The sequence below is a fragment of the Triturus cristatus genome, chromosome 9, assembly GCF_964204655.1.
Source record: "Triturus cristatus chromosome 9, aTriCri1.1, whole genome shotgun sequence".
NCBI classification, from domain to species: Eukaryota; Metazoa; Chordata; class Amphibia; order Caudata; family Salamandridae; genus Triturus; species Triturus cristatus.
Genome location: NC_140592.1, coordinates 383,740,361 through 384,893,793, shown reverse-complemented (window position 1 = coordinate 384,893,793; position 1,153,433 = coordinate 383,740,361). Strand labels below are relative to the sequence as shown.

Sequence of the window (1,153,433 nt, the reverse complement as noted above, 5' to 3'; positions counted from 1 at the left end):
CATTTTGAATCAATTTTTCTAAAGTCCAAAAAATCAATTTTCTGATGAAAAACGATGACCCGTGACCTGTCGAAATTTCTCTAGATGGTCAGAAATGGGAATTTTTTAATGTTTAATTTTTTGACTGCAAATGACTATTCCATGTAAATTATCACTTTTGGAACAAAAATACGTGTGTTTAGAGTCACTTTAATGCCTGAAATTGGTCGAAATAGAAGCTTCTGAATATGGGAAAAAGGCTGCAATAATGGCAATTTTGGTCACATTGACGCTTTAAAATGTAGTTATTCAACATGAGGCACATTCCAAATGACATTTTGAATCAATTTTTCTACAGTCCAAAAAATCAATTTTCTGATGAAAAACGATGACCCGTGACCTGTCAAAATTTCTCCAGATGGTCAGAAATGGAAATTTTTTAATGTTTAATTTTTTGACTGTAAATGACTATTGCATGTGAATTATCACTCTTGCAACAAAAATAAGTGTGCTTAGAGTCACTTTAATGCCTGAAATTGGTCGAAATAGAAGCTTCTGAATATGAGAAAAAGTCTGTAATAATGGCAATTTTGGTCACATTGAGGCTTTTTAAAGTAGTTATTCAACATGAGGCATATTCCAAATGACATTTTGAATCAATTTTCCTACAGTCCAAAAAATCGATTTTCTGATGAAAAACGATGACCCGTGACCTGTCGAAATTTCTCCAGATGGTCAGAAATGGAAATTTTTTCATGTTTAATTTTTTGACTGCAAATGACTATTCCATGTAAATTATCACTCTTGGAACGGAAATAAGTGTGCTTAGAGTCACTTTAATGCCTGAAATTGGTCGAAATGGAAGCTTCTGAATAGGAGAAAAAGTCTGTAATAATGGCAATTTTGGTCACATTGGGGCTTTAAAAAGTAGTTATTCAACATAAGGCACATTACAATTGACATTTTGAATCAATTTTTGTACAGTCCAAAAAATCAATTTTCTGATGAAAAACGATGACCCGTGACCTGCCGAAATTTCTCCAGATGGTCAGAAATGGAAATTTTTTAATGTTAAATTGTTTGACTGCAAATGACTATTCCATGTAAATTATCACTCTTGGATCAAAAATAAGTGTGCTTAGAGTCACTTTAATGCCTGAAATTGGTCGAAATAGAAGCTTCTGAATAGGAGAAAATGTCTATAAAAATGGCAATTTTGGTCACATCGAGGCTTTAAAAAGCAGTTATTCAACATGAGGCATATTCCAAATGACATTTTGAATCAATTTTCCTACAGTCCAAAAAATCGATTTTCTGATGAAAAACGATGACCCGTGACCTGTCGAAATTTCTCCAGATGGTCAGAAATGGAAATTTTTTCATGTTTAATTTTTTGACTGCAAATGACTATTCCATGTAAATGATCACTCTTGGAACAAAAATAAGTGTGCTTAGAGTCACTTTAATGCCTGAAATTGGTTGAAATAGAAGCTTCTGAACAGGAGAAAAAGTCTGTAATAATGGCAATTTTGGTCACATTGGGGCTTTAAAAAGTAGTTATTCAACATGAGGCACATTACAAATGACATTTTGAATCAATTTTTCTACAGTCCAAAAAATCAATTTTCTGATGAAAAACGATGACCCGTGACCTGACGAAATTTCACCAGATGGTCAGAAACGGAAATTTTTTAATGTTTAATTTTTTGACTGCAAATGACTATTCCATGTAAATTATCACTCTTGGAACAAAAATAAGTGTGCTTAGAGTCACTTTAATGCCTGAAATTGGTCGAAATAGAAGCTTCTGAATAGGAGAAAAAGTCTGTAATAGTGGCAATTTTAGTCACATTGAGGCTTTAAAAAGTAGTTATTCAACATGAGGCACATTCCAAATGACATTTTGAATCAATTTTTCTACAGTCCAAAAAATCAATTTTCTGATGAAAAACGATGATCCGTGACCTGTCGAAATGTATCCAGATGGTCAGAATTGGAATTTTTTTAATGTTTAACTTTTTTGACTGCAAATGACTATTCCATGTAAATTATCACTTTTGGAACAAAAATAAATGTGTTTAGAGTCACTTTAATGCCTGAAATTGGTCGAAAAAGAAGCTTCTGAGTAGGAGAAAATGTCTATAAAAATGGCAATTTTGGTCACATCGAGGCTTTAAAAAGTAGTTATTCAACATGAGGCATATTCTAAATGACATTTTGAATCAATTTTTCTAAAGTCCAAAAAATCAATTTTCTGATGAAAAACGATGACCCGTGACCTGTCGAAATTTCTCTAGATGGTCAGAAATGGGAATTTTTTAATGTTTAATTTTTTGACTGCAAATGACTATTCCATGTAAATTATCACTTTTGGAACAAAAATACGTGTGTTTAGAGTCACTTTAATGCCTGAAATTGGTCGAAATAGAAGCTTCTGAATATGGGAAAAAGGCTGCAATAATGGCAATTTTGGTCACATTGACGCTTTAAAATGTAGTTATTCAACATGAGGCACATTCCAAATGACATTTTGAATCAATTTTTCTACAGTCCAAAAAATCAATTTTCTGATGAAAAACGATGACCCGTGACCTGTCAAAATTTCTCCAGATGGTCAGAAATGGAAATTTTTTAATGTTTAATTTTTTGACTGTAAATGACTATTGCATGTGAATTATCACTCTTGCAACAAAAATAAGTGTGCTTAGAGTCACTTTAATGCCTGAAATTGGTCGAAATAGAAGCTTCTGAATATGAGAAAAAGTCTGTAATAATGGCAATTTTGGTCACATTGAGGCTTTTTAAAGTAGTTATTCAACATGAGGCACATTCCAAATGACATTTTGAATCAATTTTTCTACAGTCCAAAAAATCAATTTTCTGATGAAAAACGATGACCCGTGACCTGCCGAAATTTCTCCAGATGGTCAGAAATGGAAATTTTTTAATGTTAAATTGTTTGACTGCAAATGACTATTCCATGTAAATTATCACTCTTGGAACAGAAATAGGTGTGCTTAGAGTCACTTTAATGCCTGAAATTGGTAGAAATGGAAGCTTTTGAATAGGAGAAAAAGTCTGTAATAATGGCAATTTTGGTCACATTGGGGCTTTAAAAAGTAGTTATTCAACATAAGGCACATTACAATTGACATTTTGAATCAATTTTTGTACAGTCCAAAAAATCAATTTTCTGATGAAAAACGATGACCCGTGACCTGCCGAAATTTCTCCAGATGGTCAGAAATGGAAATTTTTTAATGTTAAATTGTTTGACTGCAAATGACTATTCCATGTAAATTATCACTCTTGGATCAAAAATAAGTGTGCTTAGAGTCACTTTAATGCCTGAAATTGGTCGAAATAGAAGCTTCTGAATAGGAGAAAATGTCTATAAAAATGACAATTTTGGTCACATCGAGGCTTTAAAAAGTAGTTATTCAACATGAGGCACATTCCAAATGACTTTTTGAATCAATTTTTCTACAGTCCAAAAATCAATTTTCTGATGAAAAACGATGACCCGTGACCTGTCAAAATTTCTCCAGATGGTCAGAAATGGAAATTTTTTCATGTTTAACTTTTTTGACTGCAAATGACAATACCATGTAAATCATCACTCTTGGAACAGAAATAAGTGTGCCTAGAGTCACTTTAATGCCTGAAATTGGTCGAAAAAGAAACTTCTGAGTAGGAGGAATGTCTATAAAAATGGCAATTTTGGTCACATCGAGGCTTTAAAAAGTAGTTATTCAACATGAGGCATATTCCAAATGACTTTTTGAATCAATTTTTCTACAGTCCAAAAAATTAATTTTCTGATGAAAAACGATGACCCGTGACCTGTCGAAATTTCTCTAGATGGTCAGAAATGGGAATTTTTTAATGTTTAATTTCTTGACTGCAAATGACTATTCCATGTAAATTATCACTTTTGGAACAAAAATACGTGTGTTTAGAGTCACTTTAATGCCTGAAATTGGTCGAAATAGAAGCTTCTGCATATGGGAAAAAGGCTGTAATAATGGCAATTTTGGTCACATTGAGGCTTTAAAATGTAGTTATTCAACATGAGGCACATTCCAAATGACATTTTGAATCAATTTTTCTACAGTCCAAAAAATCAATTTTCTGATGAAAAACGATGACCCGTGACCTGTCAAAATTTCTCCAGATGGTCAGAAATGGAAATCTTTTCATGTTTAAGTTTTTTGACTGCAAATGACTATTCCATGTTAATTAACACTCTTGGAACAGAAATAAGTGTGCTTAGAGTCACTTTAATGCCTGAAATTGGTCGAAATGGAAGCTTCTGAATAGGAGAAAAAGTCTGTAATAATGGCAATTTTGGTCACATTGGGGCTTTAAAATGTAGTTATTCAACATGAGGCACATTCCAAATGACATTTTGAATCAATTTTTCTACAGTCCAAAAAATCAATTTTCTGATGAAAAACGATGACCCGTGACCTGTCAAAATTTCTCCAGATGGTCAGAAATGGAAATTTTTTAATGTTTGATTTTTTGACTGTAAATGACTATTGCATGTGAATTATCACTCTTGCAACAAAAATAAGTGTGCTTAGAGTCACTTTAATGCCTGAAATTGGTCGAAATAGAAGCTTCTGAATATGAGAAAAAGTCTGTAATAATGGCAATTTTGGTCACATTGAGGCTTTTTAAAGTAGTTATTCAACATGAGGCACATTCCAAATGACATTTTGAATCAATTTTTCTACAGTCCAAAAAATCAATTTTCTGATGTTAAACGATGACCCGTGACCTGCCGAAATTTCTCCAGATGATCAGAAATGGAAATTTTTTAATGTTTAAGTTTTTTGACTGCAAATGACTATTCCATGTAAATGGTCACTCTTGGAACAGAAATAAGTGTGCTTAGAGTCACTTTAATGCCTGAAATTGGTTGAAATGGAAGCTTCTGAATAGGAGAAAAAGTCTGTAATAATGGCAATTTTGGTCACATTGGGGCTTTAAAAAGTAGTTATTCAACATGAGGCACATTACAAATGACATTTTGAATCAATTTTCCTACAGTCCAAAAAATCGATTTTCTGATGAAAAACGATGACCCGTGACCTGTCGAAATTTCTCCAGATGGTCAGAAATGGAAATTTTTTCATGTTTAATTTTTTGACTGCAAATGACTATTCCATGTAAATTATCACTTTTGGAACAAAAATAAATGTGTTAGAGTCACTTTAATGCCTGAAATTGGTCGAAAAAGAAGCTTCTGAGTAGGAGAAAATGTCTATAAAAATGCCAATGTTGGTCACATCGAGGCTTTAAAAAGTAGTTATTCAACATGAGGCATATTCCAAATGACATTTTGAATCAATTTTTCTACAGTCCAAAAAATCAATTTTCTGATGAAAAACGATGACCCGTGACCTGTCGAAATTTCTCTAGATGGTCAGAAATGGGAATTTTTTAATGTTTAATTTTTTGACTGCAAATGACTATTCCATGTAAATTATCACTTTTGGAACAAAAATATGTGTGTTTAGAGTCACTTTAATGCCTGAAATTGGTCGAAATAGAAGCTTCTGAATATGAGAAAAAGTCTGTAATAATGGCAATTTTGGTCACAGTGAGGCTTTAAAAAGTAGTTATTCAACATGAGGCACATTACAATTGACATTTTGAATCAATTTTTCTACAGTCCAAAAAATCAATTTTCTGATGAAAAACGATGACCCGTGACCTGCCGAAATTTCTCCAGATGGTCAGAAATGGAAATTTTTTAATGTTAAATTGTTTGACTGCAAATGACTATTCCATGTAAATGATCACACTTGGAACAGAAATAAGTGTGCTTAGAGTCACTTTAATGCCTGAAATTGGTCGAAATAGAAGCTTCTGAATAGGAGAAAAAGTCTGTAATAATGGCAATTTTGGTCACATAGGGTCTTTAAAAAGTAGTTATTCAACATGAGGCACATTCCAAATGACATTTTGAAACAATTTTCCTACAGTCCAAAAAATCAATTTTCTGATGAAAAACGATGACCCGTGACCTGTCGAAATTTCTCCAGATGGTCAGAAATGGAAAATTTTTCATGTTTAATTTCTTGACTGCAAATGACTATTCCATGTAAATTATCACTCTTGGAACAGAAATAAGTGTGCTTAGAGTCACTTTAATGCCTGAAATTGGTAGAAATGGAAGCTTCTGAATAGGAGAAAAAGTCTGTAATAATGGCAATTTTGGCCACATTGGGGCTTTAAAAAGTAGTTATTCAACATAAGGCACATTACAATTGACATTTTGAATCAATTTTTGTACAGTCCAAAAAATCAATTTTCTGATGAAAAACGATGACCCGTGACCTGCCGAAATTTCTCCAGATGGTCAGAAATGGAAATTTTTTAATGTTAAATTGTTTGACTGCAAATGACTATTCCATGTAAATTATCACTCTTGGATCAAAAATAAGTGTGCTTAGAGTCACTTTAATGCCTGAAATTGGTCGAAATAGAAGCTTCTGAAAAGGAGAAAATGTCTATAAAAATGGCAATTTTGGTCACATCGAGGCTTTAAAAAGCAGTTATTCAACATGAGGCATATTCCAAATGACATTTTGAATCAATTTTCCTACAGTCCAAAAAATCGATTTTCTGATGAAAAACGATGACCCGTGACCTGTCGAAATTTCTCCAGATGGTCAGAAATGGAAATTTTTTCATGTTTAATTTTTTGACTGCAAATGACTATTCCATGTAAATGATCACTCTTGGAACAAAAATAAGTGTGCTTAGAGTCACTTTAATGCCTGAAATTGGTTGAAATAGAAGCTTCTGAACAGGAGAAAAAGTCTGTAATAATGGCAATTTTGGTCACATTGGGGCTTTAAAAAGTAGTTATTCAACATGAGGCACATTACAAATGACATTTTGAATCAATTTTTCTACAGTCCAAAAAATCAATTTTCTGATGAAAAACGATGACCCGTGACCTGACGAAATTTCACCAGATGGTCAGAAACGGAAATTTTTTAATGTTTAATTTTTTGACTGCAAATGACTATTCCATGTAAATTATCACTCTTGGAACAAAAATAAGTGTGCTTAGAGTCACTTTAATGCCTGAAATTGGTCGAAATAGAAGCTTCTGAATAGGAGAAAAAGTCTGTAATAGTGGCAATTTTAGTCACATTGAGGCTTTAAAAAGTAGTTATTCAACATGAGGCACATTCCAAATGACATTTTGAATCAATTTTTCTACAGTCCAAAAAATCAATTTTCTGATGAAAAACGATGATCCGTGACCTGTCGAAATGTATCCAGATGGTCAGAATTGGAATTTTTTTAATGTTTAACTTTTTTGACTGCAAATGACTATTCCATGTAAATGATCACTTTTGGAACAAAAATAAATGTGTTTAGAGTCACTTTAATGCCTGAAATTGGTCGAAAAAGAAGCTTCTGAGTAGGAGAAAATGTCTATAAAAATGGCAATTTTGGTCACATCGAGGCTTTAAAAAGTAGTTATTCAACATGAGGCATATTCTAAATGACATTTTGAATCAATTTTTCTAAAGTCCAAAAAATCAATTTTCTGATGAAAAACGATGACCCGTGACCTGTCGAAATTTCTCTAGATGGTCAGAAATGGGAATTTTTTAATGTTTAATTTTTTGACTGCAAATGACTATTCCATGTAAATTATCACTTTTGGAACAAAAATACGTGTGTTTAGAGTCACTTTAATGCCTGAAATTGGTCAAAATAGAAGCTTCTGAATATGGGAAAAAGGCTGCAATAATGGCAATTTTGGTCACATTGACGCTTTAAAATGTAGTTATTCAACATGAGGCACATTTCAAATGACATTTTGAATCAATTTTTCTACAGTCCAAAAAATCAATTTTCTGATGAAAAACGATGACCCGTGACCTGTCAAAATTTCTCCAGATGGTCAGAAATGGAAATTTTTTAATGTTTAATTTTTTGACTGTAAATGACTATTGCATGTGAATTATCACTCTTGCAACAAAAATAAGTGTGCTTAGAGTCACTTTAATGCCTGAAATTGGTCGAAATAGAAGCTTCTGAATATGAGAAAAAGTCTGTAATAATGGCAATTTTGGTCACATTGAGGCTTTTTAAAGTAGTTATTCAACATGAGGCACATTCCAAATGACATTTTGAATCAATTTTTCTACAGTCCAAAAAATCAATTTTCTGATGTTAAACGATGACCCGTGACCTGTCAAAATTTCTCCAGATGGTCAGAAATGGAAATTTTTTCATGTTTAAGTTTTTTGACTGCAAATGACTATTCCATGTAAATGGTCACTCTTGGAACAGAAATAAGTGTGCTTAGAGTCACTTTAATGCCTGAAATTGGTTGAAATGGAAGCTTCTGAATAGGAGAAAAAGTCTGTAATAATGGCAATTTTGGTCACATTGGGGCTTTAAAAAGTAGTTATTCAACATGAGGCACATTACAAATGACATTTTGAATCAATTTTCCTACAGTCCAAAAAATCGATTTTCTGATGAAAAACGATGACCCGTGACCTGTCGAAATTTCTCCAGATGGTCAGAAATGGAAATTTTTTCATGTTTAATTTTTTGACTGCAAATGACTATTCCATGTAAATTATCACTTTTGGAACAAAAATAAATGTGTTAGAGTCACTTTAATGCCTGAAATTGGTCGAAAAAGAAGCTTCTGAGTAGGAGAAAATGTCTATAAAAATGCCAATGTTGGTCACATCGAGGCTTTAAAAAGTAGTTATTCAACATGAGGCATATTCCAAATGACATTTTGAATCAATTTTTCTACAGTCCAAAAAATCAATTTTCTGATGAAAAACGATGACCCGTGACCTGTCGAAATTTCTCTAGATGGTCAGAAATGGGAATTTTTTAATGTTTAATTTTTTGACTGCAAATGACTATTCCATGTAAATTATCACTTTTGGAACAAAAATATGTGTGTTTAGAGTCACTTTAATGCCTGAAATTGGTCGAAATAGAAGCTTCTGAATATGAGAAAAAGTCTGTAATAATGGCAATTTTGGTCACAGTGAGGCTTTAAAAAGTAGTTATTCAACATGAGGCACATTACAATTGACATTTTGAATCAATTTTTCTACAGTCCAAAAAATCAATTTTCTGATGAAAAACGATGACCCGTGACCTGCCGAAATTTCTCCAGATGGTCAGAAATGGAAATTTTTTAATGTTAAATTGTTTGACTGCAAATGACTATTCCATGTAAATTATCACACTTGGAACAGAAATAAGTGTGCTTAGAGTCACTTTAATGCCTGAAATTGGTCGAAATAGAAGCTTCTGAATAGGAGAAAAAGTCTGTAATAATGGCAATTTTGGTCACATAGGGTCTTTAAAAAGTAGTTATTCAACATGAGGCACATTCCAAATGACATTTTGAAACAATTTTCCTACAGTCCAAAAAATCAATTTTCTGATGAAAAACGATGACCCGTGACCTGTCGAAATTTCTCCAGATGGTCAGAAATGGAAATTTTTTCATGTTTAATTTCTTGACTGCAAATGACTATTCCATGTAAATTATCACTCTTGGAACAGAAATAAGTGTGCTTAGAGTCACTTTAATGCCTGAAATTGGTAGAAATGGAAGCTTCTGAATAGGAGAAAAAGTCTGTAATAATGGCAATTTTGGTCACATTGGGGCTTTAAAAAGTAGTTATTCAACATAAGGCACATTACAATTGACATTTTGAATCAATTTTTGTACAGTCCAAAAAATCAATTTTCTGATGAAAAACGATGACCCGTGACCTGCCGAAATTTCTCCAGATGGTCAGAAATGGAAATTTTTTAATGTTAAATTGTTTGACTGCAAATGACTATTCCATGTAAATTATCACTCTTGGATCAAAGATAAGTGTGCTTAGAGTCACTTTAATGCCTGAAATTGGTCGAAAAAGAAACTTCTGAGTAGGAGGAATGTCTATAAAAATGGCAATTTTGGTCACATCGAGGCTTTAAAAAGTAGTTATTCAACATGAGGCATATTCCAAATGACTTTTTGAATCAATTTTTCTACAGTCCAAAAAATCAATTTTCTGATGAAAAACGATGACCCGTGACCTGTCGAAATTTCTCTAGATGGTCAGAAATGGGAATTTTTTAATGTTTAATTTTTTGACTGCACATGACTATTCCATGTAAATTATCACTTTTGGAACAAAAATATGTGTGTTTAGAGTCACTTTAATGCCTGAAATTGGTCGAAATAGAAGCTTCTGAATATGAGAAAAAGTCTGTAATAATGGCAATTTTGGTCACAGTGAGGCTTTAAAAAGTAGTTATTCAACATGAGGCACATTACAATTGACATTTTGAATCAATTTTTCTACAGTCCAAAAAATCAATTTTCTGATGAAAAACGATGACCCGTGACCTGCCGAAATTTCTCCAGATGGTCAGAAATGGAAATTTTTTAATGTTAAATTGTTTGACTGCAAATGACTATTCCATGTAAATTATCACACTTGGAACAGAAATAAGTGTGCTTAGAGTCACTTTAATGCCTGAAATTGGTCGAAATAGAAGCTTCTGAATAGGAGAAAAAGTCTGTAATAATGGCAATTTTGGTCACATAGGGTCTTTAAAAAGTAGTTATTCAACATGAGGCACATTCCAAATGACATTTTGAAACAATTTTCCTACAGTCCAAAAAATCAATTTTCTGATGAAAAACGATGACCCGTGACCTGTCGAAATTTCTCCAGATGGTCAGAAATGGAAATTTTTTCATGTTTAATTTCTTGACTGCAAATGACTATTCCATGTAAATTATCACTCTTGGAACAGAAATAAGTGTGCTTAGAGTCACTTTAATGCCTGAAATTGGTAGAAATGGAAGCTTCTGAATAGGAGAAAAAGTCTGTAATAATGGCAATTTTGGTCACATTGGGGCTTTAAAAAGTAGTTATTCAACATAAGGCACATTACAATTGACATTTTGAATCAATTTTTGTACAGTCCAAAAAATCAATTTTCTGATGAAAAACGATGACCCGTGACCTGCCGAAATTTCTCCAGATGGTCAGAAATGGAAATTTTTTAATGTTAAATTGTTTGACTGCAAATGACTATTCCATGTAAATTATCACTCTTGGATCAAAGATAAGTGTGCTTAGAGTCACTTTAATGCCTGAAATTGGTCGAAAAAGAAACTTCTGAGTAGGAGGAATGTCTATAAAAATGGCAATTTTGGTCACATCGAGGCTTTAAAAAGTAGTTATTCAACATGAGGCATATTCCAAATGACTTTTTGAATCAATTTTTCTACAGTCCAAAAAATTAATTTTCTGATGAAAAACGATGACCCGTGACCTGTCGAAATTTCTCTAGATGGTCAGAAATGGGAATTTTTTAATGTTTAATTTCTTGACTGCAAATGACTATTCCATGTAAATTATCACTTTTGGAACAAAAATACGTGTGTTTAGAGTCACTTTAATGCCTGAAATTGGTCGAAATAGAAGCTTCTGAATATGGGAAAAAGGCTGTAATAATGGCAATTTTGGTCACGTCGAGGCTTTAAAAAGTAGTTATTCAACATGAGGCATATTCCAAATGACATTTTGAATCAATTTTCCTACAGTCCAAAAAATCGATTTTCTGATGAAAAACGATGACCCGTGACCTGTCGAAATTTCTCCAGATGGTCAGAAATGGAAATTTTTTCATGTTTAATTTTTTGACTGCAAATGACTATTCCATGTAAATTATCACTCTTGGAACGGAAATACGTGTGCTTAGAGTCACTTTAATGCCTGAAATTGGTCGAAATGGAAGCTTCTGAATAGGAGAAAAAGTCTGTAATAATGGCAATTTTGGTCACATTGGGGCTTTAAAAAGTAGTTATTCAACATGAGGCACATTACAATTGACATTTTGAATCAATTTTTGTACAGTCCAAAAAATCAATTTTCTGATGAAAAACGATGACCCGTGACCTGCCGAAATTTCTCCAGATGGTCAGAAATGGAAATTTTTTAATGTTAAATTGTTTGACTGCAAATGACTATTCCATGTAAATTATCACTCTTGGATCAAAAATAAGTGTGCTTAGAGTCACTTTAATGCCTGAAATTGGTCGAAATAGAAGCTTCTGAATAGGAGAAAATGTCTATAAAAATGGCAATTTTGGTCACATCGAGGCTTTAAAAAGCAGTTATTCAACATGAGGCATATTCCAAATGACATTTTGAATCAATTTTCCTACAGTCCAAAAAATCGATTTTCTGATGAAAAACGATGACCCGTGACCTGTCGAAATTTCTCCAGATGGTCAGAAATGGAAATTTTTTCATGTTTAATTTTTTGACTGCAAATGACTATTCCATGTAAATTATCACTCTTGGAACAAAAATAAGTGTGCTTAGAGTCACTTTAATGCCTGAAATTGGTCGAAATAGAAGCTTCTGAATAGGAGAAAAAGTCTGTAATAGTGGCAATTTTAGTCACATTGAGGCTTTAAAAAGTAGTTATTCAACATGAGGCACATTCCAAATGACATTTTGAATCAATTTTTCTACAGTCCAAAAAATCAATTTTCTGATGAAAAACGATGATCCGTGACCTGTCGAAATGTATCCAGATGGTCAGAATTGGGAATTTTTTAATGTTTAATTTTTTGACTGCAAATGACTATTCCATGTAAATTATCACTTTTGGAACAAAAATACGTGTGTTTAGAGTCACTTTCATGCCTGAAATTGGTCGAAATAGAAGCTTCTGTATATGGGAAAAAGGCTGCAATAATGGCAATTTTGGTCACATTGACGCTTTAAAATGTAGTTATTCAACATGAGGCACATTCCAAATGACATTTTGAATCAATTTTTCTACAGTCCAAAAAATCAATTTTCTGATGAAAAACGATGACCCGTGACCTGTCAAAATTTCTCCAGATGGTCAGAAATGGAAATTTTTTAATGTTTAATTTTTTGACTGTAAATGACTATTGCATGTGAATTATCACTCTTGCAACAAAAATAAGTGTGCTTAGAGTCACTTTAATGCCTGAAATTGGTCGAAATAGAAGCTTCTGAATATGAGAAAAAGTCTGTAATAATGGCAATTTTGGTCACATTGAGGCTTTTTAAAGTAGTTATTCAACATGAGGCACATTCCAAATGACATTTTGAATCAATTTTTCTACAGTCCAAAAAATCAATTTTCTGATGTTAAACGATGACCCGTGACCTGTCAAAATTTCTCCAGATGGTCAGAAATGGAAATTTTTTCATGTTTAAGTTTTTTGACTGCAAATGACTATTCCATGTAAATGGTCACTCTTGGAACAGAAATAAGTGTGCTTAGAGTCACTTTAATGCCTGAAATTGGTTGAAATGGAAGCTTCTGAATAGGAGAAAAAGTCTGTAATAATGGCAATTTTGGTCACATTGGGGCTTTAAAAAGTAGTTATTCAACATGAGGCACATTACAAATGACATTTTGAATCAATTTTCCTACAGTCCAAAAAATCGATTTTCTGATGAAAAACGATGACCCGTTTCCTGTCGAAATTTCTCCAGATGGTCAGAAATGGAAATTTTTTCATGTTTAATTTTTTGACTGCAAATGACTATTCCATGTAAATTATCACTTTTGGAACAAAAATAAATGTGTTAGAGTCACTTTAATGCCTGAAATTGGTCGAAAAAGAAGCTTCTGAGTAGGAGAAAATGTCTATAAAAATGCCAATGTTGGTCACATCGAGGCTTTAAAAAGTAGTTATTCAACATGAGGCATATTCCAAATGACATTTTGAATCAATTTTTCTACAGTCCAAAAAATCAATTTTCTGATGAAAAACGATGACCCGTGACCTGTCGAAATTTCTCTAGATGGTCAGAAATGGGAATTTCTTAATGTTTAATTTTTTGACTGCAAATGACTATTCCATGTAAATTATCACTTTTGGAACAAAAATATGTGTGTTTAGAGTCACTTTAATGCCTGAAATTGGTCGAAATAGAAGCTTCTGAATATGAGAAAAAGTCTGTAATAATGGCAATTTTGGTCACAGTGAGGCTTTAAAAAGTAGTTATTCAACATGAGGCACATTACAATTGACATTTTGAATCAATTTTTCTACAGTCCAAAAAATCAATTTTCTGATGAAAAACGATGACCCGTGACCTGCCGAAATTTCTCCAGATGGTCAGAAATGGAAATTTTTTAATGTTAAATTGTTTGACTGCAAATGACTATTCCATGTAAATTATCACACTTGGAACAGAAATAAGTGTGCTTAGAGTCACTTTAATGCCTGAAATTGGTCGAAATAGAAGCTTCTGAATAGGAGAAAAAGTCTGTAATAATGGCAATTTTGGTCACATAGGGTCTTTAAAAAGTAGTTATTCAACATGAGGCACATTCCAAATGACATTTTGAAACAATTTTCCTACAGTCCAAAAAATCAATTTTCTGATGAAAAACGATGACCCGTGACCTGTCGAAATTTCTCCAGATGGTCAGAAATGGAAATTTTTTCATGTTTAATTTCTTGACTGCAAATGACTATTCCATGTAAATTATCACTCTTGGAACAGAAATAAGTGTGCTTAGAGTCACTTTAATGCCTGAAATTGGTAGAAATGGAAGCTTCTGAATAGGAGAAAAAGTCTGTAATAATGGCAATTTTGGTCACATTGGGGCTTTAAAAAGTAGTTATTCAACATAAGGCACATTACAATTGACATTTTGAATCAATTTTTGTACAGTCCAAAAAATCAATTTTCTGATGAAAAACGATGACCCGTGACCTGCCGAAATTTCTCCAGATGGTCAGAAATGGAAATTTTTTAATGTTAAATTGTTTGACTGCAAATGACTATTCCATGTAAATTATCACTCTTGGATCAAAGATAAGTGTGCTTAGAGTCACTTTAATGCCTGAAATTGGTCGAAAAAGAAACTTCTGAGTAGGAGGAATGTCTATAAAAATGGCAATTTTGGTCACATCGAGGCTTTAAAAAGTAGTTATTCAACATGAGGCATATTCCAAATGACTTTTTGAATCAATTTTTCTACAGTCCAAAAAATTAATTTTCTGATGAAAAACGATGACCCGTGACCTGTCGAAATTTCTCTAGATGGTCAGAAATGGGAATTTTTTAATGTTTAATTTCTTGACTGCAAATGACTATTCCATGTAAATTATCACTTTTGGAACAAAAATACGTGTGTTTAGAGTCACTTTAATGCCTGAAATTGGTCGAAATAGAAGCTTCTGAATATGGGAAAAAGGCTGTAATAATGGCAATTTTGGTCACGTCGAGGCTTTAAAAAGTAGTTATTCAACATGAGGCATATTCCAAATGACATTTTGAATCAATTTTCCTACAGTCCAAAAAATCGATTTTCTGATGAAAAACGATGACCCGTGACCTGTCGAAATTTCTCCAGATGGTCAGAAATGGAAATTTTTTCATGTTTAATTTTTTGACTGCAAATGACTATTCCATGTAAATTATCACTCTTGGAACGGAAATAAGTGTGCTTAGAGTCACTTTAATGCCTGAAATTGGTCGAAATGGAAGCTTCTGAATAGGAGAAAAAGTCTGTAATAATGGCAATTTTGGTCACATTGGGGCTTTAAAAAGTAGTTATTCAACATGAGGCACATTACAATTGACATTTTGAATCAATTTTTGTACAGTCCAAAAAATCAATTTTCTGATGAAAAACGATGACCCGTGACCTGCCGAAATTTCTCCAGATGGTCAGAAATGGAAATTTTTTAATGTTAAATTGTTTGACTGCAAATGACTATTCCATGTAAATTATCACTCTTGGAACAAAAATAAGTGTGCTTAGAGTCACTTTAATGCCTGAAATTGGTCGAAATAGAAGCTTCTGAATAGGAGAAAAAGTCTGTAATAGTGGCAATTTTAGTCACATTGAGGCTTTAAAAAGTAGTTATTCAACATGAGGCACATTCCAAATGACATTTTGAATCAATTTTTCTACAGTCCAAAAAATCAATTTTCTGATGAAAAACGATGATCCGTGACCTGTCGAAATGTATCCAGATGGTCAGAATTGGGAATTTTTTAATGTTTAATTTTTTGACTGCAAATGACTATTCCATGTAAATTATCACTTTTGGAACAAAAATACGTGTGTTTAGAGTCACTTTCATGCCTGAAATTGGTCGAAATAGAAGCTTCTGTATATGGGAAAAAGGCTGCAATAATGGCAATTTTGGTCACATTGACGCTTTAAAATGTAGTTATTCAACATGAGGCACATTCCAAATGACATTTTGAATCAATTTTTCTACAGTCCAAAAAATCAATTTTCTGATGAAAAACGATGACCCGTGACCTGTCAAAATTTCTCCAGATGGTCAGAAATGGAAATTTTTTAATGTTTAATTTTTTGACTGTAAATGACTATTGCATGTGAATTATCACTCTTGCAACAAAAATAAGTGTGCTTAGAGTCACTTTAATGCCTGAAATTGGTCGAAATAGAAGCTTCTGAATATGAGAAAAAGTCTGTAATAATGGCAATTTTGGTCACATTGAGGCTTTTTAAAGTAGTTATTCAACATGAGGCACATTCCAAATGACATTTTGAATCAATTTTTCTACAGTCCAAAAAATCAATTTTCTGATGTTAAACGATGACCCGTGACCTGTCAAAATTTCTCCAGATGGTCAGAAATGGAAATTTTTTCATGTTTAAGTTTTTTGGCTGCAAATGACTATTCCATGTAAATGGTCACTCTTGGAACAGAAATAAGTGTGCTTAGAGTCACTTTAATGCCTGAAATTGGTTGAAATGGAAGCTTCTGAATAGGAGAAAAAGTCTGTAATAATGGCAATTTTGGTCACATTGGGGCTTTAAAAAGTAGTTATTCAACATGAGGCACATTACAAATGACATTTTGAATCAATTTTCCTACAGTCCAAAAAATCGATTTTCTGATGAAAAACGATGACCTGTTTCCTGTCGAAATTTCTCCAGATGGTCAGAAATGGAAATTTTTTCATGTTTAATTTTTTGACTGCAAATGACTATTCCATGTAAATTATCACTTTTGGAACAAAAATAAATGTGTTAGAGTCACTTTAATGCCTGAAATTGGTCGAAAAAGAAGCTTCTGAGTAGGAGAAAATGTCTATAAAAATGCCAATGTTGGTCACATCGAGGCTTTAAAAAGTAGTTATTCAACATGAGGCATATTCCAAATGACATTTTGAATCAATTTTTCTACAGTCCAAAAAATCAATTTTCTGATGAAAAACGATGACCCGTGACCTGTCGAAATTTCTCTAGATGGTCAGAAATGGGAATTTCTTAATGTTTAATTTTTTGACTGCAAATGACTATTCCATGTAAATTATCACTTTTGGAACAAAAATATGTGTGTTTAGAGTCACTTTAATGCCTGAAATTGGTCGAAATAGAAGCTTCTGAATATGAGAAAAAGTCTGTAATAATGGCAATTTTGGTCACAGTGAGGCTTTAAAAAGTAGTTATTCAACATGAGGCACATTACAATTGACATTTTGAATCAATTTTTCTACAGTCCAAAAAATCAATTTTCTGATGAAAAACGATGACCCGTGACCTGCCGAAATTTCTCCAGATGGTCAGAAATGGAAATTTTTTAATGTTAAATTGTTTGACTGCAAATGACTATTCCATGTAAATTATCACACTTGGAACAGAAATAAGTGTGCTTAGAGTCACTTTAATGCCTGAAATTGGTCGAAATAGAAGCTTCTGAATAGGAGAAAAAGTCTGTAATAATGGCAATTTTGGTCACATAGGGTCTTTAAAAAGTAGTTATTCAACATGAGGCACATTCCAAATGACATTTTGAAACAATTTTCCTACAGTCCAAAAAATCAATTTTCTGATGAAAAACGATGACCCGTGACCTGCCGAAATTTCTCCAGATGGTCAGAAATGGAAATTTTTTAATGTTAAATTGTTTGACTGCAAATGACTATTCCATGTAAATTATCACTCTTGGATCAAAAATAAGTGTGCTTAGAGTCACTTTAATGCCTGAAATTGGTCGAAATAGAAGCTTCTGAATAGGAGAAAATGTCTATAAAAATGACAATTTTGGTCACATCGAGGCTTTAAAAAGTAGTTATTCAACATGAGGCATATTCCAAATGACTTTTTGAATCAATTTTTCAACAGTCCAAAAAATCAATTTTCTGATGAAAAACGATGACCCGTGACCTGTTGAAATTTCTCTAGATGGTCAGAAATGGGAATTTTTTAATGTTTAATTTCTTGACTGCAAATGACTATTCCATGTAAATTATCACTTTTGGAACAAAAATACGTGTGTTTAGAGTCACTTTAATGCCTGAAATTGGTCGAAATAGAAGCTTCTGAATAGGAGAAAATGTCTATAAAAATGGCAATTTTGGTCACATCGAGGCTTTAAAATGTAGTTATTCAACATGAGGCACATTCCAAATGACATTTTGAATCAATTTTTCTACAGTCCAAAAATCAATTTTCTGATGAAAAACGATGACCCGTGACCTGTCAAAATTTCTCCAGATGGTCAGAAATGGAAATTTTTTCATGTTTAAGTTTTTTGACTGCAAATGACTATTCCATGTCAATTATCACTCTTGGAACAGAAATAAGTGTGCTTAGAGTCACTTTAATGCCTGAAATTGGTCGAAATGGAAGCTTCTGAATAGGAGAAAAAGTCTGTAATAATGGCAATTTTGGTCACATTGGGGCTTTAAAAAGTAGTTATTCAACATGAGGCACATTACAATTGACATTTTGAATCAATTTTTGTACAGTCCAAAAAATCAATTTTCTGATGAAAAACGATGACCCGTGACCTGCCGAAATTTCTACAGATGGTCAGAAATGGAAATTTTTTAACGTTTAACTTTTTTGACTGCAAATGACAATACCATGTAAATTATCACTCTTGGAACAGAAATAAGTGTGCCTAGAGTCACTTTAATGCCTGAAATTGGTCGAAAAAGAAACTTCTGAGTAGGAGGAATGTCTATAAAAATGGCAATTTTGGTCACATCGAGGCTTTAAAAAGTAGTTATTCAACATGAGGCATATTCCAAATGACTTTTTGAATCAATTTTTCTACAGTCCAAAAAATTAATTTTCTGATGAAAAACGATGACCCGTGACCTGTCGAAATTTCTCTAGATGGTCAGAAATGGGAATTTTTTAATGTTTAATTTCTTGACTGCAAATGACTATTCCATGTAAATTATCACTTTTGGAACAAAAATACGTGTGTTTAGAGTCACTTTAATGCCTGAAATTGGTCGAAATAGAAGCTTCTGAATATGGGAAAAAGGCTGTAATAATGGCAATTTTGGTCACATTGAGGCTTTAAAATGTAGTTATTCAACATGAGGCACATTCCAAATGACATTTTGAATCAATTTTTCTACAGTCCAAAAAATCAATTTTCTGATGAAAAACGATGACCCGTGACCTGTCAAAATTTCTCCAGATGGTCAGAAATGGAAATCTTTTCATGTTTAAGTTTTTTGACTGCAAATGACTATTCCATGTTAATTATCACTCTTGGAACAGAAATAAGTGTGCTTAGAGTCACTTTAATGCCTGAAATTGGTCGAAATGGAAGCTTCTGAATAGGAGAAAAAGTCTGTAATAATGGCAATTTTGGTCACATTGGGGCTTTAAAAAGTAGTTATTCAACATGAGGCACATTCCAAATGACATTTTGAATCAATTTTTCTACAGTCCAAAAAATCAATTTTCTGATGAAAAACGATGACCCGTGACCTGTCAAAATTTCTCCAGATGGTCAGAAATGGAAATCTTTTCATGTTTAAGTTTTTTGACTGCAAATGACTATTCCATGTTAATTATCACTCTTGGAACAGAAATAAGTGTGCTTAGAGTCACTTTAATGCCTGAAATTGGTCGAAATGGAAGCTTCTGAATAGGAGAAAAAGTCTGTAATAATGGCAATTTTGGTCACATTGGGGCTTTAAAAAGTTGTTATTCAACATGAGGCACATTACAATTGACATTTTGAATCAATTTTTGTACAGTCCAAAAAATCAATTTTCTGATGAAAAACGATGACCCGTGACCTGCCGAAATTTCTCCAGATGATCAGAAATGGAAATTTTTTAATGTTAAATTGTTTGACTGCAAATGACTATTCCATGTAAATTATCACTCTTGGATAAAAAATAAGTGTGCTTAGAGTCACTTTAATGCCTGAAATTGGTCGAAATAGAAGCTTCTGAATAGGAGAAAATGTCTATAAAAATGGCAATTTTGGTCACGTCGAGGCTTTAAAAAGTAGTTATTCAACATGAGGCATATTCCAAATGACATTTTGAATCAATTTTCCTACAGTCCAAAAAATCGATTTTCTGATGAAAAACGATGACCCGTGACCTGTCGAAATTTCTCCAGATGGTCAGAAATGGAAATTTTTTCATGTTTAATTTTTTGACTGCAAATGACTATTCCATGTAAATTATCACTCTTGGAACGGAAATAAGTGTGCTTAGAGTCACTTTAATGCCTGAAATTGGTCGAAATGGAAGCTTCTGAATAGGAGAAAAAGTCTGTAATAATGGCAATTTTGGTCACATTGGGGCTTTAAAAAGTAGTTATTCAACATGAGGCACATTACAATTGACATTTTGAATCAATTTTTCTACAGTCCAAAAAATCAATTTTCTGATGAAAAACGATGATCCGTGACCTGTCGAAATGTATCCAGATGGTCAGAATTGGAATTTTTTTAATGTTTAACTTTTTTGACTGCAAATGACTATTCCATGTAAATTATCACTTTTGGAACAAAAATAAATGTGCTTAGAGTCACTTTAATGCCTGAAATTGGTCGAAATGGAAGCTTCTGAATAGGAGAAAAAGTCTGTAATAATGGCAATTTTGGTCACATTGGGGCTTTAAAAAGTAGTTATTCAACATGAGGCACATTACAAATGACATTTTGAATCAATTTTTCTACAGTCCAAAAAATCAATTTTCTGATGAAAAACGATGACCCGTGACTTGACGAAATTTCACCAGATGGTCAGAAACGGAAATTTTTTAATGTTTAATTTTTTGACTGCAAATGACTATTCCATGTAAATTATCACTCTTGGAACAAAAATAAGTGTGCTTAGAGTCACTTTAATGCCTGAAATTGGTCGAAATAGAAGCTTCTGAATAGGAGAAAAAGTCTGTAATAGTGGCAATTTTAGTCACATTGAGGCTTTAAAAAGTAGTTATTCAACATGAGGCACATTCCAAATGACATTTTGAATCAATTTTTCTACAGTCCAAAAAATCAATTTTCTGATGAAAAACGATGATCCGTGACCTGTCGAAATGTATCCAGATGGTCAGAATTGGAATTTTTTTAATGTTTAACTTTTTTGACTGCAAATGACTATTCCATGTAAATTATCACTTTTGGAACAAAAATAAATGTGTTTAGAGTCACTTTAATGCCTGAAATTGGTCGAAAAAGAAGCTTCTGAGTAGGAGAAAATGTCTATAAAAATGGCAATTTTGGTCACATCGAGGCTTTAAAAAGTAGTTATTCAACATGAGGCATATTCTAAATGACATTTTGAATCAATTTTTCTAAAGTCCAAAAAATCAATTTTCTGATGAAAAACGATGACCCGTGACCTGTCGAAATTTCTCTAGATGGTCAGAAATGGGAATTTTTTAATGTTTAATTTTTTGACTGCAAATGACTATTCCATGTAAATGATCACTTTTGGAACAAAAATACGTGTGTTTAGAGTCACTTTAATGCCTGAAATTGGTCGAAATAGAAGCTTCTGAATATGGGAAAAAGGCTGCAATAATGGCAATTTTGGTCACATTGACGCTTTAAAATGTAGATATTCAACATGAGGCACATTCCAAATGACATTTTGAATCAATTTTTCTACAGTCCAAAAAATCAATTTTCTGATGAAAAACGATGACCCGTGACCTGTCAAAATTTCTCCAGATGGTCAGAAATGGAAATTTTTTAATGTTTAATTTTTTGACTGTAAATGACTATTGCATGTGAATTATCACTCTTGCAACAAAAATAAGTGTGCTTAGAGTCACTTTAATGCCTGAAATTGGTCGAAATAGAAGCTTCTGAATATGAGAAAAAGTCTGTAATAATGGCAATTTTGGTCACATTGAGGCTTTTTAAAGTAGTTATTCAACATGAGGCACATTCCAAATGACATTTTGAATCAATTTTTCTACAGTCCAAAAAATCAATTTTCTGATGAAAAACGATGAAAACTGCCGAAATTTCTCCAGATGGTCAGAAATGGAAATTTTTTAATGTTAAATTGTTTGACTGCAAATGACTATTCCATGTAAATTATCACTCTTGGAACAGAAATAAGTGTGCTTAGAGTCACTTTAATGCCTGAAATTGGTAGAAATGGAAGCTTCTGAATAGGAGAAAAAGTCTGTAATAATGGCAATTTTGGTCACATTGGGGCTTTAAAAAGTAGTTATTCAACATAAGGCACATTACAATTGACATTTTGAATCAATTTTTGTACAGTCCAAAAAATCAATTTTCTGATGAAAAACGATGACCCGGGACCTGCCGAAATTTCTCCAGATGGTCAGAAATGGAAATTTTTTAATGTTAAATTGTTTGACTGCAAATGACTATTCCATGTAAATTATCACTCTTGGATCAAAAATAAGTGTGCTTAGAGTCACTTTAATGCCTGAAATTGGTCGAAATAGAAGCTTCTGAATAGGAGAAAATGTCTATAAAAATGACAATTTTGGTCACATCGAGGCTTTAAAAAGTAGTTATTCAACATGAGGCATATTCCAAATGACTTTTTGAATCAATTTTTCAACAGTCCAAAAAATCAATTTTCTGATGAAAAACGATGACCTGTGACCTGTTGAAATTTCTCTAGATGGTCAGAAATGGGAATTTTTTAATGTTTAATTTCTTGACTGCAAATGACTATTCCATGTAAATTATCACTTTTGGAACAAAAATACGTGTGTTTAGAGTCACTTTAATGCCTGAAATTGGTCAAAATAGAAGCTTCTGAATAGGAGAAAATGTCTATAAAAATGGCAATTTTGGTCACATCGAGGCTTTAAAATGTAGTTATTCAACATGAGGCACATTCCAAATGACATTTTGAATCAATTTTTCTACAGTCCAAAAATCAATTTTCTGATGAAAAACGATGACCCGTGACCTGTCAAAATTTCTCCAGATGGTCAGAAATGGAAATTTTTTCATGTTTAAGTTTTTTGACTGCAAATGACTATTCCATGTCAATTATCACTCTTGGAACAGAAATAAGTGTGCTTAGAGTCACTTTAATGCCTGAAATTGGTCGAAATGGAAGCTTCTGAATAGGAGAAAAAGTCTGTAATAATGGCAATTTTGGTCACATTGGGGCTTTAAAAAGTAGTTATTCAACATGAGGCACATTACAATTGACATTTTGAATCAATTTTTGTACAGTCCAAAAAATCAATTTTCTGATGAAAAACGATGACCCGTGACCTGCCGAAATTTCTCCAGATGGTCAGAAATGGAAATTTTTTAACGTTTAACTTTTTTGACTGCAAATGACAATACCATGTAAATTATCACTCTTGGAACAGAAATAAGTGTGCCTAGAGTCACTTTAATGCCTGAAATTGGTCGAAAAAGAAACTTCTGAGTAGGAGGAATGTCTATAAAAATGGCAATTTTGGTCACATCGAGGCTTTAAAAAGTAGTTATTCAACATGAGGCATATTCCAAATGACTTTTTGAATCAATTTTTCTACAGTCCAAAAAATTAATTTTCTGATGAAAAACGATGACCCGTGACCTGTCGAAATTTCTCTAGATGGTCAGAAATGGGAATTTTTTAATGTTTAATTTCTTGACTGCAAATGACTATTCCATGTAAATTATCACTTTTGGAACAAAAATACGTGTGTTTAGAGTCACTTTAATGCCTGAAATTGGTCGAAATAGAAGCTTCTGAATATGGGAAAAAGGCTGTAATAATGGCAATTTTGGTCACATTGAGGCTTTAAAATGTAGTTATTCAACATGAGGCACATTCCAAATGACATTTTGAATCAATTTTTCTACAGTCCAAAAAATCAATTTTCTGATGAAAAACGATGACCCGTGACCTGTCAAAATTTCTCCAGATGGTCAGAAATGGAAATCTTTTCATGTTTAAGTTTTTTGACTGCAAATGACTATTCCATGTTAATTATCACTCTTGGAACAGAAATAAGTGTGCTTAGAGTCACTTTAATGCCTGAAATTGGTCGAAATGGAAGCTTCTGAATAGGAGAAAAAGTCTGTAATAATGGCAATTTTGGTCACATTGGGGCTTTAAAAAGTAGTTATTCAACATGAGGCACATTCCAAATGACATTTTGAATCAATTTTTGTACAGTCCAAAAAATCAATTTTCTGATGAAAAACGATGACCCGTGACCTGTCAAAATTTCTCCAGATGGTCAGAAATGGAAATCTTTTCATGTTTAAGTTTTTTGACTGCAAATGACTATTCCATGTTAATTATCACTCTTGGAACAGAAATAAGTGTGCTTAGAGTCACTTTAATGCCTGAAATTGGTCGAAATGGAAGCTTCTGAATAGGAGAAAAAGTCTGTAATAATGGCAATTTTGGTCACATTGGGGCTTTAAAAAGTTGTTATTCAACATGAGGCACATTACAATTGACATTTTGAATCAATTTTTGTACAGTCCAAAAAATCAATTTTCTGATGAAAAACGATGACCCGTGACCTGCCGAAATTTCTCCAGATGATCAGAAATGGAAATTTTTTAATGTTAAATTGTTTGACTGCAAATGACTATTCCATGTAAATTATCACTCTTGGATAAAAAATAAGTGTGCTTAGAGTCACTTTAATGCCTGAAATTGGTCGAAATAGAAGCTTCTGAATAGGAGAAAATGTCTATAAAAATGGCAATTTTGGTCACGTCGAGGCTTTAAAAAGTAGTTATTCAACATGAGGCATATTCCAAATGACATTTTGAATCAATTTTCCTACAGTCCAAAAAATCGATTTTCTGATGAAAAACGATGACCCGTGACCTGTCGAAATTTCTCCAGATGGTCAGAAATGGAAATTTTTTCATGTTTAATTTTTTGACTGCAAATGACTATTCCATGTAAATTATCACTCTTGGAACGGAAATAAGTGTGCTTAGAGTCACTTTAATGCCTGAAATTGGTCGAAATGGAAGCTTCTGAATAGGAGAAAAAGTCTGTAATAATGGCAATTTTGGTCACATTGGGGCTTTAAAAAGTAGTTATTCAACATGAGGCACATTACAATTGACATTTTGAATCAATTTTTCTACAGTCCAAAAAATCAATTTTCTGATGAAAAACGATGATCCGTGACCTGTCGAAATGTATCCAGATGGTCAGAATTGGAATTTTTTTAATGTTTAACTTTTTTGACTGCAAATGACTATTCCATGTAAATTATCACTTTTGGAACAAAAATAAATGTGCTTAGAGTCACTTTAATGCCTGAAATTGGTCGAAATGGAAGCTTCTGAATAGGAGAAAAAGTCTGTAATAATGGCAATTTTGGTAACATTGGGGCTTTAAAAAGTAGTTATTCAACATGAGGCACATTACAAATGACATTTTGAATCAATTTTTCTACAGTCCAAAAAATCAATTTTCTGATGAAAAACGATGACCCGTGACTTGACGAAATTTCACCAGATGGTCAGAAACGGAAATTTTTTAATGTTTAATTTTTTGACTGCAAATGACTATTCCATGTAAATTATCACTCTTGGAACAAAAATAAGTGTGCTTAGAGTCACTTTAATGCCTGAAATTGGTCGAAATAGAAGCTTCTGAATAGGAGAAAAAGTCTGTAATAGTGGCAATTTTAGTCACATTGAGGCTTTAAAAAGTAGTTATTCAACATGAGGCACATTCCAAATGACATTTTGAATCAATTTTTCTACAGTCCAAAAAATCAATTTTCTGATGAAAAACGATGATCCGTGACCTGTCGAAATGTATCCAGATGGTCAGAATTGGAATTTTTTTAATGTTTAACTTTTTTGACTGCAAATGACTATTCCATGTAAATTATCACTTTTGGAACAAAAATAAATGTGTTTAGAGTCACTTTAATGCCTGAAATAGGTCGAAAAAGAAGCTTCTGAGTAGGAGAAAATGTCTATAAAAATGGCAATTTTGGTCACATCGAGGCTTTAAAAAGTAGTTATTCAACATGAGGCATATTCTAAATGACATTTTGAATCAATTTTTCTAAAGTCCAAAAAATCAATTTTCTGATGAAAAACGATGACCCGTGACCTGTCGAAATTTCTCTAGATGGTCAGAAATGGGAATTTTTTAATGTTTAATTTTTTGACTGCAAATGACTATTCCATGTAAATTATCACTTTTGGAACAAAAATACGTGTGTTTAGAGTCACTTTAATGCCTGAAATTGGTCGAAATAAAAGCTTCTGAATATGGGAAAAAGGCTGCAATAATGGCAATTTTGGTCACATTGACGCTTTAAAATGTAGATATTCAACATGAGGCACATTCCAAATGACATTTTGAATCAATTTTTCTACAGTCCAAAAAATCAATTTTCTGATGAAAAACGATGACCCGTGACCTGTCAAAATTTCTCCAGATGGTCAGAAATGGAAATTTTTTAATGTTTAATTTTTTGACTGTAAATGACTATTGCATGTGAATTATCACTCTTGCAACAAAAATAAGTGTGCTTAGAGTCACTTTAATGCCTGAAATTGGTTGAAATAGAAGCTTCTGAATATGAGAAAAAGTCTGTAATAATGGCAATTTTGGTCACATTGAGGCTTTTTAAAGTAGTTATTCAACATGAGGCACATTCCAAATGACATTTTGAATCAATTTTTCTACAGTCCAAAAAATCAATTTTCTGATGAAAAACGATGAAAACTGCCGAAATTTCTCCAGATGGTCAGAAATGGAAATTTTTTAATGTTAAATTGTTTGACTGCAAATGACTATTCCATGTAAATTATCACTCTTGGAACAGAAATAAGTGTGCTTAGAGTCACTTTAATGCCTGAAATTGGTAGAAATGGAAGCTTCTGAATAGGAGAAAAAGTCTGTAATAATGGCAATTTTGGTCACATTGGGGCTTTAAAAAGTAGTTATTCAACATAAGGCACATTACAATTGACATTTTGAATCAATTTTTGTACAGTCCAAAAAATCAATTTTCTGATGAAAAACGATGACCCGGGACCTGCCGAAATTTCTCCAGATGGTCAGAAATGGAAATTTTTTAATGTTAAATTGTTTGACTGCAAATGACTATTCCATGTAAATTATCACTCTTGGATCAAAAATAAGTGTGCTTAGAGTCACTTTAATGCCTGAAATTGGTCGAAATAGAAGCTTCTGAATAGGAGAAAATGTCTATAAAAATGACAATTTTGGTCACATCGAGGCTTTAAAAAGTAGTTATTCAACATGAGGCATATTCCAAATGACTTTTTGAATCAATTTTTCAACAGTCCAAAAAATCAATTTTCTGATGAAAAACGATGACCTGTGACCTGTTGAAATTTCTCTAGATGGTCAGAAATGGGAATTTTTTAATGTTTAATTTCTTGACTGCAAATGACTATTCCATGTAAATTATCACTCTTGGATCAAAAATAAGTGTGCTTAGAGTCACTTTAATGCCTGAAATTGGTCGAAATAGAAGCTTCTGAATAGGAGAAAATGTCTATAAAAATGACAATTTTGGTCACATCGAGGCTTTAAAAAGTAGTTATTCAACATGAGGCATATTCCAAATGACTTTTTGAATCAATTTTTCAACAGTCCAAAAAATCAATTTTCTGATGAAAAACGATGACCCGTGACCTGTTGAAATTTCTCTAGATGGTCAGAAATGGGAATTTTTTAATGTTTAATTTCTTGACTGCAAATGACTATTCCATGTAAATTATCACTTTTGGAACAAAAATACGTGTGTTTAGAGTCACTTTAATGCCTGAAATTGGTCGAAATAGAAGCTTCTGAATATGGGAAAAAGGCTGTAATAATGGCAATTTTGGTCACATTGAGGCTTTAAAATGTAGTTATTCAACATGAGGCACATTCCAAATGACATTTTGAATCAATTTTTCTACAGTCCAAAAAATCAATTTTCTGATGAAAAACGATGACCCGTGACCTGTCAAAATTTCTCCAGATGGTCAGAAATGGAAATCTTTTCATGTTTAAGTTTTTTGACTGCAAATGACTATTCCATGTTAATTATCACTCTTGGAACAGAAATAAGTGTGCTTAGAGTCACTTTAATGCCTGAAATTGGTCGAAATGGAAGCTTCTGAATAGGAGAAAAAGTCTGTAATAATGGCAATTTTGGTCACATTGGGGCTTTAAAAAGTAGTTATTCAACATGAGGCACATTCCAAATGACATTTTGAATCAATTTTTCTACAGTCCAAAAAATCAATTTTCTGATGAAAAACGATGACCCGTGACCTGTCAAAATTTCTCCAGATGGTCAGAAATGGAAATCTTTTCATGTTTAAGTTTTTTGACTGCAAATGACTATTCCATGTTAATTATCACTCTTGGAACAGAAATAAGTGTGCTTAGAGTCACTTTAATGCCTGAAATTGGTCGAAATGGAAGCTTCTGAATAGGAGAAAAAGTCTGTAATAATGGCAATTTTGGTCACATTGGGGCTTTAAAAAGTTGTTATTCAACATGAGGCACATTACAATTGACATTTTGAATCAATTTTTGTACAGTCCAAAAAATCAATTTTCTGATGAAAAACGATGACCCGTGACCTGCCGAAATTTCTCCAGATGATCAGAAATGGAAATTTTTTAATGTTAAATTGTTTGACTGCAAATGACTATTCCATGTAAATTATCACTCTTGGATAAAAAATAAGTGTGCTTAGAGTCACTTTAATGCCTGAAATTGGTCGAAATAGAAGCTTCTGAATAGGAGAAAATGTCTATAAAAATGGCAATTTTGGTCACGTCGAGGCTTTAAAAAGTAGTTATTCAACATGAGGCATATTCAAAATGACATTTTGAATCAATTTTCCTACAGTCCAAAAAATCGATTTTCTGATGAAAAACGATGACCCGTGACCTGTCGAAATTTCTCCAGATGGTCAGAAATGGAAATTTTTTCATGTTTAATTTTTTGACTGCAAATGACTATTCCATGTAAATTATCACTCTTGGAACGGAAATAAGTGTGCTTAGAGTCACTTTAATGCCTGAAATTGGTCGAAATGGAAGCTTCTGAATAGGAGAAAAAGTCTGTAATAATGGCAATTTTGGTCACATTGGGGCTTTAAAAAGTAGTTATTCAACATGAGGCACATTACAATTGACATTTTGAATCAATTTTTCTACAGTCCAAAAAATCAATTTTCTGATGAAAAACGATGATCCGTGACCTGTCGAAATGTATCCAGATGGTCAGAATTGGAATTTTTTTAATGTTTAACTTTTTTGACTGCAAATGACTATTCCATGTAAATTATCACTTTTGGAACAAAAATAAATGTGCTTAGAGTCACTTTAATGCCTGAAATTGGTCGAAATGGAAGCTTCTGAATAGGAGAAAAAGTCTGTAATAATGGCAATTTTGGTCACATTGGGGCTTTAAAAAGTAGTTATTCAACATGAGGCACATTACAAATGACATTTTGAATCAATTTTTCTACAGTCCAAAAAATCAATTTTCTGATGAAAAACGATGACCCGTGACTTGACGAAATTTCACCAGATGGTCAGAAACGGAAATTTTTTAATGTTTAATTTTTTGACTGCAAATGACTATTCCATGTAAATTATCACTCTTGGAACAAAAATAAGTGTGCTTAGAGTCACTTTAATGCCTGAAATTGGTCGAAATAGAAGCTTCTGAATAGGAGAAAAAGTCTGTAATAGTGGCAATTTTAGTCACATTGAGGCTTTAAAAAGTAGTTATTCAACATGAGGCACATTCCAAATGACATTTTGAATCAATTTTTCTACAGTCCAAAAAATCAATTTTCTGATGAAAAACGATGATCCGTGACCTGTCGAAATGTATCCAGATGGTCAGAATTGGAATTTTTTTAATGTTTAACTTTTTTGACTGCAAATGACTATTCCATGTAAATTATCACTTTTGGAACAAAAATAAATGTGTTTAGAGTCACTTTAATGCCTGAAATTGGTCGAAAAAGAAGCTTCTGAGTAGGAGAAAATGTCTATAAAAATGGCAATTTTGGTCACATCGAGGCTTTAAAAAGTAGTTATTCAACATGAGGCATATTCTAAATGACATTTTGAATCAATTTTTCTAAAGTCCAAAAAATCAATTTTCTGATGAAAAACGATGACCCGTGACCTGTCGAAATTTCTCTAGATGGTCAGAAATGGGAATTTTTTAATGTTTAATTTTTTGACTGCAAATGACTATTCCATGTAAATTATCACTTTTGGAACAAAAATACGTGTGTTTAGAGTCACTTTAATGCCTGAAATTGGTCGAAATAGAAGCTTCTGAATATGGGAAAAAGGCTGCAATAATGGCAATTTTGGTCACATTGACGCTTTAAAATGTAGATATTCAACATGAGGCACATTCCAAATGACATTTTGAATCAATTTTTCTACAGTCCAAAAAATCAATTTTCTGATGAAAAACGATGACCCGTGACCTGTCAAAATTTCTCCAGATGGTCAGAAATGGAAATTTTTTAATGTTTAATTTTTTGACTGTAAATGACTATTGCATGTGAATTATCACTCTTGCAACAAAAATAAGTGTGCTTAGAGTCACTTTAATGCCTGAAATTGGTCGAAATAGAAGCTTCTGAATATGAGAAAAAGTCTGTAATAATGGCAATTTTGGTCACATTGAGGCTTTTTAAAGTAGTTATTCAACATGAGGCACATTCCAAATGACATTTTGAATCAATTTTTCTACAGTCCAAAAAATCAATTTTCTGATGAAAAACGATGAAAACTGCCGAAATTTCTCCAGATGGTCAGAAATGGAAATTTTTTAATGTTAAATTGTTTGACTGCAAATGACTATTCCATGTAAATTATCACTCTTGGAACAGAAATAAGTGTGCTTAGAGTCACTTTAATGCCTGAAATTGGTAGAAATGGAAGCTTCTGAATAGGAGAAAAAGTCTGTAATAATGGCAATTTTGGTCACATTGGGGCTTTAAAAAGTAGTTATTCAACATAAGGCACATTACAATTGACATTTTGAATCAATTTTTGTACAGTCCAAAAAATCAATTTTCTGATGAAAAACGATGACCCGGGACCTGCCGAAATTTCTCCAGATGGTCAGAAATGGAAATTTTTTAATGTTAAATTGTTTGACTGCAAATGACTATTCCATGTAAATTATCACTCTTGGATCAAAAATAAGTGTGCTTAGAGTCACTTTAATGCCTGAAATTGGTCGAAATAGAAGCTTCTGAATAGGAGAAAATGTCTATAAAAATGACAATTTTGGTCACATCGAGGCTTTAAAAAGTAGTTATTCAACATGAGGCATATTCCAAATGACTTTTTGAATCAATTTTTCAACAGTCCAAAAAATCAATTTTCTGATGAAAAACGATGACCTGTGACCTGTTGAAATTTCTCTAGATGGTCAGAAATGGGAATTTTTTAATGTTTAATTTCTTGACTGCAAATGACTATTCCATGTAAATTATCACTTTTGGAACAAAAATACGTGTGTTTAGAGTCACTTTAATGCCTGAAATTGGTCAAAATAGAAGCTTCTGAATAGGAGAAAATGTCTATAAAAATGGCAATTTTGGTCACATCGAGGCTTTAAAATGTAGTTATTCAACATGAGGCACATTCCAAATGACATTTTGAATCAATTTTTCTACAGTCCAAAAATCAATTTTCTGATGAAAAACGATGACCCGTGACCTGTCAAAATTTCTCCAGATGGTCAGAAATGGAAATTTTTTCATGTTTAAGTTTTTTGACTGCAAATGACTATTCCATGTCAATTATCACTCTTGGAACAGAAATAAGTGTGCTTAGAGTCACTTTAATGCCTGAAATTGGTCGAAATGGAAGCTTCTGAATAGGAGAAAAAGTCTGTAATAATGGCAATTTTGGTCACATTGGGGCTTTAAAAAGTAGTTATTCAACATGAGGCACATTACAATTGACATTTTGAATCAATTTTTGTACAGTCCAAAAAATCAATTTTCTGATGAAAAACGATGACCCGTGACCTGCCGAAATTTCTCCAGATGGTCAGAAATGGAAATTTTTTAACGTTTAACTTTTTTGACTGCAAATGACAATACCATGTAAATTATCACTCTTGGAACAGAAATAAGTGTGCCTAGAGTCACTTTAATGCCTGAAATTGGTCGAAAAAGAAACTTCTGAGTAGGAGGAATGTCTATAAAAATGGCAATTTTGGTCACATCGAGGCTTTAAAAAGTAGTTATTCAACATGAGGCATATTCCAAATGACTTTTTGAATCAATTTTTCTACAGTCCAAAAAATTAATTTTCTGATGAAAAACGATGACCCGTGACCTGTCGAAATTTCTCTAGATGGTCAGAAATGGGAATTTTTTAATGTTTAATTTCTTGACTGCAAATGACTATTCCATGTAAATTATCACTTTTGGAACAAAAATACGTGTGTTTAGAGTCACTTTAATGCCTGAAATTGGTCGAAATAGAAGCTTCTGAATATGGGAAAAAGGCTGTAATAATGGCAATTTTGGTCACATTGAGGCTTTAAAATGTAGTTATTCAACATGAGGCACATTCCAAATGACATTTTGAATCAATTTTTCTACAGTCCAAAAAATCAATTTTCTGATGAAAAACGATGACCCGTGACCTGTCAAAATTTCTCCAGATGGTCAGAAATGGAAATCTTTTCATGTTTAAGTTTTTTGACTGCAAATGACTATTCCATGTTAATTATCACTCTTGGAACAGAAATAAGTGTGCTTAGAGTCACTTTAATGCCTGAAATTGGTCGAAATGGAAGCTTCTGAATAGGAGAAAAAGTCTGTAATAATGGCAATTTTGGTCACATTGGGGCTTTAAAAAGTAGTTATTCAACATGAGGCACATTCCAAATGACATTTTGAATCAATTTTTGTACAGTCCAAAAAATCAATTTTCTGATGAAAAACGATGACCCGTGACCTGTCAAAATTTCTCCAGATGGTCAGAAATGGAAATCTTTTCATGTTTAAGTTTTTTGACTGCAAATGACTATTCCATGTTAATTATCACTCTTGGAACAGAAATAAGTGTGCTTAGAGTCACTTTAATGCCTGAAATTGGTCGAAATGGAAGCTTCTGAATAGGAGAAAAAGTCTGTAATAATGGCAATTTTGGTCACATTGGGGCTTTAAAAAGTTGTTATTCAACATGAGGCACATTACAATTGACATTTTGAATCAATTTTTGTACAGTCCAAAAAATCAATTTTCTGATGAAAAACGATGACCCGTGACCTGCCGAAATTTCTCCAGATGATCAGAAATGGAAATTTTTTAATGTTAAATTGTTTGACTGCAAATGACTATTCCATGTAAATTATCACTCTTGGATAAAAAATAAGTGTGCTTAGAGTCACTTTAATGCCTGAAATTGGTCGAAATAGAAGCTTCTGAATAGGAGAAAATGTCTATAAAAATGGCAATTTTGGTCACGTCGAGGCTTTAAAAAGTAGTTATTCAACATGAGGCATATTCCAAATGACATTTTGAATCAATTTTCCTACAGTCCAAAAAATCGATTTTCTGATGAAAAACGATGACCCGTGACCTGTCGAAATTTCTCCAGATGGTCAGAAATGGAAATTTTTTCATGTTTAATTTTTTGACTGCAAATGACTATTCCATGTAAATTATCACTCTTGGAACGGAAATAAGTGTGCTTAGAGTCACTTTAATGCCTGAAATTGGTCGAAATGGAAGCTTCTGAATAGGAGAAAAAGTCTGTAATAATGGCAATTTTGGTCACATTGGGGCTTTAAAAAGTAGTTATTCAACATGAGGCACATTACAATTGACATTTTGAATCAATTTTTCTACAGTCCAAAAAATCAATTTTCTGATGAAAAACGATGATCCGTGACCTGTCGAAATGTATCCAGATGGTCAGAATTGGAATTTTTTTAATGTTTAACTTTTTTGACTGCAAATGACTATTCCATGTAAATTATCACTTTTGGAACAAAAATAAATGTGCTTAGAGTCACTTTAATGCCTGAAATTGGTCGAAATGGAAGCTTCTGAATAGGAGAAAAAGTCTGTAATAATGGCAATTTTGGTAACATTGGGGCTTTAAAAAGTAGTTATTCAACATGAGGCACATTACAAATGACATTTTGAATCAATTTTTCTACAGTCCAAAAAATCAATTTTCTGATGAAAAACGATGACCCGTGACTTGACGAAATTTCACCAGATGGTCAGAAACGGAAATTTTTTAATGTTTAATTTTTTGACTGCAAATGACTATTCCATGTAAATTATCACTCTTGGAACAAAAATAAGTGTGCTTAGAGTCACTTTAATGCCTGAAATTGGTCGAAATAGAAGCTTCTGAATAGGAGAAAAAGTCTGTAATAGTGGCAATTTTAGTCACATTGAGGCTTTAAAAAGTAGTTATTCAACATGAGGCACATTCCAAATGACATTTTGAATCAATTTTTCTACAGTCCAAAAAATCAATTTTCTGATGAAAAACGATGATCCGTGACCTGTCGAAATGTATCCAGATGGTCAGAATTGGAATTTTTTTAATGTTTAACTTTTTTGACTGCAAATGACTATTCCATGTAAATTATCACTTTTGGAACAAAAATAAATGTGTTTAGAGTCACTTTAATGCCTGAAATAGGTCGAAAAAGAAGCTTCTGAGTAGGAGAAAATGTCTATAAAAATGGCAATTTTGGTCACATCGAGGCTTTAAAAAGTAGTTATTCAACATGAGGCATATTCTAAATGACATTTTGAATCAATTTTTCTAAAGTCCAAAAAATCAATTTTCTGATGAAAAACGATGACCCGTGACCTGTCGAAATTTCTCTAGATGGTCAGAAATGGGAATTTTTTAATGTTTAATTTTTTGACTGCAAATGACTATTCCATGTAAATTATCACTTTTGGAACAAAAATACGTGTGTTTAGAGTCACTTTAATGCCTGAAATTGGTCGAAATAGAAGCTTCTGAATATGGGAAAAAGGCTGCAATAATGGCAATTTTGGTCACATTGACGCTTTAAAATGTAGATATTCAACATGAGGCACATTCCAAATGACATTTTGAATCAATTTTTCTACAGTCCAAAAAATCAATTTTCTGATGAAAAACGATGACCCGTGACCTGTCAAAATTTCTCCAGATGGTCAGAAATGGAAATTTTTTAATGTTTAATTTTTTGACTGTAAATGACTATTGCATGTGAATTATCACTCTTGCAACAAAAATAAGTGTGCTTAGAGTCACTTTAATGCCTGAAATTGGTCGAAATAGAAGCTTCTGAATATGAGAAAAAGTCTGTAATAATGGCAATTTTGGTCACATTGAGGCTTTTTAAAGTAGTTATTCAACATGAGGCACATTCCAAATGACATTTTGAATCAATTTTTCTACAGTCCAAAAAATCAATTTTCTGATGAAAAACGATGAAAACTGCCGAAATTTCTCCAGATGGTCAGAAATGGAAATTTTTTAATGTTAAATTGTTTGACTGCAAATGACTATTCCATGTAAATTATCACTCTTGGAACAGAAATAAGTGTGCTTAGAGTCACTTTAATGCCTGAAATTGGTAGAAATGGAAGCTTCTGAATAGGAGAAAAAGTCTGTAATAATGGCAATTTTGGTCACATTGGGGCTTTAAAAAGTAGTTATTCAACATAAGGCACATTACAATTGACATTTTGAATCAATTTTTGTACAGTCCAAAAAATCAATTTTCTGATGAAAAACGATGACCCGGGACCCGCCGAAATTTCTCCAGATGGTCAGAAATGGAAATTTTTTAATGTTAAATTGTTTGACTGCAAATGACTATTCCATGTAAATTATCACTCTTGGATCAAAAATAAGTGTGCTTAGAGTCACTTTAATGCCTGAAATTGGTCGAAATAGAAGCTTCTGAATAGGAGAAAATGTCTATAAAAATGACAATTTTGGTCACATCGAGGCTTTAAAAAGTAGTTATTCAACATGAGGCATATTCCAAATGACTTTTTGAATCAATTTTTCAACAGTCCAAAAAATCAATTTTCTGATGAAAAACGATGACCTGTGACCTGTTGAAATTTCTCTAGATGGTCAGAAATGGGAATTTTTTAATGTTTAATTTCTTGACTGCAAATGACTATTCCATGTAAATTATCACTTTTGGAACAAAAATACGTGTGTTTAGAGTCACTTTAATGCCTGAAATTGGTCAAAATAGAAGCTTCTGAATAGGAGAAAATGTCTATAAAAATGGCAATTTTGGTCACATCGAGGCTTTAAAATGTAGTTATTCAACATGAGGCACATTCCAAATGACATTTTGAATCAATTTTTCTACAGTCCAAAAATCAATTTTCTGATGAAAAACGATGACCCGTGACCTGTCAAAATTTCTCCAGATGGTCAGAAATGGAAATTTGTTCATGTTTAAGTTTTTTGACTGCAAATGACTATTCCATGTCAATTATCACTCTTGGAACAGAAATAAGTGTGCTTAGAGTCACTTTAATGCCTGAAATTGGTTGAAATGGAAGCTTCTGAATAGGAGAAAAAGTCTGTAATAATGGCAATTTTGGTCACATTGGGGCTTTAAAAAGTAGTTATTCAACATGAGGCACATTACAATTGAACTTTTGAATCAATTTTTGTACAGTCCAAAAAATCAATTTTCTGATGAAAAACGATGACCCGTGACCTGCCGAAATTTCTCCAGATGGTCAGAAATGGAAATTTTTTAACGTTTAACTTTTTTGACTGCAAATGACAATACCATGTAAATTATCACTCTTGGAACAGAAATAAGTGTGCCTAGAGTCACTTTAATGCCTGAAATTGGTCGAAAAAGAAACTTCTGAGTAGGAGGAATGTCTATAAAAATGGCAATTTTGGTCACATCGAGGCTTTAAAAAGTAGTTATTCAACATGAGGCATATTCCAAATGACTTTTTGAATCAATTTTTCTACAGTCCAAAAAATTAATTTTCTGATGAAAAACGATGACCCGTGACCTGTCGAAATTTCTCTAGATGGTCAGAAATGGGAATTTTTTAATGTTTAATTTCTTGACTGCAAATGACTATTCCATGTAAATTATCACTTTTGGAACAAAAATACGTGTGTTTAGAGTCACTTTAATGCCTGAAATTGGTCGAAATAGAAGCTTCTGAATATGGGAAAAAGGCTGTAATAATGGCAATTTTGGTCACATTGAGGCTTTAAAATGTAGTTATTCAACATGAGGCACATTCCAAATGACATTTTGAATCAATTTTTCTACAGTCCAAAAAATCAATTTTCTGATGAAAAACGATGACCCGTGACCTGTCAAAATTTCTCCAGATGGTCAGAAATGGAAATTTTTTAATGTTTAATTTTTTGACTGTAAATGACTATTGCATGTGAATTATCACTCTTGGATCAAAAATAAGTGTGCTTAGAGTCACTTTAATGCCTGAAATTGGTCGAAATAGAAGCTTCTGAATAGGAGAAAATGTCTATAAAAATGGCAATTTTGGTCACATCGAGGCTTTAAAAAGCAGTTATTCAACATGAGGCATATTCCAAATGACATTTTGAATCAATTTTCCTACAGTCCAAAAAATCGATTTTCTGATGAAAAACGATGACCCGTGACCTGTCGAAATTTCTCCAGATGGTCAGAAATGGAAATTTTTTCATGTTTAATTTTTTGACTGCAAATGACTATTCCATGTAAATGATCACTCTTGGAACAAAAATAAGTGTGCTTAGAGTCACTTTAATGCCTGAAATTGGTTGAAATAGAAGCTTCTGAACAGGAGAAAAAGTCTGTAATAATGGCAATTTTGGTCACATTGGGGCTTTAAAAAGTAGTTATTCAACATGAGGCACATTACAAATGACATTTTGAATCAATTTTTCTACAGTCCAAAAAATCAATTTTCTGATGAAAAACTATGACCCGTGACCTGACGAAATTTCACCAGATGGTCAGAAACGGAAATTTTTTAATGTTTAATTTTTTGACTGCAAATGACTATTCCATGTAAATTATCACTCTTGGAACAAAAATAAGTGTGCTTAGAGTCACTTTAATGCCTGAAATTGGTCGAAATAGAAGCTTCTGAATAGGAGAAAAAGTCTGTAATAGTGGCAATTTTAGTCACATTGAGGCTTTAAAAAGTAGTTATTCAACATGAGGCACATTCCAAATGACATTTTGAATCAATTTTTCTACAGTCCAAAAAATCAATTTTCTGATGAAAAACGATGATCCGTGACCTGTCGAAATGTATCCAGATGGTCAGAATTGGAATTTTTTTAATGTTTAACTTTTTTGACTGCAAATGACTATTCCATGTAAATGATCACTCTTGGAACAAAAATAAGTGTGCTTAGAGTCACTTTAATGCCTGAAATTGGTTGAAATAGAAGCTTCTGAACAGGAGAAAAAGTCTGTAATAATGGCAATTTTGGTCACATTGGGGCTTTAAAAAGTAGTTATTCAACATGAGGCACATTACAAATGACATTTTGAATCAATTTTTCTACAGTCCAAAAAATCAATTTTCTGATGAAAAACTATGACCCGTGACCTGACGAAATTTCACCAGATGGTCAGAAACGGAAATTTTTTAATGTTTAATTTTTTGACTGCAAATGACTATTCCATGTAAATTATCACTCTTGGAACAAAAATAAGTGTGCTTAGAGTCACTTTAATGCCTGAAATTGGTCGAAATAGAAGCTTCTGAATAGGAGAAAAAGTCTGTAATAGTGGCAATTTTAGTCACATTGAGGCTTTAAAAAGTAGTTATTCAACATGAGGCACATTCCAAATGACATTTTGAATCAATTTTTCTACAGTCCAAAAAATCAATTTTCTGATGAAAAACGATGATCCGTGACCTGTCGAAATGTATCCAGATGGTCAGAATTGGAATTTTTTTAATGTTTAACTTTTTTGACTGCAAATGACTATTCCATGTAAATGATCACTTTTGGAACAAAAATAAATGTGTTTAGAGTCACTTTAATGCCTGAAATTGGTCGAAAAAGAAGCTTCTGAGTAGGAGAAAATGTCTATAAAAATGGCAATTTTGGTCACATCGAGGCTTTAAAAAGTAGTTATTCAACATGAGGCATATTCTAAATGACATTTTGAATCAATTTTTCTAAAGTCCAAAAAATCAATTTTCTGATGAAAAACGATGACCCGTGACCTGTCGAAATTTCTCTAGATGGTCAGAAATGGGAATTTTTTAATGTTTAATTTTTTGACTGCAAATGACTATTCCATGTAAATTATCACTTTTGGAACAAAAATACGTGTGTTTAGAGTCACTTTAATGCCTGAAATTGGTCAAAATAGAAGCTTCTGAATATGGGAAAAAGGCTGCAATAATGGCAATTTTGGTCACATTGACGCTTTAAAATGTAGTTATTCAACATGAGGCACATTCCAAATGACATTTTGAATCAATTTTTCTACAGTCCAAAAAATCAATTTTCTGATGAAAAACGATGACCCGTGACCTGTCAAAATTTCTCCAGATGGTCAGAAATGGAAATTTTTTAATGTTTAATTTTTTGATTGTAAATGACTATTGAATGTGAATTATCACTCTTGCAACAAAAATAAGTGTGCTTAGAGTCACTTTAATGCCTGAAATTGGTCGAAATAGAAGCTTCTGAATATGAGAAAAAGTCTGTAATAATGGCAATTTTGGTCACATTGAGGCTTTTTAAAGTAGTTATTCAACATGAGGCACATTCCAAATGACATTTTGAATCAATTTTTCTACAGTCCAAAAAATCGATTTTCTGATGAAAAACGATGACCCGTGACCTGTCGAAATTTCTCCAGATGGTCAGAAATGGAAATTTTTTCATGTTTAATTTTTTGACTGCAAATGACTATTCCATGTAAATTATCACTTTTGGAACAAAAATAAATGTGTTAGAGTCACTTTAATGCCTGAAATTGGTCGAAAAAGAAGCTTCTGAATAGGAGAAAATGTCTATAAAAATGGCAATGTTGGTCACATCGAGGCTTTAAAAAGTAGTTATTCAACATGAGGCATATTCCAAATGACTTTTTGAATCAATTTTTCAACAGTCCAAAAAATCAATTTTCTGATGAAAAACGATGACCCGTGACCTGTTGAAATTTCTCTAGATGGTCAGAAATGGGAATTTTTTAATGTTTAATTTCTTGACTGCAAATGACTATTCCATGTAAATTATCACTTTTGGAACAAAAATACGTGTGTTTAGAGTCACTTTAATGCCTGAAATTGGTCAAAATAGAAGCTTCTGAATAGGAGAAAATGTCTATAAAAATGGCAATTTTGGTCACATCGAGGCTTTAAAATGTAGTTATTCAACATGAGGCACATTCCAAATGACATTTTGAATCAATTTTTCTACAGTCCAAAAATCAATTTTCTGATGAAAAACGATGACCCGTGACCTGTCAAAATTTCTCCAGATGGTCAGAAATGGAAATTTTTTAACGTTTAACTTTTTTGACTGCAAATGACAATTCCATGTAAATTATCACTCTTGGAACAGAAATAAGTGTGCCTAGAGTCACTTTAATGCCTGAAATTGGTCGAAAAAGAAACTTCTGAGTAGGAGGAATGTCTATAAAAATGGCAATTTTGGTCACATCGAGGCTTTAAAAAGTAGTTATTCAACATGAGGCATATTCCAAATGACTTTTTGAATCAATTTTTCTACAGTCCAAAAAATTAATTTTCTGATGAAAAACGATGACCCGTGACCTGTCGAAATTTCTCTAGATGGTCAGAAATGGGAATTTTTTAATGTTTAATTTCTTGACTGCAAATGACTATTCCATGTAAATTATCACTTTTGGAACAAAAATAAGTGTGTTTAGAGTCACTTTAATGCCTGAAATTGGTCGAAATAGAAGCTTCTGAATATGGGAAAAAGGCTGTAATAATGGCAATTTTGGTCACATTGAGGCTTTAAAATGTAGTTATTCAACATGAGGCACATTCCAAATGACATTTTGAATCAATTTTTCTACAGTCCAAAAAATCAATTTTCTGATGAAAAACGATGACCCGTGACCTGTCAAAATTTCTCCAGATGGTCAGAAATGGAAATTTTTTAATGTTTAATTTTTTGACTGTAAATGACTATTGCATGTGAATTATCACTCTTGGATCAAAAATAAGTGTGCTTAGAGTCACTTTAATGCCTGAAATTGGTCGAAATAGAAGCTTCTGAATAGGAGAAAATGTCTATAAAAATGGCAATTTTGGTCACATCGAGGCTTTAAAAAGCAGTTATTCAACATGAGGCATATTCCAAATGACATTTTGAATCAATTTTCCTACAGTCCAAAAAATCGATTTTCTGATGAAAAACGATGACCCGTGACCTGTCGAAATTTCTCCAGATGGTCAGAAATGGAAATTTTTTCATGTTTAATTTTTTGACTGCAAATGACTATTCCATGTAAATGATCACTCTTGGAACAAAAATAAGTGTGCTTAGAGTCACTTTAATGCCTGAAATTGGTTGAAATAGAAGCTTCTGAACAGGAGAAAAAGTCTGTAATAATGGCAATTTTGGTCACATTGGGGCTTTAAAAAGTAGTTATTCAACATGAGGCACATTACAAATGACATTTTGAATCAATTTTTCTACAGTCCAAAAAAACAATTTTCTGATGAAAAACGATGACCCGTGACCTGACGAAATTTCACCAGATGGTCAGAAACGGAAATTTTTTAATGTTTAATTTTTTGACTGCAAATGACTATTCCATGTAAATTATCACTCATGGAACAAAAATAAGTGTGCTTAGAGTCACTTTAATGCCTGAAATTGGTCGAAATAGAAGCTTCTGAATAGGAGAAAAAGTCTGTAATAGTGGCAATTTTAGTCACATTGAGGCTTTAAAAAGTAGTTATTCAACATGAGGCACATTCCAAATGACATTTTGAATCAATTTTTCTACAGTCCAAAAAATCAATTTTCTGATGAAAAACGATGATCCGTGACCTGTCGAAATGTATCCAGATGGTCAGAATTGGAATTTTTTTAATGTTTAACTTTTTTGACTGCAAATGACTATTCCATGTAAATGATCACTTTTGGAACAAAAATAAATGTGTTTAGAGTCACTTTAATGCCTGAAATTGGTCGAAAAAGAAGCTTCTGAGTAGGAGAAAATGTCTATAAAAATGGCAATTTTGGTCACATCGAGGCTTTAAAAAGTAGTTATTCAACATGAGGCATATTCTAAATGACATTTTGAATCAATTTTTCTAAAGTCCAAAAAATCAATTTTCTGATGAAAAACGATGACCCGTGACCTGTCGAAATTTCTCTAGATGGTCAGAAATGGGAATTTTTTAATGTTTAATTTTTTGACTGCAAATGACTATTCCATGTAAATTATCACTTTTGGAACAAAAATACGTGTGTTTAGAGTCACTTTAATGCCTGAAATTGGTCAAACTAGAAGCTTCTGAATATGGGAAAAAGGCTGCAATAATGGCAATTTTGGTCACATTGACGCTTTAAAATGTAGTTATTCAACATGAGGCACATTCCAAATGACATTTTGAATCAATTTTTCTACAGTCCAAAAAATCAATTTTCTGATGAAAAACGATGACCCGTGACCTGTCAAAATTTCTCCAGATGGTCAGAAATGGAAATTTTTTAATGTTTAATTTTTTGACTGTAAATGACTATTGCATGTGAATTATCACTCTTGCAACAAAAATAAGTGTGCTTAGAGTCACTTTAATGCCTGAAATTGGTCGAAATAGAAGCTTCTGAATATGAGAAAAAGTCTGTAATAATGGCAATTTTGGTCACATTGAGGCTTTTTAAAGTAGTTATTCAACATGAGGCACATTCCAAATGACATTTTGAATCAATTTTTCTACAGTCCAAAAAATCAATTTTCTGATGTTAAACGATGACCCGTGACCTGTCAAAATTTCTCCAGATGGTCAGAAATGGAAATTTTTTCATGTTTAAGTTTTTTGACTGCAAATGACTATTCCTTGTAAATGGTCACTCTTGGAACAGAAATAAGTGTGCTTAGAGTCACTTTAATGCCTGAAATTGGTTGAAATGGAAGCTTCTGAATAGGAGAAAAAGTCTGTAATAATGGTAATTTTGGTCACATTGGGGCTTTAAAAAGTAGTTATTCAACATGAGGCACATTACAAATGACATTTTGAATCAATTTTCCTACAGTCCAAAAAATCGATTTTCTGATGAAAAACGATGACCCGTGACCTGTCGAAATTTCTCCAGATGGTCAGAAATGGAAATTTTTTCATGTTTAATTTTTTGACTGCAAATGACTATTCCATGTAAATTATCACTTTTGGAACAAAAATAAATGTGTTAGAGTCACTTTAATGCCTGAAATTGGTCGAAAAAGAAGCTTCTGAGTAGGAGAAAATGTCTATAAAAATGCCAATGTTGGTCACATCGAGGCTTTAAAAAGTAGTTATTCAACATGAGGCATATTCCAAATGTCATTTTGAATCAATTTTTCTACAGTCCAAAAAATCAATTTTCTGATGAAAAACGATGACCCGTGACCTGTCGAAATTTCTCTAGATGGTCAGAAATGGGAATTTTTTAATGTTTAATTTTTTGACTGCAAATGACTATTCCATGTAAATTATCACTTTTGGAACAAAAATATGTGTGTTTAGAGTCACTTTAATGCCTGAAATTGGTCGAAATAGAAGCTTCTGAATATGAGAAAAAGTCTGTAATAATGGCAATTTTGGTCACAGTGAGGCTTTAAAAAGTAGTTATTCAACATGAGGCACATTACAATTGACATTTTGAATCAATTTTTCTACAGTCCAAAAAATCAATTTTCTGATGAAAAACGATGACCCGTGACCTGCCGAAATTTCTCCAGATGGTCAGAAATGGAAATTTTTTAATGTTAAATTGTTTGACTGCAAATGACTATTCCATGTAAATTATCACACTTGGAACAGAAATAAGTGTGCTTAGAGTCACTTTAATGCCTGAAATTGGTCGAAATAGAAGCTTCTGAATAGGAGAAAAAGTCTGTAATAATGGCAATTTTGGTCACATAGGGTCTTTAAAAAGTAGTTATTCAACATGAGGCACATTCCAAATGACATTTTGAAACAATTTTCCTACAGTCCAAAAAATCAATTTTCTGATGAAAAACGATGACCCGTGACCTGCCGAAATTTCTCCAGATGGTCAGAAATGGAAATTTTTTAATGTTAAATTGTTTGACTGCAAATGACTATTCCATGTAAATTATCACTCTTGGATCAAAAATAAGTGTGCTTAGAGTCACTTTAATGCCTGAAATTGGTCGAAAAAGAAACTTCTGAGTAGGAGGAATGTCTATAAAAATGGCAATTTTGGTCACATCGAGGCTTTAAAAAGTAGTTATTCAACATGAGGCATATTCCAAATGACTTTTTGAATCAATTTTTCTACAGTCCAAAAAATTAATTTTCTGATGAAAAACGATGACCCGTGACCTGTCGAAATTTCTCTAGATGGTCAGAAATGGGAATTTTTTAATGTTTAATTTCTTGACTGCAAATGACTATTCCATGTAAATTATCACTTTTGGAACAAAAATACGTGTGTTTAGAGTCACTTTAATGCCTGAAATTGGTCGAAATAGAAGCTTCTGAATATGGGAAAAAGGCTGTAATAATGGCAATTTTGGTCACATTGAGGCTTTAAAATGTAGTTATTCAACATGAGGCACATTCCAAATGACATTTTGAATCAATTTTTCTACAGTCCAAAAAATCAATTTTCTGATGAAAAACGATGACCCGTGACCTGTCAAAATTTCTCCAGATGGTCAGAAATGGAAATCTTTTCATGTTTAAGTTTTTTGACTGCAAATGACTATTCCATGTTAATTATCACTCTTGGAACAGAAATAAGTGTGCTTAGAGTCACTTTAATGCCTGAAATTGGTCGAAATGGAAGCTTCTGAATAGGAGAAAAAGTCTGTAATAATGGCAATTTTGGTCACATTGGGGCTTTAAAAAGTAGTTATTCAACATGAGGCACATTCCAAATGACATTTTGAATCAATTTTTCTACAGTCCAAAAAATCAATTTTCTGATGAAAAACGATGACCCGTGACCTGTCAAAATTTCTCCAGATGGTCAGAAATGGAAATCTTTTCATGTTTAAGTTTTTTGACTGCAAATGACTATTCCATGTTAATTATCACTCTTGGAACAGAAATAAGTGTGCTTAGAGTCACTTTAATGCCTGAAATTGGTCGAAATGGAAGCTTCTGAATAGGAGAAAAAGTCTGTAATAATGGCAATTTTGGTCACATTGGGGCTTTAAAAAGTTGTTATTCAACATGAGGCACATTACAATTGACATTTTGAATCAATTTTTGTACAGTCCAAAAAATCAATTTTCTGATGAAAAACGATGACCCGTGACCTGCCGAAATTTCTCCAGATGATCAGAAATGGAAATTTTTTAATGTTAAATTGTTTGACTGCAAATGACTATTCCATGTAAATTATCACTCTTGGATAAAAAATAAGTGTGCTTAGAGTCACTTTAATGCCTGAAATTGGTCGAAATAGAAGCTTCTGAATAGGAGAAAATGTCTATAAAAATGGCAATTTTGGTCACGTCGAGGCTTTAAAAAGTAGTTATTCAACATGAGGCATATTCCAAATGACATTTTGAATCAATTTTCCTACAGTCCAAAAAATCGATTTTCTGATGAAAAACGATGACCTGTCGAAATTTCTCCAGATGGTCAGAAATGGAAATTTTTTCATGTTTAATTTTTTGACTGCAAATGACTATTCCATGTAAATTATCACTCTTGGAACGGAAATAAGTGTGCTTAGAGTCACTTTAATGCCTGAAATTGGTCGAAATGGAAGCTTCTGAATAGGAGAAAAAGTCTGTAATAATGGCAATTTTGGTCACATTGGGGCTTTAAAAAGTAGTTATTCAACACGAGGCACATTACAATTGACATTTTGAATCAATTTTTGTACAGTCCAAAAAATCAATTTTCTGATGAAAAACGATGACCCGTGACCTGCCGAAATTTCTCCAGATGGTCAGAAATGGAAATTTTTTAATGTTAAATTGTTTGACTGCAAATGACTATTCCATGTAAACTATCACTCTTGGATCAAAAATAAGTGTGCTTAGAGTCACTTTAATGCCTGAAATTGGTCGAAATAGAAGCTTCTGAATAGGAGAAAATGTCTATAAAAATGGCAATTTTGGTCACATCGAGGCTTTAAAAAGCAGTTATTCAACATGAGGCATATTCCAAATGACATTTTGAATCAATTTTCCTACAGTCCAAAAAATCGATTTTCTGATGAAAAACGATGACCCGTGACCTGTCGAAATTTCTCCAGATGGTCAGAAATGGAAATTTTTTCATGTTTAATTTTTTGACTGCAAATGACTATTCCATGTAAATGATCACTCTTGGAACAAAAATAAGTGTGCTTAGAGTCACTTTAATGCCTGAAATTGGTTGAAATAGAAGCTTCTGAACAGGAGAAAAAGTCTGTAATAATGGCAATTTTGGTCACATTGGGGCTTTAAAAAGTAGTTATTCAACATGAGGCACATTACAAATGACATTTTGAATCAATTTTTCTACAGTCCAAAAAATCAATTTTCTGATGAAAAACGATGACCCGTGACCTGACGAAATTTCACCAGATGGTCAGAAACGGAAATTTTTTAATGTTTAATTTTTTGACTGCAAATGACTATTCCATGTAAATTATCACTCTTGGAACAAAAATAAGTGTGCTTAGAGTCACTTTAATGCCTGAAATTGGTCGAAATAGAAGCTTCTGAATAGGAGAAAAAGTCTGTAATAGTGGCAATTTTAGTCACATTGAGGCTTTAAAAAGTAGTTATTCAACATGAGGCACATTCCAAATGACATTTTGAATCAATTTTTCTACAGTCCAAAAAATCAATTTTCTGATGAAAAACGATGATCCGTGACCTGTCGAAATGTATCCAGATGGTCAGAATTGGAATTTTTTTAATGTTTAACTTTTTTGACTGCAAATGACTATTCCATGTAAATTATCACTTTTGGAACAAAAATAAATGTGTTTAGAGTCACTTTAATGCCTGAAATTGGTCGAAAAAGAAGCTTCTGAGTAGGAGAAAATGTCTATAAAAATGGCAATTTTGGTCACATCGAGGCTTTAAAAAGTAGGTATTCAACATGAGGCATATTCTAAATGACATTTTGAATCAATTTTTCTAAAGTCCAAAAAATCAATTTTCTGATGAAAAACGATGACCCGTGACCTGTCGAAATTTCTCTAGATGGTCAGAAATGGGAATTTTTTAATGTTTAATTTTTTGACTGCAAATGACTATTCCATGTAAATTATCACTTTTGGAACAAAAATACGTGTGTTTAGAGTCACTTTAATGCCTGAAATTGGTCGAAATAGAAGCTTCTGTATATGGGAAAAAGGCTGCAATAATGGCAATTTTGGTCACATTGACGCTTTAAAATGTAGTTATTCAACATGAGGCACATTCCAAATGACATTTTGAATCAATTTTTCTACAGTCCAAAAAATCAATTTTCTGATGAAAAACGATGACCCGTGACCTGTCAAAATTTCTCCAGATGGTCAGAAATGGAAATTTTTTAATGTTTAATTTTTTGACTGTAAATGACTATTGCATGTGAATTATCACTCTTGCAACAAAAATAAGTGTGCTTAGAGTCACTTTAATGCCTGAAATTGGTCGAAATAGAAGCTTCTGAATATGAGAAAAAGTCTGTAATAATGGCAATTTTGGTCACATTGAGGCTTTTTAAAGTAGTTATTCAACATGAGGCACATTCCAAATGACATTTTGAATCAATTTTTCTACAGTCCAAAAAATCAATTTTCTGATGTTAAACGATGACCCGTGACCTGTCAAAATTTCTCCAGATGGTCAGAAATGGAAATTTTTTCATGTTTAAGTTTTTTGACTGCAAATGACTATTCCATGTAAATGGTCACTCTTGGAACAGAAATAGGTGTGCTTAGAGTCACTTTAATGCCTGAAATTGGTTGAAATGGAAGCTTCTGAATAGGAGAAAAAGTCTGTAATAATGGCAATTTTGGTCACATTGGGGCTTTAAAAAGTAGTTATTCAACATGAGGCACATTACAAATGACATTTTGAATCAATTTTCCTACAGTCCAAAAAATCGATTTTCTGATGAAAAACGATGACCCGTTTCCTGTCGAAATTTCTCCAGATGGTCAGAAATGGAAATTTTTTCATGTTTAATTTTTTGACTGCAAATGACTATTCCATGTAAATTATCACTTTTGGAACAAAAATAAATGTGTTAGAGTCACTTTAATGCCTGAAATTGGTCGAAAAAGAAGCTTCTGAGTAGGAGAAAATGTCTATAAAAATGCCAATGTTGGTCACATCGAGGCTTTAAAAAGTAGTTATTCAACATGAGGCATATTCCAAATGACATTTTGAATCAATTTTTCTACAGTCCAAAAAATCAATTTTCTGATGAAAAACGATGACCCGTGACCTGTCGAAATTTCTCTAGATGGTCAGAAATGGGAATTTCTTAATGTTTAATTTTTTGACTGCAAATGACTATTCCATGTAAATTATCACTTTTGGAACAAAAATATGTGTGTTTAGAGTCACTTTAATGCCTGAAATTGGTCGAAATAGAAGCTTCTGAATATGAGAAAAAGTCTGTAATAATGGCAATTTTGGTCACAGTGAGGCTTTAAAAAGTAGTTATTCAACATGAGGCACATTACAATTGACATTTTGAATCAAATTTTCTACAGTCCAAAAAATCAATTTTCTGATGAAAAACGATGACCCGTGACCTGCCGAAATTTCTCCAGATGGTCAGAAATGGAAATTTTTTAATGTTAAATTGTTTGACTGCAAATGACTATTCCATGTAAATTATCACACTTGGAACAGAAATAAGTGTGCTTAGAGTCACTTTAATGCCTGAAATTGGTCGAAATAGAAGCTTCTGAATAGGAGAAAAAGTCTGTAATAATGGCAATTTTGGTCACATAGGGTCTTTAAAAAGTAGTTATTCAACATGAGGCACATTCCAAATGACATTTTGAAACAATTTTCCTACAGTCCAAAAAATCAATTTTCTGATGAAAAACGATGACCCGTGACCTGTCGAAATTTCTCCAGATGGTCAGAAATGGAAATTTTTTCATATTTAATTTCTTGACTGCAAATGACTATTCCATGTAAATTATCACTCTTGGAACAGAAATAAGTGTGCTTAGAGTCACTTTAATGCCTGAAATTGGTAGAAATGGAAGCTTCTGAATAGGAGAAAAAGTCTGTAATAATGGCAATTTTGGTCACATTGGGGCTTTAAAAAGTAGTTATTCAACATAAGGCACATTACAATTGACATTTTGAATCAATTTTTGTACAGTCCAAAAAATCAATTTTCTGATGAAAAACGATGACCCGTGACCTGCCGAAATTTCTCCAGCTGGTCAGAAATGGAAATTTTTTAATGTTAAATTGTTTGACTGCAAATGACTATTCCATGTAAATTATCACTCTTGGATCAAAAATAAGTGTGCTTAGAGTCACTTTAATGCCTGAAATTGGTCGAAATAGAAGCTTCTGAATAGGAGAAAATGTCTATAAAAATGACAATTTTGGTCACATCGAGGCTTTAAAAAGTAGTTATTCAACATGAGGCATATTCCAAATGACTTTTTGAATCAATTTTTCAACAGTCCAAAAAATCAATTTTCTGATGAAAAACGATGACCCGTGACCTGTTGAAATTTCTCTAGATGGTCAGAAATGGGAATTTTTTAATGTTTAATTTCTTGACTGCAAATGACTATTCCATGTCAATTATCACTCTTGGAACAGAAATAAGTGTGCTTAGAGTCACTTTAATGCCTGAAATTGGTCGAAATGGAAGCTTCTGAATAGGAGAAAAAGTCTGTAATAATGGCAATTTTGGTCACATTGGGGCTTTAAAAAGTAGTTATTCAACATGAGGCACATTACAATTGACATTTTGAATCAATTTTTGTACAGTCCAAAAAATCAATTTTCTGATGAAAAACGATGACCCGTGACCTGCCGAAATTTCTCCAGATGGTCAGAAACGGAAATTTTTTAATGTTTAATTTTTTGACTGCAAATGACTATTCCATGTAAATTATCACTCTTGGAACAAAAATAAGTGTGCTTAGAGTCACTTTAATGCCTGAAATTGGTCGAAATAGAAGCTTCTGAATAGGAGAAAAAGTCTGTAATAGTGGCAATTTTAGTCACATTGAGGCTTTAAAAAGTAGTTATTCAACATGAGGCACATTCCAAATGACATTTTGAATCAATTTTTCTACAGTCCAAAAAATCAATTTTCTGATGAAAAACGATGATCCGTGACCTGTCGAAATGTATCCAGATGGTCAGAATTGGAATTTTTTTAATGTTTAACTTTTTTGACTGCAAATGACTATTCCATGTAAATTATCACTTTTGGAACAAAAATAAATGTGTTTAGAGTCACTTTAATGCCTGAAATTGGTCGAAAAAGAAGCTTCTGAGTAGGAGAAAATGTCTATAAAAATGGCAATTTTGGTCACATCGAGGCTTTAAAAAGTAGTTATTCAACATGAGGCATATTCTAAATGACATTTTGAATCAATTTTTCTAAAGTCCAAAAAATCAATTTTCTGATGAAAAACGATGACCCGTGACCTGTCGAAATTTCTCTAGATGGTCAGAAATGGGAATTTTTTAATGTTTAATTTTTTGACTGCAAATGACTATTCCATGTAAATTATCACTTTTGGAACAAAAATACGTGTGTTTAGAGTCACTTTAATGCCTGAAATTGGTCGAAATAGAAGCTTCTGTATATGGGAAAAAGGCTGCAATAATGGCAATTTTGGTCACATTGACGCTTTAAAATGTAGTTATTCAACATGAGGCACATTCCAAATGACATTTTGAATCAATTTTTCTACAGTCCAAAAAATCAATTTTCTGATGAAAAACGATGACCCGTGACCTGTCAAAATTTCTCCAGATGGTCAGAAATGGAAATTTTTTAATGTTTAATTTTTTGACTGTAAATGACTATTGCATGTGAATTATCACTCTTGCAACAAAAATAAGTGTGCTTAGAGTCACTTTAATGCCTGAAATTGGTCGAAATAGAAGCTTCTGAATATGAGAAAAAGTCTGTAATAATGGCAATTTTGGTCACATTGAGGCTTTTTAAAGTAGTTATTCAACATGAGGCACATTCCAAATGACATTTTGAATCAATTTTTCTACAGTCCAAAAAATCAATTTTCTGATGTTAAACGATGACCCGTGACCTGTCAAAATTTCTCCAGATGGTCAGAAATGGAAATTTTTTCATGTTTAAGTTTTTTGACTGCAAATGACTATTCCATGTAAATGGTCACTCTTGGAACAGAAATAAGTGTGCTTAGAGTCACTTTAATGCCTGAAATTGGTTGAAATGGAAGCTTCTGAATAGGAGAAAAAGTCTGTAATAATGGCAATTTTGGTCACATTGGGGCTTTAAAAAGTAGTTATTCAACATGAGGCACATTACAAATGACATTTTGAATCAATTTTCCTACAGTCCAAAAAATCGATTTTCTGATGAAAAACGATGACCCGTTTCCTGTCGAAATTTCTCCAGATGGTCAGAAATGGAAATTTTTTCATGTTTAATTTTTTGACTGCAAATGACTATTCCATGTAAATTATCACTTTTGGAACAAAAATAAATGTGTTAGAGTCACTTTAATGCCTGAAATTGGTCGAAAAAGAAGCTTCTGAGTAGGAGAAAATGTCTATAAAAATGCCAATGTTGGTCACATCGAGGCTTTAAAAAGTAGTTATTCAACATGAGGCATATTCCAAATGACATTTTGAATCAATTTTTCTACAGTCCAAAAAATCAATTTTCTGATGAAAAACGATGACCCGTGACCTGTCGAAATTTCTCTAGATGGTCAGAAATGGGAATTTCTTAATGTTTAATTTTTTGACTGCAAATGACTATTCCATGTAAATTATCACTTTTGGAACAAAAATATGTGTGTTTAGAGTCACTTTAATGCCTGAAATTGGTCGAAATAGAAGCTTCTGAATATGAGAAAAAGTCTGTAATAATGGCAATTTTGGTCACAGTGAGGCTTTAAAAAGTAGTTATTCAACATGAGGCACATTACAATTGACATTTTGAATCAATTTTTCTACAGTCCAAAAAATCAATTTTCTGATGAAAAACGATGACCCGTGACCTGCCGAAATTTCTCCAGATGGTCAGAAATGGAAATTTTTTAATGTTAAATTGTTTGACTGCAAATGACTATTCCATGTAAATTATCACACTTGGAACAGAAATAAGTGTGCTTAGAGTCACTTTAATGCCTGAAATTGGTCGAAATAGAAGCTTCTGAATAGGAGAAAAAGTCTGTAATAATGGCAATTTTGGTCACATAGGGTCTTTAAAAAGTAGTTATTCAACATGAGGCACATTCCAAATGACATTTTGAAACAATTTTCCTACAGTCCAAAAAATCAATTTTCTGATGAAAAACGATGACCCGTGACCTGTCGAAATTTCTCCAGATGGTCAGAAATGGAAATTTTTTCATATTTAATTTCTTGACTGCAAATGACTATTCCATGTAAATTATCACTCTTGGAACAGAAATAAGTGTGCTTAGAGTCACTTTAATGCCTGAAATTGGTAGAAATGGAAGCTTCTGAATAGGAGAAAAAGTCTGTAATAATGGCAATTTTGGTCACATTGGGGCTTTAAAAAGTAGTTATTCAACATAAGGCACATTACAATTGACATTTTGAATCAATTTTTGTACAGTCCAAAAAATCAATTTTCTGATGAAAAACGATGACCCGTGACCTGCCGAAATTTCTCCAGATGGTCAGAAATGGAAATTTTTTAATGTTAAATTGTTTGACTGCAAATGACTATTCCATGTAAATTATCACTCTTGGATCAAAAATAAGTGTGCTTAGAGTCACTTTAATGCCTGAAATTGGTCGAAATAGAAGCTTCTGAATAGGAGAAAATGTCTATAAAAATGACAATTTTGGTCACATCGAGGCTTTAAAAAGTAGTTATTCAACATGAGGCATATTCCAAATGACTTTTTGAATCAATTTTTCAACAGTCCACAAAAGCAATTTTCTGATGAAAAACGATGACCCGTGACCTGTTGAAATTTCTCTAGATGGTCAGAAATGGGAATTTTTTAATGTTTAATTTCTTGACTGCAAATGACTATTCCATGTCAATTATCACTCTTGGAACAGAAATAAGTGTGCTTAGAGTCACTTTAATGCCTGAAATTGGTCGAAATGGAAGCTTCTGAATAGGAGAAAAAGTCTGTAATAATGGCAATTTTGGTCACATTGGGGCTTTAAAAAGTAGTTATTCAACATGAGGCACATTACAATTGACATTTTGAATCAATTTTTGTACAGTCCAAAAAATCAATTTTCTGATGAAAAACGATGACCCGTGACCTGCCGAAATTTCTCCAGATGGTCAGAAATGGAAATTTTTTAATGTTTAACTTTTTTGACTGCAAATGACAATACCATGTAAATTATCACTCTTGGAACAGAAATAAGTGTGCCTAGAGTCACTTTAATGCCTGAAATTGGTCGAAAAAGAAACTTCTGAGTAGGAGGAATGTCTATAAAAATGGCAATTTTGGTCACATCGAGGCTTTAAAAAGTAGTTATTCAACATGAGGCATATTCCAAATGACTTTTTGAATCAATTTTTCTACAGTCCAAAAAATTAATTTTCTGATGAAAAACGATGACCCGTGACCTGTCGAAATTTCTCTAGATGGTCAGAAATGGGAATTTTTTAATGTTTAATTTCTTGACTGCAAATGACTATTCCATGTAAATTATCACTTTTGGAACAAAAATACGTGTGTTTAGAGTCACTTTAATGCCTGAAATTGGTCGAAATAGAAGCTTCTGAATATTGGAAAAAGGCTGTAATAATGGCAATTTTGGTCACATTGAGGCTTTAAAATGTAGTTATTCAACATGAGGCACAATCCAAATGACATTTTGAATCAATTTTTCTACAGTCCAAAAAATCAATTTTCTGATGAAAAACGATGACCCGTGACCTGTCAAAATTTCTCCAGATGGTCAGAAATGGAAATCTTTTCATGTTTAAGTTTTTTGACTGCAAATGACTATTCCATGTTAATTATCACTCTTGGAACAGAAATAAGTGTGCTTAGAGTCACTTTAATGCCTGAAATTGGTCGAAATGGAAGCTTCTGAATAGGAGAAAAAGTCTGTAATAATGGCAATTTTGGTCACATTGGGGCTTTTAAAAAGTAGTTATTCAACATGAGGCACATTCCAAATGACATTTTGAATCAATTTTTCTACAGTCCAAAAAATCAATTTTCTGATGAAAAACGATGACCCGTGACCTGTCAAAATTTCTCCAGATGGTCAGAAATGGAAATCTTTTCATGTTTAAGTTTTTTGACTGCAAATGACTATTCCATGTTAATTATCACTCTTGGAACAGAAATAAGTGTGCTTAGAGTCACTTTAATGCCTGAAATTGGTCGAAATAGAAGCTTCTGAATAGGAGAAAAAGTCTGTAATAGTGGCAATTTTAGTCACATTGAGGCTTTAAAAAGTAGTTATTCAACATGAGGCACATTCCAAATGACATTTTGAATCAATTTTTCTACAGTCCAAAAAATCAATTTTCTGATGAAAAACGATAATCCGTGACCTGTCGAAATGTATCCAGATGGTCAGAATTGGAATTTTTTTAATGTTTAACTTTTTTGACTGCAAATGACTATTCCATGTAAATTATCACTTTTGGAACAAAAATAAATGTGTTTAGAGTCACTTTAATGCCTGAAATTGGTCGAAAAAGAAGCTTCTGAGTAGGAGAAAATGTCTATAAAAATGGCAATTTTGGTCACATCGAGGCTTTAAAAAGTAGTTATTCAACATGAGGCATATTCTAAATGACATTTTGAATCAATTTTTCTAAAGTCCAAAAAATCAATTTTCTGATGAAAAACGATGACCCGTGACCTGTCGAAATTTCTCTAGATGGTCAGAAATGGGAATTTTTTAATGTTTAATTTTTTGACTGCAAATGACTATTCCATGTAAATTATCACTTTTGGAACAAAAATACGTGTGTTTAGAGTCACTTTAATGCCTGAAATTGGTCGAAATAGAAGCTTCTGTATATGGGAAAAAGGCTGCAATAATGGCAATTTTGGTCACATTGACGCTTTAAAATGTAGTTATTCAACATGAGGCACATTCCAAATGACATTTTGAATCAATTTTTCTACAGTCCAAAAAATCAATTTTCTGATGAAAAACGATGACCCGTGACCTGTCAAAATTTCTCCAGATGGTCAGAAATGGAAATTTTTTAATGTTTAATTTTTTGACTGTAAATGACTATTGCATGTGAATTATCACTCTTGCAACAAAAATAAGTGTGCTTAGAGTCACTTTAATGCCTGAAATTGGTCGAAATAGAAGCTTCTGAATATGAGAAAAAGTCTGTAATAATGGCAATTTTGGTCACATTGAGGCTTTTTAAAGTAGTTATTCAACATGAGGCACATTCCAAATGACATTTTGAATCAATTTTTCTACAGTCCAAAAAATCAATTTTCTGATGTTAAACGATGACCCGTGACCTGTCAAAATTTCTCCAGATGGTCAGAAATGGAAATTTTTTCATGTTTAAGTTTTTTGACTGCAAATGACTATTCCATGTAAATGGTCACTCTTGGAACAGAAATAAGTGTGCTTAGAGTCACTTTAATGCCTGAAATTGGTTGAAATGGAAGCTTCTGAATAGGAGAAAAAGTCTGTAATAATGGCAATTTTGGTCACATTGGGGCTTTAAAAAGTAGTTATTCAACATGAGGCACATTACAAATGACATTTTGAATCAATTTTCCTACAGTCCAAAAAATCGATTTTCTGATGAAAAACGATGACCCGTTTCCTGTCGAAATTTCTCCAGATGGTCAGAAATGGAAATTTTTTCATGTTTAATTTTTTGACTGCAAATGACTATTCCATGTAAATTATCACTTTTGGAACAAAAATAAATGTGTTAGAGTCACTTTAATGCCTGAAATTGGTCGAAAAAGAAGCTTCTGAGTAGGAGAAAATGTCTATAAAAATGCCAATGTTGGTCACATCGAGGCTTTAAAAAGTAGTTATTCAACATGAGGCATATTCCAAATGACATTTTGAATCAATTTTTCTACAGTCCAAAAAATCAATTTTCTGATGAAAAACGATGACCCGTGACCTGTCGAAATTTCTCTAGATGGTCAGAAATGGGAATTTCTTAATGTTTAATTTTTTGACTGCAAATGACTATTCCATGTAAATTATCACTTTTGGAACAAAAATATGTGTGTTTAGAGTCACTTTAATGCCTGAAATTGGTCGAAATAGAAGCTTCTGAATATGAGAAAAAGTCTGTAATAATGGCAATTTTGGTCACAGTGAGGCTTTAAAAAGTAGTTATTCAACATGAGGCACATTACAATTGACATTTTGAATCAATTTTTCTACAGTCCAAAAAATCAATTTTCTGATGAAAAACGATGACCCGTGACCTGCCGAAATTTCTCCAGATGGTCAGAAATGGAAATTTTTTAATGTTAAATTGTTTGACTGCAAATGACTATTCCATGTAAATTATCACACTTGGAACAGAAATAAGTGTGCTTAGAGTCACTTTAATGCCTGAAATTGGTCGAAATAGAAGCTTCTGAATAGGAGAAAAAGTCTGTAATAATGGCAATTTTGGTCACATAGGGTCTTTAAAAAGTAGTTATTCAACATGAGGCACATTCCAAATGACATTTTGAAACAATTTTCCTACAGTCCAAAAAATCAATTTTCTGATGAAAAACGATGACCCGTGACCTGTCGAAATTTCTCCAGATGGTCAGAAATGGAAATTTTTTCATATTTAATTTCTTGACTGCAAATGACTATTCCATGTAAATTATCACTCTTGGAACAGAAATAAGTGTGCTTAGAGTCACTTTAATGCCTGAAATTGGTAGAAATGGAAGCTTCTGAATAGGAGAAAAAGTCTGTAATAATGGCAATTTTGGTCACATTGGGGCTTTAAAAAGTAGTTATTCAACATAAGGCACATTACAATTGACATTTTGAATCAATTTTTGTACAGTCCAAAAAATCAATTTTCTGATGAAAAACGATGACCCGTGACCTGCCGAAATTTCTCCAGATGGTCAGAAATGGAAATTTTTTAATGTTAAATTGTTTGACTGCAAATGACTATTCCATGTAAATTATCACTCTTGGATCAAAAATAAGTGTGCTTAGAGTCACTTTAATGCCTGAAATTGGTCGAAATAGAAGCTTCTGAATAGGAGAAAATGTCTATAAAAATGACAATTTTGGTCACATCGAGGCTTTAAAAAGTAGTTATTCAACATGAGGCATATTCCAAATGACTTTTTGAATCAATTTTTCAACAGTCCAAAAAATCAATTTTCTGATGAAAAACGATGACCCGTGACCTGTTGAAATTTCTCTAGATGGTCAGAAATGGGAATTTTTTAATGTTTAATTTCTTGACTGCAAATGACTATTCCATGTCAATTATCACTCTTGGAACAGAAATAAGTGTGCTTAGAGTCACTTTAATGCCTGAAATTGGTCGAAATGGAAGCTTCTGAATAGGAGAAAAAGTCTGTAATAATGGCAATTTTGGTCACATTGGGGCTTTAAAAAGTAGTTATTCAACATGAGGCACATTACAATTGACATTTTGAATCAATTTTTGTACAGTCCAAAAAATCAATTTTCTGATGAAAAACGATGACCCGTGACCTGCCGAAATTTCTCCAGATGGTCAGAAACGGAAATTTTTTAATGTTTAATTTTTTGACTGCAAATGACTATTCCATGTAAATTATCACTCTTGGAACAAAAATAAGTGTGCTTAGAGTCACTTTAATGCCTGAAATTGGTCGAAATAGAAGCTTCTGAATAGGAGAAAAAGTCTGTAATAGTGGCAATTTTAGTCACATTGAGGCTTTAAAAAGTAGTTATTCAACATGAGGCACATTCCAAATGACATTTTGAATCAATTTTTCTACAGTCCAAAAAATCAATTTTCTGATGAAAAACGATGATCCGTGACCTGTCGAAATGTATCCAGATGGTCAGAATTGGAATTTTTTTAATGTTTAACTTTTTTGACTGCAAATGACTATTCCATGTAAATTATCACTTTTGGAACAAAAATAAATGTGTTTAGAGTCACTTTAATGCCTGAAATTGGTCGAAAAAGAAGCTTCTGAGTAGGAGAAAATGTCTATAAAAATGGCAATTTTGGTCACATCGAGGCTTTAAAAAGTAGTTATTCAACATGAGGCATATTCTAAATGACATTTTGAATCAATTTTTCTAAAGTCCAAAAAATCAATTTTCTGATGAAAAACGATGACCCGTGACCTGTCGAAATTTCTCTAGATGGTCAGAAATGGGAATTTTTTAATGTTTAATTTTTTGACTGCAAATGACTATTCCATGTAAATTATCACTTTTGGAACAAAAATACGTGTGTTTAGAGTCACTTTAATGCCTGAAATTGGTCGAAATAGAAGCTTCTGTATATGGGAAAAAGGCTGCAATAATGGCAATTTTGGTCACATTGACGCTTTAAAATGTAGTTATTCAACATGAGGCACATTCCAAATGACATTTTGAATCAATTTTTCTACAGTCCAAAAAATCAATTTTCTGATGAAAAACGATGACCCGTGACCTGTCAAAATTTCTCCAGATGGTCAGAAATGGAAATTTTTTAATGTTTAATTTTTTGACTGTAAATGACTATTGCATGTGAATTATCACTCTTGCAACAAAAATAAGTGTGCTTAGAGTCACTTTAATGCCTGAAATTGGTCGAAATAGAAGCTTCTGAATATGAGAAAAAGTCTGTAATAATGGCAATTTTGGTCACATTGAGGCTTTTTAAAGTAGTTATTCAACATGAGGCACATTCCAAATGACATTTTGAATCAATTTTTCTACAGTCCAAAAAATCAATTTTCTGATGTTAAACGATGACCCGTGACCTGTCAAAATTTCTCCAGATGGTCAGAAATGGAAATTTTTTCATGTTTAAGTTTTTTGACTGCAAATGACTATTCCATGTAAATGGTCACTCTTGGAACAGAAATAAGTGTGCTTAGAGTCACTTTAATGCCTGAAATTGGTTGAAATGGAAGCTTCTGAATAGGAGAAAAAGTCTGTAATAATGGCAATTTTGGTCACATTGGGGCTTTAAAAAGTAGTTATTCAACATGAGGCACATTACAAATGACATTTTGAATCAATTTTCCTACAGTCCAAAAAATCGATTTTCTGATGAAAAACGATGACCCGTTTCCTGTCGAAATTTCTCCAGATGGTCAGAAATGGAAATTTTTTCATGTTTAATTTTTTGACTGCAAATGACTATTCCATGTAAATTATCACTTTTGGAACAAAAATAAATGTGTTAGAGTCACTTTAATGCCTGAAATTGGTCGAAAAAGAAGCTTCTGAGTAGGAGAAAATGTCTATAAAAATGCCAATATTGGTCACATCGAGGCTTTAAAAAGTAGTTATTCAACATGAGGCATATTCCAAATGACATTTTGAATCAATTTTTCTACAGTCCAAAAAATCAATTTTCTGATGAAAAACGATGACCCGTGACCTGTCGAAATTTCTCTAGATGGTCAGAAATGGGAATTTCTTAATGTTTAATTTTTTGACTGCAAATGACTATTCCATGTAAATTATCACTTTTGGAACAAAAATATGTGTGTTTAGAGTCACTTTAATGCCTGAAATTGGTCGAAATAGAAGCTTCTGAATATGAGAAAAAGTCTGTAATAATGGCAATTTTGGTCACAGTGAGGCTTTAAAAAGTAGTTATTCAACATGAGGCACATTACAATTGACATTTTGAATCAATTTTTCTACAGTCCAAAAAATCAATTTTCTGATGAAAAACGATGACCCGTGACCTGCCGAAATTTCTCCAGATGGTCAGAAATGGAAATTTTTTAATGTTAAATTGTTTGACTGCAAATGACTATTCCATGTAAATTATCACACTTGGAACAGAAATAAGTGTGCTTAGAGTCACTTTAATGCCTGAAATTGGTCGAAATAGAAGCTTCTGAATAGGAGAAAAAGTCTGTAATAATGGCAATTTTGGTCACATAGGGTCTTTAAAAAGTAGTTATTCAACATGAGGCACATTCCAAATGACATTTTGAAACAATTTTCCTACAGTCCAAAAAATCAATTTTCTGATGAAAAACGATGACCCGTGACCTGTCGAAATTTCTCCAGATGGTCAGAAATGGAAATTTTTTCATATTTAATTTCTTGACTGCAAATGACTATTCCATGTAAATTATCACTCTTGGAACAGAAATAAGTGTGCTTAGAGTCACTTTAATGCCTGAAATTGGTAGAAATGGAAGCTTCTGAATAGGAGAAAAAGTCTGTAATAATGGCAATTTTGGTCACATTGGGGCTTTAAAAAGTAGTTATTCAACATAAGGCACATTACAATTGACATTTTGAATCAATTTTTGTACAGTCCAAAAAATCAATTTTCTGATGAAAAACGATGACCCGTGACCTGCCGAAATTTCTCCAGATGGTCAGAAATGGAAATTTTTTAATGTTAAATTGTTTGACTGCAAATGACTATTCCATGTAAATTATCACTCTTGGATCAAAAATAAGTGTGCTTAGAGTCACTTTAATGCCTGAAATTGGTCGAAATAGAAGCTTCTGAATAGGAGAAAATGTCTATAAAAATGACAATTTTGGTCACATCGAGGCTTTAAAAAGTAGTTATTCAACATGAGGCATATTCCAAATGACTTTTTGAATCAATTTTTCAACAGTCCAAAAAATCAATTTTCTGATGAAAAACGATGACCCGTGACCTGTTGAAATTTCTCTAGATGGTCAGAAATGGGAATTTTTTAATGTTTAATTTCTTGACTGCAAATGACTATTCCATGTCAATTATCACTCTTGGAACAGAAATAAGTGTGCTTAGAGTCACTTTAATGCCTGAAATTGGTCGAAATGGAAGCTTCTGAATAGGAGAAAAAGTCTGTAATAATGGCAATTTTGGTCACATTGGGGCTTTAAAAAGTAGTTATTCAACATGAGGCACATTACAATTGACATTTTGAATCAATTTTTGTACAGTCCAAAAAATCAATTTTCTGATGAAAAACGATGACCCGTGACCTGCCGAAATTTCTCCAGATGGTCAGAAACGGAAATTTTTTAATGTTTAATTTTTTGACTGCAAATGACTATTCCATGTAAATTATCACTCTTGGAACAAAAATAAGTGTGCTTAGAGTCACTTTAATGCCTGAAATTGGTCGAAATAGAAGCTTCTGAATAGGAGAAAAAGTCTGTAATAGTGGCAATTTTAGTCACATTGAGGCTTTAAAAAGTAGTTATTCAACATGAGGCACATTCCAAATGACATTTTGAATCAATTTTTCTACAGTCCAAAAAATCAATTTTCTGATGAAAAACGATGATCCGTGACCTGTCGAAATGTATCCAGATGGTCAGAATTGGAATTTTTTTAATGTTTAACTTTTTTGACTGCAAATGACTATTCCATGTAAATTATCACTTTTGGAACAAAAATAAATGTGTTTAGAGTCACTTTAATGCCTGAAATTGGTCGAAAAAGAAGCTTCTGAGTAGGAGAAAATGTCTATAAAAATGGCAATTTTGGTCACATCGAGGCTTTAAAAAGTAGTTATTCAACATGAGGCATATTCTAAATGACATTTTGAATCAATTTTTCTAAAGTCCAAAAAATCAATTTTCTGATGAAAAACGATGACCCGTGACCTGTCGAAATTTCTCTAGATGGTCAGAAATGGGAATTTTTTAATGTTTAATTTTTTGACTGCAAATGACTATTCCATGTAAATTATCACTTTTGGAACAAAAATACGTGTGTTTAGAGTCACTTTAATGCCTGAAATTGGTCGAAATAGAAGCTTCTGTATATGGGAAAAAGGCTGCAATAATGGCAATTTTGGTCACATTGACGCTTTAAAATGTAGTTATTCAACATGAGGCACATTCCAAATGACATTTTGAATCAATTTTTCTACAGTCCAAAAAATCAATTTTCTGATGAAAAACGATGACCCGTGACCTGTCAAAATTTCTCCAGATGGTCAGAAATGGAAATTTTTTAATGTTTAATTTTTTGACTGTAAATGACTATTGCATGTGAATTATCACTCTTGCAACAAAAATAAGTGTGCTTAGAGTCACTTTAATGCCTGAAATTGGTCGAAATAGAAGCTTCTGAATATGAGAAAAAGTCTGTAATAATGGCAATTTTGGTCACATTGAGGCTTTTTAAAGTAGTTATTCAACATGAGGCACATTCCAAATGACATTTTGAATCAATTTTTCTACAGTCCAAAAAATCAATTTTCTGATGTTAAACGATGACCCGTGACCTGTCAAAATTTCTCCAGATGGTCAGAAATGGAAATTTTTTCATGTTTAAGTTTTTTGACTGCAAATGACTATTCCATGTAAATGGTCACTCTTGGAACAGAAATAAGTGTGCTTAGAGTCACTTTAATGCCTGAAATTGGTTGAAATGGAAGCTTCTGAATAGGAGAAAAAGTCTGTAATAATGGCAATTTTGGTCACATTGGGGCTTTAAAAAGTAGTTATTCAACATGAGGCACATTACAAATGACATTTTGAATCAATTTTCCTACAGTCCAAAAAATCGATTTTCTGATGAAAAACGATGACCCGTTTCCTGTCGAAATTTCTCCAGATGGTCAGAAATGGAAATTTTTTCATGTTTAATTTTTTGACTGCAAATGACTATTCCATGTAAATTATCACTTTTGGAACAAAAATAAATGTGTTAGAGTCACTTTAATGCCTGAAATTGGTCGAAAAAGAAGCTTCTGAGTAGGAGAAAATGTCTATAAAAATGCCAATATTGGTCACATCGAGGCTTTAAAAAGTAGTTATTCAACATGAGGCATATTCCAAATGACATTTTGAATCAATTTTTCTACAGTCCAAAAAATCAATTTTCTGATGAAAAACGATGACCCGTGACCTGTCGAAATTTCTCTAGATGGTCAGAAATGGGAATTTCTTAATGTTTAATTTTTTGACTGCAAATGACTATTCCATGTAAATTATCACTTTTGGAACAAAAATATGTGTGTTTAGAGTCACTTTAATGCCTGAAATTGGTCGAAATAGAAGCTTCTGAATATGAGAAAAAGTCTGTAATAATGGCAATTTTGGTCACAGTGAGGCTTTAAAAAGTAGTTATTCAACATGAGGCACATTACAATTGACATTTTGAATCAATTTTTCTACAGTCCAAAAAATCAATTTTCTGATGAAAAACGATGACCCGTGACCTGCCGAAATTTCTCCAGATGGTCAGAAATGGAAATTTTTTAATGTTAAATTGTTTGACTGCAAATGACTATTCCATGTAAATTATCACACTTGGAACAGAAATAAGTGTGCTTAGAGTCACTTTAATGCCTGAAATTGGTCGAAATAGAAGCTTCTGAATAGGAGAAAAAGTCTGTAATAATGGCAATTTTGGTCACATAGGGTCTTTAAAAAGTAGTTATTCAACATGAGGCACATTCCAAATGACATTTTGAAACAATTTTCCTACAGTCCAAAAAATCAATTTTCTGATGAAAAACGATGACCCGTGACCTGTCGAAATTTCTCCAGATGGTCAGAAATGGAAATTTTTTCATATTTAATTTCTTGACTGCAAATGACTATTCCATGTAAATTATCACTCTTGGAACAGAAATAAGTGTGCTTAGAGTCACTTTAATGCCTGAAATTGGTAGAAATGGAAGCTTCTGAATAGGAGAAAAAGTCTGTAATAATGGCAATTTTGGTCACATTGGGGCTTTAAAAAGTAGTTATTCAACATAAGGCACATTACAATTGACATTTTGAATCAATTTTTGTACAGTCCAAAAAATCAATTTTCTGATGAAAAACGATGACCCGTGACCTGCCGAAATTTCTCCAGATGGTCAGAAATGGAAATTTTTTAATGTTAAATTGTTTGACTGCAAATGACTATTCCATGTAAATTATCACTCTTGGATCAAAAATAAGTGTGCTTAGAGTCACTTTAATGCCTGAAATTGGTCGAAATAGAAGCTTCTGAATAGGAGAAAATGTCTATAAAAATGACAATTTTGGTCACATCGAGGCTTTAAAAAGTAGTTATTCAACATGAGGCATATTCCAAATGACTTTTTGAATCAATTTTTCAACAGTCCACAAAAGCAATTTTCTGATGAAAAACGATGACCCGTGACCTGTTGAAATTTCTCTAGATGGTCAGAAATGGGAATTTTTTAATGTTTAATTTCTTGACTGCAAATGACTATTCCATGTCAATTATCACTCTTGGAACAGAAATAAGTGTGCTTAGAGTCACTTTAATGCCTGAAATTGGTCGAAATGGAAGCTTCTGAATAGGAGAAAAAGTCTGTAATAATGGCAATTTTGGTCACATTGGGGCTTTAAAAAGTAGTTATTCAACATGAGGCACATTACAATTGACATTTTGAATCAATTTTTGTACAGTCCAAAAAATCAATTTTCTGATGAAAAACGATGACCCGTGACCTGCCGAAATTTCTCCAGATGGTCAGAAATGGAAATTTTTTAATGTTTAACGTTTTTGACTGCAAATGACAATACCATGTAAATTATCACTCTTGGAACAGAAATAAGTGTGCCTAGAGTCACTTTAATGCCTGAAATTGGTCGAAAAAGAAACTTCTGAGTAGGAGGAATGTCTATAAAAATGGCAATTTTGGTCACATCGAGGCTTTAAAAAGTAGTTATTCAACATGAGGCATATTCCAAATGACTTTTTGAATCAATTTTTCTACAGTCCAAAAAATTAATTTTCTGATGAAAAACGATGACCCGTGACCTGTCGAAATTTCTCTAGATGGTCAGAAATGGGAATTTTTTAATGTTTAATTTCTTGACTGCAAATGACTATTCCATGTAAATTATCACTTTTGGAACAAAAATACGTGTGTTTAGAGTCACTTTAATGCCTGAAATTGGTCGAAATAGAAGCTTCTGAATATTGGAAAAAGGCTGTAATAATGGCAATTTTGGTCACATTGAGGCTTTAAAATGTAGTTATTCAACATGAGGCACAATCCAAATGACATTTTGAATCAATTTTTCTACAGTCCAAAAAATCAATTTTCTGATGAAAAACGATGACCCGTGACCTGTCAAAATTTCTCCAGATGGTCAGAAATGGAAATCTTTTCATGTTTAAGTTTTTTGACTGCAAATGACTATTCCATGTTAATTATCACTCTTGGAACAGAAATAAGTGTGCTTAGAGTCACTTTAATGCCTGAAATTGGTCGAAATGGAAGCTTCTGAATAGGAGAAAAAGTCTGTAATAATGGCAATTTTGGTCACATTGGGGCTTTTAAAAAGTAGTTATTCAACATGAGGCACATTCCAAATGACATTTTGAATCAATTTTTCTACAGTCCAAAAAATCAATTTTCTGATGAAAAACGATGACCCGTGACCTGTCAAAATTTCTCCAGATGGTCAGAAATGGAAATCTTTTCATGTTTAAGTTTTTTGACTGCAAATGACTATTCCATGTTAATTATCACTCTTGGAACAGAAATAAGTGTGCTTAGAGTCACTTTAATGCCTGAAATTGGTCGAAATGGAAGCTTCTGAATAGGAGAAAAAGTCTGTAATAATGGCAATTTTGGTCACATTGGGGCTTTAAAAAGTTGTTATTCAACATGAGGCACATTACAATTGACATTTTGAATCAATTTTTGTACAGTCCAAAAAATCAATTTTTTGATGAAAAACGATGACCCGTGACCTGCCGAAATTTCTCCAGATGATCAGAAATGGAAATTTTTTAATGTTAAATTGTTTGACTGCAAATGACTATTCCATGTAAATTATCACTCTTGGATAAAAAATAAGTGTGCTTAGAGTCACTTTAATGCCTGAAATTGGTCGAAATAGAAGCTTCTGAATAGGAGAAAATGTCTATAAAAATGGCAATTTTGGTCACGTCGAGGCTTTAAAAAGTAGTTATTCAACATGAGGCATATTCCAAATGACATTTTGAATCAATTTTCCTACAGTCCAAAAAATCGATTTTCTGATGAAAAACGATGACCCGTGACCTGTCGAAATTTCTCCAGATGGTCAGAAATGGAAATTTTTTCATGTTTAATTTTTTGACTGCAAATGACTATTCCATGTAAATTATCACTCTTGGAACGGAAATAAGTGTGCTTAGAGTCACTTTAATGCCTGAAATTGGTCGAAATGGAAGCTTCTGAATAGGAGAAAAAGTCTGTAATAATGGCAATTTTGGTCACATTGGGGCTTTAAAAAGTAGTTATTCAACATGAGGCACATTACAATTGACATTTTGAATCAATTTTTGTACAGTCCAAAAAATCAATTTTCTGATGAAAAACGATGACCCGTGACCTGCCGAAATTTCTCCAGATGGTCAGAAATGGAAATTTTTTAATGTTTAACTTTTTTGACTGCAAATGACAATACCATGTAAATTATCACTCTTGGAACAGAAATAAGTGTGCCTAGAGTCACTTTAATGCCTGAAATTGGTCGAAAAAGAAACTTCTGAGTAGGAGGAATGTCTATAAAAATGGCAATTTTGGTCACATCGAGGCTTTAAAAAGTAGTTATTCAACATGAGGCATATTCCAAATGACTTTTTGAATCAATTTTTCTACAGTCCAAAAAATTAATTTTCTGATGAAAAACGATGACCCGTGACCTGTCGAAATTTCTCTAGATGGTCAGAAATGGGAATTTTTTAATGTTTAATTTCTTGACTGCAAATGACTATTCCATGTAAATTATCACTTTTGGAACAAAAATACGTGTGTTTAGAGTCACTTTAATGCCTGAAATTGGTCGAAATAGAAGCTTCTGAATATGGGAAAAAGGCTGTAATAATGGCAATTTTGGTCACATTGAGGCTTTAAAATGTAGTTATTCAACATGAGGCACAATCCAAATGACATTTTGAATCAATTTTTCTACAGTCCAAAAAATCAATTTTCTGATGAAAAACGATGACCCGTGACCTGTCAAAATTTCTCCAGATGGTCAGAAATGGAAATCTTTTCATGTTTAAGTTTTTTGACTGCAAATGACTATTCCATGTTAATTATCACTCTTGGAACAGAAATAAGTGTGCTTAGAGTCACTTTAATGCCTGAAATTGGTCGAAATGGAAGCTTCTGAATAGGAGAAAAAGTCTGTAATAATGGCAATTTTGGTCACATTGGGGCTTTTAAAAAGTAGTTATTCAACATGAGGCACATTCCAAATGACATTTTGAATCAATTTTTCTACAGTCCAAAAAATCAATTTTCTGATGAAAAACGATGACCCGTGACCTGTCAAAATTTCTCCAGATGGTCAGAAATGGAAATCTTTTCATGTTTAAGTTTTTTGACTGCAAATGACTATTCCATGTTAATTATCACTCTTGGAACAGAAATAAGTGTGCTTAGAGTCACTTTAATGCCTGAAATTGGTCGAAATGGAAGCTTCTGAATAGGAGAAAAAGTCTGTAATAATGGCAATTTTGGTCACATTGGGGCTTTAAAAAGTTGTTATTCAACATGAGGCACATTACAATTGACATTTTGAATCAATTTTTGTACAGTCCAAAAAATCAATTTTTTGATGAAAAACGACCCGTGACCTGCCGAAATTTCTCCAGATGATCAGAAATGGAAATTTTTTAATGTTAAATTGTTTGACTGCAAATGACTATTCCATGTAAATTATCACTCTTGGATAAAAAATAAGTGTGCTTAGAGTCACTTTAATGCCTGAAATTGGTCGAAATAGAAGCTTCTGAATAGGAGAAAATGTCTATAAAAATGGCAATTTTGGTCACGTCGAGGCTTTAAAAAGTAGTTATTCAACATGAGGCATATTCCAAATGACATTTTGAATCAATTTTCCTAAAGTCCAAAAAATCGATTTTCTGATGAAAAACGATGACCCGTGACCTGTCGAAATTTCTCCAGATGGTCAGAAATGGAAATTTTTTCATGTTTAATTTTTTGACTGCAAATGACTATTCCATGTAAATTATCACTCTTGGAACGGAAATAAGTGTGCTTAGAGTCACTTTAATGCCTGAAATTGGTCGAAATGGAAGCTTCTGAATAGGAGAAAAAGTCTGTAATAATGGCAATTTTGGTCACATTGGGGCTTTAAAAAGTAGTTATTCAACATGAGGCACATTACAATTGACATTTTGAATCAATTTTTGTACAGTCCAAAAAATCAATTTTCTGATGAAAAACGATGACCCCTGCCGAAATTTCTCCAGATGGTCAGAAATGGAAATTTTTTAATGTTAAATTGTTTGACTGCAAATGACTATTCCATGTAAATTATCACTCTTGGATCAAAAATAAGTGTGCTTAGAGTCACTTTAATGCCTGAAATTGGTCGAAATAGAAGCTTCTGAATAGGAGAAAATGTCTATAAAAATGGCAATTTTGGTCACATCGAGGCTTTAAAAAGCAGTTATTCAACATGAGGCATATTCCAAATGACATTTTGAATCAATTTTCCTACAGTCCAAAAAATCGATTTTCTGATGAAAAACGATGACCCGTGACCTGTCGAAATTTCTCCAGATGGTCAGAAATGGAAATTTTTTCATGTTTAATTTTTTGACTGCAAATGACTATTCCATGTAAATGATCACTCTTGGAACAAAAATAAGTGTGCTTAGAGTCACTTTAATGCCTGAAATTGGTTGAAATAGAAGCTTCTGAACAGTAGAAAAAGTCTGTAATAATGGCAATTTTGGTCACATTGGGGCTTTAAAAAGTAGTTATTCAACATGAGGCACATTACAAATGACATTTTGAATCAATTTTTCTACAGTCCAAAAAATCAATTTTCTGATGAAAAACGATGACCCGTGACTTGACGAAATTTCACCAGATGGTCAGAAACGGAAATTTTTTAATGTTTAATTTTTTGACTGCAAATGACTATTCCATGTAAATTATCACTCTTGGAACAAAAATAAGTGTGCTTAGAGTCACTTTAATGCCTGAAATTGGTCGAAATAGAAGCTTCTGAATAGGAGAAAAAGTCTGTAATAGTGGCAATTTTAGTCACATTGAGGCTTTAAAAAGTAGTTATTCAACATGAGGCACATTCCAAATGACATTTTGAATCAATTTTTCTACAGTCCAAAAAATCAATTTTCTGATGAAAAACGATGATCCGTGACCTGTCGAAATGTATCCAGATGGTCAGAATTGGAATTTTTTTAATGTTTAACTTTTTTGACTGCAAATGACTATTCCATGTAAATTATCACTTTTGGAACAAAAATAAATGTGTTTAGAGTCACTTTAATGCCTGAAATTGGTCGAAAAAGAAGCTTCTGAGTAGGAGAAAATGTCTATAAAAATGGCAATTTTGGTCACATCGAGGCTTTAAAAAGTAGTTATTCAACATGAGGCATATTCTAAATGACATTTTGAATCAATTTTTCTAAAGTCCAAAAAATCAATTTTCTGATGAAAAACGATGACCCGTGACCTGTCGAAATTTCTCTAGATGGTCAGAAATGGGAATTTTTTAATGTTTAATTTTTTGACTGCAAATGACTATTCCATGTAAATTATCACTTTTGGAACAAAAATACGTGTGTTTAGAGTCACTTTAATGCCTGAAATTGGTCGAAATAGAAGCTTCTGAATATGGGAAAAAGGCTGCAATAATGGCAATTTTGGTCACATTGACGCTTTAAATGTAGTTATTCAACATGAGGCACATTCCAAATGACATTTTGAATCAATTTTTCTACAGTCCAAAAAATCAATTTTCTGATGAAAAACGATGACCCGTGACCTGTCAAAATTTCTCCAGATGGTCAGAAATGGAAATTTTTTAATGTTTAATTTTTTGACTGTAAATGACTATTGCATGTGAATTATCACTCTTGCAACAAAAATAAGTGTGCTTAGAGTCACTTTAATGCCTGAAATTGGTCGAAATAGAAGCTTCTGAATATGAGAAAAAGTCTGTAATAATGGCAATTTTGGTCACATTGAGGCTTTTTAAAGTAGTTATTCAACATGAGGCACATTCCAAATGACATTTTGAATCAATTTTTCTACAGTCCAAAAAATCAATTTTCTGATGAAAAACGATGAAAACTGCCGAAATTTCTCCAGATGGTCAGAAATGGAAAGTTTTTTAATGTTAAATTGTTTGACTGCAAATGACTATTCCATGTAAATTATCACTCTTGGAACAGAAAGAAGTGTGCTTAGAGTCACTTTAATGCCTGAAATTGGTAGAAATGGAAGCTTCTGAATAGGAGAAAAAGTCTGTAATAATGGCAATTTTGGTCACATTGGGGCTTTAAAAAGTAGTTATTCAACATAAGGCACATTACAATTGACATTTTGAATCAATTTTTGTACAGTCCAAAAAATCAATTTTCTGATGAAAAACGATGACCCGGGACCTGCCGAAATTTTTCCAGATGGTCAGAAATGGAAATTTTTTAATGTTAAATTGTTTGACTGCAAATGACTATTCCATGTAAATTATCACTCTTGGATCAAAAATAAGTGTGCTTAGAGTCACTTTAATGCCTGAAATTGGTCGAAATAGAAGCTTCTGAATAGGAGAAAATGTCTATAAAAATGACAATTTTGGTCACATCGAGGCTTTAAAAAGTAGTTATTCAACATGAGGCATATTCCAAATGACTTTTTGAATCAATTTTTCAACAGTCCAAAAAATCAATTTTCTGATGAAAAACGATGACCCGTGACCTGTTGAAATTTCTCTAGATGGTCAGAAATGGGAATTTTTTAATGTTTAATTTCTTGACTGCAAATGACTATTCCATGTAAATTATCACTTTTGGAACAAAAATACGTGTGTTTAGAGTCACTTTAATGCCTGAAATTGGTCAAAATAGAAGCTTCTGAATAGGAGAAAATGTCTATAAAAATGGCAATTTTGGTCACATCGAGGCTTTAAAATGTAGTTATTCAACATGAGGCACATTCCAAATGAAATTTTGAATCAATTTTTCTACAGTCCAAAAATCAATTTTCTGATGAAAAACGATGACCCGTGACCTGTCAAAATTTCTCCAGATGGTCAGAAATGGAAATTTTTTCATGTTTAAGTTTTTTGACTGCAAATGACTATTCCATGTCAATTATCACTCTTGGAACAGAAATAAGTGTGCTTAGAGTCACTTTAATGCCTGAAATTGGTCGAAATGGAAGCTTCTGAATAGGAGAAAAAGTCTGTAATAATGGCAATTTTGGTCACATTGGGGCTTTAAAAAGTAGTTATTCAACATGAGGCACATTACAATTGACATTTTGAATCAATTTTTGTACAGTCCAAAAAATCAATTTTCTGATGAAAAACGATGACCCGTGACCTGCCGAAATTTCTCCAGATGGTCAGAAATGGAAATTTTTTAACGTTTAACTTTTTTGACTGCAAATGACAATACCATGTAAATTATCACTCTTGGAACAGAAATAAGTGTGCCTAGAGTCACTTTAATGCCTGAAATTGGTCGAAAAAGAAACTTCTGAGTAGGAGGAATGTCTATAAAAATGGCAATTTTGGTCACATCGAGGCTTTAAAAAGTAGTTATTCAACATGAGGCATATTCCAAATGACTTTTTGAATCTATTTTTCTACAGTCCAAAAAATTAATTTTCTGATGAAAAACGATGACCCGTGACCTGTCGAAATTTCTCTAGATGGTCAGAAATGGGAATTTTTTAATGTTTAATTTCTTGACTGCAAATGACTATTCCATGTAAATTATCACTTTTGGAACAAAAATACGTGTGTTTAGAGTCACTTTAATGCCTGAAATTGGTCGAAATAGAAGCTTCTGAATATGGGAAAAAGGCTGTAATAATGGCAATTTTGGTCACATTGAGGCTTTAAAATGTAGTTATTCAACATGAAGCACATTCCAAATGACATTTTGAATCAATTTTTCTACAGTCCAAAAAATCAATTTTCTGATGAAAAACGATGACCCGTGACCTGTCAAAATTTCTCCAGATGGTCAGAAATGGAAATCTTTTCATGTTTAAGTTTTTTGACTGCAAATGACTATTCCATGTTAATTATCACTCTTGGAACAGAAATAAGTGTGCTTAGAGTCACTTTAATGCCTGAAATTGGTCGAAATGGAAGCTTCTGAATAGGAGAAAAAGTCTGTAATAATGGCAATTTTGGTCACATTGGGGCTTTAAAAAGTAGTTATTCAACATGAGGCACATTCCAAATGACATTTTGAATCAATTTTTCTACAGTCCAAAAAATAAATTTTCTGATGAAAAACGATGACCCGTGACCTGTCAAAATTTCTCCAGATGGTCAGAAATGGAAATCTTTTCATGTTTAAGTTTTTTGACTGCAAATGACTATTCCATGTTAATTATCACTCTTGGAACAGAAATAAGTGTGCTTAGAGTCACTTTAATGCCTGAAATTGGTCGAAATGGAAGCTTCTGAATAGGAGAAAAAGTCTGTAATAATAGCAATTTTGGTCACATTGGGGCTTTAAAAAGTTGTTATTCAACATGAGGCACATTACAATTGACATTTTGAATAAATTTTTGTACAGTCCAAAAAATCAATTTTCTGATGAAAAACGATGACCCGTGACCTGCCGAAATTTCTCCAGATGATCAGAAATGGAAATTTTTTAATGTTAAATTGTTTGACTGCAAATGACTATTCCATGTAAATTATCACTCTTGGATAAAAAATAAGTGTGCTTAGAGTCACTTTAATGCCTGAAATTGGTCGAAATAGAAGCTTCTGAATAGGAGAAAATGTCTATAAAAATGGCAATTTTGGTCACGTCGAGGCTTTAAAAAGTAGTTATTCAACATGAGGCATATTCCAAATGACATTTTGAATCAATTTTCCTACAGTCCAAAAAATCGATTTTCTGATGAAAAACGATGACCCGTGACCTGTCGAAATTTCTCCAGATGGTCAGAAATGGAAATTTTTTCATGTTTAATTTTTTGACTGCAAATGACTATTCCATGTAAATTATCACTCTTGGAACGGAAATAAGTGTGCTTAGAGTCACTTTAATGCCTGAAATTGGTCGAAATGGAAGCTTCTGAATAGGAGAAAAAGTCTGTAATAATGGCAATTTTGGTCACATTGGGGCTTTAAAAAGTAGTTATTCAACATGAGGCACATTACAATTGACATTTTGAATCAATTTTTCTACAGTCCAAAAAATCAATTTTCTGATGAAAAAACGATCCGTGACCTGTCGAAATGTATCCAGATGGTCAGAATTGGAATTTTTTTAATGTTTAACTTTTTTGACTGCAAATGACTATTCCATGTAAATTATCACTTTTGGAACAAAAATAAATGTGTTTAGAGTCACTTTAATGCCTGAAATTGGTCGAAAAAGAAGCTTCTGAGTAGGAGAAAATGTCTATAAAAATGGCAATTTTGGTCACATCGAGGCTTTAAAAAGTAGTTATTCAACATGAGGCATATTCTAAATGACATTTTGAATCAATTTTTCTAAAGTCCAAAAAATCAATTTTCTGATGAAAAACGATGACCCGTGACCTGTCGAAATTTCTCTAGATGGTCAGAAATGGGAATTTTTTAATGTTTAATTTTTTGACTGCAAATGACTATTCCATGTAAATTATCACTTTTGGAACAAAAATACGTGTGTTTAGAGTCACTTTAATGCCTGAAATTGGTCGAAATAGAAGCTTCTGAATATGGGAAAAAGGCTGCAATAATGGCAATTTTGGTCACATTGACGCTTTAAAATGTAGTTATTCAACATGAGGCACATTCCAAATGACATTTTGAATCAATTTTTCTACAGTCCAAAAAATCAATTTTCTGATGAAAAACGATGACCCGTGACCTGTCAAAATTTCTCCAGATGGTCAGAAATGGAAATTTTTTAATGTTTAATTTTTTGACTGTAAATGACTATTGCATGTGAATTATCACTCTTGCAACAAAAATAAGTGTGCTTAGAGTCACTTTAATGCCTGAAATTGGTCGAAATAGAAGCTTCTGAATATGAGAAAAAGTCTGTAATAATGGCAATTTTGGTCACATTGAGGCTTTTTAAAGTAGTTATTCAACATGAGGCACATTCCAAATGACATTTTGAATCAATTTTTCTACAGTCCAAAAAATCAATTTTCTGATGTTAAACGATGACCCGTGACCTGTCAAAATTTCTCCAGATGGTCAGAAATGGAAATTTTTTCATGTTTAAGTTTTTTGACTGCAAATGACTATTCCATGTAAATGGTCACTCTTGGAACAGAAATAAGTGTGCTTAGAGTCACTTTAATGCCTGAAATTGGTTGAAATGGAAGCTTCTGAATAGGAGAAAAAGTCTGTAATAATGGCAATTTTGGTCACATTGGGGCTTTAAAAAGTAGTTATTCAACATGAGGCACATTACAAATGACATTTTGAATCAATTTTCCTACAGTCCAAAAAATCGATTTTCTGATGAAAAACGATGACCCGTGACCTGTCGAAATTTCTCCAGATGGTCAGAAATGGAAATTTTTTCATGTTTAATTTTTTGACTGCAAATGACTATTCCATGTAAATTATCACTTTTGGAACAAAAATAAATGTGTTAGAGTCACTTTAATGCCTGAAATTGGTCGAAAAAGAAGCTTCTGAGTAGGAGAAAATGTCTATAAAAATGCCAATGTTGGTCACATCGAGGCTTTAAAAAGTAGTTATTCAACATGAGGCATATTCCAAATGACATTTTGAATCAATTTTTCTACAGTCCAAAAAATCAATTTTCTGATGAAAAACGATGACCCGTGACCTGTCGAAATTTCTCTAGATGGTCAGAAATGGGAATTTTTTAATGTTTAATTTTTTGACTGCAAATGACTATTCCATGTAAATTATCACTTTTGGAACAAAAATATGTGTGTTTAGAGTCACTTTAATGCCTGAAATTGGTCGAAATAGAAGCTTCTGAATATGAGAAAAAGTCTGTAATAATGGCAATTTTGGTCACAGTGAGGCTTTAAAAAGTAGTTATTCAACATGAGGCACATTACAATTGACATTTTGAATCAATTTTTCTACAGTCCAAAAAATCAATTTTCTGATGAAAAACGATGACCCGTGACCTGCCGAAATTTCTCCAGATGGTCAGAAATGGAAATTTTTTAATGTTAAATTGTTTGACTGCAAATGACTATTCCATGTAAATTATCACACTTGGAACAGAAATAAGTGTGCTTAGAGTCACTTTAATGCCTGAAATTGGTCGAAATAGAAGCTTCTGAATAGGAGAAAAAGTCTGTAATAATGGCAATTTTGGTCACATAGGGTCTTTAAAAAGTAGTTATTCAATATGAGGCTCATTCCAAATGACATTTTGAAACAATTTTCCTACAGTCCAAAAAATCAATTTTCTGATGAAAAACGATGACCCGTGACCTGTCGAAATTTCTCCAGATGGTCAGAAATGGAAATTTTTTCATGTTTAATTTCTTGACTGCAAATGACTATTCCATGTAAATTATCACTCTTGGAACAGAAATAAGTGTGCTTAGAGTCACTTTAATGCCTGAAATTGGTAGAAATGGAAGCTTCTGAATAGGAGAAAAAGTCTGTAATAATGGCAAGTTTGGCCACATTGGGGCTTTAAAAAGTAGTTATTCAACATAAGGCACATTACAATTGACATTTTGAATCAATTTTTGTACAGTCCAAAACATCAATTTTCTGATGAAAAATGATGACCCGTGACCTGCCGAAATTTCTCCAGATGGTCAGAAATGGAAATTTTTTAATGTTAAATTGTTTGACTGCAAATGACTATTCCATGTAAATTATCACTCTTGGATCAAAAATAAGTGTGCTTAGAGTCACTTTAATGCCTGAAATTGGTCGAAATAGAAGCTTCTGAATAGGAGAAAATGTCTATAAAAATGGCAATTTTGGTCACATCGAGGCTTTAAAAAGCAGTTATTCAACATGAGGCATATTCCAAATGACATTTTGAATCAATTTTCCTACAGTCCAAAAAATCGATTTTCTGATGAAAAACGATGACCCGTGACCTGTCGAAATTTCTCCAGATGGTCAGAAATGGAAATTTTTTCATGTTTAATTTTTTGACTGCAAATGACTATTCCATGTAAATGATCACTCTTGGAACAAAAATAAGTGTGCTTAGAGTCACTTTAATGCCTGAAATTGGTTGAAATAGAAGCTTCTGAACAGGAGAAAAAGTCTGTAATAATGGCAATTTTGGTCACATTGGGGCTTTAAAAAGTAGTTATTCAACATGAGGCACATTACAAATGACATTTTGAATCAATTTTTCTACAGTCCAAAAAATCAATTTTCTGATGAAAAACGATGACCCGTGACCTGACGAAATTTCACCAGATGGTCAGAAACGGAAATTTTTTAATGTTTAATTTTTTGACTGCAAATGACTATTCCATGTAAATTATCACTCTTGGAACAAAAATAAGTGTGCTTAGAGTCACTTTAATGCCTGAAATTGGTCGAAATAGAAGCTTCTGAATAGGAGAAAAAGTCTGTAATAGTGGCAATTTTAGTCACATTGAGGCTTTAAAAAGTAGTTATTCAACATGAGGCACATTCCAAATGACATTTTGAATCAATTTTTCTACAGTCCAAAAAATCAATTTTCTGATGAAAAACGATGATCCGTGACCTGTCGAAATGTATCCAGATGGTCAGAATTGGATTTTTTTTAATGTTTAACTTTTTTGACTGCAAATGACTATTCCATGTAAATTATCACTTTTGGAACAAAAATAAATGTGTTTAGAGTCACTTTAATGCCTGAAATTGGTCGAAAAAGAAGCTTCTGAGTAGGAGAAAATGTCTATAAAAATGGCAATTTTGGTCACATCGAGGCTTTAAAAAGTAGTTATTCAACATGAGGCATATTCTAAATGACATTTTGAATCAATTTTTCTAAAGTCCAAAAAATCAATTTTCTGATGAAAAACGATGACCCGTGACCTGTCGAAATTTCTCTAGATGGTCAGAAATGGGAATTTTTTAATGTTTAATTTTTTGACTGCAAATGACTATTCCATGTAAATTATCACTTTTGGAACAAAAATACGTGTGTTTAGAGTCACTTTAATGCCTGAAATTGGTCGAAATAGAAGCTTCTGAATATGGGAAAAAGGCTGCAATAATGGCAATTTTGGTCACATTGACGCTTTAAAATGTAGTTATTCAACATGAGGCACATTCCAAATGACATTTTGAATCAATTTTTCTACAGTCCAAAAAATCAATTTTCTGATGAAAAACGATGACCCGTGACCTGTCAAAATTTCTCCAGATGGTCAGAAATGGAAATTTTTTAATGTTTAATTTTTTGACTGTAAATGACTATTGCATGTGAATTATCACTCTTGCAACAAAAATAAGTGTGCTTAGAGTCACTTTAATGCCTGAAATTGGTCGAAATAGAAGCTTCTGAATATGAGAAAAAGTCTGTAATAATGGCAATTTTGGTCACATTGAGGCTTTTTAAAGTAGTTATTCAACATGAGGCACATTCCAAATGACATTTTGAATCAATTTTTCTACAGTCCAAAAAATCAATTTTCTGATGAAAAACGATGACCCGTGACCTGCCGAAATTTCTCCAGATGGTCAGAAATGGAAATTTTTTAATGTTAAATTGTTTGACTGCAAATGACTATTCCATGTAAATTATCACTCTTGGAACTGAAATAAGTGTGCTTAGAGTCACTTTAATGCCTGAAATTGGTAGAAATGGAAGCTTCTGAATAGGAGAAAAAGTCTGTAATAATGGCAATTTTGGTCACATTGGGGCTTTAAAAAGTAGTTATTCAACATAAGGCACATTACAATTGACATTTTGAATCAATTTTTGTACAGTCCAAAAAATCAATTTTCTGATGAAAAACGATGACCCGTGACCTGTCGAAATTTCTCCAGATGGTCAGAAATGGAAATTTTTTCATGTTTAATTTTTTGACTGCAAATGACTATTCCATGTAAATTATCACTTTTGGAACAAAAATAAATGTGTTAGAGTCACTTTAATGCCTGAAATTGGTCGAAAAAGAAGCTTCTGAGTAGGAGAAAATGTCTATAAAAATGCCAATGTTGGTCACATCGAGGCTTTAAAAAGTAGTTATTCAACATGAGGCATATTCCAAATGACATTTTGAATCAATTTTTCTACAGTCCAAAAAATCAATTTTCTGATGAAAAACGATGACCCGTGACCTGTCGAAATTTCTCTAGATGGTCAGAAATGGGAATTTTTTAATGTTTAATTTTTTGACTGCAAATGACTATTCCATGTAAATTATCACTTTTGGAACAAAAATATGTGTGTTTAGAGTCACTTTAATGCCTGAAATTGGTCGAAATAGAAGCTTCTGAATATGAGAAAAAGTCTGTAATAATGGCAATTTTGGTCACAGTGAGGCTTTAAAAAGTAGTTATTCAACATGAGGCACATTACAATTGACATTTTGAATCAATTTTTCTACAGTCCAAAAAATCAATTTTCTGATGAAAAACGATGACCCGTGACCTGCCGAAATTTCTCCAGATGGTCAGAAATGGAAATTTTTTAATGTTAAATTGTTTGACTGCAAATGACTATTCCATGTAAATTATCACACTTGGAACAGAAATAAGTGTGCTTAGAGTCACTTTAATGCCTGAAATTGGTTGAAATAGAAGCTTCTGAACAGGAGAAAAAGTCTGTAATAATGGCAATTTTGGTCACATTGGGGCTTTAAAAAGTAGTTATTCAACATGAGGCACATTACAAATGACATTTTGAATCAATTTTTCTACAGTCCAAAAAATCAATTTTCTGATGAAAAACGATGACCCGTGACCTGACGAAATTTCACCAGATGGTCAGAAACGGAAATTTTTTAATGTTTAATTTTTTGACTGCAAATGACTATTCCATGTAAATTATCACTCTTGGAACAAAAATAAGTGTGCTTAGAGTCACTTTAATGCCTGAAATTGGTCGAAATAGAAGCTTCTGAATAGGAGAAAAAGTCTGTAATAGTGGCAATTTTAGTCACATTGAGGCTTTAAAAAGTAGTTATTCAACATGAGGCACATTCCAAATGACATTTTGAATCAATTTTTCTACAGTCCAAAAAATCAATTTTCTGATGAAAAACGATGATCCGTGACCTGTCGAAATGTATCCAGATGGTCAGAATTGGAAATTTTTTAATGTTAAATTGTTTGACTGCAAATGACTATTCCATGTAAATTATCACTCTTGGAACAGAAATAAGTGTGCTTAGAGTCACTTTAATGCCTGAAATTGGTAGAAATGGAAGCTTCTGAATAGGAGAAAAAGTCTGTAATAATGGCAAGTTTGGCCACATTGGGGCTTTAAAAAGTAGTTATTCAACATAAGGCACATTACAATTGACATTTTGAATCAATTTTTGTACAGTCCAAAACATCAATTTTCTGATGAAAAATGATGACCCGTGACCTGCCGAAATTTCTCCAGATGGTCAGAAATGGAAATTTTTTAATGTTAAATTGTTTGACTGCAAATGACTATTCCATGTAAATTATCACTCTTGGATCAAAAATAAGTGTGCTTAGAGTCACTTTAATGCCTGAAATTGGTCGAAATAGAAGCTTCTGAATAGGAGAAAATGTCTATAAAAATGGCAATTTTGGTCACATCGAGGCTTTAAAAAGCAGTTATTCAACATGAGGCATATTCCAAATGACATTTTGAATCAATTTTCCTACAGTCCAAAAAATCGATTTTCTGATGAAAAACGATGACCCGTGACCTGTCGAAATTTCTCCAGATGGTCAGAAATGGAAATTTTTTCATGTTTAATTTTTTGACTGCAAATGACTATTCCATGTAAATGATCACTCTTGGAACAAAAATAAGTGTGCTTAGAGTCACTTTAATGCCTGAAATTGGTTGAAATAGAAGCTTCTGAACAGGAGAAAAAGTCTGTAATAATGGCAATTTTGGTCACATTGGGGCTTTAAAAAGTAGTTATTCAACATGAGGCACATTACAAATGACATTTTGAATCAATTTTTCTACAGTCCAAAAAATCAATTTTCTGATGAAAAACGATGACCCGTGACCTGACGAAATTTCACCAGATGGTCAGAAACGGAAATTTTTTAATGTTTAATTTTTTGACTGCAAATGACTATTCCATGTAAATTATCACTCTTGGAACAAAAATAAGTGTGCTTAGAGTCACTTTAATGCCTGAAATTGGTCGAAATAGAAGCTTCTGAATAGGAGAAAAAGTCTGTAATAGTGGCAATTTTAGTCACATTGAGGCTTTAAAAAGTAGTTATTCAACATGAGGCACATTCCAAATGACATTTTGAATCAATTTTTCTACAGTCCAAAAAATCAATTTTCTGATGAAAAACGATGATCCGTGACCTGTCGAAATGTATCCAGATGGTCAGAATTGGATTTTTTTTAATGTTTAACTTTTTTGACTGCAAATGACTATTCCATGTAAATTATCACTTTTGGAACAAAAATAAATGTGTTTAGAGTCACTTTAATGCCTGAAATTGGTCGAAAAAGAAGCTTCTGAGTAGGAGAAAATGTCTATAAAAATGGCAATTTTGGTCACATCGAGGCTTTAAAAAGTAGTTATTCAACATGAGGCATATTCTAAATGACATTTTGAATCAATTTTTCTAAAGTCCAAAAAATCAATTTTCTGATGAAAAACGATGACCCGTGACCTGTCGAAATTTCTCTAGATGGTCAGAAATGGGAATTTTTTAATGTTTAATTTTTTGACTGCAAATGACTATTCCATGTAAATTATCACTTTTGGAACAAAAATACGTGTGTTTAGAGTCACTTTAATGCCTGAAATTGGTCGAAATAGAAGCTTCTGAATATGGGAAAAAGGCTGCAATAATGGCAATTTTGGTCACATTGACGCTTTAAAATGTAGTTATTCAACATGAGGCACATTCCAAATGACATTTTGAATCAATTTTTCTACAGTCCAAAAAATCAATTTTCTGATGAAAAACGATGACCCGTGACCTGTCAAAATTTCTCCAGATGGTCAGAAATGGAAATTTTTTAATGTTTAATTTTTTGACTGTAAATGACTATTGCATGTGAATTATCACTCTTGCAACAAAAATAAGTGTGCTTAGAGTCACTTTAATGCCTGAAATTGGTCGAAATAGAAGCTTCTGAATATGAGAAAAAGTCTGTAATAATGGCAATTTTGGTCACATTGAGGCTTTTTAAAGTAGTTATTCAACATGAGGCACATTCCAAATGACATTTTGAATCAATTTTTCTACAGTCCAAAAAATCAATTTTCTGATGAAAAACGATGACCCGTGACCTGCCGAAATTTCTCCAGATGGTCAGAAATGGAAATTTTTTAATGTTAAATTGTTTGACTGCAAATGACTATTCCATGTAAATTATCACTCTTGGAACTGAAATAAGTGTGCTTAGAGTCACTTTAATGCCTGAAATTGGTAGAAATGGAAGCTTCTGAATAGGAGAAAAAGTCTGTAATAATGGCAATTTTGGTCACATTGGGGCTTTAAAAAGTAGTTATTCAACATAAGGCACATTACAATTGACATTTTGAATCAATTTTTGTACAGTCCAAAAAATCAATTTTCTGATGAAAAACGATGACCCGTGACCTGTCGAAATTTCTCCAGATGGTCAGAAATGGAAATTTTTTCATGTTTAATTTTTTGACTGCAAATGACTATTCCATGTAAATTATCACTTTTGGAACAAAAATAAATGTGTTAGAGTCACTTTAATGCCTGAAATTGGTCGAAAAAGAAGCTTCTGAGTAGGAGAAAATGTCTATAAAAATGCCAATGTTGGTCACATCGAGGCTTTAAAAAGTAGTTATTCAACATGAGGCATATTCCAAATGACATTTTGAATCAATTTTTCTACAGTCCAAAAAATCAATTTTCTGATGAAAAACGATGACCCGTGACCTGTCGAAATTTCTCTAGATGGTCAGAAATGGGAATTTTTTAATGTTTAATTTTTTGACTGCAAATGACTATTCCATGTAAATTATCACTTTTGGAACAAAAATATGTGTGTTTAGAGTCACTTTAATGCCTGAAATTGGTCGAAATAGAAGCTTCTGAATATGAGAAAAAGTCTGTAATAATGGCAATTTTGGTCACAGTGAGGCTTTAAAAAGTAGTTATTCAACATGAGGCACATTACAATTGACATTTTGAATCAATTTTTCTACAGTCCAAAAAATCAATTTTCTGATGAAAAACGATGACCCGTGACCTGCCGAAATTTCTCCAGATGGTCAGAAATGGAAATTTTTTAATGTTAAATTGTTTGACTGCAAATGACTATTCCATGTAAATTATCACACTTGGAACAGAAATAAGTGTGCTTAGAGTCACTTTAATGCCTGAAATTGGTTGAAATAGAAGCTTCTGAACAGGAGAAAAAGTCTGTAATAATGGCAATTTTGGTCACATTGGGGCTTTAAAAAGTAGTTATTCAACATGAGGCACATTACAAATGACATTTTGAATCAATTTTTCTACAGTCCAAAAAATCAATTTTCTGATGAAAAACGATGACCCGTGACCTGACGAAATTTCACCAGATGGTCAGAAACGGAAATTTTTTAATGTTTAATTTTTTGACTGCAAATGACTATTCCATGTAAATTATCACTCTTGGAACAAAAATAAGTGTGCTTAGAGTCACTTTAATGCCTGAAATTGGTCGAAATAGAAGCTTCTGAATAGGAGAAAAAGTCTGTAATAGTGGCAATTTTAGTCACATTGAGGCTTTAAAAAGTAGTTATTCAACATGAGGCACATTCCAAATGACATTTTGAATCAATTTTTCTACAGTCCAAAAAATCAATTTTCTGATGAAAAACGATGATCCGTGACCTGTCGAAATGTATCCAGATGGTCAGAATTGGATTTTTTTTAATGTTTAACTTTTTTGACTGCAAATGACTATTCCATGTAAATTATCACTTTTGGAACAAAAATAAATGTGTTTAGAGTCACTTTAATGCCTGAAATTGGTCGAAAAAGAAGCTTCTGAGTAGGAGAAAATGTCTATAAAAATGGCAATTTTGGTCACATCGAGGCTTTAAAAAGTAGTTATTCAACATGAGGCATATTCTAAATGACATTTTGAATCAATTTTTCTAAAGTCCAAAAAATCAATTTTCTGATGAAAAACGATGACCCGTGACCTGTCGAAATTTCTCTAGATGGTCAGAAATGGGAATTTTTTAATGTTTAATTTTTTGACTGCAAATGACTATTCCATGTAAATTATCACTTTTGGAACAAAAATACGTGTGTTTAGAGTCACTTTAATGCCTGAAATTGGTCGAAATAGAAGCTTCTGAATATGGGAAAAAGGCTGCAATAATGGCAATTTTGGTCACATTGACGCTTTAAAATGTAGTTATTCAACATGAGGCACATTCCAAATGACATTTTGAATCAATTTTTCTACAGTCCAAAAAATCAATTTTCTGATGAAAAACGATGACCCGTGACCTGTCAAAATTTCTCCAGATGGTCAGAAATGGAAATTTTTTAATGTTTAATTTTTTGACTGTAAATGACTATTGCATGTGAATTATCACTCTTGCAACAAAAATAAGTGTGCTTAGAGTCACTTTATGCCTGAAATTGGTCGAAATAGAAGCTTCTGAATATGAGAAAAAGTCTGTAATAATGGCAATTTTGGTCACATTGAGGCTTTTTAAAGTAGTTATTCAACATGAGGCACATTCCAAATGACATTTTGAATCAATTTTTCTACAGTCCAAAAAATCAATTTTCTGATGAAAAACGATGACCCGTGACCTGCCGAAATTTCTCCAGATGGTCAGAAATGGAAATTTTTTAATGTTAAATTGTTTGACTGCAAATGACTATTCCATGTAAATTATCACTCTTGGAACTGAAATAAGTGTGCTTAGAGTCACTTTAATGCCTGAAATTGGTAGAAATGGAAGCTTCTGAATAGGAGAAAAAGTCTGTAATAATGGCAATTTTGGTCACATTGGGGCTTTAAAAAGTAGTTATTCAACATAAGGCACATTACAATTGACATTTTGAATCAATTTTTGTACAGTCCAAAAAATCAATTTTCTGATGAAAAACGATGACCCGTGACCTGTCGAAATTTCTCCAGATGGTCAGAAATGGAAATTTTTTCATGTTTAATTTTTTGACTGCAAATGACTATTCCATGTAAATTATCACTTTTGGAACAAAAATAAATGTGTTAGAGTCACTTTAATGCCTGAAATTGGTCGAAAAAGAAGCTTCTGAGTAGGAGAAAATGTCTATAAAAATGCCAATGTTGGTCACATCGAGGCTTTAAAAAGTAGTTATTCAACATGAGGCATATTCCAAATGACATTTTGAATCAATTTTTCTACAGTCCAAAAAATCAATTTTCTGATGAAAAACGATGACCCGTGACCTGTCGAAATTTCTCTAGATGGTCAGAAATGGGAATTTTTTAATGTTTAATTTTTTGACTGCAAATGACTATTCCATGTAAATTATCACTTTTGGAACAAAAATATGTGTGTTTAGAGTCACTTTAATGCCTGAAATTGGTCGAAATAGAAGCTTCTGAATATGAGAAAAAGTCTGTAATAATGGCAATTTTGGTCACAGTGAGGCTTTAAAAAGTAGTTATTCAACATGAGGCACATTACAATTGACATTTTGAATCAATTTTTCTACAGTCCAAAAAATCAATTTTCTGATGAAAAACGATGACCCGTGACCTGCCGAAATTTCTCCAGATGGTCAGAAATGGAAATTTTTTAATGTTAAATTGTTTGACTGCAAATGACTATTCCATGTAAATTATCACACTTGGAACAGAAATAAGTGTGCTTAGAGTCACTTTAATGCCTGAAATTGGTTGAAATAGAAGCTTCTGAATAGGAGAAAAAGTCTGTAATAATGGCAATTTTGGTCACATAGGGTCTTTAAAAAGTAGTTATTCAACATGAGGCACATTCCAAATGACATTTTGAAACAATTTTCCTACAGTCCAAAAAATCAATTTTCTGATGAAAAACGATGACCCGTGACCTGTCGAAATTTCTCCAGATGGTCAGAAATGGAAATTTTTTCATGTTTAATTTCTTGACTGCAAATGACTATTCCATGTAAATTATCACTCTTGGAACAGAAATAAGTGTGCTTAGAGTCACTTTAATGCCTGAAATTGGTAGAAATGGAAGCTTCTGAATAGGAGAAAAAGTCTGTAATAATGGCAATTTTGGTCACATTGGGGCTTTAAAAAGTAGTTATTCAACATAAGGCACATTACAATTGACATTTTGAATCAATTTTTGTACAGTCCAAAAAATCAATTTTCTGATGAAAAACGATGACCCGTGACCTGCCGAAATTTCTCCAGATGGTCAGAAATGGAAATTTTTTAATGTTAAATTGTTTGACTGCAAATGACTATTCCATGTAAATTATCACTCTTGGATCAAAAATAAGTGTGCTTAGAGTCACTTTAATGCCTGAAATTGGTCGAAAAAGAAACTTCTGAGTAGGAGGAATGTCTATAAAAATGGCAATTTTGGTCACATCGAGGCTTTAAAAAGTAGTTATTCAACATGAGGCATATTCTAAATGACTTTTTGAATCAATTTTTCTACAGTCCAAAAAATTAATTTTCTGATGAAAAACGATGACCCGTGACCTGTCGAAATTTCTCTAGATGGTCAGAAATGGGAATTTTTTAATGTTTAATTTCTTGACTGCAAATGACTATTCCATGTAAATTATCACTTTTGGAACAAAAATACGTGTGTTTAGAGTCACTTTAATGCCTGAAATTGGTCGAAATAGAAGCTTCTGAATATGGGAAAAAGGCTGTAATAATGGCAATTTTGGTCACATTGAGGCTTTAAAATGTAGTTATTCAACATGAGGCACATTCCAAATGACATTTTGAATCAATTTTTCTACAGTCCAAAAAATCAATTTTCTGATGAAAAACGATGACCCGTGACCTGTCAAAATTTCTCCAGATGGTCAGAAATGGAAATCTTTTCATGTTTAAGTTTTTTGACTGCAAATGACTATTCCATGTTAATTATCACTCTTGGAACAGAAATAAGTGTGCTTAGAGTCACTTTAATGCCTGAAATTGGTCGAAATGGAAGTTTCTGAATAGGAGAAAAAGTCTGTAATAATGGCAATTTTGGTCACATTGGGGCTTTAAAAAGTAGTTATTCAACATGAGGCACATTCCAAATGACATTTTGAATCAATTTTTCTACAGTCCAAAAAATCAATTTTCTGATGAAAAACGATGACCCGTGACCTGTCAAAATTTCTCCAGATGGTCAGAAATGGAAATCTTTTCATGTTTAAGTTTTTTGACTGCAAATGACTATTCCATGTTAATTATCACTCTTGGAACAGAAATAAGTGTGCTTAGAGTCACTTTAATGCCTGAAATTGGTCGAAATGGAAGCTTCTGAATAGGAGAAAAAGTCTGTAATAATGGCAATTTTGGTCACATCGGGGCTTTAAAAAGTTGGTATTCAACATGAGGCACATTACAATTGACATTTTGAATCAATTTTTGTACAGTCCAAAAAATCAATTTTCTGATGAAAAACGATGACCCGTGACCTGCCGAAATTTCTCCAGATGATCAGAAATGGAAATTTTTTAATGTTAAATTGTTTGACTGCAAATGACTATTCCATGTAAATTATCACTCTTGGATAAAAAATAAGTGTGCTTAGAGTCACTTTAATGCCTGAAATTGGTCGAAATAGAAGCTTCTGAATAGGAGAAAATGTCTATAAAAATGGCAATTTTGGTCACGTCGAGGCTTTAAAAAGTAGTTATTCAACATGAGGCATATTCCAAATGACATTTTGAATCAATTTTCCTACAGTCCAAAAAATCGATTTTCTGATGAAAAACGATGACCCGTGACCTGTCGAAATTTCTCCAGATGGTCAGAAATGGAAATTTTTTCATGTTTAATTTTTTGACTGCAAATGACTATTCCATGTAAATGATCACTCTTGGAACAAAAATAAGTGTGCTTAGAGTCACTTTAATGCCTGAAATTGGTCGAAATGGAAGCTTCTGAATAGGAGAAAAAGTCTGTAATAATGGCAATTTTGGTCACATTGGGGCTTTAAAAAGTAGTTATTCAACATGAGGCACATTACAATTGACATTTTGAATCAATTTTTGTACAGTCCAAAAAATCAATTTTCTGATGAAAAACGATGACCCGTGACCTGCCGAAATTTCTCCAGATGGTCAGAAATGGAAATTTTTTAATGTTAAATTGTTTGACTGCAAATGACTATTCCATGTAAATTATCACTCTTGGATCAAAAATAAGTGTGCTTAGAGTCACTTTAATGCCTGAAATTGGTCGAAATAGAAGCTTCTGAATAGGAGAAAATGTCTATAAAAATGGCAATTTTGGTCACATCGAGGCTTTAAAAAGCAGTTATTCAACATGAGGCATATTCCAAATGACATTTTGAATCAATTTTCCTACAGTCCAAAAAATCGATTTTCTGATGAAAAACGATGACCCGTGACCTGTCGAAATTTCTCCAGATGGTCAGAAATGGAAATTTTTTCATGTTTAATTTTTTGACTGCAAATGACTATTCCATGTAAATGATCACTCTTGGAACAAAAATAAGTGTGCTTAGAGTCACTTTAATGCCTGAAATTGGTTGAAATAGAAGCTTCTGAACAGGAGAAAAAGTCTGTAATAATGGCAATTTTGGTCACATTGGGGCTTTAAAAAGTAGTTATTCAACATGAGGCACATTACAAATGACATTTTGAATCAATTTTTCTACAGTCCAAAAAATCAATTTTCTGATGAAAAACGATGACCCGTGACCTGACGAAATTTCACCAGATGGTCAGAAACGGAAATTTTTTAATGTTTAATTTTTTGACTGCAAATGACTATTCCATGTAAATTATCACTCTTGGAACAAAAATAAGTGTGCTTAGAGTCACTTTAATGCCTGAAATTGGTCGAAATAGAAGCTTCTGAATAGGAGAAAAAGTCTGTAATAGTGGCAATTTTAGTCACATTGAGGCTTTAAAAAGTAGTTATTCAACATGAGGCACATTCCAAATGACATTTTGAATCAATTTTTCTACAGTCCAAAAAATCAATTTTCTGATGAAAAACGATGATCCGTGACCTGTCGAAATGTATCCAGATGGTCAGAATTGGAATTTTTTTAATGTTTAACTTTTTTGACTGCAAATGACTATTCCATGTAAATTATCACTTTTGGAACAAAAATAAATGTGTTTAGAGTCACTTTAATGCCTGAAATTGGTCGAAAAAGAAGCTTCTGAGTAGGAGAAAATGTCTATAAAAATGGCAATTTTGGTCACATCGAGGCTTTAAAAAGTAGTTATTCAACATGAGGCATATTCTAAATGACATTTTGAATCAATTTTTCTAAAGTCCAAAAAATCAATTTTCTGATGAAAAACGATGACCCGTGACCTGTCGAAATTTCTCTAGATGGTCAGAAATGGGAATTTTTTAATGTTTAATTTTTTGACTGCAAATGACTATTCCATGTAAATTATCACTTTTGGAACAAAAATACGTGTGTTTAGAGTCACTTTAATGCCTGAAATTGGTCGAAATAGAAGCTTCTGAATATGGGAAAAAGGCTGCAATAATGGCAATTTTGGTCACATTGACGCTTTAAAATGTAGTTATTCAACATGAGGCACATTCCAAATGACATTTTGAATCAATTTTTCTACAGTCCAAAAAATCAATTTTCTGATGAAAAACGATGACCCGTGACCTGTCAAAATTTCTCCAGATGGTCAGAAATGGAAATTTTTTAATGTTTAATTTTTTGACTGTAAATGACTATTGCATGTGAATTATCACTCTTGCAACAAAAATAAGTGTGCTTAGAGTCACTTTAATGCCTGAAATTGGTCGAAATACAAGCTTCTGAATATGAGAAAAAGTCTGTAATAATGGCAATTTTGGTCACATTGAGGCTTTTTAAAGTAGTTATTCAACATGAGGCACATTCCAAATGACATTTTAAATCAATTTTTCTACAGTCCAAAAAATCAATTTTCTGATGTTAAACGATGACCCGTGACCTGTCAAAATTTCTCCAGATGGTCAGAAATGGAAATTTTTTCATGTTTAAGTTTTTTGACTGCAAATGACTATTCCATGTAAATGGTCACTCTTGGAACAGAAATAAGTGTGCTTAGAGTCACTTTAATGCCTGAAATTGGTTGAGATGGAAGCTTCTGAATAGGAGAAAAAGTCTGTAATAATGGCAATTTTGGTCACATTGGGGCTTTAAAAAGTAGTTATTCAACATGAGGCACATTACAAATGACATTTTGAATCAATTTTCCTACAGTCCAAAAAATCGATTTTCTGATGAAAAACGATGACCCGTGACCTGTCGAAATTTCTCCAGATGGTCAGAAATGGAAATTTTTTCATGTTTAATTTTTTGACTGCAAATGACTATTCCATGTAAATTATCACTTTTGGAACAAAAATAAATGTGTTAGAGTCACTTTAATGCCTGAAATTGGTCGAAAAAGAAGCTTCTGAGTAGGAGAAAATGTCTATAAAAATGCCAATGTTGGTCACATCGAGGCTTTAAAAAGTAGTTATTCAACATGAGGCATATTCCAAATGACATTTTGAATCAATTTTTCTACAGTCCAAAAAATCAATTTTCTGATGAAAAACGATGACCCGTGACCCGTCGAAATTTCTCTAGATGGTCAGAAATGGGAATTTTTTAATGTTTAATTTTTTGACTGCAAATGACTATTCCATGTAAATTATCACTTTTGGAACAAAAATATGTGTGTTTAGAGTCACTTTAATGCCTGAAATTGGTCGAAATAGAAGCTTCTGAATATGAGAAAAAGTCTGTAATAATGGCAATTTTGGTCACAGTGAGGCTTTAAAAAGTAGTTATTCAACATGAGGCACATTACAATTGACATTTTGAATCAATTTTTCTACAGTCCAAAAAATCAATTTTCTGATGAAAAACGATGACCCGTGACCTGCCGAAATTTCTCCAGATGGTCAGAAATGGAAATTTTTTAATGTTAAATTGTTTGACTGCAAATGACTATTCCATGTAAATTATCACACTTGGAACAGAAATAAGTGTGCTTAGAGTCACTTTAATGCCTGAAATTGGTCGAAATAGAAGCTTCTGAATAGGAGAAAAAGTCTGTAATAATGGCAATTTTGGTCACATAGGGTCTTTAAAAAGTAGTTATTCAACATGAGGCACATTCCAAATGACATTTTGAAACAATTTTCCTACAGTCCAAAAAATCAATTTTCTGATGAAAAACGATGACCCGTGACCTGTCGAAACTTCTCCAGATGGTCAGAAATGGAAATTTTTTCATGTTTAATTTCTTGACTGCAAATGACTATTCCATGTAAATTATCACTCTTGGAACAGAAATAAGTGTGCTTAGAGTCACTTTAATGCCTGAAATTGGTAGAAATGGAAGCTTCTGAATAGGAGAAAAAGTCTGTAATAATGGCAATTTTGGCCACATTGGGGCTTTAAAAAGTAGTTATTCAACATAAGGCACATTACAATTGACATTTTGAATCAATTTTTGTACAGTCCAAAAAATCAATTTTCTGATGAAAAATGATGACCCGTGACCTGCCAAAATTTCTCCAGATGGTCAGAAATGGAAATTTTTTAATGTTAAATTGTTTGACTGCAAATGACTATTCCATGTAAATTATCACTCTTGGATAAAAAATAAGTGTGCTTAGAGTCACTTTAATGCCTGAAATTGGTCGAAATAGAAGCTTCTGAATAGGAGAAAATGTCTATAAAAATGGCAATTTTGGTCACATCGAGGCTTTAAAAAGCAGTTATTCAACATGAGGCATATTCCAAATGACATTTTGAATCAATTTTCCTACAGTCCAAAAAATCGATTTTCTGATGAAAAACGATGACCCGTGACCTGTCGAAATTTCTCCAGATGGTCAGAAATGGAAATTTTTTCATGTTTAATTTTTTGACTGCAAATGACTATTCCATGTAAATGATCACTCTTGGAACAAAAATAAGTGTGCTTAGAGTCACTTTAATGCCTGAAATTGGTTGAAATAGAAGCTTCTGAACAGGAGAAAAAGTCTGTAATAATGGCAATTTTGGTCACATTGGGGCTTTAAAAAGTAGTTATTCAACATGAGGCACATTACAAATGACATTTTGAATCAATTTTTCTACAGTCCAAAAAATCAATTTTCTGATGAAAAACGATGACCCGTGACCTGACGAAATTTCACCAGATGGTCAGAAACGGAAATTTTTTAATGTTTAATTTTTTGACTGCAAATGACTATTCCATGTAAATTATCACTCTTGGAACAAAAATAAGTGTGCTTAGAGTCACTTTAATGCCTGAAATTGGTCGAAATAGAAGCTTCTGAATAGGAGAAAAAGTCTGTAATAGTGGCAATTTTAGTCACATTGAGGCTTTAAAAAGTAGTTATTCAACATGAGGCACATTCCAAATGACATTTTGAATCAATTTTTCTACAGTCCAAAAAATCAATTTTCTGATGAAAAACGATGATCCGTGACCTGTCGAAATGTATCCAGATGGTCAGAATTGGATTTTTTTTAATGTTTAACTTTTTTGACTGCAAATGACTATTCCATGTAAATTATCACTTTTGGAACAAAAATAAATGTGTTTAGAGTCACTTTAATGCCTGAAATTGGTCGAAAAAGAAGCTTCTGAGTAGGAGAAAATGTCTATAAAAATGGCAATTTTGGTCACATCGAGGCTTTAAAAAGTAGTTATTCAACATGAGGCATATTCTAAATGACATTTTGAATCAATTTTTCTAAAGTCCAAAAAATCAATTTTCTGATGAAAAACGATGACCCGTGACCTGTCGAAATTTCTCTAGATGGTCAGAAATGGGAATTTTTTAATGTTTAATTTTTTGACTGCAAATGACTATTCCATGTAAATTATCACTTTTGGAACAAAAATACGTGTGTTTAGAGTCACTTTAATGCCTGAAATTGGTCGAAATAGAAGCTTCTGAATATGGGAAAAAGGCTGCAATAATGGCAATTTTGGTCACATTGACGCTTTAAAATGTAGTTATTCAACATGAGGCACATTCCAAATGACATTTTGAATCAATTTTTCTACAGTCCAAAAAATCAATTTTCTGATGAAAAACGATGACCCGTGACCTGTCAAAATTTCTCCAGATGGTCAGAAATGGAAATTTTTTAATGTTTAATTTTTTGACTGTAAATGACTATTGCATGTGAATTATCACTCTTGCAACAAAAATAAGTGTGCTTAGAGTCACTTTAATGCCTGAAATTGGTCGAAATAGAAGCTTCTGAATATGAGAAAAAGTCTGTAATAATGGCAATTTTGGTCACATTGAGGCTTTTTAAAGTAGTTATTCAACATGAGGCACATTCCAAATGACATTTTGAATCAATTTTTCTACAGTCCAAAAAATCAATTTTCTGATGAAAAACGATGACCCGTGACCTGCCGAAATTTCTCCAGATGGTCAGAAATGGAAATTTTTTAATGTTAAATTGTTTGACTGCAAATGACTATTCCATGTAAATTATCACTCTTGGAACTGAAATAAGTGTGCTTAGAGTCACTTTAATGCCTGAAATTGGTAGAAATGGAAGCTTCTGAATAGGAGAAAAAGTCTGTAATAATGGCAATTTTGGTCACATTGGGGCTTTAAAAAGTAGTTATTCAACATAAGGCACATTACAATTGACATTTTGAATCAATTTTTGTACAGTCCAAAAAATCAATTTTCTGATGAAAAACGATGACCCGTGACCTGTCGAAATTTCTCCAGATGGTCAGAAATGGAAATTTTTTCATGTTTAATTTTTTGACTGCAAATGACTATTCCATGTAAATTATCACTTTTGGAACAAAAATAAATGTGTTAGAGTCACTTTAATGCCTGAAATTGGTCGAAAAAGAAGCTTCTGAGTAGGAGAAAATGTCTATAAAAATGCCAATGTTGGTCACATCGAGGCTTTAAAAAGTAGTTATTCAACATGAGGCATATTCCAAATGACATTTTGAATCAATTTTTCTACAGTCCAAAAAATCAATTTTCTGATGAAAAACGATGACCCGTGACCTGTCGAAATTTCTCTAGATGGTCAGAAATGGGAATTTTTTAATGTTTAATTTTTTGACTGCAAATGACTATTCCATGTAAATTATCACTTTTGGAACAAAAATATGTGTGTTTAGAGTCACTTTAATGCCTGAAATTGGTCGAAATAGAAGCTTCTGAATATGAGAAAAAGTCTGTAATAATGGCAATTTTGGTCACAGTGAGGCTTTAAAAAGTAGTTATTCAACATGAGGCACATTACAATTGACATTTTGAATCAATTTTTCTACAGTCCAAAAAATCAATTTTCTGATGAAAAACGATGACCCGTGACCTGCCGAAATTTCTCCAGATGGTCAGAAATGGAAATTTTTTAATGTTAAATTGTTTGACTGCAAATGACTATTCCATGTAAATTATCACACTTGGAACAGAAATAAGTGTGCTTAGAGTCACTTTAATGCCTGAAATTGGTTGAAATAGAAGCTTCTGAATAGGAGAAAAAGTCTGTAATAATGGCAATTTTGGTCACATAGGGTCTTTAAAAAGTAGTTATTCAACATGAGGCACATTCCAAATGACATTTTGAAACAATTTTCCTACAGTCCAAAAAATCAATTTTCTGATGAAAAACGATGACCCGTGACCTGTCGAAATTTCTCCAGATGGTCAGAAATGGAAATTTTTTCATGTTTAATTTCTTGACTGCAAATGACTATTCCATGTAAATTATCACTCTTGGAACAGAAATAAGTGTGCTTAGAGTCACTTTAATGCCTGAAATTGGTAGAAATGGAAGCTTCTGAATAGGAGAAAAAGTCTGTAATAATGGCAATTTTGGTCACATTGGGGCTTTAAAAAGTAGTTATTCAACATAAGGCACATTACAATTGACATTTTGAATCAATTTTTGTACAGTCCAAAAAATCAATTTTCTGATGAAAAACGATGACCCGTGACCTGCCGAAATTTCTCCAGATGGTCAGAAATGGAAATTTTTTAATGTTAAATTGTTTGACTGCAAATGACTATTCCATGTAAATTATCACTCTTGGATCAAAAATAAGTGTGCTTAGAGTCACTTTAATGCCTGAAATTGGTCGAAAAAGAAACTTCTGAGTAGGAGGAATGTCTATAAAAATGGCAATTTTGGTCACATCGAGGCTTTAAAAAGTAGTTATTCAACATGAGGCATATTCTAAATGACTTTTTGAATCAATTTTTCTACAGTCCAAAAAATTAATTTTCTGATGAAAAACGATGACCCGTGACCTGTCGAAATTTCTCTAGATGGTCAGAAATGGGAATTTTTTAATGTTTAATTTCTTGACTGCAAATGACTATTCCATGTAAATTATCACTTTTGGAACAAAAATACGTGTGTTTAGAGTCACTTTAATGCCTGAAATTGGTCGAAATAGAAGCTTCTGAATATGGGAAAAAGGCTGTAATAATGGCAATTTTGGTCACATTGAGGCTTTAAAATGTAGTTATTCAACATGAGGCACATTCCAAATGACATTTTGAATCAATTTTTCTACAGTCCAAAAAATCTATTTTCTGATGAAAAACGATGACCCGTGACCTGTCAAAATTTCTCCAGATGGTCAGAAATGGAAATCTTTTCATGTTTAAGTTTTTTGACTGCAAATGACTATTCCATGTTAATTATCACTCTTGGAACAGAAATAAGTGTGCTTAGAGTCACTTTAATGCCTGAAATTGGTCGAAATGGAAGCTTCTGAATAGGAGAAAAAGTCTGTAATAATGGCAATTTTGGTCACATTGGGGCTTTAAAAAGTAGTTATTCAACATGAGGCACATTCCAAATGACATTTTGAATCAATTTTTCTACAGTCCAAAAAATCAATTTTCTGATGAAAAACGATGACCCGTGACCTGTCAAAATTTCTCCAGATGGTCAGAAATGGAAATCTTTTCATGTTTAAGTTTTTTGACTGCAAATGACTATTCCATGTTAATTATCACTCTTGGAACAGAAATAAGTGTGCTTAGAGTCACTTTAATGCCTGAAATTGGTCGAAATGGAAGCTTCTGAATAGGAGAAAAAGTCTGTAATAATGGCAATTTTGGTCACATCGGGGCTTTAAAAAGTTGGTATTCAACATGAGGCACATTACAATTGACATTTTGAATCAATTTTTGTACAGTCCAAAAAATCAATTTTCTGATGAAAAACGATGACCCGTGACCTGCCGAAATTTCTCCAGATGATCAGAAATGGAAATTTTTTAATGTTAAATTGTTTGACTGCAAATGACTATTCCATGTAAATTATCACTCTTGGATAAAAAATAAGTGTGCTTAGAGTCACTTTAATGCCTGAAATTGGTCGAAATAGAAGCTTCTGAATAGGAGAAAATGTCTATAAAAATGGCAATTTTGGTCACGTCGAGGCTTTAAAAAGTAGTTATTCAACATGAGGCATATTCCAAATGACATTTTGAATCAATTTTCCTACAGTCCAAAAAATCGATTTTCTGATGAAAAACGATGACCCGTGACCTGTCGAAATTTCTCCAGATGGTCAGAAATGGAAATTTTTTCATGTTTAATTTTTTGACTGCAAATGACTATTCCATGTAAATGATCACTCTTGGAACAAAAATAAGTGTGCTTAGAGTCACTTTAATGCCTGAAATTGGTCGAAATGGAAGCTTCTGAATAGGAGAAAAAGTCTGTAATAATGGCAATTTTGGTCACATTGGGGCTTTAAAAAGTAGTTATTCAACATGAGGCACATTACAATTGACATTTTGAATCAATTTTTGTACAGTCCAAAAAATCAATTTTCTGATGAAAAACGATGACCCGTGACCTGCCGAAATTTCTCCAGATGGTCAGAAATGGAAATTTTTTAATGTTAAATTGTTTGACTGCAAATGACTATTCCATGTAAATTATCACTCTTGGATCAAAAATAAGTGTGCTTAGAGTCACTTTAATGCCTGAAATTGGTCGAAATAGAAGCTTCTGAATAGGAGAAAATGTCTATAAAAATGGCAATTTTGGTCACATCGAGGCTTTAAAAAGCAGTTATTCAACATGAGGCATATTCCAAATGACATTTTGAATCAATTTTCCTACAGTCCAAAAAATCGATTTTCTGATGAAAAACGATGACCCGTGACCTGTCGAAATTTCTCCAGATGGTCAGAAATGGAAATTTTTTCATGTTTAATTTTTTGACTGCAAATGACTATTCCATGTAAATGATCACTCTTGGAACAAAAATAAGTGTGCTTAGAGTCACTTTAATGCCTGAAATTGTTTGAAATAGAAGCTTCTGAACAGGAGAAAAAGTCTGTAATAATGGCAATTTTGGTCACATTGGGGCTTTAAAAAGTAGTTATTCAACATGAGGCACATTACAAATGACATTTTGAATCAATTTTTCTACAGTCCAAAAAATCAATTTTCTGATGAAAAACGATGACCCGTGACCTGACGAAATTTCACCAGATGGTCAGAAACGGAAATTTTTTAATGTTTAATTTTTTGACTGCAAATGACTATTCCATGTAAATTATCACTCTTGGAACAAAAATAAGTGTGCTTAGAGTCACTTTAATGCCTGAAATTGGTCGAAATAGAAGCTTCTGAATAGGAGAAAAAGTCTGTAATAGTGGCAATTTTAGTCACATTGAGGCTTTAAAAAGTAGTTATTCAACATGAGGCACATTCCAAATGACATTTTGAATCAATTTTTCTACAGTCCAAAAAATCAATTTTCTGATGAAAAACGATGATCCGTGACCTGTCGAAATGTATCCAGATGGTCAGAATTGGAATTTTTTTAATGTTTAACTTTTTTGACTGCAAATGACTATTCCATGTAAATTATCACTTTTGGAACAAAAATAAATGTGTTTAGAGTCACTTTAATGCCTGAAATTGGTCGAAAAAGAAGCTTCTGAGTAGGAGAAAATGTCTATAAAAATGGCAATTTTGGTCACATCGAGGCTTTAAAAAGTAGTTATTCAACATGAGGCATATTCTAAATGACATTTTGAATCAATTTTTCTAAAGTCCAAAAAATCAATTTTCTGATGAAAAACGATGACCCGTGACCTGTCGAAATTTCTCTAGATGGTCAGAAATGGGAATTTTTTAATGTTTAATTTTTTGACTGTAAATGACTATTGCATGTGAATTATCACTCTTGCAACAAAAATAAGTGTGCTTAGAGTCACTTTAATGCCTGAAATTGGTCGAAATAGAAGCTTCTGAATATGAGAAAAAGTCTGTAATAATGGCAATTTTGGTCACATTGAGGCTTTTTAAAGTAGTTATTCAACATGAGGCACATTCCAAATGACATTTTGAATCAATTTTTCTACAGTCCAAAAAATCAATTTTCTGATGAAAAACGATGACCCGTGACCTGCCGAAATTTCTCCAGATGGTCAGAAATGGAAATTTTTTAAGGTTAAATTGTTTGACTGCAAATGACTATTCCATGTAAATTATCACTCTTGGAACTGAAATAAGTGTGCTTAGAGTCACTTTAATGCCTGAAATTGGTAGAAATGGAAGCTTCTGAATAGGAGAAAAAGTCTGTAATAATGGCAATTTTGGTCACATTGGGGCTTTAAAAAGTAGTTATTCAACATAAGGCACATTACAATTGACATTTTGAATCAATTTTTGTACAGTCCAAAAAATCAATTTTCTGATGAAAAACGATGACCCGTGACCTGCCGAAATTTCTCCAGATGGTCAGAAATGGAAATTTTTTCATGTTTAATTTTTTGACTGCAAATGACTATTCCATGTAAATTATCACTTTTGGAACAAAAATAAATGTGTTAGAGTCACTTTAATGCCTGAAATTGGTCGAAAAAGAAGCTTCTGAGTAGGAGAAAATGTCTATAAAAATGCCAATGTTGGTCACATCGAGGCTTTAAAAAGTAGTTATTCAACATGAGGCATATTCCAAATGACATTTTGAATCAATTTTTCTACAGTCCAAAAAATCAATTTTCTGATGAAAAACGATGACCCGTGACCTGTCGAAATTTCTCTAGATGGTCAGAAATGGGAATTTTTTAATGTTTAATTTTTTGACTGCAAATGACTATTCCATGTAAATTATCACTTTTGGAACAAAAATATGTGTGTTTAGAGTCACTTTAATGCCTGAAATTGGTCGAAATAGAAGCTTCTGAATATGAGAAAAAGTCTGTAATAATGGCAATTTTGGTCACAGTGAGGCTTTAAAAAGTAGTTATTCAACATGAGGCACATTACAATTGACATTTTGAATCAATTTTTCTACAGTCCAAAAAATCAATTTTCTGATGAAAAACGATGACCCGTGACCTGCCGAAATTTCTCCAGATGGTCAGAAATGGAAATTTTTTAATGTTAAATTGTTTGACTGCAAATGACTATTCCATGTAAATTATCACACTTGGAACAGAAATAAGTGTGCTTAGAGTCACTTTAATGCCTGAAATTGGTTGAAATAGAAGCTTCTGAATAGGAGAAAAAGTCTGTAATAATGGCAATTTTGGTCACATAGGGTCTTTAAAAAGTAGTTATTCAACATGAGGCACATTCCAAATGACATTTTGAAACAATTTTCCTACAGTCCAAAAAATCAATTTTCTGATGAAAAACGATGACCCGTGACCTGTCGAAATTTCTCCAGATGGTCAGAAATGGAAATTTTTTCATGTTTAATTTCTTGACTGCAAATGACTATTCCATGTAAATTATCACTCTTGGAACAGAAATAAGTGTGCTTAGAGTCACTTTAATGCCTGAAATTGGTAGAAATGGAAGCTTCTGAATAGGAGAAAAAGTCTGTAATAATGGCAATTTTGGTCACATTGGGGCTTTAAAAAGTAGTTATTCAACATAAGGCACATTACAATTGACATTTTGAATCAATTTTTGTACAGTCCAAAAAATCAATTTTCTGATGAAAAACGATGACCCGTGACCTGCCGAAATTTCTCCAGATGGTCAGAAATGGAAATTTTTTAATGTTAAATTGTTTGACTGCAAATGACTATTCCATGTAAATTATCACTCTTGGATCAAAAATAAGTGTGCTTAGAGTCACTTTAATGCCTGAAATTGGTCGAAAAAGAAACTTCTGAGTAGGAGGAATGTCTATAAAAATGGCAATTTTGGTCACATCGAGGCTTTAAAAAGTAGTTATTCAACATGAGGCATATTCTAAATGACTTTTTGAATCAATTTTTCTACAGTCCAAAAAATTAATTTTCTGATGAAAAACGATGACCCGTGACCTGTCGAAATTTCTCTAGATGGTCGGAAATGGGAATTTTTTAATGTTTAATTTCTTGACTGCAAATGACTATTCCATGTAAATTATCACTTTTGGAACAAAAATACGTGTGTTTAGAGTCACTTTAATGCCTGAAATTGGTCGAAATAGAAGCTTCTGAATATGGGAAAAAGGCTGTAATAATGGCAATTTTGGTCACATTGAGGCTTTAAAATGTAGTTATTCAACATGAGGCACATTCCAAATGACATTTTGAATCAATTTTTCTACAGTCCAAAAAATCAATTTTCTGATGAAAAACGATGACCCGTGACCTGTCAAAATTTCTCCAGATGGTCAGAAATGGAAATCTTTTCATGTTTAAGTTTTTTGACTGCAAATGACTATTCCATGTTAATTATCACTCTTGGAACAGAAATAAGTGTGCTTAGAGTCACTTTAATGCCTGAAATTGGTCGAAATGGAAGCTTCTGAATAGGAGAAAAAGTCTGTAATAATGGCAATTTTGGTCACATTGGGGCTTTAAAAAGTAGTTATTCAACATGAGGCACATTCCAAATGACATTTTGAATCAATTTTTCTACAGTCCAAAAAATCAATTTTCTGATGAAAAACGATGACCCGTGACCTGTCAAAATTTCTCCAGATGGTCAGAAATGGAAATCTTTTCATGTTTAAGTTTTTTGACTGCAAATGACTATTCCATGTTAATTATCACTCTTGGAACAGAAATAAGTGTGCTTAGAGTCACTTTAATGCCTGAAATTGGTCGAAATGGAAGCTTCTGAATAGGAGAAAAAGTCTGTAATAATGGCAATTTTGGTCACATTGAGGCTTTAAAAAGTAGTTATTCAACATGAGGCACATTCCAAATGACATTTTGAATCAATTTTTCTACAGTCCAAAAAATCAATTTTCTGATGAAAAACGATGACCCGTGACCTGCCGAAATTTCTCCAGATGGTCAGAAATGGAAATTTTTTAATGTTAAATTGTTTGACTGCAAATGACTATTCCATGTAAATTATCACTCTTGGAACTGAAATAAGTGTGCTTAGAGTCACTTTAATGCCTGAAATTGGTAGAAATGGAAGCTTCTGAATAGGAGAAAAAGTCTGTAATAATGGCAATTTTGGTCACATTGGGGCTTTAAAAAGTAGTTATTCAACATAAGGCACATTACAATTGACATTTTGAATCAATTTTTGTACAGTCCAAAAAATCAATTTTCTGATGAAAAACGATGACCCGTGACCTGTCGAAATTTCTCCAGATGGTCAGAAATGGAAATTTTTTCATGTTTAATTTTTTGACTGCAAATGACTATTCCATGTAAATTATCACTTTTGGAACAAAAATAAATGTGTTAGAGTCACTTTAATGCCTGAAATTGGTCGAAAAAGAAGCTTCTGAGTAGGAGAAAATGTCTATAAAAATGCCAATGTTGGTCACATCGAGGCTTTAAAAAGTAGTTATTCAACATGAGGCATATTCCAAATGACATTTTGAATCAATTTTTCTACAGTCCAAAAAATCAATTTTCTGATGAAAAACGATGACCCGTGACCTGTCGAAATTTCTCTAGATGGTCAGAAATGGGAATTTTTTAATGTTTAATTTTTTGACTGCAAATGACTATTCCATGTAAATTATCACTTTTGGAACAAAAATATGTGTGTTTAGAGTCACTTTAATGCCTGAAATTGGTCGAAATAGAAGCTTCTGAATATGAGAAAAAGTCTGTAATAATGGCAATTTTGGTCACAGTGAGGCTTTAAAAAGTAGTTATTCAACATGAGGCACATTACAATTGACATTTTGAATCAATTTTTCTACAGTCCAAAAAATCAATTTTCTGATGAAAAACGATGACCCGTGACCTGCCGAAATTTCTCCAGATGGTCAGAAATGGAAATTTTTTAATGTTAAATTGTTTGACTGCAAATGACTATTCCATGTAAATTATCACACTTGGAACAGAAATAAGTGTGCTTAGAGTCACTTTAATGCCTGAAATTGGTTGAAATAGAAGCTTCTGAATAGGAGAAAAAGTCTGTAATAATGGCAATTTTGGTCACATAGGGTCTTTAAAAAGTAGTTATTCAACATGAGGCACATTCCAAATGACATTTTGAAACAATTTTCCTACAGTCCAAAAAATCAATTTTCTGATGAAAAACGATGACCCGTGACCTGTCGAAATTTCTCCAGATGGTCAGAAATGGAAATTTTTTCATGTTTAATTTCTTGACTGCAAATGACTATTCCATGTAAATTATCACTCTTGGAACAGAAATAAGTGTGCTTAGAGTCACTTTAATGCCTGAAATTGGTAGAAATGGAAGCTTCTGAATAGGAGAAAAAGTCTGTAATAATGGCAATTTTGGTCACATTGGGGCTTTAAAAAGTAGTTATTCAACATAAGGCACATTACAATTGACATTTTGAATCAATTTTTGTACAGTCCAAAAAATCAATTTTCTGATGAAAAACGATGACCCGTGACCTGCCGAAATTTCTCCAGATGGTCAGAAATGGAAATTTTTTAATGTTAAATTGTTTGACTGCAAATGACTATTCCATGTAAATTATCACTCTTGGATCAAAAATAAGTGTGCTTAGAGTCACTTTAATGCCTGAAATTGGTCGAAAAAGAAACTTCTGAGTAGGAGGAATGTCTATAAAAATGGCAATTTTGGTCACATCGAGGCTTTAAAAAGTAGTTATTCAACATGAGGCATATTCTAAATGACTTTTTGAATCAATTTTTCTACAGTCCAAAAAATTAATTTTCTGATGAAAAACGATGACCCGTGACCTGTCGAAATTTCTCTAGATGGTCAGAAATGGGAATTTTTTAATGTTTAATTTCTTGACTGCAAATGACTATTCCATGTAAATTATCACTTTTGGAACAAAAATACGTGTGTTTAGAGTCACTTTAATGCCTGAAATTGGTCGAAATAGAAGCTTCTGAATATGGGAAAAAGGCTGTAATAATGGCAATTTTGGTCACATTGAGGCTTTAAAATGTAGTTATTCAACATGAGGCACATTCCAAATGACATTTTGAATCAATTTTTCTACAGTCCAAAAAATCAATTTTCTGATGAAAAACGATGACCCGTGACCTGTCAAAATTTCTCCAGATGGTCAGAAATGGAAATCTTTTCATGTTTAAGTTTTTTGACTGCAAATGACTATTCCATGTTAATTATCACTCTTGGAACAGAAATAAGTGTGCTTAGAGTCACTTTAATGCCTGAAATTGGTCGAAATGGAAGCTTCTGAATAGGAGAAAAAGTCTGTAATAATGGCAATTTTGGTCACATTGGGGCTTTAAAAAGTAGTTATTCAACATGAGGCACATTCCAAATGACATTTTGAATCAATTTTTCTACAGTCCAAAAAATCAATTTTCTGATGAAAAACGATGACCCGTGACCTGTCAAAATTTCTCCAGATGGTCAGAAATGGAAATCTTTTCATGTTTAAGTTTTTTGACTGCAAATGACTATTCCATGTTAATTATCACTCTTGGAACAGAAATAAGTGTGCTTAGAGTCACTTTAATGCCTGAAATTGGTCGAAATGGAAGCTTCTGAATAGGAGAAAAAGTCTGTAATAATGGCAATTTTGGTCACATCGGGGCTTTAAAAAGTTGGTATTCAACATGAGGCACATTACAATTGACATTTTGAATCAATTTTTGTACAGTCCAAAAAATCAATTTTCTGATGAAAAACGATGACCCGTGACCTGCCGAAATTTCTCCAGATGATCAGAAATGGAAATTTTTTAATGTTAAATTGTTTGACTGCAAATGACTATTCCATGTAAATTATCACTCTTGGATAAAAAATAAGTGTGCTTAGAGTCACTTTAATGCCTGAAATTGGTCGAAATAGAAGCTTCTGAATAGGAGAAAAAGTCTGTAATAGTGGCAATTTTAGTCACATTGAGGCTTTAAAAAGTAGTTATTCAACATGAGGCACATTCCAAATGACATTTTGAATCAATTTTTCTACAGTCCAAAAAATCAATTTTCTGATGAAAAACGATGATCCGTGACCTGTCGAAATGTATCCAGATGGTCAGAATTGGATTTTTTTTAATGTTTAACTTTTTTGACTGCAAATGACTATTCCATGTAAATTATCACTTTTGGAACAAAAATAAATGTGTTTAGAGTCACTTTAATGCCTGAAATTGGTCGAAAAAGAAGCTTCTGAGTAGGAGAAAATGTCTATAAAAATGGCAATTTTGGTCACATCGAGGCTTTAAAAAGTAGTTATTCAACATGAGGCATATTCTAAATGACATTTTGAATCAATTTTTCTAAAGTCCAAAAAATCAATTTTCTGATGAAAAACGATGACCCGTGACCTGTCGAAATTTCTCTAGATGGTCAGAAATGGGAATTTTTTAATGTTTAATTTTTTGACTGCAAATGACTATTCCATGTAAATTATCACTTTTGGAACAAAAATACGTGTGTTTAGAGTCACTTTAATGCCTGAAATTGGTCGAAATAGAAGCTTCTGAATATGGGAAAAAGGCTGCAATAATGGCAATTTTGGTCACATTGACGCTTTAAAATGTAGTTATTCAACATGAGGCACATTCCAAATGACATTTTGAATCAATTTTTCTACAGTCCAAAAAATCAATTTTCTGATGAAAAACGATGACCCGTGACCTGTCAAAATTTCTCCAGATGGTCAGAAATGGAAATTTTTTAATGTTTAATTTTTTGACTGTAAATGACTATTGCATGTGAATTATCACTCTTGCAACAAAAATAAGTGTGCTTAGAGTCACTTTAATGCCTGAAATTGGTCGAAATAGAAGCTTCTGAATATGAGAAAAAGTCTGTAATAATGGCAATTTTGGTCACATTGAGGCTTTTTAAAGTAGTTATTCAACATGAGGCACATTCCAAATGACATTTTGAATCAATTTTTCTACAGTCCAAAAAATCAATTTTCTGATGAAAAACGATGACCCGTGACCTGCCGAAATTTCTCCAGATGGTCAGAAATGGAAATTTTTTAATGTTAAATTGTTTGACTGCAAATGACTATTCCATGTAAATTATCACTCTTGGAACTGAAATAAGTGTGCTTAGAGTCACTTTAATGCCTGAAATTGGTAGAAATGGAAGCTTCTGAATAGGAGAAAAAGTCTGTAATAATGGCAATTTTGGTCACATTGGGGCTTTAAAAAGTAGTTATTCAACATAAGGCACATTACAATTGACATTTTGAATCAATTTTTGTACAGTCCAAAAAATCAATTTTCTGATGAAAAACGATGACCCGTGACCTGTCGAAATTTCTCCAGATGGTCAGAAATGGAAATTTTTTCATGTTTAATTTTTTGACTGCAAATGACTATTCCATGTAAATTATCACTTTTGGAACAAAAATAAATGTGTTAGAGTCACTTTAATGCCTGAAATTGGTCGAAAAAGAAGCTTCTGAGTAGGAGAAAATGTCTATAAAAATGCCAATGTTGGTCACATCGAGGCTTTAAAAAGTAGTTATTCAACATGAGGCATATTCCAAATGACATTTTGAATCAATTTTTCTACAGTCCAAAAAATCAATTTTCTGATGAAAAACGATGACCCGTGACCTGTCGAAATTTCTCTAGATGGTCAGAAATGGGAATTTTTTAATGTTTAATTTTTTGACTGCAAATGACTATTCCATGTAAATTATCACTTTTGGAACAAAAATATGTGTGTTTAGAGTCACTTTAATGCCTGAAATTGGTCGAAATAGAAGCTTCTGAATATGAGAAAAAGTCTGTAATAATGGCAATTTTGGTCACAGTGAGGCTTTAAAAAGTAGTTATTCAACATGAGGCACATTACAATTGACATTTTGAATCAATTTTTCTACAGTCCAAAAAATCAATTTTCTGATGAAAAACGATGACCCGTGACCTGCCGAAATTTCTCCAGATGGTCAGAAATGGAAATTTTTTAATGTTAAATTGTTTGACTGCAAATGACTATTCCATGTAAATTATCACACTTGGAACAGAAATAAGTGTGCTTAGAGTCACTTTAATGCCTGAAATTGGTTGAAATAGAAGCTTCTGAATAGGAGAAAAAGTCTGTAATAATGGCAATTTTGGTCACATAGGGTCTTTAAAAAGTAGTTATTCAACATGAGGCACATTCCAAATGACATTTTGAAACAATTTTCCTACAGTCCAAAAAATCAATTTTCTGATGAAAAACGATGACCCGTGACCTGTCGAAATTTCTCCAGATGGTCAGAAATGGAAATTTTTTCATGTTTAATTTCTTGACTGCAAATGACTATTCCATGTAAATTATCACTCTTGGAACAGAAATAAGTGTGCTTAGAGTCACTTTAATGCCTGAAATTGGTAGAAATGGAAGCTTCTGAATAGGAGAAAAAGTCTGTAATAATGGCAATTTTGGTCACATTGGGGCTTTAAAAAGTAGTTATTCAACATAAGGCACATTACAATTGACATTTTGAATCAATTTTTGTACAGTCCAAAAAATCAATTTTCTGATGAAAAACGATGACCCGTGACCTGCCGAAATTTCTCCAGATGGTCAGAAATGGAAATTTTTTAATGTTAAATTGTTTGACTGCAAATGACTATTCCATGTAAATTATCACTCTTGGATCAAAAATAAGTGTGCTTAGAGTCACTTTAATGCCTGAAATTGGTCGAAAAAGAAACTTCTGAGTAGGAGGAATGTCTATAAAAATGGCAATTTTGGTCACATCGAGGCTTTAAAAAGTAGTTATTCAACATGAGGCATATTCTAAATGACTTTTTGAATCAATTTTTCTACAGTCCAAAAAATTAATTTTCTGATGAAAAACGATGACCCGTGACCTGTCGAAATTTCTCTAGATGGTCAGAAATGGGAATTTTTTAATGTTTAATTTCTTGACTGCAAATGACTATTCCATGTAAATTATCACTTTTGGAACAAAAATACGTGTGTTTAGAGTCACTTTAATGCCTGAAATTGGTCGAAATAGAAGCTTCTGAATATGGGAAAAAGGCTGTAATAATGGCAATTTTGGTCACATTGAGGCTTTAAAATGTAGTTATTCAACATGAGGCACATTCCAAATGACATTTTGAATCAATTTTTCTACAGTCCAAAAAATCAATTTTCTGATGAAAAACGATGACCCGTGACCTGTCAAAATTTCTCCAGATGGTCAGAAATGGAAATCTTTTCATGTTTAAGTTTTTTGACTGCAAATGACTATTCCATGTTAATTATCACTCTTGGAACAGAAATAAGTGTGCTTAGAGTCACTTTAATGCCTGAAATTGGTCGAAATGGAAGCTTCTGAATAGGAGAAAAAGTCTGTAATAATGGCAATTTTGGTCACATTGGGGCTTTAAAAAGTAGTTATTCAACATGAGGCACATTCCAAATGACATTTTGAATCAATTTTTCTACAGTCCAAAAAATCAATTTTCTGATGAAAAACGATGACCCGTGACCTGTCAAAATTTCTCCAGATGGTCAGAAATGGAAATCTTTTCATGTTTAAGTTTTTTGACTGCAAATGACTATTCCATGTTAATTATCACTCTTGGAACAGAAATAAGTGTGCTTAGAGTCACTTTAATGCCTGAAATTGGTCGAAATGGAAGCTTCTGAATAGGAGAAAAAGTCTGTAATAATGGCAATTTTGGTCACATCGGGGCTTTAAAAAGTTGGTATTCAACATGAGGCACATTACAATTGACATTTTGAATCAATTTTTGTACAGTCCAAAAAATCAATTTTCTGATGAAAAACGATGACCCGTGACCTGCCGAAATTTCTCCAGATGATCAGAAATGGAAATTTTTTAATGTTAAATTGTTTGACTGCAAATGACTATTCCATGTAAATTATCACTCTTGGATAAAAAATAAGTGTGCTTAGAGTCACTTTAATGCCTGAAATTGGTCGAAATAGAAGCTTCTGAATAGGAGAAAAAGTCTGTAATAGTGGCAATTTTAGTCACATTGAGGCTTTAAAAAGTAGTTATTCAACATGAGGCACATTCCAAATGACATTTTGAATCAATTTTTCTACAGTCCAAAAAATCAATTTTCTGATGAAAAACGATGATCCGTGACCTGTCGAAATGTATCCAGATGGTCAGAATTGGATTTTTTTTAATGTTTAACTTTTTTGACTGCAAATGACTATTCCATGTAAATTATCACTTTTGGAACAAAAATAAATGTGTTTAGAGTCACTTTAATGCCTGAAATTGGTCGAAAAAGAAGCTTCTGAGTAGGAGAAAATGTCTATAAAAATGGCAATTTTGGTCACATCGAGGCTTTAAAAAGTAGTTATTCAACATGAGGCATATTCTAAATGACATTTTGAATCAATTTTTCTAAAGTCCAAAAAATCAATTTTCTGATGAAAAACGATGACCCGTGACCTGTCGAAATTTCTCTAGATGGTCAGAAATGGGAATTTTTTAATGTTTAATTTTTTGACTGCAAATGACTATTCCATGTAAATTATCACTTTTGGAACAAAAATACGTGTGTTTAGAGTCACTTTAATGCCTGAAATTGGTCGAAATAGAAGCTTCTGAATATGGGAAAAAGGCTGCAATAATGGCAATTTTGGTCACATTGACGCTTTAAAATGTAGTTATTCAACATGAGGCACATTCCAAATGACATTTTGAATCAATTTTTCTACAGTCCAAAAAATCAATTTTCTGATGAAAAACGATGACCCGTGACCTGTCAAAATTTCTCCAGATGGTCAGAAATGGAAATTTTTTAATGTTTAATTTTTTGACTGTAAATGACTATTGCATGTGAATTATCACTCTTGCAACAAAAATAAGTGTGCTTAGAGTCACTTTAATGCCTGAAATTGGTCGAAATAGAAGCTTCTGAATATGAGAAAAAGTCTGTAATAATGGCAATTTTGGTCACATTGAGGCTTTTTAAAGTAGTTATTCAACATGAGGCACATTCCAAATGACATTTTGAATCAATTTTTCTACAGTCCAAAAAATCAATTTTCTGATGAAAAACGATGACCCGTGACCTGCCGAAATTTCTCCAGATGGTCAGAAATGGAAATTTTTTAATGTTAAATTGTTTGACTGCAAATGACTATTCCATGTAAATTATCACTCTTGGAACTGAAATAAGTGTGCTTAGAGTCACTTTAATGCCTGAAATTGGTAGAAATGGAAGCTTCTGAATAGGAGAAAAAGTCTGTAATAATGGCAATTTTGGTCACATTGGGGCTTTAAAAAGTAGTTATTCAACATAAGGCACATTACAATTGACATTTTGAATCAATTTTTGTACAGTCCAAAAAATCAATTTTCTGATGAAAAACGATGACCCGTGACCTGTCGAAATTTCTCCAGATGGTCAGAAATGGAAATTTTTTCATGTTTAATTTTTTGACTGCAAATGACTATTCCATGTAAATTATCACTTTTGGAACAAAAATAAATGTGTTAGAGTCACTTTAATGCCTGAAATTGGTCGAAAAAGAAGCTTCTGAGTAGGAGAAAATGTCTATAAAAATGCCAATGTTGGTCACATCGAGGCTTTAAAAAGTAGTTATTCAACATGAGGCATATTCCAAATGACATTTTGAATCAATTTTTCTACAGTCCAAAAAATCAATTTTCTGATGAAAAACGATGACCCGTGACCTGTCGAAATTTCTCTAGATGGTCAGAAATGGGAATTTTTTAATGTTTAATTTTTTGACTGCAAATGACTATTCCATGTAAATTATCACTTTTGGAACAAAAATATGTGTGTTTAGAGTCACTTTAATGCCTGAAATTGGTCGAAATAGAAGCTTCTGAATATGAGAAAAAGTCTGTAATAATGGCAATTTTGGTCACAGTGAGGCTTTAAAAAGTAGTTATTCAACATGAGGCACATTACAATTGACATTTTGAATCAATTTTTCTACAGTCCAAAAAATCAATTTTCTGATGAAAAACGATGACCCGTGACCTGCCGAAATTTCTCCAGATGGTCAGAAATGGAAATTTTTTAATGTTAAATTGTTTGACTGCAAATGACTATTCCATGTAAATTATCACACTTGGAACAGAAATAAGTGTGCTTAGAGTCACTTTAATGCCTGAAATTGGTTGAAATAGAAGCTTCTGAATAGGAGAAAAAGTCTGTAATAATGGCAATTTTGGTCACATAGGGTCTTTAAAAAGTAGTTATTCAACATGAGGCACATTCCAAATGACATTTTGAAACAATTTTCCTACAGTCCAAAAAATCAATTTTCTGATGAAAAACGATGACCCGTGACCTGTCGAAATTTCTCCAGATGGTCAGAAATGGAAATTTTTTCATGTTTAATTTCTTGACTGCAAATGACTATTCCATGTAAATTATCACTCTTGGAACAGAAATAAGTGTGCTTAGAGTCACTTTAATGCCTGAAATTGGTAGAAATGGAAGCTTCTGAATAGGAGAAAAAGTCTGTAATAATGGCAATTTTGGTCACATTGGGGCTTTAAAAAGTAGTTATTCAACATAAGGCACATTACAATTGACATTTTGAATCAATTTTTGTACAGTCCAAAAAATCAATTTTCTGATGAAAAACGATGACCCGTGACCTGCCGAAATTTCTCCAGATGGTCAGAAATGGAAATTTTTTAATGTTAAATTGTTTGACTGCAAATGACTATTCCATGTAAATTATCACTCTTGGATCAAAAATAAGTGTGCTTAGAGTCACTTTAATGCCTGAAATTGGTCGAAAAAGAAACTTCTGAGTAGGAGGAATGTCTATAAAAATGGCAATTTTGGTCACATCGAGGCTTTAAAAAGTAGTTATTCAACATGAGGCATATTCTAAATGACTTTTTGAATCAATTTTTCTACAGTCCAAAAAATTAATTTTCTGATGAAAAACGATGACCCGTGACCTGTCGAAATTTCTCTAGATGGTCAGAAATGGGAATTTTTTAATGTTTAATTTCTTGACTGCAAATGACTATTCCATGTAAATTATCACTTTTGGAACAAAAATACGTGTGTTTAGAGTCACTTTAATGCCTGAAATTGGTCGAAATAGAAGCTTCTGAATATGGGAAAAAGGCTGTAATAATGGCAATTTTGGTCACATTGAGGCTTTAAAATGTAGTTATTCAACATGAGGCACATTCCAAATGACATTTTGAATCAATTTTTCTACAGTCCAAAAAATCAATTTTCTGATGAAAAACGATGACCCGTGACCTGTCAAAATTTCTCCAGATGGTCAGAAATGGAAATCTTTTCATGTTTAAGTTTTTTGACTGCAAATGACTATTCCATGTTAATTATCACTCTTGGAACAGAAATAAGTGTGCTTAGAGTCACTTTAATGCCTGAAATTGGTCGAAATGGAAGCTTCTGAATAGGAGAAAAAGTCTGTAATAATGGCAATTTTGGTCACATTGGGGCTTTAAAAAGTAGTTATTCAACATGAGGCACATTCCAAATGACATTTTGAATCAATTTTTCTACAGTCCAAAAAATCAATTTTCTGATGAAAAACGATGACCCGTGACCTGTCAAAATTTCTCCAGATGGTCAGAAATGGAAATCTTTTCATGTTTAAGTTTTTTGACTGCAAATGACTATTCCATGTTAATTATCACTCTTGGAACAGAAATAAGTGTGCTTAGAGTCACTTTAATGCCTGAAATTGGTCGAAATGGAAGCTTCTGAATAGGAGAAAAAGTCTGTAATAATGGCAATTTTGGTCACATCGGGGCTTTAAAAAGTTGGTATTCAACATGAGGCACATTACAATTGACATTTTGAATCAATTTTTGTACAGTCCAAAAAATCAATTTTCTGATGAAAAACGATGACCCGTGACCTGCCGAAATTTCTCCAGATATCAGAAATGGAAATTTTTTAATGTTAAATTGTTTGACTGCAAATGACTATTCCATGTAAATTATCACTCTTGGATAAAAAATAAGTGTGCTTAGAGTCACTTTAATGCCTGAAATTGGTCGAAATAGAAGCTTCTGAATAGGAGAAAATGTCTATAAAAATGGCAATTTTGGTCACGTCGAGGCTTTAAAAAGTAGTTATTCAACATGAGGCATATTCCAAATGACATTTTGAATCAATTTTCCTACAGTCCAAAAAATCGATTTTCTGATGAAAAACGATGACCCGTGACCTGTCGAAATTTCTCCAGATGGTCAGAAATGGAAATTTTTTCATGTTTAATTTTTTGACTGCAAATGACTATTCCATGTAAATGATCACTCTTGGAACAAAAATAAGTGTGCTTAGAGTCACTTTAATGCCTGAAATTGGTCGAAATGGAAGCTTCTGAATAGGAGAAAAAGTCTGTAATAATGGCAATTTTGGTCACATTGGGGCTTTAAAAAGTAGTTATTCAACATGAGGCACATTACAATTGACATTTTGAATCAATTTTTGTACAGTCCAAAAAATCAATTTTCTGATGAAAAACGATGACCCGTGACCTGCCGAAATTTCTCCAGATGGTCAGAAATGGAAATTTTTTAATGTTAAATTGTTTGACTGCAAATGACTATTCCATGTAAATTATCACTCTTGGATCAAAAATAAGTGTGCTTAGAGTCACTTTAATGCCTGAAATTGGTCGAAATAGAAGCTTCTGAATAGGAGAAAATGTCTATAAAAATGGCAATTTTGGTCACATCGAGGCTTTAAAAAGCAGTTATTCAACATGAGGCATATTCCAAATGACATTTTGAATCAATTTTCCTACAGTCCAAAAAATCGATTTTCTGATGAAAAACGATGACCCGTGACCTGTCGAAATTTCTCCAGATGGTCAGAAATGGAAATTTTTTCATGTTTAATTTTTTGACTGCAAATGACTATTCCATGTAAATGATCACTCTTGGAACAAAAATAAGTGTGCTTAGAGTCACTTTAATGCCTGAAATTGGTTGAAATAGAAGCTTCTGAACAGGAGAAAAAGTCTGTAATAATGGCAATTTTGGTCACATTGGGGCTTTAAAAAGTAGTTATTCAACATGAGGCACATTACAAATGACATTTTGAATCAATTTTTCTACAGTCCAAAAAATCAATTTTCTGATGAAAAACGATGACCCGTGACCTGACGAAATTTCACCAGATGGTCAGAAACGGAAATTTTTTAATGTTTAATTTTTTGACTGCAAATGACTATTCCATGTAAATTATCACTCTTGGAACAAAAATAAGTGTGCTTAGAGTCACTTTAATGCCTGAAATTGGTCGAAATAGAAGCTTCTGAATAGGAGAAAAAGTCTGTAATAGTGGCAATTTTAGTCACATTGAGGCTTTAAAAAGTAGTTATTCAACATGAGGCACATTCCAAATGACATTTTGAATCAATTTTTCTACAGTCCAAAAAATCAATTTTCTGATGAAAAACGATGATCCGTGACCTGTCGAAATGTATCCAGATGGTCAGAATTGGAATTTTTTTAATGTTTAACTTTTTTGACTGCAAATGACTATTCCATGTAAATTATCACTTTTGGAACAAAAATAAATGTGTTTAGAGTCACTTTAATGCCTGAAATTGGTCGAAAAAGAAGCTTCTGAGTAGGAGAAAATGTCTATAAAAATGGCAATTTTGGTCACATCGAGGCTTTAAAAAGTAGTTATTCAACATGAGGCATATTCTAAATGACATTTTGAATCAATTTTTCTAAAGTCCAAAAAATCAATTTTCTGATGAAAAACGATGACCCGTGACCTGTCGAAATTTCTCTAGATGGTCAGAAATGGGAATTTTTTAATGTTTAATTTTTTGACTGCAAATGACTATTCCATGTAAATTATCACTTTTGGAACAAAAATATGTGTGTTTAGAGTCACTTTAATGCCTGAAATTGGTCGAAATAGAAGCTTCTGAATATGGGAAAAAGGCTGCAATAATGGCAATTTTGGTCACATTGACGCTTTAAAATGTAGTTATTCAACATGAGGCACATTCCAAATGACATTTTGAATCAATTTTTCTACAGTCCAAAAAATCAATTTTCTGATGAAAAACGATGACCCGTGACCTGTCAAAATTTCTCCAGATGGTCAGAAATGGAAATTTTTTAATGTTTAATTTTTTGACTGTAAATGACTATTGCATGTGAATTATCACTCTTGCAACAAAAATAAGTGTGCTTAGAGTCACTTTAATGCCTGAAATTGGTCGAAATAGAAGCTTCTGAATATGAGAAAAAGTCTGTAATAATGGCAATTTTGGTCACATTGAGGCTTTTTAAAGTAGTTATTCAACATGAGGCACATTCCAAATGACATTTTGAATCAATTTTTCTACAGTCCAAAAAATCAATTTTCTGATGAAAAACGATGACCCGTGACCTGCCGAAATTTCTCCAGATGGTCAGAAATGGAAATTTTTTAATGTTAAATTGTTTGACTGCAAATGACTATTCCATGTAAATTATCACTCTTGGAACTGAAATAAGTGTGCTTAGAGTCACTTTAATGCCTGAAATTGGTAGAAATGGAAGCTTCTGAATAGGAGAAAAAGTCTGTAATAATGGCAATTTTGGTCACATTGGGGCTTTAAAAAGTAGTTATTCAACATAAGGCACATTACAATTGACATTTTGAATCAATTTTTGTACAGTCCAAAAAATCAATTTTCTGATGAAAAACGATGACCCGTGACCTGTCGAAATTTCTCCAGATGGTCAGAAATGGAAATTTTTTCATGTTTAATTTTTTGACTGCAAATGACTATTCCATGTAAATTATCACTTTTGGAACAAAAATAAATGTGTTAGAGTCACTTTAATGCCTGAAATTGGTCGAAAAAGAAGCTTCTGAGTAGGAGAAAATGTCTATAAAAATGCCAATGTTGGTCACATCGAGGCTTTAAAAAGTAGTTATTCAACATGAGGCATATTCCAAATGACATTTTGAATCAATTTTTCTACAGTCCAAAAAATCAATTTTCTGATGAAAAACGATGACCCGTGACCTGTCGAAATTTCTCTAGATGGTCAGAAATGGGAATTTTTTAATGTTTAATTTTTTGACTGCAAATGACTATTCCATGTAAATTATCACTTTTGGAACAAAAATATGTGTGTTTAGAGTCACTTTAATGCCTGAAATTGGTCGAAATAGAAGCTTCTGAATATGAGAAAAAGTCTGTAATAATGGCAATTTTGGTCACAGTGAGGCTTCAAAAAGTAGTTATTCAACATGAGGCACATTACAATTGACATTTTGAATCAATTTTTCTACAGTCCAAAAAATCAATTTTCTGATGAAAAACGATGACCCGTGACCTGCCGAAATTTCTCCAGATGGTCAGAAATGGAAATTTTTTAATGTTAAATTGTTTGACTGCAAATGACTATTCCATGTAAATTATCACACTTGGAACAGAAATAAGTGTGCTTAGAGTCACTTTAATGCCTGAAATTGGTTGAAATAGAAGCTTCTGAATAGGAGAAAAAGTCTGTAATAATGGCAATTTTGGTCACATAGGGTCTTTAAAAAGTAGTTATTCAACATGAGGCACATTCCAAATGACATTTTGAAACAATTTTCCTACAGTCCAAAAAATCAATTTTCTGATGAAAAACGATGACCCGTGACCTGTCGAAATTTCTCCAGATGGTCAGAAATGGAAATTTTTTCATGTTTAATTTCTTGACTGCAAATGACTATTCCATGTAAATTATCACTCTTGGAACAGAAATAAGTGTGCTTAGAGTCACTTTAATGCCTGAAATTGGTAGAAATGGAAGCTTCTGAATAGGAGAAAAAGTCTGTAATAATGGCAATTTTGGTCACATTGGGGCTTTAAAAAGTAGTTATTCAACATAAGGCACATTACAATTGACATTTTGAATCAATTTTTGTACAGTCCAAAAAATCAATTTTCTGATGAAAAACGATGACCCGTGACCTGCCGAAATTTCTCCAGATGGTCAGAAATGGAAATTTTTTAATGTTAAATTGTTTGACTGCAAATGACTATTCCATGTAAATTATCACTCTTGGATCAAAAATAAGTGTGCTTAGAGTCACTTTAATGCCTGAAATTGGTCGAAAAAGAAACTTCTGAGTAGGAGGAATGTCTATAAAAATGGCAATTTTGGTCACATCGAGGCTTTAAAAAGTAGTTATTCAACATGAGGCATATTCTAAATGACTTTTTGAATCAATTTTTCTACAGTCCAAAAAATTAATTTTCTGATGAAAAACGATGACCCGTGACCTGTCGAAATTTCTCTAGATGGTCAGAAATGGGAATTTTTTAATGTTTAATTTCTTGACTGCAAATGACTATTCCATGTAAATTATCACTTTTGGAACAAAAATACGTGTGTTTAGAGTCACTTTAATGCCTGAAATTGGTCGAAATAGAAGCTTCTGAATATGGGAAAAAGGCTGTAATAATGGCAATTTTGGTCACATTGAGGCTTTAAAATGTAGTTATTCAACATGAGGCACATTCCAAATGACATTTTGAATCAATTTTTCTACAGTCCAAAAAATCAATTTTCTGATGAAAAACGATGACCCGTGACCTGTCAAAATTTCTCCAGATGGTCAGAAATGGAAATCTTTTCATGTTTAAGTTTTTTGACTGCAAATGACTATTCCATGTTAATTATCACTCTTGGAACAGAAATAAGTGTGCTTAGAGTCACTTTAATGCCTGAAATTGGTCGAAATGGAAGCTTCTGAATAGGAGAAAAAGTCTGTAATAATGGCAATTTTGGTCACATTGGGGCTTTAAAAAGTAGTTATTCAACATGAGGCACATTCCAAATGACATTTTGAATCAATTTTTCTACAGTCCAAAAAATCAATTTTCTGATGAAAAACGATGACCCGTGACCTGTCAAAATTTCTCCAGATGGTCAGAAATGGAAATCTTTTCATGTTTAAGTTTTTTGACTGCAAATGACTATTCCATGTTAATTATCACTCTTGGAACAGAAATAAGTGTGCTTAGAGTCACTTTAATGCCTGAAATTGGTCGAAATGGAAGCTTCTGAATAGGAGAAAAAGTCTGTAATAATGGCAATTTTGGTCACATTGAGGCTTTAAAAAGTAGTTATTCAACATGAGGCACATTCCAAATGACATTTTGAATCAATTTTTCTACAGTCCAAAAAATCAATTTTCTGATGAAAAACGATGACCCGTGACCTGCCGAAATTTCTCCAGATGGTCAGAAATGGAAATTTTTTAATGTTAAATTGTTTGACTGCAAATGACTATTCCATGTAAATTATCACTCTTGGAACTGAAATAAGTGTGCTTAGAGTCACTTTAATGCCTGAAATTGGTAGAAATGGAAGCTTCTGAATAGGAGAAAAAGTCTGTAATAATGGCAATTTTGGTCACATTGGGGCTTTAAAAAGTAGTTATTCAACATAAGGCACATTACAATTGACATTTTGAATCAATTTTTGTACAGTCCAAAAAATCAATTTTCTGATGAAAAACGATGACCCGTGACCTGTCGAAATTTCTCCAGATGGTCAGAAATGGAAATTTTTTCATGTTTAATTTTTTGACTGCAAATGACTATTCCATGTAAATTATCACTTTTGGAACAAAAATAAATGTGTTAGAGTCACTTTAATGCCTGAAATTGGTCGAAAAAGAAGCTTCTGAGTAGGAGAAAATGTCTATAAAAATGCCAATGTTGGTCACATCGAGGCTTTAAAAAGTAGTTATTCAACATGAGGCATATTCCAAATGACATTTTGAATCAATTTTTCTACAGTCCAAAAAATCAATTTTCTGATGAAAAACGATGACCCGTGACCTGTCGAAATTTCTCTAGATGGTCAGAAATGGGAATTTTTTAATGTTTAATTTTTTGACTGCAAATGACTATTCCATGTAAATTATCACTTTTGGAACAAAAATATGTGTGTTTAGAGTCACTTTAATGCCTGAAATTGGTCGAAATAGAAGCTTCTGAATATGAGAAAAAGTCTGTAATAATGGCAATTTTGGTCACAGTGAGGCTTTAAAAAGTAGTTATTCAACATGAGGCACATTACAATTGACATTTTGAATCAATTTTTCTACAGTCCAAAAAATCAATTTTCTGATGAAAAACGATGACCCGTGACCTGCCGAAATTTCTCCAGATGGTCAGAAATGGAAATTTTTTAATGTTAAATTGTTTGACTGCAAATGACTATTCCATGTAAATTATCACACTTGGAACAGAAATAAGTGTGCTTAGAGTCACTTTAATGCCTGAAATTGGTTGAAATAGAAGCTTCTGAATAGGAGAAAAAGTCTGTAATAATGGCAATTTTGGTCACATAGGGTCTTTAAAAAGTAGTTATTCAACATGAGGCACATTCCAAATGACATTTTGAAACAATTTTCCTACAGTCCAAAAAATCAATTTTTTGATGAAAAACGATGACCCGTGACCTGTCGAAATTTCTCCAGATGGTCAGAAATGGAAATTTTTTCATGTTTAATTTCTTGACTGCAAATGACTATTCCATGTAAATTATCACTCTTGGAACAGAAATAAGTGTGCTTAGAGTCACTTTAATGCCTGAAATTGGTAGAAATGGAAGCTTCTGAATAGGAGAAAAAGTCTGTAATAATGGCAATTTTGGTCACATTGGGGCTTTAAAAAGTAGTTATTCAACATAAGGCACATTACAATTGACATTTTGAATCAATTTTTGTACAGTCCAAAAAATCAATTTTCTGATGAAAAACGATGACCCGTGACCTGCCGAAATTTCTCCAGATGGTCAGAAATGGAAATTTTTTAATGTTAAATTGTTTGACTGCAAATGACTATTCCATGTAAATTATCACTCTTGGATCAAAAATAAGTGTGCTTAGAGTCACTTTAATGCCTGAAATTGGTCGAAAAAGAAACTTCTGAGTAGGAGGAATGTCTATAAAAATGGCAATTTTGGTCACATCGAGGCTTTAAAAAGTAGTTATTCAACATGAGGCATATTCTAAATGACTTTTTGAATCAATTTTTCTACAGTCCAAAAAATTAATTTTCTGATGAAAAACGATGACCCGTGACCTGTCGAAATTTCTCTAGATGGTCAGAAATGGGAATTTTTTAATGTTTAATTTCTTGACTGCAAATGACTATTCCATGTAAATTATCACTTTTGGAACAAAAATATGTGTGTTTAGAGTCACTTTAATGCCTGAAATTGGTCGAAATAGAAGCTTCTGAATATGAGAAAAAGTCTGTAATAATGGCAATTTTGGTCACAGTGAGGCTTTAAAAAGTAGTTATTCAACATGAGGCACATTACAATTGACATTTTGAATCAATTTTTCTACAGTCCAAAAAATCAATTTTCTGATGAAAAACGATGACCCGTGACCTGCCGAAATTTCTCCAGATGGTCAGAAATGGAAATTTTTTAATGTTAAATTGTTTGACTGCAAATGACTATTCCATGTAAATTATCACACTTGGAACAGAAATAAGTGTGCTTAGAGTCACTTTAATGCCTGAAATTGGTTGAAATAGAAGCTTCTGAATAGGAGAAAAAGTCTGTAATAATGGCAATTTTGGTCACATAGGGTCTTTAAAAAGTAGTTATTCAACATGAGGCACATTCCAAATGACATTTTGAAACAATTTTCCTACAGTCCAAAAAATCAATTTTCTGATGAAAAACGATGACCCGTGACCTGTCGAAATTTCTCCAGATGGTCAGAAATGGAAATTTTTTCATGTTTAATTTCTTGACTGCAAATGACTATTCCATGTAAATTATCACTCTTGGAACAGAAATAAGTGTGCTTAGAGTCACTTTAATGCCTGAAATTGGTAGAAATGGAAGCTTCTGAATAGGAGAAAAAGTCTGTAATAATGGCAATTTTGGTCACATTGGGGCTTTAAAAAGTAGTTATTCAACATAAGGCACATTACAATTGACATTTTGAATCAATTTTTGTACAGTCCAAAAAATCAATTTTCTGATGAAAAACGATGACCCGTGACCTGCCGAAATTTCTCCAGATGGTCAGAAATGGAAATTTTTTAATGTTAAATTGTTTGACTGCAAATGACTATTCCATGTAAATTATCACTCTTGGATCAAAAATAAGTGTGCTTAGAGTCACTTTAATGCCTGAAATTGGTCGAAAAAGAAACTTCTGAGTAGGAGGAATGTCTATAAAAATGGCAATTTTGGTCACATCGAGGCTTTAAAAAGTAGTTATTCAACATGAGGCATATTCTAAATGACTTTTTGAATCAATTTTTCTACAGTCCAAAAAATTAATTTTCTGATGAAAAACGATGACCCGTGACCTGTCGAAATTTCTCTAGATGGTCAGAAATGGGAATTTTTTAATGTTTAATTTCTTGACTGCAAATGACTATTCCATGTAAATTATCACTTTTGGAACAAAAATACGTGTGTTTAGAGTCACTTTAATGCCTGAAATTGGTCGAAATAGAAGCTTCTGAATATGGGAAAAAGGCTGTAATAATGGCAATTTTGGTCACATTGAGGCTTTAAAATGTAGTTATTCAACATGAGGCACATTCCAAATGACATTTTGAATCAATTTTTCTACAGTCCAAAAAATCAATTTTCTGATGAAAAACGATGACCCGTGACCTGTCAAAATTTCTCCAGATGGTCAGAAATGGAAATCTTTTCATGTTTAAGTTTTTTGACTGCAAATGACTATTCCATGTTAATTATCACTCTTGGAACAGAAATAAGTGTGCTTAGAGTCACTTTAATGCCTGAAATTGGTCGAAATGGAAGCTTCTGAATAGGAGAAAAAGTCTGTAATAATGGCAATTTTGGTCACATTGGGGCTTTAAAAAGTAGTTATTCAACATGAGGCACATTCCAAATGACATTTTGAATCAATTTTTCTACAGTCCAAAAAATCAATTTTCTGATGAAAAACGATGACCCGTGACCTGTCAAAATTTCTCCAGATGGTCAGAAATGGAAATCTTTTCATGTTTAAGTTTTTTGACTGCAAATGACTATTCCATGTTAATTATCACTCTTGGAACAGAAATAAGTGTGCTTAGAGTCACTTTAATGCCTGAAATTGGTCGAAATGGAAGCTTCTGAATAGGAGAAAAAGTCTGTAATAATGGCAATTTTGGTCACATCGGGGCTTTAAAAAGTTGTTATTCAACATGAGGCACATTACAATTGACATTTTGAATCAATTTTTGTACAGTCCAAAAAATCAATTTTCTGATGAAAAACGATGACCCGTGACCTGCCGAAATTTCTCCAGATGATCAGAAATGGAAATTTTTTAATGTTAAATTGTTTGACTGCAAATGACTATTCCATGTAAATTATCACTCTTGGATAAAAAATAAGTGTGCTTAGAGTCACTTTAATGCCTGAAATTGGTCGAAATAGAAGCTTCTGAATAGGAGAAAATGTCTATAAAAATGGCAATTTTGGTCACGTCGAGGCTTTAAAAAGTAGTTATTCAACATGAGGCATATTCCAAATGACATTTTGAATCAATTTTCCTACAGTCCAAAAAATCGATTTTCTGATGAAAAACGATGACCCGTGACCTGTCGAAATTTCTCCAGATGGTCAGAAATGGAAATTTTTTCATGTTTAATTTTTTGACTGCAAATGACTATTCCATGTAAATGATCACTCTTGGAACAAAAATAAGTGTGCTTAGAGTCACTTTAATGCCTGAAATTGGTCGAAATGGAAGCTTCTGAATAGGAGAAAAAGTCTGTAATAATGGCAATTTTGGTCACATTGGGGCTTTAAAAAGTAGTTATTCAACATGAGGCACATTACAATTGACATTTTGAATCAATTTTTGTACAGTCCAAAAAATCAATTTTCTGATGAAAAACGATGACCCGTGACCTGCCGAAATTTCTCCAGATGGTCAGAAATGGAAATTTTTTAATGTTAAATTGTTTGACTGCAAATGACTATTCCATGTAAATTATCACTCTTGGATCAAAAATAAGTGTGCTTAGAGTCACTTTAATGCCTGAAATTGGTCGAAATAGAAGCTTCTGAATAGGAGAAAATGTCTATAAAAATGGCAATTTTGGTCACATCGAGGCTTTAAAAAGCAGTTATTCAACATGAGGCATATTCCAAATGACATTTTGAATCAATTTTCCTACAGTCCAAAAAATCGATTTTCTGATGAAAAACGATGACCCGTGACCTGTCGAAATTTCTCCAGATGGTCAGAAATGGAAATTTTTTCATGTTTAATTTTTTGACTGCAAATGACTATTCCATGTAAATGATCACTCTTGGAACAAAAATAAGTGTGCTTAGAGTCACTTTAATGCCTGAAATTGGTTGAAATAGAAGCTTCTGAACAGGAGAAAAAGTCTGTAATAATGGCAATTTTGGTCACATTGGGGCTTTAAAAAGTAGTTATTCAACATGAGGCACATTACAAATGACATTTTGAATCAATTTTTCTACAGTCCAAAAAATCAATTTTCTGATGAAAAACGATGACCCGTGACCTGACGAAATTTCACCAGATGGTCAGAAACGGAAATTTTTTAATGTTTAATTTTTTGACTGCAAATGACTATTCCATGTAAATTATCACTCTTGGAACAAAAATAAGTGTGCTTAGAGTCACTTTAATGCCTGAAATTGGTCGAAATAGAAGCTTCTGAATAGGAGAAAAAGTCTGTAATAGTGGCAATTTTAGTCACATTGAGGCTTTAAAAAGTAGTTATTCAACATGAGGCACATTCCAAATGACATTTTGAATCAATTTTTCTACAGTCCAAAAAATCAATTTTCTGATGAAAAACGATGATCCGTGACCTGTCGAAATGTATCCAGATGGTCAGAATTGGAATTTTTTTAATGTTTAACTTTTTTGACTGCAAATGACTATTCCATGTAAATTATCACTTTTGGAACAAAAATAAATGTGTTTAGAGTCACTTTAATGCCTGAAATTGGTCGAAAAAGAAGCTTCTGAGTAGGAGAAAATGTCTATAAAAATGGCAATTTTGGTCACATCGAGGCTTTAAAAAGTAGTTATTCAACATGAGGCATATTCTAAATGACATTTTGAATCAATTTTTCTAAAGTCCAAAAAATCCATTTTCTGATGAAAAACGATGACCCGTGACCTGTCGAAATTTCTCTAGATGGTCAGAAATGGGAATTTTTTAATGTTTAATTTTTTGACTGCAAATGACTATTCCATGTAAATTATCACTTTTGGAACAAAAATACGTGTGTTTAGAGTCACTTTAATGCCTGAAATTGGTCGAAATAGAAGCTTCTGAATATGGGAAAAAGGCTGCAATAATGGCAATTTTGGTCACATTGACGCTTTAAAATGTAGTTATTCAACATGAGGCACATTCCAAATGACATTTTGAATCAATTTTTCTACAGTCCAAAAAATCAATTTTCTGATGAAAAACGATGACCCGTGACCTGTCAAAATTTCTCCAGATGGTCAGAAATGGAAATTTTTTAATGTTTAATTTTTTGACTGTAAATGACTATTGCATGTGAATTATCACTCTTGCAACAAAAATAAGTGTGCTTAGAGTCACTTTAATGCCTGAAATTGGTCGAAATAGAAGCTTCTGAATATGAGAAAAAGTCTGTAATAATGGCAATTTTGGTCACATTGAGGCTTTTTAAAGTAGTTATTCAACATGAGGCACATTCCAAATGACATTTTAAATCAATTTTTCTACAGTCCAAAAAATCAATTTTCTGATGTTAAACGATGACCCGTGACCTGTCAAAATTTCTCCAGATGGTCAGAAATGGAAATTTTTTCATGTTTAAGTTTTTTGACTGCAAATGACTATTCCATGTAAATTATCACTTTTGGAACAAAAATAAATGTGTTAGAGTCACTTTAATGCCTGAAATTGGTCGAAAAAGAAGCTTCTGAGTAGGAGAAAATGTCTATAAAAATGCCAATGTTGGTCACATCGAGGCTTTAAAAAGTAGTTATTCAACATGAGGCATATTCCAAATGACATTTTGAATCAATTTTTCTACAGTCCAAAAAATCAATTTTCTGATGAAAAACGATGACCCGTGACCCGTCGAAATTTCTCTAGATGGTCAGAAATGGGAATTTTTTAATGTTTAATTTTTTGACTGCAAATGACTATTCCATGTAAATTATCACTTTTGGAACAAAAATATGTGTGTTTAGAGTCACTTTAATGCCTGAAATTGGTCGAAATAGAAGCTTCTGAATATGAGAAAAAGTCTGTAATAATGGCAATTTTGGTCACAGTGAGGCTTTAAAAAGTAGTTATTCAACATGAGGCACATTACAATTGACATTTTGAATCAATTTTTCTACAGTCCAAAAAATCAATTTTCTGATGAAAAACGATGACCCGTGACCTGCCGAAATTTCTCCAGATGGTCAGAAATGGAAATTTTTTAATGTTAAATTGTTTGACTGCAAATGACTATTCCATGTAAATTATCACACTTGGAACAGAAATAAGTGTGCTTAGAGTCACTTTAATGCCTGAAATTGGTCGAAATAGAAGCTTCTGAATAGGAGAAAAAGTCTGTAATAATGGCAATTTTGGTCACATAGGGTCTTTAAAAAGTAGTTATTCAACATGAGGCACATTCCAAATGACATTTTGAAACAATTTTCCTACAGTCCAAAAAATCAATTTTCTGATGAAAAACGATGACCCGTGACCTGTCGAAATTTCTCCAGATGGTCAGAAATGGAAATTTTTTCATGTTTAATTTCTTGACTGCAAATGACTATTCCATGTAAATTATCACTCTTGGAACAGAAATAAGTGTGCTTAGAGTCACTTTAATGCCTGAAATTGGTAGAAATGGAAGCTTCTGAATAGGAGAAAAAGTCTGTAATAATGGCAATTTTGGCCACATTGGGGCTTTAAAAAGTAGTTATTCAACATAAGGCACATTACAATTGACATTTTGAATCAATTTTTGTACAGTCCAAAAAATCAATTTTCTGATGAAAAATGATGACCCGTGACCTGCCAAAATTTCTCCAGATGGTCAGAAATGGAAATTTTTTAATGTTAAATTGTTTGACTGCAAATGACTATTCCATGTAAATTATCACTCTTGGAACAAAAATAAGTGTGCTTAGAGTCACTTTAATGCCTGAAATTGGTTGAAATAGAAGCTTCTGAACAGGAGAAAAAGTCTGTAATAATGGCAATTTTGGTCACATTGGGGCTTTAAAAAGTAGTTATTCAACATGAGGCACATTACAAATGACATTTTGAATCAATTTTTCTACAGTCCAAAAAATCAATTTTCTGATGAAAAACGATGACCCGTGACCTGACGAAATTTCACCAGATGGTCAGAAACGGAAATTTTTTAATGTTTAATTTTTTGACTGCAAATGACTATTCCATGTAAATTATCACTCTTGGAACAAAAATAAGTGTGCTTAGAGTCACTTTAATGCCTGAAATTGGTCGAAATAGAAGCTTCTGAATAGGAGAAAAAGTCTGTAATAGTGGCAATTTTAGTCACATTGAGGCTTTAAAAAGTAGTTATTCAACATGAGGCACATTCCAAATGACATTTTGAATCAATTTTTCTACAGTCCAAAAAATCAATTTTCTGATGAAAAACGATGATCCGTGACCTGTCGAAATGTATCCAGATGGTCAGAATTGGAATTTTTTTAATGTTTAACTTTTTTGACTGCAAATGACTATTCCATGTAAATTATCACTTTTGGAACAAAAATAAATGTGTTTAGAGTCACTTTAATGCCTGAAATTGGTCGAAAAAGAAGCTTCTGAGTAGGAGAAAATGTCTATAAAAATGGCAATTTTGGTCACATCGAGGCTTTAAAAAGTAGTTATTCAACATGAGGCATATTCTAAATGACATTTTGAATCAATTTTTCTAAAGTCCAAAAAATCAATTTTCTGATGAAAAACGATGACCCGTGACCTGTCGAAATTTCTCTAGATGGTCAGAAATGGGAATTTTTTAATGTTTAATTTTTTGACTGCAAATGACTATTCCATGTAAATTATCACTTTTGGAACAAAAATACGTGTGTTTAGAGTCACTTTAATGCCTGAAATTGGTCGAAATAGAAGCTTCTGAATATGGGAAAAAGGCTGCAATAATGGCAATTTTGGTCACATTGACGCTTTAAAATGTAGTTATTCAACATGAGGCACATTCCAAATGACATTTTGAATCAATTTTTCTACAGTCCAAAAAATCAATTTTCTGATGAAAAACGATGACCCGTGACCTGTCAAAATTTCTCCAGATGGTCAGAAATGGAAATTTTTTAATGTTTAATTTTTTGACTGTAAATGACTATTGCATGTAAATTATCACTCTTGCAACAAAAATAAGTGTGCTTAGAGTCACTTTAATGCCTGAAATTGGTCGAAATAGAAGCTTCTGAATATGAGAAAAAGTCTGTAATAATGGCAATTTTGGTCACATTGAGGCTTTTTAAAGTAGTTATTCAACATGAGGCACATTCCAAATGACATTTTGAATCAATTTTTCTACAGTCCAAAAAATCAATTTTCTGATGAAAAACGATGACCCGTGACCTGCCGAAATTTCTCCAGATGGTCAGAAATGGAAATTTTTTAATGTTAAATTGTTTGACTGCAAATGACTATTCCATGTAAATTATCACTCTTGGAACAGAAATAAGTGTGCTTAGAGTCACTTTAATGCCTGAAATTGGTAGAAATGGAAGCTTCTGAATAGGAGAAAAAGTCTGTAATAATGGCAATTTTGGTCACATTGGGGCTTTAAAAAGTAGTTATTCAACATAAGGCACATTACAATTGACATTTTGAATCAATTTTTGTACAGTCCAAAAAATCAATTTTCTGATGAAAAACGATGACCCGTGACCTGTCGAAATTTCTCCAGATGGTCAGAAATGGAAATTTTTTCATGTTTAATTTTTTGACTGCAAATGACTATTCCATGTAAATTATCACTTTTGGAACAAAAATAAATGTGTTAGAGTCACTTTAATGCCTGAAATTGGTCGAAAAAGAAGCTTCTGAGTAGGAGAAAATGTCTATAAAAATGCCAATGTTGGTCACATCGAGGCTTTAAAATGTAGTTATTCAACATGAGGCATATTCCAAATGACATTTTGAATCAATTTTTCTACAGTCCAAAAAATCAATTTTCTGATGAAAAACGATGAACCGTGACCTGTCGAAATTTCTCTAGATGGTCAGAAATGGGAATTTTTTAATGTTTAATTTTTTGACTGCAAATGACTATTCCATGTAAATTATCACTTTTGGAACAAAAATATGTGTGTTTAGAGTCACTTTAATGCCTGAAATTGGTCGAAATAGAAGCTTCTGAATATGAGAAAAAGTCTGTAATAATGGCAATTTTGGTAACAGTGAGGCTTTAAAAAGTAGTTATTCAACATGAGGCACATTACAATTGACATTTTGAATCAATTTTTCTACAGTCCAAAAAATCAATTTTCTGATGAAAAACGATGACCCGTGACCTGCCGAAATTTCTCCAGATGGTCAGAAATGGAAATTTTTTAATGTTAAATTGTTTGACTGTAAATGACTATTCCATGTAAATTATCACACTTGGAACAGAAATAAGTGTGCTTAGAGTCACTTTAATGCCTGAAATTGGTCGAAATAGAAGCTTCTGAATAGGAGAAAAAGTCTGTAATAATGGCAATTTTGGTCACATAGGGTCTTTAAAAAGTAGTTATTCAACATGAGGCACATTCCAAATGACATTTTGAAACAATTTTCCTACAGTCCAAAAAATCAATTTTCTGATGAAAAACGATGACCCGTGACCTGTCGAAATTTCTCCAGATGGTCAGAAATGGAAATTTTTTAATGTTAAATTGTTTGACTGCAAATGACTATTCCATGTAAATTATCACTCTTGGATCAAAAATAAGTGTGCTTAGAGTCACTTTAATGCCTGAAATTGGTCGAAAAAGAAACTTCTGAGTAGGAGGAATGTCTATAAAAATGGCAATTTTGGTCACATCGAGGCTTTAAAAAGTAGTTATTCAACATGAGGCATATTCTAAATGACTTTTTGAATCAATTTTTCTACAGTCCAAAAAATTAATTTTCTGATGAAAAACGATGACCCGTGACCTGTCGAAATTTCTCTAGATGGTCAGAAATGGGAATTTTTTAATGTTTAATTTCTTGACTGCAAATGACTATTCCATGTAAATTATCACTTTTGGAACAAAAATACGTGTGTTTAGAGTCACTTTAATGCCTGAAATTGGTCGAAATAGAAGCTTCTGAATATGGGAAAAAGGCTGTAATAATGGCAATTTTGGTCACATTGAGGCTTTAAAATGTAGTTATTCAACATGAGGCACATTCCAAATGACATTTTGAATCAATTTTTCTACAGTCCAAAAAATCAATTTTCTGATGAAAAACGATGACCCGTGACCTGTCAAAATTTCTCCAGATGGTCAGAAATGGAAATCTTTTCATGTTTAAGTTTTTTGACTGCAAATGACTATTCCATGTTAATTATCACTCTTGGAACAGAAATAAGTGTGCTTAGAGTCACTTTAATGCCTGAAATTGGTCGAAATGGAAGCTTCTGAATAGGAGAAAAAGTCTGTAATAATGGCAATTTTGGTCACATTGGGGCTTTAAAAAGTAGTTATTCAACATGAGGCACATTCCAAATGACATTTTGAATCAATTTTTCTACAGTCCAAAAAATCAATTTTCTGATGAAAAACGATGACCCGTGACCTGTCAAAATTTCTCCAGATGGTCAGAAATGGAAATCTTTTCATGTTTAAGTTTTTTGACTGCAAATGACTATTCCATGTTAATTATCACTCTTGGAACAGAAATAAGTGTGCTTAGAGTCACTTTAATGCCTGAAATTGGTCGAAATGGAAGCTTCTGAATAGGAGAAAAAGTCTGTAATAATGGCAATTTTGGTCACATTGGGGCTTTAAAAAGTTGGTATTCAACATGAGGCACATTACAATTGACATTTTGAATCAATTTTTGTACAGTCCAAAAAATCAATTTTCTGATGAAAAACGATGACCCGTGACCTGCCGAAATTTCTCCAGATGATCAGAAATGGAAATTTTTTAATGTTAAATTGTTTGACTGCAAATGACTATTCCATGTAAATTATCACTCTTGGATAAAAAATAAGTGTGCTTAGAGTCACTTTAATGCCTGAAATTGGTCGAAATAGAAGCTTCTGAATAGGAGAAAATGTCTATAAAAATGGCAATTTTGGTCACGTCGAGGCTTTAAAAAGTAGTTATTCAACATGAGGCATATTCCAAATGACATTTTGAATCAATTTTCCTACAGTCCAAAAAATCGATTTTCTGATGAAAAACGATGACCCGTGACCTGTCGAAATTTCTCCAGATGGTCAGAAATGGAAATTTTTTCATGTTTAATTTTTTGACTGCAAATGACTATTCCATGTAAATTATCACTCTTGGAACGGAAATAAGTGTGCTTAGAGTCACTTTAATGCCTGAAATTGGTCGAAATGGAAGCTTCTGAATAGGAGAAAAAGTCTGTAATAATGGCAATTTTGGTCACATTGGGGCTTTAAAAAGTAGTTATTCAACATGAGGCACATTACAATTGACATTTTGAATCAATTTTTGTACAGTCCAAAAAATCAATTTTCTGATGAAAAACGATGACCCGTGACCTGCCGAAATTTCTCCAGATGGTCAGAAATTGAAATTTTTTAATGTTAAATTGTTTGACTGCAAATGACTATTCCATGTAAATTATCACTCTTGGATCAAAAATAAGTGTGCTTAGAGTCACTTTAATGCCTGAAATTGGTCGAAATAGAAGCTTCTGAATAGGAGAAAATGTCTATAAAAATGGCAATTTTGGTCACATCGAGGCTTTAAAAAGCAGTTATTCAACATGAGGCATATTCCAAATGACATTTTGAATCAATTTTCCTACAGTCCAAAAAATCGATTTTCTGATGAAAAACGATGACCCGTGACCTGTCGAAATTTCTCCAGATGGTCAGAAATGGAAATTTTTTCATGTTTAATTTTTTGACTGCAAATGACTATTCCATGTAAATGATCACTCTTGGAACAAAAATAAGTGTGCTTAGAGTCACTTTAATGCCTGAAATTGGTTGAAATAGAAGCTTCTGAACAGGAGAAAAAGTCTGTAATAATGGCAATTTTGGTCACATTGGGGCTTTAAAAAGTAGTTATTCAACATGAGGCACATTACAAATGACATTTTGAATCAATTTTTCTACAGTCCAAAAAATCAATTTTCTGATGAAAAACGATGACCCGTGACCTGACGAAATTTCACCAGATGGTCAGAAACGGAAATTTTTTAATGTTTAATTTTTTGACTGCAAATGACTATTCCATGTAAATTATCACTCTTGGAACAAAAATAAGTGTGCTTAGAGTCACTTTAATGCCTGAAATTGGTCGAAATAGAAGCTTCTGAATAGGAGAAAAAGTCTGTAATAGTGGCAATTTTAGTCACATTGAGGCTTTAAAAAGTAGTTATTCAACATGAGGCACATTCCAAATGACATTTTGAATCAATTTTTCTACAGTCCAAAAAATCAATTTTCTGATGAAAAACGATGATCCGTGACCTGTCGAAATGTATCCAGATGGTCAGAATTGGAATTTTTTTAATGTTTAACTTTTTTGACTGCAAATGACTATTCCATGTAAATTATCACTTTTGGAACAAAAATAAATGTGTTTAGAGTCACTTTAATGCCTGAAATTGGTCGAAAAAGAAGCTTCTGAGTAGGAGAAAATGTCTATAAAAATGGCAATTTTGGTCACATCGAGGCTTTAAAAAGTAGTTATTCAACATGAGGCATATTCTAAATGACATTTTGAATCAATTTTTCTAAAGTCCAAAAAATCCATTTTCTGATGAAAAACGATGACCCGTGACCTGTCGAAATTTCTCTAGATGGTCAGAAATGGGAATTTTTTAATGTTTAATTTTTTGACTGCAAATGACTATTCCATGTAAATTATCACTTTTGGAACAAAAATACGTGTGTTTAGAGTCACTTTAATGCCTGAAATTGGTCGAAATAGAAGCTTCCGAATATGGGAAAAAGGCTGCAATAATGGCAATTTTGGTCACATTGACGCTTTAAAATGTAGTTATTCAACATGAGGCACATTCCAAATGACATTTTGAATCAATTTTTCTACAGTCCAAAAAATCAATTTTCTGATGAAAAACGATGACCCGTGACCTGTCAAAATTTCTCCAGATGGTCAGAAATGGAAATTTTTTCATGTTTAAGTTTTTTGACTGCAAATGACTATTCCATGTAAATGGTCACTCTTGGAACAGAAATAAGTGTGCTTAGAGTCACTTTAATGCCTGAAATTGGTTGAGATGGAAGCTTCTGAATAGGAGAAAAAGTCTGTAATAATGGCAATTTTGGTCACATTGGGGCTTTAAAAAGTAGTTATTCAACATGAGGCACATTACAAATGACATTTTGAATCAATTTTCCTACAGTCCAAAAAATCGATTTTCTGATGAAAAACGATGACCCGTGACCTGTCGAAATTTCTCCAGATGGTCAGAAATGGAAATTTTTTCATGTTTAATTTTTTGACTGCAAATGACTATTCCATGTAAATTATCACTTTTGGAACAAAAATAAATGTGTTAGAGTCACTTTAATGCCTGAAATTGGTCGAAAAAGAAGCTTCTGAGTAGGAGAAAATGTCTATAAAAATGCCAATGTTGGTCACATCGAGGCTTTAAAAAGTAGTTATTCAACATGAGGCATATTCCAAATGACATTTTGAATCAATTTTTCTACAGTCCAAAAAATCAATTTTCTGATGAAAAACGATGACCCGTGACCCGTCGAAATTTCTCTAGATGGTCAGAAATGGGAATTTTTTAATGTTTAATTTTTTGACTGCAAATGACTATTCCATGTAAATTATCACTTTTGGAACAAAAATATGTGTGTTTAGAGTCACTTTAATGCCTGAAATTGGTCGAAATAGAAGCTTCTGAATATGAGAAAAAGTCTGTAATAATGGCAATTTTGGTCACAGTGAGGCTTTAAAAAGTAGTTATTCAACATGAGGCACATTACAATTGACATTTTGAATCAATTTTTCTACAGTCCAAAAAATCAATTTTCTGATGAAAAACGATGACCCGTGACCTGCCGAAATTTCTCCAGATGGTCAGAAATGGAAATTTTTTAATGTTAAATTGTTTGACTGCAAATGACTATTCCATGTAAATTATCACACTTGGAACAGAAATAAGTGTGCTTAGAGTCACTTTAATGCCTGAAATTGGTCGAAATAGAAGCTTCTGAATAGGAGAAAAAGTCTGTAATAATGGCAATTTTGGTCACATAGGGTCTTTAAAAAGTAGTTATTCAACATGAGGCACATTCCAAATGACATTTTGAAACAATTTTCCTACAGTCCAAAAAATCAATTTTCTGATGAAAAACGATGACCCGTGACCTGTCGAAATTTCTCCAGATGGTCAGAAATGGAAATTTTTTCATGTTTAATTTCTTGACTGCAAATGACTATTCCATGTAAATTATCACTCTTGGAACAGAAATAAGTGTGCTTAGAGTCACTTTAATGCCTGAAATTGGTAGAAATGGAAGCTTCTGAATAGGAGAAAAAGTCTGTAATAATGGCAATTTTGGCCACATTGGGGCTTTAAAAAGTAGTTATTCAACATAAGGCACATTACAATTGACATTTTGAATCAATTTTTGTACAGTCCAAAAAATCAATTTTCTGATGAAAAATGATGACCCGTGACCTGCCAAAATTTCTCCAGATGGTCAGAAATGGAAATTTTTTAATGTTAAATTGTTTGACTGCAAATGACTATTCCATGTAAATTATCACTCTTGGATAAAAAATAAGTGTGCTTAGAGTCACTTTAATGCCTGAAATTGGTCGAAATAGAAGCTTCTGAATAGGAGAAAATGTCTATAAAAATGGCAATTTTGGTCACATCGAGGCTTTAAAAAGCAGTTATTCAACATGAGGCATATTCCAAATGACATTTTGAATCAATTTTCCTACAGTCCAAAAAATCGATTTTCTGATGAAAAACGATGACCCGTGACCTGTCGAAATTTCTCCAGATGGTCAGAAATGGAAATTTTTTCATGTTTAATTTTTTGACTGCAAATGACTATTCCATGTAAATGATCACTCTTGGAACAAAAATAAGTGTGCTTAGAGTCACTTTAATGCCTGAAATTGGTTGAAATAGAAGCTTCTGAACAGGAGAAAAAGTCTGTAATAATGGCAATTTTGGTCACATTGGGGCTTTAAAAAGTAGTTATTCAACATGAGGCACATTACAAATGACATTTTGAATCAATTTTTCTACAGTCCAAAAAATCAATTTTCTGATGAAAAACGATGACCCGTGACCTGACGAAATTTCACCAGATGGTCAGAAACGGAAATTTTTTAATGTTTAATTTTTTGACTGCAAATGACTATTCCATGTAAATTATCACTCTTGGAACAAAAATAAGTGTGCTTAGAGTCACTTTAATGCCTGAAATTGGTCGAAATAGAAGCTTCTGAATAGGAGAAAAAGTCTGTAATAGTGGCAATTTTAGTCACATTGAGGCTTTAAAAAGTAGTTATTCAACATGAGGCACATTCCAAATGACATTTTGAATCAATTTTTCTACAGTCCAAAAAATCAATTTTCTGATGAAAAACGATGATCCGTGACCTGTCGAAATGTATCCAGATGGTCAGAATTGGAATTTTTTTAATGTTTAACTTTTTTGACTGCAAATGACTATTCCATGTAAATTATCACTTTTGGAACAAAAATAAATGTGTTTAGAGTCACTTTAATGCCTGAAATTGGTCGAAAAAGAAGCTTCTGAGTAGGAGAAAATGTCTATAAAAATGGCAATTTTGGTCACATCGAGGCTTTAAAAAGTAGTTATTCAACATGAGGCATATTCTAAATGACATTTTGAATCAATTTTTCTAAAGTCCAAAAAATCAATTTTCTGATGAAAAACGATGACCCGTGACCTGTCGAAATTTCTCTAGATGGTCAGAAATGGGAATTTTTTAATGTTTAATTTTTTGACTGCAAATGACTATTCCATGTAAATTATCACTTTTGGAACAAAAATACGTGTGTTTAGAGTCACTTTAATGCCTGAAATTGGTCGAAATAGAAGCTTCTGAATATGGGAAAAAGGCTGCAATAATGGCAATTTTGGTCACATTGACGCTTTAAAATGTAGTTATTCAACATGAGGCACATTCCAAATGACATTTTGAATCAATTTTTCTACAGTCCAAAAAATCAATTTTCTGATGAAAAACGATGACCCGTGACCTGTCAAAATTTCTCCAGATGGTCAGAAATGGAAATTTTTTAATGTTTAATTTTTTGACTGTAAATGACTATTGCATGTGAATTATCACTCTTGCAACAAAAATAAGTGTGCTTAGAGTCACTTTAATGCCTGAAATTGGTCGAAATAGAAGCTTCTGAATATGAGAAAAAGTCTGTAATAATGGCAATTTTGGTCACATTGAGGCTTTTTAAAGTAGTTATTCAACATGAGGCACATTCCAAATGACATTTTGAATCAATTTTTCTACAGTCCAAAAAATCAATTTTCTGATGAAAAACGATGACCCGTGACCTGCCGAAATTTCTCCAGATGGTCAGAAATGGAAATTTTTTAATGTTAAATTGTTTGACTGCAAATGACTATTCCATGTAAATTATCACTCTTGGAACAGAAATAAGTGTGCTTAGAGTCACTTTAATGCCTGAAATTGGTAGAAATGGAAGCTTCTGAATAGGAGAAAAAGTCTGTAATAATGGCAATTTTGGTCACATTGGGGCTTTAAAAAGTAGTTATTCAACATAAGGCACATTACAATTGACATTTTGAATCAATTTTTGTACAGTCCAAAAAATCAATTTTCTGATGAAAAACGATGACCCGTGACCTGTCGAAATTTCTCCAGATGGTCAGAAATGGAAATTTTTTCATGTTTAATTTTTTGACTGCAAATGACTATTCCATGTAAATTATCACTTTTGGAACAAAAATAAATGTGTTAGAGTCACTTTAATGCCTGAAATTGGTCGAAAAAGAAGCTTCTGAGTAGGAGAAAATGTCTATAAAAATGCCAATGTTGGTCACATCGAGGCTTTAAAAAGTAGTTATTCAACATGAGGCATATTCCAAATGACATTTTGAATCAATTTTTCTACAGTCCAAAAAATCAATTTTCTGATGAAAAACGATGACCCGTGACCTGTCGAAATTTCTCTAGATGGTCAGAAATGGGAATTTTTTAATGTTTAATTTTTTGACTGCAAATGACTATTCCATGTAAATTATCACTTTTGGAACAAAAATATGTGTGTTTAGAGTCACTTTAATGCCTGAAATTGGTCGAAATAGAAGCTTCTGAATATGAGAAAAAGTCTGTAATAATGGCAATTTTGGTAACAGTGAGGCTTTAAAAAGTAGTTATTCAACATGAGGCACATTACAATTGACATTTTGAATCAATTTTTCTACAGTCCAAAAAATCAATTTTCTGATGAAAAACGATGACCCGTGACCTGCCGAAATTTCTCCAGATGGTCAGAAATGGAAATTTTTTAATGTTAAATTGTTTGACTGTAAATGACTATTCCATGTAAATTATCACACTTGGAACAGAAATAAGTGTGCTTAGAGTCACTTTAATGCCTGAAATTGGTCGAAATAGAAGCTTCTGAATAGGAGAAAAAGTCTGTAATAATGGCAATTTTGGTCACATAGGGTCTTTAAAAAGTAGTTATTCAACATGAGGCACATTCCAAATGACATTTTGAAACAATTTTCCTACAGTCCAAAAAATCGATTTTCTGATGAAAAACGATGACCCGTGACCTGTCGAAATTTCTCCAGATGGTCAGAAATGGAAATTTTTTAATGTTAAATTGTTTGACTGCAAATGACTATTCCATGTAAATTATCACTCTTGGATCAAAAATAAGTGTGCTTAGAGTCACTTTAATGCCTGAAATTGGTCGAAAAAGAAACTTCTGAGTAGGAGGAATGTCTATAAAAATGGCAATTTTGGTCACATCGAGGCTTTAAAAAGTAGTTATTCAACATGAGGCATATTCTAAATGACTTTTTGAATCAATTTTTCTACAGTCCAAAAAATTAATTTTCTGATGAAAAACGATGACCCGTGACCTGTCGAAATTTCTCTAGATGGTCAGAAATGGGAATTTTTTAATGTTTAATTTCTTGACTGCAAATGACTATTCCATGTAAATTATCACTTTTGGAACAAAAATACGTGTGTTTAGAGTCACTTTAATGCCTGAAATTGGTCGAAATAGAAGCTTCTGAATATGGGAAAAAGGCTGTAATAATGGCAATTTTGGTCACATTGAGGCTTTAAAATGTAGTTATTCAACATGAGGCACATTCCAAATGACATTTTGAATCAATTTTTCTACAGTCCAAAAAATCAATTTTCTGATGAAAAACGATGACCCGTGACCTGTCAAAATTTCTCCAGATGGTCAGAAATGGAAATCTTTTCATGTTTAAGTTTTTTGACTGCAAATGACTATTCCATGTTAATTATCACTCTTGGAACAGAAATAAGTGTGCTTAGAGTCACTTTAATGCCTGAAATTGGTCGAAATGGAAGCTTCTGAATCGGAGAAAAAGTCTGTAATAATGGCAATTTTGGTCACATTGGGGCTTTAAAAAGTAGTTATTCAACATGAGGCACATTCCAAATGACATTTTGAATCAATTTTTCTACAGTCCAAAAAATCAATTTTCTGATGAAAAACGATGACCCGTGACCTGTCAAAATTTCTCCAGATGGTCAGAAATGGAAATCTTTTCATGTTTAAGTTTTTTGACTGCAAATGACTATTCCATGTTAATTATCACTCTTGGAACAGAAATAAGTGTGCTTAGAGTCACTTTAATGCCTGAAATTGGTCGAAATGGAAGCTTCTGAATAGGAGAAAAAGTCTGTAATAATGGCAATTTTGGTCACATTGGGGCTTTAAAAAGTTGGTATTCAACATGAGGCACATTACAATTGACATTTTGAATCAATTTTTGTACAGTCCAAAAAATCAATTTTCTGATGAAAAACGATGACCCGTGACCTGCCGAAATTTCTCCAGATGATCAGAAATGGAAATTTTTTAATGTTAAATTGTTTGACTGCAAATGACTATTCCATGTAAATTATCACTCTTGGATAAAAAATAAGTGTGCTTAGAGTCACTTTAATGCCTGAAATTGGTCGAAATAGAAGCTTCTGAATAGGAGAAAATGTCTATAAAAATGGCAATTTTGGTCACGTCGAGGCTTTAAAAAGTAGTTATTCAACATGAGGCATATTCCAAATGACATTTTGAATCAATTTTCCTACAGTCCAAAAAATCGATTTTCTGATGAAAAACGATGACCCGTGACCTGTCGAAATTTCTCCAGATGGTCAGAAATGGAAATTTTTTCATGTTTAATTTTTTGACTGCAAATGACTATTCCATGTAAATTATCACTCTTGGAACGGAAATAAGTGTGCTTAGAGTCACTTTAATGCCTGAAATTGGTCGAAATGGAAGCTTCTGAATAGGAGAAAAAGTCTGTAATAATGGCAATTTTGGTCACATTGGGGCTTTAAAAAGTAGTTATTCAACATGAGGCACATTACAATTGACATTTTGAATCAATTTTTGTACAGTCCAAAAAATCAATTTTCTGATGAAAAACGATGACCCGTGACCTGCCGAAATTTCTCCAGATGGTCAGAAATTGAAATTTTTTAATGTTAAATTGTTTGACTGCAAATGACTATTCCATGTAAATTATCACTCTTGGATCAAAAATAAGTGTGCTTAGAGTCACTTTAATGCCTGAAATTGGTCGAAATAGAAGCTTCTGAATAGGAGAAAATGTCTATAAAAATGGCAATTTTGGTCACATCGAGGCTTTAAAAAGCAGTTATTCAACATGAGGCATATTCCAAATGACATTTTGAATCAATTTTCCTACAGTCCAAAAAATCGATTTTCTGATGAAAAACGATGACCCGTGACCTGTCGAAATTTCTCCAGATGGTCAGAAATGGAAATTTTTTCATGTTTAATTTTTTGACTGCAAATGACTATTCCATGTAAATGATCACTCTTGGAACAAAAATAAGTGTGCTTAGAGTCACTTTAATGCCTGAAATTGGTTGAAATAGAAGCTTCTGAACAGGAGAAAAAGTCTGTAATAATGGCAATTTTGGTCACATTGGGGCTTTAAAAAGTAGTTATTCAACATGAGGCACATTACAAATGACATTTTGAATCAATTTTTCTACAGTCCAAAAAATCAATTTTCTGATGAAAAACGATGACCCGTGACCTGACGAAATTTCACCAGATGGTCAGAAACGGAAATTTTTTAATGTTTAATTTTTTGACTGCAAATGACTATTCCATGTAAATTATCACTCTTGGAACAAAAATAAGTGTGCTTAGAGTCACTTTAATGCCTGAAATTGGTCGAAATAGAAGCTTCTGAATAGGAGAAAAAGTCTGTAATAGTGGCAATTTTAGTCACATTGAGGCTTTAAAAAGTAGTTATTCAACATGAGGCACATTCCAAATGACATTTTGAATCAATTTTTCTACAGTCCAAAAAATCAATTTTCTGATGAAAAACGATGATCCGTGACCTGTCGAAATGTATCCAGATGGTCAGAATTGGAATTTTTTTAATGTTTAACTTTTTTGACTGCAAATGACTATTCCATGTAAATTATCACTTTTGGAACAAAAATAAATGTGTTTAGAGTCACTTTAATGCCTGAAATTGGTCGAAAAAGAAGCTTCTGAGTAGGAGAAAATGTCTATAAAAATGGCAATTTTGGTCACATCGAGGCTTTAAAAAGTAGTTATTCAACATGAGGCATATTCTAAATGACATTTTGAATCAATTTTTCTAAAGTCCAAAAAATCAATTTTCTGATGAAAAACGATGACCCGTGACCTGTCGAAATTTCTCTAGATGGTCAGAAATGGGAATTTTTTAATGTTTAATTTTTTGACTGCAAATGACTATTCCATGTAAATTATCACTTTTGGAACAAAAATACGTGTGTTTAGAGTCACTTTAATGCCTGAAATTGGTCGAAATAGAAGCTTCTGAATATGGGAAAAAGGCTGCAATAATGGCAATTTTGGTCACATTGACGCTTTAAAATGTAGTTATTCAACATGAGGCACATTCCAAATGACATTTTGAATCAATTTTTCTACAGTCCAAAAAATCAATTTTCTGATGAAAAACGATGACCCGTGACCTGTCAAAATTTCTCCAGATGGTCAGAAATGGAAATTTTTTAATGTTTAATTTTTTGACTGTAAATGACTATTGCATGTGAATTATCACTCTTGCAACAAAAATAAGTGTGCTTAGAGTCACTTTAATGCCTGAAATTGGTCGAAATAGAAGCTTCTGAATATGAGAAAAAGTCTGTAATAATGGCAATTTTGGTCACATTGAGGCTTTTTAAAGTAGTTATTCAACATGAGGCACATTCCAAATGACATTTTGAATCAATTTTTCTACAGTCCAAAAAATCAATTTTCTGATGTTAAACGATGACCCGTGACCTGTCAAAATTTCTCCAGATGGTCAGAAATGGAAATTTTTTCATGTTTAAGTTTTTTGACTGCAAATGACTATTCCATGTAAATGGTCACTCTTGGAACAGAAATAAGTGTGCTTAGAGTCACTTTAATGCCTGAAATTGGTTGAAATGGAAGCTTCTGAATAGGAGAAAAAGTCTGTAATAATGGCAATTTAGGTCACATTGGGGCTTTAAAAAGTAGTTATTCAACATGAGGCACATTACAAATGACATTTTGAATCAATTTTCCTACAGTCCAAAAAATCGATTTTCTGATGAAAAACGATGACCCGTGACCTGTCGAAATTTCTCCAGATGGTCAGAAATGGAAATTTTTTCATGTTTAATTTTTTGACTGCAAATGACTATTCCATGTAAATTATCACTTTTGGAACAAAAATAAATGTGTTAGAGTCACTTTAATGCCTGAAATTGGTCGAAAAAGAAGCTTCTGAGTAGGAGAAAATGTCTATAAAAATGCCAATGTTGGTCACATCGAGGCTTTAAAAAGTAGTTATTCAACATGAGGCATATTCCAAATGACATTTTGAATCAATTTTTCTACAGTCCAAAAAATCAATTTTCTGATGAAAAACGATGACCCGTGACCTGTCGAAATTTCTCTAGATGGTCAGAAATGGGAATTTTTTAATGTTTAATTTTTTGACTGCAAATGACTATTCCATGTAAATTATCACTTTTGGAACAAAAATATGTGTGTTTAGAGTCACTTTAATGCCTGAAATTGGTCGAAATAGAAGCTTCTGAATATGAGAAAAAGTCTGTAATATTGGCAATTTTGGTCACAGTGAGGCTTTAAAAAGTAGTTATTCAACATGAGGCACATTACAATTGACATTTTGAATCAATTTTTCTACAGTCCAAAAAATCAATTTTCTGATGAAAAACGATGACCCGTGACCTGCCGAAATTTCTCCAGATGGTCAGAAATGGAAATTTTTTAATGTTAAATTGTTTGACTGCAAATGACTATTCCATGTAAATTATCACACTTGGAACAGAAATAAGTGTGCTTAGAGTCACTTTAATGCCTGAAATTGGTCGAAATAGAAGCTTCTGAATAGGAGAAAAAGTCTGTAATAATGGCAATTTTGGTCACATAGGGTCTTTAAAAAGTAGTTATTCAACATGAGGCACATTCCAAATGACATTTTGAAACAATTTTCCTACAGTCCAAAAAATCAATTTTCTGATGAAAAACGATGACCCGTGACCTGTCGAAATTTCTCCAGATGGTCAGAAATAGAAATTTTTTCATGTTTAATTTCTTGACTGCAAATGACTATTCCATGTAAATTATCACTCTTGGAACAGAAATAAGTGTGCTTAGAGTCACTTTAATGCCTGAAATTGGTAGAAATGGAAGCTTCTGAATAGGAGAAAAAGTCTGTAATAATGGCAATTTTGGTCACATTGGGGCTTTAAAAAGTAGTTATTCAACATAAGGCACATTACAATTGACATTTTGAATCAATTTTTGTACAGTCCAAAAAATCAATTTTCTGATGAAAAACGATGACCCGTGACCTGCCGAAATTTCTCCAGATGGTCAGAAATGGAAATTTTTTAATGTTAAATTGTTTGACTGCAAATGACTATTCCATGTAAATTATCACTCTTGGATCAAAAATAGGTGTGCTTAGAGTCACTTTAATGCCTGAAATTGGTCGAAATAGAAGCTTCTGAATAGGAGAAAATGTCTATAAAAATGACAATTTTGGTCACATCGAGGCTTTAAAAAGTAGTTATTCAACATGAGGCATATTCCAAATGACTTTTTGAATCAATTTTTCAACAGTCCAAAAAATCAATTTTCTGATGAAAAACGATGACCCGTGACCTGTTGAAATTTCTCTAGATGGTCAGAAATGGGAATTTTTTAATGTTTAATTTCTTGACTGCAAATGACTATTCCATGTAAATTATCACTTTTGGAACAAAAATACGTGTGTTTAGAGTCACTTTAATGCCTGAAATTGGTCGAAATAGAAGCTTCTGAATAGGAGAAAATGTCTATAAAAATGGCAATTTTGGTCACATCGAGGCTTTAAAATGTAGTTATTCAACATGAGGCACATTCCAAATGACATTTTGAATCAATTTTTCTACAGTCCAAAAATCAATTTTCTGATGAAAAACGATGACCCGTGACCTGTCAAAATTTCTCCAGATGGTCAGAAATGGAAATTTTTTCATGTTTAAGTTTTTTGACTGCAAATGACTATTCCATGTCAATTATCACTCTTGGAACAGAAATAAGTGTGCTTAGAGTCACTTTAATGCCTGAAATTGGTCGAAATGGAAGCTTCTGAATAGGAGAAAAAGTCTGTAATAATGGCAATTTTGGTCACATTGGGGCTTTAAAAAGTAGTTATTCAACATGAGGCACATTACAATTGACATTTTGAATCAATTTTTGTACAGTCCAAAAAATCAATTTTCTGATCAAAAACGATGACCCGTGACCTGCCGAAATTTCTCCAGATGGTCAGAAATGGAAATTTTTTAATGTTTAACTTTTTTGACTGCAAATGACAATACCATGTAAATTATCACTCTTGGAACAGAAATAAGTGTGCCTAGAGTCACTTTAATGCCTGAAATTGGTCGAAAAAGAAACTTCTGAGTAGGAGGAATGTCTATAAAAATGGCAATTTTGGTCACATCGAGGCTTTAAAAAGTAGTTATTCAACATGAGGCATATTCCAAATGACTTTTTGAATCAATTTTTCTACAGTCCAAAAAATTAATTTTCTGATGAAAAACGATGACCCGTGACCTGTCGAAATTTCTCTAGATGGTCAGAAATGGGAATTTTTTAATGTTTAATTTCTTGACTGCAAATGACTATTCCATGTAAATTATCACTTTTGGAACAAAAATACGTGTGTTTAGAGTCACTTTAATGCCTGAAATTGGTCGAAATAGAAGCTTCTGAATATGGGAAAAAGGCTGTAATAATGGCAATTTTGGTCACATTGAGGCTTTAAAATGTAGTTATTCAACATGAGGCACATTCCAAATGACATTTTGAATCAATTTTTCTACAGTCCAAAAAATCAATTTTCTGATGAAAAACGATGACCCGTGACCTGTCAAAATTTCTCCAGATGGTCAGAAATGGAAATCTTTTCATGTTTAAGTTTTTTGACTGCAAATGACTATTCCATGTTAATTATCACTCTTGGAACAGAAATAAGTGTGCTTAGAGTCACTTTAATGCCTGAAATTGGTCGAAATGGAAGCTTCTGAATAGGAGAAAAAGTCTGTAATAATGGCAATTTTGGTCACATTGGGGCTTTAAAAAGTAGTTATTCAACATGAGGCACATTCCAAATGACATTTTGAATCAATTTTTCTACAGTCCAAAAAATCAATTTTCTGATGAAAAACGATGACCCGTGACCTGTCAAAATTTCTCCAGATGGTCAGAAATGGAAATCTTTTCATGTTTAAGTTTTTTGACTGCAAATGACTATTCCATGTTAATTATCACTCTTGGAACAGAAATAAGTGTGCTTAGAGTCACTTTAATGCCTGAAATTGGTCGAAATAGAAGCTTCTGAATATGAGAAAAAGTCTGTAATAATGGCAATTTTGGTCACAGTGAGGCTTTAAAAAGTAGTTATTCAACATCAGGCACATTACAATTGACATTTTGAATCAATTTTTCTACAGTCCAAAAAATCAATTTTCTGATGAAAAACGATGACCCGTGACCTGCCGAAATTTCTCCAGATGGTCAGAAATGGAAATTTTTTAATGTTAAATTGTTTGACTGCAAATGACTATTCCATGTAAATTATCACACTTGGAACAGAAATAAGTGTGCTTAGAGTCACTTTAATGCCTGAAATTGGTCGAAATAGAAGCTTCTGAATAGGAGAAAAAGTCTGTAATAATGGCAATTTTGGTCACATTGGGGCTTTAAAAAGTTGTTATTCAACATGAGGCACATTACAATTGACATTTTGAATCAATTTTTGTACAGTCCAAAAAATCAATTTTCTGATGAAAAACGATGACCCGTGACCTGCCGAAATTTCTCCAGATGATCAGAAATGGAAATTTTTTAATGTTTAATTTCTTGACTGCAAATGACTATTCCATGTAAATTATCACTCTTGGAACAGAAATAAGTGTGCTTAGAGTCACTTTAATGCCTGAAATTGGTAGAAATGGAAGCTTCTGAATAGGAGAAAAAGTCTGTAATAATGGCAATTTTGGTCACATTGGGGCTTTAAAAAGTAGTTATTCAACATAAGGCACATTACAATTGACATTTTGAATCAATTTTTGTACAGTCCAAAAAATCAATTTTCTGATGAAAAACGATGACCCGTGACCTGCCGAAATTTCTCCAGATGATCAGAAATGGAAATTTTTTAATGTTTAATTTCTTGACTACAAATGACTATTCCATGTAAATTATCACTCTTGGAACAGAAATAAGTGTGCTTAGAGTCACTTTAATGCCTGAAATTGGTAGAAATGGAAGCTTCTGAATAGGAGAAAAAGTCTGTAATAATGGCAATTTTGGTCACATTGGGGCTTTAAAAAGTAGTTATTCAACATAAGGCACATTACAATTGACATTTTGAATCAATTTTTGTACAGTCCAAAAAATCAATTTTCTGATGAAAAACGATGACCCGTGACCTGCCGAAATTTCTCCAGATGGTCAGAAATGGAAATTTTTTAATGTTAAATTGTTTGACTGCAAATGACTATTCCATGTAAATTATCACTCTTGGATCAAAAATAAGTGTGCTTAGAGTCACTTTAATGCCTGAAATTGGTCGAAATAGAAGCTTCTGAATAGGAGAAAATGTCTATAAAAATGACAATTTTGGTCACATCGAGGCTTTAAAAAGTAGTTATTCAACATGAGGCATATTCCAAATGACTTTTTGAATCAATTTTTCAACAGTCCAAAAAATCAATTTTCTGATGAAAAACGATGACCCGTGACCTGTTGAAATTTCTCTAGATGGTCAGAAATGGGAATTTTTTAATGTTTAATTTCTTGACTGCAAATGACTATTCCATGTAAATTATCACTTTTGGAACAAAAATACGTGTGTTTAGAGTCACTTTAATGCCTGAAATTGGTCGAAATAGAAGCTTCTGAATAGGAGAAAATGTCTATAAAAATGGAAATTTTGGTCACATTGGGGCTTTAAAAAGTAGTTTTCCAACATGAGGCACATTCCAAATGACATTTTGAATCAATTTTTCTACAGTCCAAAAAATCAATTTTCTGATGAAAAACGATGACCCGTGACCTGTCAAAATTTCTCCAGATGGTCAGAAATGGAAATTTTTTCATGTTTAAGTTTTTTGACTGCAAATGACTATTCCATGTCAATTATCACTCTTGGAACAGAAATAAGTGTGCTTAGAGTCACTTTAATGCCTGAAATTGGTCGAAATGGAAGCTTCTGAATAGGAGAAAAAGTCTGTAATAATGGCAATTTTGGTCACATTGGGGCTTTAAAAAGTAGTTATTCAACATGAGGCACATTACAATTGACATTTTGAATCAATTTTTGTACAGTCCAAAAAATCAATTTTCTGATGAAAAACGATGACCCGTGACCTGCCGAAATTTCTCCAGATGGTCAGAAATGGAAATTTTTTAATGTTTAACTTTTTTGACTGCAAATGACAATACCATGTAAATTATCACTCTTGGAACAGAAATAAGTGTGCCTAGAGTCACTTTAATGCCTGAAATTGGTCGAAAAAGAAACTTCTGAGTAGGAGGAATGTCTATAAAAATGGCAATTTTGGTCACATCGAGGCTTTAAAAAGTAGTTATTCAACATGAGGCATATTCCAAATGACTTTTTGAATCAATTTTTCTACAGTCCAAAAAATTAATTTTCTGATGAAAAACGATGACCCGTGACCTGTCGAAATTTCTCTAGATGGTCAGAAATGGGAATTTTTTAATGTTTAATTTCTTGACTGCAAATGACTATTCCATGTAAATTATCACTTTTGGAACAAAAATACGTGTGTTTAGAGTCACTTTAATGCCTGAAATTGGTCGAAATAGAAGCTTCTGAATATGGGAAAAAGGCTGTAATAATGGCAATTTTGGTCACATTGAGGCTTTAAAATGTAGTTATTCAACATGAGGCACATTCCAAATGACATTTTGAATCAATTTTTCTACAGTCCAAAAAATCAATTTTCTGATGAAAAACGATGACCCGTGACCTGTCAAAATTTCTCCAGATGGTCAGAAATGGAAATCTTTTCATGTTTAAGTTTTTTGACTGCAAATGACTATTCCATGTTAATTATCACTCTTGGAACAGAAATAAGTGTGCTTAGAGTCACTTTAATGCCTGAAATTGGTCGAAATGGAAGCTTCTGAATAGGAGAAAAAGTCTGTAATAATGGAAATTTTGGTCACATTGGGGCTTTAAAAAGTAGTTATTCAACATGAGGCACATTCCAAATGACATTTTGAATCAATTTTTCTACAGTCCAAAAAATCAATTTTCTGATGAAAAACGATGACCCGTGACCTGTCAAAATTTCTCCAGATGGTCAGAAATGGAAATCTTTTCATGTTTAAGTTTTTTGACTGCAAATGACTATTCCATGTTAATTATCACTCTTGGAACAGAAATAAGTGTGCTTAGAGTCACTTTAATGCCTGAAATTGGTCGAAATGGAAGCTTCTGAATAGGAGAAAAAGTCTGTAATAATGGCAATTTTGGTCACATTGGGGCTTTAAAAAGTTGTTATTCAACATGAGGCACATTACAATTGACATTTTGAATCAATTTTTGTACAGTCCAAAAAATCAATTTTCTGATGAAAAACGATGACCCGTGACCTGCCGAAATTTCTCCAGATGATCAGAAATGGAAATTTTTTAATGTTAAATTGTTTGACTGCAAATGACTATTCCATGTAAATTATCACTCTTGGATAAAAAATAAGTGTGCTTAGAGTCACTTTAATGCCTGAAATTGGTCGAAATAGAAGCTTCTGAATAGGAGAAAATGTCTATAAAAATGGCAATTTTGGTCACGTCGAGGCTTTAAAAAGTCGTTATTCAACATGAGGCATATTCCAAATGACATTTTGAATCAATTTTCCTACAGTCCAAAAAATCGATTTTCTGATGAAAAACGATGACCCGTGACCTGTCGAAATTTCTCCAGATGGTCAGAAATGGAAATTTTTTCATGTTTAATTTTTTGACTGCAAATGACTATTCCATGTAAATTATCACTCTTGGAACGGAAATAAGTGTGCTTAGAGTCACTTTAATGCCTGAAATTGGTCGAAATGGAAGCTTCTGAATAGGAGAAAAAGTCTGTAATAATGGCAATTTTGGTCACATTGGGGCTTTAAAAAGTAGTTATTCAACGTGAGGCACATTACAATTGACATTTTGAATCAATTTTTGTACAGTCCAAAAAATCAATTTTCTGATGAAAAACGATGACCCGTGACCTGCCGAAATTTCTCCAGATGATCAGAAATGGAAATTTTTTAATGTTAAATTGTTTGACTGCAAATGACTATTCCATGTAAATTATCACTCTTGGATAAAAAATAAGTGTGCTTAGAGTCACTTTAATGCCTGAAATTGGTCGAAATAGAAGCTTCTGAATAGGAGAAAATGTCTATAAAAATGGCAATTTTGGTCACGTCGAGGCTTTAAAAAGTAGTTATTCAACATGAGGCATATTCCAAATGACATTTTGAATCAATTTTCCTACAGTCCAAAAAATCGATTTTCTGATGAAAAACGATGACCCGTGACCTGTCGAAATTTCTCCAGATGGTCAGAAATGGACATTTTTTCATGTTTAAGTTTTTTGACTGCAAATGACTATTCCATGTAAATTATCACTCTTGGAACGGAAATAAGTGTGCTTAGAGTCACTTTAATGCCTGAAATTGGTCGAAATGGAAGCTTCTGAATAGGAGAAAAAGTCTGTAATAATGGCAATTTTGGTCACATTGGGGCTTTAAAAAGTAGTTATTCAACATGAGGCACATTACAATTGACATTTTGAATCAATTTTTGTACAGTCCAAAAAATCAATTTTCTGATGAAAAACGATGACCCGTGACCTGCCGAAATTTCTCCAGATGGTCAGAAATGGAAATTTTTTAATGTTAAATTGTTTGACTGCAAATGACTATTCCATGTAAAATTATCACTCTTGGATCAAAAATAAGTGTGCTTAGAGTCACTTTAATGCCTGAAATTGGTCGAAATAGAAGCTTCTGAATAGGAGAAAATGTCTATAAAAATGGCAATTTTGGTCACATCGAGGCTTTAAAAAGCAGTTATTCAACATGAGGCATATTCCAAATGACATTTTGAATCAATTTTCCTACAGTCCAAAAAATCGATTTTCTGATGAAAAACGATGACCCGTGACCTGTCGAAATTTCTCCAGATGGTCAGAAATGGAATTTTTTTCATGTTTAATTTTTTGACTGCAAATGACTATTCCATGTAAATGATCACTCTTGGAACAAAAATAAGTGTGCTTAGAGTCACTTTAATGCCTGAAATTGGTTGAAATAGAAGCTTCTGAACAGGAGAAAAAGTCTGTAATAATGGCAATTTTGGTCACATTGGGGCTTTAAAAAGTAGTTATTCAACATGAGGCACATTACAAATGACATTTTGAATCAATTTTTCTACAGTCCAAAAAATCAATTTTCTGATGAAAAACGATGACCCGTGACCTGACGAAATTTCACCAGATGGTCAGAAACGGAAATTTTTTAATGTTTAATTTTTTGACTGCAAATGACTATTCCATGTAAATTATCACTCTTGGAACAAAAATAAGTGTGCTTAGAGTCACTTTAATGCCTGAAATTGGTCGAAATAGAAGCTTCTGAATAGGAGAAAAAGTCTGTAATAGTGGCAATTTTAGTCACATTGAGGCTTTAAAAAGTAGTTATTCAACATGAGGCACATTCCAAATGACATTTTGAATCAATTTTTCTACAGTCCAAAAAATCAATTTTCTGATGAAAAACGATGATCCGTGACCTGTCGAAATGTATCCAGATGGTCAGAATTGGAATTTTTTTAATGTTTAACTTTTTTGACTGCAAATGACTATTCCATGTAAATTATCACTTTTGGAACAAAAATAAATGTGTTTAGAGTCACTTTAATGCCTGAAATTGGTCGAAAAAGAAGCTTCTGAGTAGGATAAAATGTCTATAAAAATGGCAATTTTGGTCACATCGAGGCTTTAAAAAGTAGTTATTCAACATGAGGCATATTCTAAATGACATTTTGAATCAATTTTTCTAAAGTCCAAAAAATCAATTTTCTGATGAAAAACGATGACCCGTGACCTGTCGAAATTTCTCTAGATGGTCAGAAATGGGAATTTTTTAATGTTTAATTTTTTGACTGCAAATGACTATTCCATGTAAATTATCACTTTTGGAACTAAAATACGTGTGTTTAGAGTCACTTTAATGCCTGAAATTGGTCGAAATAGAAGCTTCTGAATATGGGAAAAAGGCTGCAATAATGGCAATTTTGGTCACATTGACGCTTTAAAATGTAGTTATTCAACATGAGGCACATTCCAAATGACATTTTGAATCAATTTTTCTACAGTCCAAAAAATCAATTTTCTGATGAAAAACGATGACCCGTGACCTGTCAAAATTTCTCCAGATGGTCAGAAATGGAAATTTTTTAATGTTTAATTTTTTGACTGTAAATGACTATTGCATGTGAATTATCACTCTTGCAACAAAAATAAGTGTGCTTAGAGTCACTTTAATGCCTGAAATTGGTCGAAATAGAAGCTTCTGAATATGAGAAAAAGTCTGTAATAATGGCAATTTTGGTCACATTGAGGCTTTTTAAAGTAGTTATTCAACATGAGGCACATTCCAAATGACATTTTGAATCAATTTTTCTACAGTCCAAAAAATCAATTTTCTGATGTTAAACGATGACCCGTGACCTGTCAAAATTTCTCCAGATGGTCAGAAATGGAAATTTTTTCATGTTTAAGTTTTTTGACTGCAAATGACTATTCCATGTAAATGGTCACTCTTGGAACAGAAATAAGTGTGCTTAGAGTCACTTTAATGCCTGAAATTGGTTGAAATGGAAGCTTCTGAATAGGAGAAAAAGTCTGTAATAATGGCAATTTAGGTCACATTGGGGCTTTAAAAAGTAGTTATTCAACATGAGGCACATTACAAATGACATTTTGAATCAATTTTCCTACAGTCCAAAAAATCGATTTTCTGATGAAAAACGATGACCCGTGACCTGTCGAAATTTCTCCAGATGGTCAGAAATGGAAATTTTTTCATGTTTAATTTTTTGACTGCAAATGACTATTCCATGTAAATTATCACTTTTGGAACAAAAATAAATGTGTTAGAGTCACTTTAATGCCTGAAATGGTCGAAAAAGAAGCTTCTGAGTAGGAGAAAATGTCTATAAAAATGCCAATGTTGGTCACATCGAGGCTTTAAAAAGTAGTTATTCAACATGAGGCATATTCCAAATGACATTTTGAATCAATTTTTCTACAGTCCAAAAAATCAATTTTCTGATGAAAAACGATGACCCGTGACCTGTCGAAATTTCTCTAGATGGTCAGAAATGGGAATTTTTTAATGTTTAATTTTTTGACTGCAAATGACTATTCCATGTAAATTATCACTCTTGGAACGGAAATAAGTGTGCTTAGAGTCACTTTAATGCCTGAAATTGGTCGAAATAGAAGCTTCTGAATAGGAGAAAAAGTCTGTAATAATGGCAATTTTGGTCACATTGGGGCTTTAAAAAGTTGTTATTCAACATGAGGCACATTACAATTGACATTTTGAATCAATTTTTGTACAGTCCAAAAAATCAATTTTCTGATGAAAAACGATGACCCGTGACCTGCCGAAATTTCTCCAGATGATCAGAAATGGAAATTTTTTAATGTTTAATTTCTTGACTGCAAATGACTATTCCATGTAAATTATCACTCTTGGAACAGAAATAAGTGTGCTTAGAGTCACTTTAATGCCTGAAATTGGTAGAAATGGAAGCTTCTGAATAGGAGAAAAAGTCTGTAATAATGGCAATTTTGGTCACATTGGGGCTTTAAAAAGTAGTTATTCAACATAAGGCACATTACAATTGACATTTTGAATCAATTTTTGTACAGTCCAAAAAATCAATTTTCTGATGAAAAACGATGACCCGTGACCTGCCGAAATTTCTCCAGATGATCAGAAATGGAAATTTTTTAATGTTTAATTTCTTGACTGCAAATGACTATTCCATGTAAATTATCACTCTTGGAACAGAAATAAGTGTGCTTAGAGTCACTTTAATGCCTGAAATTGGTAGAAATGGAAGCTTCTGAATAGGAGAAAAAGTCTGTAATAATGGCAATTTTGGTCACATTGGGGCTTTAAAAAGTAGTTATTCAACATGAGGCATATTCCAAATGACATTTTGAATCAATTTTTCTACAGTCCAAAAAATCAATTTTCTGATGAAAAACGATGACCCGTGACCTGTCGAAATTTCTCTAGATGGTCAGAAATGGGAATTTTTTAATGTTTAATTTTTTGACTGCAAATGACTATTCCATGTAAATTATCACTCTTGGAACGGAAATAAGTGTGCTTAGAGTCACTTTAATGCCTGAAATTGGTCGAAATAGAAGCTTCTGAATAGGAGAAAAAGTCTGTAATAATGGCAATTTTGGTCACATTGGGGCTTTAAAAAGTTGTTATTCAACATGAGGCACATTACAATTGACATTTTGAATCAATTTTTGTACAGTCCAAAAAATCAATTTTCTGATGAAAAACGATGACCCGTGACCTGCCGAAATTTCTCCAGATGATCAGAAATGGAAATTTTTTAATGTTTAATTTCTTGACTGCAAATGACTATTCCATGTAAATTATCACTCTTGGAACAGAAATAAGTGTGCTTAGAGTCACTTTAATGCCTGAAATTGGTAGAAATGGAAGCTTCTGAATAGGAGAAAAAGTCTGTAATAATGGCAATTTTGGTCACATTGGGGCTTTAAAAAGTAGTTATTCAACATAAGGCACATTACAATTGACATTTTGAATCAATTTTTGTACAGTCCAAAAAATCAATTTTCTGATGAAAAACGATGACCCGTGACCTGCCGAAATTTCTCCAGATGATCAGAAATGGAAATTTTTTAATGTTTAATTTCTTGACTGCAAATGACTATTCCATGTAAATTATCACTCTTGGAACAGAAATAAGTGTGCTTAGAGTCACTTTAATGCCTGAAATTGGTAGAAATGGAAGCTTCTGAATAGGAGAAAAAGTCTGTAATAATGGCAATTTTGGTCACATTGGGGCTTTAAAAAGTAGTTATTCAACATAAGGCACATTACAATTGACATTTTGAATCAATTTTTGTACAGTCCAAAAAATCAATTTTCTGATGAAAAACGATGACCCGTGACCTGCCGAAATTTCTCCAGATGGTCAGAAATGGAAATTTTTTAATGTTAAATTGTTTGACTGCAAATGACTATTCCATGTAAATTATCACTCTTGGATCAAAAATAAGTGTGCTTAGAGTCACTTTAATGCCTGAAATTGGTCGAAATAGAAGCTTCTGAATAGGAGAAAATGTCTATAAAAATGACAATTTTGGTCACATCGAGGCTTTAAAAAGTAGTTATTCAACATGAGGCATATTCCAAATGACTTTTTGAATCAATTTTTCAACAGTCCAAAAAATCAATTTTCTGATGAAAAACGATGACCCGTGACCTGTTGAAATTTCTCTAGATGGTCAGAAATGGGAATTTTTTAATGTTTAATTTCTTGACTGCAAATGACTATTCCATGTAAATTATCACTTTTGGAACAAAAATACGTGTGTTTAGAGTCACTTTAATGCCTGAAATTGGTCGAAATAGAAGCTTCTGAATAGGAGAAAATGTCTATAAAAATGGCAATTTTGGTCACATCGAGGCTTTAAAATGTAGTTATTCAACATGAGGCACATTCCAAATGACATTTTGAATCAATTTTTCTACAGTCCAAAAATCAATTTTCTGATGAAAAACGATGACCCGTGACCTGTCAAAATTTCTCCAGATGGTCAGAAATGGAAATTTTTTCATGTTTAAGTTTTTTGACTGCAAATGACTATTCCATGTCAATTATCACTCTTGGAACAGAAATAAGTGTGCTTAGAGTCACTTTAATGCCTGAAATTGGTCGAAATGGAAGCTTCTGAATAGGAGAAAAAGTCTGTAATAATGGCAATTTTGGTCACATTGGGGCTTTAAAAAGTAGTTATTCAACATGAGGCACATTACAATTGACATTTTGAATCAATTTTTGTACAGTCCAAAAAATCAATTTTCTGATGAAAAACGATGACCCGTGACCTGCCGAAATTTCTCCAGATGGTCAGAAATGGAAATTTTTTAATGTTTAACTTTTTTGACTGCAAATGACAATACCATGTAAATTATCACTCTTGGAACAGAAATAAGTGTGCCTAGAGTCACTTTAATGCCTGAAATTGGTCGAAAAAGAAACTTCTGAGTAGGAGGAATGTCTATAAAAATGGCAATTTTGGTCACATCGAGGCTTTAAAAAGTAGTTATTCAACATGAGGCATATTCCAAATGACTTTTTGAATCAATTTTTCTACAGTCCAAAAAATTAATTTTCTGATGAAAAACGATGACCCGTGACCTGTCGAAATTTCTCTAGATGGTCAGAAATGGGAATTTTTTAATGTTTAATTTCTTGACTGCAAATGACTATTCCATGTAAATTATCACTTTTGGAACAAAAATACGTGTGTTTAGAGTCAGTTTAATGCCTGAAATTGGTCGAAATAGAAGCTTCTGAATATGGGAAAAAGGCTGTAATAATGGCAATTTTGGTCACATTGAGGCTTTAAAATGTAGTTATTCAACATGAGGCACATTCCAAATGACATTTTGAATCAATTTTTCTACAGTCCAAAAAATCAATTTTCTGATGAAAAACGATGACCCGTGACCTGTCAAAATTTCTCCAGATGGTCAGAAATGGAAATCTTTTCATGTTTAAGTTTTTTGACTGCAAATGACTATTCCATGTTAATTATCACTCTTGGAACAGAAATAAGTGTGCTTAGAGTCACTTTAATGCCTGAAATTGGTCGAAATGGAAGCTTCTGAATAGGAGAAAAAGTCTGTAATAATGGAAATTTTGGTCACATTGGGGCTTTAAAAAGTAGTTATTCAACATGAGGCACATTCCAAATGACATTTTGAATCAATTTTTCTACAGTCCAAAAAATCAATTTTCTGATGAAAAACGATGACCCGTGACCTGTCAAAATTTCTCCAGATGGTCAGAAATGGAAATCTTTTCATGTTTAAGTTTTTTGACTGCAAATGACTATTCCATGTTAATTATCACTCTTGGAACAGAAATAAGTGTGCTTAGAGTCACTTTAATGCCTGAAATTGGTCGAAATGGAAGCTTCTGAATAGGAGAAAAAGTCTGTAATAATGGCAATTTTGGTCACATTGGGGCTTTAAAAAGTAGTTATTCAACATGAGGCACATTACAATTGACATTTTGAATCAATTTTTGTACAGTCCAAAAAATCAATTTTCTGATGAAAAACGATGACCCGTGACCTGCCGAAATTTCTCCAGATGGTCAGAAATGGAAATTTTTTAATGTTAAATTGTTTGACTGCAAATGACTATTCCATGTAAATTATCACTCTTGGATCAAAAATAAGTGTGCTTAGAGTCACTTTAATGCCTGAAATTGGTCGAAATAGAAGCTTCTGAATAGGAGAAAATGTCTATAAAAATGGCAATTTTGGTCACATCGAGGCTTTAAAAAGCAGTTATTCAACATGAGGCATATTCCAAATGACATTTTGAATCAATTTTCCTACAGTCCAAAAAATCGATTTTCTGATGAAAAACGATGACCCGTGACCTGTCGAAATTTCTCCAGATGGTCAGAAATGGAAATTTTTTCATGTTTAATTTTTTGACTGCAAATGACTATTCCATGTAAATGATCACTCTTGGAACAAAAATAAGTGTGCTTAGAGTCACTTTAATGCCTGAAATTGGTTGAAATAGAAGCTTCTGAACAGGAGAAAAAGTCTGTAATAATGGCAATTTTGGTCACATTGGGGCTTTAAAAAGTAGTTATTCAACATGAGGCACATTACAAATGACATTTTGAATCAATTTTTCTACAGTCCAAAAAATCAATTTTCTGATGAAAAACGATGACCCGTGACCTGACGAAATTTCACCAGATGGTCAGAAACGGAAATTTTTTAATGTTTAATTTTTTGACTGCAAATGACTATTCCATGTAAATTATCACTCTTGGAACAAAAATAAGTGTGCTTAGAGTCACTTTAATGCCTGAAATTGGTCGAAATAGAAGCTTCTGAATAGGAGAAAAAGTCTGTAATAGTGGCAATTTTAGTCACATTGAGGCTTTAAAAAGTAGTTATTCAACATGAGGCACATTCCAAATGACATTTTGAATCAATTTTTCTACAGTCCAAAAAATCAATTTTCTGATGAAAAACGATGATCCGTGACCTGTCGAAATGTATCCAGATGGTCAGAATTGGAATTTTTTTAATGTTTAACTTTTTTGACTGCAAATGACTATTCCATGTAAATTATCACTTTTGGAACAAAAATAAATGTGTTTAGAGTCACTTTAATGCCTGAAATTGGTCGAAAAAGAAGCTTCTGAGTAGGAGAAAATGTCTATAAAAATGGCAATTTTGGTCACATCGAGGCTTTAAAAAGTAGTTATTCAACATGAGGCATATTCTAAATGACATTTTGAATCAATTTTTCTAAAGTCCAAAAAATCAATTTTCTGATGAAAAACGATGACTCTTGACCTGTCGAAATTTCTCTAGATGGTCAGAAATGGGAATTTTTTAATGTTTAATTTTTTGACTGCAAATGACTATTCCATGTAAATTATCACTTTTGGAACAAAAATACGTGTGTTTAGAGTCACTTTAATGCCTGAAATTGGTCGAAATAGAAGCTTCTGAATATGGGAAAAAGGCTGCAATAATGGCAATTTTGGTCACATTGACGCTTTAAAATGTAGTTATTCAACATGAGGCACATTCCAAATGACATTTTGAATCAATTTTTCTACAGTCCAAAAAATCAATTTTCTGATGAAAAACGATGACCCGTGACCTGTCAAAATTTCTCCAGATGGTCAGAAATGGAAATTTTTTAATGTTTAATTTTTTGACTGTAAATGACTATTGCATGTGAATTATCACTCTTGCAACAAAAATAAGTGTGCTTAGAGTCACTTTAATGCCTGAAATTGGTCGAAATAGAAGCTTCTGAATATGAGAAAAAGTCTGTAATAATGGCAATTTTGGTCACATTGAGGCTTTTTAAAGTAGTTATTCAACATGAGGCACATTCCAAATGACATTTTGAATCAATTTTTCTACAGTCCAAAAAATCAATTTTCTGATGTTAAACGATGACCCGTGACCTGTCAAAATTTCTCCAGATGGTCAGAAATGGAAATTTTTTCATGTTTAAGTTTTTTGACTGCAAATGACTATTCCATGTAAATGGTCACTCTTGGAACAGAAATAAGTGCGCTTAGAGTCACTTTAATGCCTGAAATTGGTTGAAATGGAAGCTTCTGAATAGGAGAAAAAGTCTGTAATAATGGCAATTTTGGTCACATTGGGCCTTTAAAAAGTAGTTATTCAACATGAGGCACATTACAAATGACATTTTGAATCAATTTTCCTACAGTCCAAAAAATCGATTTTCTGATGAAAAACGATGACCCGTGACCTGTCGAAATTTCTCCAGATGGTCAGAAATGGAAATTTTTTCATGTTTAATTTTTTGACTGCAAATGACTATTCCATGTAAATTATCACTTTTGGAACAAAAATAAATGTGTTAGAGTCACTTTAATGCCTGAAATTGGTCGAAAAAGAAGCTTCTGAGTAGGAGAAAATGTCTATAAAAATGGCAATTTTGGTCACATCGAGGCTTTAAAATGTAGTTATTCAACATGAGGCACATTCCAAATGACATTTTGAATCAATTTTTCTACAGTCCAAAAATCAATTTTCTGATGAAAAACGGTGACCCGTGACCTGTCAAAATTTCTCCAGATGGTCAGAAATGGAAATTTTTTCATGTTTAAGTTTTTTGACTGCAAATGACTATTCCATGTCAATTATCACTCTTGGAACAGAAATAAGTGTGCTTAGAGTCACTTTAATGCCTGAAATTGGTCGAAATGGAAGCTTCTGAATAGGAGAAAAAGTCTGTAATAATGGCAATTTTGGTCACATTGGGGCTTTAAAAAGTAGTTATTCAACATGAGGCACATTACAAATGACATTTTGAATCAATTTTCCTACAGTCCAAAAAATCGATTTTCTGATGAAAAACGATGACCCGTGACCTGTCGAAATTTCTCCAGATGGTCAGAAATGGAAATTTTTTCATGTTTAATTTTTTGACTGCAAATGACTATTCCATGTAAATTATCACTTTTGGAACAAAAATAAATGTGTTAGAGTCACTTTAATGCCTGAAATGGTCGAAAAAGAAGCTTCTGAGTAGGAGAAAATGTCTATAAAAATGCCAATGTTGGTCACATCGAGGCTTTAAAAAGTAGTTATTCAACATGAGGCATATTCCAAATGACATTTTGAATCAATTTTTCTACAGTCCAAAAAATCAATTTTCTGATGAAAAACGATGACCCGTGACCTGTCGAAATTTCTCTAGATGGTCAGAAATGGGAATTTTTTAATGTTTAATTTTTTGACTGCAAATGACTATTCCATGTAAATTATCACTCTTGGAACGGAAATAAGTGTGCTTAGAGTCACTTTAATGCCTGAAATTGGTCGAAATAGAAGCTTCTGAATAGGAGAAAAAGTCTGTAATAATGGCAATTTTGGTCACATTGGGGCTTTAAAAAGTTGTTATTCAACATGAGGCACATTACAATTGACATTTTGAATCAATTTTTGTACAGTCCAAAAAATCAATTTTCTGATGAAAAACGATGACCCGTGACCTGCCGAAATTTCTCCAGATGATCAGAAATGGAAATTTTTTAATGTTTAATTTCTTGACTGCAAATGACTATTCCATGTAAATTATCACTCTTGGAACAGAAATAAGTGCGCTTAGAGTCACTTTAATGCCTGAAATTGGTTGAAATGGAAGCTTCTGAATAGGAGAAAAAGTCTGTAATAATGGCAATTTTGGTCACATTGGGCCTTTAAAAAGTAGTTATTCAACATGAGGCACATTACAAATGACATTTTGAATCAATTTTTCTACAGTCCAAAAAATCAATTTTCTGATGAAAAACGATGACCCGTGACCTGTCAAAATTTCTCCAGATGGTCAGAAATGGAAATCTTTTCATGTTTAAGTTTTTTGACTGCAAATGACTATTCCATGTTAATTATCACTCTTGGAACAGAAATAAGTGTGCTTAGAGTCACTTTAATGCCTGAAATTGGTCGAAATGGAAGCTTCTGAATAGGAGAAAAAGTCTGTAATAATGGAAATTTTGGTCACATTGGGGCTTTAAAAAGTAGTTATTCAACATGAGGCACATTCCAAATGACATTTTGAATCAATTTTTCTACAGTCCAAAAAATCAATTTTCTGATGAAAAACGATGACCCGTGACCTGTCAAAATTTCTCCAGATGGTCAGAAATGGAAATCTTTTCATGTTTAAGTTTTTTGACTGCAAATGACTATTCCATGTTAATTATCACTCTTGGAACAGAAATAAGTGTGCTTAGAGTCACTTTAATGCCTGAAATTGGTCGAAATGGAAGCTTCTGAATAGGAGAAAAAGTCTGTAATAATGGAAATTTTGGTCACATTGGGGCTTTAAAAAGTAGTTATTCAACATGAGGCACATTCCAAATGACATTTTGAATCAATTTTTCTACAGTCCAAAAAATCAATTTTCTGATGAAAAACGATGACCCGTGACCTGTCAAAATTTCTCCAGATGGTCAGAAATGGAAATCTTTTCATGTTTAAGTTTTTTGACTGCAAATGACTATTCCATGTTAATTATCACTCTTGGAACAGAAATAAGTGTGCTTAGAGTCACTTTAATGCCTGAAATTGGTCGAAATGGAAGCTTCTGAATAGGAGAAAAAGTCTGTAATAATGGCAATTTTGGTCACATTGGGGCTTTAAAAAGTAGTTATTCAACATGAGGCACATTACAATTGACATTTTGAATCAATTTTTGTACAGTCCAAAAAATCAATTTTCTGATGAAAAACGATGACCCGTGACCTGCCGAAATTTCTCCAGATGGTCAGAAATGGAAATTTTTTAATGTTAAATTGTTTGACTGCAAATGACTATTCCATGTAAATTATCACTCTTGGATCAAAAATAAGTGTGCTTAGAGTCACTTTAATGCCTGAAATTGGTCGAAATAGAAGCTTCTGAATAGGAGAAAATGTCTATAAAAATGGCAATTTTGGTCACATCGAGGCTTTAAAAAGCAGTTATTCAACATGAGGCATATTCCAAATGACATTTTGAATCAATTTTCCTACAGTCCAAAAAATCGATTTTCTGATGAAAAACGATGACCCGTGACCTGTCGAAATTTCTCCAGATGGTCAGAAATGGAAATTTTTTCATGTTTAATTTTTTGACTGCAAATGACTATTCCATGTAAATGATCACTCTTGGAACAAAAATAAGTGTGCTTAGAGTCACTTTAATGCCTGAAATTGGTTGAAATAGAAGCTTCTGAACAGGAGAAAAAGTCTGTAATAATGGCAATTTTGGTCACATTGGGGCTTTAAAAAGTAGTTATTCAACATGAGGCACATTACAAATGACATTTTGAATCAATTTTTCTACAGTCCAAAAAATCAATTTTCTGATGAAAAACGATGACCCGTGACCTGACGAAATTTCACCAGATGGTCAGAAACGGAAATTTTTTAATGTTTAATTTTTTGACTGCAAATGACTATTCCATGTAAATTATCACTCTTGGAACAAAAATAAGTGTGCTTAGAGTCACTTTAATGCCTGAAATTGGTCGAAATAGAAGCTTCTGAATAGGAGAAAAAGTCTGTAATAGTGGCAATTTTAGTCACATTGAGGCTTTAAAAAGTAGTTATTCAACATGAGGCACATTCCAAATGACATTTTGAATCAATTTTTCTACAGTCCAAAAAATCAATTTTCTGATGAAAAACGATGATCCGTGACCTGTCGAAATGTATCCAGATGGTCAGAATTGGAATTTTTTTAATGTTTAACTTTTTTGACTGCAAATGACTATTCCATGTAAATTATCACTTTTGGAACAAAAATAAATGTGTTTAGAGTCACTTTAATGCCTGAAATTGGTCGAAAAAGAAGCTTCTGAGTAGGAGAAAATGTCTATAAAAATGGCAATTTTGGTCACATCGAGGCTTTAAAAAGTAGTTATTCAACATGAGGCATATTCTAAATGACATTTTGAATCAATTTTTCTAAAGTCCAAAAAATCAATTTTCTGATGAAAAACGATGACTCTTGACCTGTCGAAATTTCTCTAGATGGTCAGAAATGGGAATTTTTTAATGTTTAATTTTTTGACTGCAAATGACTATTCCATGTAAATTATCACTTTTGGAACAAAAATACGTGTGTTTAGAGTCACTTTAATGCCTGAAATTGGTCGAAATAGAAGCTTCTGAATATGGGAAAAAGGCTGCAATAATGGCAATTTTGGTCACATTGACGCTTTAAAATGTAGTTATTCAACATGAGGCACATTCCAAATGACATTTTGAATCAATTTTTCTACAGTCCAAAAAATCAATTTTCTGATGAAAAACGATGACCCGTGACCTGTCAAAATTTCTCCAGATGGTCAGAAATGGAAATTTTTTAATGTTTAATTTTTTGACTGTAAATGACTATTGCATGTGAATTATCACTCTTGCAACAAAAATAAGTGTGCTTAGAGTCACTTTAATGCCTGAAATTGGTCGAAATAGAAGCTTCTGAATATGAGAAAAAGTCTGTAATAATGGCAATTTTGGTCACATTGAGGCTTTTTAAAGTAGTTATTCAACATGAGGCACATTCCAAATGACATTTTGAATCAATTTTTCTACAGTCCAAAAAATCAATTTTCTGATGTTAAACGATGACCCGTGACCTGTCAAAATTTCTCCAGATGGTCAGAAATGGAAATTTTTTCATGTTTAAGTTTTTTGACTGCAAATGACTATTCCATGTAAATGGTCACTCTTGGAACAGAAATAAGTGCGCTTAGAGTCACTTTAATGCCTGAAATTGGTTGAAATGGAAGCTTCTGAATAGGAGAAAAAGTCTGTAATAATGGCAATTTTGGTCACATTGGGCCTTTAAAAAGTAGTTATTCAACATGAGGCACATTACAAATGACATTTTGAATCAATTTTCCTACAGTCCAAAAAATCGATTTTCTGATGAAAAACGATGACCCGTGACCTGTCGAAATTTCTCCAGATGGTCAGAAATGGAAATTTTTTCATGTTTAATTTTTTGACTGCAAATGACTATTCCATGTAAATTATCACTTTTGGAACAAAAATAAATGTGTTAGAGTCACTTTAATGCCTGAAATTGGTCGAAAAAGAAGCTTCTGAGTAGGAGAAAATGTCTATAAAAATGGCAATTTTGGTCACATCGAGGCTTTAAAATGTAGTTATTCAACATGAGGCACATTCCAAATGACATTTTGAATCAATTTTTCTACAGTCCAAAAATCAATTTTCTGATGAAAAACGGTGACCCGTGACCTGTCAAAATTTCTCCAGATGGTCAGAAATGGAAATTTTTTCATGTTTAAGTTTTTTGACTGCAAATGACTATTCCATGTCAATTATCACTCTTGGAACAGAAATAAGTGTGCTTAGAGTCACTTTAATGCCTGAAATTGGTCGAAATGGAAGCTTCTGAATAGGAGAAAAAGTCTGTAATAATGGCAATTTTGGTCACATTGGGGCTTTAAAAAGTAGTTATTCAACATGAGGCACATTACAAATGACATTTTGAATCAATTTTCCTACAGTCCAAAAAATCGATTTTCTGATGAAAAACGATGACCCGTGACCTGTCGAAATTTCTCCAGATGGTCAGAAATGGAAATTTTTTCATGTTTAATTTTTTGACTGCAAATGACTATTCCATGTAAATTATCACTTTTGGAACAAAAATAAATGTGTTAGAGTCACTTTAATGCCTGAAATGGTCGAAAAAGAAGCTTCTGAGTAGGAGAAAATGTCTATAAAAATGCCAATGTTGGTCACATCGAGGCTTTAAAAAGTAGTTATTCAACATGAGGCATATTCCAAATGACATTTTGAATCAATTTTTCTACAGTCCAAAAAATCAATTTTCTGATGAAAAACGATGACCCGTGACCTGTCGAAATTTCTCTAGATGGTCAGAAATGGGAATTTTTTAATGTTTAATTTTTTGACTGCAAATGACTATTCCATGTAAATTATCACTCTTGGAACGGAAATAAGTGTGCTTAGAGTCACTTTAATGCCTGAAATTGGTCGAAATAGAAGCTTCTGAATAGGAGAAAAAGTCTGTAATAATGGCAATTTTGGTCACATTGGGGCTTTAAAAAGTTGTTATTCAACATGAGGCACATTACAATTGACATTTTGAATCAATTTTTGTACAGTCCAAAAAATCAATTTTCTGATGAAAAACGATGACCCGTGACCTGCCGAAATTTCTCCAGATGATCAGAAATGGAAATTTTTTAATGTTTAATTTCTTGACTGCAAATGACTATTCCATGTAAATTATCACTCTTGGAACAGAAATAAGTGTGCTTAGAGTCACTTTAATGCCTGAAATTGGTAGAAATGGAAGCTTCTGAATAGGAGAAAAAGTCTGTAATAATGGCAATTTTGGTCACATTGGGGCTTTAAAAAGTAGTTATTCAACATAAGGCACATTACAATTGACATTTTGAATCAATTTTTGTACAGTCCAAAAAATCAATTTTCTGATGAAAAACGATGACCCGTGACCTGCCGAAATTTCTCCAGATGATCAGAAATGGAAATTTTTTAATGTTTAATTTCTTGACTGCAAATGACTATTCCATGTAAATTATCACTCTTGGAACAGAAATAAGTGTGCTTAGAGTCACTTTAATGCCTGAAATTGGTAGAAATGGAAGCTTCTGAATAGGAGAAAAAGTCTGTAATAATGGCAATTTTGGTCACATTGGGGCTTTAAAAAGTAGTTATTCAACATAAGGCACATTACAATTGACATTTTGAATCAATTTTTGTACAGTCCAAAAAATCAATTTTCTGATGAAAAACGATGACCCGTGACCTGCCGAAATTTCTCCAGATGGTCAGAAATGGAAATTTTTTAATGTTAAATTGTTTGACTGCAAATGACTATTCCATGTAAATTATCACTCTTGGATCAAAAATAAGTGTGCTTAGAGTCACTTTAATGCCTGAAATTGGTCGAAATAGAAGCTTCTGAATAGGAGAAAATGTCTATAAAAATGACAATTTTGGTCACATCGAGGCTTTAAAAAGTAGTTATTCAACATGAGGCATATTCCAAATGACTTTTTGAATCAATTTTTCAACAGTCCAAAAAATCAATTTTCTGATGAAAAACGATGACCCGTGACCTGTTGAAATTTCTCTAGATGGTCAGAAATGGGAATTTTTTAATGTTTAATTTCTTGACTGCAAATGACTATTCCATGTAAATTATCACTTTTGGAACAAAAATACGTGTGTTTAGAGTCACTTTAATGCCTGAAATTGGTCGAAATAGAAGCTTCTGAATAGGAGAAAATGTCTATAAAAATGGCAATTTTGGTCACATCGAGGCTTTAAAATGTAGTTATTCAACATGAGGCACATTCCAAATGACATTTTGAATCAATTTTTCTACAGTCCAAAAATCAATTTTCTGATGAAAAACGATGACCCGTGACCTGTCAAAATTTCTCCAGATGGTCAGAAATGGAAATTTTTTCATGTTTAAGTTTTTTGACTGCAAATGACTATTCCATGTCAATTATCACTCTTGGAACAGAAATAAGTGTGCTTAGAGTCACTTTAATGCCTGAAATTGGTCGAAATGGAAGCTTCTGAATAGGAGAAAAAGTCTGTAATAATGGCAATTTTGGTCACATTGGGGCTTTAAAAAGTAGTTATTCAACATGAGGCACATTACAATTGACATTTTGAATCAATTTTTGTACAGTCCAAAAAATCAATTTTCTGATGAAAAACGATGACCCGTGACCTGCCGAAATTTCTCCAGATGGTCAGAAATGGAAATTTTTTAATGTTTAACTTTTTTGACTGCAAATGACAATACCATGTAAATTATCACTCTTGGAACAGAAATAAGTGTGCCTAGAGTCACTTTAATGCCTGAAATTGGTCGAAATGGAAGCTTCTGAATAGGAGAAAAAGTCTGTAATAATGGAAATTTTGGTCACATTGGGGCTTTAAAAAGTAGTTATTCAACATGAGGCACATTCCAAATGACATTTTGAATCAATTTTTCTACAGTCCAAAAAATCAATTTTCTGATGAAAAACGATGACCCGTGACCTGTCAAAATTTCTCCAGATGGTCAGAAATGGAAATCTTTTCATGTTTAAGTTTTTTGACTGCAAATGACTATTCCATGTTAATTATCACTCTTGGAACAGAAATAAGTGTGCTTAGAGTCACTTTAATGCCTGAAATTGGTCGAAATGGAAGCTTCTGAATAGGAGAAAAAGTCTGTAATAATGGCAATTTTGGTCACATTGGGGCTTTAAAAAGTTGTTATTCAACATGAGGCACATTACAATTGACATTTTGAATCAATTTTTGTACAGTCCAAAAAATCAATTTTCTGATGAAAAACGATGACCCGTGACCTGCCGAAATTTCTCCAGATGATCAGAAATGAAAATTTTTTAATGTTAAATTGTTTGACTGCAAATGACTATTCCATGTAAATTATCACTCTTGGATAAAAAATAAGTGTGCTTAGAGTCACTTTAATGCCTGAAATTGGTCGAAATAGAAGCTTCTGAATAGGAGAAAATGTCTATAAAAATGGCAATTTTGGTCACGTCGAGGCTTTAAAAAGTAGTTATTCAACATGAGGCATATTCCAAATGACATTTTGAATCAATTTTCCTACAGTCCAAAAAATCGATTTTCTGATGAAAAACGATGACCCGTGACCTGTCGAAATTTCTCCAGATGGTCAGAAATGGAAATTTTTTCATGTTTAATTTTTTGACTGCAAATGACTATTCCATGTAAATTATCACTCTTGGAACGGAAATAAGTGTGCTTAGAGTCACTTTAATGCCTGAAATTGGTCGAAATGGAAGCTTCTGAATAGGAGAAAAAGTCTGTAATAATGGCAATTTTGGTCACATTGGGGCTTTAAAAAGTAGTTATTCAACATGAGGCACATTACAATTGACATTTTGAATCAATTTTTGTACAGTCCAAAAAATCAATTTTCTGATGAAAAACGATGACCCGTGACCTGCCGAAATTTCTCCAGATGGTCAGAAATGGAAATTTTTTAATGTTAAATTGTTTGACTGCAAATGACTATTCCATGTAAATTATCACTCTTGGATCAAAAATAAGTGTGCTTAGAGTCACTTTAATGCCTGAAATTGGTCGAAATAGAAGCTTCTGAATAGGAGAAAATGTCTATAAAAATGGCAATTTTGGTCACATCGAGGCTTTAAAAAGCAGTTATTCAACATGAGGCATATTCCAAATGACATTTTGAATCAATTTTCCTACAGTCCAAAAAATCGATTTTCTGATGAAAAACGATGACCCGTGACCTGTCGAAATTTCTCCAGATGGTCAGAAATGGAAATTTTTTCATGTTTAATTTTTTGACTGCAAATGACTATTCCATGTAAATGATCACTCTTGGAACAAAAATAAGTGTGCTTAGAGTCACTTTAATGCCTGAAATTGGTTGAAATAGAAGCTTCTGAACAGGAGAAAAAGTCTGTAATAATGGCAATTTTGGTCACATTGGGGCTTTAAAAAGTAGTTATTCAACATGAGGCACATTACAAATGACATTTTGAATCAATTTTTCTACAGTCCAAAAAATCAATTTTCTGATGAAAAACGATGACCCGTGACCTGACGAAATTTCACCAGATGGTCAGAAACGGAAATTTTTTAATGTTTAATTTTTTGACTGCAAATGACTATTCCATGTAAATTATCACTCTTGGAACAAAAATAAGTGTGCTTAGAGTCACTTTAATGCCTGAAATTGGTCGAAATAGAAGCTTCTGAATAGGAGAAAAAGTCTGTAATAGTGGCAATTTTAGTCACATTGAGGCTTTAAAAAGTAGTTATTCAACATGAGGCACATTCCAAATGACATTTTGAATCAATTTTTCTACAGTCCAAAAAATCAATTTTCTGATGAAAAACGATGATCCGTGACCTGTCGAAATGTATCCAGATGGTCAGAATTGGAATTTTTTTAATGTTTAACTTTTTTGACTGCAAATGACTATTCCATGTAAATTATCACTTTTGGAACAAAAATAAATGTGTTTAGAGTCACTTTAATGCCTGAAATTGGTCGAAAAAGAAGCTTCTGAGTAGGAGAAAATGTCTATAAAAATGGCAATTTTGGTCACATCGAGGCTTTAAAAAGTAGTTATTCAACATGAGGCATATTCTAAATGACATTTTGAATCAATTTTTCTAAAGTCCAAAAAATCAATTTTCTGATGAAAAACGATGACTCTTGACCTGTCGAAATTTCTCTAGATGGTCAGAAATGGGAATTTTTTAATGTTTAATTTTTTGACTGCAAATGACTATTCCATGTAAATTATCACTTTTGGAACAAAAATACGTGTGTTTAGAGTCACTTTAATGCCTGAAATTGGTCGAAATAGAAGCTTCTGAATATGGGAAAAAGGCTGCAATAATGGCAATTTTGGTCACATTGACGCTTTAAAATGTAGTTATTCAACATGAGGCACATTCCAAATGACATTTTGAATCAATTTTTCTACAGTCCAAAAAATCAATTTTCTGATGAAAAACGATGACCCGTGACCTGTCAAAATTTCTCCAGATGGTCAGAAATGGAAATTTTTTAATGTTTAATTTTTTGACTGTAAATGACTATTGCATGTGAATTATCACTCTTGCAACAAAAATAAGTGTGCTTAGAGTCACTTTAATGCCTGAAATTGGTCGAAATAGAAGCTTCTGAATATGAGAAAAAGTCTGTAATAATGGCAATTTTGGTCACATTGAGGCTTTTAAAGTAGTTATTCAACATGAGGCACATTCCAAATGACATTTTGAATCAATTTTTCTACAGTCCAAAAAATCAATTTTCTGATGTTAAACGATGACCCGTGACCTGTCAAAATTTCTCCAGATGGTCAGAAATGGAAATTTTTTCATGTTTAAGTTTTTTGACTGCAAATGACTATTCCATGTAAATGGTCACTCTTGGAACAGAAATAAGTGCGCTTAGAGTCACTTTAATGCCTGAAATTGGTTGAAATGGAAGCTTCTGAATAGGAGAAAAAGTCTGTAATAATGGCAATTTTGGTCACATTGGGCCTTTAAAAAGTAGTTATTCAACATGAGGCACATTACAAATGACATTTTGAATCAATTTTCCTACAGTCCAAAAAATCGATTTTCTGATGAAAAACGATGACCCGTGACCTGTCGAAATTTCTCCAGATGGTCAGAAATGGAAATTTTTTCATGTTTAATTTTTTGACTGCAAATGACTATTCCATGTAAATTATCACTTTTGGAACAAAAATAAATGTGTTAGAGTCACTTTAATGCCTGAAATTGGTCGAAAAAGAAGCTTCTGAGTAGGAGAAAATGTCTATAAAAATGGCAATTTTGGTCACATCGAGGCTTTAAAATGTAGTTATTCAACATGAGGCACATTCCAAATGACATTTTGAATCAATTTTTCTACAGTCCAAAAATCAATTTTCTGATGAAAAACGGTGACCCGTGACCTGTCAAAATTTCTCCAGATGGTCAGAAATGGAAATTTTTTCATGTTTAAGTTTTTTGACTGCAAATGACTATTCCATGTCAATTATCACTCTTGGAACAGAAATAAGTGTGCTTAGAGTCACTTTAATGCCTGAAATTGGTCGAAATGGAAGCTTCTGAATAGGAGAAAAAGTCTGTAATAATGGCAATTTTGGTCACATTGGGGCTTTAAAAAGTAGTTATTCAACATGAGGCACATTACAATTGACATTTTGAATCAATTTTTGTACAGTCCAAAAAATCAATTTTCTGATGAAAAACGATGACCCGTGACCTGCCGAAATTTCTCCAGATGGTCAGAAATGGAAATTTTTTAATGTTTAACTTTTTTAACTGCAAATGACAATACCATGTAAATTATCACTCTTGGAACAGAAATAAGTGTGCCTAGAGTCACTTTAATGCCTGAAATTGGTCGAAAAAGAAACTTCTGAGTAGGAGGAATGTCTATAAAAATGGCAATTTTGGTCACATCGAGGCTTTAAAAAGTAGTTATACAACATGAGGCATATTCCAAATTACTTTTTGAATCAATTTTTCTACAGTCCAAAAAATTAATTTTCTGATGAAAAACGATGACCCGTGACCTGTCGAAATTTCTCTAGATGGTCAGAAATGGGAATTTTTTAATGTTTAATTTCTTGACTGCAAATGACTATTCCATGTAAATTATCACTTTTGGAACAAAAATACGTGTGTTTAGAGTCACTTTAATGCCTGAAATTGGTCGAAATAGAAGCTTCTGAATATGGGAAAAAGGCTGTAATAATGGCAATTTTGGTCACATTGAGGCTTTAAAATGTAGTTATTCAACATGAGGCACATTCCAAATGACATTTTGAATCAATTTTTCTACAGTCCAAAAAATCAATTTTCTGATGAAAAACGATGACCCGTGACCTGTCAAAATTTCTCCAGATGGTCAGAAATGGAAATCTTTTCATGTTTAAGTTTTTTGACTGCAAATGACTATTCCATGTTAATTATCACTCTTGGAACAGAAATAAGTGTGCTTAGAGTCACTTTAATGCCTGAAATTGGTCGAAATGGAAGCTTCTGAATAGGAGAAAAAGTCTGTAATAATGGCAATTTTGGTCACATTGGGGCTTTAAAAAGTAGTTATTCAACATGAGGCACATTCCAAATGACATTTTGAATCAATTTTTCTACAGTCCAAAAAATCAATTTTCTGATGAAAAACGATGACCCGTGACCTGTCAAAATTTCTCCAGATGGTCAGAAATGGAAATCTTTTCATGTTTAAGTTTTTTGACTGCAAATGACTATTCCATGTTAATTATCACTCTTGGAACAGAAATAAGTGTGCTTAGAGTCACTTTAATGCCTGAAATTGGTCGAAATGGAAGCTTCTGAATAGGAGAAAAAGTCTGTAATAATGGCAATTTTGGTCACATTGGGGCTTTAAAAAGTTGTTATTCAACATGAGGCACATTACAATTGACATTTTGAATCAATTTTTGTACAGTCCAAAAAATCAATTTTCTGATGAAAAACGATGACCCGTGACCTGCCGAAATTTCTCCAGATGATCAGAAATGGAAATTTTTTAATGTTAAATTGTTTGACTGCAAATGACTATTCCATGGAAATTATCACTCTTGGATAAAAAATAAGTGTGCTTAGAGTCACTTTAATGCCTGAAATTGGTCGAAATAGAAGCTTCTGAATAGGAGAAAATGTCTATAAAAATGGCAATTTTGGTCACGTCGAGGCTTTAAAAAGTAGTTATTCAACATGAGGCATATTCCAAATGACATTTTGAATCAATTTTCCTACAGTCCAAAAAATCGATTTTCTGATGAAAAACGATGACCCGTGACCTGTCGAAATTTCTCCAGATGGTCAGAAATGGAAATTTTTTCATGTTTAATTTTTTGACTGCAAATGACTATTCCATGTAAATGATCACTCTTGGAACAAAAATAAGTGTGCTTAGAGTCACTTTAATGCCTGAAATTGGTTGAAATAGAAGCTTCTGAACAGGAGAAAAAGTCTGTAATAATGGCAATTTTGGTCACATTGGGGCTTTAAAAAGTAGTTATTCAACATGAGGCACATTACAAATGACATTTTGAATCAATTTTTCTACAGTCCAAAAAATCAATTTTCTGATGAAAAACTATGACCCGTGACCTGACGAAATTTCACCAGATGGTCAGAAACGGAAATTTTTTAATGTTTAATTTTTTGATTGCAAATGACTATTCCATGTAAATTATCACTCTTGGAACAAAAATAAGTGTGCTTAGAGTCACTTTAATGCCTGAAATTGGTCGAAATAGAAGCTTCTGAATAGGAGAAAAAGTCTGTAATAGTGGCAATTTTAGTCACATTGAGGCTTTAAAAAGTAGTTATTCAACATGAGGCACATTCCAAATGACATTTTGAATCAATTTTTCTACAGTCCAAAAAATCAATTTTCTGATGAAAAACGATGATCCGTGACCTGTCGAAATGTATCCAGATGGTCAGAATTGGAATTTTTTTAATGTTTAACTTTTTTGACTGCAAATGACTATTCCATGTAAATTATCACTTTTGGAACAAAAATAAATGTGTTTAGAGTCACTTTAATGCCTGAAATTGGTCGAAAAAGAAGCTTCTGAGTAGGAGAAAATGTCTATAAAAATGGCAATTTTGGTCACATCGAGGCTTTAAAAAGTAGTTATTCAACATGAGGCATATTCTAAATGACATTTTGAATCAATTTTTCTAAAGTCCAAAAAATCAATTTTCTGATGAAAAACGATGACCCGTGACCTGTCGAAATTTCTCTAGATGGTCAGAAATGGGAATTTTTTAATGTTTAATTTTTTGACTGCAAATGACTATTCCATGTAAATTATCACTTTTGGAACAAAAATACGTGTGTTTAGAGTCACTTTAATGCCTGAAATTGGTCGAAATAGAAGCTTCTGAATATGGGAAAAAGGCTGCAATAATGGCAATTTTGGTCACATTGACGCTTTAAAATGTAGTTATTCAACATGAGGCACATTCCAAATGACATTTTGAATCAATTTTTCTACAGTCCAAAAAATCAATTTTCTGATGAAAAACGATGACCCGTGACCTGTCAAAATTTCTCCAGATGGTCAGAAATGGAAATTTTTTAATGTTTAATTTTTTGACTGTAAATGACTATTGCATGTGAATTATCACTCTTGCAACAAAAATAAGTGTGCTTAGAGTCACTTTAATGCCTGAAATTGGTCGAAATAGAAGCTTCTGAATATGAGAAAAAGTCTGTAATAATGGCAATTTTGGTCACATTGAGGCTTTTTAAAGTAGTTATTCAACATGAGGCACATTCCAAATGACATTTTGAATCAATTTTTCTACAGTCCAAAAAATCAATTTTCTGATGTTAAACGATGACCCGTGACCTGACAAAATTTCTCCAGATGGTCAGAAATGGAAATTTTTTCATGTTTAAGTTTTTTGACTGCAAATGACTATTCCATGTAAATGGTCACTCTTGGAACAGAAATAAGTGTGCTTAGAGTCACTTTAATGCCTGAAATTGGTTGAAATGGAAGCTTCTGAATAGGAGAAAAAGTCTGTAATAATGGCAATTTTGGTCACATTGGGGCTTTAAAAAGTAGTTATTCAACATGAGGCACATTACAAATGACATTTTGAATCAATTTTCCTACAGTCCAAAAAATCGATTTTCTGATGAAAAACGATGACCCGTGACCTGTCGAAATTTCTCCAGATGGTCAGAAATGGAAATTTTTTCATGTTTAATTTTTTGACTGCAAATGACTATTCCATGTAAATTATCACTTTTTGAACAAAAATAAATGTGTTAGAGTCACTTTAATGCCTGAAATTGGTCGAAAAAGAAGCTTCTGAGTAGGAGAAAATGTCTATAAAAATGCCAATGTTGGTCACATCGAGGCTTTAAAAAGTAGTTATTCAACATGAGGCATATTCCAAATGACATTTTGAATCAATTTTTCTACAGTCCAAAAAATCAATTTTCTGATGAAAAACGATGACCCGTGACCTGTCGAAATTTCTCTAGATGGTCAGAAATGGCAATTTTTTAATGTTTAATTTTTTGACTGCAAATGACTATTCCATGTAAATTATCACTTTTGGAACAAAAATATGTGTGTTTAGAGTCACTTTAATGCCTGAAATTGGTCGAAATAGAAGCTTCTGAATATGAGAAAAAGTCTGTAATAATGGCAATTTTGGTCACAGTGAGGCTTTAAAAAGTAGTTATTCAACATGAGGCACATTACAATTGACATTTTGAATCAATTTTTCTACAGTCCAAAAAATCAATTTTCTGATGAAAAACGATGACCCGTGACCTGCCGAAATTTCTCCAGATGGTCAGAAATGGAAATTTTTTAATGTTAAATTGTTTGACTGCAAATGACTATTCCATGTAAATTATCACACTTGGAACAGAAATAAGTGTGCTTAGAGTCACTTTAATGCCTGAAATTGGTCGAAATAGAAGCTTCTGAATAGGAGAAAAAGTCTGTAATAATGGCAATTTTGGTCACATAGGGTCTTTAAAAAGTAGTTATTCAACATGAGGCACATTCCAAATGACATTTTGAAACAATTTTCCTACAGTCCAAAAAATCAATTTTCTGATGAAAAACGATGACCCGTGACCTGTCGAAATTTCTCCAGATGGTCAGAAATGGAAATTTTTTCATGTTTAATTTCTTGACTGCAAATGACTATTCCATGTAAATTATCACTCTTGGAACAGAAATAAGTGTGCTTAGAGTCACTTTAATGCCTGAAATTGGTAGAAATGGAAGCTTCTGAATAGGAGAAAAAGTCTGTAATAATGGCAATTTTGGTCACATTGGGGCTTTAAAAAGTAGTTATTCAACATAAGGCACATTACAATTGACATTTTGAATCAATTTTTGTACAGTCCAAAAAATCAATTTTCTGATGAAAAACGATGACCCGTGACCTGCCGAAATTTCTCCAGATGGTCAGAAATGGAAATTTTTTAATGTTAAATTGTTTGACTGCAAATGACTATTCCATGTAAATTATCACTCTTGGATCAAAAATAAGTGTGCTTAGAGTCACTTTAATGCCTGAAATTGGTCGAAATAGAAGCTTCTGAATAGGAGAAAATGTCTATAAAAATGGCAATTTTGGTCACATCGAGGCTTTAAAAAGTAGTTATTCAACATGAGGCATATTCCAAATGACTTTTTGAATCAATTTTTCAACAGTCCAAAAAATCAATTTTCTGATGAAAAACGATGACCCGTGACCTGTTGAAATTTCTCTAGATGGTCAGAAATGGGAATTTTTTAATGTTTAATTTCTTGACTGCAAATGACTATTCCATGTAAATTATCACTTTTGGAACAAAAATACGTGTGTTTAGAGTCACTTTAATGTCTGAAATTGGTCGAAATAGAAGCTTCTGAATAGGAGAAAATGTCTATAAAAATGGCAATTTTGGTCACATCGAGGCTTTAAAATGTAGTTATTCAACATGAGGCACATTCCAAATGACATTTTGAATCAATTTTTCTACAGTCCAAAAATCAACTTTCTGATGAAAAACGATGACCCGTGACCTGTCAAAATTTCTCCAGATGGTCAGAAATGGAAATTTTTTCATGTTTAAGTTTTTTGACTGCAAATGACTATTCCATGTCAATTATCACTCTTGGAACAGAAATAAGTGTGCTTAGAGTCACTTTAATGCCTGAAATTGGTCGAAATGGAAGCTTCTGAATAGGAGAAAAAGTCTGTAATAATGGCAATTTTGGTCACATTGGGGCTTTAAAAAGTAGTTATTCAACATGAGGCACATTACAATTGACATTTTGAATCAATTTTTGTACAGTCCAAAAAATCAATTTTCTGATGAAAAACGATGACCCGTGACCTGCCGAAATTTCTCCAGATGGTCAGAAATGGAAATTTTTTAATGTTTAACTTTTTTGACTGCAAATGACAATACCATGTAAATTATCACTCTAGGAACAGAAATAAGTGTGCCTAGAGTCACTTTAATGCCTGAAATTGGTCGAAAAAGAAACTTCTGAGTAGGAGGAATGTCTATAAAAATGGCAATTTTGGTCACATCGAGGCTTTAAAAAGTAGTTATTCAACATGAGGCATATTCCAAATGACTTTTTGAATTAATTTTTCTACAGTCCAAAAAATTAATTTTCTGATGAAAAACGATGACCCGTGACCTGTCGAAATTTCTCTAGATGGTCAGAAATGGGAATTTTTTAATGTTTAATTTCTTGACTGCAAATGACTATTCCATGTAAATTATCACTTTTGGAACAAAAATACGTGTGTTTAGAGTCACTTTAATGCCTGAAATTGGTCGAAATAGAAGCTTCTGAATATGGGAAAAAGGCTGTAATAATGGCAATTTTGGTCACATTGAGGTTTAAAATGTAGTTATTCAACATGAGGCACATTCCAAATGACATTTTGAATCAATTTTTCTACAGTCCAAAAAATCAATTTTCTGATGAAAAACGATGACCCGTGACCTGTCAAAATTTCTCCAGATGGTCAGAAATGGAAATCTTTTCATGTTTAAGTTTTTTGACTGCAAATGACTATTCCATGTTAATTATCACCCTTGGAACAGAAATAAGTGTGCTTGGAGTCACTTTAATGCCTGAAATTGGTCGAAATGGAAGCTTCTGAATAGGAGAAAAAGTCTGTAATAATGGCAATTTTGGTCACATTGGGGCTTTAAAAAGTAGTTATTCAACATGAGGCACATTACAATTGACATTTTGAATCAATTTTTGTACAGTCCAAAAAATCAATTTTCTGATGAAAAACGATGACCCGTGACCTGCCGAAATTTCTCCAGATGATCAGAAATGGAAATTTTTTAATGTTAAATTGTTTGACTGCAAATGACTATTCCATGTAAATTATCACTCTTGGATAAAAAATAAGTGTGCTTAGAGTCACTTTAATGCCTGAAATTGGTCGAAATAGAAGCTTCTGAATAGGAGAAAATGTCTATAAAAATGGCAATTTTGGTCACGTCGAGGCTTTAAAAAGTAGTTATTCAACATGAGGCATATTCCAAATGACATTTTGAATCAATTTTCCTACAGTCCAAAAAATCGATTTTCTGATGAAAAACGATGACCCGTGACCTGTCGAAATTTCTCCAGATGGTCAGAAATGGACATTTTTTCATGTTTAAGTTTTTTGACTGCAAATGACTATTCCATGTAAATTATCACTCTTGGAACGGAAATAAGTGTGCTTAGAGTCACTTTAATGCCTGAAATTGGTCGAAATGGAAGCTTCTGAATAGGAGAAAAAGTCTGTAATAATGGCAATTTTGGTCACATTGGGGCTTTAAAAAGTAGTTATTCAACATGAGGCACATTACAATTGACATTTTGAATCAATTTTTGTACAGTCCAAAAAATCAATTTTCTGATGAAAAACGATGACCGTGACCTGCCGAAATTTCTCCAGATGGTCAGAAATGGAAATTTTTTAATGTTAAATTGTTTGACTGCAAATGACTATTCCATGTAAATTATCACTCTTGGATCAAAAATAAGTGTGCTTAGAGTCACTTTAATGCCTGAAATTGGTCGAAATAGAAGCTTCTGAATAGGAGAAAATGTCTATAAAAATGGCAATTTTGGTCACATCGAGGCTTTAAAAAGCAGTTATTCAACATGAGGCATATTCCAAATGACATTTTGAATCAATTTTCATACAGTCCAAAAAATCGATTTTCTGATGAAAAACGATGACCCGTGACCTGTCGAAATTTCTCCAGATGGTCAGAAATGGAAATTTTTTCATGTTTAATTTTTTGACTGCAAATGACTATTCCATGTAAATGATCACTCTTGGAACAAAAATAAGTGTGCTTAGAGTCACTTTAATGCCTGAAATTGGTTGAAATAGAAGCTTCTGAACAGGAGAAAAAGTCTGTAATAATGGCAATTTTGGTCACATTGGGGCTTTAAAAAGTAGTTATTCAACATGAGGCACATTACAAATGACATTTTGAATCAATTTTTCTACAGTCCAAAAAATCAATTTTCTGATGAAAAACGATGACCCGTGACCTGACAAAATTTCACCAGATGGTCAGAAACGGAAATTTTTTAATGTTTAATTTTTTGACTGCAAATGACTATTCCATGTAAATTATCACTCTTGGAACAAAAATAAGTGTGCTTAGAGTCACTTTAATGCCTGAAATTGGTCGAAATAGAAGCTTCTGAATAGGAGAAAAAGTCTGTAATAGTGGCAATTTTAGTCACATTGAGGCTTTAAAAAGTAGTTATTCAACATGAGGCACATTCCAAATGACATTTTGAATCAATTTTTCTACAGTCCAAAAAATCAATTTTCTGATGAAAAACGATGATCCGTGACCTGTCGAAATGTATCCAGATGGTCAGAATTGGAATTTTTTTAATGTTTAACTTTTTTGACTGCAAATGACTATTCCATGTAAATTATCACTTTTGGAACAAAAATAAATGTGTTTAGAGTCACTTTAATGCCTGAAATTGGTCGAAAAAGAAGCTTCTGAGTAGGAGAAAATGTCTATAAAAATGGCAATTTTGGTCACATCGAGGCTTTAAAAAGTAGTTATTCAACATGAGGCATATTCTAAATGACATTTTGAATCAATTTTTCTAAAGTCCAAAAAATCAATTTTCTGATGAAAAACGATGACCCGTGACCTGTCGAAATTTCTCTAGATGGTCAGAAATGGGAATTTTTTAATGTTTAATTTTTTGACTGCAAATGACTATTCCATGTAAATTATCACTTTTGGAACAAAAATACGTGTGTTTAGAGTCACTTTAATGCCTGAAATTGGTCGAAATAGAAGCTTCTGAATATGGGAAAAAGGATGTAATAATGGCAATTTTGGTCACATTGACGCTTTAAAATGTAGTTATTCAACATGAGGCACATTCCAAATGACATTTTGAATCAATTTTTCTACAGTCCAAAAAATCAATTTTCTGATGAAAAACGATGACCCGTGACCTGTCAAAATTTCTCCAGATGGTCAGAAATGGAAATTTTTTAATGTTTAATTTTTTGACTGCAAATGACTATACCGTGTAAATTATCACTCTTGGAACAGAAATAAGTGTGCTTAGAGTTACTTTAATGCCTGAAATTGGTCGAAATAGAAGATTCTGAATAGGAGAAAAAGTCTGTAATAATGGCAATTTTGGTCACATTGGGTCTTTAAAAAGTAGTTATTCAACATGAGGCACATTCCAAATGACATTTTGAATCAATTTTTCTACAGTCCAAAAAATCAATTTTTTGATGAAAAACGATGACCCGTGACCTGTCGAAATTTCTCCAGATGGTCAGATATGGAAATTTTTTAATGTTGAATTTTTTGACTGTAAATGACTATTGCATGTGAATTATCACTCTTGCAACAAAAATAAGTGTGCTTAGAGTCACTTTAATGCCTGAAATTGGTCGAAATAGAAGCTTCTGAATATGAGAAAAAGTCTGTAATAATGGCAATTTTGGTCACATTGAGGCTTTTTAAAGTAGTTATTCAACATGAGGCACATTCCAAATCACATTTTGAATCAATTTTTCTACAGTCCAAAAAATCAATTTTCTGATGTTAAACGATGACCCGTGACCTGTCAAAATTTCTCCAGATGGTCAGAAATGGAAATTTTTTCATGTTTAAGTTTTTTGACTGCAAATGACTATTCCATGTAAATGGTCACTCTTGGAACAGAAATAAGTGTGCTTAGAGTCACTTTAATGCCTGAAATTGGTTGAAATGGAAGCTTCTGAATAGGAGAAAAAGTCTGTAATAATGGCAATTTTGGTCACATTGGGGCTTTAAAAAGTAGTTATTCAACATGAGGCACATTACAAATGACATTTTGAATCAATTTTTCTACAGTCCAAAAAATCAATTTTCTGATGAAAATTCTGTCGAAATTTCTCCAGATGGTCAGAAACTGACATTTTTTAATGTTTACGTTTTTTGACTGTAAATGACTATTCCATGTAAATTATCACTTTTGGAACAACAATAAGTGTGTTTAGAGTCACTTTAATGCCTGAAATTGATCAAAATAGAAGCTTCTGAATAGGAGAAAAAGTCTGTAACAATGGGAATTTTAGTCACATTGAGGCTTTAAAAAGTAGTTATTCAACATGAGGCACATTCCAAATGGCATTTTGAATCAATTTTTCTACAGTCCAAAAAATCAATTTTCTGATGAAAAACGATGATCCGTGACCTGTCGAAATTTCTCCAGATGGTCAGAAATGGAAATTTTTTAATGTTTAACTTTTTTGACTGCAAATGACTATTCCATGTAAATTATCACTTTTGGAACAAAAATGAATGTGTTTAGAGTCACTTTAATGCCTGAAATTGGTTGAAATAGAAGCTTCTGAGTAGGAGAAAATGTCTGTAATAATGGCAATTTTGGTCACTTTGAGGCTTTAAAATGTAGTTATTCAACATGAGGAACAATCCAAATGACATTTTGAATCACTTTTTCTACAGTCCAAAAAATCTATTTTCTGATGAAAAACGATGATCCGTGTCCTGTCGGAATTTCTACAGATGGTCAGAAATGGAAATTTTTTAATGTATAATTTTTTGACTGAAAATGACTATTCCATGTAAATTATCACTTTTGGAACAAAAATAAGTGTGTTTAGAGTCACTTTATTGCCTGAAATTGGTCGAAATAGAAGCTTCTGAATAGGAGAAAAAGTCTGTAATAATGGCAATGTTGGTCACATTGAGGCTTTAAAAAGTAGCTATTCAACATGAGGCACATTCCAAATGACATTTTGAATCAATTTTTCTACAGTCCAAAAAATCAATTTTCTGATGAACAACGATGACCCGTGACCTGTCGAAATTTCTCCAGATGGTCAGAAATAGAAGTGTTTTCATGCTTAATTTTTTGACTGCAAATGACTATTCCATGTAAATTATCACTCTTGGAACAAAAATAAGTGTGTTTAGAGTCACTTTATGCCTGAAATTGGTCGAAATATAAGTTTCTGAATAGGAGAAAAAGTCTGTAATAATGGCAATTTTGGTCACATTGAGGTTTTAAAAAGTAGTTATTCAACATGAGGCCCATTCCAAATGACATTTTCAATCAATTTTCTACAGTCCAAAAAAATCAATTTTCTGATGAAAAACGATGACCCGTGACCTGTCAATATTTCTCCAGATGGTCAGAAATGGAAATTTTTTCATGTTTAATTTTTTGACTGCAAATGACTATTCCATGTAAATTATCACTCTTGGAACAAAAATAAGTGTGTTTAGAGTCACTTTAATGCCTGAAATTGGTCGAAATAGAAGCTTCTGAATAGGAGAAAAAGTCTGTAATAATGGCAATTTTGGTCACATTGGGGCTTTAAAAAGTAGTTATTCAACATGAGGCACATTCCAAATGACATTTTGAATCAATTTTTCTACAGTCCAAAAAATAAATTTTCTGATGAAAAACGATGACCCGTGACCTGTCGAAATTTCTCCAGATGGTCAGAAATGGAAATTTTTTAATGTTACATTTTTTGACTGTAAATGACTATTGCATGTGAATTATCACTTTTGGAACTAAAATAAGTGTGTTTAGAGTCATTTTCCTGCCCGACATTGGTCAAAATGGAAGCCTCTGAGTAGGAGGAAAAGTCTGTAAAAATGGCAATTTTAGTCACTGTGGGGCTTTAAAAAGTGGTTATTTACCATGAGGCGCAATCCTAATGACATTTTGAATAATTTTTTGTACAGTCCAAAAAATCAATTTTCACATGAAAACGATGAACCCGGACCTCTCAAACTATCTCCAGATAGTCAGAAATTGTCATTTTTTTTAAGTTTAATCTTTTGACTGTAAATGACTACTGCATGTGAATTATCACCTTTGGAACTAAAATAAGTGTGTTTAGAGTCATTTTCCTGCCCGAAATTGGTCAAAATAAAAGCTTCTGAGTAGGAGGAAAAGTCTATAAAAAGGGCAATTTTGGTCACTGTGAAGCTTTAAAAAGTGGTTATTCAACATGAGGCACAATCCTAATGACATTTTGAATAATGTTTTGCACAGTCCAAAAAATCAATTCTCTGAAAAACGATTACCCTGGACCTGTCGAACTTTCTCCAGACTGTCATAAATGTTCATTTTTTAGTGTTCAATCTTCTGACTGCAAATGACTATTGCATGTGAATGTTCACTTTTGGAACTAAAATAAGTTTGTTTAGAGTCATTTTCCTGTCTGAAATTTGTCAAAATAGAAGCTTTTGAGTAGGAGGAAAAGTCTGTAAAATGGCAATTTTGGTCACTGTGTGGCTTTAAAAACTGATTATTATTCAGAGGACACACACCGGTCCTCTTTCAAGACCTGGCAGCGTCGACTCTAGCCAATCGGAGGGAATTCCACGTCATTACATCCCACCTTCGGGACAAGGGGATACCGTACTCCTGGGGCTACCCCTTTTGGATCATCTTCAAGTACCAAGGGAAGTTGAGCAAGATACACTCTCTCTCTGAAGCTATGGGCCTCCTAGGAATTGCTGCTGACACGAATCTGACGCCAAGGAACACTCCCTCAAAGCCTGTCAAGTAAACACTCCCCCGAACCAGGCCCGGAAGATATGGTGAACGAGCACGACGCAGTCCTCTCAACACTCTCGCAGTCCCAAGACCACCCACGCAAACCGTGAGTCACCCTCACTTATACCAAGGTAATGTGAGTGCTGTTGCAGAGCCGGAGGAGCCCTGGACTGGCCCTCCCTTTCAGACTCCCTGGACTCCCTCTTGCGGCTCGTCAGCTGCTTGATACCGAGTTCGGAGCTTTTCTATCAAGGCTCCATCCCCTCCGGAGATTTTCCACCAGACAAACTTTAGTCTCTTGTTTCTCCTCTTTGTCCCAAGCCTTAGTCACATGACGTTTGGTCTTCTTATAGGCCACCACACGATTACACTCTTCTGGGACTGTGCTCTCTTGGGCAGTAAAGTTGTGTACTGTTTATGTTGTTTTTTTTTCTTTTTTTCTCTCTCCTTTCTTGCTTTCTTGGTCTTTTATTTTGGGGACTTTCCGTATCATATGTAGCAACTGTTGCTCCTCTGCGCGTGCCCTCGCATACACCAGCCTGCTTCCTTTGCAACACTCCCGATATCCCCTCTGCTCAGCCATCATGTTCTTAGCCATTGCCTATGCCTAGAGCCCTAAAAATTGTTAGTCTCAATGTCCGAGGCCTAAATCACCCCGGAAGAGCACTGAGATTCTCTCACTCCTTGAGCAGTCCGAGTGCGACATGTTTATGCTCCAGGAGACCCATTTTCTTGCTAAAGACACTCCACGTATGTGTTACCGCCACTTCCCGCGCCAAATTTGGTCCTCTGGAGTGGTGAAAAAGAATGAGGTGGCCATTTTACTGGGAACCAAATTTGAGGGCAAAGTCTTATCTACCTTCTAAGAGTCCAAGGGGACGGTTTTAGCTCTTAGGATTCAGTGGGGCTCGACGGTCTTCACCCTACTCAACATATATGCTCCCAATTCACAGCAGGAGGCATTCCTTCGCAGACATTTGAAGGAAGGGTTGGCGTCACCGGACTCAGCGCTAGTGGTAGGTGGGGACTTCAATCTGGTGATGGATAATGACTGAGACAGGTCAGGGCAGAGCTACACACAGATAGGAGCCCTTTCTTCCAAGGGGAAACATTGGCTAGCGGAGAATGGCCTCCATGATGTCTGGTGCCTGCGACATGCCGACACCCACGACTACACACACTACTCGGTCAAGAGACATCAATAGCTGTACGCTCCCTTTCGGATCAGGCACATGTATGCCTCTCCATGCGTTCCGAAGGAGTTGGGCATGCACCTGCTCATTGGCGGCTCCGAGTGGGTCCCCTACACTCCCCCGAGGTGGTAGAGGAGGTGCGCTCCAAAATCAAGGAGTATTTATCTCTTAACGACAATGGTGAAACCTCCCTGGCCGTGGTATGGGGCACACTCAAAGCGGTTCTGCGCGGGACGTTCATGGCCATCTCCTCAGCTGAGACATGTAGACAGAAGGAGGTTCGGTTAGCTCTTGAGCAGGAAGTGATAGAACTAGAGGCAATACACAAACTCACCGGGGCATCTCGGGTATGTCAGGAGATGGAGAAGAAACAAACTCTCCTTAAATGCCTCGACTTAGACAGGGCCAAACATGCCCTAATTCGCCTACGGCACAAGTTCTACTTGGGAGGGGACAAATGCGGGAAGGTGCTAGCACAGAAGCTACGCACCAGGGCGGTTGCAGGGGCCATCCCATTCCTCAGAAGCTCTATAGGAGAGGAACTTCATTTGGATTCCCAGCTTGTCGAAGAATTTCGCTGTTTTTATAACACCATTTACAGCACCGATCTTCAGAATGTACCTGATGCCTGGGATTATCTCACCACGAGCCAATTCACCCGCCTTCCGCAGGCAGAAGCGGACCCTCTCGAGAACCCTATTCGACTAGAAGAGGTTATCTCCGACATTGCAAGATTGAAGTCAGACAAATCGCCTGACCCTGACGGGTACCTGGATCTTTTTTACAAAACATTCTGTCACGAACTGGCCCCCCTCCTCACTTGTCTATTCAATTCCTTTCAAGATAGTGGGGCGATGACAGACTCGATGGGAAAGGCAGCGATCTCTGTGCTCCTTACACCTAATAAAGACCAGAGCCAATGCAGCTCATACCGCCCGATTTCGCTGCTCAACATAGACGCGAAATTGTTTACTGGCATCATTGCTGCGCTGTTGAATCCCTTTATGGCTGGCCTTATCGACCCCGACCAAGCATTATTCATTCCCACTCGGCAAGGAGGCGATAACACCAAGTGCCTCCTGCACCTCATTGACAGTGTTCATAGCTCTCAGGTTAGCGCAGTGCTCTTCTCTGTCGACGCGGAGAAGGTGTTTGACAGAATGTGCTGGCCATTCCTGTTTGAAGTCCTCTGTAGTTTCGGGTTCAGTCCCCTTTTTATCACTTGGATACAGTGCATTTATCAGTCCCTTCGGGTGTTTGTTCGGGTTAATGGGGTCTCCTCAGCTCCTTTTAAAATTAGCTGGGGCACCAGGCAAGGGTGCCCTCTTTCGCCCCTTTTATTCGTCCTCTACATGGAAACCCTTGCACAGAAGATCCGAGACCATCCCAATATTCAAGGCCTCAAATTCAGGGGTGATTACCACAAGGTAAGCCTATATGCCGATGATATCATCCTCTCCCTTGCACAGCCACTTACCTCACTTCCTGCACTAATGGATGAACTCGAGGCCATTGGCCGAATTTCGGGCTTTAAAGTGAATCTCACCAAATCCCAGGTACTTGACCTGTCCCTACCACAGGCACAGTTGGAGGCACTCCAACGATCTCTCCCTTTGCACGGGTCACATGATCCTGTCCCATATCTGAGCATCCTCCTGACTCCCTCAATTCCACACACGCTGGAAGTGAACAATACGGCTCTAGTGGCACAGACACGAAAAGCCCTAGACGGATGGGCTAAAAACACACTATCGTGGTTCAGTCACATTGCAGCGGTCAAGATGACGCTATTGCCTCATATTTTGTATTTATTCCAGACCCTCCCATTAACTCCACTGCCTGGGACGGTGCGGACACTACAGCTGGTTTTAAATTATTTCATCTGGGGCAAGAAGAAGGTGCGCCTTTCCGTGGCGCAACTCTCGCGCTCCAGGGACGATGGAGTGGTACGGTTACCTCTCATTCATAGATATTTACAGGCTGCACTTCTGCGCTATGTGCTGGAATGGATTCGCCCACTGTCGGAGAAGCACTGGATCTTCATGGACCAAGCGGTAGCTGGTGCGAATGTCTGGCGAGAAATTTGACTTCCCCGTCACCTCCGCTCTTGGAGCCTTTACTCATCCCCGGTCACTGCGGCCACCATGAAAGTGTGGGATAAAGTAACAATTGCGAAAGGCCTCACAACATTTCCCTCCCCTATGATGCCCCTAGTAGATAACCCAGACCGCCCCCCCGGGTGTGAAATCCGCGGTTGCACAGAGGTGGAGAGAAGCAGGTTGTAAGAGACTGGGCCACCTTTTCGATCTTCAAGGCATCATTCCGTTTAGCCATGTGCACTCCGATCTTGACCTCCCCCGCTCCGACGAATACTATTATTTATAACTACCACACTGGGCTACCTCTAGGGCGTGCCTTTCACAGGCCTCATGCAAGCTTACTGCTTTCGAACAATGGGTAGCAAAGAAAGAAGATGATAAACACCTCATAACGGAACTTTATTTGCTCCTCACTCCAGGTCAGAAAGGGACTCGCACTCGCGGACAACTTAGGTGGGAGGCAGAATTGGGCAAGGCTCTTACAGACAAGGAATGGGATAACATACATTATAGAGCGCACCACACAGCATATAATACAGCTGGAACGGAATCGGCGTTTAAAGTCGCGACCTATTGGTGTCTCGCCCCTGCTAGGATTCACCAATGGAACAAAAATCACACTGAGGAATGCTGGCGTGGCTGTGGGATGTCGGGCTCACTAGCGCACCTCCTCTGGCACTGCCCGCGGCTAGAGCGATTCTGGGAAGTGGTTCTCAATGATATTGATGCGGTATTTGACACAGAGAAACATCGCTTATCAGCTTAAACCCTTTTAGGGCTCTCCAATCCCCTTACCTTTCCTCTGCGGTCGCTCCACAGCAGACAAATGGTATTGGCTCTCCTTGCGGCACGTCAGGCGATCCTACTACACTGGGGCACTACAACGGTGCCAGAACACTCGACATGGTTACATAGGCTGTGGATGACATTGGCAATGGAACGGCTCTCCCTACTCCAAACTCAGAAGGGCGAGAAATACACTAAACTCTGGGTACCATTCATAGCCGTGCTATCAAAGGATCTCCGTGAAGTCACCTGCCCCAAACTTCTGCAGGTTCTGCACTTGATACCTTCCCCATCAGCTGCACAGACCACTGCAATAGCGTAAAAGGGAGCGGGTAGGTTACTGGAGGGCGGGTCCTCTATAGCACCTGTCACTTGGATGCGGAGTCCCCCTTATTTTCCTTTTCTTTTGGCTTCTTGTTATGGGGGGGTGGGTAAGTGGGAGGGGGTTTCCTTTTCCTCTTTATTGTTGTTTCCACCTCTAGTTGACTCTTGTTTTGGGCCACACTGATTCTGAAGATACAGGCCACATAGTGGTCGTAGCCTTGATTCTATTTGACGTCTACCTCCGGGAGGTTCGCCCGACTACAGCGCCTCCAGTACGCCCTTGATAGCACTGTTGGTAGCAGCTGGCCAATGTGGTTGTAGGCAGAAGGCTGTGTATAACATATGAGTCACCTTTCAAATGTCTAAAAAACAGATTTGTTTCATAAAAACTGATTATGCAACATGAAGCACAATCCAATTGACATTTTGAATCATTTCTTTTACAGTCCAATAAATCAATTTTCTGATGAAAAAGATGACCCCGAACCTGTCGAACTTTCCCCAGATGGTCAGAAATGGTCATTTTTTAATGTTTAATCTTTTAACTGTAAATGACTATTGCATATGAATTATCACTTTTGGAACTAAAATAGGTGTGTTTAGAGTCATTGTCATGCCCGAAATTGGTCAAAATGGAAGCTTCTAAATAGGAGGAAAAGTCTGTAAAAACTCTGAGGCTTTAAAAACTGATTATTATTCAGAGGACACACACTGGTCCTCTTTCAAGACCTGGCAGCGTCGACTCTAGCTAAACTGTGGGAATTACGCGTCATTACGTCCCACCTTCGGGACAAGGAGATACCGTGCTCCTGGGGCCACAACTTTCGGATCATCTTCAAGTACCAAGGGAAGTTGAGGCAGATACACTCTCTCTCTGAAGCTAGGAATTGCTGCTGACACGAATCTGACGCCAAGGAACAGTCTCTCAAAGCCTGACAAGAAAACACTCCCGCGTTAGCAGACGGTTGGCAAAACTTCACCCTCCACCAAACCAGGCCCAGAAGAGATGGCGAACGAGCGCGACGCAGTCCTCTCAACACTCTCACAGTCCCAAGACCACCCACGTACACCGTGAGCCACCCTCCCTGATACCAAGGGAATGGGAGTACTGTTGTGGAGCCGGAGGAGCCCTGGAGTGGTCCACCCTTTCAGACTACCGAGTTTGGAGATTTTCTATCAAGGCTCCATCCCCTCCGGAGATTTTCCACCAGACAAACTTTAATGTCTTGTTTCTCCTCATTGTCCCAAGCCTTAATCACGTGACGTTTGGTCTTCTTATAGGCCACCACACAATTACACTCTTCTGGGACTGTGCTCTCTTGGGCCGTAAAGTTGTGTACTATTCATGTTGGGGTATTTCTTTTTTTCTCTCTCCTTTCTTGCTTTCTTCGTCTTTTATTTTGGGGACTTTCCGTATCATATGTAGCAACTGTTGCGCCTCCGCGCCTGCCCTCGCATACACCAGCCCGCTTCCTTTGCAGTGCTACCGATATCCCCTCTGCTCAGACATCACGTTCTTAGCAGTTGCCTCTGCCTAGAGCCCTGAAAATTATTAGCCTCAACGTCCGAGGCCTAAATCACCCCGCGAAGCGCACTGCGATTCTCTCACTCCTTGAGCAGTCCGAGTGCGATATTTGTATGCTCCAGGAGACCCATTTACTTGCTAAAGACACTCCACACATGCGTTCCTGACGCTTCCCGCGCCAATTTTGGTCATCTGGAGTGGCGAAAAAGAATGGGGTGGCCAATTTACTGGGAGCCAGATTTGAGGGCAAAGTCTTATCTACCTTCTATGAGTCCAAGGGGAGGGTTTTAGCTCTTAGGATTCAATGGGGCTCGACGGTCTTCACCCTACTCAACATATACGCTCCCAATTCACAGCAGGAGGCATTCCTTCACAGACATTTGACGGAAGGGTTGGCGTCGCTGGACTCAGCGATAGCGGTAGGTGGGGACTTCAATCTGGTGATGGATAACGACAGGGACAGGTCAGAGCAGCGGTACACACAGATAGGAGTCCTTTCTTCCGAGGGGAAACATTGGCTAGCGGAGAATGGCCTCCATGACGTCTGGCGCCTGCGACATGCCGACACCCGCGACTACACACACTACTCGGCAGCACACAAAACTTATGCGAGACTAGACATGCTACTGGTTTCTGATGCACTCCTCCCCAGGGTTCAAGAGACATCAATAGCTGTATGCTCCCTTTTGGATCATGCACATGTATCCCTCTCCCTGCGGTCCGAAAGATTTGGGTATGCGCCTACCCGTTGGCGGCTCCGAGTGGGTCTCCTACACTCCCCCGATTTGGTAGAGGAGGAGCGCTCCAAAATCTAGGAGTATTAATCTCTTAACGACAACGGCGAAACCTCCCTGGCCGTGGTATGGGACGCACTCAAAGTGGTTTTGCGCGGGACGTTCATGGCCATCTCTTTGGCTGAGACACGTAGACGGAAGTAGGTTCGCTTAGCTCTTGAGCAGGAAGTGACAGAACTAGAGGCAATAGACAAATGCACCGGGGCTCCTTGGGTGTGGCACGCGATGGAGAAGAAATGAACTCTCCTTAAACGCCTCGACTTAGTCAGGGACGAACATGCCCTAATTCGCCTATGGCACAAGTTCTACTTGGGAGGGGACAAATGCTGGAAGGTGCTAGCACAGAACCTACGCGCCAGGGCGATTGCAGGGGCCATTCCATTCCTCAGAAGCTCAAAGGAGAGGAACTTCATTTGGATTCCCAAATTGTCGAAGAATTTCGTTGTTTTTATCACACCCTTTACAGCCCCGATCAAAAGAATGTACCTGACACCCAGGATTATCTCACGGCGAGCCAATTCACCCACCTTCCGCAGGCAGAAGTGGACTCTCTCGAGAACCCTATTAGACTAGAAGAGGTTATCTCCGCCATTGCTAGATTGAAGTTAGACAAATCGCCTGGCCCTGATGGGTACCTGGCTCTTTTTTACAAAACGTTCTGTCACGATCTGGCCCCCTTCATCACTCGTCTATTCAATTCCTTTCAAGATAGTGGGGCGATGACGAACTCGATGGGAGAGATGGTGATCTCTGTGCTCCTTAAACCTAATAAAGAAACGAGCCAATGCGGCTCATACCGCCCGATTTCGCTGCTCAACATAGACGTGAAATTGTTTACTGGAATACTTGCTGTGCGGTTGAATCCCCTTATGGCTGGCCTTATCGACCCCGACCAAGCATGATTCATTCCCAGTCGGCAAGGAAGAGATAACACCAAGCCCCTCCTGCACCTCATTGATAGTGTTCAACGCTCTCCAGTTAGCGCAGTTCTCTTCTCGGTCACCGCGGAGAAGGTGTTTGACACAGTGTGCTGGCCATTCCTGTTTGACAACCTTCGTAGTTTCGGGTTCGGTCCCCGTTTTATCACTTGGATACAGTGCATTTATCAGTCCCCTCAGGCGTTTGTTCGGGTTACTGGGGTCTCCTCAGCTCCTTTTAAAATTGGCCGGGGCACCAGGTAAGGGTGCCCTCTTTCGCCCCTTTTTTGCACCCTCTACATGGAACCCCTTGCACAGAAGATCCGAGACCATCCCGATATACAAGGCCTCAAATTCGGGGGTGATTACCACAAGGTAAGCCTATATCCCGATGATATCATCCTCTCCCTCGTGCAGCCACATACCTCACTTCCTGCACTAATGGATGAACTTGAGGCCTTTGGCAAAATTTTGGGCTTTAAAGTGAATCTCACCAAATCCCAGGTACTTAACCTGTCCCAACCACAGGCACAGTTGGAAGCACACCTACGATCTCTCCCTTTGCACTGGTCACATGATCCTGTCCCATATCTGGCCATCCGCCTGACTCCCTCGATTCCACGCACGCTGGAAGCGAACTATACGACTCTAGTGGCACAGACGCGAAAAGCCCTAGACGGATGGGGGAAACATACACTATCGTGGTTCGGTCCCATTGCAGCGGTCAAGATGACGCTATTGCCTCGTATTTTGAATTTATTCCAGACCCTCCCATTAACTCCACCGCCTGGTACGGTGCGGACACTACTGCTGGCTTTAAATAATTTCATCTGGGGCAAAAGAAGGCGTGCCTTTCCGTGGCTCAACTCTCGCGCTCCAGGGACGATGGATGGGTACGGTTGCCTCTCATTCATAGATATTTACAGGCTGCACTTCTGCGCTATGTGCTAGAATGGAATCGACCACTGTTGGAGAAGCACTGGATCTTCATGGACCAAGCGGTAGCTGGCCCGAATGTCCGGCGAGAAATTTGGCTTCCCCATCGCCTCCGCATGTGGGGTCTTTACTCATCCCAGATTACTGCGGCCACCATGAAGGTGTGGGATAAAGTAGCAATTGCAAAAGGCCTCACAACATTTCCCACCCCTATGACGCCCCTAGTAGATAACCCAGACTTCCCTCCGGGTGTGAAATCCGCGGTTGCACAGAGGTGGAGAGAAGCAGGCTGTAAGAGATTGGGCCACCTTTCCGATCTTCAGGGCATCATTCCATTTAGCCATGTGCGCTCCAATCTTGACCTACCCCGCTCCGATGAATACTATTATTTACAACTATGACACTGGGCTACCTCTAGGGCGTGCCTTTCGCAGGCCTCGCGCAAGCTTACTCCTTTCGAACAATGGGTAGCAAATAAAGAAGATGATAAACACCTCATAACGGAACTTTATTTTCTCCTCACTCCAAGTCAAAAAGGGACTCGCAATCGCGGACAACTTAGTTGGGAGGCAGAATTGGGCAGGGCTCACACAGACAATGAATAGCATAACATACATTATAGAGCGCACCACACAGCATATAATACAGCTGGGACGGAATCGGCATATAAAGTCACGACCTATTGGTATCTCACCCCTGCTAGGATTCACCAATGGAACAAAAACCACACTGAAGAATGCTGGCGTGGCTGTGGGATGTCAGGCTCACTAGTGCACCTCCTCCAGCACTGCCCGCGGCTAGAGTGATTCTGGGAATTGGTTCTCAATTATATTGATGTGGCATTTGACTCAGAGATACGTCTCTTCTCAGCTTACACCCTTTTAGGGCTCTCCAATCCCCTCACCTTTCCTCTGCGGTCACTCCGCGGCAGACAAATGGCATTGGCTCGCCTTGCAGCGCGTCAGGCGATCCTACTACACTGGGGCACTACAACGGTGCCAGAACACTCGACATGGTTACATAGGCTGTGGATGACATTGGCAATGGAACGGCTCTCCCTACTCCAAATTCAGAAGGGCGAGAAATACACTGAACTCTGGGTGCCATTCATAACCTTGCTATTGAAGGATCTCCGTGAGGTCACCTGCCCCAAACTTCTGCAGGTTCTGCACTTGATACCTTCCCCATCAGCTGCACAGACCACTGGAATAGCGTAAAAGGGAGCGGATAGGTTACTAGAGCGCGGCTCCTCTATAGCACCTGTCACTTGGATGCGGAGTCCCCCTTATTTTCCTTTTCTTTTGGCTTCTTGTTATGGGGGGTAGGTAGATGGGAGGGGGTTTCCTTTTCCTCTTTATTGTTGTTTCCATCTCTAGTTGACTCTTGTTTTGTGCCACACTGATTCTGAAGATAGAGGCCGCATGGTGTCATAGCCTTGATTCTATTTGACGTCTACCTCCGGGAGGTTGGCCAGACTACAGAGCCTCCAGTACGCCCTTGATAGCACTGTTGGTAGCCGCTGACCCACGTGGTTGTAGGCAGAGGCTGTGTATAACATATGAGTCACCTTTCAATTGTCTAAAAAACAGATTTGTTCCCAAAAAACGTATTATTCAACATGACGTACAATCCAATTGACATTTTGAATCATTTCTTTTACAGTGCAAAAAATCAATTTTCTGATGAAAAACAATGACCCCGGACATGTCGAGTTTTCTCCAGTTGGTCAGAAATGGTCATTTTTTTTATGTTTAATCTTTTGACTGTAAATGACTATTACATGTGAATCATCTCTTTCATAACTAAAATAAGTGTGTTTAGAGTCATTTCCCTGCCCGAAATTGGTCAAAATAGAAGCTTCTGAGTAGAAGGAAAAGTCTGTAAAAATGGCAATTGTGGTCACTGTGGGGCTGTAAAAAGTGGTTATTCAACAAGACACTCAATGCAATTGACATTTTGAATAATTTTTTGTACAGTCCAAAAAATCAAGTTTTTTGATGGAAAACAATGACCCTAGATCTTTCTAACTTTCTCCAGATGGTCAGAAATGGTCAGTTTTTAATGTTTAATCTCTTGACTCTAAATGACTTTTGCATGTGAATTCCAAACCAGGAGTCGTGGTAGATGACAATGACTTATTGTGTAAAATAAAAAGCTGTGTTTTATTGTTTTCTTAAAAATTCATACCTCTGGAACCCTCCGGTGGATTTTTGTCATTGAGATGGTTATTTAATGATAAAAATATGACCTAGTTTCATAAGTTGGTGTTTGATGTTTATTGTGTTGTGTTTTCTTCTTAATCAACTGTTTTGGTACCCTTAAATGCTTTATATTTGTTCCTTTGATTAATCCTGACTGCCCTGAGCCACAGCTACCCAGGACTTCAATAAGAGCCAGAATTTCAAAAGAGTCATGGAACGCAGCATAGCAGCGAAAAATGCAGCACTGCGTTGCATGACAGGGAGGGAGCAGGAGAGCGCCATATCAACACAGATATGGCTCTCTCCTCCCCTCGCCCTAGCGCTGGCCCTGATTTCAGCTGCCATGCACCAGGCACACACCTTAGCGCCAAAGCGATAAGGTGTGTGCCTAAGTCTAGCATAGGTTTTGTACAGGAAGGATACCTTTCGTGTACAAAATACTATGCCTAGACAATTTCAAACACTTTTCCCACTCTGTATGTGTGCTGCATAGTGCAGCAAGCATGCAAAGTCAGGAAAAAAGGAGAAATTAAAATGGCTTTCCTCTTGATGCCTCCTTTCAGACGGTGTTAACTTTTGGCACTAAACCCTTTCTACAATTGTTTGTAGACAAAAACCCTGTCTACAATTGTTTTAAGATAGAGTTTTGAAACCAAAGGCATGGGTCGTTGCATGGGAACGACCATGTACCACCCATGTAATGCCCCCCTGACTCAAAGGAACACAAAGCAATGCTTCGCGCTGCTTTGCGTTACTTGTAGGATACTTTCCTTTTTAAAACATTTTTAAATATTTTTGTTACACATTTTCAATAAATACAAGGAGCATATACCCCTATTCTTCCCCCCGCCGCCCCAAGCTCCAAGGTGTCGGCAACTGGTCCACCAATTCTCAAGGAGCCCACAGTACTTTCCACATAAAATGGTTTGAATTATTCTATATACACAAAGTCATATTCTCAGTCTAATAGTTAACCAATTAAGACCTGTCTCATGTGATTTAAAGTGCATTGTGCTAGGGTAAATAATATACATAAGCCCCCTCCAGTATACCAAAAACCTAAACATATTACATCATCTAACCCATTTGGTTAAGGGACTCATGTGATTTAAAGTGCATCATGCTAGGGTAAACAATAAACATAAGCCAACTCCAAAATACAAAACACCTAGACATAATAGATCACCGGACCCATTTGGTTAAGGGTGCCCATATTTTAACTCATTTCATCCTTGCCTGGCTGCCTTTTCTAGCACACACCATTTTCTCCAGATTGTAGACTGATAATAGCCGAACCAGCCATTGTTAAAACAATGGGGGGTTCAGGTCCAGCCATGCAGAGGCAATTATTAATCTAAAAATGTCCATTGAGACACAGAGAAAATATTCTACATCCTGTGCCTCTTCTTCTTTTTGGACTTCTCAGTAGAATAAAACTTGGAGTCAAGGTAAATTTTATTTCTACTTTAAGATAAAGAAAACCTGTGATTTCATTCTTTAATGAGTTCAGGGTGCTACAAGTGGCAAACATGTGTACTATGTCTGCACAGGGCAAGGCACACCGGGGTATCTGGTTCCTTTGCCCAAACCCATTTCACTATCCTGGCAGGTGTATAATATAGCAGAAAGCAGGTCTTAAAAAACGGTATTTGCAAATTAGCTGACATAAACACAGTTTGGGATACAGTAAGAGCTTTATAAAAATCTGATTCTGTTATCATCAGTTTCTCTTGCCATTTTAAAGTAACCTAATTGAGATCATCTTTCATTTCGGAGTTCAAGATATGATATAATATCCTAATATCACTCTTGCTCTGAGTTATTAATTTCTCTACCAATTCATTTCTGCGAAAACCTGTGGGACAGACCCCCCTTACGCTGTAAACAGTCTCCTACTTGTAGATACTTAAAGAACTCCCCATGACTAACCCCAAACTCTTTCTTGAGATCATAAAATGTGACAATGCCGAAAGGAGAATAAAATACCCCTGATCTGTCTATACCTGCTTTCATCCCCCGTTTGAATGCATCGATCTCTAAATATTTCAGGCAGATTCGGGTTACTCTGTAGAGGAGTATAAAAATTCACCCTTCCTAGTCCCATCAGTCTACAAACCGAAGCCCATACCTTATAAGCTCCCAAAAGACACTTAAATCATACTTTTTTATAATAGCTACCACTGCACAATCCAGTCACCCGAGCAGAAGAGCGCCTCAATGAAGCCCATGGTAGGACCGAGCAGATAGTGGAGCAGACTTTTGGCCTCCTGAAGACAAGATTCCTCTGTCTGGACAAGAAGGGAGGAGCCCTCTAATATGCCCCAGGGAAGGTGTGCCAGATAATTGCGGCTTGCTGCATGCTACACAGTGTAGCAATACATGCCTCTGTTAGTGGATGAAGGAGATCAGTTGGTGCCACTGATGGAGGATCCAGGACTGAGCCATGATGACAGTGGTGATGATGATGATGGAGTTGATTTGAGAAAACAGCTTATCCACCACTTTTTCACATGACTGTAAGTATGCAATGAGAGGAGGAGGCTAACCACAATTGATTGTGGTTGCGTTGCTGGTGGACAAGGTGTATGTATGCTTGTGAGTGTATGATAAGTGTGCAGAGGTTTTTTCTAAGAATGGTCATTGAAATGGTCAGAATTACATGTACAGTGTTTCAGTGAAGGCTAGCTAGTGTTAACAATGACAGTGTTGTCCTTTAAATGACATACTCTGATTTGCAAACTCTGTTTGTTGTGTTTTTTTACCAGGGTACTTTGCCATGTTATCTACAGAGGCAGGTTGTGACCTCACCAGACACATGATGCTGTGACAGACACCGACATGGAAATTTTGCAGAACTCCCTGTCATGCACTTCCTTTTGACCTGATAGTCTGATGATTTTGTCTTTAGGTGTCTTTCTGTACTGTGTGATGTGATTTGATTTTGTGCTCAGGCACCAGGTTGTATCTGGAGAATGAACATGTATTCCACATTGAGGTGTGCATTGTCTGATATCACACACCCAAAAAGATTTCTAATCAAAGTTTGACCATGATGAACTGTTTTGCTAACAATGATTGTTGATTGGGATGGCAAATAGTGATAGTTGTGTAGACAGTTGACTTCCAGTGAATATGTACAATTTACTACGGTGTGTGTGATAACCTGATTATGTATATGTGTCATGCAGTTCCAAAGTTCATTTACTCATGGGTACTTAGTGTACTACTTACAAGTAACTGATTACCTATGTTGTTGATACTTTTGTCATTGTGATCAGAGTGTGTTTACAATATGTACATTTTGGATTCAATGTCACAACATGAGCACGTATTGTGTACAATGGTTTATTTTGGTACAGACAGTGATAAAATGGAGCCACACAATAGTGGTGTGCTCACAACAACAAAAAAGAACGTCCAGATTGGAGTTCTGTTTGTAGATGAAATTCACCAAAGACAAGCCACAGTTATTTGAGTCCAAAGTCCAACTTTGACCCTCCATCCGATGTGGACAGTTTATTATGACAGTCAACAAAGTGAACGCTTGGCACACACTGGATGATATCAAGGGCACATATTCACTTCCGGGGGGTGGGGAATTGCACTCTCATCGATGTCTCCTTAGATGCTCCTTCCCACGTTTGGGTGGGGGACTGTGAGAAAGTGGCTCTGTATATACTGTTCCCAAATAGGTACAGGGTGTACAGAGTCCACAGTCCCCAGAGGTTTGGCAGAGGCTAAAGTTAGATATAACCTTACTCTCTAAAGTGGTAGCTTGGTCGAGCAGTAAGGCAGTATCAGAGGACAGTGTAAAGCATTTGTTACACACACTCAGTCAGCAAATGGTCTCACACACTCAATAACTGAACTCTAGGCCAATGGTTTATATATAAAAAAGATATATGCTTGTTTTATTTTAGAACCAATAATAGGTATTAAAATATACTTTCTCAGAATGAGATGCTTTATATAAATACTTTTTCAATATGCAATTGGCTTTTGTAGAAAGTTACAAGTGGTTGCAATAGGCAACACAATTTTATACACAATAATGCATTGAGTTCAATGGAAGTTTCAAGTTATTTGCAATAGATTACTTTTAGGATTACTTTTGTGATTCCAGGACTGGATCCTAGATTCAGTCCTGGGACAGTACTTAGAAACAAGTGATAAAAGTCGACTTAGTTACTGTTATGATTTTTAGACAATATTATGCTATTTTAAAAGTTGACACTTAGAAAATATTTCATAGAAAACAGTCAATGATTCCCTATGGCAGAAAATTCAAGTTGCAGGTATAGTATGTTCTCGTTACTTTTGTAATCCAGTACTGGGTGCCTAGACTCAGTACTGGGGCCTTTATCCAAAACAAGTAAGTAATTATGTTTTCACAATTTATACGATTTTAAAAAATATTTAAAGTTAGCAGAAATCGACACAGAAGAAATTTCACAGAAAAACAGTCAATAGTTTCCTATGGAAGAAAATTGGGTTACTGGTAAGTACGCTTGTGAATAGTTTTCAGAGTCAGTGCTGGGTACCAAGATCCAGCAGTGGGAGCTCACCTAATAGCAGGTGAGTATTTTCGTTTTTGTTTTCGGCTGATTTTTGCTGAATATTTTAAGTTTTGAAAAGTCCACACTTAGAAGAAATTTCAGGAAAAACCAGTCAATGTTACCCTGTGGAGAAAATTGAGTTATCGGCTTTAAGGTAAGTACTCTACTGGCAGAGTTAAGGTTCTGGGCATAGACTCAGGGGTCTCCCAGGGTCAGGTAGGTACAGTTGGTACACCCTCATCGGCACAGGGGCAGCCGGGTGCAGAGAGAGTTAGGCCCAATGTTATCCTATGGGAGGCAGGGGGGCCTTGGTTGGTGGCTGCTGACTAGCGGCTGTGGGAGCTGGGCTCCTGGTCACTTGCTCAGGGCAAATGGGGAAGTAGATAGGTGTAGAGGTTGCACTGCCAGGGCCACTCGGGCGGCTGGGTGCAGGGTGCTTTTGAGCCTTCGGGCGCTCAATTGATTTCAATGGGAAAGCTCCGGTTTAGAAAAAGACTGCAAGCTCGGGGACGAAGATTCTTCAGGTGTCACCACCACTTCGAGAGGTAAGTTGGGTAGTTGGAGGATAGGTAGGTACCCCGGAGTTGGGCACAGGGGGCCGCGAGGCGCTGGGTGCAGGGGTGCCTTTTGGTGTCGGGAAATCTTACCCTCTGTTGATCGCGGTTGGGGGGGCACCTGATTCTGAGGCTGCAGGCGTCATCAGGAGCGTCGAGGGAAGTCCTTGGGTGCTGGACTCGGGGTCACAGTCGCCGTGGGGTCTTCCTCGTGGTCTTTGTTCACTCCGGCACAGGCCAGACTTGGCGGGTGCAGAGTGTGAAGGGTTCGCGGTTCCGGGCTGATGCCAGGGATTAGAAGCAGATTTTGAGTAGAGCCTCTACTCATGGGAGTCCCAGGGGCTTAGAGCCAAAAGGTAGCCAGGTCCTCCGGGGTTTGTGAGGTTGCTGGCCACAAGAGATGCCGGGTTGGAGCAGGAGCAGGTTCGAGGGTCGACAGGCCGGTAGGGCTGGGGCCAAAGCAGTTGGTGTCTTCCTCTTCTTAGCAGCTGCAGGGCAGGTCTTCTTTCTTCTTGCTCTTCTTTGTATTTCAGAATCTGGAATCTGGGGAAGGAAGGTTCAGGGTGCCCCTAAATACTAGATTTAGGGGTGTTACAGGTAGGTGAAGGGCAGGGACCAATGGGTCTCTGTCCAGGGGTGGGTACACCCCCTATTCTGCCTCTCTCCTGTGGGAGGGGGGCAGTAGCCTAGTCCTGATTGGGTAGGGCTCCCCATCTTCAAGATGGCGCGAGCCCGGAGATGTGCTTCACCTCACCTCCCCCACCTGAGGGGTGGGGTTAGCAGGCTGGCACATCCCCTGTCCTTATTTGGGGTGTCCGGCCAAGCTTCCCGCCAGAGTGGGGGGTTGCAGTGGCCTGGGGAAGCTCACAGAGGCGGCATGCCTTTGAAGCTTCCCCCTGCCCATCCTGGGGGAGGAGATCTAGCACCTCGTTCAGGATGTGCATTGTTGCAGGCCCAGGAGAGCAGGGGCTCTCCTACCCAGTGGTCCAGCAACATGTCTGCTGTGTGGCAGCCTAGGCAGCCTCTCAGACCAGACGTGGATTGTAGGTTAGGTTTCAGGGGGTATCTCTAAGATGCCCTCTGGGGTGCTTGGTACATTAAATCCCACACTGGCATCAGTGCGGGTCTTTTTTTTTTTTATTTCAAATGATCTTTATTGAATTTTATGGAAAAGAAGGCAAAAAAGAAGAAAGAAAATGAGAGGATCATAACAGGAGATGGTAACATGGCCAAGTATCACAGTGTACATAATATGGTACTTCAAATTATCATAAAGCAATTACAGGCAATACATGTACATCTTCACAATAAAATAACCTCTTAATCACCAGCACAAGAGAGGATGAAAAAATAGAATTAGGAAAGGAAAGAGGAAAAGAAAACCAGAAGGGGAAGAGAAAAGACAGAAGAGACTGTCCAGAGCCTCGAGGCCATCAGTGCGGGATTAATGTGCTGAGAAGTTTGATACTAAACTTCTCAGTCTTCAGTGTTGCCATTATGGTGCTGGGGAGTTCGTGTTTGACGAGCTCTCAGCACCATGTACTCTTAAATGGCAGTACTGCAATTACAGGGATGTGTGCCATGTCGACTCTTTGTTTTGTCCTGTACCCAGACACTCAGCCTGCAAGGGCAGTGTGTGTGTGTTAGGGTACTGTGCCTCTAAGGGTGGCACAATGAGTGCTGCAGCCCTTAGAGGCCTTCCCTGGTCACAAGGCCCTGGGTACCTAGGGCACCATTTACCAGGGGATGACATGTGGCCAGGGTTTGACAATTTGGGTTTTAGGTTTTTAGGGAAGGAACATAGGCCCTGGGCACCTGATTGGCAGGTGTCCAGGGCACACTCAGTCAAAGTACATTCAGCAATTCAGCAAAAAGTGGGGGCATACCATGCAAGAAAGATGGCACTTTCTCACAGGGACCCAGAGATGCAGGGTCCTGGGGTGCTGGTGAATCTCCACCAGAATCCACGTCCCTCCCTGTGGTTTGCACAAATGTTGAGGCAACAGATGGTGTGGGCACACAGGGAGGTGTGGTCAGGTGGCTGGCAATCTGGTGGAGGCTGGTACCAATATCCCGCAGCACCCCAGTCATGTCATCGATTTTGTTGTTAAATGTGTCCAGCTGTTGGTTTTGGACTGCCTGCAGCTTCTCACTGTTCCGGAGGATTCCTATTAACTGGCCCATTTCTCCCTGGTCACCCTCATAGGCATTGATCACCCAGGAGTGGTTTTGGTGATCATTATCGGCAGCACCAGCTGCTTGATGGCTTGGATGCACACAGCCCCTCCCACCCCCCTACCCACACAAGCATGCACAGTTGGTGGTGGCACAGTCAACGCTGAGCCTCCTTCCTCATTGACGGGGGGTTGTTGTCAGTAAACTCCAGAGTGCTCTGTGTTGCTGTTTCGTTGGCATTGTCCTGGGCTGCTGTGTCCGTCAGGGTAGGGGTCAGCTGGATGTTGTTAGCTGAGGCTCGAGCTGTTGCAGTGGATCCTGCTGAAGTTGCTGGTGCTGTGTGCTGACCAAAACCTTATCGGCCAGGTTGATCCTCCTCGTCTGAGAATGTGTGAGAGTCTTCCAGGCCGGAGAACTCCTGGTCGGCTGGAGTCTGGGACTGCTGTCATCATTTTGGCCCGCGGTGTTCCCAGCTCATCCTGTGGGTACAGGAATGACACAGTCATTAATGTGAATGTCCACTGCACCTTAAATGATACCCATTACGTAAATGACTGGACCGAAAAACAAGTTCATGAGGACAGATTGGCCACCTTTATTCATGGTCGCCTATGTTTTTGAAGAATAATGCAAATTTGAAAATATGTTGATTGGTGTTAATGTCCACTTATATGCATACATTGGCATGCTGTGTTTAGTTCTCATGGTACAGGAGACCATTGGTCCTAGACAATATGATTAAATAATACAGTCAATGATAATCATGTTTCTTATTCATAAATGTTTAAATCCTGAAATAAAGAAGGGAAAAAAACACGAGAAAGCAAGGCCAAATACATTCAAACTAAGACAGTACCCACTGGTGTAATTATGCCGAAGAAACAATTAATTTATTCATAGGCAATTCTCCATAGTTCAATTCAAAGCATACATTTTGCTTAAACCAAAAAGCAGGGGGGTTACTACCAGGACGTGTGAAGAAAAGTGAAGAGTTGGTGCTCGTGTGAAAGAAAACAGAGTGAGAGGAATAGAGAACACAACATTTTTACAATATACAATATCTGCTAAGGCAGAAGTCCTTAGGTTTATCAGGCCTGTCCCTTCTGTCATTCAAAACTTTAGACGTTCTAATTCATTTAGTCACATCACAGTGATGCTTCATCTGTGACCATGGTAGAGGGGTGGTGGTACATAGAGTACAGGCCAAATGGGGGGAGAATTCGTCGACGTTTCGACCCAGACGCAAAAAGGGGTAAGTGATCGCCTCAGCTACGGGTCTTCCTCAGGACAGGGATAAGGGAACCTGGGGAGTAACCATAGGATCAAAGTCTGTATCTAAGACCAATTCATATACTTCAACAAAAAATGACCATAAATCTCAGGGTACTGACCTAAGTTCAAGGATGGAGCGCCCCCAGCGATAGGGTGGGCAACCTATGAGGAAAGAATGTATAAGGCTATGAGTCCCCAGCAGTCAAGCTGATGGAGGTTTACACATAAATGAACCAGCAGGTAAAGCACTCACCTCTCAATGGTGTGCCATGACCCACAACATCAAAATAAATTTCAGACTTGTCGTAATGAAAACATCCAAGAAGAGGGATAAATCCCTTGACAGCTACAAAAAACAATGGAACTCAACATTAGATCACTGATCCAATCATGACAGACAAACAAAAATATATATATATGTCAACATAACAATTGCCAATGTCAACTCACCCGCTGAGATATTAGCGGCGAGAGACTCTCTTGAATGCAGATTAGTGCGAGGTTTCACCACTCATTTCTTAATATGCCTATGTGAGAAACCGTCAAAAAACGCAGTCAGACACTGAGTGTTAGCTGTGAGGCTATACGAAAATACTTCCCTAGTACGCAAAACCGCATCAACATACCTTCATTAGATCAAGATGCGACCTCCTCGGTAAACGCTCTGTCAGTAAATGCTCCTTTAAGCAACCAGTTGTCAGACGGGAAACCTCCGCTATAAGTAACCATGGAAAAACCGTGGCGCGACGTGCACGCAGCTCCCGGTCACGCGTTATGAAGCCTGACGCATCTTTCACCATCACAATAAGAAAACAGACTAAACTGACAGTCGATCAGCACAGCCTGATTCGTCAGTGCAAAAGTTTTGAGAAGACAGTGAATGATGAAAGAGAAAGTTCAGTGATGAAAGGAAGACGAGTTGAGTTAAAACAAATAGATGTATAATGCATAATTTGCAATTACAATTGAAACATGAGATCCACGATTTATAGATAAATAGACATGGAGTGTATGATACATATTACACAATGTAAATAAAGCGCGAATGTGTGGATTTGAATGCCTGACATAACTGGTAAACCAAACGAGTGAATAGTAATGGTAATACATGTTCGCATACTAAATCCCATATTTGACAATAAAATGCAAGCGCGAGGTTGTGAGTTAAAAATCATATGTAAGTTACATATAAATTATATGTACATAGTTTTGAAAATATACCAACACAGCATAATCAGGGTTGTATAGGTATATGGAGAAACCTAAAGCACATATTGTTGGAAACTACATAGCGTGCTAACCATTTTTCAATATGGACATTTGTCTGGTGATCTCCTCATACTCATTCAAGCCCCTATTCACAGTATCAAAAATAAGTGTCCATTTACATTCCCCGGTGTTGAGGATCATGCGAAATTGCCTCCCTGTAGGTTTATGGTCACTTTTTCAATTATCCACAACCTCAGGCTTTCCGCAGGGTGTCCAAATCTTTCAAAATGTTCCACAAGGGTTGCACCCTGAACTTTACATCGTATCCTACTGCAGTGCTGTAGGATTCAGGTTTTTATTTTTTGAATCGTTTGGCCCACGTACATAAAGCCACATGGGCACAAAATGGCATAAATGACGCCCATCGAATTACAGTTGGCATGTTGTTGCATAGTATGAGTGTGGTTATTGTATGTGCATTGTTTTAGTTCCAAGGTCATAGGGTAAGCCTTGCACAAGCCACATTTAAAATGGCCTAACACAGGCGGGAAATTCCAAAGTGTGGTCTGATTGTCCCTGGACATGCATGGTTCGTTCTGTAATGCCGATCTAATCAGCCACTAAATGCCAATGGCGGTTAATGATCTTTTTGACCTCATTGCTCTTGGTACAAAAGGTTGTAACACATGTCATTCTTTCCTTTTCATTAGGTTTATCACTTTTGGGTTCCAACAGAAACTCCCTATGGCAGAACCATGCTCTCTTGCGCGCTTTCTTTACGAGGCTCCTGGGGTACTCCCTATCAATGATGTGTTCCACCAGAACAGCAGATTCTTCAAAGAAATCCATCTTACGACTACAATTCCTCCGCAGTCTCAGGAACTGCCCATAAGGATGGTGGTCGAAGTCCTGTATTACTGAATGTGGGTTTATATGGGACTTTATTAAAGTATTGTTTAAGCCGAATCTTACGAAAAAACTGGTGTAACTCAACTTTTAAGTTGAATGTATTAGGTAAGTTAGTCGGCACAAATGACAGACCTTTTTCCAAAATTCCTACTTCCTCTGGTTTTAGGACATAAGTTGATAGATTGATCAATGGGCTGTCTTGTCTAATGTAATGTGGTTGATTCACCACAAAAGTGATTAAACCAGCCGACAAGGGTGGAGCGATTGTCATCCAGAGCAGGGAAGATTATAAATCAGAGATTATCTCGCAATTAGGGGTAGAAGACAATTACAAGAAATTACAGGCCGACCCTACAAAAGAGATAGCAGCTAGCATTAGGTCCATTACTGGTGATGCACTACATGAAGGCTATCTATCAAAACATGAATATGATTACCTGAATAACAGCCAACCCAGATTGCCCACAATTTACACGCTCCCCAATGTGCACAAACGTCTCAACAATCCTCCTGGGAGGTCCATCATTTCTGGATGCAGGTCAGTCCTAGAACCTCTATGTCAATATATTGACGTATTTACCAAACCCATTGCAGAAAGAACTACGGCCTATCTGAGGGACACTATGCAGACCATACAATTGGTAGATAAGCGCCCTTTCAGTCAGAGGGAAGACCTCTTGGTAACAATGGATATAACATCCTTGTATACCAACATCCCATAGGCAGCGGCCCTTGACACCATTATGAAGGTACTGGATAAACGACCGAGACCCTGTCAGGTCCCCAACAGCTTTATAATAGACCTCCTAGAGATCGCTATGAAGAAGAATTTTTTCTATTTCGAGAGGGATTTCTATGTACAGACTAAGGGTGTAGCCATGGAGGCAAGCTTTGCGCCGGATTTGGCCATAATCTTTATGGACGCTTATGAACATGAGATTGTTTTAAATCAGAACAATCCACAACTATCAACTTATGTCCTAAATCTAGAGGAAGTAGGAATTTTGGAAAAAGGTTTGTCATTTGTGCCCACTAACTTACCTAATACATTCAACTTAAAAGTTGAGTTACACCAGTTTTTTCGTAAGATTCGGCTTAAACAATACTTTAATAAAGTCCCATATAAACCCACATTCAGTAATACAGGACTTCGACCACCATCTACTTTTACTCCCCCACCACAAATGATGTCCTACAGGGTTTTAGCATATGAGCAGGTGGTCATGAGAGATGTGAATAAGTTATTATCAGAGAGACAATATGCTAAATACGTCTCCAGGAAGGAACGGCGGGATCTTGAATCACTGAACAACAACACCGAAATAGTGATTAAACCCGGCGACAAGGGTGGAGCGATTGTCATCCAGAGCAGGGAAGATTATAAATTAGAGATTATTTTACAACCATGGGGGCAAGCTTTGCGCCGGATTTGGTCATAATCTTTATGGACGCTTATGAACATGAGATTGTTTTAAATCAGAACAATCCACACAGAGATTGCATCACACTATGGTGTCGATACATCGACAATGTGTTGATGCTATGGAAGGGAGAAGAACAACAACTTTTAAATTTCCACACGTGGTTGAACACTAGATCAGAGGACATTAAATTCTCCCTTGACTTTAGTAACAACCAAATACATTTTCTTGACATTACCATAAGAGAAGAGGAAGGAAGACTACATACTACTCTCTACAGGAAGCCTAGCGAAAGGAACACTCTCTTGCGCTATTCCAGCCACCATCCTTGCAATCTCAGGGACAACCTTCCTTATGGGCAGTTCCTGAGACTGCGGAGGACTTGTAGTCGCAAGATGGATTTCTTTGAAGAATCTGCTGTTCTGGTGGAACGCATCTTGATAGGGAGTACCCCAGGAGTCTTGTAAAGAAAGCGCGTAAGAGAGCATGGTTCTGCCATAGGGAGTTTCTGTTGGAACCCAAAACTGACAAACCTAATGAAAAGGAAAGAATGACATGTGTTACAACCTTTTGTACCTAGAGCAATGAGGTCAAAAAGATCATTAACAGCCATTGGCATTTAGTGGCTGATGGGATCGGCATTGCAGAACCACCCATGCATGCCTCTAAAAAGGGTAGAAGCGTGAGGGATTATGTTGTACAGTCACTACGCCCGAAGAAGTCCAGGGACAATCAGACCACACTTTGGAATTTTCCGCCTGTGTTAGGCCATTTTAAATGTGGCTTGTGCAAGGCTTGGCCTATGACCTTGGAACTAAAACAATGCACATACAATAACCACACACATACTATGCAACAACATACCAACTGTAATTCAATGGGTGTCATTTACGCCATTGTGTGCCCATGTGGCTTTATGTACGTGGGTCAAACGATTCAAAAAATAAAAGCGCAAATCCTACAGCACTGCAGTAGGATACGATGTAAAGTTCAGGGTGCACCCATTGAGGAACATTGTGAAAGATTTGGACACCCTGCGGAAACCCGGAGATGGTGGGTAATTGAAAAAGTGACCATAAACCCACGGAGAGGCAATTTCGCTAGCATCCTCAACACCAGGGAATTTAAATGGATGCGTATTTTTGATACTGTGAATAGGGGCTTGAATGAGTATGAGGAGATCACCAGACAAATGGCCATATTGAATAATGGTTAGCACGCTATGTAGTTTCCAACAATATGTGCTGTAGGTGTCTCCATATACCTATACAACCCTGATTATGCTGTGTTGGTATATTTTCAAAACTATGTACATATAATTTATTAGTAACTTACATATGATTTTTAACTCACAACCTCGCGCTTGCATTTTATTGTCAAATATGGGATTTAGTATGCGAACATGTATTACCATTACTATTCACTGGTTTGGTTTACCAGTTATGTCAGGCATTCAAATCCACAGACTTGCGCTTTATTTACATTGTGTAATATGTATCATACACTCCATGTCTATTTATCTATAAATCGTGGACCTCATGTTTCAATTGTAATTGCAAATTATTCATTATACATCTATTTGTTTTAACTCAACTCGTCTTCCTTTCACCACTGAACTTTCTATTTCATCATTCACTGTCTTCTCGTTACTTTTGCACTGACAGATCAGGCTAGGCTGATCGCCTGTCAGTTTAGTCTGTTTTCTTATTGTGATGGTGAAAGACGCGTCAGGCTTCATTACACTTGACCGGGAGCGCCCCAGTTTTTTCATGGTTACTTATAGCGGGGGTTTCCCGCCTGACAGCTGGTTGCTTAAAGGAGCATTTACTGACAGAGCGTTTACCGAGGAGGACGCATCTTGATCTAATGAAGGTATGTTGACGCGGTTTTGCGTACTAGGGAAGTATTTCCATTTAGTTTCACAGCTAACACTCAGTGTCTGACTGCGTTTTTTGCCGTTTTCTCACATAGGCATATTAAGAAATAAGTGGTGAAACCTCACACTAATCTACATTCAAGAGAGTCTCTCGCCGCTAATTTCTCAGCGGGTGAGTTGACATTGGCAATTGTTATGTTGACATATATGTATTTTTGTTTGTCTGTCACGATTGGATCAGTGATCTAATGTCGAGTTCCATTGTTTTTTGTAGCTATCAAGGGATTTATCCCTCTTCTTGGAAGTTTTCATTACGACAAGTCTGAAATTAATTTTGATGTTGTGGGTCATGGCACACCATTGAGGGGTGAGTGCTTTACCAGCTGGTTCATTTATGTGTAAGCCTCCATCAGCTTGACTGCTGGGGACACATAGCCTTATACATTCTTTCCTCATAGGTTGCCCACCCTATCGCTGTGGGCGCTACATCCTTGAACTTAGGTCAGTACCCTGAGATTTATGGTTTTTATTTTGGTTGAAGTATATGAATTGGTCTTAGATACAGACTTTGATCCTATGGTTACTCCCCAGGTTCCCTTATTCCTGTCCTGAGGAAGATCCATAGCTGAGGAGATCACTTACCCCTTTTTGCGTCTGGGTCGAAACCTCGACAAATTTTCCCCCCATTTGGCCTGTACTCTATGTACCCGCACCCCTCTACCATGGTCACAGATGAAGCATCACTGTGATGTGACTAAATGAATAAGAACGTCTAAAGTTTTGAATGACAGAAGGGACAGGCCTGATAAACCTAAGGACTTCGGCCTTAGCAGATATTGTATATTGTAAAAATATTGTGTTCTCTATTACTCTGACTTTGTTTTCTTTCACATGAGCTCCAACTCTTCACTTTTCTTCACACGTCCTGGTAGTAACCCCCCTCCTTTTTGGTTTAAGTAAAATGTGTGCTTTGAATTGAACTATGGAGAATTGCCTATGAATAAATTAATTGTTTCTTTGGCATAATTATACCAGTGGGTACTGTCTTAGTTTGAATGTATTTGGCCTTGCTTTCTCATGTTTTATTCCCTTCTTTATTTCAAGATTTAAACATTTATGAATAAGAAACATGATTATCATTGACTGTATTATTTAATCATATTGTCTAGGACGAATTGTCTCCTGTACCAATTGATACCCAGGTCCTTTGACTTTATCTGGGTTACCCCATTTGTATTAATGTGTTTAGTTCTCATGACATGTCCAAAGACATTGACTGATACCTTAAACTCTGTAGATGACACTGGTGGCTTAGTGTGTTCCACAACTGTAGGATAGCAATAACATACGTACTCTTTAGATCCTAATGCTGGAGTTTGTCAGGCCTGTGTACTGGGCTTAGTTCATGTCTCAGCAGTCACACAGGTGTGGCTGCTTACACACCCAGAGTTTGTTGCTTTCCCTGGAATTTTGTGGTCACAGTGTGAGTGAGGTGCTTATTATTTTAATCTCATGGCACTCAAGTGAATGCCTGTAGGGACCCAAATGTGTGACTGCTTAGCTTTGTGCCTACAAAGATCATGTATTTTGTAAATTCACTCCATAGTTAGATGTGATCTCAAACTCTTCTTTTTGCTAATGTGTGGCTAACTAATTTCATGAGCTGGGGTTTTAGTGCTGAAGGCCTATTTGTGAAACTTAAACTCCTCCTCCCACCCGGCCCAAACATCTCATCTGGAACTATGCTTACCTGACAGTGAGTGTAAATGGACTAGCAAGATGGTTGTCACTGGTGCCTGGTCTTTAGAGCACATGGGCCAAGTTGGTAGTTGTGATAGGGTCAGTGTCCTAGTGTGGGTCCTAGTAGTGTTTCCTGACCGCGTCACATACACATAACTGAAGGCAAGGATAGACATTTCAACGTATTTATTTCTTTTTAAGGTGCAAAGGTAGGAGTAGAAGTTGGCTGTGTGACAGGAACCTAGCTGAACTCTCCAGTTCTCCAGGCTGTCCTCCCCCTCTTTTTCAGGCTGCAGCTCTACGTTGGAGATTCGGGACACAGAGGGATAATAAACAAATCTAGTTTCAGGCTACTGGCACTTTTTTTATACTGGAAAAGGGGTTGGGATTGTGCACACCTTCACCCGTATCTTAATCGTGTAGTGCCTAGGTGAGGAATTAAGTGTTTTAGCTTGGTGCGCCTCGTGCTACGTACCACAACCCTTTAAATTAAAATAAACGTTCAAGTGGTACTTGCCTGTATCCACAACCCTCCTGTGCAGTGGTGAAGGGAGAAACAGCCTCCTTGATTCCCTCGGGAGTCCCTGGCACAGTGCTCTGTGAGCGTAGGTCGTTGTTTCGGTGCTTTTCCTGACCCAAGGGCTCCTCCAGTGTTGTCTGTGCACTCATCTTCTTGTCCTCCTCATCTTCTTCGGTCTCCTCTGTCTCACTCCATGTGGTTAGTTTGCGCAGTTACTCTTCCTTCTCTCCGTGCTCTGAATACCAAATGCCCCCGATGTCTTCCGGTGGTTCTTTTCTATCCTCCTCCCTTGCGATGATGCCTCCGTTGTGCGTCTCATGGACTAGAGTGCCTCCCTTGCTGCCTGTGTGCGACTGCCGCCATGTTGGAATTCTCGTGGTGCCGATCAGCGAGCTCATCACATTGCCTTTCCCCTGAGAATGGACAGGTGGACCATTCAGACACAAGAAAATGAGACAGGTAGTCCACATTGGTCTGTACCTTACCTGGGACGTGTATTGTTTTGAATGAAAAAGGCTGTAAAGCAAGAATCCAGCGAAGCACTTTAGGATTAGAATCCTTGTGCAGGGACAGCCAGGTAGGAGGTGTATGGTCTGTAAGGAGGAGAAACTGTCCACCCAGAAGATAGTATTGAAGGGCTTCTACTGCCCATTTAATGGGCCGGCACTCATTTTCAACTGTAGCATATCTTGTTTCTCTCTGGAATAGTTTTCTGCCAAGATAGAGAATGGGTCTTAGATCCCTGAATTTGTGAAAGAATAGCCCCTAGCCCCCTTCTGAATGCATCGGTTTGCAGTACGAAAGTCTTCTGAAAATTGGGACATATGGGTACAGGAGCATTACACAGAAACTCTTTTAGAATATTAAAGCTCTGTTCCTGAAGTTCTGACCAATGAAGTGGTCTACCTATGTAGGTTTCTGTGAGAAGATCCGTGAGTGGACTAGCTATGGTGGAGAAGTTTGGGATGAATGTTCGATAATACCCCATTAAGCCTTAAAAGGAACTGACATCTTTTTGGGTCCCAGGACCTGTGATGTTTGAGATCGCTTCCAGTTTGTTTTCCCTGCCTGAATGTCGTATCCTAGGTATTTGATGTGGTCTGTACCTTAATGTGGTTTTCTTTGGGTTTATTGTGAGTCCTGCTTGTCGTAGGGTGTGTAGGACATTCTGTAAATGTAGCATGTGTGTTGCCCAGTCTATACTATGTATGACAATGTTGTCTAAATAGGCAACCACATATGACTGGTAGGAAGATAGAATAACGTTCATTGGTCTCTGAAATGTGGCCGGGGCGCAATGAAGAAGGGAAGTACTTTAAATTGGAACAATCCAAAGAGTGTAGAAAAAGCTTGTGCCTCAAGGGAAAGTGGAATCTGCCAATAGCCTTTTGTGAGGTCTATGGTGGTCATAGCCCTGGCATCTCCAAGGCGTTCAATAAGCTCGTCAACCCGGGGCATGGGACATGCTTCGAATTTTGAAATAGCATTCAGTTGGCGGAAGTCCATGCAAAATCTAATACTGCCATCGGGTTTGGGTACCAGGACTATTGGTGAGGACCATGCACTGTGTGATGGTTCTATGATGTCAGCTTCCAACATTGACTTGATCTCCTGTTCAACTGCTTACCTTCTAGCGGCGGGGATATGATTAGGCTTCAGCTTAACAGGTCAACAGGTCAGGAATGAGTGGGTTGTTTAATTAAACAACTACCTCTTAAATCAGGAGTGCCTAAACCATGAAGGCTAAACAACAAACAAATCCAAACCACTATGCTTTGAACCACGAGTCACTGAACCACAAAATAAATTCTATGTACATATAAACCGAATCTACTACTATGTTAAAAACAACGCTTCATTTAATCTTGTAAAAAAGTGTAATTAGCATGTTTATCAGATATATCGTTCTATCAATTCTTTAAATATCAAGTTCCAAACTAAATGTCAGAACAAAACAGTGAATCAAGTCTGGGCCTTGATTAGGGCTACATAGTAACACTATTAAAATGTGCTGGTTCAGCTGCGAGAGTGTTTTTTGTGCCACACTCATAATTTGCGGTTACGTGATACTATAATGAAGAAGGAGACAAAAAAAAAGCATTGGTGGAGGCACAATTATAAATGGTCTAATAAATAAGTCACGTTTCAATATCTCTTATATGACACTTGTAACCTAACAAGAATCCCCAAGAGCAGCATAAGGTGATGGGCGGAAGACACCATGGTCCCAGCGGTCGACTACACGCAGCAAAGTCTCTACAGCAGAGGGTGCATCAGCACCTCCCTCTGGGCCCCCACTGCATCCAGCAGGGGTCGCTGTGCTACACTGCCCCTCTCCATCTTTGTCCTCGCAGCAGGGTGCACTGCGCCTCACCCTCTCAAGATGTGCCGTTCCACACTAGGCCACAGCCTCCACGCCCCCAACCTAAGTGCACAAGTCAAAGTGTCCCAGGGCGGAGGAGGTGCCCTGTTGTCAGGAGGGAGCTGAAAAACAGATGAGCCTTATGGTGTGCCACAGTCCCCCACTGAAAAGCAAAATTTCACACAATGCAGGTCTGTGATCTCAAATCAGAGGTTACATCTACTTTAAAACAGTGAACACCCAGATCCTCGTGATAGTCTGAAAACCTTCGGCCTCCCCTCCCCATCTTCCTCCTTCCTCAATTAGCCTGGGTGGGAGGGGCTGACAGGATTGCGCAGTCTGTACTTCAGTGGAACGGGCTGATCACTGAACGTGCCAGCTTTTGTGTGTGCCTGGTTTGTGCTCGTAGGAACGAGCTACGGTGTCCAGAATGCAATTTCTGATGTACTAAAAAAAAACATGCGGGACTGCATCCAGCTGTGACCGGCAACGATGTACAGTGGACAGGGCAATATCAGCAGCATCTGTGCCCAGAGTCCCACAATCTTAGGTGACAGCAGAGTGTGAGGGTGGGGGCTAGAGAAGCCAGACAGCAGCAGCTCTGTGGCCTCCTCTACAGCACCCCACAATATTACGAGGCGCAGACACAGTCCGCTGGAAGAGCTCACACACAGGGTAATAAGGCACCCAAGGAATCCCAACCACTAGTGCTGGACGAGGCTGTAACACGGTCGTCTCTGAAGGTGCTAATTGTAATTTTGGGAAGCATCCTCATAGTACATCAAACTGTTGGCATCTAGAATACAGCTGATGTGACAGTCTGGCATACTTGCATTTGTTTAAGATTACGCCTCAGTTGTTTACATCTGCACCATAGCATCCTTGGGGTCTGAGTGGGTGCCTTTATCTCTACCATCTTTAAAACTGTGGTTTGCACCTGGTAAGGTCGATCTACCTGGGTCCCACATACACTGCACCAAAGATTTTGTACCTGGAATGGACAGTGAAATCCTTGTGCCCATTATCCGTGCCCGGGGTCCACCCGCCTGAAAACAATCCTACAGTGCCATCTATTGGCCAATTAAAACCAGGTAAATTAAAACTGATCATGATTATCATTACATGTTTATTAAAAATAGTTTACGTTTGAAGTGCACTTTTAATAATTATAATAATAATAAATAAATAAAAAATCGTGTTTAAAGGTTGGAGTCATTGTTAAGGCCACTCGTTGTTTAATGAGGTAGTTGTTAAGGAGGTCGTGGTTCTGTCCCAGGTCGTTGTATACGAGTCGTTGTTAAGGACACTCGTTGTTTAAAAATCGTTGTTCAGGCCTTTTCCCGAATGAGTGGTAGTGATATTATGGTCAACCAGGCTTGTTCTCCCGGGGTTCCCAGAGATTACATCGGAGAAGAAGACAATTAGGGTTTTTAGTTGTTGTTCCTGTTCCTCCATTATTTGTCTCCCTATTTGGAGGGGTGTTGGTACCACTGGGGTTTGTGGAGTAAGGGAAATTTCCAATGGTTTGTCAACAGCCACATGGTGTATCATTTTTGTTACACACAGTGATGCTGGTACAGGACCATTGCAGGCTTTTAGTAAATTGACATGGTATATCTGACCTGTCTTGTTTTTATGAGGTACCACTACCCGATACGTGACTGGGGTAACCTTCTCTAATACTTGATAGGGTCCCTGCCAAGTGGCCAAGAGCTTTTTCTCTGTGGTGGGTAGGAGTATTAGTACTTGGTCTCCCACCGTAAACTCTCTTAACTCACTGTTCCGGTCATACAACCATTTTTGTAGTCCTTGGCCTTCTCAATATTGGAATAGACTTCTTCCCATAGTGTCGACAACATCTCTCTCAGAGAGGCACTATATTGTAGCAGTGACTTCTCTTCGTCCTCTTCCTCTTCCTCTGTCCATTCTTCTATTGCCATATCTTGGAGTGTACAGGGGTTCCTCCCAAAAAATAGCTCAAAGGGAGAGAACCCTGTAGATTTTTGTTCATGTGTCCTAATAGCAAATCACACCAGAGGAAGTTGTCGATTTCAATCTCTTCCCGTTTTGTCTATGCTTTTCCTTAACATCGTTTTGATGGTTTTATTGTACCTCTCAACTAACCCGTCTGTTTGAGGGTGATATACTGATGTGCGAATCTTCTTTATCCCTAATAACCCACATACCTGCTTCATTAATTTAGACATGAATAGCGTACCCTGATCGGTGAGTATCTCATGGGGAAATCCCACATGAGAGAAGGAGGTGATCATTGCCTGGGCTATCGCTGTGGTGTTAGCAGTGGTTAAAGGGAAGGCTTCCGGATATCGTGTGGCATAGTCAACCAATACGAGGATGTATAGGTGACCTCTTGCTGAGGGAATCAGGGGTCCAACTAGATCCAGCCCTACTCTTTGCAAGGGAATATTTATGATTGGAAGAGGCTGTAGGGGAGCATGTGGAAGGACAGGTGTACTGATTAGCTGGCATCTAGGACAAGAGGCACAGTACCTAGCTTCTTCCTGATATACTCCAGGCCAATAAAACTGATCCAATAGATAACGCAGCGTGTGTTCCTTTCCATAATGTCCAACCTCTATTTGACTATAGGCCAGGCATAGGATCTGTTCTCAGAAGGCTTTGGGAATCAACAACTATTCTTTGACCCAATTGTTTTCTCGGGATATCCAATATAGAAGACCATTTCTTTTTCAAAGATAAGGGCCTACCTTCTCGAGATGGTACTCTTGGATCTTTTCCCAGGCAAGTTGTAACGTGGCGTCGTCTGTCTGGGCTGTGCGAAAACTCCTCATTGGCACTTGTGTCACATCTGAGGAGGCAAGGACATGAGAGGGTATAGTGTGGTGTGTTAGGCTATATAGTGCCTGCTTCTCCCATTTTTCCTTAGGTGTTTTCACCCTTTTGTGGCTGGGTTCCTCTAGTCTTTCCCTACAGAACGGCGCGCTTTCCAACCAACTTACTAAGGAGAGTGAGGGTTTAAGGGCCTGCAGGTAATCGTGAAACCTAGGGAGATTGGTCCCTAAGAGTACCGTTTCAGGGAGGGAGGATACTACTCTGACTTTTCTCAGTTGGGGTTCTCCATCAATTTCTATTAGAACCTCAGCTGGAGGATGCAACTTCTTTTCTCCGTGTACAGAGGTAACCTGTATATTTTACCCTTCAACTATCAGGGAATCGGATACTAGGTCCTTAGTGACAACAGTGTGGTGACAGCCCATGTCTAGGAATGCTATAACCTGTTTCCCATTGACATATATCTTTTTTCTATAACCTTCAGGGTTTCTCCTGACATCAACAACCACCCACGAGTATACCCGACTTCCTTATGTTCTGGTGGAGGGTTGCGGATATTGCAATGACGGGCTATTTGTCCCCACTCTGCACAGTGGAAACACTGTGGGGCTTGCATTCGAGCTGTAACAGAGCTAGGTTTGGGTAAGGGCTTTGGGAAAACCGTATTCTTGTTTTCTATCTGTGTAGGATTTAGCCTGTTTGGTGGTTTAGGAGGTCATGTTGGGGTTCGATGTGACTGTGTCTTGAACTCTGGGGACTAATGATAGGCACATGCCAAATCTACAGTCATTGTAATCGTTAGATTGGGATGTTGTTTTATCCATGATCTAGTATGAAAAGGGAGTGCTTTGAGATATTGTTCTAAGTATATATTTTCAGTTAGTTCATCAAGGGAAGATAAGGAAGGTTGTAACCAGCAGTTTCCGAGGTCCCTTATACTATAGTATAATGCTTGTGGGTTGTCACATATGGTCCATTTTTCTTTGCTGAAGCGATTTCGGTAGTATTCGTGATCACAGCCTAGACGTTCCAAAATGGCTTTCTTTATCTCCTGGTAACTAGTGACGCCTGTGGGATTGGCTGCCTGATAGGCGGCTTGTAGCTCACCTGACAACAGGGGAGCTATGTACTGTCCCCATCTTTCTGGGGGCCATGAGGCGGTAGAGGCTACTCGCTCAAAATGTACAAAAAAATAGTCTGGGTCGTCTCCATTCTAAAAATTTTGAAGTACAGACCCCGGTACGTTGGGGTGTACCTGTGCACTCGCAATGGCATCTGTTAAACGAAGTATAGCGGTGTCTTGCACCTGTTGGTTTGTGGTTATGAGGGAGGCTTGATGCTTTATGGCTGAGTGGAGGGCTTCTCGTTCTTTGTTTGCTTTCTTCGTCTGTTACTCTAGGACCAGTTGTAAATGCAGTTGGCCCTCCATGGTGACGGGTTGGGTCATTATGGCTAGACCAGTTATCCCACTTCTGACACCACTGTCCTAGAGTGGGCCCTAGTAGAGTTTCCTGACTGCGTCACATATACAGCTAACTGGAGGCAAGGATAGACATTTCAACTTATTTATTTCTTTTTAAGGTGCAAAGGTAGGGGTAGGAGTTGGCTGTGTGACAGGAACCTAGCTGAACTCTGCGGTTCTCCAGGCTGTCCTCCCCCTCTTCTTCCAGTTGCAGCTCTCCGTTGGAGATTCAGGACACCGAGGGATAAGAAGAACAAAAAACACATTTCAGGCTATGGGCACTTTTTATACTGGAAAAGGGGTATCTTAATTGTGGAGAGTCTAGGTGAGAGATTAAGTGTTTTTAGCTTGGTGCACCTCGTGCCCTGGGCCACCACCCTTTAAATGAAAATAAACGTGCAAGCGGTACTTGCCTGTATCCACGACCCTCCTGGGCTGTGGTGAAGGGAGAACCAGCCTCCTTGATTCCCTCGGGTGTACCGGTCTCTTGCACAGTGCTCTGTGAGCGTTGGTCATTGTCTCTGTGCTTTTCCTGACCCAAGGGCTCCTCCGGTGTTGTCGGTGCACTCGTCTTCTTCTCCTCCTTGTCTTCTCCGGTCATCACGGTCTCACTCCGTGGGGTTTGTTTGCGCAGCTTCTCTTACTTCTCTCTGTGCTCTGAACGCCAAATGCCCCCGATGTCCTGCTGTGGTTCTTTTCTATCCTCCTCTGTTGTGCATCTCATGGACTAGAGCGCCTCCCTCCCTGCCTGTGTGCGATAAGACTGCCGCCATGTTGGAATTCTCGCGTTTTGGATCGGCGAGCTCATCACAGTCAGACAGCAGTCACCAGTGTCAGCAATCTTGCTAGTATACCTCCACCCACTGTTAGGTAGCCATAGGCCCAGATGATCTTGTTGGGCTGTGTGGGAAGAAGAGTGTTTTCTATTACTCTAACTCCCATCAGGCTCTGTCTAACACACACTCTTCCCACCCAGCCCAAACAGCCAACCAGGAACTATGCTTACCTGACAGTGAGTGGGAATGTACTGCCTAGATGGCTGAGAATGGTGCCTGTTGTTTTGAGCACAAGGCCTGGATGGGAGTTGTGGTCAAGTCAGACACCAGGCACCAGTGACAGCCATCATGCCAGTACACTTCCCATCATTGTCTGGATACCACTCTTCCTGGTGGCCTGGTTGTGCTGGTTGGGAGGAGTGTTTGCAATGACTCCATCTCCCATCATGTCCTGTCCTACACACACCTTCACAATCAGCACCAAAAGCCTACCTTGAACTCTGCTTTCCTGACAGTGAGTGGGAATGTACTGCCAAGATGGCTGATGATGGTGCCTGTTGTCTGATTTGACCATCATGGCCTTTTGATCCAAACACCAGTCCCCAGTGTCATCCATCTTGCTAGTTCATTCCCACTCACTGTCAGCTAAGCATAGTTCCAGATGAGCTGTTTGGGTTGGGTGGGAGGAGGAGTGTTTTAACTGACTCTATCTCCCATCAGGCCCTGTACTACATACACCTTCCCACCCAGCCCAACCAGCCCACCTGTAACTATGCTTTCCTGACAGTGAGTAAAAATATACTAGCAAGATGGCTGACACTTGGCACTGGAGACAGGTGAAACACCAGTCACCATTTGAAGTGCACTTTTAATAATTATAATAATAATAAATAAATAAAAAATCGTGTTTAAAGGTTGGAGTCATTGTTAAGGCCACTCGTTGTTTAATGAGGTAGTTGTTAAGGAGGTCGTGGTTCTGTCCCAGGTCGTTGTATACGAGTCGTTGTTAAGGACACTCGTTGTTTAAAAATCGTTGTTCAGGCCTTTTCCCGAATGAGTGGTAGTGATATTATGGTCAACCAGGCTTGTTCTCCCGGGGTTCCCAGAGATTACATCGGAGAAGAAGACAATTAGGGTTTTTAGTTGTTGTTCCTGTTCCTCCATTATTTGTCTCCCTATTTGGAGGGGTGTTGGTACCACTGGGGTTTGTGGAGTAAGGGAAATTTCCAATGGTTTGTCAACAGCCACATGGTGTATCATTTTTGTTACACACAGTGATGCTGGTACAGGACCATTGCAGGCTTTTAGTAAATTGACATGGTATATCTGACCTGTCTTGTTTTTATGAGGTACCACTACCCGATACGTGACTGGGGTAACCTTCTCTAATACTTGATAGGGTCCCTGCCAAGTGGCCAAGAGCTTTTTCTCTGTGGTGGGTAGGAGTATTAGTACTTGGTCTCCCACCGTAAACTCTCTTAACTCACTGTTCCGGTCATACAACCATTTTTGTAGTCCTTGGCCTTCTCAATATTGGAATAGACTTCTTCCCATAGTGTCGACAACATCTCTCTCAGAGAGGCACTATATTGTAGCAGTGACTTCTCTTCGTCCTCTTCCTCTTCCTCTGTCCATTCTTCTATTGCCATATCTTGGAGTGTACAGGGGTTCCTCCCAAAAAATAGCTCAAAGGGAGAGAACCCTGTAGATTTTTGTTCATGTGTCCTAATAGCAAATCACACCAGAGGAAGTTGTCGATTTCAATCTCTTCCCGTTTTGTCTATGCTTTTCCTTAACATCGTTTTGATGGTTTTATTGTACCTCTCAACTAACCCGTCTGTTTGAGGGTGATATACTGATGTGCGAATCTTCTTTATCCCTAATAACCCACATACCTGCTTCATTAATTTAGACATGAATAGCGTACCCTGATCGGTGAGTATCTCATGGGGAAATCCCACATGAGAGAAGGAGGTGATCATTGCCTGGGCTATCGCTGTGGTGTTAGCAGTGGTTAAAGGGAAGGCTTCCGGATATCGTGTGGCATAGTCAACCAATACGAGGATGTATAGGTGACCTCTTGCTGAGGGAATCAGGGGTCCAACTAGATCCAGCCCTACTCTTTGCAAGGGAATATTTATGATTGGAAGAGGCTGTAGGGGAGCATGTGGAAGGACAGGTGTACTGATTAGCTGGCATCTAGGACAAGAGGCACAGTACCTAGCTTCTTCCTGATATACTCCAGGCCAATAAAACTGATCCAATAGATAACGCAGCGTGTGTTCCTTTCCATAATGTCCAACCTCTATTTGACTATAGGCCAGGCATAGGATCTGTTCTCAGAAGGCTTTGGGAATCAACAACTATTCTTTGACCCAATTGTTTTCTCGGGATATCCAATATAGAAGACCATTTCTTTTTCAAAGATAAGGGCCTACCTTCTCGAGATGGTCCTCTTGGATCTTTTCCCAGGCAAGTTGTAACGTGGCGTCGTCTGTCTGGGCTGTGCGAAAACTCCTCATTGGCACTTGTGTCACATCTGAGGAGGCAAGGACATGAGAGGGTATAGTGTGGTGTGTTAGGCTATATAGTGCCTGCTTCTCCCATTTTTCCTTAGGTGTTTTCACCCTTTTGTGGCTGGGTTCCTCTAGTCTTTCCCTACAGAACGGCGCGCTTTCCAACCAACTTACTAAGGAGAGTGAGGGTTTAAGGGCCTGCAGGTAATCGTGAAACCTAGGGAGATTGGTCCCTAAGAGTACCGTTTCAGGGAGGGAGGATACTACTCTGACTTTTCTCAGTTGGGGTTCTCCATCAATTTCTATTAGAACCTCAGCTGGAGGATGCAACTTCTTTTCTCCGTGTACAGAGGTAACCTGTATATTTTACCCTTCAACTATCAGGGAATCGGATACTAGGTCCTTAGTGACAACAGTGTGGTGACAGCCCATGTCTAGGAATGCTATAACCTGTTTCCCATTGACATATATCTTTTTTCTATAACCTTCAGGGTTTCTCCTGACATCAACAACCACCCACGAGTATACCCGACTTCCTTATGTTCTGGTGGAGGGTTGCGGATATTGCAATGACGGGCTATTTGTCCCCACTCTGCACAGTGGAAACACTGTGGGGCTTGCATTCGAGCTGTAACAGAGCTAGGTTTGGGTAAGGGCTTTGGGAAAACCGTATTCTTGTTTTCTATCTGTGTAGGATTTAGCCTGTTTGGTGGTTTAGGAGGTCATGTTGGGGTTCGATGTGACTGTGTCTTGAACTCTGGGGACTAATGATAGGCACATGCCAAATCTACAGTCATTGTAATCGTTAGATTGGGATGTTGTTTTATCCATGATCTAGTATGAAAAGGGAGTGCTTTGAGATATTGTTCTAAGTATATAGTTTCAGTTAGTTCATCAAGGGAAGATAAGGAAGGTTGTAACCAGCAGTTTCCGAGGTCCCTTATACTATAGTATAATGCTTGTGGGTTGTCACATATGGTCCATTTTTCTTTGCTGAAGCGATTTCGGTAGTATTCGTGATCACAGCCTAGACGTTCCAAAATGGCTTTCTTTATCTCCTGGTAACTAGTGACGCCTGTGGGATTGGCTGCCTGATAGGCGGCTTGTAGCTCACCTGACAACAGGGGAGCTATGTACTGTCCCCATCTTTCTGGGGGCCATGAGGCGGTAGAGGCTACTCGCTCAAAATGTACAAAAAAATAGTCTGGGTCGTCTCCATTCTAAAAATTTTGAAGTACAGACCCCGGTACGTTGGGGTGTACCTGTGCACTCGCAATGGCATCTGTTAAACGAAGTATAGCGGTGTCTTGCACCTGTTGGTTTGTGGTTATGAGGGAGGCTTGATGCTTTATGGCTGAGTGGAGGGCTTCTCGTTCTTTGTTTGCTTTCTTCGTCTGTTACTCTAGGACCAGTTGTAAATGCAGTTGGCCCTCCATGGTGACGGGTTGGGTCATTATGGCTAGACCAGTTATCCCACTTCTGACACCACTGTCCTAGAGTGGGCCCTAGTAGAGTTTCCTGACCGCGTCACATATACAGCTAACTGGAGGCAAGGATAGACATTTCAACTTATTTATTTCTTTTTAAGGTGCAAAGGTAGGGGTAGGAGTTGGCTGTGTGACAGGAACCTAGCTGAACTCTGCGGTTCTCCAGGCTGTCCTCCCCCTCTTCTTCCAGTTGCAGCTCTCCGTTGGAGATTCAGGACACCGAGGGATAAGAAGAACAAAAAACACATTTCAGGCTATGGGCACTTTTTATACTGGAAAAGGGGTATCTTAATTGTGGAGAGTCTAGGTGAGAGATTAAGTGTTTTTAGCTTGGTGCACCTCGTGCCCTGGGCCACCACCCTTTAAATGAAAATAAACGTGCAAGCGGTACTTGCCTGTATCCACGACCCTCCTGGGCTGTGGTGAAGGGAGAACCAGCCTCCTTGATTCCCTCGGGTGTACCGGTCTCTTGCACAGTGCTCTGTGAGCGTTGGTCATTGTCTCTGTGCTTTTCCTGACCCAAGGGCTCCTCCGGTGTTGTCGGTGCACTCGTCTTCTTCTCCTCCTTGTCTTCTCCGGTCATCACGGTCTCACTCCGTGGGGTTTGTTTGCGCAGCTTCTCTTACTTCTCTCTGTGCTCTGAACGCCAAATGCCCCCGATGTCCTGCTGTGGTTCTTTTCTATCCTCCTCTGTTGTGCATCTCATGGACTAGAGCGCCTCCCTCCCTGCCTGTGTGCGATAAGACTGCCGCCATGTTGGAATTCTCGCGTTTTGGATCGGCGAGCTCATCACAGTCAGACAGCAGTCACCAGTGTCAGCAATCTTGCTAGTATACCTCCACCCACTGTTAGGTAGCCATAGGCCCAGATGATCTTGTTGGGCTGTGTGGGAAGAAGAGTGTTTTCTATTACTCTAACTCCCATCAGGCTCTGTCTAACACACACTCTTCCCACCCAGCCCAAACAGCCAACCAGGAACTATGCTTACCTGACAGTGAGTGGGAATGTACTGCCAAGATGGCTGAGAATGGTGCCTGTTGTTTTGAGCACAAGGCCTGGATGGGAGTTGTGGTCAAGTCAGACACCAGGCACCAGTGACAGCCATCATGCCAGTACACTTCCCATCATTGTCTGGATACCACTCTTCCTGGTGGCCTGGTTGTGCTGGTTGGGAGGAGTGTTTGCAATGACTCCATCTCCCATCATGTCCTGTCCTACACACACCTTCACAATCAGCACCAAAAGCCTACCTTGAACTCTGCTTTCCTGACAGTGAGTGGGAATGTACTGCCAAGATGGCTGATGATGGTGCCTGTTGTCTGATTTGACCATCATGGCCTTTTGATCCAAACACCAGTCCCCAGTGTCATCCATCTTGCTAGTTCATTCCCACTCACTGTCAGCTAAGCATAGTTCCAGATGAGCTGTTTGGGTTGGGTGGGAGGAGGAGTGTTTTAACTGACTCTATCTCCCATCAGGCCCTGTACTACATACACCTTCCCACCCAGCCCAACCAGCCCACCTGTAACTATGCTTTCCTGACAGTGAGTAAAAATATACTAGCAAGATGGCTGACACTTGGCACTGGAGACAGGTGAAACACCAGTCACCATTGTCAGCCATCCTGCTAGTAGATTTCGAACCACTGTGAGGAAATCATGGTTCCTGATGGGCTGTTTGGGCTGGGTGGGAAGAGTGTGTGTAGGTCAGGGCCTGCTGAGAGTACTATACACGAAATAAGGGGGAGAAGGAAAACACCTTACTTCACCCTCCTCTAAGACGATATAAACACACAAAAGAAAGTAAGGTGAGAGTAGCCAAACCAAACACCAGTCCCTAGTGTCAGGCACCTTGCAGGTACATTTCCACTCACTGTCACTAAAGCATAGTTCTGGGCAGGCTTTTGATTCTGGGTGGGAGAAGAATATTTGCAATGGCCACATCTCCCATCAGGCCCTGTACTTCATACATTCTTCCCACCCTGCTCAACAAGGCCACTAGGGAGAACGGTTTCCTGAATATGATTTAAAATGTCCTGGCAAGTTGTCTGACACTGGTGCCTGTTGTCTGAGTTGACCACAACTCCCATCATGTCCTTGTGCTCCAAACACCAGCCCCCAGTGTCAGCCATTTAGCTAGTACATTCCCACTCACTGTCAGCTGTCAGGTAAGCAGAGTCCCAGGTAGGCTAGTTGAGCTGGGTGGCAAAGTGTGTGGCGGACAGGGCCTGATGGGAGATGTAGTCAGGGCAAACACTCCTCCTTCGAACCAGCCCAACAAGCCACCCAAGAAACTATCTTTCCTGACAGCGAGTGAAAATGAACTGGCAAGATGTCAGACACTGGGGCTGGTGTTTGGAGCATAAACCCTTGCTGTGAGTTTGGAAGAAGTGTGTACATGGCAACATTTTTAAGACTTTTCATTTTCATTGCGGATATGTGGTTTACCCATCACTTGCTCATTGACTATGGTATTTTATTTAGTTAACTGGGTCCATTGCAGTGATGTCTGCAGAGTTGTAATTGCTAACTTTAGTGGAATGTGGAGTACCTACTTTCCAGACTCCGTTCCTTCTGTAAGTTCATAGACACTCTCCCGCAGAAGGATGCCACTCACCTTCTCCTCCCAGGAAGTAAAGTAAACAGGTGATTCAGGAGAGCCACCACCAGTATGTTGTGCATTCGCATCTTTGGAGCACAGTTTTTTCACCCTCCTTCTCACTTCGTACCACTTTCTCTTGATATCATCCAGTGAGTGCAGGACAGGTGCTTCAGCGTTCACCTTGTTGACTACCCTGTCCCACATCCTATTTTTCTGGGTGATGGGGGTCTGTTGGACTAGGTTCCCAAATAAATGTGGCTCTATTTTAATTATTTCATCTACAAGCACTATCAACTCCTTATCTTTAAATCGTGGCTGCGTCCTCTGGGGCATGGTGAGGGTGAGAGTGGGTGTGAGGGTGAGTGTGAATGTGAAATAGAGGTGTGTTTGAAAAAAGGATTTTAAAAAGTGATATGTGCAATTAGTGGGGTGGATATAGTGCATAAGTGTGTGCAAGGCTGAGAGCAGGGAATGGACCAGGCCTCCTCTCTTGGGCTAGCAACAGTATTGTGTGATCAAAGGATCATGGTGATTTCTTTGGTCTTTATTTAGATGAATTGGTGGGCGTGCCTAATATTTAATTTAATTTTTTTTATTTGGCGCTGCCTATGCTTGTTGTTGTTGCTGATTTTTGTTTTTTACACTTGCCATATGGAACACAAGCCAACATGGTTCAGCGACCGCATCAGATGCATCGTAATCTGCTTGGCGACACAGCCTATGCTTGTTTTTTTAACTGGAATGCCTATGTGGCAGCCTTTCCGACGACTCCGTTGGTTCGGACATGTTTCCGACCAACGTGGTCGGATAGAATGGTTTCCAAACGATTTGGTCGGAGTTTTACCTGCTATGCATAATAACACGGCCTGCGGAGAGGTCGTGGTCGAGTCGGTTGGAGTGTTTCTGCAGACAAGTCGGTCGGACGGTCTTCCCGAGCGACACCATAATAAGGCACATTTTGCGGAACCCTTCCTGTTACTTGACAATCTAAAGAAAGAAAAATGAATCCTAAACCTTTCTACTGTAAACAACTTAATTAAACTTACCCAAGGTCAAACCTGGATGATGGACAGAACCTTTAAAATGTGTCCTAAACCATTCAATCAAATCTACACCCTACATGGTAAATATAAATATACCAACATCCCTTTCATATGTGCTTTACTCCCAAATAATCAAAGCAGTACCTATTTTGAACTCCTAACTTATATCAAACAGCAGACAAATAACTCCTACACCTAAAAAATAATCATAAACTTTGAACAAGTTGTGGTTCAAATAATTTTAAACAATATACGCCCATACACTCCTACAAGGGTATTACTACCACTTTAATCAGATCATATGGCAAGTATATATAGGTTTACAGTCCGACCTCCGTATTAGGATGACGGTGGTCAGAGGTTAACCTGCCGGGGGATTTCAACGTGCATTGGACAGACCGCATAATCCCTTAATGATTGTGGCTCTGCGGTCCAGATTATGATGTCGGTTTTCGATAGCCATTCTATGTTGGCCTTTCCGACATGGAAAGGCTGTCAGAAAGTGACATTGCAGGCCCCTAGCAGTGCCCCCTTTCCCCTGGCCCTCCGCAATTGGAGCTGGGGGTCACCTATGGCACCCCCCTAAACATCTCTTCACCATTTGGCAGGCACGATGAGTTGCCTTCCACAGATGCAGGGATGTTTGAAAACATTCATTTTTCAATGGCAGCTTGTGCTGTGGGCCTTTTCCACCTACTGCACAAGTTTCCATTGAAAAATTTGATGTTTCCAACCGCCCTATGGGCTGACATATCCTAATACTGCGGTCAGAACCGCCACCCTATGGTTGAGAGGTGCCCAAACCGCAATGGTGTCGTTCGGATGTGAGTCCGCCCGAAATTGTAATCAGGCCCTAAGTGTTTTAAAAACCAAGCACTCCAAGAAACCCCCCAAAACTGAAAATCTGAGTAAAAACAATTGATTTAAAAGTAAGACACAATTGATTTTGAATTTAAAACTTGTAAAAAAAACATTAGACACTCACCCGTACAATACATTGCGTTCCCAAATATACACATACATTTACACTTCATCATCAAAACATAAGTAACATTATATATTTTAATAACATAATACATTGTAAAAAAAATGGCAATATTGTGATAATTGTATCCACTAAAAAGGTGCAATTTTCTATTCCCACTCCAATCGAACCATATTGGGGAAGATGTTGGACAGTGAAGGGGTGACCGTTACTATTCCCACTCTCGCTTAACCATATTGGAGAAGTTGTTAGGCACTAAAGCAGAGACATTTAAGGCCTTATTACGATGACGGAAAGCCCGACATTGAAACCCTGTCGGAAACCGACATCGTAATCCCTATGGCGGAAACGCCATCTATAGGGATTACGGTCAGGTCTCCGAATGGCCAACTGGCTCCTTGAGCCCGTCGGATTCCAGCCAGAATGACCGTCCGGTTTCACTTTCGATTGCCTGCATCGTAATGCGACGGTCGAAAGTGAAACTCACTATGAGACTTGAAAAGTTTCCAAACTGCCATCGAAGGCTTTCCGAGTCTCATCGTAATGAGGCCCTTAGTATTCCCACTCAAATCTTAACCAACTTGGAGAATATGTTGAAACTAAAGGGGTAACAGTTACTACTCCTTCTCCAATCCAACTCAGCTTCAGAAAGGTGTTGGATACTAATGGGGTGATATTTACTATTCCCACTCTAATGTAAACCAACTCATAAAAGGGGCCGGACAATAAAGGGGTAGAATTTACTATTCCCACTCCAATCTAACCGTATTTAGGGAAGGTTTTGGACAGTAAAGGAGTGACATTTACTATTCCCACTCCAGCCTAACCAGAATGTGCTGGACACTAAAGGTGAAGACATTCACTATTACCACTCCAATCTTAACCAACTCATAGAAGGTGTTGGACACTAAAGAGGTGACATTTACTATTTCCTTCCAATTTAAACTAACTTGTGGAAGGTGTTGGACACTGAAGTGGTGATATTTACTATTCCCACTCCAATCTAACCATACTGGGGAAAATGTTGGACAGTAAAAGGGTGACATTTACTATTCCCACTTCAGCCTATCCATATTAGGGATGGTGTTGGACACTAAAGGGGTGAAATTTACTATTCCCACTGCAATCTAAGCCAAATCATAGAAGGTGTTGGCCATTATGGCCCTGAGTATTACTTTTTGGCGGAGCGGTGGTGTGGCAGTGCAAACCACCACTCCACCGCTCTGCTGAAGGTCTCCGCAGCCTGCCCGCCAGATTACAACTTTTTAGTAGTCTGGCAAGCGGGCCGCGTGGCAGTCCCATGGGGTGCCTCTTTTAAAGGCTGTGGTGCTTTTTGAAAAAGGCTCTGCAATGGGACCGCACTACAAGGTTACTGCACGGCATGGACTCGAAAGTCCATGCAGTGCAGGAGCCTATGTGCATGCACACAGAGGGGCACATGTTATGCCCTCTGTGGGTATCCAATATTGGTTGAGGCACAGGGGGGCCCTGTAGGGCCCCCTTTGTTTCCTCTCCGCCAAAGTTGACATTGCGGAGGAACCACCATGTAAACTTTGGAGGAGAAGAAACTTTGTAAGATACTTGGCGGGACCACGGCAGTCCTGCCAAGCATATTGCAGCCTATGACCATTGCTCCAATTGCAGGGAAAGGCAGTTCCTTGGTGGAGCCAGCATCCCCAGGGCTGTCCGACCGGCCAACTCCTAATGAGGCGATCAGACTGCTGGTGCGGCAGATGCTGGATCCGCCACCGCCACGCCACCACAAGTCAGGCAGTCCTCGGACCGCCAGACTTGCAATCAGGACCTAAAGGGGTGACATTTACTATTACTACTCCAATCTAAACCAACATGGGAAAGATATTATACACTAAAGGGGTGACATTTACTATTCCCACTCCAATCATAACCTACTCACAGAAGGTGTTGGACACTAAAAGGGTGACATTTACTATTCCCAATCCAATCTAAACCAATTTAAAAAAGCTATAGGAAACTAAGAACTTTGATTTTTTTATGCAATTATAAATACAATTTTCTACTTAGACTATTTTATTAAAAAAATGTACAATACACTAGTAATAGATACATTATCAAACTTTAGTAAATGTTTAATTTAAAAAACACAAATACAATTATTGCAAATTAGCACATTAACTAAATAAATTATATAAATGATGTTTTTACATCAAAGAATTTAAAAAAAAAAAAATTTTAAATCTAAATGCTTTATGAATTTTAAATAATGTATACAATTATAGGTATGCATTTACAAGTTAGCATATACTAAACTACTTAAATAAATCCAAATATAATACTTTATGGATATATTTTGTATTTTTTTTTAATTTGCAATGTTTTTATTTTATATATTAAACATTAAAATATATCTTCTTTGACATAAAATATAAATATAATTTAAACTATTAATGAAATACATTTTACCAAATAACTAATTTGCATATTAAAAGAATTATTAATTTAAGAATAATAATGCAAATATAAATTTTATTTTAATCTCCCCACCCTTAAATCCTAATAACCCAACATCCCGCTACTTAAAATATCTTTTTTATAATGAATAAAAATACAAAACAATTAAGCATAACAATTTCAAAAATATCAATGAATACAAAAAACTTCAAAAAACATTTTTTTAATTGCTGTGACAGGCAGCTTTCATGAGGAAAGAAGAAAGGGAGAAGTGCCCACTACAAAAGAAGCAGAACCCCAACATAAAACCTATAAGACACAGACCCTAAACCACATTTGGTGTCTGGAAAAGTAGAAGGGGGTTGAATCTCTAAACCTTTTTCATCTGCCAAGCAGTCAGACGAGCTATGTGAGAAGGGTACACTCTGTAAGACTACTGACTGTGACCAGGACTGGGGGCAAAGACCTGCTAGTCTCCCTGCTGGGTGAGGGGACATCATCCAGGGTAACCAAGACCACCTGCCCTAGAGCCTGGAGCACCAGCACCTACCTGCTTGCTAAGTCCTGTGTGCCCTACGAGGAAGAGGAGACTAATGGAGGGAGCAAGATCCAGTGAGGATCCCTATCATAAAGACTTCCTATGTGAGGTGGGAGGATTCGGCTGAGCACTGATTAGGCCATGGCCCATGTGCAGGACTGTTTTGGTGACCCCATATGGCAGGAGAGGACTGCTGTAGACTGAGCCCATTATTGAGGGCTGTGGCGAGGGTGCAGAGGCCACACAGCTTCATTACAGTAACCCCGTATGACGGAGGGGGCCACTGTTGAAGTAGTTGTGTGGCCATCTTGCTAGGGCTCATGAATGCCTGATCGGCGACCCTGTATGCCACAAGGAGTTGTCGCGGTTTGGGCTACATGGCATCCATAATGTACCGTGGCAATCCTTTGTGCCAGGAGGGGAAGGCAGGGCCAAATCACTAAAGACTTAGGGCCGTCACCTGGGACTGGAGTGAGGCTGAGATTAGCAGAGCTAGCCACACTGAGAGATCTGCGCTGACTGACCCTAGAGGACCAGGAGTATGATAGGAGGAAGATGAGCCCTTGCAGGACTCAAGTTGGGAGCTGAATGATTGAATCCACCCTGCTAGGAAGAACTTGACTTACTGCGTCTCTGTGAGCTGGTAGTTGCACAGATCACTGGGGAAAGCCAGCCATGCTTAATCTCGTGAGCGCCTGGGATCAGGGCACTCGCTGTAGCACTGAAAACGTCTGTACTGCAGGATCTGGTAAGACTTGAACTGGGCCTGTGGGCCCTGGGGGATTTGCTGCTGAAAGTGTTGCACATTATAGACACTTTTGACAAAAATACTAAAGAGTCAAAGGAAATTCTTGAGAATGGTGTAATGGTGTAATAATGTGCATTCCCTGGATGGGGTCACCGGTGAATAGGGAATAACCCTGAACATGTTACACTAAGGAGGCTAGGACAGGGATTTCCCAGACAACTGCTAGAGCCCCGGCCTCAAGGGGGATTGTGTTGTTTCATTTGAATGTCGCATTTCTTTTCACGTGTAGATTTAGAAATAAAATACTACTTGTAGAAAGCTATCGCTTTATATACTATACCAAAAAAAGGTGTAGTGTGCAAGAGTCCAGAGGATCCCCAGAGGCTTTACAGAGGCTAATGTAGATAATACTAATGCTATCTTTTGTAGTCATTTTGGTGAGCAGTTAGGTTTATCAGAGGGTAGTGCTCATCACTTGTTGTACTCACCGATGCAATAAATGAGAGACACACTCAATTAATAATTCCAAGTCCAATATATAAAAATAATTCTTGGTTATGTTTATTTTGTAGAGCCAAAGAACTTTGTTTCTCAATTAAAAAATAGACACTTAGGCCCTCATTTTGATGTTGAGTGGACCGCTAGTGACAGGCTGGCGGTGGTGGTCCGCCTGACATCCAGGCCCTAGGACCGACTGTCGTATTACAATACTGGAGGTCAAAGCAATGCTTTCGGGGGGAAAGACAGTCACCTCTGACAGGCTCAAGTAGCGGCGGTCGGACTCTAATTGTTACAATGGTGGCAGTGCCTGCGCAGGTGCCACCATAGGGATTAGGATGTCCCTTCCAGACTGCCTTTTCATAGCGGTCCCACCGCCATGAAAAGGCAGCCAAAAGGGGACTTTGGGCTGGAGGGCCCAAGCATCGAACCCTGTACCCCATGGCCCACTGCTAAGTGGGCAGGGGGGCACATGTCGTGACCCTCCAAACATCTATACCTCAAATGGATGCTTTTTAAAGTGCCCTTTTCTACTGTGGCGTGTGCTGCTGCCCTTTTCCAGGCCGCAGCAGAGCCACAGCATAAAAAGGCATTTTGCAACAGCCTGCAAAGCAGTCGTATCATGATAGTGCGGGCTGGACGACTGACACATTGCCAATGGTCACCTTCGTAATCAGGCCCTTAGTGCAATTCTTGAGCTCAGCAATGTTAACCTATGAGAGGAAGAAAACATTCATCATACCGGTTGGTAACTCTGACTTACAGATCCAGTCTTCGGGAGTTAAAGCAAGCACTGAGCAAGGTTCAAAACAGCACCAAGAGTGCAGCACCAGTGGCACTGTGAAGGTTGGGTGCAGGCTGTAAACACAGCATAGGGCACCCAATACAAATAAATTGAGAACGGTGAAATCAAACAGAGGCTGCTTACAGGTAAGTAACAGCAGCTTGGGAGACCTGTCTCTGGTGGTTGAGGCAAGCACTGGGCAGGTTCAAAGCAGCGCCAACAGTGCTTCACCAATGGCACAGGGGTGGCCAGGCGCTGGGTGCAAACACAGCATTGGGTGCTCAATACAAATCAATGGAGAATGCTTTAGCCGTTTCTGACATCAAAAGACACCCCTGCACCCTGCCTTAGGGTTGTATGGCCTGCTGTAGGGATGACTTACCTATACCTCATACAGTATCGTGTAGGCATGGCACAAAGGGATGTGTGCCATGTGACACTTCACTTTTCTCTGCACCAAGACATGCAAGCTGCATTGGCAGTGTGCATGTGCTTGGTGAGGAGTCCCTTAGGAGAATTGTGAAATTGGACAGAGGTTGCTCACAGGTAAGCAACAGGGGCTTGGGAGACCAGTCTCCAGCGGTTAAGGCAAGCACTGGGCAAGGTCAGTAATATCATCAACAGTGCACCACAGCGGCACAAGAGTGGCTGGGTGCAGGGTGAAAACACAGAGTTGGCCATCCACTACAAATCAATGGAGAAAGGTCAAATCAATAAAGGGGTGCAGGCTCAGGCCAGGAGGCTAGTCGGAGGAAACCAACAGCTGGAGAAGTAAGTTGTGATGCTCTGGCCTTAGAAACACCTTTGGCACACTTCAACAAGGTCCAGGGTTGACAGGTACAGGGGTGTCTTTTGATGTCAGAAATGGCTAAAGCACCCACGCCCAGAGCAGGCTTTGTTTCTGACCCATGGGAGCAAAAGGCTCTCATCTCAGGGGGTCAGATACATGTCTAAAGGTGTCAGGCTGGTGGAGACCAGTCAGGCACAATCTAGTGGGTTGGTAGGTTTTCAGGTGGCACCTCTGAGGTGCCCTCTGACTGCATGTCTTGATAAACCCCCCACTGGCATCAGTGTGGGTTTATGAAGATGATATGTTTGGTACCAAACATCTGTGGGTACAGGGACACCATAATGGAGCTAGGAAACTCATAATTACTAGTATCTAGCTCCTGTACTCGGTATGGCTTCTCTGGGCACTTGTAATATCTAAGAATGGACTTAGATATTACAGGGACATATCTGCTCATGCAGTCATGCCCTCACATGTGGTATAGTGCACCCTGCCTTAGGGTTGTATAGCCTGCTGTAGGGATTACCTACCTATACCTCATACAGTATCGTGTAGGCATGGCATAAAGGGATGTGTGCCACCATGTGACTCTTCATTTTTCTCTGCACCAAGACATGAAGGCTGCATTGGCAGTGTGCATGTGCTTGGTGAGGAGTCCCTTAGGGTGGTACAATTTGTGCTGCAGTCCATAGGGATGTTATTTAGTCACAAGGCTCTTGGTACCAGGGGTACCATTTACTAGAGATGTATTTTTGAGCTAAAGTGCTGCCTAGTGCAGAAGCAATGGCACAGTTTAGGGAAAGAACACTGGTGCTGGGGACCAGGTTAGCAGATCCCAGTGCACTTTCATTCAAGTTGCATCAGATATCAAGCAGAGATCTTGGGGTAACCATGTCAAAAGAGCACTTTCCTACACCACTTTTTCATATAAAAGCAAGCATTTGGCTGGACCTTGATTTATTGTTTGCACTGTTTGCACTTCGAGTTGAGTTGTGTTCACTGGCCTTACTGCTCGACCACAGCTACCACTAAGAGTTGAGCGCAGAAGGAGACCTTGGCCCTGTTGAGAGAGATCCATAGTAGGTCAGGCCCAGGACATCAGGTGTAAAAGGCCTCAACCACCATGACTGGGCCCTGTAACCCCTGCATGCCCTGTGGCCCTCTGAAATGGGTTCTAACAGTCGTCATACTGTTGAGCCATCTAAATGGCATTAGAATATGTCACTTCCAGGATGAACAGAGTTGACTGAGGCTGCACTGAACACTCTGTGATACCCTATCAGATTCTAACTTGGATGTTACATATTTCTCTGCAAGCTGTGTTCAATTTGCTCAGACACCATCATCCAACTCGTAAACACCGCCAGACAGGCCTCAAGTATGTATAATGGACCCTCTAGGCCAGTCCTGCGAGAACTCCAACTGATTCCAAGGAAACCCTTATCTGTCATTCAGGCACCCTCATTCTGACCTCGCACACCCTTGATTGGTTCACACAAAAGAGAAGCCAACCCTGGTGGGTGGGAAAACTAAAGAGTGGCTCCACTTCTGTTTTGGAGGATGCCTTGGAAAGCATGTACAGCCCGGAATGTGACACTGCTGTTGAGACTGGCAAGAAAGTAAGTTTACTTGGTTACAAGTAGGCCCACAAATGTCATTGGAAGCTAATAGCTGCTAACAGGTTACCAGACCCCGTTAGCTTCCTTTACTTATTTGTCTGCCCTCATGGATCAGTGAGAGAACACCCTAGAAGGTGACTAGAACGTGCATTTCATTGGGAATGTCACATGGCCGTTTTAGTGTTGCTACTTACTGTAAGATGTGAGTCCAGCCACTCACCTGAAATCCAGGTCCATCCGCAGGGGCGATGACTGTTCCTCAACCCCCTCTGAACACCTCTCAGCGCTGCTGAGAAACACAGGAGCCCTGGCAGGTGTCCAAAGAGGGAAGGGGATTTGGGATGAGAGACAAAGAAGAAAGAGAGACTGCTACGCTTCACCGCCTGGACCAGCCAGGATCCGGAATCCCGCACGGCAAAAGCAATCTTGACTATACCTAAAAATATATAAAGAGCATATTAATTATACAGACCCTAACTCCTATTCTAATACAAATATCTTGCACTACGATGTCCTAATTACCTTTCTTTATGTTGGGACACTTTCATTATTCATAAAAGATGTTCTCTCAATAAGCACAATGACGTTAAAACAAGATTCTATGAAATACAAAACATTTATATGTATTAGACCTTGTATTCTTTATCCTGATTTACACTTAGTATACTGTACATGCCGTATATCTCACCTGATTATGTGTTTGTAGTAATGCATAAACTAGGCGCCTGCATAAACTATGCACCTGGATATGTCCTCAGAAGATTCTGGTCAAATTACTATCAAAAGCCTGTCAGCTGCTTACAAATAGTCACTGAATATAAGGATCAATTGCGCTTTAAATGCAGCCAGAAAAGCATGAATCAAATGTCAAGCATAATGTGCAGAAAATGCAAAAGGTAAATTGTAGTCGCTTTTAAAATGCAGCCAGAAAACACTGATGCCAAAAGTCCAAAGTTATTGTCAACTAGTAAAGAGTTAACATTGCAGTAACACACACTGCTGATGTGAAATGTCAAGATTAAGCCTCAAAATGGAGGGTTAACACTCTAAATATTCCAAATGAAGGGTTAACACTCTAAATACACAAGCGCGCCCAAGCAGACTAAGTGATAACCAGTTTTTTGAACACTTAGCTCTTGCACATGATGTCCTTGGATCCTTGGAATGTCCTTGTTGTCTTGAGCCGGCTCGAAGACATGGAGGAAATCCTTGCAGAGAGCTCCAGTTACTGAAGAAGAGGATCTGGTGAGTTCCTTTCAGGCAGTGATGAGGAAAGGCTCTGGGGAATTCCCTCCTCGAGTCAGGAAGCAAAAAGCCAAGCAATGCTTAACAGATGGATGTGGCTATTTATAGCTAATTCCTGGGCGTGCCTGGGGTGTAACACAAGGTGTGCAATTATGACTCATTGCCACCTGTTTACACTGAGAAGCTGCAGTTGCCTAGAGACATAATTGCAATGTCAACAGGCTCAGTGCATTTAAATGCCGTGACTCACGTTTTCAGACCCCCGGTTCTCCATAAGCATTGGCAAAGTTCAAAGTTGTAAACAATGTAATAATAAACATTGGCACAAGCAATAAACAAGGCAATAAACAAGCATAGGCAAAAATCAATAAACAAGCATAGGCAAAATCATCACAAAATAAAACATAATAATATAAGATGCAGTTCTATAAACAAACAGCAATATGACTAATTCGACCACCATATGGGTGTTGACAGATAACACAGGGTGTACTGTTCCTTGTGAGATGGGGATTCCTGACACTTACCTGGTATGAATTTGTGAGAAGAGTACTGAGGATACTCATGGAGAAATCACTTCCAGCTCTTTGCAGGAACACATCTAATACAGCCAGCATGGGTCACAGAAGAGTTTATGAATGCTCATGAAATCCGGAGCCTGTGGGTCATCGCTTGATCACAAGAAAAGCTACTCTTCATTCTACCATTTCTCATCTCTTTCAAGGGGCTTACTCCTGCAGAATTGTGGCAAGTAGCGGTAAACAATTATGCAGGAATATGTTGATTAGTGGATACTTTGCTACAAACCTGCCATGAGGATCATCGCTCAGCCCCATGCTCTTCAACATCTACATGGCCCCCCTCACTGCCATTGTCAGACAGCACGGACTCAGCATAGTATCCTACGCCGACGACACCCAGCTCATCCACTCCCTCACCAAGGACCCAATCACCACCAGACTCAACTTCAAGGAAGGAATGAAGGACGTCACATCCTGGATGAGCAGAAACTGCCTGAAGCTCAACTCGGAGAAGACAGAAGTACTCGTCCTCAGACCCTCTCCCTTGGCATGGGACAACACCTGGTGGCCTACCACCTTTGGTGGCCCCCCCACACCCATGAACCATGCCCGAAACCTCATCATCATATTCGACTCCTCTCTCTCCATGACCTGACAGATCAACACGGTCACCTCCAGCTGCTTCAACACCCTCCAAATCCTCTGAAAGACCTTCAAGTGGATCCCCCATGAATCAAGGAAGGCTGTCACCCACGCGCTCATCACCAGCAGACTGGACTACGGAAACGCCCTCTACGCCAGGATCAACAAGTCTCTGATCCGCAAGCTACAGACCATACAGAACACCGCAGCCAGACTCATCCTCGACATTCCACGACACGCCACCCAACACCTATGGAACCTCCACTGACTCCCCGTAGAGAAGAGAGCCACTTTCAAGATATTTACCCACATCTACAATACATCCACAACACCGGAACCCAATACCTCAACGAGAGAATCTCTCTCCACATTCCCAAGAGAAACCTCCAATCCGCCGACCTCGCCAAAATCCAGCGCATCTGCAGAGCCAGAACCGATGGAAGAACCTTCTCCTACATCGCAGCTAAGACCTGGAACAAACATCAGACGTGACCCCTCCCTAAACATCTTCAGGAAGACGCTCAAGACCTGGCTCTTTGACTAAGCTGAGTTGCTTATCCCCCTTTGCCCATGCCCCCCTCCCACCCAGCACCTTGAGACCCTCACTGGTGAGTAGCGTGCTTACAATTCCCCTGATTGGTTGGTTGATTGATTTGTACTGTCAAACTTGATTTCTGAGTGCAAATGGCTTTGTGAATCAGGTCAACTTGATGGACAACTAGACATTAAAGTATGATAATCAGAGGTTGAGCTGTGGAACACAAACTCTCATAGCCAATCAGGTTGGCAGAAATATTTCACATCAATGTGTGATGACCAGCGATTGGCTAGAGGCCCATTTGTGAACTCGGGAAAGGGATTGGCTGGGGCAAATGCAGGACCTTCCCGAGGTAAAAAAAAAACACAAAACTGCCTTGTATAGGTAAACCCATCACATGGATGGGCTTAGGAGCTGTCAATAGGCCTCTGTTGTCAGCAAACCTCTGTATTTCCATAGAAGATGAGACACACTGGACATAAGCACTCAGCATAAGCTTCAACTCGGAGGTTTGTAGCTTCCAGAGTGTCCACTGCAGCCTTACACATCCCTCCCAGTCCTGAGTCACTGGTCCATTGGACTAGGAGGTCTGTGGAGCCTTAGTGCAGTGGCATGGTAGATTTGATTTCTTACTGGTGCTGCCGGGCTCTGACCTTTAAACCCCACTGAAGAAGAAGGATTAGCTAAATCAATAGATCTTGCCATTTGGCTTTGTAAGTAGAGACTGACTGGCTTTGCGAATGCTTGTTCAGCATGTACTTTACGCATTGAAGATGTGGCAGCCCTGCAAGAGATACACACACATACATGACCACGAATACACATGCATACGTCATGATGCGCATTCCATTTTTTTATTAATGTACCATTCCAAGATGAAAGCTACCCATTATGGAGAGGTGAATTAACAACACAAAATGTGTAATAAAGTGCATCTTCATAAAGGAGTGACCCAGTAGCAAATTGGTTAGCAGACCAATAGACAAGTGCGGGTAGGATGATACCAAATTAACACTGCAGAAAAGCAGCAGTGGGGGTGAGCATGGAGGAGCAGGAAGCTAGGGGGTGATGTTATTAAAAGCTGAGCAGGATGAGGAGTTTTTATGTAAGCAATAAATGAGCTACAAGGAGAGTGAGGGGACGGTGAGTGGAAGGGTAAGCAGCACACAGAGGAGCAGGGGAGGGAGTCAGTAAACACTCTCATGGAGTTCTAAATGGAGAAGAAAAAGTAGTTTCCTGAATGTTAGCAGAGGAACAATACAAGTCTTTCAATCAAAAGGAGGCAAATAAGCTATGTTACAAGGGTGGTAAAACTACAAGAAGAAGACGAAAACCACTTGAATAACTCACAAGCAAATAACTTTGACAAGAAAGCCAACCAAAGGTGTTTTGACCCAAATCCCATTATTAGCATTGGTGTTGGCCACAATATGTCTTTCGACAGTGAACAGCTAAAACATTTTGTAAGCACGAATTACATATACATGCAAAACTATTTCCTGAGAAGTGACAGAGTGAGCCTGGGATAGCATAATCTGTAAATGTACCTACTGCTGATATCTTTGTTTATGTATGCCCTACTGAAACTTAACTCACATTATGAAAGCAGCTAAATATTAAAGGGATTGAGGCAAAAACCTACTGCACCTACCATCAAAACTGGTGGAAGTAATTTGAATTCTTAGCGTGGTGGACAGAGATAGAAGTTCACCCCTTTCAACTTCTAGTGGACAAGGCTTCAAAATGTGAATAAATCTATAATGGTTCAGCTCCCTAGAAAACCATGTCACTTGTATTTTGTTGTATACAAATAAGGAGACTCTTCAAACAGGAAAGGTTTAATTTCGGCTTTACTGTAGTGCATAGCAGTCGTGACCACATCCCTAGCTGGCCAAAGCAACTGACAACATTAGAATCATAACACAATAGAAGGAACCTCTGAGCACGTGAGGTTCCACACATCATTTGCAATGTAAGAGAACACATACAACACTTTTTAACACATCCCCTTGCCTCCCACAAACTCCAAAGAATAGACAAAAGAGAATGATGAAGAAGAAAAGAGACAAAAGAAACTAGAACCAAGCATGTCAAAGAAAGAAAGAAAACTTAAAGAATAGACTGTACAGAATCCTTTAAAAAGATGAGTGGTTTAGGCACCCTGGTACTCCTCTTCCGAACCATGGACTCTTGAACATCCGAAAGACGATTGGGGAAATTCATTGTATTAGAAGAACCTTGAGTGTCAGGAAGTATAGGACTAGGAATGACACATTCACCATCACTCAATGACATAAAACCATTACTATTATCTCGCTCACCAATCCTACAGTCACCACCCTTCTGATACAATACCACTCTGCGCGCGATTTCACCTCTTACCGTTCTCAAGCAGCAAGTGAAAGTCATAGACTGATTTGACTTTATAAGGACCTCTAAATGTGCTTAATCCTCTCAAAACCAGCCCGTCCTGACCTTCACCCAATCGCCTGCCCTCAAATCATGATTGGCACCCTCAGTTCTGCACACACCACCTTCCTTCTCCAGTTTGCCGCGTCTGACTTACTCTTTTAGCCAAGCTAGAACCATCTTAGACCCTGGTAACCTACCCCTCATGACCTCAAAAGGGGATTTTGAGATGCCTTCTTGCACAGTGGTTCCATATTCCCAAACCATCTCTTGAACATGTGTCTTAACACACTCACCACTCTCTACAGCCATCTGGATAACGCCCTTCAAAATTCTATTGGCCCTTTCCACAATGCCATTTCCCTGAGGGTTATAAAAGGAGGTGTGGTGTTGTGAGCTCCCACAACCTCTCAAAAATGTTGACATCTCATCAGAGACAAGTTGTGTGCCATTGTCCATTATGATTACGGATAGAACCCCTTCCTCCATGAAATTGTTGTCCAAGCACCGGATAGTATTATTAGTGTTAATCTCCCTCATGAACTTCAGACAGATCCATTTGGACAAAGCATCAACCACAACCAACGCAAATCTCAATCCACTGAGTAGCTCATTCATTGGACCAATAAAGTCCACACATACAGTGTGCCACAGTAAATTGGGAACTTCAATTTGACCCACTCTGGATTGGACACCCACTCTCAATCTTTTTTCACCCTCTTTACATACTACACAGTTCACCACCTACTCTGACACCTGTGTGTCAAGCCCAGGCCACCAAAATTGGCTTTTACATCTTCTATGCGTCATGGTTTGTCCTAAATGCTCTTCATGAGCCATTTATATAAGTCTAGACCTCAACCCAAACGAAGGTATAAATCTCTCACCCCTCATAAATAGACTTTGCCCACAAACACTCAATTCATCAATAAGCTTGATGAAGCGATGAACAGACACTGATACGCAACTCTCTCCTTTTTTACTTTACTACACCCATCACCTCTTCTGATACATGATCCTTTTCCATTTCAATATCCCACTCTTCAGTAGAAAATACACCACTTCCTGACTCCACGACATCTGAAACCGACTAACTGCAACATCTTCCTGAGTCACATCTATCATTTCCTGAAGAGGTAATCCAGATAAACAGTCGCATGAGTATTTTTCCACCCAGGAATGTACTCAACATCATATTTATACTGTTGAATTTTTGCCGACAACCTGGCTAATCTTGCAGACCCTTTTCCCGCACCAACAGGAAGAAGTACTTTTATGAGTGGCTTGTGATCAGATCTCAGAGTAAACTCAGCATCCAATACATATGTACGGAAGTACTCAACTGCCCATGCTGCAGCCAAGGTCCCCCTTTCAATGATGTAATAATTCCTCTCCGACATTGAAAGAGTTCTAGAAGCAAAAACAACAGTTTTCTCTGTATTGCCATGTTTCTGGGACAACATTGCATCTAACCCCGTAGCACTAGCATCAACTCTCAATATGGTGCTAAGGGAGATGTTAAAAGGAGATAGGACTCCAGCTTCACATATATCTCTCTTGATCCTTTGAAAACTCTCCTCCCTGTGCATCCTCCCACTTAAAAACATGACCTTTCCTTAGGAGAACCTTTAAACTCTCCGTCTTGTCAGCATAATCTTCAATGAACTTTGAATAATATTCCACAAGACCCATTAAGGATTTCAGCTGATCTCTATTGCAAGGCACGGGGGCTGACTTCATCGCTTCCAACAAATTCGCCTTAGGTTTTGCTCCATCAGCTGTCATACTGTAGCCAAGATACTCTACTTCCTTTTTCAAAAAATCACACTTCTCTTTCCTGAGTGTCAAACCCATATCTGCTACCCTCCGGAGTGCTTGTCTTAAAACTAAATTGTGTTTTCCCATTGTATCACCAAAGATAAATATATCATCTTGAAAGAACAATATTTTACTTATCCCTTTGAACACGTCACTAACCATGTGTTGAAACACATTTGCAGCTGATGATAGCCCGAAAGGCATACAAGTGAATTGGAAGGTTCCTTCTGATGTTCTGAATGCAGTTAGGGGTGTGGAATCTTTGTGCAACCTAATCTGGTGGTAAGCACTTTTGAGGTCAAGTTTTGAAAAGTACTTACTACCTTTCAACATCAAGACTATTTCACTAATATTGGGCGGGAGGTAGGTGTCAGCTATTACATTTCGATTAAGAGACCTCAAGTCAACACAAACCCTGAGGCGTCCATCAGCCTTTTTTGTGATGACCACAGGCAAAATCCATCTAGACGCCTCCACTGGTTCTATGATACCCTGATCTAACTTCTCATGAGTGAGTTTTTTTACTTCATCACGTGCTACTACTGGGACCTTTCTCACTTTGTGTTGTACTGGAATGGCACCCTCTCTCAACTCAATTTTGTGCGCATTCCCCTTCAATTCTCTTAATGGTCTCTGAAAATATGCTCTGCACTACTCAATATATCCTCAACGGACTCATGATCCACAATCATGATCTGTGAAGAAGCCCTTGGGTTGATGATTATGTGATCATATTGGTGTACCCAACCCAGAATAGGTGGACCCCGATCTGCTACATACTCCTATCTTTGAATTTAATGTTTGCATCTACATAACCTAAAATATGAATAGATTTGCCTTGGAGATCCCTAGAGGAAAAGTCTTTAGGATGTAATTTCCTGCCATGCCACTCCTTATGGAACAAACTCCCAGGAATGATGGTGTACATCAACCCTGATTTTAATTCTCTTGTCATTACAATCATTTGTCTCTTCCACATATAAAATCCTATCACATTCGTGACCGCCTTCAGGAGTTTCTGGCAATACAGTACAAACTTTTCCTCGACCCATTGATCTACACATTTTGGCAAAATGTGCTATGCGTTCACATTTTCGACATTCTTTGTTATTAGCCCAACAATATTTTGCCTCACTAAAATGAGTTAAACTCCCACACTTGCAGCACACTATATTACTTTGCTTAGGTTGACTACTGCTTTGGGTATTGCTCTTCCAAAATGACCTTTGGTACCTAACAGCTGACACAGATGACTCATCAGAGATTACAGTGGCCCCTACAGCCGATGTTCCTTGATGTCCTAGATTGTTATTTTTCTTTTCCATTTCTTTCATGTAAAAAGTGGACTGTTCCAGCTCTTTAGCTATATCAATGGCATCCTTAAGGGATGGATTTTTTTGCTGCCCACAGCCTTTCTTGTACTTTTTTGCTAGAACATTGGACTATTAGTTGATCCCTTATCAACTCATCTGTCATGGTGCCAAACCTACACTCGGTTGATAGCTCTCTAAGTCTTGCTGCAAACTCGTCTATAGATTCTTCATTGGTTTGATTTTGGGTGTAAAATGTAAACCTGGTCATGACCAAGTTTTCTTCCTTTTCGAATCTGATTTAAAATCGCTGTTTTGCTTTTTCATATTCATTGCATAACAATTGGCCGTTGACCCCTAGAGCTTGCGGTAAGTACTTGAATATATGCTGCCCCACCTTCCCTAGAGTACCTAACAATAAAGTTTTTTGTGAGCTGCAGAGAAATCAAGACCATCAAGAGCTAATAAATAGTTCTCAGACATTGGCAACCAACCCTCCCAAGGAATAGGAGGCTCAACTTGCTGGACTAAGAAACACAGTGGTGTTATGACAGCTAACTGGGATGTTGCCATAATGGTACTGAAGTAAGATAGGTAACACTTATTGTTAAATTGTCATAAATCACCTAAACAATGGAACTCAGCAACATAAAAATAAATAGCATGCCCAGTTACAAGGGCGTGTGTACTAGTTTCATTTTTGTTGCAGTACACGGTTTAGAAGACAGGTGTGCATGTCACTGTGTGTGAGTGTCACTGTGAATTTGCACTTGTGCTGTCCTGTGGCTGAAGACTGTAACCACAAGGTGTGCATTTCACCGTAAGCGAACACGCAAATAAATGTACCTGTGTACCAATTTATAAACCTCACCGTACCATGCGATGCACGTTGTTCATTAAGTCCCAAATCTGTGTCAAAACGAGGTCAGTATCACCGTTACAAGAAGCGTTGGAGTAGCACAAATGCGAGAAAGATGGCCGCAGCTAAATGCGTCCTTGCATGATGTGCGTAGAACCACTAAAGCGGGTAAATAATCGGAAGATGTCCACTACGTTGTGTGTTCTTGCATGCGATGCGTTGGACAACTAAAGCGGGGAAATGCTCTTTGCACTCTTGCCTCCCTCGGAAAATTGACGCAATGAAATTGGCCGTCACATCACAGATGTGATGTCAGAAGAGGATGTACTTGCTTGAGCACAAGTTGCGATGGATAAAATATTATTAAAAGTACTTGCCAGCTACAACGTCGGAGTGATGAGCTGTCCAAGGACACCAATATGCTCACGTGCAACCTCTAGGACGAACTTCAAAGCTGGGTTAAAGTGCGATGTGGGTTCACTGTAGCCACAAGACTGCTCACTGCTCCTGTCACTCTCTCTACCACAGGAACTCACCAAAATTGTCATATACAAATAAGGAGACTCTTCAAACAGGTACGGTTTAACTTCGGCTTTACTGTAGCGCATAGAAGTCGTGACCACATCCCAAGCTGGCTAAAGCAACTGACAACATTAGAATCATAACACAATAGAAAGAACCTCAGAGCAAGTGAGGTTCCACACGTCGTATGCAATATAAGATCAGAGCACGTGAGGTTCCACACTTTGCATGCAATGTAAGAGAACACATACAAAATGTTATAACATATTTGTTTATGAGTTCAGGGAAAAAAAGGAGATTTTTTTTTCACAAGCGTTCAACACATACAGTCCATATTCTTTACTACACACAATATTCTTTAGGTGTTTTATGTTGAGAATTCTTTATTCATTTTCTTCCTTTAGTGAGTGATTTAAAACTGTAGCCAACACGTTTCATCCTCAGAGCTCTATTGAAAACCTTCCCAGTTTCCACATAGCGGCATTGGTTGTTCATCCGCAACTTATTTGTAAAACTGGAACGAAAGGTCCTCAAGAATCCTTGTATGGAGTCATGCTTTGTGAATATTCTTAATGATGTCCAAATATTCCGAATTGCATTAGTGCTATTGACGAAGTCCTACTGGTGAAGGACAGAGTTCACATATTCCCGGTGTAGATAGCGCCCCGCTGCGTGGGATGCAATCTACAACGGAAATATGTTAACTCACATCATGGTCGAAGTACCTGTCACATGCCCATCCTTTATCGTGGTCTCCTTATGCGTAAGGGACCTCCCTTGCAGTGCAACCAATTTTAACCAGCAGGGCACAATACCTACATAAACAGGGAAACTACACCCATGGGGCAGTGCAATAGCTTGGCGAGTTAGTGTACCTGCTGCGATCGTTGCCATAAGTACTTGGTAGGTGAAGAAAAGCATCAGACTGCCCTTTCCACTGGCAGAAATGACTTTCAGGACTGCTCAGTTTGTTAATAGGTCTGTGCACATCATGAAGATTGCATATTAAAGTGATGAATGTGCATTGGCTTGATTATTCGAAGGACAATGTACTTTCAAGACACTTTCTTTTCCTTGATCATGGACACAGAAGTCGTGCGCTGGTCGGCAGGCACGCAATGCCCATTGGACTCAAAGGGCTTCAGCCCCCCCCCCCCACACACACACACAGCTGCAACCGAGTACTTCACAGGTCTTTAAAAGACCATTTACCTGCTAACGAGGCTTTGTTGTGTTTTCCCCCCATCTTAGAGCCCCTGCATCTCCACTCTGCACAATGAAGGAAGAATAAGCTCCCCGCTCAAAATTTTTAGTAGCCCGAAATTTTGCTCTATTTGCGCCTTTGCTGGTGGCGAACGCTGTTTCAGCAGTACTCAGCAGAGAGCATGCTCTGCTTCCTACCAGTCTGCCAGCTTAGCCAGCACCAGGTAAGAATGCCCGTGTTAATGACTTACCCCTCACCCACTTCTGGGTTCTTGTGTGTACCTTACAAAAAGAAAGCTGCATACATGTGTATCTGTAGATCAGAAACGCAATGAAGGTTGGGGGCTTTTTTGGAGCATCTCTGTGCCTAAAATCATCAGGAGTTGACACTATGGGGCATATTCACAAGGAACTGTCGCACTTTATCGCAGCCAAAGTTGCGATAAATCTATCGCCCTATTCACAAGCTGGTGTTAACAGCCCACAGCACCAGTTTACCTGTGATAGCAGCCACAAAAAACATCGCCACAGAAGACCCCCGCAACTATTGCTAATGAGATGCAGAGTAGGCGTTCCCGTGCCAAAAGCCGCGACAACACCACTCCACAACATTCACAACAACCAGACAGAACTGCGATAAGAACACGAAACAGACGATAAGGCGTGTTAGCAGCAGGAAAATAACACCTGCTCTGACCTGGTACTAAGCCAGACCACAGCCTGCACCACAAAAGGGAGCACAGCTCACAGCCACACCTGAAGAACAACAGATGCACCAGGGCAACTGAACATGCAGCCCGGAGGGCCGAAAGGGAAACAACACCCGCAGCAACCACCCACAGGATCCCCCCTCCACGGCCCCCCCGAACAAAGACATGCCACATCAGCTACACCCAATCACGTACAAAATTATCCGCATGATGTTGCAGAATCACAACTGGTGACATGCATGTGTTGTCACAAAAATGAGCATCACACATTCATTTCCGAAGCAACAAATCAAACTTTATTAGACGAGACAAAATTTAATGATGAAAAGGTGTGTCCTGCACACATCAAAGGACAGAGAGAGAGCGAAGGAGAGAGAGAGGAAGAGAGGGAGAGAGAAGAAGAGAGTGACAGAGAGAGAGGAAGAGAGTGGGAGAGAGAGAGTGAGGAAGAGGGGAAGAGGGAGAGAGAGAGAGAAGTAGAAGAGAGGGGGAGAGAGAGAGAAGAAGAGAGAGTGGGAGAGAGAGAGAGAGGAAGAGAGTGGGCAAGAGAGAGAGAGGAAGAGGGGGAGAGAGGAGGTCGCACCACATGCCGCTGCAGGCCACAAGCACAAGCCCGGGGCACACGAACATGGCACACTCCACACCATGCCACCACCAGGTCTCACGTTTGGTGCTGGGTCTTGATTACTCCATGGCAGAGGACATACCAGAGCACCCGGCCTCATCGCAGGCTGCAGACCCACTCAGCCCAATAGGTGCCACCAACTCTGTGATACCGGAAGCGACACCACGTGGCGGTAGGCCGCGCTGCCCGCTGGCTCGGGCCTACACTGTGGTCCAGCAGGGCACACAAAACCTGAGCTATCCGGACTGCCAGGACGGGGAATCATCACAGGCTGCACACCCGCTCAGCAGCTTAAGGTGCCACTGACTCAGTGCACCTAAAGTCACAGTCCCGTGGCGAGGTGCCAGTGCCGGCCGCAATGCTCCAGGTGCCACTAACCCTGTGCAAGCCCAGTCAGCGCCACGTGGTGGCAGGCCCGTGACGGACGCAAGACCTCGGGTGCCACTAACCCTGTGCGCAACAACTCATGGGCCCTTTATGATTGAGAACCGTGGAGCGTCCGTCATCCAGTCACCACCGGCAGAGGGGAATGTGACGTCGTTGGCCCCTTATGTTTGCGGAGTCACATGGCCTGTGATGCCTGTGCCGGATGGGTGGGGTGTGTGTGCAAACCTGCCCTCAGGGAGTGGCTGTGATATGCGGACAACTAGACCAGTGACCTGACACCACCAGCGAGTACGCCTGCGATGGATAGCAATGAGGGCCCCCCCTCGGAGTGTAAGCGGAGTGGTCTGGCCTGCCGTACGCCGGACCAGCACAGGGCTTGCAACAATGACACGTGGGATCTGGGTGTGGTTATGTCCATGTCCGGACATGGAAGTGACTGATGCGTGTGTCCCTGTTGTAGTGTTCACGTGACCTGGTACCCAATATGCTCTGTAGCACTCTCTGAATGGCATCCCACAGGATGAGCATCATTGACGCAAGGGACATCACTGTCCCTACATTCACCCATACATTCATACATGGATGATGAACGACATAACACAGCAGTGCGTCACTGGATGTTTATTGCACATCCAGTGCAGTCCTGCAGCTGGAGCAGTACAGGGCAATGCAAAGCACACTACACAATATGGGCCCGTGGAGGGCCAGCCAGAGCCCATCCGGGGATGACAAGTCCTGCGGAAGAGGTCGGGTACAGTCCGCAGTGTGTTCGCCGTGTCATTGGTCATCAAACAGGATATCGCAGTCCATGTTGCTGTCCAAGGTAAGTGCATCGGAGTGTATCGGGGTCAGTGGTAGGTCATGGGGCCATGTGCGGCACCAAGCAGGAACAGACCAGGTGGCGAAATGAATGCTAGTGCCTCCTGATCACAAACCCATCCACGTCCTCATCCCAGGATGTGTGCTCTGCCCCACCTGTGTGTGTTGCAGTACCGGCTGGGGCACTGTGTGCCACTGACACATCAGGGACCGGAGGAGGGTTGTCGCCCACACTATGTGGCAGTGAAATATCAGGTGCCGGAGTGGATACGCCTGCCGCACTGCGGGGCACTGACACACCAGGGGGCGGAGATGTGGATGGTGTGGGGTCAGCAGCATTAATCAGCGCCACGCCTTGTGGCAGCAATGCTATGATGATGGTCTGCAGGGCATGGTAGATCCCAGCTAAATTTCGCTGATGTACAGCGTGGCTGCCGTCCTTTCCGCCTCCATCCGCACCATGTCCTCCATGAGCCTTCGCATGTGTGCCAGCTCACGGCTGCTATCGCTGGAGCCCCTCTCAGTGGACAGGTGTTCTTCTCTCCGTGTCAGGACTCCAGCGATGTCAGTCTGGGCTCGTTGGAGGCCATGGAGCCGGCCTAGACACCCATGGATGGCGTCCAGTTTGGTAGCCATGAGGTCGAACCCCACCCGCACCTGCTCAGCCGTCTCCCTCTGGGCCTCCAGCACACGGTGTTGAAAGGCCATGTGTTGTTCCTGGGGGTCTTGGGAGACTGGCGAGGCCGTGGGAGCCTCCTGCTGGGTGGTTTGTTTGGTGGGTGGGGTCTCCTTGATGCAGCTGGTCAGCCATGATCCTGGAGGTGAGTCGCGGATGATGTCAATGATGTCTAGGAGGACTTGGGTGTCGATGCTGGAGTTGTCCTCCTCGTCATCAGTGAAGAGTGGCTGGGACTGCTCTGCAGAGGGTGTTGACGGTGGCCCTGCAATGTGAAGGGGAGATGGTGTATTGCAATGTGTCCACATGTATGTAGCCGCATGGTACATGTTGACATCCAGACAGCATGGCATTGTACATTGTGGCAGTCTGTGTATCTGGGCTATGACCCAGAGTCATTGAGGGTGTGCATTGTGCTGTGCTTGATTGTGCATGTGTGCCATCGTGGCCATCTCCACCCATCTCCCCAGTACCTGGTGGTCACTCACCCTGTTGCGGTTGTGTTGTGTCCTGTCGAGCAGTGTCCGGTCCCCTGACTCCGGTCACAGTATCCACACTGATGACTGTTGACACCAGCTCCTCCATGTCATCCAGCTTGAGCTGTGGTGCTGGGCCCCCACCTCCAGTCTGCATTGCTGCCTTCTGGTTGGCTGCGAGTTTCTCCTTAGTCTTCCGCTTGATGTCATTCCATCGCCTCTTGACCTCGTCTATTGTCCTCTTGTGCTCTCCGACAGCATTCACCTTGTCCGCGATGTCCCGCCATATTCCAGTTTTGGTGCACAATTACACGTTGGAGGTGACGCACTGTTGTTGATGGTATTCCATCGCCTCCGTGACTATGATCCTGTTCACCTGCGGACTGAACTTCGTCTTCCTCTTCTTGTCCTTGCCCTTCCCTGTCCCCGAGGTCCCAGGCTGGTCGTCCGGAGTGGTTGTGGCATTGCGCTCATCCTCTGCGCCTGCTACGGCTGCCTCCATGGTGCTTGGGTGTTGTCAGTTTGTGTTTGTTTTTTTCTACTTTTAAAGGAGATTTTTCCTGCCGGCCAGGTGTGTGTTGCAGGCCTGGCGTTACTTATTGCTGATGTCCTCATAGCGCTTTGGCCCATTGCAGGTTTTTTGGTGTTGTGGTTTTCATTCTTATCTCCAACGAGGTGGTTGTGTCGCGGACATTGTCCGCGGTTTCGGCAGACCATCGCATGGTACCGCCTTGTTGGGAATTCCACGTTGACACAGGGTTATTTTCCTGCAATGGGCTGCGATGTTGAGAGTTGCGTTAAGCTACTCTTGCGGTAGTTATCACACGTTCTTGTGAATATAACCTTATATACATTGCTTCATGCACCCGTTAGTGGAGGTGTTTGCTTCATTCTGAGGAACAGCTTGTTTTGAAGGGACACACTGCACTAATCAACACACCATGCATGTTGGAAGTAAATGAAGGAATGAACATGGAAAATCTGGGTCATTATGTATTTGAAAACCAATCAAAACATCCCCCTCCCATCGCTCCAGTAGAGTGGAGAGGGAAGGGTGCACAAAATGCTGTCATCTCTGCACTTGCGCGTTGTTTTGTACTGGCGTCACTGAGGTAGGGGGCAATGTTAAGGCGGATGAGACTCTGGCCCTCTATTTTCACTCTCCTATACCGCTCTCGTTTTCGTCCTTTCATATATCGCTTTCCCCTTTCCATGAGAGCCTCCTGCTGTGCAGCTGCCATTGTTATAACCAGGACTGTCACGAGGAAGGAGTCTCCCAGGTCCTGCGCTTCCAGGGCCCTGCTCAGTGTATAGATTTGTTTATAGATCTGCATAATAAATATTGAGGCAGCTTATTTGGCAAACCACTAGATGGCGCCAGAGGCTGTTTGTTTTCTTTCCCTCGTCTAAATCAATTTTAATACTTAGAGACACGTGTGTTTTTTTTCCACATTGGATTAATGGAAGAACAGTCAAAAGGGCCCTGCATTACTTATTTTCCCATGCTTCGCGAAAACATCTGACAATGCTGTCTATATCTGTTCTAAAAGTGACGAGGTCCTCACTGCTGCTGCCATGCTACATTTGACCTGCGTACATGTCAGGTTTTGGAGCTGTTGCACGCGCTGCAGAGCTTCTGTTGTGAGTGAGACATGCTTGTACATCTGTTACTGTCCTGCACCTCTTCTTTAGGACAGATAAGGGAGCACTGTTGATGCGATTACTACACTTTTTCAGTGCAAGAGAGCACCTTAAACAACTGCTGCCTCAGCAGTACGTATTCTTTATGTGAGAGGCATGCATCGATGCCAAGTTGTGCACATCATAATGTGATGTCACTTTACTGAGACTGCAAACAAGTATCAGCCTTGATCCCTTAATAGTAAAGGTGTAATGCATGGACGTTTTGGAACTTTCCTATTAAAAGGCAGCAGCGCTCTTTGATAAATGATTTGACTGCCCCACTTAAGGTATAGCACCGCTGATAAAAAAGGCAGATATTGCTCTATTGAACTACAACTGCCCTGCCCTATTGTCCCAGCCGTCCTGTGAAAGTACAACAGCCTTTCAGAGAAGTGTAAGTACTGCCACCCAGGACATGCTTACCGGAGCGTCAAATGAGAATGTGAGTGTATGTGCAGTGTACATCGACACAGATGCACACCTGCGATGCATTAGGCCTGGGCTTGAAATTCCACTCTGCTCACTGAGTTTTTCCCACTCTGCGCTCCGCGTAGAGCACACAGTTCCGAAAAACTCCACATAGCAAAGTTTTTTACTCGCTCGCGCTCACCAACGGTAAGTTGGCGAGCGAGGAAAATCCTTCTCCAAACCACCTCTCTGCGAAATTTCTCAGTGCGGGCAGATGCGGATGGCCGCTACCGCTCACGTTGAGAAACCTTCTGTTCATGTTGAGGAAGCTGCTGCTTGAGTAGAACATCTACTCGAGCTGCAGAAAGAAGCAGCGCCCTCTTGGGCTGTGCATGCTGCTTTTCGTGCTGATTTTGCAGCGCAGGACAAACATCTGGTGCTTCAAAATCAGAGAAAATGGTGCAACGTAATACGCACGGAGTGGATGTCCGCCAACTCCGCCCAGGTCTACGATGCATGTAGCAACTACAACAGATCTGCTTTGATGCTTAGATGTAGTCAAGAGGAGAATGCGTGAGAGGGACATGTTGGTACTAGGCCTGGGTGGAATTTCAAGTATGTCGGAGTAATCAGAGTAATTTTATTTTTAGTTACTCTTTGATGTGGAATTACTGATAAAAATTGAATAATACCCACTTGCGTAATTGTGGGGGGAATAATCCTACAGCGTGAGCACATTTAGTGAGCATGAGTGGCTGCTTGCACTCACTATTTGTGATCTGTTGCATTTAACGCAACTTCTTAGTGAAAAATGCATCCTCACGTTCATTTGGGGCATTGGGTTATTTTGCACTAAGAAAATAACACTAAATGCCAGGAGTAAGTCGGGGAGAAATCCTACCATAAGTGCACATTTAGAGAGCACGAGTGGCTGCCTCCACTCCCTAGTCATGTTCTGTTGCATCTATTGCTACTTCTTAGTGCAAAATGCATCCATTTATGTGCAAAGAAACTAGCACTAAACGCAGAATTGCTATTCTCACTTAATTCTGTGTAATATTGCATAATTTTGGGTATTATGCGTGATTCCACTGCACAGAATTATGTGAGTTACGCCCACCTCTAGTTAGTACCCTGACAAAAAGAAGAGGGCCAACTACACTGGCTCGGTCAAGAACCTGCCAGGACTGGTACAATTACCGGTATCTCCACAGAGTCCTCCTCCCTCACCTGCTCACTAAACCACCTGCAGTGCAAGGCACGATTCTGGAGATATCTGCATTACAGCAGGAGTTGCTGGGGGTAGCTCACTCCAGGGAAAGTAGAAGAGTCAAGGAGAATGTGCCTGTGGAGGGTCAGGAAGAACAAGAGACCACAGAAGAAGGGCATGATTAGTACCGAGCAAGCCAGCCTGACATGACCTTCTGACTCCACTCAAAGGACACCTGCATTGCAGTCGTGGCTGCTGCCCATTCTATGTGGCGGGCCAGAGAAGAGGCAGCACGGAGAAAATAAATACAAAATAAATAAATATACACTTACCTTCTGCATCTGTGCTGCACCTCACTGCTCCTCTTCTCCCGGCACTGCAGTTGCCATGAGCACAGGCTCCCAGCTCACCATGCAATCCCAGTGCTTTTCTCATGCTATTACTCCCAGCATGCGAGAAGCACTGGGATTGGGCAGAGCGGGACGGCTTCATGCTACAGCAGGGACTGGGAGCCTGTGTTCCTTAGCCCTGCAGATATCTCCAAGGAATAGCCTGGGTATATCCAAGTGTGCATGTCGGTTTGGCCAGCGATGGATGGCCCGCCAAACCAACATGCACACTTTCAGTGCCCACTACTCCTCCTCCCCGGCTGGTGATGCTGCGACCTGGCCCTGTCCCGCCCCAGACTCGGCAGACCTAGCAAACTAGTCCAAGTCAATGAAAAATGAAATGATAAAAAAAATTGTTTTATTATCATTTTCTATCTTTAAGCAGTGGGTCGAAGCTCCTCCGCCCTGGTGGAGGAGCCGCCCTTGCTTCATTGGGAAACCTCAGAGACTTTGAGACGGATTTTCTAAAGCATTTATGAGTGCCACAGGAGTGGACTTTTATGTACTCTTATAAATCATTGGGATTCAGACCTGAAACGTTCAACTCTCTATTACTAAAAGTGCAAGGGGAGCACAGTCCTTCCTATTTGTACTAATTGTTGATTAATGTTTCATGACATTTCTGATTTTATTCCAATTTAAGTTGTTTTGATGCCAATTCATGAAGGCATATAGGAGAACGTAAATCAGTCCAACAGAAGTACTATTTGGCGTACTCTTGCATGCCTTTGTGAATCAGCCACATTGGCTCTTCTTAATACAGAACCTTAAAAGTGGCAGAAAGGGCGGAGCTGGTAATAGCATTGGCTCATATTTAAAAGGCAGTCTGGCATTTCGGAGAGAGGAAGCCATAAATGTCTGTTTGTTTTTGTAATGTGCACTGCTAACCATCATGACTAGCCAGGTCAAGGCGCTTGCAGTAAACACTTGTACACATTCAGCTTTTGTTTGTATATTGATCTGGAAAATTCATGTTTATTTTCTATTTATATATAATGCTCAAGAGAACAAAAACAGGTAATAAGATTCACCAGAGAATTTTATTTAGACCAAGGTTGGAAAGCATGTGTTAACAAGCATTGGCATAGCCAATAGGTCTCGCCTTTGGTACATTATCAGTGTTTGGCCATGCAACAGTTGCACAATTAAATACTTATAAGGTCCCTGTTGGAGGGAGGACCACCGGGGAGTCGGGGGGACTACTCCGGGGCACCTTCCTACCGCAAAGTTATAGCCGAGCGCCGCTGAGAAGCCTCCTAGGAGAGGTCCTTCTCCTATGATCGTACTAGGCCCAGCAACACCACCACACAGGACTCTGTATCAGTTGCTTATCTTGGTTCTTTATATAAAAAGGAGCACGTTCAATATTTACAGGGGGATCGAGTGATCCAATAAGAGTCTCAATGTCTTTGGAGGGATAGGGTAGCGGGACAGTCTCAGTACCAGCCAGGTACGGGAAGGCTCTGCGCCAGACCTTGGGTGCTGGTCTCAGAGCGGCTCGGACGTGGAGAGCCGCGACGGCGTCAGCAGGGCTCGGGTGGTAGTTCCGCTAGGGTCGAGCCGCGACACAGTCAGCAGGGTTCTGGTGGTAGGTCCGCTTCGGTCGAGCCGCGACGAGGTCAGCTGGGCTCTGATGGTACGTTTCAGCAAGGTCGGGCCGCGACAGCGTCAGCAGGGCCCCAAAGGTTCGTGAAGGTCTTGTAAGCACGATGGAGCCGCGACGTCGTCAGCAGGGCTCAGAGGGTAGTTTCAGGAAGAGTCTTTCTCCGTAGGGTCAGCCGCGATCCGATCAGCAGGGCTCTTGACTCCGGGATACAACTGTCGTCTTGTTGCCGGGTCGCCCCAGATATAGGTCTGGAGCCCTTTGATGTCCGGACCCTTGCGCCCGGAGGGCGGAGAGGCCGGGTAGGGCGCGGCCAGACGCCCAGCAGGAGAGGCGCCAGGCCCCAGAGAGCTGTGGGGCGATCGCACCTAGGTGTGGAAGGACGGTTGGGGGTCCCATCGATACTGCCCTCCGCTGGGAGTGGGAAGGGCTCACGTGGTATCCCCCGGGCCAGGGGTTGGCGCCTCGATGTCGGGCCTCGCTGGGACCGAGGCCGGGTAGAGCAGGGTCATGTAGGTGGTCACGTGGAGTGACGTATAATCCAAGATGGAGGAGCCCCGAGGTGCATGGGACCTCGTGCGGCTTAGCGAGGGGGAACAGGACCACGCCACGAGGCCGGCTCCAACAGTCCCAAAAGCGAGACCTATTGGCTATGCCTCGCGGCCGTGCGGCCGCGAAAGTGAAAGTAATCACGGTCAAGCGCGGCGCGCGTGCCCGCGCACATGCACTGTAGCTCTAGGCTGGCCTGGTAGCACTTTTTGGAGCCCTCTCAATAAGTCTCGCCAGACCAGCGCATGCGCTGGGTCAGGCGAGACATAAAAATCTCCGGTCAATTGGAGTGGTGTGAAGCAATGGCATGCACACACTTTTTAAAGTTACATGATAAATGATCAGGTAAAAGCAGTCAAATAAATAAGAAAGTATGCTGTTCCTAAAGAGAATTATTAGTGAAAAAAGAGATAGATGAGTCCCTGATGTCAGGAGGGAAATCCTCCTTTAGGAAAAAGACCCTCACACACCCGGCAGACTAGCTGTCATATGTCGTCAGCATGTGGCCCAGATGTAAAGTGTCATCATCGGGTCTGCTCCGAATCGGGGCGGCGCTGCAATCCCCGATCGGCGACCCCAAAGGCGCCTTTTAATGGAGATCTTCATTCCATAGTTGCCGGTGGGTGAATGCAAGTGAGGGCCTTAAAGTGAAAAGAGTGTGGTGAGTGGAGTGTATTTAAAAATAAGTAGTGGGGAGCCTGAATAGTGTTTATTAAATGACTGGGGTCCCACTCTTACAATAAAAGCAATACAGTGCGTAATGTTACAGTTAGATTGACTGTATTACGCTGTGGTCATAGATGGTCAACATGTTTCTTGCTTAAGTATAGTAACCGCAATTCTTCAGGACCAAGTGATTCACACACTCATTGGTAGTGGTAGTGGCTAATATGGCACTTACCACACATACAGCACCCTAATAAGTGGTGACTAGTGCAGGTTTAGGAAAAATGCCTGAAAAAGAAAAACAGGGACACAAATATACATGTAAAAAACAATCACATCGCGACAAGCATGATAGGTCTCATCTCTTAACAACTACGATCATCAGTTGTCATGCAAATTCACTACTACCAAGTGTCCAACTATGAGGTGGAACTAGTTGTGAACACCCTATAGAAGTGGGCTAAAAAACGGGAGAAATCAAAATGATTATTTTTGACCATTTCCCACTGTGACTGGTGCTGGGGCAGAAAATTGAGAACGCCGGATGCGTGAGGTGTCTGGTGGCATCGGGGCAGAGACAACAGTTAATTGGGTTCAACCACTCACCCTTAACTGCAGGGCTGAAAAATCCAACGAGCTGGCGCTGGAGGCAGACACCGGATAGTACAGTGTCCTAATGATACACAGAGCGGCGCCCAGCGGGTAGAAGGTACATCCGCAAGAAAAAGAAATAGAGAGCTGATCATTTAGTAGCATGATCACATAAAAAGGAAATCCGCATAGTATGAAGACCCAGGTACCACGAGGGGATACTTACAGAAGTCCGTAGTACAGGACGCCTATCCACCTACCCTTGATCCACGCCGACTCGGGGGACGAATCTCAGAACTCCCGAAGGGATTATCTAGCGTAGATCAGCCAATCCGGGCCGTGCACTAATTGATACGTCAGAAAGGTACTGGCGGAGAGACTAGCGCGCGAGGTCTACTTCCGGTAAAGGAAAGGGGAGGGATATGTGCGTATGGCAGGACGCGCCGCGTAAACCACAGAATGTGATGACGCGGGGTCACGTGTGACAACAGTGTTACGTGATGAGCCCTTATTGGTTGCTCTTGCTAGGGTTGTTATGGTAACCAAGTGAACTCGTATCAGTCCGAAATGTTTGGATTGGACTTAATTCCACGAATCGAGCCGCGAAAGAATCTTTATATATATGACAAATGCGTGTTGTTTGCACATGGAGTAGTGTCATCGTTGTATTGCCAGTTCGCATATTTTAAGTAGCCAGTTCGAATGTTAAGGAAATTGGCAAGCATATATCATAGGATCTCAATGGGTATCTAATGCAAAGAGATCATATTGTTGACAACTTGCATGTTAGGGAAACTGACATAAGTGTATCAGAGGATGCCTAAAGGTACAAGTCTTAATATGCTCTGGTGTCTAAGAGTCATATGCTTGAACGAGGGTGGATCCACAAAGGTATAAGACGTCTATTGGAGACAGCTAGTTCTGTCACGTCACATATTTGTGAGGCTGTTCCACGGGATGTCCTCGTTCAATCCATCGGTATTAGAGGACAGTCTCATCACCCACCTCTGCTCCAGGGTGAATAGTTTAGTTTTGGTGACATTCTTAGGGGACTGCAGAACTACCCACTTGAAAGAGTCAGGGGAGTGGTTATTTTCACAGAAGTGCTTGGTCATCCTAGTGTTCATTTTTTTGCATCGGAAATTACTCCGATGCTCAATGATTCTCGTCTTCACTGATCTGGTCGTCATCCCTATGTAGGGTAAATTACACGGGCAGGTTATTAGATAGACGCAGTAAGCAGTGTTACAGTTGGTGTGCGTTCTGCATTCCCACGTGGTCCCGTTAGGAAAGACGACGTCTTTGGTTATTTTAGTTTGAGGACATACCACACAATTACCACAAGGGTAATGACCCCTAACGGGAGGAAGGTTCCATAAGGTCGATTGAATGGTATTCACTGGTGGTTTGGGTTTAGGTCTGGTATGTATTAATCTCTCCTTCAAATTGGTGGTGCGTTTGAAGGCAAACCGGGGGTTAGGTATTGTAAGTTCCCCGGTGTGGAGGATACCCCAATGTTTCTTAATGATTTTCTTGAGTTGTGAAGAGTTTGGGGTGTAGGTGATCACACAGGTAAGGCAGTCGTCAGTTTTTTTCTCTCTTGGTTCAAGTAACCCTTCCCTGTTATTGTTACGGGCACGTTTGTAGGATCTCTGGATGTCCCGGTTCTGGTACCCCCTCTGGAGGAGATTGGTCATAAGGGTTATAGACTCCTTTTTGAAGTCAGTAACAGTGCTACAATTCCTCCTAATACGGAGGAATTGACCAAAGGGTAAATTTTGTTTGAGCGCCCCAGGGTGGTAGCTGTTAAAATGTAGCAGACTATTTCTATCAGTCGGTTTGCGATGTAGTGTGGTGCTCATTTGATGATCGTCTAATATGATCAGGAGGTCCAAAAAGGGAAGCTGGTGGTCAGAGATGGTACTCGTGAATTTTAAATATGGATTTAAAGTATTAATCCATTGGCAAAACTCAATGCAGTGTGCTTGATCACCCTTCCAAAGGATCAAAATATCATCAATGAACCTCTTCCATAACAGGATATTAGCTCTGTAGGGGTTCGATTCGTTATGGATGGCTCGTTCCTCAAATGCTGCCATGTAGAGGCAGGCCACACTAGGGGCAAAGGTACTCCCCATCGACGTGCCCTGTGTCTGATGGAATAATTGGCCTTCAAATTCAAAGAAGTTCTCTGTAAGAGCTAGAGTGGCACATTCAATAATGAAAGGGCGGGGGGTAGGTGATACCCATTCCAGATTACTCAGAGCATCCTCTATTACATCAAGGGTAGCCCTCTGGGGGATATTTGTATAGAGGGCCTCAACATCAAGGGTGATGAGGAAGTCAACCTCTCCCTGATGTTGGGTGTCCTCTAGAAGCCTGAGTACATCGGTGGTGTCTCTTAAGAATGAAGGGGTGCTTTGGACTAGAGGTTTGAGAAAGTAGTCTGCAAACTGGGAAAGGGGTTCCAAAAGGGGAACCAATCCCAGAAACAATAGGTCTCCCTGGGGTCGGATTTGTGCCCTTATGTATTTTGGGGAGACAATAGAAGTAAGGAGTTCTTGGTTCGCCAATGACTAGGAAGTTAGCCTCTTTTTTCGTGATCCATCCCTGAGTTTCGGCATGGAAGACCATGCTCGTGATCAGGGACTTGAGCCTGTTGGTGGGATCCTCCTGGATAGGAGTGTAGTATTTCCTGTCCCGTAACTGGCGTTCACACTCTGTGCGGTAATCACAGGTTGACATGATAACCGTTGCGCCACCCTTATCTGCTTGTTTTATGGTGATCAGGGGGTCGTCATTAAGTGAGCGTAGTGCTGCTTCTTCCTCGTTAGTGATATTGTGGAAGGTCGCAGTGGGTTTAGCTTGCTTCCAATCTTTAAGAACGGCCTGTTCATAAGTTAACACCTCGTTAGGGACCATCCCGCTGTGTGGTGTAAAGGTAGAGGGTTTATGGAGGCCAGAGTCTTCACATTGACCCTCTGGTCCATCCTGAAAGTAAGCTCTAAGACGTACTTTGCGAAAAAAGGCTTGAATTTCACACATTTCTTTAAAGTGATCGACCTTAGGTGTAGGTACGAAGCCCAGACCCTTCTCAAGCACCCGTCTTTCTGTGTCATCAAGAGTGCGGGAAGAGAGGTTAACAACTAGCGTCTCTTGTTCTGGGCTTGACTCCTGGTCTCCATGGATGTTGAGGGTTGTTCCTGCCAGTGCACTTTCTTGTCGTCTCCTCTTCTCCGCCCTCTTCCTCTGCCTCAGCCTCTGCCTAAAAAAGGGGGGCCTTGTTGGTAAAAGGGTGGGGGCGGAGGGGGACCCGGTTGGAAGTTGGGAAAGTGCCAGAAGGGTGGGGTTGGCTGATATTGTCCCTGGAACGGGATCATAGGATAGTGGGAGTAGTTCTGTTGTCTCTGTCTATTCCGATTGTTTGAAAAGCTGCCCCCACTGCAAAGCAGTGCAAGCAAAAACTAAGTTGGAGACTAAGAAGCATAGGCAGCCATGGAGAGATCAGCAGGCTAAATGGGCTGCATGGCTCTTCTGCCATCATTATGTGTGTGTCTAAGGGCCAGATGCACAACCCATTTTTTAGCAGTTACAAATGGAGAATCAGGCCATTTACGACTGCTAAAACAGCTTTTACAATGTACTAAACCTATTTTGCGAGTCGGTGTCCTATTACCGACTCGCAAAATAGGGTTTGTGATTCGCTATTTGGAAGGGGTGTTTCAAGGGTGTCCCTTCCTAATAGCGAGTCGCAGTGGTATGTATGAATGTTTTGCTACTGGAATGAGGTCACAAAACATTCATATTTTACCGACTCCCTGAAGGAGGTGGTGGCTCATTCGCAAATGGGAAGGGTTCTCCAATGGACCCCTTCCCCTTTGTGAATGTGAGCCCAACATTTTTTAAGAGCAGGCAGTTGTCCCACGGACCAGTGGCTACTCTTAAAAAAATTAAAAGGAAACTTTTCATTTTTCTTTTTTAAATACATTCCATTTTCATTTAAGGAAAACTGTCTGCATTTCAGAAACAAATATTGCTGTATTTATAACGCAATCACAAACATGGTGGTCTGCTGACCCCAGCAAGTCACCATCCCTGTGATTACATGCCATTCCCAATGGGTCGCAAATTGCGGCCTACCTCATGAATAATAATGAGGTAGGTCTTTTGCGACCCATTGGGAATTGCTAAATGTGTCTGAGGCACATTAGTTCATTTCATTTTGCGACTCACTAAATGCGAGTAAATAAAAATCGCAATCTGCGAGGTGCAAAATGAAAAGGTCATACATCTGGCCCCTAAAGCTTTTGCATGCCAGAATTCCACCTTTAAAAGCCAGTGGAGGTCATATTTCTTTAAAACGAGTTCAAAAGATCCCTCTCAATTTTTCCTAATGTGTACTGAGAGCCTAAATCAGCCTATATAAATTAGTGTTGCTCAGTATATGCCTAAGAAATGTGCATCTTGCTTTTTGACTGCATATTCAAACAACAACAAAATATTGAAGCTGCATTAAAAGCGCAGGTTCAAAACATGGTGTACTGAAGTGTCCTGTAGGGAGTAGGCAGGTGTGTGAACTATACATAGACCATTCTGAAATATGTTCAACAATACAGACACATTTTGTCAGTCCAGTTTTTTGTTTGGGTTCCTTCAAAGAAACAAGTTTAGATTAGAAGAAGAACTGTTGCACAGAAAAGGGAAAATTGAGAATGCGGAGGATTTGGGGCCTGGAACCAAACAAATGCATTAAGTCTTACTGCAGGCACCATGAGAGAGATGTCTGAGGAGGGAGGATCTCTTCCTTGAACAGGCCTTGTTCCTACTCTAGAAACAAGCATAGAAAGCATTATGCTGACAATGTAGTGTGTGTGTCTTGTTCATAGTTTTTGGAGTTAAGTCAGGATGCAATAGCAGGGAGATCTCTTTCACTGTGGTGTTATCTTAAGGTTTTAAAGACCATGCAGCTTCTCTCTAGTCCAGTCCTTCGATTGGGTACAGCTGCTGACTCTCTTTAAGCTTATCTGCATCTCTCTTGCTGCTGCCTGCATTCCTCTCTTCTTCTTCCCAGGTAGATAAAGATTATTCTGCCTACCTATTGGCCATGTCTGAGCCTTTTGCCCTATTCCTCCCATCTCTATGGTGAGCTCTCGCATTGCATCATTTTCATTTGAACTGGAAGTGGCATGTCGGTATAATGTGTCTAACCTAAGTAACTGATGTTTTCCAGAAGGAGATGATTTCCTGGGCTTTCCCATGTCTGCAGGGGTAGGTGACGGTGCATAGAACCAGTGATGGTAGTCAATAGGTAGAGGCCCATAGACTGTCTCCTGGCATACATGGCTTGTGATATTTAATCTAATCCAATAGAAGCTTAAGAATAACATTTACGGTGCTCTGCGTTTCCCTCCAAATATTGCACAATCCAAACTGCCTCATCATGGATTTAACATATGTGTGCATTCTAGGATTGAACTTTGATGGACTGCTATTAGATCTATCTAGGTAATAATTCATAACTACGTTAAAATCCCCAGACCAAATAATCAGGTATTGGAACTGGATCAGCTCTGAGGCCAAGGCTTGTAAGGGTTCTGTATCATCCATATTTGGGCCATTATATCCTACTAGGGAGTAATGTTTCTCACATATTCTCAAGATTGCGAAAACCCATCTACCCCTCTTATCCACTTTCCACTCCAAAATCGATACCTCTGTTCATTTTTTTGTTAATATAATAACTCCTTTAGTGTGACAATTTTGTTCAGAGCATACCATTTGCCAGACCCAATTCTGCTTTTTTTAAAAAGACTAGACATTCTGATTTAGGTAAGTGTGATTCCTGAAGTATTATTATTTGGGCAGGGGCATCCCTCAAATATTGGATAATTTTGTCTCTCCTTCTTCTAATCCCTAGCCCATTAACATTCCAGGGCAGGTTCTGGATACTCTTGTTACCTATTGCATTTTGTTGCTTGCCTCTTATAATGCTTCATATCCTTCGTATTTACTAAGGCAATGGAACTTTTTATTTTTCCCCCCTATGCCCCCCACCCCGTGCTCACTTCAGCCACCCTCCTCCCTGGAGAACCCTATCCCTATCTTCCTTGGCTAACCTAGAGAATTGACTCTATCAGGGAGGGAGGTTTATGTGCTAACACTAATAATGTAAGAAAGAGAAAAAAAAGGAAAAGGAAAGAAAAAGAAAGAGAGGTTTCATAGGATTGGAACTTAATTGGAAGACAGCAAATGTCCTGTGTACACCGATGAGCCCAGGGATATAATCTGAGAACCATAATCTGCCTCTTAACCATATGTCGGTGTGTCTTGATTCAGTTTAAGATTCTCCAGCAACACATCAGCCTCTTCTCGATCTCTCAGATTGTGCATTTTATTATTTATCAGCACTCGCAAGGCGGACGTAAATTTCAACTGGGCTGTTCCTCCCATCTTCCTAAAATCCTCCATTCTTTTTCCGAGCTCCCATTTCCTATTCAGAGTTACCTGAGAGATGTCTGATCTGATACTAAAGGATAAACTCTCACCGGTCAAAACCCCAGCTTTCAAAGCTTTATTTAAAATGTTGTCTTTAATAGAATATGTGAGGAAGCTACTAAAATTCTACTAGGTTTTGTTTTATTTGTGCCCTTCCTAAATGGGTCCCAGTGTATCCTTTGAATATCCTGCATCAAGGCTTCGGTCGATCCGTCCCAAACCCCACTAGATTTTAACAAGTTAACTTCAAATGCTTTTATGTCCTCCCTCTCACTTCCTTCAGGCACAGTTACATTTCTGATGTTATTGTGTCTTGCATTGTTTTCTAAAGATTTAATTTATCTTGATTCTCTTGATATTTGAGCTTTAGTTTGTTCAGCTCCTCCCTATCCCTTGTGGTGCTTTCTTGCAATTCCACCACTGAGGATTCTAATACCTGCGTTCTTTGAAATAAGGACTCAAGCTTCTCTGCTAATCCCTCACAAACACCCTGAATCTCTTTCTGGTTTGCTTGAGATGTAGAAAATCCGCTTTTGCCTTCCTTTGCGAGGGATTCCATTAACCGCTCCAAAGAATTAACCTGTGGGTCTGGCACAATGGGATGTTGGGGTGGCGTTAGCCCTAATTGAGCTTTTCCTTTCATTTGGGGCATAAGACTGAGTTTGGGTCCCACTCCGGCTGATTCCAATAATGAATCCTTAAACTTTTCCACTGTCAGGCTTGATTCCCTACCTCTGTCCTCATTGATACCATCATCAGCTAGGCATTAATATCTGTTTGGGCTGACCGGGATCCGAGACACCTCTCCTGCCCCCTCATTTTGATTTAACAAGGTTGTCACAACCCTGGTTTCCTTGCCCACTGCTCCATCCACTGTTGTTATCAGCATGGCTCTAGTGGGTTGTGGGAGGGTGCGATGGCGGTTACCGCCAATGGATGATTTGTCTCAGAGCCTATTTCCTGCAGCTTAAAATAAGTTCTGAGATAGAGGGTGGTTTTTAGGTCTCGGCTAGCGAAGGCTGCGCTCGCGCAGTCTCGCTCGCGAGATTTAATGACTTGGAGAAGAGGGGCTTGAACCCGCCCCTCTTCTCCCCTCTTCTCCATTGGCTGGCCTCTTGAATGCTGGCCAGCCATTGGAGAAGAGGTTTGTCTCTCCGAACAGGCCCCGTCCTTTTCGGATTCGGGGGCGTGTTTTTTGCTATTTTTCTCATTATCTCCTCCAGCCAATGGCAAGAGGAGAGAAAAGAAAAACACGCCCCCGAATCCGGAACCGCCGCTGCCTTTCTCCGAGGCATTTCTGCTTCGGCTCGGAGAAAGGCGGTGGTGTGCTTGGTTTGTTCTGAGAGCACTGTGCCTAGAAGTTTCTATATTTACTAACCAATTATTACACACAACATTTCCACAAATTTTAGCTATCTCTAATTAAATAAGCGTTAGCGGGGCCAATAGGTCTAGTTATTACTGAAAATTAAAGCCACGCCGTTTGGCTTTGCTTCCTCGTTCGTTTCTTCCCCTCGCTTTGATTTATATCGCTCGCTATTCTCACCACATTCTCACGGCTTTCTTGCAGCTTTCATTTTGTTACAATCTGTTGTTCGGCCGCACTTCCATTTCTACCAATCAAAAGTGTATTATTATATGCTGTGAGGCATGCACGTTACCCTAAATATAAACACTGGGGGGCCATAATCAAACTACTCAGCACATTAAAGAAGCCTCTTTGTTTTTCAAGCACGTAGAAGGTAATCGCGTTTGCGAGGTCTTCTAGTTAAAGTTTTTTTTTTTTAGCAGTAATCAATGGGAGCAGGCACACTTTCACTCTCAACCAATCACAGCCTTCGCTGCTATCAGGGCAGAAGTTCTGAGCTACAGGAAGCGACGCGTTCCTGACGCGTTATCAGGCCGGGTGGCTGTCTTCGCCGGAAGTCTAACCTGGACCTGTCACCTGTGGTCGGATGCTGAGAGTGGCAGAGAGGGGCCACAGTCAATACAGAAGCTGCGGTCCCCTTCACATGGGTAGACCACGGTGTTGTTTGAGCTGCCTCTGGTCTTGATGTCGTTGAGAGGAACAGACAGAAGGTGAACAACGCAGCAGGTATTACTGTTTTGGTTCCTTCTGTGTTTTGTGGGATTGTCTCATTTATTATGTCTGTCCCGGAGCAAGGCAGCGAAAGATGCTAAAGATCCTGCTTTCTGCTCATAGATGCGTGCTATTGAAAGGATTAATGAAATGCACCTCAGCGCGTCGAATTTGTCAGAACGTTGTGGTACGGGTGGGCTTGGGTGTCAGGAATTGTCCCGCAGAGCAGAACCCTCTTGCTCTGCTCTGGCACTGAGCACAAGATGTATACAGGAGGATTTGAGTGGCCAGCATGTATTTATGAAACCTCTGCATTCAGAAAATGTTCGGTACAAAGCTGCTTTACCTTTATAGATATTTAATTCACTGCTACTTTGATGGGGGCTTAAACCAACTTTTACGTTAGATAGATTTAGTTTATGGCTAGTCAGCCCCAGTAGATTTAAGCATAGTAATAACCTTCGTCTATATATGCTACAAAAATGAAAAATGCAACTAAATGACGTTAGAAACCTTAGTGAAGTTGGAACCAACCTTTGTAATCAATTTACAACACGCTGCATGTATTGGAAGTTAGATACTCCTGCATTTATTAATTGTCTTTGTAGTAAAACAGATAACACCGCACTTGAGACTAAATAGACTGTCATGTTTCATTAATCTAGGTTGGCTGGCATTACACTTTATCTGTTCCCCATTTAACCGTGTGAATTTGATGTAATCCTAACTGAGAAAGTGATTTGTTTTGCGTGGTCAAACCCATTTTTTAAGGACCGATAGATACAGCTGTTTTTTAGGTCTCGGCTAGTGAAGGCTGAGCTTGCGCGAGATTTAATGACTTGGAGAAGAGGGACTTGAACCCGCCCCTCTTCTCTCCTCTTGGAGAATAGGTTTGTCTCGCAAAACAAGCCCCGTCCTTTTCGGATTCGGGGGCGTGTTTTTTCCGAGGTTTTCTCTGGGCGTGTTTTTCTCTCCTCCAGCCAATGGCAAGAGGAGAGAAAAAGAAAAACACGCCCCCGAATCCGAAAACGCCACTGCGTTTCTCCGAGGCATTTCTGCTTCACCTCGGAGAAAGGGAGTGGTGTGCTTGTTTTTTAAAGCGGTAGCCAATCTCTAAAAACATGCTTTCACCCAATTCGAGACTGCGCTGTTCACCAGGGGCGGGTTAAAGAACAGCGGCGGTGCCTCTAAGCTCCGGTTGTGCTCGTGCTCAGTCGTCTGTCTCCCCGAGGTTCGCCGTGGACTTGGTGGGCAGCATTCTTGTGCAGGGCAGGACGCGAGAGTAGCGCTGTCATTCCCCTGGTGTGAGCTTCTAGCTGCTTGCGGTCAGTTTTCCCCCATCTTCTGCTACTATTGTCAGGCTGCCAGATAAGCAAAGCTGCGCTGGGATTTTCCTTCTGCCGTAGAGACCACGTGTTCCATTGCACACTGCTCTTTTGTTTTTCAGTTTTCGATAAGGCGTGTGAAACTAGAACATAGTAACAGTGGCATTTCTGTTCTTGGTTAGTCAGGCGACGAGCATTTGAAAAGATGGGGCTAATGGGGTGGTGGCGTTATGGTGAGCCAATAGATTTTTATTTTTTGCTTTATTTGAGAGTAGGTTTGCTGGTGAGGGTTGTTGAGCACGCATGTTGCAATATGTTAAACTATGTGGAGACTTCTTTAAGATTCCTAAATTTAAGATTGACTTTGCAGTACCACTAATTGGGAGTGCTTCTGAAGATGTAACATTCATTTTTTTTTGTTTGTTGTTGTAGTGTTTATATATCGCGAACTCGACTCGAAGGTATCAGAGAACTTTCCTGCTTATTGGTCCATCCCCCTTATCTGTGTGGATGTGCAGTTCATACCTTTTGGGGGTTGCTCTGAACATGCTTGCGAGTTGGGGTGTACTGGCGGCCTTCGCGGGGTAGGACATTCAACACGTGTTTTGTTGAAGGCGGGGCACATTTCGCAGAGATTTGAACCAGGTAAGATTGTGCTCTGCTCTCGAGAAAAGCGTGTGCAATATATATTCAGAATTCTTTCTCTTCAAGCGCACTCGGCATACTCCTGCAAATCACGGGATGTTTGGGAGATGCAGCTAGGGGTGCTATTTCGCGCTGCTACCCAAGTCCTAAGTATGCTTGAATCGGTTAATATTGTCACTGACTCGTTTCTGGACCCCCGCTTTATTCCCAAGATGGCTACCTTGTAGACCAACGAACAAAATCTTCAGCTTGTCGTCCGTTGTCTATTTCCACTCGATCTCCGCTCTCAAACCACTAGATCTCTATGCTCTTTTGTTTTCATTTCGTGTCACACGAGGCCAGACTAGAACGCTCCCGGGGGAAGGGGGGAGGGAGAGCGAGAGGGCAGTCTGGGAGGAGCGTCACCGCAACCTGTGCTGCTTTTGCCTTTAGTCTTTCACGTCTTTAGTCCCTGATTTCCCCAACAGCGACTCTAAGATCTGTGTGTGTGTGTGGTAGGCTCTGTGTGTGTGTGTGTGTGTGTGTGTGTGTGTGTGTGTGAGTGTGTGTGTGTGTGCTTGTGTGTGTATGTGTGTGCCTCTGTGTGGGTGGCTTTTTTTGTAGGTGGCTCTATGCGTGGGTGGCTCTGTCTGTGTGTGGGTAACTCTGTGTGTGTGTAGGTGGCTCTGTGTGGGTGGCTCTATTTGTGTGCAGGTGGCTCTATGTGAATAGCTCTGTGTAGGTGGCTCTGTGTGGGTGGCTCTGTGTGTGTGGGTGGCTTTGTGTGTGTGGCTCTGTGTGTGGGTGCAAATGCAATAGGTCTCGCATTTGAGAGCGATTAAGCTATTGACATTGTAAATAACAATGCCGTTTCTTTAAATGTTTTAAAAACAAAAACATAAACAAAAATAATGTCATGAGCAGTGCCAATAGCTCTAACTTTAACAATGCCGAGACCATTGCATTGTAAATGCTTGTTAAAGCCTTGGGCTTGGGACCGTCTTACTCACCCTTTGAGTGTGAGAGGACCCAGATGAACCTTGTACCTCTAACTCGAGAGCTCCCCTTACTTCTTCCTTGGGTGCCGTGGGGCTTCCCTTTACCCTTTTTTTGCTTTGATTCCTTAATTTTTGTTTTTATTGCCGAACCTTCCACCTTCTTCCCCGGAGGAGTTATCTCTTTCCCAAGGTTGAAGTCCCCACCTCCAAAGCCTTCCCACCCGCACTTCTTAATGTATACCTATTCGGATTCTGAGCCTTTTCACCCTTCCCCCTCATCAGCCAGAACCCGGCCGTATCCCTACCTGCAGGAAATTCCCCCTGGGGGTGTCCTTTTTTCCGTCGAATGCCTCACCATTACTCAGGCTCTCCCATCCTTGAGCTGCTCCTCACCTCCGCAGTATCTGCCTTTCATCCGTCCAGACAAACCCCCAGCATGCTCCGGGGCTTTCACCCCCACACCCCCCCCCCCTCCGGCGTTCTTGCCCCTCCTGGCATTGGTAGATGCTTTTATCAATGATGGGCCCACAAAAGCGAGCTTACCAGGTGTGCTGATTAATGCTCTCAGGACAGCACTGTCATTGTGAAAGTAGTTTTTCCAAAAGAAAGAAAGACAAAGTGAAGTGTTAAGCATCCATTTAACTTTCTTTATTGGTATTGAGAAGATAAGCATCCTGCAAATGAATTCAGCATTGTGAATTACAGGAAATAAATCACAGACCTCTTTCGTGTGAAATATGAGCTTTGAAACCACTGGAAAACATTCATTAATAAGTCATACACACAGATTCATTTCAAATTGGGCGATAAAAATTAGTTGCAAATAGTATTCTGCCTTCAACAATTACAGACCTGGATACTACAAAAAGGCCTTTGACGTGTGTGGCAAGACTTTCTGATGAAACATGCATGTTACATAAAATCAGGCATAATTGCACTTAGAACAAGAAGGGGCATATTACCAAGGAAGTGGCGGAGAAAGGCGTTAGCCTTCTTGGCTTAACGCTTCTCTCCGCCACTTCGGAAACGCCAGGCTGCACCATATAAACAAGGATATGGTGCAGCCTGGCGTTTCCCCCTGCGATGGTGCTAAGTTACACGATTTAGCGCCAGCGCAGGCACCCTTGCACTAGAGTGCAAGGGTGTCTGCGAGCAGGGAGGTTTGTTTATGTGTAGGAAGGAGTTCCTTCCTGCTCATAAACAAACCTAAAATGCCATTTTGTAACTTTCATTTGTGCAGCTTTGTGCAGCACACATTGAAGTTACAAAATGGCATTTTGAAAAACGGTTTGTTCATGTACTGGAAGGGACACCTTCCTGTACATGAACAAACCATGGCATTTTGCTTTTTCCACATGGAAAAAGCAACAAGCATTGGCATATAAGTATTTAGTTATGCAGCACAATATCCTTTGTGCAACAACATTAACTGTTACATGGCTAAACACTTATACGGTCCCAAAGGCGAGACCTATTGGCTATGCCAATGCTTGTTAAACTTGGTAACATTGTATGGGCATTGGTTCAACCTCATTAGTACCAGTTCAACACCCAGATATAGCAATAAGCAACAAAAAGGCGACCAGTCCAGCTTTGCAAAGGGTGTTCCAATGCACGGCAACACGTCACTGCATTTTTAGCAACTTTTTACCCATTTAAATTAGACACAAATGTTTTTTTTGTTAAAATATGGAGATTATGTGGTAGATTATCAATTGTGTGGCAAATGTGGCACATCTATAATTATGCGTAAATCGCCGTGGCTGTACAATCGCATAATTCCAGTGGCCCTGAATATAAGTTTACAAAGTTATTCTTTAGCAGTCAGAACAGTTTGTTTGTTTTCGTTGAGCGCTATTTTTCAAGACCTTCCACATTCCATGCATTCATAGCTTGGCTAGTCCAGGATTCTAGTTTAAATTCTTATGTTTGCTGTTCTAAATGAGTGATGGGATATCAGAATTATGCGTGCCAGAATGCAAAGAAACAAACACTGGCCAAGCTATTTTTCAATGGCTTTTTTGTGTGCAGTTGTGTCTTTCTCTGATCTTCGGTTTGCCCTACTCATGAATTTTTAAGAGTAAGACATCTTTACTCTTGGAAAACAGAGCTCTCGTGCATCCACCGTCCACGCTGAGGCGCTCATGCAGTCCCAGTTTCATCATTGGAACTCTCTGATCTGTAGTCCTGTATTTTTAAATTAGGACAACAATTCACATGATGCAAAGGGATTTGTAAAAAAAATAACACCATACTGGAAAAGCTACTTATGATTCCTCCTGAGAAACATTAGCGCTCTGGGAAACAAGCATTCCCTTGGCGAACCCAATGGATTGTGCCTATGAGAGCTATCGGCAATTACTTTTAGGCATGCGTAAAGGAGCGTACCTGCTGTGCAGTATGGCTAAAAATAATTATAAAAAAGGTCTATGATGTGGCCATTTATATGAAAAAAACTGTCACATGGGTAAGTGGGTGAGGGCACGAGGCAATGCAGAGGGAGGGAGGGAGAGAATGAGGCACATGGGAGCTGAGGGCACACGAGGGAAAATGTGGAAGCACACTAACAACAGAGGATAGGCAGGAGGGGCTGGGGAAGCATACAGACAGCGGAGGGTGACAGCAAGAGACTGGGGAGGAAAACACAATGGAAGGTGGCTGGGAGGGTCCGATGCCAGCAAGCTGACAACAGAGGGAAGGCAGGAAGGGATGGGGCAGCAAGCTGACAATGGAGGGTAAGCAGGAGGGGCTATAGCAGAAAACTGCCAACAGAGGACAGGAGGGGCTGGAGAGGCAATGTGTCAACGGAGGGCAGATGAGAGGGGATGAGGAAGCCGAAACAAGCTGACAAGGAAGGGAGGGTCGGAAGCCCTGGGGCAGCAAGCTGATAATAGAGGGCGGGTAGGAGGGGCTGGTGCAGCAAACTGACAAAGAAGGGTGGGCTGGATGGGCTTAGGAAAGCAAGTTGACAATGGAGGGTGGGCGGGAGTGGCTAGGGCAGCAGGCTGACAATGAAGTGTGGCCAGGAGAGCATGGGTAGGCAAGCTGACAACAGTGGGTGGGGAGGGATGGGGCCGCAAGCTGACAACACAGGGTGGCGGGAAGATTGGTGGAAGCACATGGCCAATCGAGAGCAGGTGGAGGTATGGGGAAACACACGGACAAAGGAGGGAGGTGGGAGGGGCTGGAGAAGCAAATGGACAATGGAGGGTTGAAGGGGTGTGGTTGGGAAAGAAACGGGCAAGAGGGCGATTGGGGAAACAAGAATAGCAAGAAACGCCAAACTTGATAATGGGTGGCAGCGTTGACTTCAATGGGTGTTGCAGTGGAACACCCACCGCAACACCCACTGCATGCCCCCTTTCACGCTAAGTTCAGCTTGAAAGGGGCCCTATTATCAAGGCAGCATTAAGCCACGTTAAGTGGCTTAACGCTGCCTTGACAATAGGGCGCTGACCCTATCGCCACCACAACGTCACAGAAAGTGACGTTGTGGTGGCGATAGGGGCTTGATAATATGCCCCGAAAAGTACTAACTCCTTAGAGTGTATATGTGCAAGGCTTACGGCCTAGAAAACACATCTTTTGAATGTGAATGCTAGGTAGTGTCAGTGGGCGAGATCGTCATATTATTTCAGCAGCAGGTTAACATTATTAGCACTAACATTCTGCAATCTGGATTGTCTCTAGTGATTAGGACTGCAAGGCCATGTGTCCTTGGATGAAACAAGTTTGGAATGAAGGAGGAAGGTAAACTGGTAACAGTTGCTATCCTTTTGAATGCTTCTTTGACAGAGGCATTGTCCGAGCTTCACAGTGCATCTAAAACAGGCTGCACAGCACGCCCCTGCTCTCCTCCCCATAGAAAATCATTGAGGAGGTGGATATAAAGGTGGCAGGGAATTTGGGAGGGGGGATACGAAGACTGATTGCTTGAAGGGGACATGCCTGAGTGACATTATCTGACCACAGTCATGACAGTTTTCTGTGGTATTTGGGGATAGTTACATGGCTTGTCATAAAATAGGTAGATTACGTTTTCTGCCCAAATAATAACAATGAAGATGCTGACATATGAATATTTGTTATTTAGGGACTGGACTACTTAATTACAGGCTGCAGGGATGTATGAGGTGAAACGTTAGGGCTTTTCTAATGTTCATTTTGTTTCATATAATGACTGCTGAAATTGCCATAAATACTATGATCATTCAGGTAGTGAAGGTTTATGTATTGATTGTACATAATATATAGCCTTTTATTGCAAAATACCAACAACTGGGTGTGTCTGCTGCTTGTGAGGGTTCACACATAAACTAATATTCTCTATCACCCTCTGAAAATGAAAGTTTCTTGGGGACCACAAACCCATTTATCTCTCTCGTGTGGCTTGGCAACCAAGTTCCATAACTTACAAGTCCTGTGAGATACAGAACTATCGTATGCCACCAAATGAACACTGCCACCTACACTGCACTTCTTCACTTACGCCGCATGAGTGCTACACTCCCTCTTCTCTTGGGGCCATATGTATGAAGGCAATTTTGCAATCGCAAATGCCGAAATTCGCAGAATTTCGGCGTTTGCGATTGCAAAACAGCATTGTCATATGTATGACACAAACCACCCCATGCAAAATAAGGAATCGCAAATTTTGCAATTCCCTATTTTGCGATTGCATTTAAGGAATCGCAAATTGCGATTCCTTAAATGCAATGTAAAAAGCACACAAAACGTGCAATTTGGACTTAAGGAATCGCAAATTACCACCAACTTCAAGTTGGTGGTAATTTGCGATTTCTTAGAAAAATGCACTTTTATGCATTTTTCAAAGTGCCATGTGACTCACATACATGCCCTCAGGGCATGTATGTGCACCACATCTGCACCCATGCTAATTTCAGGGGTGCAACTGGGTGTCCTTTTGACACCCTGGCACCCTTTAAATTGCATTCCCAATTTGCGATTCTCTAATTGGGAATCGCAAATTGAGAATGTCTTCCCATTCATCCCTATGGGCCTCTAGGCCCATAGGAATGAATGGGGAGGTATTCCTTAATTGCAAATCGCAATTTGCGATTCGCAATTAAGGAATATGTAGGATTCGCAAAATTTATTGCAAATTCTACATACATAGGGTTTTGCGATTCTCAAATAGCGATTCGCAAAAAATCTCTATTTAAGAATCGCAAATGGGCATTTTCATACATATGGCCCTTGGTCCCCTAATGAATTACATTTATTCTATCAGTAATCTTTGGCTTTGACTATTGCAAAGGCCTGTACACGTGTTTTTTTAAAAAGGACAATGCATGAATAAAATCTGCAACAGTATTTGTGGGGGAGATATTTCCCTACCTGAGCGTAAATTTATCGTTTTTCCATTCACAAACATTTGCAGAAGTATGCCTGGAAAGCTAAGTGAGGCACAGTTTTCCAGGTATACTTCTGGGAATGTCATGTGTCATATCACATGGAATCTCTTTTTCCCTGAGTGGAATTCTAAATAGCTTAGAATTCCACTCGAGGGGAATAGAGCCCCCCCCCCCCATGCAAATACACATTTTTTCTTTGTGTTTTTTCTCCACTGATGAATATTTTTTCCTATGGAGAAAGACCTTCACGTACACCCCCACCAAATCTGGGTGTGATCTGTTCAGATTCACACCTTATGATGAGAGTTACGCCAGCACCTTGGCTGGACTAACTTTATAACCACTTCCAGAGAATAAAAGTGTCGGAATGGACATGCCCATAAAAATACCTTTTGTAAACATTCCCAAAATTCTAAGGCAAACCACACATTGGAACTTCCCCTTCCAATCCATTGAGTGGGATTTGCTGCTGCACTATTCTCCATACTGGTGACGGAGAACTCCATAGTAGTAAATACATTTACGCCTGCCATGCATACTTTTGCAAATTCCTGCCAACATTACATGTTCCAAAAATGTCCATTGGTCACATACCTTGCCACCAGCGGCCTCAGGGGTGCCATGAGATGTCAGATCACTGTCCATTTCTCCCATTCTACGCTCCCATCTTTCCCTTTCTTGAGCGGCACTGTTCGTCATATCGAAGCCATACTGTGGCTCCAAAACAACTATTTTCCTGTCCAATGATATCCAACTACTCCAGTAGTGAAACAATATCCTCATGGTTCTTCTTGCACAGCATGGTGGCCAAAACAACAAACACTAAAGCCAAATTCGTAATTTCGGTTTGCTGTCTAACTGCCACATGCATCAACAGAAGGAATTGTGATTCCTAAATAGTGCTATTTAAGGAATAGCTATGTAGGAATCGCAATTCCTTATACATGTAGGAATCGCAAAATAAATTGCTATTCCTACACATTACCTAATAACGATTCGCAAACTGCGCATCGCTAATAGGTAATATCATTCCATTTAGTCCTATGACCCTTTAGGCCCATAGGAATGAATGGGAATACATTTGCAAATTTCGATTACCAAATTGGTAATCGCAAAATGCAAATGCAAATTGTAAGGATGCCAGGGGGCCTGATGCACCCTCCCAAAAGATAAGTGTGCACATGTGGCGCACACACGTCACTTTGAAAATGCACGTTGTATGGAGCACCTCTTGCACCTCCATGCACCAAGTGCCATCCACCACGTTAAGTCAGGTAGTAGAGATGAGGAATATACCCAGCCTCCTTTTCACAGAAGAGGTTCATGGCCATAGGTAGTGGACTGCTAGAGGTGGTGTCGGTAGTGTGGTGCACCAAACAAGGAGTCAGCATGCTCCGATGCAGGTAGGGGAGAGAGCATATATTGTCTACGGCGCCATCTAGGTAGTTAATGTGTCACGCCTCGATCGGCTCCAGTGAGTGGAAAAACAGACTGTAGTATGAAGGATGATGGATTCAAGGAAGAAAGAAGCTCTGAAAGACAGGCAACCACCATCCGTATGTCATCTCATGGCAGAGCTCTGACTCTAGGCAGCCATTCTCTCTGGGCTAAGGCCACACCCTCCCTACCCCCGGTATAAGCTATTGTTAACATCTGTCTGCAGCTCTGCCGATGAATGCTGCACTTCACTTTTGTTGATGTGAAGCCGTGTAATAGTTTTGGCTCTCCCAGATCTTTTGTTTTGCTCATAGATGTAGTAAAGTGAAATGCTCCTGCATTACAAAGAAGTTCTTTTTTGAATTGTGAAGTCTTTATGCTGTGTTACATGACAATTGTTGCACTATTTACATGCTAAATATTTTGATGACTAGGCTCTTTCTCAGAATTTTGGAGCAAACAAGGCCCTTGGCTCAGGTCTGGCTCAGCTCTTCCTATTAATTAATAACCGTAAGTTATTACGGGTGACATACTAGGTTAGGTAAAGTGAGTTAAGTATGGTGGGTTATTTATGGTAGGTAGGTGAGAAGATATGCTAGATAAATATGTATGAGGCATGAAGAGCATGATGGCTAAGTGGGAATGCTGGGTAGGTTTGGTAGTTATGGTAGGAAGGCATAAAAGGTTAAGTGTGTTAGGTTAAATATAACAGGCATAGTATGGTTGATAATTATGGTAGATGTGGAAGGTATAGAATGCTAGTTAAGGTAGATATAGTGTGTTAGAAAAAGTAGGCTATCATAGGCATGGTAGGTAGGTATTGTGGGTAATTTTTGTAGTTAGACAAGAAAAGTAAAATAACAAATCCACTTACCTTTTGCCGCCGCTGCCTTCACCTCTGCTTCGATAGCGGAAGGAAGCACACAGGCTCCCTCACTAAGCCAATCACAATGCTGGGGAAACAGCCATCACATCGCATGTGTTACAACGCATGCGATTACAACGCGGTTGTTACAACGACCGTGCTGTAACATCGTGGTACCATTACAAAGCAAGTTGTAACAATGACTTGCACTAGGGGGCGCTCTAAACTAAGGAATAGTATAATTTATTATTCCAACACCTTCCCTACTGTTGCACACACTGGAGTTGGAATAGTATATTATACTATTCCTAAGTCCAGCGTGCCCCCTAGAGCAAGTCGCTGAAACGACTTGCACTGTAATGGTACTGCGATGTAACAACGCGGTCGCTGTAATGACCGCATTGTAATCGTATGCGTTGTAAACGCATGCGATGTAAAGGGCTATATTCACAACGCTGCAATGCAGCGTTTTGATTGTTCTGAGCACCGAGGTTCGGCGCTCAGACGGGAAATGGGAGTATGGGCATGTTCCTCCCAAGGCGGTGCATTACAGCCTGGTGAGGAAGATGCAAAGTGCGCATGACTCTCTGGTCTGTAATCATAGACTTGGTACATATTCCATTAAGGTTTGGGGATAGTAAAAATGAACCACCCAATCAGCTGTGTGACTTGACAAATTACCTAGTTCCCTTTGACTAGTTTGATTTTCTCTTTCATGAAAGGAGGGATAGCCTGGTCCAGACAGTCATGTGTTTCCTGGGGAAGCTCAGTAAAAGGAAACATGCAACCACTGATTTCCTGTGTGCCTCCATGCATCAAGAAGATTCACTCCTTTCCTAGGTGCAGTTTATCATTTGGTACATTTGACTAGACCCTATTCCAGGCAAGCCTGCACTTTAAGATGTTCACTCATCATCACATAGAAGTTAAAATTGGAATTGTATCTTAGATTGTGCTTGTTGTGGGGGTGATTTCACCTAAAGGACAATAAAGTCCATTTGATCCTAATTACACCCTCCATGGGCCAACAATATCTCTTCTACAGATACTACAACTTCAGCGTTAGCATAAGGTACACAGAAGCACTGTACTCTCATATTAAGCCTGGCTACGGACAACGTCTGCTGTTTGCCACAACTTATGTAGTAAAAAATGAATTAAAAAGCAGTAAACAGAGCAGAGCTTTGTCTCCACACCTTATATTCGGGCTTTTTATTGCCCAGCAGTTGTGTGATGTCCAAGCAGCTCTCTCTTGTTGCTAGATGGTAGAAGGTAGCACCCTAAGTCTTATAAGCCTGTATGTGACACTGCAATGTAAAGGAACATCCGCAGGTGCATTGAATCTCCTGATAGTGACCAAAAGTGTGACCACCCGGTCACTGCACGCACACTCTGTTAGAGGGTCCTAAGATGACAGGATGTGTTGTGTAACACACGCCCCCCTAGTTTGGAGAATCAAGGTAACAAGGAGACTGTCTAGGGAAGAAGTGGCAGAAAACAGACGTGTTATCTGGCCGAAGAAGCAGTAGACCAACAAGCCCAAGCAGGCAGTTAGAGAAAAAGAGGCATAGCACGTTGGTGAGACCCCTTCAATGACCAAGGTGGCAGTTCAGGAATTAACCCTTCAGTGTGATGGAGATGACCAGTTCAAAGACTGAGGACAGTGACAATATCTTAGGTGTACCTCAGGGGCGTCGTGAACCCTCACTTTAGCAGCTACAGCTGGGGTTGGGTTCTTGATGGGCCTCTTCTGTCTGTAACTTGGCTCATAATTAACATGAAAGGTTGGGTGAGAATGTGAGTGAAAGGATGTACGTAAGGATGGATGTGTGAGTGTAAGGGTGGATGGATGAAGGAAATGGTGGTGGATAGATGGATAATTGATAGATGGATGGACGGATTCGTGGATGGACAAGTGAAAGGATGAACAGATGGATGTATGAGTAAGTGAAAAGATGGATGAGTGAAAGGATGGATTGCTAAGTGAAAGGATGGATGAATGAGTGAAAGGGAGGATGATGAATGAGTGAAAGAATAGATGAGTAAAAGGATGGATAATGATTGAAAAATTGAATGTAAGGATGGATGAGAGAAATAATGAATAGATGAATGAGAGTGAGTGAGGGTGGCTGGATGGTTGGATGAAAGGGTGGATGGTTGATGAGGGAAGGGTAAATGGATGGATGGCTGAATAAAAGGATGACTGGATGAGTGAAAGGATGGATGGGTGGGTGGAAGGGTGGATTGCTGAATGACATTATGGATAAATGAGTGAAAAGGAGGACATATGGAGAGAAATTTTGGATGGATGAAGTAAAAGGTGGATGGGTGGGAAAAAGAATCGAAGGATAAGTGATGGAGGTGGAGAGACGGATGGGTGAAAGGATGGATAGATGAATGGATGGGTTTAATAGATATGTTTGGAGATGATGAATAGCTTTGGTTATGGATGAACAGATGGATGGACAGAGGGACGGAATGGTGAAAAACTGAAATATGGATGCAAGAATGAGTGGATGACAGAAAGTAAATGTGAAATGGTGAATATCAGCGGGTCAATGGAAGGATGAAAGGATTAATGGATAAATGCTTGGATGGAAGATAAAAAAGAGGCAGCGATGACTTGCTTTGCTTGCTTGGGCGATAAGAGCTTTGTTTCAAAGTGGGGTGAATTTTAATTTTGAGGCTACTCCCTTGACGTACGGGTTAACATCCCGAAGGTCAGGGGTTTGTGTCCTTCAAAATGCTGTTCTGGGAAAAGACAGAGACTGATGAAAAGTTCCAGAATAGGCTTTCTATAGGAGCAGCAGTGTAGGAATTGAGACTGGAAGGCCCAAGACAGAGATCGTCCAGGGGTGCTCTGGATGTTGGGAGTACAGTGAGATGGTCAAGGTGTGGTGAGAGTGCAGCAAGGGATACCTTCCTGCACAAAAACATTCCCTTGAGGCATTTTTTGTCTTTCTATGTGTGCCGCAGAATGCAGCACACATAGAAAGAGGAAAAAAGAAGGCAATGTAAACACATTTCTCCTCGTTATACCTCACCTGGGAAGGCATAGCATTTCGATGTATTCCCAGGTCTACCAGTAATGGTATATCTGGAAATGCACCAAAATCCATGGGTGGGTGCATGGGAACACCCATGCTCTACCCAAGAAATGCCTCCCTTAGCCAGAGTAATGCAAAGCAGCAATTTTTGCTGCTTTGCGTTACTCCAGATTTCTCAAGGTGGCCTGGCTTGATAAATCTAACTTGAGAGTTGTGTTGCTCTTACGCCCCATTGCGTTACGCAAGGGTGATGAAACACTTTGATAAATATGCTCCTTCATTTCTTTCTGTGCCTTGTAGATGAAAAGTCTGTGCCTTTTGAAGAGCCATAGAGCTGTTTTCTCCAACTGAGAGTGGAAGAGGGAGTTGCTGGGGTTGTGAAACAAATGCTGCACTCCCTAAAACTGCCTTTCTTTCTCCAAGATGGGTAATATGAGAACATAGCATTTTCATATATCTGTAAGACTCAATGTGAGAAGCTGGCCTGGTAGATGATGTCCACCAATTAAAGTGGGCACCTTGCACCAGTCCAAACAACCCTTAGGGTCATTTAAGAGGTCAAAGATAACCTTAGAAAGCTATCCAAGTGGTAGCTGTGGAGAGCAGCCTTCAAGCTTAGTCTTGAAGGAATGTTAAGCAGCTTGTTTTACCAGAATGCAACCTTATTGTATTGATTAAATGAAAGGAGAACCACACAGTAGTTATAAGAATTTATATTTATTATCATAGCCCCTTAAATCCCTAACAGTATCTGCTACATGCAGATAAACACAAATCACACAATACTGTAACACAAAAACAGTCGTAAGTAGCACTAATACACAGTGGGCTCCCGGGGGAGACCAAACCATATAATAAAACAGTGGTTTCAGAACCACGACTCGAGTCAAGATAGTGTCTAGCGGATGTAGAATCACGGGGACCCCAAGGAACCACCCAAGGTGTGTAAGTAGGGACCCCAGGGAGGATGGGTGCAGTGTGAGAACACGACCATGTGCTACGTACAATTCAATGGGAGAGTCGTAGTTGCAATTTTAAAGTGTAAGGATCCTTCACAGTGGATTACGAGGAACATAGAAGGTTGGAGAGCCACCCAACCCGTGGATACCGAAGTACCAGACTTACCTATCCCTGGGAAGCCGGGTGCATAGGGCTGAAGTGGCGTCGGAAACCGCCGTCGTTCCCAACAGGAGTCTTCAAAGAAATGCCACTGCTGGAAAGAAGAAAAGTGTCTGGTGAAATCCGCAGGTGGATTCTTGATAGAAGGAACCTGAAAGCAGAGGGACATAGTGGAGAAGTGTGGCTCAATGGTTAGAGCGGCAGATCTCGATGCAGAGCACTGGTCCGGGACCAGGGTTCGATTCCCACCGCGGCAGGGTCTCGCGCTATAAATTCCTCAGACCGGATATTCTCACCTCAGTGCCTATTTTAATCATGGGTCCCACGCTGCAACTCTGGGCAATAGCTTGCTTAATCTCCACAACGGCCCCAACAGCGCTGGGATGCCTGGCTTCACCATGGGGGTGCCCAGGAGTGGACACTTCACACGGAAAGCCAGGAAGCGTTCCTTCAGCGGTATGAGTACAGCGCTGAGATAGCCCTAGGGGTGATTCGGCGCTATATAAGTACATACACATTTACATTTACACATTTACATTTACATAGTCTGGGTCACTCAGGAGTGACCAGGGGCTCGGTAGACGAATGCCCACCGATGTCGGGTGCCTCAGGTGTGAAGGAGGAGACCGTGACTCTGCAGCTGCAGGAACCAGGTTACGTGGAGGACAACCAGGAGCTGGATACAAGCTGTCCCACAAAGGATGTCGAGTGCGGAGGGGTCGGTGTATGGCGGGAGCACCAACAAGCCTTGGCAACGGAACACACGAAGAAGGTCAAAGAAGGTTACGGTCTGGCCCAGCAAAGACCAGAGGACTCACCACAGCAAGGGGAGTCAGGGTAGGCCTGGAGCAACCAGGGGAGCCAAGGAAATCAGGATTGTCCATCAGATGGTCCCACAGGCCGAAGACACAGGAGTCGCGAGGGGACCTCTAGTAGTTTCACAAAACAACAGCTTGCAGGGCACAGAGTGTGAGGAGGCCAAAGTCCTTTATATGAAATTTGCCCAGAGGTTGGGGCTATTGACAGCCCAATGCATAAAGTTAGGGAACACCAACAAACATATGCAATTGCAAAAGTATGGGGTGCACAGGGGTTCAGGTTATGCGGTCCCCAGGAGGGATACTGGCCTCAAACTTGGTGAGAGGGCAGCTCAACCTCAAGGAATAACGGAACCCCCCTCCTGTGTTACTGGAACCTTTGGAGTCTGCAGGAGCTCAGGATCAGCAGAAAAGTCAGTTGCGTTACGGTGTCTGTGAATGCAGGGGAGTTACTCCTTCACCCCAAGGGAGATACTTCAGTTGTCTTTGATGCTCCACAGGTCCTGTATGGTGCACAGGCACAGACAACGCTTTGGACATAGAGGGAGACGAAGTCGGGCCCAGTCAAAGTCCAGCGAAGTCCAGAGTGTCCAGACGGTCGTAGGTCAGTGGTTTCTTGTTCAGAATCTTGTCCACGTCGAATCTAGGGTCCTACAGCCAGGTATGCCCTTTTGTACCCATGGGAGAGGGTTGGACAAATTCAGGGGACCCTCCCAGGGGAGGGTCAGGACAGTGGGGAGGTTACTCCCATGTCCTTTGTCCAGTTTTGTGCCAGAACAGGAGCCAACGGCTCAAATAACTGGTTTGAGCTGGACTATGCACAGGGACACAAAATGTGCCCCCGTGCAGACTTTCAGGCACTTTGGAAGTGCATCCTCCCAGCTCCAATACGCTAAATCCTATCTGGGAGGTGGTCACAGGATGCCTATTGTGCTGCCTTCCCCTGCTCAAGCTTGGCTCAGCAGCAGGAGGGGCAGAAATGTGCTTCTGGTCGGCAGCAACCATTTTGTGCTGTCCGGATCAAGAAGGCTAGTACCGGGAAGACCAGGGACCCCACCAATTACCAGTGTGGAGGTATGATTCCAAGGTGTTTGATACCAAACACAACATGGTTTGTTGCAGCCGTTTTCAAGATAGCATTTTACGCTAGCATATAATGCACCTCTACCTATATGTCTGGCTGCATCACCGACAACCCAGGAGAATGGTCTCCGAAGGCTGAGGGGGTGCTCTGCTCATGCAGGGGCACCCTCTCACGTAAAACCCAGCACCCTGCCTTCAGGATTGTTAAGGCCTGCTATAGGGGTGACTTATAGGTTTTAAGTGTAGTGACCTATAGATATAGTAAACCTATATCTAAAGTAAGTGGAGCATGCACCATCTTACACAGGCTGCAATGGCAGACCTGTAGTTCCATTTTGCATGGCCTCTTATAGGTGGCATAATACATGCTTCAGCCCATTGGAGGCCTCTAGGGTACCTATGCCCAGGGTACATGTGCACCATATAGTAGGGACTTATAAGGGTACTCCAGTATCCAATCTGCAGTGTACCTAAGTACATGTTATTACTTTTTAGAGAGAAAGCAGATAGACTGGGGTCCTGATTAGCAGGATCACAGTCAGATTATTAAGTGTAACATCAAGCAAAAAGGTGGGGTAACCATAAGAAGCAGATCCTACTTTCCTACACTCAAGCTCTATGAAACGTCAGTCCCTGTACAAAGGAGGAGAAGGGCTGTGCCATGGAAATGTCTTTCTATCAGCCTAATTGCTGCATGAAGCTTTAGGGGCTTATTTACAAGCCCATTGCGCCGCCGGTGCATAATTTATTTTGACGCACAGGCGGCGCAATGGGCTTGCCCATATTTACAAAGCCACATAAAGTCACCCTGCGTGACTTTTCATGGCCTTGTAAATATAGGCCCCTTTCACGCATTACTCTGTGTGAAAGGGGAGTACCATGGGTGTTGCTGTGGGTGTTCCCACGCAACATCCATGGAACCTGACACATTCCCAGATTTACAAAGTGTCATATACTTGGGAATGCATCAGACTTCTACGCCTCCCCACGGGAGGCGTAAGCAAGGCGCAATGAGGAGAAACACCTTTATTTCTCCTTGTTTTTTCCCTTTCAATGCATATAAAAATATGAAAATGCCATTAATTATTGTTTTTGTACAGGAAGGTGTCCCTTCTTGCACAAAAACAATCATCACCGCAGCGCAGGAACCCGTTGCAAAATGACAATAGGGTGCCTGCACTGGTGCATGGCAGCTAATTGCGCACCAGGGCAGGGGGAAGCACAGGGATGTGTTGTATTGTTGTTAATACGAAGCATCCCTGTGATTTGAAAATGACGCAGCACGGCGCAGCTAACTGGCTTGCAGCGCCGTGCTGCATTAGTTTCTTGTAAATGAGGCCCTATGTTTTAAAGAGAAACATGATTTTTTTCCCACTCTGATGTAAGTGAAACTATGGTGAGTTTTTATCCAGCAGACAGCTGGATTCAGCGTTGGGGAGCTGAGTTTAAAGTGACCAGCAGAATTTTCCAGTGGGCACCTGGATAGAGCAGAGGGCATCACTATTCTTCCATAGCCTTCCATTGTCAACTGTGATCTGTAGTGGCCAACCTTGTTCTCCTGTTGGCAGGAGTTATCACCACTGGGCACCTGTGTTCCATAGTGGACACCTACATTGTGTTCTCCTGAAGGGCTCCGCAGCTCTCACTGGATGTCTTTGCTTGTCACTCTAAGGGGGCGCCTAGTCCTCAGGGCAGACTAGGGGAGGAGTGCGCAGTTAAGAGGATGGGCAGAGTGCAGAAGTCACAGCTCGGCTCGGCTCATTTTGGGTTTGAGGGTCCAGGGGAAAGTCGAGCTGAGCCTGAGCCAAGCATTGGTCTCAAGCTTGGCTCAACCCTTACGTTTCTCACCCATCTCTGCTACACTATCATTCCTTGCATGCGTATACCTACCTGCCAACCTCACCTAACCTATCAAACCTTAACTACCTACCATTTATACCTTCCTACAATCACCACCATGCCCAATTTACCATGCCTACCTACCATAACTACCATATCTATTACCCACCATGCCTAACTATCTACCATGCATAACATAACATGCATGCTAGTCCTACCTTACTTTACCAACCTCACCTATCTAGCTTACACACCATACTTAACCTACCTACCACCCCCAACCTGCCATCCATAACCTACCTACACCTTCACAGTGTGTTGATCTTACACCTGCCCTGAAGTGGCAGGTTTGTGAAAAAGAGGCATGTAATGCCTGTAGCATCTCTAGTAAAGATTCAATGTACTGAAGCCTGCTACAGAAAACACTTGTGCCTAATTTGAGGGCCCTCTCAAAACGGCCTCAGGTACTGCAGCTTGCATCAGGGAAGTGCCGATCGCGCCTTTCAAATGTAAAGAAACTGTGAATGACACAGCTTCTTCAAAAATAGAGAGACCTCTTGGTTTTACCAGTGCTTGTTTATCAGCTGCTCCACCTTCTCCTCAGCTCACGACAAATGGGAACACTGCTAGCTTCTCCATCATTATCAGGCAGTTCAGGCCGGGTGTTATAGTGAAAAAGGCCACAGTCTTGCCAGCCTTTCAGTGCCAGGGTTCTGCAAATTCTGGTACCACAACTGCTATGTGCATCTCTGAATTGGAGCCCTCTGTACCAGTGATTGATTGTGGGCAGATGCACCAGCTATAACACTCAGATCCACCATTTCTTTGCCTCCTTTCCTAGTGGTGGGTCACTATGTCAGTCCTGTGTAGCTGTACCCACGTGCTGACTTGCCACACTGGGCAGCACCCCAGGACAGGAGGGTGACGAGGTGCTGTTCCCCTTGGAAGAGGGCAGAAGATTGGTGAGATTAAAGGCAGCGTTGCTGCTTAGGTACCATCCTGTTGTCTTCCACATGTGGATGTCAGGGTGCAGGCCACTGTCACCCTGGAAGAGGTTGCAGCAGCTGTACATGAAGTGGGGCATACCACAGGAACTCTGGGCAGGAACGAGAACCCGGAGCTTGAAGCAGAACCAGCAGCAAACAGATAGTAACATGGGCCCCGCATGCACACTTAGAAACGGCCTTTCAAATACATTACACTCATACGTTGCCCCCATGAAGGTAACCACTAAATGTGGGATGAGTAGAGCCTGTATGCCACACAAAGAACATGTGCCAGCAGCAGTAAACATTATAACCCAATGACTATTGCTTTGGTTGCTTGGAGGTGTCCCGCTAACTTGAACTCCATCCCAGTTCATCTCAGTTACCCCCGATCATTGCCCCACCCCCCCATCATTGCCTCTGAAAAGCAGTGCATACACAAGTCATCAATCAATAGGCAAACCTCCCTTCAGCCACCTGTAATGGTCGAGATGTTGGGATTGAAACTCAATATCCTGTATTACGTATTGGTAACAATTATCACCGGAGATTTAATCTATTGTACTACATATGTTGTATTTGCTTGTTCAGCAATTGAAATGATGATAAATTCAATTAAAACAAATTAAAACAAAACTTTGAAGAGGGGCATACCAACACATGGTTGTACATCACATTGCATGCACATGCTGGCCCTTGAGTTTATTTTATTCATATGTTGCAGGTTGCTGAGACGGGTGGATGAGTCTGGGCTTTATGCTACAGTGGTCATGGCCCAATGCTGGTGGAGGCACGCACCTCACAAATGGCTGCACCCAAGAGCCATTAAAGAATACAATAGTTTAAGTTGTGGGCTGAGGTCTGCGCCTTCTTATTAGATGTCGTAAGTGTAATAATGTCCAAGACTCATTTTCTTGTGTTTGACACAGTGTGTCGTTTTTAATCACTTGTTCCAACTATGAAAATCACACAGGAAAAAACAGCCAACACGTGTTTCGCCCAATGGCAAATCAGCCGAGGGTTTTCTCAAGGCTGATTCAAGGTAAAGGCAACAAAGGATCGTAGGGTGATACAATCAGACAGACAGTGATTAAATACAATAGGAGTGTAAAGACTGATACCCAAAGATTGAGTGAATTGATAATAGAAAACAAATGTGCGGTTGAGGAAAAAGAGATTAGGTAGAAAGGCAAAGGGAAAATAAAATCGAACTGTCAAAATGTCATTCTTGTACAATTTTACACATCTTCAATTTTAGCAAAATTCATTATAGCCATTCATTGGTATCAATAGTACAGATAATAAGATAAATAATATGTAACAGAACACCCTCTCGATGTCACATGTAAGTGAATGATATTTGGACAGCCATGCGCAAGGACACCATGTACCGTGATTTAAAATGGTCCAGTATCAACAAAAACATAATCGAAATTCAAATTTTACCAGGTAACAATACTGAATACAATCTATGGAGTTCAATATAACAGTATGACAGATATTAGCGATGGCCGCAAATGCCAGTGTTATGGAGAAAACACCTCACAAACAATGTACATTTAGTCACTCGGCAATCCAAAAGGATAAGGGAATTCATTAATGTGAGTATAACTTAATGCTATGCTGCGAGGCATAGTGCTTATCAGAGTGTCAGGGCAGGTAATCCTTATTCCTGCAAGAAAAAACAGTGTGTATGCAAAATCGTGAGAGAGAGGAAAAAAAGGTTGACAGCAACGGCACATTCTAAAGTTGTAGTCAGATTTAGGGCTTGATATAGAACGGAGACGCGCATACTGCTAGTCATAACAATCAATTGGGTAGCTGTTAGAAATAGGTGGTCTCTAGTTGGCAAGGATTCGCACCTTTGTCCAAATAGGGATCCTTCTTCCTAGCCAGAGTAAGGGAGTTATACTCCTAAAATACCCCTGCTCACACCCTTGGTAGCTTGGCACAAGCAGTCAGGCTTATCTTAGAGGCAGTGTGTAAAGCATTTGCACATAACCAACAGTTATACAGTGTAAGCACTACAAACAGACACCACACCAGTTTAGAAAAATATCCAAAAATTTTATATACTTAAGACAAGACCAAAACTATAAAAATCCACAATACAGTACTTAAAAATCTTCAGTTATCAACATAACCATGTAAAACAGTTCCTTGATGTCGATAGCTCCATCCGGGGCTATCACGGCGTCGTGAGCAAACAAATCCGAACAGTTCTGGCTGACCGCGGCGTCGCAGGCCAGCTACGGCGTCGGGAAGACCCGCAAACAGTACCTTTTAGAAATGCAGGGCGTCGATGACCTCTCGTTGAGCTTCCGAACACACGGCATCGGTAGGCGTCGGTTCCGGAGGTCGGTGCAGGAGTCATCGGGGCCCTCGAAGTCACACACGTTGCAGATCGAACTCCTCTTTGTTGAAGTCAGGAGCGCTGGCCTTGGCCGTCATAGGGGGCTGCGGTGCGAAGTGCAGCAGTGCGGCGTGTGGTGCCCTCAGGTCACGGTGCGAGCAGCGGCTCGGTGGCAGCGTCAGATGGTGTTGTCAGTGAGACCAGGGTCACGGTGTGAGATGAAGGCGGTGCTTGTCACGGTGCTGGCTGGTCACGGTGCCGGCAGCGGCGGCGTCGGTGCTGAAGCGCTGTCGTCCGCTGACGAACTGGAGTCGATGGCACCGGCGTCAGTGGGCAAAGGCTGCGGTGCAGGATGAGGGCGATGCATCATGTAACTTTACGAGTGGTGCCCTCAAACCACGTGCAAGCAGCGGCGTCAATTACAGCGTGGAGCGGCATCGCCGGGGATACCAAGGTGTCGTCGTGAAGCGAGGTGGTGCAGAGTGCGATGCCCACAGGTCGCGGTGCGAGCAGCTGCTCGGTGGCGGCTTCAGCAGGCGGCAGCGGTAAGACCAGGGTCGTGGTGCGGCGTTGCGGCAGTGCCCTCTGCTGTGCCTTCAGGACACGGAGTCAGCAGCGGCATCGTAGATGGCGTCGAGCTTGAAGTCTTTGCTGTTCCTGAGACTTCTTGAACAGGGGGCAAGCTCTACCTCAAGCCTTTGGAGAAACTAACAAAAGTAGATTGCAGAAGGTTCAGTCCAGTCCTTTCACTGCCCAAGACAGAAGCGGCCACTGCAGGCCAACACAGCAAAGCACACAGCAAAGTGGTAGTACCTCCTCACAGCTTCTCCAGCTCTTCTTCTTGGCCGTCTTCTTGATCTAAAAGAGTTCTGAAATCTTGGGGTCTGGGCCCCAATATGTATACTAGCAAATCCTTTGTCCTCTGCAGGCAGAGGGTCCTGTACCTAGTCCAAACCAGTTCTGGGTGCATTCTGCCAGTGTGCACCTTCTTCCTTTGTCGTTGTGGGCCAGGGTACTCAGACGCACCACAGGAGGTGCAGCCAGCATTGTGGAAGGCAGGCACAGCCCTATTCAGACTCAGGTGCTACTCCTCCCACCCATCTATATGCAGATAGGTCTATTCAGCCCTGTGCTGACTCACCCTGTCTCCTGGAGTCTCCCCCAGCCCCTGTCACTCACAAACCAGACAGACAATACACAAGCTAGCAGAGGCAGGCTGGATGGTTAGGTAAGAAAATACCTACTTTCTGAAAGTGGTATTTTCAAACACAGAATGTTAAAACCATCTTCACTAAAATATGTATTTTATCATTCTGAGTTCAGGCATACTAAACTCGAATTTCTACCATGTTCCCTTGGTCAGTTAGGATTATAGGATGTTATAATCAAACTGCCCATTCTGGCCTATGGGGAACAGTTAGCCTTGCAATAGTGAAAAACAAAGTAGGCTGTAATTCACTATCAGGACATGTCACACACACCTGAGCATGTCTTACCTTTCACTTACAATGCACCCTGCCCACAGGGGTACCTTGGGCCTACCTTAGGGGTGACTAACATGTAGAAAAGGGAAGGTTTAGGGACTGGCAAGTGTGTGCACTTGCCAAGTCGACATGGCAGCCCCAGGCTGCACACAGGCTTTGCAATGGCAGGCCAGACTTACACTTTACGGGCTGTTTGCGTTGGTGGCACAATCCAATGCTGTAGACCACCAACAGCATTTGATTTATGGACCCTGGCACTTGCAGTGCACTTTACTGGGGACTGACACATAAATCAAATAGGCCAATCATGGAAACACCAATCCATAACACAATTTAACCACAGGAGCACTTGCACTTTACCACTGATCAGCAGTGAGAAAAGTGTGCAGAATCATTACACCAGCAAAAACAGAGTCAAAACCGGGAGGTCAGAAAGCAAAAACTCAGGGGAAACACGCCAAAAGATGCAAAGTCTAACAGTAGCGTTTCCAGTTTAGAAGAAATTATTGCTGCGCAACATGAAAAGAACCGTACTTATGCCCGATAGGAATGTCAGGAGCAATAAGCGGCAAGCGACAAAGGCGGGTGAAAACAATATGAGTGGCCAGGCGGGACGTATTGTAGTTGAGAAAAGCTAAGGTGGGGTATGGAGTCAGTCAAAACCACCCGAACAGACTGGTGATGGTCTTACCTTTAAAAATAGCGTGACGCGGTCTCTGCGATCCCAGGAACAGAAGACGTTCTGGGACAGGCCACGTTAGACTTAAAGACTCAGGGTCCGCCGTCAGAACCAGTCCGTGTCATCCGTGATGCAGACGTGCAGGGGCAATGTAAGAGTTATTTCCAAAGGACAGCGGCAAAATGAAATAAAAATAGAAGTGATAAAAGTGATTAAATGAAAGGGTTGAAAGTAGGCAGAAGGTTAAAGAGCACCATACTGTACTAAAGTAAAACAGGGCCAATAATATGGAAGGCTACAGGAATGATTAGAATGTTGGAAAATATTGGAAAAATTGTGAGCGGCGGCGCGTGTCATGTAATACCAGTTCTAGAGAGTTAAAGGTCAAAAGGAAAAGAGACGACAAGAATAGAGAGATCATGACCATTAGTACAGCAATAAGAACGTGCCGAGTAGAATAATGTTTACAGAAGTAAAAACATACTAAAGAAAGTCTCCTATCCTCATCTGGTGACACGTCATTCATAATGCTCCAGTTAGTAATACATACAAAGGCTTTCCCATGGTTTCTAAAGCAGAGGTAGAAGACAGGTATGAGTTCTTCATCTGGTGCTAAATTCATGCACAAGATCGAAGGTAAACTTACATACATTGACTAAGACAGAGATAGATTAAAGCATTGGCATCTGTTAGTACTCATCTGGTATGGGAGGGGTCCTTGGTACCCAGAAGGAGGCATACATAAAGGTGAACCTAGAGGAAAGTCACATTCATGGAAAAGGCGAGACTAAGCTCACCGAAAAGTTTTTTAAGAGGTGGGTGCAGTGATAGTATGCGGTCGTGTGGTGGTGCCTGGTTGTGAGATAAGTAAAGACATACATCAAGGTGATAGTACCATGAGTTCAAAAGCCACAGGCCCCTGAGAGCTGATAGGTGAATAACAGGAGAGCTAACATGCTCTAGTCAGAGTAGGATTGACAGTGCATGCTTTTAGAGGAAATACATAGAGGAAAATGATGATAATTTCAATATAGCCAATAGTGCATTTCTGCATCTTTGTTGAGTCCTTTTGTCACGGTGTTCATCTGCATAATGTATTCGCTCTCTTTCTGCCTCATTGGGAGATCGCGATTGCCCCTTCGGAAGGAGGATTTCACAAGTTCCAGTCCAAAAATTCGAAGGTCTTTTGGTGGGGGTGGTATTCCTGGTAATGTTCGGTTAGTGGGGGTCCCACATCATTTTTATTGAGGTTTCGATAATGTTCCAGATGGGGCATGTTTATTGATGTTTCGATAATGTTCCAGATGGGTCATACCAACACGTTTGTACATCACATTGCATGCACATGCAGGCCCTTGAGTTTATTATATTCCTATGTGCCTGAAAAATATCAGTTCATCCCCAGTGGCAGCCAGCGATGAACTCTTTCAGTTTTCATTTGGCACCAGCCTCAATCAGCTGCTATAACACTTCTGGAACTGAATGGTGCTTTTTGTGCCATTAACTTCAGGAGCTTTATTAAGATGTGCTTGCTGGCCCAACGCCAGATTTTATGCGCCTGTAGTGTGCAAAGTGAATTAATTAATTTAACACCATATGAGTCGGTGCTTGATTTTCAGACCATAGAGGAGCTGGTGAACAATGAGCTGGGTCTGCCACTTTCAGAGCTGTGCTTTTCAAAATAATTCAGTAACTTGGGGAAATATCTGGTTAAATTAATTCACTTTACATACTGGAGGCCAGTAAAATAAAAAGCGCTCGGTTCTCAGGTCAGCAGTCTACCAATATAGAAGGGGTATTAGACAGAGGTGGGCAAAGTCAAATAACCTAAAACGGTGGGTAGGAGTGCTTATCTCTTATGTTAGGGAAAATTTATAAAGCGCTCAGCTACTCAAAAAGAGTGTCCCGGCGCTAGGAGTAACCTGCCAAGAATCAAGGGAGCTCAAATGCGATTTCTTGCGATCTCACCAAGCGATGCGACTACAGTCTATAAGAGAAACAACCAGGTTTTAAGATGCTTTCTGAAGCTGTAGAGTTCAGAGGTACTTCTGAGGTCAAGAGGGAGGGTGTTCCATAATTTGCTAACCATCACCTGGAAGGAGCGACCACCCTTTCTGGTTAGAAGGAATTTCGGCACCTGAAGCAAATAGAGACCAGAAGATCTTAACGTCCTCACCGGACAATAAGGGATAATTTGCTTTTTAAGATTTAAGATAAGCAGCTCCTATATTATGAAGCGCCTTAAAAGCCAGGACCAAAGCCTTAAAATCAATTCTATTTTTTATTTTAAGCCAATGAAGTTCCCTGAAAAGGCTGGCCAAATGGGTCCTAGGGCCGACCCTCAGAACAGCCCTAGCTGCAGCATTCTGAACTAATTGCAAGCGATTCAGAAGAAATTTCGGAATACCCAAAAAAAGGACATTTGCATAGTCCAATCTGGAGATAATAAGAGCCTGCACTACAGTCTGTCTATGAGACCTAGACAGGAGAGAAAGAAAGTTCCTCAACATTTTGATGAGCCTGAACCCAGTGCCAATCACAGCTTTCACTTGCGACTTCATAGAGAAGGCGGAGTCCAGTAAGACTCCAAGGTTTTTCACAGTGGACACAGGGTTGGGTGGTGAAGGCTGGTCCAGAGGCCACCAATTTTTCCATTCATCTCCAGGCGAGTGGCCAAAAAAGATGATTTCCGTCTTAGCCGAATTACAGGCTAGCTGGTTCAGGCGAAACCATCCAAAGATATTAGACAGACATTCCCTGATTAAAACTTCGTTAAACGGTTCATCCTTCCCATAAGAGAATAGGATTTGGGAGTCGTCAGCGTATGTTATGATCTTAGCTCCACATTTTTCAGCCAGAGAAGCTAGAGGGGCCATATATATATTAAAAAGGGTCGGGCTCAACACTGAGCCCTGAGGTACTCCCACATTTAGTGGGGGAATGGCAGCCGAGAAAGGAGGGGACCAGACAGACTGCTGACGCTCATTGAGGAAAGAAGAGAACCAGTTAAGGACCGTGCCCCGTAGGCCGCACTCCCTCAGTCTCTGAAGGAGGCGGTCATGGGGCACGGTATCGAAAGCAGCAGAAAGATCAAGCAGTATAAGAACTGCTTTTCCACCCTTATCGAGAGTGCTCTTGACGCTTTTCGAGATTTCTAACAGAGCTGTCTCGGTACTGTAATTTGCTCTAAAGCCAGATTGGCTAGCATGAAGGGCGTTGGTGGTTTCTAGGTGCTTGGTAATTACTGCATTCACATATTTTTCTAAGGTCTTAGCAAAGAAGGGAAGCAGCGTAATAGGTCTATAGTTATTTGTGACTGCGGGGTCAGCCGAGGTTTTTTTTAAAAGAGGGAGTATCATGCCATGTTTCCAGCTCAACGGGACAGAGCCCGTACTTAGTGCCAAATTAAACACATGGTTGGCGGCCGGGTTTATAACTTCAGCAATTGATGCTAATATCTTGGCAGGGCACGAGTCAGAAGGCGCACCAGATTTTAGTGATCTCATGATGGCTAGAGAGACATCCAGGGATATTGGCGGAAATTCTTCCAAAATTACCATCTCGGAGCCAACAAATAGATCAGAGGCGCCCTCGGAAATTAACTGTGGGGATACAGCAAATGAGTCCTGAATGGACTTAATTTTGTTGTAGAAAAAAGTGGCAATATTAGCCGTCCATACAGCCGTAGGAGTGAAAGGATTCTGGGTAACACTAGGATCCTACTACTTTAAAAAGTGCCTTACTGCAATTTTTTGTAGACTCAATTTTATTACCTAAAAACTTTTTCTTCTCGTTGCGGATCTTCGAAAAGTGGACATTCAGGGCCTGTTTATAAATGAGCTTTTTCTGGGGGAGGTAGTCCTTCCTCCAAGAGCGCTCGAGGCATTTACAGGCTTTTTTACTCTGCTTGAGTTCCTCGGAAAACCAGGGAGCAGAGGGACTATTGCATGTGTCCTTATGTATTTTACGAGGTGCCAGGTGAAGTGTCCAAGTATGTAACCAATTATCGAGGGAAGATGCGGCATCCTCAAGATAACTGTCAGCTGAAATAGGGTGATCAATTAGAATATCCATTAAGGCTTTGGGGGTGATATTCTTAAAAGATCTAGTTTCCTTAGATTGAGTACCAGACGGTGCCCACAACTTGTGACATTCTACATGTAACCAGAAGGTAAGCAAGAAATGGTCTGACCAAGACAGAACTAAAGGACTGTCTAGTTCAATATTCTGGGATGAGAAAATTTGATCTAATGTATGGCCTCTGTCATGCGTTGGGGAAAAAACAGAGGGAGGCATGTCGAAAATTATAAAAGATTCGCATAGTTTTTTGGCCTCCATGTCCGAGTCTTGATCAAAATGTAAGTTAAAATCGCCAAGGACCATACAGTGTTTATATCTGGCAACTATGGGGGCCATAGCCATGGTGATAGAGTCTAGAAAAAGCCCCGCCGGTCCCGGTGGTCTATAAATAAGTATACCAGCAACAGATTGCTGCACTGAGATAGAGATAAAGAACCCTAGCCCTTCGGCTCCATCTAGGTCATTGACAGGTATCAAAGAGCACCGGAGGGGGGGTTTATAGATGATAGCTACTCCCCCACCGCGGCTCCCAATACGATCCTTCCTGATGATTTTATAATTAGGGGGTATAACGTTCGCGAGAGTGGGATTGGAGCCGTCTTAGCTATTCTATAGTACACGAAATCTCTGGGACTGCTCAGAGAAGGGGAGTACTGGCACCTCATGGAAGCTCTCCAGCCCCTGCCTCTGTTGATAGGCCAAACAGGATTGGCGCCGAGACAGTGCTCCGTCCAAACACACCTGGTACAGCATGGGCTTTGAAGACTCCAAACCCTCTCCGTCCAGCACTGCTGTGCCTTTGTTCTATCACATCCAATTTAATCGCAGGAAGTTGCGCACTGCAGATTCACCTTTGCATTTTGTGCTTCCGGGTATCCCTGGGTGGGACATCCGGGAGCAGGAAATGAAAAGGATTTCTTATTCATAGGAAAACTACATATTTTGGTTACTACCAAATTTGTACTATGTTAACCAGCTAAACATGTGGCAAACATACACAAACCCTTGCTAATATACGGGGATTTAGATAGCTGAAATCAAGTTTATCGCTCCATTATATTTACTGAACAACAGGGACATTTCTGAACAAAAGATGGTTAACGAAGATCCTGGTATCATAAGAAGTACAACTCATGGTAGGAGAGAACCGCCAAGGTGCTGGAGAGACATGGATGCAAAGCTGGGGAAGGACCCATGTATATAAACAGACTATTCAGAATCGGAGCATTTACACCGTGCGGCAAGGAGCATCTCCCTTTGGCCAATAAAGAATTCATTAATCCTTCACTGAGCAAGCAGTCAATACGCAATATAGGGCATACCACACTTTGTTTTTAGGTCTCGCCTGGCTATCGTGTAAGCGATCGCTCAGCGAGACTTTAGTAAGGGGCTCCCAAAAGTGCTCCCAAAAGTGGATTGCATGGCGAGCACGCGCACAATCACGTGCATCGTGCGCCATGCAATCCGTTTGGCATCGTACTTCAAAGGGTCCGCTCCCCCGCCTGGAATGCGCTCCCCCGCCCCCGCCAAGCGCGCGCGCCACGCTCTGCCGGGCTTGTCTTGTTTCTCCTTGCTCACAACAGGCAACTAAAAAAAGTATTCTTCCTTACTACCGTCTCTTGCTTCCTCACCATATTTTATGCCATCCACTCCCGCCTTCATGGCGCTCTTCTTCCCTCTGTCTGTCTCTCATCTCTCCCTCAAGCTCGTCCCCCTCTCATGCTGATCCTCCCTTTCCTCTAGTTTCCTATCTCTCCTTCTCCCCCACTCACCCACTTTCTTCATCTTCCCCTCTCTTGTTCCCTCCGCTCCTCTACCCACCCTCTCTTCCGGTGTCTCTTCTTGTCATTCTCTTCCCCTCCTCTCGAGCCGAACGTTCTTAAACAAGTGAAAGTCAATTTTTATTATCATCTATTTACAAATCCTAAAAGAATCGTTCCTCTCCTACGTTTCCCTGGCAGGCATTTTGCTTTTAGGTTGTTTTACGTGATTAGGTTTTATATTGCGTTACATTTTATTGCCGCTTTGATCCATCCTTACATTTTACCCCATCCTTATAACATCTGAAGCGCTTATATACGAACGCCTTGTAATACACAGAACTTTCAACAAGGGAAAAATACACAACATTTACATGTATGTTACTGGTTCGTTAGTTCATCTATTCAGCCCAAGGTCTTTCGTTCACTTCCCTCCCAGCAGTTCGGCCCATGACGCGCAGCTCCGCCACGGCCCTTGTCACATCCAGCGCCCGGCTGTCCCCCCTCAGCCCTCGTCACCTCATCCCGGGGCGAATATGAAACCAAGACCAGGCTGTAATTGCCTGCTAATAAAATGCGCAGCTCGCCCGTAAAAGCACTTTGCAATCCTCCCCGGGGAGCCCAGTGCCTCATAAATATGTAATCAGTATTCATTTTGGTGTTAGCAGGCGGCCCAGGAGCAGAGGGGATGTGGGGGTGCGGGTCTCGAGATCAGGTAAAGCGTGAAGGGGGAGGGGCATAGGAATTCCCGCCTTTTTCCATTCTGGAAGGTTCTGTCGCTGACACGGGACGGTCTTTCGGCCTTGAACGCCACACACTGCTGCACGCCACACACTGCTGCATGCCACACACTGCTGCACGCCACACACTGCTGCACGCCGCACACTGCTGCACGCCGCACACTACCGCACGCCACACACTGCTGCGCACACTGCTGCGCACACTGCCGCATTACACACTGCTGCACGCCACACACTGCTGCACGCCGCACACTGCTGCATGCCGCGCACTGCTGCACGCCGCGCACTGCTGCACGCCACACACTGCTGCACGCCACACACTGCTGCACGCCACACACTGCTGCACGCTACACACTGCTACACGAAACACTGCTGCACGCCACACACTGCTGCACGCCGCACACTGCTGCACGCCACACACTGCTGCATTACTCACTGCTGCATGCTGCACGACACTGCTGCATGCAGCACACTGCTGCACGCCGCACACTGCTGCATGCCGCTGCATGCCACACACTACTGCACACCACACACTACTGCGCACACTGCTGCGCACACTGCTGCATTACACACTGCTGCACGCCAAACCAGATTGGTCGCACACTGCTACACCTACCAGGCGTGTTCCCCCAATGAAAATGGTCCCTGAAGGTCAGCGTCGGCGGATACACCTATGCTCGAGTGTGAATGCAAGTATGCGTGGCGTGTGCCATCCCTGGACACGTGTTTCGAGGTAGTTGCCTCTCGTCAGCAGGGAGTAGGAAAATGTGTGGGGTTGCTGTGTAAGCTGCTAAAATCGTTATCAGGTCTAGTACCTCTCGTAGCGCGCAGGTGCGTAACCATGAGTCCGTCGACTCCACCGGCTCAAGGGAGCCTGAATATAAAGTTAAACCAGATTGGTCGCACACTGCTACACCTACCAGGCGTGTTCCCCCAATGAAAATGGTCCCTGAAGGTCAGCGTCGGCGGATACACCTATGCTCGAGTGTGAATGCAAGTATGCGTGGCGTGTGCCATCCCTGGACACGTGTTTCGAGGTAGTTGCCTCTCGTCAGCAGGGAGTAGGAAAATGTGTGGGGTTGCTCTGTAAGCTGCTAAAATCGTTATCAGGTCTAGTACCTCTCGTAGCGCGCAGGTGCGTAACCATGAGTCCGTCGACTCATGGTAGGGACTTAGTATTGTAGCTGTGGCTTGATATGACTAACTGATGGAGTGAATAGCTTACATTGAGACCACTATCTCTGTGCTTAATTTGTACACGTAGTTGCAGATGATGGACAAAGGCACTCATTTTTGGGGGACCGGAACATGATAGTGAAAGGCAAAAGAGGTAAAAGAAGGAGGAAGATAAAGACTGAAAAACAGTGACGAAGGGTCAAAGAAAGGAGGGTTGAAAAAGAACCTGAAAAAGTGAGATAAAGAGGGAGGTAGTGCAAGGTGCTGGATGAAAGAGGCATAACCTGGAGCCTGGACCACACTACCTTGGTATTCAGCCACCTCCAGGGCCGGCTCTAGGGCGGTGCGATCGGTGCCACCGCACCGGTTGCTGACTTGGAGTGGGGGCGCCATGTTTATTGTTTAAGAAGCACCAGATGTCACATTCCTTGCCCCAGCAATTTTGAAGCATCAATAAAAATGTCACGATGACTGCTGTGATTAATGTTTTTCCTGTAGACAGCCTGGAGCTTTGTCTGGTAGAGAATGTTTTGACTCATAGCGCAGAGGGTTAATATGCCTGCTGCACAGAACGTGTCCCATTCAGATCACAAACTACATACACTATAAATAGGTCAGTGGGTTATCGCTTTGTCAGAGAGATCCTTTTGTTACCTGCAGTTTAAAAGGTAAAATCTGATTATAAGAACAGTGAGCTATTAACTGTCCTCAAAGAGCTGCATGCAAACTGCAAGGAATATACTACAGCTACATGTTTTTGGGCCAGTCTTTCCTTATCCTAATATTGTGAAAAAGGTTCATTTGGATAGAAATCAATTCTTATTATTAAAGAAAACCCCTAACAATGGTGTAACACTTTAAATTCTGAATTTGTGCTTTTCCAGACCAAGCACTCTTAAACAATAGTGCCTACCAGAATTGATGATATGTGACTCCTACACCTTTAGGCCTCTGTCTTATGTAACATCTCCTATACACTGATTTACACAGTATGTCTCTGTGCAATGTATGTGTGATGTAAAGTGCTCTGACACCGTGCACTGGTCTGAGTGGTGCTATAAAACTAAATGAATTAAGAGACACTGGTTATGGAGACTTGAGGGGCATTGTCAAATGGTGGTAGTGAGGGAATCAATGGCAAGGTGGTCACGGGGGGGCCAACAAACATTGTCGCACAGGGCGCCACCAGTACTAAAGCCGGCCCTGGTCACCTCAACACTCCGCAGCAGTGGCTGTGGGCTTCTGAAAAAATCGTTAGGCTCTGTCACTTATTAATTTACAAGTTAAGCACTGCACTACCCTTAAGGGAGATCTTGGTGCTGGTGACGTAAAAAAAAAGTCCCCCATTCGCCTTAAGCAGGCATCGAATGGTAGAAAATTGGTTTTGCAATTTTACAGGGAGAAACAGACTAGAGTGATCGGTTTTATCTCCTGAGTGTTAAAAAGGAGGACAACAAACCACCTTTGAGGGCAAAAATCGAGGGCGATACCAAGATGGACGGGTGCCAACATTTGGCAAACTTAGCTTCTGGCAACATCGAGAACTTTCTTATCAAAACTTCACTAACTTGGGGAATTTCATAAAGTTGACAAAGTTATATGAAAGATGAGGGCGTAAAGTGATGCAAAAAGTAGGGTTTGAAAGAGAAACCCCAATTGAAACTACATTTTGCCAACAAATCCACCAACAAGGAAGTTATAGTGGGAAATTTCACCTGCTATTGAAATTGTGTGAGGTCCACAAGCTTCACAACTTTACAAAGCTGTGAAATTGTAAACATTGCACAACTCTGCTGTGAAATCGAAATGCTGCTTAGAATTCACCTAAACACCAGGTGGCTGACCAAGAAACAGATCCTGCCCTCACTGGATCAAAGGGAGAGATCCTTGCACATTCATTACATTGGTTCTTTTCCTCAGGCTGCATAACAGGTGACCAGATGTGTAATCTGCTAGCTAACAGTAAGCTATGTTTCCTGAAGCTGAGAAGGCCAAGATTGGAACAACACCCATAATTCTGGAAGAGATTGATAGACCAATGGTTACAGTGTTGTGTTTTAAGAAAAATAGCATTGACATTTTCTTTCGATTACATAGCTGAAACAAATCAACTACTATCTACTATACTGTCAACAAAATCTTCAAGACTCCTAAATGTTTGTGTAAAGGGTAGTTTCAGATTCAGAAGAGTGTGAAAATAAATAGATTACAAATGAAGAGAACCAATCATCCCAAAAAAATAGCGGCCATTTTGGAGACTCTTAGTTGTATGCAGTTCCCTCGAAACTAAGGCTTCACCTTCTTTGGCCACTGAGATTGATCATGGTTTTGGGTGGGGTCTGAAACTGTAATGTGATGTAGAGCTGTGCATCATCATCAGAGGATGATATGCAACAGAAAACCCTCTCTAGTGATGCTAAATTTGTGCTTTACGTAGACATTACATTAGATGGGGAGAGGAGAGATGCCCAGTGGTGGGCTGCAAGTGAGAAATGTTCTAAAAAGTAAATGAAACAAGCTTAATTGCTGTGTCATGCCCTCTACAAATTAGGTGAACCACTTCAATCCAACGGCTGCAACAGTCAATGCTCTAGACCCTAATTTAGTTCAGAGCGATTGGTCTACAGTGTGGAAACTGCTGACGAGCCCAGCTACACAGTGTGTCAATGACCTCAAATCTGAGGATGTCATTGTGTGTCTCGGCTCATTGCAGGCTTGAGTATGAGCTAATAGTTGCGAGGAGCAGAAAAGTGTGCTGAGCTCTTCCACAACCGCATTTTGCAGTAGATTTGCCACCACAGAACACTGTTCAGTCGGATTCCCATGTTCTCTATGAGAGCTTGTGTTACGGCTGTAAACCGGCCATAATACAGGATCCTATAGAGAAATGGAGGTGTGTGTAAAACACAGCACCCTGTAGCAGGCACCCCATGGTGCCTGCCACAGAGTGCAGGTTTTAAAGGGGGGTACCCTAGGTACAACCTCAACCACCAACTGTAAGCTGTGGAGGCAAGTTCGCCCTGCTAGAGGCCCCCAAAGTTGCTTCCCGACGGCCTTTCTGTGTCGAAGAGGCCGGCACAGAAAGGCTGTGAAAAACCGACATTGGTAATCCCGACGGCTGAGACGCTGTCCATAGGGGTTTGCGATGCAGTTCCGAATGACAGGAATACACTGAGAGCCGGTTGGAACTGAGTCGGAATGACCGGCTGGTTTACGTTCTGACCGCCGACATCGTAATTGGTCAGTCAGATCGCAAACCCACCGAGTTGGTTGGACAGACTCCGACGCGGTCTGAAAGCATCCGACTAGCAGTCGGAGGCTTTCCAAGCGACATATTCATTGGCCCCTTGATTCTCATGCTGCAGTGAGGCTGGTAGAAAGAAACTTCCACGGCACAGCCCATTCAGTAACTGAGGTTTCACAGATATATGGAAAATCTATGTTCTCAGATTACCCTTCCTAGAGAAAGAAAGGCACTTTTACAGAGTGCATAATTTGTTTCACAACCCCAGCAGCTCCTTCTTCCACTCTCAGTTGAAGAAGATAGCTATAAGGCTCTTCAGAAGGCACAGACTGGCTGCTACATGGAGGTGAAAGGTGGCAGAGAGGAGCACAGAAAGAAAATAAGAGGCATATTTATCAAAGAGTTGCGTCACTCTTGTATAACACAATGGGGCGCAAGAGCGACACAACTCTTACGTTAGATTTATCAAGCCATGCAAGGCCAGCTTGCGTGGCCCTGAGTGGCTTGATAAATCTGGTGTAATGCAGCGCAAATCACTACGTTGCATTACTCTGCCATAGGGAGGCATTCCATAGGTTGAGCATGGGTGTTATCACATATCCACCCGTGGATTTTGGTGCATTTCCAGATTTACCATTACTGGTAGACCTGGGAATGCAGCACAGCAAAGTGGCTTAATATGATGTGTGAATTTTTTTATAAATATGCTCCTTAATCTGCGGTCTATTGAGGGTCCAGCCAGCCTTATTAAGAGACTGTACGAATGAGACACAAGTCAATTCTGGTATGACTAGAGAGGTGTTGCCCATCGCTGTGCCGTCAAGGTCTTTATGCAGATGGGAAGATTGTGAAGAGCCCTGTAGTCCATCTGTATAAGCCCCCTTACCTGTGGTGTAATTCAAAATTCAAAAATCTACACTACAAGCTTTTATTTCGCAACAAAGTTTTTAATAATGTTTATGATTTTTGTTAAGTGCAGAATAAAAAGGACAAGAAGAAGCCTGGTGCATGCTCTGGTGCATATGCTGTGGGTATTGTACTGATGATATTGAATCACAGACCAATTAAAAAGCATGTAATATAATTAGGAGATAGTAGAAAATAGATAAAATAGCCAAGAAAAGAGGAATAGAGAGATATAAATGAGAGTATAGAAACAAGCAGGATTATAGCATACACTTATTAGCTGAATTACATAGAGGTGGAAGTAAGATCCTAAATGTTAATGGGGCCGATTCACAGAACTAACTTAAGACAAAATCCTAAACTTACTACTGTTGGTATTCAAAGAAGTTAGGATTTTGTCCTAAGTTTATCTTAAGAAAAACTTAAGACAGACTTAAGACAAACTTAAGACAGACTTAAGACAGACTTAAGACAAATTTAAGACAAACTTAAGACAGACTTAAGACAGACTTAAGTCAAACTTAAGACAAAATCCTAACTTAAGTCTGTCTTAAGTCTGTCTTAAGTCTGTCTTAAGTTTATCTTAAGTCTGTCGTAAGTTTGTCTTAAGACAAACTTAGGACAAAATCCTAACTTCTGTGAATACCAAAAGTAGTAAGATTAGTATTTTGTCTTAAGTTAGTTCTGTGAATCGGGCCCAATAAACTTTGGAGGAGGTCACGGGAGACTGATTTTTCTGAAGTAAAGGTTTATACTGTTCCACAGGGATCTGGAGGAAGAAACACTGAATTTTTCATTGTGTATTCTGGGTAGCCGGATCTGGTGACTTAGTGGACTATTGCATCCACTATATGGGGCCTGTGTTTGACCTCATAGTCACAGGTTCAAATCAGCCTTTCATCCTTCTGAGGTCGATAAAATGAGTACCATTTAGTTGAGTAACAATAAATATCTCTTATTCAGCACCAAGATACTCTTTGGGGTGAACATGCACGTTACAAATACATGTTATGTTTATGTAGCACTTTGTCCTCACTTCTAACAGAACAGACTCAAGCCCACCAAGCATGATGTGAAATATTGCTGTAGTTCTTCCATCCCATAGGGTTGGTCTTTACGCCAATTGTAAGCAGCAACTCCATCAAATGAAAATCAATCCCATTTGTTTAAGGGAAGAGATGGTGCAATTGTGGAGGGGCCCAGTGTGTTCGATGTGACATTACGATTTAAGGTAGAGTGAAATTTTGAATTAAAGGTATGGTCTATTTTAGCTCAAAAGGGACAATTGAACATACAATTCAAAATAAAGTGTTCAAAGTCTCCAACAGATTCATTACAATACCAGCAAAGATTTGAGTCCAGCAGACCTAATTTGTGTTGTCTTGTGGGGGTCTAATATGACCTGTATGTGGACCAAAATTATGCATTGAGATACTCAAAGAGAAAATGTATATATTGTGATATTATCCCAAATGTATTCCCACATTACCTGTGCCGGGGGAGTATGTCATTACATATGCATACTTCTGACCATCTAATTTGGATATGGCAGGAGTAGGGATGAACATGTTTCTCCAGAAGTTTGTACATTGCTGATTGAATGTGACCTTTGCCGGAAAGTAAGGAAAGGAATTTTGTGCAATTGGAGGTATATGCTTTGCCGCTCTTTTTGACCACTCCTTTAATTTTTAATAAGTTTTAGAATTCTGTTGTGGGAAGATTGTGTTTCACAGAGATCATAGAGAACGATAACGGTGAATCAGGGGGGGGTGGCTGGGTCTTTGCTGAGGAGGCTACCTGCTTTTGTCCATAATTCCCAGAAGTCAGGATCAGGAGTTAATTTGATATGAGGGTTGAACCAGATTGAGGACTATTCTGATTTCTAAACCTGTTTTGGAAGCACTTAACCAGAGTATTTATAGATAAAATTGTGTCATAATGTTCCAGATGGGTCATACCAACACATGGTTGTACATCACATTGCATGCACATGCAGGCCCTTGAGTTTATTATATTCCTATGTGCCTGAAAAATATCAGTTCATCCCCAGTGGCAGCCAGCGATGAACTCTTTCAGTTTTCATTTGGCACCAACCTCAATCAGCAGCTATAACACTTCTGGAACTGAATGGTGCTTTTTGTGCCATTAACTTCAGGAGCTTTATTAAGATGTGCTTGGTGGCCCAACGCCAGATTTTATGCGCCTGTAGTGTGCAAAGTGAATTAATTAATCTAACACCATATGTTTCTGAGTCGGTGCTTGATTTTCAGACCATAGAGCTGGGGAACAATGAGCTGGGTCTGCCACTTTCAGAGCTGTGCTTTTCAAAATAATTCAGTAACTTGGGGAAATATCTGGTTAAATTAATTCACTTTACATACTGGAGGCCCGTAAAATAAAAAGAGCTCGGGTCTCAGGTCAGCAGTCTACCAATATAGAAGGGGTATTAGACAGAGGTGGGCAAAGTCAAATAACCTAAAACTGTGGGTAGGAGTGCTTATCTCTTAGCTATTCTATAGTGCACAAAATCTCTGGGACCGCTCAGAGAAAGGGAGTACTGGCACCTCATGGAAGCTCTCCAGCCCCTGCCTCTGTTGATAGGTCAAACAGGATCGGCGCCCCGGAAGTGCTCCGTCCAAACACACCTGGTACAGCATGGGCTTTGAAGACTCCGAACCCTCTCCCTCCAGCACTGCTGTGCCTTTCCTCTATCACATCCAATGTAATCGCAGGAAGTTGCGCACTGCAGATTCACCTTTCCATTTTGTGCTTCCGGGTATCCCTGGGTGGAGCAGGAAATGAAAAGGATTTCTTATTCATAGGAAAACTACATATTTTGGTTACTACGAAATTTGTACTATGTTAACCAGCTAAACGTGGCAAACATAAAACAAACCCTTGCTAATATGCGGGGCTTTAGATAGCTGAAATCAAGTTTATCTCTCCATTATATTTACTGAACAACAGGGACATTTCTGTACAAAAGATGGTTAACAAAGATCCTGGTATCATAAGAAGTACAACTCATGGTAGGAGAGAACCGCCAAGGTGCTGGAGAGACATGGATGCAAAGCTGGGGAAGACAAGGGCCCATGTATATAAACAGACTATTCAGAATCAGAGCATTTACACCGTGCGGCAAGGAGCATCTCCCTTTGGCCAATAAAGAATTAATCAATCCTTCACTGAGCAAGCAGTCAATACGCAATATAGGGCAAACCACACAGCGTTTTTATATTAATGGGTTGGAAACAGATGTTTGCCTCAAAGTGCACATTTGTAAACGCTGTGCCGAAGGCTCACATTGGACATCGCACCTCTGTGACAACAATCACATGGCCAATAATACAAATAGGACGCATTGCGAAAAGGGCATTTGCAGTGTATGCATCAGATTATAGGATCAGCGTTTGCTCATCGTGCAGCCTATGTACATAGGGGCAGATTCACTAACTCTTTGTGCTTGGTATGCTTCACAAAAGTGATGCAAATTGACGCAGTGTTGATTTGGAATTTATTTTCCAGCACAAATCCTTATTTGAGCTGAAATGGAAAATTTAAGTAACACAAAGTAGCACTTTGTGCTACTTTGCACTAATGTGTGTAAAGGAGACGTGCCATGGGTGGTACGTAGGTGTTCCCAAGCAACAACCCATGAATTCTGATCTAATCTCCTAAGTACTAGAAACAGTAGACAGAACTTTGCATAAAAAATGAATGTCTTCTCAAGGCAGGCGTAAAGATTCAGCAAGTTTTCTTTTGTCAAATCTTTGCGTGTATACTGCACTATACAGCACACTACAAATTGTGAAAGTGTTAAACTATGTCTAAGCATAGCATTCTGTACTGGAAGGGTGGCCTTCCAATACAAAACGTTTGCTGGACATCACACAAGACCCAAAATGGCAATTGTGAAATGCCAAGTTCTTCTGAGAATTGCACAGTGGTACTTTACACTCGTGAAGTCAACTGCACTAATCTTGGAACTGCATAACACTTGTGTGAGTATGGCCCATGCAAAGCTTTGATAACAAAGCTCAGCTTGGAGCCAATCACTGGGCAGATTGAGTCACAGATTCAATTTTGAGACCTTCAATTCTACTCCTTCATGGCGCGTTTCCCCATCTTGGTTTCCAGACCATTGACATAGTTACCTGTCGGATACAAACAGCTTCCGTTGTCTGGTGAGAGCTATTCTCTCCACTACAAACACAGCATAACACAAAATATTCATACACATAATGAAAGGAGTTTTGGACAGCGACTGCAGTGTCATCTTAAAGATTTTTGAGGTCCTTGGCAAGATATGTTTCGAGCCCCTTGTTCTTAGCAACTTCAAATTTATTACCTATTATAGTTTACATTTTCACAAACAATCACTTACAATCAGCTGCAAGATCAAGCCAATGTAGAGCAACCCAGGTAGAATTAGAAGTTGGCGGGGAGGTAAGAAAAGGGATGAATAGTGAGGTAAATTGAGAGACAAGGCGTGAGAGGTAGCAAGAGGCAGAGAGAGATAGAGATGAGCTGTAAAAGAGAGATACGGTTGTAAGAGGTTAAAAATATAGAGGACAGTCTCAAAGAGGTGAGATGAAAACAGAGCAGCAAGGTGAGGGAGAGAGGTGAGAAAGGGAGAGGGGTAGAGAGATAGAGATTCAGAAGGATAGTGATAGAAAGAGCGTTATGGGAAAGAAATAGGAGTTGAGATAGTTGGCAAAGAGAGAAGGTTGGGTTTATAGAGTTGTAGTGATAGCTAGAACGAGAAGGAAAGGAGAGGTGAAGTAGAAAAGGGACGTTGAAGTAAGGTAAAGATATAAGAAAGAGATAGATTGTGGGCCAGGGAGGATAAGGTGATTGGAGAGAGAGAAAAAAAATGAGGTAGCGAGAAGAGTGGGGATTCAATGGCTGGTGATGTAGAGATAAATGGTGTACAGCAGAATAGAGAGGTAGAAAGTTAAGTCAAGTAGAGTAAATAGAGGGAGAGAGAGGCTAGGTAGGCAGAGGGAAGGGATGTTATGAGTAAGGCACAGGGATGTAGGCAGAGATGTAGAGAAATTGGCAAAGAGGAGTATGGTCAGGTAGGAAGAGAGGAATGACAGAGATAGGTGGGGAGAGAAATAGCTAGATAGAAGGGTAGGAAGGGTTGAAGGAGGGATAGGTAGAAAGGGACAGAGTCAGAGCAAGAGTTGGGCCGGGAGCGAAAGAGAAACTGAATGAAAAATAGACGGAGATGGCATAGAAAGAGAAATATCTTTTTAACAGGGGTCCATTAGAAGGTGGGGCCCTCGGCACTTGCTCACTGTGGTAATGCATTAAAGCGTCTCTGGGCTACTGTGGATCAACTGGTCTATCTGAAGAATTCAGATGGGGTCAGTCCCAAATGTTAAGTTGTCAGTTTAGTGAAGGCTGCTGTGGAACCAATGTCCTTAATGTGTCCGCCTTCACAGGAGACTGAGCTCTGCTGTTTCATTTTCAAACTAGTACTACTATGGTTTCAGTCATACTACTGTATTTTCTGATAATAGTAAACATAACTCGTGATTTTTCTGTTCTCTCCATTCTTAGTTGAAAATGAAATAGACACATTTTTGGTTGGAACATTGCAGGAGCAGAAAGGTTCAGCTCAGGATCAAAGCAGGAAGAAGAATGTTTCGTCTCGCACCAGATTTGCATGTCAGAGTTTTGGTTCACGCACCGCGGTGATGGAAAGTCCATCGCCTTGCATTCAGTCGCCAGCCCAGGCATGCAGGAAGTGCATTCCATGGGGCGTGATGTGAGACTCATCTAAGAGATAAACATCTCAGTGCCGCACGCAAAACAATGCCCCCCCCCCCCCATGAGATGCAGGGCCCGTAGTCTCACTTATCTCACAGATGTTCATTGGCCTTGGATTGAATGGGGGCCCCAAGAAGGGGCTGCAGGGCCCTTTGTTACTCCCCTGCACCTCCTTTCTTGTAGGGACTTAGTATTGTAGCTGTGGCTTGATATGACTAACTGATGGAGTGAATAGCTTACATTGAGACCACTATCTCTGTGCTTAATTTGTACACGTAGTTGCAGATGATGGACAAAGGCACTCATTTTTGGGGGACCGGAACATGATAGTGAAAGGCAAAAGAGGTAAAAGAAGGAGGAAGATAAAGACTGAAAAACAGTGACAAAGGGTCAAAGAAAGCAGGGTTGAAAAAGAACCTGAAAAAGTGAAATAAAGATGGAGGTAGTGCAAGGTGCTGGATGAAAGAGGCATAACCTGGAGCCTGGACCACACTACCTTGGTATTCAGCCACCTCCAGGGCCGGCTCTAGGGCGGTGCGATCGGTGCCACCGCACCGGTTGCTGACTTGGAGTGGGGGCGCCATGTTTATTGTTTAAGAAGCACCAGATGTCACATTCCTTGCCCCAGCAATTTTGAAGCATCAATAAAAATGTCACGATGACTGCTGTGATTAATGTTTTTCCTGTAGACAGCCTGGAGCTTTGTCTGGTAGAGAATGTTTTGACTCATAGCGCAGAGGGTTAATATGCCTGCTGCACAGAACGTGTCCCATTCAGATCACAAACTACATACACTATAAATAGGTCAGTGGGTTATCGCTTTGTCAGAGAGATCCTTTTGTTACCTGCAGTTTAAAAGGTAAAATCTGATTATAAGAACAGTGAGCTATTAACTGTCCTCAAAGAGCTGCATGCAAACTGCAAGGAATATACTACAGCTACATGTTTTTTGGGCCAGTCTTTCCTTATCCTAATATTGTGAAAAAGGTTCATTTGGATAGAAATCAATTCTTATTATTAAAGAAAACCCCTAACAATGGTGTAACACTTTAAATTCTGAATTTGGGCTTTTCCAGACCAAGCACTCTTAAACAATAGTGCCTACCAGAATGGATGATATGTGACTCCTACACCTTTAGGCCTCTGTCTTATGTAACATCTCCTATACACTGATTTACACAGTATGTCTCTGTGCAATGTATGTGTGATGTAAAGTGCTCTGACACCGTGCACTGGTCTGAGTGGTGCTATAAAACTAAATGAATTAAGAGACACTGGTTATGGAGACTTGAGGGGCATTGTCAAATGGTGGTAGTGAGGGAATCAATGGCAAGGTGGTCACGGGGGGGGGCCAACAAACATTGTCGCACAGGGCGCCACCAGTACTAAAGCCGGCCCTGGTCACCTCAACACTCCGCAGCAGTGGCTGTGGGCTTCTGAAAAAATCGTTAGGCTCTGTCACTTATTCATTTACAAGTTAAGCACTGCACTACCCTTAAGGGAGATCTTGGTGCTGGTGACGTAATGCCCCATTCGCCTTAAGCAGGCCTCGAATGGTTAGAAAATTGGTTTTGCAATTTTACAGGGAGAAACAGACTAGAGTGATCGGTTTTATCTCCTGAGTGTTAAAAAGGAGGACAACACACCACCTTTGAGGGCAAAAATCGAGGGCGATACCAAGATGGACGGGTGCCAACATTTGGCAAACTTAGCTTCTGGCAACATCGAGAACTTTCTTATCAAAACTTCATTAACTTGGGGAATTTCATAAAGTTGACAAAGTTATATGAAAGATGAGGGCGTAAAGTGATGCAAAAAGTAGGGTTTGAAAGAGAAACCCCAATTGAAACTACATTTTGCCAACAAATCCACCAACAAGGAAGTTATAGTGGGAAATTTCACCTGCTATTGAAATTGTGTGAGGTCCACAAGCTTCACAACTTTACAAAGCTGTGAAATTGTAAACATTGCACAACTCTGCTGTGAAATCGAAATGCTGCTTAGAATTCACCTAAAAACCAGGTGGCTGACCAAGAAACAGATCCTGCCCTCACTGGATCAAATGGAGAGATCCTTGCACATTCATTACATTGGTTCTTTTCCTCAGGCTGCATAACAGGTGACCAGATGTGTAATCTGCTAGCTAACAGTAAGCTATGTTTCCTGAAGCTGAGAAGGCCAAGATTGGAACAACACCCATAATTCTGGAAGAGATTGATAGACCAATGGTTACAGTGTTGTGTTTTAAGAAAAATAGCATTGACATTTTCTTTCGATTACATAGCTGAAACAAATCAACTACTATCTACTATACTGTCAACAAAATCTTCAAGACTCCTAAATGTTTGTGTAAAGGGTAGTTTCAGATTCAGAAGAGTGTGAAAATAAATAGATTACAAATGAAGAGAACCAATCATCCCAAAAAAATAGCGGCCATTTTGGAGACTCTTAGTTGTATGCAGTTCCCTCGAAACTAAGGCTTCACCTTCTTTGGCCACTGAGATTGATCATGGTTTTGGGTGGGGTCTGAAACTGTAATGTGATGTAGAGCTGTGCATCATCATCAGAGGATGATATGCAACAGAAAACTCTCTCTAGTGATGCTAAATTAGTGCTTTACGTAGACATTACATTAGATGGGGAGAGGAGAGATGCCCAGTGGTGGGCTGCAAGTGAGAAATGTTCTAAAAAGTAAATGAAACAAGCTTAATTGCTGTGTCATGCCCTCTACAAATTAGGTGAACCACTTCAATCCAACGGCTGCAACAGTCAATGCTCTAGACCCTAATTTAGTTCAGAGCGATTGGTCTACAGTGTGGAAACTGCTGACGAGCCCAGCTACACAGTGTGTCAATGACCTCAAATCTGAGGATGTCATTGTGTGTCTCGGCTCATTGCAGGCTTGAGTATGAGCTAATAGTTGCGAGGAGCAGAAAAGTGTGCTGAGCTCTTCCACAACCGCATTTTGCAGTAGATTTGCCACCACAGAACACTGTTCAGTCGGATTCCCATGTTCTCTATGAGAGCTTGTGTTACGGCTGTAAACCGGCCATAATACAGGATCCTATAGAGAAATGGAGGTGTGTGTAAAACACTGCACCCTGTAGCAGGCACCCCATGGTGCCTGCCACAGAGTGCAGGTTTTAAAGGGGGGTACCCTAGGTACAACCTCAACCACCAACTGTAAGCTGTGGAGGCAAGGTCGCCCTGCTAGAGGCCCCCAAAGTTGCTTCCCGACGGCCTTTCTGTGTCGAAGAGGCCGGCACAGAAAGGCTGTGAAAAACCGACATTGGTAATCCCGACGGCTGAGACGCTGTCCATAGGGGTTTGCGATGCAGTTCCGAATGACAGGAATACACTGAGAGCCGGTTGGAACTGAGTCAGAATGACCGGCTGGTTTACGTTCTGACCGCCGACATTGTAATTGGTCAGTCAGATCGCAAACCCACCGAGTTGGTTGGACAGACTCCGACGCGGTCTGAAAGCATCCGACTAGCAGTCGGAGGCTTTCCAAGCGACATGTTCATTGGCCCCTTGATTCTCATGCTGCAGTGAGGCTGGTAGAAAGAAACTTCCACGGCACAGCCCATTCAGTAACTGAGGTTTCACAGAGACATGGAAAATCTATGTTCTCAGATTACCCTTCCTAGAGAAAGAAAGGCACTTTTACAGAGTGCATAATTTGTTTCACAACCCCAGCAGCTCCTTCTTCCACTCTCAGTTGAAGAAGATAGCTATAAGGCTCTTCAGAAGGCACAGTCTGGCTGCTACATGGAGGTGAAAGGTGGCAGAGAGGAGCACAGAAAGAAAATAAGAGGCATATTTATCAAAGAGTTGCGTCACTCTTGTATAACACAATGGGGCGCAAGAGCGACACAACTCTTACGTTAGATTTATCAAGCCATGCAAGACCACCTTGCGTGGCCCTGAGTGGCTTGATAAATCTGGTGTAATGCAGCGCAAATCACTATGTTGCATTACTCTGCCATAGGGAGGCATTCCATAGGTTGAGCATGGGTGTTATCACATATCCACCCGTGGATTTTGGTGCATTTCCAGATTTACCATTACTGGTAGACCTGGGAATGCAGCACAGCAAAGTGGCTTAATATGATGTGTGATTTTTTTATAAATATGCTCCTTAATCTGCGGTCTATTGAGGGTCCAGCCAGCCTTATTAAGAGACTGTACGAATGAGACACAAGTCAATTCTGGTATGACTAGAGAGGTGTTGCCCATCGCTGTGCCGTCAAGGTCTTTATGCAGATGGGAAGATTGTGAAGAGCCCTGTAGTCCATCTGTATAAGCCCCCTTACCTGTGGTGTAATTCAAAATTCAAAAATCTACACTACAAGCTTTTATTTCGCAACAAAGTTTTTAATAATTTTTATGATTTTTGTTAAGTGCAGAATAAAAAGGACAAGAAGAAGCCTGGTGCATGCTCTGGTGCATATGCTGTGGGTATTGTACTGATGATATTGAATCACAGACCAATTAAAAAGCATGTAATATAATTAGGAGATAGTAGAAAATAGATAAAATAGCCAAGAAAAGAGGAATAGAGAGATTTAAATGAGAGTATAGAAACAAGCAGGATTATAGCATACACTTATTAGCTGAATTACATAGAGGTGGAAGTAAGATCCTAAATGTTAATGGGGCCGATTCACAGAACTAACTTAAGACAAAATCCTAAACTTACTACTGTTGGTATTCAAAGAAGTTAGGATTTTGTCCTAAGTTTATCTTAAGAAAAACTTAAGACAGACTTAAGACAAACTTAAGACAGACTTAAGACAGACTTAAGACAAATTTAAGACAAACTTAACACAGACTTAAGACAGACTTAAGTCAAACTTAAGACAAAATCCTAACTTAAGTCTGTCTTAAGTCTGTCTTAAGTCTGTCTTCAGTTTATCTTAAGTCTGTCGTAAGTTTGTCTTAAGTTTGTCTTAAGTCTGTCTTAAGTCTGTCTTAAGTTTGTCTTAAGACAAACTTAGGACAAAATTCTAACTTCTGTGAATACCAAAAGTAGTAAGATTAGTATTTTGTCTTAAGTTAGTTCTGTGAATCGGGCCCAATAAACTTTGGAGGAGGTCACGGGAGACTGATTTTTCTGAAGTAAAGGTTTATACTGTTCCACAGGGATCTGGAGGAAGAAACACTGAATTTTTCATTGTGTATTCTGGGTAGCCGGATCTGGTGACTTAGTGGACTATTGCATCCACTATATGGGGCCTGTGTTTGACCTCATAGTCACAGGTTCAAATCAGCCTTTCATCCTTCTGAGGTCGATAAAATGAGTACCATTTAGTTGAGTAACAATAAATATCTCTTATTCAGCACCAAGATACTCTTTGGGGTGAACATGCACGTTACAAATACATGTTATGTTTATGTAGCACTTTGTCCTCACTTCTAACAGAACAGACTCAAGCCCACCAAGCATGATGTGAAATATTGCTGTAGTTCTTCCATCCCATAGGGTTGGTCTTTACGCCAATTGTAAGCAGCAACTCCATCAAATGAAAATCAATCCCATTTGTTTAAGGGAAGAGATGGTGCAATTGTGGAGGGGCCCAGTGTGTTCGATGTGACATTACGATTTAAGGTAGAGTGAAATTTTGAATTAAAGGTATGGTCTATTTTAGCTCAAAAGGGACAATTGAACATACAATTCAAAATAAAGTGTTCAAAGTCTCCAACAGATTCATTACAATACCAGCAAAGATTTGAGTCCAGCAGACCTAATTTGTGTTGTCTTGTGGGGGTCTAATATGACCTGTATGTGGACCAAAATTATGCATTGAGATACTCAAAGAGAAAATGTATATATTGTGATATTATCCCAAATGTATTCCCACATTACCTGTGCCGGGGGAGTATGTCATTACATATGCATACTTCTGACCATCTAATTTGGATATGGCAGGAGTAGGGATGAACAAGTTTCTCCAGAAGTTTGTACATTGCTGATTGAATGTGACCTTTGCCGGAAAGTAAGGAAAGGAATTTTGTGCAATTGGAGGTATATGCTTTGCCGCTCTTTTTGACCACTCCTTTAATTTTTAATAAGTTTTAGAATTCTGTTGTGGGAAGATTGTGTTTCACAGAGATCATAGAGAACGATAACGGTGAATCAGGGGGGGGTGGCTGGGTCTTTGCTGAGGAGGCTATCTGCTTTTGTCCATAATTCCCAGAAGTCAGGATCAGGAGTTAATTTGATATGAGGGTTGAACCAGATTGAGGACTATTCTGATTTTTAAACCTGTTTTGGAAGCACTTAACCAGAGTATTTATAGATAAAATTGTGTCATAATGTTCCAGATGGGTCATACCAACACATGGTTGTACATCACATTGCATGCACATGCAGGCCCTTGAGTTTATTATATTCCTATGTGCCTGAAAAATATCAGTTCATCCCCAGTGGCAGCCAGCGATGAACTCTTTCAGTTTTCATTTGGCACCAACCTCAATCAGCAGCTATAACACTTCTGGAACTGAATGGTGCTTTTTGTGCCATTAACTTCAGGAGCTTTATTAAGATGTGCTTGGTGGCCCAACGCCAGATTTTATGCGCCTGTAGTGTGCAAAGTGAATTAATTCATTTAACACCATATGTTCCTGAGTCAGTGCTTGATTTTCAGACCATAGAGCTGGGGAACAATGAGCTGGGTCTGCCACTTTCAGAGCTGTGCTTTTCAAAATAATTCAGTAACTTGGGGAAACATCTGGTTAAATTAATTCACTTTACATACTGGAGGCCCGTAAAATAAAAAGCGCTCGGGTCTCAGGTCAGCAGTCTACCAATATAGAAGGGGTATTAGACAGAGGTGGGCAAAGTCAAATAACCTAAAACTGTGGGTAGGAGTGCTTATCTCTTAGCTATTCTATAGTACACGAAATCTCTGGGACCGCTCAGAGAAAGGGAGTACTGGCACCTCACGGAAGCTCTCCAGCCCCTGCCTCTGTTGATAGGCCAAACAGGATCGGCGCCCCGGAAGTGCTCCGTCCAAACACACCTGGTACAGCATGGGCTTTGAAGACTCCGAACCCTCTCCCTCCAGCACTGCTGTGCCTTTCCTCTATCACATCCAATTTAATCGCAGGAAGTTGCGCACTGCAGATTCACCTTTGCATTTTGTGCTTCCGGGTATCCCTGGGTGGGACATCCGGGAGCAGGAAATGAAAAGGATTTCTTATTCATAGGAAAACTACATATTTTGGTTACTACGAAATTTGTACTATGTTAACCAGCTAAACATGTGGCAAACATACACAAACCCTTGCTAATATACGGGGATTTAGATTGCTGAAATCAAGTTTATCGCTCCATTATATTTACTGAACAACAGGGACATTTCTGTACAAAAGATGGTTAACGAAGATCCTGGTATCATAAGAAGTGCAACTCATGGTAGGAGAGAACCGCCAAGGTGCTGGAGAGACATGGATGCAAAGCTGGGGAAGGGCCCATGTATATAAACAGACTATTCAGAATCCGAGCATTTACACCGTGCGGCAAGGAGCATCTCCCTTTGGCCAATAAAGAATTAATCAATCCTTCACTGAGCAAGCAGTCAATACGCAATATAGGGCAAACCACACAGCGTTTTTATATTAATGGGTTGGAAACAGATGTTTGCCTCAAAGTGCACATTTGTAAACGCTGTGCCGAAGGCTCACATTGGACATCGCACCTCTGTGACAACAATCACATGAACAATAATACAAATAGGACGCATTGCGAAAAGTGCATTTGCAGTGTATGCATCAGATTATAGGATCAGCGTTTGCTCATCGTGCAGCCTATGTACATAGGGGCAGATCCACTAACTCTTTGTGCTTGGTATGCTTCACAAAAGTGATGCAAATTGACGCAGTGTTGATTTGGAATTTATTTTCCAGCACAAATCCTTATTTGAGCTGAAAAGGAAAATTTAAGTAACACAAAGTAGCACTTTGTGCTACTTTGCACTAATTTGTGTAAAGGAGACGTGCCATGGGTGATACGTAGGTGTTCCCAAGCAACAACCCATGGATTCTGATCTAATCTCCTAAGTACTAGAAACAGTAGACAGAACTTTGCATAAAAAAGTAATGCCTTCTCAAGGCAGGCGTAAAGATTCAGCAAGTTTTCTTTTGTCAAAACTTTGCGTGTATACTGCACTATACAGCACACTACAAAGTGTGAAAGTGTTAAACTATGTCTAAGCATAGCATTCTGTACTGGAAGGGTGGCCTTCCAATACAAAACGTTTGCTGGACATCACACAAGACCCAAAATGGCAATTGTGAAATGCCAAGTTCTTCTGAGAATTGCACAGTGGTACTTTACACTCGTGAAGTCAACTGCACTAATCTTGGAACTGCATAACACTTGTGTGAGTATGGCCCATGCTAAGCTTTGATAACAAAGCTCAGCTTGGAGCCAATCACTAGTCAGATTGAGTCGCAGATTCAATTTTGAGACCTTCAATTCTATTCCTTCATGGCGCGTTTCCCCATCTTGGTTTCCAGGCCATTGACATAGTTACCTGTCGGATACAAACAGCTTCTGTTGTCTGGTGAGAGCTATTGTCTCCACTACAAACACAGCATAACACAAAATATTCATACACATTATGAAAGGAGTTTTTGGACAGTGATTGCAATGTCATCTTAAAGATTTTTGGGGTCCTTGGCAAGATATGCTTCGAGCCCCTTGTTCTTAGCAACTTCAAATTTATTACCTATTATAGTTTACATTTTCACAAACAATCACTTACAATCAGCTGCAAGATCAAGCCAATGTTGAGCAACCCAGGGAGAATTAGATGTTTGTGGGGAGGTAAGATAAGGGATGAATAGTGAGGTAAATTGAGAGACAAGGCGTGAGAGGTAGCAAGAGGCAGAGAGAGATAGAGATGAGCTGTAAAAGAGAGATACGGTTGTAAGAGGTTAAAAATATAGAGGACAGTCTCAAAGAGGTGAGATGAAAACAGAGCAGCAAGGTGAGGGAGAGAGGTGAGAAAGGGAGAGGGGTAGAGGGGTAGAGAGATAGAGATTCAGAAGGATAGTGATAGAAAGAGCTTTATTGGAAAGAAATAGGAGTTGAGATAGTTGGCAAAGAGAGAAGGTTGGGTTTATAGAGTTGTAGTGATAGCTAGAACGAGAAGGAAAGGAGAGGTGAAGTAGAAAAGGGACGTTGAAGTAAGGTGAAGATAGATTGTGGGCGAGGGAGGATAAGGTGATTGGAGAGAGAGAAAAAAAATGAGGTAGCGAGAAGAGTGGGGATTCAATGGCTGGTGATGTAGAGATAAATGGTGTACAGCAGAATAGAGAGGTAGAAAGTTAAGTCAAGTAGAGTAAATAGAGGGAGAGAGAGGCTAGGTAGGCAGAGGGAAGGGATGTTATGAGTAAGGCACAGGGATGTAGGCAGAGATGTAGCGAAATTGGCAAAGAGGAGTACGGTCAGGTAGGAAGAGAGGAATGACAGAGATAGGTGGGGAGAGAAATAGCTAGATAGAAAGGTAGGAAGGGTTGAAGGAAGGATAGGTAGAAAGGGACAGAGTCAGAGCAAGAGTTGGGCCGGGAGCGAAAGAGAAACTGAATGAAAAATAGACGGAGATGGCATAGAAAGAGAAATATCTTTTTAACAGGGGTCCATTAGAAGGTGGGGCCCTGGCACTTGCTCACTGTGGTAATGCATTAAAGCGTCTCTGGGCTACTGTGGATCAACCGGTCTATCTGAAGAATTCAGATGGGGTCAGTCCCAAGTGTTAAGTTGTCAGTTTAGTGAAGGCTGCTGTGGAACCAATGTCCTTAATGTGTCCGCCTTCACAGGAGACTGAGCTCTGCTGTTTCATTTTCAAACTAGTACTACTATGGTTTCAGTCATACTCCTGTATTTTCTGATAATATTAAACATAACTCGTGATTTTTCTGTTCTCTCCATTCTTGGTTGAAAATGAAATAGACACATTTTTGGTTGGAACATTGCAGGAGCAGAAAGGTACAGCTCAGGATCGAAGCAGGAAGAAGAATGTTTCGTCTCGCACCAGATTTGCATGTCAGAATTTTGGTTCACGCACCGCGGTGATGGAAAGTCACCAGAAGGCACGCAGGTCTTCCACGCTTCGCTTTCAGTCGCCAGCCCAGGCATGCAGGAAGTGCATTCCATGGCGCATGATGTGAGACTCATCTAAGAGATAAACATCTCAGTGCCGCACGCAAAACAATGCCGCCCCCCCCCCCCGAATGTGATGCAGGGCCCGTAGTCTCACTTATCTCTCAGATATTCATTGGCCTTGGATTGAATGGGGGCCCCAAGAAGGGGCTGCAGGGCCCTTTGTTACTCCCCTGCACCTCCTCTCTTGTAGGGACTTAGGGCCTCATGTAGATAAATAAATTTTACCGGTTCTTAAATACCGAGCCGTACCGAATCGGTAAATTAGAATCGGTAAGTTATATGTAGGTAAAAATTCGGTAAAAGTTACCGATTCGGTAACATTCGGTAATCACGAATCGGAATTCACCGAATCGGTAAATACCGAGGTGGTATTTACCGAATCGGAAAATACCGAGGTGGTATTTACCGAATCGGAAAATACCGAGGTGGTATTTACCGAATCGGAAAATACCGAATCGGTATGTACGGATTCGGTAAATAAAATCACATGACTTGACGAAACAGCTAATCCTGTGCAACGACAGCCCACCCAACCAGGAAGTGGCCACACCCAGGCAGGTGTACATAATTAGCCGACCCTGGAGAGGCTTTGAGTGCAGAGGAGAGGCAGGGAGCCGTTGCCTGTGCGAGCGGGAAAACAAACAGCATGTCCAGCCAGAGAACACAGAGAGACGGAGGGGAAAGGAGGAGGAAGCTGAAATTTAGCCCCAAGGAACTCCAGGTGCTGGTGGAGGAGGTGGTGAAGCAGCACCAGAAGCTGTTTGGAAGGCAATCCCTGCAAGTGCCTGAGGCTGAAAGGCGCAACATATGGCTGGCCATCCAGGCGCAGGTCAATGCTGTGGGAGTGACCCACAGGGACATTGAGGTCCTCAAAAAGCGCTGGTATGACCTGAGGATTGTAACCAAGAGGAAGATGGGCGACATCCAGAAGGAGGCCAGCCAGACCGGAGGTGGAACCAACAGGGCACCTGCCCTCACCGAACTGGAGGAGCTGGTGGCGGCCACAATCGAGCAAGAGAGCGTCGTGGGTCTTGGGGACGCCGACAGCTCTGCCAGAGCCGCAACACACCAAGGTAAGACGAAAGCACAGCAATGTAGCCCCCCCTACCCCTATCCCACATCCCCCATTGTGAAACGAGAATCACACTGCAGTCCACACGTGTCAGTGCAGACAGGCAATGCATTCCGGGAGATGTAGTCAGGGTAACACTAACCATGACGTAAATGTTACAGGGCAACAAGGCATGTCACGCACTCGAGGCACAAGGAGACAGAGGACATTTTGGAATGTGAAATGATTTATTGTGACGCTTGCAATGCAGCCCTTCGGGGACACTGAGCCAATGTTGTATTTCTGTCCACAGATGTGACATCATGCAGGACAGGGCATGCTGCAGGAGAGACGGCACACCGGCCACAAATATCACCTCTAGCCAGCACAAGTTCAGACCAGGGAGCAGGCCCACTGGCAGCCGCACCACCAACACAGCCAGCCTCGCCGCACCCAGAGCCAGCATCACCTCACCGAGAGCCAGCATCACCTCAACCAGAGCCAGCATCGCCACTCATGTTCGAATCACCGGCCACATCTCCGCTTGCAGGTGTGAGAATGAGGAGGCGTCCAGCAGCCAGGCTACGAGCCTTAGACACCTCGTCAGACGACAGCATGGGCCCAGAAGACCGCACCAGGCCCCAGGAAGGGAGCCATGCCACTGTGCCCCACACCTCACAGGCAGCACAGACGGGAGCAAGAGGGCGCCGCAGGTCGCGTGTCCAGAGTCCACCAGCACCCATTGACGGCCATGGTGTCTTCTTGGGTCTCGAGGGCCAAATGTTGAAACAACAGCGCCTGCAATCAAAGGCAGTCATGTCAGTCCAGAGGCACATGCGGGTGATGAAAACAACATTAGTCAACATGGACAATAACATTAGCGGCATGGCTGCGGGCATTCGGGACATGTCCCAGTCAATCCAGCAGTTGTGCAGCAAATTAGATGCTGACATCGAAGCACGGCGCCGGGAACGCCAGAGAAGGGACACTACCAGCAGGGCACTCAACCGTCTGGCAACTGCGACTTCTCTACTGTGCCGGCGCTCTGTGACGATGCAGGAGGGCCTAACACAGTGCTGCAGCGACCTGTCTCGGGGGATGGTGCAGGTGACAAGTGCACTAGGGGTGCTATTGACTAGTCAGGCGTCGACAACTGCTGCAGGGGATGCTGCGGAGAGCATCGACACCAGCAGCAGGAGCAGCATCACACCCCCCGTCCCAGAAGCACGCAGGAGCAGCAGGCGGCTTGGGGTTGGCTCTAATGAGGATGCACAGGCCGTGCAATCCACCACTGCAGCGCGTATGCGCAAACATTGATGTAGCCCTGCTTAGCCACTTCCCATTGGGTGACGTAACCCTGGACTTACTCCTTGTATAGATGGGATATTGCCAGATTGGCTTGTTCATGTGTTCATGGCGTGGTGCCACATTAAAACTACGTCATGACTTCTCACAACTCGCTGTGTCCCCTCACTTACTCAGAAATAGTTGCATGTGATCTCTGCCCGTCTCTCTCTCCCATCGATTGCAGTTGGCACTCTAGCTGCGTTGCCCTCTGGCTGGCCTGACTCATCCTCGTTGTCCTCAAAATATGTTAGTTCCACATCTGTACCTTTTTTCGTGGCAAGGTTGTGCAGCATTGCACAAGTGGCAATAATCTTGCAGCAGGTGATGGGTTTGTACTGGCGTGCGCCTCCGCTCTTGTGCAGGCAGCGGAACCTGCTCTTCAGTAGTCCAAACGTGCGCTCCACCACATTGCGTGTTGTTTTGTGTGCCACGTTGTATCGTCTCTCACTCTGGGTTGCTGGGTGTAGGTAGGGAGTGAGGATGAATGACCGGCATGCATATGCACTGTCGCCTAGATGAGTAAAAGGGAACCATCAGTAACATGCCTCTATACACTATGATTTGCAGGTTTCAAGGGGCGTCACTGTTACTTACCTAGCAGGTATCCCTCTCCGAATTCTCCGGCACTCAGTCGTGTGTAGATCCCACTATTCTGGAAGATGTAAGAGTCGTGGGTGCTCCCAGGAAACTTTGCAACAATATCTGTGATGATGTTCCCTGCATCACAGATCACCTGCACATTGATGGAGTGGGTGGACTTCCTGTTCCTGTAGATGTGCTCTGTGTCAGCTGGTGGACAGATTGGGATGTGTGTACCATCAATACAGCCGATGACATGGGGGAACTGTGCCATGTGATAAAAGTCTGTTTTTGTTTTCTGCAGTGCAGCCTGTGTGTTTGGGAAGCTTATGTAGTGGTGCATTCTCTGCATCATGGCATCCAGGAACTTCCTGAAGAAACGTGACAGGCAACTCTGGGTTACCCCACCCACCGCAGCTATCACCACCTGATAACTGCCGGATGCCAGCAGATGTAGGCTGCAGAGCACCTGCACATGTGGGGGTATGGCGTGCGTCCTTCTTATTGGCTGGTCCAGGAGTGGGTGAAGGTCCCTGATTAAGTCCATGATGGTTTCGGGGTGTAGCCTGTACCTCTCATGTATCTCTGCATCAGTCAGCTGGAATAGTGTGATGCGCTGTCTGTAGATGCGTTCCTCCCGTCGCCAAACCCTCAGTCCTGCTGCCTGTAGACGTAGGCGCCTTGCAATGACGTACATAGCGGCCATGTTGTCCACGCTGTTGCATTTTGGGATTGCTTATCTGCACTGTTGATGGTTACCACCTGCTTTCAATCCGTGTCAATTACCGACTCTTATTTACCGATTTTCTTGGATTTCTTAATTACCGAGTGCTCCTACATGTCATTTTAATTTTTACCACTTCATATTTACCACTTCATATTTACCGATTCGTTAATTATGTATTCGGTAAATCTGATTCGGTATTTTGGAATTCGGTAAATATGAATCGGTATTTACCGCCTCATATTTACCGAAAAGTGGTTTTTGGACTCCTACATCTCACTTGTCTGAATACCGGTCGGTAACGGAATATTTACCGAAAATCGGCCGTTACCGACCGGTATTTGGCTACCTACATGAGGCCCTTAGTATTGTAGCTGTGGCTTGATATGACTAACTGATGGAGTGAATAGCTTACATTGAGACCACTATCTCTGTGCTTAATTTGTACACGTAGTTGCAGATGATGGACAAAGGCACTCATTTTTGGGGGACCGGAACATGATAGTGAAAGGCAAAAGAGGTAAAAGAAGGAGGAAGAAAAAGACTGAAAAACAGTGACAAAGGGTCAAAGAAAGGAGGGTTGAAAATGAACCTGAAAAAGTGAGATAAAGAGGGAGGTAGTGCAAGGTGCTGGATGAAAGAGGCATAACGTGGAGCCTGGACCACACTACCTTGGTATTCAGCCATCTCCAGGGCCGGCTCTAGGTTGGTGCGATCGGTGCCACCGCACCGGGTGCTGACTTGGAGTGGGGGCGCCATGTTTATTGTTTAAGAAGCACCAGATGTCAAATTCCTTGCCCCAGCAATTTTGAAGCATCATTAAAAATGTCACGATAACTGCGGTGATTAATGTTTTTCCTGTAGATAGACCGGAGCTTTGTCTGGTAGAGCATGTTTTGACTCATAGCGCAGAGGGTTAATATGCCTGCTGCACAGAATGTGTCCCATTCAGATCACAAACTACATACACTATAAATAGGTCAGTGGGTTATCGCTCTGTCAGAGAGATCCTTTTGTTACCTGCAGTTTAAAAGGTAAAATCTGATTATAAGAACAGTGAGCTATTAACTGTCTTCAAAGAGCTGCATGCAAACTGCAAGGAATATACTACAGCTACATGTTTTTTTGCCCAGTCTTTCCTTATCCTAATATTGCGAAAAAAGGTTCATTTGGGTAGAAATCAATAAAAGAATACCCCTAACAATGGTGTTACACTTCAATATCTGAATTTGTGCTTTTCCAGACCAAGCACTCTTAAACAATACTGCCTACCAGAATGGATGATATGTGACTCCTACACCTTTAGGCCTCTGTCTTATGTAACATCTCCTATACACTGATTTACACAGTATGTCTCTGTGCAATGTATGTGTGATGTAAAGTGCTCTGACACCGTGCACTGGTCTGAGTGGTGCTATAAAGCTAAATGAATTAAGAGACACTGGTTATGGAGACTTGAGGGGCATTGTCAAATGGTGGTAGTGAGGGAATCAATGGCAAGGTGGTCACGGGGGGGCCAACAAACATTGTCGCACAGGGCCCCACCAGTACTAAAGCTGGCCCTGGCCACCTCAACACTCCGCAGCAGTGGCTGTGGGCTTCTGAAAAAATCGTTGGGCTCTGTAACTTATTCATTTACAAGTTAAGCACTGCACTACCCTTAAGGGAGATCTTGGTGCTGGTGACATAAAAAAAAAGTCCCCCATTCACCTTAAGCAGGCATCGAATGGTTAGAAAATTGGTTTTGCAATTTTACAGGGAGAAACAGACTAGAGTGATCGGTTTTATCTCCTGAGTGTTAAAAAGGAGGACAACAAACCCCCTTTGAGGGCAAAAACCGAGGGCGATACCAAGATGGACGGGTGCCAACATTTGGCAAACTTAGCTTCTGGCAACATCGAGAACTTTCTTATCTAAACTTCACTAACTTGGGGAATTTCATAAAGTTGACAAAGTTATATGAAAGATGAGGGTGTAAAGTGATGCAAAAAGTGGGGTTTGAAAGAGAAAACCCAAATGAAACTAAATTTTGCCAACAAATCCACCAACAAGGAAGTTATTGTGGTAAATTTCACCTGCTATTGAAATTGTGTGAGATCCACAAGCTTCACAACTTCACAAAGCTGTGAAATTGTAAACATTGCACAACTCTGCTGTGAAATCGAAATGCTGCATAGAATTCACCTAAACACCAGGCGGCTGACCAAGAAACAGATCCTGCCCTCACTGGATCAAATGGAGAGATCCTTGCACATTCATTACATTGGTTCTTTTCCTCAGGCTACATAACAGGTGACCAGATGTGTAATCTGCTTGCGAACAGTAAGCTATGTTTCCTGAAGCTGAGAAGGCCAAGATTGGAACAACACCCATAATTCTGGAAGAGATTGATAGACCAATGGTTACAGTGTTGTGTTTTAAGAAACATAGCATTGACATTTTCTTTCGATTACATAGCTGCAACAAATCAACTACTATCTACTATACTGTCAACAAAATCTTCAAGACTCCTAAATGTTTGTGTAAAGGGTAGTTTCAGATTCAGAAGAGTGTGAAAAGAAATAGATTACAAATGAAGAGAACCAATCATCCCAAAAAGATAGCGGCCATTTTGGAGACTCTTAGTTGTATGCAGTTCCCTCGAAACTAAGGCTTCACCTTCTTTGCCACTGAGATTGATCATGGTTTTGGGTGGGGTCTGAAACTGTAATGTGATGTAGAGCTGTGCATCATCATCAGAGGATGATATGCAACAGAAAACTCTCTCTAGTGATGCTAAATGAGTGCTTTACGTAGACATTACATTAGATGGGGAGAGGAGAGATGCCCAGTGGTGGGCTGCAAGTGAGAAATGTTCTAAAAAGTAAATGAAACAAGCTTAATTGCTGTGTCATGCCCTCTTCAAATTAGGTGAACCACTTCAATCCAACGGCTGCAACAGTCAATGCTCTAGACCCTAATTTAGTTCAGAGCGATTGGTCTACAGTGTGGAAACTGCTGACGAGCCCAGCTACACAGTGTGTCAATGACCTCAAACCTGAGGATGTCATTGTGTGTCTCGCCTCATTGCAGGCTTGAGTATGAGCTAATAGTTGCGAGGAGCAGAAAAGTGTGCTGAGCTCTTCCACAACCGCATTTTGCAGTAGATTTGCCACCACAGAACACTGTTCAGTCGGATTCCCATGTTCTCTATGAGAGCTTGTGTTACAGCTGTAAACCGGCCATAATACAGGATCCTATAGAGAAATGGAGGTGTGTGTAAAACACTGCACCCTGTAGCAGGCGCCCCATGGTGCCTGCCACACAGTGCAGGTTTTAACGGGGGGTACCCTAGGTACAACCTCAACCACCAACTGTAAGCTGCGGAGGCAAGGTCGCCCTGCTAGAGGCCCCCAAAGTTGCTTCCCGACGGCCTTTCTGTGTCGAAGAGGCCGGCACAGAAAGGCTGTGAAAAACCGACATAGGTAATCACGACGGCTGAGACGCTGTCCATAGGGGTTTGCGATGCAGTTCCGAATGATAGGAATACACTGAGAGCCGGTTGGAACTGAGTCGGAATGACCGGCTGGTTTACGTTCTGACCGCCGACATCGTAATTGGTCAGTCAGATCGCAAACCCACCGAGTTGGTTGGACAGACTCCGACGCGGTCTGAAAGCATCCGACTAGCAGTCGGAGGCTTTCCAAGCGACATGTTCATTGGCCCCTTGATTCTCATGCTGCAGTGAGGCTGGTAGAAAGAAACTTCCACGGCACAGCCCATTCAGTAACTGAGGTTTCACAGATATATGGAAAAGCTATGTTCTCAGATTACCCTTCCTAGAGAAAGAAAGGCACTTTTACAGAGTGCATAATTTGTTTCACAACCCCAGCAGCTCCTTCTTCCACTCTCAGTTGAAGAAGATAGCTATAAGGCTCTTCAGAAGGCACAGACTGGCAGCTACATGGAGGTGAAAGGTGGCAGAGAGGAGCACAGAAAGAAAATAAGGGACATATTTATCAAAGAGTTGCGTCACTCTTGTATAACACCATGGGGCGCAAGAGCGACACAACTCTTACGTTAGATTTATCAAGCCATGCAAGGCCACCTTGCGTGGCCCTGAGTGGCTTGATAAATCTGGTGTAATGCAGCGCAAATCACTACGTTGCATTACTCTGCCATAGGGAGGCATTCCATAGGTTGAGCATGGGTGTTATCACCGTGGATTTTGGTGCATTTCCAGATTTACCATTACTGGTAGACCTGGGAATGCAGCACAGCAAAGTGGCTTAATATGATGTGTGAATTTTTTCTGAATATGCTCCTTAATCTGCGGTCTATTGAGGGTCCAGCCAGCCTTATTAAGAGACTGTACAAATGAGACACAAGTCAATTCTGGTATAACTAGAGAGGTGTTGCCCATCGCTGTGCCGTCAAGGTCTTTATGCAGATGGGATGATTGTGAAGAGCCCTGTAGTCCATCTGTATAAGCCCCCTTCCCTGTGGTGTAATTCAAAATGCAAAAATCTACACTACAAGCTTTTTTTTCGCAACAAAGTTTTTAATGATTTTTATGATTTTTGTTAAGTGCAGAATAAAAAGGACAAGAAGAAGCCTGGTGCATGCTCTGGTGCATATGCTGTGGGTATTGTACTGATGATATTGAATCACAGACCAATTAAAAAGCATGTAATATAATTAGGAGATAGTAGAAAATAGATAAAATAGCCAAGAAAAGAGGAATAGAGAGATATAAATGAGAGTATAGAAACAAGCAGGATTATAGCATACACTTATTAGCTGAATTACATAGAGGTGGAAGTAAGATCCTAAATGTTAATGGGGCCGATTCACAGAACTAACTTAAGACAACATCCTAAACTTACTACTTTTGGTATTCACAGAAGTTAGGATTTTGTCCTAAGTTTATCTTAAGAAAAACTTAAGACAGACTTAAGACAAACTTAAGACAGACTTAAGACAGACTTAAGACAAATTTAAGACAAACTTAACACAGACTTAAGACAGACTTAAGTCAAACTTAAGAAAAAATCCTAACTTAAGTCTGTCTTAAGTCTGTCTTAAGTCTGTCTTAAGTTTATCTTAAGTCTGTCTTAAGTTTGTCTTAAGTTTGTCTTAAGTCTGTCTTAAGTCTGTCTTAAGTTTGTCTTAAGACAAACTTAGGACAAAATCCTAACTTCTGTGAATACCAAAAGTAGTAAGTTTAGTATTTTGTCTTAAGTTAGTTCTGTGAATCGGGCCCAATAAACTTTGGGGCAGGTCACAGGAGACTGATTTTTCTGAAGTAAATGTTTATACTGTTCCACAGGGATCTGGAGGAAGAAACACTGAATTTGTCATTGTGTATTCTGGGTAGCCGGATCTGGTGACTTAGTGGACTATTGCATCCACTATATGGGGCCTGTGTTTGACCTCATAGTCACAGGTTCAAATCAGCCTTTCATCCTTCTGAGGTCGATAAAATGAGTACCATTAAGTTGAGTAACAATAAATATCTCTTATTCAGCACCAAGATACTCTTTGGGGTAAACATGCACGTTACAAATACATGTTATGTTTATGTAGCACTTTGTCCTCACTTCTAACAGAACAGACTCAAGCCCACCAAGCATGATGTGAAATGTTGTTGTGTTCTTCCATCCCATAGGGTTGGTCTTTACGCCAATTGTAAGCAGCAGCTCCATCAAATGAAAATCAATCCCATTTGTTTAAGGGAAGAGATGGTGCAATTGTGGAGGGGCCCAGTGTGTTCGATGTGACATTACGATTTAAGGTAGAGTGAAATTTTGAATTAAAGGTATGTACTATTTTAGCTCAAAAGGGACAATTGAACATACAATTCAAAATAAAGTGTTCAAAGTCTCCAACAGATTCATTACAATACCAGCAAAGATTTGAGTCCAGCAGACCTAATTTGTGTTGTCTTGTGGGGGTCTAATATGACCTGTATGTGGACCAAAATTATGCATTGAGATACTCAAAGAGAAAATGTATATATTGTGATATTATCCCGAATTTATTCCCACATTACCTGTGCTGGGGGAGTATGTCATTACATATGCATACTTCTGACCATCTATTTGGATATGGCAGGAGTAGGGATGAACATGTTTCTCCAGAAGTTTGTACATTGCTGATTGAATGTGACCTTTGCGGGAAAGTAAGGAAAGGAATTTTGTGCAATTGGAGGTATATGCTTTGCCGCTCTTTTTGACCACTCCTTTAATTTTTAATAAGTTTTAGAATTCTGTTGTGGGAAGATTGTGTTTCACAGAGATCATAGAGAACGATAACGGTGAATCAGGGGGTGGGGTGGCTGGGTCTTTGCTGAGGAGGCTACCTGCTTTTGTCCACAATTCCCAGAAGTCAGGATCAGGAGTTAATTTGATATGAGGGTTGAACCAGATTGAGGACTATTCTGATTTTTAAACCTGTTTTGGAAGCACTTTACCAGAGTATTTATAGATAAAATGGTGTCATAATGTTCCAGATGGGTCATACCAACACATGGTTGTACATCACATTGCATGCACATGCAGGCCCTTGAGTTTATTATATTCCTATGTGCCTGAAAAATATCAGTTCATCCCCAGTGGCAACCAGCGATGAACTCTTTCAGTTTTCATTTGGTACCAACCTCAATCAGCAGCTATAACACTTCTGGAACTGAATGGTGCTTTTTGTGCCATTAACTTCAGGAGCTTTATTAAGATGTGCTTGGTGGCCCAACGCCAGATTTTATGCGCCTGTAGTGTGCAAAGTGAATTAATTCATTTAACACCATATGTTTCTGAGTTGGTGCTTGATTTTCAGCCCATAGAGCTGGGAAACAATGAGTTGGGTCTGCCACTTTCAGAGCTGTGCTTTTCAAAATAATTCAGTAACTTGGGGAAATATCTGGTTAAATTAATTCACTTTACATACTGGAGGCCCGTAAAATAAAAAGCGCTCGCGTCTCAGGTCAGCAGTCTACCAATATAGAAGGGGTATTAGACAGAGGTGGGCAAAGTCAAATAACCTAAAACTGTGGGTAGGAGTGCTTATCTCTTAGCTATTCTATAGTACACGAAATCTCTGGGACCGCGCAGAGAAAGGGAGTACTGGCACCTCACGGAAGCTCTCCAGCCCCTGCCTCTGTTGATAGGCCAAACAGGATCGGCGCCCCGGAAGTGCTCCGTCCAAACACACCTGGTACAGCATGGGCTTTGAAGACTCCGAACCCTCTCCCTCCAGCACTGCTGTGCCTTTCCTCTATCACATCCAATTTAATCGCAGGAAGTTGCGCACTGCAGATTCACCTTTGCATTTTGTGCTTCCGGGTATCCCTGGGTGGGACATCCGGGAGCAGGAAATGAAAAGGATTTCTTATTCATAGGCAAACTACATATTTTGGTTATTACTCATCGTGCTCATCGTGCAGCCTATGTACATAGGGGCAGATTCACTAACTCTTTGTGCTTGGTATGCTTCACAAAAGTGATGCAAATTGACGCAGAGTGTTGATTTGGGATTTATTTTCCAGCACAAATCCTTATTTGAGCTGAAAAGGAAAATGTAAGTAACACAAAGTAGCACTTTGTGCTACTTTGCACTAATTTGTGTAAAGGAGACGTGCCATGGGTGGTACGTAGGTGTTCCCAAGCAACAACCCATGGATTCTGATCTAATCTCCTAAGTACTAGAAACAGTAGACAGAACTTTGCATAAAAAAGTAATGCCTTCTCAAGGCAGGCGTAAAGATTCAGCAAGTTTTCTTTTGTCAAAACTTTGCGTGTATACTGCACTATACGGCACACTACAAAATGTGAAAGTGTTAAACTATGTCTAAGCATAGCATTCTGTACTGGAAGGGTGGCCTTCCAATACAAAACGTTTGCTGGACATCACACAAGACCCAAAATGGCAATTGTGAATTGCCAAGTTCTTCTGAGAATTGCACAGTGGTACTTTACACTCGTGAAGTCAACTGCACTAATCTTGGAACTGCATAACACTTGTGTGAGTATGGCCCATGCTAAGCTTTGATAACAAAGCTCAGCTTGGAGCCAATCACTGGGCAGATTGAGTCGCAGATTCAATTTTGAGACCTTCAATTCTACTCCTTCATGTCGCGTTTCCCCATCTTGGTTTCCAGGCCATTGACATAGTTACCTGTCGGATACAAACAGCTTCTGTTGTCTGGTGAGAGCTATTGTCTCCACTACAAACACAGCATAACATAAAATATTCATACACATTATGAAAGGAGTTTTTGGACAGCGATTGCAATGTCATCTTAAAGATTTTTGAGGTCCTTGGCAAGATATGTTTCGAGCCCCTTGTTCTTAGCAACTTCAAATTTATTACCTATTATAGTTTACATTTTCACAAACAATCACTTACAATCAGCTGCAAGATCAAGCCAATGTTGAGCAACCCAGGGAGAATTAGATGTTTGTGGGGAGGTAAGATAAGGGATGAATAGTGAGGTAAATTGAGAGACAAGGCGTGAGAGGTAGCAAGAGGCAGAGAGAGATAGAGATGAGCTGTAAAAGAGAGACGGTTGTAAGAGCTTAAATATATAGAGGACCATCTCAAAGAGGTGAGATGAAAACAGAGCAGCAAGGTGAGGGAGAGAGGTGAGAAAGGGAGAGGGGTAGAGGGGTAGAGAGATAGAGATTCAGAAGGATAGTTATAGAAAGAGCTTTATTGGAAAGAAATAGGAGTTGAGATAGTTGGCAAAGAGAGAAGGTTGGGTTTATAGAGTTGTAGTGATAGCTAGAACGAGAAGGAAAGGAGAGGTGAAGTAGAAAAGGGACGTTGAAGTAAGGTGCAGATATAAGAAAGAGATAGATTGTGGGCCAGGGTGGATAAGGTGATTGGAGAAAGAGAGAGAAAAAAAAAATGAGGTAACGAGAAGGGTGGGGATTCAATGGCTGGTGATGTAGAGATAAATGGTGTACAGCAGAATAGAGAGGTAGAAAGTTAAGTCAAGTAGAGTAAATAGAGGGAGAGAGAGGCTAGGTAGGCAGAGGGAAGGGATGTTATGAGTAAGGCACAGGGATGTAGGCAGAGATGTAGAGAAATTGGCAAAGAGCAGTACGGTCAGGTAGGAAGAGAGGAATGACAGAGATAGGTGGGGAGAGAAATAGCTAGTTAGAAAGGTAGGAAGGGTTGAAAGAGGGATAGGTAGAAAGGGACAGAGTCAGAGCAAGAGTTGGGCCGGGAGCGAAAGAGAAACTGACTGAAAAATAGACGGAGATGGCATAGAAAGAGAAATATCTTTTTAACAGGGGTCCATTAGAAGGTGGGGCCCTGGGCACTCCAGGTGGCTGAATACCAAGGTGGTGTAGTCCAGGCTCCACGTTATGCCTCTTTCGTCCAGCACCTTGCACTACCTCCCTCTTTATTTCAGTTTTTCAGGTTCTTTTTCAACCCTGCTTTCTTTGACTCTTTGTCACTGTTTTTCAGTCTTTATGTTCCTCCTTCTATGAATATCTGTGAGATAAGTGAGACTACGGGCCCTGCATCACATTGGGGGGGGGGGGGGGCATTGTTTTGCGTGCGGCACTGAGATGTTTATCTCTTAGATGAGTTTCACATCATGCGCCATGGAATGCACTTCCTGCATGCCTGGGCTGGCGACTGAAAGCAAAGCGTGGAAGACCTGCGTGCCTTCTGGTGACTTTCCATCACCGCGGTGCGTGAACCAAAATTCTGACATGCAAATCTGGTGCGAGACGAAACATTCTTCTTCCTGCTTCGATCCTGAGCTGAACCTTTCTGCTCCTGCAATGTTCCAACCAAAAATGTGTCTATTTCATTTTCAACCAAGAATGGAGAGAACAGAAAAATCACGAGTTATGTTTAATATTATCAGAAAATACAGTAGTATGACTGAAACCATAGTAGTACTAGTTTGAAAATGAAACAGCCGAGCTCAGTCTCCTGTGAAGGCGGACACATTAAGGACATTGGTTCCACAGCAGCCTTCACTAAACTGACAACTTAACACTTGGGACTGACCCCATCTGAATTCTTCAGATAGACCAGTTGATCCACAGTAGCCCAGAGACACTTTAATGCATTACCACAGTGAGCAAGTGCCAGGGCCGGCTCTAGGGCGGTGCGATCGGTGCCACCGCACCGGGTGCTGACTTGGGGTGGGGGCGCCATGTTTATTGTTTAAGAAGCACCAGATGTCACATTTCTTGCCCCAGCAATTTTGAAGCATCAATAAAAACGTCACGATAACTGCGGTGATTAATGTTTTTCCTGTAGACAGACCGGAGCTTTGTCTGGTAGGGAATGTTTTGACTCATAGCGCAGAGGGTTAATATGCCTGCTGCACAGAACGTGTCCCATTCAGATCACAAACTACATACACTATAAATAGGTCAGTGGGTTATCGCTTTGTCAGAGAGATCCTTTTGTTGCCTGCAGTTTAAAAGGTAAAATCTGATTATTAGAACAGTGAGCTAAAAACTGTCCTCAAAGAGCTGCATGCAAACTGCAAGGAATATACTACAGCTACATGTTTTTTTGCCCAGTCTTTCCTTATCCTAATATTGCGAAAAAGGTTCATTTGGGTAGAAATCAATTCTTATTATTAAAGAAAACCCCTAACAATGGTGTGTAACACTTTAAATTCTGAATTTGTGCTTTTCCAGAAAAAGCACTCTTAAACTATACTGCCTACCAGAATGGATGATATGTGACTCCTACACCTTTAGGCCTCTGTCTTATGTAACATCTCCTATACACTGATTTACACAGTATGTCTCTGTGCAATGTATGTGTGATGTAAAGTGCTCCGACACCGGGCACTGGTCTGAGTGGTGCTATAAAACTAAATGAATTAAGAGATGGTGGTTATGGAGACTTGAGGGGCATTGGCAAATGGTGATAGTGAGGGAATCCGTGGCAAGGTGGTCACGGGGGGGGGGCAACAAACATTGTCGCACAGGGCGCCACCAGTACTAAAGCCGGCCCTGTCTGGGTCATGTCACTAGACAAGACGTCTTGCATGAACAATATATTTGTGCAAATAAAAGGTAGCAGGTCCTCCCAGTGCCCCTGGGGTGCAAATGTGGAGTCCTTTCAGGGATAGGGCAGAGGATTTTGAATGACTCACTAGATAGGGCTGAAAGTCATTTATTCTGTTGCCAAAACAGGATATAATGGCCCATTGACAGCAATCTAGTACCACTTCATGTGTATTTTCCCCTCACCTTCATTTCCTCTGGCATGATTTCATGCCATTTCCATTTCAGATAGCAGCCCTTTCTGTTGAGGTTAGACAAATTCAGTGTGAACCACTTTGTGGCACCTCTGATTCTTGTTGGCTTCCCATATTTTAAAGGGGTTGCAACCACTGTTCCCAATAAGGCACGCGCGTGCGCGCCCGCGCACCGATGTCCTCACAAGCGCGCAGGGTCCCATTTTTAGCGCGCACATACCACCCAAAGCACATTAAGACCGTTCGCGCCGCCGCTTTAAAAATGTGAGCGGCACGAAAAACGGTCATTTCAAGTGGCTCCTGTACTTGCTGCAATTCTTTTCCTAATAGTGGGCGGCTGCAGCGCTGCTGATTGTTGGCCTTTGAAAGAGTATTCATGTTAATTGCAGCGCCAGTGTGGGGCGCTGCAATTAACATGAATACTCTTTCAAAGGCCAACAATCAGCCCGCAGCCGCCCACTATTAGGGAAAGGAATGCAGCACATCTAAAGCACGACGTGTGATTTCAGAATCTGATCCTGACAGGCTCCGTGGCAAAGTGTGGAAGCGAGGGCGAGGATCTGCAGATCCATTCATCACTGACAACCTGTGAATCTCATGCGTTTGCCAGGTAAGAGCCTCCCGGTGTGTCTCGGCAGGGTGGTGAGTCTGTCTGCCCTGTAAATGCGTTTATACTAGAGCCAAACCTCTGCAAGGTGTGTGGTCACAACACCAGACAAAAACAGCCATGGGGGGGATTCACGCTGTGGAAGCGAGTGAAGGCAGAGGGGAAGGCACAAGGCTGGTGCACCTGCACCAACCAGGCTGCTCCTGCCGTGGAGCGCGCCATTTAGTGTTTGAGCATGCACATTCGGAGGGTGCCTGCAGGTGCAGTGAAGGGCACCCGAAGCTATGTACCCGGCAGTGATTCACTGCACTCCGTTAGGTAGAGAAGGCACATGTGTGGCGTGTTTGTGTGACTGTGTGTGCTGGTGTGCACAGGGTTATTTGTGTCTGTGTGTGTTTTCCGCTGTGTATGTGCCTGAGTTTTGGCTGTGTGCACTTGTTGGCTTTTAGTGTGTAAGTTTGTGTAGTTCGGTCTCTGTGTGCCATAGTTTACGTGTAATTTTTATGTCGGTGTGTGCACCTGTTTGCGTGACTGTGTGTGTAGGTGTGCAGAGGGGTGTTTGTATCAGTTGGAGCGTGTATGACTCTGCATGAAACTGAGTGTGAGTGCTGGATTTTTGTGAGCAGGTGTCGGTGCACCTGTGTGCACTTCTGTCTGCAAGTCTCTGTATATGTGTGAGTTGATATGTGTTTTTGTGTCGTTCCTTCGCCTCTCTCCCTCCCCCTCTCTTCCAGTTATCAAACACTCAATGTTGTAGAGCTGACAGCGAAAACTGAGTACCCATTGCTCCGTTTCTGGTTTTGAATGTGATGCCCTTGGAAGGTGTGCTGTATTTTGGTCTGGGATTTAACATTCCATAGTAAAGTTTCTTATTTGATCAGTTCTGGTGTATATCCAGGGTTAAAACCTTGTCTGGGTCATTGTGGTGTACTCAAAACTTTAAGTAAAAAGAAGCACATTTACTACCCATGTTTACCTAGTTTTACCAAGTTGGTCTATGTAAGGCTTGTATGCGGGATAGGATAGGTGTCTATTCGTTATAAGACTGCTCGTGAGTTTAGTGGGCCTTAATTGTTTTGGAAAAGCTTGTGTTTTGCTTGTATTCATGTTAGTATGTAGGTAATTACATTCAGATTTTAGACTCAAGAATTATTATCAGCAATATACGTAGTGGTTGAAGGCCATCTATTAATGTGTAACAAAAAACTAGAAATTCTAACCAGAGACGAAACACACAGACACTAACCATCCATGTTCACTTTAAATTACCTTCTTTGAAAGGGTGAGAACAAAAAAAGAACATATCAAAGGTTACACGGTCTCAGAAATGTCCATAAATAACAAAACACATTATCATAGAACATAACATGTGTATTTGCACAGCACACGTTCAGTCGGAGTCTGATTCCTCAGCATCTTAGCAACTTTGATTGCTGCGGTGAGTTGCACAAGTGTTTAGTAGATTTGCCGCAGAATGTGCTGGTTGGGTGTTTTGGCCAAGTACTCATACATTATGACAAGCTCAAAACGTCACTTGATTTTAAATTGCAAGTTGCCAAGCTTGTTAAAAATCTTTTAAAAAACAGGCTATTACTTTATTTATTATTATTTTATTTTTACAAAGGATGTTGTTAGAGGATGTTTGATAAAGATAGGATTGCTGTTCTAATAGCCTTTCATCATCAGGATTAAGAGGAATGCAATTCAGAAGTCTAATGTTTCCTTTAAATGCTACAACGGACTAAGAATGTGTAAGAACGGTAAGGTGGAACTGAGTTTATCAAAAAGGCCAGTTTACCAATTAATAGAAGTCTTGGGCGCAAAGTCAAACTCATTAGGTTAGTGCATACCCAGGAGCATACAAATATTCATGCAACGCAGCAAGCCACCTTGCTGCGCTGCGTAGAAGGGAGATGGCAAGAATGCACCATATTTAACATTATACAGGGCATTCCTGCTCTCTGTCTGTGCTAGCGAACATACTGCTGCCTAGTGCCAACACAAGCACTATTGCACCATAGTACAAGAGTGCTTGAGTTGGAGGTACAATTGTTTGTGTGCCGGAAGGGGCACTTTCCTGAACAAAAACAATCCTCTGAGTCTTTTTCCTCTTTCTATGTGTGCTGCAGAATGCATAGAAAGAGGAAATAACAAGGAGAAATAAGCATTTTTCTTTTTGTTATTCCTCCTCTGGGAACACCTGCTCTCCACCCATAGGACTTCTCCCTGGGGCAGGGTAACACAAGGCAGCGACTTGTGCCGCCTTGCATTACTCCATATTTACCAAGCCACGCAAGGCCATGCAAGGTTGCATGGCTTGGTGAATGTCATACTAGGTTTTTTGTGACATTTGTACCCCCATGCGTGGTGCAAGGAGAACACAAACCATGATAATTATCACTTCAATAAATTGTATCGGATTCAGCGAGATCTTCAGCAAATAGCACATTTATATTATGATTGAACAGGTTTATCTATCATCATTTTTAAATTTCGCAAACACTGGTATAAATGCATGACTAGAGGGAGGATTGTTCCATTAATGTTGTGTAGATGAATGCTCTAATTTCATGAACTGTATTACCCTTGGGATGGCTAAAATGCAATGAGATACTCTAGTGTCAGCACACTGGACAAAACAACACATTACTTTCAGGTGTTCAGGTAGGAATTGTAGAGTTTTTGGCTATGGGCTGATGTGGGTCTCAGCCATTCTATGTTTGACATCCCATACAGGGGTGCAAAACGATTTTGCAAGGTGAGGGTGGCAATAGGGCTGTGATTAATTTCAGACTAGAAGTAAGCATGGTGCTTCCCTTGGCTGGGGGTTGACGAAGCAGAATGTCGGTAGAAGAAACCCATGGGAGAGGCATACATCTTATCTCTTTGGATCTATATGTAGTCTTAAATGTTGTAACAGAGTTTAACAGCCCAGGTTTTAAAAAATTGACCACTACACACTACCGCTAAGCAAAAGTTTGAAATGATATTTGGCACTGCACCCACACACGTGGTCTGGTTCCTGGCGCACATAGCCTTGGTTTCAGTTCACAGAGACCTTACACTGCCGCACACAGAGGAAAAGAAATAGAGGGAACATTGGTTGCAACCCCTCTAAAATATACGATACCAACAAGATTACATCAGGATTTATTTGTTTTGTACAGCATTCTTTACAAGAGACCTTTACAGAACATAGTAAAATGGTTCACAACTATAAAAAACAGTAAGTGGATACAAATAAGCTCAAATTAGATCGGATATGGATAGATAATGGTCCTTGATTTTTTTTCTGAAAGATAGGATGTAATGGAACAGCAGCCCGAAGTTTGTTCCATAATTTAATGGCACAAAGTGTCAATGAGGGAAGCTGCAAAAGGAGGACGAGGAACACAGAGTAAACCGGAATGAAGAAGAAGAGCAGGAGTATAAAAAAAATCAAAGAGCACAGAATAGGTGGAACCAGAGAGTGAAGTCATTTGAAAAGAATAGAGAAAAATAGCACAGCTAAAACTGAAGAGAAGATGGAACTGAATGAATTTGGGCTAAATATGAGAATGATCTTGAGGTAATAAAGAAGACATACAGAGGAATTTTGAACACTTTGAAGAGGGGAAAGCAGGTATTTGGGAAGACAAATATGAAGAGAAGATTAGTAGTGAATACAGGAACTAAAACTTGTAAGGACATGGCTCTTTTTGCATGATCCCTCCCAAATATTTGGACAGATACTGCTAGTTCTTAACCTCTGAAGGGGCACTGAGGCCTGCTAAACAGATCTCAGTGCCAGTTCTCTAACCCTTAAACGGTATATGGCTGATTGGTTCACCCACAATTGTCATCAGTTAACTTACTAATAAGTACCTTGTTTATGGTGCCAAGGGCCCTAGAGCCTGGAAGTTAAATTGTCTTTCGTGGACAGCAGCACTTATTGTGCCACCCCGAGTGTGGCAAAGCAATGTGTAACTCCGAACCTGCATTTGCTGGCTGGCAGAGCAGTTTTAAACTGCTAATTCGACTTTGACATTTAAAGTAATGGCAAAGTCCAAACCTTCCTTTTTAAAATGTATAAGCCACACCTAAGACAGGCCTACCAATCCTCAAAGGCAGGGTGCATTATATTAAAAAGTTATACATGTAGTTTTAACTGTACATGTCCTGACAGTGAAAACTTCACATTGTCATGTTTACTGTGAAAATGCTAATAGCTACATTAGCAGGAACAGAGTTACAGTTGACAACTCAGCAGTTCTAACTTCTGAATGGGACTACTGAATATGATACTTCAAGGTATCAAAAGAAGCATTGCCTTAACCAATTGCGTGCGTCGGACATGCTGGAGCTGTCCGACGCAACAGTGCTCTTGTGCGTCAGACGGCTCCTGCGTCTGACCACATGGCACTGGAAATCCCTCTAGTGCAGGCACCAGAGGGATTTCCTTTCAACCTAAACAGCCTCAGGAGCTGGGGAAGAGCTTCCCCAGCTCCCAAGGCTGTTCTGATGGTTTCAGTGAAATGACAATCAGCACGCACAACGTGCTGACGTCATTTAACTGAAACCGAAACTGAAATGAGTCGATCGGCTCGTTTAAGTTTCACTGCCCACGTGTTCATGGGCTATCTCAGCTTCCCCCCCAGCACGTAGGCAGACGGGAGAGGTATCATTGGAAAGGGAAGAATCTCCCCTTTCCAATGATATCCATCCCTAGTTGATCCCTTTTGGGATCACCGCAGGATGGCGATCCCCAAGCAGGGATCTGCCACTAGACACCAAGGAGGGGGAGCGGCCCCTTGGGAAAGGGCTTTTGCTCCCCCACAATGTTTTGGCCAAAATTCTGTCTTTCTTCCCCCTGGGCGGCAGATGGGGGCAATGGCCACCGATCGGCCCCCAGGGGGGCAGAAAGCACGTTAGGCACCAGGCATTATATTTTTTATTATACATAGGGGTAGGGGCTGCCAAAAATGGCCATGCCAATGCCACCGCCCACCCAAAAAATTTGCCACAGTCTTTCTTCCTTTCCCAGGAGACACATGGGTGCAATAGCCCCCGATCTGCCCCCCCAGGAGGGGGCAGAAAGCCCACTAGGCACCAGGGATTATGTTGTTTATTTTATACGTAGGGCTGTCTAAAATGGGCATGCCAATGCCCCCACCCCCCAAAAAAGAACTTACACAGTCTTTCTGCCCCCCCCCCCCACCCAGAAAGCAGATCAGGGCAGTAGCCCCTTATTTGCCCCCCTGGGGGCAGAGAGGCCACTAGGCACCAGGGATATGTTTATGGGCATGTCAGGGAGAAGCCCCATAGGCAAGGGTAGCTCCCCTTTTTTTAGGCACACATTTTGGCTGTGTCACTGATATTTTAGTCTCATCTTCCCCATGCGAGAGCAAAAACTACTAGAAACCAGTGGAAAAATTGTGTGTGTGTGAACTGGAGTTTGGCTGACGGTCTGTATGTACTGACCTTTAGCTGGCATTTGCTGGTGGTGTGTGTGGACTTGCCCTTGGCTAATGGTGTGTGTGGACTTGCGCTTGATGACAGTGTGTGTAGATTGGCGCTTGCCTGGTTATGTGCTTGGAGTGGCGCTCTGCTGGCAGTGTATGTGGACTGACCCTTGGCTGATGGTGTGCATGGATGGTGTTTGGCTGGTGGTGTGCTGGGATGGCGCTTGGCTGGCGGAGTACGTGGGTGGCGCTTGGCTGGTGATGTGCATGGATGGTGCTTGGCTGACGGTGTGCATGGATGGCTCTTGGTAGCGGTGTACGTGGATGGAGCTTGGCTGGCTGTGTGCATGGATGGCATTTGGATGGCGGTGTGCGTAGATGGCACTTGGTTGACGGTGTGCGTGGATGGTGTTTGGCTGGTGGTGTGCGTGAACTGACTCTTGTCTGGTGGTGTACGTGGACTGTCGCGTGGCTTGCATGGATCTCCCAGCATTTGCTTACTCAGAATCCCCTGCAAACCACAAAATCCTATATTCCTCACATTTCTGTGTGGAAGAGTTGTAGGATCTCAGCGCAGGCACAAATTTCCTACCACCCAGTGTTACCCTTGGTCTCTCGAGAATAATGATACCTCACTTGTGTGGGCGCCCAAAGTAGCATCAGTTAAATCATCAAATTTTCCTCACATTTCTGTCTGGTATCACCTCGCCACCACAAAGATCCTATCACCTAACGTTCCTCTTGGCCTCCCAAGTAAAATGATACCTCACTTGTGTGGGTGGGCCTAGGGCCTGCCACTGGAAAGGGCCAAAAACATAGGGTATGAGGGGATAGCACAGTGAGCTGTAAGCTCTTTTTTATATATATGCGTGTGTTGGTTAATTCTGCATTGGACACCCACACAAACAAGGTATAATTTTTATCGGGAGACCAAGGGGGACACTAGGTGGTAGGACATTTGTCGGGGTGCGGTGATCCCACACAGATGTGTAAGAAAAATGTATTTTTTTCTGCTAAATTTAAGCTTTGCAGGATATTCTGGTTAGGAAAACTTTGGGGATCCATGCAAACCATACCTTCCTGGACTTCCCCAGGTGTCTAGTTTTCAGAAATATCTGGATTAGGTAGGTTTCCCTAGATTGCTGCTGAGCCCAGGACCAAAAACGCAGGTGACCCCTTTGCAAAACCAGGTTGTTTTGTGATAGATAATTTTGATGTTTCCACAATTACATTTTGGACCCTTACCTGACACATGTACTTGGCCCACCCACACAAGTGAGGTACTATTTTGATCGGTAGACTTGGGGAAATGTTGGGTGCGTGGAAGTTTGTGGCTCCCCACAGATTCTAGAACTTTACATCACAGAACTGTCAGGAATTTTTTCTTTTTTTATAAAGTTTGATGTCTGCATGGGATTCTGGGTAACAGAACCTGGTGTGAGCCACACAAGTCACCCATTTTTGGATTTCCCTTGATGTCTACTTTAAAAAAATGTACAGGTTTGCTAGCTGTCCCTATGTGCTGGCTGAGCTAGGATCCAAAATCCACAGCTAGGCATATTGCAAAAAAAGGTTCAGTTTTCACTGGAAAAAGTTGATGTGCCCACGTTGCGTTTTGGGCCGTTTCCTGACGCGGACACTAGACCTACCCACACAAGTGAGATACCATTTTTATTTATGAGACATGGGAGGGCATGTTCTCCATGCAGGCTGCATTGCAGCCTGCATGGAGAAGGGAAAAGTGCACTTGACTTGTTTGGGTGGCCCGAGAGAGCCGACCACACTGTTTTCCATTTTACCATTTTATGTTTCTGCTTCTCGCACTACGAGAAAGCAGTTAGGCTACGCTACTACGCAAAGCGGAGGAGCCATTCCTGGGTACCTCGGGTTCTTGGTGAACCTATAAGTTCTATATATCACCATAACAAAAAGGATCCAGCGGACGTAACGGTATATTGCTTTTAAAAATCTGCCATACTTAGAAGAAGTTACAGGTGAAAATGCTGGCCCAAATTGCTGTTTTTTTCAGCTCAATTTTGAGCTTTATTTTATTTCAACTGTTAGTTTCTATAGAAAAACCTTGAAGAATCTACACAAATGACTAAGCCTGGGCAGAGTTTGCGGAGTTGCGCTACGCGGAACTCCGTAAAGTGCAAAAAAACTTCGCCGTGCTACGCGGAGTTCTGCAAGCAGTGGAGTGTGTTAGATAAATGCCGTTCGCTGTGATTTTCAGTGCCAGGTGCTTCTCCGCACTGTACAATCATTGCAAACAGCACTATGCACAGCGCAAGTGGGCGCTGCTTCCTTTCTGCCGCTCAAGTAGATTTTTCCTCAAGCGACAGCTTTCTCAACGCGAACAGACAGTTTCTCAATGTGAACGGTCGCGAGCATATGCAACTACTCGCAATGAGAAATCTGACCGCCCGCATTGAGAAATCTCGCCAGGAGGTTAATTTCCCACGCTCGTGACCGCCAACTTGATGTCGACGATCGGAAATAAGGAAAAATCTAGCCGAGAGGTGGATTTTCCTCGCTCGCGCTTGCCAACTTGACGTTGATGAGCGCGAGCGAGGAAAAAAACTCTGGTACGCTAAGCGGAGATTTTCTGAACTCCGCGAGCTCCGCGGAGTGCGGAAAACTCTGCAAACTCCGCGAGCGGAGTTCATCATCCAGACTTACAAATGATCCCTTGACGAATTCCGACATTTGTCTACTTTTCAGAAACGTATAGCTCTCCAGGATCCATTATTGCTTTTATACCCATTTTAACCACTAACTGGAAGGAGTTGAAAAGCACAAAAAATAGGAAATATAGACTACATCTCAGTAAAATACCAAATCTGTGTAGAAAATGTTGGTTTTCTGACAAAAGTCTTCCTGTTCATGAAAGCTGAGATGCTGGTGATTTTAGCACCATAAACCCGATGTTGATACCATTTGCCGGGAAAAAAAACAGACTCTTTATTCTGCAGCACTTTATCCCCATTTTTCCCTAAAAAAAGAAAATTGTGGTGTATTTTGGCTAATTTCTTGGTCCCTTCCAGGGGAATCCACAAACCCTGGGTATCTAGTGAGTAGCCACTTTGTTGCCCAAAGTTTACAGTGACCATTTAAGGTTGCTGGCCATAAGACACTCTTCTGCCCTCCTGATGGGGAAGATGTGAATCACTCTCAGGAAGTAACACAAAGGGCCTAGGAAGGTCAAACAGGATGTGTGCCCAAAAGCTTAGCTTCAAAGGAGAAACCGCCTGTGAAGGGCAAATGATGGACACATACAAGAGGGGCTGCTCTTTTGTTCTTGCAGACAAGTCAGCATTGAGGACAGAGAGGGGGAAGTAATTGTCAAACCTGTTTTTCTATGGGTGTGTGGCCCACAGGTATCTGCCCTTTAGGGTGGACTAGGGAGTTCCACACACCAAGAAAAGGGTTCTGCCATGTTGGGAGTGAGCAGAGCAGTCAATTCAGTGATATCTAGATGTCACAGTCAAAAGAATTTGCAACAAGGCGTGAGGGGACCTGGTAGCCCATTGACTAGTAGCTGCCACATCCCCGGGGGCAGTAACTGGGCATACAAGTAATACCCCTAGCACCAAGAACTCAGATCACATCTGTACTGAAGAGCACTGAAGGACCGCCGTGCCCTTACCTGGACCCAGCAAAGAGAGGATGCACCAAGACTGAACTGCGCCTGCTGCTCCTTGGGCCAACAAAGAGAGGACTGTGCCTGTGGTGTCCTGATGGAGGAAAAGTCATTCCCAAGCCTCAGAGAGAAGAGGTGACTCCAAGAGGCCGTTTGCTGACTTGCTGTTACAGCTACCGGGTCACAAAAGCTGAAGGAGCCTGGGTTGGTGGCCAAGAACACCTGACCATTACTGACCACTGATGTGCAGCCTGTTGGAGTGGCAGTTTGGTCATCCAAGGTGGAAGTTATTCCCTGGTAAATGGAACTGCGGGTCTTGCTGTAACTGGAGACCAATAGACCAGTGGCAACTTGTTTTTGGTTGGACCTCAACCATACTTTTAGGGACACAACTCCTCTGGCCAAATTCAGCCTGCTTGAACTGTGGACTGAGCAATAGTCCCAGGAAGAGCCCCATCACTGGATCAGCATCCTCAGAATCCTTCAGCATCTTCAGCATACTGTATTCCTTGCATCAGGACCAATCCATTAAAGTCTATGGTGATTCAACCATAGAGCAAGGAACAGGGCTGGAGACTTTTTTGACTGCAAGGTAACTATCCTACCAAGCCTTATTGGCCTGTGCGACCTGATTCCTGCCGGAGTTGGTCATCCACCCGCGGCCCAAGCAGGTAAGAGCGGTGAGTCCGTAGGGCCGGGTCGGGGGGATTTCGACACTCGACGATGAGGGACCTTTAATTATTTATTTAACTTTCCCTCATCGTCATCTGTCGAAATCCCGCTCCCCACCAGGCCCCACCGCTCTTACCTGCACGGGCCACTACTGTGGTCACCCAAAAGTGGGTAGGGTAGTGGTTTACAACTCTATAAAACTGTTCTAAAGTGTCCATAGTGAACTTCTAACTGCAGTAGTTTCCATAGCTTGTTTGCGTTTCAAATAAAAAGCAGTGATTTATTATTTAGTTAATAATTTATATCGCCGTAACCCTTTGGTGACTTTTTGTCATTGTGGTGTCATTTAAAGATAAAAATACAACCTATGTTTATAAATTGGTGCTGGATTTTTACTGCGTCTGGTTTCTTTCTTATTCTGCTTTTTTGGTACTCCTTATTGATTTACATTTGCTCCTTTGATTAGGCCTGTCTGCTCATATACACATCTACCCAGGGTTAAGCTAAGGTTTTTCAAATGAATCTGACAAGATCCAGTACAGGAAGGGAGTTTATCACACAGTGAGGTCTTATACCCACACCATATAATAAACCTCTTACTAGCAACAGTGGTCAGCAGGAGGTGTTTTAAAGAAGCAGATGGCAAGCAGATTTCATTTTGCAGATATTATGCAGCTGGAAATGACAAGACTTTGCCACAGAAGGGGGTTAAAGTGCAACATTCAAAGAAAATTCAAACACAAATCTAAAGTTTCTAGCAGACGTAGAAAAGGGAATAAGTCTAGAGGGAATGGAGATGGGGTGTTGGGTAATTTTGGTGGAAGATGCATGAAAGAAAAGTATCTTCATTTTTTAGGCTTCTGTTTTAAGCTGTGCAGTGCCATCCACTACTCCACATTGGACAAGAATACATAAAGATGGCCAAAGTGTTTGTTATTGTACTAAGGGGTGGATCAGTGTAAGACATCTGGGAGGCAGAATGAGATCGGTAGTTGGTCTCACCATGTCTGAGGGGAAGGGGGTAACTCTAGTCTGTCTGATATTTTGAAAAAGACAAATTCCAGAGTTGGTCAGGCCTGAGGTGGGTGGGTTAATATGTCAAATGATTTGCAATGTGTCTATGCTATCATCCTTAGTGGGTTTATTAATAAGTAGGGTGAGTCACAGTGCTTCCATGTTATCTCACACTTAAGTGGGTTAGGTGAAGTGTGTCAAGGACCCATGCAACACGTACCTGTGTGTGTTTGTTAATAAGTTACATAGATCTCAGAACTCTGTGTTACTTCACAACTTAGTGGTTTGGCTGTTAAACTCCAAGGCTTCCAGGTTATCTCACACCTCAATGGTTTAGCAAATTAGTTTCAGGGCTCCATGTTATCTCAGATCTCTGTGGGTTTGTGAATGAGTTCCAGAGCTTTTATGGATTTGTTTATTTATTTGCAAACTTATATAGCAGGATGACAGTCCTAAGGGCAGCAGAGCGCCGCACAAACTAAACTAAAGTCACAGTTAACATCCGGCATCATTGAAAGAACAGATAACAAATGTTATCAACTGAAAATTGATATTATGGATGAATACACAGTCTAAGTGTAAGAAGCAGAAAAAGCGAGTTTTTAAGTCTGAGCACAGTGCCCCAAGATGTCTTTTCAGTGATATGATCGACAGTGTGGTCCACCATCTGGGTGCGAAACAAGTGAAGGTTTGGTTTGGGGGGAACGTTTCTATCTCCAGTGTTTTTATGAGCTTTGCTGCTTGCTGATCTCAGTCCTCCTGTAGTCTGAAGGTTTTCTTAGATAAGGAGGTAGGGCCATATAAAAGGGATGTATATGTTACTCAGGCTTTATAAAAATAGATTTTAGAGAGCCAGTGCAGGTATTTTAAGATGGGGATGGCATATCTGATTTCTTGACTCGGGTGACTAAACCTAGCAACAGCCTGGGGATGAACTTGATGGGAAGAGTGGAGGATTTGGGAGGATTTGGAAAGGCCTGTAAGTAACACATTTCTATAATCAAAATGGGATAGGGTCAGTGTTTGTAGTGCTGACCTGAAATACAGTACAGGGATTGAAGTTTTCTGTTTTTTCAGTAGGCGAAATTGAAATGAGGCAGTACGTCTTAGGCTGGAGATGTATTTATAGAAATGAAACATTTGGTCAATGATGAAATCAAGAGATTTGGCAAAGGAAATCAGAACTGTAGAGATTCCTAAAGGTAATACATTCTTAAATTATTCTTGGACTTGAGGGAGAGAGTCATTTGAGAAGAGAAGCAATAATTCAGGTTTGGTTGAACTCACTATTAATAAATATGCACTTATACAGTTGGTTAGTTTATGGAAAATATTTTCAGGTAGGATTGGAGATTCTCAGATACAATGGTAGATCACCCACATACTGATGAATGGAGATGGTAATGTTCCATAAATAAATTGACTACAAAGGGTGACAGATTTTAGCCTATTGAAGCGCTGCAATTATGTGGAAGTGTATGGGATTTGAAACCGTTAATGTTCTTGGAACTTGCAGAGAATAATGATTATTTAACCATTTTAGGACCTTACTTCAAAACCCAAGCTGGATGATAAAAACTGTAGTATCGAATTGTGAGGTCGAACAGGATAAATAGATCAATGCCACCTTCATCCACAATTTTACCTGTCACCAAACACCTGAAATTTACTGTCTTAGATGATTTAGCTGGGGCAAGGTCAGGTGGAGATGTGGTCAACAGATTGTTGCAACAGTTTTCTCAAGGATTATTTTCGAAAACAGGTATTTGGATAATCATCCGAAATATTGTCAATTGTTAGGGTAAAGATAAGGATTCTTGAAAAAGGGGGTGATTTGGGTAGATTTGGTATAAGAAATGAATATGCCTTCTTCCAGAGGTGACCTGAATATTTTGAGAAGAAGACAAGAGATTTCCTGTACACAAATGTTAATCGATGTGGCTATGATCATGTCTGTGGTGTAGGATGATGGGTTGATGATTGCTATGATTTGCATAACAGACCAGACATCCAGTTGTTTGAATTCGGATCATTTTTAGATTGTTATACATAGTATTATGCAAGGTGAATACTCTGTTGAGGTCATAATAGTTCTTCATGTATAGGTACAAATTTGGTCTTGAGGAAAGGAAGTTCACTATATTGTTTGTTGTGGCCTGGGACTGGAGGATAATTTAGTGTGGTGTTGAGTGAAGATGCATTGAATCTTATGGACTAGTTCATGCTAGGCTCTTTGGATTTAAATTTATTTTAAAGTAGTTTATCTTTGTGGATCAAGTGTTTTTGTGATTTTTTGGGAGCTTTTGAGGTTTGTATAGAGGAAGTTATTTTAGATTTCCTACATGCTCTTTCCAGTGTGTTTGTATTTCTTTTGTTCGCATTCAGATCACTTTAGTACCATGTAGGGGTTCGCCTATCTCTAAATAGAGGCCAGTGTTGTTATGATTGCTCAGGTGGATTCAGTGTAGAATTTAGCTAGAGATGCAGTAGAATAAGGAACGCTTGGAAAAAGAGCAATGGCTATGAAGTTCTCTAAATGTTGCTAAAATAGAATGTCTTTGTCTTTGGGAGATCTCTCCAGATTTATCTCGGTTTAGCTTGACCTGCTTTCTGGGATTTGAGTTGTGATGTATAAAAGGATCTAGTATGATGTTTCAACCAAGCTAGTCTAAACGAGTGGCGGTGCCAGTCGCAGCCACTGAGCTCTGAAGTGTGGAGGTCGAGGCCAATTCCTCGTTCTCCACCTTAGGAGTCCATCTACCCCCCTGTAAAGCTAGTAAAGAGGACCCACACTTAGAGGAACAGGGGCTGTAGAGATAGGAGAGATATGCTTCTATGGTGGGATGTCAAAATATGCAGACCATGTCACACACAGGACAAGGCCAAACAGAGAGAAAACAAAAAAAACAAAAAAAATTGATTATGCCAGACAGCTTGACCCTGTAATACAAGGTCTTATTTACTGTCTGCCACTAATGTTCCAAAAGTGTACCTGTGTAGAATGTCCCGTCTGTGGCTGGGGCCGAGTATGTTACTCTTGGAGCTGTAATTCTTGTGCTGTAGTTCCCTATTCTATATTGTCCCATTTTCTACCTTCACCGTGTTCCCGGTCTCTTTGGCTAATATGCTTTAGTATATCTGGTGACCTGACAGTGTGATGGTGTAGGAGGGTGGTAATAAGCAGACCTCGAGTATTGCTCTTTTATGAATAAGCCCAATGACATTTTGTGTGAGACCATAGAGGCAGCATGTTTAATTTTAATGTGATTGAGTTATTCTGGGTGCTCTGGTTTGGTAGTTATTAAAAATATATCAAAGGTGGGGAATGTAGCTGAGTTAGTTAGCAATCAATCAATTTCATGCATTATTGCAATACCTTCTTATTTTTCTTCTCACTGCCTTAGAATATATGTATGTTGTATTTGTGAAGCAGTAGCCTAGCTGGAAGGCAACAAAGCACTGTGCATGTCAAGGGCAAATATACAGTCAACCTCAATTGGTTACTCAATGATATACATTGCTCGTGAGTTTGTTAATGAGTCACATTAGTACCAGAGTTTCAATGATCTCTCAAACCAGAGTGGGGTTGCTGTTGAGTTCCAATGGTTCTTGGGTATCCCACACCTCTTAAATAGTCACAACAGGCACAGGGGTCCATGTTGTCACACACCTCTGTGGGTGTGTTAATTAGTTGGGTTAGTCCAAGAGCTTCCATTAAATGTCACACTTCATTGACCTTAATAATGAATTTCATGGGTCCTAAGACTTCCATATTATATCATCACTCAGTGGGATTGTTAATGAACCACTTGAGCCACAACTCCATGATATCACACGCCTCATTGGGGTTCTTCATATGTCACACGAGTCCCAGGGTTACTTGTTATCTCACATGTCAGTGGGTTTGTTAAAGATTTGTATCGGTTCTAGGGCTTTCATGGTTTCTCAGACCTGAGTATTTTTTGTGATTTATGCAACTTATTGGTTTTGCTAATGACTTGCATGAGTCCCAGACCCCCGTGCCATCTCCCACCTCTTGTTAAGGAGTCTCAAGGATCTCCTGGACATGCTGTTCTTAATATTCAGCGTTCCACCTATTGGAGCCTACCAGTATCCACTCCTTAAGTCTAGGATGGGATTTCTTCCTTTAACTTACTGAAACGTACTGTTTATATCTGCTTTCCATGCACACCACTTCACTCCCCGAACAGCCCTCACTTACTCCTCCAGTAAACATGTGGTTCCGGAGAGAAGTCCACTGGTTGGCAACAGTCAGTTTTGCCTTCATGTATACATCAGCAACTACTGGGACCCTTGCTTTGCTCTGCAGTAAAGAAAGGTCTGAATAGTGCCTTCTCTAGTAACAAAGTTACGTTTTAATTGCTTCTGATTTTGGGAATGCTTTGGCTGCGTTGGTGCTACTCTATGTGATCAACTTTCTTAATGCATCATCTAACATACAACATTTTTATTCATAATTACACTGCAGTCACGCAGCACTGTCACCCCTGATTGAAGTTGGTTGACTGAGGTTGTGTTGAACACATATATGTATGGATAGAGCTATGTGAAGCCAGAGTAAAGTTTGTGGGGCCTTTGTGGATGTTTATTTGACCTCAGATGTATATGTCTAAGTCATTGCAGTGGCTCCTTCCAGTTTCCACAACAATTATATGCAAAACAGTAGAAGATCCCAGCAATCAAAATCAAGGACTTTAGTCTTCAGTTACAACTGATAGAGCGTTAACCTGATCGGCGCCGATGCTTCATGCCTCACTTATAGGAAAGTTCTCTATACCTCTGACAAGTGTTGTGAATCACTAGAGAAATTCAACTCCGTCACACGCGACTGTGAGAACTGGGAGTAACAGTATTTCTGTATATCCTGGGCTTGAAGCAACTGTGGGACATCTGTGTGGAACTGTTTTTCTGTGAGTCTCCGTTCTGCAGAGGACACATGCCTGGAAATGGGGAAGGTTGGAGATGATTAAGTCATGATGCCAAAGTGTGCAGTGTGCAGTGATGTTGGAAGTTCAGATGGTGGAAGTGTTAGCAGACTCAGGATCTTCACACACATTGCATGGTAGGCAAACCTATGGCAGACATTTGAAGAGTTGGCACGGCCACAAGTGGTATTCGATATGTATCTGAGAGGATATGGGAAATCTAAAAATGATCTGAATGTAGCTGTTAGGAAGATGTGTTTTGTTGGCAAGGGGATAATTTGTTAGGGTGGAGACCCCAGATCAGTAAAATTGGTTATGTTGGTAACAATGTCCTGGGAAAGATTGGGCTTTACATCAAATTTTCTGAGTTGTTTCCTCATCAGTTTCATCAAATCAAAAAGTGTGAGGGCACAAACTTTTATTGGAGAAGGATGCAGTCCCTCTGGTTTAGAACGTGCATTTTGGGATGCATCTTATGAGCGAGTGCTGAGTTTTAGAGTTGGAACAATTGAGAGATTTTTATGTGAAAATGCTACTTATGCTAGTATGCAACATATCTGTGCAGTCTTAGTGCAGATTGTGGATGACAAAAAGGGAGAAATCATGTTTGCTTCATAAGGGTGGAAGAGGGGTGGAAATAAAGGGCCTCATTCATGAAAAGTGACGCATCGCTGTGAGAAATCAGCGATGTGTCACTTTTCAATGCGCCCTCTTTGAGACACCAATGATGCTTCATATTTACAGTTTACAGTATGACGCATCATGTCACAAGGAATTACAGATATGTCAGTATTTCTGATGTATCTGTAGGCGCAAAAATGATGCATTGCTGGTGTGTGTCATAAAAGACAACTCCAGCAATGGGTCATTACACATGGGCAAGTCCCATGTGAAATGTGCCTGCGTCAGTCTTACGCCTGCCATGAGGCAGGCGTAAGATATTGACGCATTTACGTCCTAGAGTTGGCGCAGTGAAATCCTATAGATTTCACTGCGTCACTTCTACGACCCCTTCTTGCATTGGAACGCCCCCTTGTATAAATCATACCTGGCACAGGTATAATGTGGCGCAGGGGTTTACAAAGTGACGCATCTACCTAGATGTGTCACTTTGTAAATATGGTGCAACAAGGTAAATTTTTTACGCCGCTGGTGCTTCACAAAAAGTGACGCACCAGCGGCGCAAAAGTGATGCAAGGGCTCATGAATAAGCCCCAAACTACTGAGCAATTATCTCAAAATGTTGATAGCACCCTCTTTCAAATGAGTTTAGCAGCTGCCGCATTTGTACTCTAGATTGGCACATTTATACACACACTCTAATAAAGCGGTATATGTTTTATAGCACCGTGTCAATTCAATCATTTGAAAAACTATTTGAATCAAAGGATCACTTTGTACAAGCGGGTACTGTCATGCAGGAAATGTTAACAAACCTGAGGTTCTAAGGCATAATCATGTAAATTTAATTTTGGTACTTAGGTTGTCATCCTCAATTAGTCCAAAATCAAGTCTAGTTGCTGCATAGTCTCATCCAAGGCCTGAAGAAATAGGATCACATGAACCCTATGCTGATGGAGCACCATCGGCTCTCGTTGCCAGCCTGCACTATCTTAAAAATCTGCTGCATCCTTTACAATACCATCGCAAACAACAACCCCGCTTGTCTTGCATTGCAGACAAGCTCGCCATCTCTGGTGGTTCTCTGAACACCCAGAGCCAGGACACCACCAGACTGCAGACTAGAGGTGTAAAAAAGAAAACAAACAAGGCAGCAGGCCTTTTCCGCTTTGTTTTCGACTAATGGTTGCCATTTAATTTCTGAGATTACCATATGGCTGGTTTGAGAAATAAAAAGAGTGATTAGTGATTTTGATGCCGTAAGTAGAAGAGGTTGGAGAGAGTTGGGAAAAGAAAGAACCCGTTTTGTATGAACAGGAGGTGAAGCCTGGATTCCTCATTACAGTTACCTGAACACCTACTTTTCAGGAAATACCAGTGTACTGCTCACTTCAACTAATGCTTCAATAGCCAATATCTTAAGATTAAACTGCCCCCAAGTTTAAAACAAGGCACCTAGACACGTTTCAATGTCTATCCAGACAAACCTGCGGCATTCAATGAGAAGGACTCAGATCACTTCTAAGCAGAACCTTTGTTTCTATGCATAAATAAAATAAATATGAAATAAGTATATAATTCTGCACAGACATACGTCTGCCCCCATCGGTTACTCACATAAGAAGGGAATGGTTGCCTACAAGAAACACTCCCTCGGACGAGCAGTCATTTCAGGGGTCACAGTCTTTGCTTGGTTGTTGCATGATTCAGCAAACAGGACGTACAGATTTTCTTCCCAGGCTTTGCATAATACTTTCAATACTTGTAGACTTGTCAACTCATACCTGGCCAGGTGTTCCATTTGAACCTGACTCTCAAGGAAGAGAAATGATCCTTTTCAAAGACATAATCGCCATACATAGATATGAAGAATGTTTCCTGCACCGACCGAGCTATCAATCTCTCGAGCAAAACAAGGAAGTTAGACTCTAAGAAAAAAAGTCCCGAAAATTTGCATCTGATGTTATCTTGCCCAAAACAGAGTTTAGGGCAGGAGCCTAGAAGCTGCGTGGATCTCCATGATTGGTCCTTTCAGGGAGTGATTCGGACCGATCCTCTCCTTCCACCGTGTATCACATGATACCCTAAAGGGCAATGAATCTGTATATAAAGGAGCTCTTAGCCTCCTAACTCACAGCCAGAGTAAGAACCGAGCTAAGGTAAGTTCCAAAAGGCCGTCTTGTGGGATCTTCTATATGGGTTGTATCAGACATGATGAAGTTAACAAAACCTTTGAATGCTAACCATAGGAGAATATTTTAGAATCAGGAAAGCCTGTCCTAATGTTTATTTCTTCCTTTGCTGGAGTCAAGTAGTTTGTATATTGCCTCACTGTATGGTCAGGGGACTGCAAATTCCTAATTTTCAAGAATGTAGGGAAGCAGGCATCCAAATGTCATGCAATTGACCAGATGAACCCCCTTATCCAGAGTTCTCCAGCCCCCAGTAGCCCAAGTGAATGTGGGTTTTATTCGTAAACTCCTCCTTGGGGTGGCCCTATCACCTCTGGAGATTTAGAAACTGAAAAATATTTGGATTCCTTTTCACCTTGCTAAATTGTTCAGCAGATGAGATGGAAGACATTTTTGTTTTCACATCCAGGGATGCAGTTTTGTAGGTAGTGCAGAGTAATATGTACTAATGTTGTTGTGCTTTGTATTGCCTTCATCCTGCTTGAAGGACAGTGCAACATACTTTTAACTGTGGGTATGTGGAGTGAATTAACTTAATAGTTAGTTATTAGTAACATTTTAGAGATCTTCATTTTTTACGTGCTCTTTTTCTTAGATCACAGATATAGGGAATCAGGTTGTTCCATTAAAAGAAGAGGTGGATCTTCTTATTTTATATCTGCTCAGTGTCTGATCTCAGAGGTCGGATCCTCTCCAGTATAACAAGCGGGAGAGCATCCCTATTTAGACCCAGTGCTGACTTTCAGTCAGAAGAGAAGGTGCACATACCACACTGTCTGTGGCCAATGCAGCATCTGGCCTGTAGAACCTTACACTCTTCTCTTAGAGTGGTTCAGAGTTTCCCAGTTCTTGCTAGTAGAATCCAGTAGTGACCGGCGTTAGGGAAAATTGGTAGGGCGGGGATGGTAGCAGGGGTGGGGCAGCGGACTGAGAAAGAAAAAAGAAGAAAAAAAAATAACTTACGTGCTGCCTGCAGCCCGCTGCATCGCCAGCCTTCTGCTATGCAGACCGAGCTACGTTGCTAGACAAACCCACATGCGCACTGATAGCAGTGACTACCACTTCCCCTTGTGACTGCTCCACGATGGCCCTGTCCCCAGGACGCAGCACTTAGAAGTTGAAAAATAAAACGATAATAAACCTGTTTTATCATCATTTTCTTTTTCAACTTCTGAAGCTGCTGACGGGGAAGGAGGGGCGACACTCCTCCGCCATAGCAGAGGAGCTGCCACTGGTAGAATCTCAGTAAACAGTGATATATCCAGAATCAATTCTTACAATTTACATTTGTAAATGTTCTTTATATTTTGGGACCTTACAAAAACAGTGCCTCCTCAGTGCCCATTATCAGCGTGCCAGCTCCAGCAGTGCCAACTGTGACAAGACATCACATCTGTCTGAACACCAGAGAACACCACAAGTAAGTGCTTTAGAAGATTTGCCCTTTCTGGACCTCAATTCCACTCACCATCTTATGTTTTTGTTTCTCACATTTAAGTACCTCTGTGTTAAAGCTGGTAGCAGACACATGGAAAGTGCTAACACCTGTATACACATAGAAAACAACTTGCTTGGGTGAGCTTCCCTTAGAGGTGGTCCTCCCAATGGGTGCCCACACATTTCCTTTTCCTATCACTCGATATAGGGAGCAATGAGAACTCTATTTGAACATTGATCCCTCTGCTCCTCTTCCCTGGTTTCCTTGTTTGCCTGTGGTACTCATACTACTGACCATTCAATTCCTCCACATTCTCAGATGCCAAGTGTGCTCCTGAGCAAGTTGTGAGTTCCATTCACAATCCAAAATCTAGTAGAGAATTCTGTTTGTCTATTACCAGCTACACTGCAGAAATTCAAGTTCATTTTTTCTGTTCTATTTCACATAACTGGACATGCTAAGCTTCTCTTGTTTCTACTCCCTGTGTTGAATAGCTCATCTTCTTTCACTGAAGGAGACATTTCCATTTTCTCTCTTTAGGGTGTCCATTTCTTTCCCTCTCGCTCGTTCTCTCTCTCTTTATCTCTGTCTCTCTCTTTCTCTCTCTCAAGCAATATCTCACCCTATCAGTCTGAATTGACCTTCTCGGCCTCTTTCTCTAATGAGACCTTCTACTGCTCCTCTCTTTCTCAAGTCGCCTTCTGCTTTTCTCTGTTCTGATGTGACTTGACTACACCTCCATGTCTAAGATGAAAGACCCTAGTTTAACAGATGCAGGTCTCATGTTACCAAATGACCTGCCTAGGATTTTCCCACCTTATGAAGGGCATCTCTAGGGCCGCAGGTATCTGACATAACAAAGTAAGCTGAAGCTCAAAGCTTGAGGGCCTCATAAATGAGGCATGGAGCCTTAGTTTACCTTTCAATTGGTTGGCAGCCAGCACAGTGACATCAGCGCGGGTGAGATGTGTTGTTTGCAAGTCTGGCCAAGGAGGAGCTGTGCAGCATAGATTTTACAAGCTTTAGGGCTTTATCATTACTTTAGCAGGAAGGCCTCCACAAACACTGTTACAATAGCCAATTCTAGGATTGTCTTCTGCTACCAGAAGTGTGATTTGTTGCAGAGGAAGATGTAAAGGTAATATCCGCAGAGAATGTGTAGATGGAAAAAAGAGTTTTTAGTGATGTTCGCCTGTGGAATAAACAAGAAGTTGGAAGGAAGGAAAAATAACTCCATGTCCGTGGACATTTTGCGAATGGATTTGGGTGAATTAAATGTCAAGTGGAAGAATGGTAGGGTCGCTGAAACCCCATGTCATGACTTCTCTCATTAAAGTACTCACATTTACCCAGTTCTGGTGCATGCGTCTTTGGACATGAGATAGGCATAGTGGGCTGTGAATAACTAAATGTATTAGAAACTCATGTGTGAATCCAAGTACCATGAGTTTTAACTTGGTATTTCAAGTTAACCCCTTCGCTGCGGCAGGAATTCCGCCGCGGCACTGGGGGGGGTTTGGGGGCAGCCCGGTGGCACTGTGCTTGTGACGGAACCGCTCCGTCACGAGCAACAGTTGAGCTGTGCTCATGACGGAGTGGTTCCGTCACGTCTCTGCCCACTGCGCTAATTGCCCGCACAGGCGGGGAATTAGCGCCGCGTGGGCGGAGCGGCGGCCAACGGCCGTAGCATGACGGAACCACTCCGTCATGAGCACAGCGCAACCGTGGCTCATGATGGAGTGGTTCCGTCATGAGCAGGGAAGGGGTTAAACCTTTACAAGATCTTTGCCACTGGAATCATGTGGGTTTTCAAGAGCGTTGCCAGGAGTGTAGCTCCTTACAGAACATCACCAGGGCAGCAAGTTGAGGTTGATGACATTTTTCCATGATGAGACTGGTCGATGAGGAAAGATGTGAATTACCTATATCTCTACTACCAGCAAAGGATGTAGAGACTTTATTTAGAAGTATCCTACAGTTGAGCATGGCAAAAACTCAGGGTAGTCCAATATTGGCAGTGCATGGCTTGAACATGATCCTGAGCACATGGCAATTTTTCCCTGATCACTTATTATCGACTTAATCTAGCTCTTTGAGCCAAAAAGTCAGTTCTTCTTTTTGCTTTCAGTGGAACTCTGTGCAGCAATACTGAGGAACAGATTGGTCCAGGGACACAACTCTGTTATACCCTTCCTTACAGAGGCATAGCTTCTAGAACTGAGGAAGGAAGCCTGATGATGTTTTATTTGCAAACAAATGCATTCACGAGACAGCTAGATGTGTGGCCTGACACTGTGGTGCAAGTACAAGAGAAGTTTGGGGCTTATTTACAAGAAACTGACGCAACACTGCGTTAAAGCAGCGATGAGCTAGTTTCCTTGCCCCTGCGAGAGAAACGCTTGCGCCACCATGGATGCGACGTATTTACAATACGGCGCACCATGGTGCAAGGGGTGACAGAGGCCTCCGAAATTCTGAAGCATCTGTTGGCACAAAACCCACGCATAGCTGGAGTTGTGTCGTGAGCCTGATGCAACTCCAGCGATGCATGGGGAGGTCTATTCTTATTGCACAGCATCACACCTTACACCTGCTCAAAGCAGGCGTAATGTTTTAACGCAGAAGTGTCCTAGAAGTGGTGCATATAATATAACTGGCACAGGCATAATGTGGTGCAGGGGTTTACATGGTGACGCATCTGCCTAGATGCGTCACTTTGTAAATAGGGCGCAACCTGGCGCATTGTTACGTCACCTTTACTAGGCTTTCTGGTTTGGGAACGCCCACCCTGCATATACTATACCTGGCGCAGGTATAATGTGGCACAGGGCAGGATTACATGGTGACGCATCTTCCTAGATGCGTCACTTTGTAAATAGGGCGCAACCTGGTGCATTGTTTACGCCACTGTTGCTTTACAAAAAGTGACGCAACGTGGCACAAAAGTGTCACAAGGGGCTTGTAAATAAGCCCCTCGGTTTGTCCCTATTTGGCAGAAGCATGTTTAAATACAGAGATGTTGCATTTTATTAAACTATTAAACCATAAGCTGAATGTAACTCATATTCTTTTATAAAGATAAGTCACAGACTGAACAAAACAATTATTGGGTCAATAATGTGTTATCTGTATCTGAATTTCTAAATCTATATCACTCTATTTAAAATAAGGCTTGGCTTTTCGAACACTTGTTAGACCCTGAAAGTCAATCTTATAAAAAGGGCATTTGCGATTTCCGTGAATTAGCCATAGTACGTTGTTGCTGGGGATCTGGAGTCAATGGCAAATTCTTATTACAAAGATAACCCGGCAAACCCCATATGCCCTTAGCCCTAGAGAACTGGCACCGGAGAATTGTAGCAACAACAAAAAAAGTGCAGTTTATGGCTTATTAATGTGGAAAATCCAAACTTAAGAGAGTTCATACGCTCATCCATATCTACAGCAGATTGAAACTCTGTCACTCCACTGTCTTGAAAAAAGTTAGCTTGCGATCTCTAGTCCAGAGTTAATTTCTTCAAAAGCAGGAAGACAAGGTCATCTTTGCAGGACGTTCGCCCTTCCACTATAAAGAGACCTTCTGCGATGGGGCAGCGGTGCACTGCTTTCTATAAGAACCCGAGCTGTGGCTGGCTCCAAGGGGCAAGCCATGGGTCTGATATCGGGGAACAGTGTACACAAAGCTTCCTAAGAAACTACACGGTGAACAAAAGTTAGATAAAATGGAGGAAAGTGTGACATGACCGGAGGCTTATCAATCACACCCAATCTATGACTTATTTTGTGAAACGCAGGAAAAAAACCAATTATTTTCACTCTTCTTATCTTTGGCCACCCCATTTCTTTCAGCCCTGCCATTGGCCTGTATTATTATGTCAGTAATGCACAGTGCAAGCAACGATAAAACCAAGCAATAGGCACTCCTGGTTCCCATAAATCCCGACTATAGTCAGGTTCTTTGAGAACTGGCATGGTTTCTCAGGAGGGGATGTGGTCAACTCCACCCCACCCACCCCCACCCATCTCCCAGTATGTGTAGAGACCAGACTAAAAAGTAACCTGCCGAGAGGAAAAAGATGATGGTTCTTACAGAGAGTGTGACAATTCCACAGTCTCAGAGTCTTCAAAGTAAACAGAATTTCCTCTAGAAAACTTTGGGGCAGATTTATGTTTCCTGGCGCATCCCTGCAAATCAGCAAGGATGCGCCAGGAATGATGCGTCACGCAAGTTTACCCTTGCGCCACACATGATGCGCCGCATTTACAATGCGGCGCATCATGGCGCAGGAATAAACAGATGCGTGACGCATTCCATGGCGTAAGGTTGGCGCAGTGCTTCAGTTGCGTCGCAAGCGCGACGCAACTCCAGCACTGTTTCAACCTACCCTATCCCTAACATGGTGCGTCAAGCCTTACGCCTGCTTCAAGCAGGCGCAGGGTTTTGGCGCATCAGCGTTGGGAAAGTGACTCAGTCAAATCTTATAGATTTGACTGAGTCACTTTTCAGGGGCGTTCCTGCGACGGAACGCCCCCCCCCTCTGTCGACACGCCCACGTGAAACCTGACGCAGGTTTTACGTGGCGCAGGGCTTTACATCGTGACGCATCTCCATAGATGCGTCACGATGTAAATATGGCGCAACGTGGCGCAGGGTTTACACCGCCGCTGCGTCACAAAAGTGACGCAACGGCGGCGTAAAAGTGGCGCATCTCCAATATAGATCTGCCCCTTTGGGTTTTGTTAGAGGAGCATAGGTGCGCTGAAACTAGCCCCCATCTAGCGGGATAGAGAGTCAGGAAAAGAGTCAGGAAATTACTTCAGCCCCCAGCGATTGAAGAGCTGCAGCAACAAAAGGAAGGTAAGGGGACGAGGCAGCATTCTCCCTGCGCCTATCTAAATAAAACATTGGTGCTGGATTGCCAAATGGGCTCCGAATAGAGCCAAATAAAGGAAGCACAACAACCACTGCTGCCCAGCATCGAATGCTGTCTCTTTGGCTCTTTTTTAACTGATGTTGCCTCTTCTGCTACTGAAGTGATAATCAGGGCCCAGTACTCTGCCCTCATCATCCGGATGTACTAACGTGTACCAGCCCCAGCAGCAAAGGGCCTTCCTACTTTCCATTAACCTATCTACCCAGTTTCCATGCCTGCGTGTGTTTACCCCAATGAAGTATCTTCCTGTGGTAGATTGGTTAAGGGACAGATTTAGGGTTCGGTGGTTGGGTTACTCTGTCATAAATGTGAAGGATATCTCATTTGCCGTCTTACAAGTGCCATTGGATATAATGCACTTACAATATGGCGGATGGGATACCCGTCAATTTTATGCTGGAGTAACCCGTCCGCTGAACTCTAAATCAGGCCCTAAGTGTCTTCTGAATATGTGCAGCCCCTGACATTACTCCAAGCATCACGTCGAGTCCTGACCACAATCACACTGACATTTCTCATATTGCCCAGTAACGCACATTGAGAGTTTACAGAGTGCCCAACAACGCACATTTCTTGTTCCCACAAAGGGTGCAACACCTGCAACCGGCTTGCCTTGTTTGAAACTAACTACTGAGAAGTTTTAGACACTGTCCTGTGACCACTGAAATGTGGAAAACCCAGAGTCTGTCAGCCAAAAGACAAAATAAGGCATGCCTGTTCCATTCATAGATCCAGTGTTACTCAGAATCGTTGTGTCCTCTCAAACTTGCTTCCCCATTCTCTCCGTCATTGTCTGTTCTCTCATACACTGGTACCTTGTACCACCAGTCACTCTTTCTCCTTCTGTCATACATGCGAACCTGTTCTCCACAGTCACCATCTCGGCTCCTCTACACATGTGCCATGTTCTCCCAGCCACGTCTTTTGTTCCCGCGCCCATAGGTTTTGAGCACTCTCTCATTCACCTCTTCCCTGACCCATAGGTATCTGGTTCCCTTGTCACTGTCTCGTCTCTCATAAACAGGTCCTTGGTTCCTTGCCGCCACTCCTAGTATGGACAGGTCCCCCGTCCCAGTCACCTTCTGTCCAGCCCTCCTGAACGGGCACCCCTGCGCCTGGGGGGGGGGGCGCTCTTAGTCATGCCACGGGCCAGATACCTGGATTTCAAGTAGTGCAAACATCTTCCTGGCACGCCCTCATTGAAGGGTGCAGCATGGTTCTACATGGGTGTCCTGAAGCGAACCGGGAAAGGGTTGTGGCACATTGGAGCCCTCTGGCACAATGTGCGCAGCGGATGAGACACAGGAAGGGGGCTGGATGTGTCGAGAAGGCCACGGTCAAGTTCATGGTCAAGTTTAATGTCTTACCTATTTGCCTTACTGCCTTTTACCTGTTTATGCTGCTGAAAGCTTGCTTTGTAAATATAATATATATGCAAGTATAGAATACTTCTCCTTTCGTCATGGTTTGGTTTGAATAACCGTGTTTGATGTGAATGAAAGGCTACGCCTTGGACAACATAACATGAATCTAATCTTTCTTGGGGAACACAGCACAGCGAGGAGGGGGGAAACCATGAGAGGGGTGAGTGGCACGTTGTGCACGTACTACAATCATTGACTATACTTCTTGCATACCCAGGTCTGCTGTACCACTCACTCATGGTCTTTCACCCATAGGTCTCTCTTTGAAGATGTATCACCTCAGCCTCTTCCTGGTGGGCGTCGCCATCCTGTGCAGCTTCAGCCCAGTCTCTGCCGACCCCTGGACAGAATTCCAGGAGAGGTTCATTGTTAATGTGGCCGACAACGACGTGGGCGATGACTTCTGCACCAAGACCATCAACGATAGGGATATAAACAAAGGACCTGCAACCTGTAGAAATATACGCAATTTCATCAATGAAAACCCAGAATCCATTTTGGCACTATGCATCACTAAAGCCTATGTAAATGTGGAGAGCGAGGCAGCCTATAACTTCATTCAGTGTGATCATGATACAATGTCAGAGCCTCCAAGCTGCACATACACAACCAAAAAGGTGAAGAGACGCATCCAGCTCGAGTGCGGGGACCACCAACCGGTGAGGTTGCGGAAGCTTCTAAATGATTAGGGCCAGCAGCGCTCTGACCATTACTTGACCATCCCCCACACTCCCATCCCATTCACGCTAACATGCATGATACATCCTCCCCTCTCTCCTAACAGCCACCCCGCAAGCAATGAAGCAAAAAAATCAAGTCAGGAATTTGCACATCCTCTACGGTGGTAGCGACTTGGGTCTATCCTGGAGCCCATCAGGTGGGAATAGGGAAGTAGCAATCAGCATGAAACCAACCCCAGAAAAACACGCTCAGATTGTAAAACACTGATACACAACACAAACATACAGAGGTACACACGAAAACCATGCACACAGAAAACAGCTTACCACCCAACTCACACGGTACCACCGTGTGACACACGATATCGGCTCCCATTACACGGTCTCCTGGTGAGGAGACGATATCACACAATGGCAGCAAAATCGAGCTGACAAGCAACAATAATAGCTATTTTCCAGCTCACTTTCCGAGGCTCTGAACTGCCGACGTTGGTTAAGGAGTGTGAAAACACCCCAGGACATCGGCACCGACCTCTGCAAGCCTTTTTGGGAGGGGAGGGAGGAGGGGCTTCGGGGTGGGGTTCAAAAGTGCCTCTTAGGTACTTCTCCACGCGAGGCCGAGTCCCCTTCAAGGCCCGCCCCCTCCTCACTCAGTGAGATTGTTCTTCAAGTTGATAGGTATGAAACAGACAAGCATAAACTCTCACGCACAAAACGTAGATAAAACAGGCAAAGCATGCAGTCAAAAACAGAAACGACATGTGTAAACTAAACGCGCATTTGCCCGACCACAACCAAATTTACAGCAATAGTGGAATGGTCTCCTCCTAAAGTCCCAAGATATTCGGTGTATCCAGTATAAATGGATAGACTTCTTTAGGAGGAGTATGTTTCAGGATCATAATTTTCGCCTCTCATAGATTGACTTGAATGTCTAGTAGGGAAGGAACAATGCTGCGCCACAGAGCCTGGGCAGCGCCAATTAAATACAGTGGGCATCACCGAATACATCCACCGCGTTTGAAGAATAAATAACAATTACCCATTTTGTGAATGGCGATAATGCTTACATCCTCTCACAAAATAGCTGTTTTTCACGTCAAATTGCAATCAATGTATCATACACCCTTTTTGGAAGCAGCATTAGACATTATGCCCACTTGCGAGTGCCAGTCTTTAAGCCTCAGTAGCTTATTTTCACCACCCCCACCTTGCCCCCCACCCCGCTTAAAAGTAATCAAACACAAGCCTCCTAACTCTAGAATACCCTTGTTCTAAAATGGGGGTTGGAATGCACCTTTGGTTTTCCCAGTCACTTCCAAATGCATTCTGGGAACAGTTGTCATAAACAGGTCTCCCAATATCTGCACACCTGAGTGCGGATTGGATCCCAGGACTCCCTCTCAGCTCTGCAATTGAATAGAATTAGACAACAAAGGTATGATGGATGTTGCGGTATTAAGATATCAACCCGACTGATAAAGAGGAAAGAGCTTGTGTTTTATAAAATGTTAATTTCTTTTCTCATGTGATTCACTGCATGTCATTAAAATCCATCTGAATATAGAAACATGTCTGTGTTTATTTGTTGTGTCTCTTATTTCTGTTCGAGTAATTCATATACATATTTATAGCATGTTGACCCCCAAATTGCCTATGAAGAGCACAAGGAATTTTCCAGTTGGTTAGCGGTCACCGAAATGTTGACCCAAAGTTCCTTGAAGGGGAATCCATACATACAGACATTCCTGATAGGACTGAATTACCCCAATTCTCACTGGAAAGGTTTGATTGCTCACATGCTTCCAGAAATGTCTTAAATTACAGTCAGAATCTAACTATTAATGTAATCTATAACCCTTTTATATAAAAGTTCATATGCTCAGGAGCCACCCTCCAACATGCTATGGTGTGACATAAAATGATGAGGCACCCTACAGAATTTGAAGAGGTTCCCTGAGTTTTTCCATATTTCACAGTCATTGACCTTAGGCTGAATGAGTCCCCTCCCACCAAGGGTCAGCCCCCCCCCCCTGCACCACAGGGGCTTCAGGGGGCTGCATTAAATCCCTTACACAACATGGTCTCTCCTGGGGCAGTGACGGCTGGTGAAGTCCGAGCCTAAGGATCCCTAACGCCCAATTTTCAGATCTGAGGAAGTCACTGCTTGGGCAGTTCTCTGGGACACAACTCTTACCATAATGGCCCCATGTCCATGTTTACAATTGTACTGCCTAAAAGTCTGGACTAGCAGCCAAGGTTAAGTTTAGGAGGTGATGAGGGTTTTGAACTTATGTACAGTACAAAGCAAAGAAATAATACTTAATAAAGCTCACTGTCTGATCAGTAAAGGGCTTTACTCACAACAGCAAAATGGAGAATAGTTAAACACCTTTACATTCATTTGATGTAAAACTAATTTAGTTGCAAGGTTTCATCACTTTCATGATATAGGACAAATTTATGAGGACAGTCGTCGATGTGCGTGGGATTGGAGGGGCACGACGAGCTCATCCGTTTTTTTGATTTATGAAAAAACATTCCACTACTTTTTGTAAAAAGATAACCGCTCGGAATGGTTAATTTCAATAGTTTAAATGCTTCAGCTGAAGTGTCATTTAGGGCATCTCCTGTGCTGAGAAATCGAAGCCGGGCAGACAGCTAAACAAGCCTTCTGCAACTGTAAAGTGCAATATGCAAATGTGAAGGATGCTTGGGAGTCGGTACTGACTTTAATTGATCGAATCCCTCGAAGCTTTGTGATGACAAAGATTTATTCTTCTCGAGCGGTGGTGCAACGAGTTAACAACTGCGCTGAGAAGTGCGTGCTTTTATTTGTAGTTGTAGTTATATAGTGCTTATTACCTTTGATGAGGTGTTGAAGGGACAGTTATGTGAAACAAACTGCATTACGTACAGGCCGGGTATTACTAAAATCTATATTTTGGAAGCACAATTTTATGTTAAACCTTTTTGCACATTTTGTAGCAGTCTATCTTATACTATGTGTAATGCAAGTTTAAAATAATAACTTACATATTTACCGTGCTTTCTGTCACAGGCTGTGACCTCGTAGCACTGAGGATACACAAGTCACTATTCTACACTGCACCAACAACGATTTAATTCTGTGGCCCTCTGGTTACACACAGAGCTCTGCAGTGAATTAAATAATAGAGGTTTCATAATGTACCACAGAGTAACATTTGTAACATTTTTTATTTAAGCTACCCATTATTTTATGTGTAGCTACCTTATGGTGAAAGACATAAAAAAACATACAGTATATTTTGGGGCTCCTTTATGAGAGGCTTGCGACGCCAGAGCATCACTTTTTTGATACTCCAGCGGCACAAGTATCTCAACCATACCTATGAGTAGGTACAAAGTCACCCTGCATGAATTGACCAATCCAGATGATATTGGCTCCACTATAAGACCAGAGCATTGCATATCCCATTTTAAAAAGTCTTATGCTCTTGGTTTCGAGGCCCTTTCGGCATTGGATGAGAATATTGATCTCTATCCATTGGAGAACAGGTTTGACCTGGAAGAGGTCTATGATGCAAAACAGGCTAGCCCATCTATAAAGCTCCTGGCCCGGGTCGGATACCTGTGGATCTTTATAAAGTCAAGCCCTATTTTTGGGTCCCCATTCTAACAAATGTTCTGAATTCTGTTGTGCAGATTGGTCTCCCTTTGTCTTGGAAAGCGGCAGTTATTATAGTACCAGTTTTTAAAAAGGGAAACAGACAAGATCCTACATGCTATAGACCCATCTCTTTGCTTAAATCTGTAGAAGAAGTGGTGGGCCGCAGTACATTACAGCATGTAAAATTGTGGTAAAAATCACATAATATTTTTTGTCCAGTCCAGTATGGGTTTCAGGATGGAAAAGGTACTATGGAATAGTGCCTGAACCTCAATCTCATAATAGGCAAATATGTATTTGCTAAGCAAGGGACTATTTACCTTGCATTTATGGATCTGAGATGCACCTTTGACCGGGTAAATAGGTCAAAGCTATGGTCAAATTTGCTGGAGTTAGTCTTACCTACCCCATTGATCAATTTTTTAAGGGCAATGCGCTCAGTTGTGAATGCATCAGTGAGATATGACATGAGTGGAGAATGTTCTGAATCTTTTTTGCTTCTGCGTGGGGTTAGATAGGAATGTGTGCTGACACCACCGCTTTTTCGTCCTTTGCCTCTATAGTCTGATTACTTATTTAGCCGCACATGGGAAAGATATGCCCGAGGTAAAATCAATTCCTGTACTTTCCTTACTCTATGCAGATGACCCAGTTCTGATGGCCCGAACGGGCTTAACACTCTTGTTGACCTTTTTGTCAAATTTATGGCTGGGTTGAAGCTAGAGGGGAATAGCAGTAAAACATACTACATGGTATGCAGGAGGAAATACTCTAAAATTAAAACGATTGTTATTAAGGGTAATCGGGTCACTAGGGTGCCCGATTTACCTTATTTGGGGGCTTCCTCTGATTACTTGAACAATTGGATCACATGTTTATCAAAGATGTGTTCTCTCTTTTCTTTAGCCTGTAGTGCCCTTTTTAGATTTTCTAAACAGATTAGTAACAAACCCATACTACCACTCTTGCAGATAGAAATGCCTACCTGTATTTTTGTATGTTGCAGATATCTGGGGATATCGCAATGGTAAGGTTTTACAGCAAGAGGTGAATCGCTTTTGAGGCAGCTGCTAGGTTTGTCTCCAAATAGCTCGTCCTTATTTGAACATGAAGAATTGGGCCTTGACTACGTGGAGGATTCTGTGAAGCTGGCTCCCATGCAATTTTGATCTCTGTGTGGTCCAGAATCACACAGGATTTACCAGGAAAGTGATCGAGGACTGCCTTGGGTGTGATTGCGGTTTCAGAATTCCATGGCTGAGGTATGTTGAGTCTGTTGCTCGGACCATGTGGTGTCCCGATCTGTTTTATAAGCAGTATCTCCTCAGCAAGAGGGATAGAAGAGTAATTTGGGATCAGTATTTACAGTATCTAAAGACACTTAAGGATTTGGAAGTGATCAAAAGAATGACCGCTAGTTTGCTTCTGTCCCTCCAAACTGTGGTGAGTTCTGAACCTCAACCCCTCAATGTTACCCACCCTTTTGAAAGATCACTGCTGACTAAATTTCCGGTGGGGTCCATTCAGTCATCTATTTGTTTTCCACTAGGACAGTTTGACCACAAATATAATCAAGATGTGCCCTTTTGATAGTTGCTCACATCAGACTTTGGAGCAGTTGGTGCTGTTTGTAAATGTTATGAGTTTTTACGATGCAAGTATTTAACTCCTGTCTTAAAATTGAGGGGATTCTGACAGTTTCGGCCTCCTTATTTCTACTTAATGTTATTACCAGATCATGTAGTAATGCTGGCTGTCTCTTCTTTTTTGAAAGGCGCCTTATATAGGAATAAGATTATGAACTCTTAATAATGTAATGTAAATGTTTGCACTGTATGGGAGCAGTATGTTGGAGTATTTTTAGTATCTATAAATATTGTTATTATGCTGGTTTTTATCAGATATATATTTTCGTATTGTGGCTTTACCTGTTTTTATTCAGTTTTTCTTTTACGAGTATATTGTATAATCGAATAAAGGTTAATAATATTAGAAAAATATGAAAGCATATTCAACATGCAATAAACAAGCACATGTGATGTATTATAGTGCAGTTCCCACCGCATAAGATATTTTTAATTTATTTTTCATTTTAGCTGTGCGTTATTTTATATGTAGCTACCTGATGGTGAAAGACCAAAAAAACATACAGACTACTTACTTTTTTTGCCACACCTTTGACCCTGCCCCCATTCTCACTGACCCCACCCCATTGCATGCAGCATTACAGTTCCATACATTTGTAATGCACTTTGAACACCACTGCCTGAGGATGTGTGTGAAAATGAGACTAAAAAAAAGTTGTTCAAAAATTCAACTGTGGCAAGTCTTATCTCTGTTCCTTGATTGTCTGTAATTTATAGAGAGAAAATCCAGCCAGCCAGGCCAGGTTTAATGTAATAATGTGGGGTCAGGCTGCAACCTTGTACCTACTATCTCCACACAGTGGGATGGAATGCATAGTCAAGCCCATCAATGTTGCCCCATTAGGGACGTTTTCATCTGCAATGTACAAGGATGCTGTTATCAGGGCCAGGACTGGACTACTAGGCACCAGAAGTTGTGTGTGTGTGTGGGGGGGTTAGGGTGGAGGCCAGTTTCACTGCCCATTCTGGGAACCTGCTGCCTTGTTCCTACTTGCAGCACTTCTAAATAAATAATGATAACAGGCCACCACCCTGCCTGCCCACCTTAACTCCCAGTGGTTCCAGGTTATCCACAGTGCAGTCATCCATAACACACACTGGAGTGTGCAAGGGGATGTTTGGGGGAAAAAGATAAAAGTCGGGCCTCTTTTCGGCTCCCTATAAAAGGGTGCCGGACCTGGATAAGAGTCAGCTACATGCTTTGCCTATCTATGCCAGGCATTAAGTATGAAAGCCATAAAATCTAGGAGTGGAAGTAGCTACAATTAACAAACATACAAAAAAACAAAAGGCCAGTGGCACCTTCTGGAGCTAAAATATGAATTCCAGAAATGCTTCTAGAACTTAGGACCTTTAATTGTGTGTTCTAGGAAATCTGAGTGACTGACTCAAGAATCATTGCTGTACAAGTCATCTTCTAGAGTAGCCCAGGTGGAAATCACCCACCCCTTCGTTGTGCATATGCACGCCCTTGTCATTTGCCTTTCTCTGTTGTATTTCAGAGTGACACCTACATATCTTGAAGATAACAATATTATCCAGATACATATCTGCGGCGTTAAGAATATTAAATCCATAATTACCTGTATATACTTACATTCGTGAAATTTTGGTAGTCAATATTCTGGCCCTGATATTTTTGTTGCTGGATATTTAAATTGTAAATTTGCATTTCAGGTATTTATCAATTCCAAAAATGGTACACTGTGCGTGCACTCAGCACAGTACAGTTACATAGAAACAAATACCACAATTTAAGTTCAAATGCTGTATTGATTTTTGCAAGTCTGGTTTGTAGACAGCATTTTGAACAATTCTTTAAAAAAAAAAAACTTTATTTACGGTTTTTGGATAAAGGAGAAATGAAGCTCTGAGAAACAATAGGCCTTTGACTATAAACTGCACCAACAACATCTACAATAATTTTTAAATGCTTTCCTACCACTCATTCATCTTCAGTTACCATGAAAAAGATACACTGTTCAGACATATACCATGCAGTTAGTGCAGTCAGTCTATTCCAAAACCTATCTGACCCGTTAGATAGCAATTCTCACAATAAAAATGTTTTTCCACTTACATGCGCTGGTGAGCAACATAAGGGAGCTCAAATATGATCAGCAGAGGTGTAATGAGGATAAGTGAAATGCTTACAAGGGACACATCCTTTAGAGAACCTGTCCAGCATTTTGGATTTGCGCATTTAAAAAAATTATAAGCATAGCATGCGTCTTCAAATTCTTTCTTGACCCTCTCAAAAAATCGAATCAATGTGTTTCAATGAAAGACTGAAGATGCTCTTGTTTGTGTTGCGAAATATCTTTCTGTGACACAAGCGTGAGCCACACAACAAAGTTTCTGTGATGTCATCAGGGTCAAAGGTCATGTGACGTCATGGGGGGGGGGTCAAATGGCACATAATATCACTTCAGCTAACCTTGGAATTAATCTAATTGACTGGTCTGAATACCTCTGAAGATGGATTATGTGTTTACAATGGCTGTTAAACAAGCCTCTTTAACAGCCGAAACAAGTAACCCGTCTCTTTATGTACCTCTTGACACTGCCCACTTCTATTCCCCTTTCATCCCTAGATACCCTGCATGTTGGGGCCGGCATATTAATCAGGAGCTGCCTGGGACCTGACTCTGTAGCCACAAAGCCCTCTGAAACCATGGCACTGCCACACAAATGCCAAAACGCATAAGACTGAATTGCAAAGTTTTCAGAACCCCCAATGTTCTGAGAAGCCAAGACAAGCAAAAAACTTGCCAGGATTTCAGTCCTCAAACAAATAGGCACTCCCTAACCAGTGCGTAGAAAGGGTCGGCGGTCGGTCCCGGGTGGCACGAGTTTTGGGGGTGGCGCCCCCCACGCTGTTACCCGCGGCCGTCACGGGGTGGTAAACACAGGGACCGCCACAGACGACCAATTGTCTAGCTATGCCACTGTCCCTTACCTATATTAAAATGCATGGAAGTATATATTGTTATTGCATTAAGGAAGTCAGATTGTCCCTGTCTTGGGGTAGGACAATTGAACTGTATAACTGTAAAAATATCCCATTAGCTAAACTATTGGTCCTAATAGTAAATTTGAAGAAATAGGTTGCAATATATGGTGTGGTTGTGAGGCCTAACCATGTTTACACTACCAACTCTTCTAGAACCAGTCAGGTTTCATTTATCAAACCTTAGCTCAACCCTGGGTAGCTGTGGCTTCGAGCAGTCAGGCTTCAACAAAGGAACAAGTATAAAGCATTTAGCAACTGCTGACCGCGATGGCCGCAGCTTAGTGAAGCTCCGACCAGCCGTCTGTAATCTTGCCCCATATTTCCACACATCGATCCGCAACACCGCAGGAGGGACCCTCGACGTGTGCAGAAACATAAAGCGACTGGTGAGAGCGAAGTTCGGCCATAGAGGAGCCCTCGGTGACCGCACAAGCGCAAGGGGCCCAGCAGGCTACCGAAGGCAGCGTGAAGGAGGGCGAGGCGCAGCTGGCCGGGATGTCTGTTCTGTTTTTTTGTTCTATTTTGATTGAGACATTTTATTTTAACAGAGAAAATACATCACCTACACCAAGTATCGATCATAGACCACAATGCAGCCGATGCTTGCCTCTGGTGCAATTTACAAGACAGAGGCTCTAGCACCAACGCAAAGAGCATCGGCGACAAGGGACACCGGCGGCCGGAGCGAAAAGACATGGGTCTCAATTAAATCGCCTGACTCAGCGACTGAAAGGAATCCCCCAGGAGTGGCACAGAGGTGAGGGGAGCGCTGCGACTAGGGGAAGGGCGGCCCCCAACATGGAGAAAGGTGGTCTTCCACAACTACTGGCTTCAAAGAGGCACAATCAATTCTTTCCCCCAGGGCACTCAGCAGTAAGAGTGTCAGTTGGTGAAATTAGGCACTGAGGGAGAAAGGCGAAACTGGAGCTAACTAACAGTGATATCCACTACTAATGAGCACAAAAGGGGTAAATTTGCTGCGAACAAGAAGTGGTGCTACTGGCACAGGAATCTGCAGACTTGGGGGGCGCCGAGGAGTATCAGCCCATAAAGACGACAGGCGTTGCATATCCGCCACTCCGCTCTCCTGTAGACCCCTTCATTGAGCTGCTGGGGACCTGGAGGATTGCAACCAGCACCATAGTGGGGTATCACTGATGCCAGACATTCGAAAAGCATTGTCCGGGGGTTGGAGTGGGGCCGGACTGGGACTCCCGACGGGCCGCAGGTGGTCGCACGGCTCCTGGTAGGTGGCGGGCTGTCCCCCCCATGCCCCACCCGGCGGCAACGGAAGGCACCACAAAATGACTGCAGAAGGACAACGGATGGCCCTCCAAACAGAGATGAACAAGTATGCCCAGCCCAACGGGTGAAGAAAGCACGGGCGCACCCCTTAACCAGACTCAAAGCGGGAAAAAAGGTGACTCCCCGACCCTGCAGGATATTATGGCTGCGATGCAAAAGGTAAAAACCTCCTTGGAGAACAAAATAGACACAGTCTCAACAGAACTGACCCTGATAAGAATTGATCTGAGAAATATAGGGGCAAGGGGAAAGAAGAATGAAGAAGCCATTGCCACGCTCCAAAAGGAATCCAAAGCTCTCCAAATCCAAGTAGGGGAGCTGAAGGAACTGGTGCAAGGGCTTGAGGCAAGAGTGGAGGACACTGAGGGCCGCTCTCGGCGGAATAACGTCCACATTCTTGGTGTCCAGGAGAGAGCAGAGGGCAGAGCAATTGATCTGTTCGTAGAGAACTTGATTTGTAAACATCTCCAACCTAAAGGCCTATCTAAATACTTCTCGGTGGACAGGCCTACCGTGTACCGGGTGTGGAGCCCAGACCAGGAAACCCCCCACGTCCAATTATAGCCCGAATTTTTAACTTCAGAGACCACAACGTGATTCTACAAGTGGCCCATACCAGACCCCAGGTGATGTGGGACAATAACACTGTCACATTCTTCCCGTAATTCACCCTCTGGGCTCAGAGACTTCGGTGCTCATTTTTTGAGGTAAAAAGGGCTCTGAGAGAGAGGGAGCTGAAGTATGCAATGATCTTCCCGGCCAGACTGAGAGTGGTTTTTGACAATAAGACGCAGTTTTTTTAAACCCTAGAGGAAGCTTGGTCCTGGCTAGAGGGATGTCAAACAGTCGGCCGGAGTAGCGGCGCAGAAAGAGAGGCGGCGGAGTAGGCGCTGTCACACAGAAGAGAATAGACACAAGGCGGTGCTGTGAGTCACGCAGAGAAGCAGAATGGCTAAGAATCAAACAATGTTAAATAATTGGGACTAGGACGATTTTAGACATGAAACCACTAGTATGGGGGACAATCGGGCTGTTGAATGGGGTAGGGGGTAGGGATGCAGATTCGAACTAGTTATTCAGGGAGACCTCGTGTTATGTAACAGGGTCTCGTGAGCTCTTTGCCAGTAGTTGTAAGATTTGAATGTGAGATACTCTGGCGGTGAAAATCATGAGGTTCAGGGGGTAGGGTAGTGTCTGGAAGGGGCGAAAGTTTCTGCTCCTCAAAAGTTTCAAATGTGTTTTGGGGCTAGAGTCACTCTACATAGTTGGGGTGGCGGGCAGTTTCTACCCATGGTGCAGGGAGGCAGGGAGGGGAGGAAAGTGTGGGAATGGGTTTTTCTTATTGTTTTATATGTAATGTTTTACCATCTATGACAACTGTATCTCAGACAGACATGGAGGGAGGTTCCCCTTGCCAGCTCTCAACCTTGCTCATCTCACAGGCCCTATACTCTGGGGCCGACTTAGCTTAATGGTATGTTGGGTGATACTCCAGGCATAATACACAATAGCGTAGTACAGTCAAGTGGTCCTCTGTAACCAGATACTGGGCCCCTTCCGGGTTGAAATAAAAGTTTCAAAATTATTTCCTGAAACGTGAACGGGTTGGGGGACAAAATAAATAGGGTCAGTAGGGCAGTCCTTCTTCATTCCTTGTTCTAGTTCTGATGTGATCTGAGGCTCAGGGGGCCAGGGGTGCCATATTTATTCCAAGAGAGTGACCTGGAGGGATGGTGCTGTCACTAGCCAATGGGCTACCAGGTCCCCTCCCTCTCTTTGATGACTATCCGGCAATGTGTGGTATCTAACAATCCCAGAGTGCACTATTCTGCCTACTCCCAATATGTCTGCACCCTTCCTTGGCTTTCAGGAGCTGGGTAGACCACTATAGAGGTGTGGCTAACTATGGGCTACAAGCCCACAGGAAAACCAGGTTGGTCACTGGTCTCCCCTCGCTGCCCCTGTCACCAGTCCATCTACCTGAACAAAGGACAGCTCCTCAGGAGTGTGATTGCTATTTTTGGCTACTGCTCTAGGTGGCTTCCTGCAAATGGGAGGTAACACCTCTCCCTGCAGCAAGCTGCTATTGTGCCTAAGCCTGGAAGTCATTCACACAATTCCCCAGGCAAGCAGAATGCTGCCTGGTAGCCAATGACCGTGTGAGACTACTGGACAGAATGGGTTACAGAGTGGCAACTTTCTAAAATTTGTAATTCTTTAATAGTGACATTATATTTGACTTGGGCATCAAGTCAGGTTTAAAGCCACAATTAATTTGATACCTTACAGTATTGAGCTAGGTAGTCCCATTCAGACGTTATCCAGGGTGAGGGATCAGCCGGTAACCCTGTGTTAACCAATGGGGCTACTAGCCATTCCACAGCAAAACGACAATTTAGAGGTGTTGCAGCTAAGACAAATGTATATAAATACATGTCCTACTTAACAGTATATAGCTCCTGCCTTAAGGCTACATAAGTCTTCCTTAAGGGAAACTTACATGTATGGTTAAGGAAGTGGTCGCTTTGCCATTAGTTTGAATGGCAAAGTCGAAATAACAGTGTGACCACTGCTCTTCTAGGTCGCAGTGGCAGGCTGAGAGCCATCTTGTACATTGTGACACACAATCAGTGATGCAGCCCTGGACACTCTGCCTTAAATGCCCTTGGTATCCTAGGTACCATATACTAGGGACTTAATAGTAAGTCAGTACTTGTCAATTGGGGATAGACAATTGGAAATACACTGTGCAAGGGGCTAGAACACTTCCACTGAGGTCTGGTTAGCAGGCCTCAGTGCCCTCTCAGAGTCAAAAGCTAGTAGTCCAAATGGGGGCAAAAAGTGGGAGGTAACCCGCAAAAAGCCTCTTTCCCTACACCGACACTGACTTCTGATGTGTTGTGTGAGTTTGTAATATTGGAACCCTTGTGGCTCCTGATGGACACCATAGACCAGTGATATAAGCATAAGAGCGTAGTGAAGTGATTACAGGTTTAGAATGTGGAGTTTGCGGTTACACGCAGAGGAATAAAGACGTGTTAAACTAAGCTCCATGTGTGGCGCAGTCATTGGAGAGTACCCGGGCTGGGGAGGATGCTGCAACTGATGACAAGATATTGGATAAGTAACCCAAACATCGACAGCGCTCTCCCAGGAAGTTTGCTGAAGTCAAGCAAACTGTTCGTTTGTGCCACATGTGCCACCATCAAAGTGTGGAATCGACATTTGGCCTATGTGGAGTCAAAGATCAGCCCCAGTTCCGAGTAAAGCATTCGAAGATAACGAAAGCTTCACTGAGAAGAATACACATCGTTGGACGAAAACCTGCTAGGAAGGCCGCAAAGAGAGGTATCGTGCTACTATGCAACCTAAAGCCATACATCATAAGGAGTGACAACACTGTGCGCAGAAGCGATCAACCAGGTGTCAGACAGTACAAAGAGACGTCTAAAGGGAAAGTGATACAAGAAACGGTCATCTGCTTATCAGTACTGATTAAAGAGAGTCTTCTTGTCACAGCACTGAATAGAGTGACCCCAGAGGAAGCACCCTGGGTTGCACTTGCAGAGGCATCCATACCCAAAGCGACACCCCACCAAAACTGCAGAGTGTGGCTCAGATCAACTCCAAAGGTCTCCAAAGTTCAGAAAGCCGAGCACGGCAATAGGAATCAGGAAAGTTTGCTTTTCCAATGGAGACAAAGAAAGGGGTCACGTTTCCACTCATTATCAAAGATGATCCAGAGGCCAGCATGTTGCAAGGCCTCAGAGATGGTTTGCATAAACAAGATAACCAAGCAGCGTCAGAAAAAACTTTACTTTCCATATCAGTAAGTTCCAACAATGGTTACAATGCTGCCTCCTTCTTGAAACCACCACTGCCATTCGATACTGCCACAAAGCAAAATATTGGTGGCAGGTGGACTGCCTGGATAGAGACATTTGATGATTTCTTTGATGCGATTGAAGAAGCAGATAACAAGAAGATTATCAAGTACCTTCAGAATCTTGCAGGCGAAGGTGTAAAATAAGTCATTAAGAAAATGCCGCAAGCTGACAAAATTACATACAGTCAAATAAAAGCAGCCTTGAATCTCAAGTTAAATCCAATGCCGAATGTAGATTCCAAAAGGTACATCTTCTGTCAAGAATGACAGAATGCCAAAGAGACTATCGACAAATTTTTGAAGAGACTGGATATGCTCATCAAACACTGTATGTTCAATTAATTTATTGATGAGGAAGCTATACGCCTCAGAGTGATTGATGGATGCCTGTCAAATTTGTTCAGACTATGAATGCTAAAAAACTCTTAGTCTGGAGTGAGTTATCTGCCTGAGCTGAAGTGCGTACCGATTGACAATCTGCTGACATGGAGGCCGGAGGTGCCTAGAGTGAGTCAGTCATGAATGTAAAAAGTAAGCCAAAGCACAAGGCCGAGGGACGCAGAGTGAATTCTCCACAAAAAAAGAAGTTGTGCTTCCGGGGTGGATTTTCATTTCCGCACGAAGGTAAATATCTCACCACGGGCAAATCTGCAAAGGCTGTAGAAAGGAGAACCGTGCATCACGGTGTGCAGACAAATGGCCGTCCAAACGTTCCAGAAGTGACATTCGACGCACACCCACAAGGCCAAACGACTACATAAGCTGAGGAAAATCAACATCAAACAAAGTCGATTGACATTTAAAACTTCGTCAAACAGTTCTTCCGTACCAATATCAACTGAAAGTGAAGAAGAATGTTGTGCCATGTCGATGTTTATCTCAGAGAAACGTGCACATGTTGGACTGGCTGCTTGTGATGAAAAATACCGGTCCAAGAGAAGTCGACATGACAAAGCATCAAAGTCGTTTAAACATTGTCTGAAAATCACACAAAAAGAAAATAGTTGTTCAATACCTTTCAGTATCGATAATAGTGCATCAATAAATATTATGCCTGAGTAGAAACATAATGAACTGTCTCCACTGCTCTGACTTACGCCATCGAAAACTAAAGTGTATGCATGGGCTGTATTGATGCCCTTAAAATGTCAATGTTCATTAGCAGCAACAATGAAGTATAGGAAAACAAAAGTACAAACACCCACTCATGTACTACAAGGTACGGCGTCAAGTGCCTGTTGATATAGGACTGATATCCATGAACTATAACATGAATGCTCATCATGAAATAGTAAGTCGATTCCCTTTGTTCTTTCATGAGTCGGTAGAACTCAAGACTATGAAAGTCCAATTACACATTAATGAGGATGTCCGTCCTATTGCTCAAAGACACAGACCGATTGCCTTCACTTACAGGAAGCTGTTGAAAAAGAACTTGAATTCTTACTCAAAAACAATATCAATGAGCGTTCTTCTGGTCCAACTCAATGGGTTTCTCCCATAGTGGTCATACCCAAAAAGGACAATGAAGGAGCTCAATGCATCTGTGTGAATATGTGTCATGCGGACAAGGCAATGGAAAGAGAATGACATCCAGGTCCGTACATTGCCAACATGAGAACACAACTGAATGGTGCAAAGGTATTCTCTTGCCTTGATCTGAATAAAGGATATCATCATTTGGAACTCAGGGAGAATTGCAGGTACATTACAACCTTTTCTATACATGCTGGTCTGTTCCATTACAAAATACTACGTTTTGATCTGTCATCAGCTGCGGAGCAATTCCAAGATGTCATTCGATATATCATACAGCCTGTCATGAATGCCTTCAATTATAGTGATGACATATTGGTTTTCTGAGATACACAGAAGGAGCTTTGTAAACCTCTCATACACATGTGTCAGTTGCTCACTGATGCCGGTTTAACTTTGAATGCCAAGACATGTGAGTTCCACAAGACAAAGCAAAAATGATGTGGCCATATCTTTTCTGAAGGAGGCATGACACGCAATCTACCTAAGGTGTAAGAGCTGTAAACTGGCAGTCTCCCACAAGATGTTTCCATGTTAAGTTCATTCCTTGGCATGACCAGCTATTGCTCTAGACACATACGAGACTTTGCCACTGTCAGTGTGCCATTAAGAGACTTGACGACAAAGAAAATCAGAAAATCAAACAAGCTATTGAGAATGCTGCTGAAATGGAATACTCTGATCCAAAGCATCATGCTGCATCTTCCTGGGAAAGATCAGAACCCTGCTGACTACTTCTCATGAGTGCCTCTACAGTGCCTGGCAACCATTCTAAGATGGCTGAAGCCTACATAAATGTTATCATGAAATCCAGCACCCCAGCTGCTATTTCGTTGAAACAAATTGTCACTGTCACGAGTCAAGATAGGGACATGCTAAAACTGAAGGGCATTATTACACAACAGTCTTGGTACCCGCACTCTCAACCTCTTACCGCTGACAGTGAATACCAGAAGTTTAAAAATGTCAAAGATGAACTGTCCATTATTCAGGAAGGTATGATTCGAAGATGTTTAAGAATAGTCATTCCGGAGAGTCTGTGACAACAGATAATTGACGTGGCCCATGAATGACATTGTGGAATTGTCGAGCTACAAGGGGTGTGCAGTTCCTAAAGGGGACAGGGGAAGGACAGGTCTTTCTTCGTGATGCCTTCACACACCCCGAAGGGTGTCATGCTTCATCATTGGGCTTTGCTCCTCGTCGGGCCGGCGCTGCAATGCCCGATGGGCTCACCGTAAACTGGGCTCTTTGGCAGAGATCTTTTGAAGAAGCCGTGGGGTGCGTGCGGGTAAGATGGCAAGGAAGTGGATATTAAAATAAGTCTGGAGCAGTTCTCTTCAGAAACAATTTTAATGGTTCAGGTAGTTCCAGCTTAGTTAACAAGTAAGTGGATGACCTACGTGGATGCAATGTCCTAGAGGGCTATCGCTGTGTTATGGGTCGACATGTTTCGTGTCTTTATAGCTCCTAACGAGTCATATGGCACTTCATCAGGACCTAAGTAAATAAGTGGTGCACTACTAGAGGTCTGGTTCCTGTATTTTAGGGTGGTAACCAGACACAATAGAGTGAAGCCCTAGTAGACCTATACTGGGCAGTGGAAGACCTGTAGGGGGAGGCAAGGTGAGAAACAGACAACAACAATAGAGGTTAAAACCTGAATGAACAGGAGGTGTCTCTTTTAAGTAGGAGACCTCACACCTGGCTAAATAGTGATGGTTCTTAAACATGCACGGGTAGTGGTACTTGAAAGCATACGAGTGCTTGAAAGCATGGATGCGAGTGCTTGTGTAGTGGAGGCATAGTAACATTGTATAGCACACACTCACTAGTGGTTATGGTAATAATGAACCTGGAAGTGACCAGTGCTAGTCATTTACATTGTACATTGTGTGGTTAAAAAATGAGGCCCCAGGGGGCCACGTGCTTGTTTAAGATAGGTACATGATTGAGCAGAGGAACCCTCTACAGCCAACGTGCGATTCCTCGTGTTTAAGTGCATGCCATGCCGCAGACAGGACAAACGGAGGAAGCCCCACGCACTCGGTTAAAAACATTTGTTGGCAGTTTTTGTCTGTAGTGTGGTAGCCAGGGGGTGCTGGCTCGCCGAGTTACATGCGCTTAAAAACATTGCACAGACATGCTAGGACACCCACTTGTGGTACACTATGGAGGCTGAGGAAGTCACAGATAGTCATAACGCTTAACTGCATGCTAGTTAGCAAACACTATGAAAACCGACACCGGCAGTGATATACATTCGATTGTAAGCGCAACATCGAATTTTGGCGGTGGTGCCGGAGAGGCCATAGTACGTGAATGGGCTAAGTAACGATCCTTATCAGTGCAGGATCTGTTACACAGGAGGCATGCACTCGATTGTAAGTGCACTAAAAAAACCATAACTAGGTACGTGATAGTACTGCAGGGCTTAGGCATACTTGAAAATTTGTCTATAAAAGTACAAATACATGCGTTACATACTTGGTGGCAGATTTGACAGCCCTCAGTTTGGGTCAACCACCTGAAAATAGTTGCTAATCATGGCTACTCATGCCCAGTATAGTGGTCTACGGCCTGACGGGGGAAATACAGAGCACGTTGTTGCTCTGATGCTGGAATGGAAAGAAGTAGTCTGGTCTCCTAACTTTACTACTCCTAAACTGAGAAAAATCCTAACTTTAAGACTTTCGGTATTCACAGAAGGCATTTAGGAGTCCTAAAGTTAGGAGTCCTAACTTTACTACTCCTAAACTGAGAAAAATCCGAACTTTAAGTCTTTCGGTATTCACAGAAGGCATTTAGGAGTCCTAAAGTTTGGACTCCTAACTTCTGTGAATACCGAAATGAGTAAGTGCCTTCTGTGAATACCAAAATGAGTAAGTGCCTTCTGTGAATACCAAAATGGTAGTAAGTTTAGGATTTTGTCTTAAGTTAGTTCTGTGAATCGGGCCCACAGTGTCTAATGGGCATAAGAACCCTAACGGTTGCCTCATCAGAGTCCTAAGAGGCGTGTATCAGGCCTGTGATGCATCTGATGTTTATGAGTGTGGGGCTTGCAAGATCTATGAAGACATTCCAGCACAGGAATCAGTTTGTGTGGGGTGTATCTAGGTTCGGTGCGCTTATGAGGTAGGTCGTGTCAGGGGAATGCACATGTGTGTGTATGGCGGTAGGTCACCTGTCAAAAAAGTGAGAAATTCACCTAGTATCAGTGAAGGGCATCTATGGTGGTGGCCCTATATCCTGTGGGTTTAGCGGTTGAGTTCTACCCAGGGGATATCGTCATTGAGGCCCCTGATATGGGATGACAGTTTGAAAACCGAGTGTTGTTCTTTTCTGAACAGTACGTCTTTTGTGATGTTTTTTGCAGGATTCCAGAATGGTCCAGCAGAGGTCGTTAGGGGTATGATTAGCTTCAGCATAGTGTGTACACATCTTGGTGTTGTTTTTTTTACATCTGATGTTACTCCTATGTTCCGTAATCCTTGTTTTAACTGGACGTGTTGTCATGCCAATGTACTGGCGCTGACATTGTGGAATTGTTGCCACCAAATGAGCTCTCCAAGACTGAGTTTGGTTTCCACATCTCGACAAGAGAGTTGAAAGAGAATTGAAGGCCTGTCATCTATGCAACTGCCTGTCATCGCAAACCACTCAACATACCTTAAACATGTCAGAGTTGCCAAAACTTGCATGGGAAAGAATTGCTGTTGACTTCTTCGGTCCTCTTGACAACAGACATCACCTGATTGTGATCATTGATGAATACCCCCATTTTTAGTTGATAGAAGATCTATCATCTATTACTCAAGGATGAGTCATTGAGAGATTAGATAGCATCTTCATGACATAGGGTGTTCCTGCGATCTTAAAGTCTGACAATGACCCACCTTTCAACAGTCGAGAATTCAGGGACTTTCTCAGTCATCTTAATGTGAAGCATCAGAAGAGCACACCTCTTTGGCCACAGACCAATGACCTTGTCAAACATTTCATGAGTACTCTTAAGAAAGCTGCCCAGGATGCTGCACTAGAAAATCTCAACCTTAAGACTGTTCTAAATTCAACTCTTCTAGCTTACCGTTTGACCCCTCATTTGAACACAGGTAAAAGCACTGCAACCTTTATGTTCGGGAAAGAAATGGCGACCAAGCTACCTCAATGGACCAACAGAAGATCACACACTGAGGAAAAAACCCGCATGAAAGACTTGGATTATGAGAGGAATATGAAGGCCTATGCAGACAAGCATCGACATGCAAAATACGTTTAGTTGATCCAGCGGGTTACCAGCTAGAGATACTCACAAACCCCATACTTACCTGGGCCCATTAAACACACATTCACATGAACTAGTAAAGTACCGCTGGGGTCAATTTGTTGTACTAATACCTGTAAAATGAATTTACCTTATCATTTCTTACCAAACCTTTCCGAACATATGTACTTTCCTCTGGTCAATGGACCTTTTAGTTAACCATTGTAGGCAAAAATTGACATAAGATAAAATCTCTTTTAAATAACCAGACTCTGGAGAGTTTTAAAATGTTTATCTAGTTAAATTCATGTGAGTCAAGAACCCAAATACAATTCGTACACCGTTTTCTCCAAGGAAGGAAATAAAATTTAAGTCAGAAAAATCGTTAAACAATGTTATTATGATGACAGTACCTAAATAGGGAGAAAATAGAGAGAGCAGTACAATGACATACTACACAGAATTATAGTTACCTAGGATGGTGTGGAAACCAACCCCTTGGCCAAGGAGCTGGAAAAGGTCCCCTGGCACAGATCAGGTGACAAAGGTTCAAGACAGGATTCAGGGATAGGATAGATGACCTTTTCTAGAGACAACGCCTGTGTCACACCCCTCTCTGACACTATCTTCCTCCTCAATTCTTCCGCGATCTTCTTCTATTATGTGCCTCCTCGATTCTTCCCCGATCTTCTTCTATTATTGGCTCAAATTCTAAGCCTGGAAATTGATTCTTCTTCAGCATTTATTCAGTTCTTTGACAGCATCCCAGTCTCTCAGCATCTCGGCAGTATGAGCAATAACTAACTAACTAAACTACCTCAATTATACCCTTCTAATGGCATGTACCACCCCTAAATGTTTCAAATTTATGAAACTCCTAATTCTGATTGGACAGGAAAGGGGGGATGATCCTCACACCATCACACCATGCTAAGTTTTAATAATTTTCTTTAGTCTATTGATCAGCGTTCCCGCCCCTTCATTTATTTTCCCAAGCTTTATTTCCCACCCGCATTTCACATTTTTATCAATAAAAAGTATACATTTAGTAATTTTCTCATTCATCATTCAGAATGTCTAATGCTTTCCCAGGACATGTTGTGATCGTGGCCTTGGCTGAGTTTCAAGAACATCATCATGGTTCCTGGTGGGTTACGAGTGCGCGTGCGTAGAGTATCACATGGTATATGGACTTTAGTATTGCTCTGATGCCCAAATACGAACTAAGTATAAAGAGTCAAAGAAACATGTTAGAATTCAAAATAAAATAATTTCACTGTATACCACCTATCTCTACTCTAATCCCATTTACTTATAAAAATCTTTCGCATTAGCATTTTAATAAAGTTGCATGGTTTAGTTTCAGCAAAAGCATGCGCTTTAACGTGTGAGTTCCAAGCAGCCATCTTGGAAGCGATTGTGCAGCTGCAAAGATTTCCCTCCAAGCAAAGACTCGTCATTACTACGTAGATGTAGTTGACGCATGCGCAGTACAGAATTCTGCGTCGGTAGTCATTTTAAGTCACACTCGGGTTATTTGTTAGTACGACACATATGCAAGCTTCTCCTAAGCTTAAATGTATGAACTGTAATGCATGTTAGTATTTACAAACATAATTATTATGGTATTACAAGTTATTTTGAGAGGATTGCATCTGAGCAAGTCTCTTTTATACGAGTCCTTGCTCCATCAACGTTCACTAGAGATCGAGTGCTTGTTCGTCACCATAGAAAACAAAAATCTGATGCTCTTTTCGCTGCTGAAACATTTAATGTTTGACTGGCAAAGGACACTTGGTGACTGGCCAACGTCCTGAGAAGTCCATTACATGACATTCCTTGCACTTCTGACATGTGGCTCATCACACATCATGCACTGATGTCAGTGTAGAGACTGGCTCTGAAAGGACAAGTAAAGAACCTCTGACTACTGCTGTTTCTACATCACCAACGCCGGTCATGAACACTTCTACTACCTGTCCCCAGTTTCTGAATACACAGTCTTGAAGACTCATTGAAGAGCTATAATTGTGTATATATTTGTAAAAAAAATTGGCATTTTTATTTAACAGAGGGGGCGATGTAGTGTTGTGTGAGTTTGAAATGACGGAATCCTTGTGAGTCCTGATTGACTCTGTAGAACTGTGACATAAGCATTAGAGCGTAGTGAAGTGAATGCAGTTTTAGAATGTGGAGTTCACTGTTACACGCAGAGGAATAAAGACGTGTTATACTAAGCGCCGTCAGTGGCATAGTCATTGGTGAGTACCCAGGCTGTGGAGGATGCTACAATTTCCTCCTGCCTCTCCTGCACCCGCAGATGGGCGATCATTGCAAAGGTTGCCTGTGACGCTTGGCGTCGAATCACTTGGTTCGCGTGTTTGTGATGAATGCAGGTAGCTATGACAATTAGTGTGAATTGGAAGACCCAATGATCATCGACACTTCAAAAGCACCTTGTGGCCTCAGGCTCCTCGCGGGGCTATGCCTGTTTGTGGGTAGCTTCAATGCCAGTTGTCCTGGGGGTCTTTTAGGGCGTGGTTGGGGCTGACAGTAGGAGCTCTGCTCCCTTCATACCTCCATGGTTAGACCCCTGATTGCTTATTGCCGGGCTCCCACCATAGAGATATGCCGCCCACCCTCCTGGCTTTCCCCACCTTTGTGGGACGGATGGGCACCCTGCCTACCCTAGGCCTGAAAAACTCAGGTGTCTGGCTGCATTATGCACATTGCTGTCTGTGGTGTCCCTTGGCTGCCCACGTGCACCATTTTTGCGGCTGGGATGGGAAGGCCCCCTTTCTGCCCACAGATGATTGTTTCCAGTCTGGCCCCTGCGGGCTTTTGTCTCTGATCTGGAAAAGAGTGTGCAGCCATGACCCTCCTGTGGGACAGAGGGTCCCTGCCTTCTGCAGGTCCAGTGACTTAGTCTGGCTCCTCCATGACCACAACCTCAGATCAGACATAGAGACCTGCCAAATTAAAGCATATTATTAGGCTGCAAAAAGATGCCAACCAGGATTTCCTCAGTAACTGCGAGTGAAGTGGTAAGAGCCCAGCACCTAATCCCTTCCTGGCAGTGAGTGTGGAAAATTGGGCATATAGAAGACCTACTCCCAAGTGTTGCTCTACGTACCCAAGTCCTTCCAATCGAGGCTCACCTACGGATGGTAGCGAGCCCATACGTGAAAGTTGAAAAGAACTTTGAAGAAAGAGTTTATGAGGCCATGAAACCATCAACTATCTCTCCCACTCTGTCGGGTAGATGGAGCATGAACATATGATAGGACCTGAAAGATGGGGGAATATGCCTGGGCTATGCTGATGTGGAGCCCAACATCGAACGTGAGTGAGAGGGGCCCGAGCCTTGGAAACCATTGTGGTTCCAGCAGCATTCGCTGAGCTCTCACTGGCCCTTGAAATCCGAGAGATATGGTGTACATCTCACACCGGGTCATACCCATATCTGCAACAGGTCTCTAAGGTCAACAGTCTCTGGCATTTTGGCACAATTTTGGTAAGGGAAGTGGGCAAGTCAGATCTATAACTTTTGGATAAGGATTGGCTCGAAGAGCTGGGTCTGTCGGGATGGGGTATGAATTGGGACTGGGTATGCACCTCAGCTGAATAAGGCTTCACCCTCCAGGGCTGCGGCAAGTCTGGATGTGAGCTGGACCCTTCCTGTGGATCGCCCACCGCTGCAGTGGTTGCCTCTCCCTGTAGCTCTCCTTGGGGCGGGTGCCAGCATTCTTCCTAGGCTGGAACCTAGCACCAAACTTAGAACTGGTGCAGATCAGGGGAAATCAACTGTTTAATTAAAAGAAGGCATTGCTAAGCCCAAGGTAGGTGTTGACTTGATGTGATTTTTGTCCAGTGCTCTGAATGTCAAAGTAAAGAAATTCAATGAAGTTTGGATAAAGATTTGGAGCAACTGTGACTCTCTTAACCTCTTCTCATTCATAGTGGCCTTTACCTCCAAATGCTCCTACTAGGAACTATCTCTATACCACAAATCTTTGAGGAGGCGTCTATAGGGATAGGCCAAACAAGGTATTAGGCAAGAGGAAATGCTATTTTTTGATGAAATATTATCCTCCTTACCGATTTTGTGAACTGTACATCCATCTACAATAGCACAATGAACAACAATGAATTGAATCACACTTTGTCACCGGTTACACCCTCTGTACTAATTAGGAAATTATCCACCTAAGTGAAAGCATCAAATTTGTAGCTTCATCAGTTGCAAGAGTAACAGATGGTTGTATGGCAGAAGCACACATGGCTGAACCACTTGTGCCTCTACAACATGGTCCCAACCACGAATTAGACTTAACCACGCATTCCTTTACCAGGCATGCGTTTACCATGCATGGCTTTACAACCAATTTCTTTGTAAAGGCATGTTTGCTAAAAGGAAATGCATTGTAAATTACCACTCCCCCCCCCTAAAATCCTATCTGCCTACCTCGCACCCCCTCCCTGAGCCCTAAAACCAACCCTGCCCTACCCTTGAAACTACGCTTTCCCCTCCCCTCCGCCCTGAGGCCTAAAACCCTACTCCTTACCAAAACATCCCCAGCGCCCCAGCTCTGAGCCCTAAAACTTACCCCTGCCCTTAAAACTACCCCTACCCCTTCCCCCACCCTGAGACCTAAAATCCTGCCCCCTTTAAAGTAACTACCCTGACCCCCCACCTGAGTCCTAAAAACTGACCCCACCCCCAAAACAATCACCCCAAACCCAGCTCCAGCCCATAAAACTACCCCAACCCCCTCCCCCACCCTGAGCCCGAAAACCCTGCCCCCTCTAAAAACTACTCTGGCCCCCTCGCCCGGAGCCCTAAAACAGACCACCACCCCTAAAGACTACCCCCAAACCCAGCCCCAGCCCCACTTACCTGTCCGTATCTAGAGCTTCCTGTTCCAACGCTTCCTCTCCATCCCCACCCATCCAGACACTAGACCGCTATCTGCATCTGGTAGGTGAGTTGTTACACACTCCTAGGCGGACTCTAACTTCCATGGCACAGTCCTACAGTCCATATCAGTCAACACATTTTCGGGGGTTTGATATGCATGGGCATTGGGCCCCTTAATCTAGCATTTTGTTTGTCCCACAGAGCCAGTTCTACTTACCAAAAAATGCCCACTAGACGTTGTCATTTGATACCCAGCTCCATACCAGCGAGCCAGGCTTTTTACTAATTTAAAGTTTGAGAATAGGCTGAGTTAATTTCAGCCCCAACACCTCTAATCATTCGCTTTACCAAGTAAAATTGGAGTTTATGAGCACCAGCTATCTTGAGGGAAACTTAGGAGAGATCCAGCTACTAGATGGTTTGATTCGTTTTTTGCCTCTATACCCAGGTCGGTCAACCAATGTGCACACCAGGACCACTACGGACCTCTACCAGTGTTTTCTCTGGCTTCGGCCTGCCCAAACATACTTCAACATCTTGGTGGTCTTATCATACACACTCATGCTCCACCTCCCTAACAGAGCAGACGAGATGGGGCGGTGGCGTACCCACTGTCAGGCCACGGAGGAATCCCACCTCAGAAGGCATGCAGCAGTCCTCAAATTCATTGTGGCACAGGGTGTCAAACAGCCCCTGACTCGCATATGTGTTAGATTCCTTGGTCCGTGTTCCAAGACAGGTCAGATGGGTAACCGACATAGCCGACCACTGGTACCCAGTGATGACCTCCCCACCAAGTGGCATGGCCCAATCTGCACCAGCTGACAGTTTCACCAGAAACAGGGGGTCCCTTCCCTCTCCCCCACTGCTGCACACCACAAGAGGGGCTAGGCTGGTTGCTGCTGGAAGGGTGCGGAAGAGATCAATCTCCCTCGGCCCCACGGATATGACAAAGATAATGCCAGGGAGCTGTAGCAATCAATGTTGGAGTGGAGAGCCACCCCAAAGCATTCTCAGCCGACCCAGAGCTGGTTAAGGTGCACCGCCACAGAGGAAATGCGTCCTGCAGAGCCATGTGCACCCAAACAGTGGTCCCACAGAGGGAATATGCCCTTCCAGGCAGCTGACCATCCCGCCTTATTCAATCCTCTGGGTCGACTGCATGGATCCCACCCATTTACCTTTTGACAGTTTCATGCCCTCTTCAACTCTCTCGTTCAAACTTCGTTTCAACTTTTCCTTACGGTACTTGTTGGCAATCAGTCGCGTAACTGTATTTAGCCTTAGATGGAGTTACCATCTTGAAGCATCCCAACTCCAAGAAGACACAATCCCAGCATACAGAGGGCCGCTACGGGGAACTACCTTTACAACGCAACTTTTACAACGCTATGCTATTACAACGCATATTTTACAACGCAAAAGCTTTTACAACGCATGCTTTTACAACGCATGCTATTATATGGTAAGTACTTTTACAACGCATATACCATTACAACGCATTCTTTGAAAATGCCTTTACAACGCATGCATTTACAACGCATGCATTTACAACGCATGATGTTATATGGTAAGTACTTTTACAACGCATATACTATTACAACGCATTTTTTAATTTTGGGATTTTAACTTAAATAAATATATCGTATAATTTAATGTTTTTTTTAAAAAATATAAATTTAAAAAAGTGAGTAGTTTAACAAAATATTAATACTTGAGTATTTTTCTAATATAAAAGAGTTTTTTTTAAGTTAAATTAATACTTGAGTATTTTTCAAAATAGAAAGAGTATATTTTAATGTAAATTTAAAAATATAAGTGTGAGTAGTTTAACAAAATATTAATACTTGAGTATTTTTCTAATATAAAAGAGTATTTTTTAAGTTAAATTAATACTTGAGTATTTTTCAAAATACAAAGAGTATATTTTAATTTAAATTTAAAAATATAAGTGTGAGTAGTTTAACAAAATAATAATACTTGATTATTTTTCAAATAATAAAGAGTATTTTTTTAAATTAAATTAATACTTGAGTATTTATCAAAATATAAAGAGTATATTTTAATTTAAATTTAAAAAAAATATTTTTAATATTAAAAGAGTAATAAGAAATGCTTTTCAGAAATAATAATACCTAAAGAAAAAAGAGCAGGAAAAAAAGAACTTACTTTAAAAAAAAATTCCCACGCTTTTGCATTGAAGTCTATGAGCTTATTTGTCCTTCATTTATTTTGGCAGCTTCTGAATATACAACCCGCGGAACAAGAAAAGAAGGATCAGAAAGAGAAGAAAGAGCAAATTTTGAAGGAAAAAGACAATAGAGTCGAGGTAAGGAACACATTTAGTAAATTTACATTAAAAAAGTAACTTTTTTAAAGAATAAATTACAATTTAAAAAATAATAACAGTAAACAAATAATGTTTTCAAAATATTTATTTTTTGAAAAATCATTAAAAAATAAACCATATTTTTATTTAATTTTGCAAAGCAAGTAACATTTTTTAGAAAACATATAAATATTTTAATTACATTTTTAAACATTTATTTACAGATTAGTTAAATAAAGTAGTCCGTAATAAATATTGATGCACGCGATGACGTAATGACGTGAGCGTCGACGTAATGCGCCATTTTGAAGAGCATCGGAGGAGGAAGCAGCAGGAAGCTGATCTGCGTCCAGGTAGGAAATATTTTCACTTTAAATTATAGATTAAACCTTTAATAGTGATACATATATAGTGAGGAAAGAATAAGGAGAGGTTGCGGGAAAACTAATTGATGTTTTAAATGTTTTTAAACATGTCCACAATAATGTCATTAATGTATGCCTATGTCGGGTCGCGAAAAGTTCTTTGTTTATTTAAAAATATGTATGTAACTGTTAAAAAATTTAAAGTTACTGTTCACAAAGTTTTTTTCTTAACTTCGGAACTTAAAAAAGTGATTTTGATCTTCATTTCTAAGTTAAAAAAAATTGCGTACTCGTAAAATTTGGGAATTAATGTTTGAATAAAAATTGGTGTTTATGCAGCAATGTGCATTTTGGATTATGGCTTGACATGTACAATTTAGATTGGTTTGAATTTTGGTGATTTTTTAGGTCGGAAATACAAAACCAAGTTTTCTGTAATTATATTAATGGCGTTCGGATGTTGAAACATTGGTCCAATACTATGGAACAGTAAATTTGTTGACATTGGTAGTTTTGCTAGAAATGAAGATTTGCACAAAAAAAAAGGACCCGACTTGTTTGTTTGAAATTTTTTTTAGAAAAAACGTTGTATGCCAATTGTAATTTGAAAAATATTTAAATTTGAAGCAAAGCAAGAAAGTAAGAAAAAAACTAATTTTAGAAAGAAAGAATGTTAGAAAGATTTTCCAGGTAGTCTATAGCCACACACAACGAAAATTGTTGTACAATAGCCAATAGTCTCTCAGACATTTCCCTTGTTTTGACTGTTACTCGTGGGTTTAGACTACCTGCGAGTGTTTGGGCTATTCTCATTTCTTGAAAACTTTGCTCCTTCTTCAAAGTTTCCAAAAAAGAGTAGAAGTTTGGATGAGGTTTGCCAATTGTGTGGTTGAAGGAGTTATGCCATCCCTCAATGGCATTGTTTGTTTTTGCTTCTCCCTCTAAACAACTCGTGTGGCAGTTCCACCACTCCACATGGAATCGTGGCTTCCTCCTGCGACCCGATCTGCTTAGGTGTCCAATCCATGTGTCCTCGAAATAATTTAGAATGGGTGCCAATTTTTCTTCGTTACTCGTATAATAAACAGATTCTATAATTGCAGTGTAGTACTCGTCCACACTATCGGGAGCAACAAAACAAAGAGCAGTTAATTTTTTTAGTTCAAATTGTAGTTTGCTATCACGAGAATATTCTGCAACTAGGGATGTTTTTTGTAATTTACGCCAAAATGCCTGGGAAAAATGAAAAAAACATCCCTGAATTTGGGTATCCGTGTACGTTTTAGTGATCACATTGATCATGCTCAATTCAAAATCAATAATTATTTTCCTAGGACTTTGAGATGTTTTACTTTTAATCACTGATAAAAGTTCAGTGTATGTTGCAGAAGTCTTATCAGGTAGCAAACTATATACTAAGGGAATTACACTATTGTTAATTTTGGCATGTATAGTGTAAATTTGAGTGAAAGGATGGGGTGTACTTTTAAACGTCCCATCCATCATCCAAATTTCACTACTTTCTAACTTAGCAAGGTTACGTGGGGTACTAAAAATGAGAATTCGTTTCTGAGGGTTTTCGTTGTCATGCAGAAGGAAAGGTTCATCAGAAAAAGAAATAGAAAGATCATGTGGAATTCTAATGTCAGAGAAAGAATGTGGTGTAGATAATTGAATGTTACTTGCCTGCTTTTGTCTTTGAATGATTCTTCTCAAATTAGGAATTATAGGCAGGTTACTAGCAACATGACTGGGGACATGCTGTGCAACCTCTCTTAAAATGGATCCTGTAGAATCATTGGAGGTGCTTGCAATAGCTTTCATTTCGTTCACTGTTTCTCTAATTTCTACCTCCATTGCAGAGGCAGAGTGGTTATGTTCTGTGGTTTTCACAACTAAATTATCAACAGTAACCGCTCTGCCACTGCAATGGGTAGTGTAGTATTGCACACACCTCCAATGATTTCTAGTTAAACTTATTCTTTCCTTACTATATATGTATCCTCCATGGTTTAATACATTTTTGCCCTTCCTGGATTTAATATACTTTGCAGCTTCCAGACTAGACATTATCTGAAAAGAGAAGAGAAGAAAAACAAATTAGCCTGAAAAATTAAATGAAATACCTAAAATATAACAGTTACACCATCCAACACTTTCCCTACTGCTGCACCTTCCTGAAGTTGGAATAGTAAATTGCACCCCTACACCATCAAACACTTTCCCTACTGCTGCACCATCCTGGAGTTGGAATAGTAAATTGCACCCCTACACCATCCAACACTTTCCCTACTGCTGCACCTTCCTGGAGTTGGAATAGTAAATTGCACCCCAACACCATCCAACACTTTCCCTACTGCTGCACCTTCCTGGAGTTGGAATAGTGAATTGCACCCCTACACCATCCAACACTTTCCCTACTGCAGCACCTTCCTGGAGTTGGAATAGTAAATTGCACCCCTACACCATCAAACACTTTCCCTACTGCTGCACCTTCCTGGAGTTGGAATAGTAAATTGCACCTCTACACCATCCAACACTTTCCCTACTGCTGCACCTTCCTGGAGTTGGAATAGTAAATTGCACCCCTACACCATCCAACACTTTCCCTACTGCTGCACCTTCCTGGAGTTGGAATAGAAAATTGCACCCCTACACCATCCAACACTTTCCCTACTGCTGCACCTTCCTGGAGTTGGAATAGTAAATTGCACCCCTACACCATCAAACACTTTCCCTACTGCTGCACCTTCCTGGAGTTGGAATAGTAAATTGCACCCCTACACCATCCAAAACTTTCCCTACTGCTGCACCTTCCTGGAGTTGGAATAGTAAATTGCACCCCTACACCATCCAACACTTTCCCTACTGCTGCACCTTCCTGGAGTTGGAATAGAAAATTGCACCCCTACACCATCCAACACTTTCCCTACTGCTGCACCTTCCTGGAGTTGGAATAGAAAATTGCACCCCTACACCATCCAACACTTTCCCTACTGCTGCACCTTCCTGGAGTTGGAATAGTAAATTGCACCCCTACACCATCAAACACTTTCCCTACTGCTGCACCTTCCTGGAGTTGGAATAGTAAAATGCACCCCTACACCATCCAACACTTTCCCTACTGCTGCACCTTCCTGGAGTTGGAATAGTAAATTGCACCCCTACACCATCCAACACTTTCCCTACTGCTGCACCTTCCTGGAGTTGGAATAGAAAATTGCACCCCTACACCATCCAACACTTTCCCTACTGCTGCACCTTCCTGGAGTTGGAATAGTAAATTGCACCTCTACACCATCCAACACTTTCCATACTGTTGCACCTTATAATGTTGTTTAAAAATACCTTGTTTTTTTGAAATTGGTTTTCTTGGTGAGTCTTCTGAATTGGGAATGGCCTGTAGGCTGGAGTAGAAACTTATGTGTTGATTTGAATCGTAAAACAAAAACAATTGTCTGCAAAAGTGATAAAAGGAAAAAATGAGAAAACTGAACGTTGTAGAGAAATGCGAATTTAGAATAACTTTTTGCAAAAATGATATTCCTTTTAAATTATAGTACATAACACTTTCCCTACTGTTGCACCTTCCTGGAGTTGGAATAGTAAATTGCACCCCTACACCATCCAACACTTTCCCTACTGCTGCACTTTCCTGGAGTTGCAATAGTAAATTGCACCCCAACACCATCCAACACTTTCCCTACTGCTGCACCTTCCTGGAGTTGGAATAGTAAATTGCACCCCTACACCATCCAACACTTTCCCTACTGCTGCACTTTCCTGGAGTTTTGAAAAAAAATTCTTCAAAATGCAACTCTTTTTAAAAAAATTTTGGGATTTAAATATCATTACCAATTAAATGGTTAGTCTAACATATTGAAGGTTCAAAAACAATGCTGTATAACAATACCTTGTTTTTTTGAAATTGCTTTTCTTGGTAAGGCTTCTAAAGTTGAATTGGCCTGTTGCCTGGAGTTGTAAAGTATGTGATGGAAAGAATCTTTCAGCAACGAAACAAACAATTGTCTTTGGAAAAAAAAGAGGAAATAAAATAACTTAACGTTGTTTTAAAATGTAAATTCTGATTAACTTTTAAAAATTATGACATAGAATATAACTAATACTACATAACACTTTCCTAACTACTGCACCTTCCTGGAGTTAAAATAGAGAAATGTACCCCTACACCATCCAACACTTTCCCTACTGCTGCACCTTCCTGGAGTTAGAATACTTAATTGTACCCCTACACTATCCATCAGTTATTTTCATTCACTTTATCTACTGCTGCACCTTCTTTGAGTTAGAATACTTAATTGTACCCCTACACTATCCATCACTTATTCTATTTCTGCACTTTACTGGAGTAACAATAGCAAAAGGAATGACTATTAAATTGTGGAAATTATAACACTGAAAATGTAAAATACCTTTTTCAGTTGTTGTTTGTTCTCGTGCCTTTAAGGTAATGCTTGCTGCAGGATAAAGTTATTTTTTTGTAACCGATTTACTCTGGAAATAAAAAAAAGTTTTATAAATTAATGTTACTTAGCCAACGTTGGTTAAAAAAAAAAAAGCAATTTTTGAAAAATATGATATTTGACAAATGAGTATGAGTAACAATTGGTTAAGCAAAACATAATACACATTGAATGCATTTTAAAATAAGAGTAATAATGGATACACCTACACTATCACTCAATTACTCTACTGCTGAAGATTCTGGGACTTAGAATACTAATAGTTACCCCAATAACATGAAACGGTTTTTCAGATGTAGTACCTAACTGAAGTCTTATTAGTAATTGTTACCCCTGCACCATGGTATAATTTCGTTTATGATGTAGTGAGAATGAGGAAAAAAAAAAAAATCACCTTTGCCATACAACACTTTAGCTAATGCTAAAAAGATATTTTTAAAGTAAAATAATTAAAATTAAATTTAATTTACCTTCACAATAGTAAAGGTGAGTCGATTACGTGGAGGTGATGCAAAATTAGGTACACCAATTCTTGTTTCTCAATATATTGCAAGTTTCTGTTTTTGGAAAAGAAAATAGTTGTTTTAAGTTGGTATATATTTTTAGTGATAACAAATTAGAAATAGTACATTTTAAAAGTTAGTATTAAAAATTTTGAAATATATTTTGTATGGAAAGCAAACATATTTTACGCGAAACCAAGGTATAAATTTTTTTTACTGACTTACTAGTAGTTGCTAACTAATAATGCTTTTCCGAACGAATTCAGTGCTCTCTCTGAGGAGGTCGCAGTGGAGGTGACAGAGGGTCAGGTTTTGACGTCTGGTCTCTCTGGTAGTTGATAATCAACTGATTGCAAAATGGTGTCTTCCTGGTATTTATAAGTTTTACTCTGTGTCACTATTAATTTTTTTAAAAACTGCGTTCGTTGTGTTTTTTTTTATACTTTATTTTACTGTGGAAAATGATAATTTAAAAATGCATTTAAAAATGTATTGTTTTCATTCATTTGCTCCATTTTGGCATCCATTTTGGAACATGTCTTTTGGTATTGTTTTCATAGAAAGTGTTGTAGGACAAGTTTTACATGTGAGATGGATAAAATGGCGCCTATGTGTATGTGTCTTCTGTTTTACTCTGTTTACTTACTTTCCGATGTAATCATGATAAAAATGTGTATGTACTGTTGTTAAATCTTTCGTTCTTTTTGTAAAACTTTGAAATGTGTGAAAACTGAATTTTATGGGGGATTTTGAGTATTAATTTTAATACTCGAGTATTAATTTTAATACTCGAGTATTAATTTGGTAATGCATTTCAGTAGATTTACGCTCAGTTTTTCTCCACATTTTAATACACTTCCCCACCCAAAAACCCCTAATTTCCCTGCATCCCGTGCCAGATTTTATTGTACTTTTAAATAAAAAAAAAAAAATTTGCGTTGTAATGGTATGCGTTGTAATAGATTTCGTTGTAACAGCACTTTTCAGTATTTTAATAGGTTTTGCGTTGTAAAAGTATTCGTTGTAAAGTAATGCGTTGTAGTAGTACTTGCGTTGTAAAAAATGCGTTGTAATGCTATGCGTTGTAATAGCATGCGTTGTAACGTCATACATCCGCCGCTACTGGCTTAACACCATCTTTGGGTTGAGGCTCGATTAGAGGGACTTGGACCCTTGAGTGATGCCAGGGAGTCAGTCTTCTATAAGCCATATTTTCCATATTTGCTGCCAGGCAGAGATTCAGTGCTGGGCTTCTCCCTCTTCACTCACCATTATTGAAGGAATCCTGGTTAGTTTCTTATCCTCCCACTTAGTGATATGCTTAAATTAATCAGATCATCATGTCTGATCTGAGGTCGAAGTCAGATGCCGAAGGGTGGTGGAGCCAGACAAGTTCTCTGGGCTGTAGAATAGGGTGCGCTCTGTTGCAAGGGGGGAATCATGGCAGCGCACCCTTTCCCAGATTAGAGATTGTAGCCCTTGGGGCCAGCATGTAAACCAGAGCTCGCAGGTAGGGAGGGGACCTTCCCAGGTCCAGCCATGGAAATGGTTGCACAAGCTGGAACAAATGGGCAATCATGGGACACCACAGGCAGCCACGTGTAGCATGCAGCCAGGCCTCACGGGTTTTCAGGACCAGGGTGGACCAGGCACCCACACTCCGCACCAAAGTTGGGAAGGATAGGTTTCCCGGCGGCATACCAATATGGAGAGCCCATGGGGCCCTTTCAGAATCAGGGCTCTGACCTTGAGAAGTCAAAGCGAGAAAGGCTTGTGAGACAGCCGCCAACTGTGCCCTGGGAGAGCCCTAGGGTGATTGACGTTCAAGTGACCCTCGCACAGGCGTAACCCCAGGGGTGTATTTGTGTTGATGAACAATGTGTGCTGTAACTCTCACAAATTCTTGAAGCTAGCTGTGTTGTTCAACAATGTGTGAGCCGAGTGATCCACTGCCAAGTGTCACAGGCAACTTTTGAAATGTTTGCCCATCTGCAGGTGCAGGAGAGGCAGGCGGAAGTCAGCGCCACCATCCACCCCCACCCACTGAGAGAGCACAGCACCCCATCAGACTTGCCCCCTAGAAGCCAACCTCCATGATTGGAAGAGGTGTTCCAGGAGCTAAGCCTGCAAGCCCACCATGCCGCCAGGAAAGACAGGCAATCAAGAGACTCCTTCCGCATCAGACGCAGGCAGCTTCACTAGTGCCCCGCCCCCATACAGAGCCCCACAAGTCTTAAAACCCCAGCCTGACCGCAAGGGAAAAGTCCACCAGGTACCTGGTAATGAGGAAGGTTTGCCCTACCTGTACATCAGCCATCCACCACCCACTGGGCTGGCTGGAGCCAGGACTCGACCCCTGCACGTTGTGAGTCTCCATCTTAGGCATGCCTGTGTGCTGACAGCCCCCTAACCCTGGTGGCAGGCACCAAAGGTAGAAAAGCCAGGTTCGCCCACACCTTCAAAGCAACTCACACGCTTCTGGTACACGCGTGGAAGCTTGAGCAGTAGGGTGCAGCTTTTCCTCCCACCCCTCAAAGCAGTTCACACCAGTGGTGGCTCCTCCAGTAGAGTGGAGGAGCATCACCCCACTAACTAAAATGCCCCCAGACACTGCCCAGAGATGAAAAATAAAATGGTAATAAAGTAAATTTATTACCATTTTATTTTTGATCAACCCATCCTGAACCAAGTGTCAGGGGCAGCAGAAGAGAGGAGTGGTGGGCTGCCTGTGCACTCAAGTTTAAAGTGTGCATGTCACTTTGGTTAGATGTTTTGTGATGGCCAGCTAGAAATGCACAAACTCCAATAAATTCAATTGTCTCAGACAGTTTGGTTGAAAGCAATCACAGGCCTCCAGTGTCCTCAGGAGCGCCCAGAGAGGCCACTCCCTCCAATCCTGGTGCTTCGCTCATGCATCTCTCATTCTTGTTAACAGCATGAGAGCAGCACCAGGCATTGGTTAAGCGAGTTGACTAGGGCCCACGCAGGAGCCTGGAATGAGAAATAGCACCAGACTGGAGAGAGGAAGACATGTCGTGCAGCAAGCAAGGTAAGTGGCTTTTTATTTTATGACATAGGCACCTTACATGTAGTGCACCCAGCAGCCATTTGCCCTCCTCACCACTCTCAGTAGTTGCCAGCTGCCACTGATTCACACTGTCTTTGAGCGGCACAACATCTCCACAGAGAGGAGCCAGGATTCCCTTGTGTCCCCAGCTGCTTCTCCTCCAGGTTACGCTGCCACCCGTGAAAGGCAAATCCTCAGTCACTCATAACCCGTACAAGCTGAGATTGGGCATGAGGTGGCCCAGGTGGCTGGGCCTTTAGGGGATCTCAGCCAGGTGATGCACTGCAATTCGATTACCTATGGTGTGTGCTGGTTAAGCATGAGTCAGTTGAGTCCTCCTGGCTGGAGGAGGCCACTCCATGCCCAGTCATTGTCCAAGCGCCCAGCAGCTGTACACAGTTCCACCAGCAAAGACGCACAGGGAAAGGGCTGAGCAGTGTGACTTGAGTTCAGTCTGGGAGACGGCCGAGGGTTCAGGCTGTCACTGTCAGTAACCCAGGGTGCTCCACCATTAATGATCCTTCTGAAAGTTTACATACAGAAACCTTGTTATTAGTTTTAGTTCCTCTAGATCTTCAAGTTTGATCGGCTTCTCGGTTCTCCGCCAGAGCCATTGCTAACCGCAGCGGGGTCTTTCCGGGGACCTCACTAAACTATCCAATTGCTAGTAGCGACGAGAGGTGTGTACAAAGGGCAGTGACTTAGTCTTCCGCCCCAATCAATCAATCAATCAATCAGGACATTTGTAGAGCACGCTACTCACCCGCGAGGGTCTCAAGGCGCTGGGAGGGGGGTGCCGCTACTGCTCGAAAAGAAGGAGAGATGGTCCTGGGTCAGTCGAAGGGGGGTGGGGAGGGAGTTCCACGTCTTGGCCACCAGGTAGGAGAAAGATCTTCCTCCGGATGTGGTTCTGCGAATCCGTGGGACGGTGGCGAGGGCGAGGCTGGCGGAGCGGAGCTGGCGGGTAGGTGTGTAGAACGTGAGGCGGGTATTGAGGTATTCGGGGCCCGTGTCGTGGAGAGCCTTGTGTGCGTGGGTGAGGAGTCTGAAGGTGATCCTTTTGCTGACGGAGCCAGTGCAGGTCTCTCAGGTGTGCAGAGATGTGGCTGTGTCTGGGAATGTCCAGGATGAGTCGTGCAGCTGTGTTCTGAATGCGCTGGAGTCTTTTCTGTAGTTTGGCGGTGGTCCCAGCGTAGAGGGCGTTCCCGTAGTCCAGTCGGCTGGTGACGAGGGCCTGGGTGACTGTCTTCCTGGTTCCAGTGGGGCTCCACCGGAAGATCTTTCGGAGCATGCGGAGGGTGTTGAAGCAGGAAGATGTAACGGCGTTGACTTGCTTGGTCATCGTGAGGGAGGAGTCAAGGATGAAACTCAGGTTGCGTGCGTGGTCCGTGGGCTTGGGGGCGGTGCCCAGAGCAGGGGGCCACCAGGAGTCATCCCAGGCGGAGGGGGATGGTCCGAGGATGAGGACTTCCGTTTTGTCTGAGTTCAGCTTCAACCGGCTGAGCTTCATCCATTCCGCGACGTCTTTCATTCCTTCCTGGAAGCTGGCGGTAGCGGGGTCGTTGGTGAGGGAGAGGATCAGGTGGGTGTCGTCGGCGTAGGAGATGATGTTGAGGTTGTGTTTGCGTGCGATGGCTGCGAGGGGGCTCATGTAGACATTGAAGAGGGTGGGGTTGAGCGAGGATCCTTGGGGTACGCCGCAGATAATCTTGGTGGCCGCTGCGCGGAAGGGCGGGAGACGGACTCTCTGAGTTCTTTCGGAGAGGAAGGAGGTGATCCATTCCAGGGCCTTCCCCTGGATCCCGGCGTGGTGGAGGCGGGTGGTCAGGGTGCGATGGTAGACAGTGTAGAATGTGGCCGACAAGTCGAGGAGGATGAGGGCGGCAGTTTCACCGTTGTCGAGCAGGGTCCTGATGTCATCGGTGGCTGCGATGAGGGCGGTCTCGGTGCTGTGGTTCGCTCGGAATCCAGACTGCGATGGGTCGAGGGAGCTGTTCGTCTCGAGGAAGGTGGTCAGCTGTTTGTTGACGGTTTTCTCGATGACTTTAGCGGGGAAGGGAAGGAGCGAGATGGGACGGAAGTTCTTGAGGTCTGTGGGGTCCGCGGTGGGTTTCTTCAGGAGGACGCTGATCTCTGTATGCTTCCAGCTCTCCGGGAATGTGGCGGATGTGAAGGAGTTGTTGATGATGTCCCGGAGTTGGGGTGCGATGATGGAGTCGGCTTTGTTGAAGATGTGGTGAGGGCAGGGGTCGGCTGGGGAGCCGGAGTGGATGGTGTTCATCATGAGGGTGGTGTCTTCCGTGCTGACGGGGTTCCAGGTGCACAGGGTGGTGGTGGGGGGCGTTGGTTCGGTGGCTGGGTATGTAGTCTGAGCGCCGAAGCTGTCGTGTATATCGGCGATCTTGCGGTGGAAGAACGGGGCGAGTGAGTGGCAGAGGTCTTGCGATGGCGTGATGTCGTTGTTGCTGGCGCTGGGGTTGGAGAGCTCTTTGACGATGCTGAAGAGTTCTTTGCTGTTGTGGGTGTTGTTGTCCAGTCGGTCTCTGAATGATGTATTTTTGGTGGTGCGGATCAGCTGGTGGTGTTTGCGGATGGCGTTCTTGAGGGCTGTCATGTTTTCTGTTGACTGGTCGTGGTGCCAGGCTTTTTCGAGGGTACGGCAGGATTTCTTGGAGTCTTTGAGCTCATCGGTGAACCATGAGGCTTTCTTGCTGTCGGGATTGCTTGGAGGGTTCTTCAGTGGTGCAAGGGCGTCGGCGCAGTTGGTGATTCACTGTGTGAGGTTGCGGGCTGCTTCGTTGGGGTCCATAGTGTAGGTCGGTTGGTTTTGGCTCAGGGAGGTGGTGAGCTGGTCGGTGGTGATCTTGCTCCAGCATCTACGGGGGGCTTGCTGCGGGCGGAGGTGAGTCGTGGTTTTCCTGAAGTTGAAGTGGATGCAGCTGTGATCGGTCCAGTGAAGTCTGGTGGAGTGGCTGAAGGAGATGTGGTTGCTCGAGGAGAAGATGGGGTCAAGCGTGTGGCCGGCGTAGTGGGTGGGGGTGTTGGCCAGTTGCTTGAGTCCGAGGTTGGTGAGGTTGTCGAGCAGGGTGGTGGTGTTGTTGTCCTTGTTGTTCTCCAGGTGGAAGTTGAGGTCCCCTAGGAGGATGTAGTCGGGGGAGGCGAGGGCAAGCGTGCTGATGAAGTCTGCGATGGCTTCGCTGAATTGTGTGCGTGGTCCCGGGGGTCTGTAGATAAGAGTCCATCTGAGGGTGGTCTTGGGGTCGGTGTGTATATGGAAGTGAAGGAGCTCGGCGGTGGTGAAGGTGTCGTCGGTGCTGGTCGTGATGCGGATGGTGTTTCTTTAGACAATGGCGATGCCCCCTCCGGCTTGGTTGACGCGGTCCCTCCGGGTGATCTTATAGCCGTCCGGGATAGCTATGGCTATGTCGGGGGATGAGGAGGCGTTCATCCACGTTTCCGTGAGGAAGGCGAAGTCTGGCGCTGTTGTGTCGAGGAGGTCCCAGAGTTCGATGGCGTGCTTGTGGACGGCGCCCTCCATAAGAGGCCAAGTGGGAGGGAGGAGCAGCTGGGAGACGGGAGCGGGGCGGCCAATGGGCGAGGGCCCCAGGGCTCTCAAGGGCTCTGACCCATGACCCGGTCAGAGCTTCTTATCCAGGGCAAGCAGGGGAGGCCTTTCCTAGTTCTGTGAAGCTCTGTCCAGAGCACTTTGAGAAACAGAGGGCCAGGGAACGGAGCACAGACCAGGGTCTTCCACCCCAGGGCCTACCAGGGTTCTGGCCTGTGACCCGGTCAGAACATCTTATCCCGGTAAAGCAGAGAAGACCTTCTAGGGCCTGCGGGTCACCATCCAGGGCACCTTGAGACACGGTAGGTCAGGAATGGGAGCCTAGGGTCAGTGTCTTCCACCCCAGGATCCACCAGGGCTCTGACCTCGGGCCCGGTCAGTGCTTCTTAACCCAGATAAGCAGGGGAAGCCTCCCCGGGCCTGCATTCCCCACTGGGGCACTTTGAGACATGGCAGGCCAGGGAATAGAGCCCAGGTCAGGGGTCTTCCACCCTTGGGCTAGTCAAAGCTCTGACTAGGAGTCTGGTCAGAGCTTCTAATTCAGGGCAAGCAGAGGAGGCTGGTGGATCTCCGTCCGGGGTACTTTGACACATGGCAGCCCGGAGAAGGGTGCCCAGGTTGGAGTCTTGCACCCCAAGACCAGCCAAAGCTCTGACTCTGGGCCCGGTCAGAGATTCGAATCCAAACACGCAAGACCTCCCCGGTCTTGCGAGACCCCGTACTGACCACCTTGAGACCCAGTGGACTGGGTAACCTGGAAGGGGAGCTTCAATCCCCAGGCCAACCGGAGCTCTGACACAGGGCACAATCAGCGCTTCTGAATCCAGACAAGCAGGGAAGACCCAGCCCCAGCTCTTTCGAAACAAAGTCAGAGAGGAGAGCCCAGGGCCAGGGATTTCCATCCCAGGGCCAGCCGGATCTCTGGACCGGAGTCTGGTCAGAGCTTCTGAACCCAGATAATTAGGGGAGACCTCTCTGTGCCTGCGGAACCCAACCCAGCTACTTTGAGACACTGTGGGCAAGAGGAGGGAACCCAGGGCTGGGTGCTTCCACTTCCAGGCCTGCTGGCGCTGTGACACATGACCCAGTCAGAGCTTCTGAACCCAGACAAGCAGTCAATACCTAATGGTGCCTGTGGGACCCTGTCACAAAACTTTGTGACACAGCTGGTGGGAAAAAGGAGACCAGGGCTGGGGGCTTCCAGAACTCTGACCCAGGGCCAGGTCAGAGATTCTTATCCTAGACAACCAAGAGAGGCTTCCCTGGGCCTGCAGGTCCCCGTCCTAGGCACTTTGCCACATGGAAGCCCTTGGCCCACCAGAGCACTACCTATTCATTCTTGTAATCCATGCACACCCAGTGACAGAGGGGGACATTCAAGAGAATGTATTTGGCATCCTGAAGGCCTGACTGGGCTTCAAGATTCAAATGAGCCCTAATTGGGACTTCCAGGGCACGTTGGAATTCTGAACACTGAGTTGTGTGAAGAAAATGAGATGTTTTGTTTATTTTCTTTCAGAACAAGACATCACTAGTGACAGTGACATGGCACACTTTACACCACCCATGTAGGCGTAATTTGAATTACGCCCTGGCCAAGTACGGGCCATTCATATCACTCTCATGCACTCATATCAATATAACGCTGCCATTCAAGGGCTCATCACATTCATGTGCCGCAAGAGAGATTTACCAATCAGACCAGCTCTAACTCAGTCATCAACCTGCTTGCAAACAAACACAACACAAGAAAACCCCTACACACATATGACCAGACATGTCGTCAGTTGGTGCCTAAAAAAACTTCACAATATTACAAATGAAAATAAACTAAGTTTCTGCAACCTTCCAAGTATCTGCCTCCCTCGACTTTCTGAGCAATATCAAACATGTGCTAACTGAACCTTCATTAACGGCTCCCATGACAGCCACATGAGGCTCATTAAGACATGTATTTCCTACTCCTTTAGTATACTCGCTGTACTAAATCCTACTCCTTCAGTTCGTAGATATGGGTTGGGTGGTGTTTAAGACTGAGGTGAACATACTGGAGAAGACTATCTTCCCTAAATAGGTCTTCAAAAACTGTTAAAGGCTTTAGGTTTTACCGCAAAGGGTATTCTGTGATAATGTGGCCTATGTTCCATCCACCATTATGTGGATTGTGGTGATAGTAAAGCGCTTGTCATATGGTGAACAGAACATCTTCCACATTCTGGTACCAGATAAAGGGGTCAAGCAGGCCATAAGCAAGTCCAAGGTTTTCTCAACTGGAGGAAATAATTTGAAAGGATGCTTGCCTAGTGAAGTATTGGCACATTGAAGGTATGTAGCCATGCAAAGAAATTGAAAGTTATAAACCAGAGCAGCTCCAACTGAATCAATTTCCCAGTACTTCACTTTTGTATGGTACAACATAAAGCAAGTTAGAAGAAAAGGCCTGGCTGAGATGGACACCAACTCTCCTGCCACTTTCTTTTGTTAGAGCAGATGCTGCAATAATGACGTAGTCAATTTCTTTTCTCTGTTGCAGGAACACGGTTGGCGAAGTGCCAATCCTGCAGCCTTGCAATGTCCTCCACACAGCAGTAAGACTTTTGATGATGGTCATGGTTTTCCTGTGATGGTCTGATGGTGATGAACATATGCACTGTATGTTGCCAACTGGATCTGGTCGATAAACAACTCCTAGACCAGTGCGACATTTACGACTTGCCTTATATGACTGAAGTACCAGGTTATTCTTGTCCACTCCGCCCACGTGCGTATTGTAATCAAGTATATAGTTGGGCATGTGAACTTCAGCCAACTGACACCAAATTGTGACAGGGGAATGCTCTCCTCATGGGTTGTAGCATGTACACATTCCACCTATCGGATAACTTGACTGTGAGCAGTTTGTGGGAATGTAACACAGTGCTATGGCATTTTTGGAGCTTCTTAAAAAAAAAACATCTACAGGAATCCCTGGCAGCAACATCTAACTCTAACTGTACCACATGCAACAGTACCAGCTTTCAACAGCTCACTGAAAAGCTCTACTCCTGTATAGATATTGTCCACATAAAGGTTATAACCTTTGTGAAGGTATCTTTGGACAAGTTCCCATAGAATCTTTGCTGTGACTCCAAGCGTGGAAGAGCTATCTACAGGATTTATAGTGGAGGCATTCCATGTATCCACCCTCTGGCTGTATACATAAGAAGTATAGCTCTCAAACAGCATGTACCTTTTAATGTTATAACAAGCTCTTTTGAATAGTATGTATCCCCTGAACAGCAGTCTCTCTTTGTATAGGATCAAGGACTTATCAACGGCAATATTCTTTCCAGGAGTATAAACCTTTGGAAACCTGGCAGACAAATGTTCCACTTCGCAGAAGAGGTGCCTGAATGCACACTGTGTTTTGCTGAATCAACCATTTTAAATTATGCCCAAAGGCAGGAATATTAGGCATGTTGGCTTATCTTTGTGCTCTGTCCCAAAAGCACATAAATGAATGAATTTGAAAGATGCCTGTTGCACCATTCCGCTCCAGAGACAAGCCGCACAACTGTATAGGCAAAAGCCATAAGAATAAATCCACGTGAAACATTTTTCATCAGAGTAATCAATATTTAATCCTTTTTTTCATCCATGTTTATACAAATGTTCCATGACACACTGAATTTTGAACAACCTGTGATGGTCTGAATGGTCCCAGGGCAATGCAGCAGAATTATCCTTGAATTGCAGCCTGTCTACACTGCAAATACACAAACTGATCTCTGCTTCTGACCAGTACAAAGCTAGGTGTTACCCAAACCATGTAAGTAGACCAGTAGGACTGTGAGCTTGGTTTATGCACTATCTCCATTTTGAGCGTAAGGCACGGAAATGTCTTCAACTCCCCATGTGAAGTGGTAGTCCGTTGGTGTCCGAATGCGGCCAAGAGTGTCTCCATGCTTGCTCAGAAACTGTTCGGAACATAAATCTGTTTGGTGCACAATTTCTTCAAGGAGGTCAACATCTGTGCTTGCTGTCACATGTGTCTGCTCTCTGGGTTGGTCTATTTTGCTACTATCTCGCCACTGCACATATTGTGCTTGGGAACAGACATCATGACTGCCACAACCATGTTCCTCAGAATCACTGGAAGACTAGTCATTGGATGTATATCCACCAACTGAAACATTTCTCCGAGATTCTGCTACATTCTCCTCTCCCTTGCATGCTGCCTAAGTTTCTGGTATTGCCTGAAAGCTGTCCTCCATTAGTCGAGTTAGGGCCTGGGCACTAGTCTTCCACTGAGACACAATCTCTGTCTGTTTCAAACCTGTCTAAAACCTTTCTTCTGAAACATACTGTCCTACATAGAAGGCAGAACTATGCTTATAAAACAGTGTGTGTGTGTGTGGGGGGGGGGGGGGTCTGTGTGATATATGTGTGAGAAACAAAGTGGAAAATCAGAAAAGCACAACATATTTCATGAGACACATTGCACGCCTCAGCAAGCAAAGTTGTTGCACTGCGTCACCTGGGGGGAGCAGAACTCTACCATATCAACCTAGAAATGGTGCAGGTCTGCTCTCTCCATGAACTGGTGGGCTGTGTGCTGCCTTGCGTCAATGCAGGCCCTCTTGCGCCATTGTGCAAGGGTGTCCGCGTTATTAAAAGGATCATTTTTGTGCAGGAAGGAGTCGCTTCCTGCATAAAAAACACCCTTTGTGAGCAGCTCAAAGGAAATAATGAGAATATATTTTTGATTGTTGCACTAGGCTCAGGGAGGAGCTGGACTTTGGCACAAATCCATTTCTCCAAGTTCTTGGTCTGCCAAGTAAGTGTATGGCCTGTTTTATGGTATGGGGGCTATTTTTGCTTTCAATTTCTCTGTTATTACCACAAACCTTGCCTGGAGTAAGCAGAAATGATTGGCCCCAGGGGTGTCCTCCCTTGACTTGGGAGGGCTAACCCTCAGAATGTGTGAACGTCATTTTGTTTTCCCCTGCGATCACTCTGCCCGGGAAAACAAACATTTTTCAATAAATGTTAATGCCCCTATTAGACCTGTCAGTCTTATGGTGGTTTTTCCCCAAACTTTTTGCCTTCACTCCACCTATTTTTCTGAAATTCTTTTTTGTTGGCTTTAGAACAGTGTGCACTTTATAACTGATAACAATAATAAAAAATAATAATCATCATAATAATAGTAATGTGTTTTGTAAAGCACCTGGTTACACTGGACGGTGTGTCCCCGCACTAGGGCCAAGATCGCCAGAAAGAGAGAAAAAGATTAAGATGAATCAGAAAGGAAGACATCAGGGTAGTAATCAAGAACAGCGGAAAAGCCAGGCTTTCAGTTTGCTTCTGAAGAATTTCTCCGATAGGGCCCCTCTCATATCATGGGGGAGAAAGTTCCACATTTTGGAGGCCAGAAAGGAGAAGGAACGAGCCCCAAGTCTGGCTTTAAGTGCACTAGGCATCCTTGCTAGTTTTGCAGAAGATGATCTGAGATCGCAACAGAGATGTATGGTTAACCAGTGCTAAAATGTTTGTGCTCACTCCCTAAAACATGAAAAATTGGCTTACACCTGATTGGCATATTTCATTTACTTATACGTCCCTAGTAAAGTGGTATACCACATGTCCAGGGCTGGTAAATGAAATGCTCCCGCATTTGTTCTTTTTACTGGAGGGTCTGCTGCACTTATTGTGCCACCCACTTAAGTAGCCCCTTAAAACATGTCCCAAGCCTGCCATTGGAGCCTGAATGCGATTTTAAACTGTCAAATGGTCTTTCCAACATAACCCATTTGCCAAGCCTAAAACTCTATTTTTAATTCATATAAGGCACTCCTAAGATAGACCCTAGAAAGCCCATAGGGCATGGTGCACTGCAATTAAAAGGTTGGACATGTTTGTCTAAGTTTTCTATGTCCTGGTAGTGAAACATTTTAGACCAACAAAGTGTCAAACATGGGGAAATGATTCAAGTATATAAATGGGGAATGGTTTTCAAATTCAAATTCAAATTCAAAAAAATCTTTATTTCGGTTATTGCTAACCATAAAAGACATACATAAAATATACAATTCATTATCACATAAAAACAACCAACCTTTTCAATACAAAAAAAAAAAAAAAAAATAGAGTGCTATCAGAGTATGGACACAAAACGAGGGGCATGGTTTCACTGGTCCAGGCAGTTTCTCAATCTAATACAAAGTTTTAAAAATTCCTTAATTTGGAGAACACTGTCACTGTGCAAAAGCTGCAAGTACAAAAGAGCCGGTCTGATTTGTTTAAAACCAAGTTTTTTTAAAAGAGTCACTAAATATAATTTACGAGGAAATTCATAAAATTTGCATAAAAAGATAAAATGCAGCATATCCTGCGGAGACTTTCCGTCGCAGCCGCAGGGCGCTGCCAATTTATTAAAAATATCACATTTAGGTCGAATAAGCAGGTGATGGAATTGATTAAACCTAAATCTGGTCAGTAAAAATTTCTCGTGTGAAGAAAAAGACCCTTCCAAATATGGTTCGATGGCCACGGTAGTCTTAAGCATAACAAACTTTCTCACACTTGGTTTCTGGAGCTCCACATCTTCTCTCGTAATCTTCTTATCCCACAGAAATGATTGTTTAATTTGCTCCAGATCTCCCCTTGTAATTGATTGTGGTTTGGAAAAGAGTTCAGGGCGACCAAGTTTGTCAAAATTTGATTTTAGATAGCTTAGCCAAGGAGAGCTCAGTGCCTTGTCCAGTGACAAAAAGTCCTTCATGATTAAGTGTGTTAGGGGTATGTTCTCATTTAGCCAAATTTTAAGCCAAAACATCAAAGGGCGTAAGGAAAGCAAATCACATATATATTGGGACCCCAACTCCTCATGAACAGCAAAATTAGCCGTACCAGATGGGACACACAATAAGCGCTTCATAAAACGATTTTCAACAATCTGTAATTGCTCTCCATTAACATACCCCCAAAGTTCACTACCATAGGATACAGTTGCCACAGACTTAGCATTGTACAATTTCAACATTGCACAGATTGGCTTTTTTCCCAATTTGGTTGTAAAATTAAATATTGATGCATTAACCCTCACCATTTCACCTTTTTTCTTTACAAGATGAGGTTCCCAATTTAATTTTGTGTCGAAGAGAACTCCTAGGTAAGAAAATGTTTTAGTTAAAGGGATTATTTCTCCGCCAATCCTAAATTGGAAGGGTTTTCTTGGTTGCTGACCAACTTGTAATACAAAAGATTTAGTGTTATTTACCAAGAGGTCTCTATCTCTCATAAATGTATTAAATGCTGTTAACAATGATTGCAATCCCCTCTCGGTCCTAGATATAAGTACTGCATCATCTGCATAAAGAAGTATTGGAATTCCTCGCCTACCAACTCTAGGACAGTCAGCATGAACATCTTGTAACACCCCATCTAAGTCATTAATATAGAAGTTAAAAAGAAAGGGGGCCAGGATACAGCCCTGCCGGACACCCTTTCCAATGCTAAAATTGTTAGATACACTCAAATCCAGGGAATATCTCACATTGGCACTGGTATTGTAGTGTAGGGCAACCAAAAAATCAACCAAACCGCTATCAACCCCTTTTGACCTCATGGACTGCCACAGCTTACACCGGTTGACACAGTCAAACGCTGAAGACAAGTCCATAAAGGCAAGATGAATGGTACCTTTCTGTATTATGGTATATTTACTTAAGATCAGGAAGAGGTTAAGGCATTGAGTAATTGTTGATCGGCCTTTACAAAATCCGTACTGCGAGGGAGACATAATGTTCTTTTCCTCCACCCACTCTACCAATCTTTGCAGTACAATTCTTCCTACAATCTTGACCATAGAATCTAATAAAGAGATCGGTCGATAGCAGTGTGGGCTGCCCTTGTCACCCTTTTTAAAAACTGGGACAATTGTGGAAACACCCCAAGATCGTGGACATCCTTCTTTTACAGCTGCATTAAAAACTGACTCTAGAATCGGTGCCCAAAAGCTAGGATCAGATTTATACAAATCAGGGGGGATCCCGTCCGGGCCGGGAGCTTTTCCGCCTGTAATTCCCTGTATGCCCTCCAAAACTTCAGCTCTATTAAAAACAATCTGTACACCAGTTTTACTACAGTCAGTACTAATATCCATGTCCTCTGTGCAGCAGTATAGTTTTTTGAAGTGCACTTCCCACTCCTCCTTAGATATATAACTTTCAGTACCATTTCCCGGGTCCTGTGTCAGAAATGGTTTTCTCATCAAGGCCCAGAAAGCTGTACTACTTACAAGGGTGGCAGGATCTAAGATCGCTAGCCACGCCTCTTCCCTGAGAAATTCCTTATGTCTTGCGATAGTTTTTTTGTAGATCATTCTACATTGCTGGACATCAGCTTTTATCCTAGGCTTGGATGACAATGCTGCTCTTAGATTTTTAGCTGCTAAAGAACAATCCTTGTTAAACCACCTTGGACCTTTTAAGGAATCCGAATTTTTTATAGGTACTGATAGTAGTTGAGATACCTTCACCGCTAAACAGTTGAAGGCATTTAGGACAGTGTTTGGGGGTGCATCCACTTGTGTGCATAACGAAATTTCGTCAGCACAAGTAGTTTTTATTTTGGTATACAGCTGATCAGGGGTTACCCTGGACCATCTCAGACGGCGTCTGCCATCAGTGGTATTCACCCTACCGATAAGGGGTTCCACTCTTTCTTTTGCTATCAGTGGACCCCTCATAAGAGCAGTGAGAGGATTGTGGTCACTGAATTCACTGACTTCAATAAAGAAGAATCCCACAAAAGACTGCATTACAGATGTTAACAAAATAAAATCTATAAAAGTTGCCCTACCATTCCCCTTAAACGTTGGGGTATCAAAGCGCTTATTTGGGGCCATCAATGCCATCATAGGAGTTAATTCTAACTCATTAAGCATATCATTGAGGTGTTCCCCCTCAGTTGTGTGCTCAAAATGGAAATTCTCACAGTCCGGGCAATTAAATTCTGTGATCATTTTAAAAAGAGGGTCTCCACAGGGATGAACATTAAAATCCCCGACCACCATGAGGTTATGAAGACAACCCTTCATGGAGTTACTAATAAAGGAATGCAATGTAACTATCTGACTAGAGTTGGTACTACAATTAGTGGAATTATAAAAATTGACCAGACCGGCCATACAGTTATCTCCATTTAAAACTAAACCAATAATGCCAGTGTGGTTTGTTGTAATTCTCCGAACCTTACAACATAAAACTATAGATATAAACACAACCAAGCCCCCCTTAGGTCTACCCCTGTTAGTTGCTACTGCCGGTACGTAGTAGGCCTTATACCCTTCCAGGAAGTAATTACAATCGATTGACCAAGTTTCCGGTAAACAGATAACTTGGTACTTTTTAATATACTCAATCCAATTGCAATCCTCCATTTTGGAACCAAGACCCGCAATGTTCCAAGAAATTATATTATTAGAGTTATTGACAGCCAAAATACATTCCGAACATTCCGTATCCATTAAGCCACGAGTTTCCTGCCCACCGGATACCTCCTGTCAGTCACATAGCTCTAATCCCGAGAGGACATCAAATCTGTTGTGGGTTGCAATGTTGAAACCGTTACCTCTCTGTAACCCCACATTATGAACATATTCCTCATTGGGAGGCAGTGACTGTGAGGGTATACGTGATCTAAATGGGCCAGGGGTTGGTGGATTTCTAATAAAATGGGAATAAAAAAACCCCAGTGGACGTATGCAAATACTGTTGGGAGTGTTGGCCAGTGCAGCAGCTCTGAGTAGAACTGTAGCAGCATGCTGAGGATGCCTAAAATTAATAATAATGCAGTCACCATTTGTTGTCTTGCTAGATGATCCAATCCAGCTCACCCTTCTTGTTGTTAATATTTGATCTGCATACTTAACGGGAAACCCACAATTCTTGTTAAGCCAGAAAACCGTCCTATTCTTTAAAGAGTCGTGATTTTCTTCAGACACCTGATGTGCTTGGGGCTGAATGGGAGGGACATTCGTAAGTACAGCCACATAAGGTGCGCAATCAGGGGGAAGATTTACATGACGATTTTTCTTTATGTGGGTATGGGTCAAATTTCCCTCAAGAGATCCCGTATTAATGGTATTCTGCATTGTTAATGTCGTGGGATCCGAAAAGACAGGATCAGCAACAACCACTGTGTTCTGTTTGTTAATCTGCCTGTTTAAATGAATATTGGATATACTTCCTTTTGATGATCCCGGGTCATCCACAGTTGGTCTAATATTTGCTGCATCTAATTTGCCTGATGCTCCAGCCAGGTGGGATTTTAACAAACCACCTAGTCTTTCTACTTCTGAGGCCATAGTATCTAATTTGGCTAGCAATGGTTGCATCAACTCTACAATTTTTGCCTCTAATTTTCCCTCCAGTGAGTGAAATAGAAGTGTTAATGGTTCAGGGGCGATATTAGAACTCAATCCGCCCATGCCACTACCCTCTCCTGGATTCTTTTGCAATCCCCCACTGTTAGAGACTCTATTGCCCCTCCCAATTTTACTCTTACAATAATTGCCCATGCGCTTAGCTTGCACCTTCCTGCACAGTCTTATTGGTCTTTGCTGGGGCGATAGGGGTGATAAGGGAGATGACTCTGCCTCTGTTAGTTCAGATACAACTTCAGGGTCATCTGTAATCTGATCTATGTGTGTTTGTGCTGCAATAATTACAGCAGCCCCGCTTCCCCCGTCCAGTCCATCTATAGGAGCTGTGACTATCAAAGGAGACGATAATTCAACACCCGGCAGAATCATTACCCCGCCCTAGGGAAGCTCTGCGGGTGTTGTTAATTTGAGTCACCTTTTGCACCAGATAGCTATCCATAGAACCAGCCCCCTTGGTAGGTTTATTCGTCTTGACCTTAGACATATTAGCAACCCTAACGGTAATCCTTGGAACCAGGCACGTTTTTCCCGGGGACTATACAACCAGCTAACTTCGCTGAGACCCTGCAGATAACCACGTTACACAACAAAGTATAGTAACTTCACAGGGTCTGTATTATATACGTACAAAGTCCGTGGCCCAGTCCTGTCTCTTCTGTCCTCTGAGGGCCTCAGAGGGCCCGCCCTTTGCCCGGGCTTAGCCCGGCGCCGCCCGCGCGCGTCCCGCGACGCGGAGGGAGCCGTGATCTTTTAAGCGCCTCCGGGCGCGTAGATGATGTCAGCGGGCGCTAGGGAGGCTGGGAGCTGTAGTCTCCCCCTGCTCACGGCCGCGAGATGAAATGGCGGCAGCAGGAGAGACACACAGCGTGTGGATCCCAGGGACAGCGGCGATAGTGCAGCAGGGCAGGGCAGCAGCAGTGAACTCCAGCAGGTACGTGGGCCAAGCCTGTAAGACTGATTCCCGCTCCACCGAGGGAGCCGTGATCTTGTAAGCGCCTCCGGGCGCGTAGATGATGTCAGCGGGCGCTAGGGAGGCTGGGAGCTGTAGTCTCCCCCTGCTCACGGCCGCGAGATGAAATGGCGGCAGCAGGGGAGACACACAGCGTGTGGATCCCAGGGAAAGCGGCGATAGTGCAGCAGGGCAGGGCAGCAGCAGTGAACTCCAGCAGGTACGTGGGCCAAGCCTGTAAGACTGATTCCCGCTCCACCGAGGGAGCCGTGATCTTTTAAGCGCCTCCGGGCGCGTAGATGATGTCAGCGGGCGCTAGGGAGGCTGGGAGCTGTAGTCTCCCCCTGCTCACGGCCGCGAGATGAAATGGCGGCAGCAGGGGATACACACAGCGTGTGGATCCCAGGGACAGCGGCGATAGTGCAGCAGGGCAGGGCAGCAGCAGTGAACTCCAGCAGGTACGTGGGCCAAGCCTGTAAGACTGATTCCCGCTCCACCGAGGGAGCCGTGATCTTTTAAGCGCCTCCGGGCGCGTAGATGATGTCAGCGGGCGCTAGGGAGGCTGGGAGCTGTAGTCTCCCCCTGCTCACGGCCACAAGATGAAATGGCGGCAGCAGGGGAGACACACAGCGTGTGGATCCCAGGGACAGCGGCGATAGTGCAGCAGGGCAGGGCAGCAGCAGTGAACTCCAGCAGGTACGTGGGCCAAGCCTGTAAGACTGATTCCCGCTCCACCGAGGGAGCCGTGATCTTTTAAGCGCCTCCGGGCGCGTAGATGATGTCAGCGGGCGCTAGGGAGGTTGGGAGCTGTAGTCTCCCCCTGCTCACGGCCGCGAGATGAAATGGCGGCAGCAGGGGAGACACACAGCGTGTGGATCCCAGGGACAGCGGCGATAGTGCAGCAGGGCAGGGCAGCAGCAGTGAACTCCAGCAGGTACGTGGGCCAAGCCTGTAAGACTGATTGGTTTTCAATACAGTTCCCTCACGAAATATAACAAAAACAATTTTTAATCCTCCGTGTCAGAAAGATGCTGACGCGTGTCGAGACCCAGGCCTGTGGTACTGGGACTGTCATCAGGGCTTCTTATTAATGGATGTCAGCATTTTCTAAAAAAATGATGCAATAAACAAGCCTCAGAATAGTTGTACCTATCTCAAATTTCAATTCCATAATTAACTCCAAACTCAAGAATGTACCTGATGTTAACAGGCGTTTCAGACCCACTTATGTTTTATGTAGAATGTAGTTTAACTCAGCTTCGAATTCTGAAAGTGCTAGCGTGCCTGTCCAGTTTCGTTACTGGAAATTCTTGAATGTCTATAAATAGATCAAAAAACAACAACGGCGCTACTCTCACTAATTCAGATTGCAAAGTGATTGTTTTATCGCGGGGTGCATGCAAAAGCTAATTGTACCTTGCAGAGGTCCCGAGTCTTTTGCATCAGGACGTATAGTTCTGCAACATTGTTTCCCTGCAACAATAATAGACCTTATTTAAAGGAATTCCAACCTACGTAAACTGAAGGTCTTCCTGGAGGCTAAACGACCTCCAGGAAGACCAATAGTGTCGGGGAGTGATTCCCTGCTAGAACCAATTTTGAAATACGTCGATTTTTTTCTTTAAGCCATTTTTGACGGTTGTGCCATCATACTTGAGGGACACCGCTGCTTTTATCAATAGGGTTGAAGGCCAAGATTTTGATGAACAGACACAGTGGATGGTTTCCTTTGACGTAACCTCGTTTTATACACAAATACCCCAGGACAAAGCGCTCCAAGTGATAGAAGTCTATTTGGAAGACAGACCAGGTCCTCACCGGGTACCAACTACATTCATTTTATAATTGGCTGAGGTGGCATTAAAAAGGAACTATTTCAAGTTCAAAGATTCATTTTTCCTCCAGGTGAAAGGGACCGCCATGGGATGTCCTTTTGCTCCTGAGATGGCGGTCCTCTACATGGCCAAATATGAGGATAGGTTTATCTTCAACAACAACCCGTTTCAAGACAAAATTGCGCAATGGTTACACTATATAGACGACATTTGGTGCTTGTGGAGTGGGACAAAAGAAGAACTTGAAACCTTTTATGGATGGCTCAACACGCTCCATGAGGATATAAAGTTCAGCCTGACATTAAGTAAGACATTGTTGACGTTCCTCGATGTGGAGGTATCTCCTCATGAGAAGAAGATGACTACTACCTTACATAAGAAGTCCACTGATAAAAACACTATTTTACACCATAGAAGTGCACACCCTAGGAGTTTAAAAGAAAATGTACCATATGGTCAATTATTACGAATACGGAGAAATTGTTCTAGAAAATCTGATTACGAACAGCATGCAGCCATTTTTCAAGAACAAATGATCCTTCGTTGTTATCCAAAGAAACTGTTGAAGCGCGCAATAAAGAGAGCCTGGTATATGCCCAGAGAAGATCTACTGCAAAAGAAAGTTAAGCCACCATTGGAAAGATTGGTTTGTGTCACAACGTTTGGGCCAGACACTAATGTATTCAAAGAAATTGTGTTAAAAAATTGGCATTTGCTGGAAAATTTGGACTGTCCATTCCAGAAACCCCTTTTTGCAATGAAAAAGAACCAAAGCATTGGCCAGGAAATTGTAAGAGCTGATATCTTTCCAACACAATCCAAAAGCAATTTGAGGTCACAGTGACAACTTAAACCAGTGACGGTCCACCATAAATGTGGCAATTTTGTTGCTTGTGACTCCACAATAGAAGCATCAGAATTTGCACACAAAGAGATCATATGGCGTCATTCAGAGTTTACCAATTCTAAATCCAAAAATGTTGTTTATGCTGTTCTTTGTTCTTGCTCAAAATTATACATTGGCAAGACAAACCAACAGATTAACCAGCACATTACACAACATCGTTCTAGAATTAAAAAAAAGGTTGTAGCAGCTCCAATGGTTCAACACTTCATTGAAAAATCCCACAGCGAAAGGGATTTTAGGTGGACAGTATTAGCAGTTTTGGATACATCCAAACGTTTATTGGATATTGATGCTGCCATGTTGCAGAAAGAGGCTTACCTCATTTTAAAATTCAATAGTGCTGTGACTGGGCTTAATGGGATGATAGAGCTGTCTTTAACCTAGCAATGTTTGTTCAAACACTACAGGTCCCACAATGCACCATTCCTTCCCAGCTATGACTCGATTTTTAACACTCTCCAATTGGTCGGCATAAAGGTACTACAATTTCCATGACCATCGGCGATAAATACACCACTGTAAGTTTTCTTACTTTGAATGCCCGTTTTTCAGCCATTTGCGAATCCACATCGGTCAAGAGAAGGATGGATGTGGCGAGACTAACAAGAAGTAAGTGTGCCCCGCTTACCGCTTCCAGCACGTTTTGTTTATGTAGCTTAGAATTCCTTTAAATAAGGCCTATTATTGTTGCAGGGAAACAATGTTGCGGAACTATACGTCCTGATACATAAGACTCGGGTCTTCTGCCAGGTACAATTAGCTTTTGCATGCACCCGGCGATAAAACAATCACTTTGCAATCTGAATTAGTGAGAGTAGCGCCGTTGTTGTTTTTGATCCATTTATAGACATTCAAGAATTTCCAGTAACGAAACTGGACAGGCACGCTAGCACTTTCAGAATTCGAAGCTGAGTTAAACTACATTCTACATAAAACATAAGTGGGTCTGAAACGCCTGTTAACATCAGGTACATTCATGAGGTTGGAATTAATTATGGAGTTGAAATTTGAGATAGGTACAACTATTCTGATGCTTGTTTTTTTGCATAACTTTTTTTTTTAAACGCTGACATCCATTAATATGAAGCCCTGATGAGAGTCCCAGTACCACAGCCCTGGGTCTCGAAACGCGTCAGCATCTTTCTGACATGGAGGATTCAAAATTGTTTTTGTTATATTTCATGAGGGAACTCTATTGAAAACCATTCCCCATTGATATACTTGAATCATTTCCCCGTGTTTGACACTTTGTTAGTCTAAAATGTAAAACAGCGACAGATTTATGTAGTTGTTACATGTTATGATGCAAATGCAATAAGGTTATGTTGTTTAGAACTATTGTAAATATTAATGTTGTGTGTTTATGATTATTGCCTTTAGCGAATGTTAAGAGTATTGTCATATGTCATTTGAAAAATAAGTGTTTCTTCACTTTTCACACATTTGAAAACTTTTTTGATAAAAATATTTGAAATCTAAAAGAAGTGGTTCAAATAAATAAACCATTCAAACAGAAAAAATAATTGTCTTTCTGTTGCTCTATAGCACTAAGAGCAGAAGATGTGACGGAGCCAGGTTCCTTTTTCGTGTTTAAAACTTATAGAAAATTGGCATTTTTTTTTCTTAACCATTTGGTGCCTGCAGCCTGTTCCTGGGTAACACGACTGGGTGAAGTTGGCAGTTGGCCTTTGTGTATTCCTTCCAGACAAGGACTAGGTGTGTCTAGATGGGCCATCTTAGGCAGCATGGAGAGGCGGAGCTGTGCAAAGCCCTACTTGCACTGGGAGGACTGAAATTCCAGACACTTCTGTGAGGAGAAGCCTCCAGAAGTTTCTCCCTCTTCAAATGAGGAACCAGCTACAGAGATAGAACCCTCAGACCCAAACTTTAGTTCACTTTCTGGACCTGCTGAAGGACTTTCAGAGGACTGGCTCCTGCCTGTGCCCTGCTCTGAGTCCCCAGAGGCCTGCCTACCTGCTTAAGCCTTGCTCTTCTGCTTGAGCCCAGGACTACCAGAGTGGCTCCAAGGGCTAGTTGGCTGGCCTACTGATCGGAGACTCGGGTACAGAAAAGGCTCCAACCATCTTGAACCCGCACCTGGACCCAGCCTGAGTATATCCTGACCCTCCAAGTGGTGACCCTCCAATCCTTGGCCCATGAAAGTATTGATAAAGGTGCTCAGACAGCCCAAATCCAAAACTTGGGACTTAAAAGATTTTCGACCAAAAAGTTCTCTGAGAACCAAGAGGAGACTGGGGCCTACTTGCTCGTTGATCTGCCCAAGGTGCATCGCCAGTTTGCCTGACTTCGTGGCAGCTTCTCCTACGTTCTTCTCCGCAGCATCAAATCCTGCTCAGCAACTTCTTGCAGAAGGAGTTTCCTGCCTCGTGGAGCCATCGCTGGCTACAGCCTATAGTTTCATTCCGCTGGAGATTTTTTACTTAAAAAAAAGAGAGAGTAAGTCCAAACAAAGGAATCTTCACTGAGACTTGGTCCTCTGGAGCCACCAATTGCCATGTTCAGCTGAACTTTACCTTCTCAGGCATTTTTCTTCCAAAGTTTGTCTAAGTCCTAAGGTAAGCAGTTACTGGGCTCAATTCACTTTGTGTATCTGGCCCACGCTCCATTGCTGTTGCCTAGTGGTATCCTGCTAGTGAATAAAGGTGCGTCCAAGTTCTACAAGCAGGAATTTATTTAAGAAAGGTATCACTGGGAAGGGGAGAATCTCCCCTTTCCAATGAGGTGCTCCTCAAAACCGAGAAGGCGGCCTAGGGCCGAATATTCCCACCAAACGTGATTTTGATGGGAGGGTGTTGCAGTACCAAGATTTCTGCCAAGTGTGGTGCTCTGACCTGGAGTACATTTACTATTTTGTGTCCTTTTTGGCCGTGGTAACTTTAGATTTGCCGTTTGTGAACAGCAACAGGCTAACTCTTCTGTGTGTGGGCCCTTGGCCATGTGTTAACCTTGCCTTGCTGCTCCCTTAACTCCTCCCCTTTAGTACTACGTATTTCCCATTTTTCATGCCCTCCCCTCTGTCCCTCCCACATTTACTAGTAAAAGGGATATTTAAGAGTGCAGAGACTTCACAGTTGGGCAGAAATCTCTGCACAAAAATAGGTAGGAGAGGCAAAGGAGGGAAGTTTGTGAATAGCATTATGTAGTTTGATTGTAGTACTACTGCAGTACTACGAAATGTACTACAAAAGGCATTGATCCCATGGTATTCATGCATTGAGCATAAAACGGGGAGTGTATCAATTTAGCATTGCAGTAGATGTGCTTTAACACAACACATTTCTGTAACAATTTGCAGAAGATGATCCAGGCTAATGGGGAGGTGTACTGGGAGAGCACTTTTTCTGGTTAACTTCAATGGTTCCTCTCAAAACAAACACTTTATGGTATGTTTGGTGAACTTATACAGGAATGTAACTACCATTATTGCAACAGCTGCAGCAACATTGGGATCCAGGTATTGGAGAAGACTCTGGACCCTAATATAGTCTGTCAAAAACAGTCAGTGGGCCCATTTTCCTTGCTTGCATTACAACAAACAACAAAATGATGGAAGCAGGGCCGGCCTTTAGCACAGGTGAATTGGGCCCAGGATGTTGACATTCATGGGGCTGCAAGGAACTGTCCGCATGCAGATCATGCAACAGTCACTGTCTGAAATGGCACCTGCAATTCAGCCCACACTGTGTTTAATCATGTTTTTTTCTTGTACAGGCTTCAAATGCCCCATTGAAGTCTTCACCCCTTCCCATGTCCTTCACACCCTTTACCCCTCCTCCTCTACAGTTTAGCCCTGGCAGGAAGACTCTAAGCCAAGGGTGATTCAGGCTAAAATGGGGGCAGAGTAGCAAAGTTTGTGTTCTAAGTCATGACCTGCCCTGAATACAATAGCCCCCAGCCTCCACTCTCTGGCAAATTTTACTTAGTAGGAGCAGCAAGGACCAAAATGTTGGACGAGACCACAGACGGCTGAGGCAGAAGAGGTTGGGCAGGACAGCAGACAGCTGGGCAAGAAGGTCTCAGCTGGAGCTGCCGAACCTCTATAAAACTAACTTCTAATTATTGTTTTCTAAACGTGAAACATCTTACATATTTCTGGTCACATTGTTGCAAATACAAAGCTACTGTGTACCTCGATTACTGGTATTGTATTATGTTTAATAAGAGAGAGGGTGTGGCGTTAGGGCATTGGAACTGGGGGAAATCACCCATTCATAATTTAATCTGACCTTGTGTAATGTAACTGGTGCTCATGTAAAGAGGCAGAGTTTGTGCTAAATAAAAATTTTAAAAATAAGATTTCTACCATTTCTTTTTGCTCTCTTGTACTTACAGTTTTGTTTCTCCTCACCATAAATATAGGACTACAAGTACCAGGATGCACAGAAAAACATCTTTGCTAAGGTAAGGGAGATAATGGCCTGCTCTTTGTATATCTTAAATTACAGGCTACAACTAGCATGAAAAGCAGAGAATTAAGGGGTGCCAAATGTGGTTCTACCCAGGGCACTACCCGTGCAAAGGCCGGCCCTAGATGGAAGAAATACTTGAATTAATCTGAACAACTTGCAATTGCTCAGCCAGCAGCCCTGTCCCCAGTCACCGTTTTTCACCCTCTGTGCCACTCTGGACAGAGACCTGCCATATGCAAATAAGTCTTGACGTGCTCCAATAGGAACAGTACAGCCGAAATGCCAAGTCAGTCTACCCCATCTCCAGACCAGTTTCAACCTATTCAGTTCTCCTCAATTAGGTACAGCTTAAGTCCTATGGCACAGTGATCACTGGACCCATGTCTAGGCTTACCTGTCATCCTAACAGAATATCAAGGCCACGATCATTGACCTACAAAATTATCGACCACAAGAATATCAACCACAAAAATATCGACATTCCATACATATAATGTAAATTACAAAAATATCAAAACAAAAATATAATTGTCACTAATATAGTTGTCAAAAATATTGTTTTTATATATATTTAGAAAACCATAAATAATAAACATTAAATATATTTATTAGTAACAGTAATATAATAAAATTACATATATTTTATTAGTTTAAGAATTATTTTAAAATATTTAACTCATATATTAATATTTACATTTAAATACATATATTTAATTCAAAGATTGTATTTAAGTTAAAAAACATATCATTTTAACTCCAAATAAAAAATAAACAATAACAAAATTTAAATTTACTAAAAATATATTACATATAAAAACATTAATAATTAAAAATATTATAATTTTAACTAGACAAAAACATAAAAATATAAATGTGATAAGAAAAATTAAACTATAAAATTCTACAAATACAACATATAGGGGCCGAGTCCGATCGGGTAAAATTATTTCCCGTACGACTCGTATCCGTATTTTTTTACGTACGAGTCGTACAAGTCCCGTACAAACGGCGAAGTACGATTCGTACCGTAAAAATACATACGAATTGCTTCGGGAAAAGTCTACGAGACGTCCCCGGACAGATTTATGTACGAGTCGTAAAACTGAAGTCCGAGCGCACAAGTCCGACCCGTACCGGCGTCCCGAATACACAAGCGTGTGGAAAACGTCCCGTACGGAGCGAACTTTGTACGACCCCTACCCCGGGTACACTTGGGCCCGGGGTACGAGTCGTACGGCCCCCATCCCACCCACGCATGTACGCGCTGTACCCAAGCACCCGCGTATGTACACGCCGTACCCCCCCACCCCAGCACCCCCGCCTGTATGCGCCATACCCCAGCACCCGCGTATGTACACGTCGTACCCCCCCACCCCAGCACCCGCCCATGTACGTGCCGTACCCCAGCACCCGCATATGTATGCGCCGTACCCCCCCACCTCAGCACCTGCACATGTACGTGCCGTACCCCAGCACCCGCGTATGTACGGCCCGTACTCCCCACCCCAGCACCCGCGTATGTACGCGCCATACCCAAGCACCCGTGTATGTCCGCGCCGTACCCCCCCACCCAAGCACCCGCGTATGTACGCGCCGTACCCCAGCACACGTGTATGTCCGCGCCGTACCCCCCCACCCCAGCACCCGCGCATGTACGCGCCATACCCCAGCACACGCGTATGTAAGCGCCATACCCCCCACCCCAGCACCCGCGTATGTACGCCCCGTACCCCCCACCCCAGCCCCATACTTGGACGCACCGTACCCCAACTCCGTACCCCAGCATCGCGTATGTACGAATCGTACAACACCATTGCATATGTGATCACTGTACAACAACATAGCTATGGACGCACCTTACATATGGGAAAACGACTCGTACTGAACCAGGACACTGTAAAACAGCACAAGGAGGGTCAATTTGACTCGCACAACACCACAAAACACGTCTACAGGACAAAAAACAACTAAAAGACTGACCCGGCACATCCAAACAGTCAAACAGAGGCCCAAACTCACAACCACCTCTTATAACACACCCACCAAAAGTTCAAACCCAGCCACACCCACAAATGGACCAATAAAAAGGGCCCACAATCACAAACCATGAGCCTTTGCAACAGACCCACTGCTGACAGACATCACACACAAACAACTGCACCCATACACCTTAACTTACACACCTTAAGTCCCGTACAAACGGCGAAGTACGATTCGTACCGTAAAAATACATACGAATTGCTTCGGGAAAAGTCTACGAGACGTCCCCGGACAGATTTATGTACGAGTCGTAAAACTGAAGTCCGAGCGCACAAGTCCGACCCGTACCGGCATCCCGAATACACAAGCGTGTGGAAAACGTCCCGTACGGAGCGAACTTTGTACGACCCCTACCCCGGGTACACTTGGGCCCGGGGTACGAGTCGTACGGCCCCCATCCCACCCACGCATGTACGCGCTGTACCCAAGCACCCGCGTATGTACACGCAGTACCCCCCCACCCCAGCACCCCCGCCTGTATGCGCCGTACCCCAGCACCCGCGTATGTACGCGTCGTACCCCCCCACCCCAGCACCCGCGCATGTACGTGCCGTACCCCAGCACCCGCATATGTATGCGCCGTACCCCCCCACCTCAGCACCTGCACATGTACGTGCCGTACCCCAGCACCCGCGTATGTACGCCCCGTACTCCCCACCCCAGCACCCGCGTATGTACGCGCCATACCCAAGCACCCGTGTATGTCCGCGCCGTACCCCCCACCCAAGCACCCGCGTATGTACGCGCCGTACCCCAGCACACGTGTATGTCCGCGCCGTACCCCCCCACCCCAGCACCCGCGCATGTACGCGCCATACCCCAGCACACGCGTATGTAAGCGCCATACCCCCCACCCCAGCACCCGCGTATGTACGCCCCGTACCCCCCACCCCAGCCCCGTACTTGGACGCACCGTACCCCAACTCCGTACCCCAGCATCGCGTATGTACGAATCGTACAACACCATTGCATATGTGATCACTGTACAACAACATAGCTATGGACGCACCTTACATATGGGAAAACGACTCGTACTGAACCAGGACACTGTAAAACAGCACAAGGAGGGTCAATTTGACTCGCACAACACCACAAAACACGTCTACAGGACAAAAAACAACTAAAAGACTGACCCGGCACATCCAAACAGTCAAACAGAGGCCCAAACTCACAACCACCTCTTATAACACACCCACCAAAAGTTCAAACCCAGCCACACCCACAAATGGACCAATAAAAAGGGCCCACAATCACAAACCATGAGCCTTTGCAACAGACCCACTGCTGACAGACATCACACACAAACAACTGCACCCATACACCTTAACTTACACACCTTAACACAACCTCCTTCACACAAACCCCCTCTACACATACACACACACCTACACATTCACACCCACACACCCACAACCATCCACACACCACACCATGCCCACAGACAAGAATCCAAAGTTCACAAGGGAGGAGCTGGACATCCTTGTCAACGAAATCATCAGAGTCGAGCCACAGCTCTTTGGAACATTGGTCAGACAGACCAGCATATCCCAAAAAACTAGCCTGTGGCAGAGGATCGTCGATCGGGTGAATGCTGTTGCGCCCATCAGAAGGACCAGGAATGAATGTCAAGCCAGGTGGTACGATCTGCATAGGGCAGTCAAGCGCAAAATGAACGAGGAATAGGCCCAGAGTAACATCACAGGAGGTGGGCTACCCCGCAGACCGGTACATTACCATCCCTGGGAGGAGAAGGTGATGGCCCTGCTTCCGCCGGTGGAAGTACACGGAGTCGAAGGAGTTCGAGAGCCTGGTGAGTACACAAACAACTCACGTAACATGGGGGAATGGCATCCACACCCCAACTACAACAAATGCACTCATCTACCTCCAAGCCCTCACCTGACACAACCACACTCTAAACAACGCTCATGCCACTAACATGAGTATGTCCCATTCACAAAGCAAGGCCATGCCATGTCCCAGCCTACACAAACCACAAACCCAAGACAGGATGTCCGGGATGCCGGGAGGGTGGGGATCACTAAACATATTGTACAACTCAGAAACAGACACCATTGCCCTCAGCCCATATGGCCCAGGTACATACCCATGCACCATGCGCAATGCACAGGGACTGGCAAAGTACTGACAAGGTAGCTGACACTTGGCCCTGCTGTAGGCAGCACAAGGCCCTCCTGTGACAACTGCAAACTCGAACACAAACACAACAAGCTCAGAAATCTAGGACAGGAATGGTGGGACTAATACATCACCTGGGAGACCCACTGCCAAATCACACCACACCCACCAGCAGGCACCGTCAATCAATCAACAATCGATCAGGGTACTTGTAAGGCGCGCTACTTACCTGTCAGGGTCTCAAGGCGCAGAGGGGGGGGGGGTTCCACCACAGCTCGAAGAGCCAGGTCTTGAGGAGTCTCCTGAAGGCAAGTAGGTCTTGGGTCAGTCGTAGGTGGGTTGGGAGGGTCTTCCAGGTCTTGGCGGCGAGGTAGGAGAAGGATCTGCTGCAGGCGGGCGTACGTTGGATGCGGGGGACAGCTGCGAGGGCGAAGATGCCGGAGCGGAGCTGGCGGGTGGGGGTGTAGAAGCTGAGTCTGATGTGCAGGTAGGCTTGTCCGGCGGTGTGGAGTGCCTTGTGTGCGTGGCTGAGGAGCTTACAGGTGATCCTCTTGTCGATGTGGAGCCAGTGCACGTCTCTCAGGAGGGGGTTGATGTGGCTGTGGCGGGGGGCACTGACGATCAGTTGTGCCGAGGCGTTTCCGAAGCGTTGTAGCCGCCGTTGGTGTGTGGATGGGAGTCCTGCGTAGAGTGCAGTGGCGTAGTCCAGTCAGCTGCTGACGAGGGCCTGTGTCACTGTTCTACTTGTTTAAGTCAGGATCCACCAGTAGATCCGGCGGAGCGTGCGTAGGGTGTCGTAGCAGGAGGAGGAGATGCCGTTGACCTGCTTGGACATGGAGAGGGAGGATGCGAGGATCAATCCTAGGTTGCGTGCGTGTTTGGTGGGTGTCGGTGATGTCCCCAGAGCGATCGGCCACCAGGAGTCATCCCAGGCTGAGGGCGTGGGTCCCAGGATGAGGACCTCCGTCTTGTCCGAGTTCAGTTTCAGATGGGCGCTCCGCATCCAGTCGGCGATGGCCCTCAGACCCTCGTGGATGTTTGTCTTGGCGGTGTGAGGGTCCTTGGTGGGGAGAGGATGAGCTGGGTGTCGTCGGCGTAGGAGATGTTTTAAGGTTGTGGTGGCGGGCCACTTGTGTGAGGGGGGCCATGTGGATGTTGAACAGCATCGGGCTGAGGGATGATCACTCACCCCTTACACAAGCACACACCCCCGGGGCAGCCAATGGAGTCACACACTCTCACAATGGACATGTGACACAACAAGATCAAGCCACAGCCAAAAAAGCATCCAAGGCCAAATGCGACATGTCAAAGACCCTGGATAACATTTCAATCAGTCCCCTGCAACATACCCATCCACAAGTGAACATTGTTGTGAATGCTAGGCACATACAACTACCTGGAGGAACTGTGGCAACCAGAACATGTATGAAACATGGATGTCGCATGAAACAGCATTAACATTGTCTCTCTCTCACACACAGGGCAACGTCATGGATCTCCCCCAACACTGGGGGGGAACAATCACAGGCCCAGGCTCGGCAGGAAGATGATCCCACCGGCAGCGACGACTCTCAACACTCTGTGGATGACCCCAACCAACCTGGACCCTCTGGTGCCCAAGCCCCTGCAGCACCTGCGTCAGGTACATCTGTGCCAACCACCACCCCCATTCTTGCCACATCCCAGGAGACACCCAGGAGCCCTGCCCACACAGAACAACTGAGCCAGTCTGACCTGGAGGGACAAGGTTCTCCGGCCACCCAGGAGGAGGCAGACAACCCTGCAAATGCCATACCTCAGGGGTCTTGTAGACCCGATGTGCCCACAACAGCAGGCCAGGCTCGTGTGGGCAGGGGTGGTGGGAGTGGAGGCAGGCGGAGGCGCGAACCTGACCAGCCAGCTGAGGGAACCGGTATGTCACACATACGCCACATCTTGGAGACATACCGGCGTGACACCAGGGGCATCAGCCAGGTAGTGGGGACCCTCAACGAGATTAAGAACCAGCAGGCCGAGCAACACGCCAGTCAACAACAACACCAAGGACGGATGGAGGCAAGACTGGCTGAGCTCCTGGCGGTGCAAACGGACATAAGCCGTTCACTCCGTCGGATCGCCGACAACATGGGCAACCCTCCCTGTGCCACCAGGCGAAGACCAGCACCAGCCACAGGGAGGGAGGAGGAGGATTCGTCCGACGGAGCGACCCAAGCATCGTCAAGGCCTGCATCTGAGGGTCCCGCAAGGAAGGTGGGTTGTCAACGGAAAAGACCGTGAGAGGCAGCGGACCATCCACATCTCCCAGGTCACCTGGCCTGGCACCTGGCCATCATGCGCAACAGCAGCACCTCATCCAATGACATTCTCTGCCACATGGACTTGCTGGTCACAGTCTGACCAATGATGACCAACACTGTGGTCTGGACTCTGATGACTCCAAATGACAAGGATCCCATTTCCCCCTGTGAACTTTGGATTCCATGCACACTGTATAGCACCTATTTGTCCACACTAAACAGGCCCCCCCACCGAGAATAAATCTTAATTTCTACAATTACATGTTGCATTCATTTTGCATGAGTACACAACCTACGTGTGGGGAAATGTCAAACTATGCATGAGTGTTGAACTAACTCCAGCCATCCATACCCTGGAATCTGAGTCTGGGACTGGACACACATGGGTCACAATGTATCCAGTGGCGTAACGAAACTTGAGGGGGCCCCCCTGCAAAGCACGTGGAGGGGGCCCCCCTCCCACGGCGGCGCGGCCCACTATCTACCACTTTGCCCTACCACCCAGAAATCTATCTTATTTTGATTTGAAACCTTCAACATGTAAATGAAATGCCTCTATATTGTCTTTCTCTAAATTCTAATGAGAAAGTGGAAACACTCTTAACATACAAGCTATGCCATTTGTAACAATACTGTCAAAAGCAGATTATTTAACTGAGGCAGCAATCAGAACAATGCCAAGGAGCGATCCTATTGTCTCAGGTACACTGTCTATGGCTGAAGAACAAAGAACAACTATGAAGAGTCTGAAATAGAATTGCCAATACCTTGAAACTTTGAAAGACCAACCCAAACCTGCAATTCCATAAAAACTCGACTGACAATATACATGAGAAGTACACAAGCTATAACTTAGTATCCTGCGAAAGTCAAGAGAAATAGACTGGTGAATTATCTGCATGCAACACACTGGCGACTGTCAAGGATTGTGCATGATAATAACGTGAACTGAGGAAGCAATTTCAATCATAATGTGATTATTAGTAAGCACTGAAAAACAGGCAGGCAAACAAGGCTGAGGAAGAAAACTGTTTGGATGCTTCAGAACATTGATGCAGATGTTTGTCTGTTTTAATTTATCATTTCTGTAGTGTAAACAATGCTAAATACAAGATTTAAGGTACACATATTACAGACAAGTGCAAGCAACACCTTAAATAACACTGCATGTAGAATAAAAACAAACCATATCAGCAAGTACCTAATGACAATCTATACAAACTGTAGTTGGTAAAGCAAAAGAAAAAGTGCAAATACTTTCAAAGTGCAAAATAAAGCAATCACCAGTCCAGCAATATACAAAAATCAAGCATGTTTTGTAAAACAATCCAACTTTCTTCTTGCATCAAAGTGAAAATACTTTCAAAGTGCATGGTAAAAACAAGTCCAGCAGCTTCCCTCACAAGGACTGACCTGACCCACCATACTGGGCCTTACTTCATAACAAACAGAGGCATAAGACCTCAGTGTGTCAACACTGGCGGTATTTACAATCTACTAAGAGTATAGACACGCCTGCTAAATTACAGATTCACCATTGCCTCCAAATGGCTCTATCGTCACGTGTGACACCGCCAGCCAGGCCTGGATTTTAAGCCAACAGCGCCTTGCATTCTGAGAGTTGTGCTATGACCATCTAAGTAAGGGGTTAAACATTCCAGCATGCAAAGTGTTGTTGGATAAAAGCTACAAATGGACATGACATGGTGCCAATGCCACTTGGCAGCTATTTTTTATACAAGCATAAGGGGATGTTTAATTTCCTCAACACAAGCTGCAGAAGTCTGGCATCAAATAGCAAACATGTTGTGCGGAGAACCCAGAAACGTGCTGTGTTTAGCCCCCGTGTATGGACCTGAGATGTCATTCTCTAAGAGACCTAGTGGTAAAAGCCCACAGTTGTCTCTAATGCATGTTAGTGCCAGGCAGTGGTCGAAGTGGGGGGAAAAAGTATGGGAACTGTGGGAGGAGAATCAGAGGATGGGAATAACCAATGGATTGGGTCATTGGGCGGAGTGAGAGGTGTGGCAGAAAGAGCAAAATATCCCAATTTTTTGTATTCGTTTCCCATTTCACTAACCGGTTACAGCTTATTACATTACTTAACCCCTTCAGTGCCCGCCCCTTTCCCCGCCCAGTGCCGGCCGTTGCATTAGCGGGCGGGGTCTATGACGAGCTGGACTCGTCATGGGCACAGCGCCACCGCGGCCCATGACGAGTCCAGCTCGTCATGGGCACTGAAGGGGTTAATTTAACCAATAGATACACATGTTTATTTAAGGTTAAATATGTGTTATTAGCATTTAAAATACATTCACAAAGTGGGATACATTTTCAATCACGGAATGTCCCAAATATCCTTAAAAGTGAAATCACAAGCCATTTGTCTCCCAGCCATGGAGTTTCTGTCATCGGCACTTCTCCTCCCTTTTTCCACAAGAGCAGTTGAAATGAAATGAAATGAAATGAATGAAATGAATGAAATGAATGAAATGAAATGAAATAGCATTTATAAAGCGCATGGTTACCCGAAGGCATCCCAGCGCTAGGGCAGAAACTAAGCTGTGGCAATCAATTAGGAAAAAGCCAGGATTTGAGCCTCCTGCGGAAGACGGTGTGGTCTGGCTCTTTACGTAGCTGAAGCGGCAAGGAGTTCCAGAGTTTAGCAGCGTTGTAAGAGAAGAGCCGGCTGCCACTTCTGGACCTCTTGATTCTGGGAACAGATGCCACGTGGAGGTCATTTGAACGTAACCGCCTGTTGGCTTGGTAGGGCTGGACAAAGGAAGAAATGATAGCCAGTCCCACACCTCCTAGCATCTTATGGGTGGTGCAGAGGGCTTTAAAGTGGACTCTTTCCTGAATAGAAAGCCAATGTAAAGACCTACGTGCAGCTTTGGCTGACTGGCGGCTTGGAGTACCCTCAAGAATCCTTGCGTCACAATTTTGCATGATTTGAAGTTTCTTAAAGACCGCACAGGGAGCACCGAGATAAAGAGCGTTGCCATAGTCCAGGTGGGATAAGACAAGTGCCTGGACCACAAGCTTTCTTGCTTGAGGGGGTAGCAAAGGCAACACTTTACGCAGCAGTCTTAGAATACCGAAGTAGGAGGCAACAACTTTCCTTGCTTGGGTTTTAAAGCTAAGCTCAGAATCAAGCCAGAAACCCAAACTCTTTATTTTGGATTTAGGGACAGGCACAGAGCCCATACATGCTGGCCAGATAGAGGAAACCTCGAGGGGGGAGGGATTACCGAGCAACATAAGCTCGGTCTTATCACCGTTCAGTTTTAGATGGGAATGGCACATCCAACTCATCACCTCCTCAAGGCATGGGCCAAGACAAGTAGGGGAACTGCTTTTGTAGTTAAATGCCACCACTCATTGAGTGTCGTCGGCATATGTAATTACATGCACCCCAAAGGGTAGAACAATGTCCGCGAGAGAAGCCATGTAAACATTAAAGAGAGTGGGACTCAGGGACGACCCCTGAGGCACTCCACATTAAAGCGGCCTAGGGCTTGAAATGGCCTCGCCCTCGAAGACCTGGAAGGATCTACCCTCGAGGAATGAGCACAGTCTATTCAGGGCTGTTCCTGTCACACCCAGATCTTTGAGTCGATGAATTAGGATGCGGAGATTAACCGTATCAAATGCCGCGCTGAGATCTAACAATATCATGGCTAGAGAACCACCTGCATCAAGAATCCTTCTTGAGTCTTCCGCGACTGCCAGTAAGGCTGTTTCAGTCCCTTGAGAGGGGCGAAACCCAGTTTGGGATGGATGCAGAAGTTTTCCAGCTTGAAGATGCCTAGAGAGAGAGTTCAAACATGAATGTCAAAATATCCTAGTTTGCAAATGTTTTCCACATAACTATGGCTTTGCCATATTTGCCACATAATACATCATCTGCTGCATAATCTGACGATTTTAACTAATAAATTGTTTATAGCTCAAATACATCAAAAGTTACTAACAAATGTGACTTGTTCTGCTGTGAAGTGGAGGGCCCTTTGCAAAGGTTGACTGGTCACCTTTCTCATTGCTGCAGTTGCATGTTCCACTAGTACTAATAAGGAAACATCTTTGCAGAGACTGTTAGCATGTGTAACAATTTCAAAATAATAAAGTATCAGAAAATGTACAGCACCACTAATACCAGTGTAGGGTATCAGAGCACTTTACATCACACATATTACACAGAGACAACCATTCATATGTGTGTAAATCACTGTGTAGGAATTGTTACATAAAACAAAGGACTACAAGGTGTAGGAGTCACATGACAACCATACTGGTAGGCAGCATAGTTTAATAGTGATTGGTCTGCAGAAACACAAACTCAGAATTAAAAACATAATACCATGGTTATGGGGTTCTCTTTAATAATCAGAATTGATTTCTACCCAAATGAACCCATTTTTGCAACATTAGGATAATTGAAGACTGGGGAAAAAAACATAACACTCTAATTTATACCTTGGGGTTTGCATGCAGATCTTACATGACAGTTAATAGCTCACTGTTCTATGTTAGGATTTAACTTATTAACTGCGAGTAACAATAGGGTCTCTCTGACAAAAGCAGTAACCCACTGACCTATTCACATTATGTGCACTTTGTGATCTGCATGGCACATGTTCTTGGCAGCATGCACATTACACCTCTGCCATTCCTTTTCATGAGTCAAAGCTTCCACTAGACAAAACACCATCTCTCTCTACTAAGAACATTAATCACTGGAGTTATCAATACATTTTTATTGTTGCCCAAAAATGTTGGAGGCCAGGAAGGAGGCAGCAAGTACTTTTGAAACCATAATATACTTACAAACACGATGCCCCCACCTGAAGTTAGCGCCCGGTGCGGTCGCACTGCCCTAGAGCCACCCTGCTCGAGGGTCCTGTGACCTCAGTGACAGAGTCACTGCCACTCTATGGTGTGCTGCTTCATAGGTCTGTCCCCAAGACTGGAGGTGAACTTCATGGATAGTGGTGGACAGGCCTTCAAGGTTAATCCACACTTGCCACCACTAGGGTCCACCTGCTGGTGCTAAGTCACCAGGGCTTTTAAGATCTTGCGGCGCCTTCTAAGGTGTAGCACAGGAATGTGCTCCCTCAGGAGAGTGGTCTGGGAGCCTGATCATTAAGGCTGAACCTGGTTCACCAGTTCCACTTCAGCAGCTCTGACCATAGCTCCACATCCTCTCCCCCACTGAACACCATACTGCCGCACTGAGAGAAACTTGCACTGCTCTGACCTGCTATAAACACCTGGATGTGACTCGATTCTAATTACGCACTAGACAAGAGCAATATGCTGCCCAAAAAAAATTAACAACATCCTAGAACAAGCATTGGCATAGCCAATAGGTCTCACCTTTGGGACCTTCTAAGTGTTTAGCCATGCAACAGTTGTATAACTAAATACTTATAAGGTCCCAAAAGTGAGACCTATTGGCTATGCAAAGCGGCCCTGCGGCCACAAAAGCGAAAGTGATCGCGATCAAACATCAAAGCGGCCACAAAAGTGAAAGTAATGGCGGAAAAGCGCGGCGCGCGCGCCCTCTCACATGCACTGTAGCTCTAGTCTGGCCTGGTAGCACTTTTTGGAGCCCTCTCAATAAGTCTCGCCAGACCAGCGCATGCGCTGGGTCAGGTGAGACCTAAAAAGCAAACACTCATAGGGAATGCAGGACATGCAAGACATGTGAAATGTAAGCAGGAACAACATGGTTACCTTTTTCCTTTTACACTCATTATTCTGAAATTAGTGAGTGCTTTTGCATGAAAAGGTAAGGCCATGACTACAGGGCCCAGAAGGGACCCGTTTCAGTTCCCATTGCTTATATCCTTTCAGAAACATAGGCAGTATGGTTTAAAAAGACCACATTCATCAACACACAATCGCTGTACACATTTTATTTTCCAATTCACCCATCAAGCAGGTATCTCAGTACCTCCAGGCAAGGTGCACTTTCCCACACAGGGAAAACAATGTTGTTCGAAGAGAGAGGAGTAAACAAAAGTATCACTTCACTGGCAAACACTGCAAAGTGGCGCTAATGTGTTTAGGTGTATATAAATCAATCTGGCCACCTTGCAACCAATCTGTCTTGCTTCAATTATTTATTTATTTTTCACATTTGGAATGTTTTATTTCTCTCCACCCCACGTTTCCAGCAAAAATGTTATTCTTTTTTTGGATCCATTTCACAGGGGAGCAAATAAACAAAAGGAGGAAAGAGAGAGTAATACCCGTTTCTTGAAGTCTCGGTTTTCACTAACTGAGGAGCGAGACAGAAAAAGAGGGAAGACTCGGAGGCTTAGAGGCCGTCACCGTGGCGTGTGCGCACAGTTTAATTTATGGGGACTTGGGGAGGCTGAAGAGGATTGCTTGCAGGCGCAGCCATCTCCTCTGCTGAGAGTGAGGGGGCCCCTGGAGCGTGGGGGCCCCCCGCACCGCGGGGGCTGCGGGGGCCTGTGTTACGCCCCTGAATGTATCATACTATACAGACATGGAGCACAATACTCACCCACGATGGCCTCAAGCTGCTGAGGGGGGGCATGCATTACTGTGCGGACAGACCAATTGGGAAGAGTATCCTGAAGGCGTAGAGGTCATGGCTCATGTGGATGTTGCCGGGGAAGGAGTAGCAGGTATGTCTTGCCAGGTGGGAGAACTATGTCCTGCATGCTGGAGTACGGTGGATGTGAAGAATGGTGGCCAGGGCAAGGTTAGATGCACAGAGTTGGCACAACGGGGTCTTGGATGACAGACGGCCAAGGTTGGTTTGGGGTCTGGGGTTGTGGCCTGCCTCCTGAGTGTGGGTGACGAGTCTGAAGGTCATCCTGCAGCTATCTCTGGTGGACGTTGATGTGGCTGGGGCGCGGGATGTTGAAGCTGAGGTGTGTTTCCTGGGAGTTAGGATGTACTTGCTCCGTAGAGGGCGGGGCAGTAGTTGACACGGCTGGTGTCGTGGGCCTGGGGGATGGTCTGTCTTTCCCTGGAGTGGATCTATCTGTGGATCATGTGCATCATGCAGAGGGTGTTTGTCGTAAATAAATTATTACGAGTTTCCGAATTTCTAGATATCAATACAATTATACATGAAGCAAAAGGCTGAGTCTGTGGTATCAGGTTCAAAAAGGGCTTTATTCAAATAACTCGAGTTATAGGGAGAATAGTTCCATCACCACAAGGGATCAGGACCAGGGTTCTCAAAAAGGTATTCTCAAACTTTATTCACAGAGTACAGTATATATATGTTTGTAATAATATACGTAAGCAAGAGCGCTTCAGGCGGAGCAAGAGAGAATGAGATAAGAGCATGTGGGCGTGTAAGTAGGCGTGAAGGTGGGCGTCCACTTGATGATAATAGGTAAGTGTCATAGGTGGGTGGATGCCTAGAGGGGGTTGCGTGATCAGCTGGAACTTTACTGGAACTTTGCCTTACTTGTGCTCAACTCGAGCATGACGTGTAACTGACGTGTAAAAGGGTTGCTATGCAACCGGGGAGTCTGTAGTCTGGAAGTGAGGCCTTCAGTGTCAGGGTGACCAGCACATCTCGTATTATCTGATATCTATAGTTTGGAGCAGGGACTGATTCGTGACATAGGTTGCCCATCACCAAGGGCCAATGTGGCATTTATTTCTTCGTTTACTGCTGAAGTCTTGCACGGGGGCTATGGGCTTTTCACTGACGTGAGCTTTGTAATCACACAAAAAGAGACAGAAAGGCTAGGCTTTCTCCTTTGCAGATGTCATGTTTATCCCTCCTTCTCCAGGCAGGAATGTGGTTTCGGTAGGAGTAAGCAGATAACCGTGCTCAATACTGTCTCGGACAGGGCCCCTTTGGCTGAGGCCCAAGTGTGCAAGGCCAAGGATACGCAGCTACAGCTTTCAGAGCGTTCTGAGGCCTGAAGCCTCTTTTCGGCTCTGGCTGGGCCACAATAATGGAAATGCAGGAACACATGATGCAAAACGTGTAGGCCTCAGAGCAGATTTGTCGTTTCTCTCATGGGAGACTGGATTATGGCAGGCCACGTTATAGCATGAGCATCATGATAGACAGGCCATGGAGGGGAAATACGTAGGTGACATGTATGTGCACATGAGTGTGGGGGAACGCACGGGGACACATAGGCCTCATGATATTTTATTTTCCTCATTCCCTCCTTGTCCCCTAGTGGACCCTTACGTCCTATCTATTCTCATTAGACAGTCAATCTGTTCTTGCAGCATTATTTTTCCATTTTCAATGCTTTGTAAATGGGGATGTGGGACACATGCAGTAGCACACAGGCCGCAAATGGCCGGGCCACACTGCAGACATAGGCAACAACTGAATATCATCAATAGTATTAGTCCACAGACGGTCAACACTTTCCATCCCCATGCTGATATTATTTCCCAGAGCCAACTGGACCAAGTCCACGTGCCTGGGTCTTGGTGTATGCTTTGGGCAATCTTGTGGAGTCTTGTTATTGCTTTGTATACAGACGGTGCGTTATTAGGTATGAAAACGCAGCAGCTGGAACCGATGACCCTACAGGCCCCGCCCCTATCCGCTAGGATGACGTCAAGAACAAGACGATTCTGAAGAACGACCATTCTCATAGCAGACTGTTCCTGGGTCAAGTTCCCCAGGGCTGATGCAGTCTCATTAGCAACTGTTTCTAGAATCCTTGTTAGTCTGCGGATAAGTTTACTATTCTGGACGGGACCTACGAAGAAAAAGAATCCTTTGTTGAAATCTGTATATTGCTCCCAAGCTGTTTCAGTCTGGTCAATGCCAGAGGCATCGAGCCCTCGTCTGTGCCTGATAAGTGCTAGTTGAAGATTTTGATGATAGTTCGATGGGGCCAAGAAAACGGGTGGTAGGAGAAATGATATATAGCACGTCCCACCCCAGTCTAAGGGCAGTTGTACATAGGCTGTCTGGCCACAAATAAAGTAGGTGTGTCGTGATGCTCTGAAGTAAGACTTTCCTTTGTCTTTGAACACTAGTATAGTGTTACACTCGCTGTGCCCCAACTGTATAGAGCCTTCTTTTCTGACACACAAGTTCCCTTTTACTGACAGGACTGTGATTGAGGATGGACCTAAATTGTGTATGGGCTTGACATTCAACACTATAAAGTCAAGGGTCGCATTTCCTTGCAGATACTCTTCATTTTCTAGATCGGTACCTTTCCTTTGGGGAAGACCTTCTTCATCTGGGAAACATGCTTTATTTATGACTTTGTTCAAGTTACCCCATACCCAGTCGCCCCTACATTCCTTATCTTGACATTCTTTGGCATCACCGTTGATGGATGTCATTAAGGCAAACCATGCTCCGCAAGAACCATTATGGGAGAATGGAAAAGGGAAAAGAGGCAACACTCCCTTCACCTTCTGATACGGGGGAAGTCGGCCACAGACCCAGCAGTCTGTAGCATTGCTAGTCTGATGTGAATGGTGCAGCATCTGGATAAAAGTATTGTTGCGTAAGGCAAGTCGATACGATAGCTCATGGGATGGCAGATCACTGAATGTGTGCTTTATGGTATCATTGGTAGAGTGTAAGAGTGAGGCAATAGGAGGAAAAATAGCATGTAGTATTAAGCTGATACATATCATCGTGATGCACAGAAGAAATAAAAATATCAGAGTCACTATACATCTACCACGTAATATTTTACAGTATTTGGTTTTCATCTTGCTCTTTTTCTCATCTCCGATATCCAAGATCTTATGCGAGCCAGAATACATGTTCAACCGCTTCACCACCTAGTGGACTTAATTGATCAAACGGGTTCTGACTTGTTAGATCTAAGTTTGGTTTTGTAAGTCTGCTGGGGAGTCTCCTCTAATAAAGGGGGCTCAAAGTCTGACGTCTTTATGTCTTTTTTAAACGAATCGTTATTCCCAAAGTAGCGTTTGCAATGATGTAGATGAACCCATCCTTTTCGTCCTTCGACTTTAACAGCGGTCCTCGTAGTTAATAATATTAGTTTAGGCGTCTTCCACCTTGGCTCAAGAGGGCTCGTTCTGTCAAAGTTCCTTATGAGAACAAAGTCCCCAGGAGCGAGGGAATGTTCCTTGACCTGGGTGTTGTCAGGGAAGGCGGCAGCAACCTGCGAACGACAAGAGAGTAGTGCAGACATCAAGGAAGCCAGGTAATCTGTCAGCATGTTACTATCGACATCAGTGATCTTTTTAGGCATTGGAGTGCCCCACATATTCGGTGGTCTACCAAAGACCACTTCATAGGGAGATAAGCCTGTTCTAGAATGGGCTACCATTCGCATGTAAAAGAGGGCAACCGGCAGGGCTACCATCCAATCCACACCTTTGTCTGCGCAAATCTTTGCTAGTTTTATTTTTAAGGTCTGATTATGTCTTTCTACAAGGCCTGCTGCCTCAGGATGTCGTACACAATGGAACTTCCAGGTATACCCTAACAGAAGGGACACTTGTTTCATGAGTTCAGAAGAGAAAGGCTGACCGTTGTCGGAATATACGACACGCGGTAATCCATAACGTGGGAAAAATTCTCGCACCAGTTGTCTGGCGGTAGTCACAGCAGTATAATCAGGGACTGGATAGGCCTCTGTCCATCTTGATAGGGAACATACTACTACTAGGACATATTTGTAACCTCTACATCTGTCCATTTGGATATAATCCATTTGAAGGACTTCGAAAGGATGGTCAGGTGGATGGAAACCACCTTGTTCCATCGGAATGCCTTTACCTGGATTGAATTGGCAACAGATCATACATGTTCTGACTTTTTGTTTCGCTGCTGCACGCAGGTGCTTGTTGAACCATATATTCTGTAAGCTGTCTAGCATTGCTCTCTCTCCTAAGTGTGCAGGACTATGTGCGGTATTTATGATCACTTGTACCATTGAATCAGGAAGAAACCATGTTTCTTTGCCCTTAGTCATCCAACCCTGATCAGTCAGTACCCCTCCTTGTTCCGACCATTTCTTTAATTCGTCTAGAGTAGCATGTGTCTGTATGTCTTGTACATCCTTGGAAGGATCCCTAACTGTCATGGCTTTGTACCTTAATGGTACCTGTGATTTCGTTATGTCTAGTGGGGTCTGAGCTGTCTGTTTAGCTGTTCGGTCTGCCAGATCATTGCCTTGAGAAATGGTATCTGTGGCTTTAGTATGTGCTTTGTATTTCAGGATAGCTATGGCTGTTGGTAAATGTATCGCTTCCAGAAGGGCATGAATAAGGGGGCCATGCTGTATCTTGGCCCCGTGAGAAGTCAAGAACCCTCTTTCCCTCCATAGGATGCCGAAGTCATGAACTACCCCATATGCGTATTGTGAATCAGTGTAAATATTTACTCTCAGGTGCTTAGCTCTTATGCACGCTTGAGTCAGAGCAATGAGCTCTGCTGCTTGTGTTGACAGTATGTCTATTCTTTTAGTCTCTATGATTTCAGTAGCAGTGGTCACTGCATATGCTGCCACTAATTCTCCCGCCCCCGTCCTCATGCATGAGCCGTCAACATAGAGTGTTAGGTCAGGGTCTGGGAGTGCAACATCTGTCAAGTCTTGTCTTGGTTTCGTCACGGTATGTATTACTTCAACACAGTCATGTGGGGAAACGTTTTCTGTACTGGAGGGCAAAAGAGTAGCAGGATTTAATATGTTGCATCGTCTGATCTCTATGTGTGGTTGAAATAGCGTCAGCTCATAACCTGTCAGTCTCGCTACAGTCAGGTGTTGTGTTTGTGTTCGGTTCAAGAGAACCTCTACTGCGTGTGGTACTTGTACTGTCAGGGGGTGGCCCAGCACTATCGAGTCACTTTGTCTTATGGCTAGGGCTGTTGCTGCAACAGATTTTAGGCACGCAGGCAAAGCCTGTGCTACTGGGTCCAATGTACTAGAAAAATAAGCGCAGGGCTTGTGTTTTCCGGCATGATCTTGTGTGAGGACAGATAGTGCTGTTCCATCCCGCTCTGTCACAAAAAGCATAAAAGATTTGTTGTAATCAGGGATTGCTAAAACTGGTGCTTGACATAAAGCTCTTTTTAATTCTTCAAATGCCACAGTGTGTTCTTGTGCCCAAGGGAGGACTTTAGTAGAAGCTACCTCCTGTGTCGTCAATTGTATTAGGGGCTTGGCTATGTGAGCATACTGGGGAATCCACTGCCTGCAATATGAAGTGAGGCCAATGAATGCACGTACCTCCTTTTGTGTCTTGGGCTGTGAAAGACCAGAAATCAATTGAATACGTTCTGGTGTTAGTCGCCTACCCTCCTTGGATAGCAAGTGCCCAAGGTACGCCACTTGCTGTTCACAGAATTGTAACTTCGAAGGGGACACTTTGTGCCCCTTGTCAGCTAGGAAGTGTAAAACAGTGATTGATGCATTTTCACAGTCAGTTTCCGATCGTGCAGTGATGAGAATGTCATCTACATACTGTATCAGTGCTGTAGTGGTAGGCATATGAATACTGTCTAGTTGTCTTTTGAGCGCCTGACTGTAGATGCTAGGGCTTTCCGTGAAGCCCTGTGGTGCTCTTGTGAATCTGAAGCTGCGGCCTTTTAAACTGAAACCGAAAAGATATTGGCTGTCCGGATGTATTGGGATACTGAAAAAGGCGTTCTTTAGATCAATAACTGTAAAGAACGTAGCCTTCGCATCAATGGCAGTCAATAATGAAGAAATGTCCGGGACCACAGGGTACTGTGGCACCACACATTTGTTTAATTCTCGCAGGTCCACAACTAATCTATAGACAGGTGATGCATTGGGATCAGTTCTCTTAAGAATAGGAAGAACAGGTGAATTGCATATGTTTGACTCTGTCTCTATCACCAACCCTTGTGCAATGAGTTCATCGATAATTTTCAGCAACCCTACTTCAGCTTCAGGTAGAATTTTATATTGTCGAATCCGCGGCAGCACCACTCCTTCCTTGAGGGTGACCTGGTATGGTGTAATGTTCATGAAACCTACGTCAGTCGGGCCTTGTGCCCATAGGTGCTGCGGTACATTTTGAAGCCTGATGTCAACGTCTTTCATAACAAAATGTCCCTTGAAATCACGTAAATACAGTCGCACTCCTTCTGGCGAGCAACAGATAACTGCTCCCAGTTCCTTTAATGTTTTTATGCCAAGTAAGTTTTCTGGACATGATTTAGTAAGCAGTAAGTCAGTTGTATGTATTAGTGGACCGACTCCTAAAGAGACTGGTTCTGAAACCTCATTGATAATAGGCCTCCCTGAAAAGCCCAGGGATATACTCTTTGAGCCCGAGAGGGGTGCCCCTGGAACCTCAGAATGACTGATGGTAGTTCTACTTGCCCCGGTGTCAATCAAAAACTTTTTATTCTGTCCTAGTAAACGTGCATGCACATAGGGACCCGCTTGGTCCACAGGAACTGGAATAAGGGGCAAGTCGAATTCCCTCTCTGGGCTTTTTCACGAATATGCTTGGTATTCTGGATAGTTAGTCTGAGCGTGCTCATACATTTTTGCTGTGGCGTGGGCTGGTGCAGGTGCATTGACAGGCGGCGGCGGTGGTGGAAAGGTGTCTGATGTCTGATGTGTGTTATTTTCTTTGGGAGGATAAGATCGTGGCTTACTTTTACCTATCGCTATATTGTGTTTCAGGACCGCACATTCATTTACGAAGTGACCTGGCTTCTTGCAATAATTACAGGTCCCAGTATTTTGTTTCGTGCTATTCTTGTTCGTGTTTGTGTTTGCCGGTGTTGATTGGGCGACCAGCATCTTCATCTTTGTGTCTCTCATGCGTCTCTTATCCTGTTCGTGTTCCTCTCTAATTCTGTTCTGGTGGTATTGTAACATCTGTAACATTTGTGAAGGGCTGTTTGCTTGCCAAGTACTCTCAACCTTTAGTACCCTATACTTCACTTCTGGTAGGGAATTTTCTACTAGTTTGCTCACGAAAAGATGGGGATATGAATCACTACCGGGCTTAAGACCACTATTGATAGTGAAACATTTCTCGAACCTAGAGTAAAAATCGCTAGTGTCTTCGTCTGGTTTCTGTTTACAGGCCGAAATAGCATCCCAGTCTTCCTTCTTGGTGATTAGTAATCTGGGCAAAACTTGTACAAGGAGTTCAGGTAGGTCTTTAGCTCGAGGACCCAGACCAACCCCCGGGCCTCTTCCTGCCTCCTCTCTTTCCAGTATATCCCAACTGAGTCTTTTGTCTCCTACCTCCCAGTCCTGTCCTTTCAATTTCTCGTAAATACCAGCGGGCAATAGTACTTTTAATAACTTTAGAATGTCAGCATATGTATATTCTCCTAAGCGAAAAATGTCCTTTAGTTCTCGGTGAAAACCCCCCGGGCTTTATCATGGGATGGTAACATTTTCTTCATTTCCAGTATCTCTAATTTTGACAAGGGGGTGTAGACATACACCCGTTGCAGTTCATTGTTTGCATCCTTTACAGGATGAACCTCTCGTAGGGGGTTCAGCTTGTCGTACGACTGTTCCTTAACCTGAGGTGGAGCGGGAAGCAGGGATCTAGTCACGTATACTATATACTTGTGTCGCTGATCCAGAATGACATTAATCAGTTCAGTACCCATGTTCATCCACCTGTCTAGTATTATGTCGTCCAGCAATTTATACAACAGACCAGGACCAGAATATTGACTCTCATATAGCGTGATCAAATGTTGGACCATGTAAACACCAGCTATGCGCTGTTCGTTTGGTGGGAGGCTCAAGAACGTTTGGGCTACGATATCATTATTGTATGTATCATATTGGGATATCCGCAGGGTAGCTGATCGTGCTAATTCATTTTCGGTCGGGGTGAGGGGCTGATCCCAGCCATTTATTCACCGCTTTTTCGGTGATCTGGAACAAACTTTCAAGGGAATACCTTTCTTTTATGGTAGTTCCCTGTTTACGGTGATTGAGGCCCTTGGGCCTTTCGAATCGCCGGGCACGGCCCACATAATGTATTCTGTCTGTGTCCCCTGCTTCGTCATCAGAAGATAACTCAGCTGTTTCGTGCGGGCTTCCTTCATGTGATGCTATTATTGCCTTCCGGATTTTGGTCAACATGTTGTCTGTTTGGCCTGATTTATAATGCTGACCAGCATCTATGCGATCACTCCAACCAGTATAACAACGGTCTACATCACCATCACCTTCGTCTTTTTCTCTGATCAGACAATTAATTAGGAAGCGAAGGATATAGTTCTTAATAATTACCTTTCTATTTTGTACGGCTTCTGCTATACATTCAGGACCTTCCCCTGTTCTTATGAACGTGTACATTTTCTTTAGATGTCTATCCATATCTGGTAATTTTTCCAAATCTGCGACTGCTCGTCTAAGCCGTAATGAAAACACGAGCATTCTGCCCTTTCCTGGATCTGGGTCATATATACATTCGGAGATTGCTACATTTACTGTCGGTCCCCCTCCTGATGTTGCCCCGGATCCTCCCTCCCCGCCGTCCTCGAGCTCCTGGAGCTGTTCTTGTGTTGGGGGTGCAGGGAAAATTCCGTCCACGTATGATGGTGGGGGTTCCTCTAGGTAGTTGTTAATGAACGTGTCGGATGCTGTTTGTTTTATTTTTCGGGGTACTGGCGGTGGCACTCTAACTAATTTTTCTACTGGGGCCACTTTTGCTAGTTCCTCTGAAAGGACGGGATAAATACCAGCAACAGCAGTATTTCTTTCTCTTTCGGCCTGCTCTCTTTTTACCCGCTCCCCTTCTTCCTGTAACTTTTCTTCCTTTGCTTTTTCGGACTCCTGTCTACTTCTCTCTGCTTTGTGGAACTCTTTCTCTGTTCTTCTATGAGATTCCTTGCGCCATAACTCAATGGCATCCTTCTGAGCAGGTCTAGATTTTCTCTTCCGTATCTCTTCCTCTACCTTCATGATGCATTCCGCATCCCACGTTCCCGTAATGGGCCATTTATATTTTGTCTCTAAATCCTTCGTGTAATCCACCCAAAGTTCTAAAAACAACACGGCATCTAAACCATGCTTACAGTACATGAAATGTCCAGGTGTGTCTCTAGGCGGAATGTTAACTGGTTCCTCTAGTACACCTTTCCTGGTACCTATCTTACGCAGTTTCGAAAATAACGGCATGTTGGAATGTAACCGAAAACAAAAAATCACAATGAACAAAAAAAAACAAAAATCACAATGCAGCAAACTTACACACAAACCTGACACATTTAAACCTAACTGAACCTGACTAAGACAATAACATTCATACAGTTATATCGGTGCACCTGAAAACTTGGCCTCTAAATCTGGAAACATTAATTCTTGAACGCATGCTCTTGAACATACCGGTCTCACAAGTGAGACACGTCTTTACCGTGTTCATTAAATGAACCCGTTATGATTGCAACCCCCATGAAAAACTCACCGGGAAGCAGAACTTGAACTTGAACTTGAAGGCCTCGGAAACTTGACGCTGCGCAGGGAATGGCGTATCTTAGGTGGATCTCTTGAAACCTCGGACACAGCTCTCTCGCAGGTGGGCTCTGGGTCGGGACGATCCGCAATCCTCACCGCCTCGTATGGATGCCTGGTCGCAGTCCGTCTCCTTCGTTGGCCTGAGGGAGTTGGCGGGAAAACCCGCGTCGTGTACACTCGAAGTCCGTTACGGCTGTGGAAGGGGGCAAAACTGGACCTTCATCTCCGGCGCATGGGGAAGGAGATGCGTCCCTGTTCGGGCGCCATTATGTCGTAAATAAATTATTACGAGTTTCCGAATTTCTAGATATCAATACAATTATACATGAAGCAAAAGGCTGAGTCCGTGGTATCAGGTTCAAAAAGGGCTTTATTCAAATAACTCGAGTTATAGGGAGAATAGTTCCATCACCACAAGGGATCAGGACCAGGGTTCTCAAAAAGGTATTCTCAAACTTTATTCACAGAGTACAGTATATATATGTTTGTAATAATATACGTAAGCAAGAGCGCTTCAGGCGGAGCAAGAGAGAATGAGATAAGAGCATGTGGGCGTGTAAGTAGGCGTGAAGGTGGGCGTCCACTTGATGATAATAGGTAAGTGTCATAGGTGGGTGGATGCCTAGAGGGGGTTGCGTGATCAGCTGGAACTTTACTGGAACTTTGCCTTACTTGTGCTCAACTCGAGCATGACGTGTAACTGACGTGTAAAAGGGTTGCTATGCAACCGGGGAGTCTGTAGTCTGGAAGTGAGGCCTTCAGTGTCAGGGTGACCAGCACATCTCGTATTATCTGATATCTATAGTTTGGAGCAGGGACTGATTCGTGACATAGGTTGCCCATCACCAAGGGCCAATGTGGCATTTATTTCTTCGTTTACTGCTGAAGTCTTGCACGGGGGCTATGGGCTTTTCACTGACGTGAGCTTTGTAATCACACAAAAAGAGACAGAAAGGCTAGGCTTTCTCCTTTGCAGATGTCATGTTTATCCCTCCTTCTCCAGGCAGGAATGTGGTTTCGGTAGGAGTAAGCAGATAACCGTGCTCAATACTGTCTCGGACAGGGCCCCTTTGGCTGAGGCCCAAGTGTGCAAGGCCAAGGATACGCAGCTACAGCTTTCAGAGCGTTCTGAGGCCTGAAGCCTCTTTTCGGCTCTGGCTGGGCCACAATAATGGAAATGCAGGAACACATGATGCAAAACGTGTAGGCCTCAGAGCAGATTTGTCGTTTCTCTCATGGGAGACTGGATTATGGCAGGCCACGTTATAGCATGAGCATCATGATAGACAGGCCATGGAGGGGAAATACGTAGGTGACATGTATGTGCACATGAGTGTGGGGGAACGCACGGGGACACATAGGCCTCATGATATTTTATTTTCCTCATGTTGCACCCTGAGGTACAGATGCTGGTGATTAGCATGGCAAATGTGAGTGACAAATCCATGATGCACACCATCTTGTGTGCGTGGGCACTGGGTGCATGTGCAGGGCTCTTGCGGGTGGGACACAAGCAGTTGACCCAGCTGTAAAGGGACAATCCTAAGATGATTACCTCAGTCCTGTACAAGTCCAGCCTCAGGTGGCTGATGTTCAGCCATTCATCAATGGATCTCATGCCTTCTTGAATGTTGGAACTGGCAATGGCTGCGTCTTTGGTGAGGGTGAGGAGTACCTGGCTGTCAATGGCATACGAGCTGATGATGAGGTACTGTGCGCATGTTATGCCGGAGAGGGGGACCTGGACACATTGAAGATTGACACGCTGAGAGATGATACCTGGGCCATGTGCCAGATGATGCCACTAAACTACTTGCTGAAGGCTTGAGTCCCACTCCCATGGCCTTGCTGGTGTACGGAGCCGGTGGGGAGTAGAGTAGGAGGGACATGACCTGGTTGGTGTGACAGGGCCTGGAAGGCGGGGCAGCGCTGTGTAGGCAGTTGGAGTTGCACACTCATCATGGAAAGGTGTCGTGTGTGTGCCTAGGGTATGCCTGAGAGCAGGCGGTAGCTTTTCGGATGGACAATGCTTGGAGGGTGGCTGCAACATCAGACTGTAGTGTGATGTGGGTCATGTAAGGGCATGAAGGTATTGCAATGTGCACGTTGCATGCGCTGACGGTCCAGCCTTTGGCACCGCGTGGGCGCAACAGTGGCACAGACAAGCTGATGCCAGCCAAATGAATGGGTGGAGGGAGGAAGGGAGGAGCATCTTTGAGGTGTGTGTGTTGCCGAATCTGTAAACTTTGTGTGCCCTTGCTGCAGGGGCCGCAGCAGCAGGCGGCATGTCCTGGAAACTATGCCACAAGTTGCACACAAAGACAAGGATGAAAGAAAGGACAACTGCAACAGGGTATGTAAAGGAAGGAGTGTCCGGTTTCCCATGGCACACCCAGAGACAATGGATGCACTATCACCAAAGATGACTGACACCGGATCATGAAACTGAAGGACGAGCTGCGCACAGAATACACACCCTCAGCAGGTGTTGACGGCGCGTTGTGGTCACTAACATGCTCAAATACATACACAACCATGGACATCATGCACAATAGAGATTCTAATCCCTGAAGAACTGCATGCATGTTGCTAAACTACACATAGACTCATATGCACAATCTTTGACAACTATGCCAGAGATGCCGCATGCAAAGTGGCCAGAGACCTGCATTGACAGAGATGAGGCACCTTGGAGGGTGAGGAACACCTTTATTACTCAGGTTCACACCTAGGGAAATGCATCAATATGAACAGATTCACAGGTAATTTGGCTGAACATGTGGGACCTACACTGGACACCCCCTTCACAACACAGATGCTGTAAATCCATTGAACTGGCACACAAGTGAAGGGGGTGAGCCAAACACCCCCTGCTGCACACGGAGGGGCTGCAATTCCCCATTGATCCTCTCATGGGGATGTCCCACACTATGTCCACCCGTAGCATCCCTTATGTTTCAGAGGGAAGTTGTACACACATTGATGCCTTCATCAGAATCCACAGTCCCATTACAGATGACTGTTACGAAGGGTGACTATCAATACATGGGAGTCATGCAACATGTCATGTGCCCCATGGTGAGTCGACATGTATGTATAGTAACACAACATGCACAGGAGCAGTGCCCACACATTCCAAACACCTACCAACACCAAAATGCCGTGCAGCAATCCTTAACCAAAAAGACTTTTCACCATGTCCGTGCATGGGACGCTGATTCAGCACATGTTGCAATACTCATGAGGAATAGCGGGAGGCCAACGATGACACGAGCAGACAGCATGCAAAACTACCTGGGGATGACAGACACACAAGAAGTCAGGGAAAAGATTGTCATACGCATGCATGGTCATTTATTCTACAGGAATAAGTGTGTCACCATGCTATATTAAAATTGAGTGTCTAAGCTAAAATGTGTGGAAGGACATCATCACTCGAGTGACTCATCTGAACACACCTCTAAGTCACTTAGCATACAGTCAGCTGGACACACACATTGCAACACATGCCACACAAGGCTCCAGGCGTGCACACTCAGACCGATGGACTCACCATTATGAGAAGAAGTTGCGTATGAGCTGACTCCGGATGTCGTCGTCCTCCTCCTCCTCATCCTCACTTGCCTCGTGACCAAGCCCTTCATCCTCCACGGGTGGATGTTCCTGCTCATCCGGATCCAGGATGAGTGGCACAGCCTTCTCCACTGCCATGTTGTGCAGCATGCAGCACACGAGGAAGATCTTGCAGGCCTTCACCGGTGCATATGGGAGGGACCCGCCTGTCTTGTGAAGGCACCGGAATCTGCTCTTCAGGAGGCCAAACGTCCTCTCGATCACTCGCCTGGTCTGCCCATGTGCGTTGTTGTAACGGTGATCTGCAGATGTTCTGGGGTTGCGGAGAGGCGTCATCAGCCATGGCATGTTGGGATAGCCAGAGTCCCCTACATGGAAACATCATGTAAAGAAGTGGGTCAGGAGATGCCGTAAGATACAAAGATAGTGCTAAACAAAGGACAAACAGAGTATACCCACCAACAAGACATGCTCGTTCAATGTGCAGCCACAGCATCATTTCTGGCACCCTGCTACGCCTCATGATGTAGGCATCGTGTGCTGACCCTGGAAACGTGCACAGACATGGGAAATCAGCATGTTAGCAAGACACACCACAAGGGCATTTATAGCGTGGTAATGTTTACGGTTGCGATAGGCGACCTCCTGTGCCTGTGGTGGTACCAAAGCCACATGTGTCCCATTAATAGACCCAATTACACGGGGAATCCCTCCCAGGGCATAGAACTCACCCTTGACACCTGTCAACTGCTCACGAGTTGGAAAATGGATGAATTCATCCAGGTGCTCCAACATGGCTTCTAAAACATCATGCAGGACACGGCTGAACATGGTCTGTGACATGCCACCCACATCAGCTATGGTGAATTGAAACGTACCGGTGGCAAAAAAATGTAGGGCTGCCATCACCTTCATCTTGGGGGTCAGCGCAGTAGGATACCTGTGTCGCGGTTGGAGGTGTTGTTCAAGCTTTGCGGTCAAGTTCTCAATCAACTGTTGCGAGAAGCGGTAATGTCTTATGCAGTCACGTTCCCTCATGGCACCCAAGTCTGGCATTGGTCGGGGGAGAGGCGGTGCCCTGAAGAAAATTGGAAGGAATAACGAAGACTGAGTACATCACAACATCAATGTCAATGAACTGAGCACATGCTCAATTGCTACTACACATCTACTAAATACAGAGTCTGGTCTGTGCAATACATCCAGGACACGTATGCCAGCCAGGTGATACTCCTACGACAAGCCAGCTACACCCGTTGATAGTCAAGTTCTACATGACATGCCCCGAAACTAGCTGTGGGCCAGTGTAAGTGAACAGCCAGAGACATCACAGGAGTGACATACATCCACATATCTGCATTTGAAGGATGTCATCTCATACAGACTGCTGGCGGCAAGATAGACGCACAGGTCACATGTCATTGAAAATGTACAGATCACACACATAGCGATGAAGGGGTACACGTGAAAAACGAAAACACAGACATGGATACGGCGCAGATATGTCCTCATGTCAAAAAATCATCTTCGAAGCATCCAGACACACGTAACGTGTGAATCCACATGTGGCATGGTGTGCGTATATGTGTGCCATGCCCATCTACACACAGACACATGTTGGATGCAGCAACAGCAGATGCAGTTGACGGAACACCAACAGCAAGCTCATGGGAACACATGACACACACAGGACATAGTCACATCAGGGCACGCTGGTACTTAGATGTCAGGTGTTAGTGTCCCTGTCCCTGGCATCAGGGGACAGTTGTGGGTGTTGGTGACTGTGCCATACCAGTGATGCAGTGCTTGACATGTTTGTACTACATGCACACATGTGCAAAGTGGGAAGAGGAAGTGTGCCACATACTGCCCCATCACACATGACATGTGTACACAGGTCATCACACATCTATTGTGCTAAAACATAAGGAGACATGTGCCATATCACTGCCTGACACACCTAGGCCCTGCACATGAAGGACTGCAATGACAATGACTTGATGTACAGCCGTGCACGAGTCTGACACCTCCATTCCTTTCGTGTGCGCCTCCTATCACCAGTGTAAGCTGTGAAACGCCCCGTACGCACGCTCTGAGGGCGTGTGAACGGTCCGTATCATTACATTGGTGTTCCTGCCGGAGTACGGGTGTGTGTACGGACCGTACACACGTACGTGTACTACCAGTGTGTACACGTACGTGTACGACCAGTGTGTACACGTACGTGTACTACGGTCGTACACGTACGTGTACTACGGTCGTACACGTACGTGTACGACCAGTGTGTACACTGCCATAGTACACGTACGTGTACACACTCGTCGTACACGTACGTGTACGACCGTAGTACACGTATGTGTACACACTGGTCGTACACGTACGTGTACACACTGGTCGTACACGTATGTGTCAAACGCACTGTGCAACTGGTGCCGTAGGGGTATGTGTCAAACGCACCGTACCTGTGTGTGGATTGCTAAATTACATAGGGACACATGAGGGACAAGTATTAGGGCCTAAATGCATGCTGGTTGTCATGGATACTGATTTTCAAGTTCAAATTTTTCCATCAGGTGGCCTGTAAAAGGCAGTTGGCAACTAAATACAATGTTGCAAAGTGGTTGTTGACTTCACATTATGCTCAAATTTTGAACCATGCAAAGGCACTCACTGGTGTATGTTTAAAGGGATTGGAGGAAACGTAGGATGCAAATGAGACCGACCAATCACTCTGTACTCCTGTAAATGAAACAGCCCAGCAAGGCAGATATAAGTCAGCCAGAACCCATGAGAGGGCACTTGCCTGCACTACCTTTCACTCGACACCACTACTGCTGCCTGTGCTTCCTCTGGAACCATGTCAAGGTCTGTGGAGAGGGCCCAGCCATTGACAGAGGAGGAGAATGAGGCATTGCTGGATGTCATCCTCCCACAGTACACCAGCCTGTATGGGAGACCAGGGGAGCAGGTGAGTGCTGACTCCACTACCCTTGACTGTGCACCTTTTTTGTAACTGTCACTTCTGGCATTGTGTCCAGGTGTGACAGACATGCAATGTTGTTCAGAGTGGGTCCCAGGGGGGGAATGGCTTATGTCTCCCATGCAGAGCATGATGTAGTTCCTGTGTGCACTCCTCACTTGCATTGTGCTTACTGTGACATTTACTGCATAGTGCATGGCACATTCAGCCTGCCCAATCCTTTGGGCCATTTTTGTTTTATAGTCCAGAGGTGATTCAGTGACCCCCCCCCCGGTGTGACAGGTGACTGTACCCACAGATGTGTGTGAGTTGAGTGGAGCTGTGGTGAGAGTGGTGAGAGTGTCCAAATGATGTGTACGCCCCCTGGACATTGATGTGTGTGAATGTTCCTTGTCATGTGGGTGAGTGTCTATGTGGAGTGTTGCACCACAGCTGCATGGAGGAGGCAACAGCTCCACCCATCTGATGTGAGAAGTAAGCCGTGCGGAGTGTCTGACTTGCTGAGCTATCACCACACCTGTGACACCCCACAGGCAAGTGGCACATGTGCAGAGTGAGGTTTGTATCCGCTGTTGCCAATGGCAGGTGATTGATCTGTGCCTGTGTGTGTCTGTGTACTCTGCTGAGGTTGCGTCAGTGGCCTGGGGCATGTGACTGCTTGGAGGTGCTGTCCATCAGCCTGGTGTTGCATGTGATGCACAGTGTGTTCCATGATCAGGGAGTGTGTTGCACCCCTCATGCCACCTGTGTACTTTCAATGCCATGTAGTGCATTGGGGCTTCCACAGAGGCTAATGTCCCTATGACAAAGGTGCTATTTGTTGCCAGCATACTATGCCCTGTTCAACATATCAAAGATGTTCAAATGTGTGTCTCTGTGACATGGAGCAGGTGTAGTGATGTTGTCTCACTTTGTCATCCTCACAGGTAACTGCCTACGCCAAGGGGGAGATCTGGAAGCGGGCCGTCAGGGCCGTGAGATCGGTGGAGGGTCGCAGTCGGCGCATAGCACAAGTGAGGAAACGCTGGCAGGACCTCCGGTGCTGGACCCGGAGGATCGCCCGGTGCCAGCTGAAGGACTCACCTCCACGCAAGCACGGCGGGCGCCGACGCCCGACCCACCAGATGAAGCGTGTCCTGGTGGTGGTCTTCCCTGACTTGGATAGGCGGTTACAGGAGTTGCAGCAGCAGGAAGGGGGTAGGTACATGTGTGTTTGTTGTGTGTCACCAGCTTTTGGAAGTGCTCAGTCGCCTGGATACACTGCGAGGGTTAATTTGTGAAGTGCATATCCTGTTCCCCAAAGTCAAACGGTGCTGTTCTTCCTCCCTTCCCCTCCTTGACATGTGTTCCCTGGTCTGTGTGTAATCACTATTGCACATGGTCATCTAGGCTGCCAGTTAATCCAAGTGCACATTGCTTTCTGCATCATGTGAGGGGGGGGGTCTGAGACATGTGTTGTTACCTTGCCTGTGCCCTGTCCTGTTCAGTCATTTGGGGGTCCATATTAGTTGGCACTGATGCTGAGTCTCAACATAGGAGTGTGAGTTTTCAAATGAACAGACTTGCAGCATTCATGACCGATGTTGTGGCCTCAGACATGATGTGCATGAGTGGGAGATATGCATAGTGCCGGGACGGTAGCTCATGTTACAGTCAGACAATTCCAGGACCATGGAGCAGTGTGCCCACTACAGTCCCCAAAGACACCCTTGCCTCGGAATCATGTGTGTCATCCAACACTGTGCCCATTCTCTGTGTGTTCAGCATAGGTTGGCCTCTGTGGCATTGTTCCCTGGCCTCATTTGTATTTATCTAAAGTGTGCTACATGTGCCCATTGTACAGGCTGACCCCATTTTGCTTGTGCATCCTCACACTGGGCAGTGCCTGTGTGTCTATGTACAACTATCTGTTGATGGTTGTTTGTCACAAATATGTTTTGGCAGCCTCACGAGGTGATGTGGAGTACATTTAGGAATTCTTGATGCACATTTTAGTAAACCCAGATTAAGAGGTGTAACTTCTTGATCTGTCTCAATAACATTGTCTCAGGTATGGGGGGTTTGTGCGGGCAAGGCCTACATGTCCAAACCTTATGTTTCCTTGCCAGGTCTGACCTGTGTGTGATAATTGTCTGGACAGACACTCAACATGCAGTGACCCAGTCATGTTGTGCAGGGTTGAATGTTTGTGCTTTGCAGTGAGGTTCTGTAGCGATCCGAACCCGTGAATTCGGTATCGTAGTACTGACACAATTTTGGTACCAATGAACCGCAAATGATCCATTGCATACATGACAGTGTTTTCGCTACGCAACTAGCATGAATTCACTGAGAAATAGGGCACTCTGTGGTAAAGTCGTGGCATCCATTTTAGTTACGGCATCCATTTTGTTTCTTGCCCTCACATAGTCAATGAACGGACGATGACCCCGGCAGAGTCACCTTGTTAAGGACACGTAAGCTCGAGCCCCGAGAAAGGCTGACGCTGCATGACTAGGCAGAATCAAGCTACCTCCCCTTGCCTGAGGCCAGTCCTGCTGTACTGGTTCTCGTGTCCGTTGTCCTGACTAAAAGGCCGAAGACGGTAGCCATGCCCGTTTATGATCCATAAACACCTCTTATCCTACATTTCAATCCTTTGCACCTGGCTCTGCTCCTTACCTTCTGGGCTTTTACAATGGGGAGGTTACGATTTTTATGATGGGGAGGATCGGGCAAAGAATGGAAAACTGTCGAGAGGACCTGATCGAATACCGAAAACCTACGACTAATTATTGTTTGATGTCAAATTTACTGTTTGTTTGGGATACCGGGTTGGGCATGAGAAATATTTGTGTAATGTAGCCTAAAGACATTTTTGCGTATATTTAAAGAGTAACCCACTTAATGCAATTTGAACAGTCTCGTAGATTCTGCCTCTGTGTGGTTCCTATGATTTCTGTGTCCCTGCAGTAAATAAACCTTGGTCTTTGACGCCGCCATCGAGAAGCCCGTGTCTCTGTTTATTTGTGCACCGGGACAGGAGGAACTCAGGGGTCTTCGGGTGTTGTTTCCCTGACACCTCTGGACTCTTAAAAGTCCAGAACCTCAAATTGGCGCCCAACGTGGGGCGACGTCATCCGGTACCGGTCCAAAGCCTGAAAAGTTCGAGAAGTTTCGTGTGAAGATTCCGGAGGGAGGTACCCCGCTTCATCGATCCCTGCATGTCGTAAAAGTGGCCCGATGATCTCTTCCACGAGGGTTCCCGTTCCCAGATGGCTACGGAGGACCGCTGCCCTGACTGTCGCCCTGTCTTGGACCCGAGGTGCAGACCTTAGTACGGCGAGACGTAGACGGGTTCTCCTTGGTGACGTCTTCCACATTTCAGTTAAGTATTAAGTAGGCTACGCTCAGTTTGGTTGTTCCTTGTTGCTCTGGTTTAATTCGTAGATTATCATTGGTTGCTCTTGTTTAGATAATCTCTGTTTTGGTATTAGTTCATTTTGGTAGGCCTAAGTTCTCTGCGCATTTTGGTTGGAATTTGTCTTTGTTGTCATGACTACCAGTAGTAACTGTTTCTTGTCCTGGTTACGTTGCAACGGGGATTCCCGGTTGGAGTATTCGTGTTTGGTTCCTCCGATTGGAACTCCTACATATGAGCTCTATTGTAAACATGGTGTTGGTCCTATTGCGTATAATGAAGTATGGGTCCGTTATACCAGAAGAGATGGTGTCCTTAGTTGGCCACCGCATGGTAGCTTCGAAACGGAAATACTAGACAATCTAGAAATGAAGTTGTTCAAGAAAAAAGCCCGGCCGGCAATGTTTGATTCTTTTCGCGTATGGCGCAAAGAAGCCAAACAGAGAGAAATTAGGAAAACAAAGAAAGAACAGAAAGAGAAAGGGTTGACTTTAATGGAGTCTGCTAGGCAGCTGCATGTCAACGAGACTGAGAAAGCAATGGAGATGGCGAATAGAAAATATAATTTGGCAATTGATAAATGTTACCCTGTATTGCCATCATGTCCTACTAAGCCGATGGAGGATCATGAAAAGGATCCTCTGTTGTCTTACCTGTTGAATTCACCCCCACCGTATGCACAGGGTATTACAGTACCACAGTTGCTACCTGTTGTACAGCCAGCTGCTGGTCAGCCTGGAATAGTTGCTCCACTTCCTTTGATTCCAGCTCCTATCCTTCCCGTGGTTAATGTTCCTTCGGCACCCCCTCTTCCTGGGGCGCCCGTTCCGCCTTTGCCTGTCATTTCGCAAACTGCTTTACCTGCTACTCCTACCCTTACTATTTCATCTGCTTCAGCTGTTCTGTCCTCGAACCCTGTGAACATTCTGACTCCGCTTTCCGTTCGTCGGAAAATAACCGACTCTGTAACTAATATCTTAACTCCTCTCTACAGGTCTTTAATTGAGACCCCCGTTTCTGACTCTATACAGAGACGTAGCCAGCTTCCTGGTCCCCAGGAACGAGACACGTTAGATTCGACAGCTCTTAGGTGGATGTCGAAAGCTGCGTAGTATGATGCACGAAGAGTGTTAGATACCTTTATGCAATGGAATGAACCAACCCAACGTTATGTTTTTGACGTGATGTGTTCTCTTGTGCGTGAAGAATGGGAAGATGATGATTTAGACTCCGTCCCCTCTGACCTGATAAATATTCAACAGAAATTTGCCGCAGGAATGGTGATAGGTCCAGAAGTAAGGGGAGCGATAGAAATGATTTTAGCTTATAGGGATGAGTCCCCTCTTCGAGCGACAAGAGACCCTGATGGTTCACCGATTACTACTAGGAAAAAACGAGGTCAATATCCGATGAGGGAAGTTACGCCGATATGGCGGGATGCAGTTCAAGCTGATGCGGCTAATAATATTGTCGCTGCCCCGGCACATTTCCAGAGAGTGTGGATACACATCCCTTGGAAACGGGCCGAAGTGTTAGCCGTAAAACAAGCATTACCAGACCCACGTAAAAATCCTGCTGGTTATTACAAAGAGTTAACGCAAACAGTTCAAGCGTGCCTCATGAATTTGGCAGACATTGAAATGTTATTTGGTAATGTAGTGCCACAGCCTATATGGGCCAAAATTCGGCAAGAAAACCACCCAGTCGCCTTAGGAGGTGATTGGGCAGCTATTATAGCGGCAGATGCGCAACAAGTTGGCGGTGCTAAACCTGAACCTCTGATTGCTGCTTTACCTGGCAGAATAATTACTCTGATGAAAACGCTGATGCCAGCGTTACGAGTCAATTGGGATAAATTATCGGCATGCAAGCAAAAGAAGGACGAAAGCGTCTCTGACTTCTTTACTAGATTTGAAGAGACCTTCGTAGACCACAGTGGGCAAGATATGAGTACTGAGGGAAGCCAGAGATTGTTTGTCGACAAGTTCGTGTTTAATTTACTACCTGAATTTAGTAACAAGTTAAAGGATTCTGAAAGTGCATGGGCAGTGTCGATGACAGCACAGATACTTGCAACTGCTCAGTATTACGAGAATAGAGAGAAAGAAGAGAAGGAAAAGTCAGAAAAGAAAACGAAAGATCTAAAGACCAAAGTTCTTCTGCAACAGGCGTATCTGCCTCATTCGAATCAGTCAGATTTACAGCAGCGACCCCAGTTTCAGCCACAACCACAATTCCAGCAAGGGACGGCCCAAGGATTTAATTATGGTTTTCCGCGACAACAGTTAGCATGGAATCAGTGTGCTTATTGTAAAATGGAGGGTCATTATAAGAATGAATGCCCAGTACTGCACCCACAAACTAGTGGTGTCCCAGCTCAGAGAGGTAATGTTGGGTTTATGCAAGCTCCTAGAGGTAGAGGACGTGGTACGATGACACCACAGGCCGATCGCCAATCGAATTATTTTGATCAGCGAAATGCACAATCTGCGCAAACAGGTAGATCTCCACAGTATCATGTTGAAGATTACTATGATCATAATGGAGACATTCAAAGAAGCGAGCACTAGGACAGCCGCAGGCAAAGAGAGGGAGTAGTATCAGTTCCAGTTGATCAGAGCGGACCTTATGTCGCAGTAGTTACCTCAGGCGTGGTCGAACCGTTTCCGTTGGATACTGGTGCGGCAAAAAGTTCAATTATGCATGCGAAACTCCCTGGCGCACCTTTGTCTGGCTTAACGAACACTTCGGTAGGATTCTCAGGCGCCCCTGTTCACAATCCTGTTTCTAGTCCTTTGTCAATATCTGTTGGGCCATGCGAACTAGAAGCACCCCTTATCTTAACAACCGGTTGTAATGAGAATCTGCTTGGTTTAGATCTGTTGAAACGCCTGCACGCGACACTGTACTGTTCTCCTTCAGGAGTACAGCTCACATTAGGCAAAATAGTCATCTCTCCAATGTATATGTAGATGGATAAGCTCCCACCGGAGCTGCGTTCTCTCCCTGATACTCTTTGGGCGACTGGTCCTAATGATGTAGGCCTCTTGGAAATTCCCCCTTATGTGGTAAGTCTGAAAGCTAATGTTAAATTCCCACGAATCCCACAGTATCGGATTTCGAATGAAGGGGAACGAGCACTCTTATTGATTGTGAAAGACTTAATACAGAAAGATGTGATTGAGGAAACTAGAGGGAACGTCTGCAATAGTCCTGTTCTGCCGATTTTGAAACGTACCGACCCTTCCAAACCTCCAATTTACAGATTTGTGATTGACCTCAGAGAAGTTAACAAAATAGTGATCCCACAGTTTCCTGTAGTCCCGGATATCACTGCATTACTGACGTTGATTCCTGCCTCAGCTTCATGGTTTACAGTGATCGACTTGAAAAATGCCTTTTTCAGCATTCCCATAGCCGAGGAAAGTAGAGACATTTTTGGTTTCTCCTTAGGAGGTCGCAGTTTCAGATTCAAACGCGCTCCACAAGGTTATTGTGAAAGCCCTTCAATTTACAGCCAAGCATTGAAGAGTCAATTAGATGCCCTTGTACTACCTCATGGTGTTGCTCTGATCCAATACGTAGATGATCTTTTATAGTAGCCGCTGATGACAAGGAAACTTGCAAAGCAGCTACAATTTCTTTGTTGCATCATTTGTCAGACTTACATCACAAGGTGTCACCTTCTAAACTGCAATATTGTTGCCAAGAAGTGACCTACTTAGGTCATCTTTTGTCAAAGGAGGGAAGAAGGTTGACCCCAGAGAGAATCAAAGCAATCTCACAGATGACTGTACCAAGCACACAAAGAGAAGTGCGTGCGTTTTTGGGTATTACGTCATACTGTAGGCAATGGATCCCAAATTTTTCTCTCATGGCGAAACCATTGGTAGCCCTGACTGGAAAAGGTGTTCCAAGCCCTTTGCCATGGTCTGATGAATGTCAACAGAGCTTCTCTGACTTACGTGATGCGCTGTGTTCAGCTCCTGTGTTGGGTACTCCTGACTACAGTAAGCCGTTTACTTTATATGTCCATGAAAGAGAAGGTTGTGCATTGAGTGTATTAACGCAACAATTTGGTGACAAACAGCGGCCTTGTGCATATTTCTCATCCACATTAGATCCGGTAGCCAGAGCGTTGCCAAGTTGTTTGAGAGCTACAGCGGCAGCTGCAGTGTCTATTCGACAGTCTGCTGGACTAGTCATGAACAACATGTTAGTAGTCATGGTTCCACATGCTGTGGATACACTCATGAATCAAACGAAAACTCAGCACCTCACCAGTGCTAGACTATCAGGCTATGAGCTGACGCTTTTGGCAAGTCATATTCAGATCAAGCAATGCAACATATTGAATCCAGCAACACTGTTGCCGACTATTCAGGAGTCGAGTGATTCAGAGCCCCATGATTGTTGTTTCAGAACTGAGGAAGAAACAAAAGGTAGGATTGATTTAAAAGACACTCCGTTACTAGATCCAGACGGCACTTTATATGTCGATGGGTCTTGTTTTAAGCTACAGAATGGTGATGTGACGGCCGCGTATGCAGTTACGACTTTGAGTACGATTGTTGAGACTGCAAGAGTAAGTCAGAATTCTGCCCAAGCTGCAGAATTAATTGCACTAACAAGAGCGTGTGTTTTAGCTGAGGGAAAGAGAGTGAATGTGTTTACTGATAGCCAATACGCCTTCGGCGTTGCCCACAATTTTGGGCGTCTCTGGAGAGAAAGAGGTTTTCTCACGTCCCATGGGACTAAGATCCAACATGGACAGTTAGTCAGCGATCTATTGGAATCCCTGACTCTACCGAATGAAGTTGCAATTGTGAAGTGCAGTGCACATCGGAAGATTACGGATGATGTTGGCCGTGGGAATGCGTTTGCTGATGAGGTCGCTAAAGAAACGGCCAAGAACATGACGAGCCGAATGTACGTTGCAACGTCTGCAAGATGGATTGCGGAATCAGGAATGTGTGAGAATACGATTGAAAGTGTGAAAACAATCCAGAATGAAGCAACTGAAAATGAGAAGAATGAATGGAAGGAGAAAACGGGTAAAATGGATTCAAGTTGATGTTGGGTCGATTTGTCTGAGCAGCAGCGTTGGATGTTACCTGATGCGTATGTACTTGCAGTAGTCACGATGGCGCATGGAGCGGCGCACATCAGTTCGAAAGGGATCTGTAAAATGTTAGCTCCAGTATGGAAGAACGATGGAATTACTAAGTGTGCAGAAAGAGTGGTGAAAAATTGCATGGTATGCCTGATGCATAATCCTGGCAAGGGAACCCCAACCCCAACTGGCCATTTTGCTCCCCCTTCTTGTCCCTTTGAAGTGATTCAGTTGGATTATATCCACATGGACAGGTGTAACAATCTCAAATACGTCCTGGTGGTAGTCTGTGCCTTCTCAAGATGGATTGAGGCATATCCGTTAAAGGACAACACTGCTATGTCCACTGCCAAAATCCTCCTAAAAGAATACTTCCCCAGGTATGGTATGCCGCGGATTGTTTGGTCGGACAATGGAAGTGAGTTTGTAGGGAAAGTTATGAAGAGTGTGTGTGCGGGTCTGGGTATTTCCCAAAAATACCACAGTGCGAATCACCCACAATCAGCGGGTTTGGTTGAAGGGTACAATGGCACCCTGAAGCTGAAACTTGCGAAAATTCAAGCTTCCACTGGCCTCTCTTGGCCAGACGCACTGCCTTTAGCTTTACTGTCCACCAGAGCGACTGTACACTCTCGAGTAGGGCTTAGCCCGTATGAGATTGTGTTCGGCCGCCCTGCTAATGTTTGGGGAGTCCCTAGGCCAAAGGAATTCAAACAGATTGAATACCCAATGTTGATTGATTACCTTCATGATCTGACTGCTAAATTGAGCCTTATTCATCAACAGGTATTCAAATCCTTGCCTAAACTGCCGGAGAGTCCAGGCCACGCGTTGAAACCAGGCGACCAAGTGGTAGTCCGGAACTTTGAACGTACTCGGAACCTCCAGCCAAGATTCGTGGGTCCGTTTCAAGTCCTCCTCACAACAAGAACTGCAGTACGCCTAGCTGGAAGGAAAAATTGGGTGCACGCCAGCCATACGAAGCGTGTCCCTCTTCCACTCCCCTATGATAACTGGGTTAGACAGGGAATTGGTGCATCCGAGACAGAACCTGTTCCTAGGCACATCCCTTTCAGTGATGCAGAGTACATAACGGACCACCCACGAACGGAAACACAGAACTTTGACACCCCAGCAGGAACCGCTCCTTTGAATCCTGAACCGAGTACTGTACAAAGTGAACATTTGTCACCTGTGGAGTCGAACATTTCCGCACCTGTAGACCAGCTATTTCAAGACCAGACAAGACCCGGAAAGTACAGATATAATCTACGTTCTCATGTTATGAACTAATGACATTGCATAATTACCCTTCTGTTCGAAAACTGTTTTGATCTTACTGCATTCCATTCAGTCAGGAAGTTTGCTCAAAATTTTTATCTTTTTGTTTTTTTATTGTTTCTCTCACCTTGCCATCTGGGTTACCGTAGGGTCGTAACGTGTGCCTTGTTTTAATTTGCAGGGAATTAGACACTAGGTCGGTTTCTTCTGTTTGTCTTGGGAACTCCCAGGATAAACAGAGGCAAGTTTTTAACAGGTACAAACCATCCGTTACGAACGGTTGTAGAAGATGGAGCTTCCTGAATTACGACGGGTTAATGCCATAAATGTTCACAAGACAAAGCTATATGACATATTGTATAGCAAATGTTTTCTAATGCAATGTACTCTGACACTTCTAATTGTTTTAATAACTTTGGTAGGCGGAATTATTTTTGGTATTCAGTTGGTCTTTACACCTGTTGCATCTACAGTATCTCCCCATGCTCCTGTTTCTCCGACTGTTGTTTCTCTTCATTCTTTCCATCCTTTTCCTGCCCACGAGCAAGCTCGACGCTCGGAGTTTATAAATAACACTTTCATTCAGCTCTTGCACCAACATCAACTAGTGGTCAACACAACAAACTGCTGGGTGTGTGGCTTGATACCACATACCATGGACAAGGGCATCCCTTATTTGGTTCTGCCTTTTAGTTATAATGGATCATTCTGGGCATTCCAGACCATGTTCGCTTATGCCCTAGAGACCTATCCTCCACGACCTCCGCGTTCCACCCGGTATAACTCTGCTAATAGAGCCTTGGTAAAAGGAATCACTGACATGGTGAGAGATGTCAATAATACTCCGTTCATTCCCAAGGATGAATTGCGAGTTTACATGGGTTGGAATGTTACGGAATATGGCATTACTCTGGGTGAGAACAAACGTAAGAGCTCAACTCCGATCTGGGTCGTACCCCACCAAGGTCAAGTCTGTTTGCAAGGAAGTGGGAGGAATCCGAAAGCTCGACTAGGGAAAAGTGACTGTATCGAAACATATGTTTTCCCCTCACAGTCTTCCCCTGCATTCTTAGCTGCTAAGGGTACCTATTTTGTTTGCCAAGACAGAGCATACACATGGCTGCCTGCTGACTTCTCAGGCTCATGTTACATCGCTCAACTGTTACCTCCGACATATACTGCTGCACCGGACTATCACAAAACTAGAGTTGTGAGAGGTGTTTTCAGTAAAGAAGATACTGCTGGCCAAGAAGCAGGAGACTTTTTCAAGGGTTTCCTCCCATTCTGGGGGCCTATGGCCAACAGTAGAAACTTACGTCAACTAACACGGGTAGTTGAATCCACTATCACTGAAACGGCGGGTGCTCTTAGTAACCTGACAGCTGAGCTTCAAGCGGATCGCCTCATGACGTTACAGAACCGTATGGTCCTTGACGTGTTACTTGCAGATTGAGGTGGAGTATGTAAGATGATCCAATCAAGTTGCTGCGTTTTTATTCCAGATAATGCGCCAACAGTATACAAGGCCATCTCTAAGTTACATAAGATTTCTGACTCTATTCATGTAGAGGAAGGTGACTGGTCATTAATGGGATGGTTCTGGAGCCTGTTGTCTGCGTGGGGATGGAAGGTTCTGATAGTCACTGGTGTTGCATTAGTATTTTTATTTTCGTGCTGTCTCATTGTTCAGTGTGGTCCTGCCTTATGTAATCTCTGCATTTCTACATGCGTAAGAAGACCACCTGTTTTTAGAGATACGCCACGGGATAGAGTAATGCTCCAACAACATATCAGTGACCTGATGAACATAGAGATGGACTCTGACATAGAGTGAGTTATTGCCTATGTAAGGGCAAAAGGACGGTCTGAGGTTCTGTAGCGATCCGAACCCGTGAATTCGGTATCGTAGTACTGACACGATTTTGGTACCAATGAACCGCAAATGATCCATTGCATACATGACAGTGTTTTCGCTACGCAACTAGCATGAATTCACTGAGAAATAGGGCACTCTGTGGTAAAGTCGTGGCATCCATTTTAGTTACGGCATCCATTTTGTTTCTTGCCCTCACATAGTCAATGAACGGACGATGACCCCGGCAGAGTCACCTTGTTAAGGACACGTAAGCTCGAGCCCCGAGAAAGGCTGACGCTGCATGACTAGGCAGAATCAAGCTACCTCCCCTTGCCTGAGGCCAGTCCTGCTGTACTGGTTCTCGTGTCCGTTGTCCTGACTGAAAGGCCGAAGACGGTAGCCATGCCTGTTTATGATCCATAAACACCTCTTATCCTACATTTCAATCCTTTGCACCTGGCTCTGCTCCTTACCTTCTGGGCTTTTACAATGGGGAGGTTACGATTTTTATGATGGGGAGGATCGGGCAAAGAATGGAAAACTGTCGAGAGGACCTGATCGAATACCGAAAACCTACGACTAATTATTGTTTGATGTCAAATTTACTGTTTGTTTGGGATACCGGGTTGGGCATGAGAAATATTCGTGTAATGTAGCCTAAAGACATTTTTGCGTATATTTAAAGAGTAACCCACTTAATGCAATTTGAACAGTCTCGTAGATTCTGCCTCTGTGTGGTTCCTATGATTTCTGTGTCCCTGCAGTAAATAAACCTTGGTCTTTGACGCCGCCATCGAGAAGCCCGTGTCTCTGTTTATTTGTGCACCGGGACAGGAGGAACTCAGGGGTCTTCGGGTGTTGTTTCCCTGACACCTCTGGACTCTTAAAAGTCCAGAACCTCAGCAGTATGTGTCAAAATGTAAAATACATGGCTCATGCTCATCCATTTTTGCCACCAGTGTGTGGTCGAGATGCTACGTAGTTTGGTCTGTGTGTGCTGACATCTGTGTGGACATTCTTGCTTGCCATAAGGGTGTCTCCTCAGTGCAGGTGCTCCTTATCCTGACACAATTGCAGGCCCATTAGCTAATGCATTGTCCTGTGTTTGGACATGTGTGTTGCCAACTGTGTCATCATGGTACGGATGGCCATGTGACAGGTGGCATGATTCAAGTTGTTAGTCAAGAAGTATTGTACCTTGGCACTCACTACACTTGTCAACATGTCTCAATTTTTCATATACTTGACTTTGCTAGTTTGTTGTGAAGGACAATAATGTGCCTGCATGACAGATGTCTCCCAGGGAAGTGCAAAAGAAAGTACCTTTACACTTTCCGTGGACACGCTGGCACATTTTAAAGAAAGGCACAGTTCGATTACCACTTGTTCTCTGATTATACATATCCATGTTCACACAGTGTGTTTGCATTTGGGTAAATCCTTGGTTGTTGCTGATACCAACTTACGAGTGTCAAGTCATCCAGACCACCGTGGTGCCATGTATATGTACTTACTGATACCCCATTTCTTCTTTACAGTGGCTTATTTGAATTCGGCTGGCAGCTCATACAATGACTGTGTAAATGTAGTTTTGTGTGCACCTCATTGTGTGACTTCTGTTATACAGGCAGATGTGTGTTCTGTTCACAAAGTGGCACATTCACACATTCTAAACATGTACATTGTGTAAAGTGTTGTGAGTCCCAAGGGATCGCAATGTTTTTTGTTTGGGTTTCAAAAGTACTCACAGGTCTCAGAGTGTGGGGACACCTTCAGCATTGAGGTCTGTTATTTGGCCTTCGGTGCACCAATACTGTTTCGTTCACAGTGAACAAGAGGTGGCATGCCTTCATAGTCTTGCTGTGCTCAACTGTTCCCAGACACTAGCTTCTCAGTATAATTCGATATCAAGTTATTTGCTGTTGTGTCATAATCTCCATTGTTTCCAAGTGGCATGGTGGGTCAACCAACTGGGGAGTGCAGGGTTACATATGTACGGACTATTCTAGATGTTACTCATGGTGCATTTCCTGATATGCACTGTGACATTTTTTTTTGGACTCATGTGTCAAATGTATACAGGTGACTGATTATTTTCTGTATCTTCACCTTGCCCACAGCATCATCGGAGGACACCGAGGGAGACACCAGCACGGACGTGGAGGAGGGATCCAGCACCGCTGCCACCACTGCTGGCGAGTCTGCGGGAGCAAGTGGCACGGAGGGCGAGGGGAGTCAGGCAGAGGACCTGTCTAGTGGCAACACTGACTACGACGCCTACGGGTCCGAGGCTGAACTCCTCGAGGGGGCGGAGGCTGCTACAACACCTGGCAGCAGCACTACATCTGCCCCCTCCATTCCCATCACCGCCCTCCCAGTTGCTCTGGTCCCTTCTGTCCGTGCTAGGCATCACTGTGTCTCCTTCGTGCCAGGCACCGCACCCCCTGCCCCTGTCCCCCCTGCTGCCCTCACTGCAGAGTCTGTGGACATTCTGCGGCAGTTGCAGGTTGGCCAGACATCGATGCTGAATGTCCTCCATGGCCACACCAGAATGATGACACAGATGGTGTCGTACATGGAGGGCATGTCATCAGCGATGTCTGACCAACGGATGTTGCTGAGGTCCATGGACTCTTCACTGACGGCAGCAGTGAGTCTCCTGCAGCGCTTCGTCCCCCCCCTACCCCTGCACCATCCACACTTCCCACTCCCATGCCTGTCCCAAGCACACACAGACATTCCCAAGCACGTACCCCACCAGACACAGGCAGCACACCAACACGTAAGGGCAAGAGCACTCCTCCTGGCACGCACACTCAGGGGGATGAAGGCACACCCACTGGGTCTGGGGCACACAGGCATACACGCAGCCACAGTCCGAGTCCGCATGCCGCACTACCCATTCCCTCCAATGGCACTCCCCTCGGCTCCCCTACCACACAATCTGACAAGGAGGCCTACTTGGCTGTGCTGGGCCTCAGACCCTCTGGCTCTCCAGCCCGCAAACAGGAACGGCACTCCACGGGTAGGGGAGTTGAGTCCCCCCCTGTCCACCCCCTCCCCCAGTAGCGCTGCACCCCATCACTCCGACCCCCCCCCTCCTTTGAGCCTGTGTTTTCTTTGGGTGCAGGGGATACGCTGGACGACCTGGCAGCAGTGTGCACCACCGAGCTGACCTCCACCTTTGGCGCTGCCCCACCCCCTGTGGTGGAGGCGTCTGTCGCTGCACCCACCACACCTACCCTTACACCTCCTGTCCCTGCGGTGCCTGGTCCTTCCCCACATGATGCCCCCGCCCCCAGTCGACGAACCTGAGGGTTCTAATGTGCAGGCAAGCTAGGGGAGACGCGTGGCCATGTGTCCCCCCCAAGGACTTCTGATCTGGACTGGCCATGTGCCTTTGTAAATAGTGTCCTTTTATAAATTTTCATTTAATGCTGAATAAAGCATTTTCTTTTCACTTTGAACACTATTGCATTTCAGGTATTGATGTGGGTGCTGATGGTCCAGGAGTTGGGGTTGTGGTAATGTGTTATGTTTCAGGAAAATGTTGTAGTCTGATGCTCATGGGGTGGACCATGGTATCTACGTGCCATCACAAGGTCTCTGCAAAGTATCTTTGGTTGTGTTTGCTATTTGTGTTTGGAGACATTGTCCCAAGGAGTGTTCCTTCCTCTGTGGCACCTGACATCTTCCCTGCAGGGAGTTGCACATTTGTTGTGCTGACCTGTGTCTACATTTCCTTTGTTGGTGACGGATCCCTTCAACTATGGCCATGCCTGCTCATCAATGTCTCCGGCTGCATCGTCTGTGCCATCCTTGCTAGTCACTGTACTTGTGTATTGAGTATGTTGTAATGCCTTAATGGCGACATTCACCATTTTCCGCACTATGCATGTGTGTTCTCCCAGCCTAGCACACAATTGGTACTTGTTCTGCAGGGTATTTGGGCACCTGACTGACAATTGTGGGCATTGTATCTGTGGGAACTCCACCCTATTCCTTCCATGAGAGGCAACATCTTGGTGGCTGTCCCAGCACCTGTACATTCCTATCAGTCCTGGGATGTGCGTGACAGTGTGTGTTCCCTTTGGCTCTCTTAGTTTAGTGGGCATTGACATGACTATACAGTCTTGTGGCATGATCTCTGTGTGTGTATTGTGCTGCATCCGCCAGGGGTGTGTATGCATGTGTCATTTGTCCTCACACCCACATGTGTTGTGTCATGCAGTGGGGAAAAGACATCCATCCTCATGGGAGTGGGACACTGCTGTCAGTGATGTGTTGTTATGGCACTATCAACATAGTCGAACATTAGGGATGCGCACATACACCCATGGAGTTGTGGTCATCTGATCATGATGTACACACCCCCATGTCTCTGTCCACTGCTGGTATTCCTCTGCACCCACCCCTCACATGTCTCTGTCCACTGCTGGTATTCCTCTGCACCCACTGCTGGGAGTGATGGGCACCCACCCCTCACATGTCTCTGTCCACTGCTGGGAGTGATAGGCACCCACCCCTCACATGTCTGTGTCCACTGCTGGTATTCCTCTGCACCCACCCCTCACATGTCTCTGTCCACTGCTGGTATTCCTCTGCACCCACCCCTCACATGTCTCTGTCCACTGCTGGGAGTGATAGGCACCCACCCCTCACATTTCTCTGTCCACTGCTGGGAGTGATAGGCACCCACCCCTCACATGTCTCTGGCCACTGCTGGGAGTGATAGGCACCCACCCCTCACATGTCTCTGTCCACTGCTGGGAGTGATAGGCACCCACCCCTCACATGTCTCTGTCCACTGATGGGAGTGATAGGCACCCACCCCTCACATGTCTCTGTCCACTGCTGGTATTCCTCTGCACCCACCCCTCACATGTCTCTGTCCACTGCTAGGAGTGATATGCACCCACCCCTCACATGTCTCTGTCCACTGCTGGGAGTGATAGGCACCCACCCCTCACATGACTCTGTCCACTGCTGGGAGTGATAGGCACCCACCCCTCACATGTCTCTGTCCACTGCGGGGAGTGATATGCACCCACCCCTCACATGTCTCTGCCCACTGCTGGGAGTGATAGGCACCCACCCCTCACATGTCTCTGGCCACTGCGGGGAGTGATAGGCACCCACCCCTCACATGTCTCTGTCCACTGCTGGTATTCCTCTGCACCCACCCCTCACATGTCTCTGTCCACTGCTGGTATTCCTCTGCACCCACCCCTAACATATCTCTGTCCACTGCTGGGAGTGATATGCACCCACCCCTCACATGTATCTGCCCACTGCTGGGAGTGATAGGCACCCACCCCTCACATGTCTCTGGCCACTGCTGGGAGTGATAGACACCCACCCCCTCACATGTCTCTGTCCCCTGCTGGGAGTAATAGGCACCCACCCCTCACATGTCTCTGTCCACTACTGGGAGTGATATGCACCCACCCCTCACATGTCTCTGTCCACTGCTGGGAGTGATAGGCACCCACCCCTCACATGTCTCTGGCCACTGCTGGGAGTGATAGGCACCCACCCCTCACATGTCTCTGTCCACTGCTGGTATTCCTCTGCACCCATCCCTCACATGTCTCTGTCCACTGCTGGTATTCCTCTGCACCCACCCCTCACATGTCTCTGTCCACTGCTGGGAGTGATATGCGCCCACCCCTCACATGTCTCTGTCCACTGCTGGGAGTGATATGCACCCACCCCTCACATGTCTCTGTCCACTGCTGGGAGTGATAGGCACCCACCCCTCACATGTCTCTGTCCACTGCTGGGAGTGATAGGCACCCTCCCCTCACATGTCTCTGTCCACTGCTGGGAGTGATAGGCACCCAACCCTCACATGTCTCTGTCCACTGCTAGGAGTGATAGGCACCCACCCCTCACATGTCTCTGTCCACTGCTGGGACTCCTAGGCAGACACCCACCCACCCACCCGCACCCTTGGTGCTGTACACTGCTGTCCTGGCCATGAACACACCCCAATATACTGGTCTGCACCAGGCCCTAAGCCAACATTCGTGGCGTGTGTACGCCTTGTATCACTAATGTACTGGTGCCCTAGAGGTATGGGTGATGCGGTCCGTAACCCCGCTCTGAGGGCACGGGTACGGCCCGTACCACCATTGTAGTGGTGATGTAGGTGTACGCGCCGTACCCACGCCCTCAGAGCATGTGTACGGCCCGTACCACGCGTACCCCTACATCACCACTACAATGGTGGTACGGGCCGTACACACGCTCTGAGGGTGTGGGTATGGCCTGTACCACCATTGTAGTGGTGATGTAGGGGTACGCGTGGTACGGGCCGTACCCCCGCTCTGAGGGCGTGGGTATGGCCCGTACCACCATTGTAGTGGTGATGTAGGTGTACGTGCCGTACCCACGCCCTCAGAGCGTGTGTACGGCCCGTACCAAGCGTACCCCTACATCACCACTACAATGGTGGTACGGGCCGTACCCACGCTTTGAGGGCGTGGGTACGGCCCGTACCACCATTGTAGTGGTGATGTAGGTGGACACGCCGTACCCACGCCCTCAAAGCGTGTGTACGGCCCGTATCACGCGTACCCCTACATCACCACTACAATGGTGGTACGGGCCGTACCCACGCCCTCAGAGCATGTGTACGGCCCGTACCACGCGTACCCCTACATCACCACTACAATGGTGGTACGGGCCGTAACCACGCCCTCAGAGTGTGGGTACGGCCCGTACCATCATTGTAGTGGTGATGTAGGTGTACGCACCGTACCCATGCCCTCAGAGCGTGTGTCCGGCCCGTACCACGCGTACCCCTACATCACCACTAAAATGGTGGTATGGGCTGTACCCACGCCCTCAGAGCATGGGTACGGCCTGTACCACCATTGTAGTGGTGATGTAGGTGTACACGCCGTACCCACGCCCTCAGAGCGTGTGTACGGCCCGTACCACGCATACCCCTACATCACCACTACAATGGTGGTACGGGCCGTACCCGCGCTTTGAGGGCGTGGGTACAGCCCGTACCACCATTGTAGTGGTGATGTAGGTGTACGCGCCGTACCCACGCCCTCAGAGCGTATGTACGGCCCGTACCATGCGTACCCCATCATCACCACTACTATGGTGGTACGGGCTGTACCCACGCCCTCAGAGCGTGAGTTCGGCCCGTACCACCATTGTAGTGGTGATGTAGGGGTACGCGTGGTACGGGCCGTACACACGCTCTGAGGGCGTGGCTACGGCGCGTACACCTACATCAGCACTACAATGGTGGTACGGGCCGTACCCACGCTTTGAGGGTGTGGTTACAGCCCGTACCACCATTGTAGTGGTGACGGGTACGCGTACGCGGGGATTGGTGGACACGCCCCCCGAAGTGACCAGACCCTGGAGGTAATGTATGGACAGTATATGTTTTTTTTTAAATTAGGTAGAGGTTATGTTTCCTGCCCCTTGCCCCCCCTTTGCCCCTGGGTGTTGTGCTGAACTTCTGCGGCGTCCGCGGCGGTTTCGGTGCACCAGGTCGTAGGCTAGGAGGGCCGGGATGACACATAGGATGGGGTCCATGGCTGTCCGTCACGTACCGCTGCTCCTTCTTCGCGTCGTCCTCAATTTCCCGGGAGTTTTTGGCTGCCATAAAAAATGATCCGTGCGGAGTGACGCAGGCACGAATCGTACTTGCTGTTCCGTAGAACGCTGCCTGACTCCGTCCAGACATCACGTACGCGATGTCCCGGATCGGAATTGTGGGTATTTTTTCGTCGCACGTACTTTTTTCCGAATCGTACGGAAATGGTATTTCTGTACGAATCGTACTTGCTGGTTGGTAAGGAGCATTTCCCGGGTACAAGTCGTACGGAGAATACGCTCCGTACGACCATTCGTACCCGGGTTTTACAGGATCGGAATCGGCCCCATAGTATAGCCACTCCAATTTACAAAACAGTACAAAAAAATTAAAGGCAGAAAAAGTACAAATTACTACTCCCATTACAATAAATGCAACAGTAGGAAAAGTGCTGAATTACACAGGGGTAAAATTCACTATTCCCACTCTACTCAGTGCAACAGATGAGAAAGTGTTAAATTATGAATGGGTAAAATGCATTATTCCCACTCCCATTCAAATACTTTATTCCATCTTACACATAACATCATAAAAGTACTTACAATCACAATTTATAAAAAGACATAGATAAAAAATATAATCATAAATCTTGATAATTAAAAAATTACTATCATCCAATTTATCATAAAATTCATTTCATCTATATATAAAGAGGCTAGATACAATAAAAGTGTAATAGACAGTCCTAAATCACCTTATAGGCCAACCTGCTTTCTCTTTTTCAAACATGCCCATGAGAATGATGCTAGCGAAAAACACACAAAAGAGTTCTGCCAGGATTTGAAGAAAAACAATGCTATTAGTCCCACTCTACTAAGTGCAACAGTAGGGAAAGTGTTGAATGGCAGAGGGGTAAAATGTATTATTCCTACTCCAGTCAGACAACAGTAGGAAAAATGTAGAATTGAGGGGGGTAAAATTTACTACTCCCACTCCAGTCAGTGCAACAGTAGGGAAAGTGTTGGATTGATGAGGGGATAAAGTTATTATTTCCACTCCAGACATAACAACAGCAGGGAAAGGGTTGGGTGGCGGAGTGGTAAAATGTACTATGCCCACTCCAGTCAGTGCAACAGTAGAGAAAGTGTTGGATTGCGGAGAGGTAAAATTTACTATTCTCACTCCAGTCAGTACAACAGTAGGGAAAATGTTGATTTACGGAGGGGTAAAATTTACTATTCCCACTCCAGTCAGTGCAACAGTAGGTAAAGTGTTGGATTGTGGAGGGGTAACAATTAATAATAATTAACTAATTACAAATTATTTATATTGAATTAACTCCCCACCCCTTACCCCTACAAATACAACTGGCACCTAATATATAGCACAAACAATATTGTAATTACATAATTTATAAAATTAATTAACAATTAAATAATGTTTGTGTATTAACATTAATTAAATACTATAATACATTTCATGCACACCCTTTACCCTTACAAAACCAGCAAACTGTACAAACAAAAAAGTAGTGAACAATTTACATAATTAATTGTCAATTAATAGAGTAATTAGAATAATAAATAATTATTAATTAATTATAATTAATTTACTTCCACCCTAAACTCCTACAAAACCCACAACCTACACCTAAAACGTAATTTAAAAAAATGTAATTATACAATTTACATTATTAATTATCAATTAAATAATTAATAGTAATTAAAAATAATTATTAATTAATTAAAATTAATGTACTTGCACACTCTACCCCTGTAAAACCAACAACCTGCAACTAAAACTCAAATTTAAAAAAAATATACAATTAACATTAATGATTATCAATTAAATCATTATTATTAATTAAAAACTTTTATTTTATTCTTAATAAAAAATAAAATAATTGTAATTATTTACTTTACTTTAAAATAAATTGTAAAATAGAAAAAAACAATTAAGAATCGATATTATTAACAACAATTTTTTTAAACATCCGCATTAACAACATAGATATTTTTGTTAATGATATTAACACTCTCTATATTTCTAACTCCGATATTACCTACCTTAAAATCGATATTCTTGTCAACGATATTTTTGCTGACGGTATTTCTGCCTGACGATATTTCCAACTTGATAATTCTGTAGGCCGCTATTAAAATGTCAATATTTTGTCTGAATACCCCTTAGGGTATGTACTGCAACAAACAATAAAGTAAGGAATGAACAAATGAATGAATGTATTTCAGCCACTAGCAATTACTCATGGCCTCATTCTAGACCATTGCTTTTCGCCCACTTTGGCACTCTGGACGAGACCAGACCTATTCAAATCAGTCTTGGGCCTGCTCCATTAGTATCAGTCCAACCCAAAAAGTTAGGCCAGGCCCCCTCCAGATGGAGCAGAACCCCAGACCAGTTTTACCCTGCTCAGGCCTCATCTGTCGGGTACAGCTTGAGTCCTGTGCACAGTGAATAAGGGACCCCCGCTTGGGCCCACCCTGCGCACTTGGAGCTGATGAAACTAAGTGATGGATGGAATTCTTCAAATAAAAAAAAGCTAGCCACTGGTGATCACTCAGGCCACATTCTAGAACATCATTTTCACCCACTAAGCCCGTGGCACCCAAGCTACACCTCTGCTCATTCTCAACAGTTCCTCTTTGCACACTCATCACCTCTACAGCACTGTGTCGTGTGTAGTGAGTACACGTGGTACCGCCTCACAGTGAGCCAAGTGGGGATCGCCCACATCACCGAAGCTGTCTGATTCTGAACAGGAAGCAGCTTGAGGTTTGTCGGCCTCGATATCTGGCAGATGTGAAGTCACTCCGGCGTTACACAGAACAACACACGTACAGTCTCACTCGTTCCGAAAGAGTGTACCAAAGGGGGAGCAAACCATGGACGCCGCAGGCCGAGCCCCACTGGACATTTCGAATAAGAACCCCTATGAAGATTTCGAGCTACTCCAGCGCGTTGGAGGGGGCACCTACGGGGAGGTTTACAAGGTGAGTCCGCCCCACTCACCCACAAAATCCAAACACCGGCACGAGCTCACCTTCTGTCGAGCCTAAGAAGTAACTATGTGGGCACGGCGAGAGAGTGAGAAGTGTACTGTATAACAGCACCGAAAAGACAAAACTCCCGAGCTGAGAACATTCTTAGCTGGTTTTAGAAGTTGTCGAAGGTCATTTTGAACCACTTTACAATAAGAAAACAATGGCTGACGTTCGACCGATGCGCCTGGTTTTCAGTTTCTGTCTGAGGCAGAGCACGCCTTTGAACTGTGTAGAAAAATGTATCATTTTTAATCGGAAAAGAAAGACCCAGACTCCAAATTCAAAACAGTAGCCCAGCCGAGGAAATATCGTAATTGCTCCCTGAAATGCCATCATGCGTAGTGCTTTGTATATAAAATAAAATAAAAATATACATTTAAAAAAATGTTTAATCGGCTGGCCGCGACTTTCCAGATAGGTTCATCTTCAGCTCTGTAATCAGGAGCTACCTCAAGCTCCATGCATAAATGAGTGCCGGTTCGAGTCTTATTGTTTTGTATGGGTTTATTGTACGGCACAAAGATGCCCTGAGGAGGTCACCAGAGCGGGGCGACACTCAGCCTCTGCGTACACCCCATTGCACTGCGTCCGGTGACGGTAAACGTGCTTCCCTTTTTACCGTAAGCAGGTGAGGGTCAGGAAAGAGTTGCATTGGCAGAGCTGTGAGTTGGGCTCCGTGGTGAGGGGGCGTCACACACACCACTGCAAAAGACGGTGATGAGGGGGTCGAAGGTCAGGAGTGAGGTGTACTCAGGGATTTAAGTGGGCCGGGTCCTGCCTTGCGTCAGTTCTAAAAAGCAGGTGCTGAGACGGGTCTCTATCGGACTCTCCATGTTTTCCCTCACCCTCAGGGTGAAAAAAATAATCTTAACTCTGCAGCAGTGCCAGTGTACCGCCCATCATTCATTTCCTTTCAGGTAACTTCAAAGAGTCTCGTTATAGTCCTTTCACAGTCTCATCATTTCAGCACTGAAGCATTTTCAGTACTATATACAACGAAGCCATAGTTGCTAATTTGTATGCAACTAACCATTGACAAAGGCAATAGTCTTGGCTTGTTGTAATAATGTTACTCGTTGTATTATATATCTGGATGCAATGTTAGAAACAGCAAAATACCAGACGGGCGGCACATTATGCTAAGGACAGATTTTTAGCGTAGGTGTTTTTAAGTCACGCCTTTAATTACATCGGCCACTCCCCTTTGAGAACCCCCCCCCCCCCCCCCGTTTTTTTTATCCCACCTAAACTTAAAGCCACAGCCGTTGTGTCCGAGTAGTTGTAGTGGTAAACCAGATGATGCTGTAGGGAAGGTAAGTTTGAGGTGCTTTGCCGTGTTTTGGTACTGAAATATCGGTGTGCCCTAAATATGAGCATTGGGAGAGTTCTATGTGAAATCATTCTGTCATCAAATAGCAGAGGATGCTGCAGGGCAATTTATGGCGACAGACATTTGTGGTGGTTCCTGTACTGAAACAGCAGGGGTCGCTGCTGTTCAGAAGAAAGGTACATCGGCAGAGCTCCGTGCGGGGCACGGTTTAATAGTATCAGGTTGAAGTAACAGTTCTGAGTGATGTGATAGTTACTTACCGCGCAAAAGCGGGGTGTGGGAGGGGGGGGGGGGTCGGTACCACTACTTGAAAGCAGGGGGCGCCGAAGGTCAGAGTGAGGCCTAAATATGGTGCTCTGTGGTATTTCTGTAATTGAAATGCATTATACTTTGCCTTTTGCAGGTCACAGGAGAGGTGCAGTCGTGCGTTTTTGTGGATGGGATTTGGCCACGTCTTAGTAGTGATACGAGTTCTCCGAAGATTTATTAGGAGGAGTTTGACCTTTTCTATATGAGCAACAGCGCCTATAAATACCACGGGCCTCCTAAAGTGTTAGACAGTTTTAGTAATCGTTGCAGGAGCTCTTTGGCCGTTAAGTCTATCGGGGGTTGACTCCGGAAGCTTTGATGAGATTTCCTCTCAAAGTTGTGGGGGAGGAAGGGTGGTGCCGATGCAGGGAGGATATGGGCTTTCTTGGTTTCATGTTCCCTGCCTTTGCACATAACCCTGTTCAGCATGACTCGACTGTCATACCGATAGATAAACGTGATACTGTGGGAGTATGATTTTTTTGGTAATGGAGAAACCAGTGAGCATTTATTTTCTTCAGGGCAGTTCCAAACAAGCATTGGAGACGCAAATAGGTCTGAGGTTGAATACCGTGGTGCCCCCTGGGCCCTGGGGGACACAGGTAGGCCTCTCACTGGCCACGAGTCCCGGCAGCACAATAAGGCAAGCACACACAAATGTGGATGGTATCACTGGGAGTGCCAAGAGCAGTCGCTCCTGTATTTATTTATACCTTCAGTCCGCGCCTGGCCCTCCAGTCGTACCAACTGCAACATCATACAGTAGAGGTCGGGTGGCACTCTAAATCCCATCCAACCTTTATTTGAAAACAAAACTCAACATGCACTTACAGTAAACCTATAGTCCCGGAGCAACTGGCTCAGGAGGGGGGGTTGGGGCAAAGACCATATCTCTGGCTTCGACCTCACGTCCTGCTATTAACAGTCTGCGAGGCATCCACCGGGGTCACCGCCACGGGGGCATCCATGTCCTGGGGACAGCCGCAAGGGCTGCAGTGTCTAGCCTCGGCTGCTTCACGATCAGCCCACCCCTGTCCGTCAGCCAGGGCTGTTTCTTTGCTTGTCTAGGCGCCATCCTGTATCCCCACTGGGGTGGATATTCTCTTGAACCATGATACGTTCAGGGTCACAGTAGACTGCCCACGTCTCACAGTGACCATCGCCCCCTGGACGGCTACGACGGTCCAGTCTTCATTCTCAAAGGGTGTGCAGAACTTCCACCGTGGGTGTCTGTCCTTCATGACCACCTGACAGTTCTGCGTCAATGGCACGCCCACTGCCACTGGAGGTATAAAGACATTCCGCATGACCACTCGTACAAGGGCCTGTGTCCCCCCATCCTCTTCACCAGTGTTAGAAATGGGGGTCTCTAGTTGGCAATGGTCTGTACCTTGTCCAAGTAGGGACCCTTCCTTATGGTCAGGATAAGGGAGTTACACTTCTAAAATAACCCCTGCTCACCCCCGTGGTAGCTTGGCATGAGCAGTCAGGCTTATCTTAGAGGCAGTGTGTAAAGCATTTGCACATAACCAACAGTAATACAGAGTAAGCACTACAAAAGAACACCACACCAGTTTAGAAAAATATCCAATCTTTTTATATACTTAAGACAAGTCCAAAAACGATAAAAATCCACAATACAGTACTTAGAAATCTTGTTATCAAAATAACCTTGAAATAAAGTTTCTTGAAGTTTATAGCCCTGTCCGGGGCTATCACGGTATCATGAACAAACAAATCCAAACAGCTCTGGCTGACCGCGGTGTCGCGGGCCAGCTACAGTGTCTGGGAGACCCGCAAAACAGTACCTTTAGAAATGCAGGGCATTGGTGACCTCTTGTTGAGCTTCTGAAAGCACGGTGTAAATTCTGGAGGTCGGTGCAGGAGTCGTCGGGCCCTCAAAGTCACACGCGTTGCAGATCAAACTATTCGCGGTTGAAGTCAGGAGCGCTGGCGTCCGCGGGCGTCGGGTCCTCAAAGTCACACGCATTGCAGATCGAACTCCTCGCGGTTAAAGTCAGGAGCGCTGGTGTCCGCGGGCGTCGGGTGCTGCGGTGCGAAGTGCAGCGGTGCGAAGTGCAGCGGTGCGGCGTGTGATGCCTTCAGGTCGCAGTGCGAGTAGCGGCTCGATGGGGGCATCAGAGGGCATCGTCTGTGAGACCAGGGTCGCACCGAAGTGATGCTGTGCTGGTCACGGTGCTGGCAGGTCACGGTGCAAGCAGTGTCATCGTCGTTGCTGAAGCGCTGTCGTCGGCTGACGAACTGGAGTCGATGTCGCCGGCGTCAGTAGGCCAAGGCTACGGTGCGAGATGAGGACGGTGCATTGTGTAACTTATGAGCGGTGCCCTCGAACCATGGTGCAAGCAGTGGCGTCGATGTCGGCGTGAAGCGTCGTCTTCGGAGATACCAAGGCAGCAGCGTGACGCAAGGCGGTGCTGAGCGTCGGGTTGCTTTTTCTTCTGTTGCAGTACAAAACACACAGTCCCCAGTGCTGAGGGGAGAAGAACTTGAAGTCTTTGCTGTTCCTGAGACTTCTTGAACAGAGGACAAGCTCTACCTTAAGTCCATCGAGATACTCAAAGAAAAAAGTTGTAGAAAGTTCAGTCCAGTCCTTTCACAGCCCAAGACAGAAGCAGCCACTGCAGGCCAACACAGCAAAGCAGTCAGCAAAGTGGTAGTTCCTCCTTACAGCTTTTCCAGCTCTTCTCCTTGGCAGTCGTCTTGGTCCAAAAGAGTTCTAAAGTTCAGGGGTTTGGGCCCCACTTTTTATGACCCAAAATCCTTTGTCCTCTCAGGCAGAGAGTGTCTGTGCCCCGCCAGAACCAGTTTTGTCCTTGCTGTGGTAGCTTCCTGGCAGGAGGTGGAGACGGCATTGTCAGAGGCAGACCAGGCCCATTCAGGTGAAAGGAAATCTCCCCCCCACTCTAAATGCAGCCCAGGTCTATTCAGCCCTTCCCTGACCCATCTAGACTCTCTGGAGTCACTGCTCCTCTCCAGCCCCTGTCATCCAAACACCAGACAGTCAATCCACACACCCTGTAGAGGCCTACTGGATGGCTGAGCAAGGAAATACCTACTTTCTGAAAGTGGCATTTTCAAACACAGAATGTAAAAATCACCTTCACTAAAAGATGCATCTTTAGATTCTGAGTTCAGGCATACTAAACGTTATTGTTCTACCTTGTTCCCAGGGGCAGTTAGGTTTATAAGATGTTATAAACAAACTCCCCATTCTGCCTTATGGGAACAGGAAGCCTTGCAATAGTGAAAAACGAAATTGGCAGTAATTCACTATCAGGACATGCCATACACACCATGTCCTACCTTTCACTTACACTGCACCCTGCCCACAGGGGTACCTTGGGCCTACCTTAGGGGTGACTGAAATGTAGGAAAAGGGAAGGTTAGGGCCTGGCAAGTGGGTACACTTGCCAGGTCGGCATGGCGGTCCCAGACTGCACATAGGCTATGCAATGGCAGGCCAGAGTTACATTTACAGGCTGCTTCTGTGGGTGGCACAATCCAGTGTTGCAGCCCACTAGCAGCATTTGACTTACAGGCCCTGGCACACTCAGTGCACTTTACTAGGGACTGACAAATAAATCAAATATGCCAATCATGGAAACACCAATCCATAACACAATTTACAACAGAAGCACTCGCACTTTTAAACTGATCAGCAGTGAGAAAGTGTGCCGATACACTAAACAGAGTCAAAACCGTTGGACAGAAAGCAAAAAGTTAGGGGAAACACGCCAAAAGATGTCACATCTAACAACCAGGTTTGTTGAGCAGTAATCCCTGAGGGTGGCAAGCCAGATAGTCTGCAGGATTATTTCTCCCAGGGTGACACAAAGCTGAATGAGTACCGCCATCCCTGCCAGTCCTGCCGTTTCTGTTGATCTGTCGGTCCTGCCGTTGTCGGGAGCTGCGGGAGCGGAGGAGTTTCGCGGCCGGGAGAGAGCAGCTGTGGGGGCGTGAGAGGAGGTGAGACGAGCAGCTGCGGGTGCCGCAAGTGAGGAGCGGACGCATGAGCTTTCTCCCCCCTTTCGGTGAGTGACGGGTGCCGAGAGGAGCACTTCTTACCCCATTGGCGAGTGGCAAGCAACAACATCTCCTGCCATACCTGCAGACCCAAAAACTAGAGAGCAGACGCAACCACTAGAGAGCAGCAGAGAGCGGCAAACAGGAAGCAGCGAGCAGCGAGCCACAGAGAGCCACAAAGTCACGAAGAGAGGAAGAGTGAAAGCAGTGGCGGCTCTGGCAGCTCCGGTATAGCAACTGAGCACTACGAGCACTGCATTGTGTGCTTGAGCTGCTCGAGCTGCTTGAGATGCGGGAAACATGGTGGTGAATGGTGCCTAGTGCATGCTGGTGTACGGTGTTATTTAACTCACATTGTTGCAGCGCTAAAGACAACCACAGTGTTACCAGACTTACCAGAGCGGGATCGCAGACCGGGGTGCCTGTGTTGGGTGTCTCCCTCGCCGCCGGACAACGCTGCCGCGAGGGGAGACTACAATTACCGTGAGCCCCTGCTCCTCACTCCACTTCCGCCACCAGCGTGCCCGGAGGTGCTTGAAAAGCAGAAGCTCCCTCAGCGTCGCGGGACACGCGCGCGGGCGGCGCCAGGCAGAGCCCGGGCAGAGGGCGGGCCGTTGTGTGGCCGTTAGGGGGCCGGAAGTGGTCGGGTCGGGCCACCCCCCTAAGCCACGAGGACTTATTCTACGCAGCAAGTAATCTTAGTGAGACATTGTGTAACTCATTGTGGTCTTATATCAATCTAGACTGGATATTTATTTTAAGTTTGCCGTTATTAGATTGTTGTGGTGTATATTTTGTGTGAGATTGATAACAGTTAGATTAATCTCTTAATATATTGTTATCTATATCTGTCCAGCATGTCGCGCTCTAATAACGAAATATATGCTACTAGCCAGGGAACTATTGATAATTATCTGGTGAAGAGAGTAAGCCAGATTAATAGTGACCGGCGCGCTTCGTTAGGGAGGGAGAGCCCAGTATCGGCTCTGGTGGAGTTGCCTTTACCCGCGTTGGACACCGAGTGTGAGGCCTCAACGAATAATACACCCACTGTAAAGTCAATGACGCCAACGGTGGTGAATGTTGAGGTTCACTCAGACCAACACAACATGGCAAGTGAGGTAATTGAGGTTATTGAGGAAACGCCATTGGTCGTAAGGCCAGTGCGAAACTGCAGGAAAGCGCTGCCTAAACGGGGGGCAAAACACAACAAAAAAAGATGTGAGCTGGATCAGTCAGTTTGTACTGGCCCTACCCTAAACCCTTTCGTCTTCTCTGGAAATACTGAAAGCGGTCTGAATATGAATTTTGACCAGTTTGCCGCTCTTATTAAAAACATGGAGGTAAAGCTAGAGGAGAGGTTAGTGGAGATGATTAGACCTCTGACTACCATGATAGACACCCTGACAACGGAGGTGGCAAGGCTTGGTGGTCTTGTATCCACACACTTGGCAGCAGTCACAAGCGAAAAGGTTAGGGATAAGGTTACGGTAGAAGGGCTGAGAGACGTGACGAGTGGTAAAGTTTATCAGAACATCTGTAATACAGGTAACACCGCTGAAGGAGTCACCTCAGCAAATAAGATACTAATTACCCCTGATACTTTAGTAATACCTGCTCCGCTGGCCCAACATAATATAGCCCCAAGTTTAGCCCCAAGGGCTAGATCAGATCATAGACCTCCTAGAATCAATCGTTATCTTAATTTGCCACCTGACTGTGCACCGTATGTGATAGTCCTAACTAATGTTCCACCTTGCAGCTCTTATCCTGCCTCACCATATGGTGAATCGCATGACTCACTTAAAAATAAGACAGTCTCATGGCTTAATAAAAACTGTGGCTTCCCAACTCCATACCATGATCAGATATTGGGAGTGAGGAGGGTGGACTGGGTAGGCCCGTCTAAAAAGCTAGGAAATGGGGATTGTATTGTTGTGAATTTTAAACATCCCCAGCATGTGGCAACTGTACTCTTGCCAGGTCGGCATGGCGGTCCCAGACTGCACATAGGCTATGCAATGGCAGGCCAGAGTTACATTTACAGGCTGCTTCTGTGGGTGGCACAATCCAGTGTTGCAGCCCACTAGCAGCATTTGACTTACAGGCCCTGGCACACTCAGTGCACTTTACTAGGGACTGACAAATAAATCAAATATGCCAATCATGGAAACACCAATCCATAACACAATTTACAACAGAAGCACTCGCACTTTTAAACTGATCAGCAGTGAGAAAGTGTGCCGATACACTAAACAGAGTCAAAACCGTTGGACAGAAAGCAAAAAGTTGGGGGAAACACGCCAAAAGATGTCACATCTAACAACCAGGTTTGTTGAGCAGTAATCCCTGAGGGTGGCAAGCCAGATAGTCTGCAGGATTATTTCTCCCAGGGTGACACAAAGCTGAATGAGTACCGCCATCCCTGCCAGTCCTGCCGTTTCTGTTGATCTGTCGGTCCTGCCGTTGTCGGGAGCTGCGGGAGCGGAGGAGTTTCGCGGCCGGGAGAGAGCAGCTGTGGGGGCGTGAGAGGAGGTGAGACGAGCAGCTGCGGGTGCCGCGAGTGAGGAGCGGACGCATGAGCTTTCTCCCCCCTTTCGGTGAGTGACGGGTGCCGAGAGGAGCACTTCTTACCCCATTGGCGAGTGGCAAGCAACAACATCTCCTGCCATACCTGCAGACCCAAAAACTAGAGAGCAGACTCAACCACTAGAGAGCAGCAGAGAGCGGCAAACAGGAAGCAGCGAGCAGCGAGCCACAGAGAGCCACAAAGTCACGAAGAGAGGAAGAGTGAAAGCAGTGGCGGCTCTGGCAGCTCCGGTATAGCAACTGAGCACTACGAGCACTGCATTGTGTGCTTGAGCTGCTCGAGCTGCTTGAGATGCGGGAAACATGGTGGTGAATGGTGCCTAGTGCATGCTGGTGTACGGTGTTATTTAACTCACATTGTTGCAGCGCTAAAGACAACCACAGTGTTACCAGACTTACCAGAGCGGGATCGCAGACCGGGGTGCCTGTGTTGGGTGTCTCCCTCGCCGCCGGACAACGCTGCCGCGAGGGGAGACTACAATTACCGTGAGCCCCTGCTCCTCACTCCACTTCCGCCACCAGCGTGCCCGGAGGTGCTTGAAAAGCAGAAGCTCCCTCAGCGTCGCGGGACACGCGCGCGGGCGGCGCCAGGCAGAGCCCGGGCAGAGGGCGGGCCGTTGTGTGGCCGTTAGGGGACCGGAAGTGGTCGGGTCGGGCCACCCCCCTAAGCCACGAGGACTTATTCTACGCAGCAAGTAATCTTAGTGAGACATTGTGTAACTCATTGTGGTCTTATATCAATCTAGACTGGATATTTATTTTAAGTTTGCCGTTATTAGATTGTTGTGGTGTATATTTTGTGTGAGATTGATAACAGTTAGATTAATCTCTTAATATATTGTTATCTATATCTGTCCAGCATGTCGCGTTCTAATAACGAAATATATGCTACTAGCCAGGGAACTATTGATAATTATCTGGTGAAGAGAGTAAGCCAGATTAATAGTGACCGGCGCGCTTCGTTAGGGAGGGAGAGCCCAGTATCGGCTCTGGTGGAGTTGCCTTTACCCGCGTTGGACACCGAGTGTGAGGCCTCAACGAATAATACACCCACTGTAAAGTCAATGACGCCAACGGTGGTGAATGTTGAGGTTCACTCAGACCAACACAACATGGCAAGTGAGGTAATTGAGGTTATTGAGGAAACGCCATTGGTCGTAAGGCCAGTGCGAAACTGCAGGAAAGCGCTGCCTAAACGGGGGGCAAAACACAACAAAAAAAGATGTGAGCTGGATCAGTCAGTTTGTACTGGCCCTACCCTAAACCCTTTCGTCTTCTCTGGAAATACTGAAAGCGGTCTGAATATGAATTTTGACCAGTTTGCCGCTCTTATTAAAAACATGGAGGTAAAGCTAGAGGAGAGGTTAGTGGAGATGATTAGACCTCTGACTACCATGATAGACACCCTGACAACGGAGGTGGCAAGGCTTGGTGGTGTTGTATCCACACACTTGGCAGCGGTCACAAGCGAAAAGGTTAGGGATAAGGTTACGGTAGAAGGGCTGAGAGACGTGACGAGTGGTAAAGTTTATCAGAACATCTGTAATACAGGTAACACCGCTGAAGGAGTCACCTCAGCAAATAAGATACTAATTACCCCTGATACTTTAGTAATACCTGCTCCGCTGGCCCAACATAATATAGCCCCAAGTTTAGCCCCAAGGGCTAGATCAGATCATAGACCTCCTAGAATCAATCGTTATCTTAATTTGCCACCTGACTGTGCACCGTATGTGATAGTCCTAACTAATGTTCCACCTTGCGGCTCTTATCCTGCCTCACCATATGGTGAATCGCATGACTCACTTAAAAATAAGACAGTCTCATGGCTTAATAAAAACTGTGGCTTCCCAACTCCATACCATGATCAGATATTGGGAGTGAGGAGGGTGGACTGGGTAGGCCCGTCTAAAAAGCTAGGAAATGGGGATTGTATTGTTGTGAATTTTAAACATCCCCAGCATGTGGCAACTGTACTCTTAAGAGCATCTGCACTTATATATAACGAGAATAGTATTTTTGTTCGTCCACTAGGGTACTTTTATACGCATTTGTGCAAAATCTCACCACAGCAAATGTTAATCAATCCTGTGGTTGAATTCCAGACTCCGTTGACTAATACCCAATTCATATATAACACTGTAAAATCATGTGGGTTTGGTAATGCTGCTAAGATTCAGAACGGGTCTAATTGTGTTGGCCAATATCACCATGGGTCGAACGTTAATACACAGAATAGGTATGAAGTGCTATCCGGGCTAGAGATGTGCGATTGACATAAAGCACCTAAGGCCCAGGTTATTGAAGATATAGGCGACTCAGTACCCGCCACAAACCTACAGGGTAAAGAATCGACCAGTAACGTTGTCTCGTGGAATATCGCGGGACTGGCTGCTAAGATGGCGGATGCTAACTGGGTTAATTACATTAAACAATTCAAGATAATCTGCCTACAAGAGACCTGGTCGGTAGAGTGCGACCTCTTCTTAGAAGGATATAAGGCCTTTTATGTGCCAGCTACACCATCATTTAGAGGCAGAGCTAAGGGGGGACTGGTGACCTTTGTCTCTATTACACTCCCGTGCAATACTCGTAGAATTGCAACACATCATTTTGGAATAATGGGGCTTGTTTTAACTGGTGAAAATTGCTCGGCGGGTTTGGTGAACTTTTATAACACCCCAAATGCTAGTTCAATGTCTAGTTCAATACCTGCACTACACGTCTTTATTATTACCTCTATGAAGGACTTCATTCATAACCTTATGATCATGGGTGATTTTAATGTGCACCTGTGTGGTGACCCTCTGAGGAAATGTTTAACAGATCTGCAGTGTGAGCGCCAGGGTGGTTTACATCTGGAACATACGGTAGATGGGGAATTTTGTAATGATTTATTGAACAACTTAGATCTTGTTTTGGCAATGACACTTAGGGATCCTTCAAAATGTTTTGACATCCCTACTTTTAAAGGGCATGGCAGGGGCACCTTCATTGATCATATGCTCCTGTCAGTACCTATGCAGACCTTTCTGGATTCGTTCAACATAGTTCACAGTGAATTCAGTGATCATAACCGCCTGACAATCCGCCTTAAGGGTCCCTGGATTAACATGGAAAAACAGAACTATAGTTCAGGTAGGCTGGGTACAACGGACGGGAGGAGGCGACTCAAGTGGTCAATGGTCACACAAGATCGACTATATAAAAATATTATAGATAAATGCACTGAGGACATAAAGATCTGTACATACGAGGGGGTGACCCAAGGCAGGTTCTTAATGCATATCATAACCTGACGGAGAAGGTGTCTAAGATGTTGTTGGTCCCCGCTAATAATATGGAGAAAGGTGGCCCAAGATGGTTTAATCATGAATGCTCCAAAGCCGCTCGCAATCTTAGGAGTGCCCTGGCAGTCAAACCAAGAAACCAGGAGGATGTAAAGTTATGCAGGAAAGAATACAAATCTGTTATCGCATCTCATAAAGAGACCTTAAGAGAAGAGGCTTGGAGCGAGATTTTAGACCCCGCCATCCTAAAAAGTAGTTCCAGATTCTGGGCGCTAGTTAAAAAACCATTTTTGGTAGAAGACCCTGGCGATGGTTTAGTAATCTTAGTGAGACATTGTGTAACTCATTGTGGTCTTATATCAATCTAGACTGGATATTTATTTTAAGTTTGCCGTTATTAGATTGTTGTGGTGTATATTTTGTGTGAGATTCATAACAGTTAGATTAATCTCTTAATATATTGTTATCTATATCTGTCCAGCATGTCGCGTTCTAATAACGAAATATATGCTACTAGCCAGGGAACTATTGATAATTATCTGGTGAAGAGAGTAAGCCAGATTAATAGTGACCGGCGCGCTTCGTTAGGGAGGGAGAGCCCAGTATCGGCTCTGGTGGAGTTGCCTTTACCCGCGTTGGACACCGAGTGTGAGGCCTCAACGAATAATACACCCACTGTAAAGTCAATGACGCCAACGGTGGAGAATGTTGAGGTTCACTCAGACCAACACAACATGGCAAGTGAGGTAATTGAGGTTATTGAGGAAACGCCATTGGTCGTAAGGCCAGTGCGAAACTGCAGGAAAGCGCTGCCTAAACGGGGGGCAAAACACAACAAAAAAAGATGTGAGCTGGATCAGTCAGTTTGTACTGGCGCTACCCTAAACCCTTTCGTCTTCTCTGGAAATACTGAAAGCGGTCTGAATATGAATTTTGACCAGTTTGCCGCTCTTATTAAAAACATGGAGGTAAAGCTAGAGGAGAGGTTAGTGGAGATGATTAGACCTCTGACTACCATGATAGACACCCTGACAACGGAGGTGGCAAGGCTTGGTGGTCTTGTATCCACACACTTGGCAGCGGTCACAAGCGAAAAGGTTAGGGATAAGGTTACGGTAGAAGGGCTGAGAGACGTGACGAGTGGTAAAGTTTATCAGAACATCTGTAATACAGGTAACACCGCTGAAGGAGTCACCTCAGCAAATAAGATACTAATTACGCCTGATACTTTAGTAATACCTGCTCCGCTGGCCCAACATAATATAGCCCCAAGTTTAGCCCCAAGGGCTAGATCAGATCATAGACCTCCTAGGATCAATCGTTATCTTAATTTGCCACCTGACTGTGCACCGTATGTGATAGTCCTAACTAAGGTTCCACCTTGCAGCTCTTATCCTGCCTCACCATATGGTGAATCGCATGACTCACTTAAAAATAAGACAGTCTCATGGCTTAATAAAAACTGTGGCTTCCCAACTCCATACCATGATCAGATATTGGGAGTGAGGAGGGTGGACTGGGTAGGCCCGTCTAAAAAGCTAGGAAATGGGGATTGTATTGTTGTGAATTTTAAAAATCCCCAGCATGTGGCAACTGCACTCTTAAGAGCATCTGCACTTATATATAACGAGAATAGTATTTTTGTTCGTCCACTAGGGTACTTTTATACGCATTTGTGCAAAAACTCACCACAGCAAATGTTAATCAATCCTGTGGTTGAATTCCAGACTCCGTTGACTAATACCCAATTCATATATAACACTGTAAAATCATGTGGGTTTGGTAATGCTGCTAAGATTCAGAACGGGTCTAATTGTGTTGGCCAATATCACCATGGGTCGAACGTTAATACACAGAATAGGTATGAAGTGCTATCCGGGCTAGAGATGTGCGATTGACATAAAGCACCTAAGGCCCAGGTTATTGAAGCTATAGGCGACTCAGTACCCGCCACAAACTGCCTACAAGAGACCTGGTCGGTAGAGTGCGACCTCTTCTTAGAAGGATATAAGGCCTTTTATGTGCCAGCTACACCATCATTTAGAGGCAGAGCTAAGGGGGGACTGGTGACCTTTGTCTCTATTACACTCCCGTGCAATACTCGTAGAATTGCAACACATCATTTTGGAATAATGGGGCTTGTTTTAACTGGTGAAAATTGCTCGGCGGGTTTGGTGAACCTTTATAACACCCCAAATGCTAGTTCAATGTCTAGTTCAATAACTGCACTACACGTCTTTATTATTACCTCTATGAAGGACTTCATTCATAACCTTATGATCATGGGTGATTTTAATGTGCACCCGTGTGGTGACCCTCTGAGGAAATGTTTAACAGATCTGCAGTGTGAGCGCCAGGGTGGTTTACATCTGGAACATACGGTAGATGGGGAATTTTGTAATGATTTATTGAACAACTTAGATCTTGTTTTGGCAATGACACTTAGGGATCCTTCAAAATGTTTTGACATCCCTACTTTTAAAGGGCATGGCAGGGGCACCTTCATTGATCATATGCTCCTGTCAGTACCTATGCAGACCTTTCTGGATTCGTTCAACATAGTTCACAGTGAATTCAGTGATCATAACCCCCTGACAATCCGCCTTAAGGGTCCCTGGATTAACATGGAAAAACAGAACTATAGTTCAGGTAGGCTGGGTACAACGGACGGGAGGAGGCGACTCAAGTGGTCAATGGTCACACAAGATCGACTATATAAAAATATTATAGATAAATGCACTGAGGACATAAAGATCTGTACATACGAGGGGGGTGACCCAAGGCAGGTTCTTAATGCATATCATAACCTGACGGAGAAGGTGTCTAAGATGTTGTTGGTCCCCGCTAATAATATGGAGAAAGGTGGCCCAAGATGGTTTAATCATGAATGCTCCAAAGCCGCTCGCAATCTTAGGAGTGCCCTGGCAGTCAAACCAAGAAACCAGGAGGATGTAAAGTTATGCAGGAAAGAATACAAATCTGTTATCGCATCTCATAAAGAGACCTTAAGAGAAGAGGCTTGGAGCGAGATTTTAGACCCCGCCATCCTAAAAAGTAGTTCCAGATTCTGGGCGCTAGTTAAAAAATCATTTTTGGTAGAAGACCCTGGCGATGGTTTAGTTTGCTGCATAACCAAAGAGGAGTGGGAACATCATTTTAAACAATTGTATTATTCAGCTCTCCCTGTAATAAATAATTCAAAATTGACTGTAAGGGGAGATACCATCAAGTTCAATAGAAGTGAGGTTATGGAGGCCATAGAGGGATTGACAGCTAGGAAAGCTCCAGGACCTGATGGGATCCCCCCAGACCTGTATAAGTCTGACCCGAGATTCTGGGGCCAAATCCTGGCTGTAGTCTTTAATGCAGCCGCTAAATTGGGCTGTCCTCTGGCATGGGGGTTATCAACGATTGTCCCTGTGTTTAAGAAAGGAGATAAGGGCAGCCCTCTTTTCTACCGACCAATCTCATTGATCGACTCCATGGTTAAAATCATGGGGAGAGTCCTGTTACAGAGATTGTCATGTTGGGCGGACGATAATGATATTATGTCAGTCTCTCAATACGGTTTCTGCAGTGGTCGCTCTACCATAACCAGTGCCTCAATCTCTTTCTGGTTCTGAGTAAATATACGGTGGTGCAGAAGGGGACTGTTCACCTCGCCTTCATGGATCTGTCATCAGCCTTCGACTGTGTTAACAGGGGAAGGCTGTGGCAGACCATGAGTGAGAAGGGGGTGGATAGGGGGATTGTTGATTTTCTGGTGGATTTGCATAGTAACACCAGTGCAAATGTTAGGTATTCTGCAAATGGGGACACCACTGGTAATTTCGACATTAAGAAGGGAGTACGGCAGGGCTGCATTCTCGCCCCATTTCTTTTTAATTTTTATATTAACGATTTAGATGTTGTCCTGCAGGAGGTACAGGCTGACTGCCCTAGAGTTGGCAGGCGGAGTATTCCAGTTCTTTTATATGCAGATGATGCGGTTTTAATCTCCAGAACGGAGAAGGGACTCCAGGCTCTCCTAAACACTTTTAACAATTTTATGTCTGATAGAGATTTAATGGTCAATAATGCCAAATCATACATTATGCATGTTGGCCGTCAACCAAAAAAGAAGTTTGTCTTTAAATTAGATGACGCTTTAATCCCCACTTCACAATCATTCACGTATCTTGGTGTTTTATTTGACTCCAAGCTTAGCTGGGGTCCCCATCTGGCCAAAAAAAAGGGGGAAATGATAAGGGCAAATGCCTCTATTTTTAATTTCGCAACAAAACTGGGGAAGAAGCCAACTAATTCAATGATTAAACTTTATAATGCTAAATCAGTAGCGAGCGCTGTTTACGGCAGCGAACTATGGGGCTATGTAAAGGGAGAACATTTACAGGTCGCGGAAAATAATTTTCTTAAACGTCTACTTTGTGTTCCCGCTAGTACACCGAATATGGCAGTTCATGAAGAACTGGGGACAAAATATTTATGTGATACATTTGCCCTAAGGCCACTGCTCTGTTGGGTAAAGCTGTGGCTAAATAAAGATATACCGCTTACCCATCTAATTGTGAAAGATCTTGTATCCCAGGATAACTCAATGTGCGTCCCCTGGTTGAAATATTTGAAATCTTGCTTCTTCAGGCTGGGTCGTTTGAATCTGTTTGAAAACCCAGACATGATTGTAAAGGGGGACATGATAGCAATTAAACAAGCTTTCCTTTTGGATAGGGTGACCCAAAGAGAAGGGGTGGAGCTTATGAAACCTAGTATCAGAAAATACGTGATCCTCAAAACCTGTGATACAATGGAGCCGTATTTAACGGGCAGTTTCACTTCGCACGAAAAATTCTTACTGACAAGGTTTAGGCTCAATATTTTTCATCACCTTTTAATCAGACCAAAACTAGACAATTTTAATAAAACTGCTGCTCCCTGTGGCTGCGACGGAATGTCTCCACAGGATAAGCTGCGTTTTATTTTTTTATGTAAATTTTATGAATATCCGCGCAGACGTTACCTGGTTGCCCTGTTAAAAAAAACTTAATTTTAACCAAATTAGACCAGCCCTTGTGTATCTTCAGCTCCTGTATAGTGATAGTGTTTTACATGTATTAGAATTTTTAAAATTAACTGTTAAAATGAGGAACTGCCTGGATCAATGATGCTGCATTGTTTAACTCATGATTAGTTTAACCACTGGAATACCTTTTTAACACCTACCAAACCTGATAATATTTGCACTTTCTTTTAAACTTGCTATTTGCCTCATGTACTATGGATGTTTTTAACTATGATTAATGTTAATAATTTATGTGTTGTATATGTGTACTTTTATGGTGTGAAATAATACCGAAATAAAGTCTGGATTGATTGATTGATTGATTGATTGATTGAATGAGTAGGGTTTTAGTTGCACCGCTCAGCTCTCAATTCAAGGGGGGGCATGCTGGGACAACCCTGCAAAGAGCGGGACCAGAGGCTTGCGGTTTGTGATGACCTAGAACTGGTGGCCACTCAAATAGAGGTGGAATTGGCGGCATGCCCATTGTATCGCCAATGTTCCCTCTCAATTTGGGCATATTGTGTCTCTGTGCTTGACAGTGCTCTGCTGCCCTAGGTGATGGGAACCCATGACCTGGTGCCCTTTTCCTGCAACAGAAACGCTCCAAGCCCGACCGGGGCTGGCATCCACCACCAGTTCTGTCTTGTTCTTTGGATCAAAGTACGCCATCATTGCGTTAGCCAGTACTGTATCCTTTACCTTGTGAAATGCTCTGTCAATGTCTTCTGTCCACTCCCAGACTGTGTTCGCCTTCCTCAGTGACCTCAGCTGCTCGGACAGTGTGGCCAAGTTTGGAATAAACCGGCCACAGTAAGTTGCCATCCCTAGGAAGCTTCTCACCTCTATGACATTTTGGGGGACATCTGCCTTTCTTATCACATCAACTTTCTTGGTATCCACCCTCAGCCCATCGCTAGAAAAAACATAGTCAAAGAAGGAGCACTTCTTTCTGTGAAACATAAGTCCGCACTCAGCCAGCCCCTCCAACGTCGCCCTGAGTCACAAGTGGTGGTATTCCAATGCCTCAGAGAATATCAGGATATCGTCACAGATGTTTATGACGCTGATCAGGCCAGAGAGGGTCTCCCGGATGGTGTTCTGAAACACCTCAGCTGCCGATGATATCCCAAAGTTGAGCCTCCGGTTACACCTGATGCCCATGTGCGTTGAACAGGTCATTATATAATAACTGGAATGACCGAGTTCCGGCTGGTGGTAGCCAGCATTCAGATCAAGTTTTTTAGAAACATTTGGCACTATTAAGGCGCGTCTCAATGTCATCCATGGTTGGGGTAATGTGTCGCTCCCATCTGATAGCCTGATTGAGGAACTGCATGTCCACACAGTCTGATGGCCTGGGTTGCTGTGGGGGCTATCACCAAGGGGGATACCCACAGCGTGGGCCAGGTAACTTTCGCGATCACCCCCAGCCAGTCTAAATTCCGTAACTCTCTTCTACTAGCGGTCGCAAGCAAAAGGGCACTCTCTGTTGTCTAAGTGCCATGAGCCTCACCAACTCGTCATTGTGGAGCATCACTGTGGTGTTTTTGAGGCACCCAAGACCTTCGAATAGCTGAAGAAAATCATAAAGGATGTTGGCGGCCTGTGACTCATGCACTTGTCGAGCTAAAAATACCACTCCCAAGTCTTCTGCTGTGTGGCAACCCAGGAGGGTGCTGGTGTTCCATTCAGTCACATGAAAGTTAACCTTCGTGGATTTGCCTTCACTCGCCAGCAGCACCTCCACCATGCCCACCAGTGGCAATGGCTCTGTGCCTCCATAATTGTAGATCCTTGCTCTAGATTGCGTTATTTCAGTGCATTGCACTAATTTGTCAAACTGAGCAGTATCCATCACATTGACTGACGCGCTGATGTCAATGAATGCCTTTTTTTAGCATGTCCCCTATCTCGACCGTGTACATGGGTAGCTGGTGTCTTCGGTTGCCTCCGCTTCCCACTAAGGAGATCATGAAAATCTCATTGTCATCATCTTCCACTGTGTCAGGGTGTGCCATGGGCTGCCATGTGAGAGAGGGTCTTACCGGTCTTCATCATTGATAAACAGCTGACAGATGGCGCCACCTATCCTGCTCCTGCCTATTGCTCTCACGTTCTTCCAGTCGTTCCGACACTCTTTAGCAAAGTGATTAAGTTGTCTGCAGTGAGAGCACACATGGCCTCTGGCTAGGCAGACATCTGGTGTCTGATGTTTGAGGCCACAGTTCCCACACCGGTTGTCGGGATGGTGCTGAGTGCTGGAGGCTCACGGGGATCAGGGCATCTGGGCATCTTTGGATGGAGTCCACCTGCTCTTCCTTCACCTTCACAGGTCGAGCAGTAGTCAGGGTGGTGGAACCTTTTGACAGGGCCTTTTCCATGTAATCTGCTTGGCTGTTAGCTAGCTCATGCGATTGTACCAGCACCAGGATGGCATCCAGCGTGATGCATGGCTGGCACAGGATGAATTGCTGCAGGACAGCTGACATGCACCCTTGTATGAGCTCCGTCCTGATCTCGTCGACCTAGTCAATGTTCAGGCACGTGCTCACCAGCCTTCGGAGGCATGCATAGAAGACGTTGATGCTCTCACTCTCCACTTGCCTGACCTGGTGCAGCTTGCACCTGTCTTAGTCCAGATTCAGCTGCAGGTCAAAGTGTCTGTCCAAAGCCGCCACTGCAGCATCAAATTCAGCCTCAACCCCTGTGTTTGGCTGGTTTACGGACAGCTTGTAGAGTTTAGTCCCACAAGCATAGAGCAATGGTGATCGCTTGACGGCCCCTTCCGTCTCCCTCATGGCACGGAAGTAATGCTTCAACCACCCGACCCATAAGCAACACCACAGCACTGCCATCGCTGGGTCTGCCAGCACTTTGAAAGGTGCCAGGGCCATGACTGATGAATGGGTGTGCAGTGCCAGAGGTGGTTGGAGTACCTGCTGCTGTGGGTCTGATATCATGTGGGATGCGGGGCTGCTGCATTATACCAGACCCTCACTGGCCACTGCCTCGAGCCTTGACCAGGCCTGCATGGTCTGTGGGCAGACTTGGAGTGCCCTCGTCCTTCTTCCCACACTCTTCCTCTTTTTTATCCTTGCCAGAGGCACCCCCGCAAGGGTGTTATAGTCCTTGAGTGTGTCTCACAACTTCTTTGCCCTTCAAGTGCTTCTCCCTCCAGGTATATCAACACTCTTCCTGACCAAAAGTCCTTCCCCTGATGGCCTCTTGCCTTGTTGCAGAAGAGAATTGTAGGTCGCGGACCATAGGCGGGCCGGAATCAGAATCACGCGACCCCAGGTGCCTCATGCTGGATGCGGTGATGCTTGTGCAGCAGCAGGTGGCCCTCAATGCACGGTAGGCGATTGAGACCTCAGGTCATGGGCTGCGTGCTTCAGCTGGCTCCCGCTGATGTCTGAGAGGAGGGGAAAGGGAGATGCGGCCAGCAGACCACACGCGCTTCTGCCTGTGCGCGGTGACCCCAGAGACCAGGGTCACAATGTCAGGTGCGCGGCAGGTTGCACCGCGGCACCACTGCTTCACTCTCACAGGACGTTGTTGTGGAGGCGAATCATTCCTCTTTGCCAATGGGGTGCCCCCAGGGCCCTGGGGGACACTAATAGGCATCTTGCCTGACACGAGGCCCGGCAGCACAAAAAGGCACACACACACAAATGTGGATGGATTCGCTGGGAGTGCCATGAGCGGTCACTCCCACATTTATTTATGCCTTAGAGCTGCTGCGTCCCTCTGGTCATAACAACTGCAACATTGTACAGTAGGGGCTGGGTGGCAGTCCACATCTACCAACCTTTTTGCTTCGTCAATGCTTGTTTAGGTATCGCGACCTGCGTTGCACTGCGTAGCAGTGCTCGCGCAGGTCGCGAGACCTTTAGTAGGTGAAAAACAGGTAAATCAAGCTGACATAGGAATCGCACACGCTCGTGCGTGTGCGTTTCCTTTTCAGCTCCCCCATTGGCCTTTGCGTGCGTCTTATTCTAAAAGACTGCACGCAATTTGCCCGAGGCGCGCGCTTAGCTCCTCCCATGGCCTATTGGTGTCTATTACGCGCACCAATAGGCCGTGGGAGGAGCTATGATCGTGACCAGACACAGGCGTGACGCGCGTGCCACTTTTTTTTCTTTACTTTTGGTATAAGCGCGGCACCTGTGCTTTACTTATATAACATTAAAAGTAAAGCGCGGGTGCCACGATTATACAAAAGGTAAAGAAATTGATTTATTTTCTATTTCTTTACTTTTGGTATAATCGCGGCACCCACGCTTTACTTTTAATGTTATAAGTGAAGCGCGGGTGCCGCGATTATACCAAAAGTAAAGGAATAGAAAAAAACATCTATTTCTTTACTTATGGTATAATCGCGGCACCCGCGCTTTACTTATAACATTAAAAGATTAGAAGAACCTGAAAGCAGAGGGGACAGAGTCTGGGTCACTAGCCAGTGACCAGGAAGGCGATGGACAGATGCCCACTGATGTCTGGGGATTTCAGATGAAAGAGGTGAAGCTTCACTCTTCAGCCACAAGGACCAGGAGGCGTCGAGGACAACCAGGAGCTGGATTCGAGCTGCACCACGAAGGATGTCAAGTGCTGCAGCGTCGGTGCCCGGATTGGACACAAAAAGCCTTGGCAGCAGCAACCCACGTAGAAATGAGAATGATGCTTCGGTGCAGACCAGCAAGATCTGTGGGACTCACCACTTGGTAGGGAGTCGGGGCACATCTGGAGCATCCAGGGAAGCCCAAGGAAATTCAAAGTTACCCCCTCAGGGACCCACCAGTCAATGGACCAGGGATCGCAAAGGGACCTAGAGACAAAACACAAAATGGTGGCCCACGGGTCACTCGGAATGACCAGGCCAACAATCTTTGGTGGATTTAGTGCTCAAGGTAGGGGCTACAAGTCAGCCCAAGTATGACTTCAAGAGATGTTGAGAAGTCAATGCACTTGCAGAAATGCACAGTGACCAGGAGTTCCGGTTCCACTCTACTCACGAGGGCTGTGGGTCTCAGCTTTGCTGGGGACTTGGGTCGGCCTCTGAGATGTCTGGAAATCCTCTTCCTGGGCTGCAAATACTTCGGAGTCCGGCAGGAGCTTCGAAAATGCAGACCGGCAAATTGCTTCGTTGGTGCCTGCCAAGCAGGGGAGTCGGTCCTTGACCCCAAGGGAGACTTCTTCAGTCCTCTGGTCTTGAGCAGAGCGTCAAAGGTCCAGGATTCGGCTTCAGAGTTTCATCCAGGGTAATCTAAAATTCTGGTTACAGAGGTTCCTTACTTATACCTAAGGAAGGGGTTGGACTAGCTCTGGGGACCCACCTATGGGAGGGTTTGGAAAGAGGGGTGGCTACACCCATTTCCTTTGTCCAGTTTCACGCCAGAGCAGGGGCTGGAAGCCCCTGAACCGGTCAGAGCTGGACAATGCACAGGGACACCAAATGTGCCCCCAGTGCAGGACTTCAAAGCACTCAGAGAGTGCTCCCACCCAACCCCAATACACATAATCCTGTCTGGGAGGTGGTTACACCTCCCTGTGACAGGAAACCTATTGTCCAGGCCTCCCCTGCTGGAGTTTCGGTCAGCAGTAGGAAGCCAGTCTTGTGTCTGTTGCTCCAGCATCCATTTTGTGATGCCAGGGCTCTATTAAGTTTCTACCGGGTATACCAGTGCTGCCATATCTCTCCCTCTAGAAGGGTGGGGTCATACTCCCACACCAGTTACTGGTGTGGGGGTATGATTCCAAGGTGTTTGACACCAAACACGACATGTTTCCGTGCAGCCAGTCCAAAGTTAGCATTTACCGTTTGGTTATAATGCACTTAAGAGTATATGGTCAGGCTACACTACAAACAGCATCAGAGAAGGGTCTCCGAACGCTGCAGAGGGGCTCTGCTCATGCAGGGGCACCCTCTCACATAAGAACCAAGCACTCTGCCTTCAGGATTGATAAGGCCTGCTATAGGAGTGACTTATAGGTTTATATGTGTGTATATATGTAGTGATATAGGTACCCTATATCACAGTAAGGAGTGCATGCACCACCTTACCAAGGCTGCAGTAGCAGACCTGTGGTGTCATTTTGGGTGGCTTTCCAGGAGTGGCATAATACATGCTTCAGCCCTGGTAGGCCTCTGGGGTACCTAAGCCCTGGATACATAGTATACCATATACTAGGGACTTATAAGGGCACTCCAGATCCAATCTGTAATGTACCTAAAGTACATGGAATCAATTTATAAGAGAAAGCAGATAGGCTGGGGACCTGGATAGCAGGTTCCCAGCCAAACTAAGTCAAAAACCATCAAAACACCAGGAAAACGTGGGGACAACCATGCAGTCAGATTCCACCTTCCTACATTCATCAACCTTCCTTTTATTGCCCACACTCTCAGTTTGGGATTATACATTGAGTCTACATTTTCTTCTTTGTTGTTGATGTCAGTAAACTGTACTTTATGCTTGAATTGTTATCTTCAGTGTGTATTTTGATGTTGTTGATATCATCAGAGTGTTTTTTGCCCCTGCATTGATGTACTCACCCTCAATTTTATTCTTGACGTTGATATCTGCTGCCTACATATTGCTCTCTTAATGATGTCTACAGTCTTCAAGTCTTCAATTTATCCTTGTTAAGTATGTCATCCGATAGCAGTTTGCCCTTGTGTTGATATTTTCCTTGTGCTTTTTTAAGTCGACTCTGCCAGACAGTGCAAGCTGTCTGTTTGTGAAAGACATATTGGTTTTACCAAGAACATACAGGGGCTTGCAGCCCACCCATTGCTTATCGTTGGTTAGCTTTACTCTTACTCTTATTCAGAGACGTTTTAAGGCATGGGCAAAGTGGGCTCTGGCCCAGGGCCCTAGCCTTTAAGGGATCACCCTGATTGAGCCAGCTCTGTTCTGCAGAGAGCTTTGCCCTGATGACCGTGAATGATTCTTAAACAGATTGCTTTAAATACTGTTTCCCTTTAATGTATTTTTAATGTGAGTAATCTATTACAGACATTTTGCAGAGAAATGTTGTGTTTGTTTCATGTAACAGCCTTAGATCAAAACAGGACCTCACGTATGACAAATGGGAGGGTGTCACAGAGATTATTTAAAGAAATATTAGTGAGTTACTGCTGTATTAAAATATTGAAAACACATGTCACTGTCCCTGAATATTAGATGTAACAACTTAAGAATTTGGACAAATGTGCCTGTGCACTGTCAGTGAGTGGCCTGGTCAAAGAAGGCACAAAAATACCTGAAATTGGACCATAAATTTAAAGCGGTTCCAAACAGGGTCCCCCAAAATACGTTGGGCCCAGGGTCCTCAAAATCCTTAAGATTTCCCTCTTATTTGCTTGCTCTCTATTCAATTTCATTGTTTGAACCTGTCCGTCCATCCTGTGTTTGTCCCACCCCTGGAGCACACCCTCTTTACCAGCTCTCTGACTGGCTGGCTTCTACCCTACCACTGCTCACTTTTAGAATTTTTTTTTCCCTTTTTTTAAACATTACATGAGAGTACATGTATTTTACAGTTCACTCCTTCTCTCTCTATGTGCTCCCCAGAAATAGCCCCAGTGTTCTGTTTCTCTCTCTTGCACTCCTCTGCACCGCTTCACTCTTTGTGTTGTTAACCAGTCTCGATGCAAACGCGACCCAGCTCAAAAAGCAAACTCCTTGACTGGCCAATGCAGAACATCTCTCATGTCTACGAGTGTAAAAAAAAACTCCAGATTACCTTCGAACAGCACATAATTTAAAAGGATACATTACTTGTTCTTTAATTAGCTGAATGGCTAATCACAGACTCTGTATTTCACATCTCTGCTTGTAACCAGCTTCACTCAAGTCTGCAACTTTTTTCTATGCATACATCTACGTGATAGTCAGCTTTTTCACTACTTTCTCTATATGCTGTCTTTTCCCTTCACACTCTTGCAAAAATACCCAAAGGCAACAAAAGCTCAATTACAGCTCCCTGCAAGATTCTTGTTGATGTGTAAACAGCTGATAAGCCTGGAGGTTTCCTTATCTCTTTCCCTTGTAAACCAGCTTAAGACATCACTTGAAGTCACTATAGTTAACCTGTAATGAAACTGACCTCACAGCAAGAACTCTTCAAACAAGCACTGCTCATGTCAAGAATTACAGCCTCAATGTCTACTTCAAAAATGCTAAATGCCCACATGAGCGCTATGTATCTTACCACAGGACATCATGGCTCTTTACACAGACATCTGCATCCCTTGATACCACTGCCAGCCTCTCAAAAGCAGAAATTCTAAGTAATCCTAGGCAGAACGACAGAGCAATGCTCACTGATGTGTGCTTATACCATGTTAACAATTCCATCCACACTGTGAACCTCTCTCAAAGTTAAAGCAGCTGTGGTGAAGCAAACAAGACACCTAGGTATGTTTTCAGTTTCTATTTTTGGTCAATTCTGGTGGGGTTTTTTCAGTGTTTTCAATACCTTAAAAAACCAGTGGTTATCAGTGGTTACACATTTTCGCGCCAATAAAAGCAAAAGATGCAGTGCTTTACCGGTGTTTATGGAATGTTTTGCTTTTATTAGTTCTCGCTTTTATGTACTGATAGTGCATGTGTATAGACATCGTGCATACAGGGTATATGAGGTCCAAATACATTTTTACAAATCAAACTTATTGTAGTATGCCATATAATACTTCTTTAGTGAGTCTTTGGTCATGCATGCTCGCTCTTTCCTTCCCATGTAACTGTTTATCTGTGAAAAGGCCCTCTCAGCATTGGCACTTCAGACAGGGATCGCCTTAACAGCCAGTACACAATTTGCTAACTATGGCTCCTGACATAGCTTTCCATGCCAATACTGGTGCACCTGAAGGCTGTGATTCTCTGGGGCATGTTCTGCAACATATGCATTGAACTGGGTGCATAGGTCATCAGTTATTGAAGCAGTCAAAAATGAAACAGGACTTTTCAAAGTCTGGAGAAAAATCCTGTATACGGAAGGGATCTAGAGCTTGTGCAGAGTACCTTAGTGAGGATTCATTGACTTCAAATGCCATGGTTGGTGAAGGGACATGTCTATGCATCATTGAAAGCCATTTCTAATGCACTGTAAAATTAAATTTCCCAAATTGCTCCTCAACATTTCTTTGCTTACCTAGTGGCAAGAATTCTAACATGGAACATGTTGCAGTGCCAAAGTCACTAGTGTCATCAATCCTACTCTCAATGAAATGTTCACAACAACACCAATAATGCTGAAAACTTGGTAGTCAAGGGTGTTTTCAGACTCTAGTTTTTTCTATTATGTCCACTACAGCAGTCGTGTTTTCCTGTAAAAATCTATGAATGCAGAAGAGTGTACTTTTCTTCACATCACTATCAATATACGACCAAAGATCCTCACATTTCATGCCTTTGGCATCATCACTTAGCAAAAAGTCTGAAAATGGTTGCCACATGGATAAGATAGCATTCACGGGCTCTAGGAATGACACAGTTGGGCTGACTCTTTCTTTGATGGCCCAGAAAGCACAAAATTAAAAATATTTGCGTTTTAATTCACATGCATACTGAAACAGTGCACCAGAATGGACTACAAGGTCAATAGCATTCTTCATTAACTCTTATGATTGGTAATTGTGCTTTCAGCATATCATCTTGCAAGTAGCAAGAATCTCTTACAGAGAAGCATTTCAAGTATGGATTTTGACAGGTCATCACACAACTTTTTCTTATACATAGCTGAATAACTACAAATACAAACAATATCACTCCAATCTTTGTTGAACTTGGTAAGAACTTCTTGCAGCAGCATTCCAAGTGAAACTGCGTTCCATGATTTCCATAAGTCTGGTGTCATGTTTTCACCACTATCTCAGATGCTTGGTGACAGCACTCTTTTCACATGTACCTGTCACTACACCTTGCATTGAATGTTTAAAGGCTGGGGTGTTTGGCAAGTCACCTACTGTCATTACTGACTCGCTAGAAAAGGGGTCTGATGTATCAAAGAGTTTCTCCCATTCTCTGTCAGTGGATAAATGTGATGGTATATATTGGGGGAAATTCTTATGAAACAAGCCATTTTACCTATCACTGAACGAATCAAAAGTAGCTTAAATATCAAATATGTTTTTTATATTTCCTGATTCTCTACAGTTTATAAAATAATTAAATAAGACCTAAAACATGCTTCTAAACACTGCATCTTTTGACCAACAACCACAAAACTGAAATAAGCAAAAGGAAGAAGAAACAATATTTTAGTGACATCCCTAAACAACAAAACTCAAGCAGAATAATGTTAGCCCAGTCTTTCTTGCTGCTGCCTTTTATAACAAAGTTACATTGTATTATTGTATTGGCCCCTTCAAGAAGAAATAAAAATGACGCTTTTGCTCACTTTTTCCTTTCTTTGAATGGCATTTAGTTTGTGATAGTGATGGTGTTTTTTCAGTGTTTATATGTTTACACTGGTGAGGGCTATTTTCCTTTCGGTGGGGTCTTATCAGTTATAATAGGTTTAAACCTAAAACGGGCTAGCCTAGGTATGGCTTAGACAAGACAGCAATATTTATTTTGCTAGCCAAATGCTTTTTTTTAAATCATAATAAAAATACATACATTTTCATCCAGTGGCTTTTGTTCTGATCTCTTCATTCATTAGTCTCTTTAAGTGGCACTGTCTTTCACATTTTTCTTCCACCCACCACAATATAAAGCATAGAGTACTGGGTCTGCTCCTTCAGCAATTGGCTCTCTTTGCTGTGTGTGACAGCATTTTACTTGTGCACAATGCAAATATGTCTATACATCTAACCAATTAGACCATTCCAGAGCCAAGAATAGTAGGCCAAACATTGCTGTTATTTGATTTTTTCAAATTTATGTTTGTCATGGGACATTTTAAACCTTTTTTGGCATATACTTACCACCTTCAGACCATGGCTCTTTTTCACTTTTTCTTACTTTAACACTTTTAATGCCTACTGCATATGTTTATGAAAACCATCCCTTCCCACCGGGTTTTATTTTTAGTTTATATTCCCCATACCTTTGCTTCCACCACCAGCTTCTTTGTTGATCCCGCCTTTCTTGCTGACTTATCAAATTTTTTAAATTTATTTTTTGTTTTGGAGGGCATCAGTAAAGAAAGCAATTTTGAACTAAAAACATTTCTTAAAATAAAAACAAGGATGAAGCAGACCCTGTCATTCCATTGGCAGGCACCTATGTAATGATGTAAGTTCACACTTATGCCATGGTGTGGGTACATTTTATTAGATTTTTTTATTTACTGATCCAAGATGGCAGACCAACTTTTTATTTTTTGCCCCCAGATGTTTATAAAATATAATTTTACTTTACGTTAAAAAAAATCTTGAAAGTCACTAAAAACACAAAGGTTAAAGTGGCATTATAGTTAGGTAAAGAGCAAAATCTATACCTGACAATTAAAAAAAACAATTCACTTGAAAAACCTAAAGGTTAAAGGGATGTTATAGTTCGGTAGAAATTTCACTAATTTTGTGGTGTTTTAAATAAAAAAGTACAGTGAAATTTGCCAGTTAAGGTTCAATAAGCTTACTATAACTTATGTCCCAGACACGCACTACTTATGACCTCACATTGTACATCACTCTTGACATGTCATGTTCAATGACATCATTGATGGCATCAATCTTGACATCTCAAATGACAAATGTTCCCTGGAGAACACCGGTCCCAGCAGCAGGTGCAGCAGCGAGAGTGGGGAATAACAGAATTAGTTACAGCCAAGCTGGGCACATTATACCTACACACACCCACAACTGGATTCACAAGGAGGGATGCGAGTGACAATACCTTGGCCTGTAGCACAGCACAGCCAGTGGGGTTGAGCCTGTTGGTTACTGGGGGAGGAATAACCAGGGCACATAATCATCAACTTATTTGTAACAAACTCCCATGGAAAGCAATCATGGTGTTGGAGGCTGCCAAACATGAAAACAACGGGCACACCAGTAATGACAGGGCTAATGGGAAACCAGAGACTACGGGCCACAAGCAAATACTAATGATAAATGGGGTGGACTAAACAATAGGGTCAGTAGATCACTACACAAACCACTGTCTTTGGTCATGGGAAGCCACAGATACTAATTCCAATTGGGGTGGGGTGGGGCAAAAAATCAGGCTGTTCAGACCTTACATTTGCCATTCTTTTTGGGCATGGACAGAGCCACAGGCACCATACTCACAAAACAACCAAAGGTGCAGCCAGGAGAGAGGGAGGCGGGCATTTTCCCCCAAAAGGGGAAGAAGCCCAGTCAATGGCAAGGAGTTAGCACATTAGCAACTTGGGTGGGGCAAGGGGTATAAGCGGCCAATGGCCCATGAGCCAGGCAGCAAATAGTTACATGAGCGAGTCCCCTAGGGAACCTCCAATGGTGGCACCAGGTCAGATGAGCATAATCTCCATGTCTGTAAAAGAAAGAATATGATGAAAGGATAACATTGTTTTTCACACTATTAGAAATATAGGAGTTGGATCTGGACTTACTTGCCCAGGACAAAAAGATGAGGAGGAAGGAGAGAAATTTAGATAACTGGCTTGATGCCTCTATATTGTTGCCATGCATATTTATCCAGAAGTTCCCTTATATGAGGACAAGATCCATGAGGCTTGCAGGATGTTCAGAGGGGAGTTGCGTGGCTAAGCTACCATGAGGGCTTTAGCCTAAGGTTGCAAGCTTGGCCAGTGATGTAGTCAGGTCGAAAAGACTTCATAGGGTGCAGGCACAATATGGTGACTGCAAGGAAGGGAAACAAAACCGCTCCTTTTGGTAATGCCTCATTAATGGAAAACTGGACAGATACAGAGCATACAGGGAGAAAATGGCAAAAGGTATAAGTGCTATTCACTGGAAATAAAAAACATGGAATTACACACGGGGTCCAGTCTGAAAATTCAGGCATATGTACAGCAACTGCAGTGGGGAACATGCTGCAAATGTATGGAAGACGACTCGATGTGCACCTAAAAAGAAAGACACCACAACCGAAAACCAGTAAGTCAAGTGGGCTGACCATTGAATCCCCGCAATGGGCCAAAGTCAGGCGCAAAAGGAAAGTGCAATCGAAGGTAGCGCAGGGAGCGGCTTGCATTTATCACAGCATGGGACTGGACAAGTCATCTTTATTAGTAGCAGCTCTAAAGCAATACCTAAACATTGTCACAGAAAAGAGGTAGACCATGACCTCTTGTTGGGTTTCCAGACAAACTTTCAAATTCCCTGGAAAGCACACCCACTTCCAGACCATGCAAGAATCTGAAGTCTGTGCTTCAACACCCAGACTTAGCTGTAGAAAACAATTACAAAGGAGCTGAGGCGAGTGAGGGAGGTGGGGCCTTTAGAGAAAAAGCCCTTCAACTAATTCATAATGTGGCCCCTAAGAGTGGTCCCCAAAAAGGAACATGGGCAGTTTAGTCTAAAGCATAACCTATCACACCCAACGGGAGAGTCAGTGAGCAGCAGGAATGATTCAGAACAGTGCTCAGTATCTTACACCAGTATAGACTATGCCATCAACTTGGTCAGGGTGGCTGGAAAGGGATTCTAGTATCGAAGGCAGATATCGAATATGGTTTTTACTTGCTATCAGTGCATCCTTACAATTATAAGCTGCTACGTTTCCAATGTGAAGGTCACTTCTTTTATGACAAATGTTTGCCAATGAGGTGCCCTGTGTCCTCTTTTTAGTTTGATATATTTAACACATTCTTGGAGAAGGCGCTGCATGTGCAACATCCAGGTATGGAAAACTCCACTGCACAGATGATTTCTTATTTCTGTGGGGAACCAAATTCAGATCAAATCTGGTCTCTACTGGAAGCATTCATACACCTGGAGGAATATTTAGGCACCCCTTGTTTAAGATTTTGGATAAAACAGTGGGCCCCACCACCTCAATCACATTTTTGGGGTTATAAATGATTCAAATCTAAGGACTTGCAGGTTCTCAAAAGAGAAGCTAGAGACCCTAAATGAAGCTATTTTTGGAATGGCACAGAAGGCCAAGGCAACACCAGAAGAAATTCAGGAATTGCTGGGCAGTATGAATTCTGCTGGGTGAATAATCCTACCCAGCAAGGCATTTGTGAGAAGTCTATCCTGGCTGATAAGGTTGGCATGAGCACAGCACTATCACACTCATTATAATGTTTAGGGCAGGCAGGATCGTCTGAAGTAAGGGAGGTTCCATACTTTAATGGAACTCTAAGATGTAGGAAGACTTCAGTCTCATTGTGCCTATTAGAAATGTATATGGATGGTGCAGGAAGTGAGTGTTTCAGCGCCATACTAGACAGAGCTTGAAGTAGTTGGGTATTACAAACAATATCTTCTGACTGGAACTCTTCCCCATACTGGTAGGCTTCCACATCTGGAAGAATGAGCTCAGTAATAAAAAGATTGCACTTTGGTTAGACAAGCAAGGGGTAGTTCATCTCATAAACACAGGGACAGCCAAGTGCCCAAGGGTGCTGAGGCTATTAAGTCATTTGGTGGTTTGACAACTGGAAGCAAACATAGAGCTGATGGCAAGGAAAGCATCTGGCATGGTTACTTTCGTGGTGGACGCTTTCTCTATGTTACAGTGGGGCATATTAAGGCGACTGGCACTGCAAGCAGATGATCAGATGGCACCTTTTCCGACAGAGCTGTGTATTCTCATAAATCTGGCCTAAGCACTCTAACTGATAATTCTCTAGCACCACATGCAGCTGCTAGGTACTATAACTACCTAACCGCTGTCAAGCAGGTAATTGGTATACAAGACATATGGGCCAAGTGGCTGACTCAGTTGGTGTTAGAACCCTACATACAATGGCTCTTCAAAGGCAGTAAGAAGCGAGCATGGATCACATTTGACGGTGGTGGCACATTTCGCAAAGTGGGAAGGAATCATAGATCCTGCAAAGACTCACTGCTTGAATGCAGCAACTGAAGGGTGAGTTCTATCCAAGCATAAAGGAAGGAAGACAGGCTCCTTATCGAGGTAATAGTGGCATCCCTGCGGTGGGCTTGTGGCTGTAGTTCGCTACTGTGGGAGTCAGCAAGTGTGACTTGCAACGCAGTAGGGACCGGTCAGGGAGATGGCAGGAGTCTGAGCGGTCTGAGACTCCGCAGTGACGAGTTGATGTTGCTGGTCGAGAGTAGAGCTCCTCAGCAGGAAATGGCTATCGTGATTAACACCTTCTGGGATGACTGCCTACATGCCACAAACTATTCTATCCTAGATAAAGGTACGAGACGGCCAGTGAATGCTTTTAGAGCCGCGGTACTAATCCAACATCATTCGCTGGGGTTTGCAGGCTGGGAAGGCCTACATGGAGGTGCTTGTCTACGCTGAACACAGTGCATGGCCGGGAGCCGGCGGAGAACCCCATGGCCATGAGGCTGATGTGACGCTGGCTGGGGCAAATCTGTTCACCCAGTGGGCTGTGGCGCTCACAACGGAGACTGCAACGAAGAGGAATACTAATAAAAGGGCTTGTGCATGACTGCGCTTCGGACTGTGCTTTTAAATACAGCGCACGCTGTGAACAGAGAGAGCGTCCTGGTCCTTGACAAGCGCTTTGAGACCCACTACAGCTCTATACCATAAAGCCTGCCACCATCCTGGTGATTGAGATAGGTTGTAGGAGGGCTGCTCCAGGGGGACATAGCGCCCGGCGGTAAGGAGTACTGGTGGCATTTGGGGGATCTTCTGCACCACTGAGAAGTTGTCTGTCCGTAAGTCATAGGGGGACTTCTCCTGTTATATGGCCATTAGGGTCATTGTTAACATTGTTAAGTTAGCATGAGCTCTGCTGCCATGATGCCGCTTTGGCACATGTTACTATATTAATTTATTTTGCAAGACTCTGTTTGTGCCTTTCACATGAGAACTGTCTGCTTTTCGCGTTCTCTGCTGGTTCCTGGAGTTTAGTCTGAACACGATGTGCAAGGTTGATAAACAATGCCGCTTGTTTTTCTGTTCTGGTCAGTCCCTAGCACCTAGACAAAACATGCTAACACAGCTGCACTGCTGGAAACTCGTGCGTTGATATTACGGGTACACATGTTGTTCAAATACAAACTTGGAGAGGAACATTTCCAGGGAGAAGAGCTGTGCCATTCCTTTGATGTAAAACTTCCATCTAGGCACTAAGGTATGGGGTCTGCTGACAAAGCCCAGAGATCTTTGCCAGAAGCAGAGGAAAACCAGCAGATCCAACCTTAATAGGACTGGACCTCGGCCTAGAGACGTCTCCTGCAGAATAGTGACGGAAGAGCTCTTGGTTTTACTCTGCTTCTGGAAATTTTCTCTTAAGTGAAGCTCACATATCTGTCCTAATAATCATTGTGGATGAGTATAGTCATCCTCCACAAAGCTCCTACCTACCATGGACACTCCGATGCTTTATGTCTCAGTGCCCCTTTGATGCCCTGAAGAAGTCCATCTGTCTGGATGAAACACGTCGGCTGTTTCTTTTCAACATGACTGTTTTTAATACGGTTTTGAATAAATGAACAACTTGAAGAAAACTTCTGTGAACACAGATTTGATATTTTGATGTGTGTCTTTCGTGTCTTTTTGCTAAGTGGTGCACCTTTGCTACTGTTTGAAATTGTCAAATTCCTGTATTGGATTGCACCGTGACAGTGGGTGCGTCAACAATGTGCACACACAATCCTTTTGGGGACTCCCAATATATGTATAGCATTTAGGGATAGCAGGTCATGTGCTAGGTCCCTGTAGGGTCCACTGTCAAAGTTTGTTTTCTTAAAGCCCAGAGATGTTCCTTCATATAATAAAACTTCACCTTACCAAAGGGAGGGTGGTTATGCCCTATAGTCCTTTATCCACTGTCTGTATACGATGACATCCCCCTTTATATTCTAAGGAACTGTAACAATGCTAACTGTTTTAGGCTTATGTATTTCGTTGCTGGTAGTGGCTCGTATACTAAATTATAGAGCACAATAGTTAAAATAAACATTTCGAACTATACAGTGACTGACAATTCTTATTGTGGACAAGTACGAGTGAGTGAGCAAACGGGTATGCCTTGCTATCTCGATTCCTGAGAGAGTCAGGAGTGTTGTGTTCTGGGTTGTCTAATCATTTGTAGCTTTATGATTATGAAGAAGAACGAATGAGACACCATAGCTAGTCGGTTTGGGGATTTTGGGAACTAAGGTGGTAGGAAGGCTCAGCCCCTATACACCGGGGTCCTGTTTTCCTGCGCATAGTTTGTGTATGTGCAGAATCCCCGCAACACTCCCAGGTAGTTGCCTGCGACAGTAAGCCTCCACAAGCCCTGTACTGTTATACCACGTGCACTGGAAAAGATGGTGAAAATCAACAGAAGCCGAATCTGCCTGACGTTCGTGTGTAAGTGTGCTGCAAAAACCCAGAAAGATGCCCTTTCAGATGAAGAACAAGATTCACAGCCCAAGGGTACGTCGGCAATCGAGACCACACTTATGGTCAAGCAGTCTGAAAAATATAGATGGCGAGATTGACATGCTGAACTTGCGCATGGACCATATGGCAGCCAAACTTGACAAGCAAATACCATGTATTATCTTGGTGGAGCAATGCATATTGACAACAGAATATGTCCTGAAGTCAGTGAGTGCGAAATGTTTAAACATGGAGAAGGTACTTGTATTCATTCAAGCCAAGAACGAAGATTTAGAGGCACTCTCCCGGCGCAATAACTTGCGCATCACTGGCATTCTGGAGTCCACTAACACCGGCAAAAAGGAACAGTATGTGGAAACTATGATTAGTGAGATATTTGGATCTGAAAACCTGTAGCACATGCTGGTTGTGGATACGGAACACAGGTCATTCATGGCATGGCCGCCTCTAAGGGCACATCCGTGCCCAATAATATCCAAACTACTAAACTATAGAGACTGGAATGCTGTGCTCTGACTGTCATGGGATAAAAAGGACATATGCTTTCAGGGCATTGACCTTGCATTTTTCCCAAGTTTCACAGCAAAGTTACAGGCGGCCCGCAAGGAGTTTCTCCTTGTTGAAAAGAAGTTTCAGAAAGCAAAAATACCCTACGCCATGCTCTACCTGGCTCAATTGCACATAGACCACCGAGGCGCGCCGAAAATATTTGTCAGACTTTAAGCATCAACGGAATTCACCCAAAAACTCACCCCAGGAAACCGTGAATAATTGGGGCCTGAGATGGATGATGTTTCTCAATTCATCTCACATACCTCCAGAGGCACCTGGAATGCTTTGACTGCGACATTATTCGTACTAATGGATGTACTAAATTGAGAGTGGGGGTCCCCATCTCTTGGAGGGAATACACCCCAACACTTGGGGCCAACCACGTGGATATGGAGTACAACTGACATTGACATTTCTTGACTGTGTGGGGAACTCGACTTGCTGTTTGACTGGGTCAATGAGGAGACAGAACCCTGCTACGATTACTGGGACTCCTCCCCTCACGGCTGATATTGAATCCCCCATGTTACGTTCTCATATCTAGCCGGTACACTGATGTCACTTCTGGGCACCTCTTTTCTCCTGGAAGAGAACTTGGATTCTAGCTGCCCCTACGAGGGGCTACCCTGCATGCTTTTACTGTGTACTGCAACAGCGGATGCGTATATAGTAATTTTTGGGTTTATGCACTTATGTTCTTTCCTTTTAGGTTATGGGGATGCCTTTGGCGTGTTTGGGATGCTGAAGGGGTTGGGGGCTAACTATTTAAATGCTTTTACTGCCACCAATGTGCTATCACATGCTGTTGATGTATGAGGTGCTCTGTATTGCTGGTAATTAAGTATAGCTTGATTAATGCTCATGTGCGGTTACTATGGCTACGACCTTAGGATGCATCTCTTTTTTTTATAACATGGAATGCGCAGAAGCTTAACAACCCCCACAAAACGTGCCAGGTACTTGCCTACTTGGATAGACACAATGTCACAATGTACAAATAGCCTGTCCAAAAGAGACACATTTAACACGTCACAGAGAGGACGCCATAGGTGCCCACTGAGCGGGAGTTTGAATGGCCTCGTCCTACTCATCGTACCTTAGATGCGTAATGATACTGGTGAAAAATTGAGTTCCTTTCACTGTCACTCACTCTGAACGGATGACTAGGGTAGTTATGTAACAATGCAGGGTAGTCTGTGTGGCACCTTGGTGACACTCGTAAATTCTTATGGGCCTAATACTGATGATCCTGAATTCTACACACAGCTTTGGCGCAGCCTATACCTGATCCAGCCATCTTCCATCATATGGGGTGGAGACCATAACACATATATGAACTCTGTACTTGACAGGCTGGCCACAGCAGACTGGCATGGCAAACAATCATCCAAGGTTATCCTCGAGGGAATAGAAAACTATTGACTTGTTGATCTGTGGAGATTGTGAAACCCCACAGAGAGGGAGGGCACATTTTCCTCTTGAGTACACGGCTTGTGGTCACGCTTGGATTATTGGCTGGTGACCTGGGAAGAGTGCATGGGCGGTGGATGCTGTCTGACCATGGACCTGTGAAGCTGGTGGTCTCGCTCCCTACCCACACACCTAAAAATTCTCATGGAGTTTACATTCTGCTAGACACAGTATTCGGGGAGGGACTTCGCTCTGCCAATCTTGAATACTTTGACAAAAATGTGGGCTCTATGTCAGGTGCGGGTATCCTTTGGGAGGCATTTAAAATTACTATTAGAGTTATTTGTATAGGCCGAAAGCAGGGGTATTGAGAGCCCTACACATTCAGATACAGACCGTAGAAAACGCACTGTAGAATCTAGAATGCGCTTATGAGTCCACTGCCAGCCCCTGCTTCCTTGCCACCATTAGGGACCAACTCACAAATTATTCTGATGTTGCGGTGCAAGAACTGCACCACCTATCTCCCTGACATATTGTGAGGGTGTATGGGGAGGGAGGTCGCCCAGGCTGCAGTTTGGCTAACAAGCCGAAGATGACCTGGGAACATGCACATATTATTAAAATGACAACCTCTGGAAAGGAGGACTGCTATGACAGGCCTGCCATTCTGTCAACGTTCACAGACTTTTATACACGTTTATATGACACCAGAGACTCAGCTTCAGAGGCGGAAATAGGTGAATACTTAGATGATATGACATCTGGTACAGCCCATTACATTGGATGAGGTCAAGGATGCTATACGATCGCTCCCTAATAGCAAATCTCTGGGCATTGATGGCCTAGCTGTCACATTTTATAAGGAATTCATCCACATTCTGGCACCACATCCTCATGCAATATATGAGGAGGCGTACACAAAGCAGGTGCCCCCCCCCCCTCAGAGAGGCCCTAATTTTTGCAGTGTTAAAGCAAAACAAGCCACCCGTATGCTGTCAGTCCTATAGACCTTTATCATCGATAAATACTGCTGCCAAGATCCTGTCTAAGATATTAGCCACCGGGCTCCAACCACTACTCACTAAACTAATCTAATCTTTCCAGACCAGTACAATTGTATTCCCACCCGCCCACAGTGCACAACTTACGTACTAAATTTGCATTATTGTACTAGCTTGATCCCCCCATGCAGACAGTGGCGGTACTTCTGTACTCCTCCAAAGCCTTTGATTCTGTTGAGTGGACGTACATGTTTGTGGTCCTGCGTTGCATAGGGGTCCCCCATACAATTTTACGGTAGATACACCAGTTATAGAGTAATCCAGTTGCACTGGTGCAGATCAATGATAACCAATCTGAGGTGCTGCATATATACAGAGGCACACGACTAGGGTGCCCTTTGTCAGTGATACTATTTGCGCTGGACCTGGAGATGCTGGTGTGCGTGATTCATCAGCAGCATTCAGCCTCCGTGCTGTGTTTTCAGCGGTGGCCTCAAAGCATTTCTCTATACGCAGATGACATGGTGTTATATGTCCACGACCCTACCACACACCTAGCACCAGTCATTCGGGAGTGCATTAGCTTAGAGCGTTATTCAGGATTAAGCATTAACTGGTCCAAATCAGTAATTTCCTATTTTGACGTCACACTCACTAGACTTTCCTCTGGAGTGGAGCACAGACCCCGTCAAATATTTAGGGATCTGGGTACACAGAGATATGGAGCTGGTTATTTGATATAATTATGGTAGAGCCATTTCGAAGTTGAAAGAACAGGTGACTCAGTGGTCCCAGATGCCCCTCTCTCTAGCGGACAAAGTGGAAGTTATGAAAATGGTAGTGATACCCAGATTTCTTTACCTCTTTATCAATATAACAATTGTTCTGATCCAGAACTGCTTTAAAACACTCAGGTCCCACATGATAACTCTGCCATGAGTGGGGAAGCAGCCTAGGATCAGCTGGGATATGCTCCCATTCAATCAGAGGGGCTCTGACGTACCAGACTTGCACCTGTGTTACTTGTGCGCACGGGAGCAGTTCGTGCACTACTGGTTCTACCCTCATACCTACACACCACATCTGGCAATAGATAGTGACAACACATATCTTCTTCCACTTAAAGCTATTTTGCCACACAGTCAGGTGGATGTGGCGCGTGAGGAAATTAACACTATTCATTGCACTACGAGGGCCTGGAGAGCACTTGGTGAGTAGGCGAAAAAGTACCCTTTATATGCACCTGAGTTTCCACTGCTGGTTTCATCCGGCCTTCTCGGTCACACATGAGGCTGGGGAAGTTACAATGCTCGGTGAGGCAGGGTTGAAGACACTGAGGGATGCTTACCCTGGAGGGAACTTTGTTGACATAGCAGATATCTTGCACGTGCTGCGTCAGACCCCGCTATTGACCTTCACATAAGACCTCCTTGGAGCTGCACTGAGGGAGTTGTATCCCTAATTCCCTGCCAAGCCCCCTGCTCTGAGAGCACTCCAAACGTTAATCGAGAGCACTACACGCAGGAGCCTTGTTACTAGGATATACAGTGCATCCTAGAGAGACAGGCCAGTAGCCTAGAACCCGACCCTAGATAAGTGAATGCCATATTTGATACACCGTTGGACCCGGCAGACTGGGGTTTCTGTTGTGCACTAACAGGTATACCCATGCCCAACTGTAACTTGTGCATTATTCATTTTAAATATTTACAGCAAATGTATTATACTTCAGTTAAATTATTTAAGTATGGGCTCAGAGTGGATGCGAATTGTGTGTGATGTGGGGCATTGGAAGCAGACTTCATGCACCTGGCTTGGAAGTGCGCATCTGGCTGGAAATTCTGGGAACAGGTTGTGAAGGCCCTAATGGACATGGCAATGGAGCTGGTGGAATGCACCGCACAGATATGCTTGGACTAGTTAAACATTTACAACCGGCCAATCGCAAACTGGTGGCAGTGGCAAAAAGGAGAGGTCAAAGATCAAGGGGATGTGTCTACCAAACACTGACATAAGATGGAGCCGCTAAGGTGTCTGAACCTCTTCCGGGCATGGTAGGAAGAACAGCGGTCAACTCCAAAAAGGCTACGGTCCAACAACCAACGCTGGGCCTCTCTTATCCGCAGGCCTTGGGATGCCCAACTGGAGGGTCCCTGGGGGAGTCCAGAGGTTCGACTGGGGGGGGGGGGCGCGGGGGGGGGATCGTTCGGGGTTGATCGTGCTGCGGGCAAAGAACTTACAGCGCAAGCGCGGCAGAAACCATCTGAAGGACAGTTCAAAGGTCGCAAGTAAAGCCTGAAACACCACAAATGTTTTCCCCACACACAAAAGCTGGACAGCCAGCAAAATCAAGTAATTACGACAACAGCAGTCATCTCGAATTTAGTATTACAAATTATTGCAAAAAAAACAAATGATGGCGATTCGCATTGTGGTTGAGTGATAAACCACCTAAAAGTGGCAGGAATTACAATTTGATAATAAACTTAGTTTACTTGAGTGCCTGGGTTATGATCTGTCAGGCTGATAACATTAAAACCACAACGCGTTTCCTCTTACCCAGCAGCTCGCTCTTTTTCTGTAATTGATTATTGTAGAGTTGCAAGAGGCAAGGCCAGGATGCGAACTTTGCTCTCTTACCCTAAAGGCCCTAATGTACCCGCTGTAGCACAGCACTGGCTATAGTAGGTAGCAAGCCTGATATCAACATTAATTATAACCAATTATTCTAAATTTAGTCTCCGAACATTGTGCAATAAATACATGACCAGAGTATTAATGCTCTGCTTATTTGTGTATTTTTTATCCAGAGTTTTATATAGCGCGAACATGAACCCGAAGGTTTCAGAGCGCTCTACATGAGCTCCAGTTGTTACACAAGGACACATTTTTGTTTGTTAGGCACAGGGAGATTAAGTGATTTGCCCAGAATCACAGGATGTTGAGCGTTATTGCCGAGACTCGAATGCGGTTCCCCAGATTTGAGATCCACCGCCCTAGCCCGTTAAGCCACAACCTTTCTTTATTTGTCTTTGTAGGGCATTAAGACCGAGGTGAGGATAGCAATCCATCAGAAGGACAGCCTCTCAAACAAGGCTGGACACCATGTGCAAGAGGGGACTCACATAGTCGCGTTTTTTATGAGAACAGAACCTCAGATGCACCCAAATATTTAACCTCATCACATGTCGTTACTAACCTGACATGCCCATGCACCTTCCAAGAGATGAGTTTAATCGGGTAACCTCACCAACTGCATTTTTGGGTAGAGCCATAACATTTACTGGCATATCAAGGTCATTTTGGGGCCGCATGCCTGCAAGTAAAATATGCCCACTGTCCATAGTTTGGGTGTGAAAATATGGCCATAAGTGGGATGCAGTGAGCCTATGATGCCCCGCATCCCGGTACCACTGAACCTTCTACGCCATCGATAGCACTCCCTCCTGACACTTCTCTGGATAGAAACCTTAAAGTCATTGCTAAACCGACTTCCTAAATAACTTACTTCCTAGAGTTAACTCTGCGGTGGTCTGTTTTTCAGTATCCCTACACAGGCTGTCCAGTCTGTCTTACCACTATTACATTTGCCACCCATGTTTAGTATCTCTTCCCTAGGTGCTATAATATTTTCTGTTTCTGTTAGACTCACATGTTGAGCTTCTGTCACGTGTACATACAACGGCACAGGGCACTGCAACACCTTCTCTGCTTTGAGGTAATCTTTGTGGGCCGAGCCCGGTTGGCCTATAGGCAATCTAGCAGTGCCTGAAGGGCCGGTCTGACAGGTCAGTGTGTGGGCCAGTTTTCATGGACTGGCTTGGCAGCGTAGCTGTCACCAGACAATTATGTGAGTATCACCAGAGAGGGGCTTTGGATCCACCCACATGTTGGGAGCCAGGTGTACATGTTTTGATTGAGCAGAAGTTGTGTGCTTCCACAAAAAAGTGTTTGTCCTCCAAACAGCTGTAATCATTTTGTTGATTCATCTGCCTCCCTGAGCTTAAAATATTCAGGGAAATATGCATGACATTGGAATGCTAGCAAAGTATCTTGCATAACTAGATAATTTATGATATTTTTCTCTGCCAACAGCACAGATGGGAGGAGGGCAGTCCATGCACCTACATGGATTTTTAGGTCTGGTTTGACTGTTCAACTGTCACCTGACATTTCAACCTACACCAACGTTATTCTACAGTTCTTTGTTCCACATAAATACACACCTATTCCCATGCTATTTAATTGTACTGCTTCACATAACCAAACATCATTTCATTAAAACCAGGCCTGTTGGCATTGCCAATCCCCGATGGCTGCTTGTGTACCTGCTTTATGGTCTGGTGGGTCAGTTTTCGTTATTCATTTTTTCTCTGTTACTACTGCAAACATTGCCTGCAACATGCACAAACACATGCCTAAAACAACCATGCTGAAAAACAACAATAGAGGGATTAAGCCTTTACCTGCAACTACCATGGACCTCTCTATACTATCAAAAACCAAACCAGTTGGTGGTTGTGTTTCTTTCAGGTTTTTTTACTTTTCACACAAGATCATTCTAATTAATAAATATGACCTGTAAATCAATTATAACATTTTAGCAGACTAACATAACATTGCTCAATATTTAAGAACAGAGAGTGATAACAAAAAGAATCGCAAAACTATACAAACCTTTTCTATATCCCAAAATAAATCGCACATTAATAAACAAGATGACACAAATCAAAAATAGCACCAATCAGTCTTCAACCAGTCCAAAGTTATAAACCAGAGCGACCCCTTTCAACGCTCTTGGTGTCGATACTGGGTACCAAAACCATCAAATATGGAAAATGAAAGAAAAATAATTGCTTTTCATAGAAAGCCCTTAGTCGTCCTCCATATTAGTTTAGTTTCAACATGAAAACCTCAAATTAATAGTCTACGTGTTTCAAACCATATATATTATAGGTTCTCCTCAGGACCAGGGCTGAGTGATTTCTTAGATTTTCAAAAATGATGTAAGGGGAGGAGCCTCTTTCATTCGTGGTTGTGTTTTCTATATGAATATGATACTGAGTGGCAGCGAAATGCAGTCCTACATGGTGACTGTGTTTCATTCCTGCTGCCACAGATTGCCATTTGCAAATCCAACTGAAGCTGGAGGGAAGGAAAATTGAGGTCTTGTTCACTCGTTTTTCAAAGAAAAGTCAAAGGTCTATATTCTTCAAAAGATTTCCTAATGAAGTAATGAAACACAGTCACCATGTAGGACTGCATTTCGCTGCCACTCAGTATCAAATTCAGATAGAAAACACGAACACGACTGAATCATGCCCACACCCTCCATCACCTGTTTCACTGTGATGCCCCAGGATTCTCCGGGATGCCGCTTTGCAGTTTCTTCTGGTTTTGTTTGCCTCCACTTTGGCCTGCTTGGCTTCCTGCAGACGGACTGCCGGGAGAGAAAGCAGTGAGTTCTTTTACTTGGTGTGCTCTGTTGCTTGAGTAGTCGGGAAGCAAGCAGACATCTAGCTTTGTTTGGTCAGTCAAGAGCAGGAGAGCGCCGTGGGGGGGGAGTTCACCAGGTAGCCTGTTTAGTGGGTACAGCTCTAGGCATATTGGATAGAGGTGACGGTTGAGGTGCCAAGTGCAACTTGAGGTTTTGCAGCCATATGGATGCCCCCTCTGAGCAATCACTCCAATTTCACAAGGGAAGGCGTAAAGAAGTAAAAAGAAGCTTATGAGGAGCGATTGATTCCCTTACCCAATGAGTCACAGAGATCAACAGAAGAGAAAACATAAAAAAAAAAAGCCAAAGAAGGAAGGAAAAAAAGGAAAAGCAAAATAAAATGGAGGATGATGGAAAAAGAAGATGACAAATAAGGTTTCTCTCACATGAAACGGGTACACTTAACCAAGTGAGCAATGGGGAAACGTTTAATGACGACACACAGTCCCCTGTAGTTAGTGATCAATTTCAGAATACAGCTCAGGTAGAAACAAGTGGTTTGTTAAAAACAACAACTCTGACCACTGTTGGTACTTTTTTAAATTTATTTTTTAATTATTTCTCTGTCAATACAACACAATGACAATAATAAAAGAGAAAATTCTCAATGACATTCGTCAGACATGGTAAGTTGAGACACAGTCAATAGCATTGTTGCACAAGAAAAACTCACATTATGCAGCACACTTTTCCTGAATAGGAGGACCATCATTCATGCAGGGATATTCATTACACTCGATAGTGTCAGTTAGGCATCTATTGTACACGAGAGCACTAAACATTGGGCCAGTGGTAGGTTATCAGATGGTAAGGCGATATAGTGGCAGTAACTCACCACTGTTGGTCCTTGTTTAAATCCTTTAGCAGATTATTTTCACATAAGCAATCTATCAACTGAAACTGACATGCTTTCTAGAATACAAGTAAGAACTTCTTGGTCAATTAAACCTTCTTTCAATAACGTGATTCAACTGAAAGAATCTGATCATTCCTCCCGATCAATTAGCATAATTGAATTCAGTGCTCTATTCTTTTGAGACCTTTAAATAGAGCCAGGATATTGAATGTATTATATTTGTTTTTCCCATTGAAATCTTTATCTTCTACTGAAATGAGAAGAAGGTAATTCCCAGCTAAACATGCTTTATTACATGCAAGAGCTGAGTTTTGGCCAAGTTTAGCTTCGGGAATCATCCTGGGCAATGAGGATTTCTTTAGAAAGAATGCATAGGGCGAATCTCCAATAGAAGGCTCCTCATAAGGTAGCTTGCTGAGACAAGAGGCACCTAAATTATTTGATTCAGAAGTTTTTGACCTAGAATTTAGCAATCCATGGACTGCTAAACTTATGGTGACACAGCGTTGGCCTATTACAACTTTGGCGGTCAGACCCGCATTTGACTGCCGCAACCACCAGGTAACCACGTTCCCTGGCGGTGGGGCGGCGATCAGTGCCTTATAATATACTGGCAGTACTGTCATGCATATTACGAGTTTCCTGACTGCCAGTGGTTTCTGGAGGTTCTTACTCCATGCAACTGCTGATGGTGAGGAAACATAGGAGGCCCGGCAGGCCCCTCCCCTGCACCATGCATGTTGGTGCATGCAGGGGGGCACATGTCGTGCCCCAATGTGTGCATGCACCCCAAGTTCCAGAATGGCATGGACTTCGCAGTCCATGCCATGCTGGAACGCGCTGTGGCGGTCCCACAGGCCTGCCTTTCTAAGGCTCCCATAGGAGCCTTGGAACGGCACCACCACCCGCCACACCACGATATAACTGGTAATCTGGCGGGTGGGCAGTGGGTACCATAAGAACCATTTGTACCATAAGTACAATATATATAGCAACCATACCTTTCTTCAAATAGCATTAGAAATTACGCCTAAAAAAAAAACGGATTGGTCTTTGGAAACTGTTCTGGTTCAATCGATGTCCACCACAAAATGCAAGATTACACCGAAACCCTCGTAATATTGATCTTTTTTAAAAAAATGTGTTTATTAAAATTTTCTCAATATGCAATCTTAATTGCAGCATGGCTGTAAACTAATCTTTGTAATGACTTGGTTGCATCGTTTCACATGACGTGTTTACCAGAGATCCAATTAATACTTATGAGTTATTTATGAATGATCTAGTCAAACACCTAAAGGACAAAAGCAAATGCAACTTTTGTCCCAAGTGACTAGAAAAGGATGATGTGGAGGTTCAGTTGTCAGATGCACTCAATAAACTTACCCGAGAACAGTTTCTTTCATTTTCTTTAGCTTGTATGAAAATAACAAGTTCACTCAGAGAAGAGTGTAACAGATATTGCCCAGCACATAAGAAAAGAAAATTGGATTTGGATTGGTACAATCTTCACCAAGCCACACAAGAAAATATTCTAGGTAATTTTGGCATATTGTAACCCTAAACTGCGGATCTAAAAGAAAATCCTCGGCAAATGTGATTCTTATCCAGATATGAGTTGATTGTATTTCTAACTAGTATAAGATGAACGCAAATTTTCGGGAGCCTCAGTTTAGCAATAAATTGAATAATTACATCTCTCCTCTTACTTGTGATCACATCCTTGTCTATATTAATAGAGCGAGAGTTTCAGTCATGGAGGTGCCCAACAAAATCCCAATTATAGCTCTGAAAAGGAAGGCTGAAGTGTAGATAAAACCCTTGAGGCCTCTATGTATACATTGCTTTGAGTCCAGCTCTATCCATGAAACATGGTGAGGGAGTGTTATTGTGCCAAATAAAGTTTCCTTTGACTTGTGGGCTCCATAAAAAGGTAAGTACAAATATTCCTGGAAATTATCTGCAAATTGCCCTACTTGAAGCGGTAGGAAAGATTTTCATGAGGAGTGTCTTAGATCATCTGGATACATGGGCCTACGAGGCAAACATTATCCATTGAAGCAATCGGGCTTTAGACTCATTGCCCAGTTACAGGCAATATTGCAGTATTACATACCATTTTAGGGAAACATGTCCAAAAAAAACTGATAAAATGTTCAGACAGCTTTTCTTGATTTTCAACTGTGTTTGCCTGGGTGGATAGCCTACTCTATGGGGTAAATTGTTGTCGTTTGTTATCACAAATAGTTTATTACATTTAATTATCTCTCTGCATTTTTTGACATGGTGTAAGGTTCTGATGTGAGGTACCAAGGGTCTTTCTCTATGTATTGCCACACACAATGGCCTAAAACAGGGATTCATGTAGGCACCAGTCTTATTTTACTTGCAAGGAAAGTGCCATTAGTTGTGTGGCCTGCACAAGTAATGGGTCCATATTTGCCTCCACTGGGAATGAACACCCTGTTGTAGCGCTTGGCTCGCTCAGGGTAGCGAGGCAGAGCAGTCCAAGGCCTACACAAGGAAGGTGGTGTAGACTAGTTATCACCATTTGCAGGAACACAATAATAACATTCAATAAATAATTGTCCAGGGTGTGCTTTTTCTTTTTAAGAAGAAAAAATACAATTATTAAAAACAATACCCAATACTACGCAGTAATTTACAAATATACATAAAGCTGGTGGAAATACTTTTGATGACATTGCGTAATTCCCTCTGACCCCTAAGGGGGTCAAGATCATCAAACCACAAGTCAAAAACAATAATTTTAGGAGTAGATTCAATAATCAATAATAACCATGAGTAAATGCGCTTATTAATGTTAATAATGTATATGCACTGTGATCAATAGGCACTGTCAACATCATTATTTAAATAAAGTATTTCAATAACGCATTTACAAATGAACTTCACATGTGTTTCAATAGTAGGCCTGGGCAGAGCTCGCAGAGTTTCACTCTGTGGAATTGCAGAGTTGCCGAAAAACGTCAGCAAATTCCGCAGAGTTCCATGAGCGGGCAGAGTATTACTCGGCCACCCCTAATGAAGTCCTTTTGGCTTCGGAGGGCCGTTGGGGGGCAATAACTCCTATTGTTGTGACAGGTAAGTCCCCCACAGCGAGATTGCTGAGACGTCATCGGATGCCGCGCCCCCTTTCTCAACCACTCTGCAAAGGAGCCTCCTGACACACTACTGGTTAGGGGATGAAGTCCCCTTTGCTGCTGAGGGTCATTGGGGGCTAAGAACCCTAGTTGTTGCAACAAGTTAGTCCCTCACAGTGGGATTGCTGAGAAACCTGCAGAGTCCCCGCCCCTTTTCTCAACCACTCTGCAAAGGGGCCTCCTGGTGCCCTACTGGTTGGGGGATGAAGTCCACTTGGCTGCTGATGGTCTTTGGGGTACAAGAACCCTTATTGTTGCCAAAAGTCAGTACCCCTCACTGGGATTGTTGAGACGTCGTTGAAGGCCCGCCCCCTTTCTAAACCACTCTACAAATGGGCCTCCTGGTGCACAACTGGTTGGGGGATAAAGTCCCCTTAGCTGCTGAGGCTGTTGGATTATTGTTGAGACCAGGGGTGAGTGCGCCAGTAAACTCAGCTCTGCCGGTCGGTTGGAGTGCTTGCTGAACTCCGGGTTCCAAGTGGAGCGCGGAGTGGCAAAATTCTGCAAACTCCGTCCATGGATCGGAGTTTACCGCCCACCCCAATTAATAGTCACTGTCAACATAATTATTTAAAAAAAGCCTTTCAATAAAGTATTAACAAATGAACTTCACACGTGCCTGTGTGCTTGTTATATGCTTTAATCCATTAGAAGTGCAATTATATGAACAGTCCCTAGAGGGCATCACATCATGATCACACAACATGTAACCATAGACTTCAGCCCTTTTGGGTGCTGTACATCTACCTTTTATTTAACACCTTCAGACCACATAAACTGCAGCCATAGACTTGGTCCATTAAGGGCGAAACACTCCCAGCAGTAGAGCTCCAGCTTTAGGAGAACTTGAAAACATGAGCAAAATCCTGGGTTGGTCCTTCTTTTGGAGATTCTACACACTTAGGGTCAGTACATTTTAAAAGCATCTTTAGGGGGGAGCGATGATGCTCCTACATCTCCCCATATTCTTTTTAAATGATTGGTGGTGGCTCAGCCGTCCTGGGGCCATCACAAGTGGCAGAAAAGGTTAGGTCACTTTAAAGCCCTGTACAGCATTATGGGGTGATCCTCTGGCAAAGTGAATATTTTGCTAGCGACTATCCAGCTGAGCTGGGGAGGACCACTGGCTCTGGTAAAGCTGTGTGGCCTCACACTGCATGGGTGAATTTTTCTTCTTCTTTTTTTTCTATTGGACCGGAATCCGTGTCCCACTGAGGCGCCATCGCATGCCTCCTTTGTTGGGGCCAGTCGGGTAGCTGACCCCTAGCTGCTCCAGCCGGCTCCCTGTGCAGCTAACTCTCCTCCATGCAGCAGAGGGAGCTGGTTTTCTCTCCATCCCTGCCTGCTCCTGCAGGCAGGGTGTAGCCCTGTGCAGTGGCTGCCGCTTTGGCTTGCTCCCCCAGATATGTGGAGTGGGATAGGCCTGCCACATGTTGGGGAGTGCAATGGAACTCCCCCTTCCTCCTTTGCTGTCGGTCCTGGGGTTGGGGATCTCAAACCTCTTTTGATAAAATCCGGCCTGGGGTTGGGATCCCAGGACCCTCTTAGTGCTGAGAAGGGGAGACCTATGGATGACCTCACCAGCATTTATCTTTAAAATAAAAGATCCTTTTTGCAGTGAACCCTGGACCCTGGCCCTTACCATGGAGGTTTAGAACAGCTGACCAGGGGTGCTTCTGGATCGCATGGGGGCTAAAGATCAAAATTATTTTTCTGCTGATATCGCGGGCCTTGTTGGGTCATTTTACACACTTCTGGGGTCATTTTGCTCCTGGTGGTGAGCCTGGTCATAGCCACCTGGAGCACTTTCCTCAGGCCTCCTGTCCCTAAGGTGGCAGGCTTTACAGGGGACTGGGCCCACGGGCTCCCTCTGCCAGCCTTTGTCTCTGGTTTCCGCTGGGGCTTCTCTCCTCCTTTGTACAGAAGGCCAGACTTTCCTCCGACTAGTCCTTAGTGGGTGTAAGGGGACCAGCTTCCCTGATTCTGGGGAGAGTCCCACTGGTCCTGGGGTCAACTGAAGTTAGGGTCCTTAGTCCAGATGGCATCAGGGTGTTCCTCCTTCCTTGTCCAGTGTCCATAGGAAAATCATAACCAAGAGAGAGCTCTCCCCCTTGCACAAGACCTTTGAAGTGGGGGTGGACGGTTCCAGTAGTGAGGCACCTCTGGCCTATCCTGGGGTGCCACGTCACTTCTCTGTCCCACCCTTTCTGCACAGCTTGCTGGTACATTTCAAAAAGGTGTCACCCATGAGTAACTAGTCACATCTGCTTTGGGGGCCTCAGCTCCACCCCTCGCTGCCATCACTGCCAGGGCCTTTCCCACCAAATCTTCAAAGGGAGTCCCCTTCTGTGTTGGCTTCAGAGGGCTGGGCTCCCTCCCTTGTGGAAGGCCCAACCCTGGTACAATGTGATAGCTGATTGATTGATGTAGATCATTCTGTCCCACCCTTTCCTCCTCATGAGCTGAGCGAAACACTGCTAGTTGCTCCCTTTGTGTGGGGAGGCCTTTGTTCCTACTGCTAGAGAGAAAGGTAATTAACTTGGCACAGCAGGGTGGCAAAAGGCCTGGGTTCTGATCCTGAGCTGATCGAGAGAAATATGGCAATCCTGGATGATCCATTAGCTGTACAAATATCTTTTTGGAACTTGCAGAACTGATTTTCCCACACAGGTTACACTCCAATTTGATATGTCACTGGTCTCTCTAGGCTAAAGTGCAGCAAAGCTGAGCTCTTAGGCAGCCTTCCTCATAGATGTATGATAAAGTGTCACTGTAGAAAAGACAGTAAATCACACTGACTTTCCTTATGAGTGTACACTTACATTATGAGGGCTACCCCAGGTCAATATCCAATACTGCAGAGTCCACTCTTCGCCAGGCTACCTGTGTGCAGTTAATGGGCTGTGCATGACAGGAGTCTCCCGTGTGCAACCCTCACACGTATGCCCCTCACCCTTGCTGCGTTGCAGAGGCCTTATCTTAAAAGGCAGACACTGCTGGTAAACACATGCAGTCCATTTGCCATGAGTTTACTGTGGGCTCACTCACAGCAAAAAAAGGTCACATGTCAGGTGCTCAAAAAGCAAAGTATCTGGGAGGATTTCATGGGCAGAACCCATTTCCTTACATCACTTTATTGGGTCTTCAAAGAAATTTGAGCAAGTAGTGTAATTATTTGGAAAGCATTTTTAAAGATAGATACTTCCGAAGAAAAGATTCTAGCTTTTAGTGGAATGAGATGAGAGTTACTAGATGATTGGTAACTGTGCCATGAAAAACTAGAGACTGTAAAAAACTATGTTTATTTAGGCAGACCCTTCATTAGTAATTTGGGTCATAGGTTGCATTTTCTAACTTAAGGAATAAAAGCAGTGTGCTCTCCATAATCTTTACAAATCTGTTTGTAGAAGACACTTTAATCACGTATTACAAGTTTTCAAAATTAACAATGTTGCCTATATTAAGTTATGTCCTACATTGTATGGTCTCTTCCAACTGGTGCTCTTTAAACATATATGAAGGGAACATTTTATGGAAATTTTGTGGCTTAAGCTCTGCCAGTATTTTAAATAACAACCCATATGTCCCTGTGAACCGGGTAAGTACAAAGTACACAACAATGTTCACAAGGAGCTCATTTTTAAAAAAAGATGTATAATCTGCGATTTAAATTGTCGCTCCGAATTAATCGCATTCATATATCTCAATTGTGACCTCACGCAGTGTTAATCATGTATGTATAGCATTCATAATAAGCCCACACATAGCCTTTTTCCTTAACAATTATACCTAACTTCAGCCGAAGTTGGTATTTTTATTCTTCAATTGTTGCCTGTACCACAAACTTAATATCAAAAATTACATATACATAAAAATATATACATTTATTCTTAACATTTACAGTGATTTTGTGACCCCAAGTGAAAGAACCATAACCTATTATAGTGAATTTATGTGACAAATTACAAAAAAACTAAAAACGGTTATTGGAAGTTTATACAAGGACAGACTTAATACAATCTACAAAAATTAGGTCAAAGCTGTCTCTTTTATATATTGTCGACGGCGTTTCGACCCACTCTAGATACCGAGTCTCTTCAGGACTGTATTTCTGGGGACAATATAGTGCATACATGTGTCCATGTAGGATCCAGTATGTAGCTGATAGGTAGGTCTGCCGGCCGGAGTAATATACGGAAATCCCTTGATTGTGAGACGAGCGACTGAAACAAATGCGTCAGCGCTCTAAGTAATTATCCATTGAAGAAAATTTACAATTGGAAGACTCCTATGCAATGAGGAGACAGGCGACTGATATCTAAGCGCTTAAGTGATTACTCCTTAAGGAATCTATATCTTGGAAGATTCCTTTTACAACAGGGAATATAATTATCACTCAGACATATTCTGGAAAAATAAGACTAAAAGTATGGATATTTAGCAATCTACCTATCAGCTACATACTGGATCCTACATGGACACATGTATGCACTATATTGTCCCCAGAAATACAGTCCTGAAGAGACCCGGTATCTAGAGTGCAGAAAACTCCGCTTTGTGATGTGCAATGGAGTTTTTTCCCTGCTCGCGATCGCGAACAGCAAGTTCGCGATCGCGAGCGGTAAGTTCGCGAGTGCGAGCTGCTGCTCGGGTAGAATTTCTACCCGAGCAGCAGAAATACCAGCACAAACTGTAGTTCGCACTGCACTCTGGAACTTCACTGAGTTTTTTTGTATCTTCACGAAGTTCCTCGTAGCAAAACTCCGCGAACTATGCCCAGGCCTAGTTTTAACTGACTATATTAGCTTGTGTTACTTGTATTATACATGGCGGTCCACAATATTGTTTAATTGGCTTTATTATGTAACTACATGGTATGTTGTTGATCTCTGTTGAGGTCTATATCACATTTTTGAATAAACTAATCAAAATTATAGACAAGGCCATAGAGGAGGAAAAAGGTTCCTCTACCTGGAGTAAATGTGAAACAGTATCTAAATCTATCAAATGAGAGAAATATTCAGGAAAGAGCCAGCAATAAGAAGTCAGGAATTGAAGTCATGAGTGCTGTAGAAGCTGCGAAGGGGGAGTCTAAGGAAACATTTTAATTTCAGTTTCAGTTTTCAGTTTTATTTTATTAGCATAGTTACTTAAAACCATTGCATCAAGACACATCATTAACATTTTGTAAAAGGTTATACATTTTGTTTAAATAAGTTTGTTGTCCATTTTCGTTCGGGTTAGATTTTTGAGTTAATTTATTATGCATTTTCAGGGGCTACCGTTGCGTTTTCTAGTGTTGTTGTACTGTGTGCCCACTTGGTGGGGGGAAGTGTGACGTGAGTCTAACGATTTCCTCAGGAGAGCTTTAGGTTTGATCGGTTGTTCCAGTTGAATGTCCCTCCATCACTGCCCTGGCATTTTTTTTTTGCCACCAGTCTCAGGAACTTCGCCAAATGGCAGTTCAGCTGTGGGTCCTCTGGTGCGAAGCAAGCCAGCACGGCTTGCCTCCGAGTGTGGATCCTCACATTTTAATTTCAGAGGCTCCTTAAGATACATTTAAAACCAATTTTGATAACTCTACATGAAACTGGATGTTACCATTGCTGAGTTCAAGTGAGTCATGCTATACTCACCCCCCAAATAGCGAAAATTGCGATGTTCCTGTTAGAAATGGGGGTCTCTAGTTGGCAGAGGTAAGTACCTTTGTCCAAGTAGGGACCATTCTTCCTAGTCAGGGTAAGGGGGATACACTTCTAAAAAAAACCTGCTCACCCCCTTGGTAGCTTGACGTGAGCAGACAGGCTTATCTCAGAGGCAGTGTGTAAAGCATTTGTGCATGTCTATAGTAACACAGTGAAAACAATACAAATGGGCACCACACCAGTTTAGAAAAATAAGCAAAACTTTCTCTAAACCAACAAGACCAAAAACAACATACAATACTTGTAAAAATAGTTACAGTGCAAAATACCCTTTAAAATGCAGGAATAATGCGAAAACTCAATTCCTCCGACTCGGTAGCTCCTTTCGGGGCTACCACGATACTGAACACGACAGAGTCTAACAATTCCAGCCAACCGCATCGGTATGGGTCAGCTAAAGCATCAACAGACTCAGAGACAGTACCTTGCTTGTTGTGCCCAACGCGCCGATGTGAGTCCGTCGGGACAACCGTGGCGGTTGTGATGCGAGATGGAAGCATTGCAGCGTGCGGTGTCCTCACAGCTCGGTGGAGGCAGAGGCTCGTTAACGGAGTTGGTTGGACCAAAGCTTGCATTGCAGGGTGAGATGGTTTGTGATGCGGTGCTGGCAGGTCACAGTGCGGCGACGGAGCCGGTCGATGTTTGAGTCAGGCAGCGACAAAGTCGGTGACGTCTGTGTAGCATGTAGCAAAAGCGTGCATAGTGCGGTGCCCACAGGGCGTGGTGCAAGCAGCGGCTTGTTGACGGAGTCGGTGAGACCAGGGTTGCGTTGCGAAGCGAGGCGGTGCTCTCTGCGGTGCCTCCAGGACAAGGAGTCTGTGACGGACTCGGTGACGGAGTTGGTTGCTCTTTTCTTCTGTGGCGACTGGAACCAGCGGAACCAGAGATGGTGTCCAGAAGAATGGTGTGGTCTTTGCTGTTCCTGAGACCTCTTGAACGGGGGGCAAGCTCCACTTCAAGCCTTGGAGATACTTTCTCAAGCAGAATGCATACACAGTTCCTCTCCTTGGCAGAAACAGCCACGCAGGCCAATCCCAGACAGCACACAGCAAAGGGGCAGTACTCCTCCTCCAGGTTCTCCAGCTCTTCTCTTGGCAGAGGTTCCTCTTGAAGTCCCAAAAATGATCTAAAGTTCTGGGATCTGGGCCCCAATATTTATACGGCAAAATCCTTTGTTCTCTTGTGGCAGAGAAGCCATGTGCTCAGTCAAAACCAGTTCTGTCCTCTCTGGTGCACCTCCTGACAGGAGGTGGAGACAGCATTGTGAAAGGCAGACCAGGCCTATTCAGGTGAAAGGTAATCTCCCCCCTACTCTAAATGCAGCTCAGGTCCATTGAGACCAGCCTTGACTCATCCAGACTCTCTGGAGCCACTGCACATCCCCAGCCCCTGTCACTCCAAAGCCAAACAGTCAATACACATCCTAGTAGAGGCACACTGGATGGCTAAACAAGAAAATACCTACTTTCTAAAAGTGGTATTTTCCAAACACAGAAAGTAAAAATCACCCTCACTAACAGATGCATTTTAGCATTCTGAGTTCAGGCATACAAAACTTTATTTTCCTACCTTGTTCCCAGGGGTAGCTATGTTTATAAGCTGTTATAAGCAAACTCCCCACTCTATCGTATGGGAACCGGTAGCCTTGCAATAGTGAAAAAACAAAATTGGCAGTAGTTCACTATCAGGACATGCCACACACCAGGGCATGTCCTACCTTTCACATACACTGCATCCTGCCCACAGGGGTACCTTGGGCCTACCTTCGGGGTGACTAACATGTAAGAAAAGGGAAGGGTAGGGCCTGGCAAGTGGGTGCACGTGCCAAGTCGACATGGCAGTACTAGACTGCACACAGATACTGCAGTGGCAGATCTTAGTCACATTTGCAGGCTGCTTATGAGGGTGACACAATCGGTGCTGCAGGCACCTTGCTGTGATGCCCTACACCAAAGAGAAAGGGCAGGAATTCACTGTATTTATGCAAAATACAGTGCATTGCTGTCCTTTCCCTTAGCGCTGGCTCAGTTTTGGCAACCTGATGCCAATGTAGGCACCCGTGCACCATGGTGCAAGGGTGCCTCTGTTGCAGTCAGGATTGTTTTTGTGCAGGAAGGTGCACCTTCCTGCACAAAAACAATCCATGGAAGCATTTTTTCGTCTTTATATGTGGGCTGTAGAATGCAGGGTGCAAAAGTGAAGCAGGGCTCTCATAAATAAGCCCCTAAGTGTAATACTGAAGCTCTATAGCTGGGCATACTGCCAAAGACAATGAAGGCAGACTTAATAGTGATGCTGCTGAAGTTGGGCAAGGATCCCACAGACTGCAGAGTGTACAGACTGGTCACTATGTTGAATACGGACAACATGATCCTGAGGATGGTATTGGCACTATGTCTGAACACAGTCATGGTATACATGGTGCACAATGTGGACTTGTGCTTGGTAGAAGAACTCCACAACACATCAGGAGAATGGCTCATGTGCTAGGTAACTCGACTCAGCAAGACTCTAGTATCATTAGTTATAGAGAATGTTTTGCATACAATTCACAAATCAATTTCTTTTTGGTGTGCACTTCATCTGTCACTGACAGGTAGAATATTATTTTTCAATGTAATTCCCTTCCTATCATGTTAGATTTTTTCCAGTGCTATATATCTATACCTTGTATGTTTTTCAAACATCTGCATACGTTAACACTAACTAGTAAGGTGAAGATAGATACACTGCAATTACACTAGGAAAATAATGAGTTGCAAGTTCCGGATTTGGAAAGTTATTACCTTGCGGCCCACCTTCATTATGTCATCTAGGGGTTTGGTCAGGAGAAATGCATAGCTCAAAAAATGCTTGAAGATATATGGACCTTGTCGAAACTACAGTTGGTTTTATTACATAAGACATGGAGGACCCTCATCTTCACACATCGTGACCCCCGTAACTGAGTACAGGGTGTATGTTTTGCGTAATTTTGTAAATTGAAGGTACAGTGGCCACAATTTGGACAACACCAGTGGCCTACCTATTAATGTTTAAGAAAGCACCTCACACCATTAGGTCTATACTAGGGGTCTAAAATGGGTGGCTACTAGTTTAAATGTATTGTTGAACCCTTTCATACGGTCTGGAACAGTCAGGCTTTGATACTTCCGTCACCCCTTTTCTCCCTTTCACTTGCTTGGGTTCAAATACTCATCATGAAAAATACGTCTAAGTCTTCAATAATGAGTGTCGGGGTCACGGGTTTCAACCACCAGTACAGGTTAAGGATTGAGTTTGCTCGGCTAGCTTCTCACAGTGCCTATCACTGTCCATCAAACCGTGTCATGGAGTTGAGAACACAATTCTTTGGACTGATACAACCTACAAACATAGGTTCCAATTGTGTACAACCAGGTATTATGGTTTTGTAGAGAAGGTGTAGGAAATCGGTGCCTGCTGGTCCCAACACTACCCAGGGCAGGCAGGTAAAAGTTTATTTTGCATCCGTTGGCTGAACTAAGAGAATGCTGTGTTGTGATATATGTTGGGTTGTGGTAGGAAGAGATAGTATGGCACTTATTTTCTTTGCCAACATTTTAATCATAAAAATGTGTTAGCCCTAACGTCACCACCAAATGTATAATTGCTACATAATTTAATCCTTGCTCACCTGATTTGGTTTTTGCTAGTGCTTCTGACAGAGAAATACACCGGATTGTGCAGCCATTTACTAGGTGTAATCATCAAACTTCATAAATTGGCATATTAATTATCTCACCACGTTGTATAGCATTGCCAATCACTATTTGATCTGTTAGAAGTGCATTTCCTGTCCATTGAGTGAATGTAAGTAATTGTCTTAACCTCTTCCATGCTCATAATGAGCCCAGCTCATCATGAGTCACAGTGGAGCTGGGCTCGTCATAACGACCGCGGTCCGTCCACGCGCGATTGATTCCCCGTCTGTGCGGGCAAATTATTCAGTGGGCGGAGTCGTGACGAGCCCAGCTCGTCATGAGCACAGCTCCACTGTGACTCATGACGAGCTAGGCTCGTCACGAGCACCGCGGCGCCGCGCCCCCCCTACCCCCTGCACTGTGGGGGAATTACCCCCCGCAGCGAAGGGGTTAAGCCCTTCAGCCACCACAGGGGGATTAGATGACACTTGTTCTTTATAGGTTTCAAGTCTTGCTAGGAGAACCAGATAGAAAAGAAGTTTATGTGTAGATTGTGGGTAGGTGCTTAAAGGTCTGCCAATCCCAAATATTATTAATTGTAGGCTTACCATAATCCTTTGTAGAAAATTTGCCGGTATTATTTGGCTTATTTCATTCGCAAACCAGGTGAGCCCTATGCAACTCATAAACAAATAAAAATCATTTGCTTCCAACGTGCCACATATTTTGCATCTGGAGATTTCTTCATTGGAAAATTTTACCAATTTATGTGGGGTGAATCCTATGTTGAGTGTTGAAATGTTGTTTCTTTAAAGCAGCAGATTTGACAGTGGACTAAAGAAAGCTTAAAGATAACTGCCATACATATTTGAGCTCTGACATAGGCAAGTATCCTTCCTAGAGACTCCAGGCTGCTTTTAAATTGGTGTCCAATGCCATGGCCAGCTCCCACTTCCATTTGAAGATTTATTTTTTTAAGAACTTCCTAGAGCTCCTCCTCACGTTCCCATGGGTCTTGGGTATACCATTTTGTGTGGTCTACCAAGACACCAATTGAGCGTATGTGTGCCCCAGTGGTGGCTGGTGACATTTGAAAGTGGTAGGGTGTAAAATTTGTGTGGGAGTGCACCTCAGCGAGCGAGCCTGAACAACCTAAGGGGGCAAGAGTTGCAAGAGTTTGCAAGAGTAAGCAAACTGGGACATTTTAAGGATTTTGGGGACCCTGGGCCAAACATATTTAGGGGGCCCCAGACCCCTGTTAGGAACAGCTTTGAGTATATGGTCGGGACGTAATTAATCTAGCATCTTCCCTTGAACTGCTCTACTCTCTCAAGCAAATCTGATGAAGAAAAACTCCAATCTCTGCCGGTAGAAAGCTGCTGCCTTTTTCATGTATTGGCTTACAGCGCCATGGGAATGCATGCCTTTTCAGCAGGTGCTTAAAACCCCGATAAACGCATTTTATCCTTTAAAAAATTGAAGCTTAAAGATGGGCAATCGGGGCCACATGAGTGCTGGCAGTGTTTTAAACCCCTCAAGAGATGGGTTAGTCTAACAAGGCAAGCCAGACAAGGATTTAAAATAAAGTTTTTAAATGCAAGTGTATTAATTTTCATTATAAGAAACTGCCTCTTTTTGCATGATCACCTCATGGATGTCACTGACCTGCTCGGAATAAAATGCCACTTTCTATCCTCCATTGAATGTCCAGGGTTTGTGAAGGGGTCCCTTGCTTCTAGGGAGCCTAGGTTTAGCAAGGATGAAATGCTGAGCTCTCACAGTGTCCACACAGAATACATACATAGAATGCTCCCGCCATGCTCATTTAAGGAGACATGCACCCAGGCTAACAGAGCTACCCTGCTGTAAGCCAGTGTTTTCACAAAGTTACAGTACACACACTTTATTTTAACATACGCAATACAACCACCGTGGCACACTCAAGGGTGGAAAACTCAAGCACCTGCTGTGATATGCCCTTTATAATGATGCAAACAACACAAGTCTGGTGAGTACAACAACTGTTGAATCTACCTTGCCACTCAGCCAGGGAGTACAACATATTCTACTTTACACACACACAAAGACAGTAAAGTCTAGACAACAGGCAGTACCCTCTGCCTGTTGTCACCAGAGGCATTTACTTCCCATGGCCCCCAAGCAGATACGGACATTAATCAAAAACCAACAAAGGACACTTATCAAGCGCAGCCATGAGAACATGCAGGCCTCCCTCACGAGGACCGCTCAGGTGCGCGCCGCGGCCGCAACCACCACGCGAAAGTTGTTCCGGTGCTGCGGACGATAATGACGAGACGAGAATGCATGGATAGGGAAGCAGACAGGCTGGTGTGTCTCCCAAAAGGCCAACTTGCCTCATAATTGTCAAGCAGTTGCAAGGGTCTTCGCCAGTCGCGGCCGGCATGACGGGAGGGTGGGAGGGGGGTTGGAAATGGTGTTGTTGCAGGGGATGGGGGGAGGCGGGAGGGGCTTAATTAAAGAAAAATATAAAATAAAACTTACCGTCCCGCTTCTGGATGGGTCTCGAGTCCGACTCCCGTTCCCGCCGTCCACCGAGAAGGCAGAAACATAAAATGGTAGTTATTACCATTTATGTTTCTGCCTTCTCGCACTGCGAGAAAGCAGTGGAGTGACGCCCCCATGCCCCAATGGGGGAGCCGCCACTGGTGTGCCCTCATTTCTGTTATTGCACTCCAAGATATCAGGTGAGGGCCCTTACACAATTGTCCCTAATTCCTTCTCCCCAACTCCATTAAAGGAAGACGTAACTTGTCTTCCATACATGAAGGTGTGCCTAGAGAGTTCCAAATTGTTGAGAAGCCATTATAAAATTGAATGCCTAATATCTGCTTGATGTGGTGCCATAGATTTTTGCTTGCTCTCAATGCTTTCAGATTGACTCGATTGAAAAAATTCTGTGCTTCAGACTTATAGAGGAAATTATGTTTTTTTAGCAATGCATGAAATAATGTACCCCAGGATGTATTTTCCGGATGAGAAAGCAGCATTCTATAACTGTTAAACTGGAAAGAGTAGCAATAAAGTTGGAAACCTGGACGTGCTACCCATCACTTGTCCACCTTTTTCCTGAGTTTTTCCATGCTAATCCTACTCCCCTTGATGCCCAAATAAAGCTACTAACTTTGACTTAAACCTGGGAAATACTTTCTTTACTGAACCTAAGTGGAATAGTATTAAAAAAAGAAAGGTAATTTACGTCAACTGGGCATTTTGATTATATGTGCCAAACCAAGAATTGTTAAAGGAAGATCTTTCCACTTACAAACCCTCCCTGTTCCTTACAGCATTGTTTAGATTTTCACTGGTATCCCTTCAAATCCTGTGGAACAATGACTCCCAAATACCTTTCTTTTTTACAGTCTTCTTTCTCTACATATTTTAAGTTCCAAGTATGATTTCTGATTTATATCCTAAGAATTCACCAAATTCCCTTACTAAGTCCTCAACACATAGAATGGTTCTAGCAGGATCTGTTGCATACAAAATTATATCGTCAGCATATAAGGGAATTTTATTTATAAATCCCTGAGACATAATGGGGACAATATTATTTTCAGATCTAATCAACTGAATAAGGAGTTCTATGTATATGTCAAATAGTAGCTTGACTAATGGGCAACCCTGTCCATTTCCTCTGGTAATGTTGAACTTCATGGTTACATTTCCATCTACCACATTTAGGCTCTGGGAGCTCTATATACGACCTTCAAAATGTTTATGAATTCTGAACTTAGCTAAAATGTTGCCAGGACTTCCCATAAATTTATCCAGTTGACTTGGTCAAATGCTTGAGCTGTATTAACTGTTTTTGTTGCCGAAGGATTTGTATCAAAGGATCCTGTAAACAAACGGGATAATAAGTGCAGGTATTTGCCTTGGATGAATACTTTCTGATCTTAATGTGTAAGACTGAAAGCAATTTTTAACAAGTCTTTTGGAAAGGATACCAGAAAAAACCTTACAGTCACTGTTTCGAAGGAAAATGGTCCTATCTGAATTGGTTCTTTTAGGATCTTTATTGGGCCTAATATTAGTACTGTGGTAGATTAATTCCATGAATGTAGTATTTCAGCATTGTTCTAATAAATTAAGTTAAATATATCTTTACATATTCGCATTATAGTCACCTCTAGCATCTTATAAAATTCAAGGAATACTATCTGGGTCTGCTGCTCTTCCTCTCTACAATTTATTGATTTGTTCAGATATTTCAGCTGTGTAAACCTCTTGAGACAATGCCAAACTTAGCTCTTCTGAATTAGCATGGAGCTGCTTTTCTTTTAGCCATAATTCCATCCTCCTATGTCTGGAGTTAGTTCTTCATATAAAGAACTAAAGGGGTTATTCGCTTACACATCAGTAAATCTATACATTACTTTTACACTTTGTGGTACATTTACTACTTTTGGCTATTCAACATATACTAGTGTAAATTTACTGCAAGGAGTAGACTTGAGTGTTCCATCTCTAAATTCAGGGGATGGACTCTAATTTACAAGTGTAAAGCTACTACTACTAACTTTTCAGACATAAGCAGGGATCTCCACCACTGAGTGACGAGCTTCCTACAGTAAAGAATAGGAAAAACTCAAACAGTTTATTAAACGTTTTAGAAAATTAGAAAAATATATTTTAATTTGAAATATTTATGGTAATTAATTTCATGTATTTATTTTTTATGTATAACAATAAAAGAAGTTAAAGCATAAATAACTTAACTTTAAATTGAAAATGTAATTATTTTTAATATATTAAATAAAAATAAAAGAATTTTCTTATGTATACATTGAAAAAAATTCTAAAAGAAACTAACTATATTTTTTAATATGCATTAAAAATCATTAAAAGTGATGTAGAGAATGAATTGGAAGGAATTTCATTATTTTTAATACATATTAATGTTACATGTATGCTTTAGTGTAAAAGGGTTTAATAAAATATTTTAAAAATAAATGATAATTAGGTTTCATTTTGGGACATTTGTCTATATTTTTAAATACTTTAATTAATTGTATTTATTGTAACATTAGCTCCTTTTAGGTTTTATGTGTGTCCCTACCTCCATAGTTTCTATTGGTGAGTGGTGCAGTACCAGTAGTTGTCCAGGTGTGGTGCTGGAATTACTTCAGCTTTGAGATGGAGTACATTTACAACTGTTTTGGATCCTTTTTGGCTGCAGTATATATAGAAGAGCAGTTTTGCATCATTAATGGGCTTACTCTTTTGTGGCTGTGTACATGTCCCTCCATAGCCCCTCCCTAACCATCCCTAAATCTCCCTTACTCCTCCCTAAACCCCTCCCATTTAGTCAAAATTATTCCCCATTTTCCATCCACTCCACCCAGTCCCTCCCACATCTACTACTAAAATGTATACTTACATGTGCAGAGATTTCTGCAGCTGGGGTAGAGATCTCATCACAGAAAAGAAAGTAGAGTGGAGGAGGAGACCTCTGCACATAGGTATGTGAATAGCATTTTGTAGTACCATTGTAGTAATATTGGGGTACTATTAAATGTACTCCGAAAAGCAGTTTGGGACAAGGCCTCTATAAGTCCTAAGCATGTTGGGGCCTATTATAGATACAAATATATCATTTGACCGATTGAAGGTAAATTATCTACCATTAAGTCCAATGGGGCTGTGTTTTGTCTAAACAATATTTAGGACACAATTTTTATATTAGATGGTATTCTCACCATGAAATTCTGGTACCATACTGTCTTGCGCTGCTGCAGCTGCATTTGAATAAGGAGTATTGTGGCCTGAAATAGTAGCAATGCCTCATTATTCCCCATTTCCCCAGTACTGCAACAGGAAAGGAACCACCAGAATACATAATTCCGGAACCCATGCAACACAGAAACAAAACCGTGGACAAGACTCGGATCAAAACCCGTGAGAAAGACACAGGCAGGGCCAGACTGGAGGTAGTGGGCATCGGGCGTTTCCCCGGGAGGCTGGAAGGGGAAGAGTTTTTTTTTTTACTGGGGGATGGTTTTGCAGCAGTGCCAGGGCTGCTTTTGGTTCCCAGTCCGGCCCTGTGCACAGAGAAGTTTGGACTGCTTGGTGCTAAACACATTCTGGGTGAAGGATAAAGGTGAACAACCTATGGCTGTTTTGTGCCTGTGCATTGTGAGAGTACAGCAAACACTGCCACTTCCTGCTCCTTATCCGGTTTCTGTGCTTGAGTGCGGCATTCACTGCTGCAGCCTCTGTTGTAACTATGCTGGGGGAAGGAAGCTTGCACTGCTGCTGTTACTGTAATATGTGCAGAACGGAAGATTGCACTGAAGTGAAAGCTGAAGCTGCAAATTTAATAAGACTTGTGCGATGCTGCGAAAAAACAGCTCCATAGTGTGAATGAACAAACATTGCGCAACAACGTACTGACATCTTGTCGTGCCTCTTATCTTTTGCCATGTGAATGCAAATAATGCCATATGACATTAACCGTGACCAAGGCACAAAGACTATCAACCGGTATTATGCATGACTTTTGTCGTCGAGGGATATCCTCAGGTATAACCTACTTCACACTAACAACCGCCCAAACGTAAATCATGTGATTTGAATACTCTTTGCCATTTTAAGGCATATTATGCTTTCAAAAATCACAAACTTTTGCCTATTATTTGTTCCTATTATCAAGTCTCTCTAATATTCCATGCAATCCTAAATTGTGCATTGGCTCCTACGCTTGTTTTTGCAGATCTAGCCACGTAATGCCCCCTTTGCCTACATTGTCAGGGGTTTAACTCTAAGTGCTCTATTGTCATTTTTTAGTTGAGCCTACCAGACAGCACAAGCTAACTGGTTGCACAAGACATATTGTGGACTTACCTAGAACATACAGCAGGCTACTGCCCTCCCATTGCCTACCATTGGTTGGCTTTATTGTCACTCTCCTTTGCTTTCTTCTTACTCGATGGCTTGTCTTTTCCAAGCCTGTCCATCTTGGGTTTGTCTCTCAGATGGAGCATAACCTCTTTACAATCTCTTTGATTGGCTAGCTCCTATCCTTCCACTACTTTTGGTAGCTACGTTTTTTTCTTTAGCTTGAAGCACTCCATAAAATGCTTGTGTTTTCTAGCCCTCTCCTCCTGTGCTTCTCCTCCCACCGATGCCCTTGTGCTTCGTGTTGCTCATTCCTCGCTCCATCTCCATCTCTCTATTGCTTGCCTCAGCCAGTCTTTTTCATTTTTTTAATGTATTTGTTACTCCTTTCACACCCAGACGACCTGCTATCAGCTCTCAGGGCTCTCTTATCTAGCAGCACATGGTAACAGTTTTCTGTGTCTTTTTGTCCTGCTCACCCAGCATGAGCAAATAGTAATCATTTGAATCAGATCATCAGTGTTCTTACAGGGGTGTGTTTTTGTGGGTTTGATTAAAATTCCACTGTCATCTTCAAAATATACAAGGTCTAATTTTGTTTTATAGGTTTTATTGAAACATAGCCTTCATTTAACCCCTTCCATGCCAAGGAAATAACGGTTATTTCCCAGAAGCCCATAGAATAGTGTTTTTTTAGTGTAATGATGATCAGCACGCATGGCGCGCCAACGTCATTATATTGAAAGTGAAAGTGAAATGAGCTGATCGGCTCATTTCACTTTCACTGCCTATGTGCTCCTGGGGCTATCTCAGCCTCCAAGCACCTAGGCAGATGTGAGAGATATCATTGGAAAAGGGGAGAACCTCCCCTTTCCAATGGTACCCTTTGCTAATGGATCCCTGCTTGAGGATTGCCACAGGAGGGCGATCCCCAAGCAGGCATCCACTCCATTAGGCACCAGAGAGGAGGAGCAGCCCCTAGGGCCAGGGCTTTTGCTCCGCCTCATATTATTTTGCCAGATCAGCCTTTCTGCTCCCCCTGGGGTGCAGGTGGGGCAATATCCCCTGATCTTCCTCGCCGGTGGTGGGGCAGAAAGCCCAATAGGTCCTGAAGATTTTTTGGGGGGACTATGAACAGGTGGGGGCTGCCTAAAATGGGCATGCCAATGCCCCCACCCCACAAATAAAACAGGGACATCAGTCTTCCTGCCTGCCCTGGGGGCAGATGGGGTTATTACCTCCGATCTGCCCCTGGGGGGGGGCCTACTAGACCCCAGGGATTATTTTTGTTTATAAAAGAGGGGTGGGGGCTGCCCACAATGGGCAAGACCATGCCCCCACCCTAAATAAATGTTTAAAAAAATCTTACACCCCCTCCTTGCGGGGGCAAAGGGGGGCACTAGCCACCAATCTGCCCCGGGAGGGGCAGAACGCCCACTAGTTCCCAGGGATTTATTTTAGACTATGTAGGGTTGGGGGGCCCAGAGACCCTTTTGTTTCAAATATGTAAGGGGTGGAGGTGGCCGAAAATGAGCATGTCAATGCCCCCAATCCCCAAACCAAACAGTGACAGTCTTTCTGCCCGTCCTGGGAAAAGACCATATCACCACCCAAAATAAATTGCAACAATAGTCTTTCTGCCCTCCGGGGGGGGCAGATGGGGTCACTAGCCCCCGATCTGCCTTCCTGGTGGGAAGAAATCCCACTAGGAACCATGCATATGGTAATGGGCATGTTAAGGAGCGGCCGCATAGTAAAGGGTCACTCCCCTTTTTTTCTGCACACATTTTGGCCGTTTCTGCCTCCCTTGGGGAGAGTTCAGTGGTATTTTGAGGCTTATCTGCCCCCAAGTTTCTGTGTGTGTGTGAACTGGAGTGCAACTGACGGTCTGTGTGTACTGGCATTTGGCTGGCTGTGTGTGAACCTGTATTTTGCTGGCAGTGTGTGTGGACTTGCGCTTAGCAGGCAGTGTGTGTGGACTAGCGCTTGGCTGGCAGTGTGTGTGGACTGTCGCTTGGCTAGCGGTCTGCGTGGATGGCGCTAGACTGACGGTGTTCGTGGATTGTAGCTTGGCTGGTGGTGTGTTGATGATGTGTGTGGATGGTACTTGGCTAGCAATGTGCATAGAAGGCGGTTGGCTGGCGGTGTGGCTTGCATGGATCCGCCAGCGTTTAATTACCCAGAATCCCCTGCAAACCTCAAATTTAGCTAAAAGGCCACACTTTCCTCACATTTCTGTGTGGGAAAGCTGTGGGATCACCGCGCCGGCACAAATTTCTCACCACCCAGCATTCCCCTTGGTCTCCTGATAAAAATTGTACCTCACTTGTGTGGGTGCCCAAAGCAGAGAACCTAAAAACTTATAAAATGAAAAACTGAGGGGGAACAAAATGGGTCCAAAAGGGAAGTTTTTTTCAAATAAGGTTTTAGGCTGACTCTGCTTTGGGTACCTAGACAAGAGAGGTATAATTTTTATCGGGAGACCTGAGGGAATGCTGGGTCATAGGAAATTTGGGTCGGACCGGTGATCCCACAACTTTCCCACACAGAAATGTGAGGAAAATGTCATTGTTTTAGTCAAATTTGAGATTTGCAGAGGATTCTGGGTAGGAAAATGTTGGGTGATCCACACAAGCCAAACCTTCCTGGACTCCGCCCAATGTCTAGTTTTCAGAAATGTCTGGGTTTCATAGGCTTCCCTCGACCCTTGTTGAGCCCGGGACCAAAAATGCAGGGTGCTCCCTCACTAAACCAGGTCTTTTTGTGATCGATAATTTCTGAAGTCTCCACAGTACGTTTTGGGCCATTTCCTGTTGCAAGCCTTAGTTTTTAAAAAAGCACTGTTCTACTAGGTTTTCATGGGTGCCGGCTGAGCTAGGACCCAAAATCCACAGCAAGGCACATTGCAAAAAAAAGTGACAAAAGTTTTCTGTGGACAAATGTGATGTGTCCATGATGCATTTTGGGCCGTTTCATTCTGTGGGAACTTGGCCTACCCACACAAGTGTGGTATCATTTTTATCAGGAGAATTAGGGGAACACATTGATAGCAGAGCAAGTGTTATTACCATTTGTGTGTCTATGCATTTCTGCCTTCCAACTGTAAGACAGCGTGTAAAAATGAAGTCATTTTGAAAGATACCCTTTAATTCACATGCTAATATGGGTATCCAGAAATTCAGAGATGCACAAATAACCACTGTTTCTAAACTCCATTTCTGGTTCCCATTTCAGAAATATATAGGTTTACTTGATACCTATTTTTCACTCTTTATATTTTACCAAATGAATTGCTGTATACCCGGTACACAATGAAAAACCATTGCAAGCTGCAGCCCTGTTTTTGGCTACGTGTACCTCAGGTTCTTGGTGAACCTACAAGCCCTATATATCCCTGCAAACAGAAGCATCCCGCGAACGCAATGGTATATTGGTTTAAAAAATGTACCATTGTTACAAGAAGTCAGGGGAAAATGTAGGCAGGAATGGCTGTTAGTTTCTATAGGAAAACCTTGAAGGGTCTACACAAATGACCACTTGCTTAATTTAGAATTTTCTCTACTTTCCAGAAATGTATAACTTTCCAGGATCCATTATTGTTTTTACACCCATTTCTACCACTAACTGGAAAGAAGTTGAAAGCACAAAAAATAGGAAAAATAGGCTATGTCCCAGTAAAATGCCAAAACTGTGTAGAAAATGATGGTTTTCTGACAAAGGTCTGCCTGTTTCTGAAAGCTGTGAAGATGGTGAATTTAGGCACCACAACACCTTTGTTGATACCATATGCAGGGAAAAAACAGATGCTTTCTTCTTCAGCACATTTTTCAAATTTTCCCCAGAATCCCCAAATTGAGCTGTCATTTGCTTAATTTCTCGGTCCCCTGGAGGGGAATCCTCAAATCCTGGGTAGGTTGTTGGAAGAAAAGGACTCAAATTTGATGTGGATACCTTATGTGGACAAAATGTTATGGGGACCTAAGCTCAAACTACACCAAATAGCCAAAAAAGGGTGTGGCACAAGGGAGACCTGGCAGTGAAAGTGTTAAAAAAAACAAAGCTAATCCTGAGCACGTCTCCAATGTATTATCAACCCAGCTGATGAGTATTAATTGAATGGCCTCACAGATGCAGGTAAATGGAATGAGGGTGGAGTGAGTTTTTCCGAACTCCTATTACCCGATAACATTTATGGCAAGGATCGCTTTGATTGGTGCCTTAAGCTACTACAGAAGAAGGCGCTAAGAGCTCTGCCTGGGACACAATTACCTTTGTTGTGTCAGCTGTCACTTTGACATTTGTTATTGTTCCAGGATCTGTGTCTGGCATTTTTCAGGATTCGGTGAGTGCTTTCAATCTTAAAACAAATCTATCAACCTTATGAATTAATTATTTTTCTCGCACAAAAAGCAATCCTTCATTGTCCTGTTACATTTAGTGACAAAAGTGAGATTTGGCGGTTCAAATTATCATTTACTTACTGTGGCACACCTTTTTATTTTTACGTTTGCAGTATTGACATAGCACCAAGTCAAGTCAAGTCAAATTAACTTTATCCGATTTGACAAAGCAAATCATAAAAGTGTAATACACAATAAAAACGTTGCACTGTATCACATTTAAATGAATACATTAGCAGGATTCACACCTGCTAAGAAACGTGTGACATAAAAATATACATTAAAATTCTCTAAAAACTGCAAATATAGTAATGTCGGCTTAGCTTGTTTAAAATTCAACGGCAAAAGAAGGGGGCGAATATACTTATATCATCTTAGATCATCCTCGGATCACCATACAATTGAATTTTGCCCAGCACCTCCAACGTAGCATTTATGTACCTCAGCCACAGTATCTGTGGACAATGATCCTTTCCCAGGCAATGTCTTAAAATGTTCCTGTTAAAATCTAGGTCCCGTTTTAGCCAGACAGAAAACCATAATAGTATAGGGCGTAATCTTATAAAATCATCTATATAACTAAGCCCGAGCTCCTCATGAACAATCTCTGACTGAATCCTCTTGGGTAACCGTAATATCCTCCTAAATAATCAATTTTCAGCCATGTGTATCATGTCCGCACCAAATAACATAGTGCAGTAGCACCAAGCCAATCTGAGGACACTGGACCGCTTTACCAGGTTTCCTTATAAGAAGTCAGATTCTTGGTTTTTTTAGGCATGGGAGATTAAGTCACCACAGAATGTTTAGCCGACGCCGCGACTTGAATCTGCTTCCCCAGGTCCAAAGTCAGCAGCGCTGGGCCATCAGATCACATCTCCTGCAAACTCCAACAAACAGGCATATTGCTGATGCTTCACAGCATTGGCAAAAAGCATTTATTTTTGCCAATGTTGCAGACCATTGGCAAAGACAGTAGCTTAGTTGCATCTGCCAGACCCATTGACTTTGACAGTGCTTGTTCTATTTTGCACCACGTTCGCGGGGCCTTTTTTACGCATAAAACCTTTGCACCCAAAAGTATGCAAAACTTGAGATATCCTTCATGTTGCTATGCATAGCAAATGCGCCAGCGCAAACTTGACTAATTCTCGGCTGTAATGTTGTAACGACTAATGGGTTCCTTGTTCTCCGTGACCTCAGTCAGGGCCGGCTTTAGGGCAGTGCGACTGGTCCGGCCGCACTGGGCGCTGACCTGTGGAGGGGGCGCCGACCTCATGGGAGAGGGGCGCTTGTTTAGCAATAACTTGATTGGAAAGATGAGGGGCACTTATGCCTGGTGGTACTGATAGAACCGAGGTGGGGGTCATAGGGTGTGGGGGCGCAAAAAATGATTCTCGCACCGGGCGCCACGAGCGCTAAAGCCAGCCCTGACCTCAGTCTCCCTTTAATTTAAAGGAATGGTATTATCGCGGGCAAGTGCTGTGCGCTGACTGAATGCATTATGAGAGGTCAGTGGAGTAACGCAAAAATATGCCCCCTCCCCCTGTAGAATGTGATATGGGGGCCCTAGTTATCCCATGTCTCACAGATACAGATTGGCTTTGGGCTGAATGGGGGCCGCCTGAAGGGTTGGGGGGCCCTTGAAGGGTTTGGCTTGGGCTGCAGGGGCTTGCGTTACACCCCTGCAAGAGGTTAGCAGTTAGTTCCATCTCAGGCGGAGGGGAGGGGGGCGGAGGACGGGGAGAAGGGTTTCCTGCAGTGACTCACTTCTATAGCCCCTGCACCACAAGAGACTGCTCTGCTAAATTTTACACTTGCTGCATATCAGAATGCTAACATCCGGCTAGCACCTCAAACTCTAGACTTTGAGGGTGTCTGACCTTTACAGGCAGCCATAGGCGCCCCCGCAATCGTCCGAAATGATGAAAGACACCTGGTCTTCAGCCCTGTGTTTGCAGACTGTGGCGCGCCCCCAGTTCTCTAAGTAATGGTTATTTATGTTCCGCAGGCTTAACCGCAAAGTTCCATGTGAGTGGTACATGCTCGTGGCTTATATGAGAAGATATTACCCTTGCAGTGGAAAATAGTATGAATTGGAACTGCAGTAGTTTCAGGGGTGAAACAAACACTGGCAAGGCCAATTGGTCTGCCTTTAGCAGGCTGGTGCAAAGGTTATATATATATTTTTTATTGCAAGCATATTGCACAAAAATAAATAGGAAAACAGACACGCAGCCGCCTAAACATTTCTGCCATATGTCTGCAATAAAATACAATTCACTAATGTGACTTTGTTGCTAGTGATGTATTTTAAATAACAATCCTTTTAATTGTGTAATGCATTTTATTATGAAGGTGATATTAACATAACACTATCTAACCAAGCACTCGTATCATATGCAATTACAAAATCACTTGAACACTATATAACAGCAACTTTTAAAAGAAGAAAGAAAATAAATCACCATTTGAATGGGCAGCCAAAGTGTATGGAAAATAAATGGCTGCTATTTAACAAAAAGTAAATACATTTTATAGAAAAGCAAATTATTTAATAATACATTGTGCAATAGTTGTATTCATCATGTTGAAGTAGACTGTGATGTTACCGGTGAAGCACTCTGTATTGTGAACCTCCATAGCTTCGATGCCATCCTTAGGGGTATATTTACAAGGACGGCGATAAATAAACGCAAAGCGCGCTTAGCGCTTTTCTATTTATCGCCGTCTATCGCCGGATTATATCACCCTGTTAGCGCATTATTTACAACGCGTTTCCCTAGGGCGATATATTTACCAGCGATAGCGGGGGAAATCGCCGTTTTCCAGGGAACATCGCTTACGGAGGAAGATTGTCATTCATAGGGTGAGTTTTTAGAGATTCTGACAGTCATCAGGGCCCATTCAGTCATCACGGCCCATTGGAAAGCTATGGGCATTTCCTTAACCCAGCTCTATGCAAATGGCCATTTTCAACATTCAACCACTTAACAGTCATTTGCTGCCAACTCAGGCTAACGGAGCGTTGGTGTTTTTGACTAGGCCTGGGCAGTAAATTCCGTTGGAATTCGGGTAATTTCGCGTTCCGCGAAGAACGCGAAATTGCCCAAAATTCTGCTTTACGCGACTTCGCGAAATTTTTTGCTTGTTCGCGTTCTCACAATGCGTGTTCGCGAGATATTTCTCCCCGAGCACGCAAACAGCAATTGCGAACAGGAAAAAAGCATCACGAACAAGCAATTCCGCGTGTTCGCGGAATTTCTGCGTGTTCGCGGAGATTTTTTACCGTTTCGCGGAGATTTGCGTAACGCGATTACGCAAATTCCGCCCACCCCTATTTTTGACGTGCTAGTAGTAATGCTAGGTTAATACATTTCACCGTTTTAAGAGACAGAGAAAGAAGGGGAGAGAGAGGGAAGGTAGGGCAAAGCCATTAGAGTGGGAGAAGAGAGAAGGGGGAGAAGGAGATAGAATGGATGGATAGGAAGCAAGAGATTGCTCGGGGGCTGGTTTGAGCATTGTGTCAGGACTGCTTTGGTTTCCAGTCAGGCCCTGTATTTAAACCTGTATTTTCTATTAAACTGATACTTGCCTAGAGAACATCCCATGAACCTCATTTAGGGGCCGTCAGGGGCTGCAGCTGTGACCTTGGCCTGCCCCTTGCAACCCCTGGCACGGCCTTTGTGACCCCTGCACTCAGATTTGGCAAAATCAGAGCCTGGAACACAGCAGCAGTTCGTCCTTATGGATGTAGGTTAGGGCTCCACTCTCCTTGTTTTCTGTCAATTTGTTATTAGAGTGATAGTGAACACTAGTGCATTATTCAGTATAAGTGTAATACAAATGGTGCTTAATTAGCTGGAATATGCCCTTCTCTGTCAGCTGAGGTAAGGAAAGCAAAGATTTTAAATGTAGGTTATGTGCGTGCGTGATTGCTTGCAGGTGGGAGGTGTTTATGTGAGAGAGAGTGTGTGGGTGAGCAGTTAACATGAAGGTTAAAGGACTTGTGGTGTCAATTCATAGCATTTTGGTTGATGGAAGTCTGTGGGACATCCTGGCAGGTTGTTTGATCTTGAACTATGTGTCAGAATTTAAGAGACATGAATTTTCTCAGGTCAGAATAGTCACCAGCAGAATTTGGCCATGCCCTTTAACTTCTCATAGGCAACCCAAGGCTTTTCCACACACAACAGCCCTTGTGTCAAAGGCTTATTTAGCAAAGCTTTCTTTTGCAACAGTCTAGGAGCCGAAAAGCAGTTATTAGAGAGTACAATGCATTTGATTCACTTTTACATCACTTGGATACTGTTCTTTCAGGCAAGGAAAGATTTTAGGTGCTGGTAACAAAGTAACTGCTTGCGTGTCTCCTGAGAGAAAGGAGAAGGACTTTTGATGTTGTTGGGGGAGGGTTTCTGTTTCACATCCACATATAAGCTACTAATATAGAGGGTTGCTTATTCATATGCTTATCTCTGATATGCGGGTCTGTTAGAAGGGTGAGCAAGTCAGAGGGCACATCATTCCCCAGGCCACGTACAAAATCTATTTATACATTATGAAGCAAACCAATGATGTTTTTTCCTGGCAGATAACATGGCTGAACCCTGTAGATGGTACAAGATGCTGGCACATGGGCTCGTCGTGACATTTTTGATGCGGCACATGTAAAAACGTCTGGCCTGCCTAAGGAGACAGAAAGGTGTTCCATCCCTAAATGCACTATCAGGATGCCTTTGCTAAGTGTTACAGTGTTGTTCAAAGCCCTGCTTCGGAGCCTACCTGTTCTCTGCCTTTGGCTGCTGGCAAACTCTAGAGTGATGACCATTGGCTAAAGTATGGGGGAAAAATCCCCACCCAAAGACGCCAAGTGTAAGGCAATACTCTTTTTGGATGATCACCCCAACGTTTTGGACTGATGCTGCTGGCTTTTTGACTCAGAGTTCACTGAGGTCTGCTAATCACACCTCAGTGCCAGTGTTCTAACTCCTTACAAAGTGTTTGTTGAATTGGCTACCCCCAATTGCCATAAGCTGACTTACTTTAAGTCCCTAGTGTATGGTACCAAGTGTACCCAGGGTATGTAAGATAGAGTTCCCCCTTTGGCTGCAGCACTGATTGTGTCACCATGTATGGCCCAAAGTACAAAATGGCTCCCAGTCTGTAACTGCAGCCTGGAAGAACAGTTTTAAACTGCTAGTTTGACTTTGTCACTTAAACCAATGGCAAAGCCCCCACATCCCTTAACAACATATAGAACTCTCCCCTAAGGAAGGCCTATGGAGCCCTGAGACAGGGAGCTATATATCATTAAGTAGCACATATGCTTTTAATCTGTCTTAACAGCAACACTTGCAAATTGTTGTTTTTTTCTGTGGAAAAGTTAGTAGCCTCATTGACTCACACAGAGTTACCCGATGACACCCCAGCCTGTCTAACTTTTGAATGGGACTACTAAAATGGGTACTTGAAGATATCCACTTAATCGTGACATTAAACCAGACTTGTTGCCCAAATTTAATGTCACTTTTAAGGAAAGGCAACTTTTAGAAAGTTGCCACTCTGTCTCCCAGTTTTCAAGTGGCGTCAGACGGTTGCTGGCCACGAGGCAGCTTTCTACCGTCCTGTGGAATAGTGTTGATAACTCACTTACTGACTTAGGAACAATGGTAGCCTGCCATGGAAGGAGGTTTTACCTCCCCCTTGCAGGATGACACTCAGGGGGTTGGCCCAAAAATCGACTTCAGAAGCAAAGCCGCCTTTGGTGGGGAAATGGAGATCACACTTCTGAAGGGATGCCCCTTTGTTTTCAGGTAGACAGGCTGGCAACGGGAACAGAGAGGGGAGACTAGTGCCCAAACTGTTTTCCCCATGGGCATGTGGCCCACAGGTAGTCATTCCTCAAGGGTTGGCTACCAAGCTCCTAATATCTAAGGAAGGGTTCAGACATCATACGAGTGGGCAGAATAGTGCACTCTGGGATTGCTAGATGTCAACATAGCCGGAAGTCATCACAGGGCAGAAGGGATCCTGGTAGCCCAATGGCTAGTGACAGCAACATCCCCCTCAGGCCACTTTTTTGGGCATAAGTATATCACTCCAGGCACCCTGAACCTCAGATTACTATGGAACTGGAGAAAGGATTGACGAAGGACTGCCCTGCTGACCCCTGGACCTGGCAAAGAGAGGCTGTACTGTCTGCAGGATTGCACCTGCTGCACTTGGGCTAGCGAAGAGAGAATTATGTCTGTGACTCCTGGCTTGCAGAAAATTCACTCCCAAGCCCCAGTCCAAAGAAGAGACTCCAAGGACCATTCGCCTGAAACCCTTGGAAACAGCTCCAAGGCCATCAAAGCTGATGTAGCCCAACTCGGCAAGTCAGTAGCCACTTCTGGAGAATCACTGCTGACCACCTCTGTGCACCTCAAGAGACTGATCCTCGATGGCTAAAAGTTGCTCCTGAGTGTTGTCTTAGTCCAGATTGGTCACCCAAGAGGGACACTAGCTTCCACCAAAGGATACTGCTGAACCCGCTGTGAACGGATACCAGAAGTTCAGCAGCAGCTGGCCTTCTACTGGCTCGAAGAGGACTTTGAGGGACCCCGAGTTCTGTGGCTAAAGTCACCCCACCTGACACATGGTTGGAAAAGTAACCACAAGGATATCCTCTATCGACTGCACAGCACTCAGAGCACCGTTAGCATCCTCCATTTCCTACATCCTCAACATCAGAACTACTCCATTAAAGTGTATGTTGGTCATGGTTTAAAGATCAGAACTGGTCTGGAGACCACTTTGGTGACCAGGTTACTGTACAAATACTCCTTCGTGGCCCCCTACCAGATTTGGTCACCCTAGGTGGGCCAGAGTAGCTGAACACAACTCTTTCAAACTTTTCAAAAGTTTCCAAACTTTACTTTTACAATGTTTGTTTGCAGTTGTGACTAAAATAACTGAGATTTATATTTTCTTTAAACATCTATATCTTTGGATCTCTCCAGTAGATTTTGCTTATCGTGGTCTCTAAAAGTACATACAAATATAATCTATTAATTAATTGGTGTCAGATTTCTTTTGTGTTGCTGTTGGTGGTTCTAAATGATTTACACTAGTTCCTTTGTTAAAGTCTTACTGCTGTCAGCCACTGCTACCCAGGGTTGAGCTAGAGGTTTTTGCAGACTAGCTTGACCGGACCCAAGATAGTTTTTGTGAGTGTATTACACAGTAGGGTGGCACAACCATAGCAGATAATACACCCAAATCCTCACACTAAGAATACCAGCTCCATGTGTATTGTGCTGCTTGAGATCATGTATTTTTTTTCTTTAATTCTTGGACTTGTAGTCCTGTTTTATAATGGAGTAAACAAGACTACAAGTTCCAAATTTAAGAAAAAAAACCTGGACTGGAAGAGCACATCACCCATGGACCTGGAAAACTTGGAAGGGGTGCCCACCCACTGAGCCACTCTCCAAGGCTCCCAGCAGCAAAGGCAAATAGAAAGCTGTCATGGGTCCCCAAGGGTAACGAGGGAGGTAAGAAGATGGGTGGTACAGTTTATTATAAGATCCCACTGGCATTGGGGACATAACACGCTTGTAAGCATTCCACTTAAAATGTGCTTGCAATACCCATGCTGCCTTCAGTCTATAACTCTGGTGACCAGCAGGCATGGAGCAGAATTCTGATTTAACAAACAGAATGTGTTTTCATTTCGAGCTATTAGCCTACACAAAACGCAGGCTAGCTATCAAAATATAATGGAATCACTCACCTACACCTATGGTCTCTATAGTGTGCCTGCAATCTTTACCCAACCCTGGTGCAAGGGTTTTCAGATCTCCAGGTAAAATGACATCTTGCTGTTTGGGCACTCCCCCACCTCATTCAAAAAGGACATGTTCATGCCCATTTGTTGCAGTCTTGTTTCGTCTTCTGACCTCCTATGGTGGCTCCATAATTCTGCTTACTACATGTGCCTCAATGATGCACCAGGCTTGTCTTTACCCAATACTCTCCTGCATTGTCCTGAACCGATTTGATGAAAACTGTTAAAGTGTGAGATGCTGCCACTGCAAACAAACTCTTACCCTCGACCACATAGAATCTTATAGACTCAAAAACTACAATCAACGAGACAGTTTTATCAGTATCGATAGCAGTTCATCAAAATTGTGATGACAGGTAGCATGGTATATAGCAAAAACATGTTCTTTGTTCAGGTAGTTGTATTTAGCAAAAATAGTATATAAAAATATAAAGACCATCACACAGTCCCAGCATTTTTTCTGAGTCCTCGGGCTTCCTTTAGGTGAGTAGAACTGAAGGGTTCACCGACAGAATATTGACCCACTAAATATCGCAATACAAAACAATCACAGCCAAAATATCGATGACAAAAATATTGTCATCATATCTTTATAATGGTAAGTACAAAAATATCGAAAAAAAATCAAAGTAATTACTATTGTACGAAATATCATTTTTTACATATATATAAAATAAATTAATAAATATTAAATAAACTAAATAACATTAATTTAAAAAAGATAAAATAAATGTAAGATATATTTTAACAAATATAATAAAATAACTTTAAAAAAGTTAAACACATACATAATAATTACTATATATTTACATTTATCTACTTACATTTTTTTAAGTAATAATTTTAATTTGTATTATAATTTCAAAATTATTAAATAATATATTATAAAAATAAATATCTATATATATATATATTAACTAATGTGCCCTTAACAACGGCAGAAACCGCAGTCCTGGGATTAGGTCTATCATACTGTCCACCATGCAATTTCAACTATGCTGACACGAGAATGGATACGTTCAGGTTTATACAGAAGCTTAAACTAAATAAATTCCACATGCTTCAACCTAAAAGGAAAAATGCTTCATCAACAAAAGAGAATCTGGACAGCCCTTCGCTTTTAACAGCTGGCGATGTAGGCTTATTTGAAACAGCATGGGCTTTACAAAATGAACAAGAAGGAGCAGCAGCAGTTGGTGACACTTCTCAGCAGAGTGTAAAAGGAGTATAGTCAACATCTTTTAAACCTAAATCAACCTTTCAATCGATCATGCTACGCGATAATTTGGATATTTACCATGAGCTCGTCACTCAGGATTTGAAAACACTATACATTGCCACCAATAAAACCCGCTATGGTATAAATAAACAAAATCTTTGTTATCAGCAACTTACAAAGAAATTAGAATCAGATACCAATATAATCATAAGAAAGGCGGACAAGGGGGGCAATGTGGTCCTATGGCCACGACAGCTATATATGGAAGAAGCTGAATTGCAATTCTCCGATATTGCATGTTATAGAAAGAGTAATATCCATATTGTTAAAACAGCATGGGATGATCATCATCGGAAACTTCTTGCTTGGAAAAGTGGGGGACTGATAACAAATGAAGAGTACCGGTTCTTAAAGAAAGAACACCCAGTTATCCCCACGTTCTATTTAATACCTAAGGTGCATAAAAACACTGTTAAACCACCTAGCAGGCCTATTATTTTGGCCATCAATAGCGCAATGGAGAACACTTCCAAATATGTGGACTTTTTTCTTCAGGATTGGGTTAAGGGATTAACATCTTATGTACAAGACACATAGGATTTCTTACGCAAAATTGAACATGTCACGTGGGATGCAGAAATGTTATTAATGACTCTTGATGTGACATCTCTTTATACCTCAATAAGACATTGTGATGGGTTAAAGGCAGTGGAACATTTTTTAAACATGCGACCAATGACTTGTGTGTCCCATAACAGAATGCTATTGTCAATGGTATCTGCATGCCTTGAGCAAAATTTCTTCCTCTTTAACAATCAGGTTTACCATCAAATTAGGGGCGTTGCTATGGGGGCCTGCTTCTCCCCCAGTTACTCGTGCCTGCATATGGGACTGTGGGAGGAGCAGGTCCTGATGGGAGAGTTCAAGGACACGATGTTGAAACATGCTGTTGTCTATCTAAGGTACATAGATGATTTCTTCTTTATTTGGAATGGCACGGGGCAGAGTGCGTATGCATTTGTTGAGAAACTTAATACTAACTGTTTGAATCTGCACTTCACATCTACGATAAGCAAAAAATCTGTGTATTTTTTAGATGTGGAGCTATATGTTGACAACATTGCACTGATTACAAGATTATACAGAAAATCCACTGCAGGCAACACGATTCTCCACGCCTCTAGCCACCATCCGCATCACTTAATACGCAGCATCCCGTATGGCGAGATGCTGCGTATTAGACGTATATGTAGCTCAGATGCGGACTGTAACAATGCACAAGAGGCCAGTAAACTTCGTTTTTTAGCAAGGGGCTATTCACTCAATGTGATAGATGGCGCGATCAGGAAAACTAGAAGTTTACCTAGGTGTGAATTATTGGTTCCCAAAGTTAAGCAAAAGTTAACAAGTGAGATCACTCCTAATATGCAATTTAGGATTATCCTAACCTATAGTAGGCAACATCAGGATCTCAGGAAAATTATCTATCGCAATTGGAACTTAGTGCAGGGAGATCCTATTATTGGCGACTTAGTCGCGAACAAACCAACATTGACTTTTAGAAAATCTCCTTCCATGAGCAACAGGTTAGTTAGCAATAGCCCGGAGTTGGCCATTCCCATTCCCATAACTTGGATGGCACAAATCAAGGGTTTCAAAAAGTGTTTTTCTTGTAAGGCTTGCAAATTTGGGAACAATAAAACTCATTACACTAGTCCCTTCAAATCTGAACCCGTCCTGATTAAGAGAAGATTGACATGCAAGACAGAATTTGCTGTATATGTGCTGGAGTGTCCATGTGGGCTGAGATATGTGGGTAGCACCAGGTTACCGGCCCACAAGAGGATACTCCAGCACATTAGGGCAATTACAGGTAAGGATCAGGCATATCCTGTCGCTAGGCATTTTGAGCTATCACATGATAGTAACCCCAATTTTCTCAACTATTATGTGATAGACACGGTCCCACCGATGAAACGTGGTGGTAATCGTGAAGGTAAATTACGCCTCTTGGAGACGCGTTACATTTTGGAGCTCAAGACAAAAAATCCGGCTGGATTGAATGCTAGCAAAGACTTTTTTTACCTGTTTATAGCCCTTTTAACTCTCATTAGTGTGGGCTCACACTATGACTGATACGAGATACGGGACAGCTTTTTTTATACACAATAACAATGGATGGGATAAGTTAAATCTGAGGAAATATAGCAACAACGTTTAAACAATCAGGAATGATTATTAAGAACATAAATCCCACATACCATTGTAAGTCTCTTTTTTCTAGAGAGGCTATTTGGCATATCCTCGAATTATATTGTGATATATCTCTTTAGATATATATTTTAAAATGATTTTGCACTATTTTGCACATAAAAACTTTTTTGGAAGTGGTTATGTTTTAAGGTATCATGTTGAGGAGAGTGGCTAAAAACAATGGCCCACTTGGGCATTATTGAATGTTTTTGAAATGAGAACTAGCGAATACTATATCGTTTATGAAATTGTTGGCAATGATTTGACACTAAACTTACTGAAAATAATGTGATGAATTCAGGAAATTCTATTTAGAAATCCAATATGTATATTATTCACCAATGTCGGTACATGCCTATATTTTTATCATGGATAGGAGTTATAAGATCAACAACACAAAAAAATATTTTTTTATGGATATTTAAGCTTTTATATATTTATATATTTTTGTATGTACATATTTATATATATTATATATTTATACATTTATAGGTTTGTGTGATGTTTTGACATAAGAGGCAATGTACTTACGACGGCTATTTTCAGTATTTCTTTTCTGTCTATGATGATGTCGCAACATTTTTGATGCCATTTCCTGTAAACCACCTTAAATACCGCTTCTTCCGCTAGCAATGTGACATGTGATCAAGACCCGAGTGGGGGTCGAAACGCGGTATGGCGGACTGGCTGGGCAATTGAATAAAGCACTTTGATTGGCACAATTTTTCTGGGTCCGCTCTTCGTCACTGTGTCTGAGCAAGGCAGCGGTAGCGGCGATCTGCATCCATATATATATATATATATATATATACTATTAAAATTCGTTTTTTTTTAAACAAACCATTCTAATTAAATAAAAAAACTAAACAACTTACAATTCTTAAAATGTAAAACGTTTCACATATGAAAAACATCAATAATTCAAAATATTATAATTATAAATAAACAAAAAGACAATAATATAAATTATAACAATATCAAATAAAAAAGTAAAATGTAATACTATTCACACTACAATGTATTTAAAACAACCTAATGTATTATAGTAAATATATAACAAAAACATACAATTCCCACTTCACGCAATGATTAATTAATAATTTTTAAAAAATTACTTTAAATTAATTTACTTCTCACCCCACACCACTACAGAACTCACAACCCACATATACATTCTAAAACAAATAATTTTATTAACACAGTTAACATAATGAATTATCAATTAAACAAAAAATATTTGTTAAAAACGGAATATAGATGAAATAAAATTAAATACCTTCCCACCCTTTTCCTCTATAAACCCCATAACCCACACCTAAAATCAAACTAAAATAAGTTAATTACATAGTTAAAATAATTAATTGTCAATTAAATAATTTCTAGTATTTAACAACTAATAACTAATTAATTAAACTTAATTTACTCCTCACCCTTTACCCCTATGAACCCCACAACCCACACCTAAAAAGATTACATGAAACAATTAAACCTAATTATTTATCAATGAATTAATTAAAATTATTTGAATTACTAAGTTATTGTTAATTAATATTACTTCCCACCCTTATAACCCCACAGCCAAGAAAAATTAATTAAACAATTAATTATTAATGAATCAATTATTAATAACTAGAAAACACAATATTTAATATTAAACTACTTCCCATCCTTTATCCTTATAACCCCACAACCGGCACCAAAAAAAACCTAAATTACACGATTAACATATTTAATTTTCAATTAAATGATTAATATCAATCAACAATTTGTTACTAATTAATTAAAAATAAATTACTTGCCACCCGTCACCCTGATAAACCCCACAACCTGCACATAAAATGTACTTAAAAAATATAATAACACAATTAACATAATTAAATATCAATAAAATACTTTTTTAAAATAAAAAATAATCACAAATTCGTTATTATTAAATTACTTCCCACCCTATACCCCTAAAAAACCCACAACCCACTACGGAAGTAAACAACACAAAATGTAATTAAATTTAATAAAATAACTACTAAAAACTTAACAAATATTTTAAAAAGTATAGACAAATAATTATACAAAAAATTGCATTATATACATTTAAAATATAAACTAAAATACATACCAATAATTAAAAAAACAATATTTTCAACTATATTTTTGCAAACAATATTAATAACTTTGATATTAAAAAAAACAATATTACTTACCTTCAAATTGATAATCTTGACTTCGATATTTCTATATCACGATATTTAGACCTGATATTCTTGTACATAGATATTTTAAACTCGATATTCTATATGAATACCGAACAGTAGCATTGAGTAATTTGCACTGGATTAGGTGGTTACCACTCATAGTCATGACCCCAAAATATTGACATGCCCGAATATCGACATACTCTCAACATTGTATTAGTATTTATATAGCACAAACCTAGCTGTGAAGTAACAGAGTACTGAACAACATGTGGGGATTACACAAATACATTTTTCACAAATTTTCGGCACAGAGAGATTATGAAATTAGCACAGAATCACACATGTCGAGTCTAGTGCTAACGGAGTCGCACGTGCGTTCTCAGGTTGCACAGGCACCAACTTGAGCTGCTGAGCTACATCTCCTCCTCGTCATGTAACATAGGTCACAAGAACCAGTGGAAAAAATAAGTTTGATTGGATACACCCACTCTCTTCACACGACCACACATAAACCATTTAGCGATACTAATAGAACTGACTGTCAGAACACATAACACCAGACAGAAGTTATTAGAGCATCTAGCAATTCTCCAACCTTACTGAAATATTCAATTGGGAACCCGAATGCAATTCAAATTTGGTGACTTGTTGTTGCACCGTTTGTTCCAAACCCATCGGAACATCACCTACTTTGTTGCATGGAAACACTCTTTGAATGTAAAACATAAAAAGCATGCAAAGCAACTTTTACTAGATTTACTTTTCTAAACTCTAGGTAGCTTTTCTATATATGTCTTCAAGGTATGTATATGTGGAGTTCAGGATAGTAAATCCATTCTCTCTTCTTCATAAATATCCTCACAGTAATGAGGTAATCGATGTTCTTGACACATTATCATGGCAGCTTGGTATTTTGTTACTCTATACTGTGGCACTCTTCCAGATTAGAATGTGCCTGGCTGGGCTGTGTGTGTAAACCTGCGACCCACCAATTGAGCAGCTTCTCCAGCATTGACAATTCCACCATATTATCAGAGTTTCATATGAGAGTAAATCCACTTAAAAGTGTAGAATCATGTTTTGTGGATGAATGATGGGAATTTGCACTCATAAATAATATTGTTTGCACCAGATCCCTTGATAATAACATTAATTCTCCATCATCTACAACATATCAGAGGCAGCATTGACAATACATCCTTCATTTCCACAATGGCTGGAGGGGGCAATGGACCTATCTTCAGAGATTTTTAATTTAGAGTCATCCCCAACACCATAAGATCACTGCATACTGCCAAGAGCAGTCATCACCAACATATAAACAACCAGGGACAACACCACCTATTGTGCATGTCAGTAAACATTACCATCAACCGAAACAGAATTCATGTTATTGGCTTGTTAGGAGATCTGATCTTAAACTTGAAGCCTGGATCGTAAAGGATGTACCTAGGATGCTTAAGAAACCACCAGAATAAGAAGAGCAGTTGAGAGCTAGCAGTGGCGCACTAAATCTCTTTAAGAGCCTCCACCTCTAAAGATGACCCATTTTTTATATGAAAATGAAAATCATTGTTCGATGCTGACCATCCTTGATTTTTTTCTGTCTTCCTTCTACTCATTTATCACTCTCCTCCATACAAAGCAGTCGTCACAGATGCTCTCCAGAATTCAATAACCAACATTACAATTGATGATGCAAATCTCTGTATCTTAGGAGACATTAACACCTTATTAGACAGACCAGCACTATGTCAGTCCTCAAACCATCACTAATCTTGAAGCAACTGATTTCTCTCAGCTAGAAACAGGGCCCATCTATTTGGCAGGACATACCTTGGATACCACCTTAGTCCCAAAAGCACTAACTTTAGTGACAGGAAACAACTCTACTACCTGGAATGATTATTATATTATTATTTCAATCTCAACCTCTCCAATGCAACTCTGCTCCCAGTAGGTCCTATTATATTTTCTAGACTCTGTGAGAAGTTCAACCCTAATTCCTTCCGAACAAAACTGTACTACACTACAAAGGGGACCAACATTGTCCACAAAGCTGTTCCATCGGTGACTAACAAAGGATTTTGACACATTGTTCCTTCTCAAAATAACATTTCACCAGGCACACTATCAGAATACAGGTTACTTCGATTTGGAGGTAGAACTTTGAAAAACTGAAACCAGATGCCTTGAAAGACATCGGAGAATCCCCTCTATCCTCAACAATAACAACACATTTATAGACTTTACAGAATCTAGAAGGATCCAACACAAAGTCCAGGAGACCTTATTACTCCCATCACAGCTGTGAGGCTAGTGGCTCACTTTAAAATAATCTCTGAATTCTGTTGTGCAACCCATCATCCATCTAGCGTGAAACACCTCCAGGAACGGTACAATGCCTTGGCAAAACTATTAATTGAAAAAGCTTCCTCGCAAAAGCAGGGAATAACAGCCTTCCATTACTTATCTAACCAAAGAGGGGACCAACACTCTAGAACTAAAACTCTGCTCCATCAACCTGCTAACAAACAGAGAAACAAATTAATTAATCAAAACTATTACTATAAGAGTCTAATCCAGCAGACCCGTGACTTCCAAATATATTCAAATACATTCTTTTAGAATTCTTTTCTGTTTTACTGTCAAAAGTGGTCAGAAAGTTAATTGTATCAATTTGAGAGTTCTAGAATGACCTAAAACCATATTACCTTAAGCCAATCCGAAAGAAACAGTAGCTTGATTATGAAGACCTGGCTAATGTCAGACCAGTTTCCAATGGTCCGCTCCTAGTTAAACTCATCAAACATGCAGCTTTTTCCCCGATCTCAAGCTTGAGCGGAAAAAAAGCTCCTCTCAGACAAACAGGATTCAGATCCAGAAGAAGCAGAGGCTCAGCCTTAATCTCAATCTTGAATGGCCTCAAGAACTCCTATGATTCCAAAAGTGTCAATGAAGTATTTCTACTTGTCCAACCACAAGCATTTGGCTCTGTCTGGTCCTCAACTACTGGCTCAAAGAATAAATGACAAGATCATCCAGGGTATGGTCCTAAACCAGATAAAATCCTAACTCAAAGACAAAGCCCAAATGATGACATTTGCTCTGTTCTCCTGTCCCCCTTTCCTTTGCCAAGTAGGAGCCCCAGGGGCTCAACAATAGCCCCTCCTTTTCAATGAATACCTGTCCCCACTTCCTGAATTCATCAATCCATTCATGCTTACCTCCTAAAGAAATGCAGATGATGCTGGAATCATCTTAAAATGGGAAATGTTTTGGATCCCAAGTTCTCCAGGTATGACAAATGACTCCAGGCAGTGAAACAATAGATGCTAAGGAAGCACCTGAAATTTTAATTCTTCAACACAGGAATTGTCATCGAAAGCCACTTCATACTGCGAAAAGCTAGAAAGACCTGTCTGTTCCCAAAATCATGACTTAGGTGAATCTCATACTACAAATGTCATTGACCTGAATAAATGGCAAACAAGATGTCCTCACACTACTGTCAAATACTACTTCATTTGTAAGTTAAGTTGCTGCCTCATGACACCACATCAGTACAACACCATGTCACTCACCACAACAACAAAGCAGTCATGTATTACATTTTGACCAGCACTTTTTTCAACCATGCAGAACAGAATAGCTACTTTCTCAACCCACTTAAAAGCACTTTTGGGCCTCATCAAGGAACAGAAAAGTACTATGGAAATGCTTTAATACAATGCAATACATATGCTACTTGTAATTCAGGCTCAAAACAATCGCTGTTTTGTTTATTCATTTTGTTGCTGTTGTAAAACTCACATAGCGTGAGCCTAGCCGCAGCGGTAGTGGATCACCTTCCAATAAATAGGTTAATAGCAGGAAGAGCAAACAGCAACAATCATTCGAGGGAAATTCTAACGAAGGGTACCTTGTAAGCAACAAGGATAATGAAGTATAGATAGCTAGTCTGAGAGGTACAATCTAAAAAGATTGAGTCGTTAAGTTCTTCTGAATGCCAAGAGGTTCGGGTTCAGTATGATGTGAGTCTGTATCATGTTTCACCATCTCAGAGCCAAGCCGGAGAGGGCTTCTTCAGAGGTTTTGGTTTTCTTGGCTAAAGATACCCTTAGAATTAAGCAGGTTTTGCTCTTTGGTGCCCCAGGCCTCCTTTTTGGTGTGGAGCTTGTCTTTTAGCTTGGAATGGTTGCCTGCATAACGGGCTGTATGTGGTATGAAAGCTATTTTGAATTGAATTCTAGCTTCCAGAAGAAGCAACATGGGTCTCTGAAGATGGGTGGTATATGATCTGATTTCTTGGATCCGTATGGCTAGACTAGCTGCAACATGAATTCTCTATTTTATGGAAGAAATAGAGAATTTGTGAATACCCACACGTACTGCATTTCCTCCATCCAGATGAGATAGCACTAGTGCTGCTGACCCGAACTCCTGCAGAGAGATAGAAGCTGTCAGCTATCTCAGAAGGTGGGATTGAATGGAGGCAGTTTAGATATGTATAGATATGTGATCAGATGATGTGGCCTGCTTGTCGCATAGTTCACTGCGCTTGGCAGTTCGACGCCTGCACTGCTACAACTAAAACAACACAGATGTAGCAGGCGTCACAGTATATGATGCAGCAGAGCCGCACAGCAGGGGGTAAAGGGTGCAGGTACGGGGGGAGGTACCCTCAATGCTTAATTTAAGCTGGTAGTTGCAGATGGGAGCCACTGGCACTCATTTTTGGGGACCAGCACTTATTTTTCTGAATCAGACATGTACCAAGAGTAAGAGAGGGAAAAACAAACATTGCAGAAAGATTGGAGGAAGAGAAAGACGGAAAACTGCTACGAAGGGAGAAAGCATGAATATGTAGTAGAGTAAGATAAAGGGGCAAGAAGTGTGTGGTAGTGAATTAGAGAGGTATGAGGCAGATTTGTTACTAGACAGCTTTGGTATTTGGTGCGTCGACATTTAATTGCACAGGCCACAAACTTCTGATATGAAGTTTGGGCACTGGCACTCAATTTTGGACAAATTAGCTACTGGCACCACTGCAAAATATTTTTTTTTAAAAAGAGTAGAGACATGGGCGACACTTCTTGTAAAAAACAAAGGTGGAATCTTGTGATCATACCTAAGTTGGGGGTCTCACCACCAAAAATACCGAAAATGGCCAATCTTCCGAAGAAACAAACGGAGAGGGGTCAACAAAAAAACATATGCATAGGATAATGGAGGGTGGGAGGTAGAGTGAATGGCAGTGAAAGAGAATTCACTGTGATGCAAACTAGCCGCGGCCTGTGCAGGTAAGAGCGGTGGGGCTGGGTGGGGGGGTGGATTTTGAAAGACGATGACAAGGGACAGTTAATTATTTATTTAATTTTCCCTCATCATCGTCTGTCAAAATCCCCCCCAGCTGACCCCACTGCCCTACCACTCTTACCTGTATGGACCGCGGCTGGAGCAAACACTGGTTTAAAGAGTGCATCGGTGTAAGTCCTTCGGAGCGATGTACGCAAATCTGTTTAGACATACTAAGATTTTTATCAAGGATGAAACTGAGAGATTATGAAACAAAACCCAGAGAGATTGTCAGAGGAGATCAATGGACATATTCATCAATGGTTTTGCATTGCCCTTGTGCCTCACAAGGGGGCTCAGGGCGACGCAAAATCTATAATGAGTTATACCACACCACGCTTGCATGATCTTCCATGGCTTGGTAAAACTGGAGTTATGCAAGGAAGCGCATGCCGCTGTTGTGCATTACTCTACCCCAGGTAGGCATTCCATGGGTGGAGAGTGGGGTTTCCTGAAGCATTCCCAGATTTACAAATTTTGGCAGCCTTTAGGGTGTTTCAGAATGGTGCGTCTTCCGAGGGGAGGCGTAACAAGGACAAATATCTTTATTTCTCCTCATTTTTCCTCTTTCTACTTGTGCTGCATTCTGCAGCGCACGTAGAATGAGGAACACACCTGAGAGGTTTGTTTTTGTGCAGGAATGTGTTCCTTCCAGCACAAAAGAAATCCCGGCTGTAATGCAGGAACATATAAATCATGGTCCAAGGGTGCCTGCATTGCCACTAGGCAGCAGTTTGTGTGCCAGCACAGGCAGAGCACAGTAAGGTGTTTTGCTGCGTTGCATGAAATAATGATAAATATGGTTGAAAGTCTCCAGTTATTCTTGTATTAGGGCTCAGGAGAGTCATTGGAGTAAAGAAGCACAATAATTCAGTATTAGCCATTTCTATTTTGGGAAGAATGCACCCATTCAATCAAAAAATGTTTTCAGGTTAAAATAGCTTGCTGAGTTGGAGACTTGTAAATACAGCTGTGTATCATCTGTGAATTGATGAATGGAAATGCTTTTTTCCTGCTGCTAAGTTCTAGGGGTTCCATTTATAAGTTGAAGAGACAGGGTGAAAGTTTTGCACCTTGTGGAATGCCGAGTTTGATTTAAGGTGGAGAGGATTCTAATGAGTGCAAATCCAAAACTGAGAAGTTGCAGATTGAAATGAATGGAACCACTTTAGGAATTTCCCATTAGACTCTACCCTGGATGAGATGCAGTAGTGAATAGTGTTGATGGTGTCAAACGCTGGTGGTAGTGTAAATAGGCAAATATTACCTCCAGCCATAATTCTCAGTGTGTCGTCATGCACTTGAAGTGCGGCAGTTGTTGGGATGGAATCCAGACTGAAATGAGTTCAGCATTCTTATTGGCGACGTGGGGATAAGTTAAGGTTCTCAGTGAACTTCCTTAGGATTGGTAGATTTACAAACACAAACTTCCATATGGAAGCAACTGTGGATTTGATTCTACATAAGATGAGCAGGAGTTTTTTGGTTAAAATTGTAGGCAGCAGATCTTTTTGTGAAGCAAGCTTCCAATGCAAAGAGTGAATACTACATCAGTGGCATGGCCCTCCATCCCCTAGTTTTGTAGTTAAAAAGAAGCCACTGTTTGGGAATAAACGGGCTCCTCACCCCCAATACCAGTGCACTTGCTGCACTATCGATAGCTACACCCCTGTACTACATCTGGGAAGAAAGGACCACATGCCGAAGTTGACATCCTCAAACTTGAAGCCCACCGGAATAAATGGTAAAGAGCCTAATTATGAGTACCATGGTCCTGTGACCGCCGGACGTCGGTCCGACCTCCGCCATCACGTCGGGCCTCCCGGCCGATGGCGGCAGTGGGACCACCACAAGACCGCTGCCTCCGCCGGGATTCAGGATCCCGCGGCGGTGGTGAGAGGGGCTACAAATGCTGCCAGTGCAGATGCCGGCACCGCCAAGCAAATTACTACCTGCATTTCCCCTGCCTATTTCATGGCGGGGACCCCGCCGTGAAAAGGGTGGAGGAAAGGCAGGGAAGGAGCCAAAATTGCCCCCCCAGGCAAATCTGCGAATGGGGGTGCGTGCAGGGAGGCATACGTTGTGCCCTCCTATAATTGCACCATTGTGCGTGCACTGTGTGGCATGCACAACATGGTGCATGTCACACAGTGCACCTGATGTGGCAGCGGTCCCAAGGTGGCTGCAGCATGACTCCTGGCTGTAATCCCCAGCCAAAGCATGCCGCTGCCCTGGGACCACTGCAGCGGCCCCTGTAGCCCAGCTGCAAGATTGTGATTGGGGGGCTGGAATGCCGACGGCTTGGCAGTCTTCTTGGGACCACTGCGGTCCTACGGGAAGACCGCCAAAGTCATAATAAGGGCCAAAGTTATGCATGATGCTTAGCACCATGTTTTTTGACTTTTTACTATAAATAATACAGTTTTGTTTCAGAATAGTGCAAAGGCAGTCCTATCGAATCCGACATGAATAAGGTTTGGACACCAGTTCACACAAGTCAAGGAATGGTTGCCCTTTTATTTAGTAATTTGTTTTAATTTATTTTAGGTGTTTATTACTTCAGAGATCTGGTTTCAAGTGCCAAATGAGAGAACATGCTATTTTTGTAGCAAGAGCATGTCAAGCATGAGGCATTCTACACATTCAATATGGCCTGCGTCGATTCCACCTCTAACCCCATAGAATCTTTTGAGGGTAGATAGGATGCACGTTATTGGTAGAGCACACTTTAAAGTGAATACTTACAATAATTTTTTTTGTTTTGTTTTTGAACATCTTTTTATTGAAAATTTTCCACACAAATCAACATACATTGGCATTGAGTAAGGCAACAGTTCGAACATTGGAGTGTGTACAGACATGCAGAGAGCAGCCCAACCATAATTTAACATTGCTGTTATGTGGGGCATCGCACTGGCCTTCCGTCGCATCCCAGAGTATACACAACAAGTCTCAATCCACTTGATGGTCAATGGTTTATTATCAGTCACTTAAGTCCGACTCTGAGGTTTCACGTGGGGGTTCACAGATATTCCCTCTGTACGTATTCCACCCTCCCCATACCTGTACCCATTGGTTTGGACAGCCTCTATGGGTGTATACAGTTTTTTCCACGACCATCGTGGTGTCCATATCCTTACACCATTGGGAAAGGGTAGGGGGCTGCCTGGATCCCCATCTTTGAGCTATGTTGCGCTTCGCCAATAGTAGTCCCAGCATCACCCAGAGTTGTGCCGTGCGGCTAAGGTTTGTAGGTTCCCATACATTGAGGAGACACCTCGTCGGTTCCGGAAGCACCGCAACTTTTGTCACCTGGGAGAGTGTGCGCAGGATCGCCCTCCAGTACTGGGCTATGATAGGGCAGTCCCACAGAGTGTGGAAGAGACTGCCGTCCGCACCACATTGCCTAAGACAAAGCGGCGAGTCCGTCCGTTTAAGTTTATATAGAAGAGTGCGTGTATAATATGTGCGGTGCAGAATCTTTAATTGGACCAGCTTCAGCTTGGATGAAATCCCCTCCTCCTTAGGGGAGGAAAGTGCCGCCTGCCAGTCTGTCTCGTCAAACGTTCCCAGTTCTGTCTCCCATTTAGCCTTAAGGGCTAGAAATGGATCTGGCTGATTATTTATCACCTTCCGATAGGTCGGGACGTGGCCCTCTTAGTCAGATGCTCCATGAGGAGTCTATCCTCCAGAGGCGAAGACTCCGCCAGCTGGGTCCCGGGCGAGAGTACCGCCCGGAGTGCGTGCCTGATTTGCAAATGGCGAAAATTCTCGGTATCCGCCAGATCATACTCCGCCTGCAGATGGGCAAACGTGACTATATCCTCCTTTTTCCAGAGATCGCCAACCCTTGATATTCCAATCAAATCCCATTTTTGAAACCCCTTGGTAGTACGCAGCACTCCCAATTGTTTTGAGTCCCAGAGCGGTGTGGCCTGAGTTATCCTCCCCTCCCAGCCAAGTGCACGTTGCGCCTCGAACCACACCCGCAGAGTATGCGCCGTCGGACCTGTTGGGCCGCGATTCCGAGTGCGGTTGTAGAGCGCCCCCATAACCCCTCCAGTCCCCAGCAGCTGACGATCCATACGATAAGCCGGATCATTCCCCGGCGCCTGCAGCCATTGGTTGATTACCATAAGCTGTGAGGCCCAGTAGTATACCTTAATATTAGGGAGGGCGATACCTCCGTCGTACCATCCTCTGGTCAGTTTGTGAAGCGCAATCCGTGGAGTCTTATCTTCCCACAGTAAGCTAGTCACCTCTGCGTTTATGGCCTTAAAATATGCAGGAGCAACCGGAAAGGGTGCATTCTGGAGCAGGTAAAGAAATCCGGGAAGTGCCATCATTTTAAAAAGGGCAGCACGTCCCAGCAGTGTCAGAGGCAGAGAACGCCAGGGCCTAACATCGCGCCAAAATTGGACCAGGGGTTGCGTTAGATTTTCCGCTACAAATTTCGCTTCGTCCGCCGTCACGTATATTCCTAAGTACTTAAAACCTTCAGCTACCACCCGAATTTCACACCCCTTAGGGAGTTGCGGCGGGGAGCCCTGGAGCACATACAGATAGGATTTTTCCCAGTTTATCGTATAGCCGGACACCCGCCCATACGACGTACAGATGTCTAGGAGGCAGCGTATCGAGCGCGCCGGTGAAGCCAAGTATAGAAGGACATCGTCCGCATATAGAGAGATGCGGTCCTCCCACTCCGCTGTCCACTTTAGGCCACGGAGGACCGGGTCCTGTCGCACCCAAGCCGCCAGCGGCTCTAGAACCAGGGCAAAGAGAAGTGGGGAAAGGGGGCAGCCCTGTCGCGTCCCCCGCCCCAGTGGGAAGGTGCTCGAGATATGTCCATTGACGACCACCTGCGCCATAGGCCTGGTATATAATAGTTGGATCCAAGCGCAGATCTTGGGGCCAAAGCCCAAATGGCGAAGAACAGCAAAGAGGAAAGGCCATTCCACCAAGTCAAACGCCATCCGCACGTCCAAGGAGAGAATGACCGCATCCTCCTCAATCGAGGAGCGGTGCGCCAGGACGCCATGCAGCCGTCGCAGGTTAAGGGCTGTATTCCGGTTTGGCATAAACCCAGATTGATCCGGGTGTATAACCGTGGCGAGGTGCGGCTGCAGTCTCGTAGCCAAAACTTTTGCCAGAATCTTTGCCTCAGCATTCAGGAGTGAAATCGGGCGATAGGAGGCGCACTCATGTGGTGGTTTATTAGGCTCTTAGACTTAAACCATAATGATGTGCAGGATAACCCTGGCACTATTATAAACCACACTCCACCTTTCATAGAAGCTAGATTTTGGGACCCAGATACCATGACCGTTCGTGGTCCAAATTCGTAATTTTTAAACCACATTGGGTCATGTTTACCTCTATTATAAAACAGTGGATTGTGGGAAGTATCTAAAGGAAAAAGACTTGGGGCAGATCTCAGAGGCTTTCAGAGGTTATAGACGACCCCGATATGTGTATTTATTTATATATTGACTTCTATAAGGCGGAATCCACCCAACTGCGCTAAGTACAGACAGAAAGCATAATCAGGTCAGTGCACTACAAGGCAAACAGGGCAACAATAGTGATATTTGACAATATGGAGAAGCAAGATATCACGACATATTCAGTACGAGGTGAACAGTGAGAACAAAAAAAGGCAAATCAGCCCTGTAGGTCATATGTTGTAAGTTTTTGTAACCTTGGCATTTTGGGGAAGAAGAAATGCATTGTTTTCTTTTTCTGTCCGGAAATATAGGTTAAAGCGCTTGTGGTTGAACTTTTAAAGTGGTGTCAAAAAAATTGTCACTGTACCTCTGAGTACACAATTCACTCAAATACAATTCTTTTTGCGGCTAGTTTTATTTTATGGGCTGGGGGAAGACAAACCTACAATCATTGATGTAAAATCACATATTTGCCTGTTATTTCTGGAAATTGTAAATTGTGTACGAAATGCTGATGGGAAACTGTTCTATGTCTGTTTAATTTAAGAAGCACATGTACTTTTTCTTTGCGCCTATTTTACATGAAGTGTTCATGTAATTGCATATTTTTAATATATATATTTTATTGAAAATGTTTTATTTAAAATAATGTAAAAATTAGATGATCTGCTCACTTGTCACTTCTGGGTCTACTCCCTTCATGATTTGGACAGTGACTCTTCACTTCTATTTAGAAGGATCTCTACTATTATATAGATAATAATTAAGCCTTGCAAACTGTGCCCCTTTTTTGTGCATGTATGTGTTGTTACTTCTATGACACACACGTAGCTTTGCTAGAGCACTGTACATCAAAAGGGGTTGGGGGACAATTAGTGATTGTGTACATCAAGTGATGAATTACACAAGTGCATTACATTTCATTTATCGATTTTCCCAAAACACAATTTCTGGTGGTAAAGCCAGGATCAGCGCCTATTGTTCCACGATCTAAAGTTAGCATCTTACCTTCTAGACCAGGCTTTCAACAAATAAAATCCACAACCAGGTCTGATACCTTCATCAAGGTCACCATGAAATTGTAGCCACATACTCTAGAAGGCAGCAAACTCTAGGGCATATTTACAAGAAAATGCGATAAATATCGCTATGCACGCTCAGCGCAACTTTAATTATCGACGTTTTTTATCGCCCCGTTAGCGCGTTATTAACAACGCTCATCACCCAGGTGATAAAAATCCAGCCATAGCCAGCGAAATGCGGGAATGTCGCTGGAAAACCAGCGATATTCCTGCAGCGACAGGGAATTCCTAGTTGATAGCCCATGGTGGTCGTAGCCTGACAATCCACCCCCCTTTACACATATAGCTAACCGGGGTTAGCGCGGGTTTCAATATCGCTATGGGTGTCAGGGCATGGGCTTGTTAATACCGCGATGTGCGGTTTGCGAGTTTTTCCCTGTTGTGTTGCCCGGGAACGCCCTCTTTGCATCTCATTAGCGATGCGTGCCACGGCGTAACTGGAACGGGTGCTAAGACAAGGAAACACGCGCTAGCGTGTCCTTGTGAATACTGCGATGGAATTATCGCAGCTTTTCGGCCGATAGCGGCGGAAATGGGCTTGATAATATGCCCCTATATCTGTCCATAAATCATTTCTCAAAGGCAATACCCGACCTGAAACACGACTTCTGGAAGGTCATCCAAGATGCTGTCTAAATGATGCACAACTTAAGTATCTGCAAGCATCAATAAGTTATTTAGCTCAGAAGCACCTTTCACCACATGGAAAGAAGTTGACACAGAAATGATTTCTCATTGCTTGGCGCTAACTCGGCTTTCAGAGACTTCTCAATGCCACATAAATGTTCGGTTTCTCCAGAGAATATTCATCAGATCCTGACAATATAACCCCGCCGAAGCATCATATGATTCTGAGGGCTGTGGTGATGAGTGTCTTCTCCTTTGCGTCCATAGGTTGAGTAATTATGAGAAGGGAAGTGTATAGAAACTTTCTCCAAATTATAATTCACTTCCTCCAAAACTTTCCCACCAGATAGTCTTGCCACTTTCGCTATGATGTTTTTTTGTAGCTTGTATTGGCAATTTGTCTATCCCTCTAGGGAGGAAGGGAGCACCCAAAGATCGTTATTATTTGGTAAATGTAGCCTACAACTTCCTCTGTTTTGCAAATACATTTTCTCAATGCTTACGTGAATCCAGGCACGACTGTTGTGTTTGTTTCGTTCACTTTTTGAACAGGTGCTTAGAAAAGGTGTATGCACTGCATACATTAATGACAATTAAATAATTGGTACTGCCAGAGCATTCTAGTCACCAGAAGCTTAGTTATTTCTTCTGAAGCTCTTTTTATTCATCTCCTCAATATAATTCTCTATTGTTTTGTATTGATATGTTTTGATTAAGCCACACCGAACTCGAATTTTCAATGATTGCAGCGCATCTCTTTGGGGGTTTGCAGTTGGAAGGATATTGAATGTGGCAAGGACCTGGAGATATTGGTTGAGGTGCACGAGGTTCAAAGGTCTGCTTCACAGTTGGCGCGCCAAATCCCTTACCCCTTAAGGGCCTCATTTATGAAAACTGTTGCATCGTTGCGATAAAACAGCAATGCGACAGTTTTCAATGCGCCATCCTTGCCACACGATGGATGCGCCATATTTAATGTACAGCACACATGTCACTAGGAATGACAGCTACGCCAGAAATCCTGATGTATCTGTCAGCGCAAAAGCCACGCATTGCTGGAATTGTGCCCCAAGTATGTCGCAACTCTAGCAATGCATGGGGTAGGACTATTCCCATTGCACTGCGTCACCCTTACGCATGCCATGAGGCAGGTGTAAGGTTTTGACGTAGTGGCTTCCTAGATGTGTTGTAGTGAAATCTTATAGATTTCACTGCGACACTCCTATGACCCTTTTCTACGTGGGCATGCCCACCCAGCATACATTATATCTGACGCAAGTATAATGTGGTGCAGGGCGTTACAAGGTGACGCTTTGGCCTAGATGGGTCACCTTGTAAATATGGTGCAACGTGGAGCATTGTTTACGCTGCCGCTGCGTCACGAAAAGTGACGCAAGGGCGGTGCAAAAGTGTCACAAGGCCTTCATAAATAAGGCCCTATGTGTTGTGTAAAGTAACAGAGTAAGTGCAACTGCATGTACGTACCTAACATTTTGTAAATATCATAATATGCTGCATCTTGTGTTTATAAGGGCCACAAACTGAATGCCTTTTGGAACTTTAGGCCATTGTCCTTATTCAAGCAGGCACTGAACTTTGCAATTTGGCAAGCTAAACAAAAAAAGCATCCCCTAGTTCAAAACCTTTTGAAAGAAGGTACTGTCAATAATGGGGCAAGCCTTGAACACAGTCATCTTGGTTAGTGGCACATCTGTTGCTGAAGGAAGATTGGGTGAATCCCCTAGATTGCTCAGTGAGCTAAGCATGCCATATGATGATACTCCTGGCTACTGAGAGCCAGTGTAGGACAAAGAGGCCAGGTGTGTTGTGGGTTCAGGTTGGCAGGATGAGATATTTCCCAGTGGGCGCATTTCCAATTCTCTGTGATTTTTTCAGTATTAAGAGCAGTACTATGAGTTAGAGTCCTTTGGCACAGTCAAGGTGGAAGAGTACTGATGCTTCAAGATGGCCGCCTTATAGAAGCATCTCCACCCAGCTGCGCCAAGCTCTGAAACAACTCCTTCAACAAGAGCTGTAAGGCTACTTCTACTTCCTGACACCTGTACCCAAAGTCTTATCTATGGAACACTTTTAAGATTGATTGAGGGATGATCTAAACCCTGGACTCGCTTACAAATTGTGATGGCTAATTGTGTTTAATATGGTGATATGAGCATTCTAATAATTCATTGCCTGAGCAACCTAATGATCCATATACATGCTGAGACAACAGCCAAAACAGATCAAGGTCAGATCCTCCTCAGCTTCGGATAGAAGCTGGGGTTCAGCAGTGCCCACCCATGATAGAAATTATTACAGAAAACAGCTCTAGGTATGGCCTTCAAAGAACAAGGCCTATACAATCTCTGACAGTAGGATCATCCTGTGCAAGTAAAAATCACTGCTTGCATATGGCACGGAAACACACTTTGTACCTGCTATCTCCTCTGATGACGTGTTGTTCATGCCTCGGCGTGATACCACCTAGAGATTTGTCAATTACAGTCTTTATTTTTCAGATGTCAAAAGAAAAGAGTTGCTCATAGATCCCTAGAACAGGGGATCATACTCAGAGCTTCATGCTCTGCTGCCACGGCTCAATAAGGTGGATCTCAGATGCTCTTGAGGCCAGTTGGCCTAGAAACAGGGCACAAAGCATTGGGCCTATGTCATGTCGGAGGCACTGATCATCAAGATCAAGATAGCTGAGGATGGTCTGAAGACAGGGATCAATATAACAGCTTTCAAATCACGCCTAGCAGAGATTAACACCGAGATGAATGACCACCGCGACTACCTCCTTCAACAGAAGGTTTCCAAACTACAGAAGGACATGAAAAGATTCGACAGAGAGAGGATCTATCCCTTCATAAAAGACGACTACCTGTCCACAGACACTGATGCCCTGTCTGACGACGGTTCCTTATCTTCAAACAACTCAGGACGTTCAAACTACAGCAATTCCAGCGACAGGAGTTGGGGCAGAAACCCAGAACAAACCCGGATTACTTCCACCACCACACCCTATACCACCTCCTATGTACAGATTCCATCACACACCCTACCCACCCCAGGGACCTCTGTGGTACCCTGGGTTCCAAGTTCCACAACCGGGCTACCCGCAACGGGGCACCCACAACCCTTCTTTCCAAACCCACCACCTCCTTTTCAGTACAGAGGCAGGGGGCGAGGCAGAGGAAAAAGAAGAGGTCAGAAGCAAGTACAATGGCAGGACGCCGGTCAACAACAACAGAGACAAACCAGGAGCATGACACACCCAAGACCCTAGTGGTCAAACTCTCAAAGAAAATATTGAGCGAAGAGGAGACCTCAGCCCTGGAGTTAGGACTAGGCTTCGTTCCAAAGCCTAAAGAGGATAAGTTTATACTGAACCAAGATTCACCAATTATTCAGGAAAATCCGCCTACAAGCATTCTTCCAAGGAAGACCAGCACCGGAACAACAGGACTCAGGACTGAGACACCCGTCTAAATTCACACCGACGGCCGCTATGGTCCCCAGCAAGGTCATAACATTTGAGAAAGCAGTACTGAAAGAGGCCAACCAGCTGGAACAGGGCTCAACATTCAACAATGTACCTAAGAGACTGCGCCAGACACTGAACTCTCTAAGGAATGACGAGATGATCACCATCAAACCGGCGGACAAAGGGGATGCTACGGTCCTCCTCAACACTGATGACTATGAGGCCGAATGTGATAGACAACTGAATAATACCAGATACTACCAGAAACTCAACGAGGACCCAACGGAACAACTCTTAAAGCGGATCCGCGTTCTGGCGAACAAAGCTAACACAGAAGCTTGGATTTCCCCCCAGGAGGCGGCGTTCCTGGTGAACGACAACCCGAGAATGCCATACTTCTACGTCCTCCCAAAAATACACAAAGGAGTGACTTCACCCCCTGGGCGACCATTAGTCTCTGGGATCAACTCCTTTCTGGAACCACTGAGCCAATTTAGCGACCATTTTCTCCGCCCTTTGGTCCAGGCTACGACCGCATACCTCAAGGACACACGGGATGTTCTCAACCTGATAGAGGTCGTCAATGAGGAGAACACCAAAACCATCGACCTTCTACTAACACTGGATGTGGAAGCACTCTATACAAATATCTCCCAGGACGCCACCATCGAGGTCGTGGGGGACTTACTGGAGGAATCTGATTTACAGTCCAACACCCCAGCGGACTTCATCGTCAACCTGATCACCATAGCTTTGAAACACAACTTTTTTATGTACAAAACTACGATCTTTCACCAGATACAAGGTACCAGCATGGGCAGCACTTTTGCGCCGAGCCTGGTGGGCTTGTACATGGCATCCTTCGAGGCTAGAAACATATTCACCGACAACAATCCGTACAAAGATAACCTCATCACATGGAAGAGGTACATTGATGATGTCCTGATACTATGGAGAGGAACCAAAACCACCTGCGAGTCCTTCTTGGAATGGATCAATGGACTCAACCAACATCTTCGATTCACCGGTATTATCAGCGAGTCTACCATCCCTTTCCTGCATTTGAAAATCATCCTTGATGGGGGTATACTTAAGACAACACTGCACAGAAAGACCACTAACTGCAATAGCCTGTTGGATTTCCAGAGCTATCATCCTAAGTCCCTACGTGAAAATCTCCCATATGGCCAGTTCCTATGGATATGGCGTAACTGCACCACCATCCAGGATTTTGAAACAGAGGCCATCCACCTTGAAGAGAATCTTCTGGACAGACACTACCCGGAGAGGGTGGTCGAGAAGGCGAGAAAACGAGCTAGAAATAACAACAGGCAAGCCCTACTTGAAACCAGAGTAAAAGAACCCAGTAAAACCCTCACTTGTGTCACTACCTTCACACCCCTGTCCAACAAAGTTAACAACATCATCAGACGGAATAGGAAAACCTTGAACACTGACTCGCTGAACCTTGAGAAACCACGCTTTGCGTTTAAAAGGACATCAAACCTACGGGACACCCTAGTGAATACACGCCCATTGCCCAAGAAAAAAGAACCCTCAGAACACTACACTCTGGAACTTACCACCTGTTTCCAGACACTACCCATGTGGTAATTGTAACGCCTGTTACAGTACTACCCATACCAAGACACTCACACTGGGTACGTTTGTGTGGGAGCAAAGGGGGCACTCGAATTGCAACACCAAGAACTGTATTTACCTCATCACATGCCCTTGTGGCCTGATATACGTCGGTATGACGTCACGCCCAGTCAGGACACGGATGAGCGAGCACAAGAGCACCATTCGAAGGGGGAGGACAGCCACCAAATTTACCAACCACTATCTGGAGGTGGGGCACAACTGTGATCAACTGGTATGGACAGTCCTAGAATCCAAGCCAACCTGGAACACACAAGTTCTCCTACGTCAGGAACAACGCTGGATCTTCCGCTTACAGACCCAGGTCACGGGACTGAATGATGATATATCCTGGGTGGAGCTGTAAAACTAGAGACATATCGCACCTGTAACATCAGCAGGAACAGTCTGATCACCTGCCACAACCCCGTGAAGTATGACACACTGCAGCCCAGGTCACCTTGCACCACCCTATGCCAGGACAGGACTTCACCTCCCACCTTATGCCAGAACAAGACGTCAGCGCACCTCTTCCCCCCCCCCCCCGAATACTTAGCGTTTTATCCACCCAATGCCATAATGTTCATGCTGTCACACCCACTGTCTTCCTACGAACCACAGAACCCGTATAGGTATATGTAGTACTTTTAGAGGCCCACGAGGACTATGGTTCAACCAGAGCATCATATGGCCCTCACCATAAAATGAGATCCCCCACTACACTGGGTGCTATTTATCTAAGTGCTAACAGGAATGCTGCCACCCCATCAGGGTGGAGTGGAAATCCGTATAATAGAGGATGTATCTGAAACACGCATGGGTACATCACATGACCGACACTTTGTCTCCCTAGTCAGCCACACCGCGCTACTCTGGGAACGCCGGGTAGCATGCACACGCGGGTCAGCGGCACACCCACTAAGCATGCACACTATTACCCCCGAGAAGCTCTCCACACATACACCAAAACAGGAAGGGGGAGACGGCCTCCTCCTTAGCCCCACTAGCTATGAATACATGACACAGGCGCCTTACACCTTCACTGCAGGCAGCCATTCGTCAAGGGTAGGTGCTTAGGAGCTAGCACCCGATGAAACTGTGAGTAGCGACGATCGTGTGGTGCCAGGGAATATTCCGATCGTGCTATGGGCACTTTACTGACTGCACCTTGACCGCTCCTTTAGAGCAGATACTCATAACAACTCTGCCCGTTTTTTGTATTATTTTCCCTATATCCAGCCAATAGGGTGTGGGCATCCATCGGTGTTTAGCCTAGGGAGAATGTTCCCATATCCTGTGAGGGTAAGCTGGGCACCGCCCGCATCATTATCGTTACCACTATTTCTGCATTGTGTGTGTGTCACCCTACATGTCTGTTACCACTCAATCTGTTTACTCAAGGTACTCAGACGTTACGGGGATCTCACTGGACAGTGAGTGTGACACCTACCTGGAGGAAGTTTAATCACCCTCTGGGCATGTTACACCCCAGGCGGCACACTGTCTTTATGTTACCGGCACCCTATCTACATAACTGGACACACTTACTCAGCTCACGTTACAAGTGTGGCAGGTGGTGTACCTGGAGAACCGTGTTCACGATCTGGGGTTTCTCACCGTGACACGGCGCCACCGGGTCCCCTCGCCATTACCACGTGACACCGACTGTGTCTGAGTCCTGTTTCCTGAGCTTTTACCACTTATTCTTATCTTCATCTTTTCTGAAAAGTTTTATTCTATGAAATGTTGTCTTTTCTATCGGTCTGGTTATGCTGTCTTGGACGCATACTATCAGTATGTGCTAAAACTTGTTTCATACTTGTCTGAGAAGACGCCTGACGCATGAGCCATCTTTCCCCCCCTTTCTTTTCTCCCCTATCTCCTTCGTTTTCATCCCCTCTAGGTTCTTTCTTCGCTTGGATATATCTACATAACGAGATTCCTGACCACACTATAGGACAATTAACCCTGCGGTCACTTCAAAGCAACCTCTCACCCACCCGGGTTACTATCTCTATCCTAGAACCCTTCACTTCTGACGTTCACACTCACCACACTTGATAGGTCCTGAAAAAAAAGCCACTGATCATTCAGACTCCCAAGGCGTGAAACATGTCGACCTTTTGTTCAGTTACACTGGCACATTAAGCCCTTTAGTAACTCACCAACCTTTCGGTTTTTTAACCTACCAGGGGCGCCACACTATTAAAGAGTGTACCAGTGGATACCCCTAGGTAGTTTTACTGCATTTGTTCCGGCATGCACCTCACCACCTATTTTTACCAGATCTACCCCACACACCCGCATTCACCAAATAGCTTTTCTCTTAAAAGACCTCCGTCAAAGCGACCCTTCGGGGGCCTGTCGGGCATTGTAGCGCCGGCCCGATGAGGAGCAAGAGCCCAATGATGAAGCATGATACCCTTCGGGGTGTGTGAGAGCAACTAAGAGGCCAGATTTGGCCCTTCCCTTCGGGATTAGATCCTTGATACTGGGGATGAACCTTTGTGCCTCTCTCTTTTTCATTCTTCCTCTCTCATCTTTCCTACTCTACATCTTTCCTTCTTGACAGGGTGACACCTTGCACCCTCCACATGGAACAGTGTCCCTTATAATTTAACAGTCATTTGTGGAGCACAGACACTGGACCAGAACAAGCTCCAGGCCCCCCCCCCCTTTTTTTATTTGACATGATGTCTACACTTTGCTATGAATACTGGTAATCTGAGGGTAATAAGAAGAGTCTAGTGACAGAACGCTGGCAATATTTTCCCCATATGCAATACTGTGAAGAAAGTATATGCCACCTTGAACCTTCCATGTACTAGCCACCCTGTAACTGTGTGTAAAGACCTGTAATTACATAGAGGTTACCCTAAAGACAACTCAATACAAGAGAAGACACAAATTATCAAACATCCCACCAACTGTAAGAACTCAAGAGTTGTCATGATTTCTCAGAACTGGAGATGGTTAGCACTTCTTCCCATTGACTGCATCTTCCCAGCCTGTATACTATGTAAGACTCCGACTACACTACCATGGGGAAGAACAGGAAGGGGAGAGAAACAGGCAATCTACTTGTTAGCCAAACAATCATACAGTAAGTACTCAAAAGCTGTACAAGAATTGTGGTTGACCAAGGTATGCAACAGGATATACCGTGACTAGCTTCCCAGCTACAAGGATCTGGCTGGAGAACTGCAAAGGGTGGTACGAGTCAGTTAGGTGAATTGTCAAACCATGTCCAGGAACCCGGTGGGCTGTTGGAAGTAGGTATCAAAGAATGTCTCTGCTGCCACCGAAGGCAACTGGAGCAATATAGAGAGCGAAAGGAAAACAAGCAGAGTCCTGTTTAATAGGACTTAACTATGGGAGGAAACAGAAAAAGGGAAAATATAACAAAAGTGGAGGATCATCATTCTGATGTGAGCTAGAGCAACATGGCAGAATGCCAAAAATCCATGTTGAAAGTATCAAATGCTATTTTAGATTCCCTTTTAACTTATCCTGTAAGTGTTCATTGTGTATGAGAGTTTTCAGCACTTTTCATGTAGCCAGAAGTACTGAAACCTCTCAACCGCAGCAACAAAGGGCATTCTAATCTTCACTTTTTCAAATTTTCCAGGCTTCCGTATGTCTCCACCACCGATAGATCCTGATATGTATGATTGATGAATGAGTCCTGACTAAATGCCCACCACTGTCCTTCCTTTTCCCAGTGCAAGTGAGTGTTCAATACCCCGGAGTCTTTCATCGATTCCTGACACCAACCTCTTTCTGTAAAGCAAAATGTGCAGATCATTAACCTCATTATCCCATCTCAATAGTCAAATTAGCTCATTGCCACATCCCCACTTTATATAGGAAATGTACTCCAAGGACCCTCATCCAGACAATTTGTGTCAACCTTCAGAAACCTCTAAAAAGTGATATCACATCTAAATGATCATGTTTGCTCACAAACTCTGGGCCTGCAAATGCCCATCATGCTGAGGTGGCAATCTTCATCCCACTATCCAAACCAGGTCTCTTCTTGATCACCTAAACCTGGTTTAATAAAGACTCTCAAGCCATCATAGACTCCTTAGTATCCCATGGTAACACCATCATAAGGGAAAAGATCCAGTTTAAATCAGGAGATGGTTTGACCACACTATACAAGGACTACCTAAACTGCAAACAAGTTCCCACCACTTTAATCTCTGCCTTTGAATGCTTTCAAATAGAACTAACCCTTTTGCCGCATTTTGCAACCCCCCACCCTGCCCCTCCTCTGCGCCACATCACCGCCCCGGTAAAATGCCCTACACAGGCCGTCACTGCCCATTATCATGGACTTGTGAGATTACTCACTCATTACTGTCTTTTTTCTATACTCCTAAGGATCCGATTCCCAATAATCTATAACTCACTAAACAATATTCTCAGAATCTGAAGCACATATTAAGAATTAATCTAGACAATCTTCTGTCAGCAAAGCTAAATGAACTCGTTTTTTTAGACTACATAAGCAATATATGCAATTCCGGAAGACGTTCACTGCATCCTGGGCGCTAGAGAACATTCATTTGTGTACTCTGAACCTTTCAGTGGCCTTTGATATGGTTGATTATAAAACACAGCTACACATATCGAAACCCAGCATGGGGCTAAAAGATCATGTTCGTAGATGGTTTGCCTCATTCCCTTCAAACCGCTACTAACAGGTGCCTACCTCTTCAGTCTGTACCATAAACCTCTCAGGTATATTCTTGGGGAATCATATTTATCCATTCACCAGCATACAGATGATACTCAACTATACATTAGAATCACCTCCATTCATGACACTCATCTCTTCCACCAAACAGTTACCAAAATCCAACACTGGGGGGCATATTTCTCAAAGAGTTGCACCATGAAAAGGGGCACAAGAGCGACACAACTCTTAAGTTACACTTATCAAGTTACATAAGACTACCTTGCATGGCCTTGAGGAGCTTGATAAATCTGGAGTAATGCAATACAGCGCAAATTGCTGCGTTCCATTACTCTGCTTCAGGGAGGCGTTCCATGAGTGGAGCGTGGGTGTTCCCATGCATCTACCCATTGATTATGTTGCAATCCCAGATTTACCATTACTGGTAGACGTGGGAAGGAGTCAAAATGCTACGCTTTCCCAGGTGAGGCGTAACGAGTAGAAATATCTTTATTTCTCCTCATTTGCTCTCTTTCTATGTGTGCTGCAATGTGTAGCACACATTGAAAGCGGAAGATGCCTCAGGGGATTGTTTTGTGGAGGAAGGTGTCATATGTATCCATTCACCAGCATGTGTCTCCCTTTCCACACAAAAACAATCCTGCTTACAATGCAAGCACACTTACACCATGGTGCAAGGGAGCCTGCGTTGGCGCTAGGCAGTACATTGTGCGGCAGCGCAGGGAAAAGACAGAAATGAGCTTGGTAATGTTAAATACAGTGCATTCCTGCCCTTTTCCTATCATGCAGCACAACACAACAAGGTGTATTGCTGCGCAGCATGACTTTTTAATAAGCATGCCCCGAGATGTCCAATAACTTCTTAAAACTCAACTCATCCAAAAGTGATTTTCTACTGTTGTTACATAAGCACAGAGACAACTTTGACTTGTATCTAGTGAGGAACTTAAAGAGGAAAGACACAAACCAATTTCAGCGAACTTAGTGACATTGCTGGGTTTTATTCTTGATTGTTCTCTATCCTTTATACTCCATGTAAACAGAACTGCAAGAGTTGCTAATTTGCATCACATTCCCCTAAAACATAAAAAAAAATCTTCTGTCTAATCCAGTTGAAAACTGCGTAATTGCACTCTCCTATCACACCCAGACTTTGGAAATGCCATACTAGAAGAAACCTCAAATTGTCTCTAACCCAATCAAAACTATGGAATTCGAAAACATAACACCTATCGTTCAAGAGCTTTCTCTTTCCAATAAACTCACAGATTAAGTATAAAGTCAGATGTTTAGTGTACAAGGCGATCCACCTGCACCATGCTCAGTACTTCACCAATCTACTCTCAGAATCAGGGGTCAAAACGGTCTAAGAAACAAGAGCAATCAAGTCCTGGAAGCAACTAGGTAGGAAAAAAAACAAAACCAAATCTTCTCTGGAGCAGCCTAATAATTCTGGAACTCTCTACCAGCGATAATCCAACCAGACCCCACAGTAATGACATTCAGGAAACATCTAAAACCCCACCTGTTTCATCTCAATCTAAATACCTACTGATCTATTTCAACTAAATAGACGAAAAATCCCCAACATGAAGTTATCTCAGTGACAGCAAAATGTTTAACTCTGCTTTTCAATTTTGAATGCTATTCACTTTTGTTTTTGGTTGTGCATTGTCATTTCCTGTTTTCTGTAAAGAGCCTCAATGCCTCATGGCAAGGGATTACTTTGGATAATGGATACACACAAAAAATTATAGTTTAGACTTAGGTCTGTGAAAATTCATCAAAGACATCTCATCATGGGGAAGATTTGTTTGGATTTATTTATGGTATAGGCGATAGTTTGGACACCTTAATCACCCCTAATGTCCCTATTCCAGGTGAGTAAGGCAGTGGATGTCCCAATTCCACAGGCCCTGTGGCCAGAGAGTGATGATTCATCTACTTGCCACAATCAAGAATCTCTGTTTATTCAGTGTTAAACTTAAGATGGATGTCATACCTACGGTGGTCGTTTGATTGAAATCATTTCTCCATCCTACATGTATCAAGGACAGATAACCATTTAAGGTTTAGGATGATTTGAGTGTCATCAGCACAATAATAGCAGTTGAGATGAATGGAGGACATGAGTTCAGGTGTTGGACTGAGACAGACATTGAACATGAAAGTAGCAATGGCTGTCCCCTTGTGGTAATGTAGACTAGCTGGTGAGCTGAATGGAGAGAAGTGAAATTGTCAGTATCCTGTCAGCGAGGAAAGATGTGGTCCATTTCAGGATGCTTCTTCAATTCCTAAGTTACAAAGTCTCTGCAGAAGAGAATTCTGATGCAGTGTCAAAAGTCAAAGTAAGATATGGTAGGATTTAAACCATAAGTCAATTAGAGTGGGTTGTTTTGATTTCAGTCCAAGATGGATTTAATGATGCTTCAATGCTGTGTCCAGGGCGGAAGTCATTTGGGCAGTCCAAACACAGGTTTTTACCTTTTATTGGATGCTGATATTTGTTTGAATGCAGATCTTTAATCAGTTTGCCTACATATGAACATTCAATATTAGTTAGTAGTTGTTAGGAGTCAAATGGACCCAAATCAGGGTTTTCTGAAAGCTTCCTGTCACTAAATAATGATTGAGGATGACCCTGGCTGTGGTGGTAGCAGACCTTTTGAGAGGTATGTCCTTGACTATGTGAATTTGGCGTAGTAAATCCGAAAAGCCACAGGCTTTTGGTGTTTTGGAGAAGTTTTTTGATGTGGGAGGATTATTGATATATATTAAGAGATAGTTTCAGGCCATGATGTGGGTTGTGGTTCAATTGCGTGTGAAGCGTTGGAGGTAAGATGCTAATCATTTTCTTCACAAAGTAAATCAGATGTAATTTGCTTGTTTCACGAAATAGTTTGCTAAGAATGACCTATTTCCTGGCAGTGATTTACTTTCGTGACTGTGCGCTCTGTATTCTAGAATTCATTTAAGATATCATAGAGCTCCTTTGATGGACGTGAGACTGCTGAGATGTAATGTGAGTAGTGTTGTTTTTTTGGGGGGGGTTTTACAGTTACATTATAGAAGCTGAAATTACTTTGGAGATCTACATTTTCATTATTACAAAAGGTTTTCATCCAGAGTAATTCAAAAGATCTGTTTAATTTTAGTAATTTTCTTCAGGTGTCAGCCAGCCTGGTTTTCTGGGAGGCTTATTGGCTAGGAGTCATTTGAGGGCCATGAGATCATGATACACAAATGTCAGGCTACATTTGAAATCTTTTCCTGTTAATAGCATGCTGGTACCTAAGGCAGTGGACAGAGCAGAACTATCCAGATTCTTCTAAGACCTGATGGTTATGTGGTGGTTAGGGGCAAATATTTTTTTGCGATAGTGTGGAGCATTTGTCAGAATTCATATGATGATTGATTGAGGTGACAGGGTAACACTTATTTGCGAAGGTTACATTAAATAAAGCAAATAATGTTTCAAGAGTATTTCCTGCTCAGGAGGGGGCATAGAGTCTACTTGTGAAAAAGTGATGGATTCAATATTTGAAACAAAATGTCATGCTTGATAGGAGTTTGCATGTCAAACCAAGTGATGAAGTCTACCTCTATAGAGAGGTTAGCATGTTTACATGTAAAATCTTCAATGAAGTAAACTAAGGGATACGTGAAAGCTGGGTTATCCAGCAGTAGTCTGTAGATCAGGGGGAATGCGTGAGTTAAGGTTGGCATTTGGGAGAATTGAATGAAGAAAGATTCACATTCAGGGGCTAAGAAGTACTCAAGCCATTTGGTTTGAAGGGTTGCTTTGTAGACAATGGCTAGTCTCCCTCACTGGCGTAAACCTTTAGAATATCTTAGGTCTAGCAGGAATAGTTTGTGTAAAATTGATGGCTCGTCATCAGTTTGCCAGGTTTCTGTTACAAATGGTATGCCAGGATTGTAATTCATTATGAGATCCCAGATGTTCAGACTATTTTTATCCTTTGATATCACATTCAGTATGAGGAAAGCATGCAAGCTATTCCAACGCATGGCTTTACAAAGTGGTCTTTACAACGCACAACCACTTTGCCCTAGAGGAAAGTGCTGCACTTTGAAGAGGTATAAATTACTCTTCCAACACCAGTCTGCGTAACAGTAGGGAAAACGTTGGACTTCGAACTCCAACGCAGCTTCCCCTATGGCAAGTAGTTGTAAAGACTTGCATGGTAAAGGAATGCAGTGGTAAAGACGGGTCGTTGTACAGACCATGTTGTAAAAGTCGTGCGTGGTTTAGACCTCGTGGTAAATTATGTTTCCCGATGAAGAGTAGATGTTGGGAGAGCTGAATAAACTGTATGGTTTGATGGGTGGAAGTGAGCTAATGTAGACAGGTGTGTAAAGGGTTGGGGTTAATTTGCAGTTTGGTGTGTGACTGGTGGATGTGAGTATGAGCAAGAGTGGGAGGGTCAATAGAGTAAGATTTGTGTAATGAGTATAAACATTGTAGGGCAAAGTCAGAGAGCAAGGTGTGTGCAGTTTTAGGAGTGAATGCATGCATTCTAAGATGCATTTAAGGGGTTCAGCAGTTGCTGTAAGCATGTTTGATGGGTAGAGGGTGTAGCATGTGAATATAGGCTGGATGAGAAGTGGATACATGGTGAATGCATTATGATCAGTCACGAGTGGGTGAAGGTAGCAAGTTGAAAGTGAAGTGTGAAATGTTCGTTTTTGCCTTGTGCTGAGAGGGAAGGTAGGTTAGACGGCAGGGAAGGATTAGTGGACAGGGGTGTAGCTTCCGTAGGTGCTGCAGGTGCTGTGGCACTAGGGCCCAGAGAGGCCCACTGAACCTTGATTATTGCAGTATTTTACAGTTTTACCAGCAGCCAGGGGGGGGCATTTATTTCCTAGCACTAGAGCCCATGATACACTGGCTATGCCACTGTCTGTGTGCCATAATGTTTTTATTTTATTTTGTTGTTATTTCTTAGTGGTGGTGGGCTTGATTAACGTTACAGCCTCTCCTGACTTTCCATGAGCTTTGATCAGATAGGGGAGTGGATTGGTGATTTTTTTCTGACAATGGATGGAAGGCTACCAGTGACTCCAAGTGTTAGTGGGTAGTTTCCTAGTTACCAAAACCTAGTAAAGTTCTATATGGGAGACACTCCTGAATGTTTTGAGCTAGACATTCTGGAGTTAGGCATAGAGCAGTTGTGAGTACAAAGTCGATTAATTAGTGACACTCAAGTAATACATCCATGACTATGGCAATTGACCAGACTCTGAGGAGTTACTATCCTCTAGTGAGTTTATGACGTCTACCCAGAGAAGACGATGACTTTGAATTGTGGATATCTTGGAAGCCCCAGTAGGGTTTGAGAAGTCCTGCTCAAGCCAATGTGTAATTACTGTTATACAATGTAGACCATTAAAACCACAATAGTGGTATAAGGGATCCGCCCAGAAGCAGCGGTGGCACTGAGCTAAAAAAACAGAAGAGACCACACTGGTAGATCTATGGGTCGACCCAGGAGTGGTGGTTCCACTTCATCCTCTGCCTAGACACCACAGCTGGAAGCCTTGAGAGGAGGGTTTCCAAAGAGATGGAAATAGGCAGCAGGTCTAAGACGGGGAAGTGGATGATGTGTTGCAGAGAGCCAGTAGAAGGAAGACAGGACCTGCAGGCAATGTCAGGAGGGAGGGGAAGACAGATGTTGGAAACCTGCAGTGGAAGGGAAAGAACAACAGCAAACAGCTTATGCTTCCCCTAAAGCAACAAGTGCCTTGCACAAACTTTCAAAAGCACTTTTGTGTAAGTTTACAAATGTTTGCTATGTACAAAGCTATTTTAATAGTAGTATCTTTACAACTGCGGAGTCTCTGCACATCAACGATAAGACTATCCTATCTTTTTATGTGTGTAGACTGCGCAGTCATAAATATACTACCAGTAAAATACCTTTGTGAATAGTACATAGTCCCCAAAAATGTAATTGTATATCAGGCTTATTGTTTGTGGATGTGGGCACAATTGTTTAATTTTTTCAAGGTGTATGATGCATAATTCTTCTTTTGATAATAATGGGTTTTATGCATTGGACACATGGGTGTTACTCTATAGGAAAATCGTACATTAACTTTTCCTCTGATACAAAAGGAACGCGAGATACCAACTCAGTGTATTGCCCCTGTAGTTTTTAAAGCTTTGCAGTGAACCTCACCAGTACAGTGCATGCGGCCCAGCACACATCCAGTTCTCCAGCTTTCACCAGGGGCGTAACACAGGCTCCCCAGTCCGCGAGCTGCGGGGGGGGGGGGGGGGGGGGTAGCGCTTTAGGGGCCCCCTCACTCAGCGGACCCAGCAAGCCTAAATGGTGCGCACAGCCTCCTCATCACATTAATGCACGCACAGCATCTTCTTCATTCTTCAGAAGCCCAGCTTCTTAATCATTGGTGCGCAGGGCCTCTGGGCTCTTCATTAATGAAATGTTGGGTCCGCAGCGCGCAGTTGTCTCCGCGTCTGCGCACTCTTCAGCGTGGGGCATAGAGGGTGGGGATGGTGAGCAATGCCATTGCAATGAGGCATCCTAGGACCCAGGCCAGCCAGAGACTAGTGAGAATTTGGAAGGACCGTGCAGCCGCCGGGCATAATTTAATTATTACTAGCCCCTGCCTGGCTCGCCTTGCCCTCTTCTGCTGCCCGCTCGCGCCTGCCTGCTCTGAAGCTGCAGGCCAGGCCTCAGGTAAGTCTGTCCGAGGGCAGCCTTGATTAATACGTGAAGTAATTGGAAAAGATACCGTCTTATCTGAAACCCCGGACCCGAGCAGATTATGGAATGCTTCCTGAAACTGTTCTGTCCAATCTCAGATCAGATGCTCTGAGAATTTGATGGAAAATGCAAGTTTTCACTACCAGGACCTGAGCAGGTACACAGCTTTGGGGAGAGAAGTGCCTGTTAGCCTGCTCAGAGAAGTGCTTCTGTGTGGGGTGTTTTTTGCGACATGTATGTTCGGCATGGGGTGTGGCCGAAACTCCTCTCCACTTGACTGTAAAAGTTCTGTGGTAAATGCTGGTCGATATGTCCGTCTGATGTCACACAACAGCCGGGACACCTTCTGCCAGTGTAAGGCTCTTAAATTAGGATTTTAAGGTTTTCTTTGGGAGAAGGAGCATAATGTCGAGGGTTTCCGTTTTATGAATTACAGAGGATGCCGAACACCTTCTGACGAGCCTAGAGGCTAAGGTCGGAAGCGCCAGGCTGCAATTCCAGCCTCTTGATTAGATAAGCCCCTCAGAGCACAGATTGTTTATGCCCCTCAGAATAGAAGTCCTTGAGGGCTGCAGTGGCGCATTTGCCAATTAAAAAAAACACAGCTGCTACAACTTGTTAAACAGATCTGTGTCTTAATGCATCAACTCAGTAATCTCTGTAACATGTAGGTCACATGACTCAACCACCTCTTTCTCCTTTATTTTGAGGGTTTTAAAAAGGATAATATTGAGCTACCCGATTGTAATTGCATCTATTAGTTTTCTTGGGCCTCTGGCCTGTTTAAAGCACTAACGAAATGTGGAATAAAGCACCCCCTGCAGAACACTAGTGCAAGTCACCAGGGAGCTTGGCTCCATAACATATAGAGGAACGAGGCCGAAGGCACATTGCACCACCTTTCACCACTTCACACTGTGGACTCTTTAACAGTACAGCTAAGTACAGGAGCACCTGCATATTTTTTTAGGGGAAGTAGGGAAATTTATGGGAATTTCAATTGTTCAATGTGTATGGCAAACATTTTCTCTTATGAGAGAAGAACTATATATTCCTTATAACAATTTATTTTCACACACAAAATATACAGCGGCATACATATATACACACGCACACACACATAATTTTGAGGTTAGGGATATCACTCCTCTTCTCTCATTGCTTAACATGTCTATCCTGGATAGACATGTTTTCCCCTACTGGAACAAAATGAAGGGATGTAAGCCAGGCATACTCTCCTAACGTATATCTTTTTATTCTCTACACTAACCCGGGCCCTGATGTTCTTCTCCTTCAGTTAGTCCAGATAGGCTGGTTCTCCTCAGTATGAGATATCACTTTCCTCTTTGGTCATAACTTCTCTGGCCTGGTCTTGTATCTGCTTCCTTTAAGTCTTAATTTAGACAAGGTCAAGCTTTGCCATATGCTGATCTCATCCTCAGTTTATGCTGGCGTGCCCCACCCCCATATGGATTAATTCCAAGCCACACTGCATCCCCTCTGCGGTCTGGTCCCTGCATCCACTGCTCTTCTCAGACACACATATGTGGTTCTCTGTTGAGGCTCAACACTGCCATTTCACAAGGCATACCACACTGTCCAAATGTCCATGCTGTTGCCTGACCTACCAGGGAAAACACCACTATACAATTCCTTTCTTTCCTTGCAGACTACACAATTTTTGCAGTGAACTCCTACCAGACTACATCATACCAAACCATCCACTACTACATCACACCGTAGCACATATCTAACCATCCACACCACATCATGACACAGAACATTACGCCACAGCACACAATACCAATCCATCAGAGGTTGCATCACTTCACATCACATATAACATTACATCACAGCACTGAATAGCACTTTTCCCCACCATACATCCCACTTCCAGCATTCCACTATAGCACCACATAACACACTACATCACACTACACTTCAGCATACAATTCCAGACCTGTCCCTCACCACCCAGTCTACACAACTGTATACCACACCACCATACCAAAACACCTCACTGCTCATCACCATACCGCACCGCACCATATACCACACCCTCCAACACAATATCACATCTTATCATATCACAAGACACCAGATGGAGAAGTATGCTGAGATGTTGACTTTGTAAAGCAGCAAGGGCTATGTTGATTAAACAAAGTCCGGTGTTTCATTGAAAACATAATCATTAATTTTTCATTAATGTTAGTTATTTACTTTTTGGGCAATAGAAGTGAACATTTGAATTATTTTTCTTGAGGAGCCGGTGGGACATTAGGATCTATTTAGGTGCTCACACCTATGCATGCTATATAGTCAGTTTAAGGACCAAAGGAGGTGAAGCGGTGTTGCTACACTGCAAAAGTACTGCAAAAGGCATATGCATCCCTCAAAACCACAATAGTCAGTGATAATACAGTGAATGGATGTTTTTGGATACGCTGATACCCACGCTTCATTCCAAAGATAAAGCCAATGGAACCAGATTCATCCCTCACCTCAGCATACTAATATGGATTGGGCAGTAAGGCCAATCTCCGATCCACAGTGAGACATCTTTACCGATAACCCGCATTCAGAAGTTAGCAGTCAGTGGGAAAGCATACAGCTAGAATGACAGCAAGAACACATGACCTCCTAGGAACTCTCACACAAACAGCAGTTGAAAATACACAAGAGAAAGACATACTACTTTCAGGATCAGACAGTACATCTAAACTAGAGCTAAGCCCAGGAAGATACAGATTGAGATTGAGGATTGCGAGACCAAATCCCTATCGTAGCAAACCTTCTGTTTTGGACAACCCATTGTCATAATTCTAAATTCCTCCCAGCAAGAAGGAGTCATTAAAATCAACAAACGATGTACTGTATAGAAACCATGTGACACAATATGCACTTAAGTAAGAGAAAAATATATGATCAGTATCTGCCAGCCTGTGCAGTCTAGTTATGCCCACATTGTGCCGGGTGTGAGATGCTATGCCCACCACACACAGTACTACAGGAAAGCTCAGGTAAATCATTGGTTGATTCCAGGACCAAAGACATTTAAAACATGGACACAGGTAGGCTTGATGAGACTGAGGAGCAGGTAAACCCGTAGGCATGTCACATGCACACTGGGAGCACTGAGGACAAGGACTCTTGTTGACAGTAAGTTCTAGGAGTGGGGATTATTGTGGACAGGGAACATGTGGGAGAGGAATCCCAGAAAGGAAGTCTAGTGGGAAGGGAATCACTAGGACTAAACGATATTGATACGAGGGACCCTCAGGTCATTGACTGTTAGACTTGGCTTTTTCAGTGGGTTCACTCCCAGACTATGATTTTTAGCCTCCTGTTTTTGAACTTGTTTTTGTTGGTTTTAGGACTCTGGGCACTTTACTACTGCTATTCAGTGCTAAAGTGTATATGCTCTACATGTAAATTGTGTGTATGGATTGGTGCTTCCATGATTGGCCTATTTGATGCAATTCTAAGTCCCTAGTAATATGCACATGTGTGCCCAGGGCCTGTAAATCAAATGCTGCTGGTGGGCCTGCAGCACTAATTGTGCCACCCACACAAGTAGCCTTTCAAAGAGTTCTCACACCTGCCACTGCAGTGTCTGCACACAGCTCTTACTGCCATGTCGACCTGCCTAGTGCACCCACTTGCCAGGCACTAACATTCCCTTCTTTTACACGTTAGGCATCCCTAAGGGAGGACCAAGGTACCCCCATGAGCAGGGAGAAGTGTATTTGAAAGGTAGGACATGTATTGGTGTGTGTGACACGTCTTGATAGTGAAATACTGTGTATTTTGTTTTTCACTATTGAAAGGCTGTCTGTCCCATAGGCTTAACATTGGAGTTGCCATGCAACATTTTAGAAGCATAACTCTCCATTTGGATAAGATTGAGAAATGGAGTTTAGTATGCCTGAGCTCAGAATTTTAAAATACATCTTTTAGTGAAGATGATTTTTATGTTTTGTGTTTGAAAATGCTACTTTTAGAAAGTGGGCATTTTCTTGCTTAACCATCCTGTGTGCCTCTGCCTTTTGTGTATTCCCTGTCTGGGTTTAGGGTGACAAGAGCAGGGGATGTGCATTCACACTAGACAGACACAAGGGAGGGGTTGAGGTGTTTCCTGCCTTTAATGGGTAACTCATAGCCAGGCTGAATAGACCTGGCTACATTTAGTGTAGTGGGAGGAGTTGACACTTACACCTGAATGGACTGTGGCTGCATTCCACAAAGCTGTCTCCACCTCCTGTGGTAAACCAGGCCTGAGCCAGGCTGAACTGGTTTATGTGTGCCAGAGGAACTTTGTGTGCACCAACTTCAAAGGAAAATGTGGTATAAATATTGGGGCCCTGACCCCAGAACTTTAGATCACTGCTGGTCTAAGGAACCTGACAGGAAGAAGAGCTATAAGAGCAAGGAGGAGAGACTACCCTTTTGCTGTCTGCTTTGCTGGGTTGGCCTGCAGTTGCTGCTTCTGTGTTGGGCAGGGAAAGGACTGGACTGTGCTTTCTGCATCCTAAGTATCTCCAAGGGCTTGATGTAGAGCTTGCCTCCTGTTGGAAGTCTCAGGGAAATCAAAGTCTTAAACATCTTCTGGGTACTGGCTTCTGGAACTGGATGTTTTAGCTGCCCCAGAGGAAAAAGGTGACCCAACACCATCAACAACGCCACTGCCGGTTTCGTGACCTGAGGGCACCACAGAGGGTACCGCCGCATGTCGCACTGCAACCCTGGACTCACCGACGCCCAACGCCTGCACAAGCCGCTGCTTGCATTGTGACATGTGGTCACCACACTCCGCACCGCCTTGCTTCACACTACCGCCTTGGTATCCCCAGAGGTATGTAACAATGGGGTAACCCGAAATACCACTGGACCCGGGTAGCAAACAGCACAGTAGAGAATGGTCACAGTGGAAATCAATTTCGCAAAATGCAGAATACAATAATTCAAAAATCACCATGATAAATTCCAATAAATGTGATTTTATTTTCATCTCATAACTATCAAAGACAGCATATTTGTCTGTACATTTGAAAAATGGTGCTCGGAGAAGGGAACAGAGTGCTCGGGAGGGAATATGTGCTAGTGAGGGTTGTAGGAAAGGAAAGGCGCGTGCAATACATGCATCAGAACATAGCTGAAACCTATCCAGCCTAACGATGGCAAATTAATACAAAAGAAACATAGCAAAGGGTAGGCTCAGATAATAAATATCTGTGGTCTATGCTTGAAAAATGGAAAAAGACTTTCGACGTTTCAACCCCTACAGGCGCGTAACACAGGCCCCACAGTCCCCGCAGTGCGGGCGGCCCGAGCAGCAGGGGGCCCGTCAGGACAGTACTCAGGCCTCAGAGCTCCGGATTAACTCCGGAGCGGGGGCAACTCCATGTACCTTGCAGGGGGCCCCCTCAACTTTCGTTACGCCACTGGCTTCCACCAGATATTTTGTGCTTAAACCATGTGTCTCTTAAATTAAAAGTACAAGCTTCAGAGTAAGCAAAATAGAAATTACCTGAGATACCCATAGACCAAGAATTGGGGTTTCCCTGAGTTTAAGCTCAAGTAAACTTCGTTCACACGTAATTGTGTTGTTTCCTGGTGGTGCACGGCGCTTTTTTTCGGACATGACAAAATTAATAATGTATCCTAACAATGGTTCACAGTGTTTACAAAATAGTCAACATATAAAAAATATATATGATCAACACATAACCATACAAATTATACCGTATTCCTAAAAATAATGAAAAACCAAACAAATTATAAAAATGGATAGAAAAATGGAAAATAAGGCCCTTATACAAAAAACAACTTTAATCATCAGCATAAAATATTCTTAAATAAAATATAATGCTCAGACATACAAGCTGGTACAAATAATCAGTTCAATAAATATATAAAACCAGACAAAAATGGCGTACACAAACAGAGATTTACATAAAAGTCGGAGTTCCAAAACAACACTGGAACTTCAACACACAGAACAATGTGTCCTCTATGAATTGTGGCCACAAATGCGTCGACGGCGTTTCGACCTTTGTCACAAGTACATGGTCATCATCAGGACAATTAGATAGCTGTGCTTTTTATCCACCTAGAACATATTCGGCAAATTAAGTTGCGTGAATTGAACCAGTAACGTCTGGGAACCCCCCTGAAGATAGATACGACTGGGATTTTTGTCAGACCAAGCAGGATGTGTATAATTATACTGCACTAAGTTATTGAATTCTTAAGCAAATGGAAGCTGAATTTTAAGAGCTCACATTTCTTATCTATATAATTCAACCGATACACTAGCACGGATGTAAACTGTACCCTAGATTGTATCAAGGATTTAATTATTTGGTGAGATGCTCAGCTATCTAATTGTCCTGATGATGACCATGTACTTGTGACAAAGGTCGAAACGCCGTCGACGCATTTGTGGCCACAATTCATAGAGGACACATTGTTCTGTGTGTTGAAGTTCCAGTGTTGTTTTGGAACTCCGACTTTTATGTAAATCTCTGTTTGTGTACGCCATTTTTGTCTGGTTTTATATGTTTATTGAACTGATTATTTGTACCAGCTTGTATGTCTGAGCATTATATTTTATTTAAGAATATTTTATGCTGATGATTAAAGTTGTTTTTTGTATAAGGGCCTTATTTTCCATTTTTCTATCCATTTTTATAATTTGTTTGGTTTTTCATTATTTTTAGGAATACGGTATAATTTGTATGGTTATGTGTTGATCATATATATTTTTTATATGTTGACTATTTTGTAAACACTGTGAACCATTGTTAGGATACATTATTGATTGCCCCTGGTTCAGGTGGTTAGGGCTGCCCTTGTGGTAGTTAATTATTATGACAAAATTAATGGCACAACATCAGAAGGTCGACCCCAAATAGGGCCGCCTTCTGACGCCATGTCAGCTGCAAGATGTCTGATAAAGAGGATACAGTGGATTTTCTCTGACAGCAGATCCCCAAACAGGAAAACCTATGTCTGCTGACCTTTAAATGAGGCAGCAGAGGCAAAAGGTGGGCGGCAGGACAGCAACAACCTCTAAATAACTTGCGAAGTGTTTATACTTCTTTGCTCCTGTTTTTCTGACGTCTTAGCATCATACTAACCTTACACAGGCTTCCCTCAGTCATTCTTTGTTTTCTTGACACTCCTAGCCTTCGATATGCGCTTTCTAGTTTTTGTTTTCTCTGAAGCATTGAAGCACTCCTGCACTAGAAATTCACCGACCCCACTCGACATCCCAACACAGTATCTAAACAAATATATGTTTTTCTGTATCTTTTCCAAGCAGTTATTATTGTAGCATTCTTGCACTTTTATAATGTGCATGTTTGGTAAAATTACATTGCAGTCACTCTAGACAGTGAGCTACAAACTGCTCACTTTTGAGAGATTGGGATAATGGGACATCCCGGGCTACACTGGGCTATGGTTGGCCTTTAGACTGTTGGGCTGTCAGCCCAATATATATGCAGCCATTTTAGGTAGATAGGCACCATTTTGCTAGGTGACACAGTGGCTGCTAAGTAGCAAGTTGTTTTCCCGCCCTCCCGTTCCTTGAATCTAGAGCTTTTTCTTTCCTTAATGGACATGCGTTTATTTGTATTCATGGGCTGAAATGTTATTGAGCACAGGTGCACAGGGATGGGTTTTTTTGTATTTGGTTGTCGCTTGGAGCAGGTGCAAGGTGGTTGGCAGTTTCAGTTGCCATGGTTCTAGATTAAGATTATTGTTGTGAACATAGGTGAATCAGGACAATGGGGGTGGCAATAAAGTTACACCAGGAGGAAGCAACGAATTAAAAGTTAAGATTTTAGATACTTAGATAGTTAGATGTTAATAGATGTAGATTAAAGTTTTAAGTAATTTAAAGTTCAACAGTTCAATAACATGGTAAGAGTTACACAGCTGCAAGATAAAGATGTAAAGGGGGTGGGAGTTTTAAGGGTGCGGGTAGGTGAAAGTAGGTGAATTATTGTATACTGAGATATAGTTTTGTAAGTTGAAGGCCTAGGGTTTTGATTGCTGTGATGTACACCTGTCTTCAATGAAGCGGCCTTTTTCACACAAGAAGTGAGTATGTGATCTGTGCTGCTCCCCTTTGGCCCAAACCCATTCAACACCATCAGTTGATTTACTTATCTTATTTCACTTACTTTGTCCTGAAGAAGGATGAACTGAACATTCATACAAATGAAACTTGGCTGACTGTTGTTGCAGATTGTAGACTTGAACCTCTTTCAAACTATGGGGAATATTTTGTAAGTGTGGTGTTTAATTGCATGTGTAACATCACTGTGATTCCAGACTCATGATGTCACACAGACATAAAAATCGCACATACTCCTTTGCACTAACAATCATATATGTGGGTATAGCTCTAAATATATTTCGAAAAAATACATTGTGAACTTGTTTTGTTACAATATTTATTTTATATGACGCAGAGTTCTAAATATGACACTACGGGGCCTATTACAATCCATTCCAAATTTAAAATATAATGTACTTTCCTACCCAGTAATTTCCTTCTGGAATCACTTTATGTTCTGTGGACCCACCAATCAAGATTCCCTTAATTCCCTTTAATAACACAGCCTATTCCTATGATAACTCGGTTTGGCACATAATAATAGTTCACTATGACTGCAAGTCTGTTGATGTGGTGAAACTAACTTTTGGAAACTCTTTTTATATTATTTTTTTATTTGGGAACATTTGTAATAATTACAGTTATTCACAACAATAATACCAGAACATTTGTAAAATGATGAAACATTTCTTTTATGGGTTAAATCATAGTTAATATTTTGCCCATTTTTGCCAATGCATATGAAAACTGACTTGTTTCTCATACTATTCTCTTGGTTATACACCACAAAGTACCATCAAACTCCGAGTTGCAGCGGTCCATTATTTATAGACACTAATAAATCAGTGAATTATTGAATTTGACACACTATATGTTAGCAGTCCTGTAGTAATGTGAATTTTTTCGTGCAGTCGCTAGTAGTCCTGTATTATTATGATGAGTTGACCCAGTGTAAGTTAGAAGTCATCATAGTTCTATTCAAGAATGGTACTCATGTACTAAATATGTAGATTTGATATGCTATGGCACCGTAGTCCTCGAGTACTTCCTGGGGGACATTGCCTTTTACAGGATAATATTCAGATTGCATTTATGTGAGCTATAGCTGCAGACACTGCAGTTAACAGACCCCGCAGCTGGTCAGGAAATGGCTGCCGCAGACACCCAGTTTAAACCCCCTCGCCAGTCCCAAGAGGCATTGACTTAGCAGCCGACTTCGGATCTGAGAAGAGGAAGTTGAATGAAACTGACTCTTTCAGAGAGGGCAAGTTAACAAACAGGTAGTGGGACGGTAAGTACTGGTTAAGAGATGAAGCCGGTTTCCGTTTAGGTGACGTTGCAGCTGAGCTGAAAGGCAAGGGCTCTGTCTCATATCTTGGACCTCAAACCTCCACTGCATTCGGCAGCTGTGCTCCTGCAGAGATCAAAGCTCTACCCATAATGATCCCCAGTGCCGGCTGTAGCACTGGTGGCGCCTGGTGCGACAGTCTTTTTTGACTCCCCCTCCATGATCTCTTCTGCAGATTCCCTCACTATCATCTGGCAAAAGTGCCCCTCATCTCTCCATAGCCCCTCTCTCGCATATATTTCATTTGTTTTAAAGCGCTGGTAAAGGCTGGCTTTACTAATCCACTCAGCTATCAACATAAAATACAGTTCTAGTTTTTGCAGCAGGCATATTAACCCTCTGCGCTACTTTATGGTACGTCTGTACTACCACTGGACAAAACTCCGATCACTCTCTTGCAGGAACATTAATGCCAAGTTATCTTGACATTTTATTTGCTGCCTGAAAAATGACTCACAAGGAATTCTGCAGTATGTGCTTTAAAATCGTAAGTAACTGCTAAACATAGCGCCCCCCTGAGGTGAGGGCCCCCTCTTCCAGGTCAGCACCTAGTGCGGCCGCACCAGTTGCACTGCTCTAAAGCCGGCCCTGATGATCCCCTTCATCTAAGTGATTTAATTTTTTTTGTTTAAAATGTACACTGCCCAAACAGCCCAAGTTTCTCTGGGCGTTCAAGGTGAATAATAACAAGCACTGGCAAGTACAATAGGCCTTGCCTTTTGGGGTCTGCTGACTTTAGCAATGCTTTTGGCGATTGTGATTTTCTGCTTATAAGTGATACTACAATCATGCTTATTTTGCAGCAACGGTGTTTCTGCAACTTAAGTGTTTTAGAAGCTACAAGTGATTGTTACATGTGATTTTGCACGTAAATTTGTGAGTTGTACTCCTAATGTTAATGCTTATGATGCACCAAGAGTTCATTTTAACCCCAATGTGCTGTTAATCAAAAGTAAGGTAATTTTGGAAAAAGTAATTCATTTTGCCGTTGCTGTTTGGTATTGGCAGAAAAAAGGCACAATACCACCAGTGGACGAAGAATTCTGTAAGCACATGCAGGTGCACAACACAATGATGCAGGTGCCATTTTTTAAAAACTTTTTATTGATCAGTCTAAAATGGCATGTACTAATTGCATCGGTCAATAAAAATAAATTAAATTATAAATGCACATGAGCACTTTTGTGGAAGACAAGGCACAATTTGTTACTTGGTTTTCCCAAAAATATGCATTTAAAAAAAGGAACTGTGGGGGTTGGGGTGGGCAACGGAGAAGCAGTTTGTTGTCTGGTACTCCCCAAAATATATATGTTTAAGAAAGGAAGAGAGTGGGTTGGAGGACGGCAACGGTTGAGTGGGTGGGGGGAGCAGGTTAGGGGAAAGCAGCAGAGAGTGCGTGGGGGCATGAGAAAGAGAGCAACACGAGGGCGGGGAAGAAGCACATAAAGGAGACAGAAACATGGATCACGGAGGTGGGGGTGGAAGTACATGATAGAGATTGTGTAGCACAAGTGAGAGAGTAAAGACAGAACACACGTGGACGGGTATTTAGCAGGGGATGGGGAGAAATCCCTAGGCGGGACAGAGCTGGGAAACACTTGCATTCTAATGGAATATTTATCAAGAAGAAAGAAGTAGTTCCCCCACAGTGAGGAGTGGAAGAGGGACAAACTCAAGATGGAAAAGGAAATCCATCGAATAAGAAGCCTGCAAATGAGAGTGACAATGAAGCTACCCAATGGTAAGCATAGGGCGGGATGTAAGCCCCTGTAAATTCTTGGTAAGCCCACAAAAGGTCAATGTACCCAAACGACCTGTACTGTCTGGTAGGCTCGACCTAAAAACAAGGCACCCTCCACTCTTATTCCTCCCAGAGTGCATTGGGACTTGGGAGGTGACTCTACTCAGCACAGTCGCAGCCTGAACCCTGGCTGGTAGCGATGGGGGAGAAACAAGTAGGTTAAAGAGTGAGTCCACACAGGAGTCAGTTCACTCCTTTCACACCACACGTAGGCTAGATGGTGTTACTAGTAGTTGTGGGTGGGGCAAATTATCCTGGCATTAGCAGTTGCTTGTGAGATTAACCGGTATAAAGAATGAAGAAAGAGGATACAGGCTTTCATTTAAGTGCTGTCCTATAAGTAATAAAAGTAAACAGTTCCACAATCATTAACTGTTTCAACCATTATTTAACATTCACTTTGCTGGGAGAGTATTTAATGAAAAAACGCTAATTGCTTAGGGCGTGACTGTAGTGCCACCCGCTCGAATTCCAACTTTCTATGTCATGCCGTCATCTGGCCATGCAGCCTCCTTTCCCCACATTAACCCCCCTACCTAGAAAAACCTCGACCCACCAAAACCTCTGTCCCATGTGGAAAATACTATATCATGGCAGTTCAACCCCATGTGATCTGGAGCATAGACATTTCAGGTCAGCCCTCTCTTGAATCCCCAAATTAAAATATTTGCACAGCCTTCAGTATTGGGGAATGTTAGTGCCCTAATACACTCTACCACATAAAGAGGATATAATGTCTTCATAAACTTTCACTCATTTTTCTTTAAATGGCTGGTAAACATTTCCTAGCCTTTGGATCGCAAAGCTTTAAATACTACAGTGATCATCGCGAGTGGCCCAGTGTTTGGACCAATATTTATTGGACCCAACACAATCTGACTACACTGGGTTGGAATTTATCGGTTCCCATAAATAACTCCCAATCAAGAATCTGTTCGGACAAAGAAGAATAACAAGCGCTTAAGGCAGGTCCCGATAATCAGGCATTTTGTGACCTGTTATCTTTGTTGGGTTTGACATGTTGAAATTTTACAGGGAAAACTGCAGGAGCTCCAAACTCCTAAATGTGATATCTTTGGCCACAGAAGACTGCACATATTGCAGTTAACCAGGCCACCCGTAACAAGGGTCTATATCTCCAAAGTAGGACTTTACCCTCTTCCTATGACTGGCTATGACTTTTTTCACTGTCACCAGCAGTTGATACATTTCCACCCAGTTTCATCTTCTTCCACCAGCATCTCAGGTTTCAGACTCAATATTACCAAAGCTGGGTTATCAGGAATAGGACAGCTCACCATCTTGGTATCTGCTATCATTTAGTTCCTAAATACTGATATCGTCGGGCAAAGCCACCAGAGATATATAATACTGTTATGATGCCTCAGCGTTGCTAACAGCATTTGTTTGTAGTCTTGGAAAACGTTTGGTTCATCCCTGTCTGATGTCAAATATCACCTGCCCAATACCATAAACAAAGTTTCCCTAAGGTGAAAGAAAATACAATTTTTCATAATCCCTTCTCAGAGATTCTCCTATTCCCCCAGACAAGCTCCATATTCAGGACATTATCTTATCCGTATAAGTTCTCCTGAATGCCTACAGAAGAAGAATGGTGAAGGTAAGAGCTAAATTTCTCCCTGGAGGGCCCCGATTTGAGAAGTCTGACAGGGCGAATGGTGCCTAAGAGGCAATACTGAATACAAGCGAGGGCCAATTTTTCAGTTGAGGAAACAAAGAGATGCCCTGTGGAGAAATAAAGTAAGTCTGGAGGTTTGTGAGGTGTGTGATGCGGACTGTTGTTTTGCTGTCTTTTGTTTCACTTCTTTAGGTCCCCCTTAATTGTTGATTGGCTCATGTTTATGAGTGTGAATAGGATTCATAATTTTTTTTAAACACAGATGTAAGTTCAATTTTCTGCCCAGTATTGAATACTTAACAGCTCACTGTTCCCAGAGCAAATGTGTTTTCCTTCACTTGCAGTTTGGCAGACTGTAGGATGCCTGCCTCAACTTCTGAATCATTTGTCTTTTTATAGCCTTTAGCTCTCTTCTCTTCTCCAGTGACTCCAGTGTGTGTTCAGGAAACAGCAGGATATGGAGACCTTAATAGTGGAGGAGGTGTGGGCGGAACTCGTGGAGTTTCTCTCCACAGAATTCTGCGGAGTTACATTACAAACTTTGCATGATTCCATTGAGTTCCGTGAGGAGGCAAAATCGTCTCGTTGCGCTGATTTTTAGCACCAGGAGCTCGTTCCGTGCTGCGAAATCAGGTAAAACGGTACCACGTGCAGTGCCAGAGGCCACTGCTTCTTTGCTGCTGCTCGAGCAGATTCTCTACTCAAGCGGCAGGTTTCTCACCATGAATGATCGTGATCGCCATCGACTGCCTGTGACCGCCTGCAACATCTGCGTTGAGAAAATCTCACAGGTGCTGTCCTAGGGCCCGAAAAGGATGCTAGGGGATATCAATTCACACTCACGCTTGCCAATTTACCATTGGTGAGTCTAGTGTGTGAAAAGACTTTTGCTGAAACAAAATTCCACAAACTCTACAGGTGGAGCAGAATTTATTGCTCACCCTCCTAGTGGAGCGACTCCTTTATCTCAACCTGGCTGCTTCATGTATTGTATCTTTTCCAAATGCCTCTGCACACTAAAGATTAGAATGGGTTTCCCCATTGACACTTTCCTTTTATAACCTGGAAACCTTCCGCCATGAATTCTGGTGAATATCTCTCATCCAGTTAAACTCCTGCTGTAAAGCCAAGAGCCCTGGTTTGTTCTTGGCTCAATGCACTTCCCATTCACTCATCCCTGTCACAACTGTCGGCCTTCACATTTGCAGTTTCCATCAGAGCATTTTCTTCTCACTAAGGGCCTCATGTAGGTAGCGAAATACCGGTCGGTAACGGCCGATTTTCGGTAAATATGCCGTTACCGACCGGTATTCAGACAAGTGAGATGTAGGAGTCCAAAAACCACTTTTCGGTAAATATGAGGCGGTAAATACCGATTCATAGTTACCGAATTCTAAAATACCGATTCATATTTACCGAATACATAATTAACGAATCGGTAAATATGAAGTGGTAAATATGAAGTGGTAAAAATTTAAAATGACATGTAGGAGCAGTCGGTAATTAAGAAATCCAGGAAAATCGGTAAATAAGAGTCGGTAATTAACACGGATTGAAAGCAGGTGGTAACCATCAACAATGCACATAAGCAATCCCAAAATGCAACAGCGTGGACAACATGGCCGCCATGTACGTCATTGCAAGGCGCCTACGTCTACAGGCAGCAGGACTGAGGGTGTGGCGACGGGAGGAACAAATCTACAGACAGCGCATCACACTATTACAGCTGACTGATGCAGAGATACATGAGAGGTACAGGCTACACCCCGAAACCATCATGGACCTGATAAGGGACCTGCACCCACTCCTGGACCAGCCAACAAGAAGGGCGCACGCCATACCACCACATGTGCAGGTGCTCTGCAGCCTACATCTACTGGCATCCGGCAGTTATCAGGTGGTGATAGCTGCGGTGGGTGGTGTATCCCAGAGTTGCCTGTCCCGTTTCTTCAGGAAGTTCCTGGATGCCATGATGCAGAGAATGCACCACTACATAAGCTTCCCAAACACACAGGCTGCACTGCAGAAAACAAAAACAGACTTTTATCACATGGCACAGTTCCCCCATGTCATCGGCTGTATTGATGGTACACACATCCCAATCTGTCCACCAGCTGATACAGAGCACATCTACAGGAACAGGAAGTCCACCCACTCCATCAATGTGCAGGTGATCTGTGATGCAGGGAACATCATCACAGATATTGTTGCAAAGTTTCCTGGGAGCACCCACGACTCTTACATCTTCCAGAATAGTGGGATCTACACACGACTGAGTGCCGGCTAATTCGGAGAGGGATACCTGCTGGGTAAGTAACAGTGACGCCCCTTGAAACCTGCAAATCAGAGTGTATAGAGGCATGTAACTGATGGTTCCCTTTTACTCATCCAGGCGACAGTGCATATGCATGCCGTTCATTCATCCTCACTCCCTACCTACACCCAGCAACCCAGAGTGAGAGACGATACAACGTGGCCCACAAAACAACACGCAATGTGGTGGAGCGCACGTTTGGACTACTGAAGAGCAGGTTCCGCTGCCTCCACAAGAGCGGAGGCGCACGCCAGTACAAACCCATCACCTGCTGCAAGATTATTGCCACTTGTGCAATGCTGCACAACCTTGCCACGAAAAAAGGTACAGATGTGGAACTAACATATTTTGAGGACAACGAGGATGAGTCAGGCCAGCCAGAGGGCAGCGCAGCTAGAGTGCCAACTGCAATCGATGGGAGAGAGAGACGGGCAGAGATCACATGCAACTATTTCTGAGTAAGTGAGGGGACACAGCGAGTTGTGAGAAGTCATGACGTAGTTTAATGTGGCACCACGCCATGAACACATGAACAGGCCAATCTGGCAATATACCATCTATACAAGGAGTATGTCCAGGGTTACGTCACCCAATGGGAAGTGGCTAAGCAGGGCCACATCAATGTTTGCGCATACGCGCTGCAGTGGTGGATTGCACGGCCTGTGCATCCTCACTAGAGCCAACCCCAAGCCGCCTGCTGCTCCTGCGTGCTTCGGGGACGGGGGGTGTGATGCTGCTGCTGGTGTCGATGCTCTCCGCAGCATCCCCTGCAGCAGTTGTCCACGCCTGACTAGTCAATAGCACCCCTAGTGCACTTGTCACCTGCACCATCCCCCGAGACAGGTCGCTGCAGCACTGTGTTAGGCTCTCCTGCATCGTCACAGAGCGCCGGCAAAGTAGGGAAGTCGCAGTTGCCAGACGGTTGAGTGCCCTGCTGGTAGTGTCCCTTCTCTGGCGTTCCCGGCGCCGTGCTTCGATGTCAGCATCTAATTTGCTGCACAACTGCTGGATTGACTGGGACATGTCCCGAATGCCCGCAGCCATGCCGCCAATGTTTGTGTCCATGTTGACTAAGCTTGTCTTCATCACCCGCATGTGCCTCTGGACTGACATAACTGCCTTTGATTGCAGGCGCTGTTGCTTCAACATTTGGCCCTCGAGCCCCAAGAAGACACCATGGCCGTCAGTGGGTGCTGGTGGACTCTGGACACGCGACCTGCGGCGCCCTCTTGCTCCCGTCTGTGCTGCCTGTGAGGTGTGGGGCACAGTGGGATGGCTCCCTTCCTGGGGCCCGGTGCGGTCTTCTGGGCCCATGCTGTCGTCTGACGAGGTGTCGAAGGCTCGTAGCCTGGCTGCTGGACGCCTCCTCATTCTCACACCTGCAAGCGGAGATGTGGCCGGTGATTCGAACAAGAGTGGCGATGCTGGCTGTGGTTGTGGTGATGCTGGCTCTCGGTGAGGTGATGCTGGCTCTGTGTGCGGCGAGGCTGGCTGTGTTGGTGGTGCGGCTGCCAGTGGGCCTGCTCCCTGGTCTGAACTCGTGCTGGCTAGAGGTGATTTTTGTGGCCGTGTGCCGTCTCCCCTGCAGCATGCCCTGTACTGCATGATGTCACATCTGTGGACAGAAAAACAACATTGGCTCAGTGTCCCCGAAGGGCTGCATTGCAAGCGTCACAATAAATCATTTCACATTCCAATCTGTCCTCTGTCTCCTTGTGCCTCGAGTGCGTGACATGCCTTGTTGCCCTGTGACATTTACGTCATGGTTAGTGTTGCCCTGACTACATCTCCCGGAATGCATTGCCTGTCTGCACTGACACGTGTGGACTGCAGTGTGATTCTCGTTTCACAATGGGGGATGTGGGATAGGGGTAGGGGAGGCTACATTGCTGTGCTTTCGTCTTACCTTGGTGTGTTGCGGCTCTGGCAGAGCTGTCGGTGTCCCCAAGACCCACGACGCTCTCTTGCTCGATTGTGGCCGCCACCAGCTCCTCCAGTTCGGTGAGGGCAGGTGCCCTGTTGGTTCCACCTCCGGTCTGGCTGGCCTCCTTCTGGATGTCGCCCATCTTCCTCTTGGTCACAATCCTCAGGTCATACCAGCGCTTTTTGAGGACCTCAATGTCCCTGTGGGTCACTCCCACAGCATTGACCTGCGCCTGGATGGCCAGCCATATGTTGCGCTTTTCGGCCTCAGGCACTTGCAGGGATTGCCTCCCAAACAGCTTCTGGTGCTGCTTCACCACCTCCTCCACCAGCACCTGGAGTTCCTTGGGGCTGAATTTGAGCTTCCTCCTCCTTTCCCCTCCGTCTTTCTGTGTTCTCTGGCTGGACATGCTGTTCGTTTCCCGCTCGCACATGCAACTGCTCCCTGCCTCTCCTCTGCACTCCAAGCCTCTCCAGGGTCGGCTAATTATGTACACCTGCCTGGGTGTGGCCACTTCGGCTAATTGTGTACACCTGCCTGGGTGTGGGCAGTTCCTGGTTGGGTGGGCTGTCGTTGCACAGGATTAGCTGTTTCGTCAAGTCATGTGATGTTATTTACCGAATCCGTACATACAGATTCGGTATTTTCCGATTCGGTAGATACCACCTCGGTATTTTCCGATTCGGTAGATACCACCTCGGTATTTTCCGATTCGGTAATTATCACCTCGGTATTTACCGAATCGGTGAATTCCGATTCGTATTTACCGAATGTTACCGAATCGGTAACTGTTACCGAATTTTTACCTACATATAACTTACCGATTCTAATTTACCGATTCGGTACGGCTCGGTATTTAAGAACCGGTAAAATTTATTTACCTACATGAGGCCCTAAATATTTAGAAAACTTTTGAAAACATGGTTATTATTTAAGCTGCTATCCATTTAGCCTATCTGCTTGTTTCTTATGCTACTACTTCAGGCAGCACTGGGATGCCGATTGGGGGCCCTGTTTGCTTTATAAACCAGATGTAAATAAATATTTTCCAGCTTATTCCCTGACCCCTCTGTCATTGTGACCCTTCCTCCCAAGGATACAGCCTGCCACCCACCTTGGTCAGAGTATGCATCAATAGCAGAACGTGTATTTGTAAAGCGCACGTTCACCCGGAGGCATCTTGGCACTGATTAACAGATGTTTATCGTTACTCAACGGTACTCATTTTATCGACCTCGGATAGATGAAAGGCTGAGTGGACTCGCTAGGATTTGAACTTGTGACCATGAGATCGAACACAGACGCCCTGGCAGTGGAGGCATTAGTCCACTGAGCCACCAGACCTGGCAACGCCAGCAATGTGATGCCTTGCCATTTTAGCCCACCTCTTTCGATCCTCTGTAGCACCTCAAAACATGATTCTCAGATTTTTAGAAAGGCTTAAATTAAGCGTTTTACCACAGGATGATATACATTTCACCCAGGCCTACACTTAACATGAGCGGTGAGTTCTCTGAAAGAATGTAATTACAATATAAAACAGAATATACCATAGAATATATAACCAAACTACATAAAAGGTTCTGGTTCTTAGCAAAGAAATGAAGGTCTCGCCAAAGGCTTGTGCTTAATAGTTCTTTTGAAATCTTTCAGATAAATAATTACTTTGAACAAATGTATGTGCGAAAAAAGTAACTACCTTTGCCCAAGAAGCAGCAGGGTTTCGTGTGTCAGTTTAGATTTTCTTAGATTATGGAGATTTTGATAATATTTGGCAGGAATCAGCTGATACTTGCTCGGGCTATTAAAATCCTATGCTTTCAGTTTTAGTTCTGTTGTTGGGCTCACTTGGTTTAATTTGCTTGTTTTTAAATTCCACTCCGCCTGCTCATATTGAGCAGCACCACAGTTTGTGCGGCATAGAGTCAGAAGTCTATTGATGCAGTCTGTTGTATCCAGTTGCTGGGAGCAGCTCTATTTTATCTTGTATCACTGACACAACATTTGGTAAACAATACTGTGACCAAAATATTGCGTCAGAAATATTGTTTACCACAATATTGTGCTCCTATACTTATAATACACAGCACAAGATGGGAAAGAAGTTAGAGACTATCTGTATTTTCCCATGGCTTAGTCTTGGGTAGGCAGAGCATGTGCTGTCTTGAAGGGACATGCTGAATTTACTATGTGGGCTTCAGCCTGCCCATAGACTTCCCATTTGCTGTCTCCATCATCGCTCACATATTCCTACTCCCCATTTGTCCATGGCATGTATTTGTCATGCCTCTTCTTGTTTTTGACTCTCCTCTAGTGCATAGGCCAATTACACTATCTCTCTACTGCTTTAATTTAAGGATCTGTTTCAGAATCTACTTTTTTCTTTGTTAATGAGTGCTTAACATGAGTGCTAGTGTTTTCACCTACTGCTCCAAGTTCCTCTGTAAACAGGCCTGTAAATCTTGTTCTTATCTCATCACATTTGCTGTGCATTCAAAGACCAAGGTCAAATACCAGATGCTGTTTTTCGAGTGCGCCTTTTGAGCTATTATACACATGATAGGTGTACATCAACACTCAGGTCCAGCATCAGTATGATATACTTGTAAGTCTGAGTGCCTGCGATCAACTTTCAAAATATGTGCCTAAATCACACTTCTATCACTTCAATTTAAAGACTTTATTTGGGGGAATGTTTACAAACAAAATCAAGCCTTTGTTTAAGTGCCTTTTGTAAAAGTAATTCTCACGCATTCATAATTAAATGTAATGTTGCACCAACAAATCAAAGTTTAATACCTTCAACATTCTACCTTTATTTTTTATTTTTATTTTTTCGGTGCAACATTACTTTGAATTCTGAGTGCATCTGATTTGATTGCAAAACATATGCTTAAATGAAGCCTATTAATCTCATTCTTTTATTTGTAAATACATAACTCAATAAAGTCTTTCTATTGCAGCGATAGAAGCACAATTTAAGTGTGTGTTTTGGATTCAATCACAATTAAAAATGTTTTACCAGCAAACCAGGGTACAAGTAAATACAATGATTTGCCAGTGCAACATTACTTTTAATTCTGATTTACTTTCAAAATACTTGCTTAAAGAAAGGCTTTAAGTCGGTTTCACATTTCAGACATGCACTCACATAAAGCCTCTATGAAATACACAGAAATGCAAGTTTATATTTACATCTCCCCTTGGCGTGTTATTTTATCATGCCTGTGCGCTTGATTTTCAGTTGTCACTTACATCAAATTCAAGGCTGACCATCACATGAAACAACAGTGACTACATTATATTTACCAACATACATTTCCTTTATATACCTGTTATTAATCTCTTTCCCAAGATGGAACAAGAAATATAAAGTGGAAACAAACATACTCAGTGGGAAAATATACATTATTTCATGCATGCAGGAAGACCACAATAGCAAAAAAGAATTGCTTACATTATGCAAACTAATGCAAATAACATTGTTGTCACATTGTTATTACATGATGTCACTTGTAAGCGGACAACAGCTGTGGAGATGTTGCTTCTCTATGTTAATGTGTGTCTGATGCGCTGCTTTCAGTGCTCCAGCGCCCAGAGGGGCAAGGGCACATTACACACTCTGCAGGTGACGCTGCAAGGAGGGCAGAACTCACCTGGCACTGAGTGTGCATGACTGCACTGATGTGCATTAGCACTGACAATGCATTGACAACACCTATAAACATTAACATTGACAACAACTATGGCTGTCGGATTGCAGAGGCCTATTGGCTTAGTCAATGCTTGTTCTTCGTTTTACAGCATTGACGAAGATAAAGGAGCTGAGATGAATCCACCTCTCCCTTCTTCTGAGGAGCTGTCGTTCATAACCACTGGCTCTCTGCCAACATTCAAATGTTCTGAAACACATATCAGCCGAGCTCACCAGGAACAGTATAGGAATGTTCGGGGCTATGATTATTAGATGAGAAATATTATTAGATGGGCATATTAACCTCACCCATGCGAAACAAGAAACTCTATGATCCCTATTAAAAATAGAGACATTCGAACATGGTTCATTGAAATATGTATTTTGAAGGAATGTCTTAATTGCTTTTATCTAATGTTAACATTAATATGTTGCAATCTTGGACTCCTGCCGAATTGAAGCTCTTTTTAAAGCATCGGACACCAAGTTTAAGCTTTGAACTTGACACTCAGCATTGCTTCAAATTGACATTATATAAAAATCATGCTGAAACAATTGTATTTAGGAAAATACAGCAGTATATCTTTTTTAACCTAAAGCATGGTGTAGGGCGATTGATTATATTACTCCGGCTTGGGATACTCCCTTTAAGATCTTTTACTTACAACTGGCTCCCAAAAGAAGAAACTACCACTTACTGTAACCTATGCAATGGCGGGGAGCAAGATCTGGAACACATGTTATTTGTTTGCACAAACGGAATAGTTGTAGAAGCAAGGAAAAGGTGTATACAACCCATTTGTAGAAAATGTCAAATTAATTCTGTTCTGACCATGACTTCACTTTGTAAGGTACCGCAAAATGAATTTGTATGCTACAGTTTATTCAAATTTTTAAAATCTTTTTTAACTTTGTACTAGAATGAGGACTCATCATCTAATTGTAAAATTTTAAAGGTACATTTTATGTATTAAATATTTGTTGTTCTCAGTCGAGAACTAAATCAAATAAACTAACTTGAACTTGAACTCGGTGCTATGTGCAAAACAATGCTTTGTTGTGGAAGTACCAGCCATCCCTAAAAAAAATATTTAGTTTTCTTATAATTTGGGGCCACATAAAGGGAGTTTTAAGGCAGCAACCTTTCTAAGATTTGTGGATGCCCCAGGCCTCAACCTTTCATCTTAAAGCGCCAACAATTCACACAGTATTCCTTTACCATTACTTGGTTTTATTGAGCTAATAGCTGCATTTAAGATACTTCATTCCACATTTATAATGTGCTGAATCTGATTATCAAGATAAAGATAAAACATATGCAAATTTGAATGAGGTAACATTATGTCACATTACAACTGTACCCATTGACAAAAAATAATAAAGCAAGCTTACACCAACAGCTGCAGATCACCATAGAAACAGGGGAAAAGCAATGCCTCGATCTAGTTTTCTTAATCCCTAACAATGCTGTACCCTCTGCACATGTAGATCTATTCTACCTCCCTTTACACAAGGTAGCAGCCAGCTAAGATCCAATGAACATAACAAAGTGGATAAAAGATGATCCTTCAGTCCCGGGGTCCTCAAACCCTGCAATAGATCCCTGAGTTCTAGGATCCCTGAATCCTGCAGTAGACCCTCAATTCTTGCTGTAGCTTTCCACTCATATAGGGCATACTATCACAGCTTCTGAGTGCCTTCATGAAGACTGGACTGGCTGTGCTGAGGAATGCAAAATGTGATGGGTAGGATGCTTGAATTAGTCTCAGCCACTGGCAATTATTCAGAGTCACATTCCAGTCCGTTGTTGTTGCCTACCATGTGACTTTAGACAGGATGGTGCTAAGAAGCATAGGAGACAGGCATGAATCACTGAATAAAAGAGAGATTACTTAGACTTCCCTGAAACCCCACCTGGATTTGAGAATTTTTTGATAAGGAAGAACAATTTTTGAAGTGTTCAGTGGGGAAGCGCATCCGGCCTCCGCTGTCGCATTTGTCATGGAAAACTCCCACAGCCCCTATGGTACGGGAGCCCGAGCTCTGGGATCCACTTTTGGCACTGGCAGGTCCCTGCTCTGAGAGCTCTGAACGGGGTCCAGAGCATCGAGGGGGACCCCTGAATGTACTTTGCATGGGGTCCCCCGGAAGTTTTGTTACACCACTGTTCATTTCCTTTACCTAGCAGCCATTTGTGAACATAGACAGATAACACTTTTATTTCCTTCCCCCTCAAGAACAGAAATAGAGTGTTGATTCAGTACCCCAGTGTCTATGCGGAGGGTTAGAAACCATGCCACTTAAGTGGGTGACTTTTGAAATGATCTGGTCATGTGGCAATGTTAAATGACCACAGCAGTATGAAGGCCCCATCCCACTTCTGACAGCACATGTGGCTTCTGCAGACAAACAATGTTTCACAAGTTCAATTTCGCCCTTAATCGAAACAAAACACCTTTAGTCCTTAGCTAGCAGAGAATAGGTTATATTACAACCAGTAAGACTTAAAATCAAGTCAGATAAAAATCTGTTTGAAAAAAAACTAATTTTTAATCCAGATCCACTTATCAATCACATTTAAAGTTGCTAAGAGTCTCTATGATTGCATCATCTCAACTTACTTTACAATCTGGTAAAGGGCTCTTTAAAAGGGGTTAAGTCGGCGACCAGGGCGTTGACGTTCATTTACCAAAATTCTATAAGGGGACGATTCCGATGTCGGCTGGAAAGCATTCCTACCGAATCGGTTCCGGAAAGCTTTCAGGACGACTCGGTTCAGGGGAGGCAGATCGACCAATTTGGATGTATCCGGATGCTTCCGAGTACAGATCGGCCGGACTCCCATTGACCTCAATGGGAGACTGTGTTCTGTACGAGAACACAGGCTCCCATTGAAGGAAGGGGTGGCGGGAGAGGATCTTGCACCCTGTGGCAGGCACCCCATGGTGCCTACCACTCTGTGCATGGTTGGAAAGGGGGGTCCCTCAGGTACCCCCACCGGCCCCATTTGGATGGCCTCTGATGAAGGGGGGCCTCCTATGGGCCCCCAAAGACATATTTCAGCAGCCGATTTGTTCTGGAGAAACCGAATTGGAAAGGCTGTCCGAATCGGTCATTGTACTCGCTTGCTCGGAAACCGAGTCCATAGAGCTGTACAATTCGGCTCCGAAAGGCGCGACCTAACTGAATGCATTTCAGAACCGATTCAGACAGCCCTAATGCTTTCCAGGCATCGGAATCAGTCATTAGGAAGTGTGTACAATTCGGTCGGAAACAAGGGTTCCGTATCGGATTCGGCAAACCCGAATCAGATTTGGAGCCCTTCTGAACGACATCAGAATCAACCTCTAAGTAGTGGAAGTGTCAACCCCGATGACTTCACAAGAAGTGACACCATAGAGCAGACAAATCACTTAAACAGTGTAAAGGAATTTTGGGCATTAAAATAGTAGTTAAAGCTCGAATTGTTAAGCTCATTACTGGAGGAAGAAAAACAAGAACTATCTTTTTGTTTTTATACTGCGATGTTAAATATGTATTTCTGTAATATTGCATTTCATAGTGGCTACTACCCCTGACAAGGCGTAAAAACGATTTGAATTGAGGAGAACACATTATGATGTATGTTCATAATTATAAATAAATAAACATGGATTTGTGAATAACTATGTGTAGTACAGTCCCTTTTCTCTTTGATATGACATAGTATTTCCCTGAAGATGTAAAATTACAATTACATTTTTTAGAGATATGCACTAGGGACTATGACAGATAGTAAACCTCCATAAAGAACCAAATCCGTTTCTTTCCTAGGGATTATCATATTGTGTTTTAGTATTTTCTCTTCTAGGAAATGCCAAATTTGTGGCAGTGGTTGCTGGTGGGGGGCACCAGCACTTATTTTTGAGGACTGGCACTTATTTGTCCGCATCATTTGTTTACCTAGTGCACGAGAGGAAAATTACACAGATCAGAAAGACGCAGAAAAAGAGCAAAATCGTCACAAAGCAGTAAAGCAGGTACCTGCAGGAGTGAGATATGTGGGGAGGAGTTTCTGGAAGTTGACTAAATACTTATGAGGTGATTTTAAACCATACAGTCTTGGTATTGAGTGTACCGACGTTTAATTGAGCCTACCATGGGATTCTGGGCACTCTTTCTTTCACAAATTAAGCACTGCTCCTAGGCTTTACAGGGGGCACCCTATGCAGTGCAGATATCTCCTCACAGGCACAACGTGGGGTCATGGGCTAACAGGATGCCTAAGACAACGTGTGTCGTATGCTAAATCCTTTTATGCATGTGGATGAGACTAAAGATTATATGAGAGACGATTGTCTCATGCACTACCTCTCAACTACTGTCCCTCCCTATCCAATTTGCTTGGGTGTACCTTCTACAAATGCCTCAAAAAAACAGCCATGTCCAAACAGCATCAATAACAACAGATGCATTCAATTCAGGAGTCAAGAAACATGAAGGGATGGCATGAAAAATACAGGTAAGATTGGAAAAGGATAAAAGCCAGAATCATTTATAGCATCCAAACACTAGGAAAACTTAGAGAAAGCCAAGAGATCCAGTGTTTACTTTAGGGAAAGTGTTTGATAAATGTTGGGCGACATTAATTTATAGAAAGAAATCATAAGCAACTTTTTGGGCTACAACAATATGGAATCTGGTAGTAGGCATTCTTTGCAAAACAGGCTGCATTAGCAAAGTTAAAAGTACTCTCTATAAAGAATATTATGAAAAGGAGTTAGAAGAGAAAATCTCCATTGTAAGCAGTGAACTCAAAAGGCATACAACATATTCCTTTTACAATTGGCTACTATTTATGTGGACGCATATCTTACTTTATAACTGTAGATTTACAGGAGAATCATAAAATAGAGTCATGATGGTCTAAGGACTACTTACAAGTGATACAGTGTTATGTGACGGAATATATTTCCAAGTGGTAAACCTGCATCTAAATCCGGATTTCATGGGCTAATGCCTATCGATTGGGAAATAACTGCATAGATCTTTTTTTCTGTGTTAAATTCCACATGACATTCCCTGTTCCTTGTGGATTACCGTTCCATCTACTACCTGCTGCTTTTATGTGTAAGGAAGTGTGTCCCATTGTTTTTGTATTTAAAGAGGTTTTAATAGGAAGTGAAATTGCAGAACACAGTGCCGCAACTAAGCAGTGAATGTTTATGCTGGTTACAGATGACACAAAAAAAACTGGAAGTAAGAAAAATAGTGGTAGATTATGTGCTAGGCTGTTACTCAATAGGGAATAAAAATGAAAGAAAATTGCAAACTTACAATAAAAAGTTGTCATAGAAGAGTGCATCACAAACTGATATGTTATTACAGAATTCTGGTAGGCTAAGTAAACCTATTAATAGCAGTTTAAATTGCATGCGAATGAACAGTAGTGCTGTTATTTAATAGGTTACAATTAGAGTGTTACAGGCAAGAAAGTAACATCTCATGTAGCACAAAGAAATTAAAAGAAAATGAAAAGACTAATGGATATTGCTAGTAATTTATTTTCATTAACCCATTCTACCATGCTAGAAGGTTGTTATACTGAAAGAATGTTATTTTGTATTTTTGTATTTTACCAACTGTATGCAATTTAGTCTGTATTGTGTGCTTTATAGGTAAAAGAATAAGACACATATGTGTGCATTCGCATATATTAGTAACATCTATTTGTTTTCCAATTTGAAAGTGGTACTAATTTAGCAAGTATGCAATTTTAGGGCAAATGTCTTACTTGTAAAAAGATGCTAACACTTTGTTATGCAAGTGTTTATGCAAACTAAGTTAGCCAGAGAATGGATATTTAGTATGTTTTAAAAACGGTTGGTATTAGTGGAAAGTACATAGTGTTAGTGCAAAGCAAATTATTTACGGAACAGTAGTAGTTAGTAATCAGTGGAACATAGACAAGTATTTCAGTTGCATGTTTAAGAAAGCCAATTGCATACAAATCGTTACCTTTTGCAAATAGCATGCAGAGAAACATACACAAAGGCTAATATTTTTGTTCCACCTTTAAGAAAGTCTATGTGTACACACATCTTTTCTTTGTGAACAAAAAAATTGTAACTCCAAGAACAGGTTATCCTGACAAAGTAAAATCTATTAATATGCAATGTTGATTAGTAAATAACTGTCTTTATGACAGAGTAATGAATCCAGTAGTTAGACAAAAATCGAGCATATAGAAGAAAACATGCCCTTAGGGAATTAGATGGAATATAGTAAGAATTCATTGTAATCCCTTGTTTAGAAAAATTCATTTTTTTCTAGAGACCCCTTACACACTAGGGTTGCCCCTAGGTGGCATGCTTCATCATTGGGGTTCCTCTCAATCCTCTACAGATTGAGGCGTGCTGCGACTTGCGAATTACGTGGGAGCACTTTTTATTGTAGACGATGTGTAGTGCAGTGATGTGGAGTGGAAAAGGAAAGAAAATCTAAAAATTCCTGACTAGTTGGCCACTCTTTTATTCCTGCCCCTAGTTGGTATGGTTAAAATAAGGGGTTTTTTTTACCGAGAAGAAACCTGACCTTAATGAGTCTGGTTGTCTCAGTAATGTGTTTTTGTCAAAATGTTTCAAGCTGTTCCCCTAATAGCTCTTGATCATGGCTCTACGGGGTCCAGCCCTGTGTGTAGTGCAGTGATGTGGAGTGGAAAAGGAAAGAAAATCTAAAAATTCCTGACTAGCTGGCCACTCTTTTATTCCTGCCCCTAGTTGGTATGGTTAAAATAAGGGGTTTTTTTTACCGAGAAGAAACCTGACCTTAATGAGTCTGGTTGTCTCAGTAATGTGTTTTTGTCAAAATGTTTCAAGCTGTTCCCCTAATAGCTCTTGATCATGGCTCTACGGGGTCCAGCCCTGTGTGTAGTGCAGTGATGTGGATTGGAAAGGGAAAGAAAATCTAAAAATACCTAACTAGTTGGTCACTCTTTTATTCCCACCCCTAGTTGGTATGGTTAAAAATCAGGGTTTTTTTTACTGAGAAGAAACCTGACCTTAATGAGTCTGGTTATGTCAGTAATGTGTTTTTGTCAACATGTTTCAAGCTGTTCCCCTAATAGCTCTTCATCAGGCCTCCACGGGGTCCAGCCCTGTGTTTACCACTTCTAGTGAATCCTGTAATAAGGACACAAACCATGCACACCTAATGTGCACTGTATGCATACGGTTCTAGTGATTAATCCGTGTCTGTAATTAGAAAGCAAAAATATATATTAAAAACAGTGACCTGTCAGCCGTGAGGGCAGGTCGCATTTGCATGATTGTGCATGCCACTGTCAAAATATTGCACCCGTATATTCTGGGTGCTCATATGGTCTATGAGCTAATAAAGTGTGTCATGAACATGCAACACACTGTAATGGGTGACACCACTCGTAAAATAGCACTCGTGAAAGAAGACACCATGTGACGGCACAACTTAAAACATGGAAGAGATAATCCATTTGACGTACTTCTGAAGATGATATATTATTGCATCATGGTCAAAGCCAGGGGTAGAGGGGCTTGTAGTCACACTTTTGTCAAAGCTGCCTCTGGTTCAGTAACCCACTTCTCTCCCTGGAGAACGCATACTAACTGGTGCATGGGCCGTTTTTGTTTATAAAGCCCTTTCCTAACCATGCAGCGGGAAAAAAACTCCATGTCATTCTGCTTCATAGTACTAGACCGCTCGGTTAGTTCAAAATGGCCACCGTTACCGGAGTAGTGACAGCGCCATGTTGGGAGGATTCCCATCTTGAAAAACATTTAGTTACTAGAATTGATGAGGAAAGGAGTTGACATTAAAATGTTTCACATAATGCAGAATGAAATCACGCGATATGCATACAAATACATTGGGAAATACATAGGTATAGTACTTTGCTGTTTCCCTGCCCAGAATGCAAGTCCTACTCGGGGGTGGTTAGATGTAATGGTTACTACCCAAGTGTGATATTACTTCAACCAGGCTACTCGCTTATGATGTAGAGTGGATGCTTCCCATGTATGGTAGTTTTATTCCTATTTCTGCATGCATGGACCCGTGGACACTGCAGTCAGTATTTTACTATACACATTTCAACTATTGGCTGATTCGCGGGTTCTTTTCAACCGCTGAGATGTCCCATCATCGTACAGATGTTTATCTGAAGGATCTCTCAATGATGCATTCCCGGTGAATAGTAACGCACCCTTATCATGCTAAGATGTATCATTGTTAGACAGATGTATATTAGAAGAATCTCTCAATGATACATTCCCGGTGTTATCCCATATTACTAATCATTTGTAAGCAGGGGGTCACTGTTTAAAAATGTGTTGAGCCTTTATAACACAATATTCTAGTGTGGGACTTTTGCATGGTTATTGTTAGATGGGTCTCAAACTGTTATGTCCTCATGTGATCGTGTACTCTAAAAAACCAGGGTGTTATACTTAGTTATAGAGACTCCTAAAGATGTCACCACTAGTCTCAATGTTGTACATTTTCAATGTAAGAGGCCCTACAGGATATTGTCATTAAGTCCCACGGTGTCAGTGTGGAGTTCGTACACCCACCGCTGCTCTTTTTCCAGAAGTCAGTAATCCAGATTATCACTATAACACAGGTGTTCAAGGACAACCCACTTCAAATCATTGGGTGTGTATTTCTGTTCCTTGTAATGTGGGGACATGTTTGTGGTGATGTGCTGACACCGGACGTTACTGCGGTGTTCGCACACTCTGGTGCTTACTTTTCTCTTGGTCATACCCACATAATGTAGGTTGCAGAAGCAAGTGATGAGATATACCACTCCTGCCATGTTACAGATTGTTAGCTTTCGCAACTCCCAATTCATAACATTATTGAAGGACACATTTTTGGTGGCAGTAGTAAGATGGTAAAAACTGCAATTCCCGCAGGGATAATGACCCGTAGGTGGTGTGCCTTGCATAGTTTGGTTCCTTTCTCTGTTGGTACCTGACTTCGAACGTGTATGTACCCAAATGTCTCTCAAATTTCTTCCCCTTCTGTGGGAGAATATTGGTTTTGGGATGTTAAGTTGCCCACTGTTCAAAAAACGCCAGTGTTTTCCAATGATTTTGGTGACTCGATCAGAGGCTATGTTAAAGGTAGTTATGCAGATTGGTCTCTTGCCTTCAACAGTGTTCTGTTTTTGGTGTGTTTCCAGCAGAGAACCTCTGTGATTACTCACTGCTCGTTTCTTTGCTTCAGACACCAACTTTTTGGGGTAGTTCCTTGCCAGAAGATTGTCTCTCAGTTTCTCGGCTTGTGTTCTGAAATCATTGACCTCTGTGCAGTTCCTCCTTAACCTAAGGAACTGGCCGAAGCGGAGATTGTCTTTTAAATGCCTGGGGTGAAAACTATTGTATAGCAATAAGCAGGTCTTTGCAGTGGGTTTCTCATGTGTTGTTGTTTTTAGGGTGCCTACAGCTGCGATAATGTTGAGGTCCACAAACACCAGTTTAGAGCTGCTAATAGTATGAGCAAATTTAAGGAACATGTCCTAGAGATTCAGCCAGGTTATGAACTCATCTGCTCTGGACTCGTCTCCCTCCCAAATCAGCAGAATCAAGTGATGCTTCACCGCTACATATGCTGTCAACACACGTTACATAAAAAAGCGACATATAACAAGTACACAGACTTGGATGCAGTGTGCACTGTTCACTTTGAACCAAAATTCATAAATTTATTAATCACAATCTGAAACACAATCTGCTTGTTACTGCATTCTTTAAGCATTTATTTATTTGTTCATAATATATCATTATTTCATTACATTTGGTACCATACTGCTAGTACCATGTGCTGTTTCCTTACAACAAAAGCTTCATCATCAAAAATTACTTTGATACAAAATATGACATAAACGTGAAAACATAACATTTTATGTGCTACACAAAAATATTTATGTCCTGTTCATTTTCATGCCCAATGCATTTCGGGACAGCAAGGTCCCTTCCTCAGGGGCATATCTGAAACCTGAATTGTACGCTTTTCCCCGAGATCGGGTGTGTCAAGTTATTTCCCATGATGACATTATTGCAATGTATGCAATATAGACACTTGATTGTTCCCTTTTGTACATCCAAATTGTGTTGTTTATCAGGTGTTGTCAGTAATTTTTGTAGGTTCTTTCCTCTTGTATAAGCGTGTAATGGTTTTTCTCTGAATAAGTTGTTGAAACCAGGTAAATTTTCAAGAAGATCCCACCTATTGTTGATTATACCTTTTTGATGGCTCGCAAGCATGTTGAATATTTTGAAACAAACACTACTGCGTCCTTTTTAGGTTTACTGGATTTGGTGAATAATTCCATTTTGTCTTTCTTGTCCACCCTCATAATGCATTCCTGTAATATCTCTTCCGGGTAGACCCTTTCAGCATACCTGGTCATGTTCTGTGATTTTAAGAGTACTTACTGCTTGATCCGAACAAATCATTTTGATTCTCAGGAACTGCAAGAATGATAAGTTGTGAATAAGACTTCTTGGGTGAAAACTGGCGAATGCTAATGCATTGTTTCTGTCAGTGGACTTCGTGTTTACCTGAGTCTGAAGACCAGTTCCTGTTGGTTTCTTCATGACTAATACATCCAAGTAGTTAGTTTGTTTGTCATCAATGGCGTGCGTGAACTGTATCCTAGGGTTCTGTGTGTTCAAAGATTGTATCATTTTTTCCAGTTCATCTCTTGTGTTGGTCCAAATTACAAATATATCATCAATGTACCTACAGTACAAGGCTGTTCCTGTCTGTTAACTTGAAGTGCTCATGATGTGCTATTCTTCAAACTGCGCAATAAAAATGTTGGCATATGCAGGTGCTCCTGAAAATCCCATATATGTTCCCGTGAGTTGAGCATAAAAGTTTTCTTGCCATGAAAAGTAGCTGTGATTCAAGCAAAAATACAACAGTTCCAGTAGAAACACTTTTTCTGCCTTAATGTTTTGTGATTGCAACAGTGCCCATTCCACTGCTTCCAATCCAAGCTCATGGGGGATGGATGTGTATAATACTGTGACATCTATAGTACAGAATAACCAGTGAGCCTGTACCAATGATTCTATGCTCTAGCGTCTCTGCAGGAAGTCTGAGGTGTCCCTGATGTATGTTCGCCAATTTTGCACGAATTGTTAGAAAAAATAATGAAGATACCGTCCCAAGGGGTCAGGTAATGATCCACATCCAGAAACAATGGGTCGAAATGGGGGATTTTTTCAGATCTTTGTGTATTTTGGGAATCATGTACAGTTTGGGTCTGCGTGGATTGCTCGTGGTCAAATATAATCTAGTCTTGTCATCAATTCATCCCATGTCCTCTGCCCTCTGTAAGATCTTTTTCATTGGAAGTATTTTCACATTTTGGAGGTGCGCAAGTAAATGTTTATAATGTAATGGTTGGCTTTGAATATTTTGTTGCTTGGCAGTACCTTTCTCAGCAATGTCTAATCTCACTCTGCCACATTTTTGATTATAGATTGGTTAAGATTGAATGTCACCACCATTGGTATGGATCATCTACTGAGTAGTAACACACAAGGTAGGATTGGTTAGATCATGAGTTTCTACTTCCATCTTGAGAGTGTTTCACACCGGGTGATTTAAAATAATGTTAGTTTTACCAAGGACACTAAGGCATGTTTGGTATTTTACATGAATGCCTAAACACAAAACTGATTGTACATACCAGCAGTATTGAATTGATCAGGCATAGCATGCACCAAGAAGTGGAATGAACAAGCATTTGCAATGCAAAAGGTCTTGCATTTGCAGGAATTTAAGCTGTTGGCATTGTAAATGACAATGCCTTTTATTTATCTGTTTTGATAATTAACACATAAATAAAAGGCATTGTCATTTACAATGCCAATAACTTAAGCTCTTGCAAATGCAAGACATATTTATTTTCAAAGAAGCGGCCGCCATTGTCCCGGGCTGCTTGGAAAGTGAGAGCGGGCATGGCGCGCCGAATGTTGCAGGAAAGCATGTCATGCCTGCAGTAGGAGAAACTCATCAGAGAAAATAGACTGACTAAATAAGACATACCATGTAACAACAGAAGTGAAAGGGCCAGTCCTATGGGAGGTTATAAATGAAGAAAAGGCAGTACTAAGTAGTAACTAACAAGCCTGAAAACAAATCAGAAGTCAGCATTTACAAAGGACAATGACACAAGCCAATGAAAAATATGGGCGGAGAGTGGGTAGGGCTTCTAATCCATACTCCAATAACAACATGGCTCGCAGTGCAGCACATGCGCTGCCCAGGCTCGACCTAAAAAAATGTTAGGCATTTAAGGGGGCAAGCATACCACCAGCGAGAATGTGGCAGACTCCAAGCATGGTAGACACTGTCCAAAATTAGAACCAGACACCACTTTTGCCACAGGATTGGATTTTCAGATCTCACAGAGCTTTCCTCAGACTCCTAACAGACAGATCCTATACTCCACTCCTGCTGTGCATGACATACGGTTTGCAGAGTGTGTTAAATTCACTTGGAGCAAGGCACCTCTATCCATATGCAGGCCATGTGTCCCAACCCTACTGTGGACTGATTTATGATCCCGTGGCATGGCACATTGGCAAGGCCCTGCAATCAACCACTGGTGTGTACAACAGAAAGCTGTATGCAGAAGGATGCCTTCAAGAGGATAAATGATGGACCTAGCCAAAGGCCAGACCCTCTGCTCAACTCATACTGCATAATACAGAAGGCAGAGCACAATGACTTATGTGGCACAAAGTGGCATGGCAAGGGGCCTAGGAAAAGGCCCATCCGATGGACGCAGCTGTAAGCACAGATCCTGCACTCAAACTCTCCTGTGTATGGTGTAAATGTCTTAAGGCTATGGACACCAGATTTGGATGTGGCAAGGTTTGATGTAGATCTAGCTATAGGCCGAGCTTCATGCACAGAGTTGACTGCATCTGCAATAAGGCTAAAGTGCTGTTTTGATTATGCAGCAGCGCAATTTGAGTTGTAAACAAAAACACATTTTTAATTGAAATGTGCAAAGGTCTATGTTTAAATAACACGCATATAATATGCGCAAAATATGTAGTTGGTAATCATGCCGAGATGGTCCTTTTAAACTCCTTCATCGACGAACAAAGGTCCATACAAGGGTTATTTAATGATTATACTCGAAGATTAAGATATAGAAAACCCCGTTCCGTTAATTACAATATAAACCCGTAAAAAACATTGAAGTTCTGCAGTTATGGCAACCTGCACAAGCCCTAACTCATGCCCACGCCAGGTGATGCTATATACCACTGCATTTTGAGTAAAAACATCCAAACAAGTAATGAAGACGATTTAAAGCATAATTTCGGACAATTAGGTAATTTTGAATACAACATTCACTTCTTCTCCGTCGGTAAAGGTAATGCAAACATTTGTGAACACCATAGGGAGGTTGTCAATGCAAGATCAGGCATTAGGCTGCTGTTGAAAAGTGGCACCATGCCAGTAATAATCAACAGCCTCCGAGACGGCTCCAGTGAAACTTTAGCAAACTCCCCATCAGAGGTCTACCTTTGCAAGTCCTGACACGCCGTGCTAGGAAGCCACCCATTCATGCAGGCCATAAAATAATCCATCAACAGTCGATTGCAAAATTCCAGGAATAGTCAGTGAGCAGAGGGGGGGGAGTTGCGTGTATTTCGCTCGTACAACACAGTTTGCAAAGTACGTTCATTTGCGTTGGCCGCGGAATGACACCTGACACATTCTTGGCTGATAACAAACACATCAGTCGATTTGACAACAGTCTGCCTAACGATGTCAAATGTGACACAGAGGCCTCCTCAACCCACTTACCCATGTCTTGCAGGTTGAGCAGCTCCACATAAAACAAGCCCGCGAGATCCCTGCGAGGAGCGGGCGCCATCAGAAAGCAGCGTCCCAAGAGTGGTGTGCAGACAAGCCCGCGAGTGGTGCGCGCGCGACACGGCTGTGAGGAGCGTGCGCCAAGAGACACCATACGCGTGCACATCTCCTGTACCCCTTCGCTACCAAATCCGACGACAATAGATCTTGCTGAGGCAAGCAGCGCATGTGCTGCGTCGCTAGGCGAGACCTAAAAACAGTAATGGTTCACGAGAATCCTCAGCACACGAAGGGTTGTTGGCCGTATGTGATACTCCATGTATATTACAATTGTTTAAACATTGGCATTTCGTTTGGGTTTCACATATTCCCCTGAGGAAGGGACCTTGCTGTCCCGAAATGCATCAGGCATAAAAATGAACAGGACAAAAATATTTTTGTGTATCACATAAAATGATATGTTTTCACGTTTATGTCATATTTTGTATTAAAGTAATTTTTGATGATGAAACTTTTGTTGTAAGGAACAAGCACGTGGTACTAGCAGTATGGTACCAAACGGAATGAAATAATTATATATTATGAGCAAAGAAATAAATGCTTAAAGAATTTAGTAACAAGCAGATTGTGTTTCAGATTGATATTAATAAATTTATGAACTTTGGTTCAAAGTGAACAGTGCACACCGCATCCAAGTCTGTGTACTTTTTATATGTCGCGTACGTATAATTCCCCCATACTAGGTGCAAAACTACTGCCCATACTAGTTCCATTTTGTTGGCGGAACAAGGTATCTTCGAAGCAAAAGAAATTCTCCGTTAGCGCTCATTTGATGCATTCTAACACCAGGTGCCTAGATGTGTGGTAGTTCCATTTCCCTTCATAAAGGACTTCTTCGATGATTTCTAAAGTCTCCTTGTGTGTGAGGCTTGTGTACAAACTTTCAACGTCCAACCCTATGAGGATGCTGGTGACAGGGTTGAACTGTAGGTCCTTGAGAAGACACAGGACTGCCTTAGTGTCCTGTAGGCATGTGTCTGTTCCTTGTATTAGAGGACGTAAGAAGGCGTCGGCAAATTTTGAAAGAGGTTCCAGTATCGAACCCATACCAGATACAATTGGTCGCCCTGGAGGGTTTTCCAAAGATTTGTGTATTTTAGGTATTGTGTAGAAATGGGGTGTCACCAGGTGTGTGTTAATCAGGAAATCTCCTTCTTTCTTAGTGATCCAATCATGTAGCGTTGCATCCTCCTCAGAGTAATGAATCAAAACAGCACCCACTTCCTAAACAAAAAAGCCAAAAATCAGCTAGTAAAATGTCATTCTGCCACCAAACCAAATAAGTTAAAGAATGTGGACTGTGTCTCATTGACAAGCTATTCTTCATTTCTCATCACACATAAACTACTTGATGCCCTATCATTATAGTCTAATGGAAACACAAATTTGACAATGTAGCTATTAACTAAATGGCATGACCATGATGGATAGTCTATCCAAGCAATAGCAAACCATGAAAAACACATGCAAGCCAATGTTTGAAGGGGGTTTACCCAAAGACCCCTTTATCACTATATTTCTAATTGTTCTTTTTTGAAGAGTTGGTAACATATCAGGGCCAGCAGCTTACTGAAATGAAAATCCATCATGCGCCATAATGTAGTTTCAAAGGCTTCAACTTCCAGGCACAGAGTCATAAGTTAAAGTGCGTAAATTTGGCTGACTGTTTAGTATTTTGTAGACATCTGAAGATTTTTGAAGCCTGTACCTCGCAATTTTTTTTTCTTAAATGCAGCTTCAGAAGCTTTCTGCGCCAATGGGTGATCTGCTTTTAACTGGTAGCTGCCCCCCACTGCAGCAATCACCCTGACAAGCCCCCTGCGTAGGCCACACTTCCACCCAACAGTAATGGCTACAGACGTCATGACCCTTCCAAGCCCCCTTTCCTGCCCACACATCTTCCTGTCCCCTATTTCACATAATAAGCTAGTTTCACCTTGCGGGATGTCTCTCATTTCATTGATGGAACATTGTGTGACTGAAAATCAGCCCAATGTGTGGCCCCGGGCAGGTTAACCACCCCCACGAGCTATCTTAAAATGCCTGTGCACAACCACATTTGTACAAGTAGTGTCACCTGACCAGATGAAGTTTCCTATGCTCCCTCCAGCCTCTGTCTTATCTTCAGTGTATTTTTGCTTTGATAATGATGAGCGAGATGGGTTTAAGAGAGTGTCATGTCCCGAGTATCATAAGCGTGGAGGGTCGGACTGGCCTATAGGGCAATCAGGCAGTGTCTGATGGGCTGGACTGGCAGGTTCATGTTCGGGCATGTTAATTAGCTGTTTGTGAGCCCATTTTATGGCCTAGTTTACTGGTTTTTACTAATGATTTCCCTGATATTAAAACAAACCTTGTGTGCAGCAAGCACACATTCATGCAGTCTTCCATTTAAAAAAAATTATTTTATTGACTTTTCTCAGCAATTATCTAGACATTGAAATGCGAGATATTAACATTCTCGTGCGTAGCACTGGTTACATATGGTTACATCAAAGCCAGCAGAGTACACAGTCGTATTTCAGAGTATCTAGGACAGTCCTTTAATATTATTTGCAAGAAAGTCTTGAAACCGTGGAATGAGTCCTTGACTGCAAAACATTGCGTAGATTTACATCACACTCGTCTGCATCAGAAAAGTTCAGTATAACATATTTGGGCTATCAAATCTATCATTTCCTATTATAACTATACCACCCTAACAAAACTTACCCATCCCTCCTCCTCCCTGCAAGCCCAGCCAGCTATTTCCAATAGCAGCATTATCACATGCCCAGTTCTTGATCCTGCGTGCATCCTAACTCCACAGTCAGTCCTGTGTGTACCCTGCATCCCTGCTATATTGAAGAATAGACGCCCCTGGTACTGCAAGGAGCCTGCGCGATCTTTGTCCGTGGTCTGAGGCCCTAACAGGTGTTAGCATGATCCCTCAGTAGGATAATATATCTATCGCTGCATACTCCTCCATCATTGCATTCCAACTTATCGCTATCGGTGTTTTACGCAGGCCTCTGTATTCCTCTCGTTGTACTTCAGCCCCTTCTGCCTTACCCCACCTGACCATTTCCGCATGCCAATCCTGTAGAGATGGAGCCCTAGCAGCCTTCCACCGTGTGGTAATGGTCCTTTTAGCTAGCAGGAGCGCAAGATCAGCAAACCTATAAATAGGATTACCCTTCTTCCCTCGGGGCCCTAGTCCCAGTATGCAATATTCCAACATGTCGTTATTGCACAATGGGGCAATATCCTTCATTATCTTGAATACTGTCGTCCAGTAGTGCCCCAGTCTTGGACAGTCCCACATCATGTGTATCAGTCCTGCGTTGGGTGCGTAGCAGTGCGGGCATATATCACTTGCGCCTGGAAACATAGCGCACAGTCTACGCGGGGTCAGATAGGCTCTGTGGAGTAACATCAATTGGATAAATTTAAATTTAGGGTTACGAGACACTTTCTTAGGGTAGCCCAGTATGGTGTCCCATTCCTTGTCTGTGAATTCGCAGCCTACGTTCCCTTCCTTTGTCGCGTAGTGATCGTAGTGAGATCGCTGTTTCAGTACAGATCCCGTAAGTCAACCATTTCGTCAGGTGTGCTCCATGGCCCATTAGATATTGCATGGTAAGCAGCGTATTTGTGGCCGCGTTCAGTACCCTCTGGTGACCATGTAGTGCGTATAAATCTGGATATATGTGCATGTAATAGGAACAGTGTATCGGGGGCACCATGCTCACGTATAAATGTTTCATGCGGCATTAGTATACCCCCAGAGTAGAACTCTCCCACGGTGGTAATGCTCGCATCGGTCCACACCTGCAGAGCACGGCTAGTCGCCAACCCTGTTCATGTGGAGATACCCAGCAGCGGAATGGTGGGAGCATACGGTGGTGTCCTTCCAGTGTACCTCACTGTGTTCCTCCAGTATGTAATGGCTATCTGTAATAAGTGGGACGTTGATGCCGGAAGCAAGGCCTGGGGCAGCAAGAGCCTGTGGATGACCCCCCTATCCCTATCCCGCTGTGACATATCCAATTCCTGTAAATTACGTCCTGCTAGCCAATATGCCAGCCATTGTATTTGGCTAGCATAACAATACGCCCCCAGCCCCCCCTGTTTCGTACTCAATTGTAGTTTCGCCAGGCTGATACATCTGCGTCCCGCGCCCCAGACTAGCTCTATCAGTAAAGAGTTCAATGATTTAAAAATCCCCGTGGGCACCAGTATAGGCAAATTGGTGAAATAATAAAGCAGCCTTGGTAACAGCACCATTTTAGTAATGGCTACACGGCCAGCCACTGACACTGACAGGGGCAGTGAAGTCCAGAAATGAACTTGAGATTTAAGAGCAGGGATTGCGCGCATCAAATTGCCATCCAGAAGGTCTGCGGCATCGCGGTAGACCTGTACTCCGAGATATCGAAAAGTATTAGGCGCTATATGAAAGGTCCAGGGGCCAAACATAACCTGACTACTCCATGCGGGGCCATCAAAGAAATAAGCATTAGACTTGGCAGCATTGATAGCCAGTCCAGAAAGTTCATGGAATGACACAAAGGTGGAGGGCATTGGATGAAGGTCCATGTCTTTGATATAGAGAATGAGGTCATCCACGTAAGCGGAAACGACATGAGACGTATGACCTCGTATTATCCCCCTGCAGCTTGAGAAAGAACAGAGTCTATGCAGAAGGGGTTCCAGCTCATAAAAAACAACAGTTTGATACTATCAAGTGAAGTAACTTCAACTGTTCATATTAAATGTCCGAAGATGTTAATAGACTTAACTCCATTTCTTCTGTCTCCGCAATGGAGTTAAGTCTATTAACATCTTCGGACATTTAATATGAACAGTTGAAGTTACTTTACTTGATATTATCAAACTGTTATTTGTTATTCATTGTTATCATTATTTATTTACACGGTGTGTAATTAGTCATTCACAGTATAAATCATGTGCACGTATTTCACCATATTTTCCCATTTCAGCTTTTAAGATTGAGTTCATTATATAAATTCAGATTAAACATTGCAATGGTTTTGTTATATAATTAATAGGAAAGGGTGATGTTTGGTTAAGTTATATGGGCACGGGGGAGCTTTTTACATACACGGATGCAAAAGATTCAGAATACGAGGACAGCGCGTAACTTTGAGTGGGGAAGAGAGGTGTATTATGGGAGTGGGAGTCTCTCGCCAGAGTTATGAAGGTAATTGATTATAGCAGCTGGGGAAAACTGTCACGTGGGGGCGGCTTGGTAACAAGTAGCGCGAATATTTAAAAGCAAGAGCGAGCACAGCTGACGATTTGGACTAATGTTTAGGAAGAGGAGGAAACAGTGTGTTTGTGGAGGATAGGATGAGAGGCCAGAGCACTGATGTTGACCGTTTTTTTTAAAAGGTAACATATGAGGGATATGGAGAATGTGGGGAGTCGAGTTGGTGAATGTAGGGGTTGTAGTACACAGGAGGATTATGAACAAAGGAACGGGTCTTTTGTAGTATGGGCGGTATGTTGTCATTTATGTTTATATCAAACTGAGGGTGATCATTGTTTTGGGTGGTATAGGGAGGTAAATGGGGTAGCAATTTATTATTATTTGAATCATGTTTGATTAGGAAGGACATAGATGGGTTGAAGATTTTGTCGTATATTGACGTTGTTTTATATATCGTTCATGAAAGTGATTAAGTTGTTTATCGTATTTGTCCTAGTAACCCCTGACAAAGAGCCAAGTAGGCTCGAAATGCATTGGGTATCCGTACAGCGTGTCAACTTCAAAACGTGATTGATTTGCACGTACCTGTGTATAAGCCTGGATTGGCATGCAGCTGGTATTTGAAGATGTCAATAAAGATTGCAGATTCAATCACACTGTCTCCGTCATGATGAAAGAATAATGGTGTATGGTTTTAAGATTGGACAATCAAATAGCTACGTTTATAATGAGTTTATATCAGAGTACCTGGATGAATGCAATATATTGGTGGGATTGATTCCCACTTTTTGCAGTGCGACAGTGGGAGCGCAAGAGGAGTGCTCTTTCTTTAATACTTTCGTATTGCTGTGGTTTGGGGCGATCCACGGACATTGGACGCACGCATCTACATATAAGGTTCTGGAGCTTGGAGTAATTAAAGGGAAGGAGTGCATGCTCTATGATATATTATTCTACTTCAAGAAAGTTGGCATAATTACTTTAGCGAGGCACAAGAAGAAAGAAAGAAATGGGAACAAAAGGCGAGGTCACTACAGGTGTTTGGACGAGAACCCTCACTCACCCAAGGGCGACATGCTTCATCATTGGGTCCCTCCACATGCTGGGACCACAAGGTACCCAGCGTGGGCTACAACTTTCCCGCAGGAAAGGAGCAGGAGTGTTTTTAGTAGCCCGTCTATGTAATATTACCAATAGGGTGGGGGTGAGGGGCAGAGTGCAACAAAAAAAGTGTCCCCACCTTTTGTTCCCTTTTCTTTCGTTCTTCTTGCATCTCGCTACTCTATACTCTGTGTGAGCATAATAATTGTTTGAAGTAGTATAGGACTTAACTTACTATTTAGTAGCGTACACTTCCCCTTGACCCTTTGTGTGAGATACATTTACTTACTTTAGCCATTTGGTGCCTGATGCCTATCTCTGTTCAGTCTGGGCTGGGTGACAGCTGGGCTTTGTGTATTCCTTCTAGACAGCCACAACAAAGGAAGCTTAGGTGTATATTGATGGGGCATCCTAGGTGAGGGAAGGGAGGAGCTGAGAACAGCCTCACACTTACACCTGAATAGGCTGTGTTTTGTCCAAACACAAAGGACTGCATACCCGCCTGTACTGAGGCTGGAACCAGGACAGGAAGAGAGGAACTTTGTGCTCTTCAAAGATTTTTTTAAGTCTCCCCCACTCCAAAGGCACAACTGTGTACAAGTACTGGACCTCTGACGCCATAATTTCAGTACACTTCTGGACCTGTGAAGACTCTGCCAGGAAAATAACTGCTGTGCTGCTAAAAGGAAAGCCACTCTGCTTGACTGCAGTTTTGCTGGACTCTTACCTTGCTTAGCTGCCCTGCTGTCTGCTCTTCCTCTGCCTGGATGAGAAGGAGTGGACCTGCAAAACCTGAAACCACAGTGACTTCAAGGGCTTGCTGGCTTGCTTCTTGTTCTATGTCTCAGGGACATCAAAGACTTCAACTCATCCTGCCACAGCACCTGGACTTTGCTTGCTGCAGGTCTTGCCCTGACAAATGGTGCCAACCCAGTCCTGGGCCCTTGGAAGCAGGTATAAAGTGCTGCTACAACCAGAACCCGCGCATCCTCTTCTAAACAAATGCATCTCTGCCTTTGCATGAGTATGAATCAGTACATCTTCGTTGTTGCATGTAGCGGACCAGGTGCATTACTTTTGGATTCAGCACATTTCTTTTGAAATCAACGCATTGCCTACTGGGGGAGCAGCAGACATGCATCGCATTCGGAGCCAGCTCCTCACACTCCAAACTGACGCATCGGGGCAGTTGCTAGAGAAAATCGACGTATTTCGTCCACTGCATGGCTGGACACTGAAGCATGGCTCTCGCTGCACCTCGCATGTTCGTCGTCGACGACACATCCCAGATCAAGGTACGTTGGTTCCTCGGGCTCAAGTGGGTCCCTGTATCTGGCACGCGTTTTATTGCAGTCGCCTGAACTTTTGACTTTGCCCTGGTCCAGTGCGACCAGATATCCCAATTAAGCGCTTATTACTTCTAGGTGCTGTTTTACATTTATTCCTTTGACAATTCATATCTCAAATTCTACTTGTTGGATTTATGTTGGTTCAGTCTTCTTTGATTTATAACATCAATCTTCATTTTTCTAAACTGGTGTGGAGTCTTTGTGTGGTGTTTTCACTGTGTTCTATTTAAAGTGTTGCACAAATATTTTAGACATTGCTTCTTAAGTTAAGTATGACTGCTCTGATCCAAGCTACCAGAGGGTGAGCACAGGATAATTTAGAGTGTGCTGTGACTTACCTTGACTAGATCTGTTGTTCATTCTTGGACACAGTACATACCTCAGCCAACCAGAAACACAATTCCTAACAACAATTTATGGAAAGGATGATAAAACAGAGGCAATATTTTTCATAATGGAGACCTAAACAAATATCATCCTACATGGAACACTCTAAATCACTAATAAAAAATATACCATATGGGGAATTCCTCAGGATGAAAATAAACTGGTCAGATGAAAAAGACCTGGAAGAGAAGTGTAATGACGTAAGAAACAGATTTCAGCAAAGAGGATACCAAACAAGATTAATCGAAGGAGGTTTGAAAAAATCAAAAGAAAAGTAACGAATGGAAACATTGTTAACAAGACAGGAAAGAGACAGCCAAAAAGAAAAAAGGAAGCCAAGACTAATACTAACTTATAGAAGAGAAAGCAGCCAAATAAGAAAACCTTTTCAGAAACATTGTTGGAAAATTAAACAGGATCCTGATATTGACAACCATTTAGGAGAAAGAGCAATTATATCATTCCACTATGTTCCTTTACTAAAAGACTGTTTAATCAAAACCTACTTTCAGGAAAAAAAGGAAATTTGTAGCTAGCAGAAACAAACAATTGATTCACAAAATACAAAGTCTGTAATGTATGTAAGATAAGAAGAAACCTGAAAACAATAAAGGATACACATATTCAAATAATTACTATCACTACAAGGATTACATGTGAAACTAATGTTATGGTTAATATTGTGGAATGTGATTACAGATTAAAGTATGTAGAGAGCACAACATGCACCGAAAAGAAAAAGATCCTAGAACACATAAGAGCGGTGCAAAACAAAGAAATTACATATGCAATCGAAAAGCATTATGTAAAACATAAACATTTGGTAGGATACAATAAGATATTATGACATTGACACAGTCCCCAAACAGGAAACAGAGGGTGATAGAATACAAAAACTAAGACAGATGGAATTCAAAAATATTATTAGTGTGAACATGAAACCTCCCTATGGTTTGAATAATAATGATGAAAAATGTATGTCCTGTTATAATGTGGAAATAATGAGTGTGCATACAGTAACAGATGAAAACACAATGGTAGAATGCATCTGCTTACTGAGAGGTTATATTTACAGAGGTCTGTGGATTTTGAGCACAACATGTCTCACTTAGAGAACATTTTGCTAAAGTATTGGTGACAATTAGTCCAAGCATTATATGGTCAAAATAATATCGACAGACAAAGCACAATTATGGAATAAGTTTCACAAAATTAGAACATTTTCCACACGAAGATAGGTGCACAAAAAGAATGCTAAGAGCAACAGACAGAGTGAGCTTGGAATTCAACCAATCCCCAAAAACATATGATAAAATTGAGACCACTAAGTGTTGGAAAAGGCAATTCACGAAAGCTAATGGGGGTCATAGGGGGCAATGGAATGTCAGATTGAACATAATGGATAATATCATGAAAGTGACTCTGGCCCTATGTCTATTGGATTGATGTGGTGTTCTCTCCAGGGATTGCTCAACCCCAGAGTTAGTTCTGTTCCTTTTAGCTGTTTAGGAACAGGATCTGAGTGTGAGGCATCATTGCCTGATCTATCTGTTGTGGGGTTGCATACCAAATTCAGATCTGCAGTCACAACTAAGTCCCCTGAAGTAAAGTCACATAACGTGATAAGAAATGATATCAGGAAGGGATCCTGACTGAGGTTTGGGGCATACTGTGGCTATTATGATGGGAATAGTTCATAGACAGCCTAAGACCATGACATATGTGCCCTCTTTATCCGCTTTGTGTTGGACTGGTTTGAGGCCTAGTGATTTGGGAAAGAATAACATTACCTGTTTATGTTTTGCTTTAGCTATTAAGCAGAATGCGAGGGAATATTTCTTAAGCCTGAGGCAGTGTTTATATCTGTTTTCAGAGAGCTATTATGTTGTTTCGTGAAACCAGCCCATGTGTGTTTAGTATGTAGGTAAGGCTGATATATGGTCGGGCAGTGATCTTCTTCCCCTAACAGAGAATTGGTTTGGCTGCTTCAATCACCAACCGTACCAATTTTCTCCATTGCCTTTCTTTTCACATCCATTGAAAATTCTGCAACTAAATATAAACAAACATCAACTACAATGACAAGCACCTCTATTATTAAAACAGGATACAAAAAGGGTCAAAGCAAGTTGTTATTCCTTTACAAGGGGTAAGAGCACAGTGGACTTTATGAGCCACTATGCAGCATTGTAAGGACTATTGGCCCCAAAGTCACTGGAGTCCTCACTGCTCATGAGGTTTCTATGCGCCATCCTCTGAGTTGCAGGGTTTGGCTGATGGTAAGTTGTCTCATCTTCCCCAGTCAATATCTACAGGAAAGTAGGTTAGCAAGCATTTTGCTTCTCAAATGTGTAATAAGAATTTTGCTATGGTGTTATGTTGTCACATATAGCCCTAATCTCTCAGTCTGTTTTTTTTTTTTAGTTAAAGATTTTTTATTGAAAAGCAAGAGCAAATGTAATACAACATTGCCAAACATCTATGAAATATTTCGAAAGATTGAACAGACCTGAAAAAGTATGGAAATCTCATAACATGCAAATGGCAATGAAAAATGGCAACGCATAATGAAATATATTACGTTTGGATAGGGAGAGTAGGAAAGGAAAGATAAGAGAAGTCAAGGGAAAAAAGCTGAAAATAAAGGTGGTGAGTCATGTAAGGAGTAGAAAATAAAAGAAGTGCCAGAAAGTTATAAACATATGCATCAAACTTAGCAAATACTTCAAATACATTGAAACCTGCATGGTTATGCATACAGTGTAACAAGAATAGGAGCAAAGTTAGCTGAATTGAAGAGAAACTGGGAGCATAGCATAATGAGATAGATAATTAGTAAGTAACAACCATAGTCTATTACGTTAACAGGTAATTGTACAGAACTATGACCGTATGTGTCTAGCCTATAATGATGACAGACTAAATTCCACCAGCATTGTAAGTTATGATTATCTTTAAACTTCTAATAGGAGGTGATAAAATAACTAGCTATTGAATTTAAAAGATCAACAAATTTCCCAAGCTGTCCTTTAGTAGATCAGATATCATGCACACTGCCCAGGAACAATGCATCATACAGGAGAGGTATATGGACCTGAGTAACAGCAGTAATTGTTTTCTAAATTAAAAACCAACCCTTAGAGAGAGCTTGACAATAAAACAACATATGAATATATGTTCCCAGGAGGGAATTACATCTCCAGCAAGTTTCTTGGTGAACTAGTTTGGCCTTAAAGAGTCTAGCTGGAGTATAAAATAATAGTTTAAAAGAAATATAGAGTTTGAATCAAACTGACAGTGCAAGCAGTGGAATGTATTTTGCTCCAGACGCTGTCCCACAAAGAGCTAGTCCATACAACATAACAATTTGACTCCCCCAGTGTTTCTGTGCTTGTTTTATTCCTATCCGAAGTAGGCATTTAAATCAATTTATGAATAGTCAATGCTTTGAAATCTACATGGAGGGAAATTACTGGTGGTTATTTAACCCCTTCAGTGGGGTTCATGACGAGATAGTCTCGTCATGGGCACAGCGCAACCGTGCTCCATGACGAGACTATCTCGTCATGGGCACTGAAGAGGTTAATATGTGATGAATCAGAGGAAGTGTGTTGATTGAAAGCATTTAGGGCCATATGTAGGTAAATAATTTTTACCGATTCTTAAATACCGAATTTTACCGAATCGGTATTTAAGAATCGGTAAGTTATATGTAGGTCAACAATCGGTAAACATTACCGATTCGGTAAAATTCGGTAAACATGAATCGGAATTTACCGAATCGGTAAATACCGAAGTGGTATTTTCCGAATCGGTAAATACCGAATCGGTAAATACCGAATCGGTAGTTCAAAAACACATGACTTGAATCAGCCAATCCTGTGTTACCTAAACCTCACCCAACCAGGGAGTGGCCACACCCAGGCAGGTGCACACAATCAGCAGACTCTGGAGAGGCTGGGAGTGCTGAGGAGAGGAAGAGAGCAACTGCCTGTTTCAGCCCTGGAGACTGCAAGAATGGCCAGCCAGGACACAGAGAGGGAAGGAGGGGAGAGGAAGCGAAAGCTGAAATTCAGCCAAAAGGAGCTCCAAGTACTGGTGGAGGAGGTCGTGAAGCAGCACCAGAAACTTTTTGGAAAACTGTCACAGCAAGTGCCTGAGTCAGAGAAACGAAAGATCTGGCTTGGAATCCAGGCACAGGTGAATGCCATGGGAGTGACCCCCCGGGACATCGATGTCCTGAAGAAGCGGTGGTACGACATCCGTATCATCACGAAGAGGAAGGTGGCAGAATTAAAAAAAGAGGCCAGCCAGACAGGAGGTGGACGCAACAGGGCACCAGCCCTGACAGAACTGGAGGAGCTAGTGGAGACAACGATTGAGCCAGAAAGCATCGTGGGGATTGGGGACGCTGACAGCACCTCCAAACAAGGTAAGACGCTTGCACAGCAATGTGCCCCCCCCCTTACCCTATCCCAACTCCCCAAATGTGCTATGAGAATCCCACTCCAGTACAGGTATTAGTGCATGCCTGCAATGCATCATGGGAGATGTAGTCCCTGAAAGCCCAAACAGGATACGATTAGCACAGAATAACAGGGCATGAGACACACAGTAGCGAGAAGCAGGCAGAGGACATTGAGATACTGTACAGAAAATGTATTGTCATGTCATCAAGACAATGCTTCAGGTACACTTAGCTGATGTTGCTTTTCTGTCCACAGGCACTACTGCGCACAGAACTGGCCATGACAAGGAAGAGAGGGCACACCACAAACCCAGCACGGAGAAGGCCACCACCAGTACTGCCCAGGGAACAGCACCACAGGCAGTTACACCACCCCAGCCAGCATCGCCGCTCCTGCCAGCATCCCCAGTCCTGCAGGTGTCACCACCATCTTCACCACCTGCATTGCACAGGTTGAGTAGGCGTCCTGCAGCCAGGTTGGATGTGACCGACTCATCGTCCGAAGACTCGAGGGGGCCGGAAACGTCCACTGTACCCCAGGATGTAACCCATGCCAGTGTGCCTTCCGACTCTGAGGGAGAACACACAGTTGGCCGACGGCGCCGCAGGGCTCGGCCGCAGAGTCCACCTCCCCTTGGGCAGGGCCATGGAGTGTTCTCAGGTCTTGAGGGCACCATGGTAAAAATAGCCAAGTAGGCTCGAAATGCATTGGGTATCCGTACAGCGTGTCAACTTCAAAACGTGATTGATTTGCACGTACCTGTGTATAAGCCTGGATTGGCATGCAGCTGGTATTTGAAGATGTCAATAAAGATTGCAGATTCAATCACACTGTCTCCGTCATGATGAAAGAATAATGGTGTATGGTTTTAAGATTGGACAATCAAATAGCTACGTTTATAATGAGTTTATATCAGAGTACCCGGATGAATGCAATATATTGGTGGGATTGATTCCCACTTTTTGCAGTGCGACAGTGGGAGCGCAAGAGGAGTGCTCTTTCTTTAATACTTTCGTATTGCTGTGGTTTGGGGCGATCCACGGACATTGGACGCACGCATCTACATATAAGGTTCTGGAGCTTGGAGTAATTAAAGGGAAGGAGTGCATGCTCTATGATATATTATTCTACTTCAAGAAAGTTGGCATAATTACTTTAGCGAGGCACAAGAAGAAAGAAAGAAATGGGAACAAAAGGCGTGGTCACTACAGGTGTTTGGACGAGAACCCTCACTCACCCAAGGGCGACATGCTTCATCATTGGGTCCCTCCACATGCTGGGACCACAAGGTACCCAGCGTGGGCTACAACTTTCCCGCAGGAAAGGAGCAGGAGTGTTTTTAGTAGCCCGTCTATGTAATATTACCAATAGGGTGGGGGTGAGGGGCAGAGTGCAACAAAAAAAGTGTCCCCACCTTTTGTTCCCTTTTCTTTCGTTCTTCTTGCATCTCGCTACTCTATACTCTGTGTGAACATAATAATTGTTTGAAGTAGTATAGGACTTAACTTACTATTTAGTAGCGTACACTTCCCCTTGACCCTTTGTGTGAGATACATTTACTTACTTTAGCCATTTGGTGCCTGATGCCTATCTCTGTTCAGTCTGGGCTGGGTGACAGCTGGGCTTTGTGTATTCCTTCTAGACAGCCACAACAAAGGAAGCTTAGGTGTATATTGATGGGGCATCCTAGGTGAGGGAAGGGAGGAGCTGAGAACAGCCTCACACTTACACCTGAATAGGCTGTGTTTTGTCCAAACACAAAGGACTGCATACCCGCCTGTACTGAGGCTGGAACCAGGACAGGAAGAGAGGAACTTTGTGCTCTTCAAAGATTTTTTTAAGTCTCCCCCACTCCAAAGGCACAACTGTGTACAAGTACTGGACCTCTGACGCCATAATTTCAGTACACTTCTGGACCTGTGAAGACTCTGCCAGGAAAATAACTGCTGTGCTGCTAAAAGGAAAGCCACTCTGCTTGACTGCAGTTTTGCTGGACTCTTACCTTGCTTAGCTGCCCTGCTGTCTGCTCTTCCTCTGCCTGGATGAGAAGGAGTGGACCTGCAAAACCTGAAACCACAGTGACTTCAAGGGCTTGCTGGCTTGCTTCTTGTTCTATGTCTCAGGGACATCAAAGACTTCAACTCATCCTGCCACAGCACCTGGACTTTGCTTGCTGCAGGTCTTGCCCTGACAAATGGTGCCAACCCAGTCCTGGGCCCTTGGAAGCAGGTATAAAGTGCTGCTACAACCAGAACCCGCGCATCCTCTTCTAAACAAATGCATCTCTGCCTTTGCATGAGTATGAATCAGTACATCTTCGTTGTTGCATGTAGCGGACCAGGTGCATTACTTTTGGATTCAGCACATTTCTTTTGAAATCAACGCATTGCCTACTGGGGGAGCAGCAGACATGCATCGCATTCGGAGCCAGCTCCTCACACTCCAAACTGACGCATCGGGGCAGTTGCTAGAGAAAATCGACGTATTTCGTCCACTGCATGGCTGGACACTGAAGCATGGCTCTCGCTGCACCTCGCATGTTCGTCGTCGACGACACATCCCAGATCAAGGTACGTTGGTTCCTCGGGCTCAAGTGGGTCCCTGTATCTGGCACGCGTTTTATTGCAGTCGCCTGAACTTTTGACTTTGCCCTGGTCCAGTGCGACCAGATATCCCAATTAAGCGCTTATTACTTCTAGGTGCTGTTTTACATTTATTCCTTTGACAATTCATATCTCAAATTCTACTTGTTGGATTTATGTTGGTTCAGTCTTCTTTGATTTATAACATCAATCTTCATTTTTCTAAACTGGTGTGGAGTCTTTGTGTGGTGTTTTCACTGTGTTCTATTTAAAGTGTTGCACAAATATTTTAGACATTGCTTCTTAAGTTAAGTATGACTGCTCTGATCCAAGCTACCAGAGGGTGAGCACAGGATAATTTAGAGTGTGCTGTGACTTACCTTGACTAGATCTGTTGTTCATTCTTGGACACAGTACATACCTCAGCCAACCAGAAACACAATTCCTAACAACAATTTATGGAAAGGATGATAAAACAGAGGCAATATTTTTCATAATGGAGACCTAAACAAATATCATCCTACATGGAACACTCTAAATCACTAATAAAAAATATACCATATGGGGAATTCCTCAGGATGAAAATAAACTGGTCAGATGAAAAAGACCTGGAAGAGAAGTGTAATGACGTAAGAAACAGATTTCAGCAAAGAGGATACCAAACAAGATTAATCGAAGGAGGTTTGAAAAAATCAAAAGAAAAGTAACGAATGGAAACATTGTTAACAAGACAGGAAAGAGACAGCCAAAAAGAAAAAAGGAAGCCAAGACTAATACTAACTTATAGAAGAGAAAGCAGCCAAATAAGAAAACCTTTTCAGAAACATTGTTGGAAAATTAAACAGGATCCTGATATTGACAACCATTTAGGAGAAAGAGCAATTATATCATTCCACTATGTTCCTTTACTAAAAGACTGTTTAATCAAAACCTACTTTCAGGAAAAAAAGGAAATTTGTAGCTAGCAGAAACAAACAATTGATTCACAAAATACAAAGTCTGTAATGTATGTAAGATAAGAAGAAACCTGAAAACAATAAAGGATACACATATTCAAATAATTACTATCACTACAAGGATTACATGTGAAACTAATGTTATGGTTAATATTGTGGAATGTGATTACAGATTAAAGTATGTAGAGAGCACAACATGCACCGAAAAGAAAAAGATCCTAGAACACATAAGAGCGGTGCAAAACAAAGAAATTACATATGCAATCGAAAAGCATTATGTAAAACATAAACATTTGGTAGGATACAATAAGATATTATGACATTGACACAGTCCCCAAACAGGAAACAGAGGGTGATAGAATACAAAAACTAAGACAGATGGAATTCAAAAATATTATTAGTGTGAACATGAAACCTCCCTATGGTTTGAATAATAATGATGAAAAATGTATGTCCTGTTATAATGTGGAAATAATGAGTGTGCATACAGTAACAGATGAAAACACAATGGTAGAATGCATCTGCTTACTGAGAGGTTATATTTACAGAGGTCTGTGGATTTTGAGCACAACATGTCTCACTTAGAGAACATTTTGCTAAAGTATTGGTGACAATTAGTCCAAGCATTATATGGTCAAAATAATATCGACAGACAAAGCACAATTATGGAATAAGTTTCACAAAATTAGAACATTTTCCACACGAAGATAGGTGCACAAAAAGAATGCTAAGAGCAACAGACAGAGTGAGCTTGGAATTCAACCAATCCCCAAAAACATATGATAAAATTGAGACCACTAAGTGTTGGAAAAGGCAATTCACGAAAGCTAATGGGGGTCATAGGGGGCAATGGAATGTCAGATTGAACATAATGGATAATATCATGAAAGTGACTCTGGCCCTATGTCTATTGGATTGATGTGGTGTTCTCTCCAGGGATTGCTCAACCCCAGAGTTAGTTCTGTTCCTTTTAGCTGTTTAGGAACAGGATCTGAGTGTGAGGCATCATTGCCTGATCTATCTGTTGTGGGGTTGCATACCAAATTCAGATCTGCAGTCACAACTAAGTCCCCTGAAGTAAAGTCACATAACGTGATAAGAAATGATATCAGGAAGGGATCCTGACTGAGGTTTGGGGCATACTGTGGCTATTATGATGGGAATAGTTCATAGACAGCCTAAGACCATGACATATGTGCCCTCTTTATCCGCTTTGTGTTGGACTGGTTTGAGGCCTAGTGATTTGGGAAAGAATAACATTACCTGTTTATGTTTTGCTTTAGCTATTAAGCAGAATGCGAGGGAATATTTCTTAAGCCTGAGGCAGTGTTTATATCTGTTTTCAGAGAGCTATTATGTTGTTTCATGAAACCAGCCCATGTGTGTTTAGTATGTAGGTAAGGCTGATATATGGTCGGGCAGTGATCTTCTTCCCCTAACAGAGAATTGGTTTGGCTGCTTCAATCACCAACCGTACCAATTTTCTCCATTGCCTTTCTTTTCACATCCATTGAAAATTCTGCAACTAAATATAAACAAACATCAACTACAATGACAAGCACCTCTATTATTAAAACAGGATACAAAAAGGGTCAAAGCAAGTTGTTATTCCTTTACAAGGGGTAAGAGCACAGTGGACTTTATGAGCCACTATGCAGCATTGTAAGGACTATTGGCCCCAAAGTCACTGGAGTCCTCACTGCTCATGAGGTTTCTATGCGCCATCCTCTGAGTTGCAGGGTTTGGCTGATGGTAAGTTGTCTCATCTTCCCCAGTCAATATCTACAGGAAAGTAGGTTAGCAAGCATTTTGCTTCTCAAATGTGTAATAAGAATTTTGCTATGGTGTTATGTTGTCACATATAGCCCTAATCTCTCAGTCTGTTTTTTTTTTTTAGTTAAAGATTTTTTATTGAAAAGCAAGAGCAAATGTAATACAACATTGCCAAACATCTATGAAATATTTCGAAAGATTGAACAGACCTGAAAAAGTATGGAAATCTCATAACATGCAAATGGCAATGAAAAATGGCAACGCATAATGAAATATATTACGTTTGGATAGGGAGAGTAGGAAAGGAAAGATAAGAGAAGTCAAGGGAAAAAAGCTGAAAATAAAGGTGGTGAGTCATGTAAGGAGTAGAAAATAAAAGAAGTGCCAGAAAGTTATAAACATATGCATCAAACTTAGCAAATACTTCAAATACATTGAAACCTGCATGGTTATGCATACAGTGTAACAAGAATAGGAGCAAAGTTAGCTGAATTGAAGAGAAACTGGGAGCATAGCATAATGAGATAGATAATTAGTAAGTAACAACCATAGTCTATTACGTTAACAGGTAATTGTACAGAACTATGACCGTATGTGTCTAGCCTATAATGATGACAGACTAAATTCCACCAGCATTGTAAGTTATGATTATCTTTAAACTTCTAATAGGAGGTGATAAAATAACTAGCTATTGAATTTAAAAGATCAACAAATTTCCCAAGCTGTCCTTTAGTAGATCAGATATCATGCACACTGCCCAGGAACAATGCATCATACAGGAGAGGTATATGGACCTGAGTAACAGCAGTAATTGTTTTCTAAATTAAAAACCAACCCTTAGAGAGAGCTTGACAATAAAACAACATATGAATATATGTTCCCAGGAGGGAATTACATCTCCAGCAAGTTTCTTGGTGAACTAGTTTGGCCTTAAAGAGTCTAGCTGGAGTATAAAATAATAGTTTAAAAGAAATATAGAGTTTGAATCAAACTGACAGTGCAAGCAGTGGAATGTATTTTGCTCCAGACGCTGTCCCACAAAGAGCTAGTCCATACAACATAACAATTTGACTCCCCCAGTGTTTCTGTGCTTGTTTTATTCCTATCCGAAGTAGGCATTTAAATCAATTTATGAATAGTCAATGCTTTGAAATCTACATGGAGGGAAATTACTGGTGGTTATTTAACCCCTTCAGTGGGGTTCATGATGAGATAGTCTCGTCATGGGCACAGCGCAACCGTGCTCCATGACGAGACTATCTCGTCATGGGCACTGAAGAGGTTAATATGTGATGAATCAGAGGAAGTGTGTTGATTGAAAGCATTTAGGGCCATATGTAGGTAAATAATTTTTACCGATTCTTAAATACCGAATTTTACCGAATCGGTATTTAAGAATCGGTAAGTTATATGTAGGTCAACAATCGGTAAACATTACCGATTCGGTAAAATTCGGTAAACATGAATCGGAATTTACCGAATCGGTAAATACCGAAGTGGTATTTTCCGAATCGGTAAATACCGAATCGGTAAATACCGAATCGGTAGTTCAAAAACACATGACTTGAATCAGCCAATCCTGTGTTACCTAAACCTCACCCAACCAGGGAGTGGCCACACCCAGGCAGGTGCACACAATCAGCAGACTCTGGAGAGGCTGGGAGTGCTGAGGAGAGGAAGAGAGCAACTGCCTGTTTCAGCCCTGGAGACTGCAAGAATGGCCAGCCAGGACACAGAGAGGGAAGGAGGGGAGAGGAAGCGAAAGCTGAAATTCAGCCAAAAGGAGCTCCAAGTACTGGTGGAGGAGGTCGTGAAGCAGCACCAGAAACTTTTTGGAAAACTGTCACAGCAAGTGCCTGAGTCAGAGAAACGAAAGATCTGGCTTGGAATCCAGGCACAGGTGAATGCCATGGGAGTGACCCCCCGGGACATCGATGTCCTGAAGAAGCGGTGGTACGACATCCGTATCATCACGAAGAGGAAGGTGGCAGAATTAAAAAAAGAGGCCAGCCAGACAGGAGGTGGACGCAACAGGGCACCAGCCCTGACAGAACTGGAGGAGCTAGTGGAGACAACGATTGAGCCAGAAAGCATCGTGGGGATTGGGGACGCTGACAGCACCTCCAAACAAGGTAAGACGCTTGCACAGCAATGTGCCCCCCCCCTTACCCTATCCCAACTCCCCAAATGTGCTATGAGAATCCCACTCCAGTACAGGTATTAGTGCATGCCTGCAATGCATCATGGGAGATGTAGTCCCTGAAAGCCCAAACAGGATACGATTAGCACAGAATAACAGGGCATGAGACACACAGTAGCGAGAAGCAGGCAGAGGACATTGAGATACTGTACAGAAAATGTATTGTCATGTCATCAAGACAATGCTTCAGGTACACTTAGCTGATGTTGCTTTTCTGTCCACAGGCACTACTGCGCACAGAACTGGCCATGACAAGGAAGAGAGGGCACACCACAAACCCAGCACGGAGAAGGCCACCACCAGTACTGCCCAGGGAACAGCACCACAGGCAGTTACACCACCCCAGCCAGCATCGCCGCTCCTGCCAGCATCCCCAGTCCTGCAGGTGTCACCACCATCTTCACCACCTGCATTGCACAGGTTGAGTAGGCGTCCTGCAGCCAGGTTGGATGTGACCGACTCATCGTCCGAAGACTCGAGGGGGCCGGAAACGTCCACTGTACCCCAGGATGTAACCCATGCCAGTGTGCCTTCCGACTCTGAGGGAGAACACACAGTTGGCCGACGGCGCCGCAGGGCTCGGCCGCAGAGTCCACCTCCCCTTGGGCAGGGCCATGGAGTGTTCTCAGGTCTTGAGGGCACCATGGTAAAAATACAACGCATCCAGGCAAGGGCAATGGTGTCCGTACAGCGACAAATGCGTGGCCTCAACAATACCTTTGGAAACATTGAAAAGGGCATCAGCACCATGGCAGGGGGCATGGCTGATATGGCAGCGGGCATGCGGGACATGTCCCAATCCATCATGCTGCTGTGCTCAAAGTACGATGAGGACAGGGCAGCACGGCGCAGGGGACATCAGAGAAAGGATCTGACCTCGAGGGCGGTGAACCGGCTGGCGACTGCCACATCGCTGCTCTGCAGGCGCTCTGTGGCGATGCAGGAGGGCCTTGCACACTGCAGCACAGATGTGTCCAGGGGGATGGTTAGGGTCACGAGTGCACTAGAAGTGCTGCTCACCAGCCAGTCTGCAACAACTGGCGCTTTGGATGCTGGTGACACAGAAGACACGACCAGCAGGAGCAGCATAACCCCCCCTGTCCCAGACACTCGTCGGAGCAACAGGCGTCAACGTGGTGCCACTGGTACCCCAGCCAGTGAGGACGCCCCCTCAATTCCATCACGCACTGGTGCGCGTGGGCGCAAACATTAAAGCGTCAGGCAAAACAATGACACAATTGGGTGAAGTAACCCTTAACTAACAACATTTTATTTCTCATTGTTGTTGGAATACGTTTTCCTTTGTGTCGTGGCGTAGTGCTGCATGATTAAACTACGTTATGGCATCCAACTACTGGCTGTGTCCCCTTACTCATTCAGAAATAGTTGCATGTGATCTCTGCCCGTCTCACTCTTCCATCTGTTGCTGTTGGCACTCCTGCTGCGTTGGCCTCTGCCTGTGCAGACTCATCATCATTGTCCTCAATATATGTCATTTCGACCTCTGTGCCTCTCTTTGTGGCAAGGTTGTGCAGCATTGCACAAGTGGCAATAATCTTGCAGCAGAGGATGGGTGTGTACTGGCGTGCACCTCCACTCTTATGGAGGCAGCGAAACCTGCTCTTCAGTAGTCCAAACGTGCGCTCCACCACATTGCGTGTAGATTTGTGTGCCACATTATATCGTCTCTCACTCTGGGTTGATGGGTGTAGGTAGGGAGTGAGGATGAATGACCGCACGGCATATGCACTGTCCCCTAGGTGAGTAGAAGGGAGACATCAGTCACATGCCTCAATACACTATGATTTGCACTGAGTACTATGGAGCGTCACTGTTACTTACCTAGCAGGTATCCTTCTCCAAATTCTCCCGCAAGCAGTCGTGTGTAGATCCCACTGTTCTGGAAGATGTAGGAGTCATGGGTGCTCCCAGGGAATTTGGCAACGATATCAGTGATGATGTTCCCTGCATCGCAGATTACCTGCACATTGATGGAGTGGGTGGACTTTCTGTTCCTGTAGATGTGCTCAGTGGCAGCTGGTGGGCAGATTGGGATGTGTGTGCCATCTATACAGCCAATGACATGGGGGAACTGTGCCATGTGATAAAAGTCAGTTTTAGTTTTCTGCAGTTCAGCCTGTGTGTTTGGGAAGCTGATGTAGTGGTGCATTCTCTGCATCATGGCATCCAGGAACTTCCTGAAGAAACCGGACAGGCAACTCTGGGATACACCGCCCACCGCAGCTATCACCCCCTGGTAACTGCCAGATGCAAGTAGGTGTAGGCTGCAGAGAACCTGCACATGTGGTGGTATGGCATGCGCCTTTCTTGTTGGCTGGTCCAGGAGTGGGTGCAGGTCCCTTATCAGGTCCATGATGGTTTGGGGGTGTAGCCTGTACCTTTCATGTATCTCTGCGTCAGTCAGTTGGAAGAGTGTGATGCGCTGTCTGTAGATGCGTTCCTCCCGTCTCCATATCCTCAGTCCTGCTGCCTGTAGACGTAGCCGCCTTGCAATAACATACAGAGCGGCCATGTTGTCCATGCTGTTGCATTTTGGGATTGCTTATATGCACTGTTGATGATTACCACCTGCTTTCTATCAGTGTTAATTACCGACTCTTATTTACCGATTTTCAAGGATTTCTTAATTACCGAATTTACCTACATATCTTTTTCCGTATTACCACTTCATATTTACCACTTCATATTTACCGAATCGGAAAATATGTATTCGGTAAATTTGAAGCGGTATTTTAGAATTCGGTAAATATGAATCGGTATTTACCGATTCATATTTACCGAATATGGGTTTTTGGCCTCCTACATCTCAACTATCTAAATACCGGCCGGTAACGAGTTTTTTACCGAATTTCGGCCGTTACCGACCAGTATTTAGCTACCTACATGAGGCCCTTAGTATCATAGAGGACTACTCATCATACTGAGAGCACATGGTATGTGGGAGATTGTATGAGGTGGATAACTCATGGAAAGAATTAAAAAGCCTAAATGGAATAACTGTGAAATAAGGAGTAGGCCTTTGTTCAGCCATGCTTTCCAGTGTAAAGTCTTCACATTTTTCTTAAGTCATGTATTATGCCAAATAGGATTATTCAAGAACTTGGTAGAGGTGCAAGTAAGTGTTACAATAGCAGGTAGCCAACATTTAGAAAGGTTAGGCATGAACAGAATGTTTGTGAATAAAGAGGGAAGTCAAGAGTCTTTCCAGAGTGAACCATAATTTATGAGGAATATCAGTAGAATGGTACAAATAGCATTGGATTTGATCAATACCAAAGACCCTATGAGAGGCAATAAAACCAGGAAGATTAACTCCACCAGAAATCCTGAGAGATTTTAATTTCTGTATAGACGTCCTAGGTATACCATTCCAAAGAAATTTCATGAGTATTTTATTGATAGAGGAAAATATTATTTGGTAATCTTGATAGGGATCATCATGAGAAGGATGTTAACAATGGGGAGTAACATCATTTTGATGGAGTCTAGGCACCTCCACCAGGAAAGGAATAATGGAGACCATTTTCAGAAAGGTGTCAGAGTTTGGTAAGAAGGGCATCTGAATTAAGAGTATCAATGAGAGTATTACTGCACCATACTCCCAAGCATTTAATTTTTGTGGGATGCCAAGCAAATCCTGCCTCCATAAAAGGTTGTTTGATACAATATTTATTTAATGGAATTACTTCAGACTTATCGATATTCAATTTGCAACCCGAGGATGCAGAGAACAGATTATGTTCATGTACAAAAATCAGAAGAAAACGCTCTGCATGGGACATAAATAAAAGGATGTCATCTGCATATGCCGTAAATTTAATATGAACATCTTGGAGCCAAAAGCTTAGAAAGTAATCAGAATGCCTCAGTTGATGAAGAAATGGTTCCAAAACTAATATCAAATGTACGAGAGACAAAAGGCAACCCTGTCTGGTGCCTCTAGCAAGAGGGAAATACGGGGATGATATACTGTTGACAATGAGAGAGGATTTTGGGGAGGAGTACAATAGTGAAATAAGTTGTGGAAAATGAGGGCCGAAGTCGTGCCATTGTAAAGTTGCCATTCAAAATCACCAACTAACGGCAGAATACTTTCTCCGCATCTAGAGAGAGTGCTGGCAATGAATCCTTTATTTTATAAGCTTTATTGACAATATTCAGAAAGGTGTGGGAGCTGCCCACCACATTCCTGTCAGGGATAAAACTTGATTGCTCCGGACCAATAAAATCGGGAATAGACACAAGTAATCATAAACCCAGCACTTTGTCAAATATTTTACAGTCAGTAGTGGTTAATTAAATAGGCCTATAATTCTTGAATTGTGCCAGATCATGATCCTTCTTAGGGATTAAACAAATCGGGGCCTCTGAAAAAGTACCAAAAGAAATTTTCAGAAGAGTGAAGTGATTTAGTAATTTCAAAAGTTTGGGAAAAAGAAGTTGGGAAAACTGAAGATAAAATTTGACAGTGAAACCATCAGGGCTTGGAGCTTTGCCCTTAAGAAGATGCCTAATTGCAGAGTAAAGTTCCTCAACAGTTATCGGCTGTTCTAGGATAGAAAAGTCAAGAAAAGGGGAAGGCTTGGGTTTGAGTTTGGAGAATTAGGTCTTGAGATGCTCTTCCGAGGGTGTGGTTTCGCGACTGTATAATGCTGTATAGAAGGTGGCAAAACATGCAGCAATATCAGCATCACCAAATAATTTATCACCGGAATAATTGATAATGGATTTATTAGAAGATTTTTCTCATCTACATTTTAAATAGTGTTTCAAAATAAAACCAGCACTGTTATTTCCACCATAATAGTGAGAATTACATTTAAGAAGTATGCCAAATCCCTTCTCTGTGGTATATTTGTTAAATTCAATTTTAGCAGCCACAAAAGCATCCAGATCTGATTTGTTTTTTATAAAAGTATAATAGGCGTGTTCCAAATGTTTTATTTGCGCCAAAATGGAGGCAGAGTTTTTTGCTGCTGTTTTCTTTTTATTGGATACAAATCTATTGTAAAACCTTTCAAAGCCACCGTAAAAGCAACCCAGACAAAATGAAGGAGTGTTTGTCCATTGTTGTTAATCGAAAAATAATCCTCACCAATACCCATGTAAAATGTGAGAAAAGACACATCAGAGAGCAAAGAATTGTTAAACCTCCAATGGGATTTACTGTGGCTGACAGCAGTAATTTCCAAATCTGTCCACACAGGGGCATGATCTGAGATTAAGATTGACCAAATCCCCAAATTCACCATGTTTTGTAATAAGCTTTTACTCAGGAAAATCTAATCTATGCAGGATTGAGAATGAGGAGAAGGTGAATAAAAGAAATATTCATGTAAATCCGGGTTAAAGAGCCTCCAGGAGTCAAAAAGAGAGTGTTGAAAGACTATGGTTTAAAGGCCTTGTGGGAAGCATGAGGAACAAATCTAGATGAAGATTTCCTATCCATAAATGGATCTAAGACTTGATTGCAGTCTCCTCCCATCACAAGGTTGTCAGTGGCATGTTCAGATAGGGTGTGAGAAAGATTATACCAGAAACTGGGGTCAGGATGAGCAAGACTATAGATATTGAGCAAAGTGAGGGTGGTATTATCAAACGTAAGTGTAACTAGTATCCAGCAGGCCTTTGCATTGTGGTGTTGAGAGAGTAATGACATATTGAGCAATTTATGACAGAGAATAATCACACCATTTTTATTAGCTATGGAAGTAGAGAAGGATTCTTCACCAACCCAATGTTTTTTTATTTAGTGACCTCTAACTCAGTGAGAGTTGTCTCCTGCAATAAAACTATCTGACAATTCATGTGGGCTAAATGTGACAACAGTCGCTGACCCTTTATTGGGTGTCTCAGTCCTTTAACATTCTACGTTACTATTCTCAGTTGCAAAGGAGAGGAATGGCATTAGCATATTGTGACTCTTGAAAGGAGCATAAGATAATGAATGAAGGAAAAGAAAGAAAGAACTAGAGAAGCAAGAAAGAAAGAGGAGAAAGCCAAGAAAGAGGAAAATGGCAGTAGGTAGCCGGAAGAAAACGAGAATGGAGGCAGACACCATCCAATAGGTTAAATCAAAAGGAGATAAGCACCGACCATACATTCCATTCACTATATAGGCTTCACAGTAAAACACAATTGTTATATACGGCACAGGCTCCCGTCTGATTTTTCATAAAAATGTCCTTTATTCACATCTTTTAGTTTTTTTAGTAAAATTCCCTGTAGCCAATGCGTTTTGTCCCCTAACTGAGACTTCTTCAGGGCTTTGAATATGATTAATATGCAAATCGACAAGGAAAACTGGAAGATCATAGCAGAAATGTCTTTCTTTCGCCTTATCCAAGCTTCAAATATATCATGTATCGCCTGTATGCTGTCCCAATTAAATCATGGTATCTTTTCCTTCTTAGTTAAAACTCCATCCTTCCCTCTTTGCCAATATTTCACACACATAAGATATCCTAGCCAATGTAGGCTTCAAGTCCCAGATTGATGGATGTTGCATTGCACAAGACATCCAAACACAAGTTTCAAGATTCAGTAGAATAAGAAAGGGGTTTAGGGACAGCAGAGCACCTAAGGGAGATGGACGGGTTGCGAACCCGACAAGAGGACAGGGAGAACTAAGAAAATAGCACATAAGAAATTAGAGTAGAAAAAACAAATGAGAAAGAGGAACCTGCACAATGGGAAACCAAGAAATGACCATAGAGAGCAACTGGGATCACCGACAATTCATTAGACTTACCAAGGTAAGCAACAGAGAGGTCGATTGGGGTGATAAACAACATGAAATGAAGGAAGTAAACTATAAGTGGGATCCAAATGATGTCCAGTTCTAAGATAAGGAAAAGAAAATGACAGAGAAAGAAAAGATATTCAATTAATAATGAACATAGACAAAAATAAAACAATGAACTTCAAGCGGAACACCTGTATGGTGGAGGAAAGAGAAAACATTAGTTAATAACTGGACCCGATAACAGAGATCATGTGGTAACAGGTGGTCCTAAGTCCATAGTCCGCAGCTCTGTGTTGGTTGATGAAGGTTTGCAAGTCGGCAGAAACCTCAAAGGAAAATGATTTGCCTTTAATAGTAAGTTTAAAGAGACAAGGGTGAAGTAGTCCATATCTAATGTTCATAGATCTGAGTTGTGGGCATAGAGCCAGAAATTGCTTCAGTCGAGCTGCTATTGCAGGAGGGACATCTTGTGTGAAAAAAACTTGTAGCTGACCATTGTAAGTTTCCTACTTTTTTTGCTGCTGAAAGGACCTGCATTGATTTGGTGAATTAAGGAACTAAAATGATAATGCCTCTGGGACGTGTGTTTGCAGTCAGTGAAGATTTAGAAACGAGACAGTGAGCCTGGTGGATAGTGGGAGGAAACAGAGTTCGCAATTGGACTATTACAGGATTTGAGGATTGCAAAAAAGCAATCATGTTGGAGCCCTCTGAGACCTTTGGAATACCAAAGAGTCTGAGGTTATTATGTCTGCTTCTTTTTTCCAAGTCTTCTGCCAGTTCCTTAAGATGATTAATGTCTTTAACCATTTGAGTGACAGCAGGAGTGGAATCCTCCATGGTTCTCAGCCGTTGCTCAAGCATAGTAATCCATTGGTCATGGGAAGACTACTTTTTTCCAATACATTGCAAAGAGGCCTTAGTGTTGACTATGAATGGTTTCAGGGCTCTGATTTCATTTTTAACATCGCCCAAAGTCAAAGGAGGAGACTTGATTGAAGGGTAATCCGGATCCTTTTAGGGCATTTAATAGAGGTTGAATTCAGCGACTTCTATGAGACAGCACTGGGAGCCATAGGGGAAGTCAAGCCCTCCCTCCCAGCCCCGGAGCTGTCCTCCATAAGTACTGATGAGAAGACAGTAGCGGCAGTGGTTTGATGTGTAGAAATTCATATATTGTGTGCAGATTTAAAATAAGTGGGAAATGTTCTGCCTTGTTGAATCTTGTGAGATCTCCTCATACAAAGACACAGAACCAACAAGACAATATGAAGGGAGTTCCAACCGCACAGCCACAGCAAGGGTATTGTGACAAGAATTAGATCAGCAAAAGGACTTCTGTGTGGCAGCTTATGCCATAAACAAAATGGATTAGCCACTCACATTGTCAGCAGTTGTAGAATGATGCATGAGGCAGTCAAATACATGATCAGCAATATTAGGCAGTTTGCGGCCATTGTTATAAAGATACAAATTGCCCCAGAAAAAGTACCATTACATATGGAGATGAGAAATGAGTGGATAAATGCAGTCACTTGATGACCTCAGGCAAGAAAGAAAGTCTGTAATCCATTTAGCATGTAAGGTAGCATGCCGACACAGGAGCCGAGAACGATATGAAAATAGCACCCAAAAGTGCAAATGATCAATGATTTAAGCTCTTTTTATTACCCCTTAGCAGCATATTTGGTAATAATATATTTAGCTTCCATTGCATAGTCCCTGAGTTTTGTAGTCTCTTTGCCACTCTTGTGTTTCCTCTCTTGGCCATGGTAGAGGATGGGTTGGTGGTGCTTATTTTAATTGTCATACTGACTTTAGGTGGTCTTTTGAAGATCTGGCAACACCTGATAGCTGTTACTAACCCCTTGAGGGGGGCTTTTCAAGGCATATTAACCTGTCATATACACATGGGATAGTTCTCAAGCATTATTAACCTATCACCCATTTCAGGTAGGGTTCACAATGCCTGTTATTAGTTGATGATACTCACACTTCTCAGTTGAGTTCACTAGCTCTATCAAAAACACATTACTGTAACACACCCTAGATAGGGTTCACTACTCCTGTTAGGTATCATACATCTCAGGTAGGGTTCTCATACAGTATTCACCCCTGATAAGTGTGTGGCAATCTTCGGGAGGACCTCCTGAAATCTTTTAACATTGTTTTTCTCACACACCCTATTAAAATGGCCTTTTGGTATGCACAAATTGCAAACTTCAATTCAGTAACATGTTAACAAATCACAATTTGTGTTTCCAACCAAATACTGAATCGTTTTTTGGAAGGGGCGTGTTTAGGAAGTCCCCTCCAAATACCAAACGGAATGGTATGAATGAATGTTTTGAGACCAAAATTTGGCCGCAAAACATTAATATTTTACCAGGTACAGCTATGTACTGGTAACCCATTCACAAACAGAAAGGTGTCCCCAAGGGACCCCATCCCCATTGTGAATGTTGACAAAAACATTTTGAACATTTAACTTTTTGTTTTGTTTTTAAAGCATCCTATTTTCTCTTAAGGAAAATGGGTTGTATTGAAAAACAACTGCTTTACTTAAAAGCAATCACAGACAAGATGTTATGCGGACTTCAGCAGGCCACCATCCTTGTGAAGGCAGTGATTCCTAGTGGATCACAATTTGCAACCTACCTCATTAATATTCATGAGGTAGGTCAAATTAACACCCAATAGGGATCAATATTTTGGAAACCAACGTATTAGTATAAAGGTTGGTCAGCAAAATAACACAATGGTCGTGAAAATACTGGCCTGAATTTGCAACCGATATTTTATGACCAGTGCTTTGTACATGTGGCCCATATTTTTCCTGTGTCAGTATGTTTTGCAGAAAACCACCCACAAGTCATTTAGTAAGAATTTAAGGGATCTTGAAACCGAAAATAAATTCAAAGACTTGAAGAATGTCTGATGTGATGTACCTATATAATCCTTAATGCTCGACAGAGTTATCTGATTCTGATCTTTTTCACTCATGTTTACAGGCAAAGAACAAGGAAACAGGTGAACTCGCTGCAATAAAGATTGTGAAAATGGAACCAGGTGATACTTCATATGCAATGCCGTTTTTGCCTGTCTCTGCCTGTAAAAGTGAATAGTGGACGGAAGCGTTCGGTAGGGTGGTAGAGAAGTGATTGGGAGTCTCAGTTTTCGATGATGGAAGGCATTTCATATTAGTTTAGTGGGGTGATGATGACAAGTATGGGTGTTCGAGGTATCAAGTAAACAACCCCAAGTTCAGAAGCCCTTCAGCTAGTGAAATTCTCAAATGGCAGAGCAGCACTCCCCTTGGCCTTTAAACATTTTTATAAATATATATCTATAGGTCTTACAGCAAGATACAACAAGCAAAAAAGAAAATATAAACTTCCAAAACACAATTGATGTAATAATTGGGCAGATATCAATCAATATTTATAGTGGGGCTATCTGCATTTACTGATCATCGATATTCTCATACATTCTGCACACCCTACTGTTATTAGTGAATATTACTTTATCCATGTCTGTGCCATCTCAATTTTTTTAAGTAAAGTCTGTAATCTGAGGAACGTCCAGTGTGTTCAGGCCATTAGTGGCTATTGTTTGAACCGCCTATGTTTTTGACCAATTCTTTTTAGCGCAAGACGATAACTCGCTAATGGATCTATAAGAGAATACATGCTGCACTTAAATATAGTTCTAAATGCTGATTTAGCATTTTGTGTCATTCTGTGTGATTTATGCGAAATTTCGCGTAATCCCATAAAAGCAAAATACATGAATTTTACACACCTCTACTTCCGTCCCAGGTGTAACATTTAATGCCACTTTCACCATATCTTTCTCTTATTCATATTGTTCTCAATATGGGTGTCTGTATGTTACCCAAATACATTCTTGCATCTCCCTTTTGAAATGAATGGATACACCAAATGTTCATCACACTGATGTGTTTCATTTCCTGCAAAATACTTCACCTCAAACCCCAGAAATGTACCATTCAATGTAGCAACTCACCTATATTCGCCCTGCCTCAATGCACTGGTCATGAGTTTATAAATGACAGCACAGTTGATATAACCAATGACCTCACTGATGGCATCACATGACATCACTAAGCATCATTGATGACATGACATCGCTGAAGTTGTTAAACCATGCTTTTATTGCTTTCCAATATTCCTTCCAAAATCACTTTTGTACTCAACAACCTATACATCTGTCTTCACCACTGTCTTCATTGTCATTTGTGTCTTTGGCTTCCTCATTCAAAATTTATTGCACAAGAGTAATGATAACTCAGAGGGAGAAATAGTAAAAAATGATGCCTTCAATGAGGAAGGGAGAGAGGGAGCATGTGAGCTGGCAAGCAGATGTTTGGCTTGATGAAAAAGCAGTTGGTTAGCTCTATAAATGCAGGAGGACCTAAATGGGTGAGTGATTCAGTGTACAGATGTTTAGATGAGTGTGTAAAAGAGTGGGTTGGCCATCATGAGAGTTTGAGACTGAGTATGCAAGTGCAAAATCTATAGGTTCTATTACATTCTCAAGAAGTATTGTCATATGACCAGTAACTGGGATCCCATGCCAGAAAACCAGAAAGCCAAAAAGTGAAAATTCCATGGCTAACTAGCTTACGCACTTGCATCTTAGATACATTGAGCCCATATTTACTAACCTTCCATGCAATGCAATCCGGTTCACTGACAGAATATCAACACCTAAAATATCCCCATACCACAATATCGAGTTTTAAATCTCGACATTCTATATTTATAATGGTAAGTACAAAAATATCGAGAAAAAAATATTGATGTCAAAAATATAGTTGTACAAAATATCGTTTTTTATATATATAAAATAAATTAATATATATTAAATATGTTAACTAATAAAAGTAATTAAATACAATTTGATTTAATATACATTTTGACAAATATAACAAATAACATATATAAAAGTAGTTAAACACACATATATAATAATTAATATATATATATATTTACTTTAAAACAATTAATAAACTATTAATTTTAGTTTCTTTAATAATTTTAAAATTATATAAAATGTTTACTAATAAATAAATATATATATATATATATATATATATATATTCACTTAAAAAACCATAGGTTTCACACATGTTATAGTTAGCTGGACATTTCACTCATAAAAAACCAATGAAATTCCCCCGTTATAGTTAGTGCAGGCAACTATAACTCACGCGACCGCAATCCTCTGCTGATGACGTCAGATATTACATCACTGATGACATATGTGTCTTTATGAAAAATAAATATTTGTAATATATGTATAGCTAAAGATTAATGGAAGAAGACATGGGTAAATAAGTGTCTAAATACAGTGATGTAATATCTGACGTCATCAGCAGAGGATTGCGGTCGCGTGAGTTATAGTTGCCTGCACTAACTATAACGGGGGAATTTCATTGGTTTTTTACGAGTGAAATGTCCAGCTAACTATAACAAGTGTGAAACCTATGGTTTTTTAAGTGAATTTGCAAGGTTTTTTAAATGCTAATTCGTAACTATAACGTGTGTGAAACCTATGGTTTTTTCAGTGAATATATAAACATATAAATATAATCTGCATATCTATATAAATATAAATTCATGCAAACATATACATATATGCATACATATGCATGGTATGTACATGAAAGTTTGAAAAACTCTAATACAAGCAAAGCTAAAAAGCCATCTAATTACAAACAGAATTGCTTTAACTTAAACGAGGGCGAGACCTATTGCATTTTCAATGCTTGTTTAGATTGATTCCATCAAGAAGGCATTCAGATGTGTCCCACATTTTCCATAAATTCTGAATGGTAGCACTCTAGTTGCTCATTAGATCACTGTAGTAAAGCTACTGCTCACCAGGGAAGTCTGCTGCTGGTATTGAAAGTGCATGTTTCAGTCTGCATGTCAGAATTTTTTAATGAAATAGAAGAGGATTTGATAAGTCACTCAAAATGTGCCCTAATTTTTATTTTTTCCTCACTAATCATAATTTCTATGGCAAAATGAACCTCCTCATTGTGTTCCTTTTAAATTAAACTACTCACTCTCTACTACTCACTCGCTACTACTTTCTACTACTCACTCTCTACTACTCACTTTCTACTACTCTCTACTACTCTACTACTCTCTACTACTCACTCTCTACTACTCACTCTCTACTACTCTCTACTACTCTCTACCACTCACTCTCTACTTCTCTACTACTCACTCTCTACTACTCTCTACTACTCTCTCTACTACTCTCTCTCTCTACTACTCCCTCTCTACTACTCTCTCTACTACTCACTCTCTACTACTCACTCTCTACTACTCTCTACTACTCTCTACTACTCACTCTCTACTCACTCTACTACTCTCTCTACTACTCACTCTACTACTCACTCTACTACTCTCTACCGCTCACTCTCTACTACTCTCTCTCTCTACTACTCACTCTCTACTACTCACTCTACTACTCTCTACTACTCTCTACCACTCTCTCTGCTACTCACTTTCTACTACTCTCTACTACTCACTCTCTACAACTCACTCTCTACTACTCACTCTCTACTACTCTACTACTCTCTACTACTCTCTCTACTACTCACTCTCTACTACTCACCCTCTACTACTCTCTACTACTCTCTCTCTCTACTACACACTCTCTACTACTTGCTCTCTACTACTCACTCTACTACTTACTGTACTACTCACTCTCTAGTACTCCCTACTACTCCCTACTACTCACTCTACTACTCACTCTCTACTACTCTCTACTACTCACTCTCTACTTCTCCACTACTCTCTACTAATCACTCTCTACTACTCACTCTGTACTACCCTCTACTACTCACTCTCTCTACTACTCTCTCTCTACTACTCACTCTCTACTACTCACTCTCTACTACTCACTCTCTACTACTCTCTCTCTACTACTCTCTACTACTCTCTACTACTCACTCTCTACTACTCTCTACTACTCACTCTCTACTACTCTCTACTACTCACTCTACTACTCATTCTCTACTACTCATTCTCTACTACTCTCTCTCTGCTACTCAGTCTCCACTACTCACTCTCTACTACTCTCTACTACTCACTCTCTAATACTCACTCTCTACTACTCCCTCTACTACTCACTCTCTACTACTCTCTACTACTCCCTCTTCTACTTACTCTCTACTACTCTCTACTACTCTCTACTTCTCACTCGCTACTACTCTCTACTACTCACTCTCTACTACTCACTACTACTCTCTCCTACTCACTCTCTGCTACTCTCTCTACTACTCTCTACTACTCTCTCTACTACTCTCTCTCTACTCTCTACTCTCTATTACTCATCCTCTACTCTCTACCTTTCTCTACCTCTCTCTCTACTACTCTCTACCTCTCTACCTCTACCTCTCTACCTCTACCTCTCTACCTCTACCTCTCTACCTCTACGTCTCTACCTCTACATCTCTACCTCTCTACCTCTCTCTACCTCTCTCTACACGCACACATATGCACATATATGCATTTATAACTCTGTATGTGTATATATATGTATATACATACATATATAAACATATATATAATCTGCATATCTATATAAATATAAATGCATGCATACATATACAGATATGCATCTTATTTACATGAACTTTTGAAAAACACTAATAAAAGCAAAGCTAAAAAGCCACCTAATTACAAACAGAATTGCTTTAACTTAAACGAGGGCGAGACCTATTGCATTTTCAATGCTTGTTTACTTTGGTTCCATCAAGAAGGCATTCAGATGTGACACATTTGCCATAAATTCTGAATGGTAGCACTCTAGTTCCTCATTAGATCACTGTAGTAAAGCTACTGCTCACCAGGGAAGTCTGCTGCTGGTATTCAAAGTGCGTGTTTCAGTCTGCATGTCAGAACTTTTGAATGAAATAGAAGAGGATTTGAGAAGTCAAAATGTGCCCTAAGTTTTCTTTCTGCAGCACTAGTCATAATTTCTATGGCAAAATGAACCCCCTCATTTTGTTCCTTTGCAAATTAAATGTTTTAAATGTTACCACTTTATTCCAATCAAGATGACTGCAGGTGTGCCATACTTTTGTCATAAGTAAGACTGTTAGCGCTCTAGTTGTTCTTTAAAACACTCTGGGATTTCTGTCATTGAGCTATACTTGGGCTACATCTCGGTGATATTTGTGCTACATTTGGGCTCTTTTGTCTCTGGTGGCCATCTTGGGAGACTTGTTATGAAGTTTCCTAATTTCCTCATTTACTGCAGTCTCCTCAGTAGGCATACTGTCAGTTTTTTACTTTGATTCAATGAAGAAGGCATTCAGATTTGTCACACATTTGCCATAAATTCAGAATGTTAGCACTCTAGTTGCTCATTAGATCACTGTAGTAAAGCTACTGCTCACCAGGGAAGTCTGCTGCTGGTATTGAAAGTGCATGTTTCAGTCTGCATGTCAGAATTCTTTAATGAAATAGAAGAGGATTTGAGAAGTCACTCAAAATGTGCCCTAATTTTTCTTTCTGCAGCACTAATCATACATTCTATGGCAAAATGAACCCTCTCATTTTGTTCCTTTTTAAATTAAATGTTTTAAATGTTACAACTTTATTCCAATCAAGATGCCTTCAGGTGTGCCATACCTTTGTCATAAGTAAGACTGTTAGCGCTCTAGTTGTTCTTTGGAACACTCTGGGAAGCTGCAGTAGAACACAAAGGAATCAACTGACAGTCTCTGCCCTTGTTGGATGTACATGTTTTACTGAGAATGTCAGACTTCATTCTCACATGACTGAGAAAGATAATGTGAATTTACAGAAAATATGCTCTCAGTTTAGCTTATAGATCACCTTCCAATACATTGTGCGCAATGACAGATTCATTGGAGAGCACGAGATTTCACAGGCACTAGCGCGTGCTATGCGATATGCGCCTTGGAGTGTAATATGCACAGGGCAGTGTTGTGTAACCTAACTAGTCTCTAAAGTTGTAATATAAAATATGTGCTGGGGAGTGTAACGTTGCATATGCACTGTGACAAAGATATGGATCCCAGATTGTAATATGTATGGCATAGCGCTGTGCGTTATAACATAGGCATCGAGGAATGCACGTTAGATGGGGCAATATAACCCGTGCGAAGGCAAGTGTGGCATGACATATTCACGGGGTGGTGTTACAGTGCACATGGGCTAGAGAGTGTCATAGCATACGCACTAGCTGGTGGAATACAACACAGGGGTGTGTGGCACTCGGCGGGCACTGGTGGGTGTAACACAGCATTGAACTCAGCCAGGAGCACGCTGTGACTCTCAAGTGAGGTTCGTCTCCTTTCCAGAGAGTAAAATAAAAAGTATTACACATCCGGCGGTGGATGTGTGTTTTATTAACCGTGAGGGGGGTTTCTTGCATAGTTTGGTCGAATTTTTGTCGAATCCCCTTTGAATGACTTGGTGTGCGTGTGTATTAAATGTGCCCGTGAATAGCTACCCATGTTTGTATAAATAAACAACAAGGGTGTCTACTTGGAGAGTAACCACCGGCAGGGGCGCCGGGATTAGGCACGGTAGGGCGTCAGATATGTCAGAGCTTCACTAGCGGTGTAAATACATTCCACGTGGATTCATTGTATGCATAGTCGCCTTTTAATGAATATCACGCAAATCGTCATGGTGGTAGGTACATATGGTTTGTCCAGCATGTCCTAGGTGTTTCTATAAATATATATTTTTTTAAAATAATAAAAAACAAAGGCCGGCCCCGGGGGATGGGGTCCCTGGGGCCATAAGTGGCCTGAGGAGGGGGGCAACGCAGCCCCCCTCCTAAACAATTTTTTTTAAAAAGGCCATGACCCGGGGGTTGGGGTCCCCGGGGCCGATTAAGGCCTTGGGGGAGGAATTAATTTTTTTCAACAAAAAAAATTAGGCCCTGGGGGATGGGGTCCCCAGGGCCAATAAATTAGAAAAAGAAGGGGGGCCACACAGCCCTCCTTCTTAAAAAAATAAAATAAATAAAAGACCAGCATCGCGCCGGAGGCCATGCCCCCTCCTTGCAGCACTCTGCAAATGCGCCCCCTGGTCAGTTGTAAGTTGGAGAATTAATTCCCCTTCAATACTGAGGGTCTCTGAGGGCCAACTAGTCCAACAGGTATCTCCAGTATGCGCCAGGGAGCTGCGTTGCAGACAGGTGTTCTGAGGCCATGCCCCTTTTTACACCACAATGCAACGCAGCTCTGTGGCGCTTACTGGAAGTACCTAGTGGGCTAGTTTGACCCTAGGGACCCTTAGGATTCAAGGGGACTTAATCTCTCAACTTAGAACGGCCACAGGGCGTGCTTACACAGTGGTGAAGGGAGGGGATGGGGCCTGAGGTGACGTGTGCAAACACGCCCTGTGGCGCGTTTTAAGTTGGGGAAATAATTCCCTTTCAATCCTGAGGGACCCTGGGGGCCAACTAGCCCACCAGGTGCTTCCAGTAAGCGCCACTGCTCTGAGTTGTAGACAAGTGGTGCAGGCCGTGCCCCTTTTTACACCTCTCTGCAATGGCGCTTACTTGACGTACCTAGTGGGCTATTTTGCCCCTAGGGACCCTCAGGATTCAAGGGGACTTAATCTCCCAACTTAAAACGGGGCCTGAGGTGACATGTGCAAACACGCCCTGTGGCGCATTTTAAGTTGGGGAAATAATTCCCCTTCAATCCTGAGGGCCCCTGGGGGCTAACTAGCCCACCAGGTGCTTCCAGTAAGCGCCACTGAGCTGCGTTGCAGAGAGGTGGTCCAGGCCGTGCCACTTTTTACACCTCTCTGCAATGCAGCTCTGTGGCACTTATTAGAGGGACCTAGTGGGCTAGTTGGACCCTAGGGACCCTCAGGATTCAAATGAACTTAATCTCCCAACTAAAAACGGCCACAGGGCGTGTTTACACAGTGGTGAAGGGAGGGAACGGGCCTGAGTTAATGTGTGCAAACATGCCCTGTGGCGCGTTTTAAGTTGGAGAAATAATTCCCCTTCAATCCTGAGGGACCCTGGGGGCCAACTAGCCCACCAGGTGCTTCCAGTAAGCGCCACTGAGCTGCGTTGCAGAGAGGTGGTCCTGGCCGTGCCACTTTTAACACCTCTCTGCAACGCAGCTCTGTGGCACTTACTGGAGGTACCTAGTGGGCTAGTTTGACCCGAGGGACCCTCAGAATTCAAGGGGACTTAACCTCCCAACTTAAAACGCCCACAGGGCGTGTTTACACAGTGGGGAAGGGAGGGGACGGGGCCTGAGGTGACGTGTGCTAACACGCCCTATGGTGCGTTTTAAGAGATAGTTTTAATCCCCTGCCCTATTATATACTAGGGGCTTACAGAGGAGGTCATGCTAATCACAGGGGGACCCCAACGCATAGTGTTCCCTAGTGTATGTAGGTGTTTTCACTGTATTCTGAGTGTCTTTTAACATAGCACTGGCTCTAGGACTGGTTAGTCAGACTCAGTTACAACCAGTATCCGTCTGAAAAAGTTGAGGGTACAGGATGATTTTGCAACAAGGCTTCTTTCTGCTCTTCTGTTTGTTCTTCCTGCACTTTTCTTCATCTTTGAGGACTTCTGTTGCTTCTTTCTGCATTTCTTTTTTTTCTTTCTGTGCGTTTTTTCTTCTTTCTTCACATGTCCTATCTCTGTAGGCATAGTTAGAAATTCGCATTTAAAAAACTTTTGAAATTCACTGAAAAAACCATAGGTTTCAGGCACGTTTTATTTAGGAATTAGCATTTAAAAAACCTTAAAAATTCACTGAAAAAAACGTAGGTTTCAGGGGCGTTATAGTTAGCTGGACTTTTCACTCGTACAAAACCATTGAAATTCCCCCGTTATAGTTAGTTCAGCTAACTATAACTCGCGCGCCTGCAATGCACTGCTGATGACGTCACATATTACATCACTCATGACATGGTCAGTGACATCACTCATGACATCACTGATGACATCTCAAATGACATCACTGATGACATCATCCTTGTGATAGAGTGGCAGACCTCCTCTCCCCCTAATATAACCTTTGATACACACATTCAAAAATAGAAACAAAAATTTTCAAAACAATGGACATACCAATACCAGTTACAACAACCTATTCAGTAATTCTAAGATCCACATACACATACACTCATTCACCAACAGTCCAGACTATACAGTCACTCATACATGTACTCACTTATCATATGTACTCATACACCTATACATTCTGTTACACAAGGCCACTCATCCATAGAGTTACTCACACACATAGTCACTCATGCTAATAAAGAATCAAACATCCATTTACTTGCATATACAGTTATACACACACCACCGCACTTACTTCTACAGAAACGTATACATACTTAGTCTTTTAAACAATCACTTATAGAAACACATACTTATTCATACAGGAACTCTTCCAATATCTCACTCTCACATATACTCGCTTATATACACCAATAGTCACATATACTAGTTTAAAACATATGCAGTTACTCATAAAGACACTATTGAGACAGTCATTCACTCACTAACACACCCATGCACACACTCATCCACCCATACAGACCTGCACACATGCTGTCTTCAACACATACAAACAGTGAGTCACTCATTCATGCACCTATGCACTACGTAATACCCCCACCGAACCAAACAGACACTCAGACACTCATACTGATACTCAAAAAACCAACGAATAACCTATATAGACACTCATGTAGCTACTCACCAACTCATGCAGCCACTTATACACAAAGTGAGAGACTGATACAGATATTTACATATTTATACATTACTCACTAAGCCATGTATTCACTAAGATACACTTAGTCAGTTATACAATCAATTTTTCAAAAACAAATCATCCATTTAGACACTTATATACCCATTTATTCTTCCATCGACCTTGAGATATACATAGATAAAACATATGTAATTTTCAGAAAAACACACTTTCACTGGATGATGTCATCAGTGATGTCATCAGTGATGTCATTTGAGATGTCATCAGTGAAGTCATGAGTGATGTCACTGACCATGTCACGAGTGATGTAATATGTGACGTCATCAGCAGTGCATTGCAGGCGCGCGAGTTATAGTTAGCTGAACTAACTATAACGGGGGAATTTCAATGGTTTTGTACGAGTGAAAAGTCCAGCTAACTATAACGCCCCTGAAACCTACATTTTTTTCAGTGAATTTTTAAGGTTTTTTAAATGCTAATTCCTAACTATAACGTGCCTGAAACCTATGGTTTTTTCAGTGAAAATATACATATATATATATATATATATTCACTGAAAAAACCATAGGTTTCAGGTGCGTTATAGTTATTTGGACATTTCTCTCATACAAAACCATTGAAATTCCCTCGTTATAGTTAGTTCACCTAACTATAACTCGCGCGCCCGCAATACACTGCTGATGATGTCACATATTACATCACTCATGACATGGTCAGTGACATCACTCATGACATCACTGATGACATCTCAAATGACATCACTGATGACATCATCCACTGAATGTGTGTTTTTCTGAAAATATGTTTTATTTATGTATATCTCAAGGTCGATGGAAGAATAAATGGGTATATAATTTTCAAAATTGATGAATTTTTGGGGGGAAAATTGATTCAATAACTGACTGATTAAGTGTATCTCTGTGAATATATGGGTTAGTAAGTAATCTTTAAATATGTAAATATCTGTATCAGCCTCTCACTTTGTGTATAAGTGGCTGCATGGGTTGTTGAGTAGCTACATGAGTGCCATGTGGCCCCCCTCCCGAGGCCATAATCTGCCCCGGGGACCCATCCCCCAGGGCATGGGTCTTTTTTTATTTTTTTTATTTTGGTGGGGGGCTGCCTTGCCCCCCTCCTGTGGCCACTTATGGGCCCGGGGACCCCATCCCCCGGGACCGGCCATTTTTTATTTATTTATTTAAAAAAATCATTTTGGGGAGGGGGGCCGTGTGGCCCCCTCCCGGGCCACTAATACCCCCGGGGACCCCATCCCCCGGGGCTGGCCCACTCTGTTGGGGACCGTGGGGGGGTCCCCAATCCCCCCACAGTCTCAGCCGGCTCCCCGCTTCCTGTGGGAGCCGGCATTGCTTTTCCACATGGGGAGCAGCTAACATGCTGCTCCCCATGTGGAAAAGCAATCTGCTTTGCTATTTGGAAGAGAGAGCAGGTTTCCTGCTCTCTCTTCCAAATAGCAAAGCAGTTTGCAATGACAGGGTGGGAGCCAAGAGGCTCCCGCCCTGTCACTGCAAACGGCAGTGTCCCGGGGTGGGCACCCTGGGACACTGCAGGAACTGGCCCTGGGGAGTGGCGGTCCCCAGGGCCATCAAGGCTCCAGGAGGGGGGCCCGTGGCCCCCCTCCCACCTGTTTCAAAGCCCCAGGGGGTGGTGGTCCCCGGGGCTGGGGGGTCCATCACGGACCCCCAATTTACATATTTAGAGCCCCGGGGAGGTGGTGGCTTGAGCCCCCCACACAGGGTATATTTTTTTTAAATAATGGTGGTCCCCGGGGCTGCAGAGGGGCCGTGAGCCCCCCCATTCATTTTTTTAAGCCCCGGAGGGTGGCGGTCCCCGGGGCTTGGGGGGCCTGAGAGCCCCCCAAAAAAGAAATTGAAGCCCCAGGGGTTGGCGGTCCCCGGGGCTGGGGGGGCCTGAGAGCCCCCCAATGAATATTAAGAAGCTCCGGGGGGGTGGCGGTCCCCGGGGCTGGGGAGGCCTGAGAGTCCCCACACAATTGAAATAAGCCCCAGGGGTGGCAGTCCCCGGGGTTGGGGGGCCCCTCTGGGCCCCCCTTTACATAACTACCTCACCCAGGATTTGGCCCCCCGGGGGAGCCCGCGCTTCTTTTTTTTTTTTTGACCGAAATTCGCGCTGGGTGCGCGAATCTCGTCAATTTAAAAAAAAAAAAATCTTTTTTTGGCCCTGGGGTTCTTTGTGGGACCCCCTGAGCAGGCCTAGGTGGTCAGGGTGTTTCTACCGTGCCCCCTTTTTGCGTTTTTCGCGTTTGTTTTTTAGGTTTCTTGTACCTTGGTTCTACCGAGGCACAAGATGGCTGCCAACACTTCCTGATTTGGAGTGTTGACAGCCAATTAGAATACAGCTCGTGCACGGCAGGGTGCGCGCTGGGTGCGCATAGGGTGCGCAGATCCTCCAAGGCCATAGATATATATGCACTTTTAAATGTCATTTTCTCAGGAACTACTGAACGGATTTACACCATTTAAGCAAAAGGCACGAGTCTGAACTAAGGACTACCTCTTTGCCAAATTTAGTGTAATTCCGTTCAGCAGTTCGGGCTGTAGCTGCGGCTAAAGGTCCTATGGGAAGTTGCAGGGGAAAACGTGTTTTGGAACCTCCCTTTTTTCTCGGTCCCTGCTTGACGAATCACCGTGAAACTTTCAAAATAGGAGCGGACCGGAGCTGGCCAAAAGTTCTGAAAATTTCACGAAGATTCGTCAATCGGCGCCAAAGTTATTTCAAATAGAATGTTGCGGATTTCCTATGGAAAATAGGTCCTAACTATAACGATCTACTAGCGACCACCAGTAGATAATATAAATATATATATATATATATATATATATATATATATATATATATATATATATATTATCTACTGGCGGTGATCATGTGATCAAGGCAGCGTCCTGCTGTCGAAACGCGTCATGCCGAGCACTTGCTGTTTGATATGTAGCTGTTCGTGGATGGAATAAACCTGCACATTCAACCTTAAAAGGCATGTTGTGGTCCGTACCTGGTTAATGCTGTGAGAAGCGTGTCAGGATCGTGTATTTTCATATATATATACATATTCACTGGGACATTATAGTTAGTTGGACATTTCATTCGTACAAAACCATAGAAATTCGTCCGTTATAGTTAGTTCAGCTAACTATAACTCACGCCCCCTCAATGCACTGCTGATGACATCACATATTACATCATTCAGCACATGGTCAGTGACATCACTGATGACATCACTGATAGTGGCTGTATGGATGAGTGTGTACTTGTATCAGTGATTGTATAAGAGAGTAAGTATGCGTTAGTATCTGTATGAATAAATGAGGTGGTGTGTGTCTAACTGTATAGGTGAGTAAATGGGAGTGTGATGGATTTTTTGCATGACTGTCTAGGTGTGTGAGTAACTCCATGGATGAGTGACGTTGTGTAAGTGTCTGTATAGGTGTATGAATGCATATGATAGTGTTGTATTAATGAGTGACTGCATGTGTGAGTGATTGTATGGGTGAATGAGTGGATATGTGTGTAGACCAATGAATCAGTGAGTGTGTATGTAGTAACTGGTATAGGTGTGTCGATGGTTTTGAAAATGGTAGTCTGTATTTTACTGTGGGTGTATCAAATGTTATATTAGAGTGTGAGGAGGTGCATCAGATTTTCACGTGGATGATGTCATCAGTGATGTCATTTGAGATGTCATCAATGATGTCATCAGTGATGTCACTGACCATGTCCTGAATGATGTAATATGTGATGTCATCAGCAGTTCATTGCGGGGGTGCGAGTTATAGTTAGCTGAACTAACTATTACGGCTGAATTCCTATGGTTTTTACGAGTGAAATGTATAACTAACTATAACGCCCCTGAAACCTGTGTTTTTTTCAGTAAATTTCTAAGGTTTTTTAAATGCTAATTTCTAACTAAAACGTGCCTGAAACCTATGTTTTTTTCAGTGAATTTTAAAGGTTTTTTAAATGCTAATTTCTAACTATAACGTCCCTGAAACCTATAACATACCAGTCGCGTTTCCAGAGTGGTGGAGAAAGGTGAGCGTGGCCTCCGAAACACCTCTTAGCAAAGTGGGATTTACTGGAGGTAACAGGAGTAGTAGTTAGCCCCCAACGTCAACCTTGGGGGGCAACTACCCTTTTTATTACCACCAGTAAGTCCCACACAGCAGGATTGCTAACTTCTTATATCAGGCCCCGCCCCCTCCCTGCACCACAGTGCAAACGCACCCCCTAGCATGTTGTAAGTTGGGGGATTAAGTCCCCTTGAATCCTGAGGGTCCCTGGGGGCCAACTAGCCCACCAGGTACCTCCAGTAAGCACCACAGAACTGCTTTGCAGATAGGTGGCCCGAGGCCACACCCCTTTTTACACTTCTCTGCAACACAACTCTGTTGCGCTTACTGGAGGTACCTGGTGGGCTAGTTGGACCCCAGGGACCCTGTGAAAATAGTGGGTGGACGCCGTCCACCAGCGTGTACCCCCGACTCGTGCCTTGGGCATAGGTATTTTCCATTGGGAAGGCAGGGGTGTTTCGCTAGGGTGGAGTTCCTCCACCGGAGGGTGGGAGTGAGGAAGGAGGCAGGCCTAAGACGCCACCAAACCCAGCAGCTGCCCACTGGGATCTAAATGAGCACTTTAGACTCATTATAACTCTCTAAGTGGCATACAACAACACTGCAGCGATGGCAGAAGTGACGTCATCATTCTCTGACCCCTGATAACACCACAGTGCTGACTCATTATGCCAGCCTTAGACCCCAAGAGTGTCTTATAATTGCTATTGAGGGGCTTTGAAAACGGCTAGAAGTGAGAACTACAGAAAATTAGCAGGTCTGTCGAAGTCCTGTTTATTTTCTAGTCCTATTAAAGTTTTCATAACTCCTGAAACCAAGTGCAGCTAGCACAATGACAGAAGTATCAAAGGACGAGCCAAGGATAGCCATTTCTAGCTACCCGTGGGTTGCTCTAATTAATGTCCATGTGTAATGGACATGTATTCTATTTCAGACGTCATTGCCTCCTTAGCTAGAGACAGACCACAACACAATGCACAGAACAAATTATCAGAGAATGACTTAGACTCTGTGCTGTAAGCTTCAGAAACACGTGGGAAGGCACCCCACACAGTTCGTTGTACAAGAAAACCATACTCAGGAAAGAATGCACGTGATACATCATATAGTAACATAGCATAATGGTTCACTGCCAACTGGGTACTAGATCAGTGATTTCAAGTTGCCACGTGTATGGACCTTTGCTCTAAGCATTGCAAATACAAACTACAAGTATCATAAGGCAAAGAAAAAACAAATAAAGTAGGCTGAAAGTGGTACTCCAAACCTCCAGCTGAAAACCCAAATGTGTAAACTGGAATTCAAACAAATGCATATCCCACTTATCCAAAATTCACCCAGCCCTCCACATCTTAGTGACTTCACACCTCACTGCTGTTCAATGACCTTCCCTTGCTACCCTTTCACACCTGGGGCGAGGCCACTCATTCTTCACTTTCCCCTGCCTTTATTCCCACAGGTCATGCTCAGTGACATAATAGGACTCACTGCAACACTGTATGGATGCCACATAAAACAAACGTTGGTACATCTGATAGGTCTAACCGTTAACAGACGGATGCAGACGCATGGGCTTTGCCAGTGTATTGTTTGACATAAGGTATGACCAAAAACAGTCCATGAGGACCATCCGTGCGTGTGCATGCATGCAGACACAAGGACGTCATTCTGGGATTTTATATGGCAAATGTCTTAAAAAATTGCGAGATGTAGCTGTGCATGAACTCACATGCTCATGTGCTTGCAGCTATCTTGCAATGATTTCGTTACAGATTGACAAGCTATTTCAAGGTGACAGCCCAGCTCTTCACATGAAGATACATTCATGAGCACCCAGCTGCATCCATCTAGGAATCTTTTTAGTCAAACTATAACAAAAAACATTGCAAGAGAGCCATGGGCATATGTGCATGCATATTCACACACAGTGAATAGTTGCAATTATTTTTCATATATGTTATCCTTAATTTATCACTCAAATATTGCCAACATCCATTTTGGAATGATAAATTAAAGAAATAATGCATGGAAGGAATGCCTAACAAACGGGCTCAATTGAGCACTGGGTAGCACTGTGCAGCTGATTGACTGCTGCAAAAATAACAAGCAATGGAAATGAAATAGGTCTTGCATTTGCTTGAGTGACAGATATTGGCGTTGTAAACAACAATATCTTTTACCCATGCGTTATGGAGTGTATGTATGTGACATGTAGATGAATTGTGTGGTTAGGGTTGGAATTATCAGTTGTGGAAATGTGTGTAGTGGAATTGTGCAGTGTGGAATGGATTTGTGTAGTGAATTATATTTGCATGCTGTGCAGTGGAAATATGTGGATAGTAGTTGTGTGGTATTGAGTGTATCGGAAGTATGTGGAGTGGGATTGTGTGTTATGTGTAATTATGTGGAATGGTATTTTAAAGATGTATGTAGTGGAGTTTAATTATGTGGTGTGCTCTTGAATTTTGAGGCATTATGTGGAATTCAGTGGTGTGTATTGGATGTATGTAATGTGTAGTGTAATTGTGTTGTTGAGTTGAATTATGTGGTTTGGTGTCAAATAATGTCATGTGGATTGGAAATGTGTGGAGTTAAATTATGTTATGAGGAACTGTGTGGATAGGTTTGCCTTTTTGGTAATGAAAAAAAACAAATAGGTAGGAGCTAAGCTCCAGATCTGTGTCTTTGGGTGTTAAAAAAACATAAAGACAAGTTTATGCTATCTAATAGCATCTTATGTTATGCTTTTTTATGCTTTTGTCGTATCTTATCAGCCCTATTTTATGTTATATTGTAGTATGCCATGTTAGTTTATGCAATGTTATTTTATATTATCCAATTCAACCATAAGTTGAGTTAATGTTGAAGATGTTAAGTACGGTCCATACCGTACCAGTATTGCATTTAGGTCACTGTAAAGACAAGGACATTGTATGTATTTTGTGAAAAGGGGAGAAGCTATATGATAGACTGACAGAAAAGGTAGCCTCTTAGGTGTTTTGGTGCAGGGATAAGGTTTGGTAGTGACAATGGCTGGGATAACAGCTCTTGAGAGAAGATTCTCTTTCCTTTCAGAATATTTTTAAAATCTCCGCCAGTGGAGGACTTTGAATCTTTGGAAGGTCATTGAGCAGGAGGTAATTTCTTTCAGATCTGAGGCAGGGCTGCATCTATACATAAACTTGTATGTTTGATGCTATTTCCATTTGCTATGTCTGCAAATTCATTTCATATAATGTATAGTACTTGGCGGCTGCTTTGCAGTACGGTAAACGTGTCAAGAAACCTTCTAACTCAGCCAAATCTGTCCCGAGAAAGACACCACTGACAGGTACCTGTAATGTAAAAACCCAGCATCCTCCAGAGCGTGGGAGAAGAGGGGCTCCGTTAATGCTTGCTGTGACTGTCTGGCGGCTACTGTCCCCGCCAGCCCCCACAGTGCAGATGAGTGACAGGAGAGCAGGGAGCTGGGGCTAGGAGGTGCAGGTCCATGTGCTGTTGCTGGCGGGAGCAGATCCATGCAGCTGGGGGCAGGAGCCCAACCTGCTACCACCACGTGGACCATTCAGAAACCCTCACAGGTGGAAAACCAACGTGAGAGAGGAGTGGGCATTCACAGAGGTGGAGAGATAGCTGAGGGAGAAACAGGGGCAGCAGCGCCTCAGATGTAAACTAGAGCTGCCAGAGAGGGACAGGGAGAATAAACAGGAGAGACACGCTATATAGCATGGTAACATAGAGAAACGGTCGACCATCACCACACAGCAGTAACCTTGTGCTGTCAGGGCAGGGGGAGAGGGGCTGGGGATAAAAGACATAGAGGGAATAGACTGAGGTGTGATAACCTCATATGAGGTTGGGAAAGGGAACGTCAGGTGTGTGGAGAAAGAGAAAGGACATAGATATAGAAAATGGAAAGGGAGTCAGAAGGGGGTAAAAATCTAAGAAATAGAAAGAGAAGAAAAGAAGAATTGGAGGGATTAAATGGGTGTGCAGAACAGCTACTGAACATAATAGCCAGGCACAGCAGGGGGAGTGCTAGGAGAAAGGGAAGAGATTGGGAGAAGAATTAGAGGGAGCCATGAATAAGGTGACTACTTGTCAGCTATTTATACGACAATCAGTAAATTCAGCATAACATCTGTCATTCTTTGTTGCTCATTTATCGGATGCCATTTATCTGTAATTAAATCACTTTCTGGGTGCATAACAGCCATACCACTGGTTGAACAAATTCTGTGTGCCATCTCTAAGTGGGAAGTACTGCTAATTGCATTGTGATGTGACCTAGGATAGGAGCACCGGGGTCATGTCACCCAATGCCTGCGCATCACACTGAATTCAATTGGTTGTAGACGCCACATGAGCTATGCAGGGGTATTGGGGGGTGTCCTCGACGACTACTTCTGATGCGAATGACAGTTATTAACACAGTGCAGTGACATTTTGTCTCCAGCCTAAGCTAGGCTTTCTGAGCCTATTCTTTGTGACGGGAGGAGTGAGCAGGAAAACAAAGGTAGCTCGGAGAAGTACACAGGGTGGTTAAAGTGAGTGATGCTGATGTACCCATTCGGCTGGCATAGCAGTACAAGCAGTAGAAAACAACATGGCTGGTGCTTGTTTGAACACATAATGGGATTGAATTATAATTGTGCATTCTAAACGAGTGTCAGCCATCTTACATGCTGATATCGAGGGGAGAAGATATGGTGTAAATGCTAGAGCGGCCAACAGTGAGGCCGGCGAACAGGGTTCGAGTCTCGGAGGCCCAACATCCTTTGTTTGTGACTAAATCACTTATTGTGAAGTGTTCCAATACCTGTCAAATTGCAGAAGAAAAAACAAAAAAACAAAGGGGGTAATAAATGCAAAAAGATATCCTCTCACTTGGAAGTGAGTTAAGGGGCCATACTGATGGCAAGGAAAGCTGCACAGATGAAGCACGGCTGACAAAGTGAAACAAATAAAAAAAGAAAAGGGTGCCAAAAGCAACAATTCCAAACAAAAAGTTCTTCCAAACCACAACATAAAGGGCCTTGGAAAAGACAGCATAGGTAATGGGAGGGGGTGCAAGAAATTGTACCTGCATTAAAGTCGACGACCACTAATTAAGGATATTTAATGTGTAGTGTGCAGTGCTCCTGAGCTCCAAATGGAAGCGATATATTGGGAACGCAAACCATTGAGGAGCCACCAAAGAAGAGGGCAGCTAGAGTCAACGTATGGTAAGCAGCAGGCGGGATTACACTCCATATGGTGAATACAGCAGGTCTTGAATATAGCGCTTGCACGCTGCCTAGGCTCTACCTAATTGAAAAATACATTGTAGAATGGAGACCATGGCGAGATGGCACAGAAGCGAGTGGCTGAAATCGAACAGCCTGGTAGCAGCGTACAGCTGATGGGCCTTCACAAAAAAAGAAAGTAAGATCAAACAAATGATGGTGCAGGGAAGAAACTGGAGGAAGCATGGAGTGCCACAGAATAATAAAAAAGTAGCCCACAACACATCAATAATAGTAGGATACCACTCATCCAATCTGTAGCAATGACACAGAATGCTCCACGGTTGTGGGACAAGCACCAGAGGAGGGAGGAAAGGCATCAAGTAAGGACCAGGGAACTGAGATAGACAAGAAAGTCTTCATAAACGAGATAGGTGGCTGGGGAGAAAGGGCACGCACACGTAAGGATAAAAACAGTTCCAAATGTCCTAATCAACACATAGCATGAAGTGACTGGTGCTCAATAAGGGAGAAGAGCCACAACGTCTTCTGCTGTTGGATCAGGTCCAAGTCAGAAGATAAAGAACTCTGAGCACTCTAAAATAAATCAACATAAAGTTAAGTTGTTTGTTATCACCAACAGCCTTTATTTCTCTCAAAGAGTCTTTCAATTCTCAGTCAACACGTATTTTACCTTTGGTTGGGCTACAATGATAAACATACTTGTCTCAGAAGTTATCCCCAGATGAGATGTAGTCAGAGAGCCTTCACACTTACACTTTCACCACATGTGCAAAAATTATTGACAGAGCTACCAAGACAGATAATACTTTTCATTCCTTATGCTTAAACAGGTCTAGGCACAAGTGGCATAAAACAATCCATTATCCCAGAGAATAGAAGCTCAAGTACACCCAAGAAGTTTTAAAGGTTGAAAATTACATGAACAGAAGTAAAGATCTGTTACCTGAGAACAGCTAACTATCGCAAAAAAGCAGCCTAGTCTGATGTCAGTTATCCAAATCTTCAAATATATGGTGGTTAATTCCTACAATATATATTCTACCTTCATTCCTAATGTGGAACAGGGAGGTAACCAACAAACATCATCCTACACATCTGTGTCAGCTTAACTTTTAACACCTGCAATGTGTGTATTCGTAAGGACGCTCTTCTATAATCACACGTCCAGTCACTACAAATAACACATCTGTGTACGTCACTTCTTCATTGACATTTCAATGGTATGTATACATACTACAAAAGTGAGATATTATATCCCTGAATCTTTTGCATATACATCACCCACAGTGTGCTTCTCAATTACAGTGCCCAAATGTGTACCGATCGTGCATGTGTTACACATGCCAAATCATAAGTGCCTAAGTCATAGGCACACAGTGTACACATGTGTGGTATTCTTAAGCACAGCACATACATCATTAGTGAATCAGAGTTACCCATACGTGTTCATTATATCAATTAGGCAATTAGGCAAGGTAGTGCGGACCATTCTCAAGGAAAATTCTTCCAACGTGTTTGTTCCTTTTCCAAGTGCTATAAATATGCTCAATTGACGTGCCCATTGGAATATCCATTTAGACATCTCGTCACATGTTAACAAGTGTTTGTGGTATGTTTTACTTATATATATTAGGCCAGGTTGTGCTGCCCCTTACCCGGATAAGTACTCTCTATATATGCGTACCTCGCTCCACAAGTGTAAGCAGGGCCGGACTTGCCGAGGTCACCGGGTATTTCCCCAGTGGGCTGCCAGGGTGGGGGCCGGTTTTAGGCCCCTGGGGGGCCGTTTCTGTTACAGGGTCGTTTTTGCACCATAGCTGAAATATTGGCCCCTGTAACAAAATCGGCCCTGGCAAACAGCTCGGCCGCACACCCAACCCCCTGGGAGGCTAGCCGAGCACTTTGCCAGGGCCTGGTTTGGTTCCCAGTCCGGACCTGTAAGTGCTGAAACTTGGTACATGAAACATTACAATATCCATTAACGTTGTGCAAAGTGCACAGTAAAGTAAAATAAAGCCGTGCAGCCCCATTCCTGGGAAGAGTGCTCCAGGTATGCGTGTCCCTCATGGAGTGCTACAGGGTTTTCACTGGTGTGCAGCGTGGCTGCAATCTTGGTGTTAGTATTTATACCGGTAACCAAGTATGCCACGCCAGAGTTTCAAAGACAGACTCGGAATTGAGGATGTCACTTTGGCCGCCATATCGGAAAGTGGAATTAGCCCCTGTTGGTAAAAGTTACAGAGTTTGTTGTGTAGTAAACAGGTACAATAGGAGTGCAATATGGTGAAAAATAAGACTGCGGTCATTACAGTTGATTTAAGTTCTCATGTCCACGACAATATATAATATGGAGTATATTTAAGTCTACAATTTGCCACCATAAACATTTCTATTGTCCAATCAAATACAAAATACCACAAACCATCTTTTTCTTTCTAGGGCAATAAAAGGTTAGAAGTACAGTATAAGAAAGATGAAAGTATTAGCTAATTATCTAGCTATTGAGAGGAATAAAGGCTGTTGGTGATTACACACAACGGAATGCAACATTGATTTATTTTTGAGTGCACAGAGTTCTTTATCATAGACAATAGGCCATCCACCCAAGAGCCAGGGGCTGACCCAAAGTCCACTTTTTGTATACTGTATTGTGGATAATCGGTCTTCAACAACAGAGCTAAAGCTGTCTGTATAAGGAATTAAATTAATATGCATAAAAGTTACAGGTTCTATTAAATGACAAAGTCTGACTTTTTTTAGCATGGTCTTTGTACAAGTAGTTGCAGATGGCAGGAATTTGCACTCAATTTTGGCGACCAGGACTTTCGTCATCAGACTTTGGCCCAGTGCAAGAGAGTAAAAGGCAGGAAAGGGTGAAAGAAGGAGAAAGATATGAGAATAGTAAGAAATAGACAAATCAGGGATGGAGAAGGACATGCAAGACTGAGATAAGGAGACAAGACATGTAGACTGGTGGAAGAAAGAGATAGAACCAAGACTCAGCAGCCTTGGCATTCTGAAACCCCACCATTCAGCAGCACCAGCATCAGTCTCCTAAGGAAAGCTTTGGACCCAGCACTCAGGGGCCTATTTATGACTCACTTTGTTCCACTTTTACACCACACAACCTGGTGCAAGAGTGTCGAAAACCTTACATGTGATTTATGAAGCCACGAAGGCCACTTTGCGTGGCCCTTAGTAGCCATTAAGGATCCTTGGGTCGCAGTGACGGGTCCCAAAATAGGCGCAGAAGCACGTGGCATGGTTTGATGGAAGTGTGACTAGAGCCAGCACCCTGACCCCAGCTTCCATGAGGCATGAATCCATTGCGTCTCTAAAATTCCCTTTCTACAATTGATGATAGGGCGCCAGACTGTGAGTACATGGTTTGGTTTCAGAGTGACCAAGGGTTGGGTACATCTTAGCGAGTGTATACCACTCGGGTCACGTAACTAGGTCCTGAGGAAAACCTGGTAATATCGCCATCAGGTTGAAACATGTAGACCACTTTTCACTTTTTATCACCATCGAGATACCGGAGGTCAATCTAACCGAGCACAGCATCTTACACAGTTTTTAGCGTTGTCCAGTTGCTCCAGATTAAAGTCTTTTAGGGAGTTAAATCTGGCCAATTTTTAATTCACTTGTTTTCACTCATTTGCACCAGTGCTGCGGAAAAACCTGCTCCACTGTAATTAGGTGTTGAAGCACACCCAGATAGCACTCGGCTATTCGGGTGAGACCCCTATGATGAAGCATGTCACCAACTAGGTTGGTGAGTGAGGGGCTTTTTAAAAAGAAAAATTTCCCCCTTTTTGTGCACCTCTTCTTATACCGTGGGGACATTGTTTTGTCTTCAGGGTATACTCCTTCATTTGTTTGATATATATACCATAAGGGGACCAGGAGTATTCCCTTCAACACCCTTTCTCTCTCCCTTGTTGATTGATGGCCCTTATTAGCTCCATAAATCTGGAGTAAGGCAATGCAGCACTGATCGCTGAGTTGCCTTATTCTGCCCTGGAAAGGCATTCCATGGGTGTTGCATGGGTGTTTCCGCACAACTACCATGGTTTTTCAGGCATTCCCAGACTCACCAGAACTCGTAGACCTGGGAATGTGCCAAATAGGTATGCCTTCTCAGGCAAGGCATCACGAGGAGAAATATCTTTATTTCTCCTCATTGCTTCCTCTTTCTATGCGTGCTGCATTCTGCAGCACATATAGAAAGAGGAAGATGCCTCTCAGGATTGTTTTTGGTGAAGGTGTCCCTTCCTGCACAAAAACAATCTTGCATGAAATTCAGCCACCCTTGCACCATGGTGCAAGCATGCCCACATTGGTGCTAGGCTGCCAAAAGGGCACCAGTGCAAGGGAAAAGGTAGGAATGTGCCATATTACCTTAAATACAATGTATTCTTGCTGATTGGTGGTTTACTTGGGAGTGGGAAGGGCAGACATTCTACACCTAGTAGAATAAATTCGCTAAAAAAAAAATGCATTCATGCCGCATTTGAAATGCTCCACAAAAGGATTTTTGTAATTTCTCATTTTACTGGAATGCTTTGCCCAAGGTTTTGTGTAGTTTACTCCTCTGTTATAAATCAAATTATTGTATAGTGGATGGTAGCTGTTGTCTCTTTAATATCAGACATATTGTCATACTGCTTGGCTGTGTAATTCAGCTGTCCGCTAAGTGGTACTTTCTGAAGGTAGGTAAAAAGCTACATTAGTGAAGTGGATTTGTTCTGTAGGGGAAGACTGGAGTGCTTGTGAAACTGAATGAAAAAGCAGTCTCAATAGGTTATTACTAGAATAGTCGTTTTTGAGCTACCAGGCAACAGTCTGTAAACAAGCACTGAATTGGCTCTCACGTCTGTGTGCTGAGATGCTCTCTGGCAGATGGGCACTGGGCAGCAGCGGAGCAAGGGCTTCATGGGAACAAAAGCACGCAAGGAAGATTGCCCCCACTAACTTCTGCTTGGGTAGTGATAACATCCATAATTGGAGTGCAGGGAGCGCGGTCACGGCAGAAACCGATGTATTCATTAATGGTTTGAGGCTCCCGTGGTACCCCACCACCTTTCGTTATCTGGGAATCCACATCTATCGGACTCCAGATGATCTGTGGGAGGGCAATTTCGGCAATGCGGGCCCTGGTGCATTTCTGGAAGTCACTGCCGTTAAATGTCATGAGTCGTGTTACCCTGCTCAAAATGATTGTCCTACCCAAGTTACTGTACTATTTCTCTAACCTCCCGGTTTATGTCCCTACCAGGCTTTTCTGTGAACTGGAGCGTATGTCCCAAGACCTTATTTGGAACAAAGGCAGACCCAGAGTTGCGTTGTGGAAGCTGTATGCTCCCACCTCCCAGGGAGGGCTAGTTGTTCCCAATTTGGAACTGTACTACAAAGCAGCTCAGCTGCAGTGGGTGACGAAGAGGCTCAATGGCACTGCTCTGGATGATACGGCAACCTTGCAGCAACCGTGGACTCACACTCAATTATCTCACCTATTCCATCCAGCTGCCAGGTCCCCCCATCCGCTCCAACTACATCTGGGTCTAGCGCATAGATGTTACAAGAGGAGCTTATATCTTACCCGTGAGGCGCTCCCATACGCCCCGATATTACCACTCTTGGGGACACCCAGAAGGATCGCGGGTACTTCCGAAGTCGTTCTTAGGCACTGGCACACAGTGGGTATAGAAACTCTGGGTGACTTTTAAAGAGACGGCGCCCTCTTAACATTTGAAGCATTTGCAGAGGACACTGACTTACCTGCTGGGCAATTTCTTCTACATGCCTCTCTTATACGAGCCCTTTCGGCATACTTGGGTGATTTGGCGACTGAGCCGCCAACACACCTGCTGCTGCAGTATCTACACGTAATGGGGGCAGGATCACACATAGTGCACTGGCTGGTGACGGCCTTACTCACACACACGCTGAAACCAATGTTGGCGCTCCGTGCCCACTGGGAAGCTGATAGAGGCCGACTCTGGACAGACAAGGAATGGGAAACCATTTTAGCTGGTGCTACTTATATACCAAGAAGCTCTAAATTCAGGCTAATACAGACTTACATAATACACAGGGCATATCTTTCTCCTGACAAAATAAACAGCTATTTTAATATTGCTACATCTGAATGTCCTCGTTGTCAGCAGCTCGATGCAGATCTGCTCCACATGCTGTGGTCCTGCGCCTCCCTCCACCGTTACTGGCGAAACGTTGCTGCAGCATTGGCGACCTGCACCGAGACGTCCTTGCCGCCCACATGGGAGATCTGCATTCTAGGGGTCTATGTTAGGTCCAAGAAAAACAGAGTTTCCCTCACGGTTCAGAGACTTAGGACTAATAGTTGCCAAACGCTTGATAAAAAAGCGGTCGAGGCAGGCAGACCCCCCAGAGATGATCAGTTGGACGGGTTCACTTAAGATATGGGCGCAGGCGGAGAGCACAGTATTGCATAGGGAGGAAACGGCGGGGCTCTGCAAATACCCTATAGCGCAGCACTGGAACACCATACTTACAGCATTCAGCAGTGGAACCACCGGGGAAGGCGTAGGCACCCAACCAGCAGTCACATAGTACACCTGCTGCAGGCCTTCGGAGGCGGGGAGCTAGAGGATGGCAGCAGACGGACACACCCCATTGAATGTCACCTTGTACAGTAGGTCTGCTGTAACGAACCCCTGCCCCCTTCTGTCCCGGCACCACCCTCTTGACACCAGCCCCCAACACCCACACGAGTCCGAGCTTCACCCTGGTATATTAGCATTTTGTGACTAATACACTACACAGACCCACACCCAGTACTGTAAAGGCTATTCCGATAGATTTTTTTGATGGCAGCTCTTTCAATATGTTGTTTGATATTGTTATTATAATAATGTATACTTTATTGGTGTGTGTAAATATCTCTGTATTCCTTTTACTTTGGGACACATCCACTCATCGGCCCATTGCGTTGACCACATGAGCCGATCTTTACCATTTGCTAATGTTTAGGTTGTTCTCCCATAATGACTTCAAGGATACCAACAATGCTGTCAAAAGATATTGGCGACTCCCCCTTCTCTCTTTTGTCAAATCCTTTCTTCAACGTCGATTGGACACTGTGGGACGGTGTAGAGGACGAGTAATCGCACAAATGCTGTTAGAAGCGACCTATTAGTAGCACACGGGTGTGCTATCACACATTGAAAAACGTTCTGCTATATTATCGACGATTTATGATAGTACTGTCGAGATATTGTAATGTACTGCTGGAACAATGTTTTTGACATCTCTGTTTTGTCATGTGTTATATGAAAATGGACATATATGGAACCAAAAAATAACAACAAAGAAAAACCAATAAAGATATTTAAAAAATAATAATAATAATTGGGGTGCAGGGGAACAGTCAAACACCTGTGCCCCAGTACTACCGCAACTGATGCATTCATTCTAACTACAGCCCCAGAGTTAGCGTACCTATAATAACAGATTCCTTTTTTGCTGCAATTATGCACTGGAGTGTTTTTCCAGTTCGTATTGTTGTTCCCTAATGAGGATGGTAGAATTGTTTCCAGCATCTACGCAGTTATTTTTCCCAGTAAATAGGACTTATGTGATTCTTGCCTGAGGCATTTTAATCCTGTTATACAGTCACAGCCCTTCAGGTACTCTGGGGCCTTTTCACAAGCCGCAATTTGTGGTACATTGAATAGTACTAAAATAACACTACTAAACATACTAAAAATGCTATTCACTCATGTTGAGGCTTCCTCTATGCTCCTCCTATCTTTCATGCGTGGATATCTCTGCCCAGGGTGGTAGAAAGGTCTATCTCTGTGGCTAATAGTACTAGAAGTAACTTTATATTTGTAAATTTGGCTCCAGCTTGTGTTTTAGTGTGTGGAAAACTAAGTCTACACTTTGCAGGAGATTAATACTTGGAAATGGTGACTAGCCAAAGGGAACACATTTACTACAAAGTATAAGAGTAGATTTAAGCACGTAGATTTACTCGCATGCATCTTTATAATCGTGAATAAGACCCTATATGTCCAAGGATAGAGTCCTGAACCCCATGGGCATCACATTCCTACAAATACTATGGTAGGGTGATTCCACATTGGTCCCCGTGGTTGATGATGACAGAAGGCAGGAAACCGCCTTTAACAGCAATTTGTAACTGGCTAATAATTTGCTGGTTGGGGCGAGAGGAGACAGCATCTGTGGCAGTGGCAAACTGAGCATTCCAAAAACCAGCAAATTCTGGCAGGGTCCTGGGATCTGCCTGTGCCCGCCAAACTCGGTGCTTGTTCCTCTAACGGGGCCTCTCTGGGCTCGAAGTGCGATTTGTTTTAATTTTTAAACCTCAAGCTGCTCAAAACAATTTGGTGGTTTTGTGTCAGCCATAGCGAAGATGACCCCTTTTCAGCATGAGTTCCAACTCATGGCTTATGAATGGCGCTCTGATTCGGCAGGAGAACCTGTGAGGGTGGAGCCTGCGGAAGAGGAGTTAGAACCAGATGAGCGGGAACTAACTTCTGAACAGCAGCGCCTCAATGAGGGTTATTCCCTGAACTTAGTAGAACTTGTGCTGCGGAGGCAAACAATTATGCATTGTTTGTCTGCCGATCATAAAGAAAATGCTACTGCCATGTGCTGCCTTTCTTCCAAACCATAACACCTGGTCAAGGGATGGCCCAAGTCCTCTTCGACTAGGAGAAACAAGCATTTAGAAAAGCAAAGTTTTTAACAAACCTTAACTAATACTTAACACAGGAGCTGGATGGATAGGAGTAGTGCGTGCTTCCCTTTCTCTCAAATTCATGACAGTACTAGAACACAGAGTCATACACGATGCATGCTTTTTCATGCACATGCAGCAAAAGCTCCATGTTCAGGCTTCGTGTGTGTGTCTGTGAGAGCATGTGTGCGTGTGTGTATGTGCTTGTGTGTGTGGAGTTTTGCTGTGGAGTGCTGGTGTGTGGGGATGGTGTCAGATGAGTTCATTAGTGTTTGTTGTGATCATAATGTTTTGGATTGAAGGGCAGTGTTGGCGTGAGTCATGTGCATTGGTGGACTGATGTGTGTATTCATGGGATGGTGTGTTTGTTATTGTGATCATGTGCTATTTTGTGAAAGGCTTTCATGTTTCCTGTCACCGCACCTGCAGTATCCTGATAAGCTTGTTTTTCCTTTTCCTGCTCAACTACATTTTCACGATGCCTAGCCCATCAGTTGCAGCTGAGGGTCAAATAGGCAAAGGGTAACTCCTGTGGGAACTTCCTTGTTTAGCTTCATCAGGGCTGCTTCGGCTGTAGGCCATACTCCCCTTCACACTAATTAAACAAGCATTTACAATGCAATGGTCTCGGCATTGTTAAAGTTAGAGCTATTGGCATTGCTCATGACATTATTTTTGTTTATGTTTTTGTTTTTAAAACATTTAAAGAAACAGCATTGTTATTTACAATGCCAATAGCTTAATCACTCTCAAATGCGAGACCTTTTGCATTTGCACCCACACACAGAGCCACATACACAAAGCCACCCACACACACAGAGCCACCCACACAGAGCAACCCACACACAAACAGAGCCCCCCACAGAGCCACCTACACACAGTTACCCACACACAGAACCACCACGCATAGAGCCACCTACAAAAAACCCACACACACAGAGCCACACACACAGAGCCGCCCACACACACACAGAGCCTCCCACACACACAGAGCCTCCCACACACACAGAGCCTCCCACACACACAGAGTTGGCAGATTACTCAGTGTCAGAATGACAATGTTTCCGGCCCTGATTTTTAATCATGAAATCAACGGATTCTACAAACCAAGTCATACACTGTTTTTAAATGCATAGCCCGATACTGTAGTGCTTGTGTACAGTCAACATGGAGCGACCGGACTTTCGTGAACTTTATTGGGCTGATTTCTTACAGGTGTGCATTTCGTCACGTGTAAGGATAGTAATTACTAGACGACATCGTTAAGCTGCACTGGCCATGCTGTGTGGGGTTGACAGCAGCGGAATAAGAAGGCAGGCTGCAGAGCAGGGTTGAGGGACATTGACAGAGTTGTAATAGGAAGCTGCAGGGCGGGTTTGAGGTACATTCTCAGCTGTGTGTGGGCCCCACATACTGGGAAAGTAAAGGTAGCTTTATGGCAGGGTTGAGGTGCATTATCAGAGCTGCTGCCTATTGGAATAGGAAAGGGGCTGAAGGTCAGGAGTGGGGTGCCCTATCAGAGCTGAAATATGATGTCCCAATATTGGAGTGAGAGAGTGTGAGGGAAAGCAGGGTTGAGGTGCCCTTGCAGAGCTGTGTGTAATAGAAGGTAAAGCTGCGGGAAAGGGTGGACGGGTAACAGCAGAGCAGGGCAGGCCCCAGACAAGGAAACACAGAGGGAGTTGTCGGGTAGGAGACAAGACGTGCACACGCAGAAGAGTGGACCCCACACTGGGTTTGACAAGCCTGTGCTCCCCCCCCTCCCACACACACGCACGCAGAGCGGCCTCTTACCGGAAGCCAGGACGGGGCGGATACCAATGTCCGTCACGCGGAATGTTCCGGATCGCCGTGATCATCAACGGATCCTGTGATATGCCTTTGGCGGAAGGAGAGATCACAATCTCCCTGTGGTCTTTAATCCTCGGACGGGACTGCCTGAATGAACCTTGAGAGGGATGTCTTCAACAAATCAGTACTAATGAGCATTGGCAGAGCCTATAGGTCTTGCCTCTGAAAGGCTTTAGCAGACATTTTGGATTTGCCAGTGCTTGTTGGCGAAGCCAGATGCTATCGGCCGAAAGGAAACGACGCTTGTTGCCAGTGCTGGTCACCAGCGCAAAAGCGCAATGACTATCCAATAGCGGGGAAATCTTCAGAAACATTTCGGGCCTCCTTACACTGTTGTGGGCCAATGTGCAATAAGACAATGTAGACAGTTCGTGTTGAATTGTGTGTTTTACAACACAGGCCCAGTGAATGATTTCTGCAAGTCTACAGCGTGTCTTGCTCATGCTGCCTGCACGTGCCAGTAGGCTCTCTGATTGGTTGACAAGGTCCACCAATCACAGTGCTTATTTGGTAGTTGCCAACCAATCAAAGAGCCGACTGGCGCGTGTAGGCTGCTATCGGCAGAAAGGAAACGACGCTTGTTGCCAGTGCTGTTCACCAGCGCAGTATTTACCAGGTGGTAAGCCATAACATAAATCCATTGCCTTCCATCATTGCTTATCCTCCTCTCAATGCACACACCTCATTTTTAACACTCTCATACTCACCTAATATCTCATAGCAAGCTTAACTATATTCATGTATACTGCAAAATGTTCTTAACTCTCCAACCACACCTCAACCCCATTAGTCGCTCAGCAACAGGTCATCAGCTGATGTGACGACTTACACACTCATACAAATCTTGATATTCTCTTTATCCCATGCACCTACCTCGCACTTACACTCACATCAGCTCCCACCATTTTATGAATTCCTTCTTGAAGCTGTACAACGCGCACTCATTCAGTCATAAACTTGCCATCATCCACTGAATCTCAGTCTAGATCATAAGTCTCTCTTAATACTCCTCCTATGAACACATTTTGCCTGTCTGAACCTCTCCTGCACCACCCCACAATATATAATCTCATATATTGCCCACCTGGATATATATATAGGCAACACTGAAACCCAGGTATGGATTTACCGTGCGCTATCAGCTCTTCACCAGGGAGACCGTGTGCACGTAGTGAGCTGATAGCGCGTGTAGACCCGGCCCTAAAATAAAAGTGCTGGTGCTAAGCACCGGCACAAATTAAGGAGACACCCGAATCCGCACTCTTGTCGCCTTCCCCAGAGCAGCCCTTTTTAAGCAACTCCCCATTGGCCCAGGACCCCGCTCTGATAGGCCGCAACCTCGGCCTCATATTTCTTCTTCAGGACGACGGCTCTGAGCTCGAACGGCCACCGTGCCTCGGGACTTTGCTCGGACCACTTCTGGCACAGTCTCTTGGCCTGCTCAGGGACGGACAACCTGGGACACTCTGCCCTGAGCTGAGACAGGTACGAGGAGGCAAATTGGAAGAAGGCGGTAAGCGGCTTCTTGGGGGGCGTGGGTGTCTTTGTGGGGCTGGACACGGGCGGGCACCGCACCCCCTCGTTCTCGCTCCCAGCGCTCCTTGTCACCCTGGGCCAGATGCTCGAACATCGCCCTCTCCCGGGCTGTGGTGCTACGCCACCGCTCGCTGCAGGCCTGTGAGAGCACGGCCACGCTCACCCGCGCATCCGGGTGTCTCCTGCAGATCTCTGCCCTACAGGCCTGCACGAAGAAGGAAAAGGGGGACATGCACGCCCAGGGCTTCTCCGATTTACCCATGGCGACTGCAGGGATGGAGGGAGCCGGTCAGGCAGCGCCTCCAGCCTAAGCGAAAAATCTGGTGGGCTTAGAACTCCGGCGACGAGGGAACTGCGGGTCAGGAACACAAAACAAAGGAAGTGGGTGGGTAGACTCTATAATCAATAAAGCCCCAGGGAGGTGGCGGTCCCCGGGGCTGTGGGGGCCCCACGGGCCCCCGCTACATAATAAAATTGCCCGCGGGACTTGGCCCACCCGGGGGCTTTGAAAACGAAGCGCGGTCGCTTTGTTTTTTAAATTTATCGGACAGATTCGCCCACCCAGCGCGCCCCGCCCGAAAATTTAAAAACAAAATGCTTTTTATGGGCCTGGGGGTCCCTGCGGGACCCCCTGAGCAGGACTGAGGGGTCAGGGGGTTTTTACCCTGCCCCCTTTTCTAGTTTTTTAAATCTTTCTTTTACCTTTTTCTTTCTCCCTCGTCGGAGGCACAAGATGGCAGCCAATCAGAGGCAAGCTCCTGCTTGTGTGGTTAGGCTCTGCCGAGATATCGAAAGTTTTATTTTTTTATGTTCTGTGGAACTATTGAACGGATTTACACCATTTAACAAAAAGGACTCTTTCTGAACCAAGGGCTACCCTTTTGCCAAATTTGGTGTAATTCCGTTCAGCAGTTCGGGCTGTAGCTTTGTCTAAAGTTTCCTATGGAAAATAACATGGGGAAAACGTGTTTTGGGACCCCCTTTCTTCTCGGCCCCCGCTTGGCGAATCACCCAAAAACTTTCAAGACAGGAGCTGACTGGAGCTGATCACTAGTTTTGAAAATTTTGCGAAGATTCGTCAACCGGGGCCAAACTTTGGCGCCGTATGACGAATCTCCCCGAAGTTTTCAAAACTCGTAGGGCGCCCCGGTCAGCTCCTATCCTGAAAGTTTCGGTGTGATTCGCCAAGCGGGGGCCGAGAAAAAAGGGGGGTCCCAAAACGCGTTTTCTCCATGTTATTTTCCATAGGAAACTTTAGACACGACTACAGCCCGAACTGCAGAACGGAATTACACCAAATATGGAAAAGAGGTAGCCCTTGGTTCAGAAAGAGACCTTTTATTTAAATGGTGTAAATCCGTTCAGTAGTCAGTGGCGTAGCTGGGGGGGGGGGCGGTGGGGGCGGTCCACCCCAGGCGGCGCTATTTTGGGGGCGGACAAAGGCATTCAAATAAGGCTCGGCTTGCTTTCGTGGACGTTCGGGGACGGGCAGAGAAGGAATAGGACTCGGGCAATGTCCTCTTCTTTTTTGTGCTGGCAGCTGTCCCTCCCTCTCTTCCTATTATTCCCTCTCTTTCTGTCTTGCTCCGCACTTACTGAAAACCGTAACTTGAAGAAACGGTTCACAACCGCTTTCCTTCTTTCATTTAGTTGCTTCCCTGTGAAATGGATCCAAAAAAGAAAAACACTCTTGTGGGAAATGCCCTTTTCCTGACATTTTTCTATTCCAAAGTGCAGCGGGATGGAGAGAAATAGAAGGTTTTAAATATGAAAAATAAATACATAACTAAATAAAGCAAGACAGAGTGGTTGCAAAGTGGCCAGATTGGTTTTATTCACATCCAAACACATCAGCCTCACTTTACAGACTTTGCAGTGAAGCGCTACTTTTGTTTTCTCGTCTTTCTTTGAACAGCATTGTTGTCCCCAGGTGGGGAAGGGCACCATTCCTGGAGGTACTGCAATACCTGGTTGATGGGTGGATTGGAAAACAAAATGCGTACCATGGCTCTGTTTATGGATGTGGTCTTTTTAAACCATACTGCTTACGTTTATTAAGGATATAAGCAATATACATTGAAACGGTTCCCTTCAGGGCCCTGTAGTCATGTACTTAAGTTTTCAGGTAAAACCACTCACTGATTTCTGAATAGTGAGTGAGAGATCGTTAAGGTAACCATGTTGTTTCTGCTTACATTTCACATGCTTTACTTAATCTTGCATTCCCTATGAGTGTTTGCTTTTACTTTTTGTTTTTAGGCAGAATATTACTATTATCAAGTGCATAATTTGAATTGAGCCACATCCAAGTGTTTATAGCGGGCACAATTAGGTTGTGCGAGTTTCTCTCAGTGGGGCAGTATGGTGTTCAGTGGGGGAGAGGATGTGGCACTATGGCCAGAGCTGTCGAATTTGGAACTGGGCAACTGGGTTCAGCCTTCATGACCAGTCCACCAGACCACTCTACTGAGGGAGCATATTCCCATGCTAGACCTTTCAAGGCCCCACTAGCCCTTAGAAGGCTTGATGTCTTAGCATAAGCAGGTGTACCCTAGTGGTGTCAATTGTGAGTTAACCTTGAAGGCCTGTCCACCACAATCCATACTGAAGTTCATCTCCAGTCTTGCAGGCAGGCCTACGAAGCAGCACACCCTAGAGCAACAGTGATCCAGTTACTGTGACTCTGTCACTGAGGTCACATGAACCTTGAGCAGGTTACGGCGGTGCGAACGGTGTGACCGCACAGGGTACCTATTTCGGGTGGGTGCGTAGTGTTTGCAAATATATGATGGTTTAAAAAAAGCTTGCTGCCTCCTTCCTGGCCTCCAGCAATTTTCAGAAACAATAAAAATGTCATGATAACTTCAGTGATTAATGTTCTTCCTAGAGAGAGATCCCAGTTTTGTCTAGTGGAAGGGTTGACTCCTGGAAAGGTAGCACAGAGGGTTAATGTGCCTGCTGCAAAGAACATGTACCATGCAGATCACAAAGTGGACTGCTTTAATGGGGGGACCATGATGAATGGTCATTTAATGTCAGCTGTAGATGATGGATCCCTGAACAGTGTCATGTATGTGCATGTTTGCATTTTGCTGAGGGGATTACCAGGCAATGGTTCACGCAGCTCTCTGATGGATGTCACATGCGATTTTTCTGAGTCCCCAGATAGATCATGCAGTCTGTGTGTTCTTTTTTGTACTGCCAGTCACCGGTGTATTCAACTGTGTAGCCTTGGACCATGTCATGTATGTGCATGTAACATGCATGATCGAGATAACTATTAGCGGAGATACTACGAGTCTCTCGGTCCTCTTTCAAGTGCTTGCTGTCCATTTTCTTCAGCAACCCCCCCCCCCCCCAGGGGCGGCAATCTGAGGGATAGCCCCGGACGCCACAGGCTCTAGCTACGCCTCTGTTAGTAGTTCCAGAGAAATTCAAAAAATAGAGGTCAAAAAATCAATTTCCCATAGGAAAGTTTAGACACGGCTACAGCTCAAACAGCTGAACGGAATTACACCAAATTTGGCAAAAAGGTAGCCCTTGGTTCAGAAAGATACCTTTTTTTTAAATGGTGTAAATCCGTTCAGTAGTTGCTGAGAAAATAAAAAAATAAAAGTTTCGATAATTAGAGACACGGAGGATCCGCGCACCCTCCCGACCACGAGCTGCATTCTAATTGGCTGGCAACACTTCAAACCAGGAAGTGTTGGCAGCCATCTTGTGCCTCGGTAGAACCAAGGCACAAGAAAAGAGAAAAAGAAACGCGCAAAACAAGAAAAGGGGGCAGGGTAGAAACACCCTGACCCCTAGGCCTGCTCAGGGGGTTCCACAAGGACCCCCAGGGCCAAAAAAAGGCATTTTTGTTTTTAAATCGGCCGAATTCGCACTGGGTGTGCGAATATGGCCACGAAAATTAAAAAAACGAAGCTCGGGCTCCTGCGCTTCGTTTAATTAAGCCCCCGGGTGGACCAGGTCCCAGGGGCAGTAAAAAAATGTGTGAGGAGCCCAACCCCCCCACACTGCCTCAGGGAGCGCCACCCCCGGGGCTTGTTTTTTTAAAGCTTGCCCCGGGGACCACCACCCCCCGGGGCTTTCAATAGTAATAATCACAGGGGGGCACACTGCCCCCCGCAGCCCCGGGGACCACCACCACCCGGGGCTTCTTTTTAAAAAAAAGGGGGCTTTGCATAAATATTTGCAGGGGGCACACGGCTCCCCACAGCCCGGGGGACCGCCACACCCGGGGCTTTCATTAGTAATAATCACGGGGGGCACACTGCCCCCCCGCAGCCCCAGGCACCGCCACCCCGGGGCTTCTTTTTCTTTAAAAACAAATACCTGTGTGGGGGGGCTCACCCCCCACACATCCCGAGGACGCCACCTCCCCGGGGCACTAATATTTAAATGCAGAGGTCCTTAATGGACCCCCGAGCCCTGGGTACCACCACCCCCCGGGGCTGTGCTTTGGATGTGAGGGGGGCCGTGCGGCCCCCCTCCTGGAGCCAGTGATGGCCCTGGGGTCTGTCACCCCCAGGGCCATCTCCTGCAGTGTCCCAGGGTGCCCACCCCGGGACACTGCAGTTTGCTATGACTGGGCGGGAGCCTCGCTTAGCAGCTCCCCATGTGGAAAAGCAATGCCGGCTCCCACAGGAGGCGGGGAGCCGGCAGGGACTGTGGGGGCATTGGGGCTCCCCCCACGGTCCCCAACGGAGAGGGCCAGCCCCGGTGTCACCAGATCCACTGACCTGAAGTGATGCCCAGTCCACGGGAACGAAGAGAGCTCTCCACACTCCCCAAAGACAGCCCCCCTGATATGGAAAAGAGATTCTCTCATACAGGAAGGCTAGCCCAGGGAGATGCGGGGAATGATATCCAACACAGGTAGCCTCTTCTGACTCCCCAAAAGGTTCAAGGAAAGCAAATTCAAAATTAGTGTCCTAGGAGAGAAAACAAGAAATGCCCCAAATGAAATTCTATCCCCTTATGTAAATCTCAAAAACTTCGTAAGGATATTATGCCTGTCCTGCAGAGGCAGTCGTTCCACTTACCAGCCAGATTTGATAAGGAACGTATGAACTTTGTGAGTGATTCGAAGAACAAGGTAAATCAGGCACATCAGATATTTCCTTCACAGTCCGCAGAAGATCCGAAGAAGAAGAGGCAGATAAATCCAAAAAGGTTTGCTTTCAATGTCCAAACATGTTTAAAGGCGGGGGAGGAGCCTAGCGCGTGACCAAGATGGCCGCATGGGTGCAAGGCTCCCGAGGACCTCCGCGACCTCCTACATCTATCCTGTCTTCATCCTGATTTGGTTGAGGGGACTGTGTTGGTGAACCTGAGCCGAGGTGGTGCCCGTTTTCCGTTTTTGAATCGGACCCCGTGTCCCGTTATGGGCATCGATTGAACTTTGCGGCCTGCTCCTCTCCTGACCCCGGACTTGAGTTGGGGGGTGATCCAGTGGAGAGGTGAATAACAACGGCGGGACGAGCCTGGCGAGTCGCGTACCCCGCACTTTCACTTTCGCTTTTGCGCCCCCTTGACATCATCGCGAGTGGGATCACGGCGCTCCTTTGTGTGGTGGTTGCCTCGCTGGGAGACCCTGCCTGCCCTGCGGGGACCTGCTCCACCTTCCGCAGGAGACCTCTGGGGTCCTTCGCCTCGATTGTTCACCCTCCGCTGCAGGACTCGTGGGTGTACGGCATACAGGACGATGGCGACGAAGCAGGATGGAGAGAGGCTGAAGGCCAAATAGGCCCGGCGTGGCGCTGCAACTCAGGCCAACATTATGGATCGCTACACCCTACCGAAAGGTTCTCCTGGCGGGTTGCATAAATCTCCTGAGTGCCCTGTGGATGCCTCGGATTTGCCGACGGATCTGACTTTACAGGACGTCATGGGCGCCATAGCGGAGATGAAGACCTCGGTGGGTCAACAGTTTGATACCCTGGCGCACAAACTCGACGCAGTTCTCATCGATGTTAACTTTGTTAGGGCAGACCTTTCCAAGACAAATGACAGGGTTGACTCTTTGGCCCACACCGCGTCGGGCCTCACGACTGAGGTGGCGGCTCTCGAGACGGAGGTGCGTCGGCTCCGGCAGGCCAGCGCGCTCACGGATCGGCGACTGGAGGATTTCGAGGGTAGGGCCCGGAGGAACAACGTTCGCATTATCGGGGTGCCTGAGGGACTGGAGGATTCCGCAGCGGATCTCTTTGTGGAGGATCTGATCTCTAATCGTCTGCAGCCTCGAGGTTTGAGTAAATTCTTTGCAGTGGAGAGGGCCCATAGAGTTCCGGGTGGCAAGCCGAAGGTCGGAGCTCCACCGCGGCCTCTCATTGCCCGTATCTTCAACTTTCGGGACAGGGATGCGATTTTACAAGCCTCTAGAGTGCAGGGGCCGCTTAAGCTTGAGAACGTGGAGGTGAATTTCTATCCTGACTTCACGCAAGCGGTCCAGAAGCAGAGGCTTGGTTTCATGGGCGTCAAGCGTCGGCTCCGGGATATGAACTTGAAATATGCCATGCTGTTTCCGGCCAGACTGCGTGTGGAGTCCGAGGGTCGTTCTCATTTCTTCGACCGTCCGGAGACGGCTGGGGACTGGTTGGACAATTTGCCTAGGGGACATGATCGAGATGGGAAGGGGGCCGCGGGAGGAGAGTGCCCACTGGATCGGGCCTGAGGTATTGACACTGGGGCTAATTCCTGATGAAGCCACCTTTCGGCTGTGCTTAGGGTTTCTTTGACTGTCGTGCCTAGTTCCCCCTCGCTGGGAGGTTGTGGGGTGACTCGAGGGGGTTCTCTCTCCTTCTCTCGGGGGTCTTTGTAGTTTAGTTCATGCAAGGGCGACAGGCACACTGCAAGTTGGGGGGGCTTTTCGGCCTCATGCAGGGGTGCAGGGAGGGGGGAGTTTCGTTTGGAATGTTGGGTTGGGGTTGGGTATTGTTTGTTTGTACCACAAGGCAGGAATATTGTTGTGTTATTTTCATGGTGCTCTCTGGGAGGGGTCTGATTGGTTTTGGCTGTGATGGGGGGTAGGGGATTGAGACTTCTTTCCTGGAATGTTAACGGACTGGGGGACAGGATAAAACGGGGGGTGGTCCTGCAGTTTTTAAAACGAATTTCACCTGATATTGTATTCTTGCAGGAAACACACCTTATTGGTAATTCCTTCTGTGCTATGAATAGGCGGGGCTATCGCCTCGTGGCGCATTCGGGCTTCACCTCTGGTTCAAGGGGTGTGGGCATCATGGTTAAAACCTCGCTCCCGTTGGAGGTTGACGAGGTGCTCCATGATGACAGGGGGCGCTATGCGGCTCTGGTGGGTAGATGGGAGGGTAAAGTGGTTGTTTTGGTTTCGGTTTATGTCCCGCCGGGGTTGCAGACGACTACTTTTGCTGATTTGGGGCGCCTTCTTCTTGGGCTGCCGGAGGGGATTCTAGTGGTTGGAGGGGATTTTAACGCTGTGGTTTCCGGATCTGCGGATCGTCACCCGCCCAGGGATCTCCCCCGGGCCCAAACTTGGTTGTCTGGCCTCTTGGACACCCTGGGACTGGTGGATTGTTGGCGGCTAAAACACCCAGCGCAGACACAGTACACCTTTCATTCTGGGGCTCATGGTAGTCTCTCGAGACTTAATTACGTACTGATGCCAGCGGCGCAGGCGGGGAGGGTCGGGGAGGTGCGACATCTGGCTCGGGGTATTTCAGACCACTCCCCACTCTTATTACACTTTGATATTGTATCCGGGATGGAGGGGAGGGTGGTCCCGATCAACCCCTGGTACCTGCGCAATCCCGCAATTCGCGCGGATTTGATTAAATCCCTTGATCAATATTTTGGAGACAATGTGGGATCGGTCTCGTCTGCTGTTTCTCTGTGGGAGGCGTTTAAGACGGTACTCCGGGGGGAGGCCCTGTCCCTCATTTCCCATTCCAAGAGGTGTGAGCGGGAGGAGGTGACCCGTATTGAGTCTGAGATAACTGAGTTGGAGGGCGACCTGGATTGTGGTGTCACGGATGATAAGCTGCATGCTCTCCGACTCAAACAAGCGGACTACAAGGCCCTTGTCACCGAAGCGGCCAAGGGCCTGAGTAGGGAGCAACAGGGGCGTCTGTATGACATGGGTGATAAGGCTGGAAAACTGATTGCGTGGCTGGATAAAAGGGAGAGAGCGAGTCGAGTTGTTCCACTGGTTGAGAGAGTGGATGGGGTGTGTGTTACTGATCCGGTGGAAATTGTTGATTGCTTCGCAGAATATTTCCGCGGGGTGTATTCCCCGGTATCCTCTTGCTCGGAGGAGGATTCTCGCGACCTGCTTAAAGATATTGCGTTGCCTTCCCTCTCGGAGGAGGATAAATCGTTGATGGATGCGACTCCGACATCTGAGGAGATCGCCCTGGCCATACGTTCGGTCGCCTCTGGTAAGGCCATGGGTCCTAATGGCCTTCCCATTGAGTTGTACAAATTGCGGCCGGATACACTGGCGCCACATCTTCGTGATATGTTCCTCGAGGCCCGGGCGGTGGGTTCCCTCCCACTGGACCAACGTCTAGCCACTATTGTGGTTATTCACAAGGAGGGGAGGCCGCGTGATCGGGTCACGTCTTACAGGCCCATTTCGCTTTTGAATGCGGAACCGAAAATTCTGGCCAAGGTGCTGGCTACTCGGCTGGCCAGCGTGGTGTGCGATCTGATCCATCAGGACCAATCCGGTTTTATCCCTCATCGCAACACCGCGCTTAATCTGCGGCGTCTGCATGGGGTGCTCTCGAGGGTTCCGTTCATACGCGAGCCGGCCATTTTGGCGTCCCTGGACGCCACTATGGCGTTCGACACGCTTGAGTGGCCATATATCTGGGCGATGCTGGAGAAGTTCGGGTTTGGACCGGGATTCATTGGCTGGGTGAAATTGTTGTATTCCGGACCGCTGGCACAGGTGGTGGTGAATGGTAGAGTATCGGCTCCTTTTGAATTGGGCAGGGGCACGCGACAGGGTTGCCCGCTGTCGCCTCTCCTCTTTGCGCTCGCCTTGGAGCCCCTGGCGGAGTGGCTGCGGTGGCACCCTTCAATTCGTGGTCTCCGATGGACTCCTGAGTATGAGGATCGAGTCTCTCTCTACGCGGACGATATTCTTTTGTATCTCGCTTCCCCGCGTAAATCGTTGATTGTGTTAGTGGATGTACTGTATTCCTTTGGCCGTAACTCAGGCCTAGTCATCAACTGGGCTAAGTCCTGTGTATATGTCCTCTCAGGGGAGGCTCCTATCCTCCTGCGGGGTTGCCCTATCCAGGTTGCTCAACAGGGATTTAAGTATCTGGGTATTTTCATTACCCTGGACTCTGCGGCCCGATACACTCAGAACCTACTCCCCCCCCTCCAACGTTTGAAGGCGGATGTGGCGCGTTGGAGGCGCTTGCTGCTCTCGCCGCTCGGCCGGGCGGCGCTGTTTAAGATGATGTCGTTGCCACGGTTTTTATATGCCTTACAAAACACGATGGATGTCGTTCCGGCTAGTTACTTTAGAGAGGTGGAGGGTCTGCAACGCCAACTGTTTTGGGATGGGAGGCCGCGGATCGCCCTTGCGAAGCTGACGCTCCCGTGGTACGATGGGGGGGTCGCCCTCCCTGACATCAAACGTTATTACTGGGCCTCCCAGCTGGCTGCGATAAACCATGGGCTTTATGGGCCCGCCCTTAATACGGCCTTTGAAATGGACAAATTGTTGTTGCCGGGTGGCGACTACAATCGTGCGCTCTACTCTAGATCGCTCGACGCACGCTTGACGGGTCCGACGCGGGTCGCGGTACGAGTCTGGCATGCGGCAAACTCGGCGATGGGGTGGAAGGATCGGTTGACCCGGGCGACGCCATTGTATGCCTCTGAGCGACTGGGTTGTTTGTGGACGACGAAAGGCTTCGAGAGATGGGACACGATTGGCATCAGTAGGGTTGGCGATCTTTGGACGAAGAAGGGGTTTAAAACGCTTGATGTGCTGAAAGCGGAATATCAGTTGCATGATAGGGAGTACTTCCGGTATGTACAAGTTCGTCACGCGTTGTGTTCCGTATTCCCGGAGGTTGCGTCCATCCCGGAGTGCTCCCCTTTGGAGGATAGGGTGCTAGACGGACATGTACCGGATGGCACTATCTCATTGATCTATAAAAAACTCATCAACGATCGATCGGGACTGCTGACCGCCCTACGTGAGGCATGGGTCTCTGATGGACTGGAGCTGGACGACGAGGATTGGGTATCTGTGGTGGCCTCCCCGAAAGAGGTGGCCATACCGGCCCGCCTTCGTTTCGTCCAGCTCAAAATACTCCACAGAGTCTACGTTACGGGACCGGGCCTGATGCGTATGGGATATGCGGTGGATGGGATGTGTAAGCGTGGGTGTGGCTTGTTAGGGACCTTCTTCCACATTTTGTGGGAATGTCCGGAGGTGGCTCGATTCTGGCGCGGCGTGCATGCGGTTTTGCAAGCGGTCACGCATGTTGCCCTGTTTCCCGAGGCCAGGAGGTGTTTATTGAATGTGTGGGAGCCGACTGATTATACGGTGACCCAAACGTGGTGGGTGACATTGGGATATATGGTGGCCAAGCGTGACATAGCACAATTGTGGGGCTCCCAGAGGTCACCCACGATTTCGGTATGGGAGGAAAACATGGATTGGTGCATGTTCCGAGAAAAGGTGGTGTATGTGGCAAGAGGCAAGCCTGGGAAATGGGTAAAGGTGTGGGGCCCCTGGAACTCCTATCGCGGCGGGATTTGTACCCCACCACTGATGCCCGACTTGGCGGCGGCCCTGACTCCCTAGTCTGTGCGTTCCCTCTATTCTGTTATTGTGACCACTTTGTCTCTGCCCCTGCCCCTCTCTCCCTCCTATTCTCGTATGTTGGTAGGACCCTCCCGAGGGGAGCACATAATGTTGCCTAGATTTTTGCCGCCTTGTGGGTTTGTCTTTTCTTTTTCGTTTAAAATGAAACCGCCAATTGCGATGATTGGGCAACGTAGCCGCAAGTGCTATCTTTGATCGGTGGGACTCTTACTGCTTGCCTCTTGTATTTACACATGTGTTTTATGGTCTCACTGTTTACTAGCGGCCGGCCTTAAGGTTGTAGGCCCATACTTGTATATTTATTGAACTGTGTAATAAAGGTTTAAAAAAAAAAAAAAAAAAAAACATGTTTAAAGGCGTAAGTTCCACAAAAAGTCTGACTTTACAAATTCGTAGGCCTCTTAAGAGCATTCACAGTCTATTACTGAGAACATATGGAGATTTCCAAACATAGGGACTTTGGCACAAAATAAAGTATGGTTCAATTTCCCAAAAGGCCTTTTATTTCGGGGGCGTTTATTCAGCCCAATGTTGCCACTTGATATTGGGGCCAGGAATATTCCTGAATTGGCGCTTAAGCCAAAAAATAATCAGAGAGGTGCTACTGTAATAAACATGGTCGCGCATTAGATATATACGTGACCGCGGTTGCAGCGAGAAAAAGGACACGGCCGCGAATTACCTTCAAATGCGGCCGCGGAGTCACACACTGCTCAAATAAAAAAATAGGTGCTGCTCATTAAATGCCTTTAGCGCTACTGTGCAATATTAGGCAAAGGCTCCATCCACAAAAAGAATCAGGGAGCGGTAGCGTGCCAGCTGGCAAAAGAAAAGGAACAAAAAGGATTGGCAGACCAAAAGAAATAGGATTTAATACCTCCACAGAAAAACAGGTTTCAAGGATGATCTCCACGAAGGAACAGGAAGTGGGCGTGGTCTCAAGGGTGAAGTTTCCGGAAGCCAAGCACTGGGTCCATCTGCTGGCCTGCATTTATATCCTTAAGGGAGCGTGTATAAATTCCTCTTCTTCTTCAGTCCCTTAAGGGAGCGTATATAAATTCCTGTCTTTCTTCAGCATGGCAAGGGAATCTCGCAAAACGTTCTCTATCTCTGCAGAGCAGGCATTGCTACCCCTGACTAACAGTGGGGCCATTTGATGGTAAAAGAGACTTGAGCTGTGACACCCAGGGGATGGGGTCCCCAGGGCTAGAAGTGGCCCAGGACGGGCACCACGTGGCCCCCTCCCCTACACATTTTTTTTTTTAAAGGAAGGCTGGCTCCGGGGGATGGGGTCCCCGGGGCCATAATTGGCCTGACAAGGGGGGCCACGCAGTCCCCCTCTCCCCCCCCAAATAAATAAAAAAATAAAGGCCGGCCCCGGGGGATGGGGTCCCCGGGGCCAACAGAGGCCTCAGGAGGGGGGCCATGCAGCCCCCCTCCCAAAAAAAATATATATTTATGATGCCATGCCCTGGGGGATGGGGTCCCCGGGGCTGGAATTGGCCACAGGAGGGGGCCCACGCGGCCCCCTTCCCGTTCAATTTTTTTTAAAATGGGGCAAGGCCCTGGGGGATGGGGTCCCCAGGGCCCAAAAAAAGTAAAAAGAAGGGGGGCCACACAGCCCCCCTTCTAAAAATACATAACAATGCAAAACACCCTGATCGTGCCGGAGGCCCCGTCCCCTCCCAGCAATACTCTGCAAAAGCACCCTGTGGCACGTTTTACAATGGGGAATTAATTCCCCTTCAATACTGGGGGTCCCTGGGAGCCAACTAGCCCACCAGGTACCTCCAGTAAGCGCCACAGGGCTGCGTTGCAGAGAGGTGGTCCAGGCCACGCCCCTTTTTACACCTCTCTGCAATGCAGCTCTGTGGCGCTTACTGGAGGTACCTGGTGGGCTAGTTGGACCCCAGGGACCCTCAGGATTCAAGGGGACTTAATCCCCCAACTTAAAACGCGCCACGGGTATCCTAGCACCAACACAGGCACCAATGCACAATGGTGCAATGTTTCGTGCGTAACTGGCAGGATAGTTTTTGTGCAGGAAGAGATACCATCCTGCAAAAAAACAATCCTTAGAAGCTTATTCCTCTTGCTATGTATCCTGCAAAATGCAGCACCCATGGAAAGAGAAAGTAAAGAGGAGGAATGTAGCTATTTCTCCTCGTTCCGCCTCTTTCGGGTAGGTGCACTAATCTGGGGAAACCCAAGTTTACTGCCTTTAGTAAATCTGTGTAACTTGGGAATGCCCATGCTCCACCCTTGTGACACCTACTCAACGCAGCTGTGTTACTTTCTTTACAAAGCAATGCAAAACAGCCCTTGCAGCTTTTTTTAAATCTCAAAAAGCATTTTGCATCATGGCTGCACCAAAAAGGGGGCGCAACCATTACAAAAATGTTTTGTAAATCTATGCCGAAATTTCTCAAAAATAGCGTGTCCAGAAAGCTTCACCATATTTAAAAACAGTGGCATCATTGTGCTCATTCGTCAAAAAGATGACTGGAAATTAAATCATATAGCCTGCATGTGAAACAATAGATGAAAAGTGCTGCTTTATACTCCAAAAGGGATGTTACATACCTTACTAAGTACTATTGTGGATTACGTATCAATTTCTAAAGAAGTGCTTTCATTTCCCGAAAGTGTATCATTATTTTATGCTAAAGAACTGCCATGTGCCTCTTAAACATTATCCTAAATCAAGTTTACCTGCTCTTTTTTTCTTCAAAGTGTCATTATTAGCCCCAAAAGTGCCCTTAAATGTTCTGAATGTGCCTTAAAGGGATGTAAATAAGGACTTCATGCCAAAACAACCCTCTGCATAGCGTACACAGTGTAAAGTCCTGGGGCTTCACCCTGGCTTTGCTCATAGAACTGTTGTGCACGCATTGATTACTTCGTGCTTGGATTACAGAAATGCCATATACCTGGGAGTCTCAACGTCTCTTTTGAATATACTACAGATTGTACAGAATGCTGCTGGCAGACTCTTATGCCATGTTCCTTGGCATTTCTCAGTCTCAGTCCATCTCCTTCATTGGCTGACCATCGAGAAGCGGGTCATATTTAAAGCACTATGTTTTATATACAGGCCTAGGAATCAAAATGCCCCTAAATATCTAAATAGTTTGGTCCCCCCGTATGTTCCAAATCTTCTACGTTCATGTAGCTTGATCCTTGCTGTCATCCCTCGGGTGAAATTGGCGAGGCAAGGAGGATGTTCCTTTAAATATTTAGGATATAAACCTTGACATGCGCTACCTCTGGGGGTAAGATTAACCGCACCCTCTCTAGAGCTCTTTCGTAAGAAGATGTAGACCTCCCTTTTTCAGTTACTGACTGAGCATCCCCTCGCCTGTTTGCTCTAGTGCTGGGAAGCCCTGTGTGGGTAATCATGAACTTTATAAATGTAACTCTATCAATTCAGTTCATCCTAAATTTGATCATAGAGACACGAAAGCCCTGTCTCTAGTCTCTGAATCTGATTATTCAGGCACTTCTGATATTGTATTAATATGCGAAGACAGTTGTTTCAAAATTGAATAGGCCAGCATCCACATAAGAGCTTGCTATTGCCACATCTGGTTAAATGATGTGATTGAAATGTGTCTACTCTGTTCCTGTCTCTTCCTGAGGGAATCACAGTTTGCACAGTACCTTAATTGACACTTTACTTTCCCTCTCTTTCTCTCTCTCCATGCTATAATGGCAGTGCCCGTCTCCTACTCTGAGACTGCCTCTATAGAAAGAGCCCAATTCACAAACTGCATGTTTGTAGTAAGTACGCTAGTACTACTAAACTACTACAAAATGCAGTTGATAAAACTCACAAACGTATGAGTGGAGACCTCCCCCTAACCCCCGCCTGTATTTTCTATATGTAGATCTATGCACATGTAATCCTACAATTTAGTAGTGGGAGACAATTGGTGTGTTCCAACATCACAAGCGTAAACGCGCTTGCCTTAACCACGCATATCCTTTAACCACACGTATGCGTGGTTAAGGCAGTGCGCGGTCTAGCTGCTGGCTGCTGCTGGGCAGAAGCAGGAAGACCTCGCCAGGAAGAGGAAGAGGACGTTGTGAGGTAAGTGGGGCGGGCTGGGGACTAGTTTTCAGGGCTGGGGGATGGTCGGGTTCGTTTTTAGGGCTAGAGGGGTCAGGTAGTTTTTTTAATTTGGGGTTAGGGTTTTAGGCCTAAGAGCAGTTGAAGGGGTTGGGCTTGTTTTAGGGACAGCGCAGGGGATGGGATGGGGTCGGGTAGTGTATGTTAAGGGGTAGGGACTGCACGGGGTGGGAGGGGGTCTGGATAGTGTATGTTAAGGGGCAGGGTATAAGGCATAGGGGGATGGGAATGGGTAGTTGGGGAGTTTTTAGGGCTTAGGGGAGGGTGGGGTGGTTTTTAGGGCTTGGGGTAGTATTTTAAATTAGGGGTTAGAGGTTTAGGCCTAAGGGCAGTGGTAGGGGTTGGGCTTGTTTTAGGGACAGCACAGGGTTGGAGGGGATCAGGTAGTGCGTGTTAAGAGTTAGGGACAGCACAAGGATGGGAGGGGGTCGGGGTAGTATATGTTAAACGGCAGGGTTTTAGGCCTCAGGGCAGGGGGAGGTGAATGTGTCGTTTTCAGGTATTGGGTCTCAGGGCAGGCAGGCAGGTAGGGGGTTTGTAGCTTCGGGCAAGGGGAGGGAGGTCGGAGTAGTGGGGACCTTAGCCATGAATACCCCTTTACCATTATTGCCTTTACCTTTGTGTGGTAAAGGAATGCGTGGTTAATACACATTTGTGGTATGGGCTACGTGGTAGAGGCTTGCGTGGTTTAGCCATGCGTGCTTCTATCATAACCTTTAGTAGTATATGTAGGAGGGACAAGGAGGAGCAGCTGGAAAATCAGGAATACTTACTTCTAAATGGGAGGGACATATTGAGGGATTAGGGAGGGGTAAGGGTGGGTTTAGGGAGGGACCGACTACAATATACACCCACCCACAAAAATGCAAGACCTTTGCTGTTCACAAACTCCTTATCTCAAGTTACTACAGCCAAAGGGCCCCAAAAGAGTAGTAAATGTACCCGAGCCAAGCCTACGAGCTGGAGCAATGCTGATTTGCATATGGCTGGGTCCAATCTTAGGTGGCATGTTGTCCAAAAATCAATGGCCTGGAATTCAGCCCAAGTAATTACCAGTGGCTTAGATTAGTTCAAGCGTTACATTCATCACTTTATGGTGCTTTTTTGCTTTTTGTAATCTTCAGTCCTGGAGTAAGTAAAGCACCATGCTTGCCCACTCATAGGTACTGCAACACAATTATGATTATTAGTATATACTTTATTCCAATACAAATTGTACTCATAAAAGTGGGATATCAAACAGTTAAAAACATCCAATAAAAAATTTGAAATTTTGAAGACAAACACATGAAAGTCAGCATATAATTAAAAATTACACCTGCCCCCCTCAAAAGGTTGTAAAACACAGGATCCCGGATTTAAAACCAAGCTGCAAATCGATAAAGTGTTCATTGTGCGACAGACTCTAAAAGCTGCTTTTAAATAGTCACCCAAGTGAATTGTTTCCTCCTCATCCACCAAATGAAAAAGAATATTCAATGCATCCCACAAATTCTTAATACATTGTTTCCTTAAAAGGGAATTAGAAAATGTTTTTAATACATTTGGAGGACCAAGATAAAGAATCCAGACCCGTGTTAAAACCCAGTGGGAAGCACAGCAAATATTTCACTGTGCCAGTCCTATACTGGAACAGAAGGCTCTGACCCATCGACCCCTGACTCTAGTCAGATATCCTGCGATTTTGTCTATAGGAGCTGCTAATATGTAGGTTGCCACGCTCACCTTTTGGCTCTCCAATCACATTCTTTCAGAAGCAGCCTGATCATATAGAGCCCTCTGTAACAGTTTTTTACTGATGTGTAAACTACTGGTAGAGGTCGGTAAAGACTTATTCTAGGTTAACAGACCGAAGGTTGGATCCAATACTGGCAAGCCATGGAATCTCAGTACCATTTTCACAACTAAGGCAATCCATGATGATATCTCTGGATAAACAAACCTTCTTATTTTTCCAGATGGATAGCCATTGTCAGGCCTTAATGTTGTCCTCGATATAAGGAATATCTAATTCTCTGTGGCAAATAAAGGTGGAGGAAGAAATTGGTGCCCTAAGAGCCTGTCTGCAAAACGTATTTTCCTCAGCCTCAATAGGGTTACTATATAATATAAAATATAATATCAAATAAAATACAGGATTTCAACTTTAAAAAACATTTGGTGCTGTTTGAGGAATCTTCACCAAACGTTCAGAAACAAGTGAATCCACCTCAGCTTCTTCCTGGAAAGCTTGGGCTGTAAAAAAGGTGGATCTCAAAATGCATTTTCATCATGCAATTTTCCATAGGAAAAATGAACAGCGATAAAGTAAAGACAGGTGAATGGAATTACACTAAATTTGTAGAAAGCTAGATCTGTGCATTCGTTTTCTGATTTGGTGTAAATCTGTTTAGACGCTTTTGAGAAATTAAGGTTCAACGTTTATGTATATATAGTGGCACGGACCCACCAGATCTAATGATAAGATCTGATTGGCTGCCACCACATCAAAAAAGATGTGACAGCCATATTAGGAAGGACTCCGAACTCACATATATCTTTTTCTTTGAGGAAGCTGCTGCATTAATTACGGGGAAAGGGCATGTGACTCCTCAACCCAGCCTCTCTAAGGCCCAAGGACCCCATCCCCAAGGCTGAACTAATACTTGTGGGCGGGGTGGCATGCTTCCCCCCCTCCACGAGTCTCAGAGAGACACCAGGAACCCCATCCCCTGGGGCCCAAGCAAAGCAGTGTCCCAAGGACCCCATCCTCCCGGATACTGTCTTGTTCCCTACCAGGGACAGTATGGGCATGGAATATAAATCAAATTCCATGCCCGTACTCTCCTGGGCAGGGAATATAATTTTGCTCCCACCTTGCAGGAGCAGAGAAAAAAGCTGCTCCCGCCCAGACCGGAGTAAAGCAAACGCGTCAGCTTCTGCCAGATGGGTACTGGCTGGGGAGCTGGCAGGGGCTGTGGGATCCTTGGGGCTCCCCCTACACACCCCAAAAAGGGGTATGTTGAGGGTGGTCCAGATGGGTACCTGGACACCCACTTTAAAATAATGGGCAGCTCCGGTCGACATCCAGTATGGGTGCTGTCTAGGGAGCAGACAAGGACCTGCTGGGGCCTTGAGGCTCCCCCTGTGGCCAGGCCCTGTGCCCAACCCTACAACCACATGATGTACATCTTACTTTATGTGAAAAAAAAATGAAATTGTCTGAAAAAAAAGGTTACAATGATTTTGTAATTAGGAATTGTAAAAAAATGTTACTTTACATTAAAGAAACCTTGGGAATTCACATAAAATTCAAAGGGTAAAGAGACTTCATAGGAGAAAATGTTGGTCAAAATATAGCATTTTAAATTAACAAAATCACTGAAATTCCCCAGTTATCTCAAGCAAATGTAACTTGTGCCCTAAGGTACAAAAGTAGGGGAGAGGATGTAGCCTTACGGCTAGAGCGGTCGACCTCAAAGCTGGGGAACCGTGTTTGAGTCTCGACAACAACGCTCAACATCCTGTGATTCTGGGCAAATCACTTACTCTCACAAGAAGGGGGGCCCCTGAATAGGATAAAGGTAGAAACGGGCAGGGAAAGTACACAATATACTCAAAAGAAGGGGTTCTCTACCTGTATGACTCAGTGCGTGCAAAAAGTCACGAGTTATACAAAACAAGGCCAGTGCATGAGGCGAATTAGTAGTGAACCACAACAAGGAGGAACAATATATAAAAAAGGGCTTTTATTCAAATTTAATATTATAGGACATCGCCATATTTTCATAATAAATATAAATATCCAGAACACATCCCATGGCAAAATCACTCAAACCTCAGACATACCTTCTCATATACTCGCATTCTCACACGCCTACCAATATCAGACATTCACTCGCAATATACATGAATAGAGATCCCCAGGGAAAGGGATACAAGAGAACACATGAGGCCTGGCAATGAATTACACAGGTACCTCATGGAAAAGTAAACATATAAATCAAAATACATGAATCAAGAACAATCAATAATACAATGGAGAGGCAAATATTCAAAAATATTAAATTTTATTTTTTTTATTTTTTTTATTCTCTTTTTTATTTTACCATTTTGCACATATAATAAATCTTGTCACCATACATTTCAGCAAATTCATAGAGTTCTTTAACATCATTTACACACAACAAATTCATTACAATTACAAATCAAATAAATCAAATACCCGTAATGAGATTTTAAACATATACTATAATCAACCTTATTCGACTGCCTAGGATTAATTGAACCCTGCCTTCCACTTAGTAATAGGTTCCCATATTTTTAACCCAAGGTGTCTTTTTCTCTTTCCCTTCCTTTCATATATAGACTTTTCTAAATTGTATACTTGCAAAAGATTAGCTAGCCATATTTGCCAGCCTGGGGGGTTCTTATCCAGCCATGCTCTGGCTATCATTAGTCTAAAGACTGCCATGGCTATAAACATAAATTCCCTTTGCGGCAAGTCAGAGTCTGGGCTGATCCCCATTAGAATCCACAATGGCGTAAGTGTACGTTGTATACCTAAAGATCTATTTATAAATACCTCTATATCTTTTATCAAGGTATACAATTGGGGACAGGTTGCGAAAACATGTACAATATCCGCTCCCATCATATTACAACGAGAGCAAGAAGTCCCTGTATTACCCCCCCACTTGGAAATTCTGGCAGGAGTGTAATATAATGAATATAGGGTTTTATAGTGTTGTGATTGCAAGGGAGCCGAACACAAAATTGTGTAGCCCAATTCCAGTGACTCTGAAAACCACTGTTCTTTCCCACTAAGAGCTACAGCCCATTTTTGCTGTATTTCTCAATGTCATCTGGTTTCCCCTTTATCAGACTTGCATACAAACTCCTGATTGTGCAGTCCCCCAACGTCTTAATCTTCTCTAAGATTTCGTTCTCTGCAAACCCAGCGGGTCCCCCCTTTTTATTATTCAAAAAGCTTCTTACTTGAAGATACTTAAAGAACCCATGTCTATCAATACCAAATTTATTTGATAAGTCAGTGAACTGCAACACTCCCTCAGAATCCATAATGTCACCTATCTGAGCTATTCCCTTATCTGCCCACTCCGCCATTGTCCTATCAGCAAAGACTACCGCTGGAAAAGACCTATTCTTATAGAGTTTAGTATATCTATTAAGTCTTCCCAAGCCAGCATTTGTAAGGAAAGCTTTCCATACTTTAATAGCCCCGATGATAGTCTTAAAGCGCGTTCTTTTATAGTACCCAAACTCAATACAATTCAGGAAGCAGTTTTCCGAATCCTCCCCGAGCACGGTGGCATAGATTTTAGTTGAATTCGAGGTGATTCTTACATTAGTTTCACCCCCTCCGATCAATCCCTGGATATATTGCAGTGTTGCAGCCCAATAATATAACCTAAAATCAGGTGCACCCCACCCGCCCCTCTCTCTAGGAAGTGAAATAAACCTATAAGCCCTTCGTGTCTTACCTTGTGCCCAAATGAATCTATTTAATATTGCCTCCAGCGCGTTAAACCATATGGCCTCAAAAGACAAGGGGATAGATCTAAAGAAGTAAAGGAATCTGGGCAAAATTAACATTTTGATGACATTGGTACAAACAAACCAGGGATAAATGTAAATTGTGCATTCTTTCCAAATCCAATTTTACCTTATTAAGCAGTGGGGTCATGTTCCCCTCTACCAATTTCTCTAAATCTGCTGTAATTATTACCCCGAGATATACTGCTGATCTAACCACCCTTGTGTCCTTACAGTTAGAATATCTATTCTCAACTATTTGAGTCTTAGGTCTATTCAATCTGTAGCCTGATATTTGTCCAAACATTTGTGCGGTCTCTTCCACTTCCGTGATTGCCAATGTGGGGTTAGGTGTCAAAATGGCCACGTCATCAGCGTATGCCAGCGTTTTAACCATTATAGTATTGCACTTCATAGGAGAAATGCGCTGGTTGTCTTCCAACCTTCTTAACAGAGGATCTAAGTATAAAGCAAAAAGAAGGGGGGACAAGGGACACCCCTGCCTAGTGCCCCTTGTGATCTTAACTGAGAGCGAACTTCCCCTGTTAACTCTTATTTTAGCTGTCGGATCTTTATATAGTGTTTGGATGGCTGCTATATATCCTGCACCTATACCGCACCACTTTAAGACCGACCACAAGTAATTCCAGGAGACCCGGTCAAACGCCTTCTCTGCGTCTAAAAAGAGAGCTGCCATAGGGTCTCCTAGAGTGCCTGCTGCGTCAAACGCTGTGATTACCTGTCTCACATGACACGTAGTTCCCTTCCCTGGAATAAAGCCATGTTGTACGGGACTAACCAGAGTTTCAATGATGCCAGCCAATCTAATTGCCAACATTTTTGAGTAGACTTTGACGTCTGAGTTCATTAACGTAATTGGCCTATATGAACCTGGTAACGACGCGGGCTTCCCTTTTTTTAAAATCACTATAATGTCCGCCCCTCCCCATGATTCGGGACTTGCATCCCCTTTCTGTGCCTGCACCATAATATCAAACATGTCCCTTTAAAACACCCTTTGAAAGACTTTATAAAATTCCACCGGGATCTGGTCCGGTCCAGCTGCCTTACCGGGAGGTAATTTAGACAATGCCATGGTGAGTTCGTCCCTTTGGAGTGGGGCATCTAACATATCTTTAGCTTCCTCTGATAGTGAGGGGGAAGGAGTACCATCAAGATAGCTCTCTATCTCATTTGTCCAATCTCCAGGGTCAGAGGTGTAAAGTTCCACTTAGAATTGCCTAAAAACCTCCCTCACTTTATCGGGTTCCGTAGAGGTAGCACCTTGACTATCAGTAATCTCCTTTACCTCTGTAGTAGCTAACTTCTGCCTAGTCCGGACAGCTAAAATATGACCCACCCTTTCACTTAATTCATAAGCATTTTCTTTCCTGATGAGGAAGTCCTCAGCAGCTTTCCTGGCAATAGATTCTGTGATTTCAGCTCGGAGTATTGCAATTTTAAGCAGTTGTTGCTCCAATGGGCGGTGATTCTGTATATCAAGGGCCATCAATTCTTCCTCCTTAAGTAATCTGTTTAGAGCTTCTTCGGTCCTGAGTCTCTCCTTTTTATTTCTTGCTAAGACAAAACTCAGAGTCTCACCCCTAACCCCAGCCTTGAACGCATCCCATACCACCCCTGGAGGTGCTGTTCCCCGATTCGTATCCCAAAAATTCCTAATCAAAGAATCCATAAACTCCCGATATACCTCATCATTTAATAATTTTCTTTCAAAAGTCCATTGGGTGACCTTATTTTGCAGCTTCCCTATAATAACTGATAAAACCAATGGATTATGATCTGAAAGAGCACGGGGGTATTTATCAATCCGCGAACCCTGCATCAAGGATCTAGAAATTAGAAAATAATCCAGCCTAACCAAGACCTTATGGGGAGCTGAATAGAATGTACTACCATCTATATATGGTTGTAATTTAATCCATGGGTCTTCCAGGGAGTTATGATATACCATATCTGAGAGAGCCCTGTATGTATTCTTCTTCCTCCCATTATACTGCTCACCTGGCTTCAAAAATGAACTGGTATGATCATGAATATTAAGGTCACCGCAGCAGACAATTGGCTCTGGCCACTGTGCCAGCTCTGTGTCTAAATATTGGAAAATATCAGGGTCATCCTCTGTTGAGCCATAAATACTAACTAACGTAAACCTTGCTCCCTTGAAGATTATTTCCGTTATAACCCAACGACCCCACTGATCTTCCTGTTTCCTTCCCACAGTCCCACCCCCGCTTCTCCCCAGTATTGCAACCCCTCTTGTTCTTGTCCCGTGTTTAGAATGAGCCAATAACGAAAAACCAAGCTGCTCCAGTAGGTAACCCCTTGAGCCTTCTATGTGTGTTTCCTGGAGGCAAACAAAATCTAATCGGAATGACTTTAATAGGGCTGCAACTCTTACTCTTTTATTGGGGTCGTTGAGCCCACAAACATTCATTGTAGCAATTCTACAAGCCATATCTTAAAGCAAGTGGCCACGTGATAAGTACTTCCATTATCAATGATCAATGATTTTGCTTTGCCATTCATTATACTGTGCTGGACTGGATTTTGTATTCCAGATTCTTGCCTATTTTCGCCCCCCCCCAGTTCCCCCCTAATCCACCCCAACCTCCCCAACCCCCGCCCAACCTTCCCACCCTACCCACCCACCCCCCGCCTTGTACAGGCAAATAGGTCAGCTATGACCTATGTGTGGCTGCTTATGAGCTGCAGTTGTCACCTCCCTCTCCGAAAAGCAACAAAAAAGAAAAATTCCAATTGCCAAATTCTGATAATTCCCCTCAGATGGTCCCCCCCCCCTCCTCAGTGTTGCATTTTGGCGCTTAATCCGCCCTCTCTCCCAACCCCCTTTTCTAGCCTTTTAGCTCCTCTAGAAACATTCTTGTATGACCCCTTGTAATTACTTTCAATCTAGCAGGGAAGAGAAGATAGGCTTCTGAGCCTAGTTTTTGAAATGGAGCGATTAGTTGTCTTAGCTTCCATCTCCTCTCCACTGTCACGTGACAAAAATCGGGCCGAGCAAAAAATGTAGAGCCATTAAAAGATCTCTTTGAATCTGGTCTGGCCTTATCTATTATCTCCTGTCTTAATAGATAGTTCCCTATATACACTAGCATAGCCCTGGGCAAGCTCCCTTGCCCATTAGGCCCTTTCTTCCTTTGTGTAAGAGGGAATCTGTGAGCCCGCTGTACTTCAAGCTCCCACTGCCACTGAGCCTCGGGAAAAGCCCCTTTCAACAAGTTGATTACAAACCCTCTCGGATCTTGCCCTTCCAACCCTTCCGCCAGTCGCAAAAGTCTAGCATTGTTCCGTCGTTGGCGGTTTTCAAAGTCTTCCAACTTCCACTGCAAATCTTCTACCACTTTCTCTTGAGTGGATTTGGATGACCGCCAATCAGCCATGTCGTCTTCTAACTTCCCAGTCCTTTCTTCCACCAACGCTACTCTATCCGCTACCTCTTCATACAATTTATTCATTTTTTTGAGGGAAGATTGTATCTTTTTGTTGTCTTGCCTGGTCCTGCGACTCGCCGCCCTTGCCTCCCCCTGCATCTGTTTCAGGGTACTGAATATCAAATCTAATGGTGTCTGCTGAGGTATTTCCCCAGCTGCGCCCTGGGTGTCTTCCTGGTACATACTTGAGGTGGCTGAGTAATCCCATAATAATTTTTTACTCGTACTCGAGGGGGATTTCTGTTGCCCTAACTTAATCAACTTTTTCTGCGTAGTTTTCCCATCTGCCGTAGAGGATTCGGTGTCCGAGCCCCCAGATAAGCTGACTTCACTGGATTCAGTTGACTCAGTTGACTCTTCATTCAATGAGAAAAAACGATCCCCCTCTGGAGAACCTGCCCCCCTATTATCGGAGCATTTAGGGTGGGCAACTGTGAGGTGCTGATTTTGTAAGGTTCTCTCACCCCCTCCTTCATGGGGTGTTGTAAGATTAGAAACAGCCATCCCTGCTTCCACCTGCAGCAAAGCGTCCAACATCTCAGTGTTCCCACTGCTTTTTATAAACTCATTATGCTCCTCGATCTCTGCCCCCCCTCGCCTTGCTTTGTTGAAGCCTTCGCCCTCACCTGCCTCTTTTGGTCGTATTCACCGCACAGGACTGGTTCCTCCACTCTAGGCAGAGCGGGCGCCTTCTCCGTCTGATTTACCAGCGAGGTTGTGTGTTGCTTAGCAACCACGTTGTCAGCGTTGTTAGCGTCCTCGCGGGGCTCGGGAGCGTCCGTTTCCCGGTTTGAATCCGGCCTCACCGAAGATGTACTCCCTACCGAGCCGCCGGAGAATAGCTCAGCCAGAGTGGATTGGTGAAGGACTGCATCTTTTACGGTGAGAGTTCTTGACCCGGCGCTTTTTGTCTCACCTAAATCCTGCAGCTCATTCTGGCGAGGCTTCCCATCTTCTGTAGAATCGGGGGTTGAATTACTTTGCTCGTCGGTTCCCCTCTCTGTTGTCTTTTTTCCCCAAGCAGATTGAGGGATCGGCTTCTTGTTAAGGGGGGGGGGGGTTTTGGGCACCGCTCGTGGACATGTCCTTATTGCTCGCTTTAGGCCCGCGGTTTGATACCCTCGAGCTACTGCCAGTCTGCTCCTGTCGTTGCGTGCGTACAGGCATCTTATGCGGTAACGATAACCCGCTGAATAGATAGTAGAGGGGTCTCAAGCTGCGAGTTAGCAAGCGCTCAAAAGTGTACCAGTATTCAGGCAGTGTATTCAATCGCTTCTGTGCCTCCACGCCAAAAGCAGCCCAACTTTCCAGCTTCGGGGGGGCCAACTTCATCCTAGTTTATGGCATCGTTCAAAATCCGTAAGGAGAGGGATTAGAGGCGACTGCTCTCTACAACCCGTCAGCGGCCATCTTGCCTCTTGTCCTAAAAAAATATTAAATATTCTTAAAGAACATTAGTGGGGGGATTTTCTCTATTTCAATCCATTCCAACAAGTCTAATCCAGCGCCGACGCGCGTTTCGGTGTTAGCCCCGGTGTGTGCATCACCTTTCTCAGGGCGACAAAATCAACAGCACAAAAGCTGTGGGATGTGCCTGCAAAGAAAATGGATATTACAAGACAGATATGGATACCGAGATGCAAATTATTAAGTTCATTTGACAATTAGAGGATAAAAATCATTAACTGTGGTTCACATGACACTGGAAAAATCGTTTGGAAAAGTTGAATGGTGGAAGGATCTTGTGCACAAACAACACATTGCAATGGAAAGACAAATTCAGACAAACTATAGTGATAGTCACACAATCAAAATAAAATAGAGGATAAAGAATAAAATAGAATAAAGTAAAAAGCTGATACAAAGACTCACTGATAATGACTAGTACAGAGAAGAAGATGACGAAACAGGCCAAGTCAAAAAGAAAGAGAAATTATATAAGATTAGTAAGTGATAGGCAATAATTAAGCAAGGAAATGGTGAAAAAGGATAAACAGTAAAATAAGGTCCCAATAATTGACCTTCTAGTGGCTCTCACAAGTTACCTTGACGGCAAGACAAGTGTTGGGTGGATAAGGTGAGGAGCTAATCGCAATATACAGAGATGGAGCCTATGGAAGTGAAGGAATAGAAAAAAAGTATAAGCGCCAGCTGGGGCCAAGTCCCTCAAGGGTGATGGTAGAAAAGAGGTTAGAAAATTCTGGCTTTTAACCTTGGCTGCAGACACGCACTATATACGTGATGGAAGAGAGTAGGTACAAATCTAAAGAACGTTTGGCCTGTGCGGGGGCACAGAAAGAAAAAAGAGAAATATATCCACATTAATACAAGGAGCCTTACAAAAGGAACTCCTAGAGTCGCATCCGCGACGGAAACAGGATCTGGTAGGTGAAGGCGGGGTAAGGAAGGCTGCAGCTGCGAGTCGGTGGTCCCTAGCAGAAGGTGGCGAGGGGGAATCACCAGATCCCAAGATGCAGTCAAAGTTTATCATAAAAGGTCCCAGGCAAAAGCGTCAACAAAATTCCTAGCAGCAGAGCAGATGAAAACCATAAGCCGCATTCAGGGACATTGTCGAATAGCGGTATTACAGTCTTGCATCCTTAATGTAACATGCAATGAGGAAAGGGCAATAAGCTGCACGGGGCGCAACCTACCTAGATCTAATTGAAGGTTCCAAAATGAAAGGTCTGCGCTGAGGGGCAGCTTGTCCCGTCAAAATGGCTGCAGTAATGGTAAGGGCGCATGAAGGGGGCTCCGTTAGCTACGGTAAACATAAACATGAATTCAGGAGAGCGCTAAAGAGAGATACCACAGTTAAGACAATGCAAACTTAAAAGCGGGTGAAGAAACGCGGCCGAATGAGGAAGCTCTTACCGATCGGTCAGGAAATCTGTCAGGTGAGCGGCATGGTAGCTAGAGCGGTATGAAGGCTCCTGTGATAAAGGGAGCAAAGGTAGGGTCAACTAATTTAAACTCGTCGATTTGGCGGAGGCCACCAATCGGCATCGCATACCAGAAGCATCTGACTCAAAGGTGAGTCAGGTGATAGCGAGGTCAAATGGAGTCGATACTGAGAGAAAGAGCTCCTCCCGTTAGGATTGTGACCCGAGTGTATAAAGATTGATTAAAGGCCTCCGCAAAGGGAATATAAAGCGAAGGAAATATAACGCGGGGTGTCGGATCGTGACCCGAGTACATGAAAATTAATTAAAGAACTCCAAAAAGGAAATATAAGGCGGAGTGTCAGATGAGATGTCCGAGAGCATGTAAACCATTAGCCTTCCATAAAAGCAAAATAAGGCAAAAGATCGAGTGCGCCATCTCAAGATAGGAAACAGAAAAAATAAGGAGATAAAAAGCCAAAATGGGAAAAATCTAGTGGATAAGGGAAAAAAAACCACTAAGGATGTGGTTGAAAAAATAAACAAATTACAACTAGTGAGAACTAAGATACATAAACGATACATATGCGTATAGCTGTAGTATCCAGACCTGGAGTGGAACGGACTTTTTCCAGAATAGTTCAGCGTAGATCTTCTTCAGAATGTCCAACTGATGCCCAATGATTAACTAGGGGGGCCGTATGTTTAAGCAGCCTGATGTTGGAGTTATGCTCGCCAATGCGGGTTCTGCAGTCTCTTAAAGTTTCTTCCACATATACCAGATCGCATGGCCCCAAGATGACATACACAATGTTGGACGATCGGCAGTTGGTCATTTCGTTTAAAAATACGGTGCGTTCGTTAATACAGATTTGGTCACTAACTATCGCGTTGGCACACGCATTGCAGGAACCGCATTTATGGTTTCCTTTAACGGGCTGTCCCCTAGTGATCGATCTTTGGGTTGGGGCGATCTTCTTAGAGCTTTTGACCATCACCAGCATGTTTCTCAGATGTTTATTCCTCTTGAAGGCAAAGAGGGGTTTTTCTAACTGCGGTGATTGGTGATCCAGGTTTAAGAGGTGCCACTGAGAGTTAATGATTAGTCGCACTTTGTTCTCAATCGTAGAGTGTTTTGTTACGCAAATCAGTTGGTCAGGTTGGTCTTTTTGTTTAGGCTGAAACATGGTGTGGCGGTCATAGTACCTTGCCCTCTTAAGGGCATCTTTCACAAGTTTGTTGGGGTACCCCCTCGCTGTTCATTTTGTCTTGAGGGTCTCTGCATGTTCCAGATAGCTCCTAATGCTGGTACAAAACCTACGGAGACGTAGGAATTGACTGAATGGAATTCCATCCTTTTGGCATCTGGGGTGGAAGCTGTTAAAATGCAGGAGTGTGTTCCTGGATGTGGGTTTAGTGTATAATTACACTGTGAGTTGGGAATCAGCATGTTCAATCCACACATCCAGGAATTCCAGTTTATATGTACTAGTATGCGTGGTAAATTTCAAATTGGGGTCTGCTAAGTTTAACCACATGATAAACTCGTCCAAGGTATGCTGGTCACCTCGCCAGATGAAAATAATATCATCGATGAAGCGGGACCAGTAAAGTATGTTCTCGTAGAACGGGGCCACTTCATTGTATATGTTGAGGTTTTCAAAGTGCGCCATATAGAGGCAGGCTACGCTGGGGGCACATGCCGCACCCATGCTGACTCCCTGTATTTGATTGGAATAAGGAGCCCTCAAATTCAAAGAAATTTTCAGATAAGACAACCTCGAGGCATTGAAGGATAAAGATGGAATTGATCAGGGTGGGTTCTGCCTCAACTATGTCCTTGATAACACTAAGCGCTTACTGTTTGGGAATGTTTGTGTATAAGGACTCGAGTTCCATAGTGACAAGGATTTCATTCTTGTCGTTGTAAGGTAAACCCTCTATTTTTGTAATGAAGTGGCCCGTATCCTTAATGTAGGGCAGACACAAGAGGTTGTGAAAATCGGTCCACATATTTGGACAGAGGTTCGGTGGCCGCCCTGATGGTAGAGACAATGGGTCTAAGGGGGGTCCAATTCGTTTTTGTGTGTCTTGGGGACCCCATAGATGATGGGGATACGGGTGAAAGAGGATGTTAAGAATTCAGCTTCCTTTTGACAGATCTCTCCTCTTTCGACCGCCACCTCCACTAATTTAAGGGTGCGTTTTTTCAATTTGGGTTCAGGATTTGACATAATTTTCTTGTAATGTCTTGGAGAGCCCAGAAGGCAGTCAATTTTTTCTCTGTATTTGTTGGAATCAAAGATCACAATACCTCCACCCTTGTCGCAAGGCTTGATCGTCAGGGTGGTATCATCTTTTAATCTTTTGAGAACAGTATTCCCTTCACTAGTAATTTTAAAGGAGGGATTTGGGATGTATTTGACGGTCTTGTGTATCTTGTTGAGGACAGCCTTTTCGAACATTTCAACTTCAGGTCCGACCAGTTTGTTGCCTGGATTGAAAGTAGACGGTGGTTTGAGGCCAGATCTTTTGTCTTCTGTAATGTTCTGTAATGTTGGCAGTCCTATTTAGGATAAACTTCTTGAGTCTCACCTTGCGAAAGAAGGAATGAATGTCCCTAATGAGTTCACATTTATTAAGATGGGTGGTGGGGACAAAAGAGAGTCCTTCCGCTAGGAGATCCACTGCGTGTGGATGAATGGTACTGGAAGACAGGTTGAAAATGTAAATAGTACTTATGTTCGCCAGTACTGATGGTGGCGTGTCTGAATATATTTCTGAGGTGGCTCCTGTTCCTCAAATTGATTCCTCTGTGCTTGTCCCGACCGTGGTAGAACCCTCTCTGTTGCTCTTGGCCCGATTGGAACCCTCTCTGTTGGTCTGGGCCTGGTTGGAACCCTCTCTGTTGTTGGTTCCGATATCTGGGGCGAAAATTACCCCTTCGGTTGCCTATACGATTCTCTGGTGGGGTCCTTTCAGAGTTAAATCTAGATTGATGGTTATGGTATGAGTGACCCTCACTGTCAGAGTCAGTCGTATCAGAGAACGTGGTAACACGTTGGTATCCCCAATTGGTGCTGTTACTACTTGTGGGGCTATCACTGTTGGTGTTAAAAAAAACTCTCAGTTAGGTAGGGATAAGTTTGTTCTTGGGTGAACAGGTGGATAGCTTTCATCAGTTTTTCAGTCTTCCTTTTCAGGAGATATTCGCAAAAAGAGTCCAGCTCATAGGTGATTTCCTCGAGCTTCTTTTTGCCCTCCTCTACGCTATTCGACTGTTTATGTTTCTCCTCAAGCTCTTGAATTTCTTTATTCAAAATGTCCACTTCCTCCCTCGTTGTCTTAATAATCAAAATCATCCAGTCCCTGGAGCATCTGTTGGAAATGAGAGCCCATTTCTCCAGGAACTGTCTGATTTCGATGAAGAGGCCCGGAATGTTTCGGACCCTAAGGCTGAGAGGTATGGTACCTGACTTTAGGGACTCAAGCATGAAGTTTGCATGAGATTCAGTGCGTTAAGATTTTTTCCTTGGATTGAACAATTTGGTCCATTCCTCATTGAGTCCTTTGGACAGGGTAAAGAGCTGGTCATTGCCCGGGGCTTGTCCTAACAAACGGGCAAGGTCCTCATCGGAAAAGCCAAAGGTTTTAATGCTTTCCGTAGACATGGGGAAGATGGCTGGAGTTAGTGAGCAACACAAGGGACTTTTTGCACGCACTCATACAGGTAGAGAACCCTCTCTTTTGAGTATTTTGTGCAAATCACGTACTCTCCCCATGCCTAACAAAATGAATGTGTCCAAGTGGAACGAAAACTGGTGCTCATGTAAAGCGCTCTGATACCCGATATCTCTGGGTCTAGTTTGCGCCATATAAAACACTTTAAAAAAAAGCAACTATAAATCACGCCCTTGTCATGCACTACAGGTTACCTCACATATTACATCAATCAGGACATGTTCCATGACACCATTAATAACATGAATGCAACAACTAAAATTACCTCCTTGATGACAACACTGTGCATGGGCGGGGGCATGAGTTATAGTTACTTTAGGGCACAAGTTTTAATTCCTCGAGATAACTAAAGCTGGTGGATATCAGTGGGTGAGTAAGTAAGAAAAGTTTATTGTTTAGTTAGTTAAAACCATAACAATTTGAGCACATAGATCAATTGTGATTAAAACGAAGATTTAAAATAATTTCAACAATATCAAGGTAAAATTAACACACAGTATTATGAAACATCAATTGTAAATTAATTCGTGTCGTAAAAACGGATGTATGACGTTACAACGCATACATTTACATTGTGGTACACTACATCGCGGTTTTGACAACGCAAGTCGTTACAACGACTTGCGCTAGATGGCGCTCTAAGATAAGGAATAGGATTTAGGAGTAGTATAATTTACTATTCCAACTCCAGTCTACGTTCAGTAAGGAAGGTGTTGGATAGTAAATTATACTATTCCTTGTCCTAGAGCGCCATCTAGCGCAAGTCGTTGTAACGACTTGCGTTGTAAATACCGCGATGTAATGGCATCGCGATGTAATCCCCGCGTTGTAAACGATGTTTCCCCGTAAAAACATCCTATAGTGTACATCTAGCTTACATAGGACGCTACTCTGACTTTAGTGGTTCAGCAAACCCTTTACATTAAAATAATTTTTTTTAAAGCACTATTTGTCGGGTATCAAACTTATAATTTGCATTTCTGACCGGGTGAGATTTTAAAGTTTATAAGTCTCTGGATACCTTATCTACCGGATTGACCAGTCAGTGACCCTATGATGAATCATATGTGTTTGCTGACGGAGATTGTTATTAGTGGGCTATACAGCCTCCTTCTTCTTACGGTGATGATCTTACTGGTAAAGTTAAATTGGCATTTCTCCCCCAATGAAAAAAAACCTCATCGAAAGCAAGAGGTATTTTACTTTAGATCAGCTTATACATAAAGGCATTCTTAAATCTTTTGCACAATTGACAGATGAGTTTAATCTTCCATCGCATCAAACAACAAATTACTTACAACTAAATATCTGTCTTAATAAAATTTTAGGACCACGTCCATGGTTGCTACAAAATTCATCAGTAGTGTCATACCTACATACTTGGGGGATTCATAAGGGAGTTATATCAGGCTTATGCAAAACATTTATGTCACACCTATTCTCTCAATCCTTAACATGTGATTTACGTATCAAATGGCAAACACGTCTATCAGTCTCATATGAGGATGAGGAATGGGTGGATTTGTTAGAAAATCTAGATAAAGGGGCTAGAGAAGCTAGAATGAAATTTTGTTTATTTAAAATTCTACATGACTGGCATTGGTCACCGGTAAAACTGCATAAAGCAGGATTACTTCCACATACCAATTGCTGGAGATGTGATGCTCCCGGTTGTGACATAGTCCACATTATTTGCAACTGCCCTATGGTCCAAGTCTATTGGTCTTATATCAGTCAAGTTTTACAGAATACTATATCTTTACACTTACTGTTAACACCAGCTACCATTCTTCTGCATGATCTAAGAAATTTCCAAAATCTTTCAAAGCCACAATGTCGGCTTATGCATACTGCTTTTGCCATAGCTAAAATATGTATATTAAGACAGTGGAAGTCTCCGATTCCACCATCTCAAGAGTCTTGGATGGCGGCTATGATTCAGACTGCCTCATATGAAAGAGTCATTTATAATCTACAAGATCATACAGATCTGTTTAAACAAGTTTGGGCTCCTTTTTTGCAAACAAATGATGAGTCTATAATAAACAGTGTTGTTCGTCCTTTATTGGATATTCCAAAAAATTAGTCTATATACAGTATCTAATTTTCTATCCTTTTTTACCTTCTTTACTTTTCATACTGTTTTATACTTGTTTTCCCTTTTCAGCTATGTGGTTGTAGACAAGAATAGTAGAGCTAGGAGATTCTGTTGGATGTAAATATTATATTATAACAGCACACTCATTATATAAAGGACAAAATATATATTATATCATTACTCTCGATATATATAATAATTCTACTTACCTTCTTAAAATGTGATAATATGTGGTTTAATAATTTAGTAATTTAATACTTTTATCATTCATCAACTCAACGCAACAATATATCAACTTTTCTTGAGTGTATTATCTAGTCATTTAATACTTTGATCTTCTTTTTTGAATATTGAATAGTTAAGATTTAGGATTTCTTTATTATATTAGCTAGTGTTTTATCATATTTAGATTTTATCTTTCGCATACATTTTCTCTTAATCTGTTACTTAATATTTATTACAAATTCATTTGTTTGTTCATTTACCAAATGTATATCAGATATACTGCTATGTATGTTTTGATGAATCAGTCTACTTACTTACCTATATATCTATTAATATTTAGCTTCGGTAATTGTTTTAAAAAATATTGGATTGTATATTGTATTTTGTAAAATGCTAATAAAAAATTTCAACACAAAAAAAACTCTTTATTAGGCCTTAGCTTTCACAACCTGATCATGCATTCGGAGGAACATGATCAATTTAAAATTCATTTGGGGGTCAGATGGATCTAGCCCTTTCATAATGCCAGACCTGCAGGTTCGTATTCCTCTGTCCAGGAAGGCTTTCCTTAATAAAATGACTCGTGCTGGTTGTAATTTCTGACAAATACATCTCAGATGAATAAGATCTTCTTTTTGACTGCCGCAAAGGCGACACACTTTTGAGTCAATTAAATTCAAAAGACTTTATTAGACTGCTTTTTCAGACAATCATAAAAGTGCATAAAAACAATACATTCATTACACATAGTTAAAAATGCAAATAATATTATATACAATACTCTATAAAATTCAAGATTTAAAAAAACTTATGCACCAGAGCAATCATAGTAGTCTCAAAACTTATAACACAATTGATTTCCTGTGAATAAGTACTTTTTAAAAAAAACGTTTCTATCTTCCAGATTCTATGTACATCATCCAGGAGCTGTAACACAAGAAGTGCCGGACGGCATTGTCTCAGTCCCAACTCCTTTAAAATTGGTGCAATCCAAGCTTTCCTTAAATTCCTATAGAATTTACAAAATAGAAAAACTATATAGTAGATTGTTCAGACAAATTGTAACACCGACACAGACCCAGTATTCGATACCAGTCATTCATCCTAGGAAAGCTCACTAGCCTGTGGAGAATACCACACCTAAATCTGGTTAATAAAAACCTTTCATAGCCACCAGGTACAACTGTTAAATAGTATTGTATACTAAAATATGTTAAAATCAATTGATTATACTGGACTGTAGGCTTTAAAATCTCTGTTGGCAATGTTATGGAGTCCAAAAACGAGAGACATTCTTTTTTTAGATCTTTTCTGGTAATAGACTGCATAGTTTTTGGGTCATTAAAATATTCAAAATGATCCAAATCAGACATGAAATTTCTACTAAACCTCAACCAAGGAATCTTTAATGCTCCTTCATGTTTTAGACTGTCTGCTAAGATATCCTGGTTTAACTTTGTTTCGGATTTTGTCCAAATCCTGTGCCACAGGAGAATAGGCTCCGTCTTCATTAAATCGGAAATATATGGTAAGCCCAGCTCTATATGGGAAACATAAGAAGATAGACTACTCGGAACTGCTAAAATATATCTCAGAAACGTATTTTCCACGATTTGCAGCGGGTGCGTGTCAGCAAAGCCCCACACCCCTGACCCATACATCGCAGTTGAGATACATTTTGCTTTGTAGATCTGTATGAGCTCCACTGGCGATCTTCTGCCTAGTTTTCTAGAAAAATTGGCAAGAGCCATTGTTGATCTTAAAAATGCCAGTTTTGTTGCCATTATTGCCTGTGTCCATGAATCACTATGATCAAAAAGTATTCCAAGGTATGCAAATCTTTTTGTGTGCCCTATTTTCTGTCCTTCGATAAACATATCCCTGCACTTATCACTCCCACGGCCACACCTCATTATATATGTTTTTGAGATGTTCACCTTAAGATCCAAATGACCCATAAACTTAGTAAAACTATCTAATACCCTTTGTAGGCCTAATTGGGTACGGGACATTACAACCGCGTCATCTGCATAAAGGAGAGCAGGTTTTGAGCGACCAGCTATTTGTGGGAAATCTTTGTTATCCTTGAGCAGCGCCTTACTTAAATCATTAATATAAAGATTAAAAATAAAAGGAGCCAGGACACAGCCTTGCCTGACTCCCCTCCTAATTGGAAATGAGGCTGTACATCCTCCACCCAAGCCAAATCGAACTCGGGCCTTAGCATCGCTGTATAAACATCTCAAAAAGTGGATGATTTGTATGTCCACCCCTATCGACTCAAGAATCGCTCATAGCTCAGTGTGTCTCACAGAGTCGAAAGCAGCGGTAAGGTCCACAAATGCTAAAAACAGTCTGCCTTTCTTCACCCGCGTGTACTTCCCAGCTAAAATAGCTAAATTTAGACTCTGCTCAACTTTCCCTAGGCCCTCTCGGAAGCCATATTGGATATCAGAAAGGACTTTCTTTTCCCCAGCCCACTCTTGTAATCGTTCCAGAGCTATGCGTCCGGCCACTTTAGTCAAAGAATCCAATAATGAAATAGGCCTATATCACCTAGGTTCTTGACGGTCCCCCTTTTTAAAAATTGGAACGAATGTCGATTCAACCCAGGTAGTCAAAAAGGGGGCAGAACAACTAGCCTTTATTACCTGGGTAATAATTGGCCCCCATAGCTCCATGTTTAATTTAAAGAGATCAACGGGGACCCCGTCAGGACCCTGGGCCTTACCACCCAGACTTACAGAAAGTGCACGATTCACTTCCTCCAGAGTAAACTGGAGGTCAGAGTAATGGGCCTCAGGGTTGATGGAAACTACCCTATTAGAGTTTGTTATATGGGTTTCAAAATCAAAATTTCCCTCTGTATTATATACACCAGAGAAATAGTCAATCCACTGTTTCTCAGATATAGCGATTTCTATTGATGGGCCTTCCCCAGAATTCAGAAAAGGTGCTTTTACCACCTTCCAGAAGGCCGCACTGTCTCCCTGTTTAGAGGCCGCACTCAGAGATTCCCAGGCTTCGTTTCTTGTTGCCTTTTTTCTTTCTCTTAGTACTAATCTGTAATGCCCTCTTACCTTTCTTATCTCTTCTAAATTTTTCGGAGTTTTGTGTAATTGCCTTTTTAAATTGGAGTAGGCCCGCGTACACTTTGGATCAAACCATCCACAAGATTTTCTTTTGTTCTGAGAAGGGACAACTAGTGACTCACTGATAACCTTTGAAATTAGCTGAAAAGAGAGAATAATGTTTTCTGAGGTAGCTACCTCACTCAGACAAGTATCAAAAGCCGATCTGCACTTAGCTATTACTTGTTCAGTGACCTCTACAGAATACACCATCGACCAGCGCAGACTATAGCCATTTATCTTATTGATAGACATGTCTGTTAGTAGCTGGCCCACTTTATCACATTTACGCAACTTACTAGAGGGTATTAAAACTGACAGGCACAGAGGAAAACAGTCACTCAATGAGTTATCGTCTACATAGAAAGAATCTAATCTATAAGCATGACTGTTTGATATTAAAATATAGTCTATAGTGGAAAACCAGCCCCTTCCATTAAAGGTAAGGGACATTGAGACAGGTTTAGTACATAACTCATTTGCGAAGCCCAAGTCCAAACGAAAAACCAATTCATTATACATTTCCCCAAGTGGTACATGTCGAAAGTGGGTATTACTAATGTCTTCTTCATTTGTAATACCACACGTTTTACCCTCCTCATTATGACACAAAGCACAATTAAAATCTCCTGCCATGATTAACATTGTATCTCTATGGGTAATACTACATAGTGACTGCAGGTTATTACTCAATTTCATTATCACGTCTCTTACTTTATCTGTAGGTATATTATTATAAAAATTTGACAATACGATACAGTGTTTACCATCAACATGTATTAAGATCAATTGATAATATATGTCCTCTGCATACAGCTCTATTTTTTTTAATTTCCAGCCTATTAGATATATACGTGCTAAGGCCTCCCTTTGCTCTACCACTTAGGCCTTCAGCAGCTGAGATATGGAATGTTTTAAATACATTGATATGAATTATCTCCTTTGACCACGTTTCCTGAAAACATAATACATTATGAGCTAGTACATATTCCCCAAAGATGGGATTGTTCTGTTTTGACAATAAACCAGCAATGTTCCAGGATACTAATTTTCAATATACTCTAACAACATTTTCTTGGGAACCAGATGGCAATACTACGCTGGCTGATACATCATCTCTGATAGATGGTAATTCTTCTAAGATAATATTAATAGAAGATTTGGGGGTGTCAGCCAAAATTGAGTTTATAATGCCTATATCCAGTACCTCCTGATCTTGGGGAGTAGGAGATTGCAAATGGTTCACTAGAGCTGTTTGCTCCTGATCTGTTATAATTTTATCTTTATCTGGGTCTTCTAGTGAGCAAAAAATTTCATAGCGATTACTCACTGGACAGTGTATGTGGGCCAATCATTCCCTGAGGGTATATCCCCTATAAGGTTGTGTCTCGAGGCTCTGGGAGGTTGGTAAAAATACCCCAGTGGAAAAATATTTATACTCCGTGGTAGAATTACATGGTTCCTGGCCGTATCAAGAATAGACTGTACTAATCTTGGGGATCTAAAAGTTAAAACCACACAATCACCTGTTTATGACTTACTAGACTTGCCAACCCAGGGTATTCTACGCACCATTTTAAGCTCAGAAAAAAGAACACTGGTCATGCCGGTCCTAACACTCAGTAGATGTAACAACTTGTTCCTCAAAGTTGACCAGTGTTCAGGAGCATTAGGCGGGACATTTGGCAACACTATCATGTAGGCAGTGCCTTTGGGTGGAAGATGTAAATTCAGATTGTTGTTGCAGGGATCTCCCTGGTTGGTTCTATGTAAATACTGAGGGTTCATATCTCTTACCCTGTCTACTAGCGGAGTACCCCCCATTATGGTTGATTGTGCATTTAGAAGATTTGGGCCCTTCATGCTCTTAGAATTTGATCCATCCGGACTTAGCAAAGGCCTTAGCCTGATCCGATATAGGTGGGAACAATCTTTGAGTAAGGGGGTTAACCTGAGCTGGCTCTCTGCCCATACTAACATGCAAACTAGGACACTGTATTTGTCCTCGACCACTAGATGGGTCAGCTGTGTGTTCGCTAACCACTGCACTGTTTCCCCTAATAGGCAGCATGTCTCCCCCTCTACTTGTGTTTTGGCAAACTAGAGTATTATTATTTGCAAGCCCCTCCAATTTTGTGAGTCTATCCTCAATTTGAGATAGCTTTTGTGAGAGTGGGTCGAACAGGACAGACACCATTTTCTCCAGCCTCTGCCAACAAACATCCTCCTGTAAGCATGAGGATGGACATTTGTTACTGCAGGCATCGAGGTTGAACTAAATCCCTGGTCGCAATCTCTTTCAGTAAATCTAGTTTTGCATCTCACGACCTTTGGTGAATTCTCTTTTTGTTTTTGTCTCTGCGGGCCCCTACCCTTCCTCTTCTTAGAAGGTGGTTCATAGCTGTTGTTTTGACATGTGGCAGCCTTCTGACCCCTAGTAATTACAGTGGGCTTACTTATTCTATTAGTTGACCCAAGGGGTGTGACAGATTCAGTCTCTAAGGATGGTGTCTGATTTCCTTGGGGGGGGGAGTATTTTCAATATTATGTTGCAGTGGGAGCCCTTCGTGCATTGTTTTATTTGAGGGTGGCTGCATTTCTAAAGATAGCCTACGCTCAGTTAACTCAATCTCGTGAATTAGAGCTGATTCCGCCCTCAGAAGGAAGGCATCTAGTGTCCCCACTACTCCCTGCACTGTGGCAAACTTGTGTTTACTCATTTCATACAACTCTGTGATTAACAAGCAGTACCTTACAATGAACTTGACTATTTTGTGCCCAAAATGCTGATGGTATGGCCCAGCCCGGCCTCCTCCAGCCTCTGACGGGCACGAACGGGCCCGCCCTTGGCCCAGGCTTTGCCCGGGCGCGTCCCACGCTGCGGGAGTCCAAGGCCGTTATTATGCGCCTCCCGGCGCAGGGACACCGCGTTGGCACCACCTGGTGCTTGGAGCCCTGGGAAATGTAGTTCAAATGGGCCGATAGTCCTCAAGGGCCCATCAAAGTGACTCCGTGCAAAGAATAAAGTGCTACTGCAGGATGAGGAGAAAGAGGGCACCCGCGCTGCTGGAGCCCAAGGCCGTTTTTATGCGCCTCCCGGCGCAGGGAGACCGCGTTGGCGGCTTCTGGCACTTGGAGCCCTAAGAGATGTAGTTCAAATGGGCCGATAGTCCTCAAGGGCCCGTCAAAGTGACTCCGTACAAAGAATAAAGTGCTACTGCAGGCTGAGGAGAAAGAGGGCACATTTGAGTCAATATTTGTCCAGTTGTGAGCGTCTGCAAATGAGGGATACCTTCCGAACCACATTTCCATTAATTGTCATTTTAAATGGACAGAAAATGTATGATCTAGTTAAAGGGTTAAAAGAACTTTATAGTTGTTGATCACCGTCCATGAATTGGATCTTAGACTAAAAATGCTTTTGTCCAATATTAACAAGTGAAATTTTGCAGCTTTGTTTATTGCTAGCTTAAATGCTGGAAAAGGCATATTTTTATTTCAAAGATCAAAAGTACAAGTCGATTTAAGTGCCTTGTGCAGAAATTGATTAAAAAGTGATTTTTTATCTTTGTCAAGTTCAGTCCATAGTGCCTCATTAAGGCTAGAGTTCTCCATGTTTTGTTTTACACGATATCAAACCTTTATTGAGGTATAGAGTTGGCATAATGTTTCGTTCATTAGCCCAAATACCAGACGCATTTGTGCTGGCGAAGAAGTCCGGGGAAGTTGAAAAACCCTTTTAAAAACGCTAGTTATGAAGGAGGACTGAATTTTTCCCGTATAAGGTGGCACTAGCATAAGTTAAAGTTGGGAGCATTTTGGCTGCTATTGCCAAGAGCAAAGGCCTAAATGATGGACCCTCCAATTTTTTTGCCAGCGACCTGTAAGCAAACGTTAGTGCACTTGCATGCCATGCAATATAATTTTTCTGCTCACGATGGGATAGTTTATCTATATAAAATCCCAGATATTTATAACTATATACGTTCTCCAGAGGTTTGCCTTCTAGCCAGATGTTCTGGTGTGGGGCTGACAGATTGCTGATAAGCCTTGTTTTTGTTTGTGATGTGTTGATTTCTAAAAATTCAGAAAGTTCGCTTAACAATCTGGTCTGGCCAACCTTAGTTAAACTTAGAAGGACGATGTTGACTGCATAAGCAAGATGTGAAAGTGGTAACGAACCTAAGTGCGGTGAGTGAGAATTGATTTTGCTAAGCTTTTTGGACAAGTCTGATATAAATGAATTAAACAAGTGCGGGGCCAACACATATTCCTTTTTCAGGCCCATGTTTGTATACACTTTTCTCGAGTCTCTGGAGCCATCTCCAAGTTTTACTCAAACCCAGGTGACTGTATAAAATAGCGTTAAACCTCTTAAAATTCTTTCGGGTATGTTCCAGGCTTGTAGTTTGGCCCACAAAAGTTTCCAATCCACACTATCAAACGCGCCTTTTAGGTCAATATAACAGAAATTTCAGTGCTGTTGTTTAAAACAGTATGCTTTAACTGACATTTTCAACTAACTATAACGTCCCTTTAAACCTTTAACCTTTGGTGTTATCAGTGAATATATACATATATACATATAAATATATACAAATACGTGTAGAATATTTTGTTATACAAATTTTCACATGAAGGCCATATTCACCACAGAATCACCCGCCCTAAAGATGTTCGGCAGCACAACAGTGGCATTTGTGTGAAGTGTTTAACTGCCAGAATCACCGCTGACTGATAGACATGGTGCGCCCGCCAACATGAGGTCGGGTCATTACAGAATTGATGGATGCTGGTTACTAAACTAGCACCTGCGATTACATGCCTATATATAGTCATATCTGCGGATGGACGAGGGATAAACACCTTTTAACTTAGCCCACATTGCTTTAAATGGGAAGAGAAGTCAACAATTAGAAATTAATGTATTGATGCTCTGTATGCAGCGGCGGCTCCTCCACGATAGGGGAGGAGCGTCGCCCCATGCCTAGGTTAGAGTCAGCAAATGAAAAATAAAACGATGTTCTAGCATTGTTTATTTTTCATTTGACGGCTCTGAACCAGGTTGTGCAGGGATGGGCGTAGTGTGGCATGGGAGGAGAAGTGCTATGTGCACTCCCTAAGTGTGCATATGTGTTTGGCCGGCTGTCTCAGGCCGGCCAAACACACATGCATACTTAGGTTACTCCAGCCTGGCTGCACTGAACAGCCAGGCTGGAGAAACCCCACAGACTCCCTGTTCTGAGCGGAGCGACTTTTCTACCCGCTCAGGACATTACCCGTACTACTCTCATCGCATGAGAGCAGCACGGGGATTGGATGGGAGTCTGCTATGACCAGGAAGAGGACAGGAGGCCCGACGGGATGCGGGAGGCAGCCGGTGGCTTCAGGTAAGTTCTTTTTTTATATATATATTATTACTAACACCTCTCCCACGTTCCCTCCACCCTCCTCACCACCCTTTGTGGCAGCCGCCACTGAGTGTGTGACTTGTTTCTACCAAGAGCGTTACAACAAACAAATGATGGACGGAATGCTGACAATGCATACATTCTCCCCCAGTCAAGAGATCTGGGTTATATCCATCGTTCTTTTGCCCACTACACCACCCCAGTTTAGACATGGCCATATGCAAATCAGTCTTGACCCTGTGCCTCATGGGAACAGTCCAGCCCGAACTGCCAAGCCATGTCTTCCCTGGACCGGAATCAAGCATCCTAGGACCGGTTTCTGGCTATCAGCCGTCATCAGCCAGGATAGCTTGACTCCAGTAGCGTAGTGAGCACGGGTCCCACGTCTGGGAATACCCATCCCACTTAGGGCGAAAAGCGTTACAACAAACAAATGATGGACGGAATGCTGACAATGCATACATTCTCCCCCACTCAAGAGATCTGGGTTAAATCCATCGTTCTTTTGCCCACTACACCACCCCAGTTTAGACATGGACATATGCAAATCAGTCTTGACCCTGTGCCTCATGGGAACAGTCCAGCCCGAACTGCCAAGCCATGTCTTCCCTGGACCGGAATCAAGCATCCTAGTACCGGTTTCTGGCTATCAGCCGTCATCAGCCAGGATAGCTTGACTCCAGTAGCGTAGTGAGCACGGGTCCCACGTCTGGGAATACCCATCCCACTTAGGGCGAAAAGCGTTACAACAAACAAATGATGGACGGAATGCTGACAATGCATACATTCTCCCCCAGTCAAGAGATCTGGGTTAAATCCATTGTTCTTTTGCCCACTACACCACCCCAGTTTAGACATGGCCATATGCAAATCAGTCTTGACCCTGTGCCTCATGGGAACAGTCCAGCCCAAACTGCCAAGCCATGTCTTCCCTGGACCGGAATCAAGCATCCTAGGACCGGTTTCTGGCTATCAGCCGTCATCAGCCAGGATAGCTTGACTCCAGTAGCGTAGTGAGCACGGGTCCCACGTCTGGGAATACCCATCCCACTTAGGGCGAAAAGCGTTACAACAAACAAATGATGGACGGAATGCTGACAATGCATACATTCTCCCCCAGTCAAGAGATCTGGGTTAAATCCATTGTTCTTTTGCCCACTACACCACCCCAGTTTAGACATGGCCATATGCAAATCAGTCTTGACCCTGTGCCTCATGGGAACAGTCCAGCCCGAACTGCCAAGCCATGTCTTCCCTGGACCGGAATCAAGCATCCTAGGACCGGTTTCTGGCTATCAGCCGTCATCAGCCAGGATAGCTTGACTCCAGTAGCGTAGTGAGCACGGGTCCCACGTCTGGGAATACCCATCCCACTTAGGGCGAAAAGCGTTACAACAAACAAATGATGGACGGAATGCTGACAATGCATACATTCTCCCCCAGTCAAGAAATCTGGGTTAAATCCATCGTTCTTTTGCCCACTACACCACCCCAGTTTAGACATGGCCATATGCAAATCAGTCTTGACCCTGTGCCTCATGGGAACAGTCCAGCCCGAACTGCCAAGCCATGTCTTCCCTGGACCGGAATCAAGCATCCTAGGACCGGTTTCTGGCTATCAGCCATCATCAGCCAGGATAGCTTGACTCCAGTAGCGTAGTGAGCACGGGTCCCACGTCTGGGAATACCCATCCCACTTAGGGCGAAAAGCGTTACAACAAACAAATGATGGACGGAATGCTGACAATGCATACATTCTCCCCCAGTCAAGAGATCTGGGTTAAATCCATCGTTCTTTTGCCCACTACACCACCCCAGTTTAGACATGGCCATATGCAAATCAGTCTTGACCCTGTGCCTCATGGGAACAGTCCAGCCCGAACTGCCAAGCCATGTCTTCCCTGGACCGGAATCAAGCATCCTAGGACCGGTTTCTGGCTATCAGCCGTCATCAGCCAGGATAGCTTGACTCCAGTAGCGTAGTGAGCACGGGTCCCACGTCTGGGAATACCCATCCCACTTAGGGCGAAAAGCGTTACAACAAACAAATGATGGACGGAATGCTGACAAAGCATACATTCTCCCCCAGTCAAGAGATCTGGGTTAAATCCATCGTTCTTTTGCCCACTACACCACCCCAGTTTAGACATGGCCATATGCAAATCAGTCTTGACCCTGTGCCTCATGGGAACAGTCCAGCCCGAACTGCCAAGCCATGTCTTCCCTGGACCGGAATCAAGCATCCTAGGACCGGGTTCTGGCTATCAGCCGTCATCAGCCAGGATAGCTTGACTCCAGTAGCGTAGTGAGCACGGGTCCCACGTCTGGGAATACCCATCCCACTTAGGGCGAAAAGCGTTACAACAAACAAATGATGGACGGAATGCAGAGTCACATAATTACTGTAATAGTGATACGAGCTGACTGGAACAATGACTGGAATAATGAATGTTTAACAATGCACATTGGGACAACGGATGTATAATTGGACCCAAGTATGGAGAATGAGCAGTCTGTTCTCTCTTGATACGTTTCATTATCCAGTGGGAATGTGGCAGGAAATGTTTAAAGATGTGGCAACTGATACTTTGTTTATGAACTGGTATTGAGAAAGGTATAATTGCTGAACCGTGTCTGCCTGGTCAGAATAAATTACAGCTCTGAAACCCAAAGAGTACTCTGGGTTTTCCCTGTGTGGAATTTCTTGTCATACAAATGTTCACGTGAAGGCCACGTTCACCACGAAGGCTTCCACCCAAAGGATGTTTGGCAGCACAACAGTGGCATTTGTGTGAAATATATATTTATTTATGTGTGTGTGTGTGTGTGTTTTAGTGTTAAAAAGTTAGGTTAAATAAAAGTGTATGTATTTCATAATTTTAAAATGTAATAATAAACTTATTTTTTTAGTAAATGAAACTTTTAAACAATAAAAAAATTACAAATGCGTACAAAACATATAGCTTTTAATTAATTTCACTAACTATTAATTAAATAGTAAAATGCTAGTGAGGTTTTTTTTTACATTTTATGAAAAAAATGATATTTCTACATTTGTATATTTTATGTATTTAATCATTATTTATTTGATGAGTTAATGTGCTGTATTGTGCACCACCTCCTGACTTGAGGAGGTAGAAATATGTAAGTCTGCACTTGGGTATACATCGGGATTTGAAATGGTAAATAGCAAAAAAGTATAGACTTACACTTAAGTGCAGTAGTAGATTTACACACGAATATATCTCCATAAGTAAATTTACATTTGTGAAACAGCTCCAAAGTACTTACGATCACAGTATCTATCACTCTTGAATTGTTTTATAATACAACCACAACAGACAATACAGAAACTGATAAGGGTGTTTAGAAAAGTTTAAATCAGTCCTCTGTATTTATACACAAAAATATGAATATTCAAATATTTCTTATAATTCACTATCTAAATTTATCAATAATTACATATCACTATAAAAATATGCACTCTTGCAACAATCACAACTAAACTGCAGAATAAGAGAGTCCAAGCAAATATGAAACTTTTTAAAATTATCTATACACTCATTAAATCTCCTCAACATGTATTTCTACTTCTTGTCGTGATGCTTCCATGCACACATAACTTTGTTGTATCTTGAATGCAATGGCATCACAGATTTAGGTCCCCACTAATTTAAGCCACCATGGAAGCATGCAAGATCCACTTGTGTTGGCTCTTTGGCTTCTGGAATGTATCTTGACTCATATGTATTATATAAATAAATTGAAGACCTTTTATGGATATATTAACTAGCATATTAGGTCTATCCACATCCTCAGCCCATAAGTAACTTGTACTGCTGCAGTATCACAAGACATGACTCGTTCTAACTTCCAAAAGATCAACGCAGTTTGGCCTCCCTCAGTGTGAGACCTTCCACATGAATTGTGGTCCAATAAATTCAACAGACTATTTTAGGTCTGGCAATAGCCAGGACCTTTTAAGTTTACTGAAATCATATACATTTATACTTTTAGGGGTTTTCATCCAGCCATTTTCATCCATTGGTCTGTTGTTGTGTCAGTCACATTTTTCTTCTGCCCACTACAGCATACTGCAAGAAGCAGCTGATCAGTCTACTTTGGCGGCAGGCTAGCTTCACTGGGGAACACATCCACACACAAAGTAGCTCCCTTAACACTAGATGCTATTATGGAAATGTGTATTTTTTTAGACTAAAAAATTATTTTTTATGTGCCCAGCAGCTCCTGAAACAGGGACGATCTGCAAAAACAATGATGAAGCAACACATACATTGGCAAAGCCAAAAGATTGACATCCAATGCCAGACCTATTGGTTTGTCACTGCTTGTTTTCATGGAACATCAATTCGGATCCAGCATATTTGTTCATGTATTTTCCGGTTGTTGTTTAGATATATTAAAGACTGTGTCTGCTGAAAATGGTATCTTTAATTTTTGCTACACTTTCTTGGCCATCTTTATTTTGGGCAATCAGTTTCACTATACTTGCGAATGTCAGTTAGGTAACACAGATTAGCTACTAACACTTGCTCATCATGGGCGCCATTGGTGAACAAGGGAACACTGCTTCCAAGCATGTTAGCTGCCAACATATACATGTGTTTCTCTGAATGTTTTTAACCGATAGTTATGCTTCTGGTGCTAAATGCAACCAGGGAAAAAATTCTGTCCTGTCCCTGGCCCCCACACATTATCAATTTAGAATTTTAGTAAAAGATCCAACCTTTTGCAAAATAGCTGTAGTTGTTGTAGTGATGGTTTTCTATACACATAAAATACTTTCCTTTTGTCTACTCTTGGTTTATTGTAATTGACTCCTTCTGTCGATGTCTTTATCGCTTCACCCTGTATTTGCAAATCCAGTTCCCTGCCCTTTCTTTGCAGACGTCACGTGTGGTCAGTGTTCTTTCTACCCACAGCAATTGTCGTCTCAGCCACTCATCTGCTCTGTGTTTTCCTCCCACAGAGGATGACTACTCCATCATCCAGCAGGAGATTCAGATTGTAAAGAGCTGCTCGCATCACAATATAGTGGCCTACTATGGCAGCTATATCAGGTGAGAAACCCATGACGCAGAGGCCCGAGGTTGGGATACCATTATTTAATGTTTGCAGATTTACTGATGCATGTTGGCCATTTTGTGTGAGTAGAAGATGTTAATCATGAAAAAGTGGATGTTAGGGCTGAGTGAAGGCACAGTTCTTGACTCTTCAATAGCACATGGCTTATTTCAGTATTGTTTGTGTCAGGCATTTCAGTAGCTTCTTAATCTTTTCAAGTAACTCAAGAGTTCTTATCTGCAAACATCCTCAATTTCCGCTGACATATCTGAAATGCACCTTTCCTCTCTGAACTTTCTTTGCTGGTAAAATGTGTTGTATTTGCCTCTTTATCTTTCCTGTCTTTGGTTGGCAGTGCCTCCCACTTTCTCCCTGGCACCTGGTTGGTTAAAATAGCTAACTCATTGTTTTTCTGCTCTCTCTGGTTTTTAATGTATACCCTTTCTATCACTGTTTTTCCCTCCGAAATCTCTTCTGTGCAAGTAATGAATGTTTTTTTTTCGGTAATCTCTTTCTATACTTGGTAATTTCTGGTCACAGTCCTTACAATATGTGGGTGCGCCAAAGTTTGTGGGTACAGGCTAGAACAATTGTGCTCATTAATCTAAAAATTAGTTCCACCCCAAACCCTCCCAAACTGAGCAAACCTGAACTTCCTGTTCACAGATAAATTCCTGTATATGATACTTAGGAGTTAATTTATATGTCGAAGCTACAGAAAGCACAGAAGGAAGAGGAGAGACACAGGTTATGACAAAGAAGAGTAGGATTTAGACCCTCACTTTGGGTAGCCTCTTAATTAAAACAGGTACCAGCCGCATTGGAATTATGAGATTTGCAGAAACTCAGCAGATCTATTCAGGTTCACCTGGGTATTTTGGCTGCAGAAAGTTGAAATCTCTGGGTGAAACTCAGGTGAGAAGTGAGATATTAGTGTCGGAATCAGACTTGAATTATTGATTGCCCTAGTAATTCCTCATTTTCAAGGGCCCTTCAGTGCCCCATTTATAATCCTCCAGGAACACCATCCCCTAGTGTATCCAGTACTCCCAGTATTGTTAGTTTTATGGACATCAACCACTTCGCTAATATATTATTACCAATTCAGTATTTCATCAATGGTGTGCGAACACATTACCTGATACAGAGATGTCATGCAAATCGTTGTTAGTTACACGGAAGTGCCCCTTTTCTATCTCTCCCTGCAACAGAACTTTCTAAGTGTCTGAGAAATAAAAAATTATCATCACCTACAAATTCAAAATGACAGTGTAACCCATTTGGCCACACAGTGACACCTCAAAGTTGGTAGAGGGGATTACATACATGTTTATTACAAATTCAGAGGCAAGCTGATATACACAAGTAATAAGAATACTTAATAGAAATACAGAATCACTATGGGCAAACCAAATCGTCTGACAGAATTTAATTTCAACAACATGAAACAAAATCGATATTCAGTAATGACAATGCAGAAAATCTAAAATAATATCTGATGATCAGAATTTGATTAACGCTCCCCTTGCCTATGCATGAGTAAAGTCAGATTATCTTGCTAAACCTACCCTGATTAGTAAGACCGGAAAAGCCCTAAGTTGATCCAGTAAGGCAGAAAGGTGTCAGCATTATAGAGAGTTCTGCAGAAGTCTTCTCAAATCAAAAGCATTGTATAGCATAAAGTCACACAATTGGAATGTGCATATAGGTCTGTACCTCTTGGATTCAGAAAGAAATATGAGAAACCCAAAGTGTGATCACCAATTAAACCCACAAAGAACATTCGAGAATCTCATATCACCTGTCCTATAACTCGCCCACCTTCTCACGGTGGAAGCCTGGCAACTACACTTAAATTCCTTTCTTCTGAACTGCACATTGAGGTATCCTTGCATTCATTTGGTCTTCAGATACAGCATGGACTCTAGTCCTCCCTTGGCTCATTAGCCTTTTATCGTACTTGCCAATGATACTTCTTTCCAGCCTCACTATCTCTTTTGCACAATGAGCCTTTCTCTAACCATGAGATTATGCAAAAGCACCTGTAGGACAGAAAAACATGGCAACCCAACCAAACTTCTCATTGAAGGTTAAACTTTAAAAATCCATATGCTTAGGGACTTCCGTCAAGTTAATGTGGGAAACATTTCAGTACACATTTAAATGCATGTTTATGGATACATATGCAGTTCCAAAATAGATGCAGAGTACTATTCTAATGAATACATGATTATATAAGAGTGAACATTATTGTTCAAACCACATAAATGCAGATATGTATGGGAACTGCAATTCGATGTTCCTGTAAGGAAAACATTAGTATGCACACTCGTATATATGTCAAGATTACACAGGTAAATGCACTTTCTGTAGCTGTTCAGTGCACCACATTACATTAATGATATTAAATCACACAAATACATGAGGCCATGTGTAAATATATGTAGCTTGGTTGAAACGTAAAAGGGTGGTGCCAAAACTACGCTGCTCCTGGAGTGTGGTTTTTGCACTCACAAAGCCTTCTTTCTTGTCTACTGAAGTTTTCGTAAGTGCAAAAACATTTGTCACATTATCCCTAATTGTAGTTAGACATTTCTAATAGAAGTTCATAGAAATGACTTACATAAGATGTGATTTCCTAGATTTCTTGTTAGAATTATCCTCTTGAATTTAGAGAGAGGTGATATGCTTACCCACTCAATATCTTGACAAGATTGAATTTGAAGTCATTTTGATTTATTTTGAATGCCCCAGTCAATTCAAAATCTAACAATGCCAGAACATAGTATAATTCAGGCTCAAAGGTTGAGCATTTTATAGCTAAAGATTTGATCTTAGTTAACAATTTCCAACCTTGGGGTTTTATGACTTAAATCTCAATTCTTCCTCTTTTACTCTTAAACTAATAAGGATCTCCATACGTTTGAGCACAACGTCACATTACTGGCAGTGGAGAGCCATAGCCAACACAACAAGAAGTTGTCAGAACTCATCAGAAGGATGCAGAATGCATCAGGGGGAGCCATTGTCATCACTGCATGCTACTTCATTACTGCCTCCCCTTGCTCGTACATATGACTTCAGCTGACTGTACCGGTATTTCTGCATGCACATAGCTGTTCTTTGTGCTACTGTTCTCTTGTCTGTCACTCTTTGTGGAAATCCACAGTCTCAACTCCTCTTCATTTCCAGGCAGCTGGAGGGTCTCCTCCATTGCTTGTCTATTCCATGATTTCGAAACTCCTTCTGTCACTCTCTTATCTTCTCATCATATTTGTCTTCTATTGATGGGTGCATTGAGGGCCAGCGATTGACTTGTGTGCATCTTGCAGAAGGTTGTCAGGCCCTTAATTTTGCATGTTCTTCCTCCTCTAACACTCATTTCCCCTGATGAGGCTCACCAAGTCCAAAACATTTCCTCAGTCTTGGCTCTGTCTACCACTGAACTTCACTAAACCCAGCCAAGACCCCACCAGTTAAGCAGTCCAGTCCCCAGCCAAAGGGTCTTAAGCCCAGTTTTCCACCCAAATATGGGTACCCCTCGTCTACAGTCTCCTCTGTCTGTGCATTCATAATCTTTCTGTTTGTTGATCATCTGATGCTGATCGGAGTATCAAACATTAAGCCTTCTGATGCCATTGGCCTGTGGGCTTACTTGCTAGTTCAGGGTGCTGGATGTTAAGCTCTTCCTTCAGCATTGCGGTTATAACACCACACCCACAGCCCTTTGGTTCTTATGTATTTGGGCAATCCCAGCCCTCGCTGATATGAGTTTGGTCACCTCATACAAGACCACTTTAATTTCTAATGTCTTTTCTCCCCTTGTCATGAAGTGACATTTAACCAGCTTCCATGTGGTCAGTGGCCTTTGTTAGGAATCTCTCAGCCATTCTACCCTGGGCTCCCATACAGTCCACCTGTTTAGTACACGTACACTCTCAAACGGTACTCCAAATCCTTTCTTCCCCTTGTTTGCTTGAGCCTCTTGTGGCTTCAGAGATCCTTCTTTTTAACTTACTCTGGTTTTCATTGCATCCCTTGTGTGCCTTATCTATGGTCTCTCTACAGCTTGCATTATCTGTCATTTTCACCCTCTCTCACTTTAGTAACACTTGTCCTGCCATTATTACTCATATTTTCTTGTTGTTACCCTTTAACTTAGCCATCCCAGTACTGTCTCTCTTTGATTCATGAAACATGTACTTTCATCCTCTTTCTAGTCTCCGTTTGACTAGGAGAACCTTTTCCTTTTTCCTCTCTAAGCTTTTTCATAGTAGTCTTTCTCTTGTTGATAATGCCTTTCTTTTCATCTTCTTGCCAGTTTTTCTCAAGCATTTGATGCATTACTCTTCTACCTTTGTGTCTGTATTACAGGTATAACAAGTTATGGATCTGCATGGAGTACTGTGGAGGGGGCTCGCTTCAGGATCTCTACCATGGTAAGACTGGGATATTATGGTGAAGAGTCAGTGTGTACAAAGCTGAGATTTTGGGGTAGATGGGTCTCCTTGTGCCAAGCAGGGGATTTTTAGTGGTGGACTCTTTTTTTACCAAGCTCATATGTTGTGTTGGTGGGGTCTTCTTGTACCAAGTTGCTGTGTTGTGATGATGGGCTCACTTTGAACCAAGCTAGAATGTTGTGTTTACGGGGATCACCTGGTACCTAATTATGAGGTTTTGTTGGGGGGTGGAGGGGTTTTGTTTGTACCAAGCAGGGTTGTAGCAGTAGTAAGCTCTGTTTGTACCAACTAGGATGTAGTGGTGGCTGGGTCTTTTTTGTACCAAGTTGGGGTTTTCTGGTACTGCATCTGCTAGTACCAAATTAGAGTACTGTGGTGGTTGAGCCTTCATGTTGAAAACTGAGGTTTTGTGGTGCTGGGCTCTGCTTTATCAAATGGGGGGTGTTGCGATAGTTGTATCTGTGTGTGCTAAGCTCAGATGTTGTGTTGGAATTTCTAACAAGTGGTTTTAAAACTGTCTACAATCAATGTAGGGATCTAAGGGTTCAACTCCACTCCAGTAATTGTAATCAACATGACGATCGATTGGGACTTTGATTTAATTTCTTCAAATGTCTGATTTACATCCACTGTTTATTATGTTTGCCATCTTCACCTGTACAATGTCACACACTGAGAACTACTTACCGGGCAGCATGTCACCAATTAAAAAAAAAATACAAATTGTAATCACTGAAACCATTTCATTTTCAAAGAAATGGCAAACATGGACCAGACAGTTGCAATTGGCCTTTGGAAGAAGCCATTCATTGAGTTTTTCTATGTTCTCTCCTCGGTTGATTGCACAATTATGGCAATGGCACTCTAAATATTAATAAACCCAAGACAAAATGCAGCAGACCCAGGGTCGCCACACCTATCCCATGTTCCTAAACAATTACCAAATCAGAGAGTCAGTTCCGGTCTGTGTGCACTCACTATATACACCTGCTGCCAAGATGCAACCCTTAGAACAAGGACATTCCAGTTATACGGACTAGAGGTGCACCACAATCAATAACATCCTATGAACAACAAATTCCCATTCAAATTCCAAAATGTGTCCAGTTCTTCACTTTATTTTCTTGTGCCTATTCTTTTAAAAACATCACACATTTGCAGCAAAGACAGCCAACGGGTTTCATCCATAAAAATGGCCTTCTTCAGTGCACATTCAGTTTCAATATTCAAGTTTCAGATCAAAGTTCATAAAAACAGCACCACTTGCAGATTAAATATTCACGTTTCTGTTCAAACACCACTTCTAATCCCACTATAATTGCTGCGTGGGGAGTTAGGGGCTCATTATGATGCCCACCATCATAACGGTGATGGGACCGCCCGCCAGAGGTGCGGCGGTCCCACCAGTGCAATTATGATGCGCCCACCATACTGGCAGGCGCATCCTGGCCTTTTACCATTGCGGACAGTGCTGCTGGCTGCAGCACTGTCCGCAATGGTAAAAGAGCATGCACAGCATTTCCCTGCACCAGGTGGCAGGCACCATGCAGTGCCTGCCACTTGGTGCATGGAACTGCAGGGGGGCACCATGGGTACCCCCCCAGTGCACCCCCCACAGAGGGGGCCTGCAACGGGCCCCCAAAGCAAATCCCTGCCAGCCATTCCATGGTGGCATCGCCATCATGGAAAGACATTCACAACACCCACATCCTAATATGGCGGACGGTGCCTGCTAGGCACCGCCACCATTTTAGTGGCCCAGCTCCACCCAGCAGGCAATCGTAACAATTGCCACCGGTGAAAAAGCGGCGCACGGACTTTGCGTCTGTCGTGATACCCACCGATATCATTATATGGCGGGGGTAAATCTCATGACGATGGCGGAACGATCGCCACCACCGGCCCGGCGGTGGCGATCGTTTCGCCATCGTAATGAGCCACTTAGTCTCAAACCAACCAGTTATTCACACCAAGAATGTCAAAGTATGTCTGATCTTCTACTGACATCCAACAATCAGTATCAATGAGCATTCAGGTCATCTCATTGGTCATGGTGAAAAAACACACCACTCCACTACATGATATGTGAGGGGGTGCTCTTGTGCGGCTTTCTGCACAAATTGTAGTGCCAATTCAGGACAAGTTGTCCCCTCCATTTATTTACATGATAATTCAATATGACTTACCTTAGCTGGTAACCCCAAAGGTTACCAGGTAAGGAGTGATGTGGAAGACAGAAGGGCGAGGTGTTGGGTGGTGGGGGTATATGGGCAAAAACCAGGTATGGGGAGGGACATAATCGCAGGCCAGGTGGTGGTGGGCTGCCACGGCAATCAGGCAGGGCAGTCCTTGTGGGGACGTTGGGTGGCAAAGTGGAGCGAGGGACATTAAACTGTGCCAAATCTTAAGAAGTTTAAATAAATTCCATTTATGCAGTGCATCTTAAGCCTTTGTAAATACCTCAAAACACTCACCAGTCAGCTTGTCAACCAATTAGCTGACACATAAGATTGCCGATGACCAGTCGCTCAGCTTCCAGCTGCTCAAGCAGGTATTTTAGCTGCCGGGCTGGGAAGTGTGCAGCCGCTGTAACCATCTTACACAGGCACCTCAAGTCCGACAAGATGAGACGAGATGACATATAGACAAGCACAGGTCTACTGCCGCACACAGGAAGATTACAAAGGCAACACTCCATACCTTTACCCAAAGGAAAAACTGATTTGCATGTCTTATATAACTCATTCTGATTCAAGTATATTAATTCACGTACTGGAAAATAATAAACACACCGATGTTGTGACATGAGAGACTTACCATTTAATTTTCTGGTAATATATTTTGTTTAATCAGATACTCATTTATAGCAGCATCTTTTTAGGGCAGTTTCAGACGGTCTGTTTTCCTATACTATGGCTTGGTGGGTGTAAACATAGGTTACCATTGGACTCATTTTACAGGGTAAAGGTCAGATTGCAGCTCATGTAAAGGACAGGGCATATTACACAGCAGAATTGGTTGACATTCTCGGTGATCTGGCTGGTGTAAGACAATACTAATGACGACTAATGTTGAATATCTTTCTTTTGACAGTAACAGGACCTCTGTCTGAGCATCAGATTGCCTATGTCTGCCGAGAAATGCTGCAGGTGAGACTGAAGGCACAATTTCAACCATAAAAAACAATATGGCTGCCTGAGTGCACACCATTTTCCCAGCTCACAGTGCCTCAGGTATTGTCATTGGCCATCTGGCACGATTTCCAGTTGACAAAATGGCTTGACTGAGAAGTTTTCTTCACTTAAGATTTATAATATTTGATCTGGCTGCAGAAACTGTTATTAAAAATGTGTCTTTTGAAAATCAAGATTCCTGTTTTCACATGATTTTTCCTTTGTCTTTCTCATCCATGCTGTTGTGAATTTAGGGCTTGGCCTACCTCCACAATCAAGGAAAGATTCACAGAGACATAAAGGTAATGAAAATAAGGAAAGCTTGAAAAATGTTCTTGCATTATTATTTCTAGCTAATATGTTGTCAGTGTACTCAAATGACATAGAAATAGATGCAGCAATGGACCAAGATCACTCAGCTGTAGGTTGACCAAGGCAACATCAGAAGAATTTATTAAGAAAAGTCCAGGAAACTTTTTAATGTTATTGAACGGGTTTCTTAAGGTTTTTAGGGCTTGTCAGGTCTGGGAGGACATAATGTTCTGTCACAGGCCAACCCACAGTCAGCTGACGTTAATACAGTCTGGCAATTTTGCTATAGTTGACTAGGCATAATACTGCTTCTCTGGTTTCTGTCATACTAATTGCAGGACTTACTATTCTAGGTATTTTCAGTCTCTAGGCTGAGGCCTCCATTGACCCCATGCCACTTTCTTTTCTTCTAGCTTGCAAGGATGAGGGTTTACACAACTGATCAAACCCCCACATTCTGCAAAAGAAACACTGTGTAGGAAAGTAGGATCTGCTCTTTTGGTTACCCCCACTTTTTGCCTGGTGCTATGCTGTTTCTGACTAATCTGACTGGGATCCTGCTAATCAGGACCCCAGTTTCTCTGCTTTCTCCCCTAAATTGTTATGGTAAGTACTTAGATGCATGCCAAATTGCATACTGGGGTACCCTTATAAGTCCCTAGTATATGGGACTAAGGTACCCAGGGCATAGGTACCCCAGGGGCCCACCATAGGATGAAGTATACATTATGCCACCCATGGGAGACCATTCAAACTGTCACTACAGGGCTGCCATTGCAGCCTGTGTAAGCTGGTGCTAACACCACTTATGAAAGATATAGGTTCCCAATATCTAGGGTCACTGCACTTAAAACCTATAAGTCACCCCTACAGAAGGCCTTTTCAATCCTCAATACAGGGTGCTCGGTTCTAAGTGTGAGGGTGCCCCTGCATGAGCAGGACACCCCTACAGCCTCCGGAGGCCATTCTCCTGGGTTGCAAGTGAGACAGCCATATAACATACAGAGGGGCACAGTGTCATTGCATCATGAGCATCTCGAAACTGGCTATATTGAACCCTGTCATGTTTGGTATCAAGCACTGTAAATGCCTTCCGTTAGGCCCTCAGTGCTCCTGGTACCAGCCTTCTAGACCCAAACAGCACAACATGGCTGCTGCTGAACAAAGACACGATTCTGCCCTCCTGCTGCTCAGCCAAGCTTGAGCAGGGAAGGCAGAACAAAGGACATCCTGTCACAGCGAGGTGTGACCACCTCCCAGACAGGGTTTAGTGTGTTGGGGCCAGGTAGGAGCTCTTGCCAGCATCACTCAGTCTGCTTGAAGGGCACATTTGGTGCCCTCCTTGCATAGTCCAGTTCAGACCAGCTCAGGGAGCCGTTGGCTCCCGCTCTGGCGTGAAACTGGACAAAGGACATGGGACTATCCTAATCACTGTCCAACCCCTCCCCTGGGAGGGAACTCTGAATTGTCCCAACCCTTTCCTTAGGGTACTTAAGGGCTTAACTGAGGGTGGGTGCCTAGATTCTAGATTTCAGACACCACTTCAACTTCGACCGTCTGGGCACTCTGGACTTCATTCTCGGCATCAAGGCTGCCTCAGGAAGACTGCTGCAGTTCCTGACCTCATCGTCCTGTTCGTCTGCTGCAACGTCCATGCCTGTGCTCCATACAGGAAACCTTCCAAGGCCTGTGGGCCTTTAAGACACCTGAAGGAATCTCCCTTGAAGTGAAGGAGTCACTTCCCTGCATCTGTAGACAGCGCAACTAAGCTGACCGGTCTGCTGATCCTGGGCTCCCACGGACTCCAAAAGGCTCAGCAACACAGGTGGTGGTTCTTCACATCCCTCGAGGCCTGCCCTGTCCTCTCACCAAGTTTGAGGCCAGTATCCCTCATAGGAGCTGCAAGAACTGAACCCCCGTGCACCACATCGACTTGCCCTTGCAAAGTCTTGTTGGCTTCCTTCCATCAAGATCTTCTGTCTCCAAGTAGCCCCAACCTCAAGCATCTCCAGTGACCAGAATCTTAGACTACACCACATCACTTGCACCGTGGCCTGCATCTTTTAGTGAGCTTGAGGTCCTCTTGCAACTCCAGTGCCTCCGGCCTGTGGGTCCTATTGGGGGTCACCTTTGAATTCTTTGGACTCTCGTGATTGCTCGGGGCCTGCCCCGACTCTGCAGCTTGTGGTGAGATGCCTGGACCTTGCTAGTCCTGACACTGCACCTTCTTCGCTTTCCATGTTGTTTGCAGTTGCCAAGGCTTGGTGGTGCTCCCGTCCGGACTCCGACCCCTCAACTCTCGACATCCGACGTGGGACAGCTCGTAAACGGTCCTGGCCTTCCACAGCATCGCCTGATCCTCACAGTTGCAGCTCCAAGGTCACTGTCATCTTCCCTGCAACATCCAGCATTGGTGGGCACTCATCTTCCATTCCCCCTCGTCATTCCAGAGTGACCTAGACTCTGTCCCTTCTGCTTGCACGTACTCTTCACCTCAAATTCACCTTTGGGTGCCACTGGACACTTTTACCATCCCCAGCAGCGGCATCTTACTGAAGTCCTCCATTGGGTTTGACGGCGGTTTTCAACACCACTTCACACCTATGCATCTGGCTTCCCTGGTGTAGGTAACTTGGGTAATAGGGTATCCACTGGGGGTGGCTCTCCAACCTTCTATATTCCATGGGGTTTCTTCCAAGTCCACTGGGAAGGGTCCTCTTTCTTTAAAATTGCAACTGCGACTTACACGTTGATTTGTACGAAGAATGTGGTTGTGTTCCCACACTGCACACGACATCTGTGGGGCTCCTAGATACTCACCTATGGTGGTTCCTTTGGTCCCCGACACTTCTACGTCCTCTGGGTATATTCTTGACTTGAGTCGTGGTTCGCAAACCACTATTTTAGTATATGGTTTGGTCTCCCCCTGGGGACCATTGTGTATTCTGTGCTACGTACGTGTTTCTATTGCAAAGTATTGGGTACATTGTGTATATCTCCGGGTAGGAGATATCTGTATGTGTTAGTGAGTGTCTCCTAATAAATACATATGTTTATAAATACATAGTGTGGTTCTTTTTCACTTAATCAATACCGATAAGATTAAGTTCAGGTAAAACAAGCTGCTTTACACTGTTTTTGCATTAAGCCTGAAGGCTGCTCGTCACAGCTACCACTTAGAGAGCTTTTGAAGGTTCTCTAAGACCACTAAAATCACCATTAGGGTTGTCTGGATCAGTGCATGGTATCCACTTACATAAGTGTACATCATATACTGAACCAGCCTACAGTACTCTGGATATAATTTTGTTAAAAGATAAATGCATTTTCATCATTAACACATACCTCTGCATCTGATTCGATAACTACTGGGTTGAATTTCAGCTGCTCACACTACCATGGGTAAGGGCAAGTAATATTCCAGAGATCAAGTGCTTGCAATATTCCCATATCATTGTTGAGCCAAGAACTAGTCTGTAGAAGCCATTTAACAGCATTTGATGGCCCACGCAATACAGTCTTTGACTTGCTTCCTGAAAACATACCATCATAAAGTGCGCTGTCGCCTCACGATAGTACTGGTTCAGTGCCCATCCAAAGAAAATGGCACTCTCATAACACCTGCCACCCCCATCAGCACATGCCGTGTATATTTCTAGAGCAGGACGTTGGTCTCCAGTTGAAGGTCTTTTTGTATTTTCCACGCCTCTGTCAGTACTGCGATTACTATGATGTCTGTCAGTTTCAGTTTATGAAAAATCGTTTTGGACCTCAACTGAGCTCAACCATTGTAAACATCATACAAGTAGAGCACTTTCCACACTTGTCCAGTGAACTATATATAATTACTAAAACATCTTTAAGAAACACTTAAAAAATTAAAATAGATTAAAACAAACCTATTCATACTGTTAAGACATTGTAAAACTAATGATTTGATCTAAATCATTTATATTAAATGTCATATGTAATTGATTTAAAAAGCAATTCAGTGGTGCTACTAGTGCCGAACCGGTGAAAAGTATGTGTTTCAGACTTTGCTTTCCACCCCGGCATAGATGGCTCAAGGTGGAATCCTGTTTTTGACCTAACCATCCGCCGTTGTAAGCCTTCAAAGGGAGAATACCTAATCTTAAATGAAGTATAACTCTTCGTACACTGTGTTCCAAAGCTAAGGACTGATATTTTTTGGGACTGTTTAAGCAATACCGTCTCTGGAAGTGTGTTATACATTTTTAGGTTGAAGCCTACCAGACAGCGCATTATTGTTTGTGCGCTTTATACTTTTATCAGTAAAACGATGTGATTGCAAATGTAATGGTCATTTCAATTGAAGACGTGTTGTCTGTAATGGCAGTAGGCTACAATACCACGCATACTCTATGTTACCCCACTCCACTCTACTTTGCACCACCCCACGCCTCTGCCCTCTACTCTACTCTGCACCACTCTACACTATGCCACACCACTCCACACTGCAACACTGCACTCTTATCTACACCACTCCACTCAATGCCTCTCTACACCACTCTACTCTATGCCAATGCACTCTACCCCACAATACTCTACTATGTACCACTGCCTCTTTGCCACTACACTCGACACAACTCTATGCCACTGCACTCTACACCACTGCACTCTACTCTGTACCACTCCACTGTACGCCAGTGCACTCTATGGCAATCCCTTCTCCTCCACTCTAATCAACTCTGGACCACTGCACTCTACTCTGAAACAATCTACTCTATGCCACTGCACTCAGAGCTACTGCACTCAGCGCTACTCCACTCTACTCTGCACCACTCTATGCCATTGCACTCTATTTCAATGCACTCTTCAGCAATATACTCATAACCAATGCACTCTATGTCATTGTACTCTGTCACTGCCAGCTATGCCACCCTAATCTGCATCACTGTATCCTATGCCACTACTCTCTATGCCACTCTACTCTGAGACATTGAACTCTATGTCAATGCACTCCACACTGCACTCTACAACAGCGTGCTCTGCAACACTGCACTCTCTGCCACTAGACTTTATGCCACTCTTCACTATGCCACTGCACTCTATGTCACTGAACTCTGCGCCACTCCACTCCACGCAACTCCACGCTATGCTACTGTATTATACACCTCTGCACTCTATGCCACTGCACTCTACACAATGCTCTCTACACCACTTTATTCAAAACCAATTCCCTCTACACCACTGTGCTCTATGTCAATCTACTCTGCACCACTGTACTGTATGCCACTATACTCTACTCTACGCCACACCATGTCACTTTACTTTGCACCACTCTACTCCGCTGCTCTCTACCTCACTCTACTCTGCACCACTCTACACCCCTGCACTCTCTGCCCCTGCACTCTATTCTGCACTGCTCCACACTGTGCCACTCTACTACAATCTACACCACTGCACTCTACACCACTCTACTCTACAACTGTGCACTCTACCCTGTACGCCTCCATTCTACCCTGCACGCCTCCACTCTATGCCACTTCAGTCTATGCCCCTCTCCTCCACTCTGCACCACTCTACCCTATGCCATTGCAGTCTACTCTGCACTACTCTACTCTATGTCACTACACTCCATGTCACTGCACTCTACGCCAATGCACTCTACATCACTTTACTCAAAAACAATACACTCTATGTCACTGTCTTCTACGCCAATCTACTCTGTACCACTGCACTTTACACCACTTCACTCTAAGCCACTCTACTCCACTCTACTATACCCCACTCTACTACACATCACTCTGTGATGCTCTACTCCATCAGACTCTGCTCCACTGACACTCTACTCCACTCTATGCCACTCTGCTCCACACTATGCCATTCTACGACACTACTCCACTCTATGACACTCTACCCAACTCCCTCTATGCCACTCCATGCCATTTTACTCCAATCTATTCTATTCTATGAAACACCATCCCACTCTATGACACTCCACTCTGACACTCTATGCCACTCTGCTTTATGACACCCTATGCTGCTCCACTCAACACCACTCAATTCTACAACACTCTGCTCCACTCCACTCTATGACAATTCACTCCACTCTATGCCACTCCATTCTGCAACACTATACTCTGCTCTACACAAAACCCTCTACGCCACTCCACTCTGCTCTACACCACTTCTGGACACTCTGTGCCACTCCATTATATAACACTCTACTCAACTCTGACACTCTCCTACACTCTATGCCACTCAGCTCTACTGCCCTTCCACTCTACGACACTCTACTTCCTCCACGACACTCACCTCTACTGTACACCACTCAACTTCACTCTACATCATTCCATAAAACTCCACTTTATGACACTCACCTCCACACCACTCTCATTTACCCCACTAACTTCTAGCCATTCTGAACAGCAGCCACTCTGGTGTACACCATTGCTAAAACATATTGGCAAAGACAATAGCTCTTGCATAGGCCAGACATATTGGTCTTGCCAATGTTTGTTAAGTTTGTTCAATGTATGCTGTCCAGAGTAAAACTGAATCTGAGGACTACGTACATTCTAATCTTTCTAACACCAGTACGTTTTAGACCAGGGTCTCCAACCTTTTCTGTGATAGGAGCTACTTTTGTTCAATGGAAATCATCACAAGCTACTATTATTATTAGTGTTGTAATAGTGACTGTAACTGACAAGATTATATTAGCGCCCTCTATATATAGGATTACCATCCGCGATCTCCTCATTACATCAGGCACTGTTGCTAGCTTTAATATAGACAGTGCTATGCCAATGTGGAATGCCTCTCCGTGGTAATACTTACCAGCTATATGAGTTCTGAAAATACACACATTTTCATCTCAAATACGTGATTTAAATTTTTAATATACACATATTAATTCAAGCAAGCAAAAGTGTTTAATTTTGTAGAATGGGCTGCACAAAGGAGAACTATTTTTAGGTAGTTGGGGAGCTACCAGTAGCTCACGAGCTATTAGTTGGAGTAGCCTATTTTAGACACTACCAAGGTTTCAAATTTTAGAAGCTTCCTCAGTCAACTACTCGAAGCATGAATTATATTGTATGTCCAGCAACATATTTATGCAAAGATTGGGCATATGTACTGGCCAAGTTCAACTCTAACCTCAATGCCTGAACTGGAACTGCTGGGCCAACCATACAAATGTTCCGTAAAATCTTGCCCTCATGAAAATTCATGAAAGAACAGTTATCCATGGGGGTGTATTCCACAGAGTAGAATAAGGTATGTAGAATTCTAGTTTTAGAAATACCCAATAAATACATAAAATGTCTCTTTTGCATAGATTTATAAAAATGTGTTTAAAGCATAAGCATGGGGTGGGGCCTTGTGCCCCATTGTTGAGAAATGGTATTTGTTTACAATGTTGTGAGAACATATTCTACCAAGATGGGAATATATATCTTGACGTGTTCCATTCACTCTACCCCTAAATACCATCCAAATGGTTTACAATATTTCCTACCCTTGAAAGCAACCACATTGGTTTTGGATATATTGATTTTTTAGGAAAACCTCCCTTGCATAAGCATTTAGGAAGATGCTCTGTAGGGGAGCTAGAAGCAGAACACATCCAGCGTCTGCACCATCTAATGCCATTAGCTATGTTAGCTGCTTCATTGTTAATAACTGTTCGCTAAAACCTATAAATAAATGTCACCACGTAACGCCCTCAGAAAGCACAGTTCTGAGTAAATGGGACTTCTCAACCCCCCACAACCCTTCTTATAAGCCTGTCAGAGGCCCTGATCTCCACTCTCTTGATACTTAGTGTTAGACCCGGCCTCGTAGCATGGCTCTTCCTGTCCTCGCACTAGCTAACCTGGTACCTGGGACCCCAAGCACACGGCCCAGCCGATCCTTCCCACCAGAACACACACACGCGACCCGGGCATCCCCGTCCATGGCCTCTCTCCTTTCCGCCACCCCGGGCACGCGTGCCCACTTCATGCACCAAGATGGCCGCCCGGCCCCAGCACAACTCGGGCCTAGAGGCGCCACTCCGGCTGGAGGACATCACGCTTCCAGGGGATGAGAGAGGGAGGAGCCGTTTCTATCGCACCTCTGAACTCCCCTGGGACGATGGGTTTCGATCGGCCCTCCGGCCTCCCTGAGGGCTGGCTCCACGCCTGCTGGGTGTCTGGGACTCCTCCCGACCCGGCCCTGAAAGGATCAAAAGACAATGGCAGGAAACCTCGACAAGCGGCCCCCAGGTGACAAGACCCCTGCCTGCACAGACTCCGGACATCAAAGAGGGGTCGACCTATAACAAGGGGTGCTCTGGGACTGTCCGGCAGATTCGCCTTGGAACATCTGAGCCCTGCTGAGTGACTCGCGGCTCCCTGAAGATCGTAAGACCTCCGAACTTGTGCTTGAGCCCAGCTGAGTGACTCGCGGCTCCCTGAAGATCGTAAGACCTCCGAACTTGTGCCTGAGCCTGCTGAGTGACTCGCGGCTCCCTGAAGATCGTAAGACCTCCGAACTTGTGCTTGAGCCCTGCTGAGTGACTCGCGGCTCCCTGAAGATCGTAAGACCTTCGAACTTGTGCTTGAGCCTGCTGAGTGACTCGCGGCTCCCCCAGACTCTCTTTGGTCCCGCCGGACCCCACGACGACAAGCGTATCCCCCGGCTCGAGGATTGTGAGCTGTGCGCCGGGTACGCTCCTGCATTTGATCCATATCCCCCCAAAGACTGTCCCGCTACCTCCTACCCCCGCCAAGACTCTGTGAGCCCACGCTCTGCTTGTAAATATCTGCCTTGCGGATCATAAAGATCCTACCACTTCGATTTGATAAAGCTTGAATCCTAAGAACCCTCGGTGTGGTGTCTCTTTGTCGTGTGGTGCCGAGTGTACGATCCTAGATACGAGATTCCTCCCCTGCGGAGTCTCCCGCCAGTGCCCGGCTACGATACTTTGAGGGTGGGTCTCAGGACAGTCAGGGCCCCCTCCAGGCCCCTCTGAGGTCGCCTTCTAACATTGGTGGCAAGCGACGGGATTCGGGCCCATAACCTAGAGATCGTACCGTGAACGACTGACGCACTACCGACAAAGATGGCAGAAGGAAGCGCCATGAGCCCCGCAGAAACCAACACCAACAGGGTGTTCCAGGTGGAACAACTAGAAGAATACACGCACAAAGAACTGAAGCAATTCTGCAAAGAACTTAAAATCGCTACCACCGGTCTCAACACCAAAGAAGATTTGCAGAAAGCACTGAAAGCTTGGGTGGATGCCGGGGCCTCCCGCCCAGAAGGCATGGGGGAGCGACACGACGAAGCAGAACCCCCCCAAGGCGAAAGCAGCAGCAATCAGGTGTGAGGCTTCGTGCCAGACGGGGGCCTTTCCCCGGAAGAACTCGCAGACAGAGAGAGAAGTCGCAATCACGAACTCGAGTTAGCCAAACTCAAAATCGAAGGCGAATTGAAATTAGCGGAAAAAAAGCTAGCAGTAGAACAAATGCGCGTACAAGGCGAATTGGAAGAGAAGAAGCTCCAACGGGAGCACGAAGGAAGGAAGCTCCAACTAGAGCACGAACGCAGCTTGAAGGAGATCGAGCTCAAAGCCAGAAACGAGGAAGGGAGGCCCCCGGGGAACCGAGAGGCGGCCTCCCCGGCGGAACAGAAGGTCCACATCCCCAAGGACGTGGTCAAAGAATATTATAAAAATGATGACATTCAACAATGGTTCAGGGCCTACGAGGTCGCCATGACCTCTCATCGGGTCCCGCAGAAGGACTGGGGGGCAGGGCTGTGGGGACGGTTCCTGAGCGAAGGAAGGGACACCCTGCTCGACCTACCCATCTCCCTGCAGACCTCCTACAGCCACATGAAAGAGGCTCTCCTCACCAGGTACGGCCTCACCCCCGAGATGTACCGTCAGCGATTCCGGGACTGCAGGAAGATCCCGGGCACCACCTGGGTGGAGTATGTAAACTTTTTCAGTCGGGCCTTCGATGGGTGGATCAAGGGCAGCAGGGTCACCACCCTCGAGGAAGTCACCGACCTCATGTTGTGGGAACACCTGGCTGCGAACTGCTTTGTGGAACTACGCCAGCATCTGCTCGACAGCAAACTCACCGATCCCAGGAAGCTGGCTGTGGAAGCAGACCGCTGGACCAACACCCGGGTCCCCCGGAGCATTGTAGGAGAATAACCCCGAGCCAGTCAGGGACCACCCCGCCAGAGAGGGGGAGGGAACCAGGGAGGGCAGAGAGAGTCCCAGTCGAGTCCCCCGAAGACCCAACCTCCACCTTTCCCGGCGCCCCCCCACCAGTCCCCGGACCCCCCGGGAGACGGGGGCACCGGGTAACCATCACTTGTTTCCGTTGTCAGAGGCCCGGGCACTACGCCAATGACCCGGAGTGCCCCATGGCCCCCCAGGTCCCCCCTGCTGCAAACCCTGCTAGACAGATAGCCAACGTAGCCCTGGGGGAGGAGGTTGAGGACACCGGGGAGTGGGAACCCGCAGCTATGGCCCTAGTATCCCTGGGAGATAGAGAGATGGTCCCTGGTAGCCTCCTGCCCTCCAACACGAAGAAGTACGGGCAGCTCGTCAAGATCAATGGCCACCAAATAGAAGCCCTGCAAGACACCGGGGCCAGCATCACCGGTGTCCTCAGGCACTTAGTCCCCGAGGAGCAGATCCTACCCAACGTCTTTTGCCCCGTAATTTCCGCAGATAATAGAGAGAGTATGTGTCAGGTAGCCCTGGTGCCGTTTGAGTGGGGAGGGGTGATAGGTAAACTGAGGGTTGCCGTAAGAACCTCCCAGCCGGTCGACTGCCTCTTAGGGAACGACCTGGAGAGTTCTCCCTGGAAGTACGTCGAGCGCAAGGCCCACCTAGGAATGATGGGACTCCCCGAGTGGGTGTGCGCCACCACCCGATCTATGTCCGCCCGACTCACCCCCCTGGGGGAAGTCGAGGACACCCCGACCGAGGGAGTCAGAGCAGTCCCCGCCGAGGGTCCTCCCGTCCCCCCATCGGGAGGGTCAGTCGCCAGCGATGAACCCTCACCGTCCGACACCATCCCGGTCCCCGAGTTAGGCGATCTGGCCAAATTGGCCCCGTGGCGCCACGAGGGCGGGCCCACCCGGGAGGAGTTCTGCCGGGAGCAAGCCACCTGTCCTTCCCTGGTCGGACTGCGGCACCAGGCCGAGGGCCAAGCCGCAGGCGACCAAACCGGAACGCACCGAGTTTATTGGGAAAATAACCTCTTGTACAGTGAGCAGAAGTCGGTGGAGCTAGGATCCGGCCGGGTGCTGGTGGTACCCCTACCCTTCCGAGACTTCCTCCTAGGCTTGGCCCACGACGTCCCCCTCGCCGGCCACCTGGGTCAGAACAAGACCTACAGCCGTCTCGTGACTCACTTTTACTGGCCTAGGATGAAAGCAGCTGTAGAAGCCCACTGCAAGTCCTGTCCCACGTGCCAGGCTAGTGGGAAGAGTGGGGGGAAGCGCAAGGCTCCCCTCCAACCCTTCCCGGTCGTCAGTACCCCATTCGAACGAGTCGGGATCGACATCGTGGGGCCCCTGGATCCCCCCACCTCCCAAGGTCACCGTTTCATCCTGGTCCTAGTGGATCACGCCACCCGATACCCTGAGGCGATCCCCCTACGCACCGTCACGGCTCTCGTGGTGGGCCGAGCCCTGATGGGGATCTTTTCCCGGGTGGGTTTTCCCCGCGAGGTCGTGAGCGATCACGGCACTAATTTTATCTCAAAATACATGACGTCCCTGTGGCAACAATGTGGAGTGTCCTATAAGTTCACCACCCCGTACCATCCCCAAGGGAACGGCCTAGTAGAAAGGTTTAACCGGACTCTGAAAGGGATGATCAACGGCCTAGAAGAACCCCTCCGGCGTAAGTGGGACGTCCTGCTCCCCTGCCTCCTGTTCGCTTACCGGGAAGTCCCACAGAAGTCCTTGGGGTTCAGCCCATTTGAATTACTATATGGACACCCCGTCCGAGGTCCCCTCAGCTTGGTTAAGGAAGGGTGGGAGGCAGCACCCCAGACCACCCCACGAGATGTGTTCCAATACGTTCTGGCCCTCCGGAACCAGACCAGGAAGTTCCGAGAGCTGGCCGAGGCCAACCTGGAGGCAAGCCAAGAAGAGATGAAGCGCTGGTACGACCAGAATGCCACTCTGGTCGAGTTCCAGCCGGGCCAGCAGGTATGGGTCATGGCCCCCGTGAAGCCTGGCGCCCTCCAGGACAAGTGGACCGGGCCCTTCAAAGTGATTGAGCGGAAGAGTCCAGTCACGTACTTGGTGGACGTCCAGTCGCCCCGGGATCCCCTGTGGGTCCTACACGTGAACCGCCTCAAGCCTCACTTCGTGCGGACAGAACTGAGCCTCCTGCTGGCCACCGATGACAGGGCCGAAGATGAGTCCGATCCCCTCCCGGACCTCCTGTGTGTCAGGGAGAAGGATGGCTCCGTGGAAGGAGTGAACCTCTCCCCATCCCTCACTGACCAGCAACAAGCGGACTGTTGCCAGCTCCTAGGACAATTCTCCGACCTCTTCTCCCTGATCCCCCGAGTCACCGACTGGTGTGTCCATGACGTGGACACCGGGGACAGCCCGCCAGTAAGACACCGAGCCTACCGAGTCCCTGACCGGGTCCGGTCCTGCATTCAAGCTGAAGTCTCGAAGATGTTGACCCTGGGGGTGATCGAGCCATCCGATAGTCCCTGGGCCAGCCCCGTGGTCCTAGTTCCGAAGGCAGCGGCCCCCGGTGTCGCCCCCGAGCTCCGATTCTGCGTGGACTACCGGGGGCTCAATGACGTCACCCGGGCCGATGCCCACCCCATTCCCCGAGCCGACGAGCTCATTGACCGACTCGGGGCGGCCCGGTTCCTCAGCACATTCTACCTCACCTGCGGATACTGGCAGATTGCGCTCACAGAGGAAGCCAAGGAGCGGTCCGCCTTCTCCACCCCAGATGGGCATTATCGCTTCCACGTAATGCCCTTCGGAATGAAAAATGCCCCGGCCACCTTCCAGCGACTGGTGAATAGGGTCCTGGCCGGGATGGAACAGTTCAGTGCGGCCTATCTAGACGACATCGCCGTTTTCAGTTCCGGATGGAGTGAGCACCTCCAGCACCTCCGGAGAGTGCTAACCGCCCTGCGCCAGGCAGGCCTCACAGTAAAAGCCAGCAAGTGCCAGATTGGGCAAGGATCAGTAGTCTACCTGGGGCACCAGGTCGGGAGCGGTCAGGTCGCCCCTCTACAGCCGAAGATCGACGCCATCCTAGCCTGGGAACCACCCACCACCCAAACGGAGGTCCGAGCCTTCCTGGGCCTCACTGGCTACTACCGAAGATTCATCCGGGGGTATGGCAGCCTGGTTGGCCCCCTCACCGAACTCACATCCAAAAAACAGCCCAAGAGGGTGCAGTGGACGACTGCCTGCCAGGAAGCGTTCGATGCCCTAAAGAAGGCCATGTGCACGGCCCCCGTCCTCCAGGCTCCCGACTACTCCAAGGAGTTTGTAGTCCAGACCGATGCCTCCGAGCATGGCATTGGAGCCGTCCTGTCCCAGGTGAATGACCAAGGCCTAGACCAGCCCATCGCCTTCCTCAGCCGGCGGATGTTGCCCAGAGAACAGAGGTGGAGCACCATTGAGCGCAAAGCATTTGCCGTAGTCTGGGCCCTCAAGAAGCTGCGCCCTTACCTGTTTGGCACCCATTTCAAAGTCCAAACCGACCATCGGCCCTTGCGATGGCTCATGCAGATGCGAGGAGAAAACCCCAAGCTACTGCGGTGGTCAATCTCCCTCCAGGGGATGCATTTCACCGTAGAACATCGCCCTGGTACGGACCACGCCAACGCTGACGGCCTCTCCCGGTTCTTCCGCCTCAGCGAAGAGAACCCCCCAAGATGATGGGTAGTTCTCTCCGGCTTTCAGCTGGGGGGGACGCGTGTTAGACCCGGCCTCGTAGCATGGCTCTTCCTGTCCTCGCACTACCTAACCTGGTACCTGGGACCCCAAGCACACGGCCCAGCCGATCCTTCCCACCAGAACACACACACGCGACCCGGGCATCCCCGTCCATGGCCTCTCTCCTTTCGGCCACCCCGGGCACGCTTGCCCACTTCATGCACCAAGATGGCCGCCCGGCCCCAGCACAACCCGGGCCTAGAGGCGCCACTCCGGCTGGAGGACATCACGCTTCCAGGGGATGAGAGAGGGAGGAGCTGTTTCTATCGCACCTCTGAACTCCCCTGGGACGATGGGTTTCGATCGGCCCTCCGGCCTCCCTGAGGGCTGGCTCCACGCCTGCTGGGTGTCTGGGACTCCTCCCGACCCGGCCCTGAAAGGATCAAAAGACAATGGCAGGAAACCTCGACAAGCGACCCCCAGGTGACAAGACCCCTGCCTGCACAGACTCCTTGACATCAAAGAGGGGTCGACCTATAACAAGGGGTGCTCTGGGACTGTCCGGCAGATTCGCCTTGGAACATATGAGCCCTGCTGAGTGACTCGCGGCTCCCTGAAGATCGTAAGACCTCCGAACTTGTGCTTGAGCCCTGCTGAGTGACTCGCGGCTCCCTGAAGATCGTAAGACCTCCTAACTTGTGCTTGAGCCCTGCTGAGTGACTCGCGGCTCCCTGAAGATCGTAAGACCTCCGAACTTGTGCCTGAGCCTGCTGAGTGACTCGCGGCTCCCTGAAGATCGTAAGACCTCCGAACTTGTGCTTGAGCCCTGCTGAGTGACTCGCGGCTCCCTGAAGATCGTAAGACCTCCGAACTTGTGCTTGAGCCTGCTGAGTGACTCGCGGCTCCCCCAGACTCTCTTTGGTCCCGCCGGACCCCACGACGACAAGCGTATCCCCCGGCTCGAGGATTGTGAGCTGTGCGCCGGGTACGCTCCTGCATTTGATCCATATCCCCCCAAAGACTGTCCCGCTACCTCCTACCCCCGCCAAGACTCTGTGAGCCCACGCTCTGCTTGTAAATATCTGCCTTGCGGATCATAAAGATCCTACCACTTCGATTTGATAAAGCTTGAATCCTAAGAACCCTCGGTGTGGTGTCTCTTTGTCGTGTGGTGCCGAGTGTACGATCCTAGATACGAGATTCCTCCCCTGCGGAGTCTCCCGCCAGTGCCCGGCTACGATACTTTGAGGGTGGGTCTCAGGACAGTCAGGGCCCCCTCCGGGCCCCTCTGAGGTCGCCTTCTAACACTTAGGGACTAATTACGAGTTTGGTGGACAGGTTACTTCATCACAAATGTAACGGATATCCCATCCGCCATATTACGAGTTCTATTATGTTCCATTGGATATAATGGAACTCGTAATACGGCAGACAGGATATCTGTCATGTTTGTGTTGGTGTAACCCATTCTGCAAAACTTGGAATCAGGCCCCTAGTGATCCCTGCCTTCTTGGCCAGGGTCTCTTTGTTGCCTGCATTGCATTTGCTAGTGTGCCAGAAGCATTGAGGGCCAAGCAGAATGCCACTGTGCCATGCATTTTTGTCCCTGATCGCCATCCTTTCTGTTTTCTCAAAGTATGAATCAGGGGGGAAAAAACTAAAATCAATGTCAGCGATATGCAGAGGGTTTTATCCCTCTTTATCAGGGTAATTGCTTCTTTGCCCTGTCAAGGACCACCTAGCCTTGCATGGCACTCAGATGAAGAGAACATAAATAATGGTGACCTAGTGGTTCTGTGGTAACTTCTTCTAAATGGAGCCGAGGAATTCTGAGGTTGGTGAATGGGGTATCTAATATATTTTGGCGGATGTCATGCATTTGCCGACCTAAAAATGGTACCCAGTATTTTCTGTGGTCGGGATGTGTATCTAGGTAGTTGAATGTGCCCTAGAGGAAGAGAACGTGTCTTGTAATCACCCCAAACACCATGATGTAATTGTTAGTGGCATTGTATCCATGTCTCTAAATTTTTGTGTTTGTGTCCCAATGTCCTTGCCTTTCTGTTCCAGTGTCGATATCTTTCTGTTTTCTTGTCCTCATAGCCCTCTATCATGGTTCATGTTTCCATATCCCAGCGTCTGTGTTTCAGTGTTTATGTCCTTGTCTTCTTATTCCGGTGTTCTTGCTTCCATATCCTAATGCCCAAGACTTCCTGCTAAGAGTCTGTGGCTCCTTGATTATGCTTGTGTATGTGTGTGCTCATGTGTATGTATATGTGCGAATGTGGTCATGGTGGAGATGCAATTTGAGAAGTCAGGGGAAAATAACTATACGCCATCAGCTCAAACGCACAACTGGGGTCCTTCCTACCTGGAAACCTCATCACTTGTTGCAAATACCTAGTGGTTTGCAAGCTCCTTCAAAAGATAGAACCACAGCGAATACTTACATTTCATTCTGTTTGTGTATTTCTTCCAGGGGGCAAACATTCTTCTCAACGAAAACGGAGAAGTGAAGCTAGGTGAGTTTGTACTAATTCCTTTAGCTTGTTTCCTTTGAGATTAAACTGCTGTGAGTTGATGTGAGTACTTCTGAAATTAAGTAATGCGCATCACCAGCGGCAGCACGATTCAGAGGTAGGGGGTGGGGGCAGGGGCAGGAGGACGAGGGGGAAGCGGGCAGCAAAAAATAAAATAAAAAACGTACTATCTCGCCACTTCCTCGCTGCATCTCTCCTCTGTAGTGCTCCCTCGCTGACCTGAACATCCAGAAGCACATCCAGGTTCCCAGTCAGCCAATCACAATGGTGCCTTAGCAGCGTTGTGATTGGTCTGAGCGCCGTGTTTTGGTGCTCAGATGCTGACTGGGAGCATGGGCATGTTCTCCACGCAGGCTGTAATGCAGCCTGCATTAAGAACATGCAAAGTGCGTAAGACTGTTTTGGGCAGCCCGAGAGGGCAGGCCAAGCAGTCATTGCGCACTTAGGAGTGTGCTACCACTCCTCTCCTGCCCTGCCCCCTCTCGCAAATCTGGGGAAGTAGGAGAAAATAAAATGATAATACTGCAAGTTATAGTCATTTAAATTTCTCTTTGTTTCACTGTTAAAAAGCACTGATATGTATATTCACAAAGGATCATCCCTAAATTCTCACAGAGGGATGCATGCACTAATCGGGAGAGGGTCTCCCAGAATTTTTTATAAATGTGCTATTTTATTGACCTCAATAGGGTCTACCGTTTTTGTTGAACCATTAAAATGTTAATTAAGTTGTAAACAAACGAACCATTCGGATTTTTTTAATAGATTTTACAAAATGTCGCGGAACATAATGTCAAAGATCAAAATATATAAAGATAAGGCTCATACTTCAACAAATACAGCATTATTCAAAGCAGAGCACCCAAAAAGTTAAGTCTGGATTTACCGAATCAATCCCAGAGGGGCTAAAACCCCTAGGTAAATCTGAAACAGTGCTCGCCTCACCCCCGTCCTCCCTGATTCAGTTGTCTTTTCAATAACTTAAGATTCCAAAACGCAACAAATGGCTGCCATGTTCCACGGTTAGAGATAATTTGGAGGCTTCAAGCATATCCAGGCAAAGCTATCAACCCAACATTGAAAAGGTTGTGTGTCAAAATGTTGAGTGACAAAATTATACCGGTAACATTACTGAGTGCAAGATTTGACTACCACTATATCATCAAGGTAAGAGTATATAGGTCAGTGGAGATTTACTAATGCAAAGTCCACATTTGTGTATTTCTGAGATATAAATATCATCTAGGTACATGGATGTAGAGTTAAGAATACGAAATATATGGTTACATAAATATGCTTATATTGACTATATTATGGTAATCAAATTCCTGGAGTCGATATTTTTGCAGTTTAATATCCGCCATGCAAAATTGTTGTAGTAAACCTTACTCCAGAGTAACATATATCAGAATTTTTTTTAAGAAAAGACTCACAACAAACCTGTAATAAAGGACAACTATCTAGGACGTGGGACGAATTTCCCAGTTTCTTGCTGTACCTGGTTCTCAGTGAGCTAGGTCTTGCTTTTCACTTAAACGGGATAACAGAATTTATTTAGCGACGATGCACATTAAAACAAAGCTGTTACTGTGTTTTGCCTTGTATTTGCATCAAATTCACATAGCTTAGTGAGCCACAAAGATGTTTTCTTGTTAAATCAAGGAAAATCTCATTAATCCACCACATTCTTATTGCAGCAATCAATAAATTAAGCATAATAGACTCCTGTTCTTGTATATGTAAAGAGGTCTTCTATCCTCTCAGCATGGTATTAGAGAAGGCTACCATCAATTTTGGGTTGAATTTTTAGCTATTTTTATTTGGAGCTTGATCATGAGTTTGGCAGTCCTCATGCAGAGTGCCTCCTCAGCTCTCCGCGGGAGGGCCGCCAAACCCATAGTGAGACCCCCCCGCTGGATTACGACTGGAATCCATATTGGGCAGATGGTGCTGCGGCAGACCCACTATGGTGCCTTTACAAGGCTCAAAAGAAAGCCTTAGAAAGGTACCGCCAAGGGACCTCCCCTGCACGTTCCTGTATGGGAAGAAATGCACCATGTTGTGCATTTCTTCCTGTGCAGGATCCCGGGTGTGCAATACCAGGGGGGCACAGCATGTACCCCCCTGCATGCACCCCCAGGCTCGGAGGTAGCAGGTTGCCCTGTAAGGGCCCCCTGAGTTGCCTCTCCACCAACCATTTCATGGCAGGCTCACCACCTTGGAAAGGCTGTCAAAAAGGCAACTCTTAACATGCCTGGCAGTGCCGCAGCAGCACTGCCAGCATATTACTCTGCCTGACGGCACTCGTAATGTGGCGCGCGGTGCCGCAGTGTGGCAGGGGCAGGACTGGCTCAACGGGTTCGGCGGGCCGATTAACCGCCAAACTCATAATCAGGCCCTATGTGTATTTTTAAGTTTTTAAAATTAGCAAAAAATTCAAATAAAACTGTGTTTTGCCAACTCTGCCAAATAATTGAGCAAAAAATATTGTAGTACAATGAATATTGTGCCAAAAATATTGTGGACTCAAATATATTGTGCAACACAATATAGAAGCTAAAAATATAGTTTTCCAGGAAAGTAATGTCATTTTTTAAAATATCGTTCTATATATATTATTGTTTTCGTTAAAATAGTTGTATGAAATATTGTTCTTCATTCATTTAAAATGTGTGTTAGTTGTAATATTATTAAGTTTTGGTAGTATTTTTATAGCATGGTTTGCATATTTAATTCAATTGTTTTAAATTTCATTAGTAATTTTTAATTTAGTAGCAGTTTGTTGGGTTAGTAGGGTATCAGCGTGGGAAATTATTTTAATATAAAATATTGTTTTATATTTGTAATTAATTTAAATGAATAAAAGTATTAAGTGATATTTAAATATATAAATTAGCTTAACAAATTGATTCTTGCTTTAATGTGTAGAGTTTTAATTTATTGTTAATTTGTTGATAAATGTATTTAATAAAAAATAAGTCAAAAATATTTGTATTTTTATTGTTTGTTTTAATTGTACTTGTTTTGTTTAATAATTCATGTAATATTAATAATGTTTCTTTTATATGTTAGTTTAATTTATTTGTGGGGTGTTTCATTTTTGAGTGCGGGAGGGAAGTTTATTTATTTAAGATATGTTTAATTTTCTATATTTTTGTTTAAATAATTTTGTAATATGTAATATATCTTTTATGCAGCTAATCAAACTTATTTTTTCTATAATGAAGATATCTTTCATTTTAAATATGATTAAATATTTGCATTTTGTTATGTATTTAAATTTATTAAAATTAAATCTGCAGGAATTGGAACATTAAGAGCCTCATTACGATCCGCCTGACACCACTCGGTCCTGGGTCGGTGATCCAGACTGGCTCATTACAATGCGACCGATCACTATTCGGTCGCATGCTCCCGTTTCTCAATGGGAGCTCGTATTACATCGGTAAACCGGCCATAACACAAGCTCCCATTGAGAAAAGGGAGGTGCAGTTCATCCCTGCACCCGGTGCCTGCCACCGGGTGCAGGGATCAACAGGGGGCTTGGCCCCTAACCAGAGGCCGCAAGCACAAGGGGACCCTGCTTGGGGCCCCCAAACATGCTTTCCATGCCAGCCTGTCTGACACGGAAACCATGACGGAAACCGTGCATCCTAATCTCAAAAGCGGAAAGGCCCGCCCTTGAAATTACTGGACGCCCTCCGACTGGCCGAAGGGAAGCCAACTGGAATGGCCAGCCAGTTTACTTTCTGACTGCCTAGATTGTGATTTAGTGGTCGTAAACTAAACCGAGGGCCCGATTACGATGCAGTCTTTACAGGCTGCATCGTGATCGGCCCCTATGTGTAACCCCTCCTATGTCATACAGTTTCCTATGGTTGTTCACTGGACTGGTAATACTAAATCTAACCTTTCCAATGCCCAACTTCATTCCTGCTTATGCTTATGTTAAAATGGGGTTAGTAAATCAAATCCCTCCAAACTCTCTCCCCGCAGTTGCTAAAACTGGAGTGGAAACTGTAAATCTAATCTCTACAAAGTCCAAACCTTTCCATACTGTTGCTCAGATTGGAATGGGAATTGTAAAGCTAACCCTGCCAACGCCCAAAACTTTCCCTGCTTTTACTTATGTTGAATTTATAATATTAAATCTGACTCCTTCAAAGTCCAACACTTTCTCCACTATTGTTTATTTTGGACTGGTATTCATTTTGTTATTTTTTTGTTTTTACATTTTGATTACAGTTTAAATCATTTATAAAAGTAAATATTTTGTATTTTTTATTAAAATGTATTTTTCTTGGTTTCATTTGTTTTTATTTAAATTTAATATATGGTTCTGTTTTATACATGTGTTTGTTATCTTTAATATGTAAATTATTGTTAAAAAGGTTGTCATTTTTTTAAATTGATTAAATATTGTTTTATATTTTAAAGCATATATATACATATATATTTATGTATATTCTTTTAATTTACAGTGATAATTAAAGCTTAATTATATCATTATTTTGAACTTTAATGTTTTGATAAAGTATGTAACTCAATTATTTTTGTTGACAATATGTTTTACATGCTTCTTCTGTTCCACAATATTTTTATACACACCATTTTGTCATACAACCATGCCAACGGCATTGGCTCAGTGCAATAGACCGGCCTATAGTTTTAACAGTGAGGGTGGAAGTGAGTTACAGGCCTTAGCAATGATAACTGTAAGAGATCTACCATCTAGGCAAACCTGGTGAAAGCTTGGAACCACTATTAAATTGGCATTGTGAGAGCCTTGAGACCTCACAGGACAGTATTGAAGGCATATCCTTTGTAAGCAGGTGGAAGAGGTCTCATAGAGAAGACATCTTTTATGAAATGAAATTAAATTACATTTAAATGTGTAAAGTGCTCTACTATCCATGGGTGTCTAGACACTAGATCGCAGAAAAAAGGAGTCATCCTGTGAGACAGAATCAATAGAGGATATTATCACGAAAACCTACTGGTTAAAAAGCCATGTTTTTAGAGCTTTCGAGAAAGAGAGCAGGTCAGATTTGTTTTTAAAGCCTGGCATTGCAGAATATAAAGCTTCTGCCTCCCCAGTCGGCTTTTCTGACCTTGGGAATGACAAGCTTGGCTGTAGAAGATGAGCGCATAGATCTTTTAGGAACGTACCATTGGAAGCTTTTTTTAGGATATTCCGAACGTGATTTATGCAGAGCTTTAAATGCAATGCAAAAATAATTAAACTCAATCCGTTTTTTGGATGGGCAGCCAATGTAGTGAGGGTAACATATATGGGAAACTGACTGATATTTAGGAATCGCCAGGAGCGATTACTGGAGGATCTGTAATTTATTTAAATATCTTTTCTGATCAGCATTTATTTCAGTTGTTTTTCTCACCCTCAATCCAGAGTGCTCCAACCCCCGATTTCTGCAAAAACTTTCCCCAAGGAAACTTATTTGGTCTAACATTTCCTTTTTCATTTTCCCTCCAAGGTTACACTTTCTAATAGTAGCTCCCAGTACTAATCTACATCATTGTAGCAAAGCCACCAATGTATTCTTTATAGCAGAACCACAATTGAGGGATAATCTTCATTCCTCAAAGGCAAACAAACTTCAATCTGACAAACAACTTCATCCAGGAATGTCCCATCAATCTTACAGAGTGTATTTTATTTTGAGCCAACAAAAGCGTTCAAGAGGGAGGTTGAAAGATCTGAGATATGATTCGAGCCAACAACAGATTTCTCAGCCAATTTTTGTATTGTACGTAGAACCTCATACAATGCTTGCATCATCTCTGATATGTGCACTTACTTTTCACGAACATGGTACAAAAGAGGGGATTCTGAGAGACAAAAGTCTATGGGGCCTAATCACAAACTTTATTTTGTACTACATTTTGTAGTACTACAGTAATGATACAAATGCACTCCAAAATGCTATCCACAAACTTAGGTGCAGAGCGTACGCCTTCGCATCTCCCACAATTTTCTGTTCGGAGATCGCTGACTCAACTGCGGAGTCTCCACACACAGAAGGATGCATTTTAGTAGCAAATGTCACATGGATAGAGGGGAGTGGCTGAAAAATGGGGAATACTTACTTTAAAGGGGAGGGGATTAGGCAGAGGTAAGGAGGTTAGGGAGGGATATGCTCCCATCAACAAAAGAACAAGCCTACTGCTATTCACAAACTGTCCTTCTAAAATTACGACAACAAAAAAGGGACTCAAAATGGTAGTAAATTACTCCAGCTCTAGGCTGAATAAGTTCAGCACCACACATGGCCAACCACTGGTATTACAAAAACCCTCCTGTAAGAGACCTCACCTTCATCCTAAAGCATAGGGAGGCGTGAAAAGGTGTATTTAACTAAAATAAATTGACAAAATATTTCATTTGAAATATTAATGCAAATTAAATGTATGTATTTACTTTAAATGTGGTACAAAAGAAAAAATGCTATACCACCATTAACTTGATTTTAAATGAAATCTTTAATTAAATTAAATATATTAAATTAAATACAAACTATATTTCTGAAGTTAAAATAAAAAGATAAATTCCTACCTAATATTTTAATATTTTTTAACATTAAATTATATTTATTTATATTTTTTACTATTTCAAATATTGTATTTAATTTAATGTTATTTCCAATGGGTTTTATAATAAGTCCCTATGTTATTTTCTATCGGAGAATGGTGCACCATCAGTGGTTAGCCATCTGTGGTGATTGACAAACTACTGTTTTCCAGTAGTCACTAACAATCATATATTAGGCTCCACCCCCCGTTTTACTGGGTAGAGACATGTAAGTCTACACTTTTGACTAACGTTGCACTCTGAATTTTTGAATAGCCAACGGTAGTAGAGTTACTCAAAAGTGTAAGAGTAAACTCCATGTGTAAATTACTGACAAGTGTATGTTACCTTTGTGAATAGGCCCATATGTGTTACAAACAGAAAATATATTTTGTAATATAATAAATGGAGAGTCCTAAAGCCAGAAGAGTTTCATGTCTCCACCTCTGGAGCTATGTGAAAATCTAATGAGCCTTGGGTTGCTATAAAGGCAGGTGACCAATTCAGGTGGTGAGTGAGAGATTTGAATTGCAATTGCCCCACTCAAGCACCATCCTCTCTTTGTTTTCCCCTTAAGAGCAGCAACAGTCCTGGGTATGAGTTTAGCTTTTAAAGTGCTCATTGTATGTCATGGCCGCAACAGCAGCCACAAAGTCCCAAGTCAAAGCACACAGTGCTGTATGCAGACGGGGCACAGAGGGCAACTAGCCAATCTGTGCAGTGGATGGGAGTTTTGACCTGCAAATTACCCACTCAGGCAACTCCCTCCCCTCTGCATCCTCTTTAGAATAGTCACAGTCCCAGGCATTACTTCAGCTTTCTGAGTGTGCAGTATACATACATCGTTAAAGTGACAGCAGCTAAAAAACAATATCTCAGGTCAAAGTGCACAGTGCATACACTATCTTTTGACAAAATCAATTAATGAATCTCTTCAGACCTAATAAGATTAGTTTCCCTATCCCGTCCAGTAACGCTGAGCTGCATTGTAATTAGCAGATTATTGAAATCTGGGGAATATCAAGAGCTATGGCAGTAGCCTGATTTCAGGAGGATATTCCTAAAGATGTTTTCTCAGATGTTATGCCCATTAAAGTGTTCTCTTTCCAATTTTGAATTTTTAACTTCTCTTTATTTTTATTTTTTTTATTTTTCTTTGCTGCTGTGTTCTGGACTTCACGTCAACATTTTGATTTTATTGTCAGCAATAACATCACTTAATTCGAAAAAAAAGAACATCTTAGGCCTCGATTAGTGGTGCTCAGGGTTGGATAATTATCGAACCCAATAAAAATGGCATTGAATTCAAACTTTTAATGTGTGCAGTAATTATCTCCGGTTCTTAGGTTTGCCTGAAAATAGGTCATAACTTGCAGAGTTCAGTCCTGCCTGCCAGTGGCGGCTGGTATCTACGGATGGGAGGGGGCACAGGCAAACAAAAGAACAAAGAAATAAAAATATTGGATCATGTCCGACGACGTCCTCCTCAGTCTGACCTCTTCTGCTGAGACTGCAGTGCAGGCCCCAGCAAACTCTTTCGACCAATCCTGGCCTGCTCACGCACTGTTAACCAGCATGTAAGCAGTGCCCTGAATGGTAGGAACAGCCTCCCCTGGCGCTCCGGAAATCACTGGATGCCTGCACTTGCTGTCAACCTAGCTGTCTTCAGACAGCTGAGTTGAGACATTTAAAGTGCACATGTGTGGCTGGCCATCTCAAGACAGCTGGCCAAAGAGACGCGCACGGTACGATAAAAAATAAAATGGCAATGAATTGCCATTTTATTTTTCATCTCTGGGGCTTTGGGGGGCACTTAAGATCGGCAACGCTCCTCCGCTCCAATTGAGGAGATGGCCCGGCTTTCTGCACCAAAATCTGCATGAGCCAGCATTCCCCAGTCATTTTCTCCTATAATTATATCAGTTGGTTTGATCTGCTAAACTTCACATAGGAGAAATCGCTGAGCAAAGTTGCCTTTGCTTGAAGTCATGTTTGTGAAGCTCATATTCTTAATGCAGTTCACAGGTTAGGATCGATGAAGTCCCAGAGATTTAAGCGAGCTGAAAGGGTACTAGTGTGATGAAGAAAAGGATTCAGTAGGGGGGTGTGGCTAACCGCCGAATATGGCGGATGCACAGTAAGCGAGCTCCGCGCCCGGACTGTTGAATTCTGGCTTTAATCCTACCAGATCGGTCGACATCAGCTACCCATATCCTACTGGGGCCCTATGGTGGGCCCAGAGACACAACAGCGATGAGTTTCGTGCAGAGGGCTGGCTGATCTGCTCAGAAGCGGAGAGGACCCGGGAGCTATGTGGTGGCCGCATGGGCCGTGACCAGAGCAGCGGAGCTGTGGGCTGAGGGCGGCATTGCCGGCGGACGGTGGTGCTGGCATATGAATACAAAATAGGGAGCCCCCTGCTACTCACCCCAGTAGCTGCCCTGGCTCTCTGAAGGACGCTGACCCTGGAACGTGTGGGCCTGTGGCCGGTCGTGACCCTGGGCCCGTGCTGCGCGAGCCCTGCTGATCTGCGCCGGACTGGAGGTGAACTGCGGAGGACCCCTTTCCTTGCCGCTCGAGCTGACTAATGCCTGGAGGTGAGCCGAGGCGGAGCAAGTGGTGTGCCTGTCCATGCTTAGAGAGCAGAGATGCGGCGAGCGTGGGGAGGCGGCCCACGCTGTGATGGCCCTTGGGAGCGCTGCCGGAGGTGGAGGGTGAGGCCTGCGGTGCCCGGACCGATTCAGGGAGGAGGCATGAGAACCTCTGGGTCCACTTTGTGAGGATCGTGGAGGCGTGCCTTGCGGGACAGAGCCGTCGGAACTGGGGATACCTGGAGTGCCTTCGGAGCCTAGCTACAACCTGGTGAGACTGAAACTTGGCCCAATCGCCCCCCTCCCCTTCACGTAGAACTACTGGGACCTATAAAAACATTTATGGGTGAGCACTTAAAGGCGGTCAAGGGATCCCCAAGCTGACTGTGCCGGTACCCGAGAGCTGCGACCCAAATTTGGTTTGGCTGGCACTGAATGGGTTGTAGGCCACTGTGGGCTGCGAGAGGCTGTTTAACCCACCATCACGGGCACGGTCCTGACAACTGCGCCGCTGTCTCCCTACGCGGGCTGGGCTCTGCTGGGGGCCCCTGAAATAAGGCGCTCACCGGGCACTGCACGTTGATTCGGGAAGGGGCTGGGCCGTGCTGGCAGGGATCAGCGAGACAACTAGCAACACAGGAGCTCTCACCATTCCGGACACATGAAGGACCGAGCTGAACCATCGACGGAGACAAGGGTGGGCGTGCCACGGAACCAGGCACTGCTGGCCGCCTGATGCACACTAGAGGAGACTTGTGGCATGGTCGCTGGAAGACCCGGTGTCCACGCTGAGGCCTGCTGCCGTACCCCAATGACAGGAGTGGGCTGTACGGTGGAACTGGCTTGCACGGACGCCAATAACTGCCCTGCAGGGCCTGCGGAGACTAACTCTGAGATGGCGAGTAGGCGCAGGTATGGAACGTATGCATTGCATGTGAGGTCCTGGGCCTGGGTTCAGTGCCGTTTCCAATACAAATACATGTGGCTACCGCCTCCCCTGCCTAGAGCCACCCCCCCATAGCGGGCGGCTCTATACTCGACCCACACAAGTAACAGACCCGGCTAGAAATCACAGCAGGAGTCATTCAGCGAAGTGGGCTGCAACTTTTCCAACAGGATAGCACAGGATACTCTACCAAAATGGGAAACCCCAAGGGCAAGGCACCAGACAATACCACCACTGACACCCAGCCAATGGAGGACAAAGACACTGCCACCAAAAATACGAACATATTCCACCTACTAATACAGCACCCCCACAGACAAATTAGACCTAATACTACAGGAGGTCCGGGACTTGAAAAAGGCAATCGCGCAGAAAATTGGCACCCTGACCTCCGGGCTCACTCTCCTCAAGGCAGACCATAACAAGCTTGCTGCCACTCTCAAAGATAAGAAAACTGCTATAGTGGAGCTACTACGACAGCATAAAGAGCATGGGGAGCAACTCGCACAACTGCAACAACAAGTAGCTGGACTGCAAGACAGGGTGGATGATGTGGAGGGACGGGCCCGCTGCAGTAATCTCCGAGTCATAGGTATGCCTGAACGCTGTGAGGGGCCAAATGCCACAGCTTTCATGGAACAATGGTTTAGGGACCGTGTAGCACCGGAGGAATTATCTGATTTTTTCTGTGTCGAGTGGGCGCATTGAATCCCCACTGGCAGGCCGACGGCTGGGGCCCCACCCCGCCCTATCATTGTTAAGATATTGAACTTCAGAGACAGGGATATGCTGCTGCAGAAAGCGAGGGAAATCCAATACGAAAATCAGAGAGTGTCCCTATACCCGGATTACACCATTCTGGTACAACGTAAACGCTCCCAACATCAAGATGTCAAAAAACAACTCAGGGCACTGAACCTCTAATACGCTCTGTTATTCATGGCCAGATTAAAAGTAATATAGGACCAAAAAACTCAGTTTTTTTAAACACCGGAGGAAGCGGAAGAATGGATAGAAATGATGTTTCCTCCAAATGGGTCTGACCCATCTTCACAGAGCATTGCTGCTTCTCCATGGCTGAGACAGACCCACCGGGCACGGCACCCGAGACTCAGCAATACATCCCAGGCTGTAAACCCCACACCGCAACAAGCGCTGAAGGACCAGACGGAGGCGCTGGCAACGGCCAGTAAGTTCAGGGAAGGCACGCATCGCATCTCGTCGGACTCCTCTGAAGACAACTCTGTCCACACTGACTCGGAGGGCAGTCTAGCATTATTCAGCAATATCATGCCTCAAACTGCTGAAAGCTTCTTGGAAAATGCTAACAGTGTTCTACGATGTAACATACGCTTGATAATGATGTAAATGTATGATCAACCCTTTTGGCCGCAACATAAAAGTTGCACTGATGTCCCGATCTTGCCAAAATTACCGTTATGCGTGGTCCGGGCCGCATTGAGCTCGCATATCTTTAACTCCACAAGGCAGACTGTTAGAATGCAAGCCCCTAACGCGAAAGCAACAACTACAATGTTAACTGTTAGCACTGTTATGCACATGGTTTGGACCAGCACAGTTCCAGTTGCTGGACCGAGTATTCAGGGTTATAGGTTAGGAGTTATGAAAGACTGGCCCACCCTCTATACTGCTGCACACGCCACCACTCCTATTACGCTAACTGCACACCCAGAGACGCCGCAAATAGTAAACACTTGCAAGATAGCTATAACATAATCACCTGGAACTTCCGGGGTCTGGGGTCCATCCATAAGAGGCACAGAATTCATGCACAACTAAATAGACGACGCACACACATAGCTTGCCTCCAAGAATCCCACCTTACAGCGGCTGAGGCAGCTAAACTGCACAAGAAATGGAGGGGACAGGTATTCTCCACGGCATACTCTGCATTTGCCAGAGGCGCAACCATATGGATCAAGAATGTGGTCCCTTTTAGACTGCTGGAACAGCGCGCAGATCCTTTGGAGAGATATATCCTGGTGCGAGGCACATTAGATGGAACACAAGTAGTATTGAGAAGTATGTACGTCCCCAATTTTGACCAGTCCAAATTTCTACTGAGCATTAACCCTGTATTGACGTCCTGGGCAGCGTACCCGTGGATATTGGATGGGGACTATAATGTGGTGTTGGACATCACAATTGACAGGTCGAACCCCCCTCTCCAAGGGGCTGGCTCTACCAGGCAAGCTGATGCATTGTGTAGGTGGGTTGAGAACTGGGCACTGGGGGATGTCTGGCATCTGAGAAACCCAAAAAGCATGGGGTACTCGTTTTACTAACACATGCACCAGCTGCATACTAGAATAGACAGGATCTTCTGTTCGGCACCCACCACCACCCAGGTCACACACACTACATATCTAGGTAAGACATTCTCGGACCACAACCCCTTGGAGATCACCCACGCCTGGGGTAGAATTCCTGCCCCGGTCCCTACCTGGAAGCTGTGGCCTCCAATGCTTGAGGATGCTGTCTTCCGTGACGCCATATCTACGGGCATTAATCATTATTTTGCGGAGAATTCCGGCACTGCCTCCATGCCCCAAGAGGAATGGGATGCATTTAAGATGGTAATAAGGGGGATAGCCATTAGTACTACAGCCGGGGCCAGGCAGGAAACACAAAACAGCATACAAGAGGTCGAAAATTCCATGAACGCATTAGAACAGGAAGTAGTAACGGATCCTACTAAGGGCACACATTTGCAGGAAATCCGGATAAAGCATGCAGAGCTCCTTGAAACACTATGGCACATAGATTACACTGCATATACACACACGAACACGCCGAAGCCGACAAGGCTGGTCCTCTTCTGGCACGCATACTAAGGGATGATCCCCCACATACCTCAATACACAAGATAACAATGATGTGTGGGGCCATTGTGGACACGCAACGAGAGATAAATGACGCTTTCTGCGAATACTACCAATCACTATACCAGTCCCCCCGCACCACTGGCAGATGATTCCCCCCATTTATTTCTCACGGATTTACCGTTCCCTAAACTTAACAAGGCGGCACAAGATGCTCTATCCGGACCCATCACGGGTGTGGAAATTAAGGAGGCCATCCGAGATCTCCCGCGGAACAAGGCCCCTGGCCTTGATGTCCTACCGGCCGAATTCTTCGTCACATTCTCTGATGCATTGGTACCACAGCTGGAGCTCTTATATAAGTTGGCAACAGACACTGGAATATTACCTCACACCACAATGCAGGCATTGGTGGTGTCCCTCCCCAAACCAGGCTGTACCGCAACAGACATTTCGGGATACAGACCCCTATCCCTACTCACAACAGAATACAAAATATTGGCCAAGGTGCTCTTGCGCCGGTTACTTCCTTACCTACATAAATTAATCCATCCTGACCATGCGGCTTCGTGCCGGTGCGGAGTACTTCGCTCAGTATCCGGAGGCTATACCATGTTATGACGTCAACCCCACCGGCCAACAGTAACGCAGAATGCATAATCCTAGATCTGAAACAGGCTTTTGACACTCTCAGGTGGGATTATATGACCCCGGTACTTGAAAAATTTGGAATTGCCCCAGATTATTTGAAATGGATCAAGATACTGTACTCATTCCCTACTGCGAGGGCCCGTACCAGTAAACACATTTCAGGGGAATACCCGAACGGCAGCGGCACCCGCCAGGGCTGCCCGTTGTCCCCCTTATTATTTGTGCTAGCCCTAGAGCCATTGGCCCTTAATCTATTGCTAATGGCAGCACAGAAGGGTATAAGACTGGAAAATGCCACGCACATGTTGTCTGCCTATGCAGACGACATTATACTATACGCCAATGACCTGACCAAAGAACTAACACCGATGCCGGGCATTTTTACTAACTTTGCACAACTCTCAGGACTCATAATCAACGAGAACAAATCATATGCCTTTTTCTTCCACCCGGGATCCACCCAGAAGCGATCCAATTTGAGCAGCACTCCTTAACAGTCGCTGTTCACACATTTAAATACTTGAGCATACAAATTTACAGATCCGCTCCGGAGCTTATAGACGGTAATCTAAATAAGTCTAAACAGGCACTCCGGTCACAGGTGACATTCTGGGCCTCACTACCGCTCTCTGTGATGGGCCGGGTGGCGATCTAAAAAATGGTGGTCCTATCCCACCTGCTATACTTCTTCACAAATTTACCAGTAGTGATCCCGACCCCCACACTCAAATCCCTAGACATGATGTTGACTGACTTGATATAGGGTAAAGGCCGCCGCAGGGTGGGGCTAGCTAAGCTACAAATGGACACGGACAAGGGTGGCCTGGGTGCCCCAGATTTCGCAATTTGCACGAAATAGATTACACAACATCTGCGATCGACTGAGTGGAATTGCACACACTATTACTGCCATGTACTGCTATACCCCCCAACGCCCCGACACTTCTTCGCACAGCGCTCGCGTACTGGAAAAAAAACCTCCATTACATGCGTCTCTGTCCTCCGTACTCTGACGACACACCGCTCCTGGGCATCCCTACACCTACTGGTCTACTCACCAAGTAGAGACTTCTTGCTTGGTCAGAGAGTGGTGTCACTACAGTCTGCGCCCTGTTCAATGAGGGCACCCTTATGGACCATGGGAATTTTACCAGACACTAAGGGGTTACTGAAAGACTATACCTCAGGCATGCCGCGATTGTTCAATGCGTTAAAAAACACTGAGCCCCACTTAGAGAAGCACCTGCGCGACACGAGCTGGTCCATATGACCTATCTAATGGGAGAGGGACGCCATCTTACTAAATGGCTGTACAAAGGCATTAAAATGCACACCGGCATCCCCCTAATGGACTTACGTAACAAATGGTCCGTGGACCTCGACAAAGAGCTGTCAGACAAGGAATGGTGCATGATTTTAGAATATCCCCAAAAAATACCTGGGAACGCAAAATTTAAGTTCATTCAGTATATGGTGCTCCATAGGTCATATCTCACCCCACATCGACTGCAGCACATGTTTCCGAACACGCAACACCACTGTCCCAGGTGCAAGCTAGAGGAGGCAGACCTGCTTCACATGCTGTGGCTGTGCCCAGTGATATTCCATTACTGGTCAGAAGTGATTAGGCTGATTGCTTCTGCAACTGGGAATCCCGTGCTGCACACAGCAGGTACTGCCTACTAGGACTGACCCGACAACTCAAGGCGCAGAAAGTGACACTTTGCTTTACAGACCTAACCCTATTCATAGCCAAACGATCTCTCACAATGTGGTGGAAGTCAGCTCAACCCCCAACACTCTATGGGTGGCATGGGGAGGTGGTGTGATGGGGAAGAGCAGAAAGTGCAGCAATTAGGAGGGAGGAAGCCCGCCGGTTACGCAAAAAGGTGATCTCTATGGACTGGGTTATAATATTGGAAGCCTTTAAGACACTGGATCCAGCGCCGGTCTCCGTAGTACAGAACTAGTAGTACTTACCAATAGCGCAGGCCCTTCCAATTACGCAGGGGAACCCTAAATGCAGTCCTGGGACAGTATAACACCAAGATTACACATTTAAACAGAGTACTGATATGCTGTGAGCAAGTGGCGGGATTTTTCTGAAAACCTGTCAAGCTAAGGATAGGGTCAGACGAGTTTAGGGAAGGGAGGGAGGGTTGGGTTACGTTACGTTAACTGTTGTAACTTGATAATGATATCATTAGGTTTCACATATTTTTGATATGTCGTAATAATTGGACTATGTGACAAAGATGGTCTAATATACTGTTACAAAGAAAGGACTTATGTGATTTCATAATGTCGCAATATATGCATAGAGGTACGGCCTGTAGCTCAAGACTTCCGTATCCTAATTACACCAAACAATTTGATGTATCTAGTATAAAACTCTGCTCTCACATGGATGTAAACTCAAAAAACTTCTAATAAAATATGTTTAAAAATGCAGACGACATTATACTATATGCCAGTGACCTGACCAAAGAACTAACACAGATGCCGGGCATTTTTACTAACTTTGCACAACTCTCAGGACTCATAATCAACGAGAACAAATCATATGCCTTTTTCTTCCACCCGGGATCCACCCAGAAGCGATCCAATTTGGGCAGCACTCCTTAACAGTCGCTGTTCACACATTTAAATACTTGAGCATACAAATTTACAGATCCGCTCTGGACCTTATAGACGGTAATCTAAATAAGTCTAAACAGGCACATGAAGCATGACAGGGAATTGAATGCACCTGCTGATTCCTCTCTGTTTGGTCCTTTCAGGGGCTCACTATGCCCTTGAAATGATCACTACTGAAGATTTATTTTTTGCAAATTGCTTTATTATCTCTCTGCATAGAAAGGTAGATAACGCTAAAAGCACAGCCGAGGGTTAGTGAAGATGATATAAGGGTCAGACAGGTCTACAGGGCAATCAGGCAGTGCCCAATGAGCAGGCCTCACAGTACAGTTTGTGGGCCAGTTTGGGGGCTTTTTGTGGGCCTGTTTTAGGGTCATCTGGGTCGTTTTTGGCTGTTGATTTCCCTGATCATAAAACAGATATTGTCTGCAGCACAATCAAATCCATGCAGTCTCCCATAATGTCCCATACACTTATACCCCAAGTCTTTGCAAGTTCAGAACTGCCCCAATTTGCACACATGAGCCACTTTTTAAGGTATTTAATTCTCTAATGAGGGTCACTATTATTTTTGGGCCCAAGCCTATTTTCTGTCCCAGTCGACCTTGGATGATTTCTGACAAAGTACCCATATATTTGACTGAGCTGCATAGTATGCATAGTATGCCGTACGTCAGAAGCTCATCATGATTATCATGAAGATTCATTTGAGCATGTGTAATGTTTTTAATTCATGAGGTCTTTTATGTGTTTATTTTTGAGGTATAGTTAACATGTAGGAGTTCATTTATCTGGTGGCTAGACCGGTTCACTGATAGAATTTCAATGTTAAAAATATTGAAAAAAATATATAGACTACAAAAATATTGACTCCCATACCTACACAGGTAAGTACAAAAAGATTGAATCAAAAATATCGATGTTAAAAAAATAGATGTAAAAAATATCGACTTAAAAATATATCAAATGAAATAACATATGTTAAATATTAATATTAATGTTGACAAAATAAATTAAATGTAATATACATTTTTACAAAATGTTGCAAATAAACTTAATTTAAAATAATAAACACTCATACATAATAATTTATCCATATATATATATTTATGTTTAACATAATTAAGAAACTATTATCTTTAATTTATTTTAATTTATTTTAAAACTTTAAAATTATAAAATTATATAAAAATGAAATATATATATAAATAATTTAAAATATAAAAAACAAAAATCTAGAATACATTAAAGCATTAAATTATGAAAAAATACTTAAACATAAATTGCCCAATACAATCAGTGCAACAGTAGGAAAAGTGTTGGATAGCAAAATAATTAAATGTACTATTCCAACTCCAGTGAGTCCAACAGTAGGGAAAGTGTTGGATAACAGAGGGGTCAAAATTACTATTCCCACTCCAGCGAGTGCAACAGCAGGGATAGTGTTGGATAGCGGAGGGGTAAAAATTGCTATTCCCACTCCAGTAAGAGCAACATTAGGGAAAGTGTTGGATAACCGAGGGGTAAAAATTACTATTCCCACTCCACTGAGTGCAACAGTAGAATAAGTGTTGGATAGTGGAGAGATAAAAATTACTATTCCCACTCCAGTGAGTGCAACAATAGGGAAAGGGTTGGATAGCGGAGGGGTAAAACTTACTATTTCCACTCCAATAAGAGCAACATTAGGGAAAGTGTGGAATAGCGGAGGGACAAGAATTACTATTCCCACGCCAAGGAGTGCAACAGTAGGGAAAATGTTGGATAGCGGAGGGGTAAAAAAATGTATTCCTACTCCAGTGAGTGCAACAGTAGGGAAGGTGTTGGACAGCGGAGATGTAAAAATTACTATTCCCACTCCAGTTAGTTCAACAGTGGAGAAAGTGTTGGATAGCGGAGGGGTAAAAATGACTATTCCCACTATAGTGAGTGCAACAGTACAGAAAGTGTTAAATAGCGGAGGGGTAACATTTACTAGTCCCACTCCAGTAAGAGCAACAGTAGGATAGGTGTTGGATAGCGGAGAGGTAAAAAGTACTATTCCCACTCCAGTGAGAGCAACAGTAGGGAAAGTGCTGGATAGCGGAGGGCAAAAATTACTATTCCAACTCCAGTGAGTGCAACAGTAGGGAAAGTGTTGGATAGCGGAGGTGTACAATTTACTATTCCAACTCCAGTGAGAGCAACAGTAGGGAAAGTGTTGGATAGCGGAGGGGTAAAAATTACTATTTCCACTCTAGAGAGTGCAACAGTAGGGAAAGTGTTGGATAGCAGAGAGGTAAAAATTACTATTCCAATTCCAGTGAGTGCAACAGTAGGGAAAGTGCAGGATAGTGGAGAGATAAAAATTACTATTTCAACTCCAGTGAGTGCAACAGTAAGGAAAGTGCTGGATAGCGGAGGAGTAAAATTACTATTCCCACTCCAGTGAATGCAACAGTAGGTAAAGTGTTGGATAGCGGAGAAAAAGAAATACCATTCCCACTCAAACACTTAGAAAAAATATATTTAATAAAAATAAACAAATAAAAATGAATAAACAAAATTAAAAAAAATACAAATAAAATATATTAAACATATAAAAAGAACACATATTAGAATACTAATTACATATAACAGAAACCTACAAATATTATATAAAAATAAAATAATAAATACATTTACAAAAAAGTTTTCTTTTAAACCGCACCAATAACTTAACACTTCAACATTAAGGTGCCAATTCTGATCCGGGTTGGAAAGCACTCCGACCGAGCCGGATCCGGAGTGTTTTCCGATGAGCCGGAGGCCTGCAGTCCGACCCAGTGAGTACGATGCGGCCGTATGCTGCCGGACTCGGTTCGGTCGGACTCCCATAAAAGTCAATGGGAGCCGGTCGTATGACGCGTACATGGGCTCCCATTGACTGAATGGGTACGTCGCGGAGAAGTGCGACCCCTACAGTGGGTACGCATCGGTGCCATCTGCACTGTACATGCCTGTATTGGGGAGACCCATAGGTCTCCCCCTGTGTCCGAGTCATAGGGCTGCGGGTGTCAGGGGGTCCGACGCGGACCCCAAGGGCAACCACCCGGACGTTTTGTGAGCCGGACACTCCGGCTAGGACAGGCTGTCCGACACGTGCATCGTACTGGCTCGGTTGTAAATCGCATCCATTGCACGTCATGGTTAGCTTCCGACCGAGAAGTACGGAGCGGTTTGGACCTGGAAACGACTCGGTCAGTGAATTTCACGTAGCTCGCATCGTACTTGCTCGCTCGTACAGCTGTACGAGTCGGCCGGAAAACACTACTACGTCTCATAGTTTTTCGGGCCGGATCACGTTTGGTGCCCTTCCGACCCAGATCAGAATTGGCCCGAATGTATTTACATAATTAACGTAATTAATAATTAATTAAAAGAATATTATTATTAAAAAACTAATAAACATTCATTGACTACACGCACTTTAACACTATAATAGCCACAACACACACCTAACTTCAACTATAAAATAATAAAAACTTATTTTAAAATTAAAAACTATTGCTATTAACAACTAATAATTAAATAATTAAAATATATTTAGGACTTACCCTTTACTCCTTTAAAAGTAAAAATATCACACAAGAAAATAAACAATTACTCAAAATAAATATAAAAAAATTAACATTAATCAACAACTATATATAATTAATTATACACTAATTACATCCCACCCTTTACTCCTATAAAAACCACAACACACACCGAAAATTAATTACACAATTACCTTAATTAATTACCATTTAATTTATTAAAATTAATTAACAACCAATTATTAATTCATCAATTAAAAATAAATTCCTTCCTACCCTTTACACATATAAACACCACAACACTCACCTAAAATTAATTAGACAATTACCAAAATGAATAACCAATTAATTCATTAAAAATAATCAACAACCAATTATTAATTAATTAATTAAATATGAATTACTTCCCACCCTTTACACCTATAAACACCACAACATACACCTACAATTAGTTACACACTTACCATAATTAATTATCAATTAATTAATTAAAATTAATTAATAACCAATTATTAATTAATTATAATAAATTACTTTACACATGTAACACTATAACATCTCAATTAAACAAATATTAATAAATGAATGTAATAAAAAATATATATAATTAAATTACTTCCCACCCTATTCCCCTGCAAACCCACAACCCCCTACCGAACTAAAAACATAAAATTCGAATGAAAAAAAATCATAAATTTAATATAATTAAATTACTTCCCACCCTATTCCCCTATAATCCCACAACCCGCTACGGAACTAAAAACACAAAATTCTACTTTAAAAAAAATCATACATTTTATATAATTAAATTACTTCCCACCCTATTCCCCTATAAACCCACAACCTGCTATGGAACTAAAAGAGCAAAATTCAAATCTATTTTTTTTCAATAACTACTAAAAATGTAACACATATATTAAAAATACAAACAATTCTTGTACAAAAAAACATACATCACATACATATAAAATATATACTAAAATACATAACAATTATTAAAAAACCATATTTTCAACAACTATACTTTTGAAAATATTAAACACTTATTTTAAAAATCGTTATTACTTACCTTAAGTCGATATTCTTGACCACAATAGTATTGCTGTTGATATTTCTTTCCCACAATATTAATGACTTGATATTTGTGCAACTCAATATTTTGTACTCGATATTCTGTCTCTGCACCGGCTAGACCATCGCGGGGAGGGCTGCGCACTATAATTAGATACCACCATTTTCTGTGTCTGATCTCTGTGCCTACAGTGCATCCACCAATTCAGCTTGCTTTGTTAAATAATGTTTTTATGTTGTTTTGTTTTTTTCTACAATCCGAAAAAACGATTTTGAACTTGACTGATTTACTTAAGACTGCTGAATATCTTTTAACAATACATATGTTTTCATCCTTTCCACCAGCTGATTTCGGAATCTCTGCTCAAATCACTGCCACCTTAGCCAAGAGAATGTCTTTCATCGGGACCCCATATTGGTAAAGCAGACATAAAAAGTGGGAGTGGGCAAGGCGTTATGCTAGCATGTTTATTTTCTGCTAAATAAAGGCACATGTGCACAGAGAGCAAAGAGAGAGAGAAAGAGTTAAAGTAAGAGAAAGAGAGAGCTGGGGTGCATGTGTGTGTGTGTGTGAGTGCACCTCTGTTTCTTCTGTCTGTTTATATGCATATGCGTGTATCTCCATGTATCTGTGCCTACCCACTTCTCAATGCTTCTTTCTTTTATATGTACCTGCTAGCAGTGGTTCTTTGTATCTGAACACCTCCCTTGTCTCTATACATGTTTACATTTCCCCTAGTCTCTGCACGCAAATCAAACACAAAAGCACACATAGAAATGGCACACTTTCCTGTTGTACTTTCAACCAGAAGCAGCCCATGCTGGTAAGAATGGAAAGGCGGTTGGGCTGGCTTGGGTGGGAATTCAACAGACGACGAACAGAGAAAATTAATTATTTATTTCGCTTTCCCTCGTCGTCTCTCGAATCCGCCCCACCTGGCCCCATCACTCTTACTATTTATAGGACATTACATTGCGAAAAATAAAGTAATTGATCTCCTTACTTGGACTTAAATGCTTTCTTCTACCTGCAGTAAACTTATGGGCCTGATTCAGAAACTGCATTTTGTAGTACTTAAAATGATACTGCAGTAGCACTACTCATGACGACAACACACTAACCTACGTGTGGAGACCTTCGCCACTCCTATCTTTTCTCTGTGGAGATCTCAAGGCAGTGTTGTGATTGTAAGAGTTGCATTCCATGGCATACCTAAGGAGATTATTTCATTATTTGCTATTGAGCACTCCATGGGACTGCATGTGTTTCCCTGCTATCTCCCTATGAATTTGGAACTTTTAATCAACCATTAAACAAGGAACCTACTTAAGGGAGAATAATGTGACTCACCTTGTTGGACTACAATTACCATCATGCCAGTGAGCAGAAGCCACGCCCACTTAGGGCGGTTCAATTCAATAAATAACAATTTGAATGCAAAGGTGAGCTGTCCGTGTTTGAATGGAAGAGCCCATGAGGAAGAGGCGTATTGGCCTCGAAACGCGTCGGGTATGGGAGTGAAAGCTTGAGAAGCAGGCAGGTGAACCTTTGAGAGGCCAACAGTCCGGATGGGCGGAACATCGTCGTGTGCCCTCTCGGAGTTCAAGGGCGATTTGTGGAGAAATATATATATATATATATATATCCAATTCAGACCACCCCATGCGGAAGAGATCAGAGGACACCACGGGGACTTTTCGGAAGGTTCTCTTTATTAGGAGAGTGCAGGGCATAATGCATTTCGGCGTTTAGGTGTGCCTTCTTCAGACGCCCTTCACAAGACAAGGATTACACTTTCACCTCCCTTTTGTGCTGCTAAGGTCCTCCCCCTGGGCGGGAAGTCAGGTGGCTCCTCCGGATTACTTGCAGCTCCCGTCAGGTGAGTAGAGACTACAGCCCCCATCATGCACCAAAGTGGAAAGTATCCTTGGCTGAGTCCATGCTCAGTGAGCACTCTAATACCTGGCAAAAGGGTTTTTTTCTTGAAGAAAGTGAATCCACACTGAGTCACACCAAGTCCTCCTTGGTTCCCCAACGTTGTGCCTATTACACCAGAGTCTGACCGGGCCTCACAACGCGGATATAATAATCCTGCTGACACGTGAAGTCACGCACTGCTCCTGGCAGAGGCCGCATATCCGAACTGGTTGCTGAGGCGGGTCTGCGTGATCCGATACCTCGGAAGAAGAAAGTGTTTCCACTGATGCCAGCAATACGCAGTCCTCTTTAAGAACGGGTCCTCTTATACGTGCTGCCAGCAAGCACATCAAAATATCCAATTCAGACCACCCCATGCGGAAGAGATCAGAGGACACAGCGGGGTCTTTTCAGAAGGTTCTCTTTATTAGGAGAGTGCAGGGCATAATGCATTTCGGCGTTTAGGTGTGCCTTCTTCAGACACCATTCACAAGACAAGGATTACACTTTCACCTCCCTTTTGTGCTGCTAAGGTCCTCCCCCTGGGCGGGAAGTCAGGTGGCTCCTCCGGATTACTTGCAGCTCCCGTCAGGTGAGTAGAGACTACAGCCCCCATCATGCACCAAAGTGGAAAGTATCCTTGGCTGAGTCCATGCTCAGTGAGCACTCTAATACCTGGCAAAAGGGTTTTTTTCTTGAAGAAAGTGAATCCACACTGAGTCACACCAAGTCCTCCTTGGTTCCCCAACGTTCTGCCTATTACACCAGAGTCTGACCGGGCCTCACAACGTGGATATAATAATCCTGCTGATACGTGAAGTCACGCACTGCTCCTGGCAGACGCCGCATATCCGAACTGGTTGCTGAGGCGGGTCTGCGTGATCCGATACCTCGGAAGAAGAAAGTGTTTCCACTGATGCCAGCAATACGCAGTCCTCTTTAAGAACGGGTCCTCTTATACGTGCTGCCAGCAAGCACATCAAAATATCCAATTCAGACCACCCCATGCGGAAGAGATCAGAGGACACAGCGGGGTCTTTTCAGAAGGTTCTCTTTATTAGGAGAGTGCAGGGCATAATACATTTCGGCGTTTAGGTGTGCCTTCTTCAGACACCATTCACAAGACAAGGATTACACTTTCACCTCCCTTTTGTGCTGCTAAGGTCCTCCCCCTGGACCGGAAGTCAGGTGGCTCCTCCGGATTACTTGCAGCTGCCGTCAGGTGAGTAGAGACTACATCCCCATCATGCACCGCAGTGGAAAGTATCCTTAGCGGAGTCCATCGCTCAGTGAGCACTGTAATACCTGGCAAAAGGTTTTTTTTCTTGAAGAAAGGTAATCCACACTGAGTCACACCGAGTCTTCCTTGGGTCCCCAACGTTCTGCCTCTTACACCAGAGTCTGACCGGGCCACACAACGCGGATATAATAATCCTGCTGATACGTGAAGTCATGCACTGCTCCTGGCAGAGGCCACATGTCCGAACTGGTTGCTGAGGCGGGTCTGCGTGATCAGATACCTCGGAAGAAGAAAGTGTTTTCACTGATGCCAGCAATACGCAGTCCTCTTTAAGAATGGGTCCTCTTATACGTGCTGCCAGCAAGCACGTCAATATAGCCAATTCAAACCACCCCATGCGGAAGAGATCAGAGGACACAGCGGGTACTTTTCGGAAGGTTCTCTTTATTAGGAGAGTGCAGGGCATAATGCATTTCGGCGTTTAGGTGTGCCTTCTTCAGGCGCCCTTCACATGACAAGGATTACACTTTCACCTCCCTTTTGAGCTGCTAAGGTCCTCCCCCTGGGCGGGAAGTCAGGTGGCTCCTCCGGATTACTTGCAGCTGCAGTCAGGTGAGTAGAGACTACAGCCCCCATCATGCACCACAGTGGAAAGTATCCTTGGCGGAGTCCATGCTCAGTGAGCACTGTAATACCTGGCAAAAGGGTTTTTTTCTTGAAGAAAGTGAATCCACACTAAGTCACACTGAGTCCTCCTTGGGACCCCAATGTTCTGCCTCTTACACTAGAGTCTGACCGGGCCACACAACGCGGATATAATAATCCTGCTGATACGTGAAGTCATGCACTGCTCCTGGCAGAGGCCGCATGTCCGAACTGGTATACATATATATATGTGTGTGTGTGCAGAAGTTAGAGAGAGTAAATGTAACTCCCACTTCAAATAAATGCACTTTTCCCCAGCGTAGGATAGGAACTCTGCCCTAAATCCCCCCACCCGCCGTTGTATACACTTTCCCCACTGTTTCCAGTTAGAACAGTAAATCTAATTACTCCAAATATGTCTTCAATGTTATTCATCTGGAGCAGAATAATGCACTTGACCTCCCAAATAAATACACTTTTCCCACTGTTAGTAGGACAGGATTAGAATAAATATGATGCTGCTGCTTTTGTTCACAAGGCACTAGAACTGGCAGTGTGGTGAGGACTATTTCATATGAGGACTGATTTGGATGCAGTTAGTCCCAGCCAATATTAGCAGGTATGGGCTAAAATGATGCATTCTTTTGTGGTCCAGAGTAATTACCAGTGAATTAGATCATTTCAAGTATTCCACCCATCACTTTCTGTGTTAACTGCTTCACCAAATACCACAGAGTAGAAGAACTAGAATTAAGTGTCTCTGATCTGGTTTTTCAATTAGTTGAAACCTTTTCACAAGAAAGCCATGGAAGCCCAGAAAGAAATTGCATGTTGAAGTCCAATTTTGAGGACCTAAGACTCACATCTAGGACAGAAGACACCCATTACATGTTATTATTAACAATACTAATAATACTAACAATAATACTAACAATAATAATAATACTAACAATAATAATAATAATAATTCTCATTATTATTAACAATACTACTAATAATAATAATAATTATTATTATTAATACCAATAACAACAATAATAATAATAATTATTATTATTATCAGTATTATTATTAGTATTATTAACAATACGAATAATACTACTACTACCACTACTACTACTACTACTACTAATAATAATAATAATAATAACAATAAATTGTTATTATTATTACTGTTATTATTATTAATAATAATATTTAGGTTTGGTGCAGTTTCCATTACTGCCCACAAGGTGGTGGCATTTCCATATATTATGAATAAAGGGTGTTGTGTAATAAGGAGCTGCTCTAGTACAGTGTCCTTCAATTGGTAGAGTTAATGCTAAATGTAGCGCATAGTCCATGTGTAATTTCCTCCTTGAACTCTCCCAATAGGCAGTAATCTTACATGCTTATTGGTGTGTATACTGGTGTCTGTGAAAGTCTTTGTTTTTCCTGTGTACATTTCCCTTTGTTTGGTTTTGCTAATTCTTCCTACATGATTACACTTGTACCTACGACTGAAGTGTTAAATATCTGTCTTGTGAGGGACGTGTACCCTAAGGGGTCCCGCTACATAGATTACTCATGACACAGCCTCACTTTTTCCCTGTTCTCAGTAAATTAGCTACTGCAATTTCATGAAAGCTGTGTTCAGATTGTCTGTGGAGGAGACTGTGGGGAAGGATATGTCACTATGCACTGCTAAAGTATGTGTGTGTGCGTGTGTGTGAGTGGGCATGTTTAACACAGACTGGGGGAGCTGACCGCTCCTCACATTGTTGGTCTACCCTGACAAAGCCACACAAGCAGTATCTCTGTGACAACCATCACATTTCGGAGGTCAGTACCTTTAGTGTGTTTAGGTACATTCAAGCGATTGCGTCAAAAAACTAAGGTGCCTATTTCTCAAATAGTGGCGCCTCTAAAAAAGGGTAGGAATACAGGCCATTCCTGACATTTCCCCCCGCGCTGGCGCACAATGGGCCACCTAGTGCCAACGCAGGCACCTTTGCACCATATTGGAAGGGGCCTGCGTTGAATGCAGGATTGTGTTTGTGCAGGAAGGGGCATCTTCCTGTACAAAAACAATCCTGAGAGGCATTAGCCTCTTTCCATGTGTGCTGGAGAATGCAGCACAAATAGAAAAAGGAATTAATAAGTAGAAATAAAGATATTCTCCTCTTTACGCCTCTCCTGGGGAGGCACATCTTTTTGGCACATTCCCAGGTTTACATGGTCTTGTAAATCTGGGAATGCATCAAAAACTTTGGGTGTTGGGTTGGAGCATCAACGCAATGCCCATTGTAAAGCCTAACCATGGCAGAGTAGCGCAACACAACAATTTACGCTGCGTTGCATTATTCTAGATTTTTAAAGCCACGCAAAGTTTTCTGTGACTTCAGCAAATCTGACTTAAGTCAGTCAAAGAACTTTATTTGGTCATTGTGACCATCAAAGTGCAAACAAGTACAAAATAGTGGATTCACCATCTCAAACATTGCCATAATTCATTCTACAGACTAATGGTTTGTGTCGCTCTTGCACCACGTTGCATGGTGCAAGAGCGATACAAACCGCGTCATAAATATGGCCCTAAAAACACAGTTATATTTGTGTTGATCTGCTGTATAAGGTACTGCATTATCAAGCCAAAGGTGGACATAAAATAGTAAATACACACTCAGTTGCGGCCAATGACCGGTCCACGTGTATATAGGTATGTCATGTTGTGTGTGTAAGGGGGTTTGTCTTTACCCATGTCTGACTAGTACCCGATTTGCGTGTGCATGTCTGTAATAAAATTAATGTTTTTGTCTGACTATTTACGTTTAGACATATATTTATCTTTTTTCAAAATGTTTGTGGTTTATTGTGGTTTAGGTGCAGGCATGTATGCTGTGTCAATAAATACTCATTTTTTAACCTTTTCTCCCCACCCCAGGATGGCTCCGGAAGTAGCTGCTGTGGAGATGAAGGGAGGGTACAATGAACTGTGTGACATTTGGTCAGTTGGTATCACAGCCATAGAACTGGCAGAACTGCAGCCACCACTGTTTGACCTGCACCCTCTCAGGTAGTTTTTCGTGTGTGCCTCTTCTTCTGCCTGAGTGTCCTTCCAACGTCATTGTTCTCTCTGTCTTTGGGCACCTTAATGTCTTTGGCGGTCCAACCAGTGACATATAGGGGTTTAGGAAAATTGAAATTCGATAGATATAGTAGAACACTTGTTTTTTTTTCATGCAAAATGATGGCTAGGAATATATGCTTTAGGCTTGTCCGGCCATGTCAGAAGCTTTTAGAGGTAAAAAACAAAAATTGTGATGCACTTTTTGGCTTCCCATCTAAGTTTCAGCTCGTGATTAAGAAAACAAGGGGCATATTTACAAGGGCTTTATCTCCGCTTTTTTGGCTTACAAAGCCAAAAAAACAGAGATAAAACCAGCGCCCTATTTACAAGAGGGTGCTAACATGCATAATCGCATGTTAGCACCCTTTTTCCAAACGCCTCACTTTGCATCTCCAATGAGATGCAAAGTGGACGTTACTGGGCGTACCCAAGATGGACTACCTTGCAAATATCACTGATGTTTACATCGCGATATTTGCAAAACAACCCACATGATTTTAGCACACATTAGATTTTGGCGAAAACGTCTGTTTTCGCCAAAACCTAACGTCTACTAAAATCCTGATTTAGCCATCCCTAACATAGGCGGTGGATTATGCTGATACCAGCAAGGTTATCGCCCTTTTGCAAGGAACATCGCTGAAAAACCAGCGATGTTCCCTGCAAAAGGGCGATAACCTCACTATCTCTGGAATTTTTATCGCCCTGGAGTAACGCGTTGTTAATAACGCGCTACCAGGGCGATAAATACCAGAGGATAGCCTGCTAAGCACGGCCAGCGATAATTATCGCTGGCCGTTGTTAATATGCACCCAAGTACGCTGGGAAAATGGAAAACACTAGAACACTTGCTTGTGTTCATATAAAATGGTGGCAAACATTTAACATTCTAGGCACATTCCGTTTATATAATGGGTCAAGGGCCAAAACCTTTGTGAGGCTCTTTTTGCCTTCCCATCTAAGCTGCAGGTTGAAATTAAGAAAACAAGTACGCTGGAAAATTGAAAACATAGTATTTGGTGCCATCTAGTGGTACTCTGCATTACCTGCCTCATGAAGGAAAAGGTTAGCCCTATTTTGTTAATTATTATGTACATTTATATTTAAGAGGAATGCAGCGCCCCCAAAATGTGCGGGGCCAGGGGCAAAGAGCCCTTTTTGCCCTCCCCATGTAGCCAACCTGGGCACATTTGTTTTCGTTTACCTCCTACACTGGTGTTTAACTCCGTGTCCACTTATGGATGCTTGTCTCTGTTCTTATGATCTATTGTTTGCCCCTAGGTTTTATGTAGTTAGCGTGTTCATGCACTCCTCTGCGTGTTACTATGTATGTTAGTCTTAAGGATAGGGAGTAAGTATGCACCAAATGGCAAACACACATAACATATATGATGCCTGCTTAAAAACTCGGGGCAAGATTTATCAAGAGTTTGTGTTGCAAAGGCAGCGCAAGCCCTTAAGCTAGATTTATTATGTCACGCAGAGACACTTGGATTGACTCTGCGTGGCTTGGCAAATCTGGAGTAACGCAAGCCAGTGCAATTTGCTGCTTTGCGTTACTCAGTCCTGAACAGGCGTTCCAAGGGTGGAGCATGGCCGGAGCGTTAGTGTTCCCACACATCGACCTATGGATTTTGGCACATTCCCAGATTTACTACCAGTAGTAAACCTCGGAATGCGTCAAACAGGTACACCATTCCACGGGAGGTGCAACACTTTTTTCCCTCTTTCTACATATGTGGCATTTTGTAGCACATATAGAAAGAGGAGAAAGCCTCAGAGGATTGTTTTTGTGCAGGAAGGTGTTCCTTCCTGCACCAAAACTATCCTGACTGTAATACGGACACCCTTTTACCATGGTGCAAAGGGGGCCTGCATTGCGGCTTGGAAGCCACAAGTGCCCAGCACAGAGGAAGAGCAGGAATGCGCCATATCTTACTAGATACTGCACATTCCTGCCCTCTCCATTTGATGCAGTGCACCAAGTTGTCATGCTGTATAACATAGTGACAAATATTAGGAAATGTGACCCTTGATATCATCAAACCACCTATCGATAGATGCATCTTCCTCTAACCACCTTCCTTTGTTCAAATATCCTGTTCAATGAGAGAGCTTGAGGAAGCCCCAGGAGTCTCTCATCTGGGATGACCCAGGGGTTGGTTCCTATGTGGGGAGTGAGACAGCAAGTTTACAACCCACCCCTCCCCATAATTTAGCAGCTCACTGAGGAAAAAATCAGACGATGGACAAACATATGGTGCCTTCTGTGGATTTAAAACTATTCTAAAATTATTTTGTTGTCAATTTGAGATTGGCTTGCAGTGAAGGTTGGTCGGTTGAGGTTCTGTAGTATTGGTATTATCACAGTGTAATTATGAATGCAGAATGTAGAATTAGAATGGTTGGTATGTTCTTGGTATTTAAGTAGGTGTATAGAATGTTGAGTTCAAGAAGATACTGTGTATTACATATGCTCGCTGTACGAGGTTGTTCAACAAAGAAGAAGTTGCACAGCTTACCTGTGACCCTGATTGCTACAGAAATTGGTAACGAGCTGAGCAACCTTCTGAAACAATGGATTTGTACTGGGCGTAATTTTGGATGATCCTGACGTGTTGCTGTGGGGATTGTCTTGTGCGCTGTTGGTGAACTTAGATTTTCCTGCGATCATTTTTGGGGGATTTTCAGCAACTTGTGAAAGCCCTTATCGCCCTAGATAACCTGCATCCTGGTTTGGGCTGTCTTGGCAGATGCAGAAATGGGGGTTTGGGGATTGTGCAACTCGAGTCCAGTTTGCTGCATGGGTTGAAACATGCCTGTTTTGATTCTGCGAGGCAGTGTCTGCCTCGATCATCATTGGTGGCACTGTTGTGGCTGCAATCAGGAGTATTTGGGCTCAATTGGAGCAAAAAGTGAAGCTTGCTTAGTCAAAACTTGGTGCCTCCTCGTGCTGTGCCTTGCTCTTCGTTACCAGCATGCGAGGGTGTGCACACGCATTGTAACGTGCCTTCAGATCCCTGTGTCTCCCTGACAATGACGAGGCCCTACGTGTCAATCTGCTTCCATTCCTGGATGTCACAGTATGGCAACCAGAGGGGCACTTCACACTGCGGATCACAGTGATTACCCCCGGGTCCCTTATGTCCTCGTCCCATTCATTGACAAAGTGGAGATAACCATCTCCCGACAGAAAAAAAGACAGTGGAATGCTTGGACCCTAACCCTGCCCCTCCCACTGGGAATACATAAGCAGTACTTACCCAGCATTCCGCCTGTTCTTTTTAAGGTCTCGCCTGAGCCAGCGCGCATGCGCTGCCCTGCGAGACATTTAGTAAGGACTTTAAACTTTGGAACACACGCTCGTGCGTGTGCTTTTGTTTTCTTCACCCGCTATTGGCCTTTTGTTAGAACCGGCGGTCTCTAGTTGGCAGAGGTATCCACTTCTGACAAATAGGGACCCACCAACTCTAGTCAGGGCAAAGGGATCACACACTCAGATAACCCCTGCTCACCCCCTTGGTAGCTTGGCAGAGCAGACAGGCTTATCTCAGAGGCAGTGTGTTAAGCATTTATGACCACATACAGTAATAAAGTGAATACACTACAAATGGACACAACACAGGAGTTATTATAAAAATAGTATCTTTATATAAGGCTTACCACAAGACCAAATAACGACAAAAATATACCACAATCTTAATAAATACTCTTTGGAAGGAAAATGATAGTTCAGGTAAAGTTTTCTTCTTAGGAAATAAGTCTTTAGCAACAAAAGGAAGTATTCTTCTGAAAACACAGTTCTTGGCAACAATGTGACCCCCACAGGAGTCACACGACGTCGAGTTTACGATATTCCCAAGGTTCGGCGTCGACCGCGAGGAGCGCTACGTCGAGCCTGGAGTTGCAACAGACCCCACAAACACAGTACCTTTGGAAATGAAGAAAACGATGATCCACGGCGTCGAGATGTTGGCGTCGAGGTCGGCGTCGATCGTGCCTCGGATTCGGGTCGATCCACAGCGGCGTCGAGAGGTGTCGGGCCGGAGCAGCGCTCATGGCGTCGAGAAGGGCGTCGAGTCGATGCGATCAGCAGCGGCGTCGAGACGGGGTCACTTGGAGCTGGAGCCGATACTCACTACTCACTGGCGTCGATACCGGCGTCAAGACGGGGTCACTTGGTGCTGGAGCCGATACTCACTACTCCTGGCGTTGCTACTGGCGTCGATCGGGCCCGGCGGCCGGCGTCGAATGCTTGGAACACTGGAGCCGTTACTCACGATGTCGAGCTGGATTCGGCGGCGTCCGGCGACGTTGAGACTGCAGATTTCCCCTGTGCACCGGAAACAACACTTTCCAGCAACCAGCAATTCAGTAGAGGGTGAAGTCCTTTGGCCCTGTGACTTCAGCAGGAGGCTGGCACTCTTCCAGCCCTTGGAGATTTTCTAGCAAGCTTTTGAGAGTACACACCAAGTTCCTCTCTCCTTGTTCCTTGGCAAAAATAAAGAAGCAGCTTCAGGTTCCCCCCAGCAAACAGCACACTGGCAGAAGGGGGAGGCAAGTCCTTGGATCAGCATGCTTCTTGTCCTTGGTAGAGGTTTCCTTGTCAGAAGTGATCTGAGTTCTTGGTTCAGGGGTCCTTCTTTTATACCCCTTTTCTGCTTTGTTCCCTTTGTCCAAGCAGGGAAATTCCCCCCATCCCAGGTTTGTTGTGGGTGTTGCCAAGCAGAGGCACCTGGCCTATTCACTGAGCAGGGCAGGGTCATCAGCCGCCCATAAGGAGGCGGAGCCAGTATTGTCACTGGCAGGAGCAGGGCTATCAGTCGCCCGGCAGGAGGTGGAGCCAGCATTGTGTCAGGCAGGGCAGGCTATCAGGGACTACTCCTCCCTCACTCTAAGTGTAAATGCCTCATTCACCCCACACTGACTCATTCAGACCTCTGGAGCCACCCAGCCCCTGACACATACACCAAACCAGAAGAGACCGGTGGATAGTTGGACAAGAAAATAGCCACTTTCTAAAAGGGCTATTTTCAAACACAGAATTTAAAGACCATCCATCCTAAAGGATGTGTTATTAAATTCTGAGTTCAGGGATACTAAACTCGACCTGCTACCATGCTCCCTGAGTCAGATAGATTAGAATGGTGTTAATAATCAGTCTGCCCATTCTGGCCTATGGGAGGCAGGTAGCCCTTCAATAGTAAAAAACGAAAATGGCTGTAATTCACTATTAGGTCATGCCACACACATCAGGGCATGACCTACCTTTTGCCAACAATGCACCCAGCCCTAGGGCCTACCATAGAGGTGTCTGAAATGTGGCAAAGTGAAGGTTTTAGAGACTGGCAAGTAGGTTACCTTGCCAAGTCGACATGGCAGTCAGGGACTGCACACAGGCTCTGCGATGGCAGGCCTGGGACACATTTTACAAGCTGCTTCTGTGGTTGGCACAACCAGTGCTGCAAGCCCACCAGCAGCAGTTAACTTACATGCCCTTGGCACACGCAGTGCACTAGACTAGGGTCTGAACAGTAAGTCAACCAAGCCAATCATGGTAACACCAATCAATGTAACAATTTAACATAGGGAGCACTTGCACTGTGGCACTGATCAGCAGTGGCACAGTGCCCAAAGCAATATTCCAGCAAAAACATCGCAAACAGAGGAGGCAAACAGAAAAAAATGGAGGAGAGACTCATGCCAATGATGCCAGGTCCAACACGTGTCCCCTCCAGCTGAAATGTGGGGAGAACTACCCTTCACCTAGGGAGTCCTCATCACTAAGGCGGAAAAATCTGGACAGACCATCAGCATTGGCGTGATCTGTACCAGGGCGGTGTTCCACCGTAAAGTCCATCACCTGTAGGGAAATGGACCACCTCAACAGCTTTGGGTTTTCACCCCTCATCTGCATTAACCATCTGAGGGGCCTGTGGTCTGTCTTAACCCGGAAGTGAGTCCCAAACAGGTAGGGTCTTAGCTTCTTCAGCGCCCAGACCACAGCAAATGCCTCACGCTCTATCGCACTCCACCTCTGTTCCCTGGAAAGTAACCTCCGGCTGATGAAGGCTACAGGTAAGTCTCGGCCCTCCTCATTCATCTGTGCTAGAACAGCCCCCACACCATGCTCTGAAGCGTCTGTCTGGACAATGAACTCTTTTGAAAAGTTGGGCGCCTGGAGGACCGGTGCTGTACACATTGCAGTTTTCAGGGTGTCAAAGGCTTTCTGACAGGCGTCAGTCCAGATCACAAGTCTCGGCTGCTTCCTGGAAGTCAGCGAGGTCAAGGGGTGCACAATGTTGCCATACCCCTTGACAAACCTCCTGTAGTAACCCGTGAGACCCTGGAAGGCTCTCACCTGAGTCTGGGTTTTGGGCGGTTCCCAAGCCAGGATGGTATCTATCTTGGGTTGCAGGGGGGCCACCTTGCCGCTCCCTACTTGGTGCCCCAAGTACACCACTGAACCCTGCCCAATCTGGCACTTACTGGCCTTGATTGTGAGGCCTGCTCTGCGCAGGGCCAACGACACTTCCTGGAGGTGGCGCAAGTGTTCCTCCCAGCTGGCGCTGAACACTGCTATGTCGTCCAGGTAGGCGGCGCTGAAATCCTCCAGTCCAGCCAATACCTGGTTGACCAACCTCTGGAATGTGGCAGGGGCATTCTTCATCCCAAAGGGCATAACCCGGAACTGGTAGTGCCCATCTGGTGTGGAGAATGCAGACCTCTCTTTTGCCCCATCAGTCAGGGGGATCTGCCAGTACCCAGACGTTAGATCAAACGTACTAAGGTACCGGGCAGCCCCCAACCGATCTATGAGCTCATCAGCTCTGGGGATGGGGTGCGCGTCAGTCTTGGTGACCGAATTGAGTCCTCGGTAATCCACACAGAACCGAAGTTCTGGTGAAGCACCAGGCGCTGCAGCCTTTGGGACCAAGACCACTGGGCTGGCCCAAGGACTGCTAGAGGCCTCAACCACCCCTAAGGCAAACATCTTGGAGACCTCCTCCTTGATATATGCTCTGACCTTGTCAGTCACCCTGTAGGCCTTGTGCCTCACAGGAGTGCTGTCCCCGGTGTCCACATCGTGGACACACCAATGAGTGACACCAGGGATTAAGGAGAACAGATCAGGGAATTGTCCCAACAGACGGCGACCCATCTTGCTCTTTTGCACACAGGAGGTCAGGAAGAGGCTCACTCTCCTCCTCCATTCCAGCATCTGTGGCTAGGAGCATGCCCACTTCGGACCTTTCTAAGTGGGGCTTTAACCGGTTGACATGCAGGATCCTCAAGGGGTTCCTGGGAGACTTCAAGTCCACCAAGTAGGTGACATCACTCTTTTTCTCCACAACCTCAAATGGTCCAGTCCACCTGTCCTTGAGCGCACAAGGTTCTACAGGGGCCATGACCCAAACTTTCTGACCAGGTTGAAGCTCAACCAGAGTGGCATTCTGGTCGTACCACTGCTTCATCTCTTCCTGGCTGGCCTCCAGATTTGCCTGAGCAAGATCTCTGAAGCGCCGAGTCTGGTTCCTAAAGGCCAGCATGTAACTGTATACATCCTGGGGAGGTTTCCTTGGAGATTGCTCCCAACCTTCTTTGACCAGACTCAAAGGCCCTCTTACTGGGTGTCTATACAAAAGCTCAAAGGGACTGAACCCAAGAGACTTTTGTGGCACCCCACGGTAAGCAAACAGCAGGCATGGTAAGAGGACGTCCCCTTTACGCCTCATTGGTTCTTCAAGACCCATAATCATGCCTTTTAGGGTCCGGTTGAATCTCTCAACCAGCCCATTACCTTGAGGGTGGTAAGGAGTGGTAAACTTGTAGGTTACCCCACACTCCTTCCACAGAGACTTCATATAATTAGAAATGAAGTTGGTGCCCAGGTCTGAGACCACCTCTCTGGAGAACCCCATGCGGGAGAAAACACCCATCAGTGCCCGTCCCACCACGGGGGACGTCACTGTGCGGAGAGGGATGGCTTCCGGGTACCGGGCGGCATGGTCCACCAAGACCAGGATAAACCTGTTGTCCATGGCTGTCTTGGGGTCCAGTGGCCCCACAATGTCAATCCCCACTCGCTCAAAGGGGGTACTGACGACGGGAAAAGGTTGGAGGGGAGCCTTCTGCTTCAGCCCACTTTTCCCACTTGCCTGGCAAGTTTGGCAGGTCCTACAATGGATGTCTGAATCCCTTCTCATCTGGGGCCAATAAAAATGGGTGACAAGCCTGTCATAGGTCTTGTCCTGCCCCAGATGTCCAGCTAACGGAACGTCATGAGTCAACCCCAATAGGAAGGCTCTGAAGCGCTGGGGTACCACCAGCACACGGGCTGACCCAGGCTCAGAAGCCTTAGGCTCGCTATACAGGAGGTCGTTCTCCCAGTAAATCCAATGTGATCCTGACTGATCACCTGTCGTTTGGGCTGAGGCCTGCTGCCTCATACCCACAAGAGAAGGGCACACTTTCTGTTCAGCACAAAATTCCTCCCTGGAGGGACCACCATCCTGCTGCCAATGGGTCAGCTCGGGCAGGTCTCCCAGTTCAGCAACTTGTTCCCCTGTAGGTTCCAGGGCATCCCCCTCAGGGTCTGCTCCCTCCTGGATCGTGGGAACGATGGGGGACGGTTTCCTGCGCCCCCTGCCTCTTCTCTTCATGGTTGGGTCCTGGGCCATACTTTCAGGCTCCGGGACCCCATCAACACCCTTACTAGATGACATGCACCGGGTGGTCGCACACACCCACTCCGGCAGACCCAACATTTCCAGATGCGCTTTCGCTCCACCTTAGCCCAAGGGGAGTCCTCCAAATCATTGCCCAGGAGACAATCAACAGGCATGGCGGGCCTCACAGCAACCTGAAGAGTACCTGAGACCCCCCCCCCACTCAAAAGGAACTTGAGCTACCTCACACTTACTCTGTGAGTTGTCAGCAGCTACAACGGGGTAGAATGCATGAGGGACCACCTGCTCTCTGGACACCAAGTGACACTTGACAGCTGTCACACTTGCTCCGGTGTCTCTGAGAGCTTCCACCCTATGGCCATTAATGGTCACCCACTGCCTATATTTCTTAGTGTTACTAGGCAGAGGGGTTGGAGGGACCATTTCCACGTCTCCTAAAGAGACCAGGGACATTTCTGCGGGACCCCACCCACCGGGGGCACCCATCTCTCTCCCTCCCAGGGCTACACTCGCTACCTGACGGGGGGTGCACGCGGCGGTGCATTCGAATCCTTCATGGGACACTGGGGATCATAATAACGGTGTCCCACCTGCTTACAAACGTAGCAGGTCATTGGGCCCCTGGGAACAGGTTTACCTGTCGGGACCTCTGGCTTCTTTACAGGGGGAGGCTGGGAACCCTTCCCTTGGTTCCCTTGGGGATTACTTTGGGGCCCTTTCTGAAACTCCCTCTGTTTACCCCTGTTCCCCCCCACTCTTCTGCTGGGGACCCTGCCCACCCTTGGCCGAGTCTCCCACTGGACCCTTGTGGACCCTGGTACTGACCCAGCGGTCCGCCTCCTCAGCAAGTTTTCTAGGGTTAGATATCTTGCTACCAATAAGGTGCTGGCGTAGCTCTGGAAAACAGTTATTAGACAAGTGCTCCCACGCAAATAAATCATAAAGAGCATCATAACTATCCACCTTGCTACCCTTTACCCAACCATCCATGGCTCTGCAAAAAAAAGACACATATTCAACCCACGTAGTACCAGGCAACTTCTTACATTCTCTAAAGGCTTGTCGGTACTTTTCTGGAGTTAAGCCATACCTCAACATTAAAGCATCTTTCATATGAGTATAACACATCCTTTCCTCATCAGGCATGTCCAACAAGGTATCTCTCCCTTCATTGACAAAGCGACCCCACAACCCCGCTCCCCAATCTTTCTCAGGGACCCGGTGGGCCAACAATGCTAACTCATATGCTTTAAACCATTGACCAATATCTTCATTTCTACTGTAATCTTTGATCACATCTTTGGGAAAATAAAACCTACTTTCTGCAGGCACAGATGGAGTGCTGCCACCAGAGGGATTCAACTCTAAACTCTTAGTTTTAAGCTCCATCTCCCTCAACATCTTCTCACGTTCAAACGCTAATTTCTCTCTTTCAAAATCTAATCTCTTGTTCTCCATTTCAGCTTCTCTTTTGCTTCTTGCATTCTCTAACTCCAACTGCCCTCCTAATTTAAGTTTTGCCATTTCTAACTTGTACTCCCTCTCCTTCTCCCTGTCTTCCAACTCTTCAGGAGAAAGGCTCTTAGAGGAAACACTGCTGCCGGGAGATGCCACGTGCCCATTCATGGGCTCTTCCACTTCCTCTTCCGGTACCACCACCGGATCAGAGGGATTTCTGGCCTGTAACCAGGCCTTCAGCGCTTTAAGGAAGTCCTCTCTCACTCTGAGACCTGTGGTAGGAACTTTAAACTGCTTGCAAAATTGCTCTAGCTCCTTTTTCTTGTACTTATTTATCAATTTTTTATCAAATTCCTCCACAACAATACCAGCAGGGATAGCAGCTCCGGCATCCTCCATGGTCAAAACTGGCAGTGTTTAAATAATAAGCTCCAGGAAAGCGGAGAACAAAAATAGAAGATCCTACCAAAACAGATTATGGCTGCGCTATGGTCTGCTTTCACTATGTAGCGTACACTAATCACTGCACATGAGTCATAAATGCAAAGTTCAATCCTCACCGCTGACCACCAATGTTAGAACCGGCGGTCTCTAGTTGGCAGAGGTATACACTTCTGACAAATAGGGACCCACCAACTGTAGTCAGGGCAAGGGGATTACACACTCAGATAACCCCTGCTCACCCCCTTGGTAGCTTGGCAGAGCAGACAGGCTTATCTCAGAGGCAGTGTGTTAAGCATTTATGACCACATACAGTAATAAAGTGAATACATTACAAATGGACACAACACAGGAGTTATTATAAAAATAGTATCTTTATATAAGGCTTAGCACAAGACCAAATAACGACAAAAATATACCACAATCTTAATAAATACTCTTTGGAAGGAAAATGATAGTTCAGGTAAAGTTTTCTTCTTAGGAAATAAGTCTTTAGCAACAAAAGGAAGTATTCTTCTGAAAACACAGTTCTTGGCAACAATGTGACCCCCACAGGAGTTACACGACGTCGAGTTTACGATATTCCCAAGGTTCGGCGTCGACCGCGAGGAGCGCTACGTCGAGCCTGGAGTTGCAACAGACCCCACAAACACAGTACCTTTGGAAATGAAGAACACGATGATCCACGGCGTCGAGATGTCGGCGTCGAGGTCGGCGTCGATCGTGCCTCGGATTCGGGTCGATCCGCAGCGGCGTCGAGAGGTGTCGGGCTGGAGCAGCGCTCACGGCATCAAGAAGGGCGTCGAGTCGATGCGATCAGCAGCGGTGTCGAGACGGGGTCGCTTGGAGCTGGAGCCGATACTCACTACTCACTGGCGTCGATACCGGTGTCAAGACGGGGTCACTTGGAGCTGGAGCCGATACTCACTACTCCTGGCGTTGCCACTGGCGTCGATCGGGCCCGGCGGCCGGCTTCGAAGGCTCGGAACACTGGAGCCGTTACTCACAATGTCGAGCTGGATTCGGCGGCGTCCGGCGACGTCGAGACTGCAGATTTCCCCTGTGCACTGGAAACAACACTTTTCAGCAACCAGCAATTCAGTAGAGGGTGAAGTCCTTTGGCCCTGTGACTTCAGCAGGAGGCTGGCACTCTTCCAGCCCTTGGAGATTTTCTAGCAAGCTTTTGAGAGTACACACCAAGTTCCTCTCTCCTTGTTCCTTGGCAAAAATAAAGAAGCAGCTTCAGGTTCCCCCCAGCAAACAGCACACTGGCAGAAGGGGGAGGCAAGTCCTTGGATCAGCAGGCTTCTTGTCCTTGGTAGAGGTTTCCTTGTCAGAAGTGATCTGAGTTCTTGGTTCAGGGGTCCTTCTTTTATACCCCTTTTCTGCTTTGTTCCCTTTGTCCAAGCAGGGAAATTCCCCCATCCCAGGTTTCTTGTGGGTGTTGCCAAGCAGAGGCACCTGGCCTATTCACTGAGCAGGGCAGGGTCATCAGCCGCCCAGCAGGAGGCGGAGCCAGTATTGTCACTGGCAGGAGCAGGGCTATCAGTCGCCCGGCAGGAGGTGGAGCCAGCATTGTGTCAGGCAGGGCAGGCTATCAGGGACTACTCCTCCCTCACTCTAAGTGTAAATGCCTCATTCACCCCACACTGACTCATTCAGACCTCTGGAGCCACCCAGCCCCTGACACACACACCAAACCAGCAGAGACCGGTGGATAGTTGGACAAGAAAATAGCCACTTTCTAAAAGGGCTATTTTCAAACACAGAATTTAAAAACCATCCATCCTAAAGGATGTGTTATTAAATTCTGAGTTCAGGGATACTAAACTCGACCTGCTACCATGCTCCCTGAGTCAGATAGATTAGAATGGTGTTAATAATCAGTCTGCCCATTCTGGCCTATGGGAGGCAGGTAGCCCTCCAATAGTAAAAAACGAAAATGGCTGTAATTCACTATTAGGTCATGCCACACACATCAGGGCATGACCTACCTTTTACCAACAATGCACCCAGCCCTAGGGCCTACCATAGAGGTGTCTGAAATGTGGCAAAGTGAAGGTTTTAGAGACTGGCAAGTAGGTTACCTTGCCAAGTCGACATGGCAGTCAGGGACTGCACACAGGCTCTGCGATGGCAGGCCTGGGACACATTTTACAAGCTGCTTCTGTGGGTGGCACAACCAGTGCTGCAAGCCCACCAGCAGCAGTTAACATACATGCCCTTGGCACACGCAGTGCACTAGACTAGGGTCTGAACAGTAAGTCAACCAAGCCAATCATGGTAACACCAATGTAACAATTTAACATAGGGAGCACTTGCACTGTGGCGCTGATCAGCAGTGGCACAGTGCCCGAAGCAATATTCCAGCAAAAACATCGTAAACAGAGGAGGCAAACAGAAACAAATGGAGGAGAGACTCATGCCAATGATGCCAGGTCTAACACCTTTGCACGTGTCTTTCTAAGAAACACAGCACGCAATTTGCCAAAGGCGGGTGCATGTACCGCCTTCTATCTGTCCTGGCCTAGGATCCGAGGGAGCGAGGACGGCTTTCCTCCCTCGTCATTGCTCATTAAGCACAGCATGCACTTTCAGCTCCAAACGCGGTCGCTTTTACTTTCGCGTACCACTCTTTTTTTATTTATTTATTTACTAGAGCGCCATAATGCCTTTCTGCACAGAACAACCCTCCCACCTCCCGAGCATCAACCAGAGCGATGCTGTGGCTTGTTTCTTTTCTTTGTGAGCCACTCTCACTGCAGGCACGACGTATTTTGTTTTATTAACGGAGCATTGCGCTTTTATGCGCTTTAAATTTTAAATGCAGTACTGGGCTGTACAGAGCTTTCATTGCTGTGCGTGCGGTCCATAAATGGATATTTGTTTGTTGTGTAGTGTGCAGTACTGGGCTGTACAGAGCTCTCATTGCTGTGCGTGCGCTACAAACGGATGTAATAGGCTCTTGCTCTACAAGGTCTGCTTGCTGTTTGTTTTGCAAATTCATACAGTGCAAACTGAACTCAAGAGTAGTAGAGACCTTTACAAGACACCCAGTTACATTACACAAGAGCACATTCACACAGGAACACATTGCCTTTTAGAAGGCATGGGAGATTAACTAATTTGCCCAGAATCACACATTGGTAAGCCAACCCCGTGACTCGAACAACACCAGCTTCCGCATGCGATCATCATGCGTGATTAATCAGTTAATCGCACCCGATCATCATGCGTGATTAAACAATTAATCTCCCCATGGTCCCTCTGTTTACTAAAAACGTGGTGCTAAGGAACATTCACATGCGCTATAAGAAGGGACCACCCCGTTAAATCTGTTTCGTGTTCTATCTACTCGCTGTTTTTTATATCTAATATTTGGCCTCTTTCTGCTCTCCCATGTGCCCCCTTCGAGATCCTCCTCTCCATCCGCATTCTGCCAGCACCCTCCTACCCAATAGTCATCCACCACCACCATGTCCACCACCACGTCCACCACCACCACGTCCACCACCACCACGTCCACCACCATGTCCACCACCACCATGTCCACCACCACGTCCACCACCACCACCACGTCCACCATGTCCACCCCCACCACCATGTCCACAACCACCATGTCCACCACCACCATGTCCACCACCACCATGTCCACTACCACGTCCACCATGTCCACCACCACCACCATGTCCACCACCACATCCACCACCACCATCACCATGTCCACCACCATGTCCAACACCACGTCCACCACCACCACGTCCACTGCCAACACCACCACCACATCCACCACGGTCACCTCCACGTCCACCACCACCATGTCCACCACGTCCACCACCACCCCCAAGTCCACCACCACATCGACCACAACCATGTCCACCACCACCACCATGTCCACAACCACCACATCCACCACCACGTTCACCACATCCACCACCACCATGTCCACCATGTCCACCAAGTCCACCACCACCACATCCACCACCACCACCAAGTCCACCACCACCACATCCACCAGCACCGCCATGTCCAGCACCACCACATCCACCACCACCACATGCACCACATCCACCACATCCACCACCACGTCCACCACCACCACAACGTCCACCACCACTACGTCCACCACCACCACGTCCACCACCACCACCATGTCCACCACCACCACATCCACCACCACATCCACCATTACCACCACGTCCACCACCACATCCACCACCATGTCCACCACCACCACCATGTCCACCACCATCACCACGTCCACCCCACCCCACCATGTCCACTACCACCACATCCACCACACCACATCCACCACCACCACATCCACCACCACCACATCCACCACCACCACCACCAGCACCATGTCCACCACCACCACGTCCACCACCACCATGTCCACCACCACCATCATGTCCACCACCACCACATCCACCACCACCACGTCCACTACCACCACCACGTCCAACACCACCACTACGTCCACCACCACCAGCACCACGTCCACCACCACAACGTCCGCCACCACCATATCCACCACCACCACCACATCTACCACCACTACCATGTCCACCACCACCACATCCACCACCAACACGTCCACCACCACCACCACATCCACCACCACCATGTCCGCCACCACCACATACACCACCACGTCCACCACCACCACGTCCACCACCACCATGTCCACCACCACCACCACGTCCACCACCACATCCACATCCACCACCACCATGATGTCCACCACCATGTCCACCACCATGTCCACCACCACCACTTCCACCACCACCACCATGTCCACCTCCACCACCATCACCACATCCACCACCACGTCCACCACGTCCACCACCATCACCACGTCCTCCACCACCATGTCCACCACCACCACCACGTCCACCACCACCACATCCACCACCACCACATCCACCACCACCATGTCCACCACCACCACCACGTCCACCACCCACCACCACCATGTCCACCACCACCACCACATCCACCACCACCACTCGTGACAGGTAAAGTGTCACTGGAGGGCAGGGGTAATAGGAGTGTCAACCCTGGCTGTACATGGGACATTTAAGGATGCATTGGGTGCGAGAAGACGGGAATAGGGCCTAGAAGTATTACACCAGACCCAAGATACATTTTAAAGAGGCGCAATGTCACAGGGGCACCTGTAAAAGCACTTGCAGCATCTCTACCTCACAGTAACATACCTGCAAGAGCCACTCACTCAAAACAAGCATTACATAGCAAATAGGTCTTGCCTTTGGGACCTTATAAGTGTTTAGCCATGCAACACTTGATATTGTTGCACCAAGGATATTGTGCTGGATAACTAAACACTTATATGGTCCCAAAGGCGAGACCTATTGGCTATGCCAATGCTTTTTTCTGAGTGTCCACCTTGCTTTCTGGGTGCTACGGGCTGGAGGTACTTGTGCCTTCTGGCCTGCGTTCTCGGCTGTCGGTCTCAGTCAGCTCTGTTTTGTGCCTGGTTTCGCTGGAGCTGCAGGAGTCTGGTTCATCTAGGCCCCTTGGTTGGCGCTGGCCTGTGGTGTTTTCCTCGGCCTTGGTTCCCTGGTGGGGGTCCGTGTGTCCCTGCCTTGTGTGGGAGTTTCTCTTTGGCTGGGTTGGGTTGCGGCTTCCCCTGTTGCTCAGACGTTCATTCTTCTTTTGCCCTTCTTGTGCCCTGCATTTTTTTTCCTCTGCCGCTGTCCTGCGACTGTTGGCTCCTTGGCCCTTCTATGGCTGTGTTTTTTTGGGTCTTCTGTGCTGCTCTGCTGGGGGTCTTCTTGTCTTCTCCTTGGTGGTGTAGCAGTCTGGGAGTTGTGCTCTGGTCGTCGGGCTTGCGGCTGCTTCTGCCTGGCCTCTGGCGGTGCCCCTTTTTGGTCCTAGTATGCCTTCCGCCCTTCCTGCCTGTGGGCGCCTAGCCTGCGGCCTTGTCTCTCTGTGGGATTCTGCTCTTGTCCGCTCTCGGATTTCAGTGTAGGCCTGGTTGTTTCCTGGTTGGGAGCCCGCTTGGGTCTCCCTGGTGTGGTTGGCTTCCTTCCTCGGGGTCCAGCCTGGTTTGTGCCTCTTTTTGGCAGGGTTGCTCGCTTGCGACGCTCCTGTGATCCCTGGTGGGGCTCTATTGGAGCTGGCTGTGCGTTGGTTTTCTACCGGCTCTGGCATGTGTTTTCCCCTGGTGTCCTCGCTGTGTGTTTTCTGGCGTGTCCTGCACCTGTGGGGTGGCTGGTCCCTCTGCTGTTGGGTTCTGGTCCTTGCGGGTGTAGTGGGTTCATGCCGTTGTGTCCTCTTGGCTCCGGCTGGGCCTGTTTTGGCCTGTCGCCCGCTCTCGTCTTTCCTGCTTGCTTGCTCCCACTGTGGATGTCGGTGGGGTGGCATGCCCTCCCCCTGGAGGGCTAGTGTGGGGGCTCCTGTGGTGTTCCTCTTGCCTGTGCACTGGCTGCTGCTCCCCGGGGATCTCTGGCTGTGTTTTTGGGGTTTGGTGGCCTGCTGCCTTCCCTCCCTTTCTGTGCCTACTCTCCTGTGTTTTCTGTGGTTCTGCTGGGTCGGTCCTGTTTTGGGCCTGGTTGGGGGGTTCCGCCTGGTCCTTCTGGGTGCTGGGGGCTTCCTCTGGCCTGTTGTCCTTCTGTTGGGCGGGGGCGGCCTGACCTGCTTCGCCTGTTGTGTTGTCTCTGGGCCTGCTTGCTCTCTGCCTTCCGGTTTGTCCGTTTCCCTGCTGGGGGCTCTTTCTCTGCTGTGGCTTCTTCGGGCCTTGATTCCCCTGTCGGGAGGTGGGGGCTGTGTTCTCGGCTCTTGCTGGTCCGACCCTTTGGGCTGTTACCCTGTTTGGGTTTCGGCGTGGTTGCAGTTTGGTGCCGGGGGTTTCTGCGCCCTTCCGGTCTTTGTGGTGCCTGTGCTCTGCTGGGGCCTTGCCCCTCTTTGGCCTTCCCCGGGTGTGGGTTGGCCCGGGGTCCATCTGTTTGGGTGGGTTGCTTAACTTTTGGCTCTGGTTTCCCGTCTGCTTTACCTGCTTTCTGCCCTGGGAGTTTATCCCCTGCTTCTGCCTGCCCTGGGTGCGTGCTGGGCTGTGGTGTTTGGGTTGCCTGTGCAGTCTGCTTGGCTTCTGCTCTGGCGTCGGTTGCCTCTGTGGCTGGGCTAGTTTTGGGGGTTCTTTCCTCTCGGGTTGGGGTTTCTGGGCTGTGGTGCTTGGGCCTGTCGCACCTTTTGGGTCCCTGTGGACTCCGGGTTGTGGACCCGGTCTTTGCTGGCCTCTGTGTTGTTGGTTGTGCTTTCTGCCTGTTCTTTTTGGGCGCGTCTCTGGCTGGCCTGTTCTTTTGCAGGTCCCTGGTTTGCCTCGTTTGCTGCTGGTGTTGGCTTCCTTGGGGTTCCCTTGATCTGGCCTTGGGTTCTCCAGGTCATTTTGGTCGGCTGGTTGTTCTGTTTGGGGCTAGTTGCGCCTCCTCTCTGGTGCTTGGTGTCTGCCTTCTCTGGGCTGTGCCTTCATGCTCCGGTAAATCCCTTTGTTGGGTCTCGTTTGGTGGTGTATCGCTACATGTGGCTGCTGATTCGGGATCAACTTACACAATTATTGTAGAGAGTGTTTGGTAGAAACATTTTATTTCAGTATTTGGAGACCATTTAGAACAGTCAGATGTTAATTCTGAAAGCTATACAGGGGTGAAAATTGATATGGTTTGCCTGAGGCAGTTGGTGCTCAGATTCAAAAATAGACATGCTCTGTGCAAATTGTACAACTTCCTCCATGCTGAGATGGAAAGATAAATACTGAACAAATACTAGTGGCTTGTGAGAGAGAAGACACCAGAAAATGGTTTTTGGAAGAATTCTCATCAGTGTTCAGTGGGAAAATGGGTACATTGAGGAGTTTTGCTCATCAATTCAGGCTAAAGCACGGTGCTATCAAAACAGTCATAAGGCACACAATATTACATTTGTTGTCAGGGAAGAGGTGACATTGGAATTGGATAAACTGATAGAAGCCTGCATTACTGAGCCAGTGGAGGCGCCTGAATGGACTTCTTCATTGGTAGCAGCCAGATGTGCAAACAGCAAGATATGTTTGTCTTAAGGGGTCCATGAAGTTATTATAGCTTTTGCATCTCAATCCCTATCACCCACAAACGAGAAGTACTCTGTAATAGAAAGAGAAACTTTAGCATGTGTATGGGCGCTGCAGCATTATCACAACTTCTTTTGGGGAAGGAAATTTATTGTAAAATCAGATTATAAGCCTTTGACAAAGCTGCTAACTACTGAAGGCTTATCCAGAGTTTCTGCATGAATTGCAAGATTCTCTATGTGCCTACAGAATTTTCTGTATGAGGTTTAGTATGTGCCTAGAAAAAAAATATAATAGCAAATTTCTTGGGCAAGTTGTTGCTGCCTCTCGGGGAGGTAGATGATAGTCCTTGAAATGATGTGTGTGTTGTAGGAGTCTTTACAAACAATGAATCCAAAAGTATGCAGAAGAAGGAGTAGATGAAGGCGTATGATGATAACGATATTTGAAAATTGTAAAAAAAAAATTGTGAATGTTGGGGAGACTGTGCAAAGGCAGAGCTTATTGGTGAGATGAAGGCGTATTGGGAAGTCAGAGATGAGTTGGGAGTGGAAGACGTGTTTGTGGTGCAAAGTGGTAATGTAATACCGCCATGTAAAACGAGAAGTAAAATTGTGTCAATAAGTCACGAAAAGCATGCAGGCCTAACACATACCAAAAGAAATATTAAGGCATTATACTGGCGGCTTAAAATAGATGCTGAAACTGAGAGATTTGTGGAATTGTGCATGGCGTGGGAGAGAACTGCCGAATCCCAGAAAGTGCTCAATCCCTCTAAGTTCTGTAGGATTTCTTAATCTACCATGGGAAGATGTTGCACTGGGCATCATAGGACCTGTTATGTGGAATGATGGTGCTTATAAATATATTTTAGTGTTGATGGATATGTTCTCTAAATGGCTTGAAGTAGAAGTTGACAAAGTGGGCTCCAGGACTGTAATTACGTTTTTGAAGGTTGTATTTTTGAGAGGGGGTTTTACAATATTCTTGCTTACAGACAATAGAGATCAGTTCAAGTCTGAGGAAATGAAAAATTTCCTGGAGTTTGCTGGTATTACCCAGAAATGTGCAGCAGTCTATCAGCTAGATAGTCAGGGAAGAAATATTGGGAAATTGAGTTAAGGAAGATGGTATGGACATATAGGCTATTCAGTTTGGAATAATGAGTGGTCATGTAACAGATTCCAAAGAAAATCCTGTTTGGATGCAAAGGGGGAAAAGTAACATGGGATGCGGAAGAGTTAAAAAGGTGTATTTTAGTGACCCAGGAGAATAATCAGGTATATATCCATACCAAGCATGGTGTACATAATGTGGAATTGGTGGCTGGTCAATGGGTGAAGTCTGCTAAGAAAGTTGCTAAGGGGAAAAGCAAATTTTGCAGTCCCAAGCAAATTGTGAAGATGATAAACAATACTGTGGAGTTGGGTGATGGCACTATCTCTCATATGAGCCACTTAGCAATGGCCAGGTGTAATGAAAATGGTATGGGAAAAGGTGATCACGGTGGAAGGGAGTGAAGTGACAAATATTGGTCGATAAATTTTGATTCAGAGATTGCAAATGAAGAAGTTGCATATCAAGATAAGCAAGAAGAGGCATAATGGATCTCAGCAATACATATCCCCGCCGTCCCCTCACAACTTCCACAGTTCATCCCCAAAGTTTGAAGTTAATACTCTCTATCAGCAGTTCCACAACCGGTATGCATTCATCACTCACCACACTACATAGCGCCCATACGCCAGCATGGGGATACACATACCTCCGGGCCCACGGGAAACGTATCCAGCCAGGTTCTTACACATGTCTACCAAAGTATTTGGACCTGCTAAACAGGTAGCACCCAGAATGTACCACCGAGAAATGTTACTTGTGTACTGTATGAAAAGCTATTGTAACCCCGATCATCAGCAGATATTCTCCTTTTTGTCCTTACTGCAAACATATGTTGTTCTTTTATAATTGTACTACATCAGTCTGCTATGTGTTATGCTAAAACCCAATAAACAAATTTAAACAAAAAAAAAGATAAGCAAGAAGAGATGGATAGTCTGGTGGGAGGAGAGAAGGGTTAGAGTGAGCTGCAGAATGAGTTGAGTAGTCCTGAAAATGATACTGTGAGCGATAACAATCAGAGTGGTCATATAGAGTGTATGAGGACAAGTACATTAAGCAGAAATATTTTTTTTTAAACTAGCATTTTAGAGGATTATGTTTGTGGCATATAGTATAGCATACATATAGGGTACTTTTATTATAGTGTATGTAACTATGTATCGCATATTCTTGTAATTTTTCCCTCTCTATTGTTTTATAATGGACTGTCGTTTTATTTATTAAAGGGAACGGATGGATAGTATTAGGATTATCATAGTGTAATTATGGATGCAAAATTTAGAATTAGAATGGTTGGTATGTTTTAGGTATTATGTAGGTGTATAGAATGTTGTGGTCAGATGTTTCTATGCCTTACTTATGCTTGTATCGGTTCACCGTGCTGTACGAGTTTGTTCAAATAAAGAAGAATTTGCACAGCTTGCCAGTGTCCCTGATTACTGTAGGGCCCTTAACTCTCTAGTGCTACCCAGAGGTAGCTGTCTCTGCTACCATGCATCTAACCTGGTAAACTCCTTGTTATTCCTCAGTATTAATAATATAGTTTGGTATAGTGATATTGTACAAAGTATATATATCACAAATGTGTAGGATGTTTATGATTTGTCAATGATATCATTTGTAATTTTATGCACCCATATTTGTCATGTTCAAGTTAAATTTGGCAACGGTTTCATGATACTTCTCATGTTCACATTTTGTAACAGACTAGGCCACTACATAATCCAAGGATAGTCTTATATTCATCTGCATGAATTTACACTCATTTGCACAGACGATTCCTTTCAGACCTGTGTTTGACTTTTTTTTGTTCCTTTCTCTGAGTATGCCCTTCTCTTTGCAGACAGACCTTTGTCCCTTTACTCGTCTTTGCAACCAGTCTTTCTCTGCTGCATACTTCTATGTGTATGTGCCTCTGCCTGTCTGCACTTTCATGTTGACACTTGCCTGTTTCTCTTTGCTTCCATCTAGTGTTTCCATGTGTTCCCCCTTTCTATGTCTATCTGTAAATTTGTGCCACTCTGTCTGATTCTTGGCATAGAGCACTATGCACCACTTTCTGAATGCAATCAGTTTATCCCAGTAAATCTGACCCCACACGGCTATCAACAATACAGATGGGCTTCAGGGTTATTTGGGATTAGAAACTGAGGGGCACATTTACTATTAATTCACGCAACACATCACAACAGGGGAACTTGCTGCACTGCATTACATGAAAGGGAGAGAGCAAAAATGCCCCTATTTACAAAGATATGGAGCAATTTTGCTCTCACCTTGCACTAGTGCACAGTTTACTGCCTAGCACCCTGGCAGGCACCCTTGCATCATGGTGCTAGGGGCCCGCTTTACAGGTAGGATTGTTTTTTTGCTGAAAGGGATACTATCATAGAGGCATATATTTCTCTTTCTATGAGTGCTGCACAATGCAGCACACATGAAAAGAAGAACTAACAAGGAGAAATTAGTCATTACTGGAGGAATCGGTAATATGGTACCCCAGTCTACTGGTAATTTCTCATTCTCCTGAGAGTTTCACTAAGGGAATTCTGCTGTCACAGTATCCTTGGCCTAATTTATTAATGCTAATAATAGATTTAGGAAATCAAATATGTTATGATGCAGAATCGATCGTTGCTTCACTCCCAGTACTAATAGAGTTCTCGGTCATTTGGGTTTCCTGGCTGCCTCAGAGGGCCGTAGACACCGAAGGCTCAGCTTCTATGGTATGTGGGCAGATTTACTTACATTTCACACAGGGCAGCAAGGAAAGTTGCTTGCTGCCCTGCGTGTTACTCCCACCAGCATCTGGCAGGGTGGGCACCGCCTATCACTACCTCTGTACATTACATGTCTCTATGCTGAAATACCATCCAGGATCATCAGGGATTTATACAAGGTCATCCATCATGACAATAACTTAACTATAATATTGACTTTGCATTTGGCAAGGGGAGATCTTTTTTTGTGCTTTTGAAGAAAACTTGTCAGGTATTACTTACTATGGCAGATGTTTACGTGGTCACAGATAGAGAGAGCTCTACAGCTGTGCCTCATCCCTGTCAAATAGCCATCTTCTCAAGTGCTTTCACAACCTAATAAGTTGTTATGTAATATAAATAAGTACTTTGAACCTCATTTTACTACTTATGGGTTAACTTGGTTCTGTGACTTTAGAGTTCATCTTCATGGCTGCTTTGGTGGAATGTCTATAGCTGCTGACAGGGGGACAGGACATATGAGAATGTTTCTACATCAAACAGTTGCCATGCTCTCACTGTGAGGGTTGTATGAGAGAGTGACAAGACTGGGTGATTAATATGTAAAATACTGAAAGAGAAGAAAACATGATCTAAATAAAACATGTTTTAACTCTGCATGCTTTGTTTAATCTCTCCTCTCCCTTCTTCAGGGTTCTTTTCCTGATGTCCAAGAGTGGCTACCAGCCTCCGAAGCTGAAAGATAAATCTAAGTGGTGAGTCTGATGCGTCATGGGCCATGGCACAGAGAGGAGATTTCTGCTAAATAGACATTGACATCCATCTTCTCTGAGTGACACTGGAGATACTAGTGAAGTCAGTTTCAGTGCCTACTAAGGCGAAAAAACACCTTACAAATCAAGTCTACATCTCTGCAAAAGCTGTGTCTAAGCCCAATTTCCTATAATACCATGGTTTATTTGATGCTTTCTTTTCTTCTCTGCTTTATAACCTGCTCGTCCTTTTATGTAGCTTCAAAAAGTAAGGAGTTGGGTGAGCCTTAGCTCCCCAGCTTGGTAGGAAGACAAATGCATGTAAATGAGTAATCACAGATCCTAAAGGTGGATCCACTCATTATGAAGGAGGCCAGTTGCAGATATGTTGTGGCCTCTGGAAATATACATCCCAAAATAGCAGGCAGTTTTTAATTTGGAAAAAGCAGGGGCACTGCTAAATGCCAATTTCCTGATTTCCAAGGTAGCATAGTCTTAATCTTATGTCTTTTTCTTTCACCACCCTGTTCTTCCGCTATATTTACCTCATGCATTTGGATTCTTTTGCATTCTGGCTTTCTCCCTCTGTCACTGTTTTTCTCTTATTTTCTTATCCATTGTTTCTCCTTTTCTGCCTGTCTCGTACTCTAGGTCAAACTCTGCTAAATAATGATTGCTTGTGCCAGCTCAAATTAAGCCATGCTAGGATTCCTGGATCAATTTGGCTGAAAACCTGCACAGTGATTTATACACATGTCCATGCAACAAAGGACTGCTCCATATCACAGGCTGGTGGTAAATATTGTGTCTCCACTAAACAAGTAGGGCATATAGGTGCAGTGCCCTCAACTGTTAGTCCTGTATTTAAAAGAGATATTCAGTACAAATAATATTGTGCCTCCTCTCTAATCTTTGAGAAAAAACACAAGAGAAGCTCTTATGAAACAGGCCTTTCAGATATGAAAGCTCAACCATAATCTATAGTGAGGTAACCACTTGTTATGAATGTAATAATCATAGTGATTGTACACAAAACATAGAAAACAACTGGCCTAAATACCATTTGCACTAGAGAGATTGTGACTCTGAAGTACTCCCTGTTGAACCTGGCTCGCTCTGCAGGGTCCCCCCCAAACGTTTTGCCTTTTACCCTCCAGTTTTTGCTGGATTCGTTTTTTGTTGGCCTTAGGACTCTGTGCACTTCCACTGCTAATCAGTGCTAAAATGCTTTCACTCACTCCCGTAAATATGGTTTAATTGACTAACTCCTGATTGGCATATTTAATTTACTTATAAGTCCCATTTAGAGTGGCAAACAGTATACCCAGGGCCTGTAAATTAAATGCTACTAGTGGACCTGCAACACTTATTGTGCTGCCCACTTAAGTAGTCCCTTAAAACATGTCCCAGGCCTGCCATTGCAGCCTGGATGCAGTTTTGAACTGCCTAGTCGACTTGGCAGTACAACCCTCTTGCCAAGCCTTAAACTCTTCTTTTATTGTATATTAGTCACCCCTAAGGAAGGCCCTATGTCGCCTATAGGGCAGAGTGCAGTGCAATTAAATAATTGGACACGTACTATTTAGTCTTTTAAATCCTGGCAGTGAAAAACACCTACATTTGTTTTTCACTATTGTGAGGCTAACCACTTCCATAGGATAACATTGGGTTCATTTATTACATTTGATAAGTGATACATTTCAATCGGGAGCTGGTAGGAATGTGGAGCTTGGAGTCCAAAGAATTGTAATTTAAAACACTTTTTAATGGCAAAGTTGGATTTTAGGTCACAATTCTGATGATGCCACTTTTAGAAAGTTTGCATTTTCTTGTCCTAACCATTTGATGACTGCAGCCTACATTCTGGTTCACATGTCTAGGTGTAGTTGGCAGTTGGCAGTTGGCTTTTGTGTATTGCTCCCAGACAATAACACAAAGGAGGTATAGGTGTTGGTAGGATGGACCATCTCTGACTTGATGAGGTGAAGGATCTGTCACCTACCACACTTGCACATCACAAAGTACAAGTTATTAAATTTAATTAGCTGTCATTTTAATTAGCTGTCATTTCTAATTGGTAGCAGGTAGCTGTGTTGTGTTTGGTGTCTTTGGAATTGTAATGAAAAAGCCTATTTAACTGTAATGTTGGGATTTTGATTACAATTTTGAAAATGCCACTTTAGAAATTTGGCATTTTCCTCCCCTTAGCCCTTTTGTGCTTGCAGTCTGGCTTTGGTCACATGATTGTACGTAGCTGACAGTTAGACTTTGTGAATTCCTCTGAGACAATCACACAGTAGAGGGATTGGGTGCGCCTGAATGGGTCATCTGCTGGCAGGATGGGAGCTGGCAGAGCTGAGCACAGCCCCACTTGCAATTGAATAGGGTGTGCTCTGCCTTCACACAAAAGACCTATCACCTCCACATTGTCACTGCAGCGAGCTTGGAACCAGTGGAGGGGATTCAGGTAATGCCATGCACTTCAAAGACACTGTCTAGAAACTTCTCCCACCTTCTAGAAGGAGGACACCAGGGTATACAAATAAGACCTCAGACACCAACTCTTCAGTTCACTCCTGGACCTGTGGAAGGACTCTCAGAGAACTACCTGCTGTGCACTCTGCAAGACTGTTTTTCTGTACCTGGAAGGACTGATTTGCTGCCTGAAGCCTTCCTTGAACCCCAGGGCCAACCCTGCTGTTGAGCCCTGTATCTTCACATGAACCCAGGATTATCAGAGGGAAGCCAAGGGCTAGTGTTCTGGCTTCCTGCTCCAAGCCACAGGGACACTAAAGGCTCCCACCATTTTGAACCCACACCTGTACCCAGCCTTAGTGAGCCCTGAACCCCCAAGGTTTGTCCCACCAGTCCAGGCCCCTTGCTTGTGGTGCTACATGTGCCCAGATGGTCAAAGTCCAAAACTGAGGACTTAAACAATTCTTAGCCAAAAACTGCTCTGAGAATTAGGAGGAGATCGGGACCAACCTGATTGCCTATCCATCAAAGGTGCATCGCCAGTCAAATTCGCTGTTTTTCCCACTACATCCTTTTCTGCAGCAGCAAATCCTGTTCAGCTGTCCTTTGCCAAAGGGGTATCCAACCTCATGGAACTGTCTTCGGCTACAGCACTCTTCTTGGTCGCGCTGGAGATTTTCAACATCCAAAAAAGAAACCAAGTATGAACATAGAACTCTTCACCAAGGCTTTGACCCAAGGCTCCCCAACAAGGACGCTCCCTCCTAGAACATCGCCTGCAGACTTGCCCCACTGAAATTTACCTTCTCAGAAAATTTTTCTCAAAATTTCTTACAGTCCGAAAGTAACCACTAACCAGGCTCAATCCAGTTCTTGTATGCGAACAGTGATCCATTGAAGTTGCCATATTTTTCGATTTTAACCCAGTCTTGTTTGGCTAGCTGTCCCAGTTGGCACCTTGAGCCTTTAGGCTGTAGTTTTCATTAAAAACTTTACCAATTCATAACTCCGGTCCCACTGATTGGATATTTGTTGTTTTGGTGTCTAATAATTTATGACAATTTACTCTAGATTTCTAAATTGGTGTGAGATTTTTCTTGTGTTCTGTTTTCACTTTATTACTGTTTGTTTGCAGCATAAATACTTTACGCATAGCTTCTAAGTTAAGCCTGGCTGATTTTTGAGCCAAGCTACCCAGTGTTAAGCACATGTTAACTTAGTGACTTTTTGTGGCTCACCGTGCAAGGGATTAAGGCTGTTGCTTGACCAAGACTCACACCAAGGTCAACTAACAACTCAACTTCTCACAATCCCTTAGTCATGTTGAGCAGTTAAGTGAATTAAGTCAGCAATGCATCACAGTGTTGGAGGGCCAAATATCATTTTCCTTGCTGCCTGGCATGTAATACTCCACATTTGGAGGGTTCGCAGAGTCCACATTCACTAATGTCTTAATTAGTTCAAGATATCTTTCTAAATATCTGTCAACTATACCTGTCTCAATTTCAATATCTTGAGGTGTCTGTTGATATATGTACAAGAAAACTAGAATTGAGCTGGTTATTTCAGCCTCATATCTTCTAGGATTTGAACAGTTCTATACACATGAACACTGAAATATCATAAATCACTCATTTCACTTTTCCACTTTCCTTCCTGTGGCTTTAGAAGCCTCATTACTTTATCATTACTTTAGTGTTAACGTTGACCTTACTTTTACAACCGCTAGTGTTGTGACTCTAATTCCTCTGATGAATCGTCTGTGCCTTAGCAACTTACATGTGTTTCTGTCTAGTGCTAGAGCAGTGTCGTAAGCGCCCTTTAGTTCCACTCTTTAGGTCTTCTATGTGCTGACTGCATCTCACGGCCGGAACAAACAGAGAAGTTGGTGTACATAAAAATGTGTAGGATCATGCAACACAGCTCCTCCATCTTGTTGTACAACTGAATGTGGAGGAGAAAATGCCATGGTTCTCAGGGATCTGCAGAGCATGCCACCATAAAACAGGACACATATCTGTCATACAGGATTTCGGCCCAGCTCCCAGTACTATACACACTGGGACACTGCTATTTTAATGAAATATTGATACTGACTGGAAAGGTTTTGCAAAGATTCTTGCCTTGAGATTAGAAAATGAAATGTCCAAACTGCTTCACGTGGACCACACTGTTCTTATTACATATACGTTTTCTCTCATTGTAAAATCCATGTGTTTTTGTGATGGAATTTTAAAGGCTCCTTCTAGGAAACCCAGGAGCAACACTCACCTGAGATGCTAAAAGGGCATTTGATTGCATTGTCTTGGGGACCTTACAGGCAGGCTCTTCGCTGGCCTGCTACTGTCCCTAAATTCACAATTTTGGGCAAGCTTGTTTACACAGATGCCAAAGTTTGTGTTTTTGCAAATGGTCCTATTTCACCATTCATTTGTCTTAATATTTACATTGGAACATTGCCTCGTGAATATTAGAACAAGTCTGAAAATATAAGTGATTAAATCAATAAAAATGAAATTCTTCAGTATGTAGATGATATTATTATTTACATGGCAACCCGAGGGTTTCCTACAGTCATTCTTTACTGAGGTCAATGCGTTCTGTTCTGTTTTGAGCACAATTAATACAGTTATCGAAAAGTCATAGTTGCTTCTAATAATCTATGTATGCAGAATGATGATTACTAATTTCAAAGTGTACTTCCACTGAAAATTACAAATTCGCTGGAACAAATAATTCTGCAGGAAGGTTGACTTAAACCTCTCTTCTTTCCTCAGGTTCAAAGAACAACTCATAACTGTTCTAAGAAAACATTTTTAAAAAAGTAAAATAGAGTGTGGTTTAAATGTCCTCATCTTTAATCTTACCTTACTCTTTTTGACTGAGGCAGACTTGTTCAGGTTGGATCAAACAGAAAATAGAATTATATTTGATTGGACTTTAAAACGTGTTTCTAAGATATGTGCTTGGCCACAGTGCCAACATTAAAACATCTCCCTAATATGAATACAAGCAAAAGAGATTACTATTTTGAACATTTCTTGATGTATAATCTCTTTGAAGATGCCGAAAACGTACTATCATTAATAAAGACGGAGAGAGGAAGATGTGAATCAGTGCTATCCTTGGTTAATAAGCAATTCAGTTTCACCTTTTACTGAGCTGCAACAAACAATACTCTTCTGAAATCCTTTTCCCAATGCCTAATCATTTAATCAACTTGTATGTCTTGACCGGTCTCTAACTTACAGGGTGATACTCAAATTTGATAAGATCAGAAGGCATTTTGAGGTTGGGCCAATGCCCACCCAATGCCACATTTATATGTGTCATTGAAAACTTTCCCTAAAGAAAGAAAAGAAGCAACAGTTGGATTAGAAATAATGATGGTTCTCTCTTGGCAAGTAAATCAACAGAGTAACTTTATTGCCTCATGTGCACTATAACTTTGTTTACAAAGAATTATTAAGTCATATTAGAGTCTCTATGATAGGTGATGAAAAAGCCTTTGTTTTTCTCTTTCTGTACATGATCTGGCACATTCATTTGCACTAGAATTAGCAGTGAGTTTGCACAAGTTTTGGTTATTGATATGTCACTCCATTACAGACATATGAGGCATCTCTAGCTTGCTTTCTGTATATTGAGTCCTCCTGACCTCTTAGGTCATGATAGCTCAATGAAATTATTAGGTCTAATGTCTGTGGTTACAATACGGCATAATTGCCTCAGTTTGGAAGCGCTAATTCTGACCTCCCCTAACTTTATATCTTGATTACAATTCTACATGGTTGGCTATGACCAGAACATGACAAAATGAAGTGGAGCACGTCCTGAAGAATCGAGCTTATATTATTCTACTGTAAAAAAGTTTTTTAAATTAATAAACCTAATTAAAATAACAATAACTTCATTTAATTAAAATGAGTTCATGAATTATTATATCAAACAACATTTCTTGTAAAGCCTCACTAAAGGACGATCACCAACATTAAACTTCATATTAACCCACACAGACAACAATCAAAGTGGCCAAACGCAAAAGAAAACTATTGTTGAACTCCAGTCTGCAAGTAATCAAATCAAGCAAAAATGTACGTATTGTGTCCCAGTTCTATCTACTGAAACAGTTGATTAACAAGCTTTATTTTTTCTAACATACTCTAAAATACCACTCAAACAGTAAACATGATGGCAATTCCTGAAAGCCTCCCATTTAACTGAATAAGGGAACAACTTATGTTCTTATGCTGCTGTGAATAGTTTCCATGATTATTTAGCAACAAACACAAATTACTAATGATGAAAACCATGAACATTAAACCCACATTTAAAATCCACTTTTGTTTCCATCTACAAATGTATATATAAGAATGATTCAATAACTAAGGGCCTGATTATGACTTTGACGGTAAATTAACCGCCATAGCTTTACGGCGATGTGACCGCCCGCTTCCCTGGTGGTCCGACCGACTGATTAGGAAGTGAGCAAGAACACCGCCTCCAGACTACCGCTGATATCAGAACTCCTGTTGCTACAGCAGGAAAGGCAGAGGCGGTGATGAAGGCGGTGGCAGCATGTGTACCACAGTGCAAATTATGACCTGCCTTTCCGCCGGCCTTTTCTTGGCAGGGACACCGTCATGTGAGTTGGCAGAAAGACAATAAATTTGCCCTAAAATAGTTCCAAGTGCACCAGTGACATCACACAATGGCACATTCACCCATGTGCCATTGTGTGATGTCACTGGTGCACTTGGAAAGAGCTCCGATACCTTTAAGTGGGGTTCTCGCTAAACCAAACTGCAGGGGAAAAAAACACACAAAAAACAGACGCCCGATTGGCTGGGATCACGTTCTGGGTGTGTCCAGCAGTCTGCAGTGTGAGCGGCATAGGAATTACTCCTCTGCTATGGAACTTCTAGCCCCGGGGAAACTCGTACTTAGGCAGGCTGGGAGGCGGAATGCTTGGTAGAGTAGTCGGTCCTGCTGCAGTGGCAGGACGGCAGTAAGACTGCATAACTCATAATCGGGCCATCAATTCTCCAATTAACTTTTTACTGCTTCAGATAGCTTATGCATTATTGAAAGTTCCACATTTCCTGGTTAAGCAAAATGAATTGCCCATTCTGATGTGGGCAAGTATTCAACTGTTTTGCTTGCACGCATACAAACATAGAAACAGACACACACCTATAAATACACACACAAACAAATACATCTTCTCAACAAGCAACTTCCTTTCTGTACAAATGGTGTATTTTTCTAAATTGCCATATATGCTTTACAACCAAGCTTCAAACATATTTGTGTCACTATTGATTGTATGGTTTGTATGTGAACTGTGTGAATTATTCATAAAATGTTTGATTGTATTTAGAATTCAGATAGCGTAGGCAACAAAAAATGTTTCCAATCGCCTATCAAAATCAAAACTCTTCTTTGAAGTGCAATCCCCAGTTACTATACTAAAGTGTTAGGCTGTAGCTGTGGATTAAGAAGGAAACTTCATAAAGAGTAAACTGATAATGTTGCTTCATTCCAAAAATTCAACAATAATGAAAGGCCTCAACCGCTGTTGTCAAAAACTCTATGTTTTTCCATTTCTACTTAAAGACATTCGCTCTAATACTACACACCACACACTAAGGGCCATATGTAGGTAGCTAAATACCGGTCGGTAACGGCCGAAATTCAGTAAATATCCCGTTACCGACCGATATTTAGGCATTTGAGATGTAGGAGGCATGATTTAAGGATTAGGTAATTTACCGAATCGGTAATGGATCGGTAAAATACCGAATCGGTAAAATACAGATTCTGTAAATTACCGAATCCTTAAATCATATGTAGGGAGCACTCAAGTGAGTGTTTTCTTGTATTCAGGATTCGGTATTTACCACCAAATACAGGTTGGTGATAAATATCGAATACCTTTCAAAAATCTATTTCTTGCTGTTTTGACAGTGCCATGTGGCAGACATTCATGCCCTTAGGGCATGTATGTGCGCCACATGTGCACACATGCACGATTCAGGGGTGCAACAGGGTGTCAATGTGACACCCTGCCACCCTTGAATATGCTCCCCCTATTACCGATTCGGTATTTACCGAATTGGTAATGGTGAATGGCTTCCCATTGATTCCTATGGGCCTCCAGGCCCATAGGAATCAATGGGAAGGTATGCCTCATTACCGATTCGGTAAATACCGAATCAGTAATACCGAATCTTTCCGAATCGGTAAAATTTACCGATTTTTTACCTACATACTATTTACCGATTCTTAAATACGAATCGGTAAAATTCGGTATTTATGATTCGGTAAATAGTATGTTACCTACATATGGCCCTATATATCTGATTACCATCTTTTCCTGACACAGAGGACCATCACTAATCAGTCTGTAGTAATTGCCTCTGGAAAAATTAAATTTTGCCTGGATGACTGTTAAAAGACCCATGGTAATAATCATAGTCTGAATTTGTTTTCAGAAAACACCTGCATTCAGCTAAGCCCAGAATCCCTCTCGGTTCTGGCCCCTACTCTTTTGTCCAGCTTCTCTTTCCTGGCCATTTATCTGTTTTTTTCAGTTTGTTTTTTTAGAGTTGTATATAGTGCGAACTTGACCTAAAGGTATCAGAGCGCTTTACATGAGCACCAGTTACGTTGCAGATGGACACATTCATTTTTGTTGGGCATGGGGAGATTAAGTGATTTGCTCAGATAAAATAAAATCAGTTTTGTTTCTTCTGCAGTTTACTTTTGGACTGTATTTAATGCAACAAAAACGTATTGACTGTTAAAAAATTCTTTTTTTTTAATAGAAGTGAAGTCCGATTTTTAGGATGCCACCCAGAGTCAAAATTCTGTGTTGGAGCATGCTTCAAATACCTGACATGCACTATTCTATTACTAATAAATACTAATCCGGCATTAATTTTTGTATTTATAATGATTATTTAACCACTTTTCTAGAAACAGTCCTTACTGCAAACCATGTGAACTCCAAGCCCATCCTTCATAGATCAGCCATTCTACTTGACTTGTCACATCAGCAGAATTCTCAGGTGAACTCACTGGACTTGGACTTGAACTCACTTGGTTTATAACTTCTCATAGAAAAATCCACCACTAGGGCTACTGCTTTTGAGAGCTACAATGCGCCAGTCTGCCCTTGACCCCGTTGAGCCATCTAAGGCAACAGACCAGCTAATTGTAAGTGCCAGTTGTCCAATTGAGTTTAACAATAAACAGGTCGTCTTGGTGTCCACGGGAATGCTTCAGGGTGTCTAGTGCATCTTGGGAAATGCATAACGATTTCATTTGCAGGATTTCCCTTCAGGTTAGGGCAAACTGAAGGCCCCCCATAAAATGAGTCAACTCGAGGTGACTGACCAGCAAATTAATCCACCATGGCTAATCAAACACGTAGGCTCATGAATGCTCTTCCTTTTGACCTTAGAAACTGTTAGTCCTTGTTGGTCTTCTGCAAGAACTTAAAGACGTTGCTGTTTAGTGACTCTATTTGATCTCTTTTTCCTCTGATTTTCGTTCTTTTATCTCTGCTTAGCTGCAGCGGCCTCCACACTTTCAGCACCTGGAGACCCTGTTGGGTAGCTGTGCGCTTTATAAATGTAAATACAAATACAATTAACTTCTAATAATTTGATAATGTATTTAAAGATAGTAGCCTAAATATATATTTCTTTATTTACTCATATATATTTCCTAGTAAAACAAAAACACGTTTTCGATTTAACCACATTTGCCTATTATCATAAAACAAAACATTTCAAAAGTAATGCGTTTTTCCATCAGAGAGGTTCCTATTTCAATATATATGTTTGAACACTAATTCAGGTTACAGTTCTGATATTAACTCATTTTACATGTCTAGGCACTAAGCTCTACGATAATCTATACTTGTACATACTGAAGTAACTGTATAATAAAAGATGCTTCAGTAATATTGTACACTACGACTCTCTTTGCTTGCTATTAATGTTGATGTTTCCAGAGGTTTTACATATAAATTATTTTATTTTCCGGTATCTCTTTGCCAATGATAGTCTGTTTGGCTGCTGTTATTAAAATAATTTATCTTTACTCATGCTCAGAAATCCTTTGACATCTACTCTAATGATCCTTTCCATGTCCTCTTCTTCAATTCTCTGTAGATATAAAAAAAATATATATATATTTTTTACTATTAAATTCCTCCCTTATTTGAACCTGGAAATTATTTATCAGTAGGGGAATTTAATCTGCTCTTGTGCTGAACTGTCTACAGTTTCTATTGTTCACACCTATAGGAACAGTGCAAAGATTTTCGGTGCCAGGCACGAAAGTTTATAGCGCCTTCCATTCCCTCCTGGAAATAGAGCCATAATCGCATCTCTTAGCTGCAATGTAGTACTCTCTGCTGCCCCAAGGTGGTATGCCTGAAGGTGGCTCACATTCCTTATAGTCGCTCCAGACTTCTATATCGGTCCTCCTTTCTGCTTCTCTCCTTTTGACCACATCTATCAGAGTGCACACAGAATCTACAGGTCGATGATGGACATGCTAATATGTACATATTCAAGTGACATGGCATCGTCAACTAATCCCTGCTTTGTTCAACACATTCCCTTCTAATTTAATGTGTAAGCTTATTTGCATCATGTCACATCTGGTGTCCTCTGGGACCTTGTTCATGCTACAAATATAAAAATACTCAATATAGCGGGCAGTACCACAGCATCAGACATGAGGCAAAAGCAAACAGGTAGGAGACAGATAGGGAGAGAATTGAGGAAGGAGGAAAGATATATGGCAAGCTCGAAGGGGCAAATAGAGTACTCGCAATGCAAGCAGGTTAGAGTGAAGGAGGTCCAGGGAAAGATGGGCAGGCAGCAAATAGAAGAAGGTGCACATGGACAGAGAGTCGGCACTTAACTGGACCCCAGTGGGAGCGAAGACAATCATAACGGCTATTCTTTCGTAAATCTTTTCACAGAGCTGGGAAACACACTAAAGCACTCTGACTGCACGCTGCATTGTTGTGCTGCAATAGCAGTGTGGCGTCTAAAGAATGCGCTGACCTTGGAGCACTGAATTTAATTTGATGCAAAAATTGAAATGAAGTTGCACTTACCACATTGCCTTTATTTATATCCAGTTCATTTCTCTATCTTATTGCCATTTCTGTACATAAGCGATATAAACATCGGCCTAGAGCGCCCCCAGACGGTTCACAACAGAGGCAACACTAACATATAGCCTTGCATTCTCTGGAAGCAAGTCTTGAATAATGCACACAAAAATAAGGAGTGAAAAGATCCAAATAATATAACAAGCCTGGGGCACGAAAATATCCTGAGGAGGGGTCGTATGTCAAAATATTGTTTCAAGGATATCATTGTACAACAATATCATGGCCAAAATGTCAAGGAAAGAATATCAAGAAGGGTGGTGCATTTAGTTGAGTATAGATTTACTGTTTTTAGCTCCACTTCTACGTACCTTGATCATATTTAGATTTATATCATCAATATGCATAGATGTAGAGTTAAGCAATAAAAACCTATACTATATAAACGTATCTTGTCAACATTTGGTCCTCAATATTTTACCCACGACATTATGGTAGAATGATATCCTTGAAACCATATTCTGGTGGCTTAGCTTGAGAAGGCACTGCTTAGTCCCATATTTACAAAGGTTTCTGTTTACGTATTAGAATTGTCTAAACGCCTTAGAGCCTTATTACGTGATTGGTGGTACGGGAGCGGGCGGTTCACCACGCCCTGTTCCCGCACCACCAAACCTGAATGCTGGAGGCCAGATTATAAAATAAATTGTTGTCCGGTGGGTGGGCAGAAAGCGGTCACGCGGTGGTGCAGCATAAATGCTCAATGAGCCTTTAATACTGCTCAAATACGGGACCACCACAGCGCGTTCCAGCAGGGCATGGACTGTAAAGTCCATGCCATACTAGAACAGGGAGGTGCAACATGTGCTCCCCTGTATGCACCTACCTGCATGGGGCAAGGATGGCCCTGTAGGGCCCCCTTTGTTTTCCAAATTCTTGCTTTTACATGGCGGTGCTGACCACCATGTAAGGCTGGCGGTCGGGCAACTCAAAATATGCATGGCGGTGCCACAGCAGCACCACCAGCATATTCTGAGCCTCTGACCGCCGCAACCCCACCAGGGGCCGCGCTTCTCTGTAGGTTGCGGTGGTAACATGGTGATCTGGCCACCAAACTTATAATACGGCGGTTGGATCGGTAGTGTAGCAGTGGCTTGACCGCCGCGCCTCTGCGAGTCTGGCAGTCCATGGACTGCCAGACTCGTAATAAGGCCCTAAGATTGAAATTTAACAACACTTAGAGATATTTGTATGTGTGATTTCTTGCCTACTGGATAAAGGAAGTCTTGTTTTTACAATAATGCCTCTTGTGAATTCGGCATGTTGCTGTATTAATGACAGTTCTCTCTTTGTCCTCTGCAGGGCCACTGCATTTCATAACTTTATTAAAGTGACACTGACGAAGAATGCAAAGAAGAGACCCAGTGCTGCTAAAATGCTGAATGTAAGTGAAGGTTTGGAGTATGGTCTGAGGAAGGCTTCACTTTTCTACAAGAGAAAGGTACACAAATTCCAACAGGCAGTGTTTCATTTGTGAAACAAAAAAGTGCAGCAGACCAATGTGTTTTTTAGCTGCCCACAACAGGTGCTTCAGAATACTAAATACATTACTTCATTCCATCTCCTATCTCTTTCTTCCAAGATTCTCACCTCCTGTCTCCCTAACTCACTGTTGATGGTTGTCTTTCATCTCTGCTTTCTCGATGTGATATTGTTTTCCTCTCCCCCTTCTTTCTCCCTTATCTGCTTTTCTCTATCTCTTACTATGGTTCAAAATCTGATAATTAAAAATATCCCCCGCCCCCAATAATAAGTGCTCGCGCCCACCACCTGTAACCACCAGCACAAATTTAGCACTGCCACTAGTGGTGCCTTTTGTGGCATCTGACAACGACATCAAGCGCCTGATTTGGCTGCTAGGGGCAACAAGTGAAACTCTTGGTAGTTTTCAACCTTTGCCCATTCTGGTCAATGACGTTCAGCTTTGAGAACTGTGAGGTTTGGAATAACATTCCATGTCATTGGACAGAGGCACACCCACAGTTTAAAAATGGAGGGCTGGGGGGGCAAAGCTACATGACATCAGATCTACGTCAAGTTTTGACAGGGTAAATTCAGGAACTGCCAGTTAATGATTATTGCAATTTCACAATGTAAATTCCCAATTTTCAAGTGCGCGTTTTTGGAAGGTCAGCTATCTCAACTTTGATGTGCCTTTAGCCCCAGCAGAAAATAGTGATATAAAAGGGCATTTGCGGGCAGATCCTGGCAATGCCTAGCTCTATTTGTGAAAGTCTAAAACATGTTTATTACACACAAAAAAGAAAAATAGTGATGTCACAGTGCAAAGAGACAGAGCTTTTCTTCCCAAAGCAGTTACACATCTAATAATAACTCCTATACAAATTTCCCCAACCTTTATACATTTTCTTCACATGGGCAGTCAAAGAAGGCTGCACATTACAGAAACCAAAACGTTAGATGATGAGAAGTAGCAAAAAAATGGCTTTGCAATTATAAAACTGCAAAAGACAATGAGAAAGGCTCAACAGTGTGAAGATCTCAGACACTGAGAAAGCTTGATTGAATATTCTTGCCTTGCAATGACAACCACAAAACAAGCCTAAGAAGTGAGAGAATTTAAAACTGTAAATATTGCATGGTCATGCAAAACTGCTGCAGGTTAAACAACATGGGCCCACATGCATCAAAGCAAAAACCGGTCGCAAACAGGCAGATTCTCAGAATCTGCCCCTTTGCGACTGGTATTTTTGTATTTGGGATGCATCATCCCAAATGCAAAAATCGCAATTTAAGTAATCTCTAAATTGCGATTACTTAAATTGCGATTGCATTAAAGTAAAAATATTAGCGATTTCGCTAATAGGGGGAGCAAATTACCATGAAGTTGAACTTCATGGTAATTTGCAAAAACTTTGAAAGATGCACTAAAGTGCATTTTTCAAAGTTCCATTTTACACACGCACATGCCCTTGGGGCATGTGTGTGTGCAAGATGTACTCATATGCAGATTTCAGGGGTGCAACAGGGTGTCCTGTTGACACCCTGGCACCCTTGAAATTGCATGAGCAATTTGCGAATCTCTAATTGAGAATCGCAAATTGAGAAAGTCTTCCCATTCATTCCTATGGGCCTCTAGGTCCATAGGAATGAATGGGGAGGTATTCCTTAATTGCGACTCACAATTTGCGAGTCGCAATTAAGGAATGTTTACAAATCGCTATTTTGTAAGCGATTTCTACATGCATAGCCTTTTGCTATTCCTTATTAGCGAATCCTTATTTTTCGCTAATAAGGAATCGCAAATGGCATTTTTGATGCATGTGCCTGTTGGTGTTAATTATTTGTTGTATATTTCAGCATAAACCACATGAATTCACACTGAGAAGATCATAAACAGAATTGAAGGGGGGTTCATCCCAGTTTCTATGAAGGGAAAGCAAAATAGGCTGTGTGAGTGACAAAGCTGTGTCCTTGTGAGGCAGTAAAGAGCCCATGGACAGAAAAGAAGGACACGATCTGCCTTGAGTGAGCATGTGGCCAAAATTGGCAGCTGCTAGAAATTGGGTCCTGGTTGACTGGGGTGTGAGCCCTGGTCAAGCAGCAACCGCATTCCTAGTCAGGGTAAGGCACAAGCGTAACCTCAAATTAACCTGTGCTCAACCACCTGCTAGCTTGGCTCAGAGCAGTCAGGCTTAACTTAGAGGCATTGTGTAAAGTATTTATGCAACACTTCAAACAGTGAAACATTGACAACACCACACAAAAAGGATTCCACATCAACTCAGAGCTTCCTTCAATAAAACAAGACCAAAACGACCACATCCAATTAGTGGTAGGTCAAAATAGCGGTAAAAAGCACAAAGCACCTACTGTGGATATCTGGTCGCTCTGAACTGGAAGATAGTCACAGGTTCAGGCCAACTGTGATGGAGCTCGGGATGGCTTCAGGGAACCAGTTAGGCTAGCTGAACAAAATTCCTTAACATCTGGTTTGTGGAGCATTGCGTGAATCCGTGTTGAATATGCTTCATGCAGCCGAGGTGATGCGTCAGTTCCGAGGTGCAGCAAGTCTGCGGTGCGAGGTCCTGTTGCGTCGACATCGAGGATCCCGTCAACGGGGCTTGCAATGTAATGTCGAGGAAGCGGCATGTAGATGGTGAGATGCGTTGGTTGTGAAGTTCTGCGAGGCTGCGATGTGTAGTCCGGCGTCGTCATCAAGGCTGCAATTGACAAGAGATGTGAGGGCACGAGCCGAGGATGCATTGCACAATGGCGGTTCTGAAGGCGATGTGGACTGCGGTGGTGGTGTGAGTCTTTGCAACGGATCCAATCCAGTCAGCAGCAGAGATGCGTCAGTTCTGCTCAGGGTTGCGCTGGCAGCAGAGGAGAGGCATCAGTTTTGCTGGATCCACAGAGGCTGGCAAAGTACCTTAAGCCCACTTTAAAGGTCTAGGACGGGGGTAGCACCACTTGGCAGGGTGGACTCACAGATGGCAGCATCTAGGTGCAAATGCAAGGTGGTTGGAAGCCTGGTTTGTCCCTGAGGCGTCAGATCAGGAGACCAGCCAACTAGTCCTTGGAGTCACTCTGGGTTCTGGGTTCAAGAGGTGCAGATCCAGCCCTTCCCACCCAGGCAAGAGGGCAGCAGGCAGCAGGGGGGTGTGGCTTGGCCGACCAAGATTGCAGATGCTATCCTGTAGCACTCCACTAGCTAGCCCGACAATCGCCATCCATCTGAGCCATACAGCAGCCCATGCTGGTGCTCTAGCAACAGCGGTGCGTTTGGAGTCTCCCCTCAGGATTGGCACCCAAGGAATGGCAATGATTGTTGTAGCGGGGCCTGGCACCTGCCGTGAGTGGTGACCATGCTCAACATGGCAGCAGCAGAGGAAGCCGGAGCGAGGCGTGGGCCGCCTGGGTGCTGAGGGGGCTCGAATGGAGGTGAGCCTTTCAACATCGCACCACTTCTGTGGTGTCTTCGGCAGTAGCTTTCCCCTTGCTGTGAAATTGGGGCAAGGTGAGGTGAGCCTTCGAGGTGCAGTGCAGCTTACAAGAGTCGGGCCAAGAGTGAAGGTCCACTAGAAGGAGGAGGCCTCCCCCATCACAGAAGATATGAGTGGCATTGACGGTGCTGGCCCATGACCCACCCGGCTGGGAGCCCCTGCTGTGTCCTGTTAAGTGAGCCAAGGGAGGCCGGGACCGGTGACCTGTGTCCCAGGTCCCTGCTGCTGCACCACGCTGGAGGAGTGCCGGGCTGGTGGTTCAGGGGCGGCAGTGAGAGGGATGTGGGGACGACCGCGTGATCCCCCTGAGGTCCAATAAAGACTTCACGAGGTGAGAGGCGGCGCTGACGGGCAGGGTGAGCAGGTCACATAGATGGATTAATCCCCCCATGTGGCCCAGCCAGCTATCGAGCCTAACCTGGTGCGGTAGACCCAGCTGGACTTGGCTACGCTTTCCCCTCAGGCTGCAGCTTCGCTTTGGGCCTGCTGGGTCAACAGGGGGCAGTCCAGAGGGGAGCCCTTGCTTGCCATGCAACTGGCTGAAGAGTCAACAATCGAGGCGAGAGCCTCCCACCCCCAGGATGGAAAATGTACTATTCCAACTCCAATAACTTCAACAGTAAGGAAAGTGTTGGATTACGGAGCGGTAAAATTTACTATTCCCACTCCAGTCAGTGCAACAGTAGGGAAAAGGTTGGATTGCGGCGGGGTAACATTTACTATTCCCAGTCCAGTCAGTGTAACAGTAGGGAAAGTGTTGGATTGTGGAGGGGTAACATTTACTATTCCCACTCCAGTCAGTGCAACAGTAGGGAAAGTGTTGGATTGTGGAGGGGTAAAATGTACTATTCCCACTCAAGTCAGTGCAACATTAGAAACAAACACATTCTCTTCAACACAGTAAAATAGTTTCAAAAACGTAGTCAAGAAATACAAAAATGTAATAAACTAAATATGTTATGTTATGTTAATTTCATTTCATGAGCGCACGGTTACCCGAGGGTGTCCTGGCGCTGGCTACTGTCTATCTAAATTACAGAGTATGTATTGGCCTATGTGGCAACAGCCAGGTTTTCAGCCCCTTCCTAAATGTCAGCAGCTCCGTGGTGCTCCTGAGGTGAAAAGGAAGCTCGTTCCATGCCCGAGCGGCGCAAGTGACAAAGCTTCTACCACCCCAGCTAGCTTTTTTTAGCTAGAGGTATAACTTCTTTAGCTTCAGCAGAACGAAGAGCTCTTCTGGGGATGTACCATTGGAAGCGCCGTTACAAGTAGTCTGGGCCTGTTCCGTGAAGGGCTTTGAAAACCGTACACAGGGATTTTAAATGAACCTGTTGTTTCACCGGGAGCCAATGTAGCCTTTTCATTTCTTTTTTAACAGAAACAAATTTAGGTGTCCCAGTCAGCAGTCTGGTTGCTGCATTTTGTACTAGTTGAAGCTTGTTTAGGTGTTTCCTTTGAATATTAAGGTGTATTCTTTTGAATATTAAATACATATTACAATGTTAAATACATAACATAAATAATGACAAATATTATTATAAATAAAATGCAAGGATATTTTTCATTTAAATAAATAATTTTATTTAAAAATTATTTAACAAAAATAATTGTTAAATATTTTTATTTTAGTTACTTCCCACCCTATAATCCTACAAACTCACAACCCACACCTAAAACTTATCATAAAAAACGAATTATTTACACTATTAACATAAATATTTATCAATAAACTAGCTATCATTAATTACAAAATAATTATTAGCTAATTATAACTAATTTGCTTCCCACAAAATACCCCCACAATACGCACAACACGCTCCTAAAATTTAACCTAGCAAAAAAGTCATTACGCAATTAACATAATTAGTACTTAACCAAAATTGATTTACTTCTCACCCAATACTCCTACAAAACCCACTACCCACACCTAAAATGTGACGACAAAAAAAATTGCACAATTACCATAATTAGTTATCAATTAAATAATTATTATTAATTAAAAATGAAATATTAACTACTCATATTTAATTTACTTCCGACCCTGTACCCCTATAAACCCCACAACCAGCACCTAAACAAAAAAATTAAAAATTAAAAATTATGCAATTAATTATCAACTAAATGATTATTATTAATTAACAACTAATTACAAATTCATTAGAATTAATTTACTTCCCACCCCGTACTCCTACAAACCCCACAAACGCACATAAAATAAAAAAATATGAATTACACCATTAACATAATTATCAATTAAATGATTAATTTTATTTAGCAAATAATTATACATTAATAGGAATTCATTTACTTCCCACCCTGTACTCCTATAAAACCCACAATCCACACAGAAAAACAATATATATTTGCACAGTTAACATAATTTATTATCAATTAAATAAGTAATATTAATTAACAAGCTAATTGTTTGGTAATTAAAATCAAACTACTTCCCACCCAGTAACCCTGTAAACCTCAAAACCCCAACCCTAAAATGTAAATAAAATAAAAAATAGTGCACAATTGACATAATTAATTATCAATTAAAAAAATATTCATTAAAAATGAATTATTCATTTATCATAACTAAATTACTTCCCACCCTGTACCCATGTAAACCCACAACCCACTACGATACTAAAAATTACAACAGATATTTAAATTAAATTTAATAACTATATTAAAAAATATAAACAATATTCATACAAAAACATGGCATCGTATACATATAACTAAAATACATAACAATAATTAAAAATCAATATTATAAACAACAATATTTTTGTAAACAATAGTATAAACTTCGAGATTTTTAAAATCTATATTGCCTACCTTAAAATCGATATTCTTGACAACTATATTCTTGCAGACTGTATTTCCATATCACAATATTTTGGACACCTTATTTTAGTAGAACAATATTTAAATTTAGATATTTTCTCCGAATACCCTTGCTGGCGATAAAAGACAGACAAATACATAAAATGGACGAGTGGAACAGGGAATGTTCAAGTACCAAGACATCTGTGGCGCTCTCTTGGTGCACCTTTACCTGGCCTGCAGTAAACGCTTATCTCTGCATTGAGTCATCTGGTCTGCTCCTACAGTGCTACTCTAACTTTTTTTTTTGTTGCAGTTGCACTATAACACCCATGGTTTAGACAAAGCCAGGTCTTCCAAAATCAGTGCTTATCATGATCTGTGCTAAAAACTCCTAACCCACCATTGAGACATCTGCAGATCTTTGACAAAGCATCTCTGCCTGATTTGCATGACACTCTGGAATCACATGCTTGAGATATAGACCTCACTCAAAATGCTCCTCTATCACAAAGCACGCCTGTCCCCAGGCCTCTAACATGCATAACTATCCCAGAATTGAGAAATTCACAGTAGTCTCACGTCCAGACTTGTACCATTTAGCAGTTTTTCAGTGCTAAGAAATCCACATAGATCAGAGAATACTCCTCTCTCCTTGCTTACTATGTGCATAGGAAAGCCAATGCTGAGAAACACAAAACACTATTACATTGGCTGAATGCATGTTATTGAGAATTTGAAATATTCCCTTTACCCTTTGGAGATAGTTTAGGGGTCCATAGTACATTCTGCAGAGATCTGTGTAACCTGCACATTGTCAGCCTCAAAATACTTATAAAGGGTGTATTGCATGTACATCCACTCTTTGTGTTTCTCTGCATGTTAGAGACAGAGAACAAAATATCAGGGTACTAAAGGGCACATGTCAAAGGTGTCCCACCCACACTGTTCACACTCCACCACCCCAGTGGTTGCACCTGTGGTGTAGATTGTGAAAAATGATGGTGCCTAACATTACACTGCATTGTGTCTGGCATGATAAAATTGTGTCTAGGGTTATAGTCCATTGTGTTTGGCATGTCACATCATGACATCTGGACGTATCCTACATGGGTAGTGCTTTGGCTAACATAAGCCTTATTGGTTTGAACTCGTCTCACATTGTCTAGCGCGCTACTCATGGTGTCTACAGTCTATCATATATCCCACTGGTGCTGGGTGTGATTCTTTTTGATCTCCAGGATCCATATTCTTCTGCTCTCTTCTTATGTTGCTGCTTTTTCTTTCAGCACCAATTTGTAGCTCAGTCCGGCCTAAGCCGAGCTTTGGCCCATGAACTTCTGGACAAACTCCGAAACCCAGAGAAGCACTCAAGATACCTTGACACAGAGGAGGAGGAGGAACTAGATGTGAGTAGAAAGGACATGACTGAAGACATGGTGGGAAGAGGTTGGGGTGATGGGGATGTATACAGATAAAGAAAGGGAGAGTAACTGGGAATGATGGCACTATAAAAGAGCTGATGGATTTAATGAAGGGTGTACCACCTTTAGGCAATTCAAACTTGCACATCTAGTTCTCCCCATCTCCCCTCATCTGAGGTTCAGGGACATTCTTACCACTTCTCCTGCTTACCTGTGTCTACTAGTGTTTAAGGAGCAGCCTTGCTCTGGTTTAAATTATCTCTGACGAACTGTACTTAAAAAGTGGGTCCCTTTTCTTGTGCACCAAGCTCTGTCAACTGTGGGTGCCAAAAGGGTCACCTCTTCAACATATTTTTTAAACTGTTATCTGACATGAGAAGCTTATAATCTCAGCCTCCTTTTGTACACAGACAACCACAGGTCCACCTCAGGCTATGAGAAGGATCGAGGAAATGGTATTGGGTAGCCAATAGTTTGAAAGTCGTCTAGGCTCAAATTCTGCTCATCAAACTCAACAAGAATACTAAGATACAACTCTTGAGGTCCATAGACACTCACCAACTCATTCCTCTCTACACAATAAATTATATACCATGTGGACCTATACAGAGGGTTCGCAACAATTGGGACTTTATCATACTTTCATCACTGACCTGTTCTTTGCATCCTAATGAATGCAACCTTCATAACCCTTGCTATCACCCCCCCACACATAGCTCCAGATAAACTCCCCACCCTGGAACAGCCACTCAAATGTTCCTTTGAACCTCGTATGCCCACTTTGAGTCCAGTTTATAACTATTCTTTCTATGCTGAGCTCCTAACAAAGAACATTTAAATGTCAATGAGTTCAGAAACATGCAGCATGATTCATATTTTAAGTCAGCTGTTAGGTAACATGACTTTCCTTTATTGACCCATGAAAATGAGAGATTTTAATTTCTGATCATGTGGATAGAGACTTTCCTGTACTACGACCCATGCAGACACCTGAGATCTGCCTCCTAGCACCTAATCTGTGTCCATTCCTACAGATATCTAACCTTTAGTATAGGATCACTGCATGCCCACAGATCAATACTTCTGAAAGCCTTTACCAGCAAATCAAATTTACCAATATACAATAGACATTGATAAGACACAGGTGACAACCCACTTAAGCAGAATTCAGAAGATAGCAAATCCATCCTAACGACAGCTGATAACGCAGGATAAACCTATGAAGGGTAAAAAGACAACCCCAATACACGTCTCATGGTGACACCCCTGGAAGACTGTTGAAAATGATGTTGTCAAAGGTGAGTGGCCTATAATTGTAGCAGTCAACATCACTCTTGAACATCCATATTAGTAAATATACAGTAAAAAGGGTAGCCACATTACAAATGTCCCATGGTGACACTCATGGAAGTCTCTGAAAGACAATTTAGTCATAAAATAACTGGCCTTTAAATGTACCAGGCAATATCACTCTTGCATAGTCATAAGCAGTAGAAATTGCCTGATAAATCCATTTGCTAACAGAGGATGGCTTTTTCCCAATAATAATTGGCCTATTACAGAATAAATAAAATAGATTGAGGAAATGCATAAATGTAAATGTAAATGTTGTAGACTTGTAAAGCGCACAGCTGCCCCAGCAACAGGGCGTCCCGGCGCTGTAGAGGCACCTGGATTTAGAAAAATAAAACTGAACACTCACTGCAAGATACTACTGATGTAAATTCAGGTCAAAACAGCACACCTGGCCCAAGAATTACCTTGACTTGAAAAACTCTAAAGTAAACATTTGTGAATTACCAAGGCACCTATCTAACATTGTTTAAGGGCTAAGGCGACTTTGTCCATATAGAAGCCATTTGCTTGCAGAAATATCTTCTAGGGGCTCAATATACATAACATTCACGGCCGTGATTACCAAAAGTAGATCCCAGGAGGTGACTAGTGAGGAATTAAATTAGAGACCTATATTCAAAACTGTGCAGTGGCTGAGAACCATCCGTGTGAGACATTCCAGTCAATTACTTCTTTCATGCACAGATAGGTGCAACCACATCCTGGAGGAAAGTTTCACATATCTTTGCAGGACCTGTTCCCAATTAGCTGCAAGACAAATCGGTAAAGATGGCTTGCCACTGACATGTGGAGCTGCATGGTCACTCTTCTCTCTGTCTCATATAGAAAAGAGTAAGGGGTGGACTTGGACTAGTGTAGTCATACAGTGGAATTTAGACCACCCAAAATAATAATAATTAAATCTCAAAAACTTGAATATAAAACACCAGATAAAAACCATGCTAAATAGAGACATACATTTGGAGTAGATAAACATTGTGAGAACAGTAAAGCCGGACGCACTTGTCTAAAGTTCAACGTCAACAAAAGTGGGTGGATAAATTTATAGCAAATTGGGTTAAATCTAGGACAAATAAAAACAATGTACAAAGTATCTGGAATGGAAACCATGTCACAAGTACATACAAGAAGCCCAGAAGCTTTATGCCACCCATTAGTAGCAGATGCAAAAAGAACAGATGATGGACGGAATGCTGAACAAATCAAACATTTACCCTTAGTCACAGATCTGGGTAAAAGCCATTGTTTTCTTGCACACCACGCCATTTCAGTTTAGACCTAGCCATATGCAAATCAGTCTTGACTCTGCTTTCCATGGAAACAGTCTAGCCCGAACTGCCAGTCCAGTTCCTACCTGAACCAGAAACTAGCATCCTGGGACAGGTTTCGGGGTATCACCCCTCATCAGCCAGGACCAGTTTGTATCTGGAGGTGTAGCGAGCACGGCACCCATGTCTGGGCATACCCTTCCCACTTAGGATGACAAATGCAAAAAGAACAGCTGATGGCCAGAATGCTGAACAAATCGAACATTCCTGGTCCAGGGCTCACTGTGCCCCTGGATTCAAGGTAGCCCGGCTGATGAAGTATTCCCTACTCAGCCTACTCTTTGGGCCATTAGGCCCTACCCTATTGCGGGGAACAGGATGGGATCTTCAAAAGTGGGGTCGATTGACATCCCTAAGAGGGGGGTATTAAGTGCATCGTAAGGGACATTTAATTGCATGTCTATGTCATGCAACCCACTCTCCACTTTCTCTACAATTCAAGAAAAATGACCCAAAGTCCCCCCCAGCTTTCCCACCATCTCTTACAAATTAGTCAAACATACATTAAGCGCTTCAAAGGATACAGAAATTTTCATGTCCAGACATTGTGATAGTCCATGACAATTACATGATTGCATAGAGACAGCCTCTGACAAATTTGACTTCTTGCTCTTTTTCCCAAGTTTGCTTTCTGGGATGAGCTGGCTGGAGGATACAGGAATCCTATTTCTTGTCCTTCCACTTGTTTTTGTAGGTCTGTCCGGTGTGGTGCTGGGTACAATGCATACATTTTTTGAAGCCCCACAGCACCCACCCTATCAGATAACTCAGCATTACTGGTTGGAGAGACCTGGATAAACATGGCAAGTGGCAAGGCCTCTACTTGAGCAGATACAGAATTAACCTCAGAGCGATTAAGAGCCAATTGATTTTCAACAATGATAATTTCTTGTGATAGAACACCCACAGCATTACTGAGGAAAGTTAGTGTTGAGTTCTGTGAATGTATTGAAAAATAAGGGGGGCACCCAATATTCCAAACGCATCTGGGTGAAAGAACTAACAAAAAACAAAATGATGCGACGGAACAGATCAAAAAGATATTTCTTTCACAACATGAAGGATACCATAAATTACTCCTTCACAAAAAATTACTTGTATGTTGAAATAAATCATCCATTGGTTATATCATTGTTCGGACACAGTTTCGCTCGATAAATCTCTTTTTATCCACATATCAAGACAATTTCAAATATTCATCTCATACAAAATTGAATAAGCAACAATCCATTACTCAAAAAAACATACAAAACAAAGGACATTTAGTCAATTCCTTATTCCCCTACAAACAATATATATATAATGGATGCAACCATTATTATCATAAGCATTCCATAGCATTAGAGTCGCCCCATGGGACAGTACTGGGGAGAGGAAAACGGTTTTACCCCCCGATATAACTTATTGGTACTGTCTATATCTCAATTCGATCAAAAGTTTAAATTCTTCCGGGGCTCTTAATACAAAACAATAGTCTGTGGCCTCATTTCGACCACGTTCGCTGACTCCCCTTTCCTCTTCCACTCACACTGCCAAAAATACAGAATATATCATGAATAAAGCAGATAAAAACTACACAAATCATTCACCCTGTTCGACAAAGAGTCAAAAGCAGATGTAAAGGGATGGCCCGGCCTCCCCTGGTCTCTGACAGGCACAGATGGGCCCACTCTTGGCCTGGTCTTTGCCTGGGCATGTCCCACATACATCCCATGCCTCGGAATGTATGCGGGCCTTTTTAAGCACCTGGCCCGTGCGGTGATGCCCACCCTGCCTCCTCACTCAGGGCTCTCTGGGGAGTGTAGTCAGCGTCTCCACAAACAGCAACAGGCACGCAAAAATGTCATATATGACCGAAAAGCAGACCTGATTTTGATTGCCACCAAAAATGAGAAATAACTGGCACTTTTCTACATTATTTGATAGAGCAGCTGGAACTTGGCTATATAAGCTCAACATGTAGTTATCCACAGGTAGACATTCAAAGTAGCAAACAACCTTTTGATAGCCACTTCAACTGTTTTCTGGTTGAGTCTACTGAGATTGTAGTCTGGATTGTGTCCTCAATATTGAGGTACGAGAATATTATAACCAAAATATGGAGGAGGTAGGTGCATATAGGTGTGTATAGAATTACTATTCTTAGCTCCACATCTATGTACTTCCAAGATGTATATTGTCAAGGTACATATATGCGGAGTTGAATATGGAACAGAAAACTTATCTGTTGATACCTTCGCCCTCGATATTTTGGTCATGATATTCTTCTAATGCAATATTCTGTACCTACACCAATCTGCTAAAAAGGCTTCTTTGAATGAGACTGTAGTTTGAGAGGACTAAATTGCCAGGAATTCATATATTTTAACCACATACTGAAAGTCAGCTACAAATCTCTAAGAGTTGTTACCGGTCAAGATCAGAAGCTTGAAAGGGAAAAGACTCATTTTCTGAGATGCAGCATCCTATGTGTTAATTTTCAGAGTTTCAACATATTCACCATGGCACAGTGCCTAAGTAATCTGATGCTGTGCTTCATGAGCTTGAGACTTACACCCATCTGACTTTCTTGGGGGTGAGTCATGACCTGCTCATTTTTCCTGACTACAAAAACCACATTTTAGCTGATCATCTGCTGTGGATCCAACTTGAAAATTACATGTTACTGTGGTTGATAGGAGTTATTAAAGCCCTCTGGATAATCAACTGATCCAGAGGAGCAACAGCCTCAGAGAACTTATGGCGATGCCAATGAGAAGCATGGTCAAACTAGAGACTGATCCTACCATTTGGGACAACTACTAAATATGCGGTGAAGATATATTTGGCCACTTTTCCATTTTAAATAGCATATTGGCATTTCTTCTGCCATCACTAGATTGTCAAACTGACCTACAGTCAGGGCACCTGAAAGATGAAGCCTACCTCGAGGGGTCACTGCTTTTCCTTGGCAATCCAAAAGTTGCCCATACAGTAACATTGCCATATTTTTCCAATTTGTTTTGAGCAGTAAAACAAATCGTTTTATTCCCCTCTTCCAAGTGGATGCCCTTCATCCATACTTCTCATTTTCCTGCCGTTAAACCTATAGAGCTCAAACTTATTCACAAAGGTAAATTGACACGTGTAAATTTACTCACGTGTAAATCTTTTATTTCACCTGGAAGTAACCTTATACTATTTTTCTACTTTTCACCATTTCCAAATGTAAAGTTAATCTTAGGAGAAAACCTATATGGGTTTACCCCCAAGAAGAACCTCCTGCACCAGGTTTAACAGTGTAAATCTACTGCTATAACATTTTACATGTAAATGGAGACCTGTGCCACTGTGGCAAAGATCTCCCTATGAGAAAGTATAAGGAAAATTATTAACGTATAATGTTTAAATAGATACTAAATGTAACATAATAATGGAAAATAATTGCCTATATGTATTTTAAAGCTAGAATTAATACAATAAAAACTTACAGCACATTGATATAAATGTGTATTAAATAATGAGTTAATCAATATATAAATATTTAATGTTTAAAGAATAGTTGAACATCGCACTTATAGTAAAAATGTGTATTCCTGTTTAATATATACACTACAATAAAAGGCTAGTTTCAACACCTTTTGTACGGCTGCTTTCAGCACCCCGTCTACCATTGCCTTCAGAGAAGTTCTGCATTCAGCCTGAGACATTCTATAAATAGCAGATGCATGAGGACACTCACTAGATTTTGCAGGATGCCCTAATGCCCAAACATTATATATTAAACTGATGAAAGTGGGCCCTACACACACAACAGGAGAATGAGAACCAGCAAGTTCAGTATGGGCACAACCAAAGAGAATAATAAGGGCCCTATTCACAAACTGCTTTTGTAGTACATGAAGTAGGACTACAGTTTTACTGCTCAAGTACTACAAAATGCTATTTACTACCTCCTCCACCCCTATCTTTTCTGTACCAAAATCTTAGTCACGTGTGTGGAGATTTCTGCACACGCAGGTCTACCTTTTGGTTGTAAATGTGGGAGGGGCGGGGTGTGGTTGGAAAATTGTCAATACTTGCACCTAAATGAGAGGGGTTTAGGAAGGGGGTAAAAGGCATTTAGGGGCAGACATTCAAGTAGAAACACCTACCCACAAATGAGTAACTACACTACTAATCACAAACTACACTTAAAATCACAAAGCTTTCTATAAGAATAATTACTTGCTAGTGTAAAGAGTTTCATCAGTGTCAGAAATAGTTTTGTCAGTTTCGTATCTGCATATATTTGCACAGGATAAGAAATGCATCTCACATGTGAAAGAAAAGCAATAGGTGTGTGTACAATAGCCAACAGCTTGGGTGTTTCGGTCTGGGGTTTTGTCAATGAAAGACTGTAAAAGGCTTGGAAATGAAAAATAATCGCATGACATAATGTCTGTTAGTTTCAACATGTAGGAAGCCACATCTAAGCAACTCAGACATGGTTGCGTGTGTCAAAGTGGGCACAGCCACACACATGGTGGACTAGACTCTGCATTTTAAAAACATAGGGGGCCATTATGAAGGTGGGCGGATCGCCACCACCCGACTGGCGATGGCGATCCGCCCGCCATAACTCCCCACCCGCCTGCCATTTACCCCCCGCCATATTACCATGGCGAGGGGTACCGCGGCGGACGGAAAGACCGTCCGCCGCTTTTCCGCCAGCAGGCAGGCCCTACCGGGCGGAAAAGGCCCACAATATGGTGGCAGTGCCTTGCAGGCACCACCATCCGTATTATGATGATTGCGGTGGGCATGCCTTTCCATGGCGGGGACACCGCCATAGAAAGGCATGCAGAGAATGACATTGGCACCCCTGGCTGGTGTCATTAGATCATTTGGCTTCCAACTCACCTCTTACGTTGATGACAATCAAATAGTACTATCACTGATGGAAGGGAGGGAAATGAAAACCGGGGCACGTTTCCATGACTGTATGGGGGCCATCTCGCACTGGATGGCCTCTAATTGGCTAAAACTGAACTCCACCAAGACCGAGGTCATAAAGTTTGGCAACAATCCACGTGTGTGTACACCGGACTGGTGGCCAGAAGATCTTGGTGTATGCCCCCCACAAGGAAAGCAAAAAACCTGGGGGTACTGCTGGACAATAGGTTCACCATGAGTGACCAAATAAGCATGGTGATCTCAGCTTGTTTTCTAGTCCTGAGGATTATAATGAAAATTAAGTTCTTCCTGTCTGAAAATAGCCTCAAGACAGTGATTACGGCTCTTATAATGTCGCGTCTGGATTACTGCAATGGACTCTACTCCAACGCTCAAAAGCAGCACAATAATCGGCTCAACTAGCCCAAAATGCAGCGGCAAGAGTGCTGTCAGGTACCCCTAATTTTGTTTCCGTGAGAAAGGAGCTAAGGCAACTTAACTGGCTCCCGGTGAAACAAAGAGTTTGCTTCAAGGCACCGTGTTTAAGGCCATTAATGGAGCAGGACCCGACTTCCTTAGGCGTAAATTCCTCTGGTATGTCCGGGGGAGAATTCTACACTCCTCAGGAGCCAAATACGTTCAAGTCCCCCCATTTAAAAGAGTCAACTGGAGAGGTAGGAGTTTCATTAACTGTGCCTCCAGAGCTTGGAACGAGCTTCCCCTCTATCTTAGGAGTGCCCCGGATCTCCTCTCCTTTAGGAAAGGGTTAAAGACCTGGCTCTTTGCGCAGTAGCATACTTTCTATTACCCCAGCAACCTGTGCTAGCGCCAGGACACCCCAGGGTAACCGTGCGCTCTACAAATGCAACTAACATAACATAACATTGGGGGCCCATTGGGAGCCCCCGGGGGGATGGGGGTGGGGGGCTGCACTAAGGGGGTACTTATTGTACCCCCTTCATTGCCATACACAAGGTGGCAGGAACCGCGCGGTGCCTGTCACGTTGTGCATTGCAATGCACAGCATGCCTATTTAACATTGCGGCGGGTGCTGCTTTCGGCACCACCCGCCGCAATGTTAAATTCCAAAATGCGCCCGCCAGTGTGGCGGGCGCATCCTAATTGGCCTTGCGGGACCACCGCACCTCTGGTGGTCGGTCCCGTTTTCCGTTTTGGTGGCAGGCGACAAAGTCTGCCCGCCATCGTAATGGGGCCCATAATATGTTAGAACACCATGCAGTCAGCCCTAGTGGTCATATTTTTATGTATGTATACTTGCCAATAAACATAGTCCTACATTAAAGAGAAACTAGTAATATTAGGTCAAATACAGTAGAACTTGGTTTGTGAGGAGCAGCCCTTAAACAGTCTACTATAGAGGAAAAAGAGAGAAACAAGTAGAGGATGCTTATACGTTGGGGTCTGCAAGCAAATCGTGTTTCACTAGTTTAGACATTGAGGCAACTTATCTGAAACCTGGCAAAAGATAGGACCCCCAGTTTCACATCCAATGAGGAGTGCCAATGTAGTCGGTACCCTTAAAATGTGGAAATTCTATGGAATGGTGAGTTCTGGTCGAGAGGCATAACATTCCGTTCTATTAGCACTGTGCCCAATCCTATGATCAGACAATGGAAAGCGAAACAGAAGATTGGTTCATATGCATTATGGATCACTTACATGATGAGAAGCAATGTCCTCATCCAGACTAGTGTAGGTATGTGGCCATGGTCTAACATGTAAATGTCAAATAGAAAAAGTGAGAATGGTATTGTAAGAAGGATCTTTGTGTTCAAGCCAGCTTTATGCCTTAAAGCACGTCACACCGTGATACTTATTTCCTTAGTTAATATTGGGTAATGTGGCGGGCAATCCATTCACCTAAGTCCCATTTTCACCATTGCACTACAAGTAAACTTGTGGGTTTTTTTCTCTTTTATAACAGCTTTCTCCAGTGGCACCACGCAAGATCCAGTCCACTCACCGCCATGTGAGAGCCGAACGGACAGGCTCTGATAACAACTGTATGTATCCCTTGATGTTCGGTCACCCGTGCTTTGACTCCACAGGTGTGCTTCAAGGGTCTGAGAGGTGTGACCTGGAGAACCAAGAAAGTGGAAACGTGTGCCACTGAAATGCAGCTCACAGGAGCTGCTTCTTACACCAGCCTGAAGATATACTCCGATTTGTATGTCTCTACTACCTTTTCAAGGCCCATGGAGGCATTGTAGTTATCCAGCCCACAAGGGGCCTCCATTCGAAATTCGTCATATCTCTCACAAAAAGGAGCTAAATACTCTTGTTTTGAAGCTGCACACATGCAGGAACCTTTCCTTGGATTAAGAATCATTTCCACATTATTACCACGTTAAAGGCCCTCTAACTAAACTGTTTACTAGCCAGTGATTCAGTGCTCTTAGGTCATAACAGCATTATGAATTTACTTGGAGTACACATCCTTAACTGCGAACCATAATTATGGTAGTCTGAACCAAGTAGCATATAATCATTATCCAAATTGACAATTTCACTTTCTTGATGATAACTGGCCTCTACACATTGATCTTATTGCTCTCCTTGCCTTCCACTAAAATTGAAATCCTAAGAACTAAGATGAAGTCCTTGGCATAGCTTTTTTTTTTTAGGTAGTACCACATATTACCCTAATTTCTAACCTATTACCACCTTTGTTTATGAGGAGTAATTAGCTGACACACCATGTCCTGGTGAGAATTTTGATCTATTAGGTATTTGTCTTCACTTCGCCATCTTGTTGTTTATACTCTTCATGCCTAAATAAGATCTTCTAGTCTGGGACTTAATATACTAAGGCATATTCCAAAAACGAAATACAGTCAGCACTGTTCCTAATCAAAATATCTATATCTACTAGACACGAGGGAGATCCTAAATAAATAAAGTGTAGAGAAAATCTATCATTCAAATTACCCTGTCATGATCATGTAAACTTGCCATCCCTTAATTTTGCTTTAAAAAAAAAAATTGTTGAACATAAACAATATATTGTACGTCAACACCACTCTGCTAGACATTAATGTTACCAGAACCAAAATATTAAGTAATGTAAATAGTATAGCATTTCGAAATACCAGATTAAATTGATCTATAAACCTCTTAATTGTTCAAAAGGATTATTAAAGGTTGAGTGTCTCAAGGTAGGAATAAAATATTATATATGGGAGGACAATGAATATAAAAGTAAAAAGATGGAAGGGAAAGGAACTACTCACATTATGATAATAATCGTAATGTTGATATGACAAGTAGGATTCAGGAGGTACTGGGGAGTTGTGGGGATGGGCAAGCGTAGCTCACATGCTCCGCCGTTAGCACACATGATCTGCCCCATCTCCTACCATCGTTGCAGATTGGGTCAAGACATAGCCTCAGCAGGAAGCTACTGCGGAGATTCTTGTGAGACTCCCTCGATTTAAGCTATAGAAAGTGGGAGGCAGCTATATGTAGAAACAAAGAAACATCAGAGCCCAAATGAGCTCGTCCACTTGAGGATTGCTAGGTCAAACGTGAGCAACAAGAAAGGTCTCTGTGTGCTTTCATTTTGGGAACGGCTTTGCTACGTCGACAGAGGTGAGTGCTGCGTGCGGAGAGGAGTCGGGGTGGGGTAGCATTTCGCCTTGGATCTGTCACTTCTGGATGTGTGGCAAAAGTAGCAGCTGCTCTCGTTTTGTTAATTGCTTGCCAGAGTTGTGAAACCTATGAGCGCGTACCTCCCCCAATTTGACCCTCTTGTTTGTGCATTCGAGCAATAGCTGAGATGGACTTGGATTTTGATGGACTTGAGTTTCTGAGGCTAAACTTACGTTGGAAGCAATAGGGAAAGAAAAAAGAAATTCTGGATCAAATATGGCACAAAGCTCCTTAAAAATATGAGAAAGCAGCCTTTTAAAGTAGTGAATATAGCCAGATATTTGGACTCTTCTCCAACTTTGGCTCAGAGGGCAAATAGACGCGCCGCGCAAGCAAAATCAGGTACTGCTCAAGCTAACTGCAGACTTCAGTTGAGAATGGAGTCTAAGCTGCCAGCAAGTTCTGCAAGTTTAGAGGAGAATCCATTTAGTATCCAAGAGTGAAGTGTGATAGGGGCTGGAAACGTAACATCTCAGCAGGTTGCTGAATGCTCAATTGACATTTCTTTAAAGATCGAATATCGAGCTCGGAATAATGAGACGAGGATAGCTAGAGACAGATTTGAATCGGGTTAAAACAAAAGAATACCCCTTGTTTGTAAAGGGGAAATTAGCTGCTTCCATCCTCATGGCTTCATCTCAGTTCACCGCTGCAGGCGCTTCGCCAGTAGTGCAGACCCCCGCATATACGATAAGCTTGTGCTCTGTTCAGGTCAAGCTTGTTGCTTCGCATGCTTCACTACCCATGAGTGCAGTACTTAACAGTGGTATAAATGACCAGCTGCAATCTTAGACAGTGGTGGCCCTCCGACCCCTGGAAAAGCAGAGGCAACAGCAGCAGGATCAGCAACAGGAGTACAGGGGAAACGCAGGTAGCGGTGGACACAATGTCAAAGTATGCTCAACATTATTCTGTATTAGATACAGGAGTTCAAGGTCTCACAGGCAATCAAAATAGCAGTCTTGCCTGAGAGACTGTCTATAATTGAAGAAACTATGTTACAACTCCCAGAGAGACTGAAGGAGGCCGAGTTCAGAATTTATGGACTGGATATCAGGTCACTACTATGCAGGAAGAGGTCAGCCAGCTTTGAAAACAAAGTTCTTTTTTGGAAACTAAGATTGAGGAGCTTGAAAACCACTCACAACATACTAACTTGTGCATAGTAGGGGTGCCAGAGGGCAGTGAGGGTCAACAGGTTTCCAAATGATGGATTTATTTAGCAAGACTCATGTGCTGTCTGAACACTTGGGGGATCTAACCATAACAAGGGCCCATCAAACTCCAGCCCAACATCTTCCCAGCTTGAAATTTCCACGCACTATCCTGGTCAAATTTACAGATTAATGAGTAAAGGAACATATCTTGGCTAAAGCATTTTAAGAAAAAATTGTTGTCTTCCCCGGAGATAACCTCACTTTTGTATTTTCACAGATATGTCAGCACCAGCGGCTCCTCATCATAAAGCCTTAGTAAAAATGCTAGACTTGTTTAGGACTCAGGGTGCCCAAGCATCCATAGCACAAGTGTCTAAAATGAAGGTGCTGGGAAAAGGGAAATTATGTCCAGTTACTAGTCTTGTAGAGGCTCGACAGTTCCTTCGGAAAATCTCTAATCAATAATGAATGTTTTTGTTTCCGTGCAATGATGTTGATGGTCTATGGTCGGCGAGGGCGGGTGCTGCTGGGGGGTCACATGCGCACCAGAGTGCAACTCCATGGCTCCCCATATTGCTGCAAGAGCTGCAAGGGGGGTAACGTTGACATTCCTCCTTCGCAGGGACGGGGTTTTTTGTGGGTCACTTGTGTGGGTATTTTCAGGTTCGAGTCATGGGTAGAGGGAGCACTTGTCATTAAAATGAGCCGAATCGTAACAGGATTTGGAGTACTGTTGATCAGTGACATGAAAGCTGCGTTAGCTAGGAAAAGGGTATCTATATAATGGGGTTCAAGGTTAAGCTTATCTTTTGCAATGTCAATGGCATTGCAAATAGGCGTAATTTTGGGAGGCTGATAAGGTGGTTGACGTCTTTCTCCCTCAAGGTTTTATTTTTACAGGAGACTCATCTAAAGAACAATGACCCAGATATTTGTATCCGGAAGCAACATCCCTATGCATACTTTGATTGGACAGGGCTTGCAGTAAGGGGTTTGGCTACTTTTGGGGGGAAGAGGGTTGATTGACTGGTAAGCAAAGTAATCAGGGATCCACATGATAGGTGGACATGGCTTAAGGTAGTTGCTAATGAAACCCCTATGAATCTAGTCAACAACTGTGCCCTAGTTACCGATGACATAGGTCCATTACTGCAGATTTACAATATCGCTATGGGGGCCGCAGGACTGCTAATTCCAGGAGGGGATTTTAATTGTTTTCAGGATTTGGCATTAAATACATCCAATAAATCCAAGAAGCAATTAAACCCCCAAACTAAGAGAGTGGTTGATACTTTGAAGCAAGATTTTCAATGAATTGATCCATGGCGTTCTGATCATCCAGGCATTTTATAGTACACATTCTTATCATATCGTTTTCATACTGCTTCTCATTGGGATTTTTTTCTTATTTCCCAATCAATTAAAAGGGTTGGCTCGAATATTGAGCATAAATGCCTTCTCTGACAACTCGCTAGTCTCTTTCATGGTAATGTTGGAAACAATAAGGAGGGAAAAGCTTAGGTGGCAGCTTGATCGATCCCTACTCTCCAATCAAGAATGGCTTCTTGAAATGAGGAAATTAATTGTTCAATCAATCAATCAGGTTTTTTTTAAAGCGCACTACTCATCCGTGAGGGTCTCAAGATGCCGGTGGGGGGCTGTGCAGCTTTGGCTCAGCTGTTTCTGGAGGTGTGCAGGGTAGGGGAGCATCTGATGTTTACTGGGAGCTCGTTCCAGGCCTTGGCCGTGACATAGGAGAAAGCTCTTCCACCTGCTCTGGTTCTGCAGATACATGGGGTCTCTGCTAGGGCGAGGTCGGAGGAGCGTAGGTTTCTTTTGGGTACGTGGAATGAGAATCTTTCGTTGAGGTATTTGGGTCTGATGTTGTGGAGGTATTTGTATGCGTGAGGAAGCAGCTTGAAAGTCACTCTCTTCTCGACGGCGAGCCAGTGGAGGTCTCGCAGGTGCTGGGTCATGTGCTCATGTCGTGGAGTTGTGAGGACGAGTCTGGCTTCGGTGTTTTGGATGATCTGGAGTTTGTGTGGCAGGGATTTGTTGATACCGATGTAGAGGGCATTCCCATAGTCCAATCTGCTGGTTATGAGTGCATGGGTGGCGGTCTTTCTTACTTCAGGGGGGATCCACTTGAGGGTCTTCCGGAGGGGGTTAAAGCAGGTGGTGGCGATGGCGTTGATATGGCGAATCATGGTGAGGGAAAAGTCTAGAATGATGAGAGGTTCCAGGCGTGGTCCGTCGGGGTGAGTGGGTTTCCGAGGGCTGAGGGCCACCAGGTGTTGTCCCAGGTGGTGGGGGAGGGTCCGAGGACGAGGACCTCTGTCTTCTCCGAGTTGAGCTGTAGGCAACTGTTGCTTATCCAGGTGGCTACTTCTTTCATTTCCTCCTGGAAACCGAGTCTGGTGTCTTTGGGGTTCTTCGTGAGGAAGAGGATGAGCTGAGTTTCTTTGGCATAGGATACTATACTGAGCCCATGCTGTCTGACGATGGCTGCAAGGGGGGCCATTAAGATGTTGAAGAGCGTGGGGCTGAGTTAAGATCCTTGGGGTACTCCGCAGTTTATCTCTGTGGGTTCGGAGAGGAAGGGTGGGAGTCTGATCCTTTGGGTTCTGTCGGCGAGGAAGGACTGAAGCCAGTCGAGGGTGGTTCCCCGTATGCCGGCGTCCAGGTGTCTGGCTGCAAGAGTGCGGTGGGAGATGGTGTCAAAGGCTGCGGAGAGTTATTGCAGGATGAGGACTGTGGTGTGGCCCTGGTTGAGTAGCACACGGATGTCGTCGGTGGCGGTGATGAGGGTGGTTTAGGTGCTGTGGTTACTGCAGAACCCAGACTGGGAGGAGTCGAGGATGGCGTTCTCTTGTCAGCTGGGCATCTACGAATGTTTTATGACTTTGGCTGCAAAGGGAAGGAGAGAGATGGGTTGGTAGTTTTTCAGGTCCGTCGGGTCAGCTGAGGGTTTCTTGAGGAGGTGCTTGACCTCTGCCTGCTTCCAATCATCAGAAAAGATGCCGGATTCGAAGGAGGCGTTGATAGTGCACCGTAGTTTGGGTGCTATGGTGGTAGCGGTTCTGTGGAAGATGTGCAGCGGGCAGGGGTCCGTTGGGGCTCCTGAGTATGTGCTCTTCATGGTCGTGGTGGTATCTTCGGTGGTGACCTGTGTCCAGGTGGAGATGGTGGGCTGGCTATCAATGCAGAGGGGAGGGTGGTTTCTGGTGTCTGTTCGCTTAAGTAGAGGGCTTTGATTTTCAGGTTTAAGTTAGAGCCAAGCTTGTTGCAGAGGTCCTAGGACGGTGTGATGTCCGTGGCTTCACTGGGGGGTTTGGTGAACTGCTGGATGAGGTTGAAGAGTTCTTTTGAGTTGCTGGCATTGGTGAGGATTTTGTTCTGGATGAAGGTCCTCTTGGTCGCTCTGTTGAGTTGAGTATTCTGTTGTGGCGTTCTTGTAGGTGTCTGGTCCTCAGTGGGTTTGCTGCTTCTCCAGAATTTTTCAAGATGTCTGCCGGAGCGTCTGGCTTCTTGGAGGTCAGTGGTGAACCAGGTGGCCTTCCGAGGGTGTTGTTTGTCAGTGTGGCAGAGGGTGCCAGCTTGTCTGCACAGCTAGAGATCCAGCGATGTAGTTCCTTGGCTGCAGAGTTGGCGTCGGTCGTGGCAGAGGGGGGGTCGTAAATGAGGGTGGAGTTGAGGTGCTCCTCTGTGACCTTGCTCCAGTTCCTTTTTTGATGGGCGTGGGACAGGCTTGTGTATGGGGGTGGTGTTGAAGGAGAAGTGTACGCAGTGGTGGTCTGTCCAGAGGGGCTGCAAGGTGTGGATGAAGTGGACTTTGGTCCCTCCTGCGAAGATGGGGTCGAGGATGTCTCAGGCTTTGTGGGTGGGGGTGGTGATGAGGTGCTTCAATCCGAGGTTGGTGAGGTTGTCCAGTGGGGCTGTCAAGTCAGGGTCACTGATGTTGTCGAGGTGGAAGTTCAGGTCTCCGATGAGTATGTTGTGCATGGAGGCGATGGCGTGGGGCGCGATTAGGTCAGCGATGGAGGTGGCGAAAGAGGTGCGAGGCCCAGGGGGTCTGTAAGTGAGGGTGCCACGAAGTGTGGTTGTGGGGCTGGTCTGGATCTGGAAGTGGAGGTGGAGGTGTTGGAGAGGGAGTCGCTGGAGCTGCAGCTGGGGAGTCGGAGGGAGCTCTTGTTTGCAACGGCAAGCCCCCTCACGGGCTGTTGGGGCAGTCCTTCCTCTGGATCTTGTATCTGTCGGGAATGGCGGTGGCGATATCGGGCAGAGGCTATTTTCTTTTGTATAATTTATTTTCAGTGTGGGAAGCTTTTAAGGTCAGATTTCAGGGGCAGATTATTGCTTAGAAAGCTCGCCAAGATAAATTGCGTACATACCAAATAGTTGAATTGTAATTCGTAGTAGCTCAATCCCTTCAGAACAAGAATAGGCCTCTGAGTACAGAGCCTTCTTTAGAGAACCATCTTGAAAAGGCTAAACAAACTTTGAGAGATTTTCTTATAATGAAAGAAATCAATAGCTCTAAAGCATATCAGCAAAAGGTATATGTATACAACTTGTAAGCACGTTTTGGCCTGGTACCCGGCTTAAGCAAGATGCCGCGATAGTAAGGACATTTGCGAATCCAGACACCCAAAAATTAGTTACTGTGAAGGCTGATGTGTCCCTGGTTTTTCGGCAGCCTTATAGAACCCTGTATGAAACCAAATACTCAATCTCGCAATCTAGCTTGTGTCAGTATTTTCGATCCATAAAGCTACCTCACCTGTCAAATTCTGTGACCAATGAAATCACCACTAATATAACAGTGGCAGAGGTTCAGGAAGCTCTTGCAAAAATGGCAAATGGAAAGGTGTGTGGCAATGACAGTTTTCCGACATTTTATAAAGCATTTATAACTGACCTCGCATGTTTCCTAACTTATCTATTTCATTTTATTAAGGAGGGTGGCAAAGTTCCCTCTAATTTTAAGGAATTAACTATTGTTAGCTTCTTAAAAAAATATAAAAACCCTAGTAATGTTAATTCATATCAACCCATTAGTATATTGAATGCTGATTATATGATATTGATGAAAATATGGGCTATGCTTATTATTCCGGCTGCTCAGGCTTGAATCCACATAGATCAGAGTGGGTTTGTGGCCAACCCTTTTGATGGCTGCACACACTGTTTTCTTAATGTAGGCATTAGACTACTTCTCAGTTAATCAGATCAGTGCAGCAGTAAGGATGATTGATACAGAGAAAGCCTTTGATCTGGTTATCTGGGAGGCGCTGTTTTCCGGTCTAAAGAAGTTTGGTTTCCCCAATCAGTTTATCTCAATGCTGGAGACATTTTACCTAGGGGCTCAGGCAAAGATTTTTGTGAATTTCAGCCTCGTGGAAACAGCGGCAATCAATAGAGGAACCCGTCAGGGGTGTCCTCTAACCCCAATATTTTGTAAATTTTTCATTGAGCCTCTGGCTGTCAGGATTCGGAATAATGAAGCAATATGTGCTCCGGACTCCGGTATGCCTCAATTGAAGTTGTTTGCAGATGACATCATTTTTTATTTTAAACTCTATAAGGTGAATGTGCAGAGGGTTCTGGATGAGACTGAGCAGTTTACGAGGATTGGGGGGTATAAAATGAATCAAAATAAAACAGAGCTGCTCCTGTTCAATACTCCAGTTGGTGATCTTCCCGTTTCTCCGCAGCAGCAAGGCTGCTTTCAAAGCCCAGTACGCTATCTAAGTCTATATGTGACCAATAACTACTCTCCGCTATTTCAACAGAACTACATTGAAATGTTTAAGAAGATTTGGGGGCTACTGGAAAGATGGGCGTCTCTCCCCCTTACTATGATCGGTAGTGCCGCACTTATCAAAATGTCTATTTTACCATTACTTAGATTTCTTTTTCAAATGTTCCTATCATTGTTTGTAATAGTTATTTAAGGATTTGGATGCACTTTTTAAAAATGTTGTCTGGAATAAAATTGCCCCAAGGGTTAAATACTCGGTTTTGCAATTAGATATTTTACAGGGAGGGTTGGCGCTCCCTCATGTGTGGAAATACTATGAAGCATCCTTGCTCAATATCTTGGCGAGATCGCTAGAGGGAAGAGGAGAAGTAGATCTTTTTTTCTTGAAAACATGATGCAGGAAGCAGAACCCAAGCTGCCAGTTTTTATTAAGACAGCAAAGTTCTCAAAGAAAACTAGGTACAAGGTGCTCCAGGATCTGGGAAGTCAGTTGAAAGCCATGCATGCATTAAATCATAATGCAGTGGGTTATACGTATCTCAAATTGCAGGAGTATCACTGAGTTGGATTGACAATAATCACGTACTGAGTTCAGGTTTTAGAATTCGTGTGGCTTCAAGGAGCTTGGCCATTTTATTCTGAGGCGTAAATGCATTGTATGGCAAGAACTTCTCGCACGTGGTGGTAATTAGTGCAATAGTTTCTTTTTTAGTTTCCAGCAGATTACGTATTTCATTATTAATAACTGCCAGGAAACTAGCAAAGATATCCATCCTGCTATGAGCTCACTTTTAAGGACTAAGCTCCAAGGAGTTGGAAATTGGTATAGGTTATTGCTCAATTACATGGTCCATCAACAGGTGACTACCATTTTAGAAAATATCTCTAAAAATCATCTAGGTTGAGGATCATTGTTTTTGTTGCCAACAGACAGTGGCTGGGATCTGGCTCCATTTCTTTTTATACTTATCACAAGCTGAGACAATTCTGGGAAAAAAATGTTTCTGCTATCAGCCTTGGCCTTCAGGCCAAGTTAATTCCAGAGGCATGTGTGTTATTTTCTGGGGTCTCCAAGCAGAGTCAGAGCACCAGCATCGGCAAGTGGGGCAGGAGTTTGTATCAATTGCATCCTCAACTGCTCGCTCTTTGATTCTTCAAAACTGGAGAACACGAAAGGTCTCAACATCCTGGATTGGTTGGAAAAACTGCTCAGTACAGAACGTTTGAGAAGGGATATGGAAAACTGGTTGGAGGTTTAAATTTAAAGAGATTTACTGACACTGACAGTATCTTGACTCAGTTAAAAAGGCAGGCTCGACCTGCTTTTAGCATAATTGGAGATAATTCAAGGTTGTTCATATTCCCTTGAATTAAAAAATGGTTAATTCAGCTTTATCACAGTTTCTAGCAAGGGTCTGCATGTATTTTTCCTGTTTTCAATATGCATAATGTCATAAGTCATGTTTCTGAGACCTGATATGCTCGAGCAGCTGTAGCACAATAGCACTTTAGTATCTCAGTTCAGAGGAGCACTGTAATGTGCCATTCAGTTGTCTCGCTTGTGGGCTGGGATAGTCTGCCTATTAATATTGCCATTTACTGGTTTGATGCTTGTGGTTTTTTTGCAGTATGCACTATGAAATTATATTTTTCTCATTAGTACTGTATAAATCAGGATTATTGATATGATATTTGCTATTTCCAATGCATGGAGTGACATATGCAATTCGATTCAATGCACTTCATTCAGTTTATACCATGTTAGAACCATAAAAGCATCACAAAAATTGTACAATGTTAAGATATAAATACATATAAAATATCAAAGAAAATAAATTATTTACCAGGTTAAAAATGTACAATGGATGTCCATATCAAAAACAACCATAATCCTGATTAATTATAAAACAAAGCCTGCCCTGTTCAGGATATTGACACTAAGCTAATAAGATTTAAGCAGATAAAACATTATAAGGTACAATTATATTACACATTGCACAATCAGAGTTCATCCTCCATGGAGCACTGTGATCTCGTAGACTAAGGTATATTTTCTATGCTAATAATGAGTCCCTAGTAGGCAGCACTTTAGAATGGAACATGGCTACCCGATGACAAACTAGATTATCATCAAGCTTCATAGAGTGCAGTGATGGAAGGGTGCAGCGGGTCAGCAACTAGTCAATTATTTTCCTGTCTATAGATTTGGAGTTTAACTGAATATATAATGAGTCCAAATAAAAGAAAGGAGACATTAAACCATATGATAAAGTTATGAAAATCACTATCTAGGAGGTTTTGTAATTTTAACTTGCATAGTAGTTGTTCATTAATAGTTCTGAATTTTATTAAAACTCCTTCTTTGAAATACAAGGTGTTCACTGGCAAGAGTGGCCTTAAAGTTTTGCCTTTTTTGTAAAAGTTGTAAATGCAATTCTTGAACATCAGGTACCATATTAAAGAGTAATTGACAGAAGCAGTTTACCCTGATTAAATTGAACTAAAAATTACATTCTCACTGACTGATCAGTGAACAACATTTGCACCTGCTGTTCTCTCCAAATGTTGGTACAAAATGTACAATCTATTTAATTGTGAAAGGGTGGTTCAAAATTGCAATGATGCCAGTGAACCTTATGCGCTCTGGCCCCATATGTGCTCAGATAACCTAGTTAACAGGATTTTGCCATAGTCTATTTTAATTAGGAGCCAATGTTTGGACTACTGTCTTTAGATCTTACTTTGGAATAAATTATTTCATTTTCCATCATAACTGCAGTTGATATTGAACTCCCTTAACAATCTTTTTTTATGGCTTCATTGAGATGGAGCCTACTTTTAAGATCTTTAGGGGGGTAATCAACCTTAGTCTCTAGGAGATTTCCAGTGACAAATATGTCTGTTTATTCTAAAATAAAGCTTCCTGTTATCACAGTGCTTGTGTTGATTTATGTGGTAATTTATGCCATGATCCATTAGCGTGTCTCCCAATGACTCCTTTTAAAGGTCAGATAAATGGGTAGCGAGGATGAAACTCTAAAGAAAATCATGTGGCTTGGGGTATTGACCGGCCCAGTTTCTTGGAGGTGATGCCCTCCTTTTGGCAGCACCAACTCTGAGTTTTCATATTTCACTAGAGTATCGATTCGCCCAAATGGGGGAAGTGAAGTTATGGTGGGGACTGCAGGGAAGGAGACTTGAAAGGAAAAAGGTCAGTCAACAATTCTTATTTCTACCTCCATGAAGAATTTGTTTTCATTTCACACATGAAGAACCTGTTTGTTTCCACTGAGAGAGCAAAGTCCAGAAAGACAGCTGATTATGTTAAATAACAAAAAGTTCTTGATATTCCTGAATCAAAAGCTGTGACAGTTATTTTCAAGGTTCATTGAAAGTTCCCAAAACAAGCTTAAATATCCAAAGATAAATCTCTACTGAGGGGGAACTAGGAGTTAGTTCCTAGTGCATCTCTTGTGCTATGGTTAGTTGATCTCCCTTTACCAGCCACTTGTGTAGGCCTAAACATGCCCCTAACTCTCCTCCTTATCAGAGTGCTGTTATTTCCTAATTTACCAAAAGAATTTCTGACCGATCGTCAGAAGACTGTACCTCATCTGAACGTCTAATGAAGGTGCCCTTTCAAGCTAAAATATATGATTAAGAGCCAGATTTGTATTTTGTATAATCATGCATAATTTCTAATAATATTTCCAAATTTTCTTGTAATTGGATGAAAGCCAATTGCACGAATTTTGCACACCTGGATTGTAAAGTTTTTTTGTTGAGTTACTTTTTGAAGACAGTGATAGTTGGGAACGGAAGAAGGCACTGGATTCGAATGAGGTTACTCCTGGATTTGGTGTTCATTTTTTTTTGAGTAACCGCATTCCTAGGCTGAACGATCAGGAATATGGGCCAAATTGATCAAGGGCAATGCAAGCCCTTAAGTGAGATTTACTGTGTCACACAGAGCCACCTTGTGCGGTTCTGCGTGGCATAGTAAATCCGAAGTAACACAAGGCGGTGCAATTTTCTGGCTTGCATTACTCTGCCCTGGGAGGGTATTCTGTGGTTGGAACGACGGTTTTCCCAAGCACCCACTCATGATTTTAGGCGCATTTCCAAATTTACTAATACCAGTAACCCTGGGAATGTGTCAACATGGTACACCTTAACAGGGGAGGCATAAAGAGGAGAAATATATTTATTTCTTTTCTTTTTTTCCACTTTTTTCATGTGCTGTATTCTGCAGCACACACAGAAAGAGAAAACAAGTCTCAGAGGATTATTTTTGTGCAGGAAAGTGTTCCTTCTTGCACAAAAACAATCCTCACTGTAATGCAGGAGCTTGGCAGCGACAAGTTTGCCAGCGCTGAAAGAGAACAGGAGTACGTTATATCTTAGCAGATACTGCTCATTCCTGCCCTCTCCATTTGATGCAATGCAGCGCAACACATTGTCTTACTGCGTTGGGTTGTACCAATTAGTAAATGTCCCCTTATGTCTCAGTTTTGTCAATCCCATTTAAAGGAGTTCTGATCAGCGACAAGCTGTTTTCATAGACTGCAGTGATGGGAGAGTGGAGGGCTTGATTTGTAGTGTGTATATGTTGCTGCAGGGGGTCAGCAACTAGTCAATTATTTTCCTATCTATAGATTTGGAGTTTAACTGAATATATAATGAGGTTTGTTAGTTGACAACCAAGAGGGTCTAACTTTTTTCTCAAATCGTGATAATAACTTTAAGGATTTATGCTATTCTTCTGCTTTATGTTTTGGCTTTTGTGAGGGGGATTTAAACAAACTGGCAAAGCCAATTGAGTCTCTAGCTCCTAGCCTTGGTTTGTTAGGTTCATCTACCAAGGTATTCAACACTCCTATCTGGATGGTTTGGTTTTGCATAATATACATGTATTGCTCCAAGTGAAAGAGAATAATGGGGAATTAGATGTACCATTTTTTCATATTAGAGGACAAACTTGTTGGACTAGCGATGAAGCTTTCTGGTAAGATGTCAAAGTGTAGGATTGGGAGTTTTTTGCATGAGATGGAATCCAGGAAGTAACAAAATGCCCCACTAGTCCTACTAAGGTCAAATAGTTTTGGTGGACGACTCCTATAATATGGTGCGGTGCTATTATCAGGGGCACTGGGTCACCAAGACCAGATCAAGACACAATAATACTTCAAAGGCTAAACTCATTCTAGAGTAGTTGTGTAGGTAGAATTAGGAATTATGCTGCAAGACCTGACATACTATTTTGTAGCCTCGACATTCAATTATTGTGACCTTTGATGGCTGATAATGGAAATAAATGTTGGTTGTATGTCAAAGCATAACATATCTTGTCATTGCAGTGCATCAGTTCCGCTTTGAGCAGCTGCTGATGCAGGAGACGGACTCCTATTTTGAAAAGGTATAGTGATTTTCTAACATGCTAACCTTCCAAAGTTCACCCTTATCATACCATACATCATCTGGCCTTTCCACCAATCATAACGCCTTTTACTGTGCTGTCCTTAGAAACAGAGGGGCAGATTTACCATTCTTTCACGCAGAGCAGTACAGCAAGCCTTGCTGCAGTGCCTAAAAGTAAAGGGCAGGAACGCACCGTATTTACCATTATAAGGCGCAGTCCTGTGTTTTGCTGGCGCACAATGTGCTGCCTTGCGCCAACGCATGTGCCCTTGCACCATGGTGCTAGGGTGCCTGTGTTGCAGGCAGGATTGTTTTGGGGCAGGAAGCGACATCTTCGTGCACAAAAGTATTCCTAAGGGGCATTTTCCTCTTTCTAAGTGGGCTGCAAAATGCAGCACACATAGAACGGGGAAAAAAGTAGGAGAAATAACTATACTTCTCCTTGTTGCGCCTCCCCTGGGAAGGCACAGTGGCAGCTTCTAGGGGTTGGTGCCATTTAGGAAAAAAGATGACTTACCTGCTGAATGCCGGCCACCACCTCTCCTCCATCCTCCCTCTGTTCCTGTCTCCCGGCAGCACCCGGGCTCACAGACTCCCCTAGCCAATGATGACGCTGCTGTCACCAGCATGACAGCAGCGATGTGATTGGTCTGAGCGACCTGGTTCGGCAGTCAGAAAAGCTGTGGGAACCTGTGCATGTTCTCCACCCGGGCTGTTCAATACAGCCAGGTGGAGTTCATGCTAAATGTGCATGACTGTTTGGCCGGCCCAAGACAGCAGATCAAACCACCACACGCACTTAAATGCACCAATCACTCCTCTTCATGCTGGCTGTGACGACAGCTGAGCTCTGCCCCATAAAACTGCCTCAGTATGGAAAAAGATGAAAATAACATTGTGTTATAATCATTTTATTTTTCCTTTTGCACTGCTCTTAGAGAAGTTGGGCGGTGCTTCTCCACCTTAGCGTAGGAGCCGCCACTGGGTAGGTGTAGCATTTTGATGCAATCCCAGGTTTATCAGTGTTGGTAAATATGGGGATGAGCGAAAAAACCATGGGTGGATGCATGGGAACACCCACGCTCCACCCATGGAATGCCTCCCTGGGGCAGAGTAAACCAAGGCAGTGATTTGTGCTGCCTTGTATTACTCCATATTTATCAAGCCATGTAGGGCCACCCAAGGTGGCCTTGCATGGCTTCATAAATCTGACTTTAGTGTTGTGTCGCCCTTGCGCCCCCTTGCATAGAGCAAGGGCAATGGAACATAATGATAAATATGTCCCAAAGACCCTTAAACTCCATGAAGCCCAAAATGAGGCTGGTAGGGCTGTAACTTACCTAGGAAGACGAGAACATGCCTTGCCACAATAGGATCCCTGCACTGAACCAATTCAGGGTTAAGCGGCCCGCCTTTTCCTACTTATCCATCCACAATCTGGTTAAAGAATGCGTTAATTACCAGATTGCCACATATCATTCTGCAAGGAGCCTTCTCAGCTCTAACTAGCCCTGCTTAAAAATGCCACCACAAGATCTTTTATTACTAAAGGTGGCAGACGTTTCTCTGTTCATTCCCCTAACATTCGGAATATTGTTCCTCTGTTTAGACCACCACTTCCCTACCGGAATTCAGTATAAATCTGAAGACTATCTTGTTTGGCTTCGGTTGCATTTTAAATCAGTTCCAAAATACTGACCTTCAGGCACATGGTGGTGTAAATGTTTAGTTATTCAGCCAGTCTATTGTACCTTAGATCTTCATATACCCTTTAATGCTTATCCTCATCTTTCCCCCCCTGTCCTTATCACTGTCCACCCTCCCTGTCCTCTTTGAACCTAGCTAATTTCAGACGCTGCACAAATGTTCTACGGCTTGTGCAGTTGTATCACAAGCAGATCGTCATGGGAGATGCTCACTTGAGCCTTACATCCTGATTTTGCAGAGCACTCTCCATCTCAGTGTGATTGCTTGATTCTAAAGTTTTCCATTTTTTCTTATAGGATCAACCCCTGTGTGTTGGCCGTGCCTCCAGGTCTCAAAGAACCTCGACAGCTACAGACACCTCCAGGTATGAGTTGCCCCTGTACGTCGAAAGGTAGAAGATGAGAGAGGTACCAAACATGATGAGAAATCCCATATCACCAGCCAGTCGTAACACATGTCAAATGCTGTCCTCACCTGTACATTGTTCGGTTATTTCTTCCACTCAGGAAGGCAGAGGAGGCAAGTGTATGCCATACAGATTGTGTGCCAGATAAAACTAAACACCCATGATTACAATAAGGGGTGCATTGCTATTCATAGCAAAATATCTAAGTAGGCTCAGATAATAGCTTAGTAGAGAAAAATATTATGGAATGGGGTGCTACATTTAATGCATGCAATGTGAAAGTTTAACCTTCACATTTATTACATTTTCAAAAATGATGTAGAGTAAATTACCACACAAATAATATAAAAAGCGATCCAGGGCTCCTAAATCAGACAGCTCTTACCAGATCCACCCAAGTAACAAACGTACAGTAGTCGATGGTGAGGTTCTGGATTGCACTTGACCTGGTCCTGAGGAGAGAAGCAAAATAGCTCATATTCACAAACGTCTAAAACCAGAACCTTTCACATAGGCATTCAACTGAAAGACTTCACATGGGATAATGATCAAAGGATGTTAGAGAGCACTTCTTCTACTGCTACTGCCATTTAACAGTTACTGTCTCTAGTTTTTGAGATCTGCAGTTAGCATACCTTTGAGTTTTGTGAAATTCTATGTAATATAATTACATATAGAAGCTTTCAGCCACCCCTCCTGATTCATTGATCTGTTATTGTGTCATTTACCTTTTTTACACCTACTAGAGCATACAGCTTGGCGTACAAGGTCAGCCCACTTCTGCCATTGGCGAATTTCACTGTGAATGATGGCATTCTGTCCTTTCAAAAGAAGCACATCCACTCATAAAGTAGTTCCCTTCAGTGCAAGGGGCTCATATGGCAACGTGCACTTTTTGAGACCAAAAGATATTTTTGTTTTTTGACAAAAATATTGTGTAGATTTTGAGGTCTCAGCAGCTCCACCAACAATAAGGTTTTGCCACAGCCATTTCAAAACAAGCTCTAACAAATACAAAAGGCTGGGGTAAATGAAAGACCTGTTGCTCTGTTAGTGCTTATTTTCTAAACATCTGAGGCCTGTGACTTGGCAACACGTAGCGCATTTCCAAAATAAGCTAAATTAATAAAGTTTACAAGTACTAATTTAAGTGCCAAAATGTGTACTGAACCGGTCACACTATAAGCCTCATTGCAATTGCTCTATTATTTCCTGTAATGCTACCCTTCACATTTAGTACTGGTACCTTGGAGATTGGTATTTTCCTGTGCAGTAACATTCCGAGTTCCACAACTTAATGTGTGTGAAAAAGTGTCAACCCCCCCTCCCTTGCCTCCGCATTTCAGCTGTGTGAAAATTTTAATTTATATGTTTTTTTCCTGCACAAATTCCACCAAGTTTCACCTGAAGAAAATCATGGGGGGGGAGGGGTATAGTGTGTACAGTAATTTCAAGCATTGGGTGTAGTAATCACAGCAAAATTCAGAATTCCATTTTATGTACACACTCTCCATCTAGGCAGCTGGAGTGGAGGTAGCCCTACCTTTGCCCACCCCAAGGGAAACTGCCAGGCAGGGTGGCAGGATCTGAGTCATAACACCCCCTTCCCCCTATAGAACGTGGCCACCTGACACGCCAAAGGTGGCCCTATTGTGAATCCGATGCTGCCAATGATTGTCGAAGGTGACTCACTGGTTGGTTCAAAAGTAAATGTGGTGGCAGAACAGCATGTTTGGTTGAGGAGGAGCCCCGGCAATTTATGGAATGAGCATCCACTTGAGCAAGCTCTAAATTACCTCCTAAATCCTTTGTTTCCCTCATATTGTGAACGAAAATAAAGGTAACTCAGTGAACATGAAGGTTTTATTAAAAATAAAGGTTCCCACTGGACATTCAGGAAAAATGACAAACTAAAAGACCTGCAGCTCTTTGCATAACTGCACGCACTAGTAAGTGATAGAAATTCTCATTCGTAGGCTAAACATAGATTTATTTATTGGAGAAAGCCAAAAAAAGGACCAAACAATCCTCTAACGTATGAGCTCAATTCAGATAAAGTGAGGAAGACGTCAGTACTCTATGGATATTTTCTCCCACCGTGGCTCACATTTTCAGCCTTTAGACTCTTGAGTGCAGTCCTCAGGAGTACACATGCAAGCCTTATGAAACTGTAGATTTACAATTGTGAACCTCATGCTCTAGCCTTATTCTTTGAGAACTGTCTTTGGGAGGACACTGCTCATGGGTTAAGGAGTGGATTTAACTTTTTCCTACCTGGAAATATATTTCGCTCTCCTATGCCTCCAAAAATGAACTGCTATTAAAAAAATTCTACATCACGTTTGCACCTTTACTAGTTCCTTTTTAGCAGCAAATGTACTTGTACTTGCCACCCCAGTTCAGACCCAGCCATATGCAAATCAGTCTGGACCCTGTGCCTCATGAGAACAGTCCAGCCCAAACTGCCAAGCCAGGTTGTCACTGGACCGGAACAAGCATTGCAGGACCCATTTCGGGATAACACCTCTCATTAGCCAGGCTAGCTTTAATCCAGTGGCGAAATGAATAAGTAACCCATGTCTGGGCATACCCTGCCAACTTAGGGCACTCACTGAGGAAAATAGTTTTAACTCAAACACTAAAATGTCAGGAAACAATGATCATCATAAGTGCAAGACCTGTGAAAAATAGTACACATACACACATCAAATCTGACTCCTTTTCATACAGCACTGGTGAAGGTTCTGGACCTGAAGTTCTAGCTATGGTTCAATCAGTTGATAGACACCTGGCAAACACCAAGTTTGATTCACTGGGTGAAGCTTTTCCAGGCGCAGGACTTCTGATGCCTAACTGAACATACAACCTGGTCAAGGTAGGATGAAGATGAAGGCAACTGAGGATACCTCACTCTCTAACCCATCTCCAGTCAAACTAGGAGTCCCCCAAGGATCCACATGATCCTCAAGATTTCATGCCTTTTTCCACCCTGCTGGACCAAGTTAATTACTTTGCCCCCCAGCCGAGGCAATAAATGCCTCCCCACACAAAAGGAGCAATTATCAGTGATTGACTCAGTTCCTGAGAAGAAAGAGGTGCAGAGAAAAATCTGCATCTGGTAATTAGCTTGTTACACTCCACATGGGCTGGGACAGTCCAGACACACTAAATACAGGAGAAAGCCCAGGCATTTGCAGCCAACACAGGAGGGGATCCTCTTTGAAGTTTTGGTGGGATGCTATCTGGCATTGATGTCAACAATGGATGGATCTGAGGCCCTGAGACGAGCTCTGCACAGAGAAAACCTGACAGTGCCATATTGGACTGTCCCAGAATGCAGTGCAGGTTGGTTGGGACAAGAGTGGCAGATGATATGGAATCCTAGGATTGGGCAGGGGTGCTTGGTACTTGAAATTCCCACCCACACTTAAAAACCCTTGCACAAGGAAGAAACAGTGAGCAAGACCCTACACCTGGATGGGAACAGCAGCAACACCATGGACAATTAGAAGGAGAAGCCACCTGATGCCCCTGATGGACTAAGGACTGTCTGCAGCTGACCCCCTGGACTAGATGGATCTCTTTAGGGCCAGTGTCACTGGCCCTTTTATGCCCCCTGGGGCTACTTGTACACCACTGATCCCCAAATGCCCTGCAAGAGAGCCAGGACACCATTCGTTCTGTGGAGGGCAAAGCAGAGAAGAAGGTTGGCACAGAAGGGCAGGGAACCAGCTTCCCACAGGGTGTGCCCATTTGAGGCCAGGGGACCTGCTGGAACCCCTCCAGGTGGCTAGAGTGCACCACCAGGAGCAAAATGAGCCACAGATAGTTTAAATAAGCTCATTGGGACTTGAGCTTTGCAGCTTTAAAGGATAGGGGGCCATATATAGGTAGGGACACATTTACCACTTCATAAATACCGAATTTTACCGATTCGGTATTTATGAAGTGGTAAATGATATGTAGGTAATTGGTCAGTAAATATTACCGATTCGGAATGATTCGGTAATTACCGAATCGGTATTTACCGATTCGGTAATGAGGCATACCTTCCCATTGATGGGAAGGTATGCCTCATTACCGAATCGGTAAATACCGATTCGGTAATGGGGGGAACACAGGCAAGGGTGGCAGGGTGTCACATTGACACCCTGTTGCACCCCTGAAACGGCCATGTGTGCACATGTGGCACACATACATGCCCTAAGGGCATGTATGTCTGCCACATGTGCACACTTCTAAGCGCTTTTAATTGCTTTTCGTCATCAATACTTTATTTACCACCAACTATTAGTTGGTGGTAAATACCGACTCGAAACAACACCCACACAGTCCCCCTACATCCTGATTTCTGTATTCGGAATTTACCGAATCGGTAAAATTACCGAATCGGTAATTTTACCGATTCGGTAAATTCCGAATACAGAAATTCACCCCCTACATACCAAAAGCCAAAATACCGGTCGGTAACGGTATAATTAACGAAAATCGGCCGTTACCGACCGGTATTTGGCTACCTACATGAGGCCCTTAATCTTTGACACCCTGCTCGAGAAACAGAGCGCATGTGACCTGCTCGGAAATGGAGCAAAATGGCTCTGCTTCAATTTTTTAAAATTACCCTGGGGTGGGCCAGTGCCAGGGGTCAATGCAACAATGTTTTAAATATTCCTGGTGGGAGGGGCATGTATAGAGTCCAACTCCACAAATGTTCTACCACCCAGGAGGCCCTCATTTCTCCAGGGTTTGGTGCAAAATAAATTGGTTACTTAAAAAGCAGGGTTCCAGGACCCCTTCTCCTGGAACCCACACACAAAGGAGGGCCCACCACTGCAGTACCCATCTGCACTCCATGTCGTTGGCAGATAGTAAGCCTTTCTCCATGCTGGCTAAAGGCAGGAGCATGCACAGGAGAGAAAAAAGCTAGACAACATGAGAGTGGGCTCCCTGCATTGCACTTTTATAAAAATAAAAAAAGACAGAGTAGAGGCTGGGGGTTCCCTGAATGGGACTGGGGCACCCATCTTAAAAAAAAACACAAAAGAAAAAAACGCAGTGTGAGAACCCGCTAATTACTTATTCACCGCTCCGACTGAGGGAGCGCTCCTTAATGCCTTGTGACTTTTCATGACTTTTACAGTTCCTGACTTTAGTGGTGCCCCAAAATGGGAGTGAAGCAGCACCCCCCCAGAAATGTATTAAAGCTTTCAACCCTAAGTCTCCTGTATCTTTGAATCCATGACCCCAGAAGATGTTTTCAGTATTTTAAAGTTTTCCTGGGGTGAGCTCTGTTCTACAGCTTGGGAGTACAATGATTCCTAGATTTTGATTCTATGGGTTCATGTTAAGTGGTAAAATAAAGGCATCAACACATGTCTAATGTGGTTATGGATACAATTGCCATATTGATAACATTTGTTGATTAACAATCCAATGCTTATTGATAGTGATTATATTTGAACATGGATACTGACTCGATTGGTCTTAATGGTAAATCCCAGTATGTGATGATTACATTTATTTCAGTGTGGTGACTCCTTGACAAAGCCAATAGTTTTGCCTTATATTTTGATGTGGTAACCTCTTACAAATCCAATTGGACTGCATTATTTAAAATGACACCACCTTAAATTATAATGTTATAGTAGTAATATAGGTGGGGTAAAGGGCATGTTATGATTATGGGGATAATGAACCACAATTGTGATTTCAGAATGTCACCAAAGTTATTTCTACCTATCTTATGTACATATTTGTAAATTAATGCATAGTAGTTAGTAATGTGTGGGTAATAAATGTATCTTTCCTTTTTCAATGATAAAAGCACTGACTGGACAAATAATCATTGAGTGTTGTTATTGTGTGCCAGCAAATTACGATTATTATACCACACCAACTTCCTTGAGTAGACCTTGAACTACTTTATTTTGCTACCCTGAGAGAGTCAATTGCTACAAGGAGACAATTATGGACTTATTTCTAGTGCATGCCTGACATCCCGCACAGTAACCCAATTTCTTCCAATTATTCACCATTAGTGCAATAAAAAATGGAAAACCAAGAGCTGGAGCAGGACTTTCACTGGCAGCAGTGGTAAATGAAATAAAATGCTTTTAAATGTATATTGTGAGCATGAGTGTAGGTGAGACAGTGTTTGTATGAGAACATGTATGAGCATGTATGAGTGTGTGTGAGTGAAAATGAGTAAGTGATAAGTAGTGTGTGATAATGAGACTGACTGTCAATAAGTGAATATGAGTGAGTTGGAGAGAGTGAGAATGAATGAAACAGTGGTTCAAGTGAGTGAATGTGAATGAATGAGTAAGAATTACTAAGTGTTAGAGAATTTGAGTGAGTGTGAATTAGAATGGGTGCAAGTGAGAATGAGTGAGGTCACGAGTGAGAATGTATGATTGAGAATAGAAGTGAGTACAAGTGAGTGAGAAAGTATGGATGAGTGAGTAAGAGTAAGTGTGAGGGAGAGTGAGTGTGAATGAATCGGTAAAAATGAGTGAGTGAGAGTAATAATGGGTGCAAGAGTGTGAATGAGGATCAATAAGTGCAAGGGAATGAGACTGAATGAGTATGAGTGAGTTTGAGTGAGGATGAGTTTGAGTAAAAGTAAGGGAGTGCAAGTGAGAACATTGTGTTGTGCTTTAAATCTGCCATTGTCCCTGGCAAACTAAAGGTAACTGGCTTTTAGAGGCATCCATGGTAAATGCAGACCCTGACATATTGGAGGCAATTCTTAGAATGGTAGGCTCCTGTGATAAAATACCGGCTCTCAAGTGTGTTGGGAGGGAAGAAGCCCTACCAAGCTGACAGGAGCACTTATCTGGAAAACAACAATGTTTTCTAAATTCAGTTCAACAGTTTTAACCAAATTTAAATACTTTATCTGTTGCTGAAGCTTCTTCTTAGATTTTATTCAGTAAATTAGTATCATTCTGCCAATGGTTCCTTGGTAGCAAAGAATTTTCAACCCAAATATTTATTCAACCCAATGCATTTCGGGTCAATCATGGCCCTTCATCAGGGGTCTCATCAACATGTTTCAGTCTTTGTGTTGCATTACCCGCTGGCGGAGCAGGGATTGGCAGCAACGTCAGGCTGCAACCATAAATAAAAGGGTAACTAGTCCGTTATGGTTGCAGCCTGACGTTTCTGCCGATCTCTGCTTCTCCAGCGGGTCAACGACACCACTTCCGGCACCATGACCTGAAGGAACCACAGAGTGCACTGCTGCCTTCGCACCATAACCCTGCTCCCAGTGACGACGACGCCCGCCACCGCCATCGAACCTCTGATTGCTCCATGACCTGTCGGCACCGCACTCTGCACCGCCTCGCTTCACACTGCAGCCCTGGTATCCCCGACAATGAGACAATGCCGTCACCGATGCCGCTGCTTGCACCATTACCTGTGGACACCGCTTGTGGAGAACATATAGCACTGCCTTGCTTTGCACCGCAGCCCTGGTATCACCGATGCTTCTGCTCCAAGCTGACATCTACGGCGCTGCTTGCCCGTGGTTTGGGGGCACTGCTCTTAAGCTACACGATGCACCGCCCTATCCCACACAGCAGCCTTGGCTTACTGACACCATCGCCATCGACTCCAGTTCATCAACCGACGCCGCTACCTGCACCACGATCTGTGGGCACCGGATACCACTTTGATCTGTCTCTCACCACAGCCTTGGGTCTACCGACAACAGCGATTAATCAATGACGATGATGCTGCCTGCACTATGACCTGTCAGCACCGCATCAAACCCCTTCCCACTTCACACTGCAGCCCTGGTATCACTGACGCCGCTGGATGACCGCCACCAAGCCACTGTCTCCACTGCAACCTAAGGGCACCGCATGTCGCATCACTTCACTTCACACCGCAGCCACAACGCCTGCCAATGCCGGCGCTTCTGGCTGCAAACTCACGGAGTTCGGCCTCCAATGCATGTGACTTCAAGGGCCCGATGACTCTTGCACCAACTTCTGGAACCGACGCCTGCCGACACTGCTCCTCTGGAGCTCACCCCAAGGTTCCACGCCTTGCATCTCTAAAGCTACTGTTTTACGGGTCTCTCTGACACCGTAGCTGGCCTGTGATAATGCAACCGGCTGGAACTGTTGGATTTGTCTGTTCAGGACACCATGATAGCCCCGGACGGAGCTATCAACTTCAAGTAACTGTTTAAAAAAACAATATTTGCATTATTTGTGTTTTGATCACAGTATGTTAGGTTTTTATGGTTTTGGTCTTGTTTTGACCAGATGAATATTGGATATATTTCTAAAACTTGTGTGGTGTCCTTCTGTAGGGTTTTCACTGCATTACTGTTTGTTATGAAATTCTTAACACATTGCCTCTGAGATAAGCATGACTGCTCATTCCAAGCTATTAAGGGGGTGAACAGGGGTTATTTTAGAAGTGTAATCCCCTTATCTTGACAAGAGTGGTGGATTCTCCCTGGCTTAGGTGCATACCCTAGTCAGCCAGAAAACCCATTTTTCACAGGCACCCATTCAAAAAAATTTAAAAAATTGAGTCATCTCATGTGGGGTGTCAGGTTTCATTGGCTTAGCCCCCAATGGAATGACTTATTGAATATTTAATGAGTGCTCTTTCAAAGCCTATTGCTATTCAGCACATTTATGTAAAAAGTGTTTTTTAAATAGACCATTTAACCCAAATATCTTCAAAATGTACTCTGAGGAGAATATCCCCATACCTCCCTAGAAGAGGTCGGGCTTTGCTTGTTGAAATTCACAGAAAGTGTTACTCCCCAAGACTTTCAAAGATTACCAGCTTCCACGCCAAAACATAAGATAAACAGTTTCTTGATCAGCATTCTTTATTTTTCTCAGCTTTTACTGGGACACATTTTTAAAGAAGCTTTTGCCATGTGTCATTATTGTGAATACATGAAAAATTATACATTTGAATAAAACCTTCACCTTTGTGCTTCTAACAAATAATAGTGCCTTGCTAATAATCACAAAACTAAATGCATTAAGAATAAAGACTAATTTAAACCAATAATATTAATTAATATTCAGTATATTAATACATGTGTACTTAACAACTATTGTTTTAGAGCCTCTTTTTTCCTCTCCCTCTGATATTTTAATACAGTTGTCTTTCTGAAATGTACTAGAGGAACTAATAAATCATTACAGTTTGTGGTATAAATAATTCAGGTCCCCAGTGCTATTCTATGTTTTGTGACATGTATTCTCTTCAGACGAACATATAATTTTTCTTGTAAAACAAAGAATAACTACCTGGAATATTGTGTCAGCCCCATAATATGGGTGGATGGAAAATACACATTGGTCTGTGGTGTGTTGGTATATTATCTACCAGTTATTATGAAGCTTCAGCTGCAACACTAGTTCAAGCCTGACACCCCGTAATTGGCTTAGTTTCAGTTTCTTCAATGTGTTCCTTTTTACTCTATAGTTCTCCTCTAGCTTCCAAAGTAACTCGCATCTCTCCTGCTTGTCTTTCAATCTTCGCAGGGAGGAGGGCGATAGCAGTGAAGTGGATGATGACTACGACGACGTAGAGATGTAAGTCCTGACTCTACTATATCATGTAATGGAGAGTGATTCTCTTCTCTTCCTTTTTCATCTTATTCCATTCTGTCGTTCACCTTGTTTCCTAATCTGTAAAGTGAGGCTTGCTCTGTGTGGGGCTTGCTCTTCCAGAAGACAAGAAAAGGCAGCAGCTCTAGGGTGCCACCTAGTGGCAGTGCAAATTTATTGAATAAAGGTCTTCTGCAGGGTAAGAGGAGTCCTCCGAGATACCTAATTCTAATTTTGCCTGGAATAGTGAAAATACTTACATAGGTACTATGCCTTTGTTGTCACATTTACCCACTCTGGCGCAATACGTCACTCTTTATCTACCATGCTACTAGAATGTTATCATTAAAAAATAGACAAACTGGCAACAATGACAAAACCTGATCCTTTTGCTCCTAAATTGATGTAGTGCAAGTCTTCAAATGACAGATACATTCAGTTCTCTCCCCCAGGCTACCTAATATCATATTTTTATTCTACAAACATTCCTGATTTGAAAACACTTTTTCTATTACTTTCCCAGAAATATTTCCTAGCTCCTAGTCCAGAATTCTAAACTAGCTGGGAATTTTATCATGTGAGTGGATCAGTCAGACAATACTGACACCTGTTATTTCATGCCCAACGTGAACGTGCTAAAGTTATCCCAGTTATTTAAGGATTAAACACAACAAAATGGGCACATTATTGACATATGTTTAGCATAAGAGTGTAGTGAAGACCTTACCAGTGTTTGCATAACCTGGTCACTTGACCCATCTCCAACATTCCTTTTATAGATAAAATTACTAAGGATGGCAGTACTTTCCTTTTTGTACCTCCCACCACCTCCTGGCTTTGGCTTTTTTATTAGATATCTCAATGGTGCTCTACATTGTTTCTCACAGAACGCCCCGACAATAAGTTATAAGAGATTGTCACCAGTAGCACAGCACTGGCATGGCTTGCCTCTCACCACATGATGTGTGTGGTAAAGCAGATCTTCTACCAGACATAAATTCTTTCAGTTAATTCCTTTTTCCATTTAGTATTTTGGTCCATGCCTTTGCCTTTTGATTACATTTTTTTTTTTTAAGGTTCTGGCCTATGCGGATGATATTGCCATTATTACATCAGAGCCAGAGAAGGCAATTAATTATAATTATTATTCTTTATTGTTTGATTAAATAAAATCTTACAATGAGACAACAAACGCAACCAGCTATAAAAATCCAGGTTAATAAATGTAGGACAAGAAAAAATAGTAAAAGCAAGAATAAATAATACAATATTTTTTAGGTGAATTAAATTTGATAAAATCCATTTCATAATGCTATTTACATTACAGTACATGTAGATTTGAATTTTTGCTGATCTAATTTGGATCCCATTCTTACTAAAAACTTTTCAAAGGCAGAATTCATTATTATATCATCGGAGTGTAAACATATTTTCACAGCTTGCCTGCAAGTCTGTACTCCTCGAGCATTAAAATGTTTCTTAAGTATGTTTTTACTTTCAATTTCCAATTCTGGGCAGACACTCAGCAGGTGAGTAATGTTCTCCTCTCCTAATTTACAAAGCCTACATAGCGTGTCTTCTTCTGACCTTAGCCACGGATGAAGATTACATAAGCCCGGTAGTGCGCCAAAACAAGCTTTTGTGAAGATTTGTTTATATTTCAAAGTCCACGGGGTTTCAAAGTATGATTTAACTTTCACTTTTGGAAAACCATTCATTATTGGCCAAGCGTGTTTTCTTTTTGTAAATAAGTCTTTATCCCTTAGCAGCGATAGATTGTTTGTTATTTTATTAATAGCTTTTTTAAATGGTTCAGGAGTTATTCTAGTCCCCCAGTTTGGGGTTTCAACGTATTCTTCTAATGCAGCTTGTAAGTATTTACATTCATTTCCTGCCATACTAATTGAGACATTTGATTTTCATTGTCATTTTTTATTCTATTTTATACTTTTATAAATTGTCCTTTTCTCGCATATAGTTGGTAAGTTAGTAAGTCCAAACTCCAGCCTTATTTGCGCTTGCGATGCATTATTAGGCAAGTAAAAGAGGGTTTTGAAGGTTTTTGTGACCGCATTATTGATGATCACAGTGTCTTTCCCACACAGGGCTTCGCTACCATATGTTAAGGTAGGCAGCAATCTTGCCGATATAACTTTTAAGAATGGTCGGTAACTCAGCTCACTTAATGATTTCTGCAAGCTTCTAAAATGCAGCTATCAAAGCATTTGCTTTCCTTTGGATATCCGTTTTTTGCAAGAGAAAATTTCCATTATCATCCAATAATACTCCCGAGTATTTGTATGATTCCACTTGTTCTAAATGCGTTTTCTCCAGAAACCATTTGGATTTATATTTTAATCTTGAATTTTTGCTGATCACCATAACTTTTTTCTTTGTTTTGTTTATCACCATTCGTTTTCTTTTGAATATGATATTCGATCTATTAACCGTTGTAACACCACTTTTGTTTGGCTTAGAAGGATGTCATCGTCTGCGTATAGTAAATTTGATATCTGCATGTTGGCTAGTTTAGGAGGGTGTGCATTTACTTCATTCAGTGCATTAGTAGGATCTGCTAAAAACAAGTTAAAAAGTAAGGGGCCAATACGCACTCTTGCTTTAACCCTGCCATGGTTAAAATTTCCTTTGTTAGCGTCGAACCATCCCCCATACGTACTCCAACCCAAGTGTCAGCATAGAGAAGTTGAATTGATTTTAAAAGGGACACTGGGATATCTTGCTCCTTCAATTTTCTCCACAGAAGTTGTCTGTGCACACAATCAAAGGCCAATCTAAAATCAACAAAGCACTAATACAAGGGTTGTCTCATTGAGGTACATTTATCCATTAGCACTGATAAGGCTAATATATTTGTTGTAGTGCCCAGTCCTTTAATAAATCCTGTTTGGTTGGGCGGGAGTATCTGGTTCTCCTTTGCCCATACTCATAGATTTGGTAATAAAACTCCCGCAAATAATTTGGCATCTGTGTCTTGAAGAGTAATTAATCTATATATTTCCGGGTGGGCCCAATTTCCTTTTTTATAAATTGCCGATATTAATGACCCTCACCGGATTCGGGTATTGTCAATGTCCGGACAATTTCTTTAAAGACCGCTGTTAGATATTCTGACCATAGAGCCGGATCTTCCTTAGAAAGTGAGAAAGGAATACCATTGGGACCTGGTGCCCCATCTTTTTGTTTCGGTATTAATTTTTATATTTGAATTATTGTTATATCAAATTCATGGTTCAGTTCCTGACTTACTGTATCAATCACATCCCATTTGCTATCCAGATACATTGATTACCTGTCAGAGTTTAAATGTGTTGCCAGAAAAATAACCCACTCTTTTTCAGTCAGTGCAGATGATACCTCTGATTTATTAGGTCGTACTAGACCATTTATCGTTTTCCAGAATTCCCTAGAGTTCGTTTGATTACTAGCATGGAAAACTTTAGCCTAAAGAACATGCTTTGCATGGTTTCTTTCGTTCCAGATTAATTTCCTCAAATTTTGATTAATATTTTGTAATTTAATAGACAATTCATTGTTATTTGGGAACTTTGTTAACTGTCTCCTAAAGTTGTTACGAGTCCTTCTCATATTCCTTATTGTATAGGATAAATTAATTTTATTTTTATTTCTTTTCCCCATTCCCGTCGTTTGTTTTTTCTTAACTTTGGGCGCTAATTCATATAATTTTACTAATATACGTGTAAAGTTTACCCATGGATCAATTGGAGATAAAAAGATTTTTTTTTCGAAACATTCTTTGGCCAATTTTTGCGCCAGTGTATTAGTGTTGTATTTGGTATGAGCTGTCCAGATAAGTCTCCTATAGTTGACAGTTCCAGTCTGTCCTGTTGTTGTCAAATATGTTTGATAATTTATACTGGGCAAATTTGTGGTGAGTATTTGCTGACTATGACCACTGTCAGGCACCTTCCCAAGATGGTACGAAGTAATATTACTGAAGATGTTTAATGATACAATCGTATAGTCAATTCGTGACTTTGAATTTTGTGACTAAAAGGTCCAAGATGGTGGTGAGTCTTGAGGGAATCTCCCATTTAGTATTCTTAGACCCATTGCTTCTATATCCTTAACAAAATGTATAACCACTTTGCTTTGTCTGGGCTTCGTTACTGTATATGTTGTTTGCTGGGGAATTGCCCATTGATGATCCTGTAACTGAGCAATGTTGTCTTTTGTAAAGGGCACAAGCAGGTTTAAATTAAAATCCCCTGAAATTAGAAAGTCTGTGAAAGGGTCATGCATCATTTGCTGCAACAGAAAACTGGTAAGTGTAGTACACATGTTGGTCCTTGAACTTGGTGTAGGGTGTATATATAAATTAATTAGTATTAAAGATTTTGATTTCAATTGATTGCTTGCCTTATATCATAACTGTTAGAAAGTTAGGGTTGTTCGTATCCACTTGCTCATGCTCCACTCACAAATCGATGGCTATGAATGTAGCTAGGCCCCCACTGGGGCAACAATATTTATGTTGCTTGATTGCGGGCTCAAAGTATCCAAAGTATCTAACATTACAGGATTAATATTCCATGTTTCCTGTAATAAAATAGCCTGATAGGAATTAGACATAGAGTTTAAGTGGGCATTATTTACCTTATTACATACCCCATTTATATTCTATGAGCATAGTTTTAATATTTCACTGTCCTTATTTTCTTTTTTTATTGTACATCTTGCTGTGTTCTGTCATGGATTATTATTGCCATGAAGAGCCATAGATATCCATTTTTCATTTATTCTAATTAACTTTTCTCTTTTGCTTTGGTTCAATGTCATTTCACTTACTTGCTCCAATTTTCCAAGGGAATTTTTTTAATATAGAGAATACTTGCTTTTTGCTGTTTCTTTGTTGAAGATCCGGATTCTCTTCTTTGATGAAAGGACTTGGATATACCTTTGCTGCTGGCTTACTAATTAATATTCCACAGCTGTAAAAAAATTATTTTTAATTCAGAATTAATTCCGCTAAAGAGCCAGAGTTCAAGGTTATCAATGTTAGTTTCAGGCTACTTTCTGTATTTGGTAAGAATCCAATACTTTCAATGTTTTTGCTTGTCACATTTTCCAACGACGGGATAAACTTAAAGAGGCAGAGAATGTTTCCTCTATTCAGTGTGTCTTGCCTGCCTCGAGAGTCATATACCGGTTTGAAAATCAGTTCTACCATTCCATTAACAGAGGATTCCTCTTTCCTGTCTTTTTCAATACCTTGTGGAACTTTATTTGTGACTAGTTTCTCCTCTCCATTCCTTACGATGACCAAGTGATTCCTATTAGAAACATTCCGGTTCTCCTCAGCTTGTTCTAACATATCGTTTTGGTTCACATTTATATAACTTAATGTATTTATTTGATTTACTAGGTTTTGGGAGTATTGATGGTTTTGACATTGAGTTGTATTAAGACTTGAACTTTGAGCTGTATTATGATGTACGCGGAATGTACTTTGTACTACTGGTCCAATATGTTTTTTTTCTACATCATCTTTCTCCGGATCTTTAGTTTTCTGAGGATTTGACACACTCTTTGGTTGATCCCTCTTTTCCAATGATACACTTTTTTTATCCTCAGATGACTTCTCTGAGATACAATAGTTTCCTAGAAGCGTAACTTCCTTTTCCTTTGGTTTGATTTTTATCCCCTCCTTCTCTGATTCATTAGAGGTTCTTCTAGTTTTACCCAATGTAGTGGATATCTTTGTTTGTCGGAGCAAAACCAAAGGGGATGATGGACGGAATATCTTTGTTTGTCTACATGTTTTGTTAATTTGCTCGCTCAATTGTTTTCCGCTTGTATCTTTGGTGAATATAGCAAAATATTTCTTGCTTTTGTTATTCTCTATATAAGACTGTTCTCCATGTGATTCTTTTTCCTGTTTACCCGTTGTTTCCTTACATCGTTTTTCTCCGCCACTACCCAATTCACTTGGTACTTCATCTTGAGATTGTATTGCAATTATGGATTCATGTTTGGCCTTAATTCTTGCCTTTCATAGTTTTTTCCTATGTTTCTTTGTCATACTGAATAATGGAACTGCTTCCTTAATCTCCAAGTCTTCAGTAGTATCCTCTATACAAGGGACCAATGGTTTTGTATCCATTGGCAACTTCCCATCTTGCTGTAGGTTCTGACCTGCTGTCGATGTTGAATTATCCACGCTTACTAAGTCAATTGTAGCACTGAATTGTTCAGCATCTCTTAGGTGTATAATATTATTGTTATCTCCAATGTCCTTTTTTATTTTGCTGCTACCCTCTTTGTATTTGTTTTTTTCCTTTTGAAGACTCCATTTAACATCTTCCAGTATTGTATTCATTGCATCCGGTATTGTTGCCAGTTTGTTAATTATTGTGGCACATGCACAATTCAGGTATGTTGCAGCAGCTTGAGTTTGAGCTCTAATTATCAGACAATTTAGCTGTGCCAATTTTTTATCAATTCCGGCTACTGCATTTGCCAACACGTTAAGTAATTCAATTTGAATCTCCATTTTGCTAGACTGGTATGTCAATGCTTCTAAGGTTAATGATGATGTTTGATAAAAGATATCCCAAATAGACCCCAAGTCCTGATTGCCTATAAGTTGGGGTTTGTGATCCTGCTGGGGTCTGTGCTCCTTGTAGGTGGTATTTTCAGAACCCGCTAGGGGAGTTTGTTGCTCTTCAGTTGCTTTTTTGGGCTGACCATATCGATATGTTCGCCACTGCCTTTCCTACTGCACAGTGTACTACTGCTATTAGTACTGTTGGAGTATGCAATTTCCTCTCTTGTTCCTAATTTTTCGTTGGTTCCTTGTAGAGTATCTAGTTCTAGTTCTAGAATTTGGTCATTGTAGGTCATTAGAATTTGTTCATTGGAGGGTAAGCTGCTCTCCTCTTCCTTATTTAGTTCGGCAACTGTACCTACATCAGTTCTTATTTCTGAGATTCCCCCGGGGGTAAAACTACTATTACTAATAACCCTGGACTGATTAACCTGGGTGGCATCTACTATGCTCTCTTTAGGTCCTTGATTAGCCACCTGCCTAGAGAGTATAGTATCGACCGCCATCTCAACCTTTTTCCTTATTTCTACTTTAGCCTCTATAGGCAGCGGGCCCTCGTTATCAGCTTTTTCTGGGATATCTCTTCCCGGGATATCCCCAGCACATCCATGTCATTTTGTTCCGTTTGAGTAGCTGATATTATATATAGCATTTCAGGGTAGGGTAGGTCTATCGGGACCGTACCCGATAGACCAGGCCGTCTCCGCAACACCAAGGCGCCCCTACACTTCGTAGTAGCAATGTCCCCACCAAGCCACCGCTAACTCGCTGTGAAGCCCCTCCTGCTAAGCCAGAAAGCCTGTAAGCCCGTAAGCCGTAAACCAAGGTTCGTTTTTTAATTCCTCTCCGGCTCTGACACAATCTCCCCCGGCACAGTCCTTCAACCATGCTAGGGGGAGAATAGAGGGGTGGTAGATACATCAAACATCATTAAAATCATTAAAATCCAATCAAACACGGCTGCCACTACACCTGCTACGGCCGCAGCTCCGCAGCTCCGGCATTCCAACGCCCCAACGCTCCAACACTGACGGCAGAGAAAAGCAAAACCTGGATTCCTCTCTGTCACATACAGTGCTCTGAAACCAAAGAAGGCAATTAAGGGAATCGAGAGCATGGAGGAGGAATTTGGGAGCAGATCAGGATATCTCCTAAATAAGGGGAAGACGTAAATAATCACCCCGCGGCAAGGTACCATACAAGATCAACGCCAAACCAAATCGACCATGTATCTAGGGGTTATTATTAGTTCAAACATAGATGCGATATGGTCTAGTAACCTTGACCCCATGCTGTATGATATTGGCATGAAATTGAGACGCCTTGATAGACTGCATCTAACAATCATAGGCAGGGTCAATGTACTAAAAATAAAAATCTTCCCCAGAGTGTTATATCTTTTTTGCTCTCTTCCCCTCGAACTGACAGATACTATAATACAGAAAATGAATTCAATGTTCTCAAACTTTAAATGGCACTACCCAAAAACTTGACGGGCCTTAAAAACATTAACACTTCTTCAAGGTAGAGGGGGGTGGGCTGTTCCCAACTTGTTGTTTTACTATTGGGCAGCCGCTCAGCAACCGATGGATACTCTGCTCGTGACAGGTAGGGCGAGAACTGAGGCCTCAAATTTACCTACCATTTACAATTTAGCTATCGGGGAAGAGACGGGAGATCTGTTCTGAAGGCAGCTGGAACCCAGCTACTATAGAAAGACACGGTTCAAGTGCATAAAGGCTGCTCTGAAGATCTGGGGTAAAGTCAGTAGATTACAAAATATCTCAAAGTATAATCAATAGTCGCCCCTATGGCACGCCTCCCTCTTACCGGTGGAGACGTACGATGCCATGAGTAGAGGTTGGGAGCAGGCTGGAATAGAAAGGATAGCAAGCCTATTTAACAATTCAGAGATTATCCCATTTCCAGAACTAGTTCAGAATCTAGGGATAGATAATAAGAAGCAGTTCAAATATATACAGGTCAGGGAGTGCTTAAAGGACTTACCTACAAGGTTTCTCAGCCTGGAGAAAATACCAGTAATATACCGGGGGAATGGCAGGATCAGAGACTACTATACGATTTTACTAGAAACTCTCCTCGATGATCGGGAAAAAACAGAGGTAAAATGGGCGGGAAAATGGGGGATGAGGAGATCGATTTAGACATGTCAATCGAACTAGGGAAGAAGATCTTCTTGTCAGCAAACCTAAAAGCCCAGCATTACAAAACCCTCTTCAACCTGTACTATACACCTGCAAAACGTTTTGAGTGGGGGAAGAAGGAGAATGACAGCTGCCCTAGATGCCAAGCTAGTCCGGCGGTCATCATACACATGTTTTATGCATATAGTAGATTGATGCCTTTGTAAACCGGTATAGAGATTTTTTGGCAGCAGATAACTAACAGGGTGATTCTAATTATCTCAGCTCTGATGTTATTGGGCTATGATACTAGGGCTAGTCTATCGACATTGCAAAGAGATTTTGTATTAATTACAATAGCTGTAGCTAGACTACTGATAACTTCAGCATGGAAGGATATTGAGCCCCCTACATATCAGGCATGGTACCATTCCTTGCTTAATATTTATACACAAGAAACAGCATTATATAAGAGCAAAGGCCTCCGGGCTAGGGACAAGGGCAGAAAGATCTGGGTACCTCTGACTGCTTGGTTCAGCAACAAGGCAGGATGAAGAGTTCGACATAAACAAAGCTCTTTGAAACACTTCTGGAAGAAATAGATAACCTTAGGGACTAGCTGTGGGTCTCCATAGAGATGTCAGCGAGGAAATTGGTAACATTGGTCTAAACGTATAAAATGTTTTTTTTATTATCTCTCTTTTTTTATTTATTCTTTGAGAAAATATATCTTTTTGGCTCTAAAAATGGACAGTTGTGTTATTAATGACCTTCTAGTTTTTTATTGATGAAACTATTGAAACTGTAACGTATTTCTTTTTTTTAAATCATTGCATCTTTTCTGGCTAAAACAATAAAAAAATTATTCCATTTCATTAATGTGGTCACTTACCTCTGGCATCTACCATCATTGATGGTTGCCACCCTCCTGTTCCCTCTTTCAAAAAGGGCCAGCTGAATTTACCTGTAAAGACATGTTTCTTCCAAAGAAGAATGCAAATAATCCCATAGATGTTTCAACCATATTGGACCTCATTACAGAAGGACAGCTTTAGTAGCGAAGGCCCAGTGACTTGTGGGTTTCATGTCTTCACATACTTTTCCCACCTTAAATGACTTCTTGAGAGAAATAAAAAGTAATGAATGGAATGTTTAAAATAAACTAGGCCACTGGTATAAACTCTGAGAGTTGTCTCATTTCCATTCATTTGGTGTTTTTGCACCCCATGCTATTAGAGACAATGACCAACTTATGCAAATCAATCTTGTCCCACATTGCAAGCGAAGGTCCAGCTCATCTGCTAGGCCAGAATAAGTTATCTGCCTCAGTGCCAAAATAGATCAGGGACATGAAACCAGTACACAGATGCATAAGTACACCAATATGCAAGCAAAGACAGGTACACAAAAACAACTACCCATATAAAGAAGAATATATGTCTATTGTTGTTTAGTTTGCACCTTCTTTAATTAATTTTGAGACTGACAGCTTTCCTTCTTCTATTGCAGTGGCACAGTAGCCATCGACATTCCTCCCCCTTTGCCACCTAAGGTGAGTCTCCACCATCACATAGCATCATACTGTCTTCTGATAAATGTACCCCGGAATTTTCTAGTATGATATAATTTTGGCACAGTATACCACTTAACTGATATATAAGCCTCTTTCTGTGGTTCCAGCCCAAATGCCGTACAACGTCAACAGGGCTAGGCAGCACGGAGGATCTCCTGAAAATGCCAGTCTTCCTCACACGGTGTTCGAGCGGTCCAACAACAGGAAGAGCATCCACAAGACAGTTCAATGCCAGGGGTTTGCACCTGTCTGCCAGCTCAGGTAAGATGAGACTCTGGCAGGGTAGCTACGAGCCCAGAGACCTTGTCGGTGAGACAAGGTGCCATGAATGTTGAGATTTGGTTTCCAGGGATCAGAAAGTACAATGGCCCAGTTTACAGGGAGATGTTCATGCAGTCCAATTTAGGTGCAAGAGCAGACAATGGAGATAAAAGATGCAGTACATGAGATGACAGTGCTTGAAGGAAACAGAAATTATATGGGAGTGTGTTGAGACAACATTAAATACAATGGTAGCCTAAGCCATCTGCAGCGAATGGAGAGATCTGAGAAGGAGGCGATGGGCGTTCTTGGAATAACAAAAGGATGTTGTGGTAAAGCAACAAGCAGTGAAGTCCCATAATGTGCCAGAAGGAATGAATACACCTACAGCTGGGTGAAAAGAATCTTGTATGGAGCAACTGGGCTTAAGGCGAGTATGCCCTCTATTAATTGCCCTCTATTAATAATTATACAGGAGTCCTTGAATGCAGCACATTTTTTAGCAATCTTCTGTGTGACTTCCTTTCATCTACTACTGATCATTACAGCCAGTGCACCCTTCATGGACCAACCATTTAGTATCCCCTACCACATTCTGGACCTTCAATGGGTAGTAAGGGATGCTTATGGAGGGACTGTAAGGAACAATCGGATTGGTTCACTTGGTTTGCCCTAATGAATGATATAATCTTCCTGTGATGTGAGCTTGCAGCTGGGGCAGTGCAACAGGGTGAGAGCTGACAAGCCAAAGCAAGTGATAAAGGGAGATATTTTGATGCCCTTTAGGGTGTGGTCACCTTGCCTGTGGACTCAGGCCACCGACGCAACTCTTCACTGAGAAACAAGGAAGAAAGATGTAAGATGACAAATAATTTGATTGGAGTGGCACTTTTATTCAATAAGCCAAGAACATATCAATAAATGCGTATCAATTCATTATCTATGCAAAACCATTAAGAAACCTGACTTCACTCCGTCAGGGATAAACCGCATGATCATTATAATGCTCAGAAGTCTAGAAACCTGGCTGGAATCAGGACCTGCAAAATGGTATAATTGACATCAGTACGAAATTAAAAAGACACAGAATACATTTTCATGAAAATATAGCCCTAGAGGCAAGCTTTTCTACAGAGAGTTAGACATGCAAGATTAACATTTCAAGAGACCTTACATGCAAGGAATTGGGTGTGGATGAAAGATGCCGAGAACAATCAAAGATTAAAAAGGCAAAAAGGTTATCTAGATTGGGATGTACCACCTGAGAAAGAGGCTTTGAAGTCCCAAATCAGATAAATGGCCGGCCGGAGAACCCACGCATGTGATGGACACAGCAGCGGAGTTCTGGCTTCTAATTGGGGTGCTAGATCTAATATACCCAAAAATGCAGAACGGACTTTCTGACGCAGGTGGCTTGACCGCATGTCCTAGGACACGGAACTGGTCAGGTGGTTGAAAACAAAGAACATCTTGTCTTGTACATGTCTCTAAAAAAATGTAGGAGCGGAACTTAAGACAGGTGCTCCTATCGCAAAGCTGCGGCTGTGGCTTCACTTGGCCAAGCTAGGTTTCGAAAATAATAATGTAGCAAGATGCACCAACTGGTTCCAGCTGGTCTTTGTGTACGTGCATGTGTGGGTGTCTTGCAAGTGTGTTGTGGAAAGTTACTGGACTGTACGTGGTTGCCCAAGCTACCTCGTTGTGCTCAGCGCAAGCAGAAGCATGTTTTGAAAATCATTTAGGGCCTGGTGGATTTTATTATTATGAGGCGGTGGCCTTTGCCCTTTGGCTCGGGCCTGTGTGCTGGGGGTTCAAGAGACCTGTGGGCCCTCATTTACTGATTGTGTAGAGTGAAAAAATGGTCACTTTAGCATAATTCTAGATTTTCTCTGGCAGGGCCTATATAGAGACCTTCATGCTGCTGAGGTCGATAAAAATGCTCTATTTGGTGATCAGATGGTAAAACGTGATCCTCCATCACAAGGTAGCCTGATTGCCATCAGATCATTCGTACATTGGATGTGGCAAAAAAGTGTTTGTTTGGCAAGATGATGTATACAATCGTTTTAAAATTGGGAATAATAGGAAAATCCTAGCCATCCTATTCCTTAATAAACCTATTAAAGTCTTTAGAGATAGTGAATACTACTGCACTGTAACAGTATCCATAGCAGATTGAATAGTCCTTCTAAAAAAAAGTATGGGCCTCATTTAGACTATGGAGAAGTGCCTATCGTCCATCAGGGTGGCAGAAGTACTTTCCTCCTCCAGCCATGCTGAACTACCACCTTTCATATTTAGAATCTTTCCTGGCCTTGTGGAGATCTCTGTGCCTTCAAAGGAGTCCTGATCAGGGCAGCTTATTGAAAAGTATTTAAAGTTTGGTGACTGTCCACCAAGTTTCGGGTAACCGCTCATCAAATATTTTTTCTCTCAAAACAAGCTCCCAAAATGGCAATTTATTTTTGAAAAATAAAACCTAAATTACCCAGACACCGTGGGATATTTCTCCCAGGGTGTGTTGGTCATTTCTCTGTTTCTTTAGTTTGTAACCACCAGCGTTTCCCTGGCGGGCCCTAACTAATGAAAAATACATCAGCCCATCTGCTCTAAATAGGCCAGAGGGTCTGATGTACCTTTGCTGACAGACCCAACCCTGTTGGCCAGTCAAAGTAGGGTTTTGGATGGCTGAGGCAGGGCCAGTTCAGCCTTCAGAAACATGAGAGTCAACGCAACTCAAAATTAGAGCGGGCGGACAATCAGTTTGGCAGACAGGATACTCTGCCACATTTGGAACAGAGTACCCCTCTGTCAAACTATAAATCAAGTCCTATATGTTAAAAGCAAAATCATGGTATGCTTTGACTTCATTTTTGACTGTGGCAAATGTTAAACTGCTAAGCCTTATATAACTTCTTACTAAAATCATTCATGCAAAAAATACAAATATCATAACATATTTAAAAATAAACCAAGATATTAGTGCGTTGGACCAAACATATTGATCAGCACTTACTGCATTAGCAAATATATCAATTCAATCGACAATGGATTTGGTTAAAGAGCCAATGAAGTCCTCCTGAGTAAACATTAAATGGATAATTTTCTCCCTGACAGGTAGTGCTCCCGGTTTAACCTCGAACCCCCAGGGGTTGTTTGCTCACCATATTTAGAGGTCCCTGTCTGGCTGTTGTGGATCTTGGTGCCTTCATTGCATTCTCCGGAATGGCGAAAGATCTGTAGACACAGATGAATACGAGGCAGTGGCGTGTTTGTTTAAGCCTGTTCAGTATTTATTTTTGTCATTCTGAAACAACCTCCCAACGATTCAGTCTGTTTTTGCAAAAATAAAAAACACAAAAGCTGTGATAGGCAAGGAGTTTTCCCTGTGCATCAGGACCATTTTTTGATTTCTCTCCCTGTGGCTTCTAGGCAGGAAAAACCGGGGAGTAACCCAAGCCTCTTTTCAAGTTTCACCCTAAATAAAGAGGTGGTATTACCACTGTGACCTTGCAGCCCTGATGCAGGTGGGCTGCCAGGTCCAGAGCTTCCAATGGTGGAGGCAGCTAAGGTTCACTATCAGAAATCCAGCAACATTTGTAATCAAGTAATTCCCTCAACTAATATGTCACGTTAGTCCACATGCGTTTACAATGCATGCCATTACAACGCAGTTGTTACAACGACCACGTTGTTACATCGCATACCTTTACAACGCAAGTCGGAACAACAACTTGTTGTATGGGGAACTAGATGTTGGAATAGTATTTTTTACTATTCCAACTCCAGTCTGTGCAACAGTAGGGAAGGTGTTGGATTTTAAATCCAACACCTTCTGCCCCCTAACGCAAGTCGTTGTTCCGACTTGCCTTGTAAAGGTATGCGATGTAACAGCGCGGCCATTGTAACAACCATGTTGTAATGGCATGTGTTATCTCGCATGCGTGGTAAACGCTGTTTACCCCTCAGCTATATAATAGGTCGGGAACAGGTGTTTGTGGGGGCAGAGAGCTTTGCAAGCTCCAACGAACTCTAAATGAGCGGTTAGTAAATAATTATTTTAATTAGCTAACAGACAACAAAGGTACTATGGGACAGAATTAACCCTCACCCTATCAAATCTACTAATTAATAAAATATACTGTGTTTACCTGTCCATAAATTAAAATGTAATCTAAGGAATAGAAAATGAGAGAGAATATAGTAAAAACTATATGACACCATTCTTTATAGTAGTTCACCAGGTTCACCTCTGATACAGACTGATTCTTTGAAAGTTAAAGGATTATGTGTTTTAGATACGTTTTTCCCTGGTGGACATCAGCACAACATTGTCTGATAATATTGTCTCCGATACAATGACACCACTCTTTTATTACTTTTGAGACTTCTAGCATGCAACTAGAAAAAAGGTTACCCCCTATAATTATTCTTCTAGGTCTGGAATGGGGAGGAAAACCTTGTACTAGAAATATGAAAAGTCCCACTTGACCTGTGCTACTTAATTCTTACAAACTTTATTTTGGTCGAATGACCATAAAAGTACAATGTGCAAAACAGTGCATAGCGAGCAATTTAAAAGAGATAACATTTGAAATTTGACACGGTTTACACAATACAGGAACAACTGTTGAGGATTGGGCTAGTACTAAGTGGCAATCAACTTTATATGCCCATAATTATATACCCTCCTTAATGTGCATATGTGACTAATGGCAGCCAAAACCTCATGGAAGACCATATGTTGGACTAAAAAAGGGTCCGCTACACCATCTATGATCTCCAAATATCAATTTCTAAAGGTTCCATATGTATTTTCGCAGATAAAATGATAAAACACTGTATGTGATTGCACAGTTAATACAATTTGGGCAAATAGATCAGGGCTTCCGTGTTTTCCTCCGAAACCCCAGGTGGCCCAGAAATTCTGCGACTGAACATGCAAACAGAAGTCTTGGATAGATCTTAAGATTCGCTGTGCTTCATCATAATTACAGGTTTCTAACTGCTTGCATATTGGTTTGAGCCAATTTGCTTTTGGAAGTGAATAGGCTGGACAAGCAAACAAAACATGCGCAGATGATTCAGTGGCTGTGGTGCAACTAGGACATAACTGGGATGCTGTTGAATTGCGATACCAGTTACTTGTGGAAGAATTCAGGGGAAGTATGCCAAGCTTGAACTGGATGTAAAGCTTCCTGTCGTTGGGTATCTGAATGATATCTAAGTAGCTTTCCAGGGATCTAACCAATTTGAAATCCATGAACTCCAAGGTTAGTCTTCCCCATGATGTATTACTGAGTTCAGTCTGTGCTACCCAGTCCCAAAACGGGGGATTTAACAAGGTCTTTGGGAGGAAGCGATAGAGGATCCGCATTGTCCCAATGGCCCTATTAGTCAATGTCAGTCAATAGCCATTTCACATTACTTATCTAGTCTATCGTCAGCCGCGGTGCGTCCATTGGGGCGTAGGGGCGTAGCCCCACTAGCCACATCGCCCCCTAAATTCGTGCAAGTGAAGCAAATGATTTGAAGCAATTTCACAACTCCGCAGTCTCGCGCTGCTGGGACACGCACGCGGCAATCCACTGAAGGGGGAGGAGTGGGGCGGGGCTGCGGCAGCACTCAACACAGTTTGAGTGACAGACTGTCACTGATAGCGGCGAGTGCGCATGTTTGAGTTTGGGCTGTGACCAGCCCGTACATGCGCACTGTGAGCCACTACCATACTCAGTAAGCGAGGGAGGGGGGGGGGAACCCGAGAGGCTGTCGCAGCTCCCCAGTCTATTAGGGGCGGGCCGTATTCGTGCCCTAGCCAATCCTGGTGCTGCTAATGCAGCGTCCGGATTGGTTGCGACTGCGAGTGAGACACTTGCCGCGCAGTCTGAAGTTGTTCCTGCTCCTGACCGGCCCAGACCTGTTCCTGCAATCCTAGTCCGGACCGGCCGAGGAACTGGAGACAGACAGAGGTGGCGCGGGATCGGGATCAGGTACGTTTTTTGTTTTTTAAGTTACCCCCCCCCCTCCGAGAAGGAGGTGGTAAATGCTTGCGTGATCTATTTGGCTGGCAGTGTTGTGGTGTTGGAAGGGCTGAGTAGGTGAGTTTTGTTCTAAGGTGTGGGGAGGGCAGAGTTGGTAAGAGCAGAGCTGACTCTAGGGTGGAGGAGACTGGCCATTGCAGCTTCCCATAGCATCGCACATGTCTTTGGAAGTGGTGTCTCCACACCCAGGATTACCAGATCCGGCGTTTGCAGACCCGGTAAACCTGCACCAGGTGAAAAGGGCTGGAGTTGTAAACACCTCTGAGGGATACCGCTTCAAGCCATTCGGTATGAAGGCCGTAGTGCCTTTCCCTCCGCGCCTCTTATCTCAGCCTCACACACACCTTCCATGCCTCGTCCACAGTTTTGTAAATTCCTGCAACCATTCACGCCTTCTCCTCCCGAACCCCCTGGACCCTATTTCCGGCCCCTCCCAGACTCCAAGGTGACTATATCCCTCTCAGACTCTTTGGGGCCGCTGTTCCTTCCATCACTGGAGAGCTTGTTTTTAACCCTGACGCCTTCTTCATGACCGTGCCATTGAATGCAGGCCTCTGTGCTCCAACCTGAGCATGATTAAAGCCACTTTTCATTCCAGCGCCATTGGGGCGACCTTCCTGCTGCAAAAACAACAATTGACGGACAGAATGTAGAACAATGTCATACATTCACCCCAGTACAGAGATCTGGGCCTAAATCCATCGTTTTTTTGCTCACCATGCCGTTCCAGTTTGAACCCAGCCATATGCAAATCAGTCTTGACCCTGTGCCTCATGGGAACAGTCCAGACCGAACTGCCAAGCCAGGTCCTCCCTGGACTGGAAACAAGCATCCTAGGACCGGTTTCTGGCATTTCAGCCGTCTTCAGCCAGGCTTGCTTGATTTTCAGTGGCATGGAGAGCAAGGGACCCACGTCTGGGCATACCCTTTCCACTCGGGGTGACAAATGCAAAAACAACAATTGATGGACAGAATGTAGAACAATGTCATACATTCACCCCAGTACAGAGATCTGGGCCTAAATCCATCGTTTTTTTGCTCACCATGCCGTTCCAGTTTGAACCCAGCCATATGCAAATCAGTCTTGACCCTGTGCCTCATGGGAACAGTCCAGACCGAACTGCCAAGCCAGGTCCTCCCTGGACTGGAAACAAGCATCCTAGGACCGGTTTCTGGCATTTCAGCCGTCTTCAGCCAGGCTTGCTTGATTTTCAGTGGCATGGAGAGCAAGGGACCCATGTCTGGGCATACCCTTTCCACTCGGGGTGACAAATGCAAAAACAACAATTGATGGACAGAATGTAGAACAATGTCATACATTCACCCCAGTACAGAGATCTGGGCCTAAATCCATCGTTTTTTTGCTCACCATGCCGTTCCAGTTTGAACCCAGCCATATGCAAATCAGTCTTGACCCTGTGCCTCATGGGAACAGTCCAGACCGAACTGCCAAGCCAGGTCCTCCCTGGACTGGAAACAAGCATCCTAGGACCGGTTTCTGGCATTTCAGCCGTCTTCAGCCAGGCTTGCTTGATTTTCAGTGGCATGGAGAGCAAGGGACCCACGTCTGGGCATACCCTTTCCACTCGGGGTGACAAATGCAAAAACAACAATTGATGGACAGAATGTAGAACAATGTCATACATTCACCCCAGTACAGAGATCTGGGCCTAAATCCATCGTTTTTTTGCTCACCATGCCGTTCCAGTTTGAACCCAGCCATATGCAAATCAGTCTTGACCCTGTGCCTCATGGGAACAGTCCAGACCGAACTGCCAAGCCAGGTCCTCCCTGGACTGGAAACAAGCATCCTAGGACCGGTTTCTGGCATTTCAGCCGTCTTCAGCCAGGCTTGCTTGATTTTCAGTGGCATGGAGAGCAAGGGACCCACGTCTGGGCATACCCTTTCCACTCGGGGTGACAAATGCAAAAACAACAATTGATGGACAGAATGTAGAACAATGTCATACATTCACCCCAGTACAGAGATCTGGGCCTAAATCCATCGTTTTTTTGCTCACCATGCCGTTCCAGTTTGAACCCAGCCATATGCAAATCAGTCTTGACCCTGTGCCTCATGGGAACAGTCCAGACCGAACTGCCAAGCCAGGTCCTCCCTGGACTGGAAACAAGCATCCTAGGACCGGTTTCTGGCATTTCAGCCGTCTTCAGCCAGGCTTGCTTGATTTTCAGTGGCATGGAGAGCAAGGGACCCACGTCTGGGCATACCCTTTCCACTCGGGGTGACAAATGCAAAAACAACAATTGATGGACAGAATGTAGAACAATGTCATACATTCACCCCAGTACAGAGATCTGGGCCTAAATCCATCGTTTTTTTGCTCACCATGCCGTTCCAGTTTGAACCCAGCCATATGCAAATCAGTCTTGACCCTGTGCCTCATGGGAACAGTCCAGACCGAACTGCCAAGCCAGGTCCTCCCTGGACTGGAAACAAGCATCCTAGGACCGGTTTCTGGCATTTCAGCCGTCTTCAGCCAGGCTTGCTTGATTTTCAGTGGCATGGAGAGCAAGGGACCCACGTCTGGGCATACCCTTTCCACTCGGGGTGACAAATGCAAAAACAACAATTGATGGACAGAATGTAGAACAATGTCATACATTCACCCCAGTACAGAGATCTGGGCCTAAATCCATCGTTTTTTTGCTCACCATGCCGTTCCAGTTTGAACCCAGCCATATGCAAATCAGTCTTGACCCTGTGCCTCATGGGAACAGTCCAGACCGAACTGCCAAGCCAGGTCCTCCCTGGACTGGAAACAAGCATCCTAGGACCGGTTTCTGGCATTTCAGCCGTCTTCAGCCAGGCTTGCTTGATTTTCAGTGGCATGGAGAGCAAGGGACCCACGTCTGGGCATACCCTTTCCACTCGGGGTGACAAATGCAAAAACAACAATTGATGGACAGAATGTAGAACAATGTCATACATTCACCCCAGTACAGAGATCTGGGCCTAAATCCATCGTTTTTTTGCTCACCATGCCGTTCCAGTTTGAACCCAGCCATATGCAAATCAGTCTTGACCCTGTGCCTCATGGGAACAGTCCAGACCGAACTGCCAAGCCAGGTCCTCCCTGGACTGGAAACAAGCATCCTAGGACCGGTTTCTGGCATTTCAGCCGTCTTCAGCCAGGCTTGCTTGATTTTCAGTGGCATGGAGAGCAAGGGACCCACGTCTGGGCATACCCTTTCCACTCGGGGTGACAAATGCAAAAACAACAATTGATGGACAGAATGTAGAACAATGTCATACATTCACCCCAGTACAGAGATCTGGGCCTAAATCCATCGTTTTTTTGCTCACCATGCCGTTCCAGTTTGAACCCAGCCATATGCAAATCAGTCTTGACCCTGTGCCTCATGGGAACAGTCCAGACCGAACTGCCAAGCCAGGTCCTCCCTGGACTGGAAACAAGCATCCTAGGACCGGTTTCTGGCATTTCAGCCGTCTTCAGCCAGGCTTGCTTGATTTTCAGTGGCATGGAGAGCAAGGGACCCACGTCTGGGCATACCCTTTCCACTCGGGGTGACAAATGCAAAAACAACAATTGATGGACAGAATGTAGAACAATGTCATACATTCACCCCAGTACAGAGATCTGGGCCTAAATCCATCGTTTTTTTGCTCACCATGCCGTTCCAGTTTGAACCCAGCCATATGCAAATCAGTCTTGACCCTGTGCCTCATGGGAACAGTCCAGACCGAACTGCCAAGCCAGGTCCTCCCTGGACTGGAAACAAGCATCCTAGGACCGGTTTCTGGCATTTCAGCCGTCTTCAGCCAGGCTTGCTTGATTTTCAGTGGCATGGAGAGCAAGGGACCCACGTCTGGGCATACCCTTTCCACTCGGGGTGACAAATGCAAAAACAACAATTGATGGACAGAATGTAGAACAATGTCATACATTCACCCCAGTACAGAGATCTGGGCCTAAATCCATCGTTTTTTTGCTCACCATGCCGTTCCAGTTTGAACCCAGCCATATGCAAATCAGTCTTGACCCTGTGCCTCATGGGAACAGTCCAGACCGAACTGCCAAGCCAGGTCCTCCCTGGACTGGAAACAAGCATCCTAGGACCGGTTTCTGGCATTTCAGCCGTCTTCAGCCAGGCTTGCTTGATTTTCAGTGGCATGGAGAGCAAGGGACCCACGTCTGGGCATACCCTTTCCACTCGGGGTGACAAATGCAAAAACAACAATTGATGGACAGAATGTAGAACAATGTCATACATTCACCCCAGTACAGAGATCTGGGCCTAAATCCATCGTTTTTTTGCTCACCATGCCGTTCCAGTTTGAACCCAGCCATATGCAAATCAGTCTTGACCCTGTGCCTCATGGGAACAGTCCAGACCGAACTGCCAAGCCAGGTCCTCCCTGGACTGGAAACAAGCATCCTAGGACCGGTTTCTGGCATTTCAGCCGTCTTCAGCCAGGCTTGCTTGATTTTCAGTGGCATGGAGAGCAAGGGACCCACGTCTGGGCATACCCTTTCCACTCGGGGTGACAAATGCAAAAACAACAATTGATGGACAGAATGTAGAACAATGTCATACATTCACCCCAGTACAGAGATCTGGGCCTAAATCCATCGTTTTTTTGCTCACCATGCCGTTCCAGTTTGAACCCAGCCATATGCAAATCAGTCTTGACCCTGTGCCTCATGGGAACAGTCCAGACCGAACTGCCAAGCCAGGTCCTCCCTGGACTGGAAACAAGCATCCTAGGACCGGTTTCTGGCATTTCAGCCGTCTTCAGCCAGGCTTGCTTGATTTTCAGTGGCATGGAGAGCAAGGGACCCACGTCTGGGCATACCCTTTCCACTCGGGGTGACAAATGCAAAAACAACAATTGATGGACAGAATGTAGAACAATGTCATACATTCACCCCAGTACAGAGATCTGGGCCTAAATCCATCGTTTTTTTGCTCACCATGCCGTTCCAGTTTGAACCCAGCCATATGCAAATCAGTCTTGACCCTGTGCCTCATGGGAACAGTCCAGACCGAACTGCCAAGCCAGGTCCTCCCTGGACTGGAAACAAGCATCCTAGGACCGGTTTCTGGCATTTCAGCCGTCTTCAGCCAGGCTTGCTTGATTTTCAGTGGCATGGAGAGCAAGGGACCCACGTCACCACCCCCTTTTGTACCACTTTGTTCGCCATAAGTTGGCAGGGTATGCTCAGACGTGAGTCCCTTGCTCACTTTGCCACTGGATTCAAGCAAGCCTGGCTGAAGACGGCTGAAATGCCAGAAACCGGTCCTAGGAAGCTTGTTTCCGGTCCAGGGAAGGCATGGCTTGGCAGTTCGGGCTGGACTGTTCCCATGAGGTACAGGGTCAGACTGATTTGCATATGGCCATGTCTGAACTGGGGTGGCAGAGTGGGCTAAAGAACGGTGATGGATCAAACCCAGATCTGTTGACTGGGTGTGAGTGTTTGATTGGTTCTGATGCTCCGTCCATCACCACCTCCTTTTGTACCACGACCTTCCTGCTGCTGCATACACCGCACAACTGAGTCTGAGTACACGTTTCAGCTCTCAGCGCTTTCTGAAACATAAACAACCTCTTGACACACGTTTCATTCATTCTCCCTTAATGCCCCTGCTTTACACCAGCGTTTATCTAGTGCCTAGTGGACGGCAGCAGGCGCCAGCCTGAAAATACAAACTCCAATTATATTATCTGCAAAAGAGCTTGATTACTTTTTAATGAACAATGTATTTGATTTAAAGTAAAGAGTATGGAATGTGATTTTTTTTTTACTGGTTTTAAAATGGGAGTTGTAAGCTGTGAACAATATGTGTGTCGGATTGGTAATTTTCTCACGTTTCTAGCTGTGGGTGACATATATCAAAATATATGAATTAGTGATTTAATAAAGACATATAGGATGCTCACCATTTTTACCAACTGGATGAGCTACTATGGTGTTGGTCATTAAATGGTGCGAATACAGCCCCTAGCAGTGCATACTTTTCCAGCAGAACGCATTGGTGACTTAAAGACATATCTACAAAAACATGTTTGGGGTCAGAACCGGAACATGTTTTTCCATATGTACAATACCATGTTACCGAATCACAATTTGTGTTTAGCGATCCAGTGTGCTTAGACGACCCTACCAAATATGCAAACTCCAGTGCTATGTATGAATGTTTGTGACCGAATTATGGCTGCAAAACATTCATTTTTACAGACACCTTTAGGGTCGTGATAACCATTCGCAAATGTGAATGCGGAACACATATTTTTAGGAGCACGCTGTGGTTAACATAATGGGATGCATTTAAAAAAAAAAGATGCTCTATTAAACATCAATCACAGACTTGGCAGCTGCGATGGCAGAATTACCTAATGGGTCACAAATTGTGACCTACCTCATTTATATTGTACTTCTAGAGTGCACTGCCACTCCCAGAGAAGCACTGAGGTGCTAAGGCGGTAGGTCTACTATGACGCCCTCCTTAGAAATCGCTATTACTAATTTTTAAATTTTTGTACATTAGGAATTGTGATTTTCTACTAGTGATTCACACAGAATCACAATAAGCAGCTACCTATGTTATGCCATCTATTAATGTAATAACTGCACTTTCACAATTGCTTTATTAACCTTCCTGCTTTCTCAAATTTGCTTGAAAATGCACGATTTTTCTTCTTTTTTTTCAAAATGTTCGTGGGGGGGGGTAACCCCCCAAAACCCCCCTTTTGGGGTTCGAGCTCGCTCGCTGCGTTCGCTCGCTACGGTGCTGTATGCTAATTCGTTTGCGCCCCACCACTTTAAAATCTCACCCACCGCCCCTGTCTATCTTGTTATACTTGTCCAAGGAACTAACTTCCTTAAGAGCATTGGCATAATAAAGTAGTTCAGGAGTCTCTTCCAGATTAACAGAGGGCATAATTTGGCCTTCTCTGCGATGGATTTCCTGCCCATATCCAACCTTAGATGGTGAAGTGGTGTACTCTGAGATATGGATACCAAGCTCCCCAGAAAATTGTGCTCGGATTTAGAGAGGTTGTCCATTATTTCAGAGCCCCACAGCTCGGCCCCATATAGGGCGGAGCTCACTGCTTTGCAATCGTAAATCTGCAGGGCAGCAGCATCAGGTTTGCTAAATGATGTGCAGTGTTCTTTCCTGAGGGCCCCAACTATTTGCTCATGTTTAAGGGTCATCTTGGTCATGTGAGGTTTCCAGGTCATATCTTCAGATTGCTTTATGCCCAGGTCGTCGAAGGTGCTGACCCTCTCGAGAGGTACACCGACCAGAGTCGGTTTCCTTCTATAGGATTTGTGAGGATTTATCGTTTTGTTGTATTGATCTCTAAGCCTTGCATATCGTAAAAAATGTTAAATTGGTTGAAGAGCAACTGGAGCCCCCCTGGTATCTTTGACATCAACAAAGTGCCGTCTGTAAACCAAAGGGTCACAATGTTTTCCCTCCCCAGCATGGCTGCATATGCTGGAGTCTCATAGAAACTGGAGTACGTTGTTCATGAAGAGGGAAAAAAGTGTTGGTGCCAGTACACACCCTTGATGTATGCCTCTGTTGACATTAATTGGGTCTGTAATCTGGCCCTGCTCCCCCTAGCGCACTTTGGCCTAATTAGCCTCATGGAAGAGAATAACTAGAGATAAAATCTCCTTAGGCATCCCCATATCTTTTAGCAGTTGCCACAGATTATTTCTTGGGATGAGGTCAAAGGCTGTCTTCAAGTCGATAAATGCTACATGCAGGCTCTCCAGGCCAATTACCACGGTCTTCCAAAATAAAAGAAGAAAGCGAAACACCTGGTCTATTGTCCTTGTCTTGCCCAAAATTGGCTTGGTAAGGGATTAAAATGTTATTATTGCATATCCGTTCCTGGATCCTGGCCAAAAGGGCACGGCAGATCACTTTTTGTATGGAGTCAATACGGCTAATGGGCCTATAGTTGCAAGGTAGGTTCCTGTCACCCTTCTTTCTTATGGGATCAGTTCTGCTCCCTTCTGTGAGTCTGGGATTGGGGCACCTTCTGCTATGGAATTGGAAAGTATCATAATGTAGCTTGAGCAATTATCTCCATCGTATAGAAAGAGATCGCCTGGGACTCCATCTGGGCCTGGAGCTTTTGCTTGAACAATTGAGTCTATTGAGACCTGACTATGGCTAACAATTGCTAATGGTTCTGATCCCCAACTAGAATATACTTAATATTCAATGTCATTTAATAAACATACCTTGTCAACAAGTATGATAAAATACAAGATATAAAAAATAAAATATGTTTGATAAATTACATTGCATATTGAGTATATTCTAGTTGGGGATCAGAACCATTAGCACTTGTTAGACATATATGAAGTAATACAGGTCTAGTGGGATTTTTCTAATTTTTACTTTTGCCATTCTTCTGGCATGCAAACCATAAGCGGAATGCTCAAAAAACGTGCACCTTGTTACGCACGCTATGAATTGCCAGTGGTTCACAGACTACATAGTGACACCCATTTGCCTTTTCTTGAAGGTGAAATCTTCGGCACCCTTCCCTAAAATTGTCCACCAAGAGAATTAGCACTAGATCAACTTCAGAAGCATGTTTAAGGGTAAGGACTCCCTCGATCATAACAGCAGCGATTGTCAGCAGGGCAGAAGATAGCCATAGATACCAGCAGAGACACCAAAATGGTCAGAGCCTTTGCAACACAGGAATCTATTAGAGCATACCACCACACAACATAGCTTCTAGTTGGGGGAACTGCATCTTCATCACTTGAAAAATGGACACTAAGCAGTTCGGGTAGATTTATTAGGTGTCGACCTCAACTTCCACCAGCCAGTCTGCCGGGCATCTCTCTGACCCTCAACAGAACTTAATGTGTCCAAATACAAAATGGAACACCAGAGGGATTGTATAAGGGATAATGATATACAGAAGCTACAGTTGTGTTGTTGACAGAGCAACATTTTCACTAACCACCTACAGCAGCATCTCCATCAATAGTGAAAATGTTTTTAGGCAGAGAAAATCCTATATTGTGAAGGGATATTGCTAATGCATGTTCCTTGGAAATATGGTAGCCTGAGTGAACGGTGATCTAACACTAACTCGAACACAGTCACAATATGACTCCTTCCAGGAAGAAGTCAGTACATACACAGGTTAACCCCAGGATGGACACTACTGAGACACTATTGAATCTGGGTAAGCAGGACTTGACATACAGTGAAAGGGATGAGTGTGGGGAGGCACTTGGGCGGCAGTAGGAAAAAATCACTTGTTTGTTTTTGTAGTTACATGGTTGTATGTTTTCAGCCTATGCGAGATGGATTATAATTGTATGCATATCCAAATGACAAAATCAATAAAATGTATTATTAAAAAAAACTTCCAGACAACTCCACTCGTCTGGACTACTACTTGCACACATCCCATGCATATGGGACTCCAGATCCAGCAGCCAAGCCTTCTCCTACATCGCTTCTAAAGTGTACAACGACCTGTGCAACGACCTTTCACTACACATTAGAGGCTCCTCCTCACTTCTTGAATTCTGAAAGAAGCTGAAGACCAGGCTGTTCAACTTGTCCTAGGTGGCCCTTAGCTTATCTAGAAACACACCTGCTCAGTGCCAGGACACCTCCCCCCAGGGTATAGTGTACCCTACTGCATAACAGAACATAGTAAGCATACACTGGTGCTTTAAGCTGTAACTAACCAGCCTTGATAGTCAGAATTTAGGGCTCATTTTATAGATGTCTCTAATTGATATTCACAATGCACTGAAGGCAGCTGTGTGAGCTATGAGTAGCCAATGTAACAAATGAAGAGCAGGGGTGATGTGATCACTTGTTTTGATGTAAAGTACAAGTCTCACTGTTGAGTTTTTACGTATTAGAGACTGCACAATAGGTAGAATGGTGGCCTACGTAAAGGCCAGCCTGCCCGTGTTTAATGTTGCAAGAACTCTTTATGGGAAGGCTAGAAAAGGGAATATTTGTCTTAAGTATTTTGATATAAGTCTATATGGAACTTTGCAATTTTAGGTTTTGTTTGCAATTCTAATTTGTTCTTGGCAATTAAATGGGGTGCGCTGGTTGACCTTTTGGAACGTTTGTGAGAGTATGAATACTCCTTTCTTGTCCGCCTATTTTTGAGAATGTACCTAATGGATATTAGGGCGAATTCTTGGATTTTCGAGGGTTTAAAACCCACCTGAGCTCAGTCTTGGGCTCCCTTAGTGCCACCTATCTGTGATGGGTCAGATAACAGCCATTACTAGACCCACTGAAATTGTGAGATGTTTACCTTCAGGGAGAATTATCAGCTGCAGAAAATAGCCAAAATCTGTGACTGGAAGTCTGGGCCTAAATGTGAAATTGTTTTGGAAATGGGGCCTGAAATTACCGATTCCCCCAGTAATTTCTCAGGACCCTCAGGGTTCATATTGTAATAAGCTGGTTTTCTCCCACCCCAGTATCAGTAATTCTCAGGATAGAGAAATACTAGTCCATTTCTCCTGTTACTCATAATGAGGGCCTAAGTGGATGTTGGCTATTAGATAGTGTTGCAGTCTGGTGTTGACTGAGCTTCGAATAGTTTAGTGGATATTTGAGATGACTCTGTAGTTGTCTGAATCCTGTCGGCTTGGTGAAGAGTGGTGCTTTTTATTAAGATGCATATTTATTTATTTGTTGGTCGTTTTGTACAGTGCAATGTGACCAATTTCAATTACTTCAAAGTGCTGAACTCTGGAAGTTAAAGCTTATTTTGGTTGTGCTGGTGGGCCATTAATGTCTGATTGGTGGGGTGAAACATTGGGACATATTTTCAGCAGAATACCGAAGCGTGGAGTTAAGCCAAAATTGCTAACGCCGCGCTTTGCCATTCTGAAAACGCAGGGATGCTCAGTATTCAGAAGAATGCGACGCACCCCTGCATTTCCGCTAGCGCTGGCGCTAAATGAAACTGCCTAGCGCCAACGCAGGCCCCCACCGTACCATAGTGCAAGGATATCTGCGCTGGAGGGAATGATTGTTTGTGTCCAGGAAGGGGTCCCTTCCTGCACATAAACAATCCATAATGCTGATTTGAAACTCACATGTGTGCTGCATTGTGCAGCACACACAGAAGTTGCAAATCGCCATTTGTTTAATGATCGTTTATGTGCAGGAAGGGACAACTTCCTGCACATACACAATCATTCATGGCGATTTGCTATTACTATGTGTGCTGCTCAATGCAGCACACATAGAACAGCAAAAACGATTAATCATTTAAATGGCTTTATGCCGCTTTGTAAATAAGACAAAGGGATTATCACCAAAGGAACATCGCAAAAAGTGACATTCCTGTAGCGATAGGGGCTTGTAAGTATGCCCCATTGTCCGATGTTATTTAGTCGCAACTCTTGTGTGGAGATCAGTTTTTTGTAAGTTAGGGTTGTGGTTGCTTTCTGAATCTCAAATAGTTTATTGCAGCTGCAGGTTTCAGTTCAGTGCATTCCACAACAGTGGACTCTCAAGGGCCTGTTTTTATGTTTCTGGCCTGTGAACCTTTGTTGGGTGATGTGGTGTGCAGTCATTGAGTGAGAATTCATGGTTGGGTCCTTGTTGGGAATATATGGAGGAAGGTTTGAATCTTTAGCTGGTACTCATGCTGTAACTATGGCTACTGATGCTCAAAGCAAAACAAAGTTTCATCCTGGGTGTCTGGAAGCACTATGTATGGGGAAAGCACTGTTCTAAAGAAACTTTGGGGCATATTCACAAGGGAATGGCGAAGCATGGCGTTAAGCAAAATTTGCTAACGCCACACTCACCCATTCTGAAAACACAACGAAGTGCCATATTTACAAGAATGCAAAGCACTCCTGCATTTGCCCTAGTGTTGGCACTAAATCTACCTGGCTAGCGCCAGCGCAGGCACTCTTTCACCATAGTGCAAGGGTGTCTACGTTAGGGGGAATGATTGTTTATGTGCAGGAAGGGACACCTTAAATAAATAATCCAGAATGGCGTATTGTAACTTCTATGTGTGCTGCACTGTGAAGCACACATAAAAGCTGCAAATCGTCATTTTTTTCATTATTTTTTATGTGCAGGAAGAGACACCTTCCTGCACATGAACATTCATTAATGACAATTTGCTGTTTCTATGTGTGCACAATGCAGCACACATAGAAACGGCAAAACGGAGGAGAAATTAAGCATTTCTCCTCTTTTCGCCATGTTAAGGTCAGGTTTTCCCTGGTCTTAATTTTGGCACTACCTCCTATTTACGCCACCCTTGTAAATGGGGGGCAGCATCAAAATCAATGGGTGTTACGGCGGAACGGCGACCGCAACACCCATTTCATGCCCCTTTCATACTAAGTGTAAGCGTCAAAGGGGGCCTTATTTACAAGGCGGCGTTAAGCCATGTTAATTGGCTCAACGACACCTTATAAATAGGTCGAAGGGTGTGTCGTAACAGAAACATCATAAAAAGTGACGGTCTCGTGGTGTTAGGGGTTTCTAAATATACCCTTTTGAGTCTTGTGTTTGTGGCAGATTTCTAGCAAGCAGCTTAAAAACAGCCTACCATGTTTCACCCAATATCACTGCAAATAAAAAAGACTGAACTAATAACGCGAATATTATTTGACAGTGTGTGAGAATGTGGAACATATGTTTATTGAAAGGGTTTTTCTTTAACTTTCTCCTTTCTATCCCTTGTGCCTTAGATCCAAACCTGTGGGCGAGGCAACTGAATGAGGAACAACCGCCTTTACTACCTCCTAAAAGTGAGAAGAAAGCAAGACCGGTAAAGCTCCCATCACTCTATTTCGGTGCTCACTAGCCAAAAAGTGAATAAAGTACCTCTACAGGGTTATAGGCTTGGCAGGGCCCATAATGAATGACTGACTTACATGCACGTTTTGTAATGGGTTTTTATCTCAGTGCATGAATGTAGCTACTTATGTCCAGTGAGGAAATCAGAATGGAGGCTTGGGCAACAGAATTTACCATTAAGGTGCATTTAGAATGGGGGTCGTTATTATTATTCTTGCCCATCATTGTCAGGTTTTTCCTGGCGGTGACAGACAGAAAATAAGATAATACACCGTCACCAGCATCTGCAATACATTTACATGCTTAAAATAGCCTGCACTATTCGGGATGGATTTCAGATCTCTTGTGCACACACGTTTTTGATGTTCCCCATAGCAATGGGATTAAATTGTGGTGCACTGCGCTGCTTGATAGGGAAAGGGCAGGAATGAGCCGTATTTAACATTGTAAGGTGAATTCCTAGCTTTTTCCAGCGCTGGTGCACAATGTGCTGCTTAGCGCCATCGCAGGCACCCTTGTACCATGATGCAAGGGTGCCTGTGCTGTTAGCAGTATTGTTTTGTGCCAGAAGGGGCACAGGTTTATCAAGCCACTTAGGGCCACACGAGGTGGCCTTGCATGGCTTGATAAATCACGTCTCAAGGTTTGCATCACTTTTGCATCCTGTTGCGTGGAGCAAAGGCGACGCAACCCTTGATAAATGTGGCCCTTAATTTGTAAAAGAAAGAGTGTCAGTGCCAGCAGTTGGTGCAATTAAACCTCAGCGTGCCGAATACAAATACCAGTAGTTTTTAATCCACTGCCAGATATTCCCTGCCCTTTTTTTCTTGCATTTACAGGTTTTTGCTTTTTGTAATGGTTTTTGCTATCTTTTTCATCCTCGGTCTTTCCAAACTATGAATTTTTACCTCTTACACTGTAAATATCTGATACGGCAAAAATAAGTGCCAGTCTCCAAAAATAAGTGCCAATGCTCCCCCCCTCCCCCCCCCCCGCAGGCAAACACAGGCTGATGATCAGCACTGCTTCCACAGGCTTGAGATGTTTGGCATTTATTTTGGTTTCCTCATCCTCAAGTGATCAATTTTCCCATGGATAATCCAACATGCACAACAAACAGACGTGTTCCCTACCTGCATTGCATACCCCAGGCCCCACCACTCATGAAATACTTCTGCAGTATCAGCACAGTATTGATGGGAGTGTAAATCTGAGCATTGCCACCATCCAAGATGCAATATTACTCAAACCGGCCTGAAGAACTGATGGTCCGGGCAACGTTTCCGATGAAAGGGGAAAGATAATTTGGGTATCGTCTGCATAAGAAAAGAGGGACAACCCAGCCTCTTCTGCGATCACTGCCAGAGGTTTAATGTATATATTGAACAGAAGGGGGTTTAAAATGGAGCCCTGGGGTACCCCGTGCGGAGAAAAATAGATTTTAGAAGTAGCCTTCAGTGAGAAGACTTGAAATGTCCGCTTGGCGAGAAAAGATGAAAACCAACCAAGTGCCAGGCCAGAAATGCCAAGGGACTGATGGGATTTGATTAACACGGTGTGAGATACCGTGTCAAACGCGGCACTCAAATCGAGCAATATAAGAGCCACCGTGTCCCCAGAGTCCAGACGTTGCCGTACCATTTCTGTAACTCCAAGGAGAGTTGTCTTGGTCGAAAAACTGGCTCTAAAGCCAGACTGAGAGGGATGTAAGTAGTTGGAGGATTCAATAAACTGAGTTAGTTGTAGGTTTATGTGCTTTTCCAGAATTTTAGAGTAAATAGGGAGCAAAGAAATTGGCCTAAAATTTGATGGCTGGGCAGAATCGGCATTAGCCTTCTTCAAGAGGGGAAGAACGATGGCATGCTTCCAGGCGGATGGAACCATAGCCTCTTGTAAGGAAGCATTGAGTAGCTCTATGATTAATATCATTGATGGTATATCAAGCTGTTGTAGTATTGAGACAGGAAGAATATCACAAGGGGAGCCTGATTTAATACTGCCTAGGATCTTTTTAAAAGAATTAATATCAAGAGGCACCCAGGATGCTAACTTAGTGATCGGCTCAACCGTGCAGGTAAGTTCACTGACAGAGGTCAGTGGAGAAGGGACGGTTAACTGGCACTGACATGCTTTCTTAAATGGCAAAAAAAAGATATGCTTTGCTCCAATCAGGCACACTGAGCACATAATGCATTTATTCTGATGGGTAATGAATGTATTTTCTGCTGCAAAGGAATGATGCTTCTGCAGCAGGTGTTAAACGTTTAGGATCATTGCAACAACTATACAACAGGACTATCTCTTTCACAGAGAATACATTTTGAAATGTAGTTTAAAATGCTGAATGCGTTATCATTCCATTACTCATCTCACTAAGGTATCCCATACCCTCACATACTCAGTCACTCTATGACTGAATTATTTTCAAAACCAACAACCCCACCATGTTTTTTGTTTGACCCTCACACACCCTAAACCAGGATGTGCTCAACCGTAATCCAGGGAGCACTTTGGATATTGATCTCAATGGGGTCTACTGCAGATATGAATAAAAATACCTAAAGGTCACCCAGCTATGCCTCTCTCCCCTCTCCAGAAGAACCAATGGTCTGGGGGATCAGTGTTGTACTATATTTCAATTAAACAGTTCTTGGATGAATACCTGCCCCTCGCCCCCATACCCTCTTCTAAAACGGTGTTTTACCTACTGTGCATGTGTGGACCTTGACTCAAGGTCTGAAGCTCCTTTGATTTGTGAAAATATCACTTGTGTGAATGCTACATAGTTGTGTTTGGCTTCAGCTGCACACTGCATTATGTCAGAGGACCTTACCGTGGGATGGAGGGTCACATTGTGTGTCCCAACACAGGAGTCACTGCTTGCACCTTTTGAGCGTGTGAGTGGTGCCCACAGACACCATGTTGTTAGAATACTCTTCTCTCGCTCCATAATACTGTTTACTTTTCTCTACCTTTTTCTAGGTTTCTGCTGGCCACGAACATCCAACCACAGTCAAAAGACGAGTAAGTGCTGCACCATATATTGGGCGCGTTTAGGATAACTTCTTAAAAATCAGACACGGAGTAAGGTCTGTGTGGCAAGTGCTGTTGCCTAGATGTACTAAGCGATTGTGCTGCACTATTTTCAGCACCACAGGACTTTTATAATGATTAGTAAATTAACGTAATGCTTTGGTCTACTTGCACCGGATAGCACCCATGCATTAATGTACTAAATAACCTCCTTATGTCTTCTTTTGTTGCACCACTTGAAGAGAGCTCATCATCACTCCTATGTTTCTTATGCATCTGTAGATGTTCCTTCTTCACATTTCATACCTTCATTGAAGGTTGGGATGAATAATGATAAATTACCCGTTTTGTTATACATAAAAGTGTCTATGTTGTGAGATTGCTCAAGAAATAGGCTTGGCACTTGTCCATGTTTGACCTATATAATTTTGTTTGGACTGATCTAATCGGTTTTGAGTGAGCACATGTCCCAGCATAATCAATGCTGTGTTTGGTCTATATAAGTGTTTGGATATATCAGGGAGAGTACCTAGCTAATTAGAGCCTTTAGAGCTGGGCAGTAAGATACTTGTAAACAGTGGGGCCCATTTTGTTCACCCAGAGTTTTATATACCGCAAACTTGACCCAAAGGTATCAGAGAGCTTTACATGAGCACTAGTTGCTTACACAAGGACACATTCATTTTTGTGAGGCACGGGGAGAGTAAGTGATTTTCCCAAAATCACAGGATGTTGAGTGTCTTTGCCAAGACTCGAACCCGGTTCCCCAGATTTGAGATAGCCCTAGCCGTTAGCCTACATCCTCTCCCATTTAGAGTCTGATAAGCAGACTGACGAGCTGCTTCTTGCACTGTGAAGGTGGTAAATGTATGCTGAGGACTCTATGTAGTGTGAGGTGACAGGGAGGGAGGTGGGAAAGTTAAGGCATGGTAATATTCCCCCTGTTAGAAGAAATCACAGGGATGAGACTTGGCTGTCGCAGCCATATTTATAACACGGATTGTTCTTGTCTGCTCCATGGCACGCCTTTAAGCAAGTGCACCTGATGTAAACAGAAACTGTGCACCCTACTACAATGAATGTGCTGCAACCAGGGCAGCAGCAGACCCTCACCTGCCCTGGGAGCAGCACTTCCAGTGAAATACGGAGCAGCTGCTTCAAAGTCACTGTGTGTTTCTCTGTGCAGGCAGCTAGTCACCTGCACTTTGAAGAGGTGTCAGAGATCTCCCTGCAGGCGGGTGCAGCGAGTGACTGCTCCCACCTGCAGGGGAATGTCTGGGGGGCCCATGGCACCACCTTTAACCTCTTGAGGGGACTGCTCTCTGGGGGTACACTGACAGTTCACCACCTTTTTGTGGTGCACTTTCAGTGCACCTCCTAAGGGCAATCTTTGCCTCTGTGCCATGTCCATAATATGGTGTGAGTACAGAGACAAAGTGATTCCCTCATTTGCACTGGGCCACGCCCACATGCAAGTGTGGGAATGTTCTATTAGGATAGGGCTGGTGCTTCATGTGCATCTGCCCTATCAGTATTACAGAAGGGGCCGCACAAGTGTCTGCAAACCCTTCTGTAATACTAGTGGCAAGGGGCACATTTGGTGCACATGCTCTTTACTCCCACAGGGCACCATTGGTAATACAGCCCCAGGTAACAACACAAGAAACATTCTAGGAAACCGTCAACATATATAGCAGAAACCCCCAGGATCATTCTAAGGGAAAACCTGGTCTTACCCTGGCGCAATGAGGAGACATGTTTAATTTCTCCTCGTTTTCGCTGTTTTCATGTGTGCTGCGTTGTGCAGCACATCATGTGTGCTGCTTTGTGCAGCATACATGGAAAAAGCAAAACACCATTTATTCTGTGCAGGAAGGTGTCCCTTTCTGCACATAAACAATCATTTAAAAAAATGACATATTGCAACTTCTATGTGTGCTGCACCCATAGAAATCACAAAACGCCATTTAAAGATTGTTTATGTGCAGGAAGGGACACCTTCCTGCACATGAACAATCTTCCCCTGCAACGCAGACACCCTTGCACTATGGTGCAAGGGTTCCTGCGTTGGCGCTAGGCAGCTAAAATTTGCGCCAGGGCAGGGGAAAACACAGGGCTGCACCATATTGTTGTAAATATGGTGCAGTCCTGCGTTTCAGAAGTGGTGGAGTGCGGCGTTAAGCCAAGAAGGCTAACGCCGCACTCAGTCACTTCTATTGTAAATATGCCCTTTAGAGATCCAGTGCTGTAACTGCTAAGTGATCAATGCACATATAAAGAGGTGGACTGCTCAAAAGTCCCTTCCAGACTGCATGTTCTCCCATCTACTGCATTACATGGGCAGGCATTTACAGACCCCCCCATTTCATCTTGCATTGGAAAGCGGTATACTTGCACTCTTCAGCAGATCTGAAGTACTTCCTCAGGTAATTCCAGTTAGACAGCATGTACATCTATCTTTTATGCAATCACTGTTTTATTGCCGTCTATGTCACCTTCTTCATGTCCTACCCTGTGCCTGTCCGAGACCAAGCTCAATATATTTGCTACTTTCATCCCACAAATTCTGCTGATAGCTCTGATTTCAAATGATTAGCTGTTGATTTGTGAATACGACCTGGGTCTTATACCAGAGTGTAATCATTCTCCTATTTAAATAGGCTATTGCAGAGGAGCGTGGTGTTGATTTTATTTAGCGTGTAACTTCTTTGTATGTTTTGTGTGTATTAATTTTAGGTGCAAAACGTTGAAATGGCTCAGGGGCTCCTGGTTTCCAGGTGTTATTCAATGGGGCTTACAGAAGTCAAAGGTTTAAGAACCACTGATTTAGAAGCTTTTATACTTCACATGGGTCAAACAGGTGTCATTATTGTAGCAGGCTCTCATAAATCCCTCAGATGCAGTTTTACACAGACTTCTTGCATTTGGCAATGTGTGTCTTTACAGCATGTGGTCTGACCATCTTTTCTCAATCACACAGGTCAGTACACTTTTTAAGAAGATATTTATTGGTTGTCCACTAAAACTTACTTCCTGCACTTCATGGACTCATCCCAGCACCAAAGGTAATTCATTTGTTCTACTTTATTCCACTTTTGTGGTGCTTTTTTCCTTTGTCTTTCCTTAATAACCTTCAACCTATTTTTAAAGGCATGTAGTGAACGTGTCAATAGGAGACACGTTTCCAATTCTGGTGTTATGGCCTTTGCCATTCTGCTTCTAAAATAGTAATCCCTATAAAGATTAATTTAAACTATGTTTTTTTTTACATATCTTCTTCACATATCCTTATATTCATAATCAGATAAATTTAGGCCTGTTTGTGTGTTTGGCACAATATAGTTTCCAGAGTTTTTGGAACAGCTTTGCTGCTTGGTTAGGGCGCAGCACAGCACTGTGTTTGTACAGCGTCTGTGCAGCAACTGGGCCAGGTCTTTCTAGCACAGATGCCCTATCCAGCACAGCACCAAGGAGCTTTTTGCCATGAGTGCAGAACTCCTGTTATATCAATAAAATGTATGAGGCTGGATAATTTTCTTGAATTTATTCGAATGTCTCATGAATGTCCACAAGGATCTGTATTCACTCTTGGGCCCAGGTTTACTAAATGTTCATACAACACAGCAACCACCTTTGCTGTGGAATATTGCACATGGGAAAAACAAAGTGCATATCTACTAAGATTAGCCTGCTGCTGGTGTCATCCCCTACTTTGGCGCTTAAAAAGGCTGGCTTGCATGGTGCTCAGACTCAGGTCAGACTGGCCGTAGCAGGCACTGGGCACTTCCCCGGTAGGTTGGCAGGGTGGGGGCTAGTTTTGGGCCCCCGGTAACAAAAGCGGCAGCGGTGAGACGGGAGTGGTGCTTTCAACTAGCACCACCCCACCACCGCGTCCCCGGGACAGGCCGAGATGTTTGCCAGGGCCGGTTTAGGTTCCCAGTACGGCCCTGCTCAGACTTGCACCACTGTGCAGAGGTGAGTTGCCTTGTATAGGGGATTTGTGCAGGAGGCATTTCCATCCAGTAGATTTACTCACATGAATGTATGCTGTGCACCAAAGCAAATATGCAATGTGTCTGTTTTTTGGAAAAGCGAACTTATTTCCCCTTGTTTACACCTGTTTTAAGTAGGTTGTAGATTTTAATACCAATCAAGATTTGTCTATCTTAAAAGATGTGACTTGGCATCACAGCAAGATGTGACTTGGCATCAAAGCCTATGTGTGATTGCGCTGACCCATTAAAGCTCCCTTGATGGAAAGCTGCTCAAAGCACCTTTTGAATTGTGTAATGTTTACTTTCCAGCAAGGAACACATTTTGTGCTGTAAAGGTAATAGAATGCACCTATTTGCATCACTGTGTGTTACATTACATAATGCTAGCACCGAAGCAAAGACTTAGAAAATCTGGGCCTTGGAATGTGCTGCAGTATGCCATCTTCGGCAACAAATGATGGAGGGAATGCTGAATTAATCAAACCTTCACCCCTAGTTAAGAGATCCGGGTGAACCCATCGTTCTTTTGTTCACTACACCACCACAGCTCAGACCCAGCCATATGCAAATCTGTTTTGACCCTTTGGCAGGGGTCTTGACATCAGGGATGAAAGATCGGTCCACGGGATTGCTGCCTACTTTTCACAATGCCTGTAGCTGTCCCTCAAACAATGGACGTTGTCTATCATGGACATCGTCCACCTTATGAATGGCTACCGACTGTCTTTGGCTGTCAGCCACTATTCAGTGCTATGGAACTGCAGATGGTGAATACCATTTCGTGCCCCACTTTGCCTGCTGCTTCAAAAATATTTGCAAATTGCCATTTTAGATACTTTTGCTAATTACAATGTCGCTTTAGTACATTGCTGTTTGGGATTTTACAATGTAAAGCCTAACAATTGGTGCATCGTAGGCTTTGAAAAAGCCAAACCCCTGTACTACATATGAGCCTGTGTTTGGAAACATTTATAGGGGGAGATTTATTAAGATTTCGCGTCGTTTTTGTGTCACTAAAGTGACGCAAATTGGCGCAATTCTTTTCCCCTTATTTACTTTCCAGCGCTAAACTTGTTTAGCGCTGGAAATAGCAGAAAAGTAATGTGAAGTAGCGCATAGATGGTGCTTTACATTACTTTGCTCCATGGGGGCGTACCAAGGGTGGAGCATGGGCGTCCCCATGCAACCACCCAAGTTTTCTCACGCTAAACCCAATTTACTAAATAAAGTATATCAGGTTTAGCATGAGAAAACTGCGCCCTTTTCAAGTAGGCGCACAGAAGAAAAAATGCTTTCATTTCGCCTTCCTTTTCGAACTTTGCAATTGTGCTGCACTGTGCAGCACGCAAACAAAGTGGGAAAAACTTTGCAAGACTAATGCACATACCCTAGCTCTATGGCGCTGAGGTGTGTGCTTTGTGCACGGTAGCTGTAATCAGCGCCGGTGCAAGGCAAAGGGAAGGAGAGAGCCATATCTCTGAAGATATGGTGCTCTCCTGCTCCCTCTCTGGCGCGCAATGCAGCGCAGCCTGGGGGGGTCCTGCGCTGTGTGAATTTTTTGTAAATCTCCCCCATAGTTTGGTAGATTCTATCAATGAAGTTTTCTCGGCCATAGGGATAGCATGGTGAAGAAAATTGAAATGATGGATTCTAGCATTTTCTCCAGAAATCAGATATATTCTCAGTAGGGGGTCAGCAAGAGATGAATTTAACCCTTTGAGAGAAGAAGTCTTGAAATTCCTTTCTGAAACGTTTTCAAGTCATTCAATTGTTTGGAAGTTAGAATACTTCTGTCATGAAAAGTTCAAAAGTAAGTGGCCCCATGGGACAAAAATAATGGAAATCATTAGTTAGGTATATTAGTTAGGTATATAAGCAGACAGAATCCTCCTGCGTTCTGTTTTAGCTTTTAATCAAGAGGAAAATGCACAACAGATCAAAATTTGGAAATTGTAAGAGTATTAACTCAGAAGAATGGAGGGAGGGACTCATGGAGAAAAAAAGGGAAGATGTATGTTAATCAATTGGGGATACTTCTGATGTTGAAAAACTAAGACTGGCTTAAATGAGGTATAGGGTTCACCAATAAGTGAACTTTAACCGGAGTTCCCTTCTTCAGTCATCTCACCTAAGCAAGTATGCAACATCAAACAGCAAGTTGCAACAGAAAGTCAAAGTCAAATGCAGTTGTGGTACCGGCTAGTTCCTAACTGTTTACCAAAGTTGCACACCCCAGAGATCCGACTGATAATAAATCTCTAATCGTACAATCAATACCAAAACATGGGAGGGTAAACTCACTATTTAAAATGTTATTTAGTCATCGACTGAAAGTTAATTCATTTCTCAGTTGCTGATATTCTGGGGACATCCGATACTCCATTCGTCCAAATGAAAAAGTATTCATGCTGAGAAAATTTGCAACTTTTTTATTCATTCATCTTGATAGTATTCCAATAAATATTCAATGATCCAGCCAATGCGTTTCGTCCTTGCCTCAGAACTTAATCAGGTCAATCATCATTCTTGAGATCCAATCATCAAAACGTTATCTACACCGTTCCTATAACATATATTCCTATTTAGACTTTTAGGAATAAGCCAGGACGTCTTTAGGGGCTTGTTGTCCACTTAGGGTTTTTTGGGTATACATATTCACAGAAATTCCAACTGCCCGGGTCTGACGAGCGTTCTAAATAAATAAGTTGCAAATTTCCTGAGCATAAATACTTTTTTATTTGGACAAATGGAGTATGGGATGTCTCCTGATAATAAGCAACTGAACTGAGAAATCAATGCACTTTGAGTCAATGAATTAAATAACATTTTGAATTTTGAGATTGCCCTCCAATGTTTTGGTATTGATCACACAGCAAGTTGTTTCATGTCATCAGAGTAGATTTACAAAGAAACAGCGCGACGCAGCACAGCAACCCTTTGGTCATAAGGTCAGCTGATGTGTTGAAAGGTTTGGGGTGATTGCCATATTTACTATTTCTATTACTCTCTTCCTTGCGCTGGTGCTCTTTAAGGTTGCCTAGCTTCACACAAAACATTGCACCATACAGCAAAGGTGTGTGTGCTGTCAAGCATAGCTTTTGTACTGGAAGTATACCCCTTCCATACAAAATTCTATGCTTTGATAATTGTGTTAAACATTTGAAATGTTAGGAGAAACTAAAACATTTCCCAACTTTGCACCTACCTCAAGGAGACTTAATTTTCTTTTGCAAAGTCAGCTAGCTTTTGTACTTCTGGTTTTGCATCAGAAACCGTGGGTGGTAGTGTTAAATCGCCCATGGAATGCCCTCTTGATGGAATTAGAGCAAAGTAACACAAAGTTCTATTTGCGCTACAAAAGGGCAGCTTTTTGCACTGAAAAGAAAATACCATACCAAGACTTTGCATGGCTTTAAGTCATATTGTGTGACTTTGAGGCAGTGCAAAGTCATGTTCAATCTGCACAATTTTTTTTCATTCAACAGCTGTTTTCAAATGCTTTTGACACAACCACCACACACCAAGACAAAGCTATTTAAATATGGATAAGATAACAACCACTAGCATTTCCTTAATAAGTTGAAACTGATATGCTATTCTTAATACATGAGTCTATGCCTTCTTCGCTTCCTAGTTTCCTAGTTGACTCTTTTTGATTGTTTTGTTCTATGCAAACCTTTTCTGGTCCAGCTGCACTATACAAATATTTAAATAAATAAATACAAATTATGAGACCACACAACTAGGGAGTCAAAGTATACTGGGCGTCACATGGCCAGAGATTTTTAATTCAGAAAATTAAGCTGCCTTTTGACAAATATGGAATCACATTGACAAATATCTTCCCGCGAGCAAGTTCAATGATCCAAAGCACTATACCATTGAAAAAGTTTACTAAGGTTTACAGATCTGCATGATTTGTTTTGTCGCAGAAACACACCTAATCCTGGGGTCAGAAGAAGGAATCTTTGCCTTGAATCGGAGTGAGCAGCAAGCTACGTTAGAGATGGTGAGACATCGACAAGTTGGTCAACCACACTCAAAAACTGCTCTCCATTCCTGGATCCCAAAAATATTCTTCTTCATTGGTAATCTAGTATCAAGAAGTCACTGCAGTACAGTCTTTAAAAATTCATGTCTAGAATTGCAGCAAATGCCTTAAAGTGTTTGTACTGGCAATATCAAAGCCAGAATATTGACTGGTCACAATATTGTGACCACACTATCAAGGGACAAATATCGAAAGGTAAGTTTGTATAGATTTTCAATACCTAACTCCACATATACTGATCTTGATGATGATATGCATGAGCACCATTTGACTCGTATATGATTCTCATGGCAAGCAAGGTATGATGGATTTGCACTTTATTATACACATGTGATTCCACTTTACATATATGTTTATGTTTTAGATCATGCATTTGCACTTTGGATTGTGGGAATGTGAATATGATTTGCATGACAAGTAGGGTATGATGCATCTGTACTTTACTTATAAATATGTGATTACACTTTATATATGTTACCTACTGGCGGTCGCCAGTAGGTACTTATAGTTAGGACCTAGTGCCAATATCTTTGGCTTCGTTTGAGGAATCTTCACGAAATTTGCAAAACTAATGGGGTAGTCAGCTCAGCTGATGTGTTGAAAGGTTTGGGGTGATTCGTCAAGCGGGGCCGAGAAAAAGGGGGGGTCCCAAAACCTTTTTCTCCATGTTAATTTCCATAGGAAACTGTTGACGCAGCTACAGCCTGAACTGCTGAGCGGAATTACACCAAATTTGGCAGAAATGTAGCTCTTAATCCAGAGTTCACTCTTTCTGTTAAATGGTGTGAATCCGTTCAGTAGTTTAAGTTCTCAGATATACAAATATGGCCACGGAGGATCCGCAAACACTCCCGATCTCATGCCTGAGATCTGATTGGTTACCAACACTTCAAACTAGGAAGTGTTGACAGCCATCTTGTGACTTGGTTAAATTGAGTCACAAGGAAAAAGGTAAAAAAAGGTGAAAAATCAAGAAAAGGGGGCAAGGTAGAAACACTCTGACCCCCTAGGCCTGCTCAGGGGGTCCCACAGGGAACCCCCGGGCCACAAAAAGCATTAAAAAAAAAAAAAAAGAATCTGCGGGATTCGCGTTGGATTTGTGAATCCAGGCCAAAAATATTTTTCAACAAGACACGGGTTCCTGGGCTTCATTTAATTAGGCCGGTGGGCCAGGTCCCAGAGGCAATAATCAAAATGCTTGCGGGGCTAATTTTTTTGAATGTGGGGGGCTCCTGCTGCCCCCTCAGGCACCTCTGGGGACCGCCACCTCCCTGGGGCTAATTATCTTCAATGCGGGGGCAACACAGCCTCCCACATCCCCAAGGACCACCACCTCCCAGGGGTTATTTTTAAAAGTAAAGTGTGGGGGGGCTTGAGCTCCCCACAAAGCCCCAGGGACCACCACCTCCCTGGGGCACAAATTAAGTAAATGCGGGGTTCCACTGCGGCCCCCCGGCCCCGAGGACCACCACCTCCCCAGGGCTTAGGAGAAGATGGGAGGGGGGCTTTGTGGCCCCCCCACCAGGAGCTCTCCATGGCCCTGGGGACTGCCACCCTCCAGGGCCGGCTCCAGCAATGTCCCGGAGTGCCCACCACCATGCCATAGCAAACACTACTTTACTTCATGGAAGCGAGAGCATGGAAAATGCATGTTAGCAGCTCCCTCTGCCCAAAAGCAATGCTGGCTCCCGCAGGAGGCGGGGAGCCGTCAGTGACCACGGGGGCCATGAAGCTCCCCCCGCATTCCCCACAAGATGCCAAGCCCGGGGGATGGTGTCCTGGGGCTAAAAATGGCCCAGGAGGGGGGCAGCTCGGCCACACAGCAGTTAAAAAAAAAATTGGCTGGGCCTTGGCGATGGGGCTCCCGGGGCAAAAATCAGCCTGGAGAGGGGGGCCGCACGACCCCTCTCCCGCAATCAATTATAATTAAAGCATAGGCCTAGCCCCGGAGGATGGGCCCCCGGGGCCAAAATAGGCCTAGGGAGGGGGGCCGCGCAGCCCCCTTTCCTAAATAATAAAAAATACACGAACCAGCAACTTGCCAGAGGCCCTGCCCCCTTTCTCCATGACTCTGCAAACGTGCTTCCTGGTGTGCTCTTGGTTGGGGGATGAAGTCCCCATCGCTGCTGAGGGTCCATATATATATATATATTCACTGAAAAAACCATAGGTTTCAGGCCTGATATAGTTAGGAATTAGCATTTAAAAAACCTTAGAAATTCACTGAAAAAACAATAGGTTTTAGGGGTGTTATAGTTAGCTGGACATTTCACTCGAACAAAACCATTGAAATTCCTCCGATATAGTTAGTTGTACTAACTACATCTCGTGTGCCCGCAATCCACTGCTGATGATGTCACATATTACATCATTCATGACATGGTCAGTGACATCACTGATGACATCTCAAATGACATCACTGATGACATCACTGATGACATCATCCAGTGAATGTGGTTTGGTTCGTTATTTAAATATGTATGATATATATATATAGCAATTTGCATTGAAGAATGGGTGGATATATAAATATAAATATCTGGATGAAGGATTTAGTAGCAGTGTGATTGACTGTTTACTTGACTAATTTATAGTGTCTCACTAAATATATTGGATAGTGACAAAACTGTGTGAATATCTGTATCACTTTGTCAGTTGTTGTGTAAACTGCTGCACCAGTTGGTTACTAGCTACGTGAAAGTCTATATTATTTATTGATTAGTTAACTGAGTATTTGTATGGAAGAGTGAATGTGTGTATGGTTCGGTGGGGGGTGTGTGACTGCCCAAAGATGTGTGAATAGTTGATTCAGTAGGTTTCTGAAGTTAAAACTACATGTTATAACAGTTGTTTGGGTGAGTGAATATCTTTATGGGTGTGGCGATGAGCCAATATATGTCTCAATGGTACATGTCCAACAAACTAGAAAAATAAAAGCCAGTGTGTGTGTCAGTAGTTGTATATAAATAAGTATACATAAGACTCAGTGATTGTATGAGTGACTGTATGGATAACTGTATAGTTGTAATAGTGTTTTTATAACACACTAAGTATGAGTTATTATCTATATGAATAGATGAAGTGGTGTTTTTATAAGTGTATAGCTAAGTAAAAGTAAGTATGATCCATTGTTTGCATAAGTGAGTAGGATGACTTCATAAATGATTAGGATGTGTGCTGGTGTGTAATGTCGATATAGGTGTATAAGTATATTTGATAGTGTTCTATTTATCATTGACAGCATGTATGAGTGAATCTATAGGTAAGTGATTAGATGTGTGTATACATCTAGGAATCACTGAGTGGGTGTTTAGAAACTTGTATTGGTGTGTCAATGGTTTTAAATCTGGTACTCTCTTTTTTACAGTGAGTGATGAAAGGTTATACTAGTGTATGATGAGGTGTATCTGATTGTCACGTGGATGATGTCATCAGTGATGTCATTTGAGATGTCATTAGTGATGTCACTGACTATGTCATGAATGATGTAATATGTGACATCATCAGCAGTGGATTGCGGGCGCGCGAGATGTAGTTAGTACAACTAACTATATCGGAGGAATTTCAATGGTTTTGTTTGAGTGAAATGTCTAGCTAACTATAACACCCCTAAAACCTATTGTTTTTTCAGTGAATTTCTAAGGTATTTTTAAATGCTAGTTCCTAACTATATCAGGCCTGAAACCTATGGCTTTTTCAGTGAATTTCAAAGGTTTTTTAAATGCTAATTCCTAACTATATCAGGCCTGAAACCTATGTTTTTTTCAGAGAATTTCAAAGGCTTTTTAAATGCTAATTCCTAACTATATCAGGCCTGAAACCTATGGGTTTTTCAGTGAATTTCAAAGGTTTTGTAAATGACAATTTTTAATGTATTAATTGTTATACTGCTTTTTTGACACTGATTTACTACATTGTTTAAACTGTTTATTTTTAGATATTTTATTTTTTTATTTACATTATACATTACAATACAAAATATACTTTCTCAGAATGAATTACTTTATTTTAAATACTTTGCAAATAGGCAATAGACTTTTAAGTACAGTAGTTACAGTTGCTGCAATGGGCAACACAATTTCAAACACAAAGCAACATTGAGCTCAATGTGAATTTCTAGTCAAATGCAATTAGTTACTTTATGGATTACTTTTCTAACCACAGGACTGGATGCTAGATTCAGTCCTTGGACATCTCCTGTAAACAGTTGAGTAAAAGCGTTTCGGTTACAGTAGTGATTTTTAAGGATTATTATTGTATTTTAAAAGTTGACAGAACATTTTTCACATAGAATCACCAATGTTATCCTACGGCAGAAAATTCACTTAGCAGGTAAGTAGTGTTATCGTTACTTTTTCTTACTCAGTTGTGGATCCTGGATCCAGCACAGGTGAATCTCTTGTAAACAGTTGAAATAATGTGTTTAAGTCATACAGACAATTTTTTAGGAATATTTTTAGTTTGTGAAAATAGACACTTAGAAACTTTTCTACTTAAAAGCACACAATGGATTCCTATGGAAGGAAATACAAGTTACTGGTAAGTACGCTTAGAATTATTTTTCAGAGTCAGTGCTGGGCTAAAAGATGCAGCCCTGGGTTCTCTCCTGAGAACAGGTGAGTAAATCGTAATTCATAGTTCGGCTGATTTTAGAGGAATATTTGTACGTTTCAAAAATGGACACAAACTTTTCTGCTGAAAACCACACAATGTATTCCTATGGAAGGAAATACAAGTTACTGGTAAGTACGCTTAGAATTATTTTTCAGGGTCAGTGCTGGGCTACAAGATGCAGCCCTGGGTTCTCTCCTGAGAACAGGTGAGTAAATCGGAATTCGTAGTTCGGCTGATTTTAGAGGAATATTTGTACGTTTCAAAAATGGACACTTTGAAACTTTTCTGCTGAAAACCACACAATGGATTTCTATGGAAGGAAATACAAGTTACTGGTAAGTACGCTCAGAATTATTTTTCAGGGTCAGTGCTGGGCTAAAAGATGCAGCCCTGGGTTCTCTTCTGAGAACAGGTGAGTAAATCGGAATTTGTAGTTTGGTTGATTTTAGAGGAATATTTGTAAGTTTCAAAAATGGACACTGAAACTTTTCTGCTGAAAACCACACAATGGATTCCTATGGAAGGAAATACAAGTTACTGGTAAGTACGCTTAGACTTATATTTCAGGGTCAGTGCTGGGCTAAAAGATGCAGCCCTGGGTTCTCTCCTGAGAACAGGTGAGTAAATCGGAATTCGGAGTTCGGCTGATTTTAGAGGAATATTTGTACGTTTCAAAAATGGACACTGAAACTTTTCTGCTAAAAACCACACAATGGATTCCTATGGAAGGAAATACAAGTTACTGGTAAGTACGCTTAGAATTATTTTTCAGGGTCTGTGCTGCGCTAAAAGATGCAGCCCTGGGTTCTCTCCTGAGAACAGGTGAGCAAATCGGAATTCGTAGTTCGGTTGATTTTAGAGGAATATTTGTATGTTTCAAAAATGGACACTTAGAAACTTTTCTGCTGAAAACCACACAATGGATTCCTATGGAAGGAATTACAAGTTACTGGTAAGTACGCTTAGAATTATTTTTCAGGGTCAGTGCTGGGGTAAAAGATGCAGCCCTGGGTTCTCTCCTGAGAACAGGTGAGTAAATCGGAATTCGTAGTTCGGCTGATTTTAGAGGAATATTTGTACGTTTCAAAAATGGACACAAACTTTTCTGCTGAAAACCACACAATGGATTCCTATGGAAGGAAATACAAGTTACTGGTAAGTACGCTTAGAATTATTTTTCAGGGTCAGTGCTGGGCTAAAAGATGCAGCCCTGGGTTCTCTCCTGAGAACAGTTGAGTAAATCGGAATTCGTAGTTCGGTTGATTTTAGAGGAATATTTGTACGTTTCAAAAATGGACACTTAGAAACTTTTCTGCTGAAAACCACACAATGGATTCCTATGGAAGGAAATACAAGTTACTGGTAAGTACGCTTAAAATTATTTTTCAGGGTCAGTGCTGGGCTAAAAGATGCAGCCCTGGGTTCTCTCCTGATAACAGGTGAGTAAATTGGAATTCGTAGTTCGGCTGATTTTAGAGGAATATTTGTACGTTTCAAAAATGGACACTTAGAAACTTTTCTGCTGAAAACCACACAATGGATTCCTATGGAAGGAAATACAAGTTACTGGTAAGTACGCTTAGAATTATTTTACAGGGTCAGTGCTGGGCTAAAAGATGCAGCCCTGGGTTCTCTCCTGAGAACAGGTGAGTAAATCATAATTCGTAGTTCGGCTGATTTTAGAGGAATATTTGTACAATGGTAAAGTAAGGGGGCGGGGCCTGAGGTGACGTGTGCCAGCACGCCCTGTGGCGTGTTTTAAGTTGGGGAATTAATTCCTCTTCAATCCTGCGGTCCCCTGGGGACCAACTAGCCCACCAGGTACCTCCAGTATGCATCAGGGAGCTGCGTTGCAGAGCGGTGTTCAGAGGCCACGCCCCTGTTTACAACACTCTGCAACGCAGCTCCGTGGCGCTTCCTGGAGGTACCTGGTGGGATAGTTGGCCGCTAGGGGACCTCTGGATTGAAGAGGAATTAATTCCCCAACTTAAAACGCGCCACAGGGCGTGTTTGCACACATATCACCTCAGGTCCCGCCCCCTACCTTCACCACTGTGCAAACACGCCCGTGGCGTGTTTTAAGTTGGGGGAATAAGTCCCATTGAATCCTGAGGTCCCCTGGTGGCCAACTTGCCCACCAGGTACCTCCAGTATGCTCCAGGGAGCTGCGTTGCAGAGAGGTGTTCAGAGGCCACGCCCCTTTTTACAACACTCTGCAACGCAGCTCCGTGGCGCTTTCTGGAGGTACCTGGTTGGCTAGTTGGCCCCTAGGGGACCTCTGGATTGAAGAGGAATGAATTCCCCAACTTAAAATGCACCACAGGGCGTGTTTGCACAGTATCACCTCAGGCCCCGCCCCCTACCTTCACCACTGTGCAAACGCGCCCCGTGGCGCGTTTTAAGTTGGGGGATTAAGTCCCCTTGAATCCTGAGGTCCCCTAGCGGCCAACTTGACCACCAGGTACCTCCAGAAAGCGCCACGGAGCTGCGTTGCAGAGAGGTGTAAAAAGGGGTGTGGCCTCATTACACCTCTCTGCAACGCAGCCCCCTGGCCCATACTGGAGGTTCCTGGTGGGCTAGTTCGCCCCCAGGGACCCCCAGTATTCAAGGGGAATTAGTTCCCCCTCTGCAAACGCGCCAGTGGTGTAAGGATGGGGCGTGGCCTCCGGCCCGATTCGGGTCTTTTAGTTTTTTTATTTTTAGAAGGGGGGCTGTGTAGCCCCCCCCTTCTCTTTCCCTTTTTTGGCCCCGGGGACCCCATCCCCCGGGGCATGGCCCTTTTTAAAAAAAATTATGGAGGGGGCTGCGTAGCCCCCCTCCTCTGGCCATTTTAAGGCCCCGGGGACCCCATCCCCCGGGGCCGGCCATTGTTTGTTTATTTATTTAATTGGGGAGGGGGGCCACGTGGCCCCCCTCCCAGGCCACTTATGGCCCCTGGGACCCCATCCTCTATTGGGGGTCCCCAACGCCCCCACGGTCCCAGCCAGCTCCCCGCGTCCTGCAGAAGCCGACATTGCTTTTCAACATGAGGAGCAGCTAACATGCTGCTCCCCATGTGGAAAAGCAATCAGCTTTGCTTCATTGAAGCGAGAGCAGGGAAGCAAAGCAGTTTGCAATGACAGGGTGGGAGCCGCGAGGCTCCCGCCCTGTCATTGCAAACTGCAATTTCTCTGGTTTTGTACGATTGAAATGTCCAACTCCCTAAAACCTATGGTTTTTTCAGTGAATTTCTAAGGTTTTTTAAATGCTAATTTCTAACTATAACGTGCCTGAAACCTATGTTTTTTTCAGTGAATTTCAATGTTTTTTTAAATGCTAATTTCTAACTATAACGTGCCTGAAACCTATGGTTTTTTCAGTGAATTTCAAAGGTTTTTTAAATGCTAGTTTCTAACTATGCTACAGTGGTAGGACATGTTAAGAAAGAAGAAAAAACACACAGAAAGAAGCAAAAGAAATGCAGAAAGAAGCAACAGAAGTCTACAAAGACGAAGAAAAGTGCAGGAAGAAGCAAGACATGTGCAGAAAGAACCAACAGAGGAGCAGAAAGAGGCCTTGTTGCAAAATCATCCTGTGCCCACAACTTTTTCAGACGGGTACTGGTGGTAACTGACTCTGACTAACCAGGCCTAAAGCCAGTGCTATGCTAAAAGACACTTAGAATACAGTGAAAACACCTACATTCACTAGGAAACACTATGCGTTGGGGTACCCCTGTGATTAGCATGACCTCCTCTGTAAGGCCCTAGTACATAGGGCTGGGGGACTAAAACTACCTCTAAGTCAGAGGTGCAGAAATATGCTACTTTAACTAGTAGTGGCATTTGCAGCGTGGTGGGGAAAGGGTGCTGGGCGTCCAACCAACGCTCAAGAATTCCGCTGCGTCGGACTTACAGGAGGTACCAGCAGGGATTCTTGGCCCCCAAACTCCCTGAGGACTAAATTGGACTTCATCCCCATCTCGTAGTCTGCCACGAGGCACATTTGCAGAGTGGTAGAGAAAGCGGGCCATGGCCTCTGAAGACGTCTTAGCAATCCAACTGTGTGGGACTTGCTGGAGGTAACAAGAGGGGTAGTTGGCCCCCAAGGACATCCTTGGGGACCAACTTCCCAAACTATTACCTCCAGTCAGTCCCACAAAGCAGCATTGGTAAGTACTCGTACCAGGCCATGCTCACTTTGCCCACCCACCACTCTACAAACACACTCCCTGGCATGCTCTTGGATGTGGAATGAAGTCCCATTCACTGCTGGGGGTTCTTTAGGGGCTAACTAGCCTACCTTTTACCTCCAGTAGGCCCCACGCCGTGGGATTGGTGAGAGGTAGACAAAGGCCATGACCCCTTTCTCCACCACTCTGCAAACACGCCCCCTGGCACGTTGTAAGTTGGGGGATTATGTCCCCTTGAATTCTGAGGGTCCCTGGGATCCAACTCGCCCACCAGGTACCTCCAGTAAGCGCCACAGAGCTGCGTTGCAGAGAGGTGTAAAAAGGGGCGTGGCCTGGACCACCTCTCTGCAACGCAGACCTGTGGCACTTACTGGAGGTACCTGGTGGACTAGTTGGCCCCCAGGGGCCCTCAGGATTGAAGGGGACTTAATTCCCTAACTTAAAACACACCACAGGGCGTGTTTGCACATATGTCACCTCAGGCCCCACCCCCTCCCTTCACCACTGTGCAAACGCACCCCGTGGCACGTTTTAAGTTGGTGGATTAAGTCCCTTGAATCCTGAGGGTCCCTGGGGTCCAACTAGCCCACCTGGTACCTCCAGTAAGCGCCATAGAGCTGCATTGCAGAGAGGTGTAAAAAGGGGCATGGCCTGGACCACCTCTCTGCAACGCAGCCCTGTGGCGCTTACTGGAGGTACCCGGTGGGCTAGTTGGCCCCCAGGGGCCCTCAGGATTCAAGGGGAATTAATTCCCTAACTTAACACTTTCTGAACCAAGGGCAACCTTTTTGCCAAATTTGGTGTAATTCCGTTCAGCAGTTCGGACTGTAGCCGTGTCTAAAGTTTCCTATTGAAATTAACATGGAGAAAACACGTTTTGGGACCCCCCTTTTTACTCGGCCCCAGCTTGCCAAATCACCCAGAAACTTTCAAGACAGGAGCTGACCAGAGCGCCCCACTTGCATTGAAAATTTTGCGATGATTTTCTAACCAGTGCCAAAGTTATTGGAAAAGGAAAAAATGCTTTTTGAATAGAAACAAGGTCCTAACTAGAACTACCTACTGGCGATTGCCAGTAGGTAATATATATATATAGGTAGATATAGTTATGACCTATTTTCCATAGGAAATCCGCAACATACTATTTGGAATAACGTTGGTGCCGATTGACGAATCTCCGGGAAATTTTCCAAACTTTTGGCCAGCTCCGGTCTGCTCCTATCCTGAAAATTTCACGGTGATTCGTCAAGTGGGGGCCGAGAAAAAAGGGGGGTCCCAAAACGCGTTTTCCCCATGCATTTTCCCATAAGACCTGTTGACGCAGCTAATTACACCAAATTTGGCAAAGACGTAGTCCTCAGTTCAGACTCGTGCCTTTTGCTTAAATGGTGTAAATCCGTTCAGTAGTTCCTGAGAAAATTAGAGTTAAAAAGATAGATATATCTATGGCCTCGGAGGATCCGCGCACCCTCCCCGCACCCAGCGCGCACCCTGCCATGCACGAGCTGTATTCTAATTGGCTGTCAACACTCCAGATCAGGAAGTGTTGGCAGCCATCTTGTGCCTCGGTAGAACTGAGGCACAAGAAACCTATAAAACAAACGCGAAAAACGCGACAAGAGGGCAGGGTAGAAACACCCTGACCCCCTAGGCCTGCTCAGGGGGTCCCACAAGGACCACCAGGGCAAAAAAAAGCATTTTTTTAAAAAAGAAAATCGGCGAGGTTCGCGCACCCAGCGCGAATTTCGTCCGAAAATAAAAAAAAGAAGCGCGGGGCTCCCACACTTCTTTGGTAATTGGCCCCCGAGAAATTCCCCCGTTATAGTTAGTTCAGCTAACTATAACTCGCGCCCCCGCAATGCAGTGCTGATGACGTCACATATTACATCACTCATGACATGGTCAGTGACATCACTGATGACATCACTGATGACATTTAAAATGACATCACTAATGACATCACTGATGACATCATCCAGTGACTGTGTGTTTCTGTAAAGATTAAATATGTTTAATATATATAGGGAAAGGCGTATTGAAGAATGAGTGGATGTATAAGGGTCTGAATGGATGATTTAGTAGGTGCGTGACTGACTCTATAAGTGAGTGATTAAACGTATCTTACTGAATGCATGGGTTAGTGACTAAACTGTCTGAATGTCTGTATCTGTCTGTCTGTTGGTGTGTAAGCAGCTGCATGGGTTTGCGAATAGCTGCATGAGTGTCTATATGGGTCGTTGATTGGTTGTCTGAGTATTTGTATGGATGCCTGAGTGTTTGTGTGGGGGGTGTGACTCTGTGCATAGATGTGTGAGTGGGTGCATCTGTGATGGACTGTATGGGTGGGTGAGTGTGTGTATGGGTGTGTTAGAAAGTGAATGTATATATCAGTGGTACATGTGTGAGTAACTACATATGTGAAAAGCAGTATATATGTGTGTTGGAGTACATAAATGGCTATAAGTGAGAGTGTCTGATTGTGAGAGTGGCTGTATGGATGAGTGTGTGCTTGTATCAGTGATTGTATAAGAGCGTAAGAATGTGCTAGTATTTGTATGAGTAATTGAGGTGGTGTGTGTATAACTGTATAGGTGAGTAAATGGCAGTGTGATTAATTATTTGCATGACTGACTAGGTGTGTGAGTACCTCTATGGATGAGTGGCAGTGTGTGAGTTTCTATATAGGTGTATGAGTGCATATGATAGTCCTGAGTGACCATAAGTATGAGTGACTGTACGGGTGAGTGAGTGGATGTGTGTGTAAACCTAAGAATCAGTGAGTGGGTATGTAGTTATTGATGTTGGAGTGTCTATGGTTTTGAGAATGGCAGTCTATAATTTAGAGTGGGTGTATCAAAGGTTATATTAGGGTGTGAGAAGATGCATCAATGTATCACATGGATGATGTCATTAGTGATGTCATTTGAGATGTCATCAGTGATGTCATCAGTGATGTCACTGACCATGTCATGAGTGATGTAATATGTGACGTCATCAGCACTGCATTGCGGGGGCGCGAGTTATAGTTAGCTGAACTAACTATAACGGGGGAATTTCTCTTGTTTTGTATGAGTGAAATGTCCAACTAACTATAACTTTCCCTAAAACCTATGTTTTTTTCAGTGAATTTCTAAGGTTTTTTAAATGCTAATTTCTAACTATAACGTGCCTGAAACCTATGGTTTTTTCAGTGAACATATATATATCTTCAAGGTATGTAGATGTGGAGTTAAGACTAGTAAATTCATACCTTCTCCTGTGCCATTGTCGCTTTGATATTTTGTTCATCAATATTATGGTCAGGATATTGTGGCCTGTCAATATGATACCTTCTATATACCCTACCACAATCCCTTTATGTGGCCCTACCTCTTTTATCCTCGCCTAGCCAAGTCAGTATTTTCAAATTGCTTCAATATGGAACACTGTGTTAAGAATTTTACAGCATTTCCAAAAATACAAATGTATTACTCACAGCTTTCTCAATCCACATTTGGTCAAAGAAACATTTTATAGTGCTGAAGATGATTTCTTTGGAAAGGCGAATAATGTGTGCTTTTTAAAAAGGGTTCAAAGGGTGCTCAATAGTTTTCGAGTGGTTCACTATGAGCTCTTTTAGTGGAGAGGGGGTTGAATACTTATAGGAGATTTTAATGTCCATAGTGAAAGTGATGCCAATTCAGATGCTCAGACACTCTTGGCCAATTTATCTTTATTAGGCCTATCCCAGCTTAATGAAGGGCCAACTCATGCAGCTGGCCATACTTTGGACATTATATTCTCAAATTCTTCTAAGATCAAGTGCGAACCTCCCAAACAAATTAATTGGTCAGATCATTCAGTTATTGAATTCTATTTTCAGGACCTCACAGATCCTAAAAACTCTAACCGGACCACAGCCAATCTGCATAGGCAATGGCAGAAAGTCTCTTCGGAGAACTTTCAAAAAATTTTTATAAGGCCCCAATTTGCTGCATCTGACAATATTGAGGAGGCACTATCTAAATACAACTCGACTATTGTAAAAGCTATTGACCATATTGCGCCCATGAAATCCTGCGTGAGCCGCCCTAATCGCCCACAGGCAGCTTGGTTTACGGTTTACCTGCGAGCTCAAAAACAACTTTATAGGGGGCGTGGTCTGGCCACGTAGGAAGATGGCCGCCTAATTGAAGAGCTCTGCTCCGGGCCGGCACCCATATGGAGACAGCTTTATTTACAGCATCTCCAGGACTGTCACTGAAGAGTTCCTGAGCAAGCTGAAATCAGAGCCATGCCTGGGATATGTTTCCGTAGCCCAATGACCTCTTCTTGACCCCTGTTCAAGCTGTGGAATTTCTGAGAGAAAGGGCGCAGGCCGGGCCTTGTGAAGCCTTTGAAGCCCCGGGCCTCGCGTTGTCATCGCGCCTGCTTATCTGACTAGCTTGTGGCATTGACAGTGTGAAGATTCATGAGGTAGGCATTCTCCCCACTCTAACCCTCACAGCTCTATCATTATTTCAGTCAACAACTGCTGGTGGGAGTTTATACATGAAAATCCTTGGCAATGAAGTTATTTTAGTTAAGCTGGGAGTTTCCACACGCACTGCTCTTGATAAATGACGCTTTGACCACACATTGAATCACCTCAGAGTTGTGTCTGCGATCAGCACCTCTGGACTGCAACATTTTATTTCTAAATAATTGCTGGTTCATGTGTCACCTTTTTGTCTCTGAGACTGTTTTTTGAGCTAAACTCGCTCTAATTTCTGTCAGCTTGTCTCTGGAGGTAAATGAAAGCCTTTCGTCTTCCTTTCAACAATGTACAGACTGCTGGAATTTCTGTGTAAACTGCCTCTGACTAGGAAAAAAGAGCAAAATGAATTTATTTGTAATTTTAAACCTTTTGGCACAACTTGCTTCATCAATGCATAATCGCCGCCTCTCAATTTGTTTGTGTTACCTCACAACATCAGCTACCTGAGCCAATATACTGTTTTTTTTTTTTTAAATAAACAAAACCCAACAAATATATATATGTTTCATGTTGTGTCAAAACAAGTTACATAACTAAAATTCACTTCATTCTTATTGGCAAGCTTGATTCATTCTTCTTCTTTACTGCTTCAAATGTCTGCGGTAATGCCTAATAACAAGAACGGAAACAAGCCTACTAAGCAGTTAGCTTTTTGCCAATGCATTAAAACTATCAAGTAATATGTCTGCGAAGAGCTCTTCCTCATCACCACCTGCTCAACCTCGCACTACTTCCAAGGTAATATCAGGTGACACTATGGACCGTCTCTTTCAGGAAATTTCAACCATTAGTAGCCGCCTAACAGAAATGGACATTAACATTTCTTCCCTTGCATTGGAAACCAAATCAATAAGAGCAGATATTGTGCAATTTCATACTAAAACAGAAGGCTTGGATCAAGGCTTGACTGCTGTTGAAAATAAATTCGACACATTACAAAGCAGAGATCAAGAATTATTATTTCTCCGTAGCAAGCTGGTGGATTTGGAAGATCGCAGCAGGAGAGATAACATCCGTTTTTTTGGCTTTCCAGAGAAAATTGAAGGTCAGAATACTGGAGCCTTCTTAAATTATTCCAAAACTGGTTGGTATTCGATTTGAACCCATGCTTGAAATTCAACGTGCGCATCGTCTTGGCCCTCCGCGTAAGGATCTAAATTCCCGCCCAAGACCCCTCATTGCTTGCTTTTTGCGGCATGATCAGGTTCGACAACTACTGACTGCAGCACGTACACAGAATTCTTATAGTTATGAGGGTCATGAAATTCGTATGGCTGCTGATTTTTCCCGAGAAACTAATGAACGACGAAAAGCATTTTTATCCATGAGGCCTTTGCTGCGAAAAATGGACATCAAATACGGCTTGTTTGATCCAGCCCGTTTTCGTGTTACTAAGAATGGAGAATCAAGAGACTTCTACAATCCAGATGAGCTACAACGCTTCTTGGATGACATGATGCTGCAAGATATGGATATTCAACATAAGTCTACTCCTCAGACTTCTCAAAGTTTTCAATCTACTCATCACCTTCCAGATGGTAGACGTCGTATCACAGGTGAAGCTCGTCAACGTGGTAGAGAGCTTGAGAGATTGAACCGCACCAAAGAAGATAAAAACTCAGCCATACAGACAGTATCTAACTTTACTCAAGATCATCACAGAGACAAATCTCGCTCTCCTTTAAAGTCCACCTCTGATGGAGAGTAGTCCTTGACAACATATCTCTTCTCTTGCTAATTACAAGATTTAGCCTAAATCTCTCAGGTTTATGCTATACAGGGAGACAAGCATCCTCAACATTCCAGATGAGTATTTTCCGCACTCTTTCTGTATTTATTTACTCATTCTTGTTAATGGTTTCTAATATCTATTTGTGTATGCCTTCGATTTGAAACTTATTTAAGCAGTTTCCAAATTTTTATAAAAATGTATTTTATATATATTACTTATTATTGTACCTCATAGGACTTTTATGTGCTATCTCCAATAGATATATTTGTATTTATTCTAATGATAAATCTGTTTATAATCTCCTTTTCTACATACCTATTACTAATTTTAAGATGGAATATGGTTCTTAGTAGCGTATTTTCATTTTTTTAATAATTAATAACTATTCTAGTTCATGACTCCCATGTTCATATTTCACAGAAATATCCTACCTTTATATTCAGCAGATGGACATTATCTACACTATTTCTCTCTCTATTCCCTTATTATTGTTGCCAATGTTCAACATAAGATGTTTATCTTTTTCTTCTATATACTTTAAGGTTTGAATTTGTATATTTTAATAATTATTATATAAATATATTAATTGTTCCGCTTGGGATGAATGTTTATTACATTGGCCATTTTATTATTTATTATGCTGGTATTTATTGGATAATACTCTCTTTACTGTTTCTTTTCTCATATTTATTCAATTGCTAGTCTGTCATTTGAATTGTATTCATTTTACTGGTAATCCTTTTTACAACTATGCCTGCTAAATAATATTTATAGTTATGAATACAATCTATTATTTATTTGATCCTTTATGATATATCTAGAATGAAATATTCTTGTTTATATTATTGACACGTATGTCCCTTTAGAATATTCTATAGATCTCTTTATTCTATTTCCCAGACACGCCCAGGTACATGCTTTATAATGCTTGGTTCTTCCCTTCACAGATCACCATCAAGTATAATTGGGCTCTATAGATCCTAATATTTTCAATAATAATCGTTCCTGGTTTCTGCTTAGTACTCCTGGTGGGGGCCTTGCCTGGAGCGGTGTTCTTGTGAACCCAGACCCGCGGTTAAAGTTTTTGATCCTGTAGTACTCTGTACACCAGTTTATTGTAACTTGAACGTATTTCCTATTCTTTCTACACAATCCATTTTTTCTTCTTATTGACAAGCAGATTTTAAAACAATTTTTATACTTGTTACTGGAAAACCTTTCCTTCATAACTCATTTTATTCTGTCTACAAAAGTTAAACAAAATTTTCAATACTCCTGCAAATATGGTTGTTTCCCATGCCTTGTGTGCAATATCATGGAATGTTCATGGTTTGACGCATTATATTAAGAGGAATAAAGTTTTCTCATATCTCCAATCCAAAAAAGTAGATGTGGCTCTTCTTCAAGAGATACATCTTGACGAATTTGAATCAAAAAAATTGTGTAGAGACTGGGTAGGAAAGGTTTTCCACAGCAGTATTCATAGCGACAGTTCCTCAGACTCAGGTCCTACTCGCAAATGTGTTGTGGCAATTCTCATTCGAAAAACCCTTCCAGTTATGGTATCCAAAACATGGGTAGATCCAGACGGTCGTTATGTCTTTGCTAAACTGCATATTGGTGATACTCATATCTGTGTGGGATCAGTCTATGCCCCGACAGGTTCCAAAAAATCCTTTCTCCTACATCTGAATCGTTTGTTGTCAGAGATTGATGCTTCACAATACCTTATAGGGGGTGATTGGAATTTGGTGAGAGATCCGATTCTTGACAGGACAGGCCCTTTTGATAAACATAATGCTGCAGACAGGGCCCTCATGAATGACATAATTGATGATAACGGCCTTGTTGATCACTGGCGTCTTGCACACCCGGATGACACTGAATACACCTTCACGTCCCCCACTCATGGAACTCTTTCTTGGTTGGACTACTTTTTAATCTCCCAAGGTATAGTCCAATCAGTTCAGGAATCCCATATTTTGGAAGCATCAATATCTGATCACTCTCCAGTCTTATTACAGTTACAAACAGGGATGGCAAGACCAGGTCACAAACGTTGGAGGATGAATATTCAACGTCACAAAACTCCTAAGGATATAACACAATTACAGGATCATCTTCACAATTATCTTTCCTTAAATCAAGGTTCTGTGACTTCTGGCCGGACTATGTGGGCTGCTGCTAAAGCTACCATCCGGGGGCAACTTATGCGGGATGCAACTCAAGCCAATAGGAAAAATGCTACTCGACAGAAAGAATTAAAACAAGACATTGAGCAATTCACCCGTTTATATACCAAAAAACCCAATTTACAAAATCGTAAATCATTAGAACAAGCCCGTATGGCACTGAACAGTCTCTTGACTTCCAAGGCAGAATATGCCCTACAAAAAATGAAAGGGAGGCATTATGAACAGGGAGAAAAGGCGGGTAGACTTTTAGCAGCACAATTGCGACAAAGAGAAGTTGCTATGGCTATCCCAGTCTTAAAATCACTTACAGGTAATATGCTGACTCGCCCTCAGGATATAGTTAATGAATTCGCTTCCTACTATAAATCCCTTTATATTCCAGGCACCCAAATAGACCAAGATAAATTGACATCCTTTCTCGCAGAAATTGATTTACCTCTCCTTTCTGCAGAGGACAGAGCACTTTTAAATGCAGAAATCAGTAAAGAGGAAATATCACAAGCTATAGCCAAACTCCCATATCATAAAGCCCCGGGGGAGGATGGATTCCCTGCAGAATTTTATCGTTGGTCAGGCGACAATGTAGTGGATTGTTTACATGCTGCATTCCAAGAGGCTGAACACACATCTTCCCTAGGAAATCTCCCTAATAAAGCTATAATTGCCGTCCTACCTAAACCTGGGAAAGATCCATTATCTGTAGCAGTTATCGTCCTATATCACTTCTCAATTGTGACATAAAAATCCTAGCCAGTATTCTTGCCTCTCGCCTTCGTAAAGTTATTCCCTCCTTAATTCATCATACCCAAGTGGGATTTATACCTGGACCCTCCTCTCGAAATCATTTGCGTTCTTTAACTCACACTTTCACACTGCTAAAGTTCTTCAAGACGATACCATAGCATTATCTCTCGATGCCGAAAAGGCATTAGATCGAGTAGAATGGACATACCTATTCAAAATATTAAAACAATTTGGATTGGGAGACCAGTTTATAAATAAGGTACAATTGCTATATGAACAACCCACTGCATCAGTTAACTGTGGAGGTTTTGTTTCTGATCCATTCCCAATCCGTAGAGGAACTCGCCAGGGTTGCCCCTTGTCGCCTCTTTTGTTCTTATTGGCTATTGAACCTTTGGCAGCTGCAATACAACATTCACCCTCGATTGTTGGTATTCCTCTTCCATTGGGAGAATCTAAACGTTATCTCTATGCAGATGACATTCTACTTACCATTACTGACTTATCAAGATCATTACCATCACTACTTCAAATCATAGAGAATTTTTCTTCTTTTTCTGGGTATAAAATTAACTGGGATAAGTGTGAAGCACTTCCTATATCTGATGGCACCTCAAAACATGTGATACAAGGTTACCCCTTCCATTGGCAGTCTTCTCATTTAAACTATTTAGGTATTCTTGTGAATAAGGGAACAGAAGCCATGGTTCCGGATAATATAAATCCCTTACTTACCCAACTGCAACGCGATTTCGATAAGTGGAAAACCTTGCGTTTATCTTTGTGGGGTAGAGTACAAGCTGTGAAAATGGTCACTCTTCCACGTTTTCTTTACACACTAGGAATGCTTCCTCTCCATATTCCGTTATCCACACTACGTCTCATAGATTCTAAGATTAAATCCTTTATATGGGGCCCCATCAAACCCCGTTTAGCCATCAATAAACTTATTGCCCATCATTCCAATGGTGGTCTGAGTCTCCTCTCGATTGAACACTATTCAATTGCATTACAATTATCCCAACTTACATACGATAACTCTAACACGCCACAATGGGTACATACTGAAAGATTTCTCTTATCCTCTGAATCGGGTCTTTCTGCCTTATATGGGTCAGGTACCAGCCGTCTTGATCCCCGTAATCCTATGTTATCTGCAATGCCTAAAATTTGGCAAAGGTCACACCGTATTTTAGGCTTTAATCCTCGACTGTGTGTAAAGGCCCCAATATGGAATAACTCTGGAATACGTATTAAAGGGAAAACTCTCTTCTGGCCTACATGGAAATCGGCGGGTATCCTGACTATAGATCAGATTCTTCATAACGGAGACCTCAAATCTTTTTCACAATTAGTTGAGGAGTTTAAACTTCCCCTATCACAAAAGGATACCTATTTACAGCTATATAACTCTCTTCTTAAGGCTTTAGGCTCGAAACCCTGGACACTGCAAATTTCACCAATAACATTTTATCTTCATACTTGGGGGAGGCACAAAGGGGTTATCTCTGGTCTGTACAAAACACTCACAACGCAATTATTTTCTCATCTTTTATCTCATGACCTTCGTTCCAGATGGCAATCACGCCTAGGACTTTCCTATGAAAATAAACAATGGACAACCTTATTGGAAAACTTAGCTAAAGGCGCCCGAAAGGCTCGCTTAAAATTTTGTATATTTAAAATAATTCATGACTGGCACTGGTCTCCGGTAAAATTACATAAAGCAGGCCTATTACCGCATGCTAATTGTTGGAGATGTAATGCCTCTGGTTGTGACATTGTGCATATCATATGTAAATGTCCCATGGTGAAACTTTACTGGTTATATATAGGTCGATTTCTGCATAACACCGTCCCCTTACATTTACCACTCTCGCCAGCAACAATTTCACTGCATGATTTACAGGATTCCCCTACCCTTTCCAAACCGCAATGTCGTCTAGTTCACACTGCATTAGCTACTGCTAAAATTTGTATACTAAGACAATGGAAATCCTCATCTCCGCCATCACAAGAGTCTTGGCTTACAACAATGATCCAAATTGCCTCACATGAGAGAGTCATTTATAACATTCAAGATCAAACTGAATTGTTTTTACAGGTATGGGATCCTTTCCTGCAGGTAAAAGATATATCTGTTGCTAACCTTACTTCTTAGATTATTTTGTTCATTATATTGTATTGGTCTTTGGGTACTGTTAGTTCACTGACTTATGACTATGCTGCATTGTCTTCAATTAGTCAACCTTTTACTATTATATTTATCCATACTACTAGTGTGATTCTGTATTCTTTATAATGCATTCCCTTATAATATTCCAAATGAATTCTTTTAATGAAATAAGTAACTTATGTTTTACCAGTTTGACATTCTATCATTTTCAGATTTATTGATTTGTTGTCAAATTAATGGTTTAATGCTTTAATATTTTATATTCACTATTTAATATTTAATGATGTTTGTATTTCCTTTATTTGATATAATATGTTTTGCCCTTAATTTCCTTCTTTTTTCTGTTATTCTATGAATTTTGATACATTTGCTTTTATATTTACAATTATATTCATTAATTTTTCTCTACTATAACGTATTTTAAGATATGCAATGTTTTCATATATTTATTGTACCGTATTTATGAAATGCTAATAAAAAATTATAACACAAAAACAACTTTATAGAAAGTTGGAAAGAATATGGAGTGTCTCACATAATGAGATGGACAGAAATCAATATTATTCCACCCTGACCAGCTATCACAAAAATATAAAGACTGCACGCAAAACGCATATAACATCGCAGTTAACAAAGGCTGGTAACTCCTCAAAAACCCTGCATCAAATCCTCCAGTCCTTTATTAATCCGAAGGCATGTGAAAGCCTTGAGACCCCACCCAACAGCTGTGCGATGATATCGCCCTCTATTTTTCTCAAAAGATAGAGCTCATCTATGGTAAAATTACGGTAGCAGGCAATATGCAGCAGAGTCCTATGGTCTTGGACCAACCCAAATCGGCCAACCCTCAGTTACTAAAGAGCTTCCCCATCATCACTGTGGCTGAGGTCGAAACACTGACCCATCAGATAAAGTCTGGATCCCCTTCCGACCACATTCCTGCCAAAGTTATTCCATCTCTGACTAAACAGCTTGCGCCCGTGGTACAATCTCTTATCAATCTCTCCCTTACAGAGGGTCAAGTTCCACGGGAGTGGAAGGTCACCCAGGTCAGACCTATCCGCAAGAACTCTAAAACTCCGTGGACGGACCTTTCCAACCTTCGCCCCATCTCGCTTCTTCCATTTTTGAGCAAACTAATGGAGAAACATGTTAATATCCATCTTTCCAACTTTGTCGAACTGACTGGATGTTTAGACCATTCCCAGTCCAGTCTTAGGCCCAAATACAGCACCGAATCCGCGCTATTTTCAGTTACAGATAACATCAGAATGTCCCTAGACAAGGGCCATTCTATGATTCTGGTGCTGTTGGACCTATCCGCAGCGTTTGACACAGTTTCTCACAGTGTTTTGCTCAAAAGATTGGAAGAGGTGGGGCTAAGAGAATCAGCCTTACTATGGATGAAGAGTTTTCTGTCTGATCGCTCCCAGAGTGTTAATCTTGGCTCGTATCGTTCGGCTCCTATGGAATTGACCAAGGGAGTACCTCAGGGCTCATGTTTGAGCCCAACCTTATTCAACCTCTATGTTGCTCCCTTGGCCAATCTACTGAGGACATATGGGTTCATCCCCATATCATATGCCGACGATACGCAGCTTCTTTTCCCATTTAACAAATTTACGGCAGCAGTCCAGTCGGCCTTCTCCAATGGGATGAGGGCCACATCACAATGGATGGTAAATAATTTCTTACAATGCAACGTAGAAAAGACAGAGGTAATGCTTTTTGGAAAGGCCCCCCTCTTATGGACTCCAAGCTGGTGGCCATCTGATTTGGGCTCTTATCCTGCCCCTAAGCTCACAGTTAAAAATCTGGGCATTCGCCTAGACCGGGCCCTCAGCCTGAAGGAGCATGATGCCCAAACAGTTGGCTCCTGTTTTCATGTAATAGGCCTACTCCGTCTAGTTTTTCCTCTAATTCCTGATTCTACCCGTAAAACTCTAGTCCAGGATTTGGTTTTAAGCCGCCTGGACTATTGGAATGGCCTGCTGATCTCGGCCAATGATACCTTACTCAGCAGACTACAGGTAGTTCAGAACACAGCAGCACGGCTAGTCCTGAATGTTCCACCCAGGACCCCCTCCCACCTCCTCCTTGTTAAACTTCATTGGCTTCCTATCCGCCAACGGGTTAAATGTAAAATTTGCTGCACTATCCACAAGGCACTGCAGAATTTGGGCCCTTCCTATCTCTCTGAGAAATGCATACCATATGCACCCCCAAGATCTCTCCGTTCTAGCGGTAAACACCTTCTGGAGGTACCTCATGTAAGAAAGGCTAGATTAGGAGGAAAAGCTCTCTCCTACCTTGGCCCTCGCCTCTGGAATGAGCTCTCTCTCTCTCTTAGACAGTGATCAGAACATCTGAAATCCTGAAAACTGCTTAAAACCTTCTTATTCTGTGTTTGCTAAACCTGCTAGGAACCACTGCTTCTCCTCACAGTCTGCTTAAGAGCAGAGATACCCCTTCGGGGGTCGATTCTAGTGCTATACAAATAAATAAATAAATAGTGAATGAGGGGTTTGATAGAGGCACCATTTAATTTCTAGACTAATCAACATGTATTAGGTTGACATAATGATATACACCTAACAAGAATGTAAATGTGTAGCAAACCATATTTTCAGTTCATGATTCAATAACCAAAAAGTTGCAAAAGTAATGCATCATTAGAGAAATCAATTAAAATCTGATTTATAAGTGCCGGTCCATTCACTCTGTTGCAATCGAGAGCTATATATTGTCTTTAATTAGAATAATCTTTAACCTCAAAATGGTGATGGGGAAACTAAAATGAAAATAGAAGATTTTCTTTTAAAACATTAAATTAGGTGGTTAACGAAATACTTAATAAAAAAGAGTATATCAAGAGACCACACTACCCTGGAAGAGACTAGGAGGGTGTGAAAACCTGTGGTACTTTGTTGCTGAGTTGCAAGCAGCATGAAATGATATGTTATATTATATTATTTAGCACTCATACAGCACATATCTGCCACTATTGTGGGATAGTGGTGCTCATAAACTGTAGAGAGATTACTGTTTGGTATGTGGTTGTTGCATGTCCTATCCGGGAATAATTCACTGTGGTGTGTGAGGTCCTAAGACGTGATTTGTTCAGGTTATGGCAAACTCATTCCTGCAGGTATATAGCAGGTATGGATCAGAACATTTATTGGGTAAGGAATAGATGTAGCCTCATGCGGTAATCGTTCAGCATACCTGGTTGCTTAGTCATTACACAATGGATATGTTACCCAAGCCTGCACATTCTGCTTGTGCCGCTGTCTTCCTTCTCAGGATGAAGGTCGCCTGCATGAGGAGCTTCATCTCAGTCACAGCTCACAGCAGCTTCCATGACAGCTTCAATGTAAAGTGCCTGTCACTGAATTCAACATGGACACTGGCCTTATCTCATTCTGCAGCACCAACTTTAGTTATTCTGGGAAAAACTTTTGTCTCCTATGAGCACATAATAAAGAAAGGATATTGCGTTCTTGTATGTGTGTCCCTGGAACTGACAGTGCAGACTAAACAACAACAATGTCTATCAAAGTAAATGTGTGGAACAGGTGCTCATGGTAATAAAAAACATTTTCAAACCACCATTTTAAAAAGATGCTAAGTCAAAAAGGAAAACTAAAATGGAAGATAAGTGTAGTCCCTGTACCACGCTCAACTTCATAGCAGGATACGACTATAAAAAAGCAAAGACAATACGGTTATGTAAAAAGCCTTGTGTTTCATATAGACACTTTAACAGCACAAGCAGACTCAAAGTACATAAAAAATACCACATATTCTAAAAGTAAAAAAAACAAATTTCAACTATGCCAATTATTGAGTATAAGAGGCATCCGAAATGTAGGACGGCATCTCCGAAGTGGCTACATCAACCATGTCAGAGTATCGTTAGGGTGCAGGAGGGAGCCCGCATCCACAGACAACACATCGAAAGAAGTCTGAAGAGCAAGGTCTAAGCCACAAAGACAGCCCTCATCAGCCCATTCAGCAGATGCCAAAGGTGAAAGTGCCAGGGGTGCAGCATCATAAAAGTGCCCAGATGCCAGGAAACCTGAGGTCCAAGGAGCAGAATCACTTGACAACACAGCTGATGGGACCACAAAGGACGCACAAGCAGATGTATATCTGGTGACTGTGACAATTGCATAGCAAGGTAAATATCGAGCTCACACCCGAAAGAGCACCATAGACAGCGAAACACAGGCTGCGCTCTCTGAAATTGTAAGGGCCGGAAGGACAGAGTTCCGGAAATATTGGCTCTCCAAAATACTGTATCATGTGTTCACAACACAGAAACATATGTGGTAGTTCCATTTTAATTTGGCCTTACTGTGGGCATCCATTGCTGAGAACAATAGAACTAATGCAGCAACAAGGAGCTATAATACAAACGGAATACCTTCAAAAACGTTTGAGAATATGAAATGTAATAAAGCCAGAATAAGTCCAAGTACAGTCTGAAATGTAGAAACAAGTCCAGACCAAAATAACTTTTTATAAAAAAAAGGTGTGCCCCTCCAGTAGTGTTAGAAGCATTGCAAATATGTTGTACAAGCTCACCAAAATGCTGTGGCAATTGAGTTCATAAAAGTGATTGCATTACTGATGAGGAACATGGTACTTGGAGATCAAAAGTTCCTCAACCAGATGTAAGAGCCACATCTTTTTGAATCAGTAAGACTTTTAACCACAAAGTAACTTCCCCTGTAGAATGTGTGGGAGGATATAAAATATGCATACAGCAAGTCACAACCTTGGAAACTGACCACATACTGCAACAACTTTCATCATTTAAATTTAAATGGCAAATGGCTCCCAATAGAAACAAAAAAATTCAATCTTGATCAATTGTATGGGATCGCCCTTCAAATAACACGCTAAATTAGCCATGGATGCATTACAGACTCCATGAAGTGTTATTCTCTGCAGACTAAGGAGTGACCTAACGATGTTCCACACATGTCGACTAACAAAATACTTTTTGTTCTTGAGTAAGCATCTGTACTGAAAAGAGAGAAACCAAGCTTTGTGTAAAGAATGTGCACCCATGTTCTCATATCATTCTGTTTGAAAATGCCTAAGACATGATGTAAAAAGAAACGTTGAATTGGGAAGAGAAATGAAACCATGAATGAGCCAGACGGCAGATGCGGTTTCAGCAACCGAAAAAGGCAACTTTTCTAAATGTTCAACATTAAGCATAGTGTAGATGGCTTCTTTTTAAGCTGCTATTTTTGCATGCATGTCAATTTTTAAGACAAAAACAAATCAGGTGCATTCAAATAATTCCATGGCACTCTATTCAATTTTAAAACCTGCAAAGTCCAACTCAATTGTAAAATCAATCTTAACTGATGCTGAAGCATAGACATGTAATTTTTTATGATATCATATGCACATGAAACAACATTATTCAATGAATAAATACGAGTTGACAATGTGGTCATCCCATTATCGACAACAGCCAAAGATTTTTACAAAATTTCCTTAGCAATTTGTCTCCAACGTTCAGCAGCTTCTTGTTGAGAATTTTCCAAATGTCATTGTATTTGGCATATATAAAATGTTTAAATCGAGGAGATCTTGGAACCAACAGAAAATACTGCTAATCCATATTATCTGAAAGGAGGGATATGTGGCATTTAACTGCTGACAGTGTTGAATTTTTCAACCATTGCTGACATAGTTTCCCCCACGCTATTGGTTGTGATGTGACTTAATATACCGGGGGTCTGGCCTGCTTGCCTTAAACCCCATTGAAGAATTAATAAAATTAGCATTACTTCCATTGGTATCAACTGGCCATTTTATTTTATCTATCACAATGTGTAAATATGATCATAACAACTGTATCTATATGTGCTTCACTATTGAAATAAGGGGGAGAAAAAGAAAATAAAAATAAACAAATACAAATTTAAAAAATGCATAACATTTAAAAAAACAATACAAATACACAAAAAATAGCTTTAAATATAGCAACACTTGAAAGTCAGAGTTTCTAACTATTTATCCATATATGCACATATGTGACTTTATATAATACAACTTTACATCTCTTTATTATTTTCCATATGCATGTATACCTTTCTATGCAGTTATATATCTATTTATGTATTACATTACTCCATCTGTAGAAAAAAGAAAAAAGACCTTCAGCTCTCCCCAGAGCACTACTCTCTCTCATCCTATACCTCTCAATATATCCTCTTCCTCCTCTTTGACTGATCCTAAACGTCATTGTACTCTAGTGTCTCCCAATAACTTTTTCTAGACTCCTCCCTCCTCTATCCCTCCTTTGACGTATCCCACACCTCCTTTTACTACTATGATTTCCCAAATAACACTTTCTAGACTCTTCTTTCCTCTATCCTAATAAATCCAACTAACAGACTCAAAAGTCCAGTGCTCGAATTAACAACTATATTTCCCTATACTAATCCACTTTGGGTTCCAGAGTAGTGTGCTACTCCCCAAAAAGCACTTCAGCGCCTCATATGGGGTAATAAGCACTATATAAATACAATTACAATACAATATATTACAATACAATCTTTCTAGTCAATGGTCTTGGAGAAAAGCGCTGGGGTAACTTAGTCATCTTTGGCTATTCATTGGATTTTAAGTGGCTTGTTATCCATAAGGTTGTTGTTTCTCAGAACTGATTGGAGTTCTCTTACAAAGAGATTGCTGCTCAGGGGTTTAAAGCATGTTTTATGGCATTCCAGAAGGCAAGGTGTTTCTGTAATTTCCTTATGTGGAGGGAAAGGGAGTTTTCAAGTTTGCTGCCATGGATGGAGTAAAAATGACTTTCTAGTCAGGATTTGTTGAAAAATCGCACTTTAATTTAAAAGGGCTTCTAAGTTGGCGCTTCTGAAATTGCTTCTAAGTTGGTGTTTCTGGAATTTTGTTCAAGACATCTTGGTTGGGTGATTTAAGCCCAGTGCCTGAAAAAGCAATCCCACATGAAACTGAGCCAGTGCTGAGTTAAGGGGGCCAGACTAATATGATGCCATAGTTATAGATACAGGAGCAGAAAGACCGCTGACTTTTGGACCCATTGAAATATGTTTAGGAGGAATTTTAATGCCTTTAAGTATGGAAGTTGGCCTAATGTAAGCAAGAGAAAGCGTGATGTCAGACTGAACACTGTTGGGAAAACCTAGGCAAAGGGATGTCTGTCTAATGATTTTGGGTCTTTCATAGGGGATATTACTACAGAATGTATTTGGTGTCCCAAAGTTAGATCCACAACTCTGCAGATTAGGCAGAGACCTCTTGTGCAGGTCGCCAGTTTGATGATCTGTCATCAAATCATCAATGGTGATAAAGCATGGTGCCTTGATGTTATGATGTCATATTGACAATATATCTCGAAACAAGTGTTGTCGTCCCTTTTTACATTTTAGGCCACTTTCACCCAGTGTCCTAAAGATCTGTTACTGGTACACCATTCTTCTTTGTCTGAGGACCTGCATTTTGTGCTTGTGTGATTTAGTTGTAGGAGTGGCCTATATAAATTGATAATGTTCATAGCCTTTTTCACAGTAGTTTGTGTGATCTTTGGTTTTGAGACAATTCCCTCCATTGTAATGGAATCAAGACAGTTGAGGAATCCAATTGAATGTTGTTTGAAATGGCATATAATTAATTAATTATAGAGGATATGTACTGCCCTTTAAAGAGAAAACAACAGAAGTTATTCTGAACAAGGTATCTTGGGGCATATCATCAAGGCGGCGCAATGAAATTACCGCTACTTTTGCGGCTGTTTTCGGCCGAAAAGCGGCGATAATTTCATTGCCTTATCAGCAAAGCCACGCTATCGCATGTTTTGCTGATTTAGCCCCCGTTTCCAGCACGCCTAACTTTGCATCGCTAATGAGATGCAAAGTAGACGTGGCTGTGAAACCAACCAGGACAAATATCGCGTAGGCAGCTTCGTGATGTTAACCAAATATACACAAGAGGGTCCCTGTAAAATGAATATCAAGGGGAGAAAGCAGGGAGAAACAATCAGATAAACAACAAAAAAAACCATCAAAGATATATTCACATCGGAACTGTCCCACAAAAGAGGTAACACCTTTCTATAACATTATTTTGTTTTATTATCAAACATATTTATCTATTTCAATTAATTAATATCCATAACTTATCAATAAATACATATACATTAAATTTCATATGACGCCACCCTTCATCTGTAACAGAGGAGTCTCAAACATAAACGAAGCAGTCTACTTAATCCAGGTACATGACTCAACAACAAAAAAAAATAACATCACATCCACAAGAAAGAATAACAAGGAAATACAATTTGTCACAAACAAAAACAATTTAACAAAGACAAGACATAACAGTTATACACATCAAAGACAATATACACAACACAATTGTGCCGACGCGCGTTTCGGAATCCCATGTACCATCCTTCCTCAGGGGGCTGATGGTGTATTCAAGATATCAAATAGCTGATACATACATTTAAACTGACAAAGAATTTGACAATAATTGTTGAGGCTTCGTCAATAATATCTGTGGGAACAGTTATAACACCATTAGATTCTTCAATAAATCATACTATATATATTAAAAAAAATTATAAGAGCTTAACCTGAGAGACAAGAAGTGATATAATCAAAACACAAATAAAATAAAGTAAAAGAATAAACCAACCATGACCCATAAAAACCGAAATAAATCATAATAAAAAGACCATAAAGGAATCACCCAGTGAAAAGAATTAACTTGTGAACATAGAAAAGGCCAAATATGCCCAGAAGTAAAATTTACAGAAGTGTCAAATTCTACATACTTGTTACGCCAAAGTTGTTTATGGAAGATGCAGACTATCATAAATATAAAGCCGATCCTTCAAGCTATCTTCCTAGGATTCAATGCTTAACCGTATCTTCAGAGAAAATATTTATTCTGGGCTCAAATTATTCTATGTATCAGCTATTTAATAGAAATAGATTATGAGGTTTACAGACCTTGATTAGACGTTCTCTTATAAATCCTGAGTGTTGGTGTATAAAATGTTTTCAAACTCTTCCACGAGATCCACACAAAATTATGTACAAGATTATAGCTCCTCGGTTAAAATGAGGAGTCTTATTTACATAATGTCGCTGATTCTTATACTTATGGGAGTGTCTGTTTACTTAATGGTGCTGCTCATTTTTATGACTTTTATGTAATTAATATCTTATGTTCATAGTTTTTACAACAATGAGTGCTTGTTCACATAAGGTTGCTGATCTCACTTAAAAGATTGTTAATGCTTTGTATCTCTTTGTAACTCTGGGCATGTTGTATATAATGGAGTAAAGGCTAATGCGATTAATGTATTTTCAATGTTTGTTATTCTTTTATGGATTTTGTTTTAAATCTGAATAAAGATTTTGAAAGCTGAAATCTGAATAGGGGTTGCTGGGTGAAAAAGGCCTGTCTTATTCCGTTGTAACTCAGGTGTCACAGGAAAAAGACACAAAAGTGACGCAATTAGAGCAAAATATTTATTTGAGATGTACTTTCCAGCACAAAACTTGTTTTGCGCAAGAAAATCATCTGAAATTAATAGTAAAGGAGGTGTTCTATGGGTAGTACATAGTCATTTGCGTGCACCAACCCATGGCTTTTCATGTAAAACCCTCTATCTACTAAAAAGAAGTAGACATCATTTTGCATTAAAAAAATGCCATTTTGACGTTGGAGCTATAGAGAAGAAATGCTTTTATTTTTTCAATCTTTTCCAGCTTTGTATGTGTGATGCACTGTACTGCACACATACAAAGTAGGAAAGTTTAAAGGTTAGTCTAAGCATAGTGGTTTGTATTGGAAGGACACCCTTCCAGTGAAAAACCTATACTAAACAACATGTACAAACCCTTCCACTAAAGTGCAACGGTGTGTGCGTGGCACTGGTGGTTTGATTGTGCACCAGCACTGGGGAGAGAGCAGGATAGCACCATATGTATGTGAATATGGCGCTGTCCTGCTCTATTCCGCACACGCAGCACAACACACCATCTTTGGTTGCTGCGCTGTGTTGCAAGACATTTAGTAAATACCCCCTGAGAGTCAAACAAAAGTAATGCTACTTTACTACGGCCTACAAAACAACTAATTGGCATATTTTCAAGTTAATGTTAAAGTGTGGCATTAAGCACAAAAGGCGAACGCCACGATCTGCCGTTCTGAAAATGCAGGGTTGCACGTTATTTACAAAGATACGGCGTACCACTGCATTTTCCCTAGTGCTGGCGCTAAAGTAAGCTGCCTAGCACCAACGCAGGGAACCTTGCACCATAGTGCAAGGGTGCCTGCATTAAGGGAATGTTTGTTTTTGTGCAGGAAGGTGTCCCTTAATGCACATAAACAATCACAAATGGTGATTTGTAACTTCTATGTGTGCTGCATTGTGCAGCAAACATAGAAGTTGCAAATTGTCTTTTTTTGTAATTATTGTTTATGTACAGGAAGTGTGTTTTGCAGTTTCTATATGTGTTTGCCATGTTAAGACCAGGTTTTCCCTGGTCTTAATTTTGGCACTGTCTCCAATTTACACCACCCTTTTAAATAGGGAGCAGCGTCAAAATCAATGGGAGTTGCGGCAGAACACCCACCACAACACCCATTGCCCACCCCTTTCAAGCTAAGTATAGCGTGAAAGGGTGCCTTATTTACAAGGTGTTGTCAAGACATTTTATGTGGCTTAACATCACCTTGTAAATATGGCAAAGCCCCTATCGCCACAGGAACATTGTTAAAAGTGGCTTTCCTGTGGTTAATTCTCACTTCAGCATGCAGCAGCAAAGGCCAAAGCAGTACTTCTTGTTCATTTTTGACCTTGAAAACTTTCTAAAGATCCACAGGACCCCTGGGGATTTGCTTGAGCAGCTAAACTTCCTTAAAGAGTCATTGTGTAATTAGTATTTGTCAAATACACCTGCCTGAATCTCTGTAATTTACTGTGACCCAAGTAGAAACTAAGGAGCAGATTAACCATTCTTTCACACAGCGCAATGCAGCAAGACAGCTTGCTGCGCTGCGTGCAAAGGAGTGGACAAGGATGAACCGTATCTATCAAGATCTGGTGCATTCCTGGACTCTGCTTGCACAGTCAGCAGCCTAGCACCAACACAGACACCCTTGAGCCATGGAGCAAGGGTGCCTGTAGTACAGGCAGGATTGTGTTTGTGCATAAAGGGACACCTTCCTGCACAAATGCAATCCTTAGAGACATATTCCTTTGTCTAAGTGTGCTGCAGAATGCAGCACACTTAGAAAGAGGCAACAACAAGGAGAAATAAAGAAATTTCTACTCGTTGCTCCTCTGTTGGGAAAGCGTACAATTCTGATGCATTCCCAGGTCTATCAGTGTTGGTAAATCTGGGAATGCCTCAGAATACATCAATGGACGCGTGAGAACACCCATGTTCCACCCATGTAACACCCCCACCACTTACAGTAACACAAGGCAGCTGCTTGTGCTGCCTTGTGTTACTCCATATTTACCAAGCCACGCAGGGAAGGAGGCTTTGCATGACTTGGTAAATATCATCTAGGTTTTGCGTTACCTTGCGTGGTGCAAGTGCGACACAAAATTTTGATAAATCTGGCCCTGGATTCTGTCTTCAGTAGGCAGTACAAAAGGCCAAAGCAGTACTTCATTGTTTATTTCTGGCCTTGAAAATTGTCTAAAAACCCACATGACCCCTAAGTTGTTTGCTTGAGCAGACAAATCTGTTTGCAGAGTCATTTCAAACACACCCACCCAAATCTATGTAATTTTTCAGGGAGTTTAAAGTAGTTGAAGGTCCAACCAGCCATGGTTATGTACAGCAATCATTGCTGGTCAGGCACCAAATTGTGTAATGCTACACTGGTGCTTTGCAATTATACACCAATATTTGCCCAGAGTGACCCCTGGAAATATAGTATCTTTTTATCATCCACCTGGTGCAACTACACTTTTATTGGTCGATTTGGTTAATTAAATATTGTTTTTGCACTGCATTGTTTCAGAGCAAATATTGGTACAAAATTACAGTGCACCTGGCTGGGGTTACCGTTACACTGGTTCTATACCTTTGTGAGGGGTGACAAGTTCAGACCAGAAGGAAGCCTCAGTACTTACTGAATATACTGGAGAATTGATCTAAAATGACTACTGACCTACTTAGTAGTATTTGGGCTTATGCATGCATTGGAGTATATGTTATGAAACAACCACACAACTTCACACCATGAATGTTGTTCCTTCTGTGTTTTTTTGTATTCTAGATCTATTCTGGCAAAACCTCCTGGGTTTACTGTATCAGCAACGTGTTGATGTCCATTTCAGGTAAGACAAAGAGATTGAGCAAGAATATGTCAAATAGTAAGAGGAGCTAAAAAAGGGAAGATCGAAGGAGAGAATATAGTTGTGTAAATGGAACACTGAGAGGGCAGACGGCGAGAGACAGGATAGTGAAGAGTAGAACTGACAGAGCAAAGCGAGACAAGAGGGGAGTGTTTGCAAAGAGAGACGAGAAAGTGATCGAGGAGTTAGGAATAATGTAATGAAGCAATGACAGGGAAGAAAAAGCACAGCAAGAAGAAAGAACAACCTCAGAGAAGACAGGAAGACAATGGCAAAGGAAAGGGAAAGGAAAGGGACTGAGCAAGTACATAGAAGAAGGGAGGCGCTTGAGTAAAGAGGAGAAGGGTGAAGAAATTAGGAAGGAGAGACTACATGGAAAGCCAATAAAAATGAACCTGAGAAGAAAAGTGAATGGGAAAGAAACAAAGCAACAAGAGGGAAGCAAACATTCAACAATGGAAAGAAAAGAAGTAAGAAAAAGTGATGTGAGGGGAAGATATACAAAAGGTAGGGTACGATATCTGTTGCTGTCATGAGACAAGGTCATGGGGTGGTGAGAGGAAGACATGAAAGAGCTGATTAAATAACCAAAAGTGGAAAGTAACAGATGAAAGATGAGGACGGACGAAGGTGGGTTATTAAGATAAGAAATGTGAAGGATCACAATATCGCAGTAAATAATAATGTTGACAAGAATATTGTGTCAAAAATATTGTTTACAACAATATTGTGATCCTAATCTTATAATGGTAAGTACAAAAATATTGGGAAAAAATGTTGTTGACGCTATAATTGTCCAAAAATAGACAAGAATATCAATTTATTAAATATAGAGTTTAAAGTAGTAAATGATAAATATTTTAATATACAATTTTAATATAATGTAAATTAAAAATATATTCCACTAATACTTAATACTGTTTATAAACACATATATGTGTGTTTATATTTATATAAATATATATATGTACATATATATATATACATATAGTGTAACATATTTAATAAAAATATGTATTAACATTATATTAATGTTTTTATAACTTACATGTATTACTGTGAAAATGTATATATAATTAGTCAAAAATATTTATTTTACACTATATTATTGTTTTATATTTTAAATATATTAATATGGAAATATTTATACATACTATTCCCACTCCAGTCTGTGCAACAGTAGGGAAAGCATTGGTTTTTGAGGGATAAAATATGCTATTCCCACTCCAAAGAGCGCAGCTCTAGGGGAAGCCTTAGACTTAGGAGGGGTAAAAGTTACTATTCTCACTCCAATCTGTGCAAAAGTAGGGAAAGCGTTGGACTTTGGAGGGGTCAAATTTACCATTACCACTCCAGTCAGTGCAGCAGTAGAAAAGTGTTGGATTTTGGTAGGGTAAAATTTACTATTTCCACTCTAGTCTGTGCAACATTCAGAAATGTGTTGGATTGTGGAGGGGTGAAATGTACTAATGCAACAGTAAGGAATGTGTTGGACTTTGAAGGGGTAAAAATTACTATTCACACTACAGTCTCTGCAACAGTAGAAAAAGTGTTGGATTTCAGAGGGGTAAAATATACTATTTAGACTCCAAACAGTGAAACAGTAGGGAAATTGTTGGAGTTTGGAGGGGTAAAATTTACTATTCCCACTCCAGTCTGTGAAAGAGTAGGGAAAGCGTTGGAATGTGGAGGGGTGAGCGTTACTATTCCCACTCCAGTCTGTGCAACGGGAGGGAAAATGTTGACTTGCAAAGAAGGTAATTTTACTATTCCTACTGCAGTCTAAATAAGAGTAGAGAAAGTATTTCACTTCAAACACATCACATTTATATGTAACACCACAAATTTAGAAAAAACATTAAACTCTTAATATGAAAATGATCAATTGACATAAAATATATATGAAATAACAAATATAAAAACATTAATCAATTTACATAATTACTATTCAATAAAGAAATGAAGTATCAATTAATACATAATTGTTATTCAATTATTAATTAACTTACCACCCTTTACCACTACAAACCTAACAGCCCGCACCTCAAATATAGTTTAAAAAATAAGTATTCCATGATTAACATATTTATAAAATCAATTATATAATTAATTGACAATTAATAATTAATTGTTAATTATTTCTTAATTAACTTCCCAGCCTAGACACCTACAAACCTAGCAGACCGATTCTGAGGCTGGGTAGCCTCCAATCCACGTAATTTTTCTATAATTCACTATCAAAAACCCCTTCCCCTTTATCCAACTCCTGGAGATTTCTGCTTTTTAGGTCTCGCCTAGCTATTGCGTTTACGCAATTGCTATGCGAGACTCTAGTAAGGGGCATTTAAAAGTGCTCCCAAAAGTGGATTGCATGGCGAGCACGCGCACAATCACGTGCATCGTGCCGCCATGCAATCCGTTTGGCATCGTACTTCAAAGGGTCCGCTCCCCCGCCTGGAATGCGCTCCCCCGCCCCCGCCAAGCGCGCACACAAATTTGCTTTCACTTTACAGCAGTCTATTGCCTCCTGTCACACGCGTCCTCCTTTCTCAGTTACAATCATCTCGAGCATCAGCAGCCTTCGTCTAACTAAACTCACTTAGGGCCACGCATTTGGTGCTCCGAGTTTCTCGCTGTGCACTTTAACTGCAACTAAAACCCACGCAAGCCTCATGATATAATTAACAAAAACTAATTTATTCATACATAAAAGGCCATTGCCGTAAAATTGAATACTTAAAAAGACATCTGGTTATCCCAAAGGCGATTTACTCGTGACCCCGCAAAGATTTTGTGTCAAATGATCTCTTTTAAACAAACTCACTTCCTTCCCAAAGTGAGAGGCATATCCCCGTGAAGTTTCAATTGCAATTTTTTAATGTACTGGAATTTATTTGCTCGGTTCTTTCCACCTAAGTAATTCGTTTTAAAGCCTCAAGGTGTTGTTATAAAATATGAACAAGGCAGAATGTATTTTAAATGTTTATTCCCTTCATGTCTTCTGTTGCGGTTGCAAAGCATCATCTGTTGTTGGACTTTGCTGTTTGAAACACGCGGACTGATTGCAGATCTGTCCAGGAGGGACCCCTTAACCAGTCTTTGGATTTCTGATATTTGGCTTCACTTTATTGGGGTGAATGCTTCCTGCAGCTCACTCCACAGCCCCGCCAGCAATTAACCCCGGCAAATAACGTGCGTTTCTACAGCATCCTCACAGAAATAAGGGCGAGAGAAACTTGCTCAGCTACATTCTCCCAGAATCACTACTTGCACAAAAGAGCAACTGGACGTAAACAGGAACAAGCATTTGCAATGCAATAGGTCTCGCACTATAAAAGTGTGAGCAGTTGGCATTGCTAATAATAATGCAACACTAGCTATTGGCTTTGTAAATGATAATGGCATTTATTTATGTGTTTGTTTTATAAAATAGATTAAAAAAGGCATTGTCATGAACAATGCCAATAGCTTAAACTTTTGCAAATGCGAGACCTATTGCATTTCAAATGCTTGTTCCCTTGGCTATGATTTGGCAGGCTTTCTCTTTCTCCTCATTTTCTCTTTGTGTGTTTATCATATCTCTCGCTCTCAGGAAATGAACAATAAGGAAAAATAAAGAGCTGGTCCCCACCGGCAACTAGCAGCTCAAATTAAGCACTGTATGATACAGAGTGATAGCAATGACAGAGGACTGAAGGTAAGAGAATGGAGAAAGAGCATACAAAGAGAAGTAGGAGCTGTGGAATAAAGGTTAGTGACCAGAAAGTAGTCTCCTTCTATGAAACTTCTTTAAGGAGCACAAATACTGGAGTTTGGACCGCCCAAACAACACTGACAAAAGGGCTTCAGAGGAAAGTGATGTAAATACACATAGGCAGCAAAGCACAAGAGCCTCTGTCAGAGAACACTTGCTAAAAGAACAGCAAGGAGACAGGCAAAGCCTCCAAAAGGGGGACACAGGCAAGGTTTGCAAATGTAAGCCTAAAGAAACAATAGAAGCTGGGAGGAGGTAATTGGCTCAGAAGGGATACAAAGGAAGGCTAACCTGTGACTTCTGAGTAAAAAACTTACTGGTAGTCCCACAAAACAATTTAGTAGCCTCACAACTGAGAGAGAGGTTGCAAGGGGATAAATATGAAACGTTTTCTTTGTGAAGAAAGAGTCTTTTGCATTTATGATCCCCAATTGTTTAGCCAGGTGTTATGCTACTCACCCTTTGTTATTGTTCTCTCTTTTTTTGTCCAGGGAAAGCATCTCAGCTGCATTGTCACAGCCTCCTGGGCCTGTATGAGCAGGCGAAGAAGGAGCATCGGTCCATGGTTCACATCTCCACACATCGGCTACTGCCCAGGTACAGACACTACTGAGCCTCTAGTGATAGCATGGGGCACTCTGTCTACCTAGCAGGAGGTGCTAGGTATGAAAGTTAGAGACACTATTTCACTCATTAATTGGCCTATTGACACTGAGAACTCCCAGGCTGCCCCTCAATTGAAAACACGTATGAAGTTGCACACATAAGGAACAAAACAGCACAAAAGAGTGCTCTGCCATGAACCTAGGCCTTGCAGCAACAGAGAACAAAGATCTAAGAGAACCTTAAAGTATCTTTCTAAAAAGCATATTGAAAGCCTAATCACAGAATTTCAATCAACCTCAAGTAGGAACATCTCTCAAGAAGCCCACACCAACCCCTTCATTATGAGCACAATTAAACAAATAACTATGTTAATTTTGATTGAAATAAAAACACTAACTAGCCCTTTCGGTAACACCATAGACCTCACCCTCACAGGCCTGATGAATAAATGGAGATTGATAGATAAATACAGCATTGGAACTATAGACTTAATTACTTCAAAAAAATAGATTGTGTCTTCTTGACTGAGACCTAGCTGAATGAATCACCTCAACCAGTTGTGGATATACATGCCTTTTGGAATACTCTATCATCCTCCTGCCTAAAACTGAGAAAATAGTTGGGGTTAGCAGTGATTTGTCAAATCAGCATTAGATGTGAGAGACTTCAGATCAATGACCAGTTCTCCACATTTCAGAGCCTCTCAACAGCAATTGTAATGACTGACCCCGATCCTGTTATGCTGTATATCATCTACCATCCTCTAAAGACAGTAAAGACTTTAACCCCTTCGCTGCGGGGGGAATTCCGCCACAGCGCTGGGGGGTGTGGGGGGGCAGCGCGGTGGCGCTGTGCTCATGACGGAGCCAGTCCGTCATGAGCCACGGTTGAGCTGTGCTCATGACGGAGTGGTTCCGTCATGACTCCGCCCAGTTGCATTGTCCCCCCGCACAGGCGGGGAAACAGCGCCGCGTGGGCGGAGCGGCCGCCAACGGCCGCGGCATGACGGAACCGCTCCATCATGAGCACACGGCAACCGTGGCTCATGACGGCGTGGTTCCGTCATGAGCGCTGAAGGAGTTAAGGAACAGTATATTGAACTCATCTCTAAGTCGTTCAATTTAAACAACAACATCTTACTTGAAGACTTTAATCTGAATGGGGGGACGGAGAGAATACTCCGCATCTCTACTACCTGCATTTTTATTTAACAATAGTCTCGATCAACTTTGCACAACTCCCACCCACACAAAATGTGCAACCCTAGACCTGCCTATAGCAAAACAAAGTAGGATCAAGACTAATATTCCAATTTAGTACAACTGGTCCAATCGCTTATTCCTCCTTTTCCATCTCCATTTCTCACAAATGCTCATGACTGAGCAGTGCAGAAGATCTAAACAATTTTTGAGTGATTTGAGGAACTTGGGTTCTGACATTATTTCTTCAGAAGAGGCACAGATGGTACAAGATATTCTTGTATAGCAAAAGGTCAATGGACTTAACTTTAATCGAGTAAAAGCTTGGTAGGGACCATAGACACATTTGCCCCAAAATACTTAATAGACAGAAAGTTAGCAGATCAGCACATTGGTTTTCAAAAGAACTGAATGCCTGCAGGAAAATACGTAGGGCCTTTGAAGACATTTGACATCAAATCCCTCTTATGAGAACCTAACTCATCTCATAGCTGAAAGGAATAAATATACAAAAAATGAGATTTAAAGGAAACTCTCCCCATCTATTACACAAAAGAGATCAAGCAAGTAAACTGCTGTAAAAGCAACTCTTTGAAATTGTGATGCAAGACAGTCGTAAATCAGAAAACATGTGCAACATTTCTAACGAAAGATGAGAAGAGCTCACTAACTTTTTTGTAGAGAAGGTGAAATATATTCCACTCTCCATCACGCCCTAGGATCAGAGGTATAGCACTCCATTAAAAGCCAAAAACACCTGGACTAGCTTCGAACACGTCTTTCAATTTGAACTGGTTAAAATAATTGCCAAAACCAAAAACTACTCCTACTACTTGGAATTCTATCCCTTTGACTCTCCTAAAGTAAATTGGAATATTGAGTCTTATATACAACCCCCTTGGATAAAAAACACTTTAGACGTCGACCAGCTGGCCAACTGGTAATCTCCTAATACGCATGGGCAAACTCCATAAGAATTTTCCTCACACATTCCCATTCAGGTTCAACACTTGTTTGCTACTTTGCCACTTCTCATTTAAATCCCTTTAAGTCACTGGTATCTGGATATTAAAGCTACTCAGACTTACTTGATCTTGAAAAGTATAGCTCTAAAGTCTGTCAGAGCAATGGGGCCCAATAATTCATGTCTCTCTTAATTAGTCTTGCAGATACTATGTCCCTCATCACTTAACATACCTAGCAACACAGAGAATCCTGGACTGCATGCAGAATATTATATTGTGATAATTAGACTGTTATCAGACTTTCAGGCATGCGCCAAGTGGCACCTTCTTGGGGGGTCTCATTCTTCCAGATGAGCAGGGAGTGGTATACTGTTCGTACAAATATAGCAGGACTGATACAAACGTCACAGTATTGGAACTTAGTCCATTTATACCATAATTGAGTGTTGGTGGGTGGTTGGCTAGCTCACAGTACCACGTCTAACCCCTAAACCAACTAGGGTAACAGATGTTGTTGGCAACCTCGAACATGACACTCTGATTCCCAAGGAATCCGTGAAACAGATCTACCATTTCGTTTGGTCACTCTTGCACACTAAAGGTAAATACAAGAAAGATACGGCAATGCATTTTCAGATATTTATTGAAATGAGTGTATTCTTGAATAAAAAGCGTGAGCTGCAATTATTAGAAAGATGATACTTGTTAGTTATAATCAGCATTGTTAGAATAGTAAACAATATGAACAATTAAACCATGTTAATTGTTGCTAATGTTTGCCTACTCCTATCTGTATTTGTCGCTATACTAAAGAGAGCGTGGCAGTAGCATTATTCTGCCAGATCAATTGGGATAGCTTAACCCCCATGCCTTGGTCTCAAATGTCAGGAAGCTGGTCGCAATGCAAAGGTTATCTTCCATAGCAGGTTGGAAGTCAGAGTCTGCAGGGCTGCATCTCAGTCACAGTCTGCAGCGGTCCCGTGATAATACCCAGCATGGAAATGCTCCTCTCATAGAGCTTTAGCACAGAAGCCATTTATATAATACATTACTGTCCATTTCAAACTGTAGTAGAGGCACAGAGCACCTCATTTGGTTTTGTCTAGCTAAAATGAAGTGTCTCCTAACGAGCACCGAAAGAAAGGAAAACAGAGGCATTGTGTTCTTCATGTACAACCCTGGAACTAACTGTAGAGGCAACAGGGTTTCATTGCCTATCACAGATGCACATACAGCACATTCAACCGTTAACAGAAAAGTATAGGAAAGGCAACCTCGAGAAAGAGATATCAACCTAAGGAGTTGAATCTGAATTGGAGAATGAGCCACGCTACAGAAGGAGGACTGGGAAAACTCTGGCATGTTGAATTAACACGAGAAATTCTGTGCTTCTCTTGGCTCTCGTGTGTAAAAATGTCACAATATTTTAAGTTCTACAGTCTCTTGGGCTGAACTGTCTCAGTTCTGGTAAGTCATCCTGAATGTCAGCAGACTCATTTGCAAACCAGCCACCAACTGACAAACATCACACACACAGCGTTCTACTCACAACTAAACAGAAAACTGACAATCATCACACATACAGCGTTCTACTCACAACTAAACAGAATACATGCACAACAATCTCAGCACATGTTCCACACACATACTCCTTCTGGTGTACACAACACTTATATGTGGTGAGATAGTCTTCACCATACATCATGCCATTGCAGCTGCACATGAGCTATTTGCACGGAAATGCCTCTTTTTCCAAGATCACCTCAAACGTTTTGGACTGATGCTGCTGGTTTTCTGACTTTTAGAGTGCACTGAGGCCTGCTAATCAGACCTCAGTATCAGTGCTAAAGCCCCTAAACATATATTTTGGATTGGCTTGTACCAAATTGGCATAAATTAACTTACTTATACGTCCCAAGTGTATTGTACCAGGAGTAAACAGGGCATGTAAGTTAAGGTGTCCCTTAAGAGCTGCAACACCTATTGTGCCACCATGAGTGTGACAAAGTAAAACATGACTCCCAGTCTGCCACTGCAGACTAGTAGGGCAGTTTTAAACTGCTTACTCAACTTTGCTATTTAAATTAATGACAAAGTCCAGACCTCCCCTTTTAATATATATATAAGTCACCCCTACAGCACCGCAGGCCTGTTGAGTTCTAAGTCAGGGTGTTGTATATTGAAAAGCAGGACATGTATTTTTATGTGTCCTAACAGCAAAAAAAAACAAATTGTCATTTTTTCTGTGGATAGGCTAGTAGACCAGAGTTACACGCTGACAACTCAGCTGTGCTAACAGCTGAATAGGACTACTAAAGTTGATACTTCAAGGTATCAAAATAATCGTTACATTAAATCCAAGTTGATGCCCAAGTAGAATTATATTAACTTTCAAGTGAAAAGCATCTTTAGAAAGTTTCCACCCTGTTGCCCAAGTTTTCCAGAGGCAATTCACATATACTGGCCACAAGACAGCTTTCTGCCCTCCTGAGGAGAGGTGTAAACGTCTCCCAGGAAAGGAAATAATAGAAGCTTGCCATTGGAATAGGTGTTACCTCTCCCTGCCAGGAAGCCACACAGGGTGTGAGCCCAAAAGGTGAGCTTTAAAGGGAAAGCTGCAGTTGAAGGGCAAGTTGTGAACACACACTAGAGAGGTTACTCTTTTGTCCTGGTAGACATATTGGCATTGGGAACACAGAGGGGAAAATGGTTGCCAAACCATTTTTTTCATGGGCATGTAGCCCTCAGGTAGGCACACCTCTAGGGTGGGTTACCAAGCTCCACAAACCGAGAGAGGGGTCTTGCCACCTTGGGAGTGGGCTGAGTATTGAATTCTGGGATTGCTAGTTGACACACTTCGTAGGAAGTCATTATCAGCACTGGTAGTCCATAATGTTAGTAACTGCCACTTCCTCTGTATAAATATGGCACCACTGGCACATGGACCTCAGATCATGTCTGGACTGGAGAGAGTAGTTAAGAAGTACAGCCCTGCTGTTCCCTGGACTTGGCAAGAGAGGCTGCACCAAAGAATAGACTGCACGTGCTGATCCTTGGGCTAGCAAAGAAATGAATTTGCCTATGGTGCCTGACTCGAGGAAAAGTCTCTCTCAAGCCCCAAACAGGAGAGGTGAACTCCAAGAGTTCACCTCTCCAGGGCCACAAAAGCTGAAGAAACCTGCTTTGGCAAGTCAGTAACCATAATCCACTGACTGCCAACGTGCAGAATGAGAGACCAAGTGCCAATGCTCAGAAGTTGCACCTGAATCTGCTGGGTCTAAGAGAGTCATCAGAGTGCAGTTTGGTAGCCCAAGGAGGACACTAGCCCACGCTAAAGGTAACTGCTGATATTGTTGTGACAAGAGAACATGTACTTCAGTACAACTGGACTTTTGCTGGACTCACCAGGACTTTGAGGGTCATCAACCCTTGCGGCCAAAGATGCCCCTCCAATACCGTGGACTGAGGAGTAGTCCCAGGAAGCACCCTGTCGACCACACAGCATCCTCAGCATACTACAGTATCTTCAGCATCATGTATTCCTTGCATCAGGACCACTCTTTTGAAGTCTATGGTGGTTCTCCCTTGGAACCTGGCACTAGACTGGAGACTGCTTTGGTGACAAGGTAACTGTCCTACAACTCCATACAGGCCCCCCTTGACGCATTTGGTCACTCAAAGTGAGCAGGATTACCTGAAAACAATTCTTCAAACGTTTTACACATTATCCAAAGTTTCCGCTAAGCACAGTAGTTAACAACTGTGATTTGTGTTTTACCTAAAAAATCTTTATATCCGGAACCCTCGAGTTGATTGTTTTTGTTTTGCTGTCTAAAACTTCATAAAATAAGGTCTATTTTTGTAAATTGGTATTGGATTTCTTTCATGTTGTGTGACTTTCCTATATCATTGTCTTAGTACTTCTAAATGCTTCATAATTATTCCTTTGTTTAAGCCTGACTGCTCCAAGCCACTGCTACCGAGGGTAGAGCTAAGGTTTAACAAACGAACCTAACTTAACCCAAGAGACGGTATTGTGAGTGTATTACACAGTGAGGGCCCCCAATAACATCATATATTACACCACTTTCCTCACAATAACAAAGCAATAAAATAGAACTCAACACTCATTGACTACTAAATCATTTGGCCTAGTTCTAAAAAAAAGTTTAAAATACATGCAAGGATTTACATCACTCATTGAATGAATGTATGTTGACACTTGTTTTGCAATTTAGAACGGCTTCTGGGGGTATGCCTGTAAATTTATGACAGGCACAGGAGGTTTTCAAGCATACTTCTAGAAAATGAATGTGACTTTCAGGTGTAGCCATTTTCCCATTGCAAAATTATTCACAATGTACAGATTTCTTTAAGAGTGTGGGCTTCTCTACAGGGAAAAAGAATTCCCTGCAAATAAATCACTTCTCCTAAACCCTGCCAAATTTTTATGTGTTCGGTTTTTTTACTTATCCTGGAAAAGGATTCACTCCAGCCTTTGCTTGTGCAATTCTTCAACACAAGCAGTTTGGAGTCATTCACAAATTCACATGGCTAACCACCCTTTGTAACACCCATTTCCCACCACATGTGTAGGATTTACACCTGTGCAATTGTGTGGAGTTGTTGGTCATCCTTTTATAAATATCCAGCCAGGTAAATCGCAGCCATTTTCGGTCACTAACACATGTCTAAGGCTGAAAATGGCGTTTTGAATCCGATTGTCTTTCACGTGTGCAGAAATCAGATGTGTGATTATGCTGCCAGTAATGATAGTCTTACCACAGTACAGTTTGTTTGTTTGTTTCATCTGCTCTCAGTTATCTAGCTTGATTTTGTAAGTTGTACTAAAAGTGTTCCCCAAACATCATTAAAACCATACAGGATGCAACGTCCCAACCAAGCATATTCATCTTCAATGATCCTTGGAGAGCTTTTTTTGGAATAATGTGCTAAAGAAACAGAGTTCACCAAACACACTGGCATTGATAATGAGAGAAAAATTAGTGAATCAGTATTTCAATTTGTTCACAGTCTAATTTTTTCATGTTAAAATAACCGAAGACTATTATAATTTTTCAGCACTGAATTAAATGTAAAGTCAGTCTGTAGTCATCTTATTTCACGGGGGCCTGTATGAATGTGCTGGGAAATTATCCAGTTGTGTGCCCTTACCACTCCTGAGTTATTGATGCCTTGGGCTGCAGATATTGCTTATTCCAGGATGTGGTGGAGGGGTGATATCTAAGAATCACAAGTTGGTCCATGAATAATTCCCTAAAAAATTGGGAATTACTGGGGAACCACACCCATAGTTATGATGGCCCCGCCTGCCCCAAAGACTATTGCAGCCTCTTGTTTCCACTGCGGGGATGGCTAGAACAGAGATGTCCAATGTTGGTCTTTGGGGGCAGGAATGACGCCAGGTTTTCAAGTTATGCCCAGGGACTAAATTTACAAAACAAGAATTCATGCTTGATTATCAGGACAAGCGCTGACCTTGTAAACGAGTCCCTTTTAAATTCAGATTCTAAATGGGACCTGCTTAGAAAGTCATTGGTGATCTGAAAATTGTGGCACAGATTCCTTCTGCATGGGTTAAAGAATAACCCCCCTTCCTTAGAGGGTCCGTAGATTTCCCCTTGTGCGGCTTACATAGGATTATTCTAATATTTCCCCTCCACAATCTTTCTACTTTGTCATACTCCTGAACTAGTGGTCTCCAGAAATGTACACAGAAGTCCAGACAGGATATCGACCGTCACTGATGCTCTTCACCTTAGACCAGTGATACTCAGTGAGACCCTCTTGACCTGTACATGCGGCCCTACTGGTGAATAGCAGCAGGGCTGCTTTTACTTGCTGATATTAATATTCAGAATGTTTTTAAAAAAACTGGCAGGCATTAATTTGCAGGTTAAATGAAGTTATGAAGTAACTACAGTGGTGTCCTATACCACTTAACTTTAGTTAACCTGCAAATAAATGAGTGCCCGTTTATTAAACAATTATTTAGACCTCCTTACACAAACCCAGAATAATCCAGGCCCCTACCGCCACCCTGCTGGCATCAGTGCGGCCCTCAGTCACAACACAAACAATACTTTGTGGCCCCTGGGCAAAAGTTTGCGAGTACCCATGCTGTAGACCCTTTATCTCTTGTTGATGTTTTACGGGACCTTGAAATGCTGCTGGTGAAGCACTGTCATATATTCTGTAGATTTGTCTGAATGTAAATGTTTGTGTCTCTACAGGAAAAATCCAATATCCAGTAAGATCCCCGACACTAAGGGTTGTAGGAGGTGCAGCGTAGGTAAAGACAACTTTGGTTACTTTTTTAAAATCATGATTTCTCCTCTAAAGTTGTGTCTTCTTGTCCTCTGTCTTGGTTTTACCACAAGTTCTCCTCTCTAAATTCCACAGCCTGGTTTTTCTTTTCTTTTTATCCTCTGCACCAATATGAGATCTATTTTGTTTGCCTTTTCTTTACTACTCATTTATTTGTTCACACCACCTTTTCTCCTTCATGTTTCTAGAAGCCCTCTTTTCAGTCATGTCAGGAATCTTACAACTCCTTCATTTTTTTTCCTTCACCAACTCATAATATACCTTTCTTGCAGTCATTCCTCTTTTATTTGCTCCACTTGTCCGTTTCCTTCTTTATGTCTCTTCCCTGCCTTATTACACCCACCCCGGTGATGATGCAGTGAAACCTCAACATTTTTTCATAAAATCGCCATGAGATGCAAAACCGTTGTATAGTTAGATTAAATATCAACACAGTTGTGTTTTATATGTTAACTTGTACTGAGAGGGCGCAGCAGTTGGGTGATAGAAAGTGCATGGATTTCGCATGTTTTATTTATAATAAACGACAGAAAACCATCAACTGACAGCTTCAAGGTGCAATAAGACAAACAAAAAAACACTATAACGAGATACACCAAATAGTGTGAGTGTGTTGTGTGTGTGCCGGCATGTTTAACCCACACTGTAAGGACAGGATCGGTCCTCAGAGTTTTGTAAACCCTGACAGAAGCAGACAAATGCCTTTTATGTGAGGATCGATGCGCTTTGAGGACCGATCCCTGTAGTGTTTTTCGGTACTTTCGAGCAAGTCTATAGTAACGTAGTCCACGCTTGTAGGATGTAGTTTAAGTAGGTTTATTCAAGTAGATAACAAGTAGCTTAGATCCTGTACAGCAGGTAGTTAAGTTCAGTAGAGCAGCAGTTCGCTATATTTCCCTACCACGCGATACCAAAGGAGAAAACAATGGATTTAGGCCCAGATCTCTGTACTGGGGTGAATGTATGACATTGTTCTTCATTTTGTCCATCAACTGTTGTTTTTGCATTTGTCACCCCGAGTAGGACGGGTATGCCCAGACATGGGTCCCGTGCTCTCCATGCCACTGGAATCAAGCTATCCTGGCTGAAGAGGGGTGAAACCCCGAAACCGGTCCTAGGATGCTTGTTTCCAGTCCAGGGAGGACCTGGCTTGGCAGTTCGGGCTGGACTGTTCCCATGAGGCACAGGGTCAAGACTGATTTGCATATGGCTGGGTTCAAACTGGAATGGCATGGTGAGCAAAAAAACGATGGATTTAGGCCCAGATCTCTGTACTGGGGTGAATGCATGACATTGTTCTGCATTCTGTCCATCAACTGTTGTTTTTGCATATTTCCCTACCACAGCATCTACGCACGCATGGAGTCAGAACAGAAAATAGGCATTCCTATAAGGTCAATGATCAGAGCCCTGTTTTATGTTTTTTTTAAAAACATTTAAGTCTGCATTTATACCTGTCTCAGTAGTATTTAACCATATCTAGTTAGTTTTTTGTGAATAAATGAAGTTATCAAATTGTATATGTACACATTTATTTAACTGATAAATCTGCATGCATACTTTCATGAATGACATATTTCAGCAAATTATACAGCCAAATATAACATAAGATGAAACCACAGGTAAATATTAGCCTTATACTACAAATGTATGTTGACATATGCTGTTATTTAAGGAAATGTCATCCTTTTTTATCTCTATATTTTGCCAGATTCACAAAACGTAGATAGGCTTCCGAAAAGTAAGAGTCACAAATACAGCACAAACTTCACACCGTGTAGAATGCATCTGGTTCGCATGTCAGGTTTCTGTGGTAATAAACTCAAATTTGACTATTGCACGGTAGTGATAAATGTGTGAATGCATGGTTATTAGTACTGTTGCACAATTGGGCTATTGGGCCATATTTCTTTTTATTGCCATGGAATAAATATATATAGTCAATAAAAAAGTCAAATATCAAAGTGAAGTTATGCTTAGGTTGCTTATAACACCATAATGTTTGCTTTAAAAACGTCTGAAATTCTCTATACAAAATACAGTTAGAACGCTGTTATGGTTACAAAACAAAACCTAAAAGCCACTGAAAATAGGAAAATTATGGTTCAGTCTCTGACCTATAACTTGCCCCACTATGTTGTACTGATCATGGTGTGTGACATCGATGGATGAAAAAATCCCAGACATCTGAGCCCTTGCTTCCTTCATGCCATTCTTCTGACTCACCAAATCACTACATATCTGCCTTCTCCTCCAGTGCAGTTGCTCTGGATGGCCTTCACAGATTTGGCTCTCCTGACTGTGCCATTCCCTTAGAAAATGTGCATTGAGATTCTGTTTCACCCTCTCAGAACTCCTACTTCTCCCAATGTGGTGCTTTTTTCCACTTGTTGTCAAAGGAAATAGCAATGTTTCCTCTTGGACAAGATGACGACAATTGGCATCAAACCAGCATCTCAGAATGGTCTCTAGAATGTTACATAGTCCTTCGGATGTCTGAGAACATCACAGGAAGATCTTCCTGATAGGTGGGCCAGGGCTGTGGTCTCGCAAGAGGGACCGCAGACCTGGCTCACTAGAAACAAGTTGTGATAATATGATCCAACTTTTTTAAGAATGGCTAGGGGGACATCATTTTATTTTTTAATTTTAATTTTAAAATGGCCACCTATCATGTCAGAAGTTCACAGACTATTTTTCGAGGACATAGACTCAAGACAGCTGAAATGTCACTGATGGTCCAAGGCTAGGGGAGCAATTCCCCCTTTGTCACAAGATATTTTTTCCCCACTCAGTTTCTTTGCTCTCATTTCAAAACAAGATCTGTTGGATCCATGGGGCAGTCTAGGTTCCTTGTGAAGCAGGTTGTGGATAAGCAACTCAGGTCAGCTGAAAGGTAGGTGTGGGCTGCGAGGAGTCAGTCTCTTTTAGAGTGCACTCCCCTCTTGATTTTCCAGGTATTTAGTGGGGGGGATTCTTGCTTTGAGTCCTGCAACAATCACTTAGCAGGAATCTTTTTGGAATCAGCACTGTGGGAAAGGGTGAGTCTCCTTTTTCCAATAAGGCCTCTCCAAACTCAAGAGGGGTCCCGTAATCCTAGCTATAGAGACAACATAATCACTCCCCTTTTAGGTCAAAAGCGAGAAAAAGGTGAAAAACAAAACAGCAAGAAATGAAAATCAAGAAAAACAAAAAGAAAACACTTTGAAAAAAGTTTGAAAATGGAAAGTATTCGGCTAAGGTCGATGAAAGGAAGAATTTAGGTACAGGAAAGGGAATGTCTCTAAGCTAAGGTTAAGGTGTAGGTTACTTTGCAGGCTAGAATTAGGGCTAGAAGCCTTGGGATAAGCTAAGATTTTATTTGGGAATAGGTGAGACCACAGGTGTTGTGCTTGAGTTATGGTAAGTGTTACATTTATTGAAAGAGTAAGGGTCAGGGATAATATTAGGGTTATACTTAGGTTTAGGAGTAGTGAAGAAATATAGTATGAAGGTAAGGGTGTGTGTAAATGTTATGGTCAGGATTATGTAAGTGGTTAGAGGCAGACTGTGAATTAGGGATAGTATGTGGGAATCCCTTAAGCAAGGCTTAGGGCAATGTTAGTTTGAAGTCTAGAACAAGTGTTAGGACTAACTGTAAGTGTTGGTGTAGGATTAAGATATTAAATGGATCTCACATGGGAGTTACTTTTATGAGTAGGTGGAAAGCATTGAAGGTACAGCAAGGATTAGCAGTTAGGTTTTATGGTTTAAAGGAGAAAGAAAAATATTAGGGATGTTAAAATGGGTACATAAATGCTCCCTAAATGTTTTCTCGTTTTTTTGTGTATCCCATTTATAGATTTTCACTCTAGGGGTGTCTCACTATAAATTTTTCGCTTAAAATTTGAACAAAGCCTTGATGCCCAGACAAGCCTTTCTCCTCATGATCGGAGCATGGATGTGACCTCCATGTTCTTAGCATCTAAATGGAAGTGCTTTATATTTGGAAGGGACATCCATAGCACAGAAGGACATTATTTGTCAATTCACTGTTTTGGTTAATTCACCCTGAGGTCTAGTTTCATGAGGTCTCACCTGTGGCCAATGGGAACGCTTAACAAGTAGATTGACCAATTCATGGTCTGGTTGGGCTTTGGTAGATACACTAGGATGGCTGGGGGGAAATAGATTGACAATGGTGAGGTCACCAGAATTTTCTAGACTATTCTCGTTGCTGAAATTAAAGTTTCAAATGTTCTCTTGTTCTTCCTACAGCACAAAACCTCCAGACAGGCTGTCACTACCTTTGCGGGGCCTTAGAGTCCAGCATCATCCTTCTTCAGTGGTACGAGCCCATGCAGAGGTTCATGTTTGTGAAGGTAAGCAAGCCCTGCTGTAGTCATGGAAGCCAAGGTGAAAAGTGTAGTCCATCTTTTATGTCTACCTTCATCTCACTCCCCCTAACTGACGCCATTCAGGTTTGGGATAGCAGCTAATATGGAGCTCATGTCATTATTCTGATTTTACTTCCTTGCTGATAATCGCATTATGAGCCTCCCCTTATCAAATTGTTTTCTTATACTACCAGTAAAATGCTTGCCTTAGAATCTGTATTAATATAGTCAGTGAGAGGCATCATTAGTAATATGTGTGTTTCTGGAATATGGATCATGCTAATTTCAGGGTACCATGCCACTGTGTTTAACAAGGAATTGTTTACACGCTCTTCTGCATGTTTACATTATTGGCTAATGGTCAAGACATTCTTAAACACGTTTACCACTGTTGTTTTGGTTAGTGTGATCTGTTGAGAGGAGTTTGGCATTGTTTCATTATGAGATGTTACTGATAGACCGGTTTTCTTGGGAGGAGAGGATATTTAGTTGTCATCTTAGAGGCAGCGTTGCATAGAGTGCCCTTATATCTTTTGATCAGCATCAATTTTATTTTTATTTTATGGAAGGGTTTCTGGTTGCTAGTCGTACATATGTCAAGTGATTTTATTTTTCAATAACAAGCAGCAATTTAGAAGAAGGCTTGGAATCTTGTTAACTCTTGTTTTTCACTGGGAGGTTTGCAGTAGCGGCTGGTGATCTTCACATGTGGTGCGACATAACACTTCTCCTGAAATTCCAGTCCAACTTATTCTAGGAGGAGTCCTGGGGTGGTTCTCCCCATCAAAATCTTGAAAAAATGTGTCAAGTTTTGAATTTAACGGTGCAGCTTTCACTCAAATTTGCTCAAAATCCATTGGTGTATTAAGCCAATGAAACCTGATGTCCCCCATGAGTTGATCTCATTCTTTTCAAAACGTGCAGAGAATACCCTCCTATGTAAAAAGTTACCTCCATTGGGTCAGGGCCAGCATTCATTTTTGCCACCATATGTCATTTCTGTCCACTTATTTCAAGAACTATGAGTGACCCATTTGTCAAAAGCTATGTCTTGTATGATAAGAACAGTATTGTGTCATGTATGTCTGCCCACCCTCATAAACCATGATTGTCCTTCATAATGGCAAGAAATACCTCCAGCATGCCAGTGCCCAGCATTTTATCAGGGTGCCCATATGCCAAGAACTACCTCTAGTGTGCCAGAATAAGGAGTTAGTGAGGCGACGGCATTTTTCCATGGGCGTCCCTTGTGCCAAGATCTACCTCCAACATGCTACTGCCAGAACTTTGGCATGAGTGCTCGTTATGCCAAGAATTATTCCAGTATGCCAGTGACAGCATTTTGTCACAGGTGTCACAGGTGGCCCATACGCCCAGTATTACCTATAGTGTGCTATAAGGAGGCGGGGGTCAGTGAGGTACCAGAATTTTGACATGGGTGCCGCTTTTGAAAATAATTATGTCCTATATGCCAACACCGTAAATCAAGTAATACAAAACATCACGTGGGTCTCATTTAAATCAAGAAACCTCATAAGGCAATTAGAAGTTCTAAACACCAATTGGAAATATTAGATATATTAATTTAGTTAGTCCACAGCAGTACTACGAATACACTGTTGGAAGAACAATCATCATGACTCATTCACAAGAGAATAAAGTACTGGACCAAGTAAATTTCGGTCATACATGTATTACATTCATACATATATGTGAGTGTGTGAGTTTGTGTGTGTGTGCATGTGTGCGTGCGTGTGTATGCATGTGTGTGTGTGTGGAGGAATTTGTGTGAGCACCAGGAAAGAACTGTCAGAAGGAACATGCTAGATTTTTCCTGGGCAGATTTTGCCCCAGAAAGAGTATTTGCTGCAAAAGCGGCAGTGCGGTTGGTAAAGGAAGGAATTAAGAACAATACGCACGCCCCACCCGAAGGCTTACCAATTTGCGGGTCACAGCTTTAACAGTGAACATCAGAAGTGATCTATTTTGAAGTGGCAGTGGGGGGGTGTTGTTGGAGTGGACGCATAAAAAAACAAATATAAACACAGCGCCATGCGGAAACATGAAGCGCGGCCGGCGCCTGTGCAAAAAAAGTGACAGCAGCAAGGCGCGGAACCACAAACAGAACAGATGACACATAAATAGCAGAAAGGCACTAAATAAGGTAATGGGGAAACAGTTGGTCGGTGAATGTGATCCCATTCTTACGTACTGTGTAATGCCCTGAAGGACCCTATCTGGTGCTGCTGCTGTAAGCTGGTAAGTGGGAGCAGCGGGCCGCCCCATCTTCTCATTTTGGAAAAGCCAACTCATGGTTTAATGGAAGCGGGTGCAGGGCTTAAACTGCGCTTTCCACTGCCATCCCATCTCCATGTCAACACCATCTGGGGCATGGCCGACCCCAAGCTCCAGATGAACTAGATTTTAATCAAACATAAAAGAAAGACTCCTATATGGTGTCCGCTATGTTCGATTCCACTGATGAGAATTCAACGACACTGAAACAGAAGCAGGACTGCAAAGCTGCGCTGTAAAATAATTGTGTAAGAACTTTGTCTCCGCTCAGACCGTGATGCTTTTACAGCTTTATCCATGTATTTTTACTTATGATAAAAACTAGTATGTTCTCAGCAATAAACTTCACCCACCCGCTCACGCGAAATCATGTATTCAAATACTATACTGTTCTGCCATATTCCACAGTAATAACGAGATGATTGCAAATGAATATGCACTTGCGCAATACAGGAATTAACAGTGTTTTACAAGTAGCTTGCTACTCCATACTATCATTTTTGCCTGACTAGGAGATGACCATTACTGCTCCATTTTGGCCCATGTGGGTCGGAGGGTTGAAGCAGCAACGGGCCTAAAGCAACGTAAAAAACAAAGTTCTGTAAAACAAGAGATGAGGAAACTTAGGGGCCGATTACGATATTGGGTGGAAAGCCTCCTCCTGACAGTCGGGATTTCCTCGACTAGTCGGAGCCCTTCCAACCGGCTCGGTCAGTTTACATTCCGACTGACCGATTACAATGTTCGCAGTCGGTACGTAAACCGTGTGGTCATTCCGAAACAGTTCCAACTGGCTCTCGGAGTATCCGTGTCAGTCAGAACCGCATCGTACACCCCCATGGACAGCGTTTCCGTCCTCGGGATTACGATGTTGGTTTCCGACAGCCTTTCCGTGCTGGCCTTTCAGACACAAAAAGGCTGTCGGAAAGTGACTTTGGGGGCCCCTAGTAGGGCCCCCTTCATCCTGCAGCCTCCGGTTGGGGGCCGAGGGGGTACCTAAGGGACCTCCCTATATAACCCTGCACTGTGTGGCTGGCACAATGGGGTGCCCATGACAGGGTGCAGGGTTTTACACACACACACCATTTTCCCATAGGAGCCTGTGTTGTGGCCGGTTGTCGGGCGGAACACGAGCTCCAATAGGGAACAATGGGAATCCGACCAAACACTGTTTGGTCGCATCGTAATCGGGTAGGTGGAACTGCCGACCGCGAGTCGGTTGGGCCCGATTCCGAGTCGGTGTCGAGCAGAGGCTTTACGCCCGACATCGTAATGAGCCCCTAAGTGTAAGGAGACCGTTCTTGGCCAGTGCTCCTTAGCCTTGACCGGAAGTGATGTATCGCTGCTTGAATGACATAGGAGGCAGGAAAGAAGAGCAACGGGGGAGGGAGCCAATAGTAAGCAGCAGGAAGGGAAAAAAAGTGGTTTTATTGAATACAACAGGTCCTGCAGACAGCTCATGCGCACTGGTGCTTGACCTAAAAAGGACTTAAGAGCGTTTATATAAAATAAAAGTAATAAAGATGCCAAAATGCATCCGTGCTTCACCCCTCTTGTAACCTTAATAGAGTTTGTACAGTCACCATAAAGAGAGCTCAAATACCAACCTTATCACATCCAAAGAAGCAATTCTGGATTTAAATCTCAGGAATGGCAGTAGACCACTCCTATCCTTAGTATACTTTTCTCACCAGACTCTGACAATGTCATGAACTAAAGTACAGCAGTGAGCAGGGTAGAGAGCAAAATCCAGTTTTTAGTTTTGTAGGAAGAATTGTTGTTGCTTTTATTTTATGTTGTCAATGTTGATGTGGTTTGCTTTTCTCTTTAGTGCTTTGACTTTCCTCTGCCCAGAAACTTGCAAATGTTTGAAATGCTCATCATGCCCGGTGAAGAATATCCTGTCATTTGCATTGGGGTCAGCAAAGGACTCTCTGCCGACCAAATGGTCCAATTCGAAACAATCAACCTCAATTCCTTAACATCATGGTTCACTGACAGGCCAGACGGTAAGAGCACACTAGATTGTGATCATGAACCTTTGAGTGTGGTAGTTCATGCTGTGCCTGAGACATAAATGGGAGTCAGTGCACAAATGTTATTGCATGCTTGTACAAAGTACAATATATTATCTACTGGCGGTCGTTAGGACCGAGTTTCCATAGGAAATCTGAAAATTCTATTTTGAATAACTTTGGCGCCGGTTGACGAATCCTCGCAAAATTTTCAAAACTAATGGGGCGCTCCGCTCAGCTCCTACCCTGAAAGTCTCGGGGTGATTCGTCAAGCAGGGGCTGAGAAAAAAAGGGGGTCCCAAAACGCGTTTTCCCCATGCATTTTCCCATAGGACCTTTAGTCGAAGGTACAGCCCGAACGGCTGAACAGAATTACTTGAAATTTGGCAAAGAGGTAGTCCTCAGGTCAGGCATGTGCCTTTTGCATATATGGTGTCAATCTGTTCAGTAGTTCCTGAGAAAATTGCATTTAAAAGCACATAAATATCTATAAGCGCGCACCGTGCGCGCACCATAACGTGCGCGAGCGTAATTCTGATTGGTGGTTACATGTCAGTCAACATTCGAATCGGTCGAAATCAGGAAGTGTCGGCCGCCATTTTGTGTGTTTTGTGTGTGACAATGAAAAAGAAAGGTGGAGAACGTGAAAAGGGGGCAGGGTAGAGAGTTCCTGACCCCCTAGCCTTTGTCAGGGGGTCCCTGAAGGACCCCGAAGGGTGAAAAAAACATTTTATTTTTTTTCCAAAAAATCGCGGGGTGCGGTGAAAAACCTTAAAAAAAGAAATAATAACATTTTAAACGAGCCATTCCATATTACAGGATGCAGTCAATCTATAACTATATACATAGGTAGCTTATTGTAAAATAAATATATAAAAAATATAATAATACATACATAACTTAGCATTTAAAAAACCTTACAAATTCACTTAAAAAACCATAGGTTTCACACACGTTATAGTTAGGAATTAGCATTTAAAAAACCTTGCAAATTCACTTAAAAAACCATAGGTTTCACACATGTTATAGTTAGCTGGACATTTCACTCGTAAAAAACCAATTGAAATTCCCCCGTTATAGTTAGTTCAGATAACTATAACTCGCGCGACCGCCACTCTATCACAAGGATGATGTCATCAGTGATGTCATGAGTGATGTCACTGACCATGTCATGAGTGATGTAATATGTGACGTCATCAGCAGTGGATTGCGGGCGCGCGAGTTATAGTTATCTGAACTAACTATAACGGGGGAATTTCAATGGTTTTTTACGAGTGAAATGTCCACCTAACTATAACATGTGTGAAACCTATGGTTTTTTAAGTGAATATATATATATATATATATCTTTATATATATATTACCTACTGGCGATCGCCAGTAGGTAGTTATAGTTAGGATGTGTTTTCCATAGGAAGAGAGTTTTTTCATTTGCCAATAACTGTGGCGTCTTTTGATGAATCTTCGCAAACGTTTCAAAACTAATTTGCCGATCACTTCAGCTGCTGTCTTTAAAATTTCGTGTTGATCCTTCAAGCGGGGGGGCGAGAAAAGGGGAATCCCAAAACTCTTTTTCTCCTTGTTAATTTCCATAGGAAACTTTTGACATGGCTACAGCCTTAACTGCTTAACGGAATTACACCAAATTCGGCAGAAAGGTAGCTATTGGTCCAGAAAGCACTCTTTTTGTTAAATGGTGTAAATCTGTTCAATAGCTGCTGAGAAATTTAAAGATTTTTAAGATATACAACTGAAGCAGCAGAGGATCTGTGACCCCTCTGATCTTGTGCTTGAGATCTGATTGGCTGCCAACACTTCAATCAGGAAGCATTGGCAGCCATCTTGTGACTGAGTTGAATCGAGTCAAAAGAAAATCTTTTTTTTTTTTTTTTAAAGTAAAGGGGGCAGGGTAGAAACACCCTGATTCCCTACGCCTTTTGGGGGGTTCCCACAAGGAGCCCCAGGGCACAAAAAGCATTTGTTTTAAAAAAAGTCTTCAGAAGTCGCACTAGATCTGTGACTCCCACCAAAATGTAAAAAAAACAAAGACCAGACCCCCACGCTTTGTTTGAAATCAGCCCCTGGGTGGGACAGATCCCATGGGCATGTGTATATATAGCAGGGAGGCGCACAGGGCCCCCCTCCTTGAGCTTTTCAAAGCATCAGGGACACCCACCTCCCTGGGGTAGTCACATCATTATTAGCGGGGGCATCTCGCAGCTCCCGCACTGCGCTGGGGACTGCCACCTACACAGGGCTAAATATGACAGTAATGTGGGGGCCACGAGGTCCCCCCGCAACCCCAGGGACCACCACCTCTCCGGGGCAATTGAAATAAATGAATGGGGGGAGGGCCTTATGGCATCCCCACGTAGGACCAGGGACCGCCCCCTCCCCTGGGCTAAATTAAATAAAAATGCTATGGCCCTTCCCACGTAGTCCCGGGGACCACCACCTCCCCTGGGCTAAATGAAAGTAAAATGCTTGGGGGGCTCCAACACCCTCATGCAGCCCTGTGGACCGCCACATGCCCGGGCAAGTTTTTTAACTTAAAAATGGAGGCTGAGTGGCCCCTGTAGCCCCGGGGACCACTAACTCCCCAGGGCTTAATTTGCACAAGAGAGGGGCTGTGTGTCCCCCCTCGTGGAGCCCCACATGGACTTGGGAACCTCCAGTCCCCAGGGCCTGCTCCAGTAATATCTCTGGGTGCCCACTCTGGGACCAGTTTGCTATGGCTTGGTGGGAGCCTCTGGAGATGGGAGCCAGCAGGGACCGCGGGGACCTTCAGGCTTCCCCCGCAGTCCCCAATGAAGTGGCCAGGGGATGGGTCCCCAGGGCCAATATCTGCCTGGGGAGGGGGGACATACACCCCCTCCCCATTTAAAAAAATATATACAAAGACCTGGCCCAGGGGGATGGGGTCTCCGGGCTGAAATTGGCCTAAGGAGGGGGGCCACATGGCCCCCAGTTCCTTTACTTTACAAGGACAAAATCAATAAAAAAAGGCTGGGCCCCGGGGAATGGGGTCGCCTATGCCCAAAATGGCACATGGAATGGGGTCACGCGGCCCCTCTTCCTTTATTTTTAAAACATTAAATAATAGAAAAAAGAAAGTCCAGGCCCCGGGGAATGGGGTCCCCAAGCCCAAAATTGACCCAGGTAAGGGGGGCCACGCAGCCCCCCTTCCTTTAATTTACAAGGAAAAGAAAAAGGCTGGACCCGGGGGATGGGGTCCCTGGGATAAAAAATGGCCCAGAGAAGGGGGGCCATGCGGCCCCTCTTCCTTTATTTAAAAAAAATTAAATAGAAAAGAGAAAGACCAGGCCCCCTCCCTTTTTTATAAAAAAAGAATTAAAAAAAGACTCAGGCCCTGGGGGATTGGGTCCCCGGGCCCAAAACAGTCCAGAGAAGGGGGCCTTCCAAAAAAATAAAAGATTTTCTTTTTTTCAAAAAGCAGGAAACTCACCAAAGGCCTCGCCCCCTTTCTTCACCATTCTGCAAAAGCGCCTTCTGGTGCACTGCTGGTTGGGGGATAAAGCCCCCTTGACTGCTGAGTGTCTTAAGGGGCCAACAAGACCTCCTGTTACTTCCAGTAAGCCCCACACAGTGGGATTGCTGAGAGGTGGTCGGAGGCCATGCCTGTTTCTACACCACTCTTGGTCCACTGCTAATGGGGGCAAGCGGTTGCCTTGCCTCCTGAGGGCCTCAGGACCAAAGTGGGTTACATCCCCCAGGCAGCAGTGCACCAAGAAGTGCTTTTGCAGAGTTGTGGAGAAAGGGGGCGTGACCTCTGATGGCCTCTCAGCAATCCAGCTTTGCAGGTCTTGCTGGAGGTAACAGGAGGGGTGGTTGGCCCCCAAGGACCCTCAACAGCCAAGGGGAGTTTATCCCCCTTTAGTAGTGCACCAGGAGGCGTGTTTGCAGAGTGGTAGAGAATGGAGGCATGGCCTCCCACCCGGTCTCAGCAATTCTGATGTGTGGGACTTACTGGAGGTAACAGGTTGGGTAGTTAGCCTCCGAGGACATCCTTGAGTGCCAAATACCCCTCCTGTTATCTCCAATAAGACCCACACAGCAGGATTGCTAAGAGGTCTTAGGAGGCCATGCCCCTTTTCTCCACCACTTTGCAAACACAGCTTAAGGTTCACTACTGGTTGGGAGATGAAGTCCACCTTACTCCTGAGGAACCTTGGGGGCCAATAAGCCCTCCTGGTACCGCCTGTTAGTCCTATGCAGTGGGATTCCTTAGAGCTGGTTGGAGGCTCAGCCCCCTTTCTCCACCACTCTGCAAACATGACTACTAGTTAAAAAAACATAGAAATTCATTGAAAAAAAGAAAGGTTACAGGGATTTTATAGTTAGGAATTTGCATTTAAAAAACCTTAGGAATTCACTGAAAAAAACCAAAGGTTACAGGGACGTTATAGTTAAGAAATGGAATTTTAAAAAAGCCTAAGAAATTTCCTGAAAAAAACAAAGGCTACAGAGACGTTATAGTTAGGCTCAGTTGTCACTCGTACAAAACCAGAGAAATTCAGCCGTTACAGTTAGTGAGGTAACTATAACTCACGCCCCCACAATGCACTGCTTATGACCTCACATATTACATCACTCCTGATATGGTCAGTGACATTACTGATAACATCACTGATAACATCTCAAATGGCATCACTGATGACATCATCAACAGAATCTCTGACGGACCAACTCACACCCCCTTATAACCTGTCATACATCAACTCCAACTTCCACACTACCATTCTCAAACCCATTCAAAAACACATACCTGTATTTACACAGCCACTCACTGATTCATACATCAACACACACATCTACGCACTCATCCATACAGGCACTCACACACCCACTCATTCACTAATACAACCACTGTCATATCCACTCACACACCCATACAGCCACTCACACACTGAGCCAGTCGCTCATAGAGCTACTCACACACCTACTCGCCTACCCATACAGTCAATCATACAGCTACCTACTCACCCATACAGTTACACACACACTCACTCACTTACTCATACAGATACTAACGTGTAATTACTCACCTATATAGTCACTGACACAGCACACACTCACCCATACAACCATTCTCACATTCACTCACTCACCCAGTCAATCATATACCCCATCACTCACCTACACTACCTTTCACATAACCAGTTACTCACCCATATACCAATGAGAGATGCACTCACTCACTGACACAGCCATACACACACTCACTCACTCATACAGTCCCACACACAGGCACTTACTAACCTAAACAGCCACTGAGTCACCTACTCACTCATCACCAACCCACACAGATACTCAGACACCCATAGAGGTACTCAGACAAACAATCTCTCACCCATATAGGAACTCACATACCCACTGACACACCCATACATCCACTTAGACACCAACTGATAGATACAGATATTCACACAACCAGTCACTCACTCATACATTCACTGAGACACCTGATCACTCACTTATACAGTCAGTCACACACCTACTTAATCATCCATATAAGCACTCATACACCCACTGATTCACCAAGAGCCCTTGGTATATATTTTTAACACTTGTAACTTTTTTTAAACAGTCAGTCACCGGATTATGTCATCAGTGATGGCATTTCAAGATGTCATCAGTGATGTCATCAGTGATGTCACTGACCATGTCATCAGTGATGTTACTGACCATGTCATCAGTGATGTAATATGTGAGGTCATAAGGAGTGGATTGCGGGGCCGTGAGTTATAGTTACCTCATAACTATATATATATGTTATCTTCTGTAAAACTCTTTCTGGTGGAAGCTTTATTTACCTGTATGTTCCTTACGTCCTGAATCCTCCATTGGATGACAGGGTTTTGTTCTCCATTTTTGGCACGCTGTCAAGCACAGAACATGACTGATAAGATTGACATGATTACTGTCAGTGAGCAAATCTAATTTGGAACCCGATTATACCTAAACATCCACTCCACAGCGCAGGGAGGTGGGCAGCATTGAAGAACCTGTAAGTAGATAGAGAGTCCGCCAGTGCTAAACGTTACCTAAGTATTCAACATATTCTTCTGAAGGATAGTTCTAGTCTCAGATTCTCATCTTGTGAATCGATATGAAACCAATGTCCCCTACAAAGAGGTACATTTGGACTTATTTGGAACTTGATTATATCTAAAAATCCACTCTACAGAACAGGGAGCTGGGTAGCATTGGGGAACCTGCAAGTAGATAGAATGACCACCAGTGTGAGCATTTCCTAAGTATTCAAAGTATTCCTCGGATGGATCCTTCTATACACAAATTCTAATCTTGTGAATCAATATGAAAACAATGCCCCCTACAAAGTGGTCCATCTGAGATGTAGACTTTAAGTCAGGGAGTCCTACAACACTGACCAGGTAAAATTACCTGCCCTGTGGACTTGAGAATCAGTACAGTAGTACCTGTTGAAAGTATGGATGGTAGCAACATAGCAGATGTCCAAAATAGAAATACCCCATGCTAGAGCAGATGTTTCAGCCTTCACACTAGTGGGATGAGTCTTAAGTCTTCAGAAGGTTCAGTTTCTGGCCAAGGCATAACACAGTTTGATCAAAAAAACAATTGATCGGGGTATGGTTCAAAGGGGACTGCTTTACCCTTTTTGCGCTGGTGAAACCACCCAACAGCTGATGATCACAATGTGATACTCCTTAATTCCATCAATATGAAAGGTAAGGGCATGCTGTTGCTCCAATCAGTGTACTCCGCCTACTCCTCCTAGGATGGATGTAATGGAGAGTAGAACATAGGGACCATAATGGACTGCCCCGTATGGAAGGGTGACAACATTTTCAGAAGAAATGCTAAACAATTTTGTAGAACCAGTATGCCAGGAAAGAATGTTGTATATGGAGGTTGATCCAACAAAGCCTTAAGCTTACTAACGTGATGCCCTTGAAACTAATTTAACCCAGCAGACCACAAGTTACTGTACAGCCAGACTGCCAGCTAGACTTTGGAAATCAGACCTCGTTCAAACTTACGAGTAATATAAAACTGAACCAAAATCCCTAATCCCTCAATCCCTCTACTTTCCCATCCTCCAAAGTTTTTATGTATTTTCATTCTAATCCTTCTCTTAATAATGAGAGGCACATTTCCATTGACAACAATTTCATGTTTGATGATCAATACCACGTATTAAAGTAACTTTACCAACACTCGCTTTCTCTAATTCTCCGCTAGATTATGTTATACGTGACCATGGGCATGACTCAGACCATCTCAGATTATTATTATTGTCACGTTTCTCAAAAGGATTTATTAAACTAAGCTCTATCAATATTTCATGTACTTCAGAAGACTGTTAATATTGTAGCTCAACTATACTTGCAGTGTGTTTGTCATGTAGCACAGTGTGACCCTCACCTCTCATATTTACTCGGTGTGCAGCGTCCCTTGGTTTTTCTCATGAAGGCCCACACTGATAACTGATTTCAGAAATATACACATTTTTGATTCAGTTGGCCATATTTTGATTTTCATCAGACAAAATACAGGGTCAACTGATATTCCTAGGAACCTGGGTACATAAGTTACAATAGAGACAGTGGTTCCCTCTGAGGAAGTGTTAACCCTGTTACGAGTGGTATCTTTACAACTCTGGAGTCTCAGCACATAAAAAGATAGGAAAGTCCTATCTTTTTATGTGTGGATACTCTGCAGTTGTACAGATACTAATCATAAAATACCTTTGTGAATACAACAAAATCGTAAACTCATACAAAAATGTAAGTTTACCTTTGTGAATCAGACCCATCAACTCAAGATTAGAGTACAAACTCAAATTAGCACAGTAACGTTTCGACCCCTAGACATATACTTTTCAGAAGGGTCTTCATCAGTAAAATACAGGCAGCTGCCTAGAAGAATAAAATGACAATAGTTACCGTCCAAGTGAAGAATACGCTTGCTAGTACTGCATCAAATCCACTCTTACCTATCACCATGGGTCACATGCACAAGGAAATATCTCTTGGCACAAGTATTTCACTAGACTGTCAAATCTGCAAGCAACAAATTTACAAAACAATTCAGTGGTCCCTCTCAAACAAAATATTCACAAAACCAAGGGACGTGTGTGACAATCACCATGTGTAATACATATTACTACCTTAGTAGTGTGCAAAATAGTCCTAGATAGTGACCAAATTATATGAGTGTATTAATTATGCTGACTCCTGCTCATCTTGGAAAGTCAAAGAGCAACAGCAGGTAAAGATGTACTCTGCAGCTTTACCTATTTTCCCATGTTCGACCTTCCAAGATGAACATGATTCGGCATAATTAATATCTACCTTAATCCTGAGTTTATGTTTCTACAGTTATACATATATATGTATAATTGTGCACTTCTGCTCACTTCATGCACAAATCACCATCACTGTGCCGTTTTTGGAGCAACTACTTGGTATATTGTTTAGCTTGTGTTTATATGTAGAGTAAGTAAATAGCAGTTTTTAGATTTTCACTATTCTGGGCATAATTTTACCTAGGAAGCCAAGACTCAGAGCTTCCTCCTAGGGACCCACTATCTCTATTGTAACTATTGTGATTTTCAGCCTTGATAAAATTCCAGGCTTGCAGACCAAAAGAGGTGAAACACCTGAAAAAGAGAAAAAAGGATTAAACTGGGTGCAAACAAGAAATGTCAAGTAAAATGACTATCAAAATTGGGGAAAAAACATACAACTGGCAACAAGAGGCAATGTTCTGAGGAATCTCATGGAAAATTAAATAGTTGAACCTAACATTTCAAATGAAATTGTAAACAATTATTTTGATCCAACCGTGATACATTATATCATTAGCTTCTTGTCAAGTGTCAACGCTGTGTTAATAAATATGAATATATATACTAAGGGGATTTAAGGGTTGGCCCAGATAGAACAAACTGACACACTGACCGATTGAAGGAACACAGTATACCTACAACTTTTAGCTTTCTAGCCCATATTTAAAGATCCCTACAGGTTGATGGGGATCTCCATGCCTACGGTGCATTAGCTGGCAAGGAGGATGCACTGTAGTCACAGTTAAATGGTCCACTCTCTGCAGCCTTATGGTTCCCCCCACCTCTGAATGAGGCCATGGAACTACAAGTTTGGTGGGGCAGGGGGTTCTGACAATTCAAGGCGGAGTTCCCGCCCCAGGAAACCCTAAATGAGGCCCGTGATCCCAAAATGTTTAACTCATTAGAAAGTTCCTGTGCCCTCAGTGAAAACAATTGAAGGTTCATCAAAGCATACGTGTATCCGCAAGACACCGACCATGGAAACTTCTTAGTGTGTTAGATTTCTACAAGTTGTTTTATGTATGTATTTCTTGTACATCTGTAGTACAGCAGTTATGTGCCTGTCAGGCCTTTCCCATTCATGAGAAATCTGCGAATGAGCACATGATGCAAGGGGCCAACCATGTGTGTATTGAATCATGCGTCCTCTTGTTGCCTATCACAAATGGACTCTAATTTCCTGTTTTCTCTTTCAAGCAAGTTCTTTGTCCGTTCCAGTGCAAGTGACCCAGTTGGAGAATGACACAGTACTGGTTCTGATGGATCGTAAGTAAAAAGAATATTATTCAGAATTATTTTGTCCTCCTTCCCATTTCACATACTTTGCATTGTTGCACTATGTTGGCACACTTGCGACAATGTGACTACAAGAGTTATACAGAGTACCAGTCTATCTAGGGTTCAACACATGTCTCATTTTAAAAGCTATGTCCATCTTCATCACTAGGGGCAGCATCCATACTTGGCTTTAACCCCAACAAAGAAAATCAAGGATGCATTCTAAAATAACACTTGTTCACCTAAACAATAATTTGAGTTATATAAAACAAAAATATAGTTACATAAATACTGCTATCCTGGTCAGTGTCAGCAACTTTATTCTGATTGGATTAGAGTAGGACTGATATGATTTAAAAGCATAAAAATATTGTTGTGTTTGTAGAAACTTTAATGTTAATATTTGTACTCTGGATTTCTGTATTTTTCTATTCACAACTGAGGTTCTGGAAAAAAGTTTAACTTCCATTTTCAGAACACTGCATAGTTGATGAACCAAGTAAGTATGCATTTACATTTTAGCTTGATCTTTTTCTTTTTAACTAGATTGTTTTGGGAATTTTAACCTACTTATTTCTTAACTTTTTGGTGTTGCTGAACATGTCTTGCATGCACTTTTACCCGAGGAGGGCCTCTCTTCTTGGCCCCAATTCCCACAGATAAGCTAGAGATTTCTCAGAAATACCTACTTTTGGGTGCTAAATTGTTTGATCATCCTGGAGTTCAGCACAGCTTACTGAGACCTATTTGTGCAATATACTAACAATCCAGTTTCGAATACCCTTTTGATGAAAGAAACATCCTGCCACCCCATTCAAAAACTGACTTTGTAATGGCTTTCCCAAACTCCCAGTTAAGATTCCATTAAAGAAACAGCCCGTGTAGACAAATGTAGCCTCCTGCCCCCAATAGAAAGGCAAATGCAGACTTCATAACTGATCCTTGCACAGCCCCTCTTCCTGTCCCCTAAACCAAGAGTGCAGCTAGGCAAACACCACCTGGATCCCATGGGCATTAAACATGTTTTGAGATGTTCAGCTACATCACACTGAAACTACCGGAACTCTCAATTAATGCCACTCCTGATAATGTTGCCTGCTCCGAGATGCTGAAGCAACCTTCACTCTATTCTGAGATTACATATTTGATCCAGAGTAAAGGAGCTCCCTCACTTTGCTGGTACCTCTTGTCCTTTTGGCAGCATTTGACCTATTACATCACAACATACATTACATGCCAGCTCAAAGCTATAGCAGATTGCTTCACTCTATCCGCTGCTGGTTCCTGGTTTTAGATTGGTGAAGTATAAATCTAAACCAAACCAGTCACTAGCAGAGTCTTAGAAGCATCTCACTATCCCTCACACTCTTCAGCATTTTCATGAATCATTCAAAGGATCTCTAAAGACAGCACAACAGAAGTTTCTATTAATACAGGGACAACAACCAAAGTTTTGTGTGAGTCACAGACTCCAACATCAAATGTTAATATGTATCTGGAGGCATGAAACACAGGAAGTCCTAAGTCTGACAAAACTGCCTAAGCATGATGAACTGAAGTTCTGGTCCTGATTCTACTCTCCAATCACCTCTTACAGAGTCGATGGTTAGAAACTGTGGAGTAATCTCGATTGCCCGCCTCAGCTCTCCATGCAGATAGTAGCAGACACTAATTGTACCCGGATAATTGACATTACAATGCATTGCCATTACCCCGCATGCCGTTGCAATGCAAAACGTTACCCCAACTTTTTGTCGGGGGCCCTGGAAATTGGAATAGTTTAATTTACTATTCCAACTCCAGTGTGTGCAACAGTAGGGAAGGAGTTGGAATTAAATCCAACACCTTCTACCCACTGCTACACACCTTTTGCATTGCAACGGCATGCAGGGTAATGGCATGAGTTGTACGGCTTGCAGTGTAACTGCTGTTTCCAATTGTACCCACTACCAACTCAAGCTCGATGATGATTCCTTTTATTCCTCTCCAAAACTGTCCGTTCGTCATATATGCACTCAACAAACATTGTCCTATGCCAGTACTATCCATGCAAGCCTAAGTGGAAGCCGAATCCGCAGAATACAGAGAATATCAAACAAAGTGACCCTGCTCATCCTCGGCCTGAAGAAAATACACCCAGTCACAACACATCTTAGAACATTCTACTACTTTCAGAGTGGCCCTCCCTGCTCTTGTTATCTGACTGTTAAATCTTACCAGCTCTATGCTGCTAGCTCAGCAATTCTTTGCCTTTATTATCTTGTGATCAGTTAGTAATGCTGCACTAAGACTCCTGCTACTTGCTTCCTGTTGCATCAGCACCGGGAAGAAATTTAGTTTGTAGTGTATCCTATATACAACAAAGTAAACATAACATGTACTCTCCGACAAGCTTTAAACTACATTCTCTCGAAGAAAGTTCCTTCATCGACAACCTTCAATTGGCAAAATCATTTTTTCCTTTGCATCTCCTTTCACTGAAAACCTTATATCTTCTTCTATTTGCAATTCAATGTAAATGACATTCTTCCTTTGATTCATTAAAATTGCATGTTATTTAATTCACATACAAATTCATCATACTGGCAGGATTTGGGGAAGTATATTAATTTACTCTTTAATATTCTGTCTTTCAATTTGTTAATTTGAGCTTTCTTTTAACACATTTCCCATTGTCTCAATGGGTTTCAGATCAAGTGGGTATCTTCGCCGGGGGGAAGGGAGGGGGGTGATTTCTAAATATATCATTTGAAAATCCTAAGCAGCAAGCATAATCAATAATACATCTTTAAGGAAAAACAAAGCAGTGGAACATAATAACATAAATTGTGGAAATTATCAAAATGCATACCTATAAAAATTGAAATCCTTGGCAAGGTGATAAAAGATTCTAAGGGACATGTGTACACATATCGGCGGTTAAATGGGTGCCATCTTGGAAAACAGCCACTTTGTTTTCTTTTTTATGTAAGTCTTTTTTATTGATATTTCCATATTGAACAATCTACCAACTGAGCCAGAATGTAATATAAGGCACTTCCACATTCTCAAGAACATGGTAAACAATTAAACAATTCTATTACAGTATACATGCTGGTCTTGTTCCAAACATAGTTCATATGTGATTCAAGTACATAGACCAAAATAACGTGTCCATGGGTCCCATATCTTGAGTTTGAGGGGTCAACCTCTCGCTAGGTATACCTACTTCTCCATACTAGGGCTTGTATCCATCCCTTGAAACCATTCTCCTGCTGATCGTGCCATTAGAGATGTCCAGTGGTGTCCTAGTACTTTTTAGGAAGCCCTCCTCCTCCATTATTCCCCACTATAAGAGTTTGGAAGATAAGGTGATAGGGATTTGAAGCACTCTAGTGTTGGATTCCCAAAAAGCATCGGGGGAAAGATTCCAAGAAAGGGGGTTCAGACCCACAGAAGGAAGGCGGTGGTAAGTCCTCCAAGGAAACACCTTCAGAGGCTCAGGCCCATAAAAAGATGGCTAGTACATTGCACCCCACCTCTAGTGGTAAACAGAGTAGTGGGGACCTTAAGCTAAAACAAAATTCATGGACTGTAGGCTGTGCTTTGATTGTCAGCAGGTTGGCTCTATAGAGGGGACTCAGCTTATCCCAAGAAAAAGGTAGGCACTGGGGTTGTGAGTGTAGCCTTTGAGAATTATTCCTCAGATGAGAAAATCCTTGTAGCTTTTAACTAGGAAATTGGGCCAGAAGGTGAATTGGTGATTCCAGAGGGAAGTAGGCACTTTCATCCCATAGAGGTAAATGGAATTCCAATCACTGCCATGAGGAATACCTGTGCCAGTCACACCATTGTGCATGACAGGCTGATATCCTTAACCCAGTATTTACCTGGAGAGACTAACTACCAAAGTAAGGGCTGTCCCAGGCGAGGTGACTGTTAGGCCTATGGCTTTAGTGCCCCTAAAGATAGCTGGTTCTCTTAGTTGGAAGAGGGTGGTAGTCAGTTCAAACCTCCTTCTTGATTGTCTACTTGAAAATGATTTCCCAGAGGTTGGTCTGTGCCAAAATGAGGTACTGGTCCAGTGCCAGTCCTCTCCCAATGATTCTGGAGGTGCTCACTTACCGTTAGTACTAGTAGGCCCCAAAGAAAGAGAAAAAGGAAAATGTGTAGGAAAAGAGGGCAAATTTTGGCCAAGGTTACAGTGAGCCAAGGAGACCCTGCTCCTGTTGGAGAGGACTCCACTGTTGGCACTGGTGAAGCCCTACCTGCCCACAAGAAGTCCTGACTAGGCAGGCAACTGTTCAGCAGAAGGATGTGGCCCCACAGCTTACAGATGAGAGAGTGGAAGGGGGGTGTCTACTACAAGAGGTAGTAGCTGCCCAGTCCAAAATAGCAGCAAGACCCCCTGAACCCAAATAAACCTATTTGTTAGCCCATTCACCTGTCAGTGGAGAGCTAAAGGTATGGTTCTGAGTGCTGGCAGTTGTCAGCAGCCTATGCTGGGTTTTAGCCTTTATGGCTGCACTGTCCTTGGCATATGGACTAACCCCATGTCAGAAAGCAAGTTAGGCCCTCTGACCTTGCTATTTATGGTGGTGTTACTTCAGTTGTGGATAACATCTTTGGGTAAGCTGGGGGTTGCCCTGGCTAAGATGGAGTTAGCAGAGGTAGCTGCCTCTATCCCAAAGGAAAGGAGGAAAAGTCAGATAGTGCAGTTTAAAATGGGGCCTGTCAATGTTGGAATAGCTCAGCTGCCCAGATGCAGTGACCTGGTCAGAAGGATGTGTGGCAGAGTAGGCCCTGCATCAATGCAGCCTGTTCCCTTACTCTCTTCCTCATCAGGCGATTTCGACTCTCCCAGGTTGTGGCTGAGTCTCCTGGCCTGCTGGCTGGAGAAGGGAGGTGTGTAAGAAACTGGGCTTTTGTTGTAGTTTTCCCCCTACTTTGTGCTCCCTTTTCAGCAGATAGCTGCTGATGTTTTTACTCTGACAGTGCACTGAAGCCTGCAATTAGACCTTAGTGCCAGTGCTCCTTCCCCAAAACAAGATGTTGTCTAATTGTGCTACAATCGGCTAAAGACTTTAGCACCCCTGTAAGTCCCTAGCAAATGGTATCCCAGGTACAAAGGGCATGAGTGCTATAGAGGGTCCCAAAGGGCCACAGTATATCTTATGCCACCCTAAGAGGCCCACACACAAATTTCACACAGATTGCCATTGCAGGCTGGGGTGACATAGTGCAAACCATGAATGAAAACATGACATGACACACTCCTGTGTGCCATACCAAAGTCACTGCATCTAATATATGTGAGTCACCCCTACAGCAGCCCTTTGAGCCCTAAGGCAGGGTGCATTATATTTTATGTGAGGACATATCTGCATGAGCAGATATGCTCCTGTGATGTCTAGTTCAATTACTAGACATTATAAGTGAGCAGGGAAGCCGGCTTAAGGTATGTACTGGCACTGGTCGAAATGAGTTCCCTAGCTACATCATGGGTTCACTGAAACCAATGGTGTTTAGTATCAAACACCTGGTATTAATAAACCCACACTGATTTCAGTGATGGATGTATTAATACATGCACCCAGAGGGTACCTTAGAGGTACCCCCTGAAACCTAAGAGCCCTCTAGTGTGCTGGCTGGCTGGTCCAGTCTAGCCTGCCACCACAGACGAGTTTCTTACCACCAGGGGTGAGAGTCCACGCTCTCAGGAGTCATGACTAATGGCTGCTCTGCAGGAAGGTGTTTTATACTCCTCCAGCAAGGCTGGTAAATTAGCATTCCAAAGCAGGGAGCTTCAAAGAGCCCATCGCCTTTGGTATGTGATTCTGTCTTCCCTCAGCGTTGAAGGGATGCCCACCCCCTGACCAGGGATCATTTGGCACCAGGACAGGTGGAAAAAATGAGTAGGCAGAGAGGCTTGTCCACTCTCGGGCTAGTTCAACCCGTAAGGTGGGTTACCTGATGTGGATACAAAATGTAAAAGTCTGCCACCCTGTTGATAGCAGAATTAGGAACTCTGGGACAGGGTTATTCCCACTTCCCATAGGAAGTGATCATATAGGGGGAGGAGTGACCTCAGGGGTAAGTAACCCATGGCAAGTACTCTACACTCCCCGAAAACACCTAAATCTAGTATTTAGGTGAACCCATGGCAATAGGAAATCAAATTCCTGCCAACCTAAGAAGAAGAAGGACACCGAAGAGCCGTTAGAAGCAAGTACTATGGGGAGGCAACTGACTTGACGCCAACCCTGCCGGCCTGTCTGCTGTTCCCGCCAGATTACGCTAAAGTTGTCTTGTCTTACGCTACTGTGCCTCCATAAGCCTGGGAGGACTGTCTGCCTTCAACAATGACCCAGGAACTCCTGTGGCATAGCGGAGCTGCTTCCCTACATCCTTCAGGCACTCCAAAAGAACTGTAAGGACTCCAGACCGCCGAAAACCCGACTCCAGAAAGCACCTCTGCACACGTGCCCCCTAGCCCAAGTTGAAGTGGGCCAACACTGCCAACATGGTCCCCCGACACTCCAGATACAAAGTGCACCTTGGGTTTACTCACAGTAGACTCACCAATGCCGCCTGCAGCCTCGTTGTGCAGGTCTCCCTCTACCACGAATGTCTCTGGTGACCAAAACCCGATGCCCCAGAACACCTCTGAACCCAACCACCTTGGCCCTAGAAGAAGAGTACCAAAGGTGTCCCCGAGTATTGTAAGACATGAGCCTCCTTGTTGGTTCAGCCTCATTGGTCTCTCAGTCCCAGCTTGCAGCTTCTTTGCAACCATACCGTTCCCCATTGAAGTAAATGGGACACTCAACACCGTAACACACCTCTGCACTTGGACGCTCCAGAGCCTCCCGAGGTGATATGTTGGTGTGGCCCTGGACCTTGCCCCATAATCACCTTAAGTCCAGGAGATTGGTCCCGTAAGTTGCTGTGAAGTCCCCGAATACAGTACATTTTTTTCTCCCCCATAGGATAACATTGGGTAGCCAATGCTGAAAAGCACCTCAGCACCTGGTCGACCCAGTGCAGCCCGAGGTGGCCTGTTGGGGCTGCCTTGGACCTTGCCCCATTCTTACCTTAAGTCCTGGAGATTGGTCCTGTAAGTCGCTGTGAAGTGCCCAAATGCAGTACATGTTTTTCACCCATAGGATAACATAGGGCATCTGAGGGTGAAAAGCACCTCTGCACTCGGCCGTCGTAGTGCCGCCCGAGGTGACCTGTTGGTGCTGCCTTGGGCCTTGTGCCTTACTTACCTTAATTCCAGGAGATTGGTACCGTAATTTGTTGCGAAGTACCTGTATGCAGTGTATGTCTTTCCTCAACAAGATAACATTACTGCTTCAGAAATTGCTGTATCCATTAAAAAAAAATTACAAATTCATAACTCAAAAAGTACTTACCTGATTCCAATGATCTTCGTATTTAAATTCATATAAATTGTGTATTATTTTTCTACATTGGTGTTGGATTTCTTTGTTAAGTGTGGTCTCACTTACTGCCTTTGTGTGTGCAATAAATGCTTAGCACTACCCTCTGATATGTCTAACTGCTCACCCACACTACCACAAAAGAGAGCATTTGGGGTGTAATTTGTGCCTCTGTAATTCCTTTGAGATTTGCCTGGACTCTTTACATAGTGTACCTCTTGGTGGTCCACTATATAACTCCTAAACGAAGTGTACTAACATCCCCAGTCATTGGAAGAGTGTGAAATGTGTGTGTGTGTCTCCTTTAAGTTCACTCTGTACGTGTGTCTTCTTGTGCAAGAGAACACACCATACCATGTCCCCTGTATCTTCACCAGGTGCTCCCTTTGACCAGGAACCCAGTTCATAACTCAAAATAAAAACTCACATACTAATGGTTGATTGCAATACTCTGGTCTATATTAACATTTCCCTGATAAAGAGGGGATTCACAAGAGCCATCTCTCTGGTAACATGGAGAGAATTAATTCAACTATGCCTTAGAAAAGGAAACCACAGCCATCCTGATAGCTGAATCCCATAAACAGAGCGTGTGTTTTCAGTGAAACATTCATTCTCACACTTCCATACAGCCCCATTAGTTCTTAATCATCCTGAACTCAGGCACTACTCTCCATTAATGTCTTCTCATCTCACTCTAAACTCTGGCACCTTCATCCTCCCAATCAGATCCTCGAGGTCAAATCACCACACCCTCACAGCAATCTAGGAGGTAAAGTTAGGATCACATGAGCCGGTGTGAGAGTACCCCTCCTTCACCAAGGGCTTGGGCAGGCATTGGATGCCACGCTGGGAAGCTTTGCTTGGCATCCATGCAACGGGTCTGGGCTAAAGCTCACCCCCTGACATGAAAAACAGCGCAAACTGTGCCCCTTCTCACAGACTGGGTCAGAATACCATTTAGGCACCCCAAGCACCACATACTTTTGTGAAGTAGTCCAGGGCCTCTAGTTGTCAACAATGCTTTTTCATCTTCAATGCGCCTCATATGCTTCAGAAATAGGAGGAAGCCGGAGAACCTGCCCACTGGTATCTTGAACCAGCCTAGAGCTGGTCTGTCCAATTTTCAGGTTCCTAACGGTCCTGCCCCCCAACGCAGAAGGTCCTTCGCAGCTATAGTTCATAGATGACATTTAGGGGCAGATTTACAAGCCCCTTGCGACACTTTTGCGCCGCTGTTGCGTCACCTTTATGATGCAGCGGTAGCGCAAAAAATGCAGCCAATTTACAACGTGACGCATCTAGGGAGATGCGTCAAATTGTAAAGCGCGTATACCCGCGTCAGGTATAATATATGCAAGGTGGGCGTTCACACGCAGCAAAGGCTTGTAAAAGTGACGCAGTGAAATCTACAAGATTTCACTGCGTCACTTCTAGGACGCCAATGCGCCAAAACCTTATGCCTGCTTGAAGCAGGCGTAAGGAGTGATGCAGTGTAGTGGGAATAGACCTAAAAATGCATTGCTGGAGTTGCGTCGTGCTTGCGACACGGCTCCAGCAATGTCTGACTTTTGCCCCAACAGATGCAACAGAATTTCTGACGCATCTGTCAATCCTTGCGCCATTGTGCGCTGTATTGTAAATACGGCGCATACATTGTGGCGCAAGGGTTTCTCAGGGTGGCGCAGGGAAAGTGACGCATCTCTACAGATGCCTCACTTTCTTGTAAATCTGCCCCTGAGTTCCCAGATGACATTGGGACGTGGGGAAGAAGGGGACAATGGTTCAAGTGAAAACCCAACATATCTCAAAGAAATAGTCAACTAAGAGACAAGAACATTATCACTTCAGACACCCAATCAGCCAATCCCTTGATGGAGCTCCACACTGCCACAGCTGCACGCCAACAAGAGATTTAGGGCCATATGTAGGTGGCATACACTTTACCGATTCTTAAATACCGAATCTTACCGATTCGGTATTTAAGAATCGGTAAAGTGTGTGTAGGTAAAAATTCGGTAAATGTTACCGAATCGGAGTAAGTCGGTAATTACCGAATCGGTAATGAGGCATACCTTCCCATTGATTGAATCAATGGGAAGGTATGCCTCATTACCGAATCGGTAAATACCGATTCGGTAATGGGGGGAGCACATTCAAGGGTGGCAGGGTGTCACATTGACACCCTGTTGCACCCCTGATTCTTCCATGTGTGCACATGTGGCGCACATACATGCCCTAGGGGCATGTATGTCTGCCACATTGCACACTTCACAGTGCACAAAAATGCATTTTCACACCTATTCGTCATTTACCACCAACTATTAGTTGGTGGTAAATAACGAATCCCCACACCCACCACACAGTGCCCCTACATCTCATTACTGTATTCGGTATTTACCGAATCGGTAAAATTACCGATTCGGTAATTTTACCGATTCGGTAAATTACCGAATACAGAAATGAGCCCCCTACATGTCAACAGCCTAAATACCGGTCGGTAACGGTATAATTACCGAAAATCGGCCGTTACCGACCGGTATTGGGCTACGTACATGAGGCCCCTGGTCTCCATTGACACTCCCACTCATCCTTACACATAAATAAAGAGTGGTCGGGCCTGCTATCATGTTGGCAATATTCACGTAAACTGCTGATATGTGGAAAACTATGAAGTAGAAGAGCAACACTTACTCTAAAAGGTAAAATAACATTTCTTCCCATCCACTCCAATCCATCTGCAGAGATTTAGCCTAGAGGAGAGGGTCAGTTACAAATAAGGCTCTCCTGGATTCAAATTAACAGAACCCCTTTTATTTGTTTCACAGAAACAATCATGCTTGTGAACCTCCAGGGACATCAGTTGAGGGGGTTTCCCAAACTTCTGTACAGTATTGCCGTGGAATCTGTAGGTGAGTGACATTCCAAAATTATATTTTTACTTCTGTTTTCATGTTTCTCTGCTCTTTTTCGTACTTCCTCCAATTCGCATTGCTTTCTCCTTCTTCTATGGCCACACCGATTCTAACTTATTATTTCTCTCTCTCTAATTCTAATTTACCTCCATCTCTTACCTTCCAATAAGACTGCTCCCTCCCAGCCTTCTCACTTTCTCTCTCTTCTTCATTTTTCCACTTCCTCTCCTATGACCTATTCATTTTCTGCCCCAACTCAGGTGTCTCCTTTTACCATCATCCTTACCACCTCATTCTCATCCCTTCTTCATTTTCTCCATGCCCTCTGTTCAGTCCATTTTTACAAATGGCACAAGCAGCCCCAGAAGCATTGAAAAATAACCACTTGGCTGCTATGTATACGAGAGAGCTTGAGTCAGTCATCTAAGTCCTTTTATTACAAAAGTGACCTGACCCATGGGTGAGACCAAAATAGCATAACTGCAGGGGCAAGAATGATTATGACCCCACCTGTTGGGATCAATGACAGAATATCGAGGAGCAAAATATCGACCTGCCAAAATATCGATGGCAAAATATAGAATGACAGAATATCGACTTCCTATCTACAATCAGGTAAGTACAAAAATATTGAATCCAAAATATCGTAAATAATATAGTTTGTTAAAATATCGAATTTTTAAAATGTCTAAAAAGTTATGTAAAATAATGAAATAATAAATATAATTAAGTAAACCACTTCCAAATACTTAAATAACCTTAAAATTAATAAATAATTAAGGTAAATTGAAAAAACATGCATTTTTATTTTTTAAAACATATATATGTTAACTTAAAATGATTTAAAAATATTCAATATTTTTAGTGTTGGATAGCGGGAGGGTAAAAATTACTATTCCCATTCCAGTAAGTGCAACAGTATGGAAAGCGTTGGATAGTGTAGGGGTAAAAATTACTATTCCCACTCCAGAGAGTGCAACAGTAGGGAAAGCGTTGGATAGCGGGTAGGTAAAAATTACTATTCCCACTCCAGTGAGTGCAACAGTAGGGAATGCGTTGGATAGCGGAAGGGTAAAAATTACTATTCCCACTCCAGTGAGTGAAACAGTAATGAAAGTGTTGGATAGCGGGAGGGTAAAAATTACTATTCCCATTCCAGTGAGTGTCAACAGTAGGGAAAGCGTTGGATAGCGTAGGGGCAAAAATTACTATTCCCACTCCAGAGACTGCAACAGTAGGGAAAGCGTAGGATAGCGGGTAGGTAAAAATTACTATTCCCACTCCGGTGAGTGCAACACTAGAGAAAGCGTTGGACAGCGTAGGGGTAAAAATTACTATTCCCACTCCAGTGAGTGCAACAGTAGGGAAAGCGTTGGATAGCGTAAGGGTAAAAAATTACTATTCCCACTCCAGAGAGTGCAACAGTAGGGAAAGCGTTGGATAGCGTAGGGGTAAAAATTATTATTCCCACTCCAGTGAGTGCAACAGTAGGGAAAGCGTTGGATAGCGTAGGGGTAAAAATTACTATTCCCACTCCAGTGAGTGCAACAGTAGGGAAAGTGTTGGTTAGCAGGAGGGTAAAAAATATTATTCCCCCTCCAGTGAGTGCAACAGTAGGGAAAGTAATGATTTTATAATTAAATATAAATAAATTAATTATCAATACCTATTAATAATTAATTAACCACAAATTATTTTTCAATACCAAAAATTTATAAGTAATGCAAAATCTGTACCAATTGATAATTAATTAACAGTAAATTAATTATCAATACCAATAAATAAAAATAAATAATTACTTAATTACAATTAAATTACTTCCCACCCTATTCCCCTATAAACCCACAACCCGCTCCGAATAATAAATTAATACAATTAATATAATTATCAATTAAAAAATGTATAAAAATGAATTACCAATTAATAAAAATTAATTACCAATTAATAATTAATTAACAATACATTATTTATCAATACCATTAAATACAATTAAATAATTACCTAATTACAATTAAATTACTTCCCACCCTATTCCCCTATAAACCCACAACCCGCTACCGAACTAAAATGCAAAATTAAATTAAAAATAATTAATAATTACTAAAAATGTATATTTAATTTACTATAATTAAATTACTTCCCATCCTATTCCCCTATAAACCCACAACCCACTACGGAATTAAATTATGCAAAAATTAAATAACATAAAATTCATTACTTTAACAAAATAAAACCTACATACTTTTAACACATATACTAACACTTAAAACACTATAAAAAAATCGATATTTTTAGCAACTATATTATGACTGTCGATATTATGACAATCGATATTTCTTACCTGAATTTCGATATTCTGCACCACTATATTTTGGCAATTCGATATTCTGTCCATTCTATACAAAAAACTCGATATTTTGGCAATTCGATATTACAAATTCGATATTATGTCTGTTCACCACCTGTTGGACTGGCACATAGAACCACCTCAATGTTCTTCCTAGGGTCTAACAATATTTGGGTTTCATAACAACTGCAGAGCATCTTCTTGTTCTGAAATTTGTATTTATGTATTTATTTTACAGAGTTTTATATAGTGCGAACCTGACCCGAATCGGGTATCAGAGCGCTGTACATAGCACTAGTTACATTAGATGAGGACACATTCATTTTAGTTAGGCACAGGGAGATTAAGTGGTTTGCCCAGAATCACAGGATGCTCTGCGTCGTTGCCGAGACTCGAACCCGGTTCCCCAGATTCAAGGTCGACCGCCCTAGCCGTTAGGCCAACTAAATGCAGCTATTTTATCTTCCGTCCATTCCCACATAGCATCAGGCTTCAACAGTTCTCTCTTTGGTTTTGTCAGTGATGTAAGGTTATGATTAAACTATCCCCAATAAATGGCCATTCCTGTACTTCTGGTACATATTAGATAGATCTAACATCATGGCATTCTTAATGTCAACATTGTTCCCTCCACCAATAAATGCTACCCAACAAACACAATGTCTGACTTCAGAAATTCTCTGTTGGTGCGGTGAAGTATCAGCTCACTGTCAGAAATCCTCTTTAGTACAACTCATTGCAAAAAAAATACAACCTTGTGTCTGCACTAGTGCACGGCTGCTGTTTGTGCACCAGTACAGAGGTGAGTACATGAATGTGCAGTATTCTTGTAAATGACACCACAGGGTGCAGAAAAATTGCTTGTGGCACCGCGCTGCTCCATTGTCTTGTAAATATGCCCCACATTCTGTTATGCTATTAATCACCAGGAGTCAGATGAACAAAGGACATGCCAAATGGAATTTGCAACATTGGCAGGAGACAGGAACTGATAAAGTGTGGGATGTGGCCTGTGCTCACATCTAGTATAAGAATCCTGCTTTCACCTCAGGCTCTAAACATAAAGGCTACACTAAAGAAATTGTAAATTAAAAACAAAACACTGGCACTAAAGGGAATTACCTTGTGTGCAGATGTGCTCATTGTGAAAGAGAAAAATTCACTTAATCAAAGTGAAGTTAACCAGTGGCTGAAGTAGACCGACCCATAGCCCTGTGTTATATGCTGTGGTGGATGGAAGCTAAATGTGAATGACGCAACAACATGCCAATGGATAAAAGAGTTGGCTAAAAGCCCCTCTAAGTTAGTATATTATACATATACTTTTAGTACAATATAAAGGTCTAGGCTAACTCCAGACCTAAACAGGAAGAGACCAACCTTGTCTCTAGTCTTTCGTCGTTGTTTGCAGACCTGGCATGCCTTCTAAGGTCCATGACAAATAGCTGAACACCCACACATTTGGCTGGCTGAGGAACAGGAGAGCTTGAGCCTGTTCTCTTGGTCCTTTTTTAGGCCTCACTTACGGAGAGCAATAGCTTTTATCGGAGGCCTCATGTCACCAACATGCATACAGTAATGGTGTGCTTTTGGTCAACTCCTTCATCTATTGTTTTACAAAAGGATTGACTGTTATCTCGAGAGTGAAACTAAAGAGGGCATAACTACAAAGGCCGATGAGATCACCTTCACATCAGGTAACACCACCTTTACCCTACCCAGTGGCGTAACAAAGGCCCCTGCAGCCCCCGCAGGACGGGGAGGCCCCGAGCTCCATGGACCCCCTCAGCACAGTACCTTGGCCTAAGAGCTCCTGAGGAGTCCGGCGGGAGGGGGGGGGGGGGTATGCTCCTTGTCCTTTGGAGAGGGGCCCTATCAAGTTTTGTTACGCAACTGACTCTACCAGTCACAACACCCTCATCCCTTGTTCATCGCTAGCATCTTCTCCACCCCAGCACTCTTGTTCATTACATTCCATTGCCTTTGTCCCCCACTCCCTCACTCTCTATTGTATTTCCTTCCTATGATGCGCTCTTCCCTATTGTGTACATCTCTCGCAATGATTGGACACGCTTGTTTTAAATCATTACGAAATGCTGCCACCTCGTGGCAGATTGGAAGCTTGCAAAATGAAATTTGCATGTAGCCTCTTCAGTGTATACGTTTTCATTCCTTTGCACATGTACTATAATCATTTTCAGTTCGTAGCCCCTCATCTTGTGTCAATGTCTCCTATTCTCTCTCTCTTTCTCTCTCTCTCTAGCTCTCTCTCTCTTTCTCCACAATTTACTCGTCCTGTCTCTTTTATAGCCTGACGCGTTTCACTCCCATTTCCAATCTCTAGGTATTGGCGCCACCTTGTGGCTGGACAATAACATATAGCATACAATCATTCCCCATAAAATTTCATTCATGGCTGTCCAACAGGTCGCTTTCAATTACCTAGGTAAATAGGAGGGACTCCGTGAACAGAGAGGATTCAGTGGGGGTGTTCAACATTTTATCTTGTTTTCATGCTTTTTGTATTAAAAAAAAAAAGAAATAGTGAAATTCCATTAAAACTTTGTAGAATTAAGTCAAACTAATCTTTTGTAGAGAAATATTGTTCGCTGGCATAACAATGACTTTTTTTCACTCAGGCACCCACTTTGTGTAAGAAAAGTCGAGAGATACGAAGAGAAGACTGGTTCAAGCACAAAGGGGCAGATTTGCAAGGAACTGACGCACCTGCATAGATGCGTCAGTTTCCTTGCGTAAGCGCCGAATGTCCTTGCGCCACTATGGATGCGCTGTATTTACAATACAGTGCTCCATGGCGCAAGGATTTACAGATGTGTCAGAAATTCTGACACATCTGTTGGCGCAAAAGTGACGCACTGATGGAGTTGCTCATGGGAGTGACGCAACTCCAGATATGCGCAATAATAGATGGGTGAGTCCCATTCACAAAGCCCTGCGTCATTCCTTACGCCTGCTCTGAGCAGGCATAGGGATTCTGACGCAGTGAAGCCGTAGAGTGACGCAGTGAAATCTTGTAGATTTTACTGTGTCAGTTCTACATGGCTGTTTGTGTGGGAACGCCCACCCTGCATACATTATACCTGATGAAGGTATAATTTGATGCAGGGCTTTACAACGTGACGCATCTCCCTAGATGCGTAACGTTGTAAATGGGCCGCAACATTTATGCTGCGGCTGTGTCACAAAAGTGACACAACTGCAGCGCAAAAGTCACGCAAGGAGCTTGTAAATCTCCCCCAAAATGTCTCGCTGTGAGACCCCATCAGCACGCACAAATTATTTGAAACTGCATGCACAAATTACTTGAAACTACATATCGTGAATTTACCAGAAATGTTTTGAATTTCACATACAGCAAAATTCAAGAATTACATAAATATTAAAAGTGTAATTATTTCGCCCAGGTCAACCCTGGTATGCATGGGTGAAATTGGCTAGAACAGTTATAATTTTCAGTTGCGCAATAAACTGTTTCTGATTCTGCCACAAAATAAAAACCTTTTCCAGTTGTGAGCTGGAGAGATACAATGAATATCACAGATCCTCCGTGAAAGTTAGGGGCATATTTTCTAGAAAATGTTGTAGCGCAGAGCTACACCAAATTTGGCAGCGCCACTCTCTGACATTTTTAAAACACAGCGATGCACGTATTTCAGCACACCCCTGTATTTTCCCTAGCGCTGGCGCTAAATGTAGCTGCCTAGCACCAACGCAGGCACCCTTGCACCATAGTGCATTGCAGGGAAAGATTGTTTATGTGCATGAAGGTGTCCCTTCCTGCGCATAAACAATCCATAATGGATCTTTGTTACTTCTAGGTGTGCTGCATTGTGCATGCAGAAACTGTTCACACAACATTGCCAATCATGTAGTGACTGCCCTTGGCATGAAGAGACTGCGCTCCTTAATAGTGACAGGCAAGAATAGTCTACCCAGGCGTTAATAATTTACCCGGAGATGAAGAGCAGGCACAGGAATAATTCTTGGCATTACCAATCCTTACCTGCCTGCAGTGTCCGAGCCCAGGTGTGCACCAGGGAATGCAGAACCAACGCAGGGAATGCAGTGACAGGCAGGCATGCTGAGAATGGGCCTACTGAACTAAGTAGTTTAACATTACATCCAGTGTGCTGAGCTAAACCACACTTCTGAGCTGTGTGATAACCAGAGCCACTTGAATTATGTGGCAGTGGAGGGCCAAGTTATGCAACAGGGTTGAGTAAATTATGCGGCAAGAAAAGGCAAATTAAGCGGCACATTTTGTGATAGTATTAGTTTGTTATTTTTTAGGACTCGACCTTGCTATCGCGTAAGCGATCGCAAAGCGAGACTATAGAAAGCGGGTTTGAAAAGTGCTCCCAAAAAGCGGATTGCATGGCTAGCACGCGCACAATCACGCCCATCGTGCCGCCATGCAATCCGCCTTTTGGGAGCACTTCAAAGGGTCCGCTCCCCCACCCCCGCCAAGCGTGCGCGCTTCCGAGAGCGCCATTGTAAACAAGGCTGTTCTTATCTTGTCACATTAGATCGATCACGCTGGAAAAAGTGGACCCATCTGTGTTCTCCCAGTCCGTCTGTCTCGTCTCCCCTTTCTATGTTCTTCTATAGTTTCTGTACGTCTCTTCTGTCTCTCTGTTCTTGGACTCTGCCTGTCTCTCCCTTCTCTCTAGTCCTCTGTTCCCTGGCCTCTCTCTCTCTCTCCCTTATCTGTCTCTATTTTCTGATCCTTCTCTTCATTCCACCCAAGTCCTCGCACGTGACTGTCTCTTCTCTCTAGCCCTCTGCTCTCATGGTCTGTCTCGCTCTCCTCGCCGTGATCATCCCGTCTACATGATCCTTCTAATCTTCTCTGTTCTCCTAACATGTCTCGGACTCAACTCGCCGTCTTCCAGTCTGTCTGTCTCTCTCCGTCAGTTCTCTCTACTGCTCTATCAGGCAGCCTTTTCTCTCCCTCTGCTCCTTCAGTCTTTTCTCAGCCCCTAGTTCCTTGTTTCCCTCACTCCTCGCTGGTTGTCGTCTCGCACTTTATGTCCTTCTCGAGCCTCCGCTCTTCTCATCAGGATTCTCTCCCCTTGGCTGGATTCCCGCCTCTCGGTTCTTTTATGCGTTTCGCTATAATTCGCTCCGAAGGAAAGAGACAGGCAGAGAGAAATCAAATCCATGGGATGTCACGGAGCGTCGCCATGGCAACGGATGCAGGACGGGAATATACCTCCCTGTAACGCATCTCTCACAGACACTGGAAACCCCCCGAGCACCCGCGGGTGCCGCCTCCCACAATTGGTGGCACACCCATGATTACCGGCAACGAGTACCTATTGCACCTGTGGCATACACGCAAGCACCAGCAGGGGGCGCCTATCAGATCTGTAGCAGACTCACGATTACCAGCAAGGACTACCCTGTGGCATACACCCAAGCACCAGCTGGGGGCGCCTATCGGATCTGATTGCACGCGGCACCCATGATTACCAGCAAGGACTGACTACCTGTGGCATAAACGCAAGCACCAGCAGGGGGCGCCTCCGAGATCCGTGGCACACTTGAGACCACCGGCATGGAACACCTTCCACACACAAACACCAGCTGGGCCCGCCACTCACAGCTATGGAACACCCTCGCGCAGCAGCAAGGACAGAATCTTACACCTTGTCATCTGTGGGCTGCACGTGCACCCACATACGCCACCTCTCAGACACCTCGCGCACATGCACATCCTTGCACTTCGGTAGGGGCCGTTTTTGATATCCGTGCGCATCCATGCACACCAGCAGCGAAGGCCTCTGGGATCAGGGCCACATTCGCCCGCACCAATCAGCAAAGGGTGATTCTAAATTTTGTTGCACCCCGATTTACAGCCGCAGATGCTATCTCTCTAGCAGTTGAATTAGGACACTGACACATGCACAATCCCTGAAAAAAGGGCTCACTGTGACCCGTCAACAACAGCTTTTATGCAGGTGAGGGGCGACCAAAATGAAGACGCATGTCAGTGTGGCTGAGGTGCCTGCCTAGATCAGAGACTATTGATGGAGGATAAAGCCAACCACTGAAGTCTAGAAAATCTCTACATTTTCTAAGGCGGTCTTTTAGTGTATATGCATGAGGTGGGCACTGGGAATGGGGGTGACTTCCAAAGTCATGGAGGCTCAAGGAGAGGCTGAGGATGGGCGGACGTTATTGACTCACGCGGAGCAGCCGAGCGAGGATGTAGAGGTGGAGAGCACGAGCTTCAAGTCGCTGGGCGCAAAGGTGGGGATAACAAGATAAGCGCGCTTGCTCACCAGCTGCTATAATCCTGTTGACCTGCCATGAGGGGAGGCATCTATCGGGGAAACCTTGCCCGGTGAAACACCTCTGCCAATATCGCTGCCGTGAGGGAAACGGCCTAAGGAAACTCCATTTCCCAGGATCCCTTGCCCCGGGCGCCTGCCTAGCACGTCATCAGGCAGCGCCGGGGAGGGATTTAAGCCAGCAACAGGACCCGCAGCGCGGGACGCGTGCTTGCTCACCAGCTGCCATAATCCTGTCGACCTGCCGTGAGGGGAGGTATCTATCGGGGGAACCTTGCCCGGTGAAACACCTCTGCCAATATCGCTGCCGTGAGGGAAACGGCCTAAGGAAACTCCATTTCCCAGGATCCCTTGCCCCGGGCGCCTGCCTAGCACGTCATCAGGCAGCACCGGGGAGGGATTTAAGCCAGCAACAGGACCCGCAACGCGGGACGCGCGCTTGCTCACCAGCTGCCATAATCCTGTCGACCTGCCGTGAGGGGAGGCATCTATCGGGGGAACCTTGCCCGGTGAAACACCTCTGCCAATATCGCTGCCGTGAGGGAAACGGCCTAAGGAAACTCCATTTCCCAGGATCCCTTGCCCCGGGCGCCTGCCTAGCACGTCATCAGGCAGCGCCGGGGAGGGATTTAAGCCAGCAACAGGACCCGTAGCGCGGGACGCGTGCGGGCCGCGCCCACGCGCAGCCCGGGCCAAGGGCGGGCCCGTCCTTGCCCGTCATCGCCAGGAAGAGGCAGGGCTGGGCCCCCCCTCTAACGTAGACCGTTTGCAGGTGTACCTAAGATACTGTTGATTAGCTGTTGTTGGCAAGAAGGACGCCATCAGCTGTTCGGTTTATTTGCTTAAACACTCATCATGGGGAAAAGGATACCAGCTGCGCCCAGAAGAAATGGTAAGCAGAAAATACCTGTAACAACTTCCACTACCCCACTGCCTAGCTTGACAGCCATAGACAAAATGTTACAGAAGACTATCGGTGTTGTCGCTACGGCCATTCAGAACACTGAAAGGCGTCTTTCGCTTCCACCAAGTCTGCCCCTATTTATGCACCAAGAAAACTCATTGGATTCCCTGCTTGCTACATCTTATGCGGGGCTCCCGGGCGCAGACTCTAATGAGAACTGTATAATTGTAGATACAGCACCCCTTGGACATTTGTCTACAGACACCAGGCTCTCGTCAACTCCCACTATGTTAAGGTCAAGCATGAATAGGGACTCTGACTTTTCGTTACCCCCAGTTAATGATCAGACATACTTAGAGGGGACAGGATTATGCCCTGAATTTGATGTATTGGCCATAGACGGGGATAAAAGCACCAGCATATCGATGCAAACCAGGGGGCAGAAAGCTAAGAGGCAAAAAGCCAAGAGTAAACGGAAACATACAGAGCCAGCACCGAATGGGCACTTAAACCTAAAACAACTAAGGCAGTCACCCTTGAAGGTACGGATCAAATTGTTGCCAAAAGCAAAAGGGCACAATCTAGACAAGCTAATATTGATGCCCGAAATTCCCCAACTTCCCCTTTAGTTAAGCTGGATCAAACTATAGCAACCAATACAAGACAGATCCCGGCTCGTATTAGCCTACCCCCAGAGTGTGGAGCCTATGTATTGGTTTTAGTTAATGTGCCTAAATTAAGGAAGGACCAAGAGGAAAACTTTACAACTCTTAAAAATAGAACCCTCCACTGGTTATCTAGAAATTGTCATTTTCCTATGGAAGGAGCAGGGGAGATCATTCACACCCAAAGAGTGGGGTGGGTGGGCCCGTTGAGAAAAAAGTTTGAGGGGGACTGCATAATTATACATTTTAGGACCCCGCAATGGGCGCAATCCACGCTTGCAAAAGCCCCACAGCCCTCACCTTGGGAATATAGTACTACTCTCCTCCCTCTTGGATACTTCTACAGGCACTTAATAGACTCTAATTTTAATTTCGGGATCAATTCCCTAGCATATCGATCGGACCCAAATTTTAATATTAGGAACAACAGCCGACTGTATCACCAGGATCAAAATCCCAATTTTAGGACTGGTCTCCCATCAGGTAACTTGATCGCACCCCCAGCACACCTAATGTCACACCCATTCTTTCCCATTTTGCACCAGCATATCCCAAGGGAGGGGTCCCATGCAGGGACTAATCAAAATTTTAACATGACCCAGAATGAGTTGAGGTATACGTATAACATCCCAACTTACAACCGGTTTGACCACGCTTTTTCAAACCTAGAAGATCAGGATTGACTGGGGAATAGTGAAAGCAATATTGAATGTGTAGAGGTAGTTAATGCCACTGGGGAACATCCACATTCAACACAAATTAATACAACCCAGCCAATGGTAGCACAGGATGTTATTGTCCTATCCTCAGTCATATGTGAGGATACAACAACTTTACTAACCCAACCCAAGCAGAGCGCAAGGGACAAGTCTTTAGGTTCCCCCAGTCGTTCTGATTTGTCAATCCTTAGCTGGAACGTTGCTGGCTTAGAACCAAGACTGTCAGACCCTCAATGGGTCCAGCTACTGGATGGCAAAGACATTATTATGTTTCAAGAGACATGGGCTGTGGGAAATTTGCACATAGAGGGCTACCATTGCTTTAGTGTGACTGCATCTAAACCTGCTTTTGGTCGTGCAGTGGGAGGACTTTTTATTGGAATCAGGATATTGGCGGGTGGTACTATTAAAGATTTATCAGAAGGGAACCCAAATATTCAGGTTCTTGAATTTAAGCGAAAGACTAGGATTTATTTAATTAATTTTTATAATAATGATTTTTACTCCGTACCCAATAGGAACTATACAGCACTCTTCACGACTTTACGACATCTTGAAACAAACATAGGACTAGAAGAGGAGACAGGGATTTTAATTGGGGGAGATTTTAATGCGAAAATTATAAAAAAGTGTCGGCCTGAGGACAATAATCACTTAGATCAAGCTGAACGAAGGGGTATTGAACTAGCTAATTTGCTAAGTGAACATATTCTTAGCAATGCCATGGAAACAAGCCAAACCTCTTGGATGGCTTGCACCCCCCACGTTTAGAGGGAGGGACTGCCGCTCAACCATTGATTTTATTTTTACATCCCCCTATCTAGCAGACCGTGTAATAGAATCTAAAGTGATAGAGACATCATTTGGAGATCATAATCCCCTCACAATTACCTTACATTTAGGCCCCAGTCCGGTATATGTTAATTTAAACGGTGCAAGAGATATTATACCATCTGGTGATGGTCTCCGTTTAAAATGGAGGGGAATTGACTGTGGAGCCATACTCGCAAGTGTGAAAAACGAACACTTTGAATTAATTAATTCCTGTTTATTATTAGACGGGAATTGTCATAGAGTAATCACGGACTTTGGCAAACTGTGTTTAGCAATAAAAACTTCTTTGTCAGTCCCCCTACCTACAAAAGGGAAAGAGCCAAGGTGGTTTGATTCTGCCTGTTCTACAGCAAATAGGGAACTACGTAGGGCACTAACCACCAAGCCAAGGAGCCCAGTAGAGGTACAGACAGCTAGGAAACATTATAAATTAAAAATAGCTGAAAGGAAGGCTGCACTATTGATGGAACAGTGGGAATTGTTGGTTGGAAGCGCCAACCTGAAGAGCAGTGGCCCATTTGGTCAGCCGTTAGGAAAATGCGCGATATGGGCAAACATTTATCCCCAACCAGCTGTAATATAATCAGCAGCACCTGGGAGGCCCATTTTTCTAAAATATATGCTGCCCCCACCGAGGATGTAATTACCTCGGACTTGGGACAGCTGCGCAACTTGCAGATTGACCTTTATGAGGTAGAAGTAGACATTAGAGAGAGCCTTGGAAACAAGGCCCTAGTCCCAGATGGATTCCCTATAGATGTTATAAAGCACAGTCCGGACTTATGGGCACCAATTCTCCTTAATGGCTTTAATAGTCTGTCAGAAGTGCCCATGCCCAAAACTTGGGCCACCAGTATCATAGTCCCAATTTATAAAAAGGGCGACAGATCAGATCCAGCTAACTACCGTCCGATCTCGCTCTTGGATAATACTTTAAAAATACTCAGGCGAGGGAGGAGCCTAGCGCGCAACCAAGATGGCCGCGTAGGTGCGAGGCTCCCGAGGACCTCCGTGACCTCCTACATAAATCCTGACAATATCCTGTCCTAGATGAGGGGACTGTGTTGGTGAGCCCGAGCTGAGGTGTCACCCGTTTTCCGCTTCCAAATTGGACCTCGGACACCGGCGGGAGCACCGAGTGAGGTTTGCGGCCTTCTCCACGCCGGCCCCCCGGATTGGAGTTGTGGGGCGATCCGGAGACAAAGTGATCAACAGCGGCGGGCAGGGCCGGGCGACTCGCGTACCCCGCACTTTCACTTTCGCTTTTGCACCCTCCTTGCTGCGTAGGCGAGGTTGGGTTGCGGGGCGGTGTGCGGTGGTGTGGCCTCGTTGGGGTGCCCTGCCGGCCCGCCGGCTGTGATCCGTCCTGCGGACCTGTGGTTGCCCCCCCCCGGAGCCCGTGAACTGGTTTGTCGGCCTTTTCCGAGGTGATTGGCACGATTTGGGGACTGAAACCATGTCCACAAAGCAAGATGGCGACCGGGCAAAGGAGAAATCGACCCGCCGTGGCGCAGCCCATCAGTCCAACAACATGGACCGCTACACCCTCCAGAAGGGATCTCCTGAGGTGCCGCGTAGGTCCCCTGAGGGCCCGACTGATGCTCCTGCTCTGCCCGCGGATCTGACCCTGCGAGATGTCATGGGCGCTTTCGCCGAGATGAAGGCCTCGGTGGACCAGCGCTTTGACACACTGGCGCAGAAGATTGACTCGGTCCACGTGGATGTTGGCCTGGTGAGGGCCGATTTGTCTAAGACCAATGACCGGGTCGATTCTTTGGCCCACACCACCTCGGGCCTCACAACGGACGTAGCGGCCCTCCAAAAGGAGGTGCGCCGGCTTGGCCAGGCGAGCGCCCTGATGGATCGTCGACTGGAAGATTCCGAGGGTCGGGCCCGGAGGAACAATGTCCGCATTGTCGGGGTGCCGGAGGGACGTGAGGAGGCGGCGGCGGACCTGTTTGTGGAGGACCTGATTCTCACCCATCTCCAGCCCCGGGGGCTGAGTAAATTCTTTGCGGTGGAACGTGCCCACAGGGTTCCCGGAGGAAGACCTAAGGCCGGAGCCCCTCCGAGGCCTCTCATTGCCCGGATTTTCAACTTTTGGGACAGAGACGCTATCCTGCAGACTTCTCGGCTACAAGGACCGGTCAGACTCGACAATATGGACGTAAACTTCTACCCTGATTTCACCCCAGCGGTCCAGAAGCAGAGACTGAGCTTTCTCGGAGTTAAACGTCGTCTACGGGACCTGAACCTCAAGTATGCGATGCTTTTTCCAGCTAAGTTGCGGGTGGAGGTGGATGGCCGCACGCACTTTTTTGATCGTCCCGAAGCGGCCGGGGACTGGTTGGACTCTTTGCCCGGGGATCGGGGCCGGGGGGGTGGGGGGGGCGCGGTTGGAGGGGAGGGCTCGCCGGATCAGGACTGAGGGACTAATAGTAGGCCTCGCTCTGGACAACATTATCGTCACTTTTGACTGATTCGTGTAAGTTCCCCTCCTGTGGAGGTAGTACGGGGTCTCCTGGGGGCTCTCCCTCCTCCTCTGGGGGACTAGTTAGTTTAATCATTTATGGGGCGACAGGCACACTGCACTTTGGGGGGGCTGTTTGGGCTCATGCAGGGGTGCAGGGAGGGGGGAGTTTTGTTGGGATGGGTGGGTTGGGGTGGGGTGTTGTTTGTTTTTACCGCAAGGCAAACCCTTTATTGTATTGGTGTTTTCAAGGTGCTCTCAGGGGGACGAATGATGGCTTCTGTACGTGATGGGGGGTAGGGACCTGACTTTATTGTCTTGGAACGTTAATGGGCTGGGGGATAGGATCAAGCGAGGTGTGGTCCTGCAGTATCTGAAACGAACTTCGCCAGATGTGGTCTTTCTGCAGGAGACACACCTTATTGGTAATTCCTTTTGTGCCATGAATCGGCGTGGCTATCGTTTGGTGGCCCACTCGGGCTTCACGTCGGGCTCACGGGGGGTGGGCATCATGGTGAAGAACTCGCTCCCGTTGGAAATAGACGAGGTGCGCCATGATGAGAGGGGACGCTACACTGTCTTAGTCGGGAGAATGGAGGGCAAAGTAGTTGTCTTTGTATCAGTGTACGTCCCACCGGGGTTACAGTCTACCACTTTTGCAGACCTGGGGCGCCTCCTTCTTGACCTTCCGGGGGGGCTTTTGGTGGTTGGGGGGGACTTCAATGCGGTGGTTTCTGGGACCGTGGATCGCCACCCCCCTAGGGACCTCCCCCGGGCGCAGGCGTGGCTGTCCGGCTTTCTAGATACACTGGGATTGGTGGACTGCTGGCGCTTAAAACATCCCACGCAGCTGCAGTACACTTTCCACTCGGGTGCCCATGGTAGCCTCTCTCGGCTTGATTATGTCCTTGTCCCTGCGGCCTATGTGGGGAGGGTAGGAGAGGTACGCCATTTGGCGCGGGGTATTTCAGATCACTCCCCGCTCCTGTTGCACTTTGATGTCTTCCCGAGGGGGGAGGGCAGGGTAGCTCCAATCAACGCCTGGTACCTGCGCGACCCCACCATTCGCGCTGATTTGATTAAATCCTTGCAGCGGTATTTTGATGAGAATGTGGGGTCCGTCCCTTCGGCTATCTCCCTGTGGGAAGCCTTCAAGACAGTTCTTAGAGGGGAGGCCCTCTCCTTTATCTCCCATGCCCGGAGGCGCGAGCAGGAGGAGGTGACCCGGGTGGAGGCCGAAATTGCTGAATTGGAGGGTGATCTAGAGGGTGGGGTGACGGATGCTGCACTACATGTCCTACAACTTAAGCAGGCGGCCTACAGGGCCCTCGTCACGGAGGCGGCCAGGGGCCTCAGTAGAGAGCAACAGGGGCGACTGTATGATGTGGGTGATAAGGCTGGTAAACTGCTTGCGTGGTTGGATAAGAAGGAGAGAGCGAGTCGTGTGGTCCCGCTGATTGAGAGGATGGATGGTGTGCGTGTCACCGAGCCGGAAGACATTGTCTCTTGTTTCGCGGATTATTTCCGCGATGTGTATTCCCCGGTTTCTCCCTGCTCGGAGGAGGATTCCCATGCCCTGCTTAGGGATATCGCGCTGCCTTCCCTTTCGGTGGAGGACAGGGTGTCGTTAGATGCCGCTCCCACCTCCGACGAAATTGCCCTCGCCATACGCTCGGTCGCATCCGGCAAGGCCATGGGCCCGAACGGCATCCCTATCGAGTTGTATAAGCTGCGACCGGATGTACTGGCACCCCATCTCCGCGCGATGTTCCTGGCGGCCCACTCGCTGGGCTCCCTCCCGCCGGACCAGCGTCTGGCTACAATCGTGGTGATCCACAAGGAAGGGAGACCCCGGGACCGGGTTACATCCTATCGGCCCATCTCGCTCTTGAATGCGGAGCCCAAAATCCTCGCCAAGGTGCTAGCCAACCGGCTGGTCGGCGTGGTGGGCGATCTGGTCCACCAAGACCAGTCCGGCTTTATTCCCCATCGCAACACGGCCCTCAATCTGCGGCGCTTGCACGGGGTGCTCGCGCGTGTCCCGTTTGAGCGGGAGCCGGCCGTATTGGCGTCCTTAGACGCCACCATGGCGTTTGACACGCTCGAGTGGCCATACATTTGGGCGATGCTCGCGAAGTTTGGATTTGGCCCGGGGTTCATCAGCTGGGTCAAATTGTTGTATTCGGGCCCTTTGGCGCAGGTGGTGGTGAATGGAAGAGTATCGGTCCCATTCGAGCTGGGACGGGGCACGCGACAGGGCTGCCCCTTGTCGCCGCTCCTGTTCGCGCTGGCCTTGGAACCCCTGGCGGAGTGGCTGCGGTGGCACCCTTCCATCCGTGGTCTCCGTTGGACCCCCGAGTATGAGGACCGCGTGTCCCTATACGCTGACGATATCCTTTTGTACTTAGCCTCCCCGCGTAAATCACTGATTGTCCTGGTTGATGTTTTGCGCTCATTCGGCCGCAACTCAGGCCTTGTCATCAACTGGGCTAAATCATGTGTGTATGTGCTTTCCGGGGAGGCTCCCGTCCTCCCGCGGGGCTGTCCGATCCAGATTGCCTCTCAGGGGTTTCGGTACCTGGGTGTTTATATTACTCTGGACCCGGAGGCCCGCTACGAGCGGAATTTGCTTCCCCCCCTCCAGCGCTTGAAGGAGGACGTCGCGCGTTGGCGGCGCCTGCCGCTTTCGCCGCTCGGCCGGGCGGCATTGTTTAAGATGATGTCGTTGCCACGCTTCCTGTACGCTCTCCAGAACACTATGGATTTAGTCCCAGCGCGCTACTTCCGTGAGGTGGAGAGTCTACAGCGCCGCCTGTTCTGGGACGGGAGGCCGCGTATTGCCCTGGCGAAGTTGACGCTCCCATGGTACGACGGAGGGATTGCCCTCCCGGATATTAAACGGTATTACTGGGCCTCCCAGCTAGCTGCAATTAACCATGGCCTTTACGGGCCCGCCTTAAACCCGGCATTTGAAATGGACAAGATGCTCCTGCCTGGTGGCGACTATAACCGAGCGCTCTACTCCGGCGTGCCCGGCCCCCGCCTAACGGGACCTACGCGTGTCATGGTGCGAGTATGGCACGCGGCTAACGCAGCTATGGGGTGGAAGGACCGTTTGACCCGGGCATCACCGTTGTACGCGTCTGAGAGATTGGGCTCCCTGTGGACCTCGAAGGGCTTCGACAGGTGGGACACGATAGGCATCAGTAAAGTGGGGGATCTCTGGACGAGGGGGGGATTTAAAACATTCGAGACGCTGCAGACGGAGTTTCAGCTGCAGGGCAGTGAATACTTTCGGTACTTGCAGGTCCGTCACGCACTGGGCTCCGTCTTCCCAGACGTCGCCTCCATCCCGGAGTCTTCCCCCCTGGAGGATAGGGTGCTGGACGGCCACGTTCCGGACAGCACGATCTCCCTTATTTACAAAAAATTGATTAATGACTGATCGGGCTTGCTGACTGGCCTCCGCGAGGCTTGGGTTGCCGATGGGCTGGAGTTGGACGACGAGGACTGGATTTCCGCGGTGGCCTCTCCGAAGGAGGTGGCCATACCGGCTCGCCTTAGTTTCGTCCAGCTTAAGATACTCCACCGGGTTTACATGACGGGGCCAAGGCTTCTGCGTATGGGCTATGCTGAGGATGGGTTGTGTAAGCGTGGGTGTGGTGCTTTGGCTACTTTTTTGCATATTTTGTGGGAATGCCCGAAGGTGGAGCGATTCTGGCGTGGTGTGCATGAGGTCCTGCGAGTGGTTACGCATGTCGCGCTGCTGCCTGAAGCGAGGAGATGCCTGCTGAATGTGTGGGAACCAACTGACTACTCGGTTCCGCAGACGCGATGGGTGACTCTGGGATATATGATTGCTAAGCGTGACATTGCTCAACTGTGGGGATCCCAGAGGCCCCCGGCGGTGTCGGCCTGGAAAGAACACATGGATTGGTGCATGTTCCGAGAAAAGGTGGTGTATGTGGCGAGGGGTAAGCCTGGGGCATGGGTGAAAGTATGGGGCCCCTGGAACGCCTACCGCGGGGGTATCTGCGCGCCACCACTGCTGCCTGCTGCCTCACCAACCCCGTCCCCTTAGTTGACTCCTTTCCCCAGCCCCGGGCACAGAGTTCCCCCAGTCCTCGATCTGTTCCCCTTCCTCTCTTTAGACTCCTGTGGATGGCTGGGGTCCCCCATTCGGGGAGCACGTGCTGTTACTTTCGATTGCGGGTTGCCTTGCGGGTGTGATTTTTCGTGTTGTTTGTATAAAATGAAACCGTATTGTGGGGTCAGAGTGATGTGGCCCACGACGTTGATACCTCCTGATTTTGCTTCTCTGCAAGGCCAAGTGTTTTTGAACGTATGTCATATGCTCCTGTCATTCTAGCGGCCGGCCGGAAGGTTGTAGGCCCATACTTGTATATTCTTGAGATTGCAATAAACGGTTTCAAAAAAAAAAAAAATACTCAGGCGAGTCATTTATAACAGGGTGGTAGAGTGGACCGAAGATTCAGATTTACTGGACCCGTGTCAGATGGGATTCAGGAGCAAGGTGGGTACGGTGGAGCAATGTTTGAATTTAAAATTGATAATTGACAAGTATAACGTTGCTCGATCGTCCCCCATCTACCTTGCATTCATGGATCTTTCATCTGCTTTTGATTTAGTCAATAGATCTAAATTGTGGACCATGCTTCTTAATTATGGTCTGGATGAGGCCCTCGAACATTTCCTGGCTTACCTTTATACCGATCTAAAGGCACAAGTCAGGATTGGGACGGGTGGCGAAGTAGCCGGAGCCATAAAAATAGGTAGGGGTGTCAGACAGGGGTGCGTCCTAGCACCCCTGTTGTTCATTATCTATATTAATGGTATAGCAAAAGCACTGAAACAAGTGACTAAAGATGTGCCAATTATTCAGGGGTACCCTTTGCCAGTTTTATTATACGCAGACGATGCGGTCCTCATGGGCCGTACTCCAAACGCCCTCCGTTTGCTTGTGGAAACTTTTGTCCACCACATGGAGGCCCTAGATCTGCGTGTAAATTTAAAAAAATCTTTTATCATGTCATGTGGAACTGGGAAACGGAAGCTCAATACTATATATATAGGGTCAGATCAATTAGAATCTGTAAACTCTTTTCCATATTTAGGGTTGGTTTTCGCTGCGAACGGCTCATGGAGTGGGCACTCCGCCCATGCCATGGGCAAGTTCTCGAAAGCCACCAATTCAATATTGAGCCTCTCACGCCCAAAGAAAATAGGTGCTATTAGAGCCATTTAAAAAAAAATTAGATTACAGTGCATTCCTGCAGCTACTTATGGGGCTGAGGTTTGGGGTTCGGGAAAAAGTCCCGATATTCAGCGTGAAGAGAGTCGCTTTTGCAGGAAATTATTGGCCCCCTCAATCTCATCCTCTGAATTCATTTGTCATAAAGAGCTAAACCTCCCCTATGTCTGTGACTTTATTAGATCTAGACCAGCTCTATTCTGGATTAGGATTTGGAGGAACAACTCAGCCACCTTAACACAAGATATAATTAAAGACTGCCTCAAATGTGATCACGGCTTATTAATCCCCTGGCTCGCCGGAGTCTTAAAAACATTGTGTGCCGTGAACAGAGGCGATCTTTTCTCCGACCCATCCAGAATTGAACCTAAAGACAAGGTAGAGGTCAAACAAGCACTATATGCACTTTTTGACACAGAAAGAATGGAAAGGGAAACATCTAAACCTACCGTTGCCACATACATGGAGAATGATTTGTGTAGGCAACCGCTTCCACCTTATCTTACCCTCCCCATGTCTAATTGGGAAAGGTCCTTGTTATTTCGCCTTAGGGCAGGTTCTGTGAAATTTTTACTGGGCTTTCCCTTGGGTTATCATCATACAACAGAATATAACCCTTGCTCGTGTGATGGTATTAGTACACAGAATGACTCGCACTTCCTATTCTTCTGTAAATTTTATTTAAAATATATTAATTGGTTCCTAACACCTTATTTTAGGAAACGAAGACCCCTTTCTCTGGGGAAGTTTCGTTTAATGCTATTCTCCCTGGATACGGATGAACTAATTTTTCGCACCAGCACTTTCTTGAGACTCATAACACGTGTACGTAAAATGATGGAAAATCCCTGAATGTGAGCTGTATTGGTTTTAATAATTATGAAATTGTATTTTGAATTATTGTGATAATGAATTGTTCTTATTTCTGTACTTTTATGGATTTTATGAAATTCGAATAAAGGTCTTTTGAATTTAATTGAATTGAATCTCTCTAATCTGTGGCATGCCCATGACACCAGCAGAGGCCTCTGGCATACAGAGACGCACAAACGGGGCCTCCTTTCACAGATCTGTCGCAATCACATATGCACTAACACGGAACAGCCGCCTCCAAGATCTGTATCAAGAGCACCAACAGAGTGATCTGGGGCACATTCTCGTTACTCCATTAACCTAGTAGGCTACATTTCCACATGAGTCCACACCTACGAACAGTAAGCAGCGCATCTCTGCACGGGTGTATTCACCCGCTGAGCTGTCTTACTGGAAATTGATGTGAACTTGTCACGTGCAAGTAATTAGCACACACATCTCCGCAACAGGGGAAATTAACAATCGAGCATCCGTACCGGGTCTGGTCTTTGCAACCTGCCAGTAAGACCCTGCAGAAGGTACATTTGGCACCCGCGGCCTCGGAGTAATATACAGATCTGTATAGTAGGCGATCAACCTGCTGAGCGGTTTCACCGGTTCTAAACCACCAGTACCACGAAAGTGGATATATTACAATTTCAATACATTTATGTCTCGGATTACGGCTCTGGCCTGGTTTGCGGGCCGCGTCGATTGCCCAGGGAGCCACCTGGCAGCCTGCTGATCACTTTCGAGGCCGCTTTGATGTTCTCAGTGAGCCGCGCGGCCACTGAGAACATCAAAGCGCCCACAAAAGTGATCACCATTTGCCAGCCCCTCCCTTATCCCACTTCCTGCTTGTTTTTGTGGGCTTACACTCTCCATGCCCTCTGGCTCCTTCGTGCTGCTTTACCCTTCCCTCTGCTTGTGCTTCCTATCTCCTCCCACTCATGCTGTTCTTTCTTTTTATTTTAAAGTCATTTTACTAAGCGCCAACGCGAACTGAAGGTATCGGAGCGCTTGCCTCTCATCTACTCCTTTTCTACGTTTTTCTATCCCCCCTGAGCCTCTTTTCACTTTTTTCACTCTTGCCTTTCGTTTGCTTTTTCGCACTTCTGCATCTCCTCTTTCACCAGTTGTTGTGCCGGTTTCTGTGCCTTCTTAGCTTCTGCATTTGCAATGCAATAGGTCTCGCAGTTACACGAGTTAAAGCTATTGGCATTGTAAATGACAATGCCAATAGGCATTGTTATTTGCAATGTCAATAGCTCAAACTCACGTAAATGCGAGACCTAATGCATTGCAAATGCTTGTTACACTTGTTAACACTGTCTGGGCATTGGTTTCACCCTGTGTTAACATCCAAATGTAGCAATAAGCAACCAGTAAACCTTTTCACATGGTCTTCCACTGCACAGCAACATGTGCACTGCGTTTTAGCAACTTTTGAACCATTTGAGCTTGAAACTAAAACATTTTTTTTGTTAAAATCTGCAAATGCGGCTGATCTATAATTATGTGAAAATCGCCACGACCACCCAACTGCATAATTCCAGTGGCCCTGGTGATAACTTACACATGATATTACCATGACAAATAAATGACATCTACCCAGGGGGTTCCCAAAACATTGTTGAAGGGGGCTATCAGAACTGACTTGAATTTTGTCTCTTGCAGTTTATACCAACGACAGCATTCAAGCCTACTGGAAGCATGGCTGGCAAATCCGACACTACCCATCAACAGAGGTAGGCATGGCTTGGTTTGGAAAACTGTAGAAGACAGAAGGGAAGCCTGGCTTAGGAGATTCAAGTGTGCGCAACTGAAATATCATCAGGGCTTTAAGTAGGCCAGGTCCCTCCAGGTCTTAGATGCAGTAGTATTTTAGAATGGACCATGAAACAGGTCCCTATCTTGCTCTATATTCATGTTCTTTATTTTCATTAAAAAACGCAGATGATTTCTGAACAATTAATGTTATAAATGTTCAGGTAATCCATGTCAGTAATTTAGGGCCTGATTTAGATTTTGGCAGATTGGGTCCCGCCGTTGCTTTTTTGACAGTCTCCCTGCCCGCCGACTTGGCAGCCCGCCCACCGTATTTAGATGTTGTCAGATCTATGGACGAAAGACTGCCCAAGTCCCACTGACTCCACCAGGAATGTTTTTTGCCGCATCAATGGTGTTATAGGCAAAAGCGGCTGTCAGAGGGAGTCCCACCAAGAAGACCGCCGAGATGATTACAATGTGCCTCTCCGTTGAGGCAACTCTGGCGGAAACACCTCCAAACTTGAATTGGCAGAATCGATGGAAAAGAGGTGAAAACGTACCTTTTTTGAGGTTCCAACTTCTATTTCCATCTTGTACCCCATTGTCTGCCTCCTCCTTGTGCTTCTACTACTTCATCACGATGCTAAGCCACCCCTTTGTCTCCAGAATCTGTGGGGGTACATTCAACAGTGTGTGTAGGTTGTTGGTGTGCAATGTCATATGTAAAATAAAATGGCCATTCCACATTACCATTGATAGAATCACAACATATATGCGGAGTGAGATAATGATGACTAGTACCTACTGGTCCCCACACCACCATGACCTCACTCCATCAGGACTCTGCCGCCAGGACACCGCCAGCACAATGGGAACATCTAAATCGGCTTGGCGCAAGCCTGATGGCGACGTAGTACTGTTAGCCAGCAGAGAAGACCGCTGATGCGGTGGGAACCTGTCTATTGCCACAACATCTAAATTCGGAGGACAGACTGCCGCCCGCTCAACAGAGTACTTGAATCACCTGCGGTGGTGGGACAACGGTAGTACTGCTAAGATCTAAGTCAGGCCCTAAGTCCTGTTTATATTTCACACGTCTTACTAAATCTTGCACTTCATTATAGTGTTAGTTATTCCCAGGATGTTGCGTTTTTGTATTTTTTTTTTTCATGCAACATATTACTCTTGTATAGTGCATACTCTGACTGAGTCACCTTCAGGTATTTAAAACAGCCACGACTGAGAGCTCTGGAATTGAGGCTGAAGGCAGTGCAAGTTTCTCACAGTGCCAGTCAGTGTGTCAAAACGTGTTCAGAATACATGGTTGTCCAATCCTTGACTTCTCTCTAGTGCGCACACAGACAACAACTGACTATGCCAATAGCCCTGGATGGTGTTAGGTGTAAGTTAGTTGTTGTGTTATATATCTAGATACAATTAAAAAAACTCAGAAAGACACCAAAATACCAGTCCGCTTACACACTATGGGAATCATAGAAATTTAGAGTACGGGGCAGCATTATCATTCTTTTATTCAGCGCAACGTGTAAGGGAAAGGGCAAGAATGTGCCATACTTACCATTATATGGTGCATTCCTGACCTTTCCTAGCGCTGGCGCACTTTTGGCTGCCTAGCGTCAATGCAGGTACCCTTGTGTCATGTTGCAAGGGTGCCTGTGCTGCAGGCAGGATTGTGAAGGAAGGGACACCTTCCTGCACAAAACCATCCTGAGTGCAATGTTTCTCTTTCTATGTGTGCTGCAGGAATGTATGACGTTACAACTCATACATTTACAATGCATGCCTTTACAACGCAGTTTTTACATCGCAACATTCTTTACAACGCACACATTTACATCGCATACCATTACAACAAATTTTTTTAAACTACATTTACAACGTGTTCCATTACATCGCATTATACCTTTACAATGCATACCATTACAACGCATACCAGTACATTGCATTTAAGGTAAGTGTTGGATAGTGTAGGGGTAAAAATTACTATTCTAACTCCAGGGGGTGCAACAGTAGGGTAAGTGTTGGATAGTGTTGGGGTAAAAATTACTATTCTAACTCCAGGGGGTGCAACAGTAGGGTAAGTGTTGGATAGTGTAGGGGCACTATGCGTTGTAATGGTATGCATTGTAATGACATGCGATGTAATGTCTGCGTTGTAGTGACATGCATTGTAGTGTAATGCGTTGTAGTGACATGCAATGTAATGGCTGCGTTGTAGTGACATGCGTTGTAAAAGATGTTGCGATATAATGACTGCATTGTAAATGTAGTGTGATGTAATGGCTGCGTTGTAAAGGTTGTTTCCCGTGCTGCAGTATGCAGCACATGCAGAATGAGGAAAAAACAAGGAGAAATAAAGATATTTTTCCTCATTACGCCTCACCTGCGGGGTGGGGCAGAGCATTTTGAGGCATTCCCAAGTCTACCGCTAATGGTAAAACTGGGAATGCACCACAATCCATGGGCGGATGCGAGGGAATGCTCACGCTCCGCCCATGAAATGTCTCCCTGCTGTAGAGCAACGCAAGGCAGCGATTTGCACTGCTTTGCGTTACTCTGGATTTTTCGAGCCACGCAGGTCTTGCATGGCTTGATAAATCTCACCAAGATTTTGCATCACACTTGCGCCTCCTTGCGAGGCGCACGGGTGACACAAAACCCTGATAAATATGGGCCTACGTGTTGAAGCCAACGCTATAAGATCATAAGCCACACTTGTTTTAGAGACCTCCCCGCACCTTTTTCATCCCACTTAAAGCTCTGAAAGTCATTCACTCTAGAAGGTTCTGTTTGTGCTGAAAAGTGGCAATTCTGGTGTGATTCCACTCTTTCCGACTGCACTCCAGCCTCACTCACATTCCTCTCAGCAAGAACAGCAAGGGAACAAGAAGTACAAGCTTCCCTCACAAAGAACATGTACAGCATGCGCTCCAACACGATATATCATGGGAGATTGAATTGCAAGCTTCCCTCACGCGAAGACATGTGCTTGCAATGGCAGCCGCACTGCAAGCTTCCTTCACATAGAAGAGGCACTGCACAGGCAATAGCAATGTCATCTTCCCGCAACAGACGATAATATGAGTGGTGGTAATTCAAGCATTTCTCACATATATAACATATACCTGCAAGACACCACAGCGGCTCTGCAAGCTTCCTTGAATAAAGAACCACAAAATCTCCTGCAGAGGCAATGGAAGCTTCCCTCATACACAACCAGTAACATTTTAGCACTGTACGTTTACTCATTCATCCACTGAACAGATGCTGCATCGGTTCCTTGATATTCAGGTGTGGTATCTATGATGCAAGCAGTGCTCTTTTACATCACACTTTTATAACAGGTACAGCGTGGGTGGTACAACATCTCACTCCCATATCCGTTCAGATCAAATAATACCAAAGCAAGCTTCCTTCAGATATAACACGTGTACAACATGGGCAGCTGAAATGCAAGCTTCCCTTTAAAACATACAGCTCTGGTGCATCAGCGTCAGTTTACTTCCCAAACAGATAGAGCACACCCAGTTGAAGCATACCTAGTACCAGCAGGCTCAGAACATGACGCATATGTGCAGGGGTTACTCATACATGCATATCGGGTGCAGCATTAGCAGCGATACAATAACTCGGCATACCTCCTATAAGCAGGCGCCCTTGAGGCGCGAAGTACAGTTGGGACACCGCACAACATTTTCAGTGTAAATTCCTTTCATACAAAGCCTTGACCGTTAGGTGGCAGCAACGTCCAGTCTGTAGTACCCTTGTGTAGCTTCGTGCTCTAGTCTTCACGCTCGGCGTGATGACGTAGAGCGCGGCGGCCATTTTGGGTGCCGCGAGTTCGCGCTGAGCCAGCGTGCGGAGCGGACGTTTCCCCGGCGCTCTCCCAGAGTATTTGATTAATATGTATGAATAAACCTATACTTACCTCCAATACCTAGTAGTGGGCTGTTCTTCCAACCCTTGACCCCTACACTACAAATGGCAACGAGGTTCTGGGATCAGCAAGGAAGAGGGCCAAGAAGCTACTGACCTGGGTGATACACGTGGTGATACACGTGGCCAGGTGCTCCGGATACACAGCAATCGACCACCAACACATCAAGGGAGAGCGCGGCAGAGGGGACGCCCGGCGCAATAAGCAGCTAAAACACGCAGAAACGCACTTCACACCAGGCGGAGGTGTCCGGAGCTGCAGGATAATAGGGCCTGACCACGAGGCAAGTAGGACCGGCGCCACAGGCAACAGTCAGCTCCGAAGCACACGAAGTGCGAAAAGTGAGGCGCAGCAGATACAGGTCGGTCCACTGACGCGGAGTGACGAAAGGCCCAGGGAAGACAGGCACCCAAGCGCAGAAACAAGGTCCCACACATCCCAAAAGTGAGAGAAAGCGAGGGAGGCCCTGGCGGAGCAGGCAGAGCATAGCAGAGGGGGTGGAGCAGCGGCGCAACAGAGCCCCCCACGCCGGCAAAGACAAAGCGCGCCAGGCAGTCCAAGGGGAGAAGACGAGTCGCCAGGGAAGAGAGCAGAAATGTGCGCCCAACCGTCCTCGCTCACGACTCCGATCCCCTTCCTACCCAAACCGGGAGATCCCTCGATGAAATGGGAGGATTGGAGGGAATACTTTATGAACTATCTAGAAGCCCTGGAGGACGAGAATGGAGAAGCATTTCCCAGCAAAAGGAGGAAGAGGATATTGCTTCACAACCTAGGTCCGGAAGGCATCAGAGTATTTCAGAACATAGTTCCCACACCAAGGCAGGCAGCGGATGACGATGTGTTCCAGCACGCGATAGATGATTTAAATAAACACTACAGACCAGCGGTGTGCACGTCCACGGACAGATACAACTTTCAACAACGGAAACAAGCAGTGGGAGAGTCCATTGATGAATACGTAGCAGCGTTGAGGAAATTGGCAGTCACATGTAATTTTGGTACATTACATGATGAATTCATCAAGGACCAAATAGTCATGCACACCACTAACTCGACGATACAGGACAAGCTATGGGTCAACGGTGAGGCGACCCTGAAGGAAGTCATAGCCATGGTAAAAAAGGCGGAGCTTTCAAAGAGATGTGCGGAGGCGGCGAATAAAGAGACGGTCCCTAGGCCCATGGTGAACAAAGTTACGGAAGCGAAACCACCAGAGAGAGGCAAGGGAGCAACAGAGGACACGAGGACACAGACCAAATGGACGTCCAGACCAGCACCGGTGAGGAAACCGGGCAACGAAAGCAAGAACACGTGCTACAGGTGCGGCAGTCTGTCTCACCCAGCGTATGACAAGCGGTGTCCGTCATTCAAGGCCAAATGCATGTTTTGTGGGAGAGTTGGACATTACGAAAAAGTGTGTCGCCGCAAGCAAAAAAGGATAGCGGTCAAGTATGTCGCACAAGAGACAGAAGAAGAAGGAGAAAATTAGGAGGATGACGACAGTGTGCTGTGCATAGATGAACACATACTAGGGATCAACTGCAACCGCTCTAAGAAACCCCAATGCGACTTAGTGATAGGAGGAATCCCTATACAGATGGTAGCGGATTCCGGATCTCCCTACACCATAATACAACGAAATGTGTGGGACGAACACTTCAAGAGCCACCTGGGTTGCCATCTGGAGCCCCCAGACATTCGCCCAGTCACATTCACAGGAGACCCCATTCCCATGGTGGGATACTGCAATCTGAAATTCGAATTCAAGGAGCGAAGTGCTAGGTGCAAGTTATATGTGGCAGAGAAGGGACCCTCAGTCCTAGGGTGGATAGACCAAGGAGACCTGGGAATACAGTTGAACCCTGGAGGCATCACACAAGTCCTGATGACCGGTGAGGACCAGCGGCAAGATGCAGGAAAACTGAAGGAAGAATTTCCCACCGTGTTTGGCGGAAAGGTCGGCAAATTAACGAAATTCACACACAAGATAGAGCTCAAGGCAGACGCAAAACCGGCGTGCCATAAGGTGAGGAATATCCCGCTGGCGATCAGAGAACAGGTACAACAGGAATTACACAGGCTAGAAGAAAACGGAATCATAGAACCGATAACAAGCGCGGAGTGGTTGGCTCCGTTGGTGGTCGCCATGAAACCGAACGGCAAAATACGCCTGTGTGTGGACCTGAGGGAGCTGAACAAAAACATAATAGTAGAAAAGTTCCCCCTACCAGGAATTGACGAGATGCTAGCAAAAACCAAGGGGGTGAAATGGTTCTCGACCATCGATCTCACATCAGCATACCACCAGATAGCACTGCACCATACCTGCAGGAAGTTGACATCATTCATAACTCCCTTCGGGTGCTATCAATTCCGCAGGATGCCGTTTGGACTGGCTTAGGCAGCAGCCGTATTTCAGAAGCTAATGCACAAGCTATTCCGTGAAGTAGAAGGAGTGCAGTACTTCCAAGATGACATCCTGGTAATGGGCATGAACAAAGCAGACCACGATGCCAAGTTGTCGAAAGTCCTACAAGTCCTGGAACGCAATGGACTCACGGCAGAATAGGACAAGTGCCGGTTTGGTATGACGTCGGTCACATACTTAGGGCACGTGATCAGCGACCAAGGCATCACACCCAAACGGTCCAATGTCAAGGTGATATGTGAAGCACCACCCCCAAGACCAAGGAGGAAGTCAGGTCATTCCTCTGCATGGCCGACTTATATAGTAAATTCGTACAGCACTTTGCAACAAAAACACACCACTTGCGACAACTTCTCCGGGACAAGATCAACTTTGAATGGACGAAAGAAACACAGGAAGAGTTCCAGAGGATAAAAATGGACATCAGCACTGCTGTACCTCTGTGTGGATACGATCAGCAGGCTAGATCAGTCTTGACGACGGACGCGAGCGAGAGGGGCCTAGGAGCAGTCCTAATGCAGGAGTCAAAAGGAGGAGTACTGTCCACCCTCAGCTTTGCATCGAGATCATTGTCTCCCACGGAACAGAAGTATAGTGTGATAGAAAAAGAAATGTTGGTGGTAGTCTGGGCCATGGAAAAATTCTGCCAGTTCCTATGGGGCACGAGATTCAAACTGAGAAAAGACCACAAGCCACTCGTTGAAGTGCTCACGTCGTCGGGACATGCTACGGCGACACCCCGCATCGCGAAGATGACGTGGAAATTATTAGACTATAGGTATGATGTGGAACACATTCCAGGACAAAAGAACAAGGTAGCTTACTACCTCAGCCGAGCATCAGCTATGGAAGAAGCTCCAAGCACGTCTGAAGAGGAGGATACCAAAGTGGCATTCATGGAAGATCACGAACGTGTGATAAGCGAACAAGAGTGGAAGGAAGCGTACGAGACCGATGCAGATATAGGAGCAGTTAAGCACTGCTTACTAAAGGGATGGCCGGAAAAGAGGCATATGGAGGTGGCGCTCAGGAAGTTTTTTGAAGTAAGAGAGGAATTATCAGTTTGCGACCGGGGGATCTTCCTGAGGAGAGGAGAGAAGGTAGTTCCCCCGAACAAGTTGATCCCGCATTTACTGGCTCTCATTCACGAAGGACACCTTGGCATCGTAAAGACAAAGCTTAGGGCGAAGCAGATGTACTTGTGGCCGGCAATGGACAACCAGATAGAAAGGCACGTGCGAGAGTGTGACCAATGCCAAAGAGCGGACAAGTCCCAGAGCCTTATGCGACCACCCCAAGGGAAGTTTGACAACCCTGATAACCCATGGGAGGACCTATCGATAGACATTCTGGGTCCGATCTTGGACGGTAAGGGAATCCAGAAATACGTGTTAGTACTCGTAGACCGGTACTCCAAGTGGCCGGAGGTGGACATACAGGAAGACATGGACACAGAAAAAATATTTAAATTCCTAACGGCTGTTTTCCTTAGGGAAGATATTCCACGCTCCATCCTAAGCGACAATGGGCCTCAGTTTGTATCGGACAAATGGAATGCATACATGGGACGGAATGGCATAAAGGCCAAACACACATCCATATATCATCCGGCAGGAAATGGACTAGCTGAGAGGTTTAACAGAGTCATCATGGGGTCAGTACAGTCAGCGATAGGGACTGGAAAGGACTGGGAGAAGGAATTGAAGAACATGTAGGGGGCTTACAGGATTACCCCGACCAGCGCAGGATACAGCCCTTTCCAGATCCTATGGGGTAGAGACCCTTTCACGAAAGACAATGTAGCATGGAAGGAGCGCACCCTCACGAGCAAGTGGTCCCCAGCAGTAGTGCACCACAACCTAGAAAAAGCGCAAAGAATATACACAGAAAACTTTAACAAGAGAAGAAATGTCAAGGAGGCGGAGCTAGAGAGAGGAGAGTGGGTTCGAGTTAAACTAGCCCAGTTGAGAAGGAAAGGGGACAGTAAATTCAGCGCACCTTTGCAAGTGGAGGAGGTATATAACCGGTCTGCCCTACTGAGCGATGGGAAAGTTTGGTCACAGGACAGAATGTCGAAATGCAATAAGATTCTGCAATGTAATGGAAGAGAAAGAGGACAGGAGATACCTCCCCAAACCCTGGAAGCTGAAGCCAACCCAGCCGAAGCAAGCGCAGGAAACCCCGGAGAAAGAGAGAGAGCTGCAGAAGCAGAGGTCTGGAACGATCCCGGTGCCTCGGAGCTCTCGGAAAACTACAGTGGATCTCCGAGCAGGGGACTCCCCCTGAGTACTGAAGGTGGGGGAGCGAGAAACTCCCAAGAGGGGACTGAGCACACTTATGGCACCCCTGTAAGACGCACCCGCACCGGGAGAGCAGTGGTAAGACCGTCGAAGTATAGAGACTTTGAGATGGGAGATGGGAATGAGTCCGCCAACAAGTAGACTGTCAGATTACCTTATTGAAAAATGATTGTCCATAAATAAGGGAGATATGTAGCGTCGCGCTCTAGTCTTCACGCTCGGCGTGATGACGTAGAGCGCGGCGGCCATTTTGGGTGCTGCGAGTTCGCGCTGAGCCGGGGAGCGGAGCGGACTTTCCCCGGCGCTCTCCCAGAGTATTTGATTAATATGTATGAATAAACCTATACTTACCTCCAATACCTAGTAGTGGGCTGTTCTTCCAACCCTTGACCCCTACACTACACCTTGCAATATTAGTTATCGAGAGTCACCTTCAGAGAGACCACACGAGGATTTTTTTTTTGCAGCTTTATAGAGCACGAATTGTGCCCCGCGAGCTTTGGAGCGCCAGTTAAGTTACTCAAAGTCAGAATCTTTTATTAGGCGTAGGGAGATGAAGTGTATTGCACCAGTGCTTGAAATGAAGAAATAGAAGTGCAGGTACTCTGTATCAGAGTACCTGCTTGTTTCTGAGAAGTGCCGGTACTCTCCAATTAAAAGTATTACTTTTTTCTTGAGAAGTGCAGGTACCCTCCCTCTCAAAATAAAAAAGTTCCGGTACTCAGTTTCGGACCATTTAAAGCACTGATTTGCACCTAATCACAAGATGTTGAGACGATGCCGAGACTCGAGCTTGGCTCGCCAGTTCCAAAGTGGGCAGCGCTGTCCATAACGCCCTGCCCTCTCCTCAGTAGGAAGAGACTTTTTAAAGAGACTGGCATTGTCGTTCATTGGTTTATGCAAGGGGGGTAATCCCTGTGTCAGATTTATATTTCAACAGATGGTTACTGAAGGATTTCGGCATATAATTCTCTCTTTCGATGTTGATTTACGTAATCACGCTTTGTAGTTAGGGTGACAAACCATCCATAAATGTCACGGACAGTCCGTAATTTGGATCTCACGTCCGTTGTCCGTGATGATCCCATTTACGGACGCCTCTGTCCGTAATTTTGGGCATTGCAGGGAACAGTACTGTTCCCTGTAGGAAGCCTCTGCTCCCTGATGGGGCCACCTTGCACTCCTCCTTGGAGCACAAGAGCAGCCCCACCCCACCCATTGTCATTCTGTATGGGGCTGATGATTGCCACATACAGAATGACAATGGGCCAGTCAGGGCTGTTACAGCAAGGTGTTGCCTCCTCCAGCCTCTGTCTAGGGCAGGGCATTCTGTCAGATGGAAGAAATGTGCAAAAATGCCAATGCTGCTAGGTGAGAATCCAGTTCAAGAAAAGAAGCTGGCGAAAGAAGTTAAAAAGAAGGGGCTAGAGTTCTTTCACAGTCTCGTCATTTTAGAACTGATGCATTTTCAATATTATATTCAATGAAGCCATGGTTGTTGCTTTTGTATTTTATACAACTAACAACCATTGACAAAGCCAATAGTTTTGGCTTGTTATAGTTGTAACTTTACTTGTTGTGGTATATATCTGGATACAATGACAGAAGAGGCAAAATACCAGTCAGGCGGTACACTATACTAAGCATAGATTTTTAGCTTAGGTGTTTTAAGCCACGCCCTTAATTACTTCAAACACCCCCTTTTGAGAGACCCCCAGATTTTTTATCCCACGTAAAGCCCTGGAAACAACTCCATGTCACAGTCACCTCATGGCCTGGCACTGTGCATTATGCATGACTCATGACTTCCACTTTTTCAGATTGCCTATGTGCAGGGGCGTAGTGATCCCTACCCCCACCCCACCCCACCCCTTGCTTTAGGAACTACAGAAAGGGTGAAATTCTTGATGGGCCTCTTCTGTCTGCAACTCTGCAGACAAAGCCTCAACTCATAATTAATATGAAAAGGTTGGCGAGTGAGGGTAGTGGAGGGATGGGTGGATAGCTGGGTGGATTAGTGAAAGGGTGAATGGATAAATGAAAGGGTGAATGGATGGATGAGTGAGTGGAAGGATGGATGGATGAGTGAGTGGAAGGATGGATGAGAGAAAAGATAAATGAATGTATGTGTGGAAGGGTAGATGGATGGGTAAAGGAAGGATGGATGAGTGAAAGGATGGATGAGTGAACGGGTGGATGATGGGTGGATGATGGGTGAGTGAATGGGTGGATGGATGAGTGAAATGATCAATGGATTGATGAATTGATAAGTGAAAGGGTGAATGGATGGACAGATGAGTGAAAGGGTGGATGTAAGGATGGAAGAGTGAGTTAAAGGGGGCAGATGGACAAAAGGATGGACAGATGAGTGAAGGAGTGAAAGGGTGGATGGATGACAGAAAGGATGGATGAGTGATGGGTCAATCGATGGATTCATGAGTAGATGGATGGGTTGATGGATGGATGGAAGGAAGGATGACTAAGTGAAAGGTTCGATGGAGAGAGAAAGGGAGGCTGGATCGATGAGCGAAAGGGTGAATGGGTGGAAGGATGAGTGACTGGGTGGATGGATGAGTAAGTGAAAGGATGGCTGGATAGGTGAAAGCGTAAATGGCTGGATGGATGAGTGAATGGATGAATGGGTGGAAGATTGGATGGTTGAGTGTACGGATGGATAGGGCGAAAGGATGGATGTATGAGTGAAAGGGTGGATGGAGGGATGGATGAGTGAAATGATGGATGGAAGAATACATGATGGACAGGTTTACAAATGGTAGAATATGTTTGGATATGGATGGGCTTACTTATAGACTATTGTGCGACCTCCTCTGATGTGTCTGTAAAACTTACCTTTTGTCCCGCAGTTTTGTCCTGAATTTTGACCTGCTGTCCTTAATTTTTGTCCTGAATTTTGACCCTTTGTCCTTGTAAGGGTTTTTATGGCCTCCTGTTCAGAACAAGTTGGAACTGTATTACCTATTTACTGATAATTAAAGCCTGCATGACGCCAAACAATAATATATTTAAAATTTCACACAAAAAACAGCTGAAATATGTTTTGAGCTGTGCCCAAAAATCCTTAAAACGACGCTGGTTAGAGAGAGAGAGAGAGCGAGTGCTAGGAAGAGGTACTAAGAGAGAGAGAGGTTCTGATAGAGAAATCAATCAGATTGAGACAAAGTGAAAGAAACTTTAAAAAATACAATTTTACCAGGGGGACCTTAGAAGGAGAGGGTCCTGAGAAATTACCCATTTTGCCCATATCTTAAAACATCTCTGTTTTGACACACAAACACAGGAAAGTGCAAATTAAACCATGGTGCAAAGTCACAGGCAACTCAGAGGATAGAAAAAAAACATTTTACTTCTCTTTTTAATGTATAGTGTCTCAAATCTTACAGTGCATCCTAGTTAGGCATTTATACATTATCGATACGTAATGTGATGTATTATTCTGCACGATCGATGCAAACCCTCAGATCTAACACCCAAGCTATGGGCTTTGCTTATGAATTTCCAGTCAGTGTGACAATGGTGCCACGCAAAATGATTCATTAAATCAATTTGGCTATGATATGTCTGCCTTTACCTAGGTTTTCAGTCATCCTTAGTAGAATGCGTGGCAATTCGTGTGTTTGAGCACAAGTTGGTGGTCGAGAATCTACAAAAATATTTCCAACAGTGTAAGTCACGCAAGAACCCAATACCTAAAGTGAACTATGTTCTCACCCAGTGCCCAAGGTAATGATCTCTCCGGGGGCCAGGGGTTCCTTGTTCAAGTTTTAGAAATTTGTTGTCCTGGTAAAAAGGATGAGTGAATTGGTTATAAAATCAGGGTGACCAGCCACATTTGAAGGGACACTACCGTAAGAAATAGAGTGAAGTTAAAGACTACCCTGGCTCTCTCTGGAAGGAAACAGACAGCTACAGATTCCCACAAAGTCTTGATGCGACCTCACAATATTTAAAATTCAGAGTGTTTTAAGCAGAGCCTCCTCCCTCGTGCTTGTCTTGGGTTGCCTCATTGTTGCAATGTCCACTGATGCAAACTTGCCAATCATTAAAAAAATATTTTCCACTGGTGAAATAGCCCAAAGTTGTGGCTTTGCCAATGCTTGTTTATTTTGTTAATGTCAATTCATAACATTTTGGCTTTAAACACATCAGATCTTTGTCGAGCTTATACAGTAAACATAATTGACTTTGTATGTAATTGTGGCATCAAATCATCATCCAAAGTGGAGAGTCTGACTGGTAGAAGGACAGGCAATTCCACGAGTTAACATTAATGTATTCATTATACATTTTGGGCCATAGTTATGACAGGGTTGCATCGCGTTTATACCACGGAAAGGGGTGCATGCACGACGCAGCCCTTAAATGTGTTTTATCATGCCAGGCAAGGCCACCTTGCATGGCCCTGAGTGGCTTGATAAATCTAAAGTAACGCAACGCAGCCCTAATTGATGTGTTGCGTTACTCTGCCCCTGGAATGCGTTCCATGGGTGGTGCGTGGGTGTTCCCATGCAAACCCATGGATTTTGATTCATTCCCAGATGTACCATAAGTGGTAGACCTGGGAATGCGCCAAAACTGGTACGCCTCCGCAGGTGAGGTGTAACAAGGTGAAATGTGCTTATTTCTGCTAGTTTTTTGCTCTTTTTATGTGTGCTGCATTATGCAGCACACATAGAAATAGAAAAATGCTGCAGGGGATTGTTCTTGTGCAGAAAGGTGCCCCTTCCTGCACAAAAACAATCCTGCCTACAATGCAGGCACCCTTACACCATGGTGCAAGAATGCCCGCGTTGGTGGTAGACAGCACATGGTGCACCAGCGCTGGGAAAAGGCAGGAAGGCACCCTTATATGTTAAAAATGATGCACTCTTGCCCTTTCCCTGTCACACAGCACAGCAAATCAAGGTGGCTTACTGCGCTGCATCACATAATGATAAATATGCCCCCCCCCCCTCCCATTACTCTGCAGTTGTCTTTTTCTAGTGGATAAAGAAAAATATAAATTGCAAGTTCTGACAAGATTCCATTTAAAATGCTAACACAAGCCTGCAACAGTCACCAGATGTCCTCTTTATGTGTGAAGGGGGCGCAGAATAGTGGAATCGTGTAACCTCTGTGACATTATCATGGTAGTTGGAAAGCTGACCCTGGTGCCTGAGAGGGGGCATGTGTGATATTGGACAGGGCATATGAATATGTGGATACTCTGGAGCTGGCGATAAAGATAGAAACTGTTCTCTACGACTAACCCTAATAACATCGGAAGATTGAAAAAAGTACAAAAGTATTCCGAAATCTACACTGTCGACCAGGGTCTGAGGCTATATTGGGTAGTCAGGCAATGCCTATGGGCTGGTCTGACAGATCAGTTCATTGGTCAATTTTTATCAGTTTGTGGGCCTGTTTTAAGGCCAGGTAGCCCGGTTTTTACTGCTGATTTCCCTGATATTACCACAAGTATTGCCTGCAGCAAACACAAATGCATGCAGTCTTCCACACCTTGCAAAATACCCATACAGCCGGTCGTTACAAGTTAAAAACCTGTCTGCTGTGAATGTGGGCCACTTTTTTAGCTATCTGGTTTGCTAATGGGGGCCACTTTTGTTTTGATGCCATGGCCTATTTTTTCTTCCAGTCCGACCCTGCCCCCACCACTATTGCAGCAAAATAGACTTTAAACACATGACCCTATGCCGATACCTATGTAGCTAAATAACTTTTGGGCACTACAAAGTTGTCAAATGATTTGTTTTTCTTAGAATGTGTGTTGTCTTTTAAACTCATAAGATAATTGGGAGCCCCAATAAGCAAAAATGTGTATTACTTATTGCACACTACTTGGGAAAATGTGTCGAAACCCAGTGCAGGGCAAGCTAGAAACTCAGGTCCCATAGACTGTTACAAAAATATTGTTTAACAAGAATGTTGTGTTTTATATATTGTTGATAAAAATATCACCCCAGTAGAGTTAATAATAGAAAACCTATTCCCAATGGTACAACATTTTGTGAACAATATTAAGGAGACAATATTTCTGTTAAATAATGTTCTTGATAATGATATAGTGCCAAATAATATATGGTTATTGTTGTGTGACATATATATTTTGGTAAATGTTTTGTTCAAGGGTTTGAAACTTAACACATTAATGCATATGTATTGTATTGTATTGTGGGATTTCTACAGCCTTTTCCTACCTGTTGTTGATACCACACAGTCCTTTGAAGACTTAATATTCTAGAAATTTCCATGGCAAAAGCAGAATTCTGTGACTATAGAAAGGTGCACAATAAAGTTATTTTAGATTTTGCCGCGAATAACCTAATACATACAATATTTATTTAGTTCCAGAACATGCCCACAATGTTTATTTGCACTGTGGCTGAGAGCACAGGGGCGTAACACAGGCCCCCGCATCCCCCGCGGTGCGGGGGGCTTCCCAGCTGCAGGGGGCCCCCTCAGGACAGTATTCAGGTCTGAGAAATCCGGAGTGGGGGCCCCTCCGTGTACATTGCAGGGGGGCCCCTTAAACGTTTGTTACGCCACTGTGGGAGCGGGTGTCAGCCACGGGGCAGATTCTAAATCAGAGTTGTGATCATTGGTGGGTGTATTTTGTATATTTCTCAAACATACAGGCTCCCAGCTTGGCCTAATGGTGGCAATTCCTAGCAGATTGTGACAATGTAGGACCCACCCCTGTTGAAAAGTATGAAATTCTTGGCAGATTAGGGTCATTTTTTGGGTGATGTGGGCCACCACCTACATAATGTGTCCCCTTCCCTGTTCATTTAATGTGTGCATATCTGGTATGAAGGGGACATCAGTGGCATAATCAGGGCAGGCTTATCAATGGTGGTGCATGGTGCAACAATCTTTTTTGGCACCCCAATCCATGTTCTCCGCCTCAGATTTCCTTACTACCACCCGGCAAAAGTGCCCCACTTCTCTCAATGGCCCATCCCTCAGCTACATTTCATTTGCTCTGAAGCACTGATAAAAGCAGTCTTTCCTAATCTACTCAGCTATCCACATACAATATAGATCTGTGCTTTGCAGCAGGCAAGAATAACCCTATGCGCTACTTCACTGCGAGTCAAAACTGCCACTAGACAAAAACTCCGATCTCTCCAGCAGGAACATTAATCACAAGAGTTATCCTGACATTTTTATTGCTGCCTGAAAGTTGGACGCAGAAGGAAATCTGCAGTGTTTTTAAAACTTAAGTTATTTGTTAACACAGCGCCCAGCCCTGAGGTCAGTGCCCCCCTTCACATCAGTGCCCAGTGCGGCCGCACCAGTCGCACTCCCCTAAAGACGGCCCTGGGCATAATGGTGGCTTGATTACAGTGGCCCTAATTATAGCCATTACTACCATATTGTGGGGATCTCTGGCATGATGGATGGTGGCTCTGATAGAATAATTTCTATCTGAGACATATCGTTGGCCTTATTGACATCACACAGGCACAATGGAGGAGACTAACAAAGGTACCGAGTCCTGAAACTGAGCTACTTGTTGAAATAGTCACCAATAAGGGTGAATTAAAAATTCATAAAAACAGAGCTGTTATGGACAATTATAATGCACTCTAACGAGGCACACTAGGCCCCCATTTGTGTAGGGTTAGTATTGTATTTCATTCTTAGCAGAAAATGTCGGAATCTCCCACCCTAATCTCAATGACAGGTCCAGGCATTGAACCCTACCGTAGGGACGGCGGAAGCGACGCTTCCTTTGCCTTGAACTTGAGCCTGCCGCGACAGGGGAAGTCCCTGCTGCAGCCGCCCTGGCCCCGCCCCCGGGGACAGCGTTGCTAGGCAGGGACAGAAGGTCTCTCTCGGCCGAGGGATGGGAGGGGCGAGGGGCGCCTCCAGGCGAGTTAACGACCTGGAAATGATGAGGCCTTTTGAATGTAGCCCCCTCCTCCCCCTTTCTGTATTTCTGCATTACTCGACCCGTAGCCACTTATGTAGTAAGCGCGGTGCAAATTTAGTTGAGGACATTAACATTTCATTTAGGCTTGCTGTCCCAAGGCCGAGATGGAGCCCGCTTGCACTGCTAGAGGTGCACTGCAGAACCGACTTCAAGCCCCTGGTGTATAGTACTTTAGAATATTTATGGCTGGTATTAAATAACAAACGAGAATACCAGCGGTCAGTCACCTGCAGCTTGCTTTCAAAGAGTAATAGTCACTTCTCTCACCTGACTGGAAAGTTCCTATCAGGGGGGACATGCCACGACTTATTGAGGAAAACAAAAACGCCACTCTGGTTCACCCCTACCCATCTCCCTGCTCTCTACGGGGCATATTATCAAGGACAGCGTTAAAATGATCGCCGCTTTAGCGGCAGAAAAATGCCGCTAAAGCGGCGATAATGAGCTTGATAATATGCCGCAGAGAATTCCAATAGAAGCCCATGTTGACACCAGAACATGGGCTTCTATGGGAATTCTCAACGCCGTGTCTTGATAATATGCCCTTACCTTTCTATCTTTCTCCAATCACTATTTCTGGCTCTGTCATCTCTCTTCCTACCTTTTCTCACCCCTCTTCACCACTCTGTACTTCACTACCTAGCACCCTTTAAGTTACTCTTCACCTGACCTCTCTCTGACACGTTTACATTTCTCTCTCTGTGTCTCTCCTCTTTCTTTCTATCTCAACTTTCTCTATTTCATCTCTCTAATTATTTTGATTTACTTCACCAGTCTTTACCCACCCTTCCCTCTTGAACTTCTCTGGCTACATATTCCTCTGACTACCTCAATGCTACCTCAGTCTACCACCATCGAGCTCTCTGTCTCTTTCTCTGCCTTAGCTATCGTTCTGTCACCCGTCGCTCTGCACCTCACTGCTCTAATGTCACTTCTCCTCCACTAACTTAACCTCTCTCTTAACCCAACCTCTCTTTACTGCACCTTTCTCTCTCTCTCCATCCCAGGCCCGGCTCCAGGAATTTTTATTTGGGTGGGCCAAGGGTGCATTTGGGTGGGCCACTGCGGGCTTGATTTGTCACATATGTGTCTAGGCAGGCCTGCTTTAGGGCCCTCCTTTATCTCTTCTTAGTCTTACAAGGCCCAGTAAAACACACTCTTTTCCAAATCTCTTTCTAAATATTATCACTCTCAAAAAGTGTTTTTTCTATGTAATGTTCCTTTGATGGGAAAAGGAGGTTTCTGAGGTGGGAGTATCAGGCAACTGACACTTCTCGGGCTCCCTCTGTGCGAGCCTACTGGGAGAATCCCTCTGCATTACTACCTCCACCTGACCCCGGACTCTGCGATGCACTCCCTTACAGGCTCCCTCTGTGCGAGGCTTCAGGGAGAATCCCTCTTCATTACTACCTTCACCTGACCCCTGATTCTGCAGCGCACTCCCTTACAGACTTGATTATCCACTACTCCTCTCCAGTGCACATTATCTCACAGCTGACCTTGGGCCCCAGCCCCATATCAGGCATTATTGGGCTCCACTTTCATTTTTCCCGGTAAAAACATTAGTAAAATCACCTTCAAACTTAAAACATTGAATATAGCAGTAAATATAATTAGCATGCACTTTAAAGTATGTTCCACAGTAGCCCTTATGACCCGACTGCTAATTAAATAAACAAAAACAGAAAGGCCATGACAGGGCCGGGTTTAGCGCTAATGCGAAAGTCTTTTTTGGCGCCACACCAATAACCTCTTTCTCCGTAAATACCTTTACTACCACCTTCCAACAGTGCCCCTCATCCCTCCATGGCCCCCCCTATTGACCTCTTGCTCGGATTCCCTCACTGCCACGCGCCACAAGTGCCCCTCATCTCCCCATAGCCCCTCCCCCTCGTGGCCTCCTCCTCGGATTCCTTCACTGCCACCTACCACCAGTGCCCCTCATCTCAATGTAGCCCCTCCCCCTCATGACCTCCTCCTCAGACTCCCTCGCTACCACCCTCCACCAGTTCCCCTCGTCTCTCACTAGCTCCCCCATCCACCCCATGACCTCTTCCTCGGATTCCCTCACTGCCACACTCCAACAGTGCCCCTCATCGCTCCATATCCCCTCCATTACCTCCTCCTCAGATTCCCTCACTGCCATCCTCCAACAGTGCCCCTCATCTTTACGTAGCCCCTCTCTCGTATGCATTTCATTTGTTGTATAGCGCAACTCATATCAGTGTAGTGTGTGTCAGTACTTTACAACGCGCACACATTATACAGAGACAATGAATCATACTAGTATATAAATCAGTCTACAGGGAATGTCACATAAGCCAATGAGGATTACAAGGTGTATGAATCACATGTCATACATACTGGTGCGCAGTATATTTTAAGAGGGTTTGATCTGGGGAAACACAACCTTAGGATTTAAAGAGTATTCCATGGGGGTCAGCTTTACTGATAAAAATGTATATCTGCCCAAACATACTCATTTTAGCAACATTAGAATAATGAAAGACTGAGGAAGTTCTAACTATATCACAAAACAAAAAAATCAAAGTTCTAACTATACCATTCATGTTTTTATGCAGCTTTTTGATGACAGTTCATTGGTTACTGTCCTATGTTAGGATTGTAACTTCTAAACTGCAAGGAACACAAGGATCTCTGTGACAAAGGCAGTAACCCACTGAGTTTCCACATAAACTACAGTTCATCTACATTTAAAAAACTACTAACAGACAAATGATTGCTCTCCAGCAGGATCATTAACCACCAGCGTTATCTGGGCATTTTGTATCGTCTTATTGTTGGCCTGCATCGGCCATGATAATGATAAAAACTGTTTAAATGAAGCACTCACGAAGTATGTGTCCTGCTGGTTCTGTGCACATTTTAAACCAAAAAACAAATAGTAACTGTTGGACTTGGCCCTTCTGGCAGGTTCACCCCTGAACTTTTTTGCTTTTTACTGATGACTTGGTGTGGTGATTTTTTGGTTTCCTGCGCACTTTCCCTGTGTTCCAGGGTAAAGTGCGTGCGTGCTCTGAGTGCATGTGGTGAGATAGGCCTGCCCTCCCATAGGAATGCATGGGGAATGTATGTGTCCCTAGTAGTTCCTGATGAGTGGGGTGTGCAGGCCCGAGTTTGGTATGTGCGGACTCGTGGGAGTGAATGCTGCGCGATGATGTGTGTGGCGTGCATGTACCTAGTGTGGAAGTGCCACTTCTAGAAGTGGGCACTTCTGTGTGCAGTGTGTCTGTCGCGTGATTGGCTGGTCATGTCATGTGACGGGCTAGGGATTCCCCAGAGTCAGGATGAGTCACCCAGTGGTGAATAGGGAGATCAGCAGCTAGATGGGTGGGAGGAGTACACCTGGGTCCTGAATAGGGCAGGGATTTCCACACACAATGCTGGCTCCGCCCCCTGCGGTGCGACTGACGACCCTAGCCCTGCCAATGAATAGAGTGAGGGGCTGAGCACATCAAGGGTGCTCCCCAACCAGCTGCGACTGGTTTTCCCCCTCACCCTGAATCAAGAACAAAGGGTTTCAGTGTATAAAAATGGGGCTGTGTCCCCACAGAAACTGTTCTTTGCCAGGATCCTGCCTGAGGGGGGCTGCTGCTGCTGCTGGACCAGAGGACCGCCACTTGGACTACCTCCCTGCCTGGAGGCCCAGTGAGCTGGCTCTGGGTCCAGCCTTGCCCCCACCCCTGCCCTGCTGCATGCAGGGGAGAACTTTGCTGGACTTTGTGCTTCCTGGAATTTCTAAGCGCCTGGAAGCGCTGGACTTGCTTGCAGCGCTGAGAGCGCTTCCACTTCTGCCCTTAGCGCTAGGAGCACTTTATGTCTGAAAGCCGGTGCCCACCCGGCGTTTGCCCCATCTTCGCTGATCTTAAAGTCCCCTGGCAGGTGCCCACCCTGCCAGGGACATTGCCGTGGTCGTTGGCGGGTGCCCACCCCGCTTATTGGTCTTAATTTCACGGCGGGTGCCCACCCCACCGTGTATTCCATAGCGCGAGGGAGCCTACCCCTCCCACGAGTAAAAGAATCACCGCCGCGGCCGGGGAAGCGTAGGAAGTCAGGCAGCGCTGCCTAGGACAGGGGCGTGGCCCAACCAGGAAGCAGACGGGAGCCTACCCCGCGCTCCTGGGACTCTGGCGACAAAGGAGAAAGAAGCCGTGTGGTGACCCAGGGAAGCGGACGGGAGCCTACCCCCTGCTTCCCCGAAGCAGAGAGAGAGACAAGAAGAAGCGGAGCCGGAGGTTCGGCGGGAGCCCACCCCGCCTACCGGCGAAGAAGAGGGCCCCGGGCGTGCTGCTGCTTCAACACGAGACGAAGGAGAGCCGGTGAGTGGGGCGCGAGCTTCGGTGGTTGGGAGGTTGTCGGGCCACATTGGCGGTGACCGCCCCCCTGTGCAAGCTACCTCCCAGCTGCCCCATCTGACAGCGGGCAGCTGCGACGTGTGGAGGGTAGCTTTAATCACGAGTCCCCCGAGCGGGACTCCAACGGCAGGGGCATTTCTGTTGTGCCTGAGCCAGGCACCGAGGCCCCCATTGATCGTCTGAGAGCCCAGGAAGGCTCCCACGCCCGTGGGGCATTGTGTACTTCAGAGCGCGAGTACGCTCCAACGACGGGGGCAATATTTGTTTAGAGCCCTGAGAGGCTCTAGGGGGCATCTTGCGACGAGAGCCCAGACAGGCTCCAACGACTGCCCTGATTGTCCTAAGGGCCCAGCGGTGCCCAGGCCCCAGTCCCTACAGCTGCCCAGCACTTAGTGGGCAGCTGCATCGTTTAGGTTGTGCCCCTGTGCATTGTGCGCCTGGTTTGCGCAGCCTGCGCAGTCGCGCACTGACAGTTGGATATTGGCCATTTCTGCACCCCTGAGAGGCCAGTTGGCCTGGGGACAGTTTCTGCTGTGTTGTGCCCTCCCCTAGGGTACCTGGTGATTTTCATATATGTACTTTTGCGCCTGCGCAATGCCTTCATGATATTTTCTTTCCTAAACTGTGTTTACACCTCTAAATGTATTTTATGCATCCTGTGTTTATGTGCTTAGACCCCTACAGGTAGAGTGATACTTAGGTGGTTGTTTTCTCCCTAGTACAGGTGGTACTAGTAAGGTCCTAGTTCCCTGCGTGATATTCCTAAAGGTGGTTAGGGTTGCGTAGGTGGTACTTCCTGGTTACCAGTAGTTACTGGTTGTGTGCTATATGTTCTATTTTTAGTGCTACAGTGATTGTATGTGCTATGTTCTAAAATATTATTCCTACGTTCTAAGTGCTATTTCTAAAGAGTGCTAATTCCTGACAGTGGTCCATGTGGCCCTGTCCCCTGTATATATAATCCCTTGTAAATTCTGCCCGTGCCTGTTGGCACATTGTAAAGTGTGTGTTTTTATCTAATGTGTTGTGTATAATACAAAGGTTATTTTTATATAATACCTTGTGTGGAGTTTCCTTTGTGGTGGGCCTTGGGTGTTGTTGCTGGGTGCGTGCGCAAACGCTTTACACATCGCCTCAGGGATAAGCCTGTCTGCTCGTGCCAAGCTACCAAGGGGGTGAGCAGGGGTTATCTTTGGCGTGTAACTTCCTTGCCCTGACTAGAGTGGTGGTTTCTGCCTGACTTTGGCGCAAGCCTTAGCCAACCAGAAATCCCATTTCTAACATTGGTGATCAGCGGTGGGATTTGGACTTGCGTTTGCGCTGTACCGCAGCGGCAACTGGCCGCACTACAAAACTCTGCATTTAGATAAATCACATGGTATAGGGATTATTGTTCTAAGTTTGTTTTTAATTGTCATTTCTTTGGAAATGTGTTTTTGTGCACTGTGAGTTAGGTGTCCCTAGCTCGGGAGGGTAGATCATCCCCCTTAGTGCATTGTGTTTTCTGGATTCACCAGAGGGTGGGATCCAGTGGTGGCAGCGTAATAGTGTCCAGTACATTTGTCCCCCGCCCTGCGCCCAGAGTTGGTACCTGTGTCACGTGGTGGTCAGGTTGAGGAATCAGGGGTGGTAGGAACTGCCTTACCAGTCCGAGGGGAGGGTTGTGTGTGGATGAATGGTGTGTGGCACTAGGCAAGTGAGTGTGAGTTCTCTGGGTTAGAGAGCTTGCTGAATCTTTTTGTGAATTGTGTACTCCTGTTAAGCTCAGACCCCGAGGTTCCCTGTGTGATCTTTTCTCTAGAACGTCTGCCAGAATGGAGCCTGCTTTTGATCTCAGTGATCTAGTTTATTACAGTATGCAGGAGTTGGAAAGGTTCTGTAGAGAGAGAAACATAGGGGTGAGCGAGTCAGACACTGTGTACGAATTGAGGAACTACATGATTGGATGGCAAGCAGATGAATGGAAACGTGAGCGCAGTGAGGAAGAAAGGGCCCGGGCCTCACACCTGGAGGGTGGTGGGTCTGTGGGGAGCCCTGAAGACTCAGAAGAAGATGACAGTACCTGGACGCCAGTAGAGAGTGAGGACCCCGTAGGTAGGGAGTCCCTTGCTGGGTCCAGCGTAGGAGATAGCGCCTCATCCCTTTCCCTGTCCCCTGAGCACAGTGGTAGTTTTCTGGATTCCCCAGTGAGGGTGGAGTCCAGTGGTAGCAGCGTTATAGAGTGCAGTACAGAGAGTCCCATTCCCAGTTCCCCGAGTGTGGTACCTTGTTCCCGAGAGGAGGAGGAATATAGGTTGACGTTCAGGGCCAGTAGGAAGCTGTCCCACCATTCTTGGGAGGAGTTTTTGGGGGAATGTGATGATGCACTGTATGATTGGGTAAGGGTAAACACGAAACAGGATTTTAAAGGACTGTATAGTCTGATTATCAAGGAGCAGATGCTCAGTAGTTGTTCTCCAGGGTTGCGCCAACACCTGTTGAGGTATAACTCTTTTTGTCCATTTGAACTTGCAGAGGAAGCAGACCGCTGGGAAAGGGCCAGAGGTTCTCTAGTGTCATTAGTGAGTGATTCCAACAATAGTGGGTCAGAGATCCTCCAGCCCAGCGTGGTGGAGGAGGCTCAGTGTAGCCCAGCTAGGTCCCAGGATAGCGAGGAGGATGTAGGGGCTCACTGCCTGGCTCAGTGGAGCAGGAGTGAGGGGGTGACCGAGGGTCCCCAGACGCCCGAAACCCTGCCTCAGGACTTGGATGGTTTCATGAGGGAACACCAAGTTGGGGACCTAGGCTGTCCTGTTAGTCCACTTGAGGAAGATCTCTTAGTGAGTGGAGGACCTGGAGCACCTGTAACCAGGGTTCCTGTGGTTCTGGAGTCTGGCAGTACCACTCCGGTAGGGAGGGTACAGGAGTCCAGCGTGAGTGATTGGGGGATGAGTTCCCCAGTGGAAGAGCCGGTGGGTCAGGGACTTCCCAGTTGGGCTAGGATCCCGTGTAGTGACCAGGGTGACACCACTTCTGTTCTGGGGGATCTCCGCGCACTGTCAGGTGGACAGGGGACGGGAGATCAGCGCCAGTCAGACAGTCGCTCGACATATGTGTCATTTGATAGCCTCAGGGGGAGGGAGTGTAAGTCCCCCAAAATCCTGGAGTGCCAGGCGATTATTCCACCAAAGGTTCTAGGCCGGAGGTGGGAAGGCCAGGTTCGGGATCAGCCTGACCTGAAGGGTGGGACGTCTGTAATCAGCGTCCCGACCGGTTCTTCTTCCAGAGGTACCGCCCCAGTTGGTAGGGAGCAGGGCTCTGGAAGGGGGTGCAGAGGGTGGGAGAGCCCACCTCTGGCCCCGGTACAACCTGAGGGGTTAAACCCTGGGTTGGAATGGCGTTCTAGGTGTACCCCTCGCCAGAGGAGGAGGAACCCTAGGAGAAGAGGTAGGGGGGGAGAGCCTTCCCTGAGACTCCTGGTCCGCCTGAGGGTGTAGACCCTAGGCTGGAGAACCAGTGGCAGTCTAGTCCTGTCTTTCAGAGAGGAAGAGTGGAGAATGGCCGCTATGTGCCAGGGGTTACTACCCCCCACTCTGTGATTAGGCAAAGACCGGTGGCACCTGGGTGGCCTAGGGCCTGGTCTTGGCCGCGGACAGCTTGGGAGTACCAGTGGGGTAGCCCAGTTGGTCCAGACAGTGGTGTTAGAAAGAATTCCATGGGTTCACCGTGGCGTAGAACCGGAGGGTGTCCCTGCAGTTGCGGGCCCGCGTCCGTGTTCTATCGCCCCAAGCAGGGAAGTCCATCACGGTGGTGATTGGGCTGCCCTGCGTTTTGGCTGGAAGGGGGTTGTGTTGGACTTGGCCCTTCTGGCAGGTTCACCCCTGAACTTTTTTGCTTTTTACTGATGACTTGGTGTGGTGATTTTTTGGTTTCCTGCGCACTTTCCCTGTGTCCCAGGGTAAAGTGCGTGCGTGCTCTGAGTGCATGTGGTGAGATAGGCCTGCCCTCCCATAGGAATGCATGGGGAATGTATGTGTCCCTAGTAGTTCCTGATGCGTGGGGTGTGCAGGCCCGAGTTTGGTATGTGCGGACTCGTGGGAGTGAATGCTGCGCGATGATGTGTGCGGCGTGCATGTACCTAGTGTGGAAGTGCCACTTCTAGAAGTGGGCACTTCTGTGTGCAGTGTGTCTGTCGCGTGATTGGCTGGTCATGTCATGTGACGGGCTAGGGATTCCCCAGAGTCAGGATGAGTCACCCAGTGGTGAATAGGGAGATCAGCAGCTAGATGGGTGGGAGGAGTACACCTGGGTCCTGAATAGGGCAGGGATTTCCACACACAATGCTGGCTCCGCCCCCTGCGGTGCGACTGACGACCCTAGCCCTGCCAATGAATAGAGTGAGGGGCTGAGCACATCAAGGGTGCTCCCCAACCAGCTGCGACTGGTTTTCCCCCTCACCCTGAATCAAGAACAAAGGGTTTCAGTGTATAAAAATGGGGCTGTGTCCCCACAGAAACTGTTCTTTGCCAGGATCCTGCCTGAGGGGGGCTGCTGCTGCTGCTGGACCAGAGGACCGCCACTTGGACTACCTCCCTGCCTGGAGGCCCAGTGAGCTGGCTCTGGGTCCAGCCTTGCCCCCACCCCTGCCCTGCTGCATGCAGGGGAGAACTTTGCTGGACTTTGTGCTTCCTGGAATTTCTAAGCGCCTGGAAGCGCTGGACTTGCTTGCAGCGCTGAGAGCGCTTCCACTTCTGCCCTTAGCGCTAGGAGCACTTTATGTCTGAAAGCCGGTGCCCACCCGGCGTTTGCCCCATCTTCGCTGATCTTAAAGTCCCCTGGCAGGTGCCCACCCTGCCAGGGACATTGCCGTGGTCGTTGGCGGGTGCCCACCCCGCTTATTGGTCTTAATTTCACGGCGGGTGCCCACCCCACCGTGTATTCCATAGCGCGAGGGAGCCTACCCCTCCCACGAGTAAAAGAATCACCGCCGCGGCCGGGGAAGCGTAGGAAGTCAGGCAGCGCTGCCTAGAACAGGGGCGTGGCCCAACCAGGAAGCAGACGGGAGCCTACCCCGCGCTTCTGGGACTCTGGCGACAAAGGAGAAAGAAGCCGTGTGGTGACCCAGGGAAGCGGACGGGAGCCTACCCCGTGCTTCCCCGAAGCAGAGAGAGAGACAAGAAGAAGCGGAGCCGGAGGTTCGGCGGGAGCCCACCCCGCCTACCGGCGAAGAAGAGGGCCCCGGGCGTGCTGCTGCTTCAACACGAGACGAAGGAGAGCCGGTGAGTGGGGCGCGAGCTTCGGTGGTTGGGAGGTTGTCGGGCCACATTGGCGGTGACCGCCCCCCTGTGCAAGCTACCTCCCAGCTGCCCCATCTGACAGCGGGCAGCTGCGACGTGTGGAGGGTAGCTTTAATCACGAGTCCCCCGAGCGGGACTCCAACGGCAGGGGCATTTCTGTTGTGCCTGAGCCAGGCACCGAGGCCCCCATTGATCGTCTGAGAGCCCAGGAAGGCTCCCACGCCCGTGGGGCATTGTGTACTTCAGAGCGCGAGTACGCTCCAACGACGGGGGCAATATTTGTTTAGAGCCCTGAGAGGCTCTAGGGGGCATCTTGCGACGAGAGCCCAGACAGGCTCCAACGACTGCCCTGATTGTCCTAAGGGCCCAGCGGTGCCCAGGCCCCAGTCCCTACAGCTGCCCAGCACTTAGTGGGCAGCTGCATCGTTTAGGTTGTGCCCCTGTGCATTGTGCGCCTGGTTTGCGCAGCCTGCGCAGTCGCGCACTGACAGTTGGATATTGGCCATTTCTGCACCCCTGAGAGGCCAGTTGGCCTGGGGACAGTTTCTGCTGTGTTGTGCCCTCCCCTAGGGTACCTGGTGATTTTCATATATGTACTTTTGCGCCTGCGCAATGCCTTCATGATATTTTCTTTCCTAAACTGTGTTTACACCTCTAAATGTATTTTATGCATCCTGTGTTTATGTGCTTAGACCCCTACAGGTAGAGTGATACTTAGGTGGTTGTTTTCTCCCTAGTACAGGTGGTACTAGTAAGGTCCTAGTTCCCTGCGTGATATTCCTAAAGGTGGTTAGGGTTGCGTAGGTGGTACTTCCTGGTTACCAGTAGTTACTGGTTGTGTGCTATATGTTCTATTTTTAGTGCTACAGTGATTGTATGTGCTATGTTCTAAAATATTATTCCTACGTTCTAAGTGCTATTTCTAAAGAGTGCTAATTCCTGACAGTGGTCCATGTGGCCCTGTCCCCTGTATATATAATCCCTTGTAAATTCTGCCCGTGCCTGTTGGCACATTGTAAAGTGTGTGTTTTTATCTAATGTGTTGTGTATAATACAAAGGTTATTTTTATATAATACCTTGTGTGGAGTTTCCTTTGTGGTGGGCCTTGGGTGTTGTTGCTGGGTGCGTGCGCAAACGCTTTACACATCGCCTCAGGGATAAGCCTGTCTGCTCGTGCCAAGCTACCAAGGGGGTGAGCAGGGGTTATCTTTGGCGTGTAACTTCCTTGCCCTGACTAGAGTGGTGGTTTCTGCCTGACTTTGGCGCAAGCCTTAGCCAACCAGAAATCCCATTTCTAACAGTAACAAATTCTCTTACCTACTCCATTAGTCAAAGTTTGTGTCACAGCCTGATGTGATAAGCTGCTGCAGGGGTCAGGAAGGGTGAATAGGAATAAACAAACTCCTTTTCTCCTGCACTGCATAGAAAAAGAATATCCACGCAGCAGGACAGTAGGCAAAGGTTACCTTTGTCAAAGAAAGGATTTGTCCCTTTCGCCATGTGGAGATGAAGGGGTGAAAAAATAAACAAAGCCTCATTAACATGTAAATGGTCTTTTAAAGACCTGTGAAGTACTCGGGTGCGGCTGCGATAATCTCAACAAGCATTGGCATAGCCAATAGGTCTCGCCTTTGGGACCTTATAAGTGTTTAGCCATGCAACAGTTGCATAACTAAATACTTATAAGGTCCCAAAAGCGAGACCTATTGGCTATGCAAAGCGAAAGTGATCGCGATCTCGATCACACATCAAAGCGGCCGCGAAAGTTAAAGTAATCGCGGAAAAGCGCGACGCGTGAGCCCGCGCACATGCACTGTAGCTCTAGGCTGGCCTGGTAGCCGTTTTTGGAGCCCTCTCAATAAGTCTCGCCAGACCAGCGCATACGCTGGGTCAGGCGACACCTAAAAACTGTCTGTGTGTGTGCGCGCCAAGGAAGCTGTCTCAGCCTGGGCTGACACACACAACTGGGGGTTGAAGCACTCAGAGCCAAATAGCGTTGCGCCCCTGCCTTCAAGCCCTCACTGCGAGGGCCAAGGCTCCTGTTTGGGTGGGCCAGGCTCATGTTTGGGTGGGCCTGGCCCACCCGGCCCACCCGCTAGAACCGGGCCTGCTCCATCCCCCTGTACCTAATCTTTATCTTTCTCTCACCCCTCTCTGAATCGCACCACACTATTAATGACTCCTCTACCACAAATCTCTCTCTTCTTCACTCTCTACCTCATTTTTGTAGCGCACCTAGCTTTCTCTCTCTCTACCTAAACTCTCAGTTTACTTCCAATTCAGTCGCTACCTTACCTCTCAACCTCCTCTCACTTTATATCTCTGTTCCCGTTAACTCATCTCTCTCTCACTTCCTCACTCCTTTTCTGCTTCCTCTCTTTCTATATTTTTTTTCCTACCATTACCTCCTCAGTCTCCATCACTCATCTCTTTATGCAACACCTCTATTTCACCTCATCCTTTCTTCCTCACCTCTCTCTATCTCTCATCTAAAACGTCTTTCTTACTCACCTCTCTGTCTCGCTATCACCACTATCTTCCTCACCTTCTCTCTATATACCCCTTTATGACTTCACCACCTTTTTCTTTAATACTCACCTCTCTTTGTCCCTCTCACTCCGCTATTCTCTCTACCTCACTGCCCTCCTTACCTGACCAGTCTTTATATACGTCACTTCTCATTAGGTCTATCTCGTTACCTCAACCCTCACATTCAATCTTTCATCTCTGTTTACTATTCAGACTGCCACAGACCTTTACCTGTTTACCTCTACAGTTCTGCCTCGCCCTTTCTCTGTAACGCACCTGTCTTTATACCTTACCACTCTCTTTACATCACCCCTCTGCGCACCCCCTCTCCCCCTCATATTACATTTCTTTCTTATCATCGCTAGATTATTGCTATCACTGTACCCCACTCTAAAACTTTAACTATCTGTCTACCTCTCTTTCTCTACCTATCCAGGGGCGTGTGTAGCTTGGCCAACAAGATTAGAGGGTGTGAGCTACAGATTTCCCAACAATCATGCTGGGATATCATGTTAAAACACATTATATGAGAAGCATAACATAACAGGTGCTTAAAGGGCAGAGGAAAGAGAGAGGAGGGAAGATTGTTAGGGACACTTAAAACACATATTTTTTAAAACTAATCAACATTTTCAAGGCCTTCAAAACAGAGAGAGAGAGTGTGTGTGTTTTTTTGTCAGTGTGGGCATTTAAACATTTCCGGTGAAATCCGACAGACACTTCATTATACCTGACTGAAAGCACTCGCACCCCACTATTTACTACACAGGACATTTTTTAGGGGGTGTAACACCCCATCTGAATCTTCACCCCTGTATAGATATCTTTCTCTTTCCACCTCTCTATATCTTTCTTTGTGACAACCCAGTCTTTGCCTCTTTACATTATGCCTCCCCTATCTCACCTGTATCCCTTCTTCCTCTACTTCAAATCTTTCACTATGTCGTTTTCATGACCCCTGTGCAGTGGCGTCACTAGGGGGGTGCGGGGTGTGCGGACCGCACCAGGTGATACCCTCACGGGGGGTGACACCAAAGGGCCGGTCCGGTCGGCCCTGTGCCCTTCTTCCATCGTCCAACCTTTCCTTCTATTTTGCAGAGTCGAAGGTCACATTCTAGGCAGAGACATTTAAACCTAAAATAGTAAATCAGAGAGAAGGCAGGGTACCAGAAAATGATCTGATTTCACATGAGATACCAGATGTGGTCCCCGTTGACCTCTTTAAGGATAATTTGGCATTTGTCAAGGCTGTGTGCTTGCCCCCTTCCTTTTTAGTTTCTATATCAATGACCTAGATGATTATTTGATTTATCCTGCAGCCGATCAACCTAGGATCCTCCTAGGATAGGGTCCAGACAGTTACCAGTACTCATGTAAACGGATGACTGTGTGCTCACGGTTAGACAGGGAGGGGTCGCCAGAAGCTTTTAGATAGTTATGTGGGTTGTATGTTTGATTTTGATTTGATTTTAAAATTTATATAGCGCACGAATGGCCATGGGCGTCTAGGCGCTGTGCGGAAAGGTTTGCCAGAGATAACAGAAACTGGTAACTTTAGTTCGAAGATAGCCAAGTTTTTAGTGATTTTCTGAAGGAGAGAATTGTTGGGCTGTTTTTGATGTCCATCGGGAGAGAATTCCATAGTTTCTCTGTGTCCAGAACAAAGCTTCTGCCTCCCCAGCGGGCTTTGTTAAATTTGGGTGTTTGGAGGAGTTTGCTCTGTGATGATCTTAAGTTTCTGGCTGGATGGTACCAGGTGAAATGTTGTTTCAGGAACGAGGGACCGATCCTGTGCATAGCTTTGTAAGCTAGGCATAGGGATGTGAAGTCTATCCTTTTTTTCACTGGGAGCCATTAAAGTTTTCTTAAGCCTTGGTAAATGGATTGGAATTTGGGAATTTCCAGCAGCAATCTGGCAGCTGCGTTCTGCGGCCGCTGGAGTTTGAGCATATGCTGTTTTTGAAGGCCTGCATCCAGGGCGTTTCCGTAATCGAGTCTGGCCAAGGCCAGGACGGTCACCAGTGTTTTTACTGCTTTTGTGGGAATAAAAATACACACTTTACTGATTGTCTTAAGTGTCTGGAAGATTAAAGATGAGACATGATGTCTGAACAAGGTCTCTCTACCAATAAAGCAAAATCTTTTTGCCATAAAACTAAATGGCTCATATCTGTAAAAGAAGATTTGCAAGCTATCAATAGAATGAAATTGTTTGAAAATCTGTTGTGTATTGACCAATTGGCTAATTCCTTGGTTAAAGGTGAATTTTTAAGATCGATAGCTGAAAAGAGACTGGAGGGCGAACTGAGGAAGAGGATGGTGGTGACATACCTATGCATACATTATGCACAACACCTAGTATTCCGCCATAACTGCTTAAGGTGCAATGCCAGCAGAGATTTTACTTGATAAGGTTTAGGCTTGGCTTGGCCCATTTGTTGGTGTCCTATCCCTCCAACGTGTATACTATGAACAACCTGATGCCGTGGCCATGTAGCTCAATAGTGCCCCAATCTCAACTGCATATGTTATTTTTTGTGAGTTGTATAAAGAACGGAGAACACGGTTATTGAGACCTCTCTTGAGGAATTTAAATATTAGGAAGTGTAAACAGGCACTGGAGTTTCTGCAGTTGCTCCAAACTGATGAGGTATGTACAACTGTTCATAGATTCATTGCCTTTGTTATTAAACATAGGAGAGTAGTGGGGAAATAGAGGAGATCCAATGGGTGATTCTTTTTATCGCCATCTTCTTTACTAATGTTTTTATACATTATTCTTTTAAATGAATTGTATTGTGTGATTTTAACCTTTTTATGCACTAAGTCACTTTATTCATTGACCCATCTGAATATATTGTATGATTGATACAGTTTTTAAAGGAAAAATATTTAAATTGTTTTGTATTTTACATATGTGCTTCATAGATTATTGAATTTAGTTGGTCGGATTTCACCTGAGGTTATGGTGAAAATCCACACAACAGTGCTTTAAATCTCATTGTTGAAACCCGAAAATGTTAGTTGTGAAGGAGGATTTATTTGTGATTGCGAATATCTGGCAAGTATAGCTTCAATTTCAAATCATATGTACATGAGATTTATTTTATTAGTCTGATCTGGGTTTGTCACAAACATTTTGTTTACCTCTAATTTGGTTTTGTTAGCAACGAGTCGATTGTTGCAACGAGCTAAAGCATTAGGTGAAACCTATATCCTTGCATTGGTTGTTGTTTCTTTCTGCCCATTGCTCATTTTCTTGCACCCTATGTGTGACTGCTTGTTTGCTGCTTGACTATATCATATGTGTTACTGTGTGTTTGTCATCTGTGTGTGCCAGTGGCGGCTCGCCAAGGATGTGCTGTGGGGTGGTGGGGCGGAGGGTAACTCCGGCATACAGCCAAAGTGAATTAAGTAAATAAATAAAATAATTTACATTGTGCGAGCTGCAACACCAACTCGGCGATTCAGATCGCGCAATGTAAATTGTTTTATATATTTATTTCTTTACTTGATTCCTTTCTGCCATATGCCGGAGTTTACTACCCCCCACCCTGCCCCTCCCCATCCCCGCCTCACCACCCCGCAGCACACTCTTGGCGAGCCGCCACTGGTGTGTGCCAGTGTTTGTGAGTTGGTGAGTAAACATGGGTACCTGACTTTCCCAGGCACCTTTCTAACAGGCCACCGTGCTCAAACCTCAGTTATGACTCTTTTGTCAGGCTCTTTGCCCATTCCCCAAGATTTTTGGCTCCTAAACTCGCTCGTTCCTTCCGTCCCTCTATTTTATTTTCCTGCTTTCTCCTAAACAGCAGAGGCCTACTATTGGCCTATTAACTACTACCCTACTTTGGGAACGTTCATGCCATTCACAAGGAATCTTCCTCATTCTCTCTCTCCTCGTCCCTCCTTTCGACTCTGGTTTCTCACCAGTGTGTTTACCTTAGAGCAGCATAAACAAACATAATGTGACACATGACTCTAGGTCTCTCTGCATGAGGAACTGCATAGCAAGCGATTCATGTGCATGAGTGCCTGGTAACTTGTGTATACGGGTGTGTTTGTCACTGTTTTATCACATATAAGCAACTGCTGCTATGTACATTCCCAACAGGGATTTTGGGCCTTTTATAGGAACATGGTTGGGGAAATACAGGGAATTGGGGTATTTTCCTGATATAACGTTCTCACTCTGCTTAGACTTTGCGTTGATGGGATATCCAAAGATATTGGAGTAGACGCCTCACTCACTTATCGTGACATGCTTCATCAGAGGCGTCTATCCACACCCGGGTAAGGTGATACCGCCCAGGCGGACTCAACCATTGATGTAATGGGTGTTCTTATATAAAGTAGTTGATGGTTATGCAGGGAACCAGATGAGTGATAGTAAAAATACCTCTAGGTATACCCACACAATGTTTTATTCAGAGGGTACCTGGAACAATGGACTGGAATGCAGTCTGGAGCAATTAATCAAATCCTTCAGACATTTCTTGCTCTGAAAATATGGTAAACACCCTCCGACCACTCTTATCTAACCCGAAAGCCATGGTCAGCCACCAATAATCCTTATGCAAATACAGTTTCATTTTTGTCATCCTCTGGTGCCGTTCATGAGGAATCTGTAGCAGCTTTTCCTTGATTGTGTCTTGAGCAATGATTCTTAGGCTGTAGACTTCCGTGGACCCCCAATGAATCCCTACTGGAAGCCAGGGACCCACGCCTAAGCAATTTATATTCTTTGAATGTCGTAACTCTACAGAAACACGTTTACATCAAACAAATGCACAAATTATGGAAATTATTTAAATCTCAAACAAAATTATGTGAAGATCAAAATGTTTAATAGAAACATTTTTAGCTTTCCAAAATCTAGTTTTAGTTCTTAAAACCGAAGCCTTATACTGCAGTCTAATATAGCACTTTGGCTTGTTTGCTCCTAACGCATGCTCTTTTTTTCAGCGTATACCATTGCTGCCTCATTAGAGGCCACCAATAGTCCATACTAGATTCCGTTTGCTGTACTAGCAAGATGACACCAACTTCATTTGTATCTTCCAATTCAAAATGTGTTCACCTATTCAGAACGTTAAAACTTAACATTTTCAAATGTATTTTTTTATGTACATATACTTTTCTATCTGCTAAAATGAATTAGGGGAGAGGAGTTGGCCTAACAGCTAGGGCGCTTGACCTCAGACCTGGGGAACTGGGTTCGAGTCTCGGTAATGACGCTAAACATCCTGTGATACTGGGCAAATCACTTAATCTCCCCGTGTCTAACGAAAAAGGAATGTGTGTCCTCATGTAACGTAACTGGTGCTATGTAAAGCGCTCTGATACCTTATTGAATTCGGGTCAAGTTCGCGCTATATAAAACTCTGAAAAAAAAAATACATTTTATAAACAGTAGCGGACTCTTTAAATAGGCGTCGGAGACCTCCTGGGTTCAGCAGACCACAAGTTAATAACCGCTGGTCTAGGGGGATTAACCTACCTCTCCTGCAGAAATGACCCACCTTTAAAGATAACTCGGAATGTCATAGCCTCATTCCCTAATTGCTTCATCTATAGCCTTTCCCAGTACCAAACTGTAACGCTTTCCCCCAAAAAAGTAATTACCTTCTTTGCTTTCTTCATATTCGTTCCTTCTTACCATCACTTCACACATGTCAAAAATATCTTCGTTCTTGTTACATTATACTTCATCATTATCTTCTGCTTTTTTCTACTACTTGTAGACTTCAGAGTCAATTCTATGAATGATTCACATTCGTGGGATATTCACCACATGAAAATCATGAACTTGCAATTGCATTACACATTTGCTAATGTGTGCATGAGTACCACGTTCAATTTGCTTAAGATAAAAAAAAAAGAGCAAGGGCTTTCTTTTCAATTTTGGATCATCCTAACTTCACTCCCTTTAGTAGTCTTGATGCAAACGCATTTACTCCTTTGCCTTTGGGATAAGCCTGTCTGCTCGTGCCAAGCTACCAAGGGGGTGAGAAGGGGTTATCTAAAGTGTGTATACCCCTTACCCTGACTAGAAGCAAGGGTCCCTCTTTGGTTAAAGATATCTACCTCTGCCAACTAAAGACCCCCATTTCTAACACTCCTCCTGCCAACTATTTACATAAGACTAAAAAACTGATACTTCACTGGCATCCATTGGCACTCTAATTTTCTCCAAAAGTCAAAGCTAATTCAGCATGTGCACTATCAGTATTGTCCTTCTAACGTCCTTAAATTCTGCCTGCCACAAATCCGTCCCAATAACATATTGCTCTGTTTGCCAGTGCATTCATTTTCCAGCTGTATTAAAACATCTAGAAAATGTGTGCTTAATACTTCATTGTATGTAGGAAAGAACTAAAGTTATCACTATCATCAAAATATACAGGAGCAGATTTACAAGAACTGGCACATCTCTGGATATTAGCAGAGATGCGTCAGTTCATTTGCGTCCCGTAAAAAAACCCTTGCGCCACCATGGATGCGTCGCATTTACAATGCGGTGCACTGTGGCGCAAGGATAAACAGATGCGTGACGTATCTTTTGGCGTAGAGGCAGCGCATTGCTGGAGTCATGTTGCAAGCATGACGCAACTCCAGCAATGAATAGGTATGCCTATTCCTAACATGCTGCGTCCCTCCTTACACCTGCTTCAAGCAGACGTATGGCTTTGACGGAGTGACGTCGTAAATGTGACTCAGTGAAATCTTGTAGATTTCACTGCGTCACTTTTACAAGGCTTTCTCACGTCGGAACGCCCACTCTGCATACATTATACCTGATGCAGGTATACTATAGCGCAGGGCTTTCCAATGTGACGCATCTCCCTAGATGTGTCACGTTGTAAATATGTCACAACGTGGCACATTGTTTATGATGCCGTTGTGTCACAGAAGTGACGCAACAGCAGAGTAAAGTTGTCGCAAGGGGCTTGTAAATCTGCCCCACAGTACCTAAGTGCCATCCACTAAGCCCCTCTTAGCTCTTCCTACCTCACTAGTTATCTCATGGCATGGCCTAGATATCTTAATGAAAGGGCATAATAGGTAAAGCACTATTTTTAGGACATCTTCTTTCCTCACTCATCCCTGCTTCTCATCCATCATCCCTGCTTCTCATCCATCATCCCTACTTCTCATCCATCATCCCTTCTTCTCATCCAACATTCTTAATTCTCAGCCCTACTTTTCATCCTACTGTCATGAGAAGCAGTGCCGAGGGATGGAACATAGGGATGAGAAGAAGGGATGATGGATGAGAAGTAGAGATGATAGAGGAGATGGTGGGATGGCAGATGAGAAGTAGAGATGAGAAGCAAGGATGAGGGATGAAAAGTAGGGATGAAGGATGAGAGGTAGGAATGAGAAGCAGGGATGAGGGATGATAAGTAGGGATAAATGACGAGAAGTAGGGATGAGAAGTAGGAATGATGGATGAGAAAAAAGGATGAGGAGTGAGGAATGAGGATGTCCTAAAATGGATCCTGTGATATTATATTTCTTGGTACACTTTCTCAATCTTCTTCACACTTGGATCTCCCACCTTTTGGATTCGACCAACTGCACATCCCCCCCCTTCTGGGCTAAAGCTATCTGTCGATCTTTTCTACATAACACAAAGGATGCTCTCTATACTCTTGGAAATTCCCTCACTTTTTCCCAGGACATGCCATTTTATTGAAACCTTATTCCTAGACCATCAATGCAACACCTCAACACTAGATGGTTGCAAATCCTTCCACCCTACATCACCCTAAGTTTGTATGTGGCCAAGCTGCACAATGCTGTTACATATTTTTCTACACTTTCTCTGAAACTTCTGCTTTCTCATGCCGAATTGAAATATCTGTAATAGTACCTTAACTTTTGGATTAGAATGCTTATCCTTTTATCTAAAATAAATATCATAGTCATTCTTCATTTTATGTTGCTGCTCTTGGATTCCAAAATCTAGCAAACTTCCAAATACCCTAAACCAGTGGTCCTTAACCTGATGTCAGAGGACCCTTAAGTGTCCGTAAGGCCTACTCTGGGGCAACTGTTTTTCAAAATTAAGTAATATTAAAATTAATATATTAATATTAACAAAAAAATAAAAATTGAAAATTAGAAGAAAAAAATTATGTTTGATTGTGAATCAAACAAAATATTTCAATATTCGAGCAATAGTTTAGTGAATAGTTACTTCTGTATTTTTGTGTATTGTTTTGAGGTTCAAAGCATAGAAATTCTTTAGGCCGGAGGTCCCCAGCTCCAAATATTGAGTCAAACGGGGGTCCTTGGATTCAAGTAATGATTCAGTGAGGGTCTATAGAAGTGAAAAGGCTATGAACCAGCTTTCTACTGATCAACACTTACCATACCTAGTGCCAGGAACCCTGGTCCCCCCCACTCTTACCCTGCTTCGACCCTCCACACCCTAACCCCCAGTCTCCGCTCCCTATGCTGCTGCCTTGCCACACCACACAATACAGAGGGAGCCGCCTTCTGCCTTTTCTGCAGGTTTTCATGCACTTACCCACACCCAACGTTCACCATACCCTCATCAACACCACCTAACACGCAACTCTCTCAGACTCACACAGTCCTGCAACCACCCACAGAACAATCTGCGCTCACATGCATGCTCCACCACACCCGCTCTCTCACCAAACATGCCACAGAGTTCAGGGAGCTGCTGCAAAACAATTCCCTGACCAACGTTTTCCTGTGAAAACCTAGGTTAACACCGCCTTGGCATCTGACATCACCACACCCATTCCCCCGCCTACAAGATCACCAAGCAGGATAGACATCACAACCTGGAGGCTGAATCCCCATCATCCACAAGAACACAATCAGCTGCACCATCGCCATGAACACATCATCCTCCAACAACTGTCATTCAAGCTCCATGTCACAGCTGACTTCACAATAAGTGGCACTCTCATCTTCAGACCACCTGGATCACGCACCAACTTCACCGACACATCACAGACATCATTTCACCACTCGCCCTGGACACTAGGAATTACATCCTACCTAGAGACCTGAACTTCCACCTGAACTTCCACCTGGAAGACCATACCGACCCCAACTCAAAAGCACTAATCAGAGACCTCGGAAGCCTGGGCCTCACCCAATTAGTAAAGGACTATACCCACGTCTCCGGACACCTCCTGGACACTATTTTCACCTCCTTCTGCAACATCTGAGTCAAAGAGCCCACACCAGATTTTTCTTAACAGATTTGATTGGGATTTCGCAGCTTGTACTACACACAAACAGTAGCATCTTTTGCAGAAAAGTTCAGTAATTTGGATTTAACAAGGATGCTTCCCTTCCTCAAAACCAGTGTGATTTCCCTTAAAAACAATTGCAACATGCCCCTCCCTACCCATGAGTCGTCGTGTGGTCACAGATATGTTACAGGTTAATGCTTTACCCATTTCAAGCCCAAACTAGTCTCTTGTACAGATCATGCCCTCATCAAGTTCAGCAAGCCTGTCCCAGTCCAATACCCACACATCACCACCAGCCCAGCCCACCAAGCAGTGTCACAGACAAGGACTGGAACACCGCTCTTTACTCCCCCGACCCGAACGCAGCAACAGCCTCCTCAAAGCCATCAAAAATGTCAACAATCAAATCACTTCCTGCACTGCCTCCATGCCTCCCATCAAGCACAGCAATGCAACAAGAATTATACCCCAGGCCACAGATGAACTCAGACTGATAAAATGTCACTGTAAGCAACTGGAGTGTGAATGGAGAATGAGCCAGGGCAAACAGGAGCACTTTCAACTTTGCTTTGAGACGCTACCACCAAATGAACCGGACCACCAAATGTGCTGCTCTGGTACACGCATCAATGCTAACACCAACAGAAACAAAGTAATCTTCGCTGTTGCGATTGATTTCACCTCACCAGTTGTCGTCTCCAAAACAATCACCCCCTCACAGGACCTCTGTAACAATCTCCCTCAATTCTTTAGCAACAAAAGCACAGTCATTTACAGCAACTTCAACCCACAACCAGACCTTACAGACCTTGCCAAATGCCTCCCAATCTTATCCAAAGAACCAATGCTAACCACATGGCCCATCACCACCCCAGACAAAAATGCTCTAGCCATGAAGTCCATCTACTAAGGGGCCCCATCTGACCACTAACCCCACCACTCCTACTCCAGAGAACTGCAAGCCATCAACGCCATGCTCATAAACATTCTGAATGCCTCTACCTCATCCTTGACATTCTCAGATGCTTGGAAACACACAACTGTCCTCCCCTTGCTGAAGAAACCCTCCATGGACCTTTTTTCGCTTGTCAACTACAGATCGATCTCCCTACTACCATTCTTGGCCAAGGTCTTAAAGCAAATCTTAAACAAATGCCGCACCGAATACCTCAATGACCACTAACTCCTCAGCACCACCCAGTCTAGTTTCAGACCCAACCGCAGCACAGAAACAACCTTAATTGCTGCCACAAATGAAATCTGCATGAATCTGGGCAGTGGAAACATGGCGGCCCTCATCCTTCTGGACCTCTTCCAGCATTTGACACGGTCTTCCATTGTGGCCCCTCGGCTCCCACACAGATAGTTTGCAGTAATTTAATCCTCTGATTTGGCACCCAAAGTTTCTCTAACCAATTCACCAAAGAATACTTGGAATGCAAACATTTACTCGCAATGCACAGAAACTACAGTGCTCTGGCACCTTCCATATACCCGCTGATTACTATATATCTGCTCATGTCTGAATGATGACTCTCTGGCCCCACTACACTTGTTTCTCCCATTCTCTCCTCTAGAGTTATCTCCACATCTTTATCCTTTAACAGATTACGCACTGAAAGGAACCACTCCTAAGGGCCTTTCTCTGTGTTCTCCACACTCTCACCTGCTGCAGTCTCCTACCGCTCACTGCCCTGTCATATTTTATCAACTACTCACATCTATATATTACTCCTACATTTATTGGATCTTCATTATTCACATATTTCATCTTGCAACACCTCTAATCGCACTTTAAACTATAAAATCTGTCCTTATAGAGGCTATGCTTCTTGTAGTTATGCTGCATCTTTCTCATTGTATCGTACCTAATGGACCCTGGGTAAAATGTTTATTATAGAGGTGTAATCTTGCATATGTTCAGTAATTTAATGTTCTGCTTCTTACATAAAATTCCTGAAATTATGCTATTATGCCATGTCACATCATTATGGGGTTGTATGACGTTACAACGCATGCCATTACAACGCATGCCGACACAATGCATACCTTTACACCGACTTGCTGTCGGGGGTGCGCTGGAAGTTGGAATAGTATAATTTACTATTCCAACTCCAGTGCGTGCGACAGTAGGGAAGGTGTTGGAGTTAACTTCAACACCTTCTCCCCCCTGCAACAATCTTTCGCGTTGTAACGACATGCATTGTAATGGAATGCGTTGTAATGCTTCCGTTGTAAAGGCTGTTTCTCCATTATGGGGTTCATTGCAATGTCGGGCGGAATAACTTCTGTCCGATACAGCTTCGGTCATGGGACCAACCGACACCCGGTTGGCGGTCCCGACCGCCCCATTAGGATGCAATCAAGCACTGTTCGGTCGCATTACTATATTTTACTATGGGTGAATGCATTCCGTCTGTAAACTGGCCATAATAAATGCTTCCATAGTAAAATGAGAGGTGCGGTTCATCCCTCCACCCCGTGGCAGGCACCTCAAGGTGCAGGGATCAACAGGGGGGCACTGTAAGAAATTGGGTTTCTGTTGCAGTAACCCCCCCCCCTTTTTTTGCCTAATAGCTGATGCACTTTTCCTTGTTGTGCCCTGGGCTCCTGCCAATCAGGTGCCCAGGGCCTGTGTTCCTTCCCTTAAAACTGCCTAACAGCCACAACCCAAATTGGCAAACCCTGGCCACATGTCAGCCCCTGGTAAATGGTACCCTAGGTACCCAGGGCCATGTGACCAGGAAAGGCCTCTAAAGGCTGCAGCACTCATTGTGCCACCCTTAGAGGCCCTGTACCCTAACACACACACACTGCTCTTGCAGGCTAAGTGTCTGGATACAAGACAAAACAGAGAGTCGACATGGCACACATCCCTGTGTGCCATGCCCACAACCTACACTGCCCTGGCATACATCAGCCACCCCTCTAGCTGGGTGCCCTATGCCAGTGGTGTGGACACAGAGGCAGGAGCCCTGTGCCCCTGCAGTACCCAGGTCCATTCCTGGGTCCTGTAAGTGCAGTGCTGCCAGCTAAGGGTATATGGTGCTGGGAGCTTGTCAAACACGAACTCCACAGTACCATAATGGCAGCACTGAAGACTGAGAAGTTTGGTATCAAACTGCTCAGCACATTAAATCCACACTGATGCCAGTGTGTGATTTAATGTACAAAGCACCACAGAGGGCATCTTAGAGAGGCCCCCTGAAACCTAAAACCCACAATCCACGTCTGTTCTGAGGCTGCCTAGGCTGCCACACAGCAGACATGTTGCTGGACCCCTGGGTAGGAGAGCCCCTGCTCTCCTGGGTCTGCAACAATGCACATCCTGGGCGAGGTGCTAAATCTCCATCCCCAGGATGGGCAGGGGGAAGCTTCAAAGGCATTCCGCCTCTGTGAGCTTCCCCAGGCCACTGCAACCCCCCACTCTGGCGGGAAGCTTGGCCGGAAACCCCAAATAAGGACAGGGGATGTGCCAGCCTGCCAACCCCACCCCTCAGGTGGGGGAGGCGAGGTGAAGCACATCTCCGGGCTCTCGCCATCTTGAATATGGGAAGCCCTGCCCAATCAGGACTAGGCTCCTGCCCCCCTCCCACAGGAGAGAGGCAGGATAGGGGGTGTACCCACCCCAGGACAGGGACCCATTGGCCCCTGCCCTTCACCCACCAGTAACGCCCCTAAATCTAGTATTTAGGGGCACCCTGAACCTTCCTTCCCCAGATCCCAGATTTGAAACTACAAGAAGAGCAAGAAGAACAAAGACCTGCCCTGCAGCTGCTAAAAAGAGGAAGACACCAACTGCTTTGGCCCCAGCCCTATCGGCCTGTCGACCCTCGAACCTGCTCCTGCTCCTGCTCCAGCGCGGCATCTCTCGTGGCCAGCAACCTCACCAACCCCGGAGGACCTGGCTACCTTTTGGCTCTAAGCCCCTGGGACTCCCATGAGTAGAGGCTCTACTCGAAACCTATCTCTAACCCCTGGCAGCAGCCCGGAACCGCGAACCCAGCATACTCTGCACCAGCCAAGCCTGGCCAGTGCCGGAGTGAACAAAGACCCTGAGGACGACCCCACAGCGACTGTGACCCCGAGTCCGGCACCCAAGGACCTCCCTCGACACTCCTGAAGAAGCCTGCAGCCTCAGAACAAGGTGCCCCCCCCCAACCGCGATCAACAGAGGGTGAGATTTCCCGACACCAAAAGGCACCCCTGCACGCGGCGCCCCACGGCCCCCTGTGCCCAATCCCGGGGTACCTACCTATCCTCCGACTACCCAACTTACCTCTCGAAGTGGTGGTGGCACCTGAAGAGTCCTCGTCCCCGAGCTTGCAGTCTTTTTCTAAACCGGAGATTTCCCATTGAAATCCATTGAGCGCCTGAAGGCTAAAAAGCCTTCTGCACCCAGCCACCCGAGTGGCCCTGGCATTGAAAACTCTACACCTACCTACTTCTTCACTTGCCCTGAGTAAGTGACCAGGAGCCCAGCTCCCACAGCCGTGTGGCTTGCCAGTCAGCAGCCACCAAACAAGGCCCCCCTATCCCTCATAGGATAACATTGGGCCTAACTCTCTCTGCACCCGGCCGCCCTAGAGCCGCTGAGGGTGAACCAACTGTACCTACCTGACCCTGGGAGACCCCTGAGTCTGTGCCCAGAACCTCAACTCTGCCAGTCGAGTACTTACCTTTAAACCGCAAACTCTATTTTGATATAACATTGACTGGCTTTTTCCTGAAATTTCTTTTAAGTGTGGACTTTTCAAATCTTCAAATATTCACCAAAAATCAGCCGAGTGACAAAAACGAATTTACTCACCTGCTCTTAGGTGAGCTCCCAGTGCTGGATCTTGGTGCCCAGCACTGACTCTGAAAAATACCTACAACTGTACTTACCCTTAACTCAATTTTCTTCCATAGGAAACCATTGACTGTTTTTCTGTGAAATTTCTTCTAAGTGTCGATTTCTGCAATCTTTAAATATTCTTCAAAAATCGTATAATATCTGAAAACGTAATTACTTACCTGTTTTGGATAAAGGTCCCAGTACTGAGTCTAGGCACCCAGTACTGGATTACAAAAGTAACGAGAACATACTGTACCTGTAACCTGAATTTTCTTCCACAGGGAATCATTGAATGTTTTCTTTGAAATATTTTCTAAGTGTCAACTTTTAAAATAGCTAAATATTGTTTAAAAATCATTACAGTAATTAAGTCGACTTTCATCACTTGATTCTGAGTACTGACCCAGAACTGAATCTAGGATCCAGTCCTGGAATTCCAAAAGTAATCCTAAAAGTAATCTGTGGCAAATAACATGAAACTTCCGTTGAACTCAATGCATTATTGTGTTTAAAATAGTGTTGCCTATTGCAACCACTTGTAACTGTTTACAAAAGTCAATTACATCTTGCAAAAGTATTTATATAAAGCATCTCAATCTGAGAAAGTATATTTTAATTCCAATTGTTGGTTCTAAAATAAAACAAGCATATATATTTTATATATAAACCATTGGCCTAGAGTTCAGTTATTGAGTGTGTGAGACCATTTGCTGACTGAGTGTGTACAACAAATGCTTTACACTGTCCTCTGGTACTGCCTTACTGCTCGACCAAGCTACCACTTCAGAGAGTAAGGTTATACCTAACTTTAACCTCTGTCAAACCCTTGGGGATTGTGGACTCTGTACACCCTATACCTATTTGGGAACAGTATATACAGAGCCGCTTTCTCACAGGCACCATAGGTGCCCTCTCAGTCTCAAACTGAAGGCATGCACCCAAGGGAGCCCTGCTGGGGACCCCCAAAGACGCTACCCGGCATGGTTTCCATGTTGGACAGACAGGCATGGAAACCATGTCGGAAACCATCATCGTAATCTCAAGGGCTGAAAGACCTGCACTTGAGATTACCTGCCGCATTCTGACTGGTCGGATTCCTTTTCGACCGCCTCAATCAAAATGAGGCGGTCGGAAAGGAATCTGACCGGCACATTACGAAATTTAGGGTGAGCCCAAGGGAACAACGTGAACGACTACGAGCGGCAGCTGTTTGTAGCAGTTGTGTTTTTTGCGTTATTTGTTTTGCTGAAAATGTGCCTTGGTGTCCGAAATGGACATCGAGATGCTTGTTGTGCTAAAACACAGCACCAAAAACCTGGCTTTGCACTTCATGTAAATATGCAGAATTAATTTCTCGTAATTTGTTACAAATTTCACATAATTACGCAAAAGCTAATTTTGCGAATTTCACTTAACCCGAGTACCTTAATGTGTTCTGAAAATGTGCAACTGATGTTGTTTATTTCCATATATAGTATGTTTTCCCCCCTCTTCGTAAAGACTTTTGTCGCCTTTTATGGGCTAGCTCGCACTCTATAAAACCTGCAAAAAATAAATAAATAAAATAAATGAAAGAATTCCAGTAATCCATAGCACTAACTCTCGATTTGGTACACAATCATCATTCACCCCACCACTTGACCTGATGACTTGCTTCACAATCACTGACACACTTAAATGGTGCAGCACCAGAATATCGCCGTCATACTATCTAGCGACTGGCATAGTATCCTAAAATCGTCCATAGAAAATGTCACCCCATTGAAGTTAATATTACAAAATCTACATGCAATGGGAGGATATTTTTGTTTAGGACACCATATTTATGTCAGGCGATATTTCTGCATGCAACATTCAGAAACATCGCCCTTTCAAATGTCAAAGGTCAGATTACCCAATGGCTCTGTCTGATGAATATACTGCTAATCTGCATAAACGATGCAGTGACACACTCTAAATAGCATGCTGGGGCAACCCTAACCTGCCTGTAGGACAGGAGTCAAACCTCCTTCTTGGTTTATGACTCCACTGCCACTATTCACAGGCCTCAGAGATGCCCTGAGACACTATCACTGTGACAGAAATTACATTCATGGATAAAGCAGAGGCCCTCCCCTTGGGTCATCCTCGGGCTTCTGGTATTTGACCATTTTTTTTGCAGTTTTATGTAGCAGGAACTGGACCCGAAGGTTTTGGAGCGCTTTACATGAGCACCAGTTAGATTACACAAAGACACACTCATTTTTGGTAGGCATTGGGGGATTAAGTGATTTGCGCAGAATCACAGGATGTTGAGCCGACGCCGAGCTGCTCCAAAGTCGGCAGCTCTGGCCGTTACACCAGGTTTGTGCAGGCTCAGCCCACGCGAAAAAGGACAAGGTTTGTTCTGCAAACTGCTGGTTGGCTGCTAAAGCAGGGGTGTCCAATGTAGTTGACTATACTGATAATTACTATCTAGGCTGATACAATGGAAATATATCTACAATGGGTATACAGAAAATCTGTGTTAGATCTGGCCTTCCTACACCAAAGTTGGCTTTCTCTGCAGTAAACCCCCTTGAGGAATACTCAGAATGTGACTGATCTCACAGCGGGATTGGTAACCAAGCCTGCTCCAGATAGGGCAATGGAACATGCATGATGCTTCACTTCCGCAGTGTGACTGTTCTATGTAGCCATTTTGAGGCAGCCAGGACACACAGTTACCCAGTCAATGCTAAGACTGCAGCTAGGCTATGTATACACACACCTTGCTATAATCATAAGCACAGTACCACAAGTAGCAATAAGGGTTTTATACCCCTAACTCGAGGTCAATACAATGACATCACATCCACTACATTGCCCACTAATAGATCGTCAGGGTGCATATATTATTATTTTTATCACCATATTTTCTACCTAACCCTTTAAACTATTATGTTCGCCCATTATGCTTATCTATACTTTGTGATGTAGTGATACAATATAATTGCCATACAATATAATACATACAGGGATGTACCCTAATCAGATGCATAGTAAAAGCAGCGCAGCATGGGTTGCTAGCGCCCAGGGCAAATTTTAAAATAAAGTAGTGCACCCCCTAATCCGTGGACCGTTAGCTCAGGAAGTACTAATGGTCCATGGGTTAGTGGGCACGATACTTTCAATTAAAATTTTGCCCCCCTAAGAATTTTGCGCGCAGACAATCTCCCCTGTTTGACCCCCCATGCCACACCACTGTATAGTAACATAACAACTGTAATTGTCAGTGAATTGTGTCAGAGAAGAGCTCGTCACACTAGATCCACTCCGAACAAAAGCTGCTTGAAAGCTTCAGTACTACTCAAAGTGAGTCCAGACAGAAATCATTATAAGTGGATCCTTAGTAGGGGTGGGCTTGTCACAGCTAAAGCCAGGTAATACGCCAATAGCCTTTCCAAATGTCTTTATTGAGGTAGGGAAACTGTCTTGCTCACACACTGGGAAATACCAACTAAGGGTCCGATTACGATGTTGTCTTGAAGGGCTCTGGATGGGATTCGGTATTGTAGAATCCGATACGGAACCCTTGTTTCCGAACGAATCGTACACATTTCCCAACGACCGATTACGATGCCCAGAAACCGTATGTGCAGTCCAAATCGGTTCCGAAAGGCATTCTGGCAGCCCGAGTCTTTTGGAACCGAATCGTACAGCTCTATGGACACAGTTTCTGATGAAGCGAGTACGATGACCAATTCAGACAGCCGTTCTGATTCGGTCTGCCTGACACGAAACAGCTGTTGGAATCTGTATTTGGGGGCCCGTTGCGGGCACCCCTTCCCCAAGAGGCATCCGATTGGGACCCATGGGGGTATCCAAGGAACCCCTCTTCCCAGACATGCACAATGTGGCAGGCACCATGGTGTGCCACCCCTTTTTTCAAAGAGAGCCTGTGTTCTCATTCGTAACACAGGCTCCCATCGAAGTCAATGCAAGTCTGACCGAATAATGTTGGGTTGCATCATGATCGGTTGTTCGGACTCGCACAACCCAATCAGTTCAGAAACCATTCAGAAAATGATTCCTTTGGGCTGCTTTACGGACGACATCGTAATCGGGCCCTAAGTTAGTGGGAAAGCCCTTCTGTTTCTTGACCAGCCTCCAACTTGTCTTACAACTACTTCAGCTTCTGGGTTTCCACATTATAAATTCAAATCTCAGTCACATAATTAATTATTTTAGAATTTTAATTTTGGGACGAACAAGGATCCCAGAGGCAATAACAGGCATTTTGGGTGCAATAGATAGCTCTGTGTAGAGACAGTGTTACTTGTCTGATCTCACCCAATCAACTACGCTTTTTCATTTCACTGTTCTTTCCCATTCATGATGGAAACTGTCCTTTCTTCAGGTGACGGAGGATGTCCGGGATGAGAAGCGTGAGATTCGTCTCCTGAGCTCTAACAGGTAATGCTATTTGGTATTTGGCATTCTTGGCCATTTCTATAGTCATCGTCAATGCTGCCTTTCTCTTCTGTTATTAGCCTAAACTTATGCTTTTTTCCTTTCCACCTTTTTTATTCCTTTCGACCCACGCTGTCTCATTTTCTGTCACTCCTCTCCAGCACACCCCCTTCTTCTTTCTCTAACTCCAGGTTCATTTTTCTCCTATTTCTCATTAATCTTGCTATTTTTATCTTCTCATTTTCTTTTCCTCCTTCTCATTCGTTCTCCCTACTTTCTCTTGCAGCTGTCTCTTCTAATCTCTCCTCTCAACTTGCATTCTTATTAACCCCCTTCCTACGTGCTCTAGGGTCACCAGGGTGTATAATTGCTAAAGCAGACGTTTCGTGGCATAACGGAAAAAGGGCCACAAGTTCAGCACACAATTAAGTTGTTAATGCAAGTGACTGTACACACGTCAGTAAATACACCCCCAAGTTTCTGCCGTTGCAGAAAAAGCAGTGCTTAATTTGTGCTGGTGGTTGGCAGCAATTGTTTTAGGGGCCAGGACTTATTTTTCATCCTCAGACTTTGAGCAACAGCAAGAGGGAGAAAGGCAGAAAAGGGAGAAAGAGAAAGAGAAGAAAACTGTGACAAAGGGAGGAAGTAGGGATAAAAAAAACTATCTGCGATAGTGAGATAAAGACACAGGAAGTGTAGGGTGTTGTGGTGACCAAGACAATTAAGCTAAGTAGTCTTGGTATTGGGTACCTTTGTGCCAGCAGTTCACTCCTAAGAAAAACTTTGGGCCCCTGCACTTTTTTTTACATATTAAGCACTGACTAAAAACAGCCTAGAAGTTATGCTGACCTGCTTCACTGCATGCCTTGCGCCCACGTGCTTGAAGGTCCTCTCATGGCTGTCATTTAGGGGTCCCCATGGGTTGCAGCAGCAGCACCTGGCTTGCCCCTTGTAACCCCTGGCACTGCCTTTGTGACCCTGGTCTAAGAGGTGGCAAAGTCAGTGCCAGGAACACAATGGCAGCTGATCCATGTGGACGTTGGTTGGTGCTCCACTCTTTTTTTTCTTTCAATTTTTTTATTACACTAATAGTCAATAATATTTAATTGTTCAACAATTAGTGTAATACAGAATGGAGTATATTAAGCTGGAACATGACCTTCCCTGACAGCTGAGGTAAGTAAGAAAAATGCTTTTGAATGTATGTTGTGTGCATCCTTGTGGGCAACTGTGTGCACGGCCAGATTTCTGCTCTACCAGCCTCAGGAGCGGGGGGGGGGTGAGATGCACCACACCCGCTTTTGTTACAGGGGACCAATATTGCACTGCTGCAAAACTGGCCCCAGTAACAAAACCTGCCCCCACTGGTACAAAACCAGGCCCCACACCTCCGGCCCACCAGGAAAACGCCCAGTGCCCGCTCCGGCTAGTCCGGTCCTGACTGTGTTTTTCCGTGAAAGAGCATATGTGTGTGTGAATATGTCTGTTATCTATTACTGTGCGTGTAAGTGAAATTGAAGGTCAAAGGGCGTGTGATGTTACTTGCGCTACCCCTGGAAGTTTGGTGAATTGACATTCAAGAGCCCTCACCATGTTGTTCAGTCTATTTTCCCATCATACAGATGCCCCTGCTGCACTGCTAAAAGAACTCCTGAGCATGCGCAGAATTATACATTTTTTGCTTTCTTTTTGGCGTAAGTCTGCACTTGCTGGTGGGCTTCTCCGCTGTCATTGCTGGGCATCTTTTATGCCAGAGAGCAGACCTGGTTTTTAGGACAGCGGGTTGTGCATCGTTTGTGCACCGTCTTGATTGCCCTGGTTACAGCCACTTCATTCACAGTTTCAGTGAATGCTCCTTTCTCTTGGGAAGGGCTTCGTGGAATCAGTTCCTCATCTAGAAAGCCATCTTTAGACTCGACATCCCTAAGGAGGTTGATACATTTGTTGTTAGGAAGCCAAAAGGAAGTTAAGCTCCATGTCTCCCTAGTGCGCCTTCAGGGAAATGTTGTCATCGAGCTGGTCTCCATAACTACAGCCGATGTCGTTTACCATTAGCCTGCTGTAGATGACTCCATATTTTTCCCTTTCTGCTCCCTATGGAATACCAAGCTTTAAAGAAGGATGAGTCAGACATTATATTTGTGGCCATCACTTCTTCGTTGGAATCCACCAGAGGAACCTTCAGGACAGCTGTGAATCTGAGTTTTGTGCCTCCTGGACAGCTCAGCCCGCGTGGGTCTTGGCATGCAGTGAGGTGGCCAGACAATAGTCTCAGGAAACTGAGCCCATGGAACCATCCAGGATCCTAGTCCCGACTGTACAGAAATCTCTTAATCAGGCATGGTGCATGGCTGCTGGTCCGTCTGTCCTTGGGTGTCGCCTTCCCCAAACAGCTGTTCACGAGGGAATCTTCCTCCCCAGATAAAGGATTTAGAGCACTAATTCACCATATGTCGGGGGGTTTTGGGGCATTAGTCTCCCTTTCCTAGCAACAGTCATATCCTTTGTCACATAACCAGACTGCCCCCACAGGTGAAGACCTATCACCCCGAAAAGGGGTTCTATTTGCTCAATTGCATGGCCATGGTGGACCTATGACTTAAAAAGCAGAAGGATTCCCTCTCAAAGAAAGGGTACAGTCACTTATCTTCCTGGATAGAAAATGTCAGGGGGCCTACATGCCACTGCAGACTGAAGCAGTGTTTTGAAAAAATATATATTTTATAAAAATAAACCCCAGCCAAGCAGGAGATTTATTTCTACAAAACAAAAATCAATGTCCCTGGTATACCTTGAGTCTTCTCCCAGCATGTGGTGGTCATTGACTCTTGTTTCTTGTTTGCGACCACCATACCCTTCATGGTAGTCACGAAAATGAAAAAATACCGTCAGAAGCCCCGCCGTAGACAGACTGGATGAACCAACAGGGCTCAGTCATTATTCCAGTGGTGGTTGGACGCTCGGCAAAGGGTTTCTGACTGCAGAGCCAATTGGTGGTCCACAGTCTGAAACCAATCAGGCGCAGGGCTGGACTGGGAACTGAAACTGGTCCTGGCAAAAAGCTCGGCCGGCCTGGGGAGGGGGGCGGGGGGGGGGGGAGCTTTGTGCAGCTTTTGTTGCAGGGGGCTGATATTGCAGCTATGTAACACAAGCATTGGCATAGCCAATAGGTCTCGCCTTTGGGACCTTTTAAGTGTTTAGCCATGCAACAGTTGCATAACTAAATACTTATAAGGTCCCAAAAGCGAGACCTATTGGCTATGCCAAGCGGCCCTGCGGCCGTGAAAGTAATCGCGGGAAAGCGCGGCGCGCGTGCCCGCACACATGCACTCTAGCTCTAGGCTGGCCTGGTAGCACTTTTTGGAGCCCTCTCAATAAGTCTCGCCAGACCAGTGCATGCGCTGGGTCACGCGAGACCTAAAAACGGCCCCCCAGGGGTCTAAAACCGGCACCCGCCCTGGCGGCCCACCATGGAAACGCCCGGTGCCTGCTACAGCCAGCCCGGCCCTGATCAGGGGGGATGCTCTTCTTCTCCTCTTCTCTCAATGATCTCTGCAGACTTTTCATTTCTTAGGCAGCTTGGAACTTCTAATATGACAAGCTTTGTCATCTTTTCAAATAATTTAGATTTAGCCTTCCATTCTTTTATAACGACTTTTTGCCAATCATTCTAACCCTTCATATCTGACACCTGGTGCAGAAAGTTAGCAATCCTAATATTTTAAATCATTGAATGCAATCTGAATTTTGTCAGCTTTCAACTCGGAAACATCCACCTGTTGTATCATAATTCTTGCACCCGTTTTAAGCTTTTATCTCTCCATCCTCCTTGGAATCCAGCAAGTGAGCATGGCTTGTATATGCTGAACACTGATTAAGTTTAAGCAGAAACCGACTTTAAATATAGCACAATGCATAAGTAATAGCTCTTTACTATAAAAACAACAGACAATATTAACAGAGAATCATAGTTTGAGCCAAAGGAATCATAGTTTGAGCCAAAGTTTCCTGTGAAAAAAATACCCAGCCGCATTTAATTGATTAAAGACGCATTTCTTTCATAAATAACCAATGAGAGTGATGATAATTAATTAGCATTAGAATTAACTGTGAAACGATAAATTTCCATAAAGATTTTATATGCAGTAATGAAGTGTGTGAGAGTAAGTGTTTGGTGCTTACATATAGTAGCAGCTAGACTCCTGCATCGGTGTTTGAGCGCCTAGAACTATGGATACAGTTGGTATTGGTACATCCGCAATATGGGAATACCAGGCCATTACAAGGTTTGCACTTTTAAATGGGAAATATCAGAAGGAATCCTTGTTTTCACATAGAGCCATGAGGCTTTTATCAGATGAAAACAGGTAAAGAAAACGGGAAGCGCAGTTTCCTGGTGACACTTGGGGGCAGATTTACCATTTTTTTCGGGTACCGCACTGCAGCAGCCATAAATGCTGAGCTGCGCTATGTGAAAAGAAGAGAGGGGGAGAGCACCCTATTAACTAAAATAAGGTACTTTCCATCCCTCCGAATAGAGCCGGCGCTGAAAGCCACAGAGACACCTATGCGCCATGGTGCAAGGGTGTCTTTGTGAACCCTTCCAGTGCACAATAATATGCACAGACTCACTTTAATAATTCCCCCACTTTGTATGTGTGCTGTACAGTGCAGTATGCATGCAAAGTTGGAAAAGGAAAGAGAAATTAAAGCATTTCTCTTTCCTTGCGCCTACTTGAAACAGGCGCAGTTTTCTCACGCTAAACCCAATCTACTTTATTTAGTCAAATGAGTTTAGGGTGAGAAACTTTGGGTGGTTTCATGGGAACACCCATGCACCACCCTTGGTAAGCCCCATGGCGCAAAGTAATCCTTCGCATTACTTTACCGTTATTTCCAGCGCTAAACAAGATTAGCACTGGAAAGTAAATTGGGAAAACAAGATTTTGCACTGATTTGCTTCACTTTTGTGACGCAAACACGCTACAAAATCTTAGTAAATCTTCCCCCTGGAATTTCTGATTTGGCTGGTAACGCCCATTGACGGCTGAATTCGAAAGAATGGACCACTCAGAATAAGGGCCCCACTAGGTTAATGTACAAGCTGGCAACTCAGGCTCAAAGCTCGAACTATCTAATTCTACTATTTTAGATGTTGTGTTAGTAATGACAACTAAAGGACTTCACAAAACCACATAGTCATGTCCAATTTAGTTTTTTCCAGGGGTTGCAAGTGGTCACCAAAGATTAGAATCAAGCATTTAGCCTCCAATGGTAAATTTATTTTTCTTAAGCCAAGCGCATCTGGCAGATTTTATAAGCCAAATGTAATTTTGCATCTCTGAAAACTATAAACACACCGAAGGCATGATTTGCGTGGGATTCCTATCTCATTCTCAAAGAGTTGACTGATCCAAGCCGAGCATTATCTTTAGCCAAGATTGTTTTTTCCATCAGTCTTCATGTATGGATTCTCCAAATGATTAAGTTTTTCTAAGAAGACAGATAATATTGTTCATTCTTATTACTTGTTTCAAGAAAGTACTTGTTGTTTTACACTGTTTCCAAGAATTAACACTCAAGTTAATACAGGCAAACTGAGTTAACACTCATCATCTAATCTAGAGGGCTATCTTTTAGTAAAAAGCATTCTATCGCCTCCCCTGCTGGAATGTTTTTGATCAAGGGGAGAGTCCAGTCCTTCGCATGTAGCAGAAATTCTGGATCACCTATGTCTAGATTGGACGATATGTAAGTACCAACATCCATGCATCAGAAGACAAAGGCCATGGTGGATTCAAGTTGTGGTCACCATCCCCCTCTCCCCAGCCAAAAACTACATTCAGACCTAGGCTCAGGAGCATGTGGATCACTGTGGCATTTGTTCAGATGCAACCAGATTCTGAAATAAACAGAGCACCGTGTTTACTGCTATTGGTGCTGAAAACCTTGGGGCATTTTTATTATTTAATGTTGGTGCGCTGAGCTGCGCCAAATTTGGCAGCGATGTGCACCAACATTTCCAAAACACAAGGATGCGCCGATTTTACAAGAATATGGCGCACCTCTGTGTTTTCCCTAGTGCTGGTGCTAAAATTAGCTGCCTAGCGCCAAAGCAGGCACCCTTGCACCATAGCATTGCAGGGAATGATTGTTTATGTGCACGAAGGTGTCCCTTCCTGCACATAAACAATCCAGAATGGCAACTTCTTACTTCTATGTGTGCTGCAGAATGCAGCACACATAGATGTAGTAAATCGTCATTATTTAATGATTGTTTATGTTCAGGAAGGGACAACGTTCTGCACATAAACAATCATTAATAGTGTTTTGTTCTTTCTATGTGTGCTGCAGAATACAGCACTCATAGAGAAAAAAAAATAGGAGAAATAAAAGTATTTCTTCTTGTTTCGCCATTCTAACACCTGCTATTGCAGTGACTTTCTGGTGGTGCTGTCCCCTTGTAAATATACCCCCTTGTTTGTTCGCACACTGACTCTTTGTAAGATATTTTGCCTACTTTTTGGAGAGGTGTGGCTCACTAGTTAGAGGCGGCCAACCCGTAAGCAGAGAATCAGCCAGGGACCAGGGTTCAATTCCCGACGCGGCAGGGTCGTGGACCAGGGTCAAAACGGTCTTGATAATTCTCGCCTCGGTACCTACTCTAACCAGGAACACACTCGGCAACTCTGGGCATTAAGCTTGCCTCATCTCTACAACGGCCCCCCACAGACGCCGGGGATGCCTGGTTTCACCTTGGAGATACCCAGAAAGGGACCATCTCACAGGGATAGCCAGGACGGGTTCCCCAGCGGTCTACAGCGCCGGGACGCCCCGTTGCTGGGGTAGCTGTGCGCTTTACAAGTCTACAACATTTACATTTACATTTACATTTTTACATTTACTACGTTCTAGGGGGTCATTTAGACCCTGGCTGACAGACCACCCCAGAAGGACAAAGGCCATGGTCTCTCCCACCCTGGTGGGAGATTGTCTACCCGACAGGGATCTTGGTGCTGTAAAGGGAGCACCTATACTTTACAGCAGTGCTTCCACTCTGTCAAACTATCAATGGGATTGTTTTGCAGTGAAATAAAGACATGTTATGGCCTGTGATATTCTGGCACTGCAGTTCCCCTATTGACACAGGAGAGCATGCATGAGATTGTTCTCTGCAAGAAATGTGTAGCCGTAATGTACAAAGTTGTATAGTATCAACTAGTAATGCATAAACAGCAATCTTCTGGAGAATACAGCTCCCAAATTTAGCTTGCAGGGAACTCATGTGACCTCTTGATTGAGGCAAAATGTCTTCTTTCCCCAACACACTGACGATTTCTTTAATTTTGGTGAATTCTCTCAGCAATATTTCATCATTGTCTCCAAGAGACACTCCGTCTATCATCTCCTTGTGTTTGCTTTGTTCGCCCTAAGTTGGCAGGGTATGCCCAGACGTGGGTACCTTGCTCACTTTGCCACTGGATTCAAGCTAGCCTGGCTGATAAGGGCTGTTAGCCTGAAAACGGTCCCAGGATGCTTGTTTCCGGTCCAGAGAAGACATGGCTTGGCAGTTCGGTCTGGACTGTTCCCATGAGGCACAGGGTCAAGACTGATTTGCATATAGCTGTGTCTGAACTGGGGTGGCAAAGTGAGCTAAAGAACGATGATGGATTCAACCCAGATCTGTGACTGGGGGTGAGTGTTTGCAATGTTCAGCACTCCGTCCATCATCTCCTTGTGTTCGCTTTGTTCGCCCTAAGTTGGCAGGGTATGCCCAGACGTGGGTCCCTTGCTCACTTTGCCACTGGATTCAAGCTAGCCTGGCTGATGAGGGCTGTTAGCCAGAAACCGGTCCCAGAATGCTTGTTTCCGGTCCAGTGAAGACATGGCTTGGCAGTTCAGTCTGGACTGTTCCCATGAGGCACAGGGTCAAGACTGATTTGCATATAGCTGTGTCTCAACTGGGGTGGCAAAGTGAGCTAAAGAACGATGATGGATTCAACCCAGATCTGTGACTGGGGGTGAGTGTTTGCAATGTTCAGCACTCCGTCCATCATCTCCTTGTGTTTGCTTTGTTCGCCCTAAGTTGGCAGGGTATGCCCAGACGTGGGTCCCTTGCTCACTTTGCCACAGGATTCAAACTAGCCTGTCTAATTAGGGCTGTTAGCCCGAAACCGGTCCCAGGATGCTTTTTTCCGGTCCAGGGAAGACATGGCTTGGCAGTTCGGTCTGGACTGCTCCCATGAGGCACAGGGTCAAGACTGATTTGCAGAGAAAGTCCAAAGGTAACACAACATGCAAACAAAAGTGTCCGTGAGTTGCAGTGCACTGAGGTAGGGGCACCACAGCTGAGCGCGCCCATGTGAAGAAAAAGTCTTGGATTGTGTTCCTTCGAGACATTCCTGATGCAGATGTAGTGGGCTGTGTTAGACCTGCATCATCTTCCTCATCAGCATCCCAGGTCTCCCACACTGCTTGAGGTGACATTGCTGCACAACCTCTCCACAACACAAAACTCAATCAGTAACGGACAATGGCTTCTGGTGCACTGAGTCAGTGGCACCTGGAGTGCTCAGCAGGGTATCTGACTGATGATGGCATTCACGACAGGTGTGAGCAACTCCTTAAGTCCGTCAGGACCACCATTTTGACTCTAGCAGATGGCGGTTGGAGGTGATCCTTGCGGTGGTGGCGTGTGCCTCCTGCGGTGATGCGACGTCCAGGTTCGGTCAGTCCTCGATTTGATGTGTGAGCCCTGGTGGACTGCAGTTGAGGCCAGAGGCAGCGGACAGCGCAGGGCCACAGACACATGGCGTTGATGACCCTGTGGCCATTGCCTCAGAGGCCATCCAATATCTCAGAAGAAGGGGTCCTGGACCTGACCAGCACAGAGTTAGTGGCCCCGTATGCACAGCGGCCAGCACAGGCACCCTGCCACGGGACGGTGACTTGCGGTGCACTGAGGTAGGTCCACGTGCAGTGAGTGGGTCCTCATCGATGTCCAAGGTGAATGTGGCGTAGGCTTGCGGGGGACAGAGGAGAGTGTCCTCCAGGGCATGATGCAGAAGGTCTGATGTTATCAGGCAGCAGCAAATGGAGGAGTGGAAAGCGCCAGCCTCGTTTTCACCACAATTCGGTATCAGCTACATGAGGATGAACACTAGCCCCTAGTCCATAGACTCAGACGCCACCTAGGTACTACCAGACAGTATGCATGAATGTCGGGTAACGGACTCAGTGGCACCGGTGCTGAGAGGGGATGCAGGCTGCAATGATTCCAGTACACTGATATGAACTCCGCCATTGCTAAATCAAGACTATGTTACCTACTGGACCGCAGTGTAGGCCGAAGGCAGCGGTCAGCAGTGGCCCACACCCACCTGTCGTTGGCTCGCGATGCACAGAGTTAGTGACACCAGGGCAGTTGTCGGTAGTGTTCGATCACCTCCATAACAATGATCCTGCTCCCGCTGGACTGCAACGCGTCATCCTCATACATCTCTCCTTGCGTGAGAGGAGATGTAGTATGCCTTTGAATAATCGATGTTCAGTTCCAATGCTGTGACCTACTCGTGCGCAGTGTAGGACGAGGGCATTAATCTGCGTCGGCCCACAGACACATTTGGTTGTAATGCTATGCATAGACTTGGTGGCACCACATCGAAGGGACTATAGTGACATGAACTCTGCCTTAAATAATGTTCACTGCCATGGTGTAATCAAGACTCAGTTCCAAATGTGTGACCTACTTGACTGTGGTGTAGGCTGGAGGCGGCAGTAGAGTACGTCAACGAGAAAGGACTAAAGCGTTGTGGAGCCCGTGATGGTCTGAGGAGGCTGCCAAGTTCTCGGGCCTCGGGCTTGGAGCTTGCGCCTGCACGTGGTGGGCCGTCTGTGACACACGCCGGTGTCGGCAGGTGGTCAGTGTGGCCTGGCTGCGCATGGGCTGGCCTGACGGGTTCGGGGTCCAGCGGTCCAGGGTACGGCATGCACACAGGATCGCAGGCAACTCCGCTCACGAGGACAGCATCGGCCTCGTGGCATGGTGAGCGGCGCCATCCTGGCAGACACGTTGGGCTTTCCGGAAGAGGACCACGCCCAGGGCTACGTGCTCTTTATTCACACCCCTACGCTGGCCTGGCGTATGCCGGGCCATCCCACTTACGGGGGATGTAACAGGCAACATTTCCGCAAAATCCCCCACTGGCTGGGGTGACATGGTTGCGTCCACTGTCCACTATACTCCATACACCAGAGGTGTATGTCACCATGGATATGGGTGTGTTCTGCATACTGCACTCTGTCCAGCGCATCTCTGCCACTCTAGGCATTGTGTAGTTTCCCAATCATGGTTCTCCAGCATCCTTCACACATGCCTGGTTGCCACCTCTCCCCACATTCGGCTAGTGTGTGGTTGAGGTGCCATGCCGTTGATGGCACCGCAAACCATGTTCACAGCTTGCCCAGGTTACCATTGTGAGTTGTCCTGTTGTGTCTGGTGGGTGGGCATGTTGTTTTGCATGTTGGTTTTGTTTTTGTGACGTGTGCATTGCCAGAGTTGTGGGTTGCATGGTTGTGGAGTTGAGGTAAGTGGGCTGTTCATTTGGTACTTGCCAAGGGGCTGTGCATTTCCCTTGGTGCCATTCTGGGGATGCTGGTTGCTGATGGACTGTCGGAGGATTGAGGAATCGTGCACAGTGGCTGGGTATTTGGAGGCGAGATTGGCGGAGGTTCCACAGTGTTCGTTTGTTGCCTGCACATTGATGTGAGACGTGTGCTTTCTGTTTCGGCGATTGTGTGCTGTGTCAGCAGGGGACACAGGTATGACGTGTGCTGTGGATTGCCCACAACATGTGCGTGCATCCAGCTATGGCATATGGTCCTTGCTTGGTCTCCAGCGGATTCTGCGCATTATGTTTGATGTATGGGGACTGGGGTACCAGGCTTTGGTGATGCCCAGGACAGGTGTGAGGGACTTGGATGTGGCTGGCTGTGTGACTCCTCCGACTGTGGCGGGTGTTGGTTGGGGGTACCAGAGGCCAACAGGTGCAGCACTACCAGCAGCTTTGTGTGGGGTAGGATATTGGTTGTCTGCTGAGTTGGTGCCGTTGGCCTGTTGGGCGTTGTTGGTTATGATGCGTGCAATGGTTGTCCTTTTGAGCCTGTATTGGGCAATGACATTGTCAGGTGTTGGGTCTGTGAAGCTGGTGTGTTTCCTGGGGGTCCGCTGTCTTTGTCAGCGCTGCCTGGGTGGTGGTTCGGGGGAGGGGGGTTCCGGGTGCTGTATGGGGTCCTGGGGTGGTGGCGGTGGGTGTTGTGGCCCTCTTGGGTGTCCACGCCACATGACCAGTGGCTCCACGGCATCTGCTGCCCTTCTGATGTGGCTGTGGGATGTGCTCCCTTTTGTGGTGCAGGCTGCGGTCCGACTTAGCACCAGGTCAGAGCAGGTGTTATTTTCCTGCTGCTAATGCGCCTTATCGCCTGTTTTGTGTTCTTATCGCAGTTCTGGCTGTTTGTTGTCAATGTTGTGGAGTTGTGTTGTCACGGCTTTTGGCACGGGAACGCCTACTCTGAATCTCATTAGCGATAGTTGCTGGGGTCTTCTGTGGCGGTGTTTTTTGCGGCTTCTATCACAGGTAAACTGGTGCTGTGGGCTGTTAACACCAGCTTGTGAATGGGGAGGTAAATTTATCACGACTTTGGCTGCTCTAAAGTGCCGTTAAATCGGAGATAGATCCTTGTGAATATCCCCCTAAGTCTTTGTGCTGGCACTTGCACAACACAATTTTTAATGTGCAAAAACCTCAGCCAACTAAAAAAAATAATTTCGCAACCTATCTACATTAAAAAGGGCCCACAACAATGTACGTCAGGAGTACTGTCAAATCATCTTTTTTATTGATAACTAGCAAAGTTTAAAAACATAGAAAGACATTTAGTTACATCCTAAATTCATCTACAAGTGTAATTACTTTGTCTTTGAAGTTAAAAGATTCACATCATATCCTGCACATCTTTCACCACATCTATCCTCATACATACATCTCACCCAGACATACAGGCAATAAACATGAAGTTTTATGTGGCAATCAATTCTTTAACACAGTGTTCCTGTTTTTTTAAAACACATACATTCTGAACATAGTTAATTCAGTATTATTTGGACATTGATACACATCTCTTGTTTTCAGTCTTCCAGTGGCTTTGATCTCTACTTGCCCAATACAAGCCAGTATATGCTACACTCTATCTAGTGCAAATGGTATTTTGCGCTGGAGAGCTGTACTACTCACAGTGCAAAAAACACTTTAAGCCACTTTGCATCAAGGTGGTGTTAATGTTGCGAATCCGTACACTCAAACATTTTGACACAAAGCCCCATCTACAAAGCCAAATTAACCAAACTTATGCAGTGCTCCGCAGACATCCAGTGCATGGGTTCCTTCTGAGTTTGTCTACGCATAGGAATTTGTAATGGAATGTTATGCCACCAGTCTAGACGCTATGCTAGACAGCTTACACTCACCTCTGCATCATGGTGCCTGGCTATACATCGTGCAAGGCAGTCTTGTTTGAGCTTCGGCACAGGAGATGATACCAGCAGGCTACTCTTTGTAGATATGGTGCTGCACTGTGTTTTGTCTCTTATGCAATGCAGGGCAGCAGATTTAGGCACAGTGTTGCTTTGCATGTACAATTTGTAAACCTGGGCCTAAGAGCGAAAACAGTCATTGCAGGAACTTCTGTTCTCTTAGTCGTTCAGTCCATCCAACCTTCATACGACCCTTCCATTCATGCCTACTTATGTGTATGATTCTGCTAAAAACACAAAACAGGAACTCATGCAGGGATACCAAGCAAGTAGGTTGGGCTTTGAGCTTAGGTATGGGCAGTCCATGCTTGTGACCAGTCACAATTATGTGACGGTACACTGGCTCTATGGCCATCCATTCAATTAAACATCTAGCCAGAGAATGTGTAGGAAAGGGGTGAAGAATTGTATTGATTAACTTTTCACTCACTCTGTCTCTTTCCTCCTCCTTCCCCTTTTCACACTCACTCTCTTTCCCTCTGACGCTAGCTCCACTTGTTCTCTCATTCTCTTCTTTTCTGTTTTCACTACAGTAAGCCAATAGTCTTGGAGACAAGACCAGTTGATGACATCACCTCATCTAGTAACCTGTATATCCAAGAATGAGAGAGTTATTTTGTTCAAGGACCAACCTCACTGATGTCCTTACATACCGAGGACCTGTCGCGCTGATCCACCGATCTGAGTCATGTCCTCGTCATTGTGCTGCATTTCCAGGAACCTTTCTCGCTGATTTCGCCACATACCCAAGGACACACTGTGCTGATTTTGCCACATACTCGTGGACTTTCTCTGTTTGATTCAACTATGTATCGTGGACCTGCTGTTCTGATTTCTTCATCTACACAAGGACATGCCATGCTGTTTTTGCCACATAACCACAGGCACGCTGTAATGGGCTTTCCAAGCTGACTCAACCATGTACCCTGTACATCTCCTTCTGATTGTGTTACATGCCCGTTGATGTGTTCTCTTTATTTTGTCGCAAACCCAGGATCTTACCCTATTTGGGACCTGATTGTGGCTGATAGGGTACCTGGTTGGGGCTTAACCAAATTATTAAATAAATTAAAAAACTATTAAAAATAAATGTAAAAAATATTTAAAAAATAAAATATCCAACTGTCTTTTTGCTAATTCCACCATGAGCAGACATACCTGCTGAACTCATTATATTTCTAGCAAATGACATTGCTGATTCCACTGCTTGCCCAAGGTCCCACTTTGCTAGTTTCACTCTGTGCCCTAGGACCTACCTACACTGCTGATTTTTCTTATGCACACTGAACTGTCCCAATAAGTCCATTCTATTCTAGGGACCTGCACTGCTGATTCAGCTGTGTACCTCAGGACCTACACTGCTGATCCCAAATGTATGCTCAGTAACCTACACTGCCGATTCAGCTCTGTGCCCCAGGACCTACACTGCTGATCCCAATGTATGCTCAGGAACCTACACTGCTGATCCCAATGTATGCTCAGGAACCTACACTGCTGATTCAGCTCTGTGCCCCAGGATCTTCACTGCTGATCCCAATGTATGCTCAGGAACCTACACTGCTGATTCAGCTCTGTGCCCCAGGACCTACACTGCTGATCCCAATGTATGCTCAGAAACCTACACTGCTGATCCCAATGTATGCTCAGGAACCTACACTGCCGATTCAGCTCTGTGCCCCAGAACCTACACTGCTGATTCAGCTCTGTACCCCAGGACCTACACTGCTGATCCCAATGTATGCTCAGAAACCTACACTGCTGATCTCAATGTATGCTCAGGAACCTACACTGCCGATTCAGCTCTGTGCCCCAGAACCTACACTGCTGATCCCAATGTATGCTCAGGAACCTACACTGCCGATTCCACTGTGTGTGTCCTGCGTCCTACATCGATTATTCCACTGAATGCCAAGGGACATGCCCTGCTTATTCTATGTAATGTACATAGGCCTACACTGCAGAATTCACTGTATGCTCAGAGACCCACACTGGTTATTATTTGGACTATCCAGTGATCTATACTAATGTCTCCACTGCACGCTTAGGGCCCCAAACTGCTTAATCCACAAAATGCCCTGGGACCTATAACGGGGATTCCGCTGTATGGCCAGGGACGTATCCTACTAATTTCACTGTATGCGTAAGAACTACACTGCTCATTCAAGTGAAATTCCCATAGACCTATATGTCCCAATTTACTGTGCACCTGCCCTGCTGATTCTATTCCACTCCAAGGAGCTATACGCTATTTCCACTGTATGTCCAGAGACCTACAGGGCTGAACGTTCTGTATACCCATGAGCCTGTGGTGCTGATCTCATTCCATTTTAGGTATCCGCTCTGCTGATTCCATTTCTTCCCTTCCCTTACCCCTGTATAACTACAGGTCTTTTCTGCTGCCACTGCTTTCACTTTATTACAAGGTCCTACACTGCTGATTTCACTCTATGGCAATGAACCTACACTGCTAATTTCATTGTAGACTTGGCCTTGTGATTTAACTCCATTCCAAGGACCCGCACACCTGAATTTACTGCATGCCCATTAACCTACACCGCTGTTTCCATTGTATACTCACAGGCTTGCCTATCAGATGACTTCCACCCCAGTGTGTCAGGATCTCATTGAGGGACACACAGTGAAAGAGACATAAGGGCTAAACTGTTTGATTCTGTATGAGAGGTACAAAAAAAATAGGGAAGGACTGAAGACTGCGGAGCACCTGGTCTTGGCGACTGGCTCAAACACAGAGGGTCCTGAACAGGCACTTCCAGGTCAGGGCCAGTCGAGGGGACACATCACCTCTTGGTGCCTGTAAAAGAGCATAGAACTAGCACAAGGGTGCCTGGCATCACTCAGTTTGTTAGATTGCTCCTGGTCTCGCTTAGTTTGTTAACGCATTGTAGGGCATATTTACTAGAAAGTAGCAGAGCACGGAGGTAGCCACCTTGGCTTAACTCCGCACTCCACCACTTCCAAAACGCAGGGCTGCACTGTATTTACAAGGATATGGTGCCGCCCTGTGTTTCCTCCTTGCGCTGGCGCTAATTTTAGCTGCCTAGTGCCAACAAAGACACCCTTGCACCATGGTGCAAGGGTGCCTTCGTTGTAGAGGACAATTGTTTATGTGCAGGAAGGGCCACCTTCCTGCACATAAACAATCTGAAATGGCATTTTGAAACTTCTATGTGTGCTGCTTATTGAAGCACACATAGAAACAGCAAAAACGAGGAGAAATGAAACATTTTTCCTCATTGCGCCTGATTAAGACCGGGTTAAGACTCATTGCCGCCCCTTTCACGCTAAGTATAGCGTGAAAGGGGGTCTGACTTACAAGGCAGCGTTAAGCCACGTTAAGCAGCTTAGCGCTGGCTCGTAAATAAGGAGAAGCCCCTATCACCACAGGAACGTCACTGAACGTCACTGAAAGTGATGCTCCTGTGGCAATAGGGGCTTGTAAATATGCCCCAGTGTTCCCTTCACATTCTTTTTGCTGTTACTTTCCCGGTTCGTGTTTACCCTGGTTCCTTTTTGCCTTGCCTCTTTTCCTCTGATAGAATCCTGCCCTCCCAATGATTAGTCAAATTGGTTCCATCACCACAGCTGCTTTGCCAGACTGTCCTCCTTGTGTTTCTGGGCCTCCTGCTGTTTCCTGTTGTCTTTGGGGTTCCTTATCGCTATCTCCCCTGAAGTACTCAGGGTGCCAGTTGCTTTCCCTTTCTGTGCATGCTTTCATATCTGATATCCATTTATACTGATTGTCATTGGATCACTTGTCATTACATGGCCTTCAGGTCCAACCCTGAGATCCCTCATTACTATTCCATATACTCCAGCCATGCAGAGGGATTCTCCTGTGATGTGTCCTCACTGTTGTGGTGTGCTTCTCTCTCACTTTCCCTCGCCCCTGTGCTCCCCCTTACCCATCCTGGACGGATCTGGGAGGTGGCTCCACTATTCCACCTCTCAGAAGTTACTCACGGGGAGCTTGTTGGATTAATCTGCTAGTGCTGAACCCACCCAGAAGGGATGTTTGAAAACTCCACCATGGCAGAGGCAGAACACACCGTGGATTCCGGGCAATGTGGAGTAGCCTGCCAACACCCTTAATTAATGGAGCTAGGCAATTACTAAGACATTTTTTAGACTTTGTTGAAAAAGTCTTTATATGTTTTTTCCAGAAAACACGCATAGCAGTCTGTCCATGTTAACATGCTCACGTTGAAGCAGGGAACTCAATTCCACAGGTGAGCAAGTTCAGTCAATTAAAAGCGGAGCCCTGGTGGACCGAGGAAGCCAAATGTTTCAATGAATTATGAGATGAATTGAAATACACCGAGGGCCTCATTTACAAAAAAATGAAACAGCGTGGTGCCATAAACTATTTTGCTGCGCCGAACTGCGTCATTTGAAAAGCACAGGGATGCGTCATATTAACAACAATGCAACCCAACCATGTGCTTTCCCCTGTGCCCACGCACAATTGGCTGCCATGCGCCAGCACAGACACCCTTGCTTCATGTTGCAAGGGTGCCTGCATTTCAGGGACGGATGTTTTTGTGCAGTAAGAGACACCTTCTTTCACAAAAACAGTAATTGATAGGATTTTCCTCTTTCTATGCATGCTGCAGAATGCATCACGCATAGAAAGACGAAAAAGCCAGGAGAAATAAAAATATTTCTCCCCGTTGTGCCACTCTTACACCTCCTCTGGGGAGGTATAGGATTCTGACACATTCCCAATTTTACACAACTTTGAAAATCTGGGAATGTGTCAGGCTCCATGGATGGTGCATGGGAACAACCACAGCAACACCCATGGAATGCCCCATTCAAAGTAATGCGTGAAAGGAGCCCATATTCACATGGCCATGAAAAGTCAAGCAGGATGACCTTACGTGGCTTTGTAAACCGCCGGTGCGTCAAAAAAGGGCAACGGACCGGTGGCGCAATGTCCTTGTAAATGAGGCCCTTTGTCACCAGTGGTAAATCGACCTATTACAACTGAAGCATCAATAGAATTAATGCTTTAGATTTTAGCCCAACAATGACATCAGAAAATGAAAGAAGGCTCCTAAAGAAAACCAAAGTTTCCCCATTAACAGAGGGAATATTACAAGAACCATTGCAAATAGAGAATGTGAAATGACTCAACTAAAGAAGAGAAGAATTACTGCCATAAAAAGGGGCTCTGGCTCTATTGTGTTAAAGAGGCATTTTGTAAGAAGCTGTCCCCAGTTGCAGGAAAAGAACTAGGCCTGTCCTTGACTCGTAAACCATGGACAGCCTTTCTTGGACAAAAGAGTTTGCACCTTCCAGTGCACATTACTATTTACCTGTTGAAGTTACACCACCTAATGGTCCATGTGCCCTTTCAGCTCTAATTGACTGAGAAGCATATGGTTAAAGATGGCAGAAATACCTATACATAACAAGAATTCCCCAGTCTCTATTCAAGGGATAGATGGAGAACATATAACCCCTGGTAATGTCTCACAAACCACTTTACCCATTGTAATGGTCATTTCTGAAGAGCATGTGGAATCATTGATTATTGATTTGATTGATACCCCATCATTTCCCACCATGCTGGAAATATCATGTTTGCAAATCTACAATCTCATTATTTATTGGAAGACCTATATAATTGAATTCTCAACACCGAACACAGCCAGAGAGAGTGCTTTATGAGAGAAAGTCTTCAGAAACAACAGCACTTCAAATTGCATGGCAACAGGAGGATCAATTGTTACCTTCCATTCCAGAGTTGTATTAAGACTTTGCTGATGTCTTTAATAAAGCTCAAGCTCACCCCCTGCCGCCCATAGGAAGTATTTATTTTAATTCTTTATTTTATATGAAAAGTTTTATAAAGTGCGATCATGACCCGTATGGGTATCAGAGCGCTGTACAAAGGAACGGAAGCGAAGGGAGGTAAAAGCATGAGTACAACAGCAAAGGAACTTAAAACAAGAACAGGCAACAACCCATCTCGTGGGGCATTTGGGGTACGGGGAGAAGCAACATGTCATATGGGGCGCGTGGAAGAGACAAATTACAACATTGAACAAAGGTAACAACCCATCTTGTGAGACATGTAAAGAACCAGAAGAGCGGCAAATCTTAAAAGGCACATGGAGAGACAAAAATCAAAAATTATGAATAGAGGTATAAAAGAGTGTAAACAGGAAATAACATTTAGTGAAGTATGATTGTCCCATTGTTCTGAATCCTGAGGCAGTGATTCCTCGTGGAAGGGCTTATCCTTTAACAATCAACAAAGACCAAGTAATAAGGTACATTTTGACAACAACCTAGTGAAAGAGGTAATCAGACACTACTCTTGCAGAGGCCACAGTCTTTATTATTCCGGCATAGGATGGGACTTACAGACCTTATATTAATTACTGTGAACTCAACAGCATCACTGTTCATAAATGGCCTCCCTTACATTTGATTTCAGTCGTAATGGATCAGATCTGCCAAGATGTTCACTAAGGTGGATTCACACGGGGCAAACCATCTAGGGTGAATCAGTGAAGGTGATGAGTGGATGACTGCCTTTAATACCAGGGTATCACCATCCTTAGCACTTGGTCATGCCTTTGGGTCTATGTAACTCCCACACCTTATTCCAGCAATTAGTAAATTACATCTTCAGGGATATTCTGGATCAATATGTAGTGATTTATCTCAACAACATTTTGATGTTCTTTAATTTTGTGGAAGAAAATCAAGAAAACATCAAGGAAGTGTTGTTTGGATACAGGAAGCATTAAACTCTATGGAAAATTAAAGAAATATGAATTTGAGAAGACCCAGGTCAGTTTTTTGCGCTTTGTTATCTCTGAACAAGGCATTCATATGCATCCCTTTAAGGTTAATGACGTCTTGGACTAGGCTGAACAGTATTAAAGCGACTCAAAGGGTTTTGGGCTTTGCTAATTGTTATAGACAATTCATTCCTAAGTTCTTGAGGATGTTATTGCTTATCGCCCACCTCACAAAAGCAGGGGCTAAATTCCACTGGGGATGTAGAAAAAGAAGTCTTTCAGCAATCAAGGGCATTGTTTACATTCACATCCATTTCAGCATCCCAATAATGAACTCACCTCTATTGTACAGCCAGAAGCTTCAGCCTATGCCACAGGAGCCATTCTGTCCTGGAGACATCCGGAGACGGAAGCGTTACATCCTATTACCTTTTTCTCTTGAACGATTTCTGTTACAAAACATAATTACACTATCTATGATAGCTAATCACTGGCCATCAAGGAGGCATTTAGTCAATGGTGCCACAATTTGGAAGGAGTGATGTATAAAGTAATGGTCTGGATTGATCTTAAGAATCTGGGGCATGGTGGATGGACGCCTTTTTACACCAGGTTTCACTATGAGATTTCCTATTGTCCAGGAAAGAGGCATCTGAAAGCGAATACATTATCCCTTCCACCAGCAGTGGAAGAAAGATTTGAGGATGGTTTACACCCACGATCTTTGCAGTACATGCTGGTAGTCTTAGTCATGAAGATTTTCTGTTTCAGACTCGAGAAGCCCGGATTAAGTTTACTGTAAGGGACAGGTAACTAGAAACCCTGTGTCAGTGAGTGATAACAGATTTTGTATTCCAATTAAGGCCTTTAGGTAAACATTGTTTATATGGATTCATGAATCCCCAGGAGTGGGGAATTTGGGAATCACCAAGACATTGGCAAAAGTACAAAAAGAAAATTGGTGGCATTCGGTGCGAAAAGAAGTCATACAATAGATCAAGGACTGTGCTTGTTGTGTCAAAGCCGAGAGTAACCATCAGAACCCAGTGGGAGTGTTGATACCCTTACCCATTCCTGCTCACCCATGGGCAAACATTTCTATTGATTTCATCATAAGTCTGCCACTTTCTCAAATGTAAAGTCTCTGGTACCTAGTAGGCATTCTAGCCCCCCCTTCCTGGCTGCAGATTAGGAGCAACCTCCCTAATCGAGCCAAACCACCTATCTACACCCCCCCCACCCCTTGGAGCAGAAAGACTCGATTGCCCCTTCTGGGATGGGGATATGGCCTGATGCCAGGGTGGGCCGGTACGTACTTTTGTTTGTGTTGGTGCCATTTTGTAATTTGTGGTATCTAGTGGACTTTCTGTCTCCTTGGCGGCAAACCCTCTATATGACCCATAGAGGAGAAGAAAGATTGATGCAACAATTTTGGGGTGGGTGTATCGCCCAATGCCCAATGCCAAGAAGGGACAACCCACCCCTTTCTTTTTGGCCCAGTGTAAAATCCCTGGTGTCTATTGGGTTTTGTGATCACTTGGGGGTAGATTACCAGCAAACCCTGAATCAGGGAAACCTCCTATCACTCCCACCCCTTTATTTTATTTATGGTTTCACAAGTGTCTAGTGGGCTTTTGACACCCTTGGAGGATGGGGTGTGCAGATTGGATGCAAAGCAACAATCTACTTCCACATGTCAGAAGAAAGACTGTATCGTACCCTTTTGGGGTTGGGATGTGTTGCTATGTCTTGTTGGGCTGTCCCACCCCTTTGTTTACTTTTCTTGTTAAAAAATCCCTGGCATCTAGTGGGCTTTCTAACCCCCTGTATAAGGTAGATTGGGAGAAACCGCTGAAAACTGCCTCCCAGGATGGCGGAAAGCCTTTATTGCTCTCTTTTGGGGGAGGGGCATGGCCATTTGCCACAGAGGCCACCCCCACTCCTCTTTCCCAAGTGTCTAGTGAGTGTTCTGTCTGCCAGGACAGCAGATTTGTGGCAAATCACCATTGTGTTGTTGCTCGAAGTAGAATTTTTAAAAAACAGAAGACAAGAGGCGTTTGGCAATACAGGAACAGTTTGTTTAATTGAACAGTTTGGCTGGGAAAACAGTTATAGCCACTAGGTCTGAGGACTGTCTCAATTTGCATTAGGTTTGTGCTCTTCTTAAAAACAAAAATACAACAATGACGGTTTCTGGCATACCATGTATGGTGAGGAATGTTGGTTGCTTCTTTAGAGTCATAAATGAATGGTCAAATAGTTACTACAGGTGGGTCTCGACCTTGCGTGGACAGTGTGGCCAGTGGTGAATGTTTTTTTTTTTTAAAGTTTTTTTATTGAAGTCCAAAAATTGCTATACATTAAATACATAAAAACCAATACATCCATAAAAAGAGAATACATTTAGGCATAATATTACGTTTCCAAGAGTTAATAGATACTACATAGCGCACTTGGAAATCAGGGACAGATACAAAACTAAACAATAGACAAAATAGTTTTTTTAACCACATACATAAAACAGTGGCCCCTCCTAATCTTAATCAAAATAAGTAGCCCAGATTTTTTTTAACTTCCTAAGACCCGCGGGTTATGCAAAATTTTGTATACCCACCCCATTTTGCATGTCGTTTTATTAATTAGATTAATTAATTAATTATAATCATACTAATGGTTTGGAGTGATGTGGAAATAACTAATCAACCTTACTAATGATTGAAATACACGTGGGATATGCATCTGCATGGCCTAATTAATGAGGTGAACTAAATTTCGTACGCATACTAATGATAGATAATTAGAACATTGCATGATATATGTCGCTTTGGTGATGTAATTGTGATTCGTGCTTTATCACAGTAAGTAAGTATAAATCGCATTGAGTGTCGCTTTTGGCTAGATAAATACACACACATATGGGTATTAGCGAGGGAATAACATTTAATTAGTCATTTCTATGTATAAATTACGTTTTTGTGTTTCTTCGCTTAAGTTGACTATTCTGGCCTATCGAATGATGGCTGCTTTTGGTGCCTAACCCGACTGCCGACGCTGAACCAGGCTTGGGTGAAGTGCGCCTGCGCCAAAGATGAGCAACAATGGCCCCGTCCTGACCCCAGGCAAGCTGTACTTATCAAGGCCACTGGGAATGGTGCCAGCGCTACAGACAAAAGACTTTATTAAAGAACCGGAACCAGCAAGTATGCTGACAACATGGACTAAACCTTATGGGAACGGAGAGGTTGACCCCTGATCAGCCAATCAGAACAGTTTAAAACTCAATTTTGTTACATTTTGCTATTGAAATTATTATAAAAACCCATAGAATAGAGAAGTCGGTGGGTCGCTCCTTCGATTTCCTGATGATATGCTGACGGAGAGGACGGTGACACTGCAGGACAGCTGTTAGCCTGAATCTTTGATGGACAGAATTAATGCCCAAACTCCTGATGAACTGAATCTGCTAAAATTGATGGGCATAGATTTGCGAGACTGCAAAATTTGACATAGAGGACGACTTTAGCCAGAATAGGTAAATATGAATGGCAACTTGATCAAATGAATGATTTAATCTGCAATATTAATATAAATTTGGATTTGAACATCTACAGAAATGAGTTGGGTTGTTTATTCATTGAAATGTGTTAATGGAAAGGTTAATTAGAGTATTAGAAATTCACTTAGATCTACAACTAACAGATCCGTCCCGGTTATGAGGGGAATACCAAATGTGGAATCTAGGGCCTAATGAGTATAAGAAGGGTTTGTAGGTTTGTTGCTCATTAGGGTAAAGTGGTATCTTTCTCCCTCATTATTCAGCGCTTGGAAGGATAATCGCCTCTCGCACAGACTGATGGTGAGTGTATGTTGGTGTTATGGGCCCCACCAGCGAATGTATGGATAGTGTGCGTGTGGGAGATCTTTTAGTCCGTGACAGTAGGGAGGGATTTTGCACTCCGCGCTGCAACACGTTCACTTCTTTTAACCGCTCTCATCTTATGGGCCCACTCTAGGACAGAAGGAATCAAATCAGTACGCCATCTTTGCAATAAAAGTGATCTAGCTACTGCCATTGCAATATATAAAAATTTAACCAATTGGTCGGGAAGGAGAAGATCTGGATCAAAACCAATAATAATTAACAAATCATTCACTACTAATTGAATACAACATTCAGTTTCCAAATAGCAAAAAATATCCTCCCAGAACTTCTGAATCCTAGGGCAATGCAACATAATATGCGACCAATTCGCTGAAGGATGGTTAATACAGCGAAAGCAGTGTGCTGAATGATTGGCATACATTTTCGAAAGGGAAAGAGGGGTTTTGTAAAGTTGCCATTTACTAAAAAACAGCATCCTTCGCCAATTCGCACCTCTAAGTTTATTAATAACTAACCACAAATTGGCAGAAATTTCTAAGTCTTCATGATCCATCCATTTTTTAAGTGAGTGTATGTTGGTGTTATGGTGAGCGAATGTATGGATAGTGTGCGTGTGTGAGATCTTTTAGTCCGTGACAGTAGGGAGGGATTTTGCACTTCGCGCTGCAACAGTTTTTCTGGTAGCAGAATGATGGTTTGTTATTGTTTGGTTTAGTGATTATTGCTTGTACATTGCTTATTGATTTTGGTTATTGATTGGTATTTCAGAAACCAATCTGCTGCTAAAGTACTCCTGCTGCCTAGAACAAGCATCTGAGGAAGCCGAGTCTTCGCCCACCCGTCTCCCGCCGCCTGACCCTTGTTCCATCTGTGGGTCGGACCGCTGAGCGGAGCGCGGTGCTGCGGCTTGCCAAAACTACATTTCCCAGCATTCCCGGCGACGCTGACCGCGTCAATCGAGCGCCAGGAGGCGCATAAAATTGTTGTCACCCCGGTCGAGTGGGGAACCTTTCAGAAACCTATCTGCTGCTAAAGTACTCCTGCTGCCTAGAACAAGCATCTGAGGAAGCCGAGTCTTCGCCCACCCGTCTCCCGCCGCCTGACCCTTGTTCCATCTGTGGGTCGGACCGCTGAGCGGAGCGCGGTGCTGCGGCTTGCCAAAACTACATTTCCCAGCATTCCCGGCGACGCTGACCGCGTCAATCGAGCGCCAGGAGGCGCATAAAATTGTTGTCACCCCGGTCGAGTGGGGAACCTTTCAGAAACCTATCTGCTGCTAAAGTACTCCTGCTGCCTAGAACAAGCATCTGAGGAAGCCGAGTCTTCGCCCACCCGTCTCCCGCCGCCTGACCCTTGTTCCATCTGTGGGTCGGACCGCTGAGCGGAGCGCGGTGCTGCGGCTTGCCAAAACTACATTTCCCAGCATTCCCGGCGACGCTGACCGCGTCAATCGAGCGCCAGGAGGCGCATAAAATTGTTGTCACCCCGGTCGAGTGGGGAACCTTTCAGAAACCTATCTGCTGCTAAAGTACTCCTGCTGCCTAGAACAAGCATCTGAGGAAGCCGAGTCTTCGCCCACCCGTCTCCCGCCGCCTGACCCTTGTTCCATCTGTGGGTCGGACCGCTGAGCGGAGCGCGGTGCTGCGGCTTGCCAAAACTACATTTCCCAGCATTCCCGGCGACGCTGACCGCGTCAATCGAGCGCCAGGAGGCGCATAAAATTGTTGTCACCCCCGTCTCGCGGGACGCGAGCGGGACGCCGGGCGAAGCCCGGGCCAAGGGCGGGCACGTTTTAGCCCGTTCTAGACTGTGAGAGACTGGACTGGGCCAGCCCTCTTCCCCCTAACCTCAAATCCACCTGTGGTAAGACGATATATATTCATATTCAAAGTGTAATTGACTTATTATATTTACTATCAGGGCATTTCTGCTCAGGTTTGACTGATCATAATGTCGAGACAAAAAACACCTGTCACCCTGGCAAACACAATGGACAATTATTTGGTCCAGGTAGTGGCAAAGATTAATAATGATCGGAGGTCTTCCCTGGGACTTATGGATTCCCCACCTTGTGCCCAAATTAACCAATCAGGGATATTCCAGTCCGCTAGAGATGAAATCACCACCATCGACCCGATTGAGGACCCCTATGATTCTTCCACAATAAATGTATCCACGGCTTCTATTGTCCAACAACTTGATCCCTTTGTTGATCTACTCATCCTAGAAGAGCCAAATAAATCTGACACAATTGTGGAGCTAGATCCAGAGAGCAATACTCCTCCCACTCCTGTCCCTGCACCAAGAGCTAAAAAAGGGATTACTAAGGTACCTCCTAGAAGAGGTGGCCTACGTTCCTGTAAAACTAAATCTGTAACCGCACCAAGAAGAGCAAAGAAAAGGGTGGAAGAAGGGATAAGGAAAGAAGAGAACGAAAGTGTAGATTGGGAGGATACCTTTTTAAATAAGCTCATGGGAACACTGGAGTCCAAATTATCAGGGTTAATGAAACCTCTTATATCAAAAGTAGACCAATTAGCTAATAAAGTTAATAAATTAGAGACCCTCCTAAGAAAAACCAATGAGGGGGTGGGGGAAATATCAAACCTAATAATAACCAAATTTGAACATATAGAGGCTGCAGGGAAAACACTTGGGGGAACTTGCTCTGGACATGGTGAGACTCCTAATACCGCCTCAACATTAGAAACAGTACAACCAGTAGGCAATACTGCCTCTGAGACTCTTAATCCAGAAACCGGCCCAGTTGAATTAATCGTTGAAGCTTCCCCCTTGATTCTAGTACTTGCAAACACACCAACGCTGAAAATAGGGCAGATCGAGTCCTCGGACTCCTTACGAAATAAGGCTTTGCAGTGGCTTAGCAATAACATGCACATATCCCCCTGGGGTAAGGAAAAATTATCTGATGATCTGCTCATAGCAAGAAGGGTTAAGTGGATAGGCACTAAGGCAAAGAAATTTCAAGGGGATTGTGTGGTTTTGAATTTTAAGGGCCCTGAAGTTTTATCTGATGTCCTACGGAACATCTTCCCTCCACAACTTAGAACAGCAGAAATAATACCACTGACACTGGATTTCTTCTATAGTAGAAGAGGACTAGTAGCTAAACCTAGCATATTGAGAACAAAGTGGACAGTTGTGGGAAATAGAAGGGCCAGGACTGACCCATTATACGAGTGGGGGTTAAGGTTGGATAACCACTACTCTGCGCTATCTGACCTAAACGAGTGTGATTGACTCGCATGTGCTTTTCCTGTCGCTCCTGAAATCCAGCTGCACCAGGGACATGATAGGACTTTTATTTCTAATGAGCCTGTATTAGATAAATTGACCCCGGTCTCTAAGGCATCCCCCACTCCCTCCCCAGAGGATCTAAGTAGAGTTTGGATGGGGCAAAAAAGAACACTAGAGGTAATTGAGAATCCACCAATATTGAATGGTGACTTAGCGCCAGGTATAGAACTCGAAGATCGAATATACACTTCTGATATTGATCAGATTCAGCACCAACTGGACATATTGCCATTATCTATTATTTCTTGGAATATAGCTGGCATTACAAACAAGCTAAACATCCCAGATTGGGTCGATTTTATCGACCTTTACGATATAATAATGTTGCAAGAAACTTGGGCGCTCTCCCCAATTTTCCGGCAAGGGTATTTGAACTTTCATGTCCCAGCCATAAGAAACCGAGTGGGTCGACACTCTGGGGGCCTGTTAATTTGGGTACGTCAAACATTGAATTGCTCAGTTAAACAAAGGTCTATACCCTCTAATGATATTATAGCTCTTGACATTAGTTGGCAAAATGGTCAACAACTAGCCCTGTTCAATCTCTATTCCAGGGGAGTTGGTAGGGGTAAACCATCAGAGACCCTAACGACCCTCGAGCACTATATTGAAATGCTACCAGTGCTACCCCATGTAATAATAGGCGGGGATTTTAACACCACCTTCGAACCTTTGGGCGAAGAGGATAGGACCCTGGCCGAAGATGAGGATACCAAGTGGAGAATTCCCCAACTGGATATCCCAGTAATTAGAAAATGGAGCACAGTAGCAATCCAACTGAAGAGTCTTTGTCTATCAAGAGGGCTCAGAGCAGTAAATGGACGGGCATCCTCTGATTTAATGGGGAAAAATACATTCGATAACGGTCGAGCAGCCAGCAGAATAGATTATATACTACTGGACGTAAGGGCTTGGGATAAATTGGTGGATATGGAAGTGAAAGACAAAATAGAAAGTGATCATAATCCACTGTGCCTGACACTCCATCCCTACCATGAAATGTCCGATCTTCCAAGAGGGAACCAAATGGTGACGCAAGATCTTGTAAGCTCAAACAATCTTCGCCACCTGAAGTGGAGTATGCTCTTAGAAGATGTTGTCAATCTAGAGACTCTAAAGGAATTAGTGGTGACCGAGGTATTCAAGATTAAGTGCCATTATGGGAGGACTGATTTTACAGACTACATGATGGCTGCCCACGAGAAACTATTTTCGAAAATTCAAAGTTTCTTTGTCAAAACAGTAGCCTCAAATAAAAAGAAAAAAGTCCAAGAGAGTAAAGGGTGGTATGACAGGAGTTGCAGGATAGCACGAGATAACCTTAGCGTGGAACTGAGAACAGGAAATGCAACAGCAGTAAGGTTGGCGAGAAACCTGTATAGACAGGTCCAAAAACTGGCAAAGAAGCGTTGGGATGAGGAATGTTGGCGCGAACTCAAGGAGGCGTGTGCCTCCAAGGATTCTAAGCGCTTCTGGACCACAGTAAAATGGGAAAAGGGTGGCACAGCACTCCATCCTACGAACCATGTTTCGAAAAACAATTGGGTGGAATACTTCCAACCACAGTATGCTTGTAATCCCATATTTATCATTGGTTGTCCGCCTCCACAAGTCTTCTACAAATCTCCAATATTTGTTGAAAAGGATGTGAGCATTGTACTTGATTGTGTGGCTGGGGGCAAAGCTCCAGGCATGGATGGAATTCCGGCTGATATATTTTTATCGGATCGTAATTCCTGGTGTACCTATTTTGCAATGCTGGCTAATGCGGTGGCAATGGGAGGGAAAGTGCCTGCCTCATGGAAGGGAGCCGAAATTATTCCCATATTCAAGAAAGGTGATAGAACCCTGGCCAAAAATTATAGACCCATTAGTCTGATTGATACAGCACAAAAACTAATGGGCCGATTAGTCCAAAATAAACTGCAGCAATGGATCAACGAAAATAATATCTTGTCATCTTATCAAGCTGGATTTCGCCCTCTAACTAGCAGCGTTGATCAAGTCCTCCACTTTTTAACCATCTACTGGAGAAATGTTACTCTAAAGAAGGGGACATTGTATGCAGTTTTTGTGGACCTAAAAGCCGCTTTCGACTTGGTCCCCAGAGAAAAACTCTGGCAGACCTTGGCGGACGTGGGCTTAAGCCAGGAATTGCTTACGCTCCTTGTTCGTCTCCACGAAAATAATTTTGCAAGAATAAGGTGGGGCAAGCAAGGAGAAGTAACTGATCCCTTTCCGGTAGAACGTGGGGTGAGGCAAGGGTGTGTCCTAGCACCGACTCTCTTCTCAATTTATATAAATGGTATCGTTGAGCATCTAGAGAAGATTGCTAGTGACGCCCCAGTAATCGCAGGCTCTCGTGTACCTGTCCTCATGTTCGCGGATGACACGCTCTTACTTTCCCGCACCCCCAGTGGGCTTCAAAAAGTGGTTGATGCCTTTGGTATATTTTGTGACGAGAGGGGCCTTGAACTGAACACCTCCAAAACAAAATTCATGTGCCTCAACCAGCAGTCCACCTTCAAAGGTGTAATAAAATATAAAGGTACACCCTTAGAAAGGGTGGACTCTTTCTCTTACCTAGGTATCACTCTACAAGGAAAAATGAGTTGGAAACCACACATAACCACAACTTTACTAAAGTTTAGGCAGCTAGCAGGCGCAATTACCCTAAAACACCGCTCCTCGCTGACAAAGCCAGTAAATTGTGTGTTGGAAATATATTCTATGAAAGTACTGGGGGCTTGCTTATATGGCTCTGAATTATGGGGGTTTTCTAATTTGAGAGAACTGGGCCGAGCAGAAAACAGGTTTTTACGAGGGATTGTGATGGTCCCCCAAAGCACACCCACAATCCCACTAAAATTGGATATGGGAAGAAAAGGAATAGAGGACATAGCGAGGCTACGCCCTCTTCTATATTGGAGACGGATTATGGTGACCCCAGAATTAAGCCATTATGCGGCGGCACTGACGGACGTTATTAAATTCGACCGTTTCCATACTATCCCATGGCTAAGGGAGCTCCGGGGACTCCTTATAAAATTGAACTTGAATCATCTATGGGACACCAAAGACGTAACCTGCTTTCCTACGAAGGCAAAGCTGAAAGATCTATATTGGGAAATGGTATATCTTACAATGTTTAGTGACGGCACAAGCACAAGCCTAACATCTCGCTTCTTAGAAATAAAAATTTACCCTTCTTGCGAAATTTTTTGGGATATTATTGAAAAACCCTATGATAGAAAACTTTATTTTCAATTTCGCATAGGTACACTCCCGGTGAATGCGTTTAAGAAGCACTGGTCCCCAGCATGGGATGAACATTGCCACCACTGTAATGAACAAATTGAGCACATTTCCCATCTTTTGTTCTGTTGCCCATTGTACTCGTCCCCAAGACGTAAATGGTTAAAACCTGTGTGCTCTAGTTTGGGAACCCGCAGCCAATCCGTAGCCCTAAGGATACTTGAAACAGATTGTTCCATATTGCTTGTGGTTGGGGTAGCAAAATTTCTGGCTTGGTCATGGTTAATTCGTACTCGTTCACTTATGGTAATTGCATCGTAATGAAATTATGTATATTCCTAATCTTGCACTTTGCCATATGGATTATTGTATTTTATTTATAGAAAAATCTATATTTTAAGAAATCTGATAAATTGAAGTACTTGTATTCTTATTATGTATTTATTCGACATTTCATGTTTAATATGTATTTTTAGAAGTATTTTTTATATGTAGTATTTATTGTATTAGGGATAGGGGAATGCTTTTATGACAAATGTCGAATAAAGCTTTAAAACCAAAAAAAAAAAAAAAAAAAAAGGTATTGATTTATGTACTAACATTCTATGTTGAGTCGCGTCGAGTTATATGTTATTGGTACGACTTCTGGGATGTAGGAAGTCGGAAGTTTGTAACGGTTTAGTAGTAGGGCAGAGGTAAGCGCTGCTCTCGGGACAGACGGAATTGTTGTAGCCCTGTAGGTACACCGGGGAAACGTTTGACAATTGAAGTTGCATGGCGCATTGTCTGGGTTTGATTCGGTGACATCGTCGTGTGTTGCCATTAGAGATATTTCTGTGTGAGAGAAGTGTGTATGATAGCGAAGGTTACCTGCGAAATTCTGGTCTTAGGTACCAGGGATCCAACTGGCATTCCAATAACGCTTATCACTGGAAAGGTAATAGGTACTCTCTGAGCTTGTCAGAAGGACAAAGGAGAGGTAAGCGCTGCTTTGTTAACGTATGTCATAATTCTGTAGTAGGACAGACTGTTCGCTGTGCTCGGGAAAGACAGGATTCTGTGTGAATGTACTACATTTTCTTGTGTGAACGAGTGTGAATGCAAAGGCATTTGGGTTGATTGCGAAACTCTAGGTTTATTTCTCAGGAGCATTGGGTCTCCAACTATGTGTCTTAAATACTAGAGAAACAATTGGCTAATGCTTGTTAGAAGGGTGAAGTAGAGGGATGTGCTACTTTATCAACGGAAGTAATGATTCCGTAGTAGGGCAGAGGTAAGCGCTGCTCTCGGGAAAGACGGAATTCTCGTGAGAAAGGTCTTTTTGCTGTTCTTTGGTTAGCGAAGCGGACAATGGAGATGTTTCTATGTTGTTACTAACAGAAGTGTAGAAATTGAAACAAAAACTTACTGAGCGGATTTGTAAAGGAGGGGTAGACAGAAGCAGGAGCAGGAGCTGCCGCAGCGGCTGCTGACGTCAGAACGACCACGCTGGGATTGGACAGTCGGTCAGAACTGTGAAATTCCCCGGATTGGTGCGTTAGTGTACGCCGCGCTAGGATTGGAAAAGAAACAGGGTGACACAGACGTTCCTTATTGGTGCGTTAGTGTGAGTCGCGCTAGGATTCGAGGACTGTGACAGTGACGTGGACGCTCTGAATAGGTGCGTTAGTGTGAAGTCGCGCTGTGATTGGATAGATTAGCGGTACAGTTGTAAAGAGGGACTAGCGTTGCGCGAAAGACAAGAAAATGTATTACGACCCACCAGAGAAGGAGAAGAAAACCTGGTTAGGGAGAATTAAGAAGTGGTTTAAGAAAGACAAACCAGTTAAGACTAGGGAAGGACAGTTACTTCCTCCACCGAAAACCCCTGCATCCTTTATGATTGCGAAATATGTGTGTAACAATAGGTAGGGGAAGACAAGGATCAATTGTGATCCAGTAGGGCATTAATTACCATTCACAAGAGAAGGGAATGGAAGGTCCGGCCACAGTCGTAGCCCCAGATATGAAAGCAACAAAAAGAGGTGACTGGGCTGTTCCTTAGGAAAGGAAAGAGGAAAGGATCACTAGGAAAAAAGGGTTAGTGCTCAATGGAGGACAACCCCTGGGTATCCAATTTGTTGGATTTAATGGCCTCACACACCCTTGCGAGTGTCATGCTTCATCATCGGCAATGCTCCTCGTTGGACAGGCGGTGCAATGCCCAACGGGCTCACCCATAAGAGGGGCTCTTTATCGGAGATCTTTTATCCAACTGCCTATGGGTGAAGTGGGGGTGAGGGGCCAGGACAGAGTAGATAGTGTGGGTGAGGATAAAATGTGGCCTAAGGTACTGGAAAGCAATTTTTATTCTGGTGGTCCTCTGCCACAAGTAAAATCAAGGATAGCCGGTGCTCATGGGGACTATGGTTTCCCGGAATGGACCAGGGCTAGAGTGCAAATGGTGTGGTCAACATGTTTCTCGCTTCTAGTACATTGACTGCAATTCTTCAGGACCTAGTAAAAAACTACAATCTACAAAACATGACCTAATGATTAGTATCAGTTTAAATACAGCACATAAATTGTACTACCTGTATGACACTGCTCCTACCTAAGGGTTAGAGTTATAGGGTGTCAACAGTACCCGGTGAATCTGACATCAAGGGAGAAGCCATAAAGTTTCAGGTTTCTACTGCTCGTGTCAGGGCCAGTCAAGCCAAGTCAAATTAAGGACATAATCATTTTGCTGAGAAAATGGGGAGACGTGGATAAATGGAGAAGCAGGTGGTATAGAAAACGCGATGATGCCTCAGATAAGACACTTTCAGCCTTTCCTGTAAGAGAAAAGGAGAAGGTAGTGACAGAATACCCTATGAGAGAGATTCCAGGAGGAGGATATGTACATGTCCCATGGACGAGACAGGATATTTTGTCTTTTACAAATGATTTCCCTCGACTACGCGAAAAGCCCGTCGAGTGGTACAGACAGGTAGACAGATTTGTGAAATTGTCTAAAGTATTATGGATTGATTTAAATAGTCTGTTTGAAATAATTGTCCCAGCAGATTTATGGTCAGAGTGTAAGCTGATGATAAATTGGCCAACCAAGGAATATCAAAGGGATCCTAAAACAGGAGCACCAGACCCCGAGGTAATGAAGAAGTATGAGCAGGTTATGGTATTTTTGAAAAATAAAGTGCCCCCTAAAGAAACAGACTGGGTAAAAATTGATCGAACACACCAGGAAAGTAAAGAGTCAGTCCATGCATACTATGAGAGGCTAATACAAGCTTTTAAGCAGTTTAGCGGAGATGAGAATCTGAGTGAAAAGGATTTGAGCCATTTTGTAAACAGATTTGTATATGGTTTACGACCAGAAATTGGTGATATGATTAAACAGCATACGGTAGATTGGCAAAACAAGAAAATAGATGAAGTATTGAGACATGCTAAATACTTCAGTGATGAAATTGAAGCAAAACAGCGGAAGTTAAAGGAGAAGGCAATGTGGGCACAGGTAAAGGTAGCGGAGAGACAGGAAGCACAATTGGTGGAACAAGCAGGGACCAAGCCAAATTGTAATAATGGGAAGTACAAAGGGAACATTGAAGAAGCTAAAAAGAAATTTCCGTGTCATAATTGTGGCAGGATAGGGCATTGGAAATCCGAGTGTAAATTTCCCCCGAATACTAACAATGACAATCCATCATTGAACCCACAGGTGCAGCATGAGGTGAGTGGTCAACTGCAGCAACAGCAGCAAGTTGTTCCCCCACAGAATCAGGTGCCAAAGCCGCCTTTTCCACAGAGCAGAAACACACAGAAGTATAGTAGTGAATCGGGATTCTACAATGAAGAACAGGTAAATAAGCTGCCACGCGCTAGCGCTGTCTCGCAGTATTGGCTGCAATGTGATGAGAGTGACGCAGAAGAGAACTATTGACGGTGCCGAAGGGAGGAAGAAGAGTGCTTACTTGGCGCAACTCTAGAAGTAGACCAGACAGGACCTTTTGTAGATGGGAGGGTTAATGATGAAAATATTACTTTCCTAGTGGATACTGGTGCTACTCGATCAACTGTTAGATCAGCTGATGTTAAGAATCTTCCTCTCTCGGATGAAACGATCCAAGTAGTTGGGGTGTCCAACAGGCAAATTAAGACCTAAATTGAAACAAAAACTTACTGAGCGGATTTGTAAAGGAGGGGTAGACAGAAGCAGGAGCAGGAGCTGCCGCAGCGGCTGCTGACGTCAGAACGACCACGCTGGGATTGGACAGTCGGTCAGAACTGTGAAATTCCCCGGATTGGTGCGTTAGTGTACGCCGCGCTAGGATTGGAAAAGAAACAGGGTGACACAGACGTTCCTTATTGGTGCGTTAGTGTGAGTCGCGCTAGGATTCGAGGACTGTGACAGTGACGTGGACGCTCTGAATAGGTGCGTTAGTGTGAAGTCGCGCTGTGATTGGATAGATTAGCGGTACAGTTGTAAAGAGGGACTAGCGTTGCGCGAAAGACAAGAAAATGTATTACGACCCACCAGAGAAGGAGAAGAAAACCTGGTTAGGGAGAATTAAGAAGTGGTTTAAGAAAGACAAACCAGTTAAGACTAGGGAAGGACAGTTACTTCCTCCACCGAAAACCCCTGCATCCTTTATGATTGCGAAATATGTGTGTAACAATAGGTAGGGGAAGACAAGGATCAATTGTGATCCAGTAGGGCATTAATTACCATTCACAAGAGAAGGGAATGGAAGGTCCGGCCACAGTCGTAGCCCCAGATATGAAAGCAACAAAAAGAGGTGACTGGGCTGTTCCTTAGGAAAGGAAAGAGGAAAGGATCACTAGGAAAAAAGGGTTAGTGCTCAATGGAGGACAACCCCTGGGTATCCAATTTGTTGGATTTAATGGCCTCACACACCCTTGCGAGTGTCATGCTTCATCATCGGCAATGCTCCTCGTTGGACAGGCGGTGCAATGCCCAACGGGCTCACCCATAAGAGGGGCTCTTTATCGGAGATCTTTTATCCAACTGCCTATGGGTGAAGTGGGGGTGAGGGGCCAGGACAGAGTAGATAGTGTGGGTGAGGATAAAATGTGGCCTAAGGTACTGGAAAGCAATTTTTATTCTGGTGGTCCTCTGCCACAAGTAAAATCAAGGATAGCCGGTGCTCATGGGGACTATGGTTTCCCGGAATGGACCAGGGCTAGAGTGCAAATGGTGTGGTCAACATGTTTCTCGCTTCTAGTACATTGACTGCAATTCTTCAGGACCTAGTAAAAAACTACAATCTACAAAACATGACCTAATGATTAGTATCAGTTTAAATACAGCACATAAATTGTACTACCTGTATGACACTGCTCCTACCTAAGGGTTAGAGTTATAGGGTGTCAACAGTACCCGGTGAATCTGACATCAAGGGAGAAGCCATAAAGTTTCAGGTTTCTACTGCTCGTGTCAGGGCCAGTCAAGCCAAGTCAAATTAAGGACATAATCATTTTGCTGAGAAAATGGGGAGACGTGGATAAATGGAGAAGCAGGTGGTATAGAAAACGCGATGATGCCTCAGATAAGACACTTTCAGCCTTTCCTGTAAGAGAAAAGGAGAAGGTAGTGACAGAATACCCTATGAGAGAGATTCCAGGAGGAGGATATGTACATGTCCCATGGACGAGACAGGATATTTTGTCTTTTACAAATGATTTCCCTCGACTACGCGAAAAGCCCGTCGAGTGGTACAGACAGGTAGACAGATTTGTGAAATTGTCTAAAGTATTATGGATTGATTTAAATAGTCTGTTTGAAATAATTGTCCCAGCAGATTTATGGTCAGAGTGTAAGCTGATGATAAATTGGCCAACCAGGAATATCAAAGGGATCCTAAAACAGGAGCACCAGACCCCGAGGTAATGAAGAAGTATGAGCAGGTTATGGTATTTTTGAAAAATAAAGTGCCCCCTAAAGAAACAGACTGGGTAAAAATTGATCGAACACACCAGGAAAGTAAAGAGTCAGTCCATGCATACTATGAGAGGCTAATACAAGCTTTTAAGCAGTTTAGCGGAGATGAGAATCTGAGTGAAAAGGATTTGAGCCATTTTGTAAACAGATTTGTATATGGTTTACGACCAGAAATTGGTGATATGATTAAACAGCATACGGTAGATTGGCAAAACAAGAAAATAGATGAAGTATTGAGACATGCTAAATACTTCAGTGATGAAATTGAAGCAAAACAGCGGAAGTTAAAGGAGAAGGCAATGTGGGCACAGGTAAAGGTAGCGGAGAGACAGGAAGCACAATTGGTGGAACAAGCAGGGACCAAGCCAAATTGTAATAATGGGAAGTACAAAGGGAACATTGAAGAAGCTAAAAAGAAATTTCCGTGTCATAATTGTGGCAGGATAGGGCATTGGAAATCCGAGTGTAAATTTCCCCCGAATACTAACAATGAAAATCCATCATTGAACCCACAGGTGCAGCATGAGGTGAGTGGTCAACTGCAGCAACAGCAGCAAGTTGTTCCCCCACAGAATCAGGTGCCAAAGCCGCCTTTTCCACAGAGCAGAAACACACAGAAGTATAGTAGTGAATCGGGATTCTACAATGAAGAACAGGTAAATAAGCTGCCACGCGCTAGCGCTGTCTCGCAGTATTGGCTGCAATGTGATGAGAGTGACGCAGAAGAGAACTATTGACGGTGCCGAAGGGAGGAAGAAGAGTGCTTACTTGGCGCAACTCTAGAAGTAGACCAGACAGGACCTTTTGTAGATGGGAGGGTTAATGATGAAAATATTACTTTCCTAGTGGATACTGGTGCTACTCGATCAACTGTTAGATCAGCTGATGTTAAGAATCTTCCTCTCTCGGATGAAACGATCCAAGTAGTTGGGGTGTCCAACAGGCAAATTAAGACCTATCTTACAGAACCAGTGAAAATCAGCATATGGAAATTTTCAAAAATGCACCGCTTTGTGGTGTGTGACACCAGTCTTGTGAATTTATTAGGTAGGGACCTGTTGTGCAAAATGAATTGCCCTATATTTTGTACTCCGGATGGAATAGCTTTTGAAACACCAGATGATGATGTATTGTATAAAATGACCCTAGCTAACAGAGAAAGTGAAGTTACTGAAACATATGCTGTATTCAACCCTGATGAATTACCAAAAGTACTGAGAAACTCTGTAAAGGCAGAGGTTTGGGATTTCACTGGGGAGGATGTAGGACTAATGAGAAATGTAGATCCAGTCAAAATAATTGTAAAAGAAGGAGTAACGTATCCAAATGTTCCACAGTACAGATTGACGCCTGAAATAATTGAAGGTGTAACTCCTATAATAGAGAAAATGATCAGACAAGGAATCTTGAGAGAAATAATGAGTAGTCCATGTAATTCACCGATAATGGGACTGAAAAAGCCTAATGGGAAATTCAGGATAGTGCAAGATTTGAGAAAGGTGAATAAAATTGTGGTATCATGTTGTCCCATTGTACCAAATCCATCAGTGATTTTATATCAGATTCCCCATGATGCAGAATGGTACACAGTAATTGATCTGTGTCATGTTTTCTTTTCTATCCCATTGCACCATGACAGTCAGCAAATTTTTGCATTTCGTTTTGGTGAGCGTATTTTGGCATGGTGCCGAATCCCACAGGGGTATACAGAGAGCCCCTCAATATTCAATCAGTTATTAAAGAAGTCTTTGGAGAGTTTAGAAATGCCAGAAAGCTCTGTATTGGTTCAATATATTGATGACCTTTTGGTAGCGTCAAAAACATGTGAATCCTGTGAGGTAGATACAATAGCCTTGCTGAATCATTTGGCAGATGGAGGACTTAAAGTGTCACCCGCAAAACTACAGTTTTGTAAAAAGGAAGTGCAGTATCTGGGACACAACATTGAGAAAGGACTAAGAAAAATAACCATAGACAGAATAAGAATAATAAAAGGAATGAGAGCTCCCATGACTCAAAGAGAAGTGAGAATGTTTTTGGGAATGGTAGGGTACTGCCCTCAGTGGATTGGTAACTTTTCCTTGATCGCAAAACCTTTGGTGCGATTGACGAGAAGTGATGGGAAAGATCCCCTTGAATTAAACAAAGAAGAATTGGCAGCATTTAGACAATTGAGAGATGGGTTGTGTGAAGCACCTGCATTAGGCATGCCTGACTATGAAAAAGAATACGAGTTGTATTGCAGTGAGAGGAATGGATGTGCACTTTCGGTGTTGACCCAGAAACATGGTAAAATGAGAAGACCAATTGCATATTTTTAATCAATGCTAGATCCAGTAGCTGTAGGTTTACCTGGCTGTTTGAAAGCGGTGGCTACAACATGTTGAAGTTTGGAGCAGAGTGAAGGAATTGTGATGGGATATCCTTTGAAAGTGTTTGTACCTCATGATGTAGCGATTCTGTTGACAAGGAGTCGTACTCATTATATGACACACAGTCGGCTGACTAAGTATGAGAAGGTCATATTGGGTGCAACTAATGTGAGTCTTGCAAGATGTGTGAATGTGAATCCTGCAACTTTGTTGCCTGATGCTGAGATTGTGGAGGTAAGAGATGAAGTTGATCATGATTGTCTGGATGTACTTGATTTTTGTACCAAACCACGACCAGACATAAAAGACGTACCTTTGCCAGAAAGTGATTTTGTGATGTTCGTTGATGGGTCATGTTTGAGAACGGATGAAGGAGTGCTAAGTGCAGCGTATGCAGCATGCACAGTCGCAGCAGTAATTGATGGCGAACAAAGCGGTACAAAAGGGGGTGGTGATGGACGGAGCATCAGAACCAATCAAACACTCACACCCAGTCAACAGATCTGGGTTTGATCCATCACCGTTCTTTAGCCCACTCTGCCACCCCAGTTCAGACATGGCCATATGCAAATCAGTCTGACCCTGTGCCTCATGGGAACAGTCCAGCCCGAACTGCCAAGCCATGCCTTCCCTGGACCGGAAACAAGCTTCCTAGGACCGGTTTCTGGCATTTCAGCCGTCTTCAGCCAGGCTTGCTTGAATCCAGTGGCAAAGTGAGCAAGGGACTCACGTCTGAGCATACCCTGCCAACTTATGGCGAACAAAGCGGTACAAAAGGGGGTGGTGATGGACGGAGCATCAGAACCAATCAAACACTCACACCCAGTCAACAGATCTGGGTTTGATCCATCACCGTTCTTTAGCCCACTCTGCCACCCCAGTTCAGACATGGCCATATGCAAATCAGTCTGACCCTGTGCCTCATGGGAACAGTCCAGCCCGAACTGCCAAGCAATGCCTGGGGGTGAGTGCTTGCAATGTTCAACACTCCGTCCATCATTTCCTTTGGTTCTTGCTTTGTCCGCCATAAGTTGGCAGGGTATGCTCAGACGTGAGTCCCTAGCTCACTTTGCCACTGGATTCAAGCAAGCCTGGCTGAAGACGGCTGAAATGCCAGAAACCGGTCCTAGGAAGCTTGTTTCCGGTCCAGGGAAGACATGGCTTGGCAGTTCGGGCTGGACTGTTACCATGAGGCACAGGGTCAGACTGATTTGCAGATGGCCATGTCTGAACTGGGGTGGCAGAGTGGGCTAAAGAACGGTGATGGATTAAACCCAGATCAGTTGACTGGGGGTGAGTGCTTGCAATGTTCAACACTCAGTCCATCATTTCCTTTGGTTCTTGCTTTGTCTGCCATAAGTTGGCAGGGTATGCTCAGACGTGAGTCCCTTGCTCACTTTGCCACTGGATTCAAGCAAGCCTGGCTGAAGACGGCTGAAATGCCAGAAACCGGTCCTAGGAAGCTTGTTTCCGGTCCAGGGAAGACATGGCTTGGCAGTTCTGGCTGGACTGTTCCCATGAGGCACAAGGTCAGACTGATTTGCATATGGCCATGTCTGAACTGGGGTGGCAGAGTGGGCTAAAGAACGGTGATGGATTAAACCAAGATCAGTTGACTGGGGGTGAGTGCTTGCAATGTTCAACACTCCGTCCATCATTTCCTTTGGTTCTTGCAGCAGTAACTGAAGCATCATATTTGAAAGGAGTGAAATCAGCCCAGGTAGCTGAACTTGTGGCTTTGACTAGAGCATGAAAGATTGGAAAAAGTATGAGAGTGACTGTGATAACTGACAGCCAGTATGGCTTTGGAGTCGTCCACGACTTCGGCCAACTATGGCTACCAAGAGGTTTCCTGACCTCAAGTGGAACTCCCATTAAGAATGCAGAAGTGGTTGGAAAATTGCTTGAGGCGATACAGCTGCCTAAACAATTGGCTGTTGTAAAATGTGCTGCACATAGTCAAGGTGGTGTTTATATCGCCACTGGGAATAGGTATGCAAATGACATGGCGCAGTATTGTGCACAAAATCAGAATTCGGTCAATCGGGCTAAGGAAAGAGAAATGTCTTCTTGCTCATTGATGTTCACTAACATTGTGGGAACTTGGGAAGAGGTAAAACAACTGCAGGATGAGGCAGGAGATGAAGAAATGAGACAGTGGGTAAAAGCAGGATGTGCCCCAAGGGAAAAGGATCATGTGTGGGTCTATCGAGATGGAAGACCAGTTATGCCTGTGCTGGAGCAGAGTTTTCTTTTAGAAAATTCTGGGGCTTTTGAAGCTCTGGCATGTCTATGCGTTTTATTAATTTATTAATAATTAACAATTAATTATTTGTCTTGTGCAAGTGTGTTTTACTAATCAACCCGTTTGTCCTAACACAAGAGAAAGTTACATGAGGGTTAGCTTATTTGTGCTGTTTTTGTATTTACAATAACGTGCAAGTTTTCATGTTTAAACGTTGCTGTGTGCTATTTATTTTGAGCACAAAACGCTGTCTGAATTAATGCTTTTTATGTCGCAAGGCTAGATAAATGCATAACACATAAGGGTATTAGTGGGGTTAACACTGTTTAATCATTATGTTGTAGTAACGTTTATTTTGTCTCTTTAATTAAAGATGGTCTATTGTGGCCTATGAAGGCCTTAGCTGAGCTGACAGTATTTCGAAGCCTGGCTGTGGTATATTTCAGTGATGTGGCAAGAGAGACCCCTGCTGGAGAAAGGTCGAAGACAACTGACCGTGGTCCTTATTGTATTTTTCCATGAGGACATCAGCAGTTTGGAGGATCTCCAAAAGAAATGGAATGCCCTTGGCGAACAAAGGAGCTTCAGAAACAGATAATGAACTGTGGCCTGGCTGCCGAGGGAAGTTGTACAAGTTGGATACTTTGATAGTTTCTTGGTTCCTGTTCCGTAGTTCACGTCTTGTGACTTTTCCTGAGCAGAGATTTCCAGATGTAGCAATGTTACATTTCTTCCTTCTCGTTCTGCTCAGTGATACAGTTTATCCTGCCAACTTTCTGTGTGTTTCTATTGTATTTTTCATTATAAAAACTGTCAGTTTAGGGAGGGATCTCCCCACTCTTTTGGCCACCCTTTTGCCACTTGCCATTTCACCTTTGCTGCGTGAACTTGCGTTGCTGAGGATCGATGCTGAGGACTTTATCTTGAGAGACTTACCGAGAGACTGGTCCTGACCCGTTCTGACACTTAGTTAGAATAGGTAACTATGAGAAATGATTTATTCTGATTGATTTACTTTGATTAATTTAGATAAAGCAATATAACTTTTAAACATGGTGTTGAATATTCTTTCTTGTCAATTATTGTGTACATTTTGATCATTGTTGTATGGATTGTATAGAGTATGATTAAGGATAACCACTATAATCAGGTCCTATCGTCCTAGATATAGATGCAGGGTTTTCTTCCCACAGGTCTTATGCTGGTAGAGTATTTGAGCGTATGTTAGTGAAATGGGCCCTAGCGTATGATGAATGTATGTGCGTGTAACTGTGAGATTACTCTATCCGTGGTAGTGGGCATATTTTTGATACCCTGATCTCTATCAATTTCTCTGGTAGCAGAGGATGGTTATAGATGGTTGTCTTGATCTTGATAAGATAAGATTGCTTGTATATTAGCTTTTTGATTATTGGTTTATTTTTGATGATATTGGTATATGTACTAATACTATATGTTGGAGTCGTCATGTTGAGTTAAATGTAGTGCTTCTGGAATTTGGAAGCTGTTGTAGCAGTTCCGTAGTAGGGCAGAGGGAGGTATATGCTGCTCTCGGGAAAGACGGGATTGTAAGGAATTACGTGTGACAATTGAAGTTGCGCGTTCACATTGTCTGGGTTCGGAATCAGTGACATCGTCGTATGTTACTATTAGAAAACATTTCTGGTATATAAGGAGTGTGTATCGTAGTGAAGGTTATCTGTGAAACTCTGGTCTTAAGTCCCAGGGATCCGTAAGGATTTCCGTTAAAGCTTATCGCGGGAGGAGTAATAGGTATTCTCTGAGCTTGTTTGAGGAACTGGGCAGAGGTAAGCTGCTTAGTTGTTGAGTTATAATTCTGTACAGAGACAGATTGTGCTGTTCTCGAGAAGCAGGATTCTGTGTGCATGTACTATATTTTCTCGTATGAATGTGCGTGAATGCATATACATTTATTGACTGTAAGACTCTTTGGATAAGTCCTAGAGGAAACAGTTATGCGATGTATGAAATTGTTGATTCTTGAGAAATAGACTCTCTTTTACTATTCTGTGGTTAGCGAAGCAGACAATGGAGATGTTTTTATGTTGTAACTAATAGATTTAGTAGAAGTTTTGACACACAAAGTCTACTGAGAGTTTTTTGTAAAGGAGGGGTAGACGAGTGACAGAGACAGGAGACAGAGACTGCAGCGACTGTTGACGTCAGAAGGTCCGCGCACTGATTGGATAGTGAATCAGAATAGGGTTCGCGCTAGGATTGGTGCGTTAGTGTGAGTCGCGCAGGGATTGGAAGAGCTGTTTAATGACGTAGACGCTCCAGGATTGGTGCGTTAGTGGGAATCGAGTTTTTCTCGTATTGTATATTTATAATACGAAAAGAGTAGAAAGTTTTAGTAAGCGCTAAAATGTATTACCAAGAAGAGAAAAAGAAAAAAACGTTCTTCGGAAAAGTTAAAAAGTGGTTTAGCAAGGATAAAGAGGTTAAGACGAGAGAAGGTGAGTTGTTACCTCCAGCGAAAACACCTGCATCCTTCATGGCTGCGAAATATGGATTACATACCTGTATATGGTTGCAGAATTGGGTTAGGTATACTAAAGAAGATGGTGTTCTAGCATTTCCAGAACATGGTTCATTTAATTTGGCTGTGTTGAGAAATTTACGGGAAAAGATGTTATGCTTAGACCCGAAGCCGAGACCTACACAGTTTGAGGCTTTAGTGGAATGGGAAGAGGAAGTTCATGACCGAGAAAAGCAAAGATCTGGAGGGTATTACAGGTACATGTTTGGGAGGAGACATGATCGTGAAACACATCATGATCGAATGAAAAGATGGCGAGATGCTAGTATGACAGAGGGATTATATCCAATGAGAACAGTTGAAGTTTCTGCTCCTTCAACAGAAAGGGTTCCTGAGTCAGATATGAGAAGATATGGAGAGTATGAGGATGAGGTCTTAAATGACATGATTTACAAGAGACCACCTCCATATAGACCAGAACCAGATGAGAGTACACCAGTTGTTTCTCCGATAAGAGATACAGTTTGTATTATTGAGAAAGAAAAAAAGACACCTGGATCAAGAGGTAGTAGTTCTTTCAGGGAGAGAGAGAATCGAAGTAGTGAAGAAAATGCCAGAAAATTAGCAAAAACAACAACAGAACTGACTGAGAAAATTAGGGAGTTAACGAAGAATCTGGAAGCTGTTACGGTGCCTGTAACAATAGGTCCAGTTATGCCTGTGTTTGATAAACAGAGAGCAGGTGAGAAAGGGCTGGTAATTCCATATATTGCAAATGAATTGACAAATTCAGTTGGTCCTTCAGGAGATTCAGATAAAAGGACAGGAAGAAGTGACCTGAGACAAACCAGACATGACACATGTAGTGAACTATTGGATGTTAGTGAACCTAGTTGTTCAGGGATGCCGATTTTAGAACCGCAGAAAAGAGTGGTTCCAGTGAGGAAAACTGCTGAAATAACAGTTGATGATTTAAATGATTGGATGAAGGTTCTTCAGAAAAAGGATAAGGATTCACAAGTTATTGATGTGGTTAAGTTACGTATAGAATTAGAAGAGCTTGTGACAGGAACAGTTCCAACAGAAATCCTGAAGAGTCATCATGATGGTGAGTTAATGTTCATGTGCAAGAGCATAACATGGAGAGCAAGAAATACACATGATAGACTAAGAGCAATAGCAAATGAGCAAGGAGTTGACATTGATAAAGTAAAGGTTTTGCAGAAAACTTACAGGATGGATTTCACAGAGAAAGACATAGAAAATTTGAATACTTCTGGTAGAACAGGACAGATTAAAGAAATGGTGGCATTACTGCGAAGATGGGGTGATGTAGAAAAGTGGAAGGATAGGTGGTATAAGAAAAGAGAGGAATCTGAGGATAGAACAACTTATTCAGCATTTCCAGTGAGAGAAAAGGAGAAACCAGTGGAGAATTATCCCATGAGAGAAATACCTGGAGGAGGATATGTACATGTTCCATGGACCAGACAGGATATTTTATCATTTACGAATGATTTCCCTCGATTGAGAGAAAAGCCCGTCGAGTGGTATAGGCAGGTAGATAGGTTTGTGAAGTTGTCAAAAGTGCTGTGGGTTGACCTGAATAGTCTGTTTGATATAATTGTTCCAGCAGACTTGTGGACTGAGTGTAAAATAGTTGTGAGTTGGCCTACTGAGGAATATCCAAGAGATTCAAGAACAGGGGCACCAGATCCAGAAGTAATGAGGAAGTATGATCAGGTGATGGTATACCTGAAGAGTAAAGTTCCTCCAAAAGAGACAGACTGGGTTAAGATAGATCGAACACAACAGGAAGCAAAAGAATCAGTTCATGCTTTTTACGAGAGGCTGATACTGGCTTTTAAACAATTCAGTGGAGATGAACACCTGGGTGACAAAGATTTGAGTCACTTTGTATACAGATTTGTATATGGTTTTAGACCAGAAATTGGTGAGAGAATTCGTGAACACACAGTGGATTGGCAGAGTAAGAAAGTAGATGAGATCCTGAGACATGCAAAATACTTCAGTGATGAAATTGAAGCAAAACAAAGAAAGCTGAAAGAGAAAGCAATGTGGGCACAAGTGAAAGTTGCAGAAAGACAGGAAGCACAGTTAGTGGAACAGGCGAATAATCCAGGGAATAATGCAGGAAATAGACCGAGATTTGCAGGTAAAGGAAAGGGAAGTCTTGAGGAAGCCAAAAAGAAGTTCCCGTGTCACAACTGTGGCCAACTGGGACATTGGAGATCGGAATGTCCTAATCCACCATTAAATGAGGGTAAATCCTTAAATCAACAGGTGCAGAATGATGGGAATATCCAGCAGCAACAACAGCAGAAAGTTGTGAGACAGCAGAGTCAAGAGCCAAAACCGCCCTTACCGCAGAATAGAGGGGTACAAAAGTACAATCAGGACTCGGGATTCTTCAATGATGAGCAGGTAAACAAACCGAGACGTACTAACAAAGTACAACAGTACTTGTTAAAGAGTGAAGGGAGTGAGTCTGAGGGTGATTATTGACGGTGCCGAAGAGAGGAGGAAGAGTGCATACTTGGTGCAACTCTAGAAATAGACCAGGCAGGACCATTTGTGGATGGGAAAATAAATGAGGAGAGTGTTACTTTTTTGGTAGACACAGGTGCGACAAGATCAACTGTCAGGTCAACCGATGTTAGAAATCTTCCTCTCTCGGATGAAGCAATCCAAGTAGTTGGTGTAGCCAATACACAAATCAGAACACGTCTTACTGAACCAGTAAGAGTACAGATAGGGAAATTTTCAGACATGCATAGATTTATTGTCTGTGACACGAGTCCAGTGAACCTGTTAGGTAGGGATTTATTGTGTAAGATGAATTGTACAATTTTTTGTACACCAGATGGAATAGCTTTTGAGACACCAGATGATGATGTTTTCTACCGAATGACTCTAGAGAATAGGGAAAGTGAGTTAATTGGTGCATTTGCTGTGTTTAATCCGGAGGATTTGCCTCAAGTGCTGAGAGACACAGTGAAAAGAGCAGTTTGGGATTTTACAGGAGAGGATGTGGGATTAATGAATAATGTAGATCCAGTGAAAATTGCAGTGAAAGAGGGAATTACATATCCTAACATTCCTCAGTACAAAATGACACCAGAAATAATTGAAGGGATAACTCCTATAATTGAGAAAATGATTCAGCAGGGAGTTCTAAGAGAACTATTGAGTAGTCCGTGTAATTCACCGATAATGGGACTGAAAAAGCCCAATGGCAAATTTAGGATTGTGCAAGACCTGAGAAAAGTTAATCAAATTGTGGTGGCATGTTGTCCCATTGTGCCAAATCCATCAGTGATTCTGTATCAAATTCCACATGATGCTGAGTGGTATACAGTGATTGATTTGTGTCATGCGTTCTTTTCAATTCCATTGCATCATGACAGCCAGCCGATTTTTGCATTTAGGTTTGGCCAGCGTATTTTAGCATGGTGTCGAATCCCACAGGGGTATACGGAGAGTCCTTCGATATTCAATCAGTTATTGAAAAAATCGTTGGAAAGTCTGATCATGCCTGAGAGCTCAGTGCTAGTACAATATATTGATGACCTACTTGTGGCATCAAAGACACGTGAAGCTTGTGAAGTGGATACCATAGCTTTACTGAATCATCTGGCAGATGGAGGGTTAAAGGTATCTCCAGCCAAATTGCAATTTTGCAAGAAAGAAGTGCATTATCTTGGACATAATATTGAAAAAGGTCTGAGAAGAGTGACTACTGACAGGATCAGAATAATCAGAGAAATGAAAGCTCCAAAAACCCAGAGAGAAGTGAGAATGTTCCTGGGTATGGTGGGATATTGTCGTCAGTGGATAATTAATTTTTCCCTGATAGCAAAGCCATTGATTAAATTGACAAAAAGTGAAATGACAGATCCGTTAGATCTGGATGCAGAACAATTGGCAGCATTTGAAGAGCTCAAAATTAGAATGTGTGAGGCCCCAGCTTTGGGTATGCCTGACTACGAAAAAGAGTTTGAACTGTACTGCAGTGAGAGAAATGGATGTGCACTTTCAGTGTTAATCCAGAAACATGGACAATTGAGAAGACCTATTGCATACTTCTCATCGACACTTGACACTGTAGCCGTGGGGTTACCAGGTTGTCTGAAAGCTGTGGCTGCGACATGCAGAAGCCTGGAACAGAGTGAGGGAATCATAATGGGGTATCCTGTAAGGGTATTCGTACCTCACAATGTGGCAATTCTTTTGACAAGAAGCAGAACTCAGCATATGTCACATAGTCAGTTGACTAAGTACGAAAAAGTGATTCTGGGAGCATCAAATGTGACTCTTGAGAGATGTGTGAATGTGAATCCAGCGACACTCTTGCCGGATATTGAAAATGTGGGTATAAAGATGGAAGATGATCATGATTGTTTGGATGTGCTTGAGTACTGTACAAAACCGAGACCAGACATAAGGGATCTTCCCTTACCTGAGAATGACCATGTGTTGTTTGTGGATGGATCATGCCTGAGAAATGATAATGGTGTGTTATGTGCAGCATATGCAGTGTGCAAAGTTTCAGAGGTCATGGAAGCATCACCATTGAAAGGAGTGAAATCTGCGCAAGTTGCTGAACTAGTGGCATTGACAAAAGCTTGTGAGATTGGGAAAGATTTGAGAACAACCGTGTTGACTGATAGTCAGTATGGATTTGGAGTGGTGCATGACTTTGGCCAACTATGGCTACAAAGAGGTTTCTTGACATCGGGTGGAACTCCGATAAAGAAAGCTGAGTTGATTGGAAAATTGCTTGAGGCGATACAGCTGCCTAAGGAGTTAGCGGTTGTAAAATGTGCTGCACATGGTTCAGGGGACGATTTTATCACTGTTGGTAACAGATACGCAAACGATGTGGCACAGTATTGTGCCAAAACAAATCAATCGATTAACAGGGATAGGATGGAAGAAATGTCTTCTCTTTCTGTGATGTTTACTAATGTCCTAGAAACGTGGGATGAAGTAAAGCAGTTACAAGATGAGGCAGGAGAGGAAGAGAAACAAGATTGGGTTAAGGCAGGATGTGCTCCAAGAGAAACAGACCATGTTTGGGTCTACAGAGATGGCAGACCAGTAATGCCAAACTCAATTTTGTCGTCAATGGCAAGGATGTATCATGGCCAGGGACATCTGGGGAGGGACGCGATGGTAAGGTCCTTTAAACAAACCTGGTACAATGCAAAGTTTAGGACAATTGCGGAAAGCATCTGTCAAAGGTGTTTAATTTGTCAGCAATTTAACACAGGGAAAAAGACAGTGGTGAGTCTAGGGACAATTGGCAGAGAAGGAGGTCCTTTTACAAGAATGCAAATTGATTTCATTGAAATGCCCCAGGTGAACAGATTGAGGTATGTTCTAGTGGTAGTCTGTTTGTTTTCAAGGTGGGTGGAAGCTTACCCGACTAGAAGAAATGATGGATTAACAGTGGCGAAATTACTGTTGAGAGAATTGATTCCTAGGTACGGGTTTCCAGTTACAGTTGAGTCTGACAGAGGTAGACACTTTCAAAATGAACTCATAGGTTTAATTTGTGAAGCATTGAAAATACAGCAGAAGCTACATTGTGCATACCGACCAGAGGCTTCTGGTGTGGTTGAGCAGATCAATGGCACAATCAAGAATAGAATTGGAAAGATGTGTTTAGCCACTGGCATGAAATGGCCAGATGTGTTACCTCTAGTTCTGATGACGATGAGATCTACTCCAGATAGAACTACTGGTTTGAGCCCGCATGAAATAATTATGGGACGTGCTATGCGCCATGCATTCGTGCCTGTGAATAAGTTGGTGTCAATAACTGATGACATGATTTTGGATTACTGTAAAGGCCTGGCTGACGCAGTTCATTCTGTGTTTCACCAGGTTGGAGAAGAAGCTACCACACTTGAGAAGAAGCAAGCCCATGATCTGAGTCCAGGAGACTGGGTGAGGATTAAGGTGCACAGAAGAAGAAATTGCTTGATTCCAAGGTGGGGAAGGCCGAGACAAGTTATTCTGACTACAACGACTGCAGTAAAGTGTGCTGGAGTAAGGCACTGGGTACATGCAAGTCATACTCTGAGAGTTCCAAGCCCGAGAGAGGGAACTGGTGAAGAGTATTTTGAAGAGTCAGATTCCAGTGATGGTGAAGATCCTGAAGATACGGAATCAGTGAGAAAAGAAGCAGAGAGAGCTTCAAGAGAATCACTGCGAGTATCAGAGAGAAGATCAGATTCTGATAAAGAGCCTGAAGTTTCAAGTAGCAGTGGAGGTAAAAGAAAAGAAAAGAGAAAACACACAGAACCCACTCCTGAATCAGAAGAGGAGGAGATTGAAGAACCACTTGAGATTATTCTTGAAAAAACAGGGTCAGAAGAAGATAGAGAGGGACAGATTGCGGAAGACCCCCGAGGAGGTGTAGGGAACATTGATGAGGAGCTAGGTGAAGGGACAAGTAAACAGCAAGAAGATTGCGTGTCGGAGACCCGAGGAGGGACAGAAATAGGGAAGTCTCAAATAGTGGTGAAAAAATCTGTGGAGAAAAGAAAAGCTACTGGGAAACGGAAACAAGAGGCACTTGAAACAGATGATGAAGATGAACAGACAGAAGGTCGAGTTCTGAGAAAGAGAACTTCGATTGGAGAGAAGAGTGTTAAAGAATTGAGGCCGAAAAAGGTTGTGAAAGGAGATCGTTGGCCTAACAACCGAGTGAAAAGGGTGAGATACAGAGTAATAAGAGCAAATTCATCAAAAGCTGAACAAGTGAATGAAATATCAAGCCAAACTTCGAGAGCTGAAGAAGAAGAATCAAAGAAATCAAAAGAACCAGTAGAAATAAGAAGAGTTAAAAGACCCAACCAAAAGTACAGATCACCGGAATGGTCTTATGTGACACTGTCTGAAGAAGGAAAAGAAGAAACAGTGACTCGAGATAATCCGGAAGTGGTCTTGAGAAAAGTGGTTGAGGAAGATACTGGTGAAATTCTGAAAGTACTCTTGACTGACATTGGAGAAGAGTCGAGTACTGAGGATTCCGACGTTGGAGATCTGATACAATTTGATGTTGAAGAAATTGAAGTGAAGAATGACAAGTATCCAAACTGAGTGAAAGAAGGATTCACTTGGATCAAGTGAACGAGGAGATCATTTGGATAAACTGGAAGCTGAAGAATTGCTGAAGAATTGAAGAAGTTCAAACAGTAGTGGAGTAGTAGAGGCTAAACTAAAATGGCTAACATAGAGGAAAATAGAAATAGATGTGCCTTTTTTAAGAGGTGGTGCAGAATGTGCTGCTGTTGTACTGGATTATTAATGCTTCTATGGGGTGTTTTAATTTTATTAGTAACTTTTAAGGTTGAATTTGGGATGAACACAGAGGATATGACTAATATAGAGAAGAATTCACGAAAAGTAGTTCCAATTAGAAGTAGTAGTTACATACACAAAGATAGGTCAATTAATAATTTTTCTAGTAATGTTTTTTCTAAACTGTTATATGAATATGTGAAGACAATGGAAGTAAGGGATTGCTATGTCTGCATGCAGTTACCTGCATCCGTTTCAGAGGGTGTTACTTATCACCATTTACCAGCTACATATGGTATTTCTTGTAGTATTTTAAGTAGTGTTTTTTATTTGTTAGGGAAAATAGATTATAAGATGTCTAACAGAGATAGTATTTTTGGGCACTTGCCAATGAACAAAGAGCTGAATCCAGCTAAAGAAGCTAACACTTTTGGTGAGATTTTTATTGAAGAAAAAGGACTAACATTAGATTACATTTTTAAGAATAATTTAACTTGCAGTCTGAAAGAAGAGGAGAAAGCTTTCCTGGATATGGTTGAGGAAAGGAGAGTGAACATGCATGGAAAAGGGGGAAAATATGAAGTGAGTGAGACAATTTGGGACATTGAGATGGGAAAAGAGTTGAGGAATGGGGCTAGTCCAACTTTGGCTCTAGATGCACCGCAGAAGGGTAAACTATGCATTACCAGAAGGAAATCCCAATATGATACATATTTCGTGGGGACTAGTGAGTGCCATGATACATACTTCATTGCGACAGGTTGGGGTTTCAGAGGTGGAGAAGATACAATTTTTCCAGGAGTGTACTATGTGTGTGGGAACAAGGCTTATTACAAGTTGCCTGACCATTGGTATGGCACGTGTTATGTGGGCCTGGTTTTCCCTAAGATTTTTCATACAGATAAAATAAAAGATGTAGAAGATATTAACTTATTAACACGTTTTAAGAGAGAAACTTGGTCTGAAATTGTGGGTGATATTTTTGGGGTTTTGATTCCAGCAGTGGGAATTTCTTTAAATGCTTATGGAATTCGGAAACTGTCCACAGTGGTTGATCGCTTATCGACAAATACCGCAGGAGGGTTTCTTTTGGTGAATACGGAATTAAGTGCCGTACGTGCCATGTCAATGCAAAATCGACTTGCCCTTGATATTCTATTGGCCAAGGAGGGTGGAGTCTGTGGAATTTTGAAAGTTCAACATTGTTGCACTTACATTCCTGACGAAAGTAAAGACCTGAAGGTCTATATCAAAAATATTACTGATTTACATGAAGAATTAGTACCACTTGAAACTGGGAGTTTATGGACTAAAATAGCTAATAAGATGATAGCTGTTAAGGATTTTATTGCAAAAATAGGTAGTACTATTATAGGTAGAATATTGTTTCCTTTGTCTTGTATAATTGTTGCTTTACTGATACTAAGATTGGTGTGTGTGTGTTGTAAAAACAGGAGAGGGAAAGAGAAATTGAAAAATGAAAAGAGAAACAAGAATTCGAAAATTTCGAAAAGAGAACCAGAAGAGATTGAATTAGAAGAATTGAGGGAGAGTGTTTATTTAGAGACAAAGAGAGATGATGAAAGAGTGACTGGTGTTTAATGTTGTCTAAGGGGAAAAGACATTTCTGATTTCCTAAAATGGGACTAAAATCTCACTAATTTTTTTTTTGGGTTTATTTGGTGATAAAATCACCAAAGGGGGGATTGCTGGAGCAGAGTTTTCTTTTAGAAAATTCTGGGGCTTTTGAAGCTCTGGCATGTCTATGCGTTTTATTAATTTATTAATAATTAACAATTAATTATTTGTCTTGTGCAAGTGTGTTTTACTAATCAACCCGTTTGTCCTAACACAAGAGAAAGTTACATGAGGGTTAGCTTATTTGTGCTGTTTTTGTATTTACAATAACGTGCAAGTTTTCATGTTTAAACGTTGCTGTGTGCTATTTATTTTGAGCACAAAACGCTGTCTGAATTAATGCTTTTTATGTCGCAAGGCTAGATAAATGCATAACACATAAGGGTATTAGTGGGGTTAACACTGTTTAATCATTATGTTGTAGTAACGTTTATTTTGTCTCTTTAATTAAAGATGGTCTATTGTGGCCTATGAAGGCCTTAGCTGAGCTGACAGTATTTCGAAGCCTGGCTGTGGTATATTTCAGTGATGTGGCAAGAGAGACCCCTGCTGGAGAAAGGTCGAAGACAACTGACCGTGGTCCTTATTGTATTTTTCCATGAGGACATCAGCAGTTTGAAGGATCTCCAAAAGAAATGGAATGCCCTTGGCGAACAAAGGAGCTTCAGAAACAGATAATGAACTGTGGCCTGGCTGCCGAGGGAAGTTGTACAAGTTGGATACTTTGATAGTTTCTTGGTTCCTGTTCCGTAGTTCACGTCTTGTGACTTTTCCTGAACGGAGATTTCCAGATGTAGCAATGTTACATTTCTTCCTTCTCGTTCTGCTCAGTGATACAGTTTATCCTGCCAACTTTATGTGTGTTTCTATTGTATTTTTCATTATAAAAACTGTCAGTTTAGGGAGGGATCTCCCCACTCTTTTGGCCACCCTTTTGCCACTTGCCATTTCACCTTTGCTGCGTGAACTTGCGTTGCTGAGGATCGATGCTGAGGACTTTATCTTGAGAGACTTACCGAGAGACTGGTCCTGACCCGTTCTGACACTTAGTTAGAATAGGTAACTATGAGAAATGATTTATTCTGATTGATTTACTTTGATTAATTTAGATAAAGCAATATAACTTTTAAACATGGTGTTGAATATTCTTTCTTGTCAATTATTGTGTACATTTTGATCATTGTTGTATGGATTGTATAGAGTATGATTAAGGATAACCACTATAATCAGGTCCTATCGTCCTAGATATAGATGCAGGGTTTTCTTCCCACAGGTCTTATGCTGGTAGAGTATTTGAGCGTATGTTAGTGAAATGGGCCCTAGCGTATGATGAATGTATGTGCGTGTAACTGTGAGATTACTCTATCCGTGGTAGTGGGCATATTTTTGATACCCTGATCTCTATCACCTGATAGCATGATGTCTACCATGGCACGGATGTATCATGGCCAGGGACATATTGAGAGAGATGCCATGATCAGGTCATTTAAGCAGACCTGGTACAATGCAAAATTCAGACTTGTAGCAGAAAGTCTTTGTCAGAGATGCTTAGTATATCAGCAGTACAATCCTGGAAGGAAGACAGTAGTGAGTCTGGGAACAATAGGTCGAGAAGGAGGGCCTTTCACCAGAATGCAAGTAGATTTAATTGAGATGCCTCCCTGTAACAGACTGAGGTATGTTTTGGTAGTGGTCTGTCTATTCTCCAGGTGGGTGGAAGCATTCCCAACAAGAAGAAATGATGGGTTGACAGTAGCCAAGCCACTGCTGAGAGAATTCATTCCCAGGTTCGGGTTCCCAGTGACAATTGAGTCAGACCTAGGAGGACATTTTCATAATGAGATTGTAGGATTAATTTGTGAAGCATTGAATGTACAACAAAAACTACATTGTGCCTACCGACCAGTGGCTTCTGGTGTGGTTGAACAGATGAATGGTACTATCAAAAATAGAATAGGGAAAATGTGTTTGGCCACAGGTATGAAATGGCATGATGTCTTGCCTCTAGTACTCATGACAATAAGGGCCATTCCAGACAGAACTACAGGATTGAGTCCTCATGAAATAATCATGGGACGTGCAATGAGACATGTGTTTATACCAGTCAACAAGCTGATGACAATAACTGATGACATGGTGTTGGAATACTGTAAAGGCCTGGCTGACGCACTTCATTCTGTGTTTCATCAGGTTGGACCAGATGCCTCCACACTTGAAAAGAAGCAAGCCCATGATCTGAGCCCAGGTGATTGGGTAAGGATAAAAGTCCACAGAAGAAGAAATTGTCTGGTTCCAAGGTGGGGAAAACCACGACAAGTCATTTTGACCACGACCACAGCTGTGAAGTGTGCTGGACTGAAAAACTGGATCCATGCCAGTCATACATTGAGAATTCCAAATCCGGTGGACAGCACAGGAAAAGAATACTTTGATGAATCAGAATCAAGCACTGAATCAGATGACGAAGGGTCAAAGACACTAGGAAACTCTGAAAGGGGGGAAACAAAGATCAGCTTTAGTCCCCAGAAGTATCGCTCTGAGAAGAAGATTGCAGATTTCCGAATCTAGCGATTCTGGAAACGAGCAAGAAGCGTAGGGTTCCAAGAAGGAATACAGGAAGAAAAGAGGAAAAAGTACTGAAGACGCAACAAAAGAAATTCGTGAAAAGGAATTACCAGATGAGAGACTGAGAGAAATTCCACCTAAAATAACAAATCTAAGTGAACAAGGGACAGGTACAGAGAGAGAGGGACAGATTTCTGCGGAAGACCCCCGAGGAGGTGTAGGGAACTGCAACATCGAGTTAGGTGAAGGGACAAGTAGCCAGCAGGAAGATTGCGTGCCGGAGACCCGAGGAGGGACAGAAGTAGGGAAAACAAAACAAGTGGTGGAAGAAGAAGTTGCTGAAAAGACAAAGCAAGTTGAGACAGAGTCTGAAGAGCGTGAAAATGAAATACCTGAAGGTCGAGTTCTAAGAAAGAGAGCTTGGAGGAATTTAAAGAATGACAAAGGAAGTAAAGTAAAAAGAGTTGCAAGAGATGATGTTTGGCCCAATAAAATAAGGAAACTGAGATATCGATTGACAAGAGTGAATTCACCAAGGGCTGAACAGGTGAATGAAGTGACAAGTCAAGAGAAATCAAAAGAAGACGAATTAACTGAAGACAAAGAGAGTAGAAGAACAAGGAAACCTAACCAGAAGTATAAGTCACCAGAATGGACGTACGTGGCTCTGCCTGAACAGGGAGAAGAGGCAGATAGTCAAGGAAATCCAGAGGAGACTGTACTGAACGTGGTTGAAGATGAAATAGAATCGGAAATCGTGAGAGTTCTCTTGTCCAACATTGGAGAAGAAGAAACGGAAGAAAATCCATATTTGAAAGACGAGAGGAGAGTGAAGAACGATGAGATGCCAAACTGAATAAGTTAAGAAAATTATTGATGAAGAAAACAAGATATTGAATTAAAGATAGTGACTGGTAGAACCAAATAGGTGTTTGGACCTTAGGTTAGAAAAACTAGTTGTGAAGTAAAAGAGGCTAAGTCAAAAGACACAGTCCATTTTAACAAGATGGCTAACATAGAAAGTAGTAAAGGTAGATGTACCTTCATGAAAAGATGGCGTAAAATGTGTTGATGTTGTACAGGATTATTAATGCTTTTATGGAGCATCCTTGCTCTTGTCATTTCCTTTAAGGCTACTATAGATACATTAGAAGGACATAGTGAGAACAAAACTAATATAGGGAAAATTCCAAAGGTAGTTCCAACTAGAATAGATAAAAATTATTTGCATAAAGACAGGTCAATAACAGATTTTTCTAATAATTTGTTTTCAAAATTATTGTATGAATATGTAAAGACAATGGACGTATGGGACTGCTACGTATGTATGCAGTTACCTGCATCTGTTTCTGAGGGAGTGACATATCATCACCTTCCGGCAACGTATGGTATAACATGTAGTGTAATAGCTAGTTTGTTTTATGAGACAGGGAAATTAGAATATTATTTTTCAGATGTAGATAACATTTTTGCGCAAGTGCCTTCTTATAATAAATTGAACAAAGTAAAACCTGCTAAGGGATTAGGGGAATTCTTTTTAGAAACTAAGGAACTAACATTAGAGTACATTTTTAGAAACAATTTAACATGCAGTTTGAAGAAGGAGGAAAAGACATTCCTAGACATAGTTGAGGAAAGGAGATTGAAAATGCAAAGAAAAGCAGCAGAAGGGAAAGTGGAGAAAACAATCTGGGATATAGAGAAAGAAAAACATTTGAAAGGAGAAGCTAGTCCAACTATAGCTTTAGATTGGCGTTAGAAAGGGAAATTTTGCATTCGAAGGAATCAAACTGCGTATGATAATTATTTTCTAGGTAATAGTGAGAGCCATGATACATATCGAATCATGGGTGGATGGAGATTCAAAGGTGGAAGAGATCCAGTCTTTCCTGGATTATATTTTATTTGCGGGAACAGGGCATATAATCGTTTGCCAGACCATTGGTATGGCACATGTTACGTAGGCCTGGTCTTTCCAAAAATCTTTCATATGGATAGAGGAGAAGATGGTGTACATAGCTTAAGTAATCATTTAGCTAGAACCAAGAGAGAATCTTGGGCAGAAATTGTAGGTGATATTTTTCAGGCATTGATACCAGCAGTGGGAATAACTCTGAATGCAAACAAAATTAGAAAATTGTCAACAGTAGTGGATCGCTTGTCAACAAGCACTGCTGGAGGATTTTTATTGCTTAACACTGAAATGGTTGCCATGCGTGCTATTGTGATGCAAAATCGACTTGCCCTTGATATTTTATTGGCGAAAGAGGGTGGAGTCTGTGGAATGATGAAAATTCAACATTGTTGTACTTACATTCCTGACGAAAGCAAAGATCTGAAAACTTATATTAAGAATATTACTGAATTGCATGATGAACTTGCACCACTGGAGGTTGAAGGTGTTTGGGATAGAATTGGAAAGAAAATAGCTGCTATTAAGAATTTCTAAGTGAAAATAGGTAGTACTCTTATAGGTAAAATATTGTTTCCATTAACATGTGTAATCTGCATAGTTTTAATGATAAGATTATGTTGTATGTGCTGTAGAAACAAGAAAAATAAGAAAAGAATAAAAAGAGAAAATTCAAAAAGAAAAGATAAGAAACAAGAAAGAGAAATTGAAGAAATAGAATTGGAGGAGTTGAAGGAGAGCATGTATGAATCAGTAAAAAGAGAAGACGTAGGTGAAACTGAATTATGACTCAGAGCAAGAAAACATTTTAAAGAATCCGTAAAGGCAGAACAAAATTTTGGGTGGTGTGGTGATAAAATCACCAAAGAGGGGATTGCTGGAGCGGGTTATGCAAAATTTTGTATACCCACCCCATTTTCATGTCGTTTTATTAATTAGATTAATTAATTATAATCATACTAATGGTTTGGAGTGATGTGGAAATAACTAATCAACCTTATTAATGACTGAAATACATGTGGGATTTGCATCTGCATGTCCTAATTAATGATGTGAACTAAATTTCGTACGCATACTAATGATAGATAATTAGAACATTGCATGATATATGTCGCTTTGGTGATGTAATTGTGATTCGTGCTTTATTTAGTAAGTATAAATCGCATTGAGTGTCGCTATTGGCTAGATAAATACACACACATATGGGTATTAGCGAGGGAATAACATTTAATTCGTCATTTCTATGTATAAATTACGTTTTTGTGTTTCTTTGCTTAAGTTGACTATTCTGGCCTATCGAATGATGGCTGCTTTTGGTGCCTAACCCGACTGCCAACGCTGAACCAGGCTTGGGTGAAGTGCGCCTGCGCTAAAGATGAGCAACAATGGCCCCGTCCTGACCCCAGGCAAGCTGTACTTATCAAGGCCACTGGGAATGGTGCCAGCGCTACAGACAAAAGACTTTATTAAAGAACCGGAGCCAGCAAGTATGCTGACAACATGGACTAAACCTTATGGGAACGGAGAGGTTGACCCCTGATCAGCCAATCAGAACATTTTAAAACTCAATTTTGTTACATTTTGCTATTGAAATTATTATAAAAACCCATAGAATAGAGAGGTCGGTGGGTCGCTCCTTCGATTTCCTGATGATATGCTGACAGAGAGGACGGTGACACTGCAGGACAGCTGTTAGCCTGAAACTTTGACGGACAGAATTAATGCCCAAACTCCAGAAGAACTGAATCTGCTAAAATTGATGGGCATAGATTTGCGAGACTGCAAAATTTGACATAGAGGACGACTTTAGCCAGAATAGGTAAATATGAATGGCAACTTGATCAAATGAATGATTTAATCTGCAATATTAATATAAATTTGGATTTGAACATCTACAGAAATGAATTGTGTTGTTTATTCATTGAAATGTGTTAATGGAAAGGTTAATTAGAGTATTAGAAATTCACTTAAATCTACAACTAACAGATCCGTCCCGGTTATGAGGGGAATACCAAATGTGGAATCTAGGGCCTAATGAGTATAAGAAGGGTTTGTAGGTTTGTTGCTCATTAGGGTAAAGTGGTATCTTTCTCCCTCATTATTCAGCGCTTGGAAGGATAATCGCCTCTCGCACAGACTGATGGTGAGTGTATGTTGGTGTTATGGGCCCCACCAGCGAATGTATGGATAGTGTGCGTGTGTGAGATCTTTTAGTCCGTGACAGTAGGGAGGGATTTTGCACTCCGCGCTGCAACACGTTCACTTCTTTTAACCGCTCTCATCTTATGGGCCCACTCTAGGACAGAAGGAATCAAATCAGTACGCCATCTTTGCAATAAAAGTGATCTAGCTACTGCCATTGCAATATATAAAAATTTAACCAATTGGCGAGAAGGAGAAGATCTGGATCAAAACCAATAATAATTAACAAATCATTCACTACTAATTGAATACAACATTCAGTTTCCAAATAGCAAAAAATATCCTCCCAGAACTTCTGAATCCTAGGGCAATGCAACATAATATTGGACCAATTCGCTGAAGGATGGTTAATACAGCGAAAGCAGTGTGCTGAATGATTGGCATACATTTTCGAAAGGGTAAGAGGGGTTTGGTAAAGTTGCCATTTACTAAAAAACAGCATCCTTCGCCAATTCGCATCTCTAAGTTTATTAATAACTGACCACAAATTGGCAGAAATTTCTAAGTCTTCATGATCCATCCATTTTTTAATTGCCTTCTGTCCAAGATCCAGGCCCCTAACTAGAGCTAAACGCTTTTTCCATACCCCAGGTTTTCTGCCGGGTGCATCTTCTAAAAGTTAATTAACTAGCTGGTGTTGTTCGCCAATTTGAGAAACATCTAGTTTGGCAAGAAATTTATGGAAGATGTTATATGTCCCCAAAAGAATAAAATCATTAACAATCAATTGCGACATTTCAGTCATAGTCAACCATCTTCCATTCCTCAGAAAATCTGAGACTTTACGAAATCCTACCGAAGCCCACTTTAAAATTATTTCTGAGGATTGTGTAATGGTAAAATGCCAGATAGTAACGTGGCTGAATTAATTACAGGGATGGAATATCTTTTAAAGAGCGCCTGTCGTTTTTTAAAAAACTAATGAAGACACTTATAACGCACCAGTTTAGGGGATATAAAAATTGACAAAGGGAAATGGATCTGGTTTTCCTTACACATTAGATTCCATAAAACTATTAATAAAAAGGTTTGCCTGTAGTTGAGGTTTGACTCTAGATAGATACTGTGCAAAATAAGCATAGTAATAATCCCTGAGATTAGGAAGAGCTAAGCGTCCCTTTTCCAATTCTTCATATAAAGTGCTAAGTGCGATACGTGATGACTTTTTTGCCCAAAGAAAAGCTGTAAACATTGGAAAAAGGATCCCGGTAGAATACATGGAATGGTTGAAAACAAAAAATTAAGCAGAGGAAGAATAGACATTTTAATCAAGGCCACCCGACCCAGGATGGATAAAGGGAGAGAGTTCCAACGTAAAAACAGGGCCTGAGTTTTTCGAAGAAGCAGTGAAAAATTCAGGTGATATAGGTCGCTAACACTTTCGGAAACATATACCACAAGATATCTCTTAGGTTTGGTGTTGACGCAGGAAAGAATATTGGGGTGCAGATCCAAGCTTGCTCCTCCACATTGTAAAATTTCGATTTTCCTTTTATTGATGCGATACCCACCTAAAGCCTCAAACTCCTCAAAGACCTGAAAAACTTTAGCCTGAACCTCTATGTCGGGTTTGATAATAAGCATGATATCGTCGGCATATAATTTCAATTTCGCCATAGATGGAATTGGGGGACAAATATCAACACAATTCCTTATTGCTATCACCAACGGCTCGATCAAGAAAGCAAATAAGACTGGCGATAAAGGGTACCCTTGCCTTGTGCCCCGTTTTACTTTGACCAACCCGGCCACCGAAGTGTTGATAATTACATTGTCTTCAGCGTTGATATATAAATTATGGATCAGGGCCGTGATCTTTGAGGAAACACCAAAGTGACTCAAAATCATAAACAATGTTTCCCACACAACAAGGTCAAAAGCCTTCTCGGCGTCTAGTAGAAGGACTAATGCGGGTATCCCCTGTGTGTCGAAATAGTCCAACGCCTCAGATAAATAATGTGTATTGGTGGCTAACTGCCTACCAGCAATAAAACCATTCTGGTCAGAGTGGATCAATTGTGCCATGTGTTGATTAGTCTGAGTTTAACAACGTTTTCGGACGATAGGAGTTCGGATCCTCGCTGTTCTTACCTTTTTTCAGGAAACTAACTATGTTGCCTTGTCTAAAGGACTCTGGTATTTCCCCCCCCCCCCCCCCCTCCAGCATAGAGTTTAAAATCCGCAACTGGGCTAAAGAAAACTTTAAAAAATTCAGGTGGAAACCCATACGGGCCACAGGCCTTGCCATTTGGCAAATTCTGGATAACCCCCTCCAGCTCTTCCATAGTGAAGGGGCTAGCCATAGATAGTTTTTCCAATTCCGAGAGTATCGGTAATCCATTATTCTGCAAAAATCTTTCTAGCAGGGTCATATCCACAGTCTGTTGTTGGCCATAAATGGAATCATAACGCCGAAGCATTATTTCCCCAATGTTAACTGGGTCGTCTGTACGCGAGGCGGTTAAGGGGCATTATAACGCATTGATCTGATTTAAGGCAGCCTGTTCCCTAGCCTGCCAAGCTAAAAACCTGCCCGTAAAATTACTTTCCTCATATGTTCTTTGGCGGTATTGTTGAAAAGAGGCTTCACTCTGAGTATAATAATTGGCACTGAGTTCACGTTTAGCCTGATCCAGCTGGCGCTGGTTAAACACAGAGGTGTTATTAAGAAAAGCAGAGTAGGACACTTGGACCTTCCGCTCCAATATTCTCTTATCTTCCCTAACTTTTTTTACAATTTCTGCATCTTTACCAATAATTAACCCCCGGACAAAGGCCTTAAGTGTATCCCAAACTACACTTAGGGGTGCAGACTCACTATTTCGTAATAAAAATTCCTGAATCTCTGACCCAATAAAATCCACCCAGTCCTCTTCATTAAAATATTGTCTATTCAACGACCCTCTAACGCAATTTCCTAATTGTACCTCAAGCACTAACATGGCATGATCAGAGAATACATTGTACAGGAATCTCTGCTGGCTAAAGCACAATCTCCGAGAAACCAAGAAAAAATCAATGCGTGACGAGGTGCGGAATCTACCTGACCAAAAAGTATACGCTATTTTGGTTGGAAAAGCCGCACGCCATGGATCCTGTAGGTCCAAAGTTACTCCATACTGTTGCAAGGTTCTTAAGACTTTAGGTTTCAACTGCTTTTTAGCCCGCACTGAGGAGTCTATTTTAGGATTCATTAGAACATTAAAATCACCCCACAGAATCAGCTCACCGGGTACCTGAATTAGGGACTGAAACAGATCCTCATAGACCTTAGGGTTATCCTCAACTGGGGCATACATGCTGACAAAAGTTATCGGTCTTTGTCTCTGTCTGAGAATGCAGGTAACCCAGCACCAACGACCATATTGATCTTTATCAAAGTTAGCAACCTCCGCCTGAAGTCTTTTACTTAAAAATATTGCTGTCCCTCTATGGGAAGCAGAAGACGAAGAGTATCCCCTATATGCTGCCCAGGACCTTAACATAGAGAAATCAGACAGCTTTACAGCTGGTATATGGGTCTCTTGTAAAAAAATCACAGCCGGGTTTTCTGTTTTAATCCATGATTCAATTGCCCGCATTTATTTTTTATTATTGACACCATTAACATTAAAAGAAACCACTTTCAGCAGTTCCTTACTGGCCATAGTTAAGACCTAACCAAAGTTTAAACCCCCTAAACATCTTACCCAGAGTCAAGCTAACATATGGATGTATAAAACCTGAATGAATTTGCAAAGAAAACGGGACTTCATTTTTTCCCCCTATGCTCCCATCCCACCCCCGTGACTCCGCCCCCGAAATGTGGAAAAACCCCCACCAACCACACTAACCACATTTCACCCCCCCCCTCTAACCTGGTTGTCATGTAATTACAACTGAGTGATCTTACCCCTAACCCCCCAGCAATGCTGAAAAGGCCATCTATAAATTAAACATGCAAGCAAGCGTGTACTGTAAAGGTAGAGCCCCACTATGATCAGGTGGCAGCTTGACAAACAACTTAATCTTGATTAGACCTTCCAATGAGAGAAGCAAGAGGCAAGCGAGGTTACCCCACCTGACCCCCCCAATCTGATGACCATGGCATTTATGTTAAAACAAGCTTTTCCATCTAAGCCCTGGAACCCTGCGAGATCTCATTTAATAATTCCTGGGCTTCATCCAGGTCGGAAAACATGAAAAATTTGCCCTTAACCAAGACCCTCATTTTGGACTGTTAGGCGATAGATGCTTGCGCCCCATTTGCTTTAAATAGATGAAGAATCTTCACAAATTCCTTTCTCCTACGTGCCGCCACAGCAGTCATATCGGAGAAAATGCGACATTTTGCAGTTTCGTTCACTACAAACTGTCTCTGTTGAATTGCTTTAGACAGTATTCTCTCTTTCACACAATAGTCTGCTTTTTCCCCTGCTTAACTGCCTGTTTAACCGCCTGAGCATTTTTCGACGGAAGCGCTTATGCAGGACGGAGCACGGAGCACGCAGCAGGTGAGGAGAGAGAGGCTGCGGCCACTTTGAGGCTGAGGAAAGATAAGGGAAGGAGGAGCAAGATGACGGATCATTGCCGCCATTGAGAGGCAGCAGCACGGCAAGGCTCGCAGCTCCGGATGCCGAAAATCTAATTAAGGAGAGAAAGCGCAAAACGCGAAAGGCGGCGAGGGGTGATTAGCAGTGTAAACGGCAAAGTGGTGAAAAACGGCAGAAAAAGCAGCAGTGGCATAAGCGGAGGCAGTTTTTCCTGAAGTGCCTCTGCTTAAACCTCACAGGGAGAAAGTATTAGAGGTGTTAGTATGGCAAAGGCGGAAACTGTAGAACGCAACAAAATCGGTAAGCGGTATACTGATCAGCTCACCTGATACACCTTTTTATAGCGCTGTTAGCAACTCACAGTGCCGGCACAGCTTGCATAGCCGGTTGTCATCAAGAGAGCTGGATAGACTTTTTACTCTGTCCCCCATCTACACAAGGTGTCTCCTCCGTGCTTCCTGTGTGTGTGTTATTAACTTTACGCTTTACCGCTTCAGAGCTTCTTTGGCTCAGCTATGTTTTCTAGGGAGAGATTTTATGAAAGAACTATAATTGAAGCACAATTTATAAGTACTATCAGATCACACCGGGAAGCTGTAAGGGGGTGCAGAGGTGCAGCGGTCAGAATGGGAAAGCCTCTCAATGCCCGCCTAAAGGTCAAAGCTCGCCGAGCTCAGGCAAAAGAGGCTAAAGAGCTAGCCCGATAGGCTAGTAAGGAGAATGCCCCCAATTTGCTCGGATTGGATACTACACTTGAGAGCTCAGAAGAGGAGGAGCTATCCTTCGTTGCACCCTCAGAACAGGCGGGTATGATGGGCATTGTAGACAAGAATGCAGCTGCAGACTTGCCAGCAACATCTTTACTGGTTAATGCGGGGGCCGAAGAGCCCAAAAAGGTAAAAGAGACAAAAGAAGCAAAACAATTTGCATTATTTCTGAAAAAAGCAATGCTGCAATCCCCCTCTCCAGGCTCCAGCCTTAGCCCAGCCAGGAAATCTTCTAAGGAACCTTCAGGAGTCATAGTGCCGTCGGCCCTAGCACCTGTAGCAAACTTGGACCTTGCCCCTATTAGTCAGTAAAGTTTGCAAGGTAATCTGAAATCTGTTCTTCATACAATTATGGGGACATCCCCGGGTCGAAATCCAAACCAGGAAGAGTTGACCTCCTTAACTTTGCCGACTGCTCAATTAAGGAAACAAGCGGGGCAACTTGAAATATCAGAAACACCTGGTCAGGTTGTTGTTGCCTCCAGTGCCCCCGGTTCACCAATAACTCCTCAAGTTTTGACACCGACACAGCTCTGGGTCTCTCTGCAAGAACTGGCACCTTTGACTGGCCTGATGTCTCCTGAGGGGATAAAGGTAGGGAGCTCTTCTTCTTCCACTGTTGATCCTCCTCATGTTATTCCTAGTCTTAATATGGAGCCAGCGGGCGAACTTCAGATTAGTGTCAAAGACATGCTTAACTTAATCTTGGAAGAAGTCCGTGAGCTGAAGAGAACCCAGAAAGCTGAACTTGCTTCTCTTCATCAGCGATTAATGAAAATTGAAGAGACAATGTCAAGTTTCCCAATTAAACTTCAGGAGGCAGAAGCCAGGATTTCAGTTCTAGAGGACCAGATGACCATTGTAATGGGAGAAGCCAAAGCAGCTGCCAAAAGCAAGCATGCTCTCGTGGCCAGTGGTGAATGTGTCCAGATGTTCGGCATGGGTAGCACATGATCACTACATGTGCTTGGTCCTAATTGGCTGTGTGTTCCTAACTCATGTGGCATATGACTTTATGGTGTTTTTAGAAGCGCGAGTACCAACACTGGCCATGTAAACTTTATTGGTGCAATCTCCCCTGACCATTCTAATGTTGCTGTGCCTATCTGTGGGATTGATCAAGAATTTCCTGCCCGAGTGTTTGCCTGCCAGCTATTCACCCTCCCACGTGTCACCTATTAATCAGTAATTCCGGGCCATGGTCGCAGGACCTGCCTGACTACATACTTGCGTGTCGAGGTAGATGCAGAGTTCAGAATGGGTAATTCTTTTAATAAGGACAATAGTTCATTTCTAACAATAAACGTATTGGTATCCATATTAACAGTGTCTTGTTGTGTGGCAAAAAGACTGTATTGCCCCCTTTCGGGGTGGGACCATGGCCTTAGGCCAGGGTGGGCTGCCACCACAACTTTATTAGGTTTTGCCTGAGACATTGCATGCGCTGTGACTTGCGAGACATTTTGTTAGCTTAAAGGGGGCTTAGTGCCCACCCATTGCTTACCAATGTTTGACTTCATTGTTACTCTATTTCCATGACTTTATTTGGTTAGCGCATGCTGGTTTTAATGCCTCTTTGAGTATTTGTACGCCTCATGGCGCATGGCCAAAGTACTGCTTTCATTCCCACTGAGTATCCTTCCACTGTCCAAGATTTGATGGCTACTTTGTTTTTTTCTTTGGAAGAAGCACCCCATTATATTGCATCTGTGAGGAAGCACTCTATAATACTACGTCTGTTTGCAGGCTGTCTTTTTCCATTCCATTCCCTCTTCTGCTTCAAACAAACTTCACAGTGACAGAGAAATGTTATTTTCAGACTGAGAATATTCATTATATTTTTTTGAATGTTCTTATTTTTGTTGTGTGACAGACATATCTTTTCGTGTTGTCTTTGCACCCTCTCGTCCTCCCTCCTTCCTAACATTGATGTTGCCTTTGCCTCGATCCCTTTTACCTTCCGTCTCTGTGGCTTTTAATCCCTCTCTCCATATCTCCATCTTTGTAACTGCTTCAAACACACTGAACCATAGTTCTTTTTATAAATCTATTTTTATTGATTTTAGACAACCATCAGCTTAGGCAACATAACGTGATACAGTATCATAGTTGTACATGGCATAATGATATACAGTCACAAACAGTATAGAAGAATACACAGTGACAATGCCGAAGCATTATGAGAATCCTCGCTAGACATTGTTTAGTAATCTAACATCTGTATTTGAATCTCCGATTGCAAACCAGTGCGGATGATTTCCTGCTTTTGTTCCCTCATCTGAAGTCTAATAACAACATACCATGAATAATCAAATCTATCAGTGCTCAATACATTGCCAACTACCCAACTAAAAAAAAAAAAAAAAACTTACCCACCCTTCCCTCCCCTCCCCGCATGTCCGGCAATAAGTGTTTATGGTAGCATTTACACATGTCCACAGTTGGACTTGTGTGCATTCCGGTCCCACAATCTGACTTAGGTATATTGTGCCGTCTTGTGAATCAGACAGTGTAACTACCCATGGATAAAGTAAGGAGCCCCTGCGTCACATAACAGTGGTCCAGCCCCTCAAACCATAAGAACGGTGTACCCTAGTAGGATAATATATCTATGGCAGCATATTCCTCCATCATTGCATTCCAGCTCAGCGAGATAGGTGTTTTCCTTAGCCCCCTATACTCCTCTCTGTGTAGTTCAGCCCCCTCCGCCCTTCCCCACTTCACCACTTCTGCATGCCAGTCCTGTATGGACGGGGCTCTAGCAGCTTTCCATCATGTGGTTATGGCTCTTTTAGCCAGCAGGAGCGCAAGGTTCGCAAATCGGGAGGCGGGGTTACCCTTCTTTCCACGAGGCCCTAATCTCAGTATGCAATATTCCAAGGTGACTGTATGGCACACCGGGGTTACACCAGCTTGTAGTTTGCATACTGTCGCCCAGTAGTACCTTAGTCGGGGGCAATCCCACACCATGTGTATCAATCCCGCATTGGGTGCATGACAGCGTGGGCAGGTATCACTTGCTCCCGGATACATAGTGTGCAATCTGCCGGTGTTAAATAAGCTCTGTGTAACAACATCAATTGGATAAATTTAAATCTAGGATTGCGAGACACCTTCCCGGGGTATCCCACTATAGTATCCCATTCCTTAACTGTAAACTCCCGGCCTACATCTTCATCCAACTTGTCGCGTACTAGTCGTACGGAGATCGCCGTCTCGAATACCGTGGGTGAGCCATTTGGTTAGTCGTGCTCCATGTCCCATTAGGTATTGCATGGTAAGTAGGGCATTTGTGGTTTGTTCAGTATCACCCGGCGGCCATGTGATGCGTATATATCTGGATATGTGTGCGTGCAATAGGAACATAGTATCGGGGACAACGTGTAGGCGCACAAATGTTTAATGCGGTATTAGGACACCTTCTGAGTAAAACTCTCCTATCGTGGTGACTCCCGCATCCGCCCACATCCGCAAAGCACGGCTAGTAATCAATCCCGATCTTGTAGGGATACCCAGTAACGGGATAGTGGGGGCATACGGTACCACCCGTCCAGTGTATCTCACCGCACTGCTCCAATAAGTAACAGCTAATTTCAATAAGTGGGGTGTCGATGCCAGCAGGGGGGCCTGCGGTAGTAAGAGCCTGTGAATAATCCCCTTGTCCCTGTCTCGTGGTGTCATGTCCAATTCATTCAAATTACGTCCTGCAAGCCAATAAGCTAGCCACTGAAACTGGCTAGCATAACAATAAGCACGTAAATCTGGTACTCCCATCCCTCCTTGTTTCGTAGTTAATTGCAATTTTGCTAGGCTAATACGCTTTTGCCCATTGCTCCACACCAGATCTATCACCAGGGAGTTCAGCACTTTAAAGATCCTCGTAGGGACAAGGATAGGTAGATTTGTGAAATAATAAAGGAGCCGCGGTAGCAGCACCATTTTTGTGATGGCCACTCTGCCCGCTACCGAAAGGGGCAGTGAGACCCAGAATTGGATGTGGGACTTGAGCGCAGAAATCACACGCATTAAATTGCCATCTAAGTGGTCCGTGGTATTTTGATACATCTGTATTCCGAGGTACTTAAAAGTATCAGGTGCTATTTGAAATGTCCAGGGGCCGAATTGAAAGGGACCGTTCCGCGCCGACGCCTCAAAGAAATACGCATACGACTTATCTGCATTAATAGCCAGCCCAGAAAGGTATTGAAATGACTTAAATATGGAAGGCATTGGGTGCGGGTCAACCTCCATATATTTGATATAAAGAATAAGATCATCCGCGTATGCTGAGACCGTGTGAGATGTGCGACCCCGCATTATTCCCTTACAGGCTGCAAAGGCACGGAGTCTGTGCAAAAGTGGTTCAAGAGCCAGAATAAACAACAATGGCGACAAGGGGCAGCCCTGTCTGGTTCCCCGAGCCACCGCATATTGTCGTGAGATGTGCTGACCTGTACGCGCCCGTGCAGTGGGTTTTGTGTATAATAGGCGCACCCATGCTATATATTCATCTGGTATACCAAACCGTGCAAGGGCATAGAACATATAGTCCCAGCGCAGAGTATCGAAAGCTTGTCTCAAATCAAGTGATATGCATCCCTCTTTGGTACCTGTGCCAAGTGTGCCCAACATGACCAGGTGGAGTCGTCTGATATTAAGTGCCGCATTTCTACCTGGTACAAACCCACATTGATCGTTGTGTATTAATGTAGGAATAAACTGACCGAGAAGGGTGGCCAATAATTTGCTCAGAATCTTATAGTCCGTATTCAGAAGTGATAGAGGTCTGTAGTTTGAGAGAAGTAAACCGTCCCTCCCCGGCTTTAATAAGGCGACCACTAACGCCTGCAGGGCAGAAGCAGGGAGCCCACCCGTTTCCAACGACTCTTGATATATACATTGCAAGCGGGGTATTAGCAGGTCAGCATACACCGCATAAAATTCGGCTGGTAAGCCATCACTCCCTGGAGTTTTATTACGCGGTAGAGCTTTAATCGCCTGTCTAATTTCCGCCCCCGTTATTGGCCTCCGTAACTCATCCCGTTGCTGCCGTGTGAGTTGTGGTAGGTGCAGCCCGTTGAAAAAAGGCTCAAAATCAATGTCAGTAAGTCCAGGAAGTGGACCATAGAGTTGTTCATAATAGTCCCCGAACGCATTATTGATGTCTAATTGCGTGTCTACCACAGTATCCTCACTGTTCCGGATCTCCAATATGGGTGTCGGGGGAGGGGCATTAAGAACCAACCGTGCCAACAGCGGCCCTGACCTGTCTGCCTGCGTGTGTTGTTTCTGTATATACAGCCGGTGATCAACGACACGTAGTTCCTCAAGTAGTTCAGCGTATTGAATGTTGGCCACCCCCAATTGTGTCAGTTGTTCACCCGTCCCCGGGGCCTCCCCTTCTAGTGCCGCCAATGTACCCTCTAGTTTCGTGAGCCTTTCTATTAGAGCAATTCTAACTCCTATCTTAGTGCTGATTGCTACTCCCCTGATGACCGTTTTAAAGGCATCCCATTCCGTCTGAGCCTGCATTGTCCAAGAAATAATGATCAATCGCCTCCGACAGGGCTTGGCGGAAGACCGGGTCTTCCAGCATATTGGGCTGCAGCTTCCAAGTCGGAATTGGAGTTGGAACCTTACCCCAACGCACAGTTACCTCCACCGGGTTATGGTCTGAGAGGGTTTTACCCATATGGAGTACAGAAGTAATGGATCCCAATAGGGCGTCGGAACAGAGGAACCGATCAATCTGTGTGTGTAGCCTGTGTGGTGGTGAGTAAAAGGAATACTCCCTGAACTCTGGATATTTAGCCCGCCATGCATCTCGAAGATCCCAACCCTCCGCCCACCTCCCAAGTGCCTCAGCCTGTTTTTTGCTTTCTGTAGCGTGCAATGGGGGGTGGGACACTACACCATAATTAAGAAAGTTTTTTGGGGAGTGCGCATGTCACTTCCATTTTTCTGAGTTTTGTTGTTTTAGTTGTATTGCAGACATGATATTCCTTCATGTTGCCCTTGCTCCCGTTCTCTGTCTGTGTTGCCTTTCCCCCCTTTGTCCCTCCCACCTTCTGTCCATATGCCTTTGCCCCTTTCCCTTCTACCTCCATGCCTGTGGCCTTTGAACCCTCTCTCCATATCTCAGTCGGTATTACTGATTCAAACATGCTGCACCATAGTTGAGAACATTTATTTTCAGAATGTGTCACTTACATTTTAATGACTTTTCTCGTTTTACTTGTATTGTAGACATGATATTCCTTCTTGTTGATTCCTCTTCCTCCATCCATCCATGTTGCTTATCCCTTGGTCCCTCCTTTCCACCCTCTATCTGTGTGCCTTAGCCCCCCTCCTTCCTGCCATCTCTGCGTCTGTATTGACTTTGCACCCTCTCTCCCACCCTCTGTCCCTGTGGCATTAGACCTCTCTCCATATCACCATCTTTGTTCATGTTTCAAGCATGGTGGAGAAAGTGTGTTTTTAGAGCGTGCCGGTAACTTAAATGTTTTAATTTTTCTGATTTTTGTTGTATTTTTATTCCAAACATAATATTCTTTCCTGTTGCCCTCTCTCCCTCCACCCGTCAGTATTGCCTTTACCCGCTCCCTGACTCCCATCTTCCATCTGTGTGGTTTTTACCTGCCTCCCTCCCATCCCCCATCCCTGTGGCTTTTGACGCCTCTCTCCATAACCATACCAAACCATGCCATGCAGTACCATACCATACCATACCATTCCATATCATACTATACAATAACAAATGCAGGCCATACCAGAGCATACCATACAATGACAGGCCATACCCTACTATACAAGGACAGGCATACCCTACTATACAAGGACAGGCCATACCGTGTAGAGTGCACATGTCACTTACATTTTTACATTTTCCTGAATGTTGTTATTTTAGTTTTATTACAAACATGATATTCCTTCATGTTACCGCACATCCATCCATCCGAACATTTTACTTTTACCCATTCCCTATCTCCCATCTTGCATCTGTGTGGTTTTTACCTGCCTCCCTCTGACCCTCCGGCCATGTGGATTATGACCCCTTTCGCCATTACCATACCATACCATACCATGCCATACCATATCATACTATACAAGGACAAATACCAGCCATACCAAACCATGACATACCATACAATGACAGGCAATACAAAGACATGCCATACCATATAGAGTGCACGCCACTTGCATTTTTCTGACTTTTGTTGTTTTAGTTGTATTGCTAACATGATATTCGTTTGTGTTGCCCTCTCTCCCTCCATCCGCCCTTGTTGCCTTTACCCGCAAAATACCATAAACGAAGTTTTTTTATATTGACACTGCTTCTGCATATACTCACAGTACTGCATGCAAATGAATTGGCACTCACGCATGCTTAGGTGCAAAGTGCAGTCGGCCGTTCAAAGAACTCAGTCCTGCTAACAAAAAAAGGAAATGTGTTCATCTATTTGGTGTCTTATATGTCTAGATCATGTATGTTATTGGCTGTATGTGCACATCACCTTTGGGATTTTGTGCCAACGCTCTGATACAAGGACTATGTAATTCCAACATAAATAATACCTTGTAAATACAGTGGTGAAGTGTCACTTAAAGGAATTAGGGGGGTGCCATAAGTAGAGCTGCTCCCGGAACCTGTATAGATCTACCTACATTACAATAATGTCTGTTTCTCATAACTTTATTCTTACAGGATTGATCGCAAGACATGATTATCTCCACAATTGACCAGGTTTGTAAGTACAAACCATAATCCCGCAAGCCATAGCACGTATGCTTGTTTTTTTGGGGAGGGTTCTGACAAAAGCCACATTGACCCTTAGAAGCATTAAGACAGACGGCTGAAACATGTTAAACACATTGAGGCTAAGTGGGATCAATTAATGTCCTAGGAATATCCATCACTGCTTTTAAAGTTGACCAGGTCCTCCAATATTAAAAATCACTATTTGTGGTAGGAGTTCCTGGGCCAATTTTAACACCACCTTTCATCATCACACGCTCTATCACAAAAAAGCAGCTCCGCTGTAATCAGGTGTCGTAAAAGACACACAATTGATGGACGTAATGCAGAACAAATCAAAACATTCACCCCTAGTCAAGAGATCTGGGTTAAATCCATCATTCTTTTGCTTACCATGCCACCCCAGTTTTGGCCTGGCCATATGCAAACCAGTCTTGACCCTGTGCCTCATGGGAACAGCCCAGCCCGAACTGCCAAGCCAGTTCGGGCTGGACTGCAACCATTAGGTGCAGGGTCAAGACTGATTTGCATACGGCTGGGTCCAAACCGGAATGGCATGGTGAGCAAACAAGCATTTGCAATGCAATAGGTCTCGCAACTGCGAGATTTGGAGCTATTGGTATTGTAAATGACAATGCCTTTAATTTATTCACAAGCATCAGGCATCAGACATCCACAAGCATCAGACATCAGGCATAAGACATCCACAGGCATAAGACATCCACAAGCATCAGACATCAGTCATGAGACATCAGGCATCAGAAATCCACAAGCATCAGACATCAGTCATCAGGCATCAGACATCCACAAGCATCAGGCATCAGGAATCAGACATTCACAAGCATCAGGCATCAGTCATCAGACATCCACAAGCATCAAACATCAGGCATCAGACATCCACAAGCATCAGGCATTAGACATCCACAAGCATCAGACATCAGTCATGAGACATCAGGCATCAGACAGCCACAAGCATCAGACATCAGTCATCAGGCATCAGACATCCACAAGCATCAAACGTCAGGCATCAGACATCCACAAGCATCAGACATCAGGAATCAGACATCAGGTATCACACATCAGACATCAGGCATAAGACATCAGGCATCAGTCATCCACAAGTATCAGACATCTACAAGCATCAGACATTAGACATCCGGCATCAGACATCAGGCATCAGACATCAGACATCCACAAGCATCAGGCATCATGCATCAGACATCCACAAGTATCAGACATCTACAAGCATCAGACATTAGACATGAGGCATCAGACATCCACAAGCATCAGGCATCCACAAGCATCAGGCATCAGACATCAGGCATCAGACATCAGGCGTCAGACATCAGGCGTCAGACGTCAGGCGTCAGGTATCAGGTGTCAGACATCAGGTGTCAGACATCCACAGGAATCAGACATCAGGCATCAGACAGCCACAAGCATCAGACATCCACAAGCATCAGACATCCACAAGCATCAGACATCAGGAATCAAACATCCACAAGCATCAGACATCCACAAGCATCAGACATCATGCATCAGTTATAAAGGTCTGAAAGATACTTCATATCGACACACTTATGCTTACTGAAGATTCACTGTGTGTTGTGTGAGACCTGGTAGAAAATGAACTGAAGAATACACCTGTAACTGGGCCAAGGCTAATATTCAATCTATTGTGTACTGTCAGTAAGTTAAGGCAGAGAGGAACATTTAAGTCACATCTTTGGCAGTCTGCCACAACTGGCCAGGAACAATTCAAAGAGAGAGGAGGTGAAGCCGACGGGAACTCAACGCCCAGCTTCTGCAGCAGACCTAAACTTTTTTAATCCATGCCGGGAGATAGCGAGCTGCCTGCCCAGGGTCGAAGTTTCTTAAGAGGTGGAGCCAGGGGTACGCTTTGTGAGTTCTTTCGAGCCTTCAATAAGTGATGCAATTAATTAATTCAATGGTTTTCACTGCTTGACCTCAGAAGGATAAAAGTCAGAGTCATCAGAGCTGGTAACAGAGATTTGAGGAGTCACATTGGTATAACGTAGGAGTGGGAAGTAAGCACGCACCACCTCTCTTGGTGCACGCCTTCCCCAAGCGCTTTTAAAATGTTTGAGCTCGGCTGGCATGCGGTAGAGAGATTTCTTGCCAGCCTATCACGTCCGACAAGCCGTCAGGGCTGGGGCAAGCAGCCATGAGTCAGGCTTTCCTGAATGGCAGGAGTGTATCTGGGCCTTCATGCGCTGTCTCAGGCGAGACCTAAAAAGCCAGACGAAGGGAATGGATGGGGGAGGGAGTGGGAACAATGGAGGAAGCGTTTGCAGTTTGTTTAATTAACCCAGCACCCGCTTCGGTCGGCGTCCGTGCAGGGGGATATGTGTACTACATATAATGGCCTTAAATAGTCAAATATTTTTGTTCCAAAATGTAAATGTATTCAATATAAATAAAACCGCATATATGACCGCAAAACTCTTCCATGTGTGTGTTTTTTTTTTGTTTAATCTGGTTCCGACCTGCGCCTTGGGGAGGTTTACGGCTCCTTGCTCTTTCTCCTCCCCTCGTTCATGGCTGTAGTAAGACCAGGGGCAGCGCCGTATGTGCTGCGGAGGCACAGCGGGCGGAGTAACGGAGGGTGAAAGTTGGCCCAATATGGAAAGTAAAGAAAAACTAAAACAAACAAACCTTGTTCAAATCATGATGCGCGGTGTTGGAGTTTACCGCGCTTCATGCTTTGGACAGCCCGGTGCTAACAATGTTTGTTTATTTTAGTACAGTCTTTCTAAAATAAACAAGCTTACTAGCACCCTGCTGTCCAAAACATGAAGCGCAGTGTCAGAGAATCGGGTGCCGAAGGAGCGACGTGGACTACTGCTGCAGAGGCGGTGTGCGCTGTGAGGGAGGCACATTGCTTCAACAAACTAGGGAAAAATAAAGTACCATGAAGAGCGATGTCGGAGACGCTGGTGCATATATGAAGTGAGAAAAAGTGTGCAATTCTGGAAAAAAAAATGCTTTACCTACACGATGGCCCCTCGCATCGCATGCCGCTTCTTCTCAGCTTTGGAAGCGGTGAAATATAAGACGTGACCACTGGTTATAAACAAGCAGCATGCGGTGCCCGCCCATCGCGCACACTGGCACTTGAGAATGGCGGTGGAAAATAAACAAGGAAGTAGTCCCTACACGAATACATAATGCCAAGCAGTGGAACGAAACTGTAGTTAGTCGGTGCTGCTTCCTGCTAAAGGGAAGCAAAACGGAAGTGCCGCATGGGATCGTAAGCCAATGACAAGCCCGCTAACAAAATAAATGCCCGAGTTAACGAATGGCAATGGGCAGGAGAAACTACCGGCAATAGGCGGAGTTTCACCCAATATTCAGAATTACTTAATGCCTCGTAGAGGCAGCGCATGCGCTGCCCTTTGCGAGACCTAAAAAACTATGGATTTAGGCCCAGATCTCTGTACTGGGGTGAATGTATGACATTGTTCTGCATTCTGTCCATCAATTGTTCTTTTTGCATTTGTCACCCCGAGTGGGACGGGGATGCCCAGACATGGGTCTCGTGCTCTCCATGCCACTGGAGTCAAGCTATCCTGGCTGATGAGGGCTAAAAGCCCGAAACCGGTCTTAGGATGCTTGTTTCCAGTCCAGGGAGGACGACAGTAGAGTAGGTAGCAAATTAGTTAATTTTTGGTTATGTTAATTATTGGTGCGTAAGGTGAACGAGTTCCCTTTACTGTTCTAGCTCTCCCTGCTGTTCGAACATCTGTCCTAATTAGCCCATCAACAGTTGCAGACAGTGGCATCTTTGTTATTCACTCCCCCCTTCCCCCGCTAACCTTTGAATGCTGCCTTCAATTCTGCTGCTGGTGTAATAAAACTACGCAGTGCACTTTGTGCACTGTAAAAGCACAGATGAAGACTGGAAGGGAAGATTGGTTACCCCTTTTTCATCTGTTTACCATGGGGGACGGGCCAGGCTAGGCTCCAGTTGGGCTCGAGGGTTGGAGTGGATCATGAGCTGAGACAGAGCCAGGCCTCTGGCTCGAGCCTAACTTGAGCTAAGCCTCTGGCTCAAACGTGACTCGAGCCTCTACTATACAATGACAGGCCATACCATCCAAAAACACTCCATACTATAGATTGACAGACCATACTATACAATGACAAATCATACCATACCATATCATTTAATAACAGGCCATACCATACAGTGAATGTGTCCATCTGTCCGTGTTGCCTTTACCTGCTCCCTCCCTCTCTCTGCATGCCTTTGCCCCCTCTCCTTCCCACCTGTCATCATGTGGCTTTTGACCCTGCTCTATGATATCATACCATACCATCCCACACCATACCATACTATACAACAGCAGGCCATACAATACTATACAATGACAGCCCATGCCATACAATACCATACCATATAACGACAGGCCATATCATACCATAAAATACCATACCATACCATACCATAGCATTCAGTACCATGACAGGCCATAGCATATTATGCTATACAATGACAGACCATACCATACCATACACACCATACCGCACCATACAATGACAAACCATACTACAGCATACCATACCATACTATACATTGACAGGCTATACCACACCAAGCCATATCATACCTTTGAGGACTACCTCTGGGGAAAAGCTCTTTTTGAACAGTCTGGTAGGATATTATAAAGGTAAGGAATATACATGGAGTTAATTCATCCTTAGAAATAATGTAACCAAAGGAAAGTAACTTTTACATTTATTTCATAAACAGATAGCTGCTAGTGCTTTGGGGGCATATGTATGAAAGCAAAAATTAGTCGCAAACGCTGCGAATCGCAAAAAACAGCGTTTGCGACTGATTTTTCGCTATTTCATATGTATGACACATTTCCAAACTGAAAAATAAGAAATCGCTAAATTAGCGATTTCTTAGGCTGCGAAACAAGAAAACTGCGAATTTCCTAGCGAATACCTATTTTGCGATTCCTTAGCGTTGCGAATATCGCTAACAAGAAATCGCTAGCTAAGAAATCGCAAACACATGTATGAAAAAATCGCAAATTGCGATTTTACGAAATTCGCTAATTAAGAAATCGCTATTAACACCAATTGCTTGCAGGTGGTAAACTGGTGCAAGGTACAAAAACCAGCCCACAATGCAACAAACACACCCACAATGGCTGCAATGTACGTGATAGCCAGGAGGCTGCGTATTCGGGCCCTTGCACACAGGAGAATGAGACAGGAACGTATCTTCAGGCTGCGCATCACCCTGTTACAGAACACTGAAGAGGAGATCTATGACAAGTACAGACTGCACCCACAGACCATAATGGACCTGATTGAGGAGCTGAAACCCCACTTGGAGCACCCTACTCGCAGGACACAAACAATTCCCACACATGTGCAGGTCCTGTGCTCCCTGCACCTCCTCGCGTCAGGGAGTTTTCAACGGGTCATAGCGGAGGTTGGTGGTGTGTCACAGAGTGCACTTTCGCGCTTCTTCCATGCCTTCCTAGATGCAATGCTACTGAGGCTCCCACATCACATTTACTTCCCCACCACCCAACAGGCATTACAACAAACGATACTGGACTTCTACCAGATTGCACGTTTCCCCCACGTCATCGGCTGCATTGACGGGACCCATGTGGCCATCACACCCCCAGCAGAAACTGAATATGTCTACAGGAATCGGAAATGCTACCATTCCCTCAACATACAGATTGTGTGCAACGCTAAGTATCACATCACCGACATCGTAGCCAAATACCCCGGCAGTACACATGACTCCTTCATCTTCCGACACAGTGGAATACACAGACGTCTGAGTGCTGGAGAGTTTGGGGAGGGGTACCTGCTCGGTAAATACATTGCACACATCAATACATCCACTACATCACTTGAGGGGGGGGACATTGACTCACCTATTGTGTTTTTTTCCATGCAGGTGACAGTGCCTATGCAGTGCGCGACTTCATCCTGACCCCATACCTGGATCCTGCAAATGCAAGTGAGAGGAGCTACAACAGGGCACACAGATCTACACGCTGTGTCATTGAGCGAACCTTCGGAATCCTGAAGAGCCGCTTCCGGTGCCTGCATAAGAGTGGAGGCGCACTGCAATACAGCCCTGAGACCTGCTGTAAAATCGTGGCAAGCTGTGCAATGCTACACAACATGGCAATGAGGAAAGGCACCACAATTGATGTGAGCGATACAGACACATCGGATGACGAGCGCCCTGCTCCCCCTGCCAGACCAGCACCAGGAGTTGGGGCAGCTGCTGGACGCCAGAGACGGACTGAGATCACACAAAACTACTTTTAGGTGAGTGTTGAGGAAATGAGACTACAAAGCCTGATGATGTGTCAAGTGTTTAATCACACTTAACATGAAAGAAATTGTAATTGTCCCCAGCACATGTTGTACACACAGTGCAGAGAAGGCACAAGAAATAGGGCAAACAGCCTTTTGCGGGTTAATGCACCCGTGTTGCAGTCAGTGTCCCCGCAGATGATCACCTCCGTCGGTGCCGTCCAGGGTGGTTGACCCCCATGGTGCGCCCTTGGCCTGCTACCTGTCTGCCACTGCGGCGTCTTTCACCTGGCAAGGTTGGAGTGATGCTGCTGCGACTCGATGTGTCCTCACTCTCAGCAGAGGCCATTAGTGCGCTGCCACCTGCATTGGCTGTCTGCAGCTGTTCCACAGCAGTGGTCACCTGCGCCAGCCCTCGCGCTATGTCCTGGCAGCAATGTGCCATGTCCACCTGCATGGTTACGCTTCTGCGTGTGAGTGCGCTGGTGGTGGTGCAGAGGCGGTTGACTGCCTTGGTGTAATTGTGTAGCCGTGCATTGGCACGTCGTCCAGCCCTGTCATTGGCAGCTTGGGTGTCCCTCAAAGTGGCACAGAGCTCTCGTATTGCCGCTACCATGCTGCGATTGTCCTGATGTAGGCGGCCTAGCTGGCGATTCATTGACCGCATTGCCTTGCTTTGCAGGCGCTGTTCCTGCAACATGCACTGTTCCAAGCCGGAGAACACGGTGCCTTCTCCTTCTGTTGCAGTGCTGCTCCTGGGCCTTGACCTGGAAATGGCCTGTTCCCTTTGCCTTGGTGTTGGTGCGTCATGACGGGGCATGTCTGTCACACCCTGACTCCCCTCTCTCCTGTCGGTGTCATCGCCTGTTGCTGGGACTTCATCCTCAAATGGAGGCAGTGGGGGCACATGTGCGCGCTTCCTGCGCTGAATTGGCTGCTGCTCTGTCTCATCGCTGGAGTCCGCAGGGTCTGCAGGCTCCTCTCCCTCAGCGCTGTCTTCTTGTGGCATGGCGTGTGCTGTGGATGTAAAGGGGACTATATGAGTTTGTGTTACTGTCTGCATGTGGCACTCAATAAAGTTACAAATCTTTGACGGCTAATCTCTGACACATTTCTATTCAATGATCCCCAAAACACATATGTTGCATTTACTTGTGATGGTGTCATGGACACACAGTCAGACACAGTACTACGAGTACCATGATGCATTGCTGGGTGTGCTGTAAGACCTGGGCTGGATTGGCATGTTGGGAGTTAACTATGCGCATTTGGGGGAGTGTGCAAGGGATGGGGAGGAGTGCAGGGTGATTTGGCATGCATCTTACCTTGTCTGCTGGATGAGGGGTCGGAGCTGTCGATTGCAGCCACACCACCAACGCTCTCAGGCAGGAGGGTTGACTCCACAAGCTCCTCATGGGGGGTTGGCTGCTCTGCAGTGGATGGTCCTCCTCCAGTCTGACTGGCATCCTTGAGTCTGGCTGCCACCCTCTCCTTGGACCTCTGGCGCATATCATACCACCGCTTGCGCAGCTCCTCGATGGTGCGTGTGGTGACTCCAACAGCATTCACCTTGCTCTGTATTTCCAGCCAGATTTTCCTCTTCCTGGCCTCTGGGACTTTGAGTGCCTTCTTCCCAAACAGGAGCTCATGGCTGCAGACCATCTCCTCAATGAGGACCTCCTGCTCCTTTTCTGAAAACTTGTGTTTTCTCTTTCTTTTTTCTGCATCTTTGCCCTGCTGGTTTTGTTTGGGATCCATTGCTGGTTGCTGTCTCCAGGAAAGCCTCCTCACACTCCACAAGCAGCCTCTGGGTGTGGCTCAGGTGAGCAGGTGCAGGCAATCACTACAGTTTCCTGTTTGTGATGTCATCAGCCTGCACCAGGCTTGCAGATTCCCGTTTTTGCGATTTCTTATTTAGCGAATTTCGCTATTAAGAAATCGCAATACGGGATTCTGCGAATTATTTGCGATTTTTAAGGAATCGCAAATGATTAGCGATTTATTTTATACATCCCGTTTAGCGAATCTGATTTTGCGAATCGCAAATTCTCGCAATTTGAGTTTCGCTAAAGGGGAGTTTGATACATATGCCCCCTAGTCACTTAACGCAGTAAAAAGACCAGCAGGTGTGTGGTTCCAGAGGAACCGATCACTGGCACACATAAGCTATGAAAAGAGCATATGTGCAAATTTTAGAGGGAAACAGTTTGCCCGTTTCAGCTTGCCTGATGAAGGCTTCCAAGTGCTAGAGAAGGATTGCCAAACAGACAGGACCGCTGGAACCATGCCACAATCGAGTACCAAATGAGGCTGCAGAACTGACTGAATTAAGAAGCAAGAAAAGAAAATTATGAGGCATAATATAGGACAGTCTGTTTCAGTATAAATCTGCTTTTTTGTCATTTTAATATACATATAATAATGTCTTGTCAACGATTTCACCTTATTAGTTCAAGTTTAACACCCTTAAAACAGCAATCATCATCTGGACGTTGACCATTTAACCTTTGCGTGGGGCCTGCAACGCCCTATCACAAAGTGTTGTGGAGCTTTTTGGTCACTTTTGGTCTGTTTGGACTAGAAACTATTTTTTGTTGACATCTGCAAGTTATGAAGCCGATTACGGGTTATGTGGCAAGTGTGGAATTACCAAAATTATGTAGAGAATGCAGCAGTCACATATTTGCATTATTCGAGAAGACCTGTCTATAGAGTATTTTTACTTGCTTTCATTTCATGTTTAAAAAAACCTCAGGGAAAGTACACAGCCATATTTCAGGCGATTGTAGGTCCTCATTTTGGTAATACTGTGCACCACCCCGACACACACTAATCCTCTCTTAGGTATTAGAGTGCAAAGCTGTTTCGCCTGGAGCAGATTTCGAATTGTACAGTCCTCATATTTCGCATGAGTCAACAAAGCAAAAGTATACATTGAATTACCTCTTTGCAAATCTCTCCTTGCAAGAGTCATTCACAGGTTGTAACATGCACTGAACAATCACTGAAGCTATGCTATACACTTCAGGAGTACACAATAGAGTTTAACCAATCAGTAAGAGCTATTCGACTTACTCTCTCATTATAAATGATTTCATGTTTATGTAGTTATTTGTTTTTTTGGTTTACGTCACTATTTTATTTGAAGGTTCTCATTTATTGTCCTTCACGTCTTGGTTTATTTGTTTTATAAAATCAATAAAATATTTTAACACAAAAACAAGTTGGTTATGATTTACAAATGCACAGGTTGTGGGTATTCCCAAACTTTTTGAAGGTAGTCCCTCTTTCAAATGATTGTAGATTTACTCCTGAAAAGGACAGAAGTAAGTCCATTTTAAGGATGGGAGTAGAAGAATGCGCTTCTCAAAGGGCAAATATATTTTGCTGCCTAGAGAAGCAATAAGAAGCTACAAAATGTAATTTCATTTGCCTGTCACTTTTAGGGTGAGTGATTCTGCAACAGTCACAGCTCCCACAAGTACTATTGAAATTCTTGGAGAATTCCTGAAAAGTCACTCTTTTACTCAAAGCACACCTTTATGCCTAAGGGGTCGATTACGATGCCGTTCGGAAAGGCTCCGAATGGCAGTCAATTCGTCCGAATTCAATTCGGAACCCACCTTTCCTACCGACTCAGACACTTTTCCGAACAACTGATTACGATGGCTTGAAACAGTTTGGACTTTCCGACTCGGTTCCGAAAGGCATTCAGAGTAACCAAGTTGGTCAGAGAAGTTTCTGAACCCCATCGTAATTAACCTCTAAGTGTGTAGATTTCTAGATTTTAAAAGGACACATGGTTAAATGAGACACTGAGAGAAGAAATACTCTCGAGATACCCTCAAGCCTTCTTTTATATCACTAAAATAACCAGAAAAAGACTGGAGCATTTAAGGTGTTTTTAGGAAGACTTTTGCAGAACGATGGATATTTACAGAACCCCAGACCCAGGCTTTGTGCTTTTGATTCTCTCTGCAGACTTGAATCCTTGGACCAGACAATTACTCTATTTATGACCTTTGTAGTTTGCTGGCTATGAGCATAAAGAAAGACATATTTGGGGTCAGGCAGCAGATACACCTCATGGGGCAAGTACGGTAGGCGACTCAGGTTTCTGGACACCTGCCAAGTTTCCCAGGTCAATGAGTAAAGTGCTGCTTCAGTCCAGGTTTTTCTTTGAAATCTGGGACTTGTAATCCTGTTTGATAATGGAATAAACAAGATTATATTACAAGTCCCAGAATTCAAGGAAAAAACCTGGACTGGAGCAGAACATTACTTACTGACCTGGGAAACTTGGCAGGACTGTCACAAGGGATTGGATTGCTCCATGCCACTCATACTAAGATGGCCGCGTTTGCTAGGCTCTTATATATGTTGCAATGGCTGTGGTGCCCATTGCAGTGGGTCACTAAAATCTAATTTTGTTTATTATTATCCTTTTGAATGCAGCAGGTTGTAGGCTTTCTTCAGATCAGATAGTAGCATGATCTTTCCCATTTTGACGCTTGCCAATTCATAAAAAAGCCTTGGAGCCATTGTGACTCTCAAGCCTTCAGTTATTTATTTGACTGAACAGTCAGTTCCAATTCGGAGGTGAGCCCAGAGATAAAATCGTTGCAAGTCAAGTAACAATCTTTATTCATTTAGAACTGCCAATTCCTACCTCAGAGAGTCAAGTTATTATTTAGCTCAATTCCTGCACTGTGTTTAACTGTTTACCTCCATTTCAGAGGTAAATAATCTGTCTCGAAATAAATACCAACATGACCAGTACACACTAAAACTTATACTAATGAATTAATATGTTCGGAACTGATAAGGACTCCAGATTTAGGGGCGATTTACAAGGCCCCTATACCACCAGAGCGTCACTTTTGTTGACGCTCCAGTGGCGCACAATGCTGAGCCATATTTACAAGGCCATGCATAGCCACCCTGCGTGGCTTTTCATGGGCTTGTAAATATGGCCCCCTTTCACGCATTACTCTGCATGAAAGGGGCGCTCCATTGGTGTTGCTGTTCCTACGCAACACCCATGGATTCTGACACATTCTCAGATTTACAAGGTTTTGTAAACCTATGAATTCGACAGATTCTAACGCCTCCCCAGGGGAGGCGTTAAAGTGGTGCAACGAGGAGAAATACCATTATTTCTCCCTCTTTTTTGCTCTTTCTATGAAGGAGAAAAACGCCATCAATGATTGTTTTTGCACGCGAAGTTGACCCTTCCTGCCCAAAAACAATCATCCCTGCAACGCAGGCATCCTTGCACCATAGTGCAAAGGTGCCTGCGTTGGCGGGAGGAAAGCACAGGGATGCGTCGTATTGCTGTAAATACGACGCATCCCTGCACTTTCCTAATGGCGCAGCTCGTCGCAGCAAGATGGCTTGTAGCGCTGAGCTGCGTCATTTTCTAGTAAATATGCCCCCTAGAGTCGAGTAGTAAAGCCAACTAACCTTATCTACTTGTGGCATTCAAAATGGCCACTTGGACCTTCATTACAAGTGGTTTCCTAATTCCTATTCTGAATTAAACGCTGTGCGTGAACACAGTAACTTCGGAGTTTTAATTTCCACATACACTTTTCAGCAGCAAAAACCAGAGTGAAAAGTGTGTGAGGAAAACAGCCCAAAATGGTTAGAAATCAACTTTGAAAATTGTGTGCAAACACAGATTTTCATGGTTACTCCAAGTTCCTTAAAGGAAAAATAGTAATACTGCAGTAATTCTACATCCCAGAATTACTGAATCTCGCGGCATCAATATTTACAAAAGCAAAATCACCGATGCAGTGTCCCTACACATCCGCTAACGCGGTCCTAAGCGGTGACTTGCCCTAGAACCAAGCCTCGTTGCTGTTTCATTGAGACCTTCACGTTGTGAGAGGTTAAAAATTGCTTTGCTGTTTTCTGCAACTTCCCCGCATCGATCTACAGAGGAGTTTCCAAAAATATTTTCCCTAAACAAGCCACTGACTTTTCAAGAACCTTTTACAAAGTGGCATTTTTTCCGCGTTCACCCTTCTATCTCCTCTATCTAGTTTCGATAATTATTGTTAGTACCGCACCTTACACGTTCATGTTGGTAGAGAAAGAGGTTTAAATGTGTTTTAACTCAGTCATGCAGTAAATCACGTACAGGGACGGACAGGTCTTTTATTCCACCGGGCATTTCCCCAGTGGACTGGAGAGCCCTTGAAGGTCGGTTTTGATAGACCAGGGTCACCCCTGGTGCCTCTTTCATTTCCCACAGATCACTGAGGGTAACTGCAGCAGGCACTGGAAGGCCTGAAGACAGAGAAGGATAGGGAGGGAGGGGGAAGTTAAAGAGAAACCGACCGGAGAGAAGGAGAGAGAGCGAATGGGTGGATGAAAAGAGAGATTGCACAAGGAGACCAAAGGTGAAGGGCTGGATTTGAGAATTTTTGCCAGGGCCACTTTTGGTCCCTTGTTGAAGCAAGTGTTTGTGAATAACGCATCCTAGTTTAGTTTTTAATCTAAACTGTCTAACCTTTACTAGTTTTGATGTGTACCATACTTTGTTACCCTCTACACGCCAGATTTATCAAGGCTTTAAGTCGTCCTTGCGCCTCGCAAGGGGGCACAAGGGCAACGCAAAACCTAAGTGAGGGCCACCTCTAGAGTAGCGCAAGGCAGCGCAAATAGCTGCCTTATGTTACTCTGGGGCAGGGAGGCGTTCCATGGGTGCAGCATGGGTGTTCCCACGTAGCCACCCATGGATTTTGGCAAGGTGGCTTACTGCGTTGTGCTGCGTAAAGAATGATAAATCTGCCACTCCATTTCCAAGAGGGCTTGGGCATTAATCTACAGCTTTTTTTTCATTGATGGAGCCTTTTACGCGGCCACCTGTCAATGCAGAGCTAAACTTCTTAAAGCCCAAAAACTATCAATAGCAGCAGGTTTTGAACCTAAGGCTTTGTGCTCCTGGCAGAAGACTTAAAGCCGTGCAGGGCTTTTCTTAAGTCTCCCAAATTAAATCAGACACAACAGAGAAGGGATTTTATTAGTGCCCTTACCAACCAAGTCTCTACAAATTATAAATGCAAGTTTCTGCAGGGAATGTGGGACCAGTGACGTAGCAAGGGTACCACAGGCCCCAGTGCAAGCAAGGAACTAGAACCCACGTGTACTCTGACTAGCAATTACAATGAAGCCATACCAAGAGTTCAGAGTGCAGCTAAGGTTGCCTGGGTCCTGGTGCCACTGCACCTGCGACACTATTGATAGCCACGCCCCTGTGTTAGACTGTCTTGTCACAAAAGTCCCTGACACTGATTGTCAAAAGACATTGTTAGGCTTCAGGCGCCGGTGAGCGGCTCGTCCCCATGCCATCAAAGTAATGTTGTTCCACTGTGTACAATCATCCTGCCTTACTTGTCATGTTAGCTCACGTAGAGTCTGAGCGCAGGGCCTCAATGGTCCTCAAGGCAGAACCCAAAGCCACATACCACAGGTTTCACTTGTTCAAAGCCAGGAACCCTCCCTCGCCCTCAAGGCTCAATGTACAGTTTCCACATTTCAGTTCTCTCCCCCTGGCAAAACTTCTTTAAATCTCTACTTACTGGGGTGCTGTCATGAATGGGGGATTAGGAGGATTTGCACAGCAGAGATCATTCACCTTTACGTGTGTTGTAGCACAGAGGACTTCAGAGAGAACCTCATCTCAGGTCCGAGAGCAGCTGCTCTTTAATAGGGATGAGATAGAGGGCTAGAGTGATGAAGATGAGGAATGGCTAGAGGACTGAGGAGGTAATGGCTAGAACGATTGAGGGAATTGATAGAAGTCTTTGTGGAGGCTAGTCAGAAGGATTAAAAAACACTTTATTTATAGTGTAGGTACTTTTTACAAAACACCGACAACTGTAAGGAAAATCTCAGTGCAACATGTTCTCTTACAACCATTGCCAAAAAGTTTACAACTTTTCACAAGTCAGCATTACACGTCGCGATAATTTGGCCTTGACAAGTAGGACCTAACTTTCATTCAGTAACTGCTTGGGATACCCCAGTTTCTCAAAGTGTTTGTCAATGTCACAGCAGTTTGCTAGATCCTCCGTTCATCCAGCGATAATAAATGTATCCTGTGGCGTATCTAGTGTCGGGAAGAGAATTGACATGATCAGTTCTGGACCTTCTTAGGTTCCATAAAATCTCCAGCATGACCTCACTCCAGAATTGTGAGATCAGTGGACATTGCAGACAACGTATAGGATCCCTGCAACAGCAAGTGCAGTTTGTGCATCTGGGAACAAAATCTGGAAAAATGTAATAGTAGTGGTGTGAGAAAAGCTCTATTTTATGGTTTGCTACTTGCTAAATGAGTTGGAATATTGCATTTAGCAACACATTTTTGGTCTGTGTGCATGTTGACAGCCGTTGGCCTTCACTGAGTGGTGTGAAATGGATGGGAATGTTTATGTGGTATTATATTGTAGCTTACTTATGGGTGAAGTGTCACTTTTGGTGGAATGGTGTGGTGTAGTCAAAATCAGTGAGGAGCTCTTTGAGTGTTGTTGTGTTGTTATGAGGGGTGCAGTGCAGACAGATGTCTTTTGATTAGTAGCCTGTGGTGATTACTAGTATTACAGCTTTCAGATGTCTGTTTGCAAAAGAGCTCTTGTTGACCATACCAAAAAATCACAGTGAGCTTAGATCCCGCCCATTGCTTCCCATTAGTTGACTTGCTTGTCGCTCTCATTTGCTTGCATATTTTTCTACAACTTTTCTTGTTCTTGTCTCTTACTTTGAGCATATCTTCTTTACCATCTTTTTGATTGACTGACTTGCATCCTTTCAATGCTGAAAACGACAGTTACTTTTTTTCTTTTTCTTTAAGCACTCCATGAGAGTGCATGTGTTTTCTAGCTCTCTGTCATGTGCTGCTCCCCCGCTCAAGAACCCACGCCCACACACTCCATGTTGTTCCATCCTTTAGCCACTTGCTCTTTTCCTAGTCAACTGCTTCTCCCATTCAATAAATGCACTACATGTTGCTCCCTCCTCTCCCAACCCATTAATTCTTTCCCAGCCATAGCTTTGCTTTTTATTTGCTTTTTATGTATTTCTCCCCAGCCTAAAGTTCATTGTCCATCTGCCCCTTCCACATTGCTTCCCCCAACCTGCTCCTGCCACCAGCTCTTCCATTGCTTCAGCATCCCTCTTGGTCTTTAAAATAAAGAACACTTTATTTAGAGTTTTTTCATGGTAAACCTGGCAGCTGGAATTGCCTGCCAGGCACCTCACAGTCAAGCAAGTAATTTTACGGAATTATATATTTTTTTATTTACTGCTTCAAGTGGTGTCCGCCATCTTGGGTCAGTAAATAAAAAAAACAAATACATAAAATGGAACCTGAGTCATTGTGTAGGCACATGCATATGTGGTAACATGTGTGCACAGACATCATTAAGCATGCACATGCCTACGGAATGGCATGGCCACCAGCAGCATCACGATGTGCATACACTCTCATGCACTCGTTCTCTTCATAGCACATCTATTCTTTTTTTCCAAATTTTTTGCTGATACTGCACTGCATCGGCAAAAAGCATTTGCAAATCCAATATGCCCAAAATGTGAGACCTTTTGGCTTTGCCATTGCTTGTTAGTAATTGCACTCATGTAGTGGTGTCTTGTTGATGCTGCCAAAAATGTGTGTGTCATGTCTTTCCTGATAATGTGGTGTGGTGCTGTAGTATGCTTTGGTGAAATGTGTTCGGAGTGGCAGGGATAACAATTCTTTTTGTCGGGGTACACATTGGCAGAGTGCATTATATTAAAAAGATGGACATGTAGTTCTTACTTTACATGTCCTGGCGGTAAAAATCCTGCATTGTTGCTTTTACTGTGGGAAGGCTTGTAGCTCCATTGGCAAGTACAGAGTTACACTCTCACAACTCTGAGGTGCTAACTTCTGAATGGCACTACTAAGCATGGCAGCTTACAAATATCAAAAGAATCATTGCACTAAACCCTCCTTGATGCTCAAGTCGAAGTTGATGTAAGTTTTGCAAAAGTTGCAACTTTAGTAAGTAGCTACTTTGTTGCCCAAAGTTTTCCAATGACCGTTTACAGTTGGTGGCCGCAAGACAGTCTCTGTCCTCTGGAAGGGAGGTGTTAATGGTTCACAGGAAAGAACACAAATGGCCTGCCATTGGAAGAGGTGTTACCTCTTCCTGGGAGGAAGGCCAAACAAGGTGTGACCTCAAAAGGCAAGCTTCAAAGTGAAAGCCGTCTTTGACGGGCAAATGGTGGACACACAGGAGAAGGGCTTCTCCTGTGTTCTTCCAGACAGGTTGGCATCAGGGACAGAGGGGGTGAAGCTGTGGCAAAACTGGTTTTGAATGAGCGTACAGCCCCCAGGTAGCCACACCTCGGGGTGGGATGGAGAGCTCCATAAACCATGAGTGTAGTTCTTGGGAGTGGGCAGAATAGTGCATTCTGGTCTAGCTAGGTGTCACACTTTACAGAAAGTTGTTATTAGGAGGGGGGATCTGGTAGCCCATTGGCTAGTAGTTGCAACATTCCCCGGGGCACAAACTGGCCATAAATGTGGCATCCCTGGCACCCAGACTTCAGATCACATCTGTACTGAAGAGTGGACCAAAGAAGTACTGTCTTGCTATTCCCTGCACCCAGCAAAGAGAGACTGCACCAAAGACTCGACTACACCTGCTGCCCCTTGGGCTAGCAAAGAGAGCACACTGCCTGGGGTTCTCTGCTCGAAGGATACGTTGTCCTCAAGCCTCAGACAGAAGATGTGACTCTAAGAGTCAGTTGGAAGACTTCCTGTTACAGCTGCAGAGCCACAAAAGCTGAAGCAGTCTGCCTTGGCAAGTTGGTAACCAAGAATTCCTGACCACTAACATACAGCCAAGTAGAACAAGACCTGACCCTCAAATGTTGCACCTGAGTGTGCTGGACTCTGGAGAGCCAGCGAAGTGCAGTTTGGTTCCCCAGCAAGGAAGTTATCGCCAGTTAAAGGGAACATCTGGTTTCACTGTAACCAGAGACCAGTAGACCAATGGCAACTGGATTTTGCCTGGATTTCAACTGGACTTCAAGGGACATCAGCCTGTCTGACCAAAGTAGCCCCAATGTGCTTGTGGACCAAGGAGTAGCCCTAGGAAGACCCCCATTATTGGATCAGTATCCTTCAGCATCTTCAATATCCTGTACCCCTTGCATCAGGACCACTCCATCAAAGTCTATGGTGGTTCACCCATAGAGTCTGGAACTGGACTGGAGACTGCTTTGACTATGGGTAACTGTTCAACCAAGCCTCTTTGGCCTCTGTGACTTGCTCCCTGTCAGAGGTAAAGCAGGCCAGAGTAGTAGATTACAATTTTAGAAAAGTTTTCCAAACTGTGCATAGTTTGACTGCAAGCACAGTCTATTACAATATATATTGTGCAGAATGAAAAAGAAGGGATTGATTGTTCCTTTAAAAATGTATATCTTGGGAGGTATCAATTTGAAGATACAAATACAACCTATTTTCATAAATTGATATCAGATTTTTATTGAGTCTTGTTTCTTTTTTATTCAACTGTTTTGGCACTTCTTAATGCTTTACCCTTGTTCCTTTGATAAAGCCTGACTGCCCATGCCCCAGTTACCCAGGGCTGAACTAAGGTTTTCCAAACAAATCAGACTGGACCCAGCGCAGGTAGTGAGTTTATTACACAGTGAGGTTTCACAACCACACTGTATAATAAACCACTTTTCTCACAGTGGTCTAAAAGAAGAAACAGGAAGGAACTAGCACAAACTGTTCTGGTAAGAATACAATTTCAGTTTTTGATCAGTTAAAGCAAGAATGGTAATTGAGCATTCATGCCTCAAAGTGAGCATTCATTCCTCAACAGCTATAAAACGTTCAGGAACTCTCAATTAGTGACAGAAACAAGGGAAATATCAGAAAATTGTTTGAAGAAAGAGGGGCATTTATTTATTTATTTATTTAGGCGCTTGATGTAGCACCTCTGGACTCTTAGGATAGGGTAGCAGAGCAGTTTACAAAGCATGGCATAGAAAAAACAGTGAACAACCAAGTGAATATGGCAATAGAAGTGGAGTTTAAGTCTAATAAAAAATATATTAGTATTTTTGCAGTACAGGTTTAGGAAGATCAGATAATTCAGATAATAAAGGTGGGTACAGATTATGTGAGGTCTTTTAAATAGTTATGAATAAGGTCCATTTCAAAAGTAAGATTAACATGGTGTTATATTATGTTATGTTAGAAAAATCTTATAAAGCACTTGTATATCCAAAAAGGGAGTCTTGGCGCTAGCTGAGTAAACGGAAACTGGAGAGAAGACAAATAGAAATGCTTTCCTGAAGGCCAAAAAATTGGGCAGGGTTTTAATGTGTAATGGAAGAGCATTCTATGACCTAGATGCACCGAGCACAAAGCTACAGGCCTCCCCAGTTTGCATAACAAGATCTGGGAATTACCAAAAAGTTGGACGAAGCCGAACGCAAGGACCGACTGGGAGAGTAACCAATGAAACTCCTCCTCAAAAAGTCAGGGCCTGTCCCGTGCAGTGCCTTAAACATGGTGCATAAAGCCTTTAGCGTAATCCGCTGTCTGACTGGGAGCCTATGGATTTTAGACATATGTTTGGTAACAGACTAGTGTCTTGGAATTTTACACAGCACCTGGGCGGCAGCAGCATTCTGAACAGATTGCAATTTATTAAGGACCTGCTGATGGGCATTAGCAAAAATCCCATTACAACAATCAATCTTTGCAATGATCATAAAAGTGACAACAGTTTTTTGCAAAGGACCCGGGATAAACGAAGAATTTTCTTAATCATTTTTAATACAAATAAAGCATCCAAGGATAATAATTGGCTTAGTCCATGTACAAGAGTTTGTTGTTTATAAGAACTTCCACGTTCTGAACACATCTAACTGGATGAAGGCAAAGAGGCAAACGCAGAAGACCACCAGTCTGAGGTCCAGAAAGAGGGCTGGGCACCAAACACCAACACCTCAGTCTTTGCTGAGTTCAATTTGAGGCAGTTTGTTGCCATCTAATGGCCCACAGCTCTCATGAAGTCACAAAACCTTTCCACCACACCCCTGATCTTGGTCGCCAATGACACAAAAATGTGTGTGTCATTGGAGTATGATGTAAGCATTAGCCTGAATATTCTCATTAGTTTGGCAAGGGGGGTGACATAGATGTTGAAAAGAAGAGGGCTGATTGAGGATCCTTGAGACACCCCACAAGGAAGGGAGGAGAAAGGTGAAGAAAAAACACCTACACTAACTAACTGCTCCGGGCCTGAGAAGAAGGAGTTTAAAAGCGCGCACAGATCCCGCTCAGCTGCTCCATCTGCAGCCCATGATTCACCATATGAAAAGCGACAGATAGATCGAGCAGGATCAGTGCGGCCCATTCTCCCTGATCGAGAGTCATCCTAATCTCCTCCGTGGCCTTAATGAGCGGGGTCTCCATGTTGTGACCAGCACAGAAGCCAAATTGAGTGGCATCCAAGAGAGAATTGGTATTTATATTTAATGCCCCAGTTGTAAATTCAGCCCCTTCTCAAAAATCTTGCCTGGCATGGGGATGCAAGATATAGGCCTATAACTGTTTGGGTCATTTGGGTCCAGTGATGATTTCTTAATAAGGGGCAGTATCACAGCTTACTTCCAGACTGAGGGGAAGGAGAACAATAGACACATCAACTGGAAAATATTGTCCAGCATGGGCCCAATTATTTCAGCCGCTAAGCGAGCTACAGAGGGGGAGCATGGGTCATCTAGTGAGCCTCAAGTGGAGATCTTGAATAAGTTGATAACCTTGTCGATAGTAGGTGGGGAAAAAACTGAGGGTAGTGTCGGTCACACTTGACGGCGGAAGCAGCTTCTCCACCTGAGTGATAGAGGCAAGTGAAAAGAACTGATTTGAAACATCCTCTACCTTGTGACAGAAAGCATCAGCTACTGATTTACAGAAAGATTGACTGCAATCTTTAGGCAGAGGCACAGTGGCAGACATATGTGTTTTTTACTGTAATAAAAACAGTTCCTCGGTCGAATTGGCTGCAGACTCAATTTTTCTAGCAAAATACAAAGATTTAGCCTGTGAATCACAGACTTGTAGCTTGATAAACAAGCTTTGCGTTTGATTTTTTCACAGATACAGTAGTTGAGTCTCCAGCATCTTTCCTCCCTCCTTCAGGCCTGTTTCAAGGTATTTAACTCCTCAGAAAACCAAGGGGCAGATGTACGAAGCCTCTTTGCTTAATTCTTTTCACAGGGGCCATAGAAGTGGCAGCGACATCAACCCAGTGTGAAAAACTCTCTGCTGCAGAGTTGACGTTGTTAGACAGACTAGGGGGTATATTCACAAGAACGTGTGCTAAACATCACCAAAAAATGCTAACGCAACTTTACACATCGCAGCCTATCGCGGGAAAGGAACCCCGTGGCAACGTGGAATTCACAACATGGCGGTACCATGCGATAGTCCGCCGAAAACGCGGCCAATGTCCGTGATACAACCACCTCGATGGAGATAAAAACACAAACCTCAACGCGAAAAAACATGCGATGGGCCAAAGCACGATGAGGAAATCAGAAATAAGCAGCGCCAGGCCTGCAATACACACATGGCAGGTGGGAAAAAATCACTATAAAAGTAGAAAAAACAATCAAGCACAAACTGGCCAACACCCAAGCACCATGGAGGCAGCCGGAGCATGCACAGAGGACGAGCGCAACCCCACAAGCACCCCGGACGACCAAGGGCAAGGACATGAAGAAGAGGAAGATGAAGTTTAGTCCGCAGGAAAACAGGATCCTAGTCACGTAGGTGATGGAACACCATCAACAACTGTTCATCACCTCCAACGTGTCATTGGGCACCAAAAATGGAATATGGCGGGGACATCGTGGACAAGGTGAATGCCGTCAGAGAGCACAAGAGGTCAATGGACGAGGTCAAGAGGCGATGGACTGACATCAAGCGCAAGACCAAGGATAAACTCGCAGCCAACCAGAAGGCAGCAATGCAGACTGGAGGTGGGAGCCCAGTGCCACAGCTAGTGCTTGATGACATGGAGGAGCTGGTGTCGACAGTTATCAGTGTGGAGACTGTGGCCGGAGTTGGGGGACCGGACACCGCTCGACAGGACACACCGCAACAGGGTGAGTGACCACCAGGTACTGGGGGGACGGGTGTAGATGGCCACAATGGAACACATGGACAAACAAGCACAACACAGTTCACACCCACAATGACTCTGGGTCATGGCCCTGATCTACAGACTGTCACAATGTACAATGCCTTGCTGTCTGAATGTCAACATGTACCATGCAGACACATTGTAATACACCATCTCCCCTTCACATTGCAGGGGCACTGTCAACACCTCCTGCAGAGCAGTCCCAGCCACTCTTCGCTGATGATGAGGAGGACACCCCCAGCATCGACACCCAAGCCCTCCAAGACATCTTTGACATCATCCGCAACTCACCTCCAGGATCAGGGGTAGCCTAACTGCATCGAGGTGACCCCATCCACTACCAGGAAAGGATGGCAGCCACCACAGCACATCAGCGAAATGTAGCAGGGATCTACCATGCCTTGCAGTTTCTCATCATGGCATTGCTGCCACAAGGTGTGGTGCTGATGAATGCTGCTCTCCACACCATCCACATCTCTGCCCCCTGGTGTGTCAGTGCCTCACAGTGCGGCAGGCATATCCACTTTGGCACCTGATGTGTCACTGCCACACAGTGCAGCCGACAATCCTCCTCCGGCCCCTGATGTGTCAGTGGCACACAGTGTCACAGCCGGTACTGCAACACCCACAGGTGGGGCAGAGCACACATCCAAGGATGAGGATGTGGATGGGTTTGAGTTCAGAAGGAAGCACTAGCATTCATTTCCGCCACCTGGCCTGTTTCTGCTTGGTGCAGCACATGGCCCCATGACCTTCCACTGACCCCCGATACACTCCGCTTCGCTCACCTTGGACCGCGACACGGACTGCCATTTCCTGTTCGATGACCAATGACACGGTGACCATACTGCGGACTGTACCCTTCCTCTTCCGCAGTACTTGTCATCCCCGGATGGAATCTGGCTGGCCCTCCACGGGCCCATATTGTGTGGTGTGCTTGGCATGGCCCTGTACTGCTCCAGCTGCAAAACTCCCCTGAATGTGCAATAAACATCCAGTAACGCACTGCTGTGTCATGTCTTTCATCATTCATGGGTGCCGTGGACACTACAACAGGGACACACACATTAGTCACTTCCTTTTCCGGACATGGACTGAACCACGCCCAGAGCCCCCGAGTCATTGTTGCAAGCCATGCACTGGTCCGACGTATGCCAGGCCAGCCCACTCCGCTTACGCTCCGAGGAGGGGCCCACATAGCTACCTGTCGCAGGCGTACTGGCTGGTGGTGTGCAGGTCACTGGTCTAGTTGTCAGTATTTCACGGCCACTACCTGAGGGCAGTTTTGCACACACACCACACCCATCCGGCACAGGCATCACAGGCCATGTGACCCCGCAAATAAAAGGGGCCGACAACGTCACATTCCCCTCTGCCGGTGGTGACTGGATGACGGACGCTCCACGGTTCTCAATCATAATGGACCCATGAGTTGTTGCGCACAGGGTCATTGGCTGTCATGGGCCTACCATCATGTGGCACTGACTGGGGTTGCACAGGGTTAGTGGCACCCGAAGCCCTGCGGCCGTCACGGGCCTACCACCATGTGGTGCTGACTGGCGTTGCTCAGGGTTAGTGGCACCGGAATAGCTGAGTGTGTGTGCAGCCTGCGATGATGACTTGTGCACTGATGTGGTCTCCGCCATTGATGACTCAGCGTCATATGTGGGACCTGCTAGGCAGCGAGCGGGTCTGCATGATGTGGACCAAGCCATGGTGGCGGGACCGGGGCCTGGAGCTTGCACGGGCACGTGGTGTGCCCACTGATGGACACACCGGTGGCAGCAGGTGAGCAGTGGGGCCTGGGTGCGCAGGGGCGGTGGTGTCTCTCTCTCTCTCTCTTCCCTCTCTCTCTCTCTCTCTCTCTCTCTCTCTACCTTCCCTTCCCTCGCTTTCTCTCTCTGGCTTTCTTTCCTTCTCTGTTTCTCTGTGTCTCGCTCCTTTGATGTGCGCATGACACACATCCTGATTTTGTGCTTTATTTGCCAGACTGTGACGTCGAGTTGCCCCTGACGGACCCGACAGGAGTCTTCCGCATTGGTGTATTGTGTTGTACTTCAATAAAGTTTTTGGTTGTTACTTCAGTGCTGTGTGACTGTTTCTTGTTCTTCTGGCCACACATGTGAGTTTATTTTTGGCAATGTGCGTCATCATGCGCTTTTTGTGGCTCTTGTGTCGTGCACGGTATGTGTATGTCCGGGGGGGTAGGTGGGGCTGGGGGTGGTTGCGGTGGGTGTTGTGGCCCTCATGGTTATCCGTGTTGTATGATCATTATCTCCATGGCATCTGTGGGCCTTCCGGTGTGGCTCTTGGCTGGGCTCCTTTTTATCCTGCAGGTAGTTGTCCTGCTTAACACCAGCAAAAGGCATGTGTTAATTCCCTGCTGCTACTGCGGCCTATCGCCTGTTTTTGGTTCACATGGCAGATCTGGCAGTTCGTTGTGAAAGTGGTGTTGTGCTTTTTTTGTGTGTTTTTGCACGGGAACGCCTGCTCTGCATCTCATTAGGGTTAGTTGGTGGTGTCCACCGTGGAGATAAATTTTGGGGCAGTTATCGCAGGAATACTGGTGATGTCTGCAGTTTGCACCGGCTTGTGAATGGGGTGTTAACTCTATCTCCACTTTTGATGCATTAAGGTGGAGATAAATCAGAGATAAGTCCTTGTGAATATCCCCCTAGGTAGAGAATTTGTAAGCAGCTGTGAGAGCTTGTTGACTTGAATCCTATGCCAGGACCAAGAAAAGGTACACAAAGGACTGTGTGAGAGAACCTGACAGGATTGTCTGAGAAGGATTTTAAAATAGACAGCACTATGGCTGGACGAGGAAAGCGGAGCACACTCACATTTCCCAGGGACAAATTGTTGGAAAATATGCCGTCCAGGGTGCGCCCTTCCTGATGCGTGGGACTATCCACCCATTGAGCCAGGCCCAGAGAAGGTGTTTAGTATGAGTCAGTACTGTAGTCCAGATTTTTGGAACATGTCTGAAAATAACTGTTTCATTGTAGAAGATTTTCTTAATTTAGGAGTGTCTAGCTTGATAAGAGCTTTGTTCCTTAATTTTCAGTTACTGACAGAAATTTGAGATTTTTGAGACAGGTATTCACATGTATTCATGTGAATCACCTTGTAGGTGATGCACGAGGTCTCAAAGGCAGGGGGATGGTCCACGGGAAGCTAACCTAAAGATGAAAGGAGTGGTGTGATGAGCTGAAATCCTTTTGTTTTTGAGATCAGTTGAGCTGCAGAAAGGAGAAATGCTTTGAGGGAGATAGACAAGATTTAAGCAGTCAGGTCTGTAGATCATTTCCATAGTGTATACATGAAATGACCAGGGCTTGGGCGATCAACTTGAGCTCTTGATTTGGTAGGAAAGGTTACATGCAATGGAGAAGTTTTAGATGTAATCTAATTCTTCGCCATCTCCTTCATAAGTTGATCAAGGTGTCGTAGTTTATCATTTTTTGGTGTGAGGCTCATTCACATGAGTTCAGGAGTCCCCTAGAGTGGAAGTTCCCATCCTTTGTTTGGTGAGAGAAGGATACATTTGTAAAAAAGAAGGTTTTATGTTTTGTTCACACATCACCTGGTGATTCCACATACAAACTGAAGGGCATCAGGGTTAGACTGCAGCCCTTGAAACTCTGTACTGGGCATTTGAAAGGGGTAGAAAGAAATTCTTGTTTGGATGAATTGCGTTCTATTAGAAAGGTAAGATCTGAACCATTTTAGTACTGTTCCTTTGAAGAGCATTAGAACATTGTAATATTGAGAGCTTCATTGAAAACAATGGAGTGACTCAGGGACAATGATGGCTGGCATAGGCCTTCTGCTCCAACATCTGTCCTTCAGTTTCTCACTGTTTATTTTAGAAAATGCTGTCCTCAGGGGGAGGAATGTTCTGATTGCCTTGTGTTATATTGATTGTTAAAGGCCCACTCCCACAGTATAGGCCCTTACCTGCAGCTCTGGCTTATAAGTCGATTTCAGGGCCTTCAATAACCTGTATAGTCCTCAGCAACTCTGCCATGGCCGGTCCTAAGCCCCGCTGCGAAAGGAGGATGGTTATGCATGGGGCTAGCTTCCCCACCATGTAAAACAATCCTAGCTACAGAAACATCAACCAAAAGACCAAAAGACATTCTGGGGAGAGAGGAATCTCTGTCACAGTAAGCTATAACGCCTTGTGGAGAAAGCCAGAGATCCCTGGAAGCCACAAAGCTTCCACCTGCTTTCGACCAAGACCATCACCATCGGTAAATTGAATGTGAGAGCTGTTAACGAGAAGGCAAGATAACCCAAGTGGCAGCGGAGATGAAAAAATACAACCTTGGCATAAGCGAGACCAAGTGGATACAGTCTAGACAGAAAAAACAGACTCCAGGAGGAACGCTGCTGTATTCTGGACACAAGAAAGAGAATGCCCCACACACTCACAGAGTAGCACTGATGCTAACGCCAGCAGCCAACAGAGCTCTGATTGGATAGGAACCCCATGGTCCCAGGATAATTATAGCGACCTTCCTCACAAAGAAATAGAGGATCCACATGAATATTATCCAATGCTATGCACCTACAAATGACAGCAAGTAAGAGGAAAAAGAGCAATTTTACAACAGACTGCAGTCCAACCTAAAGAAATGTGTTAAGAGAGACAACGCCATACAGATGGGGGACCTCAATGTCAAAAAAGGGAGCAACAACACTGGGTACAAAGAACTCATGGGCAACCATTGTCTTGGAGAAATGAACAAGAATGGTGCAAGGCTCACATATCTCTGTGCCGTAAACACTCTGGTGATAGGCGAAAGTGTATTCCCACACAAAAGAACACACAAGGCAACGTGGGTGTCACCAGACCATTCAACAAAGAATCAGATTGACCATGTCTGCACTGCCAAGAAGTTCCTGAGGTCCCTGCAAGATGTGAGAGTGGTGAGAGGAGTGAACATGACGTCAGACCATCACCTTCTCATGGTCAGGCTAGAGCTGAACCTGAGGAAATAATGGATGGAGCCGACAATACCAGTGATACAGCATCATCCTCCTCAAAGATGCACAGAAACAAGGTGAATACTCAGTCACCCTCAGTAACAAGTTTCAAGTCCTGCTAGAACTAGAGGATGACTGAGGTCCAGTAGAAAGTCAGTGGGAGAAGACCAAAGAAACAGTGACATAAACCTATCACTGTGTTCAGCCCCCTCACACACTCTCTCTCCATTTACATGAGGAGAGGGTGTCAGGGTCACACTCAAACTGCCAAGCAGAGACTGTATGCACATTCACTTCAAAGGAGAAGCTGTGCGGCTGTTAAATGCATAAGTGGAAAGCACTGCACAAATTGAAATGTCCATAGAGATCCATGTCTAGCGACCTGTATTAAAAGTTCTCCATACTTTACAGTAAGTCACATGCAGTTATGAGCTTTCTGGGTTAGTACTGCAAGTGTATAGTTCATGTGCCAGCCAATAACACCTCTAGGTTTATGAACACTTTACAGATTAATGGGTTTGGGTACGGCAGGCAGCACCTCATAGGTTAGTAGCACCTAAAAGTGAGGTACAGGGACAATGTCAACAACTTAGCAATGTTAGTCATGTGCTCGCACGAGGCTGCGCCGACACTGACTTAGCTGGAGGAGATTTTCCCGATGAATCTAGAGGCCGCTGCTGAAGCCGAGGATCCTCCTACCGGAGTGGATGAGAGGTGCTCTACAGGAAGGATGCCCCTTGACGGCTGGTTCTGGTTGCGGTTCACTTCCTGGACGTGCTGATTCAGGACAGCAGAATTGGCACAGTCTTTCTTGATAGGCGGATTGCCTAGGAAGGGTGTGATCATTGGGAGTGGTTAATGTACCCTCCATGTCACTCTCCAATATGGCCACCGGGAGCGTGCACGTTATATGAGCCTACGTATGATGGGATTTGAAGTCCTTAGTTCCAACAATGTTATTCATTGCCATAACGGTACCTTAGTTGTGTTCATTTTTGCAGTGCCTTTGCCATAGCGCTGCAGGCACGTCTATGTCGCATTCGAACATAGGCAGAAGCATCCATGCACACAGTGCCCCATTTAGTCATGCTTATTGCTACATGCAATGCATTCAATTCAAGGTTGCTTGCAATCATATGCACATGCATCATGCACACATGTTTCCCTTCACATGCACTTAACGTTGTTTTGTAACAGAGTGTCTTGTCGTGAGTTTGGTATGTCTTCTGATGCAGCGCAGTGACCTTTATAACTCACTACGGTGTCTTCTATGTCAGTACACCCTTCATCACGGAGAGGTTCTTTACCTGGGACCCTGCTGTGGTGTACACTGCACCAGCGCTGGGTGTGATCAGCCCAATTGAGCCCCTTGGGTGGGATATCATGCTTCGTCACATGGGTCGTCCTTGCCAGGACCTGCGTGCCCATGACACTACCCCACTCAAAAATCCCTGCACAAGGGAGAGACAGTTGAGAGGGCCCTGGACCTGAGAGGTGATGATAGTGCAAAGGATGCCCAGCTGGAAAGAGAAGCCATCTGATGACCTGCTAAAGTGGGCTAAAGACTTTGTCACCAGCTGACCCCCAGGACTAGGATAGGTCTCTACAGGCCCAGTGGTGCTGGCCCCTTTAAGCCCCCTGAGGACCACTACCGCCTAGGTAAAATGAGCAGGAGGCCATGGGGCTTGGGTGTACGGGCAAGTGGGTGCTGTGCTAGCTTGTAGTGTAGGAGCGCAACAAGATGCCCCCACCAGCTCAAGGGAGGCACCAGGAGCCAGGCAGAGGATAAGGCTGGAGCAGCAAGCTGGGAAATCCATATTCCTACAGAATGCACCTTTTTAGAGGCGAGGAGGCCAGTTGAAAATGTTCCTGATGGCTAGGACTTATCACCAGGAGCAAAGGAAGCCTAGGATGGAGACAATTGGTCCAACGAGGCCAGAGATATTCATCTTTAAACATTTGACCTTTAATCACAAAGAAACACGAAAACGTATGCATATTGCTCTGATATATTTCTCTCTACAACTCCCTCCAGGGCCTGGGTTTCAGCGCATCTCCATCTTTTTATATATTTGGAGAAAGGGGCATGCGTGTGCCCCCCCCCCCCCCCCCTCACATTCAGAAACTCGCCCTGCATCTCTGTACCTTGGGTGTACAGGTAGTAGCAGTTACAAATAATTGACACATGCCCCTACCTGCCACATTTTCAGTCTTCATATGTGTGACATTTCCATGGTTGCATGACATTTCAATACATTAGGTGTGACACTTTGAGTGACACTTTATCATGACCCAAACAAAGCACTTTAGTCCTTGTAACAAGATTAATTTTAAAAATTATTTCCTTGGGTGTGTAGTAATGGCTTAGAAAGTACTTAGAAACAGATGCAATGCTCCTGTCGTGCTTATGCAGAGTATAACATTGACAGTGCTCAGAAGCAGCATAGCATCACTCCAGTCTCAGCAAACCTAGCTTATGCAGGTGACCTTGCATGCCCTGATTGGCTTGATAAATCCAGAGAAACGCAACGCAGCACAAATCACTGCATTGCGTTACTCTGCCCCAGGGAGGTGTTCCATAGATGGTGTGTGGGTGTTCCCTTACAACAACCATGGATTTTGACTCATTCCTAGATTTATAAATGGTAGACCTGGGAATGCGATCAATAAAATGCTACGTGTCCCCAGGTGAGGCATAACGCGTAGAAATATGTTTATATCTCCTTTTTTAGGTCTCGCCTGACCCAGCGCATGCGCTGGTCTGGCGAGACTTATTGAGAGGGCTCCAAAAAGTGCTACCAGGCCAGCCTAAAGCTACAGTGCATGTGCGCGGGCGCGCGCGCCGCGCTTTACCGCGATTACTTTCACTTTTGCTGCCCCACGGCCGCTTTGATGTTTGATCGCGATCACTTTCACTTTCGCGGCCGTATGGCTGCTTTTCATAGCCAATAGGTCTCGCTTTTGGGACCTCATAAGTATTTAGTTATGCAACTGTTGCATGGCTAAACACTTATAAGGTCCCAAAGGCGAGACCTATTGGCTAAGCCAAATGCTTGTTCCTCTTTCTATGTGTGCTGCATTCTGTAGCACACATAGAAAGAGGAACACACCTCAGGGGACTGTTTTTGTGCAGGAAGATGATCCTGCTTACAACACAGGCATCCTTGCACCATGGTGCAACGGTGTCTGAGATGGCGCTAGCCAGCACATTGTGTGCCCGCTCTAGGAAAAGACAGGAATGCCCTATATTATGTTAAACACAGTGCATTCTTCCCCTTTCACTGTCATGCAGCACAGCCATTGCACTGCATGACGTATTGGTAAATATGCCTCTTAGGGCTAGATGTAGGTAAAACCCAAATTGCGAGTTCTTAATAGCGATTTTTACCGAATCGCTATTAAGAACTCGCAAAGTCCGATGTAGATAAAATAATCGCTAAAATATAGCGATTCGGTAATAATCGCTAAAAAAGATACTGATTTCACATTTCCGAATCGGTATTAGCGATTTTGCATTATCGAATCGGTATTAGCGAATTCGCTATTTCAAAAATTCGCTAATTTGTGAATCTGCCAATCCGGTGCATCCTGATGACCTCACAACCAGGAAGTGGCCTGACACATACTGTTACACTGAGCCTGAAGCTGTGGGAGAGGCAGGGAGCAGAACCAAAAACCCAGGAGCTGCACAGCAACCACCTTGCAGACACCCAAAACAATCATGGACACACAGGAGAAGGGAAAGGAGGCCAGAGAGAGGAAGAGAAAACACAAATTTAGTGAGAGGGAGTTGGAGGTGCTAATTGAGGAGGTGGTGAAGGATCACCACCAGCTCTTCGTCAAAAAATCCCTGCACGTTCCAGAATCCCAAAAAAGAAAAATGTGGCTTCTGCTCCAGGAAAAAATCTATTCCATCAGTGTCACCCAGCGCTCGATAGACGCACTTAAGAAGCGCTGGTATGACCTTCGCAAACGTGCCAAGGCTCAAACAAGCCAACCAGACAGGTGGCGGGACATCTACTGCGCCTGTACCAACTCCCTTGGAACAATTGTTGGAGCCCACCCTCCAGCAGGAGAGCGTCATTGGCATCGGAGACGCGGACAGCTCAGCCAGAGGAGACAACAGACAAGGTAAGATGCATGCACAGCATGCTGTGCCCCCTTCCCTAACCCCAATCCCCAATGACCCAGTATGAATCCCACTCCAGTCCATGATTTACCAAAAACCAGCAATGCATCATGGGAGATGTAGTCCCAATTAACACATAGCATAACAGTTAGTCCACTGAACCCAAATGCATGTCACACACATCAGTAAAAAAGCAAGCGGGGGACAGTCCGTTTATATTGGCAGCCTTGAAATGTATAGAAACGCTAATGCTGCTAGACAAGTGAGTAAATGGACATTCTGTATCCACAGGCGACCCAGCGCGCCAGGCTGCAGAAGGGGAGACAGAAGAGGCACCCAGGGAGCCCAACACCCAGGATGAGGAGGCCCTGTCACCTGCTGAGGTCACACCACCCCCACCACCACCACCAAGAGCCAGGAGGTATACAGTGGGTATCCTCCAGGAGATGGAGGGGTCAGAGGAGGAGAGCATGGGAGCCCAACAGTCCATGCAGGAAGAGGCTGAACAGACACCAAGAACACATTCCCAAATGGAGCGTGGCCACACAGGTGCCCGACGACGCCAACCAAGGGCACACAGTCCTGATGCACAGGGAGAGGAGTCCAGTGTTTTTGCAGGTCTGGAGGGGAAGATGTTGAAGGTGCAGTGGCTGCAAGGTAAAACAATGCAGTCAATGCAACGCCAGATGGTGGCCATTAACAAAAACATGCAGGACATGAAGGAGGTAATATACTGCCTTAACAACACCGTGGCTGAGGGCGTGCGGGACATGGCAGAGGCTGTAAGACTGTTGTGCAGCAAAATGGACAACGAACGTGGTGCAAGGCGCAGGGACAGACAGAGAATGGATGGGTACACAAAGGTGGTGAACCGGCTATGCAATGCCACCTCTGTCCTTAGCAGGCGGTCAGTGGCCATGCAGTTAGAGATGGCCCACTGCAGCTGTGACGTCACAAGGGGGTTGGTCACAGTCACCAGGGCCTTGGAAGTGCTCCAGACCACACAACTCATTGCCACAGGATTGGGGGATGGGGGGGAAAGTGAGGAGGCAACAAGTCGCAGCAGTATCACTCCCCCAATACAAGAGTCCAGGAGGTGCAGTGGAAGGCACGGACCAGCCGCAGGACACACCTCTACGGAGAAAAGTGTGCCTAGTGAACACAGCAGAGCTGCGCGTGGGCGCAGAAAATAATACCAGGCATCACCTGACATTGGAAGATGGGTGAAGTAACCCATTTGACCAAATGATGGGATTTGGAAATTTGCATGGAGAGTATCTATGCCATGCTGGGGTTGTTGAGACACTGTGAGGCCGTCATGGTGCGGTGGTGTGCTGTCCAATTGCCTGACTGAAGGTCGATAAAACACCGTAACACAATTGCAGTTACTCGCTTTGTCTCATTACTTACTCAGAAATAGTTGTGTGTGATCTCAGCCCGTCTGTGTCTCCCATCTGGTGCTGCTGCAACACCTGCAGCGCTGTGCTGTGGCTGTGGACAATCCTCACCCTCATCCTCTGATTCAGTGAGTTCCACGGGTGTTCACTTTTTTGTGGCCAGGTTATGCAGCAAGGCACATGTAGCAGATCAGAAGCCGGTACTGCCGTGCACCTCCACTTTGTGGAGGCAGCGGAACCTGCTTTTCAGGAGGCCGAATGTACTCTCCACCACATTCCGCGTAGATTTATGGGCAACATTAAATCTCCTTTCACTTGGGGTAGATGGGTTGAGGTATGGAGTCAGGATAAATGCACGCACTGCATATGCACTATCACCTAAGTGTTAAAGGAAGAAAGATTATTCACAGTGAGCAATAGATACATCAAAGCTATACATCAGGGTGTGCCACATAGATTTACCTAGCAGGTATCCTTCTCCAAATTCACCCACAGCAAGACGGGTATAGATCCCACTGTTCCTGAAGATGTAGGAATCATGCGTGCTCCCAGGAAATTTAGCAACAATGTCGGTAATGATGTGAGACGCATCACATATGACCTGTACGTTGATTGAATGTGTTGATTTGCAGTTACGGTAGATGTACTCAGTAGCAGGGGGGGGGGGGGGCAGATTGGTATATGTGTCCCGTCAATGCACCCTATTACATGTGGAACTGGGCCTTCTGATAAAAGTTCAACTTTGTCTTATGCAGTTCCACCTGTGTGCTGGGGAACCGGATGTAGTGGTACATCCTTTGCATCATGGCAACCAGGAATGTGTTGAAAAAGCGTGACAGGCAACTCTGTGAGACACCACCAGCCACAGCTATTACCCCCTGGTAACTGCCGGATGCTAGTAGGTGCAGGCAACAGAGGACCTGTACATGTGGGGGTACTGCATGTGCCCTTGGTGTCTGGTGCTCCAGGATTGGGAGCAGGTCAAGTATCAGGTCTGGTTGTTGGGTGAAGCCTGTACCTCTCATGGAATTCTGCCTCCGTGAGTTGGAATAGTGTGATGCGCACTCTGTATACGCGTTTCTCTCGTCTCCAGATCCTCTATGCTGCTGCTTGCATCCGCATCGGCCTTGCAATGACATAGAGGGCCGCCATTGTGTTCACGCAGATGCCTTCTGGGGCTGTTTATATGCTGTGCACCTGGTTACCACTTGCTTTGAATCAGTGTTAATTTGCGACTCCTAAATAGCGATTTTTCAAATATTAGCTATTTGCGAATGTATGTACATTGATTTGCGATTTATTTAGTGATTCCTTACTTGGCGATTCGCTAAATAGAGAGTCGGTGTGGCATGTTCGCTATGTAATGAATCGTTAACTGTTTTCCCTATTTTTTGCGATCCTTTATTTAGCAATTCGGTATTTCTGTCCCTACATGTCGCATGGCTGAATTGAGATCGCAAACGTGGAAATTCGCTATTTGGCTTCCTATATCTGGCCCTAAGTTTCCTACATTATTCTCTTCCTCTGGATGAATGGTTTGATGAGTTGAATACTTGATGCCAAGTTATGCAGATTACATTTTCAAATCCTGGTAGGGACAACTCCGCCTTCCATTCTCCATAGGCAAGAAAATTAAGGCTGGTGAATTGAGCCTACCATTTATAGCACTCCGAACTACAGCCACTTAATCTATATAAGGAGGATATTAATTTTCTATAAGCTTTTTTCCTTTGCCCCTCTAGTGTCTAATTACATTAAAAAACCAGTATTTCATTGAGAATTTAAGGGTGGTGTAAGAAAGTGGATTAAAAGTTGGGAAGCGTATGAGTCCTTCTTAAGTAATAAGTCTGCAGCCTTACCTCTACTGTGAACCAAGTGCTCCGTTGCAGTACTCAAGTCTATCAGGATATAAGGCAGAGTCCAAGGCCTACTCAGGGATGGTGGTGTGGGCTAGAACTCCAGTTCACAGGTACACAACAAACAACACCCAATCAATCATTGTCCAGTCAGTGCTTTTACTTATAAAAAGGAAAATACATTTATTATGCACACACTATCTAAAACTGTGCATTAATTTACAAATATCTACATCAAAGCAGGAAGCAATACCTATGGTGGTACTCTCCTAACAGTTCACATCCCAAGCGTGCCCTGAATCTTGTAACTTCACTGCACCCCATATGCACAAGGTCCAAGACCATGGGGATGTAGTTATTAAAAAACAAGTCGACTGGTTATATCAGGGTGTCACCACATTAATAAAAGCAGAAATTTGACAAAAGATATCAATGCAACACCATTAAAACCAGTAAGGATGTTACCATTCCTCAAGAAATGTAATGATTCACTGTAAACTGTCATTGTCAATAAAGAATTTCAAAGACCTTCTGTAATACATGTAAAGACTCACTGTTAATTTTGTCATTGTCTATAAAGCATTTTAATTTTCAACAAACTGTGTGCACAAGTCGTTTTTTCGCTTTTATATTGTGCAAAACAGTCCCCACCAGCAGAAGGTTCCAATAATCTGGAGTATTTTGGTTAAAACCCCAAGCTTTTGATGTGCTTATAAACGCTCCTATGTCCCCCGGGATACTATTTAAGCACCTGGGAGACTTAGGGTATGCATTAATTTCAACCAAAAGTTATGAGGACCTTGGAGGAGGCTCACCAGTGCTCCTGGGTGGCTGTAAGTAATGTGCTTCTCACATCATATTTTCCTCCTCTTCTGGGCACTGTGCGCCAAATATACAAAATAGTGCCACTATGCAGTGCAGGAACCAACTTCACCTTAAAAGTATATTTTCTTTACCATGTGGCATTGCTCCACATAATGCCCATTTTCTATTTTTAATTTGAATGTAAATGCAGCCTCACACTATAGCCTATATGTGGTACCTCTCTCCTCAGGCCACGTGGAAGCCAAAATCAGCAAGATCCAGCCGGCTCCCTGAGTGGCTAGCCCAGCTTACTGTGCAATGGGAGGGGTGCAGCAACTTTCGTTTTTCCACCTCTGTCCATGTGGGTAGATGGTGATGGTGATGGCGGTGTGCTCTCCCTCCCCCCAGACTAGGGCACAGGGAGCAAGAGAAGCACTCCACAGTTCTCCTGGGTCATGGCAGTAGTAATGGAACAATTTTCAGAGTGGGAGTGCTGCTATTAATGTTACATCTCAGTAGTCAGGGATTGTGAAATATCCATGCGTCATACAAAGAACAAGTATAGCAAATGAGCCATTACCTCCTCAACCGGCTGCCTCACACAGTCCTTACATATGACTTTATCTCCATTCATGCAGAACCTAATTACCAAACTTGACTTCCTCCCCAATCCGAGATGGCCCCCATCCATATGAGTACAAATACCTCACTTCCGGGGAAGGAAATCATGAAATAATTAAGCATCGAAGGAAATCTGTTGAACAACAGGGAGAGGCGGACTGGAGCTCAGGACTGTGACGAGGAAGCCATGGACTTGGAGTAATGAAATTTACCAGTAAGTAACTGGGTAATACCTCTTTGGGATCTTCCTCTCACAGTCTTTACGTATGAGTATGTACCCAAGCCAAGAAACTGATTATGACAAACATGCCATGAACATAGCAAACCAAGCAAATGACCCCAACAAAATTACACTGCAGGAGGACACACAGAACTCAAGACAGCAGCAACAAAGTCAGAGGACACATCGCCTCCCAACAACAAATGTTAATGGGTCGTAAACGTATGAAGCAAAGCCCAAGTTGCAGCAAAACAAATGTCCTGAATTGAAGCCCCCTTAAATGCCACCCAGGAGGCAGAAATACCTCTGGTAGATCTCCTATGAAACACTCCAGGACAGGTTGGCCAGCTTAGGAATAGGAATGAGAAATGGCCAACTTAATCCAATGGGGCAAGGTAGAGAGAGAAGGGTTTTAAACCCTCTTCGCCAGACCATGGAAGACAAACAAGGCTCAGACTTGTGAAACACAGCAGTGCGTTGCAAATACACAGAAAGCGCGCAATGTATATCCAAAGAATGTAACGCGCACTTCATTGTCAGACACAGGAGCCGGAAAAATGCAGGTAAAAGAGTATCAGAATCCAAATAAAAAGAGGACACCACTTTAGGGAGTATAGCCAGACTAGGATGAAGCACCGCCTTGTCTGGAAAAAAACAAAGGAAAGGAGGGGATGACAATAATGCCCCAGTCTCCCCATCTCCCAGAGGAAATGGCCACCAAACAAACAACCTTGGCTGAAAGAAACTTGATTTCAGCCGAATCCAAAGGCTCAAATAGAGCATCCTGCAAATCATGAACAACCAGAGGCAAATCTCAAAGTGGCATCAGGGAGTGAACAGCCGTACATCGAAGAAAACAACTCCGCAGCAAGTAAGCCACAAGAGGGGCAACAGAAAAAACACCAGTCCCATGAAAAGCTCAAACAGCCGCCCACTGACTATGGAGTGTAGAGACAGCCAACCCAGCTGAAAACCGTCCTGAAGGAACTCCAACACAGCCATATGCTCACAGGAGGAAGAGGACAACCCCTTCTCCTGACACCAGATGGAAATATTACGCCAATTGCGGCCATAAGCCTTAAGAGTAGAAGGCTGCCGGCACTGCTGGATCAGTACTGCAACATCCAAAGAACACCTCTGATCAAAGAGGGATTGTCTTTCAAGTGCCAAACCGCAAGCCTCAACCAGCAAAGAGTGTCCAGCGGCAAAAGCGGCAGATGCAGCAGGGATGGATGTATTGGTAACACCCAATGGGGTCTCACTGACAGGTGGAGAAGACAAGGGAACCAAGGGCACCTCGAACAAACCTGGGCAACCAACAGAATCTCTGCCTGGTTCTGTACCACCTTATGAACCACCCGAGAGAGGAGAGGAATGGGAAAAAAACAGTAAAGGGGACCCCTGGGCCAGGGAACAGTCAGAGCATCCACTGCCCATGCGCTCGAGGATGGAACCAGACTGCAAAAGTGGGAAAGAAGGGCATTCTCCTCGGTGGTGAACAAATACAGCCATGGGTGACTAAAATGACCCAGAATAGACTGGAAGATCTTCAGGCTCGGACTCATCATCACAGAGGACAGAAATCTCCCACTCAGGGCATTGGCAGGCGCATTCACCCTCCATGTAAAATAGACTGCCAAGAGAGACAGGAGATGGGAATTGGCCCACATACAAATGCTCCCGGAAAGGAGAAACAGAGAGGGGCACATGCCACCCTGCCACTTCAGATAGTAGCAGGCAATCTGATTGTCTGTCTGCACACCCACCACAGTGCATAATTACAGGGGATGGAAAAACAAAAAGGCCTTCATGACTGCAGCCAGCTGCTTCCAATTCAAAGACTGCAGATCTTCCAACTAAGTGTCTCTCCCCTGGGCCGTGGAATCCCCCAAAGTGGCACCCCATCCTATCCCACTGGCATCGGTCATGAGAACAAGAAGGAGAATCAAAGAAAACCACCAGCTCAGATGAAAAACCCCTGTGCAGGGTCTCATACGCCCCGGATAATGGATACCAATGTCTCATGAGATGCTGAACAAGGGGATACCGGTCCAACCTCCCCCAAGGATCCAGGGCCAACATAGTGCACACAGCTGATGGACAAAGAAGGAATGAGGACAAATAGGAGCGCAGACAAACACAGCGCTCTTCCAACATCAAGACCTCACCCATGTCCATAGGGAAGCGTGCCCCGATGAAGAGAATATCTTGGGATGGCTGGGCCTGGGACGTCTTCCTGTTGATAAAGAAGCCATATTCCTGCAACAGCGTGGTCACCCTGAGAACCTCTGTCTGGGCCTTGGAAACGGAACAAGAGGCAATCATCAAGTCATCCAGATATAGGAAAAGTAGGACACCTTCCTAATGTAAATTACCCACCAAAAGAGCTAACAACTTGGTGAACACTCTCGGTGCAGATGGCAGACCAAAGGGCAGGTCTCGGAACTGGCAGTGGCTGCCCTGGACAGCGAACCGGAGGAACGTCTGCTGAGGCGGATGCACGGTCACATGTAGGTAGGCATCCATGAGATCAATGGAAGTCAGGAACTCGCCTTCCTCAAGAGTGGCAGTGTCAGCGGAGAGACACAATTTTGAAGGATACATGATGATAAACTGATTGACCCCCTTCAGGCCCAGCACGGAGCGGAACTCTTCTGACAGATTTTGCACCAGTAAAAGCAGAGAATTATATCCATGGAAAATCTGCCCCACAGTGACCAGAATGATGGCAGCCTTCTGGAGCAGCAACTGAATCCGTTGTAGTAGTGCCGCCAACCTCTCCAGGGAGCGAGGAGCAGGAGTCTCGAAAAAATGTCGAGGAGTGCTGCTTAAATTTATGTTGTATTCATCTGAGACTGCTTGGATGGCTTATGCATCTAGAATGGTCCGCAACATAAGTCCCAAAAGAACTGCAGATGGGCCCCTACTGGACGAAACCTGGAGCAGTCATGCCAGGAGTGCAAAGAAATCCGCACCTTCCTACACCTTGTCTGCCAAGGAATGGTAGTCCTTAAGGAGGGACTGAATGGCTTAAGTGGAGTAGGCATTCGCCTGGACTGCAAAGTTTGAAGCCACATAAGCCTGTTTCACTGCCCCTTCCACCTTCTTGTCAACAGCGTCAGATGTATAGCATCTTCTGACACCATAGCCCCTTGGGTGGACAACCCAGCCATGATGTTATCGATTTTCACAGAAGCTGGGAATTCCTCCCCACACTTCTCCAGGGGTTAACGTTTCAACAAGAAGCAAGGAAATGACTGCTTTTCAACATCCTTATATTGATCTGTAAGGACACGTAAATGGAAGTGTGCAAGGGCAAAGATTCCGGCTCAGCCTGCTGATACTGCAAGAAAAAGGCATCATTGCCTGGTGCCTGATCTGAAACAGCAAAGCCCAAACTGTCCCAAACATGCTGCATGATTTTGGCCAAATCTGCGCCCTGCACCAAACGGCCCCTCAGGTCATCCTCAGTCCCCTCCATGGAAGGATCTACTCTAGATACATATGTAGGAGAAGGAGCACCCTCCCAGGCATGAAACGTGACTTCAACTACAGCTGCAATAATGGCCTGGAGATTGGGGTTACATATGCCCCTGCAGATAGCCCAGCCAACACTGGGACTTCCTCTCACTCACTCATGGCTGCCAAAGACAAATCCTCCAGCCAAGCAGTCGGTAAACTGAAAGGGGGCACCAGGGCCTCAAAGAAATACCTCCAAATGCTATTGATTCACCAGGAAAATGCAAACAGCAACCGGACCGGCACAAGAACAAACTTCCTTAAAAGCTGCCTGGAAACCATGTCAATGCCATCCTCGCCGTGCGTTTCCCGCCTGCACGGAACACGTGGAAGCTGCAAGATATGCTGGCTAGGCAAAGCGGAGGTGCCATTTTGAGATCAGGCAGCCACGCATCTGCTGATCACAGAAACATCGCACTGAACAGCCGAACAAGTGCCGCACACCCCTTGGAAGCCCTCAAAGCCGCAAATTAAACCAGGGAAATATTTTGAAATAAAAAACAAATTTTTTAAAAACATAAATAAAATCTATATAAAACATCCTTGAGGCCCTGACAGGCTGCCCAGACACTGTTGTACATTAAATTTCGAGAGTCGCAAATTGCGAGTCGCAATTCGACACAATTTGCAACTCGCAAAATTGAATGGTCATACATCTGGCCCAAAGTGTCTTGATTTATTTTGATTCTATTAAAATATTTGTTTACATCATTGCTAGGAATTACAAAAAATGTGCTTTATTTGTGCTTCCCTAACTGCTGATATCTTTTGAAATGTTTGTATAGTTTATTTATAGGCATTTACATTTTGCTCCCTGTACACCAGCAAGATTGTGGTTTTGTTCAAGTCACAAAATCCTCTCACTTTGCAGATAAAGAAAAGTAACCATCAATGTCTATGATGAAAGAATAGGCATACATTTGTCAGAACAAATAGCCTGGAATGTATTGTGCATTCACCTTCTGAACTCCAGTTTGGTATTTGGGGAGTGCTGCAGCACCCCACAAACACACACATACTTCCAGCACCTATAGGGACTGGATTCAGCCGGGGCACATTCTCTGGGAGCATGATTGGGCTCCCTATTCCTCCTTCTGTTCTAGGGAGCTGGGATGGCCCCGGGGACTGTAACGTGGTGGAGCACGGTGGTACTCACTCTTCTCTGTTGGTCTTTTTTCCAAGGGAATGGGAGTTCCCAGGGATATAGGAAATGAGTACAGGCGAGGCCATGCATGCACCACATCCCCCAGGCTTTCATGACACATAATACAGGCATTGCTCGGATTGGCCCCTCTGTCCCATTTGTACGTAAAACTCCTAATTCCAAAAGTGACATGCCTAAACTTAATAAAAAGAGTTTTTACCTGGGCCGGTGAAATCTAATCAAAATAAGGCTCAAAAACCGGCAATAGTTTTACATCCCAAAATGTTCATGATATGTATCCTTAATGGCGTTCATTTGGCTGAGACCCACATTATATTCCCAATATTGTTCTTTCAGTCTAGTTGGGAGCCCACAAGTATGGAAGGTGGATCGGCCCACATTTCTTCAAAGCCTAAAGTGCTCAGCAAAACCTCACATGGCGGGGCCAGAGCAAAGAACCGGCCGGATCAAGCCCCGGAATCTTATGGAGGCCTGCCCTATAGGTGGCACGTTTGGTGTAGACCACAATCTTATCACATAAAATTCAAATCTAATTGCAGTAATACTTTCAATTTTCCTTAGGGACACATAAACAAATAACAGGAAAAATGGAGTACTTTGAAATTAATGGACTAATGAATTATCTGATAAAATTATTTTCTCTTAGGGTTACTAAATTCACATTTTCAAATCCCCAAATCATACAGGGTAGCTAACTGAAACTTCGCTGCGTAAATCTCTAGAACTGGAGACACAGGTATCGTAAGAAATGCTCTATGGGTGCTTAAAATGCGGCTTTTCTATGTGCTATTATATCTCTGCTCTTCTCAATGTGAGGTTTCCAAGATAAACTGTTGTCAATTGCAATATCCAAATAATCGAATGTCGAAAGCAAATCCAAAGGGATACCACCCAGCTTTAATCTCCCGCTAAAGGTAATATGCCAGTTCACCACTGTACATCTAGTCTACAGTATATTTATTTCTGGGCCCTTAGAATCACAGTCATTTTGGTACCCATCCAGCAAATTCAGAAGGCCAATTTGGGCACGCAAAATTAGAAAAGTATTGTTAGCAAAACAGGAATTGACACATCATTTAGTGTGGGTCTATCGCGTCTGCAGCTCATAAGTTTGTTAGGTAGTTAATAAAAAATTAGAAGAGAATAGGAGCTAACATGCATCCCTGCCAGACACCTCTACGAATCAGTATACGACCAGTTAGCTGTCTGTATCATTCCCATCTGACCTGAGCACAGTTGTCATTGTGGAGCCTAATTAATATGAAAAAGTGAAGTTGCCGGTACTCCCAGGGATCTGAAAGACTCCAACAACTTTGTCTAAGAGCCCGGATCAAAAGCAGCCCTCAGGTCCACAAAAGTCACATATATATGATCTTTCCTAAGCCTTATGTGCTTCCAAAAAATGTGCGTTAACCTGAAGACTTGGTCTATAGTGATTACCTTGGGTATAAAGCCAGCTTGCATATGTGATAGAATCTGGGCGAAGATGGTTGTTGTAGGTGGGCACATCATTGGCAGCTATCGCTTAATTTACTTTGCTAATGTTTTAACAAAACGCATTAAAACACATGAGCTCTCATAGGTGAACATCATGGACCATCATGGAATGGTTTGAAAAACATTTTAAAAAATGTCAGCTTTCTGATAATAAGTTGGCTATCCTTCAAAGAATGAAGGGCCTAAGGAAGCTGGTGGGGCAAGCGAACACTGCGTGGGGATGTTTCAAAGGGGAAAATAGAGTGGGATGGGGAAGTCTTATTGGAGAGAGATAGAGGGGAGATAAAATAGCCCCTCATATGCACTGCAATGCAAGGTCTGACATCAGCAGTGGGAGGAAACATCATCCAATGAAAACCATGAAAATTCTCTTGGGGGGGACAAACACAAATATAGGGAGGAAAGCCAATGAAGCCTGAGCAGGAAAGTGAGATAGACGACAAAGCCATTGTCATAAGTGAGGAGATGACCCAAAGCTCATTCCAAGTATATGTAGTGTATTGGAAATAATAGTTCTCCAACAGGAAACTAAAGTTGTCTGTAGTTGAGACCTAAAAAATGGAGCAATTTGTTGATTCCGACATCTTGCAGAAATAATTGAGTTTGGAAGCAGGGTGCTTCCTTAACAGTTCACATAAAAAGTATGGGCCCGATTCACAGAACTAACTTAAGACAAAATCCTGAACTTACTACTTTTGGTATTCACAGAAGGCATTTAGTGGTAGTAAAGTTAGGATTTTGTCTTAAGTTTGACTTAAGACAAACTTAAGACAGACTTAAGACAGACTTAGAACAGACTTAAGACAAACTTAAGACAGACTTAAGTTAGGATTTTGTCTTAAGTTTGTCTTAAGTCTGTCTTAAGTCTGTCTTAAGTCTGTCTTAAGTTTGTCTTCAGTCAGTCTTAAGTCTGTCTTAAGTTTGTCTTAAGTTTGTCTTAAGTCAAACTTAAGACAAAATCCTAACTTTACTACTACTAAATGCCTTCTGTCAATACCAAAAGTAGTAAGTTTAGGATTTTGTCTTAAGTTAGTTCTGTGAATCGGCCCCTATGTTTATAGCACAGCTCTGCTGTTTAATAAGTTTACTGACGATCAAGGCATTTTCTATATTAAATTGTAACATGTGATAGAGCGCGATTTTGCTCTTTCATTTGTAGGGGTGCATCATAATAATGAGTAGTTCGCACCCACATGTAATCCTTTGTTGTGTTAACATTTGGTCATTAGATAGTCTACTGTAATAACATGCAGAATGAAGTGTGTAAGTATTCTTTCATGGAAACGAAGGACTATTGTTATAGTTATTCGTGTTAAGATGAAACCCCAATGTACATCCTTCCCTAAAGAACGTTTTCAATATTAATGTGTTTATGTAACAAGATGAATGTAATGAATTATACATGCGTGTGCTTCCTAAAGCATATGTATTATCCTTATGTTGACCGAATTCGGTAGGCCTAAACATGTATTTCTCCCTGTTCGCTCTCATGTTAAGGGTTGCTATTAGAATTCATGTGCATGTGGAATTTGTCTTTCTCACATTTCTGTTGCAGGTGGAGAAAATTATCCTTGTTAGTTAGAATAACGTTTTTGTTGTAGGAGCTAGGCTTAGGGAGGAGATGATACATTTGAACAAGTGATACTGATAATGTGGGACGGTGTTCTTTCTCACCGGAGAAGACCTGGGAATCAAGGTAATCAAGCAAGAGCCTGGGAGCACTGCTGCTGCATGGAAAGTTACCTACGAGAAGGTATCTAGCTGGATGGGGTGATCTCGTGATGTGTTGAGGGGTGTGACCTACGACTTTTTTGTTGGGGTTGGGGACAGAGTCCAGGGGACTTCTGCCGTGTCTTGAGAAGAGAAAGCATCTTAGAATGAGCTCTGTTGCTCTAGGCTACTTTACCCATTTCAACGTGAGTGTACATCTTAGAAAGCTTTCACGTGCAGACACCTTTTCTGGAACTTGCCTGGGAAATGCAAAGTAGTATGTCATGATAGTGTAGGGACAGACTAAAGCTTTTCACTTAGGAACAGCCAATGAAGGAAGCTATTGATGTCGAAGCAGGTATGATGGAGCAAGGTTTCATATTTAAGAGACTTGCTTGTATGCAATCCTCTCAATTAACATGTAACCATGTAACCAACAAGTCTTGTAAAATACTAATATTGCATTACATACAAACATACTGTATCTAGGGGAAGCTTTCCTATGTGTATTACTAACAAGTAACCCGAATGTCTTAGATGGCCGCCAAAAACACGGGAACTTCACTGCGCATGCATCTACTGCACCTACATAGTATGACGCTTTCTGTGCTTGGGGAGAAAACTTTGCAGCTGCGCAATACCTTTAAATATGGCCGCTTGAAACTCACATGATAATGCACATGCTGTCGCTTACACTAAAACCTATATGTTCTACTAAGCACTAATGCGAAAGATTAAAATAAGTAAATGGGGATAGAGTAGAGATAAGTGGTATACAGTGAAATCATTTAGTGTCGCATTCTAACGTGTCTTTTTCTGACTTTATTATTAGTTCATATTTGGGCCTCGGAGGGTGACTGAAATCTTTACCCAACCTGATCCGCACGCATGTGCATAGAAACTTGCCGGAAATTATGATGGCACACTTGAATTGCAGCCAAGGCAACATTGGACGAAGACACCTGGGAAAGAAAACTATTGACCCGGACAAGCAACAATTTTGAATAAAATGTATAACTTGTATTAATCATAATGTGAAATACAGGTGGAAATAAAGCTTTGGGAAAGTAAATTAAGGGGTGGAAACATAGAACAATGGCCCTAACAGAAAATATTACTTTTAGTATGTTATGATGAGCTCACCTCCTCGCCCTGACCAATCAGAATAGGGGAAAACATGAATATTGAAACTTTTGGGGGTGGGACACGAATACAGAATAGTATAATTGAGGTAAGTTAGCTAGAGACTATTGTCAGACTTGTCAGATCCGTCATTCCGACTCATCACCGACCCAACACGTATGCTGCTACAGATTCTGTCTGAGACGCTGTCTCAGACCTTGCTGCTGCAGGAAACTCTGCTTGAGAAAACAAGATACTGATCGATAATCTAATCATCTAGAAGGGGATATCGGAAGAGGAACACCCGAGGAGAGTAATGCCAGAGAGGGGTGCGACGCTGGCGTTGCATTTTAGAAGAGGTCACCTTCTCAGATCCTCCGTCAAAGTTAAATGTCATTTTCTACCTTAAACTATCTCAGCAAACTGATTCATTGAGTAAAGGAATTAATTAAGGAGATTAAACTGGTAAGACTTGGTAAAGGTGAAAATCAAATTACAGGTAAAACTCAAAATTGATGTCAACGGGGTTTACTAGCTTATCTGTGTGAATGTTTTGGGCCCAGGTGAGTATTAGGTATATGTGTGTGTAACCTGAGCTGGTGACCCACGCTCCATCAGTTATATTGTGCATTCTGATGCTGGAATTGGTCATCCTGTGCATGTTGCACGGCCTACATTTTACTCATATATTTGGCTTTGTATTAGTACCCATATACTTTTACACCCTCGTCTTGACGTGTTTGTATGTCCAACTTTTCATGGCTTGGTAATAAACTTACTAAACTTTGGCTCTGGAGTCTGTGTTACTTTAGTGACATGGGCTATTGTAATGGTAGTGTATAATTGGCTAATGGTTTTCTCTCCCCTCCACACTTAAAAGCAGACAACAAAGAGCCATCGGCCAGGGGTTCCAGAGTAAGTCTAGAATGTGGAATCCGGCTCCTTCACATGTTATTACCCATAATGTTATTTTCAATTGAAAAAATATCTTGTGTCTTTTTTAAGAGGATTTGACGTCTTATCATTGTCACCTCTCATCGTTGTCAACTCCCTCCCACATAGATTCTTTCCCAGAGGCCAAAGAGCCAGAACTGTGTGATCTGAGTTCATACTGAACCTCAGATGACATGCCATATCCCATCTAACCTTAAGAAATTGTAAAAGTAATAATGATAATACTAACTTGTTTTTAGTTAATGCTTCATACCATATTCCTACTGGCTGAAAGCACTATAAATTACAGATGATACTATTGCTCAGTTTATGTCACTTCATTGACTCCCAATCAAAGAAGGGCCGCAAATCAAACAATTTAGCATGGTCGACCAAGCCTTGTACTGTCACACCTTTGAACCTGTAAAAGATCTTTCAACAGTACTAGCTTTACAAATGCATTAGATCAGCCTCCCTGTCATTCTACCCACCTAATCTGCCAGATACAATTACTTTGATATCAGAACCCTCTGCATTCAGGGATCCTCACCATCAAATACCCTCCATCCACCCTAAGGCTAGGAGAGGACTTCCTGAAATTCCAGCGTACAAATACCAAGCAAGCCTCTTCTTTTTTGTGCATCTCTCATGACCGTTTAACATGCCTATCTCTCACCGCCATCCTATAGAATTGTTTGTCTTCTTCAGTCAGTCAGAGGCTCAAGATTGGTCCTGTTACCAGCCATGCCTCAGTTGATAATGGACCACCTTAGTCTTAACAGAGGCTTTTCCATCTCATCCAACGAGATTACTACAACTAACAACATCCCATTTAGACATAACAACCGCCTTGCTTTTTGGATCTACTTCCAAGTTTAGATTAATCTATTTTAGCTCCTTAAGTGCTTTGTGGCAGCTGCATTATGGGCCTCAAGCAAATATACCAAATAAATAAACAAAAAGGGATGCATTGAGAGATGAGCCTAACATAAGACATTTTATGGCAATTGTTTATGGTTTCATTTGTAGAAACTATCACATTATCTAACACATATGAACTCTGTTAAGAGTGGTTTATTTAAATTAATCAAAATATCTGAATTTGTTCGTTTTTTTATTCCTTAAAAAGAAAGAATTACCAGTTTACTTACAAAACATGGTGTAAGTGAAAAGTGGTAAATATGAAAAATCTAGGAAGAGAGACAAAGATAAGGGAAAACAAAAATGAAATGAGACTGAGAGAGAAAGGGAAACAAAAAGAAAGAGAACGAGAATGAGGGGTGACAGTAAAACAAACAATGATAACATCGTTCAGAAACAGTGAGAGAGGGGAATGAGAGTGGGGAAGGAAAAGCACAACGGAGAATAGGAAAAGTAAAGAGTGAGAGGCAATGAGGGACAGAGTAAGAAAGGAAGAGAGAGGGCAAATAGTAGGAATAGAAAGAGAATAATTGGAAAAATTAAAGCGAACAGTAAAGGAGAGAAAGAGATGGAGAGAAAATGGAGAAAGGAAATGAAATTGTTAGCGAGTTAATCAGAAAGATACGTGAGAAAGAATGGAGAAATGAGAGATAGAATTGTAAAGAACTGGGGAAACAAAAAAAGGACAGAAAGCTAGATAAATGATGAATAAGAGTAATGCAACATTAAAAGAAAGGAGCAATAGACGCAGTCAAAAAATAGGGGAGAACATTGGAGAACTACATTTTGAAAGTGAAGGGAGGGAAACAAAGTAGAGAATTTCAAAAGTAAGGAGAAATAGAGTGAGAAAAGCTAGAGTGTCAGAGAAGGAAAGAAGGATGGACACATAAAAAGTAGACCGAAAAAAAATTGAAAAATAAAGTACCAAAGAGAAAGACAGGAGAAAAACAGAAAGTGGAAAAGGATGGAGAAATTATTTTTTTGTAAAGGAATGAGGACAGGGAAATGGAAAGAGAGAGTAGAGAGAGAGACAAATACGGGGCAAATGAGATAAAGTGAAAATAAGAAAAGTAAATAGAGAGAAGGGAAGTAAATCAGAAAAGAATGGAGAAAATTAAACACGAGAACGTGACTGAGAAATGGAAATGACTAAAGAGAAAGCAAACAGAAGAAAGGTCAACATAAAATAGAAAAAGTGGAAAACAAAGAATGAAAAGCTAGATATAAAGTGAAAACGAGAGCCAGAGAAGAAGGGAGGGCGTCAGGATTTTGTAACAACCACCAAGAAGTATCAAACGTCAACCTGCATGTCTCTGACCACAACGCTGAGGACCTGGTCTATAATGGCACATGTGCTTTCGTGGTGGGCCCGAGGCAGATAGGATGGGGCATCCCTCTCCGCCTGGGGGATTTGGATAGGGTCAAGGAGAACACAGGAGAGCAACCTGTAACATAACAGCCACAATGCTGTTTCGTTGGGGCCCTCAAATGAATTGCCCATCAGGCATGCAAAGGAAATTTTCTTCCCTCGTGAGCTGCAGAAAGCCCAATACTTACCTTGTTAGATGACTTTGAGGGGTGGTTTGGATGGAAACAGGAACGAGTATGTGAAATCTGATGTAAATGTGTGTTGTCGCTGGAGACAAGTGACAGAATAAAGGCCCAGGAGAAATAAAGTGGGTTTAATATAGGTTTGGTACTTTGGGGGGAAAAATAATGAAGACACAGAACGGGGGAGCTCGTTAGCCATGGTTCAAATGTGGGCAGACTGGCCAGGAGACCAGCAGGTGTGAACTTAGGTAGGAATGGCGGAGTTGAATTATAATAGTGGCAGTAGGCCCAAAGGCGGGTAGGTGTCAATTCTTAAAGGAATGGTGGTGCATAAAGCAAGTGGGGGAATGGTAGTCTTAGTGGGGGTCTGGTAAATCTCAATTCATGAAGGAATGACCGAGCAGAGGGACAAATGTCAGCCAGCATTGGCCGATATGACCAGAAGGTTTAAAGGTAGTTAGCAAGAAAAGCTGGGGAGAGGAGAGGGGAGCATTGGAGCATAATGGAGGGGGTTGGGTTACTTAGAGGGTGGAGGGATTTGCAGTTAATTCAATGTCATACATTACTAGAGTGAAGGGCAGAAGCATCAAGAATGCAAAATACAAACTTTATCCTGCTTCTGTAATAAAGCGATATTTTTCACAAACTGAAACGCACGTTTGTGTGACCTGCCAATCCCCAAAGCCTCCTTGAGCCTCGTAGGACGTTTGTGCATAAATGATGAAACAGGGTGTGCTTTAACACAATTTATTATGAAACACACCAAATACAGATTCAAGCCTAAAGGTCGTTACTAAAAAGTAATATCTCTTTGATCATTACCTTACAAGAAATCAAAAGTAAAAATTAGAAAGAAATAGCACTAGGGTATCTAATTTTTGGTTTGCTATTCTGCTTGTGAGTTGCCTGATGGAATTTCCTCAAGTTCAGCTCTGATAGGATCAAACGAATTTATATTTTCCTTTAACAGTTTGGGAACATGAAGAGTTAAATTGCTGTCCTTTGTGCTGAATACTTCCCCATAGG

The 1,153,433-nt window shown here is 42.7% G+C and overlaps 2 protein-coding genes, 1 long non-coding RNA gene and 1 pseudogene across 4 annotated transcripts; 3 read left to right on the top strand and 1 right to left on the bottom strand.

Moving 5' to 3' along the window:
• Positions 1-221,800: 221,800 nt before the first annotated feature.
• On the bottom strand, positions 221,801-222,184 carry LOC146798008 (nuclear apoptosis-inducing factor 1-like). Its single transcript, XM_085627684.1, has one exon. It carries the CDS (start codon positions 222,182-222,184, stop codon positions 221,801-221,803), a length of 384 nt encoding a protein of 127 aa, XP_085483810.1.
• A 125,381-nt stretch (positions 222,185-347,565) lies between these two features.
• On the top strand, positions 347,566-357,705 carry LOC146798007 (uncharacterized). Its single transcript, XR_014968585.1, has 3 exons — positions 347,566-347,626; positions 348,987-349,079; positions 355,711-357,705. It is a non-coding gene; the product is annotated as an uncharacterized LOC146798007 (long non-coding RNA).
• Positions 357,706-377,785: 20,080 nt separating this feature from the next.
• Positions 377,786-377,939, top strand: LOC146798006 (5.8S ribosomal RNA; annotated as a pseudogene).
• An 86,715-nt stretch (positions 377,940-464,654) lies between these two features.
• Positions 464,655-1,046,537, top strand: LOC146798005 (mitogen-activated protein kinase kinase kinase kinase 5-like). 2 transcript variants are annotated; one of them, XM_085625239.1, is made up of 32 exons: positions 464,665-464,907; positions 639,333-639,390; positions 717,043-717,133; positions 721,512-721,576; positions 724,691-724,746; positions 725,025-725,072; positions 741,464-741,506; positions 762,755-762,827; positions 769,136-769,267; positions 792,513-792,575; positions 805,546-805,627; positions 813,317-813,436; positions 822,995-823,073; positions 836,994-837,052; positions 839,058-839,125; positions 848,692-848,742; positions 858,997-859,039; positions 859,168-859,321; positions 878,091-878,170; positions 881,182-881,223; positions 884,213-884,297; positions 889,160-889,236; positions 921,745-921,805; positions 926,069-926,174; positions 934,602-934,660; positions 938,953-939,056; positions 943,198-943,375; positions 952,932-953,000; positions 963,265-963,348; positions 985,406-985,476; positions 1,032,778-1,032,833; positions 1,045,956-1,046,537. In XM_085625239.1, the coding sequence occupies exons 1-32, from the start codon at positions 464,800-464,802 to the stop codon at positions 1,046,026-1,046,028; spliced, it is 2,538 nt and encodes an 845-aa protein (XP_085481365.1). In that variant the 5' UTR covers positions 464,665-464,799; the 3' UTR covers positions 1,046,029-1,046,537. The 2 variants fall into 2 exon arrangements, with proteins under 2 accessions (XP_085481366.1, XP_085481365.1); XM_085625240.1 differs by lacking the exon at positions 639,333-639,390 and having other exon boundaries at positions 464,655-464,907.
• The last annotated feature ends 106,896 nt before the right edge of the window (positions 1,046,538-1,153,433 follow it).

Coding starts and splice junctions, on each gene's coding strand:
- LOC146798008 (XM_085627684.1), bottom strand. CDS start 222,184: ATGCCCCAGAGGACGCAGCCACGATTTAAAGATAAGGAGTTGATAGTG.
- LOC146798005 (XM_085625239.1), top strand. CDS start 464,800: ATGGACGCCGCAGGCCGAGCCCCACTGGACATTTCGAATAAGAACCCC. Junction 721,577..724,690: donor GCTTCAGGATCTCTACCATG/GTAAGACTGGGA, acceptor TTCTTTTGACAG/TAACAGGACCTCTGTCTGAG. Junction 926,175..934,601: donor ACACATCGGCTACTGCCCAG/GTACAGACACTA, acceptor GTGTCTCTACAG/GAAAAATCCAATATCCAGTA.